The 1,087,337-nt window shown below is 42.9% G+C and overlaps 5 protein-coding genes, 1 long non-coding RNA gene, 6 other non-coding genes and 2 pseudogenes across 25 annotated transcripts; 6 read left to right on the top strand and 8 right to left on the bottom strand.

Annotated features, from left to right (window-relative positions):
• Positions 1 to 40,800: 40,800 nt before the first annotated feature.
• Positions 40,801 to 50,702, bottom strand: RPP40 (ribonuclease P/MRP subunit p40). The gene is made up of 8 exons (XM_036352241.1): positions 50,532 to 50,702; positions 48,243 to 48,387; positions 46,204 to 46,272; positions 45,497 to 45,592; positions 44,301 to 44,426; positions 42,364 to 42,562; positions 42,117 to 42,251; positions 40,801 to 41,019 (listed from the first exon to the last, which is right to left on the bottom strand). Exons 1-8 carry the CDS (start codon positions 50,652 to 50,654, stop codon positions 40,821 to 40,823), a joined length of 1,092 nt encoding a protein of 363 aa, XP_036208134.1. The 5' UTR covers positions 50,655 to 50,702; the 3' UTR covers positions 40,801 to 40,820.
• An 87,210-nt stretch (positions 50,703 to 137,912) lies between these two features.
• Positions 137,913 to 145,366, top strand: LOC118674957. The gene is made up of 3 exons (XR_004973777.1): positions 137,913 to 138,076; positions 140,796 to 140,918; positions 142,484 to 145,366. It is a non-coding gene; the product is annotated as an uncharacterized LOC118674957 (long non-coding RNA).
• Positions 139,398 to 139,500, top strand: LOC118677884. Its single transcript, XR_004974603.1, has one exon. It is a non-coding gene; the product is annotated as a U6 spliceosomal RNA (small nuclear RNA).
• Positions 145,367 to 158,445: 13,079 nt separating the features above from the next.
• Positions 158,446 to 160,303, top strand: PPP1R3G (protein phosphatase 1 regulatory subunit 3G). The gene has a single exon (XM_036352719.1). The coding sequence runs from the start codon at positions 158,579 to 158,581 to the stop codon at positions 159,641 to 159,643; it is 1,065 nt and encodes a 354-aa protein (XP_036208612.1). The 5' UTR covers positions 158,446 to 158,578; the 3' UTR covers positions 159,644 to 160,303.
• Positions 160,304 to 184,405: 24,102 nt separating this feature from the next.
• Positions 184,406 to 331,012, bottom strand: LYRM4 (LYR motif containing 4). Of its 11 annotated transcripts, XR_004973873.1 has the most exons (5): positions 330,688 to 331,002; positions 296,507 to 296,627; positions 289,787 to 289,898; positions 289,256 to 289,457; positions 287,061 to 287,371 (listed from the first exon to the last, which is right to left on the bottom strand). XR_004973873.1 is itself a non-coding variant. In XM_036347898.1 (4 exons), the coding sequence occupies exons 1-4, from the start codon at positions 330,771 to 330,773 to the stop codon at positions 184,788 to 184,790; spliced, it is 315 nt and encodes a 104-aa protein (XP_036203791.1). In that variant the 5' UTR covers positions 330,774 to 331,003; the 3' UTR covers positions 184,406 to 184,787. The 11 variants fall into 11 exon arrangements, 8 of the variants coding, with proteins under 8 accessions (XP_036203791.1, XP_036203792.1, XP_036203795.1 ...); XR_004973872.1 differs by lacking the exons at positions 287,061 to 287,371; positions 289,256 to 289,457; positions 289,787 to 289,898 and adding exons at positions 184,406 to 184,856; positions 207,474 to 207,584; XM_036347898.1 differs by lacking the exons at positions 287,061 to 287,371; positions 289,256 to 289,457; positions 289,787 to 289,898 and adding exons at positions 184,406 to 184,856; positions 251,784 to 251,822 and having other exon boundaries at positions 330,688 to 331,003.
• A 118-nt stretch (positions 331,013 to 331,130) lies between these two features.
• Positions 331,131 to 921,955, top strand: FARS2 (phenylalanyl-tRNA synthetase 2, mitochondrial). Of its 3 annotated transcripts, XM_036347892.1 has the most exons (8): positions 331,135 to 331,790; positions 478,053 to 478,687; positions 509,506 to 509,665; positions 533,257 to 533,388; positions 668,389 to 668,472; positions 669,017 to 669,177; positions 756,423 to 756,574; positions 921,689 to 921,955. In XM_036347892.1, the coding sequence occupies exons 2-8, from the start codon at positions 478,058 to 478,060 to the stop codon at positions 921,825 to 921,827; spliced, it is 1,458 nt and encodes a 485-aa protein (XP_036203785.1). In that variant the 5' UTR covers positions 331,135 to 331,790; positions 478,053 to 478,057; the 3' UTR covers positions 921,828 to 921,955. The 3 variants fall into 3 exon arrangements, with proteins under 3 accessions (XP_036203787.1, XP_036203785.1, XP_036203788.1); XM_036347894.1 differs by lacking the exons at positions 668,389 to 668,472; positions 921,689 to 921,955 and adding an exon at positions 766,184 to 766,367 and having other exon boundaries at positions 331,131 to 331,790; XM_036347895.1 differs by lacking the exon at positions 668,389 to 668,472 and having other exon boundaries at positions 331,138 to 331,790.
• Positions 375,554 to 375,660, bottom strand: LOC118677798. Its single transcript, XR_004974524.1, has one exon. It is a non-coding gene; the product is annotated as a U6 spliceosomal RNA (small nuclear RNA).
• On the bottom strand, positions 385,786 to 387,104 carry LOC118675591 (annotated as a pseudogene).
• LOC118675329 lies at positions 396,080 to 398,987 on the top strand (annotated as a pseudogene).
• Positions 513,345 to 513,470, bottom strand: LOC118678055. The gene has a single exon (XR_004974729.1). It is a non-coding gene; the product is annotated as a U6atac minor spliceosomal RNA (small nuclear RNA).
• LOC118678040 lies at positions 634,591 to 634,720 on the top strand. The gene has a single exon (XR_004974716.1). It is a non-coding gene; the product is annotated as a small nucleolar RNA SNORA76 (small nucleolar RNA).
• Positions 687,683 to 687,789, bottom strand: LOC118677819. Its single transcript, XR_004974545.1, has one exon. It is a non-coding gene; the product is annotated as a U6 spliceosomal RNA (small nuclear RNA).
• Positions 871,106 to 871,209, bottom strand: LOC118677840. The gene has a single exon (XR_004974566.1). It is a non-coding gene; the product is annotated as a U6 spliceosomal RNA (small nuclear RNA).
• A 115,878-nt stretch (positions 921,956 to 1,037,833) lies between the features above and the next one.
• Positions 1,037,834 to 1,039,854, bottom strand: LOC118677216 (FAS-associated factor 2-like). 2 transcript variants are annotated; one of them, XM_036352168.1, is made up of 2 exons: positions 1,039,543 to 1,039,854; positions 1,037,834 to 1,039,326 (listed from the first exon to the last, which is right to left on the bottom strand). In XM_036352168.1, exons 1-2 carry the CDS (start codon positions 1,039,807 to 1,039,809, stop codon positions 1,038,472 to 1,038,474), a joined length of 1,122 nt encoding a protein of 373 aa, XP_036208061.1. In that variant the 5' UTR covers positions 1,039,810 to 1,039,854; the 3' UTR covers positions 1,037,834 to 1,038,471. The 2 variants fall into 2 exon arrangements, with proteins under 2 accessions (XP_036208061.1, XP_036208060.1); XM_036352167.1 differs by having other exon boundaries at positions 1,037,834 to 1,039,854.
• Between the last annotated feature and the right edge of the window lie 47,483 nt (positions 1,039,855 to 1,087,337).

Genomic DNA, 1,087,337 nt, shown 5'->3' with positions numbered 1-1,087,337 from the left:
GACCAAGTGGGATTTAACCCAGGAATGAAAGTTTGGTTCAACATACAAAAATCAATACAATACACCACATTGATAAAGGATGAAACCTCAACATTATCTCAATAAATGCGGGGCGGGGGGGCATTTGAAAAATCCAACATCCTCACACTTAAAAAACTAGTATTAGAAAGGAATTTCCTCAAGTTGATAAAGGCCATCTATGAAAAGCCCACAGCTAACATCATACTTAATGATGCTATTGAAAGCTTTCACCTTAAAATCAGAAACAAGACAAAGGTGTTTGCTCTTGCCACTCCATTCAACATTGTTCTGAAAGTTCTAGCCAGGACAATTAGACAAGAAAACAAATGAATATTATTCAGCCATAAAAAAAGAATGAAATCTTGCCACTTGCCTTAACATGTATGAACCTTGAGAGCATTATGATAAGTTAAATAAGCCAGAGAAAGACAAATGATCTCACTTATATGTGGAATTGAAAACCAAACCAAACATCAAGCTCATAGATACAGAGAATAAATTGGTAGTTGCCAGGGGCTAGGATGGGGGAGTGAGATGAACAGGAGTGGCAGCAAAGGGGACAAAATGGGTGAAGGGTGTGAAGAGGTACAAACTTCCAGTTATGAAATAAGTCATGGGAATGTAATATACTGAGAGAGTAGATGTAATATGCTGAGAGAGTAGATCTTAAAAGTTCTCATCACAAGAAAAAATTTGTAACTATGTATGGTGATGGATACTAATTAGATTTATTGTAGTGATCATTTCACAATATATACAAACTAGAGGCCTGGGGTACGAAATTCGTGCATGGGGTGAGGGTGTCCCTCAGCCCAGCCTGCACCCTCTTCAATCTGGGGCCTCTTGAGCAATGTCCAACTGCTCTCTCACAATCCAGGACTGCTGGCTCCCAGCTGCTCGCCTGCCTGCCTGCCTGATCACCTCCTAACCACTCCTGTCAGTCTGATCGATGCCTAACTGCTCCCCTTTCAGCCTGATTGCCCCTAACTGCCCTCCCCTGATGGCCTTGTCACCCCTAACTTCCCTCCCCTGCAGGTCTGGTCACTCCCAACTGCCCTCCCCTGCTGGCCCAGTCACCCCTAACTTCCCACCCTTGCTTGCCTGGTTGCCCCTAACTGCCCTCCCTGCCAGCCTGGTCACCCCCAACTGCCCTCCCCTGCAGGCCTGGTCACCCCCAACTGCCCTCCCCTGCTGGCCTGGTCCCCCCCAACTGCCCTTGCCTGCAGGCCTGGTCCCCCCCAACTGCCCCCTCCTGCTTTCCTGGTCCCCCCCAACTGCCCTCCCCTGCCAGCCCAGTCACCCCTAACTGCCCTCCCTTGCAGACCTGGTCCCTCCCAACTGCCCTCCCCTGCAGGCCTGATTGCCCACAACTGCTCTCCCTTGCTGTCCATCTTGTGGTGGCCATCTTTGACCACATGGGGGCAGCCATCTTTTGTGTTGGAGTGATGGTCAATTTGCATATTACCTCTTTATTATATAGGATATAGACAGTTACTGACTTATGAAGCTATGACTTACTCCTTTTTAAAATTTTACGATGATGTGAAAGCAAAATGCATTCAGTAGAACCTGAACTTTGAATTCTGAATTTTGATCTTTTCCGGAGCTAGCAAAAATACATGTTACTCTCTTGTGATGCTGGCAGTGAGCCACAGCTTGTGGTCAGTGACACTGTCACCAAGGTAAACAACTGACACTCTACAGTGTACAGTTGACCCTTTAACAACTTGGGGTTTAGGGCCACTGACCCCCATGCAGTCAAGAATCTGCATATAACTTTGACTCCCCAAACTTTATTAATAACCTTACAGTCAACCAGAGAAGCCTTACCAATGACATAAACAGTCAATTAATATATATTTTGTATGTTATATGTATTTTATACTGTATTCTTACAATAAAGTAAACTAAAGAGAATAAAATGTTAAGGGAATCATACGGAAGAGAAAATACATATATAGTACTGTACTGTATTTATGTTGTCTGTTTTAGGCTACATGATTCATCTGCAAGTTTTTTCAGATTGTTAATTGAAAAAAAAGGCTACATACAATTGGGCCACACAGTTCAAAACCATACTGTTCAATGATCAACTGTAGTATTAAATGCATTGTTGAATTATATTTTCAATTAGGATGGGTTCATAGGATATAACCCCATCGTAAGTAGAGGAGCATTTGTATAGAATCATTATCTTGTGCACCTGAAACTAATAATATAATGTTATATGTCAAAGAAAAAGAAACAAAAGTCATCCAGATTGTAAAGGAAGAAGTAAAACTATCTGTAGAGAACATGATTTTATATATATATATATAGAAAATGCTAAAGGATCCACATATACATACACACAAAACCCTATTAGTTGAGTAAAGTTACAGGATACAAGATCAAAATACAAAAATCAGTTGTATTTCTATACAGTGGCAATAAACAATCTAAAACTGAATTAAGAAAACAATCCTATCTAATAAAAGAGAAACATGGTAATTGGTGTACGACCGCTACCCTTCCCATTGGCTAATCAGGGCAATATGCAAATTAACTGCCAGCCAAGATGGCGGCCGGCAGCCAGGCAGCTTGAAACTAACATGAGGCTTGCTTGCTTCAGTGACAGAGGACTTCAACATTCCCCGCCTGCCACTGCAGGCCTCTGAGTTGCAACTCTAAGCAACTATGTAACAAATATAGAAGCTAAACAAAACCCCAGAAACCTGTTTCAGTCCACCGGGCTTCAGCCAGCAGGATCGCAACATTGTAAGCAAAGGCCAGAAACCTACTTTCAGCAGCGGAGGCCTAAGGGCTGGAGCCAAGCCTCAAAGCTAAAGCTGGCCCAGAATAAAAAAAAAGACAAGAAAAAAGGAGCGGTTGAGAGCTTCAGTCACCCCCAGCCTGAAAACAGCCCTAAGTCCCTCACCCAGACTGGCCAGGAACCCCAGTGGGGACCCCCACCCTGAAGGGTGTGTGACCAGCTGCAAACAGCCATCATCCCCTCACCCAGGTTGGCCAGGCACCCCAGTGGGGACCCCCACCCTGATCCAGGACACCCTTCAGGGCAAACCAGCCAGCCCCACCCATGCACCAGGCCTCTATCCTATATAGTAAAAGGGTAATATGCCTCCCAGCACCGGGATCAGCGTGACAGGGGGCAGCGCCCAAACCCCCTGATCGCCCTGCGGCTCTGTGTGTGACAGTGGGCGGGGCCACAACCTCCCTATCTGCCCTGCTCTGTTCATGATAGGGGAAGGCGCCCCAACCCCCTGATCAGCCCGGCTCTGTGCCTGATAGGGGGGAGCTCCCCAACCCCTTGATCGCCCTGCGGCTCTGTGTGTGACAGGGTGCAGCGCCCCAACCCCCTGATTGGCCCTGCTCTGTGGGTGATAGAGGGCGGCGCCCCAACCCCCTGATGGGCCCTGCTCTGTGCGTGACAGGGGGCAGCGCCCCAACCCCTGATTGGCCCTGCTCTGTGCGTGACAGGGTACAGAGCCCCAACCTCCCTGATGGGCCCTGCTCTGTGCGTGACAGGGTACAGAGCCCCAACCCCCCTGATGGGCCCTGCTCTGTGCGTGACAGGGTACAGAGCCCCAACCCCCCTGATTGGCCCTGCTCTGTGTGTGGCAGGGTACAGAGCCCCAACCCCCCTGATGGGCCCTGCTCTGTGCGTGACAGGGTACAGAGCCCCAACTCCCCCATCGGCCCTGCTCTGAGGCCGACCAGGGGCTACACCTAGGGATTGGGCCTGCCCTCTGCCACCCGAGAGCAAGCCTAAGCCAGCAGGTCATTATCTCCCGAGGGGTCCCAGACTGCGAGAGGGCACAGGCCGGGCTGAGGGACCCCCCTCCCCGCTGAGTGCACAAATTTTTGTGCACCAGGCCTCTAGTTCCATTTATAATAGAATAAAAAAAGTAAATACTTATGAATAAATTAACCAAAGAAGTACAAGATTTCTGCATTGAAAACTACAAAACATTGAAAAGACATGCATGGATTGGAAGAAAACATGGTTAAACTGGTAAAACTAAATTTATCTATAGATTCACTAAAATCCCTACCAAAATTCCTACCTCTTATTTTGTTGCAGAAATATACAAACTAATCCTAAAATTCGCATGAAAATGCAAGGAAGCCACTATAGCCAATTCAATTTTGAAAGTGAAGACATAGTTGAAGGGCCCAGCTGGAGTGGCTCAGTGGTAGGGCGTGGACCCATGAACCAAAAGGTCGCTGGTTCAGGGCACATGCCCAGGTTGCGGGATCGAACCCCAGTAGGCGGCATGTAGGAGGCAACCAATCAATGACTTCCTCTCTCATCGATGTTTCTATCTCTCTATCCTTCTCCCTTCCTTTCTCTAAAAATCAATAAAAATATATATATTTTTTAAAAGACAAAGTTGAAGGGCTGACAACTTCTCAAATTTATTTATTTATTTAGTAAGTTATTTATTTATTTATTTAGTTAGTTAGTTAGTTAGTTAGTTAGTTAGTTAGTTAATCCTCACCCGAGGCTATTTTTCCCATTGATTTCTAGAGAGAGTGGGAAGGTCGGGGAGAGACAGAGAGACACACACATGGATTGGTTGCTTCCATACTTGCCCTGACCAGGGCCAGGATGGAACCTCTAACTGAGGTGTGTGCCCTTGACCAGAATGTGAACCACGACCCTTCATTCTGCGGGCTCAATGGTCCAACCATGGAGTCAAACCGGCAGGGTTACCTCTCAAATTAAAACTTACTTCAGAGCTATAGTAATCAAGACAGTGTGGTACTGTCATAAGGCTAAATATATACATCAATGGAATCAAATTCAGAGTCTAGAAATAAGCCCACACATCTATAATCTATTATCAATAAGGGTGCCAAGACCATTTAATGAGGAAAGAATAGTCTTTTCAGCAAGTGATTCTAGGACAACTGTATATCCACATGCAGAACAATCAAATTAGCCCTGGCTGGGTGGCTCAGTTGATGGGAGCACCAAAAGTTTGCAGGTTAGCCCTCGCCAGTTTGGTTCAGTGGATAGAGTGTTGGCCTGCCAACCAAAGGTTCCCGGGTTCGATTCTGGTCAAGGGCACATACCTCAGTGCAGGCTTCTCTCTGGTCAGGGCTCATGCAAGAGGCAACCATTCGATGTGTTTCTCTCACATAGATGTTTTCCTCTGTCTTTCCCTCTCTCTTTCACTCTCCCTGAAAATCAATGGAAAAAATATCCTGGAAGAAGGATTAGCAACAACAACAACAAAAGTTTGCAGGTTTGATTCCAGGTCAAGGCACATACCTAAGTTTCAGGTTCAATCACTGGTCGAGGTGTATATAGGAGGCAACCAAATTGATGTCTCTTTCTCACCCCCTTCCTCTCTCAAATCAATTAAAACATATCCTTAGGTGAGATTTTTTTTTTAAAAAAGGAATCAAATTAAAGTAAAAAAAATTAACTCAAGATTAATAAAAATCTTAAATGTAAGACCTACAAGTATAAAATTTTCAGAAGGAAATGTAGATGTAACTCTTCATGATGTTGGATTAGGCAAGGATTTTTAAAATATAACACTAAAATTACAGTTAACCAAAGAAAAAATGAATCGCACTCAATTAAAAAAATTTTTTTTAACTGCGTACTTCAAAGAACACTACCAAAAAAGTGAAAAGGCAACTCATAAAATGGAGGAAACCCTGGACGGTGTGGTTCAGTTGGTTGGAGTATCATCCCGTACACCAAAAAAGGTCATGGGCTTGATTCCCAGTCAGGGCACATACCCAAGTTCCTGGTTGGATCCCCAGTTGGGAGGCAACAATGGATGCTTTTCTCTCACCCCCTCTCTCTTCCTCTTTCTCTAGAATCAATAAAAGCATGTCCTCAGGTAAGGATTTAATTAATTTGGAGGAAGTATTTCCAAATTATATATTTGATATATAAAGAACACTTACAACTCAACAATAAAAAGACGACCTTGTTTAAAAATAAGCAAAGGACTTGAATAGACATTTCTCAAAAGAGATACAAATGAACAAGAAGTACATAAGGTGCTCAATATCATTACTCATTAGGAAATGCAAATCAAAACCACAATGAGATACCACTTCACAAAACCAGGATGATTATAATGAAAGAAGCTAATGAAAATGTGGAAAAATTGAAATCTTCCTACATTGCTAGCAGGAATGTAAATTGGTTCAGCCTCTGTGGAAAACAGCTTGCAGTTCCAAAAAAGTTATAAACATATACCCAAGAAATTCCACTCCTAGTTATACGCCCACGAAGATGGAAAACAAATATTCAAAAAAGTACTTGTACACAAGAATTCATAGCATTATTATACATAATAGTAAAAAAATGGAAACAACCAAAATGTCCATCAAACTGATGAATGGATAAACAAATATGGTAGATCCATAAAATAGAATGTTATTTGGTAATAAAAAGGGATGAAGTATTTTTTAAATAAATCTTTATTGATGAGAGAGAGAGAGAGAGAGAGAGAGAGAGAGAGAGAGAGAGAGACATCAATGATGAGAGAGAATCACCAATCGGTTGCACACCCCCCACTGGAGATTGAGCCTGCACCCCCCGGCATGGTGCCTGGACCAGAAATCGAACTGTGACCTCCTGTTTCATAGGTTGACGCTCAACTACTGAGCCACACCAACGGGGCAGGAATGGAAGTACTGATAAGCATTATGATGTGGTTCTACCTTGAAAACATTATGCTAAGTGGAAGAAGCCAGACACAAAAGCCACATATTGTATGATTCCACTTGTATGAAATGTTTAGAATAAGCAAATACATATTAACAGAAAGTAGCCTGGCTGGCATAGCTCAGTGGTTGAGCATTGAGATCACGGTTCAATTCCCGGCCGGGGCACATGTCCGGGTTGTGGGCTTGATCCCCAGTGTAGGAGGCAACTGATCAATAATTCTCTCTCATCATTGATGTTTCTATCTCTCTTTCCCTCTCCCTTCCTCTCCGAAATCAATAAAAATATATTTTAAAAAAGAAGAAAGAAACAGAAAGTAGATTAGTAGTTGCCAGGTGGTGAGGGGTGGGAGTTGAGTGACTGACTGCTAACAAGTTCAGGGCTTTATTTTGGATTGATAGAAATGTTCTGGAATTAGTGGCAATGTTTGTGCAACCTTGGGAATATACTGAAAACCATTAAACATATGTTTTAAAATAGTTAATTTTATGGCATTTGAATTATATCTTAATTTTGTTTAAAAAAGAATCATATATCCTTTAAACTAACATAGGGAGAAAATGGAAAAGTACTTAATTGATTCAAAATAAGCAGAAAAGGAAAAAAGGGATTGATAATAAATACATAATTGATATGGTGAATTTTAGCTCAAAATAGTAATAAAAACATTAAGTGAAAATGGACTAAATGCTTGTATGAAAAGATGTAGGTATACATATATGGTCTTTACAAAAATATATAAAGTCAAAAATAAAAATGTAGAAAACCTATACTGTGCAAATACTAACAAAAAAGAGCCTGCCATAGCTAAGCTAATATCAGAATATCTACTAAGTAGGCCCTGGCTAGGTGGCTCAGATGGTTGGAACATCACCCAATGCAACAAAAGGTTGAGGGTGGATTTCCAGCCAGGCACATGCCTAGGTTTTGAGTTTAATCTCAGATTAGGGCGAGTATGGGAGGCAACCGATCTCTCTCTCTCTCTCTCTCTCTCTCTCTCTCTCTCTCTCTCTCTCTCTCTCCAAGAATCAATAAAAACATATCCTCAGGTGAGGAGATATATATATATATATATATATATATATATATATATATATATATATGGCAGTTAGAGAAAAACATTACTTCATAATGACAGCAGATTGAGTTTTACTGAAAGAACAATTCCTTATCCTCAAAATATAGAAAGCAAAAATTGACAGCTCTACTACAAAAACTAGGCAAGTACAAATCATTAAGGGAGATTTTGACATGACTCAGAAATTGACCTTTAATGAGGATGCAGGGATTTAACGTCATGTAACCAGTTTTGGGTTGTTTTATTTTTGCAAGTTTCCATGGGTGAGTATGGTAGGCACCTTCTAAATTGTCTCTCAATGATCTCCACGGACTGGTAATCATACCCTCCTGTAATCCCCTCCCCTTCAGGGTGGGCTGGACCAAGTGACTTATTTTTAACAAACAGAATATAGCAAAGTAATGGGCCATCATTTCTGAAATCAGCTGTGAAATCCTGTGACTTCCATCTTGCATGCACTTGGTCTCTTCCTGCCTCTTCTTGCTCACTCTGGGAAGCCAGCTCCCATGGTCCATTGCTGGGTGTTTGAGGGAAGGATTTTCCCATATTTTGCTTTGGGGCTCAGTGCTGTGCTAATGAGGTGTTGGTCCTGGCGTGGGGACCTGTGTCCCAGCTTCTGATCCCTCACCAAAGACCTTAGCCAGCTGCCTGGCAGGAACTATTGATCCCCAGAGGGTCCAAGAGAGCAGCTGAAACGGACCGGGCCACCTCGGGCTCCTGGAGGAGGCACCTCCTACAGAAAGCAGGTCAGCACCTCAGCAACCCTCCTCAGAAGCACCCCTTCCTAGACCTCTTTCGTGTAAAAGGAAAAATAATCTGTTGATTTTTACATTTTGGTGAACATTTTTCTTAGTAACAATCTGTTAGTGATGATAGTTTCCACTGACTTTTTTCCTTTGTTATTAGAGAGTCTAAAGCCTCCTGGAGTGAGAAACTGTTCCATAAACACAGCGTGGAGAGAAATGACCTGTAAATCTTGTTCTATAAGGGTGTGAGACTGTCAGAACACCAGTCCTCAGCTCTGCCATGGGGCTCTCTCCTGTGCTTCATTCCCTTACAGTTTTCACACCCAACTCCTCTTATCAAATTCCAATTTTCACAGGAAGGAGGAGGGAAGAGCATCCCATTGCAAAAAGGAGAAGAGGGCCCCACCGGCGGGGCTCAGTGGTTGAGGGTCGACCTATGGACCAGGAGGTCACAGTTCTATTCCTTGTCAAGGGCATATGCCCAGGTTTCGGGCTCGATCCCCGATGTGGGAAGTGCAGGAGGCAGCTGATAATGATTATCTCTGACATCAATAAAAAAAATTTTTTTTTTTTTTTAAAAAGAAGAGGGACTCTTGTCACGGGCCCTACAAATTTTGAAGTTCAAGTCACAAGCTCCAGTGACTGCCTGTGTGTTTAATAGTCATGGGGATGAGATAGAAGTGGGATTAAATGTTTCCTACTCTGTACCTCTGGCTAGTCTTCTCCTCAGCTTGGACCTTCATGGAACCCTAGACCAGTGAAAGTGGTATAAAAGAAGGATCGCTTACCCTTTGAGACAGCATGGAGGGACCTGGAGAGTATCATGCTAAGTGAAATAAGCCAGTCAGAGAAAGACAAGTATCACATGATCTCACTCATATGTGGAATCTAATGAACAAAATGAATTGACCAACAAATTAAGTCCTGAGGCCTGGAGGCCTGGAACAGACTGACATACCTCAGGGAGGTGGGGAGGGGGAAACGAGAAGAGATAAACCGAAGAACTAATACACTTAAATGCATGGCCCAGGGACACAGACATAGGCTGGGGTGGGGGTGGGGGGGGTGGTGAGGGGGGTCAATGGGGGAAAAAAAAGAGACATCTGTAATACTTACAACAATAAAGATAAAAAAATTTAAAACATGTAATCTGATCTGCTTCATTGCAAACTGTGTGTGTGTGTGTGTGTGTGTGTGTGTGTGTGTGTGTGTGTAGGATGTTTTTTTTTATGGCTTTCTTGAGGAGTAAGGGACATACAAGGAACTGCACATATTTAAACTGTACAACTGAATACGTTTTGAAATATGTATACACTGGTGGCACCATCATCATCAAGACAGTGAACATCTCCATCACTCCAAAGTTTCCATGTGCCTCTCAGTAAGCCTCCCTTCTGCCCTCCCATCTCTCCCCAGCTAACTGCTGATCAGCTTTTTGTCACAAATAAATAGATCGACAATCCTATATAATAAAAGCCTAATATGCAGATTGTTCCCTTAACAGGGAGTTCAACCAGGAAGAGGGGCTGGCTGGCCAACTGCCGGTGGCCCCTCCCCACAACCACCCTGCCCTGGCCGGAGGCGGCAGCAGCAGACAGCTGGGGAAAGGGGAAGGGAGGCCCCAGCTGGCAGCTGGTAGCTGCTAGGGATCCTATCCATGTAAGAATTTTGTGCACTGGGCCTCTAGTAATTTATAGTACTGGTTAAGTCCAGCAAGCAAATTCTTTCTTTTTGTAGGTTGCAGCTTTCATTCTGTGTTTTAAATTCTCAATTCCCAGAAAGCAGAAGCAGCTGAAAGGCTGGCATGGGGCCACTTCCTTGGAGTCTGACCCTCAGCATAGCCCCAGCTTTGCTCACATGCCCAGAGACCCTGCCCACAGGACATCCCAACCAGCCTTCACCAGCTTGGCAGCAATCCTCACTGTCTTCCCTGGCAGGCTCCTTACAGTGCGGACTCTGGGCCAGGGCTGGCACCAAAAGACAAAAGCCAGTAAGAAGACATGTGAAGCACTCAGCTGCAACCCCACCTCTCATCCTTATGGCGCCCAGCAGCTAGACAAGAGGTGCGCCCCTTCTCTCTCCTTTCTTGCAGCTTCCTCTTCCTGCTCTGCACCTCGGCATACCAGGCCTTTCCCCACGGGCTCCTTTCCCAGCCATGAAGCCTCTGGAGCCCATGCTATGTTTTTATTTATTTACTTATTTTAGAGAGAGAGGGGGGGGGAGAGAGAGGGAGAGAGAGAAAGAGAGAAACATTGATTTGTTGTTCCACTTATTTATGCATTCATTGGTTGACTCTTATATTTTGGAGATCGAACCACAACCTTGGTGTATCGGGACAATGCTCTAACCAGCTGAGCTACCCACCAGAGTAGGAGCCTATCTATATATATAAAAGCCTAAGTAACCAGCTGACCCTTCAACTGGCCAACCAGTAGCTATGACATGCACTGACCACCAGGGGGCCCTCTTGCATTCTGGGACCCCTCAGGAGATGTTGGACTGCTGGTTTCAGCCTGATCCCGGCAGGCCAGGCTAAGGGACTCCACTGGTGCACAAATATGTGCACCGGGCCTCTAGTGTTATTATAAATGAATGCTTCTCTATCCTCAGTCTGCTTGCAGGACTGTGTCTCTGACGTGGATCTGCCCAAGGATATCACACCTTCTTCACATGAGTCCTGCACCTATGCGGGGCAGGCAGGTCTGGGTTGGGGGGCCACCTGGCTCCCCACTGCCACATTCAGAACCATACTTTTTTAATGCACGAAGGATGTTCAGACGTTGGGTAGCCATGGAAATTGTCCATCATGCATACCATGTCCTAGTTTAGGAAATGATGATGAAAATAGTGTTTTCCCACAAAATAGGCATTAACATCCATGAAAGTGCTTAGTTCATTTCTGGTACAAAAGAGGGATCAGAAAAGTAGGGCTTAGTAGGCATTTATAGATTTTAAAAGCTCCTTGAGAGACAGGTCAAGATTTCTTCAACAGGACACAAAAAAGACTAACCCAAAAGGAAAAGATCAATACATTGGATAATAATAAAATTAAAAATTTCTTTTCCCCCCAGTTTTATTGAGATATAATTGACATGTAATATTGTATAAATACAAGGTGTACAGCCCTGGCTGGTTTGGCTCAGTGGATAGGGTGTCAGCCTACGAACTGAAGGGTCCCAGGTTTGATTCCGGTCAAGGGCACATGCCAGGGTTGTGGCCTCGATCCCCAGTAGGGGGCATGCAGGAGGCAGCTAATCATGATTCTCTCTCATCATTGATGTTTCCATCTCTCTCTTTCTCTTCCTTCCTCTCTGAAGTCAATAAAAATATATTTTTAAAAAATACAAGGTGTACAACATAATTATTTGACATATCTATTGCAAAATGACCATCATAATAAGTTTAGTTAACACCTATCACCTCACAGAGTTACAAATTATTTTTCTTGTGATGAGAACTTTAAGATCTACTCTCTTAGTGACTTTCAAATATACAAAACAGTATTGTTAATATAATCACTATGCTGTACATAACATCCCCAGAACTTACTTACTTTATAACTGGCAGTTTGTACTTTTGACCACATTCATTCATTCCTCCCCCTCCCTTGCCTCTGGTCATCATAATCTGTTCTCTGTTTCTATGCGTTTGTTATCTTCTTTATCTATTCATCTGTAAATAGGCAGTTGGACTGGTAGGAGGGGCAGAAGTGTGAAAGGGCCCTCTTTGCACCCACAGACAGCAACTTAATCCCAGAGAGATATCTCAACTGTGGGGGGTTGCCACTGAGAACTCTGGGATCTAATCTTCAAGCTGAGCCTTCCAGAAGAGAGCACCAAACCAGAGGAGGGTACCCACATAACATCTGTCTATGAAAATCAGCGGGGTGCTATCTGCCAGAGAGTGACAGCTGAATATTCAGGCACCCTCTTAAAGGTCCAACACACAAAATTCCCTGTGGAGCCATCCACCTTGTGCTCTGGCAGAGGGAGGGTGAAGTGGACTGGAGCTTTAAGGGCAGAAGCCAGGACTGAGGACTCAAGGGATAGAACTCAGAAGGCAGACACCCCAAGTTTCCTGGGCTGAGTCATTCCCTCACCCAGTGGAGGTCATTTTCCCACATAGACATCTACCCTCCGTGGGGGGAAGACAATTGACACACCTTATTGGAAAACACATTGCCCTGAGGCCACTTAAGAGATTAAAAATAACAATTAGCCTCCAGGCAGTAGCAACTGCCCCACCCTGTTAAAAAAAAAAATCTCTTACCACACCTGAGGATGATTGCCTGGGAGGCAATTCAAGTCAGAATCCTATTAGTCTGTAGGCAGAGGAGGTCTCTGGAGGCTTTGAGTCTCTGCCTGATCTAATTAGTCAGAAACAGCCTTTAACACTGTCCTGCACTAGAGATTGAGAGGTATAGAGGGGTAATACAGAGTTTCAAACCCAAACAGACAGCCAAAATGAGGAGACAAAGAAACAACCCCCAAATGAATGAACCAGAGAATTCTCCAGAAGAAGAGATAAATGGAGCAGAGATAAGAAATTTATTTGAAACAGAGTTCAGTGTATTGATGGTAAAGATGCTTAACAGCATGAAAAGAGATATAGTAACTATGGGAAAAAAACATCTGAGATAAAAGATGACATAAAAGAAAGAACACATTGGGAGGAATACACAGCAGATTAGGGGAAGCTGAGGATCGAGTCAGTGAACTAGAAGACAGAGTTGAAAATATCACTCAATTAGAAAACCAAAAAGAAAAACCAATTAAAAAACAGGAGGACAGCTTAAGGGAGCCATGGGACATTATGAAACATAATAGTATTAGAAATGTAATAATATTAGAATAGCAGGTGTAGTTGGAAGAGGCAGAAAGGGAGAAAGGCATAGAGAAGGTGTTTGAAGAAATAATGTCAGAAAACTTCCCCAACCTGGTAAAGGGAAAAAGTCACACAAGTTCAGGAGACACAGAGAACCCCAAACAAGAAGAACCCAAACAGGCCCACACCCAGACACATCATAATTAAAATGTCAAAAATTAAAGACAAAGAGAAAATCTTAAAGGCAGCAAGAGAAAAGAAAACTGTTACCTACAAAGGAGTTCCCATAAGGCTGACACCTGATTTTTCACCAGAAACTCTACAGGCAAGAAGGGATTGGCATGAAGTTCTCAAGGTAATGGAAAACAAGGTTCTGAGACCAAGATTACTATATCCAGCAAGGCTATCATACAAAATAGACGGCCAAATAAAGAGCTTCCAAGACAAAACAAAACCAAAAAAAGGCTAAAAGAGTTCATCACCACCAAGCCAGCATTACAAGAAATGCTAAAGAGATTGCTGTAATGAGAAAAAAGAGAGAGAGAAACCTAGCCATACAGAAATATAGCGGCAATAAATAAGTACCTATCAGTAGTAACCCTAAATGTAAATGGACTAAATGTTCCAATCAAAAGGCGTAGGGTAGCAGATTGGATACAAAACATGACCCAACTATATGCTGTCTACAAGACACCCACCTCAGAACAAAAGACACACACAGGATGAGAGTGAAAGGATAGAAAAAAATTTTCCACGCAAATGGAAAAAAAAAAAGTTGAAGTAGCAATACTCAGATCCGACAAAATAGACTTTAAAATGAAGGCCATCACAAGAGACAACAAAGGCCACTACATAATACTATAGGGATTGACCCAACAAGAGTATAGAACCCTGGTAGACATATATACACCCAATATAGGAGCACCTAAATATAAAAGAAACTTCTAGAGGACTTTAACAGAGAGATTGACAATAATACATAGTAGGGGACTTTAACACCCTTCTGACTGCACTGGATAGATCTTCCAAACAAAAACTTAGCAAGGAAACAAAGACTCTAAAGGACCCACTAGATCAGATGGATTTAATTGACATTTATAGAACATTTCACCCCAATGCAGCGGAATATACATTCTTCTCAAGTACACATGGGTCATTCACTAAGATAGACCACATGTTAAGACACAAAACAAGTCTCTACAAGTTCAAGAAGATTGAAATTATATCAAGCATCTTCTCAGATGACAGAGGAATGAAATTAGAAGTCAACTACAGTAAAAACACCTAGAAACATTTAAACACATGGAGACTAAATAGCATGTTATTAAACAATGAATAGGTTACCAATGAGATCAAGAAAGAAATAAAAAATTTCCTGGAAACAAATGAAAATGAACACACAACAACCCAAATTCTCTGGGACACAGCAAATGTGGTCCTGAGAGGGAAGTTCATAGCATTACAAGCATACCTCAAAAAAACCCAAGAAAAATCAGCAATAAACTATTTAACCTTACAACTTAAAGAACTAGAAAGAGAACAACAAGAAAAGCCCATAGTGAGTAGAAGGAAGGAAATAAAAAAAGATTAGAACAGAAATAAATAACATAGAGACTAAAAAACAATACAAAAAATCAACGAAACCAAGAGCTGGTTCTTTGAAAGGATAAACAAAATTGATAAACCATTAGCCAGACTCATCAAGAAACAAAGAGAGAGGGCCCAAATATATAAAATCAGAAACGAAAGTGGAGGAGTAACCCCTGACACGATAGAAATACAAATGATTGTAATTACATACTATGAACAACTGTATGCCAACAAGTTGGACAATGTGGATGAAATAGACAAATTTCTAGAAATATACAATCTCCCAAAACTGAATGGGAAGAATAAAAAAACCTGAATAGGCCAGTAACAACTGATGAAATAGAAGCAGTAATTAAAAAAATTCCCACCGAACAAAAGTCCAGGTCTGGATAGCTTCACAGGGGAGTTTTACCAAACATTCATAGAAGAACAAACACTTATCCTCCTCAAACTATTTCAGAAAATCCAAGAGGAAGGAACACTTCCAAACTCCTTTTATGAGGCCAGCATTATCCTAATTTCAAAACCAGATAAAGACGCTACAAAGAAAGAGAATTACAGAACAATATCCCTGATGAACATAGATGCTAAAATCCTCAACAAAATATCAGCAAGTCGCATTCAGCAATATTTTAAAAAGATCATACACCACAATCAAGTTGCATTTATTCCAGGGATGCAAGACTGCTACAATATTCACAAATCAATAAATGTTTATTCACACATAAACAAATCGAAAGACAAAAACACGTGATCATATTGATAGATGCAGAAAAAGCATTTGACAAAATCCAACACCCATATTTTATAAAAACTCTCAGCAAAGTGGGAATAGAGGGATCATTCCTCAACATAATAAAAGCCTTATATTACAAACTTAGAGTCAACTCAATGGGCAAAAACTAAAACCATTTCCCCTAAGAACAGGAACAAGACAGGGATGCCCACTTTCACCACTCCTGTTTGACGTAGTACTGGAAGTACTAGCCATAGCGGTCAGACAAGAAGAAGAAATAAAAGGCATCCAAATGGGAAAAGAAGAAGCAAAACTATCATTATTTGCAGATAACATGATATTGTACATAGAAAAACCCAAAGACTCCATAAAAAACTACTAGACTTAATAAATGAATTTAGTAATGTAGCAGGATACAAAACTAACACCCAGACATCTATGGCTTTTTTATACACCAATAATGAACTCACAGAAAGAGAAACTAAAAAAGTAATCACATTTACCATTGCACCAAAAAATTAAAATATTTAGGAATAAACTTAACTAAAGAGGTAAAACACCTATACTCGGAAAGCTACAGGACGTTAAAAAAAGAGATAGAGGAAGACATAAACAGATGGAAGAACATACCATGTTCATGGATTGGTAGAATCAACATCATCAAAATGTTCATACTACCTAAAGCAATCTAAGATTCAATGCAATCTCCATTAAGATACCAACGGAATATTTCACAGACCTAGAACAAACTCTCCAAAAATTCATCTGGAATAAAAAAAGATCCCCAATAGCTGCAGCAAACCTGAAAAAGAAGAACAAAGTTGGAGGGGTCACAATACCAGATATCTAGCTATATTACAAAGCCACTGTTCTCAAAACTGCCTGGTACTGGCACAAGAATGGACATATAGACCAAAGGAACAGAACAGAGTACCCAGAAATAGACCCAGGCCATTATGCTCAATTAATATTTGACAAGGAGGCAAGAACATACAATGGAGTGACGATAGTCTCTTCAATAAATGGTGTTGGGAAATTTGGACAAATACATGCAAAAAATTGAAACCAGACCACTAATTTACACCATACACAAAAATAAACTCAAAATGAATAAAAGACTTAAATGTAAGATGGGATACCATAAGAATCTTAGAAGAATCCAAAGGCAGCAAAATATCAGACATATGTCATAGCAATATCTTTACCCATGCAGCTCCCAAGGTAATGGAAACTAAGGAGAAAATAAACAAATGGAACTATATCAAAATAAAAAGCTTCTGCACAGCAAAAGAAACCATCAACAAAACAACAAGAAAGCCCACTGAATGGCAGAATATATTTGCCAATGTTACCTCTGATAAGGGTTTAATTTCCAAAATTTTTCAGGGAACTCATACATCTTAATAAAAGGAAGATAAACAATCCAATCAAAAAATGAGCAAAGGACCTCAGTAGACACTTTTTGAAAGAGGACCTACAGAAGGCCATGAGACATATGAAAACATGCTCAAAGTCACTAATCATTTGAGAGATGCAAATCAAAATGACAAGGAGGTACCATCTCACACTTGTCAGAATGGCTATCATCAACAAATCAACAAACAAGTGCTGGCCAGGATGTGGAGAAAAAGGAGCCCTCTTGTGCCGGAAGCCGGTCCATCCTTGCTGCTTGACACAGTCGCTGCAGGAAAAAACATCTGCACAGCATATGTTTCAAGAGACCTGGCGTATATAGCATACTGTTCTTAATATGTTTGCTCCCCTTAGTGCTATGTGTTTTAACGAAGGTCACCTCTCAGAGAAAGGTTGTTTTCCCAGATAGGGATTTTTCCCTGAAGTTAGGGAGGGGATAAAACCCCTTAGCTAAGTGCCAGGCGGGTAATCACTTTAACTACAAACAATCATGCTTAAGCTACATAATCTTTACTCCCTGGAATGGAGATAAGAAACGCCCTAACCTTTGCAATAAAAATTGACAGGATTAAAATCAACTGGTATAAATACAGATATAACAAGACAATAAACACCAGAACTTTGCTGGATATCCTGAACAGAACTTGGCTGGAGATCCAGACCAGAACTTGGCCGGAGATCCTGGCTAGAGATCCTGGCTAGGCTGCTGATCAACTGAACGCTGCCTCTGTGTCATTCCTTCTTTGCCGACTCCGTCCACACCTTTGGGAACCCCTGGACCTGCTGGGGTTGGACCCCAGCATCTGGCGCCTGAACAGGGACCCCTAGGTAAGCCCCACTCTCGGGATGGATAGGACTCCACCGTAGGAAGAGGGTGGATAGTCTTCGCCGACTCCTTCCACACCTTTGGGAACCCCTGGAACAGGATTCCCCTAGGTAGCCCCCCCCCCCCCCATTGAGAACCCCACACTCGGACGGATAGGACTCCACCAGGGTACTGCAGACCCCCCTATAGAGGATAAGTAGGGTAAGAAGGTGGATAGTACAGAACTTAGATTGAGAAGATGTGCCATACTGAGTCCAAAGAAAGAAGACTCTGTATTGATTCTTAGATTGAGAAGATGTGCCATACTGAGTCCAAAGAAAGAAGACTCTGTATTGATCTTTAGATTAAGAAGATGTGCCATACTGAGTCTAAAGAAATAAGACTCTGCATTGATCTTTTAACACATATGCTTGCTAGCAGAGGAATTAAGGTTACTCCCAGTCAGACAGAAAGTTTTATACAAGACGTATGTCAATGGCTTCCTGAGGATGGAACTGTTAATTTAGAAACTTGGACTAAAGTAGGAGAGCAATTAAAGAACTATTACAGTTACCATGGATCTGAGAAGGCCCTGGCAAATATCTTTTCCCTCTGGAATTCAATTTGTGACACCTTGGCACCAGAGGCAAAAACGGTTGAACTTTCTCAAACTTTAAATAGTCCCTCGGCTCCACCTAGAGAGGATACATCATTATTGTCTCCAGCTCAATCTAAGAGCAATGTAGCTATGCCTACTGATTGGAAGAAGAATAAATATCATAAACATGACCATTGGTCCTTTCCAGTCAGTAGAGAGGAGAGAGGCCCTCCCATTCAAAACAGGCTCCCCAAATTAGAAAGGAAGCCTAAACCAGGTCCTGCGGCTCCTATGAGCTCCATGTCTAAATTTCAAAGGGCGATAAGAGAGGCTGAAGCTAATGGAGATCTTGAATCCTCACCCTGCTTGGCCCTGGAGGATGGCTGGTTAGTCAAAGACGGGTAAGATTCCTCAGGGAGGAATGACCTAAGACAGGCACAGTCGCAGAGGGGCTGGCAGGAGAGAACTTGGGGGTCAACAGAGGTGGGGAACAGATCTTCACCCCCCCCCAACTATGCAGGGGCTTGAACACTCACCCCTTCTGAGGGAGGTCTCCTTCCCCCATGGCTTCTTCCCGCTTCCCATGCCCAGCTCAGATCTGGACCCAGATAACAGAAAGAGACTTGGCCCAGCTCAGATCGGGACCCAGGTAAAGACAGAGACTGGCTGGCAGCAGCTGCCCTCTCACTGAAACAGGACTTGTTTCCCATTTCTACCTTGGATCACAGGGAAAGGGGCAGCTGAAGGAAAGGGCTGTGTCAGGATGCTGCCTTCTTCCCTTTCTTCTCCATCTTTTTTTTAAATACTTCCATGCCTTGTAGTTCTTTTGCTTTCTCTTCTTTTTCTCTCTACTACCCTCCATCTTCCATATCAGCTGACCCAGAGGGCACAGCTTACTCCTCCTCGGACACTGACACCACCATCAACCACGGCCCTGATGGACTCTTTGATGCAGCCCTTCAACTCGCTGACGCTTCGGGAAGCCCGTCACCAGTGACGCCACCCGCTAGCCAGACCAACAAAGACAATCAAACCAACAACTTGAGGACAGCTGAAATCCCTTCACTGAAGAGGCCGGCAACCTTCTACAGGAATGGTGCTCCTTGTGCGCTCCTTCCACTATGTTTATAGCTATGCTCACTGTCATTGCTTGCTAGTCTTCTTCCAAGTCTTAAACGGCCCAATCTGAGAGGTGGCCACTGATTTGCATGCGTGATCATTTAAAAAATAAAAAAGGGGGAATTTGCTGGAAGCTGGTCCATCCTTGCTGCTTGACACAGTCGCTGCAGGAAAAAACATCTGCACAGCATATGTTTCAAGAGACCTGGCGTATATAGCATACTGTTCTTAATATGTTTGCTCCCCTTAGTGCTATGTGTTTTAACGAAGGTCACCTCTCAGAGAAAGGTTGTTTTCCCAGATAGGGATTTTTCCCTGAAGTTAGGGAGGGGATAAAACCCCTTAACTAAGTGCCAGGCGGGTAGTTAATCACTTTAACTACAAACAATCACGCTTAAGCTACATAATCTTTACTCCCTGGAATGGAGATAAGAAACGCCCTAACCTTTGCAATAGAAATTGACAGGATTAAAATCAACTGGTATAAATACAGATGTAACAAGACAATAAACACCAGAACTTTGCTGGATATCCTGAACAGAACTTGGCTGGAGATCCAGACCAGAACGTGGCTGGAGATCCTGGCTAGGCTGCTGATTAACTTAACGCTGTCCCCATGTCATTCCTTCTTCGCCGACTTCATCTACACCTTTGGGAACCCCTGGACCTGCTGGGGTTGGACCCCAGCACTCTTGCACTGCTGGTGGGAATGCAGACTGGGGCAACCACTGTGGAAAACAGGATGGACCTCCCATTTGATCCAGTAATCCCACTTCTAGGAATATATCCCAAGAAACTAGAAACACCAATCAGAAAGGATATATGCACCCCTATGTTCATAGAAGCACAATTTACAATGGCTAAGTTTTGGAAACAGCCTAAGTGCCCATCGGAAGATGAGTGGATTAAAAAACTGTGGTACGTCTACACAATGGAATACTACCCTGCTGTAAAAAAGAAGGAACTTTTGCCATTTGCAACAGCATGGATGGACCTGGAGAGCATTATTCTGAGCGAATAAGCCAGTCAGAGAAAGATAAAAATCACATGATCTCACTCATTTGAGGAATATAATGAACAACATAAACTGATGATCCAAAATAGAGCCAGAGGGGGAAAATATTTTAGAATATAATAGAAGTAATCCTGTTATTTGCAGATTTTTAATAGTTCTTACAACTTTTGTGATATTGTACTATGTTAGTACAGTTTTGGTAATATTATTATATTTAAAATCTTTTTTTCTTGAAATACTAATTTTTATTGCATGTAACATTATACTTAAAATTGTTTATCTTGAAATATTAATGTTTATTGTATGTAACATTATTATATTTAAAATCATTTTTATTGAAATAAAAAATAATAATAATAAAAAGAAAAGGAGTTGAATGTCTGTGAAGCATTCTTCTTGACAAATAATTCAGTTCAAATGCCATTTATTGGTCACCTATTTAGTGCCAGGAATGGGAGAAGAGAGGAGATTTGTTAGTATTATTTGCATTTTCTGTGCTTTGCTTTTTCACAAATGGTATCTTGTGACTAAGGCAGTGTGGCGGGTGCTGCAATTTGGGGCACTCCACTGCGCTCAGATACACAATAGGCCCTTCCCTCCAAGAGGCCACAAATGGCTCCCCCTGCTGCCCCTTTGTGTCTGGGGTCTCCTTCCAATCTGGGGAAGCGGACCCAGATCCCTCCCATGTCCTCCCCACAGAGGTCCAAGTTCCTTGCAAGCCTGAAGATGAAAAGAACAAACTTAATGTTGACTGGCCACTGAAATTCCAGAAAATTCTGAATGAAAATAGCAGCTGCAAATGGAATGGCTTTGCAAATTGCTGCTGACTATTCATGGGCTGTCTGGGGTTTTGGCAGGAACACTAGACAATCTGCTGCTCAAGAATCGAAAGGAAGCAGTAGAAAATGATGGGAAGCTTGGGCCAAGTGGCTGGACCCCAGCCCATTCCTCTCAGCCTCAGGCCCCATTTGGCTGAGACTGAGGAAGTTCAGACCCCTAAGCCAGCATGAAGCAGCGGATGGCGATGGCGGCAGCTTCAGTTCCACTGCCCTCGACTGGGCGTTCGCCTGAGACTGGGGTAAATCTGATGCCTGGTATTGGGAGCCAGTTATGGTGTTTGGCTCTGAGTCCCCGGGAGCTGAGACTGCCTTCCAGGCACACACACCAGAACTGTCTGCGCTAGTTCTCAAATGGGCCAGCAGACGGCTCTGGGTGCCAGGTCTTTGATGGAATGAATTTTGGATGCAAATCAAATATCTAAATGGATGTGTTCCCTCTGGCAGGACCATTCCAGAGGTCCTGTAGACTTTTTTTTACATAAAATTCTGGCTTCTTTAAATATGCATTTTTTTTTTTCTTCCTGAATGTGCCAGAGGCAGGAGGGTGGCTGCCCTGGGAAGCCGGGAGGTCACTAGAGAAGGGGAGCCGGTCCCCCTGGCTAACCCTCTTGGCTACAAGCCCACATGTTTCATGTGCCTGCTGGCTCCACGTGGTTGTCTATTGTTTAATCACAGAGGCTTTGGGTTTATGCCAAGAGGAAACAGGCTGCTATCTTTTAGGAAATATGAAATAAGACAAATTCACCCACCTCTGTCTCTTTTCAGCTTCCTGAACTAAGTGAAAAAGCAAGACGGTGTTTCTGAACATCCCGAAGTCATGTGAAATATCCAACTTGGTGAAGACAGACATTTTCCCTCAGATAATCCCAGGTATTTCAAATGGCTCCCCTTCCTCCTCCTCCATATATATGCAGACTCGAGAAATGGGTTCTGTTCCCCAACTTGCTCTGAGATCTGAGCCTGGGCCACGAGTCTCCCTCCTGGCCAGTGATTGCTGACACCATGAACACAAGGGGCAGCTGGAAGGACATTTCCAGACAGGAGCTGGAATTTGGTAACTTCCCTCCCAGGGGATCCAAGGAACCCTAATGGCCAAAGCCCAGTTGCAACACTTAGAAAGAGCAGAAGGGATCCAGGAGGGAGTCAGGTGCTCCCCTCCCTCCCGCCATCCAGGCTGCTCCTCTCTTGCCCGGCTGAGGGCTGGAGCACCCCTCCAGAGTTGAGCCTGGCCTCCAGCCCCTTGAGGGGCCCTAATCCAGGAGCTCTGACACTAAACATGCTCCTTTCTCCCTCTATTTCCCACCTAGTGTGCAGTCCAGTGGGAGTTGAGCTTTCCTAGGGCTACTCATCCTCTGCTTCATGTATCGCCAGGAATACACAAAACCAGGGTCCCCTCGCCTTACCCTCTGCCACAGGAGCATCATGTGTGGTGTGCATGTTAACTCTCAACTCACGTCCGTAGGCAAGGTTCTGCCTTGGCACAGACATCGGACACTGAGTCTGGCTTCTCAGAGCAACGTCCCAGAGTCACGAATTCAGCACTGATGTGCACCTGCCACCTGTCCCAGTGAGGAAGCATCACTGACCCCTGCCATGGGAATAAAAGCTAAAGAGACGCTTGATGTATAGACTTGCTGAAAAGGGAAAAGATTCCTGTCCCTACCTCATGGGGTCATGGGTCATCGGGAGAATCGAAAGAGTAATGCAGCCCTGGGTTTGGCTCAGTGGTTGAGCATCAACCATGAGGTCATGGTTCTATTCCCAGGGGGGGGGCACATGTCGGGTTGTGGGCTCAGTACCCAGTAGCGGGCATGGCGAAGGCAGTCAATCAATGATTCTCTCTCATCATTGATGTTTCTATCTCTCCCTCTCCCGTCCTCTCTGAAATTAATACAAATATATTAAAATATATATATATATATATTAAAAAGTCAAGCTGAGCTTGGGGAAACCAAGATGGCGGCATAGGTAAACACCGGAGTTTGCTGCCTCAAACAACCACTTCAAAAATACAACTAAAAGACGGAATGGACATCATCCAGAACCACAGGAAGGCTGGCTGAGTGGAAGTTCTACAACTAGGAGGAAAGAGAAAAACATACCGAGACTTAGAGGAGGCGCAGTGCTGAAGTAAAATACTAAGGTGCGGAGTGCATGCGGAGCGGGCTGGCGGCTGAGGGCGTGCTTGTCGTTTTCAATCTGGAGGGAGTCTCAGGCTCTGAGCTCCAGTTCTGGGAGAGTCTCTAGGGACCCAGACTCATACAGGAGAAGCGGGACTGTCTGGCATCTCTCAGAACCCTAGGGCAGCTTTTTCTCCAAGGGGCTTGCAGCGATTACTGGGACACTGAGAAGCAGAGCCTCTGAGGGCTAGACTGAGAGCAGCCATAACTGCTAGCCCCGCCCTGTTGATCCCGTGGGACCCGCCCCGCCCAAGCCCTGCAGGGAGACTTTTGTTGGATAGCCTCAGGCAAAGGCTAGATTAGCACCTCCCTAGAGATCCAGGAGCCAGGAAGCCCAGAGGTCAGAGTGGGACCATCCAGTTTGCAGCTCCATGGAACCATAAAAGACATACTCAGGGGGCAGACTCAGTGAGCACCAAAGCCCCATTGAAGCAAGTCTAGCCCCAGAGGGGTGTCTCCAGCACAGAAGTTCTCCCACTGCAGACACAGCTGATTCTCACAGCCAATTGGCCTGGAGGTCAATTCCTCACAGTGATAACTACAACAATCAAGGCTTAACTACAACAAGACTGTGCACAAAGCCCACAAGGGGGTGCACCAAGAGTGTCTACCTCAGGTAATTGGGACACTTAGCACAGAAAGGCAAGCTATCGACACAGCGAAGCATAAAAAATGCCAAGACAAAGAAACAGGACACAAACAACAGAATTGGAGGAAAGCAAACTGCTGGATATAGAGTTCAAAACCACACTTTTTTTTTTTTTTAAATATATTTTATTGATTTTTTTACAGAGAGGAAAGGAGAGAGATAGAGAGTTAGAAACATCGATGAGAGAGAAACATCGATCAGCTGCCTCCTGCACATCTCCTACTGGGGATGTGCCCGCAACCCAGGTACATGCCCTTGACCGGAATCGAACCTGGGACCTTTCAGTCCGCAGGCCGACGCTCTATCCACTGAGCCAAACCGGTTTTGGCGAAAACCACACTTTTAAGGTCGTTAAAGAACTGTCTAGAAGCCGCCGATAAATTTAATAAGGCCCTTGAAAAGACTGGTGAGACCGCCGATAAATGTTGTGAGATCCTCAAGAAATCTAATGAGACCCTCAATGTTGTGATAAAGAACCAACTAGAAATTAAGGATACACTGACTGAAATAAAGAATATTATACAGACTCCCAACAGCAGACCAGAGGGTCGCAAGAATCAAGTCAAAGATTTGAAATATCAAGAAGCAAAAAACACCCAACCAGAAAAGCAAAATGAAAAAAGAATCCAAAAATACGAAGATAGTGTAAGGAGCCTCTGGGACAGCTTCAAGCGTACCAACATCCGAATTATAGGGGTGCCAGAAGATGAGAGAGAGCAAGATATTGAAAACCTATTTGAAGAAATAATGACAGAAAACTTCCCCTACCTGGTGAAAGAAATAGACTTACAAGTCCAGGAAGCACAGAGAACCCCAAACAAAAGGAAGCCAAAGAGGACCACACCAAGACACATCATAATTAAAATGCCAAGAGCAAAAGACAAAGAGAGAATCCTAAAAGCAGCAAGAGAAAGAAAATCAGTTACCTACAAGGGAGTACCCATACGACTGTCAGCTGATTTCTCAACAGAAACTTTGCAGGCCAGAAGGGAGTGGCAAGAAATATTCAAAGTGATGAATACCAAGAACCTACAACCAAGACTACTTTATCCAGCAAAGCTATCATTCAGAAGTGAAGGCCAGATAAAGAGCTTCACAGATAAGAAAAAGCTAAAGGAGTTCATCACCACCAAACCAGTATTATATGAAATGCTGAAAGGTATCCTTTAAGAAGAGGAAGAAGAAGAAAAAGGTAAAGATACAAATTATGAACAACACATACACATCTATCAACAAGTGAATCTAAAAATCAAGTGAATAAATAATCTGATGAACAGTATGAACTAGTGATTGTAATAGAATCAGGGACATAGAAAGGGAATGGACTGACTATTCTTGTGGGGGGGAAAGGGGTGTGGGGGTGAGGGAAGAGATTGGACAATAATCGTGCACCTATGGATGAGGACAGTGGGTGGGGAGTGAGGGCGGAGGGTGGGGTGGGAACTGGGTGGAGGGGAGTTATGGTGGGAAAAAAGAGTAACTAATGTAATAATCTGAACAATAAAGATTTAATTGAAAAAAAAAAACGTGAAGATGATAGCCGAAACCGGTTTGGCTCAGTGGATAGAGCGTCGGCCTGCGGACTGAAAGGTCCCAGGTTCGATTCCAGTCAAGGGCATGTACCTGGGTTGCGGGCACATCTTCCGTAGGAGATGTGCAGGAGGCAGCTGATCGATGTTTCTCTCTCATCGATGTTTCTAACTCTCTATCTCTCTCCCTTCTTCTCTGTAAAAAATCAATAAAATATATTTTAAAAAAAAACGTCAAGAGGATAAATTTTATGTTATGTGTCTTTGCCACAATTTAAAAATTATTTTTAAGTAAATCTGAAGGGCTGCTGCTCACTGCTCTATCTTTTGATCTCCTGTCCCCAGAACTGCGTTCCCAGAGTTGGCCCCCTCAGAAATCTACCGCCCACCAAGTCTGCGATGAGGTTTTGAAATCACCTCCCAGCCTTTGGACTGAGAGTGAATGCACTATGTGGTAGGAACATTTAGAAAATGACCTCTGTCTCTTTCCAAGGCTGTGGGTTTGATTCCCAGTCAGGGTACATACAAGAATGAACAAAGGAATGCTTAAATAAGTGGAACAACAAATCAATGTTTCTCTCTCCCCCGCCCTCTCTCAAATCAAACAATGAAAACTTTTTTTAAAAAAGACTAGATGTTAAAATATATATATATACTGGAGGCCCGGTGCACAAAAATTTGTGCACTCGGGGGGGAGGGGGGCCCCTCAGCCCGGCATGTGCCCTCTCGCAGTCTGGGACCCCTCGGGAGATAACGACCTGCTGGCTTAGGCCTGCTCCCAGGTGGCAGAGGGCAGGCCCAATCCCTAGGTGCAGCCCCTGGTTGGGCACAGAGCAGGGCCGATTGGGGAGTTGGGGCACCGCCCCCTGTCATGCACAGAGCAGGGCGGATCAGGAGGTTGCGATGCCACCCTCAGTCACGCTCAGGGTAGGGCCGACTGGGGGGTTGGGGCACCGCCCCCTGTCACACTCAAGGCAGGGTCGATGGGGAGGTTGCGGCGCCACCCCGTCACGCACAGAGCAGGGTCAATCAGGGGGTTGGGGCGCCGCCACTGTCACACTCAGGGCAGGGCCTATGGGGAGGTTATGGCTCTACCCCATCACACACAGAGCAGGGCCTGTGGTGGGGGGGTGGGGGGGTGGGGGGGGTCGGGGCGCCGCCCTCTATCACCCACAGAGCAGGGCTGATCAGGGGGTTGCAGCGCCGCCACTCTCACACTCAGGGCAGGGCCTATGGGGAGGTTATGGCTCTACCCCGTCACACACAGAGCAGGGCCCGTGGGGGCGAGGGGGTTGGGGCACCGCACCCTGTCACACACAGAGCCGCAGGGTGATCAGGGGGTTGGGGAGCTCCCCCCTATCAGGCACAGAGCAGGGCTGATCAGGGGGTTGGGGCGCCTTCCCCTGTCACGAACAGAGCAGGGCAGATAGGGAGGTTGTGGCCCCGCCCTCTGTCACACACAGAGCCGCAGGGTGATCAGAGGGTTTTGTCGCTGACCCCTGTCACGCTGATCCCGGTGCCAGGAGGCCTCTCAGCTTCGCTGATCCCGGTGCTGGGAGGCATATTACCCTTTTACTATATAGGATAGAGGCCTGCTGCACGGGTGGGTGCCAGCTGGTTTTCCCTGAAGGGTGTCCTGGATCAGGGTGGGGGTCCTGCTTGGGTGCCTGGCTAGCCTGGGTGAGGGGATGATGGCTGTTTGCAGCTGGTCACACATCCTTCAGGGTGGGGGTCCCTACTGGGGTGCCTGGCCAGTCTGGGTGAGTGGCTGAGGGCTGTTTTCAGGCTGGTGGGTGACTGAAGCTCCCAACCGCTCCTTTTTTTCTTTTTCTTTTTTTTTATTCTGGGCCAGCTTTAGCTCTGGCTCCAGCTCTGAGGCCTCTGCTGCTGAAAGCAGGTATCTGGTTTGTTTAGGTTCTATAATCGAGACACTGTATCAACTCCAGCTCTGAGATCCCGGGCCAGCTGAAAGCTGGTTTCTGGGATTTTGTTTAGTTTCTATATTTGTTACAATGTTTCTTAAACTGCAAGCTCAGAGGCTGGCAGCGGCAGGCGGGGAACGTTCGAGTCCTCTGTCACTGAGGCAAGCAAGCCTCACGTTAGCTTCCAGCTGCCTGGCTGCCGGCTGCCATCTTGGCTGGGAATTAATTTGCATATCGCCCTGATTAGCCAATGGGAAGGGTAGCGGTCGTACGCTAATTACCATGTTTCTCTTTTATTAGATAGGATTTTATATATGTTAAATATATATAGATGTTATAGAATATATATATATATATGCAAGGTTTTCACACCTGCTGGTGTAGCTGCAGTGACAGCGGCATGAATTTCCTTTAGTTTTTCAAAAGTGGTTCCTCCTGTGCTGGATGTATTTATCTTGAAATGGTGGGCAATTGCAACTGCAGACCTTGATCTACAGCACATATCAAGCATTTCAACTTTTTCTTATAATGTCATGACTTTTCTCTGCTTCTCTTTTAAAAATATATTTTTATTGATTTCAGAGAGGAAGGAAGAGGGAGAAAGAGATAGAAACTCAATGTTGAGAGAGAATCATTGATTGGCTGCCTCCTGCATGCCCCACACTGGGAATTGGCCTGAAACCCAGGCATGTGCCCTGACCGGGAATCGAACCCCGACCTCCTGGTTCATAGGTCGATGCTCAACCGCTGAGCCATGCTGGCCGGGCTCTCTGCTTCTTGGGACCACTTCCAGCATCACTAGTGACACTTTGTATGGGTCCCATTGTGTCATTCAACATTCACAGAATTGCATCAAACTTGATGAAAAGACACAAGAACCACGAGAGATCACTTTACTGCAATACAACATGTCCTGGAGAGATGAACTGCTCACTTGGAGATGATGGGCATCACACACCTGCTAAGCAGATACTCACAGCACTTGAGCTCACTGCAGCAGCAGCAGGAGGAGGCTATACAATTATTGCAGCAGTACAGCATGCACTCTGGTTAATTTTACACAGTGGTGATGTAATACTGCATCTTTACTTTTGTTTACATTTTTTCTTGATTGTGAATCACACCATGAGGATTCTGTGTTTGTGTGCGTAAGTTTGGATAAGTTAAAAATTTTATGATAGATTTGTATATATTTTATGGTAGTAAATGGCAAAATAAAACTAGTACTTATGCATTCATGACATAACTAACTTTTTCTTATTTTTAAATATATTTCTAGGCTACATGGTTCATCTGCACATTTTCTGAAATTGTTGCAAATCTCCAAAAAATTTTCCAGTATATTTATTGAAAAATAATCTGCATATAAATGAACCCATGAAGTTTAAACCCATGTTGCTCAGGGTGAGCTGTAATGCAGCCCCTTAAGAAACGTTTTCCATCATTCATTAAAGGAAAATGGCTTTGTCAATTTCTAGCCAAAAAGAGTTGGTGTTCTGTTGAGCAATGGCTCCCCAAACTGGTGAGTTGGAGCCCAGGGGTTGAGGGAGAGGGGCTGAGAGACAGCAGTAGCTCCAAGACCAAAAAGTTTCTCAGTGGCCTTCCTCCTCAGGCAAAGGATCCTCGCTGACCTGAGGCTTCATCTTCTCCAACACCTTCAAGCCCATAATAGTCTCTGTGTCAGCTTGTGCCAAAAGCTCATGGGGTCAAGGTCCTTCTGAAATGTCTTTTCCTCAAAAGGAGAAGTTGCGTCATCAATTTGTTCTGTTCTCACAGCCCAGCTAATAACTATTGAGTATAAACCAGATGCTCAATAAACATTACAGGCTAAAGTAACTCATGAGGAGTGTGATGGGTTAATTGTATGTGACAACATGACTGGATCATGGGGTATCCATATATTTGGTTAAACCTTACTTCTGGGTGTGTCTAGGAGGTTTCTGGGTGGGTTGAGCATTTGAATTGGTGGACTCAGTAAATCAGATTGTCTTTCTCAATGTGGCTGGGCCTCATCCAATCCACTGGCGCATGAATAGAACAAAAAGGCTGAGGAGGGAGAATCTGCACTTCCTCTGCCTGTTGAGCTAAGACATTCGTCTTCTGCCCTTGGACTGGGACTTAAACCAGTGACTCTCCCAGTCCTCAGGTCTTCGGGCTTGGACTGAACTACACCACCAGCTCCCCTGGGTCCCAGCTTGCAGGTGACAGATCTCATGGACTTCTCAGCCTCCTTAATTGCATGAGCCAATCCATTATAATAAATACTTATAATAGACATAATAAATATATCTATTAAATATAAATATATATTTACACATATTACATTATGTATTAACATGCATTTAATTTTATATAAATATAATATATAAATATATTTATTATGTATAATATGTATATAAAGTTGACCCTTGAATAACACAGGATTGAATTACACTGGTTGACTGTTACGCAGATTTTTTTCCCATTGACCTGTGAAGTTCAAACCCAAGTTGTTCCTTGCTGAAAGGGTCAACTTCATGGTTGGGAATCCTTGTATTTGGAGGGCTGACTATAGTTATACACAGAATTTTAACTGTTCTGGGTGTCAGCAGCCCTAGCCCCTGAGTTGTTCAAGGATCAAATACACATATATGTCTATCTGTCTGTCTGGAGAATCTAGAGAGTTTTGTAGTGAAATTGTCACATGGGTTTCTTCCTTCCAGAAGAAGGAAGAAAACCCCAACTTTGGGAATTAGGAAAACAAAACAAATATTTCTTTATTTATAAGAGATGAGAATAATCATCTTTTCTTGATTAATTAAATCTTTATTGTTCAGATTATTACATTTGTTTCTCTTTTTACCCCCCATAACTCCCCTCCACCCAGTTCCCACCCCACCCTCCGCCCTCACTCCCCACCCACTGTCCTCATCCATAGGTGCACGATTTTTGTCCAGTCTCTTCCCGCATCTCCCTCACCCCTTTCCCCCCCAAGAATAGTCAGTCCACTCCCTTTCTATGCCCCTGATTCTATTATAATCACCAGTTTATTCTGTTCATCAGATTATTCACTTGATTTTCAGATTCACTTGTTGATAGATGTGTATTTGTTGTTCATAATTTGTATCTTTACCTTTTTCTTCTTCTTCCTCTTCTTAAAGGATACCTTTCAGCATTTCATATAATACTGGTTTGGTGGTGATGAACTCCTTTAGCTTTTCCTTATCTGTGAAGCTCTTTATCTGACCTTCAGTTCTGAATGATAGCTTTGCTGGATAAAGTAATCTTGGTTGTAGGTTCTTGGTATTCATCACTTTGAATATTTCTTGCCACTCCCTTCTGGCCTGCAAAGTTTCTGTTGAGAAATCAGCTGACAGTTGTATGGGTATTCCCTTGTAGGTAACTGATATTCTTTCTCTTGCTGCTTTTAAGATTCTCTCTTTTTCTTTTGCTCTTGGCATTTTAATTATGATGTGTCTTGGTGTGGTCCTCTTTGGATTCCTTTTGTTTGGGGTTCTCTGCGCTTCTTGGACCTGTAAGTCTATTTCTTTCACCAGGTGGGGGAAGTTTTCTGTCATTATTTCTTCAAATAGGTTTTCAATATCTTGCTCTCTCTCATCTTCTGGCACCCCTATAATTCGGATGTTGGTATGCTTGACGCTGTCCCAGATTCTCCTTATACTATCTTCGTATTTTTGGATTCTTTTTTCATTTTGCTTTTCCGGTTGGGTGTTTTTTGCTTCTTCGTATTTCAAATCGTTGACTTGGTTCTTGCGATCCTCTTGTCTGCTGTTGGGAGTCTGTATAATATTCTTTATTTCAGTCAGTGTATGCTTAAGTTCTAGTTGGTCCTTTATCACAACCTCTAGGGTCTCATTAGATTTCTTGTAGGTTTCATTAAGTTTATTCGCAGTTTCTAGAAAATTCTTGAAAAACCTTAAAAGTGTGGTTTAAGGAGGTGCTAATCTAGCCTCTACTTTAGGCTATCCAGCAAAAGCCTCCCTGCAGGGCTTGGGCGGGACGGGTCCCACGGGATCAACTGAGTGGGGCTAGCATTTATGGCTGCCCTCAGAGGCTCGACTTCTCAATGTCCCAGTAATCACTGCATGCCCCTCCGAGAGAAAGCTGCCCTCGAGTTCTGACCGATGCCAGACAGTCCTGCTTCTCCCATATGAGTCTGGGTCCCCAGAGACTCGCCCGGAACTGGAGCTCAGAGCCTGAGACTCCCTCCTGATTGAAAACGACAACCATGCCCTCAGCCACCAGCACGCTCCGTGTGTGCCTCTGTACCTTAGTATTTTACTTTCGCACTGCACCTCCTTTGAGTCTTGGTATGCTTTTCTCTTTCCTTCTAGTTGTAGAATTTCCACTCAGCCAGCCTTCCTGTGGTTCTGGATGATGTCCGTTCCGTCTTTTAGTTGTATTTTTGAAGTGGTTGTCCGAGGCAGCAAACTCCGGTGTTTACCTATGCCGCCATCTTGGTTTCCACCGAGAATAATCATCTTTAACCTCTGGTCATTTCCTCATAAGTGGGTGGGTCACACTCAACTTTTTTAACTTCCTGCTAAAAAATATTATTTGATCTATCTATTAGGATAAATACAGCAGTAAATCTGTATCCAAAGGATAAAACTTTAGGTGCAAATTTCCCCTAATCTGGATTCTGAAGAATATGTTTGCTGAGGTCCCTCTGGTCCCCAAGTCCCAGCAAATAACATGAAAGACTTTGAACACAGTCTTAGCTCCTTAAAAGGGATGTTTCAGGCGTAGATTTTTTTGTCCTTTGCTGTGTTACCGTTTCCTCTGCTCCAAACTTAGGAAAACTGCCTTGGTAGTTTGTAGTTTCTGTTTTTGTTTTGTTTTGTTTTGTTTTGTTTTCAGTGTTCTGGAACCTCTTGACACTTATTCCTTGAAGAACTACAGGTCAGTTTTCCTATTCATAAAATTTTTCAACTCAGTCTTTTAAAAACACTCTTTTATATCAGATTTTTATTTTAATTTTATGTGGGAAATAATGAAACATGGTAACAACTGGCAGATATGCATAGTTTGAAAAAACTAGTCAACCCCGAATTAATCCAAATAATTAATGACAATGACAATAAATTTCCAACTTCAACTGACACAGCCTAAGTTCCTTATTACTTAACTTGGAACGTGCATCACCAGCCCCTCTCAGAGTGCATGAACCTCACAGATTACAGAGGAACATACTGACACATAGCACCTCCTGGAGTCCTGCTTGGGCTGGTGATGCACGTCATGTTCGGGGAGAAAGAACGGAGCAGCTGGAAGCTCTTGGTCATTTATTGTTAAGTTCTAAAACAGCCCTCGAGGCTATTATAGGTCCTGTGCAGGTCTACAAAGACTTAAAAATCAGTGTTCCAGTTTACACACACACACACACACACACACACACAGCCTGCTGGAATTTTGATTGGGATTAGGTGAATATACATTAGTCTGTATTTTGAAAGTATTATTTCTTAACAATGTTGGGTCTTCTCACAAGATATTTATCCTTATTTATGTATGTCTTTATGAGAGCTATATTCTATAGTTTTCCATGTGCAGTTCTTACTCCCCTCCAAAACGATTCTCTGATAAGAAGAGGGAGCAAGTCTTCCTGGTCTTTTCCTGAGAAAACACCCAGAGTCTCAGCACCACGATCTCCTGTGAGGTAGGACAAGTAATATAATCTGATAGAAAGAGGCTCTCTCTCTCATCTGTCAGGTTGAGTCATTCCTGGCCGCATGGGCACCATCATGGGACAAGCTTCCATTGGCCTCTGTCCTCCCACAGGGGCCTCATTCCAGGAGCACTCAGCATTTGTTCAGAGTTGTAGGAAAGGTGAGCAGGAGGCCCATGCTGAGAACCAGGTCCCACTAGCATCATCCCAGGAGGAGGAAGATCCATCACTGGCATCATGGAAGAGGCCCCATATGAGATGCTGGCATCATACCCGGGTGAGGGGGACCCGGAACACTGGGGGAGGGGGGATCACTGCCCCTGCAGGAGGAAGAGTGGAGAATGGAGTAGGAGGTAAGTTTCCTTGCTGAAAGGCTGCGGTGGTTTTGTCATCAGGCTCTGAGCCTGCTCTTTCATCCATTTCTGACAGCAGTCTTTCCCATCCCCTTTGTGTTTCCCACCACTGCAGTGTCTTTCTCACAGATGGAGAATCATGGGTAAGTGTCTCAGTAGTCACAATAAAACTTGGGCATGTTGTTCTGCAGGCCGTCAGCCACTGCATTCTGTAGTTTTCTTTTCTGGTAATGTTTGTCTGGCCAGGGTACCAGGGCAATTTTGGCAGCAAAGTAATGTTGACTTCACAGAATGAGCTGGAAAGTATTCCTTCCTCTTTGAGATTTTGAAAGAGTTTGTGAAGAACTAGTATTATTTCCTAAATGTTTGGTAAAACTCACCACTGAAGCCATCTGGATATGGATTTTTGTTATAGGAAGGCTTTTTCTATTCTTGAGTGAGCTCCTGCAATTTGCATTTTCAAGGAGCAGGTCAATTTCATTTTTGTTGTTGATTTTCTTAAAAATAAAATTTTTATTGATTTCAGAGAGGAAGAAAGAGGGAGAGATAGAAATATCAATGATGAGAGAGAATCATTGATCGACTGCCTCTTGTATACCCCAGGAATGGAACCATGACCTCCTGCTTCATAGGTCAACGGTCAATTACTGAGCCACACCAGCAGGTTGGTAAATAGACTTTTAATTTTTTGAGGAACATCCATACTGTTTTCCACAGTAGTTACACCAATTTGCAGTTACACCAACAATGCACAAGGGTTCCCTTTTCTCTGCATCCTCACCAACATATTTGTTGACTTTCTGATAGTAGCCACTCTGACTGGTAGGAGGTGGTATCTCATTATGTTTTGATTTACATTTCCCTGATGATTAGTGATGGCTAAATTACTTTCTAACTTCCTTTAAATTTGGTCTATGACTTGTGAGTTAGTTTCCAAATATTTGGGGATTTTTAAGGATCTTTCTATTATTGATTTCTAGTTTAATTCCATTGTGACCCAAAGCATATTGTATATGATGAATACTTTTAAATTTCAGTTCTTTAATGGGCCATAACATTGTCTCTCTTCATAAATGTTCCATACGCACTTGAGAAAAAAATTATATTCTACACTGGTGGGATGGAATGCTCTATAAATATCAGTCAGGTCAAATGGGTTGGTACTGTCATTCAAGTTTAATATATTTTCTCATTTTCTGACAAATTGTTATATAAATTAAAGAGATATTAAAATATCTGATATTGTGTATTTATCTTTCTACTTGCAGCTCTATTTTTTATTTTTTAAATATATTTTTATTAATTTCAGAGAGGAAGGGAGAGGCAGAGAGAGATAGAAACATCAGTGATGAGAGAGAATCATTGACTGGCTGCCTCCTGCATGCTTCACACTGGGGATCAAGCCCACAACCCGGGCATGTGCCCTGACCAGGAATCAAACCTTGACCTCCTGGTTCAAAGGTTGATGCTCAACCACTGAGCCATGCTAGCCGGGCACAGCTCTATTAGTTTTTGCTCCAAGTGTTTTGAGCTTTGTTATTAGGTGCAAAAACATTTAGGATTATGTCACTTTATATTCATTAATTGACATTATCAGTATAGAATAACTTTTTAAAAGTTAATATTCTTTGTTCTAAAATATATTTTGATATTAATATAGCCACTCCAGCTTTTTTTGTTTTTTAACTGTTAGCATGATATATTCTTTTTTTTTTTTATGGTATATTCTTTTCCATTCTTTTAGTTTTAAGTTATTTGTATCTTTAAAAGTACATTTCTTTTTTTTTTAATTAAATCTTTATTGTTAGATTATTACATTAGTTACTCTTTTTTCCCACCATAACTCCCCTCCACCCAGTTCCCACCCCACCCTCCGCCCTCACTCCCTACCCACTGTCCTCATCCATAGGTGCACGATTATTGTCCAATCTCTTCCCTCACCCCCACACCTCTTTCCCCGCCCCAAGAATAGTCAGTCCACTCTCTTTCTATGTCCCTGATTCTATTACAATCACCAGTTCATACTGTTCATCAGATTATTTATTCACTTGATTTTTAGATTCACTTGTTGATAGATGTGTATTTGTTGCTCATAATTTGTATCTTTACCTTTTTCTTCTTCTTCCTCTTCTTAAAGGATACCTTTCAGCATTTCATATAATACTGGTTTGGTGGTGATGAACTCCTTTAGCTTTTTCTTATCTGTGAAGCTCTTTATCTGGCCTTCACTTCTGAATGATAGCTTTGCTGGATAAAGTAGTCTTGGTTGTAGGTTCTTGGTATTCATCACTTTGAATATTTCTTGCCACTCCCTTCTGGCCTGCAAAGTTTCTGATGAGAAATCAGCTGACAGTCGTATGGGTACTCCCTTGTAGGTAACTGATTTTCTTTCTCTTGCTGCTTTTAGGATTCTCTCTTTGTCTTTTGCTCTTGGCATTTTAATTATGATGTGTCTTGTTGTGGTCCTTGGATTCCTTTTGTTTGGGGTTCTCTGTGCTTCCTGGACTTGTAAGTCTATTTGACCAGGTAGGGGAAGTTTTCTGTCATTATTTCTTCAAATAGGTTTTCAATATCTTGCTCTCTCTCTTCTTCTGGCACCCCTATAATTCGGATGTTGGTACGCTTGAAGTTGTCCCAGAGGCTCCTTACACTATCTTCGTATTTTTAGTTTCTTTTTTCATTTTGCTTTTCCGGTTGGGTGTTTTTTGCTTCTCCGTATTTCAAATCTTTGACTTGATTCTTGTGATCCTCTGGTCTGCTGTTGAGAGTCTGTATAATATTCTTTATTTCAGTCAGTGTATCCTTAATTTCTAGTTGGTTCTTTATCACATCTTTGAGGGTTTCACCAGTCTTCTTGAGGATCTCACTACATTTATTGGCGGTCTCACCAGTCTTTTTGAGGGCCTTATTAAATTTATCGGTGGCTTCTAGACAGTTCTTTAAAGACCTTAAAAGTGTGGTTTTGAACTCTATATCCAGCAGTTTGCTTTCCTCCAATTCTGTTGTTTGTGTCCTGTTTCTTTGTCTCAGCATTTTTTATGCTTCGCTGTGTCGATAGAGTGCCTTTCTGTGCTAAGTGTCCCAATTACCTGAGGTAGACACTCTTGGTGCACCCCCTTGTGGGCTTTGTGCACAGTCTTGTTGTAATTAAGCCTTGATTGTTGTAGTTATCACTGTGAGGAAGTGACCTCCATGCCAATTGGCTGTGAGAATCAGCTGTGTCTGCAGTGGGAGAACTTCTGTGCTGGAGACACCCCTCTGGGGCTAGACTTGCTTCGATGGGGCTTTGGTGCTCACTGAGTCTGCCCCTGAGTGTGTCTTTTATGGTTCCATGGAGCTGCAGACTGGATGGTCCCACTCTGACCTCTGGGCTTCCTGGCTCCTGGATCTTTAGGGAGGTGCTAATCTAGCCTTTTCCTGAGGCTATCCAGCAAAAGTCTCCCTGCAGGGCTTGGGTGGGGTGGGTCCCATGGGATCAACAGGGCGGGATTAGCAATTATGGCTGCTCTCAGTCTTGCCCTCAGAGGTTCTGCTTCTCAGTGTCCCAGTAATCGCTGCAAGCCCCTTGGAGAAAAAGCTGCCCTAGGGTTCTGAGCGATGTCAGACAGTCCCGCTTCTCCTGTATGAGTCTGGGTCCCTAGAGACTTGCCCGGAACTGGAGCTCAGAGCCTGAGACTCCCTCCCGAATGAAAACGACAACCACGCCCTCAGCCCCCAGCCCGCTCCACGTGCACTCGCACCTTAGTATTTTACTTCAGCACTGCACCTCCTCTGAGTCTCGGTATGCTTTTCTCTTTCCTCCTGGTTGTAGAACTTCCACTCAGCCAGCCTTCCTGTGGTTCTGGATGATGTCCGTTCCGTCTTTTAGTTGTATTTTGGAAGTGGTTGTTCGAGGCAGCAAACTCCGGTGTTTATTTATGCCGCCATCTTGGTTTCTCCCCCAAAAGTACGTTTCATGAAGGCAGAATATAGTTCGGTCTTTTCTCTTTAATCCAATCTAATAATCTCTGCCTTTTAATTGGAGTGTTTAGACTATATTCAATGTGCTTAATATGTAATAATGTGAATAATATCTGAAGACAATATTTTGTTTCTGCCAGTCATTTTACTTTTTCTATTCATCCCATCTGTTTTAAATTCTTTTACCTATTTTTTCTGTCATTTTTTGGATTAATTAAATACTTTTTACTATTCCATTTTATCTGTTAGCTACAATTATATTTTATTTTAGTGGTTACTTTAAGGTTTATAGTATATATTCATCTTAAATTTTTCAGTCTACATTTAAGTGATAGCATCTACTTTCATGTGCACTACAAGAAACTTGCAATAGTATGCTTATAGTATACTTATTCCCTTCTGGTCTTTAAACTATTATTGTCATCCATTTTACTTTTACATCCTATATAATAAGAGAGGGATATGCTAATTAGGCCAGATATGCTAATTAGTCATGACTGGATATGCTAAATAGTCACAACCAGTATGCAAATTGACTGTCACTCCAACACAATGAGGGGGATATGCTATTTAGCCCTGGTATGCTAATTAGTCATGGTGAGTATGCAAATTGACCATCACTCCAACAGACAAGATGGTCACCCCCATGTGGCCACAAGATGGCCGGCAGAGCAGGGCAGTTGGGGGTGACCGAGCCAGCATGGGAGGGTAGTTAGGGGCAATTAGGCCTTCAGGGGAGGGCAGTTAGGGGCGACCAGGCCTGCAGGGGAGGGCAGTTGGGGGTGATCGGGCTGGCAGGGGAGCAGTTAGGCGCCGATCAGGCTGGCAGGTGAGTGGTTAGGGGGTGATCAGGCTGGCAGGCAGAAGTGGTTAGGGGCAATCAGACAGGCAGTCAGGCGAGTGGTTAGGAGCCAGCAGTCCTGGATTGTGAGAGGGATGTTGGACATACCCTAAAGGGTCCCAGATTGGAGAGGGTGCAGGCTGGGCTGAGGGATGCCCCTCCCCCCCGTGAAGGAATTTCATGCACCGGGCCTCTAGTATATTATAAAAGTCCACAATATATTATGATTACTTAAACAACAATCTCTTGAAGAGGTTTGGATAATAATAAATCATGCATTTGCCCATATTGTTACTATTTTCAGTGATCTTCATCCTTTTGTATAGATCTAGATTCCCATGTGATACCATTTTCCTTCTGTCTGAAAAACATCCTAATTTTTCTTGTAATGCCCGGTCTTCTGATGATAAAGTCTTTCTGCTTTTGCAAGTTTGAAACATCCTTATTCCCGTATCTATTCCTTTCTTTTCAGTGTTTAGTGTACTATTAAGCCAGTCCATTAAACTTTCTATTACACTTTTTCAGTCCCAGATTCCATTTGATACTTTTCCCAAGCTGCTTTCTTTAAATATACAATATACAACATACTTTATATTGTTTGGTAACCCTAGTATTTTAAGTCTTTGTAGGCCTGCTTCTGTACATCACTTCTGTTTGTCTATTTTACCTGTTTGTGATTTTTGATCATGAACTCAAACCCTTGTAACTATCTGAGTTCCTCTGCCAGTCACCTGGAAGGCACTCAAACCTGACATCAATTTAAATTTCCAACTTGAGGTACAGACCAAACACTGGGCCATGGAGATTAATCTTAAATTCGCTGACACCACAAGGCTGCTTCCAGATGATGGAAGAAAGCATCATGCCCTCGCTGGTTGGCTCAGGTGGTTGGGTGTTATCCTGTGCACCAAAAGGTTGCTGGTTCTATTCCCAGTAGGGGGCGTGCAATAGGCACCAATTGATGTTTTGCTCTCACTCCATGTTTCTCTTCCTCTTTCCCTCTCTCTCTCTAAATACCAATGAAAATATTTTTTAAAGAAAAGAAAGCATTTATTGGACCACTTAAGAAAGACCGAATTGCAAAGGAAGGAGCTTAATGTTAGGAGCAGATTGTGCAGTTGGTGGGAACTCAATAGTTGAGAAACAAACAAATTTCTAGCCTGAGACGTCTTTAGACTACCCAGGCTGTGTGAATAAACCAGCTAAGGGCTGCTTGGGGTTATGCATCTGCTCTCAGGGATGATCTTCCTTGCTATCTGGGGGAGGGAAGAAGGGGAGGCAGACAGGTTCATTCATGGCTCATCCTCACTAAGCTATCCTTTTAGAGTGTCAACTCTATGAGATCTCCCATTACACTGCCACCTTGGGTGGGCCCTCAGCTTTGTCTGCTATTCTACTGCCGCTGCCCCCACCCCAGGCTGTGAAAAGCAAAGTTCCACTTAACATTTGGCAAATATCCTAAGTGTGAAAAGTGGCATCAATTATATCCTGAATTATATCCTTGGGTTTCTATTTTCATTAGATATTTTTTATTTAGTCTCTGAGAATTGTTTATTTGCAGCTCGGTGATACACTTTAAATAATAGTTTTTGATATGTATTCCAGAAGTTTTAGTTGTTTTCAGCTGGTCTTTATCAGTCATACAGCTGGAAAAAAATAATTCTTTCAATATGTTAACAATATACAGTATTCAAATATCGATCCTGATCCAGAGGCAGGAGAGAGGGAACACATCAGTTGGAAGCAGCAGGCATGTCAGTCTGACTGAGTCACAAGCAGTGTGGCCTCCGTAGCTTATTTACACTCTGTGCCCATTTCCTCGCAGGATGATGTGAGGACTAAATGAGGTAATGCATGAATAGCCCTTGAAGCAGGGCCTGGCTCTGGTACGATATGAGGGGATCTCTTTACTATTGTGTGGAAAAGTTGCGATCATGTACCTGAGTAAGAGCACACATCTTACCCGATGACCCCACACCCCTGGTCCCTGGCTCCCTCTCCCTTGTAGTGGCTCGTACCCCTGTGCTTATCCTACAGGGAGAAATGAACTGAGCTAATCACTGGATGACTGACCCCCGCTGCAGTCACAGGACGGGCCCCACCCCCAGAGCAGGATGTAAACAGACGCTTATCTAAGTTATGTCATCATCATATATGCTCGAGTGAGCACACAGACATTTTACCACTAAGAAATCTGAAAAAAATAAACATAGACAAACATGATTATAAATTTTGTATTTTCATGGTGGACAGTCATCATTTGCCCCAACAGCCATCTGAAGCCAATAGTCCTGATTATTAAAAATCACAAAGTTGTATAAATGTTCTCCTCCTTTTTGAAAACCATGTTCATTTTCTCTCCATGAAACAGGGCTGTCTGCAAAGCCTTGAACCGACAACGTAACCCACGGAGCTAACTTGGGTTCATCAAAGTAGCGACTGAAAAAGAAAGATTAATTCTTAACAAACAGGAAGAATTAGGAATGTTCACTTTTTTTTTCTTATTCAGAGTAAGTGATACTTCTGATGTTCCAATGAAGCTTAGACCTTAATTTTTATTTATAAAAATCAGGAGATGCAAATTAAATTCTTGATGCTATATTGTGAATTCAATACAGGTTAACCAATATACAATGCACAAAACAAACTTCAGCTTTTCCTACCTCCATTGTGGAAGATCATGTAAGATTCAAAGGACAAAAAACCCCCAAAGTGAATAAGAATAGTTTCTCTCCGTATAATAGTGCTGCTTTCAGGCTCTGTTACCTGAAATCCTGCAAAATAATTTATTGAATTCTAAAACTGAAGCCTTCCTATTGAAGAAAATCTAAGTACTAAACTAACACATGTGAAAAAGAATGCTGGGTTTAAAAAGGAAAACCATCAAGACTTCAACCTTAGACATTTTCAAAGTGAAGACTGACACATTATGCTTACTTTGTAGACTTTTCAATATGGAGGCTGAGTTTCCTGACATTAGATACAATGTAGCACTTATTTATATAATACCTCCCAAAATGAAAAAACTACCACTACTTAATACAGTCCTTGGCATATTACTGATGCCCAGTGATTCATACGATGTTAGGGCTGGAACTGATCTTAGATAGGATTTGGATTCAGAGATAGTTAACTCCTTTTTTGTACTCCCTTTAAAAATTAGACATTTTGCAGAACTCCATTATTTAAAACAGATTATGTCTTTCATAGGGTATTGGTATTTTCTTAATGACATTATAACTTCAACAAAGTGATCCAGGGCAGCAGAACTAGAAAAATGAGCAGTTTGTCTTCAAGAAGTATCCTGAAGCTCTGTTATTTGTCTTTCCATACGGACAAGTATGTGGCAACAGAATTTCCCATCACCAAGGATAATTACGTCATTTAAGATGATAACGTTGCTGCACTGTGAGCCCAAACAAGGAAAAAAAGGGAAATGTGTATGGCAGGACGATGAAATCTGGAACAGTAGCACTGCTCCTAAAATGTCACGTTGGCACAGACAAACCAGATGAAAAAGGCAAAAAGTTTCATACCACAGCTGTTCCAACAGGAGACATATCTTCTCTGGAAGTATGAAACCGGTGATTGTACACAAACAAGCTTTGGCCACCACTGTGCTTGGCTGAGGACAGCAATAGGTTGATATGAAATTATTAGACTCATTATTTCTGTCAGAAAAAAGAAAAAAAAAACATTTATGTCCACCATATGTTCACTTTCAGAATATTAAGACCCTATTGAAGCCAGAGCCCTTAGAGGCGCAGGAGCGCTCTTACGCACAGTTTGGCATTACTGAAGACGGCGCCCAGCCAATCGAGGAGCTCGCCAGGGCTGCAGGCTGCCCCTGGCTTTCCCCGGAGCTCGCTGCTCTGCAGCACCGGGCATTGCAGCTCTGTCATTGTGCTCATTGCGACTTTTGGCTGATGCTCCTGAATTCCGTAACTGGAGAAGTATGACATCATCGCTGAGTCTCCCACACCTTAAAACAAATCATATAAGGCCTTTTGAATATTGTAAACAGGTCCCATGAATCCCTAAAACTACTCCTCCCATAGGAGAGTTACGGGAAGCAGGTAGGTTTAAGTAAAATGGAAGGAAGTTGTGCAATGCTTTATTCAAATTAAAATAATTTAAGTTGCTTTCAGCTGCATGTGTCCAAGTTCTATAAACATTCATCTTCTTTCACACTTTTCCAAGAAAAACATATACTTTCAGATTCAACCCATACTAGTTTCATCATTTTCTGTAGTAAGAAAATTTCAACTTAAATAAGACCCAAAGCATAACTTTTGTACAAATAAAATTAATGAATTCTACAGAAAAAGAAACATATTTGCACATACTCTATAAAAGAAAGAGGAACTGAATGATGATGGAAACGCATTCAAGGTTGTCTCTGAACCCAGTAATCCAGTGTATCTTCAAGGATTTTCCAATATCCTTGGAAGAAAAAATGGTGCCCCCCTCTGGAGCAAATGGCAGGCTTGTTTGCTGTTCAGTCTAATGAAAATATTATCTCCTTCCCCCCTTCCAGGGCAAAGGTCAGCAGGCTTACTGCCCAGTAGAAAAGATTTGAGTTCGTTAGATAAGCTCCATTCTCCCTTCCTGCAACATGTATGGCCAGCACCACCAGGACCCCTGTGTATCTCCCTGGAGGATCTGGAGTTCGGTGGATGGCGCAAGTGCTGATACTCTGAGCACTGATTTGTCTCTGACCCATGTCTCCTGCCAGCATCTATGAGACTGTGCAGGCTAACTTCGTAGCTTATAAGTAGGATAAAGTCGCAGATAGTTCCTGACAATCCCTTAAAATAATTGGGAATCTTAGGACACAGAGCCATGCAGAACCCAATGCATAGATGGTCCTCAATGAAGACTCGTGTGACTAAAATGTCAGTCCATCTCTCTGCCCTCTTGTATCTCTACCATGAGGAGGAGGAGGAGCACTGAATTATTACAGACCCAGGACTCATGCAAGACAAACACCCAGCAGCCAGACACTTCCCACAAGGGGCAGAGAGACGGACATATTTCCAAAAGGGACCTATGTGCTTTCCTATTTTCCAAAAGAGAGCACTACACCATCGGAATTGTGATGCTCTGAGTCATTATATTTGTGGGATGTGCCAAAAAATACACTTCTAAAAGGAGGAAGGCACAGCAATTGTAAGTAGATTAACATTTTGGTGACCATCAACTTTTGAATTAAATTTATTGTTCTAATCAATTAAAAACTGCAACAAATTTAATCCAACCTCTAATGGCATGCCTGACTATTACTGTGCAATGTGAAGGGGAAGTTTGTGTATATAACTATAGTGGTATTAGTTTAAAACATAACATCTAAAACATTAAGCTGTTCGAGATAAGCTGGAGAAAAGAGGAGAGAAACAGGTAAAGGTAAGCTGCTCAGCTTTCACTCTCAAGATCTCTGGGTCTAAAAATAAAAACAAACAAATAAAAATAAATAAAACAAACAGATCTCTGGGTCTACATATAAGCAAGGAGATGGAGGCAGCGGGCTCCACACACAGATTATCCCGAACTACAGTTTCTGTGGATGTGAGAGGGGCCAAGGCAGCTTCCTTAATAATGTTCACACATACGTGTACATAATATCCCTGACCACAGTGATGAATCACCATTCTTCATCACTCCCCTTTAATTACAATTAGATTTCAAAATCACTGTATTATTTCACAGTTGATTCTTCATACCTGTATGATGCCAAGCCAAAAGAAAATCAAATTTCAGTGGCTTCTTTTCTTTGAAGGACCAAGATATTCTTTCATACTTCTTAGAATCCAGCTTAAAGGATAAGTCCATCAAATCAATGGAAATAACTTAAAAAATGGAAAGAGAAATAAGTATTTCATTCATATGTAAATAGCTTACACTGTGGAAAAAGTATTGTATTAAAAATCCAGAGTTTTAGGAAACTATATGGGTAATAAAAATTATGTTCTTCTTGCCCTCTGTTTTATCAAATCAAAATTCTGCCTCTAATGGTCATTTCTAGCATCAAGAGATAATAACAGATTTTTTTAAATGTTTTATTGATTTCAGAGAGAGGAAAGGAGAGGGAGAGAATCATTGATTGGCTGACTCCTGCACACCCCCCACTGGGGATCAAGCCCACAACGGGAGCATGTGCCCTGACCAGGAGTCAAACTGTGACACTCAAACACTGAGCCAAACAGCTGGGCAACAGATGTTTTTAATTCATACTTTTCCTAGGTCAAAGCCAAGGGCAGAGCCAACTCTAACCTACCTGTGGATGTGGCAACTTTTGCTACTGAGGCTCAAGCTGGACACTGCAGCGGAATGACAACTCTTCACCCATAAGTACATTTCTACCAGTAACCACAGACTTGGGCAAATCAAAGGAAATTCTTTTTTTGTACTTTTGAAATGTTTTTATTGATTTCAGAGAGAGAAGAAGAGGGCAAGAAGGAAACATTGATGAATGAGAGAATCACTGACCAGCTGCCTCTTACATGCCCCATCTGAAACCTGGGCATGTGCCCTGACTGGGAATTGAACCAGTGACCTCAACCAACTGAGCCACATGGGCTAGGGCTCAAAGGAAGTTCTTCATTAAGAACAATTTGTAGACTCTTACCTTGAGTTTATTATTTTAAATTTTTGAGCCAAAACGTAAATACTTAAAGGACCATTCTAATTCTATGATCTTTATAAGATGCAGCCTACAGCTGAAGAGAAGTAGCATTATCTTATCCTTATCCTCCCTGTGGTCCAACTGAGAGCCTTTTGAGTCAGAAGCTTTAAAGACAAGAAAAACCCATACTTTTTCTGAACAAAGAGATTAGAGGTGATTCAAGCATTTAAATTTAAATTGCCACGAAAAGATCACTACCTTGCTAGAAACTGATGGAGCAAGCATAATACTTACTAAATTTCATTATTTTTCTACCAGAATAACGAGATGGGTGACCTTGAAGTCCAGTTTCTTCATAAGTGTCTTTATCCAGTGATAAAATTAATTTCCCTATAAATCAAATAATTCCCATAAAAGTGATGTCAAAACATGACTTATGACTAAAAGAAAGCAAGGTAATATCAGAGTGATAAATTGCATACAAGAATTTTATTTATAATACAAGGATATTATTTATACATACAGACATCTTATTTATAATACAAGGATACTGTTTAAATGTTACATATACAAGGATATTATTTATAATAGTGAAACTAGAAATTTATCTAAATTTCTATTGAAGAAAGAATGAACAAGTCATTGTATACCTCTTTTTTGGAATACCTTCGAGACATTAAAAATAGTGCGTTAGAATTATATGCACTGGTATGGAAAGATGTCTATGATATAGAGCTTGGGAAAAAGGCAAACTGAGAGATAAAATACTATAATGTAATTTATGTTAAAAAGAAGCACCTTTATGTGTGTTTATAAATTCATAGGAAATGTCTAGAAGAATGAACACAACCTGTTAACAACAGTTCCTTCTAAGAAGGGGAGTGAGTTTGGAAGAAGGGGGATGAAACGGTGACTTTCACTTTCTGTACATCTGGATGATTTGACTTTTTTACAGTTTGCATTTCCTTTTTAATTAACAAAGAAAAGATGAGTGTTGTTACCATTTGGCAGCAGGGCAACAGTATTATCTTCATCAATATTTGTATTGTATGATAGTGCATAGCATGAACCTGTAAGAGAAAGCCCAGAGGAGAAATTAAGAAAAAAAATCACAGCTGCAAAAAGTTAGCGGATTTTTATATGATAATAAATCTTTGAAATTACTGCTCCAGCTCACGCAATATACCTAAAACCTGCCAGCGCTGACCTGGGGGACATGAAAGGCCAAGCACAGTTAGTTTTTGTTTTGTTTTGTTTTGTTTTTTATTGCTTAAAGTATTACAAAGGGTATTACATATGTCTCCTTTTTTCCCCTGCCCTTGACAATCCCCTGGCCTCCCCTACCCCCCAGTGTCTTATGTCCATTGGTTGTGCTTATATGCATGCATATATAAGTCCTTCGGTTGATCTCTTACCCCTCCCCTTCTGCCCCCCTACCTTCCCGGCCTTCCCGCTGCAGTTTGACAGTCTGTTTGAGGCAGCTCTGCCTCTGTATCTTTTTTTGTTCATAAGTTTATAATGGTCTTTATTATCCATGAATGAGTGAGATCATGTGGTATTTTTCCTTCATTGACTGGTTTATTTCACTTAGCATAATGCTCTCCAGTTCCATCCATGCCGTTGCAAATGGTAAGAGTTCCTTCCTTTTTAGAGCAGCATAGTATTCCATCATGTAGATGTACCACAGTTTTCTAATCCATTCATCTACTGATGGGCACTTAGGCTGTTTCCAGATCTTAGCTATGGTTGAATTGTGCTGATATGAACATATGGGTGCATATATCCTTTCTGATTTCTTGGGATATATTCCTAGAAGTGGGATCACAGGGTCAAATGGGAGTTCCATTTTTAGTTTTTTGAGTTAACTCCATACTGTCTTCCATAGTGGCTGCACCAGCCTGTATTCCCACCAGCAGCAAGCACAGTTGGTTTAATCCCCTGCCCAAGACCTGATTGTGCAAGCTGACTGCTATTGAGCAGAAGATGGACTAAGCGTGGGGCGTGAGTTTTTGGGGATGCTGGCAGAGAGGCACAAAGTGGACTATTAGGTAAGTGTACACACGCGTGACGCAGGGTTCCAGGCTGAGATTCAAATGTGCCAGGAACTTGTATAAAGTTAAGAAAGCAACTCAATCTCTCCCAGTTCAATTTCCTCACCTGTAAAATGGGAATCATAGAGTTGTTGCAAGGACTTAAATTGGATAAGATGTGTAACAGTGCCTACTATTGCTATGTCCACACTATTAACAAAGTAGTATTAAGATTCAAAACAGAATAAAGGAATAATGTCGATGAAACGAAAGACAAGTCATCCAGCTTCATAAGCAGACCCAGCAACATCAGAATGAGCAGAGTTCCAGGTAACTAAGATCCTTCACAGCTCCACTGAGAGGACACACAAGAGTCCTACAACAAGATAAGTAAGTGGCTTACTTCTAAGTGTAGTAACTTATGGAGCGAGGGTGGGATCCCTAAACACTTTCTGAAATACAATTTCCAACAAGTGGATCCTAGAAAAGAACAGGAATAAACCAATCAACCCAGCAGATATGAATGGGAATGAGGTGAGCAGAGGAGAGTGAGAGTCATAAAATCTAAACAGAAGACATCAAACCACAACAAGTACCCGGCTCTGAGAACAGCTGCTGTGGTTGCCTCAGGAAGCCAACCCTGTGAGACAGCTGTTGTGGGAACTACTGGGAGCAGTGTTCTTTGCAGCCACACACCCAGCGGCACGGTATCTGAAAACATGGATCAAAAGATTTTCCTCTTCATTAATTCCTGTTTTAAGACGAGGGATATCCTTTTGTTACAACAACCCCATGCAACACTTGTGGACAAGTGTCATCAGAAACCAGCACCTAACGAAAGCATGAGAGAGAGAAAGTTGAGAGTACGGAGAGATGGGGAGAATGATGCATGCACTGGATCACAGACCATCTCCATAGGCCGTGCTGAAAACACCAGCCCTTGTACTGTGATATGATCTAACTGTCCTTCCTCGTCTTGCCATGCTCATAGACACTACAGTTTTTCTTACCTTCCTTTACAAAGGTATTGATGAATTCTTGGGTAATTAATTCATGAAGAGGTAAATTCTTCACAAAGTAATAGGCTCCAGTTTCCATGACCAGGCTTTTCAGTTCTTTTGATAGTATCCCACACTCAGGAATCAGAAATGAAACCTATTGGAAAGTGTAAATATAAACAGGTCTCATTATTATGTAGATCAACACCCAAGTTTCTACATCATGAAGACTGTTATTTCTACAAAACTTTAAAAAAAAATTTTTTTTATTGATTTCAGAGTGGAAAGGGGAGGTTAGAGAGATAGAAACATCAATGATGAGAGAATCATTGATAGGCTGCCTCCTGCATGCCCCCTACCAGGGATTGAACCCACAACCCGGGGCATGTGCCCTGACCAGGAATCCAAGTGTGACCTTCTGGTTCATAGGTCGATGCTCAACCACTGAGCCACACCGGCTGGGCCAAAACTCTTATAAATTAACTTGTCAATCTCAGGCGGTAAAAAAATCTGACAATTCAAGTTTTTCATTTCTGTATTCGAAGATACAGTTCTAGAGAGAGAATGAGCAAAAAAACTTTAATGCAGGGGTGGGGAACCTCTGCCCTATAAGGCCCGAGAAATCATTTGTTTTGGTCCTGCCAAGGCATTAAGGGTGAGTTAATTAAATCTTTGACCAAATACAGCAGGCTACTTTTTAGTTGATACTTTTGTATGGCCTACGAATAATGTTAGAAATATCCAAATGACTCTTGGCAGAAAAAGGTTCCTCACCCTTGCTTTAGTAGCAAGGTCTTGTTAATATTGTATCTTTTATAAATAAGCAATATATTTTGTCCTGTTCCTTTTACTACTCTAACAAAATTTTAGGGAAATATAGGACAACTGAATATCTAGATTTGTTTATCTAGTAGCAGGCTTGAATCAAAGGAACTGTCCCTTAGGGCATAAGGAATGTGTCCCTTCAGAATCAATGATTCAGAGGGCACCTGGAAGCAGAAGTGTTCCGGGACCATTCTACTTTAGAGACGAAACATTCTACAGAGCAGACTGGTGGGTTAGGCGAACACCCCTGACTGCTGGCAGTGGTGAGCTTCCGATCCAAAGCAGAGAGGCTAAACCTAAGGTTTGTACATGTTGCCCACGGGCTCCACACCTTGAAAACCGCTCTCCCAGGGCCTGACCGCCAGTCTGTTCCCAAGGACCAGGACCGCCGCTTGCGTCTGCGAGACTGGCCCGTCCAGCCTGAGAGAAGACCGGGTCGGTCACTTACAGTGCTGAAGGCTTAAACCGTCATCATAGGCTGATTTTCTGGAGGCCTAGCCCCTTCAATAGGCTGGTAAAAGCGGCCTACTCAAACTTGACCGGGAATTTGGGTAGTTCTCCCTACTCAGCAAATCCTGGATAAACCCATGATTAACCTCATCGAGGCCTCAACTCCCCACATCTGTGAAGAACGCACTCCATGAGGATGACACTCTTTTATTTTTTATTTTTGGTTAATACTCACTCGAGGATATTTTTTCCATTGATTTTTAGAGCGAATTGAAGGGAGAGAGGGAGCGAGGGGAGCGAGGGGAGCGAGGGGAGCGAGGGAGAGAGGGAGAGAGGGAGAGAGAAGCAACGATGTGAGAGACACTTGATTGGTTGCCAGGACGGGATCGTGCCCTTGAGCAGGAATCTAAACACTTAGCACAGCGGCCAGGGTGGGGGTGACATTCAAGAAACAGCAGCCAGAGTTACCAACCCCGCACGACCCTTAAGGGCGCTTGCTAGCAGGGCCACCACAGGAATGTGTCTCCAAAGCGGCAGAAATAGCACAGTTTGCCTGCAGGACACAGAGGGCAGCAGGCAGGCAAAGCAGAAAGTTGCCACGCGCAGGATAGAAAAGCAAGTAGTTTCCTGGGGCTGGACTCCGCACGATGCTCTGTGGTGAAGGAATTAGGTGATGGGGAGGCGAGAGTCTGGCTTCCTTTGGGGGCAAAACTAAGTTCCCTGCGGCTGCGCTTCGCAGCTGTCACGCCCTCCTATCTCCCTAGCCGCGGGCTGGGAGTCCCTCCCCGGAATGCAAGGCACCTGGGCCGCGGAAGGGACCAGCCAGTGGCGTTTGGATCAGGCCAAGAGCACATTGCCTCACGCCCGGCGGATCCTGGGAATTGTAGTCCTACAGATCCGCAAACCACTGGCTCAAAGCGGTTAAAAGACTACACTTCCCAGAGCACCCCGCGAGCGGACCCACCACACCAGAGCGAGGGATCGCCCAAGCTTCCCCGGCTCCCTGGCCCAGGCGGCCGGACTCACCCTGTAATTGTGATAGTGCGTCTCCACAAGATGCCTGTGGCGCGACTTGTCGTCACCGAAGTTGGATTTCTCGCAGACCAGCAAGTGCCGGGGTACCTGTCGCAGCCTGCGCAGGGTAGCCATACTCTCCCTTACGCACGCCTTCCAGAAGTTGGTGTGCCCGCCCCTCCTCGCGCCGCCCCGCCTCGTCGTCCCGCCCCATCTCCTCGCCCCGCCCTGCCCCGCCCCGCCTCGCCGTCCCGCCCCATCTCCTCGCCCCGCCCATTCTCCTCGCCCCGCCCCCTCCTCCTCGTCAGCCTGCTAGTGGAGTCAGGCTCCCAGGTAGGGTTGGGGCTAGCGGTGCGGACCAGTCTAGGCTTCTTTGGAACCCAGGCAGAAGCTTAATAACGGATACCGGACACTGCAAATCCGCTGCCTAAAATGGAAATTTCTGGTACCTGGGAACCTAGAACTTGCCTTTTCAAAGCAACCTTTCTTCCTGTGCCCTCCATTTCTCCCAACTGCTGTCTCTTACCATAGATCCTCCTTCCGAGCGCAACCCTTCCCCCTTGGTTCTTCCCAAAATGTTAAGGAAGTTTCTTTAGGAAGGAAATACACAATTTCTATTTTCAGCCCTTCAATAAGAGGCCTTTGGGACCACTTTTAAGATCCCTTTAAAATATCCTTCGGAACCTCCTGATAATTTGTTGCTGTTGGAAGTTACAGTAATAATTCATTTTTCTTTTTAACTTTCCTGATCAACTCCAATTATTACATAGCTACATGCTTCTTAGATTGCATTATGCATAGCCCCAATTCTGTGCAGAGAGAATGCAAAACAGCAGAATACCCGTGGTACAACTTTCTGGAACATTAATTTTACTATAAAATTTGGAAGAACCAAAGTTAAGTAATTTACAAGGTTAGTATTGTCAACGTAAGAAACATTCAAACCTGTGAAGAATTTTTGTGAGTTTATTTGATTCAAACTGTTGACAATTGTCGGGAAGCAAAAACTCAATGAGTTGAGATAATGTTCCAGAGAATGGCAGTTTTGTATCTTATTTTATACATTACAATCAAAAGAGGAGACATGTATGGGTTACATGAAATCCATTGGTGATAGCTTAGGGAGGCAGCAGAAAGTTAAGCAGGGAACCTCTGGGACTGGATAAAAAATAAAATGATACGCACACTTTTTTACATAGGTGAGTGCAGGAGACTTAACAGTCAACAATCTTCTATACTAATAAAAGGGTAATATGCTAATTAGACGGGGTAGACCAGATGTCTTTCGGATGTCATTCTGGACATCCTGCCTGACAAAGCCAGGGCGTGCCTGGCCTGCAAACTGCCCACAGCCCCTCGCCCAGGCCGGCCCCACCCCCCCAGTGGGGACCCTCACCCCAATCGGGAGTGTGGCCAGTCTGCAAACTGCCCGCAGCCCTTCACCCCAGCCGGTCTTGCCCCTAGTGAGGACCCCATCCTGATCTGGGGCCCTCTTCAGGGCAGGCCAGCCAGCCCCCACCCATGCACCAGGTCTCTATCCTATATAATAAAAGGGTAATATGCAAATTGACCCAAACGGCAGAATGACCAGAACAACCACTGGACCAGTCACTGTGAGGCACACTGATCACCTCTTGGTTCCTTTCCCTGGCTGGCAGGCTCCGATCACCTGATGGCCACCTGTGGTGGGGGTGGGGCCGGTGAGCGGGCAGGAACAGCCGACCTCTTGGTCCCTTCCCCCGGCTGTCAGGCACCGATCACCCGATGGCAAATGGGGAACCAGGGGTGAGTGGCGATGGGCATGGGGCCAGCTGCGGGCAGTGAGGGAAAATGGCCTTGATTGCAGTCCAGGCCTAGGGACCGTACCCGTGCACAATTTTTGTGCGCCAGGCCTCTAGCCCTATATAATAAAAGCCCAGTGACCATAATGGAGGAACAACCAGAACGACCTCTCGACCAGTCACTATGAGGTGCACTGACCGCTTTTTGGTCTCTTTCCCCTGCCAACAGGCTCAGATTGCCGATGGCAAATGGGGACCCAGGGTGGGTGGTGGGGGATGTGGGCGATGCCAGGCCAAGGACCCTGCCCTGCCGGTTGCCCCACACACAGAGGGTGACCGGCGGCGTGGATGGGGCTGGTGAGCAGGCAGAATGGCTGACCTCTCTGTCCCTCCCCCAGCCGTCAGGCTCCCATCGCCGCTGGGGAATGGGGAACCCGGGGGGCGGGGGTGGTGGCAGTGGGGGGTGGGGCTGGCTGCTGGCAGCCAGGGAAGATGGCCCTGATCGCAGGCTAGGCCTAGGGACTGTACCTGTGCACGAATTCGTGCGCGGGGCCTCTAGTTAACTCAATAACCATGAGGGGATTTCTGGTCTCCACAGACCAATGCCTGTGCTTTGAGGGCTCTGGAAAAAGGAAAACTACTTTCACATTGTAAAGATATAGTCTTTTTTTTTTTTAATATATTTAATTGATTTTTTACAGAGAGGAAGGGAGAGAGATAGAGAGTTAGAAACATCGATGAGAGAGAAACATCGATCAGCTGCCTCCTGCACATCTCCTACTGGGGATGTGCCCGCAACCCAGGTACATGCCCTTGACCGGAATCGAACCCGGGACCTTTCAGTCTGCAGGCCGACGCTCTATCCACTGAGCCAAACCGGTCTTGGCAAGATATAGTCTTATAGATGCAAAAAGACAATAGACAGGCTCAGCTTTATTAAAGATTGACCTTTGTCAGGGAAGATGCCGACCTAGGACATGACTATCCACCATAAATTGCTTTAGTTAAAAGGTTTTAATTTCAGACCATCCTTTGTGGTTCGCTTTAGGTCTCTGAGTTTGCAAGGCTGCCATGCAGACCCTCCCTGAGCTAGTCAGGTTAGCATGTGGCCCCTTTTCATCCACAGTATAAAAAATTTAAAACCAAGACAAAGCTAGGAAGTCACCTGGGGGTTAATGTCACAAACCTGTGCCTAAAATGTCAGACTGACTCTGAGAAAACACTAAGGAAAACCTATTTCTCATTATTGTAAATGGGAAAAATTATAAGACATAGGGAGTCAATGAAAAACTCTAGGCAGTCTCCCCCTGGAGCACCCCATCCCATGCCTTCTCCCCCCTCTCTCGGGCATGCTTTTGCTCCCTGCGTTCTAAGGGTCCACACGAGACTTGCAACCAATGGAGCAATGGGCAGCAGCAACTCATCCTGGGCTAATCCCTGAACCTATCCCCAAGGCCCGCTTTGGAGGCAGCAGCAGCCCCACCTTGTCTCACTCCTTTCTTATAACGTCTCCAGAGAGCCGAAGCAGCCCTACCAAGCTCTCCCCTGTTGCTTCTTCTATTTTAAGCCCTTCCTTGTCTCACTGTCCCCAGATTTAATAAACATACTCTCAAAATCAAAAAAGAAAAAGAAAAACTCCACTAATTTCCTAAATCACAATAGGGCACCTAGACTCATTTACAAATATTATACTCAGATATACACTGCTTAAAACATTGCTTTTTGGTCACTTCACAGTTAAGCAGTGGTGGCCTTCCTAAAGGCAGCAATATCGTATCTGTTCATCTCCTTTTGAAACTGGACAGCTAATGGATCTGGGCTGCCTGTCACTGCTTGAGCCAATTAAGCAGAGACAGGGTTGAATGGTACATGAGCATTTTTATTTTCCAATATTGCCGACAGCATGGGAGAGCAGCAGGTCATCCACAAAAATCTGTCCTGTCTCCCTACCTCCTTGCTTATATTGGGTAAGCCAGCTGCTTATATTGGGTAGAAGGAGGTACATGGGAAGTAGGCAAAAGGCATAAAAATGGGTATAATTACAGGCAATGTAGACTGGGGTTGCAAAGGGCGGGCACCTCCAGGACTCCATTGTTTAGGCAAAAGGTTATTAATCTTTCCGTGATGATGGGCAGTTCTTCGATTAGGAGGATGAACCACAGCATTTCGAGGTTGACTGCCAGGTCCCAGGGCATACAGCTCTCAGCCAGGTCAGAATGTGCTTTCTTTAACCAGAACAAAACAATCACAGTTAACAGAGCGTGATTAGTATTTCTTATAATTATAGCTAGTCCCCACTATTCTATTTCTTCCTCCCACCTGTAACATTTTGTTGATATTCCAAAGCTTTGCCAAGAGACTAGTGTGATTCTGATGGTCTACCAATTGTATTTGGAGGCAAGATGCTTTTCTAGCAAGCCATTTAGTTTAAAATATTTTATTAAATTTTGAAGACTCAGTATAAATTTTATGCTTATAAACATCAGCTGCACACACACACACAAAGGATTGAGAGGTAAATACCTGTTATGCAGTTTGGGTATTCAAAACTCAGACCTGTCTTTTCAGGGAAACATTACTTGAGGATTTGTTTTGTGGGGTGTGCCTGTAGTATGAAATAGAAAGCAAAAGTCCCATTTATTTTACAGATTCAAGCTGTAGCTTCAAATCAGTTTGGGGCTGAGGAGTGCTTTCAGTCTACCTTCCCAGAGTTATTTTTTTTAAGTATATTTTTATTGATTTCAGAGAGGAAGGGAGAGAGAGAAAGAAAGAGAAAATCATTGATTGGCTGCCTCTTGCACACCTCCCTACTGGGGATCAAGCCCGCAACCCGGGCATGTGCCTGACCTGGAATTGAACCATGACCTCTTGGTTCATAGGTGATGCTCACCCACTGAGCCACGCCAGCCAGGCAGCCTAGCTTCCCAGAGTTCTATGCCTGTAATGACTCCTTGCCAATATCATTCATTTCCTCCTCCCTCCATGGGCCATTTCTATCAGCATACGAAAACACGTACTTAAGCCCAGCCAGCGTGGCTCATTGATTGAGCGTCCACCAAGGAACAACTGTTCTATTCCCATCAGGACACATGCCTGAGTTGCAGGCTCCCTCCCCAGTAGGGGGTGTGCAAGAGGCAGCCAGCGGATCAATGATTCTCTCTCATCATTGATTTTTCTATCTCTCTCTCCCTCTCCCTTCCTGTCTCTGAAATAAATAAAAACATATTTTAAAAAACAAACAAACAGGCAGAAGACCTTTCTCCAAAGAGGATATACAGATGGCCAAAAGACATGAAAAGATCCTCAATGTCACTAATCATCAGAGAAATGCAAATTAAAACCACAATGAGCCCTGATTGGGTAGCTCATTTTGTTAGTGTCATCCTATACACCAAAAAGGTTGTGGGTTCAATTCCCAGTCAGGGCACATACCTAGGTTTTGGGTTCAGTCTCCAGTTGGGTGCATAGGGGAGGCAACCCATCTATGTTTCTCTCTCTCATTGGTTTTTCTCTCTCTCTCTCTCTCTCTCTCTCTCTCTCTCTCTCTCTCTCTCTCTCTCTCTCAATGAAAGCATATCCTCAAATGAGGATTTAAAAAAAAAAAACCCTAGCTGATGTGACTCAGTTGGTTGGAGCATTGTTGATACACCAAAAGGTTGTGGATTCAATTCCCAGTCAGGGCACATACCCAGGTTGTAGCTTCGATCCCCAGGGATATGTGTGAGAGGCAGCTGATGGATATTTCTCTCTTACACTGGATGATTCTCTCTCTCTCTCTCTCTCTCTCTCTCTCTCTCTCTCTCTCTCTCTTTCTCTCACAAAAAATCTGTATATATAAACAGGTAATATGCAAATTAGCCTGGCATCATGACAGGCTCAGGAGGAGCTGCATGTGCAGATGGGCAGGAGGGGACTGCGTGCCACCCCCAGCCCCAGTGGACACACACCAGGGGTGGGAGCGTGCTCTCAGTGGCCACAGCATGGCTCAGAGCACGCCCCCGGTGGGTAGTGGCAGCAGCCGTAGCGAAGCAGCCTAGGTCCCGGGTGCTGGAGGGAAGCCGGAGCTGGCAGCCAGGGGAAGGAAGGCCTATTCTTGCACAAATCTTCGTGCATTGGGCCCCTAGTTAAAAATAATTTAAAAAACAATAACTAATAAAATAAAAATAAAACTACAATGAGATATCCCCTCACACCTGTTGAAATGGCTACCATCAATAAATCAACAAACAAGTGTTGGTGAGGATGTGGAGGAAAGGGAACCATCATGCACTATTGGTAGGAATGCAGTCTGATGCAACCATAATGGAAAAATAGTATGAAGATTCCTCAAAATATTTAAAATGGAACTGCCTTATGACCCAGCGATTCCAGTTCTTTGGGTCTGAAGAAACCCAAAGCACTAATTCAAAAAGACATATGCATCCATATGTTCATTACCGCATTATTTACAACTAATGGCCCAGTGCACGGATTTGTGCACCCGCCATGTTTCACACAGACACAAGTCCTATCACCTCCACCTTGGTCTCCACAGAGTGGACGCCAACAACTTGGGCACGCACTTTCCCCAGGCGGCTGCGGGAACTAGGTTGGCCCCTCCTTCGCAGAGTCTGGTGCACCTGAGGTTTGCGCACACTGGGGGATGACAGGGATGGCGACCACGCTGGGAAGTGCTGCATCCAGAAGCTGACAGCCCAGCCTGCAAGATACACAGTCCTGGGCATGTGGCCACCCAACTGCTCGCTGTGGCTCCAGGAGGTGATGACGCTGAGGCGAGGCATGGGACACGGGGGCCTGGAGCAGGGCCTGTGTGAAGGGGCTTGTTTTTCTCACTCAGACTCAAAGTTATTTGGGATCCTGATCTCAGCTGCGCGAGGGCGGAACTCAACTTCTTGACAGAATTTCCTGAAGCCCTCCAGAACTGGTCTAGTAGAATCAGTCTAGAGCTGTCTCCACGCCTATATTTATTTGCGCCTTTTCTTAATCGCTGATTGTTGCCATCTTTACTTCTTCTCCAGCAGCGAACCAACCACTTAGCATATTATTAGCATATCACGCTTTGATTGGTTGAATGGCCCACCTGTCCAGTGCCAGTAGAGCAGACACTTTGCATATTATGCTTTTATTATATAGGACTAGAGGCCCAGTGCATGAAATTTGTGCACAGGGGAGGGTCCCCTCAACCCGGCCTGCACCCTCTCGCAATCCAGGACCTCTGGCTCCTAACCGCTCACCTGCCTGCCTGCCTGATTTCCCCTAACCACTCGCCTGCCTGCCTGATCGCCCCTAACCACTTACCTGCCTGCCTGATCACCACTAACCACTCACCTGCCTGCCTGATCACCCCTAATCACCTCTGCCTCAGCCCCCGCCGCAGTGGCTTCGTCCAGAAGGTCATCCGAAATGACGTCTGGAAGGTCGTTTGGCAGTCTGGTCTGATTGGCATATTATGCTTTTATTATTATAGATAGCCAAGATGTGGAAGTAAACTAAGTGTCCATTAATAGATGAATGGGTTAAAGAAGATATGGTACATCTTACCATTTGTGACAACATGGATGGAGCTAGAGGATATTGTACTAAGTGGAATAAATCAGACAAAGAAAGACAAATACCATATGATTTCACTTATATGTGGAATCTAAACAAAACAAATGAATAATTCATAACATAAACTTGAAGATTCAGTGAACAGACTGATGGCTGCCACATTGGAGTAGGGGAATTAGGAGGATGGGTGAAAAGGGGAAAGGAATTAGGAAATACAAATTGGATAGTTACAAAATAGTCACAGGGATGCATCCATATGTTCAGCATAGGGAATATAGTTAATAAGTTATAATAATAAAAGCACAATATGCTTATTAGACTGGACAGCTGAACGACCTTCTGAAGGTCCTTCTGGACGTCCTTCAGATGACCTTCCAGCTGAAGCCAGGGCTGCGAGGGCCGAGGCAAGCCACCGCAGCTTCCAGGGCTGAGCCCCTTGCACAAATTTCATGCATCTGGCCTCTAGTATAATAATTATTATGTATGATGCCAGATGGATACTGGAAATATCAAGGAGATCACTTTATAAAGTACATGATGGTCTAACTACTGTGCTGAATTTCTAAAACTAATACAAAATAATAATAAATATCAACTGTAATTTAAACATAAAATTTTAATTAAAGAAAAACATCTCTCGAGGTGGACAGCACTGGTTCTTATTTCAGAATGTTACTTATTTTTTCCATAATTGTAGAATACTAAGCTGTGGGGTGAATTTTTGATTCCCAAATGAATGTGAATGAAGTGGAGAGTGCAAAACAAGTTATTTTACAAGAAAAAGAGTGAAAAATCCATGAAAGTAAGATAGAGTAGTGGTGGGGAGGGAAGAAGGGCAAGGGGAGAGCTGCCTAAAGTATACTGAACAGAGCTTTGAGCAGTGTGACCGAATAAGCAATGGAAGGACAGCTGGGGTGCAGACTCTGAGGGGAAGAAAGAAGGAGATGAGGTAAGAACATTGGGTGAGATAAATTTCCAAATTCTCCAACAGCTGGAGCCATTGCCCTGGGGCAGGTGTGTGTGTGTGGAGGGGTGTGGTAGAAGGCTAATTCTCAGGCAGGAGTGGGGTACAGGGCCATCACTGTGTGCATGGACATCCAGTGCCAGGAGTGGGAATTACCGCATCTGGCCTTCATGTCCACTGGAAGTATTCATTTATTCAATCATCAACCTCTTAATTAAGTGCCTGCTACATGCCAGACACGGTGCTAACGAAGCACCAGAGACTGCACCAGAGACGATCTCCCTGTTCTGCCTTCAAGGGATTTACATCTCATCAGAACAATACTTGTTATTTCTTTTCCACCTCCCCACAGTTCCTGAAAGTGTATTCCATATAGAATGGGAGAATTGCAATTATTGTTAATAATGGAATAAATTTTTACATTCAAATGAAGCTTTTTACATTCAGAGTTTTTACAAAAATGCAATATCTGAAATGTAGAACTCTTTACTTTTGCCGTCTTTAAAATTAATAATACAGACAAAATAGAAAATAAAAAACTCCAATTTTCCAATGTTAAATGTTCACATGGATACCATTGGGAGTTTTTCAAAATATTTTTTAATTGATTTCAGAGAGGAAGGGAGAAGGAGAGAGAGATAGAAACATCAATGATGAGAATCATTGACTGTCTGCCTCTTGGGGATTGAGCCCGCAGCCTGGGCTTATGCCCTTGACCAGAATCAAACCTGGGACCCTTCAGTCCACAGGCTGACGCTCTATCCACTGAGCCAAACCGGCTAGGGCCCAGTGGGAGTTTTTGCTTTTTTGTTTTCTCTTAACTAGTATCCATGGACTTAGGGACTTCAAATGGTTATAAAAGGGGTGAGGGAGAGGGAGAAAAAGAAACATGTGACACATGCTCTATCATTTCCTTGCATTTCATATTACTGTGATGATTAATACACACATAGATGTGTGGATCTGAAACTTTTCAGTGACACTTGTTTACAATTAAAATGCGGATTTCATCTCCTTTATTCCTCTTGAATGTAGTCATAGTCCTGAGCAGCCATCACAGCGTTTCTCCATGAGGCAGGGCTTCACTCCCTGGACATGTTTACTGGAAAAGAAAAAGAATGAAATTGCCGCAAGTCAGCTAACTTTGGCCATCATGCTCGCTTTGACTAAAGAGTATTATTTGGGCCTGGCCCGTGGTTGGAGTGTCAGCCTGCAGACCTAAAGGGTCGTGGGTTTTATTTCTGGTCAAGGGTATGTATCTGCAATGCAGGTTTGATCCCTGGACCCAGTCAGGTCGCATGCAGGAGTCAACGAATCGATGTGCCTCTCTCACATCGATGTTTCCTTCTCTCTCTCTCCCACTCTTCTAAAAAATCAAAGGAAAAAATATCCTTAGATGAGGATTTTTTTAAAAAGTATTATTTGGTGTTTCTGTGAAGTTTGGCTCCCTTCACAGCGTCGCAGCCCTGTGGGCCCTGGATTCAGCATGCACAGTCCCTTTCAACGCCACTGATGGCACAGGGGACTGTCACAGTCGCATGCTTGGTGTGGCTAAGTCTTGAGAACCTATTAGGGTTGTTGGATGTTATGCACATTTTAGCAAAGCATATGCCTGTGGAAATTAGGTGCAATGTGTCTCTAGACTCAATTCATTGTGTTCTTTTCCCCAGCTGTGGCCTGCAACTGGTATTTCTGAAAATAGAAACTAAAAATGTTGGTAAGCAGAGAAAGACAAATCCTTTGGCTTCTGGGGGCTTCAAACGTTAATTTTGGTCATGTTCCTTCATCACACCAGAGTGGAGGATTGAAGAAGATGCAAATACAGGGACCTGCAGCCAACCTTGAGAGGCTCTCTCACCAGTAAAGTCTTGAGGTTGAGGACAGTGTCTTCGCACTGCGGCAGCCCTCCTCAAAGTGAATGCAGTGCACTTGTTTTGACATTAAACCTTACATGTAAGGTTATGTTGGGGTAAAAGGCTTTATTAAATCCTTTATTCACAAATGGAAACAATAAAATAACAAATTATTCTAAAATTTCTGACATCATAACTTTCCTGACCTCTGGTCTTCTGGAGGAAGCCTGAGGTTTGAAAAGGGAGGCAATGCCCTAGCCGGTTTGGCTCACTGGATAGAGCGTCGGCCTGGGGACTGAAGGGTCCCAGGTTCGATTCCAGTCAAGGGCATGTACCTTGGTTGCGGGCACACGCCCAGTAGGGGATGTGCAGGAGGCAGCTGATTGATGTTTCTCTCTCATCGATGTTTCTAACTCTCTATCCCTCTCCCTTCCTCTCTGTAAAAAATCAATAAAATATATTTTTAAAAAAAGAAAAGAAAAGGGAGGCAATGCCCTAGCCGGTTTGGCTCAGTGGATAGAGTGTCAGCCTGAGGACTGAAAGGTCCCAGGTTCGATTCCAGTCAAGGGCATGTACCTTGGTTGCGGGCACACGCCCAGTAGGGGATGTGCAGGAGGCAGCTGATTGATGTTTCTCTCTCATCGATGTTTCTAACTCTCTATGCCTCTCCCTTCCTCTCTGTAAAAAATAAAATATATAAAAAAAAGAAAAGGGAGGCAAACTTCTAAGACAGCAGTTCAATAGAAATACAATGTGAGCCATGTCTGTAGTTTCTAATTTCCTATTAACCACATTAAAAACATAGAAAGAAATCAGTGACATTGATCATAATATAATTTAACCCAATCTATCCAAAATATTATTTTAATGTGTAATCAATATAAAAATGTTAATGAAATATTGTGTATTTCTTTCTGTGTATATAGAGAATCTTGAAATTCACTCTATTTTATACTCCTAGTACATCATAATTCTGACCAGTCATACTTCAAGTTTGTAGCTGCCAGTGCAGGTCTAAGGGCTCTGACTCCCCCTCTTTAGTCAGGGGGAGTCAGAGCCCTTCTCTGCCAGGGCTAGGGATCACCCTTCCTGTTAACATCTCTCCTCAGATCCAAGGCAGGGAGAGATGGAGGCTGAGAGGGAACGGAGGGATGCAAGCAGGAAATTTCCAAAGGTACACCACTTTCTTCTTGGCGTGGTCTGTTCCCCTTTCCAGAGACCAGACAGCAATGAAAGGAAGATGAGGCCCCAAGAGGAGAGAACTGCATATCTTCAGATCTATCCACAGCCTTGACCTCCGGAGTTCAGATGGAAGGGCATGGATTAAAGGCAACTTCTTATTTTGCAATCTGACCTTAGGCCCTAGAGGTTGTCTGTTTTCTTTTCTTTTCTTTTTTAAAGAGGTTGTCTGTTTTCCTTGTGGTGTGGGATACTGTGTGAGTTTAAGCACCAATCACATGCATACATGTCTACATGTATTTCTGTAAAACTCAAGAGATCCAACTTAAAAAGGGGAAAAGAAAATCAGCATCTATAGGATGCCTACTGTTTGCCAAGTCACATTATTATTATCCCTGAAACCTGGCATCCTGTCTGCAGTGGGTCTCTGTATGAGCTATCCCTGCATCACAAACCACCCCAGTATTCATGTAGCTCATGACTGAAATGGCCAGCAGTGCTGGCTGGGCTCAGCTGGATCCTTCTTCTGCTCTCAGCTGGGCTCCTTCATGAAAGTATGTGGTAGCTGCTGGTCGACTAGGGACCTTTGCTTCTGGGGGTTAAGCTAGCTGTCAACCAGCACCATGGTTTTACTCCCTGTGGTACCTCATCCTCCAGTAGGCTAACAGGTTTGTTCTCATGGAGATGGCTGGGTTCTAAAAAAAAAAAAAAAAAAAAAAAAAAAAAAAAGCGAAGCAGACCTTTTAAGCCTCGTTCATGCAATCCGGCACACTATTACATCCGCTGCATTCTGTTTGGCCAAAACAGATAAGGCCAGCCCTGATGCGAGGCATGGAGTAGCAGGCTCTGCCTCTCGATGGGAATGGCTGTAAAATCACATCGCAAAGGGAGGAATGAAGAATCACTGATGTCTTTGCAATCACCGTCATTATGCCTTTTCTTGAAGACAAGGTTTATAGAACTGTTGCAAGTCAAGAAACTTGTCCAAAGCCCCAAGTGGCTGAGCTGGGATTCCATGTCAACTCCGCCTGACTTTAGAGCCCACTATTCCTACTAGACCACTCTCCTCCTACAGCTTCTGAACCACATGAGGTCTGGAGAGAGACCCTTCTGAAAGAAAAGCAGGGTTCCTCTGAGATTGCACTATCTAGTACTTTTCATCATTGGGAATAATACCCTCAAGAAGTTTGCTGGAGTGCCTTTTCTTTCCAATTTTTAAAAATTGATTTTTAGAGAGAGAGGAAGGGAGAGGGAGGAGAGAGAGAGAAACATTGATGTGAGAATGCAGTATCAATTGGCTGCCTCTGGCACATCCCCAACCAGGGATTGAGCTAGCAACCCAGGCCTGTGCCCTGACCTGGAATCGAACTGGCCACCGTGCACAGGATGATGCCCAGCCAAGTGAGATACACTGGCCAGGGCTACTGGAGTGTCTTAGAAAGGCTTGGAATAATTTAGGGAAATGGCTGAGGGCTGAGTTTAGGGAATCAAGACCCCAGCAATATAGTTTTTCTTTCTAATCACAAGAGAAATTTGAAAGCATGTATAATTCTCTCAATAAGTTTGCAAATTCTTTTCATCCCTTTGTGGTATTTGCAGGCTAGCTATGATTTTCAACACCGACTAAACCAAACTGTGCCAGAAACAGCCTCTTACTCTGAAAGCAAATGACATACAGATAGATCAGCTGGAAGACATTCCCCCCTGCTGCAATTTAGCCAAGTCCTAACTAATCCTGAAGTAGTCCTTTGATTTTAATAGGGCATGGCTGTTTTCTAACCCTCCTCCCTCCTCCCTCCCCCCACACACCATAGCACATATGGGCATCACTTGCAGCTAAGGAATCTTTGGCCCTGCATCTGTGGTTCTCATCCTTGGCTGCACATTAGAATCACCTGGGGTGAGGGCTTTTAAAATTCCCCAAACCCTAGTTGCAACAGACCAATGAAATTCAAATCCCTGGAGTGGGAGGGGCATCAGTATTTTTGTGGCTCTCCAGGTGATTACTGTGCGGCCGGGAGGAGAACCACTGCTTTAAACCAACAGCTTTGGGCAAACTAGTTGCAAAGGGTTTATCAGGTAAATGCAAAAACATTTGCTGCTGAGTTGTACCCTTCAGGCTTACCTGCATTCCCTACTTTCAATCTTTTGCATGAACAAACCTCTACTACCTGTTTTGGTCCTGATTCAATCAAGTTCCACAATATTGTGTGTACACTACACTAAAGGCACTGTGGTAGGTGTTATGGTCTTGGTGAGCATCAGTGTGGGGGACTTTTCTGGAGGAAAAAATAGCATTATTCAAAATCAAAACCAGCATTGGCCAGCTGGCTCAGCTGGTTGGAGCATCACCCCATCCACCAAAAGGTTGAGGTTTGATTCCAGTCAGGCACATACCTGGTCAGGGCATGGGGTGTGTAGGGAGACAACAGATACATGTTTCTCTCTCACATCGATGCTTCTCTCTCTCTCTCTCTCTCTCAAAATTAATTTTTAAAAAGTCAAAACCATTCTATTTACCAAATTGAGGCAAAAATGGAAAGATCCTAAGGGTCGCCCAAGGGTTAGGATTATTAATAAATACTTTGGAATATTACAATCCAAGTTTATGACAATGCCATGAGTGACATGTTCCACTTCCAAGCAAAACAAGCTTTGGGTGAACTAGCTGTTATTCTGAGATATTGAGTTGGGATATTCGTGTAAATAGTAATACTTAAATTTATGTATTTATGTATAACATGCATAATGAAATATATGCAGAAACCATTGATGTAAAGCTTGATAAATTATTACAGAGTGAATACACTTGTGTAACCAGTAGCTAGAACCAGCTTTGCTCAGGCCCCTGACAATCACTTTCTGGCTCCCTCTTCCCAAAGGTAACCACTATCTTAATGGCTAGCACTGTAAATCAATTTTGTCTTTTTATAAAAACATTTTATTACGAAAATATTTAAGCATATTCAAAATAACAAAATGCTATAATAGACCCAACTTTAACAACTACTAATTATCTGCCATTTTTGTCTCATCTATAGCTCAGCTTATGACCCACTCCTCACTTTATTTTTCTCAGATTGTTTTTCATGTGGCAAGATGTACAAACATTGAAAGGCACAGATATTAACTGTAGAGTTTTGATAAATATAAACACCTGCATAGTCTTCACCCCTTTTAAGAACAGAGTATTTCCATCATCCCCAGAAAAATCTCTCATGTTCCTTCTCAGGCAATTTTTTCCTCCCCTATAGGCAACCACTGTTCTGAGTTTTTTCATCATAGGCTTATTTTGCCTGTAATCATACAATGATGTATTATGTCAGCTTGTCTCACTCTAGTCTGTCCAACATTCATCTATGATGTGTGTACTTGGTATTACTGAGTTCTATTCTGTTGTAGTAAATAAACAAACTACAATTTGTTCATCCTTTTTTTATTGATGAAAATTTGGGTTATTTTCTGATTTGGGGTACTATAAAAGATCTGTGAACTTTTTTGTACATATGCTTTTTTTGAGAAATCCTCACCCAATGATATGTTTTTATTGAGTCAGGGAGAGAGAGAGAGAGAGAGAGAGAGAGAGAGAGAGAGAGAGAGAGAGAAACATTGATGTGAGAGAGAGAAACATCTATTTGTTACCTCCCTGACCGGGGATCAAAACTGCAACCTAGGTATATACCCGAGAAATCTTTTGGTGTATAGGATGATACTCCAACCAACTGAGCCACCAGCCAGAGCACAAATACTTTTTTTTGTATTCTATTTAATTTCTTTATTAACATTTAAATGACACCTCCACATTATTTCAGTGGTTGCTCCAGAGATTAAAATAAGCACCTTTAACATATCACAATCTATTTAGAGTTAATAGTGTACTGTTTTAATAAATGTAAAATATAAAACCTTGCTACAGAGAAGTTTCATTTACCGCCTTCTATCCTTTGTGCTACTGTTGTCATACATTTTATATCTACACGTTATAAATCCCATAATACGATGTTATCATTTTGTCTTAAATACTCATAAGTCCTTTAAAAATTATGAGAAAAAGGTTATTAATAAATATTTGGAGGGAGATATTTGAAGCGATGCAAATATATTGTTTCGCCTTTATGTTTTACTCACAATTTTTGCATTCATGACTGAATCTTGTCTACAGTAATTAATATTGTGGTGTTCTAGTGATGATTTTATTATTGGGTAATAATCCAATGCTATCATTATTTATATTGCTGCTCACATTATTCTAGCTTGGGCCATTAGGTTGACTCCTTTTACAGTTCCATCTTTCTTTTTTTTTTTTTTTAGTACTTTTTAACTTCCGGGTACTACAAGATAGTCTAGGACAGAGGTTCTCAACCTGTGGGTCGCGACCCCTTTGGGGTCGAATGACCCTTTCACAGGGTCTAAGACCATCGGAAAACACATATATAATTACATATTGTTTACAGTAGCAAAATTACAGTTATGAAGTAGCAACGAAAATAATTTTATGGTTGGGGGTCATTAGGAAGGTTGAGAACCACTGGTCTAGGATAATCTTGCATTTTCCACCCCAGCCCTAGAGTTAATCATTTCTCCAAGAAACCCTGGTTCCTTTTATTGGATAATGATATTTAGGAACGAAGATCTGGGTGCAAGGTGTGCTCACTGCTACTGGAGTGTCACTGCTAGTAGGCCCTCTCAGTAGACAGAGTTTGGAAATATATGTATGAGTACAAACTCAGGTATACTCATCTATCTATCTATCTATCTATCTATCTATCTATCTATCTATCTATCTATCTATATCTGGATAACTATGTTAAAATAGACGCAGGTTCATACTACAGAGTTCATTCTAGTATTCTCCCTTTGCTTGTAACTTCTTTCCCAACAGTAAAAAACAGGGCTCCAATTGTCTACAGTATATTTGCTAACATGTAAAGTAGTTTCAGAATTGCTAACTCATGCCCTTGTGAGAAACAAAGGTACCAACTAGAGGACAGTGTCTGTATACAGTTCTTTAGTTTCACAGTATCCTGTCATGACACTGTTTTCCGAAGCTACGAAGGTCAGGAGCTTTCATCGGCACCCCCTTCCATATGGTCATACATTCACTAGCTACTAACTGCATTCCATCTGAGTCCCCCCAACATCCTGGTTAGTTTTTAAAAATTTGCATAGAGTAGAATTACTCCTTGTGGTTTTGACAACTGTATAGAGTTAGGTCTCCATCTTCATAGTAACACATGGAACTGTTTCACACTCCAAAAATTATTTCATGCTGCTGCTTTGTAACCAATTCCCTCCCCCACCCCATCCTTGGTAACCACTGGTCATTTTATATCCCTATAACTTTGCCTTTTCTAGGATGTCATATAAGTCTCAGAAGTAAATGCCAACCAGTTTCAAGCAGAAAAAATGTATATGCTTTATCCTCACCCTTTTCTGAATAATTTCACAGCCCTGTACAATAGGAGCTGCTGTCACTGCAGAACCAGGCTCAGCCGGGAAAGTCATTGATGAGACCAGCTTCCTGCCAGCTATTCCCTAAGGCCCCACAGTAATGAGACTTTCACCAACCTGGACATTCTGCTCTGTCCTCCCAGGTGGCTGGCAGGAAACCCTGGTTAGGATTCTGGATGACAGCTGCTTTCATCCTAGATATTCATAACAGAAACTCATGATGAAAAGTCTTTAAGACTTAAAAGCATAAATCTCTAACGTGTGATTTTGGCTGTTAAGAAACCAGTAAGAGGTCTTTCTAGCATCTCTTAAGTCATGATTAAAAATGACCCTGTGTTCATAAGGCCAATCCTTATTGCCTCTATTGTGCAAAGTAGGGTAAGTTCAAGATGGTATGATGCAATGTTATCCTATCCATTAGAAATATGTCAGCTTATAAGTCATAGATAGATAGATAGATAGATAGATAGATATAGATATATAGATATATAGATATATAGATATATAGATATATAGATATATAGATATATAGATATATAGATATATAGATATATAGATATATAGATAGATATATAGATATATAGATATATAGATATATAGATATATAGATATATAGATATATAGATATATAGATATATAGATATATAGATATATAGATATATAGATATATAGATATATAGATATATAGATATATAGATATATAGATATATAGATATATAGATATATAGATATATAGATATATAGATATATAGATATATAGATATATAGATATATAGATATATAGATATATAGATATATAGATATAGATATTGATTTCAGAGAGGAAGGGGAGAGATAGAAACATCCATGATGAGAGAGGACCATTGATCCGCTGCCTCCTGCACACCCCCAACCGGGGATTGAGCCTACAAACTGGGCATGTGCCTTGACCAGGAATCGAACCATGACCTCCTGGTTCAAAGGTCAATGCTCAAATCCCGGCTGAGCTAAAACTGTGTCAGCTTAAAAACTCAGTGGGTATTTAAAATAAATTATAAAACAAAGAAAACCTTTTTTTTGAAAGGGGGGAAATATCACAGATCAGAATAAAAACTAGAATTTTCATAGTTTATAATAAATTATATGCCTTATTCTATTCTTATGTAATATCCCTCAGTTCTGTAATAAATACTTCTAATTTTCAGCTTGAAAATACCCATCTATATAAAAAAACACAAATTCAGAAAAATAGAATTATTGTTTTCAGTATCTTCCAAGGAAAAACTTTCAAACAAAATGATTTGTGATAGGGGTGGTAGCAGGAGCTATCATTGTGAAAGACAGAACTACTCTAGAACAATCCAGATTTTGATTAATAACAGGGGCTTAGTCAGATGAAGAGGAATACAGACATGAAAACCAAACTCCCATCATTATCTCTGGAAGCATTTCTGAAAATTTCCATTTGGACACAAGTTTTTGTCTTCAGAAATACCAGACAAAAAACAAGCAGCAATAGAGGAGGATGAACTGCTTGGGCCGGCACTGAGAGGAACTCAGTGCCATAATTACGTCTCCAGGAGCCCCACGGATGAGGGCTGTCACCAGGACCACCCTGGTACCACTCAGCAAGAAGAATCCTCAGTGACATTTAGCTTACTTCTCTGCACCATCAAAACCAAAATGAAACTACTGAATAAGAATTCAGTAAAACCTAAGTCCCTTATTTAAAGTATGCAAAGTGTCTAGCTGCAAATTCAACAATGGAAAACAAATCAATTTGCCGCCTGGCAAAAGCAGTACTATTTAATGAGAACATATTCTATGCTTCACAGTCTCATCACTAAGGAGATTATGTTTAACCAACTTTCCAATGCATAGATAAACATGCATTTGTTTTAATTTTTTTAAATATATTTTTATTGATTTCAGAGAGGAAGGAAAAGGTGGAAAGAGATAGAAACATCAATGATGAGGGAGAATCATTGATCGGCTGCCTCTTGCACACCCCATAATGGGATCAAGCTTGCAACCTGGCTATGTTCCCTGACCCGGAATCAAATTGTGACCTCATGGTTCATAGTTTGATGCTCAACCACTGAGCCATGCTGCCTGGGTATGTTTTTATAAAATATAGATTATACTCTATAATTTTATAGTCTCCTTTTAAATACCCAGTGTTAGTACAATTATTTTACAATTCTTTGGGACAATATATTAAATCAAAAGCACATATATTTGCCCTGGCTGGTGTTTCTCAGTAGTTAGAGCATTGGCCTATGCACCACAGGGTCTTGGGTTCAATTGCCTGTCAAGGGCACGTACCTGGGTTGCAGGTCCCATTTTGGGTAAGGGTGCGTGTAGTAGGCAACCAATCAATGTGTCTCTGTCACACATCAATGTCCCTCTCTCTCTCCTCTCCCCTCCCTTCCACTCTCTCTAGAATCAATGGAAAAAAATACCCTCACTCCTCGAGTGAGGATTTTAAAAAAAAGAACGAACACAATTATTTCACCACATTCCCATTGGACATTTAGGTCACTTTCCATGTAAATTTATACTTATTACATGATTATTTGATGAACATCTGTCTGGCCCTCGTGTCTGCAAACCCTGTTTGGTTTTGGTCCCGGTCTCCCTCTGTAGCAGCACCGTAACCATACTGGGCGGACTGCCGCACCTGGTGAATGGATGAGGAACCCGTCCTTCAATTCTTGGCTCAAATCACCTCATCCACAGACTATTCCTGATTCATCTCAGCGCTTCTAAAATTTCCCCATAGTTCTATTTTTGTAACTCTCTTGCAGGGAAAAGAGAAAAAAAAATGCTATTTGTTGAGCACTGTTATGTGCTAGGCAGTGTGCAGTCATAGTCGAGAAGAAAGTCTATGCCAAAAAGGGTTGCACCTCAACCTAAAGTTCATGCCCAAAACACCTACCATGAAATTTTCAATCAAGGGACCCCCCCAGAATTCATCAGTGGCGTCCCCAAGAAGTCTGACCCTGAGAAAAGCTCAGGTCCCACTCCAAATGACATCTGTGTCCCTGTGTGTGGGGGGCGACTGGCAGGGCAGGGTCCTTGGCCTGGCATCGCCCACATCCCCCAGCACCCACCCCGGGTACCCATTCGTCATTGGCAATCTGAGCCTGCCGGCAGGGGAAGAGGACCAAAAGGCAGTCAGTGCACCTCATAGTGACTGGTCGAGCCTTCATTCTGGTCATTCTGCCATTATGGTCACTGGGCTTTTATTATAAGATAGGTTTCAAGATCTGCTTGTTTACACATGACTATCTAAATAATATAGCATCATTCATTTGTTTTAATGTATTTTTTATCACTAATCTACAGTACTTCCTTTGTCATAGATCACATGTCCATATATGTATTGGTCATCTTGGGGGCTCTGATCTTTTCCGTTTGGCTTGTTTTTTATTCTTTTAAATATATATATTTTGACAGAACTTAGAAGACAGAACCTACACAGAACCTAGAGACAGAAGAACTTCGCTGGAGAGAACATGGCAAAAGATCCTGGACAGAAACTGGCAACAGAACCTAGAGACAGAACCTAGCGAGAGAACAGGGCAAAAGATCCTGGACTGAACCTGACTACAGAAATTGGCAAGAGAACCTGACTAGAACCTGGTGACTGAACCTGGCTGGAGAACCTGGACAGAACCTGGCTGGAGAACCTGGCTGGAGAACCTGGAGAACCTAGCAAGAGAACATGGACACAGAACCTGGCTGGAGATCCTAACCAGAACTTCGCTGGAGATTTAGACCAGAACTTGGCTGGAGATCCTGGCTAGAGATCCTGGCTAGGCTGCTGATCAACTGAATGCTGTCTCCGTGTCATTCCTTCTTCGCCGACTCCGTCCACACCTTTGGGAACCCCTGGACCTGCTGGGGTTGGACCCCAGCACTCACCTTTTAAAGTAAATGTGTGTGTGTTTAAAACAACCTCAGATTTTTACAAAAGTTGCTAAGATAATACAGAGTTCCTTTATCCAATTTCCCCTAATGTTAACATCTTACATTACAATGGTACATTTGTTAAAACTAAGAAACCAACATCGGCAGATTACTATTTACTAAATTCCAGACTTTATTTGGATTTCACCAGTTTTTCCACTAATGTCCTTTTTCTGTTCCAGGATCCAATCCAGGACACCTCATTACGTTTAGGATAAAACATCTTTTAATTGTGAAAGGTTTCTAAAATAGAGAAAACAGATCTTCATTGAAAAAGAATATCAGAGGACTGGAGAAAAGACCCCACCCAAGCTTGCTCAGGATCCTTCTGACTGATCTTAGCTCCTTATCTCTGTCCCTGAGGCCAGGGTGAGGTCTCAAGCCAGTGTAGTCCCTGGAGGTAATGGACTTTCCGGGAGCTGATTCACCTGTGTACACAGGAAGCCTCAAGATGGTACAAAACAGGTCTTTGCAGACTGCATCTGCAGGGAGCAATTAGGGGCCCCTTATTTCACTACTCTCCCTCCTTCCCCTCCTCTCCCAAGACCCCCTCTGCTGTCTCAGGCCCCTGTGGTTCCAGTTCCAATCTGGAGGGACAACATCTGATTCTCAAGGTTCCCAGTGCTTCTAGAGGGGCCCCAGGGTCCTTTCGATTCTTCAACATGAAAGACCATGAAGTAAACACCTCTCTTTCTCTTAGATGGGCCAAACTAACAATGTTTTCATCGCTTCACCCTCATGGTTATCCCATTCTTTCTAATTACCTACCAAACCCCACATGGTGTAGAGAAGTTCATGGGGGAAGACCTCTCTGTCTTTCACATTTTTCTGGATCTGTCTATAGCAGCGGTTCTCAACCTGTGGGTCGCAACCCCTTAGGGAGTCGAACGACCCTTTCACAGGGGTCACCTAAGACCATTGCAAAACACATATATAATTACATATTGTTTTTGTGATTAATCACTATGCTTTAATTACGTTCAATCTGTAACAATGAAAATACATCCTGCATATCAGATATTTACATTACGATTCATAACAGTAGCAAAATTACAGTTATGAAGTAGCAACGGAAATAATTTTATGGTTGGGGGTCACCATATCATGAGGAACTGTATTAAAGGGTCACAGAAAAAAAAGAAAAGAATATCAGATACGACTGAGGCCCTTAGTGAACACTCTCTTCCCATTTTTAGGCCCTTTCCTTCCTCCCTAGAGTTAACCACCATAACAATCTCATTGTTTATCATTCCCAAGCATGTTTGCATGAATTCCTAAAAGGACAATATAGCCTGGCCAGCATTGCTAAGTGGTTGAGTGTCAACCTATGAACCAGGAGGTCACAGTTCGATTCCTGGTTGTGGTACATGCCCGGGTTATGGACTCAATACCCAGTAGGAGACATGCAGGAAGCAGCCAATCAATGATTCTCTCTCATCATTGATTTCTCTCTCTCTGTCTCTCTGTCTCTCTCTCTCACCCCCTTCATCTCTGAAATAAATATATGTATAAATATTCATAAAAAAGGATAATATAAGCATAAACACTATATACAGAGTAGTGCAAAAGTAGGTTTACAGTTGTTCATATGGAAAATAATAAATATTAATACAAGAATAAACTGTTTTATATACTCACAACTGTAAACCTGCTTTTGCCCCATTCTGTAGTTTTGTTTTCCAGGCTTTAAAATTTATATAAATACTATTCTTTTTCTACACTTCCATAGCTTGCTTCTCTCATTCAACATTGTTTTTGAGATTGATCTGTTAAAAAATATAGTTCTTTTTTAATGCTATACATAATATGTACAATATTCCCATGAGTATACCACTATTATCCATTCTTCTACTTATGGACATTTAGACCATTTCCTGCTTTTTGCTGTAATAAACCCATTAATGGTGTGTCTACTGAGGGACACACCGAAGATTCTCCATCTAGGACTGGAATTTCTGAGTTAGGTGTAACCAAATTGCTTCCTAACGCTGTTGTGCTGATTTACACTTCTCTCAGCAGTAAATGATTCTGTTGCTCCACAAATATATATATATATTGATTTCAGAGAGAGGAAGGGGGAGGGAGAGAGAGATAGAAACATTAATGATGAGAGAGAATCATTGTTAGGCTGCCTCCTGCACCCCCCCCCCCCCCCATGGGGATTGAGCCTAAACCTGGGCATGTGCCCTGACCAGTAATCAAACTGTGACCTCCTGGTTCATAGGTCGATGCTCAACCACTGAGCCACACCAGATGAGCTGTTTTCATTCTTGTTTTAGTATTATCGCCTTAATTTCCATAGCATCATATTAATTCTGTATCCATGGAGTAGTTTCTCTAATGGAGTTCTTCTTTAACAATGTCTTGGCTTTCCTTGGCCCTTTGCATCTCATATAAAATTTAGAATCAGACAATCAATTTCCATTTTTAAAACACTGCTGGGATTTTAATTAATTTAGTATTACTTTTATTTTTTATTTTTTTTAAAATATATATTTTATTGATTTTTCACAGAGAGGAAAGGAGAGGGATAGAGAGTTAGAAATATCGATGAGAGAGAAACATCGATCAGCTGCCTCCTGCACACCCCCTACTGGGGATGTGCCCGAAACCAAGGTACATGCCCTTGGCCAGAATCGAACCTGGGACCTTTCAGTCCGCAGGCCGACGCTCTATCCACTGAGCCAAACCAGTTAGGGCTTAGTATTACTTTTAAATTAAATTTTATTCATTTTCACACTGGTCCTTTCATCTGTTTGAGTTTTTCTATTATAATTACAGTGTTTTTTAAGTCATGAGAGGAGGATCTCTATCAGAAAGCAGGAACAGTGTTTCATATAATTTTAAAAGTGTTAAACATGTCCTGAAAGAAGAAAACCCTTTAAATGAAAGTTTATAACTGGTCATTTGTTAGCATAACTATCCAATCAACATTGGCAGGTCAATCTAGCATTTTATAGGAATCTCCAAATCCTAGGAGGGACAGATGGAGCTCTTGGTTGTTTCCACAGCAACAAACTATGGCAGGTTCTCAAACTCCCAGGGGTCCATGGATGTTCTCAATGAGTCCAGGTTAGTAAAAAATGTATTGGGAGGTTTTCTCCCCGACTAGGTAGCTCATTTGGTTGGAGCATCGTCCCATACACCAAAAGATTGTGGGTTTGATTCCTGGTCAGGACACATACCTAGGTGGCAGGTTTGAGCCCTGGTTGGGGTGTGCAAGGGAGGCACTGGGAGGCACTAATCAATGTTTCTCTCTTACATTGATGTGGTCCCCCCCCCCCCCCCCCCCGCGCATCTCTCTCCCTCTGCTCTATGTTTAAAGTCAATAAAAACATAAACTTGGTCCTACAATTTTCCAGCTATTGTTTCATTACTGAGCAATGTGTTTTTTTCCCCTCTCTCTCCCTTCTACTATCTCTTTAAAATCAATAAAAACATAAACTTGGTCCTACAACTTTCCAGCTATCGTTTTATATCTACTTAAGTAGATAACATTGCTGAGTAATGAAACAATAGCCTTGTGGCAGGGAATCTGGGCCCAAACTGAGGCCCCAACCCTGTCTTACCTCAGGAAATTGAATCTGTTTAGGTCATTCTCCGAGGAATCAATAAAAACAGGTCCCAGGCAAACAAACAAACAAACAAAAAATATATCCTCCAGTGAGGGTTAAAAACAATAATTAAAGAAATATTTTTTGTTGTAGTTCTTAACTAGCTGGGCATTCCACGGCACCACTGTTTGTCATCTATGATGTCATGAGAGTGATGGTATCAACATTGCAGCCCACAGATTGGGCAGTCCCAGCACCTCTTACATAGTTCCAGAGAGTTCTCTAGCTAAAGATCGGTGCCATATCTGTTGACCAATGTTGACAATCTCGTAAAAATGATATTTCCACTGTGCTAAATGTGTTTTTGCTTCTTTCTGTCTTCTGGGAGTTCCTTGAGGGCTTTGATGATCAGGGCAGAGTGAGAAGGCCAGTCTGTTCTGAATGGTCAGCTCCATTGTAGTCCTCAGACCCTTCCAATCACCGGTTGCTTTGGCAATGTCATCACCAGTCCTTTTTTGGAGACAGATCCAGGGGGCCAATCTTGGGCACCAGAGCAGACGTGGCACCAACTTCCCCACTGCTGCACCTCAGGTGTACGATTTGGATCTCTTTGGAGTCCAACTTCCGCAGCATAGTGGAGACAGCGGGTAGAGGTGGCTGGTGTTGGATGAACCCAGATTCTGAACAACCAAAGAAAGTTGCACCTTGGCCTCCTCTAAGCCAAAAGCCAAAAAAGTTCTCAAAAAGATTTTTAAATGTCTTATTCTAGATGATAATCTATAAAAAAAATGAAGAGAAGTGTATTCTGCATCTTCTAGATTACCTTCATTTTTATGACCAAGTTGTGTAATTTCTGTGCCCAAAATTGCAATAGGGAAAGCCAGAGAACATGTTTCCTTATCAAGAGTCACAGGTTCTTGTAAGAACCTGTAAGCCTTACTTCACCTGTGTTAATGAACAAAAATTTAACCAAGTAAGTCTTAAGATTTCATTGGCTTTATTGAACAATTCATGAATTGGGCAGCCTCCCATTTAGTAAACAGGGAGGTGCTCTGAGAAGGTGTGCAAAGTGGAAGGTTTTTATGGGCAGAAACCGGGTGGGATAGGAAAGTTATTACCAAAAGAAAAGAAAGGATTATTTCAGTCTTTGGTCTTCCAATGGATGAGTTTATGTTTCCCAAAGGAGGTGCTGCAAACAGCTGGCAAGACCAAAGGCAACACCTTGGGCCAGGGAGCCCAGTGGTTTCAGCAAGTTTAGAGATTTTAAGATTGAGGATCATATTCCTTCAGTTGACCTTGCCTGATGGCTGAGGGTGGTTGGCACAGTGAAAATTCTAAGAAGTTTGCAAGGTTTTTATTGAGTATGATTTGCCCAGTGGGTGCCTCGATCACTGGAGATTGTGGAGGGATACCCCAAGTGGGAAGCATGTTTTCTAACAGTTACTTTGCCATTGTGAGGGCGTTAGCCTGCGGCAGGGGAAGGCTTTAACCCATTCAGAAAATATATATACAACAACAAGAACTTATTGATAACCCATGCTAAGTAGCAGTTGAATGAAGTCCAGCTGCAGGTGTTAAAAGGGCCCAGAGAGAGGAAGTTTGAGGCCCCTAGGGACAAAAATAGTTTTTCCAGGATATGAAGCTGGCAGGTCAGATGTTGCTGGTAGACTGTGTTATAAATTTTATGTCTATTTATAATTTGAATCATCTTGAGTGCACTATGGTGGGTGAAGGAATAAAAAATCAGAAATTAGGGTTTTTCCAGGGAGCCTAGAACAGTGGTCGGCAAACTCATTAGCCAACAGAGCCAAATATCAACAGTACAATGACTGAAATTTCTTTTGAGAGCCAAATTTTTTAAACTTAAACTGTATAGGTAGGTACATTGTTATTAGCTTAATTAGGGTACTCCTAAGGTTTAGGAAGAGCCACACTCAAGGGGCCAAAGAGTCGCATGTGGCTCGCGAGCCACAGTTTGCCAACCACGGGCCTAGAAGAACCAAGTTGCAGCATTGGGTTTTCCATAGCCCCAGCTATTCATTTAATTTGCAGCTCATCTTAATTTTTCTGATTCAGAGGCAGACTGATGCCATGTTGCAAGGACATCAGGAAGGCAAAGTCTGGCACTGAGGGACTGTTTTCTGCCGAAGAAGATGGACTTCATCCACATGCACCACCATCTTTACAGATCCTGATGCTGCTGCATTTGCGTGAAAGTCAGCTTGGGCGTTTTCCTGATACTCAGGTTTAGGCCTTTCAGCGGGAGCCTTAGTTTCTGTGACAGATATTTCAGAAGGTAAGAGCAGTAGAAGACTATTCAGGTATTGCCCATTTTGGTTGGGGTCCCAGAGAATGTAAGAAAACCCCTTTGTTTTCATAGCACCCCCAAATCATGGACAGCCCCCCAAAGGCATACCAACTACTAGTATAAATATTAACATTTCCCCCTTTTGATCACTGGCATGCTTGGGTCAGGGCATGGAGCAAGTATATATTGGCTGTTGGGGTCTATAAGGATGCTGAAAGAGGCTGACCAAGTTTACAACAACAGTGAGCCATTTTGAGTCTGGTGGAACTTGTGACAAACAGTGTTTGGGTTTGAAACAACCATTTTATTAACAGCTCTCAAATCCTAGACATATTACCATCCTCATCCACTAGATTTCCAAGTTGGCAACATCTCTGTGTTGCAGATACTAATACAGGGGATTAGCGCTGGGCGAATAGGTCTTCTATTATGGGTGTGAGGCCTCACATGGCCTCAGGCGTGGATGGGTATTGAGGTAATTTAGGGAGAGGTTTAGTTATATCGGAATCTTTATAGGTTCTGTACTTTTTATTCATCCAGTGTCAGTATTAGAAGTAGCCTACAGGTTTTCAGGCACCTGGATTAAAACCTGTAGGCTACTTCTGTTGGAATTCTTCCTCTTCTATGTAAAGGATATACAGTAAGGAATATAAAAGATCAAGTTCAGGCTGGTCAGGAAATACTAAGGGAAATCTCCATTAGAGGCAAAACAGTTTAGCCCTTTAATTGAGAAAGGAGATCTCTACTATGCTGACTGGAGCTTCATGTAGCAATTCATAATGTTTTCCAGTAAAAGGTCCCCGAGCCATTAGTACTGGTTGAGATAAAATTCTCTTTGAACTTTATTAGATACTCCCACAACAGAAAACTTTTCTTTACTCCAAGGTATTTATCCTGTGAGGGTGGGGCTTAAAGTAGAAAGTATAACTCCAGTATCAACTAGAATTTGGCATTAACATTATTGTTATCATTAACCGATTTGGTGTCAGCGGTGGGACCAAAGAAGACTGCTGACAGCACTGGGGATGAAAAACACAGATGTGGTGACCACGAACCCTGTAGGTTGTCTCTCTTTCTTGCTGTTTCTGAGGGCCCATTAATATTAATTATGGTTTTCCCATATCTGTTTAAGGGAATTACTGTGGGAGGGGCCCATTTGGAGGTAGATATGAAGGCATGCAAAAAGAATTTGCATAAGACCTTTGAGGACAGTCTCTTTTCCAGTGTCGCAGTTTTCGGACCAGTAACCATCATCCTGATGATGGGTCCCTATGGGAGTGCAGTGTGGAGTCACTCTCATCCTATCATCTTTAGGTGCTTTTTGTGCCTTCCACTTTTCATTAGCCTTTTGTAATGAGTCTTTTAATGAAGCTATTCTGGAATCTTGAGACTTTTGGAAGATTCTGCATGTCAATTAAAATCCCATTCTGTTTGTCCCACTTAAAAGCCCTTGCTTTGAGTGTACTTCTTAAATGATCTTATTTATTTAAAACATTCCCCATAATGGCCATTGTAATTCTAGGTTAATTTTAGTAAAATTTAGCCATCTTTCTGGATATCTGCAGCTCCTGAGACTAGATTGTTCTTAAACATAAAATAAACAGGTATGTGGAAGGTGGCTTGCTCAACTCTAGATAAAAAGGGTCCCATTTCTTTTTGCTAGGCCTTTTGGTTTCTCAAATGCCTATACTTTTTTTACCTCCAAGATTCCCATTAACAACTAACATTTATTAATACAAAATGTATTCACCTGAGGCCTCCCACCTGACCCTGGCCAGCTCAAATTCGTACCACCCAGTTTAAACTCAGATCTGGTCCAGTGTTTAAGTTGGACTCACTCCAGCTCTGACCAGTAACCACAAATGATGCCCTCCATGGAACCTGGTGAGTCGGTAAAGAACGAGGCCAGCAGACCCCAAAGAATGGGCACTGTGTACTGATTCCAAACACATGGTGAACTACAGCTGTTACCAGAAGCTCCCCCTGGGAAATCTGGGCAGAATTCCAAGTCAATAGAAACTGCAGACTGAACCACAGGGCTTCGGATTTGTGTCCCAGATGGAGCCACCTGCCTGCTAAGCCCTGGACCGAAATGCCAATTACATTGGGAGCTCAATGCGCAGTGGAGTTCAGAACTAAGGGCACCTTACTGTGACCTCAGAAACAGAAAGACAGAGAACTCAACTAGTTCTTGGGCACCAAGCCTGTGTTTTTCATCCCCAAAGCTGTCAGAAGTCTCCTCTGGTCCTACCACTGACACCAAATCTGTTAATGACAAAAATTCAACCAAATAAATGTTAAGGCCTAGTTGGCTTTATTGAACAGTTCATGTATTTGGCAGCATCTCCTCTAGTAAACAGAGAAGTGCTCCAAGAAATTGTACAAAGGGGAAGGTTTTTATTGGCAGAAACTGGGTGGGACAAGAAACTAATTAGAAAAAAAAGGCAAGGGGGTATTTTAGGCCAGGGCACATTTCTTGAAGGAAAAAATTACCTCACTAGTGTTCATCAGGAATTTTCAGACTGATTGATATAAGGTCACACTCCGGGGACGGGCTAAAACTGCAATTAAGTTTTGGTTTGTTGTCCTTGAGGCAAGTGACTGCACTTTGAGACTGTTGTTTCTTTTTCAACACCTGGTTTGCTTAAAAGAGCTACTGCATGAGGGCTTTAAGTTGTCCAGTGATTTATCTTTCATGTATCAGCAAGCTGTAGAATTACTTACCAAACTTTAATAATAATTGACATTATCTTTATTGCGGTATAATTGATACATAACATTATATTAGTATCAGGTGTGTGGCATAATGATTGTATTTGGATATATTGCAAAGTAATCACACTATAAGTCTAGTTAACATTGTCTCCATACATGGTTACAATTCCTTTTTTTTTTTAAATGAAAACTTTTAAGATTTACTCTTAGTCACCATGCTATAGATTACTTCCCATGACACTATTTTTTAAAAATATGAGGATAGAGAACCACAATAAAAGTAAAATATATGTTTAGGGAAATCTATTTGAGTGTTACTAGTGTGACAAACATTTTAATTTCTTTTATAATAAATGTGTTATCCTGAGACTGACTCGAACAACTCTTCTGCCCGAGTAGGCCTGAAGCTGCCCAGACACAACATTCTACCTACAAGTCAGTCAGTGTCCAACATAAGAGTGGCTTCCAGGTGAATCTGACTGCTGGCTCATTGCCCAGGGGGTCCGAGTGTCAGATGTCTGTGTCTTTCTCCCTGTGAAACTGCTCTGTGGTTCAGTCCCGGGATGCTTACCATCACTGTTGAGGGTTGCAGTACTGCCTACATAGGGAGCAGTTAGGACAGGAGTGAGAGGGGGCATATCTACTAATTATATAGAGAAATGGTCAGGGGGTCAAGAATGGGGAGACACTTCAGTTGCAGAAGCAGAGTACACAAACTGTCAAATACAGAAGCGGAGTTGGGCCATAGCTCAAAGGGGTCAATTCACCTCCTGTTTTAAATAAAGTTTTAAATAAATTTTTTAGGCACATGCCAAGGTTCCACTTTTGCGCTCAGTGACGTTTGTTTGGGAAATGATGAGGCTGTCCTCTGTTGGCCCTGATCTAGGGTGCGATGCTCTGGGTAGCAGGGTTCCCCACCCTAGGAATCCAGGCCATTGCCAGCTCCAGGGATGAATAATAGATGTCAAGTTATATTTGATGTGATTTCTAGAAATCTACTACTAAGACCCCTGCCAGCAGACTGCCCTCCCTGGTGCTGAGAGGAACAATAGGAAAGAGCACCCCATTCATGGGCTTTGGGGGGTTTAATGGAATTCTTAAAGGAATAGCTTTGTGAGCAGTGATGAATCTGCTGCAGAAAAAGCTAATTAGAGCTGGGAGTAGACCAGGGGTTTTCACACTGGCCTGAGGCTGAGGAACTCAGGTGGAAGCTGGCTGAGGCAATAATGAGTTTTTTGTGATGAAAACTAGTAATACTCAGGGCTGTAGGGCCTGAAGTCTCATCATATGTCACTAGTTTTATGAAAGTCTAAAATCAATGTAACAATTAGGATATCTACTGCTAATTTTTTGTTGAGGGTTTTTTCCTTTTAGTCAGGGGATATAAGAATGGAGGAGAAGGAAAAGAAGAAAACTTAATGGACAACAAGACTATTAATTATTAAAAATATCATCATGGCATTATTCTCACAGCTTGCTTAAAGTTCGCATTTACTGCCTCTTTCAATGTTCAAAGTGCTAATGTGGTTGCTTAGTCTCTCATTCGTATTTGAATTAGAAAATTTGGGTACAGGACTCTAGGAATTAGTTTTGACCCTCACTCCACCCTTTCCCTACTCTTCATTGTTCTTTAAAAAAATGAAAAAACAGGTTGATTTAATACATACTTTTTAATTTATTTAGTGATTTTAGAGAGAGAGGAAGGGGGAGAGAGAGATTTGTTGTTTGACTTAATTACGCATTCATTGATTGATTCTTGTATGTGCCCTGACCAGGATCGAACTCTCAACCTTGGCATATCCAGAGGACACTCTAACCAACTGAGCACCTGATCAGGGCCTAAATACATACTATTTAAGTTCCGTGAGAGCAGGGAACATGCCTGTGGTGTTCACTCCTCTGCTTCCAGGGCTTAGTACAATGCCTGGGTCCTCAATTAGCACCAACTGAATAAACACTACTTTTCCTATTGCCTTGCTTCAAACTTCTAAAAAAATACAGTACTAATAGCTTTGAAATGACAGCAACTTCTGATGAGCTTCATACCAGTTTCCCTTGCAGGGTTACATAGTTATTTTTAAAGTGGCAACTCATTTTTTTAGATTAGGGAAAATAAACAATATTGTAGGTCCACTTATTCAGTGTTACAGGGATATCAGACATCCTGAATTTTCAACCATAAGTAATTGTGATAAAAGACACAATGGCAAAACCAAGATGGCGGCATAGGTAAACACCGGAAATTGCTGCCTCGCACAACCACTTCAAAAATACAACTAAAAGACAAAACGGACATCATCCAGAACCACGGGAAGGCTGGCTGAGTGGAAATTCTACAACTAGAAGGAAAGAGAAGAGCACACTGAGACTCAGAGGAGGTGCGGAAGTAAAGTGCAGAGGTACGGAGGCGCACGTGGAAAGGGCTGGCAACTGAGGACACCGTTGTCTTTTTCAATCGGGAGGGAGTCTCACGCTACTGACTGCTCTGAACTCCAGTTCCAGGCAAGTCTCTGGGGACCCAGACTCATACAGGGAGAAACTGGACTGTTTGGCATTGGTCGGAACTCAAGGGCAGCTTTCTCTCAGAGATGCTTGCAGTGATTACCATGGGACACTGGGACATGGGGCCTCTTAGGACAGGGCTGAGGATCAGCCATAGCTGTTTGCTCCGCACCGTTGATTCCCTGAGACCCCGCCCCACCCAAGCTGTGCTCAGAGGCTTTTGCATATGAAAGGCCTGGCCCTTTGCAATCTGAAAATTACCTAACAAACTGCAGCTGGGTCAGAGAGACCCAGAACTTCCAAAAGAAGGCCCAAGGCCCCACAGCAGCTTGCATTGCTTCATACCTGGGCCTCATCTGGGCACCTCCAAACTCCAAACAAAGAAGAGGAATCTTCAGATCTCTCCATAGCTCCTGCTGGGTAGCCTCAGGCAAAGGCTAAATTAGCACCTCCTTAGAGATCCAAGAGCCAGTGTACCCAGTGGTCAGAGTGGGACCATCCAGATTACAACTCCTCAGATCCATTAGGGACACATTCAGGGGGTAGACTAAGTGAGCACCAAAGCCCCACTGAAGCAAGTCTTGCCCCTAAGGATGTCTCCAGCACAGAAGTTCTCCCACTGTAGACACAGCTGATTCTCACAGCCAATTGGCCTGGAGGTCAATTCCTCCCAGTGATACGTACAACAATCAAGGCTTAACTACAACAAGACTGTGCACAAAGCCCACAAGGGGGTGCACCAAGAGTGTCCACCTCAGGTAATTGGGGAGGCTGAGCCACTGGGCCCTATAGGACACCTAGCACACAAAGCCACTCTATCAACATAGGGAAGCATAAAAAGTGCAGAGACAAAGAAACAGGTCACAAATGACAGAAATGGAGGAAAGCAAACTACTGGATATAGAGTTCAAAACCACACTTCTAAGGTTTTTCAAGAATTTTCTAGAAACCGCTGATAAATTTAGTGAGACCCTCAATAAATCTAGTGAGAGCCTCAAGGTTATGAAAAAGGACCAACTAGAAATTAAGCATACACTGACTGAAATAAAGATTATTATACAGAGTTCCAACAGCAGACTAGAGGATTGCAAGAATCAAATCAAAGATTTGAAATGCAAAGAAGCAAAAAACACCCAACTGGAAAAACAAAAAGAAAAAAGAATCCAAAAATATGAAGATAGTGTAAGGAGCTTCTGGGACAACTTCAAGCGTACCAACATCCGAATGATAGAGGTGCCAGAAGAAGAGAGAGAGCAAGATATTGAAAACCTATTTGAAGAAATAATGACAGAAAACTTCCCCTACCTAGTGAAAGAAATAGACTTACAAGTCCAGGAAGCGCAGAGAACCCCAAACAAAAGGAATCCAAAGAGGACCACACCAAGACACATCATAATTAAAATGCCAAGAGCAAAAGAAAAGAGAGAGTCTTAAAAGCAGCAAGAGAAAAAAAGTCAGTTACCTACAAGGGAGTACCCATCCGACTGTCAGCTGATTTCTCAGCAGAAACTATGCAGGCCAGAAGGGAGTAGCAAGAAATATTCAAAGTGATGAATAGCATGAACCTACAGCCAAGATTACTTTACCCAGCAAAGCTATCATTCAGAATTGAAGGTCAGATAAAGAGCTTCACTGATAAGAAAAAGCTAAAGGAGTTTATCACCACCAAACCGGTATTATATGAAATGCTGAAAGGTATCCTTTAAGAAGAGGAAGAAGAAGAAAAAGGTAAAGATACAAATTATGAAAAACAAATACACATCTATCAACAAGGGGATCTAAAAATCAAGTGATTAAATAATCTAATAAAAAGAATAAACTGGTGAATATAATAGAATCAGGGGCATAGAAAGGGAGTGGGCTATTCTCGGGGGCGGGGGCAGGAAGGATGTGGGGGGTGCGGGAAGAGACTGAACAAAAATCGTACACCTATAGATGAGGACAGCGGCGGGGGGTGGCGGGGAGGGCAGAGGGTGGGGTAGAAAACAGGTGGAGGGGAACTATGGGGGGGGGAAAAGAGGAACAACTGTAATAATCTGAACAATAAAGATTTAATTAAAAAAAAGACACAATGGCAATATGTGTAGACATTTCATAAATGAGATGATTCTGTTCATCTTTGCAGGTTTAACCCAAACCTTTAGAGCAGGTCAAAAGAAACAAGCCCGCCCTAACCGGTTTGACTCAGTACATAGAGCGTCAGCCTGTGGACTCAAGGGCATGTACCTTGGTTGTGGGCACATCCCCAGCAGGGAGTGTGCAGGAGGCAGCTGATCGATGTTTCTCTCTTATTGATGTTTCTAACTCTCTATCCCTCTCCCTTCCTCTCTGTAAAAAATAAATAAAATATTAAAAAAATAAAAAAATAAACAAGCCCAATAGGCAAATCTCAAAAGGAGGGAGAAGATGTGCTTCAGAGACCCTCCTTGGGATGAGGATCTAGGCCAGCGGTTCTCAACCTGAGGGTTGCGAACAATGAAAAAACATCCTGCATATCAGATATTTATATTACAATTCATAACAGTAGCAAAATTACAGTTATGAAGTAGCCACAAAAATAGTTTTATGGTTGGGGTCACCACAACATGAGGAACTGTATTAAAGGGTCGCGGCATTCGGAAGGTTGAGAACCACTGATAGGCTTTAGCATCTGTCTCTGTTGACTCCGAGAGAAGCTCGCAATGGTATGTGGTGCCTGTATCCCACACCCACAAGTCCTTCTGAGAAGCGGCTGCACTTCCTCACATTTCTCGCCCAAGAAGGAGGTGCTGGCTCCAAGGGCAGCTCATTTGTACGGTCACCTCTGTCTTAGGAGGTGGACTGATGTGAGACCTCTGCCCAGCAGGAAGGAGTGTCACTTTTGGAAGCCATCGGATCTTTGCTGTGTGGGGACTTGACTTTGAGACCTGAAGAGACTGTCAGCACTTGCCAGTCTAGACAGGAGCATGAGGTGGGCAGAGAGAAGAGTGACAGGAGTGCTGAGTCAGGACGAAGCATGACCAATCATTCTCTGGAGTTTTCTTACCAACAGCCCCAGGTGCAGGAGTGACAAAGACCTGATTGAGGAGACAGCTGGTTGTGGAGTCACAGCGCTGCTATCGGAAAGCTGGACCCAGAGTTGTCTATAAATGAATGGCCTTCCTTTTAGGCCCCACACAGCTTGGGGAGGGCTGATTCTGTTTTTTCCCCCTTCTATCTTCTTAGATAACCTGAAAGAGCCTAATTAACATATATGTAAATTAAGATATCTTTGGTTCTAAAAGTCTATAATTATATTTGAGGCCCGGTGCACAAATTCGTGCATGGATGGGGTCCGGCCGGCCTGCCCGATTGGGGCCGACCGGGCCGCCTGGCTGGGAGGAAGGGCCAAGTATGGTTGGCTGGCTGGCCCCACCCCCTGGTCAAACTCCTGGTTAAACCTCCAGTTGAACTCCTAGTCAAGGGGGCAATTTGCATATTAGCCTTTTATTATATTGGATTGAGGTCTGCCAAAATTCCTGATACCACTTGTTCCAAGTTTCTAAATACTCCATTTTGCTCATAAAATTTTATTATATACAGCTCTAATTCACAGATAAGGAAAAGCTAAAGCAGATCATCACCACCAAACCAGTATTATATGAAATGCTGAAAGGTATCCTTTAAGAAGAGGAGGAAGAAGAAAAAGGTAAAGATACAAATTATGAACAACAAATACACATCTATCAACAAGTGAATCTAAAAATCAAGTGAATAAATAATCTGATGAACAGGAAAAAAAAATAATAATAATAAAAAAGAAAAAAAGAAAAGAAAAGGGACCCCCCCCCCCCAGCTGGTGTGGCTCAATGGTTGAGTATGGACCTATTCAATCCCTAGTAGAGGGTGTGCAGGAGGCAGCTGGTCAATAATTCTCTCTCATCATTGATGTTTCTGTCTCTCTCTCCATATCCCTTTCTCTCTGAAATCAATAAAAATATATTTTTAAAAAAGAGAGAGAGAAGGGACCCTGGCCAGTGTGGCTCAATGGTTGGAGTGTTAGCCCACACACTGAAGGGTCTTGGACTATTTATACTATGTTTTTCCTATCAAAGGCATATACCTGGGTTGCAGGTTCCATCCCTGGCCCCACTCTCTCTCTCTCCCTCTCTTCCACTCTCTAAACCAGTGTCCTCTTGTGAAAACAGTGGACCAAATATCCTGGGGTGAGGATTATCAACTAAGACAGAGAGAGTGGGCAGAGGAATTATTTAAAATTTTTCAGAAAACAAGCTATTAATTTAATATGCTAATTTAAAAATATTTTATCCATTTATTTAAAATTTATGACATAGGGACCTTCAGTTATGTAGAATGAATAGATATCATTACTCTTTATGCTTTTTATTTTTATTTATTTTATTTTATTATTTATTTATTTATTTTACCCTGTATGCCTTTTTTTAAAAGTTTTTTATTGGTTTGAGAGAGAGAATAAGGGAGGGAGAGAGAGAAAAACATCCATGTATTGTTCGACTTCTTTATGCATTCATTGGTTGATTCCTGAATGTGCCCTGACCAGGGATCAAACCTGCAACCTTGGCATATCAGGACGATGCTCTAAACCAGTGATGGCGAACCTATGACAGGCGTGTCAGAGGTGACACCCAAACTCATTTTTTGGTTGATTTTTCTTTGTTAAATGGCATTTAAATATATAAAATAAATATCAAAAATATACATCTTTGTTTTACTATGGTTGCAAATATCAAAAAATTTCTATATGTGACACGGCACCAGAGTTAAGTTAGGGTTTTTCAAAATGCTGACACACCGAGCTCAAAAGGTTCGCCATCACTGCTCTAAACTGAGCTACTAGAAAGGGCCTATGTGCTTTTTTTTTTTTCTGTACATCTTTATTGTTCCTATCTATGAGCCAGGCTCTGCGCTAAGTACCAGAACATAGAAACACAAAATCATCTATGGCATTGTACTGTATGCTAATTCAAAAAATAAAATAAAAGTGCAACGTGAGAAGTATCTTGAAGTCTTTTGCCGCCCCTATATATATGTATGTATAGCCAAAACCCCATTTTGTCATATATGTTCATTTGCCAACCTCCCTGTAAAGGAAGCCAATCCCAACATCATTGCACACCTGAGCTTCCACATAACCCTTTTCCTGTGCAATACTTAGCAGGTGTTTTACAAGTTCTTCCACAGGCTCCTGGTCTGCAGAGCCTGCCTCACCTGCAAGTTTAATGCTTTCCACACTGTATCACCTTTTGAAATGTGTGAGTCAGTCAGCACTGGCTGAGAAGAGTTTAACATTCTCCTGGCCATAGCTTCTTTGGCTCTCCTCAAAACACTGCTCATTATGCTTTACTAAATCAGTTGTCATCTCATGAATCCACAAATTTAGCTGCTTTTTCATAGCTTCATCATGCATTATGCCCATTATTCCAAGATACTCAGAGGATGTCTGGAACAACGAATTGTACCAAACCCTATTTTTACTATGTTTTTCCTATACATATATAGCTATAATGTTGAATTTATAAATTGAGAACAGTTAGAGATTGAGACCAATAGTTAATAATAAAAGAACAATTATAATAATATAATGTATTGAAAGTTATGTGAACAGTAGAGGCCTGGTGCATGATATTCGTGCACTGGGGAGGAGAGGGGTCCCTCAGTCCGGCCTGCACCCTTTTGCAGTCCAGGACCCCTCGGCAGACATCCCCTGAGTGGTCCTTGGCACTGCTGCAGAGGCAGGAGAGGCTCCCGCCACCACCGCTGCATTCGCCAGCTGTGAGACAGGCTTTTGGCTGAGCGGCGCTCCCTTTGTGGGAGCACACTGACCACCAGGGGGCAGCTCCTGTGTCGAGCATCTGCCCCCTGGTGGTCAGTGCATGTCATTGCGACTGGTCATTCCACCGTTTGGTCAATTTGCATATTAGGGTTTTATTATATAGGATGGTCTCTCATTTCAGGGGATCCCTTGCTAAAGTCTTTGTTATAGGCTCAACTCTTTCTGGGGCAACACGTCGCTGTCAATCAGAACACATTTTCTGTTCAAGTTTCCCACCTGCAAATTTAATGCCTTCTTCACCTTAACTAAGCAGTTATCACACAATGTGGCCATAGCTTTTGCAGTTGAGGCGCAACAGAAAAACTAGTGTGTATTTTTTCTTCTTTAAAATTTCACAGGTAGAATATTCTTAATGCAGATCTTAGCAACCTCAGCATATGGCTTTTTTTCTTTCCTCTTTAACTCGAGAACTTTCACCTTTTCACCTAAAGGAGGCACTTTATAGCTGCTCTCTGGCATATCCTAATTGGCAGCATCGCGCACTTTGCAGCCATTATTAAGGAAAATAAGGGCCACTTGAACACAAACACTGTGATAATGGGACAGTCACTCTGACAACCAAGATGGCTGCTAAGTGACTAACAGGCAGGGAGTGTGAACAGCATGGATGAGCTGGACAAAGGGGTGATTCACTTCTTAGGAGGATAGATAAGATGCCATGTGATTTCATAACACTTCTTAGAACAGCATGTTTGTTTGTTTGTTGTATTTTTTAGAGAGAGAGATGAAGAGAGAGAGAGAGAGAAACATTGAAGAGAGAAACATCCATGGGTTGCCTCTGGGACACCCCAACTGGGGATTAAGCCTGCAACCCAGGCATGAGCCCTGACCGGGAATTGAATTGGCCTCCTCTCAGTGCATTGGATGAGGCCCAAACTGAGCCACACCAGCCAGGCCAGAGCAGCACGTGTTTTAAAACGTATGAACTGTTTATTGAATGATTTATTTCTTGAAGTTTCCATTTAACATTTTCAGAATTGGCAGAACAGCAGGAAGTAAAACCTTGGATAAGGGGGACTACTGCAGATGTTACTCAAGCACTTTCTGGAGTCGCTTCATCTACAGGTTTGTGGATTTCCTCTTCCTTTTTCCAGATGTGCTGTATTGTTGATTCATTAACATTGAGCTCACAGCTGACAGCACTGTAGTTCATGCCTGAATGAAGCCCATCTAACAGGTATTTTCTCCACAAGTCACATCACAGCCTTCCTGCACTTAGGAACACCAGACAGCACTTCAGCACTATGTTTCAAGTCTTTTTTAAACAGCAAAATCATCAACAAAAAGCACAAACATGTGGAAAATGTGGTGCTAAGTAGGCCATGAAGAGGACACTTGTTTAGAGAAGGAGCTGAAATGGGAAGCAAGCATCACCTTGTTCACCTCAGCAGGGAAGGTGTGCATTAGGTGAATCACAGCTCCCGCCTCTCTGCGTATGTCTGCAATGACTGCAGAAGCGCCACGAATATTGATTTGGGTTATAAACACATTTTAGAGAGTACACACACTGGCCAATACAGAACCTGCAAATAATGAAGACGGACTGTAACGCTAGAGAAGCAGATAGAGGGCTGCTGCTACGTGGAAAAGCTGGCTCTTGGCTCAGTAGGTGTGCATTGCCACTGAGGGGTTTTTACAGGAGAGTGGCATGATGACAGGATCTGTGTTGTACAAAAAGCACTTTTACTAAACGTGAAGCATGGTTTGAAGAGAGGAAGTCCAGCGCCTCGCTAGGAGAGGGTGAGGGTGAAAGTAAGCCAGGGCAGATATTTGAGGAGCTGATCTGGGCACCTTTGGAGTCAGGTCCCGGCGCTGGGTGGGGCATGAGTGGTGAGGGAGGAATTGATTCAATGCCCAGGTTTCTGGCTTGGCCAAACCTCGAAGGGCGGTGGGGGGAGCTCTAGCCTTGGAGTCAGAGACACTTGAGGTTAAGTACAAACTCATTGCTCACTAGCTGTACAGCTTAGACACATTCCTTCCTCCTTTAAGCTTCCACTTTCCATCTCTAGTGTATAGATTCTGTATGATGGGAAAATAACACCTCTCAAAGTTACTTTGAGATGTAAATAAGTGCTGCTTTTCACTTACATGAGGCAAATAGGAAACGAAGCAGAATTTGGGTTGGAGAGAAGTCCTATTGGACACAGCATGTTGGACGTGCCTGCGTACATCCATGTACAGTACTCAGTAGCCATGTAATGTGTCCCCAGAAGGCCAGGAGCAGTGGGCTGCAGACACACAGATGTGGACATTTTTAGTGGGCGGGTAGCTGCTGCAGTCGTGAAGAGTGGGCAGTGCCAGCAGCAGAGGTCCAGAGACAAGCCTGAGGAATTCCGACCTTTGAGAAGAGGCTGGGAAGGAGGTCAAGAAAGAACAGGAGGAGGAGGAGAACCAGGGGAGCGTGGGACAAGGAGGCAGGGGAGGAGAGTTCCGAGGGAGCCACTTAGTTAGTGTTCTGAAAGCATAAACGGAAAGTCATAGAACTTTGGAGCTGGAAGGGACCCATGAGATCTTTTAATCTAGTCCCCTTACCTATTTTGATTGAGATTCAAAGAGGTGAACAAGTTACTGAGGCCATACTGTGACTTCATAGTGAGCTGCCCTGTTTCCTAAGGAGTAATAAAATACATTTCTCTAATAAATAGTCGAAATTAGAAATGGTTGCCCTGGCTGGTTTGGCTCAGTGGATAGAGCATAGGCCTGCGGACTGAAGGGTCCCAGGTTCGATTCCCGTCAGGGCAAATGCCCCGGTTGTGGGCTTGATCCCCAGTAGGGGATGTGCAGGCATCAGCCAATCAATGATTCCCTCTCATCATTGATGTTTCTCTCTCTCTCTCCCTCTCCCTTCCTCTCTGAAATCAATAAAAATATATATTTTAAAAAAGTGTTTCTATTAAGCTTATGCTAAGCTTCACATCACCAAACTGAGACTTAATGACAGTTTTGACTCTCCTAGAAACGGAATCTTACACCAGTCCATCAGGAATCTCCTGACCAGAGCTAACTCAGGCAATCTGCCTGACAAACCCTGCCACCCCGAAGGAAGGTGACCCTTAACCACGAACCAGGCTTTCTGCCTGTTACGTCCTTATTCCTATTCCCTCCTGCCTGTAAAGGGCTCCTGGGAGCTCCTTTCTATCTGCTACATTGGATGCTGCCTGTTTCATGTATTGTTGAACAAAGCCAGTAAGATCATTAAATTTACTCAGTTGAATTTTGTTTTTTAACACTCATCAAAACACGTATTTTAATTTTAATATATGTAAATTATATCTCAATAAAACTTAATTTTAAAACACAGAGCAAATAAAAAGTTGAGCTGTTTAAATTAAAAAGTAATTATCTTTGAAGTTATTTTGTATACAAAGACCTAAGGGATAGAAACATTTAAATATTTGGAACTTGATACTTCTTATAGCTTTGAGAAAACCACTATGCCTGCCTCATTCTGTCTTTGTTTCCCTTACTATAAAATAGTAATAATATCTTGCAAGACTGCTCATGGTTTATTAGTGCATATAACATTCTTGAATAAAAATATTAAATATTTGATAAATAATGTCTGGTAAATATTATCTAACTATATTTATAAATAATAACATTTTACAGTTGGAATTGCAAATTATAGCCTATTTGAAAATATATGCATATATATATATATATATATATATATATGTATATATTCTTTTCCAGTAGGAAAAGAAAGCCACAATTATCAATGAACAAAGATACAAAATATATTTTTTATGTAAGATTGTTTTGATTAATCAATATAATAAAAAATTTGATGATTGATCTTTTTTCACTTAGTTGTTTAATGTCATTTGGGCTCTGCCCAACTCAGATAAAATCGTATATGCGATAGCCCTGGCTGGTTTGGCTCAGTGGATGGAGTGTCGGCCTGCAGATGCTCTGTCCCTGGTGGGGGGTGTCACTGTATATTCCTGGAGTCCTGAAGCAGAAGTAAATTATGAAAAATGGCTTATCTTCAGGCCAATTTCATCATTTGGTTTTCTTTATTAACTAGGAAAAAAGCCAGCAGTTATTATAGTTTCTTGCTATTTATAGCATATACAATTTTTTTAATACCTTTTTATTGATTTCAGGGAGAGGAAGGGAGAGGGAGAGAGAGATAGAAACATCAGTGATGAGAGAGAATTACTGCTCGGCTGCCTCCTGCACACCCCACACCGGGGACAGAGCCCGAAACCAGGGCATGTGCCCTTGACTGGAATCGAACCTGGGACCTTTCAGTGGGCAGGCCAACGCCCTGTCCACTGAGCCAAACCAGTTAGGGCCATCTCTTGAGGCTCATCTCCCAGGGTGGGCCAGGGATGATTGGAAACACCCCTTTGTTTCCCCAACTTGCTTTTAGGTAAAGCGAGGCTGCAAGGGCCACAATGTATAAGCTGTTGCCATTGGCGGTAATAGCGTTTGCTTCTTTCCTGCCCCCCAGCCATGTCCAGGACACAACCGGGAGGGACAAGCTGCCCTGCGCAGATTCCCTTCCCTCTCCTAAGGCCCATCTTAAAAACTGAGAGTTACAGGATACGGGGCTGTTACAGCTGCAAGGGGCCTGGGGAGCATGCAGTGTGGTGACTTCTGAGCTGTGGTCTGGAGAGAGGTGTCAGATGGGGATGGAGGCATGAGCCCGGTGGGTACGATGTCTTTCCTGCTACTTTTCATCTAAATAAAATTTTTATCTACTACCAACAACAACATTTGAAAACAAATTGTTTTAACCCAACCCTCTTCGTTTACAGACGATGAGACCAAGGCGAAAGCAAGCGGAGCTCTTACTTCCCTGAGCCAAGCCGGGAAGCCGCTTCCACCCCACGAGGGTCCCAGCGGCCCTGTGGCCCCTGGAGAGCATATCAGGAGCCCTGGGTGGGAAAGGGAGCAGTTAGGGATCAGAGACAAATGCGAGAGAGGAAACGCCAGGCAAGCTTCACATCAAAGGTAAAAATGGAAGAGGGCGGCCTGTTGGCCTGGGGACCCGAACAGGAAGAGGAAGCTTCACTCACTAATGACTTGCCAGACCCCACGCCTCAGGGGGGACTGCTGCCTCCAGAAATGTCGCCACAAAGAATAAGAAGAGGTTATGTCATGCCACCAGGCTGTAAAGAGAGTGGGTTTTGGGGAGGGGGAGGGGGGGGATGTTTGGGGGTGGGTGGGTGTAGGCACAAACTTAAGGGTTAAGGAAAAGAAAAGTGATGCATGAAAGTAGCCGGTGGGGTGGGGTGGGGTGGGGCTGGAAGGGAGAGGCTGAGCTGTCAGCTCCTTTTCCACCCCTCCTGCTCCTGGCCCAGTCCGAGAGCTGCAGCTGTTGGGATCCAGCTGCAATTTTTCAAACTAGTTGAGAAGGGCTGCTGTCCCAGGAGGGCGTGCCGTCTGGTTCTCCTGAGTCAGCAGCTCAGACCAGGGCCTTGGGGGCTGAGATCTGAAGGCTCTAATTGATCCCCTCCGAGTTAAAAATAAAAAGGGGCAAGCAGCTACACTTTTGAGTCTAAACTGCTGCAGGGGGTGGGGTGTCTCTTACAACAGACGTTTTCCAGCAGAGGTGCCAGGGAGGGTTTCCCGCTGGCTTAACTATTGATAGAGGTAGCACATTTTCCTTTCCATTCGCACTGTCTCCTGCACAAGGCCTCCTGCCCTGATTGGTCAGTTAGCCTCCCATTTGCCAGAAGTAAGTTACATCTGGCGGGATAATACTGCTATTCAACACAAAGAAGCCCAACTCGCTCTGGCTGAGAAAACTTAAGACAATTGAGTGAAAACCAATGGAACAAAACAGAGAAAGTGAGCCAAACCGACCGACCCTTTTGGTCATTCTGCAATCCCCCCCCCCCCTTTTTTTAAAAATATATTTTATTGATTTTTTACAGAGAGGAAGGGAGAGGGTTGGAGAGTTAGAAACATCAATGAGGGAGAAACAACGATCAGCTGCCTCCTGCACACTCCCTACTGGGTATATGCCTGCAACCAAGGTACATGCCCTTGACAGGAATCGAACCTGGGACCCTTGAGTCTGCAGGCCCACACTCTATCCACTGAGCCAAACCAGTTAAGCCATTCTGCAATCCTTAGACCAACGACTTAGGCCCACTGTTTACTTTACCTCCATTGGTTGGGCATTGTGTAGCTGTTTCCTCCCTGGGGGCAGGGCAGGGAAGCCCTACTTACCTCTGGGTTTGATATCTGAATAGGAAGGTCTGCCCTTGGGAAGGGAGATGAAATTATCACCCACGGCCCTTAGGAGTGATAGCCAGTATGGGTGAAGAGGGGCCACATGCTAAACCTGACAAGGCTGCGTGGCGGCCTTACAAACTCAGAGACCTAAAGTAACACAAAGGATGGTCTGAAATTAAAACTTTCTAACTACAAGCAGTTTATGGCAGGTGATCATGTCCTAGGCCAGTCTTCCCTGACAAAAGTCAATCTTTACCTTAACTGAGCCTATTATCTTCTGCATCTGTGATGACAAACCTTCCCTTTTTTATGGTAATTTTAGTTTCTCCTCACCTATAATAAGAGGGGGAAATGCTTTCTCAATCCTTACAGCAGCATTTTTGCTTGCTTCTGTTTTGTTTGTTTGTTTGTTTGTTTTTCTTCTAAATCCCACTTCAGTTTCTTATAATCCTTAAGGTGGACAGACTTCTCTACAGTTTTACCTCGAACTTTCTTTAGCAATCCTGTCGCTTTTGCTCCCAGAAACCAGTGGGTATATTAATTGGAATAGGTTAGAATAGCCAGGATTACATGTTCTAAAAGTTAAATTTCTTTGTGAATCCATCAGAATCCTAGAGAAAATCGGGGAACAGTTGCTGTTTCCTCTTTGGCTGAGACCAGCTTTTCTCCAAAGGGAGCTGTTAGAATTTTTATTTTCTTTTTTCCTTATATCAGTAAGGAGTGGTAGTGGAGGAGATAGAAAGGGAAGGAAGACTGGAAGGGAAGGGTAAGTCCAAGGAAGCTCAGAGAACAAAGGATATAGTAGAGGACCTATAGAAGGGGGAGGAATGGGGTACAGTCATTTATTAGCTTCAGAAGCCTTCTTTAGTTCAGAGACAGTCTCTAAGATTTATTATTAATTTCTTTTTTAAATAATAATTTATCTGTGCTTCTCCAAGAAGTTTTTAATTTCCAAATCAAGATATTTTTCCCATTCATCCATTCAGTTTAATTTTAAAGCCAGCATTTTTCTAAATTTGCATCAAAAAAAACCCCTGCATTTTGGCCATTTTAAATTGATATAATTTCTAGTTAAATCTTTCCATTTCTGTAAAGCACTTGTAAATAAAAGGCTTCCTACCAGGAGTGTTAAGGAGGTCTGGGGTCTGGGAGTTTCCAGCCTTTGAGGACGAATTTTCCATGTTAATTTGTTATTCTTTGTATATCTCAGAATCTGAGCAAATTTTCTAGGAATGTTATGTAGTGGTTTGAAGTGTGCTGCTTATGGGTTGAATTCCACCAGGTTCTCACCCCTCAAGTAAGAATTTAGCCTGTCTTGTTTGTGATCAAATCCAAGATTGATTAAGGATTTTTGGTTCTTAACTCTCCTGCACTGACCTGACCCAATTACTTCCAATTTTCCAAACTTGGCTCTGCTATTGTCCTGGCAGAGGGAACACTTTCACAGCCTGCCCAATCTGAATACTACAAATACAAAGCAGTCTTCCCTTTTTTTTTTTTGTTTTTAATTAAATCTTTATTGTTAGGATTATTACAGTTGTTCCTCTTTTTTCCCCCATAGCTTCCCTCCACTTGGTTCCCACCCCACCCTCTGCCCTTACCCCTCCCCCCCCACTGTCCTCATACATAGATGTACGATTTTTGTCCAGTCTCTTCCCACACCCCCACACCCCCCCCCCAATAGTCAGTCCACTCCCTTTCTATGCCCCTGATTCTATTATATTCACCAGTTTATTCTGTTCATTAGATTATTTATTCACTTGATTTTTAGATTCACTTGTTGATAGATGTGTATTTGTTGTTCATAATTTGTATCTTTACCTTTTTCTTCTTCTTCCTCTTCTTAAAGGATACCTTTCAGCATTTCATATAATACCGGTTTGGTGGTGATAAACTCCTTTAGCTTTTTCTTATCAGTGAAGCTCTTTATCTGACCTTCAATTCTGAATGATAGCTTTGCTGGGTAAAGTAATCTTGGTTGTAGGTTCATGCTATTCATCACTTTGAATATTTCTTGCTACTCCCTTCTGGCCTGCAAAGTTTCTGCTGAGAAATCAGCTGACAGTCGTATGGGTACTCCCTTGTAGGTAACAGACTGTTTTTTCTCTTGCTGTTTTTAAGATTCTCTCTTTTCTTTTGCTCTTGGCATTTTAATTATGATGTGTCTTGGTGTGGTCCTCTTTGGATTCCTTTTGTTTGGGGTTCTTTGCACTTCCTGGACTTGTAAGTCTATTTCTTTCACTAGGTAGGGGAAGTTTTCTGTCATTATTTCTTCAAATAGGTTTTCAATATCTTGCTCTCTCTCTTCTTCTGGCACCCCTATAATTCGGATGTTGGTACGCTTGAAGCTGTCCCAGAGGCTCCTTACACTTTCTTCATTTTTTTGGATTCTTTTTTCTTTTTGTTTTTCCAGTTGGGTGTTTTTTGCTTCTTCGTATTTCAAATCTTTGACTTGATTCTTGCAATCCTCTAGTCTGCTGTTGGAACTCTGTATAATATTCTTTATTTCAGTCAGTGTATGCTTAATTTCTAGTTGGTCCTTTTTCATAACCTCGAGGGTCTCACTAGATTTATTGAGGGTCTCACTAAATTTATCAGCGGTTTCTAGAAAATTCTTGAGAAACCTTAGAAGTGTGGTTTTGAACTCTATATCCAGTAGTTTGCTTTCCTCCACTTCTGTCATTTGTGACCTGTTTCTTTATCTCTGCACTTTTTATGCTTCCCTGTGTTGATAGAGTGGCTTTGTGTGCTAGGTGTCCTATAGGGCCCAGTGGCTCAGCCTCCCCAATTACCTGAGGTGGACACTCTTGGTGCACCCCCTTGTGGGCTTTGTGCACAGTCTTGTTGTAGTTAAGCCTTGATTGTTGTACGTATCACTGGGAGGAATTGACCTCCAGGCCAATTGGCTGTGAGAATCAGCTGTGTCTACAGTGGGAGAACTTCTGTGCTGGAGACACCCTTCTGGGGCAAGACTTGCTTCAGTGGGGCTTTGGTGCTCACTGAGTCTACCCCCTGAATGTGTCCTTTATGGATCTGAGGAGTTGTAATCTGGATGGTCCCACTCTGACCACTGGGTACACTGGCTCTTGGATCTCTAAGGAGGTGCTAATTTAGCCTTTGCCTGAGGCTACCCAGCAGGAGCTATGGAGAGATCTGAAGATTCCTCTTCTTTGTTTGGGGTTTGGAGGTGCCCAGATGAGGCCCAGCTGTGAAGCAATGCAAGCTGCTGTGGGGCCTTGGGCCTTCTTTTGGAAGTTCTGGGTCTCTCTGACCCAGCTGCAGTTTGTTAGGTAATTTTCAGATTGCAAAGGGCCAGGCCTTTCATATGCAAAAGCCTCTGAGCACAGCTTGGGTGGAGTGGGGTCTCAGGGAATCAACAGAGCGGAACAAACAGCTATGGCTGATCCTCAGCCCTGTCCTAAGAGGCCCCAGGTCTCAGTGTCCCGTGGTAATCACTGCAAGCACCTCTGAGAGAAAGCCGCCCTCAAGTTCTGCCCAATGCCAGACAGTCCAGTTTCTCCCTGTATGTCCCCAGAGACTCACCCGGAACTGGAGTTCAGAGCAGTCGGGAGCTTGTGTCTCCCTCCTGATTGAAAAAGACAACCACGTCCTCAGTTGCCAGCCCTTTCCATGTGCGCCTCCGTACCTCTGCACTTTACTTCCGCACCTCTTCTGAGTCTCAGTGTGCTTTTTTCTTTCCTTCTAGTTGTAGAATTTCCACTCAGCCAGCCTTCCTGTGGTTCTGGATGATGTCCGTTTTGTCTTTTAGTTGTATTTTTGAAGTGGTTGTGCGAGGCAGCAATTTCTGGTGTTTGCCTATGCCACCATCTTGGTTTCTCTTCAGCACTCTTTCCTTTTTATTGACACATAATTAGGAATCCAATTGATAATGGTTGCTACTCTGCAACATGCTTTTTCTCTTTTATGAGAACCAGGAAGCAAGAGTTTCCACCTCCAAAACAAAAGTCCTAATGACATTAAGTCAGCAAATAATTCCTAAAGTTGAACCCCATGCACTCACACAGACAATGCATTTCTCTCCTTCAATGATCATCATCCTTGCATTATTTTAGTGGTATGTTCTAGGACCCTGATGGATTCACAAAGAAATTTAATTTAACTGTTAGAACATGTAATCCTGGCTATTCTAATCTATTCCAATTAATATACCTACTGGTTTCTGGGAGCAAAAGCATCAGAATTAATAAATAAAGCTTGCAGGAAAACTGCAGAGAACTTAACATGCTGGTTGTATATTGCTACGTAAAGATGCGAGGGGATGTGTTCCAAATAAAAGAACACATCCTAGTCCCTCAGTAATCTGTCTGATAAAAAGTTCAAAGTAATGGTCATAAAGATACTCACTAAACTCAGGAAAATAAGAATGAATGAAAATAATGAGAACATCAACAAAGAGAAGGACATATAAGAAACTATGAAAGAGCTGAAGAATACATTAGCTGAACTGAACAGTACACTAGAAGGGTTCAACAGCAGACTAGATGAAGTAGAAAATGGATCAGTGACCTGAAAGTCAGGGCAGTAGAAATCACCCAAATAGAGCAGCAAAATAAAAAGATTTTTTAAAAGTGAAGATAGATTAAAGGGCCTAAGAGACAACATCAAGTGGAATAACATTTGCATTATAGTGATTTCAGAAATCTATCTGAAGAAACAATGACTATAAACTCCCCAAACCCGGGGAATGACATAGACATCCAGTTCCAGAAAGCACAGAGGTTTTCAGATAAGATGAACATAAACAGATCTACACCAAGACACATTATAATTAGAACATCAAAACTTAATGATAAAGGGAATATCTTAAAGGCAGCAAGAGAAAAGAAAACTAGTTATGCAGGAAACCTGCATAAGACTATCAGCTGATTTTTCAGCTGGAACTTTGCAGACCAGAGGGAGAAGCATAATATAGTTAAGGGGCTAAAAGGAAAAAAGCTATCAACCAAGAATACTTGGCAAGATTATCATTCAGGAGTTAGCTTTCCAGACAAGCTAAAGTTAAAAGAATTCATTACTATTAAACTGGTCTTACAATAAAAAGGTAGTAACTAGTGATAAGAGAACATATGAAAGTAAAAATCTCAGAGGTTTCTGGTTAAGATGGTGGAGTAGGTAAACAATGTACTCTGCTCTTGTGTGACTACATCAAAATTAGAACTAAATTACAGAATAACCATCATTGAAGTCTAGCTGAGCAGAAGTCCTATAACTAAGGATATGCAGAAGAAGCCACAACAAGACTGGTAGGAGGGGTGAAGACCCAGAAGGGGTTGGTCCTACACCCACATTGTGGTGGTTAAAAATTGGGAGAAATATCTCAGCTGCAGAAGTCCCTCTGAGGAGGGAGGGGTCCTAGTCCCATACTGGGCTCCCCATCCCAGAGTTTTGATGCTGGGTAGAGAAGTCCCCATAACTTTTGGCTATGCCAACCAGAAGAAATTGTAACTGACTGAAATGGAAGGCTGCTAGAGTCCCAGGCATGCCTTTTAAAGGGTGCATGCAGGCCCTAGCTGGTTTGGCTCAATGGAGCAAGCGTTGGCCCACAGACTGAAGGGTCCCAGGTTTGATTCTGGTTGAGGGCACGTACCTAGGTTGCATGCTCAATCCCCAGCCCTGGTTGGGGCATGTGTGGGAGGCAACCAATTGATGTCTCTCTCACATTGATGTTTCTCTATCTGTGTCTCTCCCTTTCCCTTCTACTCTCTAAAAATCAATAGAAATATATCCTCGGATGAGGAGTAACAAAATAAAATAAAATAAAATAAAAATAAATAAAATAAAAGGGTCAATGCATGGACTTGCTCATGACAAACTAGACTCACTTGTTCTGAAATCCAACACTGGGGCAGCACCTGAAAGGCACCAAAGACATATGGGTAGAACCTGTATTGTCTGGCTTCAGGTGAGGCCTGGAGGGGCAGCTTTCTCCCAGACAGAAGGGCTTGCAGAAGCCATTGTTCCTTTGTTGAACTCCCACAACCCAACCAATATGTGCAGGTAGTCACAATATATGAGTCTTCATCAATCTGCTTAACACCATTTGCCTTGCTCTGGTAATTCCATGAGATCCAGCCCACCTCCCTTGCAGGCTCACCCAGGTCACTTCCAGTGGCTTTTTCACTAAAATGGCTTGTCTTGGTTCATGCTGTGAACTTTCCTAAAATCTCTCAAAGGTTCACAAACCCCAAACAAGCAGCATCTGGACTCAGTGGCCCCCGTACCTCTTACTAAACAGCCCCAAGCTTGGCACTCATGGAAGCTGGCCTCAGTTCTCAGCGTAGCCTGTCTCAGACACCTCCAAGCCCAGTGCAAGTGACAACCACCTGCAGATCAATTTGTAGCTCATATCAAGTGGCCCTAGGCAGGGGAAAAACAGTAGCTGATCTTGGCCTGCACCAGAAGCCCTCTCAGGAGGACCCAGAACCAACATACCAAGTGGCCAGCTTTAGACCACACCAGAGCACCATTAACTGCCTCGACAAATAACACACCCAAAGAGAAGACTCAGGGGGCACCAGAGCTCCACTAAAGCAAATCTTGCTCTGTAGGGTCAGCACCTGCACAATAGCATGTCCACGGCCGTCACGGCCAGTCCTTTCAACCAATCATCCTGAAGGTCAATCCCTCCCATTAATGTGCCAGCAGCAATCAAGGCTCAACTACAACAGAAGGGCACACACAACCCACAAGAGACATACCTGGAACACCCAGTTAAGTGAGCAGGGAGACCAAGCCACTGGGCCGCACAGGACACCTACTACATAAGGCCGGCCATTCTACCAAAACCAAAGTTGTAGCAGCCCCACCTAATATATGGAAACAAATGCAGAGAGGCAGCCAAAATGAGGAAACAAAGAAACATGTCCCACATGGAAGAACAAAATAAAATTCTTAAAAAAAAAAAGAATAAACAAAAGTGGAGATAAGTAATCTAGCAGATGCAGAGTTCAGTACACTGATTATAAGGATGATCAATGATCTCTGTGAGAACTTCAGCAAAGAGATAAAATATATAAAAAAAGAACCAGTCAGCCCTAGCTGGTTTGACTCAGTGGATAGAGCATCAGCCTGCGGACTGAAGGATCCCTGGTTTGATTTCAGTCAAGGGCACATGCTTGAGTTGCAGGCTTGATCCCCAGTAGGGGGTGTGCAGAAGGCAGCCGATCAATGATTTTCTCTCATCATTGATGTTTCTATCTCTCTCTCCCTCTCCCTTCCTCTCTGAAATCAATCAAAATATATTTAAAAAATTTTTAATGAAGAGAGTTTAAGTGGCCTTTGGGACAATATCAAGTGTACCAACATTCACATCATAGGGGTACCAGAAAGAGAAGAGAGAGAGCAAGGAATTGAAAACCTATTTGAAGTAATAATGATAGAAAACTTCCCTAACCTGGCAAAGGAAATAGACATACAAGCCCAGAAAGCACAGAGAGTTCCAGACAATATAAACCCAAAGCCACCCACACCAAGATACATCATAATTAAAATGCCAAAGGTTAAAGACAAAGAGAGAATCCTAAAAACAGCAAGAGAAAATACGTACACCCCTACGCTCATTAAAGCATTATTTACAATAGCCAAGCTATGGAAGCAACCCAAGTGCCCATCCATAGACGAGTGGATGAAAAAACTGTGATAAAAATATACATAATGAAATATTACTCAGCTATAAAAATCATTAAATCTTATCATTTGTGACAGCATGGATGGACCTAGAGGGTATTATGCTAAGTGAAATAAGTCAGACAGATAAAAACAATAATTATCACAAGATTTCACTTGTATGTGGAATCTAAAAACAATATAAACAAGCAAAAAAGACAGAAACAGACTCATGGATACAGAGAACAGACTGATGGACACCAGAGGGGAGGGCAGTTGGAGATGTGGGTGAAAAAGGTGAAGGGATTGAGAAGTACAGATTGGTAGTCACAAAATAGTCGCAGGATGTATAGTATAGCATAGAAAATATAGTCAATAATATTGTAATAACTATGTATGGTGCCAGTTGGGTACTGGAAATATCAGGGGGAACACTTTGTAAAGTATATGATTGTTTAACCACTATGCTATACACTTGAAACCAATACAAAATAATATTCGATGTAAATTGTAATTGAAAATATTATTTAAAAAAAGAAAACATTTGAAAAGGACTGCAAAAGAATATCAACAAACCACTATTAATGATTTAGTAAAAGAAAACAAAACACCAATTTAAATGTATTTAAACATAAAGGAAATAGTTGCTTTGAAAGTGTTTAAGAGCAGGTTTTCTGTATGTATAGTACAATCACATAAAGACCAATAATTGTGTGTTGCAAGCACAATCAAGCAGAAACTATTATTCATTTGGTTCATAAACCTTCCTAGCTATTTTATTTTTAAGAAACATAATTCAGAACTTATTTATCTCAAATATGGTTGCTTTTTCAAGGTGCTTTTGGGAAGCTATCTACTTATTTCAAAAACTCACCTATTAAGATATTTTTGGAACCTCTTGAAAAAAAGAGCAGCATTTAGCAAGACCCCATCGCTGGCCTTTGCCAACCCAAGGACAGTTGTGTTGTTGGAGTGAGAACCTGCATCTTCCTCTACAGAGACAAGATGGAGCCCCAACCATTGCCCAAGCCGAGAATGTGAGCTTGGGAGGCACTGGAAAGTGAAGGGCTTGCCCTTGAAGGACCCAACCCCCAAGAACACAAGCTCCCCACCTAGCTTGGCTAATGTATATGCTATGCTGTGACTGAGATTTCCTTATACCCTACCATCCCCACGAAACCATCCCGTCAACAAAAAACAAGAGCTGAGATCATAGGCTTTATAATTCATAGGACCTGACACTTAAGAGTCATAGAACCTCAATAGGCAAGTTATTGGTGGTTCTTACCCTCAGTTTCTTCATCTGTAATATGGAATAATAATAACTCATTATAATAATACTTGGTCTCTTTGAATAAGAACCTAATTTGGATCTTTTTTCCAAAAGTAAAGTTTGGGCAAGGGCAGTCTTTCAGAATGTGAAGTTATTGGCCTTTCACCCATGGACATCCAAACCCAGTATTAAGGAGCACTCTGAGCCCTGGCTGGTGTTGCTCAGTGGTTAGAGTGTTGGCCTGCACACTGAGTGGTCTTGGGTTCTATTCCTGGTCAAGGGCATGTACCTGGGTTGCAGGTTTGCTCCCCACCCCAGGCCAGGGACTGTGCGGGAGGCAACAAGTCAATGTGAGATCTCACATCAGTGTTTCTCTCTTGCTCCCTCCCTCCCTCTCTCTCTCCATTCCTCTTTCTCTGAAAAGCATTGGGGGAAAAATATTCTCTGTTGAGGATTAACAAAAGAAGAAGAAAGAAGGAGGGAGGAGGGAGGAGGAAAGAGGGAGAAGGGAGGGGTGAGGGGAAAGGAGAGGAGGAGGAGGAGGAGGAGCATAGGAATCCATATCGCCTCCCAGTGGCACTGGCAGAGTCTCTCTGTGACAATGTTGGAACTCTGAAGTCTATTGAAGGCTTGCAACATTTAGGAGGTTTGAGTGAGTGGTAAATTGTGGTTGAGTTTGGTCAATTTTAGCTTTCAGGATAGTAGCATTCCCCACCCCCGAGCCCGTGGGCAGGCAGCCATGTACAAGTTCTGGGAGCAGCTTGAACACAGCTGGCAGGAGCCAGATGGGCAGAAAAAAACTGAATCCTCTAAATAACAGGGATCTGTGTTACGATTACTGATTGTTGCTTCTGGTCACAGAGGTGCAGGCAGAGAAGGTCAGCATTGTTACAATCTTTATTGTCATTTTTACAAACCCTGACTCTTCCAGCTGAAGCAAATTCCAGGTGATTTTAAAAGCTGACACTTATTTTTTATTCCTGTTTTTCTCTTCATATTTTCCTTTTCCTCCTTTTGGGAGCCAATTAAGGACTAGAGCATTCTAAAGCAACCATATATTCAGAGGAATCTAGTCACAGTACATACCCAGGGAAAGGTGCAGGATCAAAAAACATGCGAGAGGACCTTAAGTTTACCCCTCAGGTTGATCTCCATCACAGAGATACCCTCCTACAATAATACATTTTTTCTTTTTTTAAAATAGAGACCCAGATTCAACCCAGAAATTAATTATTGGATCAAAAATCCAATTTCCAACACAATACCTTAACACTTAAAACACTTTGTTTTCAGAAAAATGACACTAGGTATGAGCAGATTAGTCCTTGAACAACAAGATGAGATTTTTTTCATAACAAAACACAATAACTACTTACAAGGTACAAACTCATAAGTTACTAAAATTGTTATAATAGGTTTAGGATCACAGAAAAATTTAAGAATCACTGAAACATAGACTTTTCTTGCATTGTGTATTGACCTACCAAAGTTCAGCATTAAAAAAAAAATCATGGATTTGAGCACTTAAAAGTGTCCTTTCTGAAACTTATTCTCAGAAAATTCACGTCAGCAAGAGCCATGTGAAAGTTGTTCTTTCCCCATCACTTAAAAAGTAAAAAAACATCCACAAGTTACTTATGGTACACATAAAATGAGTCATTCATATTCATCCACTAGACTTTAATCCCAAACAACAAGGTAGTTCAACCTCCATGTTTATCCAATAGCTAGTCTATTTACTGTCAACTCTTGTCCAAAAACTAAGGACTAGTAAGTGAAGCTCATTAAACTTCATATACAGTAACCTGAAAATGCTTTGAATTACAACAGACATGGACAACAATTCTAATTAGAAATTTACCCTAAAGATATTACCAAGAAAATGCAAATCTGATTCTTGAGCTATGGTCCCAAAACTTCTTAGGACGATATTAACTGGCATGTTCACTGCACAGGTCAATCTTCCTTTTACAGATACAAACTAGATGGGCCACACAATTTAGTCTTAAAGAGTGGAAAGCAATCTTCTTAGATGCATGTGTTGCAGAAGACCAAAGAAATACTAAGCACACTTCCTAGAGAAAGGGAGGGATCCCGTTTATTAACAATAGTGGACTCTGGGAATAATTTCCAAATCAGAGTGAAGTAACACACAGAGGGCTTCACTTTTTATTACCTTCTGGGGTCTTTGTCTTGCAGATATGGTTCTTCCCCCTTTCATGGGCTTACAGGAAGGCCCCCAGGTGTTGGGGGTCCCCAGGCCATATCCGATGCTCTGTCCTGAGGCCAGTGATAACGACCTTCCCCTTCCTCCCCCCCAGGGCAGTGCATTGTTCACAGTTTTTATAGCCTGACATGCCTTGCCTTGCAAGACCAGTTTCCTCCTCACATGCAAACAATACTATATAATAAAAGGGTACTATGCAAATTGACCCCAACAGCAGAACAACTGGGAATGACTTGTCATTATGACACACACTGACCACCAGGGGCCAGACGCTCAATGCAGGAGCTGCCCCCTGGTGGTCAGTGGGCTCCCACAGGGGGCGCGCTGCTCAGCCACAAGCCAGGCTGACCGCTGCCAGTACAGCGGTGGTGGTGGGAGCCTCTCCCGCCTCCTCAGCAGCACTAAGGATGTCCAACTGCAGCTTAGGCCTGCTCCCTGCTGGCAAGTGGACATCCCCTGAAGGCTGCCGGGCTGCCAGAGGGATGTCTGACTGCCAGCTTGGGCCTGATCCCCCAGGGAGAGGGCCTAAGCCAGCAGGTGGACATCCTCCGAGGGGTCCCAGACTGCAAGAGCGCATAGGCTGGGCTGAGGGCTCCCCCCTCCCCCCGAGTGCACAAATTTTTGTGCACCAGGCCTCTAGTTTTAATATAAATTTCTGCACACCTGGGTAGAAATGTAATAGAAAAACCTGAAGAAAAAAAACCAAGATGGCGGCATAGGTTAACGCCGGAGATTGCTGCCTCGAACAACCACTTCAGAGATATAACTAAAGGACAGAATGGACATCATCCAGAACCACAGGAAGGCTGGCTGAGTGGAAATTCTACAGCTAGGAGGAAAGAGAATATCATACCTAGACTCAGAGGAGGCGCAGTGCTGAAGTGAAATACTAAGGTGTGGAGTGCGCGTGCGGAGTGGGCTGGCGGCGAGGGCGCAGTTGTTGTTTTCAATCGGGAGGGAGTTTCAGACTCTGAGCTACAGATCCGGGTGAGTCTCTGGGGACCCAGACTCAAACGGGAGAAGCGGGACTGTCTGGCTTCGGTCGGAACTCGGAATTCGAAGGCAGCTTTCTCTCTGAGGTTTGCAGCAGTTGCTGGGACTCTGAGAGGCAGAGCCCCTAAGGACGGAACTGAGAGCAGCCATAACTGCTTGCTCCACCCGCCCCGCCCAAGCCCTGCACAGAGAAATTTTCCAGATAGCCTCAGGAATCCAAAGAGGACCACACCAAGACACATCATAATTAAAATGCCAAGAGCAAAAGACAAAGAGAGAATCTTAAAAGCAGCAAGAGAAAGAAACCCAGTTACCTACAAGGGAATACCCATACGACTGTCAGCTGATTTCTCAACAGAAACTTTGCAGGCCAGGAGGGAGTGGCAAGAAATATTCAAAGTGATGAATACCAAGAACCTACAACCAAGATTACTTTATCCAGCAAAGCTATCATTCAGAACTGAAGGTCAGATAAAGAGCTTCACAGATAAGAAAAAGCTAAAGGAGTTCATCACCACCAAGCCAGTATTATATGAAATGCTGAAAGGTATCCTTTAAGAAGAGGAAGAAGAAGAAAAAGGTAAAGATACAAATTATGAACAACAAATATGCATCTATCAACAAGTGAATCTAAGAATCAAGTGAATAAATAATCTGGTGATCATAATAGAAAAAAAAAACAACAAAAAAACAAACCTGAATTATTTTTCCCCCTCACTTGGAAATGGATGTGGTAGGTGCCTTTAAAAATTAAGTTTAGGAGAAATGGTAGTTAACTCTTGAAGTTTCAGACACCACTACCATAGGAAAAATATAATGAATAGCTGTTTCTTGATAAGCTTAAACAGTCAAAACAGAACAGTTGTTCCAGTTTAAGAAAATTATATTAACATTTTGAAATCTTATAAAATATTCTTTAGAAACCAAATGTCAAACTCAGAGGAAAGGGTTGGTCTTGAAAAATTTTAGGAGTTACTGAGACAAGATTAGAACATGAGACAGGACACAAGAAGTCCTAGCCTGCGGGCCAGCCACTTCTGCCTCCTGAAGGAATGAATGTCCATCAGGCCCATTTCATGCCAGTTGCTGTTGCTTCTTATGCGGCACATTAATAATGCACAATGGTTCAGTTCTCAGTTCGTGTGAAGAAAAGTTCTTTCTATTCAAACATTACAATTTGTCTTCGTGTTGCCAGTAAGCGGCTTTGTTTCAGTTTCATGGACTATTCTGGGATGTCAAGAGTTATATTCTGAGCGCTCCCAAAGCACCCTTGTTCCATTCTCACCGGGGCGTGGGTATCACCCATGTTTAGAGATAACTGATACCATGCTGGTCCTAGCAGCAACTCCTCTCAGCTCCGAGTGCCTACGGCTGTCACTGTCGCTGCCGCTGGCACTGTCCATTCTGTCTCAGGCCGCTGCCACTGCCAGTGCCGCCTGTGGCCCTCCACCTGCTGCTGCGGAGGCCGCTCGGGCAGCAGGAGCCATCTTGTTGGTCGGCCTCCTCCCCTCTCTCCTCCCCTCCCTCCCCCTTCCCCTCCCCCTTCTCCTCATTCTCCTCCACCTCACTCTAGTCCTCATCCCCTTCCTCTTCCTCCAGCTCCTGTGTCGCCTTGGAGACTGGGCGGGGAGCAGGTCAAGGCCCCCCTACAATAATAATTTTAAAACAAAAACCAGCAAAAGGGAAAAATCTGAGTTCCAAAGTTAACACATTATGAAATTCAAATGTCTAGCTTTCAACAACAATAAAAATCACAAGGCATATAAAAAAAGGGAAGTATGGCACACTCAAAGGGAAAGACAAACCAATAGAAATGATTGCTGAGAAAGACCAGGTAGCACATTTACTTAACAAAGAATTTAAAGCAACTCTCTTAAAGATGTTCAAAAACCTAAAAGAAGATGTAGATAAAGTCAACAAAATGATGTATGAACAAAATGGAAATAGCAATAAAAAGATAGAAAACAAAAAGGAACCGAAAAGAAATTCTGGAGCTGAAAATTATAACAACTGAAATAAAAAATTCACAAATAGGATTCAAAATTATATCTGATCAGGTAGAAGAAAGAATCAGTGAACTTAAAGATAGGAAAAATAAAACTCTTGAGTCTGAGAGATAAAAATAAAAAAATATGTAAGAAAAGTGAACAGAGCCTAAGGGACCTAGGGGACACAATTAAGCAGACCAATACATACATTGTGGGAGTCCCAGAAGGAGGAGAAAGAGAAAGTGAGAGAGAGAGAGGAAGAGGGAGGAAGGGGCAGAGTGATTACTTGAATATATAATGGTTGATAACTCCCCAAATTTGATAAAATACAGAATAATAAACTTTAAAGAAGCTCAATGAACTCAAGCTAGAAAAACTCAGAGACCCACACCAAGACACATCAAATGCCAAACATAAAGAGAGAATCTTGAAAACAGCAAGAAAGAATAACTCATCACATGCAAAGAATCACCAATAAGATCACTAACAGACTTTTTATTAGAATCTTTGGAGTCCAGACGGCAGTGGGTTGATATATTCAAGGCACTGAAGGAAAAAGAGCTGTCAACCAAGAATTCTGTATCCAACAAAACTGTCATTCAAAAATGAAGGAGAAATTAAGAATTCTCAGACAAACAGAAGCTGAGGGATTTTGCTACCATTAGACCTGTTCTGCAATAAATACTAAAGGAGTCATCACACTGAAATGTAAGACAGTAGATAGCAACTCAAAGCCAATTGAAGAAATAAATATAAATATGTGGACAATTATAAAGTAGTATTACTGTAACTTGGTCTATAATTCCACTTTTATTTTCCATGTGATTTAAGAGTCTAGTGTACAAAAAACAATTTATTATTTTATGTTTTGGTCACATATACATAAAGATGAAATTTAGTGATATAATAATTGACAGGAAGTGGTAGGGACTTTACAGGAGATACTTTTTATATGTTATTGGATTAAGCTGGTATCAATTCAAATTATAGTGTTATAACTTCAGGATGTTCAGTTTTGCAAGGTGAAAAATATTCTGGAGATGGAGTGCTGGTGATGACTGCACAACAATGTGAATGTACTTATGTCACTGCACTATACATTCAAATAGTTAAAATGTTAAATATTACATTGTATGTATTTTACCATGGTTTTTAGAAATACATACCTTTAAATAAAAAAATAAAAAAAGGCACCCTGTGCTCTCCAAGAAGACTCTTTCCCACCTCCTCTCTCTGTCCTCACTCTTGTCTTCCTCACTTCTGGGGAGGAGAGTATACACACATATTTCTATTTGTTCCCTAGCTGTTTCCTCTTAGTGAAAAGCAATGCTTTTTTAATCCCTACATCTTTTTTGTCATTTCTGAAGAGACCATGCTACCAGCTGCAGCCTCTGGATCTTGAGGGGCCATAATTATGGGTACTATAAAGAAGCACGATATTTCTACTCACTTTGGTGCTTACATACACTTGCTGTTTTGAATATGACATGGTTAGGCAATCATCCCCTTGGAGCCTCTGCAGAGCATGGAACTGGGTTTTTCATGGTATTAAACAGGAAATGACAAGATGACCCTGTTTCCATTTTCAGCATCTTCCCCAAATCAGGAAGTTTTGTTCCCCTACCAAAGAGTGAGCTAGATAAACCCTTTCCTTCACCCCAGCTCACTAACAGTTCCACAGCACAGAACTAAGGCCATAACAATAGCTCACTACACGGTAAAGACTCTGACTTCAGCCTGACGACCAATAATGCAAAGGAGAGGCATGAGGAGAGAGGGCAGGAGAAGGAGAAGGGGGAGGGAAGAGAGAGAAGGATCAAGAAAACAGAGAGAAAAAGAGGGGAGAGGACACTCACTGGGGAATAAGTAGGAAGAAACCTTTGGCAGATATAGAAGCAGCAGGTTCCTAGAATACTATGGGCAAGGACTCTGCTCTTAAACTTGGAGCATTCATCTAAGAAGAGAAGGGGGCCTATTACAAATAGTATTAAATGCTCTGACATAATAAAGCAACACACATTAAGGAATTGGACATTGAAATCAGAATCCCTGGGAAATCACTTATAATTTCTTTGTATTGTTTCCAGGTTAACTACACACATTTACTGCATGTACTAGTAGCTCTTGTCCTGTTCGAAGGGATTTCAGCCATTTTCAATGAATCCCTTTTTTTGTCTTCATGAAGCCCCAAGAGTAGGACTCTACATCAGTGGGCCCTTTTGCCTATTTCAGTAAAAAAGCAACAACAAAAACAACCCCCCAAAACCAGAACCCAATGTGGGTAAAGACAGGTAAGTGGGCCTGCTATCTGAATATGCTTTATCCAGAGCTGGTTTTCCTACCTCAGATTTCAGTAGCAATGCCTGTGCACTCACTGACTTGCCACTAACAGAAAATCATTAAAACGGCTGTCTACATATACCACATATGGGGTTTTCAAGTCCAGTTAACCTCAGCCCTTCACCGAGGAACTAAAGCCACAATGGCTCTGCCCTCTTGGAAGGCATTTGTTCAGGATGAGGATCCTAGTCTGAGTGTCTCTGTGGGGTGGAGGGAGGAGAGGGACAGCAAGGACAGATATCTAGTATGCGCATTGCATTAATGCCCTGTCCCAGCACTGTGCTTCCACATATGCTTGTGATTAATTGTTTCAACAACTCTAAGAGGTTGGTGTTACTATGTCCACTTTCCAGATGGGGAAACAGACTAAGAGATGGGAAAGCCAAAATTCCAATTGAGTTCTGTCCTACTTCAGGGTCTATGATATTTTCATAGGAGGTTTATGCCAACATCACCAAATACTAAGCCTTTACTCTCAGCCTCAAATCATGCAGAGTACTCCTAAAGACACTTCTGACAATAGCCTTATTTAAGGCATGCTAAGGAGTTGTAGGAATGGCATTGGTAATGGGAAGAGAGAGATGGAAATAAGACAAGAACTGACATGCTCTTACCATGATAAAGTCAGTGTGCCTAAGACTGTTTCCAACCTGTGAATGTTGCATTGCCATGCCAAGATTTGGCTCTACCTGATCCCTGTGCTATCCCCACCCTCCCAAATCCCCTTGGCACAATTCAAAGGGTTTAATGTGCCTGACTGCCATCTTTGGACTGGATGTATTCCCTCCCTCCACCCCCTCACTCAGGCAGAAATCTTCCGAGTGGGTAGAAAGGATCCTGAGCTGAGTAGGTCTCTGGCCACCATGCCAGAACTACCCAGCGTTTCAGATTGTGGCTTCAGTTCTGAGGGCTGGAGGGGCAGAGCCCAAGAAGACCTGCTAAAAGGTGACCCTGGAATAGTAGAAACCCACGTGCATCCTGCCAGATGGACCTACTGGTATAACTCCCTGACCAGTGATTCTTAAAGTTTTTGATCCTGGGACCTCTTTGTTTTAACAACTACTGTTGTTGTTTTGAAGACCACCCACCCCCAAGGAGCTTTTGTTGATATGGCTTATATCTATTGATATTTACCATAATAGAAATTAAAACAGAAAATCTAAAATATTTATTTATTCAATTATTAATTTTTTAAAAAACAATTACACGTTAACATTTTAAAAACCTCTTATGGAAAAGCCCTGTATTTTCCAAAGCAAAAGAGAATTAGTCAGAAAGGTAGCAATGATTTACATAATCTGCGCATCTTTTTAATGACTAGCTTAAAGAACAGCCGATTCTCATCTCTACTTCTACATTCAATCAGCTGTGACAGGTGCTGAAGGTTAGGAAGAAAATCCAGCCTCACATAGATACACAGTTGGAAAAGGGAGAAGCGCTTTTAACAGCCTTTTCAGATGACTGTAGACATTTTTTTAAAAATTCTACACAGAAACTCAACTGGATATAGTTTCTTTCAGGTAGTTAGTTACAATGTGGAATCTGAAAACTTGTCAATGAACTTTTCAGACTCTGTTACATTACAGTTGGTTTATCTTGCACTTTGCATGGATCTTTTACCCACACATGATTTTGTGACATCATGTTTGGTTGTTCAGAAAATGAGTTCACTGAGATAGGCCGTGAACTAAAGATCATCGCTTTTACTATCCATTATAAAAAAACGTTTGTTTCCCTGCTGATCTCAAGATATCAAGTCTTCCTAAATTACAATATTTCCTTCAAAATTTAGATTTGAACGTTAATAACACATTCTTTTCATTTTTTCCCTTGAAGTCAAAGACTCACTTCAATGATTTGCAAGAAAATGCCTACTAAATGCCCAAATATGAATGTTCATAGTTTATCAGTCATTCTTTTAAAAATGATGTTTCATGGAAAAGGCAGTGAATTTAACTCACAACTCAACAACCACCCAAGTACTTTTCCTCAAGGCAGTATCATGCTTTGGGAGTAGAAGGGCTGTAGGCATACTGCCCGTTGTGTGACACAGAATATTAAAAGCCATGTACTCAAGGGTTGTGCAAATGTCCACAAAGTGAAAAGGCAAATAATGTCTTAATATTGTTATGAAAATGGTTTGGATGTGATGAACCCTCAGCCCCTTCCCTAGTCTCTTCCATCATTGGGCACTGCTGTCCTACCCAGTAACAATTGCTAAAGCATGGTGTGTGTTTTAACCTAAAGGGGGAGCTCAAGGCTTTCTGAATCTCTTTCCCTCCCTCTCCTTTCCTGTTCACCCTCCATCCCTTCCTAAGAACCAGAGAGGCCAGTGTGGAAGACCCAAAGGGACCCTAACTTTAGAGCTTAAAGTTCTCCACTTTGGACAATACCTTCACTTTTCTTCATTCAGTTATTATATGACTCACTTGTCTACATTAGGTTCGAAATACAGTACATCTCCTTCACTGTTCCAGTTACCCAAGATCCAGTGTCTCCTTCTTAATTAAGGGTTCCACCCACATGAAGGGTCCCAATGGGCCTCTGTGCCTGGAGAGAGGAGTGGGCTGGAACTCAAGGAGACCACAGCAGCCACTGCTCTTTGTCACATGGAGTCACTATTAAAAATGGGTTCACATACAGTGTTTTCCAAACCAATTTGACCTTGGAACCTTTTAAATTCATGTATCTCGAATACTTCCAACACAGAACACTGGTTTGAGAAATAGCAGCATAACAAATACAATATTATAAATATTAAAAATGTTCCTATACATTTAGTAACCTTTTAATAACAACAAGCAAAAGCAGGTCTCTCACAGTGTGACAGAGGCCACTCCCAGAATGCTGCCAGCTCTCTGTCCAGACCCACACCCTCAACAACCTGTCCAAGCCCACTCTCCCCATGGGAACACAGTCTTTAATTTACACCCATACGCAGCCATTGATCTCCAAACCACAGCCCGGCTTCCAGAGAGAGCTGGCCTGGAGGAGTTCCCACATCTGCCTCACACTGGTCCTACCCCAGCCCACACTCCCCATCCTCATTGCTCTTTCACTTCTGGATCTTACCTGGGCTGTCACTCAACATCAGGCATCCTTGGTGGGGACTCAGTGGGCACCCAGTGTCCAACCTATAGCCTCCACAGGGGACTCAACTCTGTCAGCCTCTAGCTGTTATCTTTTTTTCCTTCCTTTCTTTTTTTATTTTTTTAAATTATTTTATTTTATTTTAATTTCTTTATTCATTAAGGTATTACATATGTGTCCTTATCCTCCAATTAGCCCCCCAAACTCCCCACTCATGCCCTCATTCCCCTTCTTTCTTAGTTCCCTGTTTTTTTTGTGTGTGTGTTTTTTTAATATATTTTTTATTGATTAAGATATTACATATGTGTCCTTGTCCCCACGTTACCCTATACCCCCCCCCCCCCCGCTCATGCCTTCACCCCCCCGTTGTCCGTGTACATTGGTTAGGCCTATATGCTTGCATATAAGTCCTTTGGTTGATCTTTCCCCCTTACCCCCACCCTCCCCTACCTTCCCTCCAAGGCCCGACAGTCCAATCAATGCCTCTCCGTCTCTGGATCAGTCCTTGTTCATTAGTTTATGTTGTTCATTATATTCCACAAATGAGTGAGATCACGTGGTATTTATCCGCTCTCCAGTACCATCCATGCTGTGGCAAATGGTAAGAGTTCCTTTTTCTTCTTCCTCTTCTTAAAGAATACCTTTCAGCATTTCATATAATGCTGGTTTGGTGGTGATGAACTCCTTTAGCTTTTTCTTATCCGTGAAGCTCTTTATCTGACCTTCTATTCTGAATGATAGCTTTGCTGGATAAAGTAATCTTGGTTGCAGGTTCTTGCTATTCATCACTTTGAATATTTCTTGCCACTCTCTTCTGGCCTGCATGGTTTCTGTTGAGAAATCAGCTGATAGTCGTATGGGTACTCCCTGGTAGGTAACTGACTGTCTTTCTCTTGCTGCTTTTAAGATTCTCTCTTTATCTTTTGCTCTTGGCATTTTAATTATGATGTGTCTTGGTGTGGTCCTCTTTGGATTCCTTTTGTTTGGGGTTCTCTGCGCTTCCTGGACTTGTAAGTCTATTTCTTTCACCAGGTAGGGGAAGTTTTCTGTCATTATTTCTTCAAAAAGGTTTTCAATATCTTGCCCTCTCTCTCCTTCTGGTACCCCTATAATTCTGATGTTGGTACGCTTGAAGTTGTCCCAGAGGTTCCTTACACTATCTTCATATTTTTGGAATCTCTTTTCTTTTTTCTTTTTCGGTTGGGTATTTTTTGTTTCTTTGTATTTCAAATCTTTGACTTGATTCTTGGGATCCTCTTGTCTGCTGTTGGATCTCTGTAAATTATTCTTTATTTCAGTCAGTGTATGCTTAATTTCTAGTTGGTCCTTTTTCATGTCCTCCATGGTCTCACTATACTTATTGAGGGATTCATTAAATTTATTGGCGGTTTCCATAAAATTCTTAAAAAAACCTTATAAACGTGACCTTGAACTCTATATCCAGTCATTTGCTTTCCTCCATTTCTGCCATTTGTGACCTGTTTCTTTGTCTCCGCATTTTGGCTGCTTCCCTGTGTTGATAGAGTGGCCCTGCGCTCCAGGTGTCCTGCAGGGCCCAGTGGCTCAGCCTCCCCAGTTACCTGGGGTGGACACTCTTGGTGCACTCTTGGTGCCTTGGTTGTTGTAGGATCACTGGGAGGAATTGACCTCCAGGCCAATTGGCTGTGAGAATCAGCTGTGTCTGAAGTGGGAGAACTGAAGACACCCTTCTGGGGCAAGACTTGCTTCAGTGGGGCTTTGGTGCTCACTGAGTCTGCTCCCTGAGTGTGTCCCTTATGGATCTGAGGAGTTGCAATCTGGATGGTCCCCCTCTGACCACTGGGTACAGTGGCTCCTGGATCTAAGGAGGTGCTAATTCAGCCTCTGCCTGAGGCCACACAGCAGGAGCCACGAAGAGGCTCAGCTGTGAAGCAATGCAAGCCACTGCGGAGCCTTGGGCCTTCTCTTGGAAGTTCTGGGTCTGCCTGGCTTGGCTGCAGTTAGGTACATTCACATGCAAAAGCCTCTGCCGCAGCCTGGGTGGGGCGGGGTCTCAGGAAATCAAAGGGTGGAGAAAGCAGCTATGGCCGATTCTCCGCCCGAAGTCGCACGTCTCAGTGTCCCGGTAACAGCTGCAAGCACCTCTGAGGGAAAGCCGCCCTCAAGTTCGCCCGCTGCCCGACAGACCAGCTTCTCCCCGTATGAGTCCTGGGTCCCCAGAGACTTGCCGGAACCGGAGTTCAGAGCAGTCGGGAGCTTGTGATTCAAAAAGACAGCCGCGTCCTCAGGTGCCACCCCCTTTCCGCGCGCACGTGAGCCTCCGTACCTCTGCACTTCACCTCCGCAGCTCCTCTGGCTCTCAGCGTGCTTTTCTTTCCTTCTAGTTGTAGAATTTACACTCAGCCAGCCTTCCTTTGTTCTGGATGATGTCTGCTCTGTCCTTGGCGGTATTTTTCAATTGTTGTGGGAGGCGGCAATTTCCCGGTGTTTATCTATGCCGCCATCTTAGTTTCTCCTCTAGTTCCCTGTTTTGTTTTTCTGTTTTATCAATGTCATATTTGGTTTCACAGTGTATCTCCACACGCTTCAAGTATATAAAAAAATTTTATGTCTGTTGTTTGTTTTCCATTTTATCTTTCCACTTTAATTTTCTTTCTATTTCTTTAAGTAAAAAATATTTCTGCTTATTTTTCTTAAATTTTTATTAACTTTTTAAATTGGAAAAGTAATAAAAGCATATGATGAAAGTGGAGGAAATTAAAAATGGTGGCAGAGTAGGAGGATGCTGCACAGACATGCTCCCAGGAACAAGCTGGAATTACAATTGAAATACAGAAAGGCTTCCTGAACAATCAACGGAAAACTCACAGGAGAGAACCCTGATACCCAACGACCAAAGGTGGAGACCACATAGAGACTGGTAGGAGGGGCGGAGGTATGAAAGGGCTGGCCAGGCACCCACAGATAGCAACTGAAGTCCCGGAGAGATATCTCAGCTGGGGGACGGGGGGAGCCACTGAGAACTCTGGGATCTAATCCCGAAACTGGGCTCCCCAGCAGAGAGCACCAAACTGAAGATGGTACCCACATAACATCTAGCTGGGAAAAGCAGTGGGGTGCTGTCTGCCAGGGAGTGGCAGCTGAAAGTTTGGGCACCCACTTAAAGGGCCAACACACAAAATTCCCTGTGGAACCCCCACCTTGTGCTCTGGGAGAGGGAGAGTGAAGTGGACTAGAGCTGAGAGAGCAGAACCCAGGACTGGGGACTTGCGGGATAGAACTCAGAAGGCAGACACCCCAAGTTTCCTGGGCTGAGTCATTTCCTCACACAGTTGGAGGACATCTTTCCCACATAGACATCTACCTTGCCTGGGGAAAGACAGTCAGCACACCTTATTGGCAAACACCTTGCCCTGAGGCCATTTAAGAGATTAAAAGTAACAATTAGCCTCCAGGCAGAAGCAACTGCCTCACCCTGTTGAAAAAAACACACACTCTAACCACACCTGAGGACGATTGCCTGAGGGCAATTCAAGTCAGAATCCTATCAGTCAAAATGCCAAAAATTAAAGACAAAGAGAGAATCTTAAAGGCAGCAAGAGAAAAGAAAACTGTTACCTACAAAGGAGTTCCCATAAGGCTGACACCAGATTTCTCATCAGAAACTCTACAGGCCAGAAGGGAATGGCATGAAGTACTCAAGGTAATGGAAAGCAAGGATCTGAGACCAAGATTACTATATCCAGCAAGGCTATCATTCAAAATAGATGGTCAACTAAAGAGCTTCCCAGACAAAAAAAAAAAAAAAGGCTAAAAGAGTTCATCACCACTGAAAGGGCGAGGACTACGCCCTCCACCTTGCCCCAGGGTAAGGGCTATGCCCTTCATCTTAACTTGGCCATGTGCTCAGCAAGCTTCTTCCCGGAAGATAGTCAAGGGAAGTGCACGCCATCACTATGACCACATCCTGTGTACTCGCGCCTGGCCAATCGGCAGGGCCCACAGTCCTTTCTCCTCCCCTTACCCCAAACCCTTATAAAACCTCTCTCCACACAGAGTTTTCTCTCTCTCGGCCACTGGAGCTTACCGTTGCATCGGTGAGTGTGGCAGGGGAGCCAAACCTAGGTTTGAAATGAATGACTCTTTGCTTTTGCATCGGACTCGCTGGCTCCCTGTGGGTTCTTGGGAATCATGAAATCTGGGCACAACATTTGGGGGCTCGTCCGGGATTCCCAAGACCATCGAGGGACCCCCGATCCGAAGAGTCTGACTGACCGCGGTATGTGTGTGTCGTTGTATGTTCTGTTCGGTGTGAGCTCGTTTCTGGAATCTGTAATTGCCTGAGGGGTCTAGGTGGACGCGCCGTGAACGACCACAGGCAGGGGAGAGTTGGAAGACGTTCCGCTCCCCAGGAGGGATGGATATGCCCCTCACCCCAGGAGGGATGGATATGCCCCTCACGAGGGATGGATATGCCCCTCGCGGATTTGAGACGAGGCGGGTCGCTCCTGCCGGTTTGGCGTGAGGCCAACGTCTAGCTTTCGAGTTTGGCTTCCATGGAGTTGGAAGCCTGTATTTTCGGGCCCTGTTTAGTGTTCTGTGTTTGTACTGGACGGATGTTATGGGATGGACTCAGACTGCTCCTTTGGGTATTGTGATTGATCATTTCAAGGAGATTGGGGGAGGCTTTAGAGCTCCCTCAGGAGTTGGGAAGTTGTTAGGAATTGAATGGATTGTTTAAAGTCTGAATGAATGTCTGGTGAAAGTGTGGGAGTGTGGAGGGAGGGGGATTGCCCTCCCCCCTCCTTTGTGTGGCGGTCGGGCGGCCGCCTGAGTGAGGGTCTGTGGAAACAGGTCACCCCCTCCCCAAGTAAACGCGTCTGGGATTTCTGTGCACGTGTTAGGAGAAAAGCTGGCTTAAAACTAATGTGCGCACCGTCCGTTTTCGGATAGGGTTTTGGGCTAGCGTATTTAATTTGCTACCTAAGATTTTAAAAAGTTCTGCAATATAATGTTGGCCGTCTATCTTTTAGGGGTTTTGGTTTGCTCTTCCCTTGTTTATTGTAAGAATGAGGAAATCATCTTTTCTGTCAGAGAACAGTTTAGACCGCCACAATGTTGAGCTGCCTGACTTGGCAGCCGCCATGTTGGCCGCATGGCATGCCGTGCCCCTGGGGGCCGCCATCTTGGAACAGTAAAGGCCCCTCCCTCTGACTTAGTTAATCACAAAAGGAATGTCTGCTCACTAAGGCAGGATGGGATTTCAGGGGTGGAGTTTTAGGCGGAGTTTTACTAAGGAAATGCAGATGGGGCAGAAAGTGTGCCTGCCTCCCAGATTTATTTAATACTAAATTAGCAATCATGGTCTTAATATAATTTTAGTGGTATGATAGACCAATGTTTTGAGCAGTTGGCTTTATAAGGGCCGACAATAGAGCTTGTATTTCTTAAAGGGCTTGTAGATAGAGAATTGAAAAGCTTTTACAAATTCATAAATGCATCCAGGATTTTTGTGCACATGTAAAAGAAAAGGCCAGTTTAAAAATGAGTGCGCATAGTTTTGAGCTGAACTTGACCTTTTGCTGTGTACAGAATAAAAACCCGAGACTGTTTTGGCCTTAATAGTTATGGGTTTGCTTCTTGAATTCCCCAGCACGAAAATTGTGACCATTTTGAAATTTAGCAGCTATGCCAGGATAGCAGTAACCCAATTTCTAAAGTAAAGTACAATTATTTCAGGTAGAAACTGTGGTTTAAAAGTTCTAGCTACCTGGAAAGCATGGCCTTGGTATGATGGGAGGAAAAAGAAATGTTAAATGGATGGTAGACCAGTGAGCTGGGACTGGTCACTGATGGTGGATTGTGAAAAGGGCTGGACGTGGCCTAACTTCTCCTTCCTTGGTACCCCTGAAACGTCTGAGGGTACTTCTGGCCTTGGTTTTCCAATGTGTTAAATCTGTCGATTTTGTTGTTTCGCCGAAATCCTCTTGAAGGACATTGAATGGTTCTTTCCTTCCTCTTTAACTTTTGGGGGATTGTGTGAATGGATTACTGATGTAGATTATCAAGAATCTCTAAGGGACTTGTCCTGTATCTGGAGGAATGGCTTCTAGATGGTATTCACCATCTCTGGGACTTCCGGAGGGAAGTCAAAGCTCGGACTGGCTAAGGGTTCGAATCTGGCCTATCTTTTAAAAAGGTAGAAAAGAAGCATTCCTAAGCAGTTTTCTACTGCCTCTGTTCAGGGACTTGTTCTGTATCTCGACACAACTGAAACTGATTTGTTGGTATTTTGTGGTATAAATGTGGCATGTACCTCAAAGTTCTTAATGGGGAATGTATCTAGTTATCGTGTCTATTTAGTCTTGATTTCCTTGTTCAATATGAGTACCGTTTCTATCTGGATGAGACATAGGTCAAGAATCCTGTCCTGGGATGTGGGAAAGGGAGGCCCCCACATCTGTTCCTGTCAGGCCCCCATCAGGGGACTTGGGCGGTGTTCCTGTTATCTGCTCAAGATCCCAAGACTGTAAAGGTACTTGTTCACTGAAAGGGTGTAAGTGTAAATATTTATTTGATGTTTGTATGTCTACTTGGGTATAATTATTTGTTCATGTAAGTGTGGAAGTCTGTGGGAAAAAAAGTCACACGCTTGCCCCAAGAGCGCTTGCTCTCTGTCAGAGGTGGAATCAGCCCGCCTAACTAGTAAACATCTCTGTCTGTTTGTTTGCTGGGAACTTTGATTTGCTATGTGATATTCAGTGCTGGGTTGGGATTTTGGAATTCTGGGGTAGGTTTAAAAGGTATTTGTGGCTTTTCTAGTCTGATTGGGACATTTAAGGGTGGGGCTCACAGTTCCTCAGGGCAGAGATTCCATGGGTCCTTCCCCCTGCCTGTGCTGAATTAAATAATACAGGCCAGTGTCATTTGGCTTGCTGGTTAAAGGAAGACAATGGGCCTTAGAATCTGTAAAGGTGAGCGGGAATGAAGCTGGTCAAATGTACTGCAAGGGTTTGGTACCTGTTGCTGCTAGCAAAGGAGGGGCTGATACCCACTTCTAACGCACTCCCTTGAATGAGGCCTGGTTGCTGCTCTGCCACAAAGGGAAATGATAGAAAGGCCAAAAAAAAAGCAGATGGCTGTAGCTGATAAACAGCGTTACCTAGAAGCCATCAGGACTTTGAAGTTCTCCAAGAGAGGAGGAATCTGACTCGGAGACTGGTGAGGACTGGGTGGCTTTTCTTTAACAATCTCTTTCCTTGAGAGGGCTCCAGAGGGTGCACGAGGACATTTGGCCGCGCCTCCGCGCCATCTATGAGACCAGCCCAACCCCAACTCCTCATCAGCACAGACCAGGAGATTGGGTCTACGTCAGAAGGCACTGCCGGGAGACCCTAGGGCCACGTTGGAAGGGTCCCTACATTGTGGTGCTGACGACCCCCACCACTCTCAAGGTAGACGGCATCGCGACCTGGGTCCATCCGGAAAGACTTCATCACCAAATGGAGCATCGATCAAGATCAACGCAACCCGCTCAAGCTCAAGCTACGGCGTGCTCGACCTGCCTGATGCCGGTAACATGACTCGCAATCACTCCTGTCACCAGGAGCCCCCACAATACTGTGTAATACATTTAGATAATTCCGGCATCTTCATGGACATGGCTCCAAAGAGACAAGGACAATTTATAGGATCACATATTTGGTAGCAGAAGATTTGGCTGCCTGAAGCGGCCATGATGCCAATATTATGTTTCATTGTATTGATATGTTATATTAACCTTTGATTCTTTTGCAGGTTTGAATGTATGTTGGCTGTCCTGGAAGGGAGCTGTGTGGGGTGACCCCCAAAAGTAAAGGGTGCCTAGCTGCCAAGAGGGCAGGTGCCCAGCTGGGCAGGGAAGGGTGCCCATCAGGTTTTGGTCTCTGTTGAGAGACAGCTAACAGTTGGCAGCCTGTAATACTGTCTTGCAGGCCTGAGTCACTATGCCCATGTCGGGTAGTAAAGCTGGAAAAAGCCTGTTTAGAATAGAAGATCTGAGGCATGGTTATGCATAGAAAGAAGGTTTTATGCCAACAGTTACTGTTTTGTTTTAAATCCATGAAAAGGAATTAGCAAGGAAAGTCAGAAAATCTTAGAGTAGATCAGTATGTTTTTCTCCTTATGTAATTCCTCCGAAATCTGGCAATGCTACGTTTCTTTGCATAGATTCAGTAAGACCAGTTCCTAATAGTGGTTTTATTAACGGAAAACTTTGACTGGAGTATCATGTTTTAAAGAGCCCTGTCTGAACTCTAAAGACTTGAAGCCACTAAGAATGCCACGAAGAAAGCCTGGTATCCTGCTTGGGAGCCCTGAAAATGGCTGGCGCTGGAGCGTCAGGCTGATGCCCTACCATCACTGGCGGTTGGTAAGAGTAGAAGGGGAGCAGTAAAGATGCCTCTGCATCCCTGCAGAACCCCCACACACTCTGGGCCGCGACAAGTAGGAGGGCTACTGAGATGGGCCTTAAAGCCTGGAGCATGGGCTCAGGTGGAGTTGCTACAGGTGAGGGATTCACCTAACTCAGCAGATACTGCAGGCAGGCCTGATGGCAGCTGGATGGCTTGGCTTCCTGGCCCTACGGGGCACATTAAGGTTCAACCATGAAATTCCAGCAAAGGTAGTCAGTTACCATTCTTGTTGTGTTTATGCAAACATCAGGAATCTTGATTTGGCTTTTTGATAGTCATGGAGGAATTTTAAGAAGAAAAATCCTGTTTCAATAGAAGTTGTTCTTTCCCTTCCACTGGGCCATTTGTTAAGCTTATAGGGATAGTTCAGTTGATAGTTCTGTGTGCCCAGTATGGGCCTCTAGCAACGGTGGAATAGAAATGCAGTCCGTCTCATGATTGAGCCGGAAGTTCCAAGACAAGGGGGGAATGAAAGGGCGAGGACTACGCCCTCCACCTTGCCCCAGGGTAAGGGCTATGCCCTTCATCTTAACTTGGCCATGTGCTCAGCAAGCTTCTTCCCGGAAGATAGTCAAGGGAAGTGCACGCCATCACTATGACCACATCCTGTGTACTCGCGCCTGGCCAATCGGCAGGGCCCACAGTCCTTTCTCCTCCCCTTACCCCAAACCCTTATAAAACCTCTCTCCACACAGAGTTTTCTCTCTCTCGGCCACTGGAGCTTACCGTTGCATCGGTGAGTGTGGCAGGGGAGCCAAACCTAGGTTTGAAATGAATGACTCTTTGCTTTTGCATCGGACTCGCTGGCTCCCTGTGGGTTCTTGGGAATCATGAAATCTGGGCACAACAACCACCAAGCCATCATTACAAGAAATGCTAAAGGGATTGCTGTGAGGGATTGCTGAGAAGAATAAACAGAGAGAGAAACCTAGCCATACAGAATTAAACTGGCTATAAATAAGTACCTCTCAATAATAACCCTAAATGTAAATGGATTAAATGCTTCATACAAAAGGTGTAGAGTAGCTGAATGGATACAAAAACATGACCCTACTGTATGTGTCTACAAGAGACCCACTTCAAAACAAAAGACACACACAGGATGAAAGTGAAGGGATGGAAAAAATTTTTCCATGCACATGGAAAAGAAAAGCTGGAGTAGCAATACTCATATGTTGGGGTCCAACCCCAGCAAGTCCAGGGGTTCCCAAAGGTGTGGATGGAGTCGGTGAAGAAGGAATGACATGGAGACAGCGTTCAGTTGATCAGCAGCCTAGCCAGGATCTCTAGCCAGGATCTCCAGCCAAGTTCTGTCTTTTATTGTCTTGTTACACCTGTATTTATACCAGTTGATTTTAATCCTGTCAATTTCTATTCCAAAGGTTAGGGCGTTTCTTATCTCCATTCCAGGGAGTAAAGATTATGTAGCTTAAGGGTGATTGTTCGTAGTTAAAGTGATTAACTACCCGCCTGACATTTAGTTAAGGGGTTTTATTCCCTCCCTAACTTAGGGAAAAATCCCTACCTGGGGAAACAACCTTTCTCGGAGAGGTGACCTTGGTTAAAACACACAGCGCCAAGAAGGGGAGCAAACATATTAAGAACAGTATGCCATATACGCCAGGTCCCTTGAAACATATGCTGTGCAGATGTTTCTTCCCTGCAGCGACTGTGTCAAGCAGCAAGGATGAACCGGCTTCCGGCACTCATATCCGACAATATAGACTTTAAAAGCATCATGCTAAGTAAAATAAGCCAGTCAGAGAAAGATAAATATCATATGATCTCACTCATTTGTGGAATATAATGAACAACATAAACTGATAACAAAAATAGAGCCAGAGGGGGAAAATATATAGAATATAATAGGAGTAATCCTGTTATTTGTAGATTTTTACTATTTCCTACAACTTTTGTGATATCATACTATGTTACTACAGTTTTGGTAATATTATTATACTTAAAATCCTTTTATTCTTGAAATATTAATGTTTATTGCATGTAATAATATTATATGTAAGCTAATTTTCCTTGAATAATTGGTGTTTATTGCATATAACAATATCATATTTAAAATAGTTTTTCTTGAGATATTAATGTTATTGTATGTAACATTATATTTAAGATCATTTTTCTTGAAATATTAAGGTTTATTGCATGTAACATTAAAAAAAAAAAAAAAGAATGAGGAGTTAAAATCAGAGCCTGATTCTACCCAGTGAGTGACTTTGACCAAGGGACTGTGTTTTTAGACTTTTAGGCTTATGTTTGCTTTTTCTGTTATTGGGTCTCTTTCTATGGAGAACAGTAAATCTCTTAGGCAATCTCAGAAGGCACCAGTTAGGAAGAGACTGAAAGTGAGCCAGAGAACCAGGGGGGGTGGGGGGGGGGCAGGCGGGGGAGGATTCCTTGGAAGCAATAGGTAGTGTTTTAGAACAGAAGTGAACGTGAGATAACTCAGGGCATGGGATAGGGATATAGGATGTGGTAATAGTAGACACTTGTATGTGTTGGACTCTTGGCAAGCACGGATAGTCTATATCTAAAAGGGAGATTCCCAGTAAGAAAAAGCAAATATAGCCAAAATCCTCTGTTAAACTAAATGAGCCCCCACCAAAGTCTGTCATATTCTCAGAGATTCTAATACAAAATCTATGATAAGGCCCATTTTATATATATATTTATCAGAGAGGAAGGGAGAGGGAGAGAGAGATAAGACATCAACGATGAGAGAGAATCATTGGTTGGCTGCCTCCTGCACACCCCTTACTGGGGAGTGATTGAGCCTACAACCAGGGCATGTGCCCTGACTGGGAATCGAACCATGATCTCCTGGTTATAGGTTGATGTTCAACTGATGGGGAATATAAGACATTTTTGGAGGGGTTAGCAATCTGAATCTGTGCCAGTGACCTAATTTACATTCTTGGTAGCCTATGATTAAGTCACTGCCCTTTCTTAACAATCTGGTCTAGCAAGACCTGTTTTCCTAATTCCTCCCAATTTACAAAGGGGCCATAAACAAGGATTGTAACAGCTTAGGTACAGGGGAGGTCACTGGCACCACCCAGACTAGGCATTTAGATACAATCCAACTTCCCCATTCTAACTGACTCAGGCAGGGCTGTGGAAGCCCACCACAAAAGCCTGGGGATTAGGAAACAGATAGAAAACAAAGAAACTGAAAGGTATAAAGGGAAAGCTTCCTCCATATTCACAGACGCAGGATTTGGAGAACTGACCCCCTGAGACACTGTACTAGTACATGTGAAACATTTGTATATATATATATTTTATTGATTTTTTACAGAGAGGAAGGGAGAAGGATAAAGAGTTAGAAACATCCATGAGAGAGAAACATGGATCAGCCACCTCCTGCACACCTCCTACTGGGGATGTGCCCGCAACCCAGGTATATGCCCTTGACCGGAATTGAACCTGGGACCTTTCAGTCCGCAGGCCAACGCTCTATCCACTGAGCCAAACCAGTTTCGGCAATGTGAAACATTTGAAAATAAATGGGTTTATCCTGGGTACCCAAGTACTCCCTGTGTATTTTCTGTCGCCTGGTAAATTCTGTAACACAACCACTGAGATTCACCGGCCTGGGAAGGCCCTTTTTTAACATGTACCATTAGGTGATTCTATTGTATGTGGTCCACACACTTTGACAACCCACACTTTGAGAAAGATAGTTTTATGAATATTTTATTTTATTTTTCTACTAGAGGCCTGGTGCACGAAATTCTTGCATGGGGGGGATCCCTCAGCCCAGCCTGCACCCTCTTGCAATTTGGGACCCCTCAGACATCCCTGTCGTAATCTGGGACCACTGGCTCCTAACTGCTGGCCTGCCTGCCTGCCTGATTGCCCCTAACTGCCTCTGCCTTGGCCCCTGCCACCGCGGCTTCATCTGGAAGGATGTCTGGAATGACATCCAGAAGGTCGTTTGGCTAACTGGTCTAATTAGCATATTACACTCTTATTATTATAATAAATGAATTGTTTATTATTAAATGTTCTACTTTTAAAATAAAAATAGATGTTTTTTTAAAAAAAATAGATGTTTTTTGAGAAATAAAGAATATTAAAAAAAGAAGAAGGAAGTGGGAAATGATAAAAAAGATAGACAATGAAAAGCAAGCAAGGCCTCTGGTCTCCCAATCCCTGTCTCCAGAGGCACGCACCTCCCTTCATTGAATCAGCAGAAGCTTGCTATGCACACAGTTCTGGGCCTGTCTGTTTTCTTCTGAACCCCGTGTCTTAGAAATTGTTTCATAACAGCACACAAAGAGCTACCTCAATATTTGCACAAATAACATGAATTAAGGATGTACATAATGTATTGAATCTTTTCCTTTTTCATAGAGCACGACAGTTATTTCTTATCTCTTTCTAGTACAAATACCTCAGTTAAATATGTATATACACACACAAGAGTGTGGGATCAAGTTCTAGAAGCAGAATAGTTAGGTCAAAACTATTTCCTTTGAGAATGTTAATAGGTACTGTCACATTGCCCTCCAAAGAAAATACTCTCTGTCATAGGTCCTGAAAGTATTGTTCCCTCTGTTTTCTTTTGGTTAATGCAGGTACATTAATTTTTATGTTTTGTACGTAAATTCATATAAGGCTTTTGATCTTTGTTTCCTACTTAAGCCAGGTCTTTTCTAGTCTAAGATTTATTTTTTAACCCTTCTGTGCTTTCTTCTAGTCACCTCTGGTTTCAGCTTTTACATTAAAGTTTTTAATCTATCTGGAATTTATTTTGAGAATTAGGATTGAGGAAGAGCTTTATTTTTCCTCAAATGGACAACTAGCTGTACCAATAGTATTTATTAAGCAATTCATCTATTCTCCACTGACTTTAAATGTCAACTTCATCACTTAGTTCCCATAGCTATTTGCACTTACTTCTTAGTTCTCTGGTCAGTTCTATTAATCTGTCTGCTCATTCACATGTTAGGACCAACCTATTAAGTAAATATCTTTAAAATATACTTTAGTATATGTGTTAAGACCAACCCTTTCCTCATTCTTTTTTTTTCCCCTCAAAATTTCTCTGGCTATTTTTATGTGAATTTTAGTGTATAGTGTTAATTATTCTTATTTTATAGGGGTCACAATAAATTTGTGGATTCACTTAGGAAGAATTAATATTTCTCTACTACCACTTCTTCTGATTCAAAGACAGAGTATGTCTTTTTACTTATTTATATCTTCTTTTGTGTCTCTCAGTAGAACTATAGTTTTCTTCAGTGTATAGATTTAAGCCTATATATTTCTTACTAAGATTATTTGTAGGTATTTTATACTTTTTGTAGCTTTTTAAATATATGTATATATTTTTATTGAACCCAGATAGGAAAGGAGAGGGAGAGAGATAGAAACATCAATGATGAGAGAGAATCATTGATTGGCTGCGTCCTGCATGTGCCCCACTGGGGATGGAGCCTGCAACCTAGGCATTTCAGCTGCCCAGGAAGTGAACCAGTGACTTCTTGGTTCCTGGGTTGATGCTCAACCATTGAGCCACACTTGGCTGGGCCTTTCTGTAGCTTTTACTAAATGGAATATTTCTTCCACTCAATAATCCATCTCATTTGTCCTAAATTTTTACTTTCATTATTTAAAACAAAATTAAGTACTTTTAAAAATATATATATATATATATTTTATTGATTTTTTACAGAGAGGAAGGGAGAGGAATAGAGAGTCAGAAACATCGATGAGAGAGAAACATCAATCAGCTGCCTCCTGCACACCCCCCACTGGGGATGTGCCCGCAACCAAGGTACATGCCCTTGACCGGAATCGAACCTGGGACCCTTGAGTCCGCAGGTCGACGCTCTATCCACTGAGCCAAACTGGTCAGGGCTAAGTCCTTTTTTTTTGGGCATTGTTTTGGTGTTATTTTACTTTTAACTCAATGCTTAATTCATTCTTAATCCTTCAATCTTTCTCTTTTCATGACGTTAACTTATTCCTCAGACTTTAGCCACTTGTCTCCTTTATTCCAAACATGATTTATAAGCAGTTATCAATTTTTTGCACCAAGAAAGTACATGTTGTACAAAATGCCCATAAACCACCTTTCATGTATGCTAATGAACAAACATCTCGGAGGTCTGACTTTCAGTCAGCAGTTCAGTACTGGCTGAATTGCTTTCTCTGTCTGTAGAGCATGATTTCACAATTATTTGAATATTTTATTGCATTTTGCCCCCTTTTTTTAAAGATAAAAGAATAAATAAGTCTAAAATAAAAAGGGTTTATTCTATTTGAAACACAAATGAGACAAAGATAACGAGACAAAGATAGAAATATTAGTTGTGTCCCAAACTTTTAACTTTCTAGGCTTAAACAGGTCAAATGTGTGTTCATTAATATAGCTAAAGGGTAAGAGTTTGTTTTTGTTTTTGAAGTGATGAAAATACTCTAAAATCAACTATGGTGATGGTTGCACATATCTATGAATATACTTAAACTATTGGATTTTACATTTTAAATGGGCGAATCGAATGGTATGTGAATTATACTCAATACAGATGCCTATATTAAATTTGTGGTCTTTTGTGTTGGGCTTCTTTCATTTAGCATAATATTTTCAAGGCTCATCCAAGTTGTAGCATGTCAAAAATTTATTTCTATGGTCAAATAATAAACCATTAGATGAATATATCACACTTTGTTTATCCATTTATCTGTTGATGGACAAGGGGTTGCTTCCACATTTTAGCTATTGTGACTGTATGACATGGGTGTACAAGTTTTTGTGTAGATATATGTTTTCATTTTTCTTGGGTACATAGATAACTAGGAATGGAACTACTGAGTAATATGGCAACTTTATGTTTAATGGATGAACTTCCAGACTGTTTTCAAAGCATTTCACTGGGCAAAATTCACTTGTTTAAAATTTTTGTCCTCTTAAGTAACTTTAGTGATAACCATAGCTATAGTTTTGCCTTATTTACCAAAATACAAAAAGTATAACACAGAGGCCACTCAGGTAAGGCAGCCAGCCGTCTGGTTGCTTGAGCCTGAGAAGATTCTCAGGACTCGAAGCTTCCAGTGCTAACACCAGGCAAGACCCAGTCAAACCAGCGGGGATGAGCTGGTTCCCTGGGTCAGTGCTGTGCATACCTGACCCTGTGACCCTTCATTTCACCTGTGAGGCACAGTGTTCACTTTGAAACTTCCAGCAACGTGGCAGCTGAGGACGGTGCAGACAGCCCCTTTCCTGCTACAAACACATGGATAAAATACACACACATCTCCTATAAATTATACCTCAGAAAGTTGATTATTTTTATTTCTCTAGTATAGTTTATACTAAATATTATTTTTATTAGTTTCAGGTATATGGCATAGTTATTAGACAATCATACCTTACAAAGTGTATAAAGTTGATTTTTTAAAGTTGGAGAGATAAATTCCCCTTCTTTTTATTACATAACAAAGTTTAGGTTCTTTTTTTTTTTAATTAAATCTTTATTGTTCAGATTATTACATTTGTTCCTCTTTTTTCCCCCCATAACTCCCCTCCTCCCAGTTCCCGCCCCACCCTCCGCCCTCACTCCCCACCCACTGTCCTCATCCATAGGTGCACGATTTTTGTCCAGTCTCTTCCCGCATCTCCCACACCACTTTCCCCCCCAAGAATAGTCAGTCCATTCCCTTTCTATGTCGCTGATTCTATTATGATCACCAGATTATTTATTCACTTGATTCTTAGATTCACTTGTCGATAGATGCATGTTTGTTGTTCATAATTTGTATCTTTACCTTTTTCTTCTTCTTCCTCTTCTTAAAGGATACCTTTCAGCATTTCATATAATACTGGTTTGGTGGTGATGAACTCCTTTAGCTTTTCCTTATCTGTGAAGCTCTTTATCTGACCTTCAGTTCTGAATGATAGCTTTGCTGGATAAAGTAATCTTGGTTGTAGGTTCTTGGTATTCATCACTTTGAATATTTCTTGCCATTCCCTTCTGGCCTGCAAAGTTTCTGTTGAGAAATCAGCTGACAGTCGTATGGGTATTCCCTTGTAGGTAACTGAGTTTCTTTCTCTTGCTGCTTTTAAGATTCTCTCTTTGTCTTTTGCTCTTGGCATTTTAATTATGATGTGTCTTGGTGTGGTCCTCTTTGGATTCCTTTTGTTTGGGGTTCTCTGTGCTTCCTGGACCTGTAAGTCTATTTCTTTCACCAGGTGGGGGAAGTTTTCTGTCATTATTTCTTCAAATAGGTTTTCAATATCTTGCTCTCTCTCATCTTCTGGCACCCCTATAATTCTGATGTTGGTACGCTTGAAGCTGTCCCAGAGGCTCCTTACACTATCTTCGTATTTTCGGATTCTTTTTTCATTTTGCTTTTCCAGTTGGGTGTTTTTTGCTTCTTCACATTTCAAATCTTTGCCTTGATTCTTGCGCTCCTCTGGTCTGCTGTTGGGAGTCTGTATAGTATTCGTTATTTCAGTCCGTGTATGCTTAATTTCTAGTTGGTTCTTTATCATAACATCGAGGGTCTCATTAGATTTCTTGAGGATCTCACTACATTTATCGGCGGCTTCTAGACAGTTCTTAAGAGACCTTAAAAGTGTGGTTCTGTGTGGGAAACTGTTTATTGCCTTCACTATCTGATAAGCATAGACAGAGAACTCCCTGAAACCCCCCGAAGGCTGGGTGCCTTTGAAGGCCTAGCAAAGCTCGGAGCTAGGCGCCACCTCTGTTTGTCCAGACAGTGGTAGCTGAAACTACTTCCCCATTTATTATTATGTAAATCCTTGCTGATGGGCTAGTCTGCTTGTTACTAGGGGGTCACCTGCCTAAGGGCTATGCTATGGGTGCATCCCAGATCAATAAAAGCTTAGTGAGGCCTGAGCACGGAGGAAGTCCTTTGGGACTTGCCGCCTGGTCCCCCAATATTGCAAAATTATCTCGTGTCTTTTTCTCTCATTTGTTGTGCGGCTCCTCTTTCAGATACCGAACCCTACTCCACGCGGGTCGTGGAAGGAGTCTCACTCAACAGTTCTGAACTCAATATCCTCCATTGACAATTTTGTCCTCTTTCTTTGTCTCCGCATTTTTTATGCTTTCTTGGTGCACCCCCTAGCGGTCTTTGTGCGCAGTCTTGTTGTAGTTAAGCCTTGATTGTTGTCGGCAATACCAGGGGTGATTTGACCTCCAGGCTAACTGGCTATGAGAGTCCGCTGTGTCTGCAGTGGGAGAGCTTCTGTGCTGGATCTCTAGGGCGGTGCTAATCTAGCATTTGCCTGAGGCTATCCGGCAAATAGCTCTTCCCAGGGCTTGGGAGGGGCAGGTCCCTGGGGATCTACAGGGCGGGCCGGAGCGAGCAGTTATGGCTGCTCTCAGTTCCGTCCCTCCCTAGGGGCTCTGCCTCACAGAGTCCCAGCAACCGCTGCAAACCTCGGAGAGAAAGCTGCCTTCGAGTTCCGACTGAAGCCAGACAGTCCCGCTTCTCCCGTTTGAGTCTGGGTCCCTAGAGACTTGCCCAGATCTGGAGCTCAGAGTCTGAAACTCCCTCCCGATTGAAAACAACAACCACGCCCTCCGCCTCCAGCCCGCTCCGCGTGCACTCCGCACCTTAGTATTTCACTTCAGCACTGCGCCTCCTCTGAGTCTGGGTATGATATTCTCTTTCCTCCTAGTTGTAGAATTTCCACTCAGCCAGCCTTCCTGTGGTTCTGGATGATGTCCGTTCTGTCTTTTAGTTGTTTTTTGAAGTGGTTGTTCGAGGCAGCAATCTCTGGCGTTAACCTATGCCGCCATCTTGGTTTCCCAGAATCAAGAGTTGGTTCATCTTCCAAAAATGAATCTGAAAGAATCAGAAAATCTGAATAGATAGGTTACAAGTAATGAAATTGAAGCAGTGATAATAATAAAAAAATTTCCCAACAAACAAAAGTCCTGAATCAGATGGCTTCACAGGTGAATTTTATCAAACATTCAAAGAAGAACTAACACCTATCCTTCTCAAACTCTTTCATAAAATTCCTACATAACAAAGTTTAAATGAATGAAATGTAAACCTTTTGTGTCAGAAATGGAGAAACAGAATGCAAGTGGTAAGAAGTGGTTGATGCAGGGGTTGATGTCCCGTGGTCAGAAGAACCACGGAGGAGGGTGGCATGGCCACCCAGGACTCTGGACCTGCTTGCTCATACACCAGCCTCTGATGAGTTCACTCCTGTCTCTCTGTCTTCCTTCTCAACAGTCACAGGAGAAACCCCTGTGGGCATTTTCCCTTCAATATAAACTCAGCCTGAGTAGGACTTTGGAAATGGGGTAAGCTGGGCAGCAAGCTGAGATGTTTTTCTGGATGGCACTTAGAATGGCATCATTTAAAGAGGCCCGTGAGTCTTGACCCCATGAGACGTCTCAGTGCAGTGGTAGGTGCTGAGGCTGGGCTCTCCAGGCTTGTATCCCCGAGGGAGGACAAGGTGCTATTCTGGAGAGACTGGGGTCCCTAGGAGGCACATTAATCCACTTCTGTTTCTAGTCTACAGGCCTTCCCTGGCCCGTTTTCCAGCATGGCACCCTACCTCAATCTATGCTCTGCACTTCTTTCCCCTGCTTTATTTTTCTCATAACAATTATCTTCCTCGGAGGACATTTTTTTTTTTTTAATATATTTTTTATTGATTTTTTACAGAGAGGAAGGGAGAGAGATAGAGAGTTAGAAACATCGATGAGAGAGAAACATCGATCAGCTGCCTCCTGCACATCTCCCACTGGGGATGTGCCCGCAACCCAGGTACATGCCCCCGACCGGAATCGAACCTGGGACCCCTCAGTCCGCAGGCCGACGCTCTATCCACTGAGCCAAACCGGTTTCGGCCTTCGGAGGACATTATGTTACCCACTTGCCTGTTTGGACATGATCTGAGCCCCATCAGAATATAAGATCTATATTCCTGGGAATTTGGGTTGGCTCACCTTGTTCCCCAGCACCGGCACAGTGCCCAGCCCACAGCAGTATTTGTCCTGTGAAGGAGCGACATGATTGCATGCCATTTCCTCCCACCACTGTGGACCATGATGGGGGAGCCATGTCCCACGACTAGGCCAACCCCTTTATTACTGCCCAACCTGTCTAGGTGACACCTGCCCTGGTAATCTTCTGATGATGGGAAGGCTGTGCCTTCTGGCCTGGAGCCTCCTGGAATGTTATTACAGCTCATTCTCAATCTTTGGCTTTTGGGGGCATCCTATCTAATAAAAGAGAAACATGGTAATTAGCCATACCACCGCTATCCTTCCCATTGGCTAATCAGGACAATATGCAAATTAACCGCCAGCCAAGATGGCGGTCGGCAGCCAGGCAGCTTGAAGCGAACATGAGGCTTGCTTGCTTCAGTGACGGAGGACTCCAACGTTCCCTGCCTGCCGCTGCCAGCCTCTGAGCTTGCAGTTTGAAACATTCTTAAAAATATAGAAGCTAAACAAAACCCCAGAAACCTGCTTTCAGCCAGCCGGGATCTCAGAGCTGGAGTTGAAACAGTGTTTGGATTATAGAACCCAAACAAACCAGATACCTGCTTTCAGCAGCAGAGGCCTAAGAGCTGGAGCCAAGCCTCAGAGCTAAAGCTGGCCCAGAATAAAAAACAAGAAAAAAAGGAGCAGTTGGGAGCTTCAGTCACCTGCCAGCCTGAAAACAGCCCTCAGCCCCTCACCCAGACTGGCCAGGCACCCCAGTGGGGACCCCCACCCTGAAGGGTGTGTGACCAGCTGCAAACAGCCATCATCCCCTCATCCAGGCTGGCCAGGCACCCCAGTGGGGACCCCCACCCTGATCCAGGACACCCTTCAGGGCAAACCAGCCGGCCCCCACCCGTGCACCAGGCCTCTATCCTATATAGTAAAAGGGTAATAAGCCTCCCAGCACCAGGATCAGCATGACAGGGGGCAGCGCCCAAACCCCCTGATCGCCCTGTGGCTCTGTGTTTGACAGGGGGCGGGGCCACAACCTCCCTATCCGCCCTGCTCTGTTCATGACAGGGGAAGGCACCCCAACCCCCTGATCAGCCCTGCTCTGTGCCTGATAGGGGGGAGCTCCCCAACACCCTGATCACCCTGCAGCTCTGTGTGTGACAGGGTGCGGTGCCCCAACCCCCTGATCGGCCCTGCTCTGTGTGTGATAGGGTGCGGCGCCCCAACCCCCACCCCCCCACGGGCCCTGTTCTGTGTGTGACGGGGTAGAGCCATAACCTCCCCATCGGCCCTGCCCTGAGTGTGACAGTGGCAGCGCCCCAACCCCCTGATCCGCCCTGTTCTGTGTGTGACAGGGGGCAGTGCCCCAATTCCCCTATTGGCCCTACTCTGTGAGTGACGGGGGGAGCTCCTCAACCCCCTGATTGGCCCTGCTCTGTGCGTGACAGGGGGTGGTGCCGCAACCTCCCCATGACCCTGCCTTGAGTGTGACAAGGGGCGGCGACCCAACTCCCCAATCAGCCCTGCTCTGAGCCCGACCAGGGGCTGCACCTAGGGATTGGGCCTGCCCTCTGCCACCCGGGAGCAGGCCTAAGCCAGCAGGTCGTTATCTCTCGAGGGTTCCCAGACTGCGAGAGGGCACAGGCCAGGCTGAGGGACCCCCCTTCCCCCCCGATTGCACAAATTTTTGTGCACTGGGCCTCTAGTGTTTTAATAATAAATGCCTATAAGGAACCCAGTTTTAGAATATTCTTCATTCCAAAGTCAAGGTTTTGGAACTTTTATCCTGTATGCTGGCTGGAAAATAACATTGGTAGAAATAAGGGTGACAAATAAATCAATCTTCCCCCCTTATTCACAGAAGTTGCTATCCTAGCTCACCCAGATTTGGCTCCCTGGCAAATTAGATGTGATATCTATGATTGTCTATTTATCTTTATTCATCTTTTAAAATTTATTTTATTTTAAAAATAATTTAAAGACTTTATTTATTAGAGCTGTTTTAGGATTACAGAAAAATTTATTGGAAAGTAGAGTTTCCTGCCTCCTCTCCCCACCCTGTTTCCCCAGTTATTAATATCTTGCATTAATGTGACACATTTGTTACAACTGACAAGCCAATATTGGCTCATTATTATTAACTAAAGGCCATAGTTTAAATTAGGTTTCATTCTCTGTGTTATATGTTCTATTAACTTTGACATCATAGTATCATACAGAATAGTTTCACTATCCTAAAAATCCCCTGTGCTCTGCCTACTCATCCCTCCGCCTAATCCTTTTTACTGTCTCCATAGTTTTATCTTTTCAAGAATGTCATTGGAATCATACAGTATGTAGCCTTTTCAAATTGGCTTCTTTCATTTAGCAATATGCATTTAAGGTTCCTCCATTCCTTTTTGTGGAATGATAGCTCATTTTTTAAATTGCTGAGTAATATTCCATTGTGTGGACATGCCACAATCTATCTACCCATTCACCTACTGAAGGACATGTTGGTTGATTTTAATTTTTGCCTTTAAATTTCTTTTTAATTAGCTCTTTGCTACATTTACTGTGAGGATGAGGACCATTCTCAGCGTCAGACTATTGACATCCCAGCAAATGTCGAAATCACTCTAAAGGGACCCACAGTTATTATGAAGGGCCCCAGAGGCACCCTGTAAAGGGACTTCAGTCACATCTACACACAGTGTAGAACTCTATCTCCGGGGGTGGGGGGTGGAGGGTTAGGGGGCGAGAGGCTTCGGGTTGACAAATGATGGGGAAAAAGAAAGGAACTGGCTACCTGCGCACCATCTGCAGTCACGTATATAACATGATCAAGAAGTTACACTGGGCTTCCCTTACAAGATGGGTGTGTGCTCACTTCCTCATCAATGTCATCATTCAGGAGAACAGTTCTCTTGCTGTAATCTGAAATTTCTTGGGTGAAAATACACCTGCAGGGTTTAGATGAGGTTAGGCATTGCTTGTTCAGTATCTCAAACCCCCCAAAATGAGTTAATTCTTGAAGGAAATGATGTTGAATTTGTATCAAATTCAGCAGCTTTTATTCATCAAGTCACAACAGTTAAAAACAAGGATATCAGAATATGTTTGGGTGGTATCTATGCTTCTGAAAAAGGAACAGTTCAGTAGGCTAATGAATAAGATTTAAGCTGTCCAGCTACAGAAGCAGCAAGATGTTGGAAGATTTCTCACATCTATTTGTGATATTTTAAAGATGCAATAAAAGCCATGTATTGATTGGGGGGAAATTATTTTTCATTATATAATTGAAACATATAGCATTCATTTCCTTCTTATTATTCCACTTCCTCCAAGTTTACCACATTCCAGTTGCTCAAATTTAGTAGCATAAAACAATAATAAACATTTAATATTTTACACAGCTTCTGAGTGCTAGGAACTTGGGAGTGACTTAGTTGGGTGGTTCTGACTCAGTTTCTCCTGAGGCTGGAGTGGAGAAGCCTACAGTCATCTGAAGGCTTAGATCCACTTGAAGGAGGCTAACCCGCAGCTGGTTGCTCCACAGCTGCTTGTCTGTTCTCACAACATGGGGGCTGGCTTCCCCAAAGCAAGTGGTCTAGGAGAGAGAAAGGGAACCCTCGTGTCTTCCATTGCCTCTCCTCAGCAGTCCCACAGTCATGGCCACAATCTCCTATTGGTTACACAGGTTACAGGAAGAGCAGGAATGGCAGGAGACCAATCACTGGGGACTATTTGAGAAGTGACTATCCTATAGAGCAACTCATGGATTTGTTTTATGGTTCTTTTGGAAATTTTTATATTTGGAAAAAATTTTAATAAACTTAAGGCTAACTGATACTCACAAAGTAAGCAGTATTAAAATAAACCCAATGCCAGTTTGTAGCAAAATATCTGTGTTGAGGAGTTTTAACCCTCATAATAATGGAATACTAAAATTATTAAATATGAATATATAGTATGAGAGTTTAAAATTTGTGTAAATTAATAAATATGCTTGAATGTGGGAATATTGCAGTAATAAATTAACTTCCACAAATTTAACATCTCACAAAAACACCCTAGATTTATCATAGTGCTGGTGATGTTCTAAGTTTTTTCTCCTTAAAAAAAAAATCGTAGTTCCCCGTATTCTGATTTATGCAAGGCTTGGTCTCATACATTTGACCCCGGGACGTTGGTCTTCGGATTATTTACAAACAAATGTTTGCTTACACTAGTGTTGTCTTTGTGAGCTCCAAGTTGAGGCTCTAGTGGTTTTGAGGTGCCACGTCAAAGTGTCCAGGAGTGAGCAGAGGAAAGATAAACACAGTGCAAGGTTCCTGCAGCAGCTGCCAGAAAGGTCTAGGACAGGAGGCTCGGCTACAGGCGCGCGCGCGCACAGGGGTCACAGGACTGCCCGTCAGCGCCTCCAGCCCCTCTCCTCACGGTGCCCCAGAGCTGTTTACTGTCCTGAACTTCACAGAGCGGAGATATTGATCGCCAGTGAGTGCAAACTTTAGAGTACAACAGTGTGATCATCCGGAAGAAAACTCACGTCAAAACACTGTGGTGTTTCCCATGTCATAGGTACACATGTCCCGTGACCACTGGCCTTGGTTCTTCCACGCTGCTGCCCTTTGCAATCACACACCCGGATCCATGGCCCATATTGAGAGTCCAGGCGTCGCAGACATTATTTAATCGCATTGGAAAGGGAATCTTGGAACAGAAAGTGGTGACAAAGGGAAGCTAGGGGAGACAAAACTACTCAAAACATCTGAGTACTTACTATGTGCAAAGCTTTACATTTCCCAAGGCATGTATCATTATCAGGTATGTTTATATTTTATGTGTTTGGGTTTTGTTTGTTTATTTGTTTTTTATGTTTGTCTCCCACTTCCAGACACTAGAATGCCAGCTCCCTGAGGCAGGGATCTGTGTCTGTTTTGTCAGCTGCTATGTCCCCAACATCTAGAAGAGTGTCTGACACATAGTACACACACAACAAACACGTGTCGGGCTAATGAATGAAAGCACTATGCTAATAGGCAATGGTAGGGAAACAATGGCTGTGTGTGCACACTTGCTGGGCGTTGTGCGAGGGTTTTCCTCTGCAGGTGGCACTGACTTACCCCATTTGACAGATGAAGAAGCTGCAGCTCAGAGAGGTCATGTAACTTGCAGAAATAGTAGCCCTGGGGTTTAAACGCAGGTATTCTCTCTCCCAGGTCTTTTTTTTTTTAATCCTCACCTGAGGATATGTTTTCCATTGCTTTTCAGTGAGAATGGAAGGGAGGGATGAAGGGAGGGAGAGAGGGAGAGGGGGAAAGGAAAAGAAGAATGGATGGTTGCTTTTAATTTTGGGTTATTAGATTGCATTCTGAGAGTTTGAACAAAATCTTTGCTGGTTAAACAAGAGACTGAACTCTTTTTAGCTCCAAAAGAGAAAGGACACTTGCTTTCCCAACCTGAATAGCCAATGGATGATGATAGTTGCTGCAGGTCCCCAAATCCAGAGTGGCAGGTGGGTGCTGAGAGTCCCAGAGATGGGTCCTGAGAGGCGTCAGTGTGGTCATGCAAACTAAAAGAGTTCTTTGTGAAGGCCGGGGCACCCAGAAGTGCATTTGCCCTGAGCAAGGGGCCTGTGTCTTTGAAGACATTGGGGTTCCAGTGGTGTCCGGTAAGGTCTTGCTGGCCCTTGCTCAGGTATTCTTAAGTGATTAAGAATCTGTGTGGAGTTGCCTGAGGAAAAATTTCCTCTAGGGCAGGAAGTGGTCCTCTAGGCTAGGGATATTCATGGCATGCGGCTCATCCAGAGACAAGCATGTAAAGGCTATTTTTTCCTAGAAGTTTGTTCAGACTCTATAGGTTGCAAAGGAGAACTAAAGGTAACATGGGAAGTCATGCCTCCGAGGCTAACAAGCCGTCCATTGATGCTTCTGCAGGAAGATGGCTGAGATGAAGATGCTTTGATACTTCTAAATTCATCTTTCTTATGCACAATTAGAAAAAGTTAGCTATAAACTTAGGCTGGATGAAAGCAAAGCATATTTCATTGGCCTCTTGAAGCTTCAAAAATTTTAGATAAATGGATCACCTATGATGTAGTTTAGGTAGCAACCCAATTTTTTGAGGTACTAAAAACAGCTGACCTGTGCTCGCCTCAGCAGCACTTATACTAAAATTGGAATGATACAGAGATCAGCATGATCCCTGAGCAAGGATGGCATGCACCTTCTGAAGTGTTCCATATTTAAAAGAAACAAACAAACAAACAAGCAAGCAAACAAGCAAAAAACAACAGCTGACCTTATTTTAAAAGGGGGAGGTCTTTTGGAACTTTACTTGTCAGGGACAGCTACAAATTTTGTCTTCTTATCTCAACTGCCAAAATAAAATTTGAATTCAACTGTTTTGTTTTCAATAAATTAGTGAGTTTTTCTCATGGTTAAAAGGTGTGTGTGTGTGTGTGTGTGTGTGTGTGTGTGTGTGTGTATTGTAAATGTGAGATAATTTTCTACCTCCAGATAGTACTGTTTAAATTAATTAAATAAGTTAAAATTAATTGATTTAAAGGCAGGCCCTTATACAAATTGAGCATTCTAAAAATTCTCAGAAATTAGAAACTAACTCAAAACCTGTTCATGATTACATGCTTTAAAATTAATCCTAGGTAATAAAAACTAGTTTAAATTTGGTTTAAGTAAGACAGACATGTCTTTATTTTACCTAGGTTTACAAAAAAATTATCATTAATGGCTGAACATAATTTACCTATGTTTGGCTTCTTATTACAAAGAAATGAAAAGATAAATTTGAATTTGTTCTGTTTTGTTGTTATTGAGGATGCATATATTCCTAAAATTATGAAATGTATTTTACAGTAAAAGAGCCTATGTTTCTAGCGGTTATAGAATGCCTTTATAAATCTGCCTAACTAAAGAATGCCAATTGCTTACTTCTTAGTTTTCCTTAGAAATTGAGATTTTAAGGGTTAAAAATTTCAGTATACTTAGGAATAACTTTGCGGTGTTCCAGAGAGCCCTTGGAACACCTCAAAAGATTTGCTTTTATGTTAAATTGCATGGGAAGCATTATTTAAAAAATGATCAAAAAAACTCCTAGCGTAGATTGTATGGGTAAACAATGGTTGTAAATTAAATGAATGTCAGGACTATGGGCAATCCAGGACGGCTACTTAGTTCTTCAATGCTCCCTGGCAAACCCCATTTTTCAGTTTTTGCCTTCCTTCATGCATCATAGTGCTTTAAGGCTGAACTTAAATTAGATGAATGTTGGAAGATTTCTCACATAAGGAACTTAGGAGCTGACAATATTGAAAGGAGGAGCAAGCATGTCAAACTCGCAGCCAGGAGGCCCACAAGTTTGACATGCCTGCGAGTTTGACATGCTTGTGTACACTATTGTCAAGGTTTGATCAAGTCACTTTAAGAAAATGCCAAGTTGGTATTGCTTCCTTTCACAGTGAGCTCCCAGGAGGCAAAAACTTAAAGGTCATTGATTGGCACTAAGATATTTTGTTTTTTGGAAGGGACATAAAATAAAAGACATTCTCCAACTTCATTGAAAGGGACCTTAGGCACCTAACTGTGAATGGACATCTACCCCTGTCGCTGACACCTCCACCTACAACTCCTTCAAAGACTCCTCAAGGGTGAGTAGCTACTGACAACAGAAGTAGACAGCTACCCAAGATGTTGCCAGGCCAGTATCCTTACAGATTGATAGTGAATTCAGAAACTATTTAATTTTCTTTACCTGTCAGCTAATGATATCTAATCTAATAAAAGAGAAACATGTAAATTGATCATACCTTTGCTATGCCCCAAGCCACGCCCACCAGCCAATCAGAGCAACTATATGTAAATTAACCCAACCAAGATGGCGGCCGGCAGCCACGGAGCTGGAGCAAGCAGAAGGCTTGGTTGCCTCAGCGATGGAGGAAGCCAAGCTTCTCTCCTGCCCTGGCCGGCTGTGGCCTCCACTAAAGGCAACAAAGTTTCAATTATAGAAGATAAATAAATCCCAGATACCTGCTTCCAGCCAGCCTCCACTGGGAGGTTGGGTGGCTGGGGGTCATGGCCAGCCTGCAAACAGCCATCAGCCCCTCACCCAGGCTGGCCAGGCACCCCAGAGGAGACCCTCACCCTGAAGTGGCTGTGGCCAGCCTGCACACAGCCATCAGCCCCTCACCCAGGCTGGCTAGGGACCCCAGGGGACCCCCACCCTGAAGGGGCTGTGGCCAGCCTGCACACAGCCATCAGCCCCTCACCCAGGCTGGCCAGGCACTCCAGCGGAGTCCCCCACCCTGAAGGGGATGCGGCCAGTTTGAAAACGGCCCTCAGCCCCTCACCCAGGCTGGCCAGGCACCCCAGCGGGACCCCCACCCTGATCTGGGACACCCTTCAGGGCAAACCAGCCAGCCCCCACCCATGCACCAGGCATATAATAAAAGGGTAATATGCAAATTGACCCTAACAGCAGAATGACTGGGAATGACTGGTCACTATGACACACACTGATCACCAGGGGCCAGACGCTCAATGCAGGAGCTGCCTTCTGGTGGTCAGTGCGCTCCCACAGGGGGAGCTCTGTTCAGCCACAAGCCAGGCTGACGGCTGCCAGCACAGCAGTGACAGTGGGAGCCTCTCCTGCCTCCTCAGCAGCGCTAAGGATGGCCAACTACAGCTAAGGCCTGGTCTCCACTGGCAAGTGGACATCCCCCGAGGGCTCCTGGGCTGCCAGAGGGATGTCTGACTGCCAGCTTAGGCCCGATCCCCTGGGGAGTGGGCCTAAGCCAGCAGGTGCATATCCTCCAAGGGGTCCCAGATTGCGAGAGGGCACAGGCCAGGCTGAGGGACCCCCCCGAGTGCAGAAATCTTTGTGCACTGGGCCTCTAGTTCATTATAATAAATTATACTTGTTCTTAGGGTTTTTCTATATAGTCCAGCTGCTTATGATTACCAAACATGTATAAGATACCGTTAATACTGTTTATGATTTATATAAATGTTATACTAGATGCAAAATACAAAAAAAGAAAAATTAGACTGATGGCAAAACTCAGATCATGAAAGCTCACAGGATAGAAATGATCCAGAGTGATTATTCTCAATGAAGGCCATAAGCCCTGACTGCCTTCCATTTACTTGCTTTTCTCTCTTGGGAAAATTGGGCCTGAACTCGCATGCCATAATTATGCTATTGTTCCATCCGCAGTGATCCATTATTTCAACAAGACAGCATTGATACTGAGAAGTCCTAGGAATGAGCCTTCCCAGTGCTGTGAAACCACACTACCTGACTGAAGGGCTGGTCATCAGTGCATTCTTCTGATTGATTTATGACCAAAAGGGAGACTTGTGGAAGCAAAGTCGCTGCTGTAATAAATCATAAATACCTAACTGGGCAGGTCATGGTGGGTAGTCACCCCCCAAGCCTATAAAAAGGTTTACCTTTGTCTTAAACAAGCCCTGACCATTTTCCTTGTGCATCTAAACCAATACACCTTTGAAATGCCAGAGTAATCCTCTTTTCAGACTCTTTAGAGGGAGGTGTAACCACCCGCAAGGGAGCACATAATTTTGTCAACTATCCTTGCTTTCTGCCCCCTTCATGTCGTCTTCCTTACATTCCCCTGAATTTTAAATGTGTAAAAACGCCTGCAAAACTGTCATTCTCCAGAGCATTTGAGATCTTGCACCTCAGCATGTTGTCAGTTTGGCTCAAATAAACTCTTATAAAAATTCTCTACAGGTTTGGATCTTTCTTACATTTACAACGGTGACGATGGTGAAGATGACAGTGATGCTATTTTGCTGTGGAGTTCTTTGCTCAAAGAAAATCTTGGGGAATCCCAATGCGTTAAACAGAAAAATGCAGTTTGTCAGCTAGATTTGGAGCAGAGGGTCTGGGGCCCTGCTGTCATAGCTCACATCTTGGGCAGATCTGCCCAAGGGGCTCTGAGGGGAGCTCTGCCAGGAAATGACTTCTGAATAGAGGAGAGGGGCATGGAAAAGTGGCTCAAGTCAAATTATGTCAAGGTGGGGGGTTGGCCCATAGTTGGTAGATGTACATAGTTGGTGACAAAGCAGGGGTCAGGTAAAATTCCTCCGCCAGGGCTATGCCAACGGCCTGGAGGAGGGTCATGCTAGGTGACAACAGTGCTATGAAAAACAGAGAATGAACCCCAAAGTCACTACTACAGAAGGAAGAATGGGCACAGAAATAAGATCAAGCAGCCAAAGGTAGCCAATGAGAGGGAAGAGAAATGTTGTAATGAATCCAGTTTTTTAGATGTTAAATATTACCATTGCTTTTTTAGATTATGTTGAAACATACATAACATAACATAAATTTTATCTACAACTGCTTTTTAAATTTTACTATTTTATTAAATTAAAAGATATTTGCACAAAATAAAGAATTCAAACAGTACAAATAATCGACGATGTAAAGTAAGTTTCCTTCCCACCTCAGCTGTCCAGTCCCTTTAGTTCCACTGCCCAGATCCTTGTTTACAGGATAGTAACAGAACTGTGTCAGGTGCCAACAAGCAGTTGTTTTATACATATTAGTCTTTTTCACATAAATAGTCTGTCCTTTGTTTTATTATTTGTTTGTTTGTTTCCCACTGCACAAACCGACCAGGCTTGTTCTCTCGGAGGAGGTTGATAAAAAGGAGAAAATTCAGAACTGTGAAATTCAGAGTAGCTGCCATGTGACGGGAAGGAAAGCAGGCAGGGAGGAAAGCAAGCTGTGGAGTGAGACCTTGAGCCGGATGCTGGCTCTGCCACCGTGGGCACACTCTTCGACCTAAACCACAAGTTTGTATTTTTTTAAATTTCCCACAGTGCCATGGTTCTCAGTGGGGGAGGGGTCAAACCACCACCCAAACAAGGGTGTTCGGGAACAGGGGTACAGATTTTTTTGGTTGTGAAAATTACTGGGGCCGCTAGCGGCACTTTGAGGATCGGGCTCATAGATGTTCAAGACGTTAGAATGTTAGCAGCGGACGGTCACAGCCAAGAATGACTCTGCTCCAATGCCAATAGCATTTGCACTGGGAAACATCAACTTAGTGGCACACAGTAGCACCAAGGCCTTCCATTTCCCATGCGCACAACCCTCACCTCTGAGGGTAGCAAGGCAGCTGTAAGTGCTGTGGATGCTACTGCGGTGGCCGAGGGAATAATAGAGACAGCATTTTCTCTTGCTCTCTCTTGGGGGAAAATATTGTTTTTTCTCCGAAGCTTCCTCTTAGACTTCCTGCTCACCTACTGACTGGGTCACTTGGTCGTTCCTGAACCACTCATGGGGTGTTCCTCTTAGATCACATACTAGTCTGGAGAAGAGGGGAGTGGGCTTCCCCTGAGTGGGAAGGTGGGATATCTGTCAGAAAGGAAGAAGGGAGAATGCGGGCCACTATGTCACAGGCTGCCATAAGGATCCTACAAGGAGATAAAGTTGCTGTCAGATAGTGGGAATGCAAGACATGTGGGTTCCCTTCCTTCTGCCCTTCAAAAATGGCCATTTCCCTGACCCTTCAGTTCTGTCCTGTGGACAAGAAGGTCGGGAAGGCAAATGATGGGCCTCCCTCGCAGAAGCTGCTAGAGGCTCTCAAGGGACATGCAGAAGCAGTAAGTCGTTATCCGTCCTGCACACCTAACATTTCTTCCTGTTCTCGGATAAGAATTGTGTCAAATATATCAAGAACTTACTTCTTTACACATCCGTTTATGTTTGTTATCATAATGAATATTTACAGTCATGCAAAACCAAGACAGAAAAAATCACTAAATATAAGTGAAATGACTTAAAAGTGGCACAAAATCTATGTGAAAATAAAAAGAGAATGTACTAAAGCTTGAAATGTTAATAGATAGGAAGTCAAATAGATTCTAGTGCTCCATTTTTTTTTCTAGTGTTCTCTTTAAAATGGTAGGTTTCAATGGCTGTGTTCATTTCAGGATTTTGGTTGGGTCCTAGTCCAATCACGTCTAGGAACTTTGCAAGTTACACTGAGAAAATATGCAAATCATGTTAAAATCCGGATCATCAGAAACATAAGCAAAAGACATTAAAATAGAAAAACCAAAGAAATTAAGAATAAAAAAATTTGTTCTGAAGGCTTTCTTTTTTTTTTTTAAATATACTTTATTGATTTTTTACAGAGAGGAAGGGAGAGAGAGAGAGAGTTAGAAACATCGATCAGCTGCCTCCTGCACATCTCCTACTGGGGATATGCCCACAACCCAGGTATATGCCCTTGACCGGAATCGAACCTGGTACCTTTCAGTCCGCAGGCCGACGCTCTATCCACTGAACCAAACCAGTTTCAGCCTGAAGGCTTTCTTACTAGCTCTTTATTCCCTTAGATGTAGGGAGGTGGAAAGGCCCTTTCTGCCTTGGTGGCTTTTTAAAAAAACAAACAAAAGCGACGTAATTTGTCTTCAGTGGAGTTCCAGAGAGGGCTGCAGGGGGCGCACACTGTGGCATGTGCCAGACACACATGAGTGCAAATCTTGGCTCAGCAAGTTTACTACCTGGGTAACTAGAACAATTTCTTTACCCTCCCTAGGCCTCCAAGACCTAATACTTGGTTTAATAGTAACTGTCCCGTTGGGCTGTGTGATGATGTAAGTGCTGAGAGTGGTTTGTAGCACATGGTGATCAGTAAGTATCAGCTGTTCTAGATGTCCTTTTGGTTTGGGGTGGCTCAGTGGCTCTGGGTAAGCAAATCTCTTGAATCTCTCCTGGCTTTGTTTTCTCCACTTAGCAAGTCAGTTGTGTAAGACCTCTTAAAGTTCCTTGATCCTATTAGAAGGCACACACATGAAAGCAAAATGAAGCAGGCAAACAGGGTCATGTTTTTTCAAATTCATTGAAAATTTCTTCCATTACCGTATTTCAGTTGATACATGGGGCCAACGATGCTATAGAGTTCCATCCACTCAAGTTATAAGGCATTTTCTTGGAAGTTTCCGTTGCTGTACTTATTAGCCCCTGAAAAATCACTGTGACTTTAATTTAAGCAAACCAAGCTCTTTCAAAAAACTAAAGAAGAGGTAGGAGAAATGTTTCTAAAATGCTTCTGCTCTTTTAAAATATTTTACAATTTATATATTGAGAAAGAAAGGGTTTTCCTCTATCCTCTTAGGTTCTGTAACTGGACCTGAGAATTAAAATGGCAAAAGACAGAGTAACAGGAAAAAAATACAGATTTTTATTTCAGGTTAATATTGAAGGTAATAAAGGTCTTCATATGTAAGCAATGAAGACCCAAAGAAATAGATAGGCCTGAGAGCCCACATACCATTTCAACAAAGGAAGATAAGTTGTGGGGATATGACAAGACAAAAGAAAAACGGGTCTGGGCTAAGGGTGGTAAATTGTGGGAAAGTGCAGAGGAAATATATGGGGGAAAGTAAGGGAAGATAGGGGTTATTTTGGTAGGTTTGCTTGTACAGAGTCATCTCGGTGTTGACTCCTGTCTCAGGTGATAAGAAATGTTCTCCTCTTCCTGGTAGTGGGAGGATAGTTTAAAAAAAAATTATTGATTGATTTGAGAGGGAGAAAGAGAGAGAGAGAGAGAGAGAGAGAGAGAGAGAGAGAGAGAGAGAGAGAGAGAGGTCAATTTGTTGTTCCACTTATTTATGCATTCATTAGTTGATTCTTGTATGTGCCATGACTGGGGATCAAACACTCAACCTTGGTGTATTAGGGCACGGCTCTAACTAACTGAGCTACCTGCCAGGGCTGGGAGGACATTTTGTTCACAGGAAATATATGCCCTGCTTATAGGTAGAAAGGAGGAGGCCAGAGAGCCCTTTCTGCATTTGCTGTTTCTCAATTGCCCTCAACTCAAAATAATCAATGTGCCTATTATGGCAATGTTTGTGTCCCTTGAAAATTTATATGTTGAAATATAACCCCAATGTGATGGTATTAGCAGGTGGGCTTTGGGAGGAGATTAACTCATGAAGATGGAGCCCTCGTGAATTGGGTAAGTGCCCTTTAAAAGAGAGCCCAGAGAGCACCTTCGCCCCCTCCAAACTGCGGGAACACCGCGAGAGGCAACTGTCTAGGAAGCAGTTCTTTCCAGACCCTGAATCTGCTGGCACCTTCATCTGGACCTCCAGCCTCTGGCACTCTGAAAAATAAATGTTTGCTGTTTATAAGCCACCCAGTCTTGCTTTTTTTGTTGTAGCAGCCCAAATGGACCAAAACAATGCCAGAGTACTGTATTTGGGGCAGCATGTTCCGATCCCCTTCATGGTTTCGTGCTATGTAAATAATATTATTTACTAGCCAGTTTAACCATCAAAAAATAAAATCAATAGTGATCAAGGAATAATAGTATGACAGAAAATGGTATTAATCCGGAGGCACAGTGTCAAAGATTAAGAACTAAGAGAATGTGTTTTTCCTCAATTCTTGCCTTGAGTGAAAAGTTTGCGCAACTCAGTTTTCCTCTTTCAGCCTCAGCTTACACATCTGAAACATTTGAGCTTTAAACTGACTGAGCTTTCTTGGGTCTTTCTAATTTGTTCTGTTCTACATAGCACATTGGTTTTAAAACACCCCTGCAATTTCTTGGACATTCTTCCATCGAAAGGTTGAATCTAATTTCTCTCCTTTTGAATACATTGGCTTCATTCTATTCCTATGGCTTAGGAACAGAGTGTAATTGAAGAGACACTGAAACGTATGAGATCGGGCCATAAAACAAATGGGTTGCAAGTCTGGCTGCCCCGAAGCCCCTCTGCTGGCGACCACACAGAGAGAAGCCCAAGGAGCAGTTCTTACTCAGTGCTGACCAGAGGTTCCAGCCCCAGCAATCTGGGTCTTTCCAGCCCAGGCGCCAGACCCCAGGATCTTATTTTTGTTGTTGTTGCAATGGTAAATGGATTTTTTTAGTTTCTTTTTCTGAGAGATCCATATTGGTGTATGAAAATGCCATCAACTTCTGGATGTTAAATTTGTATCCGGATACTTTGCCAAATTCATTTATTAAATATAGCAGGTTTTTTGGTGGGGACTTTAGGGCCTTCTTTGTCTAATATCATGTCATCTGAGAATAATGACAGTTTAACTTCCTCCTTTAAATTTGGATGCCTTTTATTTCTTCTTTTCTGATTGCTGTGGCTAGGACTTCCAGCACTGTGGAATAAGACTGGAGGAAGCGGACATCCCTGTCTTGTTCCTGATCTGAAAGGGAATACTTTTAGTTTTCGTCCATTGAGTATGATGTTGGCTGTAGGTTTTTCATATATGGTTTTCGTTATGTTCAGGTATGATCCTTCCATTCCCCACTTTGCTGAGAATTTTTATCATAAACTAAAGGCCCAGTGCACGACATTTGTGAACTGGGGGGTGGGGTGGGGTCTCTCAGCCCGACCTGCGCCTTCTTGCAATCCAGGACCACTTGCTCCTAACTGCTCGCCTGACTGCTCGCTCCTTACCACTTGGCTCACTGCTTGGCTCACTGCTCCTTAGTGCTGCGCTCGCCAGCCATGAGCCCAGCTTCTGGCCGAGCAGTGCTCCCCCTGTGAGAGCGCACTGACCACCAGAGGGCAGCTCCTGCGTTGAGTGTCTGCCCCCTGGTGGTCAGTGTGCATCATAGCGACCGATCGTTCTGCCATTTGGTTGATTTGCATATTAGCCTTTTATTATATAGGATTTTATTAATTTTTTTATTGATCTTAGAGAGAGGAAGGGATGAAGAGAGAAAGAAAAAGAGATAAACATTGATATGAGAGAAAAACAGATTGCCTGCCTCCTGCACATACCCCAACTTGGGATCCAACCTGCAACTTGGATATGTAACCTGACCAGGAAGCAAACCCACCACCTTTCAGTGTAAGGGACAATGCTCCAATCAACTGAGCCACACTGGCCAGGGCTTGTTCTTTTTTTATGGCTGAGTAAAATTCCATTGTGTATACACGGTGAGGCAAAAATAGGTTTACAGTTGTTTGTGAGAAAGATAATACAATTAATAAATAATAATGCAAGAATAAACTCGGTGTTTCACATACCACTGTAAACCTGCTTTTGCCCCACGGTGTACGTACCACTGCTTTTTTATCCACTTGTCCATTGATGGGCATTTGAGTGGCTTCCATATGTTGGCTATCCTATCTAATAAAAGAGAAACATGGTAATTGGCGTACGACCGCTACCCTTCCCATTGGCTAATCAGGGCGATATGCAAATTAACTGCCAGCCAAGATGGCGGCCGGCAGCCAGGAAGCTTGAAACTAACATGAGACTTGCTTGCTTCAGTGATGGAGGACTCCAACGTTCCCCGCCTGCCGCTGCAGGCCTCTGAGCTGGCAGTTTGAAACATAGTTACAAAAATAGAAGCTAAACAAAACCCCAGAAACCAGCTTTCAGCGAGCCCGGGATCTCAGAGCTGGAGTTGATACAGAGTTTCGATTGTAGAACCTAAACAAACCAGATACCTGCTTTCAGGAGCGGAGGCCTAAGAGCTGGAGCCTCAGAGCTAAAGCTGGCTCAAAATAAAAAAAGAAAAAAGAAAAAAAGGAGCAGTTGGGAGCTTCAGTCCCAGCCTGAAAACAGCCCTCAGCCCCTCACCCAGACTGGCCAGGCACCCCAGTGAGGACCCCCACCCTGAAGGGTGTGTGACCAGCTGCAAACAGCCATCATCCCCTCATCCAGGCTGGCCAGGCACCCCAGTGGGGACCCCCACCCTGATCCGGGACACCCTTCAGGGCAAACCAGCCAGCCCCCACCCATGCACCAGGCCTCTATTCTATATAGTAAAAGGGTAATATGCCTCCCAGCACTGGGATCAGTGGAGCCGCGAGGCCTCCCGGCACCGGGATCAGCATGAGAGGGGGCAGCGCCCCAACCTCCTGATTGCCCTGCGGCTCTGTGTGTAACTGGGTGCGGCGCCCCAACACCCCCGCCCCCACGGGCCCTGCTCTGTGTGTGACGGGGTAGAGCCATAACCTCCCCATCGGCCCTGCCCTGAGTGTGAGAGTGGCGGTGCCCCAACCCCCTGATGGGCCCTGCTCTGTGGGTGATAGAGGGCGGTACCCCAACCCCCCCACCCCACGGGCCCTGTTCTGTGTGTGATGGGGTAGAGCCATAACCTCCCCATCGGCCCTGCCCTGAGTGTGACAGTGGCGGTGCCCCAACCCCCCAATCAGCCCTAACCTGAGCATGACTGAGGGTGGCATCACAACCTCCCAATCCACCCAGCTCTGTGCATGACAGGGGGTGGCGCCCCAACTCCCCAATCAGCCCTGCTCTGAGCCCGACCAGGGACTGCACCTAAGGATTGGGCCTGCCCTCTGCCACCCGGGAGCAGGCCTAAGCCAGAAGGGTGTTATCTCCCAAGGGGTCCCAGACTGCGAGAGGGCACAGGCCGGGCTGAGGGACCCCTCCCTCCCCCCGAGTGCACAAATTTTTGTGCACCGGGCCTCTAGTTATAAATAATGCTGCAACACACAGATGGTTGCATATATCTTTTCAAGTTAGTGTTTTGGATTTCTTTGAATGTATACCCAGACTTGGAATCACTGAATCATAAGGCAGTTCCATTTTTAATTTTTTGAGGAACTTTCATACTGTTTTCCCTAGTGGCTGCACCAAGTTGTATTCCCACCAACAATGCACAAGAGTTCTCTTTCCCCCACATCCTTGCCAACACTAATTGTTTGTTGATTTATTGATGCTAGCCAATCTGACAGGTGTGAGGTGATATCTCACTGTGGTTTTAATTTGCATTTCTCTGATGATTAGTGACATTGAATATGTTTTCATATGTCTATTGGCAATCTGTATTCCTTCTTTTGAGAAATGTCTATGTATTTTTTAAATTGGTTTGTTTGTTTTTTTGATGATGCATTGTATAAGCTCTTTACAAATTTTAGATATTAAGTCATTATTGGATATATCATTGGCAAGTATCATCTTCCATTCAGTAGGTTGTCTTTTCATTTTGTTAATGGTCTCTGTTGCTGTGCAAAACCTTTATAGTTTGATATAGTTCCATTTGTTTATTTTGTTATTGTTGTTTCCCTTGCCTAAGATCTAGCAGGGAAAAAAAACATTGCTAAGAGTAATGTCAAAGGGTTTACTGTCTATGTTTTCTTCTAGGAGTTTTATGGCTTTGAGTCTTACATTTAAGTCTTTAATCCATTTTTAGTTTATTCTTGTATATGATGTAAGAAAGTGTTCACTTCATTTTTTGCATATATCTGTCAAATTTTCACCAAAACACTTGTTGAATAGAATGTCTTTGTTCTTGCCTCCTTTCTCAGATATTAATTGACCATATAGGCCTGGGTTTATTTCTGGCCTCTCTATTCTGTTCTATTGATCTATGCATCTGTTTTTAGAGCTCTTTTTGATTACTATAGCCTTGTAGTATAGTTTGAAATTAGGTAGCATGACACCTCCAACTTTGTTCTTTCTCAAGATTGCTGCGGCTATTCGGGATCTTTTGTGGTTTCCATATAAGTTTTAGGATTAGATTTTCTAGTTCTGTGGAAAACGCCAATGATATTTTGATAGCGATTGCACTGAATCTATAATTGCTCTGGGTAGTATGGCTATGTTAACCATGAGCACGGTATGTGCTTCCATTTATTATTATTTTTTTTAAAATATATTTTTTATTGATTTTTCATAGAGAGGAAGGGAGAGGGACAGAGAGTTAGAAACATCGATGAGAGAGAAACATCGATCAGCTGCCTCCTGCACACTCCCCACTGGGGATGTGCCCACAGCCAAAGTACATGCCCTTGACCGGAATCGAACCTGGGACCCCTGAGTCTGCAGGCTGACGCTCTATCCACTGAGCCAAACCGGTTAGGGCCTTCCATTTATTTTTATCTTCCTCGGTGTCTTATAATATTCTGAGTATAGGTCTTTTATTTCCTTGGTTAAATTTATCCCTAGCTACTTTATTATTTTTTGATGTAATTATAAATAGGATTCATTTTAAAATTTCTTTTTCTGATAGTTTGTTATTGATGTATTAAAATGTAACTGATTCCTGAATATTTACTTTGCCTCCTGATACTGTAATTAATTCAATTTATCAGTTCTAGTAGTTTTTTGGTGAAACTTTTAAGGTTCTTTATATACAATATCATGTCATTTGCAAAAACTGACAGTTTTACTTCTTCCTCTCCAATTTGGATGCCTTTTATTTCTTTTTCTTATTTGATTGCTGTGGTTAAGACTTCCAATACTATGCTGAATAAAAGTGGTTCTGACCATGTTTGTTGACATAAAAACATGCACATAAATCAATAAAACAGAATAGAGAGGTCAGAAATAAACCCACTCATGTATGGTAAATTAATTTATAACAAAGGAGCCAAGAATATACAATAGAGAAAGGACAGTCTCTTCAACAAATGATGTTTAGAAAACTAGACAATCATATGCAAAAGAATGAAACTGGGCCACTACCTTACACCATACACAAAAATTAATTCAAGTAGATTACAGATTTGAACTGAAGAACTGAAATTATAAGACTCCTAAAAGAAATTGTAGGCAGTAAGCTCCTTGACATCTATCTTTGGCAATGATTTTCTGGATTTGACATCAAGAGCAAAGGCAACAAAACCAAAAAGAAACAAATTAGACTACATCAAACTAAGAAGCTTCTGCATAGCAAAAACAAAGTAAAACAAAACAAAACAAAAAACCCACCAATAAAATGAAATTGTAAACTACTGAATGAGAGAATATATTTGCAAATATATACTTGATAAGGGGTTACTATCCAAAATAAGTACAGAACTCATATGACTCAATGACTCAAAACAAAATACCAAACAATTCGATTAAAAATTGGGTAGAGGATCTAAATGGACATTTCCCCAAAGAAGATATACAGATGGCAACAGGTACACGAAAAGGTGCTAAACATCATTTGTTATCAGGGAAATGCAAATCAAAACTACAGTGAGATATTGCTGCATACCTGTTAGAATGGCTATTACAAAAAAAAAAAAAAAAAAAGTAGTGGAAGAAAGGGAACCCTTGTGCACAGCTAGTGGGAATATAAATTGGTGCAACCACTATCGAAACAGTATGAAGGTTCCTGCAAAAATTAAAAATAGAATTACCATATGACGCAGCAATTCCACCTCAAAAGACATAGGGTGGCTGAAGGAATATGCTGCCTATAAGAGACTCACTTCAGATCAAAAGACACACACAGACTGAAGGTAAAGGGACGGAAAAAGATATTTCATGAAAATGGAAATTTTAAAAATGTTGGGGCAGCAATAATTATATCAGACAAACAGACTTTAAAACAAAGACTATAACAAGAGACAAAGGATCTAGCAATTCCGCTTCTGGGTATTTATTCAAAGAAACCCCAAACACTAATTCAAACAGACATATGCATCAAAATGTTCATTACAGCATTATTTACAACTAGAGGCCCAGTGCACAACTTTGTGCACAGTTGTGGTCCAGCTGGCCTGGCCCCAATCAGTGGATTGGGGCTAGGAGGAGATGGTGGGAGGTTGGCTGGAGGGCCTGCCCTGATCGGGGTGATCAGGGCTGGGCTGGCTCTGGGGAGGGGCCAAAGGAGGTTGGCCGGCCGGCCTCACCCCCTGATCGGGCCAGTTCCCTGGCCGCAGTGGGTGTCATAGCGACCGGTCATTCTGGTCATTACAGCATTCTGGTCCTGGCTTTTTATATGTATAGATAGCCAAGATGTTGAAGTAACCTCGGTGTCCATCAATAGATGAATTGATGAAAAATATATGGTACATATGTACAATGAAATATTACTCAGCCATAAAAAAAAATCTTGCTATATGGACAACATGGAAGGATCTTGAGGGCATTATGTTACGTGCATTAACTCAGACAGAGAAAGGTAAATACCATATGATCTCACTTATACTCTAAACAAACAAACACAACAAATCCAAGCTCATGGATACAGAGAACAGATTGCTGGCTGCCAGATCAGGAGGAAGGAATGGGTGAAACAGGTGAAGGGGGCCAAAAGGAACAAATTCTCAGTTATAACATAAATAATCATGGGTATAATACACAGATGATGACTAATGTTAATAATACTATATTGTAGCCCGGCCGGTGTGGTTCAGTGGTGTGGCCCAGGACCCAAGACATGACCAGTTCAATTTCCAGTCAGGACACATGCCGGGTTGTGGGCTCTATCCCCAGTAGGGAGTGTGCAGATGGTAGCAGATTGATGTTTCTCTCTCTCTCTACATCTCCCTTACTCTTTATTTATTTTTAAAAAATATATTTTTGTTGATTTCAGAGAGGAAGGGAGAGGGAGAGAGAGAAACATCAATGATGAGAGAGAATCATTGATCGGCTGCCTCCTGCACACCCCACACTTGTAACAGAGCCTGCAACCCCGGGCATGTGCCCTGACTGGGAATTGAACCTTGACCTCCTGGTTCTTGGGTCGACATTCACCACTGCGCCACGCTGGCTGGGCTCTTCCATACTCTTTAAAATCAATAAAAACATATTTTTTAAAAAAGAAAGCTCTCTCCTAGCTTAAAAAAAAAGCTACTAAGAAAGATCTTAGAAGTTCTCATCACAACAAAAACAATTTTAGCTATGTATGTTGATGAATGTTAATTAATTGTGGTGATCATTTCACAATATATACAAATATTGAATTATGATGTTGTACATCTGAAACTAATATAATGGTATATGTCAATTATATTTCTTTTTAAAAAGAAAGATATGGAGACACATTTACAAATGGGAATTTATGTTACCTTTACAAAGGGAAATTTATGCCAGGTTTATAGGCAAAAACTGGGAGGACAGAGTATTTCTTCTTTGTCTGTTGTTTCTTAATTGCCTTCAGCTCAAAATAATTCTTATGCCAAAATGACATATTTTGGGGTAGCATTATTCTGACCCCTTTCATCTGAGTTCTGTGAGCCATTCTGTTGGATTATCAACCCTGAGCGTAGGACAGTGGGAACCTTCAAATTTGTAGTTGGCTGAGCCAAAGTATGGAGGCCTCAGCATGCCATTGCAGCTAGCATCTGAAGTCAGGGCATACTAGTACTGGTAGCCCCTTAACTCCAAACAGAGTCAGATTTGAATTGTTGGACACTAAGTTGTTGTTGACAAACTGGTCAGAAAGAACCTGAGAGCCCTAACCGGTTTGGCTCAGTGGATAGAGCATCAGCCTGCGGACTGAAAGGTCCCAGGTTCGATTCTGGTCAAGGGCATGTACCTTGGTTGCAGGCACATGCCCAGTAGGAGGTGTGCAGGAGGCAGCTGATCAACATTTCTCTCATCGATGTTTCTAGCTCTCTATCCCTCTCCCTTCCTCTCTGTAAAAAAATCAATAAAATATATTTAGGAAAAAAAAGAGAAAGAACCTGAGAACCTATTAAGCTCGACCTGCCCCAAACGGAATTCATGATCTCGCACTCCCCTCTGTTCCTCTTCTAGTGGTCCTTGCACCAGTGACCTCTACTGTCTCCACCCAATTGCTCATGTCCAAATCCTAGAAGGTACCTCTCTCCCCCTCACCTATCCCTATGTTGGTCCATTAGCATGTAATGTTGGTTTTCACTCCTAAATAGCCCTCAAATCTTTCCACCCCACCATCACCACCTCTCTCCACCAAGGATGATCACCCTTCTTCACTGCAACAGTCTCCTGACAGCTTCTCCCACAATTCCTCTGTCTCCCGCAAGCTGCTCTTCATCCTGCTTCCGAATGATCTTTCAACCCTCAAATCTAGTTAATCACACCAGTGATTCAAAACCCTTCCATGGCTTCTCATAGCTCAAGGCCCTGAGTGGCCCCTTCATACCCTCCATCCCCAGCTCTGCCAGCTTCTCCTTGCTCTGGGCTCTTGGGCCACACAGGCCTTCTCCATTCCCACTCTTCCACATTGCCTCTCACACAGGGCCTGCCATCCGGCTAAAATGCTCTTGCTTGCAGTCCTAGCTGTTCACTCCCACTCACCTCCCTCACAGAGGCTTCTCTGGCCTTCCCCACCAGGTCAGGTCCTGCCTTCTAGCATCTCCCAGAGTGGCTGAGTCTCTATTTGCTTGTGTGACTTTTTGTTTAACGGTGGTGTCCTCCAGCACTGTATACTGAGAGACCCATGAAGGTGGGTACTTCTAATATTTTCATCAAAGAGAGGAAAATAGGACAGGGCTGGGACCAGGGCACTGCACGACCCTTAAAATCCACTGCCTACATGCCTCACGTCCCTCTTGTCCCTGCCCCGGAATGGGCAGGTACCCTGATAAGGGCTGCAGCCCAGAGAGTCAGCACAACCTCAAAATCTCTTGGAGGTCCCATTTTACCTTTAAAATAGTTTACAAATTCTGTATTTAACTCCATAACATATCAATGTCTACTTAAATGTAAAAACAATGTTTTCTTTCTTGGCGTCGTCCCAGAAGACAGGCCGTGTGTATCTGGTCCTTTGTGTAAGCCCCCAGTTGAGAGGCAGTCATGGCTTTCCACACTGGGCAGGGGAGGACCTTCAAGACCCCAGCAAGTGAGCAGTAGAGACCCTTCCTCATGAGTACCACCCCCAGCCCCGGCTTAGTAGCCATGGGAGAAACCTTCCTTCTAAATTACCCGGGTTCAGATCCCACCACGAACTAACTCTAAGACCTGGGCAATGAAAAATCTTCTATACCTTAAGGTCCCACATGTAGAGCAGGGATAATATGATTCGGACCTCACAGGGTTGTTCTGGGAATAAGAGGGGAGTCCTCAGCAGGTGACCCTCTGGTGGTCAATCAATATTAGCTACTTATATGATCCTTACCTTCACTCTCACCATCTCTTTTACCTGCCCCCACACCCAAATGCCTAAAATCCCGAAAGCCCTGGCCGCTTTAAATTCTGCCAGATCATAAGGTGTTTTAGTTATTATGCCTGCATTAAATGACCTGGGTAGGACGGTTTTGCCTTTTGTTTTTGTGTGAAATAGGGGATCTATGTTTCTAGAATCTCCAACGTTTTATACAAAAGCAACTGCACTCGGTTCAATTCACATAGGCGTTGATTAGTTCCCAACTGCGGTCTCCAGAGCCCAGCGGCATCAGCCTGCCCGTGTTCAATTCTGCGGGACACCATTCAGACCCACCGAATCAGAACTCTGGGCGGGCCCGGGTGCTCCGTGAGGCTGGTGCACACTAAAGTTTGAGAACCACTGACTTAATCAAAATAAAGTTAGCCTTAAAAACACTTCTGAAGTCCCCATTTCCCAAGTTCCGCATTTCTTCGGAAGGGGGCGGGGAGGGGGGAATCTCACGGCTTCGGAGAGGCTGGGGGGCGACCTCGCGGCCCCTGCGCCGCAGGCCCCCGCTCCCGCGGGCGAGGACGGGGCACTGGCGTCTGTGGCGTCGGAGTCCGGCCGCGGTGGGGGCGGTGCGCGCGGAGCTCGGAGCAGTGGCGGGCGGGCCGAGGGGAGGGGCGGGAACGTGCTCCCGGGCCCCGCGCGAATGGCCTCCGGCGGCTCTCGGCTCGCTGCCGGGTCCCCCCCTCCGCGCGTCTCCGCACCGTCCCCGCCCCAGGCTCGGCCCTGGCCCACGGCGCGCGGCTTTCGGAAGCGCGGAGAGGCTAGCGCGCTTCAGGCTTCCGACTGGGATTGGAGCCCGGGGAGCCCTGAGTTTTGGGAAGGAAGGAAGAGGACAGGAGGCGCCCCACGCTCTCGGCCCGCGGCGCGGCCACCTCCCAGATTCCTCGCGGGCGAGTGGTCCTCCATTGCGCCCCTCCCCGCGGACTCCCTGGGCCGAGGGACAGCCGGCAGGAACGCGCTCTGCGACCCTCCGAGGGCATCCTGGTCAGGACCTGTGGGCTAACTACGGCTGGAGGGAGGCTGCTCACGCCAGTGTCCACGAAAGCTGAGCGCGAGTTCATCCAGGAGTTCCCGCGGCCCCGCTGGGGTGGGAGGGAGGTGAAACGGACCCCCGACTTCAGAAAGCCGCCTCCCACTTGCCACCGGGATATTCGGAAACCCCGCCCGCGAGCCCTGGCCCCGCGCCGCCAGCCTCCAGGTGTTCCGCGGCCGCGCCTCCCCGCCCCGGTCCCTCCCCGTCACCCGCAGGTTCAATCCCGGGGCGGCCAGGCCGGGAGCCGGCCCCTGGCCGCATCCCCCTCCCGCTCCGCCCAGGCGGCCGCCGCTAAAACCCCGAGGCTCCCACGTGGAACTCCTTCTTCTCTGAGCCCGAGGTGGGCGCACGCTGTCAACGACCCCAAGGTGTTAAGTCTCCAGAAGAGTGTTGAGCCGGGGGTTCGCAACCCGGATAGGTCCCGAGGACCGGCTGCTTCATGGAGCCCCAGGGGGCGCAGCAGCTAACTTCGGAGGCGCCGGGGCCCGCGCCCTTTGGAGAACCCTCACCAGCCCAGGAGTTGCCCGCCGCGGGGGTCCTCTGCCTGGAGGGCGGCAGGGACGGCGGCAGCGTAGCGGAGTCGGGGAGTCCCGACGCCGAGCCCTTGTCCCCCGAGGAGGAGGCTGTCCTCCGAGAGCAGGAGGAGCTGCTGGCGTGCCGCCGCCGCCGCCGCGCGCGGTCCTTCTCGCTGCCCGCCGACCCGATCTTGCAGGCGGCCAAGCTCCTGCAGCAGCGCCAGCAGCTTGGCCTGGGGCTGGACGCGGAGGGCGGCGAGAGGGCCGAGGACACGCCGCACAGCCCGGGTGGCTGCTGCGCCAAGTGCAAGAAGCGAGTGCAGTTCGCGGACGCGCTGGGGCTGAGCCTGGCCAGCATTAAGCACTTCAGCGAGGCCGAGGAGCCGCGGGTGCCGCCGGCCGTGCTCTCCCGCCTCCGCAGCTTCCCCATGAGCGCCGAGGACCTGCAGCAGCTCCCGGGCCTGCTGGCGGCGGCCAGCGCGCCCCTCGCTGCGCCGCCTCCACGGCTGCGTCCTCTCTTCGAGCTGCCCGGGCCGGGCGCGGCGGCCGAGCGCCTGCGGCGGCAGCGCGTGTGCCTGGAGCGCGTGCACTGCTCGGCGCCCGGGGGCGCGGAGGTGACAGGCTCCGGACGGGTGCTGGGCTGCCCCGGGCCGAGGGCCGTGGCCGTGCGCTACACTTTCACTGATTGGCGCTCCTTCCTGGACGTGCCTGCCGAACTGCAGCCAGAGCCCGTGAAGCTACAGCGGCAGGAGACGCCGTCGGGGGAACCTGGGCCCGGGGGCGCCGAGGAGGAGCAGAGTGCCGAGCGCTTCCACTTCTCCCTGTGCCTGCCCCCGGGTCTGCAGCCCGAGGAAGGGGAGGACATAAACGCGCCGGACATCGCCGTCCACTTCGCAGTCTGCTACCGCTGCGCCCAAGGCGAGTACTGGGACAACAACGCGGGGGCCAACTACACGCTGCGCTACGCGCGCCCCTCGCACTCTCCCTGACCGGCCCGCCGGCCCTCGGCCCCGCGGCGCCAGAACCCCCGGAGGGACCGTGGGACTGGGGCCGCGCCGGGTAACTTACCCCGACGCTTTGCTGAGCGCCGTCCACCTGGAGTGTGGGGAGCGCGGAGGGAAAGGAGGGAGCCACTCAGTGGTGAAGTCGCACCAGACAGATCCTGTGGCCAAGCACGGTGAGCCCGGGCAAAGCACCGGCCGGTTTCCCCATCGCTCAGGCCTTCCTAGCGGATCTCTCGGATTCTACCCCAGCCTCAGAATGGAAGGAAACCCTCAAGACAATGACCAGTAGTTTTCTCCACGAAAAAAGGCTCCTGACAACTGAGCAAGGCTGTAAGACCTTTGGATGTGCTTTTAACTGTAGACATCGTGTTTTAGCCTTTGCAGCTTGTTGGAGACCCCTGTTTCAGGGAGAGGACGAAGGACCCGCCCGCCACATTGCCCCTAAGGAAGGCACTGGAACTGTGGGTGCACGATGGCGCCCGGAGGGGGGCGGGGCGGGTTGGGGCGTTTCTCAGAGAAAACCGGGTGGGTCCTTGGCCCGCTGTCCTTTTAACCGGACTCGGGAGAAGTTGGCCCAGACTTGCCGTTATTTACTTGTGCCTTTGTATAAATATGTCCTTTAAGAAAGTAAAGGCCTCTTGCACACCCTTTATGCTGCACTTTGTATTTCAGCTCCTGGGGATTTGAGAGGTCTTGACAGACAAGCTAGCTTCTTCAGCTAATGATGCATCCATTAGTTTAACAGTAGTTAAGCAACGTTAATTCTAAATTTCCTTTCTTCCATCCCGCCTGTCTGCTGTAAAGGCCCAAATTTCCCATACTGGGGGAAAAATGTTCTTCCAAATGTTTTGTGGCAGGAATTTGGTCACAGGAAAATATAAACATGGTCTAATAAGTTTGGTCTAAATTCTAAAGAGCTGCCAATTATGTGACAATTTCCCGATCTTCTCTGCTGAACTTCCTTGTGATGAAAATAACCCTTACCAATGGGTGTTTTAAACATTGAAACATTTTTCTGTCCCCCGCCAAAATAAGAAGGTGGTGAATTAAAACACTAGAGTAGTAATCTGGTCGACCTTGGCTATGAGGGGTGGGTTGGGGGGGAGGGGGAGCTGGCCCCTTGTCCCCAACTCCTTTGTGGAGGCAGAGCACATACCAGCTGCTAGCATCCTGGGGCCAGCAGCAGACAGGGAAGCTGGATTCCAAGTGCAGAACTGGGGGGTGAAAACGTGGCTTTCTGTCCCACTCAGAGCCACAGCAGGTAGTGGTGCTTGATAGATGATGAAAGATGCCCAGCAAAAAAAAGCTGTTCAGAACTAGATGAGTACCCTGCACAGGACAGGACTGTGGGCACAGGGTCTGGCCACTGATGGCTGTGGATGCCAAGATGAGGTGGCCATGCATGAGTAGGGCGGGGCGGAGGGGGCATCCTGAATGAGGACTTGGTTCCTTCACACCTTGGTCATCCTTTAGTAATTTGTCTTTCCCTAGCTTTCATATTTTCCTGCACAGGACTAGTATAATGAATTTTTTTTGTAATGGTCATCTTTGAGGAGTGAAGGGTGGTTTCACTACTGAATAAGGGTAGGCAAATGCATCCCGTGGCCACATTCAGCTTGGTGCCTGTTCTGGTAGGGCCTGAGAGCTAAGAATGATTTTTATATTTTTAAACAGTTGAAAAATTCAAAAGAATACTATTTTGTGAGACATGAGAATTATATGAGATTCAAATTTCAGTGTCCATAAACAAGATTTTATTGGAACACAGCCATGGACATTCATTTACAGGCATCTATGATTGCTTTTCTGCTACAAGAGCAGAGCTGAGGAGATGCAACAGAAACCTTATGGCAAATTCTAAAATATTTACTATCGACCTTTATAGAATGTTGAGCAAGCCCTGCTCTAGAGAAGCAGTATTTTTTAAATATATGTTTTTTAAAAATATATATGTTGTTTTTTAAAAATTGCTTTTTAGAGAGAGAGAAAGGGAGAAGGATACAGAGATAGAAACATCAACAATGGATCAGCTGCATCCTACACACCCCCCTACTGGGGATTGAGCCCACAACCCCTGGCATATATGCTGATCAGGAATGGAGCCATAAGCTCCTGGTCCATAGGTCAGTGCTCAACCATTGAGCCACACCAGCCAGGCCAGAAGCAGTATTTTTTAAACATTATATGTTGACAGTTATACCTAATAAAGACGTTAAGCTTTTAATAAAATTTGCCACATGAACTATACCTCCTTTGAGTAAAGGTTGAACTGTTTACATTACTCTTGGTTAGAATAAACACTGCATTGCCAATTTACAATTATTACTGTACCGGGGAGGGGAATCAACCTGTTGCCTTCTTTCATCTGTTAAGCTAATAATAAAAAGGTGCTTTTCGAAGTGAGTGGCCATAAGCATTTATTTGAGATCAAAGAATAGCTACTTGGGATGCACTGATTCAGGCAAAAGCCCAAATACTGTTCCAGTCAGGAGACAAAGGCAAGGATATTTATGAAAATGGAAGCAGGACAATTACATCAATAGGAGGGAAGCATTGCTATTGGACAGATTACATAACAGGGATGCTCATTTTGAACAATGTTTTCAATTTTCAGTCTAGTAGTCATAATTACTCTTTTCTTTGCAAACGGTTTTTTGGGGACAATGTTGCTTTAAGCCCAGTCCAAAGGTTATTTGCCCTATTTTAATATTTCAGAGGTCTGAAGTAATACATGCAAGCAGTTTCTCTGGCATGACAGCTTTGGCTCCATTTTAAAATGGCTCCATTTATTATTTTTTGACACATCTATGAAATCATAAATCAATGCACCTGAAATGTAGCACCCATCTGAATTAACATCAAGCTACAAAAACTGCCACATATTTTTGTGCCTCAAAATGGATGTCTTGAGCTCTAGAAATAGGTAGTTTGAACTCTGGTTTCAAGACATCCCTTTTGACTGTAGCAGTGTTTGTCAAAGTACTTGATCATGGAAAAATTTTAAAATAGTAACTTACTTGTGAAAAGCCACTAGAAGTTAATTTATAATTGGAGTAAAGCAGATTAAAAAATGGTCACATAAGTGAAATGATGAATTCTTAATTCACATATACTTATAAAAGCTTTATAACAATTAAAATAAGCAATTATTAGAATTACCTTATTTTTTTTGTTTTGTTACTAACTACAAAAGTAGTCCTCTTTTCATGCAATATTTAGTATTGGGTCTGGTATATCATTTCTTTCTCTCTTTTTTGTTGTTAATCCTCATCCGAGGATATTTTCCATTGATTTTTAGAGAGAGTGGAAGGGAGAGGGAGAGACAGAGAGAAACATTGATGTGAGAGAGACACATTGATTGGCTGCCTCTTGCACACACCCTGACCAGGGCCAGGGAACCTGCAACCGAGGTATGTGCCCTTGACCAGAATTGAACCTGACACCCTTCAGTCCAAGGGCAGACGCTCCATCCAACTGAGCCAAACCAGCTAGGACTATCATTTCTTTTTGAATAGTGCTTTATTGCATAATAACAACACCTAGGTACATTTTATATTTTTCTTATGTGTTTATGAATACATTTTAGTTGAAAGGTATTGATAATGTATATGGCCTATAACTGAGATTGGAATGCTGGTTTATATGGTAATGATGCATTATTTTTTATTATTTTTAAATTTTATTTAAAATTAAATTAGGATCCCAATATAATGATAAAAGTAAATCTAGAATAAAACACATAAGAAATGGGTTTTTAAGAAAGATGTACAGCAACTTTCCTATTCTCATAAATAACTACTGATTTTCAAAAGTATAATTTGGAATCCAAACCATTAATTTTAAAAGTACTTGTTTCATAATATAACAAATACAAAATGTGGCTGTTAGGAAAGGGAATCTAGCTTTGCTCTCCCCCAAATCTTGGAGAACAGCTTTTTTAAAGTTCAGAATTGTGTGAAATATTTTGAACACCCAGTCTTTCTGCACATGGTTACAGACCTTCAAAGTACTGGAATTGGTAACCTTCTAAATGTCTATTTTATAAAGTGCCAACTTTTTATTACAGACTGATAGCAAACATTTTATAAAGAAAGATAATGAAGTTAAAATAGGCTTTATTTTTTTTTTTTGAAAAGTTAGTTTTAAAGTGAGTGTCAATATTGACCAGAGTAAGGAAATACTTGAGTGTATTTTCATGAATGGAATGAAAACACACACACTCATTCCAAAAGCCAAATAGCAAAATTCCCACAATGAGGGGAATTCCTGGGTTTTTTTTTTTTCTTTCTTTGCAGTAATATTTACCTCAACTTGAATAAAGGAGTGTTATTCTACTTAAAAATATAATAGCTTAAATGTTTTGCCCAGCTCTAGTGATCAGAAACCAAGTTCTCAGCTCGTTGAATTACTGTGGCCGCCACAAGAGAGATCTTATAGTTTCTTCTTGTGGTAAGTGGGTACATGGATCACTGGGTCTGGGGATGTTAAATGAAATCTGTGTCCCTATCTAAAGAGTTTCTGAAGCAGTGGCTGGGAACATGGCAGTCTGTATGATACTGACGGTTAACAGTAAACATTAGATCATGGAGTCCAGAGATGTAGGTATAGGCTTCCAATTGCTTTGATTATCACATACCTTACAGTCAAAGATGAAGGAAATATGTTAGCCGTGTTCTGAAGGCCTGCCTGTGCAGCAAGTTCCAGGAGAGATGTTTAAAAGTACACTTTGCTGGATATAATAGAAAAATGTAGCTATTTAAGCACAAAACAAGGATAGCTTAAACAATAAAATGATAGCTTAAATAATAACAATAACAAGACATTTAGTGTCTGCCTCTTGCTTTCCAGATAATATCACTAATGTGTGATCATGAGATATTTTGCCAAACCTTGGTTCTCCAACCCAGTTAGATCACCTGATCACTGTGAGGAAGGCACCAGACAAGGTGCCCTCAGGACCTGAACTAATCAGATGAAGGCAAACGCTGAGGCTTACACAAGAACTAGCCAATCAGCTTCACCCTCGACCCTAACCCCTAGCCCCCAGTCTCTGCCTTTAAAAACCCTTGATTAAAAACCATACTGAAGTTTGAATTTTGAGTGCTAGCTCCCTGTTCTCTTGGCTTGGCGCCCTGCCAGTTGTTAGGGTCGCCCAAGGAGGAACGCATGAGGCCAAAATGGGTGAAGAATTATGAATTTATTAGGTCATCTGGGTACCAGATGCGCTGAGCCCCAAAATGGCGCCAGATCCCAAAGACAGGGAGTCAGTGGTTTTTAAAGGACTCTAGGTGGGCTTTTTCTGGGCAGAGAATTCTCTGTGCAGGTCGGGATTCTGGTTAACTCCGAGGGGAGAGATAATGGTCTTAGCAGGTGGAATGTGGTCTAAGCAAGTGGAATGTCCATTGTGAAGTGGCCTGAAGGTCAGTTCCCAGAGGAGGGAATATCGATTCAATTATTTGATCAGACCTACCACCAACACCAATTTTAATTTCTCCACTGCAAGCTCAGTGTTCAGTGTTTGGCTCTGCTGCACGGCGAGTGCAGGAACCCTCTTCGGTTGGGTGACATATGGAACAAAGTTTCTCCTCAGAACCCCAGGGTTTATGAATCGAGGTGGCTAGCTGGTTCCAGGACCTAACTAGGGAGGCCAGGATCCTATCTAGGGAGTGGGTGCAGGACCCAGGGAGCCCACCGAGCTCTGGGGACACTGAGGCATCTCTGTCCATGGGCAGCAGAGCCACAGCCCAGACAGCCTTCCTGCAGCATCTGGGAGTGGGGCAGGATCCGTGAACCTTGGCTGCAGGGCAGGGGGACTCTCCCCTGTCAGCTGGGCAGTGGGCTCTCGCCTGACCACACCCTCACCTGCTCAGCCTTTCCATCTGCCCTGACCAGGTGAGAGCTTCCACAAGATGTCAGCTCACAGCAAAGCAGCCACTGTTGCTCATTCATTTTTGGAGTTTTAGTGTTGGGCTCTTTGTACATCATTTCACGAGTTTCCTTAGTATACTACATGTTTTGTTTTGTTTTTGTTTTTGTTTTTTGGTGTGTTTTTTTTGTTTGTTTGTTTTCATTCTGTTACAGGGCAGTGTAAAGCTAGGAAAATTCTAGGGAAAGAGGAATAAGGAAACTGACACAAGAACGTTAAAACAAGACCAAACCAAACAAGACCAAACCTTGTGGGCAATTTGTAGCTGACTTGTAAATAACCAGCCATTATCTTCCCAAACCTAGGACACTTGAGAGCAAATGCTTAAAAGCTTCCCTGAGGAGAGAATGTGGAAAAGGAGGGGGGGAAGAGGAAAGGAAAAAAGGCAGTTTACTCCCTAAGCAGGAAAGTCAGCAGTCTCAAGGCCTGGCAAGATAAAGTTGCCAGGTGCTTCTCATGAATTCTGGGAAGGCCACGACAAAGTAAAAAGGGACCATGAGTCCGAGTCGGGTTGGCTCAGTGCATAGAACAGCGATTATCAACCTGTGGGTCGCGACCCCTTTGGGGTCGAACAACCCTTTCACAGTGGTCGCCTAAGACCATCGGAAAACACATATATAATTACATATTGTTTTTGTGATTAATCACTATGCTTTAATTATGTTCAATTTGTAACAATGAAATTGGGGTCACCACAACATGAGGAACTGTATTAAAGGGGCAAGGCATTAGGAAGGTTGAGAACCACTAGCATAGCGTGTCGGCCCGCAGACTGAAGGGCAGGTACTTCTTACCTCGGTTGCAGGCTTGATCCCTGGCCTTGGTCAGGGCGCATGCGGAGGTAACCAATTGATGTGTCTCAGTGTTTCTATCTCTCCCCCTCCCTTGTACTCTCTCTAAAAATCAATGGAAAAATAGCCTCAGGTGAGAATTTAAAAAAACAGAAAGGAACCTTGAGAATTAATCTGTATCAAGATTTTCAGCAGAGGAAATTTGAAACCTATAGACAGGAGGCTATATAATGTCTTGAGTCCCCACCCAACTGCTCTTCAGATTAGCTGAGAGCCCATCTGCATGTGTTACACCCATCTGGATGATTGATTTGATTGCCTTTACCAAATGTGCTTGCTTTAATTGCTTTAATAAATTGGCTTGATCACAACACAATCAAGGTCTCTCATTTATATGAGAAGACAAGAATCGAGGCTGGGGACAGCCCTCTCCCTCTGACTCAGGGGGCTGTCCGATAGCACCCTTTCTAGGGTCTCGGGGTGTTTGTAACAATTCCCTGGCTCAGCTGTATGTATCTTAGGAGCATGTGGCTTGGGGCCACTGGGGTGTTGTGATCTGTGTTACGTGTGCTTTGTCGGGTGTTCAGGAACAGCCTCTGGGGGGAAATGGGATGTCTTGCTTTTTTGTGGCAGCATGGAAAACAATCAAATGTGCATTTTTGGTTCACACAATGGGACAAGGGTTTAAAAGTGACGTGTGGTAACTTAACAAGCAACCTTGACAGTGAGCTTTTTGCAGTCCAGCCTTTGCCCAGCCAATCACCATGATGCCAGGGCCTGGACAATCTCCAGGGCTGGGGCATGCGCTTTTTGTAGTCACGGGGCAAGGGGCTGGGAGCAGGGTGGAGCCTGACAACCTGGGCTCTGCCCAGTGATTCACCTTTGCTCCTACAGAGCAGCCCTGGCCATTGGGTGGAGAAGCCGGCCTGTGCCTGGAAGCCTGCTGGGAGAGGCTGACCCAGGTTTCTCTTCAGGACTACAGAATCTGCTAGGTGACCTGCAATGCTTTCTCATTCCTCTACCGACTTGCTTTAGCTGACTGGGGAGACTATCACACTATAGCCCTAAATGGTCCTTTAGTTATCCAAGGGCTGATTGTTGGACTGCTAAATACAATAACTTTAGGCTCACTAGGATTTTAAACTCCTTTAAATCTTTTTGGTAGACATTGCATTTTCATTTTGTGGAGTTTAGTTCTCTGATCTTGGCCAACTGTGAGCAGACAAATTTTGGCAAGGAAAGAACAGAGTCACATTTCAGCTGAAAGCAGATTTTTTGAGATGGCAAGTATCAAGGGCTTTGCCTAAAGAATCTAACAGACGAATAGAAATCTATGTAAGTCAGGAGTTCAGAGCCAGTTCAACTGGGAAAGCTATAAACATTTCTGGAAAGCAAAGGTACTTTAGAGTAACTTACAGATATTTGAAGAAATGAGGCCAGTATAATATTTACTGCTCCCATTCATGTTGTTGGCATTGCTCAGGTCTTTGAAACTGGTTCTCAGAGAGTAATTTCCCAAGGACAGCCAACAGCATCCTAATGTATCCTGAATGGAAAATTTGGTCTGAAAATCGGAATTGAATAAAGTTTGAAAGCAGGTAGATTTCATGAGCACATCCCGCAGAAGGCTTTTCTGCAAATAGCTGCAGTTGTGTGTGTTGCGTTGAGGAAGCATCCACTCCAGCCGAGGAGAAGTTATGGCCACGGGAAGCTAATTCTGTAACGGGGCTGCCTCGTCTTGCTCTCTGGAGGATCTGTGGGCTCAGCACCTTAGACCTTGAGATCTTTGGGTGAAGAGCCCTTGTTGTCATGAGGCTGTTGTGATGCAGCAGAAGTGGCATCTTTTCACCCTGTGTAGGTGAAAGAGGTTAGTATTTCTCAGACAGAGTTAGTTTTTTTCGAATTTTTACACTATTTAAAAAGAAATGTGAGTTTCTATTCAGAACCATTTTAGATCGCCGAGAACATTCCATTTGTGTGTTCCTTTCAGTTTGGTTAAGGGGCAATCATGTATGCACAGACTTCAGACACTTTGTTTTTCAGCCAGAAAACCCCAAAGCCTGTGAGTTTCCCATGTCACAACTACTGCAGACCATAAGATTAGTGAGGTCTATTCATTTGCATTAGAATTGTGAGTTTATGAATCTGATTGAGTTTGGAGGTCTCTGGGACATCTATAAATTGATATTAAATGGATAATTGCAGATATTAATGGATATTAAATACAGAAAAGTGCTTAACAATGAACTACATAATGTGTTCTTTTGCAAAAAAGAAAAAATAAATAACTTAGTACATATTTAAAAAGGTCTGTGAGTCCCCACCTTTGCCCACTACCCACCGAAATCTGAATTAGAGATTGCTTTTGTTACCAGATCCTGAGTTATTTTGGACTTTGCTGTTTACCAGAAAGTCATTAAAAATGAATTTATATTGGTGCAACATGTCCCAAAAGACTAGCTTTTTTCTTTTTTTAAAAACTTAAATATATTTTTATTGATTTCAGAGAGGAAGGGAGAAGCAGAAATAGAAACATCAATGATGAGAGAGAATCATTGATTGGTTTCCTCCTGCACATACCCCCCATTGGGGATCAAGCCCACAACCTGGGCATTGAACCAGTGGTTCCTAGGTCAACACTCAACCACTGAGCCATACCTGCTGGGTGAGCAAGCAGCATCTTCCAAATGGTTTGTAAAGGCCTGCTTCTCGAGACATACCTCCTCCAACCCCTGCAGACTCTGGCCTGGGCAGAAGCATGCTAATGGCCACTGTGAGGTTGAAGGCATAACTTTTTTTTTTAAATATATTTTTTATTAAGATATTACATATGTGTCCTTATCCCCACGTTATCCCTTACCCCCCCCCCCCCCCCCGCTCATGCCCTCACCCCCCCGTTGTCCGTGTCCATTGGTTAGGCCTATATGCTAGCATATAAGTCCTTTGGTTGATCTCTCCCCCTTACCCCCACCCTCCCCTACCTTCCCTCCAAGGCCCGACAGTCCAATCAATGAAGGCATAACTTTTAATCCTTCGCTTTTGGCTCTGCCACATCCAGTAGGTTCAGAAGATCTTACACATGGTATCTTCACTATCCAAAAAAATTTATTACAGCCATGGGTTTCTAAAATGACTTAGCAACATTCTTTATAGGCACAGGTGTAAGAGGCAATGGTGGACGTGTGTGATAAATGACCCATTATGTGACAGCAGGGGCTTGGGATTATAGGGCAGAGAGGCCCATCTTAATGAGATGGAGTTTGTGTTAACTCACAGCCCAGGGATGTTAAGGTCCACTGCCACTGTAATGTCACTGCAATGTCCAAATCATTTCTCCAGGGTCTGAACTTACAACAGAGCCTAACCAGGTGCATCCTGAACCCCTGAGCTTTCCAGGGACACTGCCTGGGGAGGGCTCTGACTTGCCAAAGGAAGTAGATGAGGCCCAAAGCCCTGTGTGCGGGGTGGTTGTCAGAGCTGGAGTGGAGATGACCCTCAGCTTTGCTGGCACTGTGTCTGCCCTCCTTAGCTGGAAGCAGATGGGGCCGAAGTTTCCTTTATTAGCCATGCAGCAGCAGCAAGAGCGGGTCACTATTTTAGCTAGCATATTTCATGCAAATACATTTACACAGTTACTGCTAATAAAGTGAGAAAATAACCTCACTAACCTTTGTCTTAAGATTTGCTTGAGAAATATGGCCAGTGGGAAGTTTGGGATGAGTAACACATTTCTATGAATGTGAGCTTTGGAAGTGTTTGTTTAGTCTGAGAAGTACTGTAGTCAAACCCAGCCTCATGTTTCTCCTTAATTTAAAAAAAAGGAAACTGTGGTTTGAAACTGTCTTTTCAATTCTGAGGATTTTTTTTTTTTTACTTTGCTGCTCCATTGTATGGTTATTTTTTTGTATGCATTGAACCAAAAAAAAAAAAACAAACAAAAAACAAACAAACAAACAAATGCTAAGTCCTAATTTGAATAAAAATCTATAAAGCGATTTGGTACTTTAAAGACTAAAGACATTTTTGGTGCTCACACCAGTGGGTGGAGGCCAGGAGTGCTACTAAGATCCTACAATACACAGGGTAGCCCCCTGGAGAAAAGAGCTGTCTGCCTAAAACCTCAGTGTGGAGGTTGAAAACCCCTGAGTTAATAGTATTGTACCAACATGGACGTCTTGGTTTTGACAATTTACTAAGGTTATGGAGAGATATCATCACTGGGAAAGGCTGTGTGAAGGATACATGGAAATTCTCTGTGCTATTTCTATAATTTCTTGTGAGTTTCAAACCATTTCAAAATAAAAAGTTGTTGCCGAAACCGGTTTGGCTCAGTGGATAGAGCGTCGGCCTGTGGACTGAAAGGTCCCAGGTTCGATTCCGGTCAAGGGCATTTACCTGGGTTGCGGGCACATCCCCAGTTGGAGATGTGCAGGAGGCAGCTGATCGATGTTTCTCTCTCATCGATGTTTCTGACTCTCTATCTCTCTCCTTTTCTCTCTGTAAAAAATCAATAAAATATATTTTTTAAAAAAAAGTTGTTATAATAACAAAATGGAATTAAACATTAAAAAAAAAAAAAAAAAAAAAAAAGAAAACCTACTGTTGAGAAGTGTATAGAGCACTGTTGGGCTCTGGCCAGGTAGCTCAGTTGGTTAGAGTGTCATCCCGACACACCAAGGTTGCAATCCCCGGTCAGGGTACATACAAGAATTAACCAATGAATACATAAAAATAAGTGGAACAACAAATCCATGTTTCTCTCTTTCTCTTTTCTCTCTCTCTCTTTCTTTCTCTCTCTTTCTCTCTCTCTTCCCAAAGCCAATCAGTAAAATAATTTTGCCCTGGTTGATGTGGCTCAGTGGTTGAGCGCTGTCCCATGCACCAAAAGGTCACGGGTTCCATTCCTGGTCAGGGCACATGCTTGGGTTTTGGGCTCAATACCCAGTAGGGGACATGCAGGAGGCAGCCAATTGATATTTCTCTCTCCCTCTCCCTTCCCCTTTCTCTAGCATCAATAAAAATATAGTTTAAAAATTTTTTTAAAGCGTTATCAGGTGCTACGCTAGTGCAGAAGCACACTCGCTGCCAGGCGGGGGCATGATGTGGGAACCTGCGGAGGCTCCAGGTGAGCCGGGCCTGCCCTGGCACCGCTCTGCCCTGGCTGGCTGTGCACCTCCAAGCAAGTCCCTTTCCCTAGCGAGCATGTGCTTTCACATTTGAAATGGGGGCAGTAGCTCTCGCTAACTAGATTGTTGTGAGCACAAAGGGAATTTAGCTGTGAAGTGCCCGGCATCTTTAGCTCTTTCTCTCTCTCTTTTCCCTCTGGCCTCTGCCAGCTGCTTCTACTGATTCTGTTCTGAGGATAAATGGGATCTGACATCATCAGAATGTAAGAAGAATAAATAAATCTTCCAATTTGGAGGAAAAAAATGCACTGACCCCCTATGTTCTAACCAGACAAACTGTTCTTGTGACCTGGGCAGCAAACATGCTGCTTATTTCCTGTTTTTCCTATGATGGGACATGTATAATGTATGCATGTTGTTATGACATCATGTATACAACGTGCATCTGCTCATGTGACTGATATCTGTTGCATTTCCTTGAATAGCTTCTGCAGAGATTACCCACCCTATCTTAAGAAGCTTTTGGGAGGCTTCCTGTTTGTTGACTACTATTCGGTATCATTGAACATCCATGCTTGTCTACCTTATGGCTTCTGTGACTGCCCTTTCCTGACTTACCTTCTCCTTCCATCTGCTATCCTGTCCTCCAAAAACCCTTTACCTCCTTGTTCTCTTATAAAACATGTCCCACTCTCTTTATACTCGCTGCACTGGCCAGCGTTCCCTCAGCGCATCAAAAATCTATTCATTCGTTCAGCAAGTGTCGATGGAGCCCTCTCTATGTTGCAGGCATAGCCATGGCATTGGGATACGTGGGGATTACAATGTGCAGGGGGCATGCCTCTCATCGAGCTTGCATTTGGGACAGACAAACCTTTATGTGGACAACTTAAATCTACCCGTATAGGCACATTCTCTGCACTCACACTTCCACCTTCCACACATGTAAGGAAATGCCATTTGCCTTAATAAATCTGACACTCAGAGCCTTGAGGCTGGTACTCAGTCTCTGGTAGGGGAGGGCCATGTGGCTCTGCCTGATTTCTTTGGATGGGCCTCCCTCGTGGTGGAGGGTGGAGAGGTGTCTTTGGACAAAGGCTGCAGCCTCCCACAGTGGAGAGCTGCTTCTCAGAGCCTGGTCTATTCCCCCTTCACCTCAGTCCTGTCCTCACACAAGTATGTCTAACAACATCCAAGGGGTGGGACTGTCACATTGAAAACCTGTTGCGCAGTTTCTACTGAAGCTGACCATCTGATCATAACCATCTGGTCAGAAATTCTGCATATGTACAGAAGTGTGTACCTACGGGCACGTATGAGAATGTTTATAGCATTGTGTACATAACAGACCAAAACCAAACCTACGCATTCAGCAGACACAGCCAGCACCTGGAGATCCTCACCTCCCCGCTGAGGCGGGTGGATGGACCTAGGGAGTTACAGATCCACACATGCCATCTCGCATCTCCCCAAGACAGGCACCACTGAGTGCAGTGTTGGGCAGAACCCCTGCGTCCTAATGTGTCAATTATGTTCCTCTCTTATTTTTATTTGGTTAGATACCCATAGCAGGGGATGCCACTTGCCTGGATTATTTTATTCAATTCGAATAACGATCAGTTGGGGGCAGGGGAAAGGAGACACCGTGTCTCCCCTCCTGGTTGCTGAGAGGGATTTCTCCCACCCTGTGGCATCTTGCCCTACTCCTCACTGCTGCCCTCAGGGACTGGGGGTGGGGTGGCCATTGGGTCAGAGGGTGCGTCTCCTTTCACACCAGCGGGAGGCCACAACCTTGGCACTGTGTACACTTTGCAGACTCACACTTCCCTAGTGTAAAGGGTCTCCCTGGGAGTATGGACTTATTTAACCCATTTGACTCACACTTGGCAGTATTGTGAGTAGCCTCCAGCAACTATGAAAATGGCATGACTCTACTGCCCCTCATTTTTCTCATTTCTTAAGTGGCACAAACTGGGGTTGGGAAGAGATTGGGTGCTATTTATTGGCCTTCCCTTAGAGATTCCAACACAACTCTGTGAGGTAGGTAATACTCCTATTTTATAGCTGAAGAAATTAAGTCTCAGGGAAGATGAGTAATGAGCCCAGTGAAAAAGAGACTGAGCTTGGATTTGAACCCAGAACAACCAGACCCAGATCCATCGCTCTGAACCACAACTGCTACAACAAGTGCAAACACAGAGAAGAGAGCATATCTGGAGTTCATCCACAGGAAAGAAAGGAGATTTTGCTTGGGTTCCTCCTGGTCTCTCATGAGGGTGCAAGACATCTGGATCCCTCAGTATTTGGCAAGAGGTCAACCTCCCTCTCCTCCTACCTAGGTCCTGTCATCAAAGTTCCAGCTCCTACTTCTTCTGAGGGACTGACACTGGGACTAGGTCCCCTTTTCTGTGGGGAACTTACCTATAAAAGATGTGAACTAACTTCTTGCAGTGGATCCATATTTCCGTAAAACACAGTATTGTTCAATGTTTCAAACTGTGTTACAGAAACTAAGTCAAGCCAGCTTGAGCGAACAGGAGAATTGGTTTGACGGATGCTGGGCCTTCGTGTGGAATCTAAAGGCAGCTGGGTCTCTCCAGGGCCTGGAAGCTGGGAAGAGTGAAGCCACCTGGACTGGGAGGGACTCTGCCGGCTCTGTTCTCCTGCACGCTTCTCGCCCTGCAGATGGGGTTTCTCCTCTGCTCCGTCTACATGGTAGGTGGGAGATGGCTGCTGTGAACCTCCCAAGTCCATGTCACTTGAGTTCCAGCAAACAGCCCAGATGGAACTGGAAGTCTCACCTGGCCGTGTCGCTCAGTGGTTGAGCATCAACCCATGTACCAGGAGGTCACGGTTCGATTCCCAGTCAGGGCACATGCCTGGGTTGCAGGGTGTGCAGGAGGCAGCCAATCAATGATTCTCTCTCATCGTTGATGTTTCTAACTCTCCCTTTCCCTTCCTCTCTAAAATTAATAAAAATATATATTTTTAAAGAACTAGAAGTCTCACTCAGAGTTTTAAGTGTCTAAGAGAAAAATACTTGATTCACTTTGGTCAGGTGTCCATCCGTGTTCCATTAGCTTGGCTGGAAGTGGGGGGGCGGGGTGTAGGATTATGATACACAGTGGAGGTCACGAGCTCCCAAGGCCCGAGGGAGCAAAAAGGGCTCTCAGGAGATAGGCAGATACCCTAGTGCCTCTACTGCAGATCACACACACACACACACACACACACACACACACACACACACACACACACACCGAATGCAGACGTGTAGTGGTGCAGCGTATGTAGATGTGTATTTGCATTAAGGGCGATGTATTGCTGCCCTACATCTTATTTCAGTAAGGGTAACCCCATTCTGCCAGTCTTTCAGGATCAAAGTATTCCAGTTATCGTTGCTTCACTGCTGTTCTTTATTTGGTGTTTCCAATCTCTTTCATCACGTCTGTCCTTTGGAAATAACTTGGATTCAGTCTTTCGTCTAATTCACATGGCTACTGTCCTCAGCCAGGCCTTAGTTCTCTCGCATCTAAGTTGCCACCACGGACTCTGGCTGGCTCTCCGCTCATGGGCATTCTGTGTATCACTTCGCAGTTCACCTGCTGCATGCGCCTATCTCTTGCTTAACAGCCCCCTTTCACACCAAATAAAACTCAGAGTTTGTGGCTCAGGTGGAAGCAGTTTCTCCTTCTTTTATATGTTACCTCTACTCCCCCTTCTAGCTCTACTTTATCGGTGCCTCTGCTAGGTAACTTCTCACTAAGACTTGTAAATCTGTTTATATACACGTCTTAAATACAGTGCTAAACATACTGTAACTCAGTAAAGAACCCACACCTGGTGCATTTGTACATCCCTAAGGTATCTGACACCATTTCTAAATGAATGCTAAGGTAGCTAGTGGCTACTGCATGTGTACTCTCTATAAAACATGGTAGAAGATATTTATGTGCATTATGCATGTACAATCATTACAGCTACTGGGTAAGGTAGTATGTGATAGATGAGTTTAGAGAAGCTACTTGCCCAGAATCTCACCATCAGGGAGGCAGAGCTGGAAGATGAAGGCTTTCTGGGCTGTTTGTAGCATTCTGGCTGCCAATGGACCTCTCATTTTCCCCACAGGACGCAGCATTTGCGCCCTGTTCCAGTGCACATGCACCGTGTACCTGCCTCTCTCAGCCCTCCCATAGCTGAGCTGTCCACCTCCTACCCCAACACTTCACTCCCCTCCAGGCTCATTCAAACCCAAGGATCTTGGTGGTTCTCTTAGACCACACTGTCCTCAGGCACGCGGCCAGTTCAGCACTGGTCATTTCGGTTGTTTCACACGTGTTTAGCTGTCTCCCAACAGCGAAGTCAGATTCTCGTGGGCTGGGACCCCACAATTGTCTTCCACCCCAGGCTGCTCACTCCTCTCTGAGTACACTCATAACTTTTTAAAAAAAATTTAAACCATGTGTCTGTCTTTGAAGACATGCAAGGGAAAAGTTATTGAGAGTTATTGTTATTGCTGGGTAAGCAAGAGATAGATGTTCTCTGTTTTTTAGCTGAGTCCAAATTCTGCTTTAGGAATCTCAGAAGCCAGCAGAACTAGGAAGACAAAGTTTTTGGTTCAGAAAAAATTAGAAGCACACTTGTCAGGTTAGACACTGGACCAGAGGCTGGTGAAGATTTCAAAGGGCCAAGGGCCCCTGCGAGTTCTCTGTGCCTTTGCACAGGGCCCAGCTCGCTGAGCTGCCATTTAATCCCAGATGTGGGCTCTCACGAACCTTGGGCTGGGCTGAAAGCTCTGGGCCACCTAAAACAGCACCGAACCTCCACACAAGACAAGACCCAGTGCCAGGGACTGGTCTTAAAGATTTCCTGCTAATTGGTCCCCAAACTAACATTCAGAGGGGCTTGAGAATGGCTTCCTCCCTTTGGGTTTAACTGGAATTGCAGGCTTTTAGAGCTAGAAAGGTCAGTAGTGATCCTGGGACTGTCCACCCCACTTTGCCCCAGAAGGAGCCACGGTCCAAGTTGAGGGACTTAGACAACATCACAGTCAATTAATGGTCCAGCTGGAGCTGGAGCCCTTCATATGTGATGGCATCCCCAGGTCTCAGGCTGTCCTGTGCTGGTCTGCTTCCACCACCCTCATTCCAAATTCCTGTCTTCCAACTTAAACCCCACCGCCCCCCCCCAACTCATTATTTTTTGTAATGAGTTAGCAACATCTTGTTTCCCCCCTTTGAACAAACTTCTGTTTATAGTTCCACTAGAGGCCTGGTGTACGAATTCGTGCACGGATGGGGTCTCTCGGCCTGGCCAGAGATCAGGGCCGATTGGGGCCAGCCAGCTGAGGGGAGGGGCCGAGAGAGGTTGGCCGGCTGACTCCCCCCATTGGGTCCAATCGGGGTGGGCTGGCCGGGTGGGAGGGGCCATAGGAGGTTGGCCCACTGGCCCCCCATTGGGCCAATGGGGGGGGGTATGGGCCAGCTTGGGGGAGGGGCTGCAGGATGTTGGCCGGCCATGGGAGGTTGGCTGTGGGAGCGCACTGACCACCAAGGGGCAGCTCCTGCATTGAGCGTATGCCCCTTGGTGGTCAGTGTGGGTCATAGCAACTGGTCGTTTGGTTGTTCGGTCGTTCAGTCATAAGGGTTGCTGAGGCTTTTATATATATAGATAAGGAAGTGCAAGGCTATGTTTGTACAGTGAAAGCACATGCTAAGACTTGGCAAATTAATAATTCTGAGTGTTGCATGTTTGAAGCACAAGTGGAAGAGTGTATTTGGCAAACCTTCACAAGACACGTAGCATTACGTAATATTGCAGTCCTTGGTCATATATCCTACTAGAGGCCCGGTGCACAAAAATTTGTGCACTCGGGGGGGAGGGGGTCCCTCAGCCCGGCCTGTGCCCTCTCGCAGTCTGGGACCCCTCGGGAGATAACAACCTGCTGCTTAGACCTGCTCCCGGGTGGCAGAGGGCAGGCCCAATCCCTAGGTGCAGCCCCTGGTCGGGCTCAGAGCAGGGCTGATTGGGGAGTTGGGGCACCGCCCCCTGTCATGCACAGAGCAGGGCGATTGGGAGGTTGTGATGCCACCCTCAGTCACGCTCAGGGTAGGGCCGATAGGGGGGTTGGGGCATCGCCCCTGTCACACTCAAGGCAGGGTCGATGGGGAGGTTGCGGCGCCACCCCGTCACGCACAGAACAGGGCCAATCAAGGGGTTGGGGCACTGCTCGCTGTCACTCACAGAGCAGGGCCCATCAGGGGGGTTGGGGCTCTGCCCCCTGTCATGCACAGAGCAGGGCCCATCAGGGGGTTGGGGCGCCGCCACTATCACACTCAGGGCAGGGCCGATGGGGAGGTTATGGCTCTACCCTGTCACACACAGAGCAGGGCCCATGGGAGGGGTGGGGTTGGAGCCCCGCACCCTGTCACACACAGAGCAGGGCCAATCAGGGGGTTGGGGAGCTCCCCCCATCAGGCACAGAGCAGGGCTGATCAGGGGGTTGGGGCACCTTCCCCTGTCATGAACAGAGCAGGGCGGATAGGGAGGTTGTGGCCCCGCCCCCTGTCACACACAGAGCCACAGGGCGATCAGGGGGTTTGGGCGCTGCCCCCTGTCACACTGATCCCGGTGCCGGGAGGCCTCGCGGCTCCGCTGATCCCGGTGCTGGGAGGCATATTACCCTTTTACTACATAGGGTAGAGGCCTGGGGCACGGGTGGGTGCCAGCTGGTTTGCCCTGAAGGGCGTCCTGGATCAGGGTGGGGGTCCCCACTGGTGTGCCTGGCCAGCCTGGGTGAGGGGATGATGGCTGTTTGCAGCTGGTCACACATCCTTCAGGGTGGGGGTCCCCACTGGTGTGCCTGGCCAGCCTGGGTGAGGGGATGTTGGCTGTTTGCAGCTGGTCACACATCCTTCAGGGTGGGGGTCCCCACTGGGGTGCCTGGCCAGTCTGGGTGAGGGGCTGAGGGCTGTTTTCAGGCTGGGGGTGACTGAAGCTCCCAACTGCTCCTTTTTTTCTTTCTTTTTTTTTATTCTGGGCCAGCTTTAGCTTTGAGGCTTGGTTCCAGCTCTTAGGCCTCCGCTGCTGAAAGTAGGTTTCTGGCCTTTGCTTACAATATTGCGATCCTGCTGGTTGAAGCCTGGACTAAAGCAGGTTTCTGGGGTTTTGTTTAGCTTCTATATTTGTTACATAGTTGCTTAGAGTTGCAGCTCAGAGGCCTGCAGCAGCAGGCGGGGAACATTGGAGTCCTCCGTCACTGAAGCAAGCAAGCCTCATGTTAGTTTCAAGCTGCCTGGCTGCCTGCTGCCATCTTGGCTGGCAGTTAATTTGCATATTGCCCTGATTAGCCAATGGGAAGGGTAGCAGTCGTACGCCAATTACCATGTTTCTCTTTTATTAGATAGGATATGTGCTATGTAGATCATATGTTGCAGCTAAATGAAATACTCCTTTAAAAACCTAGAACCAATTATATTGTTATTAAACTGTCTCTGTATTCAAGACAGAGGAAGTCACATAAATTCACTTAGTAAGGAAGTTCTACTGAATGTTTTAACAATGTTTAACTGACAGACATTTAAGTGATACTCTCAAACTGAGTAAAAAAGTACCCCTGGTCTTTCTGAGGATGCTCATCAAGTCAGCAGGAAAAGGATGCAGATCACTTACAGGAAGCTGTTCTTGCTTCTGCTCAGCCAGCTGAAACCCGGGAGGGGCTTCTCTGGAAGGTGCAGCCAGAGTGCTTCCAACTGCCCCGATCACACTGGCCGGCAGGTATGCCGAGTCTGAGGTCAAGTGCAGTGCTTGCTTTATCAGAGTCCATCGCTTGTGGTCTAATTTCCAGACAAGGCTCCGACTTCTTTTGCTGTTGCCACTGTGGTGTCAGTGGTCCCCCAGGTAAGGAACAGTCGATTCACCTCTGAGAGTTCTCCTTCTGGGTTCTCTCTTTAGGGACTTTGGACTTAAAACTTTGCTGTTGGGCAAAGGCAAAAGCATCTATCTTACTCCCTAGAGCCCAACATGCAAAGCAATGATCACAAATGGTTCCTTGGAGTGTAAGAGCCACAGAAAGATCGGAAAGTGAAGGCTCTGTTGTTCTCAGAGGCAAGGTGAGCCCCTGTCCACAGAGCTTCTGGTCGAACTACCAGAGAGAGAGCCTGCTGTACTGTACGTAAATGATTGCTTCTCAAACAAGTTCCAGCTTTTGTCCAGATCTTTTTGTGACAACTGGCAAATGTTAGCCTGGATTAGTGACAAGGCGTCTGCCCACCTGGTATGCACAGAGCCAAGTTCCTGTTGGCTGTCCCGTTCGCTTGTATGCTGAGCATCCTCTTGGGCCTCACTGCCTTAGTCTGCGTGACTTCGGCGTACCCACTCTAATGGACCAGACAATGTGGCTGCTTCCTGGGGCTTCTGAATCACACAACGGCTACTGGCATGAAGCCACTGGCACAGTGTAACAGTTTGAACTTTTAAAATGTTCTTCAAACAGTCCATACAGATGTCTTCAGCCAAGATTTGGTCATCTGGGTTCAGAGCATACTCATCAAGGAATTTCTTATCCATGACTGTGGGTAGATCCAGAAGAATTCCCAAATCAAAGAAAATGCTATCCTTTGTGAGAAAATGCATTCACCTTCTGCTGTTTAAATGCTTTATAGCAAGCAGCTCATTGTATAAATTGTGATTGTGTACTTTCTGTAACCTTGATATAGTATTTCACTGTACATTTTAGTTTCATTCTTAGAACCATATTCTTAAAGTTTGTAACCCAACTTCCTCAGCTTTTTCTTTAAGTTTCATGTCATCTTTTGCTCAATATACGAAAACTCCCTCTACTGTCCCTGTCCCCAGTGATGATACATATCTATATGCTTCACTTATAGAGGGGGATATTGTTCTATAGAAGGCTGGGTAAAAATCTCTTTTTTAAAAGAATAGTTTATTTATTTTTAGAGGGAGAGGGAGAGAGAAACATCAATGTGAGAGTGCCACATCCATTGGTTACTTCCAACAGCGCCCCTCACCCCCCACTAGGGATTGAGCTGCAACCTGAATTGAACCAGCCACCTCCTGTGCATGGGATGATGAGCCACACTAAGGCCTTTAAGATTGCTTTATTCCAGTGGATTTAAAAAAGAAATAAATAAAAAGAAATTATATTTTCAACCTTTGGACGTAACAGATAAATTTGTAGACACTTGAACTTGAAGTTGTTGAACCTAGCAGGAGAAAGCTATAGGCAGTGCCTCCCCCTGCTGTCTTAGCTGGTGGCCTGATATCTGCTGTTATCCAGGCCCCTCACCTGGGTTCCCTTCACACCCACTGCACAATTCACATCCAAGCCCTGTTCACTTTATTTCCTTCTTCTTTTTTTAAAAATCCTGTTTTGTTCTAAGTGTTCACCCATTGCTTTATAACAAACTTGCTTAAACCTCAGTGTCTTAAACAATAATTTATTGAACATGTCTAAGGGTCGGCTGAAGTTGCCTCATGTCAGCCATACGTGGCTGGGAGGCTCAGCTGCAGGTCAGCTGGGAGCTGGCTCATGTAGTCAGGCTCAGCGGGGCCGTCTCTGCTCCAGGCCTCTAACCCACTTTGGAAGAGTAGCCCAGCCAAAGCAAGTTCTTCTCGGGTGATGTTTCCTCCCCAACTGTGAACCATCCCAGGTGAAGTCAGTACCATCACTTTCTTGCCTGGATTCTAGTGTTTTAATCCAACCACCTCCCCCCAACAGCTGGTCTCCCTGCATCCTTCTCAGTCTGTCCCCCTACAGTGATGTGACCTCTTAAAATACAGCCCTCCTGCTTAAAAACTTCAATAGTTTCTCACAGTCCTTAGGCCAAAGCTCCCAGGACTTCCTACAGTGTGGTCCCTGCCTCTCTACCCATCCTTACCTGTTGGTCATCTGGGCTTCCTTTAGTTCCTTGCATTGCACTTCCCTCCTGACTTAGGGCCTTGCATATGCTATTCCTCCTGCCTAGAGAGCCCTTCTCTCTATGCTTTGCCAACCAATTCCTCATCATTTCACCTTTTAAATTATTTATTTATTATAAATACTTTTATTGATTTCAGAGAGAAAGGGAGAGGGAACGATGGAAACATCAACGATGAGAGAGAATCATTGATTGGCTGTCTCCTGTACACTCCCTACTGGGGATGGAGCCCGCAACCCGGACATGTACCCTGACCAGGAATCAAATCGTGACCTCCTGTGCATTAAACAACCAACTCTTGGGTTCATGGGTTGACACTCAACAATTGAGCCACACTGGCTGGGCTTCATCATTTAATCTTAAACTTAAATATTCCTTCCTCAGGGCGGCCTTCCTTGAGCCCCACCACCAGCTCCTGTAATTTCACCCTTTGTAACACTTGTTAGGCTTGTCATTTTCTCATTTAATTCCCTGGCTAGACCACACACTCCGTGAAGGCAGAGGCTGCATCTTGCTCACCAGCCTCCCCCTGGCACCAGCTGGGTCTCGGTCAAAACTGAATGAAAAGATGAGTGAAGGGGGCGAAGGGGGCAAAGGGGGAAAGCCTGGATTTGCAAATTCTCTGGAGTTGCTTAGGATCTTAGTTTTCACACCTGCAGACTTGGGGGTTAACCTATGTGAAGTCTAATGTGTCATCTCTGACATTTTGTCATCCTTGCAGACTTCATCCCAGTCTGCCCCCTTGCTCTTGGGAGTGCAGGCTGCACTTCTGGTTGTACTCAAGGACTCCAGATGTTGAGTGAGACTATGGGTGAAGAGAACTAGAGGTGAATGCTGGTTGGTGGCAGGGCAGAGAGATGTAACACAAGCTCTGTCAATTCCATGGTGATCTTTCAGTTCCACCATCCAGAGGGCAATCGCCACCAGAACAGGCATGCGCTTGGCCATCTCAGATTTCCCTGGTATCAAAGCATTATAGCCAGACTAAATGCTGTCTCTAAGGTCTAGGAAATGCCATGCATCACCAGTGGATTCTGTCTCAGAAGTTAACCTATAGTGGTATTTCTTATGTGCTAAATGTTGACACTGGAAAGTCATATCTAGACTGCAGCCTAAAGCCCACCTTCAGAACAGTCACGCCTACCAGAGTTCTGTAAGGTTGACCACCAATCCCCTTGCCTGAGTCCTCAGTGGGGGCCCACTCAAGCAAGTGGGATGCTTTGCTATAAGAACACAAGGGACAGTCCTCATGGGACTGCCACTTTATTCAAAGCTCTACAGCCAACCTGGGGTCCTCTGAATTGGGAAATACTCAGTACAAGGCTCTGCCTGCTCTACCTGCACCTGAAATTTGAGGGAAGATCAATACCTTTGTTTGTGGCTTTTATGCCACTGAATTCTCATTCATGTCTTTCCACAGATTCTAAATGCAGTTAATATTATCTGAGTCACAAAAATTAGCTCTGCTTATTAAGGTTTCGGGCATGTTCAAGCCCATTCGTGTGCTTTAATGAACATAAAATCAACCTTCTGTTAAAGGCCTTCAGAAAAAGTCAAGTTTGCTGGGTCCACTGTCTCTGTGACTAAAATGTGGAGAAGTCTCCTATGGAGTTGTTAGCCTGCTAGAAATGCGAGGCTTGTAGAGAAGAGGTTCATATGTGGACTCAGGGGCTTCTAAGTAGCAGCTGTTTTAATTTCAGTATAAATCAGAGGTGATATCTGTTAGCTAGCACAGCTGTTGGATGTAGTTGTTGCTGAATGGGCATGCACTGTACTAACAGAGTGGAAAGTGATCCAGAGCCACACATGCGGGGCTGGGAGACTCTAATCCACTGCTGTCAGTGGGAAGGGAGAGAAGACTTCCTGCATTCCCGAAACTGGGCGTCTGCTGACTGTTTATTCTCACACTGCAGCCTTGAGACTTTATCCATGGGCAAAAGCATTCTGAAGTCACAGGCTGTAATGCCAAATACAATGCACTATTATAATACCTACAATCCATGGGTGAGATGGGCAGACATGATCTTTACCACGAGTATGAGGACGGGGCCACAGACTGCTTGTGCTCGATTCACGTGAATTAAAATGATGGGGGGCTGGGGGACAGTTCTGTGGCATGTTGGTGACACTGTCACAGCTATTGCAGAACCTGTAAATATATAAGCCTGTCCCAAACCTAGACACATAAATAATGAATTCACTTAGTACTGTTTACAAAAGGAAACAAAAATATCACTCAGGGCCTGGTCCCTCATAAAATCTCCACAAGTCAAGTACGTTATTTAATACCTCTGCCCATGTTTTGAAGTGATGTACTTCCAAGGATAAATCTAAACAATTTTTTAAACTCGTAACATAAAGAGCAGAGTTTCTTGAGGTGGCTAAACATTAAAAACACTAGGAGAGCTTAAAAAATGTACATATAAATTATTGGGTTTCACCTTTTACTAAGTAGAATCCAAGGGGAGGGAAGCACTCAGAAATTTCAAAAACCCTCCAAATCTCCAGGAGGTTCAGACTCAGCAGGTGAGCTGGGGGCGGCTTTGGAAGCAGTGTTGACAGCAGCACTCCTTGAACTTCAGAGGCCCTGCAGTTACCTCCAGTGTTAGACTGACCATTCTGATTCAGAAGGTTTGGGGTGTGGCTTGAGCTTCTGCTCCCAGGCGGTGCTGATCCTCAGACTGCTGAGCTGCCAGGGGTGGAGTGCCTTGTCTCTAGGTGTGCATCCACCTGCCTGCCATCCTTGTGGTTGTGTTGGGCCTAGGGATCAACCGCAGGGTGCACCTTCTGCCCCCAGGCCCTGCTCTCCTCCCTGCTGTCCCCCAAATCTCTCCTGGTGCCTGGGCTTGCTTCCACAAAGGGAGGACTCAGCTGAGGGTTGGAACCTCCCTCCTGGCACCCCCACCGCCCTGTGCAGGACCTGCAGCAGCAGGAAACGCAAGTGCATTAATCAGGATGAGTGTATCTGGGTAGCAGGCTTAGAGAGACAATCCTGTTTATTGTTGAGGACTAAGAAACAAAGTCTGGAGATGCTCTGTACAAGTGGCGATGAGCTACTAAAGAGGGGTGGGGTAGAGAGGAGACACAATAACACACAGCATTATTCTAAGTGAGCACCAGCTCTTCATTCTAACACTGAACCAAGGAGAGACAGCCACCCTTTCCACTAAGGTTGCAGGAGAATGGAAACCTCACGCAATTTACTGTATCAGTTCCTACAGGGCAGGCTGAGCAAGAGGTTATTATTTTGAGCTGATGCAAGAAGCCACTCGTGGTCCATTGGGAGTCCCAATCGCAAGCACAGAGTGAGTGCTGGAGGTGGTCCACGGTTGCTGATGGTGCTGGTCTTTAGGTCTTGGGCTTCTCCTGATTCTCAATGATAAGCTTGTCTGTCGAATACAGTTGGCCAATGTGGACCTGAAGGCAAAGAATAGACAGATCAGGAACCAGGGGACTCCATAGCTGTGAAGGGTCAGAAAGAGTATTTCTAACATTTAAATGCAAATGTCTGCCATCACAGGGCCCTTCTCTGCTGACCACCACACTGTGGGGTAAAGGGCAGTCACCAGATTTGCCTCTGTGCATTCCCTGCATACTGGAGCCAAGCTGGATGTACTGGCGAGCTCATGGCTGTGCAGTGCAGATAGAGAGACTGGGCAGGTTCTTTCTTATAAGTGAAAGGCTGGTCACCTACAGCAGCCAACAAATAAACATGTGTTGGGTGAAAGAGCCATCAAACCCTCTAGGAGGCCTGGGAGGGCAGCCACAGCCCCTGATCTTTGGGTAGATAGGCAATGAACACCTACCATACTGGACACAGCACTTCGGTTAATGTGAAGACGTGATTCCTCCCTCAGAAGCTCTGCATTTAGGAGCAGAGGCAGACGAGGACGGAGATAGCGGCCCTATGAGTTCGTGGGTGCTGGCAGACGGCAGCACGCAGGACTAGAGGAATGTAGGAGTAGGAGCTGGGACTCAGCCTGAGGGAGTTAGGGAGACTTCCCTGAGGAGATGGGTCCTAAGCAAGGGCTCAGGAGTACAGTGGGAGCCAGAGGAGGGGCAGGAAGCACATTCTAGATAGAGGGAATGGCCCCCACAGAGCAGCTGGTGTGAGGCACCTGATGCATTTGAGCTTATGGAGAATGTCAAAGACAGCACTGGCAGTAAGTGTGGATGGGGTGAGGTAGAGGAGAGAGTAAAAGGTAGGCTAGGGCCAGGCCATGGATGCCGACTCATTCTGAGGAAAATTTTTAAATGTTAAAACAAAAGATGGACTTAGATTTGTGGTTAAAAATCATTTTATCTCAGTGTGAAGGCAAGAGCCCAGCAAGAGTGCAGATGAGAGATAATCTGGCTTGAACTAAGGAGGGGATAGAGTATAGAGGGGAGTGGGCCAGAGAATTATTTGGGTGACATACAAAATGGGGACTCATCAATAGTAAGATCAAGAACGACGGGTGTAGATATGATAAGAATCACTACCCGCATTTTTTTGGTGAGGAAGGAAGGCTCAGAGAAGTCAATCCACAGAGGAACAAAGATTTGAAGCTGAACAGTGCCTTCTCCAAAATGCTGCTCCTCTACAGTCCCCAAACCCATGTCACCGTAACACAGCTGTAGTAATCACACACTCTGATGAAGTGGTACAATAGCATACTGATTAAAATTTGAGGTAAACACACATGCAATCTGGGTCTGCCCAACATCCATCTCTCTTTTAAAATGTGTGTGTGCATGTGTGCGTATGTATACAAACACACAATATTTTAATTTGAAATCATAACTTGCTTTTACTAGTTAACTTTGAAGACTTTTTAATTGATTTTTAGAAAGAGTGGAAGGGAGGGGGAGAGGCAGAGAGAAAGAAACATAGATGTGAGAGAGACACATCAATTGGTTGTTTCCCACACGTGTCCCAACCAGGGCCGGGGACTGAGCTTGCAACCAAGGTACATGTCCTTGACTGGAATCAAACCCGGGACCCTTCAGTCCATAGGCCCACACTCTATCCACTGAGCCAAACTAGGGCCCCATTAACATAGTTTTAACATAGTATTTGTTTCTCAGAGTCCAACAGTAAAGGATGGAGCCTTTGGGGGATAGGTGCTCTCTTGCAGGAAATGCAGCTGTGATATGGTGACCTCATTCCAATCAGCTCCACATAAAAGACTCCAGAGAAAGTTGCAGAATGAAGATGAGGGGTAATCCAAGCTCAACTTTTAAGGAACTTTAAATAAAAACAACCCTTCAAATTTATAGTCTAGTTTGGCAGAAGTAGATTTTTTTAAGTTCCATTCAGATATGACACTTTTATGGCTGGTGGGGGGTGGGTGGGAGGAGAATGAATTCAGATCTTAATGTTAATGATGTTAAGAGGGCATACAGATTAATATCTTTTCACCTCCCCCGGCTCTGTGGTCTGATAGTATAGTTGGTCCTCTGGTGGCCGCCCGCCCTCTGTGCACTAACTTTTCACTGACTGCCATGGGTCTTGTATCTTCAGTGTCTTTGCTCCACCAGGAGCTACTGTACCAGGGAAGACCCACTCAGTATCCATTGAGCAAAAGCCCACCCACCCTTTGGGCCAGTGGTTGAAGCTTCTCTGGGTCCCTTCTCTGTCTCCTGAAAACACTTACTACACATCACCCATTCGACACTGGTTTGGCCTTGTATTGTCACCATCTGTGTGCCTGTCTCAGTCCTCTGCACGGGCATCAGTGATGACGGGCTTAGGAGAGACTGAGTTGCCCCATAGCATAGTTTAGGACTGCGCCAGACATCTAGTTCTAGATCCTAGGTCAGTGATGGCGAACCTATGACATGCGTGTCAGAGGTGACACGTGAACTCATTTTTTTGGTTGATTTTTGTTAAATGGCATTTAAATATATAAAATAAATATCAAAAATATAAGTCTTTGTTTTACTATGGTTGCAAATATCAAAAAATTTCTACATGTGACACGGCACCAGAGTTAAGTTAGGGTTTTTCAAAATGCTGACACGCCGAGCTCAAAAGGTTCGCCATCACTGTCCTAGGTCATACGTGATCATGAAGTGCTTGGTGGTGAGCTCCTAGTGGAAACATGGAAACGATAAAGGCAAGGCAATAAACATAGTGACAGGACCATTTACTGTAACAATAATGTTCACCCATGGTAAGCAAAATCAAATGACTTAAATTAGGCCCAGCAGAAGGTTGAAAGTTATAATCCAAGGTTACAAGGCAGAGGTTCTCAACCTGTGGGTCGCGACCCCTTTGGGCGTTGAACGACCCGTTCACAGGGGTCGCCTAAGACCACTGGAAAACACTTATATAATTACATATTGTTTTTGTGATTAATCACTATGCTTTAATTATGTTCAATTTATAACAATGAAACTGGGGGTCACCACAACATGAGGAACTGTATTAAAAGATCGCGGCATTAGGAAGGTTGAGAACCACTGTTAAGGGATTAGCCCAGAGCGATTACAGAAGAGGCAAGGGAAAAATATTCAGTTCACAAAGGGCAGGAAATATCAAAATGTTACCTCAATGAGACCGAAAAAGATGAGGAGTAATGAGGCCTAAACGTTTGTGTAACAGTTCTGTTGCATTTATTTGGGCTATAAAATGTGCCAGCACACATCAGGGGGCCAGCTGGGGATGGATGCCACAGTGCTAATGACAGAACATGTCACTTCTGAGCTGCAGGTGAAAGCAGCTGGTTGGTCAATGGCAGTGAGGAAGTGCAATTAGCAGCTTTAATTTACTAGTATAGTCCCTCCAGAATCCCATATTGGCTCACATCAGAGTATTACCATGCATAAACTGGTCATTAAAGCTGATCACACTTCTATAAGCTTTAGGAGCTGGCATTAGAGTCCAAGGAAAATACACAGATTACCCAACTGCAAGTAGATGGATGACTGGATGGCCCAGAAACGCTTATGAGCTCTGAGACTCATTAGACAAACAACCCGCTGGGGGAAGGAGGAGGGTCCAAAAAGATACTATTTCCTACAATGTTTCAGGTCTTCACTGCTTACGCATCTGAAGCACAGAGCTGCCTCCTGAGCAACACACCTCAATCTGATTTAGACTTAGGAGCTGGGCTCAATTGCCAGGGGTTGGGGTAGGGGGGCTCTGAAGTGGGGCCTCTGCTACTTCCTGCCTATTTCACTGGGTTCTTATGAGAATCAAATGAGATATTGGACTTGAAGAAACGTAACAATTGTCCCACATATGTCCTAGGGTCTAAATACATTAAATATCTTTGTGCTGTTGGGAGTATTACATAAGACTAGGACCACGCATGTAGTAAGGGCTCATTAAATGTTACTTATGTGCATGGCCCATCTACTGTCAGCCTGAATACCACAGGATCTCCGAGGCTCATCACCCTCTGCTGTAAGAGTCTATGATTTTGTAACTATTAAACCCACCCACACTTGGAGAAAGGGTGTGGGGAGCGTCTGAGACCATTACCTGGTTTTGAACTTGAGTTTCCTGATCTGGACTTGAGTCTGTTCTTTCTGAGGCTCTGCTCTGAGGGGCACAGCTTCCTGTCCAGGAAGGGCCCAGCAGAGTCTTGTGTGAGGAGGTGCCCTATATATTGAAAGTTATGGGGGAGATGTGGACACCTGGCTTTGCTTGGGAAGCGCTAAGGGATAGAGTGTCCCTGCTCTCTCCCCTTTCTGAGGGTGGGGAAACCACCCAGCAGGGATGATTCCTCATCTGATGGGGGCAGTGCCAAATCTGGCATTATTATAATTATACTAGAAGTCCGGTGCACGGATTCATGCACGGGTGGGGTCCCTCAGCCTGGCCCGCACCCTCTAGCAATCTGGGACCCCTCAGGGGATATAGCAGTGTGCAAAGCAGCAGGTGGCTGGGGAGGAGCCTGAGCCAGGCCGGGTGCCACACCGCTCCCACTCATCCCAGCCCTGCTGTGCCACTGCTGCTCGGTAGTGCTGCCATGGAGGCGGGAGAGGCTCCTGCTGCCACAGCTGGTGACCGTGAGCCAGGCTTCTGGCTGAGTGGTGCTCCATCTGTGGGAGCGCACTGACCACCAGGGGGCAGCTCCTGCATTGAGCATCTGCCCCCTGGTGGTCAGTGTGCATCATAGTGACCGGTTGACTGGTCATTTGGTTGCTTAGGCTTTTATATATATATAGACTATTACTACTAAAAAATAATGATAATGATGATGAAAGTAACAGTAACCCTTAAATTGTATGCCAGACACTGTTCTAAGCATTTAATTAAATCAATTAAAAGCATTTAATTCTTTTAATCTCACAACAACTTTACAGGAAGATACCATTATCTTCATCAATCTACAGGCTTTTACATGCAAACTCCATCTTTGGTGTTTACTCCCCATATTTGGAAAGAGTATAATTTCTCAGATGGACTTGCCCTTCCGTGTCACAAATAAGAGCCCACTGTCTCAGTGGATCACACTGAAAACATGAGACAAGACAGTCACAACAAAAACACACCTAGACATAACCTTAATAAGAAATGTGTATGATGTTTAGAAAAAAAAAGATAAAACTTAGAAATATAAAGTAAGTTTGAATGGCCCTGGCAGGTTTGGCTTAATGGTTAGAGTGTCGGCCCTCGGACTGAAGAGTCATGGGTTCGATTCCGGTCAAGGGCACATACCTCAGTTGCAGGCTCGATCCCCGGCCCCAGTTAGGGCACGTGCGGGAGACAACCAATCGATGTGTCTCTCTCACATCGATGTTTCTTTCTCTCTGCCTCCCCCCCTCCCTTCCATTCTCTCTAAAAATCAATGGGAAAAAAATCCTCAGGTGAGGAAGAATAAAAAAAAAGTTTCAATGAAATCAGAAAATGCAATGTTCATGGAGAGACTAAATCATAAAAAATGTCAATCTTTCGCCAAATTAATTGATGTTTAACAAATGATAATAAAAATCCCAGTGGGGCTTATTGAGAAAGTGACTTTAATGTTTATTTGAATGAATATGAAGCCACTTTGAAAAGGAAAGTATTAAAGCATTTTTGAGATACAATTAAAACAGTGTGGCACTACCTCAAGGGAAGAGAAATGAGTGGAATAGGAGAGTTAGAAGCCAGACCTCCAGGTACAGAAGCAGTTAACACACAGGGGAGTGAGGCTCAGCTTGAAGGTGCTTCGGGAACTGGAGCACCTGTAAAGTCTCCTATGGATCTCTGTGTAGCTGACGTGTTCTGCTCCATAATGCATTTATGCTCACGTTAGTGTGGAAATGCTACCACAAGCTGTCGAGTAACCCTGGCCTTTCCATAAGATGCACTTTATTTATCCAGCCTTGAGTGCCTCCTTACAGCCGGCTGAAGACGCAGATTTTTTTAAAAAAATATGTTTTTATTGATTTCAGAGAGGAAGGGACAGGGAGAGACAGACAGAAACATCAATGTTGAGAGAGAATCATTGATCGGCTGCCTCCTATGCACCTCATACTGGGGATCGAGCCCACAACCTGGGCATGTGCCCTGACTGGGAATCAAACCATGACCTCCTGGTTCTCAGGTGGACACTCAACCACTGAGCCACACTGGCTGGGCATGAAGAGGCTAGTTTTTAAGGTGTTAAACTTTCCTAAGACAACTATACTTGATAGGGGCTTTGAGGAACCCCTAATCCTGTGAGCCACCAATATAATGAATCTTTGATGGTAGGATTTCAGCTTTCGGTGACCTGTCAGGCCACATGTTCTGCCTGTTGCATGGGAGGTAAGCAGACTTCTTTTCTGACCCATAACCACGTCGAAAGCTTTCCATGCCATCTGCAATCCACACCGCACTTCTCTCTGGAGAGACCCTTGGGTGGAGTTGCCGTTACAGCCTTGCCACAGTCAGGTCACCCCCTATGACAAACATTTTCCAAGTAGACCAGTTTTATCATACTTTATGTGCCTAGTAATGTTTAAAGAAGCAAACTGAAATAGGGACACATGAAATTATATACAAACCCCCCCCCCCCATTTAGCAATAACAGATTTTATAAAACCTAAACTTATAAGCTCTTCCTCTAAAAGTAGCTCTCAATGTGCATGCCTTTTTTCTTCCTTGAATCCAGTAGCCTAAGTTGTTTTAAAAAATGCTTACATAGAAAGATCTTACTACTTTTAATTTTGACATTATTTTATGCCATAGAAGAATGCCTAGTGTGCAAACTAGATCTCTGAAAATTCTGTCAATAACTAAATGTGCGGGGAGAGGAAGGCCAGAGAACCCAGGGGTGGCAGGGATGGCAGCTTCCTCTCCCCTCACACACCCCATCTCTGCAAGCCTTGGGTGTGAGACACTGGATGTTCCCAACGTGGGGGTGCTGGTGAGGAGCTGACTGTTCATTACTCTGTGACATTAGGGCAGAGTGATGAGCAACTCCCACCTCTTCCCCAAATCCCACCTGAAGTTAATAATCAATGTGTTTCATCATTGCTAGCAGAGATGAGAGGAGGCAGATGCATGTGTATGTACCACACATTGGTGTCCATTCTTGTCCAGCGTCATTATTAACAAAGCCTTCTCTCACTCTCAAGAGTCCTGGTTTGAAGAATAAATTATGTGATTGCCCTAACGTTTATCCACTGTTGTCAGATTTCTAGGCCATTCCATTGTTTTCTGCATGAAAAGATGTTCAATTAAAAAAAAAAAAAAGCCCACCACGTGATGGCCACTTTCTTTCATATTCCAGGCCATTGGAGTGAAGGAAATCAAAGCATTTTAATGGGTCCCAGAGAACTGTGGCTTCACAGGAGCCTGAAGTCGTGGGCAGCCGGCAGGGGTTGCCATTCCACAAGCAGACTTCCTTTGTGAAGAGATACACATGTAGGCGGTGGTTCCGAACAAGCACTGGCCCAGGACCCCAGGGCCAGCTGTCCAGACCCCGGGAGTTCTCATCAGGGAGGTGAGGGTGGGCCATGCTGTCATCACTCCCTTGCTCCTGATTGCACCCTCAGTGAGAAAGAGCACTTAATCCAAGAGGTTCAGGCTGAACCTTCATCATTATTATTTTACAATTATTGTCAGTATGTTTTCTTTTGCAGTGGGTGAATATTAAAAAACAACACAACCAAGGTAAATTTTTACCCACCAGGTGTTCTTTGGGTGCAGCTACAAGACCAGAGTGGGGAGGGAAGTGCCTTCATACCTTATAATGTCCCTCTAAGATGCCTCACTGTTAATGAAGGCCAAGGATCACGTCTTCCTACCCTCTGCTACCTGTTCCTTAGAGGTGCTGGGCATGGTGAGTGATCTCTACCTGCTGGTCCAGACCACTGTTCAGGGAAGGCGGACAGTTATATAACAGGAGACAGGTGCCGGCTGTCCTCCCACGGCACTCACACATTCTCCCTCCCCGTCCCGAGGGTTGGGTGCAGAGCTGGCCATGAGTCCCCGGGGTTGGTTGTGAAGCGTTGTATAACGAAGGCTCTGAGAGGCGGGCGTCCAGGCACACCAGCACATCGCACTGGATGTCCGCAACACTGCACTCGGTCACCAAACCCTTCTTGGAACTGGGCAGAACTCAGGACCCAAACATTACATCAGAATGACACCTGGCTCTTCTCCAGGATGGTGGGAACAAAAGCCCAGGCAAAGTGCCAGATGTGCCACCAAATGTCAAGCTTTTGCACCGAGCTCAGGACAGCAGGTCACCAAAACCACAGCAGCAGGCCAGACCCGCATGGCTATCATTAGTTACCAGGGATTGCTATTACTGGGGGCTGCTGGACCAGCTAATGTCGGCCATATATTTATCACCTGCCCGGGGAATAGTGTGACAAACTTTCTGAGAAGATCAGGCTGCTTTGTGCTATTTTTCCCCTTCCAGGACACCTTCGCTTCTGGAGACTTGCGGAATGACTATATGCCATTTGGTTTTGCTTTGTCTCCCTTGTTAGAAGATGAATGACAGCAGTGCATGTGGTTAGTACGGAGCAGTCACCCACACTACCTTGTTTTATCTGACATGTTGTGTGTGTGTGTGTGTGTGTGTGTGTGTGTGTGTGTGTGTTTTAATTTCAGAGAGGAAGGGAGAGGGAGAGAGAGATAGAAACATCAATGATGAAAGGGAATTATTGATTGGCTGCCTCCTGCACACCATCTACTGGGGATCAAGCCTGCAACCCGGGCATGTGCCCTTGACTGGAATTGAACCTGGGACCATTCAGTCCACAGGCCGATGCTCTATCCCTTGAGCCAAACCAGCTAGTGCTGATCTGACATGTTCTTGACTTTGTGGGCTTCCAGGTTTGGGGACAGCATCATTTTAGGTGTCTGTCACCATCACAGATTCACCATTTCCAGAGCAATGAACACAGCAGATCTAGAGTCAAGGTTATAGCACCGAAGGGGCAACACTCAACACTGAAAGCAGCTTCCAGAGTACAGACCGGAAGTTGCAAGCCTAATTTTTTTTTTTTTACCTTTAGGCCTGTGCAATATGCTGATTTACTGGCCTCTTTTAAAAACTGTCCAGGATGAATTTTCGCTTTTGGTGTTAAAAAATCAGGAATGAGCAGCTGCCTCAGATGAAACAATGAGTATCTCCTCTCCCGCTGTGCTCACACCTCGTAGGCCCAGAAGTCTCTCTCCAAACACCACTCAACACTTTGTGGTCAATGCCACAGCTGGCGGCAGCTGCCTACCTCCACTTCATGGGCTGATGTCATCAAGAAATGGTGGGGAACAACCGAAACAGAAAAACAAACAGGAAGACACAGTCCACACATTCTCCTACAACTTGCCCTTTTTCAAGCCCCGTTTCACGTTCAGCATCTTTCTTTTGAACAGCTGCCTTGGATTCCTTTGCTCCCATCCCTGTGGGGACCAGGGACATTAGAACAGATGGTCAGCAACATCCTTACTTTCCCAGGGCTTGGGAGCCTTCTGGGGATGACAGTAAACCTTGGACAATGTTGGGGTCTGACATACCAACATCTCTGATTAAGTGGGCTCCCTCCTGTCTCCCCCCTGCAGAAGTCAGGTTGAAGAGCACCAAAACAGCCATGAGAAAAACACTCCATGAACCAGACACCTGGCAGGGCCTCTGAGGGAGCAGTGGTGCAGAGCACTAAGAAGCTATGCGGGACCAGCTCCACCCAGCACACACTCCCTACACACACGAGCCCAGCGGCTCTGATTCCAGGAGCCCTGTCTCTGAAAGAGCAGTTGTGGAAAGTGGGAGGGAACTGGGACAGCAACAGTCATCAGCAGTGATGGGCAGTAAGTGTGGGAAGTCGCTGGCCAGGACCTCTGCTTCGTATGACTCACCCCCGACCTATCCTAACCATGAAGCTTTAAGAGAGTCACCATCTGTCACCGGACCCCAAATTGGCAGGGCCTAGGAGACACTTAAGTATACCTGTACGGATGCATGGGGATTTTCAGAACTGTCTGGGGGAGGAGCCCCACTGAAAAACAATGTCCCTGTTGGCCAGGGAATAGGGAAAGCTCATGTTCAGCCCTGTGTAGCAGACTTGTTAAAACGCTGGATGACTTCCACAGGCTGGTAAATGACATGCTCAGGGACCCTCTCTTTGTCACTCCTCCTCCCTCCTCCAGGATGCTGGGACCTCACACTTAGAGTCCCCTCTGCCCTTCCCCCCTGGGGTCTGGCTTGGTGGTTGCTGTCCTGTTCTGGTTTGACCAGCTTTCACACCCAATGGTCACTGCCTATGCCAGACTGCTGGTTAAACATTCTGGCTATCGCCTGGGGGATAAGGACTTTGGAGAATAAATTTGGGCTATTACTGAAAAGGCATGCATTCCATAGGGGAGATGTAAAGACTGCTGAACAGGATGGCCTGCATTTGCTCTAGGAAGTTATTCTGGATGAGGGAGAGAGGGAGGCCAGAGTGAGAGCCTGAAAACACAAGGGTCTGAAGAGACACTTGGCTGGGCCTTCTCTTTTGGCGCCAGCCCAGTGTGGCGGCTCCTTAGTATTCCTCAGCACTCAGGGGTCAAGGACAGGGCAGGAAGCTTTCTCTCCTACCAAGCCCGCCTCCCTGGCTTACACAGCCTTACACAGCCTTAGCACTGTCCCTGAGTACCTTCCAATGGAATGCCCAGGAAGCAAAGATTCAATTGCGGAGGGGCTCTGACGCCTCGAACAGAGGCACCAGAGTCAGCGTCAGCACACCTGTTCTGTTCCGCAGCCGCTATGCTCACCAGTGTCCTCTACCACGTAAGTGACAGGACAGACTTGCCACAGGTGGGTGCCGCCCTGGGGATGAACTAAGCAGTCCCTACATACCTTGCTGAGGGAGTCAGCAATCAGGAAGTCACTCCCTGACACGGGAGAGACTCAGTCCTCTGAATCACAAGCTGCAGACGCTCTGCCAGCGAGCAGGTGGCTCTCTGCCCTGGGGCCTGCTTTCACTTGCCAGAGAGCAGGGCAGGCTGCAGCAGTAGGTCTACGGGGCCCAGGACAGATTACCTGGGAGCCTGGTCCTGGACCGCCCTCCACTGCCCCATTCTGGTGCCCCGCTGGCTTCCTCGGGGAGGAGGTGGGTGGGAGGAGCTCCCTGCAGCTCCACCCCGACTCCCACCCCCAGGAAACAGACACAGTGGAAGATGTGATGTACAAATAACAGCTTTCCTCTAGACAGGGGCTATTTCTTTAAGTGCTCATTTTTAACTAAGGGGAAAGCACAAGAAAATTCATCTTCCTTCCCCCCAACTTTTGCCATGGCTGATTTTAAAAAGATCCTGTGACCATTCTGTTCTCTTAGGGCAACTGCAATCTAGCAAGATAGGCCTTTACTTCACTTTTATTTGCTTATATAAAATCATACTAAAGCCATTTTATTAAGACTATGACAGCCTGGCTGGTGTGGCTCAGTGGTTGAGCGTGGAATCAGGGATCACCATTTCTAGTCAGGGCACATGCCCAGGGTGCAGGCTCAAATGCCAGTGGCGGATATGCAGGAGGCTACTGATCCATGTTCCTCTCTCTTCAATGTTTCTGTCTCTCTGTCCCTTTCCCTTCCTCTCTCTCTAAAGATCAATAACTAAGTGAATTTGAAATCTCTCTATTAAGAACACTGGAGAGGGGTCCTAGGAACTGGGAGAGCTGAATATACTATGCTTTCCCTCCACTAGCAAATCCAATCCCTCTGACTCTCTGAGAGGTACAAAGCTGCCAAGGCAAGCAGAGCAGTTGGTAGTGAGGAAGGTCTTGGGCTGGGGAGTGGGGTGCTGAGGGGAGAGTTCATGGGAGCTTTCTAGGAACCAAGCAAGGCCTGTACACCAGCACTGGGGATTCTGGGATGAAGACTGGCGAAAGTCTGTGAACCCTGGGAGTCTGGCTGACACTGGATTCTCCTAAGTGGGCTTTATTAGTCAAGGAGGGGCTAAAGAGCCAGCTGGTGCTCCCTGTTCCTGAAGCTGAGATTGCCTAAGGCAGCGGTTCTCAACCTGTGGGTGTGACCCCTTTGGGGGTTGAACGACCCTTTCACAGGAGTTGCCTAAGACCATCGGAAAACACATATATAATTACATATTGTTTTTGTGATTAATCACTATGCTTTAATTATGTTCAATTTGTAACAATGAAAATACATCCTGCATATCAGATATTTACATTACGATTCATAACAGTAGCAAAATTACAGTTATGAAGTAGCAATGAAAATAATTTTACGGTTGGTGTCACCACAACATGAGGAACTGTATTAAAGGGTCGCGGCATTAGGAAGGTTGAGAACCACTATATATGTGTTTTCCGATGGTCTTAGGCGACCCCTATGAAAGGGTCGTTTGACCTGCAAAGGGGTCACACCCACAGGTTGAGAACAGCTGGCCTAAGGGAACCTGGGAGCAGGAAGACAGGCAGCTGCTGCCACTTCTATCCCATAGTCTCCCATGAATAGGGAACCCAGCCTTTTATCACTTATGGAATCACCGCCATTTAGGGCGCTCTAACAGCCAGACCTGAACCGCGTGAGATGACAAAAATCACAGTGCACCTAAGGGAATCGAGAAGCCAGAGAGATTAATATTGACCCAAGTGGCTCCTATGAAATACCGCTGCTGGGAAAGGGGGACAACAAGTAGTCACAATAAGAGCATTTAGAGAGGCTCAGGGGGGACAGCTAACACAATGAGCATAGCTATGGAAGTTATACATGTAGGGAAATACAGTGTTTTGATCGGAAAAACAGGCATCCTTTTTCAAATAATAGTAAAACAAAGTATGCTTCTAATGATAAGCACCAGGCTACAGAAGACAATCATCAAGGGCACAGAAAAGTAAAGTTCCCAAACTAATAAAGAGGGAAAAAAGGAATGAAGAGCTATGTGATAAAACCACCAAAAATAAAGAGTGGAAGAAGAGAAAGTAAACTATAATAAATAATAGAATGACATGGAAGCAATAAAACCAAGTCTATCAGCCATTCTATGAAATGTGAGTGGACTAACTAAGGTAGATAACAAACAAAACTCTAACAAAAGTGATAAAGACTGAAAATCAAGAGATAAATTAAGATATGCTAGGCACATTTTTGGGGAAAATACCAGTTTATATTAACACTAGACAAGGCAGAGTAGAGTCTAACAGCACTAAATTGAATAATGAGCAACATTTACAAAAAAGATACAGCAGTCATAAACTTGTAAGCAGTAAGACAGTAGCTAAGTATATAAAGCCTGAACTATTTGAAATGAAAGGAGAAATTGCTAAAAATAAAATTATAGTGGGGAACTTTGATATTTCTGTTTCAAAACTGAATAAAGCCAGTACATTTAAAAAGGTAAAGATATGGAGGATTTGCATAATACAATAAACTAAATACACGCAGATGTATCTTAAAGGAAATATAACTTGCCCATAAAATATTTACAAACAATAAGCATTAAAAAAATTGGTCAAGGACTTGGCCAAAGAAAATATAAAAAAGTTTTCCATTTCTCAGGTTAATTTACTTAAAAAAAAATCTTTTTATTGATTTCAGTGAGGAAGGGAGAGAGAGGGAGAGGGAGGGAGAGAGAGAGAGAGAGAGAGAGAGAGGGAAAGAGAGAAACATTAATGATGAGAGAGAATCATTGATCAGCTGCCTCCTGCATGTATATCTTCTACTGGGTGTCAAGCCTGCAACCAGGGCATGTGCCCTGACCAGGGAATCAAATCATGACCTCCTGGTTTATAGGTTGACGCTCAACCATTGAGCCATACCAGCCAGGCTAATTTAATTTAAAAAAAATTTTTTAAATTAGCTGCCATAGAATTGCCCATAGCTTTTGTTTAGAGCATACTCCTAATATGTAATCATTAAAAATTACATTGTAGAAAATATTTAATTACCTAGAAAATAATTGTTGAGTGGGGGGGGAGAAAAAAAGCAAGATATAAATCATAATTGAGAGGCAATCATTATTATGCCTTGGCCTCAAAACTTTATCCCTGATTTATACCTTTATCTTCAACTAGTTATGGACTCCTAATCTACAGATCAAGATTCATTAGCAGATTCTAACTTTTAACCGAATTTAACCCCAAGCAAGTTTCCATGGTTATACCCAACTCTGTGGCTTTTAGGACACCCCAGTGAAGAGAGAAGGCATTTTTGCATCTTATTTCTGCCACTCTGGGATTAAGTTTGAGGATCACTTGCTTTACTAGTTAGCAATACGTATTTTGGAAAGTAACATTTACTGGACATGTGCCAGGCCTATATTCTTTATTTAGTTTCTCATTTAACTTTTACAAGTACTCTATGTAATACTTAATACTTACATTAAATACTTACATTCATTGTCAGCTCTATGAATAAATAGAATCAGAGAAATTTAGTAACCTGTCTACATTTCACAACTGGTAAATGAATTATGGAGCTGACATAATCCACTCTAAGTCTTCTGGCTCCAAAACCTACAATCCTTAAAAAAATATGTATATATCCGCATCTAAGCTTTATTACTTTATTAGAGTTAAACAAGTACATCAAAGGTCAGGGCATGAAAGCGAGGTACCAAGGCCAGCTCCTTGGTTGGAGATAAATCTAGAAAGCTAGAAATCTGAAGGGAATTTAGGTCATAGTAAAATGTACCTTTTTACTATAGCACACTTCCTCTGAGAAAAGTGTTTGCTGCTCCTTCTAATTAACATCTTAAATGGAAACCCATGCCATTCCAACAGCAGATCCTGTGGTCACTTAGGCTGGGCTACAAAGGCTGAGAAAGACGGAGATGTGATGTCCAAGTTTAATTTGTAGTTCTGCTTCAGGCGCACGTCTTTCAGAAATGAAAGTTCAGGGTATTAACTGTGTAACGCTGAGGAAAGAAAATCACAAGCCATCCACCTCTTGGATCACATAAAGAACTTAGCTTTGTGAAGCGCCATGGGGAGCAACAAGCCACCTGCCCAGTGTTTTTGTTTATTCAGATTTTGCCAGAAAAGGAAGTTGGCAGAAGCAGAGGAGAACTAGAAATCCCCTCTACATTTAACCTATTTGCAACTCTGCCAAAGCCGGAGCCAGCCTCAGCTGTGGCCTGATCCGAGCTCATGGGAAGCGAATCTTGCTGAGGAAGTGGCAACTTCCTTCCTGAGGTAGGAGGGGCAAGCACTGTTGAGATTCCATAGGACTAATAGCAGCACAAGCCATTGCCGAATTAGAAACACGAGGGAAAGTTCACTTCCTTCCCTGAGGACTCAGTAGAAGTTATCTGGCCTCTTGCCCCTAGGTTTTCTGGAAAACCCGAGCCTGCTTTGGCAGGGTGCAAGCACACGCACATGTGCTGGGGAGCCTGAGGGCCGCTCACTGCGAAGCTACCATTTCATGGGCTTTTTTTTTTTTTTTTTTTTTACCGTTGGACACATCTAGATGGCAGTTAGAAAAGAGGCCCTTTTCTCTCATATTAAAAAAAAAAAAAAACACAGGTCAGTGCAAGATGATCTTTTTCTTCGCAGCTTTTCCAAAATTTTATTTTCTACAAGAAGACAACATTTTGCATAACTCTAGGCAGCCAATTTCTGACAGCATCTGATTTCTGATAGAAGCTGAAGACATAGCTATTCCCTAGAACAAGTGAATAGACAGGGACAAATTTAAATATCTCACACCATGCCCGATTGGCGTGGCTCAGTGGTTGAGCATCAACCTATGAACCAGGAGTCACAGTTCGATTTCCCGTCAGGGCACATGCCCAGGCTGTGGGCTCAATCCCCAATGGGGGCATGCAGGAGGCAGCCAACCAATGATTCTCTCTTATCATTGATGTTTCTATCTCTCTCTCCCTCTCCCTTCCTCCTGAAATCAATAAAAATATATTAAATATATCACACTACAACCACCACTTATGAAGAAGGCTTGAAACCCAGCGTTGACAGTACACTAGCATCTCTTGGAGAGCTTAGAGCAGCGGTTCTCAACCTGTGGGTCCCGACCCCTTTGGCAGTTGAGTGATCCTTTCCCTTTCACAGGAGTCGCCTCAGACCATCCTGCATATCAGATATTTACATTACGATTCATAACAGTAGCAACATTACAGTTATGAAGTAGCAACGAAAATAATTTTATGGTTGGGTCACAACATGAGGAACTGTATTTAAAGGGCCAGAAGGTTGAGAACCACTGTATTAGAGTTTTCTGATGCTTAAACCATTTCTAAGAGATTATGATTTACTTGGTCTAGGTCAGTGATGGCGAACCTATGACACGTGAACTCATTTTGGGTGACACACATCGACAGAGACAAAAAAACTGCATAATTCAAATATTTGTCTCTCGCAACGGCCAGAGTTGGGCATCACTCGAGTAATATTATTACTCACGTTACTCATGATCAATAATGCAATTCTAAAACCGGATGTAAACATGTACATCGGTGTTGCGTAGCAAAGATACATAGTGAAAACATCCAAGATACATTGTTCCAATATTGACATTAATATAAAAAGGTTACGAATTGTACTATAAAGAGATTAATCTTTACTCATGACATTTTATTTTTACTCGAGTGACAAAATGCCCAATTCTGGAAACGGCTCGTTACTGTCAACATGTGCCTCGGGTAAGCTTCCCGTGCGTTCGGGTGCATTCGGCAAATGGACGCACTTGATCGCCATGTTCGTTAGGAGACAGGAGTGGGAGGGTTAGAAGAGAAAGATATACAGCAGTGCTCAACGAGACATTCTGCGTGTCGGATAATTGATTACAGCATCATATATTTGTTGGTTATACATACTATCTTTGAATTGTTTTGCACCAGGAGTCAGTGCAACAACACTGCAAAAAGTTAATAGGTAAGAAAACTATCAACCTTTTATAAAAAACACCGTGATTTATATTTATTTATTTTTGTAGCCTTGTGATGGAGAATCAAAAAATAAAAAAAAAAACGCCCCAGCTGGTTTGGTTCAGTGGATAGAGTGTCGGCCTGTGACTGAGGGGTCCCAGGTTCGATTCCAGTCAAGGGCATGTACCTTGGTTGCGGGCACATCCCCAGTGGGGAGTGTGCAGGAGGCAGCTGATCGATGTTTCTCTCTCATCCAATGTTCCTAACTCTCTATCTCTCTCCCTTCCTCTCTGTAAAAAATCAATAAAATATATTTTTAAAAAAAATTAAAAAAAAAAAGCAAAATTGAATGATAAAGGAAGTGGAAGTAGCAGTAGCCGACCCTTTCAAGACATATGGACCGAGATGTACGGGATTGTCGACAGAAACAACAGATCATTGTGCATACTGTGTAATGAAATGGTAGTAAGCAGGACGTGGAATGTAAAGAGACATTTTGAAACTAATTATTGCCAGCTCTTGAAAAAAAGTATCGATGAAAGGAAGGAATACATTTCTAGGCAGCTACACCTCTATAAAAGTCAATCAAATTCCATCATTAAATTTGTAAGATGCTCTACAAATTTGACATCAGCAAGTTACTGTATTGCTCACTCCATAGCTCAGCATGGAAAAGCCCTCAGTGACGGAGAATTTATTAAGGAAACATTTCTAAGATGTGCACCAGCTCTATTTCACGAAGTGAAAAATAAAGATGATATTATTAAAAGAATTTCTGAGTTACCACTCAGTAGAAATACTATCAAAGACAGAATAATAGATCTTAACAAAAACGTACAACATCAGTAAAAAAAAGACTTAAATAGTTGTAAATATTTTTCGATTTCTCTTGATGAAACTACTGATGTCACATCAAATGCTCGGTTGGCCATTATTGCTAGATATTCTGATGGGATCACAATGAGAGAAGAGTTGATAAAGTTAGAATCAGTGCCAATAAGTACATCAGGAAACGAAATATGTAAGGTTGTTATAAAAACATTCAGTGACCTAAACACTGATATCACTAAAATTGTGTCAGTCACGACAGATGGGGCACCAAATATGGTGGGAAAATATGTGGGATTCCTGAAATTGTTTATGGAAGCTATTAGACATCCATTGTACCTTTTCATTGCATTATCCATCAGGAGGTATTGTGTGCCAAATCGGGATTCTCAGAATTGAATGATTTAATGTCAGTTGTAACAAAAATTGTGAATTTTATAGCTTCTCGACCCCTTCACAAGCGAGAATTTTCTGCACTTTTACAGGAAGTTGATTCAACCTACAGTGGACTACTGATCCACACTAATAAAAGACAAACATGCGAATTGACTGTACCTTCACTATGCCTTAAGCCACACCCACCAGCCAATCAGAGCAACTGCATGCAAATTAACCCAACCAAGATGGCGGCCGACAGCCATGGAGCTGGAGCAAGCAGGAGGCTTGGTTGCCCCAATGATGGAGGAAGCCAAGCTTCCCAGCTGCCGCGGCCGGCTCTGAGCTCCACTCAAAGCAACAAAGTTTCAATTATAGAAAGTAAATAAACCCCAGATACCTGCTTTCAGCCTGCTGTGGCCACGGAGCTGGAGCAAGCAGAAGGCCCGTCTGGCTGGCTCTGAGCTCTACTCTAGGCTACAAAATTTCAATTATAGAAGGTAAATAAAAAATAAAAATAAAAAAAGGTGAGGCTGGGAGCTTCTGTTGCCGGGGAGGCTTGGCCAACCTGAAAACGGTCTTCAGCCCCTCACCCAGACTGGCCAGGCACCCCAGTGGGGAGCCTCCACCCTAAAGGGGGTGTGGCCAGCCTGAAAACAGCCATCAGCCCCTCACCCAGGCTGGCCAAACCTCCATGGGCTGAGGGTCTCCACTGGGGGGGGGGGGGCTTGACCAGCCTGAAAACAGCCATCAGCCCCTCACCCAGGCTGGCCAGGCACCCCAGTGGGGATCCCCACCCTAAACAGGGTGTGACCAACTGCAAACAGCCATCAGCCCCTCACCCAGGCTGGCCAAGCACCCCAGTGGGGGCTTCCACCCTGAAGGGGTGTGACCAGCCTGCAAACACCCATCAGCCCCTCACCCAGGCTGGCCAGGCACCCCAGCGGGATCCCCACCCTGATCCGGGACACCCTTCAGGGCAAACCAGCCGGCCCCCACCCGTGCACCAGGCCTCTATCCTATATAATAAAAGGGTAATATGCAAAATGACCCTAACAGCAGAACCACTGGGAATGACTGGTCACTATGACACACACTGACCACCAGGGGCCAGACGCTCAATGCAAGAGCTGCCCCCTGGTGGTCAGTGCGCTCCAACAGCGGGAGCTCTTCTCAGCCACAAGCCAGGCTGATGGCTGCCAGTACAGTGGTGGTGGAGGGAGCCTCTCCCACCTCCTCAGCAGTGCTAAGGATGTTTGACTGCAGCTTAGGCCTGCTCCCCGCTGGCAAGCGGACATCCCCCAAGGGCTCCCGGGCTGCCAGAGGGATGTCTGACTGCCAGCTTAGACCCAATCCCCCAGGGAGCAGGCCTAAGCCAGCAGGTGGTCATCCCCTGAGGGGTTCTAGACTGCGAGAGAGCACAGGCCGGGCTGAGGGACACCCCCGAGTGCACAAATTTTTGTGCACCGGGCCTCTAGTGTTCAATAATGTGAGATGGCTTAGTTGAGGTAAAGTACTTGAGCAATTTGTGGAGTGCTTTGAAGAAATTATGGTATTTATTGAGAATAAGGATCTGGAAACGTTCCTCAGATCAATGATCATAAGTGGGTCAGCAATTTGATGTTTTTTACAGATCTCTCTGTTCATATGAATGAGCTGAACTTAAAATTACAAGGTTTTGGCAAAAGTATTGACGTTATGTTTGGATACATCAAATCTTTTGAAAGTAAACAAAATTTTCAAGTGAGATATTGAAACTAAAACTTATAAGTATTTTCCTCAGATAAAAAAGTATTTCAAGCCCTGGCTGGTTTGGCTCACTGGATAGAGCATCGGCCTGGGGACTAAGAGTCCCAGGTTCGATTCCGGTCAAGGGCATGTACCTTGGTTGCAGGCACATCTCCAGTAGAGGGTGTGCAGGAGGCAACTGATTGATGCTTCTCTTTCATTGATGTTTCTAACTCTCTATCCCTCTCCCTTCCTCTCTGTAAAAAAATCAATAAAATATATATATTAAAAAAAAGTATTTCGAGAAGGCCACTACAACGAGTGTAATGGAGTCCATACTTATGTACCAGAATATAGTAAACTTGTTATTTGAACAGTTCAGTGAAAGATTCTACCAATTTAGAAGCCTAGAACAGACCATTAAAATTATTAAGTATCTGGATGTAGTTGTTTACAGTACTTTGGAATTAAAGGATTTCCAATGGATGCAAATTGACAATTTAGAGATGCAACTTGCAGATTCTCAAGGTAGCATTTGGACTCATGTGTTTGTTGACTTAAGGTCAAAACTTGAAAATCTGGAATGAAATCGTTTGAATAATGAAGAAGAGTGCAACTACGCACAAGAAATTTTGAGTGCTTGAAACAGAGTACCTGACACTTTTAGTGACATAAAAAATCTAGCGATGGCTTTGCTAACAATTTTTTCATCAACTTATTTTTGTGAGACTTTGTTCTCAGCATTAAATAATATTAAAACGAACAAAAGAAACCGGCTAACAGATGAAGTTAGTGGCGCTTACTTGGTCTTGAAGTGCACCAAGTATGAACCTGCAATCGAAGAATTAGCAGACAAACTTCAGCACCAAAAAAGTCACTAATTTCTAATTTTCGTACCATTTGATTATCATTGTTTTTATTATTACTTTTTCCTAAATGTACATTGTTTTTCTGTTTTTGTTCATTTTATACATATTTTTTGGTTGATTTTTGTTAAATGGCATTTAAATATATAAAATAAATATCAAAAATATAAATTTTTTTTTACTATGGTTGCAAATATCAAAAAAAATTATGAATATTTCTATATGTGACACGGCACCAGAGTTACGTTAGGGTTTTTCAAAATTTTGACACGCCAAGCTCAAAAGGTTCGCCACCACTGGTTTAGGTTGTGGGTTATATGTCAGAATTGTTTTAAAAAAATGTGGTAAAATACATAACAAAATGTACTTTAAACCACTTTAAAGTGTTCAATCCAGTGGCAGCAATGACGTTCACAATGTAGTACAACCATTACCACTATCAAGTTCTAAAAATTTTTCACCGCCCTAGAACAGGGGTGGGCAAACTTTTTGACTCGCGGGCCACAATGGGTTCTTAAACTGGACCGGAGGGCAGGAACAAAAGCATGAATGGAGTGTTTGTGTGAACTAATATAAATTCAAAGTAAACATCATTACATAAAAGGGTACCGTCTTTTCTTTTTTTAGTTTTATTCATTTTCAAATGGGCCGGATCCGGCCTGCGGGCCTTAGTTTGCCCACTGCTGCCCTAGAAGGAAACATCATGCCCATCAGGCAGTCACTCAGGACTTATCCCTCTAGCCCCTGGCAACCACTAATCTGCTTTCTGTCTCTAGGGATTCTCCTTTTTGAGGTAGTGCATATAAATGGAACCATACAATATATGGTCTTTGTGTCAAACTTTTCTCTTAGCATAATGCTTTAGGCTCATCCAGGTTCTGGCATGTATCAGTACTGCGTTAATTTTAAGGTTGAATTCTATTGCATGGGTATTCCATATTTTATCTACTCTTCAGCTGAAGGGCATTTGGGTTGTTTCTACCTTTGGGTTATTGTGAATATTGCTGCTATGTACTTTTGTGTGCAAGTTTTTGTTTGGACACCTGTTCAGTTCTTTTGGAGTGAAATTGTTGGGTCATAAGGTAATTTTACATTTAACTTGTTTAGGAACTGCCAAACTGTTTCCACACATCAGGATTTTTATTTTATAACTAGAGGTCCAACGCATGAAATTCGTGCGCAGATGCGGTCCCTAGGCCTGGCCTGTGATCAGGGCCATCTTCCCTGGCAGCCGGCCCTGCCCCCCCCCCCCCCACCCACCCCCAATTTCCTATTCACCTTCAGGCGATTGGAGCCTGCCGGCCACAGGGAGCCTAAGCTGTCACTCAGACAGCCTTAGTGCTGCCATGGAGGCGGAGAGGCTCCCAACATCGCCGCTGTGCTCACCAGCCATGAGCCCGGATTCTGGCTGCGCAGCGCTCCCCCTGTGGGAGCGCACTGACCACCTGGGGACAGCTCCTGCATTGAGCGTCTGCCCCCTGGTGGTCATTGCACGTCATAGCTACCAATCAGATGGTCGGTTCAGCTGATAAGAATGCAGCTGTTTCTGGCTATTGCAGTTAGTGATGCTGTGAACATTCTTGTATCTCTTTTGGTGTGGACATATGTATTCATTTCTCTTGGGTATATACTGAGGGGTGGAACTGTTGGATCATATTGCTTCTTTTTAAGCCCAATATAGCACTGTTGCTTCCAGGATCTGTCAGGAGAGTACCAGAGCAGCAGAAACCAAACTCCTGGGGCTGGCACCACTCAGTGAGCATCTGAAAAAGCGGTTCCAGTGTGTAGTTTATAATCTCATTATGTTCATATTGAGTATCTTTCTTGAGTTCCTTCTTCCATGAATCCAGGGCCCTTTTACATATGGGCTTTGCTACCTGGCTGGTGATTTTCCCTCTGTATGTTCAACAGCATTTAAAATCATTTTCCCTGGATGATGGTCATTTTCATATTCTGCATTTAATGTTTTGTTACTCTATTTGTAGAATTAAAATTACTCACTTGTTTGTTTGACTTATTCTCAAAAGAGACAGAACTCCTGCTCTTTTCCAGATATGGCCACTCTAGTCACAAACTGAAGTAAAAGTTGATAGGCTTGTCCTTGTAAGTTGCCTAGGGACAACCAACCAAATTATGTCATTAGAATATATTTGAGAGGGAGGATGTGGAGCATTCCTGCAGTAAATCCCAACTTCTTTTCTCCTTCTGGCATCAAATTACACAAGAAGCTCTGTGTTCACACTGACTGCAGAAAAAGTCACATCTGTCCAATATCTGACCTCTCCCAACTGTGTTACACACTTGTAGTGTACAGACTTAATTTTGCCCTTGGTCAAAACTTATTGGGTATGGTAATGGCTCCACAAGTTACAAAGAGAAAAACAATTATGCTACCTTCCAGGAATTGAAAAAGGATTCCAAAAGAGACTAGTGGTAGGTACGGGGCTCCTGAGATGGTATTATGGAAATAAATTTCAAGACGCTGAAAGAAAAAAAATCTGGCCAAAATTTTATATACAGAAAAAGTATTAGTTTTTCTCAGAGAAGTTTGAATTAGTAGCTAATAAGAACAATGAGTGTCTTTTTGAGTGATATGCAGACCATGTCACAAACAGCTTCTATATTATGACATCTGTATATTGCCCAAAGAAGCCCACTCAAAACCCAAGGAAACGCTAAGATGCAACAGAAACAAACTAGGTGACACACATGACCCTGGACTCAAGCCTGGGGGTAAAAGAGTGAAAAGTAACAGAAAGTTAACAGTTAACAGAAAGGAAAAGTTCTTCGGGATTTTTTTTAGATGTGTTTTTATTGATTTTAGAGAGACAGAAAGACAGAGGGGGTGGGGGGAGAGAGAGAGAGAAACATTAATGAGAGAGAGAAACATCCATTAGCTGCCTCCTGAATGCTCCCTACTGGTGTTTGAGCCCACAACTGGGCATGTGCCCTGATTGGGAACTGAATGGGTGACCTCTCGGTACATGGGATGATGCTCAACCATTGAGCCACACTGGCCAGGGCTCTTTGGACTTAAAAAATATATATGTTTTTATTGATTTTTTGAGAGAGAGAAAGAGAGAGAGACAAAGGGAAAGGGAGAGAGAGAGATAGAAACATCAATGAGAGAGAAACATCGATGCTGCCTACTGGGGATTGAGCCCGCAACCTGGGCATGTGCCCTGACCCAGAATCGAATTGGCAACCTCTTGGTGCATGGGGTGATGCTCAATCCACTGAGCCACATGGGCTGGGCTCTTTGAGCTTTTTAATAGAAGCAAGTGCTAGAGATGTTTGTTAATACAGGGCCCCCAAAAGGTATACACACTTTGAATCATTATAAAGTCTGTGTTTATTAACATACTAGAGGCCCAGTGCACTAATTTGTATACCAATAGAGTCCCTCGGCCTGCCCTGCGTGATCAGGCCAAAACCGGCTCTCTGACATTCCCTGAGGGGTCCCGGATTGTGAGAGAGCACAGGCCAGGCCAAGGGATCCCACTGGTGCACGATCGGGGCCAGGGAGGGACCACAGGAGGACTCCAGGGAGTGTCTGGCCCGTCTTGCTCAGTCAGACCCCAGCAGCAAGCCAACCTACCAGTTGGAGCATTTGCCCCCTGGTGGTCAGTATACATCATAGCTAGCAGTTGAGCGGCCTTAGCATATCATTAGCATATTACGCGTTGATTGGCTGAACAGATGACCAGACGACTGGACACTTAGCATATTAGGCTTTTATTATAAGGACAGTTCATTTTCAAAATTGAGCTATCAGCTGGTATACATACTCTGAATGATAAAGTCAGTGTTTATTAACATACAGCTCATTTTCAAAATTAAGTGAGTTATCAGCTGTTAAAATATGTATACATTTTTTTGGGAACACCCTATACTTTAGAGAAATAGCAATCTGATAACCAGAAAAGGACTTCAAAGTTGATTGTTATAGGTAAAGTCTGACAGTTTAATCCCCAAAGACAAACATTAATGTTCATTGAGTGTCTACTGACTTTCAGACATTTATTATGGGCACTGTATACAGGGTAAGGCAAAAGGAAGTTTACAGTTGTTCATATGGTGAATACTACAATAATTAATAAATGATAATACAAAAATAAACTGTGCTTTGCATACTCACAACCGTAAACCTACTTTTGCCCCATCCTGAATGTGACTGGGTATTTTCCTTATGGACATTCTTAGGAAATGGGTGTTAAAAGTCTCTACTGTAGGGATGAGAACACAGAGGAGAGGGCAAGTAGCCTGTTCTGAGTGACAGGGGCTCGTGAGTTGCAGAGCGGTAACTCTTCTTTGCTGCTAGCCCAACAACCAGGGAGAAACCGGGTCAGAGTTCACACCGTCTCATCACCACGGCTCTATAAACACGGCTAACGTATCATAACTAGAACTTTGATCAATAATACACTTCAAAGTTAGGCAACAGAATAGCACGTTCAATTCATGACGTGTCAGCTGTACTTAAAAAATATAAACTGGAGTTAGGAGACTGAGAAGTATTATGTAAAAATAAGTGCTTAGCTTTAAAACAAGTAGACAAGTAGTGCTTTAATGGTTATTGACACTTTTGACATAATTGTGCTTAATATTACACAAGATACATTTTTAAAAAAACAAAGCTTAACTAAAAGTTGAGAAAACTTAAAAAATGTTTAGAGGAAGGGGAATTTAATGTATGAGGACATCCAAACCACATAGGGCTTTAGCACTGAAGGAGACCAACATGTAGGTTCAGACAACCCGTGATGTGCTCTGAGTATTTTCCAAAGTAAAAGCATTTCATGGTGTTTTACAGGTATTTTCAATTTGTGTCTGAGGGCCTTTATGGAGCATGAACTGGGCTTAGAAAAGTTACCTTGATTTGCACACGTGAGGCCTAACATTTCCTTGCTTGTCATTTCTTATGATTTTATTCACTCAGTAAGATCCTGCAAAAAATGTAACACGTGCACTTAAAAATGGTTAAGATGGCAAGCTTTGTTATGTGTATCTTACTACAATTAAAAATAAAAAAGAGTAATGCAAATTTAACCCAAAATTCAGAGCCTCTCCTTTTTCCATGCCGTGATGTAGCAGCTCAGTTTTCCTTAGGTCACCTGCCACCTCCTAACTAACCCAGCAGATTAAAAAGCCCATTGTCTTGTATTTAAAACATCGAGTTCTATATGATTCAAACATTGTTGCTCTCTGTAGATATCATACCAAAAATCTCCATGTGTAATCATGATTACCTTTGGTTATAAATGGTTTGATCTTTGTTTTTTAATCTAGAGTTTTCATGTCTGAAAATTCTATACGTTTTAGGATAACCGAACATTTGTCCCATTTGTGGAATTAAAAAGAAGACGGCACTGTCTAGGGTACAGGCCCTTCCCTGAATGAGACGGCACAGATGGGGTGGTGTTGAGATCTAAGGTCCTCCTTCACATTTTTTCTATTAAAAGGATGCTATCACACAAAGAGGAAAATACGCTGCCTTAGGTGATGCCTTAATTGCTACTAATCTGCCTTTTGTGGTGGTTACTTTCATGTGTCAGTTTGAGTGGGCCAAAAGATGCCCAGATTAAAAACGGAATCTTGCGGAAACCGGTTTGGCTCAGTGGATAGAGCGTCAGCTTGCGGACTGAAAGGTCCCAGGTTTGATTCTGGTCAAGGGCATGTACCTGGGTTGCGGGCACATCCCCAGTAGGAGATGTGCAGGAGGCAGCTGATCGATGTTTCTCTCTCTTCAATGTTTCTAACTCTCTATCTCTCTCCCTTCCTCTCTGTAAAAAATCAATAAAATATATTAAAAAAAAAACACACACAAAAAAACACCGGAATCTGAGTGTGTCTGTGACAGTATTTCTGGGTATTAGCTGGCACTCCACAGTGCTGAGGGCCTGAATAGACTCACAGGAGGAGGAAGGAAGAATTTGCTGCTTTTCCCCTAATTGCAGTGACACCTTATCTCTTCTTCTCGCCCTTGGATGGGATCTGTATCATCAGCTGCCCTGCTTCTCAGGCCTTCGGACTCAGACTGAATTGCACCACTGGCTTTCTAGGGTCCATAGCTTGTAGGCTGTGGGAATGCTCAGCCTCCATAATCTAGTGAGCAATTCCTCATAATAAATCCTTTTATATCCAATTGGTTGTTCCTCTGGAGAACCCTAACTAATATACCCTCTGACCTCGGGCAAAACACTTGGTTTCTCTCTGTAAAATGGAGAGTTGACGATTTCCAAGGCTCCTACCACAAAAGCCACTGTGTGATTTTATCATCCCACAGACAGGAAAACATCTCCATAACCATAAACTGGGCAGGGACTTGTAAACACACAGAACTTCTGTGTAGTCTCAAGCATCCATATAGCCAAGCAGAACTAGTGTGAACGAAGGAACCTCATCATGTCCAAATGAAGAGTAAAACCAAACATTTGGAAGCTGAAAAAAGTTTATCAGATAATTTTATAGGCCTTTCATTTTAGAGCAGGAAGCTAGAACCCAAAGGGCCCAAATAATGTGTCCAGAGTCCCAATGCTCAGAGATCAGAGCTGGAAGGAATTTTAGGGATTGTTTAACTTAGAATTCTCAAAGTAGAGAGGAAAATTAAAAAGTTTGAGGGGGCTTTTCAAAACTTTCACTATCACCTCCTCATTCAGAATTACTACTGCAGCGAACCCACTACCACTGAAGCATGTGTATCAGGATATTAAAAACACACTTGAGAGACAGAACTTGGCTGGAGATCCTAGACAGAACTTGGCTAGAGATCCTGGCTAGGCTGCTAATCAACTGAACGCTGTCTCCGTGTCATTCCTTCTTCACCGACTCTGTCCACACCTTTGGGGACCCCTGGACCTGTTGGGGTTGGACCCCAACAAGTAACAAAGAAACAGAATTTCCAGAGGATGAGGCCCAGAAATCAGGATTTTAAAAAGATTCCCAGGTGATTCTAATGTGCAGCCAAGGTTGAGAACCACTGGATTATAGGATAGTGAAGATTGCTGTAGGCAGGAACAGCACCAGGTGTTAGGTCTTCCCCTGGGACCTCCCCTAAAAATTCCACCCTTAAAACCCTTAGGATGGAGGACCCAGAGTGCTCTCACTCCCAGGAGCATGGGTCCTTCGGTCGATTAGGCTTTTATATACTAGTATATAGATTGATTTCAGAGAGTAAGGGAAGAGAGCTAGAAATATTAATGTTGAGAGAGAATCATTGATCAGCTGCCTCTTGCATGCCCCTTATTGGGGATCTAGCCCACAAACCAGGCATGTGCCAATGACCAGAATCAAACCTGGGACCCTTCAGTTTGCAGGCTAATGCTCTACCCACCGAACAAAACCAGCTAGGGCAGGGAAGATCTTAATAGACTATTCAGCAGCTTTCAGATCTGGGTCTCCACTGATTGATTGGTCTGAGCCAGGGCAGGAGGTCATTATTCAATGCAGCTGGTCCTGGGGTGGTGTCCCTTGTCTAGTTTTGCTACTTTTCTGGGCCTGGAGCTGAAATACAGCTGAGGCCTAAATGTTATCTCTAGAAAGGAAAGGTCAGGGGGTCCAAACCTCTTGACCAGAGATATGCTAGGGGAGGAATGGTCACCCTGAAGGTGAGACTCCACCCTAGAATTATCCTTTGCTATGCACACAGGGCTTTCCACCCTGGTGACCTTCTGTACCTGGACCACCATCCTTGCTTTGCTCATGTCTGTCTGTCTACCACAAGAGTATGTGCTCTCTTGTGGCTGGTTATGCCTTATTTCACAGGTGTGGTAACCTAGATGCATAGAAACAAAGAACAGGGCTTACTTAAGGCAAAGATACACCTTTTAATAAAGAACTTGTAATGCCTGGGGTGTGACTACCCAAAAAAAAAACAAAACAACAAAAAAAACCCACACTCGAATAATCACTGATTTATTTTCTGTTTTCCTGGAGAGGAAACTGACCCAAAGTTTAAGATCAGGCCCAAATGCAAGTTGAAGACAGAATAAGAAGTAGATCCCCCCATTCATCTATCACAAACCCCTCTCATGGTCGCTGAGGGCCTACAACATGCTATATTCTGTTGCAGTACACGTGTGGAGATGGGGTTAGACACAATGAGATAGGCATGGCAGGTGGTATTTCCCAAAGACAGCACTGCCACCACACATGCTCGACTTACAGCATGACTTGACACTTCTCCACTGAGAGGAGGAATTTCAGTTCCCCCTCCTCAAACCTGGGCAGGTTCTGTAACTACCTTGGCCTACACAGCTGGACAGTGGAAATGACATGGCATGGCTTCTCTGGCTAAGCCAGAAAAGCACTATGACTTCTGCCTGGCTCTCTTTTGGGACTCTTGTCCTTGGAATCCAGCCACCATGTGCTGAGGAGGCTCAGGCAAGGCCATGTGTGCATGTGCTGCTGACAACCCCAGCCAGGCCCCAGCGGACAGCCAGCATCAACTGCCAGACAAGTGGGTGAGAGGTGATTCCAGGCCTAGCTTTGATTCTTCAGGCTGAGGCCTTGTCCCTGGGAGCACTCTCCATGAGACATGCTCAGTCTGAATTCTTGACCTCCAGAAGCTGGGAGTGGTAATAATGAAGATTGTTGTTTTAAGTCGCTACTTTGGAGGTGATTAATTGTGCAGCAATCCTATATAATAAAACCCTAATATGCAAATTGACCGAACTGTGGAACGACCGGTAGCTATGATGTGCACTGACCACCAGGGGGCAGATGCTCAATGCAGGAGCTGCCCCCTGGTGCTCAGTGCGCTCTCACAGAGGGAGCGCCGCTCAGCCAGAAGCCAAGCTCATGGCTGGTGAACGCAGCGGCGCAGTGGGAGCCTCTCCTGCCTCTGTTGCAGGCAGGTGGTAACGCACGAGGAGTCCTGGACTGCAAGAGCCCCAGACTGTGAGAGGGATGTCTGACTGCCGGCTTAGGCCAGATCCCCAGCAGGCGGACATCCCCCAAGGGGTCCCAGACTGGGAGAGGGCACAGGCCGGGCTGAGGGACCACCCGCAGTGCACAAATCTCATGCACTGGGTCTCTAGTAAATAAATAATATGTGAAAGTCTTGGGTTTATAGTCCTTGTTAAATTTCTTGGTTTTCATTTCTACTCTGCTACCATTCCACATTCCCTTTGGTATGTTATGATTAAAGAGAAATGTCTCTGCTTTTTAATTTTTCCTCTAAATGTGAAACATGATTCCCCCTCCTCCCATGCTTAACCTTTGTATTAGGAGCTGATGTTAAATGACATCATCTTTTTGGGTTTACAACCATGACCAGATTTAAGGAGTCCAATATGCTTTAGCAACTCTGCTTTGAATTTCATTTTTGGAATGCTTTTGCCTAATAAGAGCACTGTAATCTCCAGCTATGGCCCCCTCAGCCCGCCTGCCTGCTGCAGATGTTTCACAGAACATCTGTATTGTGGCTGCATCACAGACACAGTAGCCCATGTTCCGTCAGCACTCCTCAGTCTCTGAAAAGCCAGGTAACTGCACTTTGGATATTCTCCATCCAGCCTTTCATGAAACTTCAAGAAGCTGAGATGACACATGTATTGTTTTAGAGGTGGTGAGACCACAATAACCCTTCAAGTTCAGAATGGCTCATGGGTGATGCTGACAACTCTCCTGTGAAGGTGACATCTGTTAGTGCTCCAAGACACATGGCCATACGGAATATCTTTGGTTTGGAGTAAAGCCTGGTGCCTGCTGGCACTCCTCTGTCATTCAGGATATAATGCCATTTTGAACTGATGTCAAAAAGTTACTCAACAATTATTCAACTATGTCTCATATAGGTGACCAAGTTTACCATGTGGCTCCGGTGACTCATGGCAACCTCCAGGGTAAGGTTTCTCTACTGTAAGTCAGATGAGCTCATGGTGATTGATGGGCTGATTTTACTGATAATACTAATAATTCCCACTTCTTTGATGTAATATATGGGTGACTGTGATATATAACATTGAGAGGTAGACAGCTGTGATAACAGGACCCATTCCAAAGACCAACTGAGTATTGTGTCCTTGGCCTTGAGATGCAGGCTGGTCTGAGGCCTGGTCTGAGAGTGCCTAGATATGCGCACAGATCTGGTTAAAAGCCAAGATGAAGAAACTGGCATTGTCACCTCTGCCTATCCTGTCAAGAGAGAATTTTAAAGAGTGTTATAGTTCTCCTTGGCAATCACCAAAAACAGAGCATTTCACTTTTGGTGGCAGCAAGTTTTACACTAGAAAAACCTGAGTCCCAAAAGACTATGGAGAGGCAGAAGGGAAATAAAAATAGAGTAGGATTTAACAACATAATAAAACATTCTACCAGCAGATGGCAATAGAGGACTTTGTGAGCAATTCTGGCAGCCAGAGTTCTGAAATGCTGGAAGGCAGCTTGTAACAGCTATTGTATAAGTGATTTATGTATTTGGATTCTGTTCAATGTTATAGATGCATTACTGAATAAAACATTCGCAGTGTGTTTTCCATTACCAGCTGAGCTCTGAGCCCCAATTCCCAAAGCTCAAAGGAGCCCCTGCCATCAAATTGCTTTCCTCCTCAAATAGCTGGTTCATACCCCAGAAAAAGAAATGCTTAGAGAGTGTGAGAGAGAGCTGATGTGACCGCATAATCGAAATGGCTTACCATGTACATGTGAGTAAAAGCACATGCCTGTAAGCTGGATTCCTCACAGCAAAGCTGTCCAGAGCTTCCCTGAGCTCCTACTGCTGCTCCCTGCATTTCCTCCATCTCACTCTGCTTTGCTCAGCACCACTGTGCTGAACAGCTTCGGTGAGAGGGGGCTAGCCCTGGCTTGGACAAGGAAAGTAAATGGCTTGTTTGTAAGAAATATGCCAAGTATATTAAAAAGGAAATTCTCATACAAGGCTTTTAATAATTTTTTTCCTGTTCTTTCCAGCAGGGAAATCTCTTCAGCATCCCAAACACAGAACTAGAACAATTTGGAAGCAGCCAGTGTGCAGTGCTTGCTTCCCAGGCTGCCGGGCCATTTCTGGCTAAGCCTCTGCAGCTCCTTCCCACGAGGTTCCTCAGCCAAGGCTGTACTGATGATTTCGGAGGCCTCTGAGGTCTGACACACTGTGATGCATTGACAGTACGAAGGTAGGAGCCACAGTGCTAGCATAAGCCCACGGTGTGATCCGGCTCAATGTGGTGGCCTTTAGATGAGGGAATACCTCTCATTGAGAATGTGTCTGTTCAATCACGAGGTTTCTACAGAAACACAGTTTCTACAGAAAGTACTGTGAGACAGGCATTCCCTGTGGTAAATGCCAGCCTATCATTTCGGTACACAATATGTTGGTATTCCAGCTTTAGTCACTAATATGTCATAGTACTTGAGATGTAAGCTTCTCCTGCTCCTTCTATTTGCCTCCTGGTTGTCTCTCCATTTGAACAAAGGAAAGGAAATGCAGTTATAATAAGTGGAGATGATATTATTTTCATTTTTCAGGAGAAGAAAATGAGGTTTATAAAGATTAAGAAACGTACTTAATTTTACATGACTGATACACAATGGAGCCAGGACCAAAAAGGAGCCAGAACTAAGCCCCCAGAGTCCGACAGCAAAGTCAACGCTTCGCATCACTGTGATGGTAAGGGTCATGGGTGTGGTCTTTCTCTGCAACAGCTACAGCCCTCCATCCATAAAGTAAAAGAAAGTTTCATCTAAAGGAAAAGCAACATGACCCTCATCATGATGAGGAAATAAAAAAAAGTCACAGAAGAGATGGCTGCCAAGAAGAAAAAAAGAATCAACATTTCATTTCTCCATTCCTCATGCACACTGATGTGAAGGGCATAAAACACCAGGGAGACTACCAATGCATCTTTAATATCACTCACTAAATGTGCTCTCACTTACACCCCTGGCTTCATCACTAATGCTGTGACAGGAGTGACTGTTAATCTGTATTTCTGGATCAGACTTATCTTTTGATTCCCCAAACCAGCATACTCAATCTTTACATTCTCTCCAGAGTTCATCCATTTTTTCCCATTCTCTTCCCTCAGCTCACAAGTGATCTCTTGCTTGGATTAGATATCTACCTGGACATATGACTCCATTATGAACACTACAATGAATTCTTTTCATTACTGCAATCCTTCTATACCTTTTGATACTATCACTTCACTGCTTAAAATATTCAAATCTGCTCTCACTGCACAGAGTGTATGCGCACCTCCTGCCTCCTTAGACTGTGAGCTGCTGCAGCACAGGTGTCTCATTCACCATATACTGTTAACCCGTAGTTTAGACCAGTGGTTTTCAACCTGTGGGTCGCGACCCCTTTGGGGGTCGAACGACCCTTTCACAGGGGTCACCTAAGACCATCGGAAAACACATATATAATTACATATTGTTTTTGTGATTAATCACTATGCTTTAATTATGTTCAATTTGTAACAATTAAAATACATCTTGCATATCAGTTACGATTCATAACAGTAGCAAAATTACAGTTATGAAGTAGCAACGAAAATAGTTTTATGCTTGGGGGTCACCACAACGTGAGGAACTGTATTAAAGGGTCGCGGCATTAGGAAGGTTGAGAACCACTGGTTTAGACACAGTCTAGGAGCATTATCCCGTCAGCCCTAGTAAACTGTGAGGTAAATGAATTGTGCAGAGTGCTGAGGGGCCCTTATTAACACCCTGTCCTTATGCAGATTAGATCTTATTGGGATTAAAGAACAGGCCTGTGTATTATCTTACATCTCATGTTATCTCTGAGGTAGGCATCTTATTTTTTAAGTCTAGTTTTATTTTTTTAATAGGTCTTTATTGATTTTAGATAGAGGAAGGGAGGAGTAGAGAGATAAAAACATCAATGAGAGCAACATGAATCGCTGCCTCCTGCATACCCACTACTAGGGATCAAGCCAGCAACCCAGACATTTGCCTTGACCGGGAATCAAACCAGCAACCTCTTAGTTCATGGGTTGATGCTCAACCACTGAGCCACACCAGCCGGGCCAGGTAGGTATCTTTAGCCTCATTTTTTTTTTTTTTTTTTTTATCACTGAGAAAACATAGAAAAGATAATTTACCTAAGATCACAGAGCTGGTAAAGAGAGAGTCAGGATTCAAATCCAAGTGCTCACTTCACCAGTACCACCAGGCAATACCTGAAGTATTTGTTAGAGGCAAGTTCCCAGGCTCCACCCTAAACCTGCTGTGGCTGAGAATGTTGGTTGCCCATTCCTGGATGCCCCTTCTTTGTCTCCTTCCTTCACAACAAAGCCCCAAGTGGTCAGCCTCCTGTAAGCCTCCGGGGAGACCAGTCACTCTCCAGCCCCATGGTGTCAGTCTTCATGGATCTAAGCCATGATTTTCTACTGGTGTGCTGCAAGAATTTTTAAAACATGCAATACCTGACTATTTAGTTAGGAACAGTGACCTCTTTTCCCTTAGATCAGTTCTCAACCTTCTGGCCCTTTAAATATAGTTCCTCATGTTGTGACGCAACCATAAAATTATTTTCGTTGCTACTTCATAACTGTAATGTTGCTACTCTTACGAATCATAATGTAAATATCTGATATGCAGGATGGTCTTAGGCGACCCCTGTGAAAGGGTCGTTCGACTGCCATAGGGTCGCGACCCACAGGTTGAGAACCACTGCCTTAGATTGTCAAATTAAAAAATGATAACAGCCAACACAACAATAGCTGTCTGGTGTGAATGAGTCAAAATTAGATCAATTTTTTGTCAGATCAGTAAAAAATATATTTTTTGGTATGCTGCAGAGTTTTAATAATTAGTTTGTGTGCGCCATGAGGGAAAAGGTTGAAAATCGCTAATCTAAGCCAATTGTGAAGGTCTGAATCTACCTGCCTACTGGACAGTTTGGGCACAATCATCTGACACAACTGTAGACAATGTGACTAGAAGGGAGGATGGTGGGAGCCTTTTGGAAAAGGTTTCCACACTCTTAAAAAAGGACCATCTCAGCTGGTCACTATAGTGAAAGGCATGAAGAAATGAACGAAGAAATGGTCTCTCTCTCCCTGCAAACCCCCAACATGAGAATGTGTTAGGACTACTTGATATAACAATTCCAGGGTTGTTTAATCCAGTGGCCAGCTTGGCAACATCCAACAGTAAAAAGAAAATAAAATGTATGGTTTGAATTGTGGGTTATCAGCATCCACAAAATAATACTGCCCAGGTTAAGCCAAAATGTCCTTGGATTTGCTTAACCAAATTTTATATATGCTCATTCGATAGTTTTATAAGTAGATTGCTTTTAATCTTTGTTTGAAGGAAGAGAGGAAACAGAGATAAAAAATTCACATTCATAAGATACTTCAATGCAAAGTAAGGCTTGTTCAGCACTTCCCAGTGTGTACCTTTTCTGTACTAGCAAGTAAAGTTAGGCAACAGTGAACTGGGGGATAAGTTATGCCCTCTCTCTCATCTTCCTTGCTCTTTTATTTTCCCAAAGAAATAGCAGTGTGGAGCTTTAGTAAACCAAATTCTCCTGGAGGCCCAGGAAGCTCCAGATCTTTTTAAAGAGCTGCACTGATCAGTGATGACTGTCTGTCTTTTCTTTTGTAAATTAGTTGGCAGCTGAGGTTGTAGACTTTCTTCGCATGTGGACAGTGGCTGGAAGAGGAGAAGACAGGGATGAGGATGAGGGGCTTTTCAATGACGTTGGACTAAACACAGAAAACAATCTCTGCCTTCTTATAGGTCCTGGAATGTGCTAAGCTCTTTAGCACTCCAGGTCTCTGCACAGCCTGCCTCCCCGCACAGTATCTGCCCTTCCCCATCCTCCTGTTAACACACCTCTACTCATCTCCAGGCCCCATTAAACGTCACTTGCCCAGAGTAGATATCCTTGACTGGCATCCCTGGTCATCTTCTCAAGCAGTCCTCCTCAATAGCACTTAATCTGCTTCTTGTGATAAATTCATCTGTGTGCTAATCTGTTTAATGTCTGTTTTAATAGCCTGTGAGCTCCTCAGAATAGGGCCACATAAGTATCGTTCATTTCTTCATGTCTTGTACTATACTGAGCAGGCATTTATTGAAAACACAAAGAGGAAGCAAAAGCCTTTAAAAGTCCAAGGCTATCAGATACTGGCCATTTAACAGGGGATGACTTCAGGTGTTGAAATGGGCCCTGAGAGTTAGAACTTTGATTTTAGTCCTGATCTGTGTGTGTACTTGGACTGTGGCCTTGAACAAGTCACTGTGACTTTTAAATGTTCTTAAGCACAAAACATAGATTAAAAAATGAGAAAACTACCCTTGCTGGGTGGCTCAATTGGTTGGAGCATTGTCTTGTGCACAGGAAGGCTGCCAATTGGATTCTCAGTCAGGGCACATACCTAAGTTGTGGGTTCAATGTACGGGAGGCAACTGATTGATGTTTCTCTTATACATCGATGTTTCTCTCCCCCCCCCCCCAATAAAAAATGAAACTAATTATGGAAAAGATTATTTTTAATGAAAAGCTATCAAATTACTGAACAGATAATAGCCTTTAGTGAAGAAATACATATACACTTTAACGCAACCAAGAAATCAACTCTCCCAAAACGATGCCAGCAGTAATTACTGAAAATGACAGCCTCTTATTTGAAATCATTTCCATTTACATGGGAAATATATAATGAAATAACTGCTGATTAAACCTATAACTATACATGTACCATCTCATTTATAATGTACTTCCAAGTATAAAACTAAATGTGGGTTTTAGGTTTTTTTTCTCAGAACTCAGGCTTCATTTCTTAATTATCTAGAATAGCTCCTGTAACAAAATTTCATTTTTGACATGATACTTGTTTGAGATAACAAAACTGCACTTTAACTGAAATTTCATATTAATTTTTACACTTTAGGGTTGTAGGATGACACCATATTTCATATAAATGCTTGGTGAGTAATTTAGCTCTCTGTTGGATGTACAGTCCTGAGTGCTTACTAATAACTCTGTGAAACTATTAATCTGTGATATATCCAGGTTTTCAAAAAGATAAGTAAATAGGCACCAATGTGGTGATATTAAATAATACTGCAGGCATATGTAAAATGAGGATAATAAAATGAGGACCTGAAAGAGAGCATGCTATGTGGGAAAAGGATGCTAAGAAAGAAGCACTACAACAGTAAGCCTTCCTAGGAGAGGTCCTTCACTCCAAGCCCTATTTTACCACCACCAGCTCATTACTTCTCCCAGGTGCGAGGACACAGATAACCACTGGTGTCTGGCTTACTATCTCAGATGCCGGCATGGAGACTAGGGAGACATTAGGTGGTTTATCCAAGGTCACACAGATTATCACAACTTTCTTAGATGTCAGGTTTCAAAGTCAATAGTTCAAATTGCTGGTTTTATGTCTCCAGATATTCTCCAGTGTTCTTTGTGGGGGCAGGGAGGAGAGAACCAGAAACTTCGAAGTAATCCTCAGCAGCCAATTTACCTAATTCATTTGGCCATTAAATACCCAGGTGTGGGGAAGCATGGGGCTTGGTTGGAAAGTCTGTAAGGAGGATTCTCCGAAAGGTCGGGGGCGTAGGGGGACCTTGCTGAAGGCGGCAGCCCCGCCTTGACTTTTCCAAACAAGTCCGAGCTCCCGGGTTTTTCGCTGGAATCTCTATGTTTAGTCTTTAGACATGACCTTGTAGAAGCATGTGCTTTCTCAAGGATACTTACCCTGCTGATTGTATCTAGAGCAGCAGTTCTCAACCTGTGGGTCGCAACCCCTTTGGCGGTCGAACGACCCTTTCACAGGGGCCGCCTAAGACCATCCTGCTTACCAGATATTTACATTACGATTCATAACAGTAGCAACATTACAGTTATGAAGTAGCAACGAAAATAATTTTATGGTTGGGTCACAACATGAGGAACTGTATTTAAAGGGCCAGAAGGTTGAGAACCACTGATCTAGAGGTTAATTTTAGTTCAAGCTGTTATTACAATACAAGTGTAAGGAGGCAGGCAAACAGGACAGTCTGGGGCCTCTTGCCAAGCAGCCCCTTAGTCCTCTCTTTCACAGAAACATGTGTTAGAGTAATCATTCATCCATGGCTCAGGGTCTGCTGGTCAGTCCCGGCACCCAGGATTTTGAGATACATTAAGGTTGGTGGAAAAAATAATCTAAAAATCTTGGTACATTTTATGAAAAAAATGTAGCCCTGATGTTTCAATGCTGTGAGGATTGGCTTATCATAGGACTTATTATACATTAAAGTAAGTTGGGTGAGTAGTCAGTTTCAAATAAGCCTTCCCCTGGAGCTATGACTGGAATAATAAAACTATGAGATAATGAAAAGGTTGGAGCCAATGTTCCCCTAAAATTAAATATAAACATTTAAGTGTGTAAAAATCAGACACAATTCCATTTAAAATCACGATGTGTTCATTCACTGCACTAAGTTTGTCATTCCTATCAATGATTTCCTACAAATAAAACATTATCACTTAAAAATAATGCTAAGGCCCAGCCAGTGTGGCTTGGTGGTTGAGTGTTGATCTATGAACCAGGTCATGGTTTGATTCCTGGTCAGGGCACATGCCTGGGTTGTGGGCTCAGTCCCAAGAGGGGGGCATGGAAGAGGCAGCTGATTGATGTTTTTCTCTCATTGGTGTTTCTATCTATCTCTCCCTTCCTCTCTCTAAAAAAATCAATAAAATATATATAAAAAATAATGCTAAGTAGCTGTAGGATCAGTGTTGCCAAGGGCAATGTTAACCGTCAAAAACCAGATGCAGGTGAGTACAGCAGCATGCCTCTGGCCTCCAGAAGTCATTGCTGACTTTCAGACATTCACCCTTTTTTCAGGCTACAGCAATATAGGGTATTGAGAGGCAAGTAATGTGCCACAGCCCATCTGTTGTATTGTGAGTATGGAAAATCCTAGCACATCAGTAAAAGCTCAAATGCAAGCTCTGCGGGAGGCAGGTGACTGTTAATGGTGGTAAGCTTGTACATGGCATGCAAACTAATGACAAAGGAATAAACACGGGAATCAACCATTTCTGCATTCCTTATTATTCTTTTCTTTTTTGAAGTCTGATTTTGCCTTCTCAGTTTAACAAGACTGGGGACCTGAACAAAGGCTATGAGACCTGGGTTCCAGCCCCAGCTTTGCCATTTACTAGTTGGTTAAGTTATTTAACTTTGCTTCAGCCCCTTCCTATGTAAAGAGGAGATGATGATGCCCTCCTCATAGGAATGCGAGAACTGAGGTCTGTAAAACCCTGAGCACAGTGCCTGGAACACAGCAAGCATATAATAATTGTTAGCATAACTATTCTTTCTCTGTGGTCTCCTACAGCCACAGCAAAAAGCATATGAGGTATCAAATGTACACATGCTTTGTCCCAAACACTTATTAATTCACCTTAAGCCCCAGCTTCCAGGCTTCCCTTACAAGAGCACAACTCCTACCTATTCAGGCTCTGACAGCTTTCTTAAGTACTAGAACTACAGCTGAAGAAATCGTGTGCACATCAGGCTCATTAATACATTCCTGCAGTAGCTCTGCAACCAGCCCCGCTGACTCTTCTCTCAACCCTGTCCACAAGAATATTCACAAGACATGGCCACATGTGATCTGTCTTTATTTAACTTCCTACCCTAATCTTGAGTAGCTCCAAAATGCCTTTCCAGCAACTCTCAAATCTTTGCCTGACCCATCTACCTTTTTAACCCAGTATACCACCACGCCCTCATAGGTTCTGTTCAAAGGGCATACTTCGTGGCCCTGCCCTGCCCACTGCTTTCTCCCTCCAGTGTCCTTGCTGGATATACTCTCCCCAGCTTACACATGCTAATTCCACTCATTTTTAAGACTTTGTAACAAAATGTGCTTATTCTGCCCCAAACAGCATATATTATCTCTTGTTACCAAGTATCCTAATATGTTATTAGGAGGCAACACGATCTAACAGAAAAAGCACGGGCTTTGAAATAAGAAAGGTTTATTTCTACTAAATCCTGGTCCAATATATTAGCAGCACAAATAGGGGAAGATTACTTATTCTCTGAACCTTTGATCCCTTATCTATAAACTAGAGGCCCAGTGCATGAAATTTGTATATGGGTAGGGTCCCTAGGCCTGGCCGGAGATCAGGGCCGATCGGGGCCTTCCTTCCCCAGCTGCTGGCTGCCGGCTGGAGCCTCCCTTCGTTCCGCACTTCCCCCTGGTGGCCAGTGCATGGCATAGCGAGCAGTCAAACCCCCAGTTGGTCGAGCTTCCGAGGGGACAATTTGCATATTAGCCTTTTATTATATAGGACTAGAGGCCTGGTGCATGAAATTCATGCACTCGTGTGGGCGGGGTCCCCCTCAGCCCGGCCTGCGCCCTCTTGCAGTCTGGGAGCCCTCAGGGGATGTCTGTCAAGTGGGCCTAAGCCAGCAGTTGGACATCCTTAGTGCTGCTGTAGAGGTGGGAGAGGCTCCCACCACCGCCGCTGTGCTTGCCAGCCATGAGTTCTGTTTCTGGCTGAGAAGTGCTTCCCCTATGGGATTGGGCTGAAACCGGCTCTCCAACATCCCCTGAGGGGTCCCGGATTACGAGAAGGCACAGGCCAGGTCGAGGGACCCCATTGGTGCACGATTGGGGCTGGGGAGAGACACGGGAGGTTAGCCAGCCGGGGAGGGACTGCGGGAGGGTTCCAGGGCATGTCTGGTCCTTCTCACTCAGTCCCAATCGGCCGGACATCAGCAGCAAGCTAACCTACCGGTCAGAGTATCTGCCCCCTGGAGGTCAATGCACATCACAGCGACTGGTCAACTGCCCCCTGGTGGTCAGTGCATGTCATAGCGGGTGGTTGAGTGGCCTCAGCGTATCATTAGAATATTATGCTTTGATTGGTTGAATGGCCGACCTGTCAACCGGACACTTAGCATATTAGGCTTTTATTATATAGGACTACCTCACAGGATTACTGTGATAATTAAATTAAATGAACATAAAGTATTAAGTGGAGTACCTGGGGCACAGAGAGGCTGAAAAAATGTGAGTGTGCTTTTCCATGGCTTTGTCAACTGATATATATATACATACATACACACACACACACACACACACACACACACACACACACATATATATACACACATATATACATATATATTATATACTGGTATATATATTTTAAAATCCTCACTCAAGGACATTTTTTCCATTGATTTTTAGAGAGAGTGGAAGGGAGAGGGACAGGGAGAGAGAAACACCGATGTGAGAGAGAGACATCGATTGATTGCCTCCCACCTGCCCCCTACCAGGGCCAGGAGCCTGCAACCCAGGTACAGTCTGCAGGCCGACACTCTATCCACTGAGCCAAACTGGCTAGGGCTCAACTGATATTCTTCACCTTCCCTTTCTCGGAGAATCAACTGTGTTGCTGTTTTGTCTCCATGGCTGGATGGTAGGTGCCAGGAGGGCAGTTACTGTGGGACTCACTATTGCGCTCCCATAGCATTATCATAGCCCACTAGATACAGATAATACACACATACTTAAATACATGGAAGTATGGTTACAATATTCTTGGCAACTGGAATCACTGAGAATGAGAACTGGAAAGACCTTAGAAATAAAACAGTCACAATTTCATTCTAAATGTTATAACACACAGACACTCAATGACTTGCCTATGATTAGCTTGCAAGTAAACAGTGGCAGACTCTTGGTTCTGTGCTTTTCCTACTCCACCATGTTGATTCAATGATCAACTGCAGAAAAAAAGTTAACGGAGGAGAAGATGGACCAACCTGGAATTACAACTACAAAATAGAAACATCATGCTGAATAACCAACAGAAGACTAGCTGGAGAGAACCCTTAAAACCAAGGATGTAAATAGGAGACCTGAATGAGACTGGTAGGAAGTGTAGAGGTGTGAGAGGGCTGACCAGGCTCCCATAGGCAATAACTGAAGTTACAGAGGGATATCGCAGCTGAGGGGGGTTCCATTGATACCATGGAATACTAAGCAACAGTAAAAAAAAGAAAGATTTCTTACCCTTTGAAGGGACCTGGAAAGTATTATGCTAAGTGAAATAAGCCAGGCAGAGAAAGGCAAGTATCACGTGATCTCAATTATATGTGGAATTTAATGTGGAATTTAATGAACAAAATAAATGGATAAATCCAGAGGCATAGAAGTATGGAAGAGACTGACGAGTCTCAGAGGGAAGGTGGGGAGAGAAGGGTGTAGGAAGTGATTAAAGAACTTATATGCGTAACTCATGGATACAGACAATAGTGTGGTGAAGGTGTGGGAGCATAGTGGGTGGCAGGTGCAGGGTAGAGTGGGTTAAGGGGGGAAAAAAGGGGACATCTGTAATACTTTCAACAATAATGATTAAAAAAAAAAAAAGATCAATGGCACACTGTTGTCAGGTATGTGAGGCCAAAAGCATTTCTTAGGAAAATGTTATTGCCTATATAACTTATACCACTTGGGGAAACATCCACAGGAAATAAGCAATTTGTAATCTGACAACACAACTGTAGTATTTCAGTGACTGGAGTCACATACAAGATTAAACAAGGACCCAGAACTGGCTTTTAATAATCCTTCATTTTTCTAACCTAAGAAAAGTGTACCCCACTATGCCTTCTTTGGTAAAAATGCCCATTCAGAAGGCATGGTTGGCGGAGATAAATGAAGGCGTGAAGGAGGAGTCCTTCCTCTGGCTTGTGCTGTCATGCTGCCTGTGCCTTCCCTGGCTATTCACCTCTTGTCTGTATTCTTCCTCCCACAGTCCCATCCTTCAAGAGGTCCTGTTTCCTCCTGCCTCAGTGAGTTGATGACTAATCTCATAATCCAATTAAAACAAACAAGCTAATGGGAACTGTTCCTGGGTAATGAGATATTAACTGTGTCCTGGAGAGAGCCCTCCTCTTTCAGTCTACTCCATTAGTGGCTGGATAGACTTTTCAGGCCAGATGGTTACGGTAATGTAACCAACTGCCTTACAATGATAAACTTACTAGCGGGTGGAGAAAGGTATAAAGAGCTGATTACATAATAAGAATATTTAGTATTTTATTTATCTCCAGATCATATATGTGACAACTATATGTGGTATGTCCTAAATAGGATACTTAAGATCTATCTGTTCTTTAAGTGAGGAGAATGTTTGCCTAACTGCCTCTCTGTGGTCCCATGATTGTTACACATACTATGTTTTTCAGATTTGTTTCTGTTACATCTTTGATCATCTAAAACATGACTATGGTTCCAGGTCACAACACAGTGCGTTGATGGAGAAGTTTGGTGGAGAAGCTGCATTGAGGAAATAAGTAGATGAGATGTTACCACCAGGTGTGACCTTGGGCAACTCATTTAACCTGAGAGCCTCAGGTTCCTTCCCTGTAAAAGAGGGGATCATCAATAATACTTGTGTTACCTTCCTCATGATGAGTGACATAAAACCGTGAGAAATTTAACCTACTGCTCTTGGTAAACCTGTGATTTTCAATAGGGATGTTTAAAAAAATTGTTTCTGTGGTCTTAAAAATATACAGAGTCGGGAACCACTGTTAAATAGTACTCAACAAACATAATGAATGATATTTCTAGAGCCATTCATGAACACTTGAATGAATTGATCATATAGTTTGTGAATACAGAAAGATATAAAAGGAAGCTTCTAATAATTCCGAAGAGAAAACAGAGAGCTTCTACCTTAGTAGGACATCCCAGATAAACATGCTAAACTGTAGCAATAAAACCTGAGAGCACCTATTCAGGGATATACAGAATGCTCTGGTTCTAAATTACTATAGCCAGTAACTGCCAACTTTATTATAAATGCTAGGGCGACACATTTTACCTAAGTTATAGAATAAACAAACAAAACCCTATAAATAAGATATTCTAAATCTTTAATCCATTAATTTTAATCAATATCAGTCTGGAATTTTAAATGACTTTCTACTGAACCCTTCCATTCGCATCAAGTAGTTATTAGAAATACTGATTTCATTCCAGACATTCAATCTTATAAGTTCATAAAATATTTGCTTATTAAGTTAACATAAAAAATGTGATTCAGTGGAATTAAATAGCAGATGGAATTTCATATAATGTCCACAAACTTGGTGATTTTTAAAATATTAGGGACACCCCCCTCCCCAGTCCCTAAGCCCATCTGTGAGCAGGAAGGGAGGTGACGAAGAGGATGATGCAGTAGATGAAGAACTGTGTGCAGGACAAGGACAGAAGATCATGAGCACACAGATGAAAAAGCAGAAAACAAAACCCCAGCACCTTACTTTACAGATTAACAATGTCAGGTTCACAAGTGAACAGTGACTTACCTCAATTATATACTTAATGTCACACGAGGGCATCAGAATTCAGGTCCCTTCACCCCAGGTGTAGGGCTTCTTACAAACAATATCATGCTAACTGGATGATATTGTATTTTATTTATCTCCAGATCATATATGTGACAACAATATGTGGTATGTTGAATGGAGGGATGAAGAGTGATATGGAAGTATTGTTTTTTCTACAGAATCACTGAACCCCCTACACTGCCGACCGTTACATTGATTGCTAATATCATAGAAACACAGGATAGAATCTCATACTCCATCCTTACTAGGCTGCAGATGTCTCAGCTGCCAAGACTACATATACAGAATGGAAGTTATTGATGCTGGTAATTCTATCATTTTTCAATAACTGAGTCTTAACAGCTGTGTGCCTGTGTGTTTTTTTGGGGGGGGTAGCCATGCACACATATATTTAGTGATCATACACTTTGATATCAAGATGTCATGGAAGCTACTAGAAAACTGTGTCTCTAATACTGGTTCTTCCACTTCCTTGTTGTATAGTGTTAAGCCTATTTTCTTAGCAGCAAAAGACAGATGATAGCCTCTCTCAGCTACTTTGACGGTTAAAATGATAATGTACAGAAGAGCACTTAGGAAAGTTTAAAGCAATGAGCAAAACATGACAAAGATCTTTGATACGCTACGGCTCTCAGATTGTGTATGTTCCAATGTATCACATACGCTCCTGTGAAGTAAATATCAGTTGACTTCTATGGCTAAGAAAAAGTGCAGAGAGAAAAGTCTTGAGATATCTTTGGAGGCAGGCTGGACAAACCAGATGGTCTTATTTCACACCACGTTCTCCAGGGTATGTAGATTTAGAATCCGGATCATTCATGGTAAATTCTTAGTGGATTTTATAGTGAATTCTTCAATAAGGCTATATCACCTACTTTTTTAAGTATTTGCCAGAAACAGGAGGCAAAGGTAAAGACTGAAAAGTCCTTATCAAATCCAAAACAAAGCCACATGCTAGCTCTGAAGAGGAAGACTATGCCCCAGTGATGCAGCCTAAATTCAGAATGAAAGGTAGTTGTCCACAAGCCAGGGCTCATGGCCCTTCTCTGCAGGTGGCACACCAGACCCAGGCCGCTGACCCCAGGTGCCTGCTCATGGCCAGGTCCGGGTGCAGGGGCTCTGACCCTGGGGCAGAGGTGTTCCAATCCAAGGGAATGGAAGCAGTTATTTGAAACAGTGGGTGAGCCAGCCCAACCATAGCAGAAAGAATGAGCAGGGGGAACAAGCAAAGATGGGCAGCAAAGGTGAATGTCAGGAGCTGCCACCACATCCCGAAGGACTTCCAGTCTTGGTGAGGCAGGATGGGTGGACAGCTGGGGATCTTTGCTGGGCTGCCTCATTTCTCCACGTGCTGTTAGAATAAACTCCATCCCAGACCTGTTTCCGTGTAACCTGAACTCCTGAACCTCTTATTGCCTCTTTCTTGCAAACAGAAGACGTTTGGGCCCCCTGAGGGACAGAAATCCTGAGCGGTCCTGACTTCCCAGAAGCAGCTCTGCGGCTGCTTGCAGACCTTTAAGAGTTTCCAATCACAGCAAATGTCACAGTAATATCACAAGGCTTCCCCCGAACCTCCCACTCCAACCTAATTCTATCTGTTTGAAAGAAAAATAAAAAACATCCTTCCAGCATTTTGAATTTTGCCGGTAAGAGTAAAGTGATGCGGGGTCCACCTTCCAGAACTTTCCTCTTTAAAGTCAGGTAAACAGCACAGAATTACAAGTTCAGAGTGTGACCCATAACAACCAGAAAAGCATTCCTTCCTTCTCTTAAATTCATATGGTTTTTAGCTCATTTATGAATAGTGTGTGAAAGCCTGCAATATGGGAAAATATTTCCCCCTAAAGCATCAACAATAACTCAGTATGGCAAAAGTTACCACTTAATGCCTACATCTTATTTTATGACTGATATTTACATTTAAAAGCAAACATTTAAGTGAATAAGAACTTAGGCATCTACTAAGGACTTTGATGCATCACAGTGAGAATTGGTACTTTACTACCAGGCTCCAGGTACAATTTCTTTAATATGTAAAGATAGATACACTGTAAGGATTTCTCACACAACTAGATAGATATTCACAGCCAGTTCACATTATAGAATGTTCTTGGTATGAGCTCTGCAAATAGGAAGCAACTAAACAGTGTCCAAAGTTAAAAAAATTAGGAAATTTAAAAATTTACATTTTAACTAAAGAAGAAATCCTGCAGGTTACTTTAAAATAGAAACTGCACGGCTAAAGTCCCAGAGGTGGCATTTAGCAATGAGGTTTGGTTTTCGTTTTACCTGCCTTAATAATGAAAACATGAAGGATGGCTCTCCATTTCCCCAAGATCAACATATTAATCCATTTAAAGAAATGCCAGAGGAGACTGTTCCTGCGTTTCTTTAGAAGACAGATTTAGTTTGTTCTTAAAATTGAATGTATCTCTCAATTTTAGCAGTGCGTGAGCTGGAGCAGGGTAACATGAGCTGGATTTAAATCAGGCCTGTGGGCAGACTGCAGTGAGTGCACCCCACCAGGCAGGCAGGCAGGCAGCTTCAGCACAGTTGGCAGCCCTACTGCCATAGTGCGGGCTGATGAAGACAGGACACAGGTATTTGAAAAGAGGGCCAGCATGGTGGCAACAACACAAAGCATACATCACTGTTTACTAGTGGGAAAGAATTAGAGAGGAGAGAAAAAAAAAAAGGAAGAAAGAATAGTCCTCATTCCCCCCAAAGTTTTACATCTATAATAATAAAAGCATAATATGCTAATTAGATTGGACGTCCTTCCAGTCGACCTTCTGGATTAAGCCAGGGCTGCGAGGGAAGCCTGGGTCCTGGGTGCCAGAGGGAAGCCGGTGCCGGCAGCTGGGGGAAGGTAGGCCTACTCTTACACTAATTTCGTGCATCAGGCCTCTAGTATATATATATATATATATATATATATATATATATATATATATATATAAATATATATATATATATATATATATATATATATATATATATATATATATATATATATTTACGTATGTGAGTGGCCTTCAGCCGTCAACAGGTGAACATACCTTAGGTCTTAGGTCTTCCCATCCTCATATTTTGTTTGAGTTTTCCTTAAAATTCATACCCATCTTTACATCCACCTCAATCTTACCTCTGCTGTGAAGCTTGATACTTCCTTTACCCTGAAGAGTATTTACCTTAATATTTGACATTGGGCATTCATCCACAGGGACATGCTTATTGTGCACGTGTGCAAGATTTTGGAGTCTGCTGCTCACCTATCTCTCCACATCTCATTTCCCTCCTCTATGGCTTTCTCATTCTAAGCCAACCTGCTGGCCTTGAGTTTGACATGCTTGTTCGAAGCCATCATCTTTTCCTGGTGTGTTTTTCTTTCCTTTTTTATTTTTCCTGAAATGTCCTATCTTTTTAAAAGTTCAGCTTTTATGGCCTCACTTTTCAATGAAGTTTTGCTGAACCCTCATCCAGAAATGATCTTTTATTTATCTGGACTCCTTTAGCGTATAATTGCTATTTTTGAAACTCACAACAGTAAATGGTACTTTAATTTCAGGTGTGTGTCCATGCGTATGCGTAATTTTCCCTCCTTCCCAACCGAATTCCACATTCCTGAAGAAGTAACAGTGTAGGAATTTCAGCTTCCGATAGAGCTGGGTTCCACCCTCTTGGACTGGTTACTAGCCACTTTGAACCTCTATTTCCTCAGTTGAAAAATGGAGGCCAGAATGCTGACTTCATATGGGTGTGGTTCTCAACCACGCTGAGGTATAAAATGGTATCCTGCTTGGTGTCCGACTCATGGTGGAGTAGCTGCCTGGTACATACTTTCCTTCCCTTCCTCCACCTCCCATCAACTGGCCTTTTAATTTACAGAGATGAAAATGCTCTAAAAACAAAGAGAAGCAAATGATTTAGCTCAAAAGACTAGAATTCCAGTAAGGGTTGTATGCTGTACTTACGATACAGAAAGTCACACTAACCCAAACTTGAAGCCCGCATGCCTTGTTTATTTGGCCTGTGTTAGCCTTTGAGTTTGATATGCTTGGTCTAACCTCTTTGGACTTCAGCTTTCCTTTTCCCATTAGACAAATACAGAATATAATGCTACTGGTCCTGTACAATCTACTGAAAATGTGCATAGGATAACATATACAATATGTCTAAAACGGGGAGAAATTGCTAAATTATGGAGTAACCAACATATTCCAAATTATAGTTAATGGTATATAAAAATTTAGATCTTTTTTATTAAAAAGCAATATTCTGATCTACTCATTGAATAAGAATAAGGTTAGGGGTAGTGCATTCAAAGTTTATTTCCTGTTTGCTCTTTGGATGGCAAAAGAGATGGGTAAAGAAATAGAAGAAATATAAGAAATGGAAAAAAATAGCTAAGTGATAAATTAGAATTTATTTTTAAAAGTTTCCCTTTATTTGCTTTTATTTAGACTTTCCTATTGCATTATCTTCAAACTGTTGTTATAAATACCCCCTTCCCCCCAACATATCACAACCTTAAATAGATTAGATGAGTATAAATTAACCTTAGTGGTCAGCATTTGGAATAACTTATAAAATCAATTAAAGAAACATAATAAAGATCTTACAATATATAGTACATCAATTATTTTTTGTTACTGAAGAGGAAGGTAAATAAATCTTAATCACTGGAAAAGAGGTACAAAAGGCTGTATAAATTATGTAAAATTTGGTGACATATTTTCATTACAGTATAGCTGTATTCAGAATAGCATTTGAAAATAAAAATTTAAAAAGCCTTGACCACCATGTTTCTCATTGGAAGAAGCTGTCAGAGCTTGCGCTTTCACAGTGTTGACATACTTGATTTACACTCATGAATTCTCAGTGTAGGGGGGCTGATGAGAAGGGAAGAGGGAGGCCAGCCACATGTGCTAACTAGGCCTTCCTTGTTTGCAATAGCAGTCTCTGCTGAGCTAGCACTTTATCTTCAGTGAGGTGCTCAAGGGGTAATTAGAAAGGGAGGAAAATCCTTCTGTTTAGGAAATCTGTGAGCATATGCTTCAAAAGACTGTTTCACTATTTCCTGATAGTCATTTTCAGGACTCCTAATCCCTGGAAAGGAACAAGTACCCTGCCTCCCAATCAAGCCAAAACACAAATTATGCCATCTAGCAGGGCTGCTCTTCAGGGCAATCAGGAGTCTCAACAATGCCCGCACATCAGAATTAGCCAGGTAGCTTTTAAACCTCAGGGTCCAGGCTGCACCCTGCACACCAGGTATCAGCAAGTTTTTAGAGCTCTGCAGAAGATTCTAATTTATGAGTATGTATTAGAGCGAATAAGTTTAACTTGGTCTTGTATCAAGTTCACGCCCGTTTCATTTACCTAAAAGCCAAACCACTGAATCTTCAGCTTAAAAAAAATTCCCAAGCAGAGCATATACAACATGCCTCCATACTTCAACTATCCCTGCCACCGTATGTCCTTTCATTACTTCCCTGAAGATGATACTTGTGACCAACAATAGGGAGCCTGATGTGGTTCTGGAACAGGGCTGAGATATCTACAGCTCAAAGGTCGTGTGTGTGTGTGTGTGTGTGAGAGAGAGAGAGAGAGAGAGAGAAGTAGTAGGGGAGAGGGGGAGAAAATGTGGGGAGTGGCAGCTTGAGCAGGCAGCAGGGGACATTTGTTAGCTCACATTTCATGATAATGGAAAAAACTAATATTTTTAGGGTTATAAGTATGTGTGAAACCATCTGGTGTTTCCTGCTGTAGCATCCCTTAGATTCTGCATGTTTATATGTCCATGGCATCAAAACATCATGAGCCTAAAACAGCAGTATTTAAAGGCTATCGTGTCCTAATGCGGTAGCAAAGCCCATTGCTGTTTCATAAGCATACTATTTTGGAATGTCAGTAATAAAGAAGTACTAGTTAAATATGTCAATTACATATATTATCTGGCCATTTGTAAAGTGAGTGTCCAAATTTTTTACCCATTTTAAAAAGTTGGTTTCAGTAGTTTTTTATATATTCTGGATGTGAATCTTTTTTTCAGATAATTTCTACCCTTCTGCCTTTTCATTTTCTTAATAATGGTGCTCCTGACATCACTATTTTAATACAGTGTTAATATTATATTAAACTAGAGGCCCGGTGCATGGATTCATGCATCGGTGGGGTCCCACATCCCCTGAGGGATGTAGTAGTGTGCGTAGAGGCAGGCAGCCGGGGAGGAGCCCCAGCCCAGGCTCTGATCCCCGCTCATCCCGGCCCCTCTGCGCTCATCCCAGCCCCGCTGCGCCTGCCGCCGCTGCTGCTGCACTCACCAGCCTTGAGCCCAGTGTCTGCTGCCTGTCAGACAGCTGAGCTGCGCTCCCACTGTGGGAGTGCATTGACCACCAGGGGGCAGCTCCTGCGTTGAGCGTCTGCCCCCTGGTGGTCAGTGCACATCATAGCGACCAGTCAAACGGTTGCTATGATGGTCATTTGGTCACTTAGGCTTTTTTTTAGATATATATATAAATGTATTAATTTTTTCTTTTATGGTTCACATTGTGTGTCCTGTTTAAGAAATCTTTTCTTACTTCAAAGTAATGAAGATGTTTTCCTCTAAAACTCTAATTTAAAAAATATTTCTCACTTATATTTATAATCCATTTTTATGTATGAAATGTGGAACGTGTCCAGATACTTTCCCCTCCAAATAGCACCTGACTGAACACCATTTGCTGAAAAGGCTATCCCTCCCAGTGCACTGCAGAGTCACCTTTGCCTTAAACAGGTGACTGTGCACAAGTGAGTCTCTTTCTAAACTCTATTCTGTTCACTGATCAGTGAGCCTTACACTAATGCCACACTATCTTTTGTTTTTTAAAAAAATACATTTTGCCTTGCCGGTTTGGCTCAGTGGATAGAGCATCAGCCTGCAGACTGAAGGGTCCCAGGTTTGATTCTAGTTAAGGGCACATGCCCAGGTTGTGGGCTTGATCCCTAGTAAGGGGTGTGCAGGGAGCAGCCGATCAATGATTCTCTTTCATCACTGATGTTTCTATTTTTCTCTCCCTCTCCCTTCCTCTCTGAAATCAATATAAAAATATATATGTATTTATTTTATTTTATTGCCTCTTACTAGGGATCGAGCCCACAACCTGAGCATGTGCCCTTGACCAGAATCGAACCTGGGATCCTTTAATCCATAGGCTGACACTCTAACCACTGAGCAAAACTGGCTAGGGCAGCCACACTATCTTAACTGCCATAGTGTTAGGAGCAGAAATAGAATATTGGAGATTAGCTATAATTATAAAAAATATTACTCATGCTCTGCTAACCATGATTGTTCTGTTCTGATCAGAGTAAGCATATTCTAACCTGGCTGAGGGCTATATGCCCTGGGACATGGGAGCTAATATCAGAATGCAGTCCATCCTCCTTTCCTGAGAACTGCCTATCATTATGGAGAGATTTACAACCTCATGGCTGAAACAATCTAGTCCCAGAGGCACCCACCCTCTGTGACTCCCAGCCCGCATTTAACCATTATACCATACCTACTTTCCCATGCCTGTAATTCTTACTTTCCCATGCAATATTTGCCCTTTTACCCAATATAAGAAGCTGGCTTATGGGTAGTGGTAGAGAAGATTTAAAAAATATATAAATTTTTATTGAATTTTTATTTTTGGGGGAGAGAGGGAGAGGGATAGAGAAAGAGAAACATCTATGAGAGAGGAACATCATCCATCAGCTGCCTCCTGTATGCCCCCTACTGGGAATCGAGCCCACAACCTGGGCATGTACCCTGACTGGGAATCAAACCTGTGACCTCTTTGTTCCTGGGTCGACGCTCAACAGCTGAGCCATACCAACTGGGCAGATTTTTGTGGATAACCTGCTGCTCTCCTACACTGCTGGCATTATTGGAATAAACACTCATATATGATTCAACCCTTTCTCTGCTTAACTGGCTCAAATAGTGACAGGCAGCCTGGACTAGGTTTGTATGTGGTAGTGAAAGTATGCAGGCATCTTTATCTTTAAGAACGCCTTCGCTATTCTTGGTTCTTTGTATTTCCATGTGAACATTTTAATGAGTTTCTCAGTTTCTGAAAAAAAAAAAAAAAAAAAAAAAAAAAAAAAAAAAAAAGAAGCTAATACTTTAAGTGGGATTGCATTATATCTACACATTAATATGGAGTACACGGACAACTGTATAAATTGGGTATTCTAATCTACAAACATGAAATATCTATCCCTCCATATACAAATACATGAAAACGTGCTTATCTTCATGAGTCATCAGAAAAATTAAAATTAAATTCAACACATGTACTAGACTGGTTAAAATGAAAAAAAGAAAATACCAAGTATTGGACAAAATGTCGGACAACTGCAATATATGTTGTTGATGGGAATGCAATTTGATACATCCATTTTGGAAAACTGCTAGGTAGTATCTTCTAAAGCTCAGCATATGCAAAACCTATGACCTAGCAATTCCATTATCAGAATGACCACTTACGGAAAGACAAGTAAAAGAATGTTCATACTGGCACAGTTCAAAATAGCCCCAAACTGAAAACTATCTAAATGCCCATCAGTAGTAGAAAGGATAAGTAAATTTTACGGTATTTCACACAGTGAAAAAATATCCAGCCCACACTGCATGAAATTATGTGGACAAATCTCAAACAATAAACATTGAGCAAGAGTAACCAGATTCCATTTATAGAAAGTTCAAAACTAGGAACACCAATCGATGTGAGAAGTTAGGACAGTGGTAATCCCTGGTGGAGTATAGTGACTGCAAGAAGCACGGACGGCTGCAGGAGTGCTAATAATGTTCTCTTGATTGACCTGGGTTCTTCTCTTTATAAAAATACATTTAGCTATATTCTTATGGTAGTGCACTGTTTATATATACGTTTTGTAAAAGTAGTTTTAAAGGAATACATAATTGAATTTTTCATTTAAAAACGGATTCACTTTTTGGGGGTTAAAATTCATTTTTTTAAATAGAAAATAAACACTTATTCCACTTTCAATTGTTATACTTGAAGTTGCTAACTTTAAAAAAAAAAGAATTTAAAATAATTACTTAGTAATACTGAAAAATGGATTTACCTTTGATCAACCCCCCTCCCGGTTTGCCTCTCTTCCCACTCAGAGCATTTAGATGACCTAGTCTAAAGGGAATTAAAAAAACACTAAAATATAAAGAAGGGGAACTGTATACGCTACAGAGGCTTTCAAAATTAGAAATTAGTTTAAAAGTCTAAATGCAGTACTACTGAGTATTATATCTTTCAACTGAGCATGTTGAATTCTTTGCAAATATCTAATTAGACACATTTTCTTTACTTTTTTATTGGTGAGAAAATGGAGAAATAAAAGGTATCAGACACTTCCAGTTTCACTAAGTTTGTCTTAATTTCCCAATTTCATCACTGATTACTTCTACCCGTTATAATGATTTAGCAACAGCTTTAGCATGGACACAAGTTGTATGTATGTATGTCTGTGTTTATTATTCAAAGAAATGTAATATCATGAAGAATAAAGAGCATCTTTAAAGGACTCTTTAGGTATCTTTCTGCAGATTAGTTATGCTAACATCCAGTTGTTATAATTTGTTTTTCTATAGTTTTATGTTAACACGAAACTACTCAGTGGTTGCAATTACAGAATTCCAGGAAACTCATTTTTAGATATGACACAACAAAATTTCTCCCAAACTTGCAACAAATGCCAGCTTATTTTCTTTTGGTCTATTTCTAAAAAATATGTTACTGTGATTGAACCCCACATTTCTAATCCACTAAATGAAAACTTAAAATGAAACTAGAAATTATGGAAACAGTTGAGATTGTTTAACAAAACCAGTAAACTAAAATAATAGGTGGACAACTTTAGGTTTTTTTTAAATTATAAAATTATAATACAATTACAATTCAAGCTTCAATGAACAATAACAAAAATCCTGGAAGAAAATAAATTTTCATTCACTACAATAGCAAGTGCTATGAAAGAGCTATTTGAAGAATATTTTGTTTTGCTTGTATTTACCTCAGCTTTGGTAATACATTAAAAAAATAGAATTTTTAAGGAATACAGTACAATACCCATCACCATACAGAGATTTATGATAGTGTTGAAAGCCATCTGTGGAAAAACTTATTTTAACCATATTAAAAATTTAAAAGTTCCATTTATTTTATTTTTTGTTAAATGTATTAGGGTGACACTGGTTAATAAGATAATATCAGTTTCAAGTGTACATTTCTATGATACATGATCTGTATATTGCGCTGTGTGTTCAAAAAGCACAGAAGTTACCCAATGTAATCATAGATAATGTAAACAGCGTGGAGCTGACAGAGGGGCGATTGCTTTACAAAGCCATGTCGTAATTTTCTGGTCTAGTTTTTAAGATGTATACATCATGCAGTTACTAGTATTCTTTACTTTTTAAAAGGTGTTTTACTGCCTCTGTTGATTTTGGAGGCGGGGAGTAAAAAGTGAAGTAGATAGAGAATGTTGTTATACCTAAGCCATTTCCTATTTGACCCTGTGTGTTCTGTCTGAGAGTAGAAGGGAAAAAAACAAGTTCTTTACCCCATAAATAACCCATACTGGGATGTCTGCTACCATCACCACCACTGTATGAGACTTCAGCTCAGGTAAAGCCTCCTTTAGAGGTGAACTCCCTTCCCTGTTAATTCCTGTAACAATAAGTACACTATAATGTATTGGCTTCTGTTTTTCAACTAGTTTTATCTCCTTTTTAACACTATTTCCTTTTATATCTATAACCAGAGGCCTGGTGCACAAAATTCGTGCGGGGGGTGGGGGGGTGGGTTCCCTCAGCCCAGCCTGCACCCTCTCCAATCCAGGACCCCTTGGGGGACATCCCTCTCACAATCCTGGACCGCTGGCTGCTAATCGCTCGCCTGCCTGCCTGCCTGGTCGCCCCTAACTGCCCCCCCTGCCAGCCTGATAGCCTCATACTGCCTGTGTGTGCCAGCCTGGTTGCCCATAACTGCCCCACGCCGGCCTGGTCACCTCTTACTGCCCCCCCCTGCCGGCCTGGTCGCCCCCAACTGCACTCCCTCCCCCCGCCCATTGGCCTGGTTGCCCCTAACTGCCTCCCCCTGCTGGCCTGGTCGCCTCATGCAGCCTGCTGTTCAGCCATTTGGTCATCCCTCACTAACCCCCCTGCCGGCCTGGTCACCTCAAGCAGCCTGCTGTTCAATCGTTTGGTTGTCCCTCACTAACTCCCCTGCCAGCCTGGTTGTAGGCAGCCATCTTGTGAGGGTGTGAGGATCAATTTGCATATTACCTCTTTATTATATAGGATAGCACTTAGCATGGTGCTGGGCACACAACGTGAACTATAAAACACCCATCTACTAATGTTTTTACATTCTGAATTATAAGTACTATTCACCTTCCTTCTGCTCTCTTGGAAGAGCCTTTACGCGCGCGCACACACACACACACACACACACACACACACACACACACAATGCCGAGTCAGTTATTTCCTAATGGCCTGCTCTTCACTGAGCGGAAGCACCTCCGTATTTGGGTCATTAGTAGCTTGGCTCTGATCCAGAAATCAGTTTCTGGAGAAATATATTACATTTTATTTTTAGCTATGAGTGAGAGATACTGTATTTTTTGTTTGTTTTTTTAAAAATAGTTGGTTCTCTTGATAAAATATAGCTATGGATAGAAAATAATAGATAGTTGTCTTTTCTATCATATTAGAAAGAAAACACTTTCAGAAAGCAAGGAAGTGCTCAAAGACTAATGGACCAATGTAATGACTGGGCAAGGGAGGATTCAAGTTGAATCTAAAGTTTCAACAACTAGTGACAGGGAGAAGAGTGGTACAATTAACAGATGTTTAGATACAAGGAGGTGGAGGATGGTGTGAGAGAAAAATTATGAGTCTGGCTTTAGTAATAACAAATGGGACAGCAGGATATTCAATTAGATAAATCTTGCAAGCAGGAAAAATGTATGAACAGATGGGGTAAAGTGAAGTATGTGAACATCATATCCTATACATTTAAAATGTGGTCTCGCCAAATGGCTCAAATAAATCTTTGGTAATTCACTGCCAAATTTAAGCCTAGAGTAGTACTGGCAGTGTATCTTTGTGGAAGTTTGTTTTTCTTCTCAGTTTCAATATTATATTATAGAAGTCAATACCCTATATATGAAGGAATATAAAAATATTTACTAGACCTGAACAGAAACAAAATTAATTTTATTCTCAATTGGTACAAAAGTGATAAGAATTAAAAATAAAACCAAAAAACTAGAAAGTAGCTGTAAATCACCTTAACTGGAAGCCATTGATTAGGTTTATGAGTTGACCCCTGGACATTGTATATATACATACATGCATTATTCTTTTTGTCTTTTTTTCTTTAAATCCCCACTTGAGGATATTTTTCCCATTGTTTTTGTTTGTTTGTTTGTTTTTTAGAGAGAGTGTAAGGGTGGGAGAGGAGGGGGGGAGAGAGAGAGAGAAAGAGAGAGAGAGAGAGAGAGAGAGAGAGAGAAACACTGATGTGAGAGAGACACATCAACTGGTTGCCTCCTGCATGCATCCCAACCGGGGCCTGGGACTGAGCCTGCAACTGAGATATGTGCCCTTGCCTGGAAATTGAACCCAAGACCCTTTGGTCCATGGGCCAAAGCACTGAGGAAAACTGGCCAGGTTCCCAAAGGGTCTGTCACCCCAAAAGTAATTAGGTATAAAACTGCATTTCTCACTTTATTCCTTTTAAATATGGCCATATGAAGAACAAGATTTCAACTAATCTCATAGCATGAGGTAATACAGTAGCAGAATACTAAAAACAAATACCCACCACCCCCTTCCCAGTTGGGCATCTACTTCTGTTGGGTATAAATTTTAACCTATCAAGTTTATTTCTAGTAATCTATTCTAACTGAACAGCTAGATAAATGAACAAAAAGATACATTATAAAGATGTTCATCAGAGCACTGTTTAAAGTAGCAAACACTGGAAGGGATCTAAAGTCCAACAACAGGGGCTGGCAAAACATGATAGTGATGCATTCAGTGGCCCTCTGTGTCCACTTAAAAATGATAATGCATGCATATTTTTGAAAAATGTTAATTTTAACTAGGAGAACATAAAATTATAAAATGATTAGCAGGATTCCAATTAATGAAAGACACACACTCATAGGTATCTATTTATAGAAGTAACATTCTGAAAGGATATATATGAAAATAATAGTATTTTATACTAGAAGAGTTATGAACAATTTTTCTTTTTCAAATATTACTATAACTATGGATTACACATGTAATAATAATAAAAAACATTATTTACCTTGAACCAACCCTCCCAATGCCAACAAAATCCCAAATCATTCACCATCACTATATCCATCTCTAGCTCCTACCTGCTTTTCCTTGTCAGGCAAAACACTAAAACAGTGCTTATAAGAGTCCTCCATTCCTTCAGTTCCTGTGTTTACAAGTATGAATCAGTAAAGCAATTTGCATCTAGCACTTGGAAGATTTATCTCAGTTCAAAGTTTATACCTCTTGCCTGAGAAAGATACACTCATGTCAAAAATGGATGATTGGGGCGGGGGGTGGGGGAGGTGGGTAGGGAGGGTGACAATGAATGCTAAAAGAGAGCCAAGACTTATTTTTTAAATTAGGAATAAACCTAAAACTTTCTATAGCCGTAATATAAGAATAAACAGCTGATGTTTGTTAACCAACCATATGAACATTTTGAGTGCAAAGTGATGGCAAAGCACCCCTTTCTGTGCTGGAAACTCAGAGCAAACTGTGATGATTTCAGGCTTCTGTCATGGTAGGTGCTGAGATTTCCCCCTGCTTGTCAGACATGGCAGATTTATACAGCATGTTTAAATTGTTTACTTTATTATTTTTAGGTGGAAGGATAGAGAAGAGTTATGAATGGGGGAAATCTACTCAGAGGCCATCAGTTTCTGGTACAGCACTCTGTAAATCACCACTCTACTAGAAAAGAGTCCATAACCTGCAGTGATACCACACAACCATGCAGCAGGCTGCATCTGGATTAGCTCCAGGTCGCGTATTTCAGAAAAGGTACCCCTGAGTCTACACACAACAAATACCGCAGGCTACATAAAGGAATTCTCGCCCATGTCCAAAATGGGCTCTTGAGACACACTATGTGATTCTGGCCTACATGGAAGCCAGAGGTTGGCAGCGGATCTAAGAGTTAACAAGAGAAAACGTGCTGCAAACCCAACCACTCTGACATGCTGGGAAAGCATCCAACACATGGGCTGACCCTGTGTGGGAAACACCATTGGAAGAGCAGCCATTTTCAGAAAGCCCAGAAAAACAAACTTCTTTAGAGCATTCCCAAACACTGAGTGAGAGGAAGCCCTGGACTACCTAAGAACAATGATCTCAGTTTCATGAACACCTCCATTCCTTTTGCTTCAATGCTAAATTCATTCAGAGGGTCCTGATTTTGTTTTGCGATGGTAGAGGCCCTAAAGAGAAACTGATTCAACCATTCTGGACCTACAGGCCTAAAAGCTCCGCTCTGTGGAAGGGGGATCACCATAAGTTACAGTCCCTGGCCTACAGGGCTCTCTATCATCTTACAGGAATGCTATTTGTCATGCAGACATAAACATACACCAAATTCATTCTCATGCTCACAACGTCAAAATGCTGATGTTTGTATTAATTCTAAAAGGACAGGTTGAAGCACTTGAGAAATTAAAGTTACTCATTCATAGTTCACAAATTGGTTAGTTGTCCATGGGTTTTTAAAAATTGGCTTTAGATGATTTTCAGAAATAATAATTTTACCCTTTCCCCATCTCACCAGAATATATCAATAAAACAATAATGTATTCTTTCAGTGACCTGCAGGGCTCGTAGCCAATAGTTATATTTTACTCCTTGGTGTTAGAAGATAAAAACAGTAACTTCCCCAATGATGCAGAGCCAGGCTGCCTAGCAGGTTCTTTCCAGTCAATAAATCTATTTTCTAATTACACAGAAAGACATGTTTGTCTTTTGGCCCCGATTACATTAAAAATACCAGAAGTATCTTTGCTTTAATGTGCATTCTAGAAACACGACTCCCCAAGTGAATATGATCCATTAATAACATCTCTTTAACTACTGTCTAATGATTTTTGCTGACATGTAATATAATATTTTATGGCTGTTTTCAACCATCTGTCCTTCTTTCCCTCAATATGAATTAGCCAGAGATGTAATGAAATTTCTTGTGCTTTGTGCCATTACACATTTGTTAATACCAAATACAGCAATTAAACATATCATGCCTGTCACACACACTGTATATGGAGCTATGATATGGGCACTGCTTAAGAAACTGGAACCTTCTGTCTGCAAGTTTCTCAAAAGCTACTCCTTGAGCTGAGCCAGGGTTCTAACCTAGGTAGTAGTACTTTCAGGTATGCACCCAAGATGTGTAGGGCTAGTGAAGCATGGGGTCTGAATCAATCCTAGAACAAGAACAACTAGCGGCATTAAAGGTGCCATACTTTAAGAGTTAACTGTAATGTTTAAAATGGTAATCCTTTCCTATTAAGTTGATAATAATTATATTAACAGCTTTGAAATTCCACTAAATTGTTATTAAAGAGAGCAATTAATGAATACAAGAGTGATTAATAATACATCATGTCATATTTTAAGCTTTTTTAATTTACAAATTTACTATTTACTGAGTGTCCATTATGTACTAGTCACTTTCTTTTTTAAAATTTTTTATTTATTTATTTTTAAATTAAATCTTTATTGTTCAGATTATTACAGTTGTTCCTCTTTTTCTCCCCCCCATAGCTCCCCTCCACCCGTTTCCCACCCTGCCCTCCGCCCTCACCTCCCCCCCCAGTCCTCATCCATAGGTGCACGATTTTTGTTCAGTTTCTTCCTGCATCCCCCACACCCCTTTCCCCCCCAAGAATAGTCAGTCCACTCCCTTTCTATGCCCCTGATTCTATTATAATCACCAGTTTATTCTGTTCATCGGATTATTTATTCACTTGATTTTTAGATTTACTTGTTGATGTGTATTTGTTGTTCATAGTTTGTATCTTTACAACTTTCTTCTTCTTCCTCTTCTTAAAGGATACCTTTCCGCATTTCATATAATACTGGTTTAGTGGTGATGAATTCCTTTAGCTTTTCCTTATCTGTGAAGCTCTTTATCTGACCTTCAATTCTGAATGACAGCTTTGCTGGATAAAGTAATCTTGGTTGTAGGTTCTTGGTATTCATCACTTTGAATATTTCTTGCCATTCCCTTCTGGCCTGCAAAGTTTCTGTTGAGAAATCAGCTGACAGACATATGGGTACTCCCTTGTAGGGAACTGACTGTCTTTCTCTTGCTGCTTTTAAGAGTCTCTCTTTGTCTTTTGCTCTTGGCATTTTAATTATGATGTGTCTTGGTGTGGTCCTCTTGGGATTCCTTTTGTTTGGGGTTCTCTGTGCTTCCTGGACTTGTAAGTCTATTTCTTACACCAGGTAGGGGAAGTTTTCTGTCATTATTTCTTCAAATAGGTTTTCAATATCTTGCTCTCTCTCTTCTTCTGGCACCCCTATAATTCGGATGTTGGTACGCTTGAAGTTGTCCCAGAGGCTCCTTACACTATCTTCATATTTTTGGAATCTTTTTTCTTTTTTCTTTTCCGGTTGGGTGATTTTTGCTTCTTCGTATTTCAAATCTTTGACTTGATTCTTGTGATCCTCTAGTCTGTTGGGAGTCTATATAATATTCTTTATTTCAGTCAGTGTATGCTTAATTTCTAGTTGGTCCTTTATCACAACCTCGACGGTCTCATTAGATTTCTTGAGGGTCTCATTAAGTTTATCGGCGATTTCTAAAAAATTCTTGAAACACCTTAAAAGTGTGGTTTTTAACTCTATATCCAGTAGTTTGCTTTCCTCCATTTCTGTCATTTGTGTCCTGTTTCTTTGTCTCCGCATTTTTTTATGCTTCGCTGTGTCAATAGAGTGGCTTTCTGTGTTAGGTGTCCTATAGGGCCCAGTGGCTCAGCCTCCCCAATTACCTGAGGTAGATGCTTTGGTGCACCCCCTTGTGGGCTTTGTGCACAGTCTTGTTGTAGTTAAGCCTTGATTGTTGTAGGTAACACTGGGAGGGATTGACCTCCAGGCCAATTGGCTGTGAGAATCAGCTGTGTCTGCAGTGGGAGAACTTCTGTGCTAGAGACACCCCTCCAGGGCAAGACTTGCTTCAATGGGGCTTTGGTGCTCACTGACTCTGTCCCCTGAATGTGTCCTTTATGAATCTGAGGAGCTGCAACCTGGATGGTCCCACTCTGACCACCGGGCACACTCACTAGTCACTTTCTATGGTCAATTTTTCTGAGTGTAGGGCTCATGTTTAAATATATATACAAAAAAAAGAAATTACTTTGATAAAGAAATGTATCTTAGAATAATGAACCACCTTTCAAAATATAGTAACCTGCTTTCAATAGGAAGTTATCCTGGAGAAAACGGGCAGATTCCTGGCAGCACTGGCTGCTGTGGAATCAGACCTGTGAAGTGATATAGGAAACTGCAGATTGAAGGACCTATTCCAAGGCCTGGAGTACACCAGGGTCCAAGGAACAGGGTCCCAGTGACCATTAACTTCACTTCTGGCCCTGAGCTCCAAAACAGTGAAAACTGTGACTCAAAACGCAAACTGGAGAAAGCTGCCTCCTGTCTTCAGTTCTCTATTGTCAGATCCAATGTTTTCCACAGTAGATACTTTGGAAATATTTCTGGCTGCTTCTATTTTTTTGTTCATTAGGATGAAGGAGGAATAGTCTCCCACTAGCTGCTGCCTGTGTTTAGATCTTATAATGCATCTGTGCAGGGCAATGAAAGCTCTATAGAATATTTAAAATCATGAAAATTTCACCTCCATTAAGAGAAAAGCCACCAATTTCATCCCTCCAGGGCATCAGTGATAGTATTAAGGAAAGTGTCACTTTTAAAATTAATGACTGTGGTTAAAATGAGGAATATATATATCCATCACTTCCCACTCCTGGCTTTGCCCAGAGGGGATAATAGAACCCAAGGAACATATATTGCACAGGGAAATTTTCACTAAGACTCCAGTTACAAAAATTAAACAGAAGATCATTCAGTGTGCTTCTTCCTGTTTGCTGTTATTGGGACACCTCTCAGAAAGGGCTTACTTATAGACGTAGTTAATGATTAGTTTAAGGAGGGTAAGAAGGCAAATAACACTTTAGATCTTAATTCCTCTCTTGGTCTTTGTATTTTCCTATAATCTTTATTCTATCTTTATAGTTATAGTTGGTAATCATAAGGTCCCAAATATTAAACTGAGGTGAAAATATAAATTTTTCCCTCTTTTAAATAGGTACTGTGCTTAGTTAAGTCTAAATTCTAAACAAAAATTGAGATGAGTTAAGAATATAAAATACGAACCAATCCTTCAGTTTTTTACAGCTAATTACTAATGCTCTGCTTCTTAGCCAATTGCACTTGGAGACCTCATGCACATAATTAATGCACTAAAATGCTGCCATTCACGTGTTAACTACAAATGGAGGAAGAACGCCTTCCACTTATTGAAAACCTAGATTCTCAGCAAAAGGCTTTGAAAATACCACAGTAAGCAGTATTCACAAAGAGGCATTCCAGACTCTTGTGGAGATTCCTGTGGCTATACGTAAATGTGCAATCTTAACTACCACCTGGCTGTATGAGTTTTGGATTTCTGAGCCAGTGCATACATAATAGCATAAATCTGGACCCCAGGAGGATCCAGAGGTCAAAAATTAGATGCTACCAGGAAGGAATCTCTGGAAATATAAAGACTTCATTCCTACTTTCAGCTGGAACTAACAGCTGTCCCTTAAAATGTACAAAAACTTTCCAGTAAGTCACAGCTTTTTCCACTTGAATATTTTATATGCTTATTCACCTTCTCTTTTCTGGCTGACTTAGTGATTTAAGAGGTACTAATGGGCTTGGCCGGTGTTGCTCAGTGGTTGAGCATCAACCTATGAATCAGAAGGTCACGGTTTGATTTCCATTCAGGGTACATGCCCAGGTTGTGGGCTCGATCCCCAGTGATGGGTGTGCAGGAGGCAGCTGATCAATGATTCTCTCTCATGATGGATGTTTCTCTCTCTCTCCCTCCCTCTCCCTTCTCCTCTGAAATCAATAAAAATAGATATTAAAAAAATATGTATTTTTTTAAAAAAGAAGCCCTTCTTGAATGACTGTTGGGGGAAAAATTTAAGAAAATATAATTTGAATATAGTAAGATAATTACAATATTTCTGAGGATTCCAGGACAAAGGGCTGTGGCAATACTAAGGAGAAAGGGCCTGTGATTTAAAATAAACTTAAAATTTTTTTCAATTACAGTTGACATACAATATTATATTAATTTCAGGTGTGCCACATAGTGATTAGATATTTATATAACTTATGAAGTGATGACCACCCTCCCCCACCAGTCTAGTACCTATCTGACACCATCCACAGTTATTATAATACTAGTAGCCCTGTGCATGAATCCGTGTGCCAGTAAGTCGCTGCCACCCTTCTGTAGCTCTCTGCCCACTGCCCCGCCCCCCCTGTAGCTTCCCCACCCCCCCATAGCTTGTTGCCCTGCCCTCTCCTGTAACTCTCTGCCTCCTGCTTGCTTGCTGACCTGCCCTGTCCTGTAGCTCTCTGCCCCCTGCTTGTAGCCAGTAGGTCGCTGCTGCTCTCCTGTAGCTCTCCGCCCGCTGCCCCTCCCTCCTGTAGCTCCCCCTTTCCCCCACCTCATAGCTTGCTGCCCTGTAGCTCTCCACAGCCTGCTTGTACCTCGCTGGCCCACCCTCCTGCTGATCCGTGATCTGGTCGTGACACACTTGGTCATTATGCCTCAGGATGTAATGGCTAATTAGCATATTACTCTCTTATTATATAGGACTAGAGGCCTGGTGCACGAAATTCGTGCACTCGGGGTGGGGAGGGGGTCCCTCAGCATGACTTGCGCCCTCTCGCAGTCCGGGAGCCTTTGGGGAACGGGCCTAAGCCAGCAGTCAGACATCCTTAGCGCTGCCGCGAAGGCGGAAGAGGCTCCTGCCTCCGCCACTGTGCTTGCTTCTGGCTGAGTGGCACTCCCCCTGTGGGAGCACACTGACCACTAGGGGGCAGCTTCTGCGTTGAGTGTCTGCCCCCTGGTGGTCAGTGTGCATCATAGTGACCGGTGGTTCCACTGTTTGGTCGATTTGCATATTAGCCTTTTATTATATAGGGTTACTGACTATATTCCCTATGCTGTGGTTGTTTTAAAATATGACCACAAGTTTTGTGACACTCCTACAATTGAGAACTGGGAGTGGAGGGAGTCCTATGTCCCCATCCCTGGAATCTGAGCCTGTGACTGCTTTGAGCGATAGAATATGGCAGAAGTGATGCCATGTGATTTTCAGGCTTGGTCACAAAAGGCCATGCAGTGGTGTCTTATCCTCAGGAACACTGTCCTCTGTAGTTCTGATCATGGTATAAGAGGTCTGAGGCTGCTATGATAACAGGAAGCCCAAGCCACATGGAGAGGCCATGTGGAGATGTTCTGTTCAACAGTCATGGCTGGTGCCAGCCTAGGCTCCGGACCTGCGTGATGAAGCCTTCGGGTGATTCCAGCTCCCAGCCAATTCCGTCATCCCCAGCACTGCAGTGCTCCCAACTGAGGCTAACATCATGAATCAGAGGTAAGCCATTCCTATTGTGCACCATCAGAATTACTGATCCATCTGTGAGTATAATAAATATGGTGGTTGTTTTACACTGTTGAGTTTTGGTGGTAGAGATAGATCTTTGGAACAGGGCCCGAGTAATACTAAGAAAATATCTGAAATGGTTGTTTGGTTCTACTAGTAAGCTTTATCCAAAGTTTTCATACAGAATATTCAACTGTCTGCAGTCTGTTCCTCAACTTCTCAGGAGCCAACGGGAAGGAGGTTTTCATAGCTTTCACTCTGATAAATACTATGGTTTATAAATAATCCTTGGTTGTACTGTGCCTGAGGGCTAAAGCACCAAAAGAAGTTTGCTAATGTTATGATCTGACAGATTTGCCTTTGAAAATGAAGTTTCCAACTTACTGAAAATGAAAATAATGTCAGCTGATTACCTATTTCACAGTGGTTTAAAGTTTTGGTGAATATGAGTCAGATTTCCAAAAATGGGAGAATAGAATTTTATCTATGCTGTCATGGAAGCAGAGAAACCTGAAACCTGGTGTCTTCCCAAATTGCCCATCACATAACCAATCACACAGGAGCAGTGTTGTACACAGGAATATGCTTCTTTAATGATCTAAATGACATAGTTCCCAAGCACTCATTCTGCTTAGGGTTGTTGGCTCTTTGAAAATATCTCAAATATCCCTGACTGCGTAAATGTCTTAAATGTGTATAAAACACGAGAATGGCAATATGAAGGAACAATGTGGAAGTGATACTACAATTGCATCATCAATAATCGAATAACTATCAGCTCTCCCATTTCTTTGTGTGTTTAAGAGATCTGTGCTCTTGACAGGTGTGACCACTACTGAAATGTTTGTTTCAGCAGCAAAAATCACAGATGATTTTAGAAATTTCTCTGTTACTTACTGTATCTTCTTAAGCCTTTCCTTAAATTGCATTGTTGATGTATTCATAAGGATCTCAGAAAGAGGTTCCATTATGGTGATAGGAATAATCATGTCCTTGCTTTGAACTAAATCACCTGACCAGAAAACACTACCCCTGTTCTTCAGGACGATTTCTTTGTTAAAGCACCGACTGCCTATCTGAGGGCATAATTCAGTGACATACAGGTTTTGCTGACAACACAATTATCATCCGAGTGAAGGGTGCTTGTTTAATTTGGCTCTAGACCCAAACTCCCTTGTTGGCTTGGTAGGCATGTTTCTTTCCTACTGCCCTGGCTTGAGGAATACTTAAGTCTTTCTTTCATCTTTTTAGCCATACCTGTCACACATGTCCTTATGGAACCAGGTTATTTCAATGACTAGCAAAAATATAAAATTCAACTAAAGTCATAATATGCTCTAACTTATTATCTTTTTCAAACTGTTTGAGGGGCTACAGAATAAGTTATGAATACATAGCAGTGACTTTTCCTATTATTGCAAACAAGTCAGGTCAAATGCATTTATAGAGAGATGAGAAATGATTATTAGGAAATGAAGACAATTTTCAAGAGATACACTAGATTTCATACTCCATCAAGACTGTCATTTTTGGAGATAATGCATTCAAGGAATGTCTTTGTTCAAAACATTCCTGAAAGCCACTCACTCCTCTTCCTGGGCTCCTGCTATACCCATATATGCCACCATTTTTCAGCATGTATTTAATTGTTTGTGAGAATGTCTATCTTACCCTAAGATTGTCAGCAGCTTAACAATAAGAAATCAAATTCTATTTATCTTATATCCCTGGTGTCCAACATAACACTGGGCAACACAGTAGGTACTCAATACTTATTGAATGTAACTCATACATTTGTTTGTAGATTGTCGGTGTTGGCAAAGTTTCATCCTTTGAGGGTAGATTTACTTTTTGAAAACAGTTAAAAGTGATTGAGTCAAGTATGAAAAAAGAAGCCACAATACTATTCAGTTTTCTTTTCTTTTTTTTTTTTTTTTTAATATATTTTATTGATTTTTCACAGAGAAGAAGAGAGAGGGATAGAGAGTTAGAAACACTGATGAGAGAGAAACATCGATGAGCTGCCTCTTGCACATCTCCTACTGGGGATGTGCCCGCAACCAAGGTACATGCCCTTGGCCGGAATCAAACCTGGGACCTTTCAGTCCGCAGGCCGACACTCTATCCACTGAGCCAAACCAGTCAGGGCACTACTCACTTTTCTTATGTGCACTGGAAACCAGAACTTAGGCCAATTCTGAAAAGGAAGTTTACGGTGGTAAATAGACAGGCTCTTAAGGTGAATTATTTGAAAACTAACACTCGGATCTAGAATTCTCATATGGTTCTTAAAAATCATTGTTTAGGATTTCTAAGTATAACTCTTCTGAAAAAAATAAAAAAAGCTTCTAAAACCAAACTCTTTGTTTTCTGCAGCAGTGAGTATGTGTGTGTGTGTGTGTGTGTGTATGTGTGTGTGTATAAGAGATACAAAATAATTTATATCAATGTCTCTTAAATGGACATTTAAATATGGATAGACTTCATATTTTGGCAATCTGTGATGTTGTAAAAGCGACTGAAAAGATTTAGCTTTTCCATTTTGGCTTCCTGTTCCACATCCTTCCTGTTTCACCACATTGCAGCCTGAAGCAAAGCACCAGTATAGGCAGAACTAGCAAGAGCAACCTTGTTCTTTTCCCTGGCTCACACCTTCCTGTGGCAGTAATTATGTGCAGTGGTGCAATAATCCCTTCCCTAACGCCTATAGCAGTGATTTTCAACCTTTCTCATCTCATAGCACACATAAACTACTAAAATTTTGCAGCACACCAAAAAACATATTCTATTTTTTGCCAATCTTACAAAAAATAGGTATAATTTGATTCATTCACATCAGAATTGTTGTGTTGGCTGTTGTCGTTTTTAAATTTGACAAAGGAAAAGAGGTAACTGCACTGACTAGATACTTAGGTATTGAATGTTTTAAAAATCCTTGCGGCACACAGGTTTAAAATCACTGGCTGATGGAATTCAGGAGAAATGTAGTAATGAGGACAGTGTTAAAAGATAACCTGGATAAACTAAGAGGAAAGTGATGCCCAATGTAAGGTTGGAAGGAAGCTATGTTGAGGATAAGCATTACTGTGAATTAGCTAGAAGAGGTGACCTAGGCCCGAGGTGACACCATTAATGCGATTCAGTGCTGACATTTGGCCTCCCTCTACACCCAGCATTCTTTACTAAATATTTAATTTATTTAATGCTAACTTTTAATCCAAATAAAAGTATTGCAAATCTGATAGAATTAAAATTTATTCTTTTTAAAAACTGATGTATAACATATATAGTAAAGCATACATATCATTTACGGATCAAATTATCTTTCTAATGGCTAAAAGCAAGTAATTCTCTTTTCTGATAACTTCCAAAAGGAAAAGTTAATGACATCACTTTTAGCTTTAATATCAATTACTTCAGGAACAAGAAGAAAAATCTAAACAAATTTAAACCCCAATATTGACAGTTAAGTAAAAAGAGGTTGAAAATCAGAAAAAAGTATTTTTTTTTATGATCATGTGCAAAAGAGACTTTATGTAGTGCTTGTAAAATGACAGGAACAGAGAAATGAATACTGAGCACTTCAAATCGAGCTGCATGCTACATTTAACAGAGAGAGAAAGCACACTCTCTCGGGATTCTTATAAAGGCACTAATCCCATTCACAAGGGCTCCACCCTCATGATCTTACTGATCCTGATTATCTCCCAAAGGCCCCATCTTCTAATATTATCACATGAGGACTTAGGGTTTCCGTATATGATTTTTGGAGGGGCACAAACATTTAGTTCATAACAGACACAGAGCACCATTTTTTAACTATCAGAAAGACAATCTATTAGTAATTCACTCCAATGTCTAATAGCACCAAAGTGGCTGAAAAAATTATTTATGCTCAGCTAATCTATACTAATAGAAGAATATGCAAATTGTCTGAGACTCCATCACAGAAACGTCCAAACAGCAAGCTGCATGGGGTAACCAGGCTGGCAGGGGGGTTAGTGAGAGACGACCAAAGACTGAATAGCAGGCTGTGTGGGGCGACCAGGCTGGCAGGGGGGTTAGTGAGGGACGACCAAATGACTAAACATCAGGCTGCGTGGGGTGATCAGGCTGGCAAGGGGGGCAGTTGGGGGAGACCAGGCTGGCAGGGGGGGCGATTAGGAGTGACCAGACCAGCAGAGGGGGGCAGTTGGGGACGACTAGGCCGGCAGGGGGGGAAGTAAGGGGCAACCAGGCTGGCAGGGGAGCAGTTAGGGGTGATCAGGCAGGCAGGCAGAGGCGGTTAGTGGTGATCAGGCTGGCGGGGCGGGTGGAGGGGTGGGGCAGTTAGGGTGATCAGGCAGGCAGGCAGGTGGGCAGTTAGGAGCCAGTGGTCCTGGATTGTGAGAGGGATGTCTGACTGCTGATCCCGGGGATCAGGCCTAAACCGACAGTCGGACATCCCCTGAGGGGTCGTGGGTTAGAGAAGGTGGAGAAGGTGCAGGGTGGGCTGAGTAACATTCCACTGTACACATATATCACATTTGTTTATCCATTTATCAAATGACATTTTGAGTATTTCCACCTTTTAGCTATTGTGAATAATGCTGGTACAATCATGGTTATACAAATATTTCTTTGAGACTCTGCTCTCAATTCTTTTGGGTATATACTCAGAAGTGGAATTGTTGATCATATGGTAATTTTATGTTTAATTTTTTGGGGGGAACAGCCATACAAAGTGCATTTTACAATCTCATTCCTCATGATGCTTATAATATACTTTTGGCTGTGGCTTACCATACATTTCTCACTGTGCTTAATCACAGGAATGTGATTATGTCAGATGGAGTCTCATTATGCCAGGCACACAGGCTAATCAATTTCCTTTACTTCTAGCCACACATCACAGTGTCTCAGGTAGAAACAAGCAAGCTAAGTCTGAACACAAACCATAAATGATGATTCAGCTACATAAATAGATCTGCTTACTGGGCTAATCTGAGGACACCAGCACCGTCCAGGAGATGATTACTGAGAAAATCTGAAGAGCCTATAATTCGTAAAGGCACCTATAAAACCTCTGGATTCTCCTGAAATTTATAGCACCTGCTTACTCCACCTTCTCCGGGGCTACCATGTGTGGCAGCATAGATGTACAATGTGGTCTGACCCTGTTTCTAAACTTGTAGCTGTTATCTACTGATTTCCTTTCTTTGTTGACTTCCCTACCTAGCTCAGTTTTCCTGTCCACTCATTCCGCTGCCAGCATTTTTAGGCCTTTCAGCATCCATGCTACTAACCTTGCAAACATGTTGGCTTATACATATCCTCAAATCAGATGATTCTCATTGCCTACTAACATCCCCTACCTTTAAGTTGCAGCTTGAATCTCACTGACACACCCAAGCCCCTGACCTTCACTCAATCTCCCAACCTTCTGCTTTTCTCAGTCTGTCACCCTCAAGCTTGCTCTTCCTCCGTAATGAGTCCTCCTATTGACTGGTCCCTCTCAGCATGGGCCTGGTGACTTGTCACTGCAGTGATGCTTGCCTGGGTAACCCTGCCTCATCAGACTTCTACTGCTGCATTCTCCTTGCCAATCTCTCTATCTGTTCCCAAATGTTGCAAAATAGGACTGGCTATTTGCTGATTCAACTTTAACTTTGCCATCTCTGTTGCCCTTATCTTCATTCCCATTCTTTTTGTTTTGTTTTGTTAATCCTCACCAGAGGATATTTTTTTCATTGAATTTTTAGAGAGAATAGAAGGGGGAGAGACACAGAGAGAAACATCAATGAGTGAGAGACATGATGACTGGTTACCTCTGGCATGTGCCTCAACCTGGACTGAGATGGAGCCTGTAACCGAGGTATGTGCTCTTGTCTGGAATTGAACCTGAGACTCTTTAGTCTGCAGGCCAACACTCTAAGCACTGAGCCAAACTGGTTAGGGTTTCATTCCAAATCTTAATGTACTCCCCTCACTTTCTCCACATCTACTGTCACAAATCCTTTTCATTTTCTCTTCTCAAGCAACACACATCAATCTTACAACCCTAAGTTTATACAGAGTTTTGCTCTTTACATTTTTAAAAAGGATTGGGACCATGTAAAATGAATGAATTTTCATGAAAAAAGGAATTGTTGATATATTTGATTACATAATTATAAGTTTTTACCAGCTCAAAACACAAACCAGATTGAAAGACGAATGACAATGTAGGAAGAAAATGTGAGCTTCAATTTCTCCCTTTTTGCCTCAGAATTATCCTAGATGTCTTTTTATCTATTCTATTCTCCTTCCCTTCTCTCCTGCTCTTTGCTACCAAACTTCTCTTCAACATTTAGTGCCTCTGCCTCTGGACCACTAGCTTGCTCTGCGGATTCTGTTCTCTCCCACTGAAGTTGCTCTCAGTACAAATGGCCCCCTGGCTGCCTCTCCCAAGAAGGCTTCCTGCTGAGCCGCTCCGTAAGTAATGGCTATGGCCAACATCATGCCTCAAAACTCCCTCGAATGCTCTTGGGCTCTTCTCTCTGCCTGCTCCCTCTAGGCAACACAGTCCAGTCTCAAGGTTTCTTCACCTTTCATCAGATGACTTCCAAACCCGAATATCCTATTCTAATTGGCTTTTAAGCTCTCGGTCTGTATTTGCCAACATTTGCTGGATGTTTCTAGAAGTTTTAAGGCTGGCATCTTAGACTTGGTATGTTCAAAAGAGAAGATTTCCTTTTATCATATGGGTCTTCTTTATTCCTTACTGCTGATGTCATTCTTACTGATCAAAGCAACACACACACACACACACACACACACACACACACACACACACCCATATAAACACAAAGTCACACTGATATAACATGCGAACTTTACCCATAAAATGGCAGCTCAGATTGAGGACCAAGGTGTTGACCAGGAATCAGCTACTATCTACTGCAGATCCTGATAAACTCAGGTACCTGTATTCTTGTTCTTTGCTATTAAAACTGAGTCAGGTATTAATTAATGTGACATTTCTGAAACCCTAGGATGCTGTGTAGACATAATGAATACCTGAATTAAACCAAGAGCGTTGTTATTTTAGGCTGAAGTATATGTGCAGTCATTGGTTTTGTGATGACTACTTTTGCAATTTTTAGCTACTCTTTATGGCAGGGGAGGGGAACGTCTGGACCATGGGCCATATAAGGCCTGAGAAATCATTTGGTCTGGCCCTGCCAACGCATTAGGAATGAGTTAATAAAATATACCAGGCTAATTTTTAAGTTGATAATTTAGTATGGCCCTCGAATGTTATAATTATCCAAATGGCCCCTGGCAGAAAAAGGTTCTCCACTTAGTGATTGGTTTTTAAGTTGGTTAAGAAAATATAGTTTAGCTTTCATTCAATGCTTAAATGTTTAGCAAAGGTCAATTTTTAATATATTTTTATTGATTTTAGAGAGAGGAAGGGGAAAGGATAGAGAGAGACGTAGATAAGAGAGAAACATCAATCAGCTTCTTTCTGCACTCTGTAAGCTGCATGCCCCCTACTGGGGATGGAGCCTGCAACCCAGGCATAAGCCCTGACTGGGAATCAAACCAGCCACCTCTTAGTTCATGGGTGGACTCTCAACTGCTCAGCCACATTGGCCGGATTAGCAAAGATCCATTTTAAAGTTGTAATTATTGGATATACAAGATTAATAAATAGGTCATTAAACTGAGAATAAACTTATCCATGACCATAGGCCCCCTGGATATTAAAAGGCAATAAATACCTTAGAGCAGTGATGGTGAACCTTTTGAGCTCGGCGTGTCAGCATTTTGAAAAACCCTAACTTAACTCTGGTGCCGTGTCAACATGTAGAAATTTTTTGATATTTGCAACCATAGTAAAACAAAGACTTATGGTTTGATATTTATTTTATATGTTTAAATGCCATTTAACAAAGAAAAATCAACCAAAAAAATGAGTTCGCGTGCCACCTGACACGCGTGTCATAGGTTCACCATCACTGCCTTAGAGGTATGCAATACGTGTCTTTATTTAGCAGCTCAGAGCCATGGCTTTGTCTAGGAAATCCAGATCCTCAGAACTACCCACTAGGCAGCGGTTCTCAACATGTGGGTCGCGACCCCTTTGGCGGTCGAACGACCCTTTCACAGGGGTCGCCTAAGACTACCCTGCATATCAGATATTTACATTACGATTCATAACAGTAGCAACATTACAGTTATGAAGTAGAATCGAAAATAATTTTATGGTTGGGTCATAACATGAGGAACTGTATTTAAAGGGCCAGAAGGTTGAGAACCACTGCACTAGAGCATGTGTATTTTAAACAAGTGGTTCTGAGATGTGATCTATTCAAGAACCACTGTTTAGATTCTGCCTTTAACCAGTGTGGAAAAATAAAGTACAGTAACTAGAGTGGCCATGTTTGCTTGTCATCAATGGACCTTCTATATTCCTTAGTTTAAATGCACCAATTTTCAAGGAAGCCATAACCTAAGAGGAGAGAATATTTAATGTTACACAGAGATTTTTATTGTGAAAAGATTGAGTCTGCATGTACACTTTATTTTTATAATCTAGCAATTGCCACATACAGTTGTAGAGACTATAATGAAAGCATAAATCTTAGATCCTAAGAGCAAATACCTGGCACACACATTATTTTACTAAAAGGCTTCTCTTCCTCTCTGCCTTTCCTCCCCTAGTTTAGTCTCCATGTGAGAGATGTTAACCTACACAGCTAATTTGCCTTTATTTAGAAAGGCATTTGAGAATGGTATCTCTTGTTGGCTAATCCAGACCTATGGGTAATGCCTCCAAGAAAGAGAAAATACATGCTGCTTTGGAATTTCTGCCCTTTCCCATGATGTATAAAGGAAAGGCTCCCAGCGCTTTCCACCCTCTATGGCAGCGGTTCTCAACCTGTGGGTCTCGATCCCTTTGGGGGTCCAACGTCCCTTTCAAAGGGGTTGCTTAAGACCCTAGGAAAACATATATAATTACATACTGTTTTTGTGATTAATCACTATGTTTTAATTATGTTCAATTTGTAACAATGAAAATACATCCTGCATATCAGATATTTACATTACGATTCATTACAGTAGCAAAATTACACTTATGAAGTAGCAACGAAAATAATTTTATGGTTGGGGTCACCACAACATGAGGAACTGTATTAAAGGGTCGCGGCATTAGGAAGGTTGAGAACCACTGCTCTATGGCATCTTCCATCTGCTGCTGGGGCAGTAATCTTAAGTACTTTACTGAGTGAGGGATTCTGCAGCTTTGAGTGGCTGGCATCATTCCTTGTTAATCTTACTCAATGAAAGCAGCCTATACGGTGTCTGGCATATAAGAAACACAAAAAATGGTAGCTGCTGTTATTATTATTGTTCTTATATTTGGAACTATTATTTAGTGACAAAGGTTTTCCATTCAAAGGGATCATGTACCAACATAATTCTAAGAGATTCCGGTTGTTAAAAAATTTCTGGAAAATAAGCCTACTTACTGAGTAATTTTACTCAGTCTGTGCAATCTCCTATTCTGAGTTTCACATCAAAGCTCATTTCTCTCTACTCCCACACTCATCTCTTCCCCGTTCAGATCCACTAAATCAAGTATGTGGTATAGAAGTGGTCATTTCTCATCTTTTGTCTATGTAACTAGAAATACACAAAAAAGGCAGGAAAAAAGAATCTGACAACTGGATCTTTTTTAAGGTTCTACTTGAGTTGTTAAGAATAATAAGAATCACCCTAGCTGGTTTGGCTCAGTGGATGGAGCGCTGGCCTGCAGACTGAAGGGTCCCAGGTTCAATTCCAGTCAGGGCACATGCCCAGGTTGCGGGCTCGATCCCCAGTAGGGGGCATGCAGGAGGCAGCTGATCAATGATTCTCTCTCATCATTGATGTTTCTATCTCTCTTTCCCTCTCCCTTCCTCTCTGAAATCAATAAAAATGTATTTTAAAAAAGAACAGTAAGAATCAATCCTGGCCCTTGTAGCTCATTGACTGAGATTCATACCATGCACCAAAAGGTCGCAGGTTCAATTCCAGTCAGGGCACACGCCTGGGTTGCGGGCTCCAGCCACAGTAGGAGTCATGCAGGAGGCAGCCAATCGATGATGCTCTTTCACATGGATGCTGTTTCGTTCTCTCTCTATCCCTTCCTCCTCTCTCTCTAAAATCAGTAAAACATTTAAAAAAAGAATAAGAACCAAAGTATTATTTTCTTTTCTTGTGTATCAAAAATTTTTATGGAAGGGATTAAAAATAGTCAATTTTCTGGTCTTGAGACTTGCCTGAATTGAAGACAAATGATTTTGCAGATATATTTTCTTAAATGTCCACATTGTAGGCACTGTCTCTTTTAAAGAATAAAGTTATACTTTTCTTTTTCCTCTTTAAAAGGCAATAGGGATTAAACAACCTGGTATTCACACTTCTATTAAGGCTTGATATTACTCTGTGGAGTTGCTGTTAAAAATCCTATAAACACAAAAAGGAATTGCTTTACATGTAATAAAGATCAACCTTATTAACATTTTAATAAACTAATTTAAGCCATCTGGTGTTTAGAAAATGGATCTGGTTCTCCTAAGAAAATAAACAAGATATAAATAACTCGAGTTCATGGGGTATTGTTTTTTCTTTAAAGGAAAACGACTTTCCTTTGATCATATACCTTGGATTCTAACATTCATTCATTCACCCACCCATCAAACCCTGCTGAGCACTTCCTGTGGGTCAGGCACCACTCTAGGTTCCAGTGTTAAAGAAACAATCTTTGCCCTTAAGGCACTTCCAGAGGGCAATAAGTAAACAGACGATCTGTGCAGAAATCAGCAGAAAAACAGGGAGCTGAAAATAAGGCAAGTGGCACCTCCTATTAAACCTGGAAAGGCCCTTCCCTCAGGATAAAGCTCAAGTATGGGTTGCAAGGTCTCAGAGGTCTCTCGTTCCTGCTTATCTCTCCAATTTATCTCTACAAGCCCTTATCTCTGGTGACTAGTGCTCTTGCCTTCACATAGCTAACTCCTACTTGCTCCTCGGCTAGTGTGAAGCCTTACCTCAAATTGTCCCCTCCTCCTCACCTCCTGGCCTGAGGGCTGTGTCTGTCTAAAGGCCACTGAATTCCTAATGCCTAGGTGAAAGTGTGGCACAAAGGATAAATATTTGTTTAATGAATGAGTGAATGGGTGAAGGAACAGAGGAAGCTGTGTGAGGAAGCTGTGTGTGCAGGTGACTAAGCAATGAATGCATGCCTGCCTTGTACTCAGGGCAGCAGGGATGGAAAGCTGACTGAGCCAGCAAGGTAGGATGGAGGGAAAGAGCAGGCATTTAAAATGGCTACAAAGGGAATTTTCCCAGGACACAGCCTGCCTTTCTGAAACAGTCTAAGCTTCTGGAGACATACCAACAGATATCGGGGAGATTTGAGTTTTGGTTTCAAATATCTCTGGCTTGAAATGAAAAGTGAATACAAACACACACCTACTTTGTCAGAGATGATCTACATAAAGCCTACAGTACAATACCTGACACAACACAGGCCTCAATAAGGTAAACTCTAATACCTAAAATGTAATACAAAACAGTACGATCTAGTTTCTGCCCATGAGAAACCCAGGGCCCAATAGGAGAAATGGGCTACTCAGAAGCTGACAGACAGTAAGTAGTTTCCTAAGGATCACAGGGCTGGTAAGTCCCAGATCTGAGATCTGAACAAAGGTTTATCTGGTTTTCATATCTGAGCTCAGGTGAGATGCAAGGATCTGAGACGGATCTGAGAGCTGTCTTTAAGGGGACAGATGTGCCATGGTGGTGGATGTAATCTCAGGGAGAGTGGCTGGTGATGGACTTGGAGACATGCCTATGCTTTAAAGGGACAGAGGAAGAGGGCCAGCCAGCAAAGGAACAGGACTGGCAGTGAGGAGTGAGATTCCAACAGCTCAGAGAATCTCCAAGAGTGGGGCCAGTCAGAGCTCAGATGCTGCTGAGATGTTTAACTGGACAAAGGCATACATGTTGCTTGTGGCAATCAAAAGTCTAGTTACTTTTTCAAGAGCCATTTCAGTTGGCATGGAAGTGGAGCTCATGGAAGTAGAGCTCATGTGTGTAAGCATCTGTGCAGAAGTGAAAAGGAAATGAGCTGGGTAGGAACTGGACCTGGAAACGCAGAAGCCAAAGTATTTGTGGCTGTGAGAGGCGGGAATGTGCTCTAGGGAGTCCAGTGGAGCCAGTGGAGAGGGAAAAGAAAGGGTTTAGGAGAGCAGATAGAAGAAGCAGGCTTAGCAAGGTTCCACAGGAGGAAACTGGGTAGCTGAGAGCAAAGCAGAACCAGTAACTTTGGTAGAAATGATGGTGGCTTCTTTATGAGGTGAAATGGAAGAAATTGAAGCTATTCTGCCCTGGTAAGTTTGATTAAGACAAAAAATGTCTACTTATTAAACAGTATTGGAACAAGAGGCTATCATTTTAGAAAAAGTTAAGCTGAGTACTCACCTCCATTCTTATACCAAAATAAATTCAAAATGCATAAATAATTAAACCTAAAAAAGTATTTTCGAAAGCACCAGAAGAAAATAAAAGAGCATTTTTGTAATCTTGGAGTGGGAATTTAACATGATGTAAAATTCAAAGGCAATAAAGTAAAATGTAGAGGCCTCCCATAAGGAACAAGGAGTCCAGGTCCCATACCAGACCTCCAGCCCAGGGTTTCAGAGCTGGGAAGAGAAGTCCCCATAACTTAGGGCTGCAGAAAGCAGTGGGGGTTGTGGCTCAGTGATATGGAGGCTGCTGGAGACCCAGGCAGTTCCTCTTAAAGGGCCAGCACACAGACTTACTTGGACTCAATCCTTTTGGGCTCCAGACTGGGGCGGAGGCTTGAAAGGAACCTGGGATATTTATTTATTTATTTATTTATTTATTTATTTATTTATTTATTTATTTTAAGGGGATGACTCTATGAGAGTGTGGCTGCTTCTTCTTTTTTTTTTTTTTAAATATATTTTACTGATTTTTTACAGAGAGAAAGGGAGAGGGATAGAGAGTTAGAAACATCGATGAGAAACATTGATCAGCTGCCTCCTACACATCTCCTACTGGGGATGTGCCCGCAACCAAGGTACATGCCCTTGACCGGAATCGTACATAGGACCCTTCAGTCAGCAGGCCGACGCTCTATCCACTGAGCAAAACCGGCAAGGGCGAACCTGGGGCATCTGAGGAGGCACTGGATTGTCTGGCATCAGGGCAAGAACTTGAGGGAAGGGGAGAGGTTTCTTCTAGATGGGGGTGTTTGCAGGGGACATTGTTCCTGTGCTGGGGCCTCTTTGGTCACAGGGCTGATGAAGCCATATGTAAGTTTCTGTCAGCTTGGCTCATACTGTTTGCTTACCACTGGTGATTCTCTGAGACCCTACCCCATTCAATTTGCAGGCCCCCTTCCTCCCCCCTCCCCCCAGCTGTTTGCAGTGGCTTTTCCATATAAATGGCCTATCCTTGTTCAGGCTTTAGACTTTCTTAAAATCTCTCAAACAAGCAGCAGTTGGCATCAACGAACCCCAAACCTATTAATAAGAGGCCCAAGACCTGTCACTAGCAACAGCCTGCCTTGCTTCACAGCATGGCCTCGCCTGGGCACTTCCAAGCCCAATACAAGTAGTTAACCACCTGCAGATCTCTCTGTAGCTCCTGCTGGGTGGCCCCAGAAAGTAGCTGACTAGTATGGTCTGAAGCTGTCTACCAGGTGCACTGTCTCTGGGGCCTTCAGGGATTGCACCTCCCTGGAGGCCCCAGAGACAGTGCACCTGGTAGACAGCTTCAGACCATACTAGATTACAACTCTACACATCCAAAAGTGACACACTCAGGGGGCAGACACAGTACGCATAAAAGTCCCACTGAAGCAAGTCCTGCTCCATAGGGGTGTCTCTTGCACAACAGCTCTCCCACTGTAGTTGTAGCTTATCCTCACAGCCAATTGGCCTGGAGGTCAACTCCTCCCATGATGCCAGCAGCAATCAAGGCTCAACAAAACTGTGCAAAAAGCCCACACAGGGGCACATCTAGAGTGACCAGCTCAGGAGACTGAGTAGGCTAAGACATTGGGTCCTATAGGACACCTACTACATAAGGCCTCTACAAAGTTTATGAGATATAGTGTTTCCACCTAATATATAGAAACAAACACTGGGAAGCAGCTAAAATGCATAGACAAAGAAATGTGTCACAAATGAAAGAAAAGAAATCTCCAGAAAAATAACTAAATGAAATAGATGCAAGCAAACTACTAGATACAGAGTTCAAGACAAGGTTATAAGTTTATTCAAAGATCTTAATAAGAGCTTCAGGGGACTTAATGAGAGTTTCAAGGATCTTAGTGAGAATTTCAAGAACCTTATTGAGAACATCAAAGACATGAAAAAGGACCAGTCAGAAATTAAGCATACACTAACTGAAATAAAGAATAATTTACAGGGATTCAATAGTAGAGTAGAGGATTCTGAGAACCAAATCAATGATTTGGAATATGAGGAAGCAAAAAACACCCAACCAGAAGAGAAAGAAGTAAAAAGAATAAAAAAACATGAAGATAGTATAAGGAGCCTCTGGGACAACTGCAAGCACACCAACATTCGCATTATGGGGGTGGCAGAAGGAGAAGATAGAAAGCAAGATATTGAAAATCTATTTGAAGAAATAATGACAGAAAACTTTCCCTATCTGGTGAAAGAAATAGACTTACAAGTCCAGGAAGAGTCCCAAACAAGAGAAACCAAAAGAGGACCACACTAAGACACATCATAATTAAAATGCCAAAGGTTAAAGAGAGAATATTAAAAGCAGTAAGAGAAAAGCAGTTAGTTGCCTACAAGAAAGTGCACATATGATTGTCAGCTGATTACTCAACAGAAACTTTTCAGGCCAAAAGGGAGTGGCAAGAATTATTCAAAGGGATAAATAGCACAGACCTACAACCAAGATTACTCTAACCAGCAAAGCTATTGTTTAGAATTGAAGGTCAGATAAAAAGCTTCACAGAGAAGAAAAAGCTAAAGGAATTCACCACCAAACCAGTATTATGTGAAATATTGAAGGGTATTCTTTGAGAAGAGGAAGAGGAAGAGGAAGAGGAAGAGGGAGGAGGAGGAGAAGAAGGAGGAGGATGAGGAGGAGGAGCCAATGATGATGAAGTTATAAAAATATGAACAATAAAATGACAGTAAATACATCAACAATTGAATATAAAAATGAAAATAAACAAACAAGGATTCTACTAAACAAAATGAACTGATAAATGAAATAGAACCAGAGGCATGGAAACATGGAACAGACTGACTAATCTTAGAGGGAAGGGAGTGGTAGGTGGGAAGAGATTAACCAAAGATCTTATATGCATTACCTATGGACATAGGCAATAAGGTGATGAAGAGGGATGGGAACTGGGTGAAGGGGGGCAATGAAGGAAAAAAGAGAGGTTACCTGTAATACTCTCAACAATAATTATTTAAAAAAACAAATAAAAAGAAAACAACACACAAAATAACAATAACAAAACAAACCCCACAAATACTGGAAAAGCTCCTCAGTCTCACAACTACAGGCAAACCTCATGCTTCACTTCCCTATGCCTCGCAGCTACTGCATTTTCAAGTCAAGGCAAGACCGGCCACCAAAAAAATGATTGTGGCTCACTGAAAGCTCAGGTGATGATGAGCATTTGCTTTAATCAATAATGTATTTTTAAGTTAAGCTGTATACATTTTTTATACACAATGCTAACGCATACTTTATAGACTACAGTAGGATATAAACATAAATTTATATGTACTGTAAAATAAAAAAAGTTCATGTGACTTGCTTTACTGCAGGAGTCTGACACTGAACCAGGATTATCTTTGAGGTCTGCATGTACTTCCTGGAATTAAAGCTAGTGTCTGAATCTGCAGAATGGGCAGTGGATAAAATGGAATTTGTCGGGAACAGTGTGGCTTCTGGGTCCAGACTCTTATCTACTCTACAACACTGCTTCTCGGCTGGTCAGAGGATTGGCTCCACTCTGCTGTATGGATGCAGAGAAGACATCTAACCTTGCTTGTGATGGTTTTCCAGGTATATGAGGACAGACCTCTTGGGCCTTTCACACTTGTCTCTTAAAAAAAAGTCAAACATCTTATATGTAGAATCTAATGAACAAAATAAACTGATGAACAAAATAGGTACAAAGACATGGATACATGGAACAGACTGACAGATCTCAGAAGGAAGGGGGGCAGCTGGAATAGATTAACCAAAGAACTTATATGCATATATGCACAGTCCATGGACACAGACAATAGTGCAGTGAAGGCCTGGGGTGGGGCAAGTGCCGGGTGGAGGGGGATAAAAGGGGAAGAACGGGGACATCTGTAATACTGTTAACAATTAAAAAAAAAAGCCAAATGTTGTAAAGCCTTCAACTGCTTAACAAATGATGTGGGAGATCGGGAAAATGGCGACCAGCAGGAAGGTAGGGAGGGAGAGAGTGTGAGAGCGCAAGGAAGTGATAGAGGAGTGTGTGGACGTGTGTGGTGTGTGTGTATGAGCTAGGGACAGTTAGATTCTGCAGGTCTTCTAAGGGGCTGCTAAACCGGGCAGTCTTAGGCGGCGGAGTCCCGCTCCCTGCGCGGACACTCCTGGGTGGCCAGCACAGGCACGGCGACCACGCCATCTTGGGAAACAGAGCTGCTTGAGACTAGGATCCTGGCCTCAGCACCACCCAGTCTGATCTCAGACGCACACCAGGACCCTGCAGCCACTGGGGACAGAGACCTGTGACCACAGCTACAGACCTGGGGACACCAAAAGTTCAGAAATCCCCACGGCAGATTTGTGAGTAACAGAGCCCATCCCCCCTTCCCGCAGGCTTGCAGGCAGCGCCAGAGTAACTAACTGATAGACCCACCCCTTGCCGGGGCCTCAGCGCTCCAGGAACTTTAGCCTGGAAGTGCGCGAGCACCTTGGAACTGATCCCGCATAGGGCCGGGTTCAGGAGTCCTGGGCTGGGAGCAATCGCGCGAACCCCAGGAACTGAGCCTGCGCGCACTGCCAGCTTCTGAGCCCTGGGCTGGGAGCAATCGCGCGAACACCGGGAATTTGTCCGGCATATTACAGGCCCAGGGACCCCGATTCTCTGGGTAGGAGGCAGCACCAAGCACCAGTGACTTGACTGTGTTTCTTATCACCTGCGCCTGAGATCCTGATTTCCTCTGCATTCATACTAAGAGCCAGTGACTCCAATTCCTGGTGCAAGGGCACACAGGGACCCTGAGTCTCAAGTCAAGGTTGCACGAAGCAACGGAGACTCTGATACTGGATTCTTGGGGAACTCTGACTCCTGGGGCACGCTAGGGGGCTCTGGTGTTCAACATGCTTCAGGGGGGTCTCTGTTTCAGTATGGTGCAGGCAGGTCCCTGATTCTAAGGGCGCCTACAAGGCCACATTGAGCGCTGACAACACTGACTCTGAGCGAGCCTGGTTCCCACCAACCCACAACCACACATCTTAGTGTCAGAGCTCTTCAGTGACACTAGGGTGGCGGGAGGCTCCCACTGCACACGGCCCAGGCCCACGCAACTCGACGTTTGAACCATCGGGAAATAATCAGAATGAAGAGACGAAACAACACCCTGAGGAAAGGCAATGAGGAGTCGCCAAGAAAGGAAATTAATGAAGTTGAAGCATGCAACATGACAGAAAAAGAATTCAGAATAATGGTTGTACAATTCATTCACCGGATGGATGAGAAAATCAACAACCTATGCAAGAATCAGGAAGAAATGAAAAGTGATATAGCTACAATCAAAAACACCATGGAAAGTTTCAACCGCAGACTAGAAGAAGCAGAGGACCGAATTAGTGAATTAGAAGATAAGGCAGAGAAACAAGCTCAATCTGAACAGCAATTGGAGAAAAAAATTAAAAAGCAGGAGGAGAGCCTAAGGGAGCTTCGGGACAACATGAAACGAAGTAACATACGCATAATAGGCTGCAAGAAGGACAAGAAGAGCAGAAAGGATTAGAAAATCTATTTGAAGAAATAATGTCAGAAAACTTCCCAGATATGGGGAAGAAAAAAGTTACATAAGTACAGAGAGTCCCAGGCAAGATGAACCCTAAAAGACCCACACCAAGACACGTCATAATAACGATGGCAAATGTACAAGACAAAGAGAGAATCTTAAAGGCTGCAAGAGAGAAACAGAGAGTTACCTACAAAGGATCCCCCATCAGATTATCAAATGATTTTTCAACAGAAACACATCAGGCCAGAAAAGAATGGACAGAAATTTACAAAGTGATGCAAAGCAAAGGACTGAATCCAAGAATACTCTATCCAGCAAGGCTATCATTCAAAATTGAAGGGGAAATAAGAAGCTTCACAGACAAAAAAAGGCTAAGGGAGTTTATCACCACCAAGCCAGCAATGCAAGAAATGCTAAAGGGACTGGTGTAAAAAGAAGAACTAAAAAGCCCAGAAAGAAAACAGCCACCAAAAAAAAAAAAAAAAAAAAAAAAAAAAAAAAAAAAAAAAAATAGAAATGGCTACAAACAAGTACCTTTCAATAATAACTTTAAATGTAAATGGACTAAATAGTCCAATCAAAAGACATCGAGTGGCTGAATGGATAAAAAAACATGACCCATATATTTGATGTCTACAAGAGACCCACCTCATTAGAAGGGACTCACACAGACTGAAAGTGAAGGGATGGAAAAATATCTTTCAGGCAAATGGAAATGAAAGAAAAGCTGGGGTATCAATACTTATATCAGACAAAATAGACCTCAAAGTGAAGGCCATAGCAAGAGATAAGGAAGGCCACTTCATAATACTAAAGGGATCAATACAACAAGAGGATATAACTCTGATAAACATATATGCACCCAATGCAGGAGCACCCACATACATAAGAAAACTCCTGGAAGATATCAGGGGAGAGATTGACAACAATACCATCATAGTAGGGGACTTTAATACACGACTGACATCACTGGATAAATCCGCTAGACAAAAACTCAGCAAAGAAACAGCAATCCTAAATGACTCACTAGATCAGATGGACTTAATCGACATCTTCAGAACACTTCACCCCAAAGCCACAAAATATACGTTCTTCTCAAGTGCTCATGGGACATCTTCAAAAATAGACCACATATTGGGTCACAAACAAAGTCTCCCCAAATTCAAGAAGATTGAAATCATAAAAAGCATCTTCTCAGACCACAAGGCCATAATATTAGAAATAAACTACAATAAAAACAACTCAAAATACTCAAACACTTGGAAGCTGAATAGCACGTTATTAAATATTGATTGGGTTACCAATGAGATCAAAGAAGAAATTAAAAACATCCTGGAAACTAATGACAATGAAAACACAACAATCCAAAACCTTTGGGACACAATGAAAGCAGTCCTGAGAGGGAAGTTTATAGCTCTACAGGCCTATCTCAACAAACAAGAAAAAATGGTAGTAAATCATCTAAATCTACAGCTCAAAGAATTAGAAAGAGAGCAACAAAAAAAAGCCCAGAGTGAGCAGAAGGAAGGAGATAATAAAGATTAGAGCAGAAATAAATGACATAGAGACCAAAAAAACAATACAGAAAATCAATGAAACAAAGAGCTGGTTCTTTGAAAGGATAAACAAGATTGACAAACCTCTAGCCAGGCTCACCACGAAGCAAAGAGAAAGGACCCAAATCAACAAAATCAGAAATGATAGAGGCAAAATAACAACAGATCCCACAGAAATACAAATGATTGTTAAAAATTACTATGGACAACTCTACTCCAACAAACTAGACAACCTGGAGGAAATGGACATATTCCTAGAAAAATACAACATTCCAAAACTTAATCAGGAAGAATCTAAAAATCTCAATAGGCCAATAACTAAGGAAGAAATTGAAGCAGTCATCAAAAACTTCCAGCAAACAAAAGGCCAGGACCAGACGGCTTCACAGGAGAGTTTTACCAAACATTCAAGGAAGAACTAAAACCTGTCCTCCTCAGACTACTACAAAAAATCCAAGAGGAAGGAACACTTTCAAGCTCATTCTATGAAGCCAGCATCACCCTAATACCAAAACCAGGTAAAGACAACACAATGAAAGACAATTACAGGCCAATATCCCTCATGAACATAGATGCCAAAATCCTCAACAAAATCTTAGCAAATCGGATCCAGCAGTACATCAGAAAGATCATACACCATGGCCAAGTAGGATTTATCCCAGGGATGCAAGGATGGTACAATATCCGCAAATCAATAAACGTGATACATCACATAAACAAATTGAAAGAAAAAAGGACATGGTCATATCAATTGATGCAGAAAAAGCGTTTGACAAAATTCAACACCCATTTTTGATAAAAACTCTAAGCAAGATGGGTATTGAAGGATCATACCTCAACATAATAAAAGCCATATATGACAAACCCACAGCCAACATCATACTCAGTGGACAAAAACTAACACCATTTGCCCTAAGAACAGGAACAAGACAGGGATGCCCACTCTCACCACTCTTGTTTGACATAGTACTGGAAGTATTAGCCATTGCAATTAGACAAGAAGAAGAAATAAAAGGCATCCAAATTGGAAAAGAAGAAGTAAAACTGTCCTTATTTGCAAGATGACATGATATTATACTTAAAAAACCCTAAAGACTCCATCAATAAACTATTAGACTTAAAAAAGAATTCGGCAATGTAGCAGGATACAAAATTAACGCCAAGAAATCTATGGCATTTCTATACACCAATAGTGAATGTGTAGAAAGAGAGACTAAAAAAGCAATCCTATTTACCATCGCACCAAAAAAATTAAGCTACCTAGGAATAAACTTAACTAAAGAGGTAAAAGACCTCTACTCAGAAAACTACAGGACGTTGAAAAAAGAGATAGAGGAAGACATAAAGAGATGGAAGAACATACCATGTTCTTGGATCGGTAGAATCAACATCATTAAAATGTCCATACTGCCCAAAGCAATCTATAAATTCAACACACTTCCCATTAAAATTCCAACGGCATATTTCACAGACCTAGAACGTACTCTCCAAAAATTCATCTGGAATCAAAAACGACCCCGAATAGCTGCAGCGATCCTGAGAAAGAACAAAGTAGGTGGGATCTCAATACCAGATATCAAGCTGTATTACAAAGCCACTGTTCTCAGAACTGCCTGGTACTGGCACAAGAACAGACATATAGATCAATGGAATAGAATAGAGAGCCCAGAAATCAGCCCCAACCAATACGTTCAATTAATATTTGACAAAGGAGACAAGAACATACAATGGAGTCAAGATAGTCTCTTCAATAAATGGTGTTGGGAAAATTGGACAGATACATGCAAGAAAATGAAACTGGACCACCAACTTACACCATACACAAAAATAAACTCAAAATGGATAAAGGACTTAAATATACGACGGGAAACCATACAAATACTAGAAGAATCCAAAGGCAACAAAATCTCAGACATGTGCCGAAGCAATTTCTTCACCGATACAGCTCCTAGGGCATTGGAAACCAAAGAGAAAATGAACAAATGGGACTACATCAAAATAAAAAGCTTCTGCACAGCAAAAGAAACCATCAACAAAACAACAAGAAAACCCACTGCGTGGGAAAACATATTTGCCAATGTCATATCTGATAAGGGCCTAATCTCCAAAATTTATAGGGAACTCATACAACTTAACAAAAGGAAGATAAACAATCCAATCAAAAAATGGGCAAAGGATCTAAATAGACACCTTTCAAAAGAGGACATTCAGAAAGCCAACAGACATATGAAAACATGCTCAAAGTCACTAATCATCTGAGAGATGCAAATCAAAACAACAATGAGGTACCATCTCACACCTGTCAGACTGGCTATCATCAACAAATCAACAAACGACAAGTGCTGGAGAGGATGTGGAGAAAAAGGAACACTTGTGCACTGCTGGTGGGAATGCAGACTGGTGCAGCCACTATGGAAGACAGTATGGAGTTTCCTTAAAAAACTGAAAATGGAACTCCCATTTGACCCAGTGATCCCACTTCTAGGAATATATCCCAAGAAACCAGAAACACCAATCAGAAAGGATATATGCACCCCTATGTTCATAGCAGCACAATTCACCATAGCTAAGATCTGGAAACAGCCTAAGTGCCCATCAGTAGATGAATGGATTAGAAAACTGTGGTACATCTACACGATGGAATACTATGCTGCTCTAAAAAGGAAGGAACTCTTACCATTTGCAACGTCATGGATGGAACTGGAGAGCATTATGCTAAGTGAAATAAGCCAGTCAATGAAGGAAAAATACCACATGATCTCACTCATTCATGGATAATAGAGACCATTATAAACTTTTGAACAATAATAGATACAGAGGCAGAGCTGCCTCAAACAGATTGTCAAACTGCAGCAGGAAGGCCGGGGAGGGTTGCGGGGCAGGAGGTAGGGGGGTAAGAGATCAGCTAAAGGACTTGTATGCATGCATATAAGCATAACCAGTGGACATAAGACATTGGGGGATAGGGGAGGCTAGGGGATTGTCAAGGGCGGGGGGAAAAAAAGGAGACATATGTAATACTCTTTGTAATACTTTAAGCAATAAAAAAAAGCAAACAAAAAAATGAAAAAAACAAAAACAAAAACCCAAAAAAACCCCAAATGATGTGGATCTAGTTTTTTGAATCCTGGGTCTCCATCTTGTTTGGGTTTGGTAAAGTTTACCTCTGAAAGGTAGAATCTAGCCATGGACTTCAATAGCCCTGGGTTGAGTCCCAGCCAGCCAAAGTCACTGTTTGACTCTGGGCAAGTAAATTAACTCATAAAGCCTCAATTGCCTCTTCTAAAAATTGAGGTGATAGCAGTTCCTTCTTCATAGGAGTCCTCACTGTCCTTCCATCCAAATTTCTTCTCAGGAAGAGCCTTGGCACAGCACATCACTCTCAGGGAGACACATTAGCATTCATTTGGCTGGTGACGCTGAGCGTTATGAGAATGTGTTGTGCTGGCTTGGGAAATAGTTTTCCTATATGTTCACTGGATTCATAGGACACTTTAACAATATTATATGGTGACACTGACTCAACTCTTTATCTCTTGCTACACATTTCCCCCTTTCTCATAAAAGAAAAATCCTCATAACAATTTATAATACATCGAAATATTGATGGAAACCTTAAGCCCTAATGTCTGAAGATACCTGTGGGTATGATTTATTATAGAAGTTCCTGTGTTACAACTTAGCAATTAGGAAATATTGATAAATGCAAACACATTATTGATATCAATTAAAAAACACAAGATTGATAAGCCTCCCAGAGTGCTTTGACACAGGCAGTTAGAGAGTAATGCTCATCAATACACACCTAACCTGTATAAATACCGAGGGAAATCAGGCTGCTAGGAAACAAAGGATGCTTTCACATTAAAGGAAGATTATTTAAACAGATGAGCATCTACTCAACAGGAATATCTAACAGAACCTCAAGTAAATTCCTACAGAAAAAACCCAGAATGCTTACTAGTGATTTATGATAAGATAAATAAGGAAAATATTCAAGAGGTGTCAAAAAACATTGACTTGACTAAAGGGTGGCCCAAGTGCCTGAGTTAGTTGGACCCGATTATATAAGTGAAGAGTGTATGCCAAGCCAGAACCTAAGGAAAATGGCAGTTTTTAGGTTAGTATCTTCGAATATATTTTTAAAATGGAGGACTCTTATCCTCCCATAACTACATCCAAAATACAACTAAACTCCAGAACAACCATCATTTAGAATCACCTGAAATCTAGCTGAATCAAGTCCTACAACTAAGGACATAAAGAAGCTATACTGAAACTGGTAGGAGAGGCAGAGGCACAGACTAGGCTGGTGGGATAAAAATTGGGAGGGATATCTCGGCTGCAGAGATTCCTCCTGACGAGCAAGAATTCTCAGCCCCATACCAGAGTCCCCAGTCCAGGGTTCCAGGGTTGGGAAGAGAAGTACCCATAACTCTAGCTGTTAAAACTAGTGGGGATTGTGGCTGAGGGAGACAGAGGGCAGTTCCTCTTAAAGGTCTTGTGCACACATTTATTCAGACTTCCTCTGAGCTCCAGTGTTGGGGCAGTACCTCAAAAGGCACCAAGTACATATGGGGAGAAACTAAAGTGTCTGCCATCAGGGTGAGAGCTGGAGGGGCAGCTTTCTCCAAGACAAAAGTGCTGGCAGAAGCCACTGTTCCTTTGATGAGCTCTCCCCACACAGAGCCAGCAGGCAAATGCCATATCTGAGACTCCATCAACCTTGCTCACACAGTTAGCCCTGCCCTAGTGATTCCCTGAGACCCCACTCCACCAACCTGTAGGCCCACCGAGGCTGTTTCCAGCGGCTTTTCCATATGAATGGCCTGTCTTGGCTCATGCTTCAAACTTTCCTAAAAGTCTCTCAAACAAGCAGCATCTGGCTTCAGCATGCCCTGTACCTCTCACTAAGTGGCCCTAGACCCAGCACCAGCAGCAGCTGGTCGTGGTTTGCAATTTAGCCTCTCCTGGGCACCTCCAATCCCAGCACAAGTAGCAGTCATCTGCAGATCACTCTGTAGCTCAAGCCAGGTGGCCCTAGGCAGAACACTGCTGTAGCTGATCTTGGCATGTACCTCCTGGAAGGCCCCAGAAGCAGCACACCCTACAGACGGCTTTAGACCATGTTGAAGCATCAGCCAACCACCTCCACAGGTGACACACTCAAGGGGTAGACTCTATGGGCACCAAAGTTTGCTCAAGTAAGTCTTGCTACGTAGGGTAGGCCCTGCAAAGCTGATCCTCCACTGTGGTTGCAGCCAGTCCTTGAAGCTAATGGGCCTTGTGGGAAATCCCTCCTATTGATGCACCAACAGCAATCAAGGTTCTACTCCAACAGGAGGGTGTACACTGCCCACATAGGTGGTGCACACCTGGAGCACCCAGCTCGGGTGAATGGGGAAGCTGTGCCACTGGACCCCATAGGACACCTACTACATTAGGCCACTCTAATTAGCCTGAAATATATAAAAACAAACACAGTGAGGCTGTTGAAAGAAACACATTCCAAATAAAAGAACAGAATAAAACTTCTCCCCCTCACCCCGCTCAAAAAAAAACCTAAACAAAATGAAGACAAGCTATCTACTGGATAGAAAGTTCAAAACACTGGTTATAAAGATGCTCAAACTTAGGGGAAGACTAGATAAATTTAGAGAGTTTCAACAGCATAAAAAAAGGACATGGATACCATAAAAAAAAGAACCAGTCAGAAATGAAAGATATACTAATTGAAATGAAGAATAATTTACAGGAAATCAATAGTACAGTAGATGAAGCGGAGTATCAAAACAATGATTTGGAATATAAGGAAGCAAAAGCACTCAATCAGAACAGCAAAAAGAAAAAAGAATTTAAAAAAATGAGGATAGTGTAAGGAGTTTCTGGAACAACTTCAAGCATACAAACATTTGCATCATGGGGGTGCCAGAAGGAGACGAGAGCAAGAAATTGAAAACCTTAAAATAAAATGATGGAAAACTTCACTAACCTGGTGAAGGAAATAGACATACAAGTCCAGGAAGTGCAGAGAGTCCCAAACAAGATGAACTCAAAGAGGCCCACACCAAGACACATAATAATTAAAATGCAAAATGTGAAAGAGAGAATCTTAAAAGCAGCAAGGGACAAACAGTTAATTACCTACAAGGGAGAGCTCATGAGACTGTCAGCTCTTAACAGAAACTTTTCATGTCAGAAGGGACTGACATGAACTATTCAAAGTAATGAAAAGAAAGAACTTAAAAGCAAGATTACTGTACTTATTAGCAAAGCTATCACATAGAATTGAAGGACATAAACCCAGCTTCCAAGACAAGGAAAGCTAAAGGAATCTGTCACCACTAACCCAATATTATATGAAATGTTAAAGGGTCTTCTTTAAGAAGAAGAAGAAAAGAAAAAAAAAGATAAAAAATATGAACAATAAAATGGCAATAAATATATACCTACCAGCGACTGAATCTAAAAAACAAAATAAACAAGCAAGCATAACAGAAACACTCAGGGATACAGAGGACATTTTGATGATTGCCAGATGGGAGAGGGGTTGGGTGAAGGGATTAAGAAATACAAATTGATATTAACAGAATAATTATGGGTATGTAAAGTACAGCATAGGGAATATAGTCAATAATTCTAATAATTATATATGGTGTCAGATGGGTATGAGATTTATTGGGATGTTCATTTAGTAAGTTAGTGTCTAATCATTGGGGTGTATACTTGAAACTAATATACTAGTAATATTGTATGTCAACTCTAATTGAAAAATAAAAAAATCACCTTTTAATAAAAGAATATATTTTAATATTCCCAGGTGCCCTTTTTAAAAGGAGGGTCTTAAAAGAATCTTAGGTATATTTTAAATGAATAATATAAATAATCAAGGCTCCATTCTCTATGTATATGGGGCAGTGTGGATTTGAGCCTAGATTCCTAAGAGAATGGAGGCATTGAGAATTTGTGAAGGAAAATTAGATTAAAAGGGAAGAAAGATTACTAAGTTTTGGTCATGATGGGTTTCAAGTGTTGGTAAAACACCCAAGTGCAAATATCTACTGAATAACGAGGCCAACAGTTTGCATGAAAACAGAGAACCAAAGATGGCTTTTCAAGGAGTAAACTATATCAAATCTGTAAAGGATAAGGACATAAAAAAGTAGGACTGACTTAGTGATGATGAGGTCTATGCTTTTGAAACAGTAATTAAAATTTTGCAGGGAAGAAGCTAGAGTTTTAAAAAAGTCAATTAATACCTACTGTGTGAAAGAACTTTATGAGGCACTGTGAAAGGCAAAGCACATTACCCTTGTCCATCTGGGAAGATCTTTCTCTTCACTCAATGCCTGCCAAGGGAGGGCCACACAGAACAATGAAAGAAAGAGATTCTCAGCCACAGCTTCGGATCCTCTGAATCAACCCCTGGCTACTAGAGTCACATTGCCAAATCATACCATCTCTTATAAGCATTGCATAATCAGCAACAGCTTAAATAGGCTCTCATTCTACAGAGAAAGAGTGGCCTGAAGTTCATGTGGACAAAATAAAGATGGAAAAAAAAATCTTATCCTTCGTTCCTCAAGAGCAATTAGGTCAAAATTTGCTTTCCAATATAAATCTGGTTGTTTTTATGTAGAAAAGGTGTACACTATACCATTTCCCATCTATTGGGGTAGCTATCGTCAAAACAACAGATTATAACAAGTGTTTGCAAAAATGTGGCAAAATTAGAACTCTTGTATACTTGATGGTAATGTACAACAGAACAACCACTTTGGAAAGTAGTCTAGCAGTTCCTGGAAAAGTTAAATATAGAGTTAACATATGACCCAGCAATTCCACTCCTAGGTATATGGCTAAGAGAAATGAAAACTTATGTCCACACAAAAATTTGTACATGAATGCTCATAGCATCAGTCATAATAGCTAAAAAGTGGAAACAACCAAAATGTTCATCAATTAACGAATGGATAAATAAAATGTGACATATTCATATAATTGAATGTTTTTGTCATTTAAAAGAATAAGGTGCCATGGCTGGTGTGGCTCAGTTGGTGGAGCATTGTCCCATGCAACTAAAGGTCGCCAGTTCAAATTCCGGTCAGGACACTAACTCTGGTTGTGGGTTTGATCCCCGGTAGGCGACAGCAGAACGATGTTTGGATCTCACATGGATGTTTCTCTCTCTCTCTCTCTCCTCCTCTCTCTCTCAAATCAATTTTTAAAAAAAGAATGAAATATGTGCTACAGCTACAACATGGATGAACCTTGTAAACATTATGTTAAGTAAAAAATGCTAGTCACAAATATAAGTTCTATTTATATGAAATGTCCAGAACAGGTAAATCCACAGAGATAGAAAACAGTTTGGTGGTTGTCCGGTCTAGGGGATAGTAGATTGGGGGTAAGTGGGGTCTCTGCTAATGGGAATGGTGCTTCTGTTTTTGGTGATGAAGTTCTAAAATGATTGTGGCTGCAGAACTTTGTGAATATACTAAAAGCCATTGAGTTATACTTTTACTGGTGAGTTTTGTGGCATGTGAATTATATCTCAATAAAGCTGTTAAAGAAAAAAGGCATACATTGAATGTTCTAGCATGTTGAGGAACAAATGATCTAGTAACATCTACACATTGTTGACCTTTACTAGGGAAGAACAGATTGAACTGCTAGAATGAAACTGTCTTAGAGAGTTTTATCAATGGGCTGAACCTTGAGTGGTTCCAGAGTTGGAAAAAATCTGACTAGGAGATTTCCAGACAACTGCCTGAGAAAAATGTGATGCACTGGACTGGCTCAATTTACGCCCTAATACCCAGTTCCTTTGAGTGCTGGAACATCAGGCACAGTGCATGAGCATATGCCATTGGGCCGGCTCTCAAAAGCTGTTGCCTTGGTCTCCTAGGTGCTCCCAAGGTGATCTGAAAGTAGATGTCAAGGACAACCAGTGCAGGAAAAGAGACCAAAGAAGAGAGCATACTCCTATCAACTCTCTTGAAGGGCTGAATACATTTTACAAGTATTTTTCCTGGTATACAGCTATATTAATCTTCTTTTCTTCCCATATATTCCTTGTGAAAGGTAAGAAGGTGCATGATTTCCTGAATAATTTTACTGTACTTGGAATCTGACTTGGGAAAGTGTCTGCTATGAAGATACAGGACACTGCAAATATTCTTTTTGCCAAAGTTTATGTGACAACCACAAGTGTAGGATGGATGAAATACAATTTATATGAACAGCAAACCTTCAGGTAAGCAAAAAAATGACCCCAAAAGAATGTTACAGCACTTCTCCCTGAGAGAACTGCACTCTTGAGGAGATGTCTGCCATTCTTTTGACAATAAACCTTGTTATTCTACTTGGGTATTAAGAATACTGTCTCGCAATACAGTCCTAACCGCAAGGAGCATGATCACGCATAGATACCATATCTTTCTTGATGTGATCAAATGAGATCTTCAGTTGTAATAAGAGTTTCATTGTTTAATGTAAGAGAACATAGGGTCTGAATCTCTGTGAAAGTACAATAGAATCAAAATTATCCCTAGAACAGAGGTTTAATTAAGAGAGATCCAGAGATAAATAAACACAGAAATCAAAGACACCTTGCCTACAGGACCAGCCTTCTGAACATCTTCTGTGCCCCTGTCTGGCCCCTCCCGCTGCGGCCCCTGGTCCTCTGTCTGCCCGCGGCCCCGCTCCCGCCACCGCAGCTCCCATGTGCTGATGGCGCCAGCCCCACTCGTACCTGCTGATAGCGCAGAGCAATTGGGGCTGGTGCCAGCAGGGGGTCCGAGCGGTGGCTGCTGCCCCGATCGCCCCTAAGGAGCAGGGTGAGGTGGAGAAGCCCTGAAGGGCAATTGGGGCCAGCAGCAGCTCTGGCGCCAGCAGCAGGTGTGAGCGGAGCTGGCACCAACAGCAGGTGCAAGTGCTGGGTGGGACCGAGGCATGGGGAGCAAAGAATTTTCAGTAACCACCAGAGGCTCACCACTATGACAGCGACTGGCACCCTGCCTTGGTCTGGCTCCCCTGCTCACCTGCTTCACCATCTTGCCGCAGCCAATGCCTGCCATTTTCCACGCTCTGCTGCCTGCTGCTGAACATCCGCCATGTTCTGCGCGTGCCCCCTGGTGGTCAGCACACATCATAGCAACCCATTGTTCGGTTGTCCCGCCATTTGATCTATATGCATATTAGGCTTTTATATATATAACTAGAGGCCCGGTGCACAAAAATTTGTGCACTCGGGGGGTGGGGGGAGGGAATTCCTCAGCCCAGTCTGCGCTCATTTGCAGTCCAGGACCCCTTGGGGGATGTCCACCTGTCAACTTAGGCCCACTCCCTGGGGGATCAGGCCTAAGCTTGCAGTCAGACATCCTTTTGGCAGCCAGGGAGCCCTTGGAGGATGTCCCACTAAAGGCTTAGGCCCCAAGGGATAGGGTCTAAACCAGGGGTGGGCAAACTTTCTGACTCGAGGGCCACAATGGGTTCTTAAACTGGACCGGAGGGCCGGAACAAAAGCATGGATGGAGTGTTTGTGTGAACTAATATAAATTCAAAGTAAACATCATTACATAAAAGGGTACGGTCTTTTTTTTTTTTTAGTTTTATTCATTTCAGATGGGCCGGATCCGGCCCGCGGGCCGTAGTTTGCCCACGGCTGGTTAGTTGGACATTTTTAGTGCTGCCATGGAGGTGGGAGAGGCTCCGGCCACCACCTCTGCGCTGGCCAGCCATGAGCCAGCTTCTGGCTGAGTGGCACTCCCCATATGGAAGTGCACTGACCACCAGGGGGCAGCTCCTGCATTGAGCGTCTGCCCCCTGGTGGCCAGTGTGCATCATAGCAACCAGTCATTCTGCCGTTCAGTCAATTTGCATATTAGCCTTTTCTTATTATTATATAGGATGTCCCTATTTCCCCCCTTTTGACCCCTCTACCCAGCTCTTGCCCCCACTTCTCTCTGGCCATCACCATACTGTTGTTGTCTGTGTCCATGGGTTGTGCATATATTTTCTTTGGCTAATCCCTTCTTTAAATTCACTTCTCTAAGTTTTTATTTTCAGATAAGTGCTTATAACTGCACTATTATATATTTTCTATTATATCATTTAGAATTAAGATTTTTTAATAGAACCCTTGTAAATTTTAGCACAACTTAATAAATTATGCTAGATGCAATTAGATTTTTCATGTAATGCAGATACATTTAAATTAATATTTTATTAATTTTTTTTTTAAAATATATTTTATTGAGTTTTTACAGAGAGGAAAGGAGAGAGATAGAGAGTTAGAAACATCGATGAGAGAGAAACATCGACCAGCTGCCTCCTGCACACTCCCCACTGGGGATGTGCCCGCAACCCAGGTACATGCCCTTGACCGGAATCGAACCTGGGACCTTTCAGTCCGCAGGCCGACGCTCTATCCACTGAGCCAAACCGGTTTCGGCAATATTTTATTAATTTTTAATTTTTTAATATTTTAATTTGAAGTAATCTCATACATGTAAAAAAAACTATAAAATACTACAGCATATTATATGTACCCTTCACCCAATTTCTTAGATGTTAATAACTTAAACATAACCATTATACAACTAAGAAAATTTGGAATATATTTTTCTTATAATCTCTTTAATGTTACTTAATCCATTTACTTTGTTTTTGTTCATCTTCACCCAAGGATATTTTTCCATTGAATTTTAGAGAGAGTGAAGGGAAAGGGAGAGACACATAGATTGGTTGCCTCCTGAACATGCTCTGATAGGGACTGGGGATCAAGCCAGCAACTGAGGTACATGCCCTTGACTGGAATCGAACCTGGGACCCTTCAGTCCACGGGCTAATGCTCTATCCACTGAGCAAAACAGGCTGCAGCTTAATTCATTTACTTTTAATCTATATGTGCCTTTATATTTAAAGTGGGTTTTGTTTTTGATTCACCCTCATAATCTGTCTTTTAATTGGTGCATTTATGCCACTGACTTTCAGAGTGCTTACTGATAGAGTTACTGCCATTTCAAGTGGCCTCTGGGGCTTCTGGGGCTGGCCTGCGGCCCGGGATCTGATCCAATCACGGGCGGCTCACACTGTCCCGCCCTGCCTGCAGTATGCAAATTAGCCACCATCTTTGTTGGTGGTTAATTTGTATATTGCGCTGATTAGCCAATGGGAGGCATAGCGAAGGTACGGCCAATTACCATGTTTGTCTATTATTAGATAGGATGAACTATTGGAATAAGAAACTAAGAAAAACAATCCTATTTACAAGTGCATCAAAAAAACCCCACCTAGGAATAAATTCAACCAAGGAGTTAAAAGACCTGCACTAGGAAAATTTAAGACACTGAAGAAAGAAACTGAAGAAAATATTAATATGATAGAGGTACACATTGTGCTCATGGATAGGAAGAATTAAAATAATTAAAATGCATTGTTAGCTCCCCTTTGCTAGGATTTTGTTGAGGACTTTAGCATCTACGTTCATCAGGGATACTGACATGTAGTTCTCTTTCTTTGTAGTGTCTTTATCTGGTTTTGGGATTAGGGAAATCATGGCCTCATAGAAAGAGCTTGGAAGTGTTCCTTCTTTCTGAATTTTTTGGAATAGTTTGAGGAGGATAGGTGTTAGTTCTTCTTTGAATGTTTGGTAAAACTCCCGTGAAGCTTTCCAGACCACGGCTTTTGTTTGCTGAGAGTTTTTTTTAATTTTTTATTTCTGCTTCAATTTCATCAGTAGTTATCAGTCTGTTCAGGTTTTCTGATTTTTGCTGGTTGAGTTTTGGAAGGTTGTATTTTTCTAGGAATATGTCTGTTTCATCTAGGTTGTACAGTTTGGTGGAGCAGAGTTGTTCATAGTATTTTTTTTACAATCCTTTGTATCTCTGTGGGGTCAGTTGTTACTTCACCTCTTTCATTTCTGATTTTGTTTATTTGGGTCCTCTCTCTTTTTTTTGGTGCGTCTGGCAAGAGGTTCATCAATCTTGTTTATCCTTTCAAAGAATCAGCTCTTGGTTTTATTTATCTTTTATATATATATATATATATATATATATATACACACACACACACATACACACACACTAGAGGCCTGGTGCATGAAAATTCATGCACTGGAGGGGAGGTCCCTCAGCCCCGCCTGCCCCCTCTCACAGTCTGGGAGCCCTCAGGGGTCGGAGGTGATGCCCCATCACATCTCTGCTGCTACCACTGCCGACAGCACAAGCCTCAGCTGGCCCTGGTTACCAGAGCCTCAGGTGGCCCTGGGCAGCTGGGCAGCCGCCATCTGAGGCTTGCCTGTGCCTCAGGCTGGCCCTGGGTGGCCAGGGGGCTGAGGGGACTGGTAGACTCCGGAGGCAGGCGTGCGGAGTGGCCGGGCCCGCCTCCCTGGCGGGGCTGAGGAGACCGGGTACCACCATCTTGTGGCTGTGGGCGCCACCACCTCTGAGGGCGGGGCAGTCAATTAGCATATTCCTCCTTATTGGCTGTGGGTGCTGCCATCTTGAGGGCGTGGCAGTCAATTAGCATATTCCCTCCTTATTGGCTGTGGGCACCGCCATCTCTGTGACAGCGTGAGGGTCAGTGAGCATATTCCCTTTTTATTAGATAGGATTTTTTGGTCTCTGTCATTTATTTCTGCTCAGAGCTTTATTATTTCCTTCCTTCTACTTACTCTGGGCTTTTCTTGTTGCTTTCTTTCTAGTTCTTTAAGTTGTAGGGTTAGATAACTTATTACCAGTTTTTCTTGTTTTTTGAGGTAGGCCTGTAGTGCAATGAACTTCCATCTCAGGACTGCTTTCATTGTGTCCCAGAGATTTTGGGTTGTGCTTTCATTGTCATTTGTTTCCAGGATGCTTTTTATTTCTTCTTTGATCTCTTTGGTAACCCATTTATTGTTTAATAGCATGCTATTTAGCCTCCATATGTTTGATTGTTTATGATTGTTTTTATTGTCGCTGATTTCTAATTTCATGCTATTGTGATCTGAGAAGATGCTTGATATGATTTCAATCTTCTTGAATTTGTAGAGACTTAGCCTATGTCCTAACATGTGGTCTATGTTTGAAAATGTCCCATGTCACCCTGACTGGTTTGGCTCAGTGGATAGAGCGTCGGCCTGCAGACTTAAGGGTCTCCGGTTCGATTCCGATCAAGGGCATGTACCCTGGTTGCAGGCACATCCCCAGTAGGGGGTGGGCAGGAGGCAGCTGATTGATTCTAACTGTCTATCCCTCTCCCTTCCTCTCTGTAAAAAATCAATAAAATATATTTTTTTTAAAAAAAGAAAATGTCCCATGTACACTTGAGAAGAATGTATATTCTGTAGCTTTGGCCCTGGTTACCAGAACCTCAGGTGGAAATGTTCTGAAGATGTCAATTAGTTCCATCTGATCTAGTGAGTCAGTTAGGATTGCTGTTTTTTGCCAATGATACATCCGATAAGGGATTAACTTCCAAAATTTACAGGGAACTCATACAACTTAACAAAAGGAAGACAAACAACCCAATTAAAAAATGGGCAAAGGACCTAAATAGATCCTTCTCCAAAATGGACATACAAAAGATCAAGAGACATATGAAAAACGCTCAAAGTCACTAATCATCCGAGTGATGCAAATCAAAACAACAATGCAATACCACCTCACACCTGTGAGAATGGCTATCAACAAATCAGCAAAGGACAAATGTTGGAGAGCATGTGGAGAAAAGGGAACCATCATACACTGCTGGTGGGAATGCAGACTGGTGCATCCTCTGTGGAAACAGTTTGGAGTTTCCTCAAAAATTTATAATGGAACTACCATTTGATCCAGTGTTTCCACTTCTAGGAATATATCCCAAAAATTCAGAAACACCCATCAGAAAGAATATATGCACCTCTATATTCATAGCAGTGCAATTTACAATAGCTAAGATTTGGAAACAGCCTAAGTGCCCATCAGCAGATGAATGGGTTTGAAAGCTGTGGTACATTTATACAATGGAATACTACACAGCTGTAAAAAAGAAGGAACTTTTACCATTTGCAACAGCATGGATGGAAGTAGAAAGCCAGTCAGAGAAAGATAAATATCACGTGATCTCACTCATATGTGGAATCTAATGAACAATATAAACTAATGAACAAAAACAGACCCAGAGACATGGAGACATAGATCAGACTGTCAAACCTCAGAGGGAATGCAGGGGAGGGTGAAGAAGGGGAGATCAACCAATGAACGTATGTACATAAGCCATGGACACAGATGGTAGGGTGATGAAGGCTTGGGTGGAAGGAGGAATAGGGAGGGAAATGGGGGGGAAAAGGGACATACGTAATACTTTCAACAATAAAGATTTATTTAAAAAAATAAATATACATAAAATAAAATAAATCTTAAGGAAAAAAAGAGAAATAAACTTACATTGTGCTTACAGTAAAATAAAAAAATAAAATCATTAAAATATCCATACTACAAAAAGCAATCTATAGAGTCAACACAATTCCTATGAAAATACCAATGGCATTTTTCATAGAGCTAGAACAAATACTCCAAAAATGTACATGGAAACACAAAGACCCTGATAGCCACAGCAATCTTAAGAAAGAGAAACAAAGTTGGAGGTATCATGCTACCTGATATCAAACCAACCAAAACAACATGGTACTGGCATAAAAACAAATACATAGATCAATGAAACAGACTAGAGAGGCCAAAAATAAACCCATAAGCATATGTTCAATTAATATATTGACAAAGAACATAAAATGAGGTAAAGGCAGTCTATTCAACAAATGGTGTTGGGAATATTGAATGAAACTAGACTTTCTTACATCACATAGAAGAAAGACTTAAATGTAAGACTCCAAATCATAAAACTGCTAGAAGAAAATACAGGCAGTAAAATCTTTGACATTTCCCTTAGCTATATGTTTTTTTTCTGATATATTTCCTCAGAGAAAGAAAAAAAAGAAAAAAAATAAACAAATGTGACTACATCAAACTAAAAGGCTTTTAGCATAGAAAAGGAAACCATCAACAAAACAAAAAGACAACCTACTGAATGTAAGAAGCTATGTGCCACTGATACATCCCATAAGAGATTAACATACAAATCTATGAAGAATGGATAAAACACTCAAAAAACAATCAAATTTAAAAATGGGCAGAGGACCTGAATAGACACTTCTCCTAAGAGGACAAACAGATAGCCAATAGATATAGAAAAAGAAGGTTAATGTCACTAATCATCAGAGATGCAAATTAAAACTACAATGAGATATCACCTCACACCTGTCAGAACTGGTATCATCAATACATTAACAAACAAGTGTTGGTGTGAATGTGGAGTAAAGGGAACCTTCCTGCACTGTTGTTGGGAATTCAGTTTGGAGCAACCATGATGAAAACTGGAATGAGGTTCTCAAAAAGTTAAAAATGGAACTGCCTATGACCCAGCAATTCCATTTCTGGATATATATCTGAAAAAACCCAAAACACTAATTTGAAAAAAATATATGCACCCCTATGTTCACTGTAGCATTATTTACAATAGCCAAGATATGAAAGCTACCTAAGTGTCCATCAATATACAAAGAAGAGGGGGTACGTATATACAATGGAGTATAACTTGGCCATAAATAAGAATGAAAAGATTACCATTTTTGATAGCATGGATGGACCTAAGGGTATTATACTAAGTGAAATAATTAAGACAAAGAAAGATAAGTAGCATATTGATTTCACTTATATGTGGAATCTAAAGAGCAAAATAAATGAATAAAATAGAAACAAACCCACAGATACAGAGAACAGACTGATGGCTGCCGGAGGGGAGAGGGGTTGAGGGATTGGGTGACAAAGTTGAAGGGATTAAGAACTATAAATTGGTAGTCACAAAATAGCCACAGGGCCCTGGCTGGTGTGGCTCAATTGGTTGAGGATTGTCCCATGCACCAAGAGGTCGCTGGTTGGTTCCCAGTTAGAACACATATCTGAGTTGTGGACTTGATCCCCAGTAGGGGGTGTTCAGGAGGCAGCCAACTAATGAATCTCTCATCAATGTTTTTCTTTCTCTCTCCTTTTAGCTCCCTTTTTCTCTCTCAAATCAATAAAAACATATCTTTAAAAAAGTGCATTCTTTTAGAAAAAAAATAGGTCAGAGGGATGTAAATTAAAGCATAGGGAATAAGTCAATAATATTGTAATAACTATGTATATTGCCAGGTAAGTACTTGAAATATAGAGGGGACCACTTTGTAATGTATGTGATTGTCTAACCACTATGCTGTACACCTGAAACTAATGTTGCATGTAAACTGTATTTGAAAAATAAAATTTAAAGTTCTTTAAAAAACGACTCACTGGCCCAGCCAGTGTGGGTCAGTGGTTGAGCGTTAACCTATGAACCAGAAGGTCACAGTTCGATTCCCAGTCACATGCCCGGGTTGTAGGCTAGATCCCCAGGCTGGGGAATGCAGAAGGCAGCTAATTAATGATTCTCTCTCATCACTGATGTTTCTATCTTTCTCTCCCTCTCCTTTCCTCTCTCTGAAATCAATAAAAACACCAAAAAAACAAAACCAAAACCAAACCAAACACGACTCACTGGAGATCATATCATGAATCAGACATAGAGCATTGGCTAGAACCAGTGTTTCCTTCTGTGTCTTCCTACCAAACCACCTTGCCTTTATTAAGCATTAATGCAGTGTTTACTACATCTCTGAGGCACTGGAAATACCATGGCGAACAAGAAACCCTGGTTCTCTGGAAGGTGAGAGCGTTAGGGGCAGAGATAACTTACTAATACATCATTGCAAAGCCATGTAATAAATCTATAGTTACATTTTATTGTTTGGTGGCCCAGAAGGCAACAAGATTTTAGCAGGCAAGAAAGGGGGAGGAAGGGCATTGAAAGCCTTCCCTCAGGGGTGGGGTATAGGTGCTGTCCTGGTCCAGTGGCCACAGAAGGCCCAGCCCTCAAGGATCCTGCAATCCAGCTTAAGTGAGACTCAGGTGCTTCCATTCACAAAGCAACAGAAATGCTGCGAAGGCAGGACATAAAGTATGATGTCCATGCGACAGGCTCCGCACGGTACAGAAACAGACAGGAATAAGCTTGTTCCTAATGGTTCACTAAACTGCCTAGAGGAGAAGAAGAGAGTGGTCAATGTCTTGTAGGAGAAAATGAGCTCAGTTTTTTAAAAAAATTTCCAATTAGAAAAATACGTTAATATTATGAAAAATACAGCTACAAAGCTAGCTGCAAACTTTAAATAATAATAGAGTTATGAAAAAAAGCAAAACACTAAGTTTGGCACTGTTAAGACAGAACCCAGTTCAAAGCTGGAGAAAAATTAATTTTTTTCTCTTTTTACAGTCTCCCCTTCCCCATCCCACTCTTTCTAGGTTTGTTGAGTCCTAGTGAAGAAAACCTCATTTGTCAATAAGTTATCTACAACCTGTTACCTGTACCAAAGGGCAACTGCTGTTCCTCACCTTGACCCATGTAACATTCCTGTCATCACTGAGTGTTAAAAGCTTTATGAAGTATCGCCAAAGTATTTTCTCGAATTGGTTCCCTTGCTGAGGCTGACTATGAAGAATAAACATTACATAACTCAGCATTATGTAACCTAGTTACTCTCCCACGCTTATCAAAACATGTTATCTGTGAGATCTGGGAAATCAAGCTTTCTTTTTAAAGTCAATTTAGTAAATAGAGAAGGTCAGTGACATAACTCACCCTTATAGTTCTTAATTCCTTCACAGGTATGTTCTGTAACCTAATGATCATTTTCAGAATCAGAAAATGTCAGGCATGCAAGGGATCTTAGAGAGCCATGGCATGACCTTCCCTTACCTACAGGAGGAGGTCTGCTTATGAGGACTGCTTGCCAGCTGCCGAGGAGGCGGTCGGGAGCAGAACCCACCTCTGCTGCTCGTAGGCCAGACAGCATTCAGTGATTGAGTATTTATTGGGCTCTGATGGCAAATCTACCTCCGCGCAGGCAATTCTGGAATACACTAACTTATTAGTAAAATTCGGGAATAACCTGTTGAAACCCCCAGTCCAATTTCAACAAGGCATTTAGGTTTGTTAAGTACAGCAGATTGATAAAAAAAATTCTTGTGCTATTAGAGATCCTGGAATCAATGCACCCAATTGTGTACTTTTTATAGATGAGGCCTAAAAGGTCAGGGAATTTTTGATGGTGCAATCACTAATTTGTGATAGACTTTGAAGAGGAATCCATGTGACTTGGGGTAAGTCTTTTTTCACTACATTAAGGAGGTGAGATGGGTGGGGAGAAGAAAAGTATTCTATGAAGTGGAAATGTTTGAAGAAAAGGAAAATATTTAAAATACTGATTTGTGTACTAGCATTATTAAATAAAACTAAGATTATTACAATGGTACATCTTAGAGAATATCAGCGTTTTTTTGCTTATTTATAACTGACCAATCCATAAAATGACAGCCTTGATTATCAGGTAGAGGAAGAATTGAAATTTCTGACATACCATTTGGCTTTGATATTTCCAAAACATAGCAAGTACAAAACTAACATTAAGAATGGTATTTCTTTGTCTTTAGTAGAAAAATTAAACAATGTTTTAAGAGAGATTAAATATCATGACTAAGGAAGCTATCATCCTTGTGTTAGAATTTAAATTTAGGTGTATCTTGCTCAAAACCTCTTCCCTTACCAACTATTATTATGTCTTTGAATAAAACAAGTTGTTTTTTTTTAGGATGATACAGGTATAATTAGGAGAAATCTTTCAAAAGGCACAAATAAAACTATCCTTTATATATGTGTATATATATTTATACACACACACACATACAAATGAAACCCATCAAATTTGAAAAAAATCCAACTACAGATATCAAATGCTCAGAAAATGAGTACATGTTCTCATATACACACTGGACTTGGGGGGAGTGTCAGTATCTCCCTGTGCCTCAGAGGATGTGGTACAGAAAACACAAATTAACATGAACAGGGTGTGCCCCTTCTGTTACCCTTCTTAGAAGATGTGACATTGTTCCTTTGTCATCTTGGGAGAAGATCTTCAGCATAAGCATGACTTGAATTAACTCTGATTGCTTGAAAGGATGAGCCAAGCAGTAAGGCATCAAAAGGTTTCCACTGAAGGGCACTTCAGTGATAGCTTGTCAAGAATAGCACAATTGGAGCTGCAACCTTCAGATCTGTGGGGAAATTCTGAGCAAACACTTCTTAAATAAGGTGGCTGACCTTTAACATTTTCAGACTGTGGTTTTTGTACTTTTTCTTTTGAAGGCTGAGAGAGTGAAAGTGTTTTTCAGAAATGATAAATAAGATCAGCCCCTGGGATAAACTATTCATAAGACTACAGACAGTAAGCTGTTAGCTTTTAATAAGAGTTCTAAATGAGCAATTAGAAAAAGAAGTACAAATCTTGTCTTCTCTCACATCCAAAGTCTCATTTATCTTCTGCCAAAATAAGGCCACTTGCAGTCTGATCCCTATTCTAAGAACTGGCTAAAATATAAGAATAGATGTGGGCTCACCATTCTTCTGAGTGTGTGTCTTCAGAAAAACTAGTAAAACATGCCAAGTCTGACTTTCCTCTTCTAACCCAAGGATACTGGTATGGTCTTAGAAGGCTACTGTTAGGAGAAACTGAGACAACATATTCAAAGTGCTTAGCACATAGTGTCAGCACATAGAGAGGGCACAATGAACACTGACATCACCACCACCACCTTCATCAATGAAATCATCTCTTTATAGATGTGGTAAATAAGGCAAATAAACAACTTGCCCAGTATCACACAACAGATTACTATCAGAGCTGAGGTCCGTGTACTTTCTGCTCCAGAGTTGTTACTATCTACTTCCACTTTAGATGCTTCAGAAACAAAAACAGCTTAAGGAATTCAAGAGTGAGCAGCTGTAGCAAACTAGACGGGAGGATAGTAAAAATTCCCAAATAAAACTCGTGCAAAAACTTTCTATGATTAGCATTACCAGTGCCTTCCTCTTGAGCTCTTCTGAACATGGAAATATGCACAAGACCTATTATGAGATATGAAAAATGCAGAGGTGAGCAAGGCTTTGTCTAGAAAGGAAATGGAATCTTGTTTTGTGTATGTCAACCTTGGAGGAATCAGGTAAATTTAATGGGAAATCTTCAACCAAGAGGCATTTCTTCTACAAGAATGCCACCTATGGGTGGGCATATTATTGCCCCAGACTGAAAGATTTACTGGAATTTCTAGAAAAAGCAGAGAGGGAGACAATTAGTTTAAATTCTTGTAAAAAGAAGTCTTTTTATAGCTGCAGAGGAACTATATACTGAACAGACTGAAAAAATAGGTTTACAGTAGAGTATGTGAAATACAGAGTTTATTTCTGGGTTATTATTAATTACTAGAGGCCCAATGGATAAAATTCGTGCAAGAGTAGGCCTTTCTTCCCCTGGCTGCTGGCACCAGCTTCCCTCCAGCACCAGGCACCTGGGCTTCCCTCCAGCCACTGGCAGGAACGGGGGACCCGGACTTCCCTCGCAGCCCCAGCTTCATCCTAAAGGTCATTCGGAAGGATGTCCGGAAGGATGTCTGGTCTAATTAGCATATTACGCTTTTATTATTATAGATTGTTTTATTTTTCCTATGAACAACTGTAAACCTACTTTCACCCCACCCTGTCCATAGCTGGCTACAACTTTCCTCACATGTAGCCTAAACTACAGAGTTAAGATCTTGGTGAAAAATGGTCAAGGAAAGCTGAGCAATGAGTAAATTACTCTAAAGTGTATCAGTAAGTTTCTGCAAGTGAAGAAGAAGGGGACAGATACTGAACTACAGAAATTTAGAACTGGAATTAGCCTTACCTGTCACTTAAGTATTTGGATGGAAAAATATATTGTTGCTGTAGTATGTAATTGTACAGTGAGGATAAATTGGGTGCTTCTACTTTTGCCCCACCCTATGTTTTGACCATCATGAATTCCAAAAACTTCTCTTGGTCCCAACCTTTCCAGTAGATGACACATCACCAGCACTAGCACCTATCTCTAAGCAGAACATCTTCTTTCAAAGAAAATTAAATAGCAGTTGAAAAGCAGTAATGTCTTAAGTAATAGAAAAAAGAAAGATTAAAATGCTTTCCTGAAGCCCTAACATCAATACTAGTTTCTTCCTAATTTGACTTCTTCCTGCTGCCTGACTGACTTCTTTGCTACATTAAACACAATCCGCTCAATAAATCAAATATACTGTATATATTGCAATTCTGTGCCCACAATTTCTTTTCCTAAACATTTATTGAGCACCCACTCAATAAATATAATTATGAATTGACCTTATGAGCTTTTTGGAGGAAAAGTTGGGGTGGAAATATGAGGTCCATCAGAACCTTGTAGAAGTTCTTTCTCACTTTGACTCTTTGGAGACAAACTCCTTATCTCCATCCTAGATCCATCTATTATTCACTCATTTAATAGAACAGAAATATACACTGAGTGGCCAGATTATTATGACCACCTGACGTTTGTAGGCAAATTAGCTACAATTTCATGCTGAAGTTGCTAGAGGGCCAGACCATTATAAATAGGGAAGCAGGTTGTTTACCACGACAGAAGTGATTTTTTTTCTGAAAATATGGGTAAACAACATGATTTAACAGCCTTTGAACATGGAAATATAGTACTTACCCCTATACCTATATAGATAAACCAAAATTAGACCAAAGCATCAATCTACATATTTAAAAAATAATAAGGCAGTCAGAAGCGAGATTTATGTACTCTGTCTTAGACTTGGGAGCAGACAGGAAAGCTCAGTTTAGAGGAGGCTAGTCCAGAACTTGATATCAGGAGAGAGGAAGAACTCACACAAACTGCCAGGGTCAATCTGTCTTTATAGAATGATTTTATATGAAAATAATGGAAGTTTATAGAAAGGTGGAAGAATGTCTTTACTAGTTATAGGATGTAAGATAATGCATATAGCTGGAAAGAAATCAGAGATTGCCAGACTTAATTATAATTTTCAGGGAGTTGTTCCAAAAGTGTCAAAGAAAGAACATGTATATGTTAGACTTCTATTTAGTGGACCAAAATGATAAAGAAGGAGCAAAAGGTGCCTGCCTTACTAATAATGGAGGAAAAACAATCTGCCATTTTACTTCTTCAAATCAGAGTAATCCTTAGGTGTGGTGTGAAAGGCTAGTAAGAAATGCAGATGCTCTCCCGAATCCTTCAGGGTTGCCACAATGAAGTTAACTATTTCTGTGCACTAAGGATATAAAGAAAGAATGACTCTGATGAGAGGCGGAGCTAGGTTGATGTGGTCCTTAAATATCTTAGAAACAAAATTGGGGAATGACTTAAGATTATCTTTATCTACTGCCTCAGGCGCTCATGTCCTTGAACTTCTGAGTTTGCGCTAAGGAACTGGAAGACCTGAACACAGATCTGGTCGTTAGCCAGGGACAAGGCATCTAGCTTTATTGCACCTTGGTTTTGCTACCCTCCAGAAAGAAGAAAATCTATGCACAGAGACTTTTTTAAGAACTGCAAAATCTTACCATGCTTACAGCTGTATCATCAGCATCACAGCTGACTGAGTGACTGAAAAGTTAGAAAAAAGATCCACTTGAAAGACTGAGTTGAAGGCAGGGAAGTAGGGGACAGTGTTGAGAGAGGAGACAGTCTGATGAAGGAATTCAATTTGAGTAAAACGCCTTATGGATGTGCACATCTGGCAGCTTGAAAGGCGGCAGTAAGCTTTCTTATCTGTGGAAAAGTGATGCTGAGGTTGATGTGCAGCCTGATGGTCTCTGGGCCCAAGCACTCAAGTGAAAGAGGGACTTGATATAAAGACAGTACAGCTCATGAGGGTAATGTCTCAAGATCCTTATTAGATTTCTGCTTTCCTTTCAAGGTTCATTCTCTCTGAAGAGAAGTTTGGGGCAGCCAGCAAGATACCACAATTTGGTGGCGCAGACTCCTTGACTGCACTGTATGATTTCAGGGGCCAAACTCTTCATATATTCTTTTAGTCCACAAATAAATAGTAAGAGCCAACTTTATGGGGGGCTATTCTAGATACTCTGGATAACAATAGTATTTACTATGTGCTAGCATCCTTCTAAGGGTTTCACATATGTTAACTTATTTGATCCTCACTATAACCCATGAAGTTGGGCCTGTTGTCATCTGTACTTTACACAAGGCACCAAGAAGTTAGATATCTGGTTCAAAGTCACAGTAGGTTGAATAAGGACTTGAACACATTCAGGCTGGCTCCAGAGCCCATGCTCTTACATACCAGGTAGCAGTGACCACGACAGGTGAGATCCCTGTCTTCACAGGAAAGGAGAAAACAGACAACAGTAATGTTACTTTTGGTTCGATAAGTGCTGTAATGAAAACTAAAGCAGGGTAAGGTTGACAGAGGGAAGGAGGCTATTTTAGATTCTGTGATAAGTAAAGTCTGAGCAAAAGTCTGAGGGAAAAGGGGAATCGAAAAGGGGAGAAACTAGTCCAGGCAGTAGGTGCAAAGGTTCTGAGATGGGAACAAGCTGGAGATATACAAGGGATATGAAGAAGGTACATAGTGCAAAGGAGACAAGAGCAATGGAGGGCCTTTGAGGACTTCATAAGACATCATATTTCATTGTCAGAGTGCAACGAAGCCCCTGGAGCACTGTGACCTGTGTGAAACCTGCTCTGATTTTCCTTATAAAGATCATTCTGGCAGTGTGCAAAGAATAGAACATTTCAGGACAAGGGCAATTGGAGCAAGTTAAAAGGTTATTACATTGGCCAGTGAGAAGGAAATACAGATGCTACTTTATTTTAGGCCTTTTCGCCAAGGTCAAGTTTATCAGCTTAGAGTGAGGTGGCTCCAGGAGTCCACTACAGCTCATAAGCCAACTATGGTAAATGTTATTCTTGAATTCAGGAACAGTCTTGATGTGAAAGGGAAGTGAACAGAAACCTCCCAGTTGTTGACCTATAATTGGCTAACTAGTTCTCTGATTGAATGAGAATGCTTTCACTTGTCAGGGCCTCTCTGAGCAGGGCCTTTAGGGATCACATGATCAATCACCTAGTTACTAGCTGATGTACTAGTTACTATGGAAGCTCTGGGCACTGGCAGTCCTGGGTTGGGCACTGGGCCTCTAAGTGGATTCACTGGGGATGTCTGATGACAGCCAATCTAGTCTTTTTTTTTTCTTTTTAGAGGGTAGTTTTAGCATTTCAAAATGAAGACACAGCTGAAATGGTGGAACAGATTACTTATAGGTAACCTTTTCTAAGCATTTTCTACTCTGAGCAAAGTTACACTAGGAGAGGAAACCAGCCTGTTTTGGTGATGCACTTGCTAACTTTTACATGGGAAAGTGCCAAAGAGGTAAATCTTTCTGAGTTTATGCAAAAGAAGGACAAGTTCCAATGTTAAAGGTTCCACAAATTTCAACCACTGATGCCTGGGTAGTGCCACTGTTCTAGTTCTCAAAATGCGACTCATTAATCTGCTACTCTCAAAGTATATGCAAATGTGCAGATCAGTTTCTTTGTAAACTATCCTAAGCATACGAGTTATTTTCCACCACAAGTCTTATTTTTTCCACCCATTTACCTTAGTCAAAGATAATTTCCTAGGCTTGTCTGAATGTGGCAAAGTTATTCTATTGCTAAATAACTACAGAACTCAAGGAGGGTCACCAGAACCTGAAATGGTATTCTGGAACAGACTGTTTCATTATATAGGCAATAGAACAAGACTTCCAATCCTATATAATAAAAGCCTAACAAGCTAAGTGTCTGGCTGTCCATTCAACCAATCAAAGCGTAGTATGCTAAATGATATGCTAAGGCTGCTCAACCCCTTGCTATGACATGCACTGACCACCAGGGGGCAGAAAGTTGACTGGTTGACCAGTTGCTATGACGTGCACAGACTACCAAGGGGCAGATGCTCCGACCGGTAGCTTAGCTTGCTGCTGGGGTCCGGCTGATCGGGACTGAGAGAGATGGGCCGGACATGTCTTGGAGCCCTCCCCAGCTGGCCAACCTCTTGCATCCCTCTGCAGCCCCCATGCACCAGTGGGGTCCCTCGGCCTGGCCTGCGCCCTCTCACAATCCAGGACCCCTTGGGGGATGTTGGAGAGCCGGTTTCAACCCAATCCTGCAGGCCAGGCCAAGGGACTCCACTGGTATGCAAATTCGTGTACTGGGCCTCTAGTTTTGATATAAAATGAAAACTACAGTTTTTAATACTGCTTCTCTTTTTTTTTTAATTCTGTTTAGAGGCAAGCATGACGAAGATATGTTAATATATTATGATATGATATAATGTTAGTCAAGCTGGCATCTCCTCATGACGCTAAAGAAGTTCTTTCCAAAACACAAACAGAAATTAGCAAAATGTCAAGGGGCTTCTCTTCCACACTTTATAAACAAATTTACTGCAAGTAAGAAAATAAAACAAATAGAAGCAGAAATGAAGCTTATGGTGTGATTACTGCTAAATTCAAGGAAAATAGTGAAAAGTATATGTTTTTTTAGAGAGTGAGAAAGCCAACTGATAGTAAGCTACTTTAGTCTTTAGCTTTCCAATGAATTTTGCAGAAGGATGGATATATCGCACTACCCAGAGACCATGTTGTAGCAACTGCTCCACTCTACCTCAAGAGAAAGAGAAAGGCAAGCACAAATCAAGGTGATCCCTGGCACTTCTACAAGATGAAAACAAAAGCACCTTCCAGGGTCCTTTATGGGGTCAATCCCAAAGCAGCTATTCACACCATTTCCACCTGCAGGTACACCTTCCATGTGGCAACAAAATTCATTTCCTCACCAATGACCATGTCTTCAAGACAATCTTATCTTGAACTATGATTTTAAAATACTAAGAAAAGTAGAATACATTTATATTCTTTGACATATGTCCATATACAAATGTGTAATATATCTTACAAAGAGAACTGTTTTTGGAAGTTTCCCATACTTAAAGCATCAACCTTTAGTTAAATGTGAGAACTTAGCTTCCCAAAGGATGCATTCCCTGGAAACTCTGGAAAGCTGATATTTTCCTTTATGTTCTCCTTGAATTCAATAATATAATAGGTCATCTTTCTATGTTTATATGAGTAAAAGGAACAGTCTCATGATTCTGTGTAAATCATAAATACCAAAAATAGTGACATGCATTCAAGGGGACGTGTCAAAGCTTTAAACTCTTAATGAAAAATAGTACATCATTGAACTTTCTTACCTGTCGACGAATCATTTCCAGGTCTCTCTTGGCTTTATTCACTAGAGCCTGAATTTCTACAGGATCTTTCATATTCTTATTTTCTCTGAAGGCATCTCTTATCTTCCTGATAGCATAAGTTCTAAATAAATTTGGGGTGGGAGAGAAAAGGTATCAGTATCTCTGAAGCTATGTTTTTAAATAAATTTAAAAGCTCTTCCTTAGGGATGAACTGTCTGATATTCTCCTATGGATAATTCACTTCATTGCTTGCTCTGGGGACAGGCCCATCCATTACAATTCTGGGATGACTAAGCAAACATATTTAGGGATATAAATCTACCCCAAACAAGTCACATATAAATGGCAAACTGCTACTGAAATGCTCCTTAGATTGCTGATTCTTTATAGAGTTATTCACATGTGGCTACTCTCCATTTACATGGGTAATTGAACCTTTAATGTACCGAGACAAAGCAAGAACTACGAGGGGAAATAGTGCACCACATATGAGTACACCAAGGCAGTGATCTAAGTCAGATTCGGGGAAGCTCTATAATCTTGTCCCATGTTTTGGCTATTTCTTCCTCTTGTGTAACTTAACATCCACATCAGGATCTTACCTCAGTACAGATTGCAAATTAAACACATATGCACATACATCCACACACCTAACACTCTCCTCCCCCCATATAAATCACATGCAATATGGGATAGCAGTTCAAGAACAAGGCTTTCAAATCAGACAGGCTTAGGTTTAAATTCTTGCTCTAGCTCCCTGTTTGTGTGAAACTGGCCAACCTTCTTAACATAACCCATGTTTTCTATCTGTAAGACAGGTACAATCCTGCCTACCTCAAAGAGGTGCTAGGGGAGGAGAGAGTAAGTTTTATAATGAGTGTCTGAATCTGAAAGAGAACCTGGTACAAGAAAAAGACTCAATAAGTGAAAACTGTTCCTCTTCCCTCTTGCTATTCCTTACTGCAATTAGTATCTGCCTCTCCTCGCATCATTGTCATACCAGAGTGTGTGCATAGAGGGTAGATGGGCCTGGATAGTTAGCTATTGCTGCTGAGTCAAGAGTCCTTAACCTGATATACTCTCACACTCAGAGGGTCATGGCCTTTACCCCCAGGCCCACCCATCTGTACCAGATTAAAGATAAGGCTAAGGAGAAGCAGCCCATGTCAAACATATCAGACACAATTTTCTGTAGTTTTTGTAGCATCTCAGATTGCTCTTAACTTTGAACACCAGCTAAAGAATCCATGCGAAGCCCAGCTTTGACCTCTGAACCAGGAGTTCCTCATCGGGGCACATGACTGGGTGGTAGGCTCGATACCCAGTATGGGGCATGCAGGAGGCAGCCGAACAATGATTCTCTCTCATCATCCATGTTTTTATCTCTCCCTCTCCCTTCCTCTCTGAAATCAATACAAATATATAAAAAAAAAAAAAAAAAGAATCCATGGGAAACTATTAGTAACATTTAGAAACAGAAGAATGAGGACCTCGTGGTGCAATGGTAACGCGTCTGACTCCAGATTAGAAACAGAAGAATGGAAATAGAGGCAAAAAAATGAGAGAAGGGAAATATAATTTCCTTGAAAGCTGGGATGTTGAGATGGAAACAATTTACTGGGGAACCTTGTTTTAAAGAGGACTAATTTGATTTAGATAAACTTTTCTAAGTTAAAAAGAAACTTTTAATTAATAATTCACATATCAGGTCTATTTGCATTTAAAAGCAAGAATAAACCAAAATCTTGCAACATTAAGAATCATAAAGCAGAAAAGAATGCAGTTTAGGAACTTGCATTTTTAGGATATAAGCCACTGCCAAAGACTTTCACCTTAATCCAGTGTTCTCAACCTTCTGGCCCTTTAAATACAGTTCCTCATGTTGTGACCCAACCATAAAATTATTTTCGTTGCTACTTCATAACTGTAATGTTGCTACTGTTATGAATCGTAATGTAAATATCTGACATGCAGGATGGTCTTAGGCGACCCCTGTGAAAGGTTGTTCGACCACCAAAGGGGTCGTGACCCACAGGTTGAGAACCACTGCCTTAATCCCACCTGAACAAACTGGAGAATTTATAGAGGAGTTTTTTTTTTTCTCTCACTCTTAAAGTGACAATGACTGGAAATGGGATCCCTGTACCAGACACTTTATAATGGGCTCATCTATACATATAAAAGCCTAAACAACCATTACGATGGAATGACCAGAACTGGTCACTATGATGCGCACTGACCACCAGGGGCAGACGCTCAACACAGTAGCTGCCCCTGATGGTTAGTGCGATCCCACAAGGGGACCGCTGCTCAGCCAGAAGCCAGGCTCACGGCTGGCGAGCACAGCTGCCACAGTGGTGGCGGGAGCCTCTCCCGACACTGCGGCAGCACTACTGAGCAGCAGCAACAGGTGCAGCGGGCCAGGATGAGCGTAAGCAGCGTGGCACCCGGCCCCAATTTGGGCTTCTACCTGTCTGCCTGCTACTTGGTGCACTGCTACATCCCTCCGGGGATATTCGACTGCTGGGCTGAGAGACTCCCCCTCTCCAGTGCACGAATTTCATGCACCGGGCCTCTAGTTCACTTATAAAGGTACTAGAGGCCCGGTGCATGAAATTCGTCTGGGGGGGGGGTCCCCCTCAGCCCAGCCTGCACCCTCTCAAATCCAGGACCCCTCGGGCGATTTCCGACTGCTGGGATTGGGTCTAAACTGGCAGTTGGACATCCTTCTCACAATCCTGGACCACTGACTCCTAATCGCTCACATGCCTGCCTGCCTGGTTGCCCCTAACTGCCCCTCCCTGCCGGCCTGGTTGCCCCAACTGTCCCCACCTGCTGGCCTAGTTGCTCCCAACTGCATCCCCTGCCAGCCTGGTTGCCACTCACCCCCCCCCCCCCAACCCCCGCTGGCCTGGTTGCCCCACGCAACCTGCTCGTTCAGTCATTTGGTTGTCCCTCACTAACCCCCCTGCTGGCCTGGTTGCCCCACGCAGCCTGCTTGTTCAGTTGTTTGGTCGCACCTCACTAACTCCCCTGCTGGCCTGGTCATAGGCAGCCATCTTGTGAGGGTGTGAGGGTTAATTTGCATATCACCTCTTTATTATATAGGATATGGGAGGACTTTACTAATAGACTTATATTACATATAAATTTTCATCATGTATAGCTGCTAATCTAATAAGATTTTAGATAGTAGGTAGGTAAATTAAAACCAATTTCTTGTGTACTTTCTTACACAGCATAATGGTTGTTTATATGATACAATATCATTCCTCCTCACACCCACACAAACCTCCTCCAGAACAACTTCTTTTTTGGTAGTGATGGGAGCAGTGAGGGGACAAAATAATTTAAACCTAATATTCTGTTTAATATGCAGATTGATTTTATAATAGGGATTAACCGCAGGGAATACTCTATTGTTTTGATTCTTCATTCAGGATGCTGCATGGGCTATTTGGAAAAATAATATGGGCAATAGTGGTCATTACTAAATTCATTTTTTCTAAAAACTAGTGACTAGTCAAGAATAGCTAGAAAAAAAGGCAGTGTGGCTTACAATATAAAGACATAAGTCCTTCCAAAGTTTAAGGAAATTAGAAAATAGCGTAAGAAAGAGTTTATCACCACCAAATCAATATTACAAAAAATGTTACAGGGACCTCTTTAAGAAGAAGAAGAAAAACAGATAAAAAATATGAATAACAAAATGGCAGTAACTACATACCTATCAATAATTACTTTAAATGTAACTGGATTAAATGCTCTAATCAGAAGACAGAGGATGGCTGAATGAAGAAAAAAACAAGACCCATATGCTGCTTACAAGAGACCCACTTTAGATGGAAAGACACACATAGACTGAAAGTAAATGACATAAAATATATTTTATGCAAATGAAAACAAACAAGAAACTGGGGTAGCAATACTTATATCAGACAAAATGGACTTTAAAATGAAGGCTATAGTAAGAGACAAAGGACATCTATATATTTAAAAGCCTAAGTGACTAAACAACCGAATGACCGGTCTCTATGACGCACGCTGACCACCAGGGGGCAGGCGCTCAACACAGGAGCTGCCCCCTGTGGTTAGTGTGCTCCCAAAGCAGGAGCACCGCTCAGCTGACTGACGGGTGCCAGATGCAGGGCTCACACAGAGACCACAGCAGAGTGGCAGCGAGCCTACTGAGTGGCAGTGGCGGCAGCATCTAAAACCTAAGGTGGAGAGAAACCAAGATGGCGGCATAGGTTAACGCCGGAGATTGCTGCCTCGAACAACCAATTCAAGGGTACACCTAAAAGACGGAACGGACATCATCCAGAACCACAGGAAGGCTGGCTGAGTGGAAATTCTACAACTAGGAGGAAAGAGAATATCATACCCAGACTCAGAGGAGGCGCAGTGCTGAAGTGAAATACTGAGGTGCAGAGTGCGCGCGCGGAGCGGGCTGGCGGCGAAGGGCGTGGTTGTTGTTTTCAATCGGGAGGGAGTTTCAGACTCTGAGCTCCAGATCCGGGCGAGTCTCTAGGGACCCAGACTCAAACGGGAGAAGCGGGACTGTCTGGCTTCGGTTGGAACTCAAAGGCAGCTTTCTCTCCGAGGTTTGCAGTGGTGGCTGGGACTCTGTGAGGCAGAGCCCCTAGGGACGGAACTGAGAGCAGCCATAACTGCTGGATCTGGCCCGCCCTGTAGATCCCCGGGGACCCGCCCCGCCCAAGCCCTGCGCAGAGCCATCTGCCGGATAGCCTCAGGCAAACGCTAGATTAGCACCGCCCTAGAGATCCAGCACAGAAGCTCTCCCACTGCAGACACAGCTGACTCTCATAGCCAGTTAGCCTGGAGGTCAAATCATCCCCCATATTGCCGACAACAATCAAGGCTTAACTACAACAAGACTGCGCACAAAGACCACTAGGGGGTGCACCAAGAAAAGATAAAAAAATGCGGAGACAAAGAAACAGGACGCAAATGTCAGAAATGGAAGATATAGAGCTCAAAACCACACTTTTAAGGTCTCTCAAGAACTATCTAGAAGCTGCCGATAAACTTAGTAAGGCCCTTGAAAAGACTGGTGAGACCGCCGATAAATGTAGTGAGATCCTCAAGAAATCTAATGAGACCCTCGATATTGTGATGAAGAACCAACTAGAAATTAAGCATACACTGACTGAAATAAAGAATATTGTACAGACACCCAACAGCAGACCAGAGGAGCGCAAGAATCAAGTCAAAGATTCGAAATGCGAAGAAGCAAAAAACACCCAACTGGAAAAGCAAAATGAAAAAAGAATCCGAAAATACGAAGATAGTGTAAGGAGCCTCTGGGACAGCTTCAAGCGTACCAACATCAGAATTATAGGGGTGCCAGAAGATGAGAGAGAGCAAGATACTGAAAACCTATTTGAAGAAATAATGATAGAAAACTTCCCCTACCTGGTGAAAGAAATAGACTTACAAGTCCAGGAAGCGCAGAGAACCCCAACCAAAAGGAATCCAAAGAGGACCACACCAAGACACATCATAATTAAAATGCCAAGAGCAAAAGACAAAGAGAGAATCCTAAAAGCAGCAAGAGAAAGAAACCCAGTTACCTACAAGGGAATACCCATATGACTGTCAGCTGATTTCTCAACAGAAACTTTGCAGGCCAGGAGGGAGTGGCAAGAAATATTCAAAGTGATGAATACCAAGAACCTACCACCAAGATTACTTTATCCAGCAAAGCTATCATTCAGAACTGAAGGTCAGATAAAGAGCTTCACAGATAAGGAAAAGCTAAAGGAGTTCATCACCACCAAACCAGTATTATATGAAATGCTGAAAGGTATCCTTTAAGAAGAGGAAGAAGAATCAAGTGAACAAATAATCTGGTGATCATAATAGAATCAGGGACATAGAAAGGGAATGGACTGACTAGTCTTGGGGGGGATAGGGGTGTGGGAGATGCGGGAAGAGACTGGACAAAAATCGTGCACCTATGGATGAGGACAGTGGGTGGGGAGTGAGGGCGGAGGGTGGGGCGGGAACTGGGAGGAGGGGAGTTATGGGGGGAAAAAAGAGGAACAAATGTAATAATCTGAACAATAAAGATTTAATTAAAATAAATAAATAAATAAATAAATAAACAAACAAATAAAGAAATAAATAAAACCTAAAGTGTTTTCTTTGCCCTAAGAGCAGACACTGCATTGGTTCATAATGATAAGACTAACCAATACTGAATGAACAAATTTTCAGTTGTACAAATTCTTATTTCAAATGATCATCATTTTGTGAAGGTTATCTGGCTGAATTTTCAAATTTTGTAGGAGAGGGCCAGCCATCAATTATTTCAATCTTGCCCCTGCCCTGATTTTTATCATTTGCAATGTTTTCACCGCCACTAAAGTAAACCATTAATCCTTGAACACATTCTGGCTATCAGTCTCTTGACTATATCAGCAAGCAAGAACATTTCAAAGAAAAAGGCAGTCAACTGCTACATAGTCTCTTGCATTAGGTTCTTATATGAGTCAGATGCTATCTGATATAAGGCATGAAATACGAACGCATAAAGGTAACAGAACAGCAATAGCTACCAACTATGTTACGGCATCCACAGACACAGTACGGCTATGTTTCTCACAGAAGCCATTGCTCTTCCTCTAGCCTCCTGAGCTTTGCAGTTTCTTAGTGCTTCTTTGTGCAGATTCCCATTTGGCTTTACTTCTCCACCCCAGCCTTTGCCCATCTGTCTGCCACCAGAGCTCCAATGTCCACAGGTTCTCCTACTGGCTATACTTTTAACATTGCAAGGATCAAACTCCTTTATGAGATGCTTTCACCATTTCAATTTTCCAGTCACAAAGCAATATAGCAGGTAGTAATGAAAGCTCTGCAGTATCTGAGGTCCTACTTCACTTTTTCCCAGAACTACTGTCAGCCAAATGCAGGCAATAATAATCACAGCCTCCCCATCTGTGGAAGCTCACATTAGCTTTCCCATCCAAAAGGTGTGTTCAAAAAATCAGTTGATGTACATCCCTTATTTCTGTCATCCTTCATCACTACCCCAATGCTGGTGTCTCTATTTATCCTGTAAAAACATCTGCTCTTTGTCCTTCTACCCTAACCCTAAAGTGTCCCAGCAACAGAACAATTCAGCCCTTTCTATTAGTCTCTTTGGGGCAAACTCCTTCAGTTGCTTGAAAGGTGATATCCTCCATCTACTTGCCTTAACTCACATGTGCCTTGCCCTGAAGACAGTGTTTCCTTCACAGCCATGAAGAGGAAACTGCTTAATTCTGCCATGCCTTTAGATTCCACAGAACTGAGATGGCAGTACCAATGTGTTCTTGGATCCTACTGCTGCTTCACGGTCATTTGTTCACTTTTACACATATTTGGGGCCATGCTACTTAATGCAAGCATGTTGTATATACGTTTCCATGGTGCTATTGTATGCTCACTTCTTGAGGTCAACTCTCTCTAGATATTAATCAAGCCTTAATATCTAAAGGGCACTCGGTGCATAAATAAGCCACTGATTTTAGGTAATTTAATTTTTAATAAAATCTTTGAAAGTCAGTAATTTTTATAATGAGTTCGATAATAGTGTTTGTAGTCTTTTGCTTCACTGAAAGGAGAGTTCCATAGCTAGCTGGTTCTCCTCTTGTTCTCGACTTCTTCCTAATCCTCTTTGTAGGCGAATCTTATTCTGCTGCCTCTTAAGCATTGTATTCTCTAGGGCTCTGTAATGTACCCCTTTTCTTTTTAATAAAATCTCCTCCAGTAATTGCATTTGTGCCCAACTATCTATACTACATGCCATTGGATACCAAATCTTTTTCATACCCACGCCTTTCTGACTTCTACATACATATGACCCAATCACTATAACCACTACAGATTCCCCCACTGAACACCATCTTTCTTTCCCCTTGCCTCTAATGGCCAGTATTCCCTTCCTAGGTAGGAGTGTCTTCATACAACCACTGTCCAAGTCAGACATTTGGGGATTCATCCTAGATTCCTTCCTTTCCCTTATATTCATTCAATCACAAAATCTTACTGATTCAACCTTCTACTTCTGCAAATCCTCAGTCTGCATCTTAGTTCAGGCTCTCATCTCTCATGCCACAGCCTTGGGATTATTGTGTGTGTGTGTGTGTGTGTGTGTGTGTGTGTGTGTGTGTGGTGTATAATAAAATGGATAGTAACACCAATAGGGAGAAAAGTACTGTGTGTAGATAACAGAGTGAGGAAGAGAGCAGAAATCTTCCTTCTTATGAGCGTTCCTACTAGAATATGAGCCCCAGACAGTAGGAACTTTTATCTTTCTTGTTTACTACTGGATCTAAAGTGCCTAGTTCAGAGATGGTGCTCAACAAATATTTACTGAATACATGAACTTATCAAATGCCATAGGCAATAAAAAAAAATACCTTCAAGAAAAATACCAATAATCATAAGAAAAACACAATAAAGCATAAGAAACTGAAAAAAAAAAAATGAATGAAAAGGATTTGTAGCACTAAGATTGAAATAACCTCTGAAAGGTAATGATTACAAAATTTGCCATGAGAATTCACTGAAGAAATAGGTATTGACTGCCTATTATGTCAGCACTACACCAAGCACTAGACATATAATGGAAACCAACAAAGTTATTGGCCACAGGGACCAGTGGGGGCGGGTGAAGTCTATGTATTTAGAGATGAAAGAGGAAATAGAAGTCATTCAAAAATGGAAACAAAGGGGCTAAGGAGACTTTTTTGGGGGATAATAGCTCTTATCTTTTTAAAAAATATGTTTTTACTGATTTCAGAGAGGATGGGACAGGGAGAAGGAGAGAAAGATAGAAACATCAATGATGAGAGAGAATCATTGATTGGTTGCCTCTTGTATGTCCCCTACTGGGGATTGAGCCCACAACCCAGGCATGTGCCCTGACTGGGAATCAAATCCTGACCTTCTGATTCATGGGTCAACGCTTAACCACTGAGAAACACTGGCTGGGCTCTTTATTTATTAAAAAAAAAAATCTTCACCCAAGGATATGCTTATTGATTTTAGACAGAGAGGCTGAGGGAAGGAGAGAGAGAGAGAGAGGATAGAGGAGAAAGAGAGAGAGGGATGTGAAAGAGAAAGACTGATCAGTTGCCTCCTGTATACAACCTGACTGGGGATCAAACCTGTAACCTAGGTATGTGCCCTGACCAGAAATTGAATCCACAAATCTTTTGGTGTAAGGGATAATGCTCCAACCACCTGAGCCACCCGGCCAGGGCATCAGTTCTTATCTTGATTAGGACAGTGTTTTTACGGGCCTATATATTTGTGAAAACATTGAAACTGTACACTTTAAATGGAGTCTGTAAATTACTCAATAGTATAGGGGTTATATTATATTTGTTCACTTAAGGAAAGCAAAAGAGGAGAAAAAAAAAAGGAAACAAAATAAAGATGGCAATACTAGAGAATAATTATATACTTAACTAAAAAAAGTAAAAATTAACACTTTTTTATAGAAACCAGAATAGAGTACAAAAGAGAAAATAAAATCTAAAACACAAAAAAACTGAATGAGTTGATGAGAAATATATTAAAAAATTAACCTTCAGAACAAGCAAAGGTATATAACCTATGAATTATAAATTTGAACAAACTGAACTGAGTAGATAATTAAAGTTATAAATAAAGAAAATGTCCCAGAAGTGATTATAAAATGTTGAGATTTAACAACCAGAGGATAATCCCAATATATTTACTTATAAAACTCTGGCTATTACCATAGACCAGGGGTGGGGAACATCAGGCCCACAGGTCATATAAGGTCTGCAAAGTCATTTGGTCTGGCCATGCCAAGGCATATGGGGTGAGTTAATTAAATGTTTGACCAAATATAGCAGGCTAATTTTTAAGTTGATAATTTTGTATGGGCTGCAAATGATACCATACATATCCAAATGGCCCTTGGCAGAAAAAAGTTTCCCGCCCCTTGCCATAGATAGTCAGGGGATGCCAGGAACTCTCCTCCATTGGCCAAGTTGGCACAGGAGGGGGTTCTTACACTAAGGTACACTTTAAATGGAGTATGTAAATTACTCAATAGTATAGAGGTTATATTATATTTGAAAGATGAATGGACAGGGCCCTCGCACACCAAAAGCTTTTTAAAAAGATGAATGGATAGAAAAAAATATCCCTTCCCTCCCTAACCCTATAAGAACTGGGGGCTTGAGCAGAAAAGGGACATAGTCTTTGAGATGGCCGTCCAGCATTCTCTCAGGTTGCTGCTCCTGAATAAACCTCTTTCCTCTTGCACCACCACTTGTCTTATGAGTTTGGCTTTCATTGTGTCAGGCAGTTGAACCTGCATTTTGGTTACATGAACTCCAGGGTCGGAGAAAAAGAACTTTAAGAAAGAATAATGAATATTATACATTAAGCAGATAATATTGAGTGATTATAAGTATATCTTCAGATTTCTATTTTCAAAATTCACAAAGCAAAGGACTGCTTTACAAAGTCATTTTGTAGTGCTATTTTGAGGATCCAAAGAGAGAACAAAATAATATCTATGACTTACGGCACAGGTAGCATGCACAAGTATTGTGCTAAGTACTGGATATATACCATTTAATCCTCACAAACTATCATACAGAGATATTTAAAATAATTAGGTTAAGATTACATGTTCTATACGTGTAGAGCTAGGTTCTGAAGCCAGCTGACCAGAGGTTGTGATTTTCAACTCTAAGCTTTGCTTCCTCCAGAAGTTGATAAACTCTATCCAATCTTTGATAAGCACTTGTTATATATTTTAAAAGGCATATAAAAAATTATTTCTGGCATCATAAAACCTAAAAAGATAATCTTATCTCTCAACACTGCTTCAAGTGTTTCGACAAATAGTTCAAGAGCCAAGCATAACTTAGGAAAAGACATGGCTGAGAACTTTATGAGGGAAAGTGCTATTGATATAAGCAGTAAGTGAAATAATTGAGTTTAATTGTTTTAAAAAGGAGGGAAATAATTGAGTTTAATTGTTTTAAAAAGAAAGACAGTGACTAGTGAGAATGCTTGTGTAGTTAGGAGGTAAAGTTACTATCAGAAAACCCACTTTGGAAACCAAAGCTTCTCAGTTTTTGGATAGCTGTAAATAAAACCTATTACATCTTCTCTGTTTAAAATTCCCTAATGGTTTTCCATTATCTTCAGGATAAGTGTCAAATGCATTAGCATGGACAGTATGCTCCTCTTTATCAATCCCACTCCATCAGGTACCACTAATACATGAACCACCAACCTCAGTCAGTCGGGAACACTAGTAATTTCCGATAAGTGTTTAATCTCCAAAATTTACAGAGAACTCATACAACTTAACAAAGGGAAGATAAATGATCCAATCAAAAAATGGGCAAAGGACCTAAATAGACACTTATCAAAAGACAACATACAGAAGGCCCAGAGACATATGAAAACATGCTCAAAGTCACTAATCATCCAAGAGAGCAAATCAAAACAACGAGGTACCATCTCACACCTGTCAGAATGGCTATCATCAACAAATCAACAAATGACAAGTGCTGGCGAGGATGCAGAGAAAAAGGAACCCTCCTGCACTGCTGATGGGAATGCAGACTGATGTACCCACTGTGGAAGACAGTATGGAGTTTCCTCAAAAAGTTATAAATGGAGCTCCCATTTGACCCAGTAATCCCACCTCTAGGACTACATCCCAAGAAACCATAAACACAAATCAGAAAGGATATATGCACCCCTATGTTCATAGCAGCACAATTTATAAGAGCTAAGATATGGAAACAGCCTAAGTGCCCATCAGCAGATGAGTGGGTTAAAAAATTGTGATACATCTACACAATGGAATACTATACCACTATAAAAAAGAAGGAACTTTTACCATTTGCAACAGCATGGATGGACCTGGTCAGCATTATGCTAAGTGAAATAAGCCAGTCGGAGAAAGATAAATATCACATGATCTCACTCATATGTAAGATATAATGATCAACATAATTTCATGAACAAGAACAGATCCAGAGACAAATGGTGAGGGGGGGGGGTGGTTTAGAGAGCAATCAAAGGACTTGTATGCATGCATATTAGCATAACCGATGGACATAGACACTGGGGCGGTGGGGGCTTGCCAGGGGTGGGAATGGCTGGGGTGGGGGGGGGGGCGGAAGTAAAAAAATAATACATATGAAAGTTATGTACAAACAAGAAAAAGTATATTTAAAACACTAGGACCTAAAAAACAATTTTATATAACTACAGATTTTAGGTAAAGTTCTATAGGGATTTTTAAACAGTATTAGTCTTGTAAAAAGAAAAACACAACTAATAAAATAACAGAAAGCAAAGCATAAGCATCCTGTAGTGGATGCTTCCTCAGGACCTAGGGGAAAAATTCAGGAGCATTTCTGTCCAGGATTCCTTTTTGGTGCTTAAAAACATTTAAGATCTTTAACCTATAATTCATCAAAATTAAACTTCTAATTACCACTTGGATCTATCCTCATAGCCGTAGACATTTTGTTGCAAACAAGATTTTTCAAAGTGTAAACCAATTTATCAAAGAAAGGCCACGTATAAATGCCGTCTAGCTCTTTTGCAGTGAGGCATACAGATCAAGCAGTGGTGAGATCCTGGCTGCTCTTTTGTCTGGTTTTAGACATGCCTATTTAGACAGTGCAGCACATTGCAAGCTGGAACCCCAGAGCTGGTGGCTGTGGCTAAGATCCACAGTCCTTGCCTCACACATTCCTGGACTAAAAGATGAACACATCATTTGTAGTCTTGCAAACTACTCTTGTGAGGAAGAAAACAAAATCATACTCAAGTATTAATTGTCCTCACATCTACATAGCCTTTTCTTATGGATTGGCTTATTTCTATTAAAGTATCACTGTGGAGCCCTAGCCCGTTTGGCTCAGTGGATAAAGCGTTGGCCTGCGGACTGAAGGGTCCCAAGTTTGATTACAGTCAAAGGTACATGCCTGGGTTGCGAACTTGATCCCCAGTGGGGAGCATGCAGGAGGCAGCAGATCAGCGATTCACTCTCATCATTGATGTTTCTATCTCTCTCACCCTCTCTCTTTTTCTCTGAAATCAATAAAAATATATTTAAAAAAACACCAAAAACTAAAAAAAAAAAGTATCACTGCGACATAAAGACTCTGTGTGCAGGGATGGAATTTTCTGATTTCTTTCCCTTGCCAACCTACCAGAAATGAGCTTGACCTAGTATCAAAAAAGCAAGTTCAGCTTTTATCATGTAATAAGAGTTAAATGTTAGGTTAGAGAATACAATTTTTCAAATTGTATTTTAAAATTATAGCGTGAACTAGCCATTGTAAAACATGACCTTTAAATGAATCAAAATTTATGTAGAGTTATCTATGGTAGGATATTCAATTAATTCTGTATTTTCCACTTTATGGGAGAAAACAAAGCACAAACAATGGAAATTCCTCTTGGTCATTAAACTCAAATTTCTTCATTAAAATTTTATATTAATGCTGCTAAAAAGGATTCAAATAAAATGCCTTTTGTTTTATCCTTTCCTCCTGCCATTAGTAACCAGTAAGAATAAACGAACAACTCAGGAAAGAGGACAGGGGATACAGATAAGTCACCTAGCTTATGAAAAAGGTTTTTTAAAGGATAATTCACATACCCACCCCCTCACCCCTCCCCAAAAAAGAGCAGTTTTCCCTCACCTTATCTGAATGTGTGACTAGCAGAATATCTGCTGGGTTTTTCAAGAGGGGAAAAAAAAAATCTACATGAAAATGTTTCAGGTATACAGTAACCTCACCCATCCATAAAAAGACCAGAAAACAGGAGGTAAATAAAAAAGGCCAAAGGTCCTGGAATTGGTGGTTGCAAAATCCAGTCAAAATCTTGCTGAACTTCCAGAGTATCCTGGCATTGAAAGGACAGCAAAGGACAAGCTGGATCTTTGTCCACTCAATCCCTGAATACTGGATTGAATCCAGGACGAGGAAGCCCATAAGTTAATTTTATTTTGCCAACTTGGAGTTACTGGATTCTGAACTCTATATGTAAATTTATGCAAATGAACATATTAATCACATCCCTGGATTTACTGACAAAATCTGGTAGCCCTTTACCCCTTTGAAGAGCTTTAATTTTGCCTTTCATACAGAAGAGACATCTCTGAAGTCTTGTCAAGTCTAAAATTCTATGAATTTAAAAATGCAATTAACCTCTGTATCTCTTGGGCTGTCATAAGCAGCACGAGGCAAGGAATATCAGGCACTATAATAAGTAGATAGTTAATTTGATCTCAGTGCTGTATTGTCTTAAAATAATGTTTGCTTGCTTGGCCATTTATAATACACATAACTTGTTATTGCGTCATTCTTCCAAGTAGGTCAAAATATTTCCACGCATTACAAAATTTATTCCCATAACATCTCTGTGAATCATCTAGGTATTTGGGAGTTAAGATTTTATATTAAAGAACTTGAAGACTTCAAGGCTGAAAAAAATTGAGCAAACTTCTTTGTAAAATTATTTTTATTGATTTCAGAGAGGAAGGGAGACAGATAGAAACATCAATGATGAGAAAGAATCATTGACTGGCTCCCTTTAAAACACCCCCTACTGGGGATTGAGCGCACAACCTGGGCACGTGCCCTTGACTGAATCGAACCCAGGAACCTTCAGTCCGCAGGCCAACGCTCTATCCACTGAGCCAAACCAGCTAGGGCTGAGCAAACTTTTGCACTTACAAATTCTGTTACTGTTTATCATGCACTTTTCCATATTAATTCTGACTAAATAACGTTAGAACAACACTGCACGTATCTGCCAAAACAACAACAAAATATACTCTGTAGGATCAAATAAAAACTGAAATCTTAAAATAAACTCTGGTGATTAATATAAACATAACTCTCCTCATTCTGCCATAGGACTAGCAGCGGGAATCTTCACTGTGGGCACACTACACTTCTCCCCTTTGGGCACACTGTAGCTGAAGGAACCGGGCCATGGGCTGTCCCTGTAACTTTCCATGTCTGTGGTCCCTGCATGGGCCCCTGTGCCAAAACTGTCTGTTTCACTGGGCAGCCTAGCTCCAGGAAATTCTCTTGGGATACAGGTATTTCTCAAAGGTGGGGACATTTCTGCACACTAAAGAGCATGCCTTGATTAGAAGACATGGAAAAGACAGGCAACGTAGTGCCATTTAATTGGCAGGAACCAGGGTACGGAAGAGGAATGCACTGCCTTGCTAATAAAACTCTACACTGTATCTCAGTACACTTTTTCTTTTGAAATTTGATATTCTAATTGCTTAGGTCCAAGGTCCCAGCAACTGCTGCTCTTTGGACAATGATGATAACTGTGTGGCTACCAGGGCTAACTGGTAATTTACCAAGGGCTTTACTCACCACCACCGCTTACATTTCAGCACAAAAAACTTCAGGGTCAGAAATCTGCAACACCGTTTCATCTTGAGTTTCCTGAAACTTTATTACTTGGCCTAAATCCAAGGCAGCTTTTCAATATACATACTATGTGCTCAGAGCAAGAAGGTATTTGGCCTCAGCATCGTTTGCAATTCCGTGATCCAATAAGCCCTGTCCAGAATCAACAAATGGCATATTCACAGTAGGTATTTAGTAATCATTATAACGTAGGGCAGACTAAGTTAAAAGGCTTCCATCTTCTTTAACAACCTGCTGAAATTTTAAATTGTCCACTTTGCCTTGAAAGGTACACAAGTGAGATAAACTGTATTTACCAAAATGCCTTAACACAGAAAGAGAAGCCCTATTCTCTCGGCCCATGTACTGAGGCCAGGCAGGAATCTCTCCTTACTGCACTCTTTCTTAAACGTGTGTTTCCTAGAAATAAGGAGGTCTCATGTATATGATCAACAATGGCTGGCAGAAAATGGACAACTTGGCAGATGTGTGAGGGGCCTTCTGTGCTTTCAAGAGCCTAAAGCAGTTGAAAATCCGATTTAACATGTGGACCAGCATTTACCATATGCGTCATACGAAAAATGCTAGTATTCCCTTGGGAAGAGTTACAAAAAATATTTTCAGTGAAGGAACCCTAAAATGTGAGAAGAAAAAAGTTAGGCACCCAAGTTCATTCTGAATGTCTGCCCACTACCAATAACACCCTGTACAGTACAGTAAAGTTGTGCTTTCAGTATTATATCTCACAAGCAAAATTTAGTTCCCACTAATGAACATATCCAACTCCTGTGCCCCACCATTTCACAATGGCCCCCTCCCAAGCCGCCTTCGCATTTCAGGCTCCCGCGGCACTGTTTCTGGCATTCCCCCTTTGCACTGTCTTGTACACTAGAATTCATACACAGGCCTTCTAGGTTTGTCATCTTTCCAAGACAGGAAGCTGAAACCTGTTTATCTTTACTTCCCCACAGGCCATACTACACTTGTGCTCTGTAACTACTGGTGAATTGAAAAGTTTTATTAAATTAGAAAACAAGTAAACAACTCCCATAAAACCTAAGACCCAATGGTAAATGTAAGATTTCTATTCCAATAGGAATAAAAATTCAATTACAGTTAGCCAGAAGAATTATATACATCAACAGACTAAAATGTCATTAACTTATTATTTTTTCAATTAGAGATGACAGTCAATGCTATACTAATTTCAGGCAGACAGCACAGTGATTAGGCATTTATATAATTTACAAAGTGATCCCCTGATAGGTCTAGTATCAGAAATTAATTTTTTAACCTTACAAGAAATTTTAGATATTATTTTGATCTTTCATTTACCAACTATGTGTTTATATCTTTTCTTCATTATTCATTTAATAACCATTGTAGCAAATTATTAGATAGTTCTGAAACTAATTTACACATATGCTAATAACTGTATACTAACTACATGTTTATATTTTTGTTTCTCACAGTAATTAGCATATTCTATTTCAATGTTTGCTATGTTAGGCATTTAAGATATTTGAATACACAACTGATCATCACAATTCTACTCCTGCAAGAAACATTAAGTATGTAGAGGTAAGTTTCTTTAAATATTTTACAGAAAAATAATCTGTTGTATTAGAATTTATAAAGTAGTTTCATCAGAAAAAAAAGTGTTTACTGACTGCCTGACACTGAAAAATACTGATAATATAAAACGTTCTCACTACTTTTGAGATTACTAGTACGTGTAACATATAGGCTTTGAAAAAGAAAAAATGTTACCATTATGTAAAGGCTAAACTCTACCTTTCTGAGGGCAACTATGTCAACAAAACTATGACTACTTGAAAAGAATGAAAGTATGGTCAAATTTTCTCTCTACCCGAGCACAGAGGGAAAGCCATTTTTCCTGTATGCAGATATTGAGGTTTTAACAAACAAGAAGAGATCTTAATAGATAATGGCTTTGAGCTCAAGATATTATTTTAAATATTATTTTAGGATAAAACTTTCTCAAACTGAAGCTTTAATTTTTGGCATACAAGTGGCTCACAGTTCAAACTAACCCTAATAAGCCAATTTAGTTTCATAGGTGTTCATTTCAAAAGCAATTTATTTCAATGTCTCATCTGAAAGTTATTTTGTTTAGAACAGATGGTATGTCATAACAGCCCCTTAAAAGACTCGGAGACAGAACTGGAGGTTTCTAGTTCATTCCATGGTAAACCCTGCCAGGTAAAGGTAAAGCTTTCGCTTTCCACCCAGTCTAGATCTTGTCTGGGAATATAACTTTACATCCTATTCAAAGTGTATCAAAACTGTGAGTGAAATAAGTATTATTTATGAAAGACTGACTGAAAGGCAAGCCTTCTAGCCATTCCTCTGGATACTCTAAACCCTGTCTGTGGTTGCACCAAGGACCTGAAATGAGATAATACAAGGCTCTTACAGAACTGCTTTATTCACAATGGGCTTATTATCATAATTAGACAAGATTGTGAGACACCAGAAGAAACTGCCCCTTGAAGGTGGTTGTATTTATGCTGAGGGTGTTGCTCTTTCAAGCAACTGCCTGTTTTTATAATATGGACGCTGTGACCATATAACTAGTCATGTCCTCTCTTTGCATAGGCTACTGGGAAGCTTAGAGCCAGATCTAAGGCTGTTCTGGTTGCCAAATGTCCTGTCTTCTAAGCACTCAGTTTGCTTGCTCACCTCATTCCAGGTCTCATTTTGGTTTTCCTAACCTTATTTTCCCGATTTTTCTCATGTAAATCCTGATTCACTGGATAAAAACATATTAAAATAAGTTACAAATAAAAATAAATGCTGCTTGTTTTCAGTTTATTTGAGAAAGCATGGAGTTTCAAAATTTCTTAGTAATTTAAAATTTGTAACAAGATGGTAAGGTTCCCAGGCCAGCTCAATTAAGTAATAATGTTTAAAGAGAAGCTACTGTCATTCAATACAAGTTCTGAAGGGTAATTCTATATTCATGTTAAAAAATAATTTTTTCTTATTAGAGGATTTGTGTGTAAAAAGACATTATTGATGACCTGAACTCATATAGGCACAAGATACTTACTAAATTCATAGGCATTTAAATGAGAGTAAATTACAAGAGCCTTGTAACTACTCCATATTTTACTCAGTCAAGCTGACTTGCTATTTTTCCCTCTCCTTATATAAACATTCAGTTAGAGTAGCAAAGTGAATACAGATCTTTGAAGAACAATAAAATGTTAATTTTATGATCCTGTTTACTTTCCTATCCTCATGATAGGAAGCAAATGCAAATTTTGACTCAGGGTCAATTCTCAATATTTCTACCAGGAGAAAACTAATCTACAGTGGGACCTTGGCTTACGAGTGTCCTGACTAACGAGTTTTTTGAGACACCAGCTGTCTCTCCGCAGATTTTTTGCATTGAGTTGATAGAGTAATTTGAGTTAACGAGAACGGAACAAATTAAACTCGTAAGTCAAGGCCCCACTGTATTTGAATACCCAAAAATACAAGCAAATTTAACAAATTTCACATATATATATATGCTATGGCTTATATTTACTGGGCTCTTACTCAGCATTTATTCTTTTCAATTCTACCTAGTCAAATTTTCTCAATAACTTTTAGCTTCTAAAGGAAAAATTCTGCTTCTGTGAACCCTCTGTGCTACTTTCAAATGCCTGACTTCAGAGAGCGGCACAATTAGATTTAGGAAAATCATTCTAGTGGCAACAAGAATGTTTGGTAGAACTAAGACTTAGAGGAAGAGAGGTCAGTAGAAGGCTGTTATAAAATATATATAAAAACTAGTGATAGCTAACAAAGGCCATCACTGTGGAGACACAGTTTCTCCTGGTCAGAGAAATAAACATGAGAGAAAGAATCAGCTGAGCAAGAAGACCAAATGACTATGGGTAAAGGAGAAAAAGGGAATGCAGGAGGGCCGTGTTTGCTGGAACTGGTTAGGGAGGGATGCAGAGTTTTAGGTCAGACACACTCAATTTGGTAGTACACCCAGAAAATGAAGAACCTTGGAAACAAGGGTTTGCAGGCTAGGGCAGTGATGGCGAACCTTTTGAGCTCGGCGTGTCAGCATTTTGAAAAACCATAACTTAACTCTGGTGCAGTGTCACATATAGAAATTTTTTGATATCTGCAACCATAGTAAAACAAAGACTTATATTTTTGATATTTATTTTATATATTTAAATGCCATTTAACAAAGAAAAATCAACCAAAAAAATGAGTTCGCGTGTCACCTCTGACACAAGTGTCATAGGTTCGCCATCACTGGGCTAGGGGAAAGGACAGACCGAGAGGCAAATCATCAGAGCACACAGGGTTGAAGCCACTACAGATGAGTGCAAATAGGGAAAGTGCATGAAGGTGTAAAATATGGGGCCTCCCAGACTGAAGGAAGAGGCAGAGGAGTGTCAGCAAGAGGGGAGGAGAACAGGAGACAGTGGTGTCCTACATGTCAGGGAGGAAAGAAAAGATGATTTGCTGAAAGCTGAAGACATGACAAACACAAAAAAGTAACAGAAAGATTTTGGCGAGCCAGACTGCAGTAGACTTAGGAGTAAGGAGAAGCTGACTGTGGAGAGGGTGTGTACACCACTCCTACCCTACCATGAGGCTGTCAGGGGATCAGCCACATCCCAAACAGCACAAGTCATACTGGTGTGTAGGGTTACAGGGTAATGATGTCTTCCTATCGAATCTAGTTTTCTGTCCTATGAGGTTCCATTTGCACAGGCCCTCAGCCATCATTCTAGTGCAGTGATGGCGAACCTATGACACGTGTGTCAGAGGTGACACGTGAACTCATTTTTTTGGTTGACTTTTCTTTGTTAAATGGCATTTAAATATATAAAATAAATATCAAAAATATAAGTCTTTGTTTTACTATGGTTGCAGATATCAAAAAATTTCTATATGTGACACGGCACCAGAGTTGTTAGGATTTTTCAAAATGCTGACACGCTGAGCTCAAAAGGTTCGCTATCACTGTTCTAGTGACACCGCAAGGAAGAGCATGCAGACATGGGGCAGAAGAAGAGAATGAGCAGAGAGCATGGGAGGCAGAAGCAGTGACACAGTGGGGAGGTCACATGTCTGTAGCTTGAATTCTGACTGATCAGGGGCCTGTGGTATAGGGATGTTTCCTTCCATGAGGGTAAACGGGGCCATAAAGTAGCCTTGGGCCAAATGATCACACCATTGCAGACCTTCCTTGGAAAGATCACCCTTAGGTAGTCAATCCAGCTCTGCCAAAGCTAGCCTGACCTGAATTCTAATGCTAAAAACCTCTCCTAAGGACACAATGACCTTTCCCAGGCCTTCTGTTCATCTTCTTGATTATTTATTTTCTTTCCCTCTAATAAAATCCTGCTTCCCATTTTTCCTTTCTCTCCCCTTACTATTAATTTGCAGGTATATTATTTTTCATTAACACTGCTCCCATCCCTCTGCTGATATTTTGTATGGCATGTACCCAAGATAATTTATTTTCAATTTATAAAATTGCACCCTTTGTGATAATATAGGCTTAGGAAAAACATATACAATACAAAATACTTACTTACGAAACCTAAAAGAAAATATTAGCTGGGAGCAATACAGCTGTAAAATGACAGTTTTAACTGTCTGTTTTCTCTCTCCTCCATCTTAAAAAATGGTGAGCAGACATGATCGGTTTGGCTCAGTGGATAGAGCGTTGGCCTGCAGACTGAGGGGTCCCGGGTTCGATTCCGGTCAGGGGCATGTGCCTTGGTTGCGGGCACATCCTCAGTAGGAGGTGTGCAGGAGGCGGCTGATCAATGTTTCCCTCTCATCGATGTTTCCGACTCTCTATCCCTCTCCCTTCCTCTCTGTGGAACATCAATAAAATATATTAAAAAAAAAAAGAAAAGGTGAGCATACAAAGGGGTCAACAACCTGGTGAGGAGACAAGTTTTAAAGCCAAGATATCCCGGGGAAAGAATTCAGGGGCTTCCAGCTCTCCACAGCCAATTCTGTATACCCTCAGTAGTGGTACTGAACATGAGCAGACTAGGGAAAGGGAGGACTTTCAGGAAAATAAAATTAATGATCTGGGAGTTCAAATTACTGAGTCCAAATTCTGACCTGCACTGTGAAGCCACAGGGCAGGGCAGATAGGAGATCCAAGGTGATGCTTGCAGTAGCTCCACAGAGGGATTTCCACAAACAGCTGACATGTAACATGTGGCAGGACACTAGAATTTGCTAGTCTTTCTTGTGTAAAGAAGCCCACCCAAAGATAAAGAGCTGCACTTCCTGTGGAGGCAGGTGAAGGCAGAGAGGGCTACCTGTCCCGGGTCAACATAGAGTAGTAGGAAAAGTGTTGGCGCTGAGGACTTTGGTGTCAACCTGCTGTATGATTTTAGGTTTGCTACTTTAATTCTACGAGCTGCATCTTCCTCATATGCAAATGAGGGAGATTAAAAGTACCTGCTTCATAGTTTTTATGATGATTAAATGAGATGATACATGAAAAGCCTAATATGTCTGGCCCATTTTAGGGAAATGGTAAAGTAAAAAAGAGCTATTATTATTATTATTGTATTTGTAAAATGGAGTCATAATACCTATTTTATAGTGATCTATCCTAAATTCAGTAATGCATATTAAAATGCATAGTATATAGTTAATAGTATACAGTAAGTGACCAATCAATGTTAATTCACTACAGAGCCTCCCTTTCTTCTTTCTTCTTTTTTCTAAACACTGGGAGATCTTTGTGGATATGGAACACATCCCCAAGGCAGTAAACAGCCGCAAGGCCAGATTTTAACATTATGATAGTTTTCATCAAAATTTGATTGAAACCAATTCTTCCAATGCTTTTGATCCCTGGAATGAAACTAATTTAGATTCAGCAGAGTGCAGTATTTACTACAACAGAGGTATTTGTGAGGCCACTACCTCCAGTAGATTTAGTAATAAAAAGAATTGGAAGACTTTTGTTATAACACAATCTTACTAGAATGAAAGCTCCATAAATAAAACTCTGATAAATTTTATTCTGTGATGTACCCCGTGCCTAGCACAGTGCCTGGTATACAGGTCAATAAATATTTTTAATTGAATGTGGCTCATAGGCATGTTACATATCACTATCTTTGCAAAAAGTTAGTCTACAGGACCGAAGAGAGGAAAATAGGCACTGAAGATAACTAGCACCCATTATGTTGGTGGTGACAGCTGACACATTGTACAATTCGGATGGATGATACTGGTCTGACTCAGGAATACAGATTTCTCCTGATATTTGAAAGTATAGCATTCCTATGAAACTTTTCACAAGCTGTAATGGCATAAAGCAAAGAAGCAATTATTATTAATTTATATGGAAAAAATTTTGAATCTTTCCAGACCCAAAATTCAAAGCATGCACAATATCTTTATTTCATTCACTATGATCAAAAAGCTAAATTAGCCCAGCCAGCATTGCTCAGTGGTTGAGCATCGACCTATGAACCAGGAAGTCATGATTCGATTCCAGGTCAGAGCTCATGTCTGGGTTGTGGGCTCGATCCCCAGTGTAGGGCATGAAGGAGGCAGTTGATCAATGATTCTCTCTCATCATTGATGTTTCTCTCTCTCTCTCCAACTCCCTTCCTCTCTGAAATCAATAAATATATATATAAATATATAAATTATAAATATATAAATATATATATATGTAAAAGGAAAGCTAAATTATGTCCAGTTCTATCCTAAGTGTAACACCCTTCCAAGATCTCAAGGTTTTCTGATATCTTGGGCACATCTTGCTTACAAATGCACAAATCAAACTGAGATGCTCACAGACACAGTGCAAAGCTCTGGAGGTGTCACTCTCACTGCTCAGTGCTCAGGATGCACATTACGCCTCTATAAAGACTACAGCAAAACAAACGCTGGACACTATTTTGCCTTTTTTTTGTAAAGTGAAAATTCTCTTCAAATTTCTTTTGGTTAGTGACAGCAGGTATTAATGGATGTAAATATTTAGTAAAAGCTAAGTGGCAATAGTTGAACTTTCGAGAAGCAGGAGATACCTGTATTGGAGATTCTAATAAAGCCCTTCATCTTTAGCAAAATAATAAAATAAGGTTATTTCAGCCTAAATAAGACAAACTCAAACACTCCCAACCATACTATCACTACCCTAATTTATAAGACCTTTACAGATTATAAACCAATCACATGCAAATTCATTTAAAAATTTTGTGGTTTGCTTACGCTCTATTAGAGTTCCTACTATAGGCAAAGCCAGTGGGAGATAAAAAACAAATACATGAATATGTCAGGATTTCTACTCTGAAGTTCTTTGTGGGGAACAGCAAATCCTTCCAGGGAAAATTCTGCTAAGTTTGTCTATTTGCTCTCTCCACACTTGACCAGGTGTTCCACCTTTTCCTTGAATTGCTTTCATCCACACTGCTCCATCACTGAGGCAGACATTCAGGACCAGAGACCTGTGTGGCTGCACAGAATGTTGGTTTCAATGCTGCTGTCCACAGTTCCCATTCTCTTTTACATGTCAAAGACTTAGGGAACAGAATAGAAATCAATCAGCTTCTCTTTTCTTAGGTTCCAATATCTGAACAAATTTTTCTTCAGGCCCTGTACGGTGTTGCTAACTGGTTAGAGTAGTGGTCGGCAAACTCATTAGTCAACAGAGCCAAATATCAACAGTACAACGACTGAAATTTCTTTTGAGACCCAAATTTTTTAAACTTAAACTATATAGGTAGGTACATTGTTATTAACTTAATTAGGGTACTCCTAAGCTGGCCTTTGCTAAAAACGTCCTCAATCTGATTGAGGTACATTCACTGAGGTCGACCCCTTCCAACTCTCCCATCCACACTCGTCTTGTATACTTGTTTTGTCTATCTTTTGTCACGGGTGCGCGATTTGTGGATGCGACTAGCACTAACCACTGCACAATGAGACTGCTGACTGGCTCACTCAACTCGTCCTCCCCCCTGCCCCCCCCCCCCCTCGGCGCTGTGTATCCCCTCGCCCGACCTACCGACACCCCCCACTTCTTCTAACGCCACTTCTTCAAAATAGACTCGCCCAGGCCGAAAACCGACTTCTGCGCAAGGGCCACGAAGTTTCAATCGCACTGTATGTGCACGCCCGCAGGTGGTATTTTGTGGAAGAGCCACACTCAAGGAGCCAAAGAGCCGCATGTGGCTCACGAGCCGTGGCTTGCCGACCACAGGGTTAGAGCACTGGCCCCCAATCCTGAGGGTTGTGGGTTTGGTCCCCTGCTTATTAACAAGAATGAGTGATAATAAGCAGAGAACCCGGCATTGCAGGGTCAATCCCTGGCCCCTGTTGAGGTGTGTGCGGGAGGCAACTAACTGACATTCCCGTCTGTCTCTGTCTCTCTCTCAAAAATCAGTGGAAAAACACCTTTAGGTGAGGATTAACGAAACAAAAAATATTTTGTCTTCAAGCTGGCAAATGAAAATACCAAGGAACTTAAAAATGAAAGCAGGCTGTGCTGAAAGGTAATAACTCTTTCCTCCATTCTTAAAGAAGAAAAAGTGGAGGATATAGTAAAAATAAACACTGCATTCCCTCTTATTCCCTAGGGTTAGAAAAATGCAGGGAAACAATCCCCTGTGGTAATTATATGCCTGAAATATGTGAAGTTTTCCAAGTGACTGTGAATTAAAGTTAATTACTAAGGAAATAATATTATCTCCAGTAGATGACTGTACATGTTACTAGTACCAGTTATAAAGCAAGTAGTTTTTGCATTTTGGTTATTTTTAATTAATGAAAAAAAAGAGGCTTACTTTCCTCTATATTATCTTATACACTGGTTCTTTTGACCCTTGAAAATTCTCAGTAAAAGAGCTATGTGAAGAGGAAAGAAAGAAAAATTATATGACTCTCTGGGCCCTAAATATGGTCACCCCTGGTGGTCTTCCAAAACCTTTTCAGTCGTGCTTGTTAATAAGCAGTTACCCATACATAAAGCATTCACTCTTGTAACATTTCTTATGCTTTTACAGTATTATCATGGAGGAAACAAAATTGATTCAAATATGGTGCCTATTGACTGGGGATGACAGTCTACTGAAAAAGGGGCAAGAGTGGTGGGAGAATTTAAATGACAGGATGTTACACAGGCTTCTGGAAAACAAGGGAGGGCTATGATAAATACTGTTCATATATTCACATGCTGGTGCACCCCCTAGTGCCTGGTCTGGATGCTGGGGTGATCATGGTGTGCAAAAACACACACCATTCTTGACCTCATGGAGCCTGCAGTCAGACTAGTGGGAGAGACATTGCTCAGGTAACCACAAGTACATGTAAAGTTACAACTGGTATAGTGTCATGACGGAGAAGTCCACAGGGCTGTGGGAACTCACAGGGCTGGGAGTGCCTTTGTGGGCTCTCGGTGAGGGAGCAAGGAGGAGTGACCTACAGGAATGGAGAAGGGAGAACTTTAAAACAGAGGGACAACATGGGTATGAGTGAGCAAAGTATTTAAGGAGGTGGAGAACAGCTCAGTATGATAAAATACCCCCCAAAGGGAAGGTGGTATGATAAGGACAGAGGCAGGGAAACTGACCCTACAGGGAAATGCAGGCCATGGGAAGGATTTTGGACTTTATCCTGGGAGCAATGAGAAGCAACTAAAGATTTTTCCTTTATCTTTCTTAAATTTATTTTTTAAATAAGGGAGTAGCATGGGGTTAGGAGGTTTCAGAGAATTTGTCAAGAGTTGGTCTATTAGCTGAGTTTTGAAGGATGATTAGAAATTTGCTGTATAAAGGGAGGAAAGTGTGTTTTAGACACAGGAATTAACGTGTGATCACATAAAGGCCTAAAACCATGTAGCGCCATGGGAAAAAGGGAGAAGTTTGATTTGGCCAAAATGAAAAGTAGATTAGAAGAGAAGAGGCAGAACATGAAGAGTGGCATGGAAACTAAGAAGGAATTTAATTCTAAAGGCCATGTGGAGCCTCTGATGCATTTGAAGCAAAGGGAGTGGAGGGGATGGGTGAGAGCACACACATTTTGAAGTCAAAGTTTTGGGTTCAAATCTTGGCTCTGCTCCATACAAGGTCTTTAAATTGTAGTTCCTTCCCACATTACACTTAGCACGGCGCCCAATTCAGAAAGTCAGCTCCCTGCATTTTAGAAACCTCATGGTGAGGACAATACAGCACAGAGGGAACTGAGAGCAGGACAGGGAAGCAGCCATCTGGGTGAGGGGTAACAACAGGCTAGGCCAGTGGTCGGCAAACTCATTAGTCAACAGAGCCAAATATCAACAGTACGAATGAAATTTCATTTGAGAGCCAAATTTTTTAAACATAAACTATATAGGTAGGTACATTGTTCTTAACTTAATTAGGGTACTCCTAAGGCTTAGAAGAGCCACACTCAAGGGGCCAAAGAGCCGCATGTGGCTCGTGAGCCGCAGTTTGCCGACCACGGATAGGCTAACGCAGTGGGGATGAAGAGGTGTGGATGGGCCTGAAAGGTATCCAGGCAGAGTGTGTGAAAGAACAGGGAGGGAGGTAAAGGGAGAAAGGCACCTAGGGCAAGTGCCCAGTTGACAGCTTAGTTGTGGCAGGTTTAGATGTGGTGTGAGTTGCTTATTTGTTCTCTGAGGGGGACTTGCAGGAAGAAAGTGAGTAATGTGTCTGGTGCTTGGATCAGGGGCTTGGACTGAAAACAGACTTGAGAGTCCCCATAGAGGTGAGCAATTGAAACCATGGATTGTGATAAAATTACAGGGAAGTGTGAAGAGGGGAAAAAGAAGGACCAACCACAGAAACCTGGGAAATATGACATATACTTTAGGTGTACTGTTATAGTCTCAAGTGAAAAGTCTTTCAGATATCAGGAAGGAAAGCTGCCTAAACCAGGTGCTAAGACTGAACACTGGAGTCAGGATCCTAGGGGCAGAAGAGGGCAGAGCCTGTGAGCAACGTCCCTTCCAGAAGGCTGCCTTACCTGAGTCTGCTCTAATTTAGTTACACTCCCACTATGTAATTCCTTTCCTTAGAGTTTCAAGTTTCAGGCTAAAACAGACAATTAAAGCTGTGATTATTTCAATGTCTCCACAAGTTTAGTATCTACCGTGGTACTGAAATCTTTTCATCCTTAGTCTGGAAAGAAAAGAAGCAGAATGCTAATGTTTACTACATTGTGAGTGCTCAATAAAGATTTGTTGAACGAATGAATAAGAGACATTTGAACCAGGGAAAAGGACCAATGGCTTTTTCTGACTCCAGTCTGGCTACAAGGAAGAATTTTCTCAATTAATTTTGCTTTGTGCTTACTAAAGGGCAAAGGGGATTTTATTTTATTATTATTGTTTTTTAATCCTCACCCAAGGATATATATTTTTTTTTTAAATTGATTTTAGAGAAAGAGAAACATCAATGTGAGAAACATTGATCAGTTGATTCCCGTATACTTCCCCAAAGGGGACCAAACTCGAAACCTAGGTATGTGCCCTGACTGGTATTCGAACCTGCAATCTTTTGGTGTATAGGACAACGCTCCAACCAAGTCACCTGGCCAGGGCAAGGGGATTTTAGATAAGAGATGGTTCTGCCTACGGAAATGATTTCTGGTTAAAACATCACTCTTAGGGATCAGGTCAGGGGAGGGATTACTTAAATATGGAAAAATATTGTTATATTTATTCTCAAAATGCAGACAGGCAAAAAGAAATGTGTGAAGGCATTAAATAAATAATCATGCTACAGAGTAATATTCATAATTATAAGTAACTGATCAAATGAGTAATTTTAAATAAACCATGCCAAAGGAGGAGTACTAAAAACACTTTAAAAATTACCCCAGAACCCCTGGCTGGTGTGGCTCAGTTGGTTGGAGTGTCGTCCTGCACACCAAAGGGTTTTGGGTTCCATTCCTGGTCAGGGCACATCCACGGTTGTGGGTCCTATCCCTGGATGGGGCACATATGGAGGGCAACCGATGTTTCTCACATCAATATATTTTTTCTCTCTCTCTAAAATCAATCAAAGAAAAAAAATACCCTAGGCAAAAAAATAAGTAAATAAAGATAAGGCTAGCAGATGTATTAATGACAACTGAGGGTACCAGCCATCTATTAAAACAAATAATTACTCTGAGAACAGATACAATCAATGAACCCTGATGAACATTAACTAGCAAATTAATAACATTGACATATGAAAGATATACAACTGGAGTAAGGAAAGTGAAATAAGCATATAAAGAGTGCTGCAGAGTAACTTAACATATAAAGTCAGAGTGTGCTAAAATTGCACCTGAAATGTTCAGGTGCTCTCCTGAGCTACATCACTGCACACACAGTCTCACAGAAAATGTCTTCTTTATTACCAAGTTGGCACTGTCTCTGATATGTGATGTTTCATTAGGAACAATTTTTTTCTTCTTCCAACTATATTCTCCTAACTTAAGTTTGAGTCATTCTCTCTAATCCAATATATTTAACCAATCACTAAGACCAGCAATTCTGCTTCTCAATATATCTCTACATTACTATCACCCATTGCTCCAATCAGGCTTTCACCATCTTTTGACTCAACTAAACTAATGCTATTACTTCCCAAATGGCCTCCAGTCTTTAGTTTCTTTTCCTTTGGGGCTGATCTAGCTAAAAGGTATATCTGCTGTCTGCTTGAAATACTCAAATGGCTTTGCACTGCCTGGAACACATTCTTCGAGTGTACTTTCACTTTGCATGCTAAATAAACTTCATCTAATTCTAGAGTTATTGGCTCTGGATTCTTTGCTGAACTCAAGAACTGAGAACTGACATTAGAGACCAATGAGTTTGAAGAGCATTTTCTTAGACTATGTCTTCTTGGTCTCCATTAGAGGTTCTCTTTGGCCAACACCTTACAATTCAATATTCTCTAGAAAAGTATCCTAAGCCCACTAATCTTCTCACCATAAAATAGGATTTCTCAATCTTGGCATGATAGACATTTTGGATCAGACAATTCTGTGTTACGAGGATTGCCCTGTGCTTAGGAACATCCCTAACTGCTAAATGACAGAAGTATCCTCTTACCCAAGTTGTAATAGCCAAAAATGTCTCTAGACACTGTCAAATAAAATTGCCCTGGTTGAGAACCACTGCCCTAAATACTTTGCCTGGGAATAACACCTAATAATAAGATTTAATTCTACTTATGCTATAAAATTCCACTTATGTGCCAGGCACAATTCTAAGCATATGACATGAGTTAAATCATTAAAGTCTTACTACTGGAGGCAAATTCCAGCAGGTCATAATTATGCAAGAAGTTCATCAGAAGGCTGATGGATCTTTGGGCTTCAGCAGGACTGAAAATCTGCATATTATTACCTGCAGCTGAACAGCTGTAGGCATTTCCCCTAACCTGATAATCTTTTCCTGTTTACCAAACTTTACCTTTGACAAGCCTGTTTGCATTCCTAAAGGGCCAATGTGTTTTCCAGTAAATAAAAAGTCATGGGTCTGGAGATTCAGGGAGCGTAGCACTAGAGCTAAGTTTCCACCTGGCTTTCCCCCATGCCTTCCAAATTTACATTTCATGTCTAGTCTCTATTCATTTATGCGCAGCCCTTCTCCAGATTCCTGAACCCTAGGTGTGAAAAGACTGCGGCATCTTACCACTTTATGAGACAAATAAATTAATGCCTCCATTTTATAGATTAAGAATCTGCAAAACAGAGAAGTGGTTCACCCAGGGTCACACAGCAAATCAGTGGTGATGACAACTCCAGTCCTGATTGCTGCCCTGAGCTTCAGATTCCTGTGAATAACTACCTCTTCTGGGCATCCCAGGTAACATTCACTCAAGATGCCCCAAAATTGAACTCAAAAGTCTTCACTCCACAGGAGCAGATATTTCTGTATTTCTTAAGTCAGTTAATGGCACAACTTTTTTTTTGTTTTTTGTTAATCCTCTCCAGAGGATATTTTTCCACTGATTTTTAGGGAGAGTGGAAGAGAGAGGAAAAGACAGAGAAACACATCCATTGGTTGCCTCCTGCAGGAGCTCTGACCAGGGCATGGGCCAGGGAGGAGCCTGCAACCAAGGTATGTGCCCTTGACTGGAATCAAACCCGGGACCCTTTGATTTGTAGGCCGATGCTCTATCCACTGAGCCAAACCAGCTAGGACAATGGCACAACTTTTACTATTAAACTCTCTGTGCCTCAGCGTAACTAGTAGCCTGGACATCATTCTAGATTCTGCTTGGATTCTCTTCTTTTTCCTCAATCTAATCATTGAAGTCCTAAGAATTTTACTTTCTAATTAATCAAATATGTCTTTTTTTTCTCTATCACTGTTCCTGCCCTCATTAGGGCCCTAATCTTTCCTCAGTACTATTATAACCAACTCTCATTTGGTATCCTTATATCTAGCCCTCAAAATTATCTTCTTTATTGCTGCCAAAGTGACTTACCAAAAGTACAAATTTGTCCATGCCACTATATGGCTTAAAGCTTTTTATTGACTGTTGTTAGTTAACTAAGAATAAAGTCAGGTTCCTTAGCATGGCCCTTTGGCCGTCAAATACATAACCCTTTCCAACCAGACTCTCATCTTCTGTCACCCCCTGAATCACACTTTACTCTCTAGCTGCTAGAGTCTTTGTCATGATCTGAGCATACTATGCTACTTCATGCCTTTGACCAGTGCCATCTTATGGTTTTGTTCTTTTTTGTTTTGTTAATCCTTACCCGAGGATCTTTTTTCCCATGATTTTTAGAGATAGTGGAAAGGCTGGGGGGAGGGGGGGAAGGAGTGAGGGAAAGAGAAATAGAGAGAGAGACACTGATGTGAGAGAGACACATCAATGGTTGCCTCCTTGCATGCATGCGACTGGGCATCGATGCAACCTAGGTATTTTTCTTTGACCAGTAAGCGAATCTGAGACCCTTCACTCTAATCACTGAGCACACCAGCCAGGGCCACAATGTTTCTTTTTAACTATTTGACCCGGTAGATATAACGTCACCAGTGTGACTTACTGTTTGCAAATTTATAGGCTGAATTCCCTTTCCATGCAGGTATCTAAAAATTAGTTACTGCTTGAGAGGTTCAGTGTTCCATTGACTAGCCAAAGTTGTACTGATCTATCAATCACAGGGCCTGACAGCTCAAACAGAAGGTGTGTGTGTGTGTGTGTGTGTGTGTGCGCGCGCGCGCGCGTGCGTGCGCTACCTAACCAGGTCTGTTCTTGGGGTAGGCTTTGCTCTTAGGAACCCAATCCACAGGCTGGCCAATCACCAAGAGTAAGACATGGTGTAATTTAATGAACTGGTCTTATCAGGTACTTGCTTTGGGAATTAATTTCAAATGCAAAGAGGATCTGGTAGTTACTAGAAGACACTGAATCTAATAGCATTCAGAGAGAAAAATATCTGTAAAATAGACACAGCAGTGGTGAGTCAGAAGTTACAAGGACGCAGATTGGAAAGCTGAAGCCTTGAAGTTCACAAAAGGTATAGAAAGTGAAGAGTAAGGATAAGGGACTCAAGAGCAAATAGGAGAGTGCGGCAGACAAAAAAAAGTTGTGTGCTACATTAAGAATGTAAAAGTTTAAACTCTCACTCTCCTGTTTCTGCTAATATCCTAAAAGCTGGACTTCCATCTGGAGAGGCCATGATAAACATTTCGGCACCTGAAGTAATTAATTAGAAGAAATATTTTAATATTGCTATTTGCCCTTTTTCTATAATAGAAGTGTCAACCAAATTCATGATCGACAATGACAGAAGGAAACACATGTGTGTGACTGGCACCAGTGAGAGCTTTATATGTATAGATAAGCTTGCTTAATTAGACCTGCTTTCTGACTTAAACTTATTCCAGTCCAGTGAAGCATCCCAACTTCTCTTTCAGATAATTGTCAGCAACACAGCAGTAAATATCAACATGAAGCAGATTATTATTGTAGATCACGCAGGGAGAACAAAGGACAAAATATTTAACTGCAGCCCTGGCCAGCTTGGCTCAGTGGATACAGCGTCAGCCTGTGGATTGAAGGGTCCCAGGTTCGATTCCGGCCAAGGGCATATGCCTGGGTTGCAGGCTTGATCCCCAGTGGGGGGCATGCAGGAGGTAGCCAATCAATGATTCTCTCTCATCATTGATGTTTCTAGCTCTCTCTCCTCCCTTCCTCTCCGAAATCAATAAAAAAATATATTTAAAAAAAATATTTAACTGCAGCAGTGTTTGACTATATTCTGCACAGTGAGAAAACCTAAAGTCATTTTTAAGGTCCTCCATTTCTTCTTTTTAGTGGAGTCAAGTTTCTAAGCTTTCTAAGTGTTTTTTTTCCAGCTAATGAAAAGAAAATAGGATTCCACCAAGTCTCCTATTTACCTACTCCAGGACTTCGGTGAGGAGCAAATGAGATGAAGCATGGGAAAATGCTTCACAGGCATTTATTTTTTTTAAAATATATTTTATTGATTTTTTACAGAGAGGAAGGGAGAGAGATAGAGAGTTAGAAACATCGATGAGAGAGAAACATCAATCAGCCGCCTCCTGCACATCTACTGGGGATGTGCCCGCAACCCAGGTACATGCCCTTGACCAGAATCGAACCTGGGACCTTTCAGTCCGCAGGCCGATGCTCTATCCACTGAGTCAAACCGGTTTTGGCCACAGACATTTATTTACAGTGTAAAATGTTTCCACCTGGCTATAAAGCAAGTCGTGTTTCTGGCCTGAAGAAACTGCAAGGAGGCTAGTCACTAGGAAGAGGAAGCCAGGTGTTGCTTGTGATGTCATTACTCGGTGCCCCCAGCCACCGCTTCAGTTTCAGGGCTGGGCTGTGGGCCCCATTTTGCGCCATGGGGGGGGGGGGGGGCGCGGTATGGGCGGTCACGGCAGAGTGGGCTGCGATTTGGTGGGCTGTAGCTTTGGGGTGGTGGTGGGGCCTGGGTCCCACTTGGGTGAAGCTGAGTGTTGCTTTGTGGGCTCTAGGTTGCAGTGCTGTTTCTCTGTAAATGGCCAGGGCATGTCACAGCAGCTCCTACCTTGAGCGTCTGTCCCCTGGTGGTCAGTGTGCGTCATAGACCCGGTGGGACAGGTGGAGGGACATTTAGCATATTAGCCTTTTATATATGTAGGTTATGTATATATATATACATATATATAGAGAGAGATAGATAGATAGATAGATAAAAATTGCTACTTGTGTCTCCTCCTCCCACCCGTTGCCACCAATTAGGCCAAAAAGAACGGATTTGATTTTTGAAATTAAAAGGGCTAATTAAGAAATAGGAAATGCAAGGAATGGGTAGAGTGAGCCTTCAGCTTGTGCACATGTGCTACTGACAGGTCACTTCTGTCAACTCTTCCAATTCTGTGGGAAGTTCTACATATGCAACAAACTGGTCCTAACTTAAGCACCTGCAGCTTTCACATCCATCCTTCCCACGCATAAACACACCACTAACCATGCTCCCTGAGCACAAACCGCGGTATCCGCTCGGGGGCAAACGTCACAAGATCTATCTTCACAGACACAATGCAGGGCAAGTCCCCGCGAGGTTCCAGGGGGCCCGCTCGCAGCAGGGGAACCCTCATCGGCGGCAGAGCCTTGCCGTCATGGTTCCGAGGTGCCGGCGCGGGACAGAGGCTCCCCGAGCCCGACCTTCCCCGGGAGCCCACCCGGACCTCCCGGCCCCGGCCGCCCGTCGGGTCACCTGTAATTGTAGGCGCTGAATTGCTTGCTCTCTCTCAGCATCGCTCGGTACAGATCTAACACTCGTGCGCGGCTGGAGGCTGCCATTTTGGAAAGAAAAAAATAAGTGGGTCCTCTTCGCAGAGGTCCCGATTTTAACCCAATCGCAAAATGTCAGCCTATGCAAAACCACCCACGACCTCAAACGCAGTTTGGTTTGGTTACGCCGGCCGGCCGGGCCTCTGCCTGGGCGAGCAGCACCGCCGCCTCGGGCCGCAGCGGACCGAGCCCGGCGTCGCTCGGAACTCCGGAGGCGGGCGCAGGCGGGCTTCGGGCAGCTAAGGGGGAGGCGCCCTCGGGGAAGGCGTTCCTGCTCGCCCGCCCCACCTGGAAGGCTCCGGCTTGTAGCGACGCTGGGAGCGGGCTGAGGGGCGGGGGGAGCAGAAGGGGCGGCCTAGGCGACAGAGCTAGGGCTTGGGGTGGAACCTGGGGGGCCGCTAGTGCACCGAGCCACGCTCCTCGGGACGGAGGTCGGCGCTCGAGTACGGAGGGCGTGCAGAGGGCCAGAGAAAGCCTTCTCGAGCCACGGGGGGTCATGGAGAGGACACTGACTTGGGGTCAGGAAGGGGATAAAATGTTTCGCTGTGAAGTGCCCGGTGGCACCTTCGCCGGACGTCAGGCCGCGTTGCCCGGGTAACCGAGCGCGTGCCTTGCGGACGCTCCGCCTCCGGCGCGGACGCCCTGCCCCAGGCTGCGGACGCCCCGCCCCTCCCGCTGGGGCTGCCCTCGGCCCTGCCTGATAGGCCGTGCGGGATTCCCAGGGCCTTTGGTACTGTCGCGCTCTCCCCGTGGGCCCGGAGTGCGGGCCACTCGCTGCAGGCCTGGACGATGGCGTGGCGGGCGCGGAGGCGACAGGTCCAGGGTTCCCTGGAGCTCCGGCTCCGCTCAGGGCTACCTACTAAGGGGCCTCCCGCGCAAGGCCCGCCTTTTTGTCAAAATGGCAGCGCCCAGCGTCTTCCCACGGGAGCCGTGAGAGGGGTGTGAGAGCCTTCCCCACGAGAGTAAGCGGGCCCACGGCGCTCCAGACTTTAAACACCCAGGTCTGCGTCTCCCGGCGAGCGGTGGGTGAGTGCCGGTCTCGCTGCCGCGTGGGGTTGCTCCGTGGGCAGTGTGGCAGGGGGTTACCTGACCCTGGATTTCCCCCTTTATGGGGTACGGGTTGAGCTCCCCGGGTTTTGCTTTTGAGTCGTGAGTCCCGTAGAGTTTTGTCATCTAACGGATGTGTGCAAAGGTCGGGTTGGTTGGGCTGTAGGCGTGGGGGATTAATCTGGGAAGGAACTTGAATGGTCCAAAACTCTGTTGCCGAGCAAGTTTTCTCTCGAAGCGTTTCATGACTGACTGTTCTCTCGGGGTCCTTTTCGGAAGATGCCAACTTTTCCGAACTGCCATGTGACAGTGGTGCGTGAAGTTGGTCGTTCTGGTCCTTGAAGGTGGACTTGGCGAAGGGAGGCGTGATCTGGTTCTTGTCAACTGTGTTTGCAAAGCACTTGTCTTTGCAATCTTCCGTTATGTAATAAACGTTAAGAAGAAGCAGTTTTCTGCCCCCCAATACATGAGGACTACCCCTGTGTACGTAAAAAAAAAAAAAGTTGGCATTAACATCCATCTTAATCCAAACACTGAATTATGGTTTTTGTTTCATCTCTTTAAGTTTATCTGCTTTTGAAATTGTTAGAGGCACATCTCACTGACACCAGAGAGGTGTTTCCGGGCAGCACCTCCCCCCCCCCCCCCCTCCAGTTAGTGGGAGAGGGCGATCCCAACCTCGATCCTTGTCTTCTCATATAAATAGTTTATACCAGAGACCTTGACTGCATTCTGAATAGCCAATGTATCAAAGCAATTGAAGCATGCACCTTTATTAAAGAAGCAAAGCAAGCAAATCTATACATCTGGCTTATGAAGCGCAGAGTGGCTCTCAGCTAATGTGAAGAGCAAGTTAGGTGGGGCGGGGGGGGGGGGGGTCAGAGGTGTTATACCAGGTGTACCCGTTAATAATGTGGATTTTGTAATTAAGGAAAACACGATAATTTCAAGAGAAACATCAAAAGTGCTTTATTCAAAGTAATGTCCATCGCTAGCTACACATTTCCCCCATCTTTCAGGTAATTTGTGGATACTGTCCCAATAGAACTTTCCTTGTTTTGAGGCAAACCATTCAGAGACCCAATTTTCCACTTCTTTGTAGGTTTTGAAGTGCTGCTCAGAAAGTGCGTGTGCCTTTGATCGGAACAAGTGGTAATCTGAAGGAGCAAGGTCTGGTGAATAGGGCAGGTGGGTTAATACTTCCCAGGCAAGATCTTTTAACGTGTCTTTAACTTGTTTTGAAGTGTGTGGTGGTGCGTTATCTTCAAGCAAAATTACTTTGCTGTGTCTTCTGGCCCATTCTGGTCGTTTCTCGATCAAAGCGTGGTTCAAATTGATTGTTTGTTGTTGGTAGCGATCAGTATTAATGGTTTCACCTGGTTTTAGAAGCTCATAATACACCACACCTTCCTGATCCCACCAAAGGCAGAGCATTGTCTTCTTTCCTAAGCGATTTGGCCTTGCAATCGATGTTGATGGTTGACCTGGATCAACCCATGATTTTGTGCGTTTGGGATTCTCAGAATAAATCCACTTTTCATTGCCAGTCACAATTCGATGCAAAAGAGACTTTCATGCCATTGAAGCAAACATTTTAACTGATGACTTTTCGGTTTTCCATTTGTCTTTTGTTCAGTTGATGTTGCACCCATTTTCCTTCCTTTAAAATCTTTCCCATTGCTTGTAAATGATCAGAAATTGTTTGCTGAGCAATGATTAATCTTCTGCAAGTTGTTTTTGAGATTGACATGCATCTTCATCTAATAATGCTTGTCATTGTTGGTCTTCAAACTTTTTCGGTTGACCTGGACGTTTTTTGTCTTTCACATCGAAATCACCACTTTTAAAGCATTTAACCCAGCATTCACAGTATCTTGAGATGGAGCATGTTCACCATAAGCTACCCAAAGTATACGATAACTTTTTCTTCAAAATAAAATAATGAATTAAAATTTCCCGCTAATGCTCTTTTTTTTGGCACGAAATTCGACATTTTTAAGCGTAAAAATAGCTATGATATTAACACCTTCAGCAAATTTGACATATGAAGTTTTGAAGCTTGCTGTCAATACAACAAAATAGCATACATATCAAATCACATATATATCAACGTATGTGTAACTCCATCTATTGAAAAAAATCCGCATTATTAACTGGTACACCTAGTATACCCTCCTGTCTATAGGTCTCAAAATTCCTCTGATGAATTTCTTGGTACATATTAATTCTCAAGGTCCCTTTTTACTTTGTCATGGCCTTCCCAGAATTCATGAGAAGCACCTGCAACTTTATCTTGCTAAGCCTTGAGACTGTTGTCATCTCTGCCTAGGGAGTAAAACTTCCCTTTTTCCTTTCCCCTACCTCCCCCCCCCCCCCCCACACCCCACTTTCCTTTCTGCATTTCTTTCCTTAGGGTGGTTTTTAAACATTTACTCTCAAGTATCCTTGGTTGGGGAAGGTAATGGCTTGTTACAAGCTGGCTGCAAATTGCCCACGCTGTTTGGCCTTGTTTTAACTTTCCTGTCTCAGTTTCCCTATTCCTCCTGCCCTGGAATCTTGTAACAAAATGACGCTTAGTTTATGTCAATACATCCTTGTATTTTCAGGAACTTTAAGGGCAAGAGACACTTCTCTGACCTTACCACATTTACCACATATACTTGTTATATTACTCGTTAGAATGCAGTGGTATTTTTAAAAAAAGCATGGAAGAGAAAATACTTTTATTGAAATCCCTTTAAGCTTGCTATTTCGATTTTTAAGGGTCTCATACATCAGTGAATCTCAAAATAAGATTTTTTTACAGGGTAGTTGAACTTCTGTCACACTTGCAGGTTGACCAGATCATTGGGCAAGTCTTTCCTTAGGTTTTGTTGAAAGGGCTTTTAATATTTTGAGTTTATACGTTGGCATTACTTAAAGAATTTAAGACTAAGGGAATTGCAAATTACTGTATTATAGCATACGATCCAGAGCAGTTTTCTCTTAATATGATACAGTGTTGAATGCTGATGATATTAAATACTATGCAACACCTGGGAAAACTGCAACGTCATTGCAAGTTAAAAATAGAAAGCTATCAAAGTTCGAAGAAAAAACTTGAAAATTATTTTGCCTTGTTTGAAAACAGTGGGGATTGCATCATTTTATTGTATTTTGCTTTCACCTAGAAAATGATGTTGGAATAGTTATTGTATACAATTTTTTATGTGTAATTATCAAGTAATTCAATTCTTAGCATGCACAATTAATGTATATAAATGACTTTAATTTTGTTGTATTCAAATAAAAACTTTCAAAAAAAATACATAAAGTTTACTTTGTTTGGTTGGCCTGATCACCTCTTGGTACAAGGTTAGGAATGTGATAGCTTCCCAGTTGATTGTAAGCTAAGTCCTCACAAAAATACTTTTATTTGAAATAATTTACCATAGATTACATACCATTGCCTTGAAAGACTAATAAAAATAATCACATTCTAAAGCCAAATCTCTCCTTTTATACATCTTCATTGCAGAATAGCTCTTTTTGGAGATTGTATGTGGAATTGGGCCAGAAGCTTCATGGAACTTACATATGTCTTTTAATACACATTTATTGTGCGCTGAGTAGTCTTTTGGGTAATGATCCATTTACTACCATTTAGGCCCCCAAAATGTAAATATTTTCTTAATATTCACCTATCCTTAGTTATGAAATATCTGTAGTTCTTTACCTACCTATGTAAAACGATATATTGCCTTGTGTTAAAATTAGTATTACTAATGAGCATTTAATGGTTTTATTTTATTTTTTAAATATATTTTTATTGATTTCAGAAAGGAAGGAAAGGGGTGGGGAGAGAGAGAGAAGCATCAATGATGAGAGAATCATTGATCACCTGCCTCTTGCACGACCCCTACTGGGGATTGAGCCCGCAACCTGGGCATGTGCCCTTGACTGGAATCAAACCCGGGACCTTTCAGTCCACAGGTTAACACTCTATCCACTGAGCCAAACCAGCTAGGGCATTTAATGCTTTTTGAAGAGAAATTTCTCCAACCATAATAAGCAATGTAAATTTAACAGCAATTTACGGTCTTTAGGCTTAAATATTAAAATCATATGTAAATAAAATCTTGTATACATCAACAACTTGTGATATTATGATTTAGAAATGATCCACTCCAAACATGGATCCAAGTCTGTATTATACGTAATGGTCATTTGATTTTATTAGGTTTTTCATTCTAGTAGAATAGAAGCTGGAAGAGACCTTGAACATCAGCTCACTCATATTTTACAGATGAACAAACTGAAGTCCTTTTCTCATTCATTTATTCATTCATTCAACATTTCTTGAACACTTCCTAAGTGCCATACATTATACAAGATGATGGAGTTACAATAATGGGAGTCTTCTTCTCCTCCAAGAAACCAATAGGGATAAATAGAGTAATTATTTTTGACAGATGCTTTCATTGGGTAATATTGCCAAGTGTTAGGGGAGTATAAATAAGGGACATTAAACTAGGACTTTGACTTAAGGGAAGGATTTCCATCATAGAAGATATTTTCACAATGAGTTTTAAGACCCAGATGAATAATGTACATTACAGATTATAGTGTACATTCAAAACATGGGTGCATAAGGGAGCATGATCTATTCAGGGAACTTTAAGCAGTTGGACTTGTGGGGAGACCACAGATATGATTAGCCCTGTACATATTTTATTTTAGTAACTAGAGGCCGGGTGCACGAATTCATATAAGGGTGGGGTCCGGGGACATGGGAGGTTGGCCAGCTGGCCCCGCCCCTGATCATGTCGATTGGTTGGCCGCAGTACCTGTCATAGTGATCTGTGGTTCTGGTTCTGATCTCCGATCGTTCTGGCCGCTTGGCTTAATATACATATAGATGTTTCCTCTATTTTGGGGATGTGTCATTTCTTATACATTGACTAGTTCACATAAGCCAAGTAGAACTTAATACTGAAATATAGATTAGTTTTTTAGGTCTTGGTAGGCTTTTGTTTCAAACCATATTTTTGATTCATATATTCAAGGAGTACTGAAATTCTGTTTCTTTACCTTCACATTCAGTAGATAGTTGACCAGTCTAGTGGTTCAAGTCACTGTTCTTGTGTATTCGTGAGGATATAAATCAAATACTCCTCCTGTTTTCCAGGAGTTTATAGTTTAAATACAATTTTTATGTAATTAAAATGTGGGATAGTACAAAGTTCTGCAAGGGAAATACTGGTGGAGAGCCTGTGGAAGTCATTTCTATGGCTGATTCCTGGGCCACACCTCAGATTGTGGCTAAGATTCAGGCTTCAGGAAAATTTATTTTTTCAAGTCTCCAGGGGATTGAAGGAAGCCAGGATAGAGTAACATTGATCTGTGGGAATTAGGGGGCTTTATGGGAGAGGTAGTTTTGATAGTGGCCTTGAGAAGGTTAGGCTTGAGCTGAGCCTTGAAGGGAATTGTAGGATTTGGATGTGGGGGTGTGTTGGTAAGATGGCTACTTGCAGGAAGGTTTACCCTTGGAAAGGGTAAAGGGGAGAGGGCCTAAGTAAGATCTAGGGAAAACATAATCTTGGCCTAGGGCTGTGGTCGGCAAACTGCGGCTCTTTGGCCCCTTGAGTGTGGCTCTTCTAAGCCTTAGGAGTACCCTAATTAAGTTAATAACAATGTACCTACCTATATAGTTTAAGTTTAAAAAATTTGGCTCTCAAAAGAAATTTCAATCGTTGTACTGTTGATATTTGGCTCTGTTGACTAATGAGTTTGCCGACCACTGGCCTAGGGAACATGGAGGGCCTTAACTAGAGCAGGAGAATACATGAGGGTGAATTTGGGAGATACAGTTGGTAGACACCAGCTGAGGCTTTATATGGTCTCAGTTAATCCTTTGGAGACCTGATGGGAAAGCTGTTACCTTCATTTAAGGGACAGGAAACTGAGAGATTATGTTATTTAGCCAGAGTTATACAGCTAGGAAGCAATGGGGGTAGGCATTAGCCCAGAAGGTGTTCTGTTTAGCTATGCTACACTTACACAGAGGTTCTTCAGTGCCAGCTTCAGGAATCTAGTTTATTATATTTTATTGACTAGCAGGTAAATTTTAGTCACATTAGAATTTTAATTTAGTTGGGTTATAATTTATTTAAAGCTAACTGGTTTGTATAGGAACTATTATAAATATTCAGAGAATTTCAAATGTTGATTTTTATGTCTTTTGATTGGAGCATTTAGTCATTTACATTTAAGGTCATTATTGATAGGTAATTATTTATTGCCATTTTTCCCCTTTATACCTATGTTCCTTTCTCTCTTTTTCTTCTTCTTAAAGCAGTCCCTTTAACATTTATTACAATGCTGGTTTGGTGGTAATGTACTTCTTTGGCCTTTTTTTTTTTTTGGTCTGGGACACTCTTTATTTTGCCTTCAATATTAAATGATAGCCTTGCCGGATAGAGTAGTCTTTAGTTCAGCTCCTTGCTTTTCATTACTTTGAATACTTCATTCCAAGTTCTTCTAGCTTGAAGTGTTTCTTTTAAGAAATCAGCAAAGTTTTTTAAAAAGTGTATTATTATTGATTTCAGAGAGGAAAGGAGAAGGGGAGAGAAATAGAAACATCAGTGATGAAAGAGAATCATTGATTGGCTGCCTCCTGCACACTCTACACGGGGGATTGAGCCCGCAACCTAGGCATGTGCCCTGACTGGGAATCCAACCTGTGACCTCCTGCTTCATAGGTCGATGCTCAACCATTAAGTCGCACTGGCTGGGCTCAGCTGACAGTTTAATGGGTACTTCCCTGTAGGTAACTTTCAGTCTCTCTCTCACTGCCTTTAAGATTCTTTCTTTGTTTTTAACATTTGTCATATTAATTATCATGTGTCTTGGAGTTGGTCTCTTTGGGTTCACCTTGATTGGAACTCTCTGTGCTTCCTGATGTTGCTTTTCCCTCACCAGGGTAGCGAAGTTTTCTGTCATTATTTCTTTAAACAGCTTCTTAATTCCTTACTCGTTTTCTTCTCCTTCTAGTACCCATATGGTGTGGATATTGTTATGTCTCAATTTGTCCCAAAGTTCCCTGCAACTATTCGCTTGCTTTTGTAATTTTTTTTTTTTTTTGGTGCTCTAATTGGGTGTTATATTATTTTTGGACCTTGTCTTCCAAATCACTGATTCAATCCTCTGCTTTGTTCAGTCTACTTTTGATTCCTTCCAGTGTATTCTTTTTCTGTTTTTAATGTTTTTACTGATTTTAGAGACAGGAATGGAGAGGGTGAGAGAGATAGAAACATGAATTGGCTACCTTCTGCCTGTCCCCTATTGGGTATAAAGACCGCCACCCAGGCGTGTGCCCTGACTAGTTAGTGAACCAGTGACCTCTGGTGCATGGAACAATAGTCAATCATCTGAGCCACACCAGCCAGTCCCTTCCAGTGTATTATTGATGTCATATACATTATTCTTTTTTCCCAACTGGTTCATATTCATGGTTCCTATTTATTTCATGCTGTTGTAGTTCCCACTATGTTCCTAGTAATTCTTACTTAGTTCCTTGAGTATCCTTATTGCTTTAAATTCTGTATCTGATAAATTGCTTGCCTCCATTTCATTTAGTTCTTTTTCTGGAGTTTCCTCCTTTTCTTTCATTTGGGTGTTGTTTCTTTGTCTCCCAATTTTTGCTGTTTCTTTATATTTATTTTAATGTATAAGATTAACTTATGCCTTCAAGCCTTCATGGGGGTGGCTTTATGTAGTAAGTGTACCATTTCCCAGTGGTGCAGTCCCTTTAATCTCCTGAGGTGGATGCTTTAGGAATGTGGGTTACTTGGACTCTCCTAGTGTTATTGGGTCTTGATTGGTGTTCCATTTATTGGTGGGATCTCCTTTCAGGCTGGCTGACTTCGAGGCTCACCCCCCACCACATTGTATAAGCTGTTGCTCAGGTTGTAATAGAACAAAAGAAAACACACAAACATACAAAAACCCCAACAACAACAACAAAAGCAACCACAAAAGAAAAGAGAACAAGAATGATAAAATAAAATAAAATAAAATAAAATAAAATAAAATAAAATAAATACAAGAAGGGAAAAATAGTGGGAAGAAAAAGGAATATGAAAGGGCAGAGGGGAAAGAAAGAAAATAACAATAAAGGATAGGGGAAGGGCCCTAGCTGGTTTGGCTAAGAGCGTCAGACTGCAGACTAAAGTGTCCTGGGTTTGATTCTGGGCATGTACCTAGGTTGCAGGCTCGATCCTGGCCCTGCCCAGGGCACATGCAGGAGGCAGCCAATCAATGTGTCTCTCTCACATTGATGTTTCTCTCCCCCTTCCTTCCACTCTTTTGAAAAAAATCAATGGAAAAATATCCCCGATTAACAACAACAACAAAAAAGGATTAACAACAAACAAAAAAAGAATAAGGGAATGAAAATGGTAGAAAAGAAGAGAGGAAAAAATAAATATATGAAAAAGAAAGCAGAAAGACAATACATAGGAGCCAAATGACTAAAATGCAGGAGAAAATAAAAAATAGAGTAAGAAATGAAAAGAAAAAAGCTAGAGCTATGAAAGAAAAAAGAGAGAGACAAAGATAATAAAACAATAAAAAAGGAAAATGAAGTAAATGCAACAACAACAAAAAGTGAATTTGTGTTTGTCTCATCAAAGCTTAGTGCCTCCTGGGAGCCCCCTTAGGATTCTTCTTTTCTGTTGACAGAAGCTGAATGTTTTTCCTGCCAATTCTGTAAATTGTCAAGAGATACCTTGGTCCTAGCCACTGTCAGAATCTGTTCACGTTTGGCACTCAGCAAGCTGTTAGAAGTTTCAAAGAATCCACAGTTTGTATATGTCTCCACAGGCTTTGGCTGCATGCAGGAGATGCCAAGCAGCACTCTAAGGCCAGTTTGTTAGCAACATGGAGCCCAAGAATGGGCTAGTTAACTTTCCCAGGTTCCCCAGGCTCTGCCCTTCCTGCCTTCACATGCTGGCCAGTTCTTGGTCTTAATCACTGAAGAGTCTGTTTCTAAAGGGCTTTTGTTGGAATAGGGGTATAAGACCTCTGGGTCTCCTGTGAGGTAAAGTAGTGTGTGTGTTTCTCCATTCCAGAGTTACTCTTCTAAGAGTGCCCCAAAATACTTCCCTGTCCTCGGCTGGGCAGAGGTCCTTGTAAGCAGTCCAGGGGGATCTGCTTGAAACCGGAACTTTTTATCAGCTCCAATGTGACAGGGATCATCATCAATCTGGTTCCTGGGACAGTGTAGCACATAGCCCCACACCCAATCCAGTCACTGATGCTCCCTACTACTGTTTTAACCCATAGGCTTGGCCTCTGCTGCTGTCTCCTCTGCATGTGTAGAGATGGAGGAAGTGGCAAACAGGGTTCCTGAGGATGGGGTGAGGTGTATTCCCTAAGGGGAGCTATTTGTCTTTTCCCAAGCTGTGGCTTCAGTGAGGGCCTGCACTTCTCAGGAAAAATGGCTATTTTGATTTGGTGGGATACAACTGATTGCAGGTCTTTTAGCACCTGCTTTCTAGGTTTCCCTCAGTGTTTCCCACCCAGCCTCTCCTCAGGCAATTCCAGTTCTCACTGCCCATCCCTCACCAAAGCCTCACGTAAGTAGTTGCAAGGGAAAACCCTGTGTTCTGGATTTTAAAACACAACACAAAACAAAACCAAACCCTGTGGCTTTATCTATTTTTTATTTTTATTTTTTTATAATATACAAAATAAATCTATTACCAGACTGTAGATACAAAGTAATTAGCCATTTACCTGCAATAGACATTAATATTTCAAGAAAGAAAGATTTTAAATGTATTACCCAAACTATACTAATATAGTATAATATCACAAAAGTTGTAGGAAATATTAAAAATCTGCAAATAACAGGATTACTTTTATTGTATTCTAAAATATATATTTTTTAATTTGGCTCTATTTTTGTTCATCAGTTTATGTTGTTCATTATTTTCCAGAAATGAGTGAGATCATGTGATATTTATCTTTCTCCGACTGGCTTATTTCGCTTAGCATAATGCTCTCCAGGTTCAAACATGCTGTTGCAAATGGTAAGAGTTCCTTCTTTTTTACAGCAGCACAATATTCCATTGTGTAGATGTACCAAAGATTTTAATCCTGTGCTAATGGGCACTAAGGCTGTTTGCAAATTGTAGCTATTGTAAATTGTGCTGCTATGAACATAGGGGTGTATATATCCTTTCTGATTGGTGTTTCTGATTTCTTGGGATTTGGTACTAGAAGTGGGATTACTGGGTCAAATGGGAGTTCCATTTTTAATTTTTTGAGGAAACTCTATACTGTCTTCCACAGTGGCTGCACCAGGCTGCATTCCCACCAACAGTGCACAAGGGTTCCTTTTTCTCCACATCCTCACCAGCACTTGTCGTTTGTTAACTTGTTGATGATAGCCATTCTGACAGGTGTGAGATATGGTTTCAGTCTTCTTGAACTTGTAGAGACTTTTTTTGTATACTAACATGTGGTCTATCTTTGTGAATGATTCATGTGCACTTGAGAATAATGTATATTCTGCTGCGTTGGGGTGATATGTTTTATAAATGTCAAGTAAATCCATCTGACCCCATGTGTCCTTTAGAGTCTCTTGTTTCCTTGCTAAGTTTTTGTCTGGAAGATCTATCCAGTGCAGTCAGAGGGGTGTTAAAGTCCCCTACCATGACTTTATTGTTGTTGATTTCTCCATTAAAGTTCTATAGAAGCTTTTTTATATATTTAGGTGCTCCTATATTGGTTGTATATATGTTTACCAGGGTTATATCCTCTTGTTGGACCGATCCCTTTAGTATTATGTACTGACCTTTGTTGTCTCTTGTGATGGCCTTTTTTTAAAGCCTATTTTCTTGGAGTATTGCTACTCCAGTTTTTCTTCTTTTTCATTTGCATGGAAATCTTTTTTCTATCCCTTCACTCTCATTCTCTATGTGTTTTTGTTTTGAGGTGGATCTCTTATAGAAAGCATATAGTTGGATCATGTTTTTGTATCCATTCAGCTACTCTACACCTTATGATTGGAGCATTTAATCCATTTACGTTTAGTGTTATTATTGATAGGTACTTATTGCCATTTTGTATGGCTAGGTTTCTCTCTTTGTTTCTTCTTCTCATTAGAGCAGTTCCTTTAGCATTTCTGGTAATGCTGGCTTGATGTTGATGTACTCCTTTATTTTTTTATTTTATTTTTTTGTCTAGGAAGCTCTTTATTTGACCATTTATTTTGAATGATAGGCTTGCTGGATATGGTAATCTTGGTCCCAGATCCTTGCTTTCCATTACCTTGAGTACTTCATGCCATTCCCTTCTGGCCTGTAATGTTTCTGATTGAAAATCAGGAGTCAGCCTCATGGGAACTTCTTTTTAGGTAACAGTTTTCTTTTCTCTTACTGCCTTCACGATTCTCTCTTTGTCTTTAATTTTTGGCATTTTAATTATGATGTGTCTGGGTTTGGGCCTATTTGGGTTCTTCTGACTTGGGGTTCTTTGTGCCTCCTGAACTTGTGTGACTTTTTCCTTTTCCAGGTTAGTGTAGTTTTCTGCCTTTATTTCTTCAAACACGTTCTCTATTCCTTTCTCCTTTCTGCCTCTTTTGGCACACCTGCTATTCTAATATTGTTATGTTTCATTTTGTCCTACAGCTGCCCTAAGCTATTCTCCTGTTTTTTAATTGTTTTTTCCTTTTGGCTCTCTGATTAAGTGATATTTTCAACTCTGTCTTCTAATTCACTGATTCAATACTCAGCTTTCCCTAATCTGCTATATATTCCTTCTAATGTGTTATTTGTCTTATGTCATTCTTTATCTCAGATTGTTCTTTTTTTTTTTTTTTTAAATATATTTTATTGATTTTTTACAGAGAAGAAAGGAGAGGGATAGAAAGTCAGAAACATCGATGAGAGAGATCGATCAGCTGCCTCCTGCACGACCCCAGTGGGGACGTGCCTGCAACCAAGGTACATGCCCTTGACTGGAATCGAACCCGGGACCCTTGAGTCCGCAGGCCGACGCTCTATCCACTGAGCCAAACCGGTTCGGCGAGATTGTTCTTTTTTCATAGTTACTATATCTTTATTCATGCTGTTGAGCAGCTTTACCACCATTACTTTGAACTCTGTTTCAGATAAATTTCTTATCTCTGCTTCATTTATCTCTTCTTTTTTTAAAAACAAATATAATATTTGTTTATTTTATGCTTCCAATGGTTTAGACCAGCCGTGGGCAAACTACGGCCCGTGGGCCGGATGCGGCCTGTTTGAAATGAATAAAACTAAAAAAAAAAAAGACCGTACCCTTTTATGTAATGATGTTTACTTTGAATTTATATTAGTTCACACAAACACTCCATCCATGCTTTTGTTCCGGCCCTCCGGTCCAGTTTAAGAACCCATTGTGGCCCTCGAGTCAAAAAGTTTGCCTACCCCTGGTTTAGACACTCAATAAGAGGAGAAAAAAAGAAATGTATTTCAATTGGGAACATCAAATAATTTGGGAAATAGTACAAAGACTTCAGCCAATGTAGATATTACAACTTAAAGAGAGAATAAAATACATTGAAGAAAATGACTATTTTCTTCGTGGAGAGGCCAGAGATCCTGAAATGTTTAGAATGGTTACCTGTGTTGCTTATTTTACATGGCCAGATAATAGCATAACATAGCATATATCTCATTATGTTTTTCGGTAGCAGGCCTTGTTCAGCACAAAACAGTGTGACTTGAATTAAATTAGAAACATACAAGATTTTGCAAGCTACCTATATTGATTTGCACATGAAAGAGACCTTTGGTCTACAGTAGTAGAGCTATCACTAGAACCCTGATGGCATTTTCAATTAAGATGTTGTATGTTTATGTATTTATCAACATTTTCCCAGCACTATTCATTTATTTATTTATTTTCCTGTTCTTGGCCTTTATTTCTTATTTTTTACTTTTTACAGTAAACAAAATAAATCCATTATCAGATCATTTATCTCCTCTTCTGGAGATTTTCTAGTTCTTTTGTGGGTTGTTTCTTTGTCTCCTCATTTTGGCTGGCTGTTTGGGTTTGTGACTATGTATTAGGTAGCTCCTCTACACCTCTCAATCTCTAGTGCAGGATAGAGTTCAAGGCTGTTTCTGACTAATTAGATCAGGCAAAGACTCAAAGCCTCCAGAAAATGCCTCTGTCTTCAGATTGATAAGGTTCCAACTTGAATTGTACCCCAGGCAACCGTCATCAGGTGTGGTGAAAGTTTTTTTTCAATGGGATGAGGCAGTTGCTTTTGCCTGGAGGCTAATTGTTATTTTTAATCTCTTAAGTGGCCTCAGGGCAAGGTGTTTTCCAATAGGGTGTGTCGATTGTCTTCCCCTCAGGCAGGGCAAATGTCTATGTGGGAAAGATGTCCTCCGCTGCCTGAGGGAATGACTCAGCCTAGGAAACTGGGGTGTCTGCCTTCTGAGCTCTATCCTCCGAGGCCCCAGTCCTGGCTTCTCTCTCAGCTACAGTCCACTTCACCCTCCGTCTGCTGGAACACAAGGTGGGTGGCTCCACAGGGAATTTTGTGCATTGGTCCTCTAAGATGGTGCCTGAATTTTCAGCTGTAACTTTCTGGCAGAGAGCTTTTCACAGCCAGATGTTATGTGGGTACCCTTCTCAGTTTTGGTACTCTCTGCTGGGAGCCTCAGCTTGGGGTTTATACCCCCAGAATTCTCAGTGGCCACTCCACACTGCTGAGATAGCGCTCTGGGACTTCACTTGCTGTCTGTGCATGTCCAGCCAGCCCTTTTACACCTCCGCCCCTCCTACCAGTCTCCACCTGGTCTCTACTTTCAGTCCTCGGGTGTCAGGTTCTCTCCGAGTTTTCTGTTGATTATTCAGGAAGTTTTTCTGTATTTTAGTTGTAATTCTCGTTTGTTCCTGGGAGCTTGTCCATGCAGCATCCACTTACTCTGCCTGTGGCTTTATCTTTTGATTGGCTGCCAGAAGTCTTGCTGCCTTTCACAGCTGGATGTTACATGGGCTGCTGTTCTAGGCTCTGGTGCTTCAGCCTGGGGAGCCCAGCCTGGGGTCTGGGCCTCCATCTTCTCAGAGAGTAAATCCCTCTCTCCCCACACCTGAGAGATTCCTCTTCTCTCTTGGCCCACTGCCTGTGGGGGCTGCGCCAGCCCCTCCCTCCACCTATCCCTTCTTGTTAAAAGTCCTCTTCAGCTGGACCTTAGTTGGTGATACTGAGTGATTCAACTTACTGCCTTTTTTAAGGTTGTCTGATTGTGTGTGTGAGAGAATCCTCTTAGAGCAGTGGTTCTCAACCTTGGCTGCACATTAGCAGTCCATCGCCTTAACCACTTGGCCACCTCGTCCCTTGGCTGCACATTAGAATCACCTGGGAATCTTTTTAAAATCCTGATTTCTGGGCCTCATTCTCCGGAAATTCTGTTTCATTAGTAACAAAGAAACAGAATTTCCGGAGAATGAGGCCCAGAAATCAGGATTTTAAAAAGATTCCCAGGTGATTCTAATTTGCAGCCAAGGTTGAGAACCACTGTCTTAGAGGATTTTCTCATACTTCTGTGGAAGATCTTTTCAAATTTATTTAAGAAAATATGTTCTCTGAGAAAGAAAGCTTTATAGATTGGAGACTAACAGTTCCCTTACTTGTGGGCAATAACAATGAGATTGACAATTGATTTTTTGTAAAGTGTATCTAATGTCACTTACTTTTGGAGGATTTTTTTTGTCACTGGAGGAAATTCTGAGAGAGAGAGAGAGAGAGGGAGAGGGAGAGGGAGAGAGATATTGATTAATTGCCTGCCATACGTGCCCTGACTGGAGAATGAACCCAGGTATGGTCCCTGACCGGAATCGAACTGGCAACCTTCTGGTGCACAGGTTGATGCTAAACCAACTGAGCCACACAGGCTGGGCTGGAGGATCTTTTTTACTTACATATTTAATTCTTTGTCTTCTAAATTAAAGAAACCATATTTTCTTAGTACAAACCCTCACCAGCATGGCAATTCTTTTACAATGTGGTATATGGTAATATTTTCTAAAGATTACCTTCATTCTTTTACTTACTAGTTAGTGATAAATTTTAGGAATATTCTTTTTATGTTATCTGTGTAATTTATAATGATTTCTTAATCAGACTGGCTACATGCAATGATAATGATAACTATTATTTATTTAGAGGTAATTTTCTCTTCCCGGAGCTTTTCGGGTACTTTATAAATGTCTCTTTTCAGTAATTCTTCTAAAGACAATCTTGAAGTATTGATTGATTTCTTTGAATGGGTAATAATAGCTGCCATCTTGTTTGTCAAGATCAGTTGGTTGTTTACAGAAAACATTTAGGATTCTCAATACTGACTTTTTTGTTTAAAAAACAACAACACAGCTAATCATTTGCAAAACACTTTGACACTGTCTCAAGATAATACAATACTGAGTTTTGTGAAGTTAATCTCTTTGAAGGACAGTCTGTCTTCGTAAGAACAAAACCCACAGTTATTCCATACTGTGTGTTTCTTTCCTGTATGTCTCCTTTAGCATTCACACAGAACACTTCACTTCTGGTCATCAAATGTTTGAGGTTGTTTTCCTCCACCAAGCAATTCACTGCAATACCTGCTGAGTGTCCCAAAATTCAACTGAATTCAAGCATTATGTACCCTGAGATAGCCTCAGACTTCATCAGACTGTCTCCCATTCAGATGCTACTTACAATTAGTAGGGCCCTACGTTACCCACAACTGTCTGATTTGGCTACAAATTGGAGGTTCCTCTCCTCATGCCCTCACTGCTTGAATAATTTGTCAGAGTGGCTCATGGAACTCACTGAAACACATTTACCAGTTTATTAAAGGATATGTATGATAAAGGATGCACATGAACAGCAGGTGGAGAGATATATAGGATAAGGTCTGGGAAGCACTGTAGCTTCTATCCCAGTGGAGTTGGGAGTGCGTCACCTTCCCCATATGGATTTGTCACCAATCTGGAAACTCTCTGAAAGTAGGCATGATCAGTTATTAACTTCATTCCCTGCCATTTCTTCCCTTTCTAGAGAACTGGGGCCTGGGTTAAAAATTCCAAGATTCTTACCATGGCTTGGTCTTTCTGGTGACCAGGACCCATCAGGAGCCTGTCCAGAGTCACCTCATTAGAACAAAAGATGCTCATAATGCTCTCACCACTTAGGAATTTACAAGTGTTTTAGGAGCCTTATGTCAGGGACAGTGATCAAACAAAAATTCTATATAATAAAAGGTTAATACGCATATTGTCCCCTCGACCGGGATTTCGACTGGGAGTTTGACCAGGGGGAAGGACCGGCCGGCCAACAGCTCACGGCTCCTCCCCCTGGCTGGCCTGGCCTGGCCCTATCAGCCTGATCAGGGCAGGCCGGCCAGACCCCATCCATGTTGAATTCCTACACCATGCCTCTAGTACTAGAATAAGAGATGCTTCTAGTGTTCTTGTTACTTAGGAAATGACAAGGGTTTTAGGAGCTCTGTGCCAGGATCCAGTATGTGTATGTTTTCTATTCATAATCTTTGATACTTGTCTTTGGGCTACTATAACAAAGTACTATAAACTGGGTAGCTTATAAACAACATAAATGTATGTCTCAAAGTTCTGAAGGCTGGGAAGTACAAGATCCAGTGTCTGTTAAGAACATCCTAATTTACAGAGGATCTACTTTTTTTATTTTGTTAATCCTCACCAGAGTGTATATTCTATACTAGAGGCCCGGTGCACGAAATTTGTGCACTGATGGGGGGCGGTGTGTGTGTCCCTCAGCCCAGCCTACACCCTCTCCAATCTGGGACCCCTCGGGAGATGTCTGACTTTTGCCTTCAATACTGCAGCGATTCTTTTTGGCATTGACTCCACGAGATGTTGAAAGGTGATGTGAGGAACCTGACACCATGCCTGATGAATAGCACTGTCCAGTTCTGTGAGATTTGATGGTTGTGGAACCAGCTGCCTGATGGCTCTTTTAACTTGGTCCCACAAATGCTCAATTGGGTTGAGATCTGGCGATTGTGGGGGCCACCTAAGCAAGGTAAAGTCTCCCTCATGTTCTTGAAACCACTCCTGCACAATACAAGCACTGTGGCATGGTGCATTGTCTTGTTAGAAGAAGCCATCTCCATTGGGATATGCTATCAACGTGATAGGATGAACTTGATCAGCAAGGCTACTTAGGTATGTTGTGCTATTCAGACGTTGTTACACACGAATTAAATGGCCCAAATCATGCCAGGAAAACATGCCCCAAACCATAACACTGCCCCCACCAGCTTGAAGGGTTATACTCATTTATGTGGGGTGCATGCTTTCATGCTGTTTCCGCCAAATTCTCACTCTGCCATCTGCATGATTCAACTGGAAACGTGATTGATCGGACCACATGACTTTTTTCCAATGCTCGACTGTCCAATCCTTGTGTTCCTGTGTGAATTGGAGACGTTTTATCTTGGTAACTGCAGACAGCAAAGGTGTTGGAACAGGCCTTCGGCTTCCATATCCCATATGATGCAGTGTACGCCTAATTTGCCTACAGATGTCAGGTGGTCATAATAATCTGGCCACTCACGTTAAATATATCCCACGTTCAAAGGCTGTTAAATCGCGTTGTTTACCCATATCTTCAGAAAAAAAATCACTTCTACTGTTGTGCTAAGCAACCTGCTTCCCTATTTATAATGGTCTGGCCCTCTAGCAACTTCAGCATGAAATTATAGCTAATTTGCCTGCAAAAGTCAGGTGGTCATAATAATCTGGCCACTCAGTGTATAATCACCTCCCAAAGGCCCTATCTTCATACCATTGTTTTTTTACATGAATTTTAGGGGGGCATAAGCATTCAGTCCATTGCAGTACTATACTGAAGAATGATATTACCTAAAGAAGCTAAACAGAATTCATGATTTCTTTGGTATTATAGTGAATACTTTTATATGATTTAATATTTTAACTTTTTAATATAAAAATTTATTTGCTGAACATAGTTGAAGCAATTCAGCTTGGCAAACCTGTGTCCTGTATGTGTAATTGTGAGCTTGAGTTAAATAATATTTAAGAGTAATAAAAGCCTGGCTTGTTCAAAATGGATTACAGTAATATTGGCAGACAGTAATACAGAGTTAGCTTCAGTTAATGAGGATGTGTTTACTGGGAGACTTATCTTTTTAACAGTTCCTGGAATTGTGGAGTACAGGAGGAGGTGAAAGTGGAGAAGCCTTAAAGTAGAAGGAAGGTTATCAGGAAGCATACTTTCTTCCCTCCTTGACATTTTGAGGTATGGGCCTAGTTACCTATTTCAATCTCTGAACACCGTGAAACAAGTGCTGGTGCCTGGGCATTTATGACTTTAATTCTTGAACCTCAGCAGCCATCTTGCAACCATGAGGCTAAAGCCTGAGGGAAAGGACAAGAGAATACAAGAGATTGCAATCTAAGCCCTGTCTTTTCTGTGCTGCTGAATGAACCCAGGAGCTGGATACCTGCAGACTTCATGTTAAGTAAAAAAGAAATATCTTAACCTATGATAATTTGGGCTCTCTTGTAGCTCAATACATCTTGATATAGTGCCAGAAATATAGTTTCATTGCTTCAGCTTTATCAGAAGTCTGTATTTGGAATTCAGTACATTTGTTAATTTAAGGACATTTCACTATGCTACTTGTGAAGCTTTGAGATATTTTCATGTATTTTCATTATAGAAATCTGTTATGTATACACACAGGTAATCCTTTTTCCACTTCAGGACTTTTGTACTTGGTATAAGCTCTGGTATATATTGCTCTGGTATAAGCAATCTCCCATACTCTTCATGTCTCTTGTCACTATTCAGCTTTAATGTCCTATCTTCAGCAAGGTGTTTCATATCTGCAGTCTAAATTGCACCTTTCTTATTTTATTTATTTCTGATAGCATTTTATTCTTTACATTAACTTTTTATAATTTAAATTTATATACCTGCATAATTGTTAGTTATTGGTTTCATATTGATTTTGCTCAGCAGTAAAGGACCATGTCTGTTTTGTTCATCATTGTAGATACAGTGCCTATTAGGTGCTCAATAAACATTTCTTGGATAACTGAGTAAAAGAAGTAAAAGTGAAATATTAGAGTTCTGCATCTTTCATATTCCTGTCCCACCATGGACACCAGTTTTAGATAACATGAGATGTTCAGCCACAGCAGAGTTTGTTTCATTTGTTCAGATGATATTGTTCCCTGCTGGTCACGGTTTAGGTGTAGATTTATAACATGAGTAGTGAGTGTAGTCCTTAGCATACTGACTGAGCAAGCATCTTAGCGATTTCTTGAGAAAAGTGATAAGTATTTTGGATACATTTTCTCCTGTATTAGGATTTATTCTAGAATTTTGCATTACATTAAAATAATTGGCACTATTTCTCTAATTTGACATGGTGAGCCTCTGGTAGTGAACATTTTATTTTATGTTTTGGATAAATAACCCTGGAAGCATGGAAATGATTCTCTTTTTAGCAGGTTATTATGCTTAGCTACCAGGCATGTTATTTAAAATTGCATTTAGAATCTTTGTTTTCTTTCTAAAAGAGTAATCTCAGGAGAGTCCATATGAATTATTGACACAAGCTATTGACTTATAGTGGGGATGCTCTTAAATAAAATTTTTTAGTTTCAACAGTTTATAATCTTAGATTGTTGGTAATAGTTTTACTGTTTTTAGGGAGATTTATTGTGCATTTTTGAAGTGACCGTAAATGTTGTATGTATGTGATAGTAAGGAAGAAAACTTGACTTGGACTTTGTCAATTTGGTTACATTTCACAGCTGTCTCATAGCTTTTGTATATCATTTTAAGTAAGTCATTTAACATTTGGGTGATCATATAATTTGTTTCTTAACTCAGGACACTTTGAGGTCACTGTAAGTGGGTGCTGTTAAATAATTTTCTGGGACAACAGGCATACCTGAACTGTCTTGGGGAAACCAAAATGTATGGTCATCCTCTTTGATACAGTAGTTTGAGATGGCAGTGTTATCTATATACCCTTGTGTTTTAAGATCTTCAGAAATTAGGGAGGCCTTCCTCTCATGATAAGGCCATAGATTGTTTTGTTTATAAAGAGAAAGAGCCCTGACTGGTTTGGCTCAGTGGATAGAGCGTTGGCCTGTGGACTGAAAGGTCCCAGGTTCGATTCCGATCAAGGGCATGTACCTTGGTCGCGGGCACATCCCCAGGAGGAGGTGTGCAGGAGGCAGCTGATCGATGTTTCTCTCTCATCGATGTTTCTAACTCTCTATCCCTCTCCCTTCCTCTCTGTAAAAAATCAATAAAATATATTTTAAAAAATAAAAAAATAAAGAGAAAGATACTGTAAGAACCAAGAGCCTGGGGCTCATCAAAGATTGGACTTCCTTTTTATTCCCTAAAGGATCCTTGTATCCTTACAGCCCTCTGCCCAGAGGTTGGATTCTTTAATAGTCTGGATCGCTCTGGATCCCCAAACTGCTATGGCTTCATCTGCAATAGCAGATTGGGGGTGTGGGTGTGAGTTAGGGTTATGGTGCAACAAAAGGGTTTTTTGTACTTTAGGGTTGAACCTCTGTGTATGACTAGTTGGCTGTTTTTAAGGTGTGGGAGGAAGGGGGGAAGGGTTCTTTTATTTTCATTTAATAGAGAAACTGTGGACTCATGGTTATATTTAATCACAATCTTATTTTGTATTATTTGGGCTTCTAAAAGAAAGCTTCTGAATACTAACAAGAACATAAAACAATCAGGCCTTTCAGAGAAGAGATTTGCAGACTTTTCGGTTAGTCTTCCCTGTTGCAGCTCTGCAGCCTGTCTTTGGGAAGGGGCTGTAGCCCTGCTTACCTGGGTTAAGACAGTAATAATCTAGTAACTCAGTCTGCCCCCATGAGAAGGAAAAATTATCACATATCAGTGTTATGTGGTCTAGATTTTCTTAAGGGTCACAGACACTGCAGAGAGTTCTCTTCCCTTCCAAATATTTCCTAATTCATTCCTAGGCATTTCAAAGACATCTAATATACTTGCTTACTTGGTTCTCATACTAATGGAATGAAATAGGCATTGTTACTCAAATTTTACAAAAAAGAAAACGAAACAAAATCCTGAGGATTAGGGAATTTAAATAAGTGGCCTCAGTTCACATGGCAGATTAGATACTTGAAGTGAGGACTGTTTGTTTCCAAAATGTTTGTATTTTCCAGATTATATGATGCCACATTTGATCTGGTGGTATGAAACCTGAAGGTAGCCTGGAGAAATTAAATAATTTACATTGAATTTCTTATTTTCAGTAATTAGCATCATCCTACAATGTACTCTGTTTTACCCCTGGGTAAGCATTCATTTTCAAGCCGTAAATGTCCAAGGGTTAGGCTACTTTGCATTCTGTTGGGTTTTGTGTTTGAAAAAATGTAATTAGTGTGTAGATGCTTAAATAAATATGATTAGAGTGAATGAACATTACTATGCATAAAAAACGTATTCAATGAATATTTACTACTTAATCAGTAATTTGGTAAAACTTGTGCTTTGGCTTTATATTTTGCTAGAATCTCTCCAAACCCTTTTTAGCTGCACTATCAGTTTCCCTTCCCCCCTAAAACTGCTGTAGTGCAGGTTCTGAAATTTAAGGATGAGGAATAAAAATTTTCAAAGATTCATGGTCCTGTCAGCACAATCAGTTAGAGCAGTGGTTTCCATTTTGTGTGCTAGACAACTGTAAGAGCCACAGGAAGAAAAGGTTTATGAATTCCTATGTTTCTGTCATATGCTTGTCCTATTTTTCGAACATATGCAGGTAGATTTGGAAAAATGGGCAGTGATAAAAAGCTGCTGTGACTCACTAATGCTTTAAGTAATTTTTAATTGTACAGCAGACATTAAAACTAAATGTCTGATTTTGTAGAGATTTGATAATTTTTCAAAGTTAGATTTTACTCTCAGACTAAAATAGGCTGGGAACTCCTAGTTTGGTCATAATAGTGCCATGATATTTTGGCCATTTTATCCATTATGTTTCCATGTCTTCTGTGGCTGCAGAACACATTCGTACCCCCTGCATGTGGCAGAAGCATGTCCTCATCCCTCAGTAGACATACTTTCTCATGGGTCAGGTCATCCTTAGCTCCCACCCCTCTTTGTAAATACAATCAGTCAAGTCCACCTATTTTACTGTTAATCTGCCTCTGATTTTGTCTGTGTGCTGAACAATAAATTATTAGCAGATAGATGCTGACATAATTATTAGATTGATTGTGCTTTACATAGAATTCAATAAATATTTGCCAAGTGACTGGTCAACAGTTGGATGGAATATCCTACTAGTGTAGTTTCATGATTTACTAATGTCCCTTGATTTTCTTATTTTTTCCCCTAAAAATTGAATTTCTTTCATGATGCAGGATTCTTGTATTTGAGGCTAAGTGATGTGAATTTTAAAATGTGTGTGGCTCTGTTCTGGTAGCTCAATTGTTTCCTTCGATCCTGGTTCAAAGCTCATTATCTCCTATGTGCACTGAAGGAACTATTCTTTGAGTACTTATTCTGTGCTAGATTTAGGGCGAGTTGCTTTATGTGTTTCCTTATTTAATACTTAAAACAATCATATAGAATGAGGAAACATAAATAAATAGTACATGGCCAGCTGAGATTTGGAGTTCAACACATTTTATTAACTGAAAAAAACCTCCTTCATGTTCTCAATTTTAAGTATTTCTCTTACTTTGCCCTACCTACCTTTCAGCTTTCCCTTTGATACCGCTACTCCACAGTCCTTTGGGACCCTACCAGGAACTTAGAATCTATTGAGCTACTCACTTTTTATTGTGCTGTATTCCTCTCATTATATCAGGGGTCCTCAAACTTTTTAAACAGGGGGCCAGTTCACTGTCCCTCAGACCGTTGGAGGGCCGGACTATAGTTTAAAAAAAAAACTATGAACAAATTCCTATGCACACTGCACATATCTTATTTTGAAGTAAAAAAACAAAACGGGAACAAATACAATATTTGCATTTGCATGTGGCCCGCGGGCCGTAGTTTGAGGACCCCTGCGTTATATCTTTACTTTCTTCCTTACTCAGCCTAGATTTTGTGTTATTCGGTCTGCTTCAGACTAGTATAGTTCTTAGTTCTAATTATTTTCTTTCTCTGCTTTGTTGATGTGCTTTTATTAGTAGAATCAATTTACAGTATAAGGAAGAAACATTGCAGATATATGTAGGGTCTTTAGGGTTTTCTATGTAAAGAATCCTGTCTTCTGTAAAAAGTGATAGTTTTGCTTCTTCCTTTCCAATTTGGATGCCTTTTATTTCTTTTTCTTGCCTAATTTCTCTGGCTAGGACTTCCAGTACTATGTTGAAAACAGTGGTGAGAGTGGGCATACTTGTCATGTTCCTTATCTTAGAGGAAAGAAAAGCTTTCAGTTTTTCACTGTTAAGTGTGATATTAGCTGAGGACTGTATCATTTAAGGCTGTTATGTTGAAGTAGTTTCCTTCTATACCCCATTGTATTGAGTGTTGTAATAATAAATGGATATTGTATCTTGTCAAATGCTTTTTTTGAATGTATTGATATGATCATATAATTTTTATCCTTTATTTTGTTGATATTATTTTGGTGTGTCACACTGATTGCTTTGCTTATGTTAAACCATCCATGTGCCCCTAAAATGAACCCCACTTGATCTTGTTATATTATCTTTTTAAAGTATTGTATTTAATTTACTATAATTTAATTTAGGAGTTTTGCATCTATTCATTAGTGATATGGGTCTGTAATTTTCATTTTTTATATTGTCTTTACCAGGTTTTGGTATCAGTAATTGAAAGGGTGAGGGCTACGCCCTCCATCTTACCCCGGATCCTCCATTTTTGGGCAGCAGCCATTAGCCATGTGCTCAGCAAGGAGCTTCTTCCTGGAAGCCCAACCCTCTGCTAGCCACACCTAGGATTTCTTTAAACTAACCAATGATAATCAAGGGAAGTGCGCGCCATAGACACAACCACATCCTGTGTTACAAGACCCAGACTTGTGCCTGGCCAATTGGCAGGGCCCACAGTCCTCTCTCCTCCCCTTACTCCACACCCCCTATAAAACCCCTCTTCCCACAGGGCTCTCTCTCTGCCTCTTGCCGCTGCATCGGCGAGTGTGGCTGATGGGAGCTCAAGCTAGCTTGAATAAAGACTCTTTGCTTTTGCATCGGACTCGGCGCTCCCTGGTGGATCTTTGGGGGATCTTGTAATTTGGGCATAACATAATGTTGGCTTCATAAAATGCATTAGGAAGTATCAAGTCTTTAATTTTTTGGAAGAGTTTGAGAAAGATTAGCATTAAATCTTTCAGAATGTTTGGTAGAATTTACTAGTAAAGCCATGTGGTCCTGGACTTTCACTCTTTGGGTGGTTTTTGATGACTGTTTCAATTTCCTTGCTGTCCATTGGTCTATTTATATTTTCCAATTCTTCATGATTCAGTCTGTGCCATGCCAGCATGGCCAAGGGTGAACCTGAGGAGGGTAGGTGAACGATCGAAGAAGACAGACAAAGAGAATACAACTGGGGCTCAGGGTATCTCACGTGCTGAAGCTTTATTTTATAATCAGATCAAAACAAGGGTAGTGGTCAACATGTTTACAATGTTCTTGTGAGTTTCACCTTGTTTTAGCAGCACTTGCTGCACCTCCCGCAGCCCATTAGCTACCTAGGAAGGAACTAGGGAGGGCTATAAGGTTAAGTTTAATTATGCTGAGAGGGCTCTTCCCTCCAAGCTGGGACTTGTTTGTGGCCCTGCCACAGGTCAATTCGAGGCTTGACCCTATAGCAGCTCCCTACACAGTCTAGGAAGGTTATATATTTCTAAGAACTTGTCCATTTTTTCTAGACTATCTAATTTGGTGGCATAAAGCCTTTGATAGTATTCTTGTATAGTCCTTTGTGTTTGTATGGTGTCTATTGTAACTTCTTTCTTTTCATTTCTGACTTTATTTGGGTCTTTTCTCTTTTTTTTTCTTAGTGAGTATAGACAGAGCTTTGCCAATTCTATTTTTTCAAAAAACTAGCTTTATTGTGGCATTAATTTTATAATTACTTTTTGTTCTCTATTTTGTTTAATTCTGCTCTGATTTTTATTATTTTCTCCCATCAGTTGACTTTGGGCTTTATCTTTTTCTAGTTTTTTAAGGTGAAATGCTATGTTGTTTATTTGAGGGTTTTTTTTTTTTCATGTAGACTATAATGCTATAAACTTCCCTCTTATTATGTTTTTTGCTGTATATCCCTCCAAACTTTGATATATCGCATTGTTACTCTTATTTGTCTTTATCCATTTTTTATTTTATTTTTATCCAAAGCATTGTGGTTGGAGAATATGCTTGGTATGGTTTTAGTCTTTTTGTTTTTAATCCTCTCCCAAGGATATGTTTATGGATTTTAGAAAGAGAGGAAGGGAGCAAGAGAAAGAAACATCCATGTGAGAGAGAAACATTGATTGGTTGCCTATCCTATGAGCCCTCACTGGGAATGAAACCTAAAACATAGGTATATGCCCTGATTGGGAAGTGTACCTGCACCTTTTTGGTGTATGGGACGATGCTCCAACTACTGAGCCACCTGGCCAGGTCGTTTCAATCTTCTTAAATTTGTTGTGTCTGCTTTTCCCCCAACATATGATCTATCCTTGAGAATGTTCCATGTGCACTAGAGGCGAATGTATATTATAGTGTTCTGGGATGAAAAGCTCTGTAAATATTGGTCATGTCCCTTTGGTTAATGTCAATCAAAGCAGATATTTTTTTACTAATTTTCTGTTTGTATGCTCTATCTATTGCTGGCAATGGGGTATTTAGATCCCCTGCTATAATTATATTTTTGTCAGTTTCTTCTTTCAGTTCTGTTTGTAATTGCTTTATATATTTTTGGTTCTTTCAGGTTGGAATCATTTATTTTGTATTGTATCTTTTTAAAAAATAGTTTTTATTGATTTTTTAGAGAAAGAGGAAGGGAGAGGGATAGAAAGATGGAAAGATCGATGAGAGAGGAATGTCATCGATTGGCTGCCTCCTGCACGCCCCCTGCTGGGGATCAAGCCTGCAACTTGCACATGTGCCTTGACAAGGAATTGAACCAGCAAACTCTTGGTTCCTGAGTCGATCAGTGCTCAACTGCTAAGCCACACTGGCTGGGCTGTGTTACATCTTCTTGATGTATTTTCCTTTTTATCATTACAAAATGTCCATGTTTGTCTCCTGTTACCTTTTTTACTTTGAAATCTATTTTGTCTGATATAAGTACAATTATCCCTGCTTTTCCTTGGATGTCATTTGCTTGGAGCATCATTTTCCATCCCTCCACTTTGATTCTGTGTTTGTCTTTGCAGCTGAGATGTGTCTCCCATAGGCGACATGTACTTGGGTTTTAATTTTTGACTCATCCTGCTACTCTGTGCCTTTTAATTGATGAGTTCAGTCCACTTACATTTAGGGTGATTATTTGTACACTAGAGGCCTGGTGCACGAAATTGCACGGTTGGGGTTCCACCAGCCCACCCCGATGGGGGCCCATTGGGCCAGGCTGTCGGGGAAGCGGCCACCTGGAGTTGGCCAGCCGGCCCTGTTCCCGATGGGGGTGGAGGGAGCTGATCGGGGGCGGGGTCAGCTGGAGGGGAGGAGCTGTGGGCGGTTGGCTACTGGGTGGAGGGGCCATGGGCAGTTGGCCAGCTGGCCACACCCCCAATTGGGGTGTTGCGGGACGGGCTGGCTGGGGGCGGGCGGCCTGATCGGAGCCCTGATCTGGCTGGTTGGCTGCTGCAGTGCGCGTCATAGCCACTGGTCCTTCTGGTTGTTCCACCTTTCTGGTCACTGGGCTTTTATATATGTAGATGGGGATTTCCTATAGCCATTCTATCCTTTGTTTTCTAATAGCTTTGTGTCTCCATTGTTTCTTTTCCCTTGTATTTCTAACTACTAATTTAGTTTGCTGGTATTCTATCAGTTTTCTCCCCTCCAATTTCTATTTTTTAATGTTATGTGTCTCATTCTAGATTTCTTTTTGTGGTTACCATTAGGTATATACAAAAGCAGTTTTCATATGTGCAGTTTTTTTTCTTTTGAATACATTTCATCTCTATTCACCTGTGCAAGTTCATTTCTTCCCCCTCCCCTTTTATGTTTTTGTTGTCACAAATTATTTCTTTTAATGCTGTGTTTCATTTGCATATTGCAGTAGCTATTGTCTTTTTTTCTTTTTTTTTTTAAATATAGTTTTACTAGAGGGCCTGGTCCATGAATTTATGCACCAGTGGGGTCCCTCGACCTGGCCTGTGGGATCGGGCCAAAACCGGCTCTTCAATATCCCCAAAAGGGTCCCAGATTGCAAAAGGCCGCAGGTCAGGGTGAGGGACCCCATTGGTGCACTGTTGGGGCTGGGGAGGGCTGTGGGAGGTTGGCCAGCTGGGGAGGGACCGTGGGAGGGCTCCAGGGCATGTCTGGCTGGTCTTGCTTAGTCCCGATTGGCCGGACCCCAGCAGCAAGCTAACCTACCGGTCAGAGCGTCTGCTTCCTGGTGGTCAGTGCACATCATAGTTGATTTTTCTTTGTTAAATGGCATTTAAATATATAAAATAAATATCAAAAATATAAGTCTTTGTTTTACTATGGTTGCAAATATCAGAAAATTTCTATATGTGACACGGCACCATGTTAAGTTAGGGTTTTTCAAAATGCTGACATGCCGAGCTCAAAAGGTTCACCATCACGGTTATAGTGACTGGTCGACCAGTCGATTGTCTGCCCCCTGGAGGTCAGTGTATGTCATAGTGAGCAGTTGAGCGGCCTTAGCATATCATTAGCATATTACGCTTTGATTGGTTGAGCGGACGACCGAACACTTAGCACAGGGGTCCTCAAACTACGGCCTGCGGGCCACATGCAAATACAAATATTGTATTTGTTCCTGTTTTGATTTTTTACTTCAAAATAAGATATGTGCAGTGTGCATAGGAATTTGTTCATAGTTTTTTTTTTAAACTATAGTCTGGCCCTCTAACGGTCTGAGGGACAGTGAACTGGCCCCCTGTTTAAAAAGTTTGAGGACCCCTGACTTAGCGTATTAGGCTTTTATTATATATGATTGATTTCAGAGATGAAGGGGGGGGAGAGAGAAAGAGAGAGAGAGAAACATCAAGAGAGAGAGATGAGAGAGAATCAGTGATCAGCTGTCTCCTACACACCTCACACTGGGGATCAAGCCCGTAACCTGGGCATGTGCCCTAACCAGGTATCAAACCGTGACCTCCTGGTTCACAGATCGATGTTCAACCACTGAGCCATGCCAACTGGGCTTTTTTTTATTTCTTAAAACTTTTACCTCCTTTAATCTTTGTTATATTTAAGTGTTTAATATCTTATTCTGAACAGAGATTGTAATTTCTTGCTTCTTTTGGTTAGTCTACTTACAGTTTTGTGTCCTATTGCCCTATTATTTCATGTAGAAGAGCACTTTTCAGTATTTTTTTGTATTGCAGTCTTGTGTTGGTAAATTCCTTCAGCTTCTGTATATCTGGGAAAGCCATTATTTCTCCTTCATATTTAAAGGATAATTTCTAAATATATATTTCTTGGCTGATGATTTTTATTTTTTAATAATTCAAATATTTGATTCCACACTTTTTTACCTTGTTCCCACTGAAAAATTCCATGAGAATCTAATGGGGTTTCCTTTTTAGGTTATCATCTTCTTTTCCCTGTTTGCCTTGATAATTTTTCTTTGTCATTAAGTTTTGACAGTTTTAATACAATGTGCCATGGAGAAGGCCTTTTGGATTGAGATAACTAGGTGTTTTATTAGCTTATTAGAGGCCCGGTGCATGAATCTTTCCGCCATCTGGTCTGCTCTGGTTACCATCTCATTTATTGAGTCTCTAGCTTCAGAATTTCTCTTTGGTTCTTTTTTACAGTTTTAATCTTTTTCTGAAATACTTATTTGTTGATTTTATTACTGAGCTAATTGAATTCAGTTAGCTTTTCTGAGTTTTCTTGTATCTTGTTTAGTTTTTTGTTTGTTTGTTTTAAGAACTGCAATCTTAAATTCCCTGTCATTTAAATCAGTCATCCATGTCTTTAAGTTTGTTCTCGAGATTTTTAAATTTTCTTTCTGAATTCCCTTGTTACTTTTGTTATTTATTGTGCTTGATGAATTATTTTTCTGCCTGGGTATTTGTGGTAATGAAGTATATGACTCATCACTGTTTAGCAGGTTGATAATAGAGGTCTTTCTTTTGTTTTCCAGTAGGTGGTGCTGAAGCTCAAGTTTTTATTTTTCTCCTACCTACACTACTGGGGCTTCTGGGATCTCTGTGGGGCATGTAGTCTTGGCCATGGAAAACATCCCATATTCCCAGAAGAGGTGGGGGTCCCCTTTATGACCTGCTGGCCTTTGTCTTGGGGCACCACTCCTCTGGATTGTTGCAGGTGGTGGTTGTTGTGGCCACTGTGTTGCTTATGCCACTTTCCTGTAGGTAGAAGCTGTCAGCAGAGCAACTCCTTTGGAGTTGACCCAACTTCCTTTACCGGGCTCCTCTATGATAGGTGGGGGAGGGGTAGGCTAGGAGTTTGGGGGAGTGGGCTCATGTGTTTGGGGTTCTGTTCTCTCCTGTGGCATTAGCCTGGAAAGTTTTTTGTTTTTTTCAGTTCTTTTACTATTGGCAGAGTGATGATTTTTACTGCCGACTGGCCACACGGGGGATTGGGTGGGCAGGTTCCCACATCTGCAGAATCATTTGTCTGGTGCTGGCGGGCTATTGAATGCTGTGACCCTTTGCAGTGCTTCTCTGTCTCTATCTCTGACCCTGGACCCAGACTCAATATGTGCCAGTCACCAAGGCTCAGTTGCTGTTTCTGCCCTTTTAGTTTGTTCAGTGGAGTTTCCCTGGAGCCCTTCACTGCTGTTGCATCTGCTGGGAGGCAAGAGATGGACTGTTTGTGGCCTTTGTCTCTGTCTTTACTCCATCCTGCCTACCCCACTTGCTCTGATGTGTCCACATTTAGTTGTCTCAATATGTGGATCTCTCAGATGTGTTTATGTGTTGAGCTGGGATTTCCTTTGTTGAATTATAGCTGTCCAACTTGTTGTAATTGCACGGGGAGAGACCTGGAGGTCAGCTAACATGGCCATGCTGCTGACATCACTCTCTCTAGTATATTTATTTTCATTGGGTTGTCTGTGAATTTTTGTTCTCTGAGTTTGAGAGTTACTTGCTTTATGAAGAGGAAATATTTCAGAAGCATAATTGATTAGAAACAGAAATCAAAATATAGGCAGAGCAAGGGAAATAAAACTATTTTGTGCTATGTACTTTACCTACATTCCCACTTTCAGTTTTTATGAGACCTTTGAGAAAGGTATCTGGAACCCCCAGTGTAGGTGCCCAACAAGCCTGGACTCTGCTGACAAATGGGATGAAACCAAAACTGTACTAGTTGTTTTACATCTCATTCATATTGGTCTTGGTAAAACCCCGACAAGATATAATTAGTACCATTTTTAATCTGGGGAAACAGGCTGAAAGAACTTTCACAAATGGGCTAAGGATACACAGCTAGTTAATGGAGCTGAGATTTGAAGTCTTGTCTGATTGTGAGCTCAAGCTCCTCCCTCTTTCACAAGCCACCTTCCCTTCTCGTCTAGAGGAGAGACCAGGATTTGAGTTGTGTAAGTATGCTCAAAGATCATACCTGTCTTCGTCTGAACTTGTTGCGCTTTATTTGTTCTTGGTTCATATTAGCTCACTGGTTCTCTACTCTGGCCTTACAATTACACACCTGAGAACCATTTTCCTTACTTATATGTTTATTTTTAAATCCGGATAGGTTTTAATTCTTAATAACAAAATGCTTGTTTAATAAAGAAACCACATCGTTAACAGAAAAAAATTTAAAGCTATAAGTTAAAAGCACATTGAGGGACAGTCCTTTTCATAATGCAATTTAAAGGAATTCACTTTACATATCAATAAAATAAAATTCAAGAAAATTATTTTCAAGTTTTTTATTACAATTTCTGGAAAACATACAGTTGATTATATTTTTTCATAGAAAAGCAATGTTAAGATACGGGGTTATATTTCTGTACTAGAAGTCAGCAAATAAATCATCAGTCTAACCATCAAAATATGTCATTAAAGCAAAGCAAAACAAAACACCACACATAAAAAAACAACCTACTCTAAAAGCCTATACTAATTTAAGATACTAATCCCAGCTCTATTAAATAGGCATAAATATATGGCACATATTAATTACAAAAAGCTTTTTATGTACTATTCAGTGCACATGTAGTTCAAAAATATAATTGGGGCCCTAACCGGTTTGGCTCAGTGGATAGAGTGTCAGCCTGCGGACTCAGGGGTCCCAGGTTCAATTTCGGTCAAGGGCATGTACGTTGGTTGCGGGCACATCCCCAGTAGGGAATATGCAAGAGGCAGCTGATCGATGTTTCTCTCTCATCGATGTTTCTAACTCTCTATCCCTCTCCCTTCCTCTCTGTAAAAAATCAATAAAATATATTAAAAAATATATGTAATTGGGGACCTAAAACTAAAATACTATATTTATGTAATCTTGGCATCTTAGAATTTAGGACGTTGCTAAGGAATTAGATGGCACAAGACTCTTTAAAAAGCTGTCCAGATATTTAAAAACTTTCTTTTGATACATTTTTCTAAAACATGCAGAGGCATTTAGCCACCTCATTGATTCTAGTTATTACTTCATAGAAAACATTTTCAAAAGAGTTGACGTAGTATATGTCCCCTCTGTCTTCCCTTCTCAATTTACTGAAAGCTATAATTGTGAGGCCTACATCAGACATAAGGTCATTCTACCTAGCATTTATTGATCTTGCTGTTATTAGAGTACCTTCTCACTCATGAACAAACTATAGAAGAAGTTACCTGGCCACTGGCACAAACTTTCAAAAAAAAAAAAAAAGGCTGAAAAACAATTTGCCTTTGTGTTTGTTTTTTTTTAAAATATATTTTATTGATTTTTCACAGAGAGGAAGAGAGAGGGAGAGAGTTAGAAGCATCGATGAGAGAGAAACATCGATCAGCTGCCTCTTGCACACCTCCTACTGGGGATGTGCCCGCAACCAAGGTACATGCCCTTTACCGGAATCGAACCTGGGACTCTTCAGTCCGCAGGCTGACACTCTATCCACTGAGCCAAACAGTTCAGGGCACCTTTGTGTTTTGAATTGCCCAAAAGAAATGAGAATAAGCTGATACTGGTCATTTACAGACCAGAAAGCACTATATAAAGTCAATCTGAGATGCTATCCTTAAGGGTGCTTTTTCTATAAAGAAATCTGACTCAACTAGATGAAATAAATCACACAATTGTTTTCCTCTCACTTCCCCAAGGTGGTTTTCTCATATATGAGTGTTTTGCAAATGGTGTTAGGTTATCTGGAGGATGGAGGGAGACCTTGTTTACCAAAGAGCGAATTAAAAGAAACCTAATTAGGGGAAGCTAGTTACACAAATATTTTGTAGTTTGTCTGGAAAAAAAGTACCATATCCTTCATACTAACATGTTATGATGGATATTTTACAGTAGCAATGAGATCCCAAAGCCTTCTAAACCCAGTTTATGCAGCACCTAAGAATACCTGCTCCAGCTCTTATTGAATCAGTGATAGTTAGAAATTACTGTGGATTGATTCAGTTGCTAGGGAAGACCTGTTCTTTGAAGCACCCTGTTGAAGTCCTTGCCTCTCTGGGAATAAGCACTCCATAGACAACTGTTTGTGCTGCAGCTGCTGCTTCTGAATTTTTAACTAGCTTTGGGGCAGGGGTCTTTTCCTCTGGACACTGCTAAGATTGCTGCACTAACTCTTTATGTAACTCCTGGCTCTCTGGAGGTGGTGCAGCTCAGAAGCATGCCTCTCTACTGCCACCTACAAGGCCTGGGCCTTCTTTTTAACTTCCCTCTTTCCGGATATGCTCCTGGCTGGCTTATTCAGTTGCTTGTCCAGTAAAGCTCTTTTCTGTAGGTAACAAGCATGGGACTTTGCAGCTGTCTCAACTTGGGCTTTGTTTAGCATCATGTAAAGTCTGCAATTCTCTGTACTGTTTCTCCTTTACCAGTAAAATGTCCCCTCACTGCCTCCCAACTGCTGCTTCAAATCAGATTCTAGCTTTTCCTTTGCCAAGGGCTGTGTTGTTTTCAGCTCTGAAGTTTGTTTCACATATTGGGAGACTAATTCTTGTCTCGTTTATAGGATATCACTACTTTTTTGTACATAGTTCCACTGATTTTCAATTAACCTTCTATGCTTCTTAGTTTTGGTTGTCAGGTTTGCCAGCATAAAGTTAGTCTCAGCCTAGAGAGATAACTTGTTCACTAACAGCCCGGTTTCTACCACTTTTTACTGGATTTGAGTTTATTTGCTGGTTCAGCTTCATCATTTCCACTGTTGTTTCTATAAGCCCCATTGCTGCCTTTGTTGGCTTCTCTGGCTTCAAAAAATTACTTATAACATGAAAATACAATACAGGGGTGCCGGGAGCCAGTCCATCCTTGCTGTTTCAAAGGACCTGGCATATATGGCATACTGTTCTTAAAATGTTTGCTCACCTTCTTGGCACTATGTGTTTTAACCAAGGTCTCTGAGAAAGGTGTTTCCCCAGGTAGGGATTTTCCCCTGAAGTTAGGGAGGGAATAAAATCTCTTAACTAAGTGCCAGGTGGGTAATTAATCACTTTAACTACGAACAATCATGCTTAAGCTACATAATCTTTACTCCCTGAAATGGAGATAAGAAACGCCCTAACCTTTGAAATAGAGATTGATAGGATTGGAATCAACTGGTATAAATACAGATGTAAGAAGACAGAACCAAGAGAGACAGAACCTAGGCACAGAACCTACACAGAACGTTCTCTAGAGACAGAAGAACTTCGCTGGAGAGAACATGGCAAAAGATCCTGGACAGAAACTGGCCTCAGAACCTAGAGACAGAACCTAGCGAGAGAACATGGCAAAAGATCCTGGACTGAACCTGACTACAGAAATTGGCAAGAGAACCTGACTAGAACCTGGTGACTGAACCTGGCTGGAGAACCTAGCGAGGGAACATGGCTACAGAACCTGGCTGGAGAACCTGGAGAACCTAGCAAGAGAACATAGACACAGAACCTGGCTGGAGATCCGAACCAGAACTTCGCTGGAGATCCAGACCAGAACTTGGCTGGAGATCCTGGCTAGAGATCCTGGCTAGGCTGCTGATCAACTGAACGCTGTCTCCGTTGTCATTCCTTCTTCGCCGACTCTGTCCACACCTTTGGGGACCCCTGGACCTGCTGGGGTTGGACCCCAGCACAGGGGAAGTACTGGAGTCTTCCTTCGTGGCAAGCATTCCTGGTTCCTGGAGTCTGCGGTCAGCCCGAGTCTCCAACATCAGGACGCCTGTGAGTCCCATATCACCTATGTACTGTCCAGGTGGCCTTTACGTGTCATTTCAGTCCTGGATGGCGCTCTGGGCCTCAGCAGCATCCAGGGCCACTGCAGTCCTGGATGATACAGCACTGGTGGTCCTGGTGGCTTTGGTTTCCTCTTTGTGGTGCTGAAAGTGAACTGCATGGCCTTTTCCTGCTGCAGGAGCCTAGCTAAGCTACAGGGCTTCAGGTCACCAGGCTTCCCAGGTCCATTTCCATTACCCTAGGCCAGTGATGGTGAACCTATGACACGCGTGTCAGAGGTGACACGCGAACTCATTTTTTTGGTTGATTTTTCTTTGTTAAATGGCATTTAAATATATAAAATAAATATCAAAAATATAAGTCTTTGTTTTACTATGGTTGCAAATATCAGAAAATTTCTGTATGTGACATGGCACCAGAGTTAAGTTAGGGTTTTTCAAAATGCTGACACGCCAAGCTCAAAAGGTTTGCCATCACTGCCCTAAGCTCATCCTCTTGGCCACTGGCAGTCCTGCTCCTCACACTGCCAGATCCCCATCACCATCTTGGGTGGGCTTCCAGGTGGGCTCCTGAGCCAGGTCAGCACAGGGAGATGCTCCAGGATTCCTTCACTCTCCCTTCTCCACCAGGTTAGAACTGGTTGGAGCCTGTTCTACTCTCTTTCACAGCTTGCAATGTGGAACGTGGAATGTAGGCATCTCCCTAGTCAAGTGTCTATGGTGATTGGGTGGAAGGGGCAGAGCCATCTGAGGTCATAAATCGGACTTGGCTCCAGTGTGTCTGTTGGCTTTAGAAATATTTTTCTTGAAACAAAAATAATACTCTGAAGTCTCTATGGTGGGCTTGTTTTGTGTGCAGCCATCTCCAGTACTCTGTAGGCTCCTTCCTAACAGCATTAGCTTCATTTTATTCAGGAACAGATCCCTTCATCACAACTAAAAACCTTTATTTTATATATACATATACATATTTATATATTTTTTAATGATTTCAGAGAGGAAGGGAGAGGGAGAGAGAGATAGAAACATCAGTGATGAGAGAGAATCATTGATTGGCTGCCTCTGCATGCCTCACACTGGGAATCAAGCCTGCAACCCGGGCATATGCCCTGACTGGGAACTGAACCGTGACTTCCTGGTTTATAGGTCAACACTCAATAACTGAGCCATGCCAGCCAGGCTATACATATATTTTTTTAGAGAGAGAGAGAGAGAAACATTGATCAGCTGCCTCTCACATGCACCCTAACTGGGGATCAAACCTGCAACCTGGTTTTATGCCCTGACCAGGAATTGAACCCAAGACCCATTGGTGTACAGAATGATGCACCAATCAACTGAGCCACACTAGCTAGGACATACCTAAGAACCTTAAAAACACACACCAATATTCTAGTTTCACTCATATCAAGTCAATCATAAACTCTGGGCATGGGGTCCAGCAATAACATCGTTAAAAAGTCTCAGGGGTTTTGGTCGTGGTGGTGTTAGACTTCGATTCTTCAGTTCACCTAAAAAAGAATTCAGAGCCAAAGACCCTACTACAAGTTTATTTAGAAAGTCACAGAAGAAGTGAACCAGCTGGGCTGCGTGGACTCAGGAAACAAGTTACAGAAGCAAAAGAAGGACCCTTGGAGCTTAGGAGAAAGAAAGCAAAGGTATGTGCTTGAGAAGGGAGTTGTGGGTATGCTCTAGAGCAGTGGTCGGCAAACTTGCAGCTCGGCAAACCGCAGCTCGCGAGCCACATGCGGCTCTTTGGCCCCTTGAGTGTGGCGGTATTTTGTGGAAGACCCACACTCAAGGGGCCAAAGAGCCGCATGTGGCTCGTGAGCTGTGGTTTGCTGACCATGGCTCTAGAGAGAGAGAGAGAGAGAGCGAGAGAGCGCGAGCGAGCATGTGCACACTGGGTCCCTTGCCTCAGGGGAGGATCTGAATAGAACATTCATCAGCTTTCCAGGTGTGTCCTTTCAGGGTCATGTCTCTATTGTTTGGCATTGGGGTAGGGGGTCATTAGTCATTGCTTCTGGTTCTGATATCAATCTGCTATCATTTTGTCTGGTTTTCCTGCTTTTCTGGGCCTGAAACTGAAACACAAATGAGGCCTAGATGTTATCTTTGGTGTGACCAAAACTCTATTTCTGTGGTGAACAGACCCTAGGCTTTGTTCCTAAGATTATTTGATGGGGTCAGAACTTCATTATCCTGAGGGCTTAATGCTTATGGGAGGGTGTTCAGGGTTTGTATGGGAGTCATATGAGGCTATTCTCTGCCTCCCCCGCCCCACCCCCCCCTTGTTCCTCCTCTAAGGAGGTCTAAATTACTAGCTACATGCTAAGGGAGGGGACGTTACCCTAGGGATAAGGTCCTAGCCTATAATAGTTGCTTTCTCTAGTTTTAGCTATTGCTAGGCACCCAGGCCTTTCTGTCCTGGTGACATTTCATACTGGGCCTATCGTTCCTGCTCTGTTCATTGCCTAACTGCCAACTCTATCAGTTTCAAATGTGCCACCAGGATTGAGGACCATTGTCATCAGGCCCAAATCAGATAGCTGACTAAAATAGCAGAAGGTATCCATTCATGTTTTCTGAGCTTGTTCAGGTGTGTGCTATTTTTTTTTCTTCTTTTTTTTTTTTCAATGTTCTTTTTTTTTTTGATTTTTTTTTATTAAATCTTTATTGTTCAGATTATTACATTTGTTCCTCTTTTTCCCCCCCATAACTCCCCTCCTCCCAGTTCCCGCCCCACCCTCCGCCCTCACTCCCCACCCACTGTCCTCATCCATAGGTGCACGATTTTTGTCCAGTCTCTTCCCGCATCTCCCACACCCCTATCCCCCCCAAGACTAGTCAGTCCATTCCCTTTCTATGTCCCTGATTCTATTATGATCACCAGATTATTTGTTCACTTGATTCTTCTTCCTCTTCTTAAAGGATACCTTTCAGCATTTCATATAATACTGGTTTGGTGGTGATGAACTCCTTTAGCTTTTCCTTATCTGTGAAGCTCTTTATCTGACCTTCAATTCTGAATGATAGCTTTGCTGGATAAAGTAATCTTGGTTGTAGGTTCTTGGTATTCATCACTTTGAATATTTCTTGCCATTCCCTTCTGGCCTACAAAGTTTCTGTTGAGAAATCAGCTGACAGTCGTATGGGTACTCCCTTGTAGGTAACTGAGTTTCTTTCTCTTGCTGCTTTTAAGATTCTCTCTTTGTCTTTTGCTCTTGGCATTTTAATTATGATGTGTCTTGGTGTGGTCCTCTTTGGATTCCTTTTGTTTGGGGTTCTCCGAGCTTCTTGGACCTGTAAGTCCATTTCTTTCACCAGGTGGGGGAAGTTTTCTGTCATTATTTCTTCAAATAGGTTTTCAATATCTTGCTCTCTCTCATCTTCTGGCACCCCTATAATTCTGATGTTGGTACGCTTGAAGCTGTCCCAGAGGCTCCTTACACTATCCTTGCATTTTTGGATTCTTTTTTCATTCCGTCCCTCCGGTTGGGTGTTTTTTCCTTCCTCGCATTTCAAATCATTGACTTGATTCTTGCGCTCCTCTGGTCTGCTGTCGGGAGTCTGTATAATATTCGTTATTTCAGTCCGTGTATGCTTAATTTCTAGTTGGTTCCCCATCATCGAGGGTCTCATTAGTTTACTTGTAGATCTCATTAAGTTTATCGGCGGCTTCTAAACAGTTCTTGAGAGACCTTAAAAGTGTGGTTCTGAACTCTGTATCTTCCATTGACAATTTTGTCCTGTTTCTTTGTCTCCGCATTTTGTTATCAGGTGTGTGCTATTATCAGCATTGCTATGGGGAGGCCCTGACTTTAGTTTGATGATGTAAATACAATGAGGAAGAATAATTGTCACCTCACATCTGCATATCCAGATCCTTCAGGAACAACTCAGATGATTTTGTGCTAGATGTGTTCATACTTTCCCTTGGTAAGCCCCTTTTACAAGGGAGAACCTTCACTTAAGGGAAAATAAGTCCTGTCCTTGAACTTTTCCTCCCTTAAGCAGATTTTAGAATTGATCTTACCTATAATCGTGAAATATGTGACAGTTAATGTTACATCATGACTTCTTGCTATCCCACTTAACCAGTCTTTTGTGACATATGTGCCTTACTATTTCAAACCCTAACAGCAAATCTATAAAACAAAACCTAGTTTTGCATGTACACAGGCTTTCATTTATCTTATCAGAGCTTGTATTAGCAAAACTTTCATGAAAGATATGAGGATAATTTCAGGAGTCTTGAAAATGGTTAGTATTTCATTTTTCTATTTTTGCAAAATCATGTTTTTATTAAGTAACATTTTGAATAATTCAGTTATTAAGTACAAATGAGATTTTCATATGAAGAAGTATCTATACTTATAATAGGGTAAAATGCAAATTGGTCTGGGACGCCTTCACATAACAACCAAACTGCAGGAGGGTGGGGCAGCGAGCTAAGTGCTTCGGAGAGCTACAAGTGGTGGTGGACAGGGCAGTCAGCTGAGGCAAGTGGCAGAGAGCTACTCGCGCATGGATTCGTGCACAGGGCCACTAGTTTGTAATAAAAGTGATTTTATGGGACAGTCTAGGTAATTTATAAAATGGTTATCTAAAGGTTCTTATAGCCTCCTCAGGGTTACATGTTAGTTGAAGTCCAGATGATATAAATAATATTTTGGAACATAAAGAAAAAAATGTATGGGTAGAATGCCAGCTATTTTATGAAATCCAAGGCTGATTTGAACAGCCCTTGACAGTTTTAGAACCAGTTTGAGAACTCTTAGCCTTAGCAGTGGTATGAATTTCTGCACTGTCCAGAGCAGTAGGTTTTGATTATGGCTGCACGTTAGAATCACTGGGAGCTTATGCAACTACTAATGTCAGGGTTCTTTCTCAGCGATCAAATACAATTCTCTGATGGTGGTACCTTGACACAAATATTTTTAATAGTTTCTCAGGTAATTCTAGTGTTCATGGTGGAGAACCACTGGCACTATTGCTGCCTCCAAGATCTGTGACTGACTCGGTTTGATTACTGGTCAGGGCACATGCCTGAGTTGTGGGGCGTGCAGGAGGCAGACAATCAAGTGATTCTCCCTCATCATCGATGGTTATCTCTTCCTCTTCCTTCCTCTCTGAAATAAATAAAAATATATTTTAAAAAAAGATGTGTGACTGATAAATGCACAGTAATTGCCTTTAGGTAATTTTGGGATCTTGCAAGGCTGGCCTTCTGAAATCTTTTGAAGGCAAAGACTTTTCCTTACTCTTTTCTGTTCCCAGCACTCTTCTAAATGCACAAGAAATATTTTCAAATCAGTTTCATTTCTTTTAAAGTAGTATTCCAGAATTCAAGCTGCTCTCTAGATCAGAGTGACTTTATTCCCCCAAATAAGCACAGGCCCATGTGTACAAATTTTAAAACAAAGACTCACAAAAAACCTAACAGGCTGTTTTTAGGAGATTTGAAGTGGGGCACGCAGGTCAAATGTAATCGAGTGACTGGTTGGTGGAGCAGAAAAGACTTAAATTGGGAGCAGGAGGTGTTTGTTTGTCCAGGCACTCCCCATGGGATTGGGCCAACCTGGGAAGATCTCTGCCTATCTATTCTGTCTCTATAAATCAGACAGTATAGGAACAAATACATATTATTCTGATTCCTTCAAATAAAATGTGCCTGTGCTTCTCAAATGCAGGCTCAGTACACTCCTGAGTCAACCTCAATACGGTGTGATAAGGAGAAATTTAAGCCTAAATCATACAGAACCTACTCTGTAGTTAACTTTACTTTTCCATATTCATTGATGAAATGGTGATTGCAGATAAGGATAAATGCACAGGTACTGGGTTTAATTTAATGTTACTTAAAGCTTTTTGCATTTGTAGGCAGGGGCTGGTTCCCAATATCTTTGTCACATTAAATGGTACCTGTCACATGCAGGTATTTGACTCTTTGAAAGGCTTAAACTAAAACATTAAATAAAGTGGCAGCTTAGAATTGCGAAATAATTTGCTTTTAAGACTGAATTGACCCAGAGGTTTTAGAAGGACTGTACTTTTCAATTACTTTTTTGAGGAAAAGAAAATGGATACTGATTCCAAATTGTGCGTGTGTGTGTGTGTGTGTGTGTGTGTGTGTGTGTGTATGTATGTATGTTGTAAATACTATTTTTTTATTTGTAACAACGAAGGACTTCTGTTTTTATTGACTCTTTGTGTGTTGTAATTTATTCAAAATGTGGAAGCATATTGGTGTTTTTCCTTGCTCAGCTTTATTCAAATATTTTTTTCAATAAAATCCCAACATACATTGTCAATTTTCATTCTTGGACCTCTCATTTTAAGATATATTTATCTGCCTCGCTCATTGTGGATATCTCCACATAATAAATGAGGGAAATATTGAATAGAGTGGGTACTTGTGAGTTGGTATCTTATAACCTGCTCTATTTGGCTTAAAACCTTATTCTTTTAAAATATTTTCTTCTTAAAGTTATAATTTATCAATAATTAATCTAAATTATAACTTCAAATAAAGCCATTGATTGTTGATATTTTTCAACTCTTACAGTATGATCCTGAAACGAGTGAAGTACTGAACTCAGCACCAGAAGGTTAGAGTTCATCAGGGCTCCACCCCAGCCACTGTGATCTGTGATCAGATTACCTTTTCTACTTAACTCTCTTCAGCCAAAACAGAACCTAAATAATCTATGCTCCCATTACCCCTAGGGACAGTGTGAAGATTAAGAACATATTCTCATTACTCTGTGTCATAAATTGAATGTTTGTCTCCCCCAATCTCCCTCCCTGGGAAATTCACATGTTTAGATCCTAACCTCCAATGTGATAGTATGCCATGGTCGGCAAACTGCGGCTCGAGAGCCACATGCGGCTCCTTGGCCCCTTGAGTGTGGCTCTTCCTAAGCCTTAGGAGTACCCTAATTAAGTTAATAATAATGTACCTACCTATATAGTTTAAGTTTAAAAAATTTTGCTCTTAAAAGAAACTTCAATCATTGTACTGTTGATATTTGGCTCTGTTGACTAATGAGTTTGCTGACCACTGGATAGGGAAGTGATTAGGTTATGAGGATGGGGCCCTCATGAATAGGATTAGTGTACTCATAAAAGGGACACTGGGAGCTTTCTTCTCCCTTTCACCATGTCAGGACACAATTTGAAAACTGCAGTCTATGAACCAGGAGGCTTTCTCCTCTCTTTCACCATGTGAGGACACAGTGTAAAGACTGCTGTCTGTGAAGCAGGAAGTGGGTCCTCACCTGGCACCAAATCTGACAGCACTTTGATTTTGGACTTTCCAGCCTCCAGAATGTGGGCGGTAAATGTTTGTTATTTATAAGCCACCAACTCTATGGTATTTTTTTTATAGCTACTTGAGCTAAGATACTCTGCGTTCATTTTCTGAGAAAAAGAGGGTGTGCACAGAGGGCTTGGTATTATTGCCATCAATGAATGAGGTCTGAAGGAATATAGGCTTTAATTTTTTTTTCTTTTTTAATTTTTGTTTTGTTAAATTCACATGGTATTCTAATACCAGAGGCTTATGCTTTCTTCAAAATATAGTAAAATGAAGCATTTTTATAAGGTAACTTACTAAAAGTGATAGTATTAATGGCATACTTGATTTGAAAGAAGTTTAGTTTAATTAGTGAAATATGTTTGGGCAGAAATGTCTCTACCCAGTGGTTGTTATGATGTGTGGATTTAAAATACATTTCTTAACATTATCTTCCATAACTACTCAACCTCACTGGGCTTTTTTTTTTTTTTTTTTTTTTTTTTCTCATTAAGACTAAACAACCAAAGCCTGACGTGAGAAGCATAATTTTCACATTTGACTCTTAATTAACTTGGTATGGGAAGGCAGCCTTTTTTTTATTACCAAGCATTTCAGCTCTTTCCGGCAGCAGAGGTTCTATTTTTCTCTCTTTGAAATAGATGGAGCAGGATGGAAATTACATGGTTTGGCTCCCACTAAGGAGAGGAAGATAGATGATGTCTTCCAGCCACCCTTAGGAGGCTGTGTGTGCACCAGAGGACAAATGTCCTAACACTAGCTCACTGCCCTCCTTTCTCAGCTCTGTTCAGGGGTTTTGGGGTGTGTCCTTCAGTTGCTTTGTGTAGCTCCTAGAAAGGGAAACTGAGCTGTAATGAACACAACCAGAAACCTGCTATTAGAAAGCAGCTGGTGTGGAAAAGGCTATGTGAAGAAGATGAAAACCCAGTAGAATGCCAAGGTATATATAAATGGGACACATTGCTGGCAAAGGCGTTCAAGAGTTCCCGAGCTGCAGAGGCACTGAGGGAGTTCTGTGTTTGGAGTTTCCCCTCATCCTGTCTTTTGAAGGCTGGGATGTTTTCAGTCCCTCACCTGTAAACTGTCTGGGTCAGTAGCTGGGCCAGTGGTGCCCACTGCATGTTCTGGGAAAAGGATTATCTGCCCAGTTTGCTGCCAGCCCAGCCCCTGTATATTGCTGCTGGAAGTCTGTATGACTTGTTTTCTTGGGCAGGAATAATGACAACCTGCCTTCAAATGGAAACTGCTTGACTTGTGATGAAAATGTGTTCATTACCCATGTTAATAGTGGCATGGAAAAACACAGCTAGCTAAAATTTAGTAATTCAGAAACCTCATGTAAGTCCGTTTTCCTCTGCTAAGTAGTTACAAAATTAATTGTTCTTTCTATACCTGCCCACCCAGAAATTGGTGCTTCAAGAAATGAAGTGACCAAAAGGCAGGTAGCTCAGAGGGAGAAGAACTGCCTATAAAAATATATAGACTGTTGTCTAAATTCTTCATTGGAATAGATTTGTGTGTCAGTTAAATGCTTTGCTTGGTATTTCAGGCTTAATGAGACAGCTGCAAAATTCACTAAAATCCGTTTCTAGAACATTGTCTAGAAAATGTTTAAAAGTTATGTTTCATGATGGATTTTTAAAATTGTGGTAAAATATACTTATAAGATTTACCATTTTAACCATTTTTAAGTGTATAGTTTAGTGGTATTAGGACATTTACACTGTTGTACTACCATCTTTACTCTCCATTCTCAGAACTTTTTTCTTATCTCAAATTCAGTATCCATTGAGCAGTAACTCTTCATTCTTCACTCCCTCTGGCCATGGTAACCACTGTTCTCCTTTCTGTTTGTTTGTTTGTTTGTTTGTTTGTTTATTTATTTATTTATTTTTAAATATGGAACGCTTCACAAATTTGCGTGTCATCCTTGCGCAGGAGCTATGCTAATCTTCTCTGTATCGTTCCAATTTTAGTATATGTGCTGCCAAAGCGAGCACTCTCCTTTCTGTTTATATGAGTTTGATGATGAATGTTTTCATTCCATGAAATTCCATAGTCATTGTTCAAACCAATATATAATACCAATTTCTATGTGTCTACAGGGATCACCTCTTTTAGAAGGACCCCGATGTAACTAAATGCATAATTGCCTTATATTGGGAAGTGGTAGACACTTCTTGTTAAGGATTTGAAACCATCCAATTTAGTCACTGCTCCTAGCCATTACTAACCTTACATGCTCACCCTGAGAAAGATCATCTCTCTCATTTAGAAGAAACCAATAACTCTAGAAAATTACTTTTAAGTGACAGGAGATAAAATTGATTTCTTGAATATGTGTTGTCATGTGCTTGGTATTCCAAACTTCTTAGCACTCTCCACTGATAAAGGCAAAACTAATCAGGAACAGTTACTTAATATTTTTAATACCTAACTTATCAGTATAATATCATTGTTAACACTGGACAAACTGCAAAAATAAGCACATCTAAACTTAAGGATTCAAAATGGCTTTTTAGTCATTTAATGAGTTTTGGAAATTTTGGGAATTTGAAGGGAAGTGTTATCTTCACCAAATGACTTGCTGTTTGTTGCTGTGGGTGCATCACTGTATTCAGAAGACTAAGGAATGGAACAGGAGATGCAGCCCCATGAGAGACTTACATTGGCATAGATGCTTAGAAGGCAGCCACAGAATGGGCATATTAGGGCTTCCCTAAAAGGAACACATAATTTTGCAATCACATCCTCAATGGACATTAGGGAAAATTTCCTGAGATAAGTAAAATAGTGGGTGCTGAAGGCCTCAAACCACTTTAGCTGGCATATGTAGGGAAGGGAAACATAAACGAAATGGGATAAAACTGATGGAGGAGATCACCAGAGTTCAAGCTTATAGGTAGACCCCCCCCCCCCCAAAAAAAAAAAAAAAAAGCAAAAAACACACAGCTAAGTTCTAGTCCTTAGGAACATTTCTGTTCAGTAGATCCGTGGGATGTAGTCATGGGACTGTGGTAACTCATATATATATACCTATAATTCTTTGAGCTTCTTGTAGGGAGAGATCAGATGGATTCATGGACTGTTATTATAGACTTAAACCTCTAGTATGTTTGATCTCTTCCACAGAAACTAAACTAGTATTTTAAAGTTGTACACTTTAAAATTATCTATATGGGGTCCATATGTAATATTGCTTTTCCCTTACATTATAATAACTTTTACTAATAGATGTAGGTATTCTACTTACATTTAAATGTACAAGGACAGACCTGGCTGGGTGGCTCAATTGGTTGGAGCGTTGTCCTGTACACTATAAGGTTATGGATTTGATTCTGGTCAGGGCACATACCCAGCTTGTGGGTTCAATCCCTGGTTGGGGTGCGCATGAGAGGCAACCAATCAATGTTTCTCTCTCACACTGATACTTTTCTCTCTAAAATTAATAAACATATCCTTGGGTGTTGGTTCTGAGGCCTCTTGGGAGATACTCTGGCGTAGGCCAATGTCAGATGCTGCCTGTGACTGGCCCTGGGCAACCTGTTTAGAGCTACAAAGCGATCCACAGTTTGGGCTGCCTCTTCTGGGCCTGGGTATGCACAAGAAGGATCAGACTGTGTACCAAGGTTTGCTTTTACCAGCACTGGGTCTGGGGGCAGGTCAGCAAAAGTCCTAAGGAACACCGAAATCTACCTCCACTTGCCTTTGCCTGCTGGCTGTTAGGCCGTCATTGAAAGAGCCCCAGGCAATACTCCATTTGCAAGATGTAGGTTTTCAGTGAGTCACTAGGTAGGGGCGAGTGGTGTTCAGTAGATTAATACAGGTTCAAACTCAGTGCCAGTGCTGGGTCTGAGGCCATTCAGCAAATGTCCCAGGGTATACCAAATCAACTGCCTCCCACTGGGTGCTTGCACACCTTTGTGGTGGGACGGGGTCTCAGGGAGTCATCAGGGAAAGGCCAGTGGAGTTTATCAGGCCCAAACAGATCAAGATTTGGCTGTTTGAATGGAAGGCTCTGCACTGTCGACCTTTTGACTTTTATAATTTGTAAGAAAATAAAATCTGAGGTCTCCATTATGAAACATAACATTTCTTATCTCTGGTATTGATATTTAATGATTTGTTTATCATTTTTATTCTTAGAATTACATATTGAATATATTTTTTAACAAATAAGCCTTTCTTATGAATATAATTTGGCAATTTTGCAAATATGTGGTTATTGTACATGTAAAGCCTAATAAGATACATTTCTTTCTTCCAAATAGTGCATATTCTAGTGGGAGAGACCCATAAGTCAACAAATATAACAAAAAACAAACTTGGATGATCTGTGCTAGATAAGTAAACAGGTGCTGTGATGAGTGCTTTGATAAAACACAGTGCTGTGGGAACAGAACAGAGAGTTATTTAACATGGACAAGTTGAGCCAGAGGAGATTTTCTCAGGGGGATTGTCAGGATGATTAGGAATTAACCAAGCAAAGAGAATGAGAGCATTTTCTTGGACTGAGGGAGCTATGTTTGCATGGACATGTGCTTCTGCATGGCTGATGTTTTTAGGGAGGTGCTGATGGGGAATCATGAGGTAGGTTAGATATTCAGGAAATAAATTACAAAGATACAAGATTTTAGATGAGTTTTAAGCAGAAAATGACCTTATAAAACTTGAATTTTAGGTCATTTTGACTGTAGTCTGGAGAGCTAGTCAGAGCTAGATGTGTTCATTGGAGAAAGAGAACTGCATTTGTGTTCTATTTTGGAAATCTAGGTGAGAAACGATCAAGCCTGAAGTAGCAGCAGTGGAGGAGATGGAAAGGGAGGCACAAATCCTAGAGATTTGGGATTTAGACAATAGGGCCTGGAAACTGATTGAATTTGAAGAATAAAAGAGGGAGTGGGAAAGGATGCCTTCCAGTTTTCTGGATTGAGTAATTAGGTAGTGGTAGCATCCACCTGTGTAGTGAATGTGTGAGGTAGTATTAGATTTTAGATATGTTGAGTTTAATGTGCCCGAGGTTCACCCAAGCAGAGACAGTAATTGGAAATAATAGAGAAAGACCATGGCATATAATTGGTGATTGAAGTCAATTATATTCACAAGTAGAGGGGACCAAGCAAGGGTATATAGCAGTGGTTCTCAACTTTCCTAATGCCGTGACCCTTTAATACAGTTCCTCATGTTGTGGTGACCCCCAACCATAAAATTATTTTTGTTGCTACTTCATAAGTGTAATTTTGCTACTGTTATGAATCGTAATGTAAATATTTGATATGCAGGATGTATTTAGGCGACACCTGTGAAAGGGTCGCTCGACCCCCAAAGGGGTTGCGACCCACAGGTTGAGAACCACTGGTATATAGTAAAGGGAGAAGAGTACAGAGCCAAGGATGGAACTCTGTGGTCACTGACCCATCAGGGATGTTGGAGGATGTGGGTCTTGAAGGAGGCTAAGTAGGAATATTCAGAGAGGTGTGAGGAAGGCCAGAAGAGAGGACATAAAAACAGAGGGAAGACAGTTTTGAAGAGAATGTGATTAATAGTATCCAACACTACACAGAGTTTAAGTAAGGTAAGTGCTGAAAAGTGGCCAGTGGATTGAGTAAATGGGAGGCCTTCGGTAACACCATTGAAGATAGTTCCAGGGGAGTGGTATAGCAGAACCTAGAATTCATTGGTTAGAGTAGTGAAAGGATAAGAAAATGAAGACAAGAAGTGTTTGATGTTTAAGCCTCAGTGACTTCTTGAGAAATATAGAGATGAGGCAATACAGAGGGCACTGTGGCTGCACGGGGTCTTCAAGAGAGGGAGTGCTTTTTGTTTTAGTAGGATAAATTTGAGCAGTTTTGTATTCTGAAGTGAATGAGTCATAAATTGTTGGCTTAGGCAAGAAGACAACTCTCTGTTACATTGAAGTAGGATGCCAGTGCAGTTAAGATTAAGTGTGTGCTAGGAGGGGTTGAGGTATGAATTGGAAGGGTTATTATGTGGTCATTTTATATCATTGCATAAAGAATGCTAGGTTATTTAAAACCAAAGTGAACCATGCTATTTTGTGGCGAAGAGAAACTTTGATGATTAAAATTATAAACACACACACACACACACACACACACACACGTACACACAGTATTTGTATTGATTTTAAAGAAGGGAAAGGGAAAGAGAGACAGAAACATCAGTGATTAGAGAGACTCACCCATCCGCTGCCTCTTGCTCTTGCATGCCTCCTTCTGGGGATTAAGCCCGCAACCTGGGCATGTGCCCTGACCAGGAATTGAACCACGACCTCCTGATTCATAGGTCGATGCTCAGCCACTGATCCACACCAGCTGGACAAAACTTCGATGATTTTTAAATCTTTAAACCCTAGTGGAGGAGAATCTGTTACTTAATAGTATCATAGATATTCACTTTTATTTAAAGAACCTTGGTAGAAGATGAATTAGAAACTTACTGTGTTGTTTTTTCCTTCTACCAGAGGGTTTGCTCAAATTATATTCTTGTCATTGGCATTTTGGAGCTTGAGGACAACAGAACTATTGCAGCATGAATTTTTAGAACCAATTTTGACCACAGTGAAGTTACTGTGAAGGCTGAAGGTCAAGAGTATGATTGATTGGGTGATTAGAATTCCTTTTAAAACAAATTAGAGGTGTTAGGTTTGCCAGTGGCGAAAAGTATTACAAGGAAGTGAATCTCATCAGCATATAAAACTTCTCAGATCATCAAAAAGAGTTTCATATTTAACATATAAATGTGCACGTGCACACACAGGAATGACCTGCATAGGAATTTGTTTGTGACATTTTGCAATGTAGTATCTAGCCTGATTTTTCTGTTAAATAACATAATATACAGGCACTAGATTGAGTATATATTTGATTTTTAATATAGGGACTGGTACCTTAAGTATTGAAAACAGTTATCAATTCAGTTTATCTACTTTTTATATTTGTTCTTTTATGTGGGGTCTTCTAGGTGACTGGATTTATGATCAGGCATTTGTGTTTGGGATCCCCTATTAGGAGACAGAAGCGACAGGAAGTAAGTAAAGACCAGTGTTTAGGAAGGTAAGGGACAAAGAATGGAGAAGGTTATGTCGTTTGTGTATGTGTGTGGGCAGGGTGTCTGTTGTCTTGGAGAGTAAGGTGAGGTGGTAGTCTCTGGGGAATTAATATTTCTCAGGAACCTAATACATGTCAGACATGCACTTTCATGTACCAGTATATTATATCCTTACAATGATGTTGACATGGTAGATATAGAAATTATTTGTACTTTCAAAGGAAAAATTGAAAGGAAGTTAAGAAGATGTTAAAAAAGAATTTCTAAAAGTACAAGAAAAATAGTGATGATGATGATTGTTAGAGATGGACATTATTACTTTAGTGGTACCTCTTACGGTATTTTTATTCTAATTTTTTGGGGGGATGGAAGGTAGAGTATTAGATAGATTCAGAAAAGTTCAAGTTGGTTGTCAAGTTGGGTGCATCCAAGCTAGTTGAGCTCTGTACTTTTGGGTATGGTTGGAAATTTTTATAAAAGGTTTTCAAAAAATGATCAAAGAAGTAAAATAGTCTTAGTTGTGATAAAAAGTGAAAGAGTATTTATGAATGAGCAGGGGGACTTCCTTCAGACCTATATGATAGATTAGCCTGTGAACCCATTTTTGAGGCAAAATTATTAAGAAACCATTTAGCAAATAAAGGCAATAAAATCACTGTTTTAAAAAAATGTGGTAATTACAGCTCAATGTGCGAAGACTCTGCAAAAATTAGGTAGTTTCTTCATCTTTATGCAATTGCAGTGGAATTTCTGTCCCAATGAAGGAGCATTTATACTAGAAGGAAGCCAAGGACTAGAAGGAACTACAAAGGCAGGAAAATAAGATACTAGCTAATGTTTTGGGAAGGTTACTCTGTGCTGGGCACTCTCTAAATACATAAGAACTATTTAACCCTTACAACAACTCTACGAGGTAGGGACTATTATTATTTATTTTTATTTTGTAAAGTGTACAAGACATAAAAGTTACTTTCTTAAACATATTTATGTGTGTAATGCAGTGGCATTAACTGTATTTTGTTGTGTAAAGTATCACTACCATTCATTTAAAAACGTTTTAATTTCCCCCACTAAAACTTTGTGTTCATTAAACACTAACTCCCCATTCCTTCCTCCTCCAGCCCTTGGCAACCACCATTCTATTTTGTGTCTGTATGAATTTGACTACTTTAAGAACCTCATATGAGTGGAATCATACAGTGTTTGTCCTTCTGAGACTGGCTTATTTCACTGCAATAATGTCCTTAAGATTCATCCATGTTGTAGTACGTGTCAAAATTTCCGACCTTTTTAAGAATGAATAATATTCTATTGTATGCATATACCACAGTTTATTCATTTATATGTCAGTGGGCACTGGTTGTGTATCCCTTTTGGCAATTGGGAATACATATGTTGCTATGCACTTTCATGTATATTACATCCTTACAATATGCTATATAAATATGGTTGAGTTCCTGATTTCAATTCTTTTGGGTATATGTAGTATATGCTAATTCTATGTTTAATATTTTTAGGAACTGCCATACTGTTTTCTACAGTGGCTGCACCATTTTACATTTCCATCAGCAGTGCACCAGGATTCCAATTTCTCCAGGTAGAAGGTAGTTACTACTCTTATTTCAATGTTACAGAGAAGGAAAAGAGGTTCAGAGAAGTTAAATGAGCTCACATAACTACCATGTGCAGATATGAATTTGAACCCTACAGTCTGACTCTAGAACAGCCGTGGGCAAACTACGGCCCGCGGGCCGGATCCGGCCCGTTTGAAATGAATAAAACTAAAAAAAAAAAAGACCGTACCCTTTTATGTAATGATGTTTACTTTGAATTTATATTAGTTCACACAAACACTCCATCCATGCTTTTGTTCCGGCCCTCCGGTCCAGTTTAAGAACCCATTGTGGCCCTCGAGTCAAAAAGTTTGCCCACCCCTGCTCTAGAACCTTTGATATACAGGTGTTAAGATGAAGCATAGGGACACTATGCCTAATACAGTGTTGGAACTTGGATTCAAATCCAGGCAGCCTGCCTTCAGAGTTCATGTAGTCAAGCACTCTTAGATTTAATAATTGGTCTTCCTTTCTGTTTTTTTTTTTTGTTTTGTTTGTTTGTTTGTTGAAAGTGCTCTTGAAAAAAAAGCCATATTTTGTAGAAAAATATTAATTTTGGGTTTTTTTTGCTTTTCTAAATTTATGTTTTAAACTCTTCTGTTACTTAAAATGTATTTAAAATCCGTGCAATTTATTTGATTTTTTAAAAAATTTAAATTTCTTGGATAAATTTTGCTTTTAAATGTTTTGAATAAATCCAAATTGATTCTCGTGGAGTTTATAATACATTTGCTACCTACCCCTGCCAGAGTTTCAAATAAAAGCAAGCAAAACTATCTATAGCTGGATTTAAATTGAGGGTTTTCAATGGTAAACATTGAGGACTTTAAAAGAAAATTCAATAAAGTAAATTTACCAGCTTTATCAACAGAGGAGCAATAGCTAGGAAATGTACCTATTCCTTTAATCCCTGTGTGTATTTTGCTAAAATGGTATGTATTCTCTCTCAAAGACTGGGCATCAGGTGGCTTTGTGGCATTCTGAAAATAGTGCTATCTCTGGGCAATGCTGGTTCGACTGGGCCCATGTGTCAGTTCATGTTGCAGTTTGTCTCTAGCGCTTCTTACATTTTTCCAGGGAGGTGCCACTGAAAATACAGATTGAGGGGCCTCCTTGAGCCCGCTCATCTGAGCAGGCTATGTGGGTCAGTGACCTCTTCTAAGCTGCATTTTAAGAGGGGGTTCTGGGTGTTCATGCGCCCTAGCTCCTTTCCCAGTGTTGAGGAGAATAGCTCATATAGCACACTATCATAGCTGGATGTTAGTTATAGACAAAGACTCCTGATCCTAGCATATCAAGGGCCCACACTTATGCTAAGATGAACTCTGATCTGCAAAGTATCTTGAGAATAATCTCTAATTTAGTGGTTTCCAACCTTGGATGTACACTGAAATCTACCTGGGGAGCTTGAAAAAGGAATGGAACGGAGGCCCAATTCCAGAGATTCTGATGTAACTGATGGTGTGTGCCCTGGATATTGGGATTTTTTAAAAGCTTCACAGATAATTCTGATGTTCATGGTGTCAAGGTATAGGATCATTGCTCCAAATTCTCTTGAGTGCCTTGTTCTTTGGGCTTTTGAGATTTTTGCCACTACAAAGATACAGAAATGTCTGTTCTCAGCATGTCCTTATTAGTGGGATTGCTGGAATATATTCCTCAAATACCAAGGGAATTTCTCCTATTTTGTTTATTTGTGGTATAAAATTATTTTCCTATCCTTATGGAGTATGTCTAAATACTCATGTAATTTAGTGCTGGTTGCTGTAGAGCACAGAGCTCATTAACTTTGTAGAGCCTTGAATTTAGAGATAGAGGAAAGACAACTATTTGCTCCTAGGTGTCAATGAAAACTCCAGGTCACTCTCTGATTTCTAACGGTAATTTCATTTTATAGACTGGAGACTGATGATGTTTGAGCTGCAATTTCTGTAGTTCCTGAAGGCTTCTTGCTTATACCCTCACCACCTCTAGCACTTGCCCTCTTATGCATTTAAATACTTGGCCATATCATTGCTCCAGGAAATCTGGCTGTATCTTTGAGTAAACCATAGTCAATGTGAGGATTCTTTGGTTTAGAGGAATGATTTGTCTTAGTCTCTCCTGGGCCCTGGGAGTTTGTTTAAAAAGACAGTAATGGGTCTGGCATTGTCCTCCCTGTGTTGGACTGTGGCTTTAAGATTATTTGGTGTAAAGTTCATCATAGTTTAGAGATGAGATTTGGAGTTTAGGGAAACAGATATTCTTGCTTTGATTTTGTTTTTAAAATGAGTGTTTAGGTGTAAAAATTTAAAAACTTTGTCCTTGTTTGTTGTACAGGTTTCCACCGTGATCCTGTTATCTGAAAGTAGGGTTGTTCCATGAAACCTTTCATATGCCAAAATGGTGTAAAGCAAAGAAGCAATTACCATTAATTTATGTGGAAAAGTTTTGAGTATTTTCCAGGTTGGCCACAGAGCTGATACGGCATGTAGGGTTAAGTAGCCCCAAGTTTAAATCAGTTTCCATCTGATGATTAATGTTTGTTAGGATTGAACACTCTTCCTGATTTGCATCCTTTATCCCAGAGTCAGCTCAGAAGATGCCAGCCCTGCTCTCACTTTGCCTCCCGTTTCTTAGACACACATGTGTGTAGCAACACCAGACACACTCCTGTCTTCACCAGAAGTGAAAGGTGGTTTCTGCTTTCTTCCCCAGATCTTTATGAGTATTGCATTTCTTGCCACAGACATTTCTCATTGCTACAATGTGAAAATCTGAGCTCATTTATTTTAAATAAGTTATCTTATAGCCCCGTGTGACCCTATATAAATCTCTTAAACAGATAACTAAGCTGACAGCATGTGTGGTGAGCCTGGAGAATTCTCTGCCTCAGGATGCTCGTAAAGGAGGTAATTGACTGGGGTTAGCAGATGGGCACTGCTCATTTTTTGGCAATCATTGACATTGACAAGTATGCGGCACCTCCAGGGGGCTCTTCATGAAGCTGTTCTGTGCACAGGGTCCCAGCACCCCCATGCAATCCTCCTTGGGTCAGGCAGCTAGCTGTGCTGTCCTCTTGATCCTTATGATCAAGGGCTTGCATTCCATTTTTTTAAAGGTTATTTTTTAGTGATACAAGTATCAATACTTTATTACAAAAAGATAAGAAATAGGAAGAGAAAAACACCCCCATTCACTATCCTAAAACAAAGATTATCAGGTTTTAAACTTTTCTCCAATGATTTTTACATAGTTGTACCTGTTGTTTTATATTTGTATTTTCCCTTATTGCTACATAATCTCCATCATTACCATTTTATTTTATTTTTTTATTCATTCAACATTTATTGAGGGCTTGCTATATGAATAAAGCAAAAATTAAGCAAAATAATACTATATGCTTTCTGTATCAAAACAACACTGTCAGTAATAAATATAAAAGACAAAAGCAAATTGAATTTATTTTGGATGACTGAAGCAAAACACACCGGTAAAAGACTCTTTACTTCTATTTCTGCAGATTCCACCTGGTTTTCAATTATTTCGATACTTTGTCTCTTAGCTGGTGGTTCTTCACTTATAACAATTTCTTCAGCAATGTCCGTTGCTGGTACTGTTAGTACTTGCTGTCCATCTGGCATGGTCACAGTGATGGGCTGGCCTATTCCACTGGTTGAAATCCAGCAAATTTCCAAGCTGGATTCCATCCGTTACTATTGTGATGACTTGTTGACCCCCTGAACTAACTACTTGCTGAATTGCACCATCCACTGATTCTGCAGTAACTATTTACTCTGTAGTCACTACTGGAGTTTCTGAAGAATTGGACAAGGGAGCATATGCTTCAGCAAAGGCAGCTAATGTAGCTAATACTGACGTAGAGGAGTTTCCAAACTGAACAGCGGACACACCTGTTTCATCATTAGGTTCACCACCCCTCCAGGTCCAATAATAAACGTGTTCCAGCATGTGTTATCACAGTGTCGGGTTTGTGTTGATTTGATTCTGCATAGCAATCTGTAATATCTCTGCTAAATCTTCATTCCCATTGTCTACTGAAATATCAAATGCAGTTTTACAAAATTTACTCAGCATGTGTATGTACATCAGCACCATATTTGTTTAAAAGCTCCACCACATCTTGATGGTTGTGTTCTGTGGCCCAATGTGGAACTGTCATCTTTAACATGTTCTTAGCACTGACATCAGCACCATGCTGAAGCAAAACCTCTGCTATGCTGGCATGGCCCTCAGAAGCTGACATATGTAAGGGCATTCGGTCCACTTTGCTTCTGGCATCCCTACTTACACCAGCTCGAAGTAGTACTTCTGTGGTGGAATAATGCCCATAATGTGCTGCCAGGTGAAGTGGAGAAGTTCCCGGCCAGTCTAGTAAAATCCATTTGCCATCAGAATATGAACTTCATCATCTTGATCTGCTCGTGCCGCTTCTAAAAGCTTCTTTCTCAAATTTACCAGGACTATCTGGAAAAGCTTTGGGAGTGGCGGGGAGCAGTGGGAAGGGAGCTGATTCAAGGCGCTCCGTACTGACCAAGCTGTCGCGGCCCAGCTACACACACAACGCTTCAGCTGCACAGGGTGCTATTTTCCAAAAATGCCGCGTCTGGTCGGCGTCCAAAATCCCCACGGAAAAGTCCCCCGTGTGCGTGTGCGAGTGGTCTGCCTCACAGCAGCTCCCATCATTACCATTTTAATGGTTGTATAACATTCTGTTGTGATGCTATCCTATTATTTACCTCTGTTGTTGATATGTACATTGCTACCAACTTTTCACAATTATCCTATCTAATAAAAGAGAAACATGGTAATTAGCGTACGACTGCTACCCTTCCCATTGGCAAATCAGGGAGATATACAAATTAACTGCCAGCCAAGATGGCGGCCGGCAGCCAGGCAGCTGGAAGCGAACATGAGGCTTGCTTGCTTCAGTGACGGAGGACTCCAACATTCCCCGCCTGCTTTGCCGGCCTCTGAGCTTGCAGTTTGAAACATTGTAACAAATATAGAAGCTAAACAAAACCCCAGAAACCTGCTTTCAGCCGGCCGGGATCTCAGAGCTGGAGTTATACATTGTTTCGATTATAGAACATAAACCAGATACCTGCTTTCAGCAGCAGAGGCCTCAGAGCTGGAGCCAGAGCTAAAGCTGGCCCAGAATAAAAAAAGGAAAAGAAAAAAAGGAGCAGTTGGGAGCTTCAGTCACCCACCAGCCTGAAAACAGCTCTCAGCCCCTCACCCAGGCTGGCCAGGCACCCCAGTGGGGACCCCCACCCTGATCCAGGACACCCTTCAGGGCAAACCAGCCAGCCCCACCCATGCACCAGGCCTCTATCCTATATAGTAAAAGGGTAATATGCCTCCCAGCACCAGGATCAGCAGAGCCGAGAGGCCTCCGGGCACCGGATCAGCGTGACGGGGGCAGCGCCCAAACCCCCTGATGGCCCTGCGGCTCTGTGTGTGACAGGGGGCGGGGCCACAACCTCCCTATCAGCCCTGCTCTGTTCGTGACAGGGGAAGGCACCCCAACCTCCTGATCAGCCCTGCTCTGTGCCTGATATGGGGGAGCTCCCCAACCCCCTGATCACCCTGCGGCTCTGTGTGTGACAGGCTGCGGCGCCCCAACCCCCTGTTCGGCCCTGCTCTGTGTGTGACGGTGCGGCGCCCCAACCCCTCTCCCACGGGCCCTGCTCTGTGTGTGACAGGGTAGAGCCATAACCTCCCCATCGGCCCTGCCCTGAGTGTGAGAGTGGTGGCGCCCCAACCCCCTGTTCGGCCCTGCTCTGTGGGTGATAGAGGGCGGCGCCCCAACCCCCTGATCCGCCCTGCTCTGTGTGTGACAGGGGGCGGTGCCCCAACTCTCCTATCGGCCCTACTCTGTGAGTGACCGGGGGAGCTCCTCAACCCCCTGCTGGGCCCTGCTGTGTGTGTGACAGGGTGCAGCGCCCCAAACCCCCCCCCCCCCCCATGGGCCCTGCTCTTTGTGTGACGGGGTAGAGCCATAACCTCCCCATCGGCCCTGCCCTGAGTGTGACAGTGGCGGCGCTCCAACCCCCTGACCCGCCCTGCTCTGTGCGTGACAGGGGGGAGTTCCCCAACTCCCTGATGGGCCCTGCTCTGTGTGTGACAGGGTACAGAGCCCCAACCCCCCTGATGGGCCCTGCTCTGTGCGTGACAGGGTACGGAGCCCCAACCCCCTGATTGGCCCTGCTCTGTGGGTGACGGGGTGGCGCCGCAACCTCCCCATCGACCCTGCCTTGAGTGTGACAGGGGGCGGTGCCCCAACCCCCCCAATCAGCCCTACCCTGAGCGTGACTGAGGGTGGCATCGCAACCTCCCAATCCGCCCTGCTTTGTTTATGACAGGGTCCGGCGCCCCAACTCCCCAATCAGACCTGCTCTGAGCCTGACCAGGGTCTGCACCTAGGGATTGGGCCTGCCCTCTGCCACCTGGGAGCGGGCCTCAGCCAGCAGGTCGTTATCTCCTGAGGGGTCCCAGACTGCGAGAGGGCACAGGCCGGGCTGAGGGACACCCCCCCCCCCCACCCGAGTGCACAAATTTTTGTGCACCGGGCCTCTAGTAAATAATACTGGGAAGCATATCTTTGTGCATGTAGCTATTTCCATATATTGAATTAGTTTCTTATGATAAAATCCCAGGTGTGTCATTACCAGGTCAAAGAGTATGAAAAATTTTATGGCTTTTAAAACATTGCCTGATTGCTTTCCAGAGAAGTGAAACCAATTTATAATGCTCTCATTAAGTAAGTCATTGTTTTGCGGATGGCCAGCTAGGGTTAGGGATGCAGCCTCTCACAGTAAGAGGGGTCCAGAAGGGGTGTATGTGTGTTTGCAAATTGGCTTGTTCATACATGTATTGATTTAAACCTCAATGATACTCTGCATTATTTTTGCTAATAGGAATATACAGTGCCAATATAATAGTCATCCATTTCAGTGTTTCATATAGCAGTGTGATAGAAATGAAATAAAACAAGTTATATATATTTACTATTTCCCTGGACTTTGAAATTTTTAAAAGTTGGCAAACATGAATTTATGAGAGCATTCAGACATTGTGACCTAGTTCTTAGTGACCTTCTACTTCTCATGAATACCTAATGTTTTGGAGAGGAATGGGGACAGAGGAGGTTGTTAGGACAGGCAGGCTGGAAGCACTGGAAAGAAAACCTGGGCCTCTGCTCAGCATGCCTAACCTCTGCAGCAAAAATAATCTTACCTGCTGAATGGAGTGCTTGTGTCAAGAAGGATTTTGATGTCCCATCTAGGCTCAGTGGGAACAGTACTGATTAATTAGCAATTCTAGATCTTTGCCATTGCAATTTTCATCAATTTTTTTATATAGCCCATTGGATTGTAATATGTCAAGTACTTTAAAGTAGGGACTGTACCTTTTATTTATTTATTTATTATTTTAAAATAATTTTTGTACCTGTCTCCTAAAGTGGTTGGCACATTGTTTTGTGTGTTATGTAAATGGTGGTTTTGTGTCTTCTGAATGAAGGAATGAATGAATGAGGAAAAGTCATACTTTATCCTCCTGGTCCCAGGTGTTCTATCAAAGCCCTGTGGGTAAATAATAGGATCCCACAATTCTTGCGCTCATGTGTAAAACCTAAAGCAGGCTTCACAGGGGTAGAAAAAGAGGAAATTTCACCTGAGAAATTTAGAAGAGGTAATGCCAGAAAAGACTCTTGACTCATATATTACCTCCCAGATCATCTAATGGAGTGGTTCTCAACCTTCTGGCCCTTTAAATACAGTTCCTCATGTTGTGACCCCCAACCATAAAATTATTTTCGTTGCTACCTCATAACTGTAATTTTGCTACTGTTATGAATTGTAATGTAAATATCTGATATGCAGGATGGTCTTAGGCGACCCCTGTGAAAGGGTCGTTCGACCGCCAAAGGGGTCGAGACCCACAGGTTGAGAACCGCTGATCTAATGGGATATTCTTTTTTGACAAATGAAGAAACTGAGCCCATTAAGAGTGTCTTCCCTAAGGTTACACAGGTAGTGGCTGATGATTGGGAACTCAGATCTGGGTCTCTAGGTTACTGACCTAGTGTTCTTTCCACTACACTTTGTTGGGAGAATTTGGGGCACTTGTTTTGCTGCTCCCATCCCCCAGGCTCTCAACAGATGTATATATTTGGAGTGTTGTTGTTTTTAATATATGCCCACATTTTCCCTCTCTTATAGATACATAGAAATGTTTAGAGATTGTGACCTTGATGCAATGGTCAGACTGGAGTCCAGCACAATGAAAGCCTAGACATTTGTACTGAGTGCAAAGAGATCGTGCAGCATCAAGATTCAATTCCATGCAAAGTTACAGCTTTGTGTTATCTCCAAGTTTGAATATAAATATGTGTGTGTGTGTGTGTGTGTGTGTGTGTGTGTGTGTGTGTGTTTAACTTCAAAGGAAGAATGTTCATTGTTAGCTATGGTATGATTTGAGTGTGTATGTGCCATAATCATAATCCTACTAAAACTCTCATTATGACCCATATGCACAGAGTAGAGATTTTGCAGGTAGACTTCTTGCTACTCTGTTTGCCACACTTAGTTCACATTAAAATTTAGTTATCTACGATAGCTCCATTTCTGGAGCAGGTCCTCTATCTAAATTCTTTTAAATAGAGGAAGATTAATAGTTCTTCCCGATTTTTGTTTCTTAAAAATAACCAGCTTTAAATATCAGTATCCTAAAGAGGACTTTTGTGGTGGCAAACTCTGCTCCTCCTCATGAATTTACCTACTGTAGATTTGTTTTGGGGTAAAGTTAGTTTAAATAACTTTCCATACATCATAGGATTTTCTGAATATTTATGGGTTTATGCAGTACACATATATTAATCCACAATCCCCAATTTAGGTACATAAAACTCTTTGACTTTTAATGAGCTTTTTAGATGTGTGCAATGTCTGAGACTTGTGGATAATTAGAAACAAGCAAATAACTTGGGACCATCTTTTGGAAGCAATTTAGATTATGAATGAAGCTGTAATCCTTCTGAATGCTCCTTTAATTCAAAAGGATGGCAGTTTCATTCATAGCACTCATTTTCCCCCCAGAAATTAAAGTATAAAAATTTCAGTAAGAATTTCTTCTGGGCTTTACTTACTATTAATCTGTAATAAGTCTCACAGCTTATTTTTGTGTAGTTTTTGTGTGTGTTTCAGAAGTAGACTGGGAATTGTCTTTATTATCCGAGGACTTACTGCTTGACATTTGAGGACAATATTGCCAGCCTAGAAATACATTAACAGTGATACAGAATATTTGAGTAAGACAGCAGGAAGAACCAAGGGAATATCAAAACTTAAAGATTTAGCTCATTTCTATAGCTGCTGGAATGTGCTCATTGAAGAGGGTTTTTAAAAGTAGGGTTATTCCCAGGATGTGCTATAAAGTGTGAGGCTTTTTCTTCTAGGCTGTTATTTCTTAAAGAACCATCTCTTATACCACAGTGCCAACTATTGATTTATCAGTTTTAAGGGGCCTAACCTGGACTCGAATAAAAATTTGAGTGCCTGACATGTGCAAGTGCTGTAAGTGTTGGAGATCAGTGTTGAACAAGGAAGACACAGCCCTTTTTAAGGAGCTTCTGCCTGGTGCTTCCTGTTGGGGATGTGTGGATCACCAAGGAGGACATGTCCCTGCTGTCAGAGAACTTGGTGTTTAAATGGGCCTACCATTAGGTCAGTAGGCAGACCTTGTATTCATTGGCATATTAGGGGAGGTACAGTTGCCAGAGAGTGCCATAGGCATGGCCTCTAACCCAGATTTGGGGATTCAGGGTGAGAAAGTTTGTGTGTGTGTGTGTGTGTGTGTGTAAGGTATTGAGAGTGCAAAGCAGATTTATCAGCAAAATACAAACTAACAAGCCCCTAAAACGATCCTCAGCATTATCTATATGGATAATGGTTTATTAAAGGGTCACCTAAATCCCATGTTGGGAGTTCACCCTCCTCTTGTCTGGGAACTATAATACTAGACAAATCCCTTGGCTGGAATATGCCACAAAGTCCTTCATCCAGGTCCCAGATTGCCTGTTTGCTGAGCAGTGTGAGCAGGATTTGACATTTTCAGCTGTGCTAAAAAGAGATTGCCATCAGCTAGTGCTGGTTACCCAGTTACTTCCTAAATTATTGGTAGTACTATAGTTTGCTTTTTGTGACTAACTGATATGAGTATGCCAGGGCATTGGGAATTATAAAGCTTCTCAGATTTCAAGGTGTAACAAAATTTGGGAACCTCCAATAAATTTATGAAGATGTTATAATTATGCTGAGGCATATGGATTTTATCCATAGAAACATTTTTGGTATTGGGGAGTCACTGAAGTATTTTTAACAGTAGAGTGACTTGATTAGATTTGTAAATTTGGAAGATCTTGCTGGTTGTTTGGGAGGAAATGGATTGGGAGGCTAAGATTGGAGGCAGTGAAACAGTTAAGGGGCCTCCCTAGATAAAGGTGGCCTGATGGAAGGAAGGAGTTGGTAATGAAAAGAGGTAGATGTGTGGTAGGCAGTCAGACATGAGCAGGGCAAGGACTATAGGCCAATTGCAGAAGTTCACAAGTGCAGAATGTCCAGATACCTAGCAATGGAAAGAACTGGTAGAGCAAGTATTAGAGATAAGTATTTTTAATCAAAACTTCACCTGCAAGACCCCCTCTGCATCCTAGAATGCCTCCAGTCACAGGTCAGATTCTCCTGACCGTTTCTCCTCTGGCATGTGGTTAAGCCATGTGGTATACCCCCTCCCCCCCGCCCCACCCCCACTTTCGAGGAGACCAAGGGGGCTGGAGGAAAGCCCCATCTAGCTTCCATACAAGGACAGAAGACAACTGGCAGATCCCAATAGGTCAGTTTGAAGAAGAAAATAGTTACACCTTCTGCCCCCTGCAAGGTGTTAAAAGGAGCCCTAGCCCATTTTTCAGGGCAGCTCTTTGAGCCACCAGCTCCAAATTTCTCTTTGGTGTACTCTCTGTTCAAGTGTGCTTTCTCTTTGCTTGCTTGATAAATCTTCTCTAGTGAGTTTGAGTCTTGGCTCTGAATTGAATTTTTTTCTTATCCAGAACTCAAGTACTGAAGTTGAGACCCAGGTCTGGTCTGACCCAACTGGTCAGATACCTGGTGCAGTTCCTGCCGCCTACAACATATGGATCCCTGAGATACTGACGGGATGGATTTAAAAGAACTTGTAAAGGATGCAGTGGGTTGGAGGACAGTGACCAGCTGGACTGGGTGAATGGGATCAGGGAGAGGAGGGATCACATGGGGGGAAGGTGGGTTGTTTCTGGTTTTCAGAAGGGATCACCAGCTCTGATGGTTTCTCCTTCCAAAAAGTCTGATTTCTCCTCAGATAGAGTTTGTATCTTGTTCTTCCTCAGTTTGATTGGCTGTTTTTTCTCTAAGGATTAATCATCTTATATATTTCATTCTCATAAGAGATCTACTGAAGGGGGATTCTCCCCAGACTTGTGCTCCATGAAAGTCCTGGCAACATCTAAAGAGCTTCACTTCCCTTTTGTCAAGAAGAATGGCTAGTTGGGGAAATATAGTTTTCATATAATTGAATTGAGAATTTATATGACTTTTATATGAAATTTCTGTGGAGAAATTGTGAGGCATATTTTATATAGCAATCTGGAGTTTTTTGAGAAAGAAATACGATCTATATAACAAAAGTTAAGTTGTGCTCTATTTTAAGAAAATCCAATATATAACAATTTTAAATGAAAAGCAGGTAAATTTGGGATGGAGGTAATTGGATGATGATTTTGCTAATGAATTCTTGGCTTTGTGAAAAGATGTACTTTAGGAATCTTTTGTAATACAAGGTTTCTATGTTTATTTAAATGACTTGGCTTTCAGGAATGATATTTTTGAAATAAGGAACACTCTACCTGGGTATTATATAATCTTGGACAAGCATTAGTAATGATTAAGACCCCTCAGATAATGCTAGTAAGACAAGTAGAATCTTTTACATATGTGCTGTCTGACCATTCCCCATTACTGGAGGTTTTGTAGAAGTTGTCCCATCTGTTTCCTTGCATGCTGTGCCTGCATGATGAAATCAAGCCCTAGTGAAATTTTGGTCTCTTGATATGAATATGGTTCTAGTATGTAATGAAATTCAATCTAATTTATTTAGGTAAATGAGTAAGTTTTGAAGCCCAAAATCATAGAGGTAGATTGGAAGTTCATTTGATGGTGAGATAAAGGAGCAAAGAGAAATTATTAAAATACAAGTTGATAAAGAAAACCAACTCACAATCTGAAAAATAGTTAGACCTTAACATTAAATATTTGCAGGGAAGTATTATCTCTTCCTTATCTTTCAAAGAAAGAATAATGTAGCAGCAATAAAACCTGTGTTTCCCAAAGCATCGGTATCTACTGTTGGCAGTATATTATTTTGAAAAGAATTTGTTTTATTTCTAAAGAATAGATTGATTTTTGGAGAAGAGGGGAACAAAGGGTACCAGAATGCCTAACACATTTGTGCTAAGCTGGTTATCAGTGCATGTGCAGAGGTAAATGACTATAATAGAAGACCACATAGGAGACTGCTTTATTTAAATGGCGTAGTTTCCCTCCTGCCACCTTGCGTGGCGTCAACAAATGAGTTGTGGATAAGAAGTAAAACAGCATATACTGTTGGTGCTCACTCTGTCTTCTTATTAGGGCCTCATTATGGAGAGGGATGCTGGTGGTTATCCAGATGCTTAATTGGCAGTCTTACCTAAATAATGGAGCCATATTCATGTTGGCTGATATCTGATTTTAGAAATTATAAGAAAAGACCATTGTAATCAAAATAGCTTGAGAGATTTTTAAATATCAGAAGTACAGCTCAAGATTCACCTAGGGTGAGTGGCACTATAGGATGGATTAGCTACTTCTCCAAACACTTGTCTGTGCTGAGTGTATTTTTCCTGTGTAAATAGTACTCTCAGATAGCATGCTATAAACAAAACAGTTTAATTAAACATAGATTTTTGAAGGTTTGAATATTATGAATAAGATTGTAAAACCATCAAAACAATACATTATTTTTGAAAATTTCACAGGCCATCATGTAAAGAGCCTGGAAGTTTACACTCTTGTCTTCACAATAAGAAAATAAGCTCAACAAATTGATAATCAACAATTCTTCTTAGATGCATGAGAACTGAGGTCACCAGGTTAATTGCTGTACCTTGAAATGGAGAGTGAAGGAATTCCAAGAATCACAGTTTACCAGAAGCAAAAGTCTAGGAGCAGAATCCCCCTTTCCCTGTCCCAATACATACCACCAGGACTGGTAGGAACAGTTAAATTGTAATAGGTAAGTTGCTGGAGACTTGGTGTGCACAAGCTTGAGAGTTAAAAACTCCCAGGGCCCAGTATTGGAGGGCATGGAGAGGCTCTATGCTTTCATGAATCTTACTTTCAGGAGTCCCACCAGAGACTCAGAAAAACCCTCTCCTTTTTCTGGCAGTGGGAGGGGGAAAGTAACCATTTAAAAATGTATCCAGCCAAAACCGGTTTGGCTCAGTGGATAGAGCGTCGGCCTGTGGACTGAAAGGTCCCAGGTTCGATTCTGGTCAAGGGCATGTACCTGGGTTGCGCGCACATCCCCAGTGGGGGATGTGCAGGAGGCAGCTGATCGATGTTTCTCTCTCATCGATGTTTCTGGCTCTCTATCTCTCTCCCTTCCTCTCTGTAAAAAATCAATAAAATATATTTAAAAATATATATTTAAAAAAAATTAAAAAAATAAAATAAAAATAAAAATGTATCCAAAACATTGTTCTCCTTAATAATAGCCAGCCCTTAAATTAATTTACCAAAGCTTAACAGACTTGGGGTTCATCAGAATCTGACTGACTTGGGATGAGAAATACATAATTCAGCTCCCTTTAGACTTTTGGTCTCACCTAAGGGAGGAAAAGAAAGCCAACACTTGTGAGAGTCACAGGCCAGTGGCCCAGGCTCACTAAAACACCGAGACCTAATCATAGCACAGTAGAGGGCTTCCCCTCCCCTAAACTTTACCACCACATGAGTCAGGCTCCTGGATAATGACACGGGATTACAGCTAAAAGAACTGTAAGGCTCAGACCCTATTAAAAGGAAAGTCAAATGCAACAGGGAAGGCATAGACAAGGATAGTAGAGGAAATTTTAGCTTCTGATATTCACAGCAGACAGCAAACACAGCCTAATTCCTAGCCAGATAAACATAAAACCTCACACTAAAGGCTTACTTACATTCCTTTTACACAGTACATCATGTCTGGCTTTCATAAACAAACATTATAAGGCATGCTAAAAGGCAAAACAATTTCAAGTGACAAATGAAGCATCCGAACCAGAGTCAGATATGGTAGAGATTTTTGAATTATCAGACCAGGCATTTAAAATAAATATGGTTAATATGCTAAGGGCTATAATGTCAAAGGTGAACAAAATAAAAAAATAGTTATGTTCAAGCAGAGGGATGAAAACTCTGGAAAGAATAAAAAGTTAATGCTAGAAATAAAAAAAAACACTGTAACAGAAGTGAAGAATGCTTTTTGTCTCATCAGTAATCTGGACTGGGCCAAGGAAACAGTTTGTGAGCTGGCAGATAGGTCATTAGAAACTTCCCAAACTGAAAAGTAAAGGAAAGAAAAAAAATGACAAAACTAGAACAAAATAAGAACTGTAAGACAGTTACAAAAGATGTAATATACAGGTAAATGGGAATACTAAGAGAAGAAACAGAAAAAGGGAAAGAAGAAATGTTTGAAGTAATAATGGCTGAGAAGTTTGATGTGACAACATCAAAGCACAAATCCAGGTAGCTCAGAGAACATTATGTAGGCAAATTTCAAAACATCTACACACAGATATATGAAATTAAACCTGTAGAAAAGCAAAGAGAAAGAGAACAACTTGAAGAAAGCCAGAGGAAATAAACACCTTTCCTTAAAAGCACAAGAATAAAAAAATCAGATTTTTTTAAAGAAACTACATAAGCAAGGAAAAGCAACAACAAAAACAACCAGCCTAAAATTTTGTATTTAACAAAATTATCCTTCAAAAGTGAAGGACAAATAAAGGCTTTCTCAGACTAACAAAAATTGAGGGAACTTGTTACCAGTAGATCAGCCTGGCAAGAAATGTTTAAAAAGTTCTTCAGGGAGAAGGGAAATGATATAGGTCAGGAACTTGGATCCATATAAAGAAATGAGGTTTCTCCTCATCTGTGGGTTGTGGTTTCTTCTGTGGTTCATGAAGATACAGCTCAAACTGATGAAAATTAACCCCAGGTGCTGAACAAAGTGCCCGCCCATTTGGGGGCTGCTGGCCAGTGGTGCTTTGTGGATGTTCTGGGGCTGGAAGAGGAGGCCCAGCATGAGAACTTCAGGAAAAAACAGACTGAAGAACTGAGGGACAGTAAGTCAGTCCTAAAGTGTACTTTATGAAGTAGACCATTGGGAGTTCCTGTGGTACCATCAGACTTAGACACACAGTAATGAAGATAAACTGGAATTTGCGAATGGGTCAGTCCTGAAAGCTTTTTTTTCAGAAATTGAGAAGTTATCCCCTGAAGACAGCAAAATGCTTGGAAAAGAATGAGGCCATTCAGGCAGCCCATGAAGCCTGGTGCAGGAAGGCCAGTGTTGGGTAGATGAAAAAGTGAACTTTCATTTTATTCTGTATAACAACATGGACTGCAACCTCTAGGAACTTGATGGACAAATGCCATTTCCAGTGAACCATGGCACCAATGCAGAGGCCTCGCTGTTGCAGGACGCAGCCAAGGTCTACTGAGAAATCACTGAGTGTGAGCAAGGAGAAGTCCGCTTTTCTGCTGGGGCCCTCTGCAAGACTGCGTGATGCTCTATTAGTTTTGTCCCCCATCTTCCCTTCACCATCAAAATATATCCCTACCAATGCATTCTAGAATGCTTCAGTACTTGTAGAAAATAGCTGTTCTCCTTCGGTTCTGTAGCTATTCTCACCTCAAACCACACCCAAGCGCTAGCAGAACTCAGCTGTCGATGAAGCAAAATTTACTGTAAGCTTTAGACGGTGAAGCATTTTCCCCATTGTATGCCTTGTACCTCAATATTTAATTTTTTAAATGGCTACTTTTGTTTGTGTCTATAAGTTAAGGCCTTGGATGTAGTTTAAATGGTTTGTTCTTTAAAGGAATAAAACTTTTCTGCTGATAAGGGAAAAAAGGAAAGAAGAGTGTTAGAGAATAAATGGACTTCTGGATTTTTCCCCGTGAGGAATTGGTGCCATGCCAAGCATGCAGCACAACCTATTACAGACACAGAGTATGATGGCTTGCCTGTTGGTTTAAAAAAAGAAAGAGTAGTCTTCTCAACCTGCAACTGCAACCTGTACATTTAAAGATAACTGAAAAGAACCTAGTGAGTTCTCTGGCCCATGGAAGAGAGGAATCTCCTTCAAAGACTCTGGGCAAAACTGCAAATAAGAAATGAAAATCTGATGAAAGCCATCTCTCCTTGAGTTCATAGATGTTAATAATGCACCTTACTATATGATATACAACAGAACATTTTTGTTATAGTATCATTCGCCCAGTTAACTTTTTTGGCATCATTTTGAGATAGAGCTGAAAGAAAAAGGAATTGGTTATATTGTGTAGACATTATGAGCTCTTAAAAAGCAAAAAAAAAAAAAAAAAAAAAAAAAAAAATACATTTTTTCAAACTAGAAATGAAAAGGCCACCTAGGCATCCTCTATGTTTTAAATTTTAATAAGGTAAATATAGATTGCTATCACGCACATAAATAAAAAGTTTTTTCCAAGTACTTCCCTTCCCCTATAAAAATAATAAAGTGTTCTTGAAACAAAAAAGTGAGAAAAACCCCAGCCATGATTGGTGTCCTTCTTGCTATGACCTCATTAGGAATGGGAATTCCAAGCACCAGTATAAGTCCCTGGCTGAGTCCCCAGTGTTTGGTCCTATTATTGAGGAAGCTTGATTTTTGGTGACTTAAGGGACTTTGACCACAGTTGGCTTTTTGTCTTTCTTGTTTGTTATTTTTTCCCTTACTGTTTTTTCTTATTTTTTACTAATTTAAATTTTCTCCTTTTACTTTATTCTTTTACTTTATTTTGTCCTCATTATTTTTTATTTATTTTTATATTTTTCTTTATCATTATTATCATATTTTCTGTTTTTATCATTTTTTATTTTTGAGTAATTTTTTGGCAGTTTTATTCTGAGACCCATTTTTCCCCTTTTCCTATTTATTTTAAAATTTTTTCTTCTTTATATTTTTATCATATAATTTAAAAAATTAGCCCTAGCCAGTTTGGCTCAGTGGATAGAGCATCGGCCTGCACACTCAAGGGTCCCAGGTTCGATTCCGGTCAAGGGCATGTACCTTGGCTGCGGGCACATCCCCAGTGGGGGGTGTGCAGGAGGCAGCTGATCGATGTTTCTAGCTCATCGATGTTTCTAACCCTCTAACCCTCTCCCTTCCTCTCTGTAAAAAAATCAATAAAATATATTTAAAACAAAATTTTTTTTAAAAAAATTAGTGTTATTAGCAGGTCACTGTGCTACTTGGGCCTATGGCCATCTCTACTGAGGAGAAGACCCATATTGACAATTTCTAGCTCCTCAAGACTATTGGCCAGGGCAGCTTCACCACGTGATGGCTGGGTACATTATGACTGGGACAGAGGTCACTGTGAAGGTATTTAATAAGAGCAGTATAGCTTTTCCAGCTTCCAGGGACTATTCCTTGAAGTCCAAAGCACATAGACCTTGAATCGCATTACCCTAATATTGTGAAACTATTTGAGATGATCTAGACCCAGGAAACACTCTGATCATGGTGTATGCTAGTGGAAGAGAGACCTCCAGGACAATAGCTACATGAATGAGAAAGAGGCTTGTGGCAAATTCCACCAGATAGTTTCTGCTGTGTAGTACCGCCATCAGAGGGTATTGTCCACAGAGACCCAAAGCCAGAGAACTTTTTGATGTTGACCTTAATGTCAGTGTTGCAGACTTTGGCTTCAGGAATGAATTCACCATTGTCAGTAAAAGGAATACCTTCTGTTGCAGAACCCGATCTACTGTACCCTGGGACTGTTCCAGAGCCATAATTACGTTGTACCCTTGGTGGATTTATGGGGCCTTGGAGTTCCTTTTTTTATGATGGTTACCTGATCTCTGCCTTTTGAGGAAGACGAATGCAGAATAAACAATGTTTCTTTCCTCATATCCATAGAGAGTGAAAACCTGCTTAAGAAATTCCCTATCCCCAACCCTAGTGAGAAGTGCATTTTAGAGGAAACCATGAAGGACCCATGGATAAACATGGACCCTGAAAAGAAACTGAAACCTGACATATAGCCACTCCCTGACTATCAAGACCCTCAATAGACTGAGTCAATGCTGTGCCTGGGCTACAAGTGAAAAGAGAGCCATGACTCATTAATGGACTGATGCTTGACAAAGTAACGACCACCTATTGGCTTGAGGGTTGCAAGCACCCCAGCTGGAGGGCTACACTGTCACCATGAATTCCTACCTACAACTAATCCCACCAACAATTGCAGTCCTTTCCCATCCTGAGAGGCAGTCTAAGGTCTCTGTCAAACCAACTTGTGGAGTATTGCCATTCCCACCTTTACTTTGTTCTCAACACAGAAAATCAGTGGCATGAGGACCACGAAGGAGTTAGGGTGGAAGGCCAGTAGAACAGCAAAGTTATTATAAATCCCTTATCTGGCCTGGAGACAAACATTACCACCCAAGCACAGCCCTCTACCATGGCCCTGTGGTCTCCTCCTATACCCACAATACCAGTAGTGGTGGTGAAGCCTCAGGTAGATCTAATTTCTCTCAATTGTATGTGCGTGGCCTGGCCAGCTCAGAGGACTTTGTTCAGTGGAAAATGGAGTAGAGACTGCTATGGGTCTTTCCATGGAGTTTAAATTAAGAAGCTCTCTGACACCTTCATCACATTCAAAAGTATATGATCTCACTCATTTATGGAAAATAACGAACAACATAAACTGATGAACAAAAACAGATCCAGAGACAGAGAAGCATCTTTCAGACCATCAAACCTCAGAGAGAAGGTAGGGGAGGGTGGGGGTAAGGGGGAGAGATCAACCAAAGGACTTGTATGCATGCATATGGGCCTAACCAATGGACACAGACAACAGGGGGGTGAGGGCATGAGTGAGGGGGTTGGGGGGCAATGGGGAGATAAGGACACAAATGTAATACCTTAATAATAATAAAAAAAGCATATGACCAGAATAACTGAAGCTTCAGTTTATGGGATTGTCAGGAACCCCTGGGAAATAAGAGGAGAGGTCATTCCTTCACCTGCACCTGATGAAACTTCAGAGACTGGACTATTTTCCTGGAGCCCCCTTCTTGGCTCCCCCCCTCGCCCTCCCCACCATCTCCCTCCCTCAGCCCCACTACTCTTCTCCCTCTTCTGTGTTCATGGGGAGGAGAGATGATTCAATACAAATAAAGAAATAAAAACATTTTAATGGGTAAGCATTTAATATCGTTTTCTGAGTTACTTTTAATGATAGATTGTGGGAGGTGATTAATAATTTGAATAATTCAAATATATATTTGTTTTAGAGAATATAGGACTTATTTCCTTGAGCAGATAGTATAACAATGATATTAACACAACAAATAACAATAGCATTTATTATTGTCTAGAGACAATATCATTACAATTTATTTTAGCCAAAATGCCTATTTAGCATATTGGGAAATGAATGCTGAAGGAAGTTAAGTAGCTTGTTGACATCAGAGACCGGGTGATTGGCAGAGCTTGTGTCCTAAGCTGTGCTCTCAACCTCAGTGCTCTGCGACCTCCCTAGCTCAGTACTGTGGCCTCTCCTAACTTGTTTTTTGGTATCTTTTTGAGGTTGGTTATACTGTGTCTCTTAAATGGATAATTAAGTCATATAAGAGATGAGACAACCAACCATGTAATGTATCACTTTTCAGAGTGTACCATTTTGCAGAGCTCCTTTTGATTTTAAAAAAAAAATTTTATTGCTTGATTGATTTGATAGGGGAAAGAGAGAGAGAGAGAGAGAGAGAGAGAGAGAGAGAGAGATCAATTTGTTGTTCCATTCATTTTTGCATTCATTGATTTTGTATGTGCCCTGAGTGGGAAATGAACCTGCATGCTTTACTCACTTTCCTGGATTGCCTAGAACATAGACACTAATTGAGATGACTTAAAATGCACAAACTCAGTGCTTTCTAGAAGATGTGCTTCAGAACACAAGATGCTTGGATATTAATAAATGCCATGTGATAAATAGGCCCCAAAGTCAATTGGATCCGAAAGTACAGATATCCATAGTGAATCTTTACAGAGGGTAAAGTCCACCGTTTTCCAGAAGATTTGGGAAACTTTCCCATCTGTACATCTTGAGAAACTAGTGCTCAGAGTACACGCTGGGAAATACCATGTCAGTTCCCAAGTGGCTTGGATGCTACCTGGCTGGTCTCATGAGTACTATTCTCCCTGACGACATGCTGTTCTCCTTGAGGTCAGCATAGCTAGAGGCAGGCTGGAGGAGGGCAGCTGCTGGCACGTTGATGATGGGAAGATCCATGAATGGATAGTGAAAGCAGTTAACCAGTTAACTGACCTTCAGTTTAACCCACTGCTCCTCTGTTCTGTACTGGGTATTGTAAGCCCTTAGCTTTCCAAAGTGCCAGCTTTAAGCTATGGCTAGAAAGCATTTTCTCCTTCCTTCTCTCATGTCTTTGCATTCTTCTGTCCTTTTAAGGCAACACAGAGACAGGCGTGGATATTAAAGTCAAGAGCCATTTTTTATAGATGGAATAGTGGTTGAGAGAAAATAACAATTCTTGATAAAGATAGGAGAGTCTGGGAAATTGATTTTGGCTTCTTGAAACTTCATCTGTATAGGAAATGTCAGAGTTATGGGTGAGTGCTGGTCTTTCATAGAGGATCTGACCTACTCTTGGGTTCCAAAAGGAGGAAAATAGTTTCTTCTGCTCTTGGGTCACCTGTACAAAATGACCATTGTCCCATTATTCTCCTGACATTAGTGTTAATTTCAATAAGTTATATGATTTGTATTTTTCATGGTGTTCATGTTCTTTTAAAATCCTGTATAAAAAAGGTCTTAAAAGATCATGTAGGATTATGCATTGGGCTTGATATGTTCTGGACATTTGTAAAAGTCACCTTTAAGGTGGGACTTGGACATGAGCAGAGGGAAGGAAACAGTGTGAGTAGAAACTGAGTGTTGAGGTTCCATGTTTTTATATGTATTTATATTTCCGTCTTATAAGGGATCCCTGGCCTCTGTGTCTTGCAGGAGACAAAGTTAGGACAGTGCAAGGTTGGTGAGGTGAGAGCATTGCATAGAGAGCAAAATTTTATACTAAGCTTTGTTATATCTACTTCATCCCCATTAGGTAGATGTCATCTGTGTTTAGTGTATACTCCAGAATAATTTTTCTTCCATATAGAAATCTGTCATATAAATAGCTTAACTTTTGAAAGTCATCCTATCTCTAAAATAAATCTGGTTGATGTCAGAACCTCCAGCTACCACCTTTCCCTCTTCTCTTTTGCCCTCTAAATTCTTCACACGCAGGGACTAATCCTCAGAAGTCATTGGAGCTGTGCTATAGGAAGTGCTATAGCATTTTCCTAAAGTCATTAATACAGTGTAATTAGGTACTTTCTCTGATGCTTAAAGATGTGAATTATGGCCGCACTGGTGTGGCTCAGTGATTGAGCAGTGATCTATGAACCATGAGGTCATGGTTCGATTCCTGGTCAGTGCACATGCCGGATTGCCGCCTTGATCACCAGTAGGAGGCGTGCTGGAGGCAGCCAATTAATGATTCTCATCATTGATGTTTCTCTTTCTTCTCCCTTCCTTTCTGAAATCAATAAAAATATATTTACTTTAGCCAGTTTGACTCAGTGGATAGAGCGTGGGCCTGAGGACTGAGGGTTCCCGGGTTCAATACTGGTCAAGAGCACATGCCCAGGTTGCAGACTCAATCCCCAGTAGAAGGCATGCAGGAGGCAGTTGATCAATGATTCTCTGTCATCATTGATGTTTCTATCTCACTTTCCCTCTCCCTTCCTCTCTGAAAATCAATAAAAATATTTTAAAATAAATAAAAATTTTTTTTAAAAAAGACTGGAAGGAACCCTAGTTATCATCTTTTATAAAAAGGTCAATTATGGTTCAAAAAATAGAGCTACTCAAAAAATATATGTTGTGAAGGAAAGTAATTTGTTATTTCCCATCACTCTGTGGGTTGATTGAGCAGTCCTTCTGTTATACATACGCTGGCTGTTATTCATGCAGCTGATTTTAGATGGCAGCTAAGCTGGGCTAGAAGTTGGCTTGTCTCACCTTGTCTGATGTCTTGGGTGCTAGCTGTTGGCTGGGATACTTTGATTCTCCTTCTCATGGCATCTCAGGAAAGTAGATGTCTTACAGTATCTTCGTTTGTTTGTTTGCCTATTTATTTACTGGTGGCCCGGCGCACGAAATTCATTCATGGGGAGGGGGTTCCCTCGCCCAACGTGCACCCTCTCCAATTGGGGACCCCCTGGGGGTGTTCGACTACTGGTTTAGGCCCAATCACACAGGGATTGGACCTAAACCGGCAGTCGGACATCCCTCTTGCAGTTGGGAACTGCTGGCTCCTAACTGCTCAACTGCCTGCCTGATTGCCCCTAACTGCCTCTGCCTGCCTGCCTGATCGCCCCTAACCTCTCTGCCTGCCTGCCTGATCACCCCTAACTGCCCTCCCCTGCTGGCCTGATCTTGCCTCCAACTGCCCTCCCCTGCTGGCCTGATCTTGCCCCCAAATGACCTCCCCTGCAGGCCTGATCTTGCCCCCAAGGGCCCTCCCCTGCCTGCCTGATCTTGCCCCCAGCTGCCCTCCCCTGCTGGCCTGACTGCCCCTAACTGCCCTCCCCTGCCGGCCTGATCTTGCCTCCAATTGCCCTCCCCTGCTGGCCTGATCTTGCCCCCAAATGACCTCCCCTGCAGGCCTGATCTCGCCCCCAACTGCCCTCCCCTGCCGGCCTGATCTTGCCCCCAGCTGCCCTCCCCTGCTGGCCTGACTGCCCCTAACTGCCTCTGCCTTGGCCCCCACCACCATGGTTTTGTTCGATAGGAAGTTGGACATCAGGAAGATGGCTGGTTGATCTGGTCTAATTAGCATATTACCCTTTTATTAGTATAGACTAGAGGCCCAATGCACAAAATTTTTTTTTTAATTAAATCTTTATTATTCAGATTATTACATTAGTTACTCTTTTTTCCCACTGTAACTCCCCTCCACCCACTTCCCACCCCACCCTCCGCCCTCACTCCCCACCCACTGTCCTCATCCATAGGTGCACGATTATTGTCCAATCTCTTTCCTCACCCCCACACCCCTTCCCCCCCCCCAAGAATAGTCAGTCCATTCCCTTTCTATGTCCCTGATTCTATTACAATCACCAGTTCATACTGTTCATCAGATTATTTATTCACTTGATTTTTAGATTCACTTGTTTATAGATGTGTATTTGTTATTCATAATTTGTATCTTTACCTTTTTCTTCTTCCTCTTCTTAAAGGATACCTTTCAGCATTTCATATGATAGTGGTTTGGTGGTGATGAACTCCTTTAGCTTTTTCTTATCTGTGAAGCTCTTTATCTGGCCTTCACTTCTGAATGATAGCTTTGCTGGATAAAGTAGTCTTGGTTGTAGGTTCTTGGTATTAATCACTTTGAATATTTCTTGCCACTCCCTTCTGGCCTGCAAAGTTTCTGTTGAGAAATCAGCTGACAGACATATGGGTATTCCCTTGTAGGTAACTGAGTTTCTTTCTCTTGCTGCTTTTAGGATTCTCTCTTTGTCTTTTGCTCTTGGCATTTTAATTATGATGTGTCTTGTGTGGTAATCTTGGATTCCTTTTGTTTGGGGTTCTCTGTGCTTCCTGGACTTGTAAGTCTCTTTCTTTCACCAGGTAGGGGAAGTTTTCTGTCATTATTTCTTCAAATAGGTTTTCATTATCTTGCTCTCTCTCATCTTCTGGCACTCCTATAATTTGGATGTTGGTGTGCTTGAAGTTGTCCCAGAGGCTCCTTACACTATCTTCGTATTTTTGGATTCTTTTTTCATTTTGCTTTTCCGGTTGGGTGTTTTTTGCTTCTTCGTATTTCAAGTCTTTGACTTGATTCTTGCGACCCTCTGGTCTGCTGTTGGGAGTCTGCATAATATTCTTTATTTCAGTCAGTGTATGCTTAATTTCTAGTTGGTTCTTTATCACAACATCGAGGGTCTCATTAGATTTCTTGAGGATCTCACTACATTTATCGGCGGTCTCACATGTCTTTTCGAGGGCCGTATTAAATTTATTGGCGGCTTCTAGACAGTTCTTTAAAGACCTTAAAAGTGTGGTTTTGAACTCTCTATCCAACAGTTTGCTTTCCTCCAATTCTGTTGTTTGTGTCCTGTTTCTTTGTCTCGGCATTTTTTATGCTTCGCTGTGTCGATAGAGTGCCTTTCTGTGCTAAGTGTCCCAATTACCTGAGGTAGACACTCTTGGTGCGCCCCCTTGTGGGCTTTGTGCACAGTCTTGTTGTAGTTAAGCCTTGATTGTTGTAGTTGTCACTGTGAGGAATTGACGTCCAGGCCAATTGGCTGTGAGAATCAGCTGTGTCTGCAGTGGGAGAACTTCTGTGCTGGCGACACCCCTCTGGGGCTAGACTTGCTTCGATGGGGCTTTGGTGCTCACTGAGTCTGCCCCCTGAGTGTGTCTTTTATGGTTCCACAGAGCTGCAAACTGGATGGTCCCACTCTGACCTCTGGGCTTCCTGGCTCCTGGATCTCTAGGGAGGTGCTAATCTAGCCTTTGCCTGAGGCTATCCAGCAAAAGTCTCCCTGCAGGGCTTGGGCGGGGTGGGTCCCACGGGATCAACAGGGCGGGGTTAGCAATTATGGCTGCTCTCAGTCTTGCCCTCAGAGGCTCTGTTTCTCAGTGTCCCAGTAATCACTGCAAACCCTACGGAGAGAAAGCTGCCCGCCGGTTCTGAGCGATGCCAGACAGTCCCGCTTCTCCTGTATGAGTCTGGGTGCCTAGAGACTCTCCTGGAACTGGAGCTCAGAGCCTGAGACTCCCTCCCAATTGAAAACGACAACGGCGCCCTCAGCTGCCAGCCTGCTCCGCATGCACTCCGCACCTTAGTATTTTACTTCAGCACTGCATCTCCTCTGAGTCTCGGTATGTTTTTCTCTTTCCTCTTAGTTGTAGAACTTCCACTCAGCCAGCCTTCCTGTGGTTCTGGATGATGTCCGTTCCGTCTTTTAGTTGTATTTTTGAAGTGGTTGTTCGAGGCAGCAAACTCCGGTGTTTCCTATGCCGCCATCTTGGTTTCTCTCCCCAGTGCTCAAAAATTCATGCAAGAGTAGGCCTTCCTTCCCCCGGCTGCCAGCACTGGCTTTCCTCCAGCACCCAGGACCTGGGCTTCCCTCTGGCTACTGGCAGGCACCCGGGACCTGGGCTTTGCTCTGGCCCCAGCTTCGTCCGGAAGGATGTCTGGTCTAATTAGCATATTACCCTTTTATTAGTATGGATAGATTATATAGGATAAGATTGCTTAAGTGGTGGGGGGAAGCCTTTTTCAGCAGGAGGTGATGCTCTTGGCAGACAAAAATACATAATCCCTATATCTGGACTGATAGCCAGCCACATGCACTATACTGCCAAACTGGTCATTAAAAAATTGAACCACTTTCTTACACCTTACACCAAACAGCTGTTGCCCTTAAAACCCCTCCTCAGTCCCCACCTTAGGTTCTGCCTTTGCAGTTCACCCAGATTAGGTTCTGATTGGTCAGTTTCTATGCCAGTCAGTGTCAAAAGCTATGCCTCCTAGGCAGCTAGTGGCTCCTCACAGTTCACCTGGATTTGGTTCAGATTGGTCAGTTTCTGTGCCAGTTAGCGTCTCTGGACCTATCTTCGGGCCTGATCAGAGATGTGGGGCTGATCAGCAGCTGCCCCAGGCTGCTGGCAAGGCCCGGAGAGAGAAGTAGGGTCTGATCTGCAGCTGCCGATCAGCCCGCCTCTCTCTCTCGATGAGAGGTCAGCAGGTACCTATGAGGATAGTACAACATATTTATTCACAAAAAAAGAAAGTATCAGAATCCTACTTTCTACTTCCTTTCTCCAGAATGGGCTAATGACTTATCATGCATGGATTTTACCTTTTTATTTTTCCCTGTTTTTGCACATGTCACAAAGTTCTGCTAACCCCATTCTTTGATAAAATCAAAGCTACTTAGAACTCACTTTAGTGCACCACTCCTGAGCTATTGGCTCACATCTCCCTGCCCAGGTACCACCCACTGTGGTAGATCCCCTGAGCAGCAATGTACTGTAGACTTATGTCCTCTCAGACTGTCCCCAGGCATAGGGGACACAGATGAAATTTAGAGTGGGACCAGAGCTTTTACCAGAGTCAGACTGCTTGGTGAGGTTACTGGAGAGTTCTGGAAGGTCCCTTGATTGAAAACTTCATGGTAGGTTTTTGGTATGTACTTTTGGTTGAGGTGCAACCCTTTTGGACATAGACTTTCTTCTTGAATATGGCTAGCACAGTGGTTGACATATACTGTTGCTTAAGAAATAGATTTTTTTCTCTTTTGCCTGCAAGGGAGTTACAAATATTCTGTGGATGAGGATGATTTGAGCCAAAATCAAAGGATAGTTTCCTCATTCATTCACCAGAAGCTATAGTTTACCTGGTATGGTTTTGGTACCTTTATGGAATGAGAATAATAACCAGAAATAAAGATAGGGTTTGCAGTCTTGTAAGCAAGAGAAATCATCAAATAATCATGTGGAAAAATATAAATCTACATGGAAATGTTCAATAGGAAAGTGGTGAAATAAATTACGTGTTCTTTTTATTTAATGTAATATAGTCTAAATTGTTTCAAAGATTTGTAAAATGATTTGCAAATGATTTGGTATTTAAAATTGGGCCTATAAAAGTATAGCATATAACCTATAAGAACAAATGCATGTTTACCTATGCATATGAAAATTGATTATCTAGCACACTGAACAATAGTTATACCCAGGGGTGAGATTGTGAAGGATAGAGCATGCCCTCTTTAAATAGCACTGGTTTTGCCAGGTGGCAAGTAAATTTTTTTTTTTATGTGTCATATAACATCTTGTAACCACTTAGGTGCGTGCTCTGTGTGCTTAATTGAGGAACTAAAGCCTTAACATGTGTCTCTGGTCTTTATTTATTTTTCCTTTTTTTCATTTTGGATTTGATGGAGCATAGAAGTAGCTAAACGTCACTGAGTATTCTTCTTGCTGAGAGGGACCAGGGTGGTCATGGTGACAGCCCTCATTCCGTGGGGCTGCTGGAGACATGACTTATGGCACTGAACCCCTCTCAGTGTCTGCCCAAGCAGGATTTGTCTTCCTCTGTTTCTTTTTTTATTCTGATATTTTCAAGAGAAAAACTTGTGTCCAAAGAAAGTTTTAGAAATGCTTCCAGAGGTAATGATGGGAGTTCAATTTTTTTGTCTGTATTTCTCTTCATCTGACTAAGCTTCTGTGCTATTAATTTGGATTGTCGTGGATTATTTCTACTATTTTATAAGTGATGGCTTCCATCTTCTCTAAAACCTACCAAAAATTATTGTTTTACTTTAAACTTTTCTATTGGGAGCCACTATAGTGTCATTAAATTTTTAAAATAATACTGTTTTTATTTTTCAATTAGAGTTGAGGTACAATATAATTTCAGGTGCATAACCCAGTGATTGGACATTTATATAACTTACAAAGTGATCATCTCAATAAATCCCGTACCATCTAACACCATACATAGTTATTATAGTACAAGTGGCCAGCCCAGTGCACAAAATTCATGCACAGGGGTGGCAGGGGGGTGTCCCTCAGCCCGGCCTGCACTCTCTCCAATCTGGGATCCCTCTCGCAATCTGGGACCGCTGGCTCCTAACTGCTCACCTTCCTGATTGCCCCTAACCACTCTGTCTGCCAGCCTGCTCACCCCCAACTGCCCTCCCCTCCTGGCCTGATCGCCCCTAACCGCCTCTGCCTTGGCCCCACCACCATGGCTACATCCGAAAGGATATCTGGAAGGTCTCCCGGAAGTTCTCCCAGTCTAATTAGCATATTACTCTTTTATTAGTATAGATATTATCCCAATAAATTTAATAAAAATTGTCTGCAAATTATGCTTACACTGGAAGTGAACTACTTATCAATTTTATTTTAATCATCACTGTAGGTGTAAAATTTGGCTTCCTCACTGTCAGCATTTCTTGGGGGCCAGACTTCAGAGACTTCATAGATCTGAGGTCTTTGGCCATGCTCTGAAGTTACTGGCTGCCCAAGTTATCACTCGAGGTGGTAAATTTTTCTACATTGTCTTGGTCTTTTTCTGGATCATTTTTATTCAGTTCCTCATTTGGCCTGTGATAATGGCCACATATTGTTGGCTTTATAGCTTTTGTAGGTTTACTTGAAGGGGTAGGAATTTTTGGAAAGGCTCCTTTCCTTGAACTCCCTTAAAGACATCTTTTCAACCCCATGGTTGTCTGGAAGGACAACAGAGTGAGCGTAGAAGGACATTGGTTTGTGGGGAAATGGTTGGGATGAAAGAGAAAAAAGTCTTCATGAGAAAAAGTATGGGTTGAGGATGGAATCTGCCAGGCAAGACCAGGGAACCTTGGGGATATGCCACTAAAGAAGAGGAGGAGTTTGGGTGTGGTCCTTTCATCCTGGACACTGGACCTGGGTTAACAGGGCTTCTTCCTCTTTTACCTTCTTTTGTGAATGGGGTTTGTAACATAATTGTGCTAGGAGTTTGTAGTTTCCTGGTCATCTTCACCATGTCAAAATTCCCCAGGGCCCTACCCCAGGCCTCCTGAACATATGCTTTTCTCTAGGACCATGAGGGGCCACACCCCTATGTTTTAATTAATCAGGAAGCCTCTCCTCCAGCTAATGGTAGCTCCTGGAGAGAAATTTAGACATCATAAAGCACCATCCTGACACTTCCATGAGGCCAAGATGCTTTGGTAAGAGAAAGGGGGAATTTCTTTAGCACTCCTAAGCCTTCTCAAACTTACTGACCCCATGTTCAATTCTGATGGGTCACATGGTAGGGAGATGATGCTTCCTTTAAATGTTTCCCTAGGCCACCCATTTCGGTGGTTCATTGTTCTTTCTCATCCTTCACCATTAGTTTTCATAAGATTTACCTAAAATCTTTTCAAGGTAATGTGACTGTCTCTGTGGAGATATGAATCATCCTGCTTCCCTAGTACAGGTTGCTCTTATGCACCTTGAAAACCATTCACTTCCTGGCTACTACCAGAGAGGTTTTCCATCTCACTCCACTTTTTCCACTGTCCATGTAGCTCTCCCCAACTTTCTGTTTTCAAGGTTGAAACCATTGCCTTTAGGCTGTCTTTAATGAATAGAGTTGCTCAACTGGTTATCTTAGCTTTGTTTAAAATCTTAGGGGTGATCATAGTAGGTATAGTATCTAGATTTGGGATTTAACAGTATAAGGTGAATGAGGCAGGAATTTAAATTCCCGAAGTTGGGCTCTGTTTGTATGTTGTAAACTGCACCTCCCCCCATCCCACCTCCTCAGGGAACTTGGGTAGTCAGACCCTTGGTCTGAGGATTGCAGACTCAGGTTCATAGAGGACAGGAGGCCAGGTCTTGTCAAAGTATGGATCAGAAGGAGGGCTAAAGGACCCTATGGAATCCATATCAGCCCCTGCCATCAGGCTTTGGAATTGCTGGGCTTGATACTGGATGTGATGCACACTGACTTCCTGCAGAGGACTCAGGGCAGTGAGGCCTTGATCTGAGGCAGGGGTGGGCAAACTTTTTGACTCGAGGGCCACAATGGGTTCTTAAACTGGACCGGAGGGCCAGAACAAAAGCATGGGTGGAGTGTTTGTGTGAACTAATATACATTCAAAGTAAACATCATTACATAAAAGGGTACGGTTTTTTTTTTTTTTTTTTTTTTTTTTTTTAAGTTTTATTCATTTCAAACGGGCCGGATCCGGCCTGCGGGCCGTAGTTTGCCCACGGCTGATCTGAGGAGTCCGGCCTTGGGTCAACAGAGGGAGGATCCAAGGGCCTGCCAGGGCTCCCTGAGGAACATGAGGGACGAGGGAGGGACCCTGGACCCCAGAACAGAATCATCCCACCCAGGGCGGGATGACCACAACAGGCAGTTTCTGCATCCGGGTCTCAGAGACTCGGGGACTTTGCTATAGGGAGCGGGACCTCAGATATGCAGAGGACCAGCCCAAGTTCTGCCAGAGTCAAGGTGAGGACCCTGAGGAAACACTAAAGGGACTCTGGACGCCACAGCAGAGGGGATCCCACCAAGGCCCTCCCCCGGTGTAAGCCCGGGAAGGCCCCAGGGTTGGATTACAACAACAGGTGATTTCTACATCCTGGTCTCAGAGACTCGGGGGGCTTTGGTATAGGGAGTGGGACCTCAGATAGGCAGAGGACCAGCCCAAGTCCTGCCAGAGTCAACATTAGGATGTAGCGACTCTGGATCACATAACAGAGTGGACCCCACAGAAGCCCACCATTGCTATCAGCCCTGGGAGTCCCCAGGGTGGGATGACCACACGCAGTGTTTCCTGGCTTCCACAAATGGGTCTGAGAGATCCTGGGAACATGGTATCAGGAAAAGGGCCTCTGGTCCACAGAGAGGAGTGCCCAGGTCCTGCTGGAGTCAAGCGCTGAGGCAACGGGCAGGAGGGAGGTGGGTAAGAGATCAACCAAAGGACTTGTATGCATGCATATAAGCATAACCAATGGACATAAGACACTGGGGGGTAGGGGAGGCCAGGGGATTGTCAAAGGCGGGGGGGAAAAAGGGACACATATGTAATACCCTTTCTAAGACTGTAAACAATAAAATAAAATAAAATAAAAATTAAAAAAAAAAAAAAAAGAAGAAGAAGATATCTGTTAGGTCGGAGAGAGCCCAGGTTCGGATACACACAGACATGTGATGAGACAATGGACTTCCCCTGGAATTTCTCACTGATCAGCGTGCCAGACACAGATACAGGCTTCTCCCTGAATCTACAAGGACCCCCACACAGATACTGACTCATTCCTGAATACCTGGCTGACCCCTGCAGCTGAAACTTCCTCAACTGAATACCTCAGCTCATGTCCCCGCCCCTTACCCAACCGCAGTATAAAAAGAGTGCCCCCCTCCCTGTTGGCGTGAATCCATGTGCCCTGTCTTTGGGGTACGTGGGTCTCCCGGGGACGCAGAAATAAACCTTTTCCTTTCCTTTCTTTTCTGATTCCCTGGACTCTATTTCTTGCACCGTCTCCTGAGCCACCTAACCTAACAATATCTTTAATGCTTAATAAATTAAGAATCACGGTCTTAATAAAAAAAAAGTGCCATGGTCACCTCAAAAAAAAAAGAATTTTCAGTAACCACCTGAGGCTCACCCTGATGGCAGTGACTGGCTCCCCACCTTGGTCTGGCGCCCCCACTCACCTGTTCCACCATCCCGCTGTGGTTGTCGCCTGCCATGTTCCGCGCTCTGCCACCTGCTGCCGACACCCACCATGTTCCGCATGCGCCCCCTGGGGGTCAGCGCACGTCATAGCAACCCGTTGTTTGGTTGGTTGTTCTGCCATTTGGTCTATTTGCATATTAGGGTTTTATATATATATAGATTATTAACCATGTTTCCTATGTCGTACTTGACTGGTACATCCCTATGACTATTCTGTACCGGCTTATTTGTATTTAAAAAATAATTCTTATTATTTAAAGTATTATATATGTTCCCTTTATTCCCCACTCTTTATTTATTTAAAGCAGCTGTACATTTTCAAGGGAAAAATTAAAAGTGTTTATTATGGGGGTACTGATGATATAACCATAAGGATTGAATACAGCATGTACTTTGTCATAAAATGTGAAAGTTTAGTTTTCTGTCTAATCTGTTATTTATTTTCTCTTGAGAAAGTTTTTCTTTCTTTTTATGTTCTACTAGAGGCCCAGTGTACAAATTCATGCATGGGTGGAGTTCGGCTGGGGGGAGGGTCTGTGGGTGGTTGGTCGGCTGCCTGGGCCCCCTGGTTGAACTTCCGGTCAAACTCCCGGTATAGGGGACAATTTGCACGTTAGCCTTTTATTATATAGGATTGTGTATTTTAAAGACCCAGTGATCATTTAAACTAATATAGTTCTAATGTACAGGGTAATGTTGCATACAGCCTATCTTTCATGACTTCCTGAACTTACCCTGCTTTGTACAGTAAAGACAAGTCTTGGACTTATGAAGACAGGGTTATTTTTACATCATCATTTAAGAGATACTCAAAGATTTTTTACAGCTTTCTTTACACCCAAAATTACACAAGTAGCGAGTTATGCTTTTCTTATAGACTTTTCATTATGAGTTTCTATTACGTTATGAATATCTAGGATTCAAAGCAGCTGTCATCCAGAATCTTAACCAGGGTTTCCTGCCAGCCACCTGGGAGGACAGAGCGGAATGTCCAGGTTGGTGAAAGTCTCATTACTGCGGGGCCGTAGGGAATAGCTGGCAGGAAGCTGGTCTCACCAAGGACGTTCCGGCTGAGCCTGGTACTGCAGTGACAGCAGCTCCTATTGTACAGGGCTGTGAAATTATTCAGAAAAGGGTGAGGATAAAGCATATACATTTTTTCTGCTTGAAACTGGTTGGCATTTACTTTTGCGGTTTATTCTCTCCACCAATTAATTTATAATTGATTCAATTTTTTCTTTCCTTACCTGCCAATCACTGCTTTTTTTTTTCAGGAATAATTACAAGGAAGAGACTGCCATTTTTGACCAAAGTGTTTGTTGCAGCTTCTTTCTGCTATTATGTGAAACTGTGGATCCTCCCACCCCTGAACTGTCTTCCCTTCTCTTTTTAGTTCTTCTGCTCCTTGTGTTTTGAACATGTTGCTGAGGAGCATTTGAACCATTTTTGTTAAATGAATTTCCATTTACCAAAATATGAGGCGTACACGTTCAGGGACCCTAAACTGGTATATAATAAACTCTATATAAACAGTGTTTGAAAAATTGTAGCTGTTTGTCCTGACACTGATGAAATGATGAAATCTACCCTTCCTGTCTTTCTGGGCTTGGCTTGCAACCCCTGAGATGTAATCCCTTTTCTAGAAAGATGTGCACTAAGAGTACTGTGTTCAGTTGAAGGAGAGCCAGACAGGCTCTCCATGGAGAACAGATCACATATTTCCTTTGTCACTTTCGTACCTCCTTAGGTTGTCATGTTGAGAGACATGCCATCTTGCAGCAGGAAGGAGTTTGTTAGCAAGCACTGGCAAACATCTGGTTCCTTGTACTGCCTATATAGCTCACAGGTGCAGATCTCAAGAAATCTGAGATTTTATCAAATATGGCTTTCACTTTCAAAAGTGCTCCTTTTAATTTTGGTTAGTCTTTTTATGTTAAAAGAGAATGTTTCTGTGTTGCTTGGTTACTCCATAGCTACATGGCATATTAATCCTTTTGGATATCGCTTTATAAGCTGGCACTTTTGTAGATGTTTTAAAACCTGGTGCTTTCCCCCCTTCTTTTCAAAGGGAAGAGGAACTGCTGCCCTGGCCAGTGTGGCTCAGGTTGTTGGGCGTTGTCCTGTGCACCAGAGGTTGCTGGTTCCAATTCCTGGTCCAGGGCACATGCCTTTGCTGTGGGCTCCATCCCTGGTAGGGGGCGTGCAGTGGGGCAGCCAATCAGTGTCTCTCTCTCTCCCTCTCCCTTCCTTCCTCAATCTCTAAAAATCAATAAAAATATTTTTTTTTAAAAAAAAAAGGGAAGAGGAATTGCTGAATACTATGTGCCATAGCACTGGAGGCAATTTACAGCTTGAATATTGCAGCTAAGGAAATTGTCAGAGTGATGCAATAGTGATTTTTTGCTCTCTGATGCTAAGTGCCCCTAACGAGAATGCTAAATGCAGCCCCTTCTGCCTGCTAGCAGCAGGGCAGGCAGGGACTGGCATGGTCCCCACTGCTTTGTCTGCTTCCCTATGCAGGGGCTGGTTTTAGCTGTGTCCAGCCTCCAAGCTTTAGGGATATAAGGATCACGCAGCTGCTGAAGAGCAGGAGCCACAAGCATTTCTAGTATGGTGTGCAATCTTCCTATAGCTCAAGCAACAGGTTCTTAAAACAGAAGTATCAGAAATATTTTGCATATATTTTCAGTCTAGCCATTAAAGAAATTATCTACTATCCAGGAAGGTGCCACAGTTTTTAAAAATTTATTTTTATATATATGTATTTTAAATCATTCTTTATTGTTGAAAGTATTACATATGTCCCTTTTTTTCCCCATTGACTCCCTCCAGCCTGCCACCACCTCCCTCCACCCTCTCTCCCCTGCCCCAGTCCCTCGCTGCCTCATTGTCTGGCTATGGGCCATGCATATGTGCATACAAAGTTCTTGGTTGATTATTTACAATCCACTCCCCCACCTTCCCTACCAGATTCTACACTCTGTTCCATTCTTCCATGTCTCTGGATCCACTCTGTTCATCAGTTTATTTTGTTACTTAGATTCTACATTATGAGTGAGATCATGTGATACCTGTCTTTCTCTGATAGACTTATTTCTCTTAGTCTGATACTCTCTAGGTCCCTCCATGCTGTCTCAAAGGGTAAGAGACTCTTCTTTTTTACTGCTGCATAGTATTCCATGGTATAAATGTTCTACCATGGGACAAAAACTGGTTCTACCAGTTTTTTTATCCACTCTACTGCTGATGGGCACTTGGGCTGTTTCCAGATCTTAGCTATTGTAAATTGTGCTGCTATGAACATAGGAGTGCATACATTCTTTCTGATTGGTGTTTCGGGTTTCTTAGGATATGTTCTTAGAAGTGGGATGATCATTGGGTCAAATGGCAGTTCCATATTTAATTTTTTTGAGGAAACTCCATAATGGCTGCACCAGTCTACATTCCCAGCAGCAGTGCACTAGGGTTCCCTTTTCTCCACAGCCTTGCCTGTACTTGTCATTTGTTGATTTGTTGATGGTAGCCATTCTCACATGTGTGAGGTGATATCTTTTTGTCGTTTTAATGTGCATCTCTCTGATGATCAGTGACTTTGAGCATTTTTTTTTAATTGCTTAAAGTATTACAAAGGGTATTACATATGTGTCCATTTTATCCCCCCGCCCTAGACAGTCCCCTAGCCTCCCCTATCCCCCAATGTCTTATGTCCACTGGTTATGCTTATATGCATGCATACAAGTCCTTTAGTTGATCTCTTACCCCCCTACCTCCTGCCCCGCAACCCTCCCCGGCCTTCCTGCTGCAGTTTGACAATCTGTTTGAGGCAGCTCTGCCTCTGTGTCTATTATTGTTCAAAAGTTTATAATGGTCTCTATTATCCATGAATGAGTGAGATCATGTGGTATTTTTCCTTCATTGACTGGCTTATTTCACTTAGCATAATGCTCTCCAGTTCCATCCATGACGTTGCAAATGGTAAGAGTTCCTTCCTTTTTAGAGCAGCATAGTATTCCATCGTGTAGATGTACCACAGTTTTCTAATCCATTCATCTACTGATGGGCACTTCGGCTGTTTCCAGATCTTAGCTATGGTGAATTGTGCTGCTATGAACATAGGGGTGCATATATCCTTTCTGATTGGTGTTTCTGGTTTCTTGGGATATATTCCTAGAAGTGGGATCACAGGGTCAAATGGGAGTTCCATTTTCAGTTTTTTAAGGAAACTCCATACTGTCTTCCATAGTGGCTGCACCAGTCTGCATTCCCACCAGCAGTGCACAAGGGTTCCTTTTTCTCCACATCCTCTCCAGCACTTGTCGTTTGTTGATTTGTTGATGATAGCCAGTCTGACAGGTGTGAGATGGTACCTCATTGTTGTTTTGATTTGCATCTCTCAGATGATTAGTGACTTTGAGCATGTTTTCATATGTCTGTTGGCTTTCTGAATGTCCTCTTTTGAAAGGTGTCTATTTAGGTCCTTTGTCCATTTTTTGATTGGATTGTTTATCTTCCTTTTGTTAAGTTGTATGAGTTCCCTATAAATTTTGGAGATTAGGCCCTTATCAGATATGACATTGGCAAATATGTTTTCCCACACAGTGGGTTTTCTTGTTGTTTTGTTGATGGTTTCTTTTGCTGTGCAGAAGCTTTTTATTTTGATGTAGTCCCATTTGTTCATTTTCTCTTTAGTTTCAAGTGCCCTAGGAGCTGTATCGGTGAAGAAATTGCTTCGGCATATGTCTGAGATTTTGTTGCCTTTGGATTCTTCTAGAATTTTTATGGTTTCCTGTCGTACATTTAAGTCCTTTATCCATTTTGAGTTTATTTTTGTGTATGGTGTAAGTTGGTGGTCTAGTTTCATTTTCTTGCATATATCCGTCCAATTTTCCCAACACCATTTATTGAAGAGACTATCTTCGCTCCATTGTATGTTCTTGCCTCCTTTGTCAAATATTAATTGAGCATATTGGTTCGGGCTGATTTCTGGGCTCTCTATTCTATTCCATTGATCTATATGCCTATTCTTGTGCCAGTACCAGGCAGTTTTGAGAACAGTGGCTTTGTAATACAACTTGATATCTGGTATTGAGATCCCACCTACTTTGGTCTTTTTCAGGATTGCTGCAGCTATTCGGGGTCTTTTTTTATTCCAGATGAATTTTTGGAGAGTTCGTTCTAGATCTCTGAAGTATGCCGTTGGTATTTTAATGGGAAGTGCATTGAATTTATAGATTGCTTTGGGTAGTATGGACATTTTAATGATGTTGATTCTACCAATCCATGAACACGGTATGTTCTTCCATCTGTTTATGTCTTCCTCTATATCTTTTTTCAACGTCCTGTAGTTTTCTGAGTAGAGGTCTTTTACCTCTTTAGTTAAGTTTATTCCTAGGTAGCTTAATTTTTTTGGTGTGATGGTAAACGGGATTGTTTTTATAATCTCTCTTTCTGAAAGTTCACTATTGGTGTATAGAAATGCCTCAGATTTCTTGGGGTTAATTTTGTATCCTGCTACATTGCCAAATTCACGTATTAAGTCTAGTAGCTTTTTGATGGAGTCTCTAGGGTTTTGTATGTATAATATCATGTCGTCTGCAAATAAGGACAGTTTTACTTCCTCTTTTCCAATTTGGATGCCTTTTATTTCTTCCTCTTGCCGAATTGCAATGGCTAACACTTCCAGTACTATGTTGAAGAGGAGTGGTGAGAGGGGGCATTCCTGTCTTGTTCCTGTTCTTAGGGGAAATGGTGTTAGTTTTTGTCCATTGAGTATGATGTTGGCTGTGGGCCTGTCATATATGGCTTTTATTATGTTGAGGTATGATCCTTCTACTCCCGCCTTACTGAGAGTTTTTATCACAAATGGGTGTTGAATTTTGTCAAACGCTTTTTCTGCATCAATTGATATGACCATGTGGTTTTTTTCTTTCAATTTGTTTATGTGATGTATCACGTTTATTGATTTGCGGATATTGTACCATCCTTGCATCCCTGGGATAAATCCTACTTGGTCATGGTGTATGATCTTTCTGATGTACTGCTGGATCCGATTTGCTAAGATTTTGTTGAGGATTTTGGCATCTATGTTCATGAGGGATATTGGCCTGTAATTCTCTTTCATTGTGTTGTCTTTACCTGGTTTTGGTATTAGGGTGATGCTGGCTTCATAGAATGAGCTTGGAAGTGTTCCTTCCTCTTGAATTTTTTGTAGTAGTCTGAGGAGGATAGGTTTTAGTTCTTCCTTGAATGTTTGGTAAAACTCCCCTGTGAAGCCGTCTGGTCCTGGGCTTTTGTTTGATGGAAGCTTTTTGATGACTGCTTCAATTTCTTCCATAGTAATTGGCCTGTTGAGATTTTTAGATTCTTCCTGATTGAGTTTTGGAATGTTGTATTTTTCTAGGAATTTGTCCATTTCCTCCAGGTTGTCTAGTTTGTTGGAGTAGAGCTGTCCATAGTATTTTTTAACAATCATTTGTATTTCTGTGGGGTCTGTTGTTATTTCACCTCTATCGTTTCTGATTTTGTTTATTTGGGTCCTCTCTCTTTGCTTCTTGGTGAGTCTGGCTAGAGGTTTGTCAATCTTGTTTATCCTTTCAAAGAACCAGCTCTTGGTTTCATTGATTTTCTGTATTGTTTTTTTGGTCTCTATGTCATTTATTTCTGCTCTAATCTTTATTATCTCCTTCCTTCTGCTCACTCTGGGGTTTTCTTGTTGCTCTCTTTCTAATTCTTTGAGTTGTAGAGTTAGATGATTTACTACCATTTTTTCTTGTTTTTTGAGATAGGCCTGTAGAGCTATAAACTTCCCTCTCAGGACTGCTTTCATTGTGTCCCATAGGTTTTGGATTGTTGTGTTTTCATTGTCATTAGTTTCCAGGATGTTTCGAATTTCTTCTTTGATTTCATTGGTAACCCAATCAATATTTAATAGCATGCTATTCAGCTTCCAGGTGTTTGAGTATTTTGGGTTGTTTTTATTGTAGTTTATTTCTAATATTATGCCATCGTGGTCTGCGAAGATGCTTTTTATGATTTCAATCTTCTTGAATTTGGGGATACTTTGCTTGTGACCCAATATATGGTCTATTTTTGAATATGTGTTATGAGCATTTGAGTAGAATATATATTCCCTGGCTTTGGGGTGAAGTGTTCTGAAGATGTCTATTAAGTCCATCTGATCTAGTGAGTCATTTAGGATTGCTGTATCTTTGCTGATTGTTTGTCTAGAGGGCTTATCCAGTGTTGTCAGTGGTGTATTAAAGTCCACTACTATGATTGTATTGTTGTCGATCTCCCCTTTAATATCTTCCAGGAGTTTTTTTATGAATTTGGGTGCTCCTGCATTGGGTGCATATATGTTTACCAGGGTTATATCTTCTTGTTGTATTGCCCATTTAGTATTATGAAGTGGCCTTCCTTATCTCTTGATATGGCCTTCACTTTGAGGTCTATTTTGTCCGATATAAGTATTGCTACCCCAGCTTTCTTTTCCTTTCCATTTGCCTGAAAGATATTTTTCCATCCTTTCACTTTCAGTCTGTGTGAGTCCCTTCTAATGAGGTGGGTTTCTTATAGACAGCAGATGTATGGGTCATGTTTTTTTATCCATTCAGCCACTCGATGTCTTTTGTTTGGAGCATTTAGTCCGTTTACGTTTAAAGTTATTATTGAAAGGTATTTGTTTGTAGCCATTTCTTTTTTTGTGTGGCTGTTTTCTTTCTGAGCTTTTTATTTCTTATTTTTATACCAGTCCCTTTAGCATTCCTTGCATTGCTGGCTTGGTGGTGATAAACTCCCTTAGCCTTTTTTTGTCTGTGAAGCTTCTTATTTCCCCTTCAACTTTGAATGATAGCCTTGCTGGATAGAGTATTCTTGGATTCAGTCCTTTGCTTTGCATCACTTTGTAAATTTCTGTCCATTCTTTTCTGGCCTGATGTGTTTCTGTTGAGAAATCATTTGACAATCTAATGGGAGATCCCTTGTATGTATGTAACTTTCCGTCTCTCTCTTGCAGCCTGTAAGATTCTCTCTTTGTCCTGAACATTTGCCATGGTAATTATGATGTGTCTTGGTGTGGGTCTTTTCGGGTTCACCTTGTTTGGGACTCTCTGGGCTTGTGTGACTTTTTTCTTCCCCACCTCAGGGAAGTTTTCTGATATTATTTCTTCTAATAGGTTTTCTAATCCTTGTTCATCCTTCTGTTGTTCTGGTACCCCTATTATTCGTATGTTGTTTCGTTTCATGTTGTCCCAAAGCTCCCTTAGCTCTCCTCCTGTCTTTTCATTTTTTTCTCCAATTGCAGTACGTTTTGGGTGTGTTTTGCTTCCTTGTCTTCTAAATCACTAATTCGGTCCTCCGCTTCTCCTAGTCTACTGTTGATACTTTCAGTGGAGTTTTTCATTGCAGCTATATCACTCTTCATTTCTTCTTGGGTCTTACTTAAGTTGTTGATTTTTTCATCTGTTTCTTCTAGCTTCTTCCATATGTTATCGATTTTTTCATCTGTTTCTTCTTGCTTCTTGCAGAGGTTGTCGATTTTTTCCTCCATCCGGTTTATGCACTCTAGGACCCTTATTCTGAATTCTTTTTCTGTCACGTTGCATGCCTCTGTATTACTTAGCTGCTTTTCTGGAGAGTCCTCCTTCTCTTTCCTTTGGGGGTTTCTTTGTCTACCCATGTTTGATCTCACTGACATATCTAGACGTTGAGTCGTTCAGTGGCTGCTCCCTTGGTGGCAGTGACTCCTTGGTCTGCGGTTGCTCTTCGGGCGGTTGCGGTAGCAGCTGCTCTTCAGTTGGCAGCAGCTCCTCTGGTGGGTGCTGTTCACAGCTGTGGTGGCTCTTCTGGCTGGTGGGGCGAGGTTTCACGTACAGCTGCTGTTCCTCAGCAGAGGGTGTGGTGCTCAGGAGGTTGCTGTTGCTTGGATCTGCTGTGTTGATTTAAAGGCATAAAATAGAACACAACAAGGCACCACGTACCAGGCACTATACACAAATATATTCACGATATTAATAACCCCAAATAAAGGTGACCACCTGAATTAAGAGAATTAGGGGATAAGGAAGAAGGAAGAGAAAAAGAGAAAAGAGAAAAAAGAAAAGATAATTAGGGACCAAAAAAAGGAGTGCAAAAATGAAATTGGGAAAAAGGAGGGGGGAAAATAAAAGTGAGAAAAGAAAGGAAAAGAAAAAAAAAAGAGCGAAAAGAGAGAATGAAGTGGAAGAGGGGAAGAGACTTTTTTATATGAGGAGAATACTCCTATAGAACAGCCATTAATCCCAACAAATTCCAGCAACAGCTCCCTGGAGATGAATGCAAACTAGAAACAACCAATAATATAACGATGAAAATAGAATGGAGAACACTAATCCCAAAATAAAATAAAGAGAAAATAAAATGGCACTTTAAAAAAAAATGGTAAAATGGTAGCAGTAATAATACTGGTTAAAAATAAGAAGGTAGTAATTAAAAGGGTAAAATCAGGTGATAGAAAAAAGAAGAAAAAAAAAAGAAGAAGAAAAGAAAAAAAAAGAAAAAAAAAAGAAAAAATATTGGTTTCTTAGTTAAAAGGTGAAAAAAGAAAAAAAAAATATTGCAGTAGTGAAGGTCCTTCGGTTCTTCTATTCTTCAGTGTGGCTCGCCTTAGACCTGCCAGGTATTCAGGAGAGTGTTGAGTTTCCCTGCGATACACTGTTCCTCTGTGTTGTAAACCACAGTCCTTATTTTAAAGCAAGCCACATTTGTTTCCCAGACTGCCTTATTTTGTGTTTAGCAAAGAGTCAGTTTGTGGGTCAGCCTCTGGGTGGCAGTGTTCTGGGGTTGGCCTCTGAGGCTATAGGGCCTCTCTATCTAGTGGAAGTTCACTGCCAGAGCTGGCTGCGTAAGAGTTACCAGTGCTGTGTTGTTGCTGGGATTGAAAATCCCTCTATAGGCCAGACCCTGTTAACTCCCAGGGACTGATCAGGGTATTTTAATCCTTGATCTCGTTCAGGGTGGAATCTGGGTGTGGCTGTGCTCCTTGCCTGGGGGCTGGGGGGAGGAGTCTCACTCTCTGGAGAGAATGGCTGCCTCAGTCCTGGGCTCAGGGGTGTCTCAGCACTCAATTCGCTGCCACCTCTCCCGGCCCCCCTTCTCTCCTCAGTCTCTCCCCAGATTCCACTCCTCCGCACACTCTCCCTCTCTTCAGCACAGGTGAGTGTCTGTATCCGAAATGTCCCATGAACAGGATTCAGTGAAAACAAACAAACAAACGCCGGCTGCGGAAACGGGGAAGGCTTGGTTTCTGTAAGCTTCTTCTCTTACCGGGACTGCATGGTCTGGTCAGCTCTTCAGGCTGCCCCCTTTAGGCTCAGTCCTCTGTGATCATAGACCCAGCTCTCAATTCCCCCGGCAGCGCCAGGAATCCCGCGGTTCTCCTTTCCCCTGTTAGGGGCTGTGCCTGTCCCAAGGGACGCGGCTGTCTGCCACGCGGTCTCCCTCCGACTCTCTGGGCTCAGAGGTCTGGCAAACTTTCCTGCCCAAATCCCTGGTTTTTTTACCTTTCCAGGGGAGTTCTGCTCTTCCCGGCTGCAAACCGTCTCGCCAGCTGAGGAATTTCGCCAATTCGGGGTGGATGTTACTAGTTTCAGCTGCTCACTCCATTTGCTCAGGGACACGACCTGGGACGCGTCTGCCTATACCGCCGCCATCTTCCTCTCCTCCAAGCATTTTTTCATTTATCTTTTGGTTGTATGTCCATTTTGGAGAAGTATCTATTTAAATCCTTTGCCAATTTTTTAATTGGTTTGTTTGTCTTCCTTTTGTTAAGTTGTATGAGTTCCTTATATATTTTGGATAGTAACCATTTATCAGATGTATCTTTGCCAAATATGTTCTCCCATACAGTGGGCTCTCTTTTCGTTTTGTTGATGGCTTCTTTTACTGTGCAGAAGCTTTTTATTTTGGTGTAGTCCCATTTGTTTATTTACTCTGTAGTTTGCTTTGCCCTTGGAGATATATCTGTAAACATATTGCTACGAGAGATACCTGAGATTTTGCTGCCTATGGTTTCTTCTAGGATTTTTATGGTTTCAAGAGTTACATTTAAATTTAAGTCTTTTATCCATTTTGAGTTTATTTTTGTGTATGGTGTAAGTTGGTTGTCTAGTTTCATTTTTTTGCATGTATCTGTCCAATTTTCCCAATACCATTTATTGAAGAGACTGTCTTGACTCCACTGTTTGCTCTTGCCTTTGTTGTCAAATATTAATTGAGTGTAATGTCTTGGGTCAATTTATGGGTTCTGTGTTCTGTTCCATCGATCTACAGGCCTGTTCTTGTGCCAGTACTAGGCTGTTTTGTTTAAGGTGGCTTTGTAGTGTGACCTAAAATCTGGTATTGTGATTCTTCCAACTTTGTTTTTCTTTCTCAAGATTTCTGCAGCTATTCGGGGTCTTTTTTTTATTTCACATAAATTTTTGGAATATTTGTTCCAGATCTGTGAAATATGCTATTGGTATTTTAATAAGGATTGCATTGAATCTATAGATTGCCTTGGGTAGTATGGACATTTTAATGATGTTGATTTTACCAATCCATGACCACAGTATATTCTTTCACTTGTTTATATCACAATTTTTGCTTAGTGTTAAATTTATTTCAGTGATTATTTTTCTTATTAAGCACCATAAGAAAGGATGAAATGCAAATGACCAAATAATTTTGGTATATGTAATATATGTGATGGGTGACCTAGTTACAAAACAATCATCAATACATTAGTAAAATGAAGAATTGCCAGTTTAAAGGAAAAAGTACAAAGGCTTAATAAAAATATGAAAATATTTAAAATATCACAAAAAGTAATAGAAATGAATAAAATGCATAAATTTTAAAGCATTAATTAGCAGAATTGACAAAAACTCACATTAATCAATGTCAGGGAGGAATTGTCTAGAAACATTCACAAGTACAACCTTTTTGTATGTCTGTTTGCCTGTATATTTTCACAATTTAGATTACTCATACACCCCCCCCCCTTTTTTTTTCCGTGACAGTTATCTTCAGTCTCATCCTTCTATAACTGGAGAAACTCCAGTGGATGGGGGTTCCAGGATTGTTCAGTACAGCATTATTTATTTCATGTGACCACCAGTGGAGAGCTTACTATGCCCCTGTCCCCTGATGTGTAACTCACTCATTTCAGGGCTTATGTTTAGCCCCGGGAAAGCCCAGGTTACTGTGCTGAGGACTGAAAGGCCATTCTTTTCTGGGCTGAATGATCATGGATTCATGAGGAGGGGCCTTGACATGATGTCAGAAGGAGCACTCTATTTTCTTTAATCACATATTAACATCGTTCGCAGGGCTGTCCTGGCAACACTGCAGATGAAGCCTTGCCTACTTGGCTGCTGTGCCCAGGCTCAGATGACATAGTTGAGATCCTCCTGGAGTCAGCCCTTTATTGAGGACAGCAGGGACTGAGTGGCCCAACAGAGAAGAGAGTTTGACTGGGCCTGGTGTTGCTGAGGAAACAGCCAGGTTCCTCCTTTTTTTTTCACTCCTCTACCATCTTTGTTAAAGCTTTAAGTTCTAGGACAACAGCCTTGTCACTCCACTTCCAGTGGACACCTGGGCCTGGACCATACCTGCCACATGGGATCCCCCAGTATGCCCTCACTCACAGCCACAATGCTCTGTAATCATTAATGTGTCTCCATATGCAGGTGTCAGCAGATGCTCAGTGTGTGTGGGGGCATACAATACAGTTATTGTGCTGTGGATTGTTTTTTTCCTGAGGAGCAGTGTTTGGTATCACTGATAGACCCGTGTCGTTAATTTGCAAATTCGCCTCTGTTTACTAATTCCAAAGTCATTTACGGAATTCATCTCATTAGCACAGCTAACCACTATTGTAGCCAAACTCAGTATTAAGGGCATTACACAGATGAAATACTGAGTAGATTTGTAAAAACATAATCATGATAATTAATGGTCAGTCAGTTTAGGCTGCTCACAAATGCAGCTGTTCATTTTGCCCTGATTCCTTATGCCAGAGTGATATCTCAATTAACACTAACTAGGGAAATTGTGCCTAAGAGTCAGCTGATGTAACTCGCCCCATCCATGCCCCCTCCCTTAAACAGAGCAAAACAAACAAAAATAAAACAAGGAAGGAAAAGAAACTAAGATTTCTTCACTGTCTTTTATTTAGTAGACACCATGCTAATGCACATTTTTTTCTATCATTTAATTTGAAATCTACCTAGTATGTAAGGGAGTAAACATTACACACAGAAAAGGTCCATTGTGGACTGCGAGGACTGCCCAGAGGGTCTGCAGTGGACAGCCTGCATCACTGCATGCTGCAGATCCCAGTTGGCCTTTCCCTCCTTTTCTCCTTTCTTACCCTTTATCCTGGGAGTTAAGAGGCCACAACCCGCCTCACTTGAGAAGAAATTCTGGGGTGAGGGGAGGCGGGCAGCTAAACCTGCACTACTCCTCAACTTGTACTCCTACTCCACAAGTGGGTTCCCATTTCATGAGTCCCACTGAGCAATGATATTATCCTGAGTTTTATTGAAGTAACATACTGACTCCTGGTTTATACAGATAACTTTTAGTAGCATTTTGGGAAATTTTACCCCCTTCAGAGATCAGACAGGTGATAGAAGAGATCTTAAATAGTAGAAGAGTCCTTGAAATTCATGTTACTCTGTGCAGATTTCTTTACAATACTGAACTTAATAGATTTGAAAATATATAAATGTTTACCTTTTATGTTAGTTAATGTTCACTCCAACATCCATTTATATTAAACTAGAGGCCCGGTGCACGAAATTCATGCCCTCGTGGTGGGGGGGTCACTCAGCCTGGCCTGTGCCCTCTTGCAGTCCGGGAGCCCTCAGAGAATATCCACTGACGGCTTAGGCCCGGGGAGCGGGCCTAAGCCATCAGTCGGACATCCTCAGTGCTGCTGCAGAGGTAGGAGAGGCTCCCGCCACCTCCGCTGCGCTGGCCAGCCATGAGCCCGGCTTCTGGCTGAGTGGTGCTCTCCCTGTGGGAGCGCACTGACCAGGGGGCAGCTCCTGCATTGAGCGTCTGCCCCATGGTGGTCAGTGTGCATCATAGTGACCGGTCATTATGCCGTCGGGCCAAAACTGGCTCTCCGACATCCCCCAAGGATCCTGAATTGCAAAAGGGTGCAGGGCAGGCTGAAGGACCCCACCGGTGCTCGATTGGGGCCGGGGAGGGACGTGGGAGGTTGGCCAGCTGGGGTGGGATGGTGGGATGGTGAAAGGGCTCTAGGGCATGTTTGGCCCGTCTCGTTCAGTCCTGATTGGCTGGATCCCAGCAGCAAAATAACCTACCAGTTGAAGCATCTGCCCCCTGGTGGTCAGTGCACGTCATAGTGACTGCTCAACCAGTCAACTGTCTGCCCTCTGGTGGTCAGTGCACATCATAGTGAGCAGTTGAGCGGCCTTAGCATATCATTAGCATATTACGCTTTGATTGGTTGAATGGCCCACCAGACGACTGGACACTTAGCATATTAGGCTTTTATTCTATAGGATTCCAGTATAGGCCAGTATTAAGGGCCTTCCTCCTCCCAAAATGTAAGAAAAGAAATTAGCAAAAGACTACCTATCAGGTTTTTAATAAATTATATAGGAAAATATTTTAATTTTAGCAGTCTCCCTTCCTTACATCCTCTACCCTGAATTCACTGTGGGCATAGCTATTTGAGAACATGACCTGGAGAAGAATGGTGTGGTCTTAAAGAGCAGTCCTGTTGTTTCATTAGTTTTGAGTATGAATGATATGAATGTAGGACATCCCCTTCCCTTCCTTTTACATTAGGATTGTTGTGTCAGTCTGTGCATGAACAATGTCATGTTGTAAAACATTAACAGATTAAGATTCAGGTTCTGTCTGGGCTCACTTCCTGAGTTCCTATAGGATAGTGATGGCGAACCTATGACACGCGTGTCAGAGGTGACATGCGAACTCATTTTTTTGGTTGATTTTTCTTTGTTAAATGGCCTTTAAATATATAAAATAAATATCAAAAATATAAATCTTTGTTTTGCTATGGTTGCAAATATCAAAAAATTCCTATATGTGACACGGCAGTTAAGTTAGGGTTTTTCAAAATGCTGACACGCCGAGCTCAAAAGGTTCGCCATCACTGCTATAGGGTTATGGGGGATGTCTGCCTCTAAGCCAGTCCCACCTGTGAAATCTTCTATATCTACCTCTTTTGATTTTGTTAGTTTTGTGACTTTGAAGTATAACTGATGACAGTGTGCTTTAGGTATCTTGATACCTTCTATTTTATGTTTTTGACTTTCAAGATATGACATGTAGTTGTTAGGAAACCTTTTGTAGTAAGAACGACTTCTGAACCATTCTGCCTGTGAACACCTTTTCCTCTGCAGCTCCAAGGCCTAGAACTTCGTTTTGTAATTCTGTGAACCTGAATGTCCACCATAGGGCAGTTCACTTACTGCACATGAACCCAGTTATATGCTAAAGAGCTCTTCTTCCCACTACTACTCCTAGATATCCTATATAATAAAAGTCTAATATGATAAATGTCTGGTTGTCCGGTTGGCCAATCAAAGCATAATATGCTAATGATATGCTAAGGCTGCTCAACCGCTCGCTATGATGTGCACTGACCACCAGGGAGCAGATGCTCTGACCAATAGGTTAGCTTGATGCTGGGGTCTGGCCAATTGGGACTGAGCGAGACGGGCCGAATGTGCCCTGGAGCGCCCCCGCGTTCCCTCCCCAGCTGGCCAGATAGTCTACTTCAAGTAACAAAAGAATTCTTTCAACTTGTTTATGAGTTGGTTGGCAGCCACACATGTTTATAGAAACATTGTTCACTAGAGTGCTTGCAAATCTATTCAGCCACTGGGTAACTGAAACAGTACAGACCCTATATTCTACAATTACAATATTTTTAAGTTTCTGTAGCATACTGATTTCCAAAATTAGTCATGTGCTTTACCTACCTTATTCAGTTTCTCTCAACATTAGAGTTATTGTTCAAAATTATGAATGTGTGTGAAATCTAGAATGAACTCACTGTGTCTCTCTTTCTTTTTTTTCTTGTTCTTTTTGCCCTGGACAATGCCTTCAATGTGAAAGTTATATATTAAAATATAACATGCATTTATTTAATTTTTAGGGCTTATGACAGTGATGGCGAACCTATGACATGCATGCCAGAGGTGACATGCAAACTCATTTTTTTTGGTTGATTTTTCTTTGTTAAATGGCATTTAAATATATAAAATAAATATCAATAATATAAGTCTTTGTTTTACTATGGTTGCAAATATCAAAAAATTTTATATGTGACTATGTGACACGGCACCAGAGTTAAGTTAGGGTTTTTCAAAATGCTGACATGCTGAGCTCAAAAGGTTGGCCATCACTGGCTTATGATATATTCTCACATGCATGATTTATTTTTTGACAGTATTAAAGATGTCCCTCATTCCTCTTTCCCTTTGCCCCCTTCTACCTAGCTACTAACCCACCCCAGGCCTTCACCACACTATTGTTTTTGTCCACAGGCTTTGCATATATGCGTATATGTTCTTTGGTTAATCTCTTCCCATTCCCCCCACATACCTCCCCTCTGAGATCTGTCTGTTTGTTCCATGCATCCATGCCTCTGGATCTATTTTGCTCGTTTATTTTTTTCATTAGATTCCTCATATAAGTGAGATCATGTGATATTTGTCTTTCTCTGACTGGCTTATTTCACTTAGCAAAATTATCTCCTGGTTCATTCATGCTGTTGCAAAGGGTGAGAGATCTTTTTTTTTTTTTTTTTTTTTTTTTTACAGCTGCATAGTATTCCATTGTGTAAATGTACCACAGCATTTTCCCCCACTCATCTACTAATGAACACGAATTATTTCCCAATATTAGCTATTGTTAATAATGCTGCTGTGAACATATGGGTGCATGTATTTTTTCTTCTTTTTAAAAAAAAATCCTTATTTTTGAAAGTATTATTTTCCTCTTTTTCCCCCATTGAGCCTTTCTTGCCTGCCACTGACCCCTGTCCCAGGACTTCACCACCCTATTGTCTGTATCCATGGGTTATGCATATATGCATACAAGTTCTTTGGTTGATCTCTTCACACCCACCCACCCACCCACCCACCTCCTCTTCCTGCTGAGATTTGACAGTCTGTTCTATGTTTCTATGTCTCTGTACCTATTTTGTTCATCAGTTTATTTTGTTCATTAGATTCCACATATGAGTGAAATCATGTGATACTTGTCTTTCTCTGACTGGCTTATTTTGCTTAGCATAATACTCTCCAGGTCCCTCCTTGCTGTTTCAAAGGGTGAGAGATTCTTCTTTTTTACTGCTGCATAGTATTCCATGGTGTAAATGTACCACAGCTTTTTTAGCCACTCATCTGCTGATGGGCGCTTGGGCTGTTTCTAGATCTTCCTATTGTAAATTGCACTGCTATGAACATAGGGGTGCATACATTCCTTATATCCTTTCTTTAACCAGTTCTTTAACTCTTCTTACTTTCTTTTCCTTCTGGTATCCATACGATGCAGATGTTGTTATGTTTTACGTTGTCCCAGGGTTTCCTTAAATTATCCTTCTGCTTTCTATGTCTTTTTCTTTTTGCTGCTCTAATTGCATGTTTTTTTTCTACCTTGTCTTCCAAGTCCCTGATTTGATCCACTGCTTAATCCAATCTACTTTTAACTCCTCTTAGTATATTCTTGATGTCATATGATATTCTTCATTTCCTACTGTTTCTTGTTCATGGTTTCTATTTCTTTTTTATGCTGTTGTAGTTTCCACCCCCTAAGTTACTTATAATTCTCATAAGTTCCTGAGAATCCTTATAACCATTATTTTGAAGTCTATATCTGATAAATTGCTTGCCTCTATTTTATATCACTCTTTCTGGGTATTCCTCCTTTTTATTTCATCCAGGGATTGTTTCTTTGTGTCCCCATTTTAACTGTCTTTTTGTGTTTGTTTCTATGTTTTAGATAGAACTGTTATGCATTTCAGTCTTCATGGGATGGTCTTACATAGTAAGTGTCTTGTGGGACCCAATGGTACAATCTCCTTGATCTGTTGAGCTGATGATCTAGTAATGTCCCTTATGTGGATTATGTGGACCCTCCTGTTTATATGGGTATTTATTGCTCTTGGTTATGTTCATGTGTGGGATCAATCCTCTGGCTGGCTGTGAGGCTCAGTTCTGACCATGTCATGCTAGTTCTTGTACAGGCACTGACAGAACAAAACAAGACAAAATAAAGCAAAATAAAAAAACAAGACAACAAAAGCACCCAACAACATCAAGGAAAAGAGTAAGAAAAGAAAAAAGAACAAAAGCATAATAATAGTCAAAAGAAAAAAAGAGTAAGTGGAGACAATATATGAAAGGAAAGAAGAAAAAAGAAAGAGAAAAAAAGAAAACCAGAAAAAAAGGCAAAACAAAAAATAGAAAATAGAATTAGAAAAGGAAAGAGAATTATGAAATATTAAGGGAAAAATGGAAGAAAAAATAAAAAATAAGAATGGAGTAAAATAAAAAATAAAGAAAAAATAATGAAGCTTGTTGGCATCTGTTCCATTGCTATCCAAAGCTGGCCACTTGGTCTGCAGGTTCCTGGCCTCCCTGCACTCTGTCCGCAGCTACAAGCAATACACTGTATGTGGCTGCTTCTGTTGGGCTTGGCTTGTGGACAGTGCAACTTCAGTGGTTGGAGTAAATAAGACTTCTGATTGTTCTAACCCTAAGTCTTGGACTTTTAATGAACAAAGTTTCCTCAGAGTCTCTCACAGAGACTTTTCTGAAAATCACAAATGTTGATTTTCATTTAAATCCTGGTTCTTGTGCACTCCTGGAAGCTGGCTCGGCTGCTGACACACATTAGCAAGGACACCTGATGCTGCTAGCGACAGGCACATCCCTGAGGGATGCTGCACTTGGCAATTCCGGCCTGACTGGCCATCAGCAGTGTCTCTTACTTGACTATAATTATTGTCCTGGCATGATTGAGGTGCTTATGAGTCTTTTTACTCATAACATTTTTATATCAAATAAATACGTACTAACCAGTTCTTCAACTCTCTGAAACCAACTGTGTTGTCCTACAATTAGATTCATTTCTGCATTAACGATCCAGATTTAGCTTAGACCCTACAGGTAAAGGGCTCATTCCCACCAGTCTCCTCCCAACTCCAGAGTCTAGTCACTGTCCATGGTTGCCACCTATACTTCTCACCAACCAAGCATAAATCTTCAGTATCCATAATCCCCTCCTTAGGTTGAATAATTTGTTAGGTTGGCTCCCAGAACTCCAGGAAGTACTTTACTTACTCTTATTGGTGGGTTATGAGGGATACTGCTCAGGAACAGCTGAATGGAAGAGATGTATGGAGAGGTTGTAGGGTGGGACAGCTGAGCCTCTAAGGGCATGCCATCCTCCCAATACCTGGATATATTCACCAATCTGAATGTTCTCTGAACCCCATCATTTAGGAATATTTTTAATGGATGTTTTATTATGTAGGCATAATTACAACCAATACAGGGATATTATGATTAAAAGAAAATTCAGAAATGTGTCATCAAAGGAATTTCATGTTCATTAACAGACCCCTTTGGATTATAGTCACTCATTCTATTCAGATGGGGTATTTAGATTTGGGTAGTAAGAGCATGCAAGTATTTGAATAAACTGTGTAACTTTTAAAAGATTATAATAATGTTAGTATTATAGGAGACATTAAGCCAATACTTGTTGCTTGATTATCTTATTCCAAATACTTTGGACAGTTATTTCTTAAGTACTATGAAATGTTCGGGTTTATTCTTAGGTCATCTTTGGATAAAAGATTTAATTTTCTCTGTTATTTTGCTTGGTTGAATTAACCACGGTATTCTTCATTTTAATGTCACCTTTTTCAAGGTGTGTGTACTAGACTAATGATTTGTAGTTTTAAAGTGCTTTGTATTTATATACTAATTATGAGAGGTTAATCAGAGACATGTTTCATATCTTCCTGGAGCACTTAAATGTCCTGCTTCCCCATGTCTAGCATTCCATGTTATACATGTTATATTTCTTATTATTTCTGTCCACAGAGAAGGGCTCAACAAATAGTGTTCTCCTGGTGGCTGGGATTTCCTTTTATCTGACCCAGAAGTTTAAGTTTACTGACATTCATCTCTATTTCTCTTTGGAATATTAGACCTGGTAATGGAATATCAAAGGTTAGATACAAAGAATGACATATATAAGGGAGAACGGAGGATTAGTTGGCCTAGAACTCACATTAGTTGTTAGGGGGTCATAGTAGGGTCAAGTCTAACAAAAGTTTGACAGAACTGGACTGGGAAAGAGGCATGGGTAACATTCCCAAATGGTCAAGGCATATTTCAGAGAACACTTGCTGCTTCTTAGGGCTTAGTGCCACTCCATTATAGTCACTGGTCTTAAAGGGGGCATTACTCTAAACCAGTGGTTCTCAACCTTCTGGCCCTTTAAATACAGTTCCTCATGTTGTGACCCAACCATAAAATTATTTTCGTTGCTACTTCATAACTGTAATGTTGCTACTGTTATGAATCATAATGTAAATATCTATATGCAGGATGGTCTTAGGCGACCCCTGTGAAAGGGTCGTTCTCGACCCACAGGTTGAGAACCGCTGCTCTAAACCCGTTGTCCAACATTACCTATGTAATTTATGATCTCAGAGAGAACTTGTATGAGGATGTATGCATGGTTTAGTGAAAATCATCTAGTTTCTTCAGCTCTTATGTACCAACTAGAGGCCTGATGTACGAAATTCATGCAAGGGGTTCGGCCCTTGCAGCCCCCTCTTTGTCTGGAAGGATGTCCCATCTAATTAGCATATTATGCTTTTATTATAGACTAGAGGCCTGTTGCATGAAAAGATTCGTGCAGTAGGCCTTCCCTTCCCCTGGCTGCTGGCACTGGTTTTCCTCCGGCACCGGGGACCCTGGCCTTCGCTTTGGCTGGAGGTGCCTTCAAGCCTCTCGTGGCTCCAGCGGCCGGAGGCGCCTCCAAGCCTCTTGTGGCTCCAGAGGACAGAGGTGCCTCCAAGCCTCTCGCAGCTCCGATGGCCGGAGGCGTCTCCAAGCCTCTCGCGGCTCCAGCGGACAGAGTTGCCTCCAAGCCTCTCGCAGCTCCGATGGCTGGAGGCGCCTTCAAGCCTCTCGCGGCTCCAGCGGACAGAGTTGCCTCCAAGCCTCTCGCAGCTCCGATGGCTGGAGGCGCCTTCAAGCCTCTCATGGCTCCGACGGCCGGAGGCGCCTCCAAGCCTCTCGCGGCTCCGGCGGACAGAGGTGCTTTCAGTGGCGCCTTCAGTGGCTGGAGGCGCCTTCAAGCCTCTTGTGGCTCTGGTGGCCGGAGGTGCCTTCAAGCCTCTCGCAGCTCCGGCAGCCGGAGCCGCCTTTAGTCTTTGATCCTCGCTTCACGCCTACGCCTACGTATGCAAACAAAGATGGCGGTTAATTTGCATATCTCGCTGATTAGTCAATGGGAGGTGTAGCGAAGATACGGTCAATTTCAATCTTTGTCTATTATTAGATAGGATTACATTGCTAATGACTTTAAATGCTACATTATTTCACTTAGTTTTTACAGAAACTTTGTGAAATGGATATTCTTTATCCCCATTTTTCAGCCATGAAATTGAAGTCTTGAGAGGTAACATGATTTGCTCAGCCTTCAGGTAAGATTTGGAAAATGCTGGATCTGGGATTCAGAACTGTGTCACTGTGGTAACTTGTTATAGACCAGTGATGGCGAACCTTTTAAGCTCAGCGTGTCAGCATTTTGAAAAACCCTAACTTAACTCTGGAGCCGTGTCACATATAGAAACTTTTTGATATTTAGAACCATAGTAAAACAAAGATTTATATTTTTGATATTTATTTTATATATTTAAATGCCATTTAACAAAGAAAAATCAACCAAAAAAATGAGTTCGCATGTCACCTGTGACACAGGTGTCATGGGTTCACCATCACTGTTATAGACACTGAGCACTCACTATGTAGCAAGCACTGGGCTGAGTACTGGAAATGCAAAAAATAAAATAAAAAATAAAAAAATAATTAAACTGCCCTCCCCTAAAGGAGGATAATACATCATCTTCATTGGAATGCTAAGGAGATTCCAAAATGACTTAATTAAAAGCACTGCATAAATACATTACATTATATTAGTTAGTTTGGCAGTGTTTTCCTGCCAACATGAAGTGCCAAGAATCAATAGGAAGAAGTATATGATTATAAAAAAGAAATGAGCAGAGCCATAGAAAGGCTAATTCAAAACATGGAATGTTAAGAAACTTACAGATTTATTTATGTGAAGTTTGGAAGACTCTACTCTAGCAGTTTCTGGCCGGTTTTGATGATTGATGATATACTGAAAGTAGCTGAGCTACTCAAATTAACACAAGTTGCTTTATTGAAACCATGCTTTCTCAGAGAACTCTATTTTTATTTTATTTTTTTAAATTTTTATTTTTTTGGTATAGCAAAGGTGGAGATTTATTGAAGAACAAGTACAGACTCCCACATGGGGAGAGGGAAAGAGTCCCACAGAATGGACTTTCGTGTGGGGAGGGGGAAAGAGTCCCCGAGAACCCCATTTTTAATGCACCTGAAGTACACACCTGTGTTATGTTGGCTATAGAGTGTTTTAGAGTCAGGGTGGAAATGAAGCAAACAAGGGCGATATTATGTGGTTTCTACACCATTTATCAGTATATCACCTATAATATTGTGCCAGAGCAGCTAGTGATAATGTGTGAAACACAAGTAGGGGAAATGCTCATATTTGGGAAGATGATTACAATCAAGATAAGGGATGAACTATATTAAAAACATCATGGTTCAGTACTAAGGACTATAGAGAACAGTATTACCAATTTGCTTTTACTTAGCAAAATGAATAAAAAATTAGTTGACCCAGCACTTAGGTTTATAGGCAAATTCAAGAATGTTATACTAATATTGTTTCTTATATGACTTGAATTTAATCCAAAATACTTTATTTTTGTATTGGTAACTTCTAAAATGTACCATTCTGCTTTAAAAAATATATTTTTTAAATTGATTTCAGAGAAGAAAGAAGAGGGAGAGAGAGATGGAAATATCAAGGATAAGAGAGAATCATTGATAGGTTGCCTCCTGCATGCCCCCCGCTGGGGATCAAGCTTGCTACCTGGGCATGTGTCCTTGACCAGTATTGAACCCAGGAACCCTCAGTCTGCAGGCCCATGCTCTATCCACTGAGCCAAATTGGCTAGAGCAAATATATTTTTATTGATTTCAGAGAGGAAGAGAGAGGGAGAGAAACAACAATGATGAGCGAGAATCAATGATTGGCTGCCTCCTGCGTGCCCCCTACTGGAGATCAAGCTGGCAACCCCGGTATGTGCACTGACCAGGAATCAAACCATGACCTGTGGGTTCATAGGTCTAAGCTCAACGACTGAGCCATGCCGGCCAGACCCATTCTGCTTTTCAGATTGTCTAGGCATTTTTCATCACCAAGTACTACTTTGATGGAATTATGTCAATGAAATTAGAGAAAATGAAAAGGTGTGCTTGGGAGCCATTAATATCTAAGTGATACTGTATATTTTGATTTTATCTGGAATATGAGTGAAAGGGGGGAAAAGAAATTTGTATACTATTATATTTGTATGTGTGTGTTATACACACATATACGAAATCAATATCATTTCTTCTGTATAGCATTTATAACCATTTTGATTTTTACAAATGAAGAAATTGTGGTTTTTAAGAGATGAAATGACTTGCTAGTTAAGACAGGGTTAGAATTTGAATCTAGGACTTTCCCCCACACAAAAACCAACAACAAGCTTCTTGCTTTTGCTGGAGTACACTGCTGTCTCTGGATTGAATTGCTGTTATCAGCAAGATTATAAAACATGATGGTGAAGTTGTAGTGTTGTTTGATTCACTTATTTTGAGCAACACAATGATACTAAGTAGGTATTTTCAAGCAAATCCTATATTGAATCTAGAAAATGTGTAAGAAAAGGCCTGACTGGCTACATATTTTTTCTTTATTGCTGAAAGTTTTACATGTTTCCTTTTTCCCCCATTGACATCTCCAAGCCCACTTCTGGCCCCGAGCACGTGCCCCCACCCCACTATTGTCTGTGTCCATTGGTCATGATCTTATGTATGGATACAAGTCCTTTGGTTGGTCCCCCCCCCCCCCCCCCCCCCGCCCATCACCTTCCCTCTGAAGTTTGACGGTCTGTTCGATGCTTCTGTGTCTCTGGATCTATTTTTGTTCATCAGTTTATGTTCTTTATATTCCACAAATGAGTAAGATCATGTGATATTTATCTTCCCCACCTGGCTTATTTCGCTTAGTGTAATGCTCTCCAGGTCCATCCATGCTGTTGCGAATGGTAAGAGTTCTTTCTTTTTTACAGCAGCATAGTATTCCATTGTGTAGATGTACCACAATTTTTTAATCCACTCATTTGCTGATGGGCACTTAGGCTGTTTGCAAATCTTAGCTATTGTAAATTGTGCTGCTATGAACATAGGGGTACATATGTCATTTCTGATTGGTGTTTCTGATTTTTTGGGATATATTCCTAGAAGTGGGATCACTGGGTCAAATGGGAGTTCCATTTTTAATTTTTTGAGGAAACTCCATACTGTTTTCCACAGTGGCTGCACCAGTCTGCATTCCCACCAGCAGTACTAGCCAGGTGTTAGATCAATAACACACCACATAAGTGTCTGAGTTTTAACCTTGAACTCAGGCTTTGCTCATCTTGTTTGTATGTACACTATCTGTTGTATCTTCCCCGTTCCCTCTGGCTCTCCAGACTTGACTCATCATTGAATATCCAGGTTGAGCCTCACCTCTTCCATGTTGCATTTTCAGTCCTCACATTTTTTAAAATATATTTTTATTGATTTCAGAGAGGAAGAGAGAGATAGAAATATCAATGATGAGAGGGAATCATTGATTGGCTGCTTCCTGCATGCCCCCTACTGGGGATTCAGCCAGCAACCTGAACATGTGCCCTTGGCGGGAATCAAACCTGGAACCCTTCAGTCCACAGGCTGATGCTCTATCCACTGAGCCAAACCAGCTAGAGCAGTCTTTCTCACATTTGCTGCTCCTCCTTACCTTTGTGGGACATTATGGCTGTCCTTCTGTTAATCATATTTTATTGTATAAATGTATTTCTATACATCTGTATTGTGAATACCATGGTGCTTCAGCTTCATACTGTTAAATTCTTTGATGTCTTGGATGGTGATAAACAATAGTATTTTGCACAAAGTAGGACTTTAAAGAATCATCTTATAAATTATTTAGTGTAACTTTATTTTAGTAAAGCTCTCTGCTGATAGAGAAGTAAAATGGTTTGAGCATGCATGGCACTACAGAGTTCAGTCAGAGTGACTCTTATGCACTGTTGGTGGGACTCAGTGGTGGAATACTAGTGCACTCTTGCTTGGGAGATCCATTTGGCAGTATATTTTCTACTTTTAAAATGCATTGAACTGTTTGACATTTCAACTCAACTTTTAGGAGTTTATCCTAAAAATGCAAACATGTGTGCAAGGTTATTCTTTATAGATTTATTCATTTTAATAAAATACTGGAAAAATTTTAAATATTCATCAATAGGGAAATGGTTTAATATATTGTGGAGCTTTCATTTGTTGGAATACTCTGTACCATTTAAAAGAATGAGGAAGATCTATATGCATTACTGGACTTTCATTGTATACCATCACTGTAAATTTTTAACTGATAAGAATAAGTTGAAGAATGGTATGCTAATATTTGTATAAAAATTTAGTGTATCAGAGAGGGATATGTGTGTGTGTGTGTGTGTGTGTGTGTGTGTGTGTGTATACTTACAAACATAGATTGTATAGCATAGCATGGAAACATGCCATAGGGAAGTACAGAGGCTGTGGAAGTTTACTTTTCATTGTTTACCCTTTTTGTTGTTAATTCACACCTGAGGGTATTTCTTCCATTGCTTTTCAGAGTGAAAGGAGGAAAGGAAGAAGGGAGGGAGGAAGGTGGGGGGGAGAGAGAGAGAGAGAGAGAAAGAAAGAAAGAGAAACATCAATGTGAAAGAGACACATTGATTGGTTGCCTCTCACAGGTACCCTGAGTGGGGCCAGGGATCAAACCTGCAACTCAGGAAGGTGCCCTTGAACAGGAATCTAACCCGATCTTTCTGTGTGTGGGCCGATGCTCTGTCCACTGCGCCACACAGGCCAAGGCTATTTACCTTTTTGTAACATTTGAATTTTATTGCCATATATATGATTTACCTGTGAAAAATATTAATTTTTTAATCCTCACCCGAGGATATATTTATTTATTTCAGAGAGAGGAAGGGAGGGAGGGAGAGAGAGAGTGAGATAAACATCAGTGTGATGGAGAAACATTGACTGATTGCCCCTTGTATATGCCCCAACCAGGGTCCGAATATGCAACCAAGGTATGTGCCCTGACCAGGAATTGAACCTGCACTTTTTTGATGTCCAGTCAACTGAGCCACACCTGCCAGGGCAGATTAATTGTTAAAAGTCTGATAGTACAGATTTAAAATTCCCAAATCTATTGATTTAGCAATGGTAGATGAGATAATGTGTGTAGAGAGCCTACCACATGTAATAACGAGTATTCCATAAATTATATGAATGGTGGTCACATAATTTATGGGAGTGGAGAGGTAGTGGGGTAGTCATGAAGGTGTCAGAACTATACATTGAAGAACCCCTAATGGCAGAGAATAGGGAATGTTCTATCCCTATCTCACTCTAATCTGGGGGATCTGAGTAATCTTAGAGGTCATTCTAAAGTGTGAAATATTTTGTAGGTCTGGTGCTTTGCTTTAAAAATTATGAGTTTTTCTTTTCTTTTATAATATTTCCCTATTTGATTTTGAACATAAAATAATTGTGAATCACTTAATATTAAGAAAATGTTTTAAAAACTAATGTATCGCCCCAGGAGAAAAAAAAATTATTCAATCAAAATTTGCAGTATTGACGGGAGCCATGTTTATCTTGTGGTGACGTGGAACTCTTACCCATTATCACCTAGTTCCAGGTGTACACAAGCTGTATTTCAAGAAGGCAGAGAGGCAGGGTCACTGACAGAGGGAAGGGAGGAGCTCTGTTAGGGAGCAGTGGTAATGGACCCCATCTGGGGATTGTTCCATGGAACCGGAGGGCCTTTGTCTCTTGTCTACCCTGCAGTCTCATTCCTCCCCTCTGAAGACTGTGGGGTCATGTTTACCCCTTAAGAGTTTCAAAATAAAAATCACCTGCCTAGTCTCCTTAAGACACGGGTGGGAACCTTTTTTTTTTTTTTTTTGCCAAGGCCCATTTGTATATTTATAACGTCAGTTGTGGGCCATACAAAACTATCAACTTAAAAATTAGCCTGCTGTATTTAGTCAGACATTTAATTAACTCACCCCTAATGCCTTGGCAGGGCCAGAACAAATGATTTCTCATGCCTTATGTGGCCCATGGGCTGGATGTCCCCACCCCTGCTTTCAGAGAATAAGAAATAGTTTGTTAGCTCAGATAAACTTAAATGTGGTCCTTATGCATGAATGAGCCCTGTTCTCCTCTCAAGTGCCCTCACCTTCTTTGCTGTGATCATTGTGACTGCTCTGCCCTTCCATGCCGCCTTTCCAGAGATTTCACTGTTTGTTTTTAGGTATATGGTCACCTAAGAGGGTGACTAAATTTCAGTTCACCAAACATCACAGAAGCCACTGTGTTTTCTATGGTGACTTCAAAGCAGGTGGCCTCCAGGTCAAATTTATCTAAGTCTAAAATAATGATTCAGAAAGGCCCACACACGCTGCTTCCTGTAGAGACTGGCTGTTGTTGTGGGCAAGGACCTGTTTTCCTATGGGGACTTTTTGCTCTCATCCCTGCAAAGGAGTGAGACATGGAGATGGAGGCTATAAGGGGCAGAGAAGGAATAGGTCCAGAGAAGAAATAACAAGGATTTTTAACAGATTAAACAGACTTGAAAGGAGAGCCCTGAGGTTGAGAGCAAATCTCCTTTTTATGTTCAGAGTAGTTGCCTGGCCTTCCCCTGGCTTGAGTAACCTGTGGTGTCCTCTTGAATATACTCTACTTCCCTATTCTGCTGGACTGAAGGCCAAGTATTGGCAGTTGAGCCAGTGGTTTGGGAGGAGACAGTGTGTATTGTCAGAGCTAGAGGACACAGAGGCAGTGCATCTCCTGAAAGCATCCGTCTGTATTAAAGGGCATGCTGCACCAAATGATGCACTTTGCTCAACCCACTGGAAGCAGTGCAATGAGAGTGGGTGATCTGGGTCTGGGTAACTGAAAGTTATTCATTGTAATGGATAACTTATCCATCCAATTCAGTGGAAAAACTGGGCTTTGGAGTTAGATCTGGCTTTCTGATTTTTACCACTACCATTCTTTTTTCCTTTTCCTTTTCTATAAAACAATATCAGTTTTGAACTGTGATAATGACTAAATGAGACAATATAGGTGTGATGTGCTCAGTTAATAACTCAAATAATAATAATGTCATTATTATTATTTATTATTCATTGGTCTTCTACCAGACCTTTTGCAAGAGATGTTAGTAAAAAGATAAGCAACTTTTAGAGAAGTTCCCTTTGTGCTCTGTTACAAAGGTGAAAAGTCTTAAAGGCAAGGTGCTATTTTGATATTTAAAAGAGATTAGAAAGACCCAGGACTGCACAGATTGTAAAACTGGTTATTTACCAGAGTATGTTTGACAGTGTCACCTCGCCCCAGGTCAATTAAGAGAGGCATCTTGACTATATCAAAAGATCAGCTCCTTTACATAGTGTTTACCCACAGCTTCTTAGACACAGATGTGCAAAAGAGGTCCACCTGCTCTTTATTCAGAATAGAAATTTATAGAAGAGACTAATTTCAGCTTAGTGTTTGAATTTTGTGTTTGACAATAGCAGACAATTAAATGCCAGTATGTGGCATAGGCAAGTGGCTTGAACTTTAAGAATGTTCCTTTTCCTCCATTCTCCCACTTCACCCTGAGATTTTCACATTTATATTAATTATCTCCACAGCTCATATTAAGTTCTACAGTAGAATCTGAATTTCAAATAAATGTCAAAATCAGAAAATAGGTCTATACTCTTTAATAGGCAGCTATGAAGAAAATGGACTTTATGCTTTTGGGACATTTTGTCATGTGAAGCACAGACCTTTTTCAAATATTGTATATTGTCACCAAAATAACTAGAAAATCGCATTAAAGACTCTTAAGGGGTGCAGGGGGTCATGGTGGGAGGAAGAGTGCGGTGGACTGGTGGTGCCTGACAAGCCTGGCCCAGCCCACCTCATGCTGACTCCTGGGATGCCTTGTCACCTGAAAAATCTCTTTCTTAGCTGGACCCAAGTTTCTCATCTGGAAAGTCAAGATATTGATCTTTCGTGTCCTCTCATGTGGTCTATTTTTCTGAGAATACATATGATGCACCACTATGCATATTTTATGCAACCATTCCTGAAAAAGGTATGAGTATTTTGTTATTCATTGAGTTTGTGATACTTGTGTGGATAAAATTTATTATCATCTCCAGCAATCGTTTTCTGTTTGTATTGGTGTGTAGAATGGCAGTTGATAAAACTCAAGACATGGGTGGGAAACCCGTGTGGTATTATTAGGGCCTATGCCCTACTTTTCTTTTTTTTTTTTTTTTTTTTCTTTTCTTTTGTTTTTCGGGGAGTGGAACCAGGGAGGGAGTGGAACCAGGCGGGGAGTGGAATCGGGGAGGGAGTGGAACCAGGGGGGGAGTGGAACCAGGCGGGGAGTGGACCCAGGGGGGAGTGGAACCCGGGAGGGAATGGAACCAGGGAGGGAATGGAACCAGGGAGGGAATGGAACCAGGGGAGGAGTGGAACCAGGGGGGGAGTGGAACCAGGCAGGGAGTGGAACCAGGGGGAATGGAACCAGGGGGAGAATGGAACGGGGGGGGGGGGGGGGGATGTGGAACCTGGAGGGAGTGGAACCAGGAGGGAATGGAACCAGGGAGGGAATGGAACCAGGGGGGGAATGGAACAGGGGAGGGAGTGGAACCAGGCGGGGAGTGGAACCGGGGAGGGAATGGAACCAGGGAGGAGTGGAACCGGGGAGGGATTGGAACCATGCGGGGAGTGGAACCAGGAGGGAGTGGAACCAGGCGGGGAGTGGAACCAGGAGAGAGTGGAACCAGGAGGGAGTGGAACCAGGCGGGGAGTGGAACCAGGAGGGAGTGGAACCAGGCGGGGAGTGGAACCAGGCGGGGAGTGGAACCAGGAGGGAGTGGAACCAGGTGGGGAGTGGAACCAGGAGGGAGTGGAACCAGGAGGGAGTGGAACCAGGGAGGGAATGGAACCAGGAGGGAGTAGAACCAGGAGGGAGTGGAACCAGGCGGGGAGTGGAACCAGGAGGGAGTGGAACCAGGAGGGAGTGGAACCTGCCCTACTTTTCTTACCTAATTTTTACTTCCTGAGCATTTTCTGAGCCACTTCCATAGAACTATAGATTTTGAAAAACTAAAAATTTGGATAACATCCATATCCTTTGTGTACCTTGTACTCTTGATCCAATCCCATTCTTACTTTTCTCCCACTTTTTTTTATTATCAAGATTTTCAAATATACAGTACAGTTTGAAAACTTTACAATGAACTTCCAGATAACTACCACCTGGATTCTTATAATTAGCATGTTACTATGCTTTTCCCTCTATTCCTTCCCCAATCTAAATTTTTTTGGAGGGATAAATGTCAAAGTAGGTTGCAGACTTTCCCTAAATGCATATAATTAATACAAGCCTTCTTAATAGGTAAAATTTGCATACAGTGAAATGCACAGAAATGCATACAGTGAAATGCACAATTTTAAGTATACCATTCATTGAGTTCTGACAAATGTTTACACCTGTGTAATTCAAACTCCCTATCAAGATGCACTAATATCTCAAGGAGTTCTCTCATACCCCTTTTGAAGATTAGTCTTCACTTCCACCTTCCAGAGAAAGGCATTGCTTTAATTATTCTCCCCACCATAGATTAGTTTGTTATATTACCTTAAGTTAAGGGAATCATACAGTATATATGCTTTTGTGACTGCCCTCTTTCACTCACCATAATGTTTTAAAGTTTTATCCATGTTATTGTGCATATAGGAGTGTGTGTATGTTTGTGTGTATGTCATGGTATTCCCTTGTATGAATATAACACTATTTGTTTACCCATTCTTTATTGAGGGACATTTGGGCTATTTCTGGTTTGAAACTGTTATGAATAAAGTTACAATGAATGTTCTCATACAAGTCTTTTTGTGGATATTTTCTCTTGGTTAAATGCCTAGAATTGGAATTGCTGGATCATAGGGTAGGTATATATTTAGTTTTATAACATTGCCAGACTTTTTTTCTGAAGAGGTTATACCGTTTTATACTGTCACCAATACATGTTTGAGAGTTTTGATTGTTCCACATCTTTGCCAACATTTGGCGTTGTCAATTATTTAAATTTTAGTTATTCCACTGGTATAGTAATAATAATAATTATTATTATTAAATAAATAAATAATATTGATATTTCACTGGGCTTTATTTGTATTCCCCTGATGACTAATGATGTCAAGAACCTTTCTATTTGCTTACTAGTATCAGCCACTTGTATATCTTCTCTGAAGTATTTGTTGAAATCTTTTGTTTTCTTTTTTAAGTGTGATGTTTCTCTTTTTATTATTGAATTTTAGGAATTCTTTGTCCATTCCAAGTTAGGAAAATATTATCATACGTTTTCTTCTAAAAGCTTCATGTTTAGGTCATTGGGTTTTATGTTTAGGCTTTGATGTACCTTGAATTAATTTATGTATATCCTATGAGGTAGGGGCTCTGCCTTTTGGTGACTCCTCCACATAATCTCTGCTTCTGTTACCTGGTGACTGGTCATGGCAGTATACTTGTGAGTTCTAGTGTGTCTTCATTTCTTTCCATGAATATTCATTAGTGCTTATTGTGTGCTAGGTGGTAGGCTTGGTATTGGGTATATAGTTGTGAACAGAATAAATAATCCATGCCACAATGGAGCTTGTAGTCTTCTAAAGATAAATAGGCACTAAGCAAATAAACACAAGTGGTTTTATATTTATGGTTATCAAGTCCTATTTATCCTTTAAAATTCACCTTAATTCAGTATTTCAGAACCAGTCATTGTAATCCACCACCATGTCAGTAGACCAAAGAAAATCATGTGGTCATATCAATTGATATAGCAAAAGCATTTGACCAAATCCAATACTTATTCAAGATAAAAAACTCTCACTAAACTAAGACTAGAGGGTAACTTTCTCAACTTGATAATAGGCACCTATAAAAATCTCTAGTTAACATCATATTTAATGCCAAGAAACTGAATGCTTTCTCTCTAATTTTTGGAAGAAGGCAAGGATATCTGTTTTTAATACTGTTACTCAATATTGTATTGGAAGTTCTAGCTACTGAAATATGGCAAGAAAAAGAAATCAAAGGCACTCAGATTTGAAAGGAAGAAATAAATGTATCCCTATTTGTAAATGATATGATTATCTACACAGAAAATCCCAAGGAACATACCTCAGGCTAAATATATTCCTAAACTAATAAGCGAATTCTGCAAGGTTACAGGGTATAATGTTAACAAATAAAAATTTATTGCATTTCTGTATACTAATAATGAACATCTGGGAACCAGAAATCACGAACACAAAACTAGTTACAATCACTCTCAAGATAATAAAATACTTAGGAATATCTCTCTCTCTCTCTCTCTATATATATTATAGGCTAATATGCAAAGTGGCCCCTCAGGAGTTCATCTGGGAAACCAGGAGTTCAATCGCTTGCTATGACGTGCGCTGACCACGGGGTGGCGCGGAACGAAAGAAGGCCCGGCTGGCAGCTGGGAGGCCTCAATCGGCCCTGATTGCTGGCCAGGCCTAAGGGCCCTACCAGTGCACAAATTTCATGCACTGGGCCTCTAGTATTTAATAAAATATGTATAGGATTTGTATGCTGAAGAGTATAAAATGCTGATAAATGAAATCAAAGAAGACCTAAATAAATGGAGAGACATACTGTGCTCACAGATTGGAGAAGTCAGCATAGTGAGTTGATTTCTAAGTTGATGTATACGTTTAATGCAATGAAAATCCCAGCAAGATATTTGTTTTCACTTAAAAACATCTTTGATGAAGTAGTAAAAATTATTAATCTTATTAAATTTAAATCTTCGATCACTTGTCTTTTTAGAGATATATATGTACAGTAAAATCTCGATATAACAGACTAATTTGGGCGAGGGAGTGGCTGTTAAAGCCAAAAATCCATTATATAATAAAATAGGTTTTTTGAACAAAAATTGACAAATTACTTACTTTACGTGTTTTTACTTGTGTAGACATGCTTGTGTAATTATAATTAAGTATGTATGAAAAATTTAATTTCACAGAAAAGTTTTCTATATGTATTCCAGTAATTTTAAATTTATACTGAATAGGTTTAGTAAATGCGTGCATTCACCAGTCACCACAAGTAAACAAATGCACATGGCTGGAGTGTGGCTTAGCGCACGTGGGAACATTAGCCAGCACTAAAACTGCTGCAGTAAGTTACTGCACCTGACAACAGAACCAATCACCACATAGGTTGCATTGTGACCGTGTGCTAATCATTCTCTGAACATTATTTATGTGTGATGACTCTTGGATTTAAATATGTAGACTATAGTTGTATATCTATATATATAAAAGCCAAGCAACCGGAACGACGGAATGACTGGAACGACTGGTCGCTATGATGGGCACTGTGGCGGCCAACCAGCCCAATTGGGGCCCCGATCGGCCCCTGAAACCTCCTGCAGACCCTTCCCTGGCCGGTCTGGCCCCTGACCAGCCCTCCCACCCTGATTGGGGTGGGGCCAGCTGGCCAACTGCCTGCAGCCCCTCCCACCAGCTGGCCGTGCCCCCGATTGGCCCCTCCTCACCTGGATTGGGGGCAGGCTGGCCAACCTTTTGCATCCCCTCCCCCCTGTTGGCCTGGCCCCGATGGCCCCCATTGGGGCAGGCTGGCCGGGCCCCACCCATGCAATGAATTCATGCACCAGGCCTCTAGTATGTAATATTTTTTTATGTGTTGAAATGATTAGAGTTTTTTTTTAATATATGTCCTATTCATTAAAAGTTGTTAAAAATAGCAGTGAATTAATAATAAAAAATAAATTAATTTATAAGCAAATCTTAGTTAAAAACATTTTAAAATTAACAGGGTGTTAATTTTTACATATGATATGTGAACTTGTCCATTAAAGCTAGGTCTGCAAAATTGAGGGTATATGTATATATGTATGTATATGTGCATGCCTTTGCATGTGTATGTGTGTGTGTGTGTGTGTGTATGAAAATTTTAGATATACAGAAAATTGAGAGGATAATAGAGTTTCTCCTGTGATTAACATCTTACATTAAGTATGGTCTATTTGTTATAATTGATAAACCAATATTGATACATTATTAACTAATTTAGATTTCCTTATTATTATTTTTACATAATGTCATTTTTCTGTTATAGAATCCTATTCAATATTTTCTGTTACATTTAGTCATTTTGTGCTGGGCTGTAACAGGTTGACTTTGCTTGTGTTTGATGACCTTGAGAGTTCTGAAGAGTACCTGTAAAGTATTTTGTAGAATGTCTCTCAACTGGGACTTGTGTAGTGTTTTTCTTATGATTAGTCTAGGGTGATACGTTTTTCTGGAGAACAACCACAGTGATAAAGGGTCATTTCCATCACATTGTATCATGGGTACATATTACCAGCATAGCTTATTACTGTAGATGTTTGATTAGCTGGGTGAGGTAGTGTTTTTCAGTTTTCTCCACAGTAAAGTAATTCTTTTTTCTTTTTTCTCCTTTTCTACTGTAATCTTTGGAACCAGCAAGGCTGTTTATATATATATATTTCTTCTAAAATTTATATGGAAAGGCACATGTACTAAATACTTAAAATAATCTTGAAAAAGAATAAAATCTGTGAAATCACTCTACCTGATATTAAAGCCTACTATAGCTGCAGTGAACTAAGCCTGTGTGGTATTGGTGGAGGGATAGACATGGACTAGAGAATCCAGAAAATGGAATTCAGTGGAGGAAGACTAGCCTTTTAAAAAAAGTGGTGCTGTAGCAATTCGACATCCATTGGCAAAACAATAAATTTTGGTCTAACCCTTACACCTTATATAAAAATTAACTGAAAATGGATCATGGACTTAAATGTAAAATGTAAAACTATAAATATTTCAGGAAAAAGAAAGAAAATTTTTGGAATCCAGAGCTTGGGAAATAGTTTTTATACTTGACACTTTAAGTATGATCCATAAGAGGAAAAATTGATCAATTGGACCTCATCAAATGATAGACTTTTGCTCTGCTAAAGACTCTGTTAGGAGGATGAAAAGATAAGCTATAAAACCGGGAGAAAATATTTGCAAAATACATATTTGATTAAGGACCAGCAATTAGAATATATCCAGAACCCTTAATCTCAACAGTAAAACAAATAAACAAAAAGTAGTTCAGTTAGAAAATGGACCAAAAACATGAATGGTCATTTCATCAAAGATGACGACAAAGAAACTCATAAAGAGATGTTTACCATTATTCCTTATTAGGAAAATGCAAATTTAAACCACAATGAGATATCACTACACACCTATCAGAGTGGCTAAAATACAATATAATGACAACCCCAAATGCTGTTGAGGATGTAGAGAAGCTAAGTTACTCATACATTGTTGGTGAAAAGTAAAAGATACAGTAACTCCAGAAAACAGTTTGGCATTTTCTTATAAAATTTAACATTCAACTACCATGTAACCTAGCAATTGTATTCTTATGCATTTATTCCAGAGAAATGGAAACAGCATGGCTGGTGTGGCTCAGTGGTTGAGCATTAACTTAGGAACCAAGAGGGCATCAGTTCGATTCCCAGTCAGGGCATATGCCTAGGTTGGGCGCTTGGTCCCCAGTGTGGGGCCTGTAAGAGGCAGCCGATGGATGATGTTCCTCTCTCATTGATATTGTTATCTCTCTGTCCCTCTCCCTCTCTCTCCAAAAAAAGTAAATAAAAATAAAACATTTCAAAAAATATATATACCTTTGCTTACTTAAAGAAAACAACAACAAAAGAAATGAGAGCATATGTTGACGTAAAAATCTGTACATCAATGTTCATAGCAGTTTTTTTAGTACCCAACCCCCAGAAACAACTCTGATGTTCTTTAAAGTGGAATGGTTAAACAAACTGTAGTACATCTGGACCATGAACACTAGTCAGCAATAAAATGGAACCAAAGCATTGATATACCAACAACCTGGATTAGTGTCTAGAGCAGGGGTGGGCAAACTTTTTGACTCAAGGGCCACAATGGGTTCTTAAACTGGACCGGAGGGCCGGAACAAAATCATGGATGGAATGTTTGTGTGAACTAATATAAATTCAAAGTAAACATCATTACATAAAAGGGTACGGTCTTTTTTTTTTAGTTTTATTCGTTTCAAACGGCCCGCGGGCTGTAGTTTGCCCACGGCTGGTCTAGAGAATTAAGCTGTGTGAAGAGATCTAATCCTAAGAGGTCCATTCCAGTGTGATTCCATTTATATAATATTAGAGGCCCAGCATGCACGAAATCATGTGCAGTTAGGGTCCCTAGGCCTAGCCTGACCTCCATTGCATGGCCTCTGCCGCCCTGCAATGCTACCTGAAGCTCCCTGCCCCAGGATGCTCCTTGAACCCTGCTACTGCTCTGCGAGGCTCCCCTGCCCCTCGACTGCTCCGTGAAGCTTGCTGCCACCCAGGAAGCTTGCCATTGGATGCTCCACGAAATTCCCCCGCCCCTCGACTGCTTTGGGAAACTCACTGCTGCCTGAGTGACAGCTCTGCTAAGCTCAATGCCATCCCTTGAAGCAGCCCACCACTGTTGCTCAACAGTCCCCAGTCCCACTCCGCTGCCAGCCCCCCATCATGGTGAATGGCTTGGGGGGCTGGAGGAGGGGCGGGGACCAAGAGGTGCTCCATGCACTTCATAGTGACTGGCCACCCGTTTGGTCGTGACAGGCACCTAGCTCTTTATATATATTAGGACTAGAGGCCTATGCACCGGTGGGGTCCCTCCCTGGCCTGCGCCCTCTTGCAATCTGGCACCCCTATGAGGATGTAGTAGTGCGTGAAGCAGCAGGCGGCTGGGAGGAGCCCGAGCCCAGGCTGGGCGCTGCTCTTGCTCATCCCGGCCTGCTTCGCTTGCTGCCGCCCTTCGGTAGCACTGCCGCAGCTGTGCTCACCAGCCGTGAGCCCGGTGTCTGGCACACAGTGGTCAGCTGAGTGGCGCTCCCATTGTGGGAGCACACTGACTATCAGGGAGCAGCTCCTGCATTGAGCGTCTGTCCCCTGGTGGTCAGTGTGCGTCATAGCAATTGGTCGACTTGTCGAGCCGTTGATAAGCCGCTTAAGGTTTTATGTATATAGATTCTTAAAATTCTAAAATTCTAGAAGTAGAGGACAGATTTACTGGTTACTGTGAGTAAGGGAGGTTATGGGGGTAGAGAAGTGAGTGTAGCTATTACAGGAAATGTTCTGTATTTTGTAGTAATGGTAATGGAAATGTTCTGTATTTTGAATGTATCAGTGGTTGTGATATTGTATTTTAGTTTTGCCTAATGTTATCATTGGGTCAAAATTTCATGAGATCTCTCTGAATTATTTATTATAATTTCATATAAATATCTATTTCAAAATTAAAAGTTCAATATAAAAATGACCTTATAGCCCTGGCCGATTTGGCTCAGTGAATGGAGCGTAGGCCTGAGGACTGAAGGATCTCAGGTTCGATTCCGGTCAAGGGCACATGCCTGGGTTGCATGCTTAATTCCCAATAGGGGGTGTGCAGAAGGCAGCCAATCAATGATTTTCTCTTATTATTGAAGTTTCTATCTCTCCCTCTTCCTCTCTGAAATCAATAAAAATATGTTTAAAAAAATGACCTTATGAGCTAATTTTTTGGGAAAACTTGCTTGTCTTCTATCCCTTTGTATATTTGACATTTAGTTATTTATTCACTCATTTATTAAGTTCCTACTTTCTGCCAAATTCCCTAGTAGGTTCTGAAAATACAAAAAGTGAGGACAACTCTGGATATAAATATTTTGGATTCAGGAACATATAAATGGTGGTGGCTCATTACCCAGGGAAGATACTATCATTTCAGAGAGCATCAGGATCATACTTGTTTCACTGTGTAGTGTGAATTCCACATAGCTTTTTCTATCAGATAGAGATTTTATATGGGGCCAAGATTTATTTATCTTTGTATTCCAAGTACCTGCCTTTGTAGTTGGAATATATGAGGCACTTTATGCAAATATGCCAGATGTTTGAATGATTGCATGAAATATGATGGGGTTTAGGACAGTCTATCCCCAAATATGGCACCTTGGCATATTGAAAATCTTAAGCTATAGGAATACATTCTTATCACCATGACAAGCAAGGTCACTCTGACCTCCCCTACCCCAAGCACTCTTCTTCCCTGGAAGCAGGAGATAAATCTGTGTGAAAGTTACCGTCCCTGAACCAGGAGGAAGAATACATTTCTTAGCACCACAACAGGGAATTTAGATCTTAAAAATATGTACAAAGTTTGTTAAACTAACCCTTATCTTCCTTGTTACTTCTTCACCGTTTACTATCCCTAGCCCAAACCCCTTTGTCTTGTCAGTTCTTCACAAATTTATTGTTTCTTTGTCTAAACAGTAGAAAAGCTTCTTGGTGTGGTCTCTTCTTCAGATCTTCATCTGTGAAGGCTTCCATGTACATATAAAAGTTTATTAAAATTTGTATGTTTTTCTTCTGTTAATCTTTGTCAGTTTAATTTTGAGACCCAGCTAGAGGTTCTAAAAGGGTTGAGGAAAACTTTTTCTCTTCTACAAATACATGCTTTAGTTTTTATGAGAAGAATAAGCTATATGAACAAACAAATGAAATGGCTGGAGAGATACAAAGGTAATGTTTTTAGAATACAGGGATATGTCTTTTCACAGTATTATGAAATAGCTATTGGTTGGTGGACCTGAAATTTAGCAAACCCAGAAAATAGATGTATTTCTGATATATTCCTTATAATAGATTATGGAAGATTTTCAGAAGTACTTTGCCAGAATATTCTCAAGGAGTAGGTTATCCTCCATAACAAACGACATTTCTCCTCTTCCCCTGTTAAAAAAGCTCAGTGCACTAAACCAGGGTAGAGGAATCAGAGAAAATGCTGTAACCCGGAAACCGCTGCTAATCCCATTCCTTATGTGCTCTTCCAGTAGTTTTTCTAGGGTAGGAGACATACACACAAAAACAGTAAAGATGGTATCATTTTATTTCTATGATTTTTTAGCTGCTTTATCTATTTCATGTCAGAATATATGTATTTTTTTATTTCTTAAAGTATTACAAAGTATTACATGTCTCCTTTTATCTCCCCCTTGACATTCCTCCGGCATCCTCCACCCCCCAGTGTCTTGTATCCATTAGTTATTCTCATATGCCTGCATATAAGTCCTTCGGTTGATCTCCTACTCCCCCCAACCCTCCCCAGGGTTCCCACTGTAGTTTGACATTCTGCTCAATGTTGCTCTGCCTCTGTATCCATTTTTGTTCATCAGTCTATAATGTTTCTTATTATCCATAAGTGAGTGAGTTCATGTAGTATTTTTCTCAGCTTCCCAGGGGCCATCCCTGCCTCACAGGGGCTGTCCCAGCCTCATGGAGGCTGTTTCAGCCTCACAGGGGCCGCCTCAACCTCACAGGGGCTGTTTCAAACTTACTGGGGCCGTTTCAAACCCACTGGGGCCATTGCAGGCTCACCGGGGCCGGCTCAACCTCACCGGGGCCGATTCAGCCTCACTGGGGCTGTTTCAATCTCACCGGGGTCATCTCAACATCACCGGTGCAGTCTCAACCTCACCGGGGCCGATTTAACCTCACTGGGGCCATCTCAACCTCACAGGGCTGTCCCTGCCTCACCGGGGCCGTCCCAGCCTCATTGGGGCCGTCTCAGCCTTACCGGGGCCGTTTCAACCTCACAAGGGCCGTTTCAACCTCACCGGGGCCGTTGCAGGCCTACTGGGGCCGTTGCAATCCCAACAGGGTCGTTGCAACCCCAACGGGGTCGTTGCAACCCCACCGGAGACGTCTCAACCTCACCAGGACTGTCTCAGCCTCACTGTGGCTGTTTTCAGCCTCACCATGGCCGATTCAACCTCACCGGGGCCGTCTTGACCTCACTGGGGCCGTCTCTACCTCACTAGTGCCAATTCAATCTCACCGGGGCCGTCTTAACCTCAACGGGCCCATCTCAGCCTCACCAGGGCCGTCTCAGCCTCACATGGGCTGTCTCAACCTTACTGGGGCCTATTCTGCCTCACCGGGGCCGTTTCAACCTCACTGGGGCCGATTCAACCTCGCCGGGGCCGTCTCAGCCTCACCGGGTCCATCCCAGCCTCACCGGCTCCGTCTCAGCCTCACAGGGGCCGTCTGGACCTCACAGGGGCCGTCTCTACCTCACCAGTACCAATTCAACCTCACCGGGGCAGTCTCAACCTCAACGGGCCTGTCTCAGCCTCACCGGGGCCGTCTCAGCCTCACATGGGCCGTCTCAACCTCACTGGGGCCTATTCTGCCTCACCGGGGCCGTTTCAACCTCACTGGGGCCGATGCAACCTCACTGGGGCTGTTTCAACCACACCAGGACCCTCTTGGCCTCACCGGGGCCGTCTCTACCTCACTGGTGCTGTCTCAACCTCACCGGGGCCGATTCAACCTTGCCGGGGCCGTCTCAGCCTCACCGGGGCCATCCCAGCTTCACCGGGTCCGTCTCAGCCTCACAGGGGCTTCCTTGACCTCACAGGGGCTGTTTTGACCTCACCGGGGCTGTCCCAGCCTCACCGGGGCCGTCTCAGCCTCACAGGAGCTGTTTCAACCTTACTGGTGCCGTTGCAGCCCTACTGGGGCCGTTGCAACTGCAATGGGGCCGTTGCAACCCCACTGGAGCCATCTCAACCTCACCAGGACTGTCTCAGCCTCACCGCGGCTGTTTCAGCCTCACCATGGCCAATTCAACCACATTGGGACCCTTTCGGCCTCACCGGGGCCGTCTCGACCTCACTGGTGCCGTCTCAACCTCACCGGGGCCGATTCAACCTCGCCGGGGCCGTCTCAGCCTCACCAGGGCCATTCCAGCCTCACCGGCTCCGTCTCAGCCTTACAGGGGCCGCCTCGACCTCACAGGGGCCGTCTCCACCTCACAGGGGCCGTTTTGACCTCACCGGGGCCGTCCCAGCCTCACCGGGGCCGTCTCAGCCTTACCGGGGCTGTCTCAACCTCACAGGTGCCGTCTCAACCTCACCGGGGCCGATTCTGCCTCACTGGGGCCGTTTCAACCTCACTGGGGCCGTTTCAACCTCACCGGAGCCATCTCAACCTCACCGGGACTCTCTTAGCCTCACTGCGGCTGTTTCAGCCTCACCATGGCTGATTCAACCTCACTGGGGCAGTTTTGACCCCACCGGGGCCGTCTTGACCTCACTGGGGCCATTTCTACCTCACCAGTGCCAATTCAATCTCACCGGGGCCGTCTCAAACTCAACGGGCCCGTCTCAGCCTCACCGGGGCCGTCTCAGCCTCACATGGACCGTCCAACCTCACTGGGGCCGATTCTGCCTCACTGGGGCCGTCTCAACCACACCGTTGCCCTCTCAACCTCACCAGGGCCGATTCAACCTCACTGGGGCCGTCTCAGCCTCACCGGGGCCATCCCAGCCTCAGTGGGTCTGTCTCAGCCTCACAGAGGCTGCCTTGACCTCACAGGGGCCGTTTTGACCTCACAGGGGCCGTTTCAACCTCACTGGGGCCGTTTAAACCTCACCAGGGCAGTTGCAACCTCGCTGGGACCGTCGCAACCCCACCGGGGCCATCCCACCCCCATTGGGGCCATCCCAGCCTCACCAGGGCTGCCTCAGCCTCACTGGGGTCTTCCCGGCCTCTCGGGGGCCGCCTCGGCTTCACGGGGGCCATCTCAGCAACACGAAGTTTGGCATTCTGTCCTTTGTTGGGCTGCTCCTTGCTGGACAAAATCTCCAGGTGTTCCTGGTGGCTGAATATCTGGTATGCTTGCTTGCATTTCGTTTTCTACCAAGTGCACAGACTGCCTGTCTGCCGTCTCCCAGCGTCCCATGTGAGACTGGATCTGGTGGGCCTGCCTGTGCGTTTGCTGGTACAGCGGTTCCACATCGCTGGCCCAGTTGTGTCCGGCTCCGGCTTCCTCCAAACTGGATTCTGCTTCTTTATTGTGTCCCTTATGTATGCGAGGAGTTGAAATCTGCATTCTGCTGGGCTGGGCTGCAAAAGCGCTGGTGGTTCTCTTTGTGCCACTAGCACAGCTTGGTTGGGGATGTAATTTGAGTAGGGCGAGGTCCCCGGGAATCACCAGGGCAGGGCCAAGGGCAATGGCGTCTCCGCATCTATTCGCCTCTCTGCGACTCAACGACTCTCGTCCCCGAGTGCTGGCCAGCAGTTCCGCGAGACAGCCACTCTCGCTCTCTGGGTCGTTGCAAGGCTGTCCCGCTTCTCCCTGTAGGGGTCTGTGACCTTAGGATCCTGCCCCAAACACACTCAGTGGATTTGAGAGTTTGCTTCCCCTTCTGATTGAAAAAAACCGCGCATCCAGTTGCACCCAGCCTGGCGCACGTACCTCCGTTCTTGGAGCCTCTGCACAACCTACTCAGTCTCAATGCTCTTTCTTTCCTTCCATTTGTAGAGCTTCCACTGGGCCAGCTTTCCCATGGTTCTGAATGACAACTGTTTCTTTTATAGTTGGTAGTCTCGATGTTGTTGTGGGAGGCAGCACGCACAGGTCTGTACCTTACGCCGCCATCTTGGTTCTCCAGAAAATATTTTTAATGGCTGTCTTCTATTACTTCATTATACCATATTTATTTTATGGGCCCCTTAGAGTTGAGCATTTAAGCTGTTTCCAAATGGGAATATTCACTGTTTCTTGTTTTGCTTTATTCAATCATTTAGACGCAGTGCACTTCTTCAATCTCTATAAAATGACACCATATCTAACAAACAATCTCTTGCAATAAAAATTTAAAAACCTTTTTTCCCATTTATATGGTAGGTCAACAACTGCCATGGTGATCTTTGAGGGCAACACAGATTTCTGGGAGGGACGTAGCCTTAAAAATATAGAGCTCTTTTTTCAGAAGATGAGCATTAATTTTTAAAAAATTTAAAATATAAAATGATTAAAATATGTAATGCTTACTTTGCTCCAGTAGTTGCTTGCCACTGTGTTGATGCTTGTGCTTTCTTTGTGTGAGGGAAGATCCCGGTGGGTCATGGAAAGAGCACTAGGTGATGGAGAACAGAATGTGAATAGCAGGCCTGGTCTGTGGTTAGCCTGTGTCTGGTCCTCAGTTTTCTTCTCTGTTAAATACCATGGTTGGTCTGGCTCAGCAATGGCGAACCTTTTGAGCTTGGCGTGTCAGCATTTTGAAAAACCCCAACTTAACTCTGGTGCCGTGTCACATATAGAAATTTTTGATATTTGCAACCATAGTAAAACAAAGACTTATATTTTTCATATTTATTTTATATATTTAAATGCCATTTAACAAAAAAAAATCAACCAAAAAAATGAGTTCGCGTGTCACCTCTGACACGCGTGTCATAGGTTCGCCATCACTGGTCTGGCTCATCTTCAAGTTCCCTCTGACTTTAAATTTTAAGTTTATTTTGAAATGTAAATGCTTCCTCAACTAGCCACTGAGAGAGCCATCCTTTCAAATGTTGGAGATGCCCTGAAAGAATGGAGTCCAAAGCAGAAAGATAAACCAGGCATTAGAGCTTCTCCTCTGCAGCTTTGTATTTTTAAAAAAGTGAATTATTATAACAGTCACAGACATATATTCTAGTCCAAGTGATAAAATATTTTCCCAATCTCAGTATATTAACATCTCCATAATTTCTAAAGATTACTATTCTACTCATATCATCCTACTGGTACACAGTCCAGGTCTGGGAATTAAAAGCTTCTACACATTAAAAAATGGCCATTTCAATTCTCTTTCATTATAACCAGGCACTTTATTCCTTTAGGTCTCTACCCACCTATTGATATGTAACATTCAACTCTACTGAGCTTAATTATTTTGCTTTGATAGATTATAACAGAGTGAAAGCCTCAAACTTAGAGGGGAGGATTTAATACTACTGTTTTAATAGTGGTAGGGGATCTGCTGGCCAACTGAAATCAAAGAAATAGGCAAAAAATGAAAAACACTAAGAAACTGTATGATTACACAGAATAACAATAGCTTTTGCTAAAGAATGATTGTCATCATTGAGAAACGTTTAAATTTTGTTTATAATCTCTACTTAATGGTATAGTAGCATCTCAAAGTATTTCTGTACTGGTGGTTCTCAAATTTTTGCTGGCATCAGAATTATCCTCAAAGCTCCTTAAGGCACAGACTGCTGCCCAGGCCCGGAGTCCCTATTTCTTGGGTGTAGGGTTGGGCCTGAGAGTCTATTTCTAACAGCTGATGTTGATGTTGCTGGCTCCGAGACCACACATGGAAAACTGATGTACAGAATGACTCTAATTATTGTTTAAAATAGTAAGTTTAATGCTCCTGATACAAAATGAGAACTTTGGTGGGAATTGAGAGCTTAAGGTCCCAATGGGATATTTTTGCTTTTAAATAATTCTCTGTGCTGATCCCTTTTATGAGTCAGTTCTCAGCTTCGTCAATGTAGAGAAACTCCAAATAGTTGTGATTTTCTGGTTTTGAATGTATTTGTTTCTACTTTCATTCTTTAGTTTTATTTCTTTTGTCTTTTTACTCTTTTAACCCAAAGTCTAATATTACTTTTTTTTAGATTGTTAATATGTATAATGCTATTTTCTCTGAGCAAAGTCATGACATTTTCAAACACACACACACACACACACACACACACACACACACACACACACACACACACCATAATAAAAGATTTAAAATGTATGTGGTGAAAAAGTAAGTTTTTCTCCCATCTCTGTGACCCAGCCAATCAGTTCCCTGCCAGGGAGGCATCACTGTTACCAGTTTCTTGACATGCACGTAATCCTTATTGCTTATGGGCTCTGTATTTGTGAATTCGCTTAATTGCAAAAAGTTATTTGTAATCTCAAAACAAATACTTGTGGGGCTCTCAAGGTGATATGACGACATGCACAGAGCATCAAAGATTTTGGTTCTCCCTACACCTGAGGGTCCAACCCGAGGTTGCCTTTTTGTTTCAGTTTTCATACTGTAAACAGGTATCCTTTTTTCTATTTAGTGCTATGTTTTTTTCATTTTGTGCTTTTTGTTGGTGATTTTGCTGTTTAAATTGGCTCCCAAGTGTAGTGCTGAAGTACTGTCTAGTGTTCCTACATGCAAGAAAGCTGTGACGTGCCTCATGGAGAAAATACCTGGTTTAGATAAGCTTCATTCAGGCATGAGTCATGGTGCTGTTGGCTGTGAGTTCAGTTCAATGTTAATGGATCAGCGGTATATATTGAATAGAGTGTCTTTAAATAGAAATACACATAAAATAAGGTTATATGTTGATTAGTTGACAAAAATGTGACCATAGGCTCAGGAACACTAACTCTGTATTTCCCCTAGGAGCAATGGTTTAGTATCACTAATTCAGTGTTCTCAGATGTTAGAAATCATAACTACCATGAATAATGAGAATTGACTATACATGTTATTATTTTCATTTCCTATATATCTTACAACTTCAATGAAATGCTTTCACTTATAAGCTAATCCTTAGAATTTACAAAGCTTATAGAGAAATGCAGAGCTATTTTTTTTAAAGGTGAATTTTAATATGATTGGGAATGATTGGGGCTGATGGAAGTTAATGGAACCCTCGTATGTGGGTCTAAATTTCGCTCTTCTGCCATCAGGCCAATATGTTCAGAATATGATTTAGCATGCACATACCAACCTTCTCTGAATTGAGAATTAAAGAGTATTGTTTGACTCCCAGCCTTGTGACTTGCTAAATGAACTTCAGTGCTGTACTAACAACTTTATCATTAGTTCTGCTGTGGGGAAAGGCTTGAGCAGTGGAAATGTCACTGTGAGTTAGTGAATGGCATCTTTTCTTAGTGAAACAGTAACGTGGAAATATATAACACTGATGTTTGTTATATATATAGGGAGGTTTTATTCCTTTTGAATAGGAACGATATTCCTTTTAAGGACAAAATCATTGTTTCTGTCCTCCAGTAGCTTAAGATCTAGAAAATAGATTAGGATGCTAAGTGGTGAGTGCAGTGAGCATGCTCTGTGCACGAGTGAAGTGTGCATGCATAGGAAACAGCTGGGAAGAAAGAAGAGGTGGGTCAATTCTGTCTGAAGAGAGGATGGGAAATAAGAAATAGTTTTATAGTGATAAAATATCTCAGAATGATAAATCATGTCAATTTTGAAAAACTCCCAAGGAATGTATCAGGACTGTATCTATTGAAACACCAAGGTAGGCTGGTATTTATCAGGGCAGGCAAGCACAAAGGAAATGGCAGGGGCAAGCTGGGGCCAGGCAAGAGCCAGGCTTGAATCCTGATGCTGGCATTCAGTACTTTCGGGCAGTAGGCATGACTTTGGGCAAATTAGCTTATGTGTTTCACAGTGTTTTCATGAGGATTAAATGAAAGAAACAAAAATAAGAATAAAGAAAAGGCTTCAGAGAGGCGGTGATGTCACATGCTATTTGTAGGTAGGGATATTTTTAAGGCTTTTAGTCTCTAATTAATAATGTGCAAACTAAGGACTGGCGGAGTCTTTGTGTGCTGTCATTCACTCTTTTCTGCACTGTAGCCAAGACTCCAGGACTTTATATAGAGTGACTTTATTTGAAGAATCTTAGATAAAATAAGTTTATTTAGGAGAAAAAGAATTTATAACCTGGAGGCTGTTTCTTTTATATAAAGTAATATTTCTAATTGCCTAAAATTGTTTTTAATATGCAGTTTAATGATTTGATTTAAAACAATTTTTAATTTTACTTGCCATAGTCATCTAGCTTACTAAATTATTACTGGGTGAAAACTATTTTTTTCATTAACTGAATATTTTTTATTTTAAGACATGCATATATATTAATAAAGTTATTTATACAATTACTTTAAATGCTGAATTTAGGGGATAATTAATTATATTGTCATTCTCCAAATACAGAATATGTAGAACTATAATAAATACCATTTATTAAAAACAAAAATAAATGATGACTTAATAGGTTGACCTAAGTTGAATTTAGGAGTTTGGATGTTTCTCTTGACTTTGAGGTGATGGTTAAAAGCATAAAGGATGAATTTGGTATTTTTATTTTGTGTGTGTGTGTGTGTGTGTGTTTGTGAGAGATTTACTCATACATGCATCGAAAGGAATTTCTCCCCTGGCATATTTAGGAAAGATTCATTGATACTAAAGAATTTTGGTAACATGAACTTAATTTTAACTGATGATATATTTCTTAAGTGACAATGTGAAAGTGTGGTTGGGAGTCTAGTCCACCTATAATTCCAATATTATATCTTTAGGCACTTATTAATCAATCTTCAAATTAATTTTGGAGGGTCTTTGGTCTGCAGTCATTCCCTCGTGCATTTGTTTAATTACAGATTTTAACCTTTGGCATATGACAGCAAAACTGATTTATCTTGGAACTGGGTATAATGACTTGTGTGTTTAAAAAAAATTTTTTTTTAAGTTGTAGTTTTCCATTGATTTTTGTGTTCATCACAAGATACATTTCTTTTGAGTACTCCTCTATTCTTGACAATTAAGAAGCTTCTGGTATGACAGGACATTTTCAAATTTTTCATTCTTGAAAATATGGCATTTCTTAGCAAAGACTAGTTATGATAGTCATTTCTCAACTGAATTATTGTGATGAAAAGACATCTCTTCTGAATGGGAACATGGCATTCTATATTCAAATAATGATTGTGTTTAGAGTTGTTTTCCCTGCTCCTTTTTCCCCCTTACATTTAATTTAAATAAAATATATTATGTACCCAAAAGGTAACTATTACAAAAGAAGATTGACGTGTTAAGGGATTTCTCCGGCTCTCTGATCTGTGTACTCTGGCACTGTCTCTCATTGGGCTTGCCCTCTATGTGCAGCTGCCAAGTTCTTGCATAATTGTCTTGACAAATGGTGTACTCATTAATATTACAACTGGGCCTTTGCCAACTTGTGGAACCCATGTGTCCCAGGCAGAAGTTCAGTGCCAATTTCTTGCTGGTGACTTTAAACCATGCCTTAAAATATGTTGTTGAAATCAATAATGGATAAATAGTCATTTGAGATAAACATTACTTACATTAATTTACTTACATTGAAAGAAATTTTGTGGTCAGGAGCTGCTGGTATTTCTGAGCTGTAGACCCTCTTGCGTGATGGAGCTGCAGGTTCATGCCTTGGGGGGTTTCTTTTTGTTACTTACATGCTCCATAATCAATCAGAAAAATACATATTAATGAATCCTTAGAGAAAATAATTTATTCACTTTTATTCTCTGCTAAAGTACTTAAGGTAGGAAAACAAGGTTGTTGTTATCAGAGTCTACAATTATTTCTAGGAGTTAGGTACATAGCTGCTGTGAAGAAGAATAATTTGTGTTTAAATGGTGTCAACATTAGAAACATTCAAACCTATAGAGGATTTTTGTGAGTTTATTTATGCTAAACTGGCTGGGAAGCAAAATCTCAAAGGATTGAGATAAAGTCCAGGAGAACGGCAGTTTTGCACCTTATTTTATACTTTACAATCAAAAGAGAAGACATAAGTGGGTTACATGAAATTCATTGGTGATAGATTAGGGAGGAGAAAGCAAATTAGTGGGAATGAGGGGTGGGAAGGGACAATAGGGGTTGGGGAAAGGTCCTCTGTGATTGGACAAAAAGTAAAATGTTACATTTTTTACATAGGTGGGTACAGGATAGTTAATAGTCAACAATTAACACAAAAATAACAATCAGAGGATTTGTAGTCTCTGCTGTAGTGCATCATTGGTTGCGACCTAAAGGGTCTGGAAAAGGGAACTTACCCTGACAGTCCAGATGTATGTTATCTTAGATGCAAAAGTCAATAGACAGGCTTAGTTAAGGTAAAGATTGACTTTTGTCAGGGAAGATTCTGACTTGACTACCTGCTATAAACTGTTTTTAGTTAAAAAGTTTGAATTTCAGACCATCCAATGTGTTTACTTTAGGTCTCTGAGTTAATAAGGCAGTCATGTAGGCCTTCCCTGAACTTGCTTGTCAGGTTAGCATGTGGACTTTTTTTCGTCCACAGTGGACAAAACTCAAGGGGAGTATGGGATGCTCTTAGTACAACTGTGTTAAAATGTTCTCCCAGGCATTTCATGTTACTGGAAGTTAATGATTTCATAATACAGTGTCCATTTGATCCTATGTTAGTTATTTTCTATTGGGAGAGATATACATGTCCAGAGATAATTACTACTAGGTTCATTTGGCATGGAAGTGTGAATATTTCTATTTTAAACATCTAGTTTATTTAAATTGATTTCAAACCAGACAGCAGGAAATAAGTTTTCCAGTTAGGTCCAGATGTAGAAACTGTATCTTTTGTTCTTCTGCATATAGAAGCTGACCTCTTAGCAATGTTATTCTTCTTGTGTTGCACAAAACCCCTCTCAGCATACCCTTCCTCCCCATTATTCTCCAGGGCACAGCTAGCTAGGTAATGTGTGGCCTTCTCTCAGAAAAATTCACTTGCATGTGGATTTTTCCATTATAATCTTCCTAGCAGTTAGAAAGAACTCTGGTTGGGGTTGCCAGGACCAGGAGCTGGGCTTGTGCATTTTAATTTGTAAGACATTTGCCCTATTTGACCAAGTTTCAACTGTGTTCTTGGCTTTGCTCTCTCCTTTGATTTAGGTAAGGCAAATATTCTGTAGCCTAATCTCAGTTATTCTAAAATGTATAAATTACTGATATAAATTTTCCTGAAGTCAGACCAGCTTCTTCTGCTAACACAACATGATATATCTTATTTCTCCAATATATTAAATTGCATTTCTTTTCTGTTTAATGTCACATATGAGGTAGGAAAGGTGAAACCACTTTATTGAATCCCATTACTGTTTTGTCATGTAATTAAAATTCTAATACCCTTGTTAACATACCTATGTTGATATATCAGAATTAAAGAAAATGCTACTTATGGAAGGACTCAAACTCCTGGGATATTCCCCAACACATATTAGGTGCCAGAGAACTGAAACATGGTGTGTATCCTGGGAGAGAAGGGAAAAGGGGGCAGGAAAGGTAGTTTGTGATTGGGTTGTGAAATAGCCTAGGCTTAATATTGTGGACTGTTCAAGATTTTCTAGCAGAGAACTGATGAAACCCAAATGTGGGTATTTGAGTCTAAGTTTGTTGTCCCCTGAAAATCGAAGACTGAAGTTGTGGACAAAAACGATTAATGGAATCGAAGTTTATTGAGAAAAGCCAGTGCTGGAAAAGGTACATTTGAGGGTCAGGAGCAGTTAGCGTCCAGAGCTTTTTTTTCATGTTACAATCAGGAGTAGTTCAGCATCCAAGTTAATTACAGTCTATTAGTCCACGTGTGGAGGCCCATATGGCCATAAGCCATGTGGGCAGCGGGTGATGTGCACCCCTCAGGTCTCCATTGTGCTCTCTGTGGGAGGGGGAGGGGAGAGAAAAAGGAAGTACTTGCTTTCTGTATATGCTTGTTAGTTTCCGATTGGTCCTTTCAAATAATTTGCCTTAGATTATCTTGTGATTGGTTATCTGCAAGCTGCCTGTTTTAGCAACATTCATACATTTTAAAGCTCATGTTTCCCTTGAGTGCCCTTCCTTCCCTACCCAGTTGGAGTGTCTCAGTAACTCCTCTTCGTTTTACTTCCTCCCCCGCCTTCACACCCCCCCCCCCCCCCGCATCCTCCCCCTCTTGTCCCCACGGTCTCTGTCCCTGTCTACCTCGCTTCTTTCTATCTCCTCATTGACATGGTCACATCTGTATTTTAAAGGGGCCTCCTTGAATGCATAGTATGGAATGGACATAAAGGTAGAAAAGCTGAGGGAAGGGGCCAGATTGGGCACCAGCTGAGGTGAGATGATAGAATTAGGACCAAGGGAAATCTGGGCCCACAATCCCTTGTTTGCAATTCCAAAGTCTGAATAAGCTGTGAAAAATGAAAGCTTTTTTTTCCTTTTTTGTAAATGTGGTGACAAAACTCATTTGTTAGTATATACTGAATAGATTTTCTGTGTGAATTATTTCAGTGCTGGTACTGGTCATGGTAATCTTTGTTGATTCCTGATATTTTGTTGCTTTTGTGTGTAACTGAATTTAATTGCACTTTGTAAATGTTAGGAAAAAAAAGAGACAGCCCTGTGGATAACAGTTATTAGGGATACCTTTCTTAAGCTCTTAGAGTTGGACAAATAATAAAATGGACATAAGACCAGATTAACGAGAAAAAAACAATTTAATACATGTGTGCAGGAGAATCATAAAGGATGCTCTCTGAAATGATGAGCTAGCCAACATTTTATACCCTTGACACAAAGAAATAACAAATCTGAGAAGAATTGACAGGACAAAAAAAAAAGTGTTCATTAATAAGGAATCTAAGCAAGGCTTGGGAATTCATTAGTGAGGAATCCAAACAAAGTTTGGGCTTGGGTAGTAAATTAGCAAAGAGGAAACCAAGTATCTTTATATACGGTAGGCTCTTTTGATCCTGTATTTCTTAACTTTAGCTAATAGAGTGCCTCTCCCCCTTGGAATAAGGGGGCACCTTCCACAGAGGAGACTTATTTCCTGCATTCAAGGAGACAAGGGAGTGTCTGTGTACCCTATGACTCCAGCTCTTTGTCAAGTAACTTTACTTAAAAGTAATCAATATACCACTGTGGGATATTTTGGGGTGGCCTGCCGTGGGCCCTGGCACTGTCAAAAGAACTGGAAGCATCTATTATTATCAATAGCACATAAAATAAAATTATTGTAAACCTGATTGTGGCATATCTGTGACGTATCCTATATAATAAAGAGCTAATATGCAAATGGTCATCATGCCCTCATTCTGTCACCCCATAATGGCTCAGACACTCAACACTGGGGAGAGAGGAATGGGGGCCAGCCAGGCACAGATGAGCTCGCGAGAGAGGCATGGGGACCAGCCAGGCTGCGGCCTGAGAGAGGGACAAACCACCTCCCCTGTGGTCCCGGGTGCCTGTGGCGGCAGCCTGGGCGAAGCCGCTCACCCATGGTCCCCTGCAGCTGTGGCCGGCCCAGGATAAGCCAGCTGGGGTCCTGGGTGCCTGCAGCCCGTCAGAGGGAGGGAAGCTCGAGTTTCAGGTGCCTGTGACCGGCTGGAGGAGGGAATCATGGGTCCTGGGTGTGGGGCGAGGCAGAGGCGGTTAGGGGCAATCAGGCCAACAGGGAAGCAGTTAGGAGCGATCAGGCCGGTAGGGCAGCAGTTAGGGGCAATCAGGTAGGCAGAGGTGGTTAGGGGCAATCAGGCAGACAGGCAGAGGGGTTAGGGGTGATCAGGCAGGCAGGCAGATGAGCGGTTTGGAGCCAGTGGTCCCAGATTGTGAGAGGCAGTCAGACATCCCCTGAGGGGTCCCAGATTGGAGAGGGTGTAGGCCACGCTGAGGGACCCTCCTTCCCCGCCACCCCGTGCATGAATTTCGTGCATCAGGTCTCTAGTTTTATATATGAAGGAGCCTCACCATTTACAACCTAACAAAACAGAAAGGCAAGTTGCAGAATTTTTACAAGGACAGTGATGACCAAAAAATAGTGACAGAAAGGAAAGTATTACATAGCCAGAAAAAGTGCAGATGTTGACCTCATTAATAGAGAGGGTTAGACAGTGAAAAATTGAAACTGTCAAAGGCAAGTATAAATATTTAGAGATTGGTTGAAGAAATTTAAGAAGCTTCATGGTGTCAAGTATCCAAAAGCCTTCAGTGAAAAGATTTGTTCATTAGAAGCTAGGTTGTAAATCATATTGATGAATTTGTTAAGATAATATTCATTGAAAACTTTAGTCTAGAATAGATTTGCCCTGTAGATGAGATAGCATTATACCAGGACTAGCTTTCTAAAAACATTAAGGATGACCAATGAGAAAGCATCAGCTGATGTTAAGGATGCTAACTATGGGCTGACTCTTCTTGGATATGTCAGTGTTGCAGGCACATTATAGATCAAGTTGTCAGAAAATGGGGTGGGGGGACTTATTTCAAGGTTTGAAAGGTTCATACAATTTACTTTGGCATTATTGTTTATATAACAAAGCAGAAGTAATCAGAAATATTTTCTGATCAGTTCTTTGTATCTTCAGTACAATTCACTAATAAACTAGACTGGAAGAAAAGTGGAATTTTGTTGTTTTCTACTTCTCGTGAAAATGAATGTTTTTGACGTTTGCCTATCCAACAATTTGACATCTATAATAAAGCCTGGTGTTTGAGGAATTTTATGCCTCCTGAAGAACAAGTATACACATATTAATATATAGAACAAAACTGCATGTTTGCTTTAGTTAATAGATGCCTCAGGTTCCAAAACCTTCTGAAAGAACTCAGCCTTAAAAATGCTATTTATATATAACCCAGCAATTCCATTTCTGGGTATTTATTCAAAGAAAACAAAAACACTTATTCAAAAAGATACGTGTACCCCTGAGTTCATTGCAGTATTACTTTTAGTAGCCAAGATATGGAAGCAACCTAGGTGTCCATTGATAGATGAATGGATAAAGAAGATGTGGTATATATATATTACTCAGTAATAAAAAGAATGAAATCTTGCCATACGTGGCGACATGCATGGACCTACTGGGTATTATGCTAAGTGAAGTAAGTCAGACAGAGAAAGACAAATACCTTGTGACTCAGTTACATGTGGAATCTAAAAACAAATGAATAAACAAAACAGAAACAGACCCATAGATATAGAGAACAAACTAATAGTTTTCCAAAGGAGAGAGGGGGATGAGTAGGGAAAAAAAAGGCATTAGGAAAAATGAGAAAGCCCTAGAGAGATTTGCAAAGATACTGATTAAGGGCAAAACTACTGCAAGAGTAGTTGGACAAAAAATTAAAAATGAAAATATTAGAGAAAGATTAAAGATAATCATTTTTGACTCTCTTAAGTACTACAAATACATTGTCATTAATCCTCACATTTCCATTATGAGGTAGGAGCTATCGTATTCCCCATTTGAAGCATGAGGGAACCCAAATGCAGAGAGGTTACATAACTCTCCTGTCAGCAGACACTATCACTGCTCAGTATTCTGTATCTGCTCAGTCACTCTGGATTTTACCTGTAAGTTTGGGGAACAGTTCCTCTTGACTCTGCTTCCTACCTCAACTACCTGCATATCTCTCTGTCTGTTTCTCTGCATCTCTATTGCTGTCTCTCTCTTCTGTCTGAGTGCTTTTTCCAATTGTAGAATCATGTTTGGCTTTTGTGTGGAGAAGGCTGGGGAATCAGCACTCAAAACAAACAAACAAACAAACAAACAAACAAAAAACAGCTATTTGTGCAGTTGCTATTGCTTGAAATGAGGTTGATTAATCGACACCAACGAATGCGTGGCACTCACTTTGGACTACAGTAATGATCGAAAGTGAACTTGCAGAGAAGCCATGGAAAGGATTTCATGTTACCAATGAAAAGATTATGTCACATTTCTTATGGCAGAAACTGATCAGCTGGAGTAGTAATTAAGTTTAATAAATGTTGAAATTGATAATGTTGTAAATACCTTGAATGAGGCAAATTTGCTGAAATGGTATTAAATTCAGGCAAACACAAGAAGGATAGTGATGATGATGATGATGATGGTGACATTATGAACACATAGATAATGTGATTTATATTATAAAAACTATACTTGGGCTGTAGCTGGTTTAGCTCAATAGATAGAGTGTCGGCCTGCGAACTGAAAGGTACCATGTTCGAATCCGGTCAGGGGCGCATGCCTGGGTTGTGGGCTTGATCCGCAGTGGGGGACTTGCAGGAGGCAGGCAATCCATGATTCTCTCTCATCATGGATGTTTCTATCTCTCTTTCACTCTTCCTTCTTCTCTGAAATCAATCAAATATATAGTCTTTGTCCATTGTTTCTAGCACTGACTCGTAAAACAACTTTTAATTTCTAATTTGACTCTTGTAATTGTAACTTATAGGAACATCTTTTGTTATAATATTTAGTTTTGTTTCCAGTTCCTGAAAAAACTACAGAGGCAGAAGATGAAATAGATGTCTTATTATTTACATTAACCAGCCCTTTTCTACCACACCTGTGTTTATGTTAATGAGGTGATTTTTGGCCAGCCCCCTATCCGTGGTTGGCAAACTGCGGCTTGCGAGCCACATGCGGCTCTTTGGCACCTTGAGTGTGGCTCTTTCTAAGCCTTAGGAGTACCCTAATTAAGTTAAGAACAATGTACCTACCTATATAGTTGAAGTTTAAAAAATTTGGCTCTCAAAAGAAATTTCAATCGTTGTACTGTTGATATTTGGCTCTGTTGACTAATGAGTTTGCCGACCACTGCGGGCCTAGATAATCTGAGGATGAGGACTGCTTGCCCGGGGAACCAACCAGACCAATAGGGAAGGATAGAGGGATTGGAAATCGGACTCGGTCACTAATGGCCAATGATTTAATAAATCACACCTTGGTAATTAAGCCTCCATAAAAATCTAACAGAACATGGTTCAGAGAGCTTCAGGGTTGGTGAACACCTGGAGGTGCTGCAAGAGTGGTATGCCCAGAAAGGGTATGGAAGCTCCATACCCTCCCAAATACCTGTCCTAAGCATCTCTTTTATCTAGTTGTTCTTGAATTGTATCTTTTTGTAATAAACTAGTAACATAGTAAGTAAAATGTTTTCCTGAGTTGTGTGGGCCACTTTAGCAAATTAATTGAGCCAAGGAGGGGGAACCTCTGATTTATAGCCAGTCATCACCTGGACTTGTGATTGGCATCTGAAGGAGGAAGAGAGGACAGTCTCCTGGACTAAGCCCTTAACCTGTGGATTCCCAATCTGCTGTCTTTAGGTAGATGGTGCAGAATTGAATTAAATTGTAGGTCATCTATCTGGTGTCTGCTGATAATTGCTTGGTGGTGTTAGGAAACACATATCAGAGCTGGTGAAAAATTCCCATAAAAGCATGGTAGTGAAAAATGTGTCAACAATTAACTCCTGACCTTCAACAGTGAGTGTATAGTGATAACAGTAAGCAAGGGTGACTCAATCGAGGAGAACCTACTTAGACAAAAACCCATGTTAAAGAGACAGCAGGCAGCAGCAAGCCAGGTATAAGTGCTGCCAAGATTTGAGAATAACGTTTCAGGCCCATCGTTAGGTGTCCAGTGTGAAACTGATTATTACCAGGATGTATAACAATACTACCTTACTTTTCTGAGATCCTCTGGCAGCCCTCTACAATGAGTTGCATATGTAGCATAGATTTTAGCTTAGTTCAACTTAATTTGAACTAAGTTTTATTTCCTTAGAAATAAGGAAAAAAATTTAAAATACAATGTAAAATTTTAATTTTTACATGTGTTTGAACTTCATTAAGGTGTATAATTGATAAACATTGAAAAACAATGGGTATAGGATCTGATAATTATCAATTTCCTAGAAAATGTGACTATCTTGGGAAAATCATTGAGTGATTGGCATTATATTTAGGATAGTTAATTTATAGCTAGGGCAATAAAATTGGAAAGGCAAAGAAATTTTTTATATGCCAAGCATTCCACCTTTATTGTTATATAAAACTAGAGGCCTGGTGGAAGAGATGCATGAACACCAGCCGTGAGTCCTTCAGCCCGGCCTGTGTCCTCTTGCAATCTGGGACCCCTTGGGGGATGTCGGGCCTAAACTGGCAGTCGGACATCCCTCTCGCAATCTGGGATACTGCATGTACCAGTGACCATACTTTCCATAGAGGTGAAAGGCATCTTGCTGTTGTATGGGCAGCTACATTTTTTTTTGCCCTGATTATAAAAAGTAGTACATAACATGATCCTTCTGAGCAGTAGTATCATTTTCCTCATCTTATGGGTAGAAAAACTGAAACAGAGAAGTTAAGTAATTGGCTTTGTCACACAGTTATAAGTGTAAGAATCAGGGCTGACTACAAAATGTGCAAGCCAGAGTCCATGCATGTCATCGCTTCATCATCCTGTTTTTTCAGTGTTAGAGTAGCCTTGCCAGGTTTTAATTTTTAAATCTAAAAGACTGTTCTCAATATATAGGGTATGGTCCCTAAGCCTGGCCAGTGATCAGGGCCATCTATGGGGCAACCAGCAGGCGGGGTGATGGGGGGGGGCCCTCACTGGCACCCGGCCCCCCATCGACGCTGTCCGTCGCCTCCCTCTTGGGGGCAGACACTCAACGGTAAGCGGTAGCTCCTGCATTGAGTATCTGCCCCCTGGTGGTCAATGCGTATCATAGCAACTGGTTCTGCCGTTCGGTCAATTTGCATTATTAGGGTTTATTATATAGGATAATTATTTAGCTCCTCACTGAATACAATTAAACTAACTACAGCAATGTATATTTATACTGGCATTTATTCTTGATGTAATTATAAGTGTGTTTAATACAGACCATAAAATTGACTAGAACTCAACTGGGCAGATAATTTTTAAGTAACTTTTTCTTATAACAATAACTCAATTATTTTAAAATAAAAGTTTAATTTAAAATGTAATAGATATCTATTTTTAAATATATAAAGGTATAAAATAGAAAATAAAGACCAGGGATAATAGCTATTAAATCTTACGTAGTTTTTCCTAGGGTTTCTGAATATAGTATGCATGTATTTATAGGTAGATATATACTTACATAGTAAAGATCATGTCATACATACTAATTTTATATACTATTTATTGCTTTATAAGTATACAGTTATAGTATTAAAACTCTTTGCAATCACACATGATGAGTGCATACTTTTTTATGGTTCTATAATTTACTTAATCATTCCTTTGTTAGGAATGTTTGTGTTATTTGTGATTTCTTTCTATTATAAGTCATACTGTAATGAAACTTCCTGTGTTTAACTTCTTTCTTCTTTTACGTAATTTTTTTGTGATAAATTCCTTGAAGGGTAATTACCCTGTTAAAGGGTATGAACAGTTTTAAGTCTCTTGATAGTGCTGAATTGCTTTCTAGAAAGGTTGCACCAGTAACACTCCCATCAGTAATATAAGGAACTGTCTCTTACCTTGCTCTTTTATGAATAAACTAGCAGTCCACTGCATGAATTCATGCACCTTGAAAGGAACTGAGCCATGAGGCTGAGATGGGCACAGGGGTGGTTCTCGGTCCCCTGTCTGCCAGCAGCCCCGCTCCCGCCACTGCCGCTCCCATGCGCTGATGGCGCGGAACGATTGGAGCCGGTGCCAGCAGCGGGTGCGAGCAGGGCTGGCACTGTCAGCAGGTGCAAGCGGCGACTGCTGCCCTGATTGCCCCTAAGGTGGGGAAGACCTCAGGGGAGATAGGCCCAGCAGCCAATGCTTGCACCCGCTGACTGGTGCTGGGAACCAGCAGTGGGTGCAAGCAGCAGCTCTGGCGCTGGCAGTAGGGTGTGAGGGGGGCTGGTGCCGGCAGCAGGTGCAAGTGCTGGGTGGGACGGCGGTGCGCGGGAGCAAAGAATTTTCAGTAACCACCAGTGGCTCACCCCGATGACAGCGACTGTTGCTCCGCCTTGGTCTGGTGCCCCCGCTCCCCTGCTCCCCTATCCCGCTGCAGCCAAAGCCCACCATGTTCCGCGCTCTGCCACCTGCTGCTGACGCCTGTCATGTTCTGCATGTGCTCCCTGGTGGTCAGCACACGTCATAGCAACCGGTTGTTTAGTTGTTCTGCCGTTTGGTCTATTTGCATAATAGGGTTATATACACACACATATATGTATATATGTATATGTGTATATGTATGTATATATGTGTGTGTGTGTGTATGTGTGTGTGTGTATATATATATGGAAGTTAATGGAAGTTGGCTATTTCCTCCCCATTACATGTAAAATGTGTAAATTGTTTGTTGACTGAGTCAAGTTTAAATTGTTTGGTAGAAACTGTTTTTAAGTACTGCATCTGGAGGTTAATGGAGTGTGCCTGATCTTTTCTAAGGTTGTGTCTATATGTGGGTCATGTTTGCTTACCATCGCCCTTTCAAGTAAGCTAATTGCATTTAAGAGAAATTACCAGAGTCATAGAGTCTATTCACTGCTTTGTTTCTCCTTTACACACAAGACTGAGGAAAGTCTAAAGGAAAGACTTTTTAAACATTTAGAAAATGTATTCTGACAAACATTTATTTGTTGTTTTACTAGTTCTAGTCATTGTGGTATATATAATCTCAGGAATTAGTTTTGATTGTTTGGGGTATACCTATTTTTCTTATATGAAGGTCTAGATCTGCCCTGTCTAATATGGTAGCGCCTAGTCACATGTAGCAAATTAAATTAAAATTAAGTAAAATTAAATACAATTAAAATTTAGTCCCTCAATTGGGCAATAAGTTAAATGCATTAAGAACAGGATCAAGTTTAATCCTTGTACTATGAGGTAGGTATTACTATCTTTATTTTATACAGGAGAAACTTGAGGGCCAGAAAGGTCAATTAATGTGTTCAAGGATAATACACGGAGCCTAACTGGCTGGCTTTGCTTCACATCCACGTGGATGTTTCTGCTAAGTGTGATCTTTTGCTCATCTGTTGTATCAATTCTTCTCACTATTGGTCTCACTGTCTCTTCTCTACCAGTTTTAGAACATTTAGTACCCACATTTGTACTATTATAACTTTTAGTGCCTCTATAATCTACTACATATGTTTGTGACTAGGAAGATATGCTTAATAGTGTGGAGAACTTTTTAGAGGACTATACTTGATAATACTGCATTAATAAAGGATATTTACTAAGAGAGTAGATTTCAGGTACTCTCATTAGACACACACACAAAAGGTAACTATAAAGCTAAAACAGGGCTCAGCAAACCTTTTCTGTGAAGAACAAGATCATAAATATTTTAGGCCTGTGGGCTATGCTGCCTGTGGCAACTATTCAGCTCTCACTCTGTGGTGGAAAAGCCCTTACAGACAATACGTAAACAAATGGGCATGGCTAGGTTCCAACAAAATTTTATTTACAAAACAGGATGTTTCGGGTCCTGAGTTAAATGGTATTTAATTTCTATCATCTAAGCTAATGTGTTTTATTTGATTTATTCATTTATGTATTTAAAGTGCATTGATGTATAAAATACATTGCTTAGATAAGGGAAGCTAGGATAGATAATTTAAAAGATATAATTTGAATTTAATGGCCTTGGGTCTGTGGGCCTGTTTTCATTGAGAAGTACTTGAATTACCCAGAGTTTTTAACTTTGTCCATGGGTAGGTGTATGAATTTTTTCAAGTTACTAGATCTATTTGATTTTTTTTTTTTTTTTTTTGTCAAATGGTAAGAATAACACTTAACAGAGCTGTTGAAAGAATGGCATGGAAGACCATTTTACTAGTAGAAGATAGCTGGTGGTGCTGGTATTGTCTTCTTGGGTCTCCTGTATTTTCCAGATAAACTAGGTTTTATACAGAAACTTGACAAAGGCAAAAAGAAAGGAATTTACTTTTCAGATGGAAGTGGGAAAGCTATCATATCATTATTTTCTCTCTGTAAAAGATGATAATATAAAAAAATCCAATTATTTTGGGTGGGGAGAAATGACAGTGGAGGAATATATGCAGGGGCTGAGTGGGTAGATAAAACGTCTGAAAATGAGGACAAGAAAATGAAACTTTCTTCAACAGTGGAGAGGTAGGGTGAAGAGAAGAAGGAAAGAACTTAGGGATGGGACCCATCTATGGGAGCAGAACCTAGAAGTAGGTTTGGATGTGTGAGGAGCTAGGAACTGAGAAGGAAGGGGAAGTCAGTAATCCTAATATATAAAAGGCCAGGGTTGTAATGACCAATCACGACAGAAGGCTGAACAACCTGGAAGTCCTTCAGGAAGTCCTGCAGTCAGAGCTGGGTTGCTGTGGCAACCCAGCATTGACTGCCCCACCGCAGCCTGGCAACTCAGCACTGACTGCCCTGGGGGCTGAGACCCAGAGAGAGAGGCAGGGTCTGATCCGCAGCCTCAGTGGCAGTTGTTGATCAGTACTTGCCTCTCTCTTTCTCTTCCTCTTTCTTTCTGAGCTTCCCCAGCAACTGGGCCTTTCTTTCTCTCCCGGCCTCCATGGGAGCTGCTGTTCAGCCCTGCCTCTCTGATCAAACCCAGAGATAGGCCCGGAGATGCTGACTGACATACGAACTGACCAATCAGAACCAAATGGGGGTGCTGTGATGAACCAATGGCTGCCTAGGAGACGGAGCTTGTGACGCTGACTGGCATAGACACCAACCAATCAGAACCAAATCTGGGTGTTGTGGAGAGCCAGTGGCTGCCTAGGAGGCAGAGCTTCTGACGCTGCCTCCCTGCAGGGGAGGGCAGTTGGGGGTGAGATAAGGCCAGCAGGGCAGGGCAGTTGGGGTCAACCAGGCCGGGAGGGGAGGGCAGTTGGGGTCAACCAGGCCGGGAGGGGAGGGCAGTTGGGGACGAGATCAGGCCAGCAGGGGTGGGCAGTTGGGAGTGATCAGGCAGGCAGGCAGGTGAGCAGTTAGGAGCCAGTGATCCCAGATTGCAAGAGGGATGTCTGACTGCCGGTTTAGAACAGGGATCGGGCCTGTTGGACATCCCACAAGGGTTCTCCAATTGGAGAGGGTGCAGGCTGGGCTGAGGGAACCCCCCTTCCCCCGTGCATGAATATTGTGCACCGGGCCTCTAGTATATGAATAAGTACATCAAAAACACCTTTTCCAGAAGATTAGTGAACTTTGTGTAACAGCATTTGCCTTTGGAAGAAATACTTTCTTGTGTCTCGGCAAGGATCCTGAACTGGGTAGCTAACAACTTAACAGTCTGACTGCTAACATGTATAAGGTGTGGCACATGCATATTTAAAATTCCTATCTTCTGCATTGACAAGCCACTGAGCACTAGAGATGGGAAGACACATTTCCATTGAAGCTGAGCCAAAAACACTTTGAAACAATCCTGTTAAAATAGTGACATAAATGCAAAAATCCAGAGAGAGTTCCTGGATTTCTTTGAAACCTCCTCATATGACAGCAGTATCAGACAGAGATGCTATGCACAGCTTCTAATATTATTTGGAGCTAGATATTCTAAGTTCCATTTTTGAATTGGATGAACTGTGCTGCCTGGGTCCATACTAGATATGCTTTTTATGGTCACTTGGAGTAATATAAATCTTTCCCAATGCAGCTTAATAACCAGAAGTTATGTATTTTCTTGGTATGATTGTAAGGCCCTTGGTATAAAATAACCACAAAGTTATATGCTTTAAAGTAGCCCAATAGGTAAAAATTCCAAAATGTAGAAGATGGATTTGGGTGATATAAGTCTGTGGTACAGTTTTTATGCACATAGGGATATCACGTCTAAAGATTTTTATAACTGAGATCCCTGAGTCAATTTAAAACTTGCTTCTGTACCACTGGGGATAGAAAGCTCTGTTAAATGGTTCAGAATCCTTTCATGTTGTCTTTTCTCTCTGAGTACCTTGGGGTTTGGTCAGTTGTGGCTGGGTCTTTGTCACCTCCTCTGTGACATGAATGGCCTACATTAGATGACCGCTGGGTGACTTTCACCTCCAAAATTCGGTGCTCTTACTAAATTCTAGGCATTTTTTAAAAAAAGATCTGGTCAGTACTCTTTCTGGCTGCTCTGAATCCTTCTCAAGTAAGTTTATTCCTGCTTCTGGCTTATTGTGGGTGCATATTTGAAACTTGCTTCTTTACAAAACAAAAATGTAATCGATGGGTTGCTGCAATGGTATTGTTTAAATGACATGACCAGATGTGACAATAAGAACGATTTGCATTTATAAAAATAATTTCAGCTGTACCTCAGTATAGTCTATCACTTGGTGTGATTTTCCTTGTTTTTCATTTTTATTTTTAAAAACATTAAATAAAAATAACCACCACCTACAGTGGTGTATTTTATTTGAAATGTCAAAAATGTTTTTAATATCATTTTGTAATATATTGAAAAAATCTAGAAGTCATGCTCTGTCTCAGGTAAGTAGAACTTTGTAGTTATGAGGGAGAAAGGCAGAAATGCGCAGGATGGCTGTTATCTCTTCTGCTGTACTTCAGTGGTGTATATGTAATCATGTGCTTTCTTTAATGTGAGACTCTTGTAGGGTTCAACTAAGTTCTGTCTTTTAGATGATCTATCTGAAGTTTATTGGTTCTAGATTGTAGTCAAAATAAAATAAATTTGTCACATTTAAAGTCTGGATTCAGCCCAGCTGGTTCAGAACATGACATGACGTGATAATGGAAATTTTCTTTATCCCAAGGATCTAAATGGCAAGAGGTGGACATCTAGAGATTAGGGATCTAAAAGTGATGTTCAAGATTCTTGTGATTTAGAGCAGTCAATATTAAGCCTCTGTTGGCAGATTTTCTTAGCTGGATCTTCAGTCTGCGTGGAGGAGGTAGTGCAGGGAACCAAGATGTCGGTGAGACAGTGGGGGAGCTTATGGGAAACATGAAAGACTCATTTACTTTCCTCAGAGTGAATCTTAACTTGTGCTTTGTATGTGTGTTCTTTCCAGAATCCATGAAAGAAGTTTCCACAATGGTTTGTTCAGCTCTCAGAAGAGTTGCCCACGTGCGTGTCTACCTGGTGAGGATGGCAAGTAGTGTCTCCAGAGGCCACCAGCATCCGGCCTTGGGCTCAAGGCCTGCTACTTCAGAGTCTGCTGCCCGAGGAGCTCTAGGTGGTGTGGTGGAGCTGTTGGGCCAGTCCTACCCTCAGGATGACTACAGCAATCTCTCCCAGAAAGTCCTCTCCAGAGTTGGCAGAAATCTGCACAACCAGCAGCATCACCCTCTTTGGTTGATCAAGGAGAGGGTGAAGGAGCACTTCTACAAGCAATATGTGGGCCGCTTTGGGACTCCGCTGTTCTCAGTCTATGACAACTTTTCTCCGGTGGTCACGACCTGGCAGAACTTTGACAGCCTGCTCATCCCAGCTGATCACCCCAGCAGGAAGAAGGGAGACAACTATTACCTGAATCGGACTCACATGCTCCGAGCGCACACCTCTGCGCACCAGTGGGACCTGTTGCATGCTGGGCTGGATGCCTTCCTGGTGGTGGGTGATGTTTACAGGCGTGACCAGATCGACTCCCAGCATTACCCAGTTTTCCACCAGTTGGAGGCCGTGCGGCTCTTCTCCAAGCACCAGGTGAGTCTTGAGAGTTTTCATGGTTGAAGGCATGCATAGTCTTGTTGAGGTCACTACAGTTTATCGCAATGAAACCAGAACAGTTGTTCTTTGCAATTGTGAATCACCCAACCTTGATGACATCCTTTGTATAGGCTAGGCCTCGATATTTTTTGACTGGCTTGTTGTGTAACTACAGATATTGGTAGGCTTTTGTTTTCTCTTGTCTGTCCTTTTCCTTTCAATACTGATCTGCTTTTCTCTGAGTTTCTTCTAAAGAATGAGTAGTCAGTGGCTCAGATTTACTCTCAATCCAAGGTGGGTAAACATGCAGCACTGAAACCTGTGGTGAATTTATGCTATTTTAATACATTTCTTATCCTACCGTAGAGGGGACTGGCGATTTATTGGTTTAGATTGTAAACTGTTCTTGTTCCCATGTTCTTTCCTTAACCTCCCCTGCTTTACAATTGTGGACGCTTTACATTGTTTTCTTTGTGAGATGTCTTAATTGTTGCTACTCTTGAAGTATATGTTTGGATGCATTGAGCTGTTTTGATGAGAAAATCTGATACTCTTTTTTTTTCCTTTTAATATATTTTTATTGATTTCAGAGAGGAAGGGAGAGGAAGAAAGAGAGATAGAAACATCAATGATGAGAATCATTGATCAGCTGCCTCCTGCACGCCCCCTACTGGGGATTGAGCCCGCAACCCTGGCATGTGCCCCTGGGACTCTTCAGTTGGCAGGCCAATGCTGTATCCACTGAGCCAAACCAGCCAGGGCAGAAAATCTAATATTCTGATCATTCTCAAAAGACCCAACTTATTTCAGCTATTAGCATATATCTTAATGTATTGTGTGTATTGTGTACATCTTCCTTTCTTTTTTTCTCCTTTTTTTTGCAATTTACGAAAATCCCTAAAAGCTTGAGTCTATTTCCTAAAAATCTGCAATACTATTTGTCTTTTATTCATATATTTTTAAACCATCTGTTTTTCTTAAGAAACAAATGGAATTAAATGAGACACAGGAAATATTTTTATTACTACCTTAGCACTTCTTCCAAACACATTAATTGAACCAAGAGGAATAATTATTTTCATAAAACTCCCTCTTGCCCACACAAGCTAAATGGGTTGTTGGATATGAAAAGGAATAATGTAAGACCCTTAGGCTAATAGTGACCATTGCTCTGTTGTATTAAGCATCATGTTGTAGGACACAGCTGTTTGCTTCAGGATGTGCAATTTCATGTGAATCTCTGCTAATATGACAACAGGTTACTTTTACTAGTATACAAAAAGGCTATCCAAGCTTGGTCTTAGAGCCCCTTGATTAACATTCTTACTGCTTAGAATTGCTGCTTTCTAAGTTAGGAATAATAACTATTTTTTAAAAATATGCTTTATTGATTTTTTACTGAGAGGAAGGGAGAGGGATAGAGAGTTAGAAACATCCATGTGAGAGAAATATCAATCAGCTGCCTCCTGCACACCCCCTACTGGGGATGTGCCCATAACCAAGGTACATGCCCTTGACCGGAATCAAACCTGGGACCCTTCAGTCCATAGACCGACGCTCTGTCCACTGAGCCAAACTGGTGAGGGCAGGAATAATAACTATTAATAAGGATATAGATGTATTATGAAATGAAAAGGAAATTAACAAAGACAGATCAAAATCTGGGAAATACGATCAAGTGATAGAACGTCACCTATAATTAATGCGCTAGAGGAGATGTGATGCCAGTAATATGATGTCTAAGTCACGGCCATGGGCAGGTACTCAGCCCAGCCTACCTCATTAGAGAAATAAAAAAGGGGAGTGCTCTGATTTGTAAGCCTGCAGGCCGTGCAAGTGACAGTGGAAGCTGCAGGGCTTACACTAGCATTTTAATGGGGGAAAAATCAAGGCTGCTTTAGAAGGTGGAAAATAGGAAGAGTAGTAGGAAGCTAATTCTTATCTTGTGCCACATTTGTTTTGGGTCCAGTCCAACTTAGTGGGTAGTCGGCATGGCTAAGGTAACCTGATGCTACTGTGCATTCTGTCTTATAGTTTAAAAAAACACACACTCATATATATGTATGTATCTAAGTTATACTTTAATAAAGTACTTCCATGTTCATTGTTTCATTTACTCTTGTTAATAATAACCTTGTGAAATAGATTATTTCCACTTCAACTACAAGGAATCTGAAATTCTGGAAAATTCAATGACTTGCCCAAGGTTACCCAACCCATTGGTTGCAGAGCTAAAACTTAACTCAGTTCATTGCCCATTCTACTGTATTCTGTTGCTTTTTATGGAGCTGCTTTGTGAGCGGGACCTGCTTATGACCTAAGTAATGCTTCAGATCCAAGAATGGTGTGGGGGAGAGAGGGGTGGTGGTTTTTTAATTCCTGGCCATAACGAAAGTGTTGGTTCTAAGTCTGACCTAACCTTATTAGATAGAAAACTTTATTACGTAGAAATTTGGTAGACCCCATTTAAATCATACGACCACAGTTAACATTAATAAGCAAAATGGATAGGATGTAGTTTAAAATGTACTTGCAGTATATTTAGTTTTTGTCTCAGGAGGCAGCATGGACGGCCTAGTGGTTAAAATTTACACGTGGCCCTGACCGGTTTGGCTCAGTGGATAGAGCATTGGCCTGGGGACTGAAGGGTCCTGGGTTCGATTCCGGTCAAGGGCATGTACCTTGGTTGCGGGTACATCCCCAGTAGGGGGTGTGCAGGAGGCAGCTGATCGATGTTTCTCTCTCATGGATGTTTCTAACTCTCTATCCCTCTCCCTTCCTCTCTGTAAAAAAAATCAATAAAATATATTTTTAAAAAAATTGACTTGTAGTATATTTAATTTTAAATATATTTATCTAAAATTTTTAAAAACTCTATAAGGTAATGAATTAAGTGTTCAATTTAAGATGCTAAAAGCAAGCAGCACTGTTCTAAAAAAGCACAAGGGAGGTGGGCTGTAAAATTTTTAATAATCCCAAATCTTACAAAACAGATGTAGCCTCTGGAATAGCAAAACCCCAAACCACAGGCAAAATCTATAAGACAACTGGGTGACAAGGTCTTTCTAGGATCTTTTCTTTTCTTTTTCTCTATTTTTTTTAATCGTTACCTGACATATTAGAGAGAGAGCATGGGAGAGAGAGAGAATGAAACATTGATGTGAGAGATAAACATCAATTAGTTGCCTTTTGCACACACCTAGATTAGAAATCGAATCCACAGCCTGGGTTTGTGTCCTGACTGGGAGTTGAACCTGCGACCTTTCTGTATACAAGACAATGCTCCAACCAACTGAGCCACCCGACCAGAGCTTCCTAAGGTCTTCCCAAATGGGTGGGAACTCACAACTGACAGCTAGAAGATCTGCATTGTGTCAGAAACTGAGGTAGCAGAGGAAAGCAGTGGGCCTGAGAAGAGGAGAGCTTCCTTAGAGTTTCTCAGGGAACAAACTTTGGACAGCCAAATTTACTAGAGGCTTTGACATTAACTACTAGTAATAAAGTGTTCACTGATGACCATTAACTCACAGAAAGTGGGGCAGCCAGATTTACATCTCTGGATAGAAAAATAGAATGCTAATTGTAAAGTCTTGCCAGGAAATTTAGAATTCAATCTGATTAAAATTTAGATCTAACTACCAAATTTATAGGAAGTATAGAGGACAAAGAAACATGTTAAACTACACCATGGAAATGTAATAAAGCAAAATCCAGCCTGTGGCAAATTTTATAGCACTGCTAACCAAGAGGTGATCTGCACAATGAAATAAATAGAAGAATCAAAAGTAAGCACTTAAAAATGTGTAAGCAATGTTTAGTGTTTAGAAATGTTTAAGCCAACATACTTAAGCACATTATTAATGGGTTTCTTTTGTTGAATAGCATATGAACTGGTCCAGGTATTCTTAATGCTCCTGATAAGTTGCATGTGCTCAGTCTGTTTAGTACTATTATGTGCAGTAGGACCTGTATCAGTTCAAGCTAGACTGGAAATCTAAAACTGTCCCTTCATCATAGTTTGAGAAGCACTGCTCTACAGGATAAATGATTCCATTGCTTCAAATAAATTGTAAAAAAACCCAAAAGTATGGACAGAATCACCATGTGTAGATCCCACCAAATAAGACATCTTTAAAGAAAAAAAAAATTGAGACCATTGGAAATTGAACACTAAGTGAATATTTGAATTTGAGTAGTTCTTTTTTTTTTATTTTCATTTTTAAAGGTCTGATAATGGTATTTTATTTTTATAAAGTCACTTTATTTTAGAGATACATATTGAACTACCTGTGAATGTAATATTCAGATGTCTGGGGTTTTCTTTTTTTTTTTTTTTTTTTAATATATTTTATTCATTTTTTACAGAGAGGAAGGGAGAGAGATAGAGAGTTAGAAACATCGATGAGAGAGAAACATCGATCAGCTGCCTCCAGCACATCTCCCACTGGGGATGTGCCCGCAACCAAGGTACATGCCCTTGACCGGAATCGAACCCGGGACCCTTCAGTCCGCAGGCCGACGACGCTCTATCCACTGAGCCAAACCGGTTTCGGCAGGGGTTTTCAAAATAATATGGAAATAGGCATTTGGGGATGAGGTTGGTCATGAATTATTAATTATTGAATCTGGGTGTTGGGTACATGAGGAATCATTATCCTTTCTATCTTTGCATCTGTTTGAAAATTTCCTAGTAAAGGGCCAAAGAAAAGGATTGAAGGAAAACGTTGGGATGAGTTAGTCAAAAAAAAAAAAAGTATGATGAGTAGGAACTGGGCCCAGGAATGTAAGAAGGTATCAAACAGCCATGAAATGATCCATGGTTTCTTGGGGAGGATAACTATTAAGATTAAAAAAACAAAAACCAGGAGGCAGGAAATCTATATATATAAAAGCCCAGCGACCATTACGGGGAATGACCATTGGCTATGATGTGCACTGAGGCAGCCACCCAGCCTGATCCGGGGCCCAATCGGCACTCTAAGCTGGCCCCACCTCCGATGTCCCCCCCCCCCCCCCCACACACACACCTGCTGGTCACAGACAGGGAACATGTGGCTGAGCTGTAGGCAACCCTTCTGAGGGGAGATGCACGCCAGGTATACAGAAGGTATACAGAAGACGCTCAGCGAGGAGTCCACATGGGTTGTGTTGGCACCTTCATGCTGTCCCCCCCCCACCACAACGCCGAAGGAAGCCTGATTCAGGAACCCCGTGCTGCCCACCCACACGGAGAAACAGCGTGTGATAAACATCATGTCCCACAGACGCCTGAATCCGCCTCAAGAGGAGGATGCTACAGACCCAGAGAGGGAAGATAGGGACTGAGACAGATGCTCTGGGAAAGCAGGGCCGCGATGGCCTTGTTCTGCGTTTGCTGCCAGACCCTGCTCCCCAGCCCCCTCCCTGTGTGAAGCGCCTGCATCTCTGCCCTTGGATGGAGGCCTGAGAGTGAGTGAAGAACTATGGCTGTGCCTGTGGCTGCGCTCGGCCTCCTGCCCTCATGGATAAGCAGGAAACATTTATGTGCCAGAATCTAAAACCCTCTTTATCGGTAATAGCACAAATAATGCAAGACTCACATGTGTTTCTAAACAGGACTCTGGCTGCGTGTGAACCCAGATCAAAGGTGTGTGCTCCACTGAGGAGGCTGCAAAGGCTGCTACTCTCTCGAACACAAGCAACCTGGTGAAGTTTAAAGGGAAAAGGAGATAAAAAATAAAACAAAATAGCAACAAGCTCTGAAGCTGCTGCTGATGCTGTCAAATCCTCCTTGTGGTGGTGATGTCAGAGCCCGTATTCCTTTCCCCGGGTTCAGACAGTGGCGCTGCTGACACCTGCCAGGTCGCCTGGCACTGACCTCATCTGCGCAGCTACTATCAACCTCCCATCAGCTCCTGGAGGTGGCTGGGCTTGGGGAATAGAGGGGTCAGTGTTAAAGCAACCCTGTTGGTGTAGCACAGACACACGTGGGCTTTTTGATGAGAGAGAACCCATAACATCCCTTCACGAACATGTTTTTAACTGTTCTGAGATCACGCTCCCAGCCTTGGTGACTCTCAAATAGGCCTCAGTGATTCCACTCACCCAGTGCAAAGACTGACTTGGATTTCACGGAGACTGAACCCTCGGCCCCCAGAGCAGCCGTGCCCTTTCAAAAGGAAGGTCACCCTGGCTGCAGGTCCTTGCTCTTCATCACTTTGAATATTTCTTGCCACGTCCTTCTCTACCCAGCAACGCTCATTTAGAATTGAAGGCCAGATAAAGAGTTTCACGGATAAGAAAAAAATAAAGGAGTTCATCACCCTGATTAGGGGCAGGGCCAGCTGGCCAACCTTCCGCGTCCCCTCCCTTCTGCCTGCCCGCCTGATTGGCCCCAATCAGGGCAGCCAGCTGGACCCCACCCGTCCACAAATTCGTGCACTGGGCCTCTAGTATTAAGCATAAGAGCATACAACTGCATGCATTAGAAAGCAGAAACCAATTAAATCCAGAATTAATAGCCTCTCTTCCATCAGTCTGAGCTGATTTTACATTTGAATTTTGACCAAATCTGAAAGACTTGTACAGTCTGTTTCAGAGAATAGAAAAAGAGACCAGTCAAGTTCATTTTTTGAGGCTAGTCATGTTAATATGCAAAGTAGGTAAAAAACATTTTAGAAGCTTCATCTTTGTGAACACAGATTCTTTTAAATGTACAGATATATAATTATTAAATGAAATATTTGCAGAAATTTAATTCATTTGGTGTATTGTGCCCTAATATGTTAGGGCACAATAGCGGTATACCTGTATTATACCACTGGAGGCCCAGTGCATTAATTCGTGCTCTGGTATGATCCATGGCCTGGCCGGCGACTGGGGCCGATTGGGACTGTCTCCTGCCCTGATTGGGGCTCAGGGCCGATCAGTGCTGGCTGGCTGGCTGGGGTGAGGGGCCACAGGAGGTTGGTGGGGCCGATCGGGGCCAGCTGGCTGCAGGAGGTTGGCTGTTTGAGCATCTGCCCTCTCATGGTCAGTGCACGTCATAGCGACCAGTGGACTGGTCGTTTGGTCATTTGATCGCTTAGACTTTTATATATGTACCATAGATACTAACTGATACAGGGAGATAAAGCATGTGAACTCCTTAATAGATGTAGAAGAGTAATTTGATGCCATTTAATGCTTTATGACATTAAAAAAGCATTTGATTACATTAATGGCTCATGACAAATCTGTTAGCAAACTGGGAATAGAAGGGAACTTCCTTAACATTATAAATTATTTTGTCAAACACCCACAAGCAAACATCGTAATTTGTGGTGAAACATTATAAACAGTTCTATCAAAATTAGCAACATTTCAGCATTACTTGCCATCACTGTGTCTATTCATCATTCTGTGGGCAGTTGTAGTTTATGCAGTAAACCAAAAGAGAAATAGAAATTATTAGCATTGGAAAACATGAGATGAAGGTGCTTCATATGTAGATGATATGATGGTCTACCTAGAAAACTGAATAGAATATCCAGGTCAATTATTTGAACTAATAAGTTGTTGGGTATAAAGACAATATAAATATGTTTCTTAACCACAACTGATAACTCATTAGAAAATATAATAAAGATTTAATCCATAGTATCAACTAAGACTTTGATGTCTAATTGTTGCAGATGTTCAATATATTTATATATAAAATTATTAGATATTGTTAAAAGGCATAAATGAAGAAGAAAAAAAGGAGAGCTGTACCGAATATAGCAGTTTGCCTAAAGTCAATCTATAAATTTAAATTCAAGTGAAAATCTAGTAAAAATGTGCACTGGGTATTTTGGAGAAGTTGAAGGTCTGATCTGCAAATTCATAGGAAGGACAAGTTCATGGATAGCCAGAACCATTTTAAAGAGCACCCCAGTGCAAGGGGACATGCCTTCCCAGGCATCAAGGATATAATGCTCTTGTTATTTGTTATGCCCAGATTTCAAGATTCCCAAGGGCCCACCAGGGAGCCAGCGAGTCCGAAGCAAAAGCAAAGAGTCCGTTATTTCAAGCTAGCTCGAGCTCCCCGTCCACCACACTCACCGACACAACGGCAAGCCAAGTGGCAGAGAGAGCGAAGCCTGATGGGATGAGGAGTTTTATAGGGGGGTGGAGTAAGGGTAGGAGAGGGGACTGTGGGCTCCGCCGATTGGCCAGGCGCGAGTCGGTGTCTCATTACACAGGATGTGGTCATATTGATGGCATGCACTTCTCTTGATTATCATTGGTTAGTCCAGAGAAATCCTGGGTGTGGCTAGCAGAGGCTTGGGGCTTCCGGGAAGAAGCCTTGCCGAGCACATGGCTCTGCCCAAAAATGGAGGACCCAAGGTAAGATGGAGGGCGTAGTCCTCGCCCTTTCATTATTAAGATAATTTAGTATTAGCACAAGTAGAGAACCCTGAAAGAGCTCTACTCATATTTGGGAATTTATTATCTTATTATAAAATGGAAATGATGTTAAATAAATGGAGAGGTAAGGAATCTACATGAATTGCCGAAACAATTATCTATGTGGAAAAAATTGGTATCTAACACCAAATGCAAAATTCAGTTTTGGATATATTCACAATTCATTTGTGAAAAGGAAGTGTTTAAAAGTTAAAGAAGAAAAGAAACAGACTATCATTATCACTTTGGGGGTACAATAGAATATCTTAAGAAAAATCCTTAATGGGAAACATCCTTAATGAGAAAAAAAGTTGACTACCCTAAGGTAGTTCTGCCTAATAAAAGACTTCATTTATTAGGTTAAAAGACAAGCAATAGGCTTCATGGAGATATTTACTTTGCATATAACTAATAGAAGATTAGGGTTGATCAAATAAAAATGTCTTAGTATGAAAAAAAGAATACAATAGGGAAAAATGTCTGAAAATACCAAGTGTTGACCAATATGTGGAGCCATGGGAATGCTCTTAGGGAGCATAAAAATCCACACCTGAAATTCCATTCCCATGTATATATTCTTTGGATACATTCTTAAGTGCTTATTTCAGCAGATAGGTGAGAATGTTTCTAGGACTCTTAGTATTAGCCAAAATCTGGAACAACCCATGTTTCTACCAAGAGTAGAACAGATAAATAAATTGTGGTATATTTATACAATGTTATGTGAGTGCCGTATCTGTGAAAATGAGTAAGCCTCAATTATATACATCAACGGGAATACATATAGAAAATACTATTAGGCAAAGAAAGTTACAGAAGCTTACACTGGATGATTGCATTTATATAAAGTTTAAAAAATGGGGAAAAATAACCATTGTATTATTTAGGGGTTCATGAATACGTGGAAAACTTAGGGAAAGCAAGGGAATAATTTAAAATTCAGTTTAGTTACCTCCGTGAAAAGCAGTAAGGCTGTTGTAATCAAGCATGAAGGGGCTGCAGAGTTTTTGGCATGGTTCTCTTTTCTGAAAATGGATATGGGTACTGAGCACACATGTATGTGCTTTTATTATTCTTGAACTATAGTATATTTATATGCTTTTTATGAATGATTTATTGTATAATTTTTTTAAAGAAAGAAAAATGAACAAAAAGCATTAACAGCCTATTGATGGAAGAGACACGTGATTAGCCAATAAATAAGGACCGGCTTTATCAGTGAACAAGAAAATGCAAATTAAAATGACCAGATATTATTCCAAACCCATTAGATTAGCAAAAATTAATAATCCTGACAATACCAAGTATCTAGAAGAACCGTAAATCTTTTACCCTTCTAGTGGAGTGTATATAGTTGCCATCACTTCGTATAGGTATTTTGTGATTTCCAGTTTTTAAAAAAAATCGTATGCTCTATCATCTGGCATTCTTAAATTTTTTTTTTTGGAAAAGAACAATGTACACCTGTACATTGAATACTTTATAGCACTAGAATACCTATGTCTACATGGATGAGGTTTTAATACAACATTGGGAGAAAAATAAATTGATTGATATTAAAACTATATCTTTTTATAGATTTTCAAAATAACACACACACACACACACACACACACACACACACACCCAACAATCACACAAACAGTATTTTTTTGTTAAATATGTAGGTAGGTGTGAAAAAATTACATGGTAATGATAAACACCAAAATCATGGCAGTGATTACCTGTGAGGTAAAGGAAGGGTGAGTGGTATCTGCAATCATCATTGTTTGCAAATGATGCAAAATGTTATGATTTTTTGGAGCATAGAAGGATTTTTGAGATAAAAAATTTTGAGAACCATCATTCTATAGCTTCAAAATTAAAATTTTATGAAACATTTATTAAGACATTTATTTTATAAAGAATAGCAGATTTCATGTTTGACAGACCTACCAGCAGAAACCCATATAAATCATGTATTTATTTAATGTGATTTAAATATATTAATTAAAAAGTATGTACCTTCCTAGACTATTACTTAAAGAAGCTATATTTTTCTTTTGTCCCTGGCAATGCCTTGTCCTGTTTCACCAGCTGAGCTCTGCACAGTGTCTCCGAATGCACTGAAGGACTGTGTAGGAGGCAGCCTTTCTATAGTTTATTCTTTATTGCTGGCTGCAGTGTTTGTTTCCCTAATGTATCTTCATTCCCCTTTAATGACTTCCTCTGGGCCAGTTTATCCAATTCTTTCCTTATATATACAAAGATGCAAGCAATTCTTCCTCCTGAATTTAAGACTATTCATGATGAGCCTTTCTTTCTTTGCTCAGAAACAAAGGGGAATGTTTTTATAGAAAAGATGAGTGAAGGAGTAAGCTTTTGATGTAATGTTGACCACAACACATTACCAAAATACTACTTCATCAAGATGTTTGTGTCAAGTTTATATTTCATCCCATCCTCAGCCCCCTTTAAAAAAAAATCACTGCATTCACCATTCTTCCTGCAGGAGGGTGGTTTAAGAGGCTCTTCCCATAGGTGTGCTCCTTGCCTGTAACGACTCAGTCCTTGTGGCGTGGATAGCCTTCATTTTGAACAACCCTTTTGAGATCCTTTGTGATTCATCCTTATTAAAGAAACCACCCTCATTTATCATTTTCTAATGATATTTGATTTCTCTCCCACTTTCCAGATGGTTCATTAGAACCCTCCTGTTCTTAGGCATCTTTTCCAAGCTTCCCCACTGTTACTCTTTCAGTTTTGCCAAAGGTAGCCTCTTTATTCTTGCTTTCTGTCCGAATCACTTTTCTGTCTTTCAGTAAATGACAGGGTTTTATTCTCCACCATGTGGTTATTGGGTTTCCTTAATAGCCTCATGCAGGGAGGCTTTATTGAAGAAATTTTTATTTGGCCTTGATAGATTATAGTCACCATGTTTTCCTAATCTCTTCTTTAAAATCTTTTATGAAAGATTCCCCCTGTTAAAGACACACTTGAAATGGCTTTAATTTTTAAAATTCGTTTTCTCTACTTAAATGTTTACTTAAGTATATCTCTTGACAGTGAACTGAAAGGCAACTGATCACAGCCAGGAGTCTACAATATATTGGATTTGAGTAATACCCTATTATTGGAGGACAAAGAGGGTTGGAGAACCATTTAAAGAGGACAGTCTCTGTTTCCTGTGGCACAGCGTTTTTGCAGTTAATTAGTTCTTGCTTATGACAAGTTAGAATTAATAGCCTCTTAACATGAGAGCTTGTCACCGACCTATAACATTATTGCCTATAACCCTCATTGAACTTTCTGCACTTATTACCTTGAATTATTGGCTTGTGTATGTCTAGCATGGTATCTCCAACTGGTTATTCAGTTCCTTAAGGGTTTCACTCTACCTTCTTTGTGCCTCCTGTCTCTAACCAGGGTCCTGCACAGAGTAGCACTTGGTAGATGTGGCATTTGGATGTCTCCCTTTCCCTAGTCTTCCAACTTACACTCTGTAAAAGATGGCAGCTAACATAGTGAACTGCATGACAGTTCCACCTATCAGCTTTTCTGGATGGGCATACCCAACTTGTTTTCATGCTCCAGCCTTCCAGAGAAGCAGATGTATCAGTCAGGGCTGGATTATAAGACACCACACAGGAACTCAATCAAGAATTATTAAGTACAAAACAAAGAATTGGGGTAATAAGGGATGGGTTAGTAAGAAGTAAAGAAAACTGCAGTGAGCCCTGGCTCTGTGGTAGTGGTGTCAGTGCTGGTGGAATTGCTGGGTATCCACACTCTGGCATTTGCTGGGAATCTGCTCTCTAGATTTCAGGTAAAGTGTTTTGGGGAGGTGTCTTACAGGAAGCACTCTGCTGTGTAACTGCCTAAGAAGAGTACTTCGGGGAAGCAGCTGGCCACTGTGGGAGCACCTGGGGAGCTGAGTGCTGCTGCTTACATTTCAGGGCACTTGGGATCCAGCAAGAATCCCTTTGTAATGTCTCTCCGGTGACCTCTACTGATAGAGCTTAACATTGTGCTAGATGGCAAAAGAAAAATACTTAAAGGCCCAACCCAGTTTTTACAGAGCAGTCTATGAAGGATTGATTTGTGACTCAGAGGCAGTGCATTGGCAACTGGCACAATCAACTTGTTCCCTTTTCTGAATATCTATAAGTTTTTAGGGAGATAGGTTGTCATTAATCCAATAAAGAGGTTGCTAGGGAAAGTCACATTTAGGAAGACAAAAACATTTTTTCTTGATTCTAATTTAAAAATTCTGAATATAATTTAGGTAGTGCATGTTATAGCATGGTAAGAAGCTAGGAAAATTCCAGGACCAGCAGAATAGGGAAACTAAGACAGTTAAACAGCAGTTTGCAGCCACCTGGTAAATCCTATCTTCCATAAACCAAGGACACTTAAGAATACATGGTTTGTAATTCTCCTCAACCAGAGAGTAAATAGCTCAAATCACCTTACTCAGGGAGACAGATAACAGAAATCCAATTAGTGCCATTTACCAACCACACCCAAGGACAGACAAATTAAGAGAATAAATCTCATTTTGGTACATCAGCATAAAGCTGATGAATATTCTATGTTCTGCTCCTAAGACCTCCCCTAAACACCCAGCCTTTAAAACTCCTGAAAATAAAGGTCTCATTACGCTTTCCCTCCAGAGAGCACGCCCTTGCCATTCCTCCCCTCCTCTCCTCCCCCCACAGGCGGTGGCAGCTTGTCCTGGGCTAACCCCCTGGACCTGTCTCCCTTTTCTCTGACTTCCCAGTGAGCCAAAGCAGCCCAGCCTAGGCTCTCCTGTTGCTTCTTCTGTGTCTGTCCTTGTTTCACTGTCCTAAGTATATTTTTGACAGTGCAGATGCTCTCCAGTTATTGGCTCTTAGTGCATGTGGATAGAGGATATTTTGAAGGGTAAAAGCTTGTGTTCCTGAACCAGTACAGCATCCAGAGAAAAACAGATGTATATGCTCTAATCTCATCCCTTCAAGGTCTCAGGAAAATTATTCCCATTTATATTCAAATTTGCAGTGGGAGGCCAAAAGGGTATCATTAGGTTTTACTGAATCCACATAATTGTAGTAGCAATATTTTTTGTACTAGCTGAAGTGTGAAAGTAGCAAATATTTTCACAGTGACATGCTGCTTCGCAGTAGACTTCCCATCTTGCTAAAGACCACATTTCTTTACTGAAAGCTATTTGTATGGATTGAGTGGCATAATTTGCATTTTCAGCTTGGTAGGGTCACGTGCCATACTAATCAGAGTTTTCTTTCCTAGCGAGCCTCAAAATCAGATAGCAATCTGTATGTGTTGATGCCTGAGTTTACTCTTAGACGGAAAAGATAACACTTCTGCTATTTGACTGATAGTGTGGCCTTTAACAGGCATTTTAGCTACCTGCTTTCTGAGGCTTTGTCCTTGACTTACTGTTTAATGTCATCTTCCTGACTCATCCTGGGGAGTTTTCTGTGAAATTGTAAACTTGTGAATATGAATGAATTTGAAAGGTAAGGTACAGTTTTCTTAAACTATTATGTCTCTAAACACTGATATTTTTCAGCTATATAGAGCCTTTATATAATGTTGTATGTGATTGATAGCATTCATCATAGCAATGATTTCTAACGTGTTTTTCTTTTACCATTTGAGAATCTACTGAGAGATTTGGAGACCCCTGCTCGCCCCACCACACACATAGCATTTTGAATAGTTTAAGGAATAGTATATGCTCTTTTGTATTAGATTACAAAATTAGAAGTCATTGTCAAGGACAGAGTTCAGTCTCCATGTAGGTAATTCCTAGTCTCAGTCTGTAGTAAATTGGAAAATGTATTCTTTATTTTCTTAGCAATTTTCTCTTGGATCACATTGGGAACTAAACTGGCTTATGTTTGGTTGTGAGTTACATAAAGAGCAGCATAATTTAGGGTTAAGTTGGCTATAAGAAGGCAGCGAGCGTGCCTACCTTGGAGATTACCAGATGTCAGCTACTGGGGTGATTTAAGGGTTGGGGTCAAAGTCCAGAGCTAAGAGTCAGAGGCTGTCTAAGAACAGGAGGGTGAGTTGAAGGTGTTTGGGGAAGTCAAGGGAACACTTTCTGCCTACGTCTGAGAGCCTCTGTCTTGAGGCAGGGAACATTTCTGAGTAGTGACCGTTCCAGATTTAAGACATGGAAATAGTTATTCTATGTTTAGAAATATCATAAGGCACAGAACCACCTGGAGGTGGGACTCAGGTACAGAGTTGGGTAGCATGGATCTTGTGGGGAGCAGATCTTACCACACATACATTGAAAGGTGACTCTTGGAGGTCTGTTTTGTGTTGGGGGTTTTGATAATTTGATTTGTGTATTGTTTAAGGTTTATGACCCAGGCTTAAACCAAAACAGAAGGATTTACATTAGACAAATGGAAAGAATAACTTCCTCACTATAAGAACCGTGAGAGACTTTTTACAAAGGGAATTTGGGTTACCTTCTCCAGGGTGATATTTCTTAATATTTTTAGGATGTGGACTCTTAGATAAGGTCAATGACTCTCCAGTTCAGTTGCCCCAACTCTTTCATCTATTTAGTGCAGAAAGAACTTTGTGATACCAATGATGTTTTATTTCTCAGGGAATTTGTAGTAGGACCATGTAGAATATATAACTATTTGCTTTGGGAATAGTGGTATAAGTGATTCTTATTTGAACTATAGTGTCTTAAATACAATTTTAAAATCAAGTTGTTAAATATTGGTTCTATCATGTATCAGTATATACTATGGTGTTTATCAAGTGATCCACAAAAATTCATTCATAATGATACAACTGACATTGATTTATTGCTAAAAAGGCTCTATTAGCATTTGAAATGACCAACCTAGGATACCACTGAAGATCTACTGGTAGTTTTCTTCTTGTGAATTGTGGAGATTCCAACTTTTAAATTGTATATGAGGGTTATAGGAGTTTATTTGTGTTGTCCGTTTATATTATTTAGGATTCTTTAGAAACAGAACAAGCAAGTGTGTGTGTGTACACATATATATGATTTATGTAAAGAGACTTATTATAAGGAAGTGACTAACATGATTATGAAGGCTGAGAGGTCTAGAACAAGGAGAACTGAGCCAATGGTATAGTTTCAGTCCGAATCCAAAGGCCTGAGAGGCAGGAGAGCCAGTGTGGACTTCCAGTACGAATCCAAGTCTGAGCAAAAGACTGATGTCTCAGTTTGAGGGAAATAAAAACAAATACAAAATAAATATAAAATGTAATATAATGTATAAAAGAAAGCATAAAATAACAAATAGAAGGCAGAGGGAAAAATTCTTCTTACTCAGTCTTTTATTCTATTTAGGCCTTCAAAAGGTTGGGATAGGCCCACTCAGATTAGGGAGTTCAATCAAATGTTAATCTCACCCAGAACCTCTCTCAGACACACTCAGAAGTAATGTTTAACCAAGTGTCTGGGCACCCTAAGGCCCAGTCAGGTGGATGCATAAAATTAACCATTACCACCCTGACCGGTTTGGCTCAGTGGATAGAGCGTCGGCCTGCGGACTGAAGGGTCCCGGGTTTGATTCCGGTCAAGGGCATGTACCTTGGTTGCGGGCACATCCCCAGTGGGGGGTGTGCAGAAGGCGGCTGGTTGATGTTTCTCTCTCTCATCGATGTTTCTAAGTCTCTATCCCTCTCCCTTCCTCTCAGTAAAAAATCAATAAAGTATATTTTAAAAAATTAACCATTACCCTGTTCATGAGCAGCCACACGTTGTAGCAGAACACTGAGAGTCTCTCTTCAATTCTGATAGCTCCTTAATTTTGTTCAATGGATGCCACATTTTAGAAATTCCGAGTGAACCATTTAGTCAGTTACTGGGAAATAACCTTTATTTGTACATAAAAGTGTTTAAGTAAGGAATTATGCATTTCTTGCCCTACAGGATCGAACAACAGACTTGAACTTTGGGTTGATGGCTCTTGAGGCTGTCTGTGGGCCTTGGCATCATGTATGGAACATGTTTTTGATAGCAGTGCTTCTTATTCTGGTAATAACACCATCTTCTAAGCTGTTGAGGAGGGAGTGAAACCCTGGCTCTGAATTTCACTCTCTGAGGACCTTAGAGAAATTATTTGACCACTTTGACCCTCAATTTCCTTAATTAAAACAAGGACATCTCCTGAGTTGTGGTTAAAGAACCTAGCACAATGCCTTGTGAGTGGGAGATGCTCAGCAAAGGTTAACTCCCCTACCCAGACCCTTATATTTATCTTGAAAATAGGTGTCTGTCCTAATTCCTATTTGGTATAGATCTACCTGTGCATCATCAATATGAATCAGATATCTTGTGGGTCTTACTTTTTAGGTCTGTACTACTTTTTTTTTTTTTTAAAGCCACTTCTGTCTTTTCTGTTGATTAGTTCATATTCTATCATCTTCCTTTAGAGTATGTGATAGCATTTAGATGGGTCTCAGTCCTGTTACATTTCATCCACTGGCACCATGAATGAGCCATTTAAGTACCTGAAGAAAAAAAAATGCAATCCCTTTCTCTCTGCTTTATCTGTCTTCATGGCCCAGGAAGAGGATGACAAGAGTTCGCAGTTTTAAAGTTGACAGAGGATGGATGAAGTTTTCTCCTTTAAATGGTGGTTGTCATGAGAACCAGTTCACACCAGGACAGGGTGTTTTTTATTGTTGCCATTGTTGCTTTTTGCCTGAACTCATCCAGATATTGAATCTTTCATGTAGTTTGTGCACAGCTTCATGTAACTTCCTTGCTTTGATGGATGTAAGTTTCTGATCTTTTCTCTGTATAGGCTAGACGTTGGCAGGATATTAGTCTATTTCCTTCTTACATCAGTACCCCTAGGAGAACCCCAGTAGAAGAAAAGTGCTAAAAAATATGCATGTTACAATATGTTAGAGATGAAAAAGCAAGTAAACCAACTGACCAGATTTTGGGGATCCACAGATCTTTGGGGCATGGGAGGAGGCAGAAATCACTGATACTCTACTGATTTTGCAGCTGAGTGCTGCTGGGCCTGCCAGGAAAACAGCCCTGAGGAGTCACATGGGCACCAACTAGCTATTCTGAGTATATTCTTGAGGGCATAGGATTCTGTCACTAAGCAAGGAACTCAGTAGCCTCTATGAGATATTCATCTTGAAAGTTTCTGTCCTGGAGGCTTCATGAGGGGAGATTTGGAAAGACCATGCTGTCTAGCAGGATCTTTTCGAGTTTGCAAATGAAGGTCTAGTGCAGGGTGGGGAAGGATGGGGGGACTCGGGAGTGGGGGTAAGGGGTGGTTCCCTGGGAAAGCTTCTGAAACCTTTGGAATTTGTCCATTTCAGACTTGAGGCTCTTGTCTTTTGTAGCATCCTTGCCAGCCTGGCAGAAGTTGCCTTTCTACCACCAATGTTTTTTGGGTGTTTTTTTTTTTTTTTTTAACATCTTTCACCACAGAACATTGACTGTTTCAAATCTTCCCATTATTTCAGTGGCACAAAGTTCCTTGTGAGGAGAGGAAATAAGACAAACAGCAGGGGACAATAAAGTCTGCTTCTGCAGTGCAGAGCTTTGATGCATTCCCTCCCCTGTGCTAATCTCTGTAACCTGATTAATTGGCAGGTGGTGTTACAAAAATCCAGGGAATGACAAAACTGATTCAATATCAATTAGCTAAAAAAGGAATGGACATCCCACAGAGACCTGAGGACAGAGCTGTATTTAACTGGGCCCTTTCAAACACAAGTCTTCTCAAATGATGAACAGTAGAAGATCTCAAGTAGGGCCAGTTGTTTAAAGAAATTAAAATCTGTGGAAATTAGCAGCTGAAATCCACTTGAATGAGTCTGTTATTCCCTTTAATATGCCTGTCTGTTCATCTCACTAAGACATCCGATTCTTCCTCCAAAGTGATTTGAATACTTAATATTTGCTGAAATGCTTTAGTTGGATTTTAATAATGTAATTGAATTTGCTTGCTGCATTCAGGGGAAATGAAGGCTTGGGGATTTCTGTGGTAAGATATGTGAACGTGCTTATTTTTATAAGTGATTCTTACTTATTTCTCTCTCTGTGAACCAAGAATTAATAAACAGTGGGTCTGCAAATATATGAGGGCTGTATTCATCAGAGTTACAGGCTTTATCTGTCACTCTCCAAGTGACTGGCTTGTCCCTGGGGCTCAGATGTGATCTGCTTAGCGACAAGTTTTGGTTGAGTTGAATTGGATATAGATTGCCTTTGTGTTTAGATACCATGTATTCTTAGAAACCTCATCCTAAACAGGATTATTGTAAAATAAGTTCCTAAGTGCTATTCCTTTTGTTTGCAAAAAAAGGAATTTTTTATCCCTGGGGTTAATAATAGAAGGCTTATCAAAGGATCTTTTTAATTAAATTTGTTTTTAAAATTGATTTCAGAGAGGAAGGGAGAGGGAGAGAGATGGAAACATCAGTGATGAGAGAGAGTCATTGATCAGCTGCCTTCTGCACACCCCACACTGGGGATTGAGCCTGCAACCCAGGCATGTGCCCTGACCGGGAATTGAACTGTTACCTCCTAGTTCATCGGTCAATGCTCAACCACTGAGCATGCCATGTGGGCCTTACCAAAGGATCTTAAAGAGAAATTTGAAGTGATCCAGGCAGTGAAGGGGTGCTGTGTTCAAGGTAGTGTAAGTAGCAGATTTGAAGGCATGAAGATAAAAAGGAGTGGGATGAATTCCTGAACCATGTACTGTGAACTTGCTGGAGCAGGGGGAAGAGATAGGAACTGAAGTGAGAGACAGTATAAACTGCTTCATGAAAGGCCTTCTAGGTAACATTATGGAATTTTAGCTTTAGTTTAAAAAGAATGAGAAGTCTAATAATTTTTAAGCATAAGAGTGATGCAGTTAGATTGGCATTTTAGAAAAAGGATTTTGCAGAATAGCCTATGGCATGGAGCAGTGTAGGGAAAGAATGAAGATGGTGAGACTAATTACAAGATTACTTATAATCATCCAAGAAACCAAGGCAAAAAAATGGTGGATGACAGATATGAAAGGGTGGATTTAACAGTATTAAAGAGGTGGAATCTTCTGACTTTGGTGGTTGCATGTAGGGAAGGGTGAGGAAAGGAAAAGCATTTGATTTGGTTTGCTTTCTTGGTACCATTTCCAAGGTTAGGGACCTCAGGAGGAGAAATGCTCTGGGGTTTGTGATGCATGAGAGCTAGTTGAGTTTGTGATCTGGTTAGCTGGAGGATTTGCAAATGGAGATGACCAGAGGCAGGTGTGTATATGTGTCTGGGCCCTTGCACAGTCGTCAAGGATGGAGATGGAGATTCTGATCCATCAGCATACACGTGGTGGCTGCAGCTAGGAGTTTAGCTGTTTCCATCCAGGGGAGAGTAAGCAAAGTTAGAAGAGTACAAAGCTGAAAATAAGGCCTGTTGGATACAAACATTTAGTGACAGGAAAGCAAGGTGGGTGACACTGTGAAGAATGACCAACTTAACTGTGAAGAGGAGAGAGGGTAGTTTGTACCATGAATTGGGATTAGTGGGAGTTTTGTTTGTGGATTGTTTAACAGGAAAATTAAATGTTTACTGAGGAAAAACAGCCAGAAGAGAGATTAAAGGTATAGGGGACGTGGGATGATTTCTAAGAATTTTGAGGAGGCAAAGTGATGAAATTGGGTGTAATCAAGTCTTTGGGAGAGGGGTTAGTAAAGCCCAGAGCCTGACCAGAGAAAGGCATATAGTCCCCCCACTCCCCCCGCCCCATTTAAGGTGGGCAGGAAGGTTTGAAGCATGACTACAGAGACAAATGCATTTATGAGGCTAGAGGTTGGGGGCTCTCTTATCTGATGACTTCTCTTTTCTCAGGAAGAAGGCAAAACCAATTTTATTTCCTCCCTGGTGAAAGTAGGTGGGATAGACATTTTCAGGAGTGAGATAAACCATGAGAGTAGTCTCTGAAGTTAATTGGGGAGAAAAACTAACACTTCCTTCTCTGAGATTTAGTTCTTAACTCAGCACATGCTTAAAGAGGCAGTTCTAAATTAAGTAATTAAAAAGAAATGAGCAAAGCATCTGCTGTGTTCAAGGCACTGTGATGATGTTCCTTATCCTTGAGGTCACACCTGTTATACAGAACCCTTTCCTATTGCTCCTAAGTTGGTCTAAAAAAACCTGTCTTCTGCCCCGAACTGTTTTGGCTCAGTTGATAGAGCGTCAGCCTGCAGACTGAAGGGTCCCAGGTTTGATTCCGGTCAAGGGCATGTACCTTGTTTGCGGGCACATCCCCAGTAGGGGGTGTGCAGAAGGCAGCTGATCAATGTTTCTCTCTCATCGATGTTTCTAACTCTCTATCCCTCTCCCTTCCTCTCTGTAAAAAATCAATAAAATATATTTAAAAAATAAAATAAAAAAACCTGTCTTCTTTCACAGTAAGATTTTGAAATGTTGCTGTTTGGGTATTTGTCTCTCTTTAGCATGCTGATCTCAATCGGAGGAGTATATGGTCCCTATATTCAAATTTTAAATAATATTTTTATTTTAGAATAGTTCTAGGTTTGCAGAGAAATTACAAAGACAGTACAAAGAGTATTTGTGTATCCTATACTCAGTTTCCCCTTTATTGACACCTGACTAGTATGTTTATTAATTAGTGAACAAATTTTTTGTATATTTATTTTTGTATTTCCAAACCTTCTTGCTGTGGTCTTTTCAGTTATCTTTGGCAGTGAGAGGAGCACTTGCCTGTTTATAATTCAGAAAATGAGTTGAATCGATAATTTGAACAATCTCTCTTACTGTCTTTGTGATTGTCTTGTCTCCGAGAAATCGTATAGTTGAGGGGGAAACAGAACGCAAAGAAAAATAAATACCCAACTTGAATTTTATCATGTGGGTATAACCCTGGTGTCAGTTATATGTGTCTTTTAAAAAATGTGTTATCTAGTAAATACAGTTTGTTAGAAAAAAATCTTTTAAAAATGGATTCATGCGTAATAAATAACGAAAAGAGCGGTATTTTGGTGCTAAGATCATACATCCTCTCTAGATGGCACTGGTTTTATACTGGCCCATCATTTTTGAGCTATAAAAGGTCTCTTCTGCTGAACATCACATTAGTGTTTACTAGCACAATCTGTTTTACTTCCCACCCAGCAGAACACAGAGCGAGGAACCTCTTTTATTTGTTGTAAGAGTCCATTCATAGCAAAGTAATTATGAGTGATATGGAATTTGCTGATAATTTCGCAAGTAAGAATGAAGAGAGCATTGATATCATGTAATCTGCAGTGAAATCATTCTGAAAGGTTTTAAATGAGCCTGTTTCTTCTCCCCAAGTCGCTTTTTTGATTGTCTGGCATGCACTTTCTAGCCCCAGATATTTCAAAATCCTTCAAAACGAAACTCTTTAACAACTTGTATTCTGTGGGCACCTTTAGCTTTTCACTTCTCAGCTCTATTATTGTGTCACACCCCAACTGCCAAGGAATTATCTTTACTTTTTACTCAGAGACTGTTGTTTAAAAAACATCTAATTAGACTGGTAATCTCTTGATCAGATTCTTTCTAATAGAGTTATACAGCTAAAGTAAACATTTAAAAATATAATTTTGCAGAAATGTTTTAAGACTGTAGGCATAGCTTCATTCTAAGACAAAGCACATCAACCTCAAAATGTTGTTTAAGTACTATTATTGAGGTTTAAAAACTCTTCCTTTTCTTCCCTATTCTCTCCCCTCCCTCCTCCTCTCCACTTCCTCCTCTTTTTCTCTTCCTCTTCCTCCTCTTTCTTTCCCCCTTGCTCCTGCTCTTTTCACTCCCCACCCCTTGTTCTTTATTAAAATGCTGGTGTGCACTATCTGAATCATAGTTATGACCTCAGTTCTTTTTTGTACTCATCCTGTCTATTTAAACTATTTTGTTTGGCTGTATCACCTAGCAGTATTTTTCCATTAACATTATCTTCAACTAGAGGCCTGGTGCACGACATTCGTGCGCTGGGGCGGGGGGGGGGGGGGGCTCAGCCCAGCCTGCACCCTCTCTCAGTCCAGGAGCCCTTGGGGGATGTCTCACTGATGGGTTAGGCCCACTCCCCATGTGCCTAAGCCAGGGGTGGGCAAACTTTTTGACTCGAGGGCCACAATGGGTTCTTAAACTGGACCGGAGGGCCGGAACAAAAGCATGGATGGAGTGTTTGTGTGAACTAATATAAATTCAAAGTAAACATCATTACATAAAAGGGTACGGTCTTTTTTTTTTTTTTAGTTTTATTCATTTCAAACGGGCTGGATCTGGCCCGCGGGCCGTAGTTTGCCCATGGCTGGCCTAAGCCATCAGTTGGACATCCTTAGTGCTGCTGTGGAGGTGGGAGAGGCTCCTCCTACCGCCTCTGTGCTCGCTCGCCAGCCATGAGCCCGGCTTCCCTCTGTGGGAGCCCACTATCTGAGCAGCACTCCCCCTGTGGGAGCGCACTGACCACCAGGGGGCAGCTCTTGTGTTGAGTGTCTGCCCCTGGTGGTCAGTGCACATTATAGTGACCACTCGTTCTGCCATTCGGTCAATTTGCATATTACCCTTTTATTATATAGGACTAGAGGCCTGGTGCACAAAAATTTGTGCACTCGGAGGGTGGGGTGGGGGTCCCTCAGCCCGGCCTGTGCCCTCTCGCAATCTGGGACCCCTCGAGGGATGACCACCTGCTGGATTAGGCCCACTCCCCGGGGATCGGGCCTAAGCTGGCAATCAGACATCCCTCTGGCAGCCCGGGAGCCCTCTGGGGATGTCCACTTGCCAGCGGGGAGCAGGCCTAAGCTGCAGTCGGACATCCTTAGCGCTGCTGAGGAGGCGGGAGAGGCTCCCACCACCACCGCTGTACTGGCAGCCATTAGCCTGGCTTGTGACTGAGCAGAGCTCCCCTGTAGGAGTGCACTGACCACCAGGGGCAGCTCCTGGTGGTCTGCCCCCTGGTGGTCAGTATGTGTCATAGTGACCAGTCATTCCCAGTGGTTCTGCTGTTAGGGGCAATTTGCATATTATCCTTTTATTATATAGGATAGAGGCCTGGTGCATGGGTGGGGCCTGCTGGTTTGCCCTGAAGGTTGTCCCGGATCAGGGTGGGGGTTGCAATGGGGTGCCTGGCCAGCCTGGGTGAGGTGCTAAGGGCCATTTTCAGACTGGTCAAACCCTGTTCAGGGAGCGGGGACACCACTGGGGTGCCTGGCTAGCCTGGGTGAGTGGCTGATGGCTGTTTGCAGGCTGGCCACAGCCCCTTCAGGGTGGGGGTCCCCACTGGGGTGCTTGGCCAGCTTGGTTGAGGGGCTGAGGGCCGTTTTCAGGCTGGCTAAGCCCCCCAGCGGGAACCCTCACCCCATGAGGGTGTGGCCATCCTGGGTGAGGGGCTAATGGCTGTTTGCAGGCTGGCCATGGCCTCCAGCCACCCAAGCTCCCAGTGGAGGCTAGCTGGAACCAGGTATCTGGGATTTATTTGTCTTCTGTAATTGAAACTTTGTTGCCTTGAGCTGAGGCCACAGCCGGCTAGGGAAGGCAGGAAGCTTGGCTTCCTCCATCACTGGGACAACCAAGCCTCCTGCTTGCTCCAGCTCTGTGGCTGCTGGCCGCCATCTTAGCCGAGTTAATTTGCATATAGTCGCTCTGATTGGCTGGTGGGCGTGGCTTGGGGCGTAGCAGAGGTGCAATTTGCATGTTTCTCTTTTATTAGATTAGACTAGAGGCCCAGTGCACAAAAATTTTTTCACTCTGGGGGGACGGGGGTCCCTTAGCCTGGCCTGTGCCCTCTCGCAGTCTAGGACCCCTCAGGGGATGACCACCTGCTGGCTTAGGCCCGCTCCCTGGAGGATTGGGCTTAAGATGGCAATCAGACATCCCTCTGGCAGCCCGGCAGCCCTCGGGGGATGTCCCCTTGCCAGCGGGGAGCAGGCCTAAACTGCAGTCGGACATCCTTAGCGCTGCTGAGGAGGCAGGAGAGGCTCCCACCACCACTGCTGTATTGGCAGCCATCAGCCTGGCTTGTGGCTAAGCAGAGCTCCTCCCATGTGAGAGTGCCCTGACCAACAGGGGGCAGCTCCTGCATTGAGTGTCTGCCCCCTGGTGGTCAGTGTGTGTCATAGTGACAAGTCATTCCCAGTCTTTCTACTGTTAGGGTCAGTTTGCATATTACCCTTTTAATATATAGGATAGAGGTCTGGTGCACGGGTGGGTGCCGACTGGTTTGCCCTGAAGGGTGTCCTGGATCAGGGTGGGGGTCCCGCTTGGGTGCCTGGCCAGCCTGGATGAGGGGCTGAGGGCCCTTTTCAGGCTGGTGGGTGACTAAAGCGCCCAACCTCTTTTTTTCTTTTTTTTTTCTTTTTTATTCTGGCATTTATTTACCTTCTATAGCTGTCACTGGAGCTGAGAGCTGGCTATAGCTCTGAAGCTCGGCTCCAACTCTGAGACCTCGGCTGCTGAAAGCAGGTATCTGGGTTTGTTTGGCTTCTATAATTGAAACACTTTTGCACCTCCAGCTCTAAGGCCTGGCTGGCTGAAAGCAGGTTTCTGGGGTTTGTTTAGCTTCTATAATTGCAACATTGTTTCTTAGAGTGCAGCTCAGAGGCCAGCAGCGGCAGGCGGGGAACCTTGGCTTCCTCCATCACTGGAGCAAGCAAGCCTCCTGTTCGCCTCAGCTGCCTGGCTGCCGGCCGCCATCTTGGTTGGCAGTTAATTTGCATATCGCCCTGATTAGCCAATGGGAAGTATGTCAGAGGTATGGTTAATTACCATGTTTGTCTATTATTAGATAGGATTGTCTCTTCAATACTCATGTTACTTGTACTTGCATTGGATATTGTTCAGAGCAAGTATGCTGTTAAGGGCTGCCCCATAGGTTTTAGACTTCTGCTCTCTTACCTCAGGCAAAGATTGAAATAATAGACAGGGTGGCTAAACATTTAGCCTCCATATGTAAAGCAGGTTGTATAGATTAAACCAATGACCAATGGATATTTTAAAGTGGCCGAATAGAAAAATGACTGCTTTGAGTAGTCCTAAGAAACGCCTTAAAATTTTGCTGTCATCCAAGCCCCATTTACACTTGGCCAGGATTTTATATAGATGTGTATTATTCTTCTGACCATTTGCTTTTTTATTTGCTTTTAAGATATTTGTTTAATGTCCGGGCCGTTTCAAAAAATTCTTTTGACATTCTAAATTTTAAATTTAATTGCCTTTTGCAGTCCACTTTTATTTTTAAGCCTGATTAGAATTAATTTCTTGCACCTGCTTTTTCGTATTTGTGAACTACTTTCCCTGGCTTCTCTAAGCAGTTGCAGTAGGAGTGGAATTTGTGTTCTGGGTCTTTGGGTTTGTGTAAGGACACTTGAGAAAATGTCAGAGAAACAGAAGAAATCCTAGTAGAAAAACAAATAACACAGCCTATTGTATCCAATTAATGGATATCTACTTTAATTTCATCAACAGTGGATGTCTCTCAAACATAAATTTAAGTGAGAGGCAGCCACTTACATCTCCTTGGAATCAAAGATTGGATGTTTTTAGTCCCAGCGTGGTGAACTAAATGGCTAAGTGATTTTAGCCTCTCTGGATCTTCACCTCACTGGATTTCACTTCCTTATTTGGGGTTGGCTTAGTTCAGTGGTTCTCAACCTTGACTGCACATTAGAATCACCTGGGAATCTTTTTAAAATCCTGACTTCTGGGCCTCAGATGAGTTTAAAAAGATTCCCAGGTGATTCTAATGTTCAGTCAAGGTTGAGAACCATAGGCTTAGTTGATCTCTAAAGTCCCTTCCAGTTCTAATTTATATTTCCTTTAGACATAATTGACTTGTTTTCATGGTCTTATTTTTCTGTGTTATATTGGGCAGATTGCCTAATGAATTAATGCTTTTCCTTCTATCACAGTTTTCTAAACTTTGGTCTTTAGTGTATGTTATAGGTATTTTTTTGGATATACAGTACCTATATTTTGTGTATTCTATTAGATCTTAATAGTTTTCTTTCAAATAATCTTAAAGTGACTGACTACTTTTACTTAGCACTGTTTTAAGTTATACAGTCTGTTGATTATGTGTGTGATATGGGATATTTTTCTAGTACACAATTAAATTAACATAGAAATGTTAAAGTATTTATTTCAGTGCCTCCCTAAGTCTTAATAGAATGTGTGCTGCTCTTTGGGAGACATCACTATATTTTGGATTTGTTTCTTCAACTATCCTTATCCTCTCCTAATATTTTTGGTATGTTTTCTGTACTTGCACAGACATGCCAGTGCTTCTGATTGATCTACTAAAACTATACTAATAAAAGGATACTATACTAATTAGACCGAGTTGACTGGACATTTTCCAGTCATCTTGCCTTCCTTCTGGACAAAGCTATGGTGGCGTGGGCTGAGGCAGAGGTGGTTAGGAGTGATCAGGCCCTCAGGGGAGGGCAGTTAGGGGTGATCAGGCTGGCAGAGGAGGGCAGTTAGGGACGATCAGGCTGGCATTGGAGGGCAGTTAGGGGTGATCAGGCAGGCAGGCAGGCAGGTGAGCAGTTAGGAGCCAGCAGTCCTGGATTGCTAGAAGGATGTCCAACTGCTGGTTTAGGCCCAATCGGCAGTCAGACATCCCCCGAGGGCTCCCAGATTGGAGAGAGTGCAGGCCAGGCTGAGGGACCCCCACCCCATGCACGAATTTTGTGCTCCATACCTCTAGTCCTATATAATAAAATACTAATATGCAAATCGACTGAATGGCAGAACGACCAGTCGCTATGATGCGCACTAACCACCAGGGGGGCAGGTGCTCAATGCAGGAGCTGCCCCCTGGTGGTCAGTGCACTCCCACAGGGTTTGTGCTGCTCAGCCAGAAGCCCTGAGCCAGGCTTATGGCTGGCGAGCACAGCGGAGGTGGCGAGAGTCTCTCCTGCCTCTGAGGCAGTGCTAAGGATGTTTGACTGCCAGCTTAGGCCCACTCCCCGTGGAGCAGGCCTAAGCCATCAGTTGGAAATCCCCTGAGGGCTTCCGGACTGTGAGAGGGTGCAGGAGGCCAGGCTGAGGGTACCTCCCCCATCCCCCCAGTGCAGGAATCTTGTGTACTGGGCCTCTAGTATTGGCCATAATGAATAATTGAAGCCTGTAGTGCAAAAGTAAACTCCCAGAATTACGATGTGTTTGATTTTGCTGGACACTTAGAGGAACTGCTACTTTGCAATTGCCTTAGTTCATTTTCATAACCTGAGGTTCTCTCTATGTACCCAGGTAATGTGACACTTGACTATAAGTCTATACAAGAACTGGTTTAATTTTCATCCTTATCATGAGAATTAAGTCTTTTAGGGCTATTTAGCTGACACCCAACTTGGTCAGACACTGTGGACTTTTACATTGGCCTCACTTGCTGTGGTAGCTATCACAATCAATATTTAGTTTTTCAGTTGGTACATTGGATAGGCACTCTTCTCAATATTTCTCTCTGCCTTTGTGCTTTCTAGTGTGTTACTTCTTCAATGCTCTTAAGAATTTTTGACATTTTTAGTAGATCAATCAGGCAGTCTTGTTAATATTACTAGAAACAATAGTTAATTTATTACTTTATTAAAATTTTTAAAATTGTATTTCAGGAGACATTAGGTAGAAAGAATAATAGATTGATTTGCTCTGTTCTCCTTGAGTCAGTCTCCTAGCAGATAAAGATCTGCTTTGTTGTTAAAGACTGGGTTACTATTTTAGTGGTAAAGAAGCTTATGAATAATAACTACTAGTCCCGGTGCACGAAATTGGTGCACATTAAAAGGGAATTAATTGCCCTAACCAGTGGATGGCAATTAATTGGCTCAGTGGATAGAGCGCCAGCCAGTGGACTCAATGGTCCCAGGTTCGATTTCGGTCAAGGGCAAGTACCTTGGTGGCGGACACATCCCCACTGGGGAGTGTGCAGGAGGCAGCTGATCGATGTTTATCTCTCATCGATGTCTCTAAATCTCTATCCCTCTCCCTTACTCTCTGTAAAAAAACAATAAAATATATTTTTTTAAAAAGGGAATTAATTAGCAGAAACATTTTAATATTGCTATTTGCCCTTTCTCTATAATAGAAGTGTGAAAGATGAAAGAAAATTAGTAAAATGTATCTGAAAATAATATATAAATTTATTAATAAATAAACAGTAACAAAAGGATGTAACAACAGAGGCATGATATAAAAACGACAAAAACATGATATGAAAACAACAAAAACATGTTATAAAAACAACAGTGATGCAAACAATAACTGATAAAGTGATTAAACTTATTCTAATATCTCCCTGTACACCACATTAAGAGTGAAAACACTTTCAGAGTGCTTGACTAATTTCCCTTGTGATGAAGTACTTAGAACTTTAACTGTAACATCACAGGCTCTTCAAACTTGAGAGAAAGCAACATATAACTGACCATGTGCAAAAATGGGTTCAGGTAGGAATATGCCTACTTTGTCTAGAGTTTGTCCTTGTGATTTAGTAATAATCATCACAAATGCTGGCATCACGGGAAACAGTTATCGAATCAATTTAACTGGGAGGCCAGTGTCAGATGGGGACAAATTTATTCTTGGAATCAGAACAGCCTCTCCCTCTGCAGATCCTGTTAATACTTCAGCTTCGATAATGCTAGGTCGTAATCTTTTGATAATAAATCTGGTACCATTACAAAGACCCCATTTACTATTGAGATTTTTCAATAGGATGATGATTGAACCCACTTTTAATTTTAATTTATGACACGGCATTCCCAAAGGAGTAATACTATTAAGAAATTCGATGGGAAAATTTTCCTTTTCAGCATCATCTGTGGAATCAATGGAAGCATCACTCAAATATGTGTGAAAATCTCCATCGAGTATATCCAAATTTTCTTCATTTAATTTTTGAACATGCTCATTTTTTGGACAAAGAATTGCACGTTTAGATATATTTTTAATATTATCTATAGCAGTGGTTCTCAACCTTGGCTGCACATTAGAATCACCTGGGAATCTTTTTAAAACCCTGATTCCTGGGCCTCATCCTCCAGAAATTGTTTCTTTGTTATGGGGTCGGGCCACAACATTAGTAACAAAGAAACAGAATTAAAACTTTATTGTGAGGAGCCACTACAGTGTTTTGGACAGGTTCAAGCCTTGTACTGATGAGAGGGCACAGTCCTCTCATTGCCACGTGCAAGTCCCAGCTTGGAGGGCAGGGCTCTCCCAGCACAATTATAGCCAACAGCTATAGTTGTAAGCTTGAACCTATGGTCCGAACACGTGACCCCATGTGCCTGAGTGATGTAGGCTTGCTAGAGTACAGGTGCATGTAGTTGAGTAGGATTGAAACCCAGGAGAATGTTGTGAACATCTTGGTCATGCCCTTACTTTGCCTTGTAGCATCTGCTATAAAATAAAGGCATGGCTGTGGGCGTGGTCGCTGTCTCTCAGAGTAGCAGTGTCCCACCGAGACCCAGCTTTCATTCTCTTGTCTGTCTTTTCTAATACTTTCAGCTGCCCCCACTCAGGTTCACTCTTGGCTGTGCTGGCACGGCACACTTTATAAAGATATGCCTCCATGCTCCCAGGGAGGGTTCCTGCCTCAAACCCCGCCCTTACAGGAAACAGCTCTGGGAAACAGCTCAGGGAAGGCGCAGCCGTTGCCAAGACAACCCCTGCAGGACTGACTTCCTTCTGCTTGGTCGAGGTTTTTATATAAGTACATAACTGTGGTTAATAATTATGATTGTGATTATAATGAGGAAAATTTATTTAGCCATTACATTGTGCCAGGTATTCTATACTTTTCATGCATTATTTTATTTAATTATTATAAAATGTCTTAAGTTAGTGTTGTTATTCCTACATTACAAAGCGTTACCTGAGGCTTAGCTACCCTGTCACTTGCTGGAGTTTATCTGGATAGTAAGTGGCAGAAATATGCTTCAAGCTGGTTCCTGGGCTCTGGAGATACAGGGTTAGCAAAGTCCAGCATACTTCCTGCCTTTGTGGATTTTACAGGATTTAATTCCTAGACTATACTTCCTACTTAGTCTCAGCACATATTCTAAGGACACTGTGGCATGGTCGGGGATATAATTTTAGAGTCTGAAAGCCTGATTCACTGGTATTTCCACTAACATTGAGGATAATGTCTCTTGTGAGGAAATGGTTATAAGTTAACACAAAAGTAAAATGAGAGATCAGCAAAGATCAGAACAGTATCTTTTAATTCCCTAAACACTGTCCATTCCCTAAACACTAGTACAGTGTTTTTATTCAGAGTCAGTACTGAATGAATGTTAATTTGAGTGTGTTCATTGGCTATAAGACAGTGTATTTTATTCCCACATTATGGTTTTTTATATAGACTAACCAGGATACTATTTTTATTTATTTATATTGTTCCTTATGTTTATAGTTATTTGCTGGTGTAAAGGATGGAGAAAGCCTGCAGCTCTTTGAACAGAGTTCTCGTTCTGCCCACAAACAAGAGACGCACACCATGGAGGCCATGAAGCTCGTAGAGTTTGACCTGAAGCAAACACTTACGAGGCTTGTGACACATCTTTTTGGAGATGGTAAGTACTCCAATGCCTTTGACTTTGGGGCTTTGCATATTCAGTAATTACCATCATTCTTAAGTCATTAATATAGCTGTGTCTAGATTCTTTTGGTCTAAGTTGTGCTTAATCGTTCAGGTCTATAGTGAAGTAGAACTTATGGATTTCCTGGTTCATTCCTGTGAGGAGCAGGAGTATATTAAAATAGAATTAACTAGAGAAAGAAAAAATGATGGTGTGCTGTAATAAGAATGAGAATGGATTAAAATCATGTCATTCATCAGTAGTGAGAATGTGTGCAGACTGATTAGTGTTCTTGCATAACTATATTGTCATTAGGTCAGACTTGAATGGTGGGGCAATATTCTCTTTTTTTCTTTTCTTATTTATTAAACATTCTTTAGTTACAGTTAACATTCAATATTATATTAATTTCAGGTATACAGGATAGTGGTTATACTTCTATATAACCTACAAAGTAATCACCTTGATAAGTCTAGTACCCACCATACATAATTATTACAATACTAGAGGCCTGATGCACAAAATTCGTGCACAGGTAGGGTCCCTAGGCCTGGCTGGCGATCAGGGCCAGTCAGGTACCTCGCCTCCCTGCCCCCTTGTTCGCTCGCCACCTGTGCTGCTACCAAGAGGTTCCCCCCTGCCCCCCCACCTCATTCTTCCTTCGCTCCCTCAGTGCCCCACTGCCACTGCTGGTCACCTGCTATGTTCCGCGCTGCCTCCTGATGGTCAGCACACGTCATAGCGAGCAATTGAACTCCTGTTCTCCCAGTCGAATTCCCAAGGGGACACTTTGCATGTTAGCCTTTTATATATATAGACTAGGGGCCCGGTGCATAAAAATTTGTGCACTCGGGGGGGAGGAGGGGCCCCTCAGGCTGGCCTACCCACTCTCGTAGTCTGGGACCCCTCGGGAGATAATGACCTGCTGGCTTAGGCCTGCTCCCGGGTGGCAGAGGGCAGGCCCAGTCCCTAGGTGCAGCCCCTGGTCGGGCTCAGAGCGGGGCCGATTGGGGAGTTGGGGCACCGCCCCCTGTCATGCACAGAGCAGGGCAGATCGGAAGGTTGCGATGCCACCCTCAGTCACGCTCAGGGTAGGGCCGATTGGGGGGTTGGGGCACCGCCCCCTGTCACACTCAAGGCAGAGTTGATGGGGAGGTTGCGGCGCCACCCCCTATCATGCACAGAGCAGGGCCAATCAGGGGGATGGGGTGCTGCCCCCTATCACGCACAGAGCAGGGCCCATCAGGGGGTTGAGGAGCTCCCCCCTGTCACTCACAGAGTAGGGCCGATAGGGGAGTTGGGGCACCACCCCCTGTCACACACAGAGCAGGGCTGATCAGTGGGTTGGGGCGCTGCCACTGTCACACTCAGGGCAGGGCCGATGGGGAGGTTATGGCTCTACCCCATCACACACACAGCAGGGCCCGTGGGGGGGAGGGGGTTGGGGCGCCGCCCTCTATCACCCACAGAGCAGGGCCGATCAGGGGGTTGGGGCGCCGCCACTCTCACACTCAGGGCAGGGCCGATGGGGAGGTTATGGCTCTACCCCGTCACACACAGAGCAGGGCCCGTGGGGGCGGGGGTGTTGGGGCGCCGCACCCAGTTACACACAGAGCCGCAGGGCTATCAGGGGGTTGGGGAGCTCCCTCCTATCAGGCACAGAGCAAGGCTGATCAGGAGGTTGGGGTGCCGCACCCTGTCACACACAGAGCCGCAGGGCGATCAGGGGGTTGGGGAGCTCCCCCCATCAGGCACAGAGCAGGGCTGATCAGAGGGTTGGGGCGCCTTCCCCTGTCACGAACAGAGCAGGGCGGATGGGGAGGTTGAGACCCCGCCCCCTGTCACACACAGAGCCGCAGGGCGGTCAGGGGGTTTGGGCACTGCCCCCTGTCATGCTGATCCCGGTCCCGGGGGGCCTCTCGGCTCCGCTGATCCCGGTGCTGGGAGGCATATTACCCTTTTACTATATATAGGGTAGAGGCCTGGTGCACCGGTGGGGGCTGGCTGGTTTGCCCTGAAGGGTGTCCTGGATCAGGGTGGGGGTCCCCACTGGGGTGCCTGGCCAGTCTGGGTGAGGGGCTGAGGGCTGTTTTCAGGCTGGTGGGTGACTGAAGGTCCCAACCTGTCCTTTTTTTCTTTTTTTTAATTCTGGGCCAGCTTTAGCTCTTGCTCCAGCTCTGAGGCCTCTGTTGCTGAGAGCAGGTATCTGGTTTGTTTGGGTTCTATAATCGAAACTCTGTATCAACTCCACCTCTGAGATCCCGGCTCGCTGAAAGCAGGTTTCTGGGGTTTTGTTTAGCTTCTATATTTGTTACAATGTTTCCAACTGCAACCTCAGAGGCCGGCAAGGCAGGCGGGGAACGTTGGATTCCTCCGTCACTGAAGCAAGCAAGCCTCATGTTAGTTTCAAGCTGCCTGGCTGCCGGCCGCCATCTTGGCTGGCAGTTAATTTGCATATGGCCCTGATTAGCCAATGGGAAGGGTAGCGGTTGTACGCTAATTACCATGTTTCTCTTTTATTAAATAGGATTATTGACTACATTCCCTACGCTGTACTCTACATTTCTGTGACTATAATTTGTACTTCTTAATTCCTTCACCTTTTTCACCAAGTCCCCCAAACCCCCTTCCCTCGGGCTACCATCAGTATTGAATAAAGTTGTTTAAATAAAATTGAAATAAAAATGTTTCAATTTTATTTGTTTTTTCTTTTTTTAGATTTCCCATATAAGTGACATCATATGGCACTTGTCTTTCTCTGACTGACTTTTTCACTTAGCATAATACCTTCTATCTCCAGTCATGTGAGGCAAGATTCTTAACCAAGATTCCTAACCATTCTTAACCACTGTTCTTAACTAGTGGAAAGTTTTACATACTTATATATTAATCACTACTGTCAACAGCAAAAATATGAAGAGTGAATTTCATAGAGGAAGAATAGTATTTTTTAAGAGCTGGACTCAGTTTTATTTAATTACTTGCTCTTGATTATTTCTCTAAGAAAGTTTTTTAAAATATATTTTTTACTGATTTCAGAGAAGAAGGGAGAGAGAGAGAGAAAGAAACACCAAAGATTAGAGAGAATAATTGATCGGCTGCCTCCTACATGCTCCCTACTGGGGATTGAGCCTGTAACCCTGGCATATCCCCTGACCTGGAATCGAACCATGACCTCCTGTTCATAGGTTGATGCTCAACCACTGAGCCATACTGGCCAGGCCCTAAGAAAATATTTGTTTGTAATGTACCCCCTTCCAATTATTTATGGCTTCCTTGAAATAATATTTTGTTTGTTTTTAGAAAGCTATAAAGAGTAGGTTATGAGACCTACAATTTAAAAATGTTTAAAAGACAGAAGCTAAGCTATTCTTATTCTTGTGAAATTTTTAAAAGAACAGCTTTATGAGGTATAAATGACAAAAAATAAACTAAACGTATTTAAAGTTCACAGTCTGCTAAACTTGACATACAATAAACTGAATGTATTAACACAATTTTATTAGTTTTGACATAGGTGTGCACTTGTATAACCACCAACAGAATTAAGATAATAAACATGTTCATCCTCCCCAAAAGTTTCTTCTTACCCCATGCCCTTCCCTACATCTCCTCACCCCAGGCAGCTAGAGAACTGCTTTCTGTCACTTTTTTATTTTTTTATTTTTATTTTTTTTTACAGTGGTTAGATGCCACAAAGTAGGTGGCAATGCCTTAACCGTACGTGTGTTGTTAGGCCCGAGAGCCTCTTCCATCCTTGTCAAGGGGAGTGCTAACCTTCTCTCCTTTCATACAACACTGCTTTCTGTCACTTTTGATTAGTTTGCAGCTGTTAGATATACATAAATAGAATTCTGTAATGTGTATGTTTGTTTGTTTTTTGAGGGGGTGGCTTATTTTAGCATAATTATTTGGAGATCCATCCATATTGCAGTGTATGTCAATGGCTCATTCCCTTTTATTGCTATGCCTTCCATTCCATAGTTTGTTTATTTATCCACCCATTGATAGACATTTAGGTTATTTCTAGTCTTTTGCTATTACAAGTAAATCTTCTTTGTATGGACTTATGTTTTCATTTCTCTTCAGTAAATACCCAGCAGTTGAATTGCTAGATCATAGGGTAGGTGTATTTTAACTTTCTGCTATGTCACTTAACCGTTGTCTGAAGTGGTTGTGCAATTTTACATTCCTTCTATTTGTGTATGAAGGTTCTAGTTGCTTTACTTCTTTAACTACACCTGACACAATCAGTCATTTTAAATTTAACCATTTAGTGGGAGTGTAGTAATATGTCCAGTAAGTATTCAAGAATATTTAAACAACTCCAAATAAACAAGTGAAAATCAACTTAAGAGAGACATGGGTGAAAATGAATGTGACAAATTATGTAGCTAAAGGACTAATGAATACCTAAAAAAAAACATGCTCACCCTTATTAGTAATCAGGGGAATGCAAATGAAATCCACCATTAGCTATCCTTTGCACTTATATATATAGAATTATTTTTTAAAATCTAACATTTGTAAATATTGACAAAGATATAGAAAAACAGAGGTAGTAGAAAGTCCTGGTCCTGTGCAGGAGTCTCAGCTACCAACCCCAGCTGGAACTCGGGTACTCAGTATTGATTCACCTCTGTTTTTTCACACCTTCAGGTTCCCCTACTTACCTGTGAACTCAACTGTGTATTTAAAAGGATTCTAATTATAATTTACTAAGTTTCTAATGCCCTGTTTTAGCAAGACTTGTTAGAATATCTAGACTTTCATATTCTCAAATGCATAGTTCATGTAATATTTAAGAAATCACTAACTAACCCTGTGTATTTTAAATATATATACATTTTAAAAAAGTATATCAGCTGCATGCTAGTGGATGTTTTTTTCTAGGAGATGGAGGAATGGTATTAGAAAAGAAGTACAAACCAGGCTTTAAGTGTGTTCATAGAATTTTATTAAAATAAAGAAGATAAATTAAATATGAAAAATGTTATGATTGATGAAACTGAATAGTGGGTGTATGGATATTTTCTATTTCTGTCTCTTGGTTTGAGATATTTCATATTCAAATGTTATAATGTAATGGTGAAATAGGTTTCAGATAGAGATTACTGATGTCAACATTTTATTATAGCCAGTTTCTCTTTACTTTCATGATAAAAGGAAAGTATTATGATATTTTTAGAAATAGTATCATCTAGTTAGCATTGGAGTGCAGGGAGATATATTATATTGTTCAGGCAATTTTTGAAGCACGTTTTGATAGAAGGGATTTCTAGTATTTTAGGGAAGAAAGTGTTTAATGTCTAGTAACTTTACGGAGAGATTCAGGCTTATCTGAATGTTTTCATTGTCAATCTATGGAGAGACTTGTTAGAGCTCTCCTTATTTATGTCTTGCTATGCACATTTCTGTCATAAAATGATTTGCTGTTTGTAAGGTTTAGAAACCGTCTCATAGTTAGATACAGGTAATTGCTTCTCTAATAACTAGAATTTCTGTTTCTTCTATTTCTTTGTTATTTTTCACAGCTTCACTCCTCACCGCCCCCCCCCCCCCCTCCCATCACCTCCCACCACACTTCCGTTTAGCACCATCAGTTCCTTCACCTGGCTAATTCTGACTTATCCTCTAGTGTCAGCTCAGATGTCCTCCCACCAGGACCCTTTCCTGGAGTTCATGCTAAGTCCTGGAGTAGATGCCTTTTTGGGGTCATCTGAGCTCTCTTATGGGGTGGGCTTTTACTTTTCTGAGCAGGAAGCACCACTGGATTTCTACTACGTTGAAGGTATCACAATATTGAATAAGATTCAAGGAGTCATGAATCTTGAATGCTGTCTCAGGAAAATAGTGTGTGGTAGGAGCACACAGCAGAGGGGCCTCCTCCAGTGCTCGGCATGTGCTCCAGAGTTGACATTAGTCGTTGAGAACAAGCCTGAAGCTGTAGAGTTGGAAGGAATGAGGAAAGGAAGAGGAGAAAGGCAGAAAATGGTTAACAGATAAATCTCATGACCACTGAGAAACAGTAGTGTGGAATTGGAAAAATTAAAATTCTCCTTCATCCATTTACTCTGAAATCTTGAACAGGTCATTTAGTGATTTAAACCTCAGTTTTCTAACTTTCTAAGATGCCCTTTACAAAGAAAATATTAAATGTGTTAATATGAAACAAATGAAGGAATAAGGAAGGGAAGGAAAATTATGACAAGGCAATAAAAGCAGCGAGCATATGAAGGAACAGTAATACAAAGACAGTAGTTATGGCTGATTTCTCTTAATTTTGTTTAATGAAATGTAGCTTTATCTCAGACTATGGCATAGCTTTCCATTTGGTGTTGATGGTGGCCTCCACATTCTCTCTGAGTACCAGCAACTATTTTAAAAAGTACATAATGTGCTAGACGCTGTAAAGACTATAAAACATTACCAGAGGCTTGGAGCATACACGTTTCTCTGAATATGGTGTTGGACTTTTCTATGTCATTATTTTTAATATTTGTATTTGAATAGCTTTCAAAACCATGCATTGAGATGAAAGCTTCCAGATAGCAGTTTTCCTTATAAAAAACCATTTCTATAGTATATAATTTTTCTGACTGTGATATCCATCATACCCATGGTCAAGAATTAACAATCTTAACTTGAAATGGCAATGAAGTTATAATGTCCCTACTTCAGGCAGATGTTTACTTTATTTCTAAAATACTAGACTTTTAGATTTCAGATTTCATTACAGATCAGAGTTGCTATTTTATAAATCTTAAAATCTCCCTTTTTTGTGGAATGGCCTTAAAAATCTCATGTTTGGAGAATAGATACATGTTGTTCATATGCACTAAAGTCTACCTGTTAACAAAATCTTTTATTTTTTCTTTCTAGCTATGAGATCATTTTGAACCCCATACACACAGTAGCCAAAACACCCTGGAAATCCTTAAAGATGCATTAGCCGCACATCTTTGCCTAGCCCCTGTGCATTCTTTCCTGAGTATATTTCTAATGGAGCAGTTGTTGGCAGGGGTGGGTGAGCTTGTCCCATGTGTATACATGTTTGTAACATCTGCTAAGATGCTTCTCAGAGTAGATACTAAGCAGGTGGGAAGGCAACGGAGGTTCATTTTATGAACTACTAGAGGCCTGGTGCACAGATTTGTGCACCAGTGGGTCCCATGGCCTGGCCTGCGGGATTGGGCCAAAACTGGGCTCTCCAACATCCCCCGAGGATTCCCGGATTGCGAGAGGGTGCAGGCCAGGCTGAGCGACCCCACCCGTGCACTGTCAGGGCCAGGGAGAGACGTGGAGGTTGGCCAGCCGGGGACGGACCATGGGAGGGCTCTCTCGCTTAGTCTCAATCAGCCAGACCCCAGCAGCAAGCTAATCTGCTGGTTGGAGCATCTGCCCCCTGGTGGTCAGTGCACGTCATAGCGAGTGGTTGAGCGACCTTAACATATCATTAGTATATTACGCTTTGATTAGTTGAACAGATGACTGGACACTCAGCATATTAGGCTTTTATTATATAGGACTAGAGGCCCTATATAAATTTGTGCACTCGGGGGGGGGGGGTCCCTCAGCCCGGCCTGTGCCCTCTTGCAGTCTGGGACCCCTCGGGAGATAACGACCTGCTGGCTTAGGCCTGCTCCCGGGTGGCAGAGGGCAGGCCCAATCCCTAGGTGCAGCCCCTGGTTGGGCTCAGAGCAGGACAGATTGGGGAGTTGAGGCACCGCCCCCTGTCATGGGCAGAGCAGGGCGGATCGGGAGTTTTGGGCGCTGCCCCCTGTCACGCTGATCCTGGTGCCGGGAGGCCTCTCAGCTCCGCTGATCCTGGTGCTGGGAGGCATACTACCCATTTACTATATAGGATAGAGGCCCAGTGCACAAAAATTTGTGCACTCCGGGGGGAGAGGGGTCCCTCAGCCCGGCCTGTGCCCTCTTGCAGTCTGGGACCCCTCCAGAGATAACGACCTGCTGGCTTAGGCCCGCTCCCGGGTGGCAGAGGGCAGGCCTAATCCCTAGGTGCAGCCCCTGGTCGGGCTCAGAGCAGGGCCGATTGGGGAGTTGGGGCACCGCCCCCTGTTCATGCACAGAGCAGGGTGGATCGGGAGGTTGCGATGCCACCCTCAGTCACGCTCAGGGTAGGGCCGATTGGGGGGTTGGGGCACCGCCCCCTGTCACACTCAAGGCAGGGTCGATGGGGAGGTTGCGGCGCCACCCCCTGTCATGCATAGAGCAGGGCCAATCGGGGTTGAGGAGCTCCCCCCTGTCACTCACAGAGTAGGGCCGATAGGGGAGTTGGGGCACCGCCCCCTGTCACACACAGAACCGCAGGGCGATCAGGGGGTGGGGAGATCCCCCCTATCAGGCACAGAGTAGGGCTGATCAGGGGGTTGGGGCGCCTTCCCTTGTCAAGAACAGAGCAGGGCGGATAGGGAGGTTGTGGCCCCGCCCCCTGTCACACACAGAGCCACAGGGCGATCAGGGGGTTTGGGCGCTGCCCCCTGTCATGCTGATCCCGGTGCCGGGAGGCCTCTCAGCTCTGCTGATCCCGGTGCTGGGAGGCCTCACGGCTCCGCTGATCCCAGTGCTGGGAGGCATATTACCCCTTTACTATATAGGATAGAGGCCTGGTGCACCGGTGGGGGCTGGCTGGTTTGCCCTGAAGGGTGTCCTGGATCAGGGTGGGGGTCCCCACTGGGGTGCCTGGCCAGTCTGGGTGAGGGGCTGAGGGCTGTTTTCAGGCTGGTGGGTGACTGAAGCTCCCAACTGCTCCTTTTTTTCTTTTTTTTAAATTCTGGGCCAGCTTTAGCTCTGAGGCTCCAGCTCTTAGGCCTCTGCTGCTGAAAGCAGGTATCTGGTTTGTTTGGGTTCTATAATCGAAACACTGTATCAACTCCAGCTCTGAGATCCCGGCTCGATGAAAGCAGGTTTCTGGGGTTTTGTTTAGCTTCTATATTTATAACTGTGTTTCAAACTGCAAGCTCAGAGGCTGGCAAGGCAGGTGGGGAACGTTGGAGTCCTCCTCATTGAAGCAAGCAAGCCTCATGTTAGCTTCAAGCTGCCTGGCTGCTGGCTGCCATCTTGGCTGGCAGTTAATTTGTATATCGCCCTGATTAGCCAATGGGAAGGGTAGCGGATGTACGCCTAATTACCATGTTTCTCTTTTATTAGGTAGGATAAGGCTGATGGGTATATATTACAGAAAATATGTGCTGTGTGCTCTCATAGTGTTCACACTGAATGTTAGCTCCCTCCAGACTCTTGGGCTGTGTCTTCTGCACTCTGAAGAGAAGTGCCTTGTTCTTACTGAAGGCATTTCAGTGGGTCATTTCATTTTTTTATATTGGTGGTTGGGGAGTGCCAGTTTTTGAAAAATGTATTGGTGGGCCTGTCTAGGCACAAATACTGCCCATGTCATTTAGATTAATAATAACAATAATAATGACGATGACAATAATTAACAGTGACAAACACTGTGCTAAACACTCTTACAAGGATTTTTTTTGTTTTGACCTGTGTCTATGATGTAGGTATTGTTATAATCTTCATGTTGTAGATGAAGGAACCTAGACACAGAAACACAGTGCCGGGTGAAGATCACACAGCTTGGAAGTATTTCAGGTAGTTTTAGCCTGGGCGGTCTGACTTCTGAGCCCATGTTAGAGGTTAGCTCTTTTGAAAGGATAGAAAGAAATAATTTAAATAGTACTTCTGAGACTGTGAAGCCTACAAAAGCTATAGTGTTAAAAAATTGGAGTTCTTCCTAGGTGGTATGGCTTTCTGACTCTCTCCTTTCTCTGACTCCTTATCACTTGTTTGTGGTAAAGTCCTAATTGCTACATCATATTCAGTTACATTTTGGGTACCAAAGATCATTTAAAAGCTCAAATTCAATCTTTCTTTAATTAGTTAATGAATAGGAACTGCCTCAGCAGGCCTCAAAGTTATTCAGCAAGTCCTTTTATATTTGCTTTTATGAATTTGTTTGAGCTTTTCACTTTAAAAAATTATGAATGCCGTATTTCTTTGTTCTTGGAAAGCAAAATTAAAAATTGGAACACATTATGTCCTTGTGGCAGTTTGTTGTTATTACAGCTGTTCCAGGTTTTTTGTATTTTTTTTTTCTTTTACTCTCCAAAGGAGTTTATTATTTTCTGCTAACATTTCAATTTCACCAGCATCCTAAGGCTGTTACAAGAGAAGTTATCAGTTTAGAAATAGAAATAAAATAACCTTTATGCTTGTAGAATCTGCTATTATTTCTAACATTTCTAAATTGTTTCTCCTATATTTTATACCATACTACAGGCCCGATGCACAAAATTTGTACACTGGGGGGTTGTGTCCCTCAGCCCAGCCTGTGCCCTCTCTCAGTCCGGGACTCCTTGGTGGATGTCTGACTGCCAGTTTAGGCCTGATCCCCCTGGGATCGGGCAGTCCGACATCCCTCTTGCAATCTGGGATCCCTCGCTTCTTACAGCCCACCTGCTCGCTCCTTATTGCTCAGCTTGCTGCTCCTTAGCAATAGGCTCCTTACTGCTCGGCTCTTTGGTCCTAAGTGCTGTGTAGAGGCAGGAGAGGCTCTTGCCACCGCTGCTGTGCTCGCCAGCCGTGAGCCTGGCTTCTGGCTGAGTGGCTACTTCCTCTGTGGGAGCACACTGACCACCAGAGGGCAGCTCCTGCATTGAGCGTCTTCCCCCTGGTGGTCAGTGCGCGTCATAGCTACTGGTCATTCCGCCATTCAGTCGATTTGCATCTTAGCCTTTTATTATATGGGATTTGGCAGATCATTTCTTTCACAGCATCTAAAGTAGGGGTTTAGGATTCCTGACATTTTAGTTTAGCTTTATACAACCCTTTTTTGGCACAGTCTCTTTACTAAACATTGCAGTTTCCTTTTATAAAGCATTTGCCTCATAACATTGTTTAGATGAATAGTCTGAAAGAGAAATGGATTGTCATCTTCTGCTGTTGACTAGATGTGTCACCATGAGCAAGTTGTGTCTCTTCCCATTTGTTTAAAAGCAAAAGAAGTTTGTGATGGTCATTGACATGCATTTCCCAGTGTCCCCTCCAAGGATGGGAGTGCATCCTGCTGATGGGAGTGCAGGTGGCCTCCAGCTGTCTGCTCCTTCGGGAATTGCCTCAGCTGTGAGCAGCCTTCTTGCTAAAGGGCATGCCCTTTCTAGGGCTACCCACATCCAAAGACTGGTTGTGGCAGGAATATAAAGGCCCAGCATATTGGCCTAACACTCCACTACCCAATCTTAAGGCAATTCTGATGGGCTGTTTCAACCCCACAGCTCTTAAAGTTTTTTGGGCCTGATTGCAGTTCGTGGTCTTCTCCTCTGCCCCAACCTGCTGCCACCCTCTTTCTTCCATAGGTGTTGTTTCCCCCAAAATAACCTGCCTATCAACCCAACCTCCACAGGGACCTATGTATGGTCCCACTCAACCAGAACATTTCTGGGCTTTGTACTGTGAATGTTGTTCTGCTCAGGAGTTCTTTCATATCATTTCATATTTTCCTCTAGACACAAATCCTTGTTAGTATAAATGAAGTGGTCGTAAGTTGTATAAATTTATAATGACTGTGTTGTACACCTGAAATGAATTTAATATTGTATGTCAACTGTCATTGAAAAAAACAAATTATAAAAAAACATAAACGAGATAAAAATGATTGAGAATAATAATTATGCTTATAGTTGTTAGTTCTACTTTGTTCCTAAAATTGACAAATTAAAAAAAAATTAAGCATGTTACTTTAAAACTTTTAAATCAGGTTTTTTGAGCTGTCTGGTGTTTTCTGATTTGCAGAGGTTTGTTGTTCTCAGAGTACTCCTAGAAAGTGAAGTAGCCAAGCAGTTGTGTTCAGGCAATGCTGAGTTGCCTCTGCTCACTGTTTCTTGGATATAGTTCAAGCAGCCTCCACTTTTAGGTAAGAACTGGCTGACACACTCAAGTTCTCTGCAAGTGTCTTGCATTGTACAGAGGCTCACTGAAAATAGGACATCACCTTAGGAATCAGATGATGAGAGACATAACCTTACTTTTCTTTAATTTCTGCTGAATGGAGAAAAGATATACTAGAATTGAACTGTCTGGTCCAGTGGTCGGCAAACTGCGGCTCGCGAGCCACATGCAGCTCTTTGGCCCCTTGAGTGTAGCTCTTCCACAAAATACTGACTTCTGCGCATGGGCCATGAAGTTTTAATCTCACTGTACATGCGCGCCCGCATGTGGTATTTTGTGGAAGGGCCACTCAAGGGGCCAAAGAGCTGCATGTGGCTCATGAGCCACAGTTTGTTGACCACTGGTCTGGTCTAAAGAATTGGTATAAGGCAACCACTTGGGAGAAAGCTTGAGACAGCAATGGTTGAATTGAACTGGATTATACTTAAAAAGCTGGGAAAGGGATAGCAGATAGATTTCCTACTAGAGAAATGAGAAGTTGAAATTGTTGGAGGTTTTATGTTAAATGAAACCAAATTATGAGCCTTGAAAAAAAGTACTTACAATTTTAGGGGTACTGTATCAAGGCAATTAATTAATGTGCCAGGAACTACACCTTTGCATACTGTTTCTACTTGTATTAGTTTTCAGGTAGCCTGGAAAACATTAAGATTTATGGGAGAGGGAAAGTTCCTTTTCTATTCCTAAGGTTCACTGAAAGCTCAGTTTCTTCATTCATTCCTGTCACTTGTCATCTGGCCTCACTTCTAGCCCTAACCCTGTCAAAGGTCAGAAATTCTTAATATTGATGAAATATAATAAATTTTTTTTGTTATGAATTATGTTTTTGATGTGATTTCTGAGAAATGCTTCCTAATCAAAGGTGATATTTTTGTACTGATTTCTTCTAGAAGTGTTATAGTTTTCAGTTTTATATTTAGGTTTGTGATCATTTTGAAAAATTTTATATATGGTATGAAGTATAGATGGAAGTTTGTTTTGCATGTATATATCTAGCTGTTCCAGCACCATTTATTGAAATGACCATCTTTTTTCCACTTAATTGCCTTTGTTCCTTTCTCTAAAATCAATTGAACATATATATTTGGGTCTATTTTTGTGTTTCTGGTCTCCTTTAGGCTTGTTGAGGTATTTCTTTTAAATCTTTGGACTTAGACTTTACTTTGCGTTTTTGCTCGCTCTCTCCCTCTCTCTCCCTCCCTGCCTCCTTCCCTCCCTTCCCTCTCTCTCATAATTGTCATTGTTATGTGTTAGAAGAACTGGGAGACTGATGGTGCCATCTTGGACTCTTAAGGGCTCTTTGCATGGGAACCTGAATTAGTGTAGTTTTTCATTGTCTGTTCCAGCGAGGGCAACACAGGGCTTTGCTTTCTGACATACCTGTTTTGAGTTCTAACCTTGGCATTTCCTAGCCATGTTAGCTTAGATTAGACACATAAACTGCTTTAGCCACAGTGCCTTTATTTATAAGATGGGGCCAGTGTAACTGTTGTGCAATGTTTGATGTCAGCCTTCCATCGGCTTAAGGATTAAACTAAAGAAGGCATGTGAAGTATTTTGGCACAGTGCATAGTAAATCAACAACAAATGGTGATGGCCTTAGGAATGCAATTTATTTATTTTTTTTTATTTTTTATTTTTTTTAATATATTTTATTGATTTTTTACAGAGAGGAAGGGAGAGAGATAGAGAGCTAGAAACATTGATGAGAGAGAAACATCAATCAGCCGCCTCCTGCACATCTCCCACTGGGGATATGCCCGCAACCCAGGTACATGCCCTCGACCGGAATCGAACCCGGGACCCCTCAGTCCGCAGGCCGACGCTCCATCCACTGAGCCAAACCGGTCTCGGCAGGAATGCAATTTAGAAAGTTTATTTTCCTTTACATTTTTATAAAACGGTGAGGTATATTTTATATTATGGTCTGATTTTCGAGGACATTCAATTCAAAAATCACCTTGTGAGTACTTTTTAGATGTCAGGTACTATGTTAGGATTTTACACACTTTTCTTCACTGAATTGTCCCCAAAACTTGGTGAGGTAAGTATTATTTTTATTTTAAACAAACTCGAGGCAGTGAGAGGTTAAAACACTTGCCTGAAGTCAGTTGGCTAAATGTGGAGGAGGTGGGATTTGATTCTACATTTATAATTGCTGTTCCCATAATTATGCCCAACCACCCAAGTCTCTGTGACCAGATTTGTGGGGTGGAGTGTGAGCCTCCTGTCTACAAGTCTTGTCCATGTAACCATCCTTTGTGAATGGGTTGGAGAGGAAGATGGAGGACCAGAGGGCTTGTAGCCGCGGCTCACACCCAGGTCAGGTTGCTGTTAGGTTATCCCTTTCCACTCGCTATGGAACCAGGGAGAGATCACTTAATGCTTTGGGCTCCATACCCAGATTTAGAATGAGAGGCTATTAAATTGTGTTACACTCCATTTTTAAACCCATTGTGAGGTGGAGGAATGATAAGATCCAAACCTTAATCAAAAGGATTCTTATGAGTGGGAGTCCCAGGGCAACAGCCTGAAATAACACTTCGATACACTGTAGAACTAACAACTGTGGCAGCAGTTACACCATCACCAATTGTGAGAGAATTGCTAGCCTTTTATATTGCCCTGATCACTTTGTGTATGTCTTAGCAAGGGAGTCATTGTGGCTGAAATAGTGCTAATATCTTCTACTGTGTGCCATTGAGGTCCTACACCCGAAGATTACCTTCTTTCCCTCTATGAGAGGGAACAGTGGTGTTTGGCATTAACTTTGTAGTTGGAATGAATTTATTCCATGAAGCAGTCTGTAGTACTGGACTCAAAGTATATCGCTATGTAGACACATAGGATATATATGACACACTCAAGAGTCACTGTGGTGACATTGGCAAGTTTGTGAGGCCCTAGATGGGGAATGAATTGTTAGTTGTGAATGACTTTGTGCTACTTGTGAGGTGGGCTTTGGAAATAGAATCAATGTGCATAGTCCCACATGGATGCTTCAGGCCTACATGTGCCTCCTCTTCCTCATCACTGCCAACCATGCTGTCAGTCAGTCCAGAAGACACCCATTTCCTGGGCTAGGGGAGAGACGGGAGATGCAAGCAGATAGCAAGGGTGAGGAAGATGGCAGGAATCTGGGGATCTTGTCCGTGCGTGCTCCATTATTTCATTAGCTACCAGAGAACTGGGTGGTCAAGCTGGGTGGTCTTTTATCAGCAGAGCCCTGAATTTTCACCTGGGACCTAGTTTGGCTTTCTCACTAATTACTTGTGTGGCCTTGGCCCCCTTGATGATGGGAGTAGCAAAATTCTACAGCTCCTATAGAGGACAATTTGTCAATATTTATTAAAATTATAAAAGCATTTACTCTTTGACCCAACAGGCTAGTTTGTTGCAGCGTCATTTTTCGTAGCAAAATACTTGTGTATAATCCAAATATATATCAGTAAGTGACTTCTAATATAAACATGTCATGGCCACTTGATGGAACACCATGCGGGAGTCCAAACATGGATGAGGAGATGCTGTATGTATTCAGCTGGAGAGGCCTCCAGAACTTGTCATTAAGTGAAAAAAAAGCATGGTGCAGAATAATGTGCAGAGGATGCTGCCTTTTATCTAAGAAAGGGTGGAAAACCAGAGATACATGTTGGCATTTGCTATTTGCTTACATCTGGCAATAAAAAGGAAACTCGAGAAGTTTACCCTTAAAGGTCCAGAAGAAGAAGGATGGGACAGGGACAGGGATGTGAGACTTCTCACTGATGCCTGTTATTATACAGCGACATGTATCCTTGGCAGAAAGCAGGAGCAGCAGCACTGACATCAGGGCTACATTCTACTATCTCTCTGATACCACTGGAGGGAAAACCTGTTGAAAAATGAATGTATATTTGTATAGTCAATTGAAATTTTTTTCTGCTTCAGTGGAGAATAGCGTTGGTAGGATATCTAAAATTACTGGTATATGCTCTAGTTTGGACCATTAACCTTTCACAATTTAGCTTCTGACACCTTTGGGAGGCAGTCTGATAGCAAAGTTCCATCTTTAAATATAAGGGGCATGGGAAACAGAGGAAGACTACTGAGTCAGTGAGTCAGGGAAATGAAAGGTTGTATTATTTTTATATGAGACCTATGGAGGTAAGATGTAATGACATCTATTTAATATTTACAATATGCCCGAGTGCTTATGCCTGGCAACATTGCATAGGAGTCAGGGAGTGGTGGGAAGAGCCGCTCCTCCCCACCCCATACACACACTCAGACATAACCCTGCACTCAGACATACCCTCGATTGGTCTTGACAAGAATCAAGAAGTCGAGAGGCTGGTGCACAGACCTGACAAGATGCAGTGCTGCCTTTCCTGGCCCCTGGCTTTCTGTGGCAGGTAAGGGCAGGTAGCATCCTGCCAAGGTTGAGAGAATTAAGAGTTCCCGCTGCACCTCTTCCATTTGGGCTCACATTACTATCCTGAAGAAATTTTTAATAATCATTTCTGAGGTCCCAACTGAGGGAATGCTTCTTGTGGGTTTTCCTCATTCTCGAACAAACTCAGCATCCTCATTCAGGAGAGAAAGCAGAAACAGTACCTAAAACTCCAACAAGGATCTCTGCCTCTGAGCTCCTGCGGGTCCTTTACACCAAACTACTGGGTGGAATAGCTGTCATTGTACCCAGTGGGGGTATGAGACATCAGGGGCTCAGATAGGTTAATTAATCCATCCATGATTTTACAGGCAAAAAGGTAGAAATCTGAGACTTCAATTCTAAGGTGCTCTTCTACTTGGTTCTAGGCTCTTGGGTGTAAACTCACAGAGTTCTAAGGCAATTTTTAAAAAGCTCTGAGCTTCATTTGTGAATATGGTTTAATAAATTATTATGTCCAAACAAAAAAAAAAAAAGAAAGAAAGCACTTTGGCATTATTTTTCATTAGATATATATAATACATGTGCATTTCGTTTTCCTTTATCACCTCAATAAAAGGTTAGTCTAATGCATAATGAATCTATATTATTTGGACATGTTTATAAAAAATACAGAGTTTTTAGTGGATTTTTTTTTCATTGACTCCTAATACTTGAAATGTGAAATAAGTCGTAGTCAATAGGGTTTTGAGCCGATTATTCAGTATCACATCTTTTAATACAAGATGCATGTCAAGATGCTTTTTAACCTGATGTAATAATTCTTACTGTAATTTTGAGGTTTGAGGGATAAAACAAGATGTAAGTGTATTGCTTGGGTAATATAAAAATATTCATGACCAGTGATTTAAAAAATATTACTGTTAATGTGTTAATGTAACTGAAATTATTAGAATGTATAAAAGAATATGGTCTTTGGAAAAAATTGCACATTAATATAACTTCGTTTGAAATAATAAGCATTTATATTTGAAGTGGATCCATAGGCTTCTCGAAAAATGGGATTTTGTTCTTTTTGACTTTTACCTGTTTATGTGAAAGAAACAGAATTGAAGAACTGAAGATGTTTTTAAAGTAGTAGAACAAAAAAAATGATTGGTCTGTGAATTTGACGTTCTTTGCAGGGTCATATAGATTTAAAAAGGAAACTTTTAGTGAAGGATCTGAGGAAGTCAAATGGATTAAAAACGTCCCAGGTATATATATTAGACGAAATTTTTGACAATTTGTATTTCCTCTCTCACTTTCTGTGATATGATCAATTAATATTAATCATTTTTGTGGATTCTGAAAAACTTTGGCTAACTTCCTTGCCTTTTCCTGTTTTGCTGGGTGTATTTTTCAGTGCGTGGAACAATTAACCTTTCATTGCTACTGAGAAAGCCACTGTTAGGCTAGTAGAGCAAGAATAAACCAAGGGCTGTGTTGACTGAGTTATTTTTTTAAAAAAAATTATTTTATTAATTTCAGAGGTGAAAGGAGAGAGAGAGAGAGAGAGAGAGAGAGAGAGAGAGAGAGAGAGAGAGAGAGAGAGAAACATCAATGATGAAAAAATCACGCCCCCTCCTGGGGATTGAGCCCACAACCCCGGGCATGTGCCCTGACTGGACTCAAAATCTGACCTCCTGGTTTATAAGTCGATGCTCAACCACTGAGTTACTCCAGCTGGGCAGTGGCTGAGGACTTGACCCAAAGAAGAGCGAGGGTTGATGCAACCAACATGTGGAAAATCTATCTTAAGAATTTATTCAGTAGAGGGGGGTGGGTGGAGGTGGAAGAGAGCATAGAAGGGATAAATGATAATGGGAAAAATAAAATAAAATAAACTACAATAAATTAAAAGAAAATAATTTATTCAACATTAAACATTTTTACTCCAAAGTTGTAATTTTATCTAGTTTTAGAAGCGGTGAAGTAAAAGCCCTTCAGCAAAAGAAGGTTTCTAGAGAAAGGACGAGATCATCACATCACTTTTCACTTCTGCCTTGTATGTTGATGACACCATCAGTACCAAAAGCTCAGATGGGTCCTGTCTCTAGGGAGGCTCAGTTCCCCATAGACTTCATGCAGTAGGGATTTAGTTTGGTCTTAATAAACACTGATAATAGCATCACTTTAATCAACACTTGTATTTTGAGGGCTTATTAATCTCTTAATTTTTTTTTTCTCTAAGGGAAACTTAAGATTTTATAGGTGTGATATAAAGCTATAAAAACTGTGCTATTTATTTAAACTGTCCAAAGGAATAAAATAAGGGCATATAAATAAAATTTATTTGTGTTGACCTCAGGTACATAGGTGACATTTAATTATATGATGATGAAATCATCATATTAACCCTTCTTTCTTTTGGTAAAATTTGAGCTAAGTATACAAAGCCACGTACCCAAAATTAATTTTTTTAAATTGTTTTCAGAAGGTGATTTGTGCTTATCTACCAAGAGTTCCAAAAAGAATGACAAAAATTGTTTTTCCTGACAGGCCTTCTGAGTTATATAACCCAATGCTTCACACATTTCTGTTTGCCAGCAGAATTGTCTCTGGAGCTTTTTAATAAGAATATTGGGCCCAGCCAGTGTCGCTGAGTGGTTGAACTTCGACCCTTACACCAAGAGGTCACAGGTTCAATTTCTGGTCAGGATTGCTGGCTTGTTCCCCAGTATGGAGTGTGCAGAGGACAGCTGATAGATGTTTCCCATCGATGTTTCTCTCTCTCCTTCTCCCTTCCTCTCTCTCCAAAATTAATAAAAAATATATAAAAAATAAAAATATGTTAACAAAAGGAAATCTTTGAGGAAAAGAAAAAGAATATTGGTAGGGGATTATTTGTCCCAAAGATGGACAATCACACAGGTATACAAACATCTTCTTCCCAGAATTCAATTGGGAATAAGCAGTTGGTCTGCATATAGGAGCTTCTTATAGAAAAGTGTGGACTACTCAGGGGATTTGTAGACATTTTCCCAATGGCTTGCACTAGGACCAGCTTTTTTTTCCCAGTTAGAAAAAATGTTGGCAAAATCCACTCAGTAATGAAAAGAAATGAGCTATTGATATGTACAGCAACCTAGGTGATTCTTAAGATAATTATATTGGGTGAACAAAGCCAGATAAAAAAGAGTATATTCTATATGATTCCACTTTTCTCCTCTATAGTGACAGAAAAGAGATCAGTGGTTGCTGGGGAAAGTGGGGGTGAAGAGAAAAGAAAGGCAGGGGCGATGGTCAGATAGAATTACAAAAGGACATGAGGAACCTTTTGGGGGTGATGGATATATGTTCATTGTATTTATTGTGATGACAGTTTCATAGATGTTTACATATGTCAACATATGTCAAATTATACACAAAATGTGCAGTTTAATATTTGTCTATTATACTACACTAGAGGCCTGGTGCACAAAAATTTGTGCACTCGGGGGGAAGAGGGGGTCCCTCAGCCCGGCCTGTGCCCTCTCGCAGTCTGGGACCCCTCCGGAGATAACAGCCTGCTGGCTTAGGCCTGCTCCCGGGTGGCAGAGGGCAGGCCCAATCCCTAGGTGCAGCTCCTGCTCGGCTCAGAGCAGGGCTGATTGGGGAGTTGGGGCGCCGCCCCCTGTCATGCACAGAGCAGGGCGGATCGGGAGGTTGCGATGCCACCCTCAGCCACGCTCAGGGTAGGGCTGATTGGAGGGTTGGGGCACCGCTCCCTGTCACATTCAAGGCAGGGTCGATGGGGAGGTTGCGGCGCCACCCCCTGTCACGCACAGAGCAGGGCCCATCAGGGGGGTTGGGGCTCCGTACCCTGTCATGCACAGAGCAGGGTCGATCAGGGGGTTGGGGAGCTCCCCCCTGTCATGCACAGAGCAGAGCCGATCAGGGGGTTGGGGAGCTCCCCCCTGTCACAGAGTAGGGCTGATAGGGGAGTTGGGGCACCGCCCCCTGTCACACACAGAGCAGAGCGGATCAGGGGGTTGGGGTGCCACACCCTGTCACACTCAGGGCAGGGCCGATGGGGAGGTTATGGCTCTACCCCATCACACACAGAGCAGGGCCCGTGGGGGGCGGTTGGGGCGTCGCCCTCTATCACCCACAGAGCAGGGCTGATCAGGGGGTTGGGGTGCCATACCCTGTCACACACAGAGCAGGGCCGATCAGGGGGTTGGGGCACTGCCCCCTGTCACATTCAAGGCAGGGTCGATGGGGAGGTTGCGGCGCCACCCCCTGTCACGCACAGAGCAGGGCCCATCAGGGGGGTTGGGGCTCCGTACCCTGTCATGCACAGAGCAGGGTCGATCAGGGGGTTGGGGAGCTCCCCCCTGTCATGCACAGAGCAGAGCCGATCAGGGGGTTGGGGAGCTCCCCCCTGTCACAGAGTAGGGCTGATAGGGGAGTTGGGGCACCGCCCCCTGTCACACACAGAGCAGAGCGGATCAGGGGGTTGGGGTACCACCCTCTATCACCCACAGAGCAGGGCCGATCAGGGGGTTGGGATGCCACCACACTCACACTCAGGGCAGGGCCGATGGGGAGGTTATGGCTCTACCCCATCACACACAGAGCAGGGCCCATGGGGGGCGGTTGGGGCGTCGCCCTCTATCACCCACAGAGCAGGGCTGATCAGGGGGTTGGGGTGCCATACCCTGTCACACACAGAGCAGGGCCGATCAGGGGGTTGGGGCACCGCACCCTGTCACACACAGAGCTGCAGGGCGATCAGGGGGTTGGGGAGCTCCCCCCTATCAGGCACAGAGCAGGGCTGATTAGGGGGTTGAGGCACCTTCCCCTGTCACAAACAGAGCAGGGCCGATAGCGAGGTTGTGGCCCCACCCCCTCTCACACACAGAGCCACAGGGCAATCAGGGGGTTTGGGCACTGCCCCCTGTCACGCTGATCCCGGTGCCGGGAGGCCTCGCGGCTCTGCTGATCCTGGTGCTGGGAGGCATATTACCCTTTTACTATATAGAATAGAGGCCTGGTGCACGTGTGGGGGCCGGCTGGTTTGCCCTGAAGGGTGTCCTGGATCAGGGTGGGGGTCCCCACTGGGGTGCCTGGCCAGCCTGGGTGAGGGGATGATGGCTGTTTGCAGCTGGTCACACCTCCTTCAGGGTGGGGGTCCCCACTGGGGTGCCTGGCCAGTCTGGGTGAGGGGCTGAGGGCTGTTGTCAGGCTGGGGGTGACGGAAGCTCCCAACCGCTCCTTTTTTTCTTTCTTTTTTTTTTTTATTCTGGGCCAGCTTTAGCTCTGAGGCTCCAGCTCTTAGGCCTCAGCTCCTGAAAGCAGGTATCTGGTTTGTTTCGGTTCTATAATCGAAACTCTGTATCAACTCCAGCTCTGAGATCCCAGCTCGCTGAAAGCAAGTTTCTATATTTGTTACAATGTTTGTTAAACTGAAGGCTCAGAGGCCGGCAAGGCAGGCGGGGAACATTGGAGTCCTCCTCATTGAAGCAAGCAAGCCTCATGTTAGTTTCAAGCTCCCTGTCTGCCAGCCGCCATCTTGGCTGGCATGTAATTTGCATAGCTCGCTGATTAGCCAATGGAAAGGGTAGCGGTCGTACGCCAATTACCATGTTTCTCTTGTATTAGATAGGATGTATAATAAAGGGGGAAATACTGTATTAGTATTCTAAACAGAAGTCATTTATTCACTTGCTTCAGATAGCAGGGAACTAGAAAATAAATACATCTAAAACAGAACAGTGAAAGGAAAATCTACCTTCTTCTATGTAATTCGGGGCATAGGAAAGATCCCCTTGTCTCATAATTCCCTTCTCATTGGATTTTCAATTCTTGAAACATCTTTTTTGATGGGCCGGGAAATGTTTTAATTGTCAAGAGTAGGAGTTTTGGAGTCAGGCAGACCTGCGTTTAGCTTAGTCATTTGCTAGCTGTGTACCTTTGGGCAAGACACTAACCTTTCTAATAGTTTTTCTCCCTATTTATGAAATGAGATGATAGAGGTAGGCATAGTAAATGCTCAGTAAATGGAAGCAAGTTTTATTATTTTTATTTATTTCACATTCTGATTCCCACTAGGTTTTAAATGCAAATATTCTTGGATGAGAAAAGACAGTATTTTAAATTCACAGAGGGGCGTGTTATCATGGAGAAACATAATCAGGAATGTTGCCTCAAAGAAGAGAAAGATCATGACCCAGAGTCAAAGGAGCATAGGGTCTAGAATAGACTCTAGACCAGTGATGGTGAACCTTTTGAGCTCAGTGTGTCAGCATTTTGAAAAACCCTAACTTAACTCTGGTGCTGTGTCACATATAGAAATATTTTGATATTTGCAACCATAGTAAAACAAAGATTTATATTTTTGATATTTATTTTATATATTTAAATGCCATTTAACAAAGAAAAATCAACCAAAAAAATGAGTTCGCGTGTCACCTCTGACGTGTCATAGGTTCGCCATCACTGCTCTAGACCATAGGTGATTTGCCCACTTTTGTGTGTGTTTTTCACATTAGGCATCTTCTCATCTGATTTATCTGCTTTTAGTAATCTCTGTGCTTTGCAGGCTTTGCTTTGAATTCATTAGTCTTTTCCTTTGTTAGATAATATCATTGTTTTAAGTACCATATATATGATTGCTTATTGAGAAATTCATTCTGCCATTTAGCATGTACTTTGTTTCTTTAGAAGTATGTTTAGCAGTCATCTGTAAAAAAAAGTTTTGACTTTTTAAATGTTTTGCTTAAATTCAGCTGATCTTATTTTAACTTTTATTAGCTCATAAACTTTAATTTAAAAATTATGGAAATGAAAATTAATTGGTTTACTCTAAATTGGCCATGTACTGCAAGTTTGAAGGGCAGTACAGTAAAATATTTTTACTTTAACTCTGAAAAGATGCCATTTACATTTATAGAAACTAGTAGAATTACCTGCTTTCCCATGATCTTGACCTAATTTTTTCATCTGCCAGGTACTTGCACGGATTTGACAGGAGATTGATTTGGCTTTAGAGAGTCCTGGAACTGCACAAAGTGTTTTTCATATTGGAAAAGACATACCCAGTTTTTTACAAGTTTTAAGATTTATTGCCTCCCCCTAACATGTTGCAAATTAATTTGTTTGCTATTTGTTTTACTTAGAATGTAGAAATTGGTGTCATTAGCCAAAGGATAAACCTGATCCCAAGAATAGGCAGACTGCCTTTTAACACTGTTTTTATTTGGTATCTTTGCAGGTCTGGACATTAGATGGGTAGAGTGCTACTTTCCTTTTACTCACCCTTCCTTTGAGATGGAGATCAACTACCATGGAGAATGGCTAGAAGTTCTTGGCTGTGGAGTGATGGAACAACAACTGGTAAATTCAGGTAGAAAAGAATCCAACATTTTATTTACAGGCTCTCTTAAAAACCACTCTCCTCTCCTTTAACCTTATTTACACACTCATTTACATAGGCATTTACATATTCCTGTAGGGATACCCTTACTGTCTTCCTCATAGTACCCTCCAGACTTATCTTCGACACTCAACTCTAGAAGAACTTAATCTCTCACACTTAATTTTGTAATGGTTTCTGTTTTTGGAGATCTTTCTTGTCAGCACTTTGCTGTTCAATTTGTACTTCGTCATTTCGTCTTTATTGGTATGTTGCTTTTTAATTGGCCCGCCAATGTTTGATGCATGTCATATATGAGTGCTGTTTGTGTTCCGAACTATTTAAGAATAAAGCCAATGTATTATCCTTTTTTGTTCATATTGCATTTAGAATAATGCCTAAATTCAACAGATACATCATAAATACAATAAAACACACTATAAAAATACTTAAGAGGCTCTCAATGTTGACAGTGCCACCTAATTGAGGATAAGTTGGAAGACGGGATCTCTGATTAAATTCTATATATAGGTACTTAAGAAAGTTCTTTCCAGCTCTTCTCTTCAGGACCATTGCTTAATAAAAATGATTATTTCTAAACTTAATTTCAGAGCTGTGATTTTTTAATTTTAAATTTTTATTTCAGAGAGGAAAGGAGAGGGAGAGAGAGATAGAAACATCAGTGATGAGAAAGAATTATTTATAGGCTGCCTCCTGCACGCTCCCTACTGGGGTTCGAGCCCAAAACCCAGGCATGTGTCCTTGACTGGAATTGAACCAAGGACCCTTTAGTCTGCAAGCCAACGCTATATCCACTGAGCCAAACCAGGTGGAGTGAGCTGTGAGTTTTATAATGTCTTCCATACTTAAATAAAAACAAAACAAAACCCCAACTCTTAGTCAACCAAGTCACAAATATAGTAAAGAAACAAATTAATTTATTGGAAATCTTGCAAAATCATTCCTCATTTTTATACTTGGTAGAGTTACTGTCACCTATTCACCTTTGTCAATCTCAAGCTTTCCTTCATAAGAAGTGTCATTAGAAGCAGGTTTGAAGTCATCTAAAAATAGATAGAGATAAGGATTTTTATACAGTGAACAATACTTGAATACCTGGATCTAAAAAATAGCATGTTTCAGAGTGATAAGTCATTTATCAACAACCAGTAATTAAAATGGCTTAGAAGCATTTTTATATCACAAAATATTTAAAAAGTCGCCATTTGAATTTAATTTAAAACATATTTTTTTCAGAGTATAAATCCTTTCTGGGAACTCAGTTGAGATTTGAGCAGGGGCTGATCGCATAAGCAGTAACTGGAGTGGAAGTGATGCATATTGCAAAGTGCACTCTGCCCCTATATCCCACTAAATCCCCACTCAGCTTCTGTAGGACATTTGCTCTGTGGTGTAAGAGGCCAGTGGGTCTGGGTTCAGCGTTGGTCACAGGGCTTCCTACAGCAGAATGGAGAAGAGCAGCCCTTCTTGGTGACTGAGAAATGTTGATAGACCAGTGGTCGGCAAACCGCGGCTCGCGAGCCACATGTGGCTCTTTGGCCCCTTGAGTGTGGCTCTTCCTCAAAATACCACGTGTGGGCGCGCATGTACAGTGGGATTAAAACTTCGTGGCCCATGCGCACTAGTCGGTTTTCGGCCTGGGTGAGTCTATTTTGAAGAAGTGGCGTTAGAAGAAGTGGGGGTGTCGGTGGTCGGCGAGGGAAGATGTGGAGCAGGCAGGCTGTGGGATATGCAGCGTGGGGGAGGCGCCAAATATCGACAGTACTTAAACTGTATAGGGAGGTTAATAACAATGTACCTACCTGTATAGTTTAAGTTTAAAAATTTGGCTCTCAAAAGAAATTTCAGGCGTTGTACTGTTGATATTTGGCTCTGTTGACTAATGAGTTTGCAACGACTGGGATAGACCATAGATAACATTATGAGGTTGCAGGGGTGGGCAAACTTTTTGACTCGAGGGCCACAATGGGTTCTTAAACTGGACGGGAGGGCTGGAACAAAAGCATGGATGGAGTGTTTGTGTGAACTAATATAAATTCAAAGTAAACATCATTACATAAAAGGGTACGGTCTTTTTTTTTAGTTTTATTCATTTCAAATGGGCCGGATCCGGCCGGCGGGCCGTAGTTTGCCCACGGCTGGTTAGAGAATAAGGGCAGAATAAGATGGAAGAGATGAGGTGGCAGTGAAGTGCAGGAGTTTGTATTATTTGGGCTGGGAGACCAGAGACCTGGCCTTCCCTTCTTACTCTTAGGTAACCTCACCTACAGGGCCTGGACTCAGTCAGCTCAGATTCTTGTCCATTCTGCCTAGGAAGGCTTTGGGGGAAGCCCTGCACTCTGCCAAGTGCTTCTTGGATACTTTTCAAATACTTGTAGATCTGTATTAGAGAAGAGGGAGCACAGAGATCACAAATTAGGGTCTGTGCATAAAAGCTTTGAGGAATGAGCTTAAAAATTTTGAAGCCTGAGGGTAAAAGTTTTGAGGCCTGAGTTTGAGTTCTGTCAGTTGACAGCTGTGTGCCTTCAGGCAAGTTGCTTAACCCCTGAGAGTCTTGATGTTCTCATATTAACACCTTGTGGACCAGTAGTTTTATTTCTAGCTTTACCCAGTGGCCAGATAAGTTTCTATTGAACGAGTTTTACATAAATGTTAAAGGCACACTTTAAAATTAAATACCCATTGCATTTTGAAGTTATTTATTACACATTCTTACAAGCTAATATCTTTTTAAAGTATGATACTTTGTAAAACACTGTGTAATATGAAGCAAGAATTCTCGTGATCTGTCTGCAATGTGTTAAAATGGGCACAGTGACTCTTTCCTTAATGTTTTATTATGAGGATTAATGGAGGGTCTGGCAGCTAGTAAACATTCAGTAAAAATTGATAATTTTAAAAAATTTTCAAATGACTAGAGCTATTTATCAACAGAGATACCCCATAATAGGAAATATTTAAACCGAGGCTGTCCTGCATATTACAGAAATGATTTATAACCAACTGGAACTAGATTACCTCTGATCTTAGTCATCTCAGGATCTCTGATTCTTGATTGAGTGATTGATTTGTGAGGGAACAGGAAAATTAAGAATATTTAAGAAACAGAAAAATCAGCTCTATAGATGAATAAGCATCTTAATAGAAAACAAAATATTGAGGGCATCTATGTAAGATTTAATCTCTTCTTGAGTAGGAGCTAGCTTCAAATACTTCTATGGTGTTTTTATTTTATTTTTTAGTTTTGCTTTCATTTTATTTCTCATTTTTATTTTAAATTAAATTTACTGAGGTGACATTGGTTAATAAGTATACAATTCCATAATACATCATCTGTATATTGGTTGTATGTTCACCACCTGAAGTAAAATCTCCTTCTGTCACCATATATTTGACCCCCTTTACCTTTTACTACTGTTCCCTCATTCCCCTTCCCCTCTGGTAATCACCATGCTGTTGTCTGTGTCTATGAGTTTTTATTTGTTTGTTTGTCTTGTTTGTTCATTTACTGTTTTCAGTTTTATATTTCACTTGTGAATGAAATCATATGGTTTTTGACATTTTCCATCTGATTTATTTCACTTAGTATGATATTCTCAAGATCCATCCATATTGTCACAAATAGTTTTTTTTTTTTTTTTTTTTTTAAATATTTTTTTTTGATTTTTTAAAAAGAGGAAGGGAGAGAGATAGAGAGTTAGAAACATCGATGAGAGAGAAACATCGATCAGCTGCCTCCTGCACATCTCCCACTGGGGATGTGCCCGCAACCCACGTACATGCCCTTGACCGGAATCGAACCCGGGACCCTTCAGTCCGCAGGCCGACGCTCTATCCACTGAGCCAAACCGGTTTCGGCACAAATAGTTTTTGATATCTTCTTATGGCTGAGTAATATTACATTGTACATATGTACCGCATCTTCTTTATCCAATCATCTATTGAAGAACATTTTGGTTATTTTCATGTCTAGGGCACTGTGAATAATGCTGCAATGATCATAGGGGTCTGTGTACAGGAATTGTTAAAAATAGGTTTATAGTTGTAAGTGTGCAAAACACAGAGTTTATTCTTGTTTTATTATTTATTCTTGTATTATATTTTTTCATACAAACAACTGTAAACCTACTTTGCCCACCCCTGTATCCTTAGGAATAAATATTTTAAAAAATTTTGGGAAGATATCAGAAGAGAGGTTGCTGGGTCATATAACTCTATTCTTAATTTTTTGAGGAACCTCCATACTCTTTTCTAAAGTGGCTATACCAGCTTACATTCCCACCAGCAGTGAATGAGGGTTCCTTTATCTCTACAACCTCTCTAACACTTGTTATTACTTGTCTTATTGATATTAGCTATTCTAACAGGTCAGAGATGGGATCTTATTATAGTTTGATTTGCATTTCCCTAATAGCTAGTGAACTTGAGCATTTTGTTATAATCTATTGGATCAAAGACCTAAATATAAGACCTGAAACAATAAATTACATGGAAGAAAACGTAAGTACTAAATTTATAGACTTTGGTCTAAGAACTTTATGAATTTGACCTCAAAGACAAGGGAAGTAAAAGCAAAAATGAATGTGACTATTTTGTTTACAGACAAAGATTTGAAGAAATCCTAGGTATCCTTCTCCCAGGAATGCTTGGTGTCAGGGGCCAGAACGAAGAAAGTAAATCGGGATGAGCAGCTTGCACATTAGTTGTCACTTGGAATTGTGCTTCCTTGTATATTTTCCAATATCCTTGATGGGTTTTTATGAGGTTTATTCACACAGTAATTTGCTGAAAATAGTTATCTGAAGCAGGTTTCCAAATCACTATTGCACATTAATGAGACTGCTGTTCTACAATTAGATCAGCACATCAGGTATTCTTGAAGGAAATGGCAAAATGGGGAAAAAAAGAAGACACCTAAGATGCAAATAGGTTTGAGAGATTCACAGTGGTGGTAGGATGTGTTTTAAGTTACTAGGAAATTGTACACATATAATTTAAATCAGAGAGAGGGGGGGGGAGGTGGGGGGACACACTAACGAAAAGGAAGAAGACAGTTTTAGAACAGAAACTCTGTGTAGGCTTTGCTATTTGAACTTGAAGTTATGACAAAGTTCTGCTATGTGTTCTCAGACTCGAATGTGTTTTGACATATATAGTTATATTTTTAAACTGTGTCTGACAGTCACTAACCACAGACAATTGTAATTGCAGCTTATTTTTTTTGTTATTTCTGAGTTTCTACGATATAGAGAAAGACTATGTATAATTCATCCCTCCAATTCTCCTACATTTTCTTCCCTTACATCCTCTCCCCTTGATTACCTGCCTTTTAATTTTTTAAAATATATTTTTATTGATTTCAGAGAGGAAGGAAGAGGGAGAGAGAGATAGAAACATCAATGATGATAGAGAATCATTGATCAGCTGCCTCCTGCACGCCTTCTTCTGGGGATCGAGCCCACAACCCGGGCATGTGCCCTTGACAGGAAGTGGAACTGGGACCTTTCAGTCCCAGGCCAACACTCTAACCACTGAGCCAAACCCATTAGGGCTTTCCCCCCTTTTTAAATAGAACTTCCAAGAAACAATAAAGCCCTAGCCGGTTTGGCTCAGTGGATAGAGCATTGCCCTGCAGACTGAAAGGCCCATTGATTGTTTCTATCTCCCTCTTTCTCTCCCTTCCTCTCTGAAATCAATAAAAATATATTTTAAAAAAAGGAACAATAAAGTTGATAGTTGTAGATTCTCCTTCTTTATACTTTTTAAAAAAATATGTTTTAAATAAATTTAGAGAGAGAGGAAGGGAAAGGGAGAGATAGAAACATGGATTGGCTGCCTCCTGCACATCCCCTACTGGGGGTCAAGCCCACAACCCAGGCAGGGACCATGACCCAGAATCTAACCAATGACTTCTTGGTTCATGGATCAACTATTGGGCCACACCTGCTGGGCAAATTCTCCTTCTTTAAAGTTCTTAAAGAGGTGCAGGTAAATGATGAAATAACTATAGACCAAAGAAACTGAAGCAGCCATGATATAGCAGACATCAATGTAGCCCAGTTTACTGTGTGCCTGCATCTCACTAATGACTTAACATGCTTTCTTTTGTTTTATCTTGGTAACAAGGCTCTGAGGTAGAGCTTGGGATTTTACAGAACCTGAGAAAGGTGATCAGGATCAAACACCTAGGTGTGGTAATGTGACTTGCCCAGGTCTTTCTGACAACAGTTAACTAGTATGTTGTGCTTCCTGTATACTAAGTTTCATGATTTTGAAGTGGCTAGAAATTAGTATCAGATAAATTATCCTCAGATAGAATAAAGAACTGCAATCAAATGGAACAAACAACAGCAAACAAAACTCTATTTGTTCTGTAGTTATTTGTTACCACTAAAGAAGGGCAATGCCACCAATGTATGTAATCTGTGGTAGAGAGCACTTAATTAATAGCATGAAATTAGGTTGCTATTTGAATAGTCAATGAAAACACTTCATTGCACATTTAAGTTGACCATGGCAGATATGTGTTTTTGTGTACAGATTAAGGTAAGGCTTTTCCAGATAGTTTACATAATTTTACTTTAATTCTTTAAGTTATAGTGTCTTTACCATTGCTTTCAGACCCTTAGATTTAGTAGTTGTGAGGTGGATGGTGATTGTTGTCATAATGTGATTTTTCTTTTTTCTTTGAAGAGATTTTTTGAGGACAGTAAGGTATCACATCCCCAAATACTGCACACTTATTTCCCCATGGGTTGACTCAGGCTGCTAATGTCTTTTCAGATAATATGTGGAGCATGAACATCTAAAACTATCACCAGGGTGACCATGGGTCATGATTGTGCCAGGAAGGAATATACCATTTATTGAGCCCCTGTGAAATTTAGAAGATTGTGCACAGGCCAGGGGGATAAAAGGCTCTATAGTGGAAAATAACTTTTAAAAAATGGAATCACCTTCTTTATCTCTTCATTAAAATATTAAAATTGCCTCTTTTGGATAAAACTAAATATGTACATGAACAGTTTCAAGTTTTAAACAGTCTTTTTTTCTTGTTGTTTTGTTCATTTGCTTGTCACATATTTTTTGAATTATTTCTAAGGCTATAGAAAAGCAAATAAGTATTGTTTTTGCTTTGAAAATAGCACAGTACACACAGACAAAAATAAATGATGACAGGTATTTGTAGTAGAGATACAGGGTGCAGAAGGGGGATGAGTGAGGGATTGGAGAAGAAGTACCAAGCTCTTGTCCTGGCTACATTCAGGATGGAATATGGTTGATATAGATATCTGAGAATAATGTGCTGTTTGCAAAGTGTTATGTACTTTATCTTTTTTTGGGATATCTAGTTGGTATACTTAATGCTTCCTTTCCTATATAAGTGTAAAACTATTTCCAGTCTATTCTTCTTTTTGGTAGACAGTCTCTACAGCCTCTAGACAGATTTATTTCATTCAGTGTTATTGCTCTAAGTTGGTGAACTTACGGGTGGCATGGGACAAGACTGTACCAGCATCGTGTTACATACACCAGACATGCCATTCCTATACTTAGCATCTTTTGTGTGTGAGGAGCTGTGCTAGACAAAGAAGGCATAGAAATCGATATATGTGATTTCTCGCTGTAAAATTTCAAGTGTAGTAGGGAAGGTAAGACTATAATTGGAGCATGGTAGCATAAGTGCCTTTCTTGAGATGGGGCTTTGGGGGATGTGAAGAGGGAACTCTGCCTTTCACTAAAATCAGGGGAGGCATCATAGAGATGGTGGCATTTGAACTGGATCTTTTTTTTTTTTTTTTAACTGGATCTTAAACAGTGGTTGTAATCACCTGAGGAGCTTATGTAAAATATCAGTTCATAGAGTGTCAGATTCTATAGGTCTGGGATGGGGGACCAAGATGTGCATTTTAAACAAATATCTTGGATAATTCTTGTGAATAACTACACTCAGACCATGCCTCAAAAACTCTGTGTTTAGGATAGGTAGAATATTTTCCTTACTTTTGGGGTACTATCTATCTATCTATCTATCTATCTATCTATCTATCTATCTATATAAAATCCTAAGTAATTGTTACAACTGGTCGACTGAATGACCAGTCAACCGGTCAATATGACTATGCACTGACCACCAGGGGGCAGACGCTCAATGTAGGAGCTGTCCCCTGGTGGTCATTGCGCTCTCACAGCCAACCTCCTGTGGCCAGCCAACCTCCTGCTCCGATTGCTGGCCAGGACGAGGGACCCCACCCATGCATGAATCAGTGCACCGGGCCTCTAGTTAAATGAACTACACAATTTAAAGTGTACAACTTGATTCATTTTTGACATATGTATATACCTGTAAAACCATCATCGTAATCAAGATAATAAACATTTTCATTACAAACCAATGTATTCTTTTGCAGTTTTTCTAATCTTTCCTCCTTCTATCCCTGTGTCCAGGTAACCACTGATCTAACTCTGTCATTATAGATTACTTTGGCTTTTCTAATTTTATATAAGTGAATCATGCAGTATGTATTCTTTATACTTAATTTCTTTCCCTCAGCATACTGATTTTGAGATATGTTAATGTTGTTATATGTATCTGTCAATATTATATGTATCAATTCTTTCCTTTTTGTTTTGAGTATTGTTTCATTGTATAAATATATCAAATTGTGTTTATCCATTCACTTATTCAGGGACATTTAGGTTGTTCCCAGTTTTGTACTATTACAAATAAAGCTCTTTTGAATATTTGTACAAAAGTCTTTGTGTGGTCATATGTTTCCATTTCTCTTGAGGAGAAAACCTAAGAGAAGAATGGTCTATAAATGTCAAATAGATCAATGTAATTGAATTGTGTTTAGCTCTTCTATGTAAACTGATATTTTTGGCCTTGGTATTCTATCAATTTCTCAAAAAAGAGTGATAACATTTTTACTATGATTATCGACTTGTCTATTTTGCTCTTATTAAATTTTCTTTCATTTTTTTAAGCTATAATATTAGGTGCATACATTTTTATAAATGGTATGTTTTCTGCAGGAATTACCCTTTTATCATTGTGAAATATCCATACTTTCTTGAAGTCTTTAATTTGCATTAAAATACACATTCTAGCCTTACCTACTCCCTCCTCAGTTACCTTATGTTGTTTAAGTTACATGTATTTTGTCTGTATACATTGGAAACTGCACCATTTGCTGTTAAAACTTTTTGCTTTAAATATGCATTTTAAAGAACTTAAGAGGAAAACTGTATTATTTTATGTTTACGTGGTTATTTACCATTTCTCTTATTCTTTTTAATTCCTGAAGATCCATGTTTCCTTCTGGTAATTTTGCCTTTCAGTATGGAAAACGTCCCTTAGCAGTTCTTACAAAACATGTCTACTGGGGATGAGTTTCTTTTCTATTTTAAAAAATATATTTTTATTGATTTCAGAGAGGGAGGGAGAGGGAGAATATTTTATTATGAAGGAAATTTTTATCAAATATAGAATTCTGGATTGATAGATCTTTTTACTCAATAATTTAAAGATATTCTTGTTGCATTGTCTTCTGCCTTTATGGTTTCTGTAGAGAAACTCCTAATCATTTCATTTCTTGTTCTCCTGCATGTAATGTGTTATCTTTCTCTAGCTATTTTCTATATTTATTTCATTATCTTTATTTTTAGCAGTGTGGTTTTCATGAATTTGAGGTTTCTTTGAGGTTTTCTTTGGGGTTATCTGTTTTCAGGTTCACTGAGCTTGAATCTCTAATTTATGTCTTTCACCAATTTTGGTAAGTTTCTGATCATTACTTCTTTAGATAACTTTTCTGTTTCAATTTCTTCCTCTTCTGCTTTTGGAACTCAAATTACAACCATGTTAGATTTTTTTTATTTTATCCCAGAAGATCCCAAGACTTGACTCACTTTTTTCTATCTTTTGTCTCAGTTGTTCATCCTATATAATAAAAGCATAATTTTGCCTTGTAGTTCTCCTCATGACATGTTTTCAAGCTGTCAGAATAGAGATGTGTGTTCAAATATTTACTTACCTTTTTGTCCATTTCCCCTTTTCAAAATTGATAAGGTGGTAAGATTCCATGATATAAAAGCAAACTGTAATTATTGAAAGATTAAGAAAATAAAGTAAGAAAAAGCAATTCTCTTGTCACCAACAAAAAACTTTAAAAATATGCATATGTATAATTATTAGATACTAGAGGCCTGGTGCACAAAGATTTGTTTACTTGGGGGGGGGTCCCTCAGCCTGGCCTGTGCCTTCTCGCAGTCTGGGACCCCTCGGGGGATGTCCACCTGCTGGCTTAGACCCGTTTCCCAGGGGATTGGGCCTAAGCTGGCAGTCAGACATCCCTCTGGCAGCCCGGGAGCCTCAGGGGATGTCCACTTGCCAGTGGGGAGCAGGCCTAAGCTGCAGTCGGACATCCTTAGCGCTGCTGAGGAGGCAGGAGAAGCTCCTGCCACCACCGATGTGCTGGCAGCGTCAGCCTGGCTTGTGGCTGAGCAGAGCTCCCCCTGTGGGAGCGCACTGATCACCAGAGGGCAGCTCCTGCATTGAGCGTCCGCCCCTGGTGGTCAGTGTGTGCCATAGTGACCAGTCATTCCCAGTCGTTCTGCTGTTAGGGTCAATTTGCATATTATCCTTTTATTATATAGGATAGAGGCCTGGTACATGGGTGGGGGCCGGCTGGTTTGCCCTGAAGGGTGTCCCCGATCAGGGTGGGGGTCCTGCTGGGGTGCCTGGCCAGCCTGGGTGAGGGGCTGAGGGCCGTTTTTAGGCTGGCCACACCCCCTTCAGGCTGGGGCTCCCCACTGGAGTGCCTGGCCAGCTTGGGTGAGGGGATGATGGCTGTTTGCAGGCTGGTCAAGCTCCCCAGTGGGGACTCTCACCCCATGGGGGTGTGGCCAGCCTGGGGGAGGGGCTGATGGCTGTTTTCAGGCTGGCCATGCCCCCTGCCTACCCAGGCTCCCAGCTTCTCCTTTTTTTTTTTTTTCTTTCTGGGATTTATTTATCTTCTATAATTGAAACTTTATAGAGTGTAGCCCAGGGCCGGCCAGGGCAGGCGGGAAGCTTGGCTTCTTCCATTGCCAGTGGAAACCCAAGTTTCCTGCTTGCTCCAGCTCCTTGGCCACCATCATCTTAGTTGGGTTAATTTTCATACTTGCTCCTGATTGGCTGGTGGGCATGGCTGGTGGGCGCGGCTTGAGCATAGCGGAGGGATGGTTAATTTGCATGTTTCTCTTTTATTATATAGGATACCTATAAATATATCTATAAAATATATATTTTATAAAAATAGAATTTCCTTTTGAATTTTTTAGTATTATGCCTTTTAATAAGAATTTTGACATGAGTGTCTTTCATATTGCCAAATATATACCTATATCATCATTGTTAATATCTCTGGTTGTTAGTGTATTTGAACATGTTTCTAGAAGTTTTTGACTTTGTCTGTTTTCTAATGGCACTTGAAAGGATGCTAGGATATAAACTACATTTTCTGTTTATTGTCCCACCTCATAACTTTATTCTCATCTTTGTGTTCTTAACACGTGCACTTTCTAGTTTACTGCGAACATCTAAGCCACCGTAAGTGAACTGTCAATTTTTCTCTTCATCATGGGATTTCCCTATATTTTCATATAGTTTTTCCTCTTTGCCAAGGCTAGGTAACATTAGCTCTGGACTTTATGCCTACAGCCCCTTCAATCTGCATCTCTTATCCTCATTTTCTCTCCTATTCATTAAAAAAAAATGTTTAAATATTTATATTCACATAACATAAAATTAACCATTTTAAAGTGAACAGTTCAATGGCATTCTAGTACATTTATGATGTTTTGCAATCATGACCTCTATCTAGTTTTCTGCAATTTCCATCACTCCAAAGGGAAACATCTTACTCTTTAAGTGGCTTCTTTCCACTCTCTTTCCCCCAGCCCTTGGCAACCACGTTCTGTGTTTTGTCTCTATGGATTTATCTATTATGATTTCATATAAATGGAGTCTTACGGTATATGACCTTTTGTTTCTGACTTCTTTTGCTTGGCATAATGTTTTGGAGGTATATCTACATTGTAGCATATATCAGTACTTCCGTCCTCTTCATGGGTAAATATTATTATTCCACTAGAGGCCTGGTGCATGAACTCATGCACCAGTAGGGTACTTTGGCCTGGCCTGCAGGATCAGGCTGAAACCAGCTCTATGACATCCCCCAAGGGGTCCCGGAGAGGGCTCAGGCCAGACCAAGGGACCCCACCGGTGCACGATTAGGGCCAGGGAGGGACGCGGAAGGTTGGTCATCCAGGAAGGGACCACAGGAGGGCTCTAGGGCGTGTCCAGCCCATCTTGCTCAGTCCCGATTGGCTGGACCCCAGCAGGCAATTTAGTTATAATAATAACTAATAATAAAATAGAACATTATAACAATATATTATAATAAAAGTTATCTGGATGTAGTCTCTCTTTTCATATACTTATTAGCCATTTCTGTATTTTCTTTGGTAAAGTGTCTATTCAAGTCCTTTGCCCATTTTTAAAATTGGATTGTTTGTCTTTTTATTGTTGAGTTGAAACAATTTTTTATGTATTCTGGATACCAGACCTTTATCACTTCTGTGATTTGTAAATATTTTCTCCAGTTTCATAGGTTTTCTTTTCATTTTCTTTATAGTGTCCTTTGAAGCACAAAAGTATTTAATTCCGATGTAGTCTAATTTATCTGTCCTTTTGTTTCTTTTGCACTTGCTTTTAGTGTCATATCTAAGAATTCATTGCCAAATCTGAGGTCGAGAAGATATATCCCTGTGTTTTCTTCCAAGAGTTTTGTGGTTTTAGCTCTTATATTTAGGCCTTTGATCCATTTTATGGCAATTTTTGTATGTGGTGATTTTTGTATGTAGTATGAGGTACAGGTCAAATTTCATTCTTTTGCATGTGGACATCCAGTTGTCCTAGCACCATTTGTTGAAGAAACTATTTCTTCCCCATTGAAAGATCTTGGCACCCCTGTTGAAAATCAATTGACCATAAATGTATGGGTTTCCTTCTGGACATTTAATTCTACTCCATTGTTCTATCTTTCTCTCCTCATGCTTAGTACCACATTGTTTTAGTTCTTAGCTTTTTAGTAAGTTTTGAAATTTGGAAGTGTGAGTCTTCCAACTTTGTTGATCTTCTATCCATTTTTTACTCTTTGTCATTAACATGCTCAAATTAAAAAAATTACTTTTTCTTAATTTTTTACATTGAAATAAATACTTGATTTTTATTCTTTATCCACTTATCTGTTTATCTATCTGTCTTGTTTGAGTCCATGTTTTCAGTTCATTTGTGTATTATAGCTACCAATCCAGTATTTACCACCCAGCTTAAGAGATAGGACATTATGCAGTTGAAGTCACATGTGAATCCCTTCCTGTTAGTATCTTCCATCTTTCCTTCTATCCTGTGAGCACTCACTAGTCTGAATTTTATATTATTACCTTGATTTTTACTATAGTTTACATGTGTATTTTGTAAAATAAGTTAACTTTCATCAGGTTTTAAACTTTAATAGGTGGAATCATGCTGTACATCCTTTTGTGATTTTAGTTTTTCATGCAGTATTGTCAAATTCATACTTGGAGTTTTATTTCATTTATTTTTCACTGTTTAATTATATTGGATGAATATACTAGTTTATTCGTCCATTCTTTAATGGACATTTGATTATTTCCTTTTTTCCTATTATGTATAGTTGTAAGACTTTCTTCAAGGCATATTTTTTTAGCAGTGAAATTGCTAAGTCAGTACTTATGAGCGTCTTTAGATTTATTGGATATCACTAGATTGTTTTCTAAAGCAGTCGGGCCAATTTATACTGCTTTGAGCCTCTATGAAATTTTTTGGTGCTCTACATGCTCTTCAACACTTGACTTTGTTAAGCTTAGTTTGTTAATCTGATGAGTTTAAAATAGTTCTCACTATGGTTTTATTTTCTTTTACCTATCACTATTAAGGTTGATCATACTTTTATATATTTATTTGACACATAATTTATTTTTTTGCTCATTTTGAGGGTTTTTTTCTGTTTGTCTTTTTTACATTTGATTTGTAGGAACTCATTTATTTTGAATATAGTAGTCCCCACTTACACAGAGGGGATACCTTTCAAAACCCCCAGTGAATGCCTGAAACCATGGATAGTGCTGAACCCTATGTGTACTATGTTTTTCCCTATACATACATACCTATATGAAATTTAAATTATAAAACACAATAAGAAACTAATAATAATAACTAATAATAAAGTAGAACATGATAACAATATATTGTAATAAAAGTTATGTGAATGTAGTCTCTCAAAATATTTTATTTTACTGTACTCACCCTTCTGATGATGATGTGAGATGATATAATTCCATATTAAGTCAAGAATTTTCACCTTTGCACTTTAAGGAAGCATTTTGTGGCTTCTCTTTGGCATATCTGAATTGCCTGCATGACTTCTCATGTGCTTTTAAGCCATCATGAAGTAAAGTAAGGGTGACTTGAACACAAGCACTGCAATACCTTGACAGTCAATCTGATATCTGAGATGCTACTAAGAGACTAAAGGGACAGGGACTGTCTAGTATGGATATGCTGAACAAAGGGATGGTTCACATCCTGGGCAGGATGCAGCCATGCGGCGAGAGATTTCATCACACTACTTAGAGCAATGCTCATTTTAAAACTTACGAATTTTTAGTTTCTGGAATTTTCTGTTTAATCTTTTTGGACCATGGTTGACTGTGGGTAACTGAAACCTTGGAGGGGGAGAGAGGGTGTTACTGTACTAATTACTTGTCATTTTCATGTATTGTAGCTGTATTTTCCTGGCTTGTGGTTTTTCTTTTTTTCTCAGTCACTCTTTTATAAATAGAATATATATATTTATATTTCTTATTTGTGTAACTTTAGGTTTCTGTATATAACATCTGTCAGTGTCAGGGAATGTGGGTGGGTGTAAGTTGACAATCCGTAACAATAACCCTTCTGCTTGTCAAGCTTGATTCTGATAATTTAAGTCTCTGATGTTATTGCTATATCATTCATATTTTCAGCATGGCGATTGTACATATTTAATGACTTTCAAACATCTACCCTCTGTCTCCTAATCTTCTGTCAGATTTAGCCCCACCCTCTGTGACGGTTTCTCTGGATTGGGAAGGTATGTTGGGTCGCTTGTTTGGGAAATGTAGCTTGGGGCTTGCTTGGCGACTCCAGTTATACTTTGGCAGAGAACTTGATTTGTTTCCTGTTATATTTTTAGTTCTTTCTAAACCTGCTCAATATTTCTGTTATTGCAATAAAAGTAAAGGTTTTGATAGCTTGATTCAAGTTGTGCTATGCATATACATTTCTGATGTTTTTGCAGCTATTATAGTGTGTTGCATACTGTCTGTGACATGATTTCTCTACATAGGAGACTTTTGGAAAGCAGATATTCTCTTCTGTGTATTATTTTTAATGTCTGAGGTCTTGTATATTTGACAAATATAAGGCAATTGTCATTTAATTTCTTAGTCCTTCCCTCATCAATGTGAACTGAATTTTCCATTTTTTCAACTGCTTTTCTTTTTCCGATTTTCTCCCCCATTCATGAAACAGTAACCCTAATAACACAAACCAACTATTAGCTTTTGACACTTGAAAGCTGAAAGAGCAATTTGAGAGTTTCCAGATAAGAGTTTCAGATTAGGAATAAAATTGAAATTTGATAAGTTTGGATTGTTGCAAATGGTTAATTTCCTTCATCAGACTCCATTATTGTTCCAAGTTCTTCCCCCCACCCTGTGGCCATGTGCTTTGACTGTTACTATGAAGCACTTTCCACTGTGGGAGGAGTATACTTCTCGTCTGCATTAATTTTTAGCTTGGCTGCCTGAGTTCTTTGGCTAAAATGGTATTAGCAGATGTGATACAGAGACTTGAAATGTACTTGGCAGTGGTTTTGTCCTCTTTTGTTTCCACCTTTGTTATGAGATGCATAGCCTGCTGGTTCTAGAACAGTAAGAAGCTGGTGGAATGGACTCCAACCCCAGAGCCTGAAGCCCAGCCTAGTCTGGACCAGCTGAGATCCAGCCTCACAGACGCAATGCTGTTGTATGCCCCTGGGAGTTTGTAGTGGTTTGTCCATACACAGTAGCTCTCTGATAAAATTCACATTACAGCTATCTTGTATATTCTTTCTCAGCTTACCCAGGGCTCACAGTTTGTTTACAGTTCTCTCATCCAATACCATCACTCAGAATTCATTTTCTTTTGAGCTTTTCCTCACCACCTCGCTTTTTAGCTTAGTGAAAAAGTGATAGGGAAAGAGCTTGACTTTTTCAGTTTCCCTCCTTCCCTAGAGAAGTCTTTGAAATAGATTCCCAATATTTTAGTTTGTGTACTGGGTTATTCCCTAAACCAGACGGATTGGGGTGGGATTTATCTAGAAGGTCGTCCCATTGTATTTTTGAAATGCTACAGACGTGGGATGTTGTGTGTGTATGCATGTCACGTGCATTCTCAGTATAACCTTTTTAAAGTTTTAGTGCTAGGTGTCTGACTTTAATCAGCCTTAGGTACTTAGGTAGAAACCTCTAGAATCACAGGATTGTAAGTGTCACGAGAGCAAGGATTTTTCTGGTTTTGATCATTCACTGTCTTATTCCCAGTTCCTGGAACAATGCCTATCACATCATAGTCACTCATTATCTAAAATAATAAAAGGGTAATATGCTAATCCTTCGTTCTGGACAAAGCCGCAGTGGGTGGAGACTGAGGCAGAGGCAGCAGAGGCTCCGGCTGGCCGCAGGGCTGCAGCAGTGGAGGCAGTGGGCAGGTGCTGGGGCCAAGGCCCTTGCACGAGTTTTGTGCATTGGGCCTCTAGTACATATTATAAAATGAGTGATGGATATGTGTGTGGGTGGAGCCCTCCTTCCTCACACTGATGTTTACTATTTTTTCTCCAGGTACATTGAAACAGTAAAATGAGGAGGGAAACCACCCTAGTTTCCCAGGCTGGGCCTTGGCCTCTGCTCTCAGCTGCAGCTCCTAAGTTAATAGGAAGATGTTGTGGGAAGCATAAAGGCCCAGGAGTGAAGATCTGCCTGGAGATAGATCTTGGGCAAGTCCTGGGGGTCTCAGTTTCTTCATCTGTAAAATAAGAGGCCTAAGTGATATAATCTCCAAATATCCTTTTAGCTCGCAGATGCCATGATTCAGCCTCCTAAACCAGAGGTTTTTAATATTAGTAAAACCCACAGGAGAAGTTCTGTTTTATAGCACCACATGGAAGATTACATAGCAGCAGGACTTTCGTGTATATGGTTGGTTAATCAGGTTTCTTTCTCCTTAAAGAAACTCTCATAGACTTAAAAAAGGAAAAAGGAAAGATGCACATATAATTTAATTTTATTTAAACTATTTATGAAACCAGTGCTTCATGGGATCATTGTAGCTTTGCAGGCAGGTAGTGAAGTGCTCCTCTGGCTCAATTTTATTTTCTCCCTTGCAAAAACGCAATTTAGAAGTTTAGGAATTATTTATGGTACTGTGGGGATAAACACAACCTGCTAAGTTATTTTTCTTGTGTCATTTTTTTCAAGATCCATTTCTGTATGTTAGGCTGGAAGTAATGTCTTCATGAAATGGACATTTTGTTAGATCCATGGATAAAATGAAGTGATGTCATTAGGGAAAATTTATGCCAGATGTTCAAATTAGTTTTTTAATTGACATAATTCAGGAGGATCAAGATTTTGATATTCAACTAAGTGTGGAAAATAGTAATGAGCTAAAAAAGTTCTGTTGCTCTCTTTACTGGAAAGCATCTCTGAGCTAGGAAGAACTGTGTGCAAGGGATAAAGTGAGCAGCATTTTCCTAACTTATTTGACTACAGAATCTCTTTATGAAAAAAATTATTTTTGTGGAGTGTGTCCCAAGAAGGGAAATGCTTGTTCATTGCTGCTGGGTTGACAGTAAACTAGGAGGCTAATGGAAGTGTATTTGGGGAAAGCAATGACCAAGTATAGTAAGATATCCTTTTTAAATTATACCTTGAAGAGTGCCTTCAATATGAAGGGAAACAGCTGATATTAATATACAGAATTTAGAACATTCACTTAGCATTGTAGATTATTTGTCAGTAGAGCTCTGGAAATTGAGGGTTTGTCGGCTTTAAAAGTATTAGGAAGGAAAAGCTCTCAAAATCCATTATTCAGTACTTCCATTAATTAGAATCAGACTTAACTCTCTTTGTCCATTCCTTCAACAAATGCTTAAGTACTAGAAGCCCGGTGCATGAATTCATGCATGGGTGGGGTCCCTCAGCCTGGCTGACAATCAGGGGCCATCTTGCCCAGTCCCGATCAGGGCCAGCTGGTAGGAGGGACCATGGGAGGTTGGCTGGCCATGGGAGGTTGGCTGTGGGAGCACACTGACCACCCAGCCGACTGAGGGGAGGGACCGCAGGAGGTTGGCCACGGGAGGTTGGCTATGAGAGTGCACTGACCACCAGGGGGCAGCTCCTGCACTGAGCGCCTGCCCCTGGTGGTCAGTGCGTGTCATAGTGACCAGTCGTTTGGCCCTTCAGTCGCTTAGGCATATATCTATCTATCTCTATCTATCCTATCTATCTATCTATCTATCTATCTATCTATCTATCTATCTATCTATCTATCTATCATCTATCATGTGGCAGGCACCATGCTAGGTGCTGCAGATATGGAGGCCATTTCTGCCTGTGAGGGACTTACAGTCTAGTGGGAGAGACTGACAGCTCATCTACTATGTCCATGGTAGTGTGATAACAGTTGAAGGAGTAAGTGGTTCCTTGAGAGAATGGGCAAGTCTTCCCTGAGTTTATAATGCTTGAACTGAGCAAAAAAGATTGAGTAGGTTAGGTGATGGGGGTAGGTTGAAGAGGACATCTTTTCCAGGCAGAGAGTAGCTTGTGCAAGGAGACACAGAGTGTAAGGCAACACTGTTTGTTCTGGAAAGACATTAGTGTGGAGTGGTAGACAAACTAGTTGGCCTGTGAATCCAGTAGAAAAGACTGGAAACCTCCTCAGTATTGGTCAGTTCTGGAAGGGCTTGGGAGGCAAAATAAAAGACTTTAAATATCATCCTTCTGGTAGTAGTACATGATTGGAGGATTTTAAGTAGGAGAGAGATGTGATCAGGTTTGTGTTTTAGAGACTGACATTACTGGCAAGAGTGAGTTGAAGTGCCAGTTCAAAGGCAGGGAGGCCAGGTGAACAGGACAGATTAATTGAAGAGAATGAGAGCTGAAGCAGTGGCAGGAGGAAGAGAGGGCTACAGATTGGGATGAGCTTAGGTAGTAAGCCAGGCTTTCTGTGCTCAGGGACCACGTTCTTAGTGTGATGAAGAGGTCATAGATGTAGCAGTCAGATGGTTCTGATTGCTGCTTTCCCAGACATAACTGACATTTGGCTATACTTCACCACTGTTCATTCTCCAGGGAATGAGAGGTGAATTTTATCTCCCCCCCCCCCCCCGCCCACCCCTGCCACACACACACACCTTCTCTACCTTCAGTTGCCTGAACCATAAATAACTAGCATAACTTCTTTCTCATTTTGGAGGCATTTTTTAAAAATACATTTTTATTGATTTCAGAGAGAGAGAGAGGGAGAGAGAGAGAGAAACATCAATGATGAGAGAGAATCATTAATTGGCTGCCTCCTGCCCGCCCTCTACTGGGGACTGAGCTCACAAGCCTGACATGTGCCCTTGACTGGAAACCCAGGGCCCTTCAGTCCTCACGCCAACACTCTATCCACTGAGCCAAACCGGTTATGGCATGGAGGCATTTTTGAGAGAGAGGACCAAATCTCTTCTGAAGTAAAAGAAGTAACTTTTTTTCCCTGTTTTAAAAAAGAGCTCTTCTTAATTGTATAGGCTTCGAGCCCTGCGAAACCTGGATTTGTTCCTGGATGAAGTGTATGTGGTGAAGATGATTCTTACTCTTCTAGACCATTGCTCTGGTTCTCCTTTGACAGGTTTTCTCTGGGTTCTGAGTCCAAGTGTGTCTGCCTTTTGGAGAGCAGCTGGCTGAGTCGTGTACATTGGTTGTGGGCCCAGAGGCATATGTCTCTAATTGAGCAGACCTGAAATGGTCTTTGTATAACTCCCTTTCTTTGGATGTGGACTTTTTAGTTGATTTATTTAATTAAAGCCATTCTTTCTTGTCCATGGCTGATTCTCCGCTAGCCATGGAGGGGGCTGGGCATTGGAGCTCCTCATTTGTTGCACTTACGTTCTTTGTCAGTGTTGCCAGGAATAGTAGGCATATGAAAGAACTAAGGAACAGAAAAGGACAGTGTCTCATAGGACTTGCTTACTTACTAGCTACTGCTGTCTGGTTTCCTTGACCACCATAAGGTAGATGTACATGCCTCTACAGAAAATATCAGGAGCTTTAGGCCAGAAAGATGTACCTTCACTGACAAATATACTTATCCCTTAATATCTTTTGAATCTCGGTACCTAGTCTATAAAGTGGGAATAATAATATATACCTGTTGGGCTTGAGATGAAGAGTAAATAAATTAATGCATATAATGTGCTTAGCATAGTGTCTGGTGCATAGTAAGTGATAAAAAAGTGTTAGATCCTCTCTCCCCTCACTTTAATTCTTCCAGTCTTCCAACTTTAAAGTTGGAAATAATCTCTAATGAAATCACATGTCAACTTTGCATCTATTTGTGTAGGGACATTGTGGGGTGGGGGGAGGGAAGGGCAGGATCCAGAGAGTAATTGTGGTTTCTCAAAGAGTTCTGTGGCTTAAAAAGTTAAGAACCATTGATTTAATCTATACCCTTATTTTGCATATGTGGAATTAGAGTTTTTTAATGGGGTAGTTTTAGGTATGTGTGATAGAGAAACAAATGTAGCTGTGTTTTGAGGGGTACTGAACAATTCTTGACTAATAATGCTGTCTGCTTAAGGATCTTATTTTTTTAAAAATATATTTTATTGATTTTTACAGAGAGGAAGAGAGAGGGATAGAGGGTTAGAAACATCGAGGAGAGAGAAACATCGATCAGCTGCTTCCTGCACACCTCCTACTGGGGATGTGCCCCCAACCAAGGTACATGCCCTTGACTGGAATCGAACCTGGGACCTTTCAGTCCACAGGCTGACGCTCTATCAACTGGGCCAAACCGGTTATGGCATTAAGGACTTTATTGAGACAAGAGCAGTTTGTTAGGTGAAGGTGCTTGTTATCCAGGAGGGCAAAATAGTTATCAATGTTTATTGAAGAAAGGGTGATGAAGGCAGGTAGCATTTGTTGGAAAGTTAGATGTTTGGCAAGTGAAGATGAATATGGCCAAGCTTTTGCCTTTTTGGAGCTAATCTATTGAGGGATATAGTCACACACATGTTATCACACCAGGTGACAGGTTGGTTCAGCAACCCATGCTGTCTCTGGGAGGCAGAGAAGTTGTCCCAGATAAGTTACCCTGAAGATGTGCTACTTTACCTTGATCTTGAAGAATGCTTAGGACTTTGCCAAGACAAGAGAAGGTATAGGGCCTTTTAGGCAGAGGGGGAAGCATGTTCAAGATACACACTTCTAAGAGATCTGGATTGGTTGCGGACAGATAATTTTGATGTAATTGTGTGTGTGTGTGTGTGTGTGTGTGTGTGTGTGTGTGTGTGTGTATGCGAGGCGGGGGTAACAATGAATCCAGAAGGGCCTGGAGTGTGATGGGCGTTGTTTGCAAAGTGAAGGAGCCTGGGCTTGATACTGTGATCATTGCAGCGAGTAGGGGTTTCTTTGGGAGGGTGAGGGATTGGCAGAGTAGGAGAAGGCAGCCTGTTCATTTCCCATGTAAATTTATTTCCTAGTTAACTCATTCACTTGAGGGGTGGGTATGTGTGTGTGCACTCTCTCTTCTTCTGCTTTTGCTTCTGTTTTTTTATCCTTTCAGTATTTACTTATTTATTTATTTATCCTCACCCAAGAATATTTTTTCCATTGATTTTTAGAGAGAGTGGAAGGGATGGGTAGAGACACACAGAAAGAAACATTGATGTGAGAGAGACACATCAATTAGTTACCTCCTGCAGGTGCCCTGACCAGGGCCAAGGATGAAGCCTACAACCGAGGTACTTGCCCTTGACCAGAATTGAACCCTAGATCCTTCAGTCCTCAGGCTGACGTTCTGTCCACTGAGCCAAACCGGCTAGGTCTCTGAACTTTCAATTTTTAAAATGCAAATCCAAAATGGTTCTTTTTTTTCTTTTTTAAAAAAATGTAATATACTATATTATTTTAGATTATTTTTTATTTTTACTTGTAGTGTGTTTTAGTGCTCTTTGTATGTCGAAGAGCATACTCATTCTTATTCACAGATCTCTGGTTTTCCATTCTGTGTATGAGCCATACTGTATTTAGCCAATGCTGAGTTGATGGAAATTTTCTGTTGTTTACAGTCTTTTGCTATTAAAAACAGTATTTCAGTGAATAGCTGTGTACACATGTCACATTTTATGTACAAGTATTTCTATAGGATTTGTTTCTTGGAGTGGAATTGCTAAAGAGTATATGTGTTTATAATTTTTACAGACATGCCTATCAGGTAGACATGATAGAGAATCATGTCCTATCTGTTTCCATTCCTACCTATGGTGTGTGAGAGTGCCTGTTTCCTTATGTACTGCCAAATGTGTGATCATGTATTTGGGTGTTTGCTAATCTGACAGATGAAAACCGTATCTAAAGGTCATTTTAATTGGTATTTCTTTTATATTTTTATTTTCTTTTATTATTATTTACTTATGTTATTATATATTATTTTTATAAATTTTGTTTTTGTTTCTTTTATTTGTATTTTCTTGTGGTTGAGACATTTTTATTTTCTATGAAAAAATTCTCCTGTCATTTGCTCATTTTTTTCCAATAGAGATTTTTAAGTAGGGAAATCATATGATCAGATTTTTTAAAAAAGAGAATTCTAGAACAGTGAAGAATTGGTGATAGAAAGACTAGATCAAAACTTAATCCAGATGAGACAAGATTGGTCTGCATTTCAGTAGTGACAGTAGACATGGAGAACAGAAGGTGGATTCCAAAGATATTTCTGGGGTGAAACAGCAGTATTTATATGTGGTTTGGATGGGAATGAGGGTGAGCAAAAGGGAGATGTTGAGGCTAATGCTAAGTTTTGCTGTAGTGAGTCATGCTGCCATTTTACAAGCTGGAGAGGGAGAAAGGTATGGAGGTTGCATCCAAGCTTTGGACCTCTTACGTCTGAAGTGCCTGTAAGACATCCAGGTAGAAATATCTAGGAGATAGTTGAATATAAAAGATTAGAAAGTATAAGAGAGCTTCATAAGATATTTAATCATCATCAATGTTGTTAAAAGTAAAAAAAATTAAGATAATGTAAGAAAATAATCATTGAGAAAGAAGAGGAAGGCCAAGAAATGTAAGGTTTTAGAAAAATAAATGTTCTCTGGGGCTCCTTTATCTATTGAATTTACTAGAGTCCATTGACATAAAGGGAGAATTTTCACATGGTTCAGGTTTTAATTCATTCTTCATCCATTCATTCAATATTTATTGAACACCAAGTAGTGATAGAAATATAAAGCTAGAGATGGTCCCTGCCCTCATGGGCCTTACAGTCAGATGTAGAATGTGGACAAGTAAACATACAGTTACAATATAGTATGATGCCTGCTCTGAGGAGGGGAGTACATTGTGCAGCGGGAACAATAGGAAGTGGCATCTATTGTGACTTGGGGGAGATCTTTAGAAAGGCCTCCTAATCTGAGACATGAAAATGAATGAGAGTTAGTGGTAAAAGGGACTGGGGAAGAGGAAGCATGTTCTAGGACAGGAGCAGCAAACTTGTTTTGTAAGGGACCATATGGTAAATGTTTTAGGTTTGGCCGGCCATCTGGTCTCTGCTGCAGTGATTCAGCTCTGCCATTGTGGTGTGAGAACATCCATAGACATAGGTAAATAAATGAGTGTGGTTGTGTTCCAATAAAACTTTATTTATGGAAAATTTCATATAATTTTCATGTGTCATGAAACAGTATTCTTTTGATATTTCTCAGCCTTTTAAATATGTAAAATTCATTCTTAGCCTGAAGGCTGTGCACAAACAGAGGGAGTGGGGGCTTGATTTGGCCTGCAGACTGAGGTAAGCTGACTCCTGTTCCAGGCAAGAGGATCATCATGCTCAAAGGTCAAGAGCAAGAGAAAGCACACTGGGGCGGAATTCTGCAGTGTCCTTTCTACACTGGTCTCCTTGCATCCAAGGTCTCCCAACTATCCTACATGCTCAGGCCACCTCTTTCATTACTTCTGTGCTCTTCTGAATAACGTTTAGTGATTTTTCATGAAAGTAATTGAAGTCCTCTCCTCTGTCTGCCTTGTTTGCCACAACTTCCCTTTAGGAAGGATTTGGGGAAAATTCTGCTCCACTGACAGTAACATAGTATTTTAGGTATGATTGGAGGAGCAATAAACACTTCAGGGCTTCCTAGGCCACTGCTGATTCCTAAATATGCATACAGAGTTTGCTTTCATTCTAAGCTTTTTGTACATTTCCTGAAAAAGTTACTTTTGGATTAATTTACATATAAGCGTCCTGTATTTTCATTCTGCCACTTCAGGTAGAGAGAAATAAATGGAAAAGTCTTCAGTGTTGACTTCTAAGACTTTATTACCACAGACAGCTTCATTATGTTTATGGAAATCTATTGTGCTTTGAAGAAATTAATCTAGCCTCACTCGCAATCTGTATTCGTTTACACAGAATGAACAAACGTGGCATTACGTTTCATGAAAATTCAATTATCCCTGTCTTCAGGAAACGTGCTCAGTATTTAATTCTCAAGTAAGTGAGTTTAATGGTTCTTGAACTGTCATAAGAATTTATTTTGAGCTCACTGCTTACTTTCATAATCCGTGGAGATATGGCTAGTTGGGACTTTTCATTATTATAGCCCTGACCCGGTATTTGGGGTTATGAGCAACATCTTTCTCGGTGGTATAGAGGTAATATAAGATACTATTCCTGCTAGATTTTTCTTAGAATTAAGAGAAGTAAAGTTAAAGCTCTACATGATTAATATTTTATCTTAGAATCTACTATATAATAGAATCTATATGGAATCTCTATGATTGTACTCAACTTACATTTTTTCCCCACAACATTCTTTGAGGTAAGAGCCATACTTAATTGATACTTGTTAGTGGTTGCAATATTAAAAATTATTGAAGAAATTCTAAGTAGGCTTTTCCACAGGCAAAGATGGAGTGGGGTGTACTGTTGCCAGGGGAAAAATTTGAATTTGGCTGAGTGCCTAGTTGTTTGGAATCTTTGAGGAGCAAGGTGTATTTGGGTGTGGCACAGGACTAGGAGTTGAGAATGAATTGTAAAGGTAGACTGGGGCGTAGATCAGGAAGCACAGAGGCTGTATTAAGGGTTGGGAATGGGAAACCACTAGAAGTGCTAAACACAAATCATATGTTTAGATCAATGTGCCATATCAGGCCCTTTCTGACTTGGTGTTCCCCCACCCCTCCAGCTTTCTTTCCCACTCATGTCTGCAGGTACTCCATGCTCTGAGGAGCTCTGGAATGTGCCACGTATGCTCTGTTCAGTGTTTCCCGACAGGACACTGGGCAGTCATAGCACTCGGTGGTCAGAGTGTACTCTAGTTTGTATATTGCTCTGCCTCCCACTATTCATGAGCCATTGAAGAGAGGAGATCAAGTTTCTCTACTTATTTGTCACAGTGCTTCACATACGCCTTATCTTTAACAGGTACTCAGTAGATACTTATTGAATGCACGGGTGGGTGAATGCATTTTGGCACAAAACCTCCACTCTGTACTGATAGATAGATTGGATGGGACAGAGATGGGAGGCAGTGAGATTGGCCAGGAGCATCATGCAATAGCCTAGGAGAGGCATGATGCGAGGGTGAGTTATGTCTGTGGCAGGAGACATTCAAAGGAGGAAATGGATCCTGGAGACCTGAAGGAAGTAGAGCTGACAGCGAGGCACAGATAAAATGGGTGTTATGAAAAGGCAAGAGCAGCAGAAAAGCAAAGGCAGGACACCTGAAATGCACCTGATTATCTCACTCTCTGGATGTTTTGTTTGGAGACAGGGATTAAAAATTCTATCACTGAATTTGCACAACAGAGTACATCATGGAGCACTAAGCATCACTTGCTTAATTATTTACATTTATTTAGTTTAATAAACAGAGTTTTACAAAGGCTATGAGATAGTGACATCTATAGATATAGATATATTTGTCTAAAACAAAAATTGTTGGGCAAAAGATAAGGAAAAATAAAATCAGAAAATAATAAAGCTGGGTTGAGGTTTCAACAAAGAAATACACATTTATCTCAGTTGCTATAAGGAAACATAGATATGGCTCTAGATACCTAATGGTTAAAGGAAAGAGGGAAACATAATTGATTAATATTGTCTACAGTATCTTAAGGTGAAAACATGCCCATGTTTTTCAGAAAAAGCTGAGAGAAAATCCTCCTTCATCTGTGCAGCAGAGTGCCTATAAAATAATTGAATTTCATAACATTCTTTTTTACATCCCTTAGTCTTTTCTTACTAGTGTGATAGGATTTGATTTGCTCTGTTAAACGTTACAATGAAGTTAATTGTGAAAGATCTCTACAACCCAATTTACATATTATTTCCAAACCCTGTTTTCTGTCTTTTACTGATGACTTTTTTGATGAATCAGTATTTGCAAGCCCCTGTGTGGTACACCATGTTGCCAGGTGCCTTATGGCACAAAAGTTATGTAGGAATTTCTTTTTACTTTATTTTATTTATTGCTTTTGGGGGGGGGGAGAGAGAGAGAGAGAGAGAGAGAGAGAGAGAGAGAGAGAGAGAGAGATCAATTTGTTGTTCCACTTATTTATGCATTCATTGTTTGCTTCCTGTATGTGCACTGACTGGGGATCGAACCCACAACCTTGGCATGTTGGAACATCTCTAACCACCTGAGCTACCCAGTCAGGGCCAGGGATTTCTTAAGGAACTCACAGTCCCAATGAGCTGTCTAGGTATAAACACATGGAAAGTGTGTTAAATGCAAGAGTTGAATGAGATAACCATCCAGGAAAGTGAGCGAAGCAGTACCTGACCCACTGCTATATGCCTGCTGAGACATTAGATGATGTTTTTGAGTTCAGATGGAGAGACCAATGGCCAAGGGAGGGTTGAGAAGGGGGAATGGTTTTTTTAAATGAAAGCCTCAATGTCTTTTATTATTGAGTTTATACATTAAATTGAAAATGGAGTTAACATTTGATTCTTCTAACAGATTTTGAATATTTGAATTTTAGTAGTCTTTAGAAACATCATGCTTCTTTCTTTTTCTTCTTCTCCTCCCTCCTCCCTCCTCCTCCTCCTCCTCCTTCTTCATTTTTTTTTTTTTTTTTGCAAAGAAGTGTGCCTAGTAGTTTTATGAGTCTGTTTCAGGTTACTAAATATGTCCTTCATTCTATGGAGCCATGGACATGCCTTTCTGCTGTCATTCCTAAATGCTGAACTGACAATCCTTATTTCCTAATTTATATCCTTTCCAAATGATTTGTACTGTTCTGAAAATTAAAAACTTATTTTTCAAAGGATAAGCTTTTAACAGTCAATCCTTTGTCATTATAATCTCTTTAGAATCTTTGGATTCTCAGTGCTCTGAGGGCCAAGTCCAAAACCCTTACTTTATGTACTCTTCTAAGTAGTGCCCTTTCTAGCTCTGGTCCTGCCCACCTCTCTAGCAGCACCAAGCCCCTGTCCCCCTGGCACTTGGTTATTCCTGCCACATAGACCTTTCAGCTCTTCCTCAGGCCTTGCTCATACCCTTTCTTCTATTAGGATTTCCCTGGTTGGGTAGAGAACCCTGTGAGACTCTATTTAGCACATGCACACCTCCTCAATGGCAAACATTACCATTGCAATGAATTGATGGCAACTGTGTCTTTATTCAGTAGCTCTGATTCTGGCCCCCTCCCAAGACTGTAAGTGCCATGAGGACAAGGATCCTGTTGGCCATTCACTGCTGACTCCTGACAGCTAGCAGTGCCTGGTGCAGAGCTGATGATCACAAATACTTATTTTCGAACAACAGTGTCATTGTGAGCTTCCATTCTCTGATCTTCATTCTTGATTATTGCTCATTTGTTATTTATTACCTTGCAGATAGTTACCAAGCATCTTTTTTATTTTAAATCTTTGCAGTAGATTCCAAAAAGCCACTTCAAAGCTGACACAAGCCTCTATTTGTTGCCTTTCAAATACATACACTTTTAGCACCAAGGAAGATTTTTAAAGCTTGGATATGTGTTATTCTCCAGGGAGCCAGTGGAGGAGGCCAGTTTGTGAGTTAGTCAAGTGATGTCTGATGTGGTTTACTGAGCAATTTCAAAGCATAGTAAAGGCAGTAATCTCAGAAATTCTAAGCTGCAGTGTTGTAAAAGCGTAGAGTGTTGCTTTCATTTCATTTACCTGAAATCAGGATGTTTCCCCCATTCCGTTCCCAATTGCTTTTTATTATCTTAACTAGTGACCTGTTAAGTGAAATTGTGCGAGACCCGGGACCTCCTCATTCCCCCACCCCACACCATGGGACCACCCTGAGTCCCAGAGTCCCGACCTGCATGGCCTGCTCGTCACAGGATGGCCCTGAGTCTTGGAGTGCCACCCCATGCCCTGCCTCCGGGCCTTGTGCAGCGGCCGCCGGGCCCCGCCCCCGCGGCTTGTACCTGGGACCACGGAAACCCCGGCAGAAGTTGCAGGGCCGCCGGGACCCTTGCGCCCCCGCGGGGCCTCAGGAACCCCAGTGGAAGCCCGTGGAGCGGCCCCCAGCCCCACCCCTGCTGCCCCGCCCCCGCTGTGCACGCAGCTGTCTTGTGATGGTGTTATGGCGATGATGTGAGGGTCAGTTTGTATATTACCGCTTTATTATATGAATATTCTGTGCCATGGAGGTTCTCAGCATTTACAAAATAAAGATCTTTGGAGATCTATAAATTGCTGATTTCTAATTTCATCGTTCTTAATTATAGGTTACTGAAAATGCAAACAACAGGGGTAATGTGGGGCAGTGGAAAGAGCATTATACTCAGCACCTGGTGACCTGGATAGTAGTTGTGGTTTTACAACTGATTCAACTCTCTGGCTGGACTATGTGAGTTCAGGGGAGAATCCTTTGACAATCCCAGCCTTTGTTTCCTCATCTATAAAAGGAACATATTAAATATGATATTTAAGATTGTTTATAGTCCCAGTTTATACTCGCTACAATGCATCATTTTGTTTGTTCATTTAACAAATACTTATTGCACACCTACCACGTGCCAACTACTTTTCTTAGTGCTCAGGATACAGCAGAGCGTAAACAAACGAACCTCTTGCCCTGTTGAAGCTTGTGTTCTGGAGGCATTTGGAAGGTTCAGTGGTTACTCAGTATCAGTGTGTTACAGTTCTGTGGGATTAAAGGCTGTGACTAGAGAATATGGTCAGTGAAGAGAGGGCATTTCTCATAATGCCTGCGGGGTCAGCAGGGAGGACAGAATATTCCTCATCCCTGTCCTTATCTACCCCCATTTCCTGGCAAATGCACTACTCGCAACTGGGAGGAAAATGAGCCTGAGGCCTTGTGTTACAGAAAATTTCCCAGGGCCCAGAGACCAAAAAGCCTGACAACTCCATCATTAAATTAAGAGTCTATTAAGGGAACTTCCATACAAGGCACATCTTGGGTGGTGGCATGATGATATGGGTGTCCTTTGTGCTGTGTGGAAGGTGCTAAGGAGTTATATAGGACAGGACAGGGTGGATCCTTCCACCTTACCCCCCATAAGGGGAAGATGCTTTGCATATTTTGCTTGCCTTGAGCAGGGCAATGGCCTGTTCCAGGAACCAGCATGTCTGGGCATAGGGGAAGGGCCCATCAGACAATATCTGAGGGATTTGGGGGAAACAATCTTTGTTCTGGCCAGGATTTTACTGGCTGGTCTGGCAGTGGTCAGTTCTGGAATAGTCTCTCATATACACCTTGAGAGCCTTTCCAGCTATTTGATTTAGTGTCCAATTGTGACACTCCAAGTACTCAGTGAGCCTGTAGTGTCTGCAAGACAAAGTAAAATACCTGCTGTTCCAGCGAGGCTTCAGACCACCCTTGTCACCTTCCCCTACAAGTGCCCCTGGTAGTGGGTCTTGGCCATTCAGTATCCCCCAGCACTCAAGGTGCATGCTTTCTCGTCTCTAGGCCACTGTGCAAAACTGCACACCTCACAGTTCTGTTTCACCATCTGTGCTGGCCAGTGTCGCCCCCATGGTCAGGCATGCTATGGAATGGCAACGCTGTCACAGCCTGCTCAACTCCTCTCACTGGACAATTGACCACTAGGATCAGGCACTATTTCTCCCTCCCTGAATCCCCCCTGACTCATCCCCACACACACCAAGCCCAGCTGCTCCGTCCACACCTTGAGAAGAGCTGGCCGACCTTTATCATTTATCAGTCTTATCTTCCATGCCTAACACAATACCCAGCACAGACCAAATCCACAGAAATTGTTGAGCAGACTGTTGACATGTTCTTTTGTGATATTTATTGTGGTTTACTTTTTGGTATGATTACTTAAGCATTTAAAAAAAATTTTTTTTTTCTTTCTAGACCCAATAGCAAGGCCTTTGTTTAAACAGTTTTATTTATTTATTTATTTTTTAATCCTGGCTCCTGCCTCAATGAATATTTAATGACTTGAAATATACAGAATTTAATTCTTGGATAATTGAATTTGAGAGGTGGAAATAAGCATATGATTTTCATTCCTGTTTCTCTGGGGGAAATTGAGTCAAAGAAAACAATAACCCACTAGTTGTTGTCTCAGCCAGGCCTAAAAATTGAGGGATATAGCTGAGAGATCATAACTCGAGAAGTAAAATAGCATTATAATTTTGAAAAACTTCCAAATCTCTCCCTTAATTTAGAAGTGTTTCCTACTTTTCACACTCAGATCTGTTATACAAATTACTCTTTGTTTGCTGAAAAGCCTCCTGACACTGAAGGGATTTGCTTTGGCATCGAGCAATGTCCCAGATTTAAGGTGGAGATGAGACATGGATCACTCTGACGAGGCTCCTCCATGGCTGTGTGGGTCCTTTGCCCATCACTCTCCTGTGCAGGCCATGATCAGCTCCAGGGCACAGCTTGTGCGTCTGCTCCTGCTGCCAATGCCTCTGGCTTCCTTCCCTTTGGCTCCAGTTTGGCCCGATTCTGCCTTCTGCTCCTCAGGTCTGTCTAGGTTTAGTCCTTTGTAATCATTTAGAGTGATGGCTGTCCACGGCTGGAAATGCAGCCTTGGCTTGGTGGGAAAGGAGTTTGGGCAAGAATTGGCTGTGCTGTGCCTAAAACACCTGAGGCCCTGCCATGGCTAGGAATGCCAGAAGCCTGGCTGGCAAAGCGGCCTTCTCACCCAGGGCCACGGAGCACTGTTCTCCGGGAGGGGGAGCACTTTCCAGCTCCTTGGCCAGCCAGAACCAGGCCCTTTGTTGTCTAATTGGCACATGGATTCACAGATGGAAAGAGCTAGAGATGATCTGGATTTCCCCTCTGTTCCAAATAACTGCTGATAATAATGAATTATTAACAGCAAAAAGTCAGGATCTAGTTTTTCATATAGAGATCAGACCCATCACCCCTGGACAGTTTTATAACCCACACAGTACATGTAGGTAATTCTGAGGCTAGCAGAAGCCTGCTAAGTGAGGACAGTTTTATTGTTTCTTGTACCTAGTCAAGATGTCTGTTGTTTCTTATTCCTAAGATTGGCAGGGAGTAAAGGATTATTTATTTCCCTTGATATTTTTCATTTCACGAATCAACATGGGAAGATTTATAGTGTTCACAACATGCTGGTAGCAATTTGATTGCAGTAAGAATGAAATTTCAGTCAGGCAAGTGCAAATTTATTTGTTGTGGCGAGAAGGGCCATGCCTGTATAAATGGTTCAGCTGTACCCTGAAAATAACTTTCAACAGAGGTGCTGGTAGTGGTTTTTATTCTTCTTGTGTTCTCCCAGATGCCTTAAGCTAAAAATTAAAGAATGAACTATATTAATTTGATTAAATGGAACCTTTCAGCAGGACATGTTGCTTTGTAAACTTTTGCATTGACTCACCACACATAATATGTTTAACAGAACGGCGAACTGTTGTCATGTGGACAGCAAGGAGAGAGAGATGATTGGCTGATCAGTCAGTGAATCAGTTCCTTATACCCACACTACTTCTAAGAAAAACAAATTAGTTTTACATGTTTCTGGAACTCATGACTCTTGCATACTTCAGAAATAAATTTGAACTTAGACAATCTATTTAACCTTTAGTGCAAAACGGTAATTTTGGAATTGTTTGAGGTAGAGACAGTTGTTAGTAGTAAAATACCTGAAGTAAAATACCTATTTATTTATCTCTGAAAACCAATATATAATTTTTTTTTCTTGACCCCCAGTATACTGAAATTTTGCTTAAGTATCTGATCTTCTTCTCTCACTTTAGCTACAAATTTCTTTGTGTTTTTCTCTTCTTTTGAGCTCTTGGCTCACAGAGACCTGGCCAGCTTCCCAGACAGAATGCTGCCCGTGCTGGTGTGCCCAGAGCAGAGGGGCCCCATTTGCACCCAGAGTGCCTTGGCCTCCGAGTGATAGGGAGAACCCAGGCCACTTCCTTTTCTTCTTACCTTGCTCTTTCTTTTGAAGATATTTTTTCTTTTCATTGAAGTTTATTCATCTCATAGTTTAAGGAGTCAAATAGTTCTACAAGGTTCAGGGCAAGCCCTAGCAACCCCCCATGTGCCCATCCTTAACTCCTTCTCTCTCCCACATTCCCACTTCCTTCTCCCTGGAGGCAACCAGTTTCAACACTTAGAGCTGATCTGGCCAGTACTCTGTGTCTCTAAGTAACATGCTCATATTGCTTCTTGATTTCTTTCCACTTAAAACATTCTCTTTTAGCTATGCAACATGAAAGAGGAGGATTTCTCCATTTCTTCTTTATCCCAACACTAAAATAGGTGCCTTGCTCATCTCGCAAACTTATCTACAATTAGAGCATAATTTGAGGTAGGTCTATAGTCTGCATTAGGTTATTGTGACTAACTAAATGCTATCCACAGGTAAAATATTTAGTAAATTATGGTTATCTTTTCTCTCTTACACAAATTTATATTTAGTCTGTTTTGTTTGCTTACTTTTTACTAATTCAAAACCATATTTTTCAAGTTGTCAGAACCTACTCATAATATGTATACATATATCTGGTTTTCTTCTATTGCATCTTTTAGAGATGTCTGTCTCAGAGCCTTCTGAGGAGGTTGATTTTTACACTTGGTGCTCAGCAATCATCTTGCTCCCTCTTTGCCGTACTCTTGGAAATGCCCTTTACCTCTCTTTTGTATGGGCTATACTGCTTCCTATGTCTTCCTGTGTATTATATTACTTAGAGGTGAGTGGAAGGAGATAGTGCCTACACTAGCTATTTTAGACAGAAAGGAATTTAAAATACAGATCAGATGCTTTCTAAATTATTGGAAGTACTGGAGGAATGGGCTTGAGGCTGGGCCTCTAGGAATGCCCAGAACCTCACAGCTGCCCTGACCTGTCAAAGGTATTGTACTGTCTGCCACATTAGGATGGCAGGAGTCAGGAGGCTACCACTGGGACCGCTCACTTCAAGAACTTTCTGCTGGAGCTGTGGTATAAGAATCAGAACCTGTTGAAGCCGCTTTATCTTGATACTGGTGAAGCTGATGACAGCTAGACACTGAACATCTACAGGAAAACCCAGTAGCTCCCTGCCATGCTGACAAGCAGAGGAAGCCAGAGTTGCAGAAGGATGGCCTCCACCTACATATTCCAAACCTTACTGCAGTGTATCTAGTTGGGGAACCCAGTTTACTCAAAGAACCCTGTTGCAAGGAAGGCGAGTAGAATTGCTGGGTTGTATGTAAAATTATGATTAACTTTTCAAGAAACTGCCAATCTGTTTTCCAAAGTGACTGTACCATTTTACATCTCCACCAGCAGTATATGGGGATTTTACTTTTTCTACATCCTCACCAATATTTTGTATTGTCTGCTTTTTAAAAAAATCCTCACCGAGTTCATGTTTTTCAGAGAAAGGAAGAGAGAGAGAGAAAGAAAGAGAGAGATGAATTGGTTGCCTCCTGTATGCACCTAGACCTGGGATCTAGCCCGAAACATAGGTATGTGCCCTGACGGGGAATTGAACCTGCAGCCTTTTGGTGCAGGGGATGACACTCCAACCAACTATGCCACCTGGCCAGGTATATTTGGTGATAATAGTTATTTCAATGGGTGTGTAGATGTATCTCACTATAGTTTTAATTTATATTTTTCTCATGAATAATGATCTTTTAATGTGCTTCTTACCCATTTGTATTTCTTCTCTGGTGAAATGTTTATTCAAACGTTTTGCCCATTTTTTATTTGGGTTGTCTGTCTTATTATTTAGTAGTAAAATTCTTTATATAGTCTAAATATAAGATCTTTATCATACAGATAATTTGCATATATTTTCTCCTAGTGTGTGCCTTATCTTTTTATGTGAAATAGTTTTAATTTTGATGAAATCCAGCTTATCAATTTTGTTTTCTTTTGTGAATCATGCTTTTTGGTGTTGTAACTAGAAACTCTTTGATTAACCCAAGTCATGAAGATCTCTTAGTTTCTCCTAGAAGTTTATTGTTTATTTCTTGCATTTAGGTATATGATTCATTTTTATTTAAATTTTGTGTATGATGTAAGGAAATATTTTAAATTCATCTCTTTGAATGTGGATGTCTTTTAGTGCCAGAACTTTTTTTGAGAAAACTATTTCTTTCTTATTAAATTGCCTTGATATCTGTTGAAAATATATATACAGCACCACACAGTCTTGATTATTGTAGCTTTATAGCATATTTAAAATAGTGTGAGTTCTCAAACTATTCTTTTTTTCAAAATTCTTTTGGCTATGCTAGCTTCTTAGTGTTACAATGTAAGTGTTAGAAGCAGCTTGCCAATTTTACAAAGAAAGTCTGTTGGGATTTTGATAGGAATTACATTTAATCTGAGGATCATTTTGAGGATAATTATCATTTTAACAGTATTGTGTTAACATGGAATGTCTCTCCATTTATTTAGGTCAGAGATTGTCACACTTTTTCTTAAAGGGCCTGATAGTAAATATTATATTCTTATGGCCTACACAGTCTCTGTCATATTTACCTCTACCACTGTAGTGAGAAATACTGTAGGCAATGAGCCAAGACTGTATTCCAGTAGCATTTTATTTACCAAAACAGGAGCCTGGATGCTGGGCCCTCAATTGTGGACCTCTGCTTTGATCATTTTTAATTTCTCTCAGCAGTGTTCTTTATAGTATTGAGTGTACAATGCTATACTTATTTTATGAAATTTATTTATGTATTTTATTCTTGTTGATAATATTGTGAATGAAATAGCCTTTTAAGTTTCATTTCCTGATTATTCATTGTTTGTAAATAAAAATATGATTGGTTTTTATATGTTGATCCTATATTCTTTTACCTTGCCAAACTTGTTCATTGGTTCTAAAATGTATTGTAGATTTGGGGACTTTTTAGGAACCTCTTTTCTTTTTGTTCCTATGTTCTGAAACTTCTCATTATATATCTTGGCATGGGACCACTTACATCCATTATGTTGAGCTGATTTTCCTGTCATCTGTAAGAAAACTAACAGAGGAATTTCTTTCTTGACTGTAGAGGATTTATTTTCTTGCTTGTCTTTGTAAGGAAAAATAAAAGAGCACAGTTATGTTATTATGTCTCTGCTGAAAATATAGGAAAAATTTATAACAATAATGGATGTGATAAAACTTTAATAATACAGATTATTTGTAGATTCATTTCTTGAGCCTGTGGCATAAATACATAAATAGCATTTACAAAGTATGGTTTTTTAGGTATGTGCTTCTTATGAGCAGATATTTTTTCTAAAAAAGTGCTGGATTAAGGCATACCATGTGTGCCATTTTTCTGTTGCCTCTGTGCACAAAAACTGCTTTACTGATTCTTCATGGCAGAACCCCTTAACAGCACATTTCGACCCTAAATTCCTTTCATTTTTCTTTTGGTTTCCATTACTGACTTACTCTTCCCTGTCCTCACAATAATATCAAATTTGGAAAGGCCTTGTTAAAACAAGGAAATAGAAAAGTAGTAATGAAGATTTAAGAAGGTAATGCAGGCACCTGAGGTAAAGGAGGTTTTGTAATGTGGAAGGAACTCATGCCTAACACTGAGAAGTGGTCCGAGATTCCGCCTCTGACCTTAAGCACCCACATCTGGTGCTGTTCTCCACTTGTCCTTGTAGGCGTGTGATAGTAAACCAGGCTGTACAAGTCTTCTGGAGTATAATTTTAGTGGTTGTTGTTCATTTGTTCATCCCTTAATTTATTACTCAATGTATTAATTTATTCAGCAACTTTATTGAGTACTTGCTATGTGCTTATTCCTAGAAATGCAAACAAAAGTTAGCCCTTTTAAAGGATATAAGTGTTCCACCTGGATGGTGTGTCTTAGTGGTTGAGCATGGACTTATGAACTAGGAGTTTAAGGTTAGATTCCCGGGCAGGGCCCAGGCCGGGGTTATGGGATCGATCCCCAGTAGGAGGTATGAAGGAGATAGCCAATCAATGATTCTTTCTCATCATTGATGTTTCCATCCCTCTCACCCTCTCCCTTCCTCTCTGAAATAAATAAAAACATATCTTAAAAAATAAAGGGTAAACATTCCATGTGGGATGAGATAGAAATAGTTTCTTATGCTGCCACCCTACTGAGCTTGAGAAATGGGCTCTGACTCAGCAGAGCAGCTGGGTTGGCAGCAGCTGGTTCTACCACATGTGCAGGTCCCTCACTCCCACGGATGGACAGTCATGACCTTGACCATTTCTCAGGCCCAAGTCTTCAAGTCCTGCAGGGCAGTCTAGGTGGGATCATTTGGCGTCCTGGATGGTTTTTCAGCTTACCCCAGATCTTTTTCATTACGGGAAATATATTGGGGTAGAAAGAGCCTCTTCTATCAGTCTTCGCTGCACCTACCAGATTGCTTTGTCACTTTTCCCTTCTCTACTTCGAACCCCCCAGACACACTTTATTTTATTGTCATTGATGAGAAAATTTATTACTACTGCTCAACTTTTTCTCAACCTATAGATATCTATTTTCCTTTTCAATTTATAAGATCTTAAAATACTGGGATAGTATGTAGTATTTTCAGTTAACTGTGAAATCAGCAGCAGTACCATCATCCCTTAGCTTTTTACAGTTTAGAAGTTTTCTAAATGCACAGCAACCCCAAACCGGAGAAAAATACCTCTCTTGTAAATTAAAAAAATTATACACCAAAAAACATAACTTTGTTTCAGAGTGGTCAGTAATTTTACTGAGTTTGTATTATTTATCCCAAACAAACTGAAAGTAACAAAATGGCCAGCTTTTTATAAAGATGATGTGTCTTTTCTAGAGTCTTTGAAGGTACAAATAGAGAAATCACTCAAACTACATCACGAGGGCTTTAGGTTAGATGTCAGGAGAACTCTAGCCTAATGAGGTTGGTAAGGACTCAATTGAGTTACTAGAGGATGAGGAATTTAATTTAGTGAGTAGATTTTCTTTTCCTGGTGGTATATTAAATATAGCCCTCTTGAAAGGGATATTTTTTTGGAATATTTTCTGACAAGACAATTATAACCCCAAGTGTCTCTCAAATTGGACAGATACATGCAAAAAAAAAAAAAAATGAAACTAGACCACCAACTTAAACCATACACAAAAATAAAACTCAAAATGGATAAAGGACTTAAACATAAGACGGGAAACAATAAAACTCTTAGAAGAATCCATAGGCAGCATAATAGCAGACATATGTCACAGCAATATCTTTACTGATACAGCTCCTAGGACAATAGAAACTGAGGAGAAAATAAACAAATGGGACTACATCAAAATGAAAAGCTTCTGCACAGCAAAAGAAACCATCAACAAAACAATAAGAGAGCCCACTGCATGGGAGAACATATTTGCCAATGCTATTTCAGATAAGGGTTTAATCTCCAAAATTTGTAGGGAACTCATACAACTTAACAAAAGGAAGATAAACAATCCAGTCAAAAAATGGGCAAAGGACCTAAATAGACACTTTTTGAAAGAGGACATACAGAAGGCCAAGAGACATATGAAAACATGCTCAAAGTCACTAATCATCTGAGAGATGCAAATCAAAATGACAATGAGGTACCATCTCACACCTGTCAGAATGGCTATCACCAAAAAATCAACAAATGACAAGTGCTGGTGAGGATGTGGAAAATAAAGGAACCCTTATGCACTGCTGGTGGGAATGCAGACCTGTGCAGCCACTGTGGAAAACAGTATGGAGTTTCCTCAAAAAATTAAAAATAGAACTTCCATTTGACCCAGTAATCCCACTTCTAGAAATATATCCCAAGAAATCGGAAACACTAATCAGAAAGGACATATGCACCCCTATGTTCATAGCAGCACAATTTACTAGAGCTAAGATTTGGAAATAGCCCAAGTGCCCATCAGCAGATGAATGGATTAGAAAACTATGGTACATCTACACAATGGAATACTACACTGCTGTAAAAAAGAAGGAACTCTTACCATTTGCAACAGCATGGACTGACCTGGAGAGCATTTTGCCAAGCGAAATAAGCCAGTTTGAGAAAGATAAATATCACATGATCTCACTCTTTTGTGAAATATAATGAACAACATAAACTGATGAACAAAAATAGAGCCAGAGTCATAGAAGCATCGAACAGACCATCCAACTAAGAGGGAAGGCAGGTGGGTGGGTAAGAGATCAATCAAAAGACTTGTGTGCATGCATGTGAGCATTACCAATGGACACAGACAGTAGTGGGGTGAGGGCATGTGCTGGGGGTGGGAGTGGCTGGGGAGAGGTCAATGGGTGAAAAGGGAGACTTATATAATACTTTAAACAAAGAATTTTTTTCGAAAAGCTAAAAATTGAAAAAGCAAAAGGAGGGAGGGAATCTAGATTTTAACTACTTACATTTTTAGTTGTGTTAGGATGGAAATTGAATATATGTTCGTCTTCAGTTACATCTCAGTTTAAGCCTCTTCAGTTGAAAAAGGGGAAGCAATCAGAAAAATTCTGACAACAGAATTAGAAAGGTGATTGCTGCAGGGGGAGGGTGTATTTTATTTGCTCACTTATTTCTTTATGTTTACTGTCATTCATTTACACTTAACATAGTCTGGATAAGTTTTCGGTCTTGTCTTCAGACTATAGCTTATTTAGAATTTTGCTCATTGACTTGTAACCCAAAGTAGACCAGCTCGGAATCTTGCATCTGTAACAGGGCTACTGTACTAGCTTCGACTACATCCCCAATTGATTTTCTGATCTTATGACTTTTTAAAAACCTTGGTAAATCTTTCTATTAACATGTTTTATTCCCATTAACTCAGCACAAATGGATCACCTCTAATTCTCAATTCATTGGTGACTTTTTTAGCCATTTCAGTATAAGTACTCCTTGAAAACCAGTCCTTTAGTCTTCATATTTGTTGGAATTTATTTGACAAGCACTATGAGATACCCTCTTCCTCTCATATTGAAAGTTTTTTAGTGTACACATCATTAGCATTTTATTTTTTTAATTTTTAAAAAAATATATTTTATTGATTTTTTACAGAGAGGAAAGGAGAGAGATAGAGAGTTAGAAACATCGATGAGAGAGAAACATCGATCAGCTGCCTCCTGCACACTCCCTACTGGGTATGTGCCCGCAACCAAGGTACATGCCCTTGACCGGAATCGAACCTGGGACCCTTGAGTCCGCAGGCCGACACTCTATCCACTGAGCTAAACCGGTTAGGGCTATTTTTTCAATTTTAACATAAATGTTGTAAGTACTTCGTCATAGCCATATTTAAAAAATATATATATTATTTACTCCTGTCCAGATTCTTCCCAGGTTTATAACCTTCCATTGTGGGTGAATCAATGTTATCCTTATTTTTAACATATCTCCTTAACCCTGTGTTAAGTAACCCTTAGTATTATGTACCTGCTTCTTTTTTTCTGTCCCTTGTCTACTTAAGAAGCCTCATTTCTTACACACAACTCCTATATAATTCTTTCCTTTCAAAGGTGATAGATGATGTTTACCTCCCTGACTGCTCTTTCTCTGTTTGCCTCTGTAACTTTACACATGCTCTTTCTTCTGCCTATAGTCCTCTTCCCCTTCCCACTTTCTTCCTTTAATTTCGGCTCATCTTTAAAGATTTAACCTCAACCCCCTTCCCGTTTACCTCTCATTTGCAAAGTCTTCACAGATCCTCTTATTTGCCCTCCTTCATTTCCAGTTTTGTTCCCATCGCAGGCCAACATGGGTCTTACTTGTACAATTGACCCTTGAGCAATATGGGTTTGAACTGTGTGGGTCCACTTACTTGCAGAGTTTTTTCTGTAAGATCAACAGTACTGTGAATGTATTTTCTCTTATTTATGATTTTCTTAATAACATTTTCTTTTTTCCTACTTCCTTTAGTATAAGAATATAATAAACTAGTAACCCTTCACACGAATCTGTGCGCCAGTAGGTTGCTGCCGCCATCCTTTAGCTCTCCTCAGCCCGCTTATACCTCCCTGGCCCACCCTCCTGCTGATGTGTGATCTGGTCATGGTGATGCCCTTGTTCATTAAGCCTCAGGGCTTAGTGGCTAATTAGCATATTCCTCTCTTATTATATAGGATAATACATATAACATACAAAATATGTGTTAATGAACTACTTATGTTATTGGTAAGGCTTGTGATCAACAGTAGGCTATTAGTAGTCACTTTTTTGGGGGGGTGTCAAAAGTTATACACAGATTTTTGACTGCATGAGAGTCAGTCAATGCCCTTAACCCCCACATTGTTCAGGGGTCAACTGTATTTCTAAAATGCTCTGTGTACATTTCCAGTGCTAGTTCCATACTTCTGTGATTTCTGAGTTTCTTTCCTATTTCCCCCACTAGATTTTGAGCTCTTTAAAGGTAAGAACTGTGTCTTAGTGAACTCTGTACCCCCAGCCTTAACTCTGAAAACATAGTCTACAAATGTTTGGTGGAAGAAGGTGAGATGGTATATACCTCTTCAGAGGTGTTGCTTATTTCACTTTGAGATCAGTGCAGCAGATGTGAGCCTTCTTAATAGCTTGGATGACACCAGGTGAGAGCTTCTCCTCAGGCCTGCTGGCAAAGTGACTTGTCTCAAACCTGGGAGGCTTGATACAAGTGCACATCCCTCCGAGATTCACATTCAGCTGCGTGTCGGGGGTCCGGGATCAGTAGCCTGAAGCAGCAGCCAGGTGATCCTGTGTAGGGAGCTGTTAGCCACCCTCTGAGAGGCACCAGGTTAGGAATGGCTCCTACTGGCTCCTCTCTGGCTTTCATGCTGCCCATGGGGGCATGGACACCTCAGTTGTATGCTGAAATAGCTTTTTCTCCACTAACAAGGCCAGTGACCTTCTTTGCAGGAATGGTAAGGGGCTCATATTCCTCAATGCATGCAACAGATATGTCCCTGAAAAGTTGAATAAAAGTAAAAGTTTTATAAAAGGAAAACAGGATCCTGGTAGTGAATTCTTTTATAAGTCGAATAGTCACTCACTAATTTATTGGTTGCTAAAGTGTACATTTTTAAAAATTAGTTTGTTTAAATTAAATGAGATGTTTTTGTGTGTAGCTTAAGGTTTTTAAATTTAATAATGATTCTTTTCCCCAGATGGTCACTTATTATTAACTAACCCTTAAATGGGTATTTTGAGCTTTAAGTAAAAACATATTACTGCAGTTGAAGATTTACTATTGAGGCTTCAGAAGCCCTCATTCAGGGCCGTTCCAATTCTGAGAAGTTCTCCATGATCACTGCCTAAGTAGTTTTTCATGGGAGTACCCGAGAGCCCTTGAGACCATTCTTACTGCTTGAGAACTAATAATAGTTATTCATGAGGAATTTTTAGATTCTGAAATAAACAGTAGGTCTGAAATGTTAATAAAATGTTCTTTAGTGATCTATAGTCTCCTTTGCTAGGTCCTCTACATTTGCCAAGTTCTCAAAGCATAGGTTTCTGATGTTGACAGTCTTATTTTTCCCCCACATGCTATATAGTGTAGTTGAGCAATCTAATTTTTTCCAGTAGCTTCCTCTTTCCCCTATAGAGGCATCCAGCAAATCACTTAACCACCTCATGGCTAGGTTTTCTCATCAGAAGGTAATGAGAGTGAGACTTACCATGTACTTTTATTTTGGAGGCTGTGAATATTCATGTGGTATTTTGGGCTCTTTCAATGAGATAGAATACCAGAAGAAAAAAATGTATCTTCATTGTATAAGATAGTAGCTATCAAATAAAGACGAGTTTCACTTTTTTTTTCTCGCTGCCTACACACACCACCAAATTGCCCACAGGTGAGTTGTTTTATAACTGCGGTGGCTGTTGAGGCCCAGGTGTTTCAAGGGCAGTGCTACTTCCAAAAATTGTCTCCATTTTTGTTTGTCTTTTCATTTTTAATAACAGTTTCTTTAGACATAATACACATATCTGAAGTTCACCCTTTTAAACTATACAGTGTAGTGATTTTTAGTATATTTACAGAGTTGTACATCCATCACCACTATCTTATTCCAGAACATGTCATCACCCCAAAAAGAAATCTGGTGCCCATTATTAGCAACCACTCTCCATTACCTTACCTCCTGGCTTTGGTAATTGCTAATCTAGTTTTTGTCTCTATGGATGTACTTACCTATACATTTCTGTTCGTTTTTTAGAATGTGCTTCTCAATTTGGAGTTAGTGTCCTTACTTTGCATTGCTGTCTGCATCTTTCTCTGGGTGCTTCACGTCCTTGGATGCCTTTCATCTTAGCTCGGAGAACAGTGTCTTCATCCTTTAAATACCTCTAACACAGGGGTGGGAAACTTTTTTTCTGCCAAAGGCCATTTGGTTGTTTAGAGCATCATTCCCTTAATATAATTCACTTAATATAAATTTATGTTGCTATGAAGAAAACTCCTAGATTTATTGAATTTCGAGTCCTGTCTGTGGTTGCCTTGGCAAGATCAGACCAAATGATTTTGCGGGCCTTATACAGCTCATAGGCCAGAGGTTCCCCACTCCTGGTCTTAAAAATAAGGGCATTTTTTCAGGGGCTGTCTTAAAATACACAGTTAGTCTTATTGTAGTTCAACTCCATGAATTTAACTCTAAGAACTTGGTCAATTTATTTGGAAAGTTGTGTATTTTGTGGTTTCATAGGCTTAAGAGGTATGGCAAATTGCTAAGTCCTAATTTTTGCTCTGCCCTTGTCATCTGGATAAACTTAGACACATTATATAACCTAATTGTGCCTCAGTTTGTTTTTGTTAATCCTCTCAATTTTTAGAGAGAGCGAAGGGAGGAGGATAGACAGAGAGAGAAACACCAATGTGAGAGAGACACATGGACTGGCTGCCTTCTACACATGCTCCAACCAGGGATGGGGATTGAGCCTGCAATGGAGATATGTGCCCTTGATGGGAATCAAACCTGGGGACCCTTCAGTACTAGAGCTCTAACTATAAGCCAAACCGGCTTGGAGGTGCCTCAGTTTTTTTATTTGGTAAATTAGGGATGATAATACTAATGTTAATCTCTTAGGGATCTTAAAATGATTAAAGAAGATTATATATGGAAAACAGAATAGTTTTTGGCACACCTTTTGATAAATGTTAATTTGAAAATGATAATATCAGTAGTAGTATTGTTATTATTAGTATATTTTTTTTCCTCATCAGTAAAATAAGTGGAGTTGCACTAAGATTATTTCTGATTCCTTATGCCTTTACCATTTTACAGTTGTATGATTTTAGATATGCCCTTTGATGGTTATAAGTGTTCATTGCCTTAAAGTTATCAGGAGGAAATGACAAGCCATTTTTCAGAACATTTGTTTCCTTAATAATGTGGTTTACTTCAGAATTTTATTAAATAGATTACTACTGGTGTAATGTTTATCATCCATTTTCCTTATTGAGAGACTGAAGTCAGTAGTAGAAACCTGTAGTCACCAACTGTCACTGCTCAGAGGGCCCTGGACTCCATCTTCCATAGAAATCTGTGATATTCTCAACCCAAGGTTTCTGGTGATATGTTACACACATCAAGATAAACCCTTTTAAGAACTGCAGTGTCATGGAACCCTTAGTGATAGCAACATCAGAGTCAAATGATTTTCTAGGTGGTGTTTCCTATCCTGCAGTGCATTGTGAAATATTATTCTTAAGCTGTGAATATTGCACCAAAGTTATCTTAGTATTTCAGAATAGGCCAATTAGATACCCCTCCCCCAGTTATATTAGAAAGAAATTTAGCCATATAATGAAAGGAGAATTTGTATCCTCTAATGTATCTTATTATAATAACTGAATTCCCTTTTATATCTTCATCAGATGTTTCATATTTAAAGAGATAATTACTTAAGGATAGTCCATAATATTATAGAAAGGATACTCATTTTCTAAAATATGGTTTGACCAGAAAGCTTTAAATTTATTTCAAAGGGAGCCATTTCATTCATAAAATTTAATGTCATTTTTAATACCAGTGTTGATCTTTCCCATCTTTTTATTGTGTCTATGAAATAGGTTACAGATTTCCTGCATAATTCATAAACTATTTTATTTTCTAACAATTAGCAAATTATTTCACACTTTCCATAAGAATCAGTTCCTGTTCTTATACCAACTGGTTGGAAAATGATAGTGAGATACGAATGAAAAGATGATTTGGTTTGTCTTTATAGGATAGTGTGTGGGAGACATACTTGTGTAGTTCATATGCCTTCCTGAATAATGAAAGTTAAGGATTTCTGTGTCTGGAATTTGTATCTGTAGATGCAAGTATAGATTTGTATTTGACTTGGCGCCCCACAACCCCCATATCCAGCTATGTGTGACAGGAAAAATATGAAAATATGTCTTCCTGACAATCTCAGTTTGTTGGATTCTAGTTATTTCAAGTCTCATGGGATTTGGGTCCTTGAAAAGGACCAGAGACAGATGTGAATCCCTTACACACGTCTTGACAGAAACCTTTCTTTAGCCATTGCTACTTCCACTCTGACAGTGTCTTGGAGGCACTCAGTGGCAGCCCCCATGGTCAGCTGCCTGCCTTTCAGCTATATTTTTTTCCCACCTGCACCATCGTTGCCCATCAGCCCACTGAGGTTCCTTTCTGTGCAGAGTTGTGCTCCATCAGAGCTCCCTCTGTCTGCCCCAGTTCACAGCAGAACCCAAAATTGTTCTTCCTCCCCTATCTCTCTCAGCTCCATGCTCACTTCAGCCTCCTGTGCTCTGTATTCCTCTTGGCATCAGCTGAAAAGATTCAATGGCCTAGGTGACCAGTGGCTAATCCTGCCATTGACATTTTCTTGTCCTTCTCTCTAGACAACTGCTCAGGCCTGAGAAAACATCTTTTCCCCACTCCAGTATGTCAGAATCCAGGAGCTCTCTGTTAATTGCCACTGCAGCAACTCACAGACCATCTGCCAACTCTGGAATTTGGGCATTCAAGGGTAAACTGATGATGTCCCATGAAAAACTTAAAGGTGATCTTTGAAAAATATGGTTTATCTATACAGTGGGGCCTTGACTTACGAATGTCCTAACGAGTTTTTCAAGATACGAGCCATCTCTCGACTGATTTTTTGCTTTGAGTTGTGAGCTGAAATTCGGGTTACGAGCCAGCTTCAGATACCCCACCGCTAGTTGGTGCAATGAACGTCACAGTGAACACCACAACATCAGCCCAGCATCACGTGTCTCACTCGTTCACTTTATGATTTGACATAGGAGTAATTTGAGTTACAAGCTCTGTCACGGAACGAATTAAACTCGTAAGTCAAGGCCCCACTGTACTAATAGAAATCTGTGGGGTCATCATACCCTCATGCTGTGATGCCCTCACACCTTAACAACCCATCACCAGGAGGCTGCGTGCACAGGGAGGCATACGCGGGTGGGCGGGGACTTGATGCTGCGGAGCTGCGGAAGTGGGACCCCAGACTCTGGCCTACCTCTTTGGGACAATACATGGAGGAGCCCTGGATGGGTGGGCGGGGCCTACCTCTTTGGGGCTCCCGCACTGTGAGAGGGCACAGGCCAGGCTGGGCGACCTCCCTCCCCACCCCACCCCCCACCCCCGCCCAAGTGCATGAATTTCATGCACCAGGCCTCTAGTAAAAGTATAAGGTTTGGGCTGGAGGAAGAAATTTATAAGATAGGGTTTTCATAATTTTCAGGACCTAGATTCCATGATCAATAGCTTTTTTGAGTTCAGTCTCCTCAGAATTTAATTGTACTTAGTGTTCTTACTGGTTAACATAGCTTAATGGTTAACTTGATGGGTTTAGAATTTAGATGGCCTGGATTTGAATTCTGGTTTAGTTGCTGTCAGTAATGTGAATGACTGCCTTCATCTCTTTGTCCTAGAAGAATGTGAGCAGAAACTAAGAGACTCCATTTTTTATCCTTTTAGTGTTTGTTCATAATGCAAAATTGATCACTCTGAATTTTCTGAGACCTTTCTCACTCTGCTATCAATAACCTTAGGTACCTTTGAATGGTCTTGGTGCAAGGATATTCCATTATAACAGCCAGCCTATTGTTAACCTGTTTTCCTCTTTTCTTGCACCTTTCTTCCTGCTCTTACTTACCAGTAAAAGCCTTCTAAGCCAGAGTATAAGACTATTTGTTAACAATAGATAAACAACGTGGTGGGATTTCAAACACTGAGAGACTGACCTAGAAGCAGCAGTAGAGGGCGCTCAGCCCCTCATTTCATAATAATGGAGCCTGCACCAAGAATCTTTCATTAGAAGAGCTAAAAATGAATTGCACATATTAATTAGGTCTTGCCCAGACCTTGTTTAGTGATCCAGTGCTAAGTGCCTAAAATAAGTAGATATTATTTTAATCTTGGGGAAACTGGTTATAAGAGGCAATTTCAGAATAACCCAAGAATCCTTTTGCCTTTCCCCACTCTGATCAATATCCCAAATGTTTTTTCATTTAGGAAGAACCAAGTTTTAATAACCAATTGAGAAGTTCCTTTAATGCAAGGTATGAGATGTATGCTTTAAATAAATAACATAGCCACAACATTATACAATCTATTTTAAAATAATTCTTTTTGTAAGATAGTTAATCTAGTGGCTCTGCTTTTAACCAACAAAGACCTCTAAAAAAGGAAAATGAAAAATAAATAGCATTCCTGGCATCTGTGCAGGCAGATCATATTTTGTGTGATCTTGTTTGCTCATATTATGTGGTGATTAGAGCAGGGATTCAATCAACTGGAGGATTCCCCAAGGCAAGGTCTTGTCCCACCAGTGCACATGGCGTGCCCTGTCTGACACCAGGGCGACTTGAGAATTGAGCCTAGGGAAGCTGCAGTGTGGTGCAGCAGATGAGCACTGGTGGTTGCCATGGAGATTGCTAATACTGCTGAAACTCAAAGAAAGGGCACTTGCCTCAGCTCAGAAGCCTGCCTGAAAATGAATGAGAAACAAGTGGAATTTAGAATAGCCCCTCAGCTAGTTGTCCCACATGGAGTTTTAATTTCCTTTTTCTTTCCTCTTCCTCTTGGTTTTTCAAAGAATAGATTGAAAACAAGGCTATGTTATAAAGCATATTCAAGCCTCATCTCATCCTGACAACCTTGGAGTAGATGTATATTCATGATGGTGCATGACTAATCGGATTGGGGATGGAGGCCGGGCAAGACGTGTGCTGGCCCTTCTGGTGCCTGTGTGTCGCTTGTCACTGGGGTTTAGTAGGCACCTTGGGATTTGTCTGCAGCATATGCGCTGCTGTTAATGATTGAAAAATTACCACAACCATTAGTCATGGATCGCTTAATGCAGGGCCCCCAAATGTGATGGACAATGTGATTAAATCCATGTATGTGACAATTAACTCTCCTGCGGGTTTATCCACCAAGGAAGGTGCCCTAGGGGTGAGAGCAAAGAGGAAAGAGGAGGAGTAAAAAAGGGATAACAAAAAGGAGCAGAAGAAAATAACACTGAAGAATGGATCTGATACAGCTGGTACGATAGGTCTTAATCTGATCCTGAATTAATCACAGTTTGATTAATCCTTGTTTTATTGCACCTTTCTATTGCCCATTTATTTATGTCTCCCTTAATTTTATGGAAGCATGACTGATTAAATTCTGTCCATTCCATGATTTTAAATTTAAAATCAGGTCTCTCGATTTAATGCAATGTTCTAGGTGGGCCAAAGTGCAATTATCTCGTAAAAGCTAAGCAGGCACCAGGCATAGCATGTTATGAATCCCCTTATGTATCACAGCTGAGTAACCCTGAATAAATATTTGTTTGCTCAATATTCTGCCTGAGCAAAAAAGAAGTCTTGTGATGTCAATCTGATTGTTTATTTAGGCAGAAAAAATAAGAATACACGTACACACTCACACATAACTATGTCAAGTAAGAGGAGCACAATACAGTATATGTTACATACAAAATTTTGTGCACAAGAAAAATTAGTGTTAATATTTGGATGAACTGTCTGCAAATGTATGTTTATAGCATACAAGAGTAATGTTTGCAGTCCATAGATAGGTTTATATGTGGGATTATGTTTGCCCAGTATGTACTATTCTTATTTTATTTTTGCTTTAGATGTTATTTTTGGTGTTATTTATATTTGTGTACAAAATGCTGCATTTAAATAATGCCAAGGAGGTGGTAACACCAGCCAGCATAAACAAAGCTTCATGCTTTGTGACTCATATACCTTGCATGCATGTGAGAGTTAAGAACACCCAACTCCTAATTCATGAGAGGGCATCTAAAGCTTTAGAAAACACTGAATTTTATATACATAGATGGTTTTTCTTCCCTCAGTGTTCCTCAGGATTATTCTGTTGCTTTTGTTTACAGTGATTTTGTTAGAAGACTCCATGTTTTTTTAGTTTTTTATTTTATTTTTAATTTGCAGACTGAAGTAGATTATCTTTATTGCTTGCATTTTAACCCAGTATACCCAGGCATGTAAAGATAGAGGATCTGTTTGTTATGTAGGCATCAGTGTCTTTTAACATAGTAGTAAATGAAAGTAGTCAGCACAAGTAAATCTCTTACTGCTTTGGTGGCACAGCACAGATGTTGCCCTGTTAGATACCCCTAGAAACTTGCATCCCTAATTGCTGATATCACCACTTTTTAGAGCACCAACCAAGAAACGAAGTCTAGCTGAAGATGATTTGGGAATCCCCCTGTTGTCAAATTTGTGCTTGCCATATCAGCTTTCTAATAATCAAGCCTTCAGTCTGTCAGAAATTAATATGAAATTAGGAAGACACTTCATTCGTGAAGTATCTTTCATACCAAACTAAAGTAATTGCATGCTTCCTTTTTTCATTTTATTTTTTCAGGTATAGTTTACATTCAGTATTATTCTGTGTTAGTGTCAGGTGTACAACATAGTGGTTAGACAATCATATACTTTACAAAGTGTTCCTCCTGATATTTTCAATACCTACATGGTGCATACTTCTTGAGCCACCATCTCATTTCTATATCCTCTAATGGCACATTCTGCTGTCTACCTGTGTTTATTTATACTGGAGCTTTAATGACCAGAGCCAGCCAGCACTTGTTTGTTTGTTAATTCATCAATTCATTTATTTATTATTTACTGAACATGTGACATATGCTGGGCAATGTGCTTGGTACAGTGGAGTGAAGATAATACATTTTATGCTGAAGATGTATTGTAATGATAAAATATATACCAAAAGAACCACATGGAGGTAGGAATTGGCAAGTTCCACGAGAGGAAAACTAGGCAAAGTGACCTGATTGTTTGCAGTTAGTAGAAATCTCTTATCTCTGGGTTTAGGAAGGTTTTGTGGCATTTGACTTGGTCTTTGAAGAGATTCACTAATAGCCAATGGTCAAAAGACTACATTTCTTAGTTATCAAAAAAGGTTGAGTTGGATGTGTGTGCTTGAAGAGAATATTCTAATTATGCACAAGAGTGTGGCTAGTACTAGTTAGGACTTAACAAAGGAATAGAATGTATGGTGTGGAAGTAGTTGTTGGAGCCAGATCATGGAGGACTTTAAATGCTTAGCCAAGGAGTTTGTGCTTCCTTTTACAGTTAGTGAACTGAGTCATAATAAAAGAGGATGAGAGAACATTTTGTGAAGCATAGTGTTGCAGACCAGCTCTTGCTCCCGACTGTGCTCTAAAAGCTTCCCGTGAAGCTGCAGGCAGAATGGCAGCTCCAGTCCAAGGCCTTCAAGTCCCTACTTGTATAGTCACTGTCTGTTGCTCTGACTTTATTGGCTACTCTCTCCTTCCCTCACGTGTGGTCCCTTCTCTTGCAAAATACAAAAATCTTGCAAAATGGATTAAAGACTTAACCATAAGACCTGACGGTGTAAAACTATTAGAAGAAAACATAGGGGGAAAGGCCTTTGACATGGGTTTTGGCAGTGATTTTTTGGATATGATACCAAAAGAACAGGCAACAAAAGGAAAAATAGGCAAATGGAACTGCATCAAAATAAAAAGCTTCTGCACAGCAAAGAAAATAATCAATAGAGTTTTTAAGGTAATATTTGGAGAAAATATTTGCATATCACATACCTGATAAGGGGTTAATGTTCCAAGTATATAAGGAGCTCATATAACTCAATGGCAAGAAAAACAAAAAATCCAATTTTAAAAATGGGCAAAGGACCTTGAGGAATAGATATTTCTCAAAAGAAGACATACATTGGTCATCAGGTACATGAAAAGCTCAACATCACTAATTATCAGGGAAATGCAAATGAAAACCACAATTAGATCTCACCTCATGTCAGAGATGGCTATTATTAAAGAAAAAAAAAAGTGTTGGTGAGGCTGCAGAGAAATAAAAAAAACCCTTGTACATGATTGGTGGGAATGTGAATTGGTTCAGCAATTATGGAAAACAATATGGAGGTTCTTAAAACAAATTAAAAATAAAACTGCCTTATGCACTAACAGTCTCACTTCTGGGTATATATCTGAAGGAAATGAAATCAGTATCTCAGAGAGATGCCTTGCACTCACAATAGCTCAAATATGGAAACAAATGTCCATTGGCAAATGAATTGATAAAGAAAATGTGGTATGTTTATATGCAATGAAATAATATCCAGCCTTAAAAAGAAATCCTTATATTTGGGACAACATGAATGAACTTTGGGGACATCATGATAAATGAAATAGATGAGAAACAGAAAGGCAAATTCTTCCTGTTTTCACTTAATATGTAGAATTAGACTTATAGAAGCATAGAGTAGAATAGTAATTGCCAGGGGCTGAAGGGAGGGGAAAATGGGAAGATGGTGGTCAAGGAGTACAAAGTTCAGTTATGCAAGATGAGTAAGTTCAGGGGATCTAACACACAGCATGGTGACTATAGGTAAGGTACTGTGTTATATACTTGAAATTTGCTAAGAGGGTAAATCTTAAGGCTTCTCACCACACACACACACACACACACACACACACACACACACACACAGAAAATAGTAGCTATGTGAGGTGATAGATGTTAAGTAGATTAATTGCAGTGATAATTTCACAATGTATATGTGTACCAAAACATCATGTTTTACACCTTAACTATGTACAATTTTTATTTGTCAATTATATCACATTAAAGATCGGGAGAAAGGGAAAGGAAAAAATAAGTAAAAAGAAAAACAAGAAAAAAGGGTGGAATCTACTATTGCATGAACACAGATTGTTGTGGCAGCAACAGAGGCTTCAGATAATTTCATTAGCCTGTTCTGTGAGCAGATACTATTTAATATGTCTGTCCACTGGTAGCTTTTTCCTGTTGTAAATAAAATTCTAGGATGTTAGATACAGAAATAATTTTCTAGATGGTAATATACCTTTCACTTATAGGCGCTTTTACAAATTATTTTCTTGTTCTCTGATCCAGGTCTGTTTTGGGAATATGCAGGGAATATCATTTCCATTTTTTGAAACAAGAAGCCTAGGTATAGAGAGGTAACTGTTTTAATAATTAATAACCGAAGCAGGAGTAAAATTTGAGCCATGTTTCCTTGCCCCTGGTTGGATCTGTTCATTTCTTAATCCCAGTCTGTGCTGCCAGTGCCAAGTAGAATAAACATCCAGAAGCCTAGGCAAGGCCAAAGTGTTCAGACTGCATAGTTCTCTCATGTTGGCTGAGGACTACCAACTTGCAAGTGAAAAACAATAACCATCACCACGAGAATGGTTGGTTTTGGTGATGAGTAAGTTAGTTCATCTGGGGCACTTTCCCATCTAAACCCCCTAAATGGTGCTAGTTTAGTTATCTCATGACCTATTCTGAGTGACTGTGAATGGCCAGGTGGTTGGTCATTTACTGTTGGTGGCCATGTGGCAGTGCTCATTCTCAGTCCTGGACAGGGTGCTCAGGATCACGGTAAGACCGAGTCCCAAATATTCTTTGCACATGCAAATATTTTTAGAAGTTTCTGGACTTTTCTTGACCATAAAATGTACAAATTATTGATACTATCATATATTCATATTTATTTTAATATATAAAAGTACTTAATGTTGTCATATAGTAAAATGGTGGCTTTTGAGGATTCTATTATACTTAACCTGTGAGTCCGCTTTTCCTGGACCTATTTGGACAAGCCTTGTATCCACATTAAAGAAGTTTGGGCTTCTGGGGTATGTTTGCTTCTCTGTATGCATCTTGCCACTTATAACTCCTTTGTTCAGAAGTCCTCATTGGGGCTACTGTACTTAGAATGTTGCCTACAAAATGTGTTAGGTTTGCCTGCTCTTTTTTGTTGGCTGGTTATATTCTACTCATTCTATTAATTCAATAGATACCACAGTGAGAGGGGCAGCATAACATAGAACACATTCTAGGAGTCTTTACCAGGGATTGAGTTCCACTGTCCTCTGTGTCCTCATGAGTTACCACTGGGCAGTCTCTTCTTGAAAACCCAGGGACACAAAGGTCTCTAGGTACTCATCTAGCCGTGTCTCCCAGCAAGCTAAAACCATTTCTAATGTGTAATTGTTTATCTTTTAAATTTATTCCTTTCTGATTCCCAACTTCTCCTTTTGCATAATATGTCTGTAAAAGTTATAGCTCAAATCTCTGCATAATAAAACAACTGCCAAAGCCCTGTACAATGACCCAGTTCAGGTGATATAGTATATGTAAAATTCCAGCATAGTTTTAAAAAGCATTCTGGTTAGAACTAATAGTATTGTCTACCTTATAGCCTAATTTCAGAGGCTAATTGACAATGTTGAAGCAGCTGAACCAACCACAGCCACACCTCTGTATACCCATCTGAGGTGGTCTCAGCCAGCCTTGATGCACCATGTTCTAGGTAGCTCTCTGCTCCTGAGGAACAGAAGGGAAGGACGATTGAGAGAATTAGGGACCAGTAGCTTATTCTCTCAAGTCTGTGTATGTGGCTCCTCCACCTCTTCACTTTGGTAAGCAAGCACACACCAACACAAGACACACACCCTAAAGAGCCTAGGCTGAATAAGTGGAAATAATGGTTTGTGTAGAATTGAAGGGGGCCTGTAGCTGGCAGGTGCCTAGGCAGCTAACTCCCTCTATCCTATATAGTAAAAGTGGAATATGCTATTTGTCTGACCGATCGGTCGACCTCGAGGGGACGGATGCTCCAACCGGTAGGTAGGTTAACTTGCTGCTGGGGTCCAGCTGATCGGGATTGGGTGAGAGGGCCCAACATGCCCTAGATCCCTCCCTCGGTCCTCCCCACCTGACTGGCCCCCATTGGCCCCTATCGGGACTGGGTGAGACGGCCCAGATTGGCCCCAATCAGCAGCCAGGCTGAGGGACCCCACCCATGCACAAATGCATGCACCGGGACTCTAGTTCACAGATTAAGTGATTAAAATTCTGGAAGACAAATGACAGGACCAGGAACACAGAGGATCTCCTGGCAACTCCAAGGACATGTCTTCTGAGACCCTGCTTAGTGCTGCTTCCGGTATAGCATCTGAAGCACATGGTGCAAAAGACATTGCCAAGGGCTCCTGTTTTACGCTGTCACTGTTTGAGGCAGATTTTTTAAAGTTAATTTCAGATTTTGCATTTAATTTGTTCTGTTTCTAATGATGAAATCTTAGATTTTTTTAAAAAAAAATTTAAATGCTCATCCAGGGATATTTTTTACGGACTTATTTTAGGGAGAGGAAGGGAAAGAGAGAGGGGAGAGAGAGAAACATGAATCAGTTGCCTCCTGTATGTGCCCGACCAGTGATAACAGCCTAGGTATGTGTCTTGACTAGGGATTGAACCCAGAACCTTTTGGTGTACAGGATGATGCTCCAACCAACTGAGCCACCTGACCAAGGTGAAATCTTAGGTTTTTAACCCAGCTATACATAAACGCCTGATACATGGAATATAGAAGCTGTTATCATTCTCTCAGGTAGAAAGGAGTTATCATTCTCCCTGGGTACAAAGGAGTTATGGTTATTAACTACTTCCTTGGCACTTGGGGGATGCCTGGGTAGCTGGGACTAGATTGTCAGGGACATAGTGCTGCCAGGGCTTGGCTGTAATCTCCTCCCTGACTCCCCGCCCCTGCTACCCTCCATAGGTAGCTTATTAGTACCTAAATTTACCTAACAGCAGATAGAGACCACATCGTATATTGTATATCTGGATATCACAATAAAATATCCCGAGTCCCTTGTTAAATACCATGGAGAAATGTGGGCTAGACAGGATAATGCATTTACATAGATTTGTATTTTTTTGGACAGATCTTTCCAGAGTGTGGATTATGGGTTTAATGTTAACCTGCAAGAATATTCATGGTGGAGCTATGTAGAGCTCTGCCTTCAGACTTGTCCTACTCACACGTTTTATCAATGACTTTGATGAAGACATGTTTATCAAATTGGCAGTTGACATAAGCCTGGGAGGGACATTTAATGTGATTAGTGACTTGATCTGGAGTCAAGAAAACCTTGATAATCTGAAATAATGTGCCAGAAATAACAGGGTGAAAAATAGTCAAGATAAATATAAAGCCTTTAAATTAGATTTTAAAAATTAATTGCACAACTTCAGGGTGGGGAGAAGTGGAGGATGTGATTTGTCACAAATTCAGTATGAGTTCACTTATGATAAGGCAGCTGAAAAGTGTAGATGATGTGATAGAAGCACAGTGTGAGGTTCAGGGGAAGTATTAAGTTGAGCAAACCACATGTGGGTGATTTATCTGATAATCCCTCCCCTACCCAAGATACATTAGACTTCACAGATTACTAAATGATACATCTATTTGAATGAGTTAAGTGAAAATATTTAATTGCAAGGTGACATATATAACTTTGGGAGCAAACAATGTGATACAGAGAAATGGCTATTGTAAAACATATCTTGGGAAATTGTTAAAAATCCAGAGAAAGCCCTTCCTTTTGCTGCCTCCTTCCTGGCTCTGTGCCACCAAATCCTCCTGACAGGAAAGCGTCTGTTACCACCATTACTTAAAACAAAGCTGCCAAAACAATGGTGTCTTCTTTATTTATTTATTTTTTTAGAGAGAAAACTTGCACATGGCTTTTATTACAGTGTTCTGTTATAATTATCCCATCTTAGCTGTTGTGAATCTCTCACTGTGTCTAATGTATAAATTAAACTATATGTAAACTGTACATAGGTATGTAAGCATAGTAATATATTGGGTTCAGAACTGTCTACGGTATAAAGCACCCATTGGGGGGTCTCAGAATGTTATCCACCACAGATGAGGGGGCTGCTGTATTCTAACACGTCATGAGGAGCCACATGCAACAAGCTCAAGGGAGAAGGTAAACTTAAGAGCAGAGTTTGACAAACACCAGGACAGTGGTTTTCTCTCAGGGGCAAGTAGGAAGGCCTCTGAGCAAAGTCAGGCATTACAGGGGGGTTGTTCAATGATCCGTTGACCTCATCGGTATTAACATGGTGATTTATACTTATTAGTTAACATTATACAAACATCCTGTGTGTTTTTCTGTATGTCTACTATATTTATTTCTTTATTGACTGAAATCTTTATTGCTGTACCCAGGTTTAACTGTGCCCAATTGACAACTTGCAATATGCCCATGTCTTTTCTTCTGTAAAGTAGGCTTCTGCAGGCCCTATAGAGGACTTTACAGATGAAAACAACATTTGTGTGTGCATGCACATGCTAGTCTCTTGGTTGAATTCACTTTGTAAAATTGAAAATGAAAGCAGTCTTTTAAAAATTCTCTTTTTCAGTGAGCCTGCATCATAGTGCTCACTGGCAGCAGGAAAAGGTAGTTGCCCTTTATGCATGTCTTACACCTCCCTTTCAATTCCCTTCTCTTTGGCCTGGAAGGAAAAATATTCTGGCATGAGCATCTTTTCATTGTCTCTGTTTAGAGCGGGTACCACCTGTCTCCAGAGCCCAGGGGAGCCCTCCATGTGTTCCTGCCTGGGCACACCACATGGTGATGTGGACACTGTGCCAGGCTTATTTGCTAATAGGCTGGGGAGAAGGGGAGAGTCCACATGGGGGAGGGGAAGTGCTGAAGCATCACAGAGCCTTCAGCCTCAGCCGTTGTCACCTGTTTATTAGCTAGTTAAGGCTGCCAGTGGCGTCATGAAGGGAGAATAAAGGCATGGGGCACATTGCAAGCTGTCAATTGTTTCTTTTCCTTCTTTCTCTTCTTGGGTCCCCTCAGTTCATTGTTCTTAGGCTTGGGGAATGGGGAAGGTGACTAATCATTTGTTATCTGTAGCCTAGGATCTGTCCCCATTAAGTTGACTCTTCAAAAGAAAATAAAACTATGACATAATCTCCTACCACCCATTCCATTGCTTTTCAGAATCACAGTCTTATTTATTGACTGCTTTAGCCATGCACAGCTTTGCAAGAAGTTCCTTTTAAATTTCTCAGTGGTTATTTCAGTTTATGGAGTCATCTTTCTCTAAGGGGTTTGGAGTGTCTGTGCTACTACATATTCTGACAGGGATGCATAGGCGGGCTGGAAAGGCAGGCTCTGTAGAAAACACCCCCCTGTTCCAAATACACTTCCCCAGCCTGCCTCACAATGCCTGTGTCTCCACTTGGAGATGCGGCCCTCAGCGATGGCTTCTTGCTTCTCTGTTCCAAGTGTAAGCAGTATAGGTACCCACGGATATCTTTGGAAGACTGTCCTGGTGAATTCCTTCTTGGTGTAAGTGAGTTCATCAAAGGCTTTCTCCAGTGGAGGTCTCTCCAGAGTGAGCAGTGAGCCTCATGAAATGGAGAGGGAGGAATGCCAAGGAAACATGATTGTCTTCCTTAGAATTCTCAGTTTTTTAGTTGGTAGCATGTGAAAAATAATGTCTGTTTCACAGGAGTGCCAACTTAAATCTTTTTTGGAATTAGATGGGAAATGAATAAATATTACATTTCAAAAATTCTAGTAAGTAAAGAGTTTCTCCCTACCCCCACATTTTTGTATATCTGAGAAGTCAGTGTTTGTCTTAACAATCAGTATCATCCTTCAGTTATTTTGGCAGTATTTTATTTTTTTTAATGGTAAATAAATAATAATAATGCAGCCTCTCCTAATCAGTAGTGCCTCAGTTTATGAAATCTGGTTTAACCAACCAGGACTGATGCTGGATTACATTAAGTAACAGGCGTTTGCAGCTCTACAAATGCCTATTTCATTTGGTTGGGAATGGGCTCTTCATCTTGGGCTTTGTTAGTGGAGAGCATAAACAAGGATAGATTTTTTTTTTTCCTAAAAGCGACTTGTTTATTGATATTTACTGCATCAGACATTACAACAAACAATTACAAATATTTAATTCATTTTAAGACAATAAATCCATTCGATGTTAACACAAATAATATACTTGTTAGAAATTTTTTTTTTCCAAAACAAACAAAAAAAATTAGTAGGAAGAGTGATATTGTTTTACATCTTTGCAAATCTCCATAGTATCTCGCTTGATAGAAGCCAACTGAATTCTTTTTTTTTTTCTTTACTGATCTTTTATTTTATTTTATTTTTTTAATTGCTTAAAGTATTACAAAGGGTATTACATATGTGTCTTTTTTTTATTCCCCGCCCTTGACTATCCCCTGGCCTCCCCCACCCCCCAGCGTCCCATGTCCATTGGTTATGCATATATGCATGCATACAAGTCCTTCGGTTGATCTCTTATACTCCTCCCTCCTGCCCCCCAACTTTCCCCGGCCTTCCTGCTGCAGTTTGACAATCTGTTTGAGGCAGCTCTGCCTCTGTATCTATTACTGTTCAAAAGTTTATAATGGTCTCTATTATCCATGAATGAGTGAGATCATGTGGTATTTTTCCTTCATTGACTGGCTTATTTCACTTAGCATAATGCTCTCCAGTTCCATCCATGCCGTTGCAAATGGTAGGAGTTCCTTCTTTTTTACAGCAGCATAGTATTCCATCGTGTAGATGTACCACAGTTTTCTAATCCATTCATCTACTGATGGGCACTTAGGCTGTTTCCAGATCTTAGCTATGGTGAATTGTGCTGCTATGAACATAGGGGTGCATATATCCTTTCTGATTGGTGTTTCTGGTTTCCTGGGATATATTCCTAGAAGTGGGATCACAGGGTCAAATGGTAGTTCCATTTGTAGTTTTTTGAGGAAACTCCATACTGTCTTCCATAGTGGCTGCACCAGTCTGCATTCCCACCAGCAGTGCACAAGTGTTCCTTTTTCTCCACATCCTCTCCAGCACTTGTCGTTTGTTGATTTGTTGATGATAGCCAGTCTGACAGGTGTGAGATGATACCTCATTGTTGTTTTGATTTGCATCTCTCGGATGATTAGTGACTTTGAGCATGTTTTCATATGTCTCTTGGCTTTCTGAATTCCTCTTTTGAAAGGTGTCTATTTAGGTCCTTTGCCCATTTTTTGATTGGATTGTTTATCTTCCTTTTGTTAAGTTGTATGAGTTCCCTATAAACTTTGGAGATTAGGCCCTTATCAGATATGACATTGGCAAATATGTTTTCCCACACAGTGGGTTTTCTTGTTGTTTTGTTGATGGTTTCTTTTGCTGTGCAGAAGCTTTTTATTTTGAAGTAGTCCCATTTGTTCATTTTCTCTTTAGTTTCAAGTGCCCTAGGAGCTGTACCAGTGAAGAAATTGCTTCGGCATATGTCTGAGATTTTGTTGCCTTTGGATTCTTCTAGAATTTTTATGGTTTCCTGTCGTACATTTAAGTCCTTTATCCATTTTGAGTTTATTTTTGTGTATGGTGTAAGTTTGTGGTCTAGTTTCATTTTCTTGCATGTATCTGTCCAATTTTCCCAACACCATTTATTGAAGAGACTATCCTGGCTCTATTGTATGTTCTTGCCTCCTTTGTCAAATATTAACTGAGCATATTGGTTCGGGCCAATTTCTGGGCTCTCTATTCTATTCCATTGATCTATATGTCTGTTCTTGTGCCAGTACCAGGCAGTTTTGAGAACAGTGGCTTTGTAATACATCTTGATATCTGGTATTGAGATCCCACCTACTTTGTTCTTTCTCAGGATTGCTGCAGCTATTCGGGGTCTTTTTTTATTCCAGATGAATTTTTGGATAGTTCGTTCCAGATCTGTGAAGTATGCCGTTGGTATTTTAATGGGAAGTGCGTTGAATTTATAGATTGCTTTGGGTAGTATGGACATTTTAATGATGTTGATCCTACCAATCCATGAACACGGAATGTTCTTCCATTTGTTTATGTCTTCCTCTATCTCTTTTTTCAACGTCCTGTAGTTTTCTGAGTAGAGGTCTTTTACCTCTTTAGTTAAGTTTATTCCTAGGTAGCTTAATTTCTTTGGTGCGATGGTAAATGGGATTGTTTTTGTAATCTCTCTTTCTGAAAGTTCACTATTGGTATATAGAAATGCCTCAGATTTCTTGGGGTTAATTTTGTATCCTGCTACATTGCCAAATTCATGTATCAAGTCCAGTAGCTTTTTGATGGAGTCTCTAGGGTTTTGTATGTATAATATCATGTCGTCTGCAAATAAGGACAGTTTTACTTCCTCTTTTCCAATTTGGATGCCTTTTATTTCTTCCTCTTGCCTAATTGCAATGGCTAACACTTCCAGTACTATGTCGAACAGGAGTGGTGAGAGCGGGCATCCCTGTCTTGTTCCTGTTCTTAGGGGAAATGGTGTTAGTTTTTGTCCATTGAGTATGATGTTGGCTGTGGGCCTGTCATATATGGCTTTTATTATGTTGAGGTATGATCCTTCTACTCCCACCTTGCTGAGAGTTTTTATCAAAAATGGGTGTTGGATTTTGTCAAACGCTTTTTCTGCATCAATTGATATGACCATGTGGTTTTTTTCTTTCAATTTGTTTATGTGATGTATCACGTTTATTGATTTGCGGATATTGTACCATCCTTGCATCCCTGGGATGAATCCTACTTGGTCATGGTGTATGATCTTTCTGATGTACTGCTGGATCCGATTTGCTAAGATTTTGTTGAGGATTTTGGCATCTATGTTCATGAGCGATATTGGCCTGTAATTCTCTTTCATTGTGTTGTCTTTACCGGGTTTTGGTATTAGGGTGATGCTGGCTTCATAGAATGAGCTTGGAAGTGTTCCTTCCTCCTGAATTTTTTGTAGTAGTCTGAGGAGGATAGGTTTTAGTTCTTCCTTGAATGTTTGGTAAAATTCCCCTGTGAAGCCGTCTGGTCCTGGGCTTTTGTTTGATGGAAGCTTTTTGATGACTTCTTCAATTTCTTCCATAGTTATTGGCCTGTTGAGATTTTTAGATTCTTCCTGATTGAGTTTTGGAATGTTGTATTTTTCTAGGAATTTGTCCATTTCTTCCAGGTTGTCTAGTTTGTTGGAGTAGAGCTGTCCATAGTATTTTTTAACAATCATTTGTATTTCTATGGGGTCTGTTGTTATTTCGCCCCTATCGTTTCTGATTTTGTTTATTTGGGTCCTCTCTCTTTGCTTCTTGGTGAGCATGGCTAGAGGTTTGTCAATCTTGTTTATCCTTTCGAAGAACCAGGTCTTGGTTTCATTGATTTTCTGTATTATTTTTTTGGTCTCTATGTCATTTATTTCTGCTTTAATCTTTATTATCTCCTTCCTTCTGTTCACTCTGGGCTTTTTTTGTTGCTCTCTTTCTAATTCTTTGAGCTGTAGATTTAGATGATTTACTACCATTTTTTCTTGTTTGTTGAGATAGGCCTGTAGAGCTATAAACTTCCCTCTCAGGACTGCTTTCATTGTGTCCCAAAGGTTTTGGATTGTTGTGTTTTCATTGTCATTAGTTTCCAGGATGTTTTTAATTTCTTCTTTAATCTCATTGGTAACCCAATCAATATTTAATAACATGCTTTTCAGCTTCCAAGTGTTTGAGTATTTTGGGTTGTTTTTATTGTAGTTTATTTCTAATATTATGCCATCGTGGTCTGAGAAGATGCTTGGTATGATTTCAATCTTCTTGAATTTGGGGAGACTTTGTTTGTGACCCAATATGTGGTCTATTTTTGAATCTGTCCTATGAGCACTTGAGAAGAATGTATATTCTGTGGCTGTGGGGTGAAGTGTTCTGAAGATGTCAATTAAGTCCATCTGATCTAGTGAGTCATTTAGGATTGCTGTTTCTTTGCTGATTGTTTGTCTAGAGGATTTATCCAGTGATGTCAGTGGTGTATTAAAGTCCCCTACTATGATTGTATTGTTGTCGATCTCTCCTTTGATATCTTCCAGGAGATTTTTTATGTATTTGGGTGCTCCTGCATTGGGTGCATATATGTTTATCAGGGTTATATCTTCTTGTTGTATTGATCCCTTTAGTATTATGAAGTGGCCTTCCTTATCTCTTGTTATGGCCTTCACTTTGAGGTCTATTTTGTCCGATATAAGTATTGCTACCCCAGCTTTCTTTTCTTTTCCATTAGCCTGAAAGATATTTTTCCATCCCTTCACTTTCAGTCTGTGTGAGTCCTTTCTAATGAGGTGGGTCTCTTGTAGACAGCAAATGTATGGGTCATGATTTTTTATCCATTCAGCCACTCGATATCTTTTGGTTGGAGCATTTAGCCCATTTACATTTAAAGTTATTATTGAAAGGTACTTGTTTGTAGCCATTTCTTTTTTTGTGTGTGGCTGTTTTCTTTCTGGGATTTTTATTTCTTCTTTTTACACCAGTCTCTTTAGCATTTCTTGCATTGCTGGCTTGGTGGTGATAAACTCCCTTAGCCTTTTTTTGTCTGTGAAGCTTCTTATTTCCCCTTCAATTTTGAATGATAGCCTTGCTGGATAGAGTATTCTTGGATTCAGTCCTTTGCTTTGCATCACTTTGTAAATTTCCGTCCATTCTTTTCTGGCCTGATGTGTTTCTGTTGAGAAATCATTTGATAATCTAATGGGAGATCCCTTCTATGTAACTTTCCGTCTCTCTCTTGCAGCCTGTAAGATTCTCTCTTTGTCCTGAATATTTGCCATGGTAATTATGATGTGTCTTGGTGTGGGTCTTTTCGGGTTCACCTTGCTTGGGACTCTCTGGGCTTGTGTGACTTTTTTCTTCCCCACCTCAGGGAAGTTTTCTGATATTATTTCTTCCAATAGGTTTTCTAATCCTTGTTCCTCTTTCTGTTGTTCTGGCACCCCTATTATTCGTATGTTGTTTCATTTCATGTTGTCCCAAAGCTACCTTAGGCTCTCCTCCTGTCTTTTAATTTTTTTCTCCAACTGAAGTGCAGTTTGGGTGTGTTTTGCTTCCCTGTCTTCTAATTCACTAATTCGGTCTTCCGCTTCTCCTAGTCTACTGTTGATACTTTCAATGGTGTTCTTTATTGCAGCTATATCGCACTTCATTTCTTCTTGGGTCTTACTTAAGTTGTTGATTTTTTCATCTGTTTCTTCTTGCTTCTTGGATAAGTTGTTGATTTTTTCCTCCATCCGGTGTATGCACTCTAGGACCCTTATTCTGAATTCTTTTTCTGTCATGTTGTATGCCTCTGTATCACTTAGCTGCTTTTCTGGTGAGTCCTCCTTTTCTTTCCTTTGGGGATTTCTTTGTCTACCCATGTTTGATCTCACTGACGTATACAGATATTGAGTCGTTCAGTGGCTGCTCCTAGGTGGCAGTGGCTCCTCGGGTTATGGTTGCTCCTTGGGCGGTTGTGGTAGCAGTTGCTCCTCTGTTGGTAGCGGGTCTTCTGATGGGTGCTGTTCACAGCTGTTGTGGCTCTTCTGGCTGGTGGAGGGAGGCTTCACACACAGCAGCTGTTCCTCAGACAGAGCGTGTGGAGATCAGGAGGCCGCTGTTGCTTGGATCTGCTGCGTTGATTTAAAGGCACAAAATACAACACTACAAGGCACAACGTACCAGGCACTGAACACAAATGAATTACGGTATTAATAACCCCAAATAAAGATGGCTACCTGAGCTAAGAGAGTTGGGGGGTAAGGAAGAAAGAAGAGAAAAAGATAGAGAGGAAAACAGAAAAAAGAGAAAAAAGAAAAGAAAAAAAAAGAAAGAAAAGAAAAAGAGAATGAAGTAGAAGAGGGGAGGAGACTATTCATATGAGGAGAAAACTCCGATAGAACCACCACTAATCCCAACAAATTCCAGCAACGGATCCCTGGAGTGAATACAAACTACAAACAGCCAATAATATCAAGTGAGGCAAGGGAAAACAGAAGCACAAAAATAACTGGCCGGGGGGGGGGGGGGAATGGGAGACAGAAAAAGAAAAAGCAGAACAACCTCACAAACAATCCTTAAATAAAAGAAAAAAACAACAACAATATACTCAACAATCGAGCAAGCAACAACAAAACAATAGAGAAAAGGAGAGAATAAAAAATTTGGATAGTGAAGAAAGATAAGGGAGAGGTGGATAAGGATTTAGAGTAGGTGATTGGAAAAGGGATATATAAGTAGGGTGAAATTTAGACAGGGGGTATGAAGAATAGGGAAAATCTAAAGCAGGAATAGGGTAAGAGAAACAGGACAGCAAAAGGGGAAAAGTGGGGAAGAGGGTTTTAGCACAGCAACACAATTGAGGTAGAGGAAAATGATGCTAAAGGAACGATGAAAATAGAATGGAGAACCTTAGTCCCAAAATAAAATAAAGAGAAAATAAAATGACACTTTAAAAAAAAATGGTAAAATGGCAGCAGTAATAATACTGGTTAAAAATAAAAATGTAGTAATTAAAAGGGTAAAATCAGGTGGTGAAAAAAAGAAAATAAATGGTTTCTTAGTTAAGAGGTGAAACAATAATTAAAAAAAATAATTAAAAAAAAAATGGGCTGTAATGAAGGTGCTTCAGATCTTCTGCTCCTCTTTTTGGCACACCAGGTATTCAGGAGAATGTTGAATTTCCCTCTGATACACTGTTCCTCCGTGTTGTAAGCCACAGTCCTGATTTTAAGGCAGGCTGTATTGGTTTCCCAGACAGCCCTTATCTGTATTTACAGAAGAGTCAGTTCGTGGCTCTGCCTCTGGGTGGCAGTGCGTCGGGATTGACCTCTGAGGGTATAGGACCTCTCTGACCAGGTGTTCTCTATTGTACCGGAAGCTGGTTTGGAATGTCCTCAGCCCAGAGCTGGTTTCCCAGTAGTCACTCCCTGCTCTGTTTCCCAGGCTCCCCCAAAACAGCCTTCCCTTACAAGCTCTGTGACTGACCCCAACTGGGTAGACCCTTGCACTGGGTTCAACAATCAAACGCACAGATTTAAGAGCCTGGGAAGTTGTGCGAACTCGCAATGCTTCACCTTCCAAATCTGCGCGAAGTCTCTGCGCGCGCTCTGGCTCCTGGCACCGAGTAGCCGGCAAACTGGCGTAATCTGAGGCTGCCCGTTTGTGTCCTGTCCAACTGTGGGCTTATTTATAGCGTTCCCTTCTGCCAGCAGCCCTGGGGGTGCCCTTCCACACTCGTGGGTCACGCTGGCTCCAAAGGCCGTGGTCTTTGTGGGGCGCAGAGTCCCCACCCCCCTGCGCGGGTTCCACTCTCCAACCTAAACTGCAAACCGCACCTTTGGGGAAAGTCTAACCTTTCTGTGGGGAGAAGCAGGGTTCCTCTGAGTTCACGTAGTCGCGCTGCTTGAGAGCCGTTGTTGCCGGGTTAGTAGCTGGTCTCTGGAGGCCGGTGACAGTCACCCAAGATGGCAGGGTCTCCGCGGCTGTGCCAGCGCACCTGGAGAGGTTTCAGCCTCAGCCTCTAACCGTTCCCTTTATCTAGGATTTCTCTGTCTTTCCTGGCTGCAGACTGTCTCTCAGCTGAATCTCCTCTGCTTATTCGGGCTGTATGCTACCCGTTTCAGCTGCCCGCCCTTATCTGCTGCGGGACAAGGCACCGACATGTCTGTCTAAACCTCCGCCATTTTCCAGAACCTGAATTCTTTTATATATTTTGGTATTTAATCTGGTACAATATTACTTACCATATAGCTCAGCGGTTCTCAACCTGTGGGTCGAGACCCCTTTGGGGGTTGAACTACCCTTTCACAGGGGTTGCCTAAGACCATCGGAAAACACATATTGAATATATAATTACATATTGTTTTTGTGATTAATCACTATGCTTTAATTATGTTCAATTTGTAACAATGAAAATACATCCTGCATATCAGATATTTACATTAGGATTCATAACAGTAGCAAAATTACAGTTATAAAGTAGCAACAAAAATAGTTTTATGGGTTGGGGGTCACCACAACATGAGGAACTGTATTAAATGGTCGCAGCATTAGGAAGGTTGAGAACCACTGATACAGCTTCTGGAAACTTTGCCATACATTTTTGAGAAATTGAGAGTGAAAAAGGCACACACATGAACGTCTTAGTGTTCTTATGAAAATAGTTTTCACCTCCAGGAGCATCTGAAAGGGTCTTGGGACCCCTGTGGGTTCCTGGTCCAGACTTTGAGAACTACTGTTGTAGACTATTTATGTGTGGAAAGATATAATTACTATTAGTGTGTAGACAATGCTTAGTGAAAAGGAGTGTATTTGAGGATCTCTTGCAAATAATTCTCAACTTCCCCTCTCTTTCTGAGCTCCACAATTTCTCCCTTCTTATGCCATTTGGGACTGGCAGTACAAAAATATTCTGTGGATGTGGTAGTGGCATTCTATGTTCTTTTAAAAAAGTGTTTAAAGCCCCGGCTGGCATGGCTTTGATCGTTGACCTATGAACCAGGAGGTCACAGTTCAATTCCCAGTCAGGGCACATGCCCAGGTTGCGGGCTCGATCCCGAGTCGGGTGTGTGCAGGAGGCAGCCGATCAATAATTCTCTCTCATCACTGATGATTCTATCTCTCTTTCCCTCTCCCTCTCTGAAATTAAAAAAAAAAATTAAAAAGTGTTTAAAGAATACCTTCCCTACCAACCCTGCCTTAGTGAATGGAGTTTAGAAGGTTATAAAGATCTTAGGAGAAAAAAAATGTTGGGCTTTGGTTCTTGTTCTGAACATACTTGCTGGTGTGAAAAATCTTCGCAAGGATAGATTTTTGGAATCTTTACTTCCTAATTGATATCTTCCTCTTCTTTCTTCCCTTCACTGGGAAGGATGTGCCGATAGTGAGCCCAGGTGCGCCTGCAGCGTGATTGGAGTAGGATTCCCAGAGGTGAAGGACTGAGTCTAATGGAGAGAGACAGTCTAGTGAACACACATTTGGAAGTCGTTGTGAGGAGTGTTGCAAGGTGCTGGGAGAGAGCATAGAGGAAAACCCCAGCTCAGTTGGGGGTGGGGAGAGCAGGAAAAGCTTCCAGGAAGAAACCACTCAGGCTGAGTCCTAAGGTACGATGAAGGGTCCCCAAGGGGAGTTCACAGTTGGCACTTTTAAAAAATAACAATAGGGAAATAGCGCTTGTTCTCATTTGCAGAAAAGCCTGCCTTGGGTCGCTGCCTTACCACCTCTTTGCCCAGCTCTGGGTTCAGAGGTAGCTGTGGTGGAAGAGTCATGCAAGCTCCGACTCACCTCTGCTGCCAGGGACCACCTTCCACCTTCTGACCTGGAGGCTTCTCTGGAGCCCTGGGCACCCTGCAGGCCCCTGTCCAAGAGCTCTCGAAGGGCAGCTCTCAGCTAAGGGAGTGGGAGTTGGTGGATAGATGCCCCAGGCTGACAGTTCTTAGAAGTGTGGTGGCTTTGAGATCCTACTGCTCACAGCAGCAACCTTATAACACACCTTTACTTTAGCTTTCCTTGTTTTATCATTCTCCCTGCATCCTCTCATCTTTCTGGGATCATCTGCCCCCCAAATCCTACCTGCAACAGTCTTTGTCTCAGTTCTGCTTTTACAGCAACTCAGATAAATTCACTACTGAAATGTTTTTCACAATAATTACGTAAAACTTGTATTGAGGAGATTGAGAATATGCTGTTAAACTGGCCAACAAAGTGGGCCCAAAAGATGAAGAAGAGGCTGAATTAAGTCAAGGAAGGCAAAGACAAAGACAGCCAAGAGCTAACTAGAGAGAAGGTAAATATACACATGCATTTTTAAGCCTTTGATATGGCAATATACAATTTCAGTAGGTTTAATCCAAACTGTCAAGGCCAGAATACCCCAGGTGAGAAAGGAGATTTGGAAGTTTAAATGGGCAAGTAAAACTTGCAGGCAAGCACCTTAGTAAATGATTCAGTTGTCAGATGGGCAAAGGAGAACTTGTGGGAGAAAGCATACAAGAAATAATCATGAGTGAGTTGAATTTATGGTGCTGAATTTTATTAGTAATGAATAGAAATAATTTGGTCATGGTTACATGGCATTGGCATGTTACCAGTCAGAAGTTTGAAGAAAAATACAATCTCCCTCATTCATGTATTTGTGCCTAGTAGTTAGCATTGTGTGAATATGGGGTTTTAGACTGCAGCACAGTCTAATTGAGCTTTTGGTGGTGACAGAAATGTTCTGTATGCTGTCTGTTATGGAAGCCACTAACTAAAAGTAGCTATTGAGCTTGAGTTTCATGTGAATGCAACTGAGGAACTAGATTTTTAATATTATTTCATTTTAATTGAAATAGCCCCAGGTAGCCACATTGGCTACCTCACTGGACAATGCAGTAAGCATAGAGCATACAAAAAGGATACAAAATACCTACGGCTCATATGTAACCTACAGGAATATCTGGGGACAGTCAGTGGCCTAGGGCAAAAAAGTAGTCTGCCACACACTTTAAGTCCCAGAGGCTCCTCAGGTCCTGGGAATCACAGGAGAGGTGTGAGGATGTCAGAGAGAAGACCGACTAGCTGTGTAGAGGGAAGAGTGAGTTTCCAAAGGGTCTCAGTTGTTGCTGCGAGAGTGTTCTCCTTCTTAGCGCACAGGTAGAAGAGAGCAAAGCTGCACATACTTTTGAGGGGGTCTGGACTCCAGGAAGCTGTTTTCTTGATTTTCAGGACCTCCTACGAAAAGCCACCCCTTCCTTCAGTCTGCTCATGTTCCAGAAACTGGGAGGAGCCCTGTCCCCACCTCCCCCTCCACTCCCACTTCACTTGGTGGAAGAATAGAGGCTGTTTCTTCCACAGGGGAGCATACCCATGGGCTTAGCTATTCTGTTTCACTCAGGCGAACTTATAGGGTGCTCATACATGCACCATTTGGTTTGTCTTCATTTTTTTCAGCTCCTACAGAAATCTTATTTCACAGGAAAATCAGTGGACTTGTCACTTCTCCAATGTAGCATTGAGCCTTATTGTGTCTCAGTTTTCTCCTTTGTAAATGGGCATTCTTGCTCATGGGGGTGTTTTAAATAAAACATGAAATAATAAATGCAAAAGCAGTTTGTAAATGTGCAATGTTATTTTGGTGGCTAACTTTACAGAACTTGATTAGGGCATATCTTGGTCAGCATTTTTTGCCTTTGCTTAGACTTAAATACTACAAGAAAATCAGTAAAAGGCTTATATGACATGATTTTAATGTCCTCTTCCTACTGTTAAGATTTAAACTGGGAAATGGGGTTGGAAATCTCTATTCCCAGGGGCAGTGTTTGTGGCGGTTAAAAGGGTAGCTCTAGGGCAGGGGTCTGCAGATTTTGTCTGTAAATGGCCAGATAGTAAATATTTTAGGCTTCGTGAGCCATATGCTGTCTCTGTTGCTTCTTCTAAAAACATTTTAAAAATATAAAACACTTATCTGTGGTTATATAAAAACAAGCTCTGGCCAGACTTGGCCCACAGCCAATAGTTGGACAACCACTGTTCTCGAGCTGCTCTGCCCAGTCCAATGTGGTCGCCACTAGCTGCACATGGCTAGGTAAATTTACATTCATTAAAATCGAACATTTCATTAATCAGTTACATTAGTCATATTGCAAGTGCCTGTAGCCACATGTGCCTGGTGGCTACTGAATTGGACAGCACAAATGCAGAGTGTTTGTTGCACACAGAAAGCTTGCTCTAGAGTTAGGTGGAGTCCTAACTTGGCCGCTAACTAGCCTGCTGGACTGAGACTAGTTATTTGTTGTTTCTGAGCTCCTGTTCATGAAACTGTAAAGTGGAAAGTAAGGCATTACCACTCACGGGCCTGGCCATGTGCAATACATGTTAGCTACTAATATGATAGAGGCACCTATATTTCTGTTACTGCTCATTCTAACAAAGCTTAAATTTTTTAACATTTATATTTGGAGGACAGTTGGGAAGTGTGAGATTGCATTCGGTTTTGGTCTCAGTGTTGCCAGTGAAAGAGAAGTGCCCCTCTAAATCCTGAGCAGAGTCACCACCTAGAGCAGGTGTCTTCTTGTCTGTGGTCTCGGTCACTTGTTTTCACCTTAAATTGCGAGTCAGGTTAGTGCTCACTCCATGGTAATTTCATGAAAAACTGACGATAAATATTTGCTCAGCTTTGTGGTGGGGTAGAGAGAAAGGTTAGGTCACAGGGGGGAATACATCGCAATCAGAATTTCAGAGTAAATTATTGTTTTACTTTTGCATATGAAAATGTTCTAGCCAACACTGTGTTAATTATCGTCTCCTTTAATGTCAGTGTATTACTTGTGGCTGAGCAACAAGACTTTTTTCATATGCTATAATGAACCACATGTGATAGCAGGAGGCCAGCCTGTGGGTCATGGGCTTTTAAAGCCTGGCATTCCTTTCTTTCATTTTTCTGTGGGCACTGTTCAGCCATAGTTACATCATGTGAATGTATGGACAGGTCACTCTGAGCCTACCCTTCACCTTTTCATGCAGCATCATCTGCCTCTGTCCTTGCTGAAGAGAAATCATGGTCTTTACATGCTAATATTATCAGCCGATAATGGTAATATTTTAGTAATCACAAATGAACTATTGATCAGTTGAATTGTATGCTTTGCATACTCAGTCATTTGGCGTGTGTGTGTGTGTGCGTGCGCGCGCACTGCATACACCATACTGTTGGAAAACAACATGGGTCCCCACCATTGACAGAAATGCAGGTGGTTGGATGTTGGTTGTTCATGTCCAGGTTTATTGAGGATTATTTCAAAGAGGTTACAAAGTGAGATGTATATAAAAAGACAATATAGTTCTCAGCTGAAATAACAATGCTTAGACAGAGAAGGCATTTTTGTCGTTTGCTTTCCAATTTGCACATCAAGGTGTTTCCTTGTTCCCCCTGGGAGATATTGGTCCTATTCCTGTGCCTGGGCCTCTGTTCACCATACAGATGGACTAGATTCTTTTTCATCAGGAGTAGGCTGCTGGTCCGACTCAGGGCCCCATCAACCCTCCCTGGCCTCAGGGGTTAGCACAGGGTGTACCCTGCCTGTGAGCTTTGGGTGGAGAAGCGCTGATTGCGGACCAGTGAGAGTCAGAAAATGGGGCCTGTGGTGTGAGGGAATTTCAATCTAGAATGGAACCGGAGGATAAAAGTGGGAAACCTTACACATGAGCCCCCAGGAAGATGAAACTTAAGGACTAACGGACCAATTTCCCGTGAATGCCTGATTTACAGAATATTTGGCAGTGCTGGAATTTTCTTGGCTGATGGGGGTTTAGTCAGAGCTTGTTTCATATCAGCCTTAGGACGTTTTGCTAGAGGCCTGGACAGGAGATGGCTCAGTCGGGTGGGTCTTACAAAGTGGGCTGAATTGGCTTTGCTTGTGTGGCCGGACTGGACTGCTTTCATGTGCTCTGGAAATTTTAAAGGTTGCTCTCCTTTTGTTTTTATTCAAACTGACTCTCAGTGAACTCTCCCGCCTTTACATTCCCTGTCCATAAATACAGCCTACTCCATACCCTCAACAGAGTCGCCTGCATCTTTCAACAGTTTGCTTGACACAAATTTTAGCTTCTCTGCTATTCCCAAATAAACTCACCTTTTGAGCTTGTCTCAGTTTACCTCTTTATTTAGGTCAACAGGTTCAAGGTACTTGAGCAGTTAAGGACTGGTATTAGGCAGAGTGCCAAATTTTAGGAACCGTGGTTTCTAGAATCTAGACCAACAGGCTCATGAATGAGTTAAAAAACAGTGAATCAGTGACTCTAAATCCTGGAGCAGAGTTTGTGAGAATCAGTCTCCAGTACCCACTGGATAAAACAGTCAGGGTAGTAATGAGACCAACCAGCACTGTAATTGCTAGCATGCATCAAGCACTCAGCAACTCTGTGCTGGGTACCCAGGTAAAATCATATCTCAGTTATCTCCTTTAATATTTACACCCCTGTGTGGGAGAAGGATGAAGAGGGTATAGGGCAGGGGTGGGCAAACTTTTTGACTCGAGGGCCACAATGGGTTCTTAAACTGGACTGGAGGGCCGGAACAAAAGCATGGATGGAGTGTTTGTGTAAACTAATATAAATTCAAAGTAAACATCATTACATAAAAGGGTATGGTCTTTTTTTTTTTTAGTTTTATTCATTTCAAACGGCTGGATCCGGCCTGCGGGCCGTAGTTTGCCCACAGCTGGTATAAGCGGTCAAATTTATGGTGATGGAGGGAGAGTAGACTTTGGGTGGTGAGTGCATAATGCAATATATAAGTGCCATATTATGAACCTGTAGACTTGAAACTTACATAATGTTGCTAGCCAATATCACCCCAATAAACTTAATAAAAACACAACTTTCAAACCTAGAATAAGTGTTTGACTAGATTGTTCTACATCCCTTTGGTGTTCCGCAGACCCTGCTTTTCTGAGTCTCCTAGCATCATCAGCCTCCCCAGGACCTTTACTGGTTTACATAAGTTGAGCTTCATAAGGGCGTGTGCGCCATCTGGCACCTGGTGAGCCTCAGTAAATACTGAACGAGAAAATCAGACTCCATATTATTGCACGTTGGCAGGCGGGTCGCAGGCTCCAGGGCAGTGCTTAGTCTGGAGGATATTCCCTCCTCCAGGCAGTGCTCATCATGCTTGAGGATACTTTCTTTAGGACTTTCTTAGGAAGCAGCCTCAACTGTGTCCTGGGAAAATGTTTTTTTCTATGCCCTGGAGTTAATCATTAACTTTTGTGTTAGGCTCTGATCTTTCTTTAATTCTCCCTCTGAATCCTGTCCACACCTCCACCCAATCTTCCCTGCAACAACACTGGTTGAAATGCTTGAGTTTCAAGAACAGACCTGCAGCCATACATTCGAGATGATATTCCAAAGGCCATCTTTGATCAGGCTGTGATTCACTTCCTGTGCAGAGCCTTTTCTCTGCTTTTCTGTATTTTAAATACCTGTCTATCGGGGCTTAAAGAGTTAGGAGGTTTACCGTCTACCAGTGCACTGCCTAAATATTTCTACTGACCTCATGTGTTTAAATTGATTCCATTGACATAATTATTTACTCTGTAATAAATCTGACAATACACAGTCATCATTACAAAGTGTGTATTATGTCTATCTTCAGAGAGATGAATACTTTTATAGCACAGGGAAGAAAATGTTGGAGATTTTTTTTTTTGCCACAGATCTCTTTGTTGAGAGAAAGCAAGTTCAAGGGAGCATAAGAGTTTAGTTGTGGAATTTGTAGTGCCTCTTGGAGATTTCATGCTTTTGTAGACCTTCAGCCATTGTCTTTGGGAAAATCACTACCCCCACTTCTCTCACAGCCCCTGGCTCTTCTTTAGCTGTTAAATTACTTACAGTCTTCATATCTAAAATCAAATCTATTATCTCTTCCTGCTCCCCTGAAACACACATATGTACACACCCATTTTTTTCCTGATTTTGTTATTTCTTTTAATGTTTTCATTCAATCCATTTAGTAAATATTTATTGAGCTCTTATTGTGTAGCAGGTACTCTTCTAGGCACTTAACAACAGGGACTAAAACAGGATAAAACTAAACCTTTGTGGAGCTCATGGTCTGCTGGGAGTAGACAGACAACAAATGCATGAGTAAATTAAATATAATTTACTGGTGTCTAGTGTCATCCGATCGTAAATGATATAGGGAAAAATGAAGCAGGGAAGGAAGATAGGAAGTTCTGATTAGAGGGGTAGGTGAGGGTATTTTAGTTTAAAAGCACAGTCAGCAGATGCCCCACTGGGAAGGTGACATTTGATATTTTAATGGTATCATAATCCTCCCAATAGTCATATTTGAATGTCTCTTTTGATCCTCTTTCCCCTCCAATCAGCTGACAAATTCAATAGTTCAGCCTGTGTAATATAGCTTCTGTCTATTTCCTTCTTGCTATTTAAGATGCCATTACTTCTGGTTAAGGAAGTAATTCTCTCTTGTAAGTTACATTGATTTCCAGATAGACCTGTCATTCATTAGTCTCTTAAATTTGATTTTCTGGTTAGTCATTGATGGCATATAAAAGTGTTTTTGCATTTTATGAATACTGAACTTACATCTGAAAAAAATCTATAATGATAAATGCATAATATGCAAATCGAACAGCAGAACGACCGTCCGGACAACCTTCCGGGTGACCATGCTATGACACGCACTGGCACCAGGCCAGCCAAGGCAGGTGCGATGCGATGGTCGGGGGGTCCCAGCCATCGCCCCATGATTGCCCTGCAGAGGGAGGCCCAGGCCACTCTCTGTGGGGTGATCAATGGTAGAGCCCCGGCCAGGTGGGCGGGGCCTCCGTCTGTGCAGTGATTGATCGCGGAGCCCTGGCCGGGTAGGCAGGCTCTCCCTCTGCTGGGCAATCAATCGTGGGGCTCCACGATCGATTGCCCCACAGAGGGAGGCCCAGGCCAGCCAAGTGATCACACCCCATGCCTGTCACCCACAGAGGGAGGCAGCACTGCACAGATGGCAAGCAGTGGCAGCTTTGGGGGCGGGGCCAGTTGCCAGTAGCCGGGGGAAGGAAAACCCCCAATAGGCCCTGATTGCTGGCCAGGCCTAAGGACCCTACCTGACGGGTCCTGTATTGCAGAGGGCACAGGCTGGGCTGAGGGACCCCGCCCCTCCCGTGCATGAATTCTGTGCACCAGCCTCTAGTCTACACTAATAACAGACAAATATGCTAATTGACCATACCTTCACTATGCCCAAGCCACGCCCACTAGCCAATCAGAGCGACTATATGCAAATTAACCCAACCAAGATGGCGGCCGGCAGCCACAGAGCTGGAGCAAGCAGGAGTCTTGATGGCCCTGGCGATGGAGGAAGCCAAGATTCCTGCCTGTCCTGAGCCGGCTGTGGCCTCCGCTCATGGCAACAAAGTTTCAATTATAGAAGACAAATAAATCCCAGATACCTGCTTCCAGCCAGCCTCCACTGGGAGCTTGGGTGGCTGGGGGCTGTGGCCAGCCTGCAAACAGCCATCAGCCCCTCACCCAGGATGGCCACACCCTCATGGGGTGAGGGTCCCCGCTGGGGGGCTTGGCCAGCCTGCAAACAGCCATCAGCCCCTCACCCAGGCTGCCCAGACACTCCTATATAATAAAAGGGTAATATGCAAATTGACCCTAACAGCAGAACAACTGGGAATGATTGGTCACTATGACACACACTGACCACCAGGGGGGAGATGCTTAATGCAGGAGCTTCCCCCTGATGGTCAGTGTGCTCCCATAGGGGGAGCTCTACTCAGCCACAAGCCAGGCTGATGGCTGCCAGTACAGCGGTGGTGGTGGGAGCCTCTCCCGCCTCCTCAGCAGCACTAAGGATGTCTGACTGCAGCTTAGGCCTGCTCCCCGCTGGCAAGTGGACATCCCCTGAGGGCTCCCGGGCTGCCAGAGGGATGTCTGACTGCCAGCTTAGGCCCGATCCCCCCAGGATTGGGCCTAAGCCAGCAGGTGGTCATCCCCTGAGGGGTCCCAGACTGCGAGAGGGCACAGGCTGGGCTGAGGGACCCCCCCGAGTTTACAAATTTTTGTGCACTGGGCCTCTAGTAGATTATGAAAGTTTGTACATTTTAATGGATTCCTGTTGTTGTCTTTGGAGTTGAGAAGCATACAATAATGTCATGCACATAATGGTAGTATTTTTTATTAAGATATTATTAACATAAAACGTATCCATTTCAAGTGTGCCGTTTGATGAATTTTGGTAAGTATATACAATCATATAACTAACCATAGGCAAGATATACAACGTTCCCTCACCCTAGAAAACTTTCTCATAGCCCTTTGCAGTTTTCCTCTCTCCCTGCTCCAGCCTCAAGCAATCATTGGTACAGTTTCTGTCATTATAATTTGTCTTTCCTAGAATTTCATAAAGGTGGACTCAGATACAGCACTTTCTTTCACTTACAAAGTGTTTGGTATTTATTCATATTGAACGTATTAATATTTTATTCTTTATAATTGCTGAGTAGTATTCTATAGATTGGATATATCACAATTTGTTTATCCATTTGTCTGCTGGTGAACATTTGGATTGCTTCCAATTTGGGACTATCATGTATAATGCTGCATTGAACACCCATGTATACAGGTTTGTGTGGACACATTTGTTCCTTTCTCTTGAATAAATAAGACTGCAAGTGAAAGAAGGATCATTTGGTAACAGTATGTTTAAATTTATAAGGTATGTTATATTCTTTTCTAAGGTAATTTACCATTTTCTATTCCCCCCAACAATCTATGACTGTCGTACCCAGCCTGCAAGATGATCCCAGTGACCCCCCACTTTCTGAAGTTCTATCCTCCTATGTTGGGTCAGGGCTGGTTTAAGTGATCAACAGAAATGATAGTTTGTTACTGCCGAACTTAGGCTATGAAATACAATGCAGCTTTCATCTTGGTTGTTTGTTTACTCTCTTTTGAATCACTCACTTTGGGAGAAGCCAGCTGCCATATAAGCAGCCCTATGCAGAGACCCACTTTGTGAGGAACTGAGGCCTCTGGCCAACAGCCAGTTAGAAACCAATGCCTCCTACTGACAGCTATGTGAGTGAGGTTGGAAGCAGATATTCCAGCCCAATTATACCTCCAGATGACTCCAGCTTTGGAAGACCCAGAGTCAGGACTATGCAGCTCAGCTGCTGTTGGATTATTGGCCATCAGAAACCGTGAGAGAATTAATGTTTGTTTTAAGCGTCTAAGTTTTTGAGATAATTAGCTAGACAGCAATAGATAACTAGCACAATGAGAGTTCTGGTTTCTCTGTATCTTTGGCAACATTTGACATTGTCAGTCTTAAATTTAGTGATTCTAGTAGGTGTGTAGGGATGTCTCATTGTTTTTAATTTTCATCTTTCTGATGACTAGTGATGTTAACATCTGTTCATGTTTTTAATTGCCATTTGTATTATATTCTTTTGTGAAGTGTCTATTCCTACTTTTGTCCATTTTAAAAACTGGCTTGTCATTTTGTAAAACATTTCCCCTGAAAATCTGTTGCACTGTCTCCACAGGACATGAGAATCCTTACCTACATGGCCTGTTTGTTGCTGAGCAGAATTAAGTAGGTCTTGCAATAATATTTTATAGCAGCATTTTGACCATACTTGGCCATAAGTTCCCATCTCCCTGTCTTTTCCTGGAGTGACAATGAGTTAATAACCATGCACCATTGCAGCTAATTCGCTAGCCACCACTCAAATCCTTACTTAACATTAATCACTTCTCTTGTCTCTCGCCAATTATTGCATAAACACAGTACTTTTTTCATGTTGCATGATTCCTTCTCTACCCTTGGAATTTCTTCTCCTATCAACTGTCTCATTTCATACACACATGCAACATCCGTCGTTTTCTTACCTGATTCATATTTTACAATCATCCCTAATTTTGGTTTCTATCATAATCTTATCTTCTTTCTCACTAGTTTCTTTAACACTCACTGCTTTTGTACTTTCAAGATCATGACAATAATATTTTTCCTTTAACACCTTAAAATTAAGTATAGAAGCAGGGAATTCTAGGACAGTGGTCTTTAGTCAGATTAGAAGAATTCTCATTAGGTGGTTGTAAAGATTTGATAAGACAGTGTACATCATGACTTTCCTACTTTAAGAGATGAGCCAAAGGGTAGACTCTGAAAAAGTAAAATGTATTATGCAAACATTAATACAATATTACTATTTACTGCTAGTCTTGTTTAAGTATTTCCTCACAGCTTTAAATTAAGCACAGATTTTAAATCCTTTGAGCAATAGAATTATATCAGCAAGTATTTATTTTGAATCTACTTTCTGTTAAGCATTATACTAACACTATAAATGCCAAATGGCCCTTGGCATATTTTCTATGAATTATGATTTATTTTTTCTCCAACAAGTACTTATCAAGCCAATATTCTCGGTACAATGTTAGGGAGTAGATCTACAAAAATGGATAAGCCAAGACTCCTACAGTTCAGGAGCTCCCAGTTCGAGAGTCAGACATAGAGCCTGCAATCCCCGTGTGGCAGTGTGGAGTGCAACAGGAAGTGCCTGTGCAAAGCACAGAGGCAGCTTCTAAGGAGCTCGAGGTCAGTTCAGCCTGGGTGTTCCAGAAAAGGGTTCCTGATGAGTAACATTGGGCTGGTAGTAGTCTACCAGATTGGAAGGGTAAGGAAAGGACATTCTGTATTGTGCGGGATAAGGCAATACAGAGGTGTCTTTGATAACTAATGTACAGAAAGTGTCTGTATGCTCTTCCATCCTTACTGTGGAAGACAAGGTGCTATTGGAATAAAAAATTAACAGATTTTAGACAGATAGGAATATACCTCCTGATATTGTTCTATTTTGTTTTTGTGACTCATTACTTTTTTCTTTATCTTAGCATTGATTCCCGTTATTTATGTTAACTTTATTAGTATATTTGCTTCTTCTTCTTTTTTGGTGATTATTAAATGCATTTGGCGCTATGTAATTTCATTATTTCAATGTCTGTGTTATATAATTGGAGCCTAAATTAATGTTGCCTAAAAAGATACTTTATTCTAATTTGATATATTCTGTATTGCTAAACCAATTTGTTTTTTTCCCCATGCAATCTTTTACTTACATAATTTACTTAGTGACTATAGATAGCCAGGTGGCACTACATTAGGTTCAGCAAACCACTCTCCTGCCCACACTTTTTTAAGGGTTGCAACTTTAAAAATGTGTCTTTGTGGAATAGGTTCAATTTTTGTCTCAAATCTTCCTATAGGTGTTCTCAGTGGTTCACAAAACCATCTATAAATTACTCTTTTCATTTTTCTTTCTCCTATGGACCTGTAGTCTGTATATTTCTCATTTTGAAATGAGACACATATTGCTCTCTTATTATTTAACTACTAGTGATCTGTGCACGGATTTGTGCACATTGAAAGGAAATTAATTAGAAGAAATATTTTAATATCGCTATTTGCCCTTTTTCTATAATAGACGTGTCAACCAAATTCACGATTGGCCATGACAGATCAAAACACATGTGTGTGATTGGCGCCAGCGAGAGCTTTATATGTATCGCACATGTGTGAATCAACTTAGCCTTTTATAGAGATAGAATAAACTTGCTTAATTAGACCTGCTTTCTGATTTAGCTAAACTTTTTTCCAGCCCAGTGAAGCACCCCAACTTCTCTTGCAGGTAATTGTCAGCAACACAGAAATAAATATCAACATGAAACAGATTATTATTGCAGATCATGCAGGGAGAACAAAGGGTAAAATATTTAACTGCAGCAGTGTTTGTCTATATTCTGAGCAGTGAGAAAACCTGAAGTCATTTTCAAGTTCCACCATTTCTTCTTTTCAGTCAGGGCAAGTTTCTAAGCTTTATAAATCTCTATTTTCCAGCTAATGAAAAGAAAATAGGATTCTACTGAGTCTCCAATCTACCTACTTCAGAACTTCTGTGAGGATCAAATAAGATGAGGCACAGGAAAACACTTCACAGACATTTGGTTACAGTGTGAAATGTTTCTACCTGGCTATAAAGCAAGTTGTGTTCCTGGGCTGAAGAAACTGCAAGGAGGCTAGTTGCTAGGGAGAGGAAGCCGAGTGTTGCTACGTGATGTCATTACCTGGATGGACACTTAGCATATTAGCCTTTTATATATACTGTATAGACTAGATAGTTGCTTTTAATTCTAATTTATTTCATTTGTTCCTCATCTCTCTAGCCAGATTTTAATATTCTTGAAAGTAGGTTTCATCAAACCTCTTAGCATAGTGCTTAGTACAGAACAACATCTAAGAACCACTTTTTAAAATGAAATAAGGGCCTGACTAAATTTTAATAGCATAAATACTTTTTGTTGTGTGGCTAGATCAACACTGCATTAGATTGACTTTTGAGCAGATGAGTAGTCAAGGTCATATTCTCCATGGGTGACCTGTGTTTCCACTAAATTGTCAAGCCAGGACTTGAGGGTCTGACTTCTGGCTGTGTTGGTAACTAGCTCTGCAAACTTGGATACATCACTCAGTGTATCTTTGCCTCAGTTTCCTCATCTAGAAAATGTGGGCAACAATATTACTTATATGTTGTTTTGTTTTGTTTTGAAATATATTTTATTGATTTTTTACAGAGAGGAAAGGAGAGAGAGAGTCAGAAACATCGATGAGAGAGAAACATCGATCAGCTGCCTCCTGCACATCTCCCACTGGGGATGTGCCCGCAACCCAGGTACATGCCCTTGACCGGAATCGAACCTGGGACCTTTCAGTCCGCAGGCCGACGCTCTATCCACTGAGCCAAACTGGTTTCGGCTTATATGTTGTTTTTAGGAGTAAAAAAAATAATGAGTAGGGAACACTTAGGATGAGTATCTTTCACTTTTATAAAATTACTAACATTTTTGTTATACACTAGAGATGTAATGATAAAGTAGAAAGTATTATACAAATATTTTGTTATTATTTGCTTTTACTTTGTGGCATTATTGACATACCCCTCTATGTTATGAAAATGCTATTTGAATTTAAAGATAGTAGTGTAACAATGATAGTGAGAGTGTCTGAGTGCCCAGAAACAGGCAGTAATTATTGCAACTCATGTCAGAAGTTGATCTTGGTCCATTGTTGGAAGCTCTTCAATACCCCTTGTATTGCTTGTTTTTCTCTTGTTCCTGTTTCCCTTTATTCTTTTTGTGTGGTATCAAGTTGGCTTTGTGGGGATAGTTTAAGGTTTGGGAAATATACTCAAAGTTTCAGTAGGTAATGACTACTATTTGTGTCAGATTAGGTTTGAAAAAGTAAAATTCTAGATTTTAGAACCATAACTTTTTAAAAGACAGAAGAAACCTTGGTGATCAAACAGTCCAACCATTCTTAATTTTACAGACAAGGCTCAGAGACTTCAAGAAGTCTGCCTGAGGCTACACAGCCACAGGCTGGACTCTGGTTGGTGTTTTCTGGCACTCCACTTCGCTTCTCATCAAGCTTCACACATTGACACCTCTGCTGGATTTCTGTGACAATGGCATGTTCTCACTCCCTTTGCATCTTCCTATTACTAATATTAACAAAGTAGTTTGGTTTGCCCTGTAGAGCTTTATTTCATACTGGAGGCCCGGTGCATGGACTCGTGCACTGGTGGTGTCCCTCCACCTGTCCTGCACCCTCATGCAATCCGGGACCCCTTGGGGGATGTCGGAGGCCCGGTGCATGGATTTGGCCCGATCCCCGCAGGCCAGGCCGAGGGACCCCACTGGTGCACCAGTCCGTGCACTGGGCCAGTTTAGGCCCGATCCCCACAAGCCAGGCCAAGGGACCCCACCAGTGCACCAATTTGTGCACCTGGCCTCTAGTATGCATATAAGATCTTTGGTTAATCTCTTCCTGCCCTCCTCCCTCACCCCCTCCCTCTGAGATTCATCAGTCTGTTTCATGTTTCCATGCCTGTGCGTTGAGCGTTTGCCCCCTTGTGGTCAGTGCACATCATAGTAACTGGTTGTATGGTCAAACGGTTGCTTAGGCTTTTGTAAATATAGATAGATGTTTGGGAGGCCAGTCGTCTAGTGGATGGGCAAACCATGAATTACAGTAGGTTCATGCCTGTTAATTCTCTTTTCTCCACTACCATCCTTTCGACATTAGGTGTTCCCTCTGTTGTACCTTTTACATTTTATCCTTTTTTACTTTTCCAGTGTCTCCTTTGCCATATTGCTTGCCCGGGTTCACGTGTTTGATGAATGAAATTTCAAACATAGTCTGTGGCAGGGGTGGGCAACCTTTTTGACTCGAGGGCCACAATGGGTTCTTAAACTGGACCGGAGGGCCGGAACAAAAGCATGGACGGAGTGTTTGTGTGAACTAATATAAATTCAAAGTAAACATCATTACATAAAAGGGTACGGTCTTTTTTTTTTTTTTAGTTTTATTCATTTCAAACGGGCCGGATCCAGCCTGCGGGCCGTAGTTTGCCCATGGCTGGTCTATGGTCTATACCAGTGGTTCTCAACCTTGGCTGCACATTAGAATCACCTGGGAATCTTTTTAAAATCCTGATTTCTGGGCCTCATCCTCCGGAAATTCTGTTTCTTTGTTACTAATGTTTGGCCCCACCCCATAACAAAGAAACAGAATTTCCGGAGGATGAGGGCCAGAAATCAGGATTTTAAAAAGATTCCCAGGTGATTCTAATGTGCAGCCAAGGTTGAAAACCACTGGTCTATACTAAGGTTGTATTATTTTTCTTTTTCTCTTGCCTTCTCCCACCCCTACCCCCTAAAGCTAAAGTGTTCAAGGTATTCTAATGGTTTAAAATGTCAAAAGAAAGCTAGGTGAGGAAACAGCAAGGGAGAATAACTCTATTACTTGCTTCCATATAGTTCAGATTAATCTTTTCCTTCCTTTTGACCCTTTCAAACAAATGGACATATTGGTCCATTTAAGGGGTAATTGCTTTTCTCTTTGGAACATACTTCTTAAAATGGCTACATGTCGGAGGCTCTGCGTTCTGGGTGACAAAGGTTGGCAGGAGTGGCAAACCTTGTTTCCCCTCCCTATCTTTCATCACCTCAATTTTCTACCCTCTCAAATAAAAAAATCTTTTTTAAACTATAGAAAGAGTAAAAATTGTAGCCACTTTAAATTAGAATGCACATTTTTAGTTTTTGATGCCGGCTGGAAAATGTAAATTTGTCATTGTTTTCTGCCTGTTTCATCTTTCCTTTCCTCTTCTGCATTGTCATAATTCTCTAAGTTTATTATTTTTCTCTCTTATTCTCTCTCAGTAAGTCTTTGTGCTCCCTGTGGAACCAGAAGAAATTGTACACGGGGTTTGGATATTTCGCCAACTGTTTTCTATAATTAAAAGTGAATTGGAAATGTGAACACTGCCTCTGTTCTGTCAATGCTTCCGGGGGCTAGTCTAATAGAAACACAAAAAGGTGGGGGGGGAAAAATTTGGAGATAGGAAGAGAAAATGGAAGCATGCTATTCAGGGTAAAGGGCTTCTAATGGAACATAAACCCTTAGGCCTTTGGGTATTTATTCCAAATTTGTTCTTTTATTTGGGTCAGAAGATTATCTCTTAAGTTGTATCCAGAATCAAACCAGTAACACTGAAGTGATAGTTCTTGTCACTCTCAATTGGCCTCATCCACGTTAATTATCTTCCCAGGTAAAGTAACCAAGAGCAGAAACCTACATAGAACTGTTTGGAATCTGAAAGAGATTTTTATTTAAATTCTCATGTCCTAAGCAGGACCAGTAAATAGATTACAACTCTTATATCAGCCTTAGTTAACTGGTTGCCCAGAGTACAGAACTAAGAGGATTACAAGGACTAGAAGAGTGATCCTCTTAACATATTGCAGCATTGTTAGACCCTAATTGAGCAGCTAACCAGCCCTTAACTTTGATATTACTTTTACTTAAATTCTCTCTTAACTATTGCATCTTTAGTGCATAGACCTATGCCTGGCATATTTTAAACTCTTAATAGGTGTTTGATAAATGCTTGAATGATGAATGAATGAAATGAGGACCTTATAAGCACTCAGGTTTTATATATTTTTTTTTACTTTAATCAGCAAGTTCTAAAATTAGGTACTTGTTATACCTTGATACTGAGATAGGCTAGGCATAGGGTGTATTCAATACTAAAACCACTGGCCACTTACCTGTGGGAGGAAGAGCCAGGGCTAGCATGGATAAATGACATATATAGATCTGTAACCAGCCACTTCATGCTTAATATTCTAGTAGCTTTTTTAAATCACAAGAATTGGCAGTAGATTTTTAGATAAACAGTTGGCAGAGATGACCTCTAAAGTATCTTCTAATTTTCATGTTTCATCTATAATTTAACTTTTTTACTTTCTGTGTACTTAAATAGATACTATACGACAGCAAAATAGCCTCAAAAATACATCAAAGAAGAAAAGAAAGAGAAACAGTTTTCTTGTTTATTGAAATATCAACTGGAACCATATGAGAATAGATGTAAAGAAGGAATTGATTCTTTGGACTTGCAATGGCATATTCAGAAGCTACCAGAATAATTAGCTTTTCCAATAACAGTATGTCCTTATTTATTTGTTTGCTTAATATAGCACAATGATAAATATATCATGAAGACTGTGTTTCTCTCAAGATCATGCCTTTTCTGCATGTTCTTAAATTTGGCAAAACATTTCTTTTGGTCTGATGTTTAGCTCCTAACACTCCTTTCTGCATATAAAAAACATTTCGCCCTGGCTAGTTTGGCTCAGTGGATAGATCGTTGGGCTGTGGACTGAAGGGTCTCAGGTTTGATTCGACAAGGGCATATGCCTGGGTTGCCACTCAATCCCCAGTAGGGGGCATGCAGGAGGCAGCCAATCAGTGATTTTCTGTCATCATTGATGTTTCTATCTCTCCCTCTCCCTTCCTCTCTGAAATCAATAAAAATATATTTTAAAAAACTCATTTCATTAAAATCATCAGTGACACCGCTCTCCCCAAATTACTATGACCTGGTTTTGTACTATGATCCCTGCCCCACCAGCTGACTCTTCTGCTGACTTTTTTCCCAATTACTTTGTCCATACCATGTAAAACTATGTATGCCTTTCCTTCTTATCTTCTTTTTAGGGGGGATTGTTAGTTTCACTCTACTTGGTATTCAGTTTCTGAACATGTTGTTTTTCTGGTTGCTGTATAGTAGAGCATATTGTTCAAGTGGGTCATTTGTCACTTAGATGATTTTAGATGATGACTTGGGGGGTTGGAATTATAGGAGTAGGTCTAAGATTATTAAAAGTGAGATTTTATTAAATGTTTAGCATTCAGAATATTTTTTCAGCAAAGTAGGAAGAGTTTGAGGATGTGTTTAATATACAGGTAATAAGGGGTGTATTAGTTTGCTAGAGCTGCCATAACAAAGTCCCACAGACTGGGTAGCTAAAAAAACAGATTTATTTCCTCAGAGTTTTAGGGTCCAAGATCAAGGTGTTAACAGGGTTGGGTTTTTTTTTCTTTCAAATGTTTACTAATATAAGGAGAGAGAGAGAGAGAGAGAGAGAGAGAGAAGGGGGGGGCAGAGAGAGAAAAAAAGCATCCATTTGTTGTTCTACTTATTTGTGCATTCATTTGTTGCTTCTTGTATATGCCCTGCCCAGGGATTAAACCTGCAACCTTGATGTATCAGGACTATGCTCTAACCAATCAAGTTACCTGGCGAGAGCAAGGGTTGTTTTTTCTGAGTCCTCTCCTGTGTCTTCTGTCTTCCCTCCGGTTCCTGTCTGAGTCCTAATCTTTCCATATAAGGATACTGGTCCTACTGGATGTGGGTCTAATTCAGTGACCTCAGTTTACCTAATTATCTCTTTAAAGATTCTGCCTCCAAATACAGTCAGATTTGAGGGTTAGGACTTCAACATATGAATGGGGGGGTGCACAGTTCAGCTCAGACTCTAATCTTGTGACTGAATGGTGTTTAATGGAAATATGAAATTAAGAATAATTCCCTTATAGGATAGTACTGAGAGGTAAAAGAAGTCTTGTAGGTGAAGATTTTAAAAACTCCAAATTCCTACTAACAAGAATGTTGATGTCATCATTATTGTTACATAACATAACAGTAAATGTAGCTGTTATTATAATACTAGCGGCCCAGTGCATGGATTCATGCAACGGTGGGGTCTCTCAGCCTAGCCTGTGGGGATAGGACATCCCCTGAGGGATCCTGGATTGTGAGAGGGTGGTTCTTGGGTGATGTATCCTGGAATCGGGCTCCCTCTTCTCTGGTTCAGGGTGCATCACCCGAGAACTGCAGCTGCCAAGTCACCGCAGCTCAGCAGCTCCTGCATTGAGTGTATGCCCCCTGGTGGTGATTACACGTCATAGCTACCGGTCAGACGGTCGAATGGCCAGATGGTCTCTTAGGCTTTTATATACTTAGATGTTATTTGAAATGACCAAATCCGTGTTAGAAATGAAAAATGCTTGAACTTATGATACCTTTTCCTGGAGTCTCTAGTGCATGTGGAGGAGGAAGTCAATGCTAGGGTGGGAGGGTGTCAGCTGAGTCTTGAGGGGTCTGAAGAGCAGGCCTTTTTGCCAAGCCTATTGAGAGTGAAAGTCTTAATGCGAGATGAAGGAAAAAGTAAATGGTATCTTAAATGATTGACTGTCATGGATTAAATGTCAGAAAAATGAGTAAAAGGAACATTGTGTTCTTTTCCTAACAATAGAAATCAAAATGTTTTACCAAACATTATTTCACACCTCCAGTAAAAAGCCTGTATCGACTAGTAAGGTATTAACATTGTAAGTGAATGTCAGTTATGTCATTCAAACTACTTACAATTTCCTAAATATATTTTAAGTGTTTTCCACAAATTTATTCTGATTGAGAGCTGCAGATATGGGTAATCTTATTACTCATAGTATCATTTTAAGTAGAATTTTAGAAAATGTCTACTTTAAAGGTGTAATCCTTAATTTATTTTCTTCTACCCCAAATAAGTAATTCATTAACCTTTCATTGTTTTAGGAGCTAGAGCATCTGAAGCCAATTAAGTATTTTACATTATAGTTCATTGTGAACAAACAAATAGTTTTCAGTACCCTTTCCCCAAACTGCTATAATTTAGGGATTGTGTAGCTAATTATACAGCTCTAGAGCCAGTTTGGAGAGGGATAAAACCTCTGTCAAACCCATCTGCTTTAGCTGCTGTGCTGGGGACTCCAGGGGGCATAGGGTCTCTCTGGAGGTGTTTAGGGCTTAAATGTTTGTTGAATTAGGCAATTCCATACTACTTGTAGTTTCACTGAATGGGATTTAAAACAAATCTTAGTCCAGCTGGTGTGGCTCAGTTGTTGAGTGTTGACCTATGAAACAGGAGGTCGTCATGGTTCGATTCCAGGTCTGGGCACATGCCTGGATTGCAGGCTTGATCCCCAGTGGGGGACGTGCAGGAGGCAGCCAATCAACGATTCTCTCTCATCATTGATGTTTCTCTCTCCCTCTCCCTTCCTCTCTGAAATAATTAAAATATATTTTAAAAACAAACCAATTTTAAAGGATAAGAAGAGGTTACTTTTAAAAAAATATTTTAGAGTTCTAAATTGGGAATACAACCTGCCCTGATAATAAAGTAGTTGGTTCTAGTTTACCTTAGATGATATGTTTATTTCAGTGATAGAGATTTTAGGCTCTGCATTTTTCTCCTTTTGCCCTTGTCATCAAGCTTTTGACGATTTCCCAAGGTAGGCTTCTGTGATTTCCTTCATCTTTGTCAAAACCATGGATGACACCTCTAATGGAGAGAAGCATTTTGTCTCTCCCTTGTATTTTACTTGGACCTTGGGCCTGCCAGCATCATTCACCACCATGAAAGGCCAATGCTTCAGGTCAGATTGGACAACAGCATCATCAAATCTATGTCCAGTCAAGCGATTGGCATCAAAGACTGTGTTGGTAGGATTCATTGCTACTTGATTCATTTCAGTATCACTGATCAATTACTCATTATCAGTAAAGGCAACATAATTTGGGTTGGTTCGGTTTCCCTGATCGTTGGCAATTATTTCCACTTTTCCATGCTGGAATACACCCACACAAGAGTAGGTGGTGCCAAGATCAATGCCAACTGCAGGTCCCTTAGACATGGTTGTGGGTGTGCGCACACGGCTTGCACAGACCTGACCGGAACTGGTAACCCCATGTTCAATCACAAGAATTCTTCAGACTTAACTCACGTGAACGAGGGCAACTTGGTGAAAAGGAAAGAGTAGTTGAGAATGGGACTAGGAGGCTTGATTTCTGATATCAGATCTACCACCAGCTGGGTTTGTGACCTTGGAGCAAGTAAGCTAATCTCGCTGGGCCTCAACATGCTCATCTCAGTGTTTGCTGTAGTCCAGACTTTAGGATCATTTCCTCCCAGTTTGGTTCCTTTAGCTTGCTGATGTCATTGGTGCAGAAATAGAAAACTGGTACAAAGCCATTATCCAGTTCTGGGTGCCAGAATATGTATGATGAGATCCTATGTTTCTCTTTTACTTTGAAAGACTAAAGCTGACTCAAATAGTAGTCACTAGCTACTTAAACTTTGGGTACAGCAATGACTTATATTTCCTGTTCATTTTGTGTTGGTTTTCAGCTTTCTCGATGTGCTTGTTTCCTTCTCAGTGCCTTTTCTCTTCCCTCTGGGTAAGTGATTATAAGGGGCATCAGAAATTTTGGCAGAAGTAAGTGCCAGTTGTACCACGCTGAGGTAGCAATTTTAGAGAGAGTGTCCTTTGCAAATGTGTCTTTTTATGAAGATATAATTTTTACATGATTCTTTGCATCAGCAGTTTTGCCATTTGACATCATTTGAAAAGCCTGTTGGATATGTGATCCAAATCTCTGTTATTCAGCTGTGTCGCCCTTTTCCTCCCTCCTCTCCTCCAGGAAACTTTATTTTCTCCAGCTTGGAAAAGTGTGTGCAGTACAGTGAGAAATTCTGGCCACTTGGGTACTGCCTTTTCATCAGCATCTTTGAGAAAGAGGCTGATGTGGAGGCTGAGAAAGTATTCATAGAAATACTGCTTTTCTCAAGGCTGCTTATAGCTGCCTGTGATTTTGTTAAAGCAGAATTCAGACTAAATAAGATTTGAGGAAGAAGATAACACATTAAAAAGTGTCTCTCCCGGACAGCCCAGGGGAAATCAAGGCTAGCCGAACCAGGCAAGACTGGGGCAAAGCCATGTGCTCAGGTGGAGGCTTCCTCAGGAGAGGTCTGTGCTGTTTCCTTCCAGTGTGTTCCTGTCAGGGCAAAGCCAAGTGGGGGCCTGTCTGGCACAGTTGGTGGCTAAGGAAATACCAGGCTACTCTGATAAGAGCATGGCCTTTGGAGTCAGACAGACATGGATTTCATTTCTGAGGGAGACTGGGAGCTTTGGTTGTAAGCTACAGAAACCAATTGTGGCAACTTAAATGGAAAGGAGGTGGGTTGGAATGTATTAAAAGGACACTGAGTAATTCATAGAATTAGTGAGGACTCAAATAGTGAGTCTTCAAGGATAGGAACCAGGGTGGCGCTGGGCTCTAGGACAGCCCCTCCAAGGTGGTGCCACTGAATGACTTAACAGAAAGCACTTTTTGTCCCTGTGATGTTTTACTGAAGATCCAAATCCCTGCGAGAGAGATAATCGGTCTCTCTCAAAGACCTCAGAGACTTGGGTAATGCCTTGAGTTCCTCAGCTTTGCACTAAGAAAACGGAAGGAAATCAGTCTGCTGAAGAAACAAGACCCAGTTCATAGCTGTGCTCACGGGGGCATTAGATAGGAGGTTCCTGTGAAGCTCTTCACAGATGCCTTATCGTTAGGAAGTCCTCACTCTGTGATTTTTGGCTATGTCAATTACATGTTCTTTCTTTTTTTAAAATATGTTTTTATTGATTTTAGAGGGGATGGGGAGAGAGAGGGAGAGAGAGAGAGAAAGAGAGAGAGAGAGAGAGAGAGAGAGAGAGAGAGAGAGAGAGAGAGAGAAACATCAATGATGAGAGAGAAACATCAATTGGCTGCCTCCTGCACACTCCACACTGGGGATTGAGCCCACAACCTGGGCATATACCCCAACTGGGAATTGAACTGTGACCACCTGGTTCATAGGTTGACGCTCAACCACTGAGTCACGCCAGCCAGGCTCAATTACATTTTCTTAGCAGTTGTTTATTGAAGGGTGACCCCCACACATGTCAGTTTGCTCAGGACACCCCCAGTTTATGCCTTTATACCTTCCAAATTAACATTGCCTTGGATTTATCATTTAAAAATTTTCCAAGATTTAATTAGTTTACTTTTCCTTTGAATTGTACTGCTTTTTAAAAGATATATATTTATTGATTTCAGAGAGGAAGAGAGAGGGAGAGGGAGAGATAGAAATGTCATTAATGAGAGAGAATCATTGATTGGCTGCCTCCTGCATGCCCTACACTGGGGATTGAACCCCCAACCTAGGCATGTGCCCTAACCAGGAATCAAACCAATTACCTCTTGGTTCATGGGTTGATGCTCAACCACTAAGCCACACCGGTTGGCACATTGTATTGATTTTTATATGTTGTTTTTGACACTATTGCAGATGCTCCCCATTCCCTCCCCCCACCCCCGATGCCCACCTCCACCCAGCCCCTGCCCCACGTGCCTTGGCCCTCCCCACACTATTATCTGTGACCATGGGCTATGCATACATGTTCTTTAATCCCTTCATTTACTGATTTTGGAGAGAGAGACAGACAGACAGACATGGAGTTTCTTTTCCACCCATTCATGCATTCACTGGTTGTAGCTTTGTACTTCCCTCTCTGCTCTGGTGGCCTCTAGTAGTATATGAGATACATGAGCAGTGAACTGCATTCTCTATGAAATCTTAATCTGACCAACAATAACCTTCCTGTCTTTCCCCAAGCCTTTCAAGATGCAACTTATTCAACAGTGCCCTTTAAGGATGGCATGCAGGGTGTTCCCAACGAATGCACCAAGCCACTACTAGCTGGGACAGTCAACTCCTCCCAGTCCAGCATGGTGGTGTGAAAGTATTAGAAACTGTTATCTCTGCCAGCTATGTTGTCTATCAGCCAACTGCGCCAGGGCCCATTTCATAGCTTCCAGGACATCTGCACCACTGGCCTTCAGTCAGCTTGGACAGTGAGAATTATAACAAATTGTAGGTTGAAATGTGTACAGGAAAGAGTTAAACAGTTGTGTACTCAAACCTATAGGTACAGAAAGTAGTACTTGCTATGTGGGGTTGGCACATTGTATAACTCTGAAGCTATTCATTTATTTTACTTTTCAGTAGTTTTTAAATAAACCCTTTAGTAGCAGTTATGCTTTCCTCACCAAAAAAGTGCCCTTTTTCGGAAAAAATGAATCACCAGATTTCCATTTTTCAAGAAAGTTGATACTGAATGTGTACCCTGTCGATATTAACCATTCACATGAGGGCCATAACAGTGTCATTGACCATAAGAAACCCAAAGAAATACATCTGTTGCAGAGCATTGGCATCTATACTAATCATTCCAGAGAAGAGAGTTTAACACCTGTGGCACTTTTACATAATGTTTTTTGAAGAATGGCTTTTCATTTAGGTCAGATAACTGTTGTTCTAAGTTAATTTCACTCATTTTGGGGTTTAAGTTTTCTTATATACAAGTAAAAACTGTAGTTGTACTTGTTAATATCTTGGCTCCATTAGCAAGAGAATTTTACAAACAATTGCGATCATACCAGTTTTATATCAGTTTCATCTTAGATACACAAGTAGAAAATTAAATTAATTTCAGTAATTTTTCCATTTTTCTCTCTCTCATCCAAATCATGAGATCAAAGGAAAGCTTTCAGAAGTTTATTCTGTCTAAGGAAACACATCTGATGTTATTGTACTTGCAATTGTAATTCCAATCCAAAAATTCAGCATTTATGGACAAGTTATTTAGTTTTGCAATGTTAATATATTAAGTTTTTGTGGAGTACAGTGTTTTAATAAAAATAACATTTCTATTACTAAATTTAGAAAAGTGAAGCAGAAATATTCTTGGAATTGAGTATGAATAATATATACATGTATGTATGCACATATGTATATGCATACATACATATCTCACTATAGTATATTTGCAACAAAGCTTCAAAAAAATACATCAGTTTGGCAAGAACATACTCTCTTTGCTGCCTCTCATCAGCTGAATTTTAACAATGTATCAGGCTTTGAAAAACTAATTTGTATCTTCCTAACTATTCATTATTGAAAGTAGGATTCCTTTACATTTGTCTGCATTTTCCCCCAGAACCAGTTGGAAATCTTTAATAAAAGCATTCAATTAATGGAACGCCAAAAGCATCAGCATTTGAAGCTTTTAGAGAATTGGAATTAAAGAACGAGGTCTGAAAGTGAGAAGATACTGTAATATATTCTCACAAAAGCAAGCAGGGACTGAAAAACGTATGTGATGAGGGCCCAATGGTCCACAAAATTTAATTTTTAAATTCTGTAATTCTGATTTAGAATAGCTTTACTATGGAAAGAAATTTTTTTTCTGTAACTTCTGTACTTAATTGGAAAAATATTATGTTGTGTCACAATGGAATGACATTGAGATGGTTTATAATACTGCATCATTTAAATTTGGCAAAACGTTCAAAAGAATCAATAACAGAGACAATTTATATGGAGAGCCTGGTCTTGTTAGCATAGTTGTTAAAGACCTCTGAATTGAGACAGAGTGACAGTTCCTTTGAAAGTATTATGGCTGAAATATTTATGCACTACATTAAAAAATAGAATTGATAATATTCCCCATTTGGTAGGGCCTGCTCTGAGCATGTCATACGATCTCAAAGGGTGTTTTTAAAAGTCAAAACTAGAGTGGTCTTCACAGAAGAGTCTTTTGAAGGTGCCAACAGTCTCAAGTTGTACAAAATTTAACTTCAAAGAAGACTTCAGGCAATTTCCTGACCAAAAACTAAATGCTGAGGTCATATTGAAAGCATATACTTTTAGAAAAACACTAGAGTTGAAATAAAAAATGTACAGTTATGAAACTGAACAAAGTTTGTAAATATATGCCAAGACCAATTATTGATTATATTACTTTTAAAGTTTCATAAACTTAACAGAAATTATTCTATTTTGCTTTAATATACACAGACCTTTCTTTTTTTCTTTTTTTAATATATTTTATTGATTTTTTACAGAGAAGAAGGGAGAGAGATAGAGAGTTAGAAACATCGATGGGAGAGAAACATCGATCAGCCGCCTCCTGCACATCTCCTACTCGGGATGTGCCCACAACCCAGGTACATGCCCTTGACCAGAATCGAACCTGGGACCTTTCAGTCCGCTGGCCGATGCTCTATCCACTGAGCCAAACCGGTTTCGGCAGACCTTTCTTTTTTTATAAAGAATTTTGTTTTTGGAAATAGTTTCTGAATAAAGTGATTCTATAGATCCATTAATATAAGAAAACTAGTTTTTCAATAAGCAATTATTTAAAAAAATAAATTTAATTATCTGCAACACCTATTTTCACTTTCAAAATGGATGTGGTTTAAATAATAAATTATATGGATGTTTTATTCATTCATAGCTTTGGTGAATCTTTAGGCTTGAAACATGGCAGGATTCATCATGTTCAGGTCAGATTGTAAAGGGATTCCTGTCTCAGAGACTTCCCCTGGGGTTCCTTCACCCATGCAGCGTGGTCCTCAGGCTAGTTGTGCCTTAGCCAGCTTGCTCCACCACACCCTCTTCCAGAATTGAGTAGCTCCACTCCATCCAAGGCAGTTGACAGGGTTGGGGCAATACACATTTTGCAGAGGAGTTTTGGATTTAAGACAACTGACTTTGCAGTCTCTTTTCAGTGCCTGAAGCTATCATAAGTGAAGCCAGGGAGCATTTGGTTGCCATGTGTTTCATACTTTGGACTTGAGAGTCAATAGACAGAGAGAAAAAGAAGAAAGAAGATGCAAAATGAGAGGCAGAATAAGATTTAATTTCCCGGGTACAGTTTTTCCTGAGGCTTCCCTTAGTTCCACCTGTCGCCAGAACATTTTTATAGTAAATTAACCTTTTGCTTTTGTGAATTCAAGTTTAATTGCTATCAATTGCAGCCAGAGTCATTTCTTTTTTTTTATTTTTTATTTTAATTAAATCTTTATTGTTCAGATTATTACATTTGTTCCTCTTTTTTCCGCCCCATAACTCCCCTCCTCCCAGTTCCCGCCCCACCCTCCGCCCTCACTCCCCACCCACTGTCCTCAAACATAGGTGCACGATTTTTGTCCAGTCTCTTCCCGCATCTCCCACACCCCTTTCCCCCCCAAGAATAGTCAGTCCATTCCCTTTCTATGTCCCTGATTCTATTATAATCACCAGTTCATTCTGTTCATCAGATTATTTATTCACTTGATTCTTAGATTCACTTGTTGATAGATGCATATTTGTTGTTCATAATTTGTATCTTTACCTTTTTCTTCCTCTTCCTCTTCTTAAAGGATACCTTTCAGCATTTCATATAATCCTGGTTTGGTGGTGATGAACTCCTTTAGCTTTTCCTTATCTGTGAAGCTCTTTATCTGACCTTCAATTCTGAATGATAGCTTTGCTGGGTAAAGTAATCTTGGTTGTAGGTTCTTGGTATTCATCACTTTGAATATTTCTTGCCACTCCCTTCTGGCCTGCAGAGTCTCTGTTGAGAAATCAGCTGACAGTCGTATGGGTATTCCCTTGTAGGTAACTGAGTTTCTTTCTCTTGCTGTTTTTAATATTCTCTCTTTATCTTTTGCTCTTGGCATTTTAATTATGATGTGTCTTGGTGTGGTCCTCTTTGGATTCCTTTTGTTTGGGGTTCTCCACGCTTCTTGGACCTGTAAGTCCATTTCTTTCACCAGGTGGGGGAAGTTTTCTGTCATTATTTCTTCAAATAGGTTTTCAATATCTTGCTCTCTCTCTCATCTTCTGGCACCCCTATAATTCTGATGTTGGTACGCTTGAAGCTGTCCCAGAGGCTCCTTACACTATCCTCGCATTTTTGGATTCTTTTTTCATTTTGCTTTTCCGGTTGGGTGTTTTTTGCTTCCTCGCATTTCAAATCATTGACTTGATTCTTGCGCTCCTCTGGTCTGCTGTCGGGAGTCTGTATAATATTCGTTATTTCAGTCCGTGTATGCTTAATTTCTAGTTGGTTCCCCAATATAACATCGAGGGTCTCATTAGTTTTCTTGTAGATCTCATTAAGTTTATCGGCGGCTTCTAAACAGTTCTTGAGAGACCTTAAAAGTGTGGTTCTGAACTCTATATCTTCCATTGACAATTTTGTCCTGTTTCTTTGTCTCCGCATTTTGTTATGCTTCCTTGGTGCACCCCCTAGTGGTCTTTGTTCGCAGTCTTATAGTTAAACCTTGATTGTTGTAGCTAATACCAGGGAGGGTTTGACCTCCAGGCCAAGTGGCTATGAGAATCAGCTGTGTCTGCAGTGAGAGAACTTCTGTCCTCTAGGGAGGTGCTAATCTGGCGTTTGCCTGAGGCTATCTGGCAAATGCCTCTGTGCAGGGCTTGGGCGGGGCGGGTCGCACAGGATCAACAGGGTGGGCTGGAGAGAGCAGTTATGGCGGCTCTCAGTCCTGTCCCCAGGGGCTCTGCCTCTCTGAGTCCCAGCACCCGCTGCAAACCTCGGAGAGAAAGCTGCACTCGCTCTGACCGAAGCCAGACAGTCCCGCTTCTCCCGTTTGAGTCTGGGTCCCTAAAGACTCGCCCGTATCTGGAGCTCAGAGTCTGCGACTCCCTCCCGATTGAAAACGCCAACCGCGCCCTCCACCGCCAGCCCGCTCCGCGCACTCCGCACCTCAGAATTTGACTTCAGCACTGTGCCTCCTCTGAGTGTCCGTATGCGTTTCTCTTTCCTCCTAGTTGTAGGACTTCCACTCAGCCAGCGTTCCTGTGGTTCTGGGTGATGTCCGTTCCGTTTTTTTAGTTTCACTTTTGAAGTAGTTGTTCAAGGCAGCAAACTCCGGCGTTAACCTATGCCGCCATCTTGGTTCTCCGGATACTCCAGAGTCATTTCTTACCCTCTTGAGCTTATAGCAAATTAAGAATAAGACACAAAAGCACATGGATGAAAGAGAATGTCAATTTCATTTCTCCTAAACTGATTGGACAACCTGGTTTTACATTTCCATCTACAAGGATGCACTATCACTTCCTCCCTGCCACCTCCTTCCGTCTTCTGCAGCCCACCTAAAGGGCGGGCGGGGTTGGCATAACAGGTATAGTCTCTCATCTGGTTGAGGTGTAAGCATAGGAAAAAAGCAAATTCCTACTGTTTGAAGGCTATTAATATATTAGTTCCATCCCACCCAGAAATATGGACCAATCAGCTAACTTACTCCTGCAACAAGGATTCAGTAATGGGTAGAGTAAGAGGTCAGAGTTGCTCTACTGGAATTTCTCTTCAGATGGAAACACAAGGCCACGCACCCCACCATAAGTCTAAACCTAAACTCTCAAGATTAATGAATGCCAGCCAGCGTTCAGATGGTCAAGTAGTGAGCGTGGGCCTGGGGTAAGGCAGAGGAGTGAATCCAGCCAATCCGTAGTGCACCACTTGTCATAACAGCTGTTTTCTGTGTACGATTCTGTGAGCCCCTCCTCATGTTTTTGTCTCTAGCACCTCCCACCACTGCCTGAAGCTTTCTAATGTATCATTCTACAGATAGCTTTTCCAAATGGTCAGCTAGAGTTCTTAATACCTGTTGATAACATTACTAATAATGCTTTGGACCTGGGGAGGGTCTGTTTTTGGATGGACAGAGCAGATTTAGCTAGGAGATGTGGCAACAGGTGAACAAAGCCTTCGTGCAGTGGTTAGTCACTTAGGCATTTGTGAAAACCGCTTTTGAAAAATTCCTCTGAAAGTTTGGGAACAATATGATAGCAGGAGAAATCTGACTATAACAATAAATCTTTGGTGTTGCTCTTGGCAATTCGGAGCTTTCCACATGGAGAGGCTAAAAAGCTAACTATATATTTAAAGACTGCCCCTCTTTCCTGGGTGTGTATCTACTGTAAGTGGCTTTGATTTTTCAACCCAGCGTTACTTTTTTCCAGCTTTACACATTGGAGTGCACACACACTGCTGTTTGGCGTTTCAGATCTTTCTAAAAACTGATTCACACAGACACCTGACCTCTCCAGCCTTTTTCTGCCACCTACCTTCTCTGTGAATACAGTGCTCGCAGACTTTCAAAGACAGAGGTTTCAGAACTTGGCAGCCAAACATTGATGGCACCTAACACATTAGCAGTGTGGTTGACAATAGCAGTTACTTGCCTCTGCTTTTCCTGACTAGCTTTCCTGTTAATGTGGTCATACTGGCTAACACTAACTTAGAAAATTGACACATAACTGAAATGTTTATGTTCAAAACCCACTTGGGGATTGAGGCATTATTTCTTGCCTATATAGTACCAATTCATAAAAAAGAAGCTTTATTTTTGAGGCTGACATTTTGCTCTTTTTGACTTAAAATGGCTAAAAATGAGTTTGAAGCATATTCCTTTTCATCTCTTCTTCCAGTTATTAATATTTAGTACTTTCATTTATGTTTGGAAAAGCAATTAGAAGTGAAAGGTCCCAGACAAGAGTGAGCAATTTGGTAGGTTGGGGTGGAATATGTGGGGGAAGGAGGGTCTCGAGATGGTTTTAAGAGAATATGATAATACCTTTCAAGAGAGGCTGAGGTTATAATTGGATCTTACTTCTCAAAGCATGATCATTTTCCAGTGGCTGGCCTGGCAGTCCGTGATCTCTGTGATCACGGAGCAGGTCGGGCTCCGAGGGCGGTGCTGGCACATCGTGATGACATGTGGAGAGAAGACCAAACAGAGCAGAGGAACAGAGAAGGAAGACAAAACCAGGGAGAACATATTTTAGCTTTTTTTTTCCTTAAGGATTTTACAGTAAGATTTGTTATTTTGTTGAAAGTACAGCAGTTCCCAGAACAGTATATCTATAAACATTCAGTCTGTTAGAGCCCTGATCATCCAAATGGGTACCTGAGGCTGGACAGACATGCCCAGACTATGCCCCTCCAGAGGTGTTGCCTTTTTCTTCCCAAATCCACACTATCTGGTAAGCAAGTTCTGGTTTTTCATATGTAGATATGGAAAGTGAAGAAGTCATTAGGTTTTATTAAAGGAGGATGAACTTCTGTATCTCACAATCAGTTATTTTTTAGTTCCTCTCCTTACTCCCTAGCACTGCAATGCATATTCCATATCCCAATGGGGACTTATAAACTGCTTGAGGAGATAAAGGGCAAAAATATAAAGTACCGTGAAAACAGGTAAGTGTGTGATATAAACCGTAACTGCCATGTACAAGGAGACAGGAGCCTTTTTGCCTTGAGTTTAGGTGGTCCATGTGTTGAGATGTGGTATCACTTAGGAAACCACGTCTAAGAAAGAATCATCCCCCAAGTGAATTCCTCTCAGCAGGATCTCTCTGATAGTCTTTAGCCTAACTTATTTTTTTTTGTTACCATTTGAATCTATAAGGTGAGCAGATATTCAGCAAGAAATGAACTGGAAGTGAGTGAGTATTTGGCAGCACAGGCGAATGGTGGACAGAATGTGGAGTGCCCAGTGGGGACTCTGTCGGCCATGAGGAGGTCCCCTGCAGAATATGGGAGCAGAGCCTGTGGGAGGGAGGAGAGCTCAGAGAGTGTGAGCAGTGCTGGAGGCGGCTGAGGCAGAAGGGAGACAGACATCCGACTGGAGCCCTAGAGGGTAAAATTAGGAAATTGGCTTTGGTGGCAGTTAAGAGCATGTAGGTCCTTGGGCATGGGTTTAAGATGATTCAATAAGTGATCAGAGGATCAGACAGGCAGCAGTGTGCAGGATGAGAGAGAAGGTCTCCCACACCATGAAGCAAGAGAGCTTGAATCACAGTACTGTCATTGGAAGTAAGAGGGCATTATGAAATTAACAAGTCTTTTAGAGGAACAATTGGCAGTTCCACCTCCTTCAGCCTTCCTTAGCATGGAATTCCAGAACAACCCATGATTTCAGCTGGATCTCTGTCTGGTAAATGGTTTGTAGCTCACATGATGTAGCTGATGAAAATTCACAAAGAAATTTTAGTAAGCATATTGGTGAAATGAGCCAATTGTGACAGAACAAATGTTCTGTTTTTCAGTATTTGTTTGTTTATTTATTTATTTATTATTTTAAATATTAGAGGCCTGGTGCACGGATTCCTGCACTGGTGGGGTCCCTTGGCCTGGCCTGTGGGCTGAAACCAGCTCTCCGACATTCCTTGAGGGGTCCCGGATTGCGAGAGGGTGCAGGCTAGGCTGAGGGACCCCACTGCTGCATGATAGGGGCCGGGGAGGGACTGCAGGAGGGCTCCAGGGCGTGTCCGGCCATCTCGCCCAGTCCCAATCAGCTGGACCCCAGCAGCAAGCTAACCTACCAGTTGGAGCGTCTGCCCTCTGGTGGTCAGTGCACATCATAGCAACTGTTCGAACGGTCAGACACTTAGCTCATTAGGCTTTTATTATATAGGATATTCTTATTAATTTCAGAGAGGAAGGGAGAGAGAGAGATAGGAAAATCAGTGATGAAAGAGAATCATTGATTGGCTGCCTCCTGCACACCCACCACTGTGGATAGAGCCTGCAACCCCAGCATTGTGCCCTTGACCGGAATCGAACCCAGGACCCTTCAGTTCACAGGCCAATGCTCTATCCACTGAGCCAAACCAGTTAGGGCAGTTTTTACAATTTAGATGGAGCTCAGAAAATGGGGGGCAGACTCCAAAGGTGCAGGTACATGGAAAGTGGGTTCTTAAGGATCTGGTGAGGGGTTCTTATGGCATCTAAGGGACTTACTTTCCCAGGGAGTAGATGATGAGTGAGGAAAGATGTCAGGGGGGTAATACATCAAGCTTGCTGCTGGAGCTGTGAAGTAATGGGACATAAGGAGGGTAGGCAGAGCATCAGGACTGTTCTTGGGAAGTGGGTGGCTTCTTTATGCGGATACCTGCTGCAGTGTACTGGGTTTGTTTTTTGTGTGTGTGTGTGTGTTTTTTTAAAACAGGTTACTGGGAAGAGCATTATCCACAATACAGTATCTATATATACCACCACATAACACATGTATATTCCTCCTTATGTTTATATATACACATAGTTTCTGGTTTATTTTCCTTTTACTCAAAATACATTATGTTTCCCAATTTTGTTTTCTTATTTAATGTGGAGCTCTGTTGTTGTTCATTTTAATTTTAGCTTTTTGTGAGGCCTGCCGGTGTCAGGTTGGGGAATACAGAAATTATCTAGATAGATGGCAAGAAGGAGCAGTAATATAGTTTTATAGGAAAGGCAAAGGGTAAGCTGGTTTGTTTCCCGTCCCCTCCCCTTTCTTTTTAAACAAAGATAGTGCCTCATTTTTTTCTTTTTTCTTTTTTTAATTCAGTGATTCTATGGTTATCTAAAGAGGGAAACATTACTGTTTTCAGGACAGGCAGATGTGGTCACTTTGGGGTGGACTCAAAGGGTCCCTTTGCCTTCTCCCTGCATGATTCTGTCCTGTCCAGCTTCCTTGCATGAAACCCTCTCAGAGCCATGGAGCTAAAGCAGTTTCTACTTGTTCAGACCTCAAAGAACACTTTCTCTGAACCTCTCTATTAGCATAGCATAGCCTGTTTTTCCTCCTAGTCTTTAAGCTTCTGAAGTTCCCCAAAGCAGTGTGTATGGGGTCTGACAGAATGAATGGGAGGAATTTGAACTGTTTGCGTGCAGAGCCTGTGTCTTATCTTTGTCATCTCTGTGCCTTGTAGAGAGTCTAGCACATTGATCGGTGTCTGCTGAATGAGAAAATGACTGTGTGGATGGTGAAACAAAGCAATGAGCTGGACTCCATAAGTAATAGGACAGGTTCTGAGCTTCATTCTTGAGTCCTGCCACCATCCTCACGATCTTTTGGAGATTCACTTCCAGGGGATCTGAACTCACAAAAATAATATCCAAATGAAAAAATGAGCTACTATTTATTAATGGCTGGGCCGATTCCCTGAACCCTCCCTCCATCTGTGCAGGGCTTTTCTTATAGGCGTGTCTGTGGCTAGAATCCAGTATGAGTTTTCCTATTCTCTCTTCTCAGGGCTAGTGAGGGCAGGAGGATCAGAACCAGAGTTTATCTCTTGCACCCTCCCCTGACTCAGAGAGGACTGAAGGTCCCTTCACTCTAAAGGCACAGTGGGCAGGAGGCAAGGAGGTGAATGTGTTTCCTATGCCCGTGCCAAATTGGCTAGACTTGCTGGTCAAAGACAGTAATTAAGCGGATAGAAGCAATAACAAGAAAGAATAATAGATGCCAAATGATGTGTTGCATGAGCAGGATTTAAGAAATCTTGAGATTTTCTTGTAGGTGAGAATGAGGAAAACAAAAGCAGTTGTGCTTGTGAGGAATAACCTATAAATTATACTTAAATAACTTTCCAAATATAAATCATAAAGCTACATAAAACCATTTTGATTTCATTATGCTAGTATAATAAATTTTAATTTTCAGGTACATATGCCCAAAGGCCTCAAGACTCTTAAACACAAAATAATCAAAAAACTAATTAATTACAAATGGGCAACTTTCTCAAATAACTCTAAGAACAGTACAATTAAGAAATAATACCCACGCGCTGCTGTTGAGCCCCCGCTGTGCCTGAGTGTGGTGTGGGTTCAGACTGCAGCACCAGAGCACATGCTTGTGCCTAACTGGGGCCGACTGCTCCCCACCAGTGGCCTTTTTAGCCCTGAGCTACATGGTGAGGGGTGGGGGTGGGGTTAAAAAAGAAAGAAGGAATACCCTATCTACAAAGTGGAATAAAAGTGCTCAATATACAAGAAACTTAATTACAAGTATTAAAAATCAAAAAGAAAAACAGAAGAGTCTCATTTCCTAGGCTAGGTAATATCTCCAAATGTATTTGGGGAAAAACTGAAGATAAGGGTCATTACAGAGGCCTATGGCCCTAAGTGGGCCTTTTCTCTATCTTCCTTATTAAATTCATCCTCTTGGGCCTCTTCAGACCATTGAATTTGACTCATACATCTATTATATTAACTATTTCTTCCAGCTATGAGAGGCCTAGAAGTCTGGTAAGCATGTCTCTCATTCCTCTGAATGCCTGCTGGGAACCTTAAATAGACTAGGGGAAGTTCAGGGCTTGTAACATGACACAAGAGACCTCTCTCCATGGGTGCATATTTGTTAATCAGAACAGTTTTGCATATATTGGTTCCACAAGTTTCAAGTCCAACTAAGTGAACAATTGAGCCGTCTATGAGGAAATCTTAAGAGACTTAAGCCAAATGCTTTGCTATAATCTAAATATGCTTTATCTATGGCATTTTTTTTGGCTTACCCACATAGTAATGCAACCATAAGAGACAATAATAATGGGATATTAGTCAACACTCCTAGTTTCAAGCATCAGAAACCCAACTAAAGCAGAAAAAGGGACTTCAATTGCTTACGTAAATAGGAGGTCCATGGGGTGGGCTGGCTTCTGATACAGCGGGATCCAGGTCACGCAGCTTATTAGAGGTAGAATCAGTACTAGAATTCACTTCAGGTCCTCTGACTCCCAGGGCAATTCTGTTTCCATCATGTGGTGCTACCTTTACTGTATATCAATCAATATCTGCTGAATTAAAATCAAAATGAAAAAAGAAGGGCATGTCTCATTCCAGGGTTGCTCTCATAGGTTATTCTGATTTTACCTCTCAAGACCTGCATAGTTCATGTTCCTGAAGGAAACAGCAAAGGCTTTTGGGATTCCTTATGAAAGGGAAAACCATTGCTCTCTACTTGCTTGTATTCCACTTTGTGTCCTAAGCTAAGGGAGATGATTTGTCCATCAATTATTTGTCCATTCCAGAAACACTACTTAGCATTTCCTAGGTTGCAGATGCTGTGCTAGGCATTTGGAATGCAATGTGATGAAGATGTTGAGAATTGGAGACAAATGACAATTCAGACAGAAGGCCTAGTGGGCATACAAATATGAATACCTTTATTTGTTTATTCTTGTAATCAATATATATGTATTAAGCATGTAGTAAGTGCAAGGAATCATGTTAGGTGTCAATGGTAGGCATAAAAAAGTAGAACATATGTAGGAAACTGCAAATAGTTTAATATAGCAGAAGTTCAAGGTACGTGGGAGAATATGGGAACCAAGGGAAATCACCGGATACTGGATTGTTGGGGAAACTAGACATATTTGACATGAGAGCATGACGATCTGATTTTCATTCTAGGAGCTCCAGTTTTAGGTGTGTAGGTTGGGTTGCAAAGGATAGGGACTGGAGGTTGTGGGAATAGTTTCCAGGGGAGAGGGCAGACAGCTGTGCTAGGTAGGTAGTGGTGGTTTGGGTGGAGAGAGGTCAAAATTAGCAAGGCTTAGTACCTCGTTTAATGTGAAACGGATGGGAGGGAAGAGTCAAGATAGATTTGGGCATTTGGCTGAATGGTGAGATCATTAACTGAGATTGGAACTCTGAGAAAAGCTGCAGAATTATGTTCATGTTGTGTTCATATTACCTGGAGTAGTTCCTGGCCTATAGTAAGGGCTCAATAAACAATTTTTGAGTGAATAACTGATACAGCAAGGTTAATACAAAGTTTCGTGGAAGTATTGGAAAGGGAATGCATCCTATCCTAATCCAAGAAGGTCATGGGAAGGCATCCTGAAAGGTGATTTTTAGCCTAAGGTTGAAGAATGAATGGGAGTTAGCTAGGGAAGAGCTGTGTAATGTGTTTGTATGTGATTCTGAAATCCCATCCAGGGCTTATCTGTCTTATTTTTTGGTGCTGCCTCAACCCGCTCTACACTTCTGACTTTTACTATTGAACTTCTGTTTCAGGAACCTCTTCTGTCTGTCAAGGGAGGCGATGGGTTGACTAGGTTGATGCGAATGATAATGATAGTCATAATAACTACTATTTATTAAATAGTTTGTTGTACCAGTCTATTTCAGCAGACCTCAGCCATAAACAGTGAACACTGAGTCCTTAGGGCTTATTGCTGTTACTTAAGTTGTCACTTAGGTGCCAGTGAGGGTCCCTCCAGGTCCCCAGGATGGGGAAGGCTTTAGAAACTGTTACCAATTCTAAGAGTCAAGAAGAAATGCTTCTGTGAGGTATTATTTAGATTTTTAAAAACTCTACTGATAACTCAGATGTGATCATTTCTCTCTTTATTTGGTTATGTGTGTTCTCCCAAGTTATACAGAAGTTATGAGGATGCTTACAGGAAAACACACCCTACACTAAAACAAACAAACAGAAAAACACCCATAAAAATAGAAATGAGGGATAAGGGAAAATATTAGGTAAAGTGAATCTATGAATGTCTCAGATATATTTTGATGTTTAGAAAGTTCTGTGTATTGCAAATTCCAAGGCATTCAGCCATATTCTTAAATGAAGCACAAATAATCTACAGTCTGCAAACCATTTAGTTAAAACAAGTTGTGTGAATTATAATAAAATTCTTTCCAACCAAGTACACATTTTTAATGCAAGGAAATGTACTTCAGGGGAACATTAACATGACCAAAATCCTGATCATCTCAGAGATGTGGATAGCCTTGCCTTGCATGGTTACTCTGTAATAATAATTGGGAATTATCTATTTTAATTCATTACTTAAAAAAGCATAGCAGCATTTAAAAGTCTAAGCATCTATAATCTCTTCTATATGTCTAAAGTTTTTCTGTATGAATTTAAAATTCAGACATTCAGGAAATTCATGCCACAGTTGGCTGACACTCTGCTGGCTGAAACACAAGGCAATCATGCTTTCAGTTTGCAAAATAACTATCACCGTGAGCAGCTCTGCCTTTAAAAAAAAATTAGTATTTTTTCTAAAATTTTGATGTTAACTAACTCTTTCCAGATGCTCCAATGCAATCTTATACTGACATCCTCATATGCACAGTCAGGAGATTCATTAATTCTCCCCCAAATGGCATCTGTGGCCTTTAATTAATCATATATTGTAATACATGTATAGATTAGGGAAATGATTACAACTAGTAGAATTTATAAGAGGTAACTTCTGACAGTGGTAAATAAAAACTTTTTATAGTTTCAGAAAGAAGGTGATGCAGCAGTGCTCTCAGGGTGATGAGAGAAGCCTTCTTGACGTTCCATAATGCCAATAGGAGTTTCTCCTGGAACCATCTCAGTGCGAAAGGAAAACTCTAAGTCCTGGCTCAGGGCCGTAGGCTGGCGTGGCCATTTCATGAGGACGTTGTCAGTTTTAGAAAAAGTAATCTGTACTAAAATCTTAATTCAGCATTTGATTTTGTCTGTGTGTTTTCTACATTGACAGTTTATGTCTTTAACAAGATTTTATACCTGAAACATCTGGAATTTAATGTGTAGTTGATTATGTCATTTTAAGCTAAAAATAACAGAAAATGTTAAAAGTAGGTTTGTATTTAACATTATTAAACTCATTTGCCATGCTACTTTATTTCAAGGTATATGCCCTTAGATATGTAATTTAGGTTTCTGTTAGTTTTTAGGGTAATTTAGCATGAACTTTTGCTATTGAAAAACAACCTGAAAATCTCAGATACTTAGCACGACCAAAGTTTATTTCTTGTTCTTGTGGAGGCTTACCCCTCCATTTGGCAACTTGGCATAGCAGGCCTATTGCAGCCTGTAACAGTGACATCTCGATACTGGTTCTAGAGTCATGGGAGAAAAGTATATTACATCCCAGAGGTGACATGTGCTGCTTCCGCACATGTTTCTTTGGCTAGAACTAGTCATATGGCTCTATGGAACTATGGCATGAACAGAAGGAGAAGCAAAGGAATATGTATTAAGTGGTATATTTTCTGCCATGCCAGCTTGAAAGGTACTACATCAGTAATAACAAACAACTAGATTTTCAACTGTACAAGTTTTCTCTAATTATAAATGTGTTTAATTACGCATTGATTAATGTGAATAGTTGACAAACCACACAAGCAGAGTAGTATAAAGGAAACCTCCAGGGATCTAGGCACGTGGTTATGTGCTAGTTTTGCGTTAGCTACTTTTGTAAATTTATTTTCATCGTTTAAACACTTTTACCTATTTTTTCTTCATTTGTAAAATAACTAGATCATATCTAAGATCCCTTATAGCTTCAAAGTTTAAATTTCTTTATTCTGCTCAAGCTATGACACAGGTATAATCTTTTCATAAGTAAACTCTGCACTGAAACAGAACCAAAAACAGGATTAGGTATGTTTGCAATGTATCTTTGCATTTGTTGTTGTTGTTAACTAAGGATATGAAATGTTTACTGAGGAACCCAGAATTTAAACTTACAGCTCATTTCAGTGGTACACATGCTATTCTGATTCTTTTTTAATTCAACAAAGATATAATTGTTTGCTGTAGTACACAAACATTTTGCAAGGTGCTTGAGATATAAAAGTGAGTAGGTCTGGTAGTATTTGGCTTTGGAGGAACTAGAGTTCTAGCATTGGAGACAGACATAGAGAGATGAGTTCAGTGTGTGTTGGGACGTGTTGTGATGGTGGAACACACAAGCAGCTAATGGAATATGAGCCTGTACTTGTCACAGGTGAGGAGGTAAGAAGGGCTGTCTGATCTGAATCTCAAAGTATGAATAGGAATAAGTTTGGAAAAAAGAACAAAGGTATAAAAGAGCATGGGGAGATTTATCAAGAATCTTATTAGTACTGGGTCTCTGCTGTTTAACATGCTAGCCACAGCCATATATTCAAATTCAGCTCAAAATGTAGCTCATTCAAATTGAGGTTTAAGTGTAAAATGTATTCCAACTTTCAAAGACTTAATTCAAAATAGGAATGTAAACTATCTCTGTAATACTTTTAAAATATTGATTATATGACAGAGTGAATATTTTTGATGTATTAGGTTAAGTAAAATATGTTAATATAATTTATTTCACCTTTTTTTATGTGGCTACTAGAAAATTTAAAATTACATATCTGACTTGTGTACTGTTTCTCTTGGATGGGGCTGTTCTAAGGCATAACTCATAAGGAAGATGTGCCAAGAGTTGAGGCTGCAGAGGGTGGCAGGAATCAGGGTGTGGAGAGTCGTTAGTGCTGTTCTTGTTTTTCTTTAATACTAGAGGCCCGGTGCACGAATTCATGCATGGGTGGGGTCCAGCTGGTCTACCCCAATGGGGCCGATTGAGGGCGGGGCCAGTGGGGGAGAGGGGATGCAGGAGGTTGGCCACCGGCCCTGCCCCCGCCCCCGCCCCCGGATTGGGGCCTTATCGGGGCCAGGCTGGCCAGGGCAGGGAGCCGCGGGAGGTTGCCCGGCCCTGCCCCCAATTTGGGTGGGGGGGTGATCGGGGATGGGGTCAGCTGGGTGGAGGGGCCGCGGGCGGTTTGGCGGGGGGCTGATTGGGCTGGTTGGCTGCCGCAGTGCACGTCATAGCGACCAGTCATTCCGGTCATTCTGGCATTCTGGTTGCTTGGTTTATATATATATATATATATAGATATTTTTACTATATATCTGGTGCATGAAAATCCGTGCACTTGGGGGGTTCCCTCAGCCAGGACTGTGCCCTCTCGCAGTCCAGGACCCCTCAGGGGATGTCCACCTGCCAGCTTAGGCCTGCTCCCCAGGGGATTGGTCCTAAGCTGGCAGTCAGACATCCCTCTGGCAGCCTGGGAGCCCTTGGGGGATGTCCAATTATCAGCTCACAGCTGTCAGCCAGGCTTGTGGCTGAACAGAGCTCCCCCTGTGGAAGCGCACTGACCACCAGGGGGCAGCTTCTGTGTTGAGTGTCTTCCCCCTGGTGGTTAGTGCGTGTCATAGTGACCAGTTGTTCTTGGTCATTCTGCCATTAGGATCAATTTGCATATTACCGTTTTATTATATAGGATTGATTTCAGAGAGGAAGGAAAGAGGGAGAGAGAAATAGAAACATCAAAGATGAGAGGGAATCGTCAATCGGCTTCCTCCTGCAGCTCTCCTAATGGGGATTGCACCTGCATCCTGGGCATGTGCCCTGACCTGGAATTGAACTGTGACCTCCTGGTTCATGAGTCGATGCTCAACCACTGAGCCATGCTGGCCGGGTGCTATTCTGAAGAAGCTATGTCTTTATTTAAACTGGAGAACTTTAAACAGCAGTCACAGGTCATGCTTGCATTTTAGTTAGCTCTGGGCTAAGTGGATAATGGTGTGCCTGGCTCTGGAATGGAGGCTGAGATACTGGCCTGAAGGCAGTTGCAGTATCCAGGGCATCAAATATGAGGGTTGCACAAGAGCAGTGGCAGTAACTGTGGAGATTAGGAGTTGGAGTATTGGAGCAAGGAGTCAAGGGTGACTCTCAGGATTCGGTCTTGAGTGACTGGTGAGTAGTTGTGTCACAAAGTGAGATTTTGAGTTTTGGAGAAGTAGGCTATGCATTCGGGAAGATTACAGTGCGTTCAGTTTTAGAAGTGTTAATGTGGCTTTGTTGTGGCACATTCAGAAGATGTTTATGTATATGAATCTGAAGCTCTGGAAAGAGATCAGGGCGAGAGAGATAGATTTGGGAGTGACCTGGTGTTAGATAAACAGTGGGACTCTATGTAATCACCTACAGAGAATACAGAAGAGAAGCATAGGAGGCAGAAATGATTGCCTGAGTAGGATCAACATTGAAAGATGGACCAGAGGAAAATATATGAATACAGTGGGGCCTTGACTTACGAGTGTCCCGACTAACGAGTTTTTTGAGATACCAGCTGTATCTCGGCCAATTTTTTGCATTGAGTTGACAGAGTAATTTGAGTTAACGAGCTCCTTAACAAGCTCCTTAATGAGCTCGGTCTCGGAATGAATTAAACTCGTAAGTCAAGGCCCCACTGTAGATATATTTATATTTGATTTCATAATATATAAAAGTATACAGTATGTCCTCACTTAATTTCATTGTTAGGTTCTGGGAAACTACGACTGGGAATCAGTTATTTTTTCTTACCAAAATTGTGCAAAATGGCATTATTCAAAAACCTGCAGTATGGCCATAATCTATAATAATAAAAGTGTAATGTGCTAATTAGACCAGATGTCCTCCAGACGACCTTATGGACAAAGCCGGGGCTGTGAAGGAAGCCCGGGTCCTGAGTGCCTGCCAGTGGCCAGAGGGAAGCTGGTGCTGGCAGCCCAGGGAAGGAAGGCCTACTCTCGCATGAATTTTGTGCGTTGGGCCACTGCTTGATTCCATAACAGATCAGTTATTTTTATTATAATTAATATTAAAAGTACATTTCTATTACTAGTAATACCAGTGTTGGCATTATACAGGAAATATATTTCAATAATTATTTGATAATTTTTAATCATTGTATAACTAATCATTTCTATTAAAATAAGCAAAAAGACGTATAATGAAACCAATTTTGCCATAGGTTAATTGATACAAACAAGAGTTAAGTTCCTACACCATATTTCTATTCACAAAACATCAACAAACTTCTAAATAAAGATCCCAAACACTTTTAATATTTAACATTGAAATAAATGTGAGCTATACATACATTTATGAAAGGTGAATAAAAACAAGAAAGATTATTTTCCTACCTGCTTATTCCAGTTCAGGGTTGCAGGTTGCTAGAGCCCATCCCAGCAGCTCAGGGTGCAAGGAGGTCCACCCTGCACAGGACGCCCTTCCTTCCCAGTGCGTTCCACCCCCCACACTCATAGACCGGGGCAGTGTAGACAGGCAGTTCACCTAATGTGCACATCTCCAGGATGTTGGAGGCAATTGGAGCCACTGGAGAGAACCCATGCAAAGGTGGGGAGAATGTGCAAACTCCATAGACAGTGGCCCTGGTTGGGAATCGATTTTTTTGTCTCATCAACATGATATGAAATGACATTACAGTAGGACCTTGGGTTACATCGGAGAAATGTTCCTACGGCGCTATGTAATGTGATTTTTGCCGTAAGTCGGAACCCACCTACATAAGCCCCTACGTCACTCACATGGAGCACACGCACAGCTTTTAAGTGAAACAGTAAAAAAAAATTTTAAATAAAGATAACAATTCCTGACCTTTACTTGTGGTAAATAAATAATAAAAAACATAAAGCACATATGTACATATGTCAAATGTTGGAACTTTTTTTATATATAAATAAATGGGAGATGGCAACATAACCACGAAACGACCTACATCGAGTCTGACATAACTGAGGACTGCCTGTATTACCAATCTGCTATATGGCCATAATTGATTCAATAAAAGATAACTAATTTTTATTATAGTTAATATGAAAAGTATACTTCCGTTAATAATAATATCTGTTTGGCATCATGCAAGAAATATTTTCATAATTATTTGATATTTTAAAAATAATTATATAACTGATAACTCCTATTAAAATTAATTTCTACTTTGTTACTATTAGTAACAAAACTAATTCCTATTAAAAATCTAAGAATTTGTAGCAGTTGTAATATCAGCACTTGTAATTTTGTTGTATGTGTAGAAGATTTTCAAATTAATGTGAACTGATATAATACTAGCAACTTATTAAGGAACCATTTTTTGCACAAAATGAGAATGATTACTTTAAGGTAGAATTTTACTTATAAAATGTTGATATAATAATACATGGTATAGTGCATAACACACAGAATTCTATGTCAAATGAAAAGCATACTGGCAAAATTTTTCCAAAAATTATGAATAGATGGTGACCAGGCTGTAACCTTGAATAAGCAAGAAGTTTGCTAGCACATTCTCATTGGGTGTATGAGCTATGACTTGTCTGAGCAAAACCTCAGAAAGCCCCTATTGCAAGGGATGAATGTGTAGCAGGTCTAAAAGAAGGATGTTATCCTCAGTGTCAGAAGCAGCAAATTTGCTATCAAATCTGTGTTATGGACTGAATGTTTATAGCCCCCAAATTCACATGTTGAAATCCTAACACCCAGTGTGATGGTATTAGGAGGTGTGGCTTTTGGGAAGTGATTAAGCTTTGCCTTCTTGAATGGCATTAGTGCTATAATAAAAGAGACCCCAGAGAATTTCCTGCCCCTCTGTTATGTGTGGCTACATTTTAAAAAAAGGGGGTGGGGGGAGTCTTTGAATCAGGAAGCAAGCCCTCACCAGACATTGAATTTGCCAGGGACTTGACCTTGGACTTTCCAGCTTCTAGAATTGTGAGAAATAAGTTGTGTTGTTTATAAACCACCTAATTTATGGATAGCAGCCTAAGACAGTTGGCTGTAGGAGACAGCTTTGATTTTGGCAGATAGGGGCTCTTGTCAATGCATGTGACAGTAATATTAATGGAATGGTGTGGTACAAGGCAGATATAGTTATGTACTGACGAGTAAATAGAGTAAGAGTTGAGAACATGGAAACAATGAGTGTAGAAGCTTTGAAGAAGCTTATCCAGAGACAAGAAGTAAAATAAGCTAGAAGCAGATCAAGGAGAGCTTTTGACCCACTGAAGAAAAGTAGTCATGATTTTGGAAATTGTTTGCTGGGTGAGGCTTGAGCGTGGAACAAAAATACCATAGTTTCCCCCATTCGCAGTGTTTTCACTTCTGTGCTGCCCTCAGTGACCAAAAATATTAAATTGTCAGACTGAAATGTTTGCCAGTTTGATGAGTGAAAAATGATGAAGCCATATTTTTCAAATTATCCTTGGAGTCTCTAAGAATAAATAGTACATGGGGGATAAGTTCTCAGAGAAATACAGCTCCAAAAGGGAGTTAAATATTGATTTAAAATATATGGTAAATTTATTAAAATTGAAAATGAAAAAATATCAGCATACATGTGTGTTAGTGAATCAGAATATTTTGAACATCTTGTTTGATTTTGGTTGTTTACTGAATGATGGATTTGGCTACTACCCCCAAGGAAATCTGGGTAGGCTTTCTTTTGATAGGTTTTATTTAACAACAAGAGTGGTAGTCTTGACTTCTTTCCTGATAAAATCACATCAAAGGTGAGCTCTGATTCTTAGAAGCTTTTTTTTTACATACTCTTAGGAATTCTTAGAAATTCTTTCTTTCTCTTTGTAATTATTTCTGGCTTTCCATTTTATTTGCTTCTCTCTCTTTATTTTTAAAATAAGCATTTTTTGAAATAACCAGTTCCTAGAGGCTTAAAGAAGACCCTGATGACTAAGGTGTGTTTCTTTCTGTTGTTGTTGTGTGTTTTTTTAAAATTTTTCCTTACCCTTTTATTTCCTTATTTTGTCTTATTATTTTTTTAATTAAATCTTTATTGTTCAGATTATTACATTTGTTCCTCTTTTTTTTCCCCCATAGCTCCCCTCCACCCAGTTCCCACCCCACCCTCTGCCCTTACCCCTGCACTGTCCTCATCCGTAGGTGTACGATTTTTTCCAGTCTCTTCCTACACCCCCCACACCCCTTTCCCCCCAAGAATTGTCAGTCCACTCCCTTTCTATACCCCTGATTCTATTATATTCAACAGTTTATTCTGTTCATCAGATTATTTATTCACTTGATTTTTAGATCCACTTGTTGATAGATATGTATTTGTTGTTCATAATTTGTATCTTTACCTTTTTCTTCTTCTTCCTCTTTTTAAAGGATACCTTTCAGCATTTCATATAATACTGGTTTGGTGGTGATGAACTCCTTTAGCTTTTTCTAATCTGTGAAGCTCTTTATCTGGCCTTCAATTCTGAATGATAGCTTTGCTGGGTAAAGTAATCTTGGTTGTAGGTTCTTGCTATTCATCACTTTGAATATTTCTTGCCACTCCCTTCTGGCCTGCAAAGTTTCTGTTGAGAAATCAGCTGACAGTCGTATGGGTACTCCCTTGTAGGTAATTAAAACTTTTTTTCTCTTGCTGCTTTTAAGATTCTCTCTTTGTCTTTTGCTCTTGGCATTTGTAATTATGATGTGTCTTGTGTGGTCCTCTTCGGATTCCTTTTGTTTGGGGTTCTCTGTGCTTCCTGGACTTGTAAGTCTATTTCTTTCACCAGGTAGGGGAAGTTTTCTGTCATTATTTCTTCAAATAGGTTTTCAATATCTTGTTCTCTGTCTTCTTCTGGCACCCCCATAATTCGGATGTTGGTACGCTTGAAGTTGTCCCAGAGGCTCCTTACACTATCTTCATATTTTTGGATTCTTTTTCTTTTTGTTTTTCCGGTTGGGTGTTTTTTGCTTCTTCGTATTTCAAATCTTTGACTTGATTCTTGCGATCCTCTATTCTGCTGTTGGATCTCTGTATAATATTCTTTATTTCAGTCAGTGTATGCTTAATTTCTAGTTGGTCCTTTTTCATATCCTCGAGGATCTCACTAGATTTATTGAGGATCTCACTAAATTTATCGGCGGTTTCTAGAAAATTCTTGAAAAACCTTATAACCGTGGTTTTGAACTCTATATCCAGTAGTTTGCTTTCCTCCATTTCTGTCATTTGTGACCTGTTTTTTTTGTCTCCTCATTTTGGCTGGTTCCCTGTGTTAATAGAGTGGCTTTGTGTGCTAGGTGTCCTATAGGGCCCAGTGGTTCAGCTTCCCCAATTACCTGAGGTAGACACTCTTGGTGCACCCCTATGTGGGCTTTGTGCACAGTCTTGTTGTAGTTAAGCCTTGATTGTTGTAGGTATCACTGGGAGGAATTGACCTCCAGGCCAATTGGCTGTGAGAATCAGCTGTGTCTGCGGTGGGAGAACTTCTGTGCTGGAGACACCCTTATGGGGCAAGACTTGCTTCAGTGGGGTTTTGGTGCTCACTGAATCTGCCCTCTGAGTGTCCCTTATGGATCTGAGGAGTAGTAATCTGGATGGTCCCACTCTGACCACTGGGTACACTGGCTCTTGGATCTCTAAGAAGGTGCTAATTTAGCCTTTGCCTGAGGCTACCCAGCAGGAGCTATGGAGAGATCTGCAGATTCCTCTTCTTTGTTTGCGGTTTGGAGGTGCCCAGATGAGGCCCAGCTGTGAAGCAATACAAGCTGCTGTGGGGCCTTGGGCCTTCTTTTGGATGTTCTGGGTCTCTCTAACCCAGCTGCAGTTTGTTGGGTAATTTTAGATTGCAAAGGGCCAGGCCCTTTCATATGCAAAAGCCTCTGTGCACAGCTTGGGTGGGGCGGGGTCTCAGAATCAACAGGGTGGCGCAAACAGCTATGGCTGATCCTCAGCCCTGCTGGGAAAAGCCCGGGGTCTCAGTGTCCCGCTGTAATCGCTGCAAGCACCTCTGAGAGAAAGCCGCCCTCAATTTCTGCCAGATGCCAGACAGTTCAGTTTCTCCCCGTATGAGTCTGGGTCCCCAGAGACTCGCCCAGAACTTGAGTTCATAGCAGTCGGGAGCTTGTGTCTCCCTCCCGATTGAAAAAAAAACACCCTCATCCTCAGTTACCAGCCCTTTCCACGTGTGCCTCCGTACCTCTGCACTTTACTTCCGCACCTCCTCTGAGTCTCAGTGTGCTTTTCTATTTCCTTCTAGTTGTAGAATTTCCACTCAGCCAGCCTTCCTGTGGTTCTGGATGATGTCTGTTTTGTCTTTTAGTTGTATTTTTGAAGTGGTTGTGCGAGGCAACAATTTATGGTGTTTACCTATGCCACCATCTTGGTTTCCTCCTAAGGTTTGGGTTTTGGTGATGACAGGCAGTGGGAAATTTTTTGTGCATTCACATTTAGTAACATTAAAATGGATTAAGCTACTGAGATTTCAGGGGAAATCCATCATTCAGTAACCAATCAAAATCCGACAGGATGTTCAAAATATTCTGATTCACTAACATTCATATATGTTGATATTATAATCGGAATAACAGTTGACAGTAGACACTAAAGTTGGGAAGCAATGTTCAACATGTGATGTTGATCTTTTCCTACCACAAATGTATGGGACTGTCTTATAAAGCCACTTGATTATGGATTTATGACAGGAGAGGCAGGCTCTGCTCCATTCCCCATTCTCTTACAGTGCAGGCAGTGTTGAGGTGCACTTGGGTAGTGCTCGCTACATGGCTGTCAGATAAATGCATACCAGTGTTCCCTTTGTTTTCATCCTGTAATAGAAAGCTCCTGCTTAAACGGAGATTATAAAGCTGGGAAGCTTTCCGAGTATTTTGACCAAGACCTGACTCTCTAGCAAGTGAAGGAACTGACCATAGGTCTAACACAGGCTAGACCAGTGCTGATTGTCAGTCTTAATTTATGGAGACTTTTGTAACTCATGATTGCACAGTCTCTCTGGCTTATGTGTTTTAGTGCTTAGTGTCTTAGGCATTCAAGGATTTTTTAAAATATATTTTCGCCAAATTCTTGCTTGCTGAAACTTTGCACAGTAGAGGAACATGATTTTCTTAATAATAATTTAAGAAATTATTATTAAGAGTATGTGGTCTACTCTCTAAAAACCTTCTCCGCAAGAGCTTATATGCAATATTTCTAATGAGTTAGTAAAATTATTTTATTAGGACAACTAAAAGCAGCTTTGACCCTAAGAGTCTGGTACCAATCAGAAGTTAAGTAACTCTAAAGTAAGTCGCGATTTTCCTAGCATATCAAAATGTTAGGGCTGCTTAATATGCAGGATAGGATAGGCCATGCTCTGCTAACAGAGAAGTCCCCTGAAATCTCAGTAGCTTAATCCTTAGAGACAGAGTAGAGTCCTCCATCCACAATTATAACATCTGGGACTTGTGGCTGCCAAGGTTCCTGCAGCAGGCCAAGAAAGAGAACTGGAGGGTCTCTAAGAGTCAAGTCTGGGAGGGGCTCAGTCTTTCTCGTTAGATTCCATTAACAAGAGCACAGTCACATGACCCCCAGTCTCTCTACATTTAGGGTAAGGGCACATACTTGCCTTCCTCACCAGGAAGATGAGAATGAAGCAGGTTTTGGTTTTCACATAGCATTTTTCTCCCACATAGATTATTCTTACTGGTCTAGATATGAACTGGCAAAGTTGGTTGATGAAAGTGATAGTCTGTATCATTGTTCCAAGATAAACTCTACCAATTTGGTCTGTCTGATTAACACATTATGTTATAGAAATTTCATGTGCTTAGACCCGTGGAATTGTGTTTTTAGCTTTGCCAACAGATATCTTATTTTTATCCAACTCTATTCCAATGTCCTTTTAAGTTCCCCTCCATCTGTTTTACCTCCTTTATTCCATAGCCATGGTTAAAAAATGCATTGGAGATGCTTGGGAAGAGTGAGCCATTTTTCTTGACTAAACGGATGAGTTTTATGCAAGATTCAACATTGGGGAAAAAGGGAATAAGAATGGAGAAATTGATCACATTTAATCTATTCTTCTGTTGCCTTTGCTATTCCCCATCATTTCTACTTAGTTTAACATTATATGCCACTTTAACTTGGGTGAGGAGTAAAATAGTTAAATATTTCAAGTATTTACTTGTTATGCAGAGGCATAAGGAGGAGGCAAGAGTGGGTGTAGGATTGTGGGAAGCACAAAGGAAGAGGGGAGGGAGAAGAAGGGTTAAAGTAAAACATATTCATAACATTGCATTTGATGAGCTGGACTCAGTAGAGGTAAACTACTAAAACAGTTTTACTTTCCACAACACTGCCTTCACCAAGTTCAGCCTAATCATTCCTCCTCATCTAGAGTGAAATTCCAAGCAGCCCCATAGCTTTCCAGGTCATTTTCAAGCTCAGTCCAGTGTAATGGCAAGGCTCCCATCTCTCTGTTCAGAAAAGGGTATAGTCTTGAAAGCTTGTAGTGCAATAGTGGAGCAGAGAGCAAGGGGTAACAAGGGTTAGGTAGGGAGGAGGGAAGTGAGGCAAGGTGGAGCAAAGGATTTCTTTCACTGGTAGAGATGGAATCTGGCATTAATGACTTCTGGGTGACCAATATCCAGATGCTAACTTTTTTCTTATGGGGGTACTTTTGTGGTTTTCTTTCCTCCCCTCCCCTCCCCTCCCCTCCCCTCCCCTCCCCTCCCCTCCCTTCCCCTTCCCAGTGAGCAAATTCATCTCACTGTCTCACAGCATATCCAACATCTATCTTTTGTAGCTATTATTACTGACAATGGGAAGTATTCCATTTAACATTCTATTTCACATTCACTTCTTTTGAAATAACAATGATACCTATGAGAGGGTTTATTAGTATACTAGAAGCCCGTTGCACGAAGTTTCGCGCAATAGGCCTTTCTTCCCCTGGCTAATGGCATCAGTTTTCCTCCGGCACCTGGGACCCAGGCCTTTGGTCCAGCTACAGCAGAGAAGCCAAGCCTCTTCAGTCTTCAGTCTTCAGTCTTCAGTCTTCATTCCGGCTGGAGCCTTCAGTCTTCGCTCCTCGCCTGTGTATGCAAATTAACCGCCCTCTTTGTTGGGTTAATTTGCATAGTCACTCTGATTGGCTGGTGAGCGTAGCAGAGTAACACCAATTTGCATGCTCCCTTTTATTAGTGTATACTAGAGGCCCGGTGCACAAAAATTTGTGCACTCGCAGGGGAGGGGAGGTCCCTCAGCCCAGCTTGTGCCCTCTCGCAGTCTGGGACCCCTCAGGGAATGACCACCTACTGGCTTAGGCCCACTCGCCGGGGATTGGGCTTAAGATGGCAATCAGACATCCCTCTGGCAGCCCGGCAGCCCTTGAGGGATGTCCACTTGCCAGCGGGGAGCAGGCCTAAACTGCAGTTGGACATCCTTAATGCTGCTGAGGAGGCAGGAGAGGCTCCCACCACCACTGCTGTACTGGCAGCCATCAGCCTGGCTTGTGGCTGAGCAGATCTCCTCCCATGTGAGAGCGCACTGACCACCAGAGGGCAGCTCCTGCATTGAGCATCTGCCCCCTGGTGGTCAGTGTGTGTCATAGTCACCAGTCATTCCCAGTCCTTCTGCTGTTAGGGTCAGTTTGCATATTACCCTTTTACTATATAGGATAGAGGCCTGGTGCACGGGTGGGGGCTGGCTGGTTTGCCCTGAAGGGTGTCCTGGATCAGGGTGGGGTTCCCGCTTGGGTGCCTGGCCAGCCTGGATGAGGGGATGATGGCTGTTTGCAGCTGGTCACACCCCCTTCAGGGTGGGGGTCCCCACTGGGGTGCCTGGCCAGTCTGGGTGAGGGGCTCAGGGGCATTTTCAGGCTGGCGGGCGACTGAAGCTCCCAACCTCTCCTTTTTTTCTTTTTTTTCTTTTTATTCTGGGATTTATTTACCTTCTATGGCTGTCACTGGAACTGAGAGCCGGCTTTAGCTCTGAGGCTCGGCTCCAGCTCTGAGACCTCGGCTGCTGAAAGCAGGTTTCTGGGTTTGTTTGGCTTCTGTAATTGAAACACTGTTGCAACTCCGGCTCTGAGGTCCGGCTGGCTGAAAGCAGGTTTCTGGGATTTGTTTAGCTTCTATAATTGCAACATTGTTTCTTAGACTGCAGCTCAGAGGCCGGCAGCGGCAGGCGGGGAACCTTGGCTTCCTCCCTCACTGGAGCAAGGAAGCCTCCTGTTCGCTTCAGCTGCCTGGCTGCCGGCCGCCATCTTGGTTGACAGTTAATTTGCATATCGCCCTGATTAGCCAATGGGGAGCGTGTCGGAGGTACGGTTAATTACCATGTTTGTCTATTATTAGATAGGATGGTATGAACTATTTGTTCACAATGAGGGCTCAGTGGCAAATCACAAGTTCAAATTGGAGCATGTTCATTGCTCCTATATCTCCCCGGACTGTATAATGATCATAACAAGCTTTTGTGGAATCTTTCCTTGGTTCCAGGCCCTCTTCTGAGCCCATTGCCTGTAATAACTTACTTAAGCCTCACAGTGTCTCCATGAGGTAGGCACTGTTAATTGTCCTCACTTTACAGATAGGGAACTTGAGTCAGAGAGAGGTTAATTAAGTGCCCATGGTCACCAACTAAGGTAGTCTGATCCAGAGTCAGTGCTCTTACCCTGCCTATTCTTTAGCTTAATAGTGTGTGATTAAGCTAACTGCATAGGAAAAGGTTGCAGCTTGTTTTCTTCTGAGGAAGGAAACAAGCCAGTAAGCTAGCAGCAGCCATCTGCCGCTGGCCTGAGATCTCAGTGCACTACCACAGCACAGGAGGTATTCCCAGAAGGGCGTGGGGGGAGCCTCTGGGCAGTGCCAATCAACAGGCCTTTGTGGAATACACAAGGGCAGGGGTTTCCTCTTCTTTCAGGAACACACTCTCCTGGGGAATTTGAAGGAAAGGAACACCCAGCCTCTACTTACTGGGAGATTTATCTCTGCCAGCTTCCATTCTCCCCAGCAAGTGGAACTCTCACAAAAGAACTCTCTGTACATAGAAACTGCCGTGACCCAGAAAGTAGGTTTGTTCCCTGCCTGTCCCCTTTTCTCTGTCAAATTCTGAGAGCCTAGGCATGTTCAGAAAAAGAACGGGGGTGGGCCAAGGGCACATTCCCAAGAGAGCTCTGATTTACATTGGGACAAAAGGCATGAACTATCTTCATTCAGGGATTCAATAATACTACTTATCAAATTTAAAAGTACCGATTTATTAATGTGTCTTGGTATAAACAGTGGTTCTCAACGTGTGGGTTGAGACCTCTTTGGGGGTCGAATGACCCTTTCACAGGGGTCGCCTAAGACCATCAGAAAACACATATATAATTACATATTGTTTTTGTGGTTAATCACTATGCTTTAATTATGTTCAATTTGTAGCAATGAAAATACATCCTGCATATCAGATATTTACATTACGATTCATAACAGTAGCAAAATTACAGTTATGAAGTAGCAACGAAAATAATTTTATGGTTGGGGGGGTCACCACAACATGAGGAACTGTATTATAGGGTCGCGGCATTAGGAAGGTTGAGAACCACTGGTATAGAAGTAAAAATTGGATGTTACCCAGACAGGTTGAATGGGAAAGAGAAGCCTGGATAAAGAATGAGAGGGGAATTACAGAGTGGTGCACTGACATGTCCCTTCCAGGAGAGTCTGCAGGGTTCTGGGGAGAATCTCTGTCTACTGACTTTTCAGAACTATAGGCAACCTTGTAAAGAGGGTTTACCATGGGGAGGTCAGGATTTGCCCATCACAAGTGTGTAGAGCTGCAGTTGATTTTTTATTTTTAATTGAAAATTTTTTGTGTCATTGTAGATTCATATACAGTTGTAAGAACAGAGAAATCTTGTGTACACTTTATCCTGTGTCCCCCAATGGTGACATTTTGCCAGGCTCTAGCACAGTGTCACACAAGGTTCTTGACATGGACACAATCCATTGATCTTTTGCAGAGTCCCCAGTTTTACTTTAATTTGTTTTTCTGTGTCTGTATTTAGTTCTATACAATTTTTTCATGTCTATGCAATGTTACTACGTATTCACCACTGAACTATTTTGTAGTTCAGCACCACAATGATCCTTCATGCTGTTGTTTAAAAGCTGTACCCACCCCTCTGCTGTACCTAACCTCTAGCAGTCATTAGTCTATTTTCTAAGTCTAAAATTTTATCATTTCAAAATGTTATAGAAATAAAAATCATTCAGTATATAACCTTTTGGAATTTGTGTTTTTCACTGGGCTTGATACACTGCAGATTCTTCCAGATTACTGCATCTGTCAGTATTGCCTGGGATAGCATTCCCACCATGTGGATGTCCCACAATTTGTTTACCCATTCACTTGTTGAAGGACATCTGGCAGACTTGCTTTTGACTTTTTGGGTTAAAGAAGGATTGGCCTTCTGGTGACTGTTTTGACTGTATCTCTCTCTCTCTCTTTTTTTTTTTTTTCTTTTTTTTTTAACCACTGAAAACTTCTGGATTGGTATATATCATATCTTGATAGAAGAAAAATCCATCCAATGTATTCTTTATGTTATTAGAGGCTTATTATTGTTTCAATTGAATTACTATTCTATCCTTGGTTTTCCTACAGTGGAAAAACACCAGTGACATTTTATAATCTCACCGACTATGTACCTTTCCTTACAGAGTGAATGAACAGTGCCTTTTAGGACTGCAATCCATGCTTTTTCAGGTTTTGTCATGAGTAGTTGCACACAACTGAGAGGCTCAGGCCATGAAGAATTCTAGAGTAGACACTGACACCAAGCCTCCAATTAACCCCTGGTTACTTTGGCTTCGTGGGGCCTCTATTAGCAAACACTCTGTTGGAAGGTTAAGTCCTGCAAAGAAAATTGTAGGCCTACCAGTGAGGGGGACAGAGAACCAGGGGGTTAAGGTTTAAAATAAGGAAGAAAAAGTGATTCAAAGAGTTTGCCAAAAAAGTTTTGGTTAGTTTTTCCTTAAGATATTTGGGAATAACTTTTGCTTAGAAATTTTTTCTCATGTATTGATAATTAACTTGGCTCCAGCCAAGAGGTCATGTAGGCCACTGAATTGTGTGTTTGGGTTAACAAAGAATAGCTTTTCTCTCAGTGTGGGTAGTTGCTAAAGTAGTAAAGGCCACAAATATGTAACAATAAACTTTAGACTATTGGAGCAAACCGAGGAAGTAAACAGAAGTCTTTACAAGGTATTCCTATTGATTTGTCTTCTTTTTGGGAAGGTCAAAGAATGTTTCCATGGCAGTGAAACAAGCCAATTAATATCAATCCAGTAATACTCAGTGATCATATTATCCAGCTTTTTGAGTATTGACAAGTGATGGCCACGATTGACAGATGCGGCACAGAAGCTGGAAGTTGGAGACAGGAATTTATCTGGAGTCTGTCCACTCACTCGAAGTGGCGGTTGAGAGTTGCTGCTTCTCTGCTGCTTTTCCTTTGGGGTGGGATGCAGTTTGATTTTTTGTTTGTTTTAAATGTCATCTTTTAATTATAGTTTGGATAATGATGAAGAGAAATGCAATTTGGTTATGAAAGTAAATCTTAAAAGGCTCACTGTCTCCTTTATCTACTGCTTAAAACAACTCCCACTAGTAAAGAGTATTTCATTAATTGTCATTACTTGGGAATTATAGAATTAGAACAGCTGACATTTCTTTTATCATTCATATATTTAAGTGACAGTGGCATTACTTACTCTAAATTAAGTTCCTTTCATGGTTAAAAAATGATTACAGTGTGACAAGAAATAGGGCACTATTAACTTTTATTTAGAACAGCAATTTTTCTAATTGAGGTATGAAAGCACACTTTTTCAGGCTACAAGGCAGCAAGTATTATTCCTTGGTTTCATAACGGAAAGAAAGAAATACATCTAACTTAATACCTCAGGAGTTTTTGCTGTGGGTTAAGATGTTGGAAAGGTGCATCAGTGGGTTTTGGGGTCCTCCACACGCAGAAAGGAAGAAAGCATTCCTTCAAGCTGCTTATTCAAGTATTGTAGCCAGGGGGCCTTCCCTACCATAGCGAGGGGCTGGCCCAAGTGACTCTCTCAAGTTGGAGCCTACTCTGCAAATCTGTGTTTCATGGCAAATGGAATCAGAGTAATAAAGGGCCAGTGGTATCTGTCAAAGAGCTGTGTTGACCCTGTCACCTAAAGGCAGTACTCCTATCTTTTTGGCTCAGAGAACTTACTGACCTTCTGTCCATTTCTGCTCTTTTTTTCCTAAAAGACTATTCAGTTCTAGTTAGTGTTTTGTTTGTGGCCCTGTTTTGATAGTTCTTGTAAATAGGGAAACTTAATGATACATTTAAAGCCAATAAAAACATACCCAAACACTAACTACTCCATACAGCATTTGACAGTTTCCTTAAATACCTATTATGGACATAACTCATCTTATGAAAATGGGTGTATGAAGAATCTACATTTAGTTGAAAGTGATTATTGAGTTCATGACCATCTTTTGTGCACTTAAAAAGAGATTTTGTTTTTTAAAAGTCTCATCTGCAAATTTGGGGAACGTATTGTTACCTGAAGCTTTGTATGCAATTTAAAAAAATGCAACAAATAATCAAAGAAAGCAATTTCTATCTCAAAAATGAAAAAGTGGTCAAAGCTAGTAAACTGTTGGCAAGGCTAACTTTGGCTAAATGAGAACTTATTTTTAATGTACGGCATAACATGCTTAATTTTCTTGAGTTCTGGCATATTAGACTGAAATGGGAGGTAAAGGGATAAAAGATATAAAAACTATACTCCGGGGGCTAGTCAAAGGGAGATATAAGAGGTGGGATATAACTTCTTGATCGATTATATGCAAGTCAATATATTTAGCTTTCAACTCTTAGTAAATGCTAAACAAGGCATGAGTATTCCCTTTATATTTTCTTCTTTTTTTTAAATCATCACCGGAGGTTATGTTTTTATTGATTTTTAGAGAGGAAGGGGGAGAGATCAATTGGTTGCTTCCCTTGACTTATGCGCCTTGATTGGGGATCAAACCCACAACCTGGTTATGTACCCTGACCTGGAATTGAACTTTCTGGTGAATGGGAGGACACTCCAACCAACCCAAGCTGTGCTTCCCTTTATATTTTCAAAAGGTCTGAATTACCCTGTACTATTCCAATTTGGTTAACTGCATTTCATGTTTCTACCTCCATATGTTTGCTTTTACTTTTCTCCCTTGTTGGACGATTTTTGCCTTTTTAAACCCCACATGTCATGTAGACCATACTCACCTGATTCTTCCAAATCATTCTTGTTCAGCCTACCTTGAAGTGAACATTCTTTGAGAACATGAACTCTAGAGCTACATGTGGCTCATATTCTAGATCTGTTGTTTATTAGTTGTTAGACTAACCCAATGCCATTCCCAGCCCCATTTTCCCTTGCATGTAGGAGCAGCCAAGTGACAGTTCTGGGCAGTGAAATGTAAGGGGAAGTTTAGGGGCCTTTGGGATAGTTTTTGTTTCCCTATGAAAGCACAGGCATGAGAACTACTAGAACCATTCCTTCCTTCCTCTTGCCTGTAATGTGATGACAGCAGGTGGATAGGCCATTTGCAGTTATGAAGTCACTATAATAAGGATGAAAACTAAACTAAGGATGGTGGAGCAAAAAGAGAAAAAACAAAAACAAAAACAGGGCTCCTTGATGCCATCCATGAGCTGTTGTACTGAACGTGGAAATGGCCACCTTGAGAACCTTGTATGGAAATGAAACATCTATTACTCAGGCAATTATTTTTTAAAAAACATATATTTTCATTGGTTTTAGAGATGAAGGGGGTGGAAAACAGAGAGAGAGAGAAAGAAAGAGAGAGGGAAAGAGAAAGAAAGAAACAGAGAAACATCAATGATGAGAGAGAATCATTGATCAGCTGCTTCCTGCACGCCTAACACTGGGGATCAAGCCTGCAACCCGGGCATGTGCCCTGACCAGGAATCGAACTGTGACCTCATAGATCGCGCTCAACAACTGAGCCATGCCTGCTAGGCTCAGGCAGCTCTTAATAAGATTTTCTGTAGCTCACAGCCAGAGCTTTTCTGGGTAGCTATGTAATCATGGACAAATTAGTTAACTCCCTCAACTTTGGTTTTGTCATCTATCAAGTGGAACTAATAATAGTGACCTAACAGAGTTGATGTGAGGATTAAATGAGTTAATGTTCTTCAACACATGGTGAGCTGATAATTTTTTTTCCAGTTCCTTTCTTCATGTAATATTGTTTATCTGGAAGCATATATTGAATGGTTTTTCACAAATATAAGCACAGTGAATATCTGTTGAGTAAATTAAATGATTATCAAAATAAAGTAGTCAAGCAGACTTTGCAAGACAAGCTACTATAGTGGCGTTCGACAGATTTTTAACAACTGAGACAGTGGAAAGGGAATTTATCTGATAATGAAGGCATAATTAGGAGAGAAAATTTTTTTGAAAAGTAGCTCTGGGCGATAATATCAGTTTTCCATGGTGGTGGTAGGTTTAAAAATAGCCACCAATTCTAACCTTACCATTAATTTTTTCTCTACTTGTTAAATGTAACTTCACCATGTGATTTGTTCGCTTTGGCCAATAAGGATAGTGGTAAATTTGATGCATGCAGAAGCTTGAAAGCTTTGTACATTGAAACTTGCCCTCTTAGTGCAATTAGATCCTTACCACCACCACGTGCATGAGCCTGAGCTAGCTTGCTGATGAGAGAGAACCAAAGTGTCTAGCCAACAGGCAGCCAACACCAGACCTGTGAATGCCAGCTGACCATACATGCATGAGTAAATCCAGTTAAGCTCAGAGCGCCAATCTTATTGAGTTAAATGAATATTTGTCTTAAACCACTGAGTTTTGGAGAGGTGTATGCAGCAAGAAATAACTGACATAAGGGTTGTTTTTGGAATCCCTGGTGCCATGTGTCTCCAGATGTGATGCCTAGAGGAGGGGAAAAGGAAAGCATATCACTTTTGTGATGCCACTTTTCCAGTTGGGTTCTAGAACCTAAATCTAATCTTGAAGAAATATTAGACATTGTCAAATTGAAGAGCATTCTGTAAAGTAATTGGTCAGGATTCTGCACAATGTCAATGTCTTACAAGATCAAGAAAGGCTAAGGAGCTACTCCAGATTAACGGAGATGAAAGAGACATTACATCTAAATGCAAAATGTAATCCTAGACTGGATCCAATACTGAAGGGGAAAATGCTACAAGGGCATTACTGGAACAATCCACAACATTTAAATATTAACTACCCATTAGATATGAGTATTACATTCATGTGAAATATCATGAATTTGATAGCTGTGTTATGAATACATAAGAGAATATCTGTATTCTCATAGAGTGTTCTCACCCTTCTGTAGTTGTACCTTTTTGTGTTCAGATAAAGTGAGCACTGCATGTGAGCTCGTTAGAACTATAAGAGTGAAACCAAAATCAGCGTCATTAATTCTCAACCCATGATATCAAGGCACCAACACTGGACACTGCTGTTTCTCTTGTAGGGTGGTTTCCATGGGGAGTGTAGAGTTCCTCTACTTTGAGTGTTGATCCGCCTACAGTGGCCATCACATTCCTCTAGCTTGTTGACATTAATTTCTTGTGCACTTGGGCTTATCAGTTCTCCTCCTTAAGGAAGTTTATTATGAGGCATAGCTGTGTTACTACCCTTCCAGACTGAGGTGGTAATACTAACTCTGCATGTAGACATCTATTATTGCATGTATTCCTGAGGAGTGTACTCCCTCATTGTTAGACCTGTTGAAGAAATAATTGAAATGTGTTACATGGCTGTCTTGTTAGGGTCATATTCTTGCTCTGATAAGAGTTGAAGTCATACTTCTCTATCGGTAATGCTAGTTGGTATGTTAGTCTTTCTATACTTTGGGGATGAATCTCTCTAACATCCTTTGGTTTAATTTTTCTGAAATTTCCTGTTTGATTCTTGATCCACTTTCCCCGGTTATTTTAGGGTTTTCATAATCTTATTAAGATCCTAGTTTCTAGGTCTGGTGCCATCAGGAATTAGACCCTAGGTGTACACATCTTCCACTGATACATGATTGTTAGACTTTAGTGAAGGCAACTGCAGACCCACATAAAAGCTTACATTTGCTATTTGTTTGGAGTCCTGAGAGAAGGCTTTGAGAAGAACATATTTTATACATTAAATTTACTCTGCCTCCTAACAGGGACTGTTTTACAAATAGCTCTATATCTTCCCACTATTCTTTAGTATATCAAGTTTTAGGGCAGCAAGAAGCAGAAAACATAGATAGCAGTGGTTTAAGTCACACAGACTTTTTTTCGTTCATTTAAAAAACTAAGAAGTCCTAATGTATAGATTGCAGGACTGGCTTTGAGAGGTCCAGGCTCTTTAAACTCACCTACTCCTCTCTTCTCAATACACCGGCTTTCATCTGCCAGCTTGTTACCTCCTGGCCACATGTTGGCTGCTACCTCTCCAGGCATCACATTCTCATGACAGTATCTAATGCATAAAGGAAGATGGGGAGAATTCCAGAGGGCCTATATCTGAGAAGAAACTCACCCTTGAGCACCCTAGCAGATTTCCTCTTGCATCTCCTTGGCCATGCCTTCGTGTAGAGCAGTCATTAGGAAATAGGGGCGCCCTCCACTTGGGTAGGTACATTGCTGTCCAATGGCCGCTTAGAAGGCAACCAACACTGTCCATGACACCCACATTAAAGTTCAAGAAGCAGAAGGATGCACCCAGCTGGTGTGGCTCAGTGGCTAAGCATTGACCTTTGAACCAGGAGGTCACAGTTCAATTCCCAGTCAGGCCATGTGTCTGGGTTGCAGGCTCAATACCCAGTGTGGGGCCTGCAGGAGGCAGCCTATTGATAATTCTCTTTCATCAGTGATGTTTCTGTCTCTGTCTCCCTCTCCATTCCTCTGAAATCAATAAAAATAAATTTAAAAGAAGCAGAAGGATGCAAATTCCTAGGGCATAGATCCCCAAGGGAAACTGGAGACATCTATAAGGAAGAGTCTCGGTGGACAAGACCATTGGGAATTACTTCATGTACTATTGATTAGTGTATGCACCAGAGACTGTTGTCTCCTTATTAATCTGTAGAAAACTGAATTCTAGAACCCCAGGGAAAGGAGGGGATGGTCCAGAGTGAGATTTTTAAGATGGGTGTAAAGGGTTTGTGGTGGTTGTTTGAGCTGATTAGAATGCAATCTACCTCAGTCTGTATTAAGGACACTATTTTCATGATATGTAGAATCTGGTTTACCATCTATTCCATATCATGGAAAGGTTCCTTTAGAAGAGATGCCTTTAGATTGTGTGAAGGACTTATTGACAGAATGTGGGGCCAAGGATATATACAACAAGAGAAATTCTTCAGGCAGGAGATCGATCTTTGGGCACAGCTTGAAAAGTCAATTATCCAGTGGCACGTCTCTGAGGAAACAGTTCAAGAATTGTAGCTGGAAAGCAAGGGATCAAGGACTAAGTCAGTGGTGGAAAGACGAAATCAGAATTTATGGAGCTGTGCTGGCCTTTCTCTCCCTGAGTCTGGATGTGCCCTGTCACAGTGGGATACTGCGGGGCTTTTATTCTTATGTGGCTGTCATCGTAAGTAATGGTCAAGTGAAGTGGAAACTTTTGTTTAACACCACTGCTAAATATAAGCCCTATCACCCAGCCAGTGTGGCTCAGTGGTTGAGTGCTGATCTATGAACCAGGAGGTCACAGCTCGATTCCAGGTCAGGGCACATGCCTGGGTTGTGGGCTTAATCTCCAGTGGTACAAAATTACATTAGTAAGAATTCCTCATTGCTACCCATCCCGAATATTCTGTTTAATTGAGATGTTTCTCTCCAGTCTGTAGACTTGAGTTTACTGGAACTCTCTAGTATTGGAATGGGGGAAAAATACTGCCTAAAACCCTGTCAGCTTGTGAGCACCTAGCAACAAATTACAGCTGAAGAGTGCCAAAGACCTGAAAATTAGACCTGCCTGGCTGACACTATCTGTAAGTGTCTAGTTATTTATGGCTCACTTTCTTCCATAAAGAATTTGAAGTGCCATATAAAAGTATGTACCAGAGGATAAAATAAATTGTTGAGATAATCAGGACAAAGAAATAAGGTTGAAATAAAACTGGGACAAGAGTCACACAGAGAAATGTACCCTGAACACTGGTATAGTTGTAGAGGTGACCTGCATGGTTGGCTGTAAGCTTCCAAGGGCTCGAAGTAAAGAATGTATTATAGTCTATTATGTAACTCAGGATACCCTTAAAATGAAAAAACAATCCAGTTGTTCAAGAGAAATAAGCCTTTTGTGTTGCCAGTTTCTTAGGCATATTCTTAGATCTGATTTCAGTGTATTTCATGAGCCTCATAGGGGGAAGACTATGTCAGCTGCAATAAGCACCCTTGACAAGGAGTACCCTGCAAAATGCTGGGGTACAGTTCAGAAGAAGCAACTCTAGATAAGACCAAGCCAAAGTATTCAAAGGTAGAAATTGATAGAGCTCAGCAAATAGATGCCATACTCTTTATTTCAACCCTCCATGGTAATTGTCACACGCAGGTTTTTTGATAAGAATGATTGTGAGAATCAAAGGTTGTAAACAATGGTAGGAAGCTGGAGTCCAGCTGCTCCTGGTTCCTAGTGAAAGTCTAGTTCTTAATCTTTGCACAAGGTGGTTAGGATTTCATGTACTTGATGGAATGGCCCCTTCACTGGCTTAGCATTGGATCCACTCAGGTTTAGTGGGTTTCCTATCTTCAGAAGAGGTCTGGACCTGTCTCTCCTAACAGCCAGAGGGGCTGAGGCCCCCATGCATACAATGGATTTTTGTATAGTGTGATTTTCCTAAACTCACATATTAGTAATCTTTGAAATATATTCCTTAGGAATTTTTATATAGACAGCCATACTACCTATATATATAGTTTTACCTTTTCCTTTCCAATCTGTTAATCTATTTTTGTTTTTGCATTATCTTTATTTCAAAGGCTTGGAATTCAGGTTAATAGAAATAGAAATAGGAATAGAAATAAATAGTGAGAGTAGACATCCTTGTCTTCAACCTGACTCTGAGGGCAAAGCAACAGTCTTTCAGCACTGAGTATAATATTAGCTGTTGGTTTTTATTGTGTCTTTTATTAGATTGGAGAAGTTCCCTATGTTCCTCATTTGCTGAATTGTTATTATGAATGGATGTTGAATTTTTGTCACTTGCTTTTTCTGTATCTATTGAGATGATCATGTGTTTTCTTTTTTAACCTGCTTATGTAATCAATTATTGGTTGGGTTTTCATATGTGGACCTAAACTTGCATTCCTGGGATAAATCCAGTTATGATGTAGTGTCCTGTCATGTATTACTGGATTCAATTTGTTGATATTTTGTTAAAGTTTGTTTGAGGGGGGTGGTTTTTGGCTTGTATGTTCATGACATATATTGGTTTGAAGAGTTATCTTGTAATATCTTTATCTGGTTTTGATATAAGTGTAATGCTAGCCTCATAAAATTTTATTTTTTTTCTAGAAGGGTTTTGTAGAATTAGTACTTTTTCTTTTTTGACATTGTAATAGAATTCACCAGTAAAGCCATCTGGGATTCAAGTTTTCTTTGTAGGAAGGTTTTTTAATTGCATATTAAATATATTTAATTGATATAGGATATCTATTTCTTTGTAATAAGTTTGATAGTTTGTTTCAAATTTGTATATTTTATATAGGTCATTGATAGTTATTGATATAGTTGGCATAAGGTTTATTCATAATATTCCTTCTAATATTGTCCTTCTAATGTCTCTAGAATCTCTATCTTTATTCCTGACTTTAGTAATTTGTCTTTTCTGTTTTTTTGTTTGTTGTTTTTTATTTTCTTATTAGTCTGGCTAGAAGTTGATCCACTTAATTGATCTTTTCAAAAAACCTGTTTTTGTTTTTATCAATTTTCTCTATTATTTTTCTGTTTTCTTAATGCTATTTCCCCCTTTGTTTTTCTTAGTTCGTAATTTTCTTTTATTTTTCTAGTTTTGTAAGATAGTATCTTTGAGACCTTTTTTAAAAATATAAACATCTAATTATTAGATTCTAAAACTATAGGTTTCTTTTGAATCAGAGCTTTAGATACATTACACACATATGTGTTTTTTTATTCATTTCAATGTATTTTATAATTTTCTTTTGATTTCTTCTTTGATTTTAAAAGTATGTTGTTTAATTTCACTTTATTTAGGTGATTTTCTGGATGTTTTTATACTGTTGATTTCTGATTTATTTTCACTTGGACATAGGATAGTTCTTGTAAATTTTAATCCTGTAAAATATTTTGAGATTTGTTTTGTGTCCCAGGAATATGGTCTGTGTTTGCAAATGGCTCATCTGCATGTGAGAAGAATTCTGCTGTGGAGCAGTGCCATGTGCATATTTATATGTGACAAAATTACCAGCCTGTGATGGGTCGGGATTTTTAAAGATATTCACTAAAGACCCGTGCTTCCCAATCTATCTGTAACTTATAGCTGAATACTGTTTCCATTTATCTTAGTTGTGTGGCTTTTTCTCATAATCTCAGAAGTCACACTTTCCCCCCACTGAGATTCAAGGGGAAAGGTATTAAAGAATTTGAAGGTGTGTTTTTTAAATTCCCACAGATGATGATACTGATTTTCCAGGCTTAGAAATGTATTAGCTCTTACAGAAAGAAAGAAATTAATTCAGGCTGTAAGGAAGACAGACAAATCCATTTTTTGTAATCATACGATTTTTCTGAAAGTTTGGTACCAGTGTGACAAAAGAGGAATAATTTGTACTTCTTATTACCTCTTAAAAATGAACAAAAACATATGGTATTTTATCTAGCCATCAACATTTCTATTATTTGAAGTAATTCTTGTCACTCTTCATTTAAAAAGGCATATAGTGTAAAGTCTCCCTATTATCCTTCATTGCCCAGTTCTCTCACACCCAACTCTAAATTTAAAACAAAAAACAAAAAACACAGACAGCTGCTGCTTTTAGTTTTTTCTTTGTTTTGTGTTGTTTCTAAATCCTTACCCGAGGATATGTTTCCATTGATTTTAGAGAAAGAGAAAAAGAGAGAGGGAGAGAGAGATAGAGAGAGAGAGAGAGAGAGAGAGAGCAAGAAATCCACGTGAGAGAAAAACATTGATCAGTTGCCTCCCATACCAGGATTGAACACACAACCTTTTGGTGTAGGGGTGATGGATGCTCCAGCCAACTGAGCCACCCAGCCAGGGCTGCTGCTTTTAGTTTTTTAAACCTATCACAGACTATCTACACTAATAAAAGACAAACACGCAAATTGACCGTACCTTCGCTACGCCTTAAGCCACACGCACCAGCCAATCAGAGCGACTATATGCAAATTAACCCAACAAAGATGACGGCCGGTGGCCGGCAGCCACATAGCTGGAGCAAGCAAGAGGCTTGGTTGCCCCAATGATGGAGGAAGCCAGGCTTCCCAGCTGCCACAGCCGGCTCTGAGCTCCACTCAAAGCAACAAAGTTTCGATTATAGAAGGTAAATAAACCCCAGATACCTGCGTTAAGCCGGCCGTGGCCACGGAGCTGGAGCGAGCAGGAGGCTTCTCTCCTGCCTGCCGTGGGCAGCTCTGAGCTCCACTCAAAGCAACGAAGTTTCAAATATAGAAGGTAAATAAATCCCAGAATAAAATTAAAAAAAGAAAAAATGGAGAGGCTTGGAGCTTCTGTCGCTGGGAGGCTTGGCTAGCCTGAAAACGGCCCTCAGCTCCTCACCCAGACTGGCCAGGCACCCCAGTGGGGACTCCCCACCCTAAAGGGGGTGTGGCCAGGCTGAAAACAGCCATCAGCCCCTCACCCAGGCTGGCCAAACCTCCATTGGGTGAGGGTCCCCACTGTGGGGGGCCTTGACCAGCCTGAAAACAGCCATCAGCCCTTCACCCAGGCTGGCCAGGCACCCCAGCAGGGACCCCCCCACCCTGAAGGGGATGTGACCAGCCTGAAAATGGCCCTCAACCCCTCACCCAGGCCAGCCAGGCACCCCAGCGGGGACCCCCACCCTGAAGGGGGTGTGACCAGCCTGCAAACACCAATCAGCCCCTCACCCAGACTGGCCAGGCACCCCAGTGGGATCCTCACCCTGATCCGGGACACCCTTCAGGGCAAACCAGCCAACCCGCACCCATTCACCAGGCCTCTATCCTATATAATAAAAGGGTAATATGCAAACTGACCCTGACAGCAGAACCACTGGGAATGACAGTGGGGCCTTGACTTACGAGTTTAATTCGTTCTGTGACTGAGCTCGTAACTCAAATTACTCGTATGTCAAATCATTAAAGTGAACAAGTGAGACACGTGATGCTGGGTTGATGTTGTAGCGTTCACTGTGACGTTCACTGCACCAACTAGCGGTGGAGTATCTGAAGCTGGCTCGTAATCCGAATTTTAGCCCTCAACTCAAAGCAGAAAATCGGCCGAGAGACGGCTCATATATCGAAAAACTCGTTAGTCGGGACACTCGTAAGTCAAGGCCCCACTGTACTCATTAAGTTATAGATATTGGGCTCTAAATGATTAGTTTTACCAAAAAATTCTGTAAGAGCTAAAAAATTTTATAATTGAGGGAAAAGCCTCTCACAAAGCAATGTTAACATTGCCACCTACCTTTATTATTCTTTTTATTTGAAAAGACTTAGCAATTATAATAAGAAATGCTTTAAAGTTGTTTTAGAATTATTATAACCCTTGAACATCACATTTTGTTTTTATTTTTTTACATTGCAATTCTCATTTGTACCTATATTAAATATTAGTATTAAAGTACATATTAATTTTCTCATAATTTTGACTAACTTCTTATTTAATAAATTTAATAAACATTTATTCATAGAACTGATTTTTAAAATGACTACTTTAAATGTACTATGATTTTTAAGACATTCCCTAATTTGGGGCACCTAGGTTGTTTTTATATATTTGCCCTTACAAATAACACTGCTCTGAGAATCTTCCTTCATTTGTCTTTTTCCTTCGTTGAATTATTTCCTTAGGATAAATTCCTGAGTAAAATCGTAAGAATAAAGAATATGAGCATTTTCATAGATCTTTATATGTATTACCATGTTATTTTCCAAATGTCAAGGGTATTAGAACCGCACAATGAATGACATGGGGGATACAGGACTGGCCAATGTCATTTAAAGAAAATATTCTTTTAGTAGATAAAAAACAGTATATCACGATTATGTTAATTTTCATGTCTTTATTTAGTCAACAGCTTTCTTTTTTAAAGGTTTTCATGCATCAATATAAATTACTCTGATGTGTTTTGCCTCTCTCTTCAACTGCTCTCCTAGGCAGCTGAAGTCGGCCAGGAGTAGTGCACACATTCCTGTGACCCCGTTGTTCTTGTGGTTAAATGGGGGGTAGGGGGAGGGTGGGAGGGGAATAAGGGAAGGCGGAGCTGGTTGGGGGGAAGTCAATGGGGAAAAAAAAAGGAGACATATGTCCTACTATTTGTAATACTTTAAACAATAAAAAAAAATAAAAATAAGTACCTTCCCCTCCTCCTCACTTCTATGTTCATTCCTACTCAGGAACACAAGGGCACTCTGAAAATTAGCCAACCACTTGCTCTTCTTTCACACAACTTCCCTCCTACTACTGAGCCAGTCTCTCTTTCTGTATCTTTCTTTTGTGAGCTCATTTAATACTTTTATTCATTTATCTTCTAAACCAGGGGTCCTCAAACTTTTTAAACAGGGGGCCAGTTCACTGTCCCTCAGACCATTGGAGAGCCGGACTATAGTTTAAAAAAAACTATGAACAAATTCCTATGCACACTGCACATATCTTATTTTGAAGTAAAAAAAACAAAATGGGAACAAATAAATATTTGTATTTGCATGTGGCCTGCGGGCCGTAGTTTGAGAACCCCTGTTCTTATCAGATATTCAATGAGGCTCACACTTCTCTATGACCTCTGTTGTCATACGTCTGTCCTTGTTATTTTATTTATAAACTAGGGGCCCGATGCACGAAATTCATGCAAGGGGCTTGGCCCTCGCAGCCCCGGCTCATCCGGAAGGTCATCTGGATGGCCATTCTGCTGTTCAGTCTAATTAGCATATTAGCTCTTTATTATATAGGATGATTAGTTTATAAGGTGGTGGCACCTGGCCAGAAGTTGATCCTCTCCGTAGGGTTTTACCTGCCCCAACCTTGCACTCTCTGTGTTTCCAGAGTCAATTCCTAACCCTTCCTCTGCTGCACCTTCACCTTCACTAGCCACGAGGTTCCTTCAGTCTGGAATTTCTTTTCTCTTTCTCCACATTTTGGATCTGTATTAGTTTTTTATGCTGGGTAAAAAAAAAAAAAAATCAGTCTTATACTTAGTGGTTTAAAACAGCACACATTTGTTATGCCACAATTTCCTTGCATCAGGAGTCCAGGTACAGATCAATTGGGTCCCATGCTCAGTGTCTCAACAGGTTGAAATAAAGGTGTCAGCAGGGGCCCTAACCAGTTTGGCTCAGTGGATAGAGCGTCGGCCTGTGGACTGAAGGGTCCCAGGTTTGATTCCAGTCAAGGGCATGTACCTGGGTTGTGGGCACATCCCTAGCAGGGAGTGTGCAGGAGGCAGGTGATTGGTGTTTCTCTCTCATCGATGTTTCTTACTCTCTATCCCTCTCCCTTCCTCTCTGTAAAAAATCAATAAAATATATATTTTTTTAAAAAGGTGTCAGCAGGGCTGTGTTTTCGTCTGGAGCGCAGGGTCCTCTTCTGAGCTCATTCAGACTGTTGGGAGAATTAATTTCCTGTGACAATGGGAGTGAGGTTCCCATATCCTTGCTCAATTCCTTGGGGCCTCCCTCAGGTCCTGCCACATGGCCCTCTCACTTCATGGCAGCTCCTAGTCAGCAGGAGAATCTCTCTCGTTTGCCAAGGTGGGCTCTCATAGAAAGTAACCTCAGCGTGGGAGTGAAATCCCGTTCCATTCACGGGTCTCACCCACACTCCAAGGGAGAGGTTTACACAGGGCAGGGATCTTGAGGCCACCTCCTCCTACCTAGGGTCCTGCTCTTCCTTTATTGTGCTGTTGAAATTATGTTCCTTTCGTGGACCCTTGTCATAGCCTCTCCAGCAGTACAAATTGCTCTCTCACTTTCTTCCTACAGCAGTGCCTGTTTCAAGTCTCCTGTCTTACTCTGCCTTAGCGCTCATGGCCCTGCCATATCTGAACAGCACACTTCACCTTTGCAGTGAGTAGTACTAGATGTGTGTTTCACCTTGGCTTGCTCGCTCTCAGAGTATTGTTGAGGTGGCTCCTCTGAGTAAGAGTTGTATTTTGCTGTTATTGACAGTTCTTAAAGGTCTGGCACACATTTTCTGAATGTTAACGGTCCACTGTGGCATGTTTTGAAACATTTGCCTGTCTAGTAAGCCACTTAGGGACTTTGTAACCTGAGCATAGTTATGTTTGAATCAGGGCAAACAAGGATTATAGAAAAGTCATGTGTCAGAGACAGGAACCAGGGCTTAAAAGAGCCTAGAATCTAGTCAGAAATGAGTCAATATTAGAGACAGTATGAGTCCAAAATGTCTCAGTGAGAGCAGTAAGGAATGTGGGGAGCAGGGGCAATCTAAGTTTGGGCATTGCCTTGGATGTCCCCGCAGCTCCTACCCAGTGCCTTGCCACTAGTAGGCACTCAACAGTGTTATTGGTTAGTTACCAGGAAGTAGTATGTGCCTGTGAAGGCTTTATGATTTTTAAGTCAATTGTTTTATTTTGTTTCCTAATCATAGCTGGTGCTCAAGATAAAATTGGCTGGGCCTTTGGCCTAGGATTAGAAAGACTGGCCATGATCCTCTATGACATCCCTGACATCCGCCTCTTCTGGAGTGAGGATGAGCGCTTCCTGAAGCAGTTCCGTGTGTCTGATATCAACCAGAAGGTGAAATTTCAGGTAAAATAACTTGCAAGGATCAACTAAATTAAAAAAAAAAAATGTTTGAAAGAATGGTGGGGGTCATGCATTTGAAAATTGAATTATTGAATTTAAAAATAATGTGAATTTGAAAGTAGGTTTTTTATAGAAGTCCATAAACACCCCACAGGAGTTCATAAACCTCCAGAAACTGTATGTGGAAAAAGACTTATCAAGCTTTTTAGTCTAAGCAGAGAACCAGTTTTGGGCTTTCTTGATCATTTTATTATCGATCTTTATATCTGATGATACTTTAAAGTTTAGTTTTTCTGATCCTATATAGACACATTAGTTTCTTATGATTAGTTTGTAATGCACACCTTCTTCATCATTTTACTGTCACTCTGTGTCTTTATATTAAAAGAGTGTCTTTTATAAGCACCATAGAGTTGGGTCTTTTTTGAAATTCAGATTTAATTTGAGTGTTGAATACATCTTACATTTAATATAATTACATGGGATATTCTTGGACTTAATTCTGTTAACCTTTTATTCCCCACCCCCACCCCATTTCCCTCTTGTATTCTTTATTTGGAAATTATGGTTTTTTGTGGGGGATTTTTGTTTATTTTTATATCTCATTTTAGTACCCTTATTGCTATTTAGTTTCACCATTTTGTATTATTTTAAACGGTTATTCTAGATTACAATATGCATAATTAACTCATCTCACTTTACCATGAGTAACTATTATACAACATCATGAAACAGTTAATAACTTTACAATAGTGTAATTCCTTTTACGCCTCCTGTTTTTTTGTATTATTGTCATATTTTATTTCTCCATATATTATAATCTCACAATATATTGCTCTATTTTCTTCATATAGTCAGTTATCTTTTAAAGAAGTTTAAAACTATATTGTTTATATTTCCCTCGATATTTACCCCACACTGATTATTCCTTCTGCTGATCTTGATTTTTCTTTGTGATTATTCCCCTTAAGTCTGAAGAACTTCTTTTAATATTTCTTGTAGTACAACATGAATTTTTTCAGCTTTAGTTTGTCTGGAAACACCTTTGTTTAACGTTTATTTATTTTATTCTATTAATTTATTATTATTTTATATTTTTATTTATTTCAGAGAGGAAGGGAGAGGGAGAGGGAGATAGAAACATCAATGATGAGAGATAATCATTGACCGGCTGCCTCCTGTACACCGCATGCTGGGGATAGAGCCCGCAACCTGGCTATGTACCCTGACCAGGAATTAAACCAGTGACCAAGATCTTGTGCATGGGTTGATGCTCAACCACTGAGCCACACCCACCGGGCTCACCTTTATTTTTTAGGAATATTTTCCTTGGATATGGGTTGTCACTTTTTATGTTATATTTTTTTTTTTCCTTTCAGCTCTTTAGAGATGTTATTTCACTGCCCGTATCCTTTTAGTTTGGTTTTCAGCAGTTTGACTTATGTGTGATTTTCTATCTGTTATCCTCCTGAGGTTTCACTGTGTTGGATTGTCTTTCAACCTCCTTGAAAATTCTCCTCTACTCTCTCTTCTAACAATATACTCCTTCTTTCTTTTCCTTTTCAGACTGTAACTTCATGTTTGTCAGACCATTTGGAATTATGCCATAGAACTCATGCTCGGGGTTTGTTTTTATTGATTTTTTTTCACTCTGTGCTTTATTTTGGATAGTTGTAAGTCTTCTCTCTGTGTTTACTAATTTTTTTCTATTGTGTCCAGTTAACCATTAGGCTCCACCAAGTAATTAATAATTTCAGATATTTTACTTATTCGTCTACAATTTCTACTTGCTTTCCTTTAAGAATTTTGATTACTCTGATGAAATTCTCCATCTTTTCACCCCTTCTGTACATTTTCCTTAAATTCTTTAGCATTTTCATAATACTTATATTAAAGTCCTTGTCTATTAATTCCAACCATTTAGTTATCTATTATTCTCCTTGTATTCTTTTATTTTTTCTTCTTACGCGTCACATTTTTTCTGCTTTTTCACTGGTTTTACTTTTGAAATTGTGTTTAAAAGAATGCATAAGCCTTACACTTTCTCCTGCAAGGCGACTAAAGGGATTAGGCCAGATTTCTTATTTCTAATCAGGAACTAGGTTTCCCATCTGATTTGCTCTGGATGGTGAGATTTGGCCCTGCAGAAGTTTGTGATCTCTGCATGTAAAATGATAAGATCTCTCTCTGCTTTCCACCCAGTTGCTAACTTCTTCCACACCAGTCAGTGCTTGCTGAGCAAAAAATATTATGAAGGTGAATTGGCTGGCAGTGAAGACTAACTGTCTCCCCATTTTCCAATCTGCCACACCAACCAAGGACTGGCTGATAAAAGTTTGGCTAATTTCTCCTCTCCAGTGAAGTTTCTTTACCAAGAGCAGGCTAGCTCTTCTGACTACTCAGGCCCACATGGTGACAGCAGCCACCAATGTCTGTTCACCCTCAGAGGGCTCATCTCTCTGGTATTTCATTCATTTAGGCTTGTAGCCAGATCTCTTCAATATCTTTTATGGCAGATAATATTTTTAAAGTTATTGATTTTTCCTTGTTACAGTGGGACTGAATATTTTTTGCGAACTTTTGCATCCTAACCAAAAGTTAATCATTGATTTGATTCTTTGGTTTTATTTTTAATGGCCTTTTACAAATTCTGATTCCTCCCACACCCTCTTCTTTGGCAACCATCAGATTCTTCTCCATATCTATGTGTCTGTTTCTATTTTCTTTTGTTTATTCGTTTGGCCTTTAAAAAATTCTATTTTTTTTTAAGTAATCTATTTATAATCTAGAAACAGGACCTTCTACATAAATTTGGAATAAAGACCCATCTAAATCATTAAAAGTAAAATCTGGCTAAGGAGCTAAGTTTCTCTCATTTAATTTTTCATTTATTAAGTCATTTATTTAATCATCAAACACTGATGGGACACCAACCAACATTATACAGACCAGTGTGCTCTGTAGTGTGGTGGGCAAGCACAGATTAGTAACAGTTGCTATCACAGTTAGTGGCATAAGTCCAGTTTTTATTGTGTTCACAACTGTCTTCCCTTAGGAGACACAGAGATATCCAGGAATAGATATGGGTCTCTTGTATTAAGTGTCATTTAAAAAAATCTTTTCTGCCTTCAGAGTTGAAATCAGTGTATGCATAACTGTACTAATATGTAATTTACATTGTTGCCTTTGTATAATAAACTTAAGAACTTCTGATGGGGCAGTTAGGATTTGATTGCTGAAATCATATATGTCTGTAAAATACTTTTTAATTTGTAGATCACAGAGAACTAGTTCCTAATTATTTACTTATAATTGGTATCTATTAATTATATTCTTGGTTAGTTTCCTATTACTAATGTAACAAATTACCACAAATTAGCAGATTAGAACAACATTTCTATTATTTTACCATAGTGGAGTTCAGAAATTCAAAATCTGAGTGGCTAAAATTAAGGCGTCAGCCGGACTGGGTCCTTTGGGAAGCTCTAGGGGAGAATCCACCCCTTGCCTTTGCCAGCTTCTAGGGCTGTCCTTGTTTCTCACTCATGACTCTGTATTGCCTGTTCTCTTCTCTTTCCCTCTGTGTCACGTCTCCTTCCCTCTGAACTTTTATCTCCCTCTTACAAGGACCCTTGGATGGAGCCCACCAAGATTATTCAAGATTAATCTCCACATTTCAAGATCCTTTCTTATTTACATTTGTGAACTTCTTTTTGTCTTTTTTTTTATTATTATTATTAGTTAAGGTATTACAAATGTGTCCTCATCCCCCCCATTAACCCCGAACCTCCCCCCCCTCCCCCCGCCCCGCACACTCATGCTCCCATCCCCCTGTTGTCCATGTCCATTGGTTTGGCTTATATACATGTATACAAGTCCTTCAGTTGATCTCTTCCCCTTACCCCCGCCCTCCCCTACTTTCCTTCTGGGGATTGATAGCCTGATCGCTGTTTCTCAGCCTTTGGGTCTGTCCCTTTTCATCAGTCTATGTTGTTCTCTATAATCCACAAATGAGTGAGATCATGTGGTATTTATCTTTCTCTGACTGGCTTATTTCACTTAGCATAATGCTCTCCAGTTCCATCCATGCTGTTGCAAAAGGCAAGAGTTCCTTTTTTTTTACTGCAGCATAGTATTCCATTGTGTATATGTACCACAGTTTTCTAATCCATTCATCTGCTGATGGGCACTTAGGCTGTTTCCAAATCTTAGCTATGGTGAATTGTGCTGCTATGAACATAGGGGTGCATATATCCTTTCTGATTGGCGTTTCTGGTTTCTTGGGATATATTCCTAGTAGTGGGATCACTGGGTCAAATGGGAGTTCCATTTTTAGTTTTTTGAGGTAGCTCCATACTGTTCTCCACAGTGGCTGCACCAGTCTGCATTCCCACCAGCAGTGCACAAGGGTTCCTTTTTCTCCACATCCTCTCCAGCACTTGTTGTTTGTTGATTTGTTGATGATAGCCATTCTGACAGGTGTGAGATGATACCGCATTGTCGTTTTGATTTGCATCTCTCGTATAATTAGTGACTTTGAGCAGGTTTTCATATGTCTTTCGGCCTTCTGTATGTCCTCTTTCGAAAAGTGCCTATCTAGGTCCATTGCCCATTTTTTTATTGGATTGTTTATCTTCCTTTTGTTAAGTTTCATGAGATCCCTGTAAATGTTGGAAATTAAACCCTTATCAGTGGTATCATTGGCAAATATGTTCTCCCATGTAGTGGGTCTTCTTGTTGTTTTGTTGATGGTTTCCTTTGCTGTGCAAAAGCTTTTTATTTTGATGTAGTCCCATTTGTTTATTTTCTCTTTAGTTTCCATTGCCCTAGGAGCATTATCAGAGAAGAAATTCCTTCGGCATATGTTTGCGATTTCGCTGCCTGTGGATTCCTCTAGTATTTTTATGGTTTCCCGTCTTACGTTTAAGTCTTTTATCCATTTTGAGTTTATTTTTGTGTATGGTGTGAGTTGGTGGTCTAGTTTCATCTTTTTGCATGTATCTGTCCAGTTTTCCCAACACCATTTATTGAAGAGACTGTCTTGACTCCATTGTATGCTCTTGCCTCCTTTGTCGAATATTAATTGGGCATAGTGGTTTGGGTCGATTTCTGGGGTCTCTATTCTATTCCATTGATCTATATGTCTGTTCTTGTGCCAGTACCAAGCTGTTTTAAGAACAGTGGCTTTGTAATACAGTTTGATATCTGGTATTGAGATCCCACCTACTTTGTTCTTTCTCAGGATTGCTGCAGCTATTCGGGGTCTTTTTTTATTCCAGATGAATTTTTGGAACGTTCGTTCTAGATTTGTGAAATATGCCGTTGGTAATTTAATGGGGATTGCATTGAATCTATAAATTGCTTTGGGTAGTATGGACATTTTGATGATGTTGATTCTACCAATCCATGAACACGGTATATTTGTCCATCTGTTTATGTCTTCCTCTATCTCTTTTTTCAGTGTCCTGTAGTTTTTGGCATATAAGTCTTTTACCTCCTTAGTTAAGTTTATTCCTAGGTATTTTAATTTTTTTGGTGCAATGGTAAATGGGATTGCTTCTGTAGTTTCACTTTCTGTAAGTTCACTATTGGTGTAAAGAAATGCCATGGATTTCTTAGCATTAATTTTGTATCCTGCTACATTGCCGAATTCATTTATTAAGTCTAATAATTTTTTGATGGAGTCTTTAGGGTTCTGTATGTACAGTATCATGTCATCTGCAAATAAGGACAGTTTTACTTCTTCTTTTCCAATCTGGATGCCTTTCATTTCTTCTTCTTGTCTGATCGCAACGGCTAGTACTTCCAGTACTATGTTGAACAGGAGTGGTGAGAGGGGGCATCCCTGTCTTGTTCCTGTTTTTAGGGGGAATGGTTTTAGTTTTTGCCCATTGAGTATGATGTTGGCTGTGGGTTTGTCATATATGGCATTTATTATGTTGAGGTATGATCCCTCAGTTCCTATCTTGCTGAGAGTTTTTATCAAGAAAGGGTGTTGGATTTTGTCAAATGCTTTCTCTGCATCAATTGATATGACTGTGGCTTTTTTCTCTCAATTTGTTTATGTGATGTATCACGTTTATTGATTTGTGGATATTGTACCATCCTTGCATCCCTGGGATAAATCTTACTTGGTCATGATGTATGATCTTTTTGATGTACTGCTGGATCCGTTTTGCTAGGATTTTGTTGAGGATTTTGGCATCTATGTTCATGAGGGATATTGGCCTATAATTCTCTTTCATTGTATTGTCTTTATCTGGTTTTGGGATTAGGGTGATGTTGGCTTCATAGAATGAGCTGGAAAGTGTTCCTTCCTCTTTGATCTTTTGACAAAGTCTGAGGAGGATAGGTTTTAGGTCTTCCTTGAATGTTTGGTAAAACTCCCCTGTGAAGCCATCTGGCCCCGGGCTTTTGTTTGCTGGAAGCTTTTTGATTACTGCTTCGATTTCCTCCATAGTTATTGGCCTATTGAGATTTTTAGATTCTTCCTGGTTAAGTTTTGGAAGGTTGTATTTTTCTAGGAATATGTCCATTTCCTCCAGGTTGTCTAGTGTGTTGGAGTAGAGTTGTTCATAGTATTTTCTAACAATCCTTTGTATTTCTAAGGGGTCTGTTGTTATTTCTCCTCTTTCATTTCTGATTTTGTTTATTTGGGTCCTCTCTCTTTGTTTCTTGGTGAGCCTCCTAGAGGTGTATCAATCTTGTTTATCCTTTCAAAGAACCAGCTCTTGGTTTTGTTGATCTTTTGTATTGTTTTTTTGGTCTCTATGTCATTTATCTCTGCTCTGATCTTTGTTATTTCCTTCCTTCTGCTTACAGTGGACTTTTTTTGTTGCTCTCTTTCTAACTCTTCGAGTTGTAGAGTTAGGTCATTTATTCTCATTGTTTCTTGTTTCTTGCAGTAGGCTTGTAGAGCTATGAACTTCCCTCTCAAGACTGCTTTTGCTGTGTCCCATAGGTTTTGGATTGTTGTGTTTTCAGTGTCATTTGTTGCCATGATGCTTTTTATTTCTTCTTTGATCTCACTGGTAACCCAGTCGTTGTTTAATAGCATGCTATTTAGTCTCCATGTGTTTGATTTTTCTGGATTGTTTTTGTTGTAGTTGATTTCCAGTTTTATGCCTTTGTGGTCTGAGAAGATGCTTGATATGATTTCAATTTTCTTGAATTTGAAGAGACTTTGTCTGTGACCCAATATATGGTCTATCTTTGAAGATGACAAATGTGCACTTGAGGAGAATGTATATTCTGTGGCTTTGGGGTGAAATGTTCTGAAGATGTCAATTAATTCCATCTGATCTAGTGAGTCATTTAGGATTGATGTTTCTTTGCTGAGTTTCTGTTTAGAGGATTTTTCCAGTGGTGATAATGGGGTGTTAAGGTCCCCTACTATGATTGTATTGCTGTCAATCTCTCCCTTGATCTTCTCCAGAAGATTTCTTACGTATTTGGGTGCTCCTATATTGGGTGCATATATATTTACCAGAGTTATTTCTTCTTGTTGGACTGCTCCCTTTAGTATTATGAAGTGGCCTTCTTTATCTCTTTTTATGTCCTTCACTTTGAGATCTAATTTGTCAGATATAAGTAATGCTACCCTGGCTTTTTTTCACTTCCATTGGCCTGAAAAACCTTTTTCCATCCCTTCACCATCAGTCTGTGTGCGTCTTTTTTTCTGAGGTGGGTTTCCTGTAGACAGCAGATATATGGGTCATGTTTTCTTATCCACTCATTTACCCTATTCCTTTTGACTGGGGAATTTAGTCCATTTACATTTAAAGTTATTATTGATAGAAACTTGTTAGTCGCCATTTTTGTTCTTTACCGCTGCGTTCCTTCTTTGTTTCCTATTTTTTCTATTTACAGCAGACCCTTTAGCATTTCTTGCATTGCTGGCTTGGTTGTACTAAACTCCCATAGACCGTTTTTGTCTGTGAAGCTCCTGATTTGACCCTCAATTTTGATTGATAGCCTCGCTGGGTACAGTATTCTTGGATTCAGACCCTTCCTTTGCATGATTTTGTATATTTCATTCCATTCCCTTCTTGCCTGATGTGTTTCTGTTGAGAAATCGGTCGCTAGTCTGATGGGGGATCCTTTGTAGGTAACTTTCTGTCTCTCTCTGGCTGCTTTTAAGATTCTTGCTTTGTCTTTGGTGTTTGCCAATTTAATTATTATGTGCCTTGGCATCGATCTTTTCGGGTTCTTTTTGTTTGGGACTCTGTGAGCTTCTTGGATTTGTGTGAGTTTTTTCTTCCCTATATCAGGGAAATTTTCTGTTACTATTTTTTCAAACAGGTTTTCTATTCCTTGCTCAGTTTCCTCTCCTTCTGGCACCCCTATTATTCGGACGTTGTTTCGTTTAGCGTTGTCCCAGAGTTCTCTTAGGCTCTCCTCCTGCTTTTTAATTTTTTTTTCTAGAAGCTGTTCTGTGGGTATTTTTTCCTACCTTGTCTTCTAGCTCACTGATGCGGTCCTCTGCTTCTTCTAGTCTACTGTTGATGCTTTCTATTGAGTTCTTTATAGCAGTGATGTCATTTTTCATTTCTTCTTGGTTTCTCTTCATTTCCTCTTGGTTCTTCTTCATTTCCTCTTGGTTCCTACATATATTGTTGAAATTGTCTTCCATTTTTTTCATCCACCTTATGGCCATTTCTCTGAATTCTTTCTCTGACAGGTTTCTTGCCTCCATTGCCTCCATTTTGTTTACTTCCTTTTCTGATGATGCCTGTTTTTCTTTCATATGTGGGTTGGTTCTTTGTTTCACCATGATCTCTCTTCTCCAGGTGTTCTGTTATGTAGTTCTCTCTCTGCTTTCCGTGAAAAGAAGCAGTGCTCGTCTGAGTTCACGCAGTCACGCTGCTTGAGATCCCCTATTTCCAGGTTAGAAGCTGATCTCTGGACGCCGGCAACAGCTACCCAAGATGGCGCAGTCTCCGCTGCTGAGCTGGCGCACCGAGAGATGTTTCAGCCGCAGTCTCCAACCGTCCTTTTGTTTCTGGGGGTTCTCGGTCTTTCCCAGCTTCAGAGAGTCTCTCAGCTGAAAATCCTCTGCATATTCGGGCTGTATGTTACCCGTTTCAGCTGCTCATCCTTATCTGCTCCAGGACAGGGCACAAGACACGTCCGTTTATACCTCCGCCATTTTCTCCTCCTGTGAACTTCTTTTTGAATGTCAGGTTACATATTCATAGGTTCCAGGGATTAGGACATGGATGCCTTTTGGAGGCCTTTATTTAGCCTATCACATATCCTTTTGTATATTTCATTTTCATCATGGAAACTTGCTTGCCTTCAGGTATCATAGAGCAGATTTGGTGTTAGGTATAAGTGATACAGATGGTGTTAAAGTGTTTGCAGTTTGTAACTATTAGTGTAGAGTCGTCATGCTTATAGATATGAGGAGAATAGGAGACTCATTTTGTCACTGTTGGCTTGTCTTAAGAAAAGCACTTAACATGATTATAATACAAGACTTCCCCAGAGGGGAGAAGAGGAAACATGGAGGAAAGGTCTGCGGCAGCCCTGCCTTCTTTGCCCAGAAAACTCGGGGAGCCATTTGGGAACCATATTGTGCAGGGCTGGCAGGAGGCAGAAATGTCTCTTCTCTCATCTCCCTCAGTCCCTCTTAGCTTATGCTTTAGGCTCTCTTGGCTTCTGTGGTACCTTTCTCTACATAATCTCCACTGTCCTGTAAATCCAGCCAGCTGTGGTGGCGCTCTCTAGGTGCTGGCAATAGTCTGATTCATTACCTGGCCTCATCTCTGTTGTTCTTTCGCAAGTACTTGAAAACTATTGTTTAAGTCTAATAAGTAGGAAACTCAAGTTATAGTGTGGTTTTAACTCTTGGTTTTTTATTTCACATATTTTGAGTTTAAATGCTTGCTTTTTGTGGCTCTCTCTACCCAACCTGGATCAAGGCTTAAAATAAGTAGATGAGCAAGCTGGTGCTTTATCATGCTAGTGTTGTCTTGATTTGGGCAAGAGATCTCTATCTCCCTTGCAGGTCCCCCTTCCCGGGTTCATTCTGGGCCCTTGTGTGTATGTCTGCCACCTCCCTAAAGTAAAACTCACTGTTGCAGTGCATTGAATGAACATTCAGTACTCTAACTTTTGTTCATTCTTTAAATGTTCTTTAAACAATACTGAATTATGGATTCAATATTTAGTGCTATACAGAGTAATACTTGTTATTGAAAATTATTTATTAATCAACATTGTAAATTTTATTCACATATTTTGCTTAAATCTTATTAATTCCATGTGTGTCCGTAGTTGTTCAAAAAGTCAGTCCCCATTTGATGAAGTAATTCAACAATGTTGGTTGTTATCTTTCTTTCAAGTGAAGGACTTTTATTGGCTCTCTTTTGTGGGCAGAGACTATATTTATTCCTAATCCTGGATAATATCTCAAATGCTTTTCACTGCAACAGAAGTAGGTAAGAATAGGTGGGCAGTGACATGCACACCTATCATATCAAACCTTATTCAAGATCATAATAATCATAGTTAGTGATTAACACTCAGTTAAACCTTGCTCTTTGTTCGGCATTATTCTAAAGGCTTTATATGTCTTAACTTAGTCTTCTTAATAACCCTCTGAGGTTAGGTTCTGTTATTCTGTCCATTTCACAGATGAGGAATTGTAGCTGAGTGGTCACTGTGTATTAGCACAATGTATTGTTCATTCAGGGCTTCAAAGAGCCATTGCCTCAAGTTTTATCCTGAGTATAAAATTTATAGGTCAGTTATTCAGAGCCAAATGATTTACATTTTTCTAACAAATTCAAAGATCAGCATATAATTTGTTGAAAATATGTCATTCGGTTTAAATTATCTAATTTATGAACTTTCTGGCCACAAGCTACCTATATTAATGCTTGTCAAACTTTAATGTACCCATGAATCACACAAAGATCTTATTACAATTCAGATTCTGACTCAGTATGCTCAATAGGGGCCTGAGATTTTGTGTTTCTAGGAAACTCCCAGGTGATCCTGATGTCGGTCCATGGTCCACAGTGCAAATCTACATAATGACAGACAGAATCATGTGTCAAAGCTCAGCTACCTCATTTGTAAAATGAGATGATAAGGTGACATAGTCTGATCAGGTGATTAACTACACTTTCTCTTTTGTACAATAAATTTCAGCTTATCATAAATATCACTATAATTTGATCTCTACTTTATGATACTAATCTCAAAAGTCCTTTCTTTCTTCTTGTCCTAGATTTAATTACTATGAATTTCAGAGTTGCAGTACTGTTATCCTTTTGGTTTTATGAACTGCCTAATCTCTTCCTTCTTCCTTTCTTTCATAATTTCTTTGTTTTTTGTTCACTCATTCATTCATTCTTTGCTGCTTATCAATGTGAGGGAACTGTTGAAAGTCATACAGTTCAAATGCATTTAAAAGTTATGCTTAAGTCACAGATGTGTTTATGTACTTTAAGTAATTTGCAAAGAGGAAGTGTTAATATTTAAATTGTAACTAAATAGAACTAGAAATGGTGAAAGATGAGACAGAAAGCACAAAGAATTTGGTAGGCATCAGCAGGGCAGTAACTATGAAAGGGTCTTATATGAACCCAGTCATCTCTGAGGTCAATCATGGACAGATTCCCCTGCGGAAACTGTGTCAGAGTTTATCCTTGCTCTTCCTGTAGCACCCCGAAGCAGCAGGGAGTGCTGTGTTATATGAGGACTGAGAGTTTTGAAGACCAAGGTTGTCCATTTTCTTTATTTATGTCTTCTGGCAATCGGAGTTCAATGCACCATACATCTGTGCATTAATTTGTTTATAATAATTGCCATTTGTTGAGTGCTATGTCCAAGTCACTGAACTAAATGTGTTGCCTATATTATAGCTTCCATTCAACACAACCCATTGGGGCAGGTACTATAAACCCATTTTATAGATGATGAAATTGACACTTGGAACTACTCTAGAGAGCTCCTAATATTGACTAGTAAATTCTGTTGTTGCCTAGACAGATGCACTGCTCTGGAGTCAGTAACATGAAATTGACAGATCCTGACTTCAAGTTGTTTCCTTCTGATGTGGATTTATCAGGACATAATTAAAAAATAACTAGAGGCCCGGTGCAGAAATTCTTCCCCTTCTGCTCCTCTGCCTTGGCCCCTGCCACCACAACTTCGTCTGGAAGGTCATTCAGAAGGTCGCCTGGTCTAATTAGCATATTATGCTTTTATTATGATAGATATGAGGTACACTGATGAAGCTATACATGGGTGAATGTAGAATTTTGCTGATACTGACCAATGCATGTGGAGGTCAACATTTTCACTTTTTAAAAAATCTTTTTTACTTTTTAATTCTTTATGCCTTTCCCTGTTTCTCCAGAATTGAATTAGGACTTGTGCCTGTGATTACTTGCTAATCTCTATGGCTTGGAATAGCTCCTAGATCCAGTTTTGCTTTCGTTATCATAAACGTTTTCTGATAGAGACTTAATGCAGGATTATGCAGTGTTTCCTCATTCTATTCCCAAATAAACCCAACTGTGAGAATCTCATCAGCTTTATTGTGTTGCAATAAAATTAATGGATCTCACATTTTTTGCACTATTTCCATGTGCATTTTTCCCCATCTCACACAAAAAAGCACATAAGTAGTTTTCTTTTATTGGAAAGGGTTCATCTCAGACAAAAACTAATAGAAAGAGGTAGAGGAAGAAGTGTGGAAGATGACAATCATAAAACCTTTTATATGTGCTCTGTAATCTTTGTTGACTGCCAAATGAGGAGGGATGCAATGAGCAAGATAATGGGCAAGTTTGTATTGGGAATCATTATAGTGCTTATATGTAAAGCATTCATAACAGAGCCTATTGCACAGTAAACATTTCATCCATGTTAACTATTATTTATATTTTCACCACCACCACTGCTGTAACTATCACCATAACTACTACAAAGCAGACACTGTTCCAAGCACAGGAGACACAGTCTTTGTGTCCCCTGGTCCTCCGTGCTCGCAGTTTCCTTCTTCAGCTTGCTTTGCTAACATTGGTGTTATATAACCCCAGCCTTATGATGCTAGGTCATTTCATTGACCCATAGCCTATTTAGACTCCTATGGATTGTGGCCCCATGTGTGTATTGGAGCCTCTCACTGGAGGCCTGCATTTATGACTGCCTTGTATGTTTGTGAAAGCAGGAGTTCTGTGATACATTTTCATTTTTAGAGAAGTGCTACCACACATTTCTTCCTTATTTAAAGCACTTTAAAAAAAATAAATAAGAAGTTCCTCAGCATCTACTTCCATAGCTTTCTTGTAGTGTAGACAGAAGGATATGTGTGATGTAACCTTTATATGTACACACATTCAGTACCCATAATACATTGTCTTGGGTGTTAACCTTATGGAAATGCACAAGAATTTTCTATTTATAGACAGCACATTAAACCTTAAACCTTGCCAACATCTATAAAATTTGACAAATTATGTGTAATATTTCTTAGAAATCATCTGAGTAAAAGAGGTTTTGGTATTTTTATCTCTGGAATCAGAGAGATACATTAATACTGCAGAATCATCTAAACCAGATACTGATAGTTGATGGATCATAAAGTTAAAAGTTACAGTTTTAGTAATCATTTCATAATGTATATGTATATCAAACCATTATGTTGTACACCATAAATAGATGCAGTTTTGATTTTTCAATTATACCTTCATAAAACTGAGGAGAAAAAGTTATAGTTTTAAAAGGAAATCATCAGACCGGCCAGTGTTGCTCAATGGTTGAGGGTCAACCTATGAACCAGGAGGTTTCAGTTCCATTCCTGGTCAGGGAACATGCCCAGGTTGCGGGCTCAATTCCCAGTGTGGGGTGTGCAGGAGGCAGCCGATCAATGATTCTCTCTCATCATTGATGTCCCTATCTCTCCCTTCCTTTCTTAAATCAATAAAAAAACATTTAAAAGGAAATCACCAGAATAAAGATCAGAAACAAACCGAGCTCTGACGGACTTGCCATAGGAAGAAAGAAAATGTTGATTAAGCAACAGTGAATAGGAAACGGGTTTTTTCCAGGTGTGACTATGGAAAGTAATTCTTACAAAATTCAAGAGAGGTGCTCTTTTGCTTCAACCAAGAAAGACCAAACTCAGAATGGCTTAAATAAGAGCAAAATGTCAGGAAGCCCTCAGGAATGCCAGCGCTCTAAAATCCTGAGCATTATCCCCTCAGGCTTGAAAGGTGGCAGCAGGAGCAGCAAGCTAGACCATACAATAAGGTCTAAAGCAGAAAAGTGCCCGTTTCCCTTTTTCAGTGTAGGGAAAGTTTTTCGGAAGTCCTCACACTTTCCTCACATCTCATTTGCAAGGTAGTTGAAGTTAGCCTGCTGTCTTCTGATATTTATACTGAGCTCTTTTCATAAGTATGACATGTTTTTGTATAATTTTACCACCAACAATGCCAGATGTGTTTAGTTAGGCCAGTGATGGCGAACCTATGACACGCGTGTCAGAGGTGACACGTGAACTCATTTTTTTGGTTGATTTTTCTTTGTTAAATAGCATTTAAATATATAAAATAAATATCAAAGATATACATCTTTATATTACTATGGTTGCAAGTATCAAAAAATTTCTATATGTGACACCGCACCAGAGTTAAGTTAGGGTTTTTCAAAATGCTAACACGCCGAGCTCAAAAGGTTCGCCATCACTGAATTAGGCCCTTTAGGCAATGCTATTTCTTAATTCTGCACTGTTTTTATGAATAGACAATCAATTATGAAATGGGATAATGGGGCTACTAGAAAAGGTATTCTATCCTAAAATCTTTTACCTTCTGCTGGCTAGTGCTTCAAATCATCCCTTAGAGTGGTTCTCAACCTTCTGGCCCTTTAAATACAGTTCCTCATGTTGTGACTCAAACATAAAGTTATTTTCGTTGCTACTTCATAACTGTAATGTTACTACTGTTATGAATCGTAATGTAAATATCTGATATACAGGATGGTCTTAGGCGAACCCTGTGAAAGGGTCGTTGCGACCCACAGGTTGAGAACTGCTGCCTTAGAGTTTGCTTCTTTTAGTTTAATGCTTTGATCCCTAGTCAAATGTAATATACTTATTTTGCCTAGAACTGACTGTGCCTATATTCATAGGACAACTGGATGGGATTAGTGGATAAATATGTGGCTATTGGACATTTTTTCTCTATTTGAGATTAAGTATAGAAATCAGGGCCATCATGGCACCTCCAACTGAGTTAACTGTATTGGCCAAAGAGAAAAGAGCTTAGATACTAAATTCAAGGTCAGTTACACTAGGAATGAGATCCTCAAAGTTATCAAAGAAAAGACAAGTGTATTAGAGCAACGCAAACGGAAAATTCAAGGTTTATATTCATGTCCTAGCCACCAAATAATTTACCTTACTAAATTCTTAGTCAACACAGGTAAACGCAGTTGTTCTGTGTCTTTAATTGAACTAATTGTGTGCTATAGGAGAAACAAATCTCTTCACTATTTCAATTAGTACTGTGCACTGCTCCTTTACACTAAGGATAAGAGGAGGATGTGGTTTCATCTGAAATGTTAGGACTTAAGATCGGCCTGTGTTTAGATAGAGAAATGAGAATTGCTTTGCAATGACACTATTGCACAGCTTTTCAAATGGTACATTTATAATGGCATTTTTACTGTGTAATCTTGTGATCTTGAAAATGAAGAATGGTTAAAGCAAGCAGTAATTTATATAGTGGATAGCTTAATTATTCTATTACTTGGCTAAGTAATGAATCAAATATTTTCTTTCAATAAGAGGGAAGAATTTATTTTCCAAAGGGCTTCCCTATGAGATTTATAAATTACAATTACAGGCTATAAGTCACTACCAAGGATAGTGAATTATAAATAGACTAGTGGCCCAGTGCACGAAATTTGTGCACATTGAAAGGGAATTAATTAGAGGAACGTAATTTGAACTCAGTATCTAATATCAATAATATGTGAGCGTGAGGCAGTCAGCGTTTCTGAAATTCAGTGACATGAATTTTAGCTATTACTTTGCCAAATAAATGGAGTTTATAGATATCATTTAAAAGAGCATTCAGCTTAATATTAAAAACTCTGGCTACCAAGTCAGGTCTGTTTTTAACTTTTTGCCAGCATTGTAAATTGTTTGCAATATCTGCCCATGTGGGGTTGCATGTCATGGTTATGAATAAATCGGGCTTGCCATACTTCGTTACAATTGCCATAGTATCATGATATCGCTGCTGCATATTTCTGGGACTACCCCCAAAAGATGATGGAAGTATTATCATTTTGCCAATCGGCACATTGTCATTTTCAGACCTAGATTTGAGATAATCCATCAAACCACTATATTTTTCAACTCTCAACTTAGATTGGTTTGCTTTGATGAAATTTATCTGATTAGCCTCCATTTTTTAATATGAATCCATGAAAAACTGTTGAGTTAATTTTCCTGCATTTAAAATAGGATTGAACATGTCCCGCACAGAGAGATGAAATCCATAATTCTGCATTTATGTGACTCGTGTCCTTACGTTTTTTCTAGTATTATTGTCGATTATACTGCTGTCTCTGAGTCTTAATGCAATATCTGTTCCCCAGCCTTTTTCACCATGTGGAAAAAGAATAGGATATGTCATTGCATCTAATGTAGGAAATAGGATATTGATTTGTTTCATTTTAGTGACATTTGGGTTATTGGGATCTGGTTTACAATGAATGAGCAAGTCCCTTTCAAAAGGAGGTTCTCCATCTTCGTTTCTGAATATGACAGCAACCTCGGTTACACGGGGAGAATTATATCTACCTGGGTCACTGTTACAATCGTATTTAATCGCCATTGTTACTTCTGTGGGAGCAATACCTTTTGCCACTGGTTCAGATTGGGCTTCCCTTTCTACCTCTTGTAGCATCTTGTACAATTTTGTTAATTCATTTATTTCATGCATGAGGTTGTTGATGATGATCATGAGTCTTTCTGAGCAGCCCTGATTTTCTGGCATTGCTAAACTTTTACTTGTAGCTTCGGCTGTATCCAAAATATAGAGTTGAGCAAACTTCCAAGAAACACCGTCCGAAGGATGTAAAGTTCCAGTGTGGTGATAAACTTGTCCATGTATTCTAAAACAGTATGGTCCATATCCTGATAGGGATGCAATATTTGCACCCATGGAAACAAAAGCAAAAGAACTATTTATAGAATGAATATTTTCCATGAAATTTTTACTGTTAGAATCTTCATTTTTCATTAATCTTTTAAAATATGCTGGGTAATCTGGAAAATGTATATCATTTGGACAGACTTTCCCTTTGCTACAACATCAAGTAAATTTCCCATTGGATGGTTTTTCATCAGAGAAATTTAGTGATAGGCAAAATTCACATCAAACAGTCATTCCAACACAACTGTGTTCGAGAATTGCATCCTTACATACTCCATTTTCGCTGAGAAGGCATTTCCTACTGGTATTAGTAGTACTTGTTGATGACTGTTCTCTAGACATATTCTGTCGTCACCACCGCCTTCTTTCAACTTCAAAGGCACGTTGGTCTTTAGACATTTTCTGTCGATGACGCCGGTGTTTTTCGGCATCAGAGTGACGTTTTTCCAGTAGCTGGTCTTCAGATACATTCTGTCACAGGTGCCGCCTTCTTTCAAGATCAGACGCATGTTGCTCTTCAGACATTTTCTGTCGATAACGTGGGCATCTTTCGGCTGCAGAGCTACATTGTATCAACAGTTGTTCTTTAGACATAGTCCCAACTCTCTGCTGTCACAATCTGAGATGCAGGTAAATAAGAGTCCTGGCTGTCAGGCCGCTGAGAGCTGTCTAACCAAAGAGCTGTCTGATTCTGGCTAATTCTGTGGGGATGGGACTTCCTCCTCCCTGCTGTCAGTTTCCACAGCTGTGATGAAGCTGGGGTGACAGAGGGAGCCACGCCCTCCAAGCCGCCTTCTCTCCCGCTCTGCTCTCTGCGGGTGAAGGTCCCGGGAGCCCATGGGCATGGCTAGGCATGGCCGGCTTTGCCTCCTAGGGCTGGCGAAAGTCCCGGGAGCCCGTGGCAGCAGTCGCCTCCCCGGATGCTTGACACCTGCATATGCAAATTAACCTGCCATCTTTGTCAGGTTGATTTGCATACTCCTGAGCATAGCAGAGGGGCCATCAATTTACATGTTTCTCTTATATTATATGGGCTGGCCCTCCTAGAATCCATTTGGCAGAGTTTGAACTCCATGTTAATTGGTATTTGCATACTAAGGAGCTATTTTATATTTATTTTTATTCATTTTTTTAATCCTCACCTGAGGATTTTTATTGATTTTTAGAAAGAAAGGAAGGGCGAGAGAGAAACATCAATGTGAGAGAGCAGAATCAATTGATTGTCTCCCAGATTGAACCTGCAACCTTCTGGTGTACAGGATAATGCTCCAAACAACTGAGCACTGGCCAGGACTATTTTTATTATTTATTTATTTTTTTTTAAAAAAAATATGGAATGCTTCACTGATTTGCATGTCATCCTTGCTCAGAGGTCATGCTAATCTTCTTTGTATCATTCCAATTTTAGTGTATGTGCTGCTGAAGTGAGCACTTTATTCATTTTTAAAGTGCTGAAATATTTTAAACATACATGCATATATTCCTTGACTTGATTTTCTAATAAATAGGACTCTGTGCCCTCCACCCAAATGTCTACTTCTATTTACTATGGTAGGATTTTACCACAGATTCTTTTAAAGAGTGAAAGCATTAGAAACAAAGTTATGCCTCTCTGATGACATTTCTCCTTCCTGCTTTCCTCCCCAGAGATGACCACTGACTTCAATTTGATGTTCACCATTCTCGTGTTATTTGCCTATATTCAAAAATAATTTCTAGAATTGCTTCCAAATGTATATTAAACAGCCAAAGTAGTTAAATAATAGAAATTCCAGAGAGATTTTATGAGAAAGTTGATGAGCAGATTCTAAAATGTATATGGAAATAGGGAGGGCCAGGAAACGGCAAATAACTAAATGGAAAGATTTGCTTCATCTAATGTCTTTTTAAAAGCTACAAAAATTGCAAGAGTGTGACCTGATGCAAGACAGATATACAGGCTCACAGAATGAATAAGGATCCCAGAAACACACCTGTGTTATGCTAGACTTCTGATATCATCTGCACTAGGGAACAGAAAGGCAGGAGGAAAGCCTTAATGCTAGTGGAGGAGGGATAGTTGAGTATCCACATGGAAAAAATGAAATGACCCCATATTACTAATTATTCAAAAGTGAATTCCAGCCCTAACTGGTTTGGCACAGTGGATAGAGCGTCAGCCTGGGGACTCAAGGGTCCCAGGTTTAATTCTGATCAAGGGCATGTACCTTGGTTGCAGGCACATCCCCAGTAGGGGGTGTGCAGGAGGCAGCTGATTGATGTTTCTCATTGTTGTTTCTAACTCTCTATCCCTCTCCCTTCCTCTCTTTAAAAAATCAGTAAAATATATATATATTTTTAAAAAGTGAATTCCAGGGTGCTTGTAGATCTAAACCAGGGGTCCTCAAACTTTTTAAACAGGGGGCCAGTTCACTGCCCCTCAGACCGTTGGAGGGCCGGACTATAGTTTAAAAAAAAACTATGAACAAATTCCTATGCACACTGCACATATCATATTTTGAAGTAAAAAAACAAAACTTCAAAAAAAAAAAAAAAAAGGCTCTCCTAACTTCAAAAAAAGAGGCCCTACTAACTGCAAAAAAAAAAAAAAAAAAAAAATAGACCTCCTAACTTCAAAATAAAAATCCTAACTTGTTTTTACCTCGGTCCTCAGACAGCAGCAAGCTCTGCACAGGCAAGCTCGTGACTCATCCGATCACACCCGAGACTGAGAGGAGGAGTCGAGAGACAGAGAGAAGGAGGGGAGTCCGAGAGTGTGGTGCACATTCCACACATGCGCACTGTGGGCCTGGGACGAGTCGGCTGCTAAGCAACAGGCAGCAGCGGCAAAAACACCCGGCGGGCCGGATAAATGTTTTTGGCGGGCTGCATGTGGCCCGCGGGCCGTAGTTTGAGGACCCCTGATCTAAACTCAAAAGAAAAGTTATACTGACTTCAAAAAAGTTATTTAACCACAATGATTCTTTGATTCTTATAAATTGAACTAGAGGCCTGGTACACAAATTCGTGCACCAGTGAGGTCCCTTGGCCCTGTGGGATCAGGCTGAAACCAGCTCTGCTACATCCCCCGAGGGGTCTCGGATTGTGAGAGGGCACAGACCAGGCCGAGAGACCCCACTGGTGCATGAACAGGGCTGGGGAGAGACATGGGAGGTTGGCCAGCCGCCAGGGGCCATGGGAGGGCTCCAGGGCATGTCTGGCCCATCTTGCTCATTCCCAATTGGCTGGACCCCAGCAACAAGCTAATTTATCAGTCAGAGCATCTGCCCCCTGGTGGTCAGTGCACATCATAGCGACTGGTCGACTGTTTGCTCCCTGGTGGTCAGTGCACGTCATAGCGAGTGGTTGAATGGCCTTAGCATATCACTAGCATATTATGCTTTGACTAGAAACCCGGTGCATGAAATTCATGCACTGGGGCGGAGGGGTGAGGGGTGGTCCCCTCAGCCCAGCCTGCACCCTCTCACAGTCTGGGACCCCTTGCTCCTTACCACCTGCCTGCTCGCTGCTCCTTACTGCTCAGCTCACTGCTGCCATGGAGGCAGCGGCAGGAGAGGCTCTGCCGCTGCCACCGGGCTCGCCAGCTGTGAGCCCGGCTTCTGGCTGAATGGCTCTCCCCCTGTGGGAGCGCACTGACCACCAGGGAGCAGCTCCTGCGTTGAGCATCTGCCCCTGGTGGTCAGTGCACATCATAGCAACCGGTCGTTTTGGTTGTTCTGCCCTAACAGTCGCTTAGGCTTTTATTATATAGATTGGTTGAATGGACAACCAGACAACTGGACGCTTAGCATATTAGGCTTTTGTTATATAGGATTGCGGAGATTGAACTAAATGAACTATGATAATGTAAAATTAAGACCTAATTCAATGTCTGATCTTGAAAATTTTTGAAATTATTTATTTAATGGGATTGCTGTATGTTTTTTGTAAAGCCTTTTATCAAATTAGGGATGTTTGTATTTCTAGTTTGCTAAGAGATTTTATCATAAATAACTTAAAATTTAGGCCCTTCCATATATTTTGAGATGATATCATTATGTATAACATAGTGGTTATTTTTTGCGTAAACATAATTTGGTTGAAATACATTATCGTTTTTATATATTTCTAGATTTGATTTGCAAATATTTAGGATTTCTAAATCTGCATTCAGGGGTAAGATAGGTCTGCAACTTTCTGTGTTTCTTATGTTCTTATCAGGTTTTGATGTTAAGATTGTGCTGTACTCATAATACTAATTTGGAAGTATTTCCTTTTCCTATTCTCTAGGAGAATATTTTGAAGATTATTGTTATTTCTTTCGTGAGTTTTTGATCAAATTTACCAGTGAACTCTTCTGGGCTTGGTATTTTCTATGTGGGAAGTTTTAATTCATAGATTACATTTTTTCTATTATTAAACTATACGGATTTTGTTTTATTTTGTGTAAATTGTATTTTTTCCTAGGAATTTGTCCATTTCCTCTAACTTTCAAATGTAGTGGCATGAAGTTGTTTGTAATATTCTCTTATTACTAGAGGCCCAGTGCATGAAATTCATGCATGGGTAGGGTCCCTCCGCCTGGCCTGCGATCAAGGCTGATTGGGGCCTTCCGGCTGCCGGCTGGGGCCTTACTTCTGACTGCCAGCCGGGGTCTTGATCTCCCGAGGGGGCACTTTGCATATTAGCCTTTTATATATATATAGACTAGAGGCCCAGTGCACGAAATTTGTGCATGGGAGGGGGGGGCGTCCTCAGCCCAGCCTGCACCCTCTCCAATTCAGGATCCCTTTCATAATCCATAACCACTGTCTCCTAACCACTCACCTGCCTGCCTGCCTGATCGCCCCTAACTGCCTCTGCCTGCCTGCCTGCCTGCCTAATCACCCCAAACCTCTCTGTCTACCTGCCTGATTGCCCCTAACTGCTCTCTCCTGCCAGCCTGATTGCTCTAACTGCTCTCCCCTGCTGGCCTGATTTCCCTAACTGCCTAATGACTCTCCCCTCCTGGCCTGATCCCCTTAACTTCCTATCTGCTCTCCCATCCTGGCCTGATCCCCCTGCCTAACTGACATCTTCTCCATTCTGCCTTCTCCCTTCTGCTTTCTCATGCATGGTGCCGGCCTTCTCACCCTCTCCCCAGAAGCTGGTCTTTTCAACTTCTCCTGAGGTGCCAGCCTTCTCATCTTCTCCCTTCTGCCTTCTCCCAAGGTGCTGGCCTTTTCACCTTTTCCCTTCTGCCTTCTCCCCCAGCACCAGCCTTTTCACCTTCTCCCTTCTTGTGCACAGCGCCGGCCTTCTCACCTTCTCTCTTCTGCCTGCTCATGGGCGGCACCAGCCTTTTCACCTTCTCCCTACTGCCTGCTCCTGCACGGCGCCAGCCTTTTCACCTTCTCCTTTCTGCCTTCTCCCAAGGCACCGCTCACCCTCCAGTCTGAAGGTGATCAAGCCTGCAACCAGAAATGTTTCTGGTTGCCTCAGGCTAGTCCGGCCTTCTCCCTGCGCCTCCCCGCTTTCACCCAGTCTCTGGAGCAATGCCCTGCAGTGTGCATAGGAGCTAATAAAGAGCTAATATGCTAATGGTCCGGTTGTGACCCATTACGACATCACAGCTAATTTGCATATTACCTACACACACACATACATAGATTGACACTTAAAATAACTATTTTTCCCTTGCCGGGTAGCACAGTTAGTTAGAACATTGTCCCCATACATCAAGGTTGCGCATTCAATCCCCAGTCAGGGCACATACAAGAACCAATGAATGCATGAAAGGGTAGAACAGCAAATCTCTCTCTCTCTTTCTCTCTCTCTCTCTCTCTCTCTCTCTCCCTCCTCCTTTTCCCCCCTCTCTCAAATCAGTAAATTAAAAAAAAACCTTATTTTTAATTAGTCAATAGTTAAGCACATTTACTAACATTTTATTAAATTTTGTGCTCATCTTTTTTTATACTAAGCTTTCTTCTAGAGTTTGCTTTTTTTCTTAATAAAGTAAATCCTTTGAATATTTCTTATGTGAGGGATTACAATTAGTAAACTCTTTTGCTCTTTGTATACCTGAAATGTGTTTATGTGGTCCTCATTCTTGCATGATAATTTAGTGGGATATAAAATTCTAGAAAGGTTGTCATTCTCCCAAAGCACTTTGAATACACTACTTCTGACCTTTGTTCTTGATTAAGTCTGATGTTAACCGAATTATTATTTCTTTCTAGATAATGATGCCTTTTCTCTTGGGTAATATTTAAGACTTTCCAATTTTACTGTGATGCATCTTGGCATGAGATTTATCTTTATTTATGCCACTTGAAGGGTACTTTTGTTCAACTCCAGAAAAGTCTGTGTTGTTAGCTCTATGAATATGATTCTCCTCCTCTGTCCACCACCTTTTTTCTGTGTCTGCTCTTATATATTGGAGCTTCTTAGTTATCAGCCATGTAACTACTTTTTGTCAATTTCTCAGTACCTTCTATTAACTTAATAATTTGTTGAGTTTTTTAACATAACTATTACATCTATTTTTAAGATCACTGTTTATTTTTTTTCCCCCTCTAACTTCTTATATCATTTCTTCTTGGCTTTGTTTCCTAATTCCTTGATTTAAAAAATGACTGTGAGTTACTTTGTTTAGAATTTGAATATCTTTATTGTGATACTTTAAAGTCCTTTGTTATTCTGTAATATTAAATTTTTTTCTAAAGTGAGTTCTGGACGATGATATTGTTGGTTGTGTTTCTGCATATTATGATTTTTCAGTGTTTCAGAAGTCTAGTTTTCCAACCCATTTTGAACATATGCTAATTTTCTCCCTTTTGAAAATCACAAACACTCTGTTCATCCTTCCTTGTCTTTCAGCCTTGCATGTTCTCCACTTGGCCCAAGAGTGCCTGAGTTGACAACTAGTCTTTTAATGTCATTTTTTTAAATGCTCAGTCTGGCTGGTGTTGCCCAGTGGTTGAGCATCAACCAATGAACCAGGAGATCACAGTTCGATTTCTGATCAGAGAACCTGCCCGGGTTGCAGGCTTGATCCCCAGTGTGGGGCTTGCAGGAAGCAGCCAATCAATGATTCTCTCTCATCATTAATGTTCCTATCTCTATTGTCCTCTCTCTTCCTCTCTGAAGTAAACAAAAATATATTTAAAAAATAATAATAAATAAATAAAATATCCACCTCTTGATTATGTAGTTAGCAGGTTAGTGGGAGTTTGGTTCAAGAGACTCTGTTTCATTCTTTTTCTCTGGGCTTCTTTCTTTTCCCTGTAAAGGAAGAGGTGATTGAAAGCATGAACTCATACCAGCAGCATGGCAGGAAGTTGACATGAGATCATGAGGCAATAATTTTCTTCAGTAATTAGGTTTTTGGATGAGTCCTTGTTCACCAGAAACCAAGGTATATAGCAGGAATCAGTTTGTTACTCAGCCTTTTCCCTGCCCTGACATTCATTGGCACAGCCCATTTCCAAGATAGACCTAGGCTTCTGTACTATTAGGAACCTAACCCTTCTCCCACACAAACAAAGCATACTTTTATACAAATGAGTCAATTTGATAATCTTAAAGTAATAACCTTGAGTCCACTCAAATATGTATATATATATAGAAATACATAAACAGATATTGAATATATTATAAATTATTATATACTATATGCAATGTATATACATATATCTTAAATTGTAAAATACATATAACATACAATTTACCATTGAATCATTTTTTTTTAAATCTTTATTGTTGAGAATACTATAGATGTCCCTCTTTATTCCCCACCTTGCCCCTCTCCACCCATTTCTGCCCTGACCCCAGGCCCTTCACCACCCTACTCTCTGTGTCCATAGCTAAGATCTTTGGTTAATCTCTTCCTGCCCCCCGGCCCCACACATCATCCCTTTGAGATTTGTCAGTATGTTCCATGGTTCCATGCCTCTGATTCTATTTTATTCATCGATTCATTTTGTTCATTAGATCTTCTGTTCGTTTGGTGTTTAGATTCAATTATTGATAGATATGTATTTGTTGCCATTTTATTGTTCATATCTTTTATCTCCTCCCCTTCTCCTTCTTCCTTTTCCTCTTCTTCAAGAATACCTTCAACATTTCATGTAATACTAGTTTGGTGGTGATGAACTCCTTTACCTTTTCTTGTCTGTGAAGTTCTTTATCTAATGCCGGGAGCCGGTCCATCCTTGCTGTTTCAAAGGACCTGGCATATATGGCATACTGTTCTTTAATATGTTTGCTCACCTTGGCACTATGTGTTTTAACCAAGGTCTCCTTTCTGAGAAAGGTTGTTTCCCCAGGTAGGGATTTTCCCCTGAAGTTAGGGAGGGAATAAAACCTCTTAACTAAGTGCCAGGCGGGTAATTAATCACTTTAACTACGAACAATCGTGCTTAAGCTACATAATCTTTACTCCCTGGAATGAAGATAAGAAACGCCCTAACCTTTGTAATAGAGATTGATAGGATTGAATCAACTGGTATAAATACAGATGCAACAAGACAGCAAGACTCAGAACTTAGAACACAGAACTTAGAACACAGACCTAAGAGAACAGAACCAAGAGAGACAGAACCTAGGCACAGAACCTACACAGAACGTTCTCTAGAGACAGAAGAACTTCGCTGGAGAGAACATGGCAAAAGATCCTGCACAGAAACTGGCCTCAGAACCTAGAGACAGAACCTAGCGAGAGAACATGGCAAAAGATCCTGGACTGAACCTGACTATAGAAATTGGCAAGAGAACCTGACTAGAACCTGGTGACTGAACCTGACTGGAGAACCTGGACAGAACCTGGCTGGAGAACCTAGCGAGGGAACATGGCTACAGAACCTGGCTGGAAAACCTGGAGAACCTAGCAAGAGAACATGGACACAGAACCTGGCTGGAGATCCTAACTAGAACTTCGCTGGAGATCCAGAGCAGAATCTCTCTGGAGATCCAGACCAGGACTTGGCTGGAGATCCTGGCTAGAGATCCTGGCTAGGCTGCTGATCAACTGAACACTGTCTCTGTGTCATTCCTTCTTCGCCGACTCCGTCCACACCTTTGGGGACCCCTGGACCCGCTGGGGTTGGACCCCGGCAATCTAACCCTCAATTCTAAATGACAGCTTTGCTGGGTAGAGTAATTTTGGTTGTAGGTCCTTGCTATTCATCACTTTGAATATTTCTTGCCACCCCCTTCTGGCCTGCAAAGTTTCTGTTCAGAAATCAAATGACAGTCGTATGGGCGCTCTCTTGTAAATAACTAACTACTTTTCTCTTGCTGCTTTTAAGATTCTGTCTTTGTCTCTAACCCTTGGCATTTTTATTGTGATATGTCTTTGTGTGGGCCTCTTTGGGGTCCTCTTATTTGGGACTCTCTATGCTTGCTGCACTTATAAGTCTACTTCTTTCACTAGGGAGGGGAAGTTTTCTGTCATTATTTCTTCAAATAGGTTTTCAACATCTTGCTCTCTCTTTCTTCTCCTTCTGGTATCCCCATTATGGGAATGTTGGTATGCTTGAAGTTGTCCCAGAGGCTCCTAACACTATATTCATAATTTTGGATTCTTTTTCTTTTTGCTCTTCTGATTGGGTGATTTTTGCTTCCTCATGTTCCAAATTATTGATTTGATTCTTGGCATCCTCTACTCTACTGTTGAATCTCTGTAAATTATTCTTTATTTCAGTTAGTGTATGCTTAATTCCTGACTGGTCCTTTTACATTTCTTTGAAATTCTCACTAAGATCCTTGAAAGTTTTATTAAGTCCCTTAACACTCTCATTAAATCCCTTGAAGCTTTCATTAAGATCCTTGAGCAACCTTATAACCATTCTTTTTAACTCTGTATCCAGTAGTTTGCTTGCTTCCATTTCTTTCATTTGTGACCTATTTCATTGTCTCCACATTTCAGCTGCTTCCCTGTGTTTGTTTCTGTGTGTTAGGTAGAGCTGCTATGTTTCCTGCAATTAGTAGAGTGGCCTTGTGCTGCAGGTGTCCTATAGGGCCCAGTGGCTCAGCCTTCCCAGTCAGCTGAGCTAGGCATTCTAGGTGAACCCCTATGTGGGCTGTATGCACAGTTTTGTTGTAGCTGAGACTTGATTGCTGTTGGCATCACTGGGAGGAGTTGACCTCCAAGCCAATTGGCTGTGAGGATCTGCTGCAACTACAGTGGAATAGCTGCTATGCATAAACACCTCTATGGAGGAGGACTTGCTTCAGTGGGCCTTTGGTGCTCACTGAGTGTGTCACTTGTGGATGTATAGAGTTGTTATCTGCTATGGTCTGAAGCTGTCTACTGGGTGCACTGGCTCTGGGGCCTTTAAGGAGGTGCAAAGTCAGCCACTGCCTGGAGCCACCCAGCAGAAGCTACAGAGAGATCTGCAGATGGCTACTATTTGCTATTTGTATTGGGCTTAGAAGTGTCCAGGCAAGGCCAAACTGTGAAGCAAGGCAAGTTGGTGCTAGTGCTGCATCTTCTGCCTTTTATTGATAGGTTTGGGGCATGCTGTCACCAGTTTCAGCTTGTTTGAGAGATTTTAGAAAACTCTGAAGTCTGAGCCAGGACAGGCCATTTATAGGGAAAAGCTGCTTGCAAACAGCTTGGGTGGGGCTGCAAATTAGATGGGGTGGGGTCTCAGGGAATCCCCAGGGTGGTGGAAACAGTGTGGACCATGTTGATTGAGATTCACATATGGCTGCCAGTCAACCCTGCCATAGGAGTGGTCCCAGCACAGGAACAATGACCACTGCACGCACCTCCGTTTGGGAGAAAGCCACCACCGAGTTCCTGCCCCGATGCCAGATAATCCATTTTCTCCCCATATGTGTCTGGATCCTCTAAAGCAGTGGTTCTCAACCTTCTGGCCCTTTAAATACAGTTCCTCATGTTGTGACCCAACCATAAATTATTTTCGTTACTACTTCATAACTGTAATGTTGCTACTGTTATGAATCGTAATGTAAATATCTGACATGCAGGATGGTCTTAGGCGACCCCTGTGAAAGGGTCGTTCGACCGCCAAAGGGGTTTCGACCCACAGGTTGAGAACCGCTGCTCTAAAGCCACCTTGTGCTGGGAGTCTGAGTAAGATTATGCGCTGGCCCTTTAAATGGAACACCTGGGTGTCCTGTAGCCTCTGTGTCCCTGGGCCACAATTCCCATTGGCATTTACATCCTAAAGCTTTTCCAGGGTCTGGAACCCTGAGCTGGGGGTCTGGTGTGGGGCTGGAATCCCTTTCTCTTCACAGGATGCCTTTGCAGAGATGTTCACTCTCCTAAAAAACCACACACGTGATCCATGCCTCTACCCCTCCTACTAGTCTCTATGTACTTTCTTTACTTCTCTAGTTGTAGGATTTCCATTCAGCCAGTTTTCAGGTGGTTCAGGTATTTTAGTTGTAATTTTGATGTGGTTGTGGGAGATGGCAAGTACAGGCATTTACCTATGCTGCCATCTTGGTCTGATATTATTGAATCACTAGTGGCCCAGTACATGAATTCGTGCACATTGAAAGGAAAGTAATTAGAAGAAATATTTTAATATCACTATTTGCCCTTTTTCTATAATAGAAGTGTCAACCAAATTAACAACTGACAATGACAGATCGAAACACATGCATGTGATTGGCCCCAGCAAGAGCTTTATATATATAGGTAAACTTACTTAATTACTAGTAGATCTGCTTTCTGATTTAGTTAAACTTTTCCCAGCCCAGTGAGGCACCCCAACATCTCTTTCAGGTAATTGTCAGTAACACAGCAGTAAATACCAACACAAAGCAGATTATTATTGTAGATCACGCAAGGAGAACAGAGGGTAAAATATTTAACTGCAGCAGTGTTTGACTATATTCTGCGCATTGAGAAAACCTGAAGTCATTTTCAGGGTCCACCATTTCTTACTTCTTTTCAGTTGGGTCAAGTTTCTAAGCTTTCTAAATGTCTGTTTTCCAGCTAATGAAAAGAAAATAGGATTCTACCGAGTCTCCTACCTACCTACTCCAAGACTTCTGTGAGGATCAAATGAGATGAGGCACGTGAAAATGCTTCAAAAACATTTGGTTAAAGTGTGAAATGTTTGCCCCTGACTATAAAGCAAGTCCTGTTCCTGTGCTGAAGAAACTGCAAGGAGGCTAGTCGTCGCTAGGGAGAGGAAGCTAGGCATTACTACGTGACATTGCCGGGGTTCTTGTCCCAGCATCAAGAAGGGTTCAGGAGCTGAAACCGGTTTTGCTCAGTGGATAGAGCGTCGGCCTGCGGACTGAAGGGTCCCAGGTTTGACTCCGGTCAGGGGCATGTACCTGGGTTGTGGGCACATCCCCAGTTGGGGATGTGCAGGAGGCGGCTGGTCAATGTTTCTCTCTCATTGATATTTCTGACTCTCTATCTCTCTCCCTTCCTCTCTGTAAAAAATCAATAAAAATATATTTAAAAAAAAAAAAAGAAGGGTTCAGGAATCTGGAGAAGGGGCTATGCGTAGATGACATAGGAATCCAGAGACTAATAAAGAGTCCGGAAATGAGATATAATTTTGAAAGGCATTTGGGGGTCAGAGGAGCTTAGCTAAAGGAGCTAAGATCCAAGATCTTAAGTCTAAGGTCTTAGGTTCTCCTGTCATCCCCAGGACGCCATTCTTTTTATTAACACAACTTGTCCTGAGGCAAGGCAGAGATATATACTTCAAAGGTTCAGGGTTTAGTACAGAGTTCATTGTCAGAATGGGGGAATTAGCCTACGGCTGTACAGGTGTTTGGCTAGTAGGAGGCAATAACATGTAGATTAAGATGCCTTTTAGCTGTCTGGCAGCCACAATCAGTTTCCTATTCAGGTTTGGGTAAATGCCTTCAAGCCATTCCCAACAGGTGACTACATGTGTGGCTCAACCCTGTTGAGTCCCCAAGTCTCATCAACCTTTTGATGAAACTCTTGAAATTATGGCATGCTGGAATTGGTTCCCGGCATGACATCATTACCCAGTACCCACAGCAGGGCTGGGCTGGGCTGGGCTGGGCTGGGTTGGGTTGTGGGCCACATTTTACACCATGGGGTCTCAGCAGCGTCGGCTGCGATTTGGTGGGCTGTCGCTCCAGGGTGGTGGCATGGCCTGTGTTCCGCTTGGGGGAAGCCGAGTGTTGCTGTGTGGGTCCCAGGTCTACAGTGCTGTTTCTCTGTACATGGCCAGTGCGTGTCACAGCAGCTCCACTGTTGAGTGTCTGCCCCCTGGTGGTCAGTGCACGTCATAGCGACTGGTCGGACGGACACTCAGCCTTTTATCTAATCTAATAAAAGAGAAACATGCAAATTGAGTGCACCTCTGCTACACCCACAAGCCACGCCCATGAGCCAATCAGGAGCAAATATGCAAATTAACCCAACTAAGATGGCAGCGGCCACGGAGCTGGAGCCAGCAGGAGCTTGGGTTGCCCCTGGCAATGGAGGAAGCCAAGCTTCCTGCCTGCCCTGCCCACCCTGAGCTCTGCTCAAGGCTACAAAGTTTCAATTATAAAAGATAAATAAATCCCAGATACCTGCTTCCAGCCCGCGGCTGTGGCCAACCTGAAAATGGCCCTCAGCCCCTCACCCAGGCTGGCAAACACCCCAGTAGGGCCCCCCCTCCCCCCGAAGGGGCTGTGGCCAGCCTGCAAACAGCCCTCAGCCCCTCACCCAGGCTGGCCAGGCACCCCAGTAAGGACACCCAACCTGAAAGGGGGTGTGGCCAGCCTGAAAACAGCCATCAGCCCCTCACCCAGGCTGGCCAAACCCCCATGAGGTGAGGGTCCCCACTGGGGAGCTTGACCAGCCTGCAAACAGCCATCAGCCCTTCACCCAGGCTGGCCAGGCACCCCATCGGGGACCTCCACCCTGAAGGGGGTGTGGCCAGCCTGAAAACAGCCTTCAGCCCCTCACCCAGGCTGGCCAAGCACCCCACCCTGATCCAGGACACCCTTCAGGGCAAACCAGCCGGACCCCACCCAGGCACCAGGCCTCTATCCTCCTATATAATAAAAAGGTAATATGCAAATTGACCCTAACAGCAGAACCACTGGGAATTACTGGTCACTGTGATACACACTGACCACCAGGGGGCAGACGCTCAATGCAGGAGCTGCCCCCTGGTGGTCAGTGGGCTCCCACAGGGGGAGCTCTGCTCAGCCACAAGCCAGGCTGATGGCTGCCAGCACAGTGGTGGTGGTGGGAGCCTCTCCCGTCTCCTCAGCAGCGCTAAAGATGTCCGACTGTAACTTAGGCCTGCTCCCCGCTGGCAAGTGGACATCCCCCGAGGGCTCCCGGGCTGCCAGCTTGGGCCCGATCCCCTGGGGAGCAGCCCTAAGCCAGCAGGTAGACATCCCCCGAGGGGTCCCAGACTGTGAGAGGGCACAGGCTGGGCTGAGGGACCCCCCGAGTGCACAAATTTTTGTGCACCAGGCCTCTAGTGTGTGTGTATGTGTGTGTATATACATACAAAAGCCTTGAGGCTAGGCTTTTCCCCTCCAATTTCAGCAAGGCTTGATTTTTCCCCTCCAGCCACAGCGAGGCTTGGCTTCTCCCCTCTAGCCGCAGTGAGGCTTGACTTCTCTGCCACGCCAAGCCTCGTCAGTCTTCAGCCTTCAGTCTTCAGTCTTCATTCTGGCCAGAGTCTTCTCTCTGTGCCTGCGTTTGCAAATTAACCGCCATCTTTGTTGGGTTAATTTGCATAGTTGCTCTGATGGGCTGGTGGGTGTAGCAGAGTGACACCAATTTGCATGTTTCTCTTTTATTAATATAGATGATAGATAGATAGATAGATAGATAGATAGATAGATAGATAGATTTTAAAGTATATAGTTTGGTGTTAAAATGTTCATTCACATTGTGCAACTATCACCCTCATTTGTTTTCCAGAACTTTTTCATCATCCCAAACTGAAACTCCGTAACCATGAAATAATTAATTCTCAACACTCTCTTTCATGGCCCTTGGCAACCACCACTTCATTCTCTGTCATATAATTAAGTCTTCTTGTGACATATTTTGTTTATCTATTCATTTGTTGGTAGACACTTGGGTTGCTTCCACATTTTGGTGGAACATCAATATGTAAATACCTCTTTAAGACTCTGCTTCCAGTTCTTTTGCATATATACCCAGAAGTAGAATTGCCAGATTGTATAGCAATTCTCATTTTAACTTTTTAAAAAAAAAATTGTTGACAGTATTACAGATGTCCCCCATTTTCTCCCTTTTGCCCTCATCCACTCAGCCTCAGCTCTATATCAGGCCTTTACAACACTATGTATCCCATAGGCTATGCATATATAAGTTCTTTGATTAATCTCTTCCTATCTCCCCATCTCCCTACTCTCTGAGATCTGTTGGTCTGTTCCAGGCATCCATGCCTCTGGCCCTATTTTGTTTGTCAGTTTATTATATTCAGTAGATTCCACATATAAGTGATATTGTGTGTTATTTGTCTTTCTCTGACTGGCTTATTTTACTCAGCATAATATTCTCCAGGTCCATCCATTCTGTTGCAAAGGGTAAGAGATCCTTCTTTTCTACAGAGGCATAGTACTCCAGTATATAAATGTACCACAGCTTTTTAAAAAAAAAAAAAAAAAATATTCCATTGATTTTTTACAGAGAGGAAGGGAGAGGGATAGATAGTCAGAAACATTGATGAGAGAGAAACATCGATCAGCTGCCTCCTGCACATCCCCCAATGGGGATGTGCCCGCAACCAAGATACACGCCCTTGACTGGAACCGAACCCTGGAACCTTCAGTCCACAGGCCGACGCTCTATCCACTTAGCCAAACCAGTCAGGGCATGTACCACAGCTTTTTATCCCACTCCTAGTAATGGGTACTTGGGCTGTTTACAAATCTTAGCTATCGTAAATTACACTGCCAAGAATATAGGGCTGCATATATTCTTTCTGATTAATGTTTCAGGATTCTTTGGATATATCTCTAGAAGTGGGAAGGAACACTGGGTCAAACGGCAGTTCCATTTTTAATTTTTTTAAAATATATTTTTATTTTTATTTTTTTTTTATTTTTTTTTTTAAATTAAATCTTTATTGTTCAGATTATTACATTTGTTCCTCTTTTTTTCCCCCCATAACTCCCCTCCTCCCAGTTCCCGCCCCACCCTCTGCCCTCACTCCCCACCCACTGTCCTCATCCATAGGTGCACGATTTTTGTCCAGTCTCTTCCCGCATCTCCCACACCCCTTTCCCCCCCAGGAATAGTCAGTCCATTCCCTTTCTATGTCCCTGATTCTATTATAATCACCAGTTCATTCTGTTCATCAGATTATTTATTCACTTGATTCTTAGATTCACTTGTTGATAGATGCATATTTGTTGTTCATAATTTGTATCTTTACCTTTTTCTTCCTCTTCCTCTTCTTAAAGGATACCTTTCAGCATTTCATATAATCCTGGTTTGGTGGTGATGAACTCCTTTAGCTTTTCCTTATCTGTGAAGCTCTTTATCTGACCTTCAATTCTGAATGATAGCTTTGCTGGATAAAGTAATCTTGGTTGTAGGTTCTTGGTATTCATCACTTTGAATATTTCTTGCCACTCCCTTCTGGCCTGCAAAGTTTCTGTTGAGAAATCAGCTGACAGTCGTATGGGTATTCCCTTGTAGGTAACTGAGTTTCTTTCTCTTGCTGTTTTTAAGATTCTCTCTTTATCTTTTGCTCTTGGCATTTTAATTATGATGTGTCTTGGTGTGGTCCTCTTTGGATTCCTTTTGTTTGGGGTTCTCCGCGCTTCTTGGACCTGTAAGTCCATTTCTTTCACCAGGTGGGGGAAGTTTTCTGTCATTATTTCTTCAAATAGGTTTTCAATATCTTGCTCTCTCTCATCTTCTGGCACCCCTATAATTCTGATGTTGGTACGCTTGAAGCTGTCCCAGAGGCTCCTTACACTATCCTCGCATTTTTGGATTCTTTTTTCATTTTGCTTTTCCGGTTGGGTGTTTTTTGCTTCCTCGCATTTCAAATCATTGACTTGATTCTTGCGCTCCTCTGGTCTGCTGTCGGGAGTCTGTATAATATTCGTTATTTCAGTCCGTGTATGCTTAATTTCTAGTTGGTTCCCCAATATAAGATCGAGAGTCTTATTAGTTTTCTTGTAGATCTCATTAAGTTTATCGGCGGCTTCTAAACAGTTCTTGAGAGACCTTAAAAGTGTGGTTCTGAACTCTATATCTTCCATTGACAATTTTGTCCTGTTTCTTTGTCTCCGCATTTTGTTATGCTTCCTTGGTGCACCCCCTAGTGGTCTTTGTGCGCAGTCTTATAGTTAAATCTTGATTGTTGTAGCTAATTCCAGGGAGGGTTTGACCTCCAGGCCAAGTGGCTATGAGAATCAGCTGTGTCAGCAGTGAGAGAACTTCTGTCCTCTAGGGAGGTGCTAATCTAGCCTTTGCCTGAGGCTATCCGGCAAAAGCCTCTGTGCAGGGCTTGGGCGGGGCGGGTCGCACAGGATCAACAGGGTGGGCCTGAGAGAGCAGTTATGGCGGCTCTCAGTCCTGTCCCCAGGGGCTCTGCCTCTCTGAGTCCCAGCACCCGCTGCAAAGCTCGGAGAGAAAGCTGCACTCGCTCTGACCGAAGCCAGACAGTCCCGCTTCTCCCGTTTGAGTCTGGGTCCCTAAAGACTCGCCCGGATGTGCAGCTCAGAGTCTGCGACTCCCTCCCGATTGAAAACGCCAACCGCACACTCCGCACCTCAGAATTTGACTTCAGCACTGCGCCTCCTCTGAGTGTCCGTATGCGTTTCTCTTTCCTCCTAGTTGTAGGACTTCCACTCAGCCAGCGTTCCTGTGGTTCTGGGTGATGTCCCTTCCGTTTTTTGGTTTCACTTTTGAAGTAGTTGTTCAAAGCAGCAAACTCCGGCGTTAACCTATGCCGCCATCTTGGTTCTCTCCGGAAGACTCTATCTATATTTTTATTAATATCAGAGAGGAAGAGAGAGGGAGACAGAGATAGAAACATCAATGATGAAAGAGAATCATTGATCAGCTGCCTCCTGCACACCTCCCACTGGAGACCAAGCCCGCAACCCGGACATGTGCCCGTTACTAATTTTTTGAGTAAACTCCATACTGTTTTCCATAGCGGCTATACCAATCTGCATTCCCACCAGCAGTGTACTAGTGTTCCCTATTCTCCACATCCTAACCAACATGTTTTTGTTGATTTATTAATGAAGCCATTCTGGCAGATGTGAAGTGATACCTCGTTATAGTTTTTATTTGCATTTATCTGATGATTAATGATATTGAGCATTTTTTCATGTCTATTGGCCATCTGTATGTCCTCTTTGGAGAAGTATCTATTCAGATCCTGTGCTCATTTTATAATTGGGTTACTTGTCTTACTTTTGTTGAATTGTATGAGTTCTTTATATATTTTGGGAATTAACCCTTATCACATGTATCATCGGTGAATATGTTCTCTCATAATGGGGGTTCCCTTTACATTTTGGTGGTGGTTTCTTATACTGTGCAGAAGCTTTTTATTTTGAGGCAGTCCCATTTGTTTATTTTTTCCTTTGTTTGTCTTGTTCTAGGAGATGTATCAGTGAAAATTCTGCTATGTTAGATGTCTGAGATTTTGGTGCCTATGTTTTCTTCTGGGATTTTATGGTTTTGTGATTTATATTTATGTATGTTACTCATTTTGAGTATATTCTTGTGAATGGTGTAAGTTAGTGATCTAGTTTCATTTTTTTGCATGTATCTGTCTAATTTTCCCAGCACCATTTATTGAAGAGACTGTCTTTATTCCATTGCATGTTATTGCCTCCTTTGTCAAATATTAATTGAGCGTAATGGCTTGGGTCAATTTCTGGGACCTTTGTTCTGTTCGCTTTGATTTTGCAATCAAAGAAAACATGATAATTTCAAGAGAAACATCAGAAGTGCTTTATTCAAAGTAATGTCCATCGCTAGCTACACATTTCCCCCATCTTTCAGGTAATTTGTGCATACCGTCCCAATAGAACTTCTCTTGTTTTGAGGCAAACCGTTCAGAGACCCAATTTTTCATTTCTTTGTATGTTTTGAAGTGCTGCTCAGAAAGTGCGTGTGCCATCGATCAGAACAAGTGCTAATCTGAAGGAGCAAGGTCTGGTGAATATGGCGGATGGGTAAATACTTCCCAAGCAAGATCTTTTAACGTGTCTTTAACTGGTTTTGAAGTGTGTGATGGTGTGTCATCATGAAGCAAAATTACTTTGCCATGTTTTCTGGCACATTCTGGTCGTTTCACACACGATCAAAGCGTGGTTCAAATTTATTATTTGTTGTCGATAGCAATCGGTATTAACGGTTTCACCTGGTTTTAGAAGCTCATAATACACCACACATTTCCTGAACCTACCGAACGCAAAGCATTGTCTTCTTTCAGAAGCGATTTGGCCTTGCAGTCGATGTTGATGGTTGACCTGGATCAACCCATGATTTTGTGCGTTTGGGATTCTCAAAATAAATCCACTTTTCATTGCCAGTCACAATTCGATGCAAAAAAAGATTCTGTGCCATTGAAGCAACATTTTACTGATGACTTTTCAGTTTTCCATTTGTCTTTTGTTCAGTTGCTGTGGCACCCATTTTCCTTTCCCATTGCTTGTAAACAATCAGAAATTGTTTGCTGAGCAACGCTTACTCTTTCTGCAAGTTGTTTTTGAGTTTGACATTCACTTTCATCCAATAATGCTTATAATTGTAGGTCTTCAAACTTTTTCAGTTGACCTGGACATTCTTTGTCTTTCACATAGAAATCATCACTTTTAAAGCGTGAAACCAGTGTTCACAAGTATCTTGAGATGGAGCATGTTCACCATAAGCTTCCCAAAGTATACGATAACTTTCAGCAGTACTTTTCTTCAAAATAAAGTAATGAATTAAAACTTTCCGCTAATGTTCTTTTTTGGCACAAAATTTAACATTTTTTTAAGCATAAAAATATCTATGATGTTAACACCTTCAGAAAATTTGACATATGAACTTCTGAAGCTTGCTGTCAACAACAAAATAGCATACATATAAAAGCGCATATAAATCAACATATGTGTAACTCCATCTATTGAAAAAAATCCGCATTATTAACCAGTACACCTGGTATATGCCTATTCTGGTGCCAGTACCAGGGTATTTTTATTATAGTGGCTTTGTAGTATAGTTTGATATCCAGTGTAGTGACCCCTCCAACTTTGTTGTTCTTTCTCAAGATTGCTGAGGCTATTAGGGGTCTTCTTTGGTTTCATATAAATTTTTGGAATATTTGTTCTAGTTCTGTGAAATATTCTGTTTGTATTTTAATAGGAATAGTGTTGAATCTATAGATTGCTTTGGTTAGTATGGACATTTTAATGATGTTAATTCTTCCAATCCATATACATGGTACATTCTTTCACTTGTTTGTATCTTCTATTTCTTCTTTCAATGTCTTGTACACAAGTACAGATCTTTTATCACTTAGGTTAAGTTTATTCCTAGGTATCTTAAATTTTTTTGTTGCAATGGTAAATGGGATTGATTTTTTAGTTTCTCTTTTTGAGGTTCATTATTGGTATATAAAAATGTCATTGATATCTGGAGGTTGATTTTGTTCCTGCTCCTTTGTCCAATTCACCTATTAAATCTAATAGTTTTTTGGTGGAGTCTTTAGGGTTTTCTATGTACAAAATCATGTCATCTGTGAATAATGACAGTTTTGCAACCTGGATGCCTTTTATTTTTCTTCTTTTTCTGATTGCTATGACTAGGACTCCCAATACTATGTTAAGTAAAAATGGTGAAAGTAACATCCATGTCTTGTTCCTGTTCTTAAAGAAAATACTTTTAATTTTTGCCCATTGAGTATGATATTGGCTGTCGGTTTGTCATATATGGCCTTTATTATGTTGAGGTATGATCCCTCTATTCCCGCTTTGCTGAGAGCAAATGTGTCCTGGATATTATTGAATACTTTGTCTGTGTCTATTGATATGATCATGTGATTTTTATCCTTCATTTTATATCACATTCATTGGCTTGTGCATATCGTACAAGCCTTACATCCCAGGAATAAATCCCACTTGGTCATGGTGTATGATCTTTTTATTTATTTTTTAATTTTTGGTCCCATGACTCAAATCCAAACCCAATATATATAATATTCTATGTAATAAAGAGCTAATATGCTAATTAGACCGAACAGCAGAACAACTGTCTGGGTGACCTTCCAGATAACCTTCCAGATGAAGCCGGGGCTGCAAGGGCCGGCTGAGGCAGCCAGGGCTACGAAAACCGGCTGAGGCAGCTGGGACTGCGAGGACCAAGCCCCTTGCATGAATTTCGTGCATCGGGCCTCTAGTATATATATATTTCAGAGAGGAAGAGAGAGATAGAAACATCAATGATGAGAGAGAATCATCGATTGGCTGCCTCCTTGACGCCCCACACTGGAGATGGAGTCTGCAACCTGGGGATATCCCCTGACCAGGAATTGAACTGTGACCTTCTGGTTCATAGGTTGACGCTCAATCACTAAGCCAAGCTGGCCAGGCCTGATCTTTTTAATGTATTACATGATCCTGCCATATCTGTGGTTCTGTTTAGGCTATTTATAGGGGAGTGCTCTGAGATGGAGGGGGAAATGTGGACAAAAGAAAATTGTAGAGCATGATGGTTAGAGTTTGGGTATTATCTGGAAGGCAATTAGCAAGAGAATAAGTGTCATGATCAGATTTCCATTTTAGACAAATCCCAGTTCTGATCATTTGAAAGACGGATTGGGGCCATGAGGCTAGGAGTCCACTCTAAGCCTCACACAGTGCCTGGGGAATAAATGATGTGAGACTAAAGAGAGCAGAACTAGAAAGACTAGAAGGTAAGGTTTGGGATCAAGACACTTTAGATGACAAAATGGAAAGGTCTTGGAGCCTGATGTTAGCAGAAGTACAGTGACCATATAGTTTATCATCTAAGTTTGGATGCAGCTCCCTCTGATAGTTAAAGGGGACTCTGTTAATAACTTTGCTGCTGCTGCATATGCAGACCTGGGAAAACTGGGTATTGGAACACTTCAGGTAAAGATGAGTGAGAAAGAGGATAATTCCCAGGCTTTGGGGACTGACAAACAGGCTTAAAAAACAGATTTGGAGAATTTTACATGAGTGGAAAAATTTAAACTTAGAGTTTATTGATATCACCTTTGTATACTCTGCTTTTTGTTGTTGTCTTTGCTGTTGTAGTTTTGTTTGTTTTAACTGGAATAGGCAAGTCCTCAGTTGAGCCTATGCTTATAGGTTGGGCCGTGCTCAACTAATGTCAACTGATAGCAGAAATTGAAAGTTAGAACAGGGGTGTTTATTGTAGAGGACAAGTCATAGCTGAGTTCTGAGAGGGTGGTCCAGGGCAGGTTAAGACTTTGGCGTGCATATCATTGCCAAGCAAGATGAAGTGATGAGTAAGGACCAGGTTGGTGTTGGACAGATGGCCAATAAAGATGATATGGTTGAAGCTTCCTACAGGCAATAGGACAACATGATCAGAAGTGGGGTGGGGATAGAAGAGGGCCGCAGGGTCAGACATAGTGTGGTGTGTTTGTGGCACCTGCTCTGCTCGCTGTGCTGTGGTACTCCTTAGAGATGCTATAGACTCTTTTTTTTTTTGCTAGAGACTGTTGAACCTTGCTAAGGGCCATCACATAAATTCCAATCATCATTGAAGGCTAATGTCAAATTATTACAAAAGAGAAAGAGAGAGAGAGAAATCACAGTTATTTTAAGTTTTTGTAGATCTCTTCTCACAGAATGATTCTATATGTTAATCAGAATTTTTTTTCTGACCAAAGACTATAAAAGAAAAGGGAAAAATAAAATCAAATATTCTAGTAAATACTATCCACATTTTGTACATTTGGAAGATATTCCTAATGTGTTTATTTTGTTGGAAATGAGAAGAGAGAATGACATTGAAAGTTGGCTTTCATTATTGTTTAAAACATCAACAGTCCTGCTGCCCTGGCTTGTGTGACTCAGTGGTTAGAGGGTCAGCCCTCAGATAAAAAGGTCGAGGGTTCAATTCCTGGTGAAGGGCACATAACTGGGTTGCAGGTTTGATAGCTGGCCCTGGTCTGGGCGAGTGCAGGAGGCAACCAATAGATGTGTCTCTCTCACATCGATGCTTCTCTCCCCCCTCTCTCTTTCCTCCTCCCCCTTCCCTTTCACTTTCTTTAAAAAAAAAAAAATCAGTGTAAAACTTTGACTATCCTAAATATTATGCTATGCACTCTGTATTCTAGTGGGATGATAAAAGCCATAAGATCTTTCTTTTTTCACTTTTATAGATTTCAGTTTGCATCTTTAGCATCTATTACCATAACTTTGCATCTTCTAAAGGTAATTCAGTTGCCCTCTTCCCAGATACTGCAGATTTCTAGTTTTATAGATGTTTTTTCCCCTTCTCACAGTTTTCTAACTATAACCTTGTTAGCTATATGCCTGCTGCACAGAAAATTGTATTGTGTCATTTAACCTTTTTAAAAGAAAAAGGAGAGAATGGAAAGCACACTTTGTTAATGAGCTAATTCAGCCTCAAAGGAAGTCTCTCGGTAGAGCCTAGGCATGATAACCGAAGGGCAGAACCTGAGTATTCAATAGATTCTAGAAGTGGAACAAGAAAGGTTACTGACAGGTCCCCAGAACCTGGGAGGACAGCTGCACTGTCACTGCAGCTGAGCATTTCCAGTCTCAACCACAGTGATCAAGCCTGGTGAGTAAACTGTGCTTCCCAGCCATTTCTGCATATGTCCTTATGAAAGAGGCACCTCCATTACTCTGACACTCTGACACAACGGGGCATCCTGTGATCACCTTTATTTCCTAGTATAGAAGAAATAAGTAGATTGATTGGCTGTTTCATTTGTAAATTTCTCTTGAAGACATTTTAACTTTACCTAGTACACTTAAATGGTTATTCATGTATTTCACCTACTTTTGCATACCACATCTATTAAAGGCAAGAATGCAGTCACTAGTACAGTGATGGCGAACCTTTTGAGCTCAGCGTGTCAGCATTTTGAAAAACTCTAACTTAACTCTGGTGCCGTGTCACATATAGAAATTTTTTGATATTTGCAACCATAGTAAAACAAAGACTTATATTTTTGATATTTATTTTATATATTTAAATGCCTTTTAACAAAGAAAAATCAGCCGAAACCGGTTTGGCTCAATGGATAGAGCGTCGGCCTGTGGACTGAAGGGTCCTAGGTTCGATTCCGGTCAAGGGCATGTGCCTGGGTTGCGGGCACATCCCCAGTGGGAGATGTGCAGGAAGCGGCTGATCGGTGTTTCTCTCTCATCGATGTTTCTAGCTCTCTGTCTCTCTCCCTTCCTCTCTGTAAAAAATCAATAAAATATATTTAAAGAAAAAAAAAAAAAAAAGAAAAATCAACCAAAAAAATGAGTTCGCATGTCACCTCTAACACACGTGTCATAGGTTCGCCATCACTGCACTAGAATGTAAATTGAAGTTGGCACTGAACAAATGAGGTAGAGCCTCAAATGTTATTTATTGACTAATTAGTTTTATTGTAATCAGAGAAGAGTCTATAGCAGCTGTGGGCAAACTACGGCCCGCGGGCCGGATGCGGCCTGTTTGAAATGAATAAAACTAAAAAAAAAAAGACCGTACCCTTTTATGTAATGATGTTTACTTTGAATTATATTAGTTCACACAAACACTCCATCTATGCTTTTGTTCCGGCCCTCCGGTCCAGTTTAAGAACCCACTGTGGCCCTCGAGTCAAAAAGTTTGCCCACCCCTGGTTTATAAGAAGCCAAAACGTATGTGGTTGTTGTTTTGAAGATTTGCAGCCTAAAATGTGCAGAATGGCAGAGAGGAGGAGCCATTCTCATTCTCACAATGGAATTTGCATCATCAATTACTCATCCTCTATTTTTTGAGAGTCTGGTGTGCACCCAGCACTGGGGATTACTCCTGCCTTAGAGAGTGCCCAGCATAGCTGGGGAGAGAAAACCAATGCACAAGGGATGCAAAAGGATTTACAACTAAAAAAGAAAGAAAAGAAAAGAAAAAAAGAAAAGAAAAGAAAAGAAAAGAAAAGAAAAGAAAGAAAAGAAAGAAAAGAAAAGAAAAGAAAAGAAAAGAAAAGAAAAGAAAAGAAAAGAAAAGAAAAGAAAAGAAAAGAAAAGAAAGAAAAAATAGAAAACACAAGGAGAGAAGAAGGTAGGCTATCGTGGCAGAAAAGTGGATTTCAGAAAGCGTTTCTATGCGTTATATTTTGGATTTTATATTTTAAAAGTCAGTGTAAAAAAGGTCCAGCCCTACTGCTGCTGAAGCAGCAGCCAGTGTTGTTGCTGAGCAGTGTCCGCAGGGTGCAGTTTCTCAGCATCACACACAGGCCCAGTGCCCAGCCAGGTGTGTGCGAGGTGTTGGGCGTGCTTATTTGAGCTCTGGAACCCTGCAGCTGACAGCTGCTTTGTGAAAACTGCTGCTGCTGTTAATGCTGAGGAGAGAGAAAAGGCAGGGCATGGTTGGTTTGTTACCTGTGCTCTTTGGGGGCTGGTGTTTTCTTCTGAAGGAGCCGTGTGTCTTCTTTCCCAATGTACTTTTCACTGGGGTCACAGCAAGGTACTTCCTGCTCAGCTTTACTTCAATAAGTCAGCATTGGAAACAGATGCCAATATTATTACTACAAATGATGAGTAACCTTTGTTAAGACTAATGTACCTGCAGTGACTATGTTAAGTATTTTTCATATAGTTTCCATAATCTTTATGATAATGCCATACACAAAGTACTTTATAGATGAGGAAACTGAGATTTAGAGAATTGAGAAATTTTTTCTAAGTTATGTAATTATCAGATTGAACCATTTGAAATTGCTTTTGAGGTAGGTCAAAACAGTCAATTATTAGCACTTTCATATGATTCAATTTGATAATTTGCAGCAGAGGCTTTGCTACCAAATATATCTAAGTTTGTGTGTATATACTCAATGACTGGGCTAACTCCCAATCAGATTTCATCTACTGAAAAAAAAAGGACCTTTACCAAAGTTTTTTTAAAAAAAAATTTTGCACTATCTTTCAGCAAAATAGGATAACCCTTTATGTTAAAAGTTAGAGACATGGAATAATGAGGTTTATGATATCATGCTGCCAGAAGAGTACTTAACCTGGCTGATTCTGTGATGTAATATGTCAGTTTCTTTTTGCTGGCTTGAGGTGTTTTTTTTTTTTCAAAGCATGGTAACCAAGGAAACACACTTAGAGATGTTTGAGGCATATTAAAGGAGTGCTTAACCAAGGCCTAATGAGCTCCAAAATCTAAAAGTGCTGCCCTGTCCAAGGTTTTCCAGCCCTCAATCATCCATCATTATACCAGTAACACTCTTTAAACTAACGTCTTACCAATGAATGAATATCCCCCAGGCCCAATACATAAGTCCCATGCTTTGAAAAATGTCATTGTAAAAAGGAAGTGGCTGTGGATGCCAAAGGTATCACTGTTCTTCCTTAGCAATTATACTCTAAAAGGAATGACATCAAAATAAAGAATATTTCTATCTCAGTTACATCCCCAGTTAGGTCTCAGACTCCAGGAAATTCAATTCAGGCCACCAGTGTTTATAGAGCACTTGCTGTGGGGACATCCAGATGAGAAGCACTTGGCAGAACTGTGGAAGAGTTACACATGCTTAAGTATGCCCTCTTGGTACCTCAGTTTCCCCATTTGTAAAATGAATGAATACAACTCTACTTCATCTGTATGATAACTCAGATGAAGATATTTCATCTGTTTGATAACTTAAACTTCCAGTGAAACATGGATTCCACTTAAATTATTACTAAATAAAGTTGGTAAGTAACAGAAATGAGCTCATTCACTCTGTTCTATATGAACAATTAGAGTTATTTGTGTGTTTGTTTAGCAGATCCTCATATCGTACTTCCAGGAACTGTTCTAAACACTTTATGTAAAAACCTATTACATAGATAATGTGAATATCCCCATAATACAGACGCGGAAACAGACTCAGAAAGGTCACATAGGGAGAACCAATATGGTGGTATAGGTAAACAGTGGTACACTCTGCCTCCCACAACCACATCAAAATTACAACTAAAATATAGAACAACAATCATTTAGAACCGCCTGAATGAAAGTCCTACAACTAGAGAAGTAAAGAAAGTATATCCAGAGAACCTAGACATAGAGACAGAAGAACTTCGCTGGAGAGAACATGGCAAAAGATCCTGGACAGAAACTGGAGACAGAACCTAGAGACAGAACCTTGCGAGAGAACATGGCAAAAGATCCTGGACAGAAACTGGCCACAGAACCTAGAGACAGAACCTAGCGAGAGAACATGGCAAAAGATCCTGGACAGAAACTGGCCACAGAACCTAGAGACAGAACCTAGAGACAGAACCTGGCTGAACAACCTAGAGACAGAACCTACACAGAAACTGGACACAGAACCTAGACACAGAACCTAGAGATGGAACATGGCAAAAGATCCTGGACAGAAACTGGCAACAGAACCTAGAGACAGAACCTAGTGAGAGAACATGGCCAAAGAACTTAGAGACAGAACCTGGCTACAGAACCTGGATAGAACATGGCAAGAGAACCTGACTAGAACCTGGTGACTGAACCTGGCTGGAGAACCTAGACAGAACCTGGTGACCGAACCTGGCTGGAGAACCTAGCGAGAGAACATGGCTACAGAACCTGGCTGGAGAACCTGGCTGGAGAACATAGAGAACATGGCAACAGAACTTGGCAACAGAACCTGACTGGAGATCCTAACCAGAACTTCGCTGGAGATCCTGAACAGAACTTCACTGGAGATCCTGAACAGAACTTGGCTGGAGACCCTGACAAGAGAACCTAGCTATGATGATCACCTGAACGCTGCCTCTGTGTCATTCCTTCTTCGCCGACTCCGTCCACACCTTTGGGGACCCCTGGACCCACTGGGGTTGGACCCCAGAAACCTTGGAGATCTGAATTATTCCAATAAAAAAATGTTTTCCTCTTTTTCTTTAAAAAAGAAAAGAAAAGAAAAGAAAGTATATCCAGACTGGTAGGAGGGGTGGAGGGCAGAACGGGTTGGTCTGACACCCATGTGTGACTTTTTAACTTTTTTTTAATCGGGAGTGATATCTCCACTGTAGAGGCCTCCCATGAGAAGCAAGGGATCCCAGCCCAACACCAGCCCCCCAGCCCAGGGTTCCAGAGCTGGGAAGAGAAGTCCCCATAACTTCAGGCTGTAAAAACCAATGGGGATTGTGGATGAATGACAAGGAGGTTGCTGAAGACCCAAACAGCCCCTCTTAAAGGGCCAGTGCACGGAGTTACGCTGTCTGCTTCCCCTAAACTCCTGTGCTGGGTGAAGACATTTGGGGAGGAACTGGACTGTCTGACATCAAGGCAGGAACTCGGGGTGGCTTTCACCCAATCGGGTGCTTTCAGGGGTTATTGTTCCTCTGCTGGGACCTCCCTCATCACAGAACTGATTGGCAGCCATATCTGAGTTTTCATCAGCCTGACTCACACTGTTCACTTTGCCCTGGTGATTCCCTGAGACCCTGCCTCACCCAGATTGTAGTCCCATCCAAATTGTTTGCAGCAGTTTTTTCATATGAATGGCCTGCCCTGGCTCAGACTTCAGACATTCATAAAGCCTCACAAACAAGCAGCAGCTGGCATTAGCGTGCCCCAAACATATCAATAAGAGGCCCAAGACCTGGCACTAGAACCAGCCTGCCTTTCTTTTTTTTCTTTTTCTTTTTTTTCTGCCTTTCTTCACAGCTGGGCCTCGCTTGGGCACTTCCAAACCTAATACAAGTAGCAGCTGTCTGCAGATCGTTCTGTAGCTTGTGATGGATGGTCCCATGCAGTGGCTGATTTTGTACCTCCTGGGAGGCCCCAGAGCCAGTGTACCTGGTGGACAGCTTCACACCATACCAGATTACAACTTTACACATCCACAAGCGACACACTCAAGGTGCAGACCCAGTAAGCAGCAAAGTCCCACTGAAGCAAGTCCTGCTCCATAGGAGTGTCTCCTGTACAGCAGCTCTTCCACTGTTGTTAGAAAGAAGGCAAGCCACAAAACTAGGGTCCTGGTAGAACACAAAGGATACTCGGGAGCCAGACAAATATCTTTACTTTAGAGTGTGCAGCCAACACAGCATCTGGCAACCACACACACCGAGCAGGCGTTCGCTCGGGGTTTTATCCCTGATGCATGTTATCTGTCCCTCACTCTCGATTGGTCAGAGTTTAGTCTCAAAGTCTTGCGCAATTGGCTAATTTAAAGGAAAAAGGGAGGAACTGACCTTTGCAGTTTCAAAATGGCAGTTGCCTAAACTCCCTTCTTTGACAGAAAAGATTACTTGTTTATTCTCACACTGTAGTCCCAGCTGGTCCTCAAAGCCAGTTGGCCTGGAGGTCAATTCCTCCCAGTGATACCTACAACAATCAAGGCTCAACTACAACAAGACTGTGCACACAGCCCACACAGGGATTGACCTAGAGTGCCAAGCTCAGGTGACTGGGGAGGCTGAGCCACTGGGCCCTATAGAACACCTCCTACACAAGGCCACTCTACCAATTCCAGGAGACATAACAGCTCTACCTAATATATAGAAACAGGCACAGGGAAGCAGCCAAAATGTGGAGATAATGAAACAGGTCACAAATGAAAGAAATGGGAGCAAGCAAACTACTGGATACAGAATTCAAAACAATGGTTATAAGGTTACTCAAGGATCTTAGTGAGAGCTTCAAGGGAATTAGTGAGAATGTCAAAGACATAAAAAAGGACCAGTCAGAAGTTAAGCATACAGTAACTGAAACAAAGTATGATTTACAGGGATTCAACAGTAGAGTAGAGGATTCTAAGAATTACATCAATGATTTGGAATATGAGGAAGCAAAAAACACCTAATCAGAAGAGAGAGAAAAAAAGAATCCAAAAATAGAAGATAGTGTTAGGAGCCTCTGTGACAACTTCGAGCATATCAATATTTGCTTTATGGGGCTGTCAAAAGGAGAAGCGAGAGAGCAAGATGTTGAAAACCTATTTGGAGAAATTATGACAGAAAACTTTTCCTACCTGGTGAGAGAAGTAGACTTACAAGTACATGAAGCGTAGAGAGTCCAAAACAAGAGGGCCCCAAAGAGGCCCACACCAAGACACAATACCAAGGGTTAAAGACAAAAAGAATCTTAAAAGCAGCAAGAGAAAAGCAGTTAGTTTTCTACAAGGGAGCATCCATATGACTATCAGCTGATTTATTAACAGAAACTTCGCAGGCCAGAAGGGAATGGCAAGGAACATTCAAAGTGATGAAAAGCAAGGATCTACAACCAAGAATACTCTACCCAGCAAACCTATTATGTAGAACTGAAGGTCAGATAAAGAGCTTCACAGATAAGAAACAGCTAAAGGAGTTCATCACCACCAAACCACTATCATATGAAATGTTGAAGGTATTCTTTGAGAAGAGGAAGAGGAAGAAGAAAAAAAAGATAAAAAATATGAACAATAAAGTGGTAACAAATGTATATCTATCAACAATTGAATCTAAAAATCAAAATAAATGAACAAGAAATCTAATGAACAAAATAAACTGGTGAATGAAATGGAATCAGAGGCATGGAAATATAGAACAAACTGATGAATCTCAGATGGAAGGGGGCACAGGAAGAGATTAACCAAAGATCTTATATGCATTAGCTATGGACACAGACAATAGGGTGTGAAGCCTGGGGTGGGGCAGGAACCAGGTGGAGGGGGGCAAAGTGGGGGAAAATCGGGGGTACATTTGTAATAATGCTCTCAACAATAAAGATTCAAAAGAATCTCAAAAAATAAAATAAAGAAAGGTCACATCATAGGCTCACAGCCACATTCTCTGATAGCAGTAGAGCCAGATTTCAATGCAGAGGGTCTGGTTCATACTCTTGGTGAGTCCACAATGATAGTCCAGCAGTCTGGTCTGTCTTCAGTGCAGACAAGTGGCTGTTTTCACTGGGGAAGCCTGTGGTGGGTGGTTTCTCTTTTGTGTCCCTAAATGTGAGGCACTTTGCTCTTATTTCCTGAGGAAATTATTGTGGCTGCATAAGGGTTAAATAGCTTTTTCATCCAACTTGTTGTGGAATGAAAAAGCAGAAAGACAGATTATTTTGGGAGACATCTCTGTTTCTGTTTTGGAACAGCCAAGTCCCCTTCTCCTCCCTAGCCTGGCCCTCCCCCCCCACACTCACCTTGAGTATGCAGATGAGGGAACCAGCAGGCCTGAGTTTCTGCCTGTCCAGGTAAGAAGTCAGAGACAGGATCAGCTTCCTCCTCTTTGGCTGTTGCTGCCACCGGCCTTATCAGAATTCTACTTTCTTCTCTTCTTTTTACTTTCATAAACCTATTCATCCAACCTGTAAGAAAGAAATGGCAGAATTCTCCACACCCTTGGAAAGAATTGGGCAATTTTGCAAAATCATCTGTCTCTCTCACCCAACCCCCACCATCAAAACAAGCAAACAAGCAGCCGTCCATTTTCTAACTATATCTTCAAACACTTATTACTGCCTGCCTAGGATTTCATGTAGTTCAAGCCTGTGTGTGTGTGTGTTTTAAATGTATCCTCTCGAGAAAGACTTTCTTAGGTTCTGTCAGTGTCTCATTTCCTTGATGGTTATTTTATCAGCATTTTTTTTAACCTTCCATAGGTATGTATCTGCCCCCAAATAGCATTTAATGAAGAGATCTTTGAAATAAATCTCTAAAAACAAAAGCTACTTTATTCATCATTTGCATAGAGGGCAGCCAGGGAAGCTCATCTGAAAAATGCCTAATTAGAAACCAGAGCACTGTGTTTGTGCATGCGCCTGAGCGGGGCTGGATATCGATGGTGTTAATAAAGTCCTGGTTTTCAGTTCCCTCTTCTCTGATTGGAATAAGAATTAGGTTACATGAAAACCAAATGACAAGAGGTAGCAGAGGGAAGAAAATACATTATTTTTATTATTGTAATATCTTCGTTCCCATGTTCTTTTTTATACCAAAACAGGGTGCTGGAGATCTTTAGGAATAACTGTATATAAAAAGAAAGCTGAGTTTTGTGAGGAATATAAATACTTTTTTGTAAAATAAAAATAAAAACCTTCCATATTTTTGAAAGGTTATTGGTCCTTAGGATTGACTCCTTTATGTATTAAAGTCCTAATCATAATATGACTAAGCCAAATTATTTAGAAGCCTTGTTATGATATAGTCTCTGTAAACCACCATGGCTTAAGAATGGGGTTAATCAAAATGGGGGCTAGATGACTATTCTTAAAATGACTGATAAATAAGAAAACAAAATGCACTTAATGCAAAAGCTATATTGAAAATGGTGTTTATTACCATCTGCCAGCAATTTAGGATGTGTTTCTATGAAAGAGTAGGTTCATATTCTGGTGCTGATTTGGTAGCTCTCTGACTTTTGTCAGTTCATTTAATCTCTTTGGGATTCATTTTCTTCATCGATAAAATGGGAATGCAGTAATTTCTATTTTACCAAGGTAGTATTGAAGAATATTTAAAACAGCAAATGCCAAAATATCCAATACGTGTAAGATTATTTTTTATTATCTTCCTTTATTGTTGTGTTACAGTGATAGTTAATAGAATTTCAGATTAATAGGATTGTAACAACAAGATTTATTTTATTTGAGGAGATTTTAGGTAGTGATGAAAAGGTGAGATCATAAGCTTAATAGATTTTTTTTATTGAAGATATATATATATATATACATACATATATATATATATGTATATATATATATATATATATATATATATATATATATATATATAGTCCCACTGGCATGGCTCAATGGTAGAGTGTCCACCTATGAACCAGGAGGTCATGGTTCGATTCACAGTTGTTGACAGCATTACAGATGTCTCCCATTCTTCCCTCTTTACCCCCCTTACACCTAGCCCCTACTTCCCCCACCCCCCCGCCAGGTCACTACCACCCTATTGTCCTCATCCATGGGCTATGCATACAAGTGTATAAGTTCTCTCCTCATCCCCCCACCCCCAAATTGAGGTATGTCAGTCTATTCCATGCCTCCATGCTTCGGGTCTTACTTTGTTGGTCAATTCATTTTGTTAATTAGATTCCACAAATAAGTGAGATCATGTGATATTTGTCTTTCTCTATTTGATTTATTTCACTTAACATAATAATCTCCAGATCCATCCATGCCAGATCCCTCTTTTTTATAGGTACATAGTATTCCATTGTGTAAATGTCCCACAGCTTTTTTATCCACTCATCTACTAATGGGCACTTGAGCTGTTTCCAGATCTTAGCTATTGTAAATAATGCTGCTATGAACCTAGGGTGCATAATTCTTTCTGGTTGGTATTTTAGGGTTTTTAGGATATATTCCACGAAGTGGGATTATTGAGTCAAATAGTAATTCTATTTTTAATGTTTTCAGGAAACTCCATACTGTTTTTCACAGTGGCTACACCAATCTGCATTCCCACTAGCAGTAAACTAGTATTCCCTTTTCTCCACATCCTCACCAGCACTTGTTTGTTGATTTATTGATGATAGCTTATCTGACAAGTGTAAGGTGATATCTAATCATCAGAGAAATTTAAATTAAAAGCTAATAGATTTCTATAAATAAAATATTATTAAAAAATAAGTTTTGCAAACATTTAACTTGTTTTAGAAAATCTATATTGCTCAAACCATAATTATGAGAGTTCCTTTATGTGGCTCCAGAACCTGTCCTTTACACTACAACATATTCCATATTGTGTTCCTTGAAAAAGAAGATTTCAGAACTAAATTTGGGGACATGGTTTCCCTTACTTCAAGATTCACAAAACCTACTAGTGTTTTAAAGGTTCTGAGTAGGAAACCTGAAGCTGGCAATTCCCAAACTTATTTGATCATGGAACCCTTTTAAAGGGAGCTTCTATTAACATTCTTTAGGTCTAACACCCCATACTACCTCAGGTTCATGAGCTCTGGAGGTGGACTTCCCATGTTCAAATCTTAGTTATGTGACCCTGAGTTAATTACTTAATTGTCTGAGCCTCAATATTCTCATTTTTTAAAAATATTTTTTTATTGGTTTCAGAGAGGAAGGGAGAAGAAGAGAGAGGTAGAAACATTAATGATGAGAAAGAATCATTGATCAGCTGTCTCCTGCGTGCCCCCGACTGGGGATCGAGCCCACAACCCAGGCATGTGCCCTGACCAGGAAATCGAACCCAGGATCCTTCAGTCCGCAGGCCAACGATCTATCCACTGAGTTAAACTGGCCAGGGCAATATTCTCATTTTTAAAGGGGGACAATAATATTAATCTCACAGGGTTGTTAAATGAGATTATATATCTTTAATACATATTGTTAAATGAGGTATTGTGTGTGAATTATGAGATAACAGGTTTATAGACATGTAAAACTCTGATTTTGGAGGTGGTGTAGGTTGAGGTTAGGCTGGAAGCACTTTATGGCTGGTGTCTCTCTGGCCTTTTATTCTACAACTAGAGGCCCAATGCACAAAATTCATGCAAGGGGCTCGGCCCTCGCAGCCTCGACTTCGTCCAGAAGGTCATTCGGCTGTCTGGTCTAATTAGCATATTACACTTTTATTATTATAGATTAAGACCACAGCCTGGTCTCTTTGTAACTTTTCCCCTTACTATGAAGCATGGCCTTGAATTTTTCCTCAGAGCAGTCTTATCACCTCCACTTCTTGGTATCAGAACTTCAGGTCACCAATTCAAATGTGTAGCCTTGGGGATGTAATGGAGTTAAGAGGCCCAGTGTAAAGGCTGTGGGGAGGGGGTCTGGGTTGTGGGCAATAGGGCGTTGCCTGCCTCTTCTGAAGGGGCTGCTGCAGTGGTCATATGGAAGTCCAAGCCCAGTGTTGTCACATTTTCTACTTGTTAAGGGATAACTTAGAAATCCAGATTAGGTTAAATTTTCTGATTTTTAAATATACACAGATTATTCATATTAAAAATACAAAACAACTCACCATTTGGCCTATGAGTTGTCAGTTTTGGAACCTCTGCATTAAAAGCAAGCTTGCAGGCATCTCTGCTGATGAGATGGTGGGTGCTGCCTTCTGCCTCCACTGCCATTTTTCCCACCTGTTTTCTTTGCTCTGACATCTGCCCTTTCCCATTGCTAAGAGGAAGGAAAGCCATTCTTTCAGTTAAACTAATGGGCTCCCCTGGTTCTGCCTACCAGTTCTCTCTTCTCCATGTAGGACTCCCTTTCTTCTGAGTCCTCTATGCCCAGTAATCATCATTTATTCACTGAATACCCACTAGATGCCAGGCTCTATAGGTCCATTTACTATAATGCCTAGTGGGAACCCAGCTGTCTGCACTGGGACCCCCACAGCAGCCTGGTAAGACCCTCACAGATCAGAGTCATGGCTGCGTTCTAAGATCACGTCTACCTCTTTTTCTCTGCCTTCTCAGGGGACCATTTTCAAGAAATAAGTACTCCATCAGACTGAGCCTTTCTTGATCGTTTCTCTTGACAGTTTTAGGTTAGTCTTTACTATGTTGCTCCTTTAAACTTACATGGAAAACTGGTCCTCACTGATCTATTCCTGCTGCCTTTGGTGTGTTTCTCCACTTCCTGACTAGCTGTATCTTATTCATCTTTATAATCTCTGTGCCTGTCACAGAGCCTGATACATAGGAAGGGGGTGGAAACAGCTCAGGAATGAGCCAGCTGCATAGTTCCCACCCCAACTCTGCTGCTCACTGACTAAAATGACATGGCTCTATATAGCGTAGAATTACATATTAATTATACATAATTCTGGGCAAGTTTCTTAGCCTCTCTGTGCCCCAGGCTTCTCATCTCTGCCAAGGGGTGATGTGAGGACTAACGAAAAGCATGAGGACAGCATCTGACACATAGAATCCTGCCTCTCGTTATCAGTAGGATTAGAGTTCATACTGCTGCAGTGTATTACCTGCTGGTCAGAGGAATGAGCTCAGAACACTCGTTCACCTTTGGCAGTGATCTTCTCTAAAACAATTTAAGAGGCATATTGTATCGTGACAGCCCTGTAGCTTTGCTCTGCACTGTGGTGTTTTTCCGAGCCTGCTAGATTTGTATTCAGGCTGAATGAGGTCACCTCTGCAGACAGGCTGGATTGCAGCCGTGTGCTGTAGCAACTCTGGCAGTACTGGGAGCACTAGTGGATCCCGTTAAGATTCTGGACACATAATCAGCAACATGTTTTATAAACATAGATGCTGAACATACATTCTTTTGGAAAAAATAATTTCGAAGTAGATATTTTGTTTTTCTCCATTTTGTGGATAAATAGGGGTCAAGTAGCCTTTTGTGATAGATGCAGAACACATTTTAAAAATTGACTATCTCAGCCCGATGGTGTGGCTCAGTGGTTGAGCTTTGACTTATGAACCAGGAGGTCCCAGTTCAATTCCCAGTCAGAGCACATGCCGGGTTTGCAGGCTCGATTCCCAGTAGGGGGTGTACAGGAGGCAACCAATTGATGATTGTCGCTCATCATTGATGTTTCTATCTCTTTCTCCCTCTCCCTTTCTCTCTGAAATTAATAAAAATATATATTTAAAAAACTGACTATCTCATACAAATAAATAAGCTGGGATGTCTTAATGGTTAAAACCCCAAATTTTGATGTCAAGCACATAGGGGCCACATCTTGACTCCACCCAGAATAGCTGTAAGTCAGTCACTTACAATTTCTATAAGTTACAGTTTCTTCATCTGTAAGCTGGGAAACCAATAGTACTTACCTCCTAAGGTTGATTTTGAAGATAAAATGTCAAAATCTATGAAAGGTTTTCACCTTAGTGCCTAGAAATTGCTGGCATACAGTAAGCACTCAGTAAATCTTGGGTAATATGTTTGAAATGGACAGAGCTAACTAATTGGGTCTCAGTGTGGGCAAGCACCGTAGTGAATAGTGATGCATGTGTGACCACAATCCCTTTACCGAGTGAGAGAAACAGTGCATGAGGCTAGAGCAGTTGTTCCTAATGTTTTATACGTGTCAGATTCCCCTGGGGGAGCTCTCAAAAGAGACCCATGCCAGGCCCTACCTTCAGAGGTCTAGATTCCATTAGTTGGGGCTGGGGCACCCAGCCAGCTGGATTGAGAACCCTTGGGCCAGAGCCCATGCTCCACAGGTAATGCAGTCATGGCCAGCATCCACCTGAGCAGCCCTTACTGTAGATTGCATCGTGGTGTCACCTAGCACAGAGGTGTGCATTGGTTGATGAGGAACAGGCTGAGAGAATTAGTGTTCATTTAGCTGTACCCCCCCTCTGAGAAAATATTCCCAACATAAAACCTGATAGAGATTTAGGTAGGAGAGGGGACTGACACACCAGACACATTCCTCTTGTACCCCTAAACCCCATGTATGTAGTACATGCCCCTTTCGATTTTATATTAGTCAATGAAAGCATAGCTTTGTAAATTGCACCAACCTGGTCAGCACTTCAATTTTTTTGAGGGGAAAAAATAGTTTGACTTTTGCACATAGACTAGAATGTCTTATGCTGTGAACACTTCTAGACCATTCTCTTTCACTAAATTTTAAGCTCCTTTTAAAGAGTTTCTATTTCTTATTCACTTTAAATTTCTTAACAGCTGCCTTGCACATTGTAGGCATAGAATGGAATTCTTGGAGAATTGGATTAACTGTGAGAAACTAGTAACCAGTCATCAAGATCAGCTTTGAAATTTTATAATTTATCATTAAATTATGCAGATCAGCAACATAAAAATATGTAGATCTGAGAGAACAAGTATAAATGAAACATTATATTTTCACAGTAAATGCATACATTTATTTATTGAAACTGTGGGAATGGATGAGGAAACTCTGTTGTTAATGCTGTTGAAACTCAGATAAAGAAAACCTCAACTTTGTCTTTTTAAAACCAAATATAAATGAATTGCCTGGAATTTGGGGGAAATTTCGTTATCTAAAAGACACACTAAGAACTATGGTCAGACAACAATAGGCAGGAGGCAACCACAGGAACTGAGTGATCCTAGACTGGTGGTCAATTTCTTGTTTCGGAGAGTTGATTGAATGTGACAAGAAATCTTAGGTTGTCTATATAACTTACATTAACTTCTCTAAGCAAGCTCTCTGTTAGATGCTATGGGGAAGACCACAAAAACACAAGACATGTACCCCTGAAACCTATATCATTTTATTAACCAACTAGAGGCCCGGTGCACAAAAATTTGTGCACTCGGGGGGGTGGGGTACCTCAGCCTGGCCTCTGCCCTCTCGCAGTATGGGACCCCTCAGGAGATAACGACCTGCTGGCTTAGGCCTGCTCCCAGGTGGCAGAGGGCAGGCCCGGTCCCTAGGTGCAGCCCCTGGTCGGGCTCAGAGCAGGGCCGATCAGGGGGTTGGGGCGCTGCCACTGTCACACTCAGGGCAGGGCCGATGGGGAGGTTATGGCTCTACCCCATCACACACAGAGCAGGGCCCGTGGGATGGGGGTTGGGGCGCCGCCTGGATCAGGGTGGGGGTCCCCACTGAAGTGCCTGGCCAGTCTGGGTGAGGGGATGATGGCTCTTTGCAGCTGGTCACACACCCTTCAGGGTGGGGGTCCCCACTGGGGTGCCTGGCCAGCCTGGGTGAGGGGATGATGGCTGTTTGCAGCTGGTCACACACCCTTCAGGGTGGGGGTCCCCACTGGGGTGCCTGACCAGTCTGGGTGAGGGGCTGAGGGCTGTTTTCAGGCTGGTGGTTGACTGAAGCTCCCAACCGCTCCTTTTTTTCTTTTTTTTTTATTCTGCGCCAGCTTTAGCTTTGAGGCTTGGCTCCAGCTCTTAGGCCTCCGCTGCTGAAAGCAGGTTTCTGGCCTTTGTTTACCTTCTGTATTTGAAACAATGTTGCAATCCTGCTTGCTGAAGCCCGGCGGACTAAAGCAGGTTTCTGGGGTTTTGTTTAGCTTCTGTATTTGTAACATAGTTGCTTAGAGTTGCAGCTCAGAGGCCTGCAGTGGCAGGCAGGGAACGTTGGAGTCCTCCGTCACTGAAGCAAGCAAGCCTCATGTTAGTTTCAAGCTGCCTGGCTGCCGGCCGCCATCTTGGCTGGCAGTTAATTTGCATATTGCCCTGATTAGCCAATGGGAAGGGTAGCGGTCGTACGCTAATTACCATGTTTCTCTTTTATTAGATAGGATGTCACCCCAGTAAATTCAATTAAAAATCTACGCAAGCCCTAACCGGTTTGGCTCAGTGGATGGAATGTCAGCCTGCAGACTGAAAGGTCCCAGGTTCGATTCCGGTCAAGGGCATGTACCTTGGTTGTGGCACATCCCCAGTAGGAGGTGTGCAGGAGGCAGCTGATTGATGTTTCTCTCTCATCGATGTTTCTAACTCTCTATCCCTCTCCCTTCCTCTCTGTATAAAATCAATAAAATATATTTAAAAAAATAAAAATATACACAAGGTATGCCTGCCACTCTCCTGAGTGCCACTCTTCCTCCTGGCAGGGCATCCAGCCAGACGTCTTGATTGTGTTCCACATTCAACATACTGATAAACAAGTTCTTCCATTCTCACCTATTCTTAACATTTGGACCTTAAAGGAACCTCTGATATTATCTCTTAGATCTTGTTGATAGAATATCTGCTGAAGACAATTTTCTCACCCTAAGGACCTTCTTCCTCCCACTCATGATATTGTACAATCATCAGGCTCAGATAGTGTCCCTTCATTCATGGAACTAATTTAACCTATATTTAAATTAAGTATTTAAATTCCCCTATCTGCTTGTAAATTTCTTGGGAAAAAGAATATTTTACTAATCTTAGTTTCTCTTGTGTGCCTTTCATGTTTTTTGCACATGGTGTTCAATAAATAATTGTTGAATGAATGAAGAAAAAGAGGGACTGACAAAGATGGGTTGATTAATGTCAAAGTATTAGCAGACAATATGTTTTGTAGGCGTCTATATCTTTATTTTATTTTATTTTATCCTCACCTGAGGATATTTTTCCATTGATTTTTTTAAATTAAATCTTTATTGTTCAGATTATTACATTAGTTACTGTTTTTTCCCACCATAACTCCCCTCCACCCAGTTCCCACCCCACCCTCCGCCCTTACTCCCCACCCACTGACCTCATCCATAGGTGCACGATTATTGTCCAATCTCTTCCCTCACCCCCACACCCCTTTCCTGCCCCCCAAGAATAGTCAGTCCATTCCCTTTCTATGTCCTTGATTCTATTACAATCACCAGTTCATACTGTTCATCAGATTATTTATTCACTTGATTTTTAAATTCACTTGTTGGTAGATGTGTATTTGTTGTTCATAATTTGTATCTTTACCTTTTTCTTCTTCTTCCTCTTCTTAAAGGATACCTTTCAGCATTTCATATAATACTGGTTTGGTGGTGATGAACTCCTTTAGTTTTTTCTTATCTGTGAAGCTCCTTATCTGGCCTTCACTTCTGAATGATAGTTTTGCTGGATAAAGTAGTCTTGGTTGTAGGTTCTTGGTATTCATCACTTTGAATATTTCTTGCCACTCCCTTCTGGCCTGCAAAGTTTCTGTTGAGAAATCAGCTGACAGTCGTATGGGTACTCCCTTGTAGATAACTGATTTTCTTTCTCTTGCTGCTTTTAGGATTCTCCCTTTGTCTTTTGCTCTTGGCATTTTAATTATGATGTGTCTTGGTGTGGTCCTCTTTGGATTCCTTTTGTTTGGGGTTCTCTGCGCTTCCGGGACTTGGAAGTCTATTTCTTTCACCAGGTAGGGGAAGTTTTCTGTCATTATTTCTTCAAATAGGTTTTCAATATCTTGCTCTCTCTCATCTTCTGGCACTCCTGTAATTCGGATGTTGGTACGCTTGAAGCTGTCCCAGAGGCTCCTTACACTATCTTCATATTTTTGGATTCTTTTTTCATTTTGCTTTTCTGGTTGGGTGTTTTTTGCTTCTTCGTATTTCAAATCTTTGACTTGATTCTTGAGACCCTCTGGTCTGCTGTTGGGAGTCTGTATAATATTCTTTATTTCAGTCAGTGTATGCTTAATTTCTAGTTGGTTTTTTATCACAACATCGAGGGTCTCATTAGATTTCTTGAGGATCTCACTACATTTATCGGCAGTCTCACCAGTCTTCTTGAAGATCTCACTACATTTATCGGCGGTCTCACCAGTCTTTTCGAGGGCCTTATTAAATTTATTGGCGGCTTCTAGACAGTTCTTTAAAGACCTTAAAAGTGTGGTTTTGAACTCTATATCCAACAGTTTTCTTTCCTCCAATTCTGTCGTTTGTGTCCTGTTTCTTTGTCTCGGCATCTTTTATGCTTCGCTGTGTCGATAGAGTGCCTTTCTGTGCTAAGTGTCCCAATTACCTGAGGTAGACACTCTTGGTGCACCCCCTTGAGCGCTTTGTGCACAGTCTTGTTGTAGTTAAGCCTTGATTGTTGTAGTTATCACTGTGAGGAATTGACCTCCAGGCCAGTTGGCTGTGAGAATCAGCTGTCTGCAGTGGGAGAACTTCTGTGCTGGCGACACCCCTCTGGGGCTAGACTTGCTTCGATGGGGCTTTGGTGCTCACTGAGTCTGCCCCCTGAGTGTGTCTTTTATGGTTCCACAGAGCTGCAAACTGGATGGTCCCACTCTGACCTCTGGGCTTCCTGGCTCCTGGATCTCTAGGGAGGTGCTAATCTAGCCTTTGCCTGAGGCTATCCAGCAAAAGTCTCCCTGCAGGGCTTGGGCGGGGTGGGTCCCATGGGATCAACAGGGCGGGGTTAGCAATTATGGCTGCTCTCAGTCTTGCCCTCAGAGGCTCTGCTTCTCAGTGTCCCAGTAATCGCTGCAAGCCCCTCGGAGAGAAAGCTGCCCTAGGGTTCTGAGTGATGCCAGACAGTCCCGCTTCTCCCGTATGAGTCTGGGTCCCTAGCACTCAGCTGGAACTGGAGCTCAGAGCCTGAGACTCCCTCCCGATTGAAAAAGACAACTGCGCCCTCAGCTGCCAGCCCGCTCCGCATGCACTCCGCACCTTAGTATTTTACTTCAGCACTACGCCTCCTCTGAGTGTCGGTATGCTTTTCTCTTTCCTCCTAATTGTAGAACTTCCACTCAGCCAGCCTTCCTGTGGTTCTGGATGATGTCCGTTCCATCTTTTAGTTGTATTTTTGAAGTGGTTGTTCGAGGCAGCAAACTCCGGTGTTTACCTATGCCGCCATCTTGGATTTTCCCCCCATTGATTTTTTTTAGAGAGAGTGGAAAGGAGGGGGAAAGACAGAGAGAGAGAAACAACGATGTGAGAGAGACACATCCACCAGTTGGTCGCCTCCTGCACGGTCCCTGACCAGGGACGGGGATTGAGCCTGCAACCTAGGTACGTGCCCTTGACCAGGAATTGAACCTGGGACCTTTAGTCCGAGGGCCAACACTCTACCCACTGAGCCAAACTGGTCAAGGCAACATCTATATTTTTATATAACTTCTCTTGCATTTCTAAAATGTGCCACTTTTGCTTTGATTGGCTCAAATCTTTAAGAGATCCAACCTCTGCTACCACTTGTAATATTTTTAAGACAGTTGAAAATAGTGGTGAGAGCTAGCAGTGGAAAATTCACCAACCAACCAGCCCTAAAACAGCCTGAGCAGCCATACAGACCCTGTTTATTGGATTTATTCTCTGTTTTAAATTTGAGAGGGATCCTGTATTTCAACCACCACAATCAGTAGGTTTCTCTGATGCTGACGTGCCCTGCTGTGTCTCCCCTCACTTCCCTATTCACTTCCAGTCAGTGCTCCTTGCCTGCCACTCCAGGCTCCGTGGGGTAAAGCCCAGAAAGGCGGATGGACGAGGCAGGTACACAGGGCTCTTAAAGGTAATGGCTGACAGTTCGAGGGCCCACCCACGATGCTGGCCGGCACTGCACTTCTCACAACACTGCTTACAGCCTCTTTAGGCGAGTGTGGGCTCTTCTTTATTCTGCCTCAGCAGTCAAATTCTCCATCTCCCTTTCCCTCCTCCCATCTCTGCTTTCTGCGTTATCTCCTTGTCACAGTCTGAGGAAGGGCAAGCCAACCAAAGCCTTCTTGAGCACTGACGTGGTTCTGGTTCATTAGCAGCTCACAGAACAAGCCAGGAGGGGCTGATAGCACAGAAAGAATCCTGCCTGGTAGTGAGCCAGTGACAAGTGTATCAGCTCAAGGGAAGTTCAAGGTTTTACAGCTCACTCTTCTGCCATTTCTCTCAGAAGGTTCACCACTGCCACACCCTCCCAAACACAGGGAACTCCTGACCAGCAGCACAGTTATCATAATTCAGGGACCAGGTGATACAGGTAAGAGAATAGATGCAGTGAAAAAATACAGCCCTCTAACTAGAATGAGGAGTCCGTCTTCTTCACTTATCCCCATCCTTTTCAACCTTCATCTCCAAAACACTAACAATTAAATAAAAGAAATTCAGAACCTTGGAAAACTCTGCCCAAATGAAACTACATGGTTTGTCAAATTCAGGTTCTCTACAGCTTTCATAGTAACAAAGACTACCTCCATCTCACTTGTCAAGTGAGGATAACAGGAAGGCATTGCACACCACTGGAATCCTCAGGTTATTTGGGGAGGAAGTCATTGAAAATAGCCTGTGGAAAAATGTGTGATTCTACTTCATTCAATCTCAGGCTAAACTTCTTAGGACATTTCAGGGCAAAGGAGAAGCACTGGGAATAGACCTATGCAAAAATCCAGTGCTGAGGAGAGAACAGGGCTGTTTTCTGACTTGGTGCTACCTATCAAACATAATTAACTAGAGGGCTGGTGCACGAATTTGTGCATGGGTGGAGTCCCTTAGCCTGGCTGGTGATCAGGTCAAATGGGGGGTGGGGAGATGTGGCAGGCTGGGGGAGGGGCCACGGGAGGTTGGCCAGCCAGCCACAGGAGCACACTGACCACCAGGAGGCAGCTCCTGCATTGAGTGCTTACCCCTGGTGGTCAGTGTGCATCATAGCGATCCATCAACCAGTTGTTTGGTCGCTTAGGCTTTTATATCTATAGACTAGGGGCCCAGTGCACAAATTTGTGCACCTTGAAATTTGGGCCACAAGGCTGTCATGGGCACAGGGGCGGGTCTTGGCCCATCCTCCGCACCCCCGCCCTGCCCCTCCCGCTGCAGCCCCCAGTCCCCTCTCTGCTGGCAGCCCTGCTCCTGCTGCCACCACTCCCACATGCTGACGGCGCCGCCCCACTCACACCCACTGATGGCCTGCAGTGATTGGGGCTGGCATCAGCAGCGGGAGTGAGCGGGGCCAGTGCTGTCATCGGGTGCCAGTGGCGTCTGCTGCCCTGATTGCCCCTCAGGAGCAGGGGGAGGTGGAGAAGCCCTGAGGGGTGATTGGGACTGGCAGCCGCCGCTCACACCGCTGATGGTGCCAAGCGATCAGGACCGGCTCCAGGCGCCAGCAAGCAGGTGCAAGCGGGGCTGGAGCCAGCAGCAGATGCGAGCGCCAGATGGGACCACGCCGTGTGGGAGCAAAGAATTTTCAGTAACCACCAGAGGCTCACCCCAATGATAGTGACCAGCGCACCACCTTGGTCTGGCTCCACCATCCCACCATGGCCGACACCACCATGTTCCACGCTCTGCCACCTGCTGCCGATGCCCGCCATGTTCTGTGCACGCCCCCTGGTGTTCAGCGCACGTCATAGTGACCGGTTGTTCAGTTGTTCCACCGTTTGGTCTATTTGCATATTAGAATTATATATATATATATGACAGCACCTTAAGTAGCAGGTGGCTGGATATGCAGTGACTAATTCCCTGGCTAAGGACCTGTGGAAGAGAGTCACTGCCACTTGTCTGGCTATGGTGGCATGTCCTTCATCAACTCAAAAGCGTGAACCCCTCCTGATGCTGGTTCCCACATCCCTCACCTTGCTTGGGTCTCATCTCCACACACCTCTGACCTCACTTAGGTCTCATCTCCCCCTCATCCCTCACCTCACTTAGGTCTCATCTTACACCACTGAGTTTTATTTGATAAAGGAATGGAAAGGAATTTGCAAGCTCTTGGGTCTGGTATCTTCTCTGCAGGAATAGAGGTACTATAGTCTGCAGTATCTGGAGCATGTTTCTTTGTTGAGTGGGGCCTTTGAAGTTTCCCTAAATGAAGCAACTTTGTTACTCCCTGAGCAACTTATCAACACCTTTTTTCTCATTGCTTTATTTAGATTTGTGTTGTAGATTGGGTATTCTGGATCATATTTCTGTAGTTTCTAAGACTCTGGCATTGTATCAGGGATAAGGAACACAAACTCTTGGTAAAGCCCTGTTATCCCTTCCTTCCTAGGTATATCAGTCAGGATCCAGGCAGGAGGCAGAAACTATACCAGTTTTTTTTTTCTTTTCTTTTTTTCTTATTTTTTAAGTAAAGAGAAATTGAAGTAAAGCAGCAATTTTCAACCAGTATGCTGCAAGAATTTTTAAAACATGCAACACCTAACTATTTAGTCAGGAGCACTGACCTCTTTTCTCTTAGACTGTCAAATAGAAAAATGGCAACAGCCCTGTTTGGGTGGCTCAGTTGGTTGAGAATTGTCTTGTACACCAAAAGGTTTCTGGTTCAATTCTCAGTCAGGGCACATGCCCAGATTTCAGGCTTGATACCAGGTCAGGGCATGCATGTGAGTCAACCAATAGATGTTTCTCTTTCACATTGATGTTTCTCTCTCACATCAATGTTTCTCTCTTTCTCCCTTCCTCTCTCTCTCAAAATCAATTAAAAAAAAATATATCCTTGGGTGAGGAGTAAAAGAATTTTTTAAAAATATATATTTATTGATTTTAGAGAGGAAGGGAGAGGGAGAAAGGGAAAGAAACAGCAATGATGAGACAGAATCATTGATCGGCTGCTTCCTGCACTCCACACTGGGGAACGAGCCCGCAACCTGGGCATGTGCCCCGACTGGGAATCGAACTGTGACCTCCTGGTTCATAGGTCGACGCTCAACCACTGAGCCTTGCCAGCTGGACAAGAATTTTTTTAAAAAATACGCCAACAGCCAACACAACAGTAGCTATATGGTGGGAATGAATAAAAATTATACCTATTTTTTGTCAGCTCAGCAAAAAATAGTATGTGTTTTTTGGTGTGCCACAGAATTTTAGTAATTAGTTTATGTGTGCCATTAGATGAAAAGGTTGAAAATCACTGATCTAAAGATTGAGGGAGGTAACTGAAGAGTGAAAACACTATGATTTTGTAGATATGGCAACTGCAGGAGGCAGCTACGCCTCCAAGGTGGAGGGAAATGTAGGAAGAAGTTGAAATTCACGAAACATAAAAGCTTGGTGGAGGAGTGCAGCAAAGCTAAGCTCCAGGCCTCTGAAGAGAAGGAAGGGAAGTGTCTCTGAGCTCAGAGGAGTTACCCTGGGGGCTGGGAATTCTGAGGAGGGTGTCAGCAGCTGTGCTGGGGTGCCTGAGAAGGTACTAGGAGGCTGGTTCTGCAGATGTTAAACAAACAAACAAACAAACAGAAACAACTGCAGCATGGATTCAGCTGCTGCTACTAGTCAAACTATTAATTACTGGGGTGCAGAGGCAGTGCTGCTGGGGCCTTCACAGCAGCAGGAAGTCAGCAGGGAGGAGCCAGTTCTTCTCCTTCCTCCTGCCTTTAGCCTCCCTCCAGGGAGCCCCTGGCAGAGCAGAGATGTGGTTGCTCAGGCCAGCTCAGCCTCACACAGGAGGGTGCATGGGGGTGGGTTTGGAGCCGGGAGGCAGGAGCTTAGTAATTGCCATGGGAGGTGAAGCACTTCATTAGCCCAAGAGGAAATCGGAGGTATTTCTCTCAGGTCACCCTGAGCCTTGAGCATCGTCTTCCTGTTTCCTCCCTTCCAGCTCCACAGTTGACCCTTCAGCTCTCGAGAACACAAGTCTAAAAAGGCCCTTAGCATTTCCACGTATCCAGTTTATAATTCCTTCATCTCCTCTGCCAAAATCCTTTGATGTACTAGTATGTACCCCAGGGGGACCTGATGTCTCAGCTCTACCTCCCAAACACCTCTTCTTCACAGTAACTTCTGTCTTCTTTTCCCTGATGGCCCTTCTTGCCCTTTTTCTGCTGCATGGCCCCGAGAACCAAGGCCTCTGGCGGTACAGCCAGGTCAGTGCTGGTGGAACCAGCTATTGTGGAAGGAGCCACAGGCTTGCTGCTTCAGCTCCACAAGCGTTGGTTATTTCCATGCTGTGCCAGGTGCCAAGCTTCATGTAAAGGAGAAAACATGGTCCTTGTCCTGGAGACATTTTTTATCAGGCAGCAGCACAAAGAGATACATGAATTCTTCCCAGGTTACAGACCGTAATGAGTGCACAGCCTGAGGAGGCAGGAGAACCAGCTGGATCTGGGTTCAGTGGTGGTTCACCCATGCAGGAGCAAGAATCAAGTGGTAAACTCCAGGTATTTACTCTGTGCTTTATATATGCAAATGCCTTTAATCCCCACTACCACCCACTGTCCCTCACTTTGCAGCTGGGAAACAGGGGAGCTGCTGTGGTCACAAGAACTGGTTAGTGGCAGAGTCAAGTTGTACCAGCTGAGTGGCCTCGCTCAGAGGTTTCATTTGAAGATAAAATGAGGTGATAGTACCTGGCGTAGGTAAGCACTAACTAGATGAAGGGATGGTGCCTAGCATAGGTGAGCATTAACTGGATGAGGTGATAGTGCCTGGTATAGGTAAGCACTAACTAAATGGTACTGGTATTATGCTATTAACCTGATGATTTTTTTAAAAAGCTCGTAAAACAAAAAGAAAGGAATAATTAATCATACCTTACCTTATATGGTGTTTTGTAATGTATAAGGGTTTTTAATATATATTATCCCATTTAATCTTCATAATAAGTCAGTGAGGTAAGGCTATTTTTCCTGCCTACAGAGGAGTGTACTGAAGTCAGGGACATGCCACAGCTCAGAGGAGTAGAGGGGCCCTAGAAGACATAGGAAGGGCACAAGATCATTGTGGGCACTCCACATTCAGGGCAGGAAGAGGGGCCCTTCACCAGGGATAAGGGATGTAATGGGTAAGTTAGAGACTTGAAACTCACATGCGCCTGTGCTCAGACCCCCCTCTCTTAGTGCTTGGGTATCCTTGAGCACAGCAGCTTCTGTGCTTCCATATCCCCACCTGCACAATCTGGGCGATGTTGTCTGCCTTCCTCTACTGTGAGGGTGCTACAAGAAGTGAAAGAAAAGGCCTCATGTCTTGTCCAGGTACGCAGCATAAGTGGTAGTTTTTAGAGAAAAGAAGAAATCCCAAAAGTTGGTTTCATGGCTGATCCGGTGTACCGAAACATTCTGATTCACGTTGCATAAGGGAAATGAGTCATTAATGAACATGGAATGTTACCTCTTGAGTGAAGACATTTTGCTTGCTCGTGGCCTCAGCAACATTGCCTAAGGTTGCTTTAATGGAACTCTGAAAAGCTTGTTTCCCACCTCTAAGTAGTTAAACTTTTAAAGGGGCAAGGAACCCACGGTCATTGTGAGTGCCAGGGCTGCGGTTTGAGTGGAGAGGTCACTGAGGCATCCTGGAAGTCAGCAGGGCCGTGCTTACCATGCCTCTGACTTTTCGCTCTGGAAACCAGTGGAATCGGAAATGTGGGTTGCAAGGATCCTTTCGGTTGACAATTTAGGAAGGGCAAACCTCACTAATAATCTTTATCAGGTTCCTCCTGCCTAACTTGATTGAAGCCAGCATTTCTCTGATGTCCTTGACAGTGGCCCAGGTATTTCAAGGTACCCTCAGACTTCCTGTGGGACAGTCCTGATGAGACAGCAGGGTGTGAGGTGCTAAGAGCCTTCTTGACAGGTGAGGAACCGAGCCCAGAGGGCTGGCAGTTGTGTCCCATATGGCAGTGTCTTCTCCAGAAAGTCATCAGTCACCATCGTTCTCTCCCTGTCAGGTTTGACTTTTGACCAGACAGATGGCCAAAAACTTCCTCATAGGCTCTCCCTGCTTTATTGTTTCAATGAACTTACCTTACTGAGACTTTTACCTAATGGATGGAAGGTGTGTTTTCCTCCTAATGTCCCCAGGCTTTTAGCAACATTTACAAAGATGGCTGTGGCTGCTCCCACACCACAGGGGCCTTCACCTGCTCCAGTGCGCTTACCACATTTGGTAGGTGCTGCTTTTTTGTGGTCCCTCCCCCCTAGTCTCTGAGCTCTTCGGTGGCAGGAATGGTGTCTCCATAGCCAGAGCAGTCAGGACGGCAAGACACAGTAGGTGCCTGGTTCTGTTGTCTGGTTGTCTGGTTCTGTGCTCTGATTACACTTAAGCTCTGCCAGCTTCAGGAGAGGAGGTTTCTCCATTAGACCCAGGATTCATACTCCTTTTACTTTAGCTAAGGTATCACTTCTGCCCTCTGTGAGCTTTGCTGTGGACTTGGTTGAACTCATTTGGATTTGGTGCAGAAGAAAATAATACTTCACATTTCTCCCTAATGTGGGGAGTTGAATTCATTGTCTTGTTAGTTGAAATACAATGTAATGTTAACAGCTGGAATTTAGCTTAAATAAGGAAAAAGCAATTTATTTTTAAAATGTGCATGCACCAACTGGAGCCAGTGTTTCCCACCATTACATAAGTTTTCTAAGTAAATGATTAAACATTGGTATCCTCTTTGCTTTAGTTTTCTTTTTATCTAATATTTGGTATTTGAAAAATAATGTGTTTAAGTTATGAACATAATGGATACCCATGAAGCCACTGCCCAACTGTGATGACTGTCATGAGTACTTTGTATCTCATGTTTCCTTTCCCATCTCATCCCATCCCATCTCTTCCCATCCCATCCCATCTCATCCCATCTCATCCCATCCCATCTCATCCCATCCCATCCCATCCCACCCATTCCCATCCTATACCATCTCACTCCTTGCCATTTCATTCCATATCTTCCCTTCCCTTCCCTTCCCTTCCCTTCCCTTCCCTTCCCTTCCCTTCCTTCCCTTCCCTTCCCTTCCCTTCCATCTCTTCTCATCCCATCCCATCCCATTCCATCCCATCCCATCCCATTTCATTTTATCCCATCCCACCCCTTCCCATTCTATCCCACTCCATCTCATCCCATCCCATCCCATCTCATCCCATCCCATCCCATCTCATCCCATCCCATCCCATCCCATCCCATCCCACCCATTCCCATCCTATACCATCTCACTCCTTGACATTTCATTCCATATCTTCCCTTCCCTTCCCTTCCCTTCCCTTCCCTTCCCTTCCCTTCCCTTCCCTTCCCTTCCCTTCCATCTCTTCTCATCCCATCCCATCCCATCCCATCCCATCTCATCCCATTTCATTTTATTCCCATCCCACCCCTTCCCATTCCATCCCACTCCATCTCATCCCATTCCATTTCATCTTATTCCATCCCATCCTATTTCATCTTTCCCATTTCATCTCATCCCCTGCCTCCCCTCTTCTTCCTCAGATAGCTACAATATTTTCTCTTAAAAAATTAGGTGGCACGGTTAGCTTTTTGTTCCTTACCCATTTATTTCTACCCTATAACTGAAAGTTGATATTGGACTATTTTCTAGAAAAACCAAATTAATCAATGTTCTCAGAAGTAATTAGCCTAACACACCTCTCCTGCACAGTCTGCCACCAAATGGGATGGAGAGCAAAGCTTTAGACACAAGACACATGGTGGATTTCTATCCAGAGGGGTGAGGAAGAAAGTCAAATCCAAAGGTGTACTCTTTTATAGAGTACACACGTTTTACCTTTATTCCAATTTTGAATAAGCCATTGGAAACCAGATATCTTAAGTTCTTCGGGTCATTTTTTTTCTGAACACTGGAATAGCCAGAAGGCCAGCTCTGTATGAATTCAGGCAAGTTCAAGTTGCTTTCTCTAGCTGGCCTTCAGTTTTACCCCAGAGCACATACAGCTCTAATGGGGGAGGTGGGGGGCAGGGACTTGCAGAGATGGCAGTGACATCAAATGGAAAATCTAGGGCCTCCATTCTTGTACTTGAGGCATATGGGAGGGAAATTTCTGTCTTCAATTAAACATGATTAACTGGGAAAAATTATAATCATAAAACTATATGTGATCTCTCAAAATACAGAGATTGTATAAGGCTGTGGAGAGACAGACAAGGAATTTCATGGCAGATTTAAATGATTGGGCAAATTTCTATAGATATTTTACTTCTGAGAAGAAAAACTATAGTCAAAAGTAATGCTGGCTCTCAAAGGGCTAAATTATTTAATCTGAAAAGCAAATTTAAGAGATGAAGTTTGATAAATTCTGATGAAATGGAAACTGAATAGAAAATAGTGCTCCATTTCCAGAGACCCTTCTTTCTTCTCTCAGTAAGTTTATTTACTCATGTATTGTTTTCATAACTTATTGAGATAATTCACTATATAATTTATCCACTTAAATTGTGGGGTTCAGGGTCTTTATTATATTGAAAGATATGTGCAACCATCTCTACAATCAATTTTAGAACATTTTATCACCCCCAAAAGATATTCTTTTAGCTTTAGAATTTGTATTCTGTGTCAAATACTCAGCCAGTGCTCTAAGGTAGTGGTCTGGGCTGTAGGCCCCTACCCTTTCTGCAAGGCCTTCTTTAACCAGGGGCACATATGATGTTTTATTTAGACAAGGATTTCTGAGGCTTCCTTTTTTCTTAAGTTAAAAACCATTCCATTGGTCAGGGCCCTGCACCCTTGCTTTGATCCCAAGGCCCGTGGAGCAGGGTGGCCTCACGCCCTCCATGCTCACCCTGCTCACCTGACTACGGAGTGCATCCATGTTTTTCTAATGCAAGGTGGTATATGATTTGTTTTAAATAAAGAGTTCCAGAGTTTTCAAAGTAAGTTAGAGAAGATTAAAAAATATTTGAAATTCTGTTTCTGCTCTTAACTAGCTCAGTAGGTAGTGTAGGGGCATGGTATAGAAACATGTCCAATACATGTTAAAATGATTGTTCCATGTAGTTTTATTATGGAAATACTTTGTTTCCTGTGTCTCTTCAAATAGGACTGAGATTCTATCAAAAGTTCAGAACAAATACGGGAAACATCCTTAAAGGTTAGCATAGGGGTGGGGAGCATCCGGCCGGGGGCCATAGAAGGCCCAAGAAATCATTTGGGCTGGCCCTGCCAAGGCGATGGGGGTGAGTAAATTAAATGTTTGACCAAATACAGCAGGCTAATTTTTAAGTTGATAATTCTGTATGGCCCACAAATGATGCTGTAAATAATCAAATGGCCCTTGGCAGAGGAAAGGTTCCCACCCCTGGGTTAGAGGAGGATTGGAACTTTAGGTCTCTCGGTTTCCCAGTGAAGTACCAAAAGTTACCTGAATGGGAAGTGTGTTTGCCTCTGACCAGTACATGTGCTTCTGGCACTCAGTGACATTAAGTAAGAATAAAAACTAAATTTTGGAACAAAGTGAGAAAGTCTGGAACATTGAGGCAGCATGGAGTCGTGAGTTAGAACAGCCTGAATTTGCAAAGTACCAGACCTGCTTGCCACATTTGATAAGCAGGGTTTATTAAAAAATGAATAGATGTAATTAAAATAAGGGCTATCGCCCTAGCCGGTTTGGCTCAGTGGATAGAGTGTGGGCCTGCAGACTAAAAGGTCCCAGATTCAATTCCAGCCAAGGGCACATGCCCAGGCTCCATTCCCCCCAGTAAGGGGCGTGCAGGAAGCAACTAGTCAATGATTCTCTCTCATCATTGATGTTTCTGTCTCTCTATCTCTCTCCCTCCTCTCTGAAATCAATAAAAAAATATAAATAAATAAGTAAATAAATAAAGTAAGGGCTATCAAACATCTGAATATAGACCGAAGTAATTGATTGAGCATACTATTTTTACACATAAAACTGATTTTTAAGTTAATTTAGATAAGAAAAAAATCACATGGACTCTAAATCAACTGAAGGTCTTATAAATCAAGATAATTAAAAGCTAAGTGAATCATTTGAAAAGGAAATGACATGGAAAGCACAACAGGGATACAGTCATATTTGGTCTTATTTACACAATTATCAAGTAGGTGAGCAGACTACTTCTGAGAAGGTAATAGAAGCTGATTTCCTATGAGCCCTCAGTTCTGAATGGGAGGCCTTAGAACAGTGGTTCTCAACCTTGGCTGCACATTAGAATCACCTGGGAATCTTTTTAAAATCCTGATTTCTGGGCCTCATCCTCCGGAAATTCTGTTTCTTTGTTATGGAGTAGGGCCACAACATTAGTAACAAAGAAACAGAATTTCCGGAGGGTGAGGCCCAGAAATCAGGATTTTAAAAAGATTCCCAGGTGATTCTAATGTGCAGCCAAGGTTGAGAACCACTGCCTTAGAGCATGGAGGCTAAGAGCACAGCCTGGCCTGCATTTGAACCTGGCTCTGCCGCTTACTGGCAGCTTGACCTTGGACTGTAACACAGTTTCCTCATGGTCACTGTGGGAACAGTCATTGTGGCCATCTCATACTATAGTATTGTGCTGTGCATTGATAAGCTGATACATATAAAGTGCCTAGCACAGTCCCTGGCACACAGCTAGCACCCCATGAGAGGTAAGTGTTAATAATATAATCACGATAAAGCACATGTCCATGGGGAAGGAGTGCCCAGAGGAGAAGCAAAACAATCTCCTAAACTTGGCCATGGTTAAAAGCTGACTGAAAGTCCCCTTGACAATTTCAGATCTCTGTGGAGAACACGTTGAGGAAGCTCACTCGCCTTGTTAGAGTGACACCCCCCCCTCCCCGAAAAATGTACTAGTATATTTATATGAATGGATGAAATCGCTTTGCCTAAAAGAAGGAAGACAGAGACTGACTTAATACTTGACTAATGCTGAAAACCTGCATTGTGGAGGATGAGACTGTGCTCCTGCCTCAGTAACATCAAAAAAGAGAAGAGCATTTAAGTTAAGAGGAAGATTTGATTTAGAAACAAACTTCATTGGAATAAAAGTACTATTGCACTAGGTTGTGTTACCAGCTGACAGTGTAAGATTATTTTCCTTCAGAATATTTATGAATAGGTACGGGGCTGAAGAATTCTGATTTTGTAATGGAAGGATAAGAAGGGAGCCTTTGAGGCTTCTAACCTTAGAAGGTACATGGAAACATTTGTACTTTCAATATTGGGGGTGGGGGTGAGCCTGGAGCAAGAGGCCAGTTAGGATGGAATAATAGTTAAACCAAAATCTCACATTTTAGACATCCCTATCCCTACCCCTCCCCATAGTCACTTTGGCAAGTTTATGATTTATAATTGGGTCATGGATAACTGTTAAAATTGTGTATTTATTGAACTGTTCAAGTCAGTGTTTTGGCTAGAAAATGATTATGTGCTTTATGAATGTTACATCATCTTCACTGCAGTTTGCTGAAGTAGGCAGTATTCATTCTATAGATGAGGAAACTGCGAGGGAAGTGACTGTACCTCAGGCATGTGAACATACCAGCCAAGGCCCAGGCCCAGGCCTGACTGGTTGGCTGGTAAAGATAGAATGAAACCCCTTGAGAGGCAGACAGTGTGTCACACAGACTAAGAAAGGAGAGTAGCCAAAGCTGCCAGCTCTCCATGGGCCTTCTCCCACTCACCAAAAAAGGACAACACTGAAACAAAAGGGGCTATGTTGGTTTCCCAGAGCTGTCATAACAAGGTACCACAGACGGGGGCTTCCACAGAATCTATTGTCTCAGTCCTGGAGGCTGGAAGTCCAGGATCATGGTGCCAGCAGGGTTGATTTATTCTGTGGAAGCATCTGGTGTGAGGAAGAATTGAGGTATCCTTCCTACCTTCTGCTGGTTTGCTGACAACCTTTGATCTTCCCTGTCTTAGAGAAGCATCCTCACCTGTATTTATCCCTGTGTGTATGTCTCTGTGTTCAAATTAACCCCTTTTTATAAGCCACCGATCCTATTGGATTAGGGCCCAGCGTAATGATGTCATTTTGACTTGATTGCCTCTGTGAGGACCTTCTCCAAGTAAGGTTAGGTTCTGAGTTATTGGGGCTAGTACTCCAACATATTAGTGTGTAACAGGGTAGACAGAACACCATTTAAACTGTAACAGATGGAGGTGTGGAACACCTTTGCTGAGGAGCCACTTCTCAGCTGTAGCTGAAAGGTCCTGTATCCTCTTCAGAATCTAGGGGATGATGAGAAACTGCATCATGGCAGCTGTCAGGAAGCACTTGCTCCTGAATCCTCCACACTCTCTTTGACTTGCACATACTCCTGAATCCTGCTCGCTGCACCAATTGTTGGAGTAAGTTTCTCCTTGACCCTGCTCGCTGCAGCAATTGTGGGAGTACTCACTCCTCCATCCTGCTCTACTACACTAACTGTTGGGTCCAAGTCCCTCTGCCAGGGGCTGGACCTCCTTGGATGCCGGGTATCGGATGGAGAAGACATAAGAAGTTGTAGGCGTATAAGAGAGTCTTTATTGTAGCCCAGGTGCTGCTAAGGAGCCATCAGACAAAGTAGTCTAGTCCTGTATAAAAGCGACCTCTGCTAACACAGTAGCAAATACAGGATCCATACTAGTAAAAATAGCCAGCACCAGCCGGTCTGTAACATACTTTAAACTAACTTAGACAAAAGAGGCTTCTTGCCAAATAGTGACCTCAGTCTTTTGGGTTATTGAAGGGCACGCCTGCACAGTGCATAGATTGCTGCTTCCTTGCTTTTGCACCTGCGTATAGCAGATTAGCCTTGAAAACTCTGATTAGGATTCCACGTTCAGAGTGGCCTTGAATACCCAGCATACACTGGCTGATTAGTGTTCCCACAGCAGCCTCCCAGGGAGCTGAGGAGGTGAGTGAGTGATGGCCTTTTAGCAGCTTCTCATAGGCCTCCCTTCTCTCCAGGAGGATCACAAGGCCTCCTGCCCAGGAGTGAGCTGTGGTTCAAGTCTTTGCCTGGGGCCTATGTGGATGGCGTGCAAGGTTGCCAGAGGGCCATGGTGGAGCCATTACTCCTGGTACAAACCCCCATTGCATCATTATCAGCATCACCACTAAGCAGGAACCCAGACCACACTACCAACCTGATTCTTGGGTTAGGAATACAAGCAGAGGAACTGCAAAAGACCAACCGAGGAGGGGTGATGAGTGAGAACATATTAGCAGTCATTTCCCAAATAAGGTGGGCCTACATACACATATTCCAGACCACGTGAATAACTCTTAAGCTTAGAGTGTCAACCAACCAAGTCAACAATCAGAGTCTGAATTCACTGGAGGTTAAAGCAAAATCACAAAGCATTCTTTTTAAAAAAAATGCCTAATGTCCTCAAAGATGTCAATGTAGGAATAATAACTATTTAAAAAAAGAAAGAATAGGCCCTAGCTGGTTTGGCTCAGTGGATAGAGCGTCGGCCTGTGGACTGAAGGGTCCCAAGTTTGATTCCAGTCAAGGGTACATACCTAGATTTCAGGCTTGATTCCCAGTAGGGGGCGTGCAGGAGGCAGCTGATCAATGATTCTCATCATTGATGTTTCTCGCTCTCCCTCTCCCTCTCCCTTCCTCTCTGAAATCAGCTAAAAAATATTTTTTTTTAAAAAAAGGAAGAATAGGAAATTCTGAATAAGGGGCAAAAATAGGCAAGAATGAAACATAAGTAGATATTTTAAAAAATTATATCAGAAATGAGTAATAGATTTATTTGAAATGAAGAAGAAAATAAACAGATAAGACTAGACTCAGTTGAAGGGATAATAGTAAATAAGAAGCTGTTACTGAAGAATTCACCCAGGATACAGCACAAATGCATACAGATTAAAAACCTAAAATAGATCAGTTAAGAAAAATAAAAGCTAGATCAAGAAGCTCTGCAATGTGTAAGTATTATTGCAGTTTGAGAAGACAATGAAAGGAATGGGCAGAGAAGTAATGGCTGGAATTTTTCTGAATTGGAGCCAGATGTGAACCCTCAGATTGAAAGCACACTGGGTCCTGAGTAGAAGAAAGAAGGATCAATGCAAGCTCGGCCTAATCAGAATCAGTGCATAGCCTGGAGGATAAAAATAACACTCTTTCAAACTGTCAGGAGGAAAAGACAGGTTCCCTGGGAAGAAAGAGCACTGACTGACAGCAGACTTGTCATCATTACTAATAAGTGCGGAAAAATATTTTTAAAGTGCTGAGGGGAGACAACTATAAACCTACAGTTTTGGTGTCCTGCCAAATTATTTAAGCGTGAGGGTTTCAGACATATAAATACTGAGAGAGGTTTGCCTCCCACATACTTTCACTGAAGAAAAACTATTCAAGGATATTTATCTGCAAGAACAAAAGTGAGAAAGAAGGAAGGCTGTGTCAGAAACTGTGAAAGGTCTAAGATTTTACCATACTTGCAAGTTAAGGTAGCCTGCTACAGATACATGGGTGTGGCAGAATGACATGAGACGCCTGGGCCAGAGACAAAGAACTTGATTACTCACAGCACAGAGGCAGCATGCATTTCCTGGGGGTGATGCGGGGTAGCCTGGGTGATTCGGAGTAGCTGGGGCTCCCACACTGGGCTTGGAATACAGCTGAAAGCCCTGGAGTTTAGGAACCTTCAATCTTTTCTTTGTTTGATTGTATTTGTATGCTTGCTTTCCTTCCAGTCTTTTAAAGAGCTTGTTAGAAAATCCACACAATCTTTTCCCCTGAGGAAGACTTATTAAAGAGGCGGGATAACAGCCCAGTCAGCATGCCTCAGTGGTTGGAAATTGACCTATGAACCAGGAGGTCACAGTTCCATTCCCTATCCAGGCACATAACTGGATTGTAGGCTAGATCCCCAATAGGGGGCGTGCAGGAGGCAGCCGGTCAATGAGTCTCTGTCATCAGTGATGTTTCTATCTCTCTCTCCCTCCCCCTTCCTCCCTGAAAGCAATAAAAATATATTTAAAAAAACAAGCAATTTTTAACTTAATATTAACTGTTGCTTTAAATAACATTATTTTGTTGTGCTTCTTAAAAGTTAAAACTCTAGTAGTTGGGGAGAGGAGCTGTTAAAAGAAACTAAGGCTCCTGCCTTATTTAAGAGCTGAATAGAGACCCTAAATGAATTTAGGCTTTAGAACAATTTATTAAAGGGTGTGTGTGTGTGTGTGTGTGTGTGTGTGTGTGTAAAAATTCAACTTACAGCTTTTTAAACTGAAGAGGGAGCCTGGCCTGTGTGGCTCAGTGGTTGAGCATTAACCTTTGAACCAGGAGGTTGTGGTTTGATCCCCAGTAGAGGGCATGCAGGGGGCAGCCGATCCATGATTCTCTCTCATCATTGATGTTTCTATCTCTCTCTCCCTCTCCCTTCATCTCTGAAATCAATAAAAATATATTTTTTAAAAAGAAAAACTGAAGAAGGAAAATTTTAAAATATTGATCAATCCAATAGGATGAGAGAAAGAAAATTTATGGAAAGACTGAACTTGTGGGATATATCTAAAGAGGTATATAGAGGAACTTTTATAGTCTTAAATGCTTTTTTTAAATTATTTTTTAAGAAGACCCCAAATACATGACATTCTTTTACCTAAATAATCTGGAGAAAGAACAGAATAAAACCAATTAAATAAGATACTGTTAGGTAAATGGAATCTGGCACTTCAACTGCCAACTTTCTCACCTGCATGTCTGGAGATGCAGGTCTGAAGGGATGTGTGAGCCTTTTAAAGGGAAGGAGGGGAAGACCACAAGGAGAGTAAAGGGGCATGGGAGTAAAATTTAGTAAACAAAGCTATTTCCAAGAAAAGGAAAGGGGAATACAAACAACATCTTTGACAATCACATTTATGTGACCCAGATGACATGGAAAAATGCCAAATTTTCCTGGAAAATTGGGAAAATGTGGACACAGATCCCATAGCATGGTCAGTTCAACAAGATTTCCACATACTAGTATTTATTAGGCAGGCACTGTGCTACTGTTGGGCTGCCTTGACGAAGCAGACCTCAGTGCTGGTCCTAGAGGACATGATGGAGAAATGAACCCAAAAGGGGCACTGAGTATAGCTGTGGGGCTTGGGGTGGGCCTGAGGTCAGGGAAGCACATACCTCCATGATTGCCCTGACCCCCAACAGGGAAGAAAACAGTTCTTGGGTTGGAAGTGTCAATAATGGGAGGACAAAAGGAGGTAAGATGGGCAAACTGGAAAATGTTTGTAGATCCCTAGGATTAGCCCAACCTAATAAAATAAGGGTCTTATTCTGAGACCATTATAAGTAGTCCCAATGCAATAAATGTAAGGATAATGTGGGCAAGAGGAAAAAAATCATTTTTCTTCTACTAGGTCTCAGCTGTGGCTCTAGCAAAAGACAGATTAAGAGAAAAACAGATTTATTAACATGTGCAATACATGTATAACACAGAGGAGTACCCAGAGATGAGTAACTCAAACATCTGGCTAGAACTTGGGCTTAAATATAGCAACTTAGAAAAATAACAATACATTTTTAGAGAAGTGATACAACAAAGGAAAAGTAGCTTAAGCCTGTAGGGGTGGCAAAATTTGGAAAGGTAAATCTATAGGAAACTAATGGAGGATAACTAGTTAGTAAATTTGTCATATAGGTTCCTCTGGTGCAATCTCTGGGCTAATAAGAGTCTGAAGTTGTCTCTAATGATGAATTCCTTCCTAGTAGAGAGGGGAGTTGGGATCTTTGCAAATTTATGTCCTGCTCTTAGGCAAATAGGAGAGACCTGAGAGCTTTTTTTGTATCAGCTTCTTATTTGTCTTCAGCTCAAAATAATCCTTATCTCAAAGAAGCATATTTTTGGGTAGCATACTTTGCTACCCTCCAATAAAAAGGATGTTTACCATCAGTCTAAGTGAAAGGAATCCTATATAATAAAAGAGAAACATATAAATTGACCATCCCTGTGCTATGCTCACCAGCCAATCAGGGTGAATATGCAAATTAACCCGACAAAGATGGAGGGTTAATTTGCATACACAGGCGCCAGGCGGAGAGCAGAAGAGGGAGAGCCGGCAGCTTGGGGGGACGTGGCTCCCTTGGTCGCTCCCTCAGTTGCTCCCTTGGGGGAATGTGGCTCCCTTGGTCGCCCGGCGGAGAGCAGAGAAAGAGAGCAGAGTCTTGGGGGGCCGTGGCTCCCTCGGTCGCTCCCAGCGTGGGGAGCACCAGGAATTCTGGGAATAGTAGTTCTGATGGCAGCCCCAGGATCAGAAGCAGAAGCCCAGAGTGCGGGAAGCACCAGGAATGCTGGGAATTGTAGTTCTGGTGGCAGACGGATCTCCTAGACACCAGAACAGTGGTTCTCAACCTTCCTAATGCTGTGACCCTTTAATACAGTTCCTCATGTTGTGATGACCCCCAATTTCATTGTTACAAATTGAACATAATTAAAGCATAGTGATTAATCACAAAAATGATATGTAATTATATATATGTTTTTGGATGTTCTTAGGCGACCCCTGTGAAAGGGTTGTTCAACCCCCAAAGGGATCACAATGCACTGGTTGAGAACTGCTGCACTAGAGCAGAGTGAGCCTGGAGCAAGTTACTGTTGCGGTGGGGGATGGAGGGAAAGCAAAGGTGAGAGACATCAGTAAAATAAGAGTGTCTAGGAAAAATTAAAGGGAAGATATCCTAAAACTTCCAGGAAATCTCCACCAATGAAGCAAAGAAAAAAAAAGCCTCTATTATTCTGTGAGCAACAAACCAAACTGGGTTGGGGTCTCAGACAATTCGTTTATATGATTGCAAAGACAGACAGAAACTCCTGGATTGGAGAGGGCTCCCCTGAGGGCTCCCAGATTGGAAAGGGTGCAGGTCGGGCTGAGGGACCCCCCCATCCCTGGTGCACGAAGATTCGTGCACCAGGCCCCTAGTAAAGTATAAGTTGGGCTGACCTTACTTGCTGGGGTGTACCATCCATCTCTAACCCAGCCAACAGCTCTCGCATGCAGAAGTCACTCAGTGCTTTTGTTGCACAAATCATAGTTGAACTTGGACTCTTATATCTTAAAGATAGTTTAAATTTCTTTTATACTCTTCTTGAATACTTTTTCCTCCTTCTTCAGAGGTAATCATTGTTCCAAAGTCTAGTATATATAGCTTTCCCACATCTTTTTAATACACATGTATTATTGTTACCCTGTTTTTTAACTTCATGTAAATATACTTCATATATCTTAATATAACTCATGTTTTTTAATTTTAGCCAGTGATATATGTATCTCCATTTCATTCACTTTAAGTCTTATGTATTATGTGTATAACTATATGTGAAAAAGTAATTATTATGTGAGGTAGATTCTAATAATACTTCAGTTTTTCAGATAAAACTGAAAGCAGAAATTAAGCAGTTTGTCCAAGTCATATAGCTAGTAAGAAAGATTTAAATATAAGGTCACAAATGTTGCCTATTTTTTTCCAACTAATTTAGTTCATAGCTTTCCCTGTTTTTTGCCTTGGTTAAGATTTATAATGAGACAGAGCAGGATGAGAGTAGATATCCTTATCTTACTCTTGACTTTAATTGGAATGCTCCTAAAAATATTTAACATTAAATATGTTTGCAGTAGGTTTTTACTGAATACCTTGTTAGGCTAAGGATGTTGCCTCTTTATTTATAGTTTGCCAAAAATGTTTTATAATAAATATTACATTTATCAAATGCTTCCTGTCTATGAAAAATCACATGATTTTTTTTCCTTTATATTATATGTCAGTTAATAGATTATTTTGTTTTACGTCATTCTCATTATTTTAGAAAAACCTTACTTGGTCATTTTGTGATATTATATTGATACTAGAGGCCCAGTGCATGAAATTTGTGCACGCGGGTGTCTGACTGCCCATTTAGGCCTGATCCTGGTGGGATTGGGCCTAAACGGGCAGTCGGATATCCCTCTCACAATCCAGGACTGCTGGCAACCAACCACTCGCCTGCCTGATTGCCCCTAACCGCTTCTGCCTGCCAGCCTGATCACCCCCTAACCACTCCCCTGCCAGCCTGATCGACGCCTAACTGCTCCCCTGCCGGCCCAATTGACCCTAACTTCCCTCCCTTGCCAGCCCGGTCAGCCCCAACTGCCCTCCCCTACAGTCCTGGGCCCCTCCTAACTTCCCTCCCCTGTAGGCCTGGTCCCCACTATCCTCCCCTGCAGGCCTGGTCCTCCCTAACTGCCCTCCCCTGCTGGCCTGGTCACCTCCAACTGCCCTCCCCTGCTGGCCTGATTGCCCACAATTGCCCTCCCCTGCCAGCTGTCTTGTGGCAGCCATCTTTGACCACATGGGGGCGGTCATCTTTGACCACATTGGGGCGGCCATCTTGTGTGTTGGAATGATGGTCAATTTGCATATTACCTCTTCATTAGATAGGATGCTATTGAATTGTGTTTGCTGAAGTTACATTTAGGATTTTTCATGTAGGTTGAAAGGTGAAATTGGTCTACAATTTTTTTTAATGAATTACACTATGCTTGTTGAGCTTTGGCTTAAAGTTTCTAGTAGCCTCATAAAATTAGCTGTGTTTTCTCCCATTTCTGTTTTCATGAAACAGTTTATGTACTAAAGCAGCTACCTTCACCTTAAATATTTGATAAAAAAAAATACTATGAATATCTGAATCAAACACTTGTAAGATTTGACTAATAGTTCACTTTGGTACAGAGTTCCTAGTTTAAATTTTCTTCCTTAGGTAAAAATTATATTTTTGAATCCAAGTTATCACATTTATTGTTAATAAAATAGTTTATGATATTCACTTATGGCTTTGAAAGTCTCTACTATATCAGTAATTTTACCCCCTTTTCAAATCTTTAAAAATAAACAAGAATTATAGAAGGAATCTCAAAAGAACTAATAAGTAGGGGTTTATTTGAAAAAACTATAATAATTCTGGGAAAAATAAGAAGGCAGTGAGAAAAGGGGGAGACCAAATATGAGATGGATGGACTCCACACAAGAGCCATAGGCTGAGTTTACAGGAGCTCGACAGGACATGGTGGACCTCACTCATTCATGGGGTCACCAGGGGTCAGAGCCGACTCAACAGTATGTAACACATGATAAAATAGACATGCCTCTCATTCAGAACGTAAATGAGAAAACACAATCAATATTAAATGCTATTTAATGTCTGTGAAAGGATTTCAATCTAAAATGGAACTCGAGAATGTGAAATGGAAACTCTTATGTGTGTGCCCTCAGAACTTAAGAACTGAGAGACTGATTTCTGGTAAATGTCTGACACTTATCTTCTACCCATGAAAATCCACAAAGAATCTCTCCCATCCTCGAGTCAGTTAACTGACTGCTTGCACATTGGCTGGACTTCTCCTTCTTTGTACTTCTTGCCATAAATTCAGCCCACCCCAGACCTTCAGTGTACCTGCCTAGAGCTTGTTACAGCATGTGTTTCATGAATTACAGTCCTCTGCTATACCCAAAAAACTCAATTTCTGGTCATTTGAGCTTGCCTCAATTTACCTCTCTAATTAGGTTGACAGTTCCCTTCCAATTTTAAAATTCCTAATTCTATGACTGTGGAATATCAAGTCCCTACCAGGTTACTTTGCCTGTTCACCTATAGCAGCGGTTCTCAACCTGTGGGTCACGACCCCTTTGCAGTCGAACGACCCTTTCACAGGGGTCGCCTAAGACCATCCTGCATGTCAGATATTTACATTACGATTCATAACAGTAGCAACATTACAGTTATGAAGTAGCAACAAAAATAATTTTATGGTTGGGTCACAACATGAGGAATTGTATTTAAAGGGCCAGAAGGTTGAGAACCACTGACTTATAGCCTCTTTGTCATTCCACATGGTCACTCACCTCATCACAGCATGGCCGGGGATGGAGACATGCCTCCATCCCCTATTTACTTGATTTGTTCACTAGCTAGTCCAGTTAGAGAAGAAAAAACAGCTAATTTGATTCATTGTGATGTACCGTAGCTCCCATAAGGCAGCCCTATAATTCACTCTTACTCAATATCTACAGTGTCACAGGGACTATGCAAGATGATAGAGAGATTTGGAGATGGAAACAGATACAAATGCTACCCTCAAAATGGTATCATACTGGGAAGGCATACATTAAAGAAGTAACTACACAAACAATTGCAGTGATGAAAAGTACTATGAAAGAGAGGTATGGGGTGACATAACAAGGGACTAACAGGGTCTGATAAGGAGTGAATGTTGTAGCTGAAGACGAAAAGTAGGCCAGGGAAGTCAAGAAATGGTATGTGGAGTAAGTAGCTCAGTGTGTTCAAGAAACCAAATAAGCCAGCTGTTCTGACCCTGGAGAACAATAGAAAGAGGTAGAAACGTTTAAGAACTGAGGACTTTACCTAAGAGCAATGGGAAGCCAGCCACTGGATGGTTTGTAACACTACCTTTGGTTAAGCACCAGAAAGCCTACTGTGGGGCGCAGCCAGAGAGTTTTGGACAGGTTCAAGCCTTGGACTACTGAGAGGGCACAGTCCTCTCATTGCCACATGCAAGTCCCAGCTTGGAGGGCATGAGCCTTCCCAGCACAATTATAACCAACAGCTGTAGTTATAAGCTTGAGCCTGTGGTCCGAACAAGTGGCCCCACGTGCATGAGTGATAAGAGTTCAGGTGCATGTAGTTGAGTGGGGTTGAAACTCACGAGAATGCTGTAAACAACGTGATCACACCCCTACTTTGCCTCGTGGCATCTGCTATAAAATAAAGACACGGCTTGTGGGCGCTGGTGCTGTCCATCAGAGGGGCAGCGTCCCACTGAGTCCCAGCTTTCATTCTCATGTCTGTCTTTTCTAAGCCTTTCACCACCCTCACTCAGGGTCACTGAACCAGGCTGAGCTGGCATGGCACATAAGGCGCCCTGGGGCTGAGTATACCATGGCCGTGCCGGCTCCTCACACCTACATTTCAGTAACCATAGATCTGTAGTTATCTTCTTTATTTTCAAAATAAAATTGTATTGTCCCCTTCAAAAAAGCAAGAGTCACTAGTAGAGTAGGTACCCCACATCTGACACATATTAATTAGTATAATGATTGATTCTTTTAGTTAGATCATTACTTTAAACTTGTTATACTCTGTTAGCTTGAACTAGGTTTGCAATACAATAGCCTGGGGTTTTCTCCTTGGTTTTTAAAACTGTAATATATATTTTTAATGTTTTGGGGGTATACATTCTGGCTGTGTGCTGACTACTGTCCATGGGTTGGGGCGCAGATGCTCCCATTTCTTTTATCTTGTCTCATGTTAGAGCTCAACAAATGTGGTACCTCAGTTTGATTAGTTGAAGAGTAGATTTCATGCTAATCTTGGCAATCCCAGACTTTTAACTAATCTTTCTAAATGTCTTTATTAAGTGGGAAAAGGGTGTTGTCAAAGGAAAAGCAATTGTGTAATCATCAAATTCCCATCATCTCCAGTGGGGATTAACCTGTGGATTCTTATCACAGCATCTTGACTTTAGTAGAGAAAACATGGATTTTTTCAGGAGCTCTGTTATTTTGTCAGGAGCCGCTAAATGGTAGTTTAATTATGTTCATGGGAATGTATATTCTAAACTGATGCATTTGTTAGACAACTTTATTGCTGTTTCAAGTTGAATAATCATTTATGGTTGAGTATTTGGTTTTTCAGAGGTTTTGCCAATTTAAAAATTTTATACATTTTCTGATCAGTGATTCAACAAACTGTTTATAATGATACTAGAGGTCCGGTGCACGGGATTCATGCACTGGTCAGGGACGTGGCCTGCAGGGATCATCCTGGTCTGCCAAGCAGCTGTGGACTTGCCCTCTGAGCGGCTGCTCCCTGGTTTGGCATCTTCCGTGGAGCTGGAGCACTCACCTCTCCAGGGGACCCAGTCAGGGCCGGGCCCAGGGACAATAGCACTGACGGGCAGCAGAGTAGGCCTCAGTCCTGTGGCGGCCATGAACCCGCCTCCCAGCCTCCGGGGTCAGCTCTGTGAGCCCGGCAGCAGCGGCGCTGTGTGGCCTGCAGGCGCCTGGAGGAGGCAGCAGGGAGCAAGGAGGAGGAGCCTGGGGTGAGGAGGCAACGATCAGCGCTCCCCCTGTGGTAGCTCACTGACCACCAGGGGGCAGCTCCTGCATTGAGCGTCTGCCCCCTGGTGGTCAATGCGCATAATAGTAACTGGTTGACCAGTCGTTCTGGTCATTCCACCATTCAGTTGCTGGGCTTTTATTATATAGGATCAGGCTTGGTATAAATCAATTTGTAAATTTGCCCTTCTAACAAATTTATAGTTTTATCAGATTTCCTTAGGACTTCATAATTATGTAATGAAACATTCAATAAAACATTTTTATAACTTACAGACCTAAAGTATATATATTCCATGTAAACAAATGCAGTAATTTCTAAAAGTATTTAATTTTAAATGTCTATATATATGTGTGTGTGTGTGTGTATATATATATATATATATATATATATATCCCCTATCTAATAAAAGAGAAACATGGTAATTAGCGTACAACTGCTACCCTTCCCATTGGCTAATCAGGGCGATATGCAAATTAACTGCCGGCCAAGATGGCGGCCGGCAGCCAGGCAGCTTGAAACTAACATGAGGCTTGCTTGCTTCAGTGATGGAGGAAACCAACGTTCCCCGCCTGCTGCTGCTGGCCTCTGAGCTGCAACTCTAAGCAACTATGTTACAAATATAGAAGCTAAACAAAACCCCAGAAACCTGCTTTAGTCGCTGGGCTTCAGCCAGCAGGATCGCAACATTGTTTCAAATACAGAAGGTAAACAAAGGCCATAAACCTGCTTTCAGCAGCAGAGGCCTAAGAGCTGGAGCCAAGCCTCAAAGCTAAAGCTGGCCCAGAATAAAAAAAAAAAAAGGAGCGGTTGGGAGCTTCCGTCACCCGCCAGCCTGAAAACAGCCCTCAGCCCCTCACCCAGACTGGCCAGGCACCCCAGTGGGGACCCCCACCCTGAAGGGTGTGTGACCAGCTCCAAACAGCCATCATCACCTCATCCAGGCTGGCCAGGCACCCCAGTGGGGACCCCCACCCTGATCCAGGACACCCTTCAGGGCAAACCAGCTGGCCCCCACCCGTGCACCAGGCCTCTATATAGTAAAAGGGTAATATGCCTTCCAGCACCGGGATCAGCGTGACAGGGGGCAGTACCCAAACCCCCTGATCGCCCTGCGGCTCTGTGTGTGACAGGCTGCGGTGCCCCAACCCCCGCCCCCCCCCCCCTCACGGGCCCTGCTCTTTGTGTGACGGGGTAGAGCCATAACCTCCCCATCAGCCCTGCCCTGAGTGTGACAGGGTGCGGTGCCCCAACCCCCTCATCCGCCCTGCTCTGTGTGTGACAGGGGGCGGTGCCCCAACTCCCCTATCGGCTCTACTCTGTGAGTGACGGGGGGAGCTCCCAAACCCCCTGATCGGCCCTGCTCTGTGCATGACAGGGGGGAGCTCCCAACCCCCTAATGGGCCCTGCTCTGTGCATGACAGGGGGGAGCTCCCCAACCCCCTGATCGACCCTGCTCTGTGCGTGACAGGGTACAGAGCCCCAACCCCCCTGATGGGCCCTGCTCTGTGAGTGACGGGGGTGGCTCCGCAACCTGCCCATGGACCCTGCCTTGAGTGTGACGGGGCGGTGCCCCAACCCCCCAATCAGCCCTACCCTGAGCGTGACTGAGGGTGGCATCACAACCTCCCAATCCGCCCTGCTCTGTGCATGACGGGCGGCGCCCCAACTCCCCAATCAGCCCTGCTCTGAGCCCGACCAGGGGCTGCACCTAGGGATTGGGCCTGCCCTCTGCCACCCGGGAGCAGGCCTAAGCCAGCAGGTCGTTATCTCCCAAGGGGTCCCAGACTGTGAGAGGACACAGGCCAGGCTGAGGGACCCCCCTTTCCCCCTGAGTGCACAAATTTTTGTGCACTGGGCCTCTAGTCTACACTAATAAAAGAGAAAAATGGTAATTGGCGTATGACTCTACCCTTTTCATTGGCTAATCAGGGCTATATGCAAATTAACTGCCAACTAAGATTGGCAGTTAACTGCCAACAAGATGGCGGTTAATTTGCATATGTAGGCACAATGCAGGGAAGCGAAAGGGAAAGCAGGAAGTAGGGACGGAGCCAGCGATGGGAGCTGGGCACGGTCGAAGCTGGCAGTCCCGGGAGCTAGGGGTCCCTTGCCTGGGCCTAAAGCGAAGCCCACGATCGCGGGGCCGCTGCAGCTGCGGGTCCCCGCTGCCCAGGCCGGACGCCTAGGCCAGAGGCGATAGGCCTGGGCAGGGGCGGAGCCGCGGGGAGCTGGGGGTCCCCTGCCCAGGCCTGACACCTCTGCCAGATGCCTCAGGCCTGGTCAAGGGGCCAATCCGGTGATTGGTGATCGGAGGGTGATGAGGGTCAACTCCTCTGGCTGAGGCATCAGGCCTGGGTGGGGGGCGGAGCTGGGGATTGGGGGGATATGATGGTCCCCTTGCCCAGGCCTGAAGCCTGGGTCAGAGGCGTCAGGCTTGGGCGGGGGGTGGAGCAAGCGATCAGAGGGAGATGGGGGTCCCCTGCCCAGGCATGATTCCTGGCCCAGAGGCCTCAGGCCTGGGCGAGGGCCAGAGCCAGTGATCGGGGGGAGATGGGGGTCCCCTCTCCAAGCCTGACACCTCTGGCGGAGGCGTCAGGCCTGGGCAAGGGGCCGATCAGGCGATCGGAGTGTGATGGGGGTCTACGCCTCTGGCCAAGGCATCAGGCCTGGGCAAGGGGCAGAGCCAGCAATCGGAGGGGTCTGGGGGTCCCCTGCCCAGGCCTGATGCCTGGGCCAGAGGCATCAGGCCTGGGCTGGGGGCAGAACCAGTGATGGGGGGAAATGAGGGTCCTCATCGGCAAGGGGCCGATCCTGCGATTGGAGGGTGATGGGGGTCAACGCCTGAGGGCTCCCAGTATGTGAGAGGGGGCAGGCTGGGCTGAGGGACACTCCCCCCCCCCCACACACACACACCCAGTGCACGAATTTCGTGCACCAGGCCCCTGGTATATATATAAAACCCTAAGCGACTGGTCGACCGTTTGACCAGTAGCTATGATGTGCACTGACCACCAGGGGGCAGATGCTCCACGCAGGAGCTGTCACCTGGTGGTCAGTGTGCTCCCACAGCAGGAGCACTGCTCAGCTGACCAACAGGCACCAGATGACGGGCTCACGGTTGGTGAGCGCAGCTGTGACGGTGCTACTGAGCGGCTGCGACGGCAGGCTCAGACTCTTCCCTGGCCGCCTGCCACTTTGCACACTACTACATCTCTCGGGGGATGTCAGACTGTCGGTTTCCAAAATGGGCGGTCTGACATCCCCTGAGGGGCCCCATATTGCGAGAGGGCGCAGGCCAGGTGAGGGACCCCACCAGTGCACGACTCTGTGCACTGGGCCTCTAGTCCAATATAATGATGAACTAATGAACCCTAAGAAACTGGAAAAAGTGGGGAAAATGAAGGAAATGGCTACATTGTGTTTATTACATCCTTAGAGGCATAATTTGTAAAATAACTCCCTAAATAACTACTTATAAGTTCGTTTCTTTATTTCAATAATTAGAAATATTAACAAAAATGATACTACTACTTGAAATACCGATTTTGACAAGCCCTTATTTCCCATTAAAATGGCTTCCTGAAAGTGTCACAAGAAGTTAATGAATCGCTTGTTAATTAAATTTGAACTTTTCTTCTCTGATATTCAAATGAAAAAAAACTGAAATATAATAAATTCAAAATGCTTCATACTAAATTGAACACTGATAGTGATATAAATGTTATAAATGGTGATGTTACACATGAATGTGGTAAGAATCTATAGGATTCACAATGGAATTTGCTAATTTTGAATATGGGCTTATCTTTTAAGTTTATTTTGTTCCTGAAAATTCAAGTGCTGAAATAATGTTTTATGAGCATTTTTTAATTAGCCAAGTGTAACTTTCCATGGAAAATTTAAACATTCCCATCCAACTAACAACTCAATCTATCTTTTCTTCTCTTATTTTGTTAGCCTCTTAGCAAATATCCTGCTGTGATAAATGACATTTCATTCTGGTTGCCCTCGGAGAATTACACAGAAAATGATTTCTATGACTTAGTACGAACAATTGGAGGAGATTTGGTGGAAAAAGTTGATCTTATAGACAAGTTTGAACATCCAAAGTAAGTAAAAACTTTCTGATTTTATCCTTTGTTCTCTCTATGTGACAAGTGGTATGTGGAAACATATAATAACATTTTGCTGAAATCCAGTGCATGCTAGACAAAATATATTCTGAATTTATAGTGAACACATGGCTTCTCAGAAAAGCCTTTCATATCAGTCCTTCCTGAAAACCTTTCTGAAATGCGTTTTTTAATCTTTCCTGCCCTGGTTAAAAAAAGTATATGAAACCGGATGTTTTAAAGATCTTGGAGTTTTTCAGTATTGCTTTTGGAAGTGATTCTGTAGCATATCACATCCCAGGAACAGAGGATAAGGCCCAAAAAAGAGTTTGTGGAGAAAAAGTGTTTTTTTAATCTCTAGGTGAATATTTATTAACCATATACCTCAAGCCAAAATCTGTATCAGGTCGTAAGATAAAATGTAGTAACTTTATCAGGACTTATTTCGGTGTTGACCCGTCCTCCCTGATATGTATATATTTGTCCCTCACTAATCGAGTTTAACTCTGCTTTGGTCTTAGAACTGTTTTTCCTGAATTCTCTCTCAGGGTTTGTATTGGTCCATTGGTCTGTTCTTGAGGGACTCCAGGGATGCCTGAGGAGGCTGTCCTAAGTCTGATTTCTCTACCTTTCATTTTCTCTCTAATGTGTTAGAACTCTGTGTTTTCAGTGTTTTCCACTTCATTTTGAATGCTTTCCTCCTTGTGTCTTCTCTCTGTGTTTCCTTGCACACATTGTATTTCCATCTGCAGTTACTCTGCTTTCCCCCTTTTCTGAGTTCTGCAAGCTCATATTTCAGTTTATGTTTTCTTACTATCTTTTCTGAGTTATTTCTGCTTTGTGATTTTCCTTCATAGAGAAATTGCTTCATTTGGTTTTTAAAATTCATTGTAATATATTTGGCTAGAAACTTCATTTGATTTGTTGGCAGCATTTTTCTATGATTCCCCTGTCATTCTCCTTATTCTTTTAACTATTTTAATTGCTATGTCAGTTGTATGCCTATGATTGCCTTTTTGTCACACATATTTGACTATATTGGATTTTCTGAACCAGCTACTGACATAAGCCTGGGGGTTGAGGTTCAAGAGTTGACTCGGCAGGGAAGGGCTAGTAGTCATTCAGGCTACATGTCTTCACAACCATAGGCTTTCTTTGTCTCCACCTCCATGAAACCAACTCTTTCTTTAAATATGGCGCATCCATCTCTGAGTCTTTTAGTAGGTCTGCCTCCCACCCCAAGTCTACCCTAGTTACAAACAGAAGATCCACCTTTGCTAACTCCAGTTTCAATACTTATTGGTGATATAGACTTTGCACTTCAGATTATAACACTTAGCGCTGAGAAATGTATTTTTGCTGGTGTTTGGGAATATGTGTTCAAAGACATGGCACTGTGTGCTTCTGCTCTTTGCTTCCTCCCATTTAGCTTCTACTTGATTTTGGCTATTTTTGGCAGCCTTTAAATATATTTTGGAGCTTGCAGATGATATCTGTCTCCTAACTGTACAGACAATAGAATGGATGTACAGGGTAGCCTGGGCCCCTGACATGACAGATACCGTTCAGCCCTGTACTTTTATGTGAGAAAGAAGTTTCTATGGGTTAACATGTTGATATCGAAAGTCTGGATATTACTTTTGAAGAGGAGCAAATATATGGGAATAAGACTTACTGCAAAGTATCAACTGATATGCCAAAAGCACATGACTCACCATTGTTTTTCATTCTTATTTAATACACAGATAACTTCTGGAATCAAGGATTCAGAATTCATTCTCTTTTTTTTCTTTCTTTTTTTTAAATATATTTTATTGATTTTTTACAGAGAGGAAGGGAGAGAGATAGAGAGCTAGAAACATCGATGAGAGAGGAACATCGATCAGCTGCCTCCTGCACACCCCCTACTGGGGACCTGCCCGAAACCAAGGTACATGCCCTTGACCGGAATCGAACCTGGGACCCTTCAGTCCGCAGGCCGACGCTCCATCCACTGAGCCAAACTGGTTACGGCCAAAATTCATTCTTAATTTCTTACTTCTCAGGCTCTTACTTCCTGATACTGACTTAGATCCACCTCTATCTCTTATATCACCAGTGTGAAAAGTGAGATAAGTAGCTTTTCTTGGTTGGAGATGAGCAGAACCTAAAGGTCACTGTGAAATGTTATTGCCGGGATGTAGTGATGAGGGTAAATGGAATGGGCATGTTAATTGGAGAGAATGCCAGGGCCATGGGGAAATATCAGGGTCCTGTGGACTCAGGAACAGACCAGGCAGACAGTCCATTGAAGACAAAGTCACAGACTGTGTTGAACTGTATAACTCAGGTCTGCACACAACCCATGCTCACTGGTTGTGCTAAAGGAGAATTTGTCCCTTCCTTCTGGAGGAGACAATACTTTTGATTGGAAATTTGAAAACAACCAGCCAGAAAATGCTTCTGTCACTGATCTTCAATAAATGTTAAGCAACATTTAAGTCCTATCATTTTGGAGCTATGCCAAATGATCACCCTGCCCCGAGAGCCTACCTATCTTTTCCTTTGTTTGTTGTTTTTGTTGTTGTTGTTAATCCTCACATGAGGATATTTTTCTATTGATTTTTAGGGAGAGTGGAAGAGAGAGAGAAAGACAGAAAAATCAAGAAAAAAATCTTGATCTTTTTTTAACCAAAGCAGTTTATCAGCCAACGAAAAGTCTATACTAGGTGTATCAGTTGAGCCAGTAGTTCATATGACATGTTTAGTGGTATTTCCAGAGGCCTCCTTAAAAGTTGAGCTGAAGCTGTCCTTTTTCCTCTTGCTACCTGGATGTGAATATAGTGGCTGGTACTTTGGCGACCATTCTGGATCACAGTGTGTCCTTGGTAGTGGAAGTTGTGGGGAGTACAGCCTGGGTCTCATGACACTGGAGTGTCAGTTCAGCCTTGGACTTTATATGAGAGAGAGTATCTTGTTTAAGCTACTATTTTTCAAATCTTCATCCCTGACAATCAAAGTAAGGACAAACAAACCTTGCTCTTATAGCACTGAGGAAAAGCACATTATTTAGTCATGGTGGCTCCTTGTGCAATGATTCTCAAGAAGTACCTAGGGCAGGAGGTGACAAACTTTTGCTATTAAAGGACAGATAGTAAATATTTTTTACTTCATGGGCCATATGATCTCTGTCACATCTACTCAACTCTGCCCTTTTGAAAGCAGCCATAGAGAAAACGAAATCAAATTGTCATGGCTGTGTTCTAATAAAGCCTTAATTACAAAAACAGGTGGTCAGCAAGTTTTGGCTCATAGTTTGCTGACCCCTGATAAAGGGAAGGGAGACAAATGTAATTTTTCTGAAGCTTGCCCCCGTATGCCCCCCACAGATTCTGAAATCCTCCCGAAGGAGGTCATTCTTCCCTGAGCACCTGGCACCCTCCTGATCTCCTCCCACTTGGGCAGTGGCAAGTGAAGGTCACCTGACCTTGTACTCATCAATGCATAGCTTGATCTCAAGATTTATTTCATTTTTATTATCTGAACACATCAATGAAATGTTACCAGATAGTCCAAGAGCTCTGACTCTTTCTTGACCTAGCATCCCAACTGAGAATTGCTAGTGCTGAGGGAAAGGCACTCTGAGATAAACAAGTGTTATTGTTTGGCCAAGAACAGATCCCAGGGTGTTTCAGAGAGACATCAGCTGCCGAATCTGAACCTAATTTTATAATGTTAAACAAATGGGCGATTTTTTCTTGATTACAAATAACAGTCGGTGTCCAAAAGGCGGATAGCTGTTCACGTTAGAAGCAGCTGACATTTTGTTCCAGTTTGTCATTCAGAACCTTCTCCCAGAGTACATTTGCCGCTTAATCTATAGGCCACTTAGTGTGCACAAGAGTTTTTGTAGTTCCAAATTTCATGTCACAAAAAGTAGAGCAGGGATTAGTTAGCTCAAGAAAGGAGAGCTGGGGTCACTGCGTGTGCTTTCATACCTTTGGAATATTGCACTATATGCACATGCTACTTACTGAGAAAGCGGAACTGCTCAAAGTATTTCTTATGCTGGGGTAGGAGAAGGAGCAAAGAAGAGCAAAAGGAAAATTAACCATTGTCTTCAACTGCCGATACCTCATCTGGGGAAGCGAGCCAATACTGCTCTTTTGAATGGTAGAAATGGACCATAAAGTAAAATGGATTTGAATAGGACAGATTTGCTTTGAGCTTAAGGCAGAGTTTTCTGGAAGTTAGAATTACAGAATTTTAAAAGAAGTATTTGATTTAATCCCAAGAAAGGGGTGGTAGTGAAAAGTGTCCCAGGTGTCGGCAGCAGGGGCTGGCTGGGGATGTCCCCAAAGCATACACTTACACTTTGTTCCTAGGGCTGCTGCTTACTTTGCCACATGCTGTTCCTACAGTGTGGACACGTTTCTTGAACCCATGCACTGTTAATCAGGGTCTGATTAGGGCCGAGATGCTAGAGGTGAGTGTGCTGAACTGTGGACTCCCTACTTGATCTTCCTCACAGTTGTATTTTATACAACTTGCCAGAAGTACAGGTAGACCTGTTTTTATTGTGCTTCACCTTATTGTGCTTTGCTGATACTGCATTTTTAACAACACAGAAGTAAGATCCTCCACCAGCAAAATGATTATGACTCTCTGAAGGCTCAGATGATGGTTATAGTCTTGTAGCAATGGAGTAGCTTTAATTAGGGTATATTCATTGAGTTTTTAGAAATAATGCTATTGCACATTTAATAGACTACAGCATAGTATAAATATAACTATTATAGGCATTGGGAAACCAAAAATTGTGTGACTCGCTTTTTTGCAATACCCACTTTATTGCAGTGGTCTGGAAGCCACAGCATCTCCACGATGTGCCTGTAGGTATACTGGAACATGTGTCTTCATTTTTAACAGAACTTTGAAGCGGGACTTCCCCATGAGAAGCACCTTCTCAGTGTAGCTGGCCCCTCTTTTGAGTGGGTGTGAGTCTTGGATGTTGTCTGGTCCTAACTTCATGGTGTGGTGTGGGTGAGGCAGTTCAGGTGACTCATCCTTCCTTCCTCCCTTCCTCCAATCTTTCCGTTCCTTCTTTCCTTTTTTGGTGTATTTATGTGTTTTTGCTTTGTCAAGCACCCAGTAAAAATGCAAACACATAAAACTTTGAAAATAAAAAGGGTGGAGATTCAGCCATCATCTCAACACTCTAAGACAACTCTTAACATTTTTACATTTTCCCATCCTTGACTTTATTTATATACTTGTGCATCAAATGACATTTGAACCTTGAATATTGAAGATAGCATGTGCTTTATATTATTAACCTGTTGGTTCTAGTGCATGGTTTTTTCAACCTCTGTACAACTGATGTTTTGGGCCAGATAATTCTTTGTTGTGTGTCCTGTGCATTGTAAGCTATTTAGCAGCACTTCTGGCCTCTACTCACTAGATATCAGTATCACACACCAATCCCACCCTCTGTGACAATCAAAAATGTCTCCAGACATTGTCAAATGTCCCTTGACAGGCAGAATTGCCCTGTTGAGAAAAAATTTAGCAGAGAACGTTAATTTTCTTTTTGAAAAGATTTCTTAAAATCATGTACTATTTTTATGTTATGATCAGCTGGGAGAAATGATAGACGGCCTTCACAGAGGGAGGTGTCTCAGTGGGGGTTCTGTGGTTCCAATGAACACACTTGAGCAAACAGGAAAAGCTTGACAACCAATGAGGCTTCAGAAAGAGTAGTAGCTGCTAAGGCAGGCTCTGACCTTTCTCTTGTCTCCATCGCTCTTTCTGTTTTGTTTTTAATCCTCACATGAGGATAGATATGTTTTTATTAATTTTTAGAGAGAAGAAGGCAGAGAGAGAGAGAGAGAGAGAGAGAGAGAGAGAGAGAGAGAGAGAAACATAAATCAGCTGTTTCCTCCCGTACATGCTCCAACCAGGGATCAAACCTGCACCCTTTTGGTGTATGGAAGGATCTTCCAACCAACTGAGCCACCAGCCAGGGCTCCACCACTCTTTCTGTGGTATGTCTACCAATTTCTACTTTTCTATTGCATTTTATTTTCTCACACTCACTCTCTCTCCCTACCTTCTCACCATACAGCTTTTGCTATTTCATATAATGCAGAGTTCAGAATGCCCTGCCCAGCCCCTGATTCTAAATGACCTTCAGGTTCCAGCTCTCAGCACCACTGCAAGTCTCTTGCCCAATTCTAACTCTCAACAAAGCAAACCAGTGGGCCCAACTCAACTTTTCTCACTGGGGCAAGCATCTCTGACCCGCTTGGCGGACAGGCTCCACTCAGGTCAGATGCCTGCCCTTGGTCTAACCAGCCTCATGGGTCAAGTGGACAGGCCTCTGACCTTAATTTACAAGTCAGTAGACTTCCTGTTTATACAGCGATTTCTTTGTTTTTTCTTTAACCTGAAATCAGTAGCCTTTCACTCAGGCACTACCATTTTTATATTTCCTTGAATTTTATGCAAAGGGACATACCATGAATGTATTTAGCAACTGATTCTTGAGTTCCTGTGTTTTGGGAAATATTGGGCTAATTAGAACCATAAGGATTTTTAAAATTTTATCTTTATTGTTGAAAGTATTACATGTATCCCTTCTCCCCTCCACCCCCCATTGACCCTTCCCCTTTGCCCCAGGCCTTCACCACACTATTGTCTGTGTCCATGAGTTATACATATATGGTTAATCTTTCCCTACCCACCTCTACCTTCCCTTTGATATTCATCTGTCTGTTCCATGTTTCTGTGTCTCTGGATCTATTTTGTTCATCAGTTTATTTGGGAACCACAAGGAATTTTGAGGCAAGATCCCAATTTTTATGGAGCCAAATAATATAGGAAAACTGAACTGGGAATAAAAAGCATAAGGTGACAATGAGGTTAGTTAAGCAATAAATAGCCTGCACCATTTCTTGCACATAACTGATGGTCAGTAAACTTTCATTGACTTAAAATAAGAGGCACATGTCTAGGGCTATAAATTCAGAGGAAAGAGACCATTGTTCTAAGAAGCCTTACCAAGGAGACAGGGTGGCAGACCCCTGTGTCTGTCTACCTTCTGATACCTTATGAATGAGGTGCTCTGCATCCTAAATCTAATTAATGTGAGTATATTCTGTGTAGTAGGAAACCTGAGTTTCTGTAAAAAGAACTCTGGGTTTTTAGATTCTTTCTTTTGCCAGGACAGATTCACTTACACTGGCCACTTTAGGGATTTATTTAAAGATACACCTGAATAGAACTGGGAAGCTATTTGGAACCAAGGCAAGTCTAAGGGTCAGAGACCTTGTACACCTAGTGTCCTGGCTTTGTCCCTCTCCTTGCTCCTCCTGGTCAGTGTCTGTATCCTCCACCCTTTCCCCTACTTATACATACACTAGAGGCCCAGTGCATGAAATTCATGCATGGGTAGGGTCCCTAGCGGCTGCCGGCTTCTGGCTGGGGCCTCCCTTCCCCCAGCTGCCTCATTCACACCCACCTTGGCCTGGCACCGCCTGCACACCTGCTCCACCATTCCACCGCGGTCCTGCTCTTGTCGGGGCCCGTCGGGGCCGGCAGCACAGACACTGCCACTTGTTGCCAGTGCCGTGTCGCCAATGCCCGCCATGTTCCTCACCTCACCCTGGTGGTCAGCACATGTCTAACTCCCTCCCATAGGGACAATTTGCATATTAGACTTTCATTATATAGGATTAACATTTTCACCTCTTTCTGAATTGGCAGAAGTCTTTTCTGGCCAGTCCTGCCCATGATCCCAGTACATATTCTGGAAGGAACCAATCTAATTAAAAAATATCATTCCTTTTGTACAGAGCCCTTTGCACTGGGCCCCTGGGGTCGGGGCAGTCTTCACCACTATTGGGTCAAGAAACCATTGTTGATCTAGTTAGGGACCATTAATAAAACAGCCCAGCCCCATTCAAGCCACAGGCTGAATATTTTCAAGCAGAAAGATTCACTGGGAAATTTTTCAGAACAAATATCCAAGTACTGCCTTCCTAACCCCTCCCCCCTGCCCCCGCCCCTCGCCCATTTTACTCTATGTATAGAACTCTGTGTAACTGCTCCTAATAGTTGGCTCATTCATATCGTTATTTTTTATTCACATTTAAACTTCTCTAGTCTATTCCACTAGATGGAAACTCCTTAGGTGGAACTAGAGTGGTATAGTAGCTCCCTTTTGTCTTCCCACAATGTTTAGTGTATATTACTGGAAGGAGGCTCATCACTACATGATGCTTGGTGGATGGTAAATGGATCCTTCTTCATTCCTTAGAGGAGCTTTTTTAAGGACTAGAAGGAGTTTATGAGATGAAAAGTAGAGTCAGTGTAGTCTAGTTGAAAGAGCTCACAATTCAGTCAGAAGCCATGAGTGGAATCTTACTTTCCACATCCAATATCTATGGTATTGGGACTTCCTGTGCCTCAGTTTCATCTACCTCTGAGAGTACTGTCATCCTTAAAAGGTAGCTGCAAAAATTCCATGTGCTTGTGTATGTGCAATGCTTTGAAAACTGCACAGAGTTCTAAAAAAATTGTTAGATATTAGAGTAAAAACAAAAGAGTAACTTTCACAACCAACTTACCTTGTTAAATAAAATAAAAAATGACCTCGTACAGCTAGGAGTCTGAGATTTGGCAGCCAAATACATATGACCAGGACCTTCTGGTCATACAGGAAAGCAGAGTGAGACTTTATATGAAACTGCCATTCTGAAATGATGCATAGTTCTTCCTGCAACTGAAGGAGTAAACATTTAATCAGAAAAAAAATAAATTCTTTGTAAATTAGTAAAGATGCTGGTCAACAGAGCTGTGTAGTCACTGGCTGTTTTCTGGGTTGTGTGTTGGGAAAATGCTATGGACAGTGGCAGGTGGGATGACATGTCCGGTTGCAAATCACTCCCTGGTCTTGTTCCTTTTGACAGAACCAAATAAGTGCAGTTATCTGAACTGAAAGATGGGTCATCAATGAAAAGCCAACCACAGCTGATCTTTGGAGACTTACCAGAGTCGTGTGCCCTTGAGATTAGCAGCATGTAGTCCCGAGGAGATGGCTAGCGGCGGCCAGGCTGCCTTAGAGCACTCCTGGCTTCTGTCCTGTTCTTCATTCTTACTGCAGAACTGGTGGCGTGAGTGTAAGAACTTTTATTGCTGCAGTTCAGACAGCACAGAAAGCAATTCTAAGAAAACTATTTTTAGCCTGGATAGTTGTTTCTCCCTACCTTCCTTCACTTTCCTCCTTCTCAAAGCCTCTTTAAAGCAGTCCATGGAGGGTATGCGTAGCAGCCCTGTTTGCCACCAGTGTTAGATAAAGTGAAACACCATTAGTTCTGTCCAGCCTTGTCCCCCAGCATGTCACCATTTGCTGAAGGATTCCTTGGGATTACCTTCAGTGTTGGCCTGGCAGGACCCCAGGAGTAGCATCCCAGCACAGAGCAGGAAGGAGCAGAGACCGCTTGGCAGCAGCTCGCCAGGGAGGGGGCCAGGAGCTGGATGGGCTGCACCTGTGGTGACCACTGCCTTACAGCCCACCTTTATGAAAATTAACATGAAGCCACTTTTCCTTCTTTAACTTCCAATTAGCTGTTTTCAGGGGGAGTCTTTGGATACTGTCTCCCCTGGGTATCCCATGTACCTGTCAGTGGTGTGGAAATTGAATGACCTCTTTCCAGGATGCAAGGTAAGAGTAAGTCATGTTCCCGAGGTTTCCGTGTCTCACCCCAACAGTGCTGACCAGATTAAAGCAAATTAAAATGCACACCCAAGGCAACCTGTGAGGAGAAAATAAGTCGAAGAATTGCTAGCATAAATGGGATGGGGAGGGACAGTCCCACCCCATCATTTTGAGTAAGACTCTTAATTGTTTTGGGTCTTTAAATTTATTTTATATTTTAAAAATATATTTTTATTGATTTCAGAGAGGAAGGGAGAGAGAGAGAGAGAGAAACAAAATGATGAGAGAGAATCACTGATTGGCTGCCTCCTGCTAGCGCTACACTGGGGATTGAACCTGCAACCCGGACATGTGCCCTGACTGGGAATCAAATGTGACCTCCAGGTTCATGGGTCAACACTCAGCCACTACTGAGCCATGCTGGCCGGGCGGGTCTTTAAATTTATAAGGTCACTTAAATTTATAAGGTCACTTCTTTCAACTGGCTATCACCCAAATTCAGTGTCCAGAACCAGCAATGGGAGCCTGTCCTCCCCGCCTGCCTCCATCGTCTGTCCCTGTGTCAGTTGCCTTGTTCTTCTCACCCACAAATGCCTGGCCCTGAATACACCATGGCCATCACAGTTAATGATATGTCTTAGTAACCAACAGACTTATGAATCCACTATACAACCTCAGAATTGTACCTATGGTAACCAAAGTTATCCTAATTATAGATTTTGGAGTTGAATCTCTAAAGATTGTCCTATGATTTGTAAGGAGGTCTTGGGAATCTACAGGTGAGACCTCTTTGAGTCACTCTTAAAAATTAAAATTTTCAAATAACAGAGATGGCCTTGGCAGACTTGGCCTCACCTTGCTGGTCTCCTCCTGAGTAAGAAGCAAGCCCTTTTCTGCTGCCAATCCCTGGGGGCTCCAGCGTCACATGAGGCCGAGGCCACGACTCACAATTCACAGGCTGGGGCAGTGCCATGCCGCAGCAGCCCCTGTGTCCCTCAGGCTAGATACTTTCCTTAACTTCCTCATAACTCAGGCTTAAGCAGCTGCCAGGAAGGTGTGCAAAAGAAGTCAGGGAGCAGGGATGAGATGTCAACTCCAGGCAGAGGGAATGGTGTGCACAGATGGTCCATACAGCACCCAAGATCTAAGGCAGCGGTTCTCAACCTGTGGGTCGCGACCATCGGAAAACACACATATCAGATATTTACATTACGATTCGTAACAGTAGCAAAATTACAGTTATGAAGTAGCAACGAAAATAATTTTATGGTTGGGGGTCACCACAACATGAGGAACTGTATTAAAGGTTCGCGGCATTAGGAAGGTTGAGAACCACTGAATTCTAAGGTATCTTATTAGGGTCATTTGGAAGAGGCCAGCAGTCAGTGAGCACAGTGGAGGAGTGTGGTAGAGTAGGCAGGGGGCACAGGGAAGCCAGGCTTAGGGTCAGCATTTCAGTTACTGATGGAGTCATGGAGAGGCTGAGTTACAGGGGAATGTGGGCGCTGCTTTTCTCGTTGCCAGGGAACCATGCGCAGGCTGCCTGGAGGCTGTGCTGGCGAGCTGCTGGCCAGGGCTCCTCTTAGAGTTGGGAGTGGACTTGAAGTCCAGAATGAGGCTGAATCAGACCTGGGGTGAGGGTGTGGGCAGGTAAGTCATAAAATCCAGGAGACTAGCAGGTCTTTACCGGAGCTTCAATCTGTTTGTTTGTCTTGTTTTAATAGTGTGTAGAGTCACTGTGATCTACTTATTCAAGTGTCGTTTGGAGCCAGGGAAGGTGTTATCACGGAAATATAATCAGGTGTCCAGTGAGAAAGAACAAGGTAGAATGTTCCATAAGATTTACATGAAGAGAAGGACACCTCAAAGCAATGTAGTATGATTAAGGAACCCTGTGTTGATGAGGCCACTGTTACAGTAAGAGGGCTAGTCAGTAAATGAATTAGGGAGCCTGTATTCAGATATCCTGAGCATGCCCACACAATCTCAGTCTCAAGAAAACCCCCTTCATGTTTTTCTGGAAGCCTCAAAGGGTGTGTCAGATATGTTCCCAAAAAAGCTTACTTCCACTGGACATGACAGTGCTCACCCCCCACCCCCCAATGAGCCCCCAGGGTTTCTTGCTGGGCATCTCTGGCCTTGTGCTGCTCCAGCTGTGGCACCTTTGTTGAGACAGACCTGGTGTCCTATGGTTTTTCAGGCTTGTGTAGAGCTATGCCTTTGCCTCACAGCCTCATACTTTTCACCTGGACTCCAGCAGCTCCACTTTGAACCCCATCTCCTGCCTACCTTGCAAGGCCCCTCCCCCAACCCCCTCCCTAGGCTTTTCCCTTCTGGTAAACACCTGCAAAGAAAGGCTTCGGATTTCAGTACAGACCTGATTAAATCTCCCTTCAGACTGAAAATCTTTTCCATGGGAGTACAGTTTAGATCTGAGGATAAAAATTACTAAAATGCCAGTTGCCTTATAATCTTTGTGATCATAACTATTTTGTAAGATGCCTTATGTGTGTAATATTCTCAAAGGAGAAGGAATACCCTACAAAAGTTTTAGATTCTGTGTTATGTCTGCTTTCCTTAGCCTACACTTCCTCCTGAAGGAAGGTGGCAATAGTAAGATGAAAGAGGAAACTCATAGTGAAAATTAAGCAGCTAAAATATTTGTACAGGAGATGACAGCTGTGGTCTAGACATTTACACAGAATTTTATCGCTTATCTCAGCATTCATTAAATATAGGAATTTCTCCTGGCAGATCATCTGTTCCTCAATGTACATGGTATGCAATTTTTGAAATTCTGTAGTAATGGTAGAATAAACATTTCTAGCACGTTCTTCTGTTTTAGCAATTGCTGCATTGCATTGTGTTTATTCATTTTTCTACCACTGTACTGAGAGTTACTGCCAAACACTGGGTCTTGAACTTTCTATTATATCTTGGATATAGAACATAGTAAGTACTCAATAAACATTTTTGATGAGTAAATTATAAAGAAAATTCAGCAACAACCTATGTTATATCATGTTTTCTCAGGATATAACTAGCATCCCTTTCTATATGAGCCAAAAAGATACCTCAGTTGGTACCATTTTCCAGTTGGGCTAGCAGAACTCTTTACAATCGATTATGGTGACTTCATGAAGGATGTACAGGATAGAAAATGAGAGTGGGTGGGGATTGCTCTTTGGGACAGGAATTAAGTTGCACTAAGTAAGCTGGGTTTTGAGTAAACTACTGGTTTAAAAATAATGTAGTTTGGACCAAATGTTCAGGTAGAGAAAAGGAAAAAAGAAAAGTACTTTTAGGAAGGTTGGCTATATTCTATATAAAATACATTTTAAAATTCTGAGTTCCCAGACCAGAAAACTGGAGTATTGGAAGTATGCAAATTATTCATGGTTACCTAGGAAACCATTTTTTGATTGGAAGAGAGGAAATCACAGGATTGGCTAGACATTCAAGCAGTCAAATTATAATGTGTTTATAGCGTGTTTGTTTGCCACAAACTGAGGAGCAAGCAAATTTTTTGAAAGAAGGCAACATGAAAGGAAGGAAAAAAGCTGTCTTGGGAAAGACAGAAATGTCAGATTCTTGACTGTGGAGTTTCCAAGCTGCTAGGAGTAGGGGGCCCCTGCCGTGGGCTGTGGGCACCCTTTTCTAGAAGTGGCTTCTTCCCTCCTATGTGTGGTTAATAGGGGTACTTTCACATTGGTTCAGTGGGACTGTGCCCTTGGCATACTTGATTTGTCCTGGGGTAGGCACCTAACAAAACTGGCCATGTAAGGCCTTGTCTGTGTAATGTTTGGATGAAAAATGAAAGAGAGCTTAAAGCTGTGAGTGATAGAGCTGTGAGCTATCTCTGGCCACATTTCCCATAGTGGGGAGCATGTGGTGGGCAGAAAGAGAGAGAAGGAAGCAGCAACATAGATGTGAGCTGGAAAGAGTGCTGGCGTGGCTGGTTCCATCCCATGTTAAGGCCCCGCTGCCACCTGCCCTTCCCACACCTTGGCTGTCCACTCCGTCCTCGATTCTGTAGTGAGTGTAATTCCCCTGATGGCTTGATGTGGGTTTCCATTACTTGAAACCAAATGAGTTTAAAGACACATGTAATTGCAGACTTCTGGCACTGCAGAGGGCAAGAAGGAAGCAGCAGCAAGCTGAAGTGAGGACCTTTAGTGAACTCTGGAGCACCTCAGAGATGAGGCTTGGCCCACAGTCTTCGAAGGTTTCTTCTCAGTGTACATTTTAAATGTTTGTTTTTCTCTTTGTTAGAGTAGCTAAACATTAGTGCCACCTCAAGCTCGGACTCATTCATCCCAGTGAATGTGTGTTAAATACTTACCATGGGGAGGCACTATGCTATCTGTGATGTTTATGGTAGGGAGATATACAAATGATTTAAAAAAAAATTTTATTGTTGAAAGTATTACAGAGGTCTCCTTTTCTTCACTGATGACCCCTTCCACTCTACCCCTTTCCCAGCCTTCACCACACTATTACTAAAATGATTTTTTAAAATAAACTCTTGTCTTCAAAGAGCTTACTGACTGATAAGTTGGTGCACATAGATATTTGCAATTCAATGTGAAAAGTGTCTTAGATGAGAGATGCACAGCCATGACTTCAAAGAAGAGTAGCATCCTATCTGGCTTTCAATGCTTAGAAACGTTTCCAGATCATGATTCAGCAGAATCTTGAGAGACAAATAGGAATTAGATATGGAAAGGGCCAGGAAATTCCAGGCAGAATGGGCCGCATGCACAAAGGCAGGGCGAAAAAGATAGGAGAGGAAGCGTAGAAGAATGGGAAGAAATGAAGCAGGAGAGGTTGGAAGGCCTTGTAGTCCCTCATGAAAACATGGACTCATCCACTAGAACACGTGGGGAGCCAGTGAGCTAATTCAGCGGATTGCAGTTCATAAGTAATTATCTGTCTTGAAAGTGTTGGCCAGAGATAAGGTTGGTGGTGGGGACAGGCGTAGGAGCACATCTGAGTGGTCTTAAAGAGAAGGAAGGAGAGTCTGAGCTGAGACAGTAACTGGGGAGGGCGTGGTGGGAAGAAGCTGACTGATGGAAAAGATATTAGGGAGTTAAAATTCCATAGGAAAGGTGGGTCCATCTGTGGGAGGAGAGCATGGAGATGGAGGAATGAATATAAGCCCCAGGGTCCTGACTTGTGTGACTATGAGGATAGTGGTTGTTACTGAGATAGGAAATAAGTAGAGGGACCAATGCTTTGGTGGGGATTACTTGGTTACTTTTGGACGTCTTGAGTTTTAGGTAGGTGTGGGAACCATACCAGAGTAGCCAGTCAGCCAAGGCCACTCAGAATGTGAAAGGCCTTGTTGTTAGAATCCTAAGGCCACTCTGCGCCTAGGCTACAATACCATAAGCAGGTGCATGGCCACAGAGATCTCACAGTATGCTGTGCCCTTCTATAGGCAAATGATGGATGTCATTGTTGGCAACTAGCCTCTTTAGTGTAAATAGTATTAAAAGTATGTCTCCAAGGCTAGAGAGCTCAGACAAAGCTGGAGAGATGGAGCTGAGAGCTGGTACTGCTACGATGTAAGGCTAAGAGCTCATAGAGAGCTCAGATATAGCCACCATGTTAACCAGCTAGACCATGCTGGGCAGGAGAGACAGGAGAAGCTGCTGAGCCAAAGAGCTCAGATGCCGCTATAATGTAAGGCATTGAGTATAGAGGCAGCGTGTGGCTGCTCAGATAATAGCTGTGGGTACAGAGATTAATGCCGTTTGAAGGAAAGATATGTATTTACCAGCCAGTGTATGGCTGCCTGTGTTATGGACTGCTGTGAAACACTGTGTTATCTGATGGCTATATGGCCACTGGCTTCTGCAATAAAGACTCATTCTTATACACCCACAAACTCTCATGGCTTCTCCGTCTAAGACCTGGCATCCAAGGAGGCCCAGCTCTAGGCAGAGGGGCTCGGACCCAACACCTGTAACTAGTGAGCTGAGGATAAAGGAGGAACTTGGACTAAGTTCCCAACAGTTAGTAAAGCAGGGTTCAAGCAGGAATATATGGACTCAGAGCAACTTAGAGCAGCGGAGCTGTGCAGCGCTCTTGCTGTCTCCGACAGTAGGACACAAAAATGTTGGCCTAATGCTCATGAGAGAGAGGTGTATACTCGACAGTCAGAGCTCCTGGCATGACTGAGATGCTCAGTAAATGTCTAGAACAGAAGAGTCAGAGGAGGGAACCTCAGGGAAGGTTTAGGGGATGGAGTGAGTGAAGGAACTCAGAAGGGTGATGCAAGAGGTCAAGGTAGGGAAGCAGAGGCTGGGGATGAAAACCATGGAAGGTATGGTCTTGCAGAAGTGAGGTTACAGCGTGCACTCAGGCCATAGACCAAGGCCACATAGATCTGGCCATTGGGAAGACTTCAGTATTGAGTTCAGTGATAGAAAATAATTTGGATAATCACATTTCTTCACATTTCCCTCCTGTTATGCCTTCACTTATATTTATTCCACAAGAAGTAATTAGAGAATACTTGATTTAATGGATATATACAGAGGGTTGATGTATTAGTGAACAAAATGTCCTAACTCTGGTAACCACACCTGCCTCTTCAAAGCTGTGTGTTGGTAATTATGTTTGGAAAAGAGCTGTAGAGAACTTTCAGTTTTCTGCCTCTTACCTGTTTTTATTTTCCCTCCCTGTGTAGTTCAGTCAAAGGTGAAGAACGACAGCTGAGATCTCTAGGCCTTCTCTGAGAAGCAGATGATTAGAGATCAGTTCACCTCCAGCACTTAAGATAAGCCTCATTAAGTTCGTGTTTAACTTAAGAAAGGATATGGCATGCAACTAAGACCTGAAGATATGAATGGATTTTGGAATTTGAACAGCATTTCTTAAAATGACACATAAGTGGGGGCCGGAGGGGGCCTCCTTAAAGTTGCATATAATTCTCTTTAGTTTTAGATGACAGGAAAATGCTGTGTGGAATTGCCTCCCCCAAAGGCTGAGTCCACCCCTAGGAACCGAAGTGTAATGCAATACAAAGTGCACACAGTGCTTGAAATTAGACCTGGCCTCCTCTCACCTCTCAAGCCAAAAATAGCCTCCCCAAAATGAGAGAAAGAAAGCCAGGAAAGGAAGGTGTGAGGAACATACTGCAAGGAAACAGAGAAGAGGTGATTATATTTAGAATGTTATTTTTTAAACATGGCTTGAATCAATGAATACCTATGCATTGAACTTCTTCATTTCAAGATTCCTACTGCAAGAGAATTTATTTAAATATGAACCCCAAATAATGTTATATCATGTCTGATACAGGAATATATCTGGCAATATTAAACAGATCAAATTCTTGAGAAGACTATTCTGAATAGAAGTTATTCTTAGCATAGTTTAAGTAAAGGAGATCAATATAGATATTCAAGATGGAAAAATCCTAATAGTTCATAGAAAACTAAAATTCAAGGTCCCTTCAACCTTCAAAGTGGAGCTGTTTTAAGTGCTTCTTAGAAAACAAATGTCTTAGAGATTTGAGCTGAGGTCCCCCAAGGCAGTGGTCCAGCCTGCTCTTCCACATCTCCATGAACCCCGCCTTTAGTGATGGAAGGTCTTGGTTACTGCCCTGCCCCTCAGGGGGCTTAAACATATTTGTCCCATTTGCTCGGCTGATGACTGGATGAAGTGGAGATCTGAAGTTGGACCCTCTAACATAGGACAATATGTATTCACTTATGTATTGTAATTATACTGTTTAACTATTTTAAATAATACTTTGGTTTCCTGTTGGGAGTAAAAGGTGGATATTTTTTCTTCTAGCTCATGCTGTAATGTAAAAATGGCAACCGTGATTGTACTCATAATTACAAATTTGTTTAATTAAAAATACATTCAGTCATTTCTGGCACACTTTAAGCAGCTGTGAAAAATAGCTATGATGATCTGTTGGTATGCTGCCTTGAGTGGCTAATAATTTTAGTTAGATGGTGGTTTTAGTTCTTTATCATCAATAAATATGAAAAATAATGTTAAGCAGGATTAATAAGTATAAAACTTTATATCTGTTTATCAGTTGGGCCATTACATTATGTTTTTAAAGCTAGTGCTCCATTTTACTCCATAATAAAAATAGAGAGATTATACCTGTTAAAATATCACCTGGGTGGATTCTGTAGAAACATGGATCCTGACAATCCATAGCAGAGGGAAAGAGAGCTTCCTCACAGGTGGTCCTTGCTCTACTGCATTTTACTTCTGAATCCAAAGTCTCTCAAACTCAGGGATTCAAGGCTACAGAAAATTGGTCTCTATTTAAATGGTGTCCCCAGAGAAGGGCTACTCTAAACTTTTATTTTTTACTGAGGTGAAATTCCTATGACAAATTCAACCATTTTCAAGTGAGCAATTCATTGGCATTCAGTACATTCACAATATTGTGCAACCACCACCTCTATCTGGCTATCTAGTTCCAAGACATTTTCATCACCCCAAACCCCATACCTATTACACACTGCTTCCCACCCACCAACCCCTCCCTAAAGCACCCAGAAACCACACATCTGCCTCTACAGATTTCCCTGTTCTGGATACTTTATATAAAATGGAATCATACACTATGTGACTTTTGTCTGGTTTCATTCACTTAGCATAATGTTTTTGAGGTTAATTTACATCATTCTTTTTTATGGCTGAATAATTTTCCATTGTGTGCATATATACAATTTGTTTATCCATTTATCTCTCAATGGACATTTGGGTTGTTTCCACCTTTTGGCTACTATGAGTAATCCTACTACAGACATGTGTATAAAAGTACTTACTTGAGTGTCTGTTCTTAATTATTTGGGGTATATATCTAGGAGTAGACTTGCTGAATCATTTGGTAATTTTATATTTAACTTTTTGAATTCCTCTCCTAATTTTTCAAGTGCTTTGTCCACATTTTCTGTTTGGGTTTTTAAAACATCACCTATTAAGTGGTGGTAGAAAAGAACAGGAGAGGAAGTGAGAAGGATACTCTATGGTAGGGAATGATGGAATTGGGATTTGCCGCCAGTACATCTATTTGCAGGACAGTGTTTGATGAGGCTTCCATTCTGGACGGGCCCTGCATCTTTGTTTCTCAGGGTTTGAATTCAGGCCCAGAGTCTGCTCCGGAGTCTGAATACCAGAGGGATCCTGTGCTAGGTGACGGTGCTCTGAGTTCTGATTTGAAATTCAGTAAGCAGTTAGTTTGATGATGGGAGTATCAAATAGCTGCTGTCAGTATTTATGAAACAAGGAATATCAATCATTTTTAGGAGATGACACTATTTTGCTATTATCTATTGGTGTTTTAAAAATCTATTTCATGGTAAAATCATTTCCAAAATATATCAACTATTGACATCTATTTTAAAATAGTATTTTCACTAATTTACAAAAAGCAATTGTGTTTCTTTTTTAATTTAAAAAAATGTTAATAAGTTTGCTTGTGTTTTTCTTTTATTAATCAGCAATTCTGTATGGAGATGTCCAATCAGGATTCCAAAATTCAAAATCATGTCTGACATCATAGCACTGATTGTAACTAAGAAAATGACAACACTTACAAGGAAGACTAAAAGGAAAAATCTCTGAGGACATGTAGCCCATGATAGTGAATTTGACTCTAAAACCCTGGCTCTCACAGCTAAGTCTTGACAGCATAGTGGTTACCTTTTGGGGTATCTCCCCAGCTCCCAGTGATACCTCCTTCTCTGTGAACTTGTCTCCCAATACAGAGGGAGCCGGGGCCGTGGCAGCCATTTTGTGCAGCGAGGCTTCCTGTCTACAGCTCCCTACCTCCCACCCCTGCTCCTCCAGTCTCAGCTGACCCAACAGTTAACCCATGAAGAGAATTTATAATTGAGGATGAGATTCCATCTTTCTATTGACAGAGGTACCTTTCAGATTGCACTTTGCCTTGAGCAGAGAGGCAGCGAATAGCAGTCTACAGAGAAGAGGACCAAGCAGACGTATAGAGGGGAGTAGAGATGAGAGACCAAGACAAAGTGCAGAGGGCAGTCAGGTCCCTCATTCCTATGCTTTTCTGGGTCTGGAAGGCATGATGGGCCCCTGGGCCCCTGAAACAAGTTTCCCTCACCTATCAAGGCAGCAGGAGCAGATTTCTGTGACTTGTCCCAGGCGTCCAGGAGGTACAGTGGTGGCCTGTGCTGTCCCCTGAGAGCCTCTTTCTTTGGTGCCTAAGCACGTTCTTTGGCATTTAGCACTTTCTTTGTTAGCCTCAGTGTCTACCTCAGTCAGTGATTTATTCTTCCTGGCCATGCACTGCACAGACAGCTCAGGTCGGGGAGAGAGTTTGGTGTGAGCAGACAGCCACACAGACCAGACTGAGCAGGACCACGCCAGGCGCTGGATCCCGAGAATTCCATAGCACACACTGATTCAAAGCAAAGCCTCTTTATCAAATCTCGCCACAGAGCTGCAGAGGAGCTGCAGGCAAGTGCACAGGGTGACAGTGTCCACACAGCCTCTGTGCCTGCAGCTCCATGACACTCCGAGGGAGTGGCAGACTCAAGAGGAAGAGGAAGAAGAGGGGTCCGAGCAGAAGGAGAAGCCAGGTCAGACAGTGCTGCTCAACTGTTGCTGGTTCCTAGAGAGGACTGAGGAGTTAATGTCCCGTTCTCCGTGTATCACATCCAGTTAGCTCTGTCTGATGGTGACTGAATTTACAGTGTGAGAATGAAAGTTGGCCCTCCTTGAGGGCACTGTTCACTTGGCTCCAGCGCTCACTAGGTGTTTATTCTCCGAGGCCATTACACCTTGAAGACCAGAGGCAGCTGAGGTGCAGCGTCTCTCCCAAGGAGACCCAGCCTCTGAGTGACAGAGCAGCAGTCTGGGCCCAGGATGGGTCTCTATTGAATCACCCTTGCTTCCAGCAGACGGCTTTAATCATCTCTGGGCCTCTTGGTGTCTTTATAGAGACCTAACTTGAAAGCTCTGTATGAGTTTGCTAGGACTGCCATAATAAACACCACAGAACTGGGGGCTTAAACAACAGAATTTCATTGTCTCACAGCTCTGGAGGCTGGAAGTCTTCGATCAAAATATCAGCAGGTTTGATTTCTCCTGAGGCCTCTCTCCTTGGCTTACAGATGGCTGTCTTCTTCCCATCTCTTCACCTGCTCTTTCCTCTATATGTGTTGTACCCCAATCTTCTCCTCTTATAAGGACACCCATAATATTGAATTAGGGACCACCCATGTGGCCTATTTACTTAATTACCTCTGTAAAAGCCCTATCTTCAATAACAGCCAAATTCTGAGGTACTAGGGGGGACTTCAACATACGAACTGGGTTCGGTGGAGGGGAGTGCATTCATCCCACAAGAGCTTCCTCTAGGAACCTTAATGGGTAGCTCTCCATGTCAGTCCTAGTGTGATGTCTAAGGTGGGCAGCGAACTCAAGGAGCACCCTTTTGGAAGAGTGACTTCTGCCTGGGTCTGTTGTGCCATATACAGGGAGCTGTTGTTGTTTGGTCATTCTAATACAGGACTCTGAAATAATAATATGCTTTTCTCTTTGGGTTTCACTGAAAAGAGCTATTTCAGGAACCCAAGGCTTCCTGAGGGGATATATAAACTGGTAGGGGAGACATAAAACCATCCCAGTCTTTTCAGAGGGGTCCTCACTGAGAACTGAGCTCTCTCAAATTGGGTGCCTCACTAGCACCCAGGAAGCTTGTCCCATGCCTCTGTTATGTGCTCCCTGTGCAGGGATCAGCCATTATGGTGCCTGGACACCTCATGGTACCATCTCCACTTGCTCCTAAACACTCCTTTTCTGTTTGTGGCATGTCCTGTTTCCTCAGGAGAGAGGATCTGATTGGTCCACAGAGTTACCACCAGCAGGGGCTTCTGTGGGGTGGGGCAGAGCTCAGGTTACCCATTGGTGGTCCAGTCATCAGAGGCCTGCTGATGGGATCAAGCAGCCTGGTCATGGAGAATTATACAGGGGTTGTGAGGGCAGCAGGCACTCGAAGGCCTGCCCTAATAGCACTCATAACTTGGGCAGCTTATGTAGCCTGTCCACTGTGAGATAAATCTACTGCTTATGATATCATGTGATTTCAGGAATATGAGGAATCTAAAGAACAAAATAAATAAACAAAGTAGAAAGAGACTTAACACATTGCGTACCGCATAGAAATTTCTAAGACATATGCCAGGGACCGCACGTTTTTGGGCAAACTGCACGTTATTTAAATCATCATAATGCACTTTAGGTGTTGTTTTTCAATAATTATAACATTTTTATTTACAAAAACAATTAAACAATTAAACAGTAAAAGTTCCTAGTACTTTTTTAACATATGGTACTGCGTAAAACATTTTCCTCTATGAAGAGGGACCAAACAAAATTTACATAAGTATCTAGATTCACTCTTTTTTCCATGGGCGTGAAAAACGAGAACACTCGTGAGCGGTCCTTAACAGATGGTGCGCGAAACACGAGAAAACTCCTGAGCAGTATGAAATGTGTTAAGATGCAGAGAACAGACTGATGGTTGCTGGGGATGGGCAGGGTGGGGAGATAGGGTTGAGTCAGTGGGTGAAAAAGATCAAGGGATTAAGAAATACAAATTGGTAGGATATAAAGTACGGCACAGGGAATATAGTTAGTATGGTGCCAGATGGGTACTGTATTTATCAGGGTGATCACTTCTTAAGTTATATAGATGTCTAACTACTATGCTGTACATCTGAAACTAAAATAATATTGAATGTCAACTATAATCCTATATAATAAAAGAGAAACATGTAAATTGACTGTCCCTCTGCTATGCTCACCAGCCAATCAGGAGTGAGTATGCAAATTAACCCAACAAAGATGGTGGGTTAATTTGCATACACAGGTGCCAGACGGAGAGCAGAGAGGGAGAGCTGGTGGCTTGGAGGACTTGGCAGAGTGGGAGGCCTTGGGATGGAGACAGAGCAGGAAGGGAAAAAAACCAAGAGTGCAGGGAGCACCAGGAATTCTGGGAATAGTAGTTCTGATGGCAGCCCCAGGACCTGAAGTGGAATCCCAGAGCACAGAGAGTACCAGGAATGCTGGGAATCATAGTTCTGGTGGCAGACGGATCTCCTAGACCAGTGATGGCGAACCTGTGACACATGTGTCAGAGGTGACATGTGAACTCATTTTTTTGGTTGATTTTTCTTTCTAAAATAGCATTAAAATATATAAAATACAATATCAAAAATATGTCTTTGTTTTACTATGGTTGCAAATATCAAAAAATTTCTATATGTGACATGGCACCAGAGTTAAGTTAGGGTTTTTCAAAATGCTGACACGCCGAGCTCAAAAGGTTTGCCATCACTGTCCTAGACACTAGAGCAGAGTGAGCCTGGAGCAAGTTACTGTTGCGGTGGGGGATGGAGGGAAAGCAAAGGTGAGAGACATAAGTAAAGTCAGAGTGTCTAGGAAAAATTAAAGGGAAGATATCCTAAAACTTCCAGGAAATCTCCACCAATGAAGCAAAGAAAAAAGAAAAAAAAAAAGCCTCTATTATTCTGTGAGCAACAAACCAAACTGGGTTGGGGTCTCAGACAATTCGTTCATATGATTGCAAAGACAGACAGAAGCTCTCAGATTGGAAAGGGCTCCCCTGAGGGCTCCCAGATTGGAGAGGGTGCAGGTCGGGCTGAGGGACCCACCTCCAGTGCATGAATCTTCGTGCACCGGGCCCCTAGTTGAAATATAAAATTTTAAAAAGGTAAACCTAATTAAGAAATTTCTCTGAGGTGCATGTACAATTAAATTGATTAGTAGAGTTGAAAGAGGCCTGCATACTAACCCCATCTTTTCTCTCATTTGGACAATTCAGTGAGCTTCTTTGAGCCACTGGTTCATCATTTAAAAAGTGGTATAATAACCTTACTTTAAAAGCAGTATTATAAGTCTAAAATGAGATGAAGTTCTTACAAGTACATCCAGATATTTTATAGCAAGGTGGTTGAATTGTAACATGTGTTTCTCCAGCCTTCTGCTTGGCTGCCCATGCGTTCCCAGTGTCCACCACTATGCCTTTGTATTCCATGTCCTGTTGTATAAGTTATCATGATGGTCATAGTGATTATTTGAAATTTGCCTGTGAGATGTTGTTATGTTTATAACCTGCACTTAAAGGACTCCTGACCATTTGAGCTCATCTGGGAATCATGTTAGATACTAGTATATGCAGAATATTTTGGGGAGTTTTCAGGAACGAGAAGTAGATTCTTGCTTAAGTAGAGGAACATGAACAAATGACCTTTGGGAAATTCTGTGGTGCCTGGAAAGGCCAAATTTTATTGGGAATTGGAGAATTAGACCTCCCTCTCTTCGTTAATCAATATTTGTTTCTTTATTTGCATATGGCCCAGTGAGAACAGTGCCAATGCAGAACCAGTCTTTCACTCACCATTAAAGATAGGTCAGTGAGAACAGTGCTATTGAAGGTCTTCCTTCAGAACCAGTCTGTCACTCACCATTAAAGATGTGATCAGGGCCCTGCACTGGGTGTCCGTGCTGCCAGTCTGCAGCGTCAGGTCCTGGGCAGCTGTCTTTGAAGGGGCACCTACTTTCTTCCCCTTGCTTCAAAGCTTAACTATCCAAGGGTCACACACTTACCCTAAGGTAAGTTGTCTCTTTAATCCACTCTCAACTCATCTGGTGGGTTTCTGAATAATTTAAAAAAAAAAATCATGCTCCATTTTGCTAATATCGATTTCAGTATTAGACAAAGTGTTTAAAGGTTGTTTCCCCAAGATAATGTTTAACTTTTTCAGGAGTGTGTGTCTTCTTCCAAGTCTCTTTTTTCTGTAACCCATGTGGACTCTCTTCTTCAGTGTATGTGTTGGGGGTTGGAGGGCAGATACACAGGTTATTGAATTCCTGTTCTCTAATAGGTACTATAGGGTGTACTGGTATACTGGGAGGACTGTATAAGGTACTGTACTGTACTATGTAGTGGTGCAGTGGGAGGGCTGTATGAGGTACTGTATGGTGTGCTGGTACAGTGGGAGGGCTGTATGAGGTACTGTATGGTGTGCTGGTACAGTGGGAGGGCTGTATGAGGTACTGTATGGTGTGCTGGTACAGTGGGAGGGCTGTATGAGGTACTGTATGGTGTGCTGGTACAGTGGGAGGGCTGTATGAGGTACTGTATGGTGTGCTGGTACAGTGGGAGGGCTGTATGAGGTACTGTATGGTGTGGTGGTACAGTGGGAGGGCTGTATGAGGTACTGTATGGTGTGCTGGTGCAGTGGGAGGGCTGTATGAGGTACTGTACTATGTAGTGGTACAGTGGGAGGGCTGTATGAGGTACTGTATGGTGTGCTGGTACAGTGGGAGGACTGTATGAGGTACTATACTGTTTACGACATCACTTCTACAACAGGACATGGAATACAAAGGCATAGTGGTGGACACTGGGAACACATGGGCAGCCAATATACAGTGGAGGACTATATGAGGTACTATATGAGACTCAGGTTCTCTAATTTGCTGCCTAATGTCACACAGCTACTAAGTGGTTGTTACAGGACTTAAAGTAGACACAGCAGCTCTACTTTACTTCACATTATGCAGAACAACCAAATTAAATCTGGAGTTGACCATCCCCCTTAGTTGAAGCACAGGAATCTTATTTTGCAGGTCAGTGTACTAGACTGGAGGCCTGGCTTGCTTACAGAGCTCACTAACACAGCAGAGGGTTCAGGACAAAGTCCCCACTGCCCTGCTCCCAGCACAGGCTGGAAACTGGCCAACTTCTCTCCTATTGGGAAGAGTACTGTGAGGAGAATAAACAGCTGTTTTGGAAGATGGTCCTCATTTTCAGAACCCCATTCATCTCCCTTGGTGCTCTTCGTGCAATAACCTGCTGTCACCGTCACAGAGGGGAGGGGCACCAACCGACTGTGTTTAACAGGCATCTCCATACTCTGAGCTGCCCACCGTTGTGCATGTCAGCAGTGCTAAGGACAGAACACTCCCGGACTCAGGATTAACCTCAGCCCAGGGAACAAAGTAGGAAATGCCTGCTTATCCAAACTGGTTATCTGTGAGTTACCACACAAACAACTTGGGCTACCAGGTACCAAAGAGTTCAATACAGAGTCTACCAGGCAGCCTTCACGAGGCAACTCAAGGATCACTTTCCTTAGGAAACCTTCCTGCTGCCCTGTTTTCCAAGGAGAGTTGTTCAGCTTTGGTGCTCACTGTGCCTATATATCATCAAAAAGCCACTAACACTTTAATGCACTTAGTGTTTTCCTGTCTCTCCCACTAGACCAGTGGTTCTCAACCTTCTAATGTCGCGACCCTTTAATACAGTTCCTCATGTTGTGGTGACCCCCAACCATAAAATTATTTTCATTGCTACTTCATAACTGTAATTTTACTACTGTTATGAATTGTAATGTAAATATCTGATATGCAGGATGTATTTTCATTGTTACAAATTGAACATAATTAAAGCATAGTGATTAATCACAAAAACAATATGTAATTATATATGTGTTTTCCAATGATCTTAGGCGACTCCTATGAAAGGGTCGTTCGACCCCCAAAGGGGTCGCGACCCACAGGTTGAGAACCGCTGCACTGGACTACACACTCAAGATAGGAATTTTGTCTTACTGATCTGTTTTCCTCATGCTTACCACATGACTGGGCAATTAATAAATAGTCACTGAATGAGTAAGTTCTCCTTAGGCAGACTGATACTACTACTACTACTACTACTACATACATACATATGTGTATGTGTAAATGGGTATATACGGTTTATAACACATACATACATGTTAGTATACATGCATATAATACATATTTTAGACACCTGTAGCTTATTATTTGGAGGGGACACGTTTATTACTATAGAACACAATCTGTACAACCAATGCATAGTGCTCTTGTGGATACTGTAAATCTCCAATATGTCCTTTTATTTTTAAGTCACTTGTCCATTGTTTAAGCATTCTGATCGTTTGGATTAAGGACTAATTAATGATGTTTTACTCCAAGATAAAATTGTTACACTGAAAAAACATATTCTCTAGTTAGAACCTTTTGGACTATCTTAAGATATTTTCGCCCATTTAAAGTAGCAGTTGAGAGTTGACATTATAGCATATTACATATTCTATATATTCTACATATTCTATATGTAATATGCTATAATGTCCGTGCTGTAGAATCTATCCTAACACTCAGGAAGAAGAATGGAAAAGGATTTTTAAATGTAAAAAAATAAACCTGAAACTTCCTTCTGTTCACCTCACTCCACCTTCTGTTGCAGACCTTGGATGCTTGGTCTCCAGGGTAGAGGAGTGTCGTTTGCACAGCTGCAAACAACTTGCGGACAAATTTGAAATGCATTGTGCTAGGGTAGAAGCTGACCTTTTCAGAGTCCAGTGTGCTAGCAGGGCAGGCACAGGCAGATGGTCCCAATGAGTGAACTCACTGTGTGCATCAGGTCCTCCTCAGTACCACCTATGTCTTCAAATATCCCTCTGGGTCCTCATGATACTCCAGCACCTGGCAGCCCTGAGGAGTATATTCGCTCTGTCTCTGCTTGGGTCTGTCCCTGACGGGAACATATGGCATCTTGACATGAACATGGCCTCATCCTAGAGAGATGGGATTGAATGAAATCACATTAAGGGTTTGGAGCTTGAGCTTTAGGAAGAAGCTTGATTAGTATCTTTTAATAGAAATATTTATTTTTTTATATTTATATAACTAAGGAAATAAATAGCGCCGTTACAAGAAAAAACTCTTAATTCCTTTATGATCTGTCTTCACAAATAGAAAAATATTTTTTTTTCCAGGAGGAGGGAGTAAATGTATGTGGGTGAGACAAGGAAAGGAAATAATAGTCTAGCTTTGATCTAAACTCCTTGCTATAGCATTCCCTCTGAAAATGGTTTCTATCAATGAGCTACCACAGGCACCGAGGAGTAATTACCTTACACGTGTTTCACTCTGAGCTGTGACTAGAAACAAATACAAGAAGGAGAAATCTCCAATAGGAGCTGAAATGCAGGGCTCTGGGGTGTTAAGTGCGGAGGCTTGCCCCGGGCAGTGACCTTGAGGACATTGACATGCCCGTTCATTTACTCAGTGAACATCTCCCAGCTGTTTGGGGCAGCGTTGATGACAGCAGCAGTGTGTTAGATAACTTGCACGGGCTGCCCTTATAGACAAGGATCAGGCGGCCAGCTGACTCTCATTAAAACGTGACCTTGAGTTCAGAGGTGCACTGGCAGAAGAGGTTTCTGCATCTACATCTTCTCAGCAGGTTTCCCTGGGGTTGGGAGCCAGTTTCAGCATGGACTTATTGGTACACAGTCTCTAGCTGGGCTTTATTAGTCCAAGATGAGACACAGGAGCCTGGAAAAGGGAATAAAAGACTTGGAATAATTCTACCAGTGAAAGAAAAACGTAAGAAGAGGCTAGGGTCAAGTACACGGTGGGATGTTTGAGAAGAGGTCCCTGACCCAAAGTGCTTGCTGGGATATTTAATGAACCCATGAGGAAGTTTCCAAACTCTTAAGAATATACAATGAAAACACCTGCATGCCAAGAAGCAGAAATGTTTATTCTGAGGACCATCCTACTGTGGGGCAATGCTCAAACAGAGGTTACCTGATTTGTAAGACAGGGTCCCTCCAAAACGGGATCATCATTTAGACACACTTGAGCCTGCTCCTTCCTTCCTTGAGAGGTGCCAGTCATGTGCATTGGTTTCCTTTAGCTTGTCTTCAAATAGCTGAAAGAATGTCCAGCTTTCTGTGCATGTGATCAAAGCCATTCAGCAGCTTAGCCACATGATTCCCTTCAAGGCATTCTTGGGAAGTGATGCTCTCCCCAGAGAAAAGCTTGCAGGCTCCAAAGTTTGATCCACCAGTTTTAAACTCAGTACCAATGGCTTGCTTATCGCACTATGTTTCTACTCCCAGTAGGTAATACACATTTACAGGTGTTTTTTTTTGGGTGTGTGTGTGTGTTTTTTTAAATTCTCCCTTTGTAAAGGATTGAGAGAAGCTAGAATGAGTGGCAGGTTTATTATATTGATTGTTCTTTGAATATGTTTACAAATGGGAATAGCTACAAACTCAGGATCATTGAGGATTCACCTTAATGTAACTTAGAAAATAGACTAAACAAACTTCCCTTGTTGACTCAGATCTTATGATTCTGAAGAAGTGATATTTCAGCACAGCATAGAACCTTTCGGAAAATCTTTGCATTAAAAAATGACTACTGACTTGGATAAGATACCCTCCCCACCTTCAAGGATGCTTAAATTCTTCCTAGATTATCCCATAAGCCCTTCCCATCAGTAAATATTAGCAACCTCTGAAACAGTAAATAATAGTAATCTGCCTCTGGTGTAATAACCAGGGCCTGACAAGAAAGACAAATACCAAATGATTTCACTTACATGTGGAACCTAAAAAACAAAATAAACAATTAACAAAACAGAAACAAACTCATGGATGCAGAAAACAAACTGATGATTGCCATGTGGGAGAGGTGTTGGGGGGCTGGGACTAAGAAATACAAATTGGTAGTTACAAAATAGTCACGAGAATGTAAAGTGCAGTGTAGAGAATGCCACTCGTGTGTAGAAAACAATACAATAGTGAATAAATAACAGCACAGGAATAAACTCTGTTTTGTGTACTCACAACTGTAAACCTACCTTTGCCCCACCCTGCATAGTTAGTAATCTATAATAATCTATAATAATAAAAGCATAATATGTTAATTAGACCAGACAGCCAGATGATATTCCGGACATCCTTCTAGACAAAGCCGTGGGGGCCAAGGCAGAGGCGGTTAGGGGCAATCAGGCAAGCAGTTAGGGGCAGGCGAGTGGTTAGGGGTGATCAGGCAGGCAGGCAGGCAGAGTGGTTAGGAGCTATTAGGCAGGCAGGCAAAGTGGTTAGGGGCGATCAGGCAGGCAGGTGAGCAGTTACAGGTGATCAGGCAGGCAGGCAGAGGGGTTAGGGGTAATCAGACAGGCAAGCAGAGGGGTTAGGGGCAATCAGGCAGGCAGGCTAATGGTTAGGAGCCAGTGGTCCCAGATTTCTAACAGGTGCAGGCCAGGCTGAGGGAATCCCCCACCCCATGCATGAATTTCTTGCACTGGGCCTCTAGTAATGCAATAACTATGTTATGGTGCTAAGTGGATAATAGACTTATTGGCGGGGGGATCACTTGGTAAGTTATGTAAATGTCTAACCATTATGCTGTACATCTGAAACTAATATAATATTGATATCAACTGTAATTGAAAATTTTTTAAAAATAAAATTGGGGATGCACTAGAGTGCCTGTAGCTGCTTGCAAGGAGAATTAAAACAGCTAGAATGTGTTGTAAGTACCTAAAGAGGAATTTGGCCAAGGCTCTGGGCCAGTGTGCCTGTTGTTATTTTAGATTTATTCAATTAGAGTCACAAACAAAGTAAATTGAGCTGTGTGGCTGATCTGAATATTAGCTTGGAAGAGAATAAAGAGATTAACAGACCCAGAGGGATCAGGGAAGAAGAGTGCCAGGCTCCTCCCTCTGCCCCCACACTCAGGCCAGGCTCTACAGATGCATTTAGGAAGGACAAGTCCACAGCAGAAGAGCATTTTGTTCGGTGCCATGGAGTCATTTTCCTGCTTTACTGTCCTGTGAAATTTCCTCCATGAGTGTGAACTGCAGCAGAAGTTAAGCTGGTGTGTGTGGAAGCTTCAAGTTGAAGAAGAGGGCCTAACAGGGTGGGGGCAGGGCGGGGAGCCTGGGGATGGGTCCCGTTGTGTTGCTGTCTGGGCAATTGCGTTGTCTAGCTCAGTCAGCTGCGTTCAATTGACCTGGTACTTCAAATAATTGACACGTGTGAAATATTAAAATTAACTGCACAGGCCTCATATGTGTCCTTAGGCAGTAGGATAAATAAACCATGCATTTCAATGAAGAAGCTTTCCAGCTCTATTATTTTTAGTGGTGATTGGTTGTCTCACACTTCATTGAGAGTGAGGCATTTCCCCCTGGTTTTTACTCAGGGTTTAATGGGGGGTGCAGGAATAGGGTGATGCAAGGAGACCATCCTGCTCTCAGGCTTCAGTTGGTATGTTCAAATGTAAGTTTTTCATGGTTTGGCAGATTGAGATGAGGAAGATGAGTTTTATAGTAGAATAGGAAGCTGGAACTGAGGACAGAGAAGCAGCAGTAGGGAAACCCATGATGAGAATGGTAAGGTTTTCTTGGGGGTTCCTTATTGCCCTTAATTATGACTTTTTAATGTCATTCCTTTTTTTTCAAATTTGAGAATCACTTATTTTTAGCAATATTTTACAAAGCACCACAGTCATAAGTATTTTTTTACATCCTGGTAACTATTGTTATAACTGGCAATGTGTACATTTTAATCCTTGCCCTTTTTTCACCCATCTCCCCACTCCCCTTCCATTTGACAACCATCAATTTGTTCTCTGCATCTATGAGTTTATTTGTTTTGTTTGCCAACTTATTTTGTTTTTCAGATTCCACATATAAATGAAATCATGTGGTATTTGTCTTTGTATATTTTTTTTACTTAGCATAATACATTCTAGGTCCATCTATGTGTTGCAAATGGCAAGATTTCATTGTTGTTTATGGCTGAGTAATATTTTGCTGTATATATGTGCCATATCTTCTTTATCCATTTATCTATTGATGGACACTTAGGTTGTTTCCATATATTGGCTGTTGTAAATAACACTGCAATGAATTTAGGGGTGCATATATCTTTTCAAATTAGTGTTTTGGATTTCTTTGGATAAATACCCAGAAGTGGAATTGCTGGATCATATAGTAGTTCTATTTTTAATTTTTTGAGGAACCTCCATACTGCACCAATCTGTATTCCCACCAATAGTGCACAAGGGCCCCTTTTCTCCACAACTTCACCAACACTTACTGTTTGTTTATTTATTGATGGTAGCCATTCTGAGAGGTGTGAGGTGATATTCTGCCCATTCTTTCTTTTTAAATTGTGTTTTATTTTTGTGTGTTTTTCTGGGGGTGTTAAGTTGTATCCGTTCCTTACATATTTTGGGTTTTAATCCCTTATCAGATATATCATTGACAAATATGTTCTTCCATTCTGTAGGTTGTCTTTTCACTTTGTTGATGGTTTTCTTTGATATGTAAAAAAATCTTCAGTTTGATTTGGTCCCATTTATCTATTTATTTATTTTGTTTCCTTTATCTGAGGAGATATGTATAAAACAAAACAAAACATTGCTACGAGTGATGTCAAAGAGTACTAACTATCATTTATTCTAGTTTTATGCTTTTGGATCATACATGTAAGTCTTTAATCCATTTTAAGTTTATTCTTATATATGGTGTAAGAAGTGGTCTAATTTTATTCTTTTGAATATATCTACCCAGTTTCCCTGACACCATTTACTGAAGACACTAGAGGTCTGGTGCACAAATTCGTGCACCAGTGGGATTCCTTGGCCTGGCCTGCAGGATCGGGCAGAAACTGGCTCTCTGACATCCCCTGAGGGGTCCCGGATTGTGAGAGGGCGCAGGCCAGGCTGAGTGACCCCACTGATGCACAATCAGGGCGGGGGAGGGATGCAAAAGGTTGGCCAGCCGGGAAGGGACCATGGCAGGGCTTCAGGGCATGTCCAGTCCGTTTCACTCAGTCCTGATCGGCCAGACCCCAGACCCTAGACCCTGGTTGGAGCGTCTGCCCTCTGGTGGTCAATGCACATCATAGTGACTAGTCGACCAGTCGACTGTCTGCCCCTGGTGGTCAGTGCACGACATAGTGAGCAGTTGAGCAGCCTTAGCATATCATTAGCATATTATGCTTTGATTGATTGAACGGATGACTGGACTGGACACGTAGCATATTAGGCTTTTATTATATAGGACTAGAGGCCCGGTGCATAAAAATTTGTGCACTCGAGGGGGAGGGGGGGCCCTCAGCCCGGCCTGTGCCCTCTCACAGTCTGGAACCCTCAGGAGATAAGGACCTGCTGGCTTAGGCCTGCTCCCGGGTGGCAGAGGGCAGGCCCAATCCCTAGGTGCAGCCCCTGGTCGGGCTCAGAGCAGGGCTGATTGGGGAGTTGGGGCGCCGCCCCCTGTCATGCACAGAGCAGGGTGGATTGGGAGATTGCGATGCCACCCTCAGTCACACTCAGGGGAGGGCCCATTGGGGAGTTGGGGCACCGCCCCGTCACACTCAAGACTGGGTGGATGGGGAGGTTGCGGCGCCACCCCCTGTCACGCACAGAGCAGGGCCAATCAGGGGGTTGGGGCGCTGCCCCCTGTCATGCACAGAGCAGGGCCCATCAGGGGGTTGGGGCGCCGCCCTCTATCACCCACAGAGCAGGGCAGATCAGGGAGTTGGGGCGCCGCCACTCTCACACTCAGGGAAGGGCCAATGGGGAGGTTATGGCTCTACCCCGTCACACACAGAGCAGGGCCCGTGGAGGGGGTTGGGGCGCCGCATCCTGTCACACACAGAGCCACAGGGCGACCAGGGGGTTGGGGAGCTCCCCCCTATCAGGCACAGAGCAGGGCTGATCAGGGGGTTGGGGCGCCTTCCCCTGTCATGAACAGAGCAGGGCAGATAGGGAGGTTGTGGCTCCACCCCCTGTCACACACAGAGCCGCAGGGCGATCGGGATTTGGGCGCTGCCCCCTGTCATGCTGATCCTGGTGCCGGGAGGCCTCACGGCTCCGCTGATCCCGGTGCTGGGAGGCATATTACCCTTTTACTATATAGGATAGAGGCCTGGTGCACGGGTGGGGACCGGCTGGTTTGCCCTGAAGGGTGTCCTGGATCAGGGTGGGGGTCCCCACTGGGGTGCCTGGCCAGCCCTGATGAGGGGATGATGGCTGTTTGCAGCTGGTCACACACCCTTCAGGGTGGGGGTCCCCACTGGGGTGCCTGGCCAGTCTGGGTGAGGGGCTGAGGGCTGTTTTCAGGCTGGCGGGTGACTGAAGCTCCCAACTGCTCCTTTTTTTCTTTCTTTTTTTTTATTCTGGGACAACTTTAGCTCTGACTCCAGCTCTGAGGCCTCTGCTGCTGAAAGCAGGTATCTGGTTTGTTTGTGTTCTATATTCGAAACACTGTATTAACTCCAGCTCTGAGATCCTGGCTCGCTGAAAGCAGGTTTCTGGGGTTTTGTTTAGCTTCTATATTTGTAACTATGTTTCAAACTGCAAGCTCAGAGACTGGCAAGGCAGGCGGGGAACGTTGGTTTCCTCCGTCACTGAAGTAAGCAAGCCTCATGTTAGTTTCAAGCTGCCTGGCTTCCGGCCGCCATCTTGGCTGGCATGTAATTTGCATAGCTCGCTGATTAGCCAATGGGAAGGGTAGCGGATATACACTAATTACCATGTTTCTCTTTTATTAGATAGGATAGTCTTTGCTCCATTGTATATTCTTGCCTCGTTTGTCATAGATTGGCCATGTAAGTGTGGGTTTAGTTCTGGGTTTCTCTTCTGTTCCATTAATCTATGTGTCTGGTTTTTGTTTGTTGTTTGTTTTTAAATCGATTTTATTGATTTCAGAGTGGAAGGGAGAGGGAGAGAGAGATAGAAACATCAATAATGAGAGAGAACCATCAATGGGCTGTCTACTGCATCCCCCCTACTGGGGATTGAGTCTGAAACCCCAGCATGTCCCCTGACCATGAATCAAACCAGGACTTCCTGGTTCATAGATTGACACTCAACCACTGAGCCACACCAGTAGGTCTTTGTGTCTGTTTTTATGCCAGAACCATGCTGTTTTGAATACTGTAGTCTTGTAGTATAGTGTGATTTCAGGTAGCATAATACCTCCAACTTTGTTCTTATTTCTCAAGAATGCTTTGACTATTCAGGGTCTTTTATGGTTTCATACAAATTTTAGGATTATTTGTTTTAGTTCTGTCAAAAGTGTCATTGGTATTTTGATAGGGATTGCATTGAATCTGCTGATTGCTTTGTATAGAATGAGCATTTTAACAATGTTAATTCTCCCTATACATGAGCACAGTATATTAGTATCCTCTTCAATTTCTTTCTTCATTGTTTTGCAGTTTTCTAAGTACATGTCTTTTCCCTTCTTGGTTAAATTTATTCCTAAGTATTTTACTTTTTTAACATAATTGTAAATGGGACTGTTTTCTTAATTTCTCTTTATGATAGTCTGTTAATATATAAAAGTGCAACTGATTTATGAATATTAATTTGTATCCTGCTATTTGACTAAATTCATTTATTAGTTCTAATAGCATTTTGGTGGATTTTTCAGGACTTTCTATATACATTATCATGTCATCTGCAAATATTGATAGTTTTACTTCTTCCTTTCCAATTTGGATGCCTTTTATTCTTTTTCTTATTGGTTGTATCTAGAGCTTCCAATTCTAAGTTAAATAAAAGTGATAAAAGTGGACATTCTTGTCTTTTTCCTGATCTTAAATAAAAAGCTTTTAGCTCTTCACCATTGAGTATGATTTTAGCTGTGGATTTGTTATAGATGACCTTTATTATGTTGTTATGTTCCCTCTATTCCCACTTTGCTCAGAATTTTAATAATAAATGGATGTTGTATATGGTCAAATGCTTTTCCTGTATTTATTAATATGACTAGAGGCCCGGTGCATGAAATTTGTGCACGGGCAGGATCCCTAGGCCTGGCCGGCTATCAGAGCCAATCAGGGCCTTCCTTCCCCCACTGCCAGCTGCCAGAGGGGGTGTTACTTTGTTCCACACTGCCCCCTGGTGGTCAGTGCATGTCATAGCGAGCAGTTGAACTCCCAGTCAGTCGAATTCCCTCAGGGACAATTTGCATATTAGCCTTTTATTATATAGGACTAGAGGCCTGGTGCATGAAATTCATGCACAGGGGTTGTGTGTCCCTCAGTCCAGCCTATACCCTCTCCAATCTGGGACCAGTGGAATCCGGCCTAAACAAGCAGTTGGACATCCCTCTCACAATCCAGGACTGCTGGCACCCAACCACTCACCTGCCTGCCTGCCTGATTGCCCCTAACCGCTTCTGCCTGCCAGCCTGATCACCCACTAACCACTCCCCTACCAGCCTGATCGATGCCTAACTGCTCCCCTGCTGGCCTGGTCACCCCTAACTGCCGTCCCTTGCCAGCCTGGTCACCCATAACTGCCCTCCCCTGCCAGCCTGGTCACCCATAACTGCCCTCCCTTGCCAGCCTGGTCACGCCTAACTGTCCTCCCCTGCCGGCCTGGTCACCCCTAATTGCCCTCCCTTGCCAGCCTGGTCGCCCCTAACTGCCCTTCCCTGCTGGCCCAATTGCCCCTAACTGTCCTCCTGTGCAGGCCTGATTGCCCCTAACTGTCCTCCCCTGCTGGCCTGGTCACCCCTAACTGCCCTCCCTTGCCAGCCTGATCTCCCCTAACTGCCGCTCCTGATGGCCTGATGGCCCACAACTGCCCTCCCTTGCAGACCATCTTGTGCCGGCCATCTTGTGTCCCCATGGGAGTGGCCATCTTGTGTGTTGGAGTGATGGTTAATTTGCATATTACTATTTTATTAGATAGAATAATATGATATTTATCCTTTATTGTGTTTATGTGGTGTATCACATTAATTTATTTGTGGCTATTGAATCAGTCTTTTTTTTTAAATTTTTTTATTTTTTTTAATATATTTTATTGATTTTTCACAGAGAGGAAGGGAGAGAGATAGAGAGCTAGAAACATCGATGAGAGAGAAACATCGATCAGCTGCCTCCTGCACATCTCCCACTGGGGATGTGCCCGCAACCCAGGTACATGCCCTTGACCGGAATCGAACCCAGGACCTTTCAGTCCGCAGGCCGACGCTCTATCCACTAAGCCAAACCGGTTTCGGCTATTGAATCAGTCTTGCACCTGGGAATAAATCACACTTGATCATGGTGTATGATTGTTTTTTAATGTATTGCTGAATTCAGTTTGTTAATATTTTGTTGAGGATTTTTGCATCTATGTCCTTAAAGAAAATTGGCTTATAATTGTTTTTGTTGTGTGTTTGATTGGTTTTTGGTTTCAGGGTAATTCTGGCCTCATAAATTGAGTTTGGGAGCTTTCCCACCTCTTCAATTTTCTGGAATAGTTTGAGAAGGATAGGTGTTATAGGTGTTAATTCTCCTTTGAATGTTTGCTAAAATTCACGTCTGAAGCCATCTGGTTTAGGGCTTTTGTTTGTTGGGAGTTTTTTGATTACTTAATTAATTATTGGTCTGTTCAGATTTTCTGTTTCTTTCTAATTAAGCCTTGGAAGAATTTATATTTCTAGGAATTTATTCATTTCTTCCAGGTTGTGTAATTTGGTGGCATATAATTTTTTGTAGTGTTTCCTTAGATGCATTTGTATTTCTGTGGTGTTAGTTGATACTTTTCTTTCATTTCTGGTTTTATTTATTTGGGTCCTCTTTTTTCTTGATGAGTCTGGTTAAAACTTTATCAATTTTATTTATCCTCTCAAAGAACCAGCTCTTGGTTTCACTCTGATGTTTATTGTTTCTTTTCTTCTAAACAGTTTGGTTTTGTTCTTCCTTTTCTTGTTTGTTTAGGTATAAGTTTAGATTGTTTGAAACTTTTCTTGGGGTAGGCCTGTATTGCTGTAAATTTCCCTCTTAGATTGCTGTGGCAGTGTCCTATACATTTTGGTTCATTATGTTATTTTCATTTGTCTCAACGTACCTTTTGATGTTTTCCTTCATCTCATTGTTTACCATTAATTGTTTAGTAGCATGTTATTTAGCTTCCATGTGTTTGTGTTTTTTAATTGTCTTGTATCAGATTTCATACAGTTATGATCAGAGAAAGTACTTGATATGATTTCAATCTTCTTGAATGTACTGAGATTTGTTTTGTGGCCTACTACATAGCTTTTCCTGGAAAGTGTTCCATGTGCACTTGAAAAAAAAATGTATATTCTGCTGCTTTGGAGTTAAAAGTCCTAAAAATATCTATTAAATCCATCTTATCTAATGTGTTACTTAAGGCCACTGTTTTCTTCTTGATTTCTTTCTGGCTAATCTACCCACTGATGTCAAGGAGGTGTCAAGTCCCTTACTGACACTCTGTTACTGTTCATCTCTCCCTTTATATTCACCAATATTTGCTTAATATATTTAGGTATTCCTAAATTAAGTGCATAGATGTGTACAAGAATTATGTCCTCTTGTTGGATTGATCCCTTTGTCATTATGAAATGCCCATTGTGTTTTGTTTTAAAGTCTATTTTGTCTGGTATAAGTATTTCATTGCCATTTGCAAGAAACATCTTGCATTCCTTAATTTCCATGTCTTGTGTGTGTCTTTTGAACTACAGTCGGTCTCTTGTAAGCAGCCTGTGTATGGGTCCTTTTTTCTTTATATTCATTCAACCACCCTATGTCTTCTGATTAGAAAATTTAGTCCATTTACATTTAAAGCAGTTACTGATATGTATGTAGTTATTGCCATTTTATTCATTGTTTTCTGATTGTTTTGTAGTTTTTTCTGTTTTTTTTTAATTGTCTTGCTTTTTAAAAACCATATGTACTTACTGATTTTAGAGAGAGAAGATGGGAGAAAGAGAGGGGGAGGGAGAGAGAGAGGGAGAGAGAGAGAGAGATCCATGTGAGAGGAAACATTGGTCGATTGTCTCTGTATGCACCCCAACCAAGGTGACCAGGGATCAAACCTGCAACCTGGGTGGCTGGAATCAAACCGGCAACCTTTCTGTGCACAGGACGATGCCCAACCAACTGAGCCACACCTGTCAGGGCTTACTTTCTCTTCTTATATGTTGATGACTTATTATTGTTGTGTTTGAATTCCTTCCTTTTTGTTTATTGTATAACTAGAGGCCTGGTGCATGAAAATTCATGCACTGGAGGGGGGTCCCTCAGCCCGGCCTGCCCCCTCTCATAGTCCGGGAGCCCTCAAGGGTGGGAGGCCACCCGGTGATCAGGGGAAGGCGATGCCCCCATCACACCTCTGCTGCTGCTACTGCCGGCAGCACAAACCTCAGCCAGCCCTGGTTACCTGAGCCTCAGGTGGCCCTGGGTGGCTGGGCAGCCACCATCCGAGGCTTGCCTGTGCCTTGGGCCGGCCCTGGACAGCTGGGGCCTGAGGGGACTGGGAGACTACGGAGGCAGGCTTGTGGCAAGGCCTGCAACCCCAGTGGGGCTGAGGGGACTGGGCACTGCCATCTTGTGGCTGTGGGCACCGCCATCTTTGAGGGCATAGCAGTCAATTAACATATTCCCTCCTTACTTGCTGTGGGCACCACCATCTTTGAGGGTGTGGCAGTCAATTAACATATTCCCTCCTTACTTGCTGTGGGCACCACCATCTTTGAGGGTGTGGCAGTCAATTAACATATTCCCTCCTTATTGGCTGTGGGCACCGCTATCTTTGAGGGCGGGGCAGTCAATTCGCATATCCCCTCCTATTGGCTGTGGGTGCTGCCATTTTTGAAGGCATGACAGTCAATTAGCATATTCCCTCCTTATTGCCTATGGGTGCTGTCATCTTTGAGGGTGTGGCAGTTAATTAGCATATTCCCTCCTTGTTGGCTGTGGGCACTGTCATATTTGAGATGGTGTAAGGGTCAATTAACATGTTCCCTCTTTATTAGATAGGATGTTTTTAGGTTTTTGATTTGTGGTTACTGTGTGCTTCCTATATACCAAACTATGTTTATAGCACTGTATTTTAAGTTGATGATCACTTAAGTTCAAACACATTATGAAATCACTACAGTTTTTACTCACCTCCTCCATGTTTATGTTTGTGTGTGTGTGTATTTGTATGTATTCCTTAATTTACTCTTGTAATTATACATGATCCTCCTACATTTCCCTTTTAATCTTCGTACTAGCTTTATAGTTGGTTGATCCACTGTTTTAATATGTATTTGCCTTTGTCAGGGAGAATATTTTTCAAATATTTCCTATATTTTCTTATTTATGTTTTAGAGTCTTACTTTTATTCTTAAAGAAATCCCATCTGTGCCTGCCTGCTGGGCACAGGGAGGACTCAAAAGGAACAGTACTGTATGCCAGCACGTCCCTCCCCATATGTGTCCCTGGTGCCTTACAATCTGCTGCCCCTGCACTGGGCCTCAGAGTGAGGGAGTCTATGAGCAGGTGCTTCTGTGTGCAGGCTTTGCAAGACCTGTGGCATCTAGGTCTCCCGCAGCCTTTTTCCTTACTCAGCCGCAGGCCCTGCTGGTTTTCATGATCAGATGTTGTGGGGAATCCTGTTCCCAGCACTAGACTGGGCCGAGGAGCCCAGTGTGGGGCGGACCTGTTGCTCTTCGGGGTTTTATTTGAAGCCAAGTCATTCCTTGTGTTTCTTAACTGTCATATTGTGTGGGGGGGACCTGCCTGTTCCATATCTCCACCCCTTCTACCAGTCTCCACCTGGCCTCTTCTTTATATCCTTAGTTATAGGAAGTTTCTTCAGCTAGTCTTCATGTGGTTCTCACTGATGGTTGCTCTGTAATTGCATTGAAATTTTGGTATAGTTTCAGGAAGAGGCAAACAAAGCATTTACCTACTCTGCCATCTTGACTGGAAGCCTAATGCCCTTCTGTTTTTTTTCTAATGTTATTTTTATTCCCATGACCCTCACTGTGTTTAGAGTATGTCTAATGCTGCCCTTCATATCAAGGCAATGAGAATTAGGTTAGGGAAGAGCATATCTAGGCCGCAGTGCCTCTGCCACTAAGTAGTTGTGGACCTTGGACCAATCATTTTTCTCTGCGAACCAACTCCCTGGCTGTGAAATGAGGGAGTGGAGTCTTTCGGTCTCCCCGTCCACTCCAGCATCGCCCTTCGGTGGTTTGTGTCTTGTGGCCTGAAATTCCAGTGGCTCCTTCACTGTAGAAAATTGGAAGGATTTTTAAAATAATGCCTAATAGGGTTTGGCTTATCAGTCTGTTTATTAGAATTATGATGGTTTTCTTAGGCCCTTAGAAATATTTACATCAGAGAATACCTTGGAATGGAAGATACTAAACCCTCCATGTCTCTTTTACTTGTTGTTCCCACTGATGAGTTTGAGATTTCAGAGCAAGAGAATAAAAACAATGACCTAGATTTATTTTTGTTTTAGTTTATTTGCGGTGTTCCTCACCCATAGTTAGTAAGGGCACAATTGTTCTCTATTGCTAGCTACTCTACAAGGGAGGGCTTCACTTTTATCCCATTCCAAGCAGGGAGGGTGACTTTAGGCCTACCTGTTTTCTCCTGCCTCCTCTTTTCCTTCCTTCCTGGTGAGGACCAATGTCTTATTCATCTTTGTACCCTTAACATAGTATTGGGCACATAGGAGATAAAATATATTTGTTGACTGTTGGTTCAGAAGGCAAAGATGAGAAGGAATACTTGGAATGAAACTGGAATTTAACATAACCCACCATGTCCTCAAAATAAAATGGAATTAACATAAGCTAGGGTGGAGCACATTTATGCCCTGAACCTAAGATAATGTTGACTAGTGTGATCTAAAAGGTTTTGGTGATGGATTGATGGCCTCTGATTTTTATAACTTGGAAAATTTATAAATTAAATCAAACTCACCCAAATCACTGCTTTCTTCATCCAGAAATTTAGAGAAACTTGTCTCTTACATGTCAAGCACCACACCTTGAATAATATAGCACAAAAACAGGTTAAAAATAAAGCATAATGTTTCCTGTGGAAGGGGCAGATGCTGAGATGAGTAGAATTAAACACAGGCAAAATACAAACATGTGCTTTAACTTCCACAGAATAATCAATGAATGATACCACCACACATCCACAGGTCCAAACAACCTTCTAGCTTCTCCATCTTTTTATTTTTTTAAATATTTTTAAATTGATTTCAGAGAGGAAGGGAAAGGTAGAGAGAGACAGAAACATCAACTATGAGAGAGAATCACCAATCTGCCGCCCCTTGCACACCCCACACCGGGAACCGAGCCCACAACTGGACACATGCCCCGATCGTATGCTCAACCCTCAACCACTGAGCAACACTGGCTAGGCTAGCTTCTCCCCCTTTACAGCTCCTGCAATTAGCTTATAACATAATGAATCAGACAGAACCTGGCTGCAGAACCTAGCGAGAGAACATGGCAAGAGAACCTGAACAGAACCTGGCTGGAGAACCTGGCTGGAGAACCTGGACAGAACCTGGCTGCAGAACCTAGCAGAGAACATGGCAAGAGAACCTGATCAGAACCTGGCTGGAGAACCTGGCTGGAGAACCTGGACAGAATCTGGCTGCAGAACCTAGCAGAGAACATGGCAAGAGAACCTGATCAGAACCTGGCTGGAGAACCTGGCTACAGAACTTGGCTGGAGATCCTGGCAACAGAACCTTGCTATGCTGATCAAATGAACCCTGCGTACGTGTGCCCTTCATTCTTCGACGACTCCATCCACACCTTTGGGAACACCTGGATCTACTGGGGCTGGACCCCAACAAAAAAGCACGGGGTCCTGAGATGAGGAGATCATAGTTTCCTTTAAGCTAAGCTCCTCTGACGCCCAAATGCCTTTCAAAATTAAAACAAACAAACAAACAAACATAATGAATCAGAGCATGGAATCAGGAGCTAGACTGCCTGGGTCCCCTGACAGCTCTGCACTCACCTGCTGTTGTTTTCATCTCTCTGAGCCTCAGTTTCCTGGCCTATGAAATGGAGGCAATTATAGTTCCTACTACATTCAGTCTGTTGTGAGAATTAAATGAATTAATGTGTGTGATGTGCCAGGCACACTGCCTTCTGATCTCAACAACAGTTAGATTTCTCATTGCAAACAAATATACTGTTTGGTTTATAAGTAGTCTGAGAGACATAGGATAATTTCAGAGAGATTCCCTTTAATAAAGTCACATATGGGGAACCAGGGTAGTGCCAAGCCTGGTATCTCTAAGCCGCCAACCTCTTTTGCCAGCTCACTAATGTCAGTGCATTCAAACTTCAGAAACAGGACTGACTTTCTAAGTGATGCCTTTAGTCCCTGCTCTCACTTCCTGGCCCAAATCTCCATGTCGTCTGTGTGCTGCCTGAGCTTCTACACCCCTAGGCCAATTGAACTGCCCTGGCTCAGCGTATCCTCTCTCCTGGGAGCTGGGTGTCAGGGCTCTGTGTGCCTGGAGCAGGAGCCAGAGGTGGCCTCCCTCCTCCTGGATTGGGACCCATTCACTGTAGGTTGCAGGGAAGGACAAGGAAAGGAGGGTCTTTGGGACCCTGGATCCTCTAGGTCAGTGGTCGGCAAACTCATTAGTCAGCAGAGCCAAATATCAACAGTACAACGATTGAAATTTCTTTGGAGAGCCAAATTTTTTAAACTTAAACTATATAGGTAGGTACATTGTTATTAACTTAATTAGGGTACTCCTAAGGCTTAGAAGAGCCACACTCAAGGGGCAAAAGAGCCGCATGTGGCTCGCGAGCCGCAGTTTGCTGACCACGGCTCTAGGTTAGTGTCCTTCCTTGGTTTCTATTTTACAAACAGCAGAACTCCTTCACCTCCTTTCTGATGTTTTCTTCTTTTTTCTTTGCCTTCTTTGTTTCTCTCTCTCTCTTACTCTCTCTCTCTCTTTCTCCCTCCCCCTCTCTTTTAAAGAATTCAGATCCTAAAGGCTAGATTTCTTTTTCTTTCACCCAACTCTCTTTATTTGCAGTATTAAGGCCAAGCCCACTACCTATTTTTATTTTTATAGCATTTCTAGCTCTATAAAAATATTATTTATTAGCATGTTTAGTATCTACCAGCAAACACCCTCCATGGAAACAAGAACTTTGTCTGTATTGCTCATACTGTATGCCCAGGGACCAGACAATTTCTGGCCCTTAATAAGTACTCAGTCAATGATTGTTGAATGAATAATTGCTATTTAAAACAACATTGTTTGCTCAACCAGTGTGGCTCAGTGGTTGAGCACCGACTTATGAACCAAGTTATGGTTCGATTCCCAGTAGGCAAATGCCAGTTTGCAGGCTCGACCTCCAGTAAGGGAGCATGTAGGAGGCAGCTGATTAATGATTCTCTCTCATCATTGATGTTTCTATCTCTCTCTCCTTCTCCCTTCCTTTCTGAAATAAATTAAAAATATTTTTTAAAAACCTAATACGTCTTTAAAAAACGACAACAACATTGGTTGCCAGGTGGAAGAAGGTATGGTGGGGCTAGATGGTGATGGAGGAGACCAGACTTGGGGTGGTGACCACACAGGGCAGTGTATAGGAGGTGTGCTATGAAATTGTGCACCTGAAACCTGCGTAGTTTTGTTGACCAGTGTTCACTCCAATAAATTCAATAAAAAGGGGAAAATAAATAAATGAATAAAACATTGTCCTATATATTTATAATGTCTGTGGTTTTCTAATTAATCAGTTGCTGCTCATCGTTCTCTTCAACAGTCTTATTACGAAATGTTTTCAAAAATCACCAAAGCACACCATGGCTCAGTTTGTCAGAAGGTTCATTTCTGTAATTACAGTGGTGGTTGGCTGATCTCCTTTGAATTAGTGAGTCTCTCTGAGTTATGACCAGTGTGAAAAGGTATATAGTTAGCATCTGTTTGTTCTGTGCATATATTATCCACACTATACATATATTTTAACGAACATTCCTTTGGATACTGTATATTTTTCAATTTATGTCATCATCTTAAAAATGTAGATGGATTGCTTACCTCTGGTATCCTTTAAGTACATTGCATCATTTCACTTCTTAAAACTTTTACATAACCAAAGTTTCTGTCTTCAATATACATTGCTTGGAAGATTTAAGTGGTTGGGAGCAACCCTAGGAACACTGGAGGCCAGCTTCCAGTGGCCCCCATGCAGGGCCAGGAGCTATGCATACTGCATGCTGGGTAATCCATTCCAGTAACACCTCACTGGATACCTGTGGTGTGTGCCCTACTAGTACCCTGTCTTTCACAAACCATTAAAAGATAGAGCTGATTTTTTGTTCATTTTGCATCCTCCACAAAGTATAACACAACTCTATGAACATAGATGTTTTAATATATCTTAAGTGAATTTATAACATTTTTATTGGGGTATAATTGAATGTAACATTATATATATATATTAGAGTATTAGAGGCCCGGTGCACAAAAATTTGTGCACTCAGTGGGGGGGGGGGGGGTCCCTCAGCCCAGCCTGTGCCTTCTCTCAGTCTGGGACCCCTCGAGGGATGACCACCTGCTGGCTGAGGCCTGCTCCCCGGGGGATTGGGCCTAAGATGACAATCAGACATCCCTCTGGCAACCTGGCAGCCCTTGGGGGATGTCCACTTGCCAGTGGGGAGCAGACCTAAGCTGCAGTAGGGCATCCTTAGTGCTGCAGAGGAGGCGGGAGAGGCTCCCACCACCACCGCTGTACTGGCAGCCATCAGCCTGGCTTGTGGCTGAGCAGAGCTCCCCCATGTGGGAGCACACTGACCACCAGAGGGCAGCTCCTGCATTGAGCATCTGCCCCCTGGTGGTTAGTATGTGTCATAGTGACCAGTCATTCCCAGTCTTTCTGCTGTTAGGGTCAGTTTGTATATTACCCTTTTACTATATAGGATAGAGGCCTGGTGCATGGGTGGGGGCCGACTGGTTTGCCCTGAAGGATGATCCGGATCAGGATGGGGGTCCCGCTTGGGTGCCTGGCCAGCCTGGATGAGGGGCGGATGGCTGTTTTCAGGCTGCCCGCACCCCCTTTAGGGTTGGGGTCTCCACTGGGGTGCCTGGCCAGCCTGGATGAGGGGCTGATGGCTGTTTTCAGGCAGGCCAAGCCTGCAACTGAAGTTCCCAGTCTCCCCTTTTTTTCTTTTTTCTTTTTTATTCTGGGATTTGTTTACCTTCTGTAATTGAAACTTTGTTTCGGCTCCAGCTCCGAGGCCGGCTGGCTGAAAGCAAGTATCTGGGGTTTGTTTAGCTTCTATAATTGCAACATTGTTGCTTAGACTGTAGCTCAGAGCCCAGCTGCGGCAGGCGGGGAACCTTGGCTTCCTCCATCACTGGAGCAAGCAAGCCTCATGTTCGCTTCAGCTGCGTGGCTTCCGGCCTCCATCTTTGTTGGCAGTTAATTTGCATATCCTGCTTATTGGCCAATGGGAAGTGTAGCGGAGGTATGGTTAATTACCATGTTTGTCTATTATTAAATAGGATATATATATATATATGTATATATATTCAATATTTGTATATATTGTGAAATGATCCCCATAAATAAGTCTAGTTACCATCTGTCATCATACATAGTTTTTTTTCTTGTGCATAAATATTTCTTGACTGTGGTAATAAGAAAAATAAAATATCAGTTAGCATTTATTAACTGTATACTGCTAGGTATTATGCTTAAGGCTTAATATACAATATCATTTAAACTGATAGCAAGCCTATAAAGTGAATGCTCTGACTATTACCATTTTTTAGATGAAAAAAATCAAGGCTTAGAGAACTTATGTAACTTGTCCCAAGTTCACACAAGTAGTAAGTGACAAAGCTTGGATTTGAACCCCAGCCTGTGTGATTCTGGAGCTCGTGTTCTTATCCATTAGCTGTACAGAATGGGTTGGTCCTGATGTGGATCCACAGGATAAATCTATCACAGGGGTCTGAGGTTGACATGAGGTGAAGGCAATGGCTGTTAGTGAGTGAGACGTAACAGCATCTCTCTCATTGCCTTTTTGGTGAAAAGAAGATCCCCGACATTTTCCGAGAAGGGGTTTCTTTGATTCCTCAGAAGTATTTTGATCTTTGGTAAAGGTAACAGTTGGCATTCATTTTATTGGGCAAGAGTCCACTGTTGGCGCCATTCCATTCCCTGTTAGGAATTCTTTCAAACTAAGTCAGAGGGCTGAGCCTGGAGCAAAGGGCGGGGGGCGAGGGGAGCATTCAGAACAAGGTGTGGAAGGGGTGTGGGAGCAGCAGGAGGATGAGAGACGTCACCTGTGTTTTCTAGGTCTCTTGGTATTTACCCTGGTACTGATTTCAGAGTGGAGCTTATCCCTATTAAATGGCTCCTGTGAAGAGGCCCTGGCCGCCTCTGGAGTCGTGTGCTTTCCTGGAAAGGGTGGGCTTTAGGATCAGACAGATCTGAGTTCAGGTTCCAATTTTATTGCTTACTGGTTTTGTGAACTTCAACAAATTACTTACCTTCTCCTGGTACCTCAGTTATCTTACCTAAGGAGTAAGGTTAATAGACTTGTGATTAAAGATGACAGATTGAACATAAACATTAACCTCAGTTACCTCTCAAAATGCTATTTCAGTAAACAGTAAAGTGGGGGGGGGGGGGGGTTGAGGCATAAATTAATCAAGAATTAATTCAATGGGAGAGAAGACATCAGCTACATAATTTCGGAAGCTGAAAAGAAGTTAGAGAAGTGGAAACTACTTTAAGCAGATACCAAAATGCGAAATTCAAATTGGCATTGGGGACAGGCAAGCAACAACCCAACCTGAAGTGCAGTATTCCCCGTACCCCTGTAGACTCAGGAATTAGTAGTACCAGTTACCTCCGGGCGGGGGGCAAAGATAGGGCTGGAACGGGACTGTCAGTTGAATGTGTGCTTGAGAAGCAGACCCCAGGTTTTCTCCCCAGTTCTGTGCCGCATACCTGCGACAGCCCAATGACCCACAGGGCTTTATCTTGGTAGGAGCCTGGAATTTATCTCTGAAGAGGACAAGGCAGAAGATTCCTAGTTTGGGCTGAAGTGGAAGTTTACTAGCTGGATGTTGAGACACCCTGCCTTCTTCGCCGACATGCCTCCGTGCATCCTAGCCGCTAGGATTATCACCCTCACCGTTGCCTGGTGGGAGATTGGAATGGCCACTCTGTGGGCATCTTACCAGCCTATGAGAAAACAACTTAATATACTAACATCAGGGATTCCCCAGGAAACAGAACCCACACATTACTTTCCAGCGAGCCCCTCATTCAGGAAGCATTACCCCTTTACCCCCCACAGGTGCGCTGTGCGCTCGCGCGCGCGCGCGGACACACACACACAAGTCTCCAACAGCTCATGCTAAAATGTGAGCACATGTCCGAGAAATACACCAGGTATTTACTGAAGTAGAACCACAGCAAAAGCACAACCAGTAAACACAACTTGAAGGAACCATAGGCTGTGAAGGGAGAGGACATGAAAAAAGAGCTTTAACATCCTCAGAGGAGTAAGAAATGATAAGGTAGTTAGTAACAAAGGCAAAGAAAAGACACATTAAAAATGGAATATTCAGAGAGCAGAAAGGATTCTTGAAAATTAGAAATGTGATAGCAGACGTGTAAAAGTTAGAAGGGTTGAAAACTAAAGTTGAATTGTCTTAAAAAGAAAGAGAAAAATTTATTTTTTTATTTTTTATTTTTTTTAAATATATTTTATTGATTTTCTACAGGGAGGAAGGAAGAGGGATAGAGAGTTAGAAACATCGATGAGAGAGAAACATCGATCAGCTGCCTCCTGCACACTCCCCACTGGGGATGTGCCCGCAACCAAGGTACATGCCCTTGACCGGAATAGAACCTGGGCCCCTTCATTCCGCAGGCCGACGCTCTATCCACTGAGCCAAACCGGTTAGGGCAAGAAAGAAAAAAATTTAGAGCGCAGTGCAGCAAGTACAACATCCAAGTAAGAGTTTCAGAAAGAGAGAACTGAGGAAAGAAATTCCTCAAAGAAATAATGAAGGAAAATTTCCCAGAACTGGAGGATGTACACTTCAGTGAAAGGACTTACCACGTACCCAGTGCAATGAAAAAACTAGAACCACAGCAAGACCCTCAGGGCCTGACAGTGATGGAGACAAAAAAGAAGATCCTAACACTAAGAGAAAACCAGAATTTGAATCAGAAGTTAAAATGATGTCATTTCTTGCAGTAGTGCTACAAACCAAAAGAACAATGCCTTCCAAGGCTTGAACAAAAATAATTTTCAACCTAGAATCAAATGCTCAGTCATACCGTCTATCAAAACTGAGGGTAGAAGAATGATACTTTCAGACTGCTAGAATATGTTCACCAAAAAGTAAAGTAAGACGAGATAAGCTCCCCAAGCAGGAGATCCAACATAGGAGAAAGGCAAAGTCCCCCCTCCCCCCAACCCCCACCCCATGGTAGAGAACTGCTATCCCTGCCCCAGCTGTGGTGCAGCCTTCCAGAGGGTGAGCCTTTCTAGAGTCTCGACCAGGGGTCCTCAAACTTATTAAACAGGGGGCCAGTTCACTGTCCCTCAGACCGTTGGAGGGCCGGACTATAGTTTAAAAAAACAACTATGAACAAATTCCTATGCACACTGCACATATCTTATTTTGAAGTAAAAAAACAAAATGGGAACAAATACAATATTTGTATTTGCATGTGGTCCGTGGGCCGAAGTTTGAGGACCCCTGGTCTACACTGAGCCGACCAGAGGCTCTGAGTTACTTCAGCAGGTATAATAATTGGATAACTAATAACAGTCATCACCACTTCTGTATATCAAGAAGTCATGGTGGCCGAGACCAGTTTTGCTCAGTGGATGGAGCGTCGGCCTGTGGACTGAAAGGTCCCGGGTTCAATTCCAGTCAAGGGCATGTGCCTGGGTTGCGGGCACATCCCCAGTGGGAGATGTGCGGGAGGCAGCTGATCGATGTTTCTCTCTCATCGATATTTCTGATTCTCTGTCTCTCTCTCTTCCTCTCTGTAGAAAATCAGTGAGAGTATGTTTGAAGAAAAAAAAAAAAAAGAAGTCATGGTGGCCCTAGCTGGTTTGGCTCAGTGGATAGAGCATCAGCCTGTGGACTGAAGGATCTCAGGTTCAGTTGCAGTCAAGGGCACGTACCTTGGTTGCAGGCTCAATCCCTGGCCCTGGTCAGGGCCCATGTAGGAGGTAACCAATCAATGTGTCTCTCATGTCACTTTTTCTCTCGCTGTGTCTCTCCCACTTCCTTCCACTCTCTCTAAAAGGGAAATAGCTTCAGGTGAAAAAAGAAGTCACTGTGTGTCAGACAATTCTGAGTATGCACGCATTAACAATTGAATCCTAATAGTAGCCCTATTTGGTAGGTAATTATTATTACCTTCCTTCTACAAATGAGGGAATTAAGGTTCTCAGTGCCTAAATAATTTGTCCAAAATTACAAAGCTAGTAAGTGGCAAATTGAGGTTTAAACCCAGACAGTGCACACATGTAACCACTATACCATGCATTCCTCCCCCCTCACTACAGGAGAGCATGGAAGAGCACACGTTTGCAGAAACAACACAGGTGAAAAGTCAACATAGTTACTACAGCGAGGGAAAGAAAAAGGTGCAAAGAAAAGGAAAAGTAATCATTGTGTATGCGTTCACACATCACAGTGTGAACACAGAGTGGTGAGCTAACAAAATCTCAGCACACTGCTTTTGGGAAGATGGTGGAACCTATGTATGCAAAGAAAGGTGGTGGAGCGTGGGTGTGAAAGGAGAGCCCAGTGCTTTTCTGCTACAATAGAGTTAACATGTAATGCCTAAAACTAAGAAACAAACAAATCCTACAAGCAGCTATAAAAGTATCTTCTTTAAAGATATATAATAATAAAAGCGTAATATGCAAATCGACTGAACAACCAAACAGCAGAACGACTGTCTGGATGACTTTCTGGACGGCCACGCTATGACACCCACTAGCACCAGGCCAGCCAAGGCAGGTGCAATGCGATTGGTCAGGGGCCTGGCCATCGATCCATGGTCACCTTGCAGAGGGAGGCCCAGGCCACCGGCAGCGGGGCGATCAATCAATCGCGGGGCTCCACAATTGCCCCAAAGAGGGAGGCCCAGGCCACTGACCAGCAGGCTGTGGCGGGTGGGTGGGACCTCCCTCTGCAGGGTGCAATTGATTGCCCAAAGAGGGAGACCCAGGCTACCTGGCTGGCAGTGCTGTGGCGGGTACTGGGCCTCACTCTGTGGGGGCGATCCATCCTTGAGCCCCAGCCAGGTGGGCAGGGTCTACCTCTTTGGGACGATCAGTCGAGGAACCCCAGATGGGCAGAGCCTATCTCTTTGGGACGATCGATCGTGGGGCTCCCAGACTATGAAAGGGCACAGGTTGGGCTGAGCCCCCCTCCCCCTGAGTGCATGGATTTTGTGCACTGGGCCTCTAGTGTAGAGATAAATACCAAAGGAATCAACTACAAGAGTTGAAAACAGGTTGCCTCTGGGGAGCCAGCTGGCAGGATTGGGGCTGGGGGCTGCTGTCTCTTCTAATAAACCTCAGATTTACTTGACTCTACAAATACATGCAAGTATAACTTTGATAAAAGTAATAAAACGAGAGAGAGAGAGAGAGAGAGAGAGAGAGAGAGAGAGAGAGAGAGAGAGAGGAAATAAAAAGAAAAAAAATGAAGAGAAAAAAATAAGAACACTGAATTTTGGGAAGGAATACCTTGCAGTGCTTTTAGAGCATACATTTATCTTCTAGGAACTCACAAATGTTAGTTTTCCTTCTTCCTTCTACTTTCAAGGCACAGGCAGAAATTACAGATTGGCATGTGGCTATGTTGGCTGACCACTTTTCTCTCTCAAAATTGCCCAGCTGCCCTTCAGCCCTTTCATTTTTTCAGTCACTAATGTCCGAAGTAGGGAAAAGAGAAAAGTAGGGAATTCTGCTGACAGAGACTTATAATTGCTGCTTGTTAGCTCCGCTGACCCTTGTTGGGCACCTGGGTTGAGGCATAACAAATGTCCAGATCTAAGGAGTGGCTGATGCGGTTAGAGAAACCTCCAGTTTAATGGATGAGCATTAAGAGCATCTCCCCGCCTCTGGGGAGCCACATGCAGTGCGTTTTCTTACTGGTGGTAATGACCAGCTTCCCCCAGACAGGTGGTAAGGAAATGATGGTGTCAAACATCCTAAAGTAGTGGTTCTCAACCTTCTGGCCCTTTAAATACAGTTCCTCATGTTGTGACCCAACCATAAAATTATTTTCATTGCTACTTCGTAACTGTAATGTTGCTACTGTTATGAATCGTAATGTAAATATCTGATATGCAGGATGGTCTTAGGCAACCCCTGTGAAAGGGTCGTTCTACCACCAAAGGGGTCGCGACCCAGACCCACAGGTTGAGAACCACTCGCCTAAAGGTTTCTCTTGACCTCAATCTAGGGCAAGAGGCCAGTATCTGGAAAGGCAGAGTTTGGAGTTCGTGTGTATGAAGGAGAGACAAAACGTACATATTTATAAACCATGCCACATGTCATGTGTTCAGTGCAATATGCATTTTATTTTTATCTCTTCTTATTTCAAAGGTAGAGAAAGCCTATTCATTAGTAAATCCAGTTATATATGTATATGCCTATATATCTGTATTAATATCAAAGTTTTTGTATTGAGTTTAAAATGTTTCTTACTTCTGGCACCTTGGGTATTGTGAATCTGGATTCTCTCATTGGAGGACCACTTTTTGCTGTACAGTTGTTCTCCCTATTACAGCATAATTATGAAGGTTTTTAAAAGTATACTGGATTACTATGATCTCCTGTTTGTAACCCCAGTGACCTTTACATGCAAACCCTATCTCTCCAAAACAATTGGAGAAAAGATGCTTTACCAATTCGAATACGTTGATATTCATTGAGCACCTAACTTACTACATGGAAGGCACTGGGCTCGCTGCAGTGGATAGAAAGATGGATAAGGCTGGCTCAGCCCTTAGCCTTTTTACAATTATTTTAAATGCTTTCTGGAGTTGCTGTTTAAAATATCTATCCTTCAAAGAAAGATGTTGCCGGACTGGTACACCCTTTGTGAGTCATACTGTGGACTGCGTTAGTTACCCCTAGGGTTGGAGTAGCCTTTCCTCCTTAGATTAACTGAAGGTTTTGTAAGGATGTTCATAAGACAAAAGTCTTGAGAACTAAAGACCTGAAACTGTGAGGGTGGCAGCCCAGCCATTGTAAAGCCTGTGCAGAAGATACTTACATAGTCCCTGTCCTGCTCAGTAGGTTGGAAGGCCTCTACTCCACTGCACTTGAGCTATTTTGACATCTTTCTTTCTAATTACATGCTTTTGTCTCAGTGTCTTTCTAGACAAATGTTTTCGTTATTAAATCTAGTAGACCTTGAGTTCCCAGTGTATCATTTGAGACAGCCCTCTTTCCTTGCTACTGGAGTAATACTTCTTTTTCTCCATTCACTTTTGTGCCCAGGATTCCACCTTTCACTACTAGTATATAGTAGGTATATTAGTTTCCTATTCATGCAGTAGCACCGCAAAGTTATTGGCTTAAAACTTACAGGTGTATTGCCTTACAGACGTCAAAATCAGTTCACTGGACTAACGTATAGGTATCAGCAGGCTGGTTGCTCTGGGCTTCCGGGGGAGAATCCCTTCCCTCCCCTTCCCAGCTCTGGAGGCCACCTGCAGTCCTGTCTGCAGCCTCTGCTGCTTGTCTCCTCTCTGACTCTGACCCTCCTGGCTCCCTCTTAGGACTCTTGTGCTCAAATTGGGCCACCCAGATAACCCCCATCTCCCCATCTCAAGACCCTTAACTTAATCACGGTGCCAAAGTCCCTTTTGCTTTGGAAGGTATGTAGTCACAGGTTCCAGGGATAAGGATGTGGACATCTTTGGGAGGATCATAATTTTGCCTATCCCAGCAGCTAATTTTAAAAACTTTTAAATCAGCTGGTTGTCTCTTTTCCCCTTCTCTGTCCCTAAATATTTATGGACTGGCTTTTTAAATTTCATAACTTCATCAATTAATAAATTTTAGAAAATTATGAGTCATTTAAAATAGTTAAGAAACAAGTAAGTTATCTTTGTAGTGACTGTGAGTCATCATTCTGAAAACAACTTGAACTAGAGGTATATTGAATATAATCTAAGGAGTTATTAACACTAGAGAAAAAACAGTATCTATTTTTCTTGGAAACTCTTCTTTTGTCTCCAAATAACATGCAAGGCAAGGAAGAGGACAGTTCCTTTGTTGTTGCTGTTGCTACGTTGTGGATCCTTCCGTCTCCACAGCCAAGTCTGGAGTTTCATTCGTGCTAATGACCATTGCCCTTCCCTGTGGAAACCTTGACCTCTTTCACTCACACAGTCCTGGTCTCCAGGCTCCCATCTGCCACATATTTGTAATCAGTCCCCTAGCTTGTTGGAGGGGTTTGTAAATAAGAGGAAATAAGCTCAGTGACTAGTGTGCTTGAGCTTAAACACGCAGTCTACTTTTCCTTTTATTCCAGTTCTTGCCCACCTTCCAGAGCAGTGACACTTTCAAACAAACCCTAGACCAGTGATGGCGAACCTATGACACGCGTGTCAGAGGTGACACGCGAACTCATTTTTTTCGTTGATTTTTCTTTTTTAAATGGCATTTAAATATATAAAATAAACATCAAAAATATAAATCTTTGTTTTACTATGGTTGCAAATATCAAAAAATTTCTATATGTGACACGGCACCAGAGTTAAGTTAGGGTTTTTCAAAATGCTGATACGCCGAGCTCAAAAGGTTCGCCATCACTGCCCTAGATGTTTCTTTAACACATCTCTCTTTCTTTAACCTTGTTCTCCGATACAACTGTTTGAAGCATGCACGTGGGGTGTCCCAATGAGAGTAAAAAACCTTTGCCTGGCCAACCATATTGTATATATCTTGGTAATCCTGATTGGCTTTTGTCAGATACTTTACCATTACATAGATACAGATAGTAAAATATTACATATTATGTAATATATATATATACATATAATTTATGCAGATTATATGTATTGCATATTTACATATATTATTTATAATATGAATACACATATAATAATACTGAATGTAAAAATATGTAATAATATGTAAAAGCCTTCAAAATTCTTTTCAGTTGTTATCCCCTAGTCCTGTTTTTTGTGGGGTATATCACAAAAGTGTGCCCTGGCCAGGTGGCTTGGTTGATTGGAGTGAGGTCTGGAATACCAAAAGGTTGTAGGTTCAATTCCCGGTCAAGGCACATACCTAAGTTGCAGGTTAGATCCCCTGTTGGGGAGCATGTGGGAGACAACCAATCTATGTTTCTCTCTCACATCTCTCTCTCTATCTATCTTTCACTCTCCCTATCCTCCCTCCCTCCCTCCCTCTCTCTCTCTCTCTCTCTCTCTCTCTCTCTCTCTCTCTCAAATCAATAAAAACATATCCTCTGGTGAGGATTTTATTTTTAAAAAGGAAGTACACTTTATTATTGTTCAGCTACCAACTATCTTTATCTAAAGGAGGGCCTCGGAGCTTAAATCCCTCTGGCCGAGCACAGATCACTTGCTGCAGTGAAAACATCTTTTTCACTTTGCTGCACTGACCAAATTGCCCAATCAAGCTTAGAACAGGAAATGGCATGGAAGATCAGATATGGGAAATCATTTAAATTCTTGCCCTCCTATTAGATGATCACTGAGGACCATTTATGCGCAACCCAGAGGTTTTCCCCATTGAGATGTGGGAAGGTGGCATCAGTAAATGGGACCTGAGAGAGAGCTGTTCTGGAGTCTTCTACCCTTATAATGAGGTTCTGGCTATAGGGGGGCTTTGGTTTGTTAGTGCTCCATTAGGATTTATGTGCATTTAGCTACATGAAGCCTGAATTGCATTAACGGTTTTTAAAAGCAGAGAATGCTGAAAGGGAACATAGAGTCATTTTCAAAAATTGGTGTTCGAAATTGTAACTCTGAGTTTTTAATAAGAGTTTACATTGTAGTCAATCATCTATAAAGGTGCAGACTCCAGTTGTGCTAAGAGTGTGGCTTTGGAGACAGGCTGCCTGAGTTCAAATCTTGACTTGCCCAGTTACTGCCCATGTTGTCATAGGCAAGTTATTTAACTTCTCCAGGCCTCAATTTCCACATTTGTGAGATGGGGAGTAGCAATAAACAGTACCATCCTCAGAGCTATTTTGAAGATTTTACAAGTTAACACATTAAAGCACTTAGGGCAATGACTGACACAAAGTAAGTACTCAATAAACATTGGTGGTTATTGCTGTTACTAACTTATTATTGTTACTACTCTGAAGAGATTAGAAACATTAACACATTTTTCAATAATTTTCATCTCCAGTAGTTAAAACCAAAAAAATCATGTAGACGCTTCAAGGGAGGAAACATTGGGCTTCTTTAGGAAATACATATTGCACAGCATTTTATTATCATCTCCATGCTGGCATTTACATTGTGTAAACTGGAGGGAAACTGCCAACAGTTTTCCATTAAAGAGCTAAAATTTTCCAGAATGAGATAGATACATTGTTAGCAAAATATTTGACTGGAATTTCTGTCAAAAGTTTTCAAGGAGATGAATTTTAGGAGGAATTAAATATTTCTCCCCCAAGATAAAACTCAGTTATTAGATAATTTTAAATTCATGTCAAATTGCTTAATCATCCTTTCTGTAGAAATGATTATAAAAATTTTATTTTATATATGCTCATATCCAATTTCAGACTTAGATTACTTTTCATTTGAATGACTGCCTCCTGAGCTGCCAAGTTACTCAGCAGTGATGTCCACCCCTGTTTTATAATTGTTCCCTAGAATGTCTTGTAATATATTGGGAGACTCGTATGCAAATTTCCCACATCAGACTACAGTTCTTCCTGTACCATGATCCTTGCTAGCAATGCCTGATATGATTAGCAATATGGAAGATTTTTTTAAGTCACATGTGAAAGACTGTGATTAGTACAATCCTATATAATAAAAGCCTAATATGCTAAGTGTCCAATCGTCTGGTCATCCGTTCAACCAATCAAAGTGTAATATGCTAATAATATGCTAAGGCCACTCAACCACTCTCTATGGCATGCCCTGACCATCAGGGGCAGACAATTGACCAGTTGCTATGATGTGCACTGACCACCAGAGGGCAGATGCTCCAAGCAGTAGGTTAGCTTGCTGCTGGGGTCAGGCCGATCGGGACTAAGACAGGCCAGACATGCCCTGGAGCCCTCCTGCAGTCCCTCCCCAACTGGCCAATCTTTAGCATCCCTCCCCAGCCCCGATCGTGCACCGGTGGGATCTCTCGGCATGGCCTGCACCCTCTCCCAATCTGGGACCCCTTGGGGGATGTTGGAGAGCCGATTTCAGCTCAATCCCATAGTCCAGGCCGAGGGACCCCACTGGTGCATGAATTCGTGCACTGGGCCTCTAATTATGTAATAATAGGTCTGGCTGTCCCCAGTTTTTTCTGCTCATGCAGATAGTTAATTATGGATTCAACAAATGTTAGAGCTGAGAAAAAGATCTTGAAGATTATGTAATCCTACTATGTCATTTTACTGTTATTAAACCAAAGAGACAAAACTTCTCTAGCCAGGACTAACTCTGCTAGTTAGTTTGAGATCTATCACTAGACTTTGATTCATTTGGCAACTAAATTAAGGGGGTTGAGAAGAGAACTCACATTTACTCTGCACAAAGGCTTGAGTGAGGTTAATGGGTAATTACAGAATTGTCTAGATTTTCAGCCCATGCTCTACCCCTACACTGGTATGCCTATGTCACAAAGATATACTTACCTAGTAAATACTGTTTTAGCCCATCTATACAATTGTTAAGTCAACATTGCCTAAGCTATGCTGGGAAAGAAAATCATAGTCCTGGCCTTCAAGTAATTTAGAGTTTAGTTGGAGGAGACAGGCATATAAAGAACAAAGTACAAAGATGTGTTAAAGGAAGTATGATATAAATATGGCAAGGTACATCGAAGACACGGTTTCAGTCCTGCTAAATTCTCCTAAGGTTTTCACAGATATTTCATGTGTTAGTTAATGGAGTGAACTTTAAAATGTACCTTCTCAAAAGAGTTTACATTTCAAAGTAGGTTGGAAATACTGCTTTTTTATCTTCTCTCCTTTCCCTCTTTCCTTCCTTTTTTTGAGGTGGGGGAATGTGTCCAGAATGTGTCACTTCTGGAAGAGATCAGGCCGGCAGCCCTAGCTCTGTGCTCCAGAGTGGGGCAGCCACCTTCCATCTTTACCCCATTCTGGAAAGAGAATGCCAGTCACCAATCCTGCACTCTCTGGTTCATGATTCACCTACTCCATTTATTAGTTTATTCACTCACTTATTCAACTGAATGTCTGCTGTGTGCCTGCATTATGGATATGTTGGGAAGCAAAGACAGACATGGCTGATGTTTGATTCCGAGGTTACAGGTTCAACTCCCTGTGGAGTAGATGGGAGGACTTTCTCCAGGACAAATGAGGGGGGCTCAGGTCAGAGCATTTGAGGTAGCAGCGAACATTTGAAATGGTGTGGTAGAGGGACCAGGAGCAAAACCGAGAAGCCACGCTGTGCAAGGTGGGGCTGGTGGTTGAGGGTAAGACTGTCCCCTGCGGTTTGACCTCAGGCACAAATCCTTCCGGAGTGTCTCCCGGTGCTGACGTTCCAACCTGCTTTTTCGCTAGGAACCGATATTGAACTAATCTCCTGCGAAGTTGTATGTTCAACTACACAAAAATATATTTTACATTGAATGAAAAAGAGAAGAAAAAATTTTGTTGCTTTGCTTAGATTTTCTACGTGGCCTTAATTTTGACATGAATATAGGCCACCGTACTTTTTTTAAAAATATATTTTATTGATTTTCTACAGAGAGGAAGGGAGAGAGATAGAGAGTCAGAAACATCGATGAGAGAGAAACACCAATCAGCTGCCTCCTGCACACCTCCCACTGGGGATGTGCCCGCAACCAAGGCACATGCCCTTGACCGGAATCAAACACTGGATCCTTCAGTCCGCAGGCCAACGCTCTATCCACTGAGCCAAACCAGTCAGGGCAGCCACTGTACTTTTGATTGACTCTTTACCATGGGTTTTTCTGCCTCAACATGTTTTTAAATTCACAACTTTTTTTCAATCTTTCTTCTTATCAGCTCTTTCATTACAGAACTTTTCATTTGTTATATTTCCCCGTTCTTACCCTGCGTTGCTTGCAATGTGATTACCGCTGTTCTGTATGCATATTATTACTTTAGTTTTGCAGGGACTCCCTTGTGAGGAGCAGAGTGTAATTTATGAACTCTGACCATCGTTCTCGAGACACCTCTGTGCTGTCTGTTAAACTCACTCAAGCGGCAAGGAAGGGTTACCATCCCGTCAGCTTGTAAAGCTTCAAGTTGCCCCTGGTATTTAGAAGGAGCCTCCCTGACTCCTCCGGGGATGGGGCCCTTGAGGGAGGTCCTGCCTCCTGAGCCGCTCCCATGTCTGGCATTTACTATTTGAACTAACGCAGGGACAAGTGTCTCTAGATGAATTCAAATGTATGTAGAGACACATAATTCTACTTCCAATTATTAATTAAAATTATAATTATCCAAGAAAGTGATGCTTCGTAGTCGTGGTTCAGGCCCTTTCAAGAGAAGCTAGCAGTATATATATATAACCGGGCGCAGTGGCCAGACTGCCTGGGTCTGAGCGCCGGACCTGCCAGGTGCGACCAGGTGGGACCTTGGGCGGTTATCGCTTCTTTGTGCCCCTGTTTCCTTTTCTGTAAAATAGAGCTAATACCACTCGTCTCATAGGATTACTATAAGGGTCAGAAGAGTTAATGTATACAAAGCTCTCAGAACAGGGCCTGGCACTTAGTAAGCACTTTACGCACCCTGTTCCTTGCAGTGCTGTCAGTGCCTCAGAAGGCCGTTACCTTCTGTTGCCTCCACTTGGCAGTTTCATTTAGGAAACACTTAGCTTTCACCACGTGCAACTCCAAAAGTAGGTTATTTTGTGTCTAATTTTTCATGTCTAAATTAATAGGATTCACAATAATAATGTTTTCGATGAAGTGAATGTTGAATTATCTTCTCCCATATATGTAATAAACAATATTCACTCCCTTTGCATCTATAACAATCTCCCCTCCCCCGGGGCACTGTATGGCTCTTAGATGCAGGGACTCTTCAGCCGTCTTGGCACAGATGAAAACATTCTTTTTCAGCCTTTTTAAACCACACAGCAGCGGAATCGGCTGCTTGACCTTTCATTCTTCCTAAGTCTGTTTGGATGGCATCATTGGCTGAAAAGATACGGTACTATTCAGAGCCACTGTGTGCTACCCTTAATTGAAAGGCCCTGACATTGACATTGAAGAGGGTTGGCTTTGGGGCCACCAGCAGACAGCTTTCTTTAGAGTCTTGTATTGTTAATGACTCAGAGAATGTTTTCTAAAGAGATCAGAATCAATCCACTAAAGAATCAGTGGAGAGAACTTGAGAGCTTTCAAAGTGAAGAGGAAGGTTGTGAGAAAACCTAAAAAAAAGACAGTTGGTGTGGATGAAGGGGTAGGGCTAGCTCCCTGGCAAATGTGTCATTCATCCCAGCCCAGCTACTCAGAAGTGTTTTTCCAGTGGTCAGGGAGATAAGGAGAAATCCTGTGCCAAAGAACAATGAAAATGTCTTTGAAGGGATGTAAGGGAAGCCAGAGGCAGACATGGAGTGAAGGTAGACCAGGTCCTGCCCTGTGTATCTCAAGGAAAGATTTATTTAGCACTATTGGTCGCTCCTGGGCGTGTCAGTGTGTCTGCTAAAGGCACAAAGGCTGGCAATGGACATGCTGCCCAGCGCCATGCCCTGAAGGCACTCACACATCCCCAGGGCACATGGCTCTGCCCCCCTGGGCAGCTGCAGCCTTCCTAGGCCTTCCTCAGCGCCGCCTTGCTGTGGACAGTGCAACAGTGGAAATGCAGCCTGAGCACAAAGGAAGTGGCAGTCTCAGGGTTTTAAAGAATAGCTTTTTCATTTTAGAAATGAAAACAATGTCTCCTGTGTCAGTTTACTGTGTGTCCCGTGAAATGGGTTTCATCTGTATGCTAACTGAGTGCTGAAAAGAGGAACTCCTCTGCACTAGAGGAGAGAAAGGGCTGGGGATCAAAGACTGTCTGAGTCAAATGAACCCCTCAATCCAGCCCCACATAGTGAGAAATCATCCTCTGGGCTGATCTGGCCCTCAAGACAGACAGCCTAGGGGACCCATGAGCTGCACTTCCCACCCACAGAGCTGACCCCCAAGCCTCCAACATGGCTTTATGACCCAAAGAGTCTGCAGGGTTCCCTTTGGTCTTGCACCAGCGATTTCCCTGGCATATCCAGAGCCTGTGATTTCTTCCACTTCTGTTGAAAATGAATAATTAATTCATAAAAAGCGTTATCTCAAAAGCACAAAGTAACCCATAATTCCATGACTGTAGGTTCTCTGAATAGAAGGGCAGTGTATTGTGTTTAGTTCTAGACTTGCCTGTTCTCCTGTTAGAACTTGAGATGTTGAGGATGGAACCTCATCTCTGTACCTTCTGTGCTAACATGGAGCCTCCAGCGGAGTAGCGCTTACTCTGCTCTGGTTGAATTTTATAACTGGCTTCAGGAGATTCCTGTGGGTCTGCCCCCTGGTTGTTCCAGGGCAGTGAGTAGAGAGAGTTAGAGGTGTCATTCTCTGCTGTCCGACTGGTTCCACAGAGACTCTTTATCAATTTGATTCTGCCAGTCTTTTCACCTGGTTTTCTGTATCCCTCCATCTATGATGATGCAGGTATTTCCTTTTATTTTTATTACTTTAAGCAGACAATTCATGATGAAGAGGGAGACTACTTCTTGTTTCAGGGGCAGGACTAAGACCAATGGGAGAAGACTATAATAGGTTGACATCAGGGGCTGTTTGTGAAGGAGCAGGTCCCTCTCACCGAGTGTGTTTAAACAGAAGCTGAGTGGTCATCATGAAACTGCCATCCTCAGGGATGCCTGCCCTGAGACTCCGCTGCCAGAGTGCTGGCGGATGGCTTACCTGGGGGACCCTTTCAGCCCTAACATGGGAACCTCAGCTCACAAGTAGGAACGGAGGAACTGCAGTGGGTGAATGTGGGGCCCTGGCTCCCGGGGCCCTCTCCAGGGGCAGGCTGGGCAGGCAGTTCGCCGTGCTGCTTGAGCCCCTGGGCACAGGGGGAGACTGCACAGAGAGTGCTGACTGGGTTGGGACACAATGCACCTTGTCTTCAGCGAAGAGAATTTCTTGGGAATTTAGTACTCACAGTGCTGGGGGATTTGACATGGGAACGTCAAGGAGGAGGTGTGGGTATGTGTGGTCTCTATCTGCTCGATAATAAGGCTGTAAGATTTATGTTTCGATTAGATTCATTTCCCCCTCACGTTAGGATGTCTGAGCCTAGAAGCGGGTAGCCAGGGAGGCGGTTTAGTGACCTGGAATATAGAAAAACACATTACACAGTTTTCTGAAACATAAGGGTCTGAAATATATTTAACCATTTGGAAAGATAATGGAAATTGTGCTTCTTCTTTCTTTTAACTATTCCCTTTGAGGTTTAACTATATGACATTGCCCCTTTTAATTTTTTCACAAAACCAAAGCTGGCAGAATTCAAATGGGTAAATGAGAAGCTAGTCACCAGCCAACTACTGGGCTGCATCTCGGCAGCAGATGACAGTTTCCTGCTTTCTCTCCGTGGCGGTGCCCCTCTGCTGAATGGCAGGAGTCAGTGATGTGCCAAATATCACGGGCTTTGCGAAAGAGGTGGTTGTAATTGTACAGGCATTGGCATTGAAGGAACCCAAAAAGGGGAGGTGTATGTGGCCCCGTGTAGGATCGAGAAGGAAGGAAGGATGGTTCACAGCTACAGGAGGTCTAGGGTACTGTGCTTGGAAAGGCTGTGGTGTGTATTGGTTCACTGTATTCAGTTAACCCCCCAAAACGGTACCTCTTATGTGTAGCCCCTATAATAGGAGTGGTGAGCTATACAAAGAAGAATCCAGTAACTCCCTCAACTAACTTAGACATTTAGTTCTTCTTTAAAAACAACACAACTAAGAGCCACCATTTTTTTTTTTAATACAGAGCAAGGCACACTAATGTGCTTAGTAAACTCTGCAGATCCCAGAATGTGCTTTGAGTTGAAAGAGGTACCACCCAGGTGCCCCGTGAGCAACTTCACAACAGGAGAGCATCCAGCCTGGTTGTGTAACAACAGTCCAGTCTCCTCCTGTCCGGGGCTGGGAGCACAGGAGTTGTGGCAGTTGAAAGGAGAGAGAGAAATCAATCAGAACTGAGTACACGATGCAGGTTTGCCATGTACCTGACATATGTAGTGCTAGACGCTGGAGAAACAAAAATAGATAAAGGAACAAAATAATTAAAATGTGATTAAGATCATCACCAACAAAACCAAAACCTGGGGAGAAAGAACGAGGTATCATTTGGCATTAAAGATAGTCCCTTAAAACAATCAGCACCCTTGTGGAGCCAGCAGCGGAATCCATGGCATTACAGAACGGCGGAGCGAGATGCGCCCTGGGAGGGATCTGCCCAGTCTGTTTTAGAGGTGGGAAATGGAGGCCAGGGGAGAGAGATGAGGATGCCGGCCCTGTTTAGTTTACGTTTCTTTCTGGCTGCATTTATGGTGGGTAAATACACCTTTACTTAGAGACAGATGCTCTCTCTTCTCAAAATGTTTCAGCTGCTGGTGACCAACTCCTAGAGTTGGAGAAGCACTTTCTGGTGCTGATGAGGAAATATACCGAACTGCCGAGCTTCCTCACCATCTCCCGCTTTAGTGTTTCACAGCACACATTCCTTTCTTGCCCGTCACCAGAGAGTTTCTCTCTGCCTCTCCTCAGCTCCACTCCTTCAGAAGTGTCCCCGCGCTGACCATAAATAGTAGGGCTGAAAACAGACAAGCGGTTGTTAAATTTGGCTTTTCCCCTAAGAGATGATGTAGGGTTTAGGAGCTTCAGTTATGTTCAGGTTTATTTATAAATGGTGATGACTCGCATATGTGAGTTTATTTTCTGTGTGACAGGTATTGCACATGCAGCCGCATAAGCCAATATTTAATTTACTTTCATGCTGTCCTGTTGGAGAGCAGCAGCCGGTGTAAATAATGAGGTACCGACTCCGGTGTGGGGCTGCCTTTGGGGAGCTTGGTAGAGCCAGCACACGCTGGGGCTTTTCCAAATGCAGACCTGATAATGAACTAGCTGGTTGAAAGGTCATTTCAGTCAGACAGTCAGAGAAAACAGTGGGGGAAACATTTCTAAACCTTAGCTAAATAAATTTATTTTTAGATGGTTTTTACTGCTGATTCAGACAAAAAATCAGTCTGTTACTCTTTTTTCTTTTATTTTGTTAATCACCATCAGAGGATATTTTTGCATTGATTTTTAGAAATAGAAGAAGGGAGGGGAAGAGACAGAGAGAGAGAAACATCAAGGTGAGAGAGACACATCGATTGGTTGCCTACTGCACGTGCCCAGACCAGGGCCAGGGATCGACCCTGCAACCAATGTACTTGGCCTTGACTGGACTTGAACTCAGGACCCTTCAGTCCGTAGGCTGACACTCTATCCACTGAGCCAACCCAGCTAGAGCCAGTCTGTTAATCTTTATTTAGAAACAGTTAGAACAAAAAGACATCTAAGTTTAAATCCTGCTTTCACCTTTTATGCTGTGTACCTTAAACAAGTTACTTAACATCACTGGGCTTCAGTGTTTTCACTTGTAAAAATGGGGAGGGTGACATTATTGCATAATGTTTTCAGGAGTGTTATATTTTAATAATAAATATAAGGTGTCCTTAGCACAGTTCCTAAAAAGCAAACAAATGCTAATTCTTATCACCCTAAAAAAAAGAATAATCCTATTTGGACAAATGGGATCATTTTATAACACCAAGAAGACCATGTTATTCTGGCCTCCCATACCATTGCCTTCACTGATAGGTACTTGAGTGGTATGTACTTGGCATCTATCATTAGATCCTGTGAGAAACAGCCATATGAAGTAGGTTATTGTATGTACAGTTGGAAAATTGTTGAGGATCTCATCTATTATATCCCTCAGAGCCCCCTCTATAAAACCTTTTGTTTGAAATTTTACTAGCAAGAGATGAAGACAGCGTACAGGTAAATTTAATCCTAAGAATTGTGTAACTCACCATTTTCCCTTTTACAGAGGCTCAGAACCAAATTTGAAGCTCAACTGGTTTATGCAGCAGTCTTCACAGCTTGCTACGTACATTGCCCTTTCCCCTGATCTCAATGATTCTATTCTTAACATTTCCCATTTCTGTGTTGGGAAAGAGGTTTTGATACTGTTTGATGATATTTCCGCCACAACTCTAAAGTTGCCCAGTCCTGCTTGCAAGTCACGCCTGCCCTTCACACACCCCTCAAAGTGTCATGCAGAGGGGCTCCCAGGGTAGCGTTTTGTTCACTTTGGGAGCAGCCCACACCTCGGTCCAGAACTGATGAAGGAGAGGGGCTGAGCTGGCTGAAGCACACATCTGCCTCATTCCAAACTGACCTTCTGGTCTCTTTTTGCCCACTTGCATGACTTACAGCCTTCAAAGGGACTGGGGGGGGGGGGGCGGGGGCAGAAGTGAATCTGCTGGAGAAAGGTGTCAGTAACAGTCCATCCCTCGTATTGAGTCTTAATTTATATTCATTGTTGAATTGTGTACTTTCTTTTGTAAGCTTCTTTAAATCCTTTATAGAATGAAACAAGATGTAAAAAATACAAAGCTTCCAGATCAAATACATATATATGTATTTATGTATATATGTGTGTGTGTGTGTATACACACACACACACACACACACACATTTGTCCATATATATAAATTAAACGTAGCATGTTAATGATCTATACACCTAAACATGGGTGAGTATTCCCCAAATGCACATGTGTATGAAGGGCGATCAGTGGCTGGGCCAGTCGTAGCCAGTTTACTCATAGGTCAAGTCACAGAGTTATGTCTCTACACTGGAATCACCAAAGTCAACACTGACCCGGTAATGTGTGTTGAACAGGCGGTGCCCCTCACTGACCAGTGCAGATGCCATACTGCAGGAAGTCACTTATTCACAGGGCTGCATCTCCTACCCAGCTCTTAGCTTCTAGAGGGCAGAGACCAGGTCTCATTGTCCTTCACACTTATGGTATTTGACCCACAACTGATGCATAATAAGTGCATAAGGGATGAATGGATAAATGAGAAGTTTTTAATGGGGAGATTATTCAGAATAAATTAAATGTAGAATCCTATATAATAAAAGCCTAATATGCAAATTGTCCCCTCTACCGGGAGTTCGACTGGGTGTTTGACCACTCGCTATGATGTGCGCTGACCACCAGGGGGCAGCACGGAACATGGCAGGCATCGGTGATGAGGCGCTGGCAGTGGGAGGCCGTGGAGGTGCTGATGGCCCCAATCAGCCCTGACAAGAGTGGGACCGCGGCAGGATGGTGGAGCAGGTGAGCAGATGGTGCCAGGCCAAGGCGGGTGCAAGTGGGGCCCAATCGCCCCACCAATTGCCCCACAGAAGTCTACCAGCGGGGGGCAGGGCCGCTGCTTGGCTCCCAGGCACTGAGGGAGCTGGGCGGGGACCCGATGACTCAGGCGGAGGCGGGTGTGCAGGGGCCCAGGTGCTGCCTGGGGCCCATAGGTCAGGTGGAACCTGCCCTTCCATGCCAGACGCTTGTGCTTCCGTCGCCAGCTAAGCCTAGGGACCGGGACCGCACCCGTGCACGAATATTGTGCACTGGGCCTCTAGTGTCAGAATATTTGCCAAGGGATGGCATTTTGGACAAGTTGTTATTACTTGTAGGAACTTTCGGAAATACAAACTGTTCCCCTGACCAAATGCCACTGAGTAAGATCCTGCTTTAATAGACAGATAAACATGATTTCTCATTAACATGCATTGCACTGGAGCCCCATTACACTTTTCAAAAAATAAACAGTGTGCAAGTGTTTCCATACAGCTTATGCTCTCAAAAGGCTCATCATCTGGTTTACATTGTTCATTTTCTTAGAAGCCCTGTGCTACTGTCAGTGCAAAGTTACAACTGGGACTCTTCACAATTATTACTAATTCTCAATGAAGACTGAAATCAGGCGGCTTTACTGAATTTATAATTGCCTAAAACATGTTTATTTTTAGTGTCCTTCTGGTGCCCTCCCTAGACTATGTATTCCGCATCTGCAGTCTATGCCTGACTATATAAAAGATTTGCATGTTCATGCACCATCTATAATAATAAAAGCGTAATATATGAATTAGACCGGACAACCTCCCAGACAAAGCTGCGACTGTGAGGGCCGAGCCCCTTGCACGAATTTTGTGCATCGGGCCTCTAGTTATAAATAATGAGTGTCAGTGACCTAATTATGGTAAATCCTTAGGTAATTACTTTCTGCCTTAGTTAGGGGAGTTATGGTGGCATAAGCTAAAATTGTTCCATCTCGAGACAAACTTTGAGGTAGCCGTTATAGTTAAATATAGTTCACTTGCCGCATGTTTATTACAGTTAAATTTAACTAATTTGGGGCCTGTCCCTGGCCAGCAGCTGAGGAGGAGGCAGTTTCAGTGTCCGTGAGTCCCTCAGAGAGAAAAACGAGGCTCCACAACCCAGCTTCCAGAACATGTGAGAACTACTCCCACGCTGTCCTCGTGCTTCCTGTCGCCGGAGTTGGACAGTGTGTTGCTCAAAGTGTTTGGTTAACGAGCTAGTCAGGCACTGGATTAGTATGATGTAACCAGAGGAGAGCTCAGCATTCAAGGAATTCCGCTCAGTTTTTCCTGAAGTTACAGAAAACCCTTATATCCAGAGCCATGTGGGAGAAACTGATTTCTCTGATTGGCTGGGCTCCCTTCTTTCATGCCCCCTTCCTCTCATATCATAGGGCCACAGCTATTACTTCTTCCTGGGCCTTCCAGCCTGGTGGAGTGTTTGTTTTGGGGAAAATGTAAAAGAACTTCTTCAAAGAGCCAAGCCAGAGGGTAGTTTAACCTTTTAAAGATGTTTCCACTGAATGAAATCTTTTACAGCAGAATTTACTTTATGAGAGCTCTCCTGAGCTCGATGGCTCACTGTACCAAAGATTTTGACAGGATACCCACAGGAGAGATCACATCAGCACTGATAGGGGAAGACTGAGCCATCAGTTTTGTCTAAGAATAAAAGTTAAGAATCACTGTAGCTAGATTGCTACCCTGAAGACAGGAGCCAGGCCAGGAGAGGAAATGAGGATTGGAGGAAACATTGGCCTACTTTTGCTCAAAAATATCATGTATCTGCTTTGGGAATAAACACGTTGTTCTAATAGTTCAAGAGATGGTGACATTGGGAAAAAGTCCTGAGAAGGATCCTTGAATGGACACAGGAGTCAATAGATAGCTGTGTAAAAGTTAGGGAACAGCAGAGCCCCTTCCATGGGAAGAGGAGTGAGAAGATAGAAGTATATGAAATCTAATGCAGATTCATTGGGGTCAGTACAGTTTCCTTCATCAAGTCCCAAGTGCAACGCTGGTAGGGTAGGCACACCCACTCCACTTGTGCCTAGACGCCCACCCTATGACCCCATCTAGCACAGATGGCCCAGCCTCACTAACCCTGGTCATATCCTGGCCATTCAGTCCCAGGCTGGTTTAGCTAAAAAGGCTGAGTGTTCTGACTCTCAAACTAGTGTTCGTTCCACTGCAGTGCAGTTGCTTCCCTTGGGCCGAGACTCTTCTAAAAACTCCCCCTTTGCATTTTGATCAAATAAATTTTGGCCATGCGAATGGTTTGTGACTTTAATGGGCAAGCTTTGATATGAAAAGTAAACTGTATATATTACCTAATTTCAGGGCAGTTAATTTTTTCAGAATTCTGATATCAAAGTGAAGATTTAGTTTAGGCTATTTAAATTCAGGGAAAAATAATCAAGCCTTTCTGTACCTCCCCCTCCCAATGCCGCCCCCCCCCCCCCTAAAAATAGCACCTGCAGTCAGTCATTCCGGTGTCACTGCTTGGTGCAGTCCAGGGCTAGGCTGTAGCTGGACCTTCAGAATGAGGCCACAGTGCTTCATGCTGGAAGCTAAGTTTGGTTGCCACTGACAACATGTGTTCCTTTCTGTTCTTTCCCTGGAGTTTGTTGCCACCATATTTTGCCTTTGCATGGCAATAGTAATGGGATGAGATGGGCCACTGCAGTGAATGTGCCCTCTGGGCCTTCTTTGATGCACAGAATTCCTAGCCATTTATTAGGGGAAAGCATGTGTAATTAGCATAGCCAAAGAGCTATGGAGACTATAACTGTGCACGAAATTTAGCTCATCGACCACTATCAAATCAGGCTACCAGCAAGTGGCCCAGCACCTTCTGTGTGCCCCATCCTGTACTTCCCGTCCAGGAGAGGCAAACGATTGAATAGATGTGGTCCCTACCTTAAAGGACCTTGGGAAAACATAACCAATGAAAGCAGCAGCCCGTATTTGTCATGCTCAGTCTCATCATAGATGTATATGTTGCAAATCAGTTTGTGCCTTGAGGGCAAAAGCCATGTCTTCTGTCTTGTGCATAGTGCCTGGCACGTACTTGGGAGCAGGGGACAATTGTGTTTGTGGAACAGAAATGAACTGGTGGCCTCCTTCTGTAATCAGGACTCAGTCAGTACACCATTCCTTCATGCCCTTCCTAGTGCACACACCTGGGCCTGTCCACCCTGATGCAAGTATCTGAGGAAGGGAGAGGAGATGTAATTATAATAGTTTACTTGGCAGTAAAGAATTCTGTGTTCCCTGCATTTGTGCAGAATTCACGTGAACTTGTACTAGTTGGACTTGCCAGCTCTTTGGGAGTGAGGAGCAGATATCAGAAGCACAGGGGCTTCCAAGGAGGGCAGCTGTGTCACTGCCATGCCAGTGATGCTTGTTCCAGATAAACTCCAGCTGTGGAAACGTACAGCTGAGCTTCTCAGGTACCTCAGTATACAGTGCATGCATTCCTGTGCCAACATGACCGCTGAGCTCTCGGGACATCAAGGTATGTCTGCAGTTATGATTCGACTTGATGATGGTGTGAAAGATATGCATTTAATAGAATCCAGCTGGCCTAAGCAATGATGTTTTGTAGGTTAGGTGTATTCAATGCATTTTTGAGTTGCAGTATTTTCAACCTACAATGGTTTTATCCAGACATATCCCATGGTAAGTCAGGGAGCACCTGTATATGGATATAGATATAGACATGTAGTATATATACATTTCTTTCTAAAGGTTAGAAAGATACACAACAAAATGGTAACTGTGCTTATCTTTGGATGGCAGGATTGTGGTATTCTTTAATATTTTTTACTTGTTAATTTTCATTTTTAAATCATTCATGTGAATTAATCATGTAATTTTTTAAGTTAACCAAATACTAACAAAATTGTTGAAGTAGGACTTACCAAGGTTTGGTGGTTTAGCCAAAGATTTATGTATATATTTTATTCCAGCTGGCTTAGAAACCAGTTGTCCTCAGTATATGTCCTTTTTTTGTCTGTTTAAAAATATTTTCAGTCAGTGAATGCTTCTTGGGGGAAAAAAAGAAATAGGAAAGCAGATGTCACAAATCAGAGAAATTGCTGCATGTTGATAGATTCACACCATTTTTTGCATCTAAACCTAATATTAGGTAAGAGCCCAAACTTTCTCCATTTGTGGATATTCTCGTAAGGTTAACTTTCTGTTGAGGATATGTTTGATGGGCATGTAAAAAAAACCTATTGGCCAGATGTTAGTTCTAATTGGCTGAACTGCAGAAGACACTGATGGTTGACCCTTGGGTGATATGGAAACACGCCAGTGCGATAGACTAAAAGCTGGGAAATCTTGTTTCCATTTTCCTCTTCCGTTTACCTAGTGCCTGTAGACAAGGAGTGATGACTGGACCATTGTATTTTATGGCCACTCAAATATATTTTCTTCACAACAGTTCTGTGATGCCTAATTTCTTTTTGCCTAGGCTCTGATTCCTAAGCAGGAGTTAGAAGGCACGATATTTGCCTTCTCACATTGGAATGCCTATAACCTAAATGAGATCAATATCATTTAAGTCTGGGAAAAGTACTATTTTTGCCAGTTTCCAACATTATAAAATACTTCCATATTTGGAACTGTGGCATTTTATACTGAAAGGGGTTTTAACAAGAGATTGTCTGGTCCAGTCCCTTCATTACACAAATGAAAAAGTAGAGACCCGTGCAGTCAAAGGGAAATGCCCAGAGTCCCAAGAAATAGTGGCAGGGCTGAGGTCAGAGCCCAGTTCTCTTTTTGCTACATTTAATATTCTGTACTTTTTACCTAAGAAGCCCCAGTTATTATGGGGACTTTCTACTAGAAAACAGTGTTTTCTAATCTGCATTTTTTAGGGGGGAAATAAATTTAAAAACACAGTACCTGGCACAACACAGGTAGTCAATAAGTACTTGGTAACAAAAGTATTTGATACACTTGCATATGTTCACATATTAAGTAAGTAAAAAATGTAGCACATTTGCACACACACATAAATTGGTTGGTTGGTAGGTAGGCAGGTAGGTAGATAGGTGGATGGACAGACAGGTGGGTAGGTAGATAGGTGCTGGGTAACAGCATGTGTGCTCTCAGTCCAGCACGAGGACTTAGTTAGCATGTGTCCCAAGTCTACATGTCTTTCTTCAAAGGAAGAAGCTCTGGAGAGGAATGACAAAGAATTATAGGACACAGAGACTATACTCCTATTCAGTGGAAACCTAGCGGAATGGCTGGGTGAGAAAGCCATACACACCTGGATGTTCGTGTTTTTATTCCACTGTAGTATTGTCTACAATAATCCTTTGTTCAGTCATGAAACATGTTACCTGCCGTTCCACATATATCAACTATAGCAGCGGTTCTCAACCTCTGGGACCCTTTCACAGGGGTCGCCTAAGACCATCCTGCATATCAGATATTTACATTACTCTTCATAACAGTAGCAACATTACAGTTATAAAGTAGCAACGAAAATAATTTTATGGTTGGGGGTCACAACGTGAGGAACTGTATTTAAAGGGCCAGAGGTTGAGAACCACTGAACTATAGTGTTAGGAGACTGGTTAAATTAGGCTAATCAAAGAGCAAGTGTAGTAAGAACATGGCCATGTCATTATGCAGCCTATCTTTGTTTTGGATTTGAATTTCCAAGATCCTCATATTTAATTTTAAAAGCGTAACTTATAAAACATTAAACAAAGAGCTTCACCAAAATAGAATAAGTTGACAGATAAATAAAATAAGCCTGGACTAATTTGTAATACCCTACAGAGGGTACATTGTTTTCATCATATTTTCCATGGGTTAACCTATCCAGCTGGAAGTTAAATTTCATTTTCTTTTCCAGTTCACAGAATGTGTCTTCTTAATCACCTTTTCTACATATTGAGCAACATCTTGGTCATAATTGTGGCATATGCTTCATTGAAACTATGGATAAAATTTATTGGTTTTCTCCCACCGGAAGAAAATTTCACTTTTTTATTGAATGAAGGAGGCATTTCAAGTATAAATTAAAATAAAGATAACTACTTTTGAACTTGGTTGGGCTCATATAAAAAAATAATAGAATAGCAGTCAAAGCAACCTGACTCAAATTTGGTACAGAAAAATTTAATCTAACACACTTCTTTTAAGTATGCAAGAAGATTTTCTTAAGGGTCCTTTAAGATGTCAGCCCCAGTTATCAAGGAAACTTACCTGAATGGAGCACTAGATGAAAGAGGGGTTTCTGTACTTATCTACTATTGGTGATTTCATTTATTTGATTCTCTTTCTGTCTTCCATTCTTCTAATAATGTCACACATATGAGACTGGATACATATTTAGAAATATGCACTTATGTAATCTTCCATTTTTAAATCATGAGACTAACAATATATTTTGTTGCACATGCCTCTGGTGTCCTAGTTGGGGGTCTGCTTAAATTCTTAATAACATCCTAATGAAACTATTGCAGAGAGCAGAGTTAGCCATAAGGACATTCACAATGTCACATTAAGATAGAGTGTGTGCCGTGTGCCTTATAATGATACATTCAATGCTTGCAAATAGGATTTTATATAGAAAGTCTCAAAGCAGTTAAAAATTCTATATGGAGCCATTTACTTAATTATCTATTAAGTGCTTACAAACTTAATAGGGCTTAGTTTTGTTTTTATTATACATTAGTAAGGGAAAATCCATAGTCAGTCTTGAATGTATGCCGTGTCTTGCCTTGGTGATAATGGCTACAAGATTTCCTCCCTTCCTCTTGCATCATCCCATGGTATTTGCTGCTTCCTGAAGTCAATATAGACAGACTTGAGCCAACTGAAATGTTTTAATATTTACCTGGTACAAAAAAATTCCATTTGAGAAAACCACAGAGTGTAGTTGTTCCTAGAACAACCAAAAGATGGTTATTACTGTTGGAAAGAATTATTTTGTCCTGCTTTACTTTGACTGACCAAAATAGTTCTTTAAAAATCTATTTTAAATTCAGAGGCATATGTACATTTAAAGTACCCACACATCTAAGATTGTTCTGCATTAGTTTCATGAACTGCTACTCTTTTAATTAAAAACATTTGAAATGCATAACCCAAGATGAATAATTTTTATATACTTATAAAACTTTTATATAAATTTGTGAATCAAAACAAATTATCAAACCATGTGTCTGGTTTTCTTTTTATACGGGCCTGATATAAATGCTGAAATCAAAGCAACCAAAGTTAAAAAGGACTGATTTGTAGGTAGGGGATGTCTCTGTCCAGCCTTCTTCCATCCCCTGGCTCCCTTTCAACAAGCACTTTCTTCCCATCTTGCTCGGCCTTGCCCCTCACACCCTAATATCTGTTAAGAACTTGGCAGTGAGGCAACACAATAAAGTTCTGTCCGACAGACTTCTCTGGAGACAGGACATTCAGATGGTCTGCTCCAAACACTGTCTAATAATTAGAGCGTAACACAAAGACACGGCAGCTGTCTTCAATACTCAACCGACCTGTGTGAAAGGAAGTCCTGCAGGTGCTGATGACTCCTTTAGTGACACTGACCTTGCAACATGGCTTTGGGAAATGAACGTGGCTTCGGTGAGAACTAGAACAGAGAGGAGTATGCACCCAAGGGACTATTGCCAAAGCCGAGTTATTGTTTCTTCCCCTGTGCTTACATAATTGAGTGTGTGTACATTTCTAACACTTTTACTTTTGCCGTGCACTTATTTGAAATGTTTGTTTACATGTCTGTTGCATTCACTTGATTGTAAAATTTCTGAGGGCAGGAAACTTGTGTGTGGCACCAAGGAGATGTCCAGCAAATGGGTGTAATATGAGTGACTGAATGGACAAGTCTGTCAGGCAGTTAATCTAGATGGAACAGTAAGAGTATGGATTCAAATTATGTCATTGAAAATTGCAAAAAAATATGGATGGATGGAAAATGCAGAGGTAGAACTAGAGAAAAGTCAGAGCGGTATCACGGAGTCAATGCCGTCAAGGTTTTGAGCTGAGCAAATGGGAGAATTCCGGTGACAGTGGTAGAAATGGAGAACTCAATAAGAGAAGTTTCATGAAGGAAGTTGACAGATATACATATAGAACAGTTGAATGAAAGTGAGAAACTGTGTATCACAAATTTTTTTTCAATAAAAGTCTTGAAAATGTTCCTCTCTCTAGCCTCTGACATCCCTTTCCCTTACCAAGCCCCACCCAATTTTCTGGAGATATGTTTTCAGGTAAATTACTTTTTGGCAGGAAAAAAACTAATTTATAGACCTAGCAGATGTACATCTTTTAAAGAACATTTCCCTTAGTTCTTGGAGGCCACCATCCTTTATAGACTTGGGAGGAGAGCAGGTGAGGGATACAGAATACCCAAGACTGGTGTCTTGAGGAGAAGGCTTTCCCAGTCCAATGGCAGTCCATTCTTTAACAGGGGAATTGCCAGCAAGGTTCCATCCTTCAGGTCTTGGTGTTTTCAGTGGTTCTAAGTTCACAACAGAGAAGACACATTTTTACATACAATCTATGTTATAAATTCTGTGCCCTATGTTACTAGTGTAGATAGCCTCTTAATTTCCAAGTAGATAATTTCTGAAGAGGAGATGTACCTCATTTTCTACCCAGCCACTCTTTGTAGCACAAGGGCTGCTTGGGCACTACTTCTGCTATCTCATAGGCCTCTGGAGCTTCAAACACATCTCATTCCACATTCTTAAATATATCCAAGAAGGAGCTACTTAGCTGAGTGGTGTGTAAGCTCGGAGGAAAAGAACTTGATATATGCTAGTTAAAATCTGTTACTTACAAAGGGAATATCATAAATAATTCATTTTCAATTTTCAGCCCCTCATTCTTCAAATTTTTAGATTTCCCAAGGATTTCTTTAAAAGTTCTATCAAATGACAGAATGCAGAGATATCTGCCCTGTGTCTTTTTGAGCTTTTGTCCATTGTCTGATACCCAATGATGAGGCTGCAGTCTTGTCTTGACCCAGAAGTAGTGCCCCTTGAATCAGAGGAATGTCTGAAACCATTGATTTGTGGTTGGAATAGTAAGCTAAGCTCTACTTACATCTTGCCAGAGACCTTAGGAAAGCATCTCCCAGGTATTTTTGCTGGTGAAGAGATGACATGCTGCTGTGGACCTTCTGTTGAAAGCCAGAAACAAGAGTTGACAAAGCAAACCTATTACTTTCTAATGTTTCCTTCAGGCTATGCTCTTTTTTAGGACTGATATCCTCTATAACCTAGAGACTATGTCTGTCAGACATTACAACTAGGCCCTTAAAATGAGTGATCACTGGCTCTGGAATATAATTGTAACCAATATACTCTCAGGTCATGAGCTTTCTCTCACCCTTTCCCTTAAAATGCAATAAAAACATTAAGTCCTACTTAACCAGCATGCCTTGATGAATGTTTATGCAGATTTTGTGGGGGTATTTATGTCATGATATTTTTAGTTCTAAATTTTGTTTCTGGACACTTTCTCCATCACCCTTACCATCCTGTCAACAATCCACAGGTTTTTGACTTCTCCACAACATTGATCATCTCACCCCATTTTATTCCCTAGGGTACCCTAAATAATGCAATGACTTGCAAAATATTGGAATCATATGATCATCTCAATAGATGCAGAAAAAACATTGAGTTTCCATTTATAATAAAAACTCTAATCAAATGGGTTTAAAGGGAATATAACTTAAGATCATATATGACATTTCCTACAGCTAACATACTCAACAGTGAAAAGCTGAAAGCCTTTCCTCTAAGGTAGGAAAAAGACTAGGATGCCAACAACTGCCACTTCCATACAACATAGTATTGGAAGTTCTAGCCAGAGCAATTGGGCAAGAAGAATAAATAAAAGGCATCCAGATTGGAAAGGAAGAAGTAAAACTATCACTGCTTGCTGATTACATGATACTTTATTTGGAAAACCCTATAGACTCCATTCAAAAACTGTTAAAACTATTAACAAATCAATAAAGTTGCAGAATACCAAATCAGTACACAAAAATCAGTTGCATTTCTAAACACTAATAATGAACTATCGGAAATAGAAGTTAAGAAAACAATCCTATTTGTAATTGCATCAAAAATAATAAAATACCTAGGAATAAATTTAATTAATGAGGTGAAAGACATATATTAAAAACTATAATACATTAATGAAAGAAATTGGAGAAGACACAAATAAGTGGAAAGATATTCCCTGCTTAGCATTGGACGAATCAATATTGTTAAAATGCTCATACTACTCAAAGCAATCTACAGATTTAAAGCAATCCCTTTATTTTTCAAAGAAATAAAACAAGTAATCCTAAAATTTGTATAGAATCACAAAAGAACCTCAAATAGCCAAAGCAATCATTGGAAAGAAGAATAAATCTGGGGGAAAAAGACTAAAGCTGGAGACATCAAACTTTCTGGTTTCAAACTATATTACAAAGCTATAGTAATTAAAACAGTATTATATTGACATATAAGCAAGACACATAGAGCAATGGAACAGAATTGCGAGCCCAGAAATAAACACACATCTATGATCAATTAATTTATGACAAAGAATCCAAGAACATACGATGAGGATAGGACAGTATCTTCAATAAATATTTTTTAGAAAACAGGACAATCACAGGCAAAAGAGTGAAACCAGACCACCATTTTACATCATACACAAAAATTAACTCAAAATGGATTAAAGACTTGAACATAAGACCTAAAACCATAAAACTCCTAGAATAAAACAAGGTAGTAAGTTCCTTGCCATCGGTCTTGGTGATGATTTTTTAAAATCGACACCAAAAGCAACAAAATAAAAAATAAGACTGCATCATACAGAAAAGCTTCTGCACAGCAAAGGAAACCATCAACAAAATTAAAAGATAGCCTACTGAATAGGAGAAAATATTTGCCAATCATATATCTGATAAAAGATTAATATCCAAAATATACAACGAACTCATATAACTCAAAGCACAAACAAATAGACAAAACAAAACAAGTGATCTGATTTTTAAAATGGGTAGATGATCTGAATGGGCATTTTCCCGAAGAACACATCAGATGACCAATAGGTACATGAAAAGATGCTCAACATCCTTAATTATCGTGGAAATGCAAATCAAAACCACAGTGAGCCCTGGCCAGTTTTGCTCAGTGGTTAGAGTGTCAGCCAGCAGACTAAAGGGTTGCCGGTTCAATTCCAGTCAAGGGCACTTGCAGGCTCGATCCCCAACCCCAGTCGGGTGCATGTGAGAGGGAACCAATTGATGTTCTCTGTCTCTTCCCCTCCCTTCCACTCTCTTTGAAAATTAATGGAAACAATATCCTCCAGTGAGGATTAACAACTCCCCCATACACACACAGACACAATGAGATATCACCTCACACCTATTATAATGGCTATTACCAGGACAAGAAATAACTTGTTGGCAAGAATGTGGAGGAAGGGAACCCTTGTGAACTGTTGGTGGGAATGTAAAATTAGTGCGACCACTATGGAAACAGTATGGAGGCTTCTAAAAAAATTAAAATTAGCACTACCCAATGGCCTAGCAGTTATACTCTGGGTATTTATCTGAAGAGAACAAAAACACTAACTTGGAAAGATCTATGCTCTGCCATGTTCTTCACAGCTTTTTTACAATGGCCAAGATATGGAAGCAACCTAAGTGTACCATGATAGGTGAATGGACAAAGAAATTGTGACACACACACACACACACACACACACACACACACACACACAGGAATATTATTTAACCATAAAAAAGAAGAAAATCTTACAATTTGTGACAACATGGATGGACCTCCAGGGCATTAAACTAAGTGAAATAAGTCTGACAGAGAAAAAAAATGCCATATGATCTCCTGTTTATGTGGAATCACAAAAGAAAAGTTATGTAAATTAGCAAAACATCTACATAAATATATAAATATGACTTTAATAATGGGCATGTAATGTACAGCATGGTTACTACAGCTAATAACACTGTATTGCATATTTGAAAGTTGCTGAGAGAGTAAATCTTAAAAGTTCTCATCAGCCAGGCCAGCATGGCTCAGTGGTTGAGCACAGATCCATGAATCAGGAGGTCGCAGTTCAATTCCTGGTCAGGGTACATGCCCGGGTTGCATGCTAGATCCCCAGTCAGGGGCATGCAGGAGGCAGCTGGTCAATGATTCTCTCTCATCATTGATGTTTCTATCTCTCTCTCCCAATCACTTCCTCTCTGAAGTCAATAATAAAATATATTTTTAAAAAAACTTCCCATCACAAGAAAAAAATTCTATAACTATGTGTGCTGAGGATGTTAACTAGACTTATTGTGGTGATCATTATGCAATACATCATTATGTTATACACCTGAAACTAATATAATGTTATTATTTTTAAAAGGATCAGACATGGAGCGGAAACTAAAACTGAATTTCTGCATCACAGTTGTGACGGATTTACAGGAATTTGTCACCACAATGAGTCATTTAGTGGTCATCTCTTGTCTGTTCCTACATTGCAAGAAGCAGCTGTTGTTTTAGAGGAAACTATCATTTCCTGGCTTCTCCTGGTGCCTGTTCTCCCCAAAACTGCCATCTCTTTGGCCAATGAAACCCTAATTTAGTTTCCTTCATAACTGTCTCCTACTGTGGTAGCTTTTTACTTGACTACGAGAGCAATTTAGCTTCCTCTGTTTCAACTTCTCATTCCTGAAGGCCTTTTCAATTCATTATTTTTTATTGATTACAAAATGAAAATTCATTATAGTGTTTTGGCAAACTAAAGCCTTGTTTTCTCTCCAAAGCTGAATTTTATCCTCTAACTCAATGTGAAAATAGCTGCATTCAGGTATAGATTAATGGCAATTTTTTTTCCTTCTGCTACATATTGAAAATTCGATTTCAACAAACGCTAGTGGCTGCCATTCCAGTGTAGCTCCGATACTGAGGCTCAGAGAGCTCATTAGAAACATGGTGGGATCACAGCACCTGTGTGCCTGGACGTTGTGTAAATGCAGGCAGAGGTGTGTTTCAGTCCGTGCCCTTCTGGTGGGGAGACACGAGGAGAACAAGGCTGTAACTCTGACAGTAAAAGTGGCCACGGGTTGTGCACAGTCCTCCGGCTCATCCAGATATCACCCGCCGATGTTTATCCACAGGGTCAGATAGAAGAGGATGTCGGGTAGGTATCTCTGTCAGTGACAGAAGTGAACCTAGTGTTGACATAAGAATCATCTAAATCTGTAAGAATTTTTATAAATTTTTTTGAGCCAAACTGACAACAATTGCCAAGAAGCAAAATCTTACTGGATTGAGAAAATGGTCGAGAATGGCAGTTTTGCACCTTATTTTATTTTTTATTGGTTTCATTATTTTTTGTTGTTGTTAATCCTCACCTGAGAATATTTTTTTCATTGCTTTTCAGAGAGAGTGGAAGCGAGCAGGGAGGGAGGGAAAAGAAGAAGGGAGGGAGGGAGGGAGGGAGGGAAAGAGAAACACTGATCAGCTGTTGCCCATAAGCACCCTGACTGGGGAATCAAACCTGCAACCTAGTTATGTGCCCTGAGTGGGAATCACACCTATAGCCTTATTGTGTACAGAACAGTGCTCCAACTAACTGAGCCACAGCAGCCAGGGCATTGAACCTTATTTTATATACAAAGGAGGAAACATAAGGAGGGTTACATGAAATTCATTGGTGGTAGATTAGAGAGGTGGGAGAAAGCAGAGCAGGGATATCACAGATTCAATAAAAAGTAAAATGAAGAGAAATATTTATTTTACAGAGGTGGGTACAGAGTAGTTAACAGTTAACATTTACAGCACATAGAGATGGTATATGAGACAACAAGATAACAATAGGTGTCCCTTGGTCTCTGTGCAGATGGAAGATTGTTCACTGAGGGGTCTGGAAAAAGGGCATTGTCTGACATTCCAGAGGTAGTTGTAGATGCAAAAAGAAGATAGACAGGCTCAGTTAAGGTAAAGATTGACCTTTGTCAAGAAAGATACCAGCTTAGCACACGACCAACCACCACAACTCACTTTTAGTTAGGAAGTTTTCATTTCAGACCATCCTATGTGGTTACTTTATTCTTTTTTTCTATGTGGTTACTTTAGATCTCTGAGTTTGTAAGGTCACCACACAGGCCTCCCTTGTGCTAGTCAGGTTAGCATACAGCCCCTTTTGTCCACACTACTAGGGAAAGCATTACATGAAAATTGTGGTCAACTGAAATTTAAAAAGGTAAGCAGTCGGCTCTGTATATGTGAGCCACAGTTGCTCTGGCTCACACATCTGTCCTGTCTTTTCTGCCATCATCACCACAGGCAGTTTCTATGGAAGGTGACCTAGAGTTACCTTTGCGTTATGCTTCTCACAATTCAGCAGATACTCCTAGATCCACCACCTTAATCCATAACTTGTGGTTAACATTTGGTGTATTTCCTTCTAATCTTGTTTCCATGCACTTTTTTCTTTTGCAAAGTTGTATTTAAAATGTATATAGATTTTTTTTTCACTTAAAGTAACATTATAGTGGCTCAAACAATTAGTGAAAAAATGTTCTTGTTCTAATAGAAAAACAGGCCGTTCAATAGAAAACAGTTCACTAAACAGTGCATCTAAATTTATAGCCAGAAAACAAATTTTAAAAGTTTAGCCTCACTAGTAATCAAAGAAATGTAATTTAAAATAGTGATTTCATTCACAGTTTAAAATATAAAAACAATGATATCTCCTGATGAGAAAGTAGTGATATAACCACTCTCATCCAAGTCTATATAAATCCACCTAAAAGTGGCCATACCCTTGACCCAATAATTTTCCTTTAAAAATATATGCTCAGGGAATTTATCTGAGAGAGTTCAAATTTATCTGAGAGAGTGCATTATTATTTATAAAAGTGAAAATTTGGAAACAACTGAAATGATACCCATTGAGAAACGTATAAAGTAAGCTTTATTCATCTGAACAATGAACTATTTTGCATATATTTGACACATTTAAAAGAATTGTTATGGACATTGAAATGAAAAGGTTCATAATAAAACAATAGGTTTAAAGAGTAAGGAGAAGACTGTGTTCTAATTCCAATTTTATAAATATCCTATATAATAAAAGCCTAATATGCTAAGTGTCCAGTTGTCAGTCGTCTGTTCAATCAATCAAAGCGTAATCCTATATAACAAAGAGGTAATATGAAAATTAATCCTCACACCCTCACAAGATGGCTGCCTATGACCAGCCTGGCAGGGGGGTTAGTGAGGGATGACCAAATGACTGAACAGCAGGCTGTGTGGGGCGACCAGGTTGGCAGAGGCATCAGTAAGGGATGACCAAATGACTGAACAGCAGGCTGCATGGGGTGACCAGGCCAGCGGGGGGGCCATGAGCAGCAACCAAACCGGCAGAGGGGGGCAGTTGGGGGCGACCAGGCTAGCAGGGGGGCAGTAAGAGGCGACCAGGCTGGCGGGGGAGGGGTGCAGTTGGGGGTGACCAGGCTGTCAGGGGGGCAGTTAGGGGCGACCAGGCCTGCAGAGGGGGGCAGTTGAGGGCAACCAGGCTGGCAGGAGGGCTAGTAAAGGGTGACCAGGCTGGTGGAGGGGGGGACAGTTAGGAGTGACCAGGCTGGCAGGGAGGGGCAGTTGGGGGTGACCTGGCTGGCAGCAGGGGGGAGTCAGAGGTGATCAGGCAGGCAGGCAGGTGAGCGATTAGGAGCTAGCGGTCCAGGATTGTGAGAGGGATGTCCGACTGCCGGTTTAGGCCCGATCTCTGGGATCGGGCCTAAACCGGCAGTCGGACATCCCCCGAGGGGTCCTGGATTGGAGAGGGTGCAGGCTGGGCTGAGGGGACCCCCCCCACCATGCACGAATTTCATGCACTGGACCTCTAGTTTACATATGTTTATGTAAGGAAAGTGGAACAGTAGTTATCATAGGACTACAGGTGACTTTCACTTTCTCTTATCTCCCAAATTATTTTCAATGAGTGAGTATTTCACTTGTGTATAAGAGAGGAAAGTTATATAAAGAGGAAAAAGAAGAAAACTTCACTCCTTTACAGCAGCTTATCAAGCATTTTAACAACGCAAGATGGGAAAGTCCCCAGGATATACAAGTCCTTTCTCCCCCTCTAACTTTGGCTGATCCATCTGCTAACAAACTGCTGACTGTTTTCCCAAGAGATGAAAGAAATAAAACACACTCTGACACTGCATTTATTCAAGTCTTTTCAGCTCCCTTGCAGCTGTCATTTCCCCCACCACTTCCTCTCCTGCTTCCTCCCTCCCTCCCTCCTTTGATGCAGTTTCCTGAGGCTGGCTGCATTTGGTCAGTGGTTGAAGTCTTTCTTTCATAAACAATTTATGAAGTGATTTGAGTTTTCTAACAACAACCAGTTTGCTGTAATAAATTAATGTGAATAGAAGTTGGAATTAAGGCTTCTGGGTGACAGACCATCATGCATATTCCGCCCTGCTCAGAATGTGGTTTGGGTTCTGCTAAAAGTACAATTCCTATACTACCTCAATTTATGTGGCACTTTTTTGTGAATTTCTAGTACCCATATGCCCCCAAAGAGAAGAATGGGTAAATAAATTATGGTACATCGCCTTGATGGAACGTTATATAGCCATTAAAAATTGCAAAGACTAGACTTTAACATCAAAAAGCATTATAAAAGAAAAACAAAACAGGTGAATACCTATATATGTTTATCAGGGGTGGGGAACCTTTTTTTATGCCAAGGGCCATTTGGGTATTTAGAACATCATTTGTGGGCCATACAAAATTATCATCTTAAAAATTAGCCTGCTATATTTGGTCAAACATTTAAATTAAATCACCCCTAATGCCTTGGCAGGGCCAGACCAAATGACTTCCCCAGCCCTGGTTTGCAACAATGTAAAAATAAATACTTACATTGAAAGGAAATAGAAGAAGCGTGGAAAAATGAAAGTATTTTATGGCAGGTGATAAATGCTTTTTAAACTCAGCCATAAATGCATATTGAATACTTACCATATGCCAGACTCTGTGCTAAGCCGTTTATTTATTCATTCATTTATTTTTAAGTGTAGTTGTATAATATTTTAAATTCTAGAGAAATGTAAGCGAGGGAGGGTGGAACTTACCTTCAAAGATGTCACTGTGGGAAGTGTTGACTGTATCTAAAGGGACCATTAATACACCATCTTTTTGTACACGAGATCTATGTAGACGTACTCTGCCAGGCTCTAAAAAGTCTGTTTAATCCTTAGTGGTCCAGGTTTAGTTTTTCTCCCCTCCATTGCATGTAACTCTTTCACTCATGCACTGAACAGATGCTGTGCCCTGCTGTGTGCCAGGTTCTGTTAGGTGAGGGCAATACACAGGGACCTCACTGGGTTTCTGGGCTTTGGAAGGACAGACACTAAACAAAGTAAACAAGTGTGATTTCAAGTAGTGATACTTGCAGTGGAGACAGAGAGTAAAGTGGAAAGCCGTAGCTTATTTTAAGAAGAGACAGAGAAGACCCCACTGAGAAAGCAAGAAAGTGAAGGAGCAATCATGCAAGGTCTGGGGGAGGAAGAGGGAACAGCATGCAAAGGCACTGAGGCAGGAGCAACTTTGGTATGTTTGTGAGACAAAATGAGTTCAGAGAAGTGGGCGGGGAGCGCAGAAGGTAGGGCTGTGTGAGCCACAATAAGGGAACTCTTCTAAGGTTGAGGACGAGTTTTAAGGAGTGTGAGCAGATCTCCTACTTCTCGGAAGGGAGTGGACTGTTGGTCAGGAGGAGAAACAGGTTCAACAGTCCAGATGAGAGGTGAAGGTGGCTTTCTTGCCCTCAGAGGGTAGGTATAGCTATAGATTCAGGAATAGATAGATACGGGATGTGCTGATGCGGGGCATGAGGAAGAGTCAGGAGACAAGGATAGTTCCTAGGTTTGGGACTGAAACACCAGGTGAATGGTGATGACTTTTTCGGGGAGGAAGAAGGAATAGGTTTTATTATTTCTCGGTGAAAAAATTACCTAGGTCTGACCTCAGTGTGTGAAGCCAGTCTGGAAGCTGTTACTAATTCCCAGAATTCCATGGTTATAGCTTCAGGGCAGGGAAAGGGTTTCATGGGACAGTGGAGAGACCTCCAGACTAGGACCTGGGGATCTTGCTACAAAATAGCAGTTTGATCCTAGGCACAGTATTTCACCTTTCAAAGTAGCAGTTGCCTGAATATCTGCTGGGCCGGCCTTTCAGAGCTTTGTAAACCATTTAAAGTTGAGTACAGATACACAATTATGTCCTCATTTTCCCTGCACTACTGAAGAGAGAGCATTCCTATTTAGAGCCATGATCTGAAGCATGTGTGAAAGGCCAGGCCATCAGAGGATCGCCCCTCCTGCACTGGCCCTATTAGTAAAGGCCACCGATTCACCCGGCCCTGCGCCCAGCACTCGCTGCACACCCGTCAGCAGCCAAGCAAGCAGGGTGCACCAGTGCTCAAAACCAACGGCTAAGCGACAGCCCCTTCAAGAGTGAAACAAAGGCATATTCTGATGAATCCCTTAGTATCCAGAAAATTAAATTTGCATTTCTTTCTCTGAGGATTCTGGTCAGCTGAGGTGGTTGGTTTGTTTTCATTACCACTGCCCTCCTGTCTTAAGCACTGTGCTTTATTTCCAGGGGACATTTCCATCCGCCTTACCCTAGATTGAGCCAACCATATAAATGAGAAGCCACAGCAAGAAGCTGCCTTCTCCCCTCCCAGCACTGCCTAATGGTTCTAGTCAGCGGAATGCCCTCTGAAATACCATCTCGAAGAGTCCTAACACCTATCCCGTAAAGGAGACATCTTATACAATGGATGGAGAAGTAGCACATATGTTGAAAGGACAATTTAGGGAGCTGCTCTAAACCAGGGAGTGCTTTTCTTGCTAACAGGAGCCTAATTTTGTTATATCTGGGAAAGGACTCTATTAAGACAGGCTTCTTTGACTCCTCAGACTCAATTTAAACTTCTAAGGGCCTTCAGATTGTCAACGCACCAGCTAGGGGAAATATGTAAGTCTGCCCCTGTAGTAGTTTTTAAAAAATTAAGTGGAGCCAGAGAACAATGTCCTTTTATAATTAATTGAAAACACTCATAGTCCTTCATCCAAAACACGATGCATTCATGGAGGCTCAGGGCAGTGAGAAGCAGCACGCCAAGGACGTGAGTGCGTGGACGCAGGCTAACTCCAGAGGCAGGAGCAGATCCACCGGGAACGCAGGCTGAAAGCAGAAGGGAGGTGGGGCTGGTGTTTGAGGACAAAACCAATCAATAGTTTCTTAATTTCTGCCATTTCAGGGAAGATATTTTTTTCTCGTAAATATAATTGCTTTTTTCCAAAAAGATTCATTATTCATGAGCCAGGCACAGGAGCTGAGATTTCCCCCTTGGTTTCTTGTGCGCCTCTCCCTCTTTTTTCCCCCAGACTGAAATATCGAACCGATTTGGGTTAATAGATCCAATGGCTGGCTTCAAACTGTCCTGTCCAACCCTTCAAACAAGCTCAAAGTGCAACAATTGAGCCAAACAGGCCTCTGCAACATCGTGCAAGTCACTTTTATAATGGGGTAGCTTTAATCCAAACACAAGGGACCTCAATGGGTGAGTGCTGTGCAGAGAGACATTTAGCTAGCCTGTCTGACTGCTGCGCAGAAAATAGGGAGAAATTCATTCGGGGAGCAGTTCAAGCTGCAGACTCCCCAGGCCGGAGAAGGCATTCTATAGTCTACCTGTAGTGAGTAAAGTGTCTGAGGTTTTGCCTGTAGGGGCTGGATGGAGGGTGAGAGCAGCCACACCTTGCCAGGACCAGAATGAGGTCACATTCAGAGGCACATAGTGGGTCTCTTACCTCCTATTCAAAAGTCTAGTTTCCTTGACATCATTTCCCCATGTTTTCAGGTGAAAAAACCTATCCAGAAGAATAGAGACTGCAATTTTTAAAGAATATCCTTGAGATTGAAGAACTTTAAGCTATCGTTTCGACATTGCTACTTAGTAGACACTTAAATCACTTTCTACTGCTTCAGGATTCCCATGCGAAATGGTGACGTGACACCCGGGCTGCGAGTACAGCACCCAAAAGGAAGCACACCCACGGAAGATGGGGGGCTCCTGGTCACAGCACACAGCACTGGGCCATGGGGGCTGCTCGGGAGATGTCTGCAGAGGTCATGCAGGGTCAGTGTTGGTGGTGATGACAGTCTTTGCTTCCATGAACCTTCTATACTATTTAAAATTCATCTCAGCGTCAGCTTTTAATATAATAACTAACCATTGGCGTATATTTTCCCAAGCCATGAAAACTGTTTTGACCTCTTTTCTATTGGAAATTATTGGCTAAGCACAAACTCTGCACACACCCTAAACTAGGCACTGGGCATGTTCATACGTACTTTGATAGTGACAGTTTTTAAAACCTAGTGGAAGTAAAATAAACATGCAGAAGCTAATAGGCTTAAAAATTAATGCTTAATGTTTAGAAACTTTATTCTATTTACTGCTAACCAACATTAGGCAGAAGAATGCTAAATTGTTTTTATATGTACCTAAGAAAGAAAATCTATAATAGATGCTGACATGAAAATATATGTATACTAAGCCAGCCGATGTGGCTCAGTGGTTGAGCATCAAACTATAAACCAGGAGGTCACAGTTCAATTCCTGGTCAGGGCACGTGCCTGGGTTGCAGGCTCAATCCCCAGTGAGGGGCATGCAAGAGGCAGCTGGTCAGTGATTCTCTTTCATCATTTATGTTTCTATCTCTCTCTCCCTCTCCCTTCCTCTCTGAAATCAATACAAATATATTTAAATATATATATACTAATATGTTGAAATTATGCCACGTGAACATGTGAGATATGATGTGTGTGGCTGGTTTACATTCATTCCGTGTATGTTGGTCCACACACTCAGACCACGTCATGGAGACCAGATCAGTGGCACAGTGACAGACCTGGTCATCTTCCAGCTCTTTATCCACCTCCCCCTTGGCCACCAGAAATGAGGACCCTTATAGATTCAAGTTAATACTATACGTTCTGTTCCCCGTCTGGAGTTTTATGTTAGATCCCATATCAGAGAATTTGTATTTCACCTGTCTTGTAAAATAAATATTAACAATAAGAAGAAGTTATTGTACTCTTTGGACCTAGTAACATTCTATTAGTTTACTTTTATATATAGCAGGTCCAGGCTGGCATTCATTTTTAATGTCCTTAGGATAAATGGTTTTCAGTTTAAACAGCCACAGAGACAATGTCAAACATTGTCAGCTAGAACCGATGAATGAGAAAAATGTAGCATCTGAAGGGCAAGTGACCTAAATATTTTATTTCCCTTTGGAAAACCCTCATCAGATTTGCCCCTTCGTCACTAATATCTAAGAGCCAATGCATCGTGGGGACTCCATCCTTTGGCTTTTATGCAGGGAGCGTGTGGCTGTTTAGCAGGATATTAATGGGCAGGGCCGCTAATCTGTTCACATTGTTCCTGTGGAGATCATGTGGTGCTTTGGGGAACCACTTATCCTTAGCAGTTGCAAGATGGCCTGTTTTCAAATAAACCTAGAGTAAAAATCTAGTTATCTATTTCTGTGTAACAAACTGCTCCCAAAACTTTGTGGCATAAAGCACTGACTATATTGTACTCAGGCATCCTTGTCTCTGTTCTGTGATATTGGGATCTGTCTGGGAAGATGCAAAGACTGGCAGTGGCTTAATGGTGGGGCTAGAGCAGGGGTGGGCAAACTTTTTGACTCGAGGGCCACAATGGGTTCTTAAACTGGACCGGAGGGCCAGAACAAAAGCATGGATGGAGTGTTTGTGTGAACTAATATAAATTCAAAGTAAACATCATTACATAAAAGGGTACGGTCTTTTTTTTTTTTTTTAGTTTTATTCATTTCAAACGGGCGTGGGCCGTAGTTTGCCCACGGCTGGGCTAGAGTGAGGCATCTTCACTCACAAGTGTGCCCATAGTGGTGGCTGGGACTTGAACAGATACAAAAGCCGATCTGTTCGCCAGGGGAGAAGACGTAGCCCTCACCTCTGAAGTAGGATTATCAAGGTCACATCAGAGGAAGAGCATGTAGAGTATAACATCACTGCCATATTTGAGAAAGAGATTGTGCCCACTCCATGTGGAGGGCTCCGTAGGTAATGAATGAGCTGAGCTCTGGCTGAAACGCATCTGAAATGTGTGTCTGGGAGTTTTTCTTGCAGGCACTAGGTCAGTGTCTGCTGGACCTGGTACCTGAATGGTAAACCCAAGTGCTAAGTTAACAATGGCTAACCCATATGATGATTTTTAGGTACTTAAAAATTAAAGTTTAACCAAAAGAGCTCGTGCCACTCTGAGCAATTTTATTATGGAACTTAAATTAAGGCTACCTTTTTTCTTGAATAACGGTGCTATTACTATGATTAGAATGCTTGGGAAAAGTAGATTCCCTCATATAAAAATTGATTAAGATCTGACTTCATACTCATTTAAACTAACATGTTTTTAAAACAATTGAGTTCTTTGAAGAAATTGTTCTTTTTATTTTCTTGATGTGTTTAGCCATGATACGTAAAGCCAGATCAGAGAGCGATGTGAGTATGCAGCAGGCCCCCCAGTTAGATGTGCGCAGTGTCTCTCTTCTATGGAAAGGAGGTTGCCAACGTGTGTGGTGCTCATGAATTCTCATTTCACAGAGGAGGAGTGGTGAGATGCATCAGAGTCTTCATACTTGTACTTTCTCTGTCAGTTCTGTTCTTTGCTCTGGAGCAACTTCTTTTTGTTCTCTCCAACTTAAGGTGAAGACTGTGCTTTCCCAAAAGCAGTGTGTGCCCGTGGAGCTGCCCCTGGCATTTGTCCTGGGCCTTTTTTGTGAGCTCTGATCCCAAAGTGATAAAAAAAATATCTCTGGATCTCAAAGTGCTCTAAGAACTGTGCTGAGGATGACCCTGCTTCATGGGCATTGAACAGCCTAAGGACTGTGGCAGCGGCTCAGCCAGGAGGGCCGGGAGCTGTGTGCTGTGATTCCCAGGCCGGCTCTGCCTCCCAGTGAGTGTGCCTTCAGCACAGGCCTGTTACTCACTCCCTGGAGCTGTCAAGTGATGATGATGCCTAAAGTCTAAGGGAAGCAAAGCCACCATTTATTGAACACTTCCCACGTGCTGTGCGCTGAGTCATAACTACATTATTCTATTTGTCTTCACAGTAATCCTTGGAGGTAGCTTTTATTATCCCAATTTTACAAATGGGGAAATTGATGAGCAACTTGTGGAAGGTCACACGATGTGTAACTAATGCAGCCAGCCTCTCTGACTACTTTGAGCAGGTCAGAGATTAAATAGAAGCCGTTCTCCCTTTCTTACAAAAATAAACCTAACAGGAAACTCAGAAGCCATAAAGGAAAAGATGGATGAATTTATCCACATAAAAATTTAAAGCTTCTACTCAACAAAATGTTCTAAAATATTGAATCAAGAACATTTAACAAACTAGGGGAGTGGGTAGAAAGCATTTCCATGCCATGATAAAAGACCAGTTTTCTTAGTATAACATAGTGTTTTGATCAGTCAGTGAGTGAGACACAGGCTGCTAGTAAGCACAGGAAAGGGTGCTCAGTGCTCGCTTGATTAGAAAAGTACAAATTAATAGCTACAGGTTCTCTTATTCAGCTGTTGGATTGGCGAAGATTGTAAAGATTGATGATACTCAGTACTAATGCTCATGTATGGCATGAAAGGTACTGTCTGTATTGTTTGTGAATGTGCAGATCCCTATGATTCTTCAGGAAGGCAGGTTCATGATTATATCAGAACTTAAAGTACACACACTCCTTGACCTGGATTTTATTTAATCTACAAATGTCTCAATACAGGCATTCAAAGATGTGTGTGCCAGTGTTTCAAGTTATGCTAAAAACTGTTTCAGTAAAAGACTGACAACATAAATTATAGAATGTCCATACTGTAAAAAACTGGCAGTCATTATAAAGAGTTACATATGCCAATAAGAAAAGGTGTCCAATATATACTGAAAGAACCAATGTGCACAACACTCTGTAGATTATTACCCATTTTTCTGGTTTTTTAAACATGTAGACTTTTTGTGCATAGAAAATATCTAAAAAGATAAAAAACATAGTTAATCGTTATCTCTGCAACAGGGGACTGAAATTAGTGATATCTTCTACTCTTCAGTTCATACCTCATTCATTCTGTACAATTTAAAATTTTAATGAAAAATTTTTTAAATCCAGTGTGAAAGGCATTCATTCCTTAGGGCCCAGTTTGTAAGAAGCAGCCAATGTAAGTGGGTCATCCCATATTGATAGATAGAACTTATTCTACCCTAGAGAACAGATGTCAACAACTTAATAAACAATAAAGGCAATAAAAATTGTAGCAAAACCAACTATAATCTCTTGGGAATGAGTCTCTCTGGCTAGATGAATTTTTCAGCCTAGCAGAAATAGGGGGAATGTGGGGGTGGGGGACACTTTCTGAGATGTTTTTCAATTCCAATATATTTTACTATCTTTTTTCCTCTTTACCAAAGTGATACATTCATTGCCAAATTTAGAAAATACCAATAAGCTCAAAGAAAAAATTAAAATCTTACTTTATCTGTATTTAATGGGTTGTACATTTAGACACAGATAACATGATAAGATTATGTTTAAGCAAAGAGAGCTAATTAATAGCTGAACTGATGATTGATTATATTGAATTTTGTTTTAATTGAGTTATATGAGAAGTAAAGGAAACAGACTGATGGGTGGAGAATTGGAGGGTGTTTAAGAGCCTGAGAGTAGAGCTGAAAGCATTCTTTGAAAAGTACTCAAATTTGCAGCCAAGATAGGGTCACATTCCCCACTGAAGGAAATCCTAAACCAGAACTACATAAAACTTTGTAGATGAAAAAATGTCTAACTTCATTTTATAATTGAGAGATTTGGGTTCAGATTGTTTATCAATTTAATTTAGAAATATCGCGTACCCAGGGCAGTGCTCTTTCCACTTCCTGGTGCTGTAATCCAAAAAAATATCTTCCTAGGACATTGCTCATTATTCACTTGAGAAACCGGTATTGTTTTCAATAAAAGACAAAATCATGAGTTACAACTAAAATTGATAAGTTGCTCTGAAGTGCTTTCAAGGCCATTGTTTTAATACTGTGCTTACACAGAACCTGTTTTACATTAATTTGCACACTTCAAATATCCAATTTGAGGGTGAAGTTTAGCTAGTGGCATTAGCACCTTCTGCACTGTCTTTGGTCTGGTGTGAAATGGAAGGTCTGAAAAGAATATCAACCTAAATCCTCAACTTAAAAGCAACACTTATTTTTTTAATTAAAAAAAAACATCCAATATTATTTGAGTCTTCTTAACAATAGGTTTGTGTCATGCTCTTTAATTAAAACTCTGAATGTGGAAAACTGGCCTCGAGGGGCCTGGACTGAAATAGAGAGCAGAGGTGGAAGCCAGATAGTAATGTTGGATTCTCTCTACCATCATAAGGGAACTAGGGAAGAAAGATAAAGCACCATGGCCAAGAACACTTATTTCAGAAATGTCTTCTTTACTACGAAAGCTGAGCTTAGGAAACTCTTCTGAGATGAAGGGACTTGTGGAGTTTTTCCCGTGGTCCTGAGGGTTATGTGCATCATTAGGACCAGGGTCTTAGAGCAACATCCCTCCTCTAAATGGAATTTGGGCAATTCATCAGAAGACTTGACAGGCGATGAAGCGCCTCAGATCACCAGGGTTCTGGGTTCTGGGACTGGCCCACGGTGGGTGAAGACACTTGATCAGTCAGTTGAGGTTGGCCAAGCTAATGTTGCAGTAACAAATAACCTGAAAATCTTGGCCACTTAACGCAAGAAAGTGTCTCATTCCGTCTACCTATCGGTGAGCACTGTCCATATCGCTCCTACACTGAGAGCTCTGCCCTCTCAATTGTTACTGGCGGCCAGATTGCAGGGAGGGACAGGTGAGCATGGGGTTCAGCACCTGCTCAACACCAGCTATGGGGTCCTTTCAACTGCAAGGGGCAGGCACTGGCAATGCAAAGGTTTCTTGGAGGAGAGGAAAGGTGATAGGGGCAGCAAAGTCTTTTCCACAAGGAGAAGGCCCAGCACTGGCGTTCACACCCACATTCTGCTATTCAGTTGCTCAGGCTGCTGGGAAGGACCATATACTGAAGTAGAATATAGTTTTAGATGATACTTTAGATCAGCGGTTCTCAACCTGTGAGTTGTGACCACTTTGGCGATCCAACAACCCTTTCACAGGGGTCGCCTAAGACCATCCTGCATATCAGATATTTACATTATGATTCATAACAGTAGCAACATTACAGTTACGAAGTAGCAATGAAAATAATTTTATGGTTGGGTCACAACATGAGGAACTGTATTTAAAGGGCCAGAAGGTTGAGAACCACTGCTTTAGATCCTATTAGGGCTTTTTTTAAGAGAGAGAGAGAGAGAGAGAGAGAGAGAGAGAGAGAGAGAGAGGATGAGAATGAATGAGAGAGAGAGAGAAACAAACAAACATGAATCAGCTGCCTCCTGCACGGCCCCTACCGGGGATTGGGACCACAACTTGGGCATGTGTCCTGACTGGGAATCCAACCAGCGACCTTTTGATGCATGGGGCGATGCTCACCCACCTGAGTCACACCAGCCAGGGCCTATTGGGGCTTTTTTACAAGTCCACCCATAGCAACAGCCAGCCTCTGTGTGGCGTTGAACATGGCAGGGTTCCTTCTCAGTGAGCCTGCTGCCAGGACTCCTTCAGACTTCTCTCCCGCCTCCGTCTCTTCAGAAGCTTCCTTACTTACCTCCTATGACGTTCTCTCGCCTTTAAATCTGCTTGTGCTAAGAGGTGCTTGATTCAGCTTTGGAAGCTCATAGTTGATTACATCACCCCTCGCACAGAAATCTGTGGTCTTTCCCCTTGTCTATCGTTTTGCTATGAGGTAGTCCAGGGGCCAGCAGCAACAGCATCACCAGGATCTTGTTGAAATGCGGCCTCTCGAGGCCCCACCCTCACCTCCTCAGCCAGAATCTGCATCTAACAAGATCCAGGGGGTCCAAGTGGGTATTAAAACTTGAGGCACACTTATCCATAGCACTGGTTCTCACATTCAGCAGCATGTATGCATTGCCCGGAGAGCTTTAAAAGTTGCTGGCACTGTCTCCAGGTCTGGAGTGAGGCCATGCACCAGGGTTTGTAAAAGCTCCCCCGTGATTCTGTTGTGCAGCAGTTTGAGAACCACTGCTGTGCAGGAACCCAAATGACAGTCCCAGCCACCTTTAGTGTGCCCCAATCCTTCCCAGGCCCATCGCCTAACGATGTCAGACTGACCCCCCACCCCCAAATGTTCTCCATGCTTTCAGAGAAAGTGCAGTTTTAGTCTATTACCAGAAATCACCGAGCGTTACATGTGTTTCCTGTAATGACTGGTCTTAGGACCATACCTACATTTTTTTTTCCTCTGAGGATATGTTTTTATTGATTTTGAGAGAGAGAGGAAAGGAGAGAAAAACATCTATCGGCTGCCTCCTGTATGCACCCTAACCGGGGTGAAGCCCATAACCTAGGTATATGCCCTGACCGGGAATCAAACCCACAACCTTTTGGTGCACGGGATGATGGTCAACCAACTAAGCCACCTGCCCAGGGCCCATGTCCATTCTTTTAGATGCCTACATGACTACAAGTTATGGAGACCTGAACACATTAATTTACTGAATTATGCATTTAAAATATATTTTAAAACTTGACTACCCCAGGCAACAGCATAAGGATATCTTACTATGTTATGTTTTTATTTTGTATTATTCTTTATTGAACAATAAAAATATAGTAGACAATGGGAAGAATGTGCTTGATTTTGTTTTGTAACTTTGAGTTATAAACCTAGAGGCCTTTTAAAAAAATATATAGCAACAGCCATGGTAATCTGCTGTAATTATGCTCACTGTTTCATCTCACTTAACTTGTGATTGCTGACACATATTGAGAGATACATGGCTTTGGAGACAATCAAATCAATACCCATGACCTCTTGGCTGCCTTTCCTAAGGAAATGAGGATGTCAGACACAGACATGTGCAGGGGTTGTGCCTGCCTGGCACGTGGCTCACGGAACAGAGTCCACCTTTTGGGGATTATGCCTGCCACCAGACACCCCACCTGTCATAGAATCTTGCTCAAGGCAATGTTTTCTTCCCAGGTGGCCTCATAAGAGGATAAATACTTTTCTTTATGCTTTTATTTGGCACGGTGTTAATTTTCAACAAGACGTTTATGGGCCCAGCAAGCAGCAGTTGCTTTTTCCTGTGAACATTAAGTAAGATTCAGAGTCTGAAAAGCCTACTACAAGGGCTCAGAGGATCAGTGGGATTTGGCGGGTGACAGACAAATGGACTGCCAGGCTGTGACAAGTTTGCAGTTGCTGCGGGCCCTGGTGCAGGCGGCAGGGACAACTCTAATTCATCTGGATTACCTGGGCTCTACCCCTACTAGCCTTTAGAGAGTTGGAGCCCCGCGTGCGCCTCTCTCTGCAAAAACCAGGTATTAGTGCCATGGCCTGAGGCCTGACTTACCCTCCCTCGGGGCTGCCGTTGCACGTGCCTCAGAACTGCTCTCTGCACAGCCTGTCACTCCAGGAAGCATGCCAATGGAGACCCATCTTCTCTCAAGGTGAATATAACATATGGCTGTGAATGCAGAAGCCTGTCCCCACCCCCTGGCCTTCCATCTTGGCTCTTATGGGACCAGGACTTCACACACAGTGGCCACTCTAGACAGGCGCGAAAGAGAGGTCTCCAATGACACCAGAAACCAGAATAGCAGCTTCTCTCTCACAGTTGTTTTATGTTTTTTTATCCTCGAGATTTTATTGTCATGTAATAAAACAAAATATGAAGCTTAGAACTGGAACACTTGGCTCTTTCTCTTCTTACCTCCTGCCAGTTCAAACTGCTTGCTCCTCTCAATGGCTGCATTCCCTTAGACCAGTGGTTGGCAAACTCATTAGTCAACAGAGCCAAATATCAACAGTACAACGATTGAAATTTCTTTTGAGAGCCAAATTTTTTAAACTTAAACTATATAGGTAGGTACATTGTTATTAACTTAATTAGGGTACTCCTAAGGCTTAGAAAGAGCCACACTCAAGGGGCCAAAGAGCCGCATGTGGCTCGTGAGCCACAGTTTGCTGACCAAGGGCTTAGACCTGCAGTTGGTTGGGCTCAGCACAGTCAGTCCTCAGCACAGATTTTGTAGCTTTAGCCTTTTGTGGGAAATCGGCTTAGTCTGCCCACCATGGCCATTCTGCTTCCTGTCATAATGCTTCCTGCTGTGCTGGCCCTGTGCATACAGAGGACCCTTGCCCTATTCATATGTTACAATGGGGTTGGTGCTCACCATACTTCTTATGGAAAGTCCATAGGCTATAGGAGCACTCGCCATCTTTGGGGAGCTGACAACTACAGTGCTTGCAACACCTTTATTTTTCATTTCCATTGGCTTCTTCCCTAAAAAAAAAAATAGAAATAGTCATTAAATAAAATTAATTAAAAGTAGGGAGCAGTTAACTCCGCATAAACTTTAAGATAATATCTAAGCTAATAAAAGACAAACATGCAAATTGACCATACCTTCACTATGCCTTAAGCCACGCCCACCAGCCAATCAGAGCAACTATATGCAAATTAACCCAACCAAGATGGCAGCCAGCAGCCACAGAGCTGAAGGGAGCAGGAGGCTTGCTTGCTCCAGTGATGGAGGAAGCCAAGCTTCCCGGCTGGCTCTGAACTCCACTGAAGGCAACAAAGTTTCATTTATAGAAGATAAATAAACCCCAGATATCTGCTTTCAGCCAGCTGTGGCCACGGAGCTGGAGTGAGCAGGAGCGGCTCTGAGCTCCAATGAAGGCAACAAAGTTTCAATTATAGAAAATAAATAAATCTCAGAATAAAAAAAAAAGAAAAAAGAAGAGGCTGGGAGCTTCCGTCGCCAGGGGGCTTGGCCAGCCTGAAAATGGCCCTCAGCCCCTCACCCAGACTGGCCAAGCACCCCAGTGGGGACTCCTACCCTGAAGGGGGTGTGACCAGCTGCAAACAGCCATCAGCCCCTCACCCAGGCTGGCCAGGCACCCCAGCGGGACCCCCACCCTGATCCAGGACACTCTTCAGGGCAAACCAGCCAGCCCCCACCCATGCACCAGGCCTTTATCCTATATAATAAAAGGGTAATATGCAAACTGACCCTAACAGCAGAACGACTGGGAATGACTGGTCACTATGACACACACTGACCACCAGGGGGCAGAAGCTGCCCCCTGGTGGTCAGTGCGCTTCCACAGGAGAGCTCTGCTCACCCACAAGCCAGGCTGACAGCTTCTAGTACAGCGGTGGTGGTGGGAGCCCCTACCGCCTCCTCAGCAGCGCTAAGGATGTCCGACTGCAGCTTAGGCCTGCTCCCCGCTGGCAAGTGGACATCCCCCTGGGCTGCCGGTCTGTCAGAGGGATGTCTGACTGCCAGCTTGGGCCCGATCCCCCAGGGAGCGGGTCTAAGCCAGCAGGTGGACATCCTCTGAGGGGGTTCCAGACTGCAAGAGGGCATAGGCTGGGCTGATGGACCCCCCTGCCCCATCCTGAGTGCACAAAAATTTGTGCACCGGGCCTCTAGTCCTATATAATAAAAGGCTAATATGCAAATTGACCCAACGGCAGAATGACCAGTTGCTATGTTGCACACTGACCACCAGGGGGCAGTGGTGGTCAGTGAGCTCCCACAGGGGGAGCACCACTCAACCAGAAGCCGGACTCATGGCTGGTGAGCGCAGCGGCAGTGGCAGGAGCCTCTCCCACCTCTGCGGCAACACTAAGGACTCCCAAGGGGTCCCGGACTGCGAGAGGGCACAGGCCAGGCTGAGGGACCTTCCTGATCCCTCCCGCCCCCCGTGCATGATTGTCATGCACCAGGCCTCTAGTTAGTAAATAAAAGGCTAATTGAAATTCCCAAACTCTCAGTGTGTTCTAATAACTTTTTATTAGTAGTCTATTTTGTGCTTTAATGGATTACTCATGGATTGTGGTTGAGTGCAATTCTCTTCATTGCTCATTTTTATTAACAATAAATATTAAAATAGATCTTGGGAGTCAATAATGTAGCTGGAGCCATAGCCAGTTTGGCTCAGTGGATAGAGTATTGGCCTGCAAACTGAAGGGTCTCAGGTTTGATTCCAGTCAAGGGCATATGCCCAGGTGTGGGCTTGATCTCCAGTTGGGGGCAGCCAATCTGTGATTCTCCTTCATCATTGATGTTTCTATCTCTCTCTCCCTCTCCCTTCCTCTCTGAAATCAACAAAAATATATTTAAAAGATAATAATGTAGCTGGAAAATAGAAGGAGGACTTGTCAAATACAAAGCATAGCAGTATGTGTCTATGTGTGTTCTTACCCCATTTCCACATTCATTTTGGCTATTTTTTAATCTAGTCTAGCCTTTCACTAATTTCTGTTTTATTGCGCTATTGTCATCTCCCCCAAATTGGAATTTTCCTATAATTTATAAAATGTATCCAAAAATGGGGGACTTTTGAAAGCCAATGGTATATATCCTTTTTAAATGTTTCATTCAGAGTAGCAAATGAAAAAGAAAAAAAACAAACACTTGAACATTTTTCTCTCTTTTGGAAATTGTGTTTTATGCTTTTATAGTGGTATACCAGAAAGTGAATACTTCAAAGTGTTTCCTTAGCAAAATATATACTCAGCCAGACTTCTAGTGGCCTTTTTCTTTAATGTGGAAAAAAATGTAATCTAGTGGGGGGCATTGCCTGCAGAAATAATTGTTTCTACTTTGATCTGCCTCAATTAATTGGAATGTTGTAGGAGGGATATGTTCTGATTAGTTCAATATTCTTATTGATCAGAATTCAGAAAGCCCTTTTAGTTTTTATTCCTATTGTTTATCTTTTATAGTGATATGTGTACTTCCTGCCTTCGTTAGTAGAGTAGATAAAATTTAGCTTTAATCTCTCTGGTAATTGAAATGTTTTTCTAGTGGACTGTGATTACAAATGTTCCTAGAACTGGGTAGAAAGCCATCTACTAATTTAATGAGTTCATGTGGGTCGATTCTTACTGTAAAACTCTAGAAGGCATAGGAGTTCTAGACTAAAGTTGGACTGTCCCTGAGCCATATTTAGGAAGTTTTTGTTTTATTTGTTTAAAAACAAATGCTCAGTCTGACATCTAAAAATGAAATAAGGCCCTAACCGGGTTTGCTCAGTGGATAGAGCGTTGGCCTGCGGACTGAAGGGTCCCAGGTTCGATTCTGGTCAAGGGCATGTACCTTGGTTGCGGGCACATTCCCAGTAGGGAGTGTGCAGGAGGCAGCTGATCAATGTTTCTCTCTCATCGATGTTTCTAACTCTCTATCCCTCACCCTTCTTCTCTGTAAAAAAATAAAAAATAAAAATAAAATCAATAAAATATATTTAATAAAAATAAAATAAAAGTGAAATAAGATAGCAAAATAAAGTTTGTTTGCATATTCTGCTCACTTGGATCCTAGTTAGTTAAGATTTGTGGTGAATTTGTTTTGGTTGTCCCTGCTTTTCTCTGCACTGCCACGCCCCAGACATTGGGGGCTAGAAACTGAGGGGCCTTTCACCCGGGCTCCGGGAACTTTGGCTCTTGGTGCTTCATCCACCCAGCACTCCTGAGCTCTCCCAGCAACCCTGCCACCCCTCGGCGATGCTGTGCAGGCCCCCACTATTGGCTTCCTCCTCTCTCGGAATCCTCTAAAACCATGGTGCTTTCTGGGTGTGTGCCTCTGAATCTGCCATAATCCAGCACCCCACCTCCCTTCACCTGGCAATCCTGTCACCTCCGTGTGGTGGGCTTTAGAAACAGTGCAGGGTTCTGTTTCCTGTGGGAGGTGGGGATGACCAGAGCTTTAAAAAATGTTTTTAACACTGGTCAGATTTTTTCTTAATAAGTCATGGTGATAAACGTTATGAAATATTAAACATATGCTACAAGAACTGTCTTGGTCACTTCTTAGCCAACATTCAATTACAAGGGTGTAAATACCCGAAATGTATTTTGTCTCATTTACATGCTAATATTAACATATGCTAAATTTGCCTTTTTATCAGTGGTTGGATCCATGGTTCAGATGGTTCACTGACGTACAAAATAAGGAAGAATAACATATAAATCTTAGAACTCAAATCAACATGCAAATGATAACAGTTAACAGGTTTCTAATGTGACTTTAGATGGTCGCTCTGCAAGCGCCATGATTTTCCAAAGCAGCCAGAAAAGCAACATACAAATAGGAACTATGATAATGAATATTGAAAACATTGAATTTATTTGCACTAGGGAGCCATTCAAGTCTAGTCTTGGTAATTGTTATGGAATCCTGTTAAATACTTTTCTCCTGTAAATGAAAATAATAGTACTTACCTCAGGCTTGTTGTGAGGAATACATGAGTCAATATATATATATGGAATTATGTATACTTATGTGCTTTTTGTGTTAGTCATTATTAATATCATTATAACATAAAGCGCGGTGATCTCCATGAGGTTCAGAATAGAAGTGGGAAAGGTGGGAGAGGTGACCAGAACTGTGACAGTGTCACTCACAGCTGCACAAGTTGGTGCAAGTTACAGTCTGGCCAAACAAACCATAAACCAAATGTTTCAAAACCAGGGAATTGCCACTTTTTAAGTCCAAAATGTTAAATATTAGAAAATCCATGTTTCAACTTAATATGATCAGAGAAAAAGAATGAGCTACTGGCAAGAGCCATCTGAGTGCCAGTGCAAAGGCTGCCTGGCCTGGGCAGTGCTCACAGTGAGGAGCAATTCCGTTCTGAGAGGGCATTGCGGGCACGCCGCTGCGTGCTGCTGGAGCCACACACAGCACACCTCTTCACCCGAGGGGCTCATGGATGGAGTACGGGTGTCTTTCTGTTCTTTTACCCCCAAAACCCAAGCCATGAAGGGACTGCCTCTGTTTAGGTGCTGATTATTCCCACATGCTGTAGGTGGAAAGAGTGCGTTGGGATCGTTACTGACACCACCACCTGGCCACAAGGAAGGGCTTCTATGAGAAGAAAGGACAGCAGCCAAATGCTGGGCAATCCCTAGAGGCGGGTCAGCCAGATGCCTCCTGCCCCGAGCCAGTGCTGAAGGAAGAGCGCCGTGGGTCAGGGGTCGGTCAGGGCCTGCCTCCCCAGGCCCAGTGCAGAGTGTATGCCTCACCTCCCCAGGCTATCCTGAGGCTCTTGGCTGTTGAAGAGAAGGGTGCTTGTACAGAAATATATTTTTGACTTATCTTAATTTTTATTGTGATATAATTTACATCCTATAAAATGCACCAATCTCAACTGTTAACATCTGTAAGTTTCAACAATTGTATGTATCATGTGATCATCATCCAAAATAAGATATAAAACATTCACATCACTCCAGAAAATTCCCTCATTTGCCTTTCCAATCGGTCCTACTCTTTGCCTCCTCCCAGAGGCCACTCTCAGACTTGTCAGCCTAGGTTAATGTTGCCTGTTCTTGGACTCCACATACATGGAATTTTATTTATTTGCTCCCATGAGTGCTGAAATGAGGGATGGGGTAGATGCATTTCCTTGTGATGGTGGCCATGCCAGTAGAGGGTTTCTCGGTTGCTTCAAGGAGATATATTCTACATTTTTAATGGCCTGAACTCATCACTGAACTACTACACTTTTTAACTTTTAGGTTAGAGTGACAGAATTTCATACAAAGAAAACAAAACTGAACTGCAGTGCAATGGCTTGATTTCAGAAAGTTTGCATCTTTCCCTGTTTGTTTTCATTTGTGTGAGAAGGAAGTTGGGAAGCATTGAAGATCAGGATTGCTAACTGCATCCAAAAGCTACTGGAGAATATGAACAAAGGGGTTGTGCAAACAAAGACAAAGAATAGATTAGGAATTCCTCAAGGCTTTCTCCCCCCAAGTCAGACCTATTTATCCTTTCAGCCCTCAAGTGTTTTGTGCTCATGGACTTCAGATCTGATTGCAGGGGGCGTTCCCAGCGAGGAGTCTGTGGCTGTGGCTGGATCCCCAGGCCTCCCTGTCTCAGAGCCCCTGAACACTGGCCTTTGGGCCAAATGGCAATAATTGCCTTTTAGAATTTGTATTCTAGCAAAATGGATTGTAGCACTAACCCTGGGGGTAATAGATACCTTGCTCCAAGCTTCTCTTCCTTTGAAGTCCTGTGGGCCTGACTGCTGCCTCCAGAGTACTTTGTGGGAATGAGGCCAGGAGAGCTTAGCCAATGGCCGAGGTGGCAGGGCCATGATGTGCACGGTGCCAGGGGCCCAGGACCTGTGACTATGTCATGCCTACACCCCCCACCACCCTGGAGGTGCCCCTCACCATCCCTGAACCATGCAGACACCTTGCTGAAATAGTTCTTGCTGAAAGTGGCCAAAACTAATATTCATTTTTTAAATGGTTTCATTTTTGTTATCCACTGTTTTTCAACTTTTAAAAAATCATCAAGTAATATTAGTTCATGTGTATGATAAATAGCCTTAAAATGGACCTCGGATGCCAGGAAATACCGGCCTAGCCTAAGAAGTGAATAATTGATTTAACTGAGCCTGCAAAATAGAGGCCTGTCTTGAAAAACTGAAAATGTCTTTGCCCCTCTTCTACTCTCCTTGCGCTCCCTTCCCCACGCTCTCCCCCCCCCCCCCCCGCCATTTTTACACGATCACAATACACACAGACCAAAGGAGTCCCTCGGGGAAGGATGTGGACCTGTCTCTCAGGGGACCTCTTTGTAAGTTCCTCTCCTCCTTGGCTGATGTGCTGACCAGACTCTCCCAGTACTTTGCTGGTTCCCCTGCCTCTCCAGTTTCTACTTCTCTTGCTCCACCACCCCCATCGCCATGTCTGAAGCCAGGAATTCCATGTCATGCATGGTCCCTTCTTTAATGAGAGTCTCCTACTCTTCGATGAGGATGCACATTTTTATGTCTCTGCGTGCCCGTTTGCTTTGGTCGGGCCGGAATGGGAGGGTTGAAGTGGGACAGAAGATGGAAGTGAGGCTGGAGATGCCGTGTGGGCCCCATGCTTAGGACATGCAGAAGTAGAGCCGAGCCGGGCAGGTGGCTGCTCCTTGATGCGGTTGTCCCCCTTGGGCTGAAGGACAGAGAGCATGCTGGCAGGAAGTGGCTTCATGGTTCTCTGTTATGATGGGCTACGTGAAGAAATTCCCTTTGCAGTATATCTGATTTACAATGACTGAGGCACTTACATTTGAAAGTGTTCTTTCCTTTGATATAAGGTTCCTAGATTTTAAAAATTTGTTTGCAGATTGTTAAAGCCTGCATCACTTTTTGGGGAATAAGGTTTCTGAGACCTGAAGGCAATGAAATTGAGAGACCCAGAAGAAAATGATGGTTCCCTGCTTATGTTCCATGGGGAGAGAGAGAGAAGAGAGAAGAGAGAAGAGAGAAGAGAGAGAGAGAGAGAGAGAGAGAGAGAGAGAGAGAGAGAGACACTGACTCTCTCTGGTAGAGTTGAGATGTAGGGAAGGCTCTGAGTAAGTAAGCCCCGGGGGCATTTCGACCCATGGTTTTCCACCTTCTGCCCTTGTTAACTGAGTTTTCAAGCTCTTGGTGGGTACTCCTGTTAACCAGCACTTCTGTTTACCTTTCCCTGGGAAGGGCACATTTTGACAAGGAAGAAGGCAAGTTATATACACTGTAGGTGAGAATACATTGTGTGCTCAGAGGCAGCAGCTCTGTGGTTAACATCAAATCAGTGTTGTATCTAAGTAACTCAGGACCCATTTCTATGTCAGTTAGCGAGTCAGAGGAAGCCGAGAGCATGCCCGTGACTTGGAAGAACACTGCATTTTAGCCAATGTTGAAATTTTGTGAAGTCTAGATAGTATAACAGTAAAGTAAAGATTACCTGTGGTTCATTCTTATGTAGAACATACCTTATAAATGGAATGGAGGTCTGGAAAAATCGGCGCTTAGGAAAACAAATGTGATCACTATATTTACTCTACATTTGCTTTTCACGGTACATGATGATCTCTCACACTCAGGACACATCACACGCACACCGCACTGCAGGCACTCGGCACCCCTGCTTGTCTCCTATCCGGGCGTGTCCATGGGGAAGGTCTTGCATTCAAAGGAGTGCTTTTCAAGGTGGAGAGAGTGTGAAATAGCGCTGCTCTAAGACCTTGCTTCACAAGAACCTTTGCATATATGAACAGGTCACTGCAAAGATGGGGGTGGCCCCCAGGGTGAACTGACCGAGGCCGGCATGCCCTTGCCCGCGAGTGGCAGTCCCAGAGAGCAGAGCGGAAGAGCATATTGCTGTCTTGCTCTACCATGTTTTTCAAAGCCATGACATTTAGTCCGTATGTTTACGTCACTCCTTGGCTGATTGCCTGGGGCAGTTGATATGTACAGTACAACAACATTTTTAAAATTCGTTTTGGAGCGCACTTTGGAGTTACACGTATGTTGATCTATATGCGCTTGAATGGAAGAAAATGCTGCAGGTCTGTGTGGTGGGCATATGTGAGCATATAAATCCCATTGTGTGCGTGTTTGCCGGAGTTGTGCTTTCAGCGTGCCATTTATAAAATATTTATCATAGTTCTATTGATTTAGGCTCATGCAGCGCCTTTGTTATTGAAACAGAGCCAAAGCACTTTGCTAATTTAGGAGGCCCGGTTGGGGTGTAAGAGCTGAACCAAGGCAGGATCCAGAGGAAAAACCGGCAGGTCTGTTAACGTTCGCAATGACACGCAGCCACCTCTGGGCTGAACCACCCTTATTCCAGAGGCACCACCATGGAAAGCGTCTGAAAGGGTCATCGGTGGGACTTAGCATCTGCTGCCCCAGGCTTGCTGCCGCTGGGGGCAGAGAGGCAGGCCTGCCCGCACAGAGTTGACCAAGGTGCTATGGTTGGTCTCCTTAACTCTTACTGCTCCTCCTGAATCCTCATCTATAGCCCGAGACCACAAAGTAACTCACACAGAAAATGGAGTCTTTGGCAGACAATACCTTGTTAAGGATAATTATAAAAATTAAAAAGGACAAAGCCAACAACACATCAGGAAAAGTCACAATTACTGTGACTTCTGAGGCAGATGCTGAAGAAACAGATGCTCCTGAGGAAAAAAAGTTGAGAATAATTTGGGAATAAGGTTTCTGAGACCTGAAGGCCATGAAATTGAGAGACCCAGAAGGAAATGATGGTTCCCTGCTTATGTTCCATGGGGAGAGAGAGAGAGAGAGAGAGAGACAGACAGACAGACACTCTGGTAGAGTTGAGATGTAGGGAAGGCTCTGAGTAAGTAAGCCCCGGGGGCATTTCGGCCCATGGTTTTCCACCTTCTGCCCTTGTTAACTGAGTTTTCAAGCCCTTGGTGGGTACTCCTGTTAACCAGCACTTCTGTTTACTAAAGTATTTTTAAGTTTCTGTTTATTGAGTATTTTATGTGTGCCAGACACTGTTCTATGTGCTTTAAATATACCAACTTCATTGAATCTGAACAAACCTATATTACTCCCATTTTCCGCTTAAGGACTGAGGCTCAAAGAAGTTAAATATTGCCCTAGCTGGTTAGGCTCAGTGGATAGAGCATTGCGGACTGAAGAGTCCCAGGTTCGATTCCGGGTCAACAGCACATGCCCAGGTTACGGGCTCGATCCTCATGGGGGGGGGGGGGCAGGGGGGGAGCAGGAGGCTGCCAATCAATGATTCTCTCTCATCATTGATGTTTCTATCTCTCTTTCCCTCTCCCTTCCTCTCTAAAATCTATCTATCTATCTATATATATATATATATATATATATATATATATATATATTAAAGAAGTTAAATATCTTTAAATATCTTGCCCAAGGTCATATAGCTAGTAATTGGCAGAACCAGGATTTGACCCAGAGGGTCTGACAATAAAATCTATACATTTAAAATTTTTACAACACATGGTCTATTATATTTCACCTGTATCCGTACCCACTCCCTCCCAACACTGATTCTTCTTTTTAAGTATACAATTCAGTTGCTTTTAGCATGGTCACAGAGCTGTGCCTCTCTCACCATAATCAATTTTAGAATATTTTCATTACTCCATTAAAAAACTCAAGAACTCTTAGCCATCACCCCTAATATCATCTTTCTCCCTCACCTCCACACCCCCATGCACCCAGCCCTGGGCAACCTCTGATCTTCTTATCTATATATATAAAGGGTTAATATGCTAAGTGTCCCACCTACTGTCCAACTGTTGATATGACGCTCACTGACCACCGGAGGGCAGACATTAAATGCAGGGGCTGCCGAGCTGCAGTGACTTGGCAGTGGTGGTTCTCGGGTGACACACCTCGAAACCAGAGAGGAGAAAGCCCAATTCCTCATGGGGCTGTGTGATTCCACCTTCAGCCGTGGGTTATGTTGTTGCTGGGGCACTGTTGGCCCCAAATCTGGTTTACTGCACACTTGCGTTTGCGTTCCACACCTGTATGACACCAACTTTGCAGAGTGCCCTCTTGCACTCGGGGACTCCTCAGGGGATGTTGGAGAGCCGGTTTCGGCCAATCTCTGCAGGCCAGGCTGAGGGACTCCACCTGCCAGAGAGACCTCAGGGAGGGACCACAAGAGGTTAGCTCCAGGGCATGTCCAGCCCATCTTGCCCAGTCCCACCCCGCCGGCCACCTTCTAATTAATTTCCTTTCAATGTGCACAAATTCGTGCACCGGGCCACTAGTTTCTATATATTTGCTAGTCCTGGACATTTCATCTACATGGAGCCATATAATACATGGTCTCTGATGCCTGCCTTCTTCTGCTTAACATGATGTCTTCAAGGTTCAAACATGCTGCAGCATATTAGTACTTCATTTCTTTTTATTGCTAAATAATAATAATGCTAATAATGTTGAACATCTTATGTACTTATTTCTCACCTATTCTTTTGAAGCTAATCCCATTTCATCCATAAATATTTATGTATGTAAAACAAAACACTTTTCAAAAACTAATCACAATTCTTATCACTATCTTAAAAAAATTATTTTATTGCCAATAATGTAGTCAGTGCATAATCACCTGTTTTCCATGTTTGTTTCATGTGCTTGGTGGATTCCACATCCAAACAAGGCCCACACTTGCATTTGGTTGATAAGACTCTTCGATCCCTTTACTCTATGTTTCCTCTCCCCCTTTTTGGTAACTTTCGCTGTTGAAGAAATTGGGTTGTTTGTCCTGTGCAGTTGCCCACATTTTAAAATTTTGCAGAACTGTGATGGTGTTGTTTCACAATTCTTCTGTCCTTTGTATTCCCTACCACAGTCATTGCATCTAGAGGCTTAGTCAAATTTAAGTTTGATTTTTGGGAGGGAGGCAGAACTCCTTCCTGGGTGGTGCTCTGTACTCCATACATCTCTGTCTTTGTTCTTTTAAGATTAGTCAGTAGATTCGGAGGCTGTCGGCTTAGTATATCTATGGTACAATTCCCCAGCAGCTTTTTAGGATGGACATTCGCTAGATCCTTTTTCATCAAGGGAACTTGCTTTCCTAATCCCTGTAGTCAGATGCCTCCCAAGAACGCAGAGTCCTCTTTTTACCATGTTCTATTCCCCGTATATTGCAAAGGCATGGAAATGAGGAGGTACTAATAATCAAGGGACATTCTGTTTTGTATATGAATTGTGTAATAATTTATTCAGCTCATTTGTTTGGACTGCAGACCTTCTGAGGGTGGGAACCAGGCAGGTCTGTCTTGTTTACCGCTGGGTCCTCAGTGCCGCCCACCGCCAGGCCCCGGGGAGGAGCTTACTTAGTAGACTGAGGGAGTGGGTATCATGTGCTCATTTTTGCAGACTCTTGTGAAGGTTCCCCAGGCTACCAGTGTGGCCACATTTTTTCAGGTAGGTGTTTGGTGACTTCCCTCTTTTCAGATGATGCCACTGTTGAAACAGGTGAAACAGGCTGTAATGCAGTGGTTCTCAACCCTTTGGCGGTCGAACGACCCTTTCACAGGGGTCGCCTAAGACCATCCTGCATATCAGATATTTACATTACAATTCATAACAGTAGCAACATTACAGTTATGAAGTAGCAACGAAAATAATTTTATGGTTGGGTCACAACATGAGGAACTGTATTTAAAGGGCCAGAGGTTGAGAACCACTGCTGTAATGTATGGGTGTATAATGGGACACATTTAGAATATCAAATTCAAGGGTGACAGTTCAGAATGCAAGGTACATTTTTCCTTTTAACCAAAACCGTTTTTATCTTATTGAACCAAAAACTATGTTGTCTTTTCTTCCCTCAATTTGTGGCCCCAGGTCTCCTCTCCTAACTGAACAGTTAATGAAAGTTGAACCTATTCCTGCCCAGCCTGTGAAATCTGGCTCTCAGCCGGAAGCCATGTGGCTCCTTTCTTGAATTTGAAAATAAAATGTTTTAATTAAATTCTGGTTTATTAGATTCAAGTTCAGTGTGTTGCAAGAACAGGGAAATTTTATCTAGAATCTTCCTGTTAACTTTGACTCTTTGGTTCTAAGCCAGTGCATGTCTCCCAGCCGTCGCCTGGAAGGTGGCAGGAGCATTTCCAGTCCCACCTCTTGCAACCCTACCTCTTGCAGCCTGTGCAGAGCACATCACTGACAGGGTCTGAGAGTGTCTCCCCTCCCCCACCTACTTACTTGTCTGAAGAAAAAGGCTCCTGTGGCTGAAGGAAAGCACTTAAATGCTAACATCAGATTTTGAGGATGAGAGACCCCTTTTTGGAAAACCCAGACAGGGCACTGTGACTGCCCAGCCAGTGCCCTTATATGTGGACATCTCTCAGGCTATAGAACAAAGAAGAAGTTAATGTGGGCTTTAGAAATTCTGGGCTGTACGGCCAGCCATGGGCCACGGCTGCCACACGTTCACAGTGGCCTGCATAGACGCACAGCTTGGCCTGCACAAGACTGTCTTCTTGTAGAGGGGGAATGCTGCAACCAAACCTAAGCAAGGCAGTGTGACAGGAGTTTTCAGGTTGGATGCTCATGAAGGGCCATGTGGACAAGGTAATTTTTAAGCTGAAACTTTAGAGTAGGTAGAGCGGGACAGCTAGTTTGGCTCCAAAGCAAGAATGTTCGAGGAATAGAAGGAGGGCCATGTTGCTAAGCACAGCGAATGAGCGGTACATGGTGAGAGAAGGTCAGCAAGGTAGCCAAGGACCCATCAGATTAGGCCTTAGAGACCAAGGTTAGGAGCTGGGTTTTATTTTAATGTCAATGAAGACTTGAAGGGAATTGAGCTGAAATGAAAGGTGATAGTGTCAGAGCCACGGGTCATGACTGACCCATGAGTGTGCACCTGGGGTTAATAGAAAAAGGAAGTAGGAGTGGAAAAGAATCAAACCTAACACCTCTTTCATTTCTTCACAAATCAAAAGGCAACTTCATTCTGACCATAGCTGTGCCAACCTCAACTGTAGCATCTGGTTCAGAACTTGTTCCTGGGCTAAGACTGCGTGGATTCAGATCTTTGCCTTGTGCACTCCCAACTGTGCCGCCTCAGACACATTACCCTCCCTGTCTGGGTGGCTTCATCTGTAATGTGGGGTAAGAGTGGAGTCCCCTCGTAGGGTTGTTAGTATGCCTATGAAGTGGTTGTTACAAGTTCCTTAGTTGTGCTTACAGGGCAGGTGAAAGTTCTCTTTCCTGTAGATACTCCCTGTTCTTTCCTTTTTATTTCTTTGCTTATATAATGGGGGGGGGGGGGGATCAAGAATGAAGCAGGTTTTCTCTTATTGTTTGTTTTTGTTTGTTTGCTTATGAGGAAAAGGTTGTTGAACCTAATCTTAAGAATGTTTGAATTGAATTTTGTTTGCCCAAGGATGATACTTTTATCTTATATGATTGTTTTTTGAACAAGCAGTAAAAAAAATAAAATAAAATTGGGAGGCTTTATGCTTTCTTCCTGAAAAGAAGCTTTAGGGCTTTGGGCCAAAATGTGGCTTGAAATGAATTTTAGAAGCAGCCGCAGCAGGCAGTCTGCAGGGTCCAGCCGGTGACTGGCACGGTCCCCTGGGTCAGCGGAAGTGCCCTGCCGGCACCTGCTGCACAGCTGCTGGGCAGGACCTGCGGAGGGAGAGTGGGCCCCAGGCCCCTGCGGGCCCCTCGAGACCACACCAGGCAAATGTTTTACATTTCAGTGCACTTTTCCCCAAACCGCGTGATTTCAGTTCTCTCTTATGTGGGTTTTACAGAGTAGGCAGCTTCTGCCACTGAGACCCTTTTCCTAAGGAAGAGGCTGGCACAGGCTGTCAGCCATTAGAGACCTGAAGTGGCAACCACCTCTGCCCTCCTCCATAGCTTCTTGAGCTGCAGAGTGACCTGGGTTCCATGATGCAGAGGACCTGCCAACCCCTGGCATATGAGCAGGGACAAGGAGCAAACACAGCGTGGACACGCAGGAAAGGAATCGGGAACTCTGTTGCCATAACTGTCACTTCTTCCCTTTGTGGTCATCAGGAAAAAATACGTGAGCATGGTGTGGTGATGCCTTCCTGGTGTGAGTCTCGGGGTCGCCCGAGCCCATCAGGTGTCTGGAAGGCCAACTCTGAGTCCCTGGGCTGTTCCACAGCCACGGAGAAGAGGACTTGGGAGAGAGAAGGAGGCCGAGGCTTAGTGGAGAAGGGAGGACCGTGAAACCTCCCTAGGCAGTGTTCAGCAGGAGCATAGCTCATCCTGCACCTGAGTGCTGCTCTGCCAGGTGACAGTCGGGTCCACAGTTCCCTTAATGGAAAAACTTTAGAGGCATCAAGGACGTCTGGGCTCAACCCTGAACCACAGCTAGCCCTTGTATTTTAGAATGGCTCTCAAGGTCAGGGGACATTGTTTCTTGTATTGGTTGAAATCTGCCTCCCCAGAGCTATTGCAGACCAAATCTAGTTCAAGTCTCTTGTAATGCAGAATATGTTTGTCCCTTTTTGAAATTCACATATCCATTGACTCAGCATATACTGGCAGGCACTGCGTTAGAGGCTGTGCAGACAGTAAGGTGAGCAAAGCCCCGGGCTAAGAGCTTTGTGACTACCCTGCCTATTTAACATAGTTTTCTCATTGATAAATGGGAATACTATATATAATACATACTCTTCTTGTTAGATTTCTGTGAGAAGCCCCCAATGTAAAGTGTCTATGCTGCACTTGGCACACAGTGAGTGTTCAATAATGTGTCTTCTGAAGTCTTATTATGTAATTCTAGAGGCCCGGTGCATGAATTCATGCACGGGTGGGGTCTGGCCGGCCCGCCCTGATCAGGGTGGGGGGTAATCTGGGGTGGGGCCAGCCAGGGGGAGGGGCCATGGGCAGTTGGCTAGCCAGCCCTGCCCCCTGGTCAAACTCCAGGTTGAACTCCTGGTCGAGAGGACAATTTGCATATTAGCCTTTTAGTATATAGGACTAGAGGCCTGGTGCACGAAATTTGTGCAGGGGGGGGGGTGGTGTCCCTCAGCCCAGCCTGCAGCCTCTCCAATTTGGGACCCCTTGGGGGATGTCTGACTGACCGTTTAGGCCCAATCCCACAGGGCAGTCGGACATCCCTATCACAATCCGGGACTGCTGGCTCCCAACCACTCGCCTGCCTGCCTGCCTGATTGCTTCTACCCGCTTCTGCCTGCCAGCCTGATAACCCCTAACCACTCCCCTGCCAGACTGATTGACACCTAACTGCTCTCCTGCCAGCCCGATTGCCCCCAACTGCCCTCCCCTGCTGGCCCAGTTGCCCCCAACTGCCCTCCCCTGCCGGCCCGGTCGCTCCTAACTACCCTCCCCTGCCAGCCCGATCACCCCTAACTCCCCTCCCCTGCTGGCCTGGTCTTCTCAACTGCCCTCCCCTGCAGGCCTGGTCACTCCAACTGCCCTCCCCTGCTGGCCTGGTCACCCCTAACGGTCCTCCCCTAACTGACCGCCCACAACTGCCCTTCCCTGCTGGCCATCTTGTGGCTGTGGGCACTGCAATCTTTGAGGGCGTGGCAGTCAATTAGCATATTCTCTCCTTATTGGTTGTCAGCACCGTCATATTTGAGGGCGGGGCAGCAATTAGCATATTCCTTCCTTATTGGCTGTGGGTGCCACCATCTTTGCAATGGCATGAGGGTCAATTAGCATATTCCCTCTTTATCAGATAGGGTTATTAGTAAACACAGACCTTGAGGTGGGACCATGGGTGCTTCTTAGGCAGAATGCAACGCCTGAGGCCTCATAGGGCAGTGGGGATTCACAGGTAAGGTAATCAAGTCAAACTGCTGACCAGGGAGGCCATACCAGCTGCCTCTGTGGATAGGAATGGGGTGATCTTAGGGTGCAGTTTGGGGGGCTGCAGAGGGGAGGATGAGAGCCAGAGTCAGGTGGGGAGTTGTCAGTGTGTGCTGTGGACAAACAGAAGAGACTAGTTCAGTTAATTTCCTTAGGTAGTTTCCATAAATGCTGCCAAAAATCAGGGCTTAGGTAACTAAAAAAAGCACATTTTTCTAAAATTACCAGGTGGACCAAGGCCAAGACAGAAAATGTCTGCTTTCTTAAGTATCCAGTGAACTTAAAATTTTCTTTAACTTTCATATTTTTAAGTTAAGATATATTTACATACAGTAAAAATCATCCTTTTGTGGACAGTTTCTACAAGTTTTCACAAATGCATATAGTCACGTAATCACTGCCAACCATGATATATAACAGTCCCACCTTCTGCCTAAAAATTCCCTTCTCCCTTGTGCTTCCTTAGCCGACCTGGCCTCCCACTCTCAGCCTGTGGCATCCTCTGATGTTTTCTGCCCCTATACCGCTGTCTTCACCACAATGTTATATAAGTGGAATCATATGGTATATAACTTTTTGAACCTGATTTCTTTCATTTAACATGATGCCCTTGAGAGTCATCCATGTTGTTGTTTATTAGTAGTTTGTTCCTTTTTGTTGCTGAGTAATACTCCATTGTGTGAAAGAACCACCATTTGTTTATCCATTTCCTAGGTGACAGATATTTGGGTTGTTACAGTTTTGGGCAAATATAAATAAAGCTGCTATAAACATTTACATGCAGGTGTTTGTATGAACACAAGTTTTGATTTTACTTGGGTAAATACCCAAGAATGCGATTGCTGGGTCATATGATAAGTGTACATTTAACTTCATAATAAACTGCCATGCTGTTTTGTAAAGTGGCTGAACCATTTCACATTCCCCCAGCAATGTATCATAGTTTCAGTTGCTCAGCATCCTCACCAGCACTAGCTATTGTCAGATTTTTTGTTTGTTGGCTTGTTCATTTCTTATTTAACTTGTCTAATAGGTGTAGTGATAAATTATTGTGCTTTTAACTTCCATTTTGCTCATTTCAAATGATATTGACTAAATATCATTCACGTGTTTATTTGCCATCTATATTGTTGAATTCCTCTGTTCATATCTTTTATCCATTTTTTAAATTGAGTTGTTTCCTTTTTATTAAGATCCAATGTATCATTTTTTCTTTTATGGATCATATGTTCGGTGTTGTATCTAAGAAATATTTACCTAATTATAAATCACAAAGATTATCTTCTAAATGTTTTATAGTTTCAGATTTTACACTTAAATTCAGTTTGAGTTCATTTCTACAGTAGATGAAAGATGTGGATTGAGGTTCCTTTTTTACTCTTTTTGCTTATGGATATCCAACTGTTCCTGTACCTGTTGAATATCAGACTCTCCTTTCTCAACAGAATTGAATTTTTACCTGTTTTAAAAATCAACCAACACATAGTTTGGATTTCTGTCTACTCATGTTAGCTACTTGTATCCTTTCTTTAATACTATACAGACTCGGTTACTGTTTCTTTATAATAAACCTTGAAATCAAGGAGTGTGAGCTCTCTAACTTTGTTCTTTTTCAGAATTGCTTAGGATATTCCTGTGCTTTTCCATAAAAATTTAAATTCAGCTTGCAGATTTCTACAAATATTTCTGCTCAAATTTTAATTGAAATTGTGTTAAATATATAGATTAGACTAGGAAGAATTGACATCAAATACTATTGAGCCTTTCTTTTTGTTTTTTTAATCTTTACTGTTGAGAGTATTACAGATGTCACCCTTTTTTCCTCTTATTGCCCCCCCTCACCCGATTCCCACCCCACTCCTTCACCATAGGTAATGCATATCCCATCTAATAAAAGCCCAGCGACTGAAACAGTGGAATGAGCAGAACGACCAGAGACCGGAACACCACGGCCCCTCGCCCTGGCTGGCCCTGCCCCCCAGGGAGAAGTTAGGGGCGATCAGGCAGGCAAGCGAGTGTTAGGGGTGATCAAGCAGGCAGGCGAGCAGTTAGGGGCGATCAGGCAGGCAGGCGAGCAGTTAAGAGCTAATGGTCCTGAAGTGAGAGAGGGATGTCCCACTGCCGGTTTAGGCCCGATCCGCAGGGATCCTTGTGGGATCAGGCCTAAACCGGCAGTTGGACATCCCCTGAAAGGTCCCGGATTGCGAGAGGATGCAGGCCGGGCTGAGGGACCCCCCCCTCCACCCCCGTACATGAATTTCATGCACTGTGCCTCTAGTACGCATATAAGATTTTTGGTTAATCTCTTCCCATTCCCACTTCCTCCTTCCCTCTAAGATTCGTCAGTTTGTTCCATGTTTCCATGCCTCATTCTATTTTATTCATCAGTTTGTTCTTTCATTAGATTTTTTTTTTGTTCATTTATTTTGCTTTTTAGATTCAGTTGTTGATAGATATGTATTTATTGACCTTTTATTGTTCATATATTTTATCATTTTTTTTCCTTCTTCTTCTTCCTCTTCTTAAAAATACCTTTCAACATTTCATGTAATACTGGTTTGATGGTGATAAACTCCTCAGGTTTTTTTTTCTCTCTGAAGCTCTCTATCTGACCTTCCATTCTAAATGAGAACTTTGCTAGGTAGAGTAATCTTGATTGTAGGTCCTTGCTATTCATCACTTTGAATATTTCTTTTCACTCTCTTCTGGCCTGCACAGCTTCTGTTGAGAAATCACCTGATAGTCGTATGGGCACTCCCTTGTAGGTAAGTAACTGCTGTTCTCTAGCTGCTTTTAAGAGTCTCTCTTTTTCTTTAACTCTTGGGTTTTTTTATGTGTCTTGGTGTGGACCTCTTTGGGTTCCTCTTATTTGGGACTTTCTGTGCTTCCTGGACTTATAACTCTATTTCTTTCACCAGGGAAGTTTTCTGTCATTATTTCTTCAAATAGATTTTCAATATCTTGCTCTCTCTCTTCTTCTGGCACCCCCATAATGCGAATGTTGGTACATTTGTAGTTGTCCCAGAGGCTCCTTACATTGTCTTCATATTTTTGGATTCTTTTTTCTTTTTCGTCTTCTTTCTTTTTTTAAAAAAAAAAATATGGAATGCTTCATGAATTTGCATGTCATCCTTGCACAGGGGCCATGCTAATCTCTGCATCATTCCAATTTTAGTGTATGTGCTGCCGAAGCGAGCACTCTTTTTGGTCTTTAGACTGGGTGTTTTTTGCTTCCTCATATTCCAAATCATTGATTTGATTCTCTGAATCCTCTACTCTACTGTTGAATTCCTATAAATCATTCTTTATTTCAGTTAGTGTATGCTTAATTTCTGACTGATCCTTTTTCATGTCTTTGAAATTCTCGTTAAGGTCCTTGAAAGTCTCACTAAGTCCCTTGAAGGTCTCATTAAGATCCTTGAACAACCTTATAACCATTGTTTCGAACTCTGTACATAGTAATTTGCTTGAATCCATTTCATTTAGTTCTTTTTCTGGAGATTTCTTCTGTTCTTTCATTTGTGACCTGTTTCTTTATCTCCATATTTTTGCTACTTCCTGTGTTTGTTTCTATGTATTAGGTAGAGCTGCTATGTCTCCTGGAATTGGTAGAGCCTTGTATAATAGGTGTCCTTTATGGCCCAGTGGCTTAGCCTCCCCTGTCACCTGAGCTGGGCACTCTAGGTGTGCCCTTGTGTGTGCTGTGTGCACCGTCTTCTTGTAGTTGAGCCTTGATTGCATCACTGGTAGGAATTGACCAACCTCCAGAACAATTGTCTGTGAGGACCAGCTGCAACTACAGTGGAAGAACTGCTGTGCAGCAGACACCCCTATGGAGCAGGACTTGCTTCAGTGGGGCTTTGGTGCTCACTGAGTCTGCCCCTTGAATGTGTAGCTTGTGGATGTGTAAAGTTGTAATATGGTATGGTTTGAAGCTGTCTACTGGGTGCACTGGCTCTGGGGCCTCCTTGGAGGTCCAAAGTCAGCCACTGCCTAGGGCCACCTGGCAGGAGCTACAAAGAGATCTGCAGATGGCTGCTACTTGTGTTGGGCTTAGACGAACCCAGGTGGGGCCTCTTATTGATAGGTATGGGGCACGGTGATGCCAACTGCTGCTTTTTTGAGAGATTTCAGGCAAGTTTGATGCCTGAGCCAAGACAGGCCATTTATATGGAAAAGTCATTGCAAACAGCTTGGGTGAGGCTGCAAATTGGATGGGGTGGGGTCTCAGGGAATCACCAGGGCAGAGCGAACAGTGTGATCCAGGCTGGTGGAAACTCAGATATGGCTGCCAGTCAGCTCTGCAATGGGGAAGGTCTCAGAATAAGAACAATGACCCCTGCAAGCACCCTTGTCTTGGAGAAAGCTGTCCCCAAGTTTTTGCTCTGATGCCAGACAATCCAGTTCCTCCCTGTATGTCTCTGGATCCCCCTGAACTGTTGCCCTAGCGCTGGAGTTCAGAGGGAGTGAGTCCATGTAAGTTCATGCACCAGCCCTTTAAGAGAAACTGTCTGGGTCTCCAGCAGCCTCCATGTCACTGAGCCACAATCCCTCCTGGTTTTTACAGCCCAAAAGTTATGAGGACTTCTCTTTCCAGCTCTTTACCTATACTGCCATCTTGGCTCTCTCTAATATTTTTATATTAATTTATTCTTCATGTGTTTATAATATTGGTCCTGTTGGGAAAACTCATTTATTCATTTATCAAATATTTATTGAACATCTATAAATGACAGGTTTTGTACAAGATACTACAGAGAAAATAAAGAAAAATAGAGCATTAAGTCAGCCTCTAAGAAGCTTGGGCTTACATAGGAAATGTAAGATATTTTTCCAAATGAGAGTAACACCAGGTAAAAAGTACAGGTTATGCCATAGTCCCTTAGGGTCAGGTCCTCCGTAGGCAAAGCTCTGGGTGAGGTTGAGAAGGAGGCAGGCAGTTTTCCTATCCCTGCTCAGAGTGCTTCTTAGGACTGTGCAGTGGATCAGCGATGGCCCCTGATTTGTTCCCTTTGTTGCAGGTTGGGTTACACGCTAACCCAAGAGATAGGGTAGGTTTAGTAATAACTAAGGCCTGACTAGGACTAAGGGAGGTTGAAATATGTACCTGTTTGTTTTAATTCTCTCAAGAAGGGCAATTTCTAACAAAGTGAACCTAAGAGAAAAAAATGCTCAGCCAACCACACTATTCCTTCCAAAGCTCAGAGACCCTAGGAGGAGGCTGAAGCAGAAAGAATGCCTTGCCAAAACTGCTCCTTCCAGACTTTGAGGTTCAGTCAGAAATATAGGATGGGCTTCAACTTCAAGGGAGAGGAAAATTTAAGATGGGGGTCAGTAGGCTAATTCAGGGACAATAGGAAGAGAGACTACTGAAAAGAGGAAATACATTCAGCTGTGCACTGTGCATTACAATCCTCTTTTCCTTTCCTCACGAAACTTCAATGTCAAGGTTGGAAGGAGGTATTATAGAAAGTTGTTTCCAGGATTCAGAGAAGTGGGAGATGAGCAATATGGGAAGAGGAAGCTCCTAGAGCAGAAAATGGGTAAGATTTGAGTATGCAGAAACGGAGAAGGCCAGGCCAAGACGCAGGGGAGAAAGACAAGGATTACTAGCTGAGAACAGTAATGCTTTGGCCCTCAGGCTCATGACTGGGGCCTCATGCATGGAATGGAACAGGCTGCCGGGGATTTGTGGGGAGAAAGCTACAAAGAGACTTTGGAGGTAGGTTGGGCGAGGCCAGGCTAAGGAGTTGGAACTGAATTTGGTAATGAATAGGAGGTGAGAAAAGAGTTTTGAGCATAGAAGGAATGAAATATGAGTTTTGAGGCAGTTATAAAATGGTTCCAATGTGTCGCCTCTTCCGCCTGGCTGCCAGGGTTCGAATCCTGGCCACTACCTGTGCCTCAGTCTCCACATCTATGAAACAGGAATAATAGTACGTGACATGCTTGTGAAGACTGCACGAGTTGATACATGTAAAGCTGTTGGAATAGTGCCTGACATGTGAAAGATGCTATAAAAGTGTCATCTTATATTAGATTATCATCCTTGTCATCATTATTTTAGGAACATTGGTTGAAAAGAAAGTAGGGGATTTTGAGCAGGTAATGTTTCTGAAATTGTTTTTTAAAATATGTAAAAAGTAGGGGGAAACGGAGGGAGCATGAAGCTAGCTCCCTGTGCCTCAGAGATCCCTATTGCAGAGCAGCCATTGCTTCAGCAGGAGTTAGTGCTATGAAAGGGTGGAGGTCACCAGTGGTTAAAGAACCAGCTCACAGTCCCCAGTGCCCAGGTCCCCTTTGCCACCCTGATGCCCCAGGATACCCTGTCCTCTCCACTATTGGAAATTCCTAGCCAACGGCTCTGAAATCAGCTCTCGGCCACAAAGGCCCTTTTCTTCTGCACTGTGGGCACTCCCCAGGGACCCAGAGGGAGCTTCCTGGGTAATGGCTTGGGATAAACACAGAGCGCCCTAGGCTATCTCAGAGAAAGTCTCAGTTAAACAACCCAATTCAGAGTCCAGCTTTGCTACTGTCATGTGCAAATGGTGTGACCTCCAGCCTCACTTTCCCCATCTGTAAAGTGAGGTGTGAATACTTTTTCCAGGGGCTGTTACTAGTAGGAAAAGCATGAATACAGCAGTGCTTGCACCTAGGAGATTGCTCAGTAAACACCAGTGGCTGCTATGGTGAGCGCAGGGGTTGTCATTAGTCATCGTTAGTTCTGTTGGTGAGCATGGTCAGGCAAGGCCAGCTCCAGTGCTCCGCCGCCATGAGGTCAGACCACATTCCTCAGCCCAGGGCTTCCTCTCTACCCTGGTCGCAGGGGCACTGTGTTTGTGCCCACATTCAGCATGTCTGTGACTTCCCCTGTGGTAGCAGTGCCATTTATAATGTGAGTACTTTTCAGAGGGCCTGAGTGCCAGGAGGAGGGAAAGGCCAGAACAGGGGCTTTCTGCTGAAGTAAAGACCAGAAATGCTACCCCGTGGGTCTCAGGGAATTGTGAAGAAAGCGCACTCAGGGGACCTCTGGACTCAGTCTGGGTGACTCGGGATGCATTGAGTCTGTAGCAGGCAGCAAGGGGGTGTCCTTTCCATATCGCCAAGTCCTCCTTCCTGAGTGGTCCCTACTCCATCACAGAGATAAGGTGGCACCGTATCTCTGTGATGGGAACGTGGCTCAGCCCTCCACCGCAGCTGTGGCTGCTGCATTGCCCTTCACTGACATAGTGCTGGGACACTGCAGGCGCTCAGTAAATACTCAGTGGCTGAGTTCATGAAGCCCAAAGTGGGTCTGAAGAAGTCACAGACGGAGGCACCACTGGATCTCACATTCAGGTCCGTTTCCCTCCGATGCACTGGGACAGCTGGAAAAGTTCTTCGAGCTTCTGTCATATCCTGGTCATTGTCATGTGTCCTGGGCACTTGGAAATGCACTGCAAGGGATGCCCACAGACAGTGATGTCTAAATGAGCTTCCTGCCTTAAGGCAAAGGTTGATTGGCCGATGCAGTTAGAAGGACACCAGGTGAATGAAGCCGCCAGGGGAAGGAATGGGGTGAAAGGTTGCTGGAGCTCAGATTACTGTGGGTGCTTAATGGATGCTAAATAATTGAAAGAATAAAGTAAGAGGGTGAATGCTGCATTGATGAACCCGTGGTGAACTCAGGGGGTCCTAGAACATTTGCAAATTGGTCATTAATGTTTCATCAACACTGTCTGCACCCTTTGTTAGTTTTGAATGGTGGCAGGAGTTTCCTATCACAGGGATACAGTTTCAAGGGGAACTTAAATAGAGGAATTATGGCTGGCCTACTCTTCTACCCAATCATTTGGGTTTATTTCAAAATAGTCTGATAGCTGGGAATGCCCTTGTATTGGCTGCTAATGTGCTCAGAGGGGACTGGGCAGCTTTCACACTGTGACATGTGGAAGGGGATTATGGATTTCAGAGTATCACAGCTTTATTGTTTCTTTTGCTTTGTCCAGTTTTGAAGTGAAGCTGAAATGACTGCATGATGGGAGGGGACGATGAGGTATAGGGAGTAATAATTCCTCTCATCTAGAAAGAATGCTGTCTTCAAAATGAGTTTTGCTGTTGGCAAAGCAGAGAACATGCTCACGTGACTGTCCCCTGCAGCGAGTGGCAGGAGGAGCGCCTTGCCTGTGTGGAAAGCTACAATGGCAGCGGGCCGGTTTAAGTCCTAAAGAAAGGCCCAGTGTGCACCGCTCACTGTTTGCCAGGGAACCCAGCTGGAGGCAGGGAATGGAGGCTCCATGACAGCAAATGTCAGGCCGTCCTGAGCCTCCTATGGTGGGTTTCCTCGGGAAGTAACTAGGTACTTGCCCAACATGAGCTGTGCTTTGGGGTAACATTCCCACTTTCTGCCCCTGCCCCAGCTCCCCATCCAGGGACCCTGCATTGTTGGGGCTGCCGAGCCTGCTGTGTCGAAACTGTCCCACCTGAAACCACCGAAACCCGGCCTGGGTTCAGCGGTGCTCCTTTCATTAACGTTGAAAGGTGGTGCACAGGGGACTGTCCTTTGTCTCCAGCACGTTTAGGGCAGCGGTGGTGCTGCAGCCAGCCCGGCCTCGGGCAGTCAGTCCCCACGGCTCTCAGCATCTGCGTGCTCACTCCTGCCGCAGAGGACCATTATTCCCGTCTCTCACAACTTCACTGAGAGGGCACTTAAGTGAAGCAGGCGTTTAGTCCCAGACAGAATCAATCTTCCTGCTCCGGGGAAGAGCCAGGCCTGTGCAGCTGGTGTTTGGACTTGGTTTGAGTGTATGTTGATTCAGCTTCCTCTCAGGGTGGCTGAAATGAATCGCCGGTGCTAACGGAGAGGTGTACCCAGCGCCCATCAGTCTCTGACAGTGCCCGATGAGGGCCCGTGACTAGGCCAGGCACCAGCCGTGTCAGGTCCCAGAGCCTGCCCGGGGCTGGGCATGGACCTGGCAGAGAGCACAGGCATGAGCAGACTGGAGCAGGGTCCTCAAAGGAAATGGGGGGAGGAGACGGGGAAGGCATATGCTTTTAGAGCAGAGAAGGTTGTTCAGAAAAGGCAACATCATCCAACTATGTATATTTCTCAGAAATGAGGTATGTGCTCATTTCCTTCTCGTTGGAAAGTGTAGGCTACATCGGGATGCTTTGTGTTCCTCTACATCGGAGTTCGTTTCTGTCCTCAGCTCATTTCTCCTTTCGCCTGAGGGAGGGGCCTGTCGTTCTCTCACAGGTGCCTGTGCCGCCTCCACTAAAGCAGGCTCCCTGCTGTTTTTTGATTTCTGTTTGCTTTTTATTTTTCAGGGGCACAGATTTTCAAATATGAAATTACTCACTGTATTCCTTCAAATACCTTTCTGTTTCCCAAGGGATTGACCTAAATCCCTCTAAAGCTGGGTTCTCAGCCGCAGCACTATTGACATCTTGGGCAGGATGAATCTTTATTGTGGTGCTGGCCCGTGCTTTGTAGGATGTTTGCAGCATCCCTGGGCTCCACCCACTAGATGCCAGGAGCCCTGCACACCCCTCCCCCCTTCAGATTGTGGCAGTCAGCAATGTCGCCCAACATTGCCAAGGGTCACCGAGGAGCAAAACTCCCCAGTTAAGAGCCACTGCTCTACAGGCGTCATGCCAGGCAGCCCACCCATTTTAAATATGCGCCCATCCATATGGCGGGATGGGTCCTTCTTAACACTAAACTCTGTTTGTTATTTGTTCATTTACTCACCTATTTACCCATAGATTCATCCATCTGTCTACCCAGCTAACCAGCCAATAAAGCACTGATCCAATTCATGGAACAGTAGTGTCTGTGGAGCTGGATCACTTGAACGTAAATCTGGCTGCACTGTGTACTGACCGCACGGCCTTAGACTTCACTAAGAGGAAGAGGAGAAAACAGGGCCGCTCTCATGAGCAGGGTTGGCATTAGACTGGGCTTCCTGGAGAGGGCAGTAGGCTGCTGGACCAGGAGAAAGACTGGGAGCAGAGATTCCGAATAGAAGGGGAGGGGGGCGGGTTGCAGGAGGGGGCAGATCAGAGCCCAGGAAGGAGCCAGTTAGCGCTGGCTAAGTCTCTAGGAGTCAGTGTGGGGGAAGGCTGGGAGAAGGAGCGTCAATGAGGAGGATGGCTCAACTGAATCATGCTCAGAAAGGTCTGGATGGTAAATATGGAGCAACAGGTGGCAAACCTGTGTCAGGAAGGACAGGTTATACAGGAGTTGGCCATCTTTCAGAGGCACGAGCTAGGTCTTCACTCACTCACTCTTACTGAATGGTTCTCGTTAGCAGTAATTTTGCCTCCCCTACTCATTGTGAATTAGTCATTTTATTATGTGCTTATTATGTTTTAAGAGCTTCACATGGATTCATTCAATTAATTCTCTCCGCCCTCTGAGGTAGTTTAAGGATGAAGAAACTGAAACACAGCAAGATTAGGTAACTTACTCCATGACACACAGCTCCTGAGTGCTGGAGCAATCTGGCCCTGAAAGCACAGGCCCTAAGACTACACACTCATTGTGTGAAGAAAACAGAACCCTGGGCATGTGAGTGTGGCCGTGCCCAGATTCTTGGGAAATTCGGCTGATCTGAGAAGGTAACAAACCTTGAGCTTTTAAGAGAATCTGCAATTGGGTGTGTTTTTTAAAGGAACGAAGAAGCTGGGATATGAGACTGCACTGGTTGGACAGATCGTAGGGACCACCACCTGGGGGAAGAGAGCTCCCTGTTTTCCTTTCCTGTCTCTTTCCTCCCCCCTCCTCTCCCTTCCTCTTATTCTCTGAGGCTCCCCGCTTCTCTCCATACAGCCTCAAAACTCACCCAGTCTCCGCTAGGCTGTAGCCTGGCTCCCACAGAGTGAGTGACCCCAGGCCCGCCCAGGGCTCTCCCTCTGCATCCAGGCCCTGGCTCCTGCCCCTGGGCTTTGAAGCCACTGGTCACATATGTAGAACATTTTCACACCCAAAAGTGTGCTTAACTAGCAGTTTTACTCTGTCCTACCCTTTGCCGCTCTAGTAGGTAGTGCTGAGTCATGGGGGACAGAACTGGGCCCTATCGTGTACTTGGAGCTCAAAGCCCCTTCCCAGTGGAACGTCACCTAAAGTGGCCAGACCTTCCACGCTGCTTGTGTCCCATTAAAAATAGATCATAGCCCTAACCGGTTTGGCTCAGTGGATAGAGCGTCAGCCTGCGGACTCAAGGGCCCCAGGTTCGATTCCGGTCAAGGGCATGTACCTTGGTGCCGGGCACATCCCCAGTAGGGAGTGTGCAGGAGGCAGCTGGTCGGTGTTTCTCTCTCATGGATGTTTCTAACTCTCTATCCCTCTCCCTTCCTCTCTGTAAAAAATCAATAAAAAATATATTTTAAAAAAATAAATCATAAAATAGGGCCCCTTGGCTCCTCTCAGGACCTCAACATGGGTTAGCCACGCTGGGAACTTTCCCTTTCAGTGTCCCAGCATGATTAATGACAGCATGATTAATGACGCCAAGTGTCCTCTGTGCAGCACTGTGGCCAGGCCCAATCAGACTCTCACGCAGCCCATGCTGCGAGGGCCGCTGTGTGGTGTGCAGGCCTGTCCCCTCACACCCTCTGCCTCCCTGGGCCTGCTTTCCTCCTCTGGGGTCCCATTGACCTACCCCCACGTTGACACAGGATTTCAGAGATCCCCCCTCCAGCTGCCGCTGTGTGTCACTGGTCCTGGCCCCTCCCGCACACTGCCCTCTGTAGCTCTCTGTACATGGATTCACTGCTTCTCAATGTGCAGCTTTGTCACTGGATTAGTCACTTGAATAAAACCACAAACATTACTCAGCACCTGTCAGGTGCCAGCCACTGTGCTAGGTATTGGGGATGCAAAAATGAATGAGCAGTTCTTAAAAGTGACAGATGCATTAATAAATGGCTCTGGGAACAAGACATGAGTGTACTGAGCGAGGTGGGTCTCAGAGGCTGAGGTGGCAAAGCACACAAGGCCCCTCGTACGGCAGGACCTCCTCCAGTCCGGCTCCTAGGGGTGGGGTGAGGATCAATGGGGTAATGCTCAGAAATGTGCACGAGTGTGCCTGGCACGGGGTGAGCACTCAGCACATGGTAGCTGTGATTCTTCTTATCTTGGCAGCTCCGCTCCCTTCCAGCCCAGTTCCTCGAGTTCCAGCATTGGACCACACATATGGTGTTGCTCAGTAATGCTTTCTCATTAAAATAAATGAATAAGGGGATGCTGGGCGCATTGAGAGAGCAGACATAGTTGGTACACCCTTAGGAAGGGAGAGTCTGGGAAGGAGAGACTGCATCCCGAGGGCACGTCAAACTTTTTCCCTGAAGATAGGCCACACTCTGCAAGCCCCAGTTACTAGTCCCTTGATGGCCTCTAGGGAGCCTGCTCATTGCTTCCCTTTATTTTTCTCTCCAGAAATAGAACCTTTTCATACACTTTTGTTTTTTTAATCAGGAATATTTCAAAGCCAATTTATCCATTCACTCTCCCCTCGATTTAAATCACTTTTGCAAAGATTTATCAAGTTTTTTCTGTTGCCAGATACTGGACTAGGCTCTGAAAATACAGGGGGGAACGAGACATCTCTGCCTTCCCCCCCACACCCCCCAAAGAGCTCAGTCCAACAGGACAGGGTGTGGGGTGCCCGCGCCACCTTGCTTTCTGCCCACCACTAACAGTAAGACAGGTTAACAGGAGGGTCCTGCTCAGACTCCCTTTCCCAGGATGAGGTTTTGTTGATTTGAACTTCCTTGCAGATAATTAACCCTAGGGTCAAAAACTCACACCCTATGCCTCTGAAGAGATTGAAAGAAATTTTTGAAGAGTTGTATAGAATTAAAAGCTTTTTGATGAATAATGCTGTCGTTACACAGGGAGGAAATTACAGTAGCACTTTCTGCTATGTAATTAAAAAAGCAAAGATGAATGAAATACCCACAAGTGAAAATGGGATTTGATTTTCAACACAGGAAACTGAAGCTCTGCCAGTCACATGGTGTTCATTTTCCAATCTAAGGGATGTGTGTCCTGAATCATTTCAAATTCTAGCAGAGGCTCTCATGGAATATTTTCTTTAACCTTTGTAGTACCATGGCCTAAAAAAGCAGATTTTTTTTTTTTTTACCCTAAAAAGATGTTTCTTTTTTTCATCCTAACCATTGATTCTCTTTCTAAAATATCAGAATTATTTTATAGACCCAAGTGGGGTCATAATCTATTTCCTTTTCTCTCCTCCCCACTGCGACACTTTGATTTTAGTAATCACACCAATTCCCCCATCTTTAATATAACCAACCACCCTTGCCCAAGAACATATAAAGATTAGTAGCCCAGGGCCGGACTTGTCAAAACTGTAGAGTCCACACTGTACTCCAGATCTGATTTTTCCTCAATATTATGACGCAAGCCAGGCACCCATCGCTGCTGCACGCTGATGGGCCCCTACAGCAGTGGGCCAGAGACCGAGGTGCTGGTCCCAGCCTACTTCCTGCCAGGTCGCCTGTGCAGTCAGTTACCTTCCTGAGCTCCTTGTCTGCATGTATGGAATAGGGATTGTAATAGCCTCCTCATCAGATGTGTGAGAATTAAGTGAGTTGATATAGCAATGTCTAGTGCATAGTAAGTCTTCAAGAAACACCAGCTGTCATAATCACATGTTACTGTCATTAGAAATGATTATGGGATTCAAGAATGCTAAGCTGGTATCATAACTAAGGAATATGGGATTATCAGAATCACAGTGGCCATCACTTCTTAGCAAGTCCCAGTGGCAGATTTAAATATTACGAGCAGTGGGAGATATAGTCTGATATCATTCGTCTTGGAATTTGGAAAACTGGGCTGGAGCAGGAGGCCTGTCTTAGAGGCCCAAGAGAGCCCTTTCAGCCCCAGACCAGATCTCAGGGCTGTACCACTGGAGGGCAAGAGACTAAAGGTCCTGAATACAAGTTCTCCTGAGAAAAGAAGATACGAAGAGGCAGACAAAGCAGGAAAAGGAGATGGCCTTCTTTAGGGATTCAAGTACTTGGAATTTGGAAGCAGGCCTTGGGCCTCTTATCTTCTTCACTCAGAGATGAAGCTAGAAGGGTGTCAGGAAGAGCCATACCTCTACGAGTGAAGTCTCATCTGGTCAGCTGTGTCCTGGAATTGGACCCCATCAGATCAGAATCCCTCTCCTTAAAGGGGCAGCAAGGAGATGATTGTGATGACGATGATGATGACGGTAACAAAGGCGATAACCTCAGCAATGAACACTTATATAGCACTTAATGTAGCCAGACAATACTTTAAATGCTTTGTATAAATTATCTTTTTTCTTTTCTTTTTGGAATTGTGTTTCTGGATGAATTTCTTTTTGGAATTGTTTCTGGATGAATCTTGTCATTAAATTCTCACAGCTGCCTCTAAATTATCATAGAATTTTAAACCAACAAGGTAACTGCCTGACCAACTTCTCTTGTATCTCATCATGGCGATGCTGGTTTAGTGTTGATGGCAAATAAAGTAAGACTTTGAGATATTTCTGAAGAAAGAAGAAAGTGAAAACAGAATAAAAATAATTAGCTCCAAATCAGTATAATTTCTACCAACAATAATGAGGCTTGATAAGGAAAATAACCACTAAGGTATCTCCTTGTACCAAGTAGTTCTCGGGGCCCCCTGGGAATTGCCTCCTCCTCCTTCCCACCAGAAGCTCCAGACTGTCTCCAGAGGGCCTCTCCCAGGGTGGGAGCCTCTGGAATCACTCCAAGGTGAGTATGAGTGCCCTGAAGGTGCAAACCATTCACACACCTACCATAAACACCTGTTTGCTTTTCAATCTTGTTTTACAGAAGATAGAGATGCTAGTAAATACCCGGTGGCTAAAATGACAGTAATTTTGGTGACAGTGCCCATTAGCATTACATGAAAATGAATGGGTGGTGTCAATGTTGAAAATGCCAATCTATAATAATAAAAGCGTAATATGCTAATTAGACCAGACGTCCTTCTGGACAAAGCCGGGACTGCAGCCGCAGGATGGAGGCAGCCACCCACGGCTGCGAGGAACAGATCCAGGCAGCCCCCACAGCTGCGAAGGCCTACTCTTGCACAAATTTCGTGCTTTGGGCCTCTAGTATGTAAATAAGAAAAGTTCATCAACAAGTTGAGTAGTGAGCAAGGAAAGATTTTGTGTTTTGTTTTGTTTTTTAAGTAAAAGAGATTATCTCCAGCCTCAAAATCTTCCAATATTTGTGGGATAGCTATCATGAGAAACAACACAAAATCTCTCATTGCATTATGTGTTGTGGCTGCAAGTCCAAAATTATCTCATTTAATCTTCATACTAACCCTTGCAATTATGTTGCTTTATACGTAGGGAAATGGACACAAAATGAGGATAAATAATTACAGCCTGGAGAATCTCTCTACCAATAAAGGGGATGGATGAATAGATGAATAGAATACTATATCTTAATCTATAACACAGTACACTCTATAGATAGGTCATTTTTCTCCTCCTCCTCCTCACACTGTTGCCTAAAAATGACCATCACAGTGTAGTCAGAAGCCTTTCAGAAGATTGAATCCACAGTTATTCCTAGACACATCGCCTGGTTATTTTGAAGATTACGTTAAAATGCAGAAGCCCACCTGATAATGTTGCATTGAAACAAAGCAAGAAACATATTTCCAGTTTAATCTCAAGGGATTTTTTTTTTTTTTACTATATGTACCCCTGGCTATTATAGTGATAGCTGCAGAACCTTAAACATAGACCAGCATGAGCTCAGCTCTTATAAATTTAAAACTATCATAATTATAGAACACTCCTTTTTTAATCCAGAGGGGAAAGTCATGTAAGACTGATGGTTAAGTACATAACAAACCAATTTACTGCCTCAGCATCTGTAGCATAGAGTAATTTGCATTCTTGATCTCTTTTCTCTCCCTGTGCTTGCCATTAGTACCTGAGGCTGTACCCTCCCTCCACAATAAATCAGATAAGTTTGGGTGCAGACACTGATCTTAACATTCTCTACTTTTACTTTGCCCTATGAATTGATGTAAGGAAATAAATGAAATCAAACCCCATAGGTACCATGCCTTAGCAAAACACTCAAGCTCACAGAAAAGATCACACAGTTAATTATTATAAAGGTAAAATTGAGCAACCAAACTTCATCTGTATACACTCAGAACCACTCAGCGGGATCCTAAAAGATAGGGGGGGAAACAAGAAATAGAATCCAATTCAGAAATAAGATCCCATAAGAAGGCATGCGGCCCCTCCTCCCTTTCTGCAATAGTGTGGGTAGCAGATGGTATTGGTTGGCTGACCCAACCCTCATCCATAACTTTCTTATCCCTGGCTTAGAATTGACTGTTCAACCCAGTTTTAGCCAAAGAATAAGCAGAAATTTCTGGATGAGGTTTCCTAAAGGCCTTTCTTCCATCTGTCTGCAACCCTGACATGAGGCTTGGAGAGGCCATCTTGCAACCATTAGGAACGTCACACGAAGACAGCAGCCTGCTTGCTCAGGACAGTGGGACAGGAAAAAGAAAGGGTCCAGACAGCTGCTGGGTCTGCTCACCTCAAGACGTTTTTCAATGTGTTTAAGCCAGGGCAGCTCCTGTTGTTGCATGTAGCTGAACTCATCAGTGGGGATCAGAGCTCTGAAGAGATGAAATGTATTGTTCTGTTGCAAATAGTCAAAGGAATGGGGTCCTAAAGGGTATGCGAAGAGAACAGGGTCCTTGAATGTACATTGCTGCAGTCTAAAGAGAGGCCGCTGAATACGATACTGAGGAAATGCCTAAGGTTGAATGACACAGACAGTGCATCATTTTCACCCAGAAATGAAGTAAAAGGACAGCAGTGTTTCCTGTTTACTAGATACATAGTTATCTGCATAATTATAAGGAGTATTTTTATTGCCAGGAATACCTAACTTTTATAAAAGCTTAAAGTAATTTTTATCATTATTTCTGCAAAATGTTTTTATTAAAGGAAACGCCATATGGTAACAGCAAGAAGAGTTAGTTACAAGTCACGAAGCTAGTCACAGATTTCTTTCCAACAGTAAATTCAAAAACACTTATCACAGACCCTGCATTTAGAAAGAACTTTGCAAGTTTCAAGACTCCTGAAAGTATAAAACTTCCATCAGAGTTGTGCATTTGTTTGGGTTTTGTTTTGTTTTGTTTTTGTTTTTTCATTCTCTAGGACACAAAATAAAGTCATATAAGACCTAGGATTTATATTCAAAATATTTAACAACCCGCACAGTCTGTGCATTGATGGAAGGGATGTTGGCCACAGCCACAGGTGTGGTTGGGCTTGGTGCAAAGTCTCGAACATCTGCCTTGGGAAACCTCGGGCAGGGGGACAGTGTGTGTATGATGCTAACGTATTTCCATCCTATATATCCTGTTTGTGATCATTACAGCCTTGTCTCTGTGGAACTGGCAGAATGCTAATGCAACAGGATTGAGTAGTTTCTATCTGTGCACTGCTTTAGTTTGGTTTTTATACTACTGTAATGCCTTGATTTTATTTATTTATTTATTTATTCATTTATTTTAAAATATATTTTTATTGATTTTAGAGAGGAGAGGAAGAGGGAAAGAGCGATAGAAACATCAGTGATGAGAGAGAATCATTGTTTGGCTGCCTCCTGTATACCTCCTACTGGGGATCGAGCTCACACCCGGGCATGTGCCCTGACCAGGAATTGAACCATGACCTCCTGGTTCATAGGTTTGATGCTTAATTACTAAGCCACGCCAGCCATGCCTTGATTTTAGATACAATGAAAGATGGCCTCACCCATCTCACCACTCACGAAAAGCAACTACAACAGAAACAAAAAACTAACCCCAACTCAGTATTTCCAACTTTGAGGATGTTAATGAAAGCAGTAGGTTGGCTGTGTGCGTGTGTGTGCATGATAGTGTTGGTGTGGGTGTATACGTTTGTGTGACTACTGCCACCATCTGATACAGACCCACTCTCCTTTACAGCTTCACCCACTCCTTCCCCCACCCCAGCCTCTAGCAACCACTGATCTGCTTTCCATCTCTGTAATGTTGTCATTCTAAGACTATTACATAGATGGAGTCACGCAGTATGTGACTTTTTGAGATGGCCTTTTTACATTTAGCACAATGCCCTAGAGATCCTTGCAAGTTATTGCATGGGTCAAAACAACAAGAATCCTACCTTCTTACTCAGCCATGTCCAACGTTGACACAATTGGGACCCTGGCCTGTAGTTTGATCCCTCCCTTGGCGGCAATACTTAAAAACCAAAGGGCTACTTTTTATATTACAATACATTACAATATATTAAAAATTGGTTAGGAGAAACAGCTGCAGCGTTCAGGAGGCTGCCAGTTAATGTGTCTCTCTCACATCAATGTTTCTCTCTCTCTCTCTCCCTTCCTTCCACTCTCTCTAAAAATCAATGGGAAAAGTATCCTTGGGTGAGGATTAACAAAACAAAAATTTAGTGGCTCCAGTTTAAAGCAAAGCATTAATTTTTTTTAAATCTTTCATTCTCCTTTATTCTCTATCATTTGCTTTTTTTTGAAAATGCAAAACCTTCAGCTTGGTTTAAGCAACAACGCTGGTTGGTTTAAGCGACCCCAGGACTGTCATGGTGCTACCAGGGACCCTCATTTCTCCACGCTGTGCTGCAGGATACCGCTGCTTACCTGCAGGAAGTCACAGCAGCATCTCCACGCCTCACCCGGGCACGGAAACCCTCTGGGAGACCTGCCTTTTCTTCCCACTAAGCAGACAGACAAGCAACCTGAGAAATTAAGGCAGGAAACAGCTCTGCAGTGCCCCGTGGGGAGCAGCACTCCTGGGGACTGGCCCCCCAGGGTTTGGGCTGCATTTTGTTCACCGGCTTCGCCTTCTGTAGGCAGTGCCTCGGACAAAATAAATACCTGTGCACTCTGCCCTTCATGCCCTGCGCTCCTTACCGGGAGCCTCCCTGGGGCAGAGGCTGGGCAGAATAACGTGGACTAGCATCTGACCACCCCACCTTTCACTGAGGTCACCCAGGGCCCACAGAGGGCCTCGGCTCTGCCTCCCGGTCCACACCAGCTCCTGTGCACATCTTTAAAACAGCCCACGAGCATAATTCCTCACTCTTAGGACTAAAGTTCATTTAAGTTTGAAGAAGAAGAGTTTAACCAGATTCTAATAACACCATATTCCCACGTTCAGCTTTCATGCTTCCAGCTATCTCTGTACACTGGCCCGCCGCTGCATGCACGGACACTCTGAGGAGAGGACTTGCGGCACAGCAGGGTCGGCCGTGACTTTGGCCCTCCCCTTTACAGGTTCTGCTTCTGTTGCCTGGTTTCCTATAATTCTTCAGCATATGCATAGGTCAGCATGCCAAGCAGCTGGGGGTGTTTCTCCGGGACCGCTGGGGTGCACTAATTCCTGAACCGTCCATCTGACATCATTGGTGAGCCCACTCGCTCATGCCCCTACTCTTCACCGTCAGGCTATCCGTTTCACTCACTGGCAGCCGGGCCCATTGAACAGCTTCTTGGCCGGCTCCACTGAGCGACTTCTCTTTAGTTATAGGTGCTCCGTGGTCAACCGCCTCCTGGGATATTTGCTAGGTATCTGTATGTTTGAACTCAGCCTTGGCCTCCTCTTTTTTAGTCTGCTTGAGACAGAAAGTTTCTGTGTAGATTTGACCTGGAGAAAGACAGACTGACTTTTTCAATTCTAAGATTAATGAGCATCTTGGAGCCAGGTTTTCCCCTGAGTTTACTTGAAGCTCCAGGTTGGCTTGTTCCAAAATCTTCTCATTATTTTGTACCAGGATGTACCCCATGGAGGGGGCTCCCGGGGAGTCGGCTGGTGCCTCATTTCCCACAGATCCGATTTGGTACAGGTTTTTACCCTCCCACAATTTAGCTTTTAATTATCATCTTAACTCTTGTTTTATTCCTTCTTCCTGTATTGCTGCTCTTCCCAGATTTCTTATTTTTTTATTCTAAACTTAGTTTTACAAAAGAACCAACTCAGTTAGCCTACAGCGGTCACCAACCTTTCAGACCTCACGGACCACCAGTTGGCAACTGCTGGTCTAAGGGAAGAGGATGGGGAGAAGGATGACTATCTCAAAAATCTAGTAGCCTGTGTTTTGTGAAGTGTTTTTTATTATTTCCCATTATACGCAGTGCCTTCTAAGCATTAACCTCAATGAGAACTCTGCTGGTGGAGAGCCTTTAAAAGAGTTGGAGATTTTTCTTTTACCTGTACAATGTTTCCTCTTATTTTTCATCTGGCAGGATTTTCTTTCTGTTGTTTTTTGTTTCATTTTTTGGCTTGTTTGATTGGCTGGTTGCTGCTTGCCCTGTCACAACCCCTACCACCACTTCTCCCTCCTTACTTGCCTCATGCTTTTGTAGTGTCTGCGGGGGAAATGCTTTGTTTGAGGGTACTGAAAATAAGAAAAAGGAATCTGGTAATATTATTCCAAACAGGCAAACTTCCTATTCCATAAGAGTTTCTTTAGACAGAAAAAAAAAGCCATAGTCTTTGAAAGAATTCTTGGGTGCAGATGGAGAGAAACAGAAGTCCACAGCCCTGCCTAGAAATGGGCTCACAGTGCCTCCAAAAAAAGTTATGCTTTTGCCTGAAAGCCAGTGAGGTGTCTGCAGGTGCATATGTGTGTGTGTGTGGCGGGGGGGGGGGGGGCGGGGGGGGGGGGCTGGGAGTACAGCTACATAATCCAATAGATCAGTAACATTATCAATTTAGGCTTTATCTCGTTATTTGCGCTTTGAGAAGTCTCCTGGCTGTAACTGAGCCCTCTTGAGAACCTTAAGAAAAGTCCTTTAGGGATTCCAATATCTTATTAAATGGCAACTTACACTCCCTTTTGAAACTTTCACTTTTCTCATCTCTAAAATTCCCTGGATGGGACAAACTTAAATTGGTAACTTTAATCTTTTAACCTGATCCATCACATTGGAAACCACAGAGACCTTCTTTTGTCTACCCAATCCTAAAACTGAAATCCACAGCAGCAATCCCTCATGTAGGGGCGTTGACCGCAAGCTCTGAGGGCAGCAGATGAGGCCAAGATCATGCATTCCCTTTCTTATAGCAGCTGAAAGGCTAGCATTTGTATTGATCTACAGAAGCACTTAATCAATGCTCCCAGTTCTGTTGTTTCATTGCAGCTGTGCAAAACAACTTGAATATTAGAAGGTGAGAGCCATGCTCTGTAATAGCCTTATGAAAGTTTTATGGTAACATTTGATCAGTAACAAGCCTGGCTTAAAACAAAAACACATTTCTAATGCTTGTACTAAAGGCTCACATTTCACTGAAATTACTTTCTTGTCCGGGCGGCTTCATGAGGGAGACTACTGTTGGTAGGGACCATGTCTGGAGGAGCGGGAAGAGTGGCCGAATGGAGGCCAAGAAAGCATACCCATTGAACACACGCTGAGTTTAAAGGTAGTTGTTTCAGTCTCCTTTGAGGAAATAAAAAACACGTATTTCATGAACAGGAATTTAATAAATGTCTATTAATAACACAACTACTACAATAATGGTTTCTATTCATTGAGGGCCAGTTACAGGCTCGGAACATTTAGGTTTATGTAACACTCACTAGACTTCTCCTCACCATCTTTTTCCCTTACAGATTAGATGGCAGCCCTTCTGCCTGGGGCATTGACCCCTGCTCTGGGGAGACCCCTAACTAATCTCAGCTCACGGTGGTCATTGCATTTCTCTCCCCTCCCTCCATTTCTAAGCCAATCAGTGTGTGGTACCTCCCATGTGACAGGGATTGGCAAAGGAACAGGGGATAACCCAGTTGGGACCAGTGATTTGTGAGGGGAGGTGGGAGACATCTTGGGCTTCTGGGCGTGTCTCTCATTCTTAGGGACACACTCAGGGAGGACATCTTCCTGTGTGAATGAGAGGTCTTGCCGTCTTGACCATGCAGTCTAGAGGGAAGCTGGCATACATAGGTGAGGGCAGCTGAGAAAGAGGCTGGGGATCCAAGCCTGCTGTGAGACAGGATGCACCTGTCCTACTTGGCACAAAACAATGGGACCCAACACATTGCTGAACTATTGGAGCCTATTCGAACTGGGGCTTCTGGTACCCACAGCCATCACCATCCGACTGAATCAGGATGTTCGAAAATTACCCCTTGCAGCAACTCTCTGAGGTTGGTACTACTGTATTAAAGTGTCTGTTTGTAGATGAGGAAGCAAAGGCAGGGTTTGGGGGTAAGGACCTTCCCCAGGCCACAGGATTGTAAGCAGCAGGGCTGGGATGCAAACCCAGTCCTACTGGATTCCTCAGTGTGCTCTCCTGTCATGGTTTCCCTCCCATCCCATATCCAGACTTTCATCAGGAAAGTACTCACTTTTCTGAGGGGCAGTAGGAAGCCCACCATTTCTCTGCCTTTGAACCAAAATGAATCAAGGCCAGAGCCTAGGGCAAGTGCTCAGTGACCCCATAGCGCCCGCAGAGCTCGGGGGTCCTGTGGTTTTAGCATAGAAAGTATCATTAGGCCAGAGCCACAGAAAACTCTTGGTGGACAGCACATTAAATTGCTTTATCTTTTTATTGCCAAATTCATGCAGAAAAGTGCATAAAACATAAATGTATGATATAATGAACAATCATAAGGAAAATACCCTAGTCAGGATCTATTTGGATTTGGCAATTAAATGTTGATGGCAGAGGAAATAGATATGGTCATCCCCATCAACATTTATGCCATAATTAACATCCACGAATATACCCACAAAATGGCATCCTAGAAAAGAGCCATTAAAAAAATAAAGCTCCATTTCTGAATTAGGAACTATAGCCGCCATACCGTTATTATTAGCCCTGTTCCACTCTCTGGCTCTTTTGGTGCCAAATTCTCAGGGGGAAAATGGCCTCTAAAGAGATTTTCTGGCAATCCAAAGTTACAGAGTGGTTTCCAGAGTTCTTGGGAAGAAGTAATAGCCACGGCCTCCCCTTTGCTCCTTTCCCCCTGTGGGTGAGGGTTGCGCCTTTCCTCCGAGGGGCATGCTCACATTTGTGGTGATCTAAGGTAGACACACTTCATTGTGTATGCCTGTGGTCTAATGGTCTTTTTATTTTCAGCAGATGTCCCACATAGGTAAAATACCAATTTCTGTTAGTGTAAACTCTTGTAATTGATTCTTTATTGCTTCTTCTCAAAGACAAGAGAATAAAAAGGTCTGTTTGAATAAAGCACAGAAGGTCTATTGCTATAAGTAGAATAAACACATCAATGGGCCTTTACAGCTACCTTTTACACCAACGTGAGCTCTCTGACACTGTGTGGTAGTCAGAGAACACTGGCAAAAGCTCACACTGGGACGAACCCCAAAGCCTGTGATGAGGAGACAAGCCTCCAACAACATGCCCCTTAATTATGAGCCGAATTAATCAGGAGGATCCTCTCCAATTCATATCTTAACCCTTATTTAGAGTCCTCAATTAAAAAGACAAAAAGTATCTTCCAGCCCTGATGACTACTTGCATATTTTAATTACTAAAGTCATCTATTTGCTACTTTACACTCCCAGGCAGCCAGCAGATAATTATCTTGTTACACTGCTGAGACCAGCCCAAAGCCCAGCAGGCTTTCGTCTAGAAGTCAGAGCCCAACCTGTGAGCAAAGACATGGGTTGTTAGATGGTCATGGAAGAGGTGATGCATATGCATGCACACACACATGTATACACATACACATGTGCATGTCCTCCATACCAATGGTATCTAATTCATGTGTTTGACAGTGGCAAGTTCTTGTCTGCTTGCTGTATGTTAATTCTCACATTGAGTACAGGGTGGGGTAAAAGTTGGTTTAGAGTTGTGAGTCTACAAAACACCAAGTTTATTCTTGTATCATTATTTATTAACTAGTAGCCCTGTGCACGAATCCGTGTACGAGTAGCTCACTGTCGCTTGCCTCAGCTGGCCACCCCGCCCACTGCCGCTGGTAACTCTCTGCTGCTTGTAGATCAGTTGTGACATTAAGGCGTCCTGGCTAATTTGCATATTCCTCTTTTATTATATTAGATTATTGTATTATTTTCTTTCTTGTTATTCCTTGACTTTAGAGGGAGAGAGAGAGAGAGAGAGAGAGAGAGAGAGAGAGAGAGAGAGAGAGGGAACATCTATTTATTATTTTACTTATTTATGTATTCATTAATTGATTCTTGTATGTGCCCTGAACTGGGACTGAACCCACAACCTTGGGGCATTGGAACAACACTCTAACCAACTGAGCTACCTGGTCAATGTCTGTATTATTTTCCATATAAACAACTGTAAACCTGCTTTTGCTCCACCTTGAATAATCCAGACAGTGGCTTTCTTGTGCCCCTTATCATTTAGCTCCTGACATTCAAAGTCCCCCTGCCAAGTGGGGTGGCAAAGTACTGCTCATTTTTCAAACCAAAGTTCTTTGCACACAGCACCTACTCAGACCTGAGGCTTTAGTGAATAGTGGCCCAGCCCCTGGGCAGCAGCCTTATTTGGCTGGCTGACTGATGCCTTGGGCAGGAGGAAGCTGGCCAAACACCTGGTTGAGGAGGTGTCCTTCAGGCAGGCGCAGTCTTACCCATCTTTGTCCCCTCAATGCTTGAGACAGTGCATATCACTTAATAGTAATCAATATCAATATCTGTGAACCCAGGCAGACCTTGTTTCATTGTTCTTTGCTTGATTGTGCTTGGCAGATACTGCAATTTTTATAAATTGAAGGTTTGTGGCAACCGTGCGTCGGGCAAGTCTATCGGCGCCATTTTTCCAACAGGCTCAGATGATGGTTAGCATATTTTAGCAATAAAGTACTTTTCAACTAGGGCATGTACACTATCTTATTGCACACTTAGTAGACTACAATATAATGTAAACATGACTTTTATATTCACTGGGAAACAAAATTCATATGACTCGCTTTATTGCGACACTCACTTTGTTGTAGTGGTCAGAACCGATCCCACAGCACCTCAGGCGTGCCTGTATGCGTTAATCCCTTGCTATTTGTCAGGCTTAGAGACTACAGCAGTGAACAAAATTAAAGAGAAAGCACCGTCCACAGACACCTTATATTCTAGTGAGGAGAGACATAATAAAATGGATAACATATGCACTATTGTAAATTGTGATACATGCTGGGAGAAAAAGTAGGGAAGTAAGATGGATGCTAAGGCAGGAGCATGGCCCAAGTTTGAGGAACAGGTGGTGCCGTGGGCACCAACGCAGAGAGGCCACAGCAGTTAGAGCAGTGGGAGTGATGAGAGTTGTGGGGCCAGTCACGCAGTCTGGTGGGCCACTGAAAGCACATTGGCTTTTACTCTGAATGACGTGGGCAGATTTTAGAAGATTCTGAGCAGAGGTGACATGCTGTGACATGTTTTGCCGGCATTATTTTGGCTGCTCTAAGGAGGCAAGGGTGGAAGCAGGAAGACCAGCCAGACTTTGCAGTGGTTTAGATGATAGGGACGGAGGTGGTGAGAAGTGGTCATATTCTGGCTGTGTACTGAAGCTAGAGCCATAGGGTCTGCTTCTGGATTAGACGTGGGGTATGAAAGTAAGTGACACTGTCGTGTCTGCCATGCTCTGTTGGTCACACAGGCCAACTCTGTTGTGATGGGGGCAGGGATTACACAGTGAGAACACATTCTGCAGGATCAGGATCATAGGAACCATCTGGAACGCTGGACCACAGTGTGGGACGATGGAGAGGGTGCTGGAGAGGCCACCCCCAGTGGCCCTACTATGAGGCTTGAGAGTCAAAAGGACAGAGTTTGCCTGCAGTCACCATCAGCCTTCGCTTTGCTGCTGAATTATCTTTTTTCATTGATTACTGAAATATGTGGAGTTATTATCCCATTTTAGATTCCTAAGATGAAAACGCTCGTTTTCAGTTAGTGAATTTAGAGATAGACTGGCCTTAAAATCTTTATCTGAAGCAGTGGTTCTCAACCTTCTGGCCCTTTAAATACAGTTCTTCATGTTGTGACCCCCAACCATAAAATTATTTTCGTTGCTACTTCATAACTGTAATTTTGCTACTGTTATGAATTGTAATGTAAATATCTGATATGCAGGATGGTCTTAGGCGACCCCTGTGAAAGGGTCGTTTGACCCACAGGTTGAGAACCGCTGATCTAAAGCCTCCATTTTCTCCCATTCTAAGTTCATTTCTTTCTTTACTATTCTGTGCTTTACCCTGAACCACTTCTTAAGACCAAGAGTTTATCAGAAATGACTTTAGCAAATAGTTTTATTCAAAATCTGCCCCTAAGCATCTCCATCCCCACCCCAAGAAAATGCCCATGAAAGCCCCTCTCTGCCTCCCTCTCCTGCCTCCCCTCCCCAACCCTACCCTGTGTCTCCCCATCTTCATCCTGCTAGGATAGCAGGCATCCATCCTCTCAGAGGTTTGGCCTTCTCCCCCTCAAACCTCTACTGTTGACATTCTGGAGCCTCTTTTTCATAGTTGACCAAGGGAGGTAATGATACATCCCATTTTGAACAAAAGGAAGAAATAAGTATGTTTCAGGGCCTTGTTTCTAGAGAAAAGGGTGGTATGTTTAGAACAAAGGGAGAAACCATAGAGAAAATAATCTTGAGAGCATTGGGAGTCACTGTCCTCATGGCTAATGTGCTGTAAGAACCTGAGCCTTTCCCCTCCAAGAACAGGGAGGGCGGGCGGGGTCTGGCACAGCTTTCTTGGGCACGGCAGACTCAGGACTTAGAGTAAACCTGAAAATGAAAAGAGCTAGCCTCAATTATTATTGTGCACCAGACACATTGCTAAAATGCTTTGCATACCACACATCATGTTGTCTTAATAACATGACTGAGGCTTAGAGAGGTTGAGTAACTTATTCCAAGACACACTGCTAGCAATCGACAGCCTGGAACAGTAACCCAGAAATGAGTTACTCCAGCTATGGCCTCCAGTCCTGAATACTTTTCATTCACCCCTTCAACAAATGCAAACTCGCCTATGGGCCAACACTGTGGATCCTGACTCTGCTTTTTCACTTACATGGTCAGCCTGTGTTTGTTACTATCCTGAGAAGGACCAATAAGTGGCACCCTCTGCTTCACAGAGTTCAGATGTAATTGAGGAGTAGATGCAGGAATCAGACAGGTGACGATCAAAATACAGTCTTATTATTGATACGGCGAAATGTGAGGTATGGCTCAATCTATAGGTACAGTCAGGCTCCCTGACTTACCTTCCCTGAAATCACCTCTACTCCCCACCTTGTGGGTGGGCATACATCCGGAGGAGAGGCTGGTGAAAAAGGGGAGCCCCAAGAGTGCCAAGTCCCACTCTATCTCCCCTTCAGACTAATCCCTCCTCTGGGAAGCATCTGGGGCAGGGGAGCCTGTGAGCATGCCTTGAAGGGAAACCCAACAAAAGGCTGTGCGACTCCAACTGCAAGAGCAAGGGGAGGGGTGAGAAGAGTGAAGAGGTGGGCCAGGCCGGGCCTGCAAGGACATCTTCATCTTCATCCAAGGGTGGCGGCAGGCTAATTAAGCACTGTAAGCAGGGGTGTGACACTGTCAGGTTTATGTTTTTAAAAGATCACATGGGATGTGAAGGGGAGAATAGCGTGGAGGAGAGAGGACCAGACACAGGGAGACTGGTGAGGGTGGAGGCCAGCAAGAGTCCTCTGCTCTTGCCTCCTGCTATGGGTTCCCTCTCGGGCCTGTTCTGACTGCACTTGGGGCAAATGCAGCTGACAGTGAGAAATAGGAGGCTGGGCTCTGTCGGAGCCCTGAGACCAGCCGCTGCGCCTTGCCCTGAGGCCATGCGCTAAGCATTGTGAAGGCCTGTGTAAGGTGTTTTCTGCAAGCTTCATCACCAGCATGCAGACTTCCTCCCCTGGCATTGTTAGAATTTATGAAGCAAACAGGCCATAGAGGCGCTGCTGTGGGCAGGCTGCTGGCTGGGAAGATGTGACTGTGCTAATGGGAGACCAGGAGGCGCACGGGGCCCTCGTTTGATGTGAACTTCCCCTTAATGCCACCATAAATGTGGTCGGCAAACTCATTAGTCAGCAGAGCCGAATATCAACAGTACTTCTTCAAAATAGACTCGCCCTGGCCAAAAACCGACTTCTGCGCATGGGCCACGACGTTTCAATCGCACTGTACGTGCGCCTGTTCATGGTATTTTGTGGAAGAGCCACACTCAAGGGGTTTGCCAACCACGGATCTAGGCTGACGGTAGTGGGTGTGCAGTGAGTTTTGCTATGGGCCCAACACTCCTCTCTTACCCCCTACAGGTGCTCCAATGGTAAGGAAATGTGTTCTTTTGTCATTTGGCAAATATCTTGAGCCCCTCCTAGGGGCCGAGCATCATGCTTGGTGCTCAGGATCCAGTAGTGAAAGGAGAGACATAGCCACTGCCTCTCAGAGGTAGTGGGGCCAGGGTTGGGCACAAATGAGTGACAGACCATCACAACACAGCAGCACAGTGACGCCAGGGCAGCATGCAAACAGGGAGGGAAAACTTCCCGACGGAGTGACTGCCGAGCAAAAGCCTGCCGAATGAGTGGAAATTAGTGAAATGGAAGTTTGGGCGGGAGAGGGTCCCTGGAGTGAAGAAGAAGAGCATTCTCAGCAGCCCCTCAGGTCCCCTCACAGGAGTTGGTGGCCAGTTGCCCTTCTCTCTCCTGGATACAGACCCAGCCCGCGTGGTGATGGCAGCACCAACTGGACCTCTGCCCTTCTTGTCCTTTTGATCAGACAAGATTGCAGTGGGGCAGGAGGACGTGGAGCAGTGAGATAGACATTTTCAGACATTTGGCTGTGAAGGACACACAAGAGATAAAATGATAACCAGAGATGAGGCCCAGTTGAAAGAGAGTCCTTAAGTTTCTTTAAGATAGACTAGACTTAGGCTTGTCGGAGGAGTGGTGGGAGGGCTCAGAGAGAGGAGGATTGTAGATACGGGAGAGACAAAGCATCGCTGGTAGACACGTCCCAGTAGAGGAACCCACATCTCCATGCTGGGGCCAGCCTTAGGCAGGAGGAGGGACGGGAAGGGCAGAGAAAAGGACAAGTAAGTGTGAATGATGTGGAGCTGTTGTAGTAGATTTGGTGGCAGGACATTTTGAAAGGGTTTCTTGGTGACTTCTTATTTCTGTCGGGGAAGGAAGACAACATTTAGAAGATGACTAGTGAGAGGCTGTCTTTCAACTTTCCAACTCATCTCTAAGCATCTCTCTTGGTCAACCCATTCTGATAGGATTCCTAAGTCTTTCATCACCATTTGGATATTGCTTTGCTAGACACCCTATTAATTCAACCTAGAGCTTGTTGCTTTATTTTCCACGCTGAGGTAAACTTCATAAACATGATAAGGTAGGCGTATTTGGAGAGGCCGCTGGATACCTAACACCACATACAGTGTTGCCTCTGGGTTGGAACATGCATTCTAGGTACCAGCTCACTGCTCTGATACATGGCACTTAGGAACATGAAGTGGTATTTAGGAACTATTTCAGGGAATCGTAGAAGCTGGTCCTCCTTGGTGTGTCAAGCTAGGGAGGGAAGCCAGGAGTAGCCCGTGAGGTGACTCTGGTTGAGGAGGCTTTCATCTCCAGTTTACTAGGCAAATGGCCGCTTCCAGCCTGGGATCAAGTGCCGCTGTTCTGGACCCTGGATGCATAATAAAAATGCAGCAGTTCTGAGCAGGAAACTGGCAACTGTTTCTACTGAGCAAAGCAAACTTAATGATGCATCATGTGAACTGCCTTCAACTCTGCCTCACCAGACTTCATTCTAGTGAGAAATCCTCTGACCGAGTCTGTAAATCTAATTCCATCATGGAGCCTTCTGAACCTTCTAAAGTAAAATATCTTCCCCACACTCAATTCCATGTGGCAGGACTAAAGGCCTGTGTCGGGCTCTGGGGTGAGCCTGGTGGCAGCCTGAGTGGGCCTGGAGTACTACCCAGGCTGTGCCCAGAAGACAGTTTGCATCCCCAGGATCCTCACTGCCCATTGCCCTTGTTCCAGAGCCCTGATTCCACACAGAGACCTTGGGCGTGCCACGCTGAGTTACTGCTCATTTGTGATAAGCCATGGGAATCACAAAAAGGGACTCTGAATTTCTTCCATTGAAAAGTTACTTTCCCCAAAGCAATCTATAAATTCAACGCACTTCCCATTAAAATACCAACGGCATACTTCAGAGATCTAGAACGAACTCTCCAAAAATTCATCTGGAATAAAAAAAGACCTCGAATAGCTGCAGCAATCCTGAAAAAGACCAAAGTAGGGGGGATCTCAATACCAGATATCAAGATGTATTACAAAGCCACTGTTCTCAAAACTGCCTGGTACTGGCACAAGAATAGGCATATAGATCAATGGAATAGAATAGAGAGCCCAGAAATTGGCCCGAACCAATATGCTCAATTAATATTTGACAAAGGAGGCAAGAACATACAATGGAGCCAAGATAGTCTCTTCAATAAATGGTGCTGGGAAAATTGGACAGATATATGCAAGAAAATGAAACTAGACCACCAACTTACACCATACACAAAAATAAACTCAAAATGGATAAAGGACTTAAATGTACAACAGGAAACCGTAAAAATTCTAGAAGAATCCAAAGGCAACAAAATCTCAGACATATGCCGAAGCAATTTCTTCACTGATACAGCTCCTAGGGCACTTGAAACTAAAGAGAAAATGAACAAATGGGACTACATCAAAATAAAAAGCTTCTGCACAGCAAAAGAAACCATGAACAAAACAACGAGAAAACCCACTGCATGGGAAAACATATTTGCCAATCTCATATCTGATAAGGGCCTAATCTCCAAAATTTATAGGGAACTCATACAACTTAACAAAAGGAAGATAAACAATCCAATCAAAAAATGGGCAAAGGACCTAAATAGACACCTTTCAAAAGAGGACATTCAGAAAGCCAAGAGACATATGAAAACATGCTCAAAGTCACTAATCATCCGAGAGATGCAAATCAAAACAACAATGAGGTACCATCTCACACCTGTCAGACTGGCTATCATCAACAAATCAACAAACGACAAGTGCTGGAGAGGATGTGGAGAAAAAGGAACACTTGTGCACTGCTGGTGGGAATGCAGACTGGTGCAGCCACTATGGAAGACAGTATGGAGTTTCCTTAAAAAACTGAAAATGGAACTCCCATTTGACCCTGTGATCCCACTTCTAGGAATATATCCCAAGAAACCAGAAACACCAATCAGAAAGGATATATGCACCCCTATGTTCATAGCAGCACAATTCACCATAGCTAAGATCTGGAAACAGCCTAAGTGCCCATCAGTAGATGAATGGATTAGAAAACTGTGGTACATCTACACGATGGAATACTATGCTGCTCTAAAAAGGAAGGAACTCTTGCCATTTGCAACGTCATGGATGGAACTGGAGAGCATTATGCTAAGTGAAATAAGCCAGTCAATGAAGGAAAAATACCACATGATCTCACTCATTCATGGATAATAGAGACCATTATAAACTTTTGAACAATAATAGATACAGAGGCAGAGCTGCCTCAAACAGATTGTCAAACTGCAGCAGGAAGGCCGGGGAGGGTTGCGGGGCAGGAGGTGGGGAGGTAAGAGATCAACTAAAGGACTTGTATGCATGCATAGAAGCATAACCAGTGGACATAAGACACTGGGGGATAGGGGAGGCTAGGGGACTGTCTAGGGCGGGGGGATAAAATGGACACATATGTAATACCCTTTGTAATACTTTAAGCAATAAAAAAAAAAAAAAAAAAAAGAAAAGTTACTTTCACCACATTTGTGCCAGAGTGCGCTATCAGACATTTTTTTTATGGCATAATGTACATTTCTCCCACTTATCACCTATCAGTGCTGGGGGGTGGGAGGAGTCCTTCCACCAGCTCTTCCCTGGCTCCTCTTTTCAGGGTGCGCCCCCACCCCCACCCCTTGTGTGCCCGAGGTAGTTTTGGGAAGGGCCAGGCCGATCAATATCTCTGTGGTGATATGAAGATCTCAGGGAGGGAAAGATTAGTGATTGATGTGAAACACTTGAGCGTCTTCTGTTTGCCACCCTCCTCCAAGAAGATGCCATAACCAACACATCGGGGCTCCGAGAGCTTTGTGTTTCTCCCAGCCCCTCAGAAATCCGTGTAGAGTTAAAGCTAAACTGTGTGACACATTTAATTAAAAGACAAATGGCAAAATAAGGTTGTGGTGGGTGCTTTCTAATTGTGGTCTGTTAGATTTTAATTACTCGTCGTGAACTGTGAAAGCTAATCCAGGGCACATCTTTGCTCACTCCTGTTCTTCCTGATCACAAAGAACATGTTCTCAGCTGCTGACAGGATGGGCTTCATTATCGTGCCAGCAACTTGATCTTACCCGACAGTGACTCAGCAACTTACCGAATCCAATTAGCAGCTTTGTAGCTACTTACTCAGAACAGCTCTAGTAAAGTCTGCCTTCAGACCCACAAACAGCCAGCTCACTCAGTCCGTGACCTGCTTGTTCCCAGCAGTTATCACAGCCAGAGTGGGATAGGACAGACAGCAGGTGCCATGATGCGTTGGAAACATGCTTCCCCCGGTCCCAGCTTTTCATCTGTTTTTACCTGTGATTGACTGGAAGCATTTGGAGACATGGAATGGAGGAGCCAGAGATCTTAGCAACCATCTAGTCCACATAAAGGAACTGAGGCTGGTGTTTGCTCACAATTTCCCAGGTGGTTAGGGGAAAGCCAGCATCACAGGAACCCAAACCTCCTGATACTCCACATGTTCCTCCTTCCCGTGTACCCCAACATCTCTCACCCAGAGCCACATCTTAGGAGGCAGGTAATGGGAGAGGTCCCTGCAGGCGCTATCCCTACTAGGCCAGGTGAGGTGGGCGGGTCATACAACCCCTCTGGTTCTCAATTTTCCTATTGTCACCATGGGAGTAATACTGTGTAAGAGAGTTTTGAGGAAAATAGTTTCTATGTAAGAAGATAGTTTCTATGTAAGAGAGCTTAATGAAAGTGCCCCAAACAAAGTAGAAATTAAGCACTAAAAGTCCTTTCAATCCTGATTTGGGGGCATTGAAGCAGAGGGAGGGGAGGGGAGACAGGGACAGAGAGAGTATGTGCTGTGTGAAAGCGTTATGAATCAAAGTCACTTCCACAAACACTGGAAAAAGAAGGCCAGAGGGGACCCTGCTGTGGACATCAACTTATTCCTCGATAACAAAGAGATAGGGTGCCCTCTCTGGCATATTCTTGAGGGACCGGAAGGTACACTTCTATTCCAGCTGTAGAACCCGACTTAATGTCTGCCAACAAAATATTAGATCCCGCTACGGCTTTGCTCCTTGGACATTTGTCTATGATTTCTGAGCTGTTGTTTTTGTCACTGAAGTAGACCTATATCTATACCTAGAGGCTAAGGTGAATGAGGTGTGTGTGTTTTTTAAATTGAGTTATAAAAATGATCAACTATGGCATAAAGCCATCAGTAATCAGGTCTTTCTTTTGCCACCCATCACCTCCTCATGCTAACATGCGTGTAAGTTTTGTGGCTTTGTCCTATCTGATGAAAATGGAATAACAGATCTGTCTTTTCTGCTCTATTTTTATTTTTCCTGTGACCAGAGGTAACTGGAGAGAATGATTTAAAAAACAAAACCAGGATATATCTTCAGTCAATCACCAGCCACTTCCCTGTAGTTTTAATGAACACCAGCAGCCCAGCTTGAGCCAGGACCCCACGGTGGTTGTGCTGATAGAGGCCCTGTTTAGATGTCTTGCATTAGACGTACTCACAGATCAGGGAGAGTATGATTAGCACAGGCACCCAGTAAGTTTTTAGTTAATATTAATGCTTTTGCTTTTTTTTGCTTTTTTAGTAAATCTGGGGACACTTAACTTTTTGTTACTCTAAATAAATGTATGCATTGCTCATTAAACAAATTAATTAGCAAAGCTTCTAATGCTAATACCTAATTATAGTAACTGCTAACTTTTTTATGAATAAATCTTAATTGTTCAGTTTATTACAGTTGTTCCTCTTTCTCCGCCCCCCATACCCCCATAGCTTCCTTCCACCCGGTTCCCACCCCACCCCATGCCCTTACACCCCCACTGTCCACGTCCATAGGTGTACGATTTTTGTCTAGTCTCTTCCCTCACCTCCCACACCTCCTTCCCCCTGAGAATTGTCAGTCCACTCCCTTTCTATGCCCCTGATTCTATTATATTCACCAGTTTATTCTGTTAATCAGATTTTTTATTCACTTGATATTTAGATTCACTTATTGTTAGATATGCATTTGTTGTCACTTCGTTGTTCATAATTTTTATCTTTACCTTTTTCTTCTTCTTCCCCTTCTTAAAGAATACCCTTCAACATTTCATATAATACTGGTTTGGCAGTGATGAACTCCTTTAGCTTTTTCTTATCTGTGAAGCTCTTTATCTGCCCTTCAATTCTAAATGATAGCTTTGCTGGGCAGAGTAATCTTGGTTGTGGGTTCTTGCTATTCATCACTTTGAATATTTCTTGCCACTCCCTTCTGGCCTGCATGGTTTCTGTTGAGAAATCAGCTGACAGTCATATGGGTACTCCCTTGTAGGTAACTGACTGTTTTTCTCTTGCTGCTTTTAAGATTCTCTCTTTGTCTTTTGCTCTTGGCATTTTAATTATGATGTATCTTGGTGTGGTTCTCTTTGGATTCCTCTTGTTTGGGGTTCTCTGTGCTTCCTGGACTTGTAAGTCTATTTCTTTCACCAGGTAGGGGAAGTTTTCTGTCATGATTTCTTCAAATAGGTTTTCAATATCTTTCTCTCTTCTTCTGGCACCCCCATAATTCGGATGTTGGTACACTTGAAGTTGTCCCAGAGGCTCCTTACACTGTCTTCGTATTTTTGGATCCTTTTTTCTTTTTGCTTTTCCAGTTGGATGTTTTTTGCTTCTTTGTATTTCAAATCTTTTACTTGATTCTTGGGGTCGTCTAGTCTGCTGTTGGATCTCTGTATATTATTCTTTATTTCAGTCAGTGTATGCTTAATTTCTAATTGGTATTTTTTCATATCCTTGAGGGTCTCACTATATTTCTCAGAGGTTTCTAGAAGATTCTTGAGTAACCTTATAACCGTGGTTTTGAACTCTATATCCAGTAGTTTGCTTTCCTCCATTTCTTTCATTTGTGACCTGTTTCTTTGTCTCCGCATTTTGGCTGCTTCTCTGTGTTGATAAAGTGGTTTTGTGTGCTAGGTATCCTATAGGGCCCAGTGGCTCAGCCTCCCTAATTACCTGAGGTGGACACTCTTGGTGCACCCCTTTGTGGGCTGTGTGCACAGTCTTTTTGTAGTTAAGTCTTGATTGATGTTGGTATCACTGGGAGGAATTGACCACCAGGCCAATTGACTGTGAGGACCAGCTGTGTCTACAATTGGAGAACTGCAAAGCTGGAGACACCCTTATGGAGCAGGACTTGCTTCAGTGGGGCTTTGGTGCTCACTGAGTTTGCCCCTTGAGTGTTTCGCTTATGGATCTGAAGAGTTGTAATCTGGTATGGTCTCACTCTGACCACTGGGTACATTGGCTCTTGGATCTCCAAGGAGGTGCAAAGTCAACCACTGCCTGAGGCAGGAGCTACAGAGAGATCTGCAGATTCCTCCTCTTTGTTTGGGGTTTGGAAGTGCCCAGATGAGGCCCAGCTGTGAAGCAATGAAGGCTGCTGTCTAGGCCAGGGGTCCTCAAACTTTTTAAACAGGGGGCCAGTTCACTGTCCCTCAGACCCTTGGAGGGCTGGACTATAGTTTAAAAAAAAAACTATGAACAAATTCCTATGAACACTGCACATATCTTATTTTGAAGTACAAAAACAAAATGGGAACAAATACAATATTTGTATTTGCATGTGGCCCACGGGCCAGTTTGAGGACCCCTGGTCTAGGCCTTCTTTTGGAAGCTTTGGCACTCTTTGACCCAGCTGCAGTTTGTTAGGTTTTAGATTGCAAAAGAACAGGCCATTCATATGCAAAAGCCTCTGCTCACAGCTTGTGTGGGGTTTGTAAATTGGGTGGGGCGGGGTCTCAGAGAATCATCAGGGCGGAGCAAACCGCAATGTCTGCCAGTCTGCTCTGCCTCAGAGAGGTCTCGGGCTCTCTGTGTCCCACAGTCTTATGCAGGAACAATAGTCGCTGCAAGCACCTCTGCGAGAAAGCCACCCTCGCGTTCTGGCCGGATGCCAGACAATCCAGTTTCTCCCCATATGAGTCTGGGTCCCCAGAGTCTCACCTGGAACTGGGGTTCAGAGCAATTGGGAGCTTGCATCTCCCTCCTGGTTGAAAAAGACAACAGCGTACCCAGTTGTCAGCCCATTTCCACGCGCGCTTCTGTACCTCTGCACTTCCGCACCTCTGCACCTCCTATCGGTTTCAATGTGCTTTTCTCTTTCCTTCTACTTGTGGAATTTCCACTCAGCCAGCCTTCCCGTGGTTCTGGATGATATCCATTTTGTCTTTTAGTTGTAATTTTGATGTGGTTGGTTGTGCGAGGCAGCAAGTACAAGTGTGTGCCTATGCCACCATCTTGGTTCCTCTGCCTCGTAACTGCTAACTTTTATTGTGAACTTATTTTGTGCCAAGCATTGTGTTAGGATCTTATGCACATATATCTATAAAGTATGTGTTTTTTTAGCCCCACTTAAAGGTGTCAAAAATTAAGCTTAGAGAGCATAACTTGCCAGAAAGAAATTTCATCTAGTATGTGCTGAGAGCATGGCTGTGTGACCCAGAGCCTGGGCTGTATTCCTGCTGTCCTGCTTCACAGTGTTTCAGTTAGTAGTCAGTTTCCATGGGATGCTTGGGACTGGTGGCAATAACAAGGACAGGAGATCAGCTCCCCTGAGCTCTTTACTCCAATTTAGAGTAATTCTGGGAATAGCATCTAAGATGGAGACTATCTCTGGAAAACTGGGGCATCTGAAACCATAGCTTTAAAAATAGTTCTGATGCAGAGTGAGTCTAGCTTTCACTGGGTTATGATCTGAGCCATCATATTACCAGTGCTGGCTTCTATATCCAATCCTTTTTGAGTTCAGTTTCTTTCCTGAAATATACCTTTCATCAGTCCTTCATTTAAGGTGTTGAATGGTAAACTTTCTCATTTTGTTTCACTTTGTCTCAAAATGTTTTTACTTCACCATTATTCTGCAATAACATCTTAGCTGGGTATAATTATTATAGGCTGACATTTTGTTGGTATTATTCCATTACCTCTGTAGATATTGAGAAGTCACCTATTTCTCTCATTGTTTCTTTGTTAGAGCTCTAATTTTCCTTTCTAGTTGTTTTCAGGGTCATCTATTTGTCTTAGGTGTTCTGTAGTTTAATTACAATGTGTCCAGTGGAGACTTTTTTTCCCCCCTTTCATCTTGTTTAAAACTTATTATGCTTTCCTGAGTCTGAGTATTTCATTAATTATGGAAATTTTTCAGCCATTATATTTTCAGATAGTGCTTCTCTTCTTTCTATATTCTTCTCCTGGTACTCATATTCTATTCTGTATTTTTTACCCTTTCTCATGTTATCCATTTCTGTATTTCTCTCTACTGCATTCTAAACAGTCCCTCAGATCTGTCTTCCAGTTTACTAATTATCCATTCAGCTGATCTAATCTGTTGTATAACCATTCCATTCATTTTCAAATTATACTATATTTTTATTTCTATGCATTCTTATGAAGGTCTTTTTCAGACCTGCTCTTTTTATTCATATTGTTATTTCACATGGTCCTTTTATGTCTTTCACTATTTTAAACATTTGAATGTTTTAAATTAATACTTAATCATTTTAAACACTTTTTAGATTATTCTTGCATCCAAAATTCTTGGGGTACTAATCCTTTTGTCTTTTATATCTAACTAGTGCCCTGGTGCACAGATTTGTGCACATTGAAAGGAAATTAATTAGAAGGTGGCCAGCGGGGTGGGACTGGGCGAGATGGGCCAGACACTCCCTGGAGCCAACCTCCCACAGTGCCTCCCCAGCCGGCCGCACCTGGGGTGACACCTTGGCTCTAAGGGCGTCTGTGGAGTGAGTGGGGTCCCTCCAGCAGGTGGGGGTCCCTCGGGTTGGCCTGCAGGGATCAGGCCAAAACCGGCTCTCCAACATCCCCTGATTGCAAGAGGGTGGTTCTCGGGTGACACACCCAAGAATCAGGCTCCCTCCTCTCTGGTTCCAGGGTACGTTACCTAAGAACCGCTGCTGCCAAGTCACCACAACTTGGCAGCTCCTGCATTGAGCATCTGCCCCCTGGTGGTCAGTGTGCATCATAGCTACCGGTTGGAGTGTCTTTCCCCTGGTGGTCATTGCACATCATAGCTACTGGTCGGATGGTCAGACACTTAGCATATTAGCCTTTTATATCTATTCTATAGATATAAAAGCCTAAGCTACTGTTAGGACTGAATGACCAGAACGACCAGTCAACCAGTCATTATGACATGTACTGACCACCAGGGGGCAGACGCTCAATGCAGGAGCTGCCCCCTGGTGGTCAGTGCACTCCCACAGCCAACCTCCCGCCCCCCAAGCTGACTGACCCCCATCACCCCCTGGTATAAAACCATTTGTAGAGACCTGCTTCTGGGTCGGGATTTCATATGTAGCAGAGCAGCTCCCTCGCTGAGATCTATTGAAAGTCAGCCCTCAACACAAGGGTTTGTCTTGCTCCTGTCCTCTTTCTTCCCCGGGGGCCAACCGCCCACCGCTGCGGTGCTGGCAGCATGGGTGGCAGCACAGCGGCAAGGGAAGGAGGAGGGGGAGGCAGGGAACCGCCAGTGGCAGGGCGGCGTCGACATCTGGCGTCCATTCCTTCTGCACCTGGCCTGGCGACCATCGCCTCCTCTCCTGACCCCGCCGGGGCCTTCAGGCCTGGGCTGGGCTGGGGAACCAGGGGTGGGTGGTGGTGGATGTGGCCCCTTTTCCAGTGGGGCCAAGGGGCAGCTCCCTCCTTGGGGCCAACAGCCAACCTCCTGCAGTCCCTCCCTGCTCCTCCAGCCCCCCACTGGCCAATCTCCTGTGGCTCGCCCCCCCCCCCCATGCACGAATTCGTGCACTGGGCCTCTAGTATATAGATAACTGGCATATAATTGATTCTTTCCTCACGTATCATGTACTTTTTGACTGTAGGGTAATCCCATGTGGCCAGCCTTCTCTCCAAGGCTGTTCTGCATTTTTTTTCTGCCAGGTATTTTAGACATCATAGGGTTAGCACAACTCTAGGACTGGTTTTACATTGATTTCTCAGCTTAAGGGTCTGAGGTGCTGTACATTTGGAACTCAGATCCACTTGCAACACAGACCTGGATTTTGAACCTCAGGGTAGACTCCTTTTCAGTATTCTCAGGATCAGGGAGAGATAAGACTCTTTTTCTCCTCTCTGTGATATATATCTACTGTTACAAGGACGCGGCCTTTTAGGGTACCATTTTTGTGCAGGAATCGCAGTTCCCACTCCGTGCTTCATGTGGACCAAAGCCTGCTATTCTCAGGTGGCTGTTAAACTCTAAATTCTAAGTTACAGTGACTGATGCTGTTTCTTACTCTAGGCAGCTGAAGCATTGGGCACTTACTGTTGCAACTTTTTTCTTTTTTTCATCTGGACATTTCCCCTTGCTTTCATATTATCTATTCAGTTATCTACTTTTTAAAAATATGTTGTTATTGATTTCAGAGAGGGAGAGAAAGGGAGAGAGAGATAGAAATATTGATGAGAAAGAAACATTGATCAGCTGCTTCCTACACACACACTACTGGGGATCGAGCCCGCAACCCAGGAGTTGAATTGACCTGGAATTGAACCGATGACCTCTTGGGACAACATTCAACTAACTGAGCCACACCGACCAGGCTATCTCCTTTTTTTTTTAATAAGCCAATATTCATATATGTAATTCAGCACATCTGAGAGTGTATAGCAGTAGCATCTCCAGTTTATCTTATTCTGACATCATTCTGGAACCTTCGTAGCTCACTACTTATTCTGAGCTAATTGTCATACATGGAAATAGATCATGGTAGGAAAAGTGACAGACATACGTTTTGATCACCTGTCCCAGCAATCTGTCCAAAGCACATACTGTGCCCAACTCTGCAGCCATTCCTTTGCCCAGTTAAAAATGTAGCATGAAGTAAGGGAGTCTCAAGGTGTTGGACCATACCAGTCGTTTCTTCAAGGCAGGATAATGTGTCACATTGCCCATCAAGCCAATGATTGAGTGTCTGGACACTTTGCCTTTGAAATTAACTAATGGGCAGTTTTATTGAATCTTGCCTAAGCATTTATAATGGACCGGGTGTAACTTCAGAAAGCTAATTGTTTTCTCCAGACACCAGAAACGTAAACTTGGTTTCTTTTTTGAAATAGGAAAATACCAAAAAGAGATTCCTTCTTTTCACTGAGTTTGAAAATGGACCAGTACAACTCAATAATATTTGAAATGGTTTATTGACTCTGACCTTTACTTTATTGGCATTTTCTCCCAAGTTGCTGACAATGCTTTGCTGGCATAACTTCACTTTTTTCCTAACTGAGGGCCTAGTTAAGACCAAAATCCATTACTTCTGTTTTATTGAGAACTGGAGAGGTCAACAGATTTATCCGAGCAACAAAGCCAGACCACCAAAGGCGCTGTGGGCTTGAACCCCCGGCCCTGAGCAAAATTGCTTTCTCATGGAAGTGCATTTTAGGGCTATTCCCTCAAGTTTCATCAAAGGAACAGCCTTGTGAAGCCAACCACTGCCTTGAAATAGTGATATGGTTGAGTGATAAGGCCACTAGTATCAGGCACTCCCCCAGCCCAGGATTGAAAGCACAGCTTTGGAGGCAGGTGGACACCTAATTGGGACCACACCTCTGTTACTTGCTATTTGAGTGACCTGGCAAGACACTTTTAACCTCTGTGAGCTATGGCTTTCTCACCTGCAAAATATAGGACATAATTCCCATTGTGATAGGATTGCAATAAGAATTAAATGAGATATGCATCTAGATTCAGCTCAGCACCTCAGAGATATTGTAAGTGACCCGTAAATCATAGCCATTATTATTATTTGGGGGGGGGGGGGGTTAATTCTCACCCAAGGATATTTTTCCCATTGATTTTTAGAGAGAGGAGAGAGAGAGAGAGAGAGAGAGAGAGAGAGAGAGAGAGAGAGATCAGTGTGAGAGAGACACACATCAATTGGTTACCTCCCTCACTCACCCCAACCAGGGATGGGGATTGAACCTGCAACCCAGGTATGTGCCCTTGACCAAATATCAAACCCATGACCCTTCAGCCACTGAACCACAGTGGCCAGGGCTTATAGCCATTATTAATCTAGAATTCCCATATGAAGCCGCACCTGAGAATTTCTTTTAATGTTATATTTGGTAAGTTCTGCTCCCTAAACACCTGTGGTCTTTCCCTCTCAGGCAAGGCAAAGCATGGGCATGATCAGGCTTTCCTCTCACTCTGGTTGCAGACATAAGTCAAGTTTCTAACCCACTGGTCCACTCCCAACCTGCAGGTCTGGGTTCTGTGTTTGCCAGGTCTAACTTTCTCTTCACCAACCTTATTCTTTTCTCATCCTGGCTTTTTAAAAATATTTTCTACTAATGATGAGGATAAATTGAGACAGAGTTAAGGGCCTAGCATTAAACACATAATTCTTCCTTTATTCTTTTTACTTTTTCTTTCTTCTTTCACCTTTGCTTTGTTTATACTTCCTACACTTCCTTTGCCAAGTAATATTTACTACTGAATTTATTCTTTCTCCTTTCTGTGATAAAGTCAATGTCATATTTCTAAAAGCAAGCTGTAATTTAATTGGTAAATAATAATTGTTTACTGTGCTATCTCTGTTTAAAAGCATTGTGACCACAGTGGACATTAATAAGTTGAAGTGAGTGCACTGAGGACAAAGATGAGCAGAGTCTAGTGAAAGGAGGCGAGGGAAGTCCCAGCCAGGTCACATTCTAGCTGGGCCTTCCCAGGTCACCTCATCTTCCTGGCCTGTCCCCGGCTGTGCAGGAGGTGACAGGGTTTACTCTCAGGCCTGCCATGTGGGCCGTAACCAGGAGAGCATGTGGCCATAACCAGGAGAGCAAGTGGGCGCAATGTTCTGGAAGCTGCATAACTTATAACTTCATTTTCCTTATTGTCGCTCACATTATTAACAAAGTGTCTTCAATCTTACACAGACTGTGCGATGGCAGGGCCAAGAGCTTTTTAAAATGTTATCAATATTTGGAACTTAGAAAGTGTTTCCATATAGTATATGTACAAGGTTCTGGGGCAGGTCTGTCGCTGCGGTTGCCTCATGTTAGCTCTTCAGGGACAGAGGTGGTCTGCAGTAGTCGTGTCCTTCTCCAGTGGCAAAAGCAGACCCTTAGGACCGAGCCCAAACTCTGGGCTGACTATGAAGCAGCGAGTGCAGTCATTCCAGCTGCTTCTGAGGTGAGGGCTGTGTGATCTGTTTTGTCTCAAAGGGCGTCTGGACCTCTCTGTTTCTTTATTTCTTGTTTGTTTGTTTGTTTGTTTGTTTTTCAGACTTTTTATAAGACCAACAATAAGCCACATCAGAAAATGTATCTTATTGTTACTTTATATTTTATGCTGTGCTTTCCTTTAACATATATGGAATATGATTCAATTAGATTATTTCCTCACCAATTTTAGCCCTAAATGTTGTTTGGCTATTTGCAAAATTAAAACCTCTCTTTTAGCATGATACATTTAGATAGTCATATTAATTGCAAAGTGCTTTAAAAACCTACTAATTCTCAATAACACTGCAAGGCAATTACAACCTCCTCTATAAAATAGGGAAACTGAGGCTCGGAGTCATTAAGAGGCTCGTCCCAGTCACTTGCCCTCTAACGGGGACTGTGGGATAAGCTTCCGCTCCTGGTCCCGCGGCTGCCTGCTCTGCTGCATCTGGCTGCCTTTACAGAAGCTCCATGGAGCCAGGATTTCTCTTTATTTAGAAAAATGTGTTCTTCCAAGTGAGCCCTAATCATATTTGAAGCAAATTTCTCTTGCATTTGTACATTTTGAGACAAATTCAGGCAAGCCATTGCCTCTCTGAGCTTTGCTTTTCTCTATTGCAGAATATGGGGTGGTTTTTAAATTGCCTTATTGGGAGTCCTGGGGATTCTGAGGAGCTGCTGGGGCATGGGGGGGCGGGGAGGCGGGGGGCTGCCATGGGCAGGAAGTAGAGGCCGAGTGGTTGGGGTCCTCACTGTCTTCTGCTAACGCAGCTTTACCTTGAACTGTACATACTGAATGATTCAGAGGAAACACATTTGAAGGGTATCATGAGGGAGATTGGGATTCTATTGCTTTGGGGAAAAAAAGATCTAAACCTTGAGACCCTCAGGTGATGGAGCTCCTAGTAACTAATCTAGATGAAGCTTACAAAGGCTTCACCTGCATTAATGCAGAATTATTTTCTCCAAGTTATAATTGAGGAAACCGGTACCTAGCGAAGGTAAGCAATCTGACCAAGATCATAGAGTTTAGAGGAGGAGAAATTAGGATTTGAGCTCAGATCACAGGCCTTTTCCATGCCATTCTTTCTACCAGGAATTCTGCCCACCCTTAACCCACTCACCTTTCAGCTCACTAATCCGTACCCTCCTCGGATCTCAGCTCACTGACACCTGCACAGGGAACCTTCTCTGACCTACCCATCTCAGTTAATTGCCCTTTATGTAGCCTCACAGCTCCTTATACCTCCTTTTCAAACCCTTTTAGTGTAGTTGCAACTTACATTTCCTTGTAATTCTTTCATTTATGCCTCTCCCTTATGCTAGACTGTGAGTTTCAGGAAGTCAGGTCGTTTTGTTTTATTTTATTTTATTTTGCTCCACCATTAGATTTTCAGCACCTAGCTGAATACATGGCATATAGTACATGTTCACTTCATTTGTTGAATGAACAAGCAGATCAATGAATGGAATGGATGGGTGATGGACAGATGGACAGACAGAAGGCTGTCTAAACTTGGAGGCAGTGATGTTAAACATGACATTTTCTGCCTCAAAGGCCGTGTCCCACTCTGACCCCCAGTGGTCTTGGGAGTCCCCAGTAAAGGCCCTCCTGATGCTTTGCTGCTGACAGTGAGCTGAGGGGTTTGAAGGGCTGTCATGGGGAAGAAGGACTGGGGTGAAACAGGACCAAGGAGTAGGAGCACAGGAAGCACTGGTGGGCTCAGTGTAAAATGGCACGCCCTCTCCACCGGAATGGCCCCGGAAGCAATCAGCCTAGGCTCTATAGAAACCACTCAAGCACAGACCAGAAAACCTTTAGGGTCCCTTATCTTGGATTCATTGCATCCATGAAACATGTTGCTTGCATGATGAATACTTAATCAATATATCACTGCCATATTCTAGCCCAGAACATTATAGAGAGAGGAAACTCAGCCTGCCAGCCAAGCCCCTATTTTGTTATTCTCTCTCTCACTATTTGTCGAGAGATGGTGCTATTAATTAGACCCTTTTCTACAGCATTTTCAAAATAAAGATGTCATTGGAAATGTATATAAATTTCTCCTCACTAATATGTAATTCCTTTATAATTAACTGTACACTGAGTCTTTCTTAAAGTAATTAGCCTCTTTCATCCATCACTCACTAAAGAAATAAAAGCTATACAACATAACGCAGTAATGGGTAATTTTACTCGTGCCTAATGGGTAGAGGATAGATAGAGCATGCTCCTTGGCTGGGTGGCTATTGTACCAGACACCATAATATTTCAGCATAATATTTCATCCTATTATTTTGGGAGGAGTGAGATGTAAAAGTCACTGAGGACTAGCTTCTAGATGCAGGGAAACTGTCTAGAGCCAAGTCCTACCAGCCTTCCATAGGATTCTGCAGGGACCTGGTCCTTGACTCTGTTGTTGTGGTTGATTGCTTATTAATGGATTTTCAGTTGAGGCTTCTTAGAACCACGTGTGTAAGGCCCTCCTCTGTGAGCCCGCCCTACCCCACAGCCTCCTGCCCACCATTTCTGTAGTCTATCCTCTATACACCCAGCCAGACACTCTGAACCACTCATCTCTCCTTCAGCCTGTCCATGTGTGCTCACGATTCCATCTGTGCCTTTACACAAATGCCATTTCTCCTTTACCACTTACACATGTGCCAAATTTATGTCTCATACTCCCCACCCCAGTTCAGTTGGCACCAGTCTGAGACTGTCTGCTCTCTCCCAGGCAGAGTCAGTCACTCCCTGTTCCCGCCATGCCCAGAGCTGACTTCCTGATGTCATTGTACGTAACCCTCCCTGGCAGGTAATGCATCCTGTGGACAGATCCTCATTGGACCATTTATAGAACATACACTCAGCAACTCCATTGAAATGGAAGAGGTGGGAATGCAATGAATGCACCCACCACCAGTACCGCTTATGTTATTTTGCCAGCTCGAATGCACCCCATACCCTTCATACTTTAAGATCTAGTCTCATCTCCATTAAGTCTTTTCTGACTGATGTTATTTACAATCATTGTAATCAGTTTAATATTTAGTGTTAGTAGCTTTGTCCTGTTAGCTAGCTTTTCATGTATGAATGTCCTAACCCACAAATAGGGGGTTATCGAATCTTTGTATTATTTTTTTAGACTTCTTTCCCCTCGCACTGCCACTGTGCCATGCACAGAACAGCCACTTCATGAATATTTATGTATTGATCAAGCAAATTGTGTCCCTATTTTGCATCCCCCACAAACTCTACCTCAGCACAGAATAAATAATTGCTGACCAGACATAGCACTTCAGCTACCACAATCTTCTGGTGTAAGCTGACTTGTCCACCCAAGTGTCAGCATGCTGTGTAGGGGAAGCTGCGGGGACAACGGAGTTACAGTTAACGCTGTTGACTTTGGCTTCGTTCACTAGGCCACGGAGAAAAATAAAATCTCTTCCAAATTTTCTACACAACCAGAAAGCACAGAGCTTTGAAAATCTGTGTAAAGTGAGCCGTTACTTCAAGTTATTAGAAATGTTAAGAGGATGGTTGAGAAGAGAAGATAATGGAATAGCTGAAAAGACTTTCAAATTTGGCCAAACCCTGTTAGCATTACAAGCGAGGGATCTTAAAAAATGTCCTGCATGACCTGAAGGGCAGCTTAGTTGCAAGGTTCATGAAATCAGGGTGAACAGCTTTCTGGGAGGATGGAGCAAGTCCTGTCCCCATCCTTCCCCCCTCCGCCCTCCATCCCACCTCCGCCCCTCCCCCCCCCCCCGCCCCCCCGCAGCATCCTGCACATGCATGTCAGTGACCTGGGGTTCATTGTTGCTGTTTTCGTTGGTTTGTTTTTAATATAGGTGTGAGTCCAAACTTGCATTTCTAGTAATAGTCAACTCAGTTACTTGAATCAACTATCCTCAAATTTTTTCTATTGTAATAAAAAATATGTAACAAAATTTACCATAGTATCCATTTTAAATGTACAATTCAGTGGCATTAAAGTTTACATTTCTGTGCAACCATCACCACCTTCCACCTCCAGACTTTTTCATCTTCCCAAACTGAAGCTCTGTCCCCATTGAACACCAACTCCCCATCCCCACCCTTTGCCCCTGACTCCCGTCATTCTACCTTCTGTCTCTATGAATTTGCTTCAAATACCTCGTATCAGTAGAATTATATCATGTTCAAGCTTTGTGACTGGCCTATGCTGTTTAATAATGTCTTCAAGTTCTCTCCACGTTGTAGTATCATATTAGTAATCATTTTTAGAGACGAGGAAGCCAAAGTTCAGGTGATTTGTCGCAGGTCATTCGGGCCTTCCTGTGTGGCCCAAAGCAGAGGCCTATAATCTCTGGCTACGGAAATGACAACACCAAGTGTTCACTATGAGCCTGAACTGTGCTAAACACTTTACATATATATTTTTTTCATTCAGTTCCTTCAGAAGTCCCGTGAGTTCAGTGTCCGTATCTTAGAATGAGAGGAGGGATGAGAGAATGGGAAGTGGGCCAGTGGCCTGTGGCCGGGAAGCGGTAGCTCCGGGCCGGGCGTGTCCCTGCGCCTCTCCGTGGGAGATGCTATTAGAAGATTTCCCCAGAGCAGTTATTGTCATGTGCACGTGCGTGTAGAGACCAGGAACCCTGGCCCTCGGAGAGCTTGGCGTGAGATGCTAACTCCGAAGTACAGGAAACATTACTGGGGTTGCTGGGACTAGAATGGGGAGGGGGTGGGGAGGCTTTGAAACCTCCCTGGGGACTTGGCAAGAGCTAGATGTGAAAAAGCATCTCCTGCCTACAAACTGCGAGTCTGTAAGGAGCTCTGAAGTTGCCAATGTTGTGGTGAGGAATGGGCGGGGCTGGGCTGGCAGGTGGGGAGGGGGGGGCGCAGATGTGGCGGCAGGACCCCAGTTTCTCCTTCCTGGTGCTGGCTCTCCCTCCACCAAGACCGGCTCTGGGGCTGCCTTTCCCAAGGCAGTGATAGCCGGGGAACCACCTGGATGGGTTTCTTCATGGCTGGGAAGAGGGAGGGAGGGGGCCACTCAGAACGGCCCACTGGGGAGCGCAGGCCAACTCACTTCCTTCTTGCTTTCATCACTAATGCATCTCGCATCTGTGCTTCAACCTGTCGGAAAATCCCTCTCCATCTCGGCCCTCTCCCCGCCCATCCTGTGCAGGCTTTGCAAATGGTGGCGGCTGGCTGGCTCTTCTTGCTGAGGGGCATTGACTTCAGAAATCTCTGTTCTCTCGGCTGACGCTGGGGTGTTAGAGCTGGAAGGAGCCTTGGAGCCTGATTAGTGCAGCCCTCTCGTGGGAGAGCTTAAATGACATTGCTGGGCTGCACTGGGACCCCGTCTCCTGCCGCCCTGGCCTGTTATTTCCCTACATGACACCAGGGTGCCTCTGTCCTAGAAAACCTCAAGGCGATTTGTTGGAAAAAGTGGTATAGAGACACTGGCTCGGGTCTCGTCAGACTTTCCTTCTCTCCTCTTTTATTTTTTTAATACAGGGAAGGTAAAGGGGGAAATTATTTGCTTAATTTCCAGACCACTTGTTTAAGTCGTGCCCAATGCTGAGAGATACTTCGTCACTGTCCTGACTCCATTCCTGACTCTCCCAGCCAAAGCCCCGGTGCGCATGTGCTCCAGGAGGGACACGCCTCCCAGCCCAGGCGGATGCCAAGCCCCCTAAGGGAGGTTCCTCATAGGAAATAGTGTCATTCCTCCCGCAGTGAGCTCCATGAGGAAAGGGGGAGATGGGACAAGCCAGTAGCTATTAAGCACCCATTCTGGGCGGCCAGGCTCTGAATTAGCATTCTGCATGCATCTCTCAGTGTGTCAGCACAAACCCTGGAAGCAGATGTTCTGTCCTCACTTCCAGGAGTCGGAGAGCTGCCCACATCACACAGGGAGCAAAGGGAGAGCAGGGAATGAGCCCAGATTCCCGGCTGCGAAGTCTGGGTTCTTCTCCACACCACCGCGCCTCCTTCCAGTCTGCATTTTCTGGGCTGGCCATGAACAAAGGGGTCCCTCCCTCATCTTTTTCCTACCGCATTGCTCCTCCTGCTGACTGAAACCCTGCCTGGGAAAGCATGCCAAGTCCTACCCTCCCTACAGCACAGGGCGTGGCCTACGAGGTTCTGACAGGAGACAGTCAGGGCATCCCATCCTCAGGACTCTAAGCACTTTCTCTGGCCAAGGAGCCCCCACATGAGTAGGTGGTGACTGCAGGGACTGCTGGTTGTGGACCATCTATCTGCTCTGGGAGGTACCAGTGCCCCCCAAGAATGTGAAGTCGCTGCTCTTGCCACAGATGGGAAGGCTGACCCTCATGAATGGTGCAGGAGCTGGTGTGGCTGCCTCCCATGGAGGGTTTTATTTCGAGGTCAGAGCTGTGTGGTTGCCGAGTGAACCAAGTGGTTGTGTGAAAAGTACTGCAGCCCTCCTAGCACTCTGCCCCTGTTCCTTCTCTCCAGTGACACTTCCAAAGCCCCGAGTCCTTCTGGGAAGTCGCTCGTTGGCACACTGAGGACTGGAGAGCAGCTGTACTTTTGAAACTTGTTAAGTTCATCACTTCGTTGCTCAGGAAAAAAGGATAGACCTGGGGCAGCTTCCCTTTAAACATCTAAAATGTTGGCGGTCCTGTGCTAACCCAGACTTAACTATGGGCTGCACTTTTAAGCGTCTTTTTCTTTGGCCCCAAGGTTGGGGCTGTGGAAGGAGAGGTATTAAAATGCAGAATGCCTGCCTGCTGCCCTGCCCACCCTCCATCCTACCCCGGCCGCCCCTCGGCCCTGGCTCCCCTCACTGCGGGAGCAGCTGGGCACGCACAGGACGTGGAGTCCGGTGGACATTGATGATCACAGCGCAGCAGAGAACAGGATCCAAGCGGAAGTAAATTTCAGGAGTGTGAGTCATGTTTCCAGTTTCGTGAGCCAAGCTGAATCTCAAATGAGAGCTGATGTTAGGCCAACGGGAGCAGAAGAGGCGGGGGTGGCAGGGCCGTGCGCTGTGCGTCACTCATACCCTGCTGCTCGGGGTGAGCGTGGGCTGTCCTGCGCTGTGTTCTCCTCGCTGGAGGTGAGTGAGCCTCTGATGGGCAGCATGGGCTGGCTCCCTTTGGCAGGCTCTGTCGCGCCCGTACTGTGCTGGACAAATCGTACCAGGTAATGCTTATGGGGAAGCACCGAGGGAAAGTCATTTGCTAAAGGAGCAAGCCTTGGGTACGGGAGGCTGGGTGGGCGCGCTGGCTTCCCTGTGAGCCGCTGTGGTGTGGCGTGCAGGCCCACACCTGTCCTCCCTGGGGGCTGCCCCGGCCCCGGGCAGGCACCCTGAGTCCTGAGTGCCCAGTGCAGTGCCTGGAGCCTGGAGCCTGGAGCCTGGAGCCTGCTGTTTGCTGAATGACTAAATGAATCTGTGAGTGAGTAGTGCTAACTGAAGGCCTGGAAGCTCAAACATTCTAAGATTCTCACACTAAAATCTCTGTTAAAAATTCAAGCTCTTGCCACTGACCAATTCGTTTTAGCCAATATCTCAAAGTAATGAAGTTCCAACTCACACACAAAAAAAGTTTAGACTCTCTTCAAACTCATCATACTGAAGTTTGACCTCTCACACTCAGCATGGCTTCTCATTTACTTTGCCTATGAGCAGAAGCTGTGAAGTACATTAAAAACACAACTTTAATTTGCCTTTAAAAAACCCCAGATTGTCATGCAGACTGTTACCTCCTTCAGGGAAGGTTTCTTGTCCTGAAGGCTGTGGCCACTGAGGGCTGTGGCAGGTGGGTCTCTGTTCCCTGCAGCTGTGGCTTCCCAGCCACCTTCTAGTGGCCCTGTAGCAGGACCCACCTCGTTAATGCACCCACTTCAGGCGCTTCCCACCCCGTGTCCCAGTGATGCCCCCTCTCCAGCTTGTGCCCTCTCCGTTAGCCAAAGGGCAGAGCTGGAGGGGAACCCGGCCTCGGTTCATCTCCTTGAACAGAGCAATCGTTTGCAAACCTTACCACCTCCTGGGGAGGTTGGGGTAGAGGAAGAGGTCAGAGCTCAGAAAGGGAACAGATGAGGAATGTGGTGGAGCAGTCCAGTGTCATAGTTGATAGTTGGGCCCTGAAACGAAATCCTCTAGCTTTATTAATTGAGGTAAAATTCGGATAAAATTAAAGTGCACAATTCAGTGGCATTTAGTACATTCACAATGTTGTGCAATTACCACATCCATCTAGTTCCAAAACATTTCATCACCCCCGAAGAAAACCCTGTGCCGTTAAACAGTTCTCCCCCGACCCATGGCAACCACCAATTTCCTTCCTATTTCCATGGATTCCCTGTTCTGGACACGTCATATAAATGGGGTTTTACGGTGTGTGGTGGGCTGTGTCTGGCTTGGTTCACTTGGCATGTGCTGAGGTTCGTGCATGTTGAAGCATGGGCAGCACTTCCTCTGCTCAGTGACAGGCATTGCGTCGTGCACCCGCCGTGCAGAGGCACCTCGCTGCCTGCCCACTCACCCCTGGGGGACGCCTCCTCCTTTTGGCTGTCGTGAGCAGTGCTGCTATGAGAATTCTTGTACAAGTGTTTACTTGAACACCTATTTTCAGTTCTCCTGGATATGTTCCCAGGAGTGGAATTTCAGGGTCACCTGGTAACTCTACCTTTAAGTTTTCGAGGCCCCACCAAACGGTGTCCCACAGCGGCTGCACCATTACACCTCCCCACCAGATGGCCTCCTTGGGAATCCAACCCTGCCACTTACCAGATGCATGATCTTGGGCAGGTGACTTCTGCTCTCTGTGCCTCAGTTTCCTCATCTGTTTCATAGGAACAATAATGTTATTTACCCAATGGAGTTGTGAGGCTTAAATGAGTCGACACTTGCAAAGAGCATAGAGCAGTGCCTGGTATGTAACAAGCTACATAAATATTGTGCTGCTACTATTTTTGAGGAACAATGAGGGTCATGGCAGATGAAAGATTGAGAAGCTTTGGGCCTAAAAGAGGCTGCACAGGTGATATAAGAAGAATTAATCGAGCCCTAATCCAGACAGGTGGGGCTGGGCACGGAGGACTTCCCTCCCATTGAGGAATCCGTCTTCTTGTTCAGTGACGAGCACTGTCCCTCAGCTCATGGCCCCGGTGGTCTTCGTGGGCAGACTACTCACTGCTCAGAACAGGGAGTCCCGGTCCCCCTAGCGGCCAGCTGCCAGCTCACCCCCTGCAGCTCTCCAGCCAGCAAAAGGACAGGAAAGCTCCATACAGAAACTTCTAGAAAGCAAGAAAGGGAAGTCTCTTTCTCTCTTTTCAGTGATGTTCAGAAAAGGCACACCTGGTTGCTTTTCAGTCCAGTCTTCTGAATTATCACCAAATATTCTGCCAAATACTATCCTCTCAACTTATAAAATTAATTCTTATGCTAATGATTCATGTACATCTAACTCATCCAACAGTTTTGTAAAAGCTGTTTGAACCCCGAGAATCCTTTCAGAAGTCTTTCTTAAAGACATAGAAACAAGAAGATACTTTGCTCCCCTTTCTTCTCTGGCTGGAAATCTCAACTCGTAGGCGCCCTATTACCAACATTTCAGCTCAGGGTGAGCCAGTGAAAAAATACAGTTGCCACAGTGGCACCCCGCACTCGTAGGGCACTTCATACCGTGCGGTCCCTGCCTCGCCAGGTCTCTGCCCGTCGGGAAAGGCCGGTGGGTAAGTGCTGCTGTCTCTGTCATTGGAGAGGACACTGAGGCTCGGGTGGGCGAGGTGGCCGGACATGGAGCAGCCGGACAGGAGCGCTGGGAGGCTGCAAACTCCCAGCAGCTCCGTGTGGGTCGGGCATGGCTCCCAATGACAGGGGCTGAGCAGGAAATGCTCTGGCCCAGCTGGTGGAGGAGTCCTGCCGTGTGCCCAGCTGGCACGCAGGGCCCTGCCCTGGGGGAAGCGTCCTCCAGCCTTACAGTTACAGGCCTCTGACAGCCCGGCCTCCTCGCTCCAGGAAACACGAGAGGAGGCAAAGGAGCAAATGGGAAGCCTCGGCCCTCCTTGATCTGGTGTATTCCACTCAGCCAAGGGGCCTGGCACGAAAACGGGCAGGAGAGGAAGGAGGGGAGAGCCCAGAGAGCAGACCTGTGAATGCCAGGAGTCCTCTGGCAGCAAAGGCTCTGGACCCAGGTGGCAGCGAAGTGGACCTGTGGGTCTTCCAGGGGCCGGGAGGGAACCCACCAGGGGCCGGCATTATTGGAGGCCCAGCACGCCTCCCCTGCCAGAGAGAACGGGCCTGCCCGGCTGCCCCATCTGCAGTGAGGAAGGGCGTGGACTGGCTTGCCTGCAGCTGGAACTGCGAAAGAGGAATGCGTGGGGCTCGGAAGAAGAGGGCAGCTCAGACCCCCAGCCGCATGGCCAGGAGGAGGCCCCGGGACAGGCGCTCTGCCGGCTGATGGCGAGCTCTCCCTGCGAGATCGTGCTGGTGCCCAGCAGCTGTGGTGCAAGCAGAAGGCATTGCTGCCACCATGTCTACCCTCCCGGAACCACCGGTGGCCCGTGAAAATCAACTCCCCACCCCTGGCAGAAGCAGAGGATTAGAGTGGTTGTCTGCGTGGCACAGAGATGACACACGGTCTATATGGCACATTGTCTGTGCTTCCCACGGCCCGCAGGGCTGCTGGCAGAGTTAATATGGCACACCCGGCTCTCCAGGCAGCCCGAGTCCCTGGGGCCGGTCTTGGGTCCCCAGATGACTGCAATGGGCCTTCCAACATGGCCATTTCCTTGGACATGAGGAAGGTGGAGGGGCGCTGGCACTGGCCCCTGACCCTGTCTGCTCTCAGAGTCCCACCCGCGAGCCCAGGGCCACCTCCCACCCACTGAGCCACGGTCTCCAGGGCTTGGCCCAGGATCACATTCCTAAGCAGCTTCCTCCCAGGGGTTTTGGATGCGCCTGGTCCGATGGGGCCAAGGATGCCCTACCCACCGCCCTCCCGGCGGCTGTCAGAGAAGCAGCTGCCAGCAGGAGTCCCGCAGCTCCTCCCGTTCTCCTGGGGTTGGAAGGTCCGGTCAGAGCCGGTGGTACTTCTCCTGCAGGCGGCAAGCATGCGTGCCCTTCACTCACTGCCTTTCTCTTTTATTCTCTAGGACACACAAGACCAGCCACTGCTACCGCATCACCTACCGCCACATGGAGCGGACTCTGTCCCAGAGGGAGGTGACTCGCATCCACCAGGCTGTGCAGGAGGCCGCGGTGCAGCTGCTGGCCGTGGAGGGCAGGTTTTGATGGCGCAGCAGCACCGGGAATACGGCCCTCAGGTCTCTCGGATTCACTGAAGAAAGGATATTGTTTTGATAAAAGCGTCGGTTTTAGGACTTTCAGACAATAAAGGATCACTCCTGAAAAACTGTTGACACTGCGTTTGTCTTTTGTTTTGGGAGAGGCGAGAAAGGAGCAGAGCGAGAGCGGCCCCTTTCCTTCGGGAAGGCGTGGCCGGCCGCTGAGGCGCCTGGCCTGGGCTCTGTTGCCTGCCGACGCCGGAGGAAGTCTTGCGGACGGGCTCCCCCAGGTAACGGCGGAGCCAGAGGACATCAGGACTCCGGGCACTGGAAGCTTTTCTGAATCAGCTTCCGTTCCTTTCTTCCTTCTCTCCCTTTTCTTCTCACAAAGGGCAGGCCTCAGGCAGGGCACTGATGAAATGCCAGGCCCCCCTCGAAAGTGAGGGAGTCACAGGTCTGAGCCGCGACATATTCACATGCTTTTCATAACCCGTGGCTTGGGGTGAGGCCTCTGGCCCTGGCTGAGCTTAGCAGGCTCTGCCGCCGGCGAGGAAAGGCAGGAGCGCGCCCAGCGGCCTGCAGGCCCACACAGGCCTGTCCTCGCCCCCCTGAAAGTTTCATTTCCTCACGGGGGGCCTCCGCTTCCGGGAGCGACCTTTATGGAAGGATGTGGGCTTTGATGTTTCCCTTTCTGGCCCAGACACTTTGTAGTCCGCCTGCTCCACCCCTGAGCAGTTCTAATCATCGGCTCCCTCCCTGGCCTGTGCGGGAGCCGCGAGGGCTGCATAAATATTTGATGAGGGGTGGCCATTAGCAGCCAGCGGTGTGGGGGCGGCAGCTGCTTCCAAAGGGAAGGAATGGGCCTGAAAGTCATTTCGGGTGATCTCCACTTGGGCTTTTCCCTTGGGTTGTCATGGGAATTAGGGCAGCCGTACCCCAAGTCCCACACCCAAGCCTGGATCCAAACCGTTTGGGGCCCACTGGACGCAGCTCCTTGGGTGGGCGGGTCTGCGTGGGAACCAGGGTCATTCGTGTCTCTTCTTCCGCAGCCTTTGCTGGCGTGGCCGGCCATCCCTGACCCAGCTGTGGCCGTGTCTCCGGAGACCTCTGTGTCCAAGGCCAGGTAGGCTTGTGTTAATATTCTCTAACAGAATGAGCCAGGGAGACATCCAGGGTCGAACACTATGCTTGTGCCAGCTGGGATGCCGAGACAGGGCAGGCTAACACCGGGGAGTTCATCGGGGGCTTTCCGGGGCGATCCTCTCAACACTCCGTGCTGTAGAACCAACTGTGGTCTCAGTTTCACAGCTGAGGAACTGAGCCCCAAGAAGCAGGGGACTTTAGCAGGAGCACCCCCGCGTGGCGGCCTCCCATTCAGGACTCCTGTCTCGGTGCGCGTGGGTGCTTCCAGGGCTGCGCCCGGCACCATGCCCAAAGTGGCCCGCCCAACCAGCGAGCCCAAGGAACACCCAGCTCTTGACTTTTTCATGTCATCCCCACAGGACAGTCAGTAATGAAAACGAAGAACATGAGAAAGGTCATTTAATCCATCACTTTGCAGCCCAAGGACACACAACTCCTCAAGCAGAGAAGGGTGGGCAGCAGCATCACTGGGGTCCCCTGTAGTCGCTCAGCCCCTCCTCTGTGTGGGGACGATGGCCACGCCTGCCCAGCGTGGGGTGAGGATAGAGTGGGACATCACAGGGGCTGCACTGGGCAGGGAACCCAGAACCTACAGAGCAGCAGCAGATGACAGCTGCTCTGAGGATTGTTGGGGGTGGAGAAGGCAGAGCATGAACTGCAGACCTCAGCCGGGTCCCGGAGAGCAGCCACAGCTCCCATCCTCACACAGGACACTAAGCCCAGAGCAGCAAAACGCCTGACTGAGGACACAGATACCTTCTGCAGAGCTGGTCCCGTCACAGCGACTGCATTAGACACCTGAGCGTGTCTTTTGGTGCCAGGCCCACTAAGCCTGGTTTCTCGTGAGGGTCCAGAAGGTGCAGCTGAGGTTGCAGCTACATCCTGGAGCTGAGGTTGTCATAGCAATAAATTCTGTGACCAGCTGCAGCCTCACGGTGGGCGGGGGCCTTGTGGGCTCCATGGCCATTCGCACGTGTGTCCCCTGCTGCCTCCCTCTCTGCTGAGGGGGACCCTGATACACTGATCCCTGAGCTGTGTCCTCTGGCTTGTCAGCCCTAGAAGCCATCAGCACAGCTCACCCCTGGCCAGTGGTGGTCCAGCACCAGGACATGGAAAAGGAAGCTCTTCCACACTGAAGCTGGTGAGTGAACTCAAAGAGCATATGGCGGCCTCGAAATGCCCACACGGCAGGCTTTACCCACCCAGACCCCTCAGCGGGCACCTTGTGTCCTCTGTCCCCACCCCAGGAGCTCTCCAGTCTCCACTCTGGCCATGATCACTGAAATAGCGCTTAGCAGCTACCAGCAGGGCCGTCTGCCCTCTCCCGTCCACGGCACATACAGGCAGACCACAGAGACATTTAAGGTCCAGTCCCAGCCACCACTGTAAGGCAAATACCGCAATCAAGTGAATGTCGCAATAAAGCAAATACAGTATCGCAATAAAGTGATTCACGGAAATATTTGGTTTCCCAGTGTATATAAAAATTATGTTTAAACTATACTGTCATCTATTAAGTATAAGCAATGGAATAGGTCTAAAAAAACAAAGTGCATACCTTAATTTAAAAATGCTTTATTGTGCCTGGCTGGTGTGGCTCAGTGGTTGAGTGTGGGCCCATGCACCAAGAGGTCACTGGTCGAATCCCAGGTTGGGTCACATGCTGGGGTTGTGGGTGTGCAGGAGGCACCAACTGATGTCTCTCATCAATGTTTCTCTCTCTCTCCCTTTCCTTTCTCTCTAAAACAGTGGTTCTCAACCTGCTGCGACCCTTTAATACAGTTCCTCATGTAGTGGTGACCCCCAATTTCATTGTTACAAATTGAACATAATTAAAGCATAGTGATTAATCACAAAAACAATATATAATTAGATATGTGTTTTCTGATGGTCTTAGGCGACCCCTGTGAAAGGGGTCGTTCGACCCTCAAAGGGGTTGCGACCCACAGTTTGAGAACCACTGCTCTAAAATAAATGAAGACATATTTTAAAAAATAATTTATTGCTTAAAAATGCTAATGATCATCTGAGCTTCAGAGCACCACAGTTTTTTGATGCTGGACGGTCTGGGTCAATGTTGGTGAAAAGTCAGTATCTGCAAAGTGCAATGAAGCGAAGTGTGGGGTGGAGCTAACGCTTATGGCGTGCCGGGAGCCACACTGCACATTCGTTCAGCCACCTAGCATGGGGGCCACTGTTCCACATGAGAAGTCAGCCCTCACGGAGTTTACATCCATCATCTCATCCAATCCTCCAATCCCCGGGCTGGTACCATTAGGATCTCCATTCCCCAGGCGTGAGATTGCAGGCTCAAGTAGGTGTTGCGAAGACAGAGCTAGAGGAGGTCCTTTGATTCCAGCCTGCACTCTTCATGTTGCCTCCACTCCTCTCCAGCATGTGCCCAGGAACTGGGCCTACTGCAGTCAATGCAGGGATTTCATTCTGGACTGCGGCAAAGGCAGAGGGCGTGGGCTCCCACATCCAGCGTAGCAGCAGCAGCCACGGGCCCTCTCAGTAAGGTGCGCAGGCATGTGGCGTGGGTTCTGACCTAGAGCTCTTCTTTATCGCCTGATGCTCAAAGTAGTAACAGATTTCCACTTGCAGCCATAGCTGCTCAGGATGGCAAGTCAGCTGCTGAGTGACAGAGGGCCGTTGAATGACTGTCTAGGCTCCTGCAAGGGGACCCATGTTCCAGAGGTGTGTCCTGACTCGACAACTCATGGTGGTGTTGGCTCAGAGGTTTCCAGGTGGCTCCTGTGCCCAGAAATGCCCCATTGCCTTAAAAGCAAAAAAAAAAAAAAAAAAGGCAAGCCACCAGCCAGTACCCTGTTCCAAGGCAGGACTGCCCTCCTCTGGTGCTTTTTCTGCCCAGTCCTGAGCCAGACTGTTCTCAGGAGGAGAGGGGAGCAGGAAGCCCTGTGGAGCCTGGACCGCTAAGCCGGAGGCCATGCTGAGGTCCCAGTCTAAACCGGTTGTGCCACAGGCGAGGCATTTGGAGCCCCCAAGTTTTCATTTCCTTCACTCTAACGCGGAGGAGATGGTGAGCGGCTCAGTAAAGAGTGAGCAGAACGTGTGTAAAACCCCGGCATCTGTTAGCCTCACAGCATCTCCACGACAGCTGACCAGCACATTGCATGTCCTGAGGAGTGCCCGGCCCAGGGTCTAGCAGTCAGGGGTGCAGAGCTGGAACTCAGCGCCTTGGTCTCCCCCCGTGCCACAATGGGAGACACATGACGACGGGGTGACGGGCGCGTCCTCGGCAGCCTCCAGTGGGACAGGGGTGCCTCCTCAGCCCACTCCCCAAAACAAGGGCCTGCACGTGTGTGTGTCTTTCCTTTGTCTACTCTGGCCCTGCCAACACCTTGATCTGGGATCAAGAACTGTGAGACAGTCATCTTCTTGTTTCAGCCGCTCAGCCTGTGGTATTCTGTTACAGAAGCCTGAGGGGATTAACACAGACCCCAGGACAGAGGGGCCGCTCCCTTCTCATTAGGCCTCTGAGCAGATGGTCCCGCTCCATCAAGGGAGCGGCCACGCCCGGAGGCTGGGCTGTGGTGTGTTAGGTGGAGGGAGCTGTGGAGTCTGCTTTCCCAGAGTCCCTCCCCCACCCCAACCCCCCAGCCTCCATGGACCCTGGCGTCCGGGCAGCCCCTTGAGGGGGACACTGGGAGGGCACCCGAGCTGAGAGCCAACAGATGAGCCTCAAGACCAGAACTCATGTCCAAGACTCAGGGGTCCCCCAGCTAAGGGGTCCTTCCATGCAAGAGGACCCAGACCACAGGTTCTGCCAGCCCATGACCTCGGCATGTGCAGCCAGCAGGACACAAGGGACAGGGCATGACTGTCCACAACACCAGGACAGGGAGGAGAGGAGGTCCTCCCTGTGCTCTGGGTGCCAGTCTGCTGGCGCATAGGGAATCCAGCCTTGACTGGGGGCCCAGCCTGGCCCGCGTGTCAGCCCTGTGGGCAGGTGGTCGTGGGTGGTCTGTGAAGGGGTTTCACTGAACCGCAATCATCACTTCCCCAGGTCTGCCAGGCAAAGGAAGGTCATGATTGTTAAAGGGCATGGGGTAATTCAAGTGGCCCCTTCCATTCCTTTCTCCTTTGTCTGCCCTCGAAGCCATGGCCTCAGGCAGCGCCCCTCCTGTTCTCCCCTCCCCACCCACCTGCCCCTGACCAGCTATCCCAGTGGAGAGAAGGTCACTGTGGATGGACCAAGACCTGGATGATGGGCATCGAGCCACCGCCCCACCAGAGGGAGAGAAGTGAGCATGCTCAGCTGCCCACCCCCTGAGCCAGCTCGCCTGTCCCTGTGCATTGCTCACCCCATGCCCAGAGGCCCAGGCCAGCACAGCAGCAGCGCCCAGTAACGCACGAAGAGAACCAGCTCCCTGAGCTTCTTTGGCCCCATACAGAGGCCGACAGAACTGCAAGGGGAGGCACAGCCACACCGGCTGCCCTGCCTCACGCCTCAGGCTGTCTGGCCTGGGCCGGGCACCCAGGTGACTGTCCTCTCTGTGCCAGCCCCTCGCAGCTCCCAGTGGTATGTGCTGTGGAGGCCAGGATCGTTTGTTAACTCTCAAGTTTTCAGGGCCTGAAAAATGTTCTTTAATAGAGTTGCCTCCCACACGTTCTCAAGGTGGCACAGGCCTTGGGAAGAGGGTGAAGAACCTGGCTTTGAGTCAGGCAGGCACATGTACCAATGTGGCTCCTTGAGCTCTTAGCCTCTCCCCTCGCTGAGCCAGAGCTGCAGGCTGGGACCAGGTGGCACAGTGTGGGAGCTGCCCACTGGGCCTGGAAGAAGACAAGAAAAGGGAGAAGGAAGCCAGCGGTGGTTCAGAGAGGCCCAGTCCCAGTGGAAAGGATTGTGAGGTCTGGGAATTGCCTGTGGCACCGAGAGGTACCCAGAGCCTGAACGCAGAGGAACCTCAGAGGTCATTCGTCCAGGGGCCCCATTTTAGAGATGAGCTGGTGGGGCCCAGGAAGTCATGACCTGCTGTATTATTTGAATGATTTCAACTATAAGTGGCAGAACACCCAGCCTAAGCTGATAAACTAACCACCGCAGAACTAGAGACATCCGGGCTGACAGCTGCTCAGTGGCTTAGCGCCGTCACCGATACCCAGGCTTGCTTAGCGTTGTGCTCTGCCAGCTGTGCTATGCGGGTGAATCTTCCCCTCGTGGCTGCAGTGTGGCTGCAAAAGCATCAGCCAGCACATCTCCACACCACCTCCCCAAGCAGGAAGGAGAGGGCAGGCGGTATTGGTTGCTCTTCACAAATTTCTTTTTATCACAGGAAGACATTCCTCAGCCTCCTTAAGCCTCATTGGCTGGGATTGTTCACCTGCCCACACACCAGCTTCAGGGACACCCGGAGAGGGACTATTATTCTAGCATTTCCAGCCTCTGGGGTGGCAAAGGGCTCTACCAGAGGAACAACGGGGAGTGGAAAATACTATTTTACAGGCTCCCAGCAGTGCCTCCCAGACTGGCCCCAAAGCATTCCGCTCCTTGGCAACCAGGGGCCGCAGCGACCGGATTGGAGCCCATTTCTCTCGGTGCCATGGTGCCATTTCCAGATCTCTCCTGTATTTTGCTGCCTCGTCTCTGAGTGGGGCCTTAGCAACGGAGGGTGGCGAAAGGCAGGCGGAGGGGAACTTGACCCAGGCCGGAGGACTAGTGAAGGCCAAACTGGACGGAGCAAGCTTCCAGGCCAGGCCAGGTGAGGGCATGGGAGTCGCAGGGCTGTGTGGACAGTGCTCACCTGAGAGCTCCCATGGCTTCCCACCAGCCACCCTCACGGCCTTTCTGCCAGAACGTGGGCCAGAGAGGGCGCTGCGGGCCTGGGGGTCAGTCGCCAAGGATGTTGGTATTCAGGACACAAGGCTCGCCCTCTGGACTGATGCTGCAGAGCGTGTTCGCTGTGCCAGGTGCCTTTCATTCCAGTGTCCCCAGCTCTTCCGGGTGCTGGGGTTTACGCCCACCCATAATCTGCGTGAGGGAGACGGCCAGCCCTCTTCCCAGGGGGACTCTACCCAGACAGGTGGAGGGGCTGCTTCAAAATCACACAGAACCGCGTTCTGACTCCGGGGGCTTTCTGCATTTGCGTCACAGGAATAAAACGCTGAGCCCTTTGTCCCTTTTTCGAGCTAAATGCCAAGAAGGGTATGGCTGACCCGAAGGCTTGGAGGCCGTGCACAGCCAGGCCCCTCAGGGCAGCCTATGGCTCCCGTGTCTGGGCCCAGGCCTCAGAGGGTGGTGGGCCGTGGGCCGGAGAGGGCAGCACAGCTGTGAGGAGGAGGCGGGTGGGCAGTGGCGGTAAGGACCAGCAGCGGTCCCCGTGGGATACCCGTGGGGGTGGAGAGGACTGACAGAGAGGGGGGACAGAAGGGGAACAGAGGGCTGCGGACTGGCTGGACGGAGGCCACAGCAGGGCAGGGGCTGAGCGAGATGTGGCCTCCTTTGCCTTCAGGTGTCCTGTTGCAGGACCTCTTGTCTCTGACCCTGCCGAGGTCCTGGGGGGCAGACTGCACGCAGGGTCTAGAAGAAAAGAAACCTCCTGCTTTTCGCTGCTCCTTCCTTCACCAGGGCTCAGGCTGCAGGATGCCACAGGAAGACGCACTGCTGCCGGAGCGGGGATGGGGCCCTCACGTGCAGTCCCTTGTGTGAGGCCCAGCTGTCGGTGGCAGGACCGAGACCAGCGCAGGGCTCCAGGGGCCCAGCCTAGGGTGCTGCTAGGCCAGTGCTTTCATGGATTTGTTTTATCATCAAAATTCCTTTGTGATTCCCAACTCTCCACATGCCCCAAGGACCCATGTTTTAAGAGATTTTCATCTACTAAACAACTGCATTTATCAAGTAATAATTTATTCATTTTCCCATTTTTTAAATTAATCAAAGATATACATAACTGCCAGCCAGAGTCTCTGATCAGCAGGAGACAACCCTTATTACCACCCTGGGTTGATTTAATTCCTGCCAAAAGCAAAGAAACTTGACATTTTAGAGAGGCTGAGCGGCTTCATTATGGGGAAATGGAAGTTTCCCATTAAGCTTTGTGAAATATTCAAAATAGCTCCCAGACCCCCGTCACTAATTCATGAAGACCGTGGCCTCCGGGGACCCCGCTGGGGAACCACTGCACCATATCGTGTAGGCAGTGAGACGGAAAGAAAATCTCGCTGTCCCAGGGTCCCGCCGCCAAACTGTTAAAGGATTTGTAGCCGGACCAAGCTCCTAGCCGCCAGAGTCTTGGCCAAACTACTCAACTGCCCTGAGCCCCAGTTTCCATCAGTAACATGGGAATGAGGTATTAGGGTTCTTAGCTGCAAGCAACAGAAACAAGCTCTGCCCCATGAAGCAGGGAAGCATGTAGTAAAGGATGCTGGGGAAGATGGCGTGGCTGGGCCTCACACATAGCCCAGCAATTCCACTCCCAGGCATATACCCAAAATAATTGAAAAGAAATACTCAAACAAAAGCTTGTGCACAAATATTCACCACAGCTCTATTCACAACAGCCAAAAGTTGGAGAAACAACCAAACTGCTCACTAACGGATGAGTGGATAAACTTAACTGGGTAATACACACAGTGGAATACGATTCAGTTCAGATAACGTGCTGCAGTATGGATGATCCTTCAAACACTGCTGAGTAAAGGAAGACGGACACAGAAGACCACACAGTGTGTGAATCATTCGTAGGGAGTGTCCAGAATAGGCAAGTCCATAGGGGCCGAGAGCAGATCAGTGGTGCGGGGGGGGGGGGGGGGGGGGGGGGAGTGGGGGGGGGGGGGGGGGGGGGGGGGGGGCAGGTGAGGAGTGGAGAGTAATTGCTTGATGGGTGCGGCCTTCCATCTGAGGGGTTGAAAAGTTCTAGAACTAGATATTGGCGATGGTTGCACAACACTGAGAAGGTGCTTGATGTCACTGATTGTACATTTGAAATCCTTAAAATGGCGAGTTTTATATTATGTATATTTTATCACAATATAAAAATGCACATACAGTAAAATGAAAAACAAATGGTGCTAGGTAATCACAGGTGGCTGGGTGTGCTGGAACCCACAACCTCCCCCTGAGGCCTCCATGACCACCCACCACAGCCCTGCAGACGCATCCCTGCCCTGAGGGCCCAGCGCCTGGCGAGTCTGAATGGGAGGCTGGCTGCCACCCTCCCAGGCAGAGCAGGCTGAGCAAGAGAGCCCTTGGCACCTCCGTGCCCGGGCGGGGGTCCGGCCTGCGGAGACCCACGAGGGGGTATTCTCCCGCACACGGGAGGCAGGTGAGCGGTGGGTTATAATGACAAGCGCGGGAGCCAGTGCCTACTTCCGAGACAGGAGGACAGGAGAAAGGGCAGCATGTGGTGGGGGTGCGGGAAATGCTGGTGCTCCGGTCCTGCCTCCTGCGACACTTCAGCATAGAAGCAGATCGCAGAGTAATGGTGTGAGGCAACCTTCCCCTTCCCTCTTGATTTTCTTCAACACCCATCAGCCACCCCACCATTCCCTTTTCAGGGACACCGCTCGCTCACTTTCCGACCTGGAGGTTTCTACCCTCAGAACCAGATGACACCGGCAGCTGGCTGTTTATCTAGTGGACACTAATCCTTGCCTTGAGTTTTCTGTGTTCACTTTCCCGTTTAACACAAGGGCCAGCCACTTAGGAGGCAAATAAGAGAGAGAGGATGCACAGGGGCGAGGCCGCAGTGGGGACCGGCTGTGTCCTCCACGTGGGGGGCAGGCCCCTGCCTCGGCACACAGCCCCATCCTCGCCATTCACCGCACCGCCAAGGGGGGAGACATGCATGCTACGAAGAGCCCTGCCTCAAATCTCCGATACAGACCAATAAGGAAATAGGACTGGAGGTAGGTTTTTATAACTATTTTTATTTCTATGTAATTTTAAACTTACAGAAAAGTTACAAAAATAGTACAAGGAACTCCAATATAGCTCTGCTCAGATTCACTACTTCTTCACATTTACCCGTTTGCCTCATTCTTCCCTCTCCCTCTCCCTCTGCCCCTCTCTTTCCCTCTCTCTCCCTCTCTCTTTCTCTCTCTCTCTCTCCCTCTCTGTCTCTTTCTCTCTCTTTTTTTTCTCTCTCTCTCTCCCTCTCTCCCCTCCATTTAACTGTAAATAATCCAGTGTCTCTTTTCTAAGAGCATGGACAATCTTTTACTTAACCACAGTGCCGTTGTCACAATCTGGACACCACATTGATACAATATCATTGCTTAATCCTCAGTCCATGTTCGAAGTTCATTAATTGTCTCAATAATGTCAATTATAGCTACTCGGGGGTTTCCAAGATGTGGACTTCTACTTAATTGCATTGTGGTCACAGAACATGTGGTCAGAGGTCAACCTTTTGAAATTCGCTGCATCTTATTTTATGTTCCTCCCTCAGCACCCACTGCCTCCCTCTCCGGGTCCCTGGACTCTCTCCGGGTGCGGGCAGTCCAGATGTTAATCATGGACCTGGGGACTAAATGCTGGTTTTAGGGCTCCCCTGCCTGGCTCCTCATTCTTTTCCCAGCCATTGGGGCAGCCCCTCCACCCTCTGACTGCCCCTCTGCTCAGCCCGGCCATCCTAGCCGCCCACCAGGGAGCCAGGCAGAGCCCGTTCCCAAGTCAGAGCCCTTGTAGGTTCTGCTGCTCACAACCACTCTCACATCCAGCGCCTTCAGGTGGTTGGGTCTTAAAATATTTTGCCCAGAGCTCATGCACATGCACGCACAGGACTGGCCGCCTTTGTGCCCCATCTCGGTGTGTCCTCTCACTGTGCACAGCCCGGCCCGGCATGACCACACCCACCCAGGTCAAGTGGCTTCACTGATTCAATTACTTACTCATCTGATGGATTTAACAATCTCTCCTTAACTTTACATGAAGAACTTCTTTTGGAAGCTAATATAAATAACAAAAGAATTCAGTCAGACAGAACGAAACACATATGAAATAAGCCAGATACTATCTGCTTAAGCCTACGACTACACACACCAGTAATTCGCTTATGCATGAACATGCTAAGGGGGAAATATTTCTGAAACATTTCAGCTTTTACTTTATAAAACAGTTCTTAAATATTTGACACAGCTTAGTAATATCCTAGAAAAAGAGTCTGCCTAGTTCGGGTGTGTCATGGTTTTCTCGGGCTGCCAGGGCAGAGGGCACTGGCTGGGGCTTCAAGAGCAGGAATGTGCTTCTCACAGTTCTGGAGGCTGGAAGCTTAAGAGCAAGGTGTTGGCAGGGTTGGTTTTCTCTGCCGTCTCTCTCCTTGGCTTGCTGATGGCCGTTTTCTCTCTGTGACTCTCACATCTTCCCTCTGTGTGTGTCTGTGCCCTAATCGCCTCTCCTTATAAGAACAGCAGTCATACTAGATTAGGACTCCCTTCATGACCTCATTCTAAGTTAATCACCTCTTTAAAGGCCCCTAACTCAAAATACAGGCACATTTGGAGATACTGGGGGCTAGAACTCAATATGAGAATTGAGTTGGTGGGGACACAGTTTAACTTATGACAGATGGACAGCCTACGCAGCCTTCCTACCCTTGGTACTTTAACACACATCTTACCTACAAAGAGCACCATAGAGTGCACTTGATCTTAAGAAGAGAGGAAGCCAGGCTGTGGCTGGTGTGGCTCAGTTGGTTGAGCATCTTCCCATGCACCAAAAGTTTGTTGGTTCCATTCCCGGTCAGGGCACAAGGCCCGTGCAGAAGGCAGCTGATCAATGTTTCTCTCTCACTTCGATGTTTCTCTCTCACTCTCCCTTCCATTCTCTCTAAAATCAATAAAAACATATTTTAAAAAATATATAGACAGGGGGAAGCCAGGCCCTAGAGAGCTAGACACACTCTGACAAGGAAACCCATCCAAAGGCCCTGAAGCTCTGGGGTGGGCTCCTCAGTCCCCATGTTCTGGCGGTGCCTGTCCCCCGGAGAGTGAGAGGGAGCAGCACCTGACAGGTGTGGAGGACAGACTTGCAGTTGCTTCTATGTGCATTTCTTTGCACTGCTTCATTCTTATCTGACCAACTCTTTTTCTAATCCTATATAATAAAGAGGTGATATGCAAATTAACCCTCACATCCACACAAGATGGCTGCCTACGACCAGGCCAGCAGGGGGGTTAGTGAGGGACGACCAAACAACTGAACAAGTAGGCTGCGTGGGCCAACCAGGATGTCAGGGGGGTTAGTGAGGGACAACCAAACGACTGAACAGCAGGCTGCGTGGGATGACCAGGCCGGCATGGGGGCTGTGAGGGGTGACCAGGCTGGCAGGAGGGGCAGTTGGGGGTGACCAGGCCAGCAGAGGGGGCAGTAAGGAGTGACCAGGGTGGCAGGGCAGGGCAGTTAGGGGTGATCAGGCTGGCATAGGGGAGCAGTTGGGGGAGACCAGGCCAGCAGAGGGGGGCAGTAAGGGGTGACCAGGCTGGTGGGGGGAGGGGGGCAGTTAGGGGACACCAGGCAGGCAGGTAGGTGAGCAATTAGGAGCCAGCATTCCAGGATTGTGAAAGGGATGTCCAACTGTCAAACTGGCAGTCTGACATTCCCCGAGGGGTCCCAGATTGGAGACGGTGCAGGCTGGGCTGAGGGGACCCCCCACCTCCATGCACAAATTTTGTGCACCAGGCCTCTAGTTAAAAATATTAGCAATTATGGACATGCTAACTAATCACATGACACTAAAATAAACTTAGGATGAAAAGACCCCATATCCCATCATTTTAGTCAGCGCCTGGCAAATATCATAACTCGCTTGCCCACGCTGTCTTCATTATGCTGGCTTGGCAAGACCCCTCACTGGTGTCTGCCTCAGCCCACCTATTCTCAGGCACAGTCTCTGTTCCTGGAGGGAAAGGCCAACCACTGCCAACAGATGTATCTCCAAGCAGGACCACGCACCTCAGTGGCCCCTCGGTGCTGTCGACCCATCCTAGTAGGTTGTGCAGGCAGCGCCCTCTCCCTCTCCTAGACAGCCATTCCCACCTCCCTCTTCCACCTCCAGCAGACTTTCCTCCTACTCACACTCGGGAGCCGTCCTCAATCTGTGACTCACCTGGACACGGAGCAACCGGAAGAGAGCTCCATGCTTCCATTGCCCTGCCCCCCTGCATGTTGGTTCCAGCACCCCATCTGCCTTACCTCCTGCTTTGTAGACCAGTTGTCCATATGTCCACTCAAGTAAGCCTGTGTCCTCTCTCACCCACCCAAGGATGTCACTTGGCCCTTGGCCCCTCTCCCCTACCATCAGTTTAGTAAGCCTGGCTTGTCCACATTTTAAAACTGTTTAATCCAAAGAGGTGAGTGAGGCCATGCTTTGAAGGTGTAACGTTGCCTGAGAATCCCACCCCACTTCTGGTCGGTCTGCAGGAGAAGACTCTGCAGGGGATCCCCAAGGCCAGATACACATAAAGCACCACTTTCAGCAAAAAGCCATCACCTAATTAAAAGCCTTTTAGTCACAAGCTGAAAAAAAAATCCTTCTTTTTATGTTTAATTCTATTCCTAGTGACCTTTTTCAATGGAAATAAAACAGGAATTCTCTGTTGTTGGATTGAAAAGGTATCAAATTTCTCAAATGTCACTTTGGGTAGATTTTAACTTCTCAGAACTCTTGGTTGCAAGACCATCTGCCTATGGCCCACACACTGTCCATGTTATGTGACCCCACCCCAGTTTGGGCCCCACGTTGGGCCATTGTTAAGGATCCTTGGTGCTGCTCTCAGTGAACATAAAAGATATGTGTTTCCTGGCTACAGAGCAGCTGCACTGGGCTGTGGCAAGGTGGAGGCCCAGGAGCTGTTTGGAGCAGACAAGACCCTGGGACCTTCAGGGAGACCAGGCTCCTTGGTCTGCAGTGAATGTTTATGGAGCAGGTTACTGAGAGCTTATGTGAAAGTCAGTGTTAGCACAAGGTTAATTATGCCATTTTAACAAACTGTGGCTGAGGATGTACCAGTATACAAGCCAGGCACGGTCATCGGTGTGCGAAGATGACAGTGAAATGAGGATGGTGGCCCTGCCCTCATAGCGCCTACATTCCATTGGAAGGGACACATGAAGACAGATAAACAGACCAATAAATACACGACAATGAGATGAGGCTGAGGAGACGGGCTTGCGCCAATCTTACATGCCTTTGTAGCCCCGTAGGATTCTGGTTTTCAAGCTCAGAGGGGTGGGAAGCCTTTGGACGGGTTAGGCAGGCGTGTGCCTTGACCTGATTTATCCCCTAGGAAGCTCACTCCTGCTGCCTGGTGTAGAAGGGATTGGGGGGGACCGAAGTGGGAGTGGGAGACCAGCTGGAGGAGGTGTAGTCATGGAGGCTACAGGTTAGGACTAGGGCTAGGGTGGTGGGGAGGGCGGGAGAGGGGCAGATTCAGGATGAATTGGTTGGGTGCAGAGGACAAGGGAGGGGCGGCATCAAGCATGGCACACAGGTGTTATGGCTCAAGCAGCAGGGAGGCTGGTGGAGAAACTGGTATATAGACATGGGAGAGTGTGGGGGTGTCCAAGGAAAATTGCACTGGACAGGCAAGGAATACTTTATTCAAGACTATTGCAATAGGGGAGCAGGTTGACTCAATGCCAATACGACAGAGCAGCTGGGGATTTAGAGCCACAGGCAGGGTGAGAGGGTCAGTGGGCTGAAAACTATCAAGAGGAACTTGATTAGGTCTAAAGGGTGGGGATTCTTGCTAAGTGGGCCTGGCAGTCTTCTTGTCAACCTGGACTGGAAACCAAGGACAAGGGCCGAAGGCGAGGCCTGGCTGAGAAGAGGGCTCAGGCCTGACTGCGTGCAGTGCAGGAGGGGCCTTGTCCGTGGGAAAGAGCTGTTTCCGCTGCATCAAGGCTGAGACGTCCGGGAGGAGAGGTCAGGGGTGTAACTCAGTCTGTAAACCTGGAGCTCGGAGGAGCGGTCTCAGTTTGATATACAAATGCGACCCCCACTATGCGGAGAGTAGTGGGAAGACAAACTACTGAGCCCTCAGGCCTGCGCTATGGCGTCTGAAGGACGGGCCGACCTGAGCGAGGGCGTCACCACCAACAGGTTCCAGCCCCCACCCCAGAGGGAGCAGCCCGGCACTCCCCTGCTTCGACGGGGGGTGCTTCCCACCTGAAGGCAGCTGAACCCTTCAAACGACTGGCCCTAATACAGAAGGAAAGGCTCATGCTCCCCAGCGTTGACTGAAATGGCTGTTGTAATGATACTTAAATATGTATAATTATAAAACTAAGCATAGATGCCTCAAGCTTATAGCTATTATACAATTGTCACCTCAAAGTAAACTGAAGAAGTAAGTGAAAACAAAACCCTATTCCTGCCTTCCCCGGCCACAGGCAGCTTGAGGGACAGTGGAGAGACTGGGGTAGCTAACACAACCCCGGTTTTCTGAGCCTGCGGTGATGAGAGGTCAGCCAGAATGGATGCAGCAAGGATATGAGGGTCAATTGGAAAATCGTTACCTAGACATGCAAAGACTGCATGAGAGACAGCATTAAATGAGATCAACAGATGCCGGGGTTCAACCCCAGCAGGTCCAGGGGTTCCCAAAGGCGTAGACAGAGTCGGCGAAGAAGGAAGGACACGGAGAAAGTGTTCAGTTGATCAGCAGCCTAGCCAGGATCTCCAGCCAGGATCTCCAGCCAAGTTCTGGTCTGGATCTCCAGAGAGGTTCTGCTGTTTATTGTCTTGTTACATCCGTATTTATACCAGTTGATTTTAATCCTGTCAATTTCTATTACAAATTTCTATTACAATTTCTATTATTAGGGCGTTTCTTATCTCCATTCCAGGGAGTAAAGATTATGTAGCTTAAGCATGATTGTTTGTAGTTAAAGTGATTAACTACCCGCCTGGCACTTAGTTAAGGAGTTTCATCCCCTCCCTAACTTCAGGGAAAAATCCCTACCTGGGGAAACAACCTTTCTCGGAGAGGTGACCTTGGTTAAAACACACAGCGCTAAGGGGAGCAAACATATTAAGAACAGTATGCTATATATGCCAGGTCCCTTGAAACATATGCTGTGCAGATGTTTCTATCCTGCAGCGACTGTGTCAAGCAGCAAGGATGGACCGGCTTCCGGCAAATTCCCCCTTTTTTATTTTTTAAATGCTAGCGCATGCAAATCAGTAGCCACCTCTTCAGATTGGGCCATTTAAAACTCGGAAGAAGACTGGCAAGCAATGACAGTGAGCATAACTATAAACATAGTGGATGGAGTGCACAAGGAGCCCCATTCCTGTAGAAGGTTGCCGGCCTCTTCAGTCAAGGGATTACAGCTGTCCTCAAGTTGTTGGTTTGATTGTCTTTGTTGGTCTGGCTAGCGGGTGGCATCACTGGCGACGGGCTTCCCGAAGCGTCAGCGAGTTGAAGGACTGCATCAAAGGGTCCATCAGGGCCATGGTTGATGGTGGTGTCAGTGTCCGAGGAGGAGTAAGCTGTGCCCTCTGGGTCAGCTGATATGGAAGATGGAGGGTAGTAGAGAGAAAAAGAAGAGAAAGCAAAAGAACTACAAGGCATGGAAATGTTTAAAAAAAAGAGGGAGAAGAAAGGGAAGAAGGCAGCATCCTGACACAGCCCTTTCCTTCAGCTGACCCTTTCCCCGTGGTCCAAGGTAGAAATGGGAAACAAGTCCTGTTGCAGTGAGAGGGCAGCTGCTGTCAGCCAGTCTCTGTCTTTACCTGGGTCCCGATCTGAGCTGGGCGTGGGAAGTGGGAAGCAGCCATGGGGAAAGGAGACCTTCCTCAGAAGGGGCGAGTGTTCAAGCCCCTGAACCAACCACTGGGGGGGGGGTGTGAGGATCTGTGCCCCACCTCTATTGAACCCCAAGTTCTCTCCTACTGGCCCCCAACTGTGCCTGTCTTAGGTTGCCCCACCCTGTGGGGTCTTACCCGTCTTTGACTACCAGCCATCTCTGGGCCAAGTAGGGTGATGTGAGGTTCAGTTCTGTCTCCTTGGTAGCCTATGTCCCTCTGGCCTCCATGCCCAGCAACTGCCTTGTGATCCCCTTGCCTGCTGGCGGGGCCCCGGCATTGATCACATATCTTGGGGAACCCAGGTTTCTTCTCCAGGGAGGGCCCAGCTCACGCTATTGGGTGAGAGACAGATCCATGGTACCAGCCACCATGAGGCTTCAACCTCAGCATGAACAGAGAGCTCAGGCAACAGCTATGGGCAATTGGATTGTAAGAAGAGGGTCTCTCTTGACACAAGGGTAAGAGGGGCCAATACAGGACAAAGGAGAGTCCCAGAACAGGGCTTTCTCAGCCCAGGATGTCAGGCTCTTGGCACAAGACAACTCCATGTATGGGACATATATCAGACACCCCTTAGTCATGGCAGAAAAGGGAAGTGCCCTTCCTGGAACAGTAGGGTAGGGAGATTCTAGAAAAGGCTGTGTTCAGGAAAGAAGAAGAAAGGCCAAAGAACCAGCAAACAAGTAGTTAGATTTTTAAAAAAGGAAAAAGGAAAGGAGATGTGGGGCAAATCTGGGACATGTGGAAAGACAAAAAGGAGGCACATGTGATCCTCCCAATGGACAGATGGTTCCAGCTCAGGGCTGCACATCTGCTGCAGACGGGCACTGGTCAGGTGTGCTATGATGAGGCAGAGATGGCGGGCGGTGAGACATAAGGTCGGACTAGAGGGTCTGGAATCCACACAGGTGAGTCTGCGTCCTGTGGAAATATACAAGCATATCCTCTCCCCCAGGTTAAAAGTACATCAGGTCCCTTCCAGGCTCCTATAAGCAAGTCTCTCCATTTGACGAGGGCTTTAGGTTTAGTTAGATCAGGGTTCCAATGCCTGTACATTGGGGAATTTCCCTCAGAATCTACATTTAGTATATTAATTACAAATAGAGTATGTTGTAGAACATGATGAGGAGGGGAATATTTAAACTCATTTTCTTGTAATATTTTGTAACAGGAGTAAATCAAACACCACTGGGGCTATATAATAGAACTCCCATTTGAGATAAGATATCTCTTCCCCATAATGTAAAGGGGATAGTTGTAATTACATAGGGACAGAATGTTCCTGAATGTTGATCTTCATCAGCCCAAGTTAAAATCTGAGAACTCTTTTTTACATTAGATGCCTTGCCTAGTCCTACTAGGGAAGTGGAGGTGGTGTGCGTGGGCCATGAAGAGGGCCAGTCCTTCCCTGTTATGCAGGAAACATCTGCTCCTGTATCCAATAGACCTTCAATTGGTTTTCCCTGAATTTGTAAAATTTTTGTAGGTCTAGTAGCATGGATTTCTTGTATCCAAAATGCTGCATCGCTAGATCCAAAGCCTCTGGCCCCTCTAGCTTCCTGGGTAACAGCTGTCCCTATTTTATGTATTGGTAACAGGAGTAATTGGGCAATTCTCTGGTTGGGCTGAATCTGTATAGTTGTGGTGGGTGGGGAAAGTAAAATCTGTATTTCTCCTGTGTAGTCTGCATCAACAACTCCTGGGATGACTAAGATCCCCTGTAATGAGGTGGAGCTCCGTCCTAATATTAAACCTACAGTTCCCTCAGGCAGCGGCCCAGACACTCCTGTAGGAATGGCTGCTACTGGCGAGTCTGGGGTTAGTATTGCATGGGTGGTTGAGTGGAGGTCCAATCCTGCACTGCCTGGGGTTGCCCTGAAGAGGTCACTGACTGATTGAAATTTGCAAAGGGGTTGAGGGTTGATGCCCCTATTATTGCAGGGGCCTGGGGCTGGCCCCTTCTCAAGTTTCCCAATTGAGGTGATGGGATATAACCTCCTTGGGAGCTATTGGTAGAGTTTAAAGGCCGCCCATTTTTATGGTATTTTGATCTACATTCCTTTGCCCAATGGAATCCTTTCTGACATCAGGGACAAACGGTTTTTGGAGGATTAATATTATTCCCTAATGTATTTCCAGGCTGTCGAGGAGCTTGCCATCTGGCCTGAGTATTATTATTTTTATTTGGGCATTCTCTGCTAAAGTGCCCAGATAAGCCACAAGAGTAGCAGTTCATATTTCTTTTATTACCTGTATTATTGCTGGCTTGTCCTATACCCTGTACATATTGAGGGTATGTCTCCCCTTTGAGAGCTGCAGCTATAGCTACACCCTGTATAAATGCTGGACTTACATCAGCACACTGTTTTATAAAATCATTTATAGTTCCTGTTCTGCGAATCGGCCTTAATAAAGCCTGACAGGTATTATTAGCATTTTCAAAAGCCAGTTGTTTGATTAGGATATCGGCTGCCTCTTTGTTATTGATTACTCTCTTGACTGCCTGTATGAGGCGAGAAAGGAAATCCTGATATGGTTCCTCGACCTTCTGTTTAACCTCTGTAAGGGTGGTTGTTTTTCCTGCTGTATAAGGTAGGGATTCCAGGCATTTACTGCACAACTGGTTACTTTGGTAAGTGCCTCTGTGGGCATATTCATTTGCTCCTGAGCCGTGTTAAAATCACCTTCTCCTAATATCATGTCTAGGGTTATTCCTTTTCTGTTTTTTTTTGCTAGTGGCTACAGCTTTCTTAGCAAGATCATCATATTCAGTTTTCCATAATAAGTAATCGCCTCCTGAGAGACAGGCTTTACAAACCTGTGACCAATCATAAGGAGTCATCCATTTACTGGCTAGGGTTTCTACCAAGGTTTGTGTGTAAGGAGCTAGAGGTCCATATTCAGAGCAGGCCAATTTTAATTCTTTAAGTACTTTGTAAGGTATAGGCTCCCAGGTGGGGTTTCCGTCCCCACCAGACTCATTCTCATATGCAACTGGGAAGCAGAGTGAGAATTCAAGATCTCCATTAGCTTCAGCTTCTCTTATCGCCCTTTGAAATTTAGACATGGAGCTCATAGGAGCCACAGGCTTCCTTTCTAATTTGGGGAGCCTGTTTTGAATGGGAGGGCCTCTCTCCTCTCTACTGACTGGAAAGGACCAATGGTCATGTTTATGATATTTATTCTCCTCCCGATCAGTAGGCATAGCTAAATTGCTTTTAGATTGAGCTGAAGACAATAATGATGTATCCTCTCTGGGTGGAGCCGAGGGACTATTTAAATTTTGAGAAAGTTCAACCGTTTTTGCCTCTGGTGCCAAGGTGTCACAGATTGAATTCCAGAGGGAAAAGACATTTGGCAGGACCTTCTCAGATCCATGGTAGCTGTAATAGTTCTTTAATTGCTTTCCTACTAGTCCAAGTTTCTAAATTAACAGTTCCATCCTCAGGAAGCCATTGACATACGTCTTCTATAAAACTTTCTGTCTGACTGGGAGTAACCTTAACTCCTCTGCTAGCAAGCATATGTGTTAAAAGATTAATACAGAGTCTTTTTTCTTTAGACTCAGTATGACCCATCCTGTCAATCTAAGTTCTGTACTAACTACCCGCTTACCCTACTTATCCTCTATGGGGGGGGGGGGGGTCTTCAGCACCCTACGGTGCAGTCCTATCTGTCCCAAGTACGGGGGGACTTACCTAACGGTCCCTGTTCGGGCGCCAGATGCCGGGGTCCAACCCCAGCAGGTCCAGGGGTTCCCAAAGGTGTAGACGGAGTCAGCAAAGAAGGAATGAAGATCAGCAGCCTAGCCAGGATCTCTAGCCAAGTTCTGGTCTGGATCTCCAGAGAGGTTCTGCTGTTTATTGTCTTGTTACATCCGTATTTATACCAGTTGATTTTAATCCTGTCAATTTCTATTACAAATTTCTATTACAATTTCTATTATTAGGGCGTTTCTTATCTCCATTCCAGGGAGTAAAGATTATGTAGCTTAAGCATGATTGTTTGTAGTTAAAGTGATTAACTACCTGCCTGGCACTTAGTTAAGGAGTTTCATTCCCTCCCTAACTTCAGGGAAAAATCCCTACCTGGGGAAACAACCTTTCTCGGAGAGGTGACCTTGGTTAAAACACACAGCACTAAGGGGAGCAAACATATTAAGAACAGTGTGCTATATACACCAGGTCCCTTGAAACATATGCTGTGCAGATGTTTCTATCCTGCAGCGACTGTGTCAAGCAGCAAGGATGGACCAGCTTCTGGCAAACAGATAATAAAAAGCAAACGTTGTACCCAAAGAGACACAAATAAAACGGGGGTAGAAAGAAGAGCAGTTTTACTGCTCGGGTGAAAGAGGTCTTTTTCCAAATTTGACAAAGCTCAGCTTTTAATCTTTCTTGACTCACTTTCCTGGGTGCAGTTTTTTTTTAATTATGAAAGTGGGTGGGAAATCATGCTTAGAGCACCTAGCACGGTAACTAATATCATTCTGTGCGTCCCCTTTGGTCCTGTGCATACTGTACCTGCTATAGGCATAATGTACTTTTTTAAAACTTAAGGCTGTAAGATGTGTTTTCCTCTCTTGCCAGGGCCACCTGTGATTTTGCTGACTGCATAATCATCTACTGCTTGTAAATACCACAAGTTACATAACCCTCCTCCTGCTCTTTGCATGCGTGTTGCTGTCTAGTCGTCACGGGCGCAGCAACTGCTGTGAGGCATCTTCAGGCGAGCAGCGGTTTTCCTCTGGCCGATCACAGATCGGTGTGTTTGCTTAGGTTCCCAGGGGGGAGTTCCCGGGTCGAAGGGTGCTCTCTCATTTCAAAAAATGTTTCTGGAGCTCTAAACAGAGACAGGGGATAAAACGGGAAAAGGCCGGTTTGCGCAGACACTGGAGAGCACGCGGTGCAGACATAGATGGTGGGCTGCAGAGCTGCATGCTCGGGTCCTACGTGCTCTCATTAACCGTCGTCGCCGCGGTACGTTTTAAAAAGTTTTGTTTAAAAGCAAATTTAGAAATCTTGCTGGAGAAGCAGGGGTTTGCACCCCGGGCACAGCAGGTCCCCCGATGGTGCGCACAGTCCCCGCCCTTCTCCACGCCCAGCAGAGACACAGAGCTGAGCCCCCAAAGCGCCAGGCCCCCGCTCAGATCCCAGCCGACCACAGGCAGAGCCAGTTACCAAGACGACCTCCCCATTGCTCCTCTTTTCCAGGTTAACAGCTCTGAGTCTGTGCTGGATGGCTGAACAGAATTAGTTCAAAAGAAGCAGGAAAAGAACAATGGCTGTAAAAGACAATGGAGCTGTTAACCCGGGAGCCAGCACGGGGCACAGTGCAGAGCACCCTGGTCTGTTCCTTTCTGTGTGACTCCACGGTTTGATCTCTGCTCTGAAGTGAGTCTGATTCCATTTGTCTTTAATAAAACAGAACCACCAGCAGTTCCATTGCTTTCAGGTACATCCAGCCTGTGGGGTGTGGTATGTCCCTGCCACATGCGTGCCGGGCCCAGTGGGAGGCGCGGTGCCTCGTGCAATGAGGGTTATGGTCCTACAAGCCAGCGGTCCAGTGTCCCCAAGACCCCGTGGCCACCAGACTTGGCATAGGGGGGATTCTCAGGACCTGGGGACACCTCGCTCCTGGCTGCTCAGGGAAAGCTCAGAGGCCTCCACCTCTTCCCCAGCTTCGCGAAGCCTCGGAGCTGGTCCCTGGCAGGTCGCTGCCGCTGCTGGGATTGCGGTCCTGAGCCCAGAGGTCAGGCTGATGCTTCCCAAGGCGCCCTCCGCATTGGTGGTCACGGCCAGGACCAGCCATAGTACAGCCTTGGCTAATGAGCACGGTGGCAGGACCCCGCCTGATGCATTGTGCAGACAGAGTGTGAAGACGCGACGCTGCACATTTTCTCTAGCGCTGCCATACTGGTGGGAAGTGCCCCCGGTTTATTCCCAGGGCTCCTCCCTTCCTGGCTCGGGCTAATGGGTCCTGGATGTACACACACCCAGGCTGCCCCCGGGGCCCAGGGCAAGGAAACCTCATGCAGTGGCCTATGGGCCCATCGGGCTAGACACGCCTTTCTGGGTTTCTTCTCCTCTCTGAGAAGCAGGCCTGGGTTTTAGGGTGGCAGGGGTGGCAGGCGTATTTCTTTTAAGGCTGTGAGAGTCTTCCTTTAGGTTTCTTTGAGGTGCTCTGACTTCCCTTTCCCCAAGTATTTAGGGCTTCCTACAAAACAGCCAGAAGTGTTCTCATCCTGCCGTAGAGCCCATCACGGGCTTCCCCTGGACAGGAACAGAGGCAGGTCCTGGGACCACCCAACCCCCTCTCTGCCCCTCTCCTCAATCTCCTTGCAAGTCCTAGTCCTGTGTCCTCCTAAACAAGACCCAGTGTCCCGTCATCTCAATAAGATGGGAACTGTGTCTTCCCATATGGGGCGCTCCAGTATTGACACCCTCCACCTGCAAAGCAGCCTCTGTCTGTGTAGCTGACATCCTCTCGGGGGCCCTGGGGGACTAAAGTGAGCGGGGACACTGGGTGGATTTGGCTGGAGCAGAGGATGCCAGGAGGGGCAGGAGGGGCAGGAGGAGTGGCAGGCCTGCCCCCTGGCAAGGGAAGCAGCTGGAAGGGGAGGAGCTGCCCTCCTTCTCTGTTCCTCAAGGTGAGCAAGCATCAGCAGGGGCTGGCAGGGGGGTGTCTCTGAGGAGGAGGGAGCCCAATGGGAGGTTTGGGCTGGGGGCCTGAAGCGGTCAGGAAGGAGTTGGCTATGCTGCCCTCCCCTGAATTACACAAGGTCCTGCAAGGATTATGCTGCCTCTGGGAGTGGCCACCTGTCACTTACACTGCAGCCATTCCTGTTAGTTTCTAACCGGATCCCGTAATTTATAAAAATAAAACCAAGTTGGGTTTATCCCTGGAATCTTAGGTTCTATTCAGTCTTCCGTGTCCTCCCAGCAGATATGGTGGGAACAGACGTGTATTGGAGAGGCACCCGGGGTCTGTCCAGAGTCCAGCTCAGCCTGGTCCAGCCAGTGGTGCTGCCCAAGGACCTGCTGTCCAAGGCACCCGGCTCTCAAAGCTCCTGCTTGGCCCAGGGTGGAGGGTGAACCTACCCTGGGGATGGCTGCCTTTTCCCTCTCCCTGGACTAACCCACCGGCTAGGCCACTTCATCCCCCCTGAGGAGACCTGGGCTCTCGTGAATGTTGGGAGAAGAGCAGCAAGTTCGGTCACTGGTGCCACAGCCAACGGCTGGTGCGGTGCCTGCAGAGAGGAGACCAGGGCTGGGCAGGGAGATGCCTGCACCGTCTGGAAGCCCGTGGCGCTGAGACGGGAGATGAGGCGTCACTGCCTCCTGCTCTAAGTGAGCAAGTGTTTGGGGACGAGGTGCCAGCGCAAAGCTGCCTGCGCTGCTGGCCCAGTCCCTCTGCGCTCAGCCACACATGTGCTCTGAGGCGTTTGGCTCCAGGCGGCTGGTAGACATCAGCTGACAGATCTGGGATCTGATAAGACTGTTGATTTCATTCATGTGTGCAATGTCGGAGATGAATTTTAACAGTTAAAATGGGAAAAGGAAAGAGAGACCCTAGAACGTTGCCAGGATTGCAAAGCTGGCTGTTTTCTGTAACGAATTTCTTGAAACTGTGAACTCTGAGCTGGAGGAGACTGTTACAAAGGCCATTGTTGCCAGGTGTGTTCTCGGGGAGACAAGAGGAAGAGAGCAGAAGCCAAGGGAGCTGTCCAGAAGGTCGGCCCTTTGGGACGTGAGGGCCAAACTGTCTGGGCCCCAGTTTTCTCTCAAGCAGGCGGCTGGTCCCCTGGGCAGACCTGGGGGGGTCAAGGGGCAGGGCTTCCTCTGGAGGGCGGCAGCTCCTCAGGCCCTGCAGCCCATGGCCTGACGGTGGGTCTGACCATAGGACCAGGTGTGTGGTTCTTTTAAGTATTATTATATTACTATGATTAATTGACCTCTGCAAAAAGAAGCACTGAAAACAAAACAAAACAAAACAACCTTTCTATCCCGGAACGCTAATGAGAAATTTAAGTGCATATATCAAAGGATTAGTTGTTTTGGAAGCCACTAAGGCAAGCGTGACAAACTCAAATGCTAACACGGGCCAAATAAACAAGGTTTAAGTTTATGTGGGCTTCAAAAAAAACACAAAAGCTTCAATTTTCATAGAAGCATAGGTTTATTTCAGTAGAGACATGCTGAATACAAAGGGCTGAGATAAATGAGTAATCGTTAACATAAAATAATAGAACATTTTAATAAAAATTAATATTTTTTCTTGGACATTAACTTACCAGACGCTGAGTAACTGCACAAATCGATAAGCGTAATGCAAATAAACCTATTTTTCTTCTTCTCCGAAAGTGAAATATTTCCTGTTGTGCATACCAAACAAGGCAGTCCAAGACTAATGACATGGCAATCGGCTGCAAAAATATTCGTTGCTAGTATTAGTGGAGAGAAATGGTGCACCTGCATGCAGGGCGCGTAAGGGAAATGAATGCAACATGATTACAGTAATCAGTCATTAGCGAATGTTTGTTATTAATAATTATGTATAACAGGATATTGTAAAAATTAAGTTATGAAATTTTATTAAAATGTCTCTTACATACCATTATATTGGCTGGGCTGCAAAAATATTTGTTGTGGGCCACATGTGGCCCGCGGGCTGCAAGTTTGACATGCTTGCACTAAGGCACGTAGCATGTAACCCCAAAGATTCATTGCACCTGTGACATGAGAGTTGGGCTCAGGCGGCCTTTATAACCAATGCCGTGTGTCTCGACTCCTCTGAGAGTTGCGTTTGATTGAACACTGACCTCCATCCCGCATCCCCAAAGGAGTAGTGGTAGATGACGCAAACAATGACCCCTTCTATTCAGAAAGCGCTATGCAGTTTTAAGGGGTTTCTACCCCCTCTGAAAGTTACAGCTTTCTGGGATAGTAGGCGGCGCCAGGCATTCGCAGTAGCTTAGAGATGAAGAAACTGAGTCCTCGGGAAACGAACCGTAGAGTTGTAAATGGAAGGTCTCTTGACTCCAAACCTGAAGCTTTTTCTCACCACACTTCAAAGCTCTCCCCTCAGCATGGAGCAGTCCAGGTGTTTTTCCAGGAGGCTGTCACTTCAGGCACAAGCTGGGGCCTCATCCCAGCCCCCTGCTGACATTGCCAGGGATGTGGAGGGGAGCTCTCATCCAGTCCCCGGGGGAGGAGGTTCTGGGACTGGGCAGCACCCGCCCCTCCGGCAGCTATGACTAGGGCAGGGTTTGGAGAAGGCATGCAGAGCAGTCCGAGCAATGCAGTCACAGAGGCTGAGATTACCCCACATTCACTCCTTGCCCCGGACTGACCGGCTCCGCTCCAGCCTCACAGTGGAGACCCAGGGAAGCATGCAGGTCTCCCCCCTGCTGTGAGCCAGCCCCTGGGGCTCAGTCCCCCCTGGCTCTCTGCCTCCTATTCACGTTTCATGCAGAAGTCCCACCGTTTCTAAACCTTCTGGCCTCATCTTCTTTTTTCCTGAGCTCTTTCATGGTGGAAGGCAGGAGAGGCAGTTAGGGAAGGGGGGCCCATGGGAGAGGAATGCATGTGTGACAGGCAGAGACAGCTCCAGCCGCAGGATTGTCTACAGGAAAGTTACAAGAGGAAGAAGAAGGGGCACTGGGTGAACTTTGAAACGGATGCCATGCAGGGAAAGGGGGGAGTGACAATTAGTAAAGCATGGGGACATAAAATAAGGAAGGAAAGGTTCAATTAGAAAGTCAGATGTTGAGACAAAGAAGCTCCCGGCATTTATACCAATAAACCTGTGGACAAAGAAACTCGGAAGACTGCTCCCTCCTCCTCCATTTTAGAGAGAAAGAGAGGGTTCTCCATTTTGGGGACTCCTCCCCAGGGGGGTTCCCATTTGGGGACCCCTCTCCAGGGGGAGTCTGTGTATGCTTCCAATAAACTTCCTCACTTTTGCTTAAATTTTTTAGTCCACAAATTTTATTCTTCAAACTCTGTAGGACAAGAGCCTGTGAGGAGAGCCCCAGCTTGCCATTCGGGGTGTCACGGGCATGAGTGAGGGCTTGATCTCCGCAGTTGGTCCCTCCAGCTCCTGACCCCACCCTGTCGCTTCAGACAGCACCTCTCCAGCTCCTGTCTGCAGGGTGGGGGCTGCCTCTCTCCAGTGTCCTGTGAGGGGCTCTGCCTGGACCCATCCTTGCCACAGAGTCCACACACGCTGTCCAGGCAGCTCCTTAGCCAGGGCAGTCAGGAGGAGAAAGAGCTTTTTTAAAAGTTAAAAAAAATGGGGAGGTTATTTCATCGAGATTAAACACAGGAAACCTGAGAACAAACCAGCGACAGTAACGGAGCAGCGCCAGCCTCCGAGCACCCCCTCCGGCCAGGGCTTTGCAGCGTTTCACCCTCTCTCCAGCCCTGCAGGCCGGGCAGTCTCTCCACATACGGACCAATGGATGGACAGATGGATAGATGAGGGGACAGAAGCTCAGCCAGCACATTGCAGAACCAGAACCCAGAAGCCTCCCGTACTCCATCAAAGGGAATACAAGAGCTGGGCCCTGGCTGGGGGAGCCAGCCTGGCCTTTAGGAAGGGAAGACAAGGCACAGGACTAGGTGTCAGGTTTGAAGCAACGGCCCAGGGAAAGGCGCCTCCTCAGTTAGGGAGCCTGGGAACCCGGCCCAGCTAGACCGCCACTGCAGAAGGAGAGGGCAAATGGCCGCGCTGACAGGACAACAGGAATTTGGCAGGGAGAGGCTGAGGCGGAGCCTCATCGGGTGATGAAGCGCAGCAGCCGGTGGTAATGAAATATTTATGAATGGGGAGAGGATGCTGCATTCTGCAGTGCAGCACAGGGGAGAGGGAAGTTTCGAGAATACTGTAATAGCAAAGCCCTCCATTAATTATCAGAGGCAAGCTGTAACGCCAGTTCCTATGGCAACGGGGTCCCCAATGGATTGCGCTCTTTTTCTTAAGCTGCTCCCTTTTACTGCCATACATTGCATTTGTTTTCCACCGGAGGTTTCTGCCGGTCCTTTGCAAATGAATTCATCCTGTCCTCACAGTGGCTGGAGCAGAGACCAGCAGGCTGGGCTGGGGAAAGTGAGATTATGCAACTTTGTGCTAAATGCTCTGGAAGGACAGTGAGGGGCACCAGGCCTTCCACTGGGAGGGGCAGGCAGGGCGATGGCTCAAGGGAGCTGGTAGGGAGCACGGGTAATTAGGCGACCCAGCCCTCCCCCCACACACACTCATGTCCTTGAAGCCCAGCTGGGCCCTCTGTCTACATGGCTGCTACAGCGGCCATGGAATCTAATCCTTGTGCATAACTCAGCCGAGGGGAACGGAGCTCCGGGTCCCAGGGGAGCGAGCGCAGCCCCTTTATTCCACCTCCACACCGATTCCCTCTGCTGCTGAGGTGCGACCTGCATTTGATGGCAGTTTGAAAGCAGCGCTTCCAGGGGAGATGTCCTGTGATTGCGTGTCTGTGGCCACAGGAGCGCCTCAGGCTGCTAGGGGCCTGGTCAGGGCTGTCAGCAGTGCTTCCTGGTCCTGCTCCAGGCTGCACGGCTCCAGCTCCGGTGGCTCAGTGCCCAGAGGGCCTGCGCTCACCCAGGACAGGCCTGCATTTAGCCTGCAGCTTGGGGCATAGGAGGGGTCCCATCCCAGGTCTTTGGTGGCCTCAGGAGAGGGGTGTGGGTCATGCTAAATGGCAGGGGAGGGGGCTGCCTTGACTGGGGAGAGTGCAGGGCTCGCATGCTTGGGGCTATTCCAGGCCAAAAACAAACTCCTACTGCTCCAGAATTATTTTCATGGCTTTACTCTGCTTCCTAAGTTGCCAAAGGGACTTGCAAGCATTTGTGAGTGAACCTGGGAAGATGCCATAAGCAGGATTAAATCAAAACTCTGTGTGTGTCTCTGTTTGTAGAATCCTGCCTGGAGTGGTGCCAGCATGCGGCCTGGGAGGAGGCTGGCCCAGAGCCCAGGGACTCGGCACTTCCTCGACCACCAGGCCTCCCCAGTTAGACTTCATCCTCAGGGCTGACCTTTGACACCCAGGCCACTTGCCCACCTCCCCAGTGTGGGTGGAACAGAGAGTGGGTAACCCTTCTAAGTGCCACCCACCTGCTGTGCCCTGTTATTGCCTCATCCCCTCTGCACAGGAGGGTGGTCTCCCTTATTGTTCCGAGAAGGCAAGTCACTTCTTAGGCCACAGGGCTCCTCAGAGGTGGAGCTGGACTCAGAATCCACGTGTGTTTGACCCCAAAGCGCATGCTCTCAAACGCCTCACTCAGTGGCCTCTTGCAGCCCGAGCCCTGGGACAGGCCCCCAGCAAGCTCTCCAACCCCGCCCCGTGGGAGGCAGTGGCCTCCAGCCCAGAGGCCATGCCAGGACCTGGGGGGCGTGCAGGAGAAAACATCAGAAATCCTAGTTCAGGTTTTGTATTACCCCCTAAAATGTCAATTTTGCTTTGTGAGGCTTTCATGAGCTCGGTAGCGTATTTATAGAATTTGTAAATCAATAAACACTCACATGTTGGGGGGATGCCTAAAATTATTTTACTGATATTGGAAGCGAGCAAACAGATGAAGTCTTATGTGGGAGACAGTGACCAGGATCCACCCTGCGGCCCCTCCAGGCCGGAGAGGACGGCTCACCCCGGGCAGCCCCGACCTTCCCCTGCCGTTTGGTTTGTTCCTCGGGATCCCTCTGGGCACCATTCCACACCCACCCCCTCAGCAGCTCCCTGCTCTCCCACAAAAGGAAAGGTGCTTCTACCAGACCTGGAGAGCAGGAGACCCCGGATTCGTGGTCGGCAGCTGCGTCCTGCCCGTAGCATTTGGTCCTCCCAGCAGGCACTACTGGGGCTTGGGAGGGGGGTGGACAAGGGTGAGTGAAGAACACACACATTTTGATCCTACCCGCTACCCACACGAGCACTGAAGGGATGGCCCTTCCCAAATCGATGCCCCGGTTGGGAAGCCCATCTCAGGAGTGTCCCTAACTGACCTGTGGATTTGGAGTGCACTGGGGAGGGGTACCTGGGGTGGACACAGAGCTCCCATCCATGGGGTCCTCAGATGGGAACCAGAGTTGTCACGCCTTCCTTAGAAACCTCGTTAACAGGTTCCAGAGACTAATTAAATGCTCTGGGCCTCAGTTTCCTTGTCTGTAAAATAAGCTAAGTACTCAGACCTTCTTACAGGGCCACATGGAACGTCAATGCAATTGCAACATCTACCGAAGCTCCCTGCAGATTATGGGGCAGGAGGAGCTGAGAGGCGCAGCGCCAGGCACCCAGTGGGCACTCACACGCTGCTTTCCTGCCACTCGCCAGCTGCGTGCGACCTGACGCCACCGCCTCTGTTTCCTCATTTTGAAAAGGGGAAAAGATGTCTGTCACGCTTCACGGCATATATGCAAGTGAAATGTGCTATGGACTTCAGAATGGCCAGTGGGTCAGAAACAACAGGCACACGCATTCTGTTGAAAAGAACAGCCACCATTTGAGCGAGCGGGTGGAGAAGGCCGGGCAGGACAGTGGTTAGCCAAGGCTCCCTCGTCTCCATGCCTCTCTCTGCGGACCCTTGTGCGGTGGCTCCACGGAACCTATTTAGCCTTTTTGAGTCTCAGTTTTCTCATCAGTAAAATGGGTGTAGTGCAAATACTGACCTCGTTCGATTTTCAGGATGACTAAGTGGGACAATTAATATGAAGTGCCCAGCGCAGAGCTCAGTCTCCCGTGAATGCCCAGCAAATGCCAGTCATTGGTTGTAGCAGAACTGCCGTCAGTTTGATGCATTTCCGGGCTCCTGTTATAATGCTCATTTAATTGTCACACTAGCCCTGCAAAGCTGACACTTTTGTGCCCCCTTTGAACAGTGAATAAACTGAGGTTTGGAGAGGCGGAGCGACTTTCCCCGAGATTGCACGGAGCAGAGCACACAGAGCCAGGCCTCTCTGCCTGCCCTGCTCGCTCTCCTACACCACCCACTGGCCCCACGCAGCCCGGCCTGGGCGGGCCGCAGGACACTGCTGTGTGATCGGACTCAAGACTGTGCAGTGCTGGCAGGAGGAGGCCGTGGGAGGCATAAAACGGGGTTCTCACAACGGTGTGTTTCCCCTGCTGTCATGGGTGCCCAGGATCCCTCCCATCGTGAACTCAATCGCTCTTTCTTGCCACTCCACCATGAGGCTGGCATTCGCGGGCCAGGCAGCATGAAGGGAGGAAACCATCACTTCTTGACAGACACATTATTTTACTCTAAAAGTCAATCCTCCAAGCACCCTGCCAGAAGCCAACCCCAGGAACTCAGGGAGAAAAGTGATTGCTTTGCGGGATTTCCTTACGTGCTTTGAATTTCTGCTCTGAAGGAAAGGCCAGTCCTGCTCCAGGGGGCCCTGGAGGCTCCACCTGAACCCAGACAGACCAGCAGGTGCGGGGCTCCTCGGGCGGCAGGGCGGCCCTGGAGTGAGGAGCTGCCTCCCATGTGTGGGTGGCTTCAGGAAGCAGGCTGCTGACTCGAGCCGCACTGTGTGCCGCGGCCCGGCCCTGGGCGACGTCCCGACCTCACTGCGGCCTTCTGCAGACGTGGCCAGCTGGACCAGGACCCCAGGGCCCTTTCTCTCACCATGTCACACCCCAGTGCTAGGATAGGCTGTGTGTGAGCGGGAGGATGACAGCATCCCGGCTCGGAGTTCACACTGTATAAAACCTGACCCAAAGCCCAAGAAGAGCAACTCAGGAGGCTTCCAAGAACAGGGAGGGTGAGAACAGCCCATTTATTGTCCAGGAGCAGAGAAGAGACCTTTAACGCTGTGTGACTTTGCCATTTGACTCAGCCTGAGTCTCAGCTTCACATTCTTAAAGTGAGAATCAGGGCCTGCCCGGGTAGCTCAATTGTTAGAGATGTCCCAATACGCCAAAGTTGTGGGTTCGATCCCCGGTCAGGGCACATACAAGAATCAACTAATGAATGCATAAATAGGTGGAACAACAAATCAATGTTTCTCTCTTTATTGAGGTCTAAGTGGCAAATAAAAATTATATATATATTCAAGATATTCAACCTGACACTTTCATATATATGTACATTGTGAAATAATTACTATAATAAAACTAACAAATCCATCACTTCAGTTAATTACTTTTCTCCCCCCCCCACCCCCCCGCCTTTTTCTTGTGGTCAGAATTCTATCTTCTTAGCAAATGTCAAATGTCAAGTATACAATACAGTATTTTACTTAGAGTCACCATGCTGCGTGTTAGATCCCCTGAACTTATTCGTCTTGCAAAACTGAACTTTGTATCCCTACCACCATCTTCTCATTTCTCCCTTCCCCTAACCTTTGCGGCCACCATTCTACTCTCACTTCCATGAGTTTGACTATTTTAGATCCCACATGTCTAACAGTATCATGTAGTGTCTGGCTTATTTCACTTAGCATAATATCCTCCAGGTTCAACCATGTTGTAACAGGTGAGGCTTCCTTCGTTTTTAAGGCTGGATAATGTTCCACTGTATGTGTACACCACTTTTTCTTTATCCATTCATCCATCGAAAGATGTTTAGGTTGTTTCCATGTCTCAGCTGTTCTGAATAATGCTGCAATGGGCATGGGGGTGCAGGTAGCTCTCTGAGATACTGATTTGGTTTCCTCTGAGTGCTTTCCCAGAAGCGGGGTTGCTGGGTCCTATGGCAGTTCTGGTTTAAGTTTTTGAGGACCCTCCATAGTGTTTTCCCTTGTGGCTACAGGCTCCTGGTCGCTCATCATTTAGGGGGAGGTGGCTGCAGGTTCGGGCAGCTGAACCCAGGTCACGTTTCCCTGCCCGAGCTCCTCGCCGCCACCCCCAGGGCTCAGAACTCCCTCCTGGACGTGGCATTCCTTGAGTCTTGCAGGCTGGATGGACAGTATGGCCATGAGATCAAGCACTCAGGCCCCAGACACAAGAGGATCTGGGCTCAAGTGCCCAGCGCCCGGCCATGTGGCCCTGGGGGCACGGTGAAACTTTCCTGGGCCTCAGCTCTTCTGCGAACTGGGGCTGGGGCACCACACACTGGGCCACAGCGAGGATGGGTGGAGTGGAGCCTGCGATGCCTGTCACACATGAGGGTCTGTAACAGGCGGCTGTTATTTTGATAAGAATTGGAAAGTCTGTGGGAGAGCACACAGCCCTGGTGCAGCATCTGGCGAGTATTTGTTGAGGGAGGTTAGGTGAGGTGATGCCCTACAGTAGCAGAGCCAGGGGAGCCAGTGGGAAGACAAGTGGGGAGCAGGCAGCCGGAGTGGGGGGCAGAGGAAGAGGGGGGTCCCATACTGGCCTCCCCAGCCTCTGGCTCCGCAGGCCCTGAAAGGGCTGTTTTGTCCCTGTCTCTGTCTTCACATTCGCCTGGCGTCAGCCTCAGCCCCATCATTAAGGGAAGAGCTCAGAGGGCACAGCTCATGCCGCAGGCCCCCAGCACCCCAATGGAGTGTTGGAGAAACTGTAAGGGGATTGCCCACCTGCCCCGTGCTCCCGGGAGCACCCTGTCTGCCAGCGACGCCCTCCACTGCTGACTCCTTGGGAGCCAGGTGCTTGCGGGCAGTTGCTGTCTAGAGGCTGTTTATCAGCCAAAGAGAATCCCTGGGCCTCCCAGGGCATAGTTTTAGGCCACGAAGTTGTTGGGAGCCATTAAAGATATTGGCTTAGACAAAGCCATCTTAAGAACTATAAGTTTCTGGCTCCTCCAGAAACTCCTAATTACCAGAAACCACCTGTGTCTTGCAAATTGGCCAGCAGTTAAAGATAAACTACCCTCACACAGCCGCTAAATCACACATCTCCACTGATAAGCACACAGCCATCCAGAGCCTGCTAAATCACACATCTCCACTGATAAGCACAGCCATCAGGAGCCTAATAAATCTCTAGTAATAGGTTACTGCCCATAGACCCCTTTGCCCACCCCCCGTTCCTAAAACAGTATATATCCTGCCGCTGTGAGAATAAAGTTTGAGGCTTGATCAGAACTTGTCTTGCCTCCATTCTTTCGTGTCCCTTGTTTGTTTCATTCTCCTAGGGTGTCTCTTCGTTCCCCGTTGTTGTCCCGCAGGTCGGGACACGAAGTGAAGCTAATGCGCAGGGGACAGCGAGCTGCTGGAGGAGGGGGAGGGCGGGAGGAAGGAGAATCAGGCTTCGGCTTTGCGGTGTTTGAGGGAAAATGAGGTGTTTCCCGGCCGGTTGCTTTTATTTTCTTATTTTTATTTTATTTTTTTTTTTACATGCCACAACTCTCTTCTGACTGATTTTATTTTATTATTTATTTATTTTATTGCTTAAAATATTACAACGAGTAGTACATTTGTCTCCTTTTCATGATATTGAAATGAATGCCCTGTTCCAGCATCACATCTTTGTCAGAACATTTGCCGCCCAGGAAGCAGAAAGGACAAGGAGAACTGGACACTTGGCTCACTGCAGGAGCGACTGCTTGGGCTCATCCTCCCTGTGGTTTGCATGGCCCTTGCTGGCCTGTGTGCCACTCAAGTGAGCTGGGTCCCTGGCCCCTCTGCTCTCCCCATGGCCCTCTTCCTAGCCCAGGGCTCCCGGGGGTTGTTGACTGAAAGGCCCGTTTGGGCCTGAGCAGAGGAATAGCCACTGGACAGCGGGAGATGTGTGTGAAAGGGGCAAAGCGTGACCGGGAGAAGCCTGTCACCTCGGGAGGAGGCAGGAGGAGGCTGGGGCAGGAGGGGCTTCTTGTGCCTGGAGGGTTCTGGACTGCCAAGCCCCTGGACCCCTCTTCAGGTCCTGTGAGTGAGTGAGCCAAGGACAATCTAGAAGCCCTGAGACATGGAAGGGCCAGCACATCTGGGCATGGAGGGTGGGAGAATAGGCTGTGTGACTCCAGTCATATCACTTAACCTCTCTGGGCCTTGGCATCTTCACCTATAAGCTAAGTCACTGGGGCGAACTCTGAGACTGGGAAACAGGGAGAGTTTACTCTGGGATTCTTGTATGCAGCCGGGACTATGTGAGTAATGAGAAGGCTCACTCTGCACCTTCCAATCCCACCAGGAAGAGAGGAGGACAGCACATTAGCCACAGGGCTGCAGAGGAGAGGCCCTGGGAGGCCTCTGCATTCCTACCTGGGTGCGGCCGACACCCGCTCTGACTGTAGGCATTTGTGCTGGAACATACCCTCTGCCTCACAGGTTGCTGATGAGATGTGAATATTTGTGACATTTACTGAGGATCACACAGGGCCAAGCGCTGGGATGGGCACTTCCTGTGTATCATCTCACTCCATCCTTCAAACAAAACACGAGGCTGACGTTACTGTCCCCGTAATACAGATGAGGACCCTGAGGAAGAGAGCTTAGGCATTGAGGATGGGGCAAAGCTGGGCTCAGGTCTGTTCTGTCTGAATTTGGAGCACAAATGTCTTAAGGCAAGAACATTTTTGAAAAAGCAATAGCAGTAAACTCATGGGAGGCCTGGTGGCTCTTGTTTAAAAAGACCTGGAGCTTCAGATGTGGAAACAAAGGTCCCAAGAGGCCAGCTGCCTGGCCAGAGTGGGACACATGGGGAGTTATTGGAAAACAATGAAAATCACCAGCCTTATGTATTGGCCCAGTTCCCCAGCCAGTCACCTCGCAGACAGGTCCTGAGAAAGTGGGGCTCAGGCCTGGGAAGTCTGGATGGGGCAGGGCGGGGGCGCATGAGGAGAAAAACAGAGGCCCAGGCCTCCCCCTCCCCAAGCAGCTAGGGGGCAGGTAAGGGCCCTGAGGGAGAGGCAGAGGATGGCTGAGGAGCCACTGAGACCTGCTGAACCTGAGGCCATTCCACCCCGGCTGCCCCGGGGCCCTCTGTTTCCCTCCTACAGCCTCACCACAGGCCCAGGCATTTGCTTCGGGCCCAGCCCTGCATTGTGGGGCAAGAGGAACCTGTGTTCTGCCCTGAGGACTATCTTCATAGGGAAGAAGCTCTAGAACTCGGAGCAAAGAGGAGGCTGAAGGGAACAGGGCTGTGGGCCTTGCTAGGGGCTGATGGGAAAGAGTAGGAATTGCAGCGGATGCCAGCTGGGACCAGCCATCCAGCCAGTGTCTGACCCTTCCCTGGGCATCTTTGAACAGTGGGAGTGGCCACAGAGGCTGCACAGTGGCTACGCACTGCCCCGATGCCCACCTTTCCTGCCTCAGTTGTCAACATGTCCAGGAGAGGGGGTGGATTTCCAGTTTCAAGTGACGCATCGACCGAGCAGCAGGGATGGCGTGAACGTCACTGCCCGGGGTCAGGTGCCGGGGGAAGCCCGTGTGTGCTGCCCTTCCTAGAAGAGCCTTGGATTGGACGTCCTGATACCCGAGGGCAGCCAGCCACCGACTTTGGTGCAGCTCTTCAGGCTACACCGTTTCCTGCGGCTGCCCAAACACTTCTCTTCAGGTGGCCTGAGCACGGGGCTTGAGTCCTAGTCCCTGGGGGTCCCTTTCAGATCCCCAGTTGAAAGAGATGAACTGCAGACCGCCTGAAACTGCAACATGAAACCACGCAGGGCTTAGCAGAGTCCCTTCATTTCAAAGAAACCAGCTGGGAAGATGTGGGGTCGGGGACTCGGGAGGCCTGGATTCTCCTCATATCTCTTCCACCAGCACCGCTGTGTGATCATGGGCAGGTCACTTAACTTCTCTGGGCTTGTTTCCTCATTGGTAAAATGAGCACCTCCCAGCTGGCCTCTAAGGCCCTGGCCAAAGCGAGGCTGGGATCTTGCAGCAGTTTTTCTTCCAAGGGTGAGGGATGCATGAAGCACAGAAAGTGGGCACTAGAGGCTGGCCAAAGACTGGAGTCTCGGGACCTGGATACAGAGACCATGGGTGGCCATGCTCTCACCCCAGATGGGCCAGTTTAGACACTGTCTGCTAGGCTGCCTTTACTGATTCCCATGACAACACTGGTGCACGGGGGAGGGAGAGGCCAGCAGGCCCGGGCAAGCTCCCCATGGGGTTGAGGAAATGCTGCTGGGCTGAGCTTGGAACAACAGCTCATTTCCCAAAGCTGAGCTGTAATCACATCACTGGGTGGCACTGTGCCTTCCCAGCGTATTACAGAGCGGCTTTGTGTCCGCAGTGGCAAGCTGGTGTGATCAGTATAGACACTTCTGCACAGCCGGCTGGGATGTGCAGCAGCAATCAGGCTGCCCGGGGGAAACTTGGGCGGCCAGTCATTGTCTGTAAACAGGGCGGTCTGACAGCGCCGGCAGGGTCTGCGTCCAGAGCAGAGACTCCCCAGGTACTGACCAGCAAGCAGTGTCTGAAGCCGGCCAAGCTCTGCGGCCTCCTCTCTCTCCTGCTGAGAAAGAACAGGCGGAGGCTGATGACATTGTGCTGGGCCCCGCTGAGGTCTGGGAGAACCAGAGTCTCTGGCTGGTGAGTCCTGATAGATTGTCCCCGCGCCTTGGATGGAAGAGAGGATATCAGCGCCTTCCCTGGATGGCAGTGGGCCCAGGTTGTTACTTGCAGAAGGAAGGTAGCCGCTTGGGGAAACTACAGTCACAGCGTAGGGCTTCCGTAGGAAACGCCAGGCGGTGCGATGTGGTGATGGAGGCCAGCTGGGTCCTGGTGCCAGCTGGTCTCTTCCCAGGAGTGGTCTTTCCGGTGGTGCTTCCCAGTTCCCCTGAGAAATGAGCATGGGTTATTAGGAAGTGTGTGGGGTGAACGGAGGGAATTGCGGGCACATAAGAAATGCTTCTTCAGAGGACAGGCCTCGGAGCTTGTTTGAAGACTGAGCCAGAGGAAAAGGAGTCCTCTGCCGCTGGCACTGTGTCCTCTGAAGAATCCGCTGGCCAGCTGGGCACTGAGGACAGGCGGCGTGCAGAGGAAGGAGAAAGGACAGTGGCCCCTGTCCTCCGGTCTCAACTGGGTGCATGGCCTGGTGCGAGTAGAGAGTGACACCCAAAGCACACGACCCGGTGCCATGCACACAGAAACCCTAACTCAATTCCCTATCCGTGCAGAGCCAGTCAATAGTGAAGATAGGGTGGGAGGGACATTATTCAATCTAACTGAATATAGGTGGTACATGTTATGCCGGGCACCAGATATGCTTCTAGAAAGTTTCCTGTGGCATGGGAAATCTGTAATTGAATCATACTTTAAGAAAAACTTTTTACTGATGTATAATACGCATGCTGAGAAGTGAGCACATCTATGTAACCAGTACCCAGATCAAGAAGTAAAACATTAACAAAGCTTTAGAAGCTCACTCCCTGTGTTCCCCTCCAATCACTTACCGCATAGGATAACCACGATCCTGACTTGTAAGAACATACTAGTAGGTTAATTTTGCCAGGTTTTCCCTATTTAAAGGGATTGGTGTAGTGTATCCTTTTTTGTGTCTATCTTCTTTTGCTTAACATTGTATTTGTAAATATCATCCATGTTGTTGCATGTAATGTGGATTCATCCTTATGCTATAAAAATTTCATTATGTGAATGCATCACAAGTTTTTGTATCCATTCTACTTTGTATTGATATTTGTATAATAACCAGATATATACATTCTAGTACATGTGTCTTGGTGGAACTACACTGAGTGGCCAGATTATTATGACCACCCCATCAGTACTTCCTTGGGCCACCTTTTGCCTTCAATACTGCGGCGATTCTTCTTGGCATTGACTCCACGAGATGTTGAAAGGTGATGCGAGGAATCTGACAGCATGCCTGATGAAAAGCACTGTCCAGTTCTGTGAGATTTGATGGTTGTGGAACCAGCTGTCTGATGGCTCTTTTAACTTCGTCCCACAAATGCTCAATTGGATTGAGATCTGGTGATGGTGGGGGCCACCTAAGCAAGGTAAAGTCTCCCTCATGCTCTTGAAAACACTCCTGCACAATAGGAGCACCGTGGCATGGCGCATTGTCTTGTTGGAAGAAGCCATCTCCATTGGGATATGCCATCAGCATGATATGATGAACTTGATCAGCAATGATACTTAGGTATGTTGTGCTATTCAGACGTTGTTCCACATGAATTAAAGGGCCCAAATCATGCCAGGAAAACATGCCCCAAACCATAACACTGACCCTACCAGATTGAAGGGTTGTACTCATGCATGTGGGGTGCATGCTTTCATGCTCTTTCCGCCAAATTCTCACTCTCCCATCTGCATGATGCAACTGGTAACATGATTCATCGGATCACATGACTTTTTTCCAATGCTCGACTGTCTAATCCTTGTGTTCCTGTGCGAATTGGAGACGTTTTATCTTGGTAACTGCAGACAGCAAAGGGGTTCGAACAGGCCTTTGGCTGTTTTGCTGATACTCGCTCCATGGCTCCGAGAGCCAATAATCATCCCATGTTCAAAAGCTGTTAAATTGCATTGTTTACCCATATCTTCAGAAAAAAACCCACTTCTACTGTCGTGGTAAACAATCTGCTTCCCTATTTATAATGGTCTGGCCCTCTAGCAACTTCAGCATGAAATTATAGCTAATTTGCCTACAAATGTCAGGTGGTCATAATAATCTGGCCACTCAGTCTATATATGCATTTATTTGGGGGTGTACACCTAAGAGTAGAATTTTTGAGTCAAAGGTTATGTGTACTTCAGTTTTATAAATATTGTCAAACAGATTTCTATAGTGGTGCACTAATTTCCCCCTCTCACTAGCAGTGTATGGGAGTTCTAATTGCTCCACAACTTGTCAACACTTACTATTTTCTGTTTTTTTATTTTATTTTAGCCATGTTGATGGGTGTCTATTAGTATTAGATTATGCTTTTAATTTGAATTTGCCTCATGACTAATAAAATTGAGCATATTTTTCTATGTTATTGGCCATTTAGATAAACTTTCAAAGGAAATGCTTGTTTAAACATCTTGTTTATTTTTCAATTTGGTTATCTGTCTTATCTCTTATTGATTTGCAGGTATTCAAAGAGGGCAATTCTTGTGAAAATGGGACAATCCTTTTGTGGTATGAATAGTGTGTGAGTTTATATTTAGAAATCTAAATATTGGGTTTTCTTAGAACTAAGTCACAGAAGTACTTAGACATTTCAACAGGGAAGTAAAATTCAGCCTCAAACTTGCCTTCTACATGTCTCCTCTTAAAAAATAAGAAGACAGTTGCTTTTTCCTCTAGTTCATTTCATGCTGGTTTGGCAAGTGGGGATGGGCAAGGTCATTCCTAAGAGGGGTTGGAATGAAGAGGACAGTGAGTCAAGTGGCTGGTGGACAGTAAGGAAGGACATGAATGAGGCAGCCAGGGAGGATTTGCTGTCCTCCAATTGGACTTGTTACATAACTGGGCATATCCACATGCTCAACATGAACTCCTGGATGAAATTTCCTCTGACAGGGGCTTATCGAGAAAAGGAAAATGAATGGTGGAGGGCTTATGAGTAAGTAGGGCAGGAATCTGGAAAATCAGTGTCAGCTCAGCTATGAAAAATGCTTTTGCTTAATTTGGAGACAATCTGAACTATTGAAACATGAAACAAAAGTTCCTCTGGTGGCCCCCAAGTTAGTGCAGAGGTGCCACTGGGTATGTGTTAAGACTTTCTCCTACATCCCTAGGCATGGAGCACAGGACTGGCACTCCTAAGTCCACACTTCAGAGAATGACCCAGCCACCAGCTGTGCTCCACCAGCCACCCTGTCCCATGCAGCAGGTCCTGCAGCTCTTTGATGCCACTGTAACAGGACTTGCCCTTTAAATTTTTATTTCACACAGTGCAATATAGACATTTGTGTCCTTTGTTAAATTTAAATGAAACACAGGAAAACTTTTCTTGGTTTTCATTCATTCAAAAAACGTAACTGAGCACCTGCTGTATGTCAGGTATCTTACTAGAACATAAAGAAATAAGTAAGACAAGGTTTTGCCCTCAAGAAGCTCACAATATTATGGGGGGAATAAGAAAGGATGCCAAGATAATGTAGTGGTTGTGAGACAGATATTTGCAGAGTGTTAGCCAAGAAAGGGACCTAAACAGGGGCTGCGGAGGGGGAAATGGGTGAGAAGTCTTGGGCAAGGCTTCCTGAAAGAGTTAAGACCATCAAGTCTATTTCTTCCTGTCATCTGCAAAGGGGATAGGATTGAGAAAGGTTAGGAATTTATGAAACCCCACCATGCATCAGAGCAGAATAAAAAGATTTCCCATTTTCTATCCTGATTAAATACCCCATGCTGTTATACCTAGGGTCCTCATGACTATTTTAATGAATATTGTCTCCCATTTTGAACATGAACTCAATAAAAGTTAATTAAAATAGTGTAAAATGTGACCTTGTGTGAATTAATTAATGTTAGAAAAATGAGCTTTTTTTTTCCTTTCTGTTCTCACCTTTGGAAACATTCGTCATTCCTTACAAAGCATTGCCACCAAGTCCTCCCTCTTCTCCATGCTCACATCCACACCTACAGTTCCGTCATTCAAAATCTATTTTAAATCCATCTACTCCTCTCCCTCTCCTCTGCTCCACCCTGACCAAGCCCATGGTCACCTCTTGCCTAGTCATAGCATATTGCCCCTTGCAATTCACTCTCCACACTATGATCAGAGTCATTTCTAAGATCTCTCCTTAATTCTTTCATAATTGCCAGCTCTTAATTCATAACCATCTTTTCTCATTTGATACATAGATACCTGCCTTTATATCTCTGACTATATTCAATATGTGGATTTAAAAAGTTCTCTTTTCATTATACTTGTAGCTTGATTTTCTTAGTTATAAGTTCTTTCTTTTGTTAAATGTGTTAATGCTCTTTTATGGGGCTGGTCATCTTGTGTGTGTGTGTGTGTGTGTGTGTGTGTGTGCGCGCGTACATGTGCGTACATGTGCATACATTCTTTATTTGCCAGTTTCTGTGAAGGAGGAAAGATTTTGCTTTTGCTTCTTTTCTGAATTGAGTAGCATTGGTTAAAAACATTATATAGGTCTCAGGTGTACATTATAATTTGACATCTGTATACAGCCAGTGATGGCGAACCTATGACACGCGTGTCAGAGGTGACACGCAAGCTCATTTTTTTGGTTGATTTTTCTTTGTTAAATGGTATTTAAATATAGAAAATAAATATCAAAAATATAAGTCTTTGTTTTACTATGGTTGCAAGTATCGCAAAATTTCTATATGTGACACGGCACCCGAGTTAAGTTACGGTTTTTCAAAATGCTGACACGCCGAGCTCAAAAGGTTCGCCATCACTGGTATACACTATAGCCTGCTCAGCACCAAAAGTCTAATTTTCATCTGTCAACATATATTTGACTCCTCTTTCCCACGTGGCCCTCCCTCCTTCTTTACCCCTCTGGGAACCCCTCATCTGTTCTCTGAATCTATCTGTTTTATACTCCAGATGTAAGTGAAATCATATGGTTTTTGTTCTTTTTCATCTGACTTAGCATAACACTCCCATGATCCATCCATGTTGTTACAAATGGCAATATTTCACCTTTTTATGTTTGAGTAGTATTCTATTATATGTGTGTATGCATGTGTGCATGTGTGTGTGTATGCATGTGTGTGTGTGCGCCACACCTCACATCTTTCCCATCCATTCAGCTGTATTTGCTACATCTTATTAAACACTTGGCTTTTGTGGGTGCACGGGTGGGAACTGTTGCCTCGGCTTACGCTGTGAGGAGGGTCAGCACCTGCTGCCGGCGGGATCTCACTGTCCCCTCTGCGCGTGGGGGCTGCTGGTTCTTCCTGGGTGCATCAGCTCCCAAGGGCTCCACCTGGCATGGTCCCCGCTCTCACACTGGCAGGTCCAGCGAGAGGCAGGAACATCCCTTCCCAGGAACTCCTTCCTGACAACGCAGCCTAAGGCATCCTGCATTCTTCTCCTTCCTCACATTGATCCCAAGAGTTCATTAAGGAGTTACGGGCTAATGGTCAGCCTCACTCGCAAGCCCAGCTCTATGAAGGCAGAGACAAGGCTCTCTGGGCCCCATCGTGTACCCAGTTCTCAACACCACACATACATATTTCAAGAAACAATGATTGAATAATGTGTTGTTTACAATTCCACATAAGATTGCATTAAAGAAGGGTGTCTTCATTAAACACAATTTGAAACAACTGCAGGAGGGGGCATCCTACCAGATGAGGAGCAAGGGGATCCTTGCTCAGTGGAATTCAGTGCAGGAGGAGAAAGTGCGCTCGGCTGTGTCCCAGCCCCTTGTCCAGTCCGTCCGAGGCTGCAGACGGCCTCTGTCCTAGGATGACACTGAGAATACAGAGCTCATCCCCCCTCCCCTCCACCAGCCCACAGCCTGCTCTCAGCAGAGAGGCGGGGACTGCAGAAGCTGCTGCAGGACCATTATGGGGCGATCGAGGAGCTGATTACATTAGCCGCTGCTCCTGGGGGTTCAGCAGGCAGCGGGCGGAGAGGGAAAGGGAGGGGGCTGTGTGCTGCACTGTCTTGGAGTCAGCCCAGCTGCCAGCACCCACTCACCCCACCAGCACACTGCGTCCCATCTGCACCCACCTGCCCACTCCTCCTCACAGTGGTGACAGCTGCAGTTGGTAGGGACCTTCCAGAAAAGAATGTTATGACCCTGGAGGACAAGGGGGTCTTAGAAATCATGGCTCCTCTCCCACCTCCTTCTACAGGTGAGGGACCTGGCCCAGAGCAGAGATGACCAGCCCACGGTCACACGGGCAGTGAGAAGTGAGCTGGGCTGGAATGCAGACCTCCTAGTCTCGGAGCACTGGCACTGCACCTCGCTGCCCCTCTCTGTCCTCTCTCTTCCTTCTCTTTGCTCTCATTTCTGCTCCATCTCATCCCCAACCTCTTCTCTCCACTTCAGCCCTGCACCATGGCTGTAAGGACACCCACCGTACCACCAACCCCGTGCCCCTGCCCCGCCACCGCACAATGTGTTTAACCTGCTGGGAGCTGAGGGCCTGCTGGCCTCTGACCACGTGGACATGGCCTGACCCGAGCTCCCTCTGTGGCACAAGCAGCCTTGGGGAGCTGTAATAGGAAGACAGGAAGGGTATGGCAGATCTGTACCAGCCCGGGCTCGCTGCCCCTCTCCACCGGCACTGGGCATTCATCTCACCCCCAGTGCGCTGGCCAGTCTGGCCCTTGTCCCATGAAAATGAGAACCTGGTTCTCAGATTCCAGACCTGGTTCCTTGAGACAGAAACAATTGTGGGGCTGCTGGGCTGTGTGGGTTTCATTGACAAGCTCCAGCATGGACCTCTGTCTTTGGCATCTCCTATTCCCTTTCTCCCTAGTGTCTTGCCTCCTCCCATCTTCCTCCCCAAAGCAAAGATCACTTTCTTCTTTTGAGTCACCACCATGCCCGGTGTGACTGCTACTCCTGTACCCAGCACCCTGTGTTGCAGTGACTTGCTTAGTTCTACCTCCTGGTCCTCCAGGGACCAGCTGGAGGGCAGAATCTGTCTCTAGCACCTGTGGATGCTGGTGCTGAGAAGGCCCCAGTCATTGCGGGCTGGACAGGGTCCTGATCACCTGGGATCCAAACTCGGGTGCAACAGGGAGGATGGAAGGCAGATCAAGGCTCCCTCAGCCCTAAACTTCTCACCTCCACCTCCCAGCTCCCAACCACAGTTAGGGCCATGGATTCCCAGGGGCAGCGCTCATGCCTTGTATGTCACAACCCTCCAGCCAACCAGAGCCTGGTAAGGCAAGGCAGACCCAGGGTGAGGGTGAGGGAAGATAACAGCTGCATGAGGAGGCTCTTGGAGCAGGACTGACACTGGGGATTCTGGAGTGACCTGTCCCTTATAGGAGCGCTGTCCTCGCGGGCACACTGCCCGAGCCTTGGATGCTCTGGGAGTGGAAGGCTCTGCAGCCATGCAGGCCTGGGAAATGCTCCTGCCCACAGACACTCCTTGTGCGCCAGCACTGCAGTGTGCGAAAGGCCCAGCAACCCTGCATTAGGAAGCGTGAATTGTAAAGCTGTAAAGACAAAAAATAAATAATGGGGACATCCCCCTGCTGATCCTGAGTGAAGCAGGTGCCTGGGCAGGGAAGCCTGGCTCCCCGGGGCCTGTGCAAGGCCTCGGAAGCTGTCCCTTCTGGCTCAGGACACGCTCCGCCCACCCACCCAGGCCCAGGCAGCCAGTCCTCCTCCGCTGTGTTCTGTTTATGCCTAATTGCAATTTCTTAAAAAATGAGTAAACAGTTTGAGCCCAGAAAGAGAGGTGGCCAATGAAATGCTGAGCTGGAGCATTACAGCATCAGCGAGGCTGCCCATTGGCTGGTTTGCCCTGAGGAGATGGATGCAAGTCCACGCCTACCTGGCTGCAGAGAGGACCGGAGGGGTGCCAGAGCAGGTCGTGATGCCCTTGGCCGTGGGCCCCATTAGCCTGTCAGCCTGACCATCCTTGGCTGGCAGCTGCTGCCCGCCTGTTGCCGAGGAAGCCTGCTTTCCAGCCTGGCCTCACACTGCCAGATCCTGGACTGAGACTACCCACTGTCATGCTGTGATCACAGTGTGTTTAGTCCATCAGCCTGGGACAAGTGTGCTGGGATGTTCGCCTGCTTCAGCGGATTAACCCTTCCTTCAAAGTTCGCCCAGGTTCCCTTTCCACCGTGCAGCCCTCTCTGCCTGCCCCCACCATTAATCTCCTCTTACTTCCTAAATAACGAATCCTTGCTGGCTCCCGTCACTTGGTACTTGTGGAGAACATTGTATTGCGGTGAGTGCCGTGTCCACTCCCCCTTTCTACCATTGTAGAAAACCTTCTGGCTTTAGCTGGGCACATGTATTCCGGAATATAGACTACATTCCTAGTTCCCTTGCAACAAGAGGCGACTAAGTTCTGGCCAATGGGATGCTCATGTTCATTCAACTTCCAGAAAGTCTCCTAAATGCAGGAGATGTGGCCTCATCTCTCCCTCTCTGGCAGGAATAAGACATGATGTCGGGGCAGCCAGTGTGGACCAGGAGGGGGAGGGGCACACTGAGGACTGTGGACTAGCACCAAGGAAGTAGCCTGCGTCCCTGATAATTTTGGAAACACCATGTCAGTGGCGCTTCCTGCTTCCACATATACGTGCATGTGCTAGCAGGCACATTGTTTGATCCGCGGTTGTATTAGTCGGGGTTCTCCAAAGAAGCACGGCTAGTGTGGTGTGTGTATGTATAAGGAGAGCTCTGTTTGAAGAGATTGGCTCATGTGATCATGGGGGCCGGCAAGTCCAAATTCTGCAAAGGGAAGAATGGATGTTGCACTCGAGTCTGAAGACATCTGGAGGAGGATTCCCTCTGCCTCAGGGACTTCTGTCTTTTCTCTTAAGGCTGCCAAGTGATTGGCTGAGGTCCCCCCCCCATGTATGGAGGGGGATCTGCTTTACTCTAAGTCTACTGGTTTACATGTTAATCACATCAGAAACACCTTCACAGCAACAACTAGATTGTATTTGGAGATAAAGCCTTTAATTAAGTAAAAATAAGCCTGTCACTGTGGGTCCTAATCCAGTCTGACTGGTGTCCTTATAAGGAAAGGAGCTGAGGACACACAGAGAGACACCAGGGATGTCTTCACCAAGGAATAACCAAGTGATGACACAGCGAAAAGTCGACCCTCTATAAGCCAAAGAGAGGCTTCAGGGAAACCAACCCTGCTGTTACCTTGATCTTGGACCTCCAGCTCTACAAATGCAAGGACATAAGATTCTGTTGTTGAAGTCACTCAGTCAGTGGTATTGTGAGGGGTAGCCTGGCACACGAATACACCTGACCTAGCCATGGTGACACAAAATTAACCTTCACAGTCATGTTTATCTACCTCTTAGGCACAGTTCATTCATCTTTGGGGAACCTGCTAAGGGAGTTTGGGCTCTAGATTCTCCAATGCTGGTGGGAGATGGGAGGTGGTAAGCAGGGGAGTGCCTTGGTCAAACCTGGATTGCAGAGCAAGCTCTTTAGAACCACTGACGGGTGGAGTGGAGTGAGACTGGAATCAGACTGGTCCAGAAGCTGGCGAATCTGTGGCGAGAACATTGGTGAATTCCTCCTTTGTGGTGGCGGGTGTGGGTGGGTGCACCTGCCTCCGTTCATTTGACTTCAGGCATGTTGAGTTGTATGTGCTTGTGGGACAGCCACACAGAGATCTCAGGAGGCAGTTTCACTTGCTCGTCTGGAGCTCCAGGGGAAGTCTGGTTGGAAATCCAGATTTCTGTGTCAGTTTCTGTGCAACAATTAAACTTCCAGGAGCAGCCAGTCTTCCCACCGCGCTTGCCTGTCTCAGGCCCATGTTTCCCAAACATGCATGGCCACCTGTTGTTCTTTTCTTTTTCCATGGTCGTCATACTAAGCTGCATTTCAGAAAGGCGGCAGGCACTGTGGAGAACCCTGCCCCAGAGAAGAGCCCAAATACATTACTCGCACTTTACCGGCCTGGCGTGTCTTTCTCTCTCTCTCCCTCTCGCTCTCCATCTATCTGACTCAGGATCTTTGACTCCCTCCCCCAGATATCTGCGCTACCTTAAGTGATCGGAAGGGCCTGTCCTTGGCCTGTATGGAGAAGTCCAGCTGTTATTTTAAGGGCCTATTCCCCTAGAAAAAGCTGCTTCATTCTCCCAGCTGCAACATTCTCCCATTAACCAAAACCCATGAAGGCCCTCCTAGTCACCTGCCTAGGAGTGACCTGGACCTTGAGAACCCCCATCTGGATCTCTCCTTTGACGGTGACCCTGGGCAAGTCTGCTGCTCTGTCATCACTGACGCCGCTCTGTGCCAGCCCCGCTTCCCATCACACCTGGGCCTCAGCACCTACGTTTGATAAAAGGGGTAACACCCCTGTCAGGCATGGCTATTATGACACGTAAAGTGAAATAATGAGTGTGGAAGGCCTTTCACAGGGCACCCCTCAGGCTAGAAAGTCAATAAATATTAGGGCATGTGCATCTGGAAAACTTACCTCTAATTACTCTCTTTTCCCAATTAAACAAAACAGCAAGGGCAGCCACAAATGCCCTCCGAGCTCCTCCTAACCTGCCTGCTGGAGAAATGTTTCATCCCTGCCTGTTCGGAGCAGCATGCCCTTCCCACGGGGGAGGCTCCTGGACCGTGGGGAAAGGCCTGTGCTGCGCGGTTAGGTTGTCCCCTGCATCCGGTTCTGAAGGGCTTGATGCTGCCCCGCTCAGGGATGCACATGCTCACTCAGTGGTGTCTCCTCTCCGAATCTGTTAGGAGTGATGGCCCCGCAAGAGGTAGAATTGCCTTAACTCTTCGTTGCTCAGCAGGGACCTCTAGCACCCAAGGGGGAACTGCACAGGGGCCATGAAGCTGTGCTCTGTCCTACAAGCAAGAGAGCTGCTTTTTGGGGAGGGCTTTGTTTTTTCTGGTTTCCCAGCAGAAATGCAGAAGCTCAGGGAGCCGCTGTTGGGCCTTGGGCCCCTTTTACTCTGCTCTTGGGCCCACGCGTGTTTAAGGACAAACCCTATTCCAACTTGGTGTCCGGCCATGCAATAGCGTAAACCTCCTTAGGCAAGTCTACCTGCAAATGGCCTTCCCTAGGCCAGGCGCCACATTTCTGATGAGGACACTACGGTTCCCATATTTCTTTTTGCAAACATTGATGACACCCAGTGCGCATCTCTGCCTAGTAAACCATCACCAACTAGTGGCCAAGGTTCTCATTCAGTATTGGTAGAACCACACAGGCTGGTTCCTGTCCCTCGTTTCCCTCACAATCCTCAAGATGACTGTGGTAATGACGATGATGCTAATGATGGTCGTAAAATCCACAGTAGCTCCCATTTATTGCCCGATTTGGTTTGTGAGATTTGGCAGATCACCAATGCCTCTTGCTTTTTATTTGCTACAGGCCAGAGATGGCTAAAAGCCTGGCATAGGCAAGCACTATCACTGTCCTGCTTTAGAAGTAAGGAACCTGGGGTTCAATAGGGGAGGCTGTGCAGCCCCAGGGGGCGGAGCCAGGTCTTCTTTCCAGGTGTGTCTGTACAAAGCTGGCGCTTCTAACCTGCACACCACAAGGCCTTTCTGGTGGGCTGTGACCCTCTGTGCCACATCCAGCCTGCCCTGCTGCCTGGGCATTCCCGGTACCAGGACTCCAGGGGCCAGGGTAGGAAGGAGGCCAGCTCTCAGCTTTGCGGGGCAGCGGGAGGACCTAGGCGGGAGGTGGGAGGCCGGTTGTCCATTGATTGACTGAAATTGGATCTGTTGACACAAACAGCCAGCATTTCGCAGTGATGAAAGAATTGCCCACGGCCTCATAACAAGCAGAGATTTCCCTGAGGGCCGGAGCTCCTGTGTGGTTCCTGGTGAGGAGAAGAAAGCAATTAGGAGAACGGGTGAGGTTATTAGGTCTTATTGCTTCCCTCAGCTCTCTGCACATGTGTGCGGCAGGAGGGATTGCGGGCTCCCTTGCCTCCTTGCTGTGTACCGTTTCCCCGCTTCCACTGCACAAAGCCAGTCGGGGACCCACTCGGCTCATGTACGCTGCCTCCAAAGCTTACACAGAAGTGCACGCATATATTCAGGTCACCAAAGAAAATCACATTATCAGGTTATAAACACGAATCTGTGAAGCTCAACACACACCTCTCTACCTTGCTTTGTCTAACTCTTCTCAGATTTTGTCACAGTAAAGAGTCAGCTGGTATCGTTGAAAAGACATATTCATGTAGGATGGTCAGCTATACCTGTCTGCAGGGTGGACAGGGGAGGAAGAGGAGAGGAACATGTCTGTCTTTGGGGTCTCACTGCATTGCTTTAGCAACTATTAGGATCATGCACAGGTGAGTGGATGAGAGGGAGAGGTAATGGAATATCAGGAACAATGTCACTTTAAATTTGTGTAAATGTTATGATTAACAGAGCACTTTTACTTGCATTGCTTTATTTTTGGTTTACGATATACATAACAGTTACCATCTTACTCACTGTTAAGTGTATGACTCTGTGACAGTAAATCCATTCACATTGTTGTGCAACCGTCACCACCATCATCCACAGAAATTCCCCATCGTCCCTAGCTGAAATGGTCCCCTTACACACTAACTCCCTATTCCCCTCCCTGCAGCCCCTGCACCCACCATTCTAGTCTCTGTCTCTATGAACTTGACTACTCTAGGAAACTCATATGTACAATCATACAATATCTGTGGTCTGTGTGTGTATGTGTGTGTGTGTGTGGCTTATTTCACTTAGTATAATGCCCTCAAGGTTCATCCACATGTTACAGAATTTCCTTCCTTGTTCACACTGAATAATATTCCATTGTATGTGTACACCACATTTTGTTTATCCATTTATCTGTCAGTGGAGACCTGTGTTGCTTTCACCTTTTGGCTACTGTGACTAATGCTGTTATGAACATGAGTGTGCAGATGTCTGTTCAAGTATGCTTTCACTTCTTTTGGGTGCTGACTCAGAAGTGGCATTGCTAGATCATATGGGAATTAGATGTTTACTTTTTTGAAGAACCATCAGACCACTGTTTTTTGTTGTTTTTTTTACAGCAGCTGCACTGTTTTTACATTCCCACCAGTAGTGCACAAGGGTTCCAGGTGCTCCACACCCTCACCAGCACTTGTTATTTTCTGTCATTTTGATAATAGACATTCTAATGGATGTGAAGAGGTACCTCATTGTTGTTTTTTATTTTTATTTTCCTAATTATTAGTGATATTGAGCACCTTGCCATGTGCGTCTTGACCATTTGCATATCTTCTTTGAAGAGGTGTCTATCCAAGTTCTTTGCACACTTTTAAAATTGACCAGTTTGGTTTTGATGTGTTGCTTTATTTTGATTCTTACAATAGAGAGGGCTAGAGTTATGCATAAGCCCCATTTACAGAGAGGAAAATGAGAGTCACAGCTGTTTAGAAATTGCCAAGGCTCCCTGTTCTGACATGTTGTCTCCCCCAGGGGGGTGCGTCTGGGTCACTCCTTTCTAGACTTTACATTTCACTTAGGGAGCAGTATATGATAACTCAAAAGATGTATAAAATGAAGGTTATGGATGATCAATCTTAGGGGCATTCAGGAAAGGAGCCAGAGGACTGGGCCATTTGGGGAAGACCCATATGAGAGAGAGACACCAGAATTGAACATTAAAGAACAGTGTAGGAGGCAGAATAATGCTCCCCAGAGGTACCCATGCTCTGAGGCCTGGAACAGTGACTATGTAGGTTACACAGCAAGAGGGCATTTGGTTGCAGATAGAATCAAGGTTTCTAATGAGCTAACTTGAGATGGGAAGGTTATTCTGGATTCTCCAGGTGGGCCCGATGAAATCACAAGGGCGAAGGCAGGCAGAGGAATCAGATGAGATCTGACAAGACTTAGAGTCAGAGCGATGCAATTAGAGAAAGACCCAACCGACTGCCGTTGCTGCTTTGAAGATGGGGGAAGAGCCATAAGTCAAGAAACGTAGGCAGCCTCCAGAAGCTGGAAGAGGCAAGGAAATGAATTCCCCTCTAGAATTTCCAGAAGAAACACTGCCCTGCTGACACCTTAATTTTAGCTCAGTAAGATCGATTTCGGACTTCTGACTTCCAAAACTATAAGATAAATTTGTGTTGTTTTAAGTCACTTACATTTGAGTTAGTGGTCATTTGTTATAGCAGCAATAGGAAACTAATACAAATAGCAGAACTCTCTTAAGTGGAGAATAAGATGCAGGATATGAGTTGGGGATGAGTCCAGGCAAAAGAGAAGTCTCCCAAGAGCAAAGGGTTTTCCTTGGAAAGAAATAGTTTCTAACCTGCTCAGGGTGTGTTCCTTGTCCCGGTCTGGTTTAAGCTCTTATGCACATATTTTCAAGAATCCTGCCATACCCACGCACAGGTCAAAAGAGTCACTGTGGTGGTACCTGAGCAGTAAGAGGGAGAGTCGTGCCCAGATGTGCATGGCCACAGAGCTTGTGAAGAGGACTCTTGAGGGCTGCCATGGCCCCTCCCCAGCTGATGGGAGGCTCTCCCACATTTTCCAAAGATTAATCTAGCAGCAAGGCACAGAGAAAGCTAGTGGGATGGCACATGATTGTTCATGCAACATCTATAATAATAAAAGCGTAATATGCTGATTAGACTGGACAGCCGAACGACCTTCCAGACTTCCTTCTGGATGACCTTCTAGATGAAGCTGTGGCAGCGGGGGCCGAGGCAGAGGCAGTCACCATAGCAGGTGGGGGCCAAGGCAGAGGTGGTTAGGGGTGATCGGGCAGGCAGGTGAGCAGTTAGGGATGATCAGGCAGGCAAGCAGAGTAGTTAGGGGCAATGAAGCAGGCAGGCTAGTGATTAGGTGTGATGAGGCAGGCAGGCGAGCAGTTAGGGGTGATGAGGCAGGCAGGTGAGCAGTTAGGGGTGATGAGGAAGGCAGGCAGGCGAGTGGTTTAGGGTCAATCAGGCAGGCAGGCAGGTGAGCAGTTAGGGGCCAACAGTTCTGGATTGCAAGAAGGTGCAGACAGGCTGAGGGATCTCTCCCTTCTCCCGGAACCCCGCCTCCCCACACGAATTTTGTGCACTGGGCCTCTAGTTATTCATAATAGCCTAAAGATGAAAACAATGTAAATGTCTATCAGCAGATGAATGGGTGTATCTACAATGGAGTATTGTTCAGCAATAAAAAGGAATGGAGTACTGACCCAAGCTACAGCATGATAACCTTGACAGTGCTATGCTAAGTGAAAGAAGCCAGTCACAAAAGGCCACATATTGCATAATTTCATTTATATGAAGTGTCCAGAGAAGGGAAGGCTATAGAGACAGAGAACAGATTAGTGGTTACATAAGGTTTCAGCGGAGGGAGCAGGTAGTGATAACTAAAGGGCATGGGCCTTCTTCTACAGTGATGAAAAATGATATAAAATGGACTGGTGCTCTAGCTGGTTTGCCTCAGTGGATAAAGCATCAACCTGCAGACTGAAGGATCCTGGGTTCGATTCTGGTCAAGGGCCCATATCTCTGTTGTAGGCTCTTCCCTGCCGGGGCTCTGGTTGGGGCGTAGGCAGGAGGAAACCAATTGATGTGTTTCTTTCACATTGATATTTCTCTCTGTCTTTCCCTCTCTCTTCCACTCTCTAAAAATCAATATATCCTTGGGTGAGGATTAAAAAAATAATAAATAAAAAATCAATCAAACAAACAAACAAATAAATAAATAAAATGGACTGTGGTGATGTTTGTACATAATGGAGCAAAAATGTAAATTTAACATAATCCATTGAATTGTACTCTTGAAAGGGGTAAATTGTGTGGTGTGTGAATTGTATCTCAGTGAAGCTATTAATAAAAATGAATTAATTAGTAGAAGAAAAACTCAACCCCAGGAGACAGCTCTGTGCCACACCAAGATGTGCCATCCAGGGATGGGGGGATCAGAGCTGTCAGCCGGGGGTGAGAGCTGGGAACAGGCTGGCACGCAGCTGTCGCAGAAGCAGCAGACAGATGAGCAGGCATGCGGGCCCTCAGGGAGCAGGTGGGCTCTGAGAGCCGGCTGTCCAGGTAGACACAGTTCAAACCAGGCAGACCTCTGACCCTCTCCTCACTCAAAGAGCATGAGGTCAGATGTCACTGTTCCCACGCTCATTACACTGGAGGTCGTTCAATGTCACTGAGGGGACTGTACCACGCAGCTCAGGATTAGGGTGAGGGGTTGGGAGTCACAGACAATCCGATGAGAAGGGGAGTGGTGCTAAGTAGATGCCCAGCTCTGACCGTGCAGGTTCTCAGGGAAGCACAGACACGACACCCAGGCCTGCTCCCTCTGAGCCTCTTCTGTGGCCTCTAGAACTAGTGATGGGGTTAGAACATCCCAGGATGAAAAGATATAGCTATGGGCCATACCTGTGTGAGGTGAGGAGGAGGCAGGGGTTGGAAGGGAGAGACTCAAAAGCAAAAGATGCCTTTAATTTATTGCATCATGCACGCATGTGATCAACAAACATTTGGTAAGTGCTGAACTCTGTCCCTAACACCGAGAAGAGAAAGATGGACAGGAGCAAGGGTCACTGCCCCCATGGAGCTTATACTGTGTTTAGAGTTGTGCTGTCCAAGCTCAGATGGTCACAAATCCCTGAAATGTGGCTGGTCTCGACGAGAAGGGTTGGAAGCACATGAGAATCCAAACCAGAGACCAGGAAATGTGAAGTAGCTCATTAACACCTTTTTCTACAGCTACATGTTGACATAGTAATAGCTTGGATATCTTGGGCTAAATAAAATATATTATTGAAATTAACTTCACCTGTTTCTCCTTACCTTTCCACATGTGGCTGCTATGACATGTAAAAGTGCATAATGGCTCATGTCCTATTTCTATGGGAGAGCACTGTTCCAGTGAGAGATAGGACAATAGATGCTGCCATTTCAGGTTACAGCACATGCTATGGAGATGACTAGAGCAAGGCCCGGGGATGGAAGGGCTAGTGGAAGTTCTATTTTTGCAGGGTGGTCTCTGAACAGAGATGGTCTCTGAACAGAGACTCAAAGGCGGGGGAGTGGGCAGGTGCTGTCGGAGGAGTGGCAGGGCAGGCTGCGAGGGTGAGCATGGGGAGGGCTTGGAGGAGGGAGGATTGACAGGCAGGTGGGCCAGATCCTCGAGCAGCCTCACAGGCTGTGGTGCACGTGAATCCTCAGGCTTGGTGACTGACAGAGGAGACAGAAAATGAGGGAGAGGGCAGGGGCAGAGTCACCAAGAAGTGCTGAGCCAGCAAGACTCGGTGGGTGTTAGGGCTGCCACTTTGCCTAGTCTGGGTTGGAGAGAGGTATGAGTTAAGAATTGAGTTATGAGTTAAGAATTCATGTCTGCTCCTGCTGAGTCTGAGTTGCTGCCACAGAATTCAAATGGAGATGTACGACTCACATTTGGAGATAAAAGTCTGGAGCTTGGAACTGAGGCTGAGGCTGAAAAATACACAGTTAGAGGTCATATTGGGAGACACCCTCAAACCCATGTGCATAGATGCTTTCCCAAAGGCCTGGGGGTGATGAGTGGAGGGAAGGGAGGATGATTGGTTAGATCTGGTTTGAGTACTGGCTCTGCCACTTCTTACCATCATGCACTAGGTCACCTGTGCGATGAATTATAGATGGCCGCAGACCCTTTGGATGGTCCTCCTGTTTTCTCTCCCCAGATGTGGGCTGGCCCTGTGATGTCCAGACCAGTGGTATGCAGGGGACCTGATGCTCTTCTGGGCCCAGGTCCAGGCCTGAAAGGAGGACAGCGTCTGCCTCACTCTTTTGGAGTCTTGAGCCCTATGTAGGAGTCTCCTGTCCTGAGCCGCCATGCCGTGAGGAAGCCCACAGGTGGAGAGATAGAGAGATGCCTGAACAGCCCACTGCTCCGCACACTCCAGCTGAGGCCCCAGAGCATGGAGCAGAGCTGCCGGCCTTCCTCTGGCCCTCTAAGCGCCTGACTCACAGAACACAGAGGGAGAAGAACAATGACTTGTCTTAAGCTACTACACTTTTTAGTAGTTTGCTGTTCAGAAATAGATAAACAGAACAATATGTAAGAGAGATAATAACACATATTTGGTTGTTGGTAAGGCAATATGAAATAGTAAGCAGCTTGTGGCACTGGATAGGTACTAAAAAATACTGTTTTGTTTCCTTATACAGCTTATACTATAAAGTCAAAATCTGTCTTGTCTTAGTTCAGCCTTGTGGAATGGTGTCTAATGGTGGAGCGAAAAGGCAATGGCTACTTTAATGAGAAAGTATCTTCAGACCAAAAACGAAGCAGGCAACTCCATCTATATATATAAAGAGCCAGGGTTTGTAACCTCAGAAGGCTCGACCAAACACCGGAAGTCAGTGCTAGGTTGCCATGATGACCCAGCACTGACTGCAGCCGGTGCTGGCACAGCAACCCAGCATTAACTGCCGAGGGGGCTGCAGATCAGGCCCAGAGAGAGACCTGCAGAGAGAGGGGCAGGGTCTGATCCACAGCCTTTGTGGCAGCTGTTGATCAACTGTTGCCTCTCTCTTTCTCTCCGGGCTTCCCCAGCAGCAGAGCCTCTGTTTCTCTCTGGGCCTCTGGCAGGGGCTGCTAATCAGCCCCGCCTCTTTGATCAGACCCAGAGATAGGTCCAGAGATGCTGACTGGCATAGAAACCAATCAGAACCTAATCTGGGTGAAGTGCCAGGAGCCAATGGCTGCCTAGGAGGTGGAGCTTTTGACGCTGACTGGCATTGAAACCAACCAATCAGAACCTAATCTGGGTGAACTGTGAAAGCAGAACCTAAGGTGGGGGCTGAGGAGGGGTTTTAAGGGTAACAGCTGTTTTGTGTAAGGTGTAAGAAAGCGGTTCAATTTTTTAATGGCCAGTCTGGCAGTATAGTGCGTATGGCTGGCTATCAGTCTAGATATAGGGATTATGTGTTTTTGTCTGCCAAGAGCATCTCCTCCTGTTGAAAAAGGCTCCCCACCCCCCATTTAAGCAATCTTATCCTATATAATCTATCTATATTAATAAAAGGGTAATATGCTAATTAGACCAGGTCTACCAACCATCTTCTGGACATCCGACTTCCTTCCGGACAAAACCATGGTGGTGGGGGCTGAGGCAGAGGCCATTAGGGGCAATCAGGCTGGCAGGCAGGCAAGTGTTTGGGAGCCAGCAGTCCCGGATTGTGAGAGGGATGTCTGACTGCCACAGGGATTGTGCCTAAACCGGCAGTCAGACCTCCTCTGAGGGGTCCCACATTGGAGAGGGTGCAGGCTGGGCTGAGGAACACCCACCCAGTGCACAAATTTCATGCACCGGGCCTCTAGTAGAATATAAAAAATTTATTATGGGTAATTTACTCACAGGAAGGTGGGGTCGGACCAGAAAAGATGACTCAGCAGTCTGTGCAGACCCCTGTTAGAGTCCTGCTTTTAGGGTATACTCAGGTACTAACGATTGACAAGGTGAAGGGACAATACATGCAGAAGCACTGGGACCATACCTCCTGGTGGCCTTGTGATCTATACTTGCTTAGAATCAACACTATTACAGTCTGAAAATCATCTTGGTTTCCATGTCATTCTGGCTGTTGCTAACAAAAATATTTAGGGCTACATTTTAAGGAACATAGATAATCATCAACTAGAAGGCTTTGATATGCTTGCTGGGGACAGTGAGGTTGGTCAAGGGTCACCACATGAAACTTACAAAGGAAATGAAATTCAGGACATAGAAATGGAGTTGGTTTTGTTCACATCTATGTCTATACAAATGACATGGAATAAATGGACTTCCTACTTTATTTCATATATTCTTTTAAATGTATGGAAATGAGTGTCATAGACTACCTTCCCTGTGCATGTTGCATTTCTCCCCTTAGTTACCTGGTCTCAGGTCACATGATCCTGGTCACTCTTCTTTGAATCTGTTCTATTTTAAAATCCCCTCAGATGTGCTGCCCCAGAAGGGCATCACCGTGTGGGAATGCAGTCCGGGGCATGATGAGCACATCCCGCTCTGTCCGGACACGTCACTCCACTGACCGAGCTGGCAGACTGAGCAGCACAGCAGGCTCTTCGGATTCCGATTCTGTTATTCCAAACACTCGCCATCATTTCTAGTTTTATGATAGCCCAGATCTGGTCATCATCCTCTCCCTCTTCTTTCCCAAATCATTTATAAAAGTGTTGGACAAGGCTGGGATGAGGATGAACCGATGGCGATCTCAGGATATGCTGACATTTGTTCATTAATCTGCCCCACTGGGGGAGCTTGTTCAAGCAGTTATGTGTGAATCACCCAACAACACTCTGTCATCCAGCCCACATTCCCCCCACCTGTTTCTGGGACTATTTGCTCTAGCTCTTCAGTGTGTATTATCTACTTTCGCTCTGTTACGACAGCTCATGTCACGTGCCTGATGTGTCAGGTGCATGGCGGGCAGGGGCACAGCCCGCTTTTCTCTTGCCGGCTGCTGTGTTAAACATGTGCGAAGTGCTCGGTGAACTCTTAGATGACTGACTTTTCCAGCCATCCCACTCCATCAATATGCCTGCTTTCTTAATTATGCCTCTTCTGACCCCATAACATATATTTTGCTCATAATTATTTTAAAACGAACGTTCAATTTGGTTTAAATTCTTGTCTTAAGTGAATCAACTACATGTAAGCCAGGTTGGAAACTGAGTGGGGGATTACAGGGAAAAGGCAGGGAAGAGCAGAGGGGCCCTAGGCTCCTGGGGGAGAGCACTGCTTGGTGAGGGTGGAGCCGAGGCGCAGCTGCACACGCAGGATGGGCTGGAGCCCGGGAGAGGCCACTCTGCTTAGAAACAAGAGCCCATCAGCCTCCGTGAACCTGCAAGTGCACAGGTTCAGTGAGTAGGAAACTTGTTAAGAGCCGGGTAGCCACTGCCAGCAGAGGCAAGGCAGACTTAGCAAGGCCAAATAGAGAAGAGATCATTTTGGTGGCCCTACATTTTTATTTGTTTATTTTGCTCTACTTTTGTGACTTGATTTATTCATGGCCAATAAGTATTTTTTTTAAATTTTTTTTTATTGATTTTAGAGAGAGAGGATGGGAGAGGGAGAGAGAGAGAGAAACATCAATCGGTTGCCTCCTGTAAGCAACCCGACCAGGGATTGAACCTGCAACCTGGGTATGTGTCCTGGGTATGTGACCAGGGAATCGAACCTGCCACCTTTCAGGGATGATGCTCAGCCAACTGAGCCACACAAGCCAGGACACCATTCAATAAGTGAATTTTTAAATTTATGTTTTGCACGGCTGAAATCAACATTTACCAAAAAGGCAGTATTTAATCGTGGTTGGGCTCTGGAGCAAATTACCTAGGTTTAGGTCCCCAGCTTCTCTGTTTATTAGTTTGGGTGAATTATTTAACATCTTGACACCTCAGTTCCATCATCTATAATATGGAGGCATTGATTTCATGGAGCTTGTTGGAAGGATTAAATTAGATAAAACCTGCAGAATACTTAGAGCAATGCCTGGCACATAAGCACTGCTGATTAGGTGATAAACTACTACTCTATTTTAAATACTCAGGGAGTATTTTCTTGGGTTCTAAGTATTAAAATCCTGAAGTTGTCCATTCTTAAGTTGAAATCTTTAAGAAATGCATAGATACAAATAAATTGGTAAAGAAAAAATTAGAAAGGAAGAAATGTTGGAATCCTGTTAGGACATGCTCCAACCTTCAAGCAGTGAAGTCAAGGTCACCAAAAGTCACAGAAAGAGTAAGTATATTTATGGACCTATAATTATTTATGCCAGTAATTTTCAAATTTTAAAATATCACCTGATATGCAGGTTAAATAAATGGAAGATTTCTGTTGAGCACCTGCCCCTTCAGAAATTTAGAATCAGGAGTATTAGATTAGGGTTCAGAAGCCAACATTTATGACAAGCATTGCAGGAAATTTTTAACTTTTCTTGTTTCCTTTATTACTCCTCTCCTTCTACTAGTATTTATTAATTCATCTGCTCATTCATTTATTTGTGGCACCTAGCATTTGTGTTCCTTTCCTAAGTTTATGGAATCCACAAGGCAAACAGAGCAGACGTTTGTTCACCCTGAACACTGGCAGCAAAGGCATAGATGTGTGGCCTAAGCCTGGCACGCTCCCAGCAGAGACCTGGACTGCCGGGAGCCGGTCCATGCTTGCTGTTTCAAGGGACCTGGCATATATGGCATACTGTTCTTAATATGTTTGCTCACCTTCTTGGCACTATGTGTTTTAACCAAGGTCTCTGAGAAAGGGTGTTTCCCCAGGTAGGGATTTTCCCCTGAAGTTAGGGAGGGAATAAAACCTCTTAACTAAGTGCCAGGCGGGTAATTAATCACTTTAACTACGAACAATCGTGCTTAAGCTACATAATCTTTACTCCCTGGAATGAAGATAAGAAACGCCCTAACCTTTGTAATAGAGATTGGTAGGATTGAATCAACTGGTATAAATACAGATGTAATAAGACAGCAAGAGACAGAACTTAGAACACAGAACTTAGAACACAGAACTTAGAACACAGAACCAAGAGAGACAGAACCTAGGCACAGAACCTACACAGAACATTCTCTAGAGACAGAAGAACTTCGCTGGAGAGAACATGGCAAAAGATCCTGGACTGAACCTGACTACAGAAATTGGCAAGAGAACCCGACTAGAACCTGGTGACTGAACCTGGCTGGAGAACCTGGACAGAACCTGGCTGGAGAACCTAGCAAGAGAACATGGACACAGAACCTGGCTGGAGATCCAAACCAGAACTTCACTGGAGATCCTAAGCAGAACTTTGCTGGAGATCCAGACCAGAACTTGGCTGGAGATCCTGGCTAGAGATCCTGGCTAGGCTGCTGATCAACTGAACGCTGTCTCCGTGTCCTTCCTTCTTCGCCGACTCCGTCCTCACCTATGGGGAACCCCTGGACCTGCTGGGGCTGGACCCCGGCACTGGACTCTGGTGGTTCAAGGGGCAAGGACATGGTGGTTCAGGATTTATGGCTTTGGTGGCAGAAGCAGGGGTGCCCTAGCTGCCGATTCCTGGGACATGACCTTCACAAGCTTCCATCAGTCATGTCTAGTCTTTGAACCTAGCTCTCCAGGCTTCCCCCCAGTTTCATGAGTTATTTCACAGTCTTACGAAAAGTCATTTTCCAGTTGTGTACAGTCAAGAATCCTGTGAGCAGTGGAACTTTGGTTCTTGAATTTAATTAGTTCCAGGAGGCTGTTCGAGAAATGATTTGTTTAAAAACCAAATCATTTTTTTTCCCATTAGAAATAATCTAAATTTAATTAATTCATTCCAGAACCCCAAATAATTTCGTTTTAACCTTTCTTTTGTTGGGTACATGCCTAATGTACTGTTTAATCTATAAACAAACACTTCTGTGCCTAACTTTATTGAACCACTCCCTACAAGCCTTAAGTAACCCCCTTTTAGCACTCCTTCCAAGGGCATGTGGCATCTTCATTTTGTCACATATCTCTGCCTCTGAAATGCTGTGACCTGCTAACTGCTTTTCCTTTACTCAAATCAACAACAGTTTTTCTACCTCTTCAATGGCCTGTGATCATTGTTTCTTTCACACCCTTGGAAACATTAGCACTCTTGATGGCCTCTTTATGTCAGAAAATTGTGTTAATCCTCCATTTCATCATCAACAAAAGCCAACAAATAAAAAATAAAAATTCCCAGTACAGGTTTAGTGGTAAATGACTCACATTTTCTCCTTTGTTTGTGCGTGAGAGATGCTTTTTGTCCTTCTGATGTATCAGCATGAAAGGGTTGTCAGGTGCAGAAGGAAGTTCTATTCAATGACAGACATTTTTTCATGAACAACGTAGTGGAGAACCAAATTGTTCGAGGTGGGAGACATTTGAGAACCGAGGTTTGACTATAGTTCCCTTGTGGCCCACACATAGGGAGAGTGCTGCCTGATGGCATATTCTGAACATTGCTGATCTCGATTATTTTGAAAATAATTCCTTAACTTGACTATCAGTTAATATCAATAATATCATTGTGATGTTCTCTAGATCCCACCTGAGATCTTTCTAGATTTTACCACATTATTAAATACTAGAGGCCCGGTGCACGAATTTGTGCACAGTTGGGGTCCCTCGGGGTGACCTACAGGAATCAGGCCCCAGTTTGCACCCCCAGGCTTGCAGCCCCAGCTCATGCTCCCAGCCTTGCAGCCCTGCAGCCCTGCTTGGCACCCCAGTGTGGCCTGGCACTACCCCCTCATCTGCTCCACCATCCCACCTGTGGGGCAATTGATCAGGGCTGGGCCCCCTGCCCGGCTCTCTCAGCACCTGGGAGCCAGGCAGTGGGCCCACCCCCCTCCACTGGTCGCCATCTGTGGGGCGATCGGGTCCCTGCTCACACCCACCTTGGCTGGCGCCTCCCGCTCACCTGCTCCACCATCCTGCCGCAGTCTCACTGTTGTCGGGGGTGGGGGGGGTGGCCCATCAGAGCGGCAGCACCTGCACTGCCACCCACTGCCAGCACCTTGCATCACTGAAGCCCTCCATGTTCTGCACCACCCCCTGGTGGTCAGCACATGTCATAGCAAGTGAATGACCAACCGCCTGAGGGGACAATTTGCATATTAGGTTTTATTATATAGGATGAGAGATTACATGATTTCTAAATAATCTCCTCAAACCAGTTCTTCATCTTTGCATGTTAAAACATAAAGTCCATGACACCCCCAGTTGAAGTTTGGTCCTTCTAGAATAGTTGTTATTTAGTAATGTACCATCAGTAGACTGAAAAAATTAAAGTTAGATAAATGCCACACTGGGTTCAAGGACATCTTCTAGAAAAACTGCTGAACTGAAAAAATGACACATATGAAAGTACAAATAACAATAGTAGAACAAACACCCATTTACCCATCCCCCAACCTAAGAGGGAAAGAGAGCAGAAACACTACCTTGGAAGGCACCTAGAGCACCTTGAAGGCAAGGGCACCTTAGGCTCTTTCCCAATAAAGTTCTCCTCTCTCTTCCTAAGGATTTACCATCTTGACTTTTGTGTTAATCAATTTATGCTTTTCATTATAGTTTTATTACATACATATGTATCTGCAAATAACAAATTATTTTTGTCTTTTTTGTATGCTACATGTATTCTTTAATTCCTCCCTTCTCTCATTCCATATTCTATTTCTGAGATTAATCCATTCTAATGTGTGTAGCTGTGATTCATTCATTCTCATGCTGTATAGCAAGCATTTCAAACTTGCTACAAAGGAGGCATGTGGCCCGCTGGCCGCAAGTTTGACATGCTTGCTATATAGTATTTCATGGAGTACACATGCCAGAACATATTTATCTATTTATTATTGATGAATATTTGATGTTGATGGATATTTATTGTTAATAAATATTGTTTTTAAATTTGGCCATTATAATGATGCTATGAAGATATCTGTATATATGCTTTGTTGTGCATGGAAAAGTGTTGTTCTATGATATATTACTGAGAATGGAAATGATGGGTCATAGAGTATGTGTGTTTGAACTTATTAAAAAATGTTATATTTTGCCCTAGCTGGTTTGGTTCAGCAGATAGAGCGTCGGCCTGCAGACTCAAGGGTTCCAGGTTCAATTCCGGTCAAGGGCATGTACCTGGGTTGTGGGCACATCCCTAATAGGGGGCGTGCAGAGGCAGCTGAATTGATGTTTCGCTCTCATCGATGTTTCTAAGTCGCTATCCCTCTCCCTCTCCCTTCCTCTCAATAAAAAAATCAATAAAATATATTTTTTAAAAATGTTATATTTCTAAAATGATTATAAGAATTTACACTTGTATCAGAAGAGTTTAAAATATTTATCAAATAGTTTTAAAATCTTTTGTCATATTTATTTTTTAGATATTTTATGTTCTTGTTGCTTTTTTGTATTTCTTGCTGTTAAATGCTGGTGTATATATATGTAGTTGTCTTTTGTATATTGATTTTATGTCTAGCAACGTTACTAAATTCTTGTTCATTTGGGTTTTCTGAGATAGACAATCATATCTAAAAATTTTGCCAATTTTGATTTTTTATTCTGCAGTTCTTATACCTTTTATTTCTTTTTCTTGTCTTATTGCACCATATAGAACCTTCAGTAAACTGCTCACTAGAAATGTCAATGGCAAGCATCCTTGTCTTATTTGATTTTAAAAGAAATGCTTTTATTATTTCACCATTTAATATGATGTATACTACATATTTTTATAGATTAAAAATTATTTAGGGCAATTTTATATTACTATTGTTCTAAGATTATTTTTTTAAAAAACATGAACAATTGTTGCTAATTAATTTTTAACTTACACATGCTTTAAAGTGTTTAAAAGAAGGAAGTTTTTCTCTTTTCAATAGCATGGGTGGACTGAGAGAGTATTATGCTAAGCAAAATAAGCCAGTCACAGGAAGACAAATACCATATGATTGCATTAATAGGTGGAATCTAATGAACAAAATAAACTGACGAACAAAATGGAACCAGAAACCTGAACACATGGAACAGTCTGGCTGGTGCCTGAGGGGCGGGAGTGGGGGTAACAGGGTAAAGAAGGTGAAGGAAATACGTAAAGAACATATATGCATACCCCATGGACATGGACAATAATTTGGTAAAGGCCAAGGATGGTGGAAGTGGGTGAGTGTGGGGAGAAAAGAACTCTTGCAATAATGTCAACACTAAAAATTTTCTTAATAAAAAAAAATTTTCTGGATTCTCCCCCTTTTCTCCTTTAAGTCTGGGATATTATTATTATTATTAACTATTTTTATTATTCTCACCCAAGGATATGTATATTGACTTTAGAGAGAGAGGAAGGATGAAAGAGAAACATCAATTGATTGCCTCCCGTATATTCCCTGACTGGGGCTTGAACCCACAACCTAGGTATGTGGCCTGACTGAGAATTGAATTCACAAGCTTTTGGTGTTCAGGACAATGTACCAACAAACTGAGCCACCTGGCCAGGGCTGGAGTATTATTTTTATAATTATCTGCTACACTAATATTCAAACTCACACTTTGATTCATTCATTCATTTTTTTCACCCATTGAATACCTACAAACTGAGGTACTGAGAGGACATGAAAGTCTACTGTGTAGGAAAGGAAGTACATCAGCAATTAATAGAGATTTCTCATCAGCATTTCATGATTCCTTCAGAGACATGGAGTGAGAGGAAAGGGAGCCAGCCAAAGAATAATATTTTTAAATGGTCCTGAGATCATAAGAAGGTAGAAAGGATTACTGCACTGTAGGGTAGTCTCTAGCAAACACCAAGCAAAAATGAAACCAGGGAGCAAAGCCGACTCAGAGTCATCAGCATGTAGAGCTAGAAGAGATCCCAGCTAAGCAGTCGTTGCTCGCGTAATTTCTGTCAGCGATGGAAAGTTATACAGGACACCCTGACCCGGCTTGTCTGCTACAGTGTTAGAACACTTTTCTTAAACTGAAGTGAGCTTTCATTCCTGGTGCTCTTTTTTCAATGGTCTCACTCTGCCCTCTGCATCCACCAAAGAACTTCTCCTGCCCTTCTATCTGCTGGCCCTCCCCATCCAAGAGTGCAGGTATGATGCCTCCTCAAGACTGCTCCAATTTCAACTAAACGCTCTCAGTTTCTTAAACAGCTCTTCATAAAAATTCTTCCCCAGCTTCTCACCACCACATTTATCATCACCTCTCCTCAAACTTAGTGCCAGAGTCAAGCCACATTCTCCAGGAGTGCGCCAATCGGTGGTCAGTGTCGGGAAGCTGGCATCTTCTGTCCTCCTCACTTCTACCAATCCCGCTACGCTCCCCATCTCCATTCTCTGAATCAATCCTTGCTTTTCTCTGTCAAAACCTGGGCTCCTGGGAGAGACACACATAAGAGATTAGGAGTAAATGTGACCCAAAAAACAGACGTCTCTTCTCCAAAGGGATAATGGGCGGTGTGAATAGGCAAGTGCCCCCGTGCTCAGAACTGTTCTTTATGGGTTAAGACATTCAAAAGTTTCTCTCGAAAGTCCCAGGCAAGAAGATACCGTGTGGTTTATAAATAATATACAAGCTCACTCTTTACAATAAATAAAATAACGGATTTCCGCTTGCTGTAGCATTCATTGTTGCCTGTGAAATGCAAATGTCAAATATGCATTATGTCAAAATGTGTTGTCAGAAGAGCTGTGGAGTCTTGGCTGAACCGCCCAACTTCTTCAGTCCTCAGTTTCTCATTCAGGTCACTCAGCTTCCTCTCCCACTCCAACATGCGCATGGCAGTAATGATCGCTTGCAAATCTATCTCCCAGGGAGGGGTACACTAGTTGGGTCTTTGTAAGTTGTGACCTGCTATACAAACATGGGAGATCGTTGTCACGGTGAGTGTGGTTTTGGCAGATACAAGAGAATATTGTCAAAATAACAAAATCCAACTCAAATGTGTACTGTGTTTGCATTCTTAAATTTCTGCAAATGATTTGCTCAGAGTTTTTAGAGACAGAATGCTCTAGAGGCCAGTAAGACTCTCAGAATAACCTGTGGAAGGCTGTCTTGCTTCTGACTTCTTACTCTTCTTCATCAAGTCTGGTTATTCCATGGCCTGGCTGGAGCATATATCAAATTTCCTATTGGAAATGGGCATCATTTTCATCAGTGACTCCATTAGTTGCTCATTCCTCAATTTGTGACCTTTTTTCTTATAGACGGGAACATTGCAGACAAGCAGAAGGCTCAGAAACCCAGGCTCTGGCTCTGAGGTCCCAGTTCCTGCGTTGATCTCTGTACCTGCTGCCTCCGACTATGAGGTTCTTGGCCTCAACCCATTTTAGGTCTGACTGCACAAGGAAAATAATAATTTATAGTGTGGAACAATCCAAAAAGGGATTTAAAAGGAACATCCAAGTCTTTCAAGGATTTTATTTGTAAATAAAGAACATAATTTTCCCATGTTTTATGCAAGTATAATTTTTTGGCGGTAAAACAGAAGATGATATATATGTATATTTCCTCTGCAAAACTGTATGCAATTAACATTTGGAAGATTGTAATTATAGCTTGGTTGGGCTTTTTGTAGGTGCTAAAATGGATTTCTTGGCTGAATTATTTTGCAAAAGACTTAAACCACTAATTATACACCTAAACAAAATTGAATGTGAACAAATCAAATAACTTTTATTTTACCTTGGATAACAACTTATTGATGCAAATAAAATTCCTTAATTAAATCTGGCATAGCCAGGCCCATAGAGGCCCACATAAAGACATTCTGTCACCCAGCTTTAGTGATTATTTTAATTTTAGAGTAATGCGCTGCTATTCTTAGAGAAAATTGTATATCTATTAAGCACTGTGGAGGTAGTGAGCTGTTTGAGTTCAATACCTCTTTGAATTCCAGATGGATTTAGAATAGATCCTTTTGGAAGGATCCAAAATTGAAACTCACATTACTATTTCTGAAAATAGTCTCTTACTTCAGAAGCTTCCAAAATCTCTCAAAAAGGGAGGAAATGAGTGAAATGTGGAGAAACACTTTCATCCTGATCAATACATGTTCCATACTTGATCAAAGAGAAGCCATTTAAGTACGTGCCTAGTTTCCTAAGGCTGCTGTACCGAAGTGCCAGCAAGAACATCTTCTTGCCTCCGGTATTAACAGATAGTCTGGTAGCTAAAACAACAGATGTATTGTCTCACGGTTCTGGAGGCTGGAAATAAAAAATCAGGTGTCAGCAGGGTCCGGCTCCTCCTGAAACCACTAGAGCAGTGGTTCTCAACCTTGGGTGCACATTAGAATCACCTGGGAATCTTTTTAAAATCCTGATTTCTGGGCTTCATCCTCCGGAAATTCTGTTTCTTTGTTATTCGGTGGGGCCACAACATTAGTAACAAAGAAACAGAATTTCCGGAGGATGAGGCCCAGAAATCAGGATTTTAAATAGATTCCCAGGTGATTCTAATGTGCAGCCAAGGTTGAGAACCACTGCTCTAGAGCAAGCCTGTCAAACTCAAAGGCTAACACGGCCCAAATAAACAAGGTTTAAGTTTATGTGGGCTGCAAAAAAACCCCAAAAGCTTCAATTTTCAGAGAAACGTAGGTTTATTTCAATAGAGACATGCTGGATACAAAGGACTAAAATAAATGAGTCATTGTTAACATAAAATAATAGAACATTTTAATAAAAATTAATATTTTTTCTTGAACATTAACTTACCAGACACTGAGTAACTACACACACTAATAAGCGTAATGCAAATAAATCTATTTTTCTCGTTCTCCGAAAGTGAAATATTTCCTGTTGAGCACACCAAACAAGGCAGTCCAAGACTAATGACGTGGCAATTGGCTGCTAAATATTCGTTGCTAGTATTAGTGGAGAGAAGTGGTGCGCCTGAGTGTAAGGTGCTTAAGGGAAATGAATGCAACTCGATTATAATAATCAGTCATTAGTGAATGTTGTAATTATGTATAACAGATATTGTAAAAATTAAGTTACAAAATTTTTATTACAACATTTCTTATATACTGTTATATTGGCTGAGCTGCAAAAATATTAGTTGTGGGCTGCATGCAGCCACGTGCTGCAAGTTTGACATGCTTGCTATAAGGGATCACTCCTTGTTTCTTCTATCTTCTAGTGGTTTGCTGACAACCTTGACGTCCTTCGCTTGCAGCTACATAATGGCAATTTCTGCTTCATCATCACATGGCCTTCTCCCTGTGTGTGCTTTCTGTCTTCACGGGGCCATCATTATATATATAACAGAGAGGAAAGGAGAGGGAGAGAGAGATAGAAACATCAACGATGAGACAGAATCATTGATTGGCTGCCTCCTGCATACCTCACACTGGGAATTGAGCCCACAACCCGGGCATGTACCCCGACTGGGAATCGAACTGTGACCTCCTGGTTCATAGGTTGACGCTCAACCACTGAGCAACACCGGTAGTGCACAGGGTCATCATTTTATGAGGACAGCAGTCATACTGGCTTAGGGCCCACCCTATTGTACTGTGATCTCATCTTACCTAATTACACCCGCAGTGACCCTTTTCCCAAATAAAGTCATGTCTGAGATACTGGGGATTAAAACTTCAAAATACCTTTTGGGGAGGGGACACAATTCAACCCACATCATTAAGAAAAAATATTGTAGCCTAGTTCTATATATCTATTCAGGGAGGCAAAAATTTAATGAACAACTCACTACAAATAAGAATTGCTTTATATATTCTCAACATCCTTAAATTCCCATTAATCAGAGATCCTATCCTATCTAATAAAAGAGAAACATGGTAATTAGCCGTACCTCTGCTACCCTTCTCATTGGCTAATCAGGGCGATATGCAAATTAACTGCCAGCCAAGATGGCGGCCGGCAGCCAGGCAGCTTGAAGCAAACATGAGGCTTGCTTGCTTCAGTGACAGAGGACTCCAACGTTCCCCGCCTGCTGCTGCCGGCCTCTGAGCTTGCAGTTTGAAACATTGTTACAAATATAGAAGCTAAACAAAACCCCAGAAACCTGCTTTCAGCCAGCCGGGATCTCAGAGCTGGAGTTGAAACAGTGTTTCGATTATAGAACCCAAACAAACCAGATACCTGCTTTCAGGAGCCGAGGTCTCAGAGCTGGAGCCAAGCCTCAGAGATAAAGCTGGCCCAGAATAAAAAACAAAAAAGAAAAAAAGGAGCAGTTGGGAGCTTCAGTCACCCACCAGCCTGAAAACAGCCCTCAGCCCCTCATCCAGGCTGGCCAGGCACCCCAGAGGGGACCCCCACCCTGAAGGGGGTGTGACCAGCTGCAAACAGCCATCAGCCCCTCACCCAGGCTGGCCAGGCACCCAAGCGGGACCCCCACCCTGATCCAGGACACCCTTCAGGGCAAACCAGCTGGCCCCCACCCGTGCACCAGGCCTCTATCCTATATAGTAAAAGGGTAATATGCCTCCCAGCACCGGGATCAGCATGACAGGGGGCAGCGCCCAAACCCCCTGATCGCCCTGCAGCTCTGTGTGTGACAGGGGGCGGGGCCACAACCTCCCTATCCGCCCTGCTCTGTTCATGACAGGGGAAGGCGCCCCAACCCCCTGATCAGCCCTGCTCTGTGCCTGATAGGGGGGAGCTCCCCAACCCCCTGGTGGCCCTACAGCTCTGTGTGTGACAGGGTGCGGCGCCCCCCCCCCCCCCACGGGCCCTGCTCTGTGTGTGATGGGGTAGAGCCATAACCTCCCCATTGGCCCTGCCCTGAGTGTGAAATGGCGATGCCCCAACCCCCTGATCGGCCCTGCTCTGAGTGTGACAGGGTGCGACGCCCAACCCCCTGATCCGCCCTGCTCTGTGTGTGACAGGGGGCGGTGCCCCAACTCCCCTATCGGCCCTGCTCTGTGCGTGACAGGGGGGAGCTCCCCAACCCCCTGATGGGCCCTGCTCTGTGAGTGACAGGGGGCAGCGCCCCAACCCCCTGATTGGCCCTGCTCTGTGCATGACAAGGGGTGGCGTTGCAACCTCCCCATTGACCCTGCCTTGAGTGTGACAGGGGCCGGTGCCCCAACCCCCCAATTGGCCCTATCCTGAGCGTGACTGAGGGTGGCATCACAACCTCCCAATCCGCCCTGCTCTGTGCATGACAGCGGGCGACGCCCCAACTCCCCAATCGGCCCTGCTCTGAGCCCGACCAGGGGCTGCACCTAGGGATTGGGCCTGCCCTCTGCCACCCGGGAGCAGGCCTAAGCCAGCAGGTCGTTATCTCCTGAGGGGTCCCAAACTGCGAGAGGGCACTGGCCGGGCTGAGGGACCCCCCCTCCCCCCCGAGTGCACAAATTTTTGTGCACTGGGCCTCTAGTCAAATATAAAAACTATCAGCTACCTTGAGATATGGAAAAGGATAACATAAAATGACAGCAACTTCTCCCTGTTTGCACTGAGGTGAGGACCAGAAGGAGCACGTTTTGGCGGCCGTGGGGAGCATTCAGGCACAGTTCCTTTGTATAAGCTCGTGCAGCACTGCAGGAGGTTCGTGGGAAATGAGTCCTGCTCTGGGATGTTTTATCAAAGCACTTGTCTGCTAGACGTGTATCAAATGGAGACATTTCTAGAAGAAAGGGGATGGATTAGCGCAGGTTTTCAAACTATGTTTCATAGAACCCTTGGAGCCACACGAGGATATATATGATTCTAGGAAGTGTGACCAGCAGCAGACGGGATTAGTATTTGCAAATTCCCTCACTCCATAAATAAAGAGGACTTCTTCTGTCCTGTAGTTACCACGTATGTTCAGGTTCATCAGGATATTTTTTTTCATTCCAGAGGCTTTCTCTTCTTGAGTCTTTCACTTGTAACTAGGCTACCTCCCACTGTGATGCCTTAATGATGTTTTTGTGGTCCAAGTAGCCAGGCTTCCCTATGTGGATACAGTGATAATTTTCTTATAGTCCAGTGTGTGTGTGTTGTGTATTGTGTGTGTGAGAGTGTGAGTGTGTGTGTGTGAGTGTGTGTGTGTGTGTGTGTGTGTGTGTGTACACGCAGGTAATGAAAGCATATGTTCTCAAAGCACAGGAGAAAGCCAGACACTCCCATGTCTGTCTAAGCTTTGATACTCTGCCTCCCATTGTCTGCTCTAAAATCCTGTAATACGGGCTTATTGAATGAACTGGACTCGGTAGGTGAGGAATTTTAAAATAGTTCCCTTCCTTCCCAGCACTACCCAGACCCAAGTTACTCTTCTGGATGATTCTTCCCTGACTTTGGATGGAATCCTGCTTTTCTTGCTTGTCTCGGGTACTAACAAACAGTCTCTTCTTGCACCTGCAGCTATTGCTTTAGTCTGGGAGGCTCTGAAAGCAGAGGCTGAGACAAGGGCTTGGGAGCAGCCACTCTACATGGGAAGCCAACTGGGAGGCAGGAGTGAGAGAGCAAGGGCGGGGTACAGGAGAGGAGGAGACACTAAGGTAATGGCGCATTGCTGAGATGGCTGCTGTGAGCACTGGGGGGTTGATTCTGATGGGACCTCCCAGAAGTGCACAGGATGCCTCTCAGCGTTGTCCATCTGAGGAACAGGAGGTGGGAGCACTTATTCGGTGGCTCCTGTTTCCTGCTGGTTGAGGATTGCCTCGGACGTGGTATTACCCCTCCACTTCTGGGCCATGTTGTGCATGGGCTAAATGAACTCCAAGGTCTTCTGAGAAGACCCTGAGGCAGAAAGCAGAAACAGCCCGCGTGTGCCTTAGATGGAATTGTGCCCTGTCGTTGTGGCTGAAATCAGAGCTGGGTCACAGGGCGTGATGCAGCGCAGCAAGAACATCTTCGACAGTCCGCCCTTGCACTGCTCAGATCCATGCCTCACACTAGCTCTGCTCTGTTACTAAGTCTGCAAGGTGATGGCAGGCTATGCTCTCTTAAAATTATGTCTCAAGCTAAAGTACTAATTAGTACATCTGGGTCTGAGACCATAATTACACGGGGTGTCCAAAAATGTATACACTTTGAATAACTATAAAGGCTATGTTTATTAAAATACGTTTCATTTTCAAAATGTGATAGAATTTACAGACATTGTGTGCATACATCTTTTTGGACACCGTGTATCCCTTCTCTCCCTTCTCCATCACCCATCCTAGACTTCTCTTACCCTTAGTGGTACCTGAGCTGATTTAGGTCGTTTACCTGTAGAGTAACTCAGGAACCTGGTGATGTTAGAGCTTTTTAATGTGTTGCCATTGTAGGTCCATGGTTGTGTAACAAATTCATTCATGAGCCAGAAAGTAGCTGTTTTTCCTCCTTCATCATTCAATCATAGATATAGATATAAGCTGAGAGGTGTCAGGACAATGAAAACCTGTGCCACCCTGTGCCCTGTGGACTTGCTCAGACCGGATCCTACATGTACCATTTCCATCAGCTGCATGCCTGAGTTGGTGGCTCTGACAATGTCCAGCTCATGGTTAGTAGCCCCAGTCACATAATCACTTGATGCTTCCTTTTTAGCTTGATCTCTACTAACCCATTATCACATCAGGAGCTGGTTTTTAAATAGTGAGTGCTTTTCCAATAAATAAACTATACAATAAATAGTCCCTTAAGGGAGTGCATGTGATTTTGCTCCAGAGTCCTAGGTATTCTGCACTACAAATCTCCCATCAGGGCTGTCAAAGATCCCCACAGCACCCTTTTCTACTCTGGATGCCCCTAGCACTAATGGATCTGCTGAATGATATGCCCTCAATAGCAGGATAGGTTGCACTGAAGCCTAGCATTTCTGTAGAGCCCTTTTATATTTTGGGCTTCACTCAGAACTGACACCCAAGAAATGAGTCAAAGAAATAATCTCAAGTGCAATATAGGCTGCCTCCAGTGATCCAAGGTGGCCTACCAAATCATGTTCCTTTTTTAACAGGGGTAGTCTTTTACCTTAGAAGGTATGCTCCAGACTACTGAACTCTTAAAATTTCCACCAATAAAGCAGAACACATGTGTGTTTTACTGTGGCATCCAGAGCACTTGCCACTTCCTGTTCACCATGTGCAATCAGCATAATCTATAATAATAAAAGCATAATATGCTAATTAAACTGGGTGTCCTTCTAGATGACCTTTCAGGTGAAGCCAGGGCTGAGGAAAGCCTGGGTGCCGGGTGCCAGAGGGAAACCGCTGCTGGCATCCGGGGGAAGGAAGGCCTATTCTTGCACAAATTTCATGCATCGGGCCTCTAGTGTCAATAATATAGTGGACCAGCATAATATTCCAGGATTGTCAGGATGACAGAGAGCAGAGTATGAATGTAGCCCTGGGAAAAGACAGCGAATATGTACTTTTATCCTTTCAATGTAAAACAGAACTGCTTTTGCTCATCTTTCCTGAGGAATTTGACAAGCACTCATTCATCAATAGAGGTGGATAGCCACAACCCCAAGTACCAAGATGTTCCAGTGAAGATGCCACATTTAATTCAGCAGCTGTACTTGGCACTATTTAAATAAGTTTTCAGTAGTCTACCATAATTCCTGAAAATCCATCTGATTTTGGCAGACTGTATAGGAAAATTGAATGGGGACATGATGGCAACCTCTATCCCTCCATTTATTAAGTTCCTGAGAGAGCCCCCGCTCTTAGCCAAGCCACCTCCATTTGCTATCTATTGGGTGGGGTGGAGAGGACTCTTTCTGGATTTTCACTTGTTCCTTCCTGTCTTCTTGGTTATCACTCCACAGGTCAAGAAGCCTATGTGAGGATTCTGTAAGCTTCCATACATTCCAAGCATGTGTCCTGAGAGAGAGGAAAAGACTAGAGGTAGGTCCTCAGACCCTCAGAACCACTTTTGAGCCAGCCTTGGCAAGCACCCCATTTACTACTTTCCTCCGGAACCCTCATTCTTACTCGCAGGCATCTGACACTCGAGGTTTTACTGATATCAGTGTCAGCTTAGACTTTGTGTGACTCTGAAAAATCTGAGTATTCCCCTCTCCCTAGTGTAAGGTTACACAGGTCCCTCTGGAAGGTGTGTGACATTGCAGGGTCTTTTCTCAAGGATACCTTGATTCCCCTGAATCATCAGGTCTGAGAACTGGCTTAAACCTAGCAACTGGGTGAGGAATTGTCGTTTTTCCTTTTGCAGCTGACACCAGCCCTCTGCTTATTTGTTCTTAATTATTTTTTCTGATTATCCAAGTCAAGAAATAGCCTTATTGGCTGTTATCTATCTTTCCTAGAAACACCATAGCCTATTGGCGTCTGCCACAGGTGCCTGTGGATAAGGACCCTGGCTGTCATTCTGGCCTTGCTGCCTACTACTGAGATAGTACATTGAAAGGCTAGAAGTACATATTCATTTCAGCCTTGCCTCTGATGATTAAATGCTACCACCTGGCCTCTGCTACTCCAGAATACATTTATCTTTATTAATATTAGGGAGCTCATTTCCATGGTAGTATTTTCTACTAGCACCATGGACCATGGATAACAACCACCCCTGATGTTCTCAACCATGCTGGCACCCCCTCACCATCAAGTTCATTGTTTCCTTAATACAGCTGTGTCCTCGAGTTCTCCCAGGGAACACAGTAAGGGTGCCTGATTTTGCATAGCCAGTCTTCCCTGGAATTTCTGGCCCCTTCCTCAATATCTTGTTCAGATAAATATGGTACCTTTTCCTTCTTTATTGTATCTAAGCTTCCAGGGGCCTCCAGCCAGCATATTGGACCTGGTGCAGTTCCCCTCTGAGGGCATTAAGTCAGAGGAGAGCATCAATGAACTTTCCCCTGTTTACTTTTATGTGATACCCTCTCCTGCCTAACTCTCCAGATTTACTCCTGTGTGTGTTTCCTGGTTTCTGCTGCTACATGTGAGGCCCTTCAACTCTTTGGGTGACTAAATGATTCCTCCTGGAATATGGCCTGCATTGCCCTCTCTGAGACTCTGCTGGGAATTGACCCTAGTTAGTGGACTGGAGGTGACAAAGGGAAGTGAGGATGGATCTTGTGAAGGACAAGCTCTGACTTGTAAGCAGTCTTTTCAGGTACCCACGTAGCAGAAGGCTGCTTTATTCTAGCAAGGGAGAGGGGCAGCTTCTACTCCCCAGAGGACCAGGCTCGTCAGTGGGAGCTGTAGTGCTGCTGCACTTGAACTCAGCATTTACTGTCTATGTTTAGATTGTATTGTTTCTGCCAGAATGTCCTCCACAGCGCCTGCTAGATAGAGGTGTGGCATTCAAACCTCTTTTGGTGGAAAGAGTCAATTTCTCCTGGCAGCAGTATCTCAGGATGGAATTACTCCACTTCAAATATGTAGTAAATTTACTGAGACCCTTCATTTAAAGCCAAGAGAGGTGAAGAGATGTGATGGTTAAAATTAGGCCATACTGGTTTAGGTGGCTACTGGTCAGTGTGGAAAAGGTGGTCAATAGAAGCCAACTCTGGCTTATAGAGAAAAGGGTTACGTGGCTGTTTAACAGGCGACGTGAAAATGAGCTTCCTCTGCAGTGTAATGAAATACCCAAATGTGCAATGGGACCATGTTGCTGGAGAGGGCAAGAACCAGGAGGGGTAATGGAAACTAAGGAGAAAATAAACAAATGGGACTACATCACAATAAAAAGCTTCTGCACAGCAAAAGAAACCATCAACAAAACAACAAGACAGCCCACTGCATGGGAGAGCATATTTGCCAATGTTATCACCGATAAGGGTTTAATCTCCAAAATTTACAGAGAACTCATACAACTTAACAAAAGGAAGATAAACAATCCAATAAAAAAATGGACAACACACCTAAATAGACACTTTTCAAAAGAGGATATTCAGAAGGCCAGGAAACATATGAAAACATGCTAAAAGTTACTAATCATCTGAGCGATGCAAATCAAAACAATAATGAGGTACCATCTCGCACCTGTAAGAATAACTATCATCAAAAATTCAACAAACGACAAGTACTGGTGAGAATGTGGAGAAAAAAGAACCCTCGTGCACTGCTGGTGGGAATGCAGACTGGTGTAGCAACTGTGGAAAATAGTTTGGAGTTTCCTCAAAAAATTAAAAATGGAGCTCCCATTTGACCTAGTGGTCCCATGTCTAGTTTTCAAGAAAGTAGACACACCAATCAGAAAGGATATATGCATCCCTATGTTCATAGCAGCACAATTTACAATAGCTAAGATTTGGAAACAGCCTAATTGCCCATCAGCAGATGAGTGGATTAAAAAACCATGGTACATCTACACAATGGAATACTACGCTGCAGTAAAAAAAGAAGGAATTCTTACCATTTGCAATAGCATGGTAAGAATAAGTGAAAATAAGCCAGTGAAATAAGCCAGTCAGAGAAAGATAAATATCACATGATCTCACTCATTGTGGGATATAATGAACAACATAAACTGTTGAACAAAAATAGATCCAGAGATTAAGAAACACTGATCAGACCGTCCAACCTCAGAGAGAAGGTTGGGGGCGGGGGACGGGTAAGAGATCAACCAAAGGACTTGTATGCATGCATATTAGCATAACCAGTGGACACAGACACTGGGGCGATGGGGTCTTGCCCTGGGGGATGGGAGTGGCGGGGGGGTCAATTAGGGTAAAAGAAGACATATATAATACTTTAAATAATAAAAAATGAAAAGAACCAGGAGGTTCCTGCTGTTACCTGTAATGGACTAATATGTATCAGACAAGCAGATAAGCCCTCCTTCGAAAATAACTAGAAAAAAAGGAATATAAAACAGCCGTTGGAGGCATAAATAGCTATCAAAGTGGCCAGGAGTTGAGGGGCCAAGATCCCAGAGAGAAGAGAAATCACTGATGAGAGCCAAGCATTTTTCACTGCTTTTCCTCTTGAGGCACTTGATGATTCCTGAAATGGTGCCAGGGTAAGAGGTGAGAAGCTGAGCAGAAAGCCTCAACTAAGAGGTGAGAAGCTGAACACAGCTATCCAGGGGTTCCCAGGACAGTGGAGATGAAGTTGGTTTTTAAGATCACCAAGGCAATTAAACTTAGGGAGCCAAGATTTTGGAATAGAAGGAAACACACAGAGATGAGCCTGGTGTACTCTGTTGCTTTTCTCTTGAAATATTTGCCAATTAATTTGCAAGAGCAAAGCTGCAGAGACGAGCAGAAAGTGGCAGCTACAAGCCCAAGAAGCTAGAGATTCCAACAGTCTTATAGTATCAAGAAGGCAAGACTTTGAATTCAGGCACTGCCAATGAGGAGGGACGGGGAAATATCTCCAGCTGTCAGGTGGAACCCAGGGGTAAGAATGAATGAGAAACAAGCAACCCTTCTAGGTCCAAACTATGCTCCCAATCAACTGCACTGTAGATTAGATTAGGATGTTCTGCCCCAATTCTGCTTGCCAGAAGCACAAATAAATCCTTTTGGAGGAAGAAGCATCCTGCAGGGCCTTTACAATTTTTTATACACAGTGCCAACTTTCAGCCCAAAGAGAAAAAAACAAGAAATAGGAAAAGACTCACTGCTAACAGATATGGGAACTTATCAGATACTAGAGGCCCAGTGCATGAAATTTGTGCACGGGCAGGGGGTCCCTCAGCCCAGCCTGCACGCTTTTCAACCCAGGACCCCTCCAGGGATGTCTGACTGCCTCTCGCAATCTGGGACCGCTGGCTCCTAACCGCTCACCTGCCTGCCTGCCTGATTGCCCCTACCCCCTCTGCCTGCCTGCCTAATTGCTCCTAACCACCTCTGCATGCCTGATTGCCCCTAACTGCTCCCCTACCAGCCTGATTGCCCCTAACTGCCTCTGCCTCGCCCTGCACCTGGGACCCCAGGGTTGCCTCCTCCGGCCGGTCGCAGGCACCCAGGACCCGGGCCAGCTTTGCCTGGGGCCGGCCGCAGCCAGAGGGGACCATAGGTGGGTGGCTTTTCCTGGGCCACAGCCACAGGTGCCCTTGACTTTGGGGAGGGTGGCTTGTCTCTCTTTCGGGCCGCAGGCGCAGCCGCTGGTGCTGGGACCATGGGGTGGGCGACTTGTCCCTCTCCCGGGCCACAGCCTGGCTAGTCCCCATTCCTCTCTCGCGAGCTCATTTGTGCCTGGCTGGTCCCTATTCCTCTCTCCCCAGTGTTAAGTGTCTGAGCCATTAAGGTGTGACGGCATGAGGTGTGACGATCATTTGCATATTAGCTCTTTATTATATAGGATTGATTTTAAATAACTGTGATTAATAATAAAATATAGAGTAAATGGTAGACAAAATGTGTGGAAATTTGATGAAATGAACCAACTATTGCTATACACTGTGATATCATAAAAAAAAAAAGCAGCCAGGCACACAATTGTCTGTATAGTGGGAACTAGGAGGAGACATAGTGAGGCTTCTAAGATTCTCATATGGGTGGTAAGTGTGTTCATTTTGTGAATATTTTTCAAGCTGTACACTTATTTTTATGTACTTTTCAATAAAAGTTAAAAAAGGGGAGACAGGGAAGCAGCAGCATGGCTGTTAGGACAGAAGGGAGAAATAATTGGGATGATGGATAATAAAATGTAGATGACTTTTTCCCACCCCCACTGCTGTCCTGTTTCAAGCCTCCATCTTCTCTCATCTGGGTTAACGCTTAGCCTTCTACCTGGTCTCCCTGCTATCACTGTTGTCTCTTAAAGTCTTTTTTTTTTTTTTTTTTTAACACAGTCACCCAAGGATCCTTTTAAAACTAATATTAATCATGTCACTGCTCTTCCTAACCTGCCCCAATGGCTTTCATTTGTCCCAGGATAAAGGCAAGGAGAGTCATTCCCTGCAGCATGTGGCCCTGTTATGTTTCTGACTCGGTCTCTCACTAGTGTTCCTCAGTCACCTCATTGCAGCCACACTGGCCCCCCGCTAGCCTCAAACATGCCCGACCCTTCTGCCTTAGGCTTTTGTCCTAGCCATTCCCTCTGCCTGGCTCTTCTTGCACATCCTTCAAGGTTTGGTCTGATACCTCCTTCGCCAGGCACTTCTCCAGGCCCTCCTGGCTCCCCTCAGCATACTTATCTCACTCTATGGCAGAATATAGCTCTTTCCCCTCCATAATACTTATCTCACTCTATTATGACAGAATATATAGTTATATACATATAGCTTTTTATATTTCTCTCCTGCAAGACTATAAACTTCATGAGGACAGGATAGTTTTTTCTTTACTATCCTGTGATGCATCTACACATAGAACAGTGCTTGACACATAACAGATGCTCAATAAATATTTGTTTAATACATTTCGACAATCTGAGAAGCCATCTGAGGATGAATGCATAACTGTAAAAGAGATCTGAGCCAGATCTTAGATTTTCATCTCTAAGCCACTAGTGTTTACAAGCTGTAATTAAGTGTGCATACATGTGTATATCAATAAATCTAAGCATTCTCAATGGATTTGCTTAAAATTCCATGTTAAACAACCCTGTTCAGCCTAGCATAATTAGAAGAGCTTTGGCACTAAGTAGAATTAAGTTTGTGTCCTCTCTCCACTGTTAACCACTCATGTGATGCTGAATCCCATTGCATCTCAGTTTCCTTCTCTGCCAAATAGGAATAAAATGCCATCATGGAGGATTAAATGATGGAATGGGTAAGCCCATGTGTCCTCTCATTATTCAAAAACGACTCATTGCATACCTATTATGTTCTGGGTGCTCTCCTAGGCATTGGCAACAATCCATTCATTCTTCACTAAATGCTTTTGAGTGCTGCACCCTGTATAGTAACTGGGGGAGCTACACTATATGAAATAGTCATAAATTATGTGCATCATAGAGGAGGGAGCAGACATTAAGCAAGACACAATAAATAAATATAGGGCATCCCCAAAAGTGTATACATATACTTTGAATAATTATAAAGGCAGTGTTTATTAAAATACATCTCATTTTTATTTAACAGCTATCAGCTGTTAAAGTGTATATACATTTTTGGGGGACATGTACATTGGAAAAAACTCAGAGGAGGGGAGAGAACTAAAGAAATGCATGTGTGGGGGAAGGGAGATGCAACCTTCCCACCATGGGATCCCTAAGCTTGGTAACTGGGGCAGAGCCTGCCCGCAGGGAGCACACCGTGGAGCACGTGGCAGACACAGCTGGCACTCCATGGAGTTTGTTTGCTGTGGTTGATGATGCTCTTGCTATTGAGGGGAAAGAACATGAAAACTCGATGCCATGTGAGTCTGTGTCACAGCTGCCACTGATTTCTGACTCAATTTACCTGCTGACTCGCAGACACGCGCACCCACACAGACTGCGAAGGTGCCAGGTCTCCCAGTGTTGCAGCAGCAGGTACTGTCCTCCTGCAGGGAAGGCAGTTGACAAGGGCTGGGTATCTGCAGGGTGGCAGAGAGTCGTCTTTGCTCCTATTTCTAAATCTGCACAATTTGGCCACTTGGGTAGTGCCAGGCCCCTGGTGTATAAAGGCTCCCTCCTGGCTGCCTAGGAGCTCAGGCTTTCCAGAGAAGAAAAGCAATCCTCCGTCGCCCCTAATGGATGTCTTAGACGTTTCTACTGAATATTGCATAAACTCCACTCCAAGTAGCTCTCTGTGCTGAGCTTATGATGCAGACTATGGCTCCCCTAAGAGAGAAGCGATAATAGGAATATTTACCAAAACCAAAAGTGGGAGTCATTTATTTAATCATTAACTGTGAGAGTGACATGTTAAAATTAGGTGCTAAAGCAATTCAGTTCTTAAACACATAAATATCATCAAGCACATAATTTAAAGGTTTCCTTTTTAACTGTTCATTTAAAAGAAGAAAAGATTAGCTAAATAACCCTAATTCTAATAGAGTTTCCTTTCAGGGAGGCAGGGCAATTTCCAGGGACAAGGAGACTGGTGAACAGGACCCAGAGGAACTGGGTCTCATGTGAAGAGGAGACCTGAGCCTCCCTCCGGCGATTTCCCCAGAGAAGCTGCCTTTACTGAATAGCCGCAGAAATGACAAACCTGGATTTAATCTGGAGGGCTCTCCTTTTTCTGGGCCCATCCTCATCCCTCCCTTCTCTTTCTTTGGGACTGAGGCCAGCTTCCAGAAACGCCAGGCAGCGGCCCTGCTATCCCAGCAGCCCTCCATCTCTTCTCCAGCCGTCCATATTGCTGATAGTCGGAGCCACACAATGCATTTCCTTATTTTTCCATACATGCCTTGCTTCTCCTAACAAAACATGAAGCAGATTCTCAACAGCAAGGTACAGCCATGCTTCCCACAGGTGTCCCCAGTCATTCCTGTACCGTCTGGACACATTTGATATTAATTTTAAGCCATTGAAACTTTCCCAAGCATCTGCTTCCTCTAAGTTCATGAGGCACAGACCCCTTCCACCCGAGATTGCTTCTGGGAAATAAAACAAATATTTCTAAACTTTTGCTGTCTTAGGTAATTACCATCAGGACCCAGGGTTAGGAGGGTGGGGAGGAATATACAATGTAAGTGGTCTGTTTTATTTTTCTTAGCTAAAAAGCAATACACATTCATGTTGGGAAGAGTAGAAATTAAAAATAGACAAAAGGAGAAAATAAAAAAGTATTGGTAATCCCACCCCAGAGGTAACTGCTGCTCACAGTTCAGTTGATGTCCTTCAAGCCCATGGCATTTGTCCCCAGACACATGCATTTCCCTTTCCAAAGCAGGGTCATCGTGAGCACTCTGTTTATAACATGCCTTTCCACTTAGGAATACTTTCTGCGTGTTGTCTCTTGCCATCGCCTTTCTCTGCTCATGATTCAGAATGACGGATCTCCTTGACCCCTGTCTTTTTGTCACACTCAGTATCCAATATGATGGCAGATGCTGTTGATTGTGCTTTCATGACAGATCCAGAATTTTTCCATTGCTTCAACCCTGGTCCAAGGCACCCTCAGAATATTGCAATATCTTCCTAACAGATCTCCCCTCTGACCTTTCCCCTTAAGTCTGACCTCAATACAGCAGCCAGACGGATCATTTGAAAACCTGAGTCAGGTCATGCTGCTCCTCTGCCCTAAACCCTCCACAGGCTCTTCCCTCCACAGGGTGCACTTTGAAGTTCTTACTGTGATCAACAGCCCTATGTGATCTGTACACCCCCTCCCTCCTCATTCCCTCTTGCTCACTCCACTTAAGCCCCAGTGGTTTCTCTTTCTAGATCTCTCTCTCTCTCTCTCTCTCTCTCTCTCTCTCTCTCTCTCTCTCTCTCTCTCTCCTCCCCCGCCCCATATCAGCAAAACTTGCTTCCCTGCCTCCTTCCATCCTTACAGTTTTACTTACATGTTCCCTTCGCAGTGAGGCCTTCTCTGGCGCCCTGTTTAATATTTTCCAGCTGCTCCCCAAGCCCTTTCCACACACATCTCCCATCGTCCTGCCCTGCTCAGGTTTTCTCCCTCCAACACACCACATATTGTACTTCTATAAAGATGCATGGCCCTGGCTGGCTTGGCTTGGTGGATGGAGCGTCGGCCTTCGTACTGGAGGGTCTCAGGTTTGATTCTGATCAAGGGCACCTGTCCAGGTTGCTGGCTTGATCTCCAGTAGGGGGTATGCAGGAGGCAGTGATTCTCTCATTGCTGATATTTCTCTCCCCGACCCCCCCCCCCCCGGCTTCCTCTCTGAAATATATAAAAAATATATATATATATTTTTAAAAAGATACATGTGTTTGTAGCCTTTCTCTCCATCTCTCCACCTGCCCCCCCCCCCCCCCCCCAGCATGCAGGCTCCACAAGCCAGAGGTCTGTCCATATTGTTCACTGCAGGTCTCTCACCTCCGGAGCAGGACCTGGTGCAGAGCAGACCGTGGTGAACATTTGGGTACGAGGGAAGAGCAGGCCATGCGTGACTACATCACGGCGTGGCCAACCAGCCTCTGCTGTTAGGCATCGAGTTGTGCCTACCTTTCCTTTACTATTATAGCTAATACTGTGATGCTACCCCAGCCACAAAATGAGCCCTTTCACTCATACACAGCTTATTTCTTGAAAATAAATTCTCAGAGTCAGGTATAGATTTGTTAAGGTTGTCAATACCTAGTGCCAATTTATTTTCCAAAATGCTCCCATGAAGGAACACTCACACCAGCAACAGTCTTTCAGTGACCATTTGCCCACACCCACGTCAGCTGGGTGAGACCAGGAATTCCCACGTGTGTGGATTCCCTGGTCCAAACAGTTCAACAGGAAATACAATAAGGGGTGTCAGTACTTTTGACACTGGGGTAAAAGGAACTGACTCATTGAACCAAAATCTTCCCAAGACACTGGGGACCCCAGAGAGTGAATACGATGGCAGTACGCACCGAGCAGGCTCAGGGAGAGGGGTCTTAGGGCAACCACAGGGGATGTAGCAGCGCCACCCGCCCCCAGCTGTTGTTGGCAGCGCCGGGCCAGTATGACAATAAGAGCCACGAATGAGCTTGTCTGCGTTGCTTTTTTCTTATTCGGCCGATACTTGTAGAGCTTCTGTTCTGTGCAAAGCTCTGTGCCCAGGCCTGTTGGGATGCCAATGCATGTTGGTCTCTGCCTTGAGATAGCAGCAACCTGGCACAAGAGTGGTGAGTGATGGGGTCACACAGATGGGATCTGGAATGCTCTGCTAATCACTACCCTATGCAATAGTCATGTTTAAGTTACCATCGCCATAGTCATGTTTAAATTACCATCGCCGTGTAACAAACCACTCCAGAATTAAACACAAAGCAACTGTTTTATTATGCTCATAAACGCTGTGGGTCAGTACTTTGGACAGAACACAACAGGGACAGTTTGCCTCTGCTTCCCCAAGCCTGAGGCCATGCCAGGAGGGACCATGCATGGCTGGAGCTGAATCCCTTGGATGCATCTACAGTCACATGTGCAGGAGTGATGCTGGCTGTCAGCTGGGACCTCGGCTGCGACTGCAGCTGGAATGCCCATTTGGCCTCTCTGGGTGGCCTGGACCTCTACATGGTGGCCTCCATGTCATCAGACGCCTTACATGGCTGTTTAAGGCTCTAAAGGCGAGTGGCATCCCCTCTGCTGAGTAGCCCTGGCTGTCAGGCAGAGTCCAAGCCCACCCAGGGCTAACCGGAGGAAATAGAAACTCCCTCCTGATGGGGGAGTGTCAATAATAGACTTCACTTTTAGAGCAGTTTCAGGTTCATAGCAAAGGTGAGTTCCCATGTACCCCCTGCAACACACAGACATAGCTTGCTGCACTAATACCCCCCCACCAGAGTGGTACCTTTGTTACAACTGAACCTACATGGTGTGCACACAAGTTTTCAATTCCTTTGGGCATATACCAAGGGGTGCGATTGCTGGATCATCTGGCAAGAGTATTTTTAATTTTGTAAGAAACTGCCAAACTTACTTCTAAAGTGGCTGCGACATTTTGCATTCCCACCAGTAATGAATGAAAGTTACTGTTGCTTGCAGCCATTTATAAAAGAGGTCACACTTCACAAAGAAAGAGAAGCTTGTAAGTGATCTTGAGCTATGGGTAAGCGAGACTGGTCAGTGAACAGAGAGGGGGCGAGAGGTTCTAGGTTTGAAATCAGGTTCTGGGGAACTATGAAGTCCAGAAGGACGGAGGCACCAGGAGTGATTCATAGACAACCCCCTGCCTGACCCCTGGGGACATAATCATTTTCCCTCACACTCCTGGATGCTGCTGTTTAGATCACTCTGCCTCCTGCACACTTCCCAGGCAAAGTTGCTGCAGGTCTCTGTCTTCTCCTCCTTTGGGACCTATACTGGAAGGAACTTGGTCACACCCAAACAGAGATCTGACCTTTGCCCCTGGCTCCTGGGAGGTAACCTCTAGACCCTGGGAATTCCCTGGGTGCTAGGAGAATTGTAGTGAGCCCCTGGGACACACCTGAAAGTTTATGCTAATGAGGTAACTCATGCTGGGCTCCTTGGCCATTTGATATCAGCCCAAATTCTGAGTAGTAGTGGGAGACGAACTGAGTTCAATCATATGGGCAATCAATCAATCAAACATATCTGCATAATGAAGCCCCAATAACGCCGAACACCAAAGCTTGAGTTTTCCTGGTGCATCACTCCATGCATCGTTATACATGATGCTTAGGGTGGCTCGCCCTGAGGTCCTGGAAGCTCTGTGTTTGGAATCCCCTGGACTCTGCCCCCTGTGCATCTTCCTTTGGCTGGTTCTAACCCTTCCCTGTACTAGATAATAAAATAGTGTGAGTATAACAGCTTTCAGTGAGCTCCGTGCATCCTTCCCATGAACTATTGATACTGGGGGTAGTTTCTGAAACCCCTAAATTTGCAGGTGGCGTCAGAAACACGGCAGCCTTGGGGCTGTTCCCTCAACTATGCAGCTTGATTAACTGCAGGTAAGGCCCCCCTCCCCCCCCCCCCACACCCCTTCTGCTCTGCGCCTCCTCTAGACAATAGCCAACTTTGAATTGTTCTGTATTTCAGTTGTTCCACTGTAAGGTCAAGAAATAGCCACATGCTCTTGTTGCTTATTGCAGATATCGAAGGTGCTTCCTGAAGGAAATGACAAGGTTCTTGTCTTTCACTGTACACCTAGCAGGGCATACATTCTTTTTTAAATAGAAAGGCCTCTCTTCCTCATGTTTTGCACACGGCAAGATCACGTTTGTTTGTCATCAGATGGAGTATTTATCCATTGAAGCCAAAGTCTTCTGTTTGTGCTTACTCCAACCTTTCAGATTAAACAAATCCTCCCATTGGCAAAGGGCCTGACAAGCATTTAGTATTAATTAATTCTTGGAAGTCTCTGGGAGAAGGCAAACATTCCTCAGAACTGGCAAACTGGATTGTTTCATTAAGCAGGTAAACCATCCCCTAAACTCAGAGCTGTGTCCGCACTGGGCGGGCAAAGGGGCCTGGTGCCACCCCAGGCTTGGGAGCAGGGATGGGTTAGAGCATGGCATGCTGTGTGTTTGTCTCTTTCTTCTCCTTCCACCGAGAGCCTCACTCCAGGCTTTGCAAGTTCCAGGTTTTTCTCTCTTTAGGAAACAAATTTAGCTAGGATTCTCCCCCACCCCCACCCCGGTCCCAAAGTTATATGTGGATGTTCAAAAGGAGAGCTCACGGGTATCTGTTGCTGACATGGTGTGAAATTTGCTTGGGATACCTGTCTGTCCTTGTACCCGTGGTTTCCCAGGTAATTATTTTAATGTTTTGAATATTTGCATGGTGACTGTCAGCTGCTGGGAAGCTATTTGCTCTCTCTCCTCCTCTGCTCATTTCCCTCGGGCAGGGAGAATCCTTTTTCCACCTCAGGCCATGGGAATTTGCACTTTCCATTGAACGTGTAATGAGAGCTACCCTCACCATGTGTCGTGTTTTTATCACGCACAGATTCCATGATAGTTTGTGACGAAAGGTGCTCACTGGCTCTCACGGTTGCCTGGCCTCAGCTCTTTGTGCAGGCATACCTGCCTCATCTCCCACAGGCAGAGGCCTCCTTTTAGTCCCTGTCTTCTTCCAGAGAGAGGTGGTGGAGAGCCGTGCGATTCACCAGTATGCAGCTCTCCTCTGATTTGTGATTGTAATTTCCCACATCCTTGAGTTCAGGCATCGCCAGGGGATGAGTACTGGATCAAGATATAAAAAAAAAGGTGACGTGTCCCTTCAGGGCTAAGATACTTATTTGCCAGAGCTTGACTTGTTGGGTCCTGGTCTCCTGCCATGGGGAACCCTGAACCCCCACATAGAGATGGCAGTGCTGTGTGGTGCAGAGTAACTTTGTGGAGCAAAGCCCTGCTCTGTGTCTCCAGCCCATGCTGGAGACCGAACCCGTGTAGCATGCGGGGGAAATAACCTGTCTGCGCGTTTGGGCTCTGAGATTTTGGTGCTGCTTGTTACTACAGCCTAGCTTAGTTTATGGGTTGGAAAACTACTGCTGATGGGCCAAATTTGGCCCCCTACTTGTATTTGTAAATAAAGTTTTATTGGCACACAGCTATATCCATTCATATGCACCCAGCACATGTGTATACAGCTGCTGTCATGCTGTAGGGATGGTGATGAATTGTTGTGACAGAGACCACATGGCCTGGAAAACATAAAGCATTTACTGTTTGGCTCTTTAGAGAGAGGGTTAGCTGATGCTTGCCTATCCTGACTGATAATTTGATAATGTGAAAGGTGGAAGCCCAGATTCTTAAATAATGTCATATTATTTTGCATGATTGTCATTGTAGCTGAATTGGTGAGCGTTACTGAATGCTATTATGCATCAAACTTGGGAGGCACGCTTTCTTCTTGGGGCCTTCTGGGTTCAGTAGCGGGAGGAGATACCCCTATTCTTTCTAAGTTTGAGAAGCGAGGACTCAGAGAGGAAGAGAGGCTATGACAGGAGAATAAACACCTCAGGATTCTGCAAGGGCTGAGGGATTTCCCACTACTTTCCATTAAAATTCAGTCATTAGTTCATTCATCAAACACATTGTGAGCTGCCATTTCCTAAGTCCATAGCCGAATAAATGGCCCAGAGAAATTAGTTGGCCATTACACTGTTTGTGGGAAGCATTAGCATAGGCGTGGCATAAGCTGCCTGGGAAGGGTCTTCCCTGACTCTACCCTACCCTGGATCTAGCCCAAGTGGTAGCGGGTGTAGTTAATTCCTGGACACTGAGCCAGCGAAGGCCAAGGCCTGGCGGCTCACCCACTGGAGAATGTGGGGATGTTCTTCCTCTGGAGCAGTCTCTTCACACCCAGATGCACAGCAATTCCTGGATCCTGGCTTCAGGCAGAAGCCACCGCGCCTGGTAACACAGCACTTTGCCCATGACACCTGCCTCTGGCTCTTTCCTAACAGAAAATTGTCTGTGTGTATGGGAAGAATTGGAGCTTGTGATTTTCTTGTATTTGTTGCAGGGGGAGAAGGGCTCTGGGGGTGCGGAAGGGCTCTGGGGGGTGAGGAAGGGCTCTGGGGGTGCGGAAGGGCTCTGGGGGGTGAGGAAGGGCTCTGGGGGTGCGGAAGGGCTCTGCGCTGAGAGCAAGGGGCTAGTGAAGCTGGGTGGGAGGTGAATGAGCGTCACTACACATGAGCCAAATGGTAGCAAAACGTGGACTGTGCAGCCTGTGGTCATATATGAAGTTTGCCCCACATTCGTACCTCCAGCCCCAGCCATCACCTTATTTCAAGTTTGGTTCCCGAGGAAACCGGGCACACTGCTGCGACAGACTGCCCTAAGTCCTGCGACTGAGTCTAAAGTCCCTCAACTCAGCCTCCAAGAAGCACTGAGCATGGACAGTTTCAACTTCCAGCCAGATTCTTATTTATTTATTTTACTGCCTCAGCTGTAGAATGAGTTACTAAATTACTCAGTTTATCGAATGGGCAGCTTTCCCCTGCAGGCCACCCCCCCCCCCGACCCCGCCCCCCCCAAAGCAAAATCTCCTGAAGCTGGTGGCAGCCCAGAGGCCTTCTGTTGATGGTGAGTCATCACAGGAAGCGCATCATTCATCCTCTGGAGGCACAGGGCGGAGCTGAGGGAGGTTGCCCAAGTCAGTGAACGGGTACAGAAAGCTATGCCTGGGCCTTCTCACAGGAAAACACATTTGGGCACAGAACTTTGCATGTAATTTAGTGGAGAAACTAGACCCCCCAGACTAAATAGTTTTGATCTAAGTTTATTCTGCTAGGGGCAAATTTCTGTTTGGGAAATGTGTATTTCACTTGTGCCTGCCCAGGGACCTCACAGTCCACTTGGGCCTGTTCTAAAAACGGAGAACTTGACACAGACTGTGCTACAGTGTCTCCAGCCTTCTGTCTGTTTTTACACAGCCTGAGAACTAAGAATGGTTTTACATCTTCAAGTGTGAAATGTGAAAAAAGACTATTAGCATTTTGGAGGAAACAGTTGCTCAAGGAGTTGGGGATATTGCTTCTTGGCCAGAAAAACCTAAAATATTTACTACCCAACCCTTTGTATAAAACGCTTGCCAGCCCCTCTCCTTGCTCGGCTGGGAGGGGGGCTGTGATTTCAGAGGCACCGCTTGGCCTTTTCCCTGCGATAGCTCTTACCTCACAGGCCAAGGACCACACGTGGATGCTGCTTTAATGTTCAGGTATGTCTATTGCGTTTAGACATTTAAGGACCAGGAAACGACTGTGTGGTGGGGTGCTCTGTGGACCCAGGGAGCCCACTGTCCGCTCAGCCTTGGCCAGGACTCCATTTATCACTCGGTTCCCTGGTGTTCCTACTTAAGGTGGGCGGGCATGGCATTGCTTCGTGGCTCCACGAAGTTAGCTTGGACCTTGTGTCCAATATCCCTCAGATGGCTGGCACTTGCCTTTCTCCAGTTATCAAGTAAAGACCATAGGTCCCTTGGGGGAAGGCTTGAGGGATAATTGCCATGTACACTTGCTGTAGTGACTCAGGGCTGCCTCCCTCCTTTCTCTCTTCCCTTCCTCCCACCCTCCCTCCTTCCTGGGGACCCAAACTCTCCTTCAGCCAGTGGGTTCCAGATCCACAATTGAGATCAGGCCTAGAAACTGAGCAAAACAGAGGCCTGCCCCTCGGCCTCTGGCTTCTCTCTCCCTGATGTCTTTCCTTGCACTGATGGAGCGCTCTCTTTACAGGCTGCCCACCTATTCTGCCTCTAAGGGCTCCATGGTCTCTAATTCTTTCCCTAACTCTCCATGGGTCAGGCCCCTGGCTGCCCCTCTGACCTGGACACCCACTGTGATTACTGCCCGACCTGGCATGGTGGCACGCCCAGGAGTGGGCACTGTTGTTTTGGAGTTCTCTCGTCCCCTTTCCTGCCGGTGAGCCCAGACCTGTGGCAGTGTCTCCCGCAGAGAAGCTGTGGAAACCTGAGCGCCGCGCAGCCCTTGCCCTGGTGCCTGGGATCAGGGCTTCCTCTGGGCTTCCTCTGGAGCACATGCCCCTGCAGAGTGTTCCAGCCTCGGGCAGTGCATGCTCGTGAGCATGTGCATTCCTCTGAGCAGCCTCCTCTCCTCCCCCACCGTACCCATCTCTACCTCCCTTAGTGCATCTGCCGCTTCGGCCACCACCAGAGGCCATCCTAGTAATGTTCCCACCATCGCCCAGGCCCTCACCTGGACATTCCCCTGGAGCCTAGGAGAGTGCCCCCAAGCCAGACACATTTCCTTTATCAAACTGTACCTTCCTCGCTCCCCTGCCCCTCCCCCCTCCCCCCAGTTCTCCCAGCACCCTCAGAGCCCCACCCCATTCCTTTAGGGTATAGTCCCTTTCTTTCCTCCTTCCCAGGCCCACACTGCCCCTGGCTGGGTGATATTGTGACCTGCTCCTCATCATTGCAGGCAGAAGGGGAGGTGGGTCACAGCCGAGAGGAGCACAAGTTTTAGTGCAACATCTTCCAGGAAGGGGCAGGGAGGTGGGGCCACTTCTGTAGGGCAGAGGGGTCTGCAGAATCTGGGCTTTGAGATTCTCAGCAGCATCAACCCAGGCGTCCTGGTCCCGGCCTTTCCCCACCAGGCCCTGGCCTGGGCACAGCAGGCCTGCCTTGTTAGAAAGTGTAACCTGCACTGCAACTCTGCTCTGGAGAGCAAGTTCTTTGCCTTGTCTTCGTCTTGTCTGCCTCCCACCACAGAGATGAGAGCCTCTTTACACTGTACACTCCTGAGAAGGCCCTCTGGCTTTCAAACCGACCTTTCAGTTGCTGGCTAATTACTCCCAGCTTTTACTCTTTTCTAGAAGTCAGTCAACTTCAGCAGTAGCCACCCAGTTCTGTTGTCCGAATAGCAATGATTTCCCTCGCATTCCTCATTGCATTTCCCACCAGCTAATGTATTCCCTACCGCTGGTGTGCCACCCCATCTCACCACTGGTGAATGTTCCAGCAATCTTATGCCAGGAGTGCCTGGACTGCACCTTCTACCGGTGATGGGTTTTTATCAGTCTGGTGGCAGGTGATCCAGCTCCAATATCTCATCTTAGTGTCTGATTTCTCAAGCTACTCCTGATACCAGTCATCACAGCTTGGGCTCCTTGGGGAGCTGACTCTGAGATGGAGATTCCTGTGCAGGATGTTAGCTGGGGAGGTCTGAGGAGCCATGCCCCTGGAAGGGAGGGGAAGGAAGCAGAACTGGGCAGAGGAAGGTGTCAAGCTGTGGTACGACTCCCCTGAGGAGCTGGAACAGCCCTGTAGAGCTGTCCCAACTGGAGTCCTTCCTAACCTTCCATCACTGGGTGTGAGCCACGCAGACAGGGTGTGTGACCTTGGGCAAGGTGACTCTTTTCAACCCTGGCACTTTGGCAGTTGTGCTAGCACTTGCAGCAGCTCAGGAGTCAGTTGTTCCTGAAGGGGATTGGGCAGCACATCGCTGTGTGCACTGCACCCAATCCCAGCTCATCTACTAACAACCGACAACTCTGGCCTGGGATAGATCTTCTAATTTCTCTGGTTGTCACGTTTCCTTATGCCTAAAAAGGAAAGTTTAAAATTAACATACGCCCATTTCAGAAATGCTAGGAAAACACTAGTATAGTAGAGAGAAGAAAGAGCTGCCTGTAGGTCCCCCACCCAGAGACAGGCACCTTTACACTGAAATGTGTCTCCTATCTTCTTGCTCCACATTTTATATTGGTTGTAACTATGTACAATGTTCAATTCTGTATTCTCATCTTCACTTAACATTATAAAATGAGCATTGTCACAAACTCTGTAAACATTAATTTTAAAGGTACATTGCTTCTTGTTATAAAAATAATAACTCCATAAAAGAAACTCCCTTTTAGAAGTAGCCATAATTAATGTTGGTTGTGGAGAACTCCAATTTTCTGTGTGTGTGTGTGTGTGTGTGTGTGTGTGTGTTTATAATTAAAATTAGGGAATGTTGTCTAAATGTTACATTTTGGGGAATGTTTTCCAACACCATCAACCAATTCTCTGACACCATCTGTGTATCCTACAATTCAACACAATTCTGACACTGTCTACCGAGTTAGCATCAGACCCCATGGGGTCAAAGATTCAGTCCCACAGGACTGCCCCCACTTCAAATGCCAGTTGCAAGTTTTGAGGGAGGCCATCCATACTTCTGAGCAACCTGCTATAAACCAGGGGTTCCCAAGACTCCTTGCTTAGGTCAGATACTTCGTTGGCATGGCTTACAGAGCTTAGGAAGACACTGTGTTTTCCTTGCCGGTATGTTATAAAGGACACAGATGAACAGCTAGCTGAAGAGGTACACAGGGTGAAGTCTGGGGGTCCCGAGTGCTGGCACTCCCGTCCCAGTGGGGTTGGGGTGCATCACTCTCCCAGCGCATGGATGTGCTTGCCGATTTGGAATATTGCTCAAGAGTTTCCATAGAGCTTGATCTCCTGCCCCCTCTCCTCTTCTCATAATCTCAGGTGTGATGGAAAGGGCTGCTATGAATAACAAAAGACATGCCTCTCACTGAGGAAGCTCCATGGGTTTTAGCAGCTCTGTGCCAAGAATGAAGACAAAGACCAAAGACCAGATGCATTTCTTATACTCCTATTGTAAATCTGTTTTTCTCACTTCACATCCTGAAAACCCCTCCTACATGTTACATATGGTCTACACCATCATTTTTAATGCCTGTATAATATTCTACTACAGCCTGGGGCAAAAGTATGTTTGCAGTTGTCAGTATGTGAAACACAGAGTTTATTCTGTTATTATTATGTATTAATTATTGTATTATTTTCCATATGAACAACTATAAAGGTCCTTTTGCTCCACCCTGTATATAGCATACTTAATTTCCTTTTTGAATATTTTTCTAATATAAATAATTCACTGATGAAGATCCTTACATGTAGATCTTTATGTTCATCTCTGATAGTTTTCTTGGCATAACATCTTAAACGTAGCATTATTGGACAGTCTATGAACATTAAGTTATTTCACATATATTTCCCAGTTATCCTCTTGAAAAATTGGACTAAGTCCCTATAGAAGTGTCTGCAGACACCATGTGGGCAACTGTCATGCTTTCATAGCCCTATATCAAGTTTTAGCAGACATGTCAGTTATGCTGTGTGCCCAACTCCCAGAGGCTCTGAGAAGGAAAATTGCTTACTCATAGTTTCTTTTGAAGAGGCAGCCTGCGCAGCCATGCTTCTCTAACATAAAACCCCACTTTCCCTGAGACGACTCATCCAAAGCCAGCAACCCGTAGGCTTAGCAGCACCTTTGAGAAGGCCTGGCAGCTTGAGGCTTAGCTCTAATGGAGTGACTGCTCCTCAGCAGACTGGTCAGCTTCTCTCTTACAAATATCAAATGGAAACATAAAATCTGTCATTTACCAATGACAGTTAAAGTTTAAATGAAAGATTCAGTAGCATCATGATGGGTCATGGCCAGATAAAGCCATAAGGAATCAAAAGCTATGAATAGCAGAAATAAATTGAAACTGTGGAGAAAAGCAGAAGCTGTGAGATAGAGAGAAGATATGCCAGGTGATGCGTGAGCAAGTTGGGACTGGAAGAAGAGTAGAGAGTAGCTGAAACTCATGATGACAGAATAGTGGATGAAGTTCCCTGACCTCGTGCTCCCCAAACCCTGGAACTGCCTTGGACCTGGTTGCTGTTCTCATGGGGCCTGGATGAACCCCAGCTTGTCTTCTATGCTTATGATGTCACCCTTGTCACCCCAACTACATTATAATATCGATTTCCTATCTCCACTGATTTGAGTTAATCTTAGAAATAAAAGAGCCTAAAATAACATGAATAATTCATAAGCATCACAATCTTCTTAGCTATAACTATCCTGAGGATATATTTTTACTTGTATTCAGGTTGTTTACTTCTTTCATTGTTGTTGGCCATTATAAATAGGCTCTGATTAACATCTTTGTGCATTGAACCAAGTGTGTGTCTGTGTGTATGGTTGTGTGTGTAGCATCCTTCTCTTAGTTAAGACTGCCACTGCAAGAACTTGTGCATCAAAGGTCAAAAACACGGATTTTCTTTTCATCCTGAAGAGAAGAGGTAATGGGAGATACAGAGTTGGACGTATTCGTCCCTAAGGCCTTTCTCAGAGATCTGTTCTCTCCAGGGCTCTTCTAGATGCTGGCAGATCTTGGGTATGCCAATTCATCTCCTTTGAGCCAAGAAAGAGAAAAAGAAACAACAACTCCATGTTACACACAACATTGTTTCTGGGCCTTATTCACGATGTGATTTCCCTATCCCAACCCATAAGCTATGTTTTTTTATTACTAAACAGCTTCTAAACTTTCATGAATTAAATAACTTGTCTGATTGGGATGGGGCAGAGATGAGCAGAAGACTTTACCATATATGTGTGTGTGTGTGTGTGTGTGTGTGTGTGTGTGTGTGTGTGTATATATCCTATCTAATAATAGACAAACATGGTAATTAACTGTACCTCCGACATGCTCCCCATTGGCTAATCAGGGCGATATGCAATTTAACTGCCAATCAAGATGGCGGCCGGCAGTCAGGCAGCTGAAGCAAACAGGAGGCGTGCTTGCTCCAGTGATGGAGGAAGCCAAGGTTCCCCACCTGCTGCTGCCGGCCTCTGAGCTGCATTCTAAGAAAACAATGTTACAAGTATAGAAGCTAAACAAACCCCAGAAACCTGCTTTCAGCCAGCCAGGCCTCAGAGCTGGAGTTGCAACAGTGTTTCAATTATAGAACCCAAACAAACCCAGATCCCTGCTTTCAGCAGCCAAGGTCTCAGAGCTGGAGCCAAGCCTCAGAGCTAAAGCCAGCTCTCAGTTCCAGTGACAGCCATAGAAGGTAAATAAATCCCACAATAAAAAAAAGAAAAAAGAAAAAAAGGAGAGGTTGGGAGCGTCAGTCACCCATCAGCCTGAAAATGGCCCTCAGCCCCTCACCCAGACTGGCCAGGCACCCCAGTGGGGACCCCCACCCTGTAGGGGGTGTGACGAGCAGCAAACAGCCATCACCCCTCATCCAGGCTGGCCAGGCACCCAAGCGGGACCCCCACCCTGATCCGGGACACCATTCAGGGCAAACCAGCCAGCCCCACCCTTGCACCAGGCCTCTATCCTATATAGTAAAAAGGTAATATACAAACTGACCCTAACAGCATAAGGACTGGGAATGACTGGTCACTATGACACACACTGACCACCAGGGGGCAGACGCTCAATGCCGGAGCTGCCCCCTGGTGGTCAATGCGCTCCCACAGGGGGAGCTCTGCTCAGCCACAAGCCAGGCTGATGGCTGCCAGTACAGCGGTGATGGTGGGAGCCTCTCCTGCCTCCTCAGCAGCGCTAAGGATGTCTGACTGCAGTTTAGGCCTGCTCCCCGCTGGCAAGTGGACATCCCCAAAGGGCTGCCAGGCTGCCAGAGGGATGTCTGATTGCCATCTTAGGCCCAATCCCCCGGGGAGTGGGCCTAAGCCAGCAGGTGGTCATCCCCTGAGGGGTCCCAGACTGCGAGAGGGCACAGGCCGGGCTGAGGGACACCCCCCCTCCCTCCTGAGTGCATAAATTTTTGTACACTGGGACTCTAGAATATATATATTTTAGAGGTGCACGGATTCTTGCTCTGGTGGGGTCCCTTGGCCTGGCCTGCGGGGATCGGGGTAAAACCGGCCTGGTGCATGGATTTGTTCAGGGCGTGTCTGGCCCGTCTGGCCCAGTATGATCAGCCAGACCCCAGCAGCAAGCTAACCTACCGGTCGGAGCATCTGCCCGCTGGTGGTTAGTGCACATCATAGCAACTGGTCAAATGGTCAAACGAAACGGTCGGACACTTAGCATTTTAGGCTTTTATTATATAGGATGCCTGTCTATATCTTCATATGTGTCTATATCTGTGAGTGTGTGTATTTAAAGAAGTGGATGTTTGCCTTAACCGGTTTGGCTCAGTGGATAGAGTGTCGGCCTGCAGACTCAAGGGGCCCAGGTTCGATTCCGGTCAACGGCAGGTACCTTGGTTGGGGGCACATACGCAGTAGATAGTGTGCCGGAGGCAGCTGATCAATGTTCCTCTTTCATCAATGTTTCCAACTCTCCATCCCTCTCCCTTCCTCTCTGTAAAAAATCAATAAAATATATTTTAAAAAAAGAAGTGGATGTTTAGAGAGAGAGAGAGAGAAAGAGAGAAAGAGGAAGGGAAGGGAAGGAAGAGCAATAGAAAGAGAGGAACAATAGAAAGAAGTCCAGGTCTGTTGGTTGTTGGCATCGTGATGACCATTGTTGGAAGTTCCGTCTAAATATAATTATTAATTTCAGTGATGTTTCACATGTGAATCCTCTGAAAAGAATTAGGGATGCTCAATTTGTGCCATGGCCATGAATAAACTGCTCCTGGAGAGTTTGTCTGCATAACATTCCCCAGTATCTGCATAAAATGCATTCTTGTTATCCTCTGAGAGCTGACAATGCTAAGAAGGATCAATGCTATTATATATCACACTGAATATCTGAATCAATCAGGAGGCCCAAGATTTAAATGTAGCTATAGTTATTGCCTATTACATGGAGATCTTTCTGATGGTATTATCATTGAGAGTTATGACATGGAGTCAATTTAGGTATACACCTTATTCATGTGCTTATTTGAGTTGTGATAAAATTTTTTGATGTGCTTTTTCAATTTTTAGTAGCAAATGTGTGTATAGGGCATCTTATTAAAATTTGAGGCATAGCAAAAAAACAAACAAACAATTTTTTGATCTCTCCTTTCCCAAAGATCAAAAAATTATAAATTCTCCAGCACTTGCTTTGTACACCCAGTCTTCTAACATATTCTATAATATTGTTCTTTTACTTCAAAACTGGACAGAAAATCAACCAGATTAGGTATTATTGGTGTCTGATTGACTACTAGGATTCACTACTTTTGTGTCATGCAACAAATTTCATTTTTGCCTTAAATATATTAAATTTGTGCCTGGCTGGTGTCGCTTAGTGGTTGAGCATTGACCCATGCACCAAGAAGTTGCTGGTTCCATTCCCAGTCAGGGCACATGCCCAGGTTGCAGGCTTGATCTCCAGTATGGGGCATACAGGGCGAATACAGGAGGCAGTCAATCAATGATGTTTTTCTCTCATCAATGTTTCTATCACTCTATCCCTCTCTCTTCCTCTCTCCCAAAAAATCAATAAAAACATATTTTAAAAATAAATGTATTAAGTTTGGGGAGCTAGCAATTATAATGTTTCCATATTCCACCAGATTTAGAACAGAATGGGGTTCAAGTACAATAAAATTCTCCTCTGCCAAAGCCCACTACTACCTAAAGATGGCAACACTCCAGAAATAGAACTGGCAGGCAAAGCCACAGGACACAACATCTGAGGGTCTGTTCATAGCTGATGTGCAAAAATTAAAACTCTGAGTCTCATGAGCTGTTTAGAGTGTTGGGGTTTGTGTGGTTTGTATAAAGTCAGATCACACACTAGTTAGGGACAGAGAGCAATGACCACTTGGTAAACCCACACCTGTGTTCAGTGTGTTTTGTGGTTAGGCTTTTTTAGCTTTTATTTAAAAAAGGTCTTCCCTGGCCAGTTGGCTTAGTTGGTTGGAGAGACATCTTGTACACCAAAAGTTTGTGGGTTCGATTCCCACTCAGGGCACATACCCAAGTTGAAGGTTCTATGAATTGGATGCAGCCAATCAATGTTTCTCTCTGTCTCCCTTCCTCTCTAAAAAATCAATAAAATCAAATAAAAATAAATTAAAAAGTCTGAGAGTTGGAAAATTAATATAATATTTAGCTATTTTTTAAACTTTTTTATTTAAAAAATCCTTCTCATAATAATCCTTATTTAAAACATACAAGTTCTAAGTGAAAATTAAATGCTCTTGCCACCAGCTTAACTCTTATAAAGCCACTTCGTCACCTGCTGTTCAGGTCATGCATCCACTCACTCATGCATCCACTCAGGGATATTTTCTCAGTCTCCGTCCCTTCTGTGTAAGCCTCATTCTAATTTCTCAGAGAAGAGGTGTACATGATTTGCACCCTTCCCATCACCCTGTGAGAATTGCCTTGCTTCCTCTATAGCAGTGGTTCTCAACCTTCCTAATGCCGCGGCCCTTTAATACAGTTCCTCATGTTGAAGTGACCCCCAACCATAAAATTATTGTCATTGCTACTTCATAACTGTAATGTTGCTACTGTTATGAGTCGTAATGTAAATATCTGATATGCAGGATGTATTTTCATTGTTACAAATTGAACATAATTAAAGCATAGTGATTAATCACAAAACCAAGATGTAATTATATATGTGTTTTCCAATGTCTTAGGCGACCCCTATGAAAGGATCGTTCGACCGCCAAAGGGGTCGTGACCCACAGGTTGAGAACCGCTGCTCTATAGGGAGCCTTCCTGGGCCTCCCAGGCAGAGGCCACCGTCCTAGTACACCACTTCTCTGCTAAATGGTTCTTGTAGCTTCTGCAAAACGAAGACCCAGACTGCAGCTAGCTCCTACCAGCTCCTACCTAGGTCTCTTCCTCTGGCCTGGAACCCCTCAAAGATGATTCATTTTCATAAAGCTTAGGCCATTTTCCTTGCGGCATTTTGAGAACCACCAAGGAAAACAACTTCCGCTTTACTGTGATCATCTAGATCTCCTCCAGCTGCTCTACACCTGTTAGGCAGCAGGCAGGTGCAGACTGTGGCTCAGGTCGTTTGCTCATCAGCTGATCAGCAGCAGCCAAAGTGGCTTTATGTCCTAACCTGGTGACTTCCACAGGATCATTTTTTCACTGTGCTATTTGCACTTGATTAGAATTCTCTAGAGGGATGGGTCCCACTTAGTGGAGAATCATGAGACATTCTTAGTAAAAGCCCCGCGTGATAGAGTCCTGTTTTCTCTGTGTGTCCGAGGCAAAGAGGGAGAATCGCTGTTGGTGGGTGACAATAATGATAATGAAAGGAGGATTGGATTTGAGAGTGACGAATTAAGATGGATTTTGGCAAGATGGAGTTCTCTGCAATAGGTTGGCTATCTGATGCCCTGCTCCTCACAAACACTGTCACGTGGATGGCGTGGCATGTTGTGTGGACTGAACCCTTCAGCAACCAGCCCCTTCCTCCTGTGCTCCTCTCTACTGCAGGGCTGGACAGCAAAGTCTAATTTCACATTCCCTGCAGCTAGAGTTTGGGAGGTGTGAAGTCCTCCCTGTTAAATGCTGCATTAGTTATCTATGGCTAAGTAACAAATTACTCCCAAACCCAGCCACTAACACAGGAAACATCTATTTCAATGGTTCTCAACTTTCCTAATGCCTCTACCCTTTAATACAGTTCCTCGTGTTGTGGTGACCCCCAATTTCATTGTTACAAATCGAACATAATTAAAGCATAGTGATTTATCACAAAAACAACATGTAATTATGTATGTGTTTTCCGATGGTCTTAGGCGACCCCAGTGAAAGGGTCGTTCGACCCACCAAAAGGGTCGTGGCCCATAGGTTGAGAACCACTGATCTATTTTCTCTGGTAGCTCAGAGGATCAGGAGTCTGGGAGCAGCTGGGCTGGACTGTTCTGGCTCAGGGGCTCCCATGAAGCCGAGATGTGCACTGGGACCCTGGTCTCTGCAGCTGGAGGAGTTGCCCAGCTCACGCACATGGAGGGCGGGAGAATGCAGGCCCTCACCACGTGGGCTTCCCACAGGGCCATGCGGCTGTCCTCTAGACTGGGCCACAGATTTCCGTAGAGCAGCGGTTCTCAACCTGTGGGTTGCGACCCCTTTGGGGGTCGAACAACCCTTTCACAGGAGTCCCCTAAGACCATCCTGCCTATCAGATATTTACATTACGATTCATAACAGTAGCAACATTACAGTTATGAAGTAGCAAATAAAATAATTTTATGGTTGCGTCGCAACATGAGGAACTGTATTTAAAGGGCCAGAAGGTTGAGAACCACTGCCCTAGAGCAAGGAGCTGAGGGAGGAGAGAACGAGAGTGCAATGGTAGAATTCAGGTCTTTTACAGCCCAGTCTTGGAAGTGACGCATGGTCACGTTCCCTGTGTTCCAGCAGTGGCACAGCCCACCTCTGGTCCCATGGTGGAGGGACCACCCAGGAGGTGAACACTGGGAGGCAGGGACCATTGGGCCCCATCTCCGAGGCTGGTGATTACAGACACAGGCCCCAAAGTGCCAAAAGGTAGCCATGAGGTGGGAGCTGATGTCCTGCTTACCTGGCAGCTTTCACTGACAGGTAGGGTGACCAGGGGGGATTTGCTGTGGTGTGTCCTGCCTTGTCTGTATGGATGTTGAAAGGCATCTGGTGGCTGTGGTGGCGCATCCAGCTGCCCAGTCCCCAGCTTCCTGCTGGCGGCAGCAGAGCCTTCTCACTCTGCATCTCAGCTCAGGTGGTGTGCGAGCTCTTGACCTCAGCACCAGAGGCCATTTCCTGGGATGCTCTGAGCACCATTCCTCCAGCCCCTACAGTGTATTACAGTTTCTGTCCTTTAAAACAGCTGCTGTCCTTTCTAGTCCTGAAACTAGACCATGACTGATAGAGACAGGTTTCACTGCTCAAGGTCATAATGTAAGCATGATTGTGCCAGAAACTATTCTAAGTATGTCACAGTCACTCATCAGATTTTACAGATGAGAAAACGGAGATGCTGAGAGATTCAGTGGCCTAGATCATGCAAGTAAATGGTTTATGCCTATTGACGTCATCTCTATGCTTGTCCTGACCTCAACTGATAAATGCATCTTCCATCATCCCCAGCACCAACCTCTGCTTTGAGGAGGTCGGGAAAACCAAGATTTCATTTAGTGCCTCATAGTAAACACTAGGTAGATAAAGGATATTGTGGAAATTTTTCCTTAACTAGTTGGCTTTCTCCATAATAATGCAGTTAATTAAACCTGCCTCCCAGAGAGCAGCTCAGCTGAACCTGATAGGGAGCCATAAATTACTAGTAACTTCTCTGATTTTAAATTTTTCAAAGTCAGGTTCATTCACACCCATCTACAAGGTGCTGTTTCCACCTGTATAGCTGAATTACAAAGAAGAAACTTTCACTATTTTTCAAGCAGTGCAGGGAGTGTCCAACTGTAATGTGCACCTAAATCTTCACGGCAGATTCCTGGGCCCCATGTCAGAGATAGGGAATCAACATGTCTAGGCCAGGGGCCCAGCAACCTGCATTTTAACCAGCGTTAACAGCACCCGGTGGAGTAGAACTTGGTTAGAATGCCTAAATGCACTCAAATCAGCCATCATATTGGAGCATAGCCCTGGGTTCAACTTCTGAATACACTATTTACCAGCTGGGTGACTAAGTCACTTACCCTCTTTTAGCTTCTGTTTTCTTATCTATAGAATGAGATTGACCATACTATCCTCCTGAGGATAAAATTATTGTGGATTAAATGGTAAATTACATAAAAAGCATTTAGCACAGGTCCCGACGGACAAGTATTGTTGTTGCTGCTGCTGGTGATTATTACTGGAACACTGCCACGATGCCTGAATCACCTCGCCCATGTTCTTAGTCCTGTCATCGCTCTACCACAGCACATGCTTCACAGTGGAGCACCTTGAACTTGAGAGCATGTGTGCTGGGCGTGTTTTTTATGGCACAATTGCAGAAAATCTAGGGGTCCTAATGGATAAGCAGCTGGGCATTCACGCAGTCATTCATTCATTAACCAAAAATTGTTTGCATCTATGTGCTGCACTCTGCTATATTGCGGGGACAGCAAGATGAATCTGACACAATGATCTTGAAGTCTGAGAAAGAAGGTACCTACACCACCAACTTTAATATAATATTACGGAGTAGGAAGGAAAAACTTAGTCTTGTTAGTGAAAATTTTTAATATGTGTTAACGTATGAAAGTATAACAATAATTAAAGTTTAACATTTGAAACTGTGATAAAGTACATGTACTACATACAACTCTCTGCGTACCTTTATTGTAGGGTTGCTGAAGGTTAACGGCACAAACATGGCTTACAGAAGATTGAGAAGCGTCAAAGGCAGCCGTAGGCAAACTACCGCCCTCGGGCCGGATCCAGGCCGTTTGAAATGAATAAAACTAAAAAAAAAAAAAAGACCGTACCCTTTTATGTAATGATGTTTACTTTGAATTTATATTAGTTCACACAAACACTCCATCCATGCTTTTGTTCCGGCCCTCCGGTCCAGTTTAAGAACCCATTGTGGCCCTCGAGTCAAAAAGTTTGCCCACCCCTGGTCGAAGGCCATCATTGACCTGGTGAATGGGATACACAAGGCTGGGATTGTTTTTTTCTTGAAATTACGCCTTTATTCAGTCCATTTCCTTGACCTAAAATGTCCCTTTCTCTTTTTCTTCCTTTATCTTAAGAATTCTTTACCTCTCACTTTCTCCACATATCCTACCCTGATTACCATCAACCTCATTGATCTCCATCTCCTCCGAACTCCATTATGCCACATGTTCTTCAAATATTCATGAAATGCCTTATTAGGGGAGCAGGATGTAGAAGCACAGGGTGAGATCAGAGAGGCATCCCAGTCTGATGATGTATGGCCTTGAGACCCTGGTAATGACTCTGGAATGTCCCTAGAGTGGTAAGAAAAGACATTGCAGTTTTCAACAGGGATGTGTGATGTGACTTACATTTAAAGAAGATTCCTCTGCTTGCTCTATGGACTACAGAGCGTAGGTTGAGAGTAGAATCAGGAGACCAATTAGGAGGTCTTGTGATACTCCCAGTAACAGAAACTGGTAGCTTGGACTGTGGTCTTAGTGTCGGGGGTTAAGAAGTTGTTCTATTTGGGACATATTCCAAAGGGATAGCTGATGTGGTTAATTTGATCTTAGTAGGTAGAGGATATGAGACAGATGATGTGCCTCCTTTCACGGAGTTTATGTTCTAAAGTAGAAACCTTTATTAGATTCCTATTTTAGCTGTATCAAATTATCACCAACATAATGTATTAAGACAGTACATTTATTATCTTATTAGAGGCCCGATGCACAAAATTCATGTAAGAGTAGGCCTTCTTTCCCCCAGCTGGGCACCGGCTTCTCTCCAGCACCTGGGACCCGGGCTTTCCTGGCAGCCCTGGCTTTGTCCAGAAGGTCGTCCCGAAAGATGTGTGGTCTAATTAGTATATTACGCCTTTATTATTATAGATTATAGGTAGTTCTGGAGTTCTGAGGTTCAAAATCAGTCTTACTGGGCAAGAGTTAAGGTATAGTTGGGGTTCTGGAGGCTGCAAGGAGAACCAGTTTTCTTGCCTTTTTCCACCATTTAGAAGCTACCTGCATTTTTTGCCTCGTGGCTGCTTCCTCTGACTTCAAAGCACATCATTCTAACTCTGCTTCCAGCAGCACATCACCTCCTGCCTCCCTCTTTTAAAGATACTTGTGATTACATTGGACCCATCTAAGTAAACTAACATAACCTCATTATTTCAAAATCCTTAATTTAATCATATGCATATATTCACAGGTTACAGGGGTTAGGATTTGGATGTCTTTGAGGAGCTGATATGCAGCCTATAAGAAACCCCAAGTTTCTAATGGAAAATAAATAATTTAATTTCCAATCATGATCTTTTAAGGTAAATTAAACAGAGTAACAGAATAGAAACTGAATGTGGTGATGATGTCGAGATTGCCAGTTTTGAAAAGGAATGTTGAGACATGGTATTCAAACAAGCAGTCCCATTGATAAGAAGGAGTGAGCCACATAAATATCTCAAGAAAGAGCATTCGGTGAGATGACTAGAAAATGTGAAAACAAACATGGTGTGTTTGAGGAACCCAGAAGGCTGCTGTGATTTACGGGACTGCAATGGGCAAGATGGGACCTGAAGTTGGAGAAGCTTTCAGGGGTCAGATCAAAGATGGTAAGGAGACTGGATTTTAAGGAAACTGCTGAGAGAAAACTGTGCTTGAGTGATGATAGGTAGTCAACAAAAGCTAGCTTCCTTTTAGCTTTTAAAGAATATTGGGATGCTGTGAGAGGGAAGTGGCATGATGAGGCTCACAGAGCCCTCTGGGCTTCTGGGACAGAAAAAAAAAATAAGGCTGCTGTTTCAGTCAGAGTTCAGTCAGGAAACAGAAATCACACCGATTATTTGAATGGGGAGAATTTAGAGAAACTTAGAACAAAATTATCATCTGTTATATGTACACACATTTTCCACTTTTTGGTATTCTGGTCCTCTGTGTAGATCCATGTTTCCCTCTGCTATAGATTTTCTTTACCTGAAAGTTTTCCTTTTCTTGTAGTGAAACAGTGAGCCTTCACTTCTTGTAGTGTAGGTATGCTGGTGACAGTCTCTCAGTATTTTCATTTGTCTGAGAAATCTTTATTCTGTCTTTTTAAAAAACGTATTTTCATTAGATATAGGATTCTAGTTTGATAGATTTTTCTTTCAGAACTTTAAAGATGTCATTCCATTGTCTTCTGATATGCATGATCTCTGACAAAAAGTCTGTTTTAGTTCTTATATTTGTTATTGTATTTATATAACACATGTCTTTTTGTTTGGCTACATTTAAAATTGTCTCTTTTTTAGAAATTTGATTCCGATCTGCTTCAATGTGGTTTTCATTATTTTCCTGATTGGAGTTTATAGTTTTCATCAAATTTATTAAAATTTCAGGCATTATTTCTTTAGATAATTGTTCTAGCCCATTTTTCTGGCCCGTTTGAAATGAATAATACTAAAAAAAAAAAAGACCGTACCCTTTTATGTAATGGTGTTTACTTTGAATTTATATTAGTTCACACAAACACTCCATCCATGCTTTTGTTCCGGCCCTCCGGTCTAGTTTAAGAACCCATTGTGGCCCTCAAGTCAAAAAGTTTTCCCACCCCTGTTCTAGCCCCTTCTTTTTCCCCCCACTCTTTTTTTTCCTGGGACTCCAATTATACATGTGTTAGGTCATTTGCTCTTATCCCATATGTCACAGAGACTTTGCTCACTTTTTTCAGGTTCTCCCTCTTGCCTTTAGTCAGGGTCAGACCTCACTTTGTTCTGACAGCTCTCCCAGCCTTATCTGGCTCTTTCCCTATTTTCTTGCAAACAGATGTTTCCTCTAATGAAATCCTTGCACATTTAATCTCATTTTGACATCAGCTTTTTTGAGAATCTAGAATAACATGGTTTCTATTGAGTAATTTTTCTCCCAATACGTCTTCTTTTAAAGAGTACTGAAGTTTGTTTTGGCAAGCAGTGAAATTACTAGCCTTGTCATTTCAACACTTGTTTTCAAACTCTATTAGGGTATATCTACAGTAGTCTTTACTCTAGAGATTATTTATTTATTTATTTATTTATTTTTAATCCTCACCCAAGTATATGTTTTTATTGATTTTAGAGAAAGAGAGAAAGGAAGAGGGAGAAAGAGAAACATGTGAGACAGAAATGTTGATTGGTTGCCTCTCGAAACCAAAACCTTTTAGTGTGTGGGACAACCTACAACCACCTGAGCCACACCAGCCAGGGCTATTCTGGGGATAATTTGAAGCTATTAAAGTGTGATGCTTCTGGGGTCTCTATTGAATGGCCCAGGTTTTCAACTAGTTCTCTCCATGTAGGCTGCTTGGATGTAAACTTCTCCTAGGCTGAGGATTGCTTATCCTTTAGCTCCCTGGCAGTTCTTCTTTGTCTGGTGTCATGGAGTTTCACTGTATGTATGTCCAGATTAGCATACATACATGTAGAGATTTTTTCTCTGTGTAACCCCTCTGGTTCTCTCTGGTACTCTCCTCTGCAAATTCCAGTTGCTTCAAGATCTCTAAGCATATGTCTGTTTCGTCACCTCATTGAGAGAACCGGCCTCTGTTTGGACTCCTTTTCTCTGTGCCATGGAGTGGAACTTATCTACAGGCAGAAAGCTGGGACCATGATAGAGTTCCCGTTGTTTCTTTTTCTTCTCTCAGGGACCTGTGGGTGCTTCTTGTCCAACAAGCAATTCCTGAACAACTTACTCCTTCATGTCGTGGAAGCCCATAAAGGAAGACTTTAATATATAAAAATTATTAACTAGTTGTTATATAGGTAACTGAAAGAATGAAAAGCAAATGCTAATGTATTATAGAGGAAGCACCTACAGGAAGTAGCTACCAACACTAGAGTCCATAGAACAAAAGGAAGAGACTGAAATTATTAAAACTTGGAAACTTAGAGGAGGAGCCCTGTGGAGCTAACCTTAGACATCTGAGAGGTGCTTCTTGCTTAGTGTTGGTGTCTCTGAGCTCAGAGGGGTGTGCTGTGGGCCTAGAACCCAGATACCTGAGAAGAGGGTGCTCGTGTCTTTTGGGGAGTTAAATCAAGCTGTTCCTGCAAATGTTTTTAAAATGGAAAACTAGATTTAATTGCTGATAATGGGAAGAAATTGCTGCTGCTGGGTTAAGAAGCATTGTTAGGGTGATGCCTAGAAAACCAAGTAGTCAGGAAACCAGTTCTTCAGTGTCCCTCTCACACCTCGTATGTGAATAGAAGAGAGCAGAGCAGAGCAGCTGCAAAGGAGAAATGTGGTTTTCAGAGCCCCAGCCCCACCATCAGAACAGAGTAGAAAAAGGTGAGTTTGGGAATGAGAGATTATAGTTTAATAACTAGCGCAGTTACTTCCCAGTTTTGGATTTGAGCAACCAGGTGAAATGTGTTGCTGTTAATTGAGTCAGGGATGATTGGAGGAGGCACAGGGTCCAGCCTTACCCTAAGTCTGTTGAGTCAGAATCACCAGGGAAAATACCCGAGAACCTCTATTTTCACAAGCAGTAGAGATGATTCTAACCAAGAAAATGTGGAGCAATCTAGATTAAGTTGCTCATTTAAAGATAAGGAAATGAGACTAGAATTGAGAGTCCAAAAATAAAATCTTACATTTATGGTTAATCGATTTTTGATAAAGGGGTTAAGACAGTTTAGTTGGGAAATAATAGTTTTTTTCAACAAATGGTACAGGTATTACTGGACATCCATACCATATGCAGCAATTAACTTGAAACAAACTATAGACCTAAATGTGAGGGGTAAAACTCTTGGAAGAAAACTCAGAAGTAAATCTTCATGATTTGGGGTAAGGAGTTGATTTCTTACATATGACACTGAAAGTACAAGTAATAAAAAAAAGATAAATTGGTCTTTATCAAAATTAAAAGCCTTTTCATCTGTAGATGAATGGATAAACAAACTGTGGTATATACTTACAATGGTTATATTATTCAGCCTTATGGCTATCATCAACAAATCAACAAACAACAATTGCTGGAGAGGATGTGGAGAAAAAGGAGCCCCCATGCACTGCTGGTGGGAATGCAGACTGGTGCAACCACTGCGGAAAATAGTATAGAGTTTCCTTAAAAAATTAAAAGTGGAACTCTCATTTGACCCAGTATTTCAACTTCTAGGAATATATCCCAAGAAATAAGAAACACCAATCAGAAAGGATATATGCACCTCTATGTTCATAGCAGCACAATTTAGAATGGCTAAGATTTGGAAACAGCCTAAGTGCCCATCAGCAGATGAGTGAATTAAAAAATAGTGGTACATCTACAAATGGAATACTACACTGCTAGAAAAAGGAAGGAACGCTTACCATTTGCAACAGCATGGATGGACCTAGAGAGCATTATGCTAAGCTAAATAAGCCAGTCAGAGAAAGATAATACCACATAATCTCACTCATTTGTGGAATATAATGAACAACATAAACTGATGAACAAAAATAGATCCAGAGACAGAGACGCATCAAAATGACTGTCAAACCTCAGAGGGAAGACGGTGTGTGTGTGTGTGTGTGTGTGTGTGTGTGTGTGTGTGTGTGTAAGAGATCAACCAAAGGACTTGTATGCATGCATATAAGCATTACCAATGGACACAGACAGTAGCAAGGTGAGGGCATGTGCTAGGGGGTGGGAGTGGCCAGGGAGATGTCAATGGGGGAAAAGGGAGACTGTAATCAATAAATTTTTTTTAAAAAAGAAAGGAAATGTTGTCATGTACTACGACATGAATAAACCTTTAGGTCATTATCCTAAGTGAAATAAGGCAGTCACAAAACAAATACTCCCTCATTTCACTTGTATGGGGTACCTAGAGTAGTTAAATTAATAGAGATGGAAAGTAGAATGGTGGTTGCCAGGAAATGGGAGGAGGGAAGAATGAGAAGTTACTGTTTAGTAGGTGACGTTTCAGTTTGGGAAGATGAAAAAGTTCTGGAGATGATGGTGATGATGGTTGCACAACATTGTGAATGTACTTAATGCTACAGAACTGTGCACTTAAACTTGCACTTTATTTACTATACAAGCCACTAGAATAGTCGCTTTTTCCTTCTATATATATGACACGGCAGATATTTTATTTGCCATTTTTATAGGAAACTGAGTCTCGGAGTTGCTAAATGGAACTCACCTACAGTCACATGATTAGAAACTGTTCCTCAGTGTGATAATAAATCAACTAGCAGAGCCTTGTCATCTTAACAGCATCCAGGCTCTCAACCACTAGTCTCCCCTTCCTCTCGGAATCTCAGTATTGTGCTCAAACAGACTTATTGGTTTCAATTGCTTTGAGGTTACATATCAAAAACAGCACAATGCTTCCTGTGCAATAATCGGTTTAGTCTATACAGTGGCAACATAATAGCCTTTGGATTTAATAAAGTAAATGCATGTTTCAACCAAAACTTTCTTCAAGATCTGATTTGTTTTTCAAGAAATCCCATTTTGGGACTGAGTCCTCAATCTGACTGGAATATCATTACCGTGTGAGACAGAATGGGCTCTTGCCTATAACTAAGGTTATATGCCTCCATGTGAGTAGAATATATTGCTTTTTATTGCTTCTCTCTTCTAATATAGTGCAGGTTTCACCTCCCCTGGCTGTTTAAATTGGTACCAAAAAATTCTTAGGGCAGGCTGGTTTTGAACATTCTAAAAGTTTTTATTACCTTTTTTTTTTTTTTGCTTTTTATGAATAAAACAATTAAATTAGCATAATTGTTATTATGAACCTTCAAAGTATGATATAGCTTCTGTTTCCCTCTGTTCACTTAACATTATAAATTGAATTATATCTTATTCTCTCTTGGCATTCTGTAATTATTTCTTTAAATTGCATATTTCTTTGTTGTATCATTTATCACTAAACCAATATTTTCTTGAGAATTGGAAGAAAAATAAATAAGTGAGTGATAAAATAAATAAAATATTTTACCTCTTTACTGAACTTTGAATTTTAATTTTAATTATTTGAAATTGTAATGTTTCATTAGCTAAAATAGAAAAGTGCAGAGATATAAACTGATCCAAGACTATAATACATAGTGATTGAAATTAAGGTAATCACATGTTTCAAGTCTTGTTATGCCTAAAATAATTAGATAATTAAACAAAATTTTTCTTTGGCTTTGATTTTTCATAGTATCTAACTTTCTTTCCACTAAGAATTCAGACACAATCCCAAGTAAGGTTTGAAATTATAGTGCCTGTCAGCCATACAATATATCTAAAAAGAACACCAATTTTGCCAATCCCTATGAATGCTATAATTATTTGAAAAACAGATAGTTATAGCAATAGTACAGAATCTCATAGTCCTCAGAAGTGTTTGGCACCAAGTAAACATGCCACCTTTGTTAGCTGTAATCACCACCACCACCCTCACCATCACCACCACTATCATCACCACCACCACCACCGTCAACATCTTTCCAAAATCTTGATGCCCTAAATTAGTAATGCAGCCTTTGGCTAAAAGAATAAGCCTTCATGTATAAAGTTATTTTATTAAAGCCTTCAGTCTCCATTAACTGAGAAAAGAACATGTCTATTAGTAATAATTAAAGTGTATTCATAGTGAAATCGTGTGATCTGGAAACTTGAATTTTTCTTTCTTAAAACGAAGTACTTAGATTGTTAGGCCTGGAAATATGATGTGCATGAGAATCTGAATTTCACAAATCCTTTGGAAATTTTGCTGACATTATTCTTATAGACAGAAAGGAAAGTGTAAATCAGCTGCTATTACAGTTGGAGAGTTTGTCTCCATGCTATACTTTAGGGTGTTGTCCTATTCAATTTTTTTCAAGTTCTGAATAAAGTTTCAATAAACATAGTTATAAAATGTACAGATAAAATTAAGTCAAGAAGGATAGTCAATATGTTGGGTGAGAGAAGTTTAGATATTAAATATCTTAAGACTTGGAATATTGAGATGGCATTTACAGAATACTATTTAAGGGAGATAAATATTATATTTTGCATTTAGGCCCCAAAACAAACATGCACAAACACAAGCACACATAAAAACATAAAACACTTATGGTTTCAGACTAGGGTATAACAGCTTGACTATGGGTCTTGATCAAAAGTGAGTGGAAACTTTCCATTTGACTTATTTTACTTATCACGATACTCTCAAGATCTATCCATGTTGTCCCAAATGGCAATATTTTATTTCTTTAATGGTTGAGTAGTACTGTATGCTTTTAGTTATATGTGGGATATAAAACAAAAAGCAACCAATTGACAAACAAAACCGACAAACAAAGTCATAGAATAGTGGTTACCAGAGAGAAAGGAGGATGGGAGGAGGATGAAGACAAAGGGGGTCAAATATATGGTGAAGGAGACTAGAATCTGGGAGGTGAGCACACACTGGAGTTTATAGGTGTTGTGTTATAAAGTTCTAAACTGGAAACATATAATGTTATTAGCCAATGTTACCCCAATATATTTAATTGAAGAAATAAAATTGAGATATATCTAAAAAATAAATGGAAACCATTCTGGAAACCAGTTCAACAGTTTCTTTGAAAAATTAACAAACAACTCCCATACAACCCAGCTTCTGCACTCCTTAGCATTTATCTTTAAAAAAATGTGGGCTTATATTCACACAGGAACCTCTACATGAGTGTTTATAGCAATCTTATTACTAATAGTCCCAAACTGGAAACAACTCAGATGTCCTTCAATAAGTGACGGGTTTAACAACGATCATATAGCCACAGTAGCAGCACTACTCAGCAATAAAAACAAACTACTGATGCACACAGCAACCAAATGAATCACCTAAGAGCTATGCTGAGTGAGAAAAACCAATACCAAAGGCTACCTACCTTATAATTTCATTTATATAACATTCTTAAAGTGACAAAAATTATAGAAATGGAGAAGAAATTGGTGGTTACCAGGGATTAAGGAGAGGATAGGGGCTAGAGCAGGGGTGGGCAAACTTTTTGACTCGAGGGCCACAATGGGTTCTTAAACTGGACCGGAGGGCCGGAACAAAAGCATGGATGGAGTGTTTGTGTGAACTAATATAAATTCAAAGTAAACATCTACACTATTAAAAGAGAAACATGGTAATTGGCGTACGACCGCTACCCTTCCCATTGGCTAATCAGCAAGATATGCAAATTAACTGTCAGTCAAGATGGCGGCTGGTAGCCAGGCAGCTTGAAACTAACATGAGGCTTGCTTGCTTCAATGACGGAGGACTCCAACATTCCCCGCCTGCCACTGCAGGCCTCTGAGCTGGCAGTTTGAAACATTTTAACAAAAAAAACACCCAGAAACCAGCTTTCAGCGAGCTGGGATCTCAGAGCTGGAGTTATACATTGTTTCGATTACCTACTTTTACCAGCAGAGGCCTAAGAGCTGGAGCCTCAGAGCTAAAGCTGGCCCAGAATTAAAAAAGAAAAAGAAAAAAAGGAGCAGTTGGGAGCTTCTGTCACCCGCCAGCCTGAAAACAGCCCTCAGCCCCTCACCCAGGCTGGCCAGGCACCCCAGCGGGGACCCCCACCCTGAAGGGTGTGTGACCAGCTGCAAACAGCCATCATCCCCTCACCCAGGCTGGCCAGGCACCCCAGTGGGGACCCCCACCCTGATCCAGGACACCCTTCAGGGCAAACCAGCTGGCCCCACCCATGCACCAGGCCTCTATTCTATATAGTAAAAGGGTAATATGCCTCCCAGCACCGGGATCAGCGGAGCCAAGAGGCCTCCTGGCACTGGGATCAGCGTGACAGGGGGCAGCGCCCAAACCCCCTGATCGCCCTGCGGCTCTGTGTGTGACAGGGTGCGGTGCCCCAACTCCCCCCCGCCCCCACGGGCCCTGCTCTGTATGTGACAGGGTAGAGCCATAACCTCCCCATCGTCCCTGCCCTGAGTGTGAGAGTGGCAGCGTCCCAACCCCCTGATCGGCCCTGCTCTGTGTGTGACAGGGGGCGGTGCCCCAACTCCCCTATCGGCCCTACTCTCTGAGTGACAGGTGGGAGCTCCTCAACCCCCTGATGGACCCTGCTCTGTGCGTGACAGGGGGCAGCGCCCCAACCCCCAGATTGGCCCTGCTCTGTGCATGACAGGGGGTGGTGCCGCAACCTCCCCATAGACCCTGCCTTGAGTGTGACAGGGGGCGTTGCCCAAAGCCCCCAATCGGCCCTACCCTGAGCGTGACTGGGGGTGGCATCGCAACCTCCTGATCCACCCTGCTCTGTACATGACAGGGGGCGGTGCCCCAACTCCCCAATCGGCCCTGCTCTGAGCCTGACCAGGGGCTGCACCTAGGGATTGGGCCTGCCCTCTGCCACCCGGGAGCAGTCCTAAGCCAGCAGGTCGTTATCTCCTGAGGGGTCCCAGACTGCGAGAGGGCACAGGCCAGGCTGAGGGACCCCCCCCCTTCCCCCTGAGTGCACAAACTTTTGTGCACCGGGCCTCTAGTCATTACATAAAAGGGTACGGTCTTTTTTTTTCTTTTAGTTTTATTCATTTCAAAAGGGCCAGATCCGGCCTGCAGGCCGTAGTTTGCCCACGACTGGGCTAGAGGGAAATAGATGTGGCTATAAAAGGGCAAATGAGGGGCTTTATGGTGATGGAAATGTTCTGTAGCTGACTGTATCAATGTATCAATCAATATCCTGGTTGTGATGTTGCACTACAGTTTTGTAAGAAGTTACCACTGGAGGAAACTAGGTAAAGGTTACACAGAAACCCTATTATTTCTTACCACTGCATGCAAATCTACAATTACTTTAAAATTAAAAGGCTGAATTCCAACAACAACAAAATCACATACACACAAAAGCAGATGGAGTTCTTAGTTGACTTGATGGCAGTTCTGAATCATGTGGCTTTAAGCTATCTTAATTGGACCAATCAAGAGACCAGCAGTTGTCCTTCATTCATTACTGGTCAGACCATCTGAATGCCATGTTTAGTTTTGAGAATCGCATTTTCAAACAGACAATGAGAAATGGAGTGAATCTAGAAAAAGCCCAGACAGCCGATAAAACAAGGAAGGGTTGAAAAACAGAATATTTAGCTAGGAGAAGAAACACTATAGGAGGTACACAAGAATTGGTTGCAAAAAACCTGAAAGACTAAACCTGAAGAGAGATTAAACTTTGTTACTCTCTAGGGGATAGAAGCAATAATGCATGGACTTTGTCCCAAAATAGAAAAAGTGGCTTCACACAACACTGACAGGACAGGGCAGGACACAGTTCTAGTCACTGGAAAGATGAACCGCTCCTTAACAATGAGAAATCATTCTGACTTGCATGTTGTTTTCCCTTAAGTTTGGTTAATGTGAGTCAGATGCTCCTTGAGCCCATTCAACTTAAATACAGTTGATAGACCTGATACATTGGGAGTCAGTTCTTGAACCAGGAAGATTTCGCCATTTCATTGATGCCTTGTGAATCTTGTCTGGTCACTGTACTAGCAGCTCATTTGTTGGACATTATCCAGACCCTACCAACTGGGTTCTCCAAGGACTGGAAAATTTGGTTGAATGCTTATATTTTAAGTTTGGTAACATTACATTCTCAGTGTTTATGTTTCTACTTTCTTTGCATTCTACTAATTTAAATTAATGTGAGAATTTCTCTGTGAGATTTTATATGCAAACTGTTAGATCTTAAAACTGTCATCTTTAATCTTCTTAATGTTTTAGGAGAATTCTGGATTCTGGATATGACTGTTGGTGAGGAAATGCATCAACAAAGCACTGCTGATGAGTAATTCATGTATTCAGAGGCTTAGAGAATGTTTGTCTAAATGTAGGGCCATTCAGAAGTTTTCTTGATAAATAGAGTTAGAAGAAAGGGAAGTGGGTTGTTGAGAAGAGTTTTGGAGGGTTTAGGTGGTTCCTTTCACTCAAGCCGTGTCAAAATTTAAGGGGCTTTCCTTGCTTCTTAACAAAGAAACCCACTTTTGTAGCCATTGTGCCCCTGTCTGAAAGGGTTAGTCTTCCCTTCACCTGGGCTTGATGAGCACCTCAGGTGCACGGTCATTGGATTCTCTCTCAGACTATGCAGACCATCTTCTTTGGTTAAGACAGTCTGTCTTCAGATATTTTAATTGAACTGATTGGGCTACCACTTTCCTTTTGATCCATTCTATTTCACACAGAAGATATCCCTTGGTCCTCCAGTTATGTTTGAATGTTGCCTAGGCCTCCTCAGTCACACACATTTTATAATCATACTAGAGGCATGGTGCACGATATTTGTGCACTGGGGGTGGTCCTTCAGCCCAGCCTGCACCCTCTCACAGTCTCGGACCCCTCAGGGGATGTCCAACTGCTCGCTTAGGCCCGCTCCATCGGACAGCCCCTGAGGGGTCCTTAGCACTGCTGTGGAGGCGGGAGAGGCTCCTGCCACTGCTGCTGCACTCACCAGCCGTGAGCCTGGCTTCTGGCTGAGTGGCCCTCCCCCTGTGGGAGTGCACTGACCCCCAGGGGGCAGCTCTTGCATTGAGTGTCTTCCCCCTGGTGGTCAGTGCACATCATAGTGACTGGTCGTTCTGCCATTCGGTCTATTTGCATATTAGCCTTTTATTATATAGGATTTTAGACTGTGTTATTTCTACAGATGGGTGACTTGTCAGTGTAAGTTTTCACTGCCAACCTCAGGGCTCTCAGTCTAATCCCTACACACAGAATCTAGCAGCCACAGAGCTGTCTCTGTAAAGTCCTATTTTCTCAGTTCTGACTGGGACAGGAGGGTTTTTTGAGGGAGTAATGTGAACTTTCTATAAACAAATATTCCAGAATTCCTTAAAATCTTGGCATTTAACAAGCTTAATGTTGATCTGCTCCTCTCTCAGTATTTCACATTGTAAGGGGAACATGCCTTCCTTACACTTGGGGCATCAGAAGTCCTGCACAGTCACTCTTTTTGACATTGGATGAAACACTCCGAGGTAATTCCAGCAGGAAGGGAGCATGCGACCCAGAGATGGGAGCTGCTGAGGAGTCTGGGAAAGTTCTGCTTCCACTCTGCAGCTTATTTGTGTTAATGGGGATGAGTTCATCATGGGCCCCAGCGTGTGCCTGTTGTCTGGAGTAATTACTATTCACGCTCCTTTCACTCTTTAACGTGCCCCACTTCCGGTGATAAATTATATGGTCACCCTAATTATGTGTGCTAACTCTCAGATGGGCCAGGTTTCAGTGAGGGAGTGAAGACAATTAATGAGAGGACTAATATGATTGGGAGGCAAGGGGGAGAGGACTTACTAAGCCTTAGCTTCGAAGGGCTTGGGCTTGATTTTTCAAAACCCATCAAAGAAGAAATCTGACCTGTTAGAAAGCATGCATGGGATAAATTGCCTTCAACATAAGGAAGGAAGCTAACTCATGCTCCTAAGCAGGGCTTCTTGGGAGATGTCTCGGCCAAGTCTGTCTAGCTATCTTGTTCCCATCTCTGTATGTGAGTTGAACTGGCCAAAAGCCATCCTTTTCCACATAAGACATACAGTGATTTTTCAGCTTGTAGGTTCTCTGCCTACAAGAGTTGAAGCAGTTTGGCCTCAGGCAAAACTGCAGAGTAGGAGTCTCAGGCTTCCCCTTCTGTTTCTGTTGCTTTTTCCTTTGTGCTGGCATACTTCTCCCCCAGAGCCTCATGGGGGAAAGACAGCATGTCAGGTCAGCTTGACTCTACGCTGGGAAGCCCTCCGTGGCCGGGGAGGGTGGGGAGCACCATGGTCTCCCTCAGAGCACTGACCCCGCTGTACAGTGTGGCCTCTTCACATATGCTTCCAAACCACACCAGGGCAAAGGTAGTTTTTGTTCTATAAAATGAGGGTGAGTAGGTTTTGTACTCACCTTGAAACATTAACTGACAATAAGCTACATAAAGAATTAAGAAGATAGTTCCCTTCTTGTTTGAAACAAGTTTCTCCATTTCGATCTGTCAATGGGCCACACAGGCTGCAGGCGGGGATGGGCTCTACACCAAACTGCAGGGCCCATGACTCTCATTGGTAGTTTGGGGTTCTGCCGGGCCTTTTTTTTTTTTTTTTTTCTTTTTTTTTCTGGGAACTCGAGGGCAATGGCAGAAATAAGCACAAACCAGCCCAGGGCATCTTTATTATACTCTTGTGGGCTAAGCCCAGGGGATGAATCATGTCATGGGTTTAAAAATTGGCGCGTTATCAAATAAAGGGGGGAAAAATACACCCATGTCAGCCTCATTCCTTTGGTCATTACAAAGCAACTAAAAAAAAAAGTAGAAGTTATTCATAAATTGTGGGAAGTTAAAGAACATCTCTGCTCTGTGCCTTCTCTTCCCTGGAGGCAGGAAAACAAGTCCTTAGAGATGCTGCAGTAGCTGGTTGATGGAGGTTTGTCACTTTTATTTTCCATAAAAGCAAGAATGAATGAGAACTAGTGGGAATGTCCCCTTCCCCGCTGGGACAATGGCGGGGGTGGAGGTGAAGAGCCTCCTCTCACTGGAAGGTGTGTGGTGCGAAGGCAGTAGGGGAAGGTGGCTGCCGGCGGAACGTTCATCACTAACCTCGCGCGCACACAGGTGGTGACTCTTGCAGGCAGCATGGTTTCTGATCCTTCCTTAGGATGCAGCAGTCTTTAAAAAAATATTGTATTATAATAATAATAATGTGAATTTTTTTTTTTTTTTTTTTGTTTCTTTTCCATTTCTTTTAGGAGTTGGGGTGGGAAGGGAGAAGAAGAAAAGGTGTCATTCGTCTGTTAGGTCCTGAACAAAGAGAACTTCTGTATGGCTGAGTCCGGCCTCCTGCAGCGTCGGCGGGTTGGGCCACTCCTCTGAAGGGATGCAAGGCAGCACCCGCCGGGGAAAGTTGGCTTCGATCTGAAACTTTTCAGGGCTTTCTTTCAAGGAGAATAAGAAGTCGTGGATAACTGTTAACGACTGTGAGAAGTGGAATCGTCTCTCTACTCGAGAATCATTGGGTAATTTGAAAATAATCTTGACGCTTTCAGGGTCATCGGGGGAAGGCTCAGGGGGCAGGCGCTCCAACTTCCTTTCCTTTTCCTCCTGTAAATTCTGCCGCCGCCTCTCCTCTGCCAGCTTTTGCTGTTTCACTTCCTCCTCCTTCCGCCGCTTCCGCTCTCGCTCCTCGCGTTTCTTTCTTTCTTTTTCCTGGTCAGCCCTGAGAGAGGCCAGGTAGGCCTCATCCTGCTGTTGCCTCAGCACCTGGGTCTGATTTCGTTCTTCCCTTTCTAGGCGTTCTGACACCAGGTAAGTCTGGTTTGCATCTATGATAAATGTCAGCTGATTAATGAGGTCATCAGGTTGAATGAGGCCTTCTAGCCGTCCCACCACAGTCATCCTCCGATCCTTCAGCATAATCATGGCCAGGAATGGATAGGTGTTCTCTCGTAAAGCCTGTGAAACCCTGTAGCCCTCAGGCTTATTTGTGGAGCACGCCCAGAAGAGCATCCTAGTGTTTATTAGTGAAATAACTTCAGGGGCACAGAGGGTGTTGCGACAGAATTCATTAGAGTCCTGGTGATCATCTCCATGAAGATAAACCAAGAGAAAGCGAAGCTCCCGCTTGGCATCATTCAGTGCCTGGCTGTACGTTCCCTGGTAGAAGACAGGGTGTGCCCTCCCATATTTTTCTTCAAAAGAGTGCATAAATGAAACAATGTCCCCAACGGGGTCAGTGACCCGGCTGCGAGGGTCAGGCCGTATAAAACGAAGAGCAAACCTAAATATATCAAGTATTGTGTAATAGGTAAACCGGAATGGAAGCATTATCAAGTAATAACCCCATCCGAGCAGCCCCCTTGGTTGCGGTCTTGAGACAACATAGCTGTAGATCCTGTGGTCGGCTGTGTTCACCTGCAGGAGTCGTGATGGAGGTGGGTTGAAAACACTTGGTACACCCTCTTGCTCATTCAATCTGTCCTGTACAGCAGCCTCTATGTTCCATTTATGCTGTTCCAAGGTATGTCGACATTGATCCATAGATTCTATGCCAGTCAAATCCTGAAACTGCAGCAGCTTCTCTGTCTGCTCCTGGGTTAGATCCTGTTCCTCAGGCGCCGCCATTTTGCCGCCGCCTCTACGCTTCTGACCCGTCCGCACCGTCACCCGCCGGAACTGATCTCTCTGCCGGGTCTTTCTTGCATCTTCAGATCAATTTTTATATTTCCCTCTCTTTTGTTTCTATTTTTAAAGGTAAAGTTTTAAGTGAAACCTGCATATACATTAAAAAAAATAAAAGTAAATTTATATAGTCTAAGGTAGATTTTTTTCTGAGTTCCCTTGTCATTTTCACTGGAAAAGGAAGCACTTAGCCACTATTTTCCTTGACAGTCTGGCCACTTACAAGTGGTTAGACATTCAGCAGAAGATGCAGATTGGAGAGACTAATGACTCCCTTGCAGCATAAAGCATAGCTCTCAATCTCAACAAATTTTAGTCAACAGGCATTTATGAGGTCCCAGTTGCAACTTTCCTGTTGATAGTTACAAATTTATATAGTATTTTTCCCTGCTGCTATGGGGGCCTTGGTACTGCTCTGTTATACCCAAAGAGTTAAAGGTGCTTGCAAAATGGGTCAGCCCACCCACTTGGCACTAGGAGAATCTTGTTTACCAAATTTTGTTTTGAGTAACTATAGTGGATGTATAGCACATCATCCACATTTCCCCATCAGGACTGTGACAGGCAGGCTTTAGGATGGCCCCTATAATTCCCCCCCTTATGTTCATGCCCTATATAATTCCCTCCCTTGGGGTGTGGGTGGGCCATGTGACTTGTTTCTAGCCCATAGAATAAAGCAAAAGTAATGACATTTTGATATATAATCAAGGTTCCAAATCAGTTGATTTGGGGTTTCATCAAAAGGGTGAGCTGGGTTAATCAGGTGAGTGCCCTTGAAAGAGACGCTGGGTCTCTCTGAGGTGACAGACTTTCTTGCGGGCATCATGAAGTCATCAGCTATGTTGAGGAAGCCCATGTAGCAAGAAAAAATGGATGACCTCTAGGAACTATGGCTGACATCTAGGACCTGAGAGTGGTCCCTAGGAACAGCTAGTAAAAAGCCAGGCCCAAGGAACCAAGATGGCGGCATAGGTAAACACCTGAACTTGCTGCCACGCACAACCACATTAAAACACAACTAAAAGACAAAATGGATATCATCCAGAACCACAGGAAGGCTGGCTGAGTGGAAATTCCACAACTAGAAGGAAAAACAAAAGCGCATTGAGTCTGCTAGGAGGTGCAGAGGTGTGGAAGTGTGGAGGTATGGAGGCACACCTGAAAGGGGCTGGCAGCTGGGTACACAGTTGTCTTTTTCAATCGGGAGGGAGATACAAGCTCCTCACTGCTCTGAACTTCAGTTCCGGATGAGAATCTGGGGACCCAGACTCATACAGAGAGAAACTGGACTGTCTGGCATCAGGCTGGAATGTGAGGGCAGCTTTCTCACAGAGGTGCTTGCAGCAGTCATTATTCCTGCATGGTGCTGTGGGTCACAGAGATGCAGGGACCTATCTGGGGGAGGGCCGACAGGCAACCATTGCTCTTTGCTCCACCCTGGTGATTCCCTGAGAACCCGCTCTACCCAATTTACAATCCCACCTAAGCTGTGTGCAGAGGCTTTTGCATACAAATGGCCTGGCCTTTCTCAGCCTAAAAACCTGTCAAACTGCAGCTGGGTCAGAGAACCCCAGAGCTTCCAAAAGAAGGCCTAAAGCTCATCAGCAGCCAGCATTGCTTCACAGCTGCGCCTCATCTGGGCATCTCCAAACCCCAAACAAAGAGGAGGAATCTGCAGATCTCTCTGTAGTTCCTGCTGGGTGGCCTCAGGCAGTGGCTGACTTTGCACCTCCTTGGAGATCCAAGAACCAGTGTAACCACTGGTCAGAGTGGAGACCATCCAGATTACAACTCTTCACATCCATAAGAGACACACTCAGGGGGCAGACTCAGTGAGTACCAAAACCCCACTGAAGCAAGTCCTGCCCCATAAGGGTGTCTCCAGCACAAAAGTTCTCCCATTGTAGACACAGCTGATTCTCACAGCCAATTGGCCTAGAGGTCAATTCCTCCCAGTGATAACAACAGAAATCAAGGCTTAACTATAACAAGACTGTGCATGCAGCCCACAAAAGGGTGCACCAAGAATGTCCACCTCAGGTAATTGGGGAGGCTGAGCCACTGGGCCCTATAGAACACCTAGCACAGAAAGCCACTCTATCAACACAGGGAAGCAGCCAAAATGTGGAGACAAAGAAACATGTCACAAATGAAAAAAATGGAGGAAAACAAACTACTGGATATAAAGTTCAATACCACACTTCTAAGGTTACTCAAGAATCTTCTAGAAACCTCTGAGAAATATAGTGAGACCCTCAAGGATATGAAAAAGGACCAATTAGAAATTAAGCATACACTGACTGAAATAAAGAATAATATACAGAGATCCAACAGCAGAATAGAGGATCCCAAGAATCAAGTAAAAGATTTAAAATATGAAGAAGCAAAAAACACCCAACTGGAAAAGCAAAAGGAAAAAAGAATACAAAAATATGAAGATAGTGCAAGGAGCCTCTGGGACAACTGCAAGTGTACCAACATCCTAATTATAGGGGTGCCAGAAGAAGAGAGAGAGCAAGATAATGAAAACTTATTTGAAGAAATAATGACAGAAAACTTTCCCTACCTGGTGAAAGAAATAGACTTACAAGTCCAGGAAGCACAAAGAACCCCAAACAAAAGGAACCCAAAGAGGACCACACCAAGACACATCATAATTAAAATGGCAAGGGCAAAAGACAAAAAGAGAATCTTAAAGGCAGCAAGAGGAAAACAGTTAGTTACCTACAAGGGAGTACCCATACGACTGTCAGCTGATTTCTCAACAGAATCTATGCAGGCCAGAAAGGAGTGGCAAGAAATTTTCAAAGTGATGAATACCAAGAACCTACAACCAAGATTACTCAACCCAGCAAAGCTATCATTTAGAATTGAAGGGCAGATAAAGAGCTTCACAGATAAGAAAAAGCTAAAGGAGTTCATCATGGCCAAAGCAGTATTATATGAAATGCTGAAGGGTATTCTTTAAAAAGAGGAAGAAGAAGAATAAGGTAAAGATAAAAATTATGAACAACAAAGTGACAACAAATACATATCTATCAACAAGTGAACCTAAAAATCAAGTGAATAAAAAATCTGATGAATAGAATAAACTGGTGAATAGAATTTAATCAGGGGCACAGAAAGGGAGTGGACTGATAATTCTCAAGGGGAAGGGGGTATGAGGGCTGTGGGAAGAGACTGGACAAAAATTGTACACATATGGATGAGGACAGTGAGGCGGGGGGTAAGGGCAGGGGGTGAGGTGGGAACCGGTTGAGGGGAGCTATGAGGAGAAAAAGAGGAACAACTGTAATAATCTGAACAATAAAGATTTATTTAAAAAAAATAATAAAGCCAGGCCCACAGTCATACAGCCATAAGGACATGAGTTCTGACTCCAAATGATCTTGAATGGATTATTCTCACTGGGACTCCAGATGAAATCAAAACCTACTCAATATTGATTGCAGCCTGTGGGACCCAAACCAGAGGACCCCATTAAGACAGGCCCAAGGCCACAGATGCATGGAAATTGGGAGATAATAAAAGTTTGTTGTTTTAAAATGCTAAGTGAGTGGTAGTTTATTACTCAGCAACAGATAATGAACTAATGCAAGGACTGAGGTTCTCACTCCCCCTATGATATAGGGGGCTTTGTCCCTCTCTGGGGACTATCCCCAACCACAGAGAGCCACCTCCCTTAGGGCCATGCCCCCTCCTCCTCAGGGGCGGCCAGATCCAGTGACTGATCAATGGGGCAGGGAGATGTGAAGGCACTGCCCACTGGCCTCAAGCTGGGACCCCTCTGAAAAACCACCCCTGAGCTCTTCTCTTCATGGGATTGATGGAGGCCTTTGTCATGACTACAAGGCAGTTCAACCCCTCCTCTCTTTCCATCTTGCTTTCTTCACTCCCCTTGGGTATAGAACCTGAGACCACACCACAACCTACTTCCTACAAGTAACCCTCTACCTCAGATCTGTTCCGGAGGAACTGACCCAAAATAAAACTGTTTTCTCTAATATATCACTTGTCATGTGCGCCCCCTAAAGTCTAAAAGCTAAAGGAGAAGGCACCTGGGATAGGATTTGTTTTAGTTTGCTTGTGTGACCAACACAAATCCCCTATTATTTCTGAATAATCTTTCCTCTGGAAGATGATTGATCCTTTCAAAAAATAATAAAGCACAGGAATGCTTTCTGAAAATTATTGAAGCTCATTCTTTTTATTTCAGAAATGGGACATGGAGGCTCTGTGTGTGTGTGTGTGTGTGTGTGTGTGTGTGTGTGTGTGTGTGTGAGACTCACCCACCTCATTCACTCCTTCAGTCAACAGGCATTTATCGGGGCTGGAGCAGAATGTCCGGACAGATGCATGGACAGTCACCACAGCTCTGTGCCTCCTGATGCAGCCTCAGCAGTGCTGCGCTGGGCTGCTCGGGGAGGCTCTTGGACGATGGTCATGTGCTTCCTCTGACCCTGGCGCTGCCCCATCTCCATGAGCAACTTGACTGAGAGCTCCTTTTATTCCTCTCAGGCTGGGAAGCTGCGTGAACCCTACTTGGGCCACCAGACCATTTCTTAAGCTCTGGTATCATTGCAGAGATGGGAAGAGATAGAAAGAGCCATGTTGTATTTCTGTATCAGGGTTCTAAAGTGGCTCACCATGACTTAACAACGATGACCAGTAACACCTACTGTGCTTACCATGTGCCTGGCACCATGTGAACACTTTGCAAATACTAATTTTGGTAAACCTCCAACAAACCCAGGTAGTTGCTAACATTAAAGTGATGAACAGATAAATGCCCAAGCTCTGTGTGAGCTGAAGAAAAGAGGCCTGGGCTCACAAACCAATGCTTGGGAAAGACAAGTGAAACCTTTTCAAGTTTTCACAAAACCCTGAATTTGCTAATAATTCTTTCTCCCTTTGGAAAATAATCTTTTAGGTGTGGGTATTATATAAAATGTGTGCCTCTTCTTGACCATTCTGGCACCAATTACCAAAGTTCTAAAATAGCCCAGGCTCATCACCTCGTTTCCCTCTCGCTGCCTGCGCGGCTTCTGATATTCCTCTGTTCATAGACACGTCCTGGGAACAGAAGAGCAGAGGAGCAGACGCTCACATCTGTCAGGCAGTTACCCGCTACCAGGTCTGCTAAAGGCCAGGCGGGGGAAGCGCTGGAAACTAACGGGAAGCCCTGTCAAGGGCACTTCACCCGGCCTTGTGCCTCTTGCCACGGACGCCTGGGTGTTTTCTCCAAGGTGTAGGGACTCCACAGCACCAGGCGACAGGAGAGCCTTGTTTATGTTATCATTTTACTTTGAGTCGTGAGCTTTCCCTTTATCATCAACGAGTTCCTAAAAAACCACCAATTTAGTTCGGCTTCACTGAGTAATTGAGCATGTTCGTTATCCGCTCATTTTTAACCGCTCGCTGTTTACTGGCCACGTTCTGTTTGTGGCATCATTCTGTGTCGAGTCCTGAAAAAGCCTAAGCCCCAGGCTCCCCAATGAGGAATGCTTGGAGAGAAAAAATAAACACAACTGAGCAAATTAGAAAAGTAAGTGCTTTTATTGTATCTTTTTAATTTTATTTGTGTTTATTTACTTCTTTAATCCTTACTGAAGGATATATTTTTACTGATTTTAAAGAGAGGGGAAGGAGAAGAGAGAGAGAGAGAGAGAGAGAGAGAGAGAGAGAGAGAGAGAGAGAGAGAGAGAGAGGATGTATGAGAGAAACAATGATTAGTTGCCACCCGCACATGCCCCCACTAGGGATAGAACCCACAAACTAGGTATGTGCCCTGATGGGAAATCAAACCGGAAACTTTCCATGTACAGGATGATGCTCCAACCAACTGAGCCACACTGGCCAAGGCATTGTATCTTTTTAAAATAAATTGTAAAAGGCACCTGTACCCCTTTTGTCTATTTTATTGGGACTTGCCCGCCCCCAGCGTTTTAGTTTTCTATTGCTGCTGTAACAAATTACCACAAACATAGTGGCTTACTACAGCACAGATTTATTATCTTACGGTTCTAGGATCAGAATTCTGAAATGGGTCTCCGTGGGCTAAAATCAGTTGTTGCAGGGCTGCATTCCTTCTGGAGGTTCCAGGAGAGAACTCAGTTTCTTTCCTTTCCCAGCTTCCAGAGCCTGCCTACATCCATGGCCGTGGCCCCTCCACCTTCAAAGCTGGCAATGGCCACTTGAGTCTTTTTCACAGTGCAACACCACAACACTGACTCTTTGTCTTCCCTCTTCCGCATTTAAAGGCCTCCAGTGATTACATGGACGGCCTGAACAATCCAGGATAATCTATGTTTTAAAGTCAGCTGATTAGCAACCTTAATGTCATTGGTAAATTTAATTCCTCCTTGCCTGTGAACATCTTCACAGGTTCTAGGGATTCGGACATAGACGTCTTTGGGGGAGGGGAACATTTTTTTACCTGTCAAGCCCAGCATGTATATTGTTCACAGAATGTCATATAACTCAATGTCATGTAGGCCAAAAATATTGCTACTTAAAAGAGTAAAAGAGAAAGAAAATGAAAAACTTACCATTCAAGCTTAACTTAGCAATGCTCATTAATGTAAAAACACAATGATCCACTTTAGTTTTTTGGGTGAGGGCCATGTGGACACTATCATTTGTGATTATTTCCCCCAAATTAGTAATTAGAGTTAGAACTCATGTCAAACTGATGTAGAAACAAATACTTCCGGTTCTGTGTACTGTCAAAATGGGCACTGAATATATTAGTTCCTAAATTCTATGGGACAATGTGTGTTTTGAGAAGAATGGAACTCTCTTCCTTTTCACTTTTTTTTTTTTGATGATTTACAGTTGCTTGAGATGAGTGAAGGACCCAAATTTATTCATTCATTCAAAGCCATCAATTCACTCAGCATATATTTTTAGGTGTCTGACAATTGCCAGGTAGAGTGCTAGATGCTGGGAATGATGGAGAACAAAACCAAATGTGTTCTTTGTGCTCCGGGAAAGTTTAACCTCCTCAGGGTCCATGCGGGAAATCCTAAAAGTCTTATAAAGGAGTTAGTGAACCAGACCTTAGGGCACCGGGAAGGTTTAGAAAGGCTGAGAAAACAAGGAATCATCTCAAGAACAGGAGGGAAAGCTGAGTAAAGCCACCAGAGCAGAAATTCATTGGACACAGGTCTCTGTATTCTTGTCTCTTCTGATTTCTAATTCCTTTGTTGGTCCCCGTGACATCACTTCAAGCCTGCAAACTAAAATATCAGGGTAGAAGTGGTGAGGGAAATGCATTTTCTGGGCTCAGAGGAAACGAATCAGAAATCTGAGTTCAGGAAAAATACAACTGTGTTACAGTGAACAAAGGCAAAAATCTTTTGGTGCCAGGTTTGGGAAATGCTGAATGTCGAAGGGCAGCTCGTGACATTTTATCAGAAAAGTGCACATAGGATACACATTCCAAAGAGTTGATATGGGATAAAAGAACTGAAAGCAAACTCAGAAGAGAATACAAGGAGCACTCTCCCTCCCCTAAAATGATAGATGATCATTTGAAACAAATCTCCATAATTTTATTTGAGTAGCACATTAGGCCCTGAATGTCCAATTTCACCTTGAATGATTAATTACCAAGTTGCTATATTGGTTTGGGCTTTAATATTGATTTACCAATAATAATTATTTTGACAAAATGCTTTGCCCTGAAAAATTTATTAAAATCCAAAAAACAAATGACAAAAAAAAACCAACCCTGCTCTTTGTAAAACTGCTAAAGACTTCAGGACGTGAGAAGAAGGAGGCTCACTGAAAAGACCATGACCCTGGGCTGTGCAGCTGTACCAGAGAGGGGGAAGTAATGCTGATGCTGAAGCAGATTAACCTCAAATTCTCGGCGTTGTGGCACCATGAAAGTTTATTGTCTGCTTTTGTCACAGTTCAATGTGGCCGGTGGGCTCTGCTCCACACAGTCATTCAGGGAACCAAGCTCCTTCCGTGCTGAGGCACAGCCGTCTTCACCATGTGGCCTCATGCAGACAAGGGTCAATGCAGAGAGAGATGGAGAAGGCACACCTGCTCTCAGCTGTCTCCGCCTGGCGGGACACAGCTCTTCTGCTCACTTTCCACTGGCTAAAATATGTTATGGTTTCATCTAACTCCCAGGAGCTGGGAAGTATAGTATACTTGTGAGCCCAGGAAGAGAAAGCCAGTGTAGTAACCAGTTAGCCAGTCTGTACTTCAGCACTCTCCTGAAAATTTGCTAATTTTCAAGCAAAATGGGAACCCAATTTTGATTTTTTGGCTGTAACTCCATTTACTGGGTCAGCAGCTTCTAGTCTCCATTCGTATTTCTTGGTGTTTACATCTAGATTTGTTGGAGGGAGAGGGCTGGTAAAGGAAAGAAGAAGCATCACCTGAAATGTGTGTTCCCCAGGCAGACATAGGACTCATTACACGTGATTCTATTTTATTCTGCCTCCTCATTCCCACCTGGCAAGTTTCATCCAAAGGGGCCTATATGGAATGTAGACAAAAGAATCCCTGAATATGCCACAGTTTGCAATTTCAGCCCCCTTAATTATGTGGTATCAAGGGACCACAGTATAAACCTGTTTTGGAGATTGGCAGTACCCTTGCCCACTTAAAGAAACAAGCTTACCTGTCACAGACACTACCTCTAGAGTCAAGATGACACTGCTGATAATGATGTCCAAGCAACAAGGAACACAGTGAAGCAGCCACCTAGTCCTTCCCCTCTGCCCCACACGGTGGCCAGAGCTGTTACCCGTCCTGTTTGGAAACAGCGCATGAATAACAACCAGTCTCCTTGCACTGCACCACCTGCCTGGTGGGCTACGGAGACAGGAGGTAGCGTCTTTAGGCTGATTTTAAGAACATTTGTTATTCATTAATTTCCAGACTATTTAGCATGAAGCAGCACCTCCTCGAGGTAACCGAGATGATGGCCACAGCTCATTGGTGCGCTCAAGCAGCCCCTCCTTAGCCCAGGCTCTACCAAGAGGCACCTGGTAAGAATTATGAAGTCCCTGGTTATTCTGAAGGAATCTGGGCCACATTAGATTATAGTTTCCTAATGAGCTGAGAGGAGCTAACCAGTGAGAAAGAGAAATAAATAGGGTTGCCCCCACACACTCTCCCAAATGGTGTTCTCATTAAAGTAGACCCAGTGGGGGAGACTTCCCACTTGTAATTGCCACCAATAAATCTATCACACCACAGATATTTCTACTGAACTCTAATTCACCGGTATCATTAAACAAGGAAAAAGGAACAAATTTATTCATGGGGGTCATTCATCAGGGTCATGTTTAGACTTCTGTTGTCAGCTATTACCATTTCTCTTTGGGCTGTAATCCTCCTCCTTCACTATAGCCATTTTGCCTGAGAGATAATGTGCTTTCATTTCACAAGCACACGTGAGCTTCCTACAAGGGACTGCCCCTTGAAAAATAGTTTTCAAGTAAATAGATACAAGTTGAGATTTGGCTCTGTATATACAGTATACTATCTGTGTGACTTTATTCCAATTATTTAACCCCTTTGAGCCTTCAAAATGGGGATAATCCCATTTGCAAGGATTAGACCAACATAAGAAGCAGTATAGAGTAGGCGCTCAAAAAACATTGGCTTTCCTTTTTCTCCCTGAATTTCTCCCTTTTTTCTCTCTCTCCTTTCTCTCTTCTCAGGCACTCAATAGTTTCATAGATGGCCTAATTGATGAGCTTGCTGAGTGTTGGGCCAAAGCTGCCCAAACAGAGAGGTCATGAGTAGGTGTATACTCTGTATAAAGCAAATGAAATTGAGTTTGTCAGAAGAAAAATGCCTAATATGGGAGGCAAATGTTGGAGACACTGTGGGACTATAAAGGAGACCTAACTCTCCAGGGAGGTACATCGATGCTCAAGTTCTAAAGAGCCATTAGGGGTGACGTCCCAGCCAGTGCTCGTCCCTTGGCCTCTGTGATACACTCTCCTGGTTTCTCTTCCTCTGCTGGCTGCCTCTTTCTGGCTCCTTGGACAGCTTACCCTTCTCCATCCAAATTCAAAGGTTGCAGGTCCTCAAGAGCAGCCCTGGGCTCTTTTCATGTCTCACTTTCCGTCCTCTCCGTAGGCAATTACATTCATGCACATCACTTCAGTTGCCAGGTAGTTCCGATGACTTTCACATTCACTTATTCAGCCTAGCTGTCCAGCCTATCAGCTCTAGACCCGTATATCCTACTGCCTATATGATGTCATCACTTAGATGTCTCAGATGTACCTCAGATGCAACTTGACCAAAAATAAGTAGCATTATTCGTACCCTCAAACCTGGTCCTGCTGTCATGTTTGTGAATGTGCCTGTTTCCAGGAAGTTGTCTGGAAGTCAGCTTTGACTGATAGTTGGCAGCAGTGGAGATACAGTTGTTCATTGCCTGTGTGTGTGCACACATCAAAAGTTGCAGAATGGGGTTAGTGGCTTGACACTCTTGTAACCTCTAGGAACACACAGCAGTGGTGCGCGAGTGGGGAAATGCTGGGTCAGATCTGTTTAGCAACATTCCCCAAGCAGGAGTCAAAAATATGTTAGCTCTACATTATTGTAAATTTGGCTTAAGGGCCGAAACCGGTTTGGCTCAGTGGATAGAGCGTCGGCCTGCGGACTGAAAGGTCCCAGGTTCGATTCCGGTCAAGGGCATGTACCTCGGTTGCGGGCACATCCCCAGTAGGAGATGTGCAGGAGGCGGCTGATCGATGTTTCTCTCCCATCGATGTTTCTAACTCTCTATCTCTCTCCCTTCCTCTCTGTAAAAAATCAATAAAAATATATTAAAAAAAAAAAATTTGGCTTAAGGGACAGTAACAATAACTTCTAGTTCTTTTATCAATTCTTTTAAGGAATATTGTATCAACAACCCTCTTCATGGCAGAAAATGAGAATGAATGGAAGGCATAGATATCAACTCTGAGGGGAAGTGACTGGGAAGAGGTGGGTTCTGAATATAAAGAATTTTAGGAATTCCTTAAGAACCTGTTTTATTTATATTTTCTCTCTTAATTATGCACAGAATGATATGTAATAAAAGTCTATGTCAAATTAAAAATAAATATAAGTCGCAAGAAAGCCTTATGTCATATTTAATTGGAAGCATATTTTTTCTTTCCTAACATGCATAGAATAATGGTGTGTCTTACAATTGGCGTTATCTCAGATTTAATGAAATATAGTAGTTCCTAAGAGCAGCCATCACTGACAACCTAAATTAGGCCATCTATACTAATATACTAATAAATATGCTAATTAGACCAGACTTCCTTCCGGACTAAGCCTGGGTCCCCAGAAGGAAGGCCTATTCTTGCATGAATTTTGTGCATCGGGCCTCTAGTTCTTTTATATTCTCTTATGTTCCAGGACTGCTTTATATCACCAGTAGGAACTGTAATAAATAGTACATTGTCTAATTAGTTATTTAAAGCCTGTAAGAATGTGGGATCAATATGAAAAAGAACCATATCACTCATACCCACTGACTCCCCAAAGCTAGCATGTAGGGGTCACTCAAGAGATATATGTTTGAATGAGTCTGATGTAGACGGTTCTCTCTTCCTTTGGGTGGCCTAGAACTAGACAGCTGAGCCAAAGGCTTTATGCCTGCCTGGCCACAGAGCTTGGAAACACCTGAGTCAGGGAGGAGCAAGGCTCAGCCCCACTGAGGAGTGATGCAAACTCCTGCAGGAACAAGAGCATCCGCCGCAGTGCACCCCCACCCCCACCCAGTAGGCTCGTCACCTCTCCCGGACCTCCTCTGGTCTGCTAGCACCTCAGGGCGCACACAATTTGTCTGGAAATGACACACTTCCTGCCCCGGGAATTAGGGCCTAAGAGGGGCAGGAGACTGAAAATAGGACAAACACAAACAGCAAATGCATGCACACCGCCCCCGCCCCCCCCCCCGCCCCCCCCCCCCCCCCACAGCTGGCCTCTTTCCAGTGGTTCTCAACCTTCCTAATGCCGCGACCCTTTAATACAGTTCCTCATGTTGTGGTGACCCCCAATTTCATTGTTACAAATTGAACATAATTAAAGCATAGTGATTAATCACAAAAACAATATGTAATTATGTATGTGTTTTCCGATGGTCTTAGGCGACCCCTGTGAAAGGGTTGTTCGACCCCCAAAGGGGTCGCGACCCACAGGTTGAGAACCGCTGCTTTAGACAATCTTTTCAAAGAGGCCTGTTTTGAAAAGGGAGAAGAGCCATACACAGACTCCGCACACTGCCTGTGGACAAAGGCCCGGTGCCATGGTTCTCGGTGGCTTGGCCAAGGACTGGGCAGGACTGGACGCTGCGGCCCTAGTCAGCTCCAAGGCCCCACTGAGGAGGAAGGGTGCCCACGATCCCACAGCTCTGGCTGCCAACAGTCTTTCCTTCGTGATGCCCCCAAGAGAACAGAGCAGCCAATCTTTTTGCTTTCCATTGCTGCATCTTAGAAGAGAAGTTACAGCTGTGCCGTCAGCAGTCTTAGTGGGAAATGGGAGTCCCGAGCAGGCCCATGGGTGGTAACCCAGATGGCGCCAGGACCCCGCCACCCGAGGGGGAGCCTGTGTTCTCCCAGGCTCTCCTGCACAGAGGAGCGAGGACAGAGTGGGGCTCACACTTTCCTCACCACCTTAGCCCCTGATCCTGCTCCCCTGAATCAGTGCCATTAATGATTTCTGCTGTGTGAGCAGCCCCTACATTGCATGGGCTACATGGACCCAGACAGCCATAGGATTTCGATTTCCCACAACCCACTCATGTAAAGCCTTTTGTTAAGAGTGGGAGCTGGCAAGGTACAGCGACACCCAGACAACAGAGAAGTGAATGCTGAGAGCCCTTTTTGTTAAAAAACTCAGCCATTCTGGGCTCCACACCTCCCTTTACTTATCAAAGGGCCCAGCGCTTCAGAGTACCCCTTTCCCTCCCCCTACTCAGCTCTGCAAGGGCAATAAAGGAGCCCTGAGATTTGTTGCCCTCTGAAACACCTTTCGTTCACCTTAGATGGCAAATTCAGCTCGCATGAGGTAGGGTTCTAAATATTTTCCCTTCCTGGTTATACACTGCTGTGCAGATCATCATTGTTGGAGCTGGGAAGGACCTCAGCAATTTTTCTAATCAACCTCCTCATTGTACAGATGACAAGTAGAAGCCAGGGTTTGTCAAGGAGCCTTGCTCATGGCACAAGGGAGGAGGTGGCTCGGCCACGACCAGGGGCAGGTGGGCTGACTTGCAGCCTGGTGCTTTTGGTTCTCCTTGGTGTAAAGCAGGGGTTTCAGCCCAAACACTTGCCTGGAGCCGGCAGGCAGTGGGAATGACAGGGCCTGGCCTCATTCACGCACTGGGTGCAGGTGGGGCTGAGTCAAGCCAGAGAGCAGACACCTTGCAAGGGGGTAGCTGCAGCAGCTCATGTCATGAGGGCATGCCTACTTAGTATTGCAGTATCTTTTTTTTTTTCTAAGAAAAACTAGAAATCTGGATTTTAAAAAATTATACAATATCCTTATTAGCTCAAATATAAAACAAACTATGTTCAGCCCAGTTATAACACTTGTGTAGGCCACATTCTGGGCTGGCCAGTTTGTAAGTTATGTTGTAAAGAGATATTATTGCAAAAGGACTTCCCCAAGGGTCTCTCTCCTGACTGCTTCTGTGCCTTTCTCTTCGAGGCCTCCCACTATTTCCTGTTGCCCTCTCCCTGCCTCCCCACCACTTCTGAGCCCACTCCTCATGTTCTCCTCTGCAGCTCCCCAGATCCTGCCTCACCCAGCCCACAGGAAAGGGACCCTCAGAGCTCCAGCCTAAATGTTCTGGTGGTCCTGCCTGGCTTTGTCTCCTCCCCAAATCGCATTCACATTGCAGGTGAGGTTGAACATGAGTCATTAAACTGTGTTTCCAAATTCACTGAGAGCCAACCACAGGTCAACCAAATGCCTTGGCACAAGGGTGCTGTCTTAAATGGAATCACACCAAAGTGCTGTTTGCCTTCTACAGAAGTTGCCTAGGTGGGATTCAGAAGTAAACAAAACAACACTTATAACATAAGGACAGCTTACTTTGCATTATGAAAGCCATGAGTATATCTGGCGTGCTTTGCTAAGATATTATGAGAGCAACTTCTAGCTACAGCCAGCTCCCTGCCAAATTCCTCATTAACTGCGGAAGCTGCAAGTAGGTTTCGCTAGTGTAGCCCCATCTCTGAACAGGCCTTTGTCTAAACCCGGGGTCACACACTCAGATGCTACCAGGACCAGGCAGGGAAGTTACATGAATATAGTGGGCCGGGAGGGGCTGTGGTAGCCTGGAGAGTCTACCAGGGGCAGCCATTGCTGAGATCTAGCTGACAATGATTGTAGGCCCTGAGTGGTCATAGCTTCTGATCTTTCATGAGAAGTTAGAAATATGGGTGCTTGTGTAAATCTTTGGATAATTGAAGTTTAACAACTAATAAATAAAAACAAAACACGTTCCCAACCACATAAAAGCTCTCTGAGGGTTTGATTCAACCATGAACTACCAGACAGCAGCCTCCAGGTCAGTGGTTCTCAACCTTCCTAATGCTGCAACCCTTTAATACAGTTCCTCATGTTGTGGTGACCCCCAACCATAAAATTATTTTCATTGCTACTTCATAACTGTAATTTTGCTACTGTTATGAATCGTAATGTAAATATTTGATATGCAGGATGTATTTTTATTATTACAAATTGAACATAATTAAAGCATAGTGATTAATCACAAAAACAATATGTAATTATATATGTGTTTTCCGATAGTCTTAGGTGACCCCTGTGAAAGGTTCGTTCCACCCCAAAGAGGTCGCGACCCACAGGTTGAGAACCGCTGCTCTAGGTTGAAGGACAGGGCCAAGAAACACTAAAAAGGAATCCAGTCGTGGTTCCCAACTGCTTCTATGGAATTACTCACTCAGGATTTTAGATTCACACATGGTCACAGAAGGCCCCACTGTTTGATGGCTCGTTCTTCTAAACCCCATTCTAAACAGGGATGCCACCTGTACCCTTGTATAATATGCAACAAACTCGATTGGACAAACCTAAAGGAATTGACAAGTCCACTCAATGTCCCTGGACTCCTTCGCACTTTGTCCCAAATGCACACTAGAACTTGCCAGCAGCATTCAAATCCTCTTCTCACCCCTCCTATCTCACCACCACTCACTTGCTTACAACCAGATTCTTTTCAAGGTTGAAGTCCTTAAAGTAGGCCAACACATCATGCAACAGAACTACCCTCTGCCTACATGTGATCACTGGACACATCCAGTAAAGGCTGAGGTATTTGCACTTTGCATTTTATAATTTGTGTTGTGTTTTATATCCCAATATGTTGTCATGCTGTCAGTCACATGAAGATGACACTGGTTCTTGTCCAGGAAACCAAAATGAAAAAGACAAGCCTCTGGTAGTAGAAAAGAAACTCTGCTTCTCTCTAAACCAATTTGCTTTAATTGAACAGTATTTATTGAGTGCTATAATATGCATCAGGGACCATGTTGTACATTGGCCATCACATTCTTGAACTTAGACTTGGGGGCAGACTTATCTTATAGGTCACACTTACGTGAAACAGATAGTGATGGCCTTCATAGGAGAAGGAAGGGAAACTGAGAAGGTCCCAAATGGAAAGCGAGGAAACAATAGTTTCTAGAACATATTATCAAATTCCTGTGACTACCTATACTTCTTTCATTTTGTTAAGCTAAAGCCTTTAGTAAAATTCCAGCTCTATCTCAGCCATGACTTTGGGTATTAATGGGAATGTCATATTTACTCATTTGAATGAGGAATGTTTTATAGGGTAAGCAAGAGTCTTCCCCCAAAGTTATAGTAATATGGAGAGTCCCACGGGGAAGAGATTTTAGGGTACTAAAACCAAGTCTATGGAATCTAGCTTTCCACTTGTAGATAGATTTTTTGCTCCAGTTAATGGCCTTAGGGGATGTTAGGTTTATTTTTTATTGAGTCAGTTGGAAATTTCCTATGCACAGATGAATCACTCTTGTAGGAAACATCAAAGAATCATTCTCCTTTTTCAACATCTATGTTTTCGTGCCTCAAAGTGAACTTCCCATTTTTAACTCCAGGTCTGCTACTCCTCTCATGTTGCTATCTCATTTTTGACGTCATCATCCAGTTAACTACTCAGGATAAAAATTTCAGGATTGTGATCAACATTTTCCTCTCTCTCCCTCACCCTTCTCCCTAACTCTTTAATACTGTATTCAAATGTTGGCGATTTTGTTGAGATAAATTGCCCAAAATGATACTCCATGAAACACAAAAAGTGTTATTGGAGGCAGTATGAGAACAGTATTTGTATTCTTTGGTCAATAAGTTTGGCAACACTACATACTGTATTTCCCTTTAGAAATTTCAGAGAATATTCGCATATTAAAGGCTCTGAGAAGTTCTGTTCTATAATTTAGAAACCCATTTTAACTTTATCGAATGTAGAATACTCCACACTTTTCAACCATACAATATTTCTCAGTATTCTTGTTAGTATTCTACATAACAGTAGGTCACTGCTAATTTGGAAAATTCTGTTAGGAGTGTGTGTGCCCGGAATGTCTCTCCCAGAGGTGCCTATTGCTCATTTCCTCTGTGATTTCCCTCTTACCTAGACCGCTGCATCAGCCCCTTATTTATTATCCTTGCTTTAAGTCTCTACCAATTTTATCCTGTTCTTTTCTCTGCATTCGATTATACTTTTGTAAGTACAGTTATTAACTTTCTCTCACACTCAAAAATCATACATGGCCCTTATACTGCCAGAAATATAAAGTTATAGCTATCTGCAGGTCTTTTTAGGGTTAGGGTCTATGTAGATTAAAACTGGCTGCATTGTCAAATACTGAAAGTGGGCTAGGCAGCAAATTACCAAGAGCAGCTTGAGACAGAGATAGTTCAATATAATAAACAAGGATAAAAAACAATTTTATCCTGAAGTTCAACATTAAAATATTTGGAATAATGACAGACACCAAACCAAAGATCTATAAATCTTAGAAAACACCCACATACTTAGAAATATTGTATTCGAGCTACCAGAAACAAAATATAAAGGGAAAATCTTGAGGGCAGACGGGGGGTGGGAAGACACGTCGCTGCTAGAGGAATAAAAATAAGTATTACAGCAGACTTCTCGACAGAAACAATGAAAGCCAGAGGCAATGAAATGACAACAGAATTTGATATCCAGTGAAAGTATCTTTCAAAAATGCAAGAAAAATACTTCTTCAACCAAATCAAAACTGAAAGACTTCATTGCCAGAAGATAGTAGCTACAATAAATGTTAAAGGAAGTTCTTGAGGCAGAAAGCCCATGATAGTAGACAGCAATTTAGATCTACACAAAGAAATATAGGTTGCTGTCAACGGAATAAATTAAAGTAAAATAAATTCATTTCCCCATTATTTTTAATTGTTTAAAATATAACTGTCTGAAAATGTTGGGGGGAAATCAGGTAAAAAGACCGTAGCTCTTATTCTTGGGTAAAGCAGGAGATATAGTAGCAGGGAAATAAAGAATAAATAAGGGAGATAAAGTATAAACGAGTCAGGATTTAGACCTCAATCAATGCTGGGAGATCAGGTTCCCAGGCAATAGGTATAGGGGCTAGGAATGGGTGGCTGGTTCATAGCCATAGGGCCATGTTTCTTAACAAAATTCTCTGCTTCTTAATTCTTGCCCTCTTTCCAGCCTTGTTTCTCACCACTCCTTTACCACCCCAAGATTTCAGACCTAATGATACCTTGTTGGTGCCCACACACATTTTCTTTTTGTGGCCCTACACATCATATGATTTCCTTCATTTCTAGTTCTACCTATTATATTCTTTACATACTTGAACATTTTCATACTTCAACACTATTAATACTTCAACACTATTCATAGTGTCTTTTCATACTTCAACATTTATTCAATTAAAATGATATCTTATCAGGAAGCTTTTTGTAATCCTCCAAATTAGGTTGGCTTCCTCCCACCCCTGTGACCATGACATATGACTTATATGGCAATTAGCTATCTATATGATTTTTATCAAGTTCATGATATGCTCCATGAAGGAAGAAAGCACAATTTAGTCATTTTTGAATCCCCCTCTTTTCATCCACCCCCCATCCGCCCTATGTTCAAGTTCTATTAATGGAAAGATTCTGACATATACAAGCTCAGCAAAATTTGTTGAATAAAATTAAGACTTAGGACTTTGGCTTTTTGGTGCCTATGTTATTTGAAGTAAAGAATAGGATCAACATGAATGCAGATACAGGGTCTTCTTTCCTCTGGGGTCTGACTTAAGTAGGGTCTGCTCTTTAAGAACCTTTTAAAACTGGTCAGGGTGGGATGGCCATTCTAGCAAGGGAAACAGAGTGGTACTCAGGAACCCGGAAATGAGACCTGAACCCCTCCCATATTGTGACGGGTAGAGAAAAGCTGTGATGGGCCATTCCCTCCAGGTTCCCAGTTCATAGCCATGGTGGATATGGGGCTCTTTATTTGCAACTTCCCCAGACAGTGTGAACTCAGTCACTTGTCAAGACCAAGTGTAGCTGGGATGGCTCATATTCATCAAATATTCATTCCACAACAGGTGGTTAGGGGAGGTGAAGCAACAGTTAAGAGAGAAGTGGAACCTCAGTGAGAACTAGAGTGGGGGCAGGAAAGTCACAAGGACAGAGAACAAGCTGAGTCTTCAAGTATCAGTCTGACTTCATATTGGTAGAGAGCTCAAGTATTCCAGGAGCTAGAGCAAAGTTTATAGGTCACTGAGCCCAGTGTATGGACCAGTGAGAAAACCAGGATGACAGGTGCAGCCATTCTATGGTGGCAGTCAGAAAAATATAGTATTGGGAGTTGACACCTTTTGGTATGAAGGCATTAGATCTTGTGCTAATTGGATCAGAGTTGCCATGGAGGGTGGGCGGTAGTTAAAAGGACCTTGGTCCTGAATGAGCTTCACCCTGTGGCTTGAATACTGATTTACGGCTGGAAAAAGTTATGAGGACACATGCCCTTATTAATATGGCCCACCAACACCAGTATCCTCCAGGGCCATGTCTTAGTTCATTTGAGTTGCTATAACAACATACCATAGACTGGGTGGCTTATAAACAACAGAAATTTCCTCTCACAATTCTGGAAGTTGGAAGTCTGAGATCAGGATGCCACTGTGGTTGTGTGAGGGCTCTCTCCTGGGTCTTAGACTTCTCCTTGTGTCCTCATATGGAGAAAAGGACTAGGGATCTCTGTGAGGCTCTCTATTAAGTCTACTCTCATGACGTAAGCACCTCTCAAAGGCCGCCCCCCTAATACCGTCATCTTTGAGAATGACAATCTCAATTATATGAATTTTGTGGGGACAGAAACATTCCAACTATAGCAGCACAGGCCATCATTGTTATAGAATCTTCAGCAACTTGATGCTCAAAGTAATTTTTTTTCTTTTACAGTAGAAAAAAATCACAAATTATTGTTCTAGATTGGCTTTTAAACTAAGTAGACTCCAAATGCTTCCAACAATATCATTCTCTCTTTCTCACAAGAATATGGCTCAAATGATTCCTATGTTAAAGAGAATTTCTACTGTAATTATGGAAGTATCTGCTCCACTAGCCCCTTTCACTGCTGCTTTGGCAAGGTGCTCAGCTATCACAGTTCAGCCGTATGAACCTCTAACTGTAGCGTGGACCCTGGAGGACCAGAGCCTTAACGGGGCTGCCTTTTCCACGTCCTGAAAGGACTGCAAAGATCCGTTTACACAATGCTTGGGGATCTAAAGGCCTATGGGACTGTAAAGGTGTCAAAAAACCCTCGGTTGTTTATCACTAGTGTGGTGGCTCAAAGTACGCCCCACTTTCTACCTTGATGCCTTATTTAAAAGTTAGAACATCTTTATCAGGGTGAGAAAGACAACTTTTACTTGTTCAGTGGGTAGTTTTTGTAAAAGCCTTAGAGATTCCTTCCTAACACAGGTCTATTCGTAAGTGTCCAAGACACTTATCATTTAAGCACACATGCAGGGAAGGCAGGAGACAAAATACAGAAGAAATTAGAGCCTCCGGGGTGAAAGGAGGAATTTTTCTCATTTGGCTGCAAGGAATCCTTCACACACTGCTGGGAATAATGCTGCCCCTCTCTCTACACCCACTCAGTGGGGAGGAGTAAGATACAGCCCTCTATTTTTCAAATGGTCAAGTTCTCAACAGAAACCTTTCTTAATTCAAAGCACTGATCATGATTTATATGGGACAGTCATGACTATAAATTGTTTGCCAGGCAAAATCAAATAAATATAAAGCAGTCCAATAAGTAGGCAGTTAAACATAAGGCTACCTGTTTCTAAACATCCACTCTGAGTTTTAACTCATGAGACAGACAAGATGTCCAGGTCCCATCAATGACATCGATGTCCAAGCATTCACAGTTCTCAGCTAACATGGTGGGGTCATGGAAACTGGTCCCTGAAGTCACTGGCCAATTTTTTCATACTCTCTATATTGCAGGTGACCCTTCTGTAAATATCGTGGTACTCTGGCAAGCTGAGGGGACTGCCCAGGACGGCTCCTCCCACTTAATCAACACCTTACCAAGGTAGGTTTCATTCCAGTTTCCTCCCCAGTAAACTGCCAATCTTGCACCTACATGCTTTTGCTTAGCTAGCCCTTCAACATTCAGCATCCCTTGCTACCTGTAAAGGGATGCTTTAACTCTGACCCTCAGAAAGCAACCTTCGACCTTAGCTGCCCAACCTCAGCCCTCATAGTCAGCGGTCCCTGACTATGTTTATACCAGGGTAACAGAGGCAGACCCTCTCTTTCTTTCTCTCCAACACCCGCTTCTTTTTAACTCGCTACTAGGCTAATAACAAAATAGGCAGTAAACTGCAGACACTAAGACCAGCCAAACAGGTGGTCCTACCTTGACTGTGGCAATGAGTGCCCTGAGACTCTAATGTAAGTCATGTCATTTCCTGTGCGCTAGTATTGCATCCCATCAAAAGGAAAGTAGAACCTGGAATTGTTATGCTTCCCTTACCGATTTACTTCTATGCTGGGGAGAAATTTCATCCCAAAGGGTAATTTATTCAAAAACCTGCAAGTGTCTGGGAAAAGGGACTTCTAATGAAAGTGCCTTTTTAACCATAACTATATATCATGTCCTGACATTTATAATGAAGCCTAGAGCCAGAAATAGATTCTTTAGGAGCACGGGAGATGTCTAAACAGCTAGATTGAGTCTATTTTGCTTAAATTGTGCCTATGCCTGGGAAAAGTCTAGGGGTTTCCATGTCACTGTGATTTGGGGGGTTTCTGAAATTGCCTTTGTTTTGCCCACAGGGCTACCTTGAGTGGTGCTGCAATGGGCAAGTTGAGACCACATACACATGTGTGTCTCAAGCAATGCAGAAAAGAAGCAATTGCCCCCATTTCTAAGAAAGGCAGAATGTTAATCTTTTGCTATCTGCTTTATTCTTCCCTAAAATTATATTGATTTTGTTTTTCACTATGTAATTAATAGAGAATTTAGTTAGCACCTGAGATGTGATGCTCTTATAATTATCATTGTTCTTGAACCCACCTTGAAATCCTTGGGCAGAGAGTTGGAATGTTTTGGAAAATTAATTAAAAGAAGACTTAAAGTGTTTGTAGCTTGAAGAAACCACGGAGGGCCATAAAGGGGATGATAGGTGTTTATTCAGTAGGGAACTCTTTAGAAGGGGAGAAAAAAATGTGTGAAGTAGGTGTGAAAAAAATCATTATATAATTTTTCTTAAAAAATTATGGTTTTCTAAATGTCTTTTAAAGGAAACACAGCATTTAAGAACTTGTTTAATGTAAATTGGAGGCACTAGAGTAGAGAATAACCTTTAGAAACTTGGGTGTTCTATGCAAAATAACTCAACTCAAACTGAGATTTAGAGGCCACACAAAAAGGTGGGTGGTAAAATGGTTGGTGATGGCCAGGGAGATATTTTTCTGATTGAAAAGCAGCCACCACAGGCTTTTATGCTGATGCAGAAGAGCAGCCTTCTCACCTAGGAGGATATATGGGATGAGTTGCAGGAGAGAGGAAGGGCTGAGACAGATTAATTTCACTTCTCTTGGCAGAGAGGAAGCTGTGCTCAGAGAAAAATTAGAGCGAGGCCATCATTCATGCAAAGATGCTACCCATCTTGGAAGTGGGGTGACAACTAAATGAAGTGCCTCCAGTGTCCAAGCCAGCGCTGAAAAGAGAAGTGGAGGGGCCCAACTGGAGAGTGCAAGCCCAGCCTGCAGGGGGCAGCGCTGCTCAGCCCCGGCCAGTTGTCACAACCTACGAATGGAAGCCTGGAATACCCAGATCTTCCAGCAGCTCAAGAAAAGCCAGAAAACTGGATTTTGATTTGAAATCTCTTTAAAAGGTCAACCACACAAATAAAGCCTTACTAAAGCATTGCCCCAAGACCTTTTTCTGAAATTGGCACTTTGCAGTCACCAGAAAAGTTCAACCAGGGAACTCATATGCATAACACATAGACACAAACAATGGGGTGGTGAAGGCTTGGGGAAGGGCGGGGGAGGGGGGGAAGGAAGGGGGCAAAGGATATATGCAATACTTTCAACAATAAAGATTTATATTTTTTAAAAAAGAAGAAACTTTCACTAAGGCGATGGAAGAAGGCAACAGTGTTATTATCTGAAGGCAGTTGCAAATTGCAAGTCATTGGCAAGGGTTTTTATGGGAAAACTTCTCTAAAGATTTGGTGTTGGAGCCAAACACTAAAAATAACGCATATATCTCAGAAGGTTCCTAACCTCAAGTCTGGAAGTTAAAAACAGAATTATATTGAGTAGTGATTAATAACAGTTGAATCTGAATATGAAATCACTTCTACATAACAAGAGGTTAAATATTTATGCTGTTATTTGAATCAGAAGTTATACTCTGGTAGGAAATTTATGAATGACTGGATTATGTGTTTTATGTCTAGCCTCTCTATGATTTGCATGCTTAACTGTTTGGTCCACATTATCATAAGTCAGGTACCCCCGCTCACCTGATAGCAGCTATTGAAATTTCGAACATAACATTTAGAGAGGAATAAAAAGTCCTTTTAAGGAAGACTTGCAACCTCTGACTTATAAAATGATGGGAATTTTCAGTGGGATTGGCATTTCTTTCCACACTCCATTGAGTTTGAATGTTGCTTCATCTCACAGCAATCTTGCTTGAGGTATCACGTTCATTCTCCTATCTAGCTTCACAAGCTATAATGTGTACCCTGAAGGGTTAAATAGGGCGAGAAAACACTCCTATTACATCCTTGTGGTGGATCTGATTATTGTCCAGAAATATTCATTCCTACCCTACCTTCGCCTTCATGGGCACAGTGTCCTTCACTGACCTTTGCCTTCGGGCTTCACCTGGGGATTTGCTTTAATCAACATTTAATGTTAGCAGATATGATCACAGGCTTGAAAAACACATGAGTGATTGGGCTTCTTCTCTTGTTTCTGCCATCTTTGCGAGGCATGCTTTCTTAAGGTAACTACTGCCTCTTCAGGCCGAAGTGAACACATATGGAGCAGAGCCACCCAGCCAGACCCAGTTAAAACAATGTGCCAAGGGAGCCCAGCCTACATGAGCTGCCCTCGTCAACTCCAGATCCAAGAGAGTAAATGATTGTTCTTTTAAGAAACTGAGGTTGGCGGGGAGCTTGTTTTTCAGCAATACTCTAGCACCAGCTAATTAATGCCTTTTAATTGGTCCCTACAATTGATTTGCTTAGCTCAGTGGTGGGCAAACTCATTAGTCAACAGAGCCAAATATCAACAGTACAACGATTGAAATTTCTTTTGAGAGCCAAATTTTTTAAACTTAAACTATATAGGTAGGCACATTGTTGTTAACTTAATTAGAGTACTCCTAAGGCTTAAGAAGAGCCACACTCAAGGTGCCAAAGAGCCGCCTGTGGCTCACGAGCCGCAGTTTGCCGACCACGGGCTTAGCTGAAGCGTAAGCATTGCACTTAGGTGTGGGTAGTAGATATTCTAAGGACTGGAAGAGCTGGAGAATATTCAGAGCATCTAAGTTCAGCTATGGGTCTACTTTGAGGCAGGATACTTAAGGGCCACCTGCCTCCATTAATTAAATAGTTAAATTAGAACCAGGGTATCGTTTTCTTCTGAACCTCTTCCATCTCACCTACTATACACCATCCAACCATTCACTGACTATATATCCTGTTGATTCTGCTTCTTACACATATCTCAAGTCTTTCCAGTGTTCTTTGTTCTCATTGCCAACAATCCTGGGCCCGTTCATCACCATCTCTTGCTTGGATTATTACAACAGCCTCATGCTGCTTCCTCCTCCCCATCCGTTTCCTCATTATGGCTTCCAAGCTCCTTTAGGATCTGATTCCCACTTCCCTTGCTAACAACCTTCACCACCTATACCCTAATATGCCCCAACCCTCACATCCTTCCTCTAAGATTTAGCCCCATTGAGTTCCTTTCTGCCCCTCAAAGGTGCCACAGTCTCTCTGGACTTTCATGTTTCCACTCATCTGACACCCTTCTCTCTTTCTGTTATTTCAATTCTCACACTCTCAATGAGTTTATGGAGAAGTCTGAACTCAGAAAAGTGAAAACATGAATGGATCCCTTCCACCATTGCTTTCCCAATGAAGACAAACTAAATTTGTCTTTCCTATTCCACACTGAGAAATTGGAGAGATTCCATAACTGCTTAAAAATTCTGTTATCAAAAACTTTATCTAGTTTAAATCTCCAATCTAATTTCCGTTTTTTCCCCCTTAGCAACACAGGGTTTCAGCATAAGTCTTGTGGGCAGAAAGCCTGTGGTCAGACCTTAGGAAGAAGGGGTAAGACACCTTTCCAACCCTCTGGGTCCCACAGTCCTGGGCTGAAGATAATGGAGATAAAGAAAAGGAACACGTGTCTTTTCTTTAAATGACATCACAGCCAATGCCCTCAGTAGACATCAAAATGCTGATTGTTTTGGGGGTGCATATTGTGAATTTATTGGAGGTTTCTGTAGAGGAAACATCACCATATATTTCCTTTGTGGGTCCACCTCTAGACCTTTCATCTAAGTCTCTCAGTTCATCCCTCCCTCCCTCCAACAGCAGAAAGCTTCATTGCTTCTGGTGTAGCTGATGGAGCATTTTCACCAGTGGATTGCTCTCCAGGATGAGGTACCCACAAGTTTAGCCAAATGTTTAAGCAGCTCTACAGAAGTTATGTGTAAAAGAAAACTACCCAGTATCTTTTAAAGACATTATGGGTAAATTTTGTTAAAAAATGGTTTGCTAGTAAGTTCTGTTTCCTATCTAAACTGCCTTAGGATCACAATAATCAAATGGTTAGTAAGACATTTGCCCTGATAGTATTAAAAAAGGGAAGCGATTCTAGAATAATTTGGTTACTCATTTTTCCCTTGCCTACAGTGTTTCTGTGTTCCTGATTTCAGTTAAAGGGGTGAGCATTTTGGATTGTTTGTCCTGTTAGCAAACATTCTGTAAAAGTCCTGCAGTAGATGGGTCTGAATTCAAGCAGTTTATTTGATCTCCAAGGTCCTGTGAAGGCAGGGTAGAGTGCTTAAGAAGTCTTACAATGAACAGCTACCTAAGTAATAAGAACCCTGGCTGGGGAAACAATGTTTGCCTCTTCTGGCTTTTCACCTCTCAGATGAAACAAGATATAGCACCTTTCTGGTGTTTGGTTCCATGCACAATTGGAGTTACACCACTACAAACTGCTAGACCACGTGGCCAGCTCCCTCACCTGCAAGTTGAAGATCAGGACTCATGTAAACCTGTAGGGAAGAGTGTCTCTGAACCCTTCTGTCTGCCGATTACCTCTCTTTTCTTCATCCTGCCAGGGGCACCCACCTCCTAGTTGCCCACATGCTGAGATGAACCCTACCCAAGCAGGTGGCATAGCAGATGTTTCCCACACCTAAGCTGTGGGGAGCTGATTTAGGGTTAAGCCTTGGACTGACCTGTTGGCAAAGTCACAAACAAGTCCCAGCTTAGAGGGCTTGACCTTATAACACTCCCTAGATCTTATCTGGGAAGCTAATGGGCTGAGGGAAGTGCAGGAAGTATAACTATGGTCAAAACAAGTGAAACTCACAAGAACAGTGTAACTATGGTAACCACCACTACCTTGTTTACCTCTGACTATAAAATGGTTGGTGTGGCCTGAGCACTGGTGGAAGTCCTTCCCCTTGAGTTGGACTTACCGCCTGGCCCCCCAATATTCCCAAATTATCTCTTGTCTTTTCTCTTTCATTTGTGTGCGGCTACTCTTCCAGATCCTGAACCCTGAACCACGTGGGACGTGGAGGGAAACATTTACAACACTAAGCCACTTTGTCTGTAGTCTTTGTTCTTCTCAGAGAGGTAGACTCTGAAATCAGACTTTCTCTCCTATTCACTACGTGAGCAATCTTGTTGAGCCTCAGTTTTATACATCTGTAAAAGGGGGATAATTATAGTACCTGTCTTTTAGTGTTGCTGTGAGAGTTAAATAAATTAATGCATTTAAAGAACTGCGATCAGTGCCTGGCTCATAGAAAGAATCACACATATGTTAGCTGTTTCTACTATTTCTGGTGTCTCTCTGGACTGAGTCACTTTCTATGCTTCGCCCTGGTCTGTTTTCTCCTGGCTCTTGACCGCCAGTCTAAGTCTGACACCTAAGTGTCAGATAAGTCCTCTATTGGCTGAACCACACTGAAACCCAAAGGGCACAGGAACACCCTGATGTGTCCATTCCTAGATGAAACGTAGACTTGTCCAATACCACATCGCTAATTAGTGGCAGAGCTGGGGCTGGCTGGGGTTGGCTTCTGTGGAACATTTCAGCCTGAACTGCCTCAGTGGAGTTTATAAAGTCCAAAGTGGTCAGGACATCTGTCTCTCCACCTTTTATTTCTAGAAAATAAAATATTAATTATTTAAATATGTCCAGCCTTTAAAATTGATCCATGTCTCTATGGTTGGAGTCTAAATTTGTACAATCTCTAAATGAAGGCAATTTAGCAATATTTACCAAATGTCAGGCGCATGAACTCATTAAACCAGAATTCTGAGTTCTAGAAGTTTCTCTTAAATAAATACTTGGAAATATGAGAAATGATCAATGTACAAGATTATTAATTATTAGAACACTGCTTGCTGTAGCAAGAAGTTGGAAACAATCTAAATACCATCAAGAACAAAGAATTTAAATAAATTATGGGACATCTGTACAAATTGAATATAGACATTAAGGAGAATGAGGCATCTCTTTTTGTACTGATACAGACTAATCTTCAAGATGTATTGTTAAACAAAAATGAATAAATAATACATAATATATATTTATATATAAATAGTTGTACGTATTTTCTTATATGTGCATAATATATCTCTGGAAGGAGACCAAGAAATTGAAGTTGTCTGTGGGGAGGGAGACTCAGAAGGAAAGTTTTTACAACATGCTTTTTACTTTGCAAGGTGGGGGACATGTGAAATCTGTTCCTTATTCAAAATTAAGTAAATGTATACATTTCTCATGAAACCATGTGAAAACGTGAGCTCATATGAGGAGAACACGTGTGGTGGTTGATAAAGATGAGAGGAGCCTGCTCATGACTCTGGAAGCTGGTTTGCTGCTCAGCTGAAACATCTAGCTGCTTTGAAGTTTTTGACCATTGTATGGTTTCATTGGTTTGTAATCTTTGTCAAATATTGTTCAGTTATTCACACAGTGGACCACTAGCTAGACAGAAAGCATAGGAAACTAATGGAGAAATACAACAAAGTAACAAGGATCATAAAGACAATATAATTCTGCACATTTGCCTCAAGAGAATCTACAGCAGGTCTAAAGTTGTAGTCATCTGATCACACTTCTTCATAGCACATCAAGATGTCTCCAAGAACCTCAAACACCAATATTAACCAGATGACATCTAAACAACGATCTTATCCAATTTGGCTTTTCTTTTATTGAGGCCTGGATGGGCTTACCATGTTACACAGAAACACCTACACAAGAATTAAATTCTATTAGAATCTGTAGAAGAATTATTCATGAAATAAATACATTTTTACTACTGATCACTTAGCAGCCTTGGCTTCCCAGGTGAGAAGTAGCACTGTTGCAAATGAACTTTGGCAACTGGGTGACTCTGTTCTATAAATTTTTAATTTTTGGCTAATTGCTGAAATGACTGCTTTTCTATTTTTCCAGTGCAGTTTATCCTAATACATACAAGATGTCACTTCTCACTGGTGATCACTGCTACTTAGGAGGGTGTCTCTCTGTCAGTTTTCCTTAGATGACCAAATGGAATTTTGTCTATGCCATAGCTTGTATTTTAAGTCATGTTATCCCAAACATAGTACTTAGTAAAAATCTACCTGGTTGTTTTATATGATGTAATAGCAGACAAAACAAAACCACATCTTCATCTACATAAACATCTACCCATCACCATGCGACGGACCCTTTCTTGTGGTGAAGAACCCTTTCCTTTTTTTATAATTTGGAAACAAAGCTAAAAATTACATAAATAAACCTATTTTGTTCACTTTAATGCGATAACATGTAGTTAAATTTCAATGTACATACATGCAACTTAGAAACATAATGCAAATTATTTATTAAACAAATTCATCTGAAGACTAAAGCACAGAAGGTCATTTATTAAATGCAAAAAGAGAGTATTTGAAAGGTTGTAGTTAAAATCACATGTTGCACTGTTAGTTATTTACAAAAATATTTTTATCGTAAAATAATGTTTTCTTATCCTATGGAAAAATATGATAAAGTATATTAAAATCCTAAAGGAAGATTTCCTGAGCTTCTGGTTTTTGTTTTTGTTTGTTTGTTTTTTGAGCGAAAAATGTATGAATCAGAAGCAAAGGTGTGCAGGGGAAAGTGCTTCCTGCAGGAGGGAGAGAGATGTGCCCGGTTCTGGGTGTCTAGCAACATCTCTCCTCTCTCCACCTGCTGCTTTCTCCGTGTCCTACTCAAGCCAACGAGATGTAGCTGTTCCCCAAAGGTGCTCTTTTCAGTCTGCTGCTCTCTCGAGTTTGTTTTCATTCATCCTGGCCACTTACCAATTAAATAACATGTCTTACTAAGCACACATTCTGTGTGGAATACTTGAGCAATAATATGAATGACAGCTGTCACTACCATCACCTTCAAAAACCTGCCCTCCGATGAACAGATAAGTAAGCAAGTAAGCAAATATGCTAGTTGATGAGGAAAAAGCAGAATTCATGGCAAAAATGAGTCCACTGGAACACAATTTAATGGGGATAAGTAGAAGAGAAGTGATAACTGTGTGAGCATTTCCACCCTGCCTACTCAAAGGAAGGGTTTGGCAGGCGCCCCGGGCCCCCAGGCACTCCAACGTGGGGGTCCCCAAACATGCCCATGTCTGAATCTGAATATAGAACTTCATTTCTGGCCACCCTACTCCAGAATCTCTTCATGAAGAGATGCTACCCAAATGCTCACACGTAGTAGATATATAGACTTGAGCTCTCCACTGAACTCTGCCTGCCTTTAGCTCCAAACCTGGGTGTGAGTGTCCGGAAGGCCACATTTCTCACATGTGCTAGAGGACAGAAACTTTCACCATGCCCCTTCAGGGAAATGACCCTTTCCTCTCCTCCAGGGTTTCCTTAGGACTCCTGGGTCTCCAGGAAGTCTGGCCCTGGGGAAAATACATATGTCCACCAAGACAAGTGAAGAACTTCTGTTTCTGGGCAAATGGGAGCCAGGAGTAGAAATGCATCTTGCAAATTAAGAATAAAAATTTTGAGAGTAACCAAGATGGCAATGTAGGTAAATGCCTGCCTGTACTTGCCACCTCCCACAACCACATCAAAATTACAACTAAAATAGAGAACAACTATCATTCAGAACCACCTGAAAGCTGGCTGAATGGAAGTCTTACAACTGGAGAAGTAAGCACTTTGAGACTGGTAGGAGAAGCGGAGGCTCAGAACTGGATGGTCTGACATCCACATGTCCCATTTTGTTTTTTGTTTTTTAATTGTGAGGGAGATCGTCTCTGTGGAGGCTACCTGTGAGGAGAAAAGGGACCCAGCCCTCACCAGACCCTCTTCCCGGAATTACAAAGCTGGGAAGAGAAGTCCTTGAAACTAATGGCTGTAAAAAATGAGCAGGGATTTTGGCTGAGTGACACAGAGGCTGCTAGAGACCCAGGTGTTCCTTTTAAAGGGCCAGTGCACGAACTTACCTGGTCCCACTCACTCTGAGCTCCAGCACTGGGGTGATGGCTTTTGGGGACACAGAAACAAACAGGGAGGAACTAGATTGTCTGGCATTGGGGCAGGAGCTCAGAAGCGGCTTTCTCCCAAACAGGGGTGTTCACAAGGGTCATTGTTCCTGTGTTGGGACCTATCCAGTCACAGGGCTGACTGGCAGCCATATCTGAGTTTCCAGCAACCTGGCTCACACTGTTCTCTCCACCCTGGTGATTCCCTGAGACCCAGCCCCACCCAATTTATAGGCCTACCCAAGCTGTTGGCAGCAGCTTTTCTGTATGAATGGCCTGTCCTGGCTCAGGCTTCAGACTTTGCTAAAATCTCTCAAACAAGCTACAGCCTGTGTCAGCATGGCCCAAACCTATCAATAAAAGGCCCAAGATCCAGCACTAGCATGAGCCTGCCTTGCTTCACAGCTGGGACTCACCTGGGCACCTCCAAGCCCAATACAAATCGGATGCATCTGCATATCCTTCTGTAGCTACTGCCTGGTGGCCCCAGGCACTGGCTGACTTTGCACCTCCCTGGAGGCCCTAGAGTCATTACACCCAGTGGACAGTTTCATACCATACCATATTACAACTCTACACATCCACAAGTGACACTCCCAAGGAGCAGACTCAGTGAGCACCAAAGACCCACTGAAGCAAGTCCTGCTCCATTGTGGTATCTCCTGCACAGTAGCTCTTCCACTGTAGTTGCAGCCGGTCCTCACAGCCAATTGGCCTGGAGGTCAATTCCTCCCAGTAATGCCAGCAACAATCAAGGCTCAACTATAACACTGTGCCCACAGCCCACACAAGAGCACACCTAGAGTGCCCAGCTCAGGTGACTGGGGAGACTGAGCCACTGGGCCCTACAGGATACCTACTATATAACACCACTTTACCAATCCAGGAGACATAGCAGCTCTACCTAATACACAGAGAAGCGGCCAAAATGTGGAGACAAAGAAATATGTCACAAATGAAAGAAATGGAAGCAAGCAAACTACTGGATACAGAGTTCAAAACCATGGTTATAGGGGTACTCAAGAATCTTCATGAGCGCTTCAAAGGATTTAATGTGAATGTAAAAGACATGAAAAAAGGACCAGTCAGAAATTAAGTATACACTAACTGAAATAAAGAATAATTTACAGGAATTCAACAGTTGAGTAGAGGAGTCCACTGTTGGAATGATTTGGAATATGAGGATAAGCACCCAATCAAAAAGACCAAAAACAAAAAAGAATCCAAAAATATGAAGCTAGTGTAAGAGCCTCTGGGACAACTTCAAGTGTACCAACATTGCATTTTGGGGATACCAGAAGGAGAAAAGAGAGAGCAAGATATTTAAAAACTATTTGAAGAAATAATGACAGAAAATTTCCCCAGTCTGGTTAAAGAAATAGACTTACAAGTCCAGGAAGCACAGAGTCCCAAACAAAAGGAACCCAATGAGGCCCACAACAAGACACGTCATAATTAAAAAGCCAAGGGTTAAAGACAGAGAATCTTAAAAGTAGTAAGAGAAAAGCAGTTAGTTACCTTCGCCCATAAGACTATCAGCTAATTTCTCAACAGAAACTTTGCAGGCCAGAAGGGAATGGCAAGAAATATTCAGTGATGAATAGCAAGGACCTACAACCAAGATTACTCTACCCAGCAAAGCTATCATTTAGAATTAAGGGTCAATTAAAGAACTTCACGGACAAGAAAAAAACTAAAGGAGTTCATCACCACCAAACCAGTAATACATGAAATGTTGAAGGGTATTCTTTAAGAAGAAGAAGAAGAAGAAGAAGAAGAAGAAGAAGAAGAAGAAGAAGAAGAAGGGAAAAAAAAGAGATAAAAACTATGAAAAAGAAATACATATCTATCAACAATTGAATCTAAAAATCAAAATAAATGAATAAGAAATGTAATGAACAAAATAAACTGGTGAATAAAATAGAATCAGAGGCATAGAAACATGGAACAGACTGACGAATCTCAGAGGGGATGGGGGGAGGGGTGGTAAGAGATTAACCAAAGATCGTACCTATGGACACAGACAGTAGGGTAGTGAAGCCCTGGGGTGGGGCGGGAACCGGGGGGAGGAGGTCAATGGGGGTAAAAAGGGGGACATCTTTAATACTCTCTACAATAGATATTTAAAATAAAAAATAAAAATATTAAAACCTTCTTTTAGAAATGGCTGTTTGCTAATTATTTAGGTTGTGTATACAGACACAAGACAAAGTGGAAATGTGGGCCAGTCCTTTGGAATTGCTAGTCTCTAATTGTAAACACTTACTAATGGCCATGTTCACTCAGAATGATTTTCTCTAAGGGAGCATGGGCCTCAAATCAAACCCCTGCGATGCAAGATGGAGTCCTGGCTAGGGGGAGAACTAGGCAAATCCATGTAAAGTCTGGAGTTGAATTCATCGTCATGTACCAATGTACTATGGCAGCAATTTACGATGTTACATGGTAAGAACTTGATATCAGGGAAACTGGGCAGGAGATATACAAAAACTATGGGTACTATCTTTGTACTTTTCTGAAAAACTAAATGTATTCTAAAATAAAAGTTTTACTTTAAAAAGACACAACATAATTCTGAAGTTCAAGTCCCCATTTGAAGTATCCAATGAAATAACACACTCACTCTTGAGAGGGGTGGGGGTGGGGTGTTGGAGGGAAGTGACAGACGGGCCACTGTGGAGAGGTTGACTGAGGTGGACAGCCAGTCATTTTTCCTCAGAGCTGGCATTTTGAATGATTTGGCTTTTTAGATCCTCTTTCCCCTCAATTATAAAATCTCAGATCGGGGCAGCAATTCTAGTTCACTTAGGCATGCCAGTGGGCACAGTGCTGGCACACAGCAGGCTGGCGGTTTGCGGAATGCACGTTTGTAGAATACATAACACATGAGTTGATTGGTTTTTCCGACAGTGACATTGGATATGTGTTATTTCTTTCTCCTCTACATACCTCTCTCAATTCTCTTTACCTTCATATTCTCAACCCTTTCTTCCCTCACATTTTTTCCCTTTGAGAGCTGGCCAGCATTGGTTCCTAGTGATCCCACTGTGGGCTGCAAAGGGGTTGTTTGGGGAGGTTGTGTAAGAGAAGGCTCTGCAGCGTTAGGAACCAGACTGCATCACTTACACATGCCCTCAAAGCAAATGTTCCCTCCGATACTAAAACCACCTTGTGAAAAAGCTGAGAGACTGAAGCAGAGAGCCAAACTCACACAGGGACAAGATGAAATAGAGGTATAACTTCAGTGACAGTGGAGAAAGGAAATCTGGGTCACCTAAAGCAAGTGACAATGTCTGTCTGTGGCCGACTGGGAAGATTCAGGCCTCATTCCTCCAAACCTCTCGCGCATCCCAGGTGGAGAGCTTGAGGTCCAGAAAGTAACTGTGAGTTTGTCTTACTCTTTATTCCTCAACACAGAGCTAACGGGGAACGTGGCTCACAGGTTCTCAAGAAGACGCTAAGCGCTGGGCAGAAGGCTGGGAAATGTCCTCTAGTCTTCGTTCTCAGGCCTGGCTCCAGGAATGCTTTAGAAGGGCCTCCGCAGGGCAGCATCCTTGCAAGACAATCTCTCTAAGCGTCTATGTAATGACACTCGCCTGCCACGCCCACTTCCAAGGACCATGTGAGCTGCTTTCCTGTTGTGGTGAGGAGTGAGGGAGATTGTGCAGTTCATTAGATAAACACCCACTGCAAAGGGAGTTCTCAATTCAAGTTTTGCCTTTGTCATTGATGACTTCAAGACTTTACACCCTCCTATAACTTGAGGGATCTCAATTTCCTCAGCCATATAATGAGACTCTCTAAGTTGGCGTATCTTCTATTTCTAACATTGTAAAAACGAATTTGCTGGGTGAGACTGGGAGTTAGATATTTTATGTTCATATCTAAGTTCTCCCATTAACTTGAGAAAGATGTTTTACTTTTCTGACTTAACTTTTCCCTCCCATAAAAATAGCAGTTGAATTTTTAATCTACAAAAGAATAAACCCCTACCTTTGACCTTCATCTAGGGCAGCAAAAAAAGGTTAATCTTGAAGAAAGGGTACTTTCATTGTTTTTTCCTGTTTTTTCTTCACTCTGATGCCTATGAAATTGGAACAACTGACTGGTTTTCTGGGTGTGTGTTGAGGGTACCACAGAGAGGAATAATTCACAAAAGTTCCCTAAACATATTATTCTAGCAGTTAAAGTGCTTCACCATTCTGGCCCTACCAGCTTCCTAAATTGCATTTCTTCTTCACATCCTACATTCTAGCCGCTCTGAGGACTTGGGGGCTACCATTCTGCTCTCTCAGGCCCCAGGCTTTCTTATGCTTGTCTTTCAGGTTAGAATACCCTTTATCCCATGCTTACCCTGCTCATATTTTTCTCCATGTGGGGATTTTTTTCCAGAACCTTCTCATGGGTCAATTCCTGAATAATCTTTTCTCAACCTTCCTCCCCGCCACCCCTCCAATTAGGAAGAAGCAGGCACTTCCTGGTCTGCTCTCCTTTTTCCCATCCTGTTGTCCCATCGTGATATTTATTATGCCACGTTGCCGCTAGTCATTTCCTGGTGCTTCCTCCAACAGGCTGGCAGCCCTTCAGAGCTGGGCTTTGTGCCCCGACGTTTATCACAGTATCTTGCCAAGCTGCTTTGAATTAAGGGGCAAAGTAAACACAACTTACAGCTCAGTTTGAAAAAGTGAAGATGAAAGGTCAGAGCAGGTCGAAGCCGGTCTCCCCAAGCTGGCCAGGGCTCATGCGGTGAGATTCCCCAGGCCAAGCTTGCAGAGCTTTGTCCACTCGCCACTTGATGTGGTGTCCTTTTTGCTCCTTTAAAAAGGAACAGCTTCAAAACAGTGCATTTGGAGCTGAGTGTAGAGCAGATGTACCTCTTCCAAACCCACTGCCAGGAGCTCAGAAAGGGGAGGCGGGTGCTGAACACAGCAAAGCAATGGAGCGAGTGGTGCACATGCTTCTCACGTGGTGCCTGCCACAGAAAGTGTCACTACTTGGCTCATGGGTGGCATGGCCCTGCCTGTCACACCGCGGCCCCAAACGGCATGTACCCAATGACAGATGCGTGTGTGAAACCACAATAGGGAGTAACCTGGGGGCGTGTGGGGCAGCTTCAGTTGGAGGCCGGCTGCCGGCTGCCTCACCATTCTGTGCCTCCAGCAATCAGCTGGGCCAGTCCCATGTGAACCTCAGCTGGCTCTCCCTCCATCCACCACACAGGTGCCGAGGGAAAGAGAGAGAGAGAGAGAGAGAGAGAGAGAGAGAGAGAGAGAGAGAGAGAGAGAGATTTCTGGGCTGTGACCTGCAAGGCCTAATGAGTGTGAAAGGGGTCCACTGGAACCTGGAGAGGATGTCAAGATGCCAGATGCCACATCCTCAATAGCTGGCCATCTTGCCCGGAGTTTCTGAAGGCTGACCTAAGGACGAGATGGTAGAAGAGGAACTATCTGCTTTGCTGTCATTGTGCTCAAAGCTCCACACACCTTCCCTTCATGAGAGTCACTGACATTTATATGGCAGCCGCTCACATTGGTGAGGACGTGCTGCCTGCCAGGGGTTATCTGATTCAATCCTCACTCAGACTTATAGGATGGCTGCTGTTATTGTCTCCACTTTACAGATGGAATGATTAAGGTCTAAATTCATCAAGCAACCTGCCCATGTTCACTCAACTAATAGGCAGACTGTGATTTCAGCCACACTGTGCTTTGTCTACCCAAGAGTTGGAGAAAAGACAAGAAGAAAAGCCAATGGCATCAGGCTGGGCCAGGTGACACAGAATTCCCTGAGGGAGTCAATTTGGAGGAACCTCCTATTTGTCCTTGACCCAGACAGTGAATCTACTGGGGAAACTTCTTAACCCAGATCGAGTGTTTGGAATACGGGGCTCACATTAATAGGGTTCTCTTGGCTAACATGGGAAACTGTCCAACCTCAAGAAAGGGACTGTATCCTAGCAACTGTGATATGCCCTAACTGCCACCTCACAGAAAGAAAGGGGTTTTTTTTTAATCTTTAAAAAAAAATGACTGCCAGGATAATTTACCATTGACATTCTTCTTGGTCAGCATAAAGCCAGTGGAGAAATTTGGTGACTGAAATACCACCCAGAGTCTGGAGTTGTAAGCAAAGGGGAACTTGGGGGCGGGGGGATAGACAGCTCAGCTCTCCTGCCAGGAGCCATCAGTGCTGGGCTCAGTAAGTTTGGCATCTGTCAGCATCACTGATCATCTTTGAAGGCTCGCCTCGTCATGTCCTGCTGAAATCTACAATTTCCTTTTTTTTTTTGCAGTGGCTCACTTGCAATGTTAGTAAGCAATTTAAGAAGCAATTACACTAATTTTGTTCATCTCTGAAGTGTGAAATTTTAGAAGATGGTGTCAAATGAATGATCAGGATATTTCTCAGTTTGTTCATTCCTTATGTGTTAGCTTGTTCATTCTTAAATATACTTCTCTGCTTTGTAATTTCACTAAGCAAAATAAAAAAATGAAAACAATTATAAAATTACCTTTAAAAGTAAATACAAACTTTTATGGATCAGTCAATGCAGATATTTTTGTCTACATAAATTCTAGGCCTATTGTTCATTGTGTAAAAAAATCAGCCAGAGTGTGAGTTCAAACAAATTGACACAACTTTTACTGATGAAACAAGACAGAAACAAAGCTGTCATTGAAGGTAGGAGGGAATCTGATCTTACACATGAATTTCAGTCTAAAGTCGGTACACTGATTATGAAATTGAATGTGGTCAAAGTTATCCTTGAAGAGTCTTTATTCCATAAAAAACAGTATGTCTGATATAATGTGTGCAACCTGTATCAGGTAGTTATTGCCACAAATTCACTGCATGATAACAACCCCCATGATCTCCATGGAAAGCAACGGTAGGCATTTACTTATTACTCATGTGCCAGTAGGTCTGTTGTAGTCTTTCTGCTCCATGTGCCTCATTCTGGGACTCAGGCTTGAGAGACATTAGCTATCTAGGGTACTTTCCTTCCATGCAAATGGCAGATGCACAAAAGAATGAAGCCAAACACATAAGTGCATTTTAAGCATCTCTTTGCACTTCCTAACATTCCACTGACCAAAGCAAGTTACATGGCCAAGCCAAAATCAAGATGCAGGACAATACAGTGAGGCTATGGACAAATATGGGTGTCTAGCCCTACTACCTACGGGCAGAGAAACAGGACAAATAGTTCAAATTATCACAAGTCTTTAAGGTATAGTATTTTTAATTCTATGAAAGACATGGTTCTAGTTCAGGCGGAGCCAGTTCAATCTGAACATGATGCTGTTCACAAAGACAATATATTTACTCAACTTTGGGGTCTGTTTTCTTGTTATACATGCCCTCTAATGGCCAGAGAAATGTGTCTGTGAAACTGACCCTGCATCCCCCACAGCTAGTCCTCCACCAGAGACTCTCTGAAAAGACCTTTCTCCTCATTGTTTTTCATGAACTTCCTGAGCTCTGCCTCTATGTGCCACCCTGCTCCTTGGTGCCAACCTAACCCTCTGGTCCCATTCCTGCTCCTCCTCCCCAATCCCTTGGACCACATGCTCTGGGCCTGCTTAGGTGGTACTCTGCAATCCCATGGGAGCTGACGACTCCTCCCACACCTCCACATTTAAGTCTCAGAACCCCAGGACTCAGAGTCACCTGGAAGTGAAGCTAGACTAGACAATGCAGACCTAAAAGTCCCACTTTCCCCTAAATTGTATAGTAAGGTAAAATGGTCTAATAGTTGGGATCCTTTCAGGAAAAAAAGTAGACACTAAATATTTCAAGTAGGAAGAGATTTAATTGAAAGAAGTAGATGAGTGTGGAGTAGAGCTGCGAAGTCAGCTTTCAGGAAATCCGAGCTGCCGCCCGGACCCAGCTGCCTGAAACACCAAGGCGGGGGATTCTCAGAAGGTGTCTCAAAGCCAAGGGCAGCTGCTACCAACAATTTCAGTTGCCTGCCCTCAGTGTGTGGTTCTTGGGGAGACCGCTCTTCCCCTCTAAAACCACAGCAAACCAACTCAGGTGCCTGGCAGTTATTTGTATCCACTTGTCATTGGAAAACTTTAACTCTGAACCACACTGGCAAAGAGACTGCAGACTTTTCTCCAACAATGAAAACAACACAGAAGAGGGCAGAGATGATGCTGGTTGACACAGACAGTGCAGAAAATTCATCACACCTTTTCCCACATGTAAACTTCCAAGCAGCAACCACCACCACGCCATGCTTCTGGCCAACATGATGCAAGTAAAAATGTACTCATCGCATTTAAAAATCATCCAGATATTCACCTTAGATCTAGAACTTGCATAACACCAGTAGACCCATTTACATATTTTATTATTTAAACTGAAGAATAATATTTATAGTTAAGAGATGTTTGTACTTGGATACCATGTATTTTAAAAAATTTAGAATTTTATACTATTTCAACTGAACTCAATAGAATATCACACTGAAATTTTTACAAGTTATTGTAAAACCTGAAAAAACTCTTCCTTCAGTTCTACCTAAATGAAGGAGGAAAATTCTTCTGCCATTTATTCTCCTCCTATATGGTGTTTTGCCTTTGTTCACACATTATTTTATACTAAATAAAGTCATACACACTAGTGATAAATCCAACTGGAAAATCTCAATGACCATAAACAATGATTCTCATCCCATCCTCTTCAGTATTAGAATCTATAAAACATATAGAATATGTTTGTAATATAAAGGTGATAATTATGTATAGCCCCCAAGGAAATTCAGTGATTCTTATAAAGTAAAAGTTAAGAAATTTGAGTTAAACCCACTTGGAATGTAGCCATTACTTTATGTACCTGTGCCAGGTGAGATGCGTATGGGTCCTACTCCCAGGGCTCCCAGTCCAGCAGAGGAACTCACCTGCTGGAACATGTAGCTCACAAACTTTCCCATCTCAAACTGAATTAGAGGAAGTTATCCATATCACCAAATAATTCTTGACTTTTCCAAAAGAATCACCAAAGAGCTCTTTGGAACTGGTGATGAGATTCTCTCATTATGATCATCTCTCTTACCCAAACTGAAGTTACACTTGTTTGCAGAGAAAGCAAGACTGCCAGCAGGTGGCTCCAGCAAAGCCATTTGGAGAACTGAATGACTGAGTGCACTTGGTCAGAAATGAATGCACTTGGGTGTCCCTCCAAGTTGCCTGGGTTTTCAAGGGAACATGTGGTCAGGTGGCTGCGTTCCCTATTTTTCTGAGGATGAATCTGAATTTTTATAATGTTTTTTAGAAACAGCTTATTGACTCAACTTTTAAACAAGAGATTGGTGTTAATAAATGCCGTAGGCTGGATTTGGCAAAATATAGATGAGTTCCCATTATAAAAAGATGATAACGCTATCTCCAACAATGGACTGCGAAGTCATAGGGCCAGAGGACTCCAGAGAGTTGCTAATATACTGCCAGCAGCTGTCCGGAGAGGATCACAGGAGGTAGAGCTGCAAGACACCTTATCTTTTAGGGCAGGAAACTGCAGCCTGGAGAAGTCTGAGTGGACCCCAGTTACAGGCTGCTCAGGTGACTAGCATCCCTGAGCAAGTCAGCACCACATGGCAAGAAGAGACACAGTCCGTGCTCAGAGATCTTGAGAAGAAACGGTTCCCCATTCATTACTCCTTTGCTTATTAACCATCACTGACTACAGATCTATTTGGAACACACCAGGGATGTCATTTTACAAATGAGACAGCTAACAGAAACACTGCAATACAATATATAGGAAAAAACCCTACAATATTCAAATTTTAAAAATGGGAAAATGTTGTTAATAGCTGTAATGTATAGAGTCCATTATATATAAGCTAGCCTATAAGTTATTGAGGGTTCTAATAATATAATTAAGGGTTATGAGTAAGCATAGTGTTCAGGTTTCACAAGGTTTAGTTTCAAATATGGTTTCTATTACACACCAACTTGGACACTTGTACAAGTTAACCTCTCTGAGCCTTAGTTTTCACATATATAAAATGGGAATATCATAATGAGAGATAATCTATATAAAGTACTGAGCCCAATAATGCCATATAATCTGTACCCACTAAATGTTAGCCTCAAAATATGCACCATAGATTAAGTAAATGATCACTGTTTGCAACTGACAAAGCCTTAAGAGGTTAATTCCAATTATTAGGGACATCGTGCCAGGTGGCATTTCTAACGGTGTTGATATGGATGTTCTTAAAGTGTAAGCCCCTAAAGGACGAGTATCTATGCATATGAGCATGACCAATGGACACAGACAATAGGAGGGTGGAGGCGTGTGCTAGGGGGCGGGAGCAGGAGGGAAGAGGTCAATGGGAGAAAAGGGAGACATATGTAATACTTTCAACAATAAAGAATTAAAAAAAGGTGTAAGCTACTGCCTTCTGGGTTTCTCCAGGTGTGCTGGGAACATGCACTCAAAGTCTCACATAGGAACTTCTGACTGTTCACAAAGGTTACGTTCATTACCAATATTATTTTTTATTTTTTTTTCTGAGAAAAAAGAGAAATGATGGGGCTTCACTACTTTAGCATGTAGAAAACTTAAGGGACTTTTTTTAGTTCTGAGTAAATACAAGTTAAAATAATACAAATCAGGAAGATTTTACAAGGCTGGCCAATCTAGCTGATGTAACCACAAGTTGGATTCTCCTATTCCTGTAGCCACCAAGACTCTAAGGCTGGGCGAGGAATGAACAGGACGAACAGTCAGATAAAGCCTGTGGTGCAGCCAGTTCTAAGACATTATTACGAAAGAGGCGGCTTCAGCCAGTAGGAGGGGCACTTGGGCATAAGGGTAGGAAGTGGGAGACAAAAGTAGTTTTAAAGGTTAAGTGAGAAACCTGCATCCACTTCTTAGTGGTTATGTGGCCTCGGGCAGGGCATTTAACCTTGCTATGCCTGAGTTTTGTTCATGGTAAAGGGAGACAAACTTAGCCACATGCAGAGTCCAAAGCAAAAGCATAAATGTGGGTCATTATTTTGACTGAGATAACTCAGTGAAGACACTGAAGCCTGGGTACAAAGCGCCCACAAACCAAGAGGCAATGGTAGAGTGAGCTCCACACAGAAAGGACAGGACTCCTGGACCAGCCCCTCAGGAGAAGGTGAAGCCCCCTCTTTCTTGCTCTCAATGCCCTCACCTCTGCCATCCCCCCTGCCTTGTTTCAGGCTCACATCCTCCCACACAAGGACCTCAGTGGTCTCCCTGCTCCTTCAGGCATCCCCACTCCCGTTCATTCTCCCCAATGCTACCAGACAGCATTTCCTACAATGAAAACCTGACCCAGCTGCCAGTCTGCTAAAAACCTTTCAGCAAGGATTTTCATAAGAATGACCCCAGAATCCTGGGCATGGCCGTAGCCTTCCATGACTGGCAAGTCATTTCATCTCTTGCTTCACCTGCACACAGGAGAATTCTGGAAGCCCGAGAAAAGCAAGCAGAGATACCTGCTTGGGAGCAGAGAAACTGCATTTACCTAAGTATTTACCCCTATCAGTTCTCACCTTTCACTGCACTGTCACTTGGGGGTTTTATAAAAACCCTATGCCCAGGCAGATTAACTGTGGGACCCAGGCATCAGTATTCTGAAGCTCCACTGGCTATTCTGATAGGCAGTTGAGGTTGTGGGTCACAACTATACACTCATTGTCCTCTTAAAAAAAAAAAGAGTCTTAATTACTTGTTTGAAGTCCAAATATGTCAGCCTCAAATTCTGTTATTAACACCTGCTAATCATTGCTTACTTTGGGAGAAACACTGATCAATTTCAGAAAGAGGATGTAAGGGAAGTGAAGATATATGATCAATTCCGGAAGTGGGAGGCAGCCCAGTCTCCCGCAAGACCCGTGGTTTTACAAACACACTCCTGAATGTCAACGAGCATGAGTTCGCGTGGCCTGGGCAGCTCTCCGTGAACAGCCTGGTCCCATCCAACTTGGCACAGCAGGACCAGCCTGGGGAGGGAGGAAGTGACTCAGGGTTGTCCTCTCCCCCACAACGGGACCAGGCTGTAACCTTTTGTGAAAGGACAGGTAAAAATAGCAGCAGCACTTCAAGAAGAGCTCAGAATTTTTAGATTCCTAACCATCTGATTATGTAACTGAGGTTAAGTGATCCAAGGAAGGGCAGGTAATAATTATTTATCATCTTTTGTGTGTCCTGAGTTAGGTACCCTATGTGAGTCTTTTGTCTTCATTTACACAAGGACCCTGTGAGGTTGGTGTTGGAATCTCCTTTGTATAAATGAGGAGCGGGTGAGGAGAAATGCACATTGGAATCACCCGGCTAGCAAACAGCAGAGAGGGGGCCAGTACTGGGGCCTGTATGCAGAAGGCACGCTGTATACCTTTCATAGCTGGCTCCTTGCATTGTCTGTCCAACCACTCATGCTCCTGCCTGCCTCCTGGCTCAGCCTTAATGCTGGCACTGAGGTAGGCATAGGCATGGCATTCTCCAGGAGCCAGCATGCTGTGTGGCTGTGTTCTAGGGTTCCTGTAAAGATGTGGTGAGAGATGAGAATAGGTAGGGCCTGGTGCATGTGGCCTTGAGTTCCAGGCTAACCTGAGTGGCTGGTATGCTGTAGGCAGTAAAAGTTCATTAAAAGGCATTAACACATTTGCAACAGCATGGATGGACCTGGAGAGCATTATGCTAAGCGAAATAAGCCAGTGAGAGAAAGATAAATATCACATGATCTCACTCATATGTGGGATATAATGATCAACATAAACTGATGAACAAGAATAGATCCAGAGACACGGTAGCACTAAACAGACCATCCAACCTCAGAGAGAAGGCAGGGGAGGGGGGCGGTTAGAGATCAACCAAAGGACTTGTGTGCATGCATATTAGCATAACCAATGGACACACACACTGAGGCTTGCCCTCAGGGGTGGGAGTGGCTGGGGGGAGGGGGTCAATCAGTGAAAAAGGAAACATATGTAATACTTTAAACAATAAAAAAAAGAAAGAAAAGGCATTAACAGAGGGAGGAGATGCAATCCAGGTCTCAGGAAGATGCACCTGGAAAAACTACCTATGGTGGGTCTATGAAGGAACAAACAGAACTTAGAAAATAAGTTGGAAGACTCTTCAAGTGCTCAGAGTGTGGTCTCTAAGTGCCTTTTGCTATAAAAAAGAACCAAGGATTCTTATAAAGGTAGCCAAGCCCAGGTCTGAGGCAAAAATTGAGACAAAAAGAAAAGAAACAATCAAACACCAGAACCACTGAGGACATGTCAGAGGACACAGGCGTGAACTTGAAAATCTCCCATCGGCTAGAGGTGGGACAATTTCAATAAAAAAGAATAATGACTGACATGGATTGAAGCATGTCAAGTGTACAACAATCTGTGAGTTCATAATAACGTAGCATCCCGTTCTCCCTCCAAAAAACGGAAACAGCAACAAGAACAACAACAACAAAAAAAAAACCCAGAAAATACAGTTCATTGGTTAACTACTTTTGGAAGTTGCTGGGACACTAACTCTTTATTCTGAAGAGTGATAAATGAAGGAAAAGAATGAAGCATTTATCCTACTTTTCCTGTGCTAATTCTTTTAGGGCAATGAAGTGGTCAATGAGGAAATGGTTTTCTTTAAAGAAAAGTCACAATCAGTAATTAATGGGGTAGGAATGTTAGAATTAGAAAATCACCAAGTTGCAACTCTTACTGAAATAGTGAATTTAGGCAATGATCATCAATAGCTATGAAAACCAGGAAGTGAAGGTTGATCAAGTTAGCATCTAAGACAGAGAGGACCTCTCAGAGGATGAGAGAGACCTAAGCCAGCTCCAGGGATTGAGACCCTAAGTAATCCTACATAATATAAGGCTAATATGCGAATCAACCAAACGACCCAATGCCTGGTTGCTATGACACGCACTGACCACGAGGGGGCAGATGCTCAATGCAGAAGCTGACCCTTGGTGGTCACTGTGCTCCCACAGAGGGAGCGCCACTCAGCCAGAAGCTGGTTCTCAGCTGGCGAGCCCAGCGGTGGTGGTGGACAGTAAGGAGTGAGAGGTCCAGGGCTGTGAGAGCCTCAGACTGCGAGAGGGATGTCTGACTGCTGGGTTAGGCCCAATTCCCCCACCCCATCCCTGCAGGCCTAAGCCAGCAGGCAGACATCCCCCAAGGGGGTCCTGGACTGAGAGAGGGTACAGTCTTGGCTGAGGGAACCCCCACCCCCAGTGCATGAATCTTGTGCACTGAGCCTCTAGTTATACAATAAAACAAAGAAATGCCAAAATTATACACACATTCTGTGGTCTTTTTCAAAAGTTTTGGTTTAACACTAACCAACTTCTATACACACTCTCACAGTGACTGTATATGATGAAACCTAAAGACAATATCCTTCATGAATATGTGCCATCCTACAACCTTAGCCCAGACTTCATTACAGACTGCTGGACAAGAATGCTAACTCCTGCCTTCCAAATCTATCCTAACCCAGATTGCAGCTGTATATGGTGAGGGCTAGAAAAGTAATGGTTTTCCTGCAGTAATAACTGCCCTCACATTTACCTGTCTATCTACAGCTTCTCACTCTGCCTTTCCATCCATGACCTTGGATTACCTTACCTATGTGGTTATTAAAGCCAGTCCCACCACTTCACACCAAATGACATATTCTCAGGCAAATTCAAGAACATTATTCCAGAAATTCTTTGGCTACATAATTATTTTTCTTCCTTTATGGAACCATTAATATCAGCACAAAATCTGTTTATTAACCCACATTAAAAGTACCTTTTCATGAGTCACTTCTCCACCAACTTCCACCAAATTTCTTAGCTCCCCTCTTGTAGAAAAACTCCTTGGAAGCCCTAGCTGGTTTGCTCAGTGGATAGGGCATTGACCTGCAGAAAGAAGGATCCCAGGTTTGATTCTGGTCAAGGGCACATGCCTGGGTTGTGGGTTCGGTCCCCAGTAGGGGGCATGCAGGAGGCAGCCGATCAATGATTCTCTCTCATCATTGGTGTTTCTATCTCTCTCTTCCTCTCCCTTTCTCTCTGAAATCAATAAAAATAAATTTTTTAAAAAACAACTCCTTAAAAGACTTACCTATACTTGTATCTGTGTCTTCTCCTCCCACCTTTTCTTAAACACATTCTGCTCCCATCCCATTCTTGCTGACCCCCATCTTCTCTATCCAAGAATAAGTCCAGTCCTTATCGTACTTTATCGGCCAGCGGCCTGTAGTGCAGCTCTTCACTTCCTCCTCTTTGAGGCACCTTCTCTAGACTCCACTTTCACCAGGATCGCCTCTTACTTCATTGTTGCTCCTTCTGAGCCTCTTTTGCTGGTTCCTTCTCTCTCCCCAACTTCTTAACACCATGGTCGGGGGCTCAACCTTTGATCCTTTCCTTGGTTTAGGCATTTTCTTGACTTTCAATCATGGACTGATCCTCCCAACTTTAACTCCAGCCCAGGTCTCTTGTGCCCCCCGCTCAGTCTCCCATAGGCATCTAATAAACCTTCCACACGACACAGGGAAAGCCAAAGTCTTGATGTCTCCTCCCAAACCTCTTCCGCCTGCAACCTGCCCTATCTCAGCTGATGGCAATTCCATTCTTACGGTTGCTCGGGCTCAGTAGTGTGTACTCTTCTTTTTTTCATAATCCGCATCCAGTCTTTCAAGAAATTCTATCGGCTCTACCATAAAAATATGTCCAGAATCTGACAACTTCTCAAAGCTTCCACTATGAACACTCTGCTGCTTCCCATCATCAGTTCATGCCTGAGCCACTGCAAGCCTTTTGTGGCAGCGACCAGCCAGATGTTCACAGAATCCATTTTCTCTTTTTCCTGGACACACATCTGGACTGCATTCTCCAGCCACCACCTCCAGGCCTGGCAGTAAAACCTTCCACCTGCTTAATGCAGACTGGTCTACCGCCTTCTGGCCTAATCTCAATACAGCAGCCAGAGTGACCCTTAAAGCATAAGTCAGACCACGTCACTTCCAACCCCTTTCTGATGCTCCCATTCTCCTCCAGTAAAAGCCAGAGTCCCACCAATGGCCACAAGGGCCTCTAGGATGGGCTGCTCTGGCCTTAACCCTTTTCTCTCTCTCCACTCACGCTCTCTATCCATCACTTTGGCCACACTGGCCTTGTGCCCCCACACGCCAGGCACTCTTCCACCTGGGGTTTGCCTAGCTGGGTCCCCTGCCTGAAATCCTCTCTGGACTAGCTTCCTCACCTCCTTCAAGTATGTGCTCAAGTATCCACTTTGTAATCAGATCTGTCTTGATTAGCATATCAGAAACCACGGCCCTCTTGCTTCAGTATGCCCAGTTCTCCCGGTCCTGCTCTTTTATTTTCTTTTTCATGACACAGAATTTACCACTTTCTAATATACTATATAAGTTATTTATTGTTTATTATCTTTCTTCCTGCTGCTCTACCAGTCCTTCTAGAATGCAAACTCCATGGAGGTCTTTTGTTCAATGATATATCCCAACCACTTAAAAAAGTGTGTGGCACACAGTAGGTATTTAATAACTGTATGTGGACTAAGGTAATTAATCCCATAAGTATTATTACAGGATTATTTCTATTTTATAAGATTACACGTATTATTCATATAATTGCTTTTTGTAAGCCAATTACTTAGCACTTACTATATGTATAGAGCTGTGGGGATACAATAAAGGACATATTCATATTCACTGTCTCCATTTCCTCACTTTTTAAAAAAGATTTTTTATTGATTTTTAGAGACAGAAGAAGGGAGAGGGAGAGAGAAACATTAATGTAAGGGCAAAACATTGATCAGCTGCCTCCTGCACGGGCCACGTGAATCAAACATGCAAGCTTTTGGTGCACAGGATGATACCCAAACAGCTGAGGCAACCCTCCGGCCTGGACCCTCACTTCTAATTCATTCCCTGACCCATTCCAACCTGACTTCTTCCCCATGATGAACAGAAATTATTCGTATCAAGGTCACTAGTTGCTCGATCTAATGAGCATTTCAAGCTGTCATCCCAACTAGACACTTTAGCAACATTTGACTGAATACTCAGTCTCATACTAGAAGCGCTGGACCTCTTCAACAGCGTGTGCCCC

This window comes from Myotis myotis, unplaced genomic scaffold (genome assembly GCF_014108235.1).
Source record: "Myotis myotis isolate mMyoMyo1 unplaced genomic scaffold, mMyoMyo1.p scaffold_m19_p_2, whole genome shotgun sequence".
Lineage (NCBI taxonomy): Eukaryota > Metazoa > Chordata > Mammalia > Chiroptera > Vespertilionidae > Myotis > Myotis myotis.
The sequence above is the reverse complement of the archived record's forward strand: the minus strand, read 5'-3'. Positions and strand labels throughout refer to the sequence as shown.

Excerpts from the sequence above, each read along its gene's own strand:
- LOC118677216 (XM_036352167.1), bottom strand. The coding sequence starts at position 1,039,809 with ATGGCGGCGCCTGAGGAACAGGATCTAACCCAGGAGCAGACAGAGAAG.
- LYRM4 (XM_036347896.1), bottom strand. The coding sequence starts at position 330,773 with ATGGCAGCCTCCAGCCGCGCACGAGTGTTAGATCTGTACCGAGCGATG. Across the intron at positions 296,628-330,687 it reads TTCAGCGCCTACAATTACAG|AACTTATGCTATCAGGAAGA; the intron begins GTGACCCGACGG and ends AAATTTATTTAG. Across the intron at positions 220,095-296,506 it reads TGGAAATGATTCGTCGACAG|CCACTGTCCACATGCGAAGA; the intron begins GTAAGAAAGTTC and ends CTCCTCTTCCAG.
- RPP40 (XM_036352241.1), bottom strand. The coding sequence starts at position 50,654 with ATGGCTACCCTGCGCAGGCTGCGACAGGTACCCCGGCACTTGCTGGTC. Across the intron at positions 45,593-46,203 it reads TGTTGCCCTGCTGCCAAATG|GGAAATTAATTTTATCACTG; the intron begins GTAACAACACTC and ends TTTGATTTATAG. Across the intron at positions 41,020-42,116 it reads CTCCTGTTGGAACAGCTGTG|TCGCTACTTTGATGAACCCA; the intron begins GTATGAAACTTT and ends TTTCTTTTTCAG.
- FARS2 (XM_036347892.1), top strand. The coding sequence starts at position 478,058 with ATGAAAGAAGTTTCCACAATGGTTTGTTCAGCTCTCAGAAGAGTTGCC. Across the intron at positions 509,666-533,256 it reads GACACATCTTTTTGGAGATG|GTCTGGACATTAGATGGGTA; the intron begins GTAAGTACTCCA and ends GTATCTTTGCAG. Across the intron at positions 668,473-669,016 it reads CAGCACACTTCACCTTTGCA|CTGGTGCTCAAGATAAAATT; the intron begins GTGAGTAGTACT and ends TCCTAATCATAG.
- PPP1R3G (XM_036352719.1), top strand. The coding sequence starts at position 158,579 with ATGGAGCCCCAGGGGGCGCAGCAGCTAACTTCGGAGGCGCCGGGGCCC.